The 1,153,433-nt window shown below is 44.6% G+C and overlaps 3 protein-coding genes across 11 annotated transcripts; 1 reads left to right on the top strand and 2 right to left on the bottom strand.

Moving 5' to 3' along the window:
- Positions 1 to 434,647: 434,647 nt before the first annotated feature.
- Positions 434,648 to 799,965, bottom strand: CENPC (centromere protein C). Of its 4 annotated transcripts, XM_069743120.1 has the most exons (22): positions 799,913 to 799,965; positions 798,964 to 799,092; positions 798,695 to 798,857; positions 741,760 to 741,797; positions 730,027 to 730,100; positions 724,334 to 724,410; positions 719,768 to 719,825; positions 670,655 to 670,913; positions 660,656 to 660,802; positions 635,992 to 636,119; positions 624,210 to 624,291; positions 622,739 to 622,840; positions 611,414 to 611,672; positions 611,008 to 611,338; positions 586,351 to 586,561; positions 560,365 to 560,436; positions 525,571 to 525,653; positions 510,306 to 510,371; positions 488,212 to 488,283; positions 487,911 to 488,059; positions 460,218 to 460,308; positions 434,648 to 435,276 (listed from the first exon to the last, which is right to left on the bottom strand). In XM_069743120.1, exons 3-22 carry the CDS (start codon positions 798,758 to 798,760, stop codon positions 435,185 to 435,187), a joined length of 2,457 nt encoding a protein of 818 aa, XP_069599221.1. In that variant the 5' UTR covers positions 798,761 to 798,857; positions 798,964 to 799,092; positions 799,913 to 799,965; the 3' UTR covers positions 434,648 to 435,184. The 4 variants fall into 4 exon arrangements, with proteins under 4 accessions (XP_069599221.1, XP_069599225.1, XP_069599223.1 ...); XM_069743124.1 differs by lacking the exons at positions 798,695 to 798,857; positions 798,964 to 799,092; positions 799,913 to 799,965 and adding an exon at positions 769,649 to 769,742; XM_069743122.1 differs by lacking the exons at positions 741,760 to 741,797; positions 798,695 to 798,857; positions 798,964 to 799,092; positions 799,913 to 799,965 and adding an exon at positions 769,649 to 769,752.
- A 162-nt stretch (positions 799,966 to 800,127) lies between these two features.
- STAP1 (signal transducing adaptor family member 1) lies at positions 800,128 to 975,451 on the top strand. Of its 3 annotated transcripts, XM_069743117.1 has the most exons (11): positions 800,130 to 800,320; positions 885,202 to 885,270; positions 905,682 to 905,795; positions 923,700 to 923,756; positions 929,280 to 929,470; positions 930,781 to 930,915; positions 938,487 to 938,559; positions 946,387 to 946,486; positions 955,262 to 955,393; positions 964,409 to 964,454; positions 974,850 to 975,451. In XM_069743117.1, exons 1-10 carry the CDS (start codon positions 800,210 to 800,212, stop codon positions 964,420 to 964,422), a joined length of 996 nt encoding a protein of 331 aa, XP_069599218.1. In that variant the 5' UTR covers positions 800,130 to 800,209; the 3' UTR covers positions 964,423 to 964,454; positions 974,850 to 975,451. The 3 variants fall into 3 exon arrangements, with proteins under 3 accessions (XP_069599220.1, XP_069599219.1, XP_069599218.1); XM_069743119.1 differs by lacking the exon at positions 955,262 to 955,393 and having other exon boundaries at positions 800,128 to 800,320; XM_069743118.1 differs by lacking the exons at positions 946,387 to 946,486; positions 955,262 to 955,393; positions 964,409 to 964,454; positions 974,850 to 975,451 and adding an exon at positions 940,142 to 940,318 and having other exon boundaries at positions 800,129 to 800,320.
- A 23,961-nt stretch (positions 975,452 to 999,412) lies between these two features.
- Positions 999,413 to 1,152,037, bottom strand: UBA6 (ubiquitin like modifier activating enzyme 6). Of its 4 annotated transcripts, none has more exons than XM_069743113.1 (33): positions 1,151,957 to 1,152,037; positions 1,150,441 to 1,150,501; positions 1,146,142 to 1,146,236; positions 1,141,571 to 1,141,599; positions 1,130,374 to 1,130,468; positions 1,130,083 to 1,130,194; positions 1,128,480 to 1,128,560; positions 1,128,283 to 1,128,405; positions 1,120,961 to 1,121,084; positions 1,118,443 to 1,118,546; positions 1,115,731 to 1,115,793; positions 1,112,541 to 1,112,617; positions 1,110,257 to 1,110,323; positions 1,105,203 to 1,105,346; positions 1,104,854 to 1,104,921; positions 1,099,684 to 1,099,762; positions 1,092,486 to 1,092,566; positions 1,072,016 to 1,072,093; positions 1,064,476 to 1,064,657; positions 1,064,255 to 1,064,360; positions 1,063,153 to 1,063,242; positions 1,062,978 to 1,063,058; positions 1,054,967 to 1,055,095; positions 1,044,892 to 1,044,943; positions 1,029,651 to 1,029,714; positions 1,024,028 to 1,024,097; positions 1,018,485 to 1,018,556; positions 1,014,234 to 1,014,351; positions 1,013,204 to 1,013,397; positions 1,012,276 to 1,012,403; positions 1,008,486 to 1,008,573; positions 1,006,904 to 1,006,998; positions 999,413 to 1,001,091 (listed from the first exon to the last, which is right to left on the bottom strand). In XM_069743113.1, exons 2-33 carry the CDS (start codon positions 1,150,479 to 1,150,481, stop codon positions 1,000,956 to 1,000,958), a joined length of 3,066 nt encoding a protein of 1,021 aa, XP_069599214.1. In that variant the 5' UTR covers positions 1,150,482 to 1,150,501; positions 1,151,957 to 1,152,037; the 3' UTR covers positions 999,413 to 1,000,955. The 4 variants fall into 4 exon arrangements, with proteins under 4 accessions (XP_069599214.1, XP_069599216.1, XP_069599217.1 ...); XM_069743115.1 differs by lacking the exon at positions 1,151,957 to 1,152,037 and adding an exon at positions 1,143,150 to 1,143,225 and having other exon boundaries at positions 1,150,441 to 1,150,486; XM_069743116.1 differs by lacking the exon at positions 1,151,957 to 1,152,037 and adding an exon at positions 1,143,164 to 1,143,225 and having other exon boundaries at positions 1,150,441 to 1,150,486.
- Between the last annotated feature and the right edge of the window lie 1,396 nt (positions 1,152,038 to 1,153,433).

The raw sequence follows: 1,153,433 nt of genomic DNA, 5'->3' as shown, positions 1-1,153,433 counted from the left end.
GGCTACTGTATCTAGGAAGAGGATTCCATTTGTGACTACTTATAATGGTATGAGTAAAAGGATTTTGAATATTATAAGGAAACATTGGTCATTACTTGGAAGGGGTCACGCTGTTGTTGAGGAATTTAAATTATCACTACTTTTCTTTTATAGAAGGAATAAGAATTTGAGGGATGAGTTGGTTATGTCCGATATAGGCAGCTCTAAGAAAGATTTACAAACCACTTTGAGCCGCCCAAGCCTTGGTAATTTCCCATGTCTTGGGTGTGCATGTTGTAATAATATGATTAAAGAGGCCTCTCTCTGTCACCCCCAAACAGGGAAGAAGTATGAAATTCGAAAACTGTATACTTGCACCTAGTAGTTACGTGATCTATGTTCTGAGTTGCCCATGTGGTCTCTTCTATTTAGGAGAGACCACAATGGAGGTGAAAGCATGACTAAGCAAACATAAGAGCACGATCAGGACTGGACTGACTGAACTTCCCATGCCGAGACATTTCCGTGATATGGGTCACTCAGTTAATCAATTGAGATATAGGGTTATAGATGATGTGCCTGCTTTGAGACGGGGTGGGGATCGGATCTCCATTCTAAAGAAAAAATAATTGAGATGGATCTTTGAACTAGATACTCCTCAGCCAAAGAGTATGAATATTGAATACAATCAGGGTTGTTTGCTATAAAAATATGTGGGTTCTGGATATATCTATTGTGGTGCCTCATTGGTATATTGTTTTTAACCTATTTATATATGTATTTGGTTCCTTGTGGGAGCTCTATTATTTTGCCGATAGGGATGGGACAGTGTTGGTGGGAGTGGCATATGGTGACCTTCACATGGGGTGATGTCTATATGCATATTTGGGACAGTACCCCTTTATTTGGGATGATCTTTTTTATGATATAGTGACATCTGTATATATGTCTCCCTGATATCCCTGTATCCACATTTATATTTCTGTAGTCTTATGCTTGTAATTGTTATTTGCCCAGCATGGACATTCTCCCTGACAGGGCACGTATATGTGCTAATTCTGAGATTATGTCTGGAGTGGAGGTCGTTTAGAATATGTGAGCTATTTCAATGGCCATTTTAAGGCTACGTTCACATTAGCGTTGTGCGGTGCAGCGTCGGCGACACAGCGCACAACGCAAATGTGAACGCATGCACAACACAGCATTTTGTGACGCATGCATTCATTTTTTCATAGCTTTTGGCACAGAAAAAACTGCATCATGCAGCGTGCTCTGCGCCCTGACAGTTGTGCCATAGTGACGCATGCATCACAAAACACAAGAGCAACGCATGTCCATGCGCTTCCATGTTAAATATAACGGTGCATGACGCATGCGTCGCCGCGGCTGCCCCCGACGCAACGCTAATGTGAATGTAGACTAGCTGAGTGTGCTTTCCCTTGTCAGATTGTAGATGCTAAGCAGCTTGAGGCTGGGTTAGTATCAGGATGGGAGACTGGCTGGGAATCATTGAGAAATCTTTCCTATTCTCTTGGGTATTGACTATGCTCTTAGCCCCTAAAAAGCCTATGTCCCCTGTATAAGCCAGGGATTGTGTCCATGTTGGATTTTGTATTGTAATATATATTTTGTGGGGTCCTATGGGTAGTAATGTTAAGGATGAAGTGTATGTATATTTTTGCATCCTTTTTAATGGTCTGTTTTAGATTTGTATATCCTCCACAGATACCCTCCTGTCTGTATATTAGGTTGTTTTTCTGCTATCCCCCCGTAATGATGCCTCTGTCATAATATAGTGTCTGGATTATGGCACATGGAAGCGGTAACGTTAAAGGTTAGAGTTTGATATAATCTATGCGACAATAGAGAGGGTTCCTGGAGTGTCATGTGATACCTGGATCTGCATAATCGTGACAACACTCAGGATGGAGTAAGAGAGAAGTAAATGAGAACTACTATTGCCGGACATTGACCTGCGCAGTAAGGATGGATGACGCAGCATGGAACCTTGCGACCCCTGTAGAAGCCGCCGGAGAACTAAGACATGCTCAGCTCTGTGTATCAGGAGAGCGCCGTCATGTGACATATTGTGCTTCACTATGATTGGACTGGGGATTGTAGATACACGCCTATGGGAGTGGCTGTATCTATGACGACTGGAAATGCTTTGCAGTGATAGGTGGGGTATTGTTTGTTTACATTTTACCAACGGTACTCTTTTTGTGCTATTATGCTTTAAATCATGCGCATAAGCACAATCAGAGATAGCGGTTTGATGTTAGATCAGGCGATAATATAGTAGATGCTCCGGTGGGATTGTTTTATATGCATATGTGTTTTTTTATGTGTTTTTTTGATGTGATGGGACTGTGTTCACAATTATGTGCATATCTTATTGGTGTTTTGTTAATTAGTGGGTGTAACTATGTGTATATAATGGTGGAACACTGTGTACTGTGCTTGAAAAAGGTCGCTGGACCGAAACGTCGCCACAGGAGGCAGAATAAAATGTAAGATTTAATCTTCTCTACATTTTGAGGCGCTGTTTTTTTTATTTATCTGGATATGAAAAAAAGACATTTGTCCATCCAGTTCAGCCTATATTCCGTCAAAATAAATTCCCAGACCTACGTCATTCTAAAGAACTTAATAACTGTAAGATACAATATTGTTCTGCTCCAGGAAGACATCCAGACTTCTCTTGAACCCCTTGACTGAGTTCACCATCACCACCTCCTCAGACAAGGAATTCCAGATTCTCACTGCCCTAACAGTAAAGAATCCTCTTCTATGTTGGTTGAAAAACCTTCTCTCATCCAGACGCAGAGAATGCCTCCTTGTGACCGTCACATTCCTTGGTATAAACAGATCCTCGAAGAGACATTTGTATTGTCCCCTTATATACTTATACATGGTTATTAGATCACCCCTCAGTCATCTTCTTTCTAGACTAAATAATCCTAATTTTACTAATCTCTCTGGGTATTGTAGTTCTCCCATCACCTTTATTAATTTTATGGCCCTCCTTTGTACTCTTTCTAGTTCCATTATATCCTTCCTGAGCAGCAGTGCCCAAAACTGGACACAGTACTCCATGTGCGGTCTAACTAGGGATTTGTACAGAGGCAGTATAATGCTCTCATCATGTGTATCCAGACCTCTTTTTGTGCACCCCATGATCCTGTTTGCCTTGGCAGCTGCTGCCTGGCACTGGCTGCTCCAGGTAAGGTTATCATTAACTAGGATCCCCAAGTCCTTCTCCATGTCAAATTTACCCAGTGGTTTCCCGTTCAGTGTGTAATGGTAATATTGATTCCTTCTTCCCATGTATATAACCTTACATTTATCTTTGTTAAACCGCATCTGCCACCTTTCGGCCCAAGTTTCCAACTTATTCAGATCCATCTGTAGCAGAATACTATCTTCTTTTGAATTGACTTACAGTTCCAGAAACGTTAATGGGACTTTAAAAAAATGTGCTTTTTTTTTTTTTTTTTTACACTGCACAAACTGACTTGTGATTGGTTTTTGAAATGCGCAAAACGTCAACTTCTCTTCTAGATACGCTGAGCTTTCTGTACAAATTTTCCCCATAGACGTGCATTAAATTTGGAAAATCAACAAATAATAAAAAGGCTTTTATAGTGCTTTTCCACTGCAGAAATGCACTAAAAATGCATGTAATCTGCACATGACTACATCAATGAACTTTTGTCAAAGCCAAATATGAGGAAGCGTCATAAACAAAGGAGACTTAATAAAAACATGACAGCATAAAGAGACAAAAACACAGCATCAAAAACGTGATAATAACACATGTAAAAGAACACACTTAAAAAAACACACCTCATTTATATGACAGGTGCAGAAATGCTGCAGAAAATCTGCAACATCAGAACACACTAAATGCTCATTGTGGAAATGTAATCTAAAATGATAATTTTTGGACAGCTTGTGAAAATGCTATTACTTGTTTATTTAGCCAAGAACAATGCTCTTGATAATACCCAAACAGGAATAATTTTTGCACTCCCCGGCTTCTATCATTTGCAACACCTGTTTATAAACACAAGCAAGATAAACATCTACCCTCAATTTAAGTAGCCTACAATGTTTAAAACTACAATTTGTGTTCTAAATAGGCTGCTGGTTACCAGCAATTAATATATGTTTCACCCTAGCCAGATAGGTTAAATAAATATTTTTTTTATTTATATAGCGCCAACATATTCCGCAGCCAGCACTTTACAATTAAGCGGGGACATGTACAAACAATAAATTCGGTATGAGTTAAGACAATTTAAACAGTGACATTAGGAGTGAGGTCCCTGCTTGCAAGCTTACAATCTACAAGGAAATGGGGGGACACAGTAGGTGAAAAGTGCTTGTTATTTCAGGTCTGGCAATTATAATAAACTAGATTGTGGCCCGATTCTAACGCATCGGGTATTCTAGAATATGCATGTCCCCGTAGTCTATGGACAATGATGATTCCAGAATTCGCGGCAGACTGTGCCCGTCGCTGATTGGTCGAGGCAACCTTTATGACATCGTCGCCATGGCAACCATTATGACATCATCGTCGCTGTGCCCGTTGCTGATTGGTCGAGGCCTGGCGGCCTCGACCAATCAGACGCGGGATGTCTACGTCCTTTATGACATCATCGTCGCTGTGCCCGTTGCTGATTGGTCAAGGCCTGGCGGCCTCGACCAATCAGAGACGCGGGATTTCTACGTCGATGCTGTGCCGGTCTCTGATTGCTCGAGGCCTGGCGGCCTCGACCAATCAGAGACGCGGGATTTCCAGGACAGACAGACAGACAGACAGACGGAAAAACCCTTAGACAATTATATATATAGTTGGGGATTTTCATACAAAGCTGCATGATCCGGTCATCAGCCCGTGTGTTTAAGTGCAATAGTCAAGTAGCAAGTGCAGTTATCATGTGCATGGAGGGTGTGGAGACAGATGAATAGTAGGGGGCAGATTCAGAGTAATATTTGGAAGGAGGGAACAGGGCAAAGTTAGTTTACTGAGTAGTTGATGTGGTAGGCTTCTTTGAAGAGATGGGTTTTTAAGGCACGCTTGAATAGGTCGGGGCTAGGTATCAGTCTGATCGTCTGGGGAAGTGCATTCCAGAGAGCTAGCGCAGCACGAGAGAAGTCTTGGAGACGGAGCTGTGAGGTTCGGATTACAGGGGATGTTAGTCTTAGGTCATTTGTAGAACGGAAGGCACGTGTAGGGCGATAGACAGAGATGAGAGAGGAGATATAAGGCGGTGCAGAACTGTTGAGAGCTTTGTGGGTGAGAGAGATGAGTTTATACTGGACCCTGTAGCGAATGGGTAGCCAGTGTAATGACTGGCACAAGATGGAGGCATCGGTGAAGCGGCTGGACAGAAATATGACTCTGGCTGCAGCATTCAAGATGGATTGGAGAGGAGAAAGTTTGGTAAGAGGGAGTCCGATCAGAAGAGAGTTGCAGTAGTCCAGATGGGAATGAATAAGAGCGACAGTAAGAGTCTTAGCAGTTTCAATGGTGAGAAAAGGTCGGATTCTGGAGATGTTTTTAAGATGCAGGTGACAAGAGTGAGTGATCGGATATAGGGAGTAAAGGAAAGTTCGGTGTCGAATATGACCCAAAGACAGCGGGTATGCTGCTTGGGAGTTATGGTTAAACCCTCCAGGGTAATTTCGATGTTGGGTAGAGTGAGATTAGTAGAAGGGAGAAACACAAGAAGTTCTGTTTTGGAGAGATTGAGTTTCAGGTAGAGGGAGGACATGATGTTAGAGACAGCAGACAGACAATCCTTGGTATTTTGAATTAGGGTAGGGGTGATGTCAGGGGAAGAAGTGTATAATTGGGTGTCATCAGCATAGAGATGATACTGGAACCCAAATCTGCTGATTGTTTGTCCAATAGGGGCCGTGTAAAGAGAGAATAGGAGGGGGCCTAGGACTGAGCCTTGCGGAACCCCAATAGTAAGGGGACGAGGAGATGAAGAGGAGCCAGCAAAAGATACAGTGAAGGAGCTGTCAGAGAGGTAGGAGGAGAACCAGGGGGGGGCAGTGTCCTTGAGGCCTATAGAGCGGAGCATAGTGAGGAGGAGCTGGTGATCCACAGTGTCAAATGTGGCAGAGAGATCCAGGAGAATCAGTAGAGAGCAATGACCTTTGGATTTAGTTGCTATTAGATCATTAGAGACTTTAGTGAGGGCAGTTTCAGTGGAGTGTAAAGAGCGGAAACCAGATTATAAGGGGTCAAGAAGAGAGTTATCCGTGAGATAGCAGATTAGACAGGAGTGGTCCAAGCGTTCCAGGAGTTTAGATATGAAGGAAAGGTTAGAGACAGGTCTGTAGTTAGCAGTGCAGTTCTGGTCCAGGGATGGCTTTTTAAGTAAAGGGGTTATGATAGCATGTTTAAATGAGGAGGGAAAGATACCTGAAGAAAGAGAGAGGTTAAATATTTTAGTCAGGTGAGTGGTGAATGGGTTAATTACATACTGTACCTAGGAGACCTCTGAGTGCAACAAATATACAGTGCTTTGAAAAAGTATTCATACCCCATGAACATTTTCACATTTTTTCACATTAGACCCACAAACTTAAATGTATTATATTGGAATTTTATGTTATATACCAACACAAAATAGCAAGTATTTGTGAAATGTAAAGGAAATGATACATGGTCTGCTAAATGTTTTAAAAATATAAACCTGAAACTTGACATGTATTTGCATTCAGCCCCCCTGAGTCAATACTGTGTAGGACCTCCTTTTACTCCAATTACTAATGCAAGTCTTTTGGGGTAAGTCTCTACTAGCTTTTTTCAACTAGAGGCTGACATTTTTGCCCATCTTTTTTTGCAAACTAGCTTCTGCTAAGTATATTTGATGGAGCATGGAATTATGAACAGCAATTTTCATGTCTTGCCACAGATTATCAATGGGTTTTAGGTCTCAATTGTGACTGGGCCATTCAAACACATGAATGCTTTAATCTAAACTATTCCTTTGTAGCTTTGGCAGCATGTTTAGGGTCATTTTCCTGCTAGAAGGTGACCTCACGCCCCAGTTTCCCTGTCCCTAAGGCTGGGGTCACACTGGCGAGTCTGATGTGAGAAACTCTGCGGTTGTGTCATACTTCTTTAATTTTTGGATGGTTGATCGAACAGTGCTTTATGAAATGTTCAGAGATTGGACTGTTTTTTAATCACCTAACTCTGCTTTAATCGTCTCCACAACTTTATCCTGACCTGTCTGGTGTGTTCCTTGGTTTTCATGATGTTGTTTCATCCCTAATATTCTTTAAAAAATCTCTAAGACTTCAAACTTTTGAATTTCAAATAATCTGCTCATTTGTAGCCAGCTTTTTAATTCTTTCAAAATATAATTATTTTAACTTATGTCAAAGGTTTCCGACTTCCGTTGCAATACTTTTTACTCAGGAATAAATAGACAAATCAATGACACTTTTTCAAAGTCTTATCTTTAAAATATAGTTTTAGTATATTGGCATTCTGCATGTGGAGTGATAAAATGTTTCATTTTATAATCTCTAGTTTAAAAGTAGGATTGTATTTTCTGATATTTTCCTGCTTATTTGCTCTTGTGTGATTAGATTCCTCATAATTTCCCTTCTATATTTTATCATCTAATTTTGTAATCTCTTTCTAAACCTTCCATTTTCACACCGATATCAACACCTTGTAAAATTTATAACCAGTTCTGCTCAGGGAAACATGTAATGCTCTTCTGAGTTTCCTCCGTGCAACAATTGATGGAACATATCCTTCAGAAGTTACAGAAGCAAGAAGCTTATTAATGTTACCTGTCTGACAAATCAATTATTCATGCTTTAATCTTCTTGGAGGGACCTTTACCTCTCCATCTTGTTCTCGGAATGAATGTGTATGATGTATTTTGCAATTGATTCCATGCAAGAGAAGCAGCAATCATCAAAAAGAGTATTTTAGATTCAGGTAGAAAACAATGAAGTATATTGGTCTTTTCTTGGCAGTGGATTTACAGTTGTGAGACCCCTAGTGTTTATTTTATACTGCAAAGATTTTGTTATGGCTGCTGGGTGCACATCATATCTCTATCAGAGATGAGAACCTTAATATTAACTCATTCACTGCGCTGTAATGCTGAAATCTATTTTATTAGACTATCATATTTTTACCATAACATGGAAAATAAATTTCATGTAAAGAATTTAAATAAATGTTCTTCTTGTGTAAATCAATTTAATATCTGCAGTTTTTTCAACTGTTTATAAACTGTAAATCGTTAGGCACAATTGTAGCCAGTATTAGTAAATGTTAGTTATAGGGACTCACTTAAAGCTAAAAGACTGTTCAAACCAAGCACTGGCATTCAGTGTATCCTTGGCATTGCCAAGTAGTTTACCATACCTTTTGTTACACACCTGTCCCAAGTCCGGGATTTGTCCCCTTAACCTTCACTTTTACTCCCTCCACTAAACTCTGCTGTGCCCTACATCTGGATTAGCAAGCATCCCATCTTGCTACCATGTGACCATCTACCTAGAAATATATAAGGCCCACCAAGACACAAACCTATATCTTCGTATAAAGACACATTGACCGTGCACCACTACTTGCCACATTCCTGTTTCCCTGTGTTCTCTCAACTTGCGACCTCCAGTGCTTCAAGTACCTGTTTCCTTGTGTACTGCCTGCCTGCTGTCTCCAGTGCTTCTAGTACCTGTTTTCCAATGCCCTGTCTTCCTTCGATATCCAATGCTTCTAGCACCTGCATACCTGCTTTATAGTGTCCTTTCATTGCTTCTAGTCCTTGTTTCCCACATGCCTTACCTGCTTGCTGCATTGATGCCCTGTACCCACACGGACCTGGGACTTAGAGGTCCCACCTCACAAGATGACCCCATAACATATTTGCTCCTGTGAGTTTTGCATCCAGTTCTGCCCACCAGAGGTTTATCTAGGTTTTCTGGCACCCCCCCTCCCCAAGTACATATGCGATTTGCACATTTAGTCATGTACCCACGAGCTGTTCTCCCTAGTGCTCTCAATGTTCAGTGAAAAACGGAGAGAAGCAGGAAGAGAAGCTCGTTGTCACAGGACCATAAGTATGAAAGTCGCATATAAGTGAAGTGTCCATGTGACGACTACTGGAACCTGCAGAGCTGAATCCTGACATCGCAGCTTCTGAATTCTCACAACGAATGCACTGCACACTTTTAGGATTCTCCCTTGCCGGTGGACAGTCATGTCAGCACAAGCATGTGATTTGTATACTGCTGACCACATTCCGACTAGAAGTGCCCGGCCTTGCTCAGTTTATTTTCATTGAGTGAGGCCCTACATGTTTAGTCGGCAGGTTACTGCATGTACATAAATCGCCGGCATGAAAGAATCCTGACAGTGTTCAGGGCACACTGTGAGAATTCAAAAGTCTGCAGTCACATAGAATGACTGCAGACTCATTAGAAACCTGGACATCCTCTTTAATGCTCCTAACATAAATAAAAACATGAGAATTAGTATCACAAATAACATTTACATCCAGGTGCCTTATAGATGACATCGTCTCTGGAGTCGATCTCCTTCATTACTTCATCTTGTCCAGACCCCATGATGAGTTTTCTCATGCACAGCTCGTGTCTGCAGATTTCCATCTTCTCGGCTCTTTTGCAGAAAATTTCCACATGATTTCCTTACATTTAGAAGTGTCATTATAATGCCCCTGAATAAAAAATTACCCCTCACTATATTGTCTGCACAAAATATGACCCCCACACTGTCCCTCTTATGGTGCATGCTCTTCACACGGACCTCTCCTTTCCATACCGGCCCCCTCTTCACACTGTCCTCTCATACTGTCTCCCGCCTATAGGGCCCAGTATTTATACTGTACTTTCATCACACTCCCCCTCCTTGGTATACTGTCCCCTCCTGGCTGTACCCTTACACTGTCCCTCCATGCTACGCATGCACACATCCCATCACCCTCACTCCCCATACTCTGTCAACATACATTTTTCACATCGCTACTCACACTGTGCCCGCATCCATTCCCCGTTTCGCTCCCCATACTGTCTGTACCCATTCCCCCATACTGTTTCCTTCTACATGCCCCAATTTCCCCATACTGTTTCCTCATACATGCCCCCATTCCCCCATACTGTTTCCTCATACATGCCCCTTATTATACCCTGTAGTCTCCTCATATATGCCCCCATACCGTTTCCTCATATATGCCCCCCATTCCCCCGTTCTGTTTCCTCATCCATGTCCCCTATACTGTTTCCTCATACATGCCCCCCATTCCCCCATACTGTTTCCTCGCACATGTGCCCATTCCCCCATACTGTTTCCTCGCACATGCGCCCATTCCCCCATACTGTTTCCTCATACATGCCTCCATTCCCCTGTACTGTTTCCTCATACATGCCCCCATCTCCCCCATTGCGCTTCATTTTGTGTCCTCAAATCTCCCCCACACATTAAATCCTCCCATCCCTACTACAAATCTCCCCACAAACAATAAATAACCCCATCTCCACTCCAAATCTTCCCCCACACAATAAATCACCCATCCCCACTCAAATTCTCTCCATACACATTAAAAACACTCATCCCCACTCCAATTGTCCCCCCACACACTAAATCCCCCATCCCCACTCAAATTCTCCCCCACACAATAAATTCCCCCATCCCCACTCAAATTCTCTCCCCACACAATAAATTCACCCATCCCCACTTTAATTCTCTCCCACACACAATAAATTCCCCATTCCAATTCTCCACCACACAATAAATTCCCCCATCCCCACTCCAATTCTCCCCCACACAATAAATCCTCCATCCCCACTCAAATTCCCCCCACACAACAAATCTCCCCATCCCCACTCAAATTCTCAATCCACACAATAAATCCCCAATCAGCTTGACAGTCAGCACAGAGAACAGCTGACTCCCAGTCCGGGGGACGACAGAATGCAGCTGCTGGAGGAGACACTGTGGACCGCCACATTAGGCGGCCAACAGCGCCCCCTGCCGGCTGCGCCCGGGGCATATGCCCCATCTGCCCCCCCAGATATGCCTCTGCTGCTCACCCCCACTGCCCTCTTCCTAGATGGACAACTCTGGCTTTATCGGAATCCGAGTAGGATAAAGCTGGAAAATAAGTAATGGGGAACTGCTCAACAACACCAAAGTTGAACTGAGTTCTCATTTTGTTTGGAGAGTTTCTCTTTAAGCTTGGCATGCATACACTGAAAAGTATAGCACATTCCAAATACTGTATATAAATGTAGATATTATGTATTTTCCATATCAATGCCCAAGACTTTGTAACATTTTGTTGCTATTAGCGCATGTACTTTTTTACTGCTTCATTTGTTCCTTGGCTTGTAATTAAATACAGTGTTATTTTTAGGGGATTTTTTGGCATTTTTATGTATTTTCATGGCAAAACTCAAGGAAGAACATTACACTGGACAACACAATTTTGATGCTCCAACAATAGTCAGCCATCAGATGTTATGTACATCCCATCTACCAAGATACTGTCTCTCCATCACCTTTAAGTCTTTGTTGAATCATTCTCCTTGCTCATCTCTGAATGCATGAACGTTTACAGGGAAGTTAGCAAGATGGCTACGCAGAAAATGCATCTTGATGCTCATGTTGCATCCAAACATTTTTTAGCTCTCCAATTTTGGTTTAATTGTATGCTTGTTGATTTCCAAGAAAGCCCTTGACAAGGACTTTGAATGATAACCAAGCATTCTTTTGGAGTTCTGACATTTTCCCATGAGCTGCCGAATCTGTGGAACTTCAAACACAATGGTCCTTAGTTTTTAAAATGACAGGCTAGGAAATACCAAAATGCAGTACTTGTAACGGTCTCCAGTTGGTAAAGCTTTAAGGAATTGCTTCATGAGATGCAGTTTTATGTGTAGAGCTGGTTATATACAGTAATCTTGTTTCTGTCAACAAGTGGCTCATGTAGATTGCTTGAATCACCAGGTCAGATATTAGGAGGCAAATTCCTCTCCACCCAATACTTTTCATGAGCTCTGCTGTCCCAGTCGCCATTCATTTGAGTTATAGATTGGAACCCCAGTTCCTCAATTAAACCATGTATGCAATACACAAAGCTACTGTCACTTCTAAAGTATTTCAGAAATGCACTTTCTCACTTTCTCTGGATCAAGATACCTTTCCTCCTTTTTAAAGCAAGTTTTTCTCATACAGTCTTGATGCTAGGAGTTCTGAACCCTTTTTAGTCTCAAATCTTGCGCCAAATTATTCAACTCATGCTAGTTGAATCCCTTATGAACTGAGACATCTTCATTTTGAAAATCTTCATCATTTCTATCACTTTGTTCTTCACCATAATACTGCTCTTGAAAAGAGGGTAGTTCAAGGAAAACTGCCCTGGGGCTTCAGCTGAATGAGTCACTGGACGTATAGCTGATGGTAGACTAGGATACTCTATCTTATAATTATTTTTATTTTTATCTCTTTAAGGCTTCTTTCACACTTGTGTCAGTACCTTGCCTTCACAAAGCGTCGGCGCAACGTACCAACGGACAGTGGTGATTTTTTGCACAATGGGGGTGCTGCCTTATCACAGGGTCTAACTATGGGGGCTGCTTTATTACAGTGGCTGCCTTATGCTATAGAGGCTGCCTATGGGGAGTGCATTATACTATATTGTAGACTATTTGGTGCATTATGCTACAGTATATGGAGGCTATCTAGTGGGCCATCATTCAGTATGGAGATTACAGCGAAGGAGCCATCATACAGTTTGGGGGCTACTAAGGGGTCAGTGTACTGTGTGGGTGGTACTATACAGTGATGGGGCCTGATACTGTGTATAAGAGAGCATCATGCTGTACAGGGGGAGACTCGGGACATTATTAAATGTAAAGTGGGCACTTATTGTTATAGGGGAACTCAGGTTACTGTGACTATCAAAGGGGCACACAGGGCATTATTACTTTCTAGGGGGCAAAATATGGGCACTGTATTTTGGGGCACTTGCACCCTGCATTACTATATTATAGAGGGATGCTTTAGAATTTAGAGGGCACAGAGAACCACACAGCAGGTGCAGTAATAGGGACACATACAGCAGCAGCGGCTCAGTATTGGGGTATCAGGTGCAGTAATAGGGACACATATGGCAGCAGCGGCTCAGTATTGGGGTATTAGGTGCAGTAATAGGGACACATACGGCAGCAGTGGCTCAGTATTGGGGTATTAGGTGCAGTAATAGGGACACATACGGCAGCAGCGGCTCACTATTCTGGTATCATGTGTAGTAATAGGGACACATACGGCAGCAGCGGCTCAGTATCGGGGTATCAGCAGGATGAATATACAAAAAAGGTTGCACTCTATCATGCAAAAGCATGTCTAATATGAAATATATGAAATATGAATAGCAAAATGGCTTTTGAACATTAGGAAAATATTTAAGAGACACTTTGCACAGAATTTGATATAATCAAATAGTGTGAGCCCATCAACCAGTCGTCAAGGTGGTCTCATAACTGATGGGTCCCTGACCCCCCTGTCCAAATGTGAACACTTACCAAAGGCCAATGTCTGTATGCCTGGGTGAATGTGGATACCTCTGTTCAGCAAAGCCTACATATGAGTTGGCCGGGACCAAGTGTGATGAAATGCAATTAAAAACCACATGGTGATGGGAGGAGTGCGCAGTCAGTAAGCTAACATAGAAATGACAAAAAAAGACTCGCACATCCAAACTAGTGTGAATAGGTGCATACCAGGAGCAGCTACCTCCATACATGAATATACAAAAAAGGTTGCACTCTATCGTGCAAAAGCATGTCTAATATGAAATATATGAAATATGAATAGCAAAATGGCTTTTGAACATTAGGAAAATATTTAAAGGGAACCTGTCACCCCGTTTTTGAAAGATGAGATATAAATAGTGTGAAATAGGGGCAGAGCTGGGCTTTACATTAGTGTCCTTTTGGTGCCTTTATTCCCCCGGGATGCTGCTGAAATACCTTTGTGAAGTGTCCGTTTTGTCCTGTCAGTCAAGTTGGTCAGGTCGAATGGGCGTTGTAAAATAGCGGTTCCTCCCCCACCTCATGCAATTCCCTGCGAAGTTTAGTTCCGCCGTTGGCGTTATGTTTAGCGCTTGCGCAGTGAATTTGCCTCCGGCAATCTGTGGGCAAAGCATAATTGACATCATTGCGCATGCGCGGGCCTTCACTTTAGCCGGGGTGCCCCGGAAGTTGTCATATCGGCAAAGTGTTATTCTGGATGCCGTATCTCATCCCACACTGCGAGCGTAAGTTTTGTGCCAAGATCGCTCGCCTGCCTTACGCTCGCAGTGTGGGATGAGATACGGCATCCAGAATAACACTTTGCCGATATGACAACTTCCGGGGCACCCCGGCTAAAGTGAAGGCCCGCGCATGCGCAATGATGTCAATTATGCTTTGCCCACAGATGGGCAAAACATAATGCGCAGGCGCCGGAGGCAAATTCACTGCGCAGGCGCTAAGAAAAAGCGCGATCTGTGCTATTCACAGATCGCGTTTACGAAAGACAAGCCGAGAATCAGGGGGAGGAACCGCTATTTTACAACGCCCATTCGACCTGACCAACTTGACTGACAGGACAAAACGGACACTTCACAAAGGTATTTCAGCAGCATCCCGGGGGAATAAAGGCACCAAAAGGACACTAATGTAAAGCCCAGCTCTGCCCCTATTTCACACTATTTATATCTCATCTTTCAAAAACGGGGTGACAGGTTCCCTTTAAGAGACGCTTTGCACAGAATTGGTTTTTAATTGCATTTCATCACACTTGGTCCCGGCCAACTCATATGTAGGCTTTGCTGAACAGAGGTATCCACATTCACCCAGGCATACAGACATTGGCCTTTGGTAAGTGTTCACATTTGGACAGGGGGGTCAGGGACCCATCAGTTATGAGACCACCTTGACGACTGGTTGATGGGCTCACACTATTTGATTATATCAAATTCTGTGCAAAGCGTCTCTTAAATATTTTCCTAATGTTCAAAAGCCATTTTGCTATTCATATTTCATATATTTCATATTAGACATGCTTTTGCACGATAGAGTGCAACCTTTTTTGTATATTCATGTATGGAGGTAGCTGCTCCTGGTATGCACCTATTCACACTAGTTTGGATGTGCGAGTCTTTTTTTGTCATTTCTATATCAGCAGGATGAGGAGTTTATGCAGGTTGGGAATAGATGGTGAAGGGGCTGGAATGTAACATAGTAACATAGTAACATAGTTAGTAAGGCCGAAAAAAGACATTTGTCCATCCAGTTCAGCCTATATTCCATCATAATAAATCCCCAGATCTACGTCCTTCTACAGAACCTAATTGTATGATACAATATTGTTCTGCTCCAGGAAGACATCTAGGCCTCTCTTGAACCCCTCGACTGAGTTCGTCATCACCACCTCCTCAGGCAAGCAATTCCAGATTCTCAGATGTGAGAAGTGGAATGAGTCTTTGTTGTATTCTCTGCAGACGAGTTGTACTGGAAGAAGTTGTCATGTCGGTCTGGGCCAAATGGAAAAGACAGGAAAAATTAACGATTCCATCAGAAAGAATGTCAGCGGTAAGACATTATCTGTAACTGTGCTGTGATCTCTTATATGTTCTGTAGGGCTAGTATTTACCACTGACCATATAGCGGTAATATCCATGTTGGTCTTTATAAAGAGATTATTTTTAGTAACAGCGCGGTCATCTGCTGAGGTTCTCCTCCACTATTAGGGCGCGTCACCGAGTTGTAATCAAGGTTACCTGGTTAGGGGCCCACTCAGAAGTTTCGCCCCCTTGAACCAAAACCCTAGCTACGCCTCTATACTGCTTGCACACCTTGTTTTGATCACCAAGTTTTACTTTAAGATATGCAAAATAGGCTTGTATCACGAATGTGCTTATGTTATGTGCTTATGTTTGTCCCTTGACTGGAAATGGTAAAACTGCCACAGATAAAGAAAAAGGAATTCGGGATGTTTAAGGCATCTGAATGAAAGGAAATAAAAAATGATAATTCTGTTAACCCCTTGTTTATGGACTTTCACTAAATAGAGCAGCAGACAAACAATTTGATCTCAGCCAATAGGAGGGCACTAGTTCTACCCTCGATCCAGCCTAGAGTAATCACTTTAAGATACGCTGTAGAGAAAAAAACCTGATGTGATAGAAGAAAACTTATCAGGCTATGTGCACACATTGCGGATTTTGCTGCGGATCCGGGGGGGAGTATAACACCACGGGTAACCGGTAGTTACAGTGATGGTGCCTTTCTTTCGGGGAGGGCGATATCATACTTGGAGGCATGGAGGATTCTCTTTACCAGGTAGGAGCACACATGCAACACATTCTGAATCCAGGCCAGGAGGGGGAGCTCAGGACCCGGATTCAGGGGAGCTTCCCCAGCTTTAAGTGTCCTGGTCTGAAGGAGGAGTTAGTTAGTTCGTCCCAGGAGACCAAGGAAGTTAGTTGGTCCAGGGAGGACCCAGGAAAAGGAAGTCTGAGAGAGCAGACAGCAGAGCCGTGCAGCCAGGACTGTGCTGCGGCTCCTGGGAATATTAGAACCTGAAAAGTTTGTTGTATGCAGTGGAGCATTGAGGAAAGGAGCACAGGAGTGGAACTAGGGCTCAGAGGGGAACTGTGACTGGGCACCCTCAGTGCCGAAGCGCAGAAACTGGACACCGGGAGCCCGAGGCTTTAGTGGGACTCTAAGACACATAACAGAACCGAAGGGCACTAAATTACACGTTAACTGCCTGCGCCAAGCCTGAGGTACAGCAGTACTCTAAGAGCCCGGGTCGTGGTAGAGACCCTATAAAAAGGCTCGAACTGCCTACCATTGAGGCAGCTGTTCCAGAACAGGAGAGAGAGGATACCTTGCCAGTAGGCTACAAGCAGCAAGGGCCTCACCATCTTAGCGCAAGTAGGAAAGGCTTATGGACCTCACCTGAGAGAGGGGTCACCTTTGTCTCCAAGCCGGCCGGACCACATCACCACCTGTGCCTGGTGCCCTGGACTGTGAACTACTACTACTAGTAAACCAGGTAAAGACTTTACAACTTGTGTCCTCCACTTATTAGTCAGCATACAACATCCTTGCCACACACCTTGGGAGCCCTGGGGACCCCGCTTCACCTGTGGGAAGTGTCATCATCCAGCGGCAATACCATCACCCCAGAGGACCCCTTTAAGTGGCGTCAGTCCCTACTGACCAAGAACCCCTTTAAAAGACATTTTCCCCTTTAATTGGGCACCCAGGGCCATGGACTGGGTCATAGCCACCGTGACATCCCCTTAAGATTGGACTCGGTACCAAGTAACCCACGTCCCTGGTAGGGCGCTCCACATGCAATACTTGGCTAAGTAACGAGCGTGCCTGAGCACCCCAATGCTCATTTGAGTATCAAGCAGTACCGAGCGCGCTCCCTCATCACTAATGTTCAACTCTTTGACAACAGGACTTAATTTAACACCTGGATTTATGACTCACTACATGGACACAGTTCACACCCCCATCAAACCTACTCCAGATCACTAATCTATCACTTCCATCACCTCTCCATTTGTAAGGAAAACCTTAATTTGATTTTCTTGGCTTATCTTTAGGAAGCATCACCCCATATATCCTATGCACAAATGTCCTATTGTCATATATCTAAAATATGCTCTTGTCTCAGTAATTCATTTATAAAACTGTATGAAGGAGCTTCTGTGTTCTGAAAGCTTGCAAACATAATTATTCTTGTTATACAATAAAGGTTTCACTACTAGAATACTTTTGTCATTTTTGGCCATCAAACTATTTACAGTGGAAAAAATGGTTATTTTCAATGACTCAGGCCAATGGTACACAATTCCATGAATTGCCTCACTACACCTCTAGATGAATTCCTCAAGAGGTGTAGTTTCCAAAAGAGGGTCACTGGTGGGTGTTTCTGTTGTTATTGCATGTCAAGGTCTCTTCAAATGTGACATGGCATTCCCAAACTATTCCAGCCACAATTGCACTCCAGAATTCAACTGGCGCTACTTCATTTCCGAGTCCTGTCGAGTGCACCAACAGTAGTTTTTCACTACATATGGGGTATCGGTGAATTCAGGAGAAATCGCTCAACATATTTTGGGATACACTTTCTCCTGTGACCCTTGTGGAAAGGAAAAATTGGGGACTAAAATAAAATTTTGTTGAAAAAAATTATATTTTCATTTTCACTACTCAAAGTTATGTGAAGCACCTGTGGGTTCAAGGTGCTCACCAAACATCTAGATATGTGTAGTTTCCAAAATGAAATCACTGGTGGGGGTTTCCCATTCCAGACAATTTTGTGCTTTAAAAGTCAACTGGAGCTCCTTCCTTTCTAAGTAGTTTTCTACCACATATAGGGTATCAATGTACTCAGGAAAAATTGCAAAAACTATTTATATGGTCCATTTTCTCCTGTTAGCCTGGTGAAAATGAAGAATTGGGGACTGAAGCAACATTTTTGTGGGAGAAATATATTTTTTTCCTTTTCACAGCTAAAATTTATAAAATTCTGTGAAACACCTGTTTATTCAAAGTATTCACCACACCTCTTAATAAGTTTCTTGAGGTGTGTAGCTTCCAAAATGGGTTGTGGTTGATTTCCATTGATTAGGCACATCAAGGCATCTGCAAACATGACATGGCATCCACTATTGATTCCAGTAAATTTTGTGCTACAAAAGTCAAATTGTGCTCCTTCCAATCAAAGCCCTGCATCGAGTTAACCGCTTTTCTGGGCAGCTGCGGGCTGCTATTTTTAGGCAGGGGGCCTATATCAATGGCCCCCTACCAGCCTGAGACTACCAGCCCCCAGCTGTCTGTTTTAGCAAGGATGGTCATCAAAAAGGGGGGACCCCATGCCATTTTTTTTAAATTATTTAAATAAAAAAAAATCGTAGTGGGGACCCCTTTCCTCTAGCTCACCCTTAATGGTACATATAGCTCTGGCAAAAATTAAGAGACCACCATATCAAAACCCTGTCATGGGCAGCCCAATCTCCAGACCTGAACCCCATTGAAAACCTCTGGAATGTAATCAAGAGTATGATGGATAGTCTCAAGCCATCAAACAAAGAAGAGCTGCTTAAATTTTTGTGCCAACATGCATGAAATCTGTGATTAAAAATCATGGTTATTCCACAAAGTATTGATTTCTGAACTCTTCCTGAATTAAAAGTATATAAACACGGCACTCTGTGAGGATATGAGTTTTGGTGCTTCCCCTCGGCGACCTAGCACGCCACCAGCGCTGCAGCTTCACCACGTGCTGACCTCCGGATCTCTGTAGCACTGCTGTGCACTACACACCCCAGATGTACACATTGCATTTAGATTGGTGATAGCCATTACATTGTCAGAGGGATCCCCCTACTGGCCATACACATCATCCTTCCATTCCAGATAAATTTAACTGTTCTGAAGAAGGTCCACCTGGGACCGAAAACGTTCAACAAACAAACTGGTTCTATGTCTGGATAATAATAAACTGTAATTGTTACTTTTTACAATTTTTGAGTGCCGGGTTATTCTTGAATATTTCTTCCTGAGTTAAAACATTAGTATTGTTGATTATGAACTTGTTTTCTTTGCATTATTTGAGGTCTGAAAGCACTGGGTTTTTAAAAAATTTTTGACCATTTCTCCTTTTCAGAAAAAAAAAAAAAAATGTATTGCTTGAAAATTCTGAGTCATATTGTCAGAAGTTTATAGACTAAAAGAACAATTTACATTTTGTGGCACCCCAGGAGTTTGGGTACCACACTGGTGCTGCCTTCTTCTCGGGGAGGGTAGTGCCATGCCTGGAGACAGGAGGAATTCCTTTGGCAGGTAACCTTACATGCAACACATTCTGACTCCAGGCCAGAAGGGGGAGCTCTAAACCCGGTTCAAGGGGAACTTCCCTATAAACATCCTGGTCTGGAGGAGGAGTCAGTTAATCTAGCGCAGACAAGTGGACAGTTGGTAGCAGACAGTGAAGGAGCACAGAAGGACTTAGGAGCTTAGGGCTGTGACTGGGCCTCTCTTGTCTGAGTGCAGAAACCGAGCACTGGGAGCCCTGGGGACACCACTTCACCTGTGGGAAGCGACACCATCGCCCCCAGAGGACCCCTTTAAGCAGCGTCAGTCACCTCTGACCAAGAACCACAGGTGGCGTCACAAACTTTCATTATTTCCACAACCCCTTTAAAGACCGTCCCTTTTACTTGGGCGCCAAGGGCCACGGACCAGGTCGCTGCCACCGTGACCACCCCTTTAATTGCAACCAAACTCGGTACCGAATACCCCCACTGCTCTGGCAGACGACTCAACTTTACTAAAAAATATACCTATAAAGAGAAAACTCAGACAAACTGACCAGAGGCAAAGTTCTAATCAGACCTCCCAGCGCCTGAACAATTGTGTAGTTGGTGGGACACCTAAAGCTGCACTCATGTGACCGAGGGTGGAGTGTCTATCACGCTCCCTGGCTCATGTGCAATCAATCTGAGGGATATGTCTGACCGATACGTTTGCGCACTCCACTTATCGACCTCTAGCATCTGGGACTTACAGACATGCGAGGTGCAGTAGTCGGGAACATGTATTCCCTATTGAGATTAGAACCCTAACCAGGAAGTGGACCCTCTATCACAGGTGTACGTTGAGTTATATATTCTGGTGGGAATCAGGGTGAAGGCTGCAGCCTCATCCTCAGGACATTGATCCTCTGCCCTGCGCCCACACCTTGGTATCTTCTGATGAATCCAGTCATGGGGAAACATGTCAAGATTGTACTTGGCATCATATTTTCTGAGATTGAATTTGGCATCATCACTTGTACCTGTAGCACCACATCTGAACAGATAAGCAATCAATTGTGACCTTGCATGTTTTGAAATAAGCCTTGTTCCTTAAGTTAGGCCAATTGATCTTTCTAGATGCTTCCTGTTGTGTACTGTGCTCAAACACTTAGGTCTATTAGCAGATTGCTCATCTATGTTTTCTGTCCTTTCTGTATAACACCAGGGGAAAACCCCATTGAGTATTCTGTGCATAACAGCTGCGGTGTAAACTATTTGCACCCACAGCCTATACGGTACGCATGAAAGTGTGTCTACACTTCTGCACTGTCACTCTGACATATATACCTTTATCATTTTTTTCTATTTATGAGATTTATCTCCCCACAACATCCAATACCCTTATCTGTGACTTAGAACATTGCCAGCAGCAATGCCAGGCAAAACTGGTCCTCTGTTTCTTACTATACGTCTGGTTAAGGGTTGATATAGGAGTTTAGGGGCACAATTTCTCACCATCTTAGGGTGCCAACCTCCGCAAATAGGTAGGTGTACACCAAGGGTGGCATGTAGGGTCATGGCAACCCTTTCTTCACATCGGCAGAGTATGTCTGGTTACTATTTTAAGCACAGTTATTGCAGACACTGAAATTTTATGACAAACTATCCATCCAGATAAGCAGCACCAAATTGCATTTTTTGGCACCTTGGGCAATCAGTTATACCGTTTCCATTGATGAGGCGTTTTGCTGTAGGGCTAATAGTTGTCTTCTGCTCTACGTCTGACTAAATATTTTTTGTACTAAATACAAAACACTAAAGAAAAACAAAAAACTAAGCTGGAGTATGACTTGAAAACATTCATGGTGCATGTTCACACTGGCCATAGAAACAAGCAAAACCAAAAGACAATGTGTGTATGTAGCCTAATGAAAATAAATAAGTAAAAAAACAAGTGCATTAAATAACATCGAGCATTTAGTAAACACTGTTTTTGATCAAAAAAATATTTTACGACAAGGTATACCCAATAATGGGACAGCTTTATACTTATTTTGATCAAAAACAGTGTTTACTAAATACCCTATGTTATTTAATGCACTTGTTTTTTACTTACCGTATATACTCGAGTATAAGCCGAGATTTTCAGCCCACTTTTTTGGGCTGAAAGTAACCCTCTCAGCTTATAGTCGAGTCATACCCAGGGGTCAGCAGGGGAGGGGGAGCGGAGCTGTGTAATAATACTCACCTGCTCCTGGCGCGGTCCCTGCACGTCCCTGGTTCCCTGGCAGCTTCTTCCTGTAGTGAGCGGTCACATGGTACAGCTGATTACAGTAATGAATATGGACTACACTCCCATAGTGGTTGAGCTGCATATTCATTACTGTAATGAGCGGTACCGTGTGACCGCTCACTACAGGAAGAAGCTGCTGGCGCCGGGGAACAGATATGCAGGGACCGTGCCAGGAGCAGGTGAGTATAACGCAGTGCACAATATTCACCTGCTCCCCGTTCCACCGTTGGCACCGCTGCATCTTCCGTGTCCTCTGCAGTGACGCTCAGGTCTGAGGGCATGATGACACGATTAGTGCGCGCTGCCCTCTGCCTGAACGTCAGTGCGGATGACGGGGAAGACACAGCGGTGGTCGGCGGTGGAACGGGGAGCAGGTGAATATAGCAAGTGCCGGGGGCCTGAGCGACGAGAGGTGAGTATGTAATTTATTTTTTTTTAATTGCAGCAACAGCATATGGGGCAAATATCTCTATGGAGCATCTTATGGGGCCATGTGCAGCGTTATATGGGGGCAAATATTTCTATGGGGCATCTTATGGGACCATGTGCAGCATTATATGGGGCAAATATCTGTATGGAGCCTCTTATGGGGCCATGTGCAGCATTATATGGGGCAATTATATGTATGGAGCATCTTATGGGGCCATGTGCAGCATTATATGGGACAAATATCTGCATGGGGCCATGTGCAGCATTATTTAGGGCAAATATCTGTATGGGGCCATGTGCAGCATTATATGGGGCAAATATCTGTATGGGGCCATGTGCAGCATTACATGGGGCAAATATCTGTATGGGGCCATGTGCAGCATTATATGGGGCAAATATCTGTATGGAGCATCTTATGGGGTCATAATCAACATTTGTGCAGCATTATATGGGGCATATTTTATTATGGAGCATCTTATGGAGTCCATCAAAAACTGTATGGAGCATTATATGGGGCGTATTTTGTATGGAGTATCTTATGGGGCCCATCATGAACTGTATGGAGCATTATATGGGGCTCCTAATTCAATATGGATATTCAAAAACACTTAAACTACTGATGTCTCAATTAATTTTACTTTTATTGGTATCTATTTTTATTTTTGAAATTTACCAGTAGCTGCTGCATTTTCCACCCTAGGCTTATACTCGAGTCATTAAGTTTTCCCAGTATTTTGTTGCAAAATTAGGGGGGTCGGCTTATACTCGAGTTGACTTATAGATATATACTTGAGTATATACGGTATTTATTTTCATTAGGCTACATGCACACATTGTCTTCTTTTGATTTGGCATAAATATTTTTTGGTCATATTCAGGCAACATTTGAATGCACATAGCAGTTGTAATCAACTATGCTATTGCATTAAACAAAAGTGTATAGGGATAGGTTTCTATACAGTATACCAGCCTACTTTCTGGTCTTGTTAGCCCTTTACAATTACTTGTATATATTTAACAAATACAGCTCTGGCAAAAATTAAGAGACCACTGCAAAATGTTCAGTTTGTCTGATTTTTCTCTTTATAGGTATATTTTTGAATAAAATGTAAATTGTTCTTTTAGTCTATAAACTTCTGACAACGTCTCCAAATTTCCAAGCAATAAATTTTGTAATATTTTTCTGAAAAAAAAAAATTCTCCGGCACCAGAGAAGCAGGGACATGCAGAGACAAGCCGGGAGCAGGTGACCCCCTGGGATAATGACTCGAGAATAAGCTGAGAGGGGCACTTTCAGCCTAAAAAATATGGGCTGAAAATCTCAGCTTATACTCGAGTATATACGGTAAATAAAAAGACTAAATTTGTATTTTTATGGAAATCACCTGGTGCTGTTTTTTTCTCTTTGCTTACTAACATAGACTTTCCAGTTACATATGCACAAGACTATTTACCGTATAAACTCGAGTATAAGCTGAGATTTTCAGCCCAAATTTTTGGGCTGAAAGTGCCCCTCTCGGCTTATACTCGAGTCACGGACGGCGGGTGAGGGGAAGCGAGCGTGTTGCATACTCACCTAGTCCTGGCGCTCCTGGCACTCCCCCTGCCTGTCCCACGGTCTTCGGTGCCGCAGCTCTTCCTCTGTTCAGCGGTCACATGGCGCCGCTCATCAAAGTTATGAATATGGACTCCACTTCCATAGGGGTGGAGCCGCATATTCACTTCTCTAATGAGCGGTAACGGTGACCGCTGACAGAGGAAGAGGCTGCGGCACCCGGAGACCAGCTGTCCGGGGGAAGGAGTCAGGGACGCCAGGAGCAGGTAAGTATGTCATATTTACCTGTCCGCGTTCCACCCGCGAGGTGCCGCTCCGTCTTCGCGTCCTCTTGCAGTGACTGTTCAGGTCAGAGGGCGCGATGACGTACTAGTGTGCGCGCCGCCCTCTGCCTGAACAGTCAGTGCGGAGAGACGCCGAGACGGGACGCTGAGGAGCTGCAATCAAGAGAGGTGAGTATGTCATTTTTTTTTTTTTTATTGCAGCAGCAGCAGCATTATATATTGCACAGATTTATGTGGAGCATCTATTGGGCAATAATCAACAGTGCAGAGCATTGTATATGGCACAACTTTCTATGGAGCATCTATGGGGCCATAATGAACGGTGCAGAGCATTATATATGGGGCAGTTTTATGTGGAGCGTCTATGGGGCCATACTGAACGGTGCAGAGCATTATATATGGCACAGCTTTATGTGGAGCATCTATGGGGCCATAATGAACGGTGCAGAGCATTCTATATGGCACAGCTTTATGTGGAGCATCTATGGGGCCATAATAAACGGTATTGAGCATCTATCTTTATTTTTGAAATTCACCGGTAGCTGCTGCATTTTCCACCCTAGGCTTATACTCGAGTCAATAAGTTTTCCCAGTTTTTTGTGGCAAAATTAGGGGGGTCGGCTTATACTCGGGTCGGCTTATACTCGCGTATATACGGTATTTATTTTTTAGATTTATTAGTTGCTTTCATTTTCTATAGCAATCATCACCATACAAAGCAATAAATACTTGGCACTCAGGAGATCTTTTTGCATGATCAGAAGTGAACAATACGTTTATTTAGTGCATCCAGCTCAAACATTAAACGTTTTCGGTCTAATCAAAAGACCTTCATCAGAAACAGTTATTGGATTGCTGAAATACATATGTAAAAATACAGAGACATATTGTTAACCCCTTTACCCCCAAGGGTGGTTTGCACGTTAATGACCGGGCCAATTTTTACAATTCTGACCACTGTCCCTTTATGAGGTTATAACTCTGGAACGCTTCAACGGATCCCAGTGAATCTGACATTGTTTTCTCGTGACATATTGTACTTCATGACAATGGTAAAAATTCTTTGATAGTACCTGCGTTTATTTGTGAAAAAAACGGAAATTTGGCAAAAATTATGAAAATTTCGCAATTTTCCAACTTTGAATTTTTATGCAATTAAATCACAGATATATGTCACACAAAATACTTAATAAGTAACATTTCCCACATGTCTACTTTACATCAGCACAATTTTGGAACCAAAATTTTTTTTTCTTAGGGAGTTATAAGGGTGAAAATTTGACCAGCAATTTCTCATTTCTACAACACCATTTTTTTTTTTAGGGACCACATCTCATTTGAAGTCATTTTGAGGGGTCTATATGATAGAAAATACCCAAGTGTGACACCATTCTAAAAACTACACCCCTCAAGGTGCTTAAAACCACATTCAAGAAGTTTATTAACCCTTCTGGTGCTTCACAGGAATTTTTTGAATGTTTAAATAAAAATGAACATTTAACTTTTTTTCACAAAAAATTTAATTCAGCTCCAATTTGTTTTATTTTACCAAGGGTAACAGGAGAAAATGGACTGCAATCATTGTTGTACAATTTGTCCTGAGTACGCCAATACCCCACATGTGGGGGTAAACCACTGTTTGGGCGCATGGCACAGCTCGGAAGCGAAGGAGCGCCATTTGACTTTTCAATGCAAAATTGACAGGAATTGAGATGGGACACCATGTTTCGTTTGGAGAGCCCCTGATGTGCCTAAACATTGAAACCCCCCACAAGTGACACCATTTTGGAAAGTAGACCCCCTAAGGAACTTATATAGAGGTGTGGTGAGCTCTTTCACCCACCAAGTGCTTCACAGAAGTTTATAATGTAGAACCGTAAAAATAAAAAATCATATTTTTTCACACAAATTATCTTTTCGCCCCCAATTTTTTATTTTTCCAAGGGTAAGAGAAGAAATTGGACCCCAATAGTTGTTGTACAATTTGTCCTGAGTAAGCTGATATCCCATATGTGGGGGTAAACCACTGTTTGGGCGGATGGGAGAGCTCGGAAGGGAAGGAGCGCCGTTTGACTTTTCAATGCAAAATTGACAGGAATTGAGATGGGATGCCATGTTGCGTTTGGAAAGCCACTGATGTGCCTAAACATTGAAACCCCCCACAAGTGACACCATTTTGGAAAGTAGACCCCCTAAGGAACTTATCTAGAGGTGTGGTGAGCACTTTGACCCACCCAGTGCTTCACAGAAGTTTATAATGCAGAACCGTAAAAATAAAAAAATCATATTTTTTCACAAAAATTATCTTTTCGCCCCCAATTTTTTATTTTTCCAAGGGTAAGAGAAGAAATTGGACCCCAATAGTTGTTGTACAATTTGTCCTGAGTGCGCTGATACCCCATATGTGGGGGTAAACCACTGTTTGGGCGGATGGGAGAGCTCGGAAAGGAAGGAGCGCCGTTTGACTTTTCAATGCAAAATTAACAGGAATTGAGATGAGACGCCATGTTGCGTTTGCAGAGCCCCTAATGTACCTAAATAGTAGAAACCACTCACAAGTGACACCATTTTGGAAAGTAGACCCCCTAAGGAACTTATCTAGATGTGTGGTGAGCGCTTTGACCCACCAAGGGCTTCACAGAGGTTTATAATGGAGAGCCGTAAAAATAAAACAAAAATTTTTTCCCACAAAAATTATTTTTTAGCCCCCAGTTTTGTATTTTCCCGAGGGTAACAGGAGAAATTGGACCCAAAAATGTGTTGTCCAATTTGTCCTGAGTGCGCTGATACCCCATATGTGGGGGGAAACCACTGTTTGGGCGCATGGGAGGGCTCGGAAGGGAAGGAGTGCCATTTGAATGCAGACTTAGATGGAATGGTCTGCAGGCGTCACATTGCGTTTGCAGAGCCCCTAATGTACCTAAACAGTAGAAACCCCCCACAAGTGATACCATTTTGGAAAGTAGACCCCCTAAGGAACTTATCTAGATGTGTGGTGAGCGCTTTGACCCACCAAGGGCTTCACAGAGGTTTATAATGGAGAGCCGTAAAAATAAAACAAAATTTTTTTCCCACAAAAATTATTTTTTAGCCCCCAGTTTTGTATTTTCCCGAGGGTAACAGGAGAAATTGGACCCAAAAATGTGTTGTCCAATTTGTCCTGAGTGCGCTGATACCCCATATGTGGGGGGAAACCACTGTTTGGGCGCATGGGAGGGCTCGGAAGGGAAGGAGTGCCATTTGAATGCAGACTTAGATGGAATGGTCTGCAGGCGTCACATTGCGTTTGCAGAGCCCCTAATGTACCTAAACAGTAGAAACCCCCCACAAGTGACCCCATATTGGAAACTAGACCCCCCCGGGAACTTATCTAGATGTGTTGTGAGAACTTTGAACCCCAAGTGTTTCACTACAGTTTATAACGCAGAGCCGTAAAAATAAAAAATCTTTTTTTTCCCACAAAAATTATTTTTTAGCCCCCAGTTTTGTATTTTCCCAAGGGTAACAGGAGAAATTGGACCCCAACAGTTGTTGTCCTATTTGTCCTGAGTACGCTGATACCCCATATGTTGGGGTAAACCCCTGTTTGGGCACACGGGTGAGCTCGGAAGGAAAGAAGCACTGTTTTACTTTTTCAACGCAGAATTGGCTGGAATTGAGATCGGACGCCATGTCGCTTTTGGAGAGCCCCTGATGTGCCTAAACAGTGGAAACCCCCCAATTATAACTGAAACCCTAATCCAAACACTCCCCTAACCCTAATTCCAACGGTAACCCTAACCACACCTCTAACCCTGACACACCCCTAACCCTAATCCCAACCCTATTCCCAACTGTAAATGTAATCTAAACCCTAACTGTAACTTTAGCCCCAACCCTAACTGTAGCCCTAACCCTAGCCCTAACCCTAGCCCTAACCCTAGCCCCAACCCTAACCCTAGCCCTAGCCCTAACCCTAGCCCTAACCCTAGCCCTAACCCTAGCCCTAACCCTAGCCCTAACCCTAACCCTAGCCCTAACCCTAGCCCTAACCCTAACCCTAGCCCTAACCCTAACCCTAACCCTAGCCCTAGCCCTAGCCCTAACCCTAGCCCTAACCCTAACACTAGCCCTAACCCTAGCCCTAACCCTAGCCCTAACCCTAGCCCTAATGGGAAAATGGAAATAAATACATTTTTTTATTTTTCCCTAACTAAGGGGGTGATGAAGGGGGGTTTGATTTACTTTTATAGCGGGTTTTTTAGCGGATTTTTATGATTGGCAGCCGTCACACACTGAAAGACGCTTTTTATTGCAAAAAATATTTTTTGCGTTACCACATTTTGAGAGCTATAATTTTTCCATATTTTGGTCCACACAGTCATGTGAGGTCTTGTTTTTTACGCGACGAGTTGACGTTTTTATTGGTAACATTTTCGGGCACGTGACATTTTTTGATCGCTTTTTATTCCAATTTTTGTGAGACAGAATGACCAAAAACCAGCTATTCATGAATTTCTTTTGGGGGAGGCGTTTATACCGTTCCGCGTTTGGTAAAATTGATAAAGCAGTTTTATTCTTCGGGTCAGTATGATTACAGCGACATCTCATTTATATCATTTTTTTATGTTTTGGCGCTTTTATACGATAAAAACTATTTTATAGAAAAAATAATTATTTTGGCATCGCTTTATTCTCAGGACTATAACTTTTTCATTTTTTTGCTGATGATGCTGTATGGTGGCTCGTTTTTTGCGGGACAAGATGACGCTTTCAGCGGTACCATGGTTGTTTATATCTGTCTTTTTGATCACGTGTTATTCCACTTTTTGTTCGGCGGTATGATAATAAAGCGTCGTTTTTTGCCTCGTTTTTTTTTTTTTTTTTCTTACGGTGTTTACTGAAGGGGTTAACTAGTGTGCCAGTTTTATAGGGCGAGTCGATACGGACGCGGCGATACTAAATATGTGTACTTTTATTGTTTTTTTTTTTTTTTATTTAGATGAAGAAATGTATTTATGGGAATATTTTTTTTTTTTTTTCATTATTTAGGAATATTTTTTTTTAATTTTTTTTACACATTTGGAAAATTTTTTTTTTACTTTTTTACTTTGTCCCAGGGGGGGACATCACAGATCAGTGATCTGACAGTTTGCACAGCACTCTGTCAGATCACTGATCTGACATGCAGCAGTGCAGGCTTCACAGTGCCTGCTCTGAGCAGGCTCTGTGAAGCCACCTCCCTCCCTGCAGGACCCGGATCCGCGGCCATCTTGGATCCGGGACCTGGAGCAGGGAGGGAGGGCGGCAAGACCCTCGCAGCAACGCGATTACATCGCGTTGCTGCGGGGGTCTCAGGGAAGCCCGCAGGGAGCCCCCCTCCCTGCGCGGTGCTTCCCTGCACCGCCGGCACATCGCGATCATCTTTGATCGCGGTGTGCCGGGGGTTAATGTGCCGGGGGCGGTCCGTGACCGCTCCTGGCACATAGTGCCGGATGTCAGCTGCGATAGGCAGCTGACACCCGGCCGCGATCGGCGCCGCTCCCCCCGTGAGCGCTGCCGATCGCATATGACGTACTATTGCGTCCTTGGGAAGTAGGGCCCACCCCCCATGGACGCAATAGTACGTCTGATGGCAGAAAGGGGTTAAGATAGGTAACATGATGCACAGTCTCAATACAGGCATATTATAATATACTTGAGAAAATCAAATACATCATTAGAGAAGTGACAAACAACGACTGTGGCGGACTAGGTGGATCCGGTCTGGTGTTCCGTGAGTCGTGAGCCTCTTTCAGGTGATGCTACGGACTGTGAACGTGTATAGGAGAGGAATAAAATCAGGTGATGACCTCAAGTTCCAGCTAAAGGACTAACAAAGTGGGCTAAGAAATGACCACCCTCACTTAAAACTGAAGGATACTGCGAATGAGATGACCTCCCAATATGCGGGGTCAGAGGGCTAGGGTGCGAGATGAAGTGCCTATAACACAGAAACAAAAAACATGAACAGATAACAAGACCATAAAACCACATCAAAAATGCCATATAACAGGTATCGTGTAGGGCGACTAGGCGTGAAGCCCGGATGGGCGTGCTATATGATAAGACTAGTCCAGGTATGTGACCACCAGGAGCCTGTATGAAAGGCAACTAGATCTACGGATGCAGTGGCACAGTGTAGTACAAACCAGAGATAATGGCCAGAATAAGCTAGAAATAAACTGAGCTGAAGAAAACCAAAACTAGAAGTAAGGAGCCCCCCGGGGGGATCCCCGACGGAATACCTGGAAGCCACGAAGAGTGAATGTGGGCCCACAGGGGTGCCAACAATAGGCAAGGTCCGGGAGGGCGCCTAAGTAAAATAAGGTACAAGGTATAATAAAAAGTAAGCCACAGGATGAGTGGCCTAGGGCAGGAGGGTACCATGTAGAGCTGCAGCGGTTACCTTAAAGAGTCTGGAAATGCGGGAGCAGGGCGCTGTAGAAAGGCGAGAAGCTCGCAATGGCAAAAGCGCTGAGGACAAAGAAAGCAGTGAATAGGTAACTAGGCAGCAGAGAGTGTCAGGAGGCAAAGAGATAAAGGAGAGGGAGGGGAGGAGAGGGCAGAGAGATAGGGAAAGCTGTTATGTTTGCTAATGACAGGTGTTATGAAGGCAATCCAGAAACACAGTGTGCTTAGCGATCAGAGCGCACACAGTGATCTGACAAATACCCAAAAATACAAGAACGAGCTCTGAGACGTGGAAACTCTGTAGACTGCACACCTGATCCTATCCTAAACACAACTAAAAGCGGCTGTGGATTGCGCCTAACAACTACCTAGGCAACTCGGCACAGCCTAAGAAACTAGCTAGCCTGAAGATAGAAAAATAGGCCTGACTTGCCCCAGAGAAATTCCCCAAAGGAAAAGGCAGCCCCCCACATATAATGACTGTGAGTAAGATGAAAAGACAAAACGTAGGGATGAAATAGATTCAGCAAAGTGGGGCCCGATATTCTAGGACAGAGCGAGGACAGTAAAGCGAACTTTGCAGTCTACAAAAAACCCTAAAGCAAAACCACGCAAAGGGGGCAAAAAAAAACCACCGTGCCGAACTAACGGCCCGGCGGTACACCCTTTGCGTCTCAGAGCTTCCAGCAAAACAAAAGACAAGCTGGACAGAAAAAAAGCAACAAAAAAGCAGAAAGCACTTAGCTATACAGAGCAGCAGGTCACAGGAACAATCAGGAGAAGCTCAGATCCAACACTGAAACATTGACAAGGAGCAAGGATAGCAGCATCAGGCGGAGTTAAGTAATGAAGCAGTTAACGAGCTCACCAGAACACCTGAGGGAGGAAGCTCAGAAGCTGCAGTACCACTTGTGACCACAGGAGTGAATTCAGCCACAGAATTCACAACAGTACCCCCCCTTGAGGAGGGGTCACCGAACCCTCACCAGAGTCCCCAGGCCGACCAGGATGAGCCGCATGAAAGGCACGAACAAGATCGGAAGCATGAACATCAGAGGCAAAAACCCAGGAATTATCTTCCTGAGCATAACCCTTCCATTTAACCAGATACTGGAGTTTCCGTCTAGAAACACGAGAATCCAAAATCTTCTCCACAATATACTCCAATTCCCCCTCCACCAAAACCGGGGCAGGAGGCTCAACAGATGGAACCATAGGTGCCACGTATCTCTGCAACAACGACCTATGGAATACATTATGTATGGAAAAGGAGTCTGGGAGGGTCAAACGAAAAGACACAGGATTGAGAACCTCAGAAATCCTATACGGACCAATAAAACGAGGTTTAAATTTAGGAGAGGAAACCTTCATAGGAATATGACGAGAAGATAACCAAACCAGATCCCCAACACGAAGTCGGGGACCCACACGGCGTCTGCGATTAGCGAAAAGTTGAGCTTTCTCCTGGGACAAGATCAAATTGTCCACTACCTGAGTCCAGATCTGCTGCAACCTATCCACCACAGAATCCACACCAGGACAGTCCAAAGACTCAACCTGTCCTGAAGAGAAACGAGGATGGAACCCAGAATTGCAAAAAAATGGAGAAACCAAGGTAGCCGAGCTGGCCCGATTATTAAGGGCGAACTCAGCCAACGGCAAAAAGGACATCCAATCATCCTGGTCTGCAGAAACAAAACATCTCAGATATGTTTCCAAGGTCTGATTGGTTCGTTCGGTCTGGCCATTAGTCTGAGGATGGAAAGCCGAGGAAAAGGATAGGTCAATGCCCATCCTACCACAAAAGGCTCGCCAAAACCTTGAAACAAACTGGGAACCTCTGTCAGAAACAATATTCTCAGGAATGCCATGCAACCGAACCACATGCTGAAAGAACAAAGGTACCAAATCAGAGGAGGAAGGCAATTTAGCCAAGGGCACCAGATGGACCATTTTAGAAAAGCGATCACAGACCACCCAAATGACTGACATCTTTTGAGAAACGGGAAGGTCAGAAATGAAATCCATCGAAATATGTGTCCAAGGCCTCTTTGGGACCGGCAAGGGTAAAAGCAACCCACTGGCACAAGAACAGCAGGGCTTAGCCCTAGCACAAATCCCACAGGACTGCACAAAAGTACGTACATCCCGTGACAGAGATGGCCACCAGAAGGATCTAGCCACTAACTCTCTGGTACCAAAGATTCCAGGATGACCAGCCAACACCGAACAATGAAGTTCAGAGATAAGTTTATTAGTCCACCTATCAGGGACGAACAGTTTCTCTGCTGGACAACGATCAGGTTTATTCGCCTGAAATTTTTGCAGCACCCGCCGCAAATCAGGGGAGATGGCAGACACAATGACTCCTTCCTTGAGGATACCCGCTGGCTCAGATAAACCCGGAGAGTCGGGCACAAAACTCCTAGACAGAGCATCCGCCTTCACATTTTTAGAGCCCGGAAGGTACGAAATCACAAAGTCGAAGCGGGCAAAAAATAACGACCAACGGGCCTGTCTAGGATTCAAGCGCTTGGCAGACTCGAGATAAGTCAAGTTCTTATGATCAGTCAATACCACCACGCGATGCTTAGCTCCTTCAAGCCAATGACGCCACTCCTCGAATGCCCACTTCATGGCCAGCAACTCTCGATTGCCCACATCATAATTACGCTCAGCGGGCGAAAACTTCCTGGAAAAGAAAGCACATGGTTTCATCACTGAGCAATCAGAACCTCTCTGTGACAAAACCGCCCCTGCTCCAATCTCAGAAGCATCAACCTCGACCTGGAACGGAAGAGAAACATCTGGCTGACACAACACAGGGGCAGAACAAAAACGACGCTTCAACTCCTGAAAAGCTTCCACAGCAGCAGAAGACCAATTAACCAAATCAGCACCCTTCTTGGTCAAATCGGTCAATGGTTTGGCAATGCTAGAAAAATTACAGATGAAGCGACGATAAAAATTAGCAAAGCCCAGGAACTTTTGCAGACTTTTCAGAGATGTCGGCTGAATCCAATCCTGGATGGCTTGGACCTTAACTGGATCCATCTCGATAGTAGAAGGGGTAAATATGAACCCCAAAAATGAAACTTTCTGCACACCGAAGAGACACTTTGATCCCTTCACAAACAAAGAGTTAGCACGCAGGACCTGAAAAACCATTCTGACCTGCTTCACATGAGACTCCCAATCATCTGAGAAGATCAAAATGTCATCCAAGTAAACAATCAGGAATTTATCCAGATATTCACAGAAGATGTCATGCATAAAAGACTGAAACACAGATGGAGCATTGGCAAGTCTGAACGGCATCACTAGATACTCAAAATGACCCTCGGGCGTATTGAATGCAGTTTTCCATTCATCTCCTTGCCTGATTCTCACCAGATTATACGCACCACGAAGATCTATCTTAGTGAACCAACTAGCCCCCTTAATCCGAGCAAACAAGTCAGATAACAATGGCAAGGGATACTGAAATTTAACAGTGATCTTATTAAGAAGGCAGTAATCAATACACGGTCTCAGTGAACCATCCTTCTTGGCTACAAAGAAGAACCCTGCTCCCAGTGGTGATGACGATGGGCGAATATGTCCCTTCTCCAGGGATTCCTTCACATAACTGCGCATAGCGGCGTGTTCGGGCACGGATAAATTAAATAATCGACCTTTAGGGAATTTACTACCAGGAATCAAATTGATAGCACAATCACAATCCCTATGCGGAGGTAGAGCATCGGACTTGGGCTCTTCAAATACATCCTGATAATCAGACAAGAACTCTGGGACCTCAGAAGGGGTGGATGACGAAATCGACAAAAATGGAACATCACCATGTACCCCCTGACAACCCCAGCTGGATACCGACATGGAATTCCAATCCAATACTGGATTATGGGTTTGTAGCCATGGCAACCCCAACACGACCACATCATGCAGATTATGCAACACCAGAAAGCGAATAACTTCCTGATGTGCAGGAGCCATGCACATGGTCAGCTGGGCCCAGTATTGAGGTTTATTCTTGGCCAAAGGTGTAGCATCAATTCCTCTCAATGGAATAGGATACCGCAAAGGCTCCAAGAAAAACCCACAACGTTTAGCATAATCCAAATCCATCAGATTCAGGGCAGCGCCCGAATCCACAAACGCCATGACAGAAAATGACGACAAAGAGCATATCAAGGTAATGGACAGAAGGAATTTGGACTGTACAGTACCAATGACGGCAGACCTAGCGGACCGCTTAGTTTGCTTAGGACAATCAGAAATAGCATGAGTGGAATCACCACAGTAGAAACACAGACCATTCAGACGTCTGTATTCCTGCCGTTCAACTCTAGTCATAGTCCTATCGCACTGCATAGGCTCAGGTTTAACCTCAGGCAGTACTGCCAAATGGTGCACAGATTTACGCTCGCGCAAGCGTCGACCGATCTGAATGGCCAAAGACAAAGACTCATTCAAACCAGCAGGCATAGGAAATCCCACCATGACATCCTTAAGAGCCTCAGAGAGACCCTTTCTGAACAAAGCTGCCAGCGCAGATTCATTCCACTGAGTGAGTACTGACCATTTCCTAAATTTCTGACAATATACTTCTATATCATCCTGACCCTGGCACAAAGCCAGCAAATTTTTCTCAGCCTGATCCACTGAATTAGGCTCATCGTACAGCAATCCGAGCGCCAGGAAAAACGCATCGACACTACTCAATGCAGGGTCTCCTGGCGCAAGAGAAAATGCCCAGTCTTGAGGGTCGCCGCGCAAAAAAGAAATAATAATCAAAACCTGTTGAATAGGATTACCAGAAGAATGAGGTTTCAAGGCCAGAAATAGCTTACAATTATTTTTGAAACTTAGAAACTTAGTTCTATCTCCAAAAAACAAATCAGGAATAGGAATTCTTGGTTCTAACATAGATTTCTGATCAATAGTATCTTGAATTTTTTGTACATTTATAACGAGATTATCCATTGAAGAGCACAGACCCTGAATATCCATGTCCACACCTGTGTCCAGAATACCCAAATGTCTAGGGGGAAAAAAAAAAAAAAAGTGAACACAGAGCAGAAAAAAAAAAAAAAAAAAAAATGATGTCAGAACTTTTTCTTTCCCTCTATTGAGAATCATTAGTTAGGCTCCTTGTACTGTTATGTTTGCTAATGACAGGTGTTATGAAGGCAATCCAGAAACACAGTGTGCTTAGCGATCAGAGCGCACACAGTGATCTGACAAATACCCAAAAATACAAGAACGAGCTCTGAGACGTGGAAACTCTGTAGACTGCACACCTGATCCTATCCTAAACACAACTAAAAGCGGCTGTGGATTGCGCCTAACAACTACCTAGGCAACTCGGCACAGCCTAAGAAACTAGCTAGCCTGAAGATAGAAAAATAGGCCTGACTTGCCCCAGAGAAATTCCCCAAAGGAAAAGGCAGCCCCCCACATATAATGACTGTGAGTAAGATGAAAAGACAAAACGTAGGGATGAAATAGATTCAGCAAAGTGGGGCCCGATATTCTAGGACAGAGCGAGGACAGTAAAGCGAACTTTGCAGTCTACAAAAAACCCTAAAGCAAAACCACGCAAAGGGGGCAAAAAAAACCCACCGTGCCGAACTAACGGCCCGGCGGTACACCCTTTGCGTCTCAGAGCTTCCAGCAAAACAAAAGACAAGCTGGACAGAAAAAAAGCAACAAAAAAGCAAAAAGCACTTAGCTATACAGAGCAGCAGGTCACAGGAACAATCAGGAGAAGCTCAGATCCAACACTGAAACATTGACAAGGAGCAAGGATAGCAGCATCAGGCGGAGTTAAGTAATGAAGCAGTTAACGAGCTCACCAGAACACCTGAGGGAGGAAGCTCAGAAGCTGCAGTACCACTTGTGACCACAGGAGTGAATTCAGCCACAGAATTCACAACAGAAAGCGTCGCAAAGAAAGGGCGCTGCTATACCTGAGTCCTCCAATGGCACCGGCGCCTTGTAGCTAGAGTCGCGTACTCCCGGGACTGCTGACTGGCCGCGGCACTTCCGGGTTTAAGTGCCCGCCGCCTGGAGGTCAGCTGGTGCGCCGCGTCACCAGGTCACATGACCGGAGGGACCGCGCATGCGTGGAGCAGGGGGAAACACCGGGGAGGGGAGCCAGGGCGGCGCCTGCGCAGAGGAATAGAGTACCAAAACATGGAGACTCGAAGATAAGAGGCCGTGTAATGCCAGGGTCGCAGCGCAGGGGATAACAGGCTAGGCGCCGAATAGAAGCCAAGTGCTGGGGTAGGAACTACTGGCAAACTGCGTGGTGGTACAAAAGATCAAGGAGAGAAACAGGTCCATAAGATGGTGGTCACATCAGAACGCTATATAGAGATAAGAATAACACTCTACATAGAGATGGCATTGTGAGGGAATACTATACCATGTGAGGGAAGGCCAGTGCTCAGTGCGTGGAGTGCAATTAACGGTTCTGAAAAGGAAGAAACATGAAACAGTTAAAAACAAGACAAACACAGGTCAATATACAATGTAAATACAATAAAAACGTACACAGTATTTTACAAGAAAGCTGATACATCATAGTCCCTATTCAATCCCTTTGGTTCTAGGGTTTGTAAGGTATAGATCCAATATGCTTCCCTTTTCTGGAGCATTTTGGTGCGGTTTTGGCCCCTTCTAGGGATGTCTACCTGTTCAAGGACCTGGAACCGGAGTTGAGCGATATTATGATTTTTCGCAGAAAAATGGAATGGAAGGGGGAGGTGCGTCTTATTACATCGGATCGTCGACTTATGTTGGGCCACCCTATCCCTCACCGTTTGTGTGGTCTCCCCCACATAGGCCAAGCCGCAAGGGCATTTGATAAGATAGACCACAAATGTCGACTCTCAGGTATAGAAGCCCTTAATGGGAATAGCCTTCCCCGTCTGTGGGTGAAAAACAGAGGGACCCTTTTGTACATTACTGCACTGTAGACAATTCAGGCAGGGGAATGTGCCTCGTCTCTGAGTTTGACGAAAAACCTGCTTGGGAACCAAGGTACCTGGGCCAACATCAGCCTTTACTAACCTATCCTTGAGGTTTCTAGCTCGCTTGAAACATGACAGGAATGGCAATTTGAATTCTGCAATGTTAGGGTAGCTTTTAGTTAGGATATTCCAGTGCCTCCGAATGGTCGACTGTACTAGGCCAGAAAAGGGGTGAAAAGTAGAAACAAATGGGATTCTTTTGGGATTGTCCTTGGGTTTACTAATTGACATGTTGCGTTTAGCCTCCGTCAGTATCCCCTGAGGGTACCCCCTGTCAGCAAATTTGTGTTCCATCTCAATGAGTCTGTTTTTTTAAAATTTTTCATCGGAGACTATCCTGTCGACCCTATGGAACTGCGATTTAGGAATAGAGTTCTTAATGGAGGGTGGGTGGCAACTGGTGAAGAATAGGAGGCCATTGCGATCTGTAGGTTTGGTGTATAAATCGATCGCCAAGTGACCCCCCTCTCTTTATAAATCAAAGTATCCAAAAAGCTAATCCTGTGTGTGTCATGTTGTATGGAGAATTTTAATTCAGGCCAGATACCATTGATATGTTGGTCAAAAGGCAGGAGTGATTCAATTGGACAGTCCCAGATGCAGAATATATCATCGATATATCTCCGCCAAACTTTGCAGTGACTCATAAAGAGAGGATGATTATACACAAAATCTTGTTCGAAAATCGCCATGTACGCTATGGCTATGGCGTAAGGGGGCGCTACGTTCGCGCCCATCGCGGTGCCTTGTTGTTGGGCATAGAAGGTGTCCTGGAACAAGAAATAATTTTCTTTGAGTACCAGGCCTAAAAGGTCGGCACAGAGATGACGGATTTTAATGTCTACTTTGTTGTCATGTAAGAGTCTATCGGTAGCTGCTAAGCCTTTCTCGTGGACTATCGATGTATAAAGGCTGTTAACATCCCAGGTAATCAAGAGGGAAGAAGGGGATATGGGGCCCAAAGACTTAATGACCTGAATGAAATCATTAGTATCCAATAAGAAAGAGCAGGTAGTTTTAACTAGCGGCGTGAGAATTTTTTCCAATACCATTGATAAAGGTGACAAGACTGAATCGGTCAGGGACACAATCGGCCGGCCAGGTGGTTTGACTAGTCTTTTGTGTATTTTAGGCAGGACATAAAATATAGGGGTAATAGGATCCCTTTTAATGAGAAAATCTCTCATTTTACTATCAATGGTGCCTGCTTGGAAGTGGAAGTCTACGACGGGTGCGATTTTTTTGACCAATAAGTTCAGAGGGTTATGTGGTATTATTTTATACACTGTGGAGTCCCCCAGTTGTCTAAACACCTCCTCAAGATAGTCAGACCTATCCATAACCACCGTCGCCCCGCCCTTGTCTGCTGGTTTGATAATTAAGGATTTATCCGATGAAAGTTGCTCCAATGAAAGTCTCTCTGAGTGTGTCGACATTTGTGGTCTATCTTATCAAATGCCCTTGCTGCTTGGCCTATGTGGGGGAGACCACACAAACGGTGAGGGATAGGGTGGCCCAACATAAGTCGACGATCCGATGTAATAAGACGCACCTCCCCCTTCCATTCCATTTTTCTGCGAAAAATCATAATATCGCTCAACTTCGGTTCCAGGTCCTTGAACAGGTAGACATCCCTAGAAGGGGCCAAAACCGCACCAAAATGCTCCAGAAAAGGGAAGCATATTGGATCTATACCTTACAAACCCTAGAACCAAAGGGATTGAATAGGGACTATGATGTATCAGCTTTCTTGTAAAATACTGTGTACATTTTTATTGTATTTACATTGTATATTGACCTGTGTTTGTCTTGTTTTTAACTGTTTCATGTTTCTTCCTTTTCAGAACCGTTAATTGCACTCCATGCACTGAGCACTGGCCTTCCCTCACATGGTATAGTATTCCATCACAATGCCATCTCCATGTAGAGTGTTATTCTTATCTCTATATAGTGTTCTGATGTGGCCACCGTCTTATGGACCTGTTTCTCTCCTTGATCTTTTGTACCACCACGCAGTTTGCCAGTAGTTCCTACCCCAGCACTTGGCTTCTATTCGGCGCCTAGCCTGTTATCCCCTGCGCTGCGACCCTGGCATTACACGGCCTCTTATCTTCGAGTCTCCATGTTTTGGTACTCTATTCCTCTGCGCAGGCGCCGCCCTGGCTCCCCTCCCCGGTCTTTCCCCCTGCTCCACGCATGCGCGGTCCCTCCGGTCATGTGACCTGGTGACGCGGCGCACCAGCTGACCTCCAGGCGGCGGGCACTTAAACCCAGAAGTGCCGCGGCCAGTCAGCAGTCCCGGGAGTACGCGACTCTAGCTACACGGCGCCGGTGCCATTGGAGGACTCAGGTATAGCAGCGCCCTTTCTTTGCGACGCTTTCCCTATCTTTCTGCCCTCTCCTCCCCTCCCTCTCCTTTATCCCTTTGCCTCCTGACTAGTGTTGAGCATTCCGATACCGCAAGTATCGGGTATCGGCCGATACTTGCGGTATCGGAATTCCGATACCGAGATCCGATATTTTTGTGATATCGGGTATCGGTATCGGAAGTGTAAAATAAAGAATTAAAATAAAAATTATTGTTATATTCACCTCTCCGGCGGCCCCTGGACATCAGCGGGAGGATCCGGCGTCCGGCACGGCTTCTTTCTTCAAAATGCGCGCCTTCAGGACCTGTGGAATGACGTCCCGGCTTCTGATTGGTCGCGTGCCGCCCATGTGACCGCCACGCGACCAATCAGAAGCCGCGACGTCATTCCTCAGCTAAAGTCCTAGAATGAGCGCCTTCTAGGACCTGAGGAATGACGTCGCGGCTTCTGATTGGTCGCGTGGCGGTCACATGGGCGGCACGCGACCAATCAGAAGCCGGGACGTCATTCCACAGGTCCTGAAGGCGCGCATTTTGAAGAAAGAAGCCGTGCCGGACGCCGGATCCTCCCGCTGATGTCCAGGGGCCGCCGGAGAGGTGAATATAACAATATTTTTTATTTTAATTCTTTATTTTACACTTTAATATGGATCCCAGGGCCTGAAGGAGAGTTTCCTCTCCTTCAGACCCTGGGATCCATGAGGATACATTCCGATACTTGATGTCCCATTGACTTGTATTGGTATCGGATATCGGTATCGGCGATATCCGATATTTTTCGGGTATCGGCCGATACTATCCGATACCGATACTTTCAAGTATCGGACGGTATCGCTCAACACTACTCCTGACACTCTCTGCTGCCTAGTTACCTATTCACTGCTTTCTTTGTCCTCAGCGCTTTTGCCATTGCGAACTTCTCGCCTTTCTACAGCGCCCTGCTCCCGCATTTCCAGACTCTTTAAGGTAACCGCTGCAGCTCTACATGGTACCCTCCTGCCCTAGGCCACTCATCCTGTGGCTTACTTTTTATTATACCTTGTACCTTATTTTACTTAGGCGCCCTCCCGGACCTTGCCTATTGTTGGCACCCCTGTGGGCCCACATTCACTCTTCGTGGCTTCCAGGTATTCCGTTGGGGATCCCCCCGGGGGGCTCCTTACTTCTAGTTTTGGTTTTCTTCAGCTCAGTTTATTTCTAGCTTATTCTGGCCATTATCTCTGGTTTGTACTACACTGTGCTACTGCATCCGTAGATCTAGTTGCCTTTCATACAGGCTCCTGGTGGTCACATACCTGGACTAGTCTTATCATATAGCACGCCCATCCGGGCTTCACGCCTAGTCGCCCTACACGATACCTGTTATATGGCATTTTTGATGTGGTTTTATGGTCTTGTTATCTGCTCATGTTTTTTGTTTCTGTGTTATAGGCACTTCATCTCGCACCCTAGCCCTCTGAGCCCGCATATTGGGAGGTCATCTCATTCGCAGTATCCTTCAGTTTTAAGTGGGGGTGGTCATTTCTTAGCCCACTTTGTTAGTCCTTTAGCTGGGACTTGAGGTCATCACCTGATTTTATTCCTCTCCTATACACGTTCACAGTCCGTAGCATCACCTGAAAGAGGCTCACGACTCACGGAACACCAGGCCGGATCCACCCAGTCCGCCACAGTCATTGTTTGTCACTTCTCTAATGATGTATTTGATTTTCTCAAGTATATTATAATATGCCTGTATTGAGACTGTGCATCATGTTACCTATCTTAACAATATGTCTCTGTATTTTTACATATGTATTTCAGCAATCCAATAACTGTTTCTGATGGTCTTTTGATTAGACCGAAAACGTTTAATGTTTGAGCTGGATGCACTAAATAAACGTATTGTTCACTTCTGATCATGCAAAAAGATCTCCTGAGTGCCAAGTATTTATTGCTTTGATTTGACGGGTTGGAAACCTAACTTGCGCACCTCCAAGAAGCCAAGAGTGCCGTGCTTAATATTGCTAAATCATCACCATACAGTCATGGCCAAAAGTATTGACACCCCTGCAATTCTGTCAGATAATACTCATTTTCTTCCTGAAAATGAATGCAAACAAAAAATAATTGGGAATTATTATCTTCATTTAATTTGTCTTAAATGAAAAAACACAAAAAGAATTGTCCTAAAGCCAAATTGGATATTAATTCCACACCAAACATAAAAAAGGGGTGGACAAAAGTATTGGCACTGTTCGAAAAATCATGTGACGCTTCTCTAATTTGTGTAATTAACAGCACCTGTAACTTACCTGTGGCACCTAACAGGTGTTGGCAATAACTAAATCACACTAGCAGCCATTTGACATGGATTAAAGTTGACTCAACCGCTGTCCTGTGTCCTTGTGTGTACCACATTGAGCATGGAGAAAAGAAAGAAGACCAAAGAACTGCCTGAGGACTTGAGAAACCAAATTGTGAGGAAGCATGAGCAATCTCAATGCTACAAGTCCATCTCCAAAGACATGAATGTTCCTGTGTCTACCGTGCGCAGTGTCATCAAGAAGTTTAAAGCCCATGGCACTGTGGCTAACCTCCCTAGATGTGGACGGATAAGAAAAATTGACAAGAGATTTCAACGCAAGATTGTGCGGATGTTGGATAAAGAACCTCGATTAACATCCAAACAAGTTCAAGCTGCCCTGCAGTCCGAGGGTACAACAGTGTCAACTCATACTATCCGTCGACGTCTGAATGAAAAGGGACTGTATGGTAGGAGACCCAGGAAGACCCTATTTCTTACCCCGAGTCATAAAAAAGCCAGGCTGGAGTTTGCCAAGACTTACTTGAAAAAGCCTAAAACGTTTTGGAAGAATGTTCTCTGGTCAGATGAGACAAAAGTAGAGCTTTTTGGGCAAAGGCATCAACATAGAGTTTAGAGGAGGAAAAAAAGAGGCATTCAAAGAAAAGAACACGGTTCCTACAGTCAAACATGGCGGAGGTTCCCTGATGTTTTGGGGTTGCTTTGCTGCCACTGGCACTGGACTGCTTGACCGTGTGCATGGCATTATGAAGTCTGAAGACTACCAACAAATTTTGCAGCATAATGTAGGGCCCGGTGTGAGAAAGCTGGGTCTCCCTCAGAGGTCATGGGTCTTCCAGCAGGACAATGACCCAAAACACACTTCAAAAAGCACTAGAAAATGGTTTGAGAGAAAACACAGGAGACTTCTAAGGTGGCCAGCAATGAGTCCAGACCTGAATCCAATAGAACACCTGTGGAGAGATGGAGAAGGCACCCTTCAAATATCAGGGACCTGGAGCAGTTTGCCAAAGAAGAATGGTCTAAAATTCCAGCAGAGCATTGTAAGAAACTCATTGATGGTTACCGGAAGCAGTTGGTCGCAGTTATTTTGGCTAAAGGTTGTGCAACCAAGTATTAGGCTGAGGGTGCCAATACTTTTGTCTGGCCCATTTTTGGAGTTTTGTGTGAAATGATCAATTTTTTGCTTCATTCTCTTTTGTGTTTTTTTGTTTTTTCATTTAAGACAAATTAAATGAAGATAATACCAAAGAATTAGTGTTTGCAATCATTTTCAGGAAGAAAATGAATATTATCTGACAGAATTGCAGGGGTGTCAATACTTTTGGCCATGACTGTACACTATTTGGTCATACCACTTTGCTTCTAGGTAATTAAGATAAACAGTATTTTCTCTGTGACTATATAATACTAATAAATGCACACATTCTATTGGTCACTTAGCTTTGAACCTTTGGGCTTGCGTCTGCCCACTTAGAGTATGTGCACACGATGTGGATTTTGCTGCTTATCCGCAGCATTTCCGCAGCTGTGGATCCGCAGCAGTTTCCCATGAGTTTACAGTTCAATGTAAACCTATGGGAAACCAAAAACACTGTGCACATACTGTGGAAAAAAAGCGTGGAAACGCAGCGGTTTACATTCCTCAGCATGTCACTTCTTTCTGCAGATTCCGCAGCGGTTTTACAGCTGCCCCTATGGAAAACTGCAGTTGTAGAACCGCAGTGAAAACCGCAGAAAAAACGCTGTAAATCCGCGATAAATCTGCAGCAAAAACGCAGCGTTTTTGCCCTGCAGATTTATCAAATCTGCTCCGGAAACATCCGTAGTGGCCAAGAATACATGTGCACATACCTTTATAGTACTATGCATCTGTAAGCAGATCGATAAATGCAACAGGGAAGGCACCAGGTGCAAACAACAGTTTAATTATTGGTTAGCAATACAAACTAGAAACAGGGATACTGGAAATAACAAATCACAAAGGGACAATATTTACAGAGTATTTGACAAGCAATTATATAACAGATGTGTATGAATTCATATACAGGAATCTTCAGGATCAGCTCTGAGTCTACAGTGCAACCTAATTCTAGTGGGGGAAGCAAGCTCAGTTTTTGATGGGAACAGTCTTTAGAAGTTTCTTCAGAATTCTGGGCCTTGACAAGGGCCGCAGCTCTGTCACCACTTTCTATCAACTCTCTCTGAGCCACTCTAGTGTCAGCTGAACCCTATCTGGTCTTCAGCCCTCTCCCTACTCACGCTCAGTACCATAAGTCTGTACTGGAAGAGAAGGTCCATCTCACATGTCTCCTTCGACCACTGGAAGAGGCTGGAGTCTCTGGCCAGGTATTCCCAGTGCCTTTTCAGTGCTTGAACACCAACGAGAGTACTCTCGGGCCGTATCAGCAACGTCTGGCCTTCGACTGTTTACCAGTGTTGTCTAGGTCTGGAAACTTGACTGACATCATTCAGATCTTCAGAGCTTGATTGTCGACGAGCGCAATCTGTACCTTAACCGATACAGCTCTGGTCTTCGGTGATTGACCATCGTCTAGGTCCATGCCTAACTGCTACCTGCAGCTGCAGCCTACTATCTTGGCTGCTGGAACTGCAGCAACAGCGTCTGCCACATCTCTTGGTGCCAAATCCTCTCCTAATTTGGTGTGCTATATTGGAGCCTGGTTTTCAGGATGGATGGATGTTTGGATGTGACGGTCAGTTTTTTTGAAATTTGTATTCATTAGCCTTCTGACTGAGCACTCCTCCTATTAGACACAAGTGTTTTTAATCACAGTAGGACCACTACCCTTCCACAGCGAGATAGATTTTAGTCAGAGAGGACTCACATTAAGTTCCCATTCAGATGAAGACTTTATTCTCAGAGAGGAAAGGTATTGCTAGGCCCTTGTATGCGAGAAATGCCTTATCGTGGCTACAAGGTACACATAAATTGGCCATTTTATGCTCTAAACTTTCTCAATTTTTCATATTCTAGTGCAGTAATGCAATTCAATTTTCATGTTTCATGTTTGCAGCTTTTGGCGCTACAGTGTGCTGCCTTATTTATTTGACTGTTTTTGTCACTGTCACCTGATCCAGGGTACAGCCTAATTCTGTCCCTTCTTCAATTCTTCTCTTTAAGAATCTTTGCTTAGGGTTTTTTTCAAGTCTGGAGGCCACATGGCTTTGTAACCACTTACCTCCTTTGCTCCATTCTCCTACATTCCTCCCTCCTTTTATCTCTCCAGTCCTCAGGTGAGGAGAGCCTCTAGATCAGTATTTTCCAAACTCCAGTCCTCACGCACCCCACGGGTCATGTTTTCAGGATTTCCATAGTGTTGCACAGGTGAGACAATTCCTGATGCCTTGATGATACTTACACTACTTGCACAATACTAAGGAAATCCTGAAAACATTACCCGTGGGGTCCGTGAGGACCGGAGTTTGGGAAACACTGCTCTAGATGATCATTGTTTCTTCAGGGACAGTCAGAGCTCTAACAACAGTTGTGCATAGGGTTGAGCAACCTTTACTTTTATAGGATCGGGTCGGGTTTCACGAAACCCGACTTTCTCAAAAGTCGGGTCGAGTGAAATCGGCCGATCCTATAAAAAAGTCGGGGTCGGCCGAAACCCGAAACCCAATGCATTGCAATGGGTTACTATGGTTCCCAGGGTCTGAAGGAGAGTTAACTCTCCTTCGGGCCCTGGGATCCATATTTAAGTGCAAAAGAATGAATTAAAATAAAAAATATTGCTGTACTCACCCTCTGACGCGCCCTGGTACTAACCGGCAGTCTTCCTTCCTTAGAATCAGCGCTTGAAGGACCTTCGGTGACGTCGCGGCTTGTGATTGGTCGCGCGACGGCCCATGTGACCGCTCACGCGACCAATCACAAGCCGCGACGTCACCGAATGTCCTTCAAGCGCTGATTCTTAGGAAGGAAGGCTGCCGGAAAGAAGCAGGGCGCGTCCGAGGGTGAGTATATTCTTATTAGGTATATACTCACCCTCGGACGCGCCCTGCTTCTTTCCGGCAGCCTTCCTTCCTAAGAATCAGCGCTTGAAGGACCTTCGGTGACGTCGCGGCTTGTGATTGGTCGCGTGAGTGGTCACATGGGCCGTCGTGCGACCAATCACAAGCCGCGACATCACCGAAGGTCTTTCAAGCGCTGATTCTAAGGAAGGAAGACTGCCGGTTAGTACCAGGGCGCGTCAGAGGGTGAGTATAGCAATATTTTTTATTTTAATTCTTTCTTTTACACTTAAATATGGATTCCGATACAGATTTCCGATATTGCAAACATATCGGAACTCGGTATCGGAATTCCGATACCAGATTCAGAAGATCGCCGACCTCATGGCCGACCCCACACAGGGGTCGGGTCGGGTTTCATGAAACCCGACCTTGCCAAAAGTCGGCGACTTCTGAAAATGGCTGACCCGTTTCGCTCAACCCTATTTGTGCATATTCATGGGTCTTTTGTTGGATTTGTGACCTGACAAACTGTTCTTGCACTTATCGATTAGGATGAATGCCAGCATTGGCTCGATCTGTCCTGCGCTGTTCTTTCAATGAAGGTTCTCCTTGGAGATCTGGGGTTTCAGTCACCCCACTGAGGGGATCTTGCTCTGACCTATCTTCTGTCTTGGTTAGAGGTGAGGGTGCTCACTCTTGTGGTTCAATTAGCACAATTCAGATGAGTCTAATGGAGGACCCATTTTCTCACTCTTCTCCATCTCAGAAAATCATGGCTGGAACATACTGTATTTCTGTGCAGGGGCTCTGTCTTCACCTTCAGGTTGCACTTCATAAACTGGGATATCTGGATGAACTCTCTTTATGATTCAGTAAGGTGCTGATTTCCATTGATGATCCAGTTTACTTCTGGACCTCTTATGCTGTATCAACACCTGATATCCTACCCGAAGGGGTTCTTCTTGGGTCAGAGTATTGTCTGGGTTCTCCACCTCCCTGAGATTTTGCTCCATTAATTGTCTCATCAAATGAAGTCAATGTTGGTGCCCCTGGACCTTGGGGCTCTGGCTGCTTCCTGGGTAAATGTCCCCCCAAATCCAACTCCAGTTCGGTAATTTATCAGTCTCTTCATCCGAATAGTAGTGTAGGTTGTGTATCCAGTGGTCATATGAGCCCAATTATTGTATACCTACAACAGTTCTAAGGTGAACTCTGTCCACATCATCTTCTGATCCTCCTCCAGAGTCTGCAGCATCTGCAACAGGGTTCTACTAAAACGTTCCCAAGCTCTATTTCCTTGCAGAGGGTGGGACATGGTTCAGGATTTATCAATGCAATAGAGGTGGTGTTACTCCTCCATTATCTTCTTTTGGAAACAGGCCCCTTGGTCCAAATGAATCCTCTTTGGGCACCTATACACGCGAATGAAGTCCTGACAAATTGCCCTGACCACGATTTCCGCTGTTTGGTCTTAAGGTACCGTCACACTGAGCGACTTTACAATTAGAACGACAACGATCCGACCGAAACTCGGTCGCTGGAGCGTAGCTGTTTATGTCGCTGTAGAGACTTCAAACACACCAACTTCCGAAAGATGCAGGAGCGATACAGTGACGTATCAGCGACTCACAGATCGTCCTCGCTAGTCGTTAGCTCCATGTCACACAGCAGTGGTGTAACGATCTGACTGAATGCAAACGTAGCCAGATAGGTGTGTTTCTCCACTGGGAGACACCCAGGATGTGACGTTACGGCGTCCCGGAATATAAACCGCGACTCTACAGCGATTGATTCCATATTGTTTGAGAGCTGCGTCTTCACGGTCTTCTGCCTTTCCAGCATCCTGTCCGGAACGATCCTTCGCCAGCTACGATCCTCTTCTCCCGTGAACGTTCTGTCCGGAACGCCGTACTCTCTATTGCAGGCGTCTTCATCGGTTCTTTTCTTGCTCATCAACGGTATGAAATATCTTGGAGTTGTTGTTTGTTTCTTCTGTTGTTGTTTGTTTCTTCTGTGTATAGTTATGGCTATGCAGCAATGCTTATCTACGTACACGGTATAATGATGGATAAAACACCTCCGGCAGCCATCTTATGCATCTGGCAAGCAGACTCACAAGATGGAGGCATTAGGATGCGGTTTGCAAACTCTTTTGCGCTGTCTGCCATTTTTTGCGCACACTATATGGAAAGGTAGACCAACTCTTTTGTGTCTGCCTTGGCTTGGCTGGCCCTGGCCTGCTCACCTAGTAAATAAAAACAGCACACAACTTAACGGAAAGAAGATTTTTTTTTTGAGAAACTGAACTTACTTTTTTTTGGGGGGGGAAGAACAAAAGAACAATAACTAAATTACAAGAGAAAAAAAAATTTAAATCCTCCCGCGCCTCAACAGGTGTCGCAGCGTGCGGCCATGTTGCTGCACTTGCTGCAGCAGGAGCGCTACTGTCCGCTCCAGGAGATCTTGCTTGGCCAGCAGCTCTCTCACGGTGTCCGGTTCTGTGGATAGAAGATAGAAGAGGTTGGAGAACGGACGGTGATTAAGCTGCAAAGACGGCATGTGTTTACATACCCTGAGATTTAAGGTACCGTCAAACATAACGATTTCTGTAACGATATTGTTTGTTTTTGTGACGGTGCAACGATATAGTTAACGAAATCATTATGTCGCTGGGAATGATCAGTACCTCTTTTTGGGGTGTCGCTGATCACCCGCTGTCATCGCTGAATCGGCGTGTGTGACAAAAAAAAATTAAATACAGTACATACTCACATTACGGTGTTGGGCAAGTCCCTCGCTGTCAGCTTCACGCACTGACTGTGAGCATCGGCCGTAAAGCACAGCGGTTACGTCACCGCTGTGCTCTGCTTTACGGCCGGCGCTCACAGTCAGTGCGTGAAGCTGACGGCGAGGGACTTGCCCGACACCGGAATGTGAGTATGAATTTTTTTTTTTTTTACATTTACAATGGTAACCATGATAAATATCGGGTTACTAAGCGCGGCCCTGCACTTAGTAACCCGATGTTTACCCTGGTTATCCGGGACTTCGGCATCGTTGGTCGCTGGATAGCTGTCTGTGTGACAGCTCTCCAGGGACCACACAACGACTGACCAACGATCACGCCCAGGTCGTATTGTTGGTCCTGATCATTAGTAAATCGTTGAGTTTAACGGTACCTTTACTACACACTCAATTTTGTCCTGTCCCAGAGGGCAATTTTTTTTTTTTTGGGTTGTTTTAGTTGTTTAAATGTGACATCCCACCAATAACCCCTCCCACTGTCTGTATACTTACAGAGAAGGGACGCCTGTTGGTCATCACCGGAGCTGCTGACCACCCATCCCCTGGCTCGGGCCCCAGCTCCCGCAGCTAAAAGGAAGCAAATACATATCTGGTTAACAATTGAACTCGCTGTGGGGAAGCGCTCGCAGTTATGGTCACTTACGAATGCTTGCATCTGGGGAGAATGACGCCGACCCGGGGGAGGAAGATGGGTAGCGGAAGGGCGGTGTTGTGGCCTGCGGTGGGGTTACTGCATCTGTAATGTATACAATATTTCAGCTTACCTCTTATGTCCCATATGCCGTTATAAAATTGAAATGAATGATGTTTAACTTACGTGACGGTCCGGGCTGTGGGCTGCTGCTGCTGGTCGCTGTAGTGGTGTCTATTGTCCTCCGTTGCCGGCAGCGTCTCTCTACACAAAAATAAAAGAAACGCCATGTTTAGACATCAAAAGTACAGAGCTGTAGACATAAAAAAAAAAAAATAGACGCAACTGAAATTAGACTGCATCTGTAATGTATACTATATATCCGCTCCCCTGTAATGTACCGTATGCAGTTATAAAATTGAAATGAATGATGGTTAACTTACGTGATGGCCCTGGCTGTAGGCTGCTGATGGCCGCTGTTGTGGTGGCTAGTGTCCTCCGTTGCCGGCGGCGTCTCTCTACACAAAAATAGAAAAAAAGTGCCATGTTTTTCTAGGAAGTCCAGGACAAGTTGGCAACCACGGGCATGAGTCTCCCAATTCCCCCCTTCCGGTACCGTGCGTCTCCCAATTACACCATACTGGTACTTGCCTCACCTTGTCTCCGCCCGCAACTGTGCCAGATGAAGTGGCTGTTTGTAGCAGAGGTCGGCCCACTTTTTGCGCAGCGCACTGCGGCGGATGCCGAACCTCCGCTCCATCATATGTGCAATGCGGCTCAGCACTGCATTTTTGTGTAGATTGGGGAGGGCAGGGCGAGTCTTCCGGCCCTCATAGTCGAGGGCATCCATCCTGTCCACAAAAAAACGCACCTCGGTCTGCCCCAGAGGAGCACAGCGCTGTCTCGCCGCCATTTTAGCAAGATAGATGCTGTACGGCACCGCCTAACCACGCCCAGAGGTGGTCCTTGACTCTGCCGTGCTGCCGCGCGATCCGCATCGCTGTAGCATCTCTGTTTATGCACAGCGTCGTGGTTGTGACGCCGGCTCCAGAAATACCTTTTTGGCGTTCCCGTTATCAAGCCGCAACGCTCATCGTCTTGGTTTCAGTGGCTTGTACAGTAATTTTAGGGTATCAATAAGGTACGGCTGTAGTGTCAACACTGCTTATTAGCCATGTATATATAATGTACCTTAAATCCTACGTTAACATTTCTGTTGAGCGGTGCAGCGTCTGAGACACAACGCTGAACACAAATGTAAACACATGCCCAACGCAGCGTTTTGTGACACATGCATTAACTTTTCCATGGTTTTAGGGGCAGAAAAAAACTGCATCATGCATCGTCCTCTGCGCCCTGATGCATGTGACGCATGCGTCACAAAACGATAGGCCAACACATGTTCATGCAGCCCCCAGGTTAAATGTAGGGGCACATGACGCATGCATTGCCGCAGCTGCGCCGAACGCAACGCTAATGTGAACTTTGCCTTATAAGCGACAAAAAAACGATGTGTGAACGCTACGTTACAGTATTGGATGTCTTGTGTCAGTTTAGCAAATCATATGTACTAATTTTTTTTATTTTGCTTTTTCAGGTTGCCATGTCTCTTTCGGATGTACCTGTGATTGTAGCGGCTGCGTTGCTGTTAGAAGCTCAGAACCAGCTGGAGGCTCAAGCGCGAAACACTCATGCAAAGCGACAGCGCCACATGTGGACCAGACAGTGGCTGCAGAAGAGGAATCAATTGTCCCATATGGGCCTAATAAGGGAACTGCAGGAGAACAACCCGCATGATTTCAGGAACTACCTGCGAATGTCGGAGGATTCATTTAATGTCCTACTTGCAGCTGTGGAACCTTCTATCAGGCGGCAAAATACCAGGATGCGAGCTGCTGTCCCTGTGGATGAGAGGCTGGCTGTCACGCTGCGGTTCCTGGCGACTAGCAGGTCTATGTAAGACTTGCATTACTGCGCAGCTATTTCCCGATCCCTGCTCAGCGTCATCATCCCAGAGACATGTAAAGCAATTATCTCAGCTTTACACCGCACTTACATGCCTTTCCCGGAGACCCCGGATGATTGGAAAGATTTCCCAGGGATTTCAGCAGCAATGGCAGTTACCTAATTGCGGTGGGGCCTTGGATGGGAAACATGTCCGCATCACCCAACCACCACACTCCAGCTCCTTTTATTACAACTATAAGGGATATTTCAGTGTTATTCTCATGGCCCTCGTTAATGCGAACTACGAATTTATAAGTGTGTCTGTAGGGATTAACGGGAGATTATCTGATGGCGGAGTTTTGGAGCTCACCGATTTTGGGGACCGCTTGAAAGAAAACAAACTGGCCTTGCCGCCCAACAGCGACACTACTGGAAACATGAACTTTGTGTTTGTCGGAGATGAGGCGTTCCCACTGCATCCCAACCTTCTGAAGCCCTTCTCCCAGAGAACTCTGACACCGGAGCGGCGCATTTTTAATTACAGACTTTCCAGAGCTAGTCGCATTGTGGAGAATGCTTTTGGAATCATGGCAAACCGATTTTGTGTTTTCCACACTGCACTCAACATGAAACTATCGTCTATTGACTCTGTGGTGCTTGCTTGTTGCGTCCTCCACAACTTTCTATGCCGCCGTGATGCCAGTGCATACAGCCCTCCACAATATGTAGAATCTGTTGACCAGGCTAACGGAGATGTAACCCTGGGCGAATGGCGTCTAGACGAGCACAGGGTTTCAGGCTTGGAAAGTCTGGGATCCGGAAGGAACTATGATGATGCGACAAATTGCAGGGAGAAGTACTGTGACTTTTTCAATGGTCCAGGGGCTGTCCCATGGCAGCATCAACAGCAGTAGCGCAACTGTAGACATATCTTTTACCATTTATTATGGATTACATTTGTTTTGTGTTCATGCGATCTCGTGTACCATTTTTTTGATGACCCATCCAATTACTTTGTCTGTGAACAATGTCTACATTACGATATATCTATTTATGTACATTCTCTTGTTCTTTTTAGTCCATTCCAATAAAAATATCTATCTATGCACATACTCTACTTCTGTATCAAACATATGAATCCTGGGAGTACACAGCATCCTCTGCCCTAGCGCTTTCATGATGTGTGTGTATGTGTGTATATATGTGTATGTATATATATATATATATATATATACATAGCGTGACCCGATTATAACGCATCGGGTATTCTAGAATATGCTTGTCCACTTAGCATATTGCCCACCCACGTTGTATATTGCCCAGCGACCTCGTTTATTGACCAGCCACAGAGCCACGTAGTATAGAGACAAATTAAAAAAAAAATATATATATTTTATTATTTTTTACTTGACATTTTTGCAGTTGATGCTGCATAGGGGATTACGGAGTAGGGGAGTGAGGGAGTGATTGGACTTTTTTATTAACATATAAATATATTAATATACTCACCTTCCGAAGTCCCGTTGAAGTTGTGCTATACTCACCCTACGCCGCCTTTCCCTGGGACCGTAAGCTGCCGCTTGCAATGGAGAGGTCCCGTGAATGGGAAAGGCGACGGAGGGTGAGTATAGCAGGTGTGATAGCAGGTTTTTTTTTTTTCTTTTTTTTTCCATGAAATTTTTTTAAACTATTGATGCTGCATAGGCATTGGGGATTACTGAACAGGCGCCTGGCCGATGACTGCAGGGGAGTAGGCATAGGGGATTATGGATCTCATAAAACAGAAGTCTCTGTACTGGTGCGTGGCCGTAGGAGGTCCTTGTGAAAAGTCACCAAAAGAAGGGGGTGCAGGTGGTGTCCGGAACTGAGAATGATGTGGGCCAGGTCTGCGGACAGGAGTGCTGTGCATGGGCTCCTGTTGGTGTCCCCAATAAAACTGGCTACTGGGCTGACAGTCACTGATGTTCAACATAGATGTGTCGCTCAGTTTTCCAGCGGCTGCCGCGGTCAGGACGTCAAACATTAATCTCTCCGCGTGAGATCGTTGGGTAACGTCCAATTTGTTTAACCGTTCCTCAACCAAGGATGGGAATGCGGAGAGCTGGGTCGTGGCATGCTTGGACAAGATGTTGTTGGCCAGTGCCAGGAGATCCACAGGTGTGCCCGCTGTCGACTTTCTTTTGCGAGATGACGTGTCTGATCCTCGAGACACGGGCTTCTGGAGGACTAAGGGGACTGGACATCATTCCCTTCCGGTGTTTCCAGCTGTTGCAGAGGCACCCGCGATTCCAGGAAAAAGAAAATGATAATTACTTACGGGTAATTTGATTTTCCGGAACCATGACAGCGCCGCACGTGAGAGATGGCATCCGCCCCCAGGAACAGGAAACCTGTAGCAGAGATATAAGAATGGGGCGGCCCCTCTCTCCTCAGTTTGTTTGCAGAGTATGGAAGATGACCGCTTTGTTAGTACACAGTTATGTATCATATTTACATTTGTATAGCCATTTCGTTAGCTCTTGTGTACACACATGCTTTGCATATATACATTTATCCATATACAATAAGTTTTTTTTTTTTTGTTTGTTTTTTGTGAATCACACAACCATCACCAAGATAGGGCGGGAATTAATGCGGCGCTGTCATGGTTCCAGAAAATCAAATTACCCGTAAGTAATTATCATTTTTCCCTTCACCATGACAGCGCCGCACGTGAGAGGAAAAAATAGAAGATTCCTAGGGTGGGACGACAGCAGACAACACCTTTCTCCCAAAAGACAAGTCTGATTGACCTAAGTCTAACCTATAGTGTCGGAAGAAGGTAGAGGGTGATGACCATACTGCCGCTTTACAAATCTGTTCTATCGAGGCGTTAGCCCTTTCCGCCCAAGAAGTGGCTATAGCACGCGTGGAGTGAGCCGTAACACCCTGTGGGGGAACTTGACCAGAAAAAGAATACGAAAGTGAAATAGCCGTACGCAACCACCGTGCAATAGTTGCCTTTGAGGCCTTTTTTCCCCTGTTTGTCCCCTGATAGGTGACAAAAAGGGCCGATGACTGACGCCAGGAATTTGTGGCCTCTAAGTATTGAAGGAGGCAGCGTCTGACATCGAGACAATGGAAGGTCTTCTCTCCCTGGGATTTTGGCTGGGAACAAAAAGAGGGCAGAATAATTTCCTGGTCTCTATGAAATTTAGAATTGACCTTCGGAAGAAAGGCAGGGTCGGTTTTAATAACTACTTTGTCATCATGGAAAGTAGTGTAAGGAGGGTTCACCGACATAGCTTGTAACTCACAAGTACGGCGGGCAGACGTTAAGGCAACTAGGAGAACCGTTTCTAGAGTCAAGGATTTTATTGATATAGAATCCAGAGGTTCAAAGGGGGAAACGGTAAGAGCCTTTAAAACTAAATTCAAATCCCAGGGAGCTATCTTAGGTATTAATTTTGAGGGTCTGGAAGTAAAGGAGGCTCGAATGAACCTATAGATCCAAGGGTGGTCAGCAAGTTTTTGATCGAACAGTGCACCAAGGGCAGAGACCTGCACCTTTAAGGTGTTAGTAGACAGACCTTTTTCCAACCCTTTTTGGAGAAATTCAAGAATTTCTTTTACTGGGACCTGTTGACCAGAGTCAGACAACTGTCGTCCCGAAAAATCTAGGAATTTTTGCCAGATTTTTTGGTATTTGTCTGAGGTGACCTTTTTCCTGCTAGCAAGCAATGTGGTCACCAAAGGACTTGAGAATCCTTCTGCTAACAGAAGTCCCCTTTCAAGTTCCAGGCGGTGAGATGCAATCTGTGAACTTGGGGATGTTGAACTGGCCCTTGGTATAGGAGATCCGGAGCATCCGGAAAGATCCACGGGTCCGAGATAGACATGCGCCTGAGCCACGTGAACCACGCTCTCTTCGGCCAAAAGGGAGCTATGAGGATCACTCGTGCTTTGTCCTCCCGAATTTTCCTGAGGACTGCCGGGATTAATGGTATTGGGGGGAATGCGTATGCTAGATGGAAGTTCCACCGATACAGGAACGCGTCTACCCCCTCCGGGTGCTCTCTTGGGTTCAGAGAATAGAACCTCTTCACCTTCCGATTTTGTTTTGTGGCGAACAGGTCTACGTCTGGAACGCCCCAGCTGGCACATATTTTCCCAAATACTTGCTGGTTCAGGGACCACTCCCCCTGATGTAACGTGTGACGGCTTAAGTAGTCGGCTACTTGATTCTCTGATCCTTTCAAGTATGTTCCGGTTAGCGAAAGAAGGTTGTTTTCGGCCCATATAAAAAGTTCTTTGGCCTCTGCCATAAGGGATGTTGATCTTGTGCCCCCTTGGCGGTTTATATAAGCTATTGTTGTGTTGTTGTCGGATAACACTACCACATGTCTTCCCAGAATCCTTTCCCCTATATGAAGAAGTGCTAGTCTCACCGCAGACAATTCTTTTAGATTGGAGGACGCTGTTGTCATTGGGCTTCCCCATTGACCCTGTAGGACCTGATCTCCCAAATGTGCCCCCCAACCCCACGGACTCGCATCGGTAGTAATGACTACTGGATCTCGTACTGACCATGGCACTGCGTTGGTTAGATTTTCTGTTTTCAGCCACCACTCTAGTGAGTTTTGAACTTCTGGTGACAGAAGAATCTTCCGATTCAGATTGTATGGATTTTTTTCTTGTTCGGCTAGTATCTGCCATTGTAACTCCCGTGTGTGGCTTTGTGCCCATCGCGTTGCTGGAATCGTTGCCGTTAGGACCCCTAGGAGTGACATTGCGTTTCTCAGAGAGATAGTCTGTTGTAATTGGAATGACTCTACCCTCTGTTGGATAGATTGAACTTTCCTCTGTGGGAGGACACACTCCTGCATGACTGAATCTAACACAATTCCGAGGAATTCTTGGGTTTGAGTTGGGACAAGCCTTGATTTTTTCAGGTTTATCATCCATCCTAAATTGGTCAGTACCTCCAGCACCCTTGCGGCCGCACTTTTGCAACTTTCTTTGTTTTTTGCTATTATCAAAAAATCGTCCAAATAGGGTACCAACATTATGTCTTCTTTCCTGACGAAAGATGCTACTTCGGAAATAATTTTTGTGAATATACGGGGCGCAATGGCTACCCCAAAAGGAAGACATTGATATTGTAGATGGACGGGGGTTTTTCCCAGATTTACCACCAATCTTAGGTATTGTTGGTGTTGGACGGCGATTGGCACATGGTAGTAAGCGTCTGTAAGATCGATCACCACCATGTAACAGTTTGGGTCGAGTACTTTTACTGCGGTCTTTGAAGTCTCCATCTTGAACTTGTCTATTTGAATGTAATGGTTTAGGGCTTTTAGGTTGAATATTACCCTCAGCGAGCCGTCTGGTTTTGGTGTTAGAAATAAAGTGCTGTAGAACCCTTTCCCTATCTCTTGATGGGGTACTTCTACTAACACTTCTTTTTGCATGAGGAGATAAATTTCTCTTTCTAATATGGCCTGATTTTTTCCCCCCACCTGGGTCATTTTTACACGATTTGGTGGGAGGTTGGAGAATTTGAACTTTAGACCTTCTGACAACAAATTTGTTATCCAATGAGAAGCCGGCAGTGCTGCCCAGTGATGGACAAACCGCCGGAGTCTTCCCCCCACCGGAATGCTGGCGTCACTGATTTTTGGGATCAGGCTTGGGGGGAGGTTTGTTGAAAAGGAATCCCCTTTCCTTTCGCTCTCTCCAGGGTCTGCCTCGACTAGACCTGTCATCTGATCGGCCGCGGGTCCCTCTATATCCACCACGAAAGGACGAACGAGAGGTATCCCATCGGCGCCTGGGAAAGGAAGGGGGTGGAAACCGCTTCTTTTTGTTCGACGCTTTCTCAAGGATTTAGTCTAGAGATTTGCCAAAAAGGTATTGCCCTTCACAGGGTACTCCGCAGAGTTTGACCTTTGATTGGAAGTCAGCCGTCCAATTTTTCAGCCATAATGTTCTCCTTCCTGAATTAGATAAGGCACACACGCGTGCGGCACTTCTAACTGAATCTATCGAGGCGTCTGCTAGGAATCTTGCGGCGCCTTGCAGAGAGGGCAATGCTTCCAGAAGCCTCTCTCTTGGGCATTTGTTTTTGATTTGGTCACTTAACTCCTTCTCTAGGGGTCTCTACTCCCATAGTCGTTCTGACAAGTTTGAGCAGCTTTCCAATGTCCTCCGACTGAAAGCATGGGCGGCCATACTCCTCATCTGAGGAGTCTAAATCTGAGGCATCAGAGGGGGTTAAGGCTCCCGGTTCATCCCCTGAATCTACATCCGACCCTTGTTCACTTGTTGGGGGAGGGGGGGTCTCCTTTGTGTGATGTCTCAACTGTTCTTTAACTGTAGGTTTAACTTCCTCCCGTATGATTGTTTTAATGTTTTGTAATAGGGAAGAAGATTCCTCCGCAACTGTTCTGTCAATACAGGGCTGGCAGATCTTTTTGTTGTATAGCCTAGGGAGTTTTTCTTTACATAGTGGGCAGGCCCTATTTTTTTGCTTGGAGGTGGCTTTCCCTTCCTACAAAACACAGTGTACAGGTATCAGTGTGTGCGTAGCTTGCCTTACAAAGGCACTCACCCCTCCAGGACCCTGGGTACCCCTGCAGCTTGAGTGTCTTCCGACATTTTAGGCGCAGGCATCAGCAGCTCCGGATCTACCGCTGGTTCGGTCATCTCCGTCTGAAGAGCAGGACCAGCGACTCCTCTTTGCTGCCGTATTTTATAGAGGAGCGGTGTGCGCGCCACTGGATCAGCTTCCGCCCGGAAGTGTCCAGCACACCGGCTCCCTCGGCGTGTGACGTCACTTCCTGCGACCGGAAGTCGTCATCCCTCACTTCGGCACCAGCGTCAGTGAGGGACACGCCCCCGCAACCCCGGACCGGCCTCTTGCACAGAGCGGTCGCCGGGGAGTCCAGCGAGGAAAGGGATGGCGCGGACCCAGCAGCCCGACACCGGACAGCACCGCACGCGATGCCGCCGACTACGGCTGGCTTCCCCGCGGACCTCGGCCTCCGGACCGGACTCATCAGAGGGGGTATCCCTCCGGAGGTAGGAGCTCTGCGACAGACGTCCACCTGCAGGAACAGGAAACCAAACTGAGGAGAGAGGGGCCGCCCCATTCTTATATCTCTGCTACAGGTTTCCTGTTCCTGGGGGCGGATGCCATCTCTCACGTGCGGCGCTGTCATGGTGAAGGGAAAAATATAAAAAGTCAATAACATACAAACAACTCAGCCCTAGAGAGCCCCCACCTCCCCAACACCTCTATTCCCGTCCATGGGAAGCCATGAGGAACAGTTACCAAGGTAGCAAACCACAGGGGTTACAGAGTGTTACGCTCACGCCCTGACTGGTGGGCGTGAGCTCGGGGGTTTTGTGGCCCCACTGTGCCACAAACCAGACTACCCTGGAAGGGGCGTGACTATAACAGCTGCCTGGGTTTTCACTGGAGCCTCTGATGGTGAGGACAGGCTTGTGCAGCAGGCAGCTGCCAGGTGCTACTCCAGGGTGATGTCTGGCTGTGGCTGCTGATCCCACTTGGGAGACAGGAACACCAGGATTGGTGCGGGCATTAGGCAGGACTGGCAGAAGAGCACGGCTGGAACACAGACGAGTAGGCTGGCACGGCTGAGACAGGGCTGGCAGAGACACGGCAGAGAACACAGGGCTGGCAGAGACACGGCAGGAAACAGGACTGGCTTGGACAGCAGGAACACAAGACTGGAAGGCAGGACAGGAACGGCAGGACTGGCAGGAACACAGGATTGGGAGGCACGGCAGAGAACACAGGACTGGTTGATGTGGTATATGAAGGAACAGGTAAGGGCCTGTTCACACTGGACGTGCAGGTACAGATTTGTAGTTTGGAACACAGGGGTGGCATAGATACGGCAGAGAACACAGGGCTTGCTAGGACGGCAGGAAACACAGGACTGGTTGAGGTGTTGTATGAATCAGGCTGCACTCTGATGACACCCGAGTGCAGTCCTATTGTGAGTGTGATGAAGGAACAGGTAGGGACCTGTACACACAGAAGAAGCAGGTACGGAAACAAGCCAGAAGGAAAGGAGACTAGCAGAAAGGAATGAGATATGAAGAAACAGGTAGGGACCTGTTCACACAGGAGAGGAGTGCAAGACTGCAGATAGGAGTGGAAAAGCAGCAAGAGATAGTGAAGCAACAAAAGCTGAGCAGAGCCACAAAGAAAGTGGAGAGAAACTGCAGCAAGAGATACTGCAGAAGCTAAGCAGAGTGAAACCGCAAGGATTGCAGAGAGGAACTGCAGCAAGAGGTTTCTGCAGCAACGGGAGCAGAGCTGAGTAGAACAGAGCAGAACTGCAGGAGTGCGGAGCAGCAGTAAAGCCACCAAGATACAGAGCAGGCAGAGCCGCTAGAGTGCGGAGAGTAAGCAGTAAGAGAGCACAAGGAAAGACACAGCAGGGAAGATAGCCACAGACAAGGAGACCGAGATAAGACTAAGTACAGACAAGGCAATGGAACAAGACACAAGGACAAAGACACAGGGACAAAGACACTGGGACCAGGATATACAGCCTCCTGGAGGGCGGAAAACAAGCTCAAGGCAATAGCACAGAGAAAAGCCTCCAGAGAGGGAGAACTCAAAACAAGGCCAGGCAAACTCAGCAGCCAAACACTAACTGAGCAAACACATTGCACAGGCCCAGACCACAGGGTGGAGCTGCACTATATACAGGAGGCCTCTTGATAATTGGTCAGGAACTGATTGGACAGGTGCGCCTGATTCCTATAAGAACCAGAGAGTTCAGGCGCCGGCCCCCTATACACATAGCCATGAGGCATGCACAGAGCAGAGGAACAGAACATGGAGCTGGCATGAAACAGAAACCACATCATGACCTGGAGCAGTGGGTAAGATTGTGAGAGAGATGTGAGGCCATGCCGTGATGCCAGCAGAGTTGTTACACAGAGCTTTCAGAGCTGGGCTGAACTACATTGGCCGGCAATACTGTACGTACGAATGTGCGGAACACACAATATGTAAATGTATTTATCTTTATGTCATAGACTTTGGAAATAATAAAACAGCATTTAAAGGAGGGGAAGGACTGTTTGGACATACTTATCTGAACAGGAAGTGACAACTGTTATAATCTGGGGGATTAAACATGAAAAATGTGAATCATTATTACTGGAAACCGTGCAGTCTCATACACATACAAGACACATGGCATGCTACTACAAGGGAAGCTAGGGGGTACTTACATGGTCGTCAGGAGTCTCGGGCAGGTTCTCTTCAGGCGATGGTGCACAAATGCTTGTGACAGTCTGGCACAGGCGAGGGATTTCCTGGTCACGAGTGAACGCCAGCAGGTCATAGTACCACAACTTGGGCACATAGACGTCGTCAGTTCCGGCCCCAGACTTCTGCGACTTTTCCACCTTGCTCAACTCTTTTTTGTAGACTGTGCGGAGAGCCTGGATCTTTTTGCGCACAATGTGTTCATCCACCGTCTCAGTGGGATGATGCTCCTTGTAGATGGCCACCAGCTTCTCATACGCATCTTTCTTTATGTAGCGGTTGCTGTAATCCGCTGACTTTATCTTCCACAAGCAGGGCAGGGAGCGGTACATCTCTATGAGTGCCCGAACACAGTCCTGGTCATTGGCAGACATCTGTAAAAAAGAAAAAAAAGTTAAGCAACAGCAAGCAAGAAAGTGATGGGCCGTGTGCCATTCCTATTTAGCAGCCATTTCTTGTATGGGATGGGCCGTGGGCTATTTCCTATTGTCAGCCACCATTTTAGGGATGGGATGGTCCGTGTGCTTCTTCCTATTGTTAGCAGCCATTTTGTGCATTGAAAATGGCAAAGTAATACAGCACAAAGATATACTTACCATAGAGGAGCTAATAGAGAACGCTGCTGAGTTCAAGATCTCCAAACAGGTCGCTCACAAGAAGCTAGAGAACGAAGATGATGCTGAGTTCTCGATTTCCAACCAGGATGCTAACGAGATGATGGAGAATGAAAACGATGCTGAGTTCAGGCTTTCCAACCAAGACGATTACGAGATGCTCGTAGATGGCGGAGTACGCACAAGTGATTGCAAAAGGAGTAGAGTCGCGGTTTATATTTCGGAACGCAGCTACAGATGATCCCGCTGTGGTCTATCAGAGTTCACAGGGAGACGACGTCACACCCACTCCATTTGTAATGGAATGTATAACGTTATGGTGTCACCTTTTTTAATGTAATAATGTAATGTAAAGGCGTCTCCTTTTGTAATTGTAATGTATTGTAAAGACCCCCTTTATGTAACGTACACACCACCTCCCAGGCTGTCGCGACAGATGGCGTCTCCTTTTGTAAAGTCATGTAATGGGGCGTCCTTTTTTAATCTAATTATGTAATGTAAAGGCGTCTCCTTTTGTAATTGTAATGTATTGTAAAGACCCACTTTATGTAATGTACACACCACCTTCCTGGCTGTCGGGACAGAGGGTGTCTCCTTCGTAATGTAATGGTGTCGCCTTTTGTAATGAAATGAAACGTAATAGCGTATCCTTTTTTTATTTAATGTAATACTTTATCACTGTGCGGTTCCCTATCCTTTCAGTCATTGCATTTCAGTATTATTTGGTAACAGGGCGGTGATATTATCTTGTAACAGTATTGTGCTATTTGTCATATTTTATTCTATTAATCAGTCTATATGTGTTGGAATTATGCTATCATACTATGGTAGGTATATGCGATCATGGTAAATTGATATTTTTCAATTGCACTTTTAAAATATGTTTTTATTTGTTCTGGCAGCAAACAAACATTAAAATCTACGAGCGACATTGCAATGTATTGTAAAGGCGTCTCCTTTTGTAATGTACAACGCATACCTGGCTAGAACGAGACGAGATGGCCCCTATGCTCGTTGCTGGCGTCGTTGCTTTTGATGTCAAACACGACGATACACGCCGATCTAACGACCAAATAAAGTTCTGAACTTTCAGCTCCGACCAACGATATCACAGCAGGATCCAGATCGCTGCTACGTGACAAACACAATGATATCGCTATCCAGGACGCTGCTACATCACAGATCATTGTCGTTCTCGTTGTAAAGTCGCTCAGTGTGATGGTACCTTTAGGATGCAGTGACCATATCAAATTTGGTGAAGTTGTCAGTAATGGTCACCCCTTTCACAAGCTTCTTTGGTCAACCTACCCGCCATCGTCTCCGGGATCACTTCTTACCAGATGACATAAAATTCTCTGTAAAGTTGAATTTTCTAGTACAGCAAGCCATTCTCCAGATAGAGTCTCTCCCATTGTTCCAGAATCTGCAGTGTGCTTGCTGAAAAATTGTTTGTCAGGCCTTCATCCCAGAGGGACCCACCTGCTTATCTTTGCAAGTTCAGAATAGGACTATTGCAGCAGGACCCATTCATGTGAGCAGGTTTGTGTTCTTCTTCCTCTTCCTAGGCAGCCACTGCAGTGGCTGCTAGCTGCTTAAAATCTTGAGTTTCATCTCCCTCAACATCTTCATCTGTTTTCCTCTTCAGACCTGCTTGGGTGATCAGGGACAATGCATCCACGTGTGTATTCAGGACGTTTGATCATTATGAGATCTTGTACCGGTATTTGGAGATGCATGCAACCCGTCTTTGCTCCAGGGCACCCAGAGTTACATTTTCCATATGAGAGAGGCGTTTGTTATCAGTCCGCACCTATAGTTATAGGGGTTCTTCTCAGTTTCCCTTAACAAGTGACTGGCATATGCAATCACTCTTTCCTTACCTTCCTGAACTTGGTATAGGACTACCACTAATTGCATCCGCTGCTTGATGGACACAGGATCCCAGGTGACCACAATGCCAGAAGAGTACTTTCAAGCTCACTTTCCTGATGCTGGCAGGTCAAAAAAGGGGCCAAACATTAGACTGGTGGTCGCCAATCAGTTGTCCATCCCAGTGGCCGTGGTGGTGTGGATGACCGTTCAGATGTGTGGAAGAGTGTTGAGAAGTAAAGAGACCGTGAGACCCTGGAGATTAAAATCCTCAAGGAAGTAGGTGTTCTGGCTGACGGATGGCAAGACATTGAGTGTAATTGTGTGATTAGATACCATGACGGTCGCAGAGTGTTCAAACAACTCTTCTGGGTAAGTCAGGTCCTGAAATTATCTGACACCTCCCAGCTCATCGGCAAAGTGGTCATACTCTCAGAAGCTATGGTGACCTTTCCTGGCAGACAGACCATACTCTTCATGCTGGTGCGTGCATGTGTGCCAATAGAAAGGGTAGAGGTACAGATTAAGCCCATAAGAGGAGATGAAACAATTCTTGGATTCTTAGTCCAAGTTAGCACTCTAGACACTGTACGACAGGAGAATGTACCTGTACACTCTGTCAATTTGAGCAAAATGAATGTACAGTTAACTCCCACTAAAAGATCACTCCAAGCACGATGGCATCAAGATGACACCAGTGAAGGGAGATCAATGGAATCTGTCAGTTTCCCTCACTGTAAAAGAGAACTAATGGGAAAAACAAGCCTGTCACCGCCTCCTTGAGCAAATGGAGGCTGATCTCACCGAATTATCCCCTAGACAAGTAGGGCAAATGGAAAAATTGCTGCAGCGCTATCAAAGAGTGTTTGACAGTCATGAGAACAACTTTGGATGCACTCAGGCCATTCGGTGCAAAATTCCCATGGGAAACACTGCTCCCATTAGAGAAAGGGGTCGTCAGATTTCCCAGCAGATGTACCAAGAGGTGAAGGAGTTATTGTGACATGAAGCCGGAAAATATACTGATGAAGGATATGAGGTGCGGCAAAGAAAACCCAAGACAACATACCTTATTTTTTGGACTATAAGACCCACCTGACCCCAAATTTTCAAAAGGAAAATAGGGGAAAAAAAATAATGTGTCAAATGGGGTTTGTCTTACGTCCAAATTCAGCTTACCAGGGAAGGGATCCGCACAGATGGAGGAGTGGTCACAGGGGTCGTTCGGTGGTCCAGGCTAGTGCAGTGGCCTCCGGGAAATCCCATCCCAAGCTGGTGTGGTAGCAGCAGCTCTGTGCTGGGGCAGGGGTGGAGGCTCTGTGCTGGGGCAAAGGGGCTGTACTGGGGCTCTGTGCTGGGGCAGGGGGGCTGTACTGGGGCTCTGTGCTGGGGCAGGGGGCTGTGCTGGGGCAGAAGTCTGTGCTGGGGCAGGGGATGTGCTCTGGTGCAGGGGCTGCTTTTCTCTGTGCTCCATGGGGGGCTCTGCCAGGATTTCGTCAAAGTCTGGAGGCCCCCGCACATCCATTGCTGCCATGTTGCGGTGGCATCTGGGAAGATGGCTTCTGGGATCATGGCTGCCTAGCAGGGCTCTGTGGTGTGGTAGTGGTGGGCTGTGCTCTGGGGCAGTGGCAGCGGCTCTCTGTGCTCCATGGGGGTTCCACCGGCATTTTGTCAAAGCCCGGAGGCCCTCGCACATCCGTTGCTGCCATGCTACGGTGGCCTCCGGGAACATGGTCTTCGGGAAGATGGCCGCCGGGTCGGGGGCGGCGCATGGTCAGATTCAAATTTCAGCAAAGAAATCTCATCCCGAGATCTCGGGATGAGATCTGAATCTGAGCATGTGCAACCCCAGCCCGGTGGCCATCTTCCCGGAGGCCATTTTCCCGGAGGCCATCGCCGCAACATGGCAGCAACGTATGTGCGGGGGCCTCCAGGCTTTGACGAAATGCCAGGGGAGCCCCCCACGGAGCACAAAGAGCTGCTGTCAGTGCCCCAGAACACAGCCCGCCACCACCACACCACAGAGCCTCTCCGCACTAACACAGCAGCAGGATTTGTAAGTACCATATATTGCAACCATAAGACGCACCCCCATTTTCCCAAAAAATATTTAGGAAAAAAAGTGCATCTTATGGTCTGAAAAATACGGTACGTGGAAGGGAGGTAAAAAAAAATTTCTAAAACAATCCACAGGAAGGAGATTGGAGCAAAACAAAATCATCTAAACATCCTAAAAAGGCACTTGTGGGAATAAAAGGTCAAGAAATAATAAAAACCCAATGCAGCTAAACAAAGAAGTAAGAGGGGCAATTAACAGTAAAAAGAAAGCATTTAAACTAAAGCAGGATGGCACCTTTGAAGCGCTAAAAAACTATAGGGAGAAAAATACTTTATTTAAAAAACTAATTAAAGCTGCCAAAAAGGAAACAGAGAAGCACATTCCTAAGGAGAGTAAAACTAATCCCTAACATTTATTCAACTGTATCAATAGTACAAGAATCATAAGTGAAAGTGTAGGCCCCTTAAAAAATAGTGAGGAAAGAATGGTTGTAGATGACGAGGAAAAAACAAATATATTAAACACATTTTTCTCCACGGTATTCACAGTGGAAAATGAAATACTAGGTAAAATTGTGAGAGACAAAAAAAAACCCCTATATTAAGGGTCACCAATCTAACCCAGGAAGAGGTGCGAAATCGGCTAAATAAGATTAAAATAGATAAATCTCCCGGTCTGGATGGCATAAACCCACGAGCACTAAGAGAACTAAGTAATGTAATAGACAAGCCTTTATTTCTTATATTTAGGGACTCTATAGCGACGGGGTCTGTTCCACAGGACTGGCACATAGCAAATGTGGTACTAATATGCAAAAAGGGCTCTAAAAGTGAACCTGGAAATTATAGGCCAGTAAGTCTAACCTCTATTGTTGGTAAAATATTTGAAGGGTTTCTGAGGGATGTTATTCTTCATTATTTCAATGAGAATAACTGTTTAACTCCATATCAGCTTGAGTTTATGAGGAATTGCTCCTGTGAAACCAATCTAATCAGTTTTTATGAAGAGGTATGCTATAGACTGGACCAAGGTGAGCTATTGGACGTGGTATATCTTGATTTTTCCAAAGTTTAATACTGTGTCACACAAGAGGTTGGTACACAAAATGAGAATGCTGGGTCTGGGGGAAAATCTAAGTATAGTGCTTTGCGAAAGTATTCGGCTCCCTGGAGCATTTCAACCTTTTCCCACGTATCATGCTTCAAACATAAAGATACCAAATGTAAATTTTTGGTGTTGAATCAACAAGTGGAACACAATTGTGATGTTGAACAAAATTTATTGGTTATTTTAAATTTTTGTGGAAATTCATAAACTGAAAAGTGGGGCGTACAATATTTTTCGGCGCCTTTACTTTCACTGCAGCAAACTCACTCCAGAAGTTCATTGTGGATCTCTGAATGATTCAATGTTGTCCTAAATGCCTAATGATGATAAATATAATCCACCTGTGTGTAATCAAGTCTCCATATAAATGCACCTACTCTGTGATAGTCTCAGGGTTCTGTTTTAAGCACAGAGAGCATCATGAAGACCAAGAAGCACAACAGGCAGGTCCCTGATATTGTTGTGGAGAAGTTTAAAGCCGGATTTGGATACAAAATGATTTCCAAAACTTTAAACATTCCAAGGAGCACTGTGCACGTGATCATATTGAAATGGAAGGAGTATCATACCACTGCAAATCTACCAAGACCCGGCCGTCCCTCTAAACTTTCATTTCAAACAAGGAGAAGACTGATCAGAGATGCAGCCAAGAGGCCAATGATCACTCTGGATGAACTGCAGAGATCTACAGCTGAGGTGGGACACTCTGTCCACAGGACAACAATCAGTCGTACACTGCACAAATCTGGCTTTTATGGAAGAGTGGCAAGAAGAAAGCCATTTCTCAAGGATATCCATAAAAAGTACATTTCAAAAACCTGACCTGCACATCCAAACATAGACTGAGTGTGAACAGGTGCTGAACCCAGAGTCGCCAACTCGTATATAGTCAAGTAAAAAGGGCAGCACACTGCAGCGCCAAAACATGCAAACTTGAAAACACGAAATTTGAACTGCATTACTGCACTAGAAATATGAAAAATGAGAGCTTTTAGCGCATAAAAATGGCCATATTTATGTGTACCTCGTAGCCACTTTACGGCATCTCTCTTATACGAGGTCCTACTCTAAACCTACCTCGCTGAGAATAAACGTCTCCATCTGAATGGGTACATGTGACACCTCTTCTTGGACTCAAATTCTCACTCTCTGTGGAGGGGTATTAGACCAACTATAATTAAAACACCTGTGGCTAGGAGGCGGGAGTGCACGATCAGAAGGCTAGAGAATACATTTCAAAAACCTGACCTGCACATCCAAACATAGACTGAGTGTGAACAGGTGCTGAACCCAGAGTCGCCAACTCGTATATAGTCAAGTAAAAAGGGCAGCACACTGCAGCGCCAAAACATGCAAACTTGAAAACACGAAATTTGAACTGCATTACTGCACTAGAAATATGAAAAATGAGAGCTTTTAGCGCATAAAAATAGCCATATTTATGTGTACCTCGTAGCCACTTTACGGCATCTCTCTTATACGAGGTCCTACTCTAAACCTACCTCGCTGAGAATAAACGTCTCCATCTGAATGGGTACATGTGACACCTCTTCTTGGACTCAAATTCTCACTCTCTGTGGAGGGGTATTAGACCTACTATAATTAAAACACCTGTGGCTAGGAGGCGGGAGTGCACGATCAGAAGGCTAGAGAATACATTTCAAAAACCTGACCTGCACATCCAAACATAGACTGAGTGTGAACAGGTGCTGAACCCAGAGTCGCCAACTCGTATATAGTCAAGTAAAAAGGGCAGCACACTGCAGCGCCAAAACATGCAAACTTGAAAACACGAAATTTGAACTGCATTACTGCACTAGAAATATGAAAAATGAGAGCTTTTAGCGCATAAAAATGGCCATATTTATGTGTACCTCGTAGCCACTTTACGGCATCTCTCTTATACGAGGTCCTACTCTAAACCTACCTCGCTGGGAATACTTTTTACTTGACTATATACGAGTTGGCGACTCTGGGTTCAGCACCTGTTCACACTCAGTCTATGTTTGGATGTGCAGGTCAGGTTTTTGAAATGTATTCTCTAGCCTTCTGATCGTGCACTCCCGCCTCCTAGCCACAGGTGTTTTAATTATAGTAGGTCTAATACCCCTCCACAGAGAGTGAGAATTTGAGTCCAAGAAGAGGTGTCACATGTACCCATTCAGATGGAGACGTTTATTCTCAGCGAGGTAGGTTTAGAGTAGGACCTCGTATAAGAGAGATGCCGTAAAGTGGCTACGAGGTACACATAAATATGGCCATTTTTATGCGCTAAAAGCTCTCATTTTTCATATTTCTAGTGCAGTAATGCAGTTCAAATTTCGTGTTTTCAAGTTTGCATGTTTTGGGGCTGCAGTGTGCTGCCCTTTTTACTTGACTATATACGAGTTGGCGACTCTGGGTTCAGCACCTGTTCACACTCAGTCTATGTTTAGATGTGCAGGTCAGGTTTTTGAAATGTATTCTCTAGCCTTCTGATCGTGCACTCCCGCCTCCTAGCCACAGGTGTTTTAATTATAGTAGGTCTAATACCCCTCCACAGAGAGTGAGAATTTGAGTCCAAGAAGAGGTGTCACATGTACCCATTCAGATGGAGACGTTTATTCTCAGCGAGGTAGGTTTAGAGTAGGACCTCGTATAAGAGAGATGCCGTAAAGTGGCTACGAGGTACACATAAATATGGCCATTTTTATGCGCTAAAAGCTCTCATTTTTCATATTTCTAGTGCAGTAATGCAGTTCAAATTTCGTGTTTTCAAGTTTGCATGTTTTGGCGCTGCAGTGTGCTGCCCTTTTTACTTGACTATATACGAGTTGGCGACTCTGGGTTCAGCACCTGTTCACACTCAGTCTATGTTTGGATGTGCAGGTCAGGTTTTTGAAATGTATTCTCTAGCCTTCTGATCGTGCACTCCCGCCTCCTAGCCACAGGTGTTTTAATTATAGTAGGTCTAATACCCCTCCACAGAGAGTGAGAATTTGAGTCCAAGAAGAGGTGTCACATGTACCCATTCAGATGGAGACGTTTATTCTCAGCGAGGTAGGTTTAGAGTAGGACCTCGTATAAGAGAGATGCCGTAAAGTGGCTACGAGGTACACATAAATATGGCCATTTTTATGCGCTAAAAGCTCTCATTTTTCATATTTCTAGTGCAGTAATGCAGTTCAAATTTCGTGTTTTCAAGTTTGCATGTTTTGGCGCTGCAGTGTGCTGCCCTTTTTACTTGACTATATACGAGTTGGCGACTCTGGGTTCAGCACCTGTTCACACTCAGTCTATGTTTGGATGTGCAGGTCAGGTTTTTGAAATGTATTCTCTAGCCTTCTGATCGTGCACTCCCGCCTCCTAGCCACAGGTGTTTTAATTATAGTAGGTCTAATACCCCTCCACAGAGAGTGAGAATTTGAGTCCAAGAAGAGGTGTCACATGTACCCATTCAGATGGAGACGTTTATTCTCAGCGAGGTAGGTTTAGAGTAGGACCTCGTATAAGAGAGATGCCGTAAAGTGGCTACGAGGTACACATAAATATGGCCATTTTTATGCGCTAAAAGCTCTCATTTTTCATATTTCTAGTGCAGTAATGCAGTTCAAATTTCGTGTTTTCAAGTTTGCATGTTTTGGCGCTGCAGTGTGCTGCCCTTTTTACTTGACTATATACGAGTTGGCGACTCTGGGTTCAGCACCTGTTCACACTCAGTCTATGTTTGGATGTGCAGGTCAGGTTTTTGAAATGTATTCTCTAGCCTTCTGATCGTGCACTCCCGCCTCCTAGCCACAGGTGTTTTAATTATAGTAGGTCTAATACCCCTCCACAGAGAGTGAGAATTTGAGTCCAAGAAGAGGTGTCACATGTACCCATTCAGATGGAGACGTTTATTCTCAGCGAGGTAGGTTTAGAGTAGGACCTCGTATAAGAGATGCCGTAAAGTGGCTACGAGGTACACATAAATATGGCCATTTTTATGCGCTAAAAGCTCTCATTTTTCATATTTCTAGTGCAGTAATGCAGTTCAAATTTCGTGTTTTCAAGTTTGCATGTTTTGGCGCTGCAGTGTGCTGCCCTTTTTACTTGACTATATACGAGTTGGCGACTCTGGGTTCAGCACCTGTTCACACTCAGTCTATGTTTGGATGTGCAGGTCAGGTTTTTGAAATGTATTCTCTAGCCTTCTGATCGTGCACTCCCGCCTCCTAGCCACAGGTGTTTTAATTATAGTAGGTCTAATACCCCTCCACAGAGAGTGAGAATTTGAGTCCAAGAAGAGGTGTCACATGTACCCATTCAGATGGAGACGTTTATTCTCAGCGAGGTAGGTTTAGAGTAGGACCTCGTATAAGAGAGATGCCGTAAAGTGGCTACGAGGTACACATAAATATGGCCATTTTTATGCGCTAAAAGCTCTCATTTTTCATATTTCTAGTGCAGTAATGCAGTTCAAATTTCGTGTTTTCAAGTTTGCATGTTTTGGCGCTGCAGTGTGCTGCCCTTTTTACTTGACTATATACGAGTTGGCGACTCTGGGTTCAGCACCTGTTCACACTCAGTCTATGTTTGGATGTGCAGGTCAGGTTTTTGAAATGTATTCTCTAGCCTTCTGATCGTGCACTCCCGCCTCCTAGCCACAGGTGTTTTAATTATAGTAGGTCTAATACCCCTCCACAGAGAGTGAGAATTTGAGTCCAAGAAGAGGTGTCACATGTACCCATTCAGATGGAGACGTTTATTCTCAGCGAGGTAGGTTTAGAGTAGGACCTCGTATAAGAGAGATGCCGTAAAGTGGCTACGAGGTACACATAAATATGGCCATTTTTATGCGCTAAAAGCTCTCATTTTTCATATTTCTAGTGCAGTAATGCAGTTCAAATTTCGTGTTTTCAAGTTTGCATGTTTTGGCGCTGCAGTGTGCTGCCCTTTTTACTTGACTATATACGAGTTGGCGACTCTGGGTTCAGCACCTGTTCACACTCAGTCTATGTTTGGATGTGCAGGTCAGGTTTTTGAAATGTATTCTCTAGCCTTCTGATCGTGCACTCCCGCCTCCTAGCCACAGGTGTTTTAATTATAGTAGGTCTAATACCCCTCCACAGAGAGTGAGAATTTGAGTCCAAGAAGAGGTGTCACATGTACCCATTCAGATGGAGACGTTTATTCTCAGCGAGGTAGGTTTAGAGTAGGACCTCGTATAAGAGAGATGCCGTAAAGTGGCTACGAGGTACACATAAATATGGCCATTTTTATGCGCTAAAAGCTCTCATTTTTCATATTTCTAGTGCAGTAATGCAGTTCAAATTTCGTGTTTTCAAGTTTGCATGTTTTGGCGCTGCAGTGTGCTGCCCTTTTTACTTGACTATATACGAGTTGGCGACTCTGGGTTCAGCACCTGTTCACACTCAGTCTATGTTTGGATGTGCAGGTCAGGTTTTTGAAATGTATTCTCTAGCCTTCTGATCGTGCACTCCCGCCTCCTAGCCACAGGTGTTTTAATTATAGTAGGTCTAATACCCCTCCACAGAGAGTGAGAATTTGAGTCCAAGAAGAGGTGTCACATGTACCCATTCAGATGGAGACGTTTATTCTCAGCGAGGTAGGTTTAGAGTAGGACCTCGTATAAGAGAGATGCCGTAAAGTGGCTACGAGGTACACATAAATATGGCCATTTTTATGCGCTAAAAGCTCTCATTTTTCATATTTCTAGTGCAGTAATGCAGTTCAAATTTCGTGTTTTCAAGTTTGCATGTTTTGGCGCTGCAGTGTGCTGCCCTTTTTACTTGACTATATACGAGTTGGCGACTCTGGGTTCAGCACCTGTTCACACTCAGTCTATGTTTGGATGTGCAGGTCAGGTTTTTGAAATGTATTCTCTAGCCTTCTGATCGTGCACTCCCGCCTCCTAGCCACAGGTGTTTTAATTATAGTAGGTCTAATACCCCTCCACAGAGAGTGAGAATTTGAGTCCAAGAAGAGGTGTCACATGTACCCATTCAGATGGAGACGTTTATTCTCAGCGAGGTAGGTTTAGAGTAGGACCTCGTATAAGAGAGATGCCGTAAAGTGGCTACGAGGTACACATAAATATGGCCATTTTTATGCGCTAAAAGCTCTCATTTTTCATATTTCTAGTGCAGTAATGCAGTTCAAATTTCGTGTTTTCAAGTTTGCATGTTTTGGCGCTGCAGTGTGCTGCCCTTTTTACTTGACTATATACGAGTTGGCGACTCTGGGTTCAGCACCTGTTCACACTCAGTCTATGTTTGGATGTGCAGGTCAGGTTTTTGAAATGTATTCTCTAGCCTTCTGATCGTGCACTCCCGCCTCCTAGCCACAGGTGTTTTAATTATAGTAGGTCTAATACCCCTCCACAGAGAGTGAGAATTTGAGTCCAAGAAGAGGTGTCACATGTACCCATTCAGATGGGGACGTTTATTCTCAGCGAGGTAGGTTTAGAGTAGGACCTCGTATAAGAGAGATGCCGTAAAGTGGCTACGAGGTACACATAAATATGGCCATTTTTATGCGCTAAAAGCTCTCATTTTTCATATTTCTAGTGCAGTAATGCAGTTCAAATTTCGTGTTTTCAAGTTTGCATGTTTTGGCGCTGCAGTGTGCTGCCCTTTTTACTTGATTATCCATAAAAAGTGTCATTTAAAGTTTGCAGCAAGCCACCTGGGAGACACACCAAACATGTGGAAGAAGGTGCTCTGGTCAGATGAAACCAAAATCAAACCTTTTGGCAACAATGCCAAACGATATGTTTGGCGTAAAGGCAACACAGCTCATCACCCTTAACACACCATCCCCACTGTCAAACATGGTTGTGGCAGCATCATGGTTTGGGCCTGCTTTTCTTCAGCAGGGACAGGGAAGATGGTTAAAATTGATGGGAAGATGGATGGAGCCAAATACAGGACCATTCATGCAGAAAACCTGTTTGAGTCTGCAAAAAACCTGAGACTAGGACGGAGATTTGTCTTCCAACAAGACAATGATCCCAGACATAAAGCAAAATTTACAATGGAATGGTTCACAAATAAACATATCCAGGTGTTAGAATGGCCAAGTCAAAGTCCAGACCTCAGTCCCATCGAAAATCTGTGGAAAGAGCTGAAAACTGTTGTTCACAAAAGATCTCCATCAAACCTCACTGAGCTCGAGCTGTTTGCCAAGGAAGAATGGGCAAGAAATTCAGTCTCTCGATGTACAAAACTAAAGAGACATACCCCAAGCAACTTGCAGCTGTAATTGCAGCGAAAGGTGGCGCAACAAAGTATTAAGGGGCCAAATAATATTGCACGCCCCACTTTTCAGTTTTTCAATTTCAACAAAAATTTAAAATAACCAAAAAATTTCATTCAACTTTACAATTGTGTTCCACTTGTTGTTGATTCCTCACCAAAAATTTACATTTCATATCTTTAAGTTTGAATATGATGATGATATGTGGGAAAAGGTTGAAAAGTTACAGGGAGCCGAATACTTTAGCAAGGCACTGTAAATAGATAAGTTACTGGCTTAGTGATAGACAGCAGACTGTGGTTATAAATGGTATATTCTCTAACTGGGTCACTGTGACCAGTGGGGTACCACAGGGATTGATGTTGGGACGTATTCTCTTCAACATATTTATTAACTGGTAGAAGGTTTACACAGTAAAATATCGATATTTGCAGATGATACAAAACTATGTAAAGCAGTCAATACAACAGAAGATAGTATTCTGCTACAAGTGGATCTGGATAAGTTGGAAACTTGGGACGAGAGGTGGCAAATGTAGTTTAACAATGATAAATGTAAGGTTATACACATAGGAAGAAGGAATCAATATCACTATTACACACTGACTGGGAAACCACTGGCTAAGTCTGACATGGAGAAGGACCTGGGGATCATAGTAAATTATAAACTTACCTGGAGCAGCCAATGCCAGGCAGCAGCTGCCAAGGCAAACAGGATCATGGGGGACATTAAAAGAGGCCTAGATACACATGATGAGAGCATTATACTGCCTCTGTACAAATCCCTGGTTAGACCGCAGATGGAGTACTGTGTACAGCTTTGGGCACCGGTGCTCAGGAAAGATATAATGGGACTAGAGTAAGTACAAAGGAGGGCAACAAAATTAATAAAGGGGATGGGGAACTACAATACCCAGAGAGATTAGCAAAATTAGGATTATTTAGTCTAGACAAAAGACAACTGAGGGGCGATCTAATATACAAGTATATAAGGGGACAATACAAATATCTCTCCGAGGATCTGTTTTGTTATGATTAGGCAATTCAGTACCACAGTGAACATAGAGGTCAGAGCACATACATTGATCTGACAATAATCCAAAAACATAGAACGAGCTCTGAGACGTGGAAACTCTGTTGACCGCAATCCCTGATCCTCACCAACAACACTAGAGGCAGCCGTGGATTGCGCCTAACGCTACCTATGCAACTCGGCACAGCCTGAGAAACTAGCTAGCCTGAAGATAGAAAATAAGCCTACCTTGCCTCAGAGAAATACCCCAAAGGAAAAGGCAGCCCCCCACATATAATGACTGTGAGTAAGATGAAAAGACAAACGTAGAGAGGAAATAGATTTAGCAAAGTGAGGCCCGACTATCTGAACAGAGCGAGGATAGGAAAGGTAACTTTGCGGTCAACACAAAACCCTAAAAACCACGCAAAGGGGGCAAAAAGACCCTCCGTACCGAACTAACGGCACGGAGGTACACCCTCTGCGTCCCAGAGCTTCCAGCAAACAAATAGATAAGCTGGACAGAAGAAAAGCAAACAAAATAGCAAAGGAAAACTTAGCTATGCAGAGCAGCAGGCCACAGGAACGATCCAGGAGGAAAACAAGTCCAATACTGGAACATTGACAGGAAGCCAGGATCAAAGCACTAGGTGGAGTTAAGTAGAGCAGCACCTAACGACCTCACCACATCACCTGAGGGAGGAAACTCAGAAGCCGCAGTACCACTTCCCTCCACCAACGGAAGCTCACAGAGAGAATCAGCCGAAGTACCACTTGTGACCACAGGAGGGAGCTCTGCCACAGAATTCACAACAGTACCCCCCCCTTGAGGAGGGGTCACCGAACCCTCACCAGAGCCCCCAGGCCGACCAGGATGAGCCACATGAAAGGCACGAACAAGATCGGGAGCATGGACATCAGAGGCAAAGACCCAGGAATTATCTTCCTGAGCATAACCCTTCCACTTAACCAGATACTGGAGTTTCCGTCTTGAAACACGAGAATCCAAAATCTTCTCCACAATATACTCCAACTCCCCCTCCACCAAAACCGGGGCAGGAGGGTCAACAGATGGAACCATAGGTGCCACGTATCTCCGCAACAATGACCTATGGAATACGTTATGTATGGAAAAAGAATCTGGAAGGGTCAGACGAAAAGACACAGGATTAAGAACCTCAGAAATCCTATACGGACCAATGAAACGAGGTTTAAACTTAGGAGAGGAAACCTTCATAGGAATATGACGAGAAGATAACCAAACCAGATCCCCAACACGAAGTCGGGGACCCACACAGCGTCTGCGATTAGCAAAACATTGAGCCTTCTCCTGGGACAAGGTCAAATTGTCCACTACCTGAGTCCAAATCTGCTGCAACCTGTCCACCACAGTATCCACACCAGGACAGTCCGAAGACTCAACCTGTCCTGACGAGAAACGAGGATGGAACCCAGAGTTGCAGAAAAATGTGAAACCAAGGTAGCCGAGTTGGCCCGATTATTAAGGGCGAACTCAGCTAAAGGCAAAAAGGACACCCAGTCATCCTGATCAGCAGAAACAAAACATCTCAGATATGTTTCCAAAGTCTGATTGGTTCGTTCGGTCTGGCCATTAGTCTGAGGATGGAAAGCCGAGGAAAAAGACAAGTCAATGCCCATCCTACCACAAAAAGCTCGCCAAAACCTCGAAACAAACTGGGAACCTCTGTCAGAAACGATATTCTCTGGAATGCCATGTAAACGAACCACATGCTGGAAGAACAATGGCACCAAATCAGAGGAGGAAGGCAATTTAGACAAGGGTACCAAATGGACCATCTTAGAAAAGCGATCACAGACCACCCAAATGACTGACATCTTTTGAGAAACGGGAAGATCTGAAATAAAATCCATAGAGATATGTGTCCAAGGCCTCTTCGGGACTGGCAAGGGCAAAAGCAACCCACTGGCACGAGAACAGCAGGGCTTAGCCCGAGTACAAATCCCACAGGACTGCACAAAAGTACGCACATCCCGCGACAGAGATGGCCACCAAAAGGATCTAGCCACTAACTCTCTGGTACCAAAGATTCCAGGATGACCAGCCAAGACCGAACAATGAACCTCAGAGATAACTTTATTCGTCCACCTATCAGGGACAAACAGTTTCTCCGCTGGACAACGATCAGGTTTATTAGCCTGAAATTTTTGCAGCACTCGCCGCAAATCAGGGGAGATGGCAGACACAATTACTCCCTCTTTGAGGATACCCGCCAGCTCAGATACACCCGGAGAGTCGGGCACAAAACTCAAAGACAGAGCATCCGCCTTCACATTTTTAGAGCCCGGAAGGTATGAAATCACAAAGTCAAAACGGGCAAAAAACAACGACCAACGAGCTTGTCTAGGATTCAACCGCTTGGCGGACTCGAGATAAGTCAAGTTCTTATGATCAGTCAAGACCACCACGCGATGCTTAGCTCCTTCAAGCCAATGACGCCACTCCTCGAATGCCCACTTCATGGCCGGCAACTCTCGGTTGCCCACATCATAATTTCGCTCAGCAGGCGAAAACTTCCTGGAAAAGAAGGCGCACGGTTTCATCACTGAGCAATCAGAACCTCTCTGCGACAAAACAGCCCCTGCTCCAATCTCAGAAGCATCAACCTCGACCTGGAACGGAAGCGAAACATCTGGTTGACACAACACAGGGGCAGAAGAAAAACGACGCTTCAACTCTTGAAAAGCTTCCACAGCAGCAGAAGACCAATTGACCACATCAGCACCCTTCTTGGTCAAATCGGTCAATGGTTTAGCAATACTAGAAAAATTGCAGATGAAGCGACGATAAAAATTAGCAAAGCCCAGGAACTTTTGCAGACTTTTCAGAGATGTCGGCTGAGTCCAATCATGGATGGCTTGGGCCTTAACAGGATCCATCTCGATAGTAGAAGGGGAAAAGATGAACCCCAAAAAGGAAACCTTCTGCACACCAAAGAGACACTTTGATCCCTTCACAAACAAAGAATTAGCACACAGGACCTGAAAAACCGTTCTGACCTGCTTCACATGAGACTCCCAATCATCCGAGAAGATCAAAATGTCATCCAAGTACACAATCAGGAATTTATCCAGGTACTCTCGGAGCATTGGCAAGTCCGAATGGCATTACTAGATACTCAAAATGACCCTCGGGCGTATTAAATGCAGTTTTCCATTCATCGCCTCGCTTAATTCGCACAAGATTATACACACCACGAAGATCTATCTATCAGATAACAACGGCAAGGGGTACTGAAATTTAACCGTGATCTTATTTAGAATGCGGTAATCTATACAAGGTCTCAGCGAACCATCCTTCTTGGCTACAAAAAAGAACCCTGCTCCTAATGGCGAAGATGATGGGCGAATATGCCCCTTCTCCAGGGACTCCTTCACATAACTGCGCATAGCGGCGTGCTCAGGCACAGATAAATTAAACAATCGGCCTTTTGGGAACTTACTACCAGGAATCAAATTGATAGCACAATCACAATCCCTATGCGGAGGTAGGGCATCGGACTTGGGCTCATCAAATACATCCCGGTAATCAGACAAGAACTCTGGAACCTCAGAAGGGGTGGATGACGAAATTGACAGAAATGGAACATTACCATGTACCCCCTGACAACCCCAGCTGGACACAGACATGGATTTCCAATCTAATACTGGATTATGGACTTGTAGCCATGGCAACCCCAACACGACCACATCATGCAGATTATGCAACACCAGAAAGCGAATAACCTCCTGATGTGCAGGAGCCATGCACATGGTCAGCTGGGTCCAGTACTGAGGCTTATTCTTGGCCAAAGGCGTAGCATCAATTCCTCTCAATGGAATAGGACACTGCAAGGGCTCCAAGAAAAACCCACAACGCCTAGCATACTCCAAGTCCATCAAATTCACAAATGCCATGACAGAATACGATGACAAAGAGCAGATCAAGGTAACGGACAGAAGAAACTTTGACTGTACTGTACCAATGGTGGCAAACCTAGCGAACCGCTTAGTGCGCTTAGGACAATCAGAGATAGCATGAGTGGAATCACCACAGTAGAAACACAGCCCATTCAGACGTCTGTGTTCTTGCCGTTCAACTCTGGTCAAAGTCCTATGGCACTGCATAGGCTCAGGTTTAAGCTCAGGTAATACCGCCAAATGGTGCACAGATTTACGCTCACGCAAGCGTCGACCGATCTGAATGGCCAAAGACATAGACTCATTCAAACCTGCAGGCATAGGAAATCCCACCATGACATCCTTAAGGGCTTCAGAGAGACCCTTTCTGAACATAGCTGCCAGCGCAGATTCATTCCATTGAGTGAGCACGGACCACTTTCTAAATTTCTGACAATATAACTCTATCTCATCCTGACCCTGACAAAGAGCCAGCAAATTTTTTTCTGCCTGATCCACAGAATTAGGCTCATCGTACAGCAATCCGAGCTCCAGGAAAAACGCATCGATATTACTTAATGCAGGATCTCCTGGCGCAAGAGAAAATGCCCAGTCCTGAGGGTCGCCACGCAAAAAAGAAATAATGATCAAATCCTGTTGAACTGGATCACCAGAGGAGCGAGGTTTCAAGGCCAGAAATAGTTTACAATTATTTTTGAAACTCAGAAACTTAGTTCTATCACCAAAAAACAAATCAGGAATAGGAATTCTTGGTTCTAACATAGATTTCTGATCAATAGTGTCTTGAATCTTTTGTACTCTTGCCGAGAGCTGATCCACACATGAAGACAGACTTCTAATGTCCATTGCTACACCTGTGTCCTGAACCACCCAAATGTCTAGGGGAAAAAAAAGGCAAAACACTGCAGAGAAAAAAAAATGGTCTCAGAACTTCTTTTTTCCCTCTATTGAGAATCATTAGTACTTTGGCTTCCTGTACTGTTATGATTAGGCAATTCAGTACCACAGTGAACATAGAGGTCAGAGCACATACATTGATCTGACAATAATCCAAAAACATAGAACGAGCTCTGAGACGTGGGACCTCTGTTGACCGCAATCCCTGATCCTCACCAACAACACTAGAGGCAGCCGTGGATTGCGCCTAACGCTACCTATGCAACTCGGCACAGCCTGAGAAACTAGCTAGCCTGAAGATAGAAAATAAGCCTACCTTGCCTCAGAGAAATACCCCAAAGGAAAAGGCAGCCCCCCACATATAATGACTGTGAGTAAGATGAAAAGACAAACGTAGAGATTAAATAGATTTAGCAAAGTGAGGCCCGACTATCTGAACAGAGCGAGGATAGGAAAAGTAACTTTGCGGTCAACACAAAACCCTAAAAACCACGCAAAGGGGGCAAAAAGACCCTCCGTACCGAACTAACGGCACGGAGGTACACCCTCTGCGTCCCAGAGCTTCCAGCAAACAAATAGATAAGCTGGACAGAAGAAAAGCAAACAAAATAGCAAAGGAAAACTTAGCTATGCAGAGCAGCAGGCCACAGGAACGATCCAGGAGGAAAACAAGTCCAATACTGGAACATTGACAGGAAGCCAGGATCAAAGCACTAGGTGGAGTTAAGTAGAGCAGCACCTAACGACCTCACCACATCACCTGAGGGAGGAAACTCAGAAGCCGCAGTACCACTTCCCTCCACCAACGGAAGCTCACAGAGAGAATCAGCTGAAGTACCACTTGTGACCACAGGAGGGAGCTCTGCCACAGAATTCACAACACTGTTTATACCAAGGAATGTGACGGTCACTAGGGGGCATTCTCTGCATCTGGAGGAGAGAGGGGTTTTCCACCAACATAGAAGAGGATTCTTTACTGTTAGTGCAGTGAGAATCTGGAATTCCTTGCCTGAGGAAGTGGAGATGGTGAACTCAGACAAGGGGTTCAAGAGAGGCCTGGATGCCTTCCTGGAGCATAATAATATTATATCTTACAGTTATTAGGTTCTTTAGAAAGATGTAGATCTGGGGATTAAGTCTGACCGAATATAGGCTGAACTGGATGGACAAATGTCTTTTTTCGGCGTTGCTAACTATGTTACTGTGCTACATATCCTGGTAAATGGAGTGATTTGGGAAAGTCAGAGCCACTGGGCCGTGCCTATTGAACTGTCCGGAAGAAGAATGGAAACATTGCCAGAGGTTCCATGTATACTGCGCAATTCCCCTCATATGTGTTTGATATTCTGACGTAATTCTTGAACACAGTCTGGTTCCCTGCTAACTGCTTCTGAAGGTGTGCCCACCTGGTAGCTCCAGATTACACAAATTAGAGTGGGCACCTCTCTTTCTCGGACTCGAGCCTCAATTCCAACCTCTAGGAACCTCATTTCGAGATTAGATCATAACTACTCTTGCAGGATCTGTCTTAAATAGGGGTCCCTCAAACCAGCAACTAATTGGTCCTGCAGCACTTCAACTAAATTCCCCAGCCACCAATATTCTTCATGAGTCATCTTGGTGATATGGGCTGTCATTTCCTGTAGGGGTTTGACAAACTGCGCTACAGTCTTGTCCTCCCCTTGGAATCATCGAAATAGGTGCATACGTAAATTTCAAAGGTCAGTAGTATCACCATGAAAGTCCTCTAAAGGCCCCTTCACATTTAGCGACGCTGCAGCGATACCAACAACGATCCGGATCGCTGCAGCGTCGCTGTTTGGTCGCTGGAGAGCTGTCACACAGACCGCTCTCCAGCGACCAACGATGCCGGTAACCAGGGTAAACATCGGGTAACTAAGCGCAGGGCCGCGCTTAGTAACCCGATGTTTACCCTGGTTACCATGCTAAAAGTAAAAAAAAACAAACACTAGATACTTACCTACCGCTGTCTGTCCTCCAGCGCTGTGCTCTGCTTCTCTGCTCTCCTCCTGTACTGTCTGGGAGCCGGAAAGCAGAGCAGGAGTCCAGCGACCAAATAAAGTTCTGGACTTTATTCAGCGACCAACGATCTCCCAGCAGGGGCCTGATCGTTGGTCGCTGTCACACATAACGATTTCATTAACGATATCGTTGCTACGTCACAAATAGCAACGATATCGTTAACAATATCGTTATGTGTGAAGGTACCTTAAGATCTTAATCACCTGTTCTTCAGTATCACGGTCTTTTGTCTGTCAGTACACAATGGTTTGTCGCACCTCTCCATCAAGGGTCAGTAAGGCCAGCTCTGCCGGTAAGGAAGGGATCATGCAATATATATGCAACATGCTCAGCAACCTCTTCATTAAATCCTACAATTTCAAATCATTCCCTGTAAACTTTAGGAGGTGTAGCATAGCGCCTACTACGTGTTTTGGGGGACACTCGCTTGGCACGGGATTAATGCACTCAGGCACGGATTTCTTATAAAACAGAGTCTTTTAGGTTTATTTCACACGACCTAAAGCACATCCTCAGGAACTTGGCAACAGCTTGAACACCATCTGGAGATATTCAACTTCACCACAATTCGTCTCTGACCCCGGTCAGCATAAGACACGGACCTCGTCCGTTACCTGCTGTCGACCTTCACAGGTTCCTGGACACCTCTTGGCCTCAGAGGTGCCCCATACACAATGTCTCTCTCTTCTAACCCCGGTTAGCATAACACGGATCCCTTTCCGTTACATGTTGGTGCCGCACAGGTTTCTCAGATACCTCTCCTCCACAGAGGTATCCTTCAGGCGTTTCTCACTCTGACCCCGGTCAGTACAACACGGATCTCCATCCGTTCCACACACTGGCATGTGCTAGGTCCAGAGCCCTGCCATGTGCTCTTCAGGAATCCTATTCTCCAGGACTTCCAACACAGGCTTCCAGGACCTTCCGGCATAGACCATTCAGGTCAACACTCCAAGACCATGTGACCAGACCTCAGTCACATTATATAGTACTAACCACTCCCACAGGTGGGAGTGTGGATGTGTGGCTAGTTTGTCCCGCCCATCTCACACAACTAGCCTAGTAAGTCTCCCTTGCAACTACACCATACATATACACACTCTTGAGGGACTACAGGTCCCAGAACAACAATATTGCATCAGACTTACCACGCAGACTCCCTCTGCAACACATATCGGCCATTCACAACACTGCCGGACTTTGTCTCATCAGAATTATGCCTCCAAGTGCATCTTGCAGCGCACACACAGCACCCCCTGGCTGTACGATTGGTCACTACACCACAGAGGTTACTGAGAATGGTCCCTAGAGAATACCTCAACCTGATCTGTCAATTCTGCACTAGTAACATAGTAACATAGTAACATAGTTAGTAAGGCCGAAAAAAGACATTTGTCCATCCAGTTCAGCCTATATTCCATCATAATAAATCCCCAGATCTACGTCCTTCTACAGAACCTAATAATTGTATGATACAATATTGTTCTGCTCCAGGAAGACATCCAGGCCTCTCTTGAACCCCTCGACTGAGTTCGCCATCACCACCTCCTCAGGCAAGCAATTCCAGATTCTCACTGCCCTAACAGTAAAGAATCCTCTTCTATGTTGGTGGAAAAACCTTCTCTCCTCCAGACGCAAAGAATGCCCCCTTGTGCCCGTCACCTTCCTTGGTATAAACAGATCCTCAGCGAGATATTTGTATTGTCCCCTTATATACTTATACATGGTTATTAGATCGCCCCTCAGTCGTCTTTTTTCTAGACTAAATAATCCTAATTTCGCTAATCTATCTGGGTATTGTAGTTCTCCCATCCCCTTTATTAATTTTGTTGCCCTCCTTTGTACTCTCTCTAGTTCCATTATATCCTTCCTGAGCACCGGTGCCCAAAACTGGACACAGTACTCCATGTGCGGTCTAACTAGGGATTTGTACAGAGGCAGTATAATGCTCTCATCATGTGTATCCAGACCTCTTTTAATGCACCCCATGATCCTGTTTGCCTTGGCAGCTGCTGCCTGGCACTGGCTGCTCCAGGTAAGTTTATCATTAACTAGGATCCCCAAGTCCTTCTCCCTGTCAGATTTACCCAGTGGTTTCCCGTTCAGTGTGTAATGGTGATATTGATTCCCTCTTCCCATGTGTATAACCTTACATTTATCATTGTTAAACCTCATCTGCCACCTTTCAGCCCAAGTTTCCAACTTATCCAGATCCATCTGTAGCAGAATACTATCTTCTCTTGTATTAACTGCTTTACATAGTTTTGTATCATCTGCAAATATCGATATTTTACTGTGTAAACCTTCTACCAGATCATTAATGAATATGTTGAAGAGAACAGGTCCCAATACTGACCCCTGCGGTACCCCACTGGTCACAGCGACCCAGTTAGAGACTATACCATTTATAACCACCCTCTGCTTTCTATCACTAAGCCAGTTACTAACCCATTTACACACATTTTCCCCCAGACCAAGCATTCTCATTTTGTGTACCAACCTCTTGTGCGGCACGGTATCAAACGCTTTGGAAAAATCGAGATATACCACGTCCAATGACTCACCGTGGTCCAGTCTATAGCTTACCTCTTCATAAAAACTGATTAGATTGGTTTGACAGGAGCGATTTCTCATAAACCCATGCTGATATGGAGTTAAACAGTTATTCTCATTGAGATAATCCAGAATAACATCCCTCAGAAACCCTTCAAATATTTTACCAACAATAGAGGTTAGACTTACTGGCCTATAATTTCCAGGTTCACTTTTAGAGCCCTTTTTGAATATTGGCACCACATTTGCTATGCGCCAGTCCTGCGGAACAGACCCTGTCGCTATAGAGTCACTAAAAATAAGAAATAATGGTTTATCTATTACATTACTTAGTTCTCTTAGTACTCGTGGGTGTATGCCATCCGGACCCGGAGATTTATCTATTTTAATCTTATTTAGCCGGTTTCGCACCTCTTCTTGGGTTATATTGGTGACTCTTAATATAGGGTTTTCATTGTTTCTTGGGATTTCACCTAGCATTTCATTTTCCACCGTGAATACCGTGGAGAAGAAGGTGTTTAATATGTTAGCTTTTTCCTCGTCATCTACAATCATTCTTTCCTCACTATTTTTTAAGGGGCCTACATTTTCAGTTTTTATTCTTTTACTATTGATATAGTTGAAGAACAGTTTGGGATTAGTTTTACTCTCCTTAGCAATGTGCTTCTCTGTTTCCTTTTTGGCAGCTTTAATTAGTTTTTTAGATAAAGTATTTTTCTCCCTATAGTTTTTTAGAGCTTCAGTGGTGCCATCCTGCTTTAGTAGTGCAAATGCTTTCTTTTTACTGTTAATTGCCTGTCTTACTTCTTTGTTTAGCCACATTGGGTTTTTCCTATTTCTAGTCCTTTTATTCCCACAAGGTATAAACCGCTTACACTGCCTATTTAGGATGTTCTTAAACATTTTCCATTTATTATCTGTATTCTTATTTCTGAGGATATTGTCCCAGTCTACCAGATTAAGGGCATCTCTAAGCTGTTCAAACTTTGCCTTCCTAAAGTTCAATGTTTTTGTGACTCCCTGACAAGTCCCCCTAGTGAAAGACAGGTGAAACTGTACAATATTGTGGTCGCTATTTCCTAAATGCCCAACCACCTGCAGATTTGTTATTCTGTCAGGTCTATTAGATAGTATTAGGTCTAAAAGTGCTGCTCCTCTGGTTGGATTCTGCACCAATTGTGAAAGATAATTTTTCTTGGTTATTAGCAGAAACCTGTTGCCTTTATGGGTTTCACAGGTTTCTGTTTCCCAGTTAATATCCGGGTAGTTAAAGTCCCCCATAACCAGGACCTCATTATGGGTTGCAGCTTCATCTATCTGCTTTAGAAGTAGACTTTCCATGGTTTCTGTTATATTTGGGGGTTTGTAACAGACCCCAATGAGAATTTTGTTACCATTTTTCCTTCCATGAATTTCAACCCATATGGACTCGACATCCTCATTCCCTTCGCTAATATCCTCCCTTAAAGTGGACTTTAGACAAGACTTTACATAGAGACAAACCCCTCCTCCTCTCCGATTTTTACGATCCTTTCTAAACAGACTGTAACCCTGTAAGTTAACTGCCCAGTCATAGCTTTCATCTAACCATGTCTCGGTTATTCCCACTATGTCAAAGTTACCTGTAGATATTTCTGCTTCTAGTTCTTCCATCTTGCTTGTCAGGCTTCTGGCGTTTGCGAGCATGCAGTTTAGAGGATTTTGTTTTGTTCCAATCTCCTCACTGTGGATTGTTTTAGAAATGTTCTTACCTCCCTTCTGAGTATGTTTTCCTGGGTCGTCTTTGTTCGAGTCTAATGTTTTTCTTCCCGTCCCCTCTTCTTCTAGTTTAACGCCCTCCTGATGAGTGTAGCGAGTCTTCTGGCGAATGTGTGTTTCCCAGGTTTGTTGAGGTGTAGTCCGTCTCTGGCGAGGAGTCCATCGTACAAGTAATTCACACCGTGGTCCAGGAATCCGAATCCTTGTTGTCTGCACCATCGTCTTAGCCAGTTGTTTGCATCAAGGATCCTGTTCCATCTCCTGGTGCCATGCCCATCTACTGGAAGGATAGAAGAAAAAACTACCTGTGCATCCAGTTCCTTTACTTTCTTCCCCAACTCTTCAAAGTCCTTGCAGATTGTCGGTAGGTCCTTCCTTGCCGTGTCATTGGTGCCAACATGTATCAGAAGAAATGGGTGGACGTCCTTGGAGCTGAAGAGCTTTGGTATCCTATCGGTCACATCCTTGATCATCGCACCTGGAAGGCAGCATACTTCTCTTGCAGTTATGTCCGGTCTGCAGATGGCTGCTTCTGTGCCTCTCAGTAGTGAGTCTCCCACCACCACCACTCTTCGTTGCTTCTTGGCTGTACTTTTTGCTGTCACTTGTTGCTGTGTGCCCTTTTCTTTTTTGCTTGCTGGTATTGCTTCATTCTTAGGTGTGCCATCTTCATCCTCTACAAAGATTTGATATCGGTTCTTCAGTTGTGTGGTTGGTGATTTCTCCATGGTCTTCTTGCTTCTTTTGGTCACATGCTTCCACTCATCTGCTTTTGGAGGTTCTCTGACACTTTTTGCACCTTCTGTGACCAGTAGAGATGCTTCTGTTCTGTCTAGAAAGTCTTCATTCTCTTTGATGAGTTTCAAAGTTGCTATTCTTTCTTCCAGACCCCGCACCTTTTCTTCTAAAAGGGCCACTAGTCTACACTTCTGACAGGTGAAATTGGATTCTTCTTCTGGTCGATCTGTGAACATGTAGCACATGCTGCAGCTCACCATGTAGGTTGTCACATCTGCCATGTTGCTCCTAGATCCTGCTGACTTGCTGTGTGTTTTCCTTCTTGTGTAATCTACTCAGCCAAGCTCTCTTGCAATAATGTCCTACAGGCAAAAATTCTTCTAGCTTAGGGAGACTTCGCTTCTCCCAGAAGGCACCTGGAATATGCAAATTAGCCTCCTGAAGCTTGAATCCCTGGTTTGGTGATGCTTTCGAAGCAGCTGGTCCCGGCTGTACCCAACGATCTTCTAGCTTAGGGAGACTTCGCTTCTCCCAGAAGGCACCTGGAATATGCAAATTAGCCTCCTGAAGCTTGAATCCCTGGTTTGGTGATGCTTTCGAAGCAGCTGGTCCCGGCTGTACCCAACGATCTTCTAGCTTAGGGAGACTTCGCTTCTCCCAGAAGGCACCTGGAATATGCAAATTAGCCTCCTGAAGCTTGAATCCCTGGTTTGGTGATGCTTTCGAAGCAGCTGGTCCCGGCTGTACCCAACGATCTTCTAGCTTAGGGAGACTTCGCTTCTCCCAGAAGGCACCTGGAATATGCAAATTAGCCTCCTGAAGCTTGAATCCCTGGTTTGGTGATGCTTTCGAAGCAGCTGGTCCCGGCTGTACCCAACGATCTTCTAGCTTAGGGAGACTTCGCTTCTCCCAGAAGGCACCTGGAATATGCAAATTAGCCTCCTGAAGCTTGAATCCCTGGTTTCAATGTTGCATCCTACTGAATACGCCAAATGTAAGCAGGTGGCTAAATGCAACAGTGGAGGCACCAGGTGGAAACTAGAGATGAGTGAAACTTTCCAGGTTCGGTTTGGTTCTATTCGCTGAACGATTAGACGTTTGCCTAACATGTTCGACAAATGGTTCGACAAACACACATGAACCTCATTAGATTCAATGGAAGGCCAAACCAAACGTTTGCACAACACCTTAGGGGGTGGCAAAAATCTTCCCAAACAGTTAAAATTAGGGGAAGACACCATCGAAACTGGCATCAATTAACCCACAGTTGACATTTGCAAATGGCACAGCAACAGTCAGCTATGGGCCATGCATGAGGCATCAGAGTCTAGCCCAGCATTTACAGCTTGGAATTGAAATTTTAACCTGGTGGTTAAGGGAGTGGTGTAAGACTTCTTAACTGGGAGACCTGATGCCTCGTGCAACACCTCCAATTGTTTTTTTTTATTCCAGCCACACTCAGTTGGCACAAACATCAGTTTCATAGACTGCTATTGATAGAAAAATATAAGGAAAGTAACACAGGTTGTTACCTGATCAATTGACCTACAGTAGAACCTTTTATAATGGCACAGAAGCAGTCAGCCATGGGACGTGCATGAAGTATCAGGGTCTGGCCCAGCATTTACAGCTTGTAATTGAAGCTTCAATGAGGACCTGGTGGTTAAGGGAGCAGTGTAAGCCTTCAAAGCTGGGAGACATGATACCTCATACAACACCTCCAATTTTTTTTTATTCCAGCAACACTCAAATAGCACAAACATCACTTTCATAGACTACAACTGGTGGAAAAATGTAAGTAAAGTAACACAAGTAGTTGACTGAAAGTGCAGGCCTGTCTGTCTTGAAGCCCTACTTACACAAGCAACCCACCAGATGGAGTCTCAACATTTAAAAAAATAATTGTCACACAGCACTAAAGTGGCATCAAATTCCACAGAGTAGAAAAAGTCTAATAGGCTCCTGACACACCTTCCACCACAGGCGACCCAGCAGATGTAGACCCAGCTTTCGGTTCCCACATTTAAAAAAAATAATTGTCACACACCAATAAAGTGTTATCAATTTCCGCAGAGTAAAAAACATATAAAATTCCACTGACACACCTTCCACCACCCACCAGATGGAGACCAAACTTTGAGTCTCCATGTTTGAAAAAAAAAAATTGTCACACAGCAATAAAGTGGCATCAGTTTGCGCAGAGTAGAAACAGTATACTATAATAGCCTCTGGCACACCTTCTACTACAGGCAACCCACCAGATGGGGACCAAGTTTGTCTCCACATTTCAAAAAAATAATTGTCACACACCAATAAAGTGTAATTAATTTCCACAGCACAGGAACAGTATAATAGGCCTCTGACACACCTTCCACCACAGGCAACCCACCAGATGAGGACCCAACATTGAGTCTCCACATTTCAAATAAATATTTGTCACACACCAATAAAGTGTCATCAATTTCCACAGAGTAGAAATTAATTAGTATAATAGGCCTCTGACATACATTCTACCACAGGCAAACCAGCAGATGGAGACCCAACTTTCAATCTCAACATTTCAAAAAAATAATTGTCACACAGCACTGAAGTGGCATCAATCTCCACAGAGTAGAAACAGTATATCAGGCCTCTAACACACCTTCTTCTACAGGCAACTCACCAAATGGAGACCCAACCCGGAGTCTCCCCATTTCAAAAATTGTTTGTAACATCAGCAGCTGTAGCAATAGCAGGCACAGAAGACACCACGAAGATGACACAGACTGCAATAACGCGAGATCAATATATGACACTAAAAACAACACCATCGCCTAGTCTGCCTAGTTGTGCAAAAGTCATTGGAGATCTATGAGATTTATTTTGATGAAAGTTAGGCGGTGTACACTTTCAGAGGAAAGCCGGAAGTGCTATCCATCAGAACACCACCAGCAGCACTGAAGACATGATCTGAGATAACACGGTCTGCTGGGCATGACAAAACCTCCAAGGCATGACAGGCGAGCTCAGGCCACTCTTCCGTTTTTGAAGACCAAAATTCAAAAGGGTCCAATGCCCCTCCTGATGGCATGGATATTGAGCTCCAGATAGTCCTTCACCATCCTCTCCAGTAGTTTACAATGTGTCAGACTTGTACTCTCTTCTGATGGTGCACAGGCTTGTCTATAAAATGTGTTAAACGACCCACAGAAATTTCTATTACCACTAACACTGCTGCAGCTGCGCTTGCTAATATTTTTGCGATGACGCTTTGATGTTCCCAGAGTTGCACATCTAGAACTGGGATGCACACTGTGTCCCTCACTGCTGTCTTGGGGAAAACCACTCTGAAGTTTGTCTACAAGCCTGTTTCAATACTCCAGCATGCATGTTACGCCGCTTCCTCATATTCACCTGTCCGGCCAGCACGCTCCCGATGCTTCCTCCTGCTCTCTGTCTTCCAGCTTCTCCGGCGCTCGTCCATTCTGCGCTCTGCGCATGCGCAGAAGTGCTCCTTTCGTCGCCGGGGCTTCTGGGAGGTCGTGACTCAGCGGCTTCGCCTCCATTATGGCGGCGCCCATTGGGTACTTCTTCCCAGCACCTGCCCTGCTCAAACACCTTTGCGTCTATTGCATTCGTTGGCTTACCGCCAGCATCCTCGTAGATTCCTAGGCTCAGATCCCTGTATCTCTGCTGTTACTCTGACTGTCTTTGTTTGCCGTCCCTGCTAGTCCTGTGTTCCTGCCGTCTCCTGCTAATCCTGTATTCCTGCCGTCTCCTGCTAGTCCTGTGTTCCTGCCGTGTCCTGCCAGTCCTGTGTTCCTGTCGTCTCCTGCTAGTCTTGTGTTCCTGCCGTATCCTGCCAGTCCTGTGTTCCTGCCGTCTCCTGCTAGTCCTGTGTTCCTGCTGTGTCCTGCCAGTCCTGTGTTCCTGCCATCTCCTGCTAGTCTTGTGTTCCTGCCGTATCCTGCCAGTCCTGTGTTCCTGCCATCTCCTGCTAGTCCTGTGTTCCTGCCGTGTCCTGCCAGTCCTGTGTTCCTGCCGTCTCCTGCTAGTAAAGTGTTCCTGCTGTATCCTGCCAGTCCTGTGTTCCTGCCGTGTCTTGCCACTCCTGTGTTCCTGCCGTATCCTGCCAGTCCTGTGTTCCAGCCATGTCTTGCCAATCCTGCATTCCTGCCGTTCCTGCCAGTCCTGTATTCCTGCCGTTCCTGCCAGTCCTGTGGTCAAACCGTCTCCAGCCAGCTCAGCATTCCTGCCATACCTTGCCAGTCCTGTGTTCCTGCCGTACCCTGCCAGTCCTGAGTCTCCGTTGTCTCCATCTGTCATGTGCTAGCATCTTACCGGTCAGTACCTTGTCTTTGCTGCCTCCATCTGTCCAGTGCCTCCGCCATTCTAGTCACTTCACTAGTTCTGTCTTCCCTCCGTCTGCCATTCTCTCTGTGTTCTAACTTCAGTCGTCCCTTTGGCTCCGGCAGTTGCGGCTTCACCCTCCTCCATTTGTTCCTCGGCTCCTGCATCTTCACTAACAATTTGTCTGGTACCATTAGTCCTCCTTGATCGCTGCAAGCCACCCTCGCATGGCACCTGCCTGTGCGAAGACAGGTCGGAAATTTGAGATATTGTTATCCCTTCCACATCCTCCTTCCGCCAAATATTGAGATGAGGGTGCCAACAATTTTATCCAGCCCATTATGTCCAATATGCCTTTTTTTATTCTGTCTTTTGTGTTTGTGGGAGAAATACTTCATTTTCTGGAATATGTTCAAGGTTGCCAACACTTTCAGCCATAACTGTATAAATATATAAAAATATATACTGGGAAATTCATTATTTGTTTGTTTTTTCTGTTAGGTTATTATGAGTTGAAGTGGAAATTGAAATCAATGGAGTTTTCTTTTGGTGATCAATAATTTAAAATGATCTCACACGCAAAGAGATTCTATTGCAGCTTTACCATTGTCATGATCAATAGTCAGCGACACTTCAAAGTAGCCAGAAAGTGTTATGGAATCATATTGCAAATTACTGAAGAAATCGGGCCCTGCTCAAACCTTATGCCAATAAAATGATTAATAGCTTAATTAAGCTTAATTGACTTTATAGTTGAGTTTATTATACTGAAAATCAATTAATTTAATAAAGGTATGAAAGTGGTCCCTAGAGATATTTTTAAAGAGGGAGATTTTAATTTGCATACATTAATACAACAGATCTTAGACATTGATTTAGATTTTATACTGCTACAAGAAAAATAAACATAAATGACAAAAAGAAAATACAACTAAATTTTTTTAACTGTTAATTTGTTAGAAGCAACAACAGTGACACCCAAAGGATACATTCTTACAACATAACATGCTGCCATTACCGTGGATATCAATACTTCTTAATGTTTTTATTGAATACTATTTTTTTATTTACATAACAGAATGGACTATGATGCCATTGCATTAATTTTAATGTAATGTGTTTTTAGGATATATAAATAGAAGAGGATTCTTTACTGTTAGGGCAGTGAGAATCTGGAATTGCTTGCCTGAGGAGGTGGTGATGGCGAACTCAGTCGAGGGGTTCAAGAGAGGCCTGGATGTCTTCCTGGAGCAGAACAATATTGTATCATACAATTATTAGGTTCTGTAGAAGGACGTAGATCTGGGTATTTATTATGATGGAATATAGGCTGAACTGGATGGACAAATGTCTTTTTTCGGCCTTACTAACTATGTTACTATGTTACTATGTTACTATAAATAGGCTGTCTAATGAAATTGTATAACTTACCAATATATTTAACCCCTTAACGACCGCCGATGCGTCTTTTCACGGCGGCAATTAAGGGTATTTAAGCCACAGCTCTGTTAGTAAATTTTCTCTGGGGTCTCGGCTGCCGGGGTTTTTACTGACCCCTTTTTGCGATCGCCAGTAATTAACCGTTTACCGGCGAACGCAAAAAAAAGCGGCGTGTCATTCTCAGTCCTCTGATGTGATCGCACATCAGAGGACAGAGAAATAGGGGGATTTGGGGATCCTATCATACTTACCGGTGTCCCTGGATCCTCCTGCGTCCCCTCCTGGCCGCCGGCTTCTTCTTCTTCCGGGAAGAAAATGGCAGGCGCATGCGCAGTGCGCCCGCCGTGATGAGCCGGCGGGCAGAGGAAGATTCTTCCTCTTGTTTTATTTTGGTCACTGTGATCAAAATAAAAAAAAAAGTAAATAACCCCCCCTTTATCACCCCGTTAGTTAGGAAAAAATGATAAAATTAAAAAAGTATGTATTTCTATTTTCCAATTAGGGTTAGGGTTGGGGCTAAAATTAGGGTTAGGGTTGGGGCTAAAGTTAGGGTTAGGGCTGGTGCTAAAGTTAGGGTTAGGGTTGGGGCTAAAGTTAGGGTTAGGGCTAGGGTTAGGGCTAAAGTTAGGGTTAGGGTTGGGGCTAAAGTTAGGGTTAGGGCCAGGGTTAGGGTTGGTGCTAAAGTTAGGGTTAGGGCTAGGGTTGGTGCTAAAGTTAGGGTTAGCGTTGGGGCTAAAGTTAGGGATAGGGCTAGGGTTAAGGCTAGGGTTAGGGCTAAAGTTAGAGTTAGGGTTGGGGCTAAAGTTAGGGTTGGGGCTAAAGTTAGGGTTAGAGTTGGGATTAGGGTTAGGGTTTGGTTTAGGGTTGGTATAAGTTAGGGTTAAGGTTGGCATTAGGGTTACTGTACGTTTGGGATTATGGTTAGGTTTGGGATTAGGGTTAAGGTTAGGGTTATGTTTGAGGTTAGGGTTGAGATTATGATTAGGGGTGTGTTGGGCTTAGGGATTTGATTAGGGTTAGGGTTGGGATTAGGGTTAGGGTTGTTTTGGCGCTAGGGTTGTGATTAGGTTAATGCCATAACCCTAATCACAACCCTAGCGCCAAAACACCCCTAACCCTAACCCCAACCCTAACCATAAACGTTATGGTTAGGGTTGGGATTAGGGTTAGGGGTGTTTTGGGATTAGGGTTTTGATCAGGGTTATGGATTGGGTTGGGATTAGCATTAGGAGTGTGTTGGGGTTATGGTTGCAGTTAGAATTGGGAGGTTTCCACTGTTTAGGTACATCAGAGGGTCTCCAAACGCGACAGCCAATTTTGCGCTCAAAAACTCAATTGGTGCTCCCTCCCTTCTGAGCTCTGCCGTGCACCCAAACAGTGGATTACCCCCACATACTGTATGGGGTATCAGCGTACTCAGGACTGATTGGACAACAACTTTTAGGTTCCAGTTTCTCCTGTTACCCTTGCGAAAATAAAAAAAATTGGGGGCTAAAAAAATCATTTTTGTAGAGAAAAAAATGTTTTTTTCATTTTCATGACTCTGCATCAAACTTCTGTGAAGCACTTGGGCATTCAAAATGCTCACCACATATCTAGAAAAGTTCCTTGGGGGGGGTCTAGTTTCCAAAATAGGGTCACTTGTTGGGAGTTTCAACTGTTTAGGTACATCAGGGGCTCTGAAAATGCAACATGACACCCGCAGACCATTCCATCAAAGTCTGCATTTTAAAAGTCACTACTTCCCTTCTGAGTCTTGATGTGTGCCCAAACAGTGATCTCCCCCACACATGGGGTATCAGCGTACTCAGAACAAACTGGACAAGAAATTTTGGGGTCCAATTTCTCCTGCTACCCTTGAGAAAATAACAAATTGCGAGCTAAAAAATCATTTTTGAGGAAAAAAAAGGATTTTTTTTATTTTCACGGCTCTGCATTATAAAGTTCTGTGAAGCACTTTGGCGTTCAAAGTGCTCACCACACATCTAGATAAGTTCCGTGGGGGGTCTAGTTTCCAAAATGTGGTTACTTGTTGGGGGTTTCTACTGTTTAGGTACATCAGGAGCTCTGCAAATGCAACATGACACCCGCAGACCATTCCATCAAAGTCTGCATTTTAAAACTTCAATACTTCCCTTCCATGCCCTCATGTGTGCCCAAACAGTGGTCTCCCCCCACATATGGGTATCAGCGTACTCAGGACAAACTGGACAATTAATTTTGGGGTCCAATTTCTCCTGTTACCCTTGAGAAAATAAAAAATTGCAAGCTAAAAAATCATTTTTGAGGGAAAAAAAAGGATTTTTTTATTTTCACGGCTCTACGTTATAAATTTTTGTGAAGCATTTGGTGGTTGAAAGTGCTCACCAGACATCTAGATAAGTTCCTTAATGGGTTTAGTTTCCCAATGGGGTCACTTGTGGGGGCTTTCAACTGTTTAGTCACATCAGGGGCACTCCAAACGTGACATGGCGTCCAATCTCTATTCTAGCGATTGAAAAAGTCAAACTCTTCTCTTCTAAGCTCTGCCATGCGCCCAAACTGTGGTTTACCCCCACATAAAGGGTATCGGTGTACACAAGACAAATTGTGCAATAACTTTTCTGGTCTAATTTCTCCTGTTACCCTTGTAAAAATAAAGAAAAGATCACTTTTGTAGAAAAAATGCGATTTTTTATTTTCAAGGTTCTACGTTATAAACTGTGAAGTACCTGGGGGTTTAAAGTGCTCACCACACATCTAGACAGGTTCCTTTATGGGTCTAGTTTCCAAAATGTGGTCACCTGTGAGGGGTTTCCACTGTTTAGGCACATCAGGGGCTCTCAAAACTGGACATGGCGTCAGATCTCAATGCCAGCCAATTCTGCATTGAAAAAGTCAAACGGAACTCCTTCTATTCCAAGCTCTGCCATGCGCCCAAACTGTGATTTACCTCCACATATGGGGTATTGGCGTACTCAGGACAAACTACACAACAACTTTTTGGGTCTAATTTCTCCTGTTACCCTTGTGAAAATAAAGATTTGGGGGCGAAAAAATCATTTTTGTAGAAAAAATGCGATTTTTTATTTTCACGGCTCCATGTTATAAACTTCTGTGAAGCACTTGGGGGTTCAAAGTGCTTACCACACATCTAGATAAGTTCCTTAAGGGGTCTAGTTTCCAAAATGGTGTCACTTGTGGGGGGTTTCCACTGTTTAAGCACATCAGGGGCTCTCCAAACACGACATGGCGTCCGATCTCAATTCCAGCCAATTCTGCATTGAAAAAGTCAAACGGTGCTCCTTCTCTTCCAAGTCCTGCTGTGTGCACAAACAGTGGTTTACCCCCACATATGGGGTATCCGCGTATTCAGGAGAAATTGCACAACAAATTTTGTGGTTCATTTTCTCTTTTTACCCTTGTGAAAATAAAAAAATTGGGTTCTGAAATAAAATGTTTGCAAAAAAAGTTAAATGTTCATTTTTTCCTTCCACATTGTTTCAGTTGCTGTGAAGCACGTCAAGGGTTAATAAACTTCTTGAATGTGGTTTTGAGCACCTTGAGGGTATTGTTTTTAGAATGGGGTCAAGTTTGGGTATTTTCTGTCATGTGCACCCCTCAAAGTGACTTTAAATGTGAGGTGGTCCCTAAAAAAAATGGTTTTGTAAATTTTGTTGCAAAAATGAGAAATTGCTGGTCAACTTTTAACCCTTATAACTTCCTAACAAAAAAAAATTGTTTTTAAAATTGTGCTGATGTAAAGTAGATATGTGGGAAATGTTATTTATTAACTATTTTGTGTGACATATCTCTGATTTAAAAATTCAAAGTTTGAAAATTGCAAAATTTTAAAAATATTCACCATATTTCCGTTTTTTTCATAAATAATCGCAAGTAATATCAAAGACATGTTACCACTAACATGAAGTACAATATGTCATGAAAAAACAGTCTCAGAATCAAAAGGATCCATTAAAGCGTTCCAGAGATATAACCTCATAAAGTGATAGTGGTCAGAATTGTAAAAATTGGCTCGGTCATTAAGTACCAAATTGGCTCTGTCACTAAGGGGTTAAAATCATGCCCTGGCACTATGATTGATAGTTTGCTCTGCTGTCAAATGTGCTGCAGAGCAAGCTGTCAGCCAATGTGCCATATGGTGCTTGCAGCCGTACTGAGTGGAGACTCTGGCGTACATCTACAACTGTAAGCCGGTGACTATCGGAAGTAGTAAGGCTCCCTCTGCTTCCTCTGCACTTTCAGTAAGGCAACCAGAGAGCACTATAAGGTTATTAATCTGGAGATTATCCCTAAATATGTAGGTTAATAATATTTGGGGACATGAAAGGTTCTCTTCAAGCAGTATTTAATACCTAACCAATATATTATTTGGATGATAGTATTGATTAACAGGGGGCTTTGTTCAGTTCCAAAAAGCCCTTTTTTGGAAACTACCATGGATAATTAGGGTCATCTGCAACATTATATCTGATAATTGGTGAAAGGCGTCAAAATTTATCAACTACTAATAGGTCAGTGAAAATTTTGTATGTGGCAAATTGCAGCATTATAGTCTAGACATTCCCCACGTAATTCATGTAAACATTCACAAATCTTGAGGTTTGCTTAAACTATCGAGTATATGTCTTTTATTTCTCTTCGAAACAAAGCTCTAAGCCACAACAAGGCTAAAAAAACTGCTTTCATTTGGAAAGCCAATCTTCTGTCATGTCTGGTGGGAGAATTTAATTATGTTTTATTCATATAATCTCTCACTTCGCTTTTAGCGCATTTTATCCTGGTAGAAAATATTATTTCTGTTTACAGCATTGCAAGAAAACACTTTTGGCCTTTCATAAGCTCTATTTTCATCTGTTTCTAGAATTTATGTTCATTTTCTGCAACACATGAGTACATGCCATGAATTTCAAACTACTTTCTTTACACACAAATCAACCATGGCTGCTACATAGTAATAATCTACCTAGGAAAATGCACAAGCTATTAGGTACTTAACAGCCTGTCTCTACTTAGAAGCATAAGTATATGTGGAAATTATTCAGAAGTGATACTAATCAATGAGTACTTCTGCAGCCTTGACTGTTGACAGTCTACCCATTCAATAAGCACTAATTATTTTCTGTCCCAGCTATCCAGACCACAATTTCCAAATATTATGTTGAACAAAAAGCAGATTTATCATGTCTCTCTTTCCTTCTGCAACATATTCATCTTCTTTGTTAATGCCCTCCACCACTGTGCAAAGTGTATTGCACATGTACATTCACTCATAACAGGTTTTTGGAAATAACAGAATATTAAGGACTCCTTTTGAGCACCCTTGCTAATTAATAAGCAGAAAATAAAAAAATTCAAGTATTTACACAAGTAGAATGGTGTCGCATCTGCCTGAGGCCACCAGCTCCAAAATGCTGCCTAGGATTGACTTGGCATCTGGCACATTCTAGAGGTAACCCCCAAATTCCTTTAACCCCTATACAGGGATCTGGTTTGACTGATACCATGGAAGGGCTGCCGTCTAAAAGTGAGAACCAGAGGTAGGAATGGTCGCCAATGAGGGTAAAAGTCAAGAAGTCACGTTAAGAGCAGAATCATTAAACAAACGTGTAATCAAATTTCAATCTGAGGTCAAAGAAGAGGTATATTCAGATCAAAACATGAAAGCACAACCCAGAGGTCTGAATCAGGATAGCAAAACCATTGACTGACAGTGGGATCTGGGTCTCAGGGGTTTATCTAGAACAGTCCCACCAAATGCTGACAGCAGATAGAAACCAAATTAACAAGATTAACACTGTAGCTTCCAAGCTGACCAGAGCCACAAGTCCTAGGAATAAAATAGGAGGCAGAAAACGGCACAGATGTTACAAATGGTAGTAAAAAGCTAACATTGTTAAATAACGCATAATAGAATATTATTCATATAATAAATATATATATTTTTTATATATAATAGATTTGTCAGTTTGGCTTTGACCCATCTACATTTTTAAAACATTCTTTTCAGTTTTTATAAATATAAAAAATATTGTGCCACCTTGCTACAGCTTTCTAGTGCATTATAATAAATAATGTGTGTTAGGAGCCGAGTTTCCTCTGCTGCACAGGGGGAATCTCGATCCATCTCCGCTGCTGTCTCCCATTCTCCTCCGGCCGCAGTGGAGTCTGCTCAGCGGGGACGTCGCTCCCAGTGTCTTGCTCGCTCTCACTCTGTACAGAGAGTTACTGCTGCTTCTTCAGCTCCTGCCATTAAAGTCAGTGCTGGTCAGCGGCGAGCGGACTTTCCTGGGACTAAGTCCTTGTTTGCGCACACTGAGCATGCCCAGGGCAAGATCTCCCGTTGGAGATCGAGGGTCATGTGCTCAGGCTCTGCAGCACATTCCATTGGACCTCTTGGCAGGTCTTGGAAGGGCAAAGTTTCTGTGGCCACTTCCTGTGCTGCAACTATATAAACTGCGCATGACCGCACGGCCATGCGCTAGTGTACAATTGAATACGTGTGTTTGTTGTGAGTGCAAGTCGTTCATTAAATACCCCTACCCTATTGTATGACTGTTCGCGTATGGAGTATGGCTGCTATCTAGCGCCCGACAAATCACTCAACGTGTCACACACGTATCAGCGTCTATTGCTGTGACCGCCAGTGCGGTGCCACGCGCCAGTAGTGCGCTTCCTGACCCACGTCTGGGTGCTTAGTGGTGCCTGCCAGCACGGCACAGTTCGCACTTCGGTGCTCTAATTATAAGAGTTGCCTAACACACCCTGTTGCGGTGTTGGGTCAGCAAGTGGTCTAATCGGACTTCAATCCTAGTTGGGGTTAAGTTCGCTGACTGCTTGCTCGCCTTCTATGTGCGGTACCGCGATCCTGTGACGCAACAGGATCGCTTCCTTCACGTTGGGTGAAGTTTAACCCACGCGAGTATACTTATGAGTACCGCCATATAGTCCGTCATTACTCAGCAGCAGGTTCCATCTCTGCACGGTGGACCCCGGGCTACGAACGCACCGTACACTATCAGTCTTATTATTTGGTGCGTTCCGCTAGCCCTAACATTACACTAGCGCCAGGGTCTGGCTAGTGATGACGGACAAACAGCAATCCCTGCGGTATATACAGCAGCTGGTGGGTAGGTTGGCGGCTCTCGAGAGCGCAACCTCAGCTGTGGATGTTACCGCAGTTGCTGTACAGGCTGCCAGCGTGGCTGCAGCAACTTTGTCCATTGCCACCACTGTTCCGACATTTTCTCGCCTCCCGCTGCCAGAAAAATTTTCTGGTAATAGCAAATTTTGTAGGGGATTCGTGAGTCAGTGCTCTATTCATCTCGAGCTTCTGGCTGCACGTTTCCCCACAGAGCGGGCTAAGGTGGGATTTATTGTGTCTCTATTGTCGGACAGGGCGTTGGAATGGGCTACGCCGCTGTGGGAGCGTGGCGATCATGTGGTGCAGAGTGCTCCTCTGTTTTTGAGCACTTTAAAACAGGTCTTTTTAGGACCTCAAGTCACCCATGACACTGCGCTCCAACTGCTGGCATTAACTCAGGGTGAGTCCTTGGTCAGTCATTTTGCCGCCCAATTCCGCACTTTAGCATCTGAGCTGGAATGGTCGGATAAAGCTCTTATCCCCATATTTTGGAGGGGCTTGGCTGACCATGTAAAGGACGCTCTGGCCACTAGGGAGATTCCTGCCACACTGGAGGAGTTAATAACAGTCTCCACTCGAATTGACCTCCGTTTTAACGAGCGGAGGTTAGAGCGAGCCCAGTGTAGGCAGAGGTTTCGGCTGGCTCCTACTTTCGCCAAACCTCTGGAATCTCCGATCCTGGTTCCTGAGTCACATGAGGCCAGGGAAGTGTCACAAGCGGGACCTAAGTCCCGGACCGCTTGTGCACTCAGGGTCTGTCATGTTTGCCAGCAGTCTGGACATTTAGCCACCAGATGTCCTCAGCGGTCGAGGAAACGTCAGCGTCTAGTGGTCGTAGGTGGAGGTACACTAGACACGGCGACGTTTGCCTCTAAATTGTCCTTTAAGGGGACAATTACTATAGGCTCATTCTCCCACTCGGTAGAGCTCTGCGTGGATTCTGGGGCGGAGGGCAATTTTATGTCTTCTGCCTTCGCCCAACGCCACGCAATACCTCTGGTTATGCTAGCTCAACCTGTAACGGTACGAGTGGTGAATGGGTCGACTCTGCCCTCACAGATAACTCACCAGACCATCCCTTTTACTCTGTCCATGTCACCATCTCATCAGGAGATTATTTCTCTGCTCGTCATTCCAGAGGGAATTGATGAGGTCCTGTTGGGAATACCTTGGCTACGGTACCACTCTCCTCATATCGAGTGGTCCTCAGGCAGAATTCTGGGATGGGGTGAATCTTGTGGGGGTAGGTGTCAGAGGGAGTGCGTTCAGGTAGCTACAACTGAGGTACCCGCAGATCTTTCCTCTCTCCCCAAGCAGTATTGGTCGTATGCAGACGTATTCTCCAAAAAGGCGGCGGAGACCCTTCCGCCCCATCGCCCCTATGACTGTCCTATTGACCTCTTGCCTGGTGCTGAGCCTCCCCGGGGTCGAGTCTATCCGCTATCTCTCCCGGAGACGGAGGCAATGTCTCAGTACATCCAGGAAAATCTGGCAAGAGGGTTCATCAGGAAGTCAGTGTCACCTGCTGGGGCAGGGTTCTTCTTTGTGCAGAAGAAGAGTGGGGAATTGCGTCCATGCATAGACTACAGGGGTCTTAACGCCATCACCGTTAAGAATAAATACCCTTTGCCTTTGATATCTGAACTGTTCGATAGGCTTCGGAGAGCAAGGGTATTTACTAAATTAGATCTGCGGGGTGCTTACAACCTGATTCGCATCCGTGAGGGGGACGAATGGAAGACAGCTTTTAACACCAGGGATGGGCACTATGAATATCTGGTGATGCCCTTTGGGCTCTGTAATGCCCCAGCTGTTTTCCAAGACTTTGTGAATGATATCTTCCGGGATATGCTTTCCACCTCGGTCGTAGTCTATCTGGATGATATTCTCATCTACTCTCCAGATATTGACTCCCACCGGAGAGATGTTTGCAAAGTCTTCGACCTCCTACGGGCAAACTCCCTCTATGCCAAGTTAGAGAAGTGTATGTTTGAGCAGGAGTCCTTACCTTTCCTAGGCTACATCATCTCAGCCCAGGGATTGGCTATGGATCCTGCCAAACTACAGGCTGTGATGGACTGGCAGGAACCCCATGCTCTTAAAGCGGTGCAGCGCTTTATGGGGTTCATCAATTATTATCGCCAATTCATCCCGCATTTCTCAACTTTGGTAGCTCCCTTGGTTGCCCTCACCAAGAAGGGGGCGAATCCCAAATTGTGGTCTGAGGAGGTCTCCAAGGCCTTTATCTCTATAAAGTCACACTTCGCTAGCGCTCCCATTCTTCATCGCCCCGATGTTGATAAGCCATTTATCATGGAGGTGGATGCCTCTTCTGTTGGTGCTGGAGCAGTCCTCTTCCAAAAGGATGCTCAAGGTCGGAAGCATCCTTGCTTCTTTTTCTCCAAGACCTTCGCACCAGCAGAGAGGAATTATTCCATCGGGGACAGGGAGTTGCTAGCCATGAAGTTGGCTTTCTCGGAGTGGAGACATCTCTTGGAGGGAGCACGTTTTCCCTTCCAAGTCTTCACAGATCACAAAAATTTGGTGTATCTGCAGACAGCTCAGCGGTTGAATTCTTGCCAGGCCAGATGGTCCTTGTTCTTCTCCCGGTTTCATTTCACCCTCCATTTCCTTTCTGGGGAGAAGAACATTCGGGCCGACGCTCTCTCTCGCTCCGTTGTGTCATCTGCGGAGGAGGAGGAGGAGCCTCGGCTTATTGTTCCCACTGAGAGTTTGAGAACCGTGGCCCCGGTTTCGCTGGAGTCTGTGCCCCCGGGCAAGACTTTTGTTCCATCTAGTTTGCGACCGGAGGTTCTCTCTTGGGCGCACTCGTCCAGGGTGGGTGGACATTTTGGTACTAAAAGGACATCAGAGTTACTGGCGAGGACATACTGGTGGCCGCATATGGCTCGTGATGTCGCGGAGTACGTTCGGGCGTGTGTCTCTTGCGCCAGGAACAAGACTCCTCGGCAAAGGCCAGCTGGTTTGCTATATCCTCTGCCCGTGGCTGACAGGCCCTGGGAGATGGTCGGGATGGACTTTGTGGTTGGCTTACCCAAGTCTCGTAATTGCACCATTATCTGGGTGATCACCGATCATTTTTCCAAAATGGTGCATTTGGTGCCTCTTCCACGGCTACCATCTGCACGGGCGTTGGCTGTCTTGTTTATCAAGCATATCTTTCGCTTACACGGTATGCCGGACAAAATTGTTAGTGACCGGGATCCCCAGTTTGCGTCTCGATTCTGGAGGGAGCTATGTCGTCTACTCAGTATTGAGTTAAATCTCTCTTCGGCATATCATCCCGAGATGAATGGGTTGGTAGAAAGGGCCAACCAGACCTTGGTCACATATCTGCGACATTTTGTTTCTGCCAGACAGGATGACTGGGCATCCTTGCTACCGTGGGCAGAGTTTGCACTTAACAATGCCGTAGCCGACTCCACCGGTCAGACTCCATTCCTCTTAAATTACGGCCAGCATCCGCGTGTTCCTGTGCCCATGCCTGTGTCTTCCGCTGATCCCGGGGTGGCAGACTGGGCTGTGGAGGTACGGGACATTTGGGGTCGCACGCAGGATGCCATTCGGGCCTCCAAGGAGAGAATGAGGTCCTCCGCCGATGTTCATCGGCGCCCCGCTCCGACTTTTGCCCCTGGCGACTTGGTGTGGCTCTCCGCCCGTAACATCAGGCTGCGAGTTGAGTCCACTAAGTTTGCTCCTCGCTACTTGGGTCCCTTCAAGGTTCTCGAACAGGTTAATCCTGTGGTCTACCGCCTGGCTCTTCCTCCACGCTTGGGTATCACCGACACCTTTCATGTGTCCCTCTTGAAACCCGTATACTTGTCCCGGTTTTCCGAGTCATCTGCCGGGACATCGGGTTCGTCTACGGACGATTACGAGGTGAACGCTATTTTGGGGTGCAAGGTGGTACGCGGCAAAAAGTTTTATTTGGTGGATTGGAAGGGTTATGGTCCAGAGGACAGGTCTTGGGAGCCTGCTGAAAACATTCGGGCCCCACAGCTCATTGCTGCCTTCGAGCGTAGCGAGGCCGAAGGAGGGGGGGGGCATGTTAGGAGTCGAGTTTCCTCTGCTGCACAGGGGGAATCTCGATCCGTCTCCGCTGCGGTCTCCCATTCTCCTCCGGCCGCAGTGGAGTCTGCTCAGCGGGGATGTCGCTCCCAGTGTCTTGCTCGCTCTCACTCTGTACAGAGAGTTACTTCTGCTTCTTCAGCTGCTGCCATTAAAGTCAGTGCTGGTCAGCGGCGAGCGGACTTTCCTGGGACTAAGTCCTTGTTTGCGCACACTGAACATGCCCAGGGCAAGATCTCCCGTTGGAGATCGAGGGTCATGTGCTCAGGCTCTGCAGCACATTCCATTGGACCTCTTGGCAGGTCTTGGAAGGGCAAAGTTTCTGTGGCCACTTCCTGTGCTGCAACTATATAAACTGCGCATGACCGCACGGCCATGCGCTAGTGTACAATTGAATACGTGTGTTTGTTGTGAGTGCAAGTCGTTCATTAAATACCCCTACCCTATTGTATGACTGTTCGCGTATGGAGTATGGCTGCTATCTAGCGCCCGACAAATCACTCAACGTGTCACACACGTATCAGCGTCTATTGCTGTGACCGCCAGTGCGGCGCCACGCGCCAGTAGTGCGCTTCCTGACCCACGTCTGGGTGCTTAGTGGTGCCTGCCAGCACGGCACAGTTCGCACTTCGGTGCTCTAATTATAAGAGTTGCCTAACACACCCTGTTGCGGTGTTGGGTCAGCAAGTGGTCTAATCGGACTTCAATCCTAGTTGGGGTTAAGTTCGCTGACTGCTTGCTCGCCTTCTATGTGCGGTACCGCGATCCTGTGACGCAACAGGATCGCTTCCTTCACGTTGGGTGAAGTTTAACCCACGCGAGTATACTTATGAGTACCGCCATATAGTCCGTCATTACTCAGCAGCAGGTTCCATCTCTGCACGGTGGACCCCGGGCTACGAACGCACCGTACACTATTAGTCTTATTATTTGGTGCGTTCCGCTAGCCCTAACAATGTGTAATTGTAGTTTAAATGAAATAGGACAGATGACAACTATATCATATTACTGATCGGTGCTACTAGCACCAATGCTAATGCATCTTTCTCCTCCTATTAATTGAATCTTTTCTTTATTCGTAGACTGCTATACCTTATCAATCTTTACTAGGCATACATCTAACTTAGCATTTCTAAATACAATGAAAAGGATAGGACAGTTCTCTCACCTAGGAGAATGAATGACAAAATTAAAAGAATTAAAGTCACTGAACTTAATAGATAGGAGACATCTATATTGTATATATAACGCATGTGGGAAGCAATATAACGTGGGAAGCAAAGCATCCCAGAAGATAAGCATCAAAATAAAGCAGTTACTCCATGGCAAAGAACTAACATCCATCTTCTCTCTTCACACAAGTACAAATTCCCTCTGCTTGCTGTCTCATCTCCTGCAATATATTCTAATGGTACAAATTCCCTCTGTTTGCTGTCTCATCTCCTGCAATATATTCTAATGGTACAAATTCCCTCTGCTTGCGGTCTCATCTCCTGCAATATATTCTAATGGTACAAATTCCCTCTGCTTGCTGTCTCATCTCCTGCAATATATTCTAATGGTACAAATTCCCTCTGCTTGCTGTCTCATCTCCTGCAATAGATTCTAATGGTACAATTCCTCTGCTTGCTGTCTGTCATCTGCCGCTGATGGCACTGAAGGAATTCTACTGACCAGGTATCACCAGCACACATTACACTTCACACTCCGGCCACTAGGGGGAGAAAAAGGCTTTATTTATTGGGCCACTCCTCACACTGTAAAACTAGGGGTTGGATAGGAAGTTAGTCAGAAGCTGACTGGGTTGGATTCAGGCAACATCCCGTGGCAGGGGGTGTTGCAGGGAGAAGACACAGGGGGGTCCCTGTCTGGTGTGGGAACCTGGCAAGCACCTAGCGACCAGAACAGAACGTTACAGAACCGCGCCTGCACACCCCGCGGCGGTATCCTGAGAGAGAGACACGAAGGGAAGGATATTGTGGAACAGTGAGAAACGAGATCAAGCACAAAGGAGAACCAGTAGGAGTCGTGCCGTGAGACCGAGGCAACATCCTACTGAGGCTAGGCCTTACTTCGAACTCCGCAGGACAGTTAATTATAGGTTGGCTGTCTACCTTAAATTTCCTACGAAGACATAGGGGGCAACGCGTGGAGAGGGGCATCTCTAGGGTCCCGGAAGAGCTCCGAGCCTTCCCGTCATACAGGTGCGTCCTAGCCATAACATACTGGGGGATGAGAAACTAGTAACATCTGGAACAAGCGAGAGAGAATTAAAAAGAACGAACGAACGAGAACAGCAGTTGTGAGGACTATTCCGAATGCTCAGCAGGGTAGCACTACAACACACAGGCGCTAGTGGTAGGCACTGATTTCCACCTGCAAAGGGAACTCTGGAAGTGCCCATCGGACCGGCCGGTCTCAAATAGCCCTGTTAAGAGTGCTCTGGATTGAGGATCCTGAAGTCTTCAGTAAAGAGGTAAAGAGACTGCAACCTTGTGTCCTTGTTATTGACTGCACCTCACACCATCACCATCCACCTTACTGGGAAGCCCTGGGGACATACTTCACCTGTGGGAAGGTATACCATCCAGCTGCCATTCCATCATCCCAGCGGACCCCACAGCAGCGTCGGTCACCCTGACCGAACACCACAGGTGGCATCACGAAACCTTGACAGACTCCTATCACCTTTTACTGGACGCCCATTAGCAGGGTCACGGACCGGGTCTAGCCACCGTGACAGCCTCAGAACCAAACCAGAGAGGCCCGGTACCGAGAACTCGTGGCCCTGCGTCTGGGGGCGCTCCATATCCATGACTGGGATCAGTCTAGATGTTATCTGGTAGAAGGTGCTATAGCAAATAGATGTAGCCAGGCCCAATGTCTTTTATCATCTAAAGGCCCCTTCACATTAAGCGACGCTGCAGCGATACCGACAACGATCCGGATCGCTGCAGCGTCGCTGTTTGGTCGCTGGAGAGCTGTCACACAGACAGCTCTCCAGCGACCAACGATGCCGGTAACCAGGGTAAACATCGGGTAACTAAGCGCAGGGCCGCGCTTAGTAACCCGATGTTTACCCTGGTTACCATCCTAAAAGTAAAAAAAAACAAACACTACATACTTACCTACAGCCGTCTGTCCTCCAGCGCTGTGCTCTGCTTCTCTGCTCTCCTCCTGTACTGTCTGTGAGCCGGAAAGCAGAGCGGTGACGTCACCGCTCTGCTTTCCGGCTCACAGACAGTACAGGAGGAGTGCAGAGCACAGCGCTGGAGGACAGACAGCGGTAGGTAAGTATGTAGTGTTTGTCTTTTTTTACTTTTAGCATGGTAACCAGGGTAAACATCGGGTTACTAAGCGCGGCCCTGCGCTTAGTTACCCGATGTTTACCCTGGTTACCAGTGAAGACATCGCTGGATCGGTGTCACACACGCCGATCCAGCGATGTCAGCAGGAGTCCAGCGACGAAATAAAGTTCTGGACTTTATTCAGCGACCAACGATCTCCCAGCAGGGGCCTGATCGTTGGTCGCTGTCACACATAACGATTTCATTAATGATATCGTTGCTACGTCACAAATAGCAACGATATCGTTAACAATATCGTTATGTGTGAAGGTACCTTAACCACCCCTTGGTGTTCTGGCCCCAGCTGCTAAATTAATCCCAATGCATGTGGGGGTGCACGCAAGCATCACCAAAGCAAAGCATCCCTGAAGATAAACATCAAAATAAAGCAGTCATTCCATGGCAGTTAGTCAGAGCAGGAGTCTGGTAACCCACACTTTGCTATCCCTCCTATTGATGTGTTTTATTCCTATCCTCCTATGTACCCTTGCCATCCACATTCAGAGCCCCATCCCCCCTCCATCACAACTCATATACATCAGCTCCTCTCCTTTCCTCTCCCATGTACAGCTCTCATGCACTTCTCACCTTCCTGAAAAACCTCAGCCCATCTTGCCCAAACACACTGCACAAAAAACTTTGTACAATTCCAAAAACTACTTGCTCTTTATCTTCCTACTCCTACTGATTTCAGGGGACATCTCCCACCAACCCTGGTCCACCATCCCCCAACCTCAACCCCTACCCTACCTCACATCAAAACCTTACTAACCTTACTAATATTAGTTGCACTCCTTCATCTCCTTCTTTTAATTGTGCCCTTTGGAATCCACGGTCTGTATGCAACCAGCTTCCTTAACTACACAATTACTTTCTGAAAAACTGGCTTAATCTGTTGGCCCTCAGGGAATCCTGGATTCAAGATTCTGACACTGTCTCTCCTGCTGCCATTTCCCATGGTGGCTCACAATTCTCGCATTCCCCGTGACCCACAAACAGACATGGTGGTGGAGTCGGCATACTCCTGTCCTCACAATACACTTTCCAGGTCATCCCCCCAGTTTCATCTCTCTCATTCCCTTCTTATGAGGTCCACACCATCAGGCTCTTCCGTTCCCTCTGCCTAAGAGTAGCGTATATCGGCCCCCAGGCTCACCCACCCACTTCCTGGACCACTTCTTTGCCTGGCTGCCGCACTTCACGTCGTCTGACTTAACAACCCTTATTCTGGGAGACTTCAACATCCCCATTAACAGCCCCACTTCCACATCTGCATGCCAGCTTCTCTCACTAACCACTTCTCTAAGCCTCTCACAGCTCTCAACCTCTGAAACACACAAAGACGGTAACACCCTTGACCTGGTCTTTGTCCAGCTCTGTTCAATCTCCAAGATAACTCACCGCTTCCCCTCTCTGACCACAACACATTCTCTCCTTCATGCTCACAATCCCTTGCCCACCCTAGCACACTCCTACCTACCACACATTCAGAAATCTACATGCTATTAACCCTCATACACTTTCAGACTCCCTACACTCATCATTGTCCCCAATCTCCTCTTTTTCCTGTCCTGATCTGGCTGTACATCACTACAATAACACTCTTAGAAGCACCATTGACCAAGTAGCTCCCCTCACCCTCAGAACCTCCAAACAGAGAAAACAGCCCTGGCTCACATAGCAAACCCGATTTCTCCAGCGATGTTCTAGGTGTGCTGAACGCTTATGGAGAAAAACTCGCACACCAGAAGACTTCATACACTTCAAATTTATGTTAACAACATATAATTCTGCCCTTCACCTCGCCAAACAGACCTACTTCACCACCCTGATCTTCTCACTATCCAACAACCCCAAGAAACTTTTTGACATTTTTCAGTCCCTCCTCAGACCAAAAGCACAAGCCCCTATCACAGACATTTGTACTGAGGACCTGTCTTCCAACATTATAGAGATATTCGATGCCATCACAGAAGAAGTCTCCAAGCTCCTCTCTTCTTCTCGTCCGACTACATGCACTACTGACCCCATTCCCTCTCATCTCCTCCAGTCTCTCTCTCCAGTCGTCACAACTCACCTAAATACAATCTTTAATCTATCTCTCCTCTGGCATTTTCCCTCCCCCCTCCTTCAAAAGACTCTATCATTACTCCATTACTAAAGAAATCCACCCTCGAACCATCCTGCACAAACAACTACAAACCAGTCTCCAATATCCCATTCATCTCTAAACTCCCTCCTTACCTGTTACCTCTCCACTCACTCCCTCCTGGACCCTTCACAGTCCGGATTCCACCCCTTACATTCGACAGAAACAGCACTCATCAAGGTGACCAATGACCTTCTGACAGCAAAATGTAACAGTGACCACTCCCTTCTCATTCTTCTTGACCTTTCTGCAGCTTTCGACACTGTTGACCACCCCTCCTACTCTCTAGGCTCCAGTCACTAGGCATTAAGAACCCCAAGAAACTTTTAACACCTTTCACTCCCTCCTCAGGCCAAAAGCACAAGACCCTATCACAGACATTTGTGCTGATGACCTGGCTTCCCACTTTATAGAGAAAATAGACAATATCCATCAGGAAATCCGCTCCCAGACACAAAGTGCAATGACTCCCATCCCTCCCTGCATCTCCCCTTGCTCACTCTCCACATTCGATCCCATCACAGAAGAAGAAGTCTCCAAGCTCCTCTCCTCTTCTCGTCTGACTACATGCACCCCTGACCCCATTCCCTCACACCTCCTCCAGTCTCTCTCTTCAGTCGTCAAAACTCACCTAACTACAATTTTTAATCTCTCCCTCTCCTCTGGCATTTTCCCCTCCTCCTTCAAACACTCTATCATTACTCCATTACTAAAAAAAAACCTACCCTCGACCCATCCTGCACAAACAACTACAGACCGGTCTCCAATCTCCCCTTCATCTCAAAACTCTTGGAGCACCTGATCTACTTCCGCCTTACCCGTTACCTATCCACTCATTCCCTCCTAGACCCTTCACAGTCCGGTTTCCGCCCCCTACATTCGACAGAAACTGCACTCATCAAGGTGACCAATGACCTTCTGACAGCAAAATCTAACGGTGACCACTCTCTGCTCATTCTCCTTGACCTCTCTGCAGCTTTCGACACTGTTGACCACCCTCTCCTACTCTCTAGACTACAGTCACTAGGCATTAAGGACACTGCTCTCTCCTGGTTCTCTTCCTATCTTTCAGACCGCTCCTTCAGTGCTCTGTTCGCTGGCTCCACTTCATCTCCTCTTTCTCTCACTGTTGGGGTACCTCAGGGCTCAGGTCTTGGCCCCCTTCTCTTCTCCATCTACATGGCCCCAATTGGACAGACCATCAGCAGATTTGGCTTTATGTACCATCTTAATGCTGATGACACACAACTATACACATCATCCCCTGACCTTACCCCCGCTGAACTACAGAACACCAGTGACTGTCTGTCTGCAGTCTCCAACATCATGTCCGCTTTCTATCTGAAGCTAAACGTCTTCAAAACTGAACTTCTTCTACTCCCGCCATCTACGAACCTCCCTAAATCTAACATTTCCCTCTCCGTGGGTGGCACCCTAATAACACCCCAGCAGCAGGCACGCTGTCTGGGTGTTATGTTGGACTCCGATCTCTCCTTCACATTCCACATACAATCTTTTGCCCGCTTTTGCCGCTTACAGCTAAAGAACATCTCTAGAATCCGCCCTTTTCTCCCCATGGAAACAGCAAAACCCCTCACTATCGCCCTGACCCACTCCCACCTGGACTACTGCAATGCTCTATTAATTGGCCTCCCCCTTACTCGACTTTCCCCTCTCCAGTCTATCCTTAATGCAGCAGCCAGGGTTGTCCATCTAGCTAATCAGTATTCAGATGTGTTCGCTCTCCGCCAGTCATTACACTGGCTGCCCATTCATTACATAATCCAATTCAAAGTACTTGTTCTCACCCACAAAGCTCTCCACAGTGCGGCACCCCCCCTTAAATCACCTCCCTCATTTCGGTCTATCGGCCTAGCCGATCGCTGTGCTCTGCAAACGACTTTCGACTAACCTCTGCACTAATCCGCACCTCCCACTCCCAACTCCAAGACTACTCCCATGCTGTGCCAATCCTCTGCAAATGCTCTACCCCAAGATATTAAGACCATCCACAATTTGCATAGTTTTAGGCACTCCCTCAAACACATTTGTTCAGAGCGGCCTATCACGTTTACTAATCAAAGTCATTATATATTTGTGTGTGTGTGTGTAGCCCATTCACTACTTCCATCTGTCCCCCACCCCCTGAAGATGGCTGGACCATTATCATTATTATTATACTAGTTGGCCCGTGCAAAATTTTTCGCACATTGGTTGTCGGGGCGCAGTCCATTTCAGGAAAATCAAGGTGGTCAAATATGAATGTAATTAATGAGATGATGAACACAGAGAGGTATGTGTCTCACTGACATATATATGTACTGTATATACAGTATATATAGACTGTATATATGTTTTCACGAATATTTGAGCCCACGGATCCATTATATGTCCATTTTGCAAGCCAGTGAGAAAATTTCGCCATATGGATGTCATACAGATGTCACACAGATGCTTACATGTGAGAAAATCGCATCCTCGCACTGCACACGGATGACAAACGGATTACTGTTCAGGGAACATTTCTGCAATGCGATTGTTGTCCATTCAAAACGGACCAATTTTTTATACGTTGTGTGTTACTCCAGCCTAGAGAAGATCCACCAACATTAAACATAATGGTATTTTACTTACAGAAGGGGTCTGATTGTCAGGACCTTGCAAAAAAACAGGGGCCGCAGCATTTTTTTTCCTCCACAGCAGCACTGTCATCTATCTGCAGTGTAGGGAAGTGCAACACAGCCCTATGTATGTGATCGGAGCAGCTCCCTGTACAGCAGTGCCACTTTGACAGTAAAAATGATGAAGGGGAATTGACCCCATAACTGAGCGTAGTTACACCATTGTATAATAATTGGGAATATCCCTATAACCCCTTTCTGCCATATGACGTACTATCCCGTCGAGCTGACCTAGGACGGGATAGTAAGTCATGGGCGATCAGCTGCGCTCACGGGGGGGCGCGGCCGATCGCCGCCAGGTGTCAGCTGATTATTACAGCTGACATCCGGCACTATGTGCCAGAGGGCTCCCTGCATGCTTCCCTGAGACACTCGGAACAAAGAGATGTGATCGCGTTGTTCCAAGTGTCTCCTCCCTGCAGGCCCGAATCCAAAATGGTCGCGGGGCTCCTTCCGGGTCCTGCAGGGACACCTTCAATGAACACTGTTAAAAAAAAAACGAGACAAAAAACGTTTTATTATCATACTGCCTAAGAAAAAGTGGAATAACACGCGATCAAAAAGACGGCTATAAATAAACATGGTACCGTTGAAAACATCATCTTGTCCCGCATAAAATGAGCTGCCAAACAGCATCATCAGCAAAAAATTAAAAAAGTTATAGTCCTCAGAATAAAGCGATGCAAAAATTATTATTTTTTATATAAAATAGTTTTTACTGTATAAAAGCGCCAAAACATAAAAAAATGATATAAATGAGGTATCGCTGTAATCGTACTGAACCAAAGAATAAAACTGCTTTATCAATTTTACCAAACGTGGAACGGTATAAATGTCCTTCCAAAAGAAATTCATGAATAGCTGGTTTTTGGTCATTCTGCCTCACAAAAATCGGAATAAAAAGTGATCAACAATGTCACGTGCCCGAAAATGGTACCAATAAAAACGTCAACTCATCCCGCAAAAAACAAGACCTCACATGACTCTGTGGATCAAAATATGGAAAAATTATAGCTCTCAAAATGTGGAGACGCAAAAACTATTTTTTGCAATAAAAAGCGTCTTTTAGTGTGTGACAGCTGCCAATCATAAAAATACACTAAAAAACGCTATAAATAGTAAATCAAACCCCCGTTCATCACCCTCTTAGTTAGGGAAAAATAATAAAATAAGAAAATGTATTTATTTCCAATTTCCCATTAGGGTTAGGGTTGGGGCTAAAGTTAGGGTTAGGGTTGGGGCAAAATTTAGGGTTGGGGTTGGGGCTAAAGTTAGGGTTTGGATTACATTTACAGTTGGGATTAGGGTTGGTATTAGGGTTCGGGGTGTGTCAGGGTTAGGGGTGTGGTTAGAGTTATGGTTGGGATTAGGGTTAAGGGTGTGTTGGAGTTAGGGGTGTGGTTAGGGTTATGGTTAGGGTTGGGATTAGGGTTAGGGGTGTATTTGGGTTAGGGCTTAAGTTAGAATTGGGGGGTTTCCACAGTTAAGGCAGATCAGGAGCTCTCCAAACGTGACATGGCGTCCGATCTTAATTCCAGCCTATTCTGCGTTGAAAAAGTAAAACAGTGCTCCTTCCCTTCTGAGCTCTTCCATGCTCCCAAAAAGTGGTTTACCCCAACATATGGGGTATCAGCGTACTCAGGACAAATTGGACAACAACTTTTGGGGTCCATTTTCTCTTGTTACCCTTTGGAAAATAAAAATTTGGGTGCTAAAAATCATTTTTGTGGGGAAAAAAAAGATTATTTTAATTTCACGCTTCTGCGTTATAAACTGTAGTGAAACACTTGGGGGTTCAACACATCTAGATAAGTTCCTTGGGGGGTCTAGTTTTCAATATAGGGTCACTTGTGGGGGGTTTCTACTGTTTAGGTACATCAGGGGCTCTGCAAATGCAACTTGATGCCTACAGACCAATCCATCTAAGTCTGCATTCCAAATGGCGCTCCTTCCCTTCCGAGCTCTGCCAGGCGGCCAAACAGTGGTCCCCCCTTCATATGGGGTATCAGCTTAAGGTACCGTCACACTAGACGATATCGCTAGCGATCCGTGACGTTGCAGCATCCTGACTAGCGATATCGTCCAGTGTGACAGGCAGCAGCGATCAGGCCCCTGCTGTGATATCGCTGGTCGGGGCAGAAAGGCCAGAACTTTGTTTCGTCGCTGGATCTCCCGCAGACATCGCTGAATCAGCGTGTGTGACGCCGATTCAGTGATGTCTTCGCTGGTAACCAGGGTAAACATCGGGTTACTAAGCGCAGGGCCGCGCTTAGTAACTTGATGTTTACCCTGGTTACCATCGTTAAAGTAAAAAAAACAAACACTACATACTTACATTCCGGTGTCTGTCCCCGGCGCTCTGCTTCTCTGCTCTGGCTGTGAGCGCCGGGCAGCCGGAAAGCAGAGCGGTGACGTCACCGCTCTGCTTTCCGGCCGCTGTGCTTACACAGGGCAGAGAAGCAGAGCGCCGAGGACAGACACGGAAGGTAAGTATGTAGTGGTTGTTTTTTTTACTTTAACGATGGTAACCAGGGTAAACATCGGGTTACTAAGCGCGGCCCTGCGCTTAGTAACCCGATGTTTACCCTGGTTACCGGCATCGTTGCTCGCTGGAGAGCGGTCTCTGTGACAGCTCTCCAGCGACCAAACAGCGACACTGCAGCGATCTGGATCGTTGTCGGTATCGCTGCAGCGTCGCTTAGTGTGACGGTACCTATACTCAGGACAAATTGGACAACAACTTTTGAGGTCCAATTTCTCCTGTTACCCTTGGGAAAATACAAAACTGGGGGCTAAAAAAACAATTTTTATTTTCACGGCTCTGTAGAGAAACACTTGGGGTTCAAAGTTCTCACAGCACATCTAGATAAGTACCTTATGGGGTCTACTTTCCAAAATGGTGTCACTACTGGGGGCTTCCACTGTTTAGGCACATCAGGACCTCTCCAAATGCGACATAGCCTCCTATCTCAATTCAAGTAAATTTTGCATTGAAAAGTCAAACGGCACTCTTTCCCTTCCGAGCTCTGCCATGTGCCCAAACAGTGGTTTATCCCCACATATGGGATATCAGCGTACTCAGGACAATTTGCACAACAACGTTTGGGGTTCAATTTCTTCTGTTACCCTTAGGAAAATAAAAAATTAGGGCGAAAAGATCATTTTTGTGAAAAAATATGATTTTTTTCTTTTTACGGCTCTACATTATAAACTTCTGGGAAGCACTTGGTGAGTCAAAGTGCTCACCATACATCTAGATAAGTTCCTAAGGGGGGACAAAATTGTACAATAACTTTTGGGGTCCAATTTCTCTTGATACCCTTGGTAAAATAAAACAATTTGGATCTGAAGTAAATTTTTTGTGAAAAAAAGTTAAATGTTCATTTTTTTTTAAACTCCTTTTTTTTAATTCCTGTGAAACACCTGAAGGGTTAATAAACTTCTTGAATGTGGTTTTGAGCACCTTGAGGGGTGCATTTTTAGAATGGTGTCACACTTGGGTATTTTCTATTATATAGACCCCTCAAAGTGACTTCAAATGTGATGTGGTCCCTAAAAAAAATGGTGTTGTAAAAATGAGAAATTGCTGGTCAACATTTAACCCTTATAACTCCCTAACAAAAAAATTTTGGTTCCAAAATTGAGCTGATGTAAAGTAGACATGTGGGAAATGTTACTTATTAAGTATGTTGTGTGACATAGCTCTGTGATTTATCGGCATAAAATTCAAAGTTGGAAAAAAAATTTCACAAAAAAATGCTGGTATTATCAAAGAAATGTAACCACTATCTTGAAGTACAATATGTCATGAGAAAACAATGTCAGAATCATCAGGATCCATTGAAGCATTCCAGAGTTAAAACCTCATAAATGGACAGCGGTCAGAATTGTAAAAATTGGCTCGTCATTACCGTGCAAACCACCCTTGGGGGTTAAAAAAAAGTAATATCTGCAGATTATTTTACCTTTTTTTCCCTACAGTTGGATTTTTTTTTTCAATTTTTGCAAGGTTGTTTCCACCAATCTCTCCCATCAGGAAACAATGTACAGTCTGAGTTATGTCAACACTGCAGTTTTTTACTTGGAACCAGACGTGACTCCTGGTCACCAATAAGCTGCAACCTTAGAAGGAAGCTAGACTTTTCAATGACTGTCCAATAATATGGAAAATCTGATTGTTCAGAACCTGTCCGGTCCCTTTTAGGCTGCATTCATTTATATCTTCAGTTTTAAAGCTGAAGTCTTAAACATGTAAAGTTTTACTTGTATTCTTCTTCCACATGTGTAACAAATATTTTATATGCACCTGCCTGAAATCGGCTGGGCAAGGAGTTCGTCAAGCTGGAATGCCCCCAAGGCAAATGTTAGGATTTGTTTCAACCTTGTGGTATTGTGCTTTGGGGTAATGTGGTGCCACCTGCAGGTCATTTTTCCTTACTGCAGTTTTATGAAAATTAATGTTTAAAATGTATATTGTGATATCATCGTGGATGTGTGGCTTGTTTGGCTATTTTCTTGCTGAAGTTCACCTTCCAAATGGTGTATCATTTGTGTGTGTGGTTGCATTATGAATGGAGATACAAAGGAATCACTGAAAAAGAGTGTTTTGAAATAATATAGAAGGATCAGACAGGAAGCTGCAGGTACTGCACAGGGATTCAGTGTGCAGTCACGTTTTAATTTTCTTGCTAGAGGTATCATACATATAAGCAGAATTAAATCTATACTGCAATTTCACAAAACATATAATGTAAAGTTAGTTTATATAATTGTTTGCTAAATTTCTAAAAAAATATTTTATATTTAAAGCAAACACAGTGTAGGAATGAATCAAACAATATTTTTGCTATAATATCAAGCAACTTTTTACTGTTTTGTCAACCAAGAATTTAATTATGTGTTAATGTAAAGCAATTAAGATGTTTAACATACGATGATAATCTCAGACTTTACAGTGTTCCTAGGGGCTCATAGGTTAATGAATCATTGGACTTAATGGGATTTGCAACATCCCTTGTCTACAGCAATAGAAAGAGCATTCATGAATGTATTCAGGAAAAAATGAATGGATATTCATCATGCCATGTAGTGTTCCGTACTTGAATTAATGAGTTTGAGATTTTAATTCCCTCCTATAGGGAAGCTAAGATCTCCTTTCTTCATTTTCATAGTATGTTGCCGTGGGTATGGATGTCTCCTGTCTAGGGGATTATTGTGGCATTTTGAAAAATTAACTCTGAAATAATTAAAATCAATATAGAAGTTAAATATTTTTATTTTTTTGCAAACACCACAAGTGTTCTGATATTACTAAGCTTGTGCTGTCTCAATATAGTAAAATAACCAACTCTAATGTTTGAGATTGGAAAATTAGATTGCAGACAGAGTTTGGTGTGAGATATAATAATGTTTGCACATTGCTGGATAATAAGTTCCTAATAAATAAGAAACAGGTAACATACTTTTAAACCTGTTAAAATGGTCAAAACACTAAATGGATAGCATTAAGATTAATAGTAACCTCCCATTCGTACACATCTCATCCTTAAGATCTAAAAAGTTAACTTAGACAAAGGCCTTACCATAGTTCAAGTCAGATCAACTTAGAGTGCAAAAATAAAATAGTACATAGCAGAATATAAAATTGTTATAGCGACCTGTTACTTGTAGGCAAGTAAAAAGAAAAGTAAAAATCAACAGAACAAGGTTCTTGTATTCATGGATCATACCATTTTAAAAGAAAATATTAAGATTCACTTTCTTTTGTCCATGACGCACTTCTTTTAGGAACAATTTTGTACTGAATCTACAAATGTGACCATAACCTAAAGGAGAATTCAGTTACAAAAATGTAGATGTATACCCATACCAAATTACAAAAGAACAATATGGCTTCTTCAATGAAAAGGGTAAAGTGATCAAAAATGATGTTGAGAAGGCCAAACTTTTAAATTGCTAATTTGTATCTGTGTTCTCTAAGAAAGCAAATGCAACATCAACTGATCTTCACGGTGCCATTGAAGGAAAAAAAGAATCCACTCTATCCATAAACAGAGAGATGGTGAGGGAACACTTAAATTAATTTAAATCTCCTGGTTCAGATTAATTTCATCCTAGGTACTGAAAGAGGTAGCAGAGGAAATTGCAAAACAACTAGCCAGAATCTTTGAAAAATCCTGGAAAACAGAAGTCCCAGAAGATTGAAGAAGGGCAAATGTTGTCCCTATTTTCAATTAAGGAAAGAAGATGGAGTCAGGAAATTACAGGCCACTAAGCCTTACTTCTATACCAGGGAGTATATTTGAACAAATGATTAAACAGCATCTATCTAAGTACTTGGATAAGAATACAGTAATTAACCAGCTCCAGCATGGGTTTGTAGCAAGCAAGTCATGCCAGACTAATCTAATTTCCTTCTATGATGGAATCACTGACTGGGTGGATCAGGGAAATGTGGTAGATATAGTGTATCTCGACTTCAGCAAAGCATTTGATAAAGTATCTCATACTATCCTTATTGAAAAACATGACCAAGAATGAGATTGACAAGGCTACGGTTCATAACTGGCTCAATGATTGTATTCAAAGAATGGTAATACATTGTTGCACATCCAATTGTTTCAAGTGCGGTACCACAAGGCTCTGCCCTGTCCCCAGTGTTGTTCAACATTTTTATAAATGATCTAGATAAGGGAACTGATGGTAAAGTAATCCAATTTGCAGATGATACAAAGCTAGGAGGGATGGCTAACATTAGAGAAGACAGAGAAAGGATTCAGAAAGATCTAGATAAGCTTGAACACTGGGCAGCAACTAATATAATGGTATTTTACAGGGAAAAATGCAAGATTATACATATGGGCAAGAAAAAAACGAAAATTACATCTATTGAAAGCGAGGAATAGAACTAAGCAACAGCATACATCAAAAAGACTTCGATATACTACTACATCACAAAAAGAACATGAGTCAACAGTGTGATGCAGCAGCAAAAAAGGCAAGTACAATTCTAGGATGTATTAAGAGAAGCATAGAGTCTAGATCACATGAAGTAAGTATTCCCCTATACTCCTTCTTGGTCAGGCCTCATCTGGAATGCTGTGTCCAGTTCTGGGCACCATGTTTAAAAGAAACATTGAAAAACTGGAGCAAGTTCAGATAGTCTTACAAGGAACGGTTAAAGGATCTGGGAATGTTTAACTTGCAAAAAAGAAGGATAAGATGAGACTTAATAGCTCTCTACAAATATCTGAAGGAATGTCACAGTGTAGAGGGATCATCATTATTCTCATTTGCACATGGAAACACAAGAAGCTATGGAATGAAACTGAAAGGGAGAAGATACAGATTAGATATTAGAAAAAAACTTTTTGACAGTGAAGGTGATCAATGAGTGGAACGGGCTGTCATGATAGGTGGTGAGTTCTCCTTCAATGGAACTATTCAAACAGAGGCTGGACAGGCATCTGCCTGAGATGATTTACTGAATCCTGCATTGAACAAGGGGTTTGACACGATGACCATTGAGGTCCCTTCCAACTCTAACATTCTATTATTCTATGATTCCCAAATCAAGCTTTAAAAAAATCATGGAGCAAGGCAAATACGAATTTGACAAAACTAAATCATCTCTACTGGAGCCAATTCAGAGTAGCAGTCATTCATCACAACTCACTGGGTGGGATAGTACAAATACACCTGTCATCCCACAAGACTCTATTTTTGCCATGCTACCTGCTTATATGTTGGAAAGCTAAAGGGGTCCGGTGCTGCCCAAATGCTCATAGCCTGAAGATGTCTGCAGCCATCACAATGCATGCACACACCTAGGGACCCATACTTAGGGTGTTTAGGGTCTCCGAAGTACATCTCGACCAGCGAGTACCCCTACAATTCCACCCACAAGGTTACATCATCCTCATAATTTTCCTCCTATATTGCCTCTGTCATACTCACTTTCATATCTCTCCTACCAAGTAGACATTTTCCTCCTCTGTCACGGGGCAGAAATAGGAAAACGGGAGATGAGGAATCTGGGCCCCTGAACTGCCCCTCAGGCTAGGGGAAGCCCTGTCTTTCCTTAACTTGGGGGTACCCTTGAAAGTAGGGAGGCCCAAGTCACCGACCTGTCCCTGTCTCCTGTTAAACCATGAACTAAACCCCCACCCCAGGAGGTGAACAGTGTAAACAGCACCACAAAGCAAATAAACAGGAATAAACAATATGAGAGTGAGGGGAACATGATACCAAAAGGTGAATGCACAAGCTACAAAGTAACAAAACTCAGAACTTAGCTTGTGCATGCCGCTGCAGACTCCACAACACAGATAGTACAGCAACTGAGCTTCAAACACCAGACTTGGCTGACACCAGGGAGCTGCTACTGCGAGGTTGGTCTCCTGAAAGGAACTGTATAACCAACAGTCAGCTGATAAGTATATAGAAAATGAGGTGCTCACTACCCTTTGATAAGGTGCTCAGGAGAAAAATAGAGATATCCAAAAAAGTAACTCCGGCACACAATAGAAGTCAATATAATTCACATATGAGTATATTGGAAATTCCCATCACGTTGCAAATTGCAAATGACGTTTCAAATGACGTTTAATCCGTTTGAAGAAAAGATTAACATCGCATACGTAGTGAGACAAAAAAAAACAATAGTATTCATCACTTCACAGGTAATTATTTCAACGTTTCGGCTTATAAGCCTTTTTTAAGAAAACCTGTACATGAATCGGTGACGGGGGTCCAGCCGTGTGAGGTCCGTAGTGCGGTAAGGAGTCAGCTGATGTACCAGGTGACCTTATAAAGGATGGTGGGAGTGGTCACAAACATCAGCTGACCCAGCAGCAATGCAATGCAACAACACCAGTGGCCACTGGGGGGAAAACTGCATTTACCCCCAATGATCAGAAAGGAAAAAAAGGTTTAAAATCAGAGGGAAACCAGATCTGCCACATATCCAAACATGGATTGTGACAGTACCACCCTTTCAATGAGTGGCCTCTGGACACTCAACATCAGACCTCACCAGACCTACCTACGGTAAGGATGCCTCGATCCACCAGAGTTCACCTCGTCAGGCACCTGACTCTCAGGTTTATGGCAAAGGCGACCTGATGAAAATGCCACCAACGAAGGCGTCACAAACCTCCAGAGGGCTGACCTGGGGAATGAGTTGTGTACATGCATAACTGGGGATAACTCCAACTGAAAGGTCCCTGGGCTGAGAATGGCCGACACCCGATATGGCCCAATCACCCTGGAACTCCAGGTCCCAGTTGCACACTTCCACCTGTTTTTGGTGGACACCCATACGTACTCATTCACATACAGCTCCGGACCTGAACGTTTATTTCCATGCAAACGTTTGCCACAGGATGGATAATTTTTTGAGGAATTGACAACAGAGGTGTCCCCCCGTGTCACTACACTCACACCCCCACAATGCTCCGAGAGAACCACCACCCTCATCTGACCCCTCCTCCTAAGAGGTCTCTGATCCACCGGGTAAACCTGTAGTGAGGGTAAAGTCTTGCACCTAGTCCCTGGCAGCACCTCTGCTGCCCCCACTGAAGGGGAAGGGGTAGGTTTTAGAAGAACGGCAGAGATCGTAGCTCCCGGGCAGCAGTCCTTACACAACTGACCCCAGCTGACTACTTCCCTTGACCGCCAGTCTATGACCGGATTATGTCTTTTCAACCAAGGGAATCCTAAAACCATGGGAGTTGGTATGCCCTCCAAGACGTAGCATGATAAATGCTTTTCATGACAAGCCCCTATACCCAGATGCATATTGTCTATGACTTGTGTAATGCTCCCCTGGCTGAGCAGAGCAGAGTCAATGGCCTGGATGCTTAACGGTTTCGCTAGCGTTCTACTCATCAGGCCATGGGTCTGGACAAAATGAGCATTCACCAAATTGACTCCTGCTCCACTGTCCACAAGCACCGGAATATTCTCAGTTACCCCACCAATAACCACCTCAGCAGGTAAGGAACACTGAGACGAAAAAATGGAGATAATATACATACCCTGGTCGCCTCCCTCCACATGACCAGGAGGACGCGGCTCTTTAGATGGTGCAGGTACTTTGGCACGCGCTGGGCAGACATTGATAAAATGACCGGTCTGCCCACAGTAGAAACATGCCCCCACTGCACGGCGAACCACAGGCAACCCAGTTCGGGAACCAACTCCTCCCACCAGCATGGGTTCGTCCGCCTGCCCAGGTGTGTCCTCCTCCCTAGCAAGGACTATAGGGGGCACATTTGGTGTATGCCTCTCCCTCAAGCGTCTATCCACCCGGATGGCAAGGGACATGGCAGCCTCCAATGACCTGGAGGCTACGTACTGCACCAGAGTATTTTGCAACCTAGGGGACAGACCCTGCACAAAATGGCTCCTAAGGGCAGGGTCATTCCACTGTGTGTCTGTGGCCCACCTCCTGAACTCTGAACAGTACTCCTCAGCCGGCTGACCCCCCTGCTTGATCTTACGGAGTCAGGATTCCGCCAGGGAGATGCCATCTGGATCACCATACACCAGAGCCGTAAAAAACTTGTCCACCGACTGTAGGGATGGTGAACCGGTCGGCAGGGAGAAGGCCCAGGATTGGGGATCATCCTTAAGAAGGTAAACGATGATACCCACCCGTTGTTCCTCACTCCCTGATGAACGAGGGCGGAGCCTGAAGTACAACTTGCAGGCCTCCTTAAAAACCAAAAATGTATCTCTCCCTCCAGAGAACCTGTCTGGGAGAGATATCTTGGGTTCTGGATGAGCCTGTACATGAGCCGAGGCCCAAAACCCCAACAATTGCTGCAGCTGCTGCACCACCTCACCACGCAGCACCTTACACTCCTCGGTGAGAGTCTGTAGCAATTGGGCAAAGGCCTGCATTTGGGCCATGACTCACCAGGAAAAAAAAAGGAATGGTTGGTTATAATGTCACGGGGCAGAAATAGGAAAACAGGAGATGAGGAATCTGGGCCCCTGAACTGCCCCTCAGGCTAGGGGAAGCCCTGTCTTTCCTTAACTTGGGGGTACCCTTGAAGGTAGGGAGGTCCAAGTCACCAACCTGTCCCTGTCTCCTGTTAAACCCTGAACTAAACCCCCAACCCCCACCCCCAGGAGGTGAACAGTGTAAACAGCACCACAAAGCAAATAAACAGGAATAAACAATATGAGAGGGAGGGGAACACGATACCAAAAGGTGAATGCACAAACTACAAAGTAACAAAACTCAGAACTTAGCTTGTACACGCCGCTGCAGACTCCACATCACATAGTACAGCAACTGAGCTCCAAACACCAGACTTGGCTGACACCAAGGAGCTGCTTCTGCGAGGTTGGTCTCCTGAAAGGAACTGTATAATCAACAGTCAGCTGATGCACCAGGTGACCTTATAAAGGATTGTGGGAGTGGTCACAAACATCAGCTGACCAGAGCAGCAATGTAATGCAATAACACCAGCGGACACCGGGGGGGGGGAGGGAAACTGCATTAACCCCCAATGACCAGAAAGGAAAAAAGGTTTAAATCAGAGGGAAACCAGATATGCCAAAGATCCAAACACGGATCGTGACATCCTCCTTTCCTATTTGATGTGATGTTCGGAAAGAACATAAAACCAGGAAGATTTACAGTCCAATAATGTCTCAGCATCACCAACTACATCAATCTGTTTTCCAGTACCAGAGCTTCAAGCTCTCCTAATTTCATTGTTAGACTTCTGGCATTTGTCAACATACGCTTTACGTTGCCGTTCACTTTTCCACTTTCAGAAATGAAAAATCCTGACATTTTTTGGGCACATTGGCCTTCTCTGTTTGCTTTCTTTTCTATAAGGCGCTTCTCAATTGCCCAGAGTCAGGGAAACAGCTCAGCATGCAAATTGAGAGGGCGTGCCCCAAGCTCTAGACCAATGCGAAGCCCCCTTATTTGCATAAGGAATTTAGCAAGTTTTTAAACTAACTACAATAATGACATGCATACTGCTTAAACAGTCCCCTATTTAACTGTTTAGTTTGCTTTGTATTTTGGGCTTTGCTCGCCACCACCACCACCACCACCACCATGTCCACCGCCATGACATTATGTAGCCCTCGATTACAATTTGCCAGCAGGTGCCATGAAACCTGACTTTGGTAAGGGCCCTCAGGTAGCCCTGTATCATACACTTAGGAGAGCTCTCACTCCTACATTTGGGAGGTCCCTCCCTCATGCCAAATAGCAAGATAGTGGAACAGATATTCCCCATCCCTTTACAATGCCATTTCAAGTATACTGTACTCATTAGAATTTTGGGCTTCGCCCGCCACCACCACCACCACGTCCACCACCATGTAATTATGTGGCCCTCCCTTTAAATTTTCAGAGGGCCAGCAGGTGCTGTGAAACCTGCATTTTCTTAGCTCCACAGTTCATTTTTGCCACCAGATCCCAATGGAACCACTGTCATAGCAGATGAAGCCACTGTAAGATGAATATAATACAGGAGTTGGGGACCTGTATGATCTATGTCAGGAATTTGGATTCTACCAGACACCAAAAGCATTAGAATTAAATTCTGAATACAGTGTATGCAAGCGAGGGCCTGTATTGTGCTTTGTCTGTCAGGCCTGAAACCCATGTCAGGAACATGTACAAGCCTCATTTTACTTGGAAGCAGCCTCCTCAAGGGAAACAGACAGGAGTGCCATTGACCAATCTGCACAAGCCTATGCACTTCTTCTGGAAACTAGAAAACACAAAATTTGAACTGCATTACTGCACTGAAAATATGAAAAATGAGAGCTTTTAGCGCATAAAAATGGCCAATTTTATGTGTACCTCGTAGCCACGATAAGGCATCTCTCTTATACGAGGCCCTACCTCTCTGAGAATAAACGTCTCCATCTGAATGGGTACATGTGAAACCTCTCCTTGGACTCAAATTCTCTCTCACTGTGGAGGGGTATTGGACCTATTATAATTAAAACACCTGAAGCTAGGAGGCGGGGAGTGCACGATCAGAAGGCTAGAGAATACATTTCAAAAAACCTGATCTGCACATCCAAACATAGACACAGTGTGAACAGGTGCTGAACCCAGAGTCGCCAACTCGTATATATTTAAGTAAATAGGGCAGCACACTGCAGCGCCAAAACATGCAAACTTGAAAACACAAAATTTGAACTGCATTACTGCACTGAAAATATGAAAAATGAGAGCTTTTAGCGCATAAAAATGGCCAATTTTATGTGTACCTCGTAGCCACGATAAGGCATCTCTCTTATACGAGGCCCTACCTCTCTGAGAATAAACGTCTCCATCTGAATGGGTACATGTGAAACCTCTCCTTGGACTCAAATTCTCTCTCACTGTGGAGGGGTATTGGACCTATTATAATTAAAACACCTGAAGCTAGGAGGCGGGGAGTGCACGATCAGAAGGCTAGAGAATACATTTCAAAAAACCTGATCTGCACATCCAAACATAGACACAGTGTGAACAGGTGCTGAACCCAGAGTCGCCAACTCGTATATATTTAAGTAAATAGGGCAGCACACTGCAGCGCCAAAACATGCAAACTTGAAAACACAAAATTTGAACTGCATTACTGCACTGAAAATATGAAAAATGAGAGCTTTTAGCGCATAAAAATGGCCAATTTTATGTGTACCTCGTAGCCACGATAAGGCATCTCTCTTATACGAGGCCCTACCTCTCTGAGAATAAACGTCTCCATCTGAATGGGTACATGTGAAACCTCTCCTTGGACTCAAATTCTCTCTCACTGTGGAGGGGTATTGGACCTATTATAATTAAAACACCTGAAGCTAGGAGGCGGGGAGTGCACGATCAGAAGGCTAGAGAATACATTTCAAAAAACCTGATCTGCACATCCAAACATAGACACAGTGTGAACAGGTGCTGAACCCAGAGTCGCCAACTCGTATATATTTAAGTAAATAGGGCAGCACACTGCAGCGCCAAAACATGCAAACTTGAAAACACAAAATTTGAACTGCATTACTGCACTGAAAATATGAAAAATGAGAGCTTTTAGCGCATAAAAATGGCCAATTTTATGTGTACCTCGTAGCCACGATAAGGCATCTCTCTTATACGAGGCCCTACCTCTCTGAGAATAAACGTCTCCATCTGAATGGGTACATGTGAAACCTCTCCTTGGACTCAAATTCTCTCTCACTGTGGAGGGGTATTGGACCTATTATAATTAAAACACCTGAAGCTAGGAGGCGGGGAGTGCACGATCAGAAGGCTAGAGAATACATTTCAAAAAACCTGATCTGCACATCCAAACATAGACACAGTGTGAACAGGTGCTGAACCCAGAGTCGCCAACTCGTATATATTTAAGTAAATAGGGCAGCACACTGCAGCGCCAAAACATGCAAACTTGAAAACACAAAATTTGAACTGCATTACTGCACTGAAAATATGAAAAATGAGAGCTTTTAGCGCATAAAAATGGCCAATTTTATGTGTACCTCGTAGCCACGATAAGGCATCTCTCTTATACGAGGCCCTACCTCTCTGAGAATAAACGTCTCCATCTGAATGGGTACATGTGAAACCTCTCCTTGGACTCAAATTCTCTCTCACTGTGGAGGGGTATTGGACCTATTATAATTAAAACACCTGAAGCTAGGAGGCGGGGAGTGCACGATCAGAAGGCTAGAGAATACATTTCAAAAAACCTGATCTGCACATCCAAACATAGACACAGTGTGAACAGGTGCTGAACCCAGAGTCGCCAACTCGTATATATTTAAGTAAATAGGGCAGCACACTGCAGCGCCAAAACATGCAAACTTGAAAACACAAAATTTGAACTGCATTACTGCACTGAAAATATGAAAAATGAGAGCTTTTAGCGCATAAAAATGGCCAATTTTATGTGTACCTCGTAGCCACGATAAGGCATCTCTCTTATACGAGGCCCTACCTCTCTGAGAATAAACGTCTCCATCTGAATGGGTACATGTGAAACCTCTCCTTGGACTCAAATTCTCTCTCACTGTGGAGGGGTATTGGACCTATTATAATTAAAACACCTGAAGCTAGGAGGCGGGGAGTGCACGATGAGAAGGCTAGAGAATACATTTCAAAAAACCTGATCTGCACATCCAAACATAGACACAGTGTGAATAGGTGCTGAACCCAGAGTCGCCAACTCGTATATATTTAAGTAAATAGGGCAGCACACTGCAGCGCCAAAACATGCAAACTTGAAAACACTTTTAGCGCATAAAAATGGCCTCGTATAAGAGAGATGCCTTATCGTGGCTACGAGGTACACATAAAATTGGCCATTTTTATGCGCTAAAAGCTCTCATTTTTCATATTTTCAGTGCAGTAATGCAGTTCAAATTTTGTGTTTTCAAGTTTGCATGTTTTGGCGCTGCAGTGTGCTGCCCTATTTACTTAAATATATACGAGTTGGCGACTCTGGGTTCAGCACCTGTTCACACTGTGTCTATGTTTGGATGTGCAGATCAGGTTTTTTGAAATGTATTCTCTAGCCTTCTGATCGTGCACTCCCCGCCTCCTAGCTTCAGGTGTTTTAATTATAATAGGTCCAATACCCCTCCACAGTGAGAGAGAATTTGAGTCCAAGGAGAGGTTTCACATGTACCCATTCAGATGGAGACGTTTATTCTCAGAGAGGTAGGGCCTCGTATAAGAGAGATGCCTTATCGTGGCTACGAGGTACACATAAAATTGGCCATTTTTATGCGCTAAAAGCTCTCATTTTTCATATTTTCAGTGCAGTAATGCAGTTCAAATTTTGTGTTTTCAAGTTTGCATGTTTTGGCGCTGCAGTGTGCTGCCCTATTTACTTAAATATATACGAGTTGGCGACTCTGGGTTCAGCACCTGTTCACACTGTGTCTATGTTTGGATGTGCAGATCAGGTTTTTTGAAATGTATTCTCTAGCCTTCTGATCGTGCACTCCCCGCCTCCTAGCTTCAGGTGTTTTAATTATAATAGGTCCAATACCCCTCCACAGTGAGAGAGAATTTGAGTCCAAGGAGAGGTTTCACATGTACCCATTCAGATGGAGACGTTTATTCTCAGAGAGGTAGGGCCTCGTATAAGAGAGATGCCTTATCGTGGCTACGAGGTACACATAAAATTGGCCATTTTTATGCGCTAAAAGCTCTCATTTTTCATATTTTCAGTGCAGTAATGCAGTTCAAATTTTGTGTTTTCAAGTTTGCATGTTTTGGCGCTGCAGTGTGCTGCCCTATTTACTTAAATATATACGAGTTGGCGACTCTGGGTTCAGCACCTGTTCACACTGTGTCTATGTTTGGATGTGCAGATCAGGTTTTTTGAAATGTATTCTCTAGCCTTCTGATCGTGCACTCCCCGCCTCCTAGCTTCAGGTGTTTTAATTATAATAGGTCCAATACCCCTCCACAGTGAGAGAGAATTTGAGTCCAAGGAGAGGTTTCACATGTACCCATTCAGATGGAGACGTTTATTCTCAGAGAGGTAGGGCCTCGTATAAGAGAGATGCCTTATCGTGGCTACGAGGTACACATAAAATTGGCCATTTTTATGCGCTAAAAGCTCTCATTTTTCATATTTTCAGTGCAGTAATGCAGTTCAAATTTTGTGTTTTCAAGTTTGCATGTTTTGGCGCTGCAGTGTGCTGCCCTATTTACTTAAATATATACGAGTTGGCGACTCTGGGTTCAGCACCTGTTCACACTGTGTCTATGTTTGGATGTGCAGATCAGGTTTTTTGAAATGTATTCTCTAGCCTTCTGATCGTGCACTCCCCGCCTCCTAGCTTCAGGTGTTTTAATTATAATAGGTCCAATACCCCTCCACAGTGAGAGAGAATTTGAGTCCAAGGAGAGGTTTCACATGTACCCATTCAGATGGAGACGTTTATTCTCAGAGAGGTAGGGCCTCGTATAAGAGAGATGCCTTATCGTGGCTACGAGGTACACATAAAATTGGCCATTTTTATGCGCTAAAAGCTCTCATTTTTCATATTTTCAGTGCAGTAATGCAGTTCAAATTTTGTGTTTTCAAGTTTGCATGTTTTGGCGCTGCAGTGTGCTGCCCTATTTACTTAAATATATACGAGTTGGCGACTCTGGGTTCAGCACCTGTTCACACTGTGTCTATGTTTGGATGTGCAGATCAGGTTTTTTGAAATGTATTCTCTAGCCTTCTGATCGTGCACTCCCCGCCTCCTAGCTTCAGGTGTTTTAATTATAATAGGTCCAATACCCCTCCACAGTGAGAGAGAATTTGAGTCCAAGGAGAGGTTTCACATGTACCCATTCAGATGGAGACGTTTATTCTCAGAGAGGTAGGGCCTCGTATAAGAGAGATGCCTTATCGTGGCTACGAGGTACACATAAAATTGGCCATTTTTATGCGCTAAAAGCTCTCATTTTTCATATTTTCAGTGCAGTAATGCAGTTCAAATTTTGTGTTTTCAAGTTTGCATGTTTTGGCGCTGCAGTGTGCTGCCCTATTTACTTAAATATATACGAGTTGGCGACTCTGGGTTCAGCACCTGTTCACACTGTGTCTATGTTTGGATGTGCAGATCAGGTTTTTTGAAATGTATTCTCTAGCCTTCTGATCGTGCACTCCCCGCCTCCTAGCTTCAGGTGTTTTAATTATAATAGGTCCAATACCCCTCCACAGTGAGAGAGAATTTGAGTCCAAGGAGAGGTTTCACATGTACCCATTCAGATGGAGACGTTTATTCTCAGAGAGGTAGGGCCTCGTATAAGAGAGATGCCTTATCGTGGCTACGAGGTACACATAAAATTGGCCATTTTTATGCGCTAAAAGCTCTCATTTTTCATATTTTCAGTGCAGTAATGCAGTTCAAATTTTGTGTTTTCAAGTTTGCATGTTTTGGCGCTGCAGTGTGCTGCCCTATTTACTTAAATATATACGAGTTGGCGACTCTGGGTTCAGCACCTGTTCACACTGTGTCTATGTTTGGATGTGCAGATCAGGTTTTTTGAAATGTATTCTCTAGCCTTCTGATCGTGCACTCCCCGCCTCCTAGCTTCAGGTGTTTTAATTATAATAGGTCCAATACCCCTCCACAGTGAGAGAGAATTTGAGTCCAAGGAGAGGTTTCACATGTACCCATTCAGATGGAGACGTTTATTCTCAGAGAGGTAGGGCCTCGTATAAGAGAGATGCCTTATCGTGGCTACGAGGTACACATAAAATTGGCCATTTTTATGCGCTAAAAGCTCTCATTTTTCATATTTTCAGTGCAGTAATGCAGTTCAAATTTTGTGTTTTCAAGTTTGCATGTTTTGGCGCTGCAGTGTGCTGCCCTATTTACTTAAATATATACGAGTTGGCGACTCTGGGTTCAGCACCTGTTCACACTGTGTCTATGTTTGGATGTGCAGATCAGGTTTTTTGAAATGTATTCTCTAGCCTTCTGATCGTGCACTCCCCGCCTCCTAGCTTCAGGTGTTTTAATTATAATAGGTCCAATACCCCTCCACAGTGAGAGAGAATTTGAGTCCAAGGAGAGGTTTCACATGTACCCATTCAGATGGAGACGTTTATTCTCAGAGAGGTAGGGCCTCGTATAAGAGAGATGCCTTATCGTGGCTACGAGGTACACATAAAATTGGCCATTTTTATGCGCTAAAAGCTCTCATTTTTCATATTTTCAGTGCAGTAATGCAGTTCAAATTTTGTGTTTTCAAGTTTGCATGTTTTGGCGCTGCAGTGTGCTGCCCTATTTACTTAAATATATACGAGTTGGCGACTCTGGGTTCAGCACCTGTTCACACTGTGTCTATGTTTGGATGTGCAGATCAGGTTTTTTGAAATGTATTCTCTAGCCTTCTGATCGTGCACTCCCCGCCTCCTAGCTTCAGGTGTTTTAATTATAATAGGTCCAATACCCCTCCACAGTGAGAGAGAATTTGAGTCCAAGGAGAGGTTTCACATGTACCCATTCAGATGGAGACGTTTATTCTCAGAGAGGTAGGGCCTCGTATAAGAGAGATGCCTTATCGTGGCTACGAGGTACACATAAAATTGGCCATTTTTATGCGCTAAAAGCTCTAATTTTTCATATTTTCAGTGCAGTAATGCAGTTCAAATTTTGTGTTTTCAAGTTTGCATGTTTTGGCGCTGCAGTGTGCTGCCCTATTTACTTAAATATATACGAGTTGGCGACTCTGGGTTCAGCACCTGTTCACACTGTGTCTATGTTTGGATGTGCAGATCAGGTTTTTTGAAATGTATTCTCTAGCCTTCTGATCGTGCACTCCCCGCCTCCTAGCTTCAGGTGTTTTAATTATAATAGGTCCAATACCCCTCCACAGTGAGAGAGAATTTGAGTCCAAGGAGAGGTTTCACATGTACCCATTCAGATGGAGACGTTTATTCTCAGAGAGGTAGGGCCTCGTATAAGAGAGATGCCTTATCGTGGCTACGAGGTACACATAAAATTGTTCTTCTGGAAACTAGCCAACTAGGCAGAATGTATCTTTTGCATGGCTTTGAGCAACAATAGAGTAATTACAGGATATGTCCCAAAGAGTGTCGAGGTCTGTGGAGTATATTAGGCTACGTTCACATTAGCATTGCGCCGCTGTTGCGTCGGCGACGCAGCGGCGACGCAGCGGCGACGCGCCCCTATGTTTAACATAGGGGACGCGTGCGTTTTTTGGGTGGCGTTTTTCGCCACGTGCGTCGTTTCCGACGCTAGCGTCGGACGCAAGAAAACGCAACAAGTTGCATTTTCTGTGCGTCCGATTTTCGTCAAAAACGACGCACGCGTCGCAAAACGCGCGCGTTTTTGCGCGCGTTTGCGCGCGTTTTAACATGCGTCGCGCGTTGCGTCGCCGACGCAGGGCGGCGCAACGCTAATGTGAACGTAGCCTAACTCAGGTGACAGGCAGTGCTACAGAGCTCAGGTAAAGGCCTTAGCATGCAATGACCATGTTCCAATATGTGTAAGGCTGCAGCCTGAATAGGTCTGTGGAGAGTATTAACCCAGTCTCTTAGACGTGCTTAAAATGTACATAAACTGGCCAACACCCCTCCACCATTCTTTTGTAAGGACCCAAATTTAGAAAATGTAATGGAAGCGACAGTTTAATAATCAGACAGAAGTCTCATTTAGGAGCTTGGAAAAGTCAGCAATGGTCTTTGTCCAGCACCGGAAAATGTAAATTGCCAACGAATATGTATGCCTTATGGCGTATGCTACAGAGGTATTATGTCAAATTTCCCTTAATAAATGGATGTGTGGGTAAGATTTTCAAACTAGCAGCATATAGCAGCATGTTTCATTACTCATATTTTTATTCTGTGTAAGGCTGAAACCTGAATAATTGTGTGGAGCATATTAATGCACTGATGTCTCAACATGTCCAAGTGCAGACCCAAATATCAACATCAAGCTACCAGATACACACTTAAAGAAACTGTGAAAAGGGCAACACAATAAAAATATTATTTTAATAGAGATTGAGAGTGTGAGATCTTTTGGAACACCTAGAGTGGACCCGCAGATCCACGACAACGAACTTCCCAAGGGTGAGCTGACCAGGTAGACCACCCCCTATACAGGGAGCGTTAGGGGCAGACCCAAGCTAGACTATTGCCACAAAAGCTGGAACCCGGAGACAGTTAGTAGGAGGTAGAAAATAGAGAAGCTGGGCGTAGGACGGACAGAGCGGGGTAAGATGAAGTACAGTTTGGTAAGAGCTGAGTACAGGAGAGACCAAAGGAGCACTGGGAAGGGGAAGACACAAAGGAAGCAGGACAGGACAGAGACACCAGACTAACAGAGTACGGAGCGGACACTGGGAAGGCTGGACTGGACTAGGAGACAAGGAAGCCTGGGAAAGGCAGATAAGCTGAACTGGCTGGACAGAGCGGAGACTCAGAACAGGCAGTGCAAAGACAAAGGTGGACCTGAGTCACAGAAGCACAAATGACAGACAGGCAAGGAGCAGAGGAAGGAATCGCCTTAAATACATGGAGTGCTGAAGGACTTCTGTGTCACGGTCCTCCAGGATCACAGAGAGGAGATACAGAGTGCCTGTAAATCAGAAAGAGGAAGTGCTGGAGTGGGCGGTGTGCACGAAAGAAGGAGAGGACACGCGCCTGCACGAGGAGATGCCGCAACGCGCAAGTATGAGGGGGGGAACGGCAGTGGTCCCGGCAGGAGGCACGGCCGCAGAAGGATTTGCCGTGACAGAGAGTAGACGTTTGAAATTTGCACAATGTACAAAGGTTTCCAGAAATTACCCCAAGGGGTCTGTATCATACACGCTGAAAAAGGCCGTAATGGGGACCTCACGATACATTCAGTAGTTATTACAACAGGTAGAGATAGGGAGTACAAGTTTCACCATTGCACAATGTGCAAAGTTTTCAAAAAATTACCCAAGGGGTCTATATCATACAAGCTGATAGACACTTTGCAGTTATTACAAGAGGTAGAGATTGAAAGTAGAAATTTGACCATTGCACAATGTACAAAGGTCTCCCAAAAATTACCTCAAGGGGTCTGTATTTTGCACTCTGAAAGAGGCCGTGATGGGGACCAATATATTTAGCAGTTATTACAAGAGGTAGAGATAGGGAGTACAAGTTTCACCACTGAACAATGTGCAAAGTTTTCCAAAAATTACCCATGGGCTCTGTATCAGACTATATGAAAGACGCCATGATGGGGACATCACAATACACTTTACAGTTATTACAAGAGGTAGAGATAGGGAGTACAAGTTTCACATTTGCACAATGTGCAAAGTTTTCAAAAAGTACAAAACATTACCCACGTGGGGTATACATAGATGAACACTAAGTACTTGTTGCAGAAGCAGGAGGAGGTGATTTCCTGAACAAAATGGGTTTGGATGGTAAGGGATGGACGTTAAGACAACTTCCAAAAAAAAAAACCATTTGAGCTGCATTTACATTACGTTGCTGTCATCAGTAGGGCTTTCAAAGTCGGAGGAAATCCAGCCCTTGCTTAATGTTAGAATCCCGCCCAGGCGACACTTGCAGCAGGGCATGGCAGCACCTCCACAGCGTACAAGGGGAGATCGAGCAAAGTGTGCAGCTTGGACAACCAGTAGTAAAAGGGCACTGCAGAACCAGTCCTTCACCATCTTGGTCAACTTCTCCCTCCTCATCATAGTTACACCCATAGATAGCCCTTGCTGATGTGATTTTCTCATGAAAATGGCCCAGTTGGTGGACATTTTCCCACCCCCTGAGTTGCACCTGGTGTGCTTGGCTTTCCCCTGTAATCCTTGTGGGTGAAAAGAGCCGACACCTCTGCCAGCAGCACTGCCTGAGGGTTATCTTTTAGCAAGTCTTCCACAACAGTCCTCTGGCATGCATGCACAGAAAATGGCATGTCTGCCTCTGACATGATTGAAGCAAATTTTTCCTTGTATTGTGGGTCAAGAAAGGTAATGGTCTTGGAAAAGGCATCTGGACATGAACTCTGCCATGTGTGGCAGACTACCAAGAGTCAAACGTTCAGTGTTCTCACCAGGAAGGACATTAACCATCCTTTCCTCCTCACAACGCATAGCCTCCTCCTCTTCAGGCCATCCATGCTGGACATAAAGCTGGGATTGGGAGTCCCCTCTGTAGAACAGAGCAAAAACTCCTGTTCCTCCTCATTCTCCTCATCATCACCCAATGTGGCCTGGGAATATTGTCTGAGGCTGGGCTGTGTGGTATCAGCCACTGTAAAATCTTGCTCCATATCCTCTTGCTCAGCATTCAAACCTTCCTCTTTGCCATTCTGTAGTGAACGTTTTAATAGACAGAGCAGCGGGATGGTTACACTGATAAAAGCATCATCAGCGCTCACCATCTTGGTGCAGTACTCAAAGTTTTGAAGAACCTTACATATGTCAGTGATCCACACCCATTCAGCAGTGTTACTCTGAGTGGCACTGAGAAGCTGGAATTCTGACACTATACCCTCTGCTGATCACTAAGCCTTGCCAACATATGAAAGGTCAAATTCCAGTGTGTGGGCAGGTCACAAATCAGTCGGTGATGAGGTAAATTAAAGCGCTGCTGCAGTGAAGCTAGACTTGTGAAAGCCTGAGATGACTTTCAGAAGTGTGCGCTGACACGGTGTCAGAGGTGTATCTAGGGTTTCTGGCACCCAGGGCAAGAATTCAGTTTGGCGCCGCCCCCCCAGGACATGTGCGATTTGCAAATTTAGTCATGTACCCACGAGCTCCTCTCCCTAATGCCCTCAATATTCAGTGAAAAACTGAGAGAAGCGGGAAGAGAAGCTTGTTGTCACAGGACCATAAGTTTGAAAATCGCATATGAGTGAAGTGTCCATGTGACGACTACTGAAACCTGCAGAGCTGAATCCTGACATCGCAGGCCTCTGAATTCTCACAACGAATGCACTGCACACTTTAAGGGTTCTCCCTGGCTAGTGGACGGTCATGTCAGCACAAGCATGTGATTTGTATACCTCTGACCACATTACGACTAGACGTGTCTGGCCTCACTCAGTTCATTTCCATTGAGTGAGGCCACACATATCTAGTCGGCACGTGACCGCATGTATGTAAATCTCCAGCACGAGAGAATCCTGACAGCGTGCAGTGCGCACTGTGAGAATTCAGAAGTCTGCAGTCACAAAGAATGACTGCAGACTCATTACAAACCTGGACATCCCCTTTAATGCTCCTTACAAATAAAAACATGAGAGTTAGTCAGCATCACAAATAACATTTACATCCAGGTACCTAATAGATGGCGTCGTCTCTCGAGCCGTTCTCCTTTTCTTCATCTTGTCCAGACCCCATGATGAGTTTTCTCATCCACAGCCGTCTCTGCAGACTTCCATCTTCTGCACTCTTTTGCAGAAAATCTCCACAAAACGCCCTTAAAGATACAAATGTCATTATAATGCTCCTATAGGGCCCAGTATTTATACTGTACTCTCTCATCACACTCCCCCTCCTTAGTATACTGTCCCCTCCTGGCTGTGCCCTTACATTGTCCCCCCATGCTACGCATGCACACATCCCAACACCCTCACTCCCCGTACGCTGTCCACATACGTTTTTCATATCGCTGCTCATACTGTGTCTGCATACATTCCCCCGTTTACTCCCAAAACTGTCTGCACCCATCCCCCATACTGTTTCCTCATATATGTCCCCCATTCCCTGGTATTGTTTCCTCATACATGCCCCCCCATGTCCCCATTTGCTCTTTATTTTGTGTCCTCAAATCTCCCCCACACATTAAACACCCCGATCCCCATGACAAATGTCCCCCACACATTAAATCCCCCCATCCCCACTCCAAATATCACCCCACACATTAAACACCCCCATCCCCATGACAAATCTCCACCACACATTAAATCCCCCCATCCCCACTCCAAATATCACCCCACACATTAAATCCCCCATCCCCTTGACAAATCTCTCCCCACACACATTCAATCCCCCATCTCCACTCCTATTCTCCCTCCACAATAAATCCCCCAACTCCACTCATATTAAATCCCTTCTCCACAATAAATCCCATCTCCACTCATATTAAATATCCCCCATCCAATAATAAATCCCACCATCCCCACTCACATTAAATCACCCCCACAATATATCCCCCCCATTCCCACTCACATTAAATCCCCCCCTGCACCTTCGGTGTCTTCATCTCCACTGGAGCACTTACCACCGATCTGCGTCTCAGTGCCTCTGCTGCTCTGCCTCTGCTCTGCAGCGCGGGCAAGTGGCATCAGCAGCGTGATCACATGACCTGATCATGCTGCTGGCGTTGCGCTGACCCGGCAGTCAGAGCTTCAATTGTACTCACATCTCAGATGCAGTACAATTGAACACTGGGAGCCGGCGCGCTGCAGCTTCTCTCTGCCGGCTGTCAGCTTGACAGTCGGCACAGAGAACAGCTGACTCCCAGTGCGGGGGCAGCAGAATGCAGCCGCCGGGGGAGACACTGCGGACCACCGTTTTAGGCGGCCCGACTGCGCCCCCCTGCCGGTTGCGCCCGGGGCATATGCCCCGGCTGCCCCCCCTAGATACGCCACTGCACGGTGTACCTTGGCAAGTAGGTCAGAAAAGTCAGGGTATGTTTTTTAAAGCCACTGTATAACCAAGTTCAGCACATGCACCATGCATGGAATGTGTACCAGCTTGCTGAGCTTAAAGCGGCCACCAAGTTAAGACCATAATCGCACACATCCAGACCTGGTTGGAGGTTCAATGGGGAGAGCCACTGATCGGTCTGTTCTTTTATCCCTTTCTACAGCTCAGCTGCGTTGTGAGCTTTATCACTTAAACAGATGAGCTTCAGCACAGTGTGCTGCCACTTCGCCAAGTCAGTGCTGCAGATTTCCCAGCTGGGCACTGATGGGGAGGCTAGTTCTGCTGAGGATGAGGAGGAAAAGGAGAGACAGGAACTGGAATACAAGGAGACTGAAACCATGATGGAAGTTGGGCCTGCTATTCTTGGTGTGGGTAATATGTGTGATGTCCCAGCCTCTGACTCTGTCCCAGACTTCACAGGGTTAACCCAGAGTGCCGTTAGGGAAATGTATCATCCCTGTCCACAAGAACTGGTCCATGTGTCTGTGGTTAGGTGGACCTTCTCTGTGATTGCGTTGGCCAGAGCACGGCTGATATTGTATAGTACGTGGTTATGTAACGTGGGGACGGCACACAGAGAAAAAAAAAGGCAGCTGGGAATTGACTACGGTGAGGCTACCACCACCAAGAGATAGCAGAAAGACTCAGTTCCCACAAGTCAAAACGGCAACAGTTCCAGGGCTAGCAATCTGGCAATGTGGGTGTTTAGCGCTTGGGCCTGTGGGTGGATATTTCTGATTTCTGGTAAATGTCTGGGGCAGGGATAACTGAACGCTGCGCTGGGACAATGAACCAGACATGGTTGCTGACTGTTGTGTGTGTGCAACTGCAGGTTGTGGGCAGGAGACATCAGCGCCTTCTTCATGGTCAGCAGATTGGGAAGGCTGTAAGACAGGGAAAGGGGCAGTAATTTCACCCTCAGACACAGATTTTGTACCCAGTACTGGGGTGCTTGGCTGCTATGTACTTTTGCATGCTGGTGGTGATCAGGTTGGCACTGGTCTTTCCTCTTCCTAGTTTGGTTTAGCAGATGCTGCAAAGTACAGTTGTTTTGCCTGATGGAATTTCAGAAAAAAATGTCATACAGGAGAACTACTCATCCTTAGCCTGTTATCAATCTGAGTGCGGGAGCTCTGTGGAACAGTTGACTGAGTTCTCTCTCTGGTCAAACCACTACCTCTTGCCTGTTTTCGTGCTATGGATCCATGCCTCTCTGTTCTGCTGTTCTTCAAGGCATGCCATCGTGCCAGGTCGGATCAGTGGCCTCATCATCGACCACGCCATCTTCCAATTCTTCAATCTGATCATCCTTCTGAGATGTGACTTGAGACTTTCCTGATGGCAACTCTGTGTCTTGATTATACTCCACCTCTTCAGACATGAATTGACCTTCCACAATGTGGCTTTCTTCTGACTGTGGGTGCTCAAATGTTTGGGCATCACTGCACTCCACCTCCTCATGACCCTCTTTAATGGTGCACGCTGAGGGGCCTGACAAATTACAAGGGAACATAAACAGTTCCTCAGAGTGGCCAACATTGGGGTCATATGTCTCCTCGTACTCCTGATGCTGGGAGGAAGGAGGACCAGGTTGAGGATTCAGAGGCCCAGCCTCTTGGCTACAGAGCCTGGACTGTGTGGAAGACTTTGTTGTGTTCCTTTTCAATAAACTGGAGTCTTTGTCTACCATCCAACCCACAACATCCTCGCACTTGTCTGGGTTTGTTAGTGGTGTAGCGCACTGACCAAATTTGGACAGGAAGCTAGAACGAGATACAGTCACCTTCGGATCTGTCACATGGCCTTGGTGAGCACCACCACATCCATGTCCCTTAACATCACCCTTTCTCATATAGAATGAATTATGCTTATGAAAAAAAATACTGGTCTTATTTTTCACAAGTACACTCACAAAAGTCTTAGGTACAAATTCACTGTTTCGAGCAATGTGTGGCTATTTTTTTTCAGATAAATAGTCATGTTTGCCTATCTCTGCAGGCTTTGCACCAGTTTCACTACTGCTAGATAAATATATGCTAATTATTAAACCAATAGAAAAGTATGATTTTTTTAAAAAATTGCCTTGCTGACACACTGCAACAGTGGAGTAATGAAAATGATTGCCACTACTAAATTGTCACGTTTGATTATCTCTTCGCGAAATGCACCAGTTGCACAACTGCTAGATAAAAATAGGCTATTTTTTTAATCAATAGAAATTTTTTGAATGTTTTTATATCGCTTTTATGAGACACACCAACAGCAAACTCGGGGAAATTAAAGGGACTCTGTCACCTAAATTTGGAGGGAACAATCTTCAGCCATAGGAGCGGGGTTTTTGGGTGTTTGATTCACCCTTTCCTTACCCGCTGGCTGCATGCTGGCTGCAATATTGGATTGAAGTTCATTCTCTGTCCTCCATAGTACACGCCTGCGCAAGGCAAGATTGCCTTGTGCAGGCATGTACTACGGAGGACAGAGAATGAACTTCAATCAAATATTCACATATCTCAAAACGCACAATAGTAGCATTGTCAAGTAGTCAATACCCTAATATTGCCAATATAAATGGAAGTACATATACTTATGCTACATCTGGCGGACTACAGTAATAGGCCAATCGTTACAAATATAAATCCAAAACACACAAGAAGAACAACGATCCTGACGAAGGCTGTGCCGAAACGCACGTCGGGGTGACGTGAAAGGTGCTGGTGGGTCCCCTGATCATTTTCACGGCGGTTGCTAGTTCCACACTAGGTAAGACCATGATTTGAATATCTTCCATTATGTGATACTGGGAATACCAGGGTAGGTCATTGGTCTTTATTATATATGTGCGCCAACTACTAAAAAGTATATTACCTTGCACCGCCGCTATATTATTATGCGGGTACAGAATTCTGTTACTATAGGAGCTTAGTGTCTAGGCTCCCTATATGAGTATTTGAGTAGCTATTACCGCCAGACCTTCCATGTCCCGTTTTGCTGTTTAAATTTATCTACATGTCTTGTGGGAGTACCCACTGTTACACCTGTTTTATTGTATTCATGTAATAAAATTTGATACACTTTTTCAATATACCTTGGCCTACGGATCGTTGTTCTTCTTGTGTGTTTTCAATCCAATATTGCAGCCAGCATGCAGCCAGCGGGTAAGGAAAGGGTGAATCAAACACCCGAAAACCCCGCCCCTATGGCTGAAGATTGTTCCCTCCAAATTCACGTGACAGAGTCCCTTTAACCCCTTCATGACCCAGCCTATTTTGACCTTAAAGACCTTGCCGTTTTTTGCAATTCTGACCAGTGTCCCTTTATGAGGTAATAACTCAGGAACGCTTCAACGGATCCTAGCGGTTCTGAGACTGTTTTTTGTGACATATTGGGCTTCATGTTAGTGGTAAATTTAGGTCAATAAATTCTGCGTTTATTTGTGATAAAAACGGAAATTTGGCGAAAATTTTGAAAATTTTGCAATTTTCACATTTTGAATTTTTATTCTGTTAAACCAGACAGTTATGTGACACAAAATAGTTAATAAATAACATTTCCCACATGTATACTTTACATCAGCACAATTTTGGAAACAAAATTTTTTTTTGCTAGGAAGTTATAAGGGTTAAAATTTGACCAGCGATTTCTCATTTTTACAACGAAATTTACAAAACCATTTTTTTAGGGACCACCTCACATTTGAAGTCAGTTTGAGGGGTCTATATGGTTGAAAATACCCAAAAGTGACACCATTCTAAAAACTGCACCCCTCAAGGTACTCAAAACCACATTCAAGAAGTTTATTAACCCTTCAGGTGCTTCACAGCAGCAGAAGCAACATGGAAGGAAAAAATGAACATTTAACTTTTTAGTCACAAAAATCATCTTTTAGCAACAATTTTTTTATTTTCCCAATGGTAAAAGGAGAAACTGAACCACGAAAGTTGTTGTCCAATTTGTGCTGAGTATGCTGATTCCTCATATGTGGGGGTAAACCACTGTTTGGGCGCACGGCAGGGCTTGGAAGGGAAGGAGCGCCATTTGACTTTTTGAATGAAAAATTGGCTCCACTCTTTAGCGGACACCATGTCACGTTTGGAGAGCCCCCGTGTGCATAAAATTGGAGCTCCCCCACAAGTGACCCCATTTTGGAAACTAGACGCCCCAAGGAACTTATCTAGATGCATAGTGAGCACTTTGAACCCCCAGGTGCTTCACAAATTGATCCGTAAAAATGAAAAAGTACTTTTTTTCACAAAAAAATTCTTTTAGCCTCAATTTTTTCATTTTCACATGGGCAACAGGATAAAATGGATCCTAAAATTTGTTGGGCAATTTCTCCTGAGTACACCAATACCTCACATGTGGGGGTAAACCACTGTTTGGGCACATGGTAAGGCTCGGAAGGGAAGGAGCGCCATTTGACTTTTTGAATGAAAAATTATCTCCATCGTTAGCGGACACCATGTCGCGTTTGGAGAGCCCCTGTGTGCCTAAACATTGGCGCTCCCCCACAAGTGACCCCATTTTGGAAACTAGACCCCCCCCAAGGAACTTATCTAGATGCATATTGAGCACTTTAAACCCCCAGGTGCTTCACAGAAGTTTATAACGCAGAGCCATGAAAATAAAAAATAATTTTTCTTTCCTCAAAAATGATTTTTTAGCCTGGAATTTCCTATTTTGCCAAGGGTAATAGGAGAAATTGGACCCCAAATGTTGTTGTTCAGTTTGTCCTGAGTACGCTGATACCCCATATGTGGGGGTAAACCACTGTTTGGGCGCACGGCAGGGCTCGGAAGGGAAGGCACGCCATTTGGCTTTTTAAATGGAAAATTAGCTCCAATCATTAGCGGACACCATGTCACATTTGGAGAGCCCCTGTGTGCCTAAACATTGGAGATCCCCCAGAAATGACCCCATTTTGGAAACTAGACCCCCAAAGGAACTAATCTAGATGTGTGGTGAGGACTTTGAACCCCCAAGTGCTTCACAGAAGTTTATAACGCAGAGCCATGAAAATAAAATAAAAAATTATTTTCTCAAAAATGATCTTTTAGCCTGCAATTTTTTATTTTCCCAAGGGTAACAGGAGAAATTTGACCCCAAAAGTTGTTGTCCAGTTTCTCAAAGTTTGCAGACTTTGATGGAATGCTCTGCGGGCGTCACGTTGCGTTTGCAGAGCCCCTGATGTGGCTTAACAGTAGAAACCCCCCACAAGTGACCCCATTTTGGAAACTAGACCCCGAAAGGAACTTATCTAGATGTGTGGTGAGCACTTTGAACCCCCAAGTGCTTCACAGAAGTTTATAATGCAGAGCCGTGAAAATAAAAAATACGTTTTCTTTCCTCAAAAATAATTATTTAGCCCAGAATTTTTTATTTTCCCAAGGGTTACAGGAGAAATTGGACCCCAAAACTTGTTGTCCAGTTTCTCCTGAGTACGCTGATACCCCATGTGTGGAGGTAAACCACTGTTTGGGCACACGTCGGGGCTCAGAAGGGAAGTAGTGACTTTTGAAATGCAGACTTTGATGGAATGGTCTGCGGGCGTCACGTTGCGTTTGCAGAGCCCCTGGTGTGCCTAAACAGTAGAAACCCCCCACAAGTGACCCCATTTTAGAAACTAGACCTCCCAAGGAACTTATCTAGATATGTGGTGAGCACTTTGAACCCCCAAGTGCTTCACAGACGTTTACAACGCAGAGCCGTGAAAATAAAAAATCATTTTTCTTTCCTCAAAAATGATGTTTTAGCAAGCAATTTTTTATTTTCACAAGGGTAACAGGAGAAATTGGACCCCAGTAATTGTTGCGCAGTTTATCCTGAGTATGCTGGTACCCCATATGTGGGGGTAAACCACTGTTTGGGCACATGTCGGGGCTCGGAATTGAGGGAGCACCATTTGACTTTTTGAATACGAGATTGGCTGGAATCAATGGTGGCGCCATGTTGCGTTTGGAGACCCCTGATGTGCCTAAACAGTGGTAACCCCTCAATTCTACCTCCAACACTAACCCCAACACACCCCTAACCCTAATCCCAACTGTAGTCATAACCCTAATCACAACCCTAACCGCAACACACTCCTAACCACAACCCTAACCCCAACACACCCCTAACCCTAACCACAACCCTAATTCCAACCCTAACCCTAAGGCTATGTGCCCACGTTGCGCATTCGTGTGAGATTTTTCAGAATCATTTTTGAAAAATCCGCGGGTAAAAGGCACTGCGTTTTACCTGCGGATTTTCTGCGGATGTCCAGTGTTTTTTGTGCGGATTTCACCTGCGGATTCCTATTGAGGAACAGGTGTAAAACGCTGCGGAATCCACACAAAGAATTGACATGCTACGGAAAATACAACGCAGCGTTTCCGCGCGGTATTTTCCGCACCATGGGCACAGCGGATTTGGTTTTCCATATGTTTACATGGTACTGTAAACCTGATGGAACACTGCTGCGAATCCGCAGCGGCCAATCCGCCGCGGATCCGCAGCCAAATCCGCACCGTGTGCACATAGCCTAATTCTAAAGGTATGTGCACACGCTGCGGAAAACGCTGCGGATCCGCAGCAGTTTCCCATGAGTTTACAGTTCAATGTAAACCTATGGAAAACAAAAATCGCTGTACACATGCTGCGGAAAAACTGCACGGAAACGCAGCGGTTTACATTCCGCATCATGTCACTTCTTTGTGCGGATTCCGCAGCGGTTTTACAACTGCTCAAATAGAAAATCGCAGTTGTAAAACTGCAGTGAAATGAGCAGAAAAAACGCGGTAAATCCGCCATAAATCCGCAGCGGTTTAGCACTGCGGATTTTTCAAATCCGCAGCGGAAAAATCCGCAGAGGAACAGAATACGTGTGCACATACCGAAACCCTAACCCTAGCCCTAACCCTAGCCCTACCCCTAACCCTACCCCTAACCCTAGCCCTAACCCTAACCCTAGCCCTAACCCTACCCCTAACCCTACCCCTAACCCTACCCCTAGCCCTAACCCTAGCCCTACCCCTAACCCTACCCCTAACCCTAGCCCTAACCCTAACCCTAGCCCTACCCCTAACCCTACCCCTACCCCTAGCCCTAACCCTAGCCCTACCCCTAACCCTACCCCTAACCCTAGCCCTAACCCTACCCCTACCCCTAACCCTACCCTAGCCCTAACCCTAGCCCTAACCCTACCCCTACCCCTAACCCTAACCCTACCCCTAACCCTACCCCTAACCCTATTCTAACATTAGTGGAAAAAAAAATTCTTTATTTTTTTATTGTCCCTACCTATGGGGGTGACAAAGTAGGGGGGGTCATTTATTATTTTTTTTATTTTGATCACTGAGATATAATCTATCTCAGTGATCAAAATGCACTTTGGAACGAATCTGCAAGCCGGCAGATTCGGCGGCCGCACTGCGCATGCGCCCGCCATTTTGGAAGATGGCGGCGCCCAGGGAGAAGACGGACGGACCCCGGCAGGATCGGTAAGTATGATGGGGTGGGGGGAGCACAGGGGGGGGATCGGAGCATGGGGGGGGTGGATCGGAGCGCGGCAGGGGTGGAACGGAGCACGGGGGTGGAACGAAGCATGGGGGGTGGAACGGAGCACGGGGGGCTGGAACGGAGCACGGGGGGTGGATCAGAGTGCAGGGGGGGTGATTGGAGCACGGGCGGGTGATTGGAGCACGGGGGGAGCGGACAAGAGCACGGGGGGAGCGGAGCACAGGACGGAGGGGAGCCGGAGCAGTGTACCGGACAGATCGGGGGGCTGGGGGGGCGATCGGTGGGGTGGGGTGGGGGCACATTAGTGTTTCCAGCCATGGCCGATGATATTGCAGCATCGGCCATGGCTGGATTGTAATATTTCACCAGTTATAATAGGTGAAATATTACAAATCGCTCTGATTGGCAGTTTCACTTTCAACAGCCAATCAGAGCGATCGTAGCCACGGGGGGTGAAGCCACCCCCCCTGGGCTAAACTACCACTCCCCCTGTCCCTGCAGATCGGGTGAAATGGGAGTTAACCCTTCCACCCGATCTGCAGGGACGCGATCTTTCCATGACGCCACATAGGCGTCATGGGTCGGATTGGCACCGACTTTCATGACGCCTACGTGGCGTCATGGGTCGGGAAGGGGTTAATGGTAAATAGTGACATTTCTGTAGCTCAACAGGTTTTGCGCCAGTCGCACAACTGATAGAGAAATTTTAGGTAGTTAAGCAACAGACGAGGAATATTATTTAGCAATTAGCTTTTAAAATGGATGTTACTATATGCTGGCACTGAGAAATATTATTTTGCCGTGAAAAAAAAAAATAATATTCCAAAAAAGGTTTTGTATATGCTGGTACTACCAAATATTATTTGCTTCTAAAAATAGATGATCTTTATACTTTGGTAGTGGATAAAACCCTCCATATTTCAAACTAATCCCACAGTCTGTTCCTTATACTAAACTATACAACACAATGGAAAAAGCAGAGATCTGCAGCATGTACTTGCAATGATGATAAAACACCCAGGTGCTTGCCTTTTACTCTCCCTCCTATTAAATCTCTCCCTACGCTATCTCCACCTAACAAAGAACTAATCTTCACAATCCCCAGCTCTTAAAAAGGGATTTTTGGAGTGAATAACGCTTCCTATGAGCTCCTATTACTCTCCCTACGCTCATACTTTGCTCTTCCTATGCTGTCTCCAGCTGCAATGTGCGCAAGATGGAACCAGCAGCCTTTAAATATCCCCTATGATGCTGGAAGGCCAGCCAATCACAGTAATGCCCCACCAAAGATGACGCCGTCATTACTGTGATTGTCAAGCAAGCCCAGCATGCTCATTGACTGCAAACAAAGCGCCAAATATGCTGGGCGTGTCACTCGAAAATGCTGAGGTGAGTACCAAATTACTTGCCACATAACGAATAGCCCAAATAGCGTACTATTTGTGCGAGTAATGAATAGCCCTGAATGTATTCGCTCATATCTCGTAATAACACAAGTCTAAAATTGCAGCAAACCATAAAAGTTATGCTTTATTTATTGCTCGAAGCAATAAACTTAACACATAAAACAAAATAAATTATTCCCATAGATTCCCATTTACAAATTAGAAAATACAAATAACAGCTAAAATCATATTGCCTTGCGGCTTTTCACCTTAATTTTTAAATGTAAACTTTAAAATTCCTTTTTTTTTTCTTTTCTGAACTTCACCATTTTTCTTTACCTCCAGGCATCAAGCAGTTTTGTTAATAACTGTAAATCCTTTCAGCCTTTGGTAAGCACAAGTGCTAGTGTGATTGACAGAGTAATAAAAGTGTTAATGAGACAGACCAGCAAATTCCTGGATCAATAAATGCCAATGAAAGAAAAACAATTCTTGTCCTTATATTTTCTGTGAGATTGCTCTAAGCTTTTGAATGTATTTTGCTAAGATTCTTAAATGTAACTTTTTAAAATCTATATTAGATTTATATATTTATGAAACAAATGGACAAGACTTGATTCCCATATGACCTGTTTAAAAAGTGAAACAACATTGAGATTTTCTTTTACTCTCTTCTACAGTCAGGTTTCACTGGTCTACAAAAAAAAATAAAAAATTTCTGGCATGGACTTTAAGAACAGTTTTAGACTAATTTGAGGGTGCTGAATTCAAATCTGATCTTATAATTTCTCTATCACATCACGTTTTTGCGCTATAGGTATATAGCCCATTTTCATGAATTTCATGATAAATATAAGTAGTGTATGAAAAGTGCCGGTTTATACGGTTCACTAAGGTAACTTTAGTTTTCATTTAGTCTCCCAATAAATGTGAGAATATCTTTGTTTTCTTTGAACATGCATAATTCCCATTTGTTATGATAACACCATTGTTTTCTGTGCTACTGGGACAGTAGAGATACAGCAGAGCATTGGGTGAAAACTGAATGGCCTCAGCGACAGAGTTTGGCATCTGGCGATAAGAATGTCATCCATGATCCTCTAGTGGATAGGAAGGACATTGTCTTTCCTCCCTTACACATAAAACTTGATGAAGCAGTTCGTCAAAGCTCTCAATCACAGTGGAGAATGCTTTAACTATATATGTTCAACTTTTCCTGCTCTTAGCGAAGAGAAGAAAAAGGCTGGAATATTTGATGGACCTCAAATAAGAACACTTATGAGAGACCCAAATTTTATCACATCAATGAATGAGACAGAAGAAAGAGCTTGGAATGCATTTTGTAATGTGGTGCAGAATTTTCTAGGGAATAAGAAAGCAGACAACTATGAAGAGATTGTGGAAGAGCTACTAATGAGTCTGCGAAATCTTGGATGTAGAATGAGCAGGCGTGGATTAAGGGTAGCCAGGGCCCCGGGCTGTTCAGAGACTGTGGGCCCCCCCGGTCATGTGACGGGGGTCATGTGACGGGGGTCATGTGACGGGGGTCATGATATACCCGAACCAGATTATTCCAGAAAAATGGCCGGGCCCTACTCTACTGTAACCTATTAAATATTTGTTAGAATCTGCAATACAATTTAGGTATATTTTGACCAATAATATCACATACAAGGAACAAATACCACCGCACCATGACCAGACCACAAATTACAACCACAGTGATCGAATAATATCACATACAAGGAACAAATACCACCGCGCCATGACCAGACCACAAATTACAACCACAGTGATCGAATAATATCACATACAAGGAATAAATACCACCGCACCATGTCAAGACCACATATTACCACCACTTGGTGACCAAATATCACATACAAGGGACAAATACCACAACACCATTTCCAGACCACATATTACCACCACATAGTGACTGAATACTACAATACTGATCAGTAAAAAACAACAACACAATACTATCACCATAAGTGCCAGTATTCACAGGAGATCTGTACTTAGTATGCAGTGTCTGTGTAGAGGTAATACAGAGATCACTGGTGGTATTATACACAGGACCTCTATATAGTATACAGTGTATAGTGTCAGTGTATAGGTAACACTGACTCACCAGTGACGTCTCTATGTCCAGCATATTACCCCCAGTGTGTCCAGCATATTGCCCCAGTGTGTCCAGCATATTGCCCCCAGTGTGTCCAGCAATCTGCCCCAGTGCGTCCAGCATTGCCCCCAGACAGTGTGTCCAGAATATTACCACCAGTGTGTCCAGCAATCTGCCCCAGTGTCTCCAGCATTGCCCCAGTGTCTCCAGCTTCTGCCCCAGTGTCTCCAGCAATCTGCCCCAGTGTCCTCCAGCATTGCCCCGGTGTCCTCCAGCATTGCCCCAGTGTCTCCAGCAATCTGCCTCAGTGTCCTCCAGCAATCTGCCTCAGTGTCCTCCAGCATTGCCCCAGTGTCCTCCAGCAATCTGCCCCAGTGTCCTCCAGCATTGCCCCAGTGTCCTCCAGCATTGCCCCAGTGTCTCCAACAATCTGCCTCAGTGTCCTCCAGCATTGCCCCAGTGTCCTCCAGCAATCTGCCCCAGTGTCCTCCAGCATTGCCCCAGTGTCCTCCAGCAATCTGCCCCAGTGTCCTCCAGCAATCTGCCCCAGTGTCTCCAGCAATCTGCCCCAGTGTCCTCCAGCATTGCCCCAGTGTCATCCAGCATTGCCCCAGTGTCCTCCAACAATCTGCCCCAGTGTCCTCCAGCATTGCCCCAGTGTCCTCTAGCAATCTGCCCGTGTCATCCAGCAATCTGCCCCAGTGTCCTCCAGCATTGCCCCAGTGTCTCCAGCAATCTGCCTCAGTGTCCTCCAGCATTGCCCCAGTGTCCTCCAGCATTGCCCCAGTGTCCTCCAGCCATCTGCCCCAGTGTCCTCCAGCCATCTGCCCCAGTGTCCTCCAGCCATCTGCTCCAGTGTCCTCCAGCCATCTGCCCCAGTGTCCTCCAGCAATCTGCCCCAGTGTCCTCCAGCCATCTGCCCCAGTGTCCTCCAGCCATCTGCCCCAGTGTCCTCCAGCAATCTGCCCCAGTGTCCTCCAGCAATCTGCCCCAGTGTCCTCCAGCAATCTGCCCCAGTGTCCTCCAGCCATCTGCCCCAGTGTCCTCCAGCATTGCCCCAGTGTCCTCCAGCATTGCCCCAGTGTCCTCCAGCAATCTGCCCCAGTGTCCTCCAGCATTGCCCCAGTGTCCTCCAGCATTGCCCCAGTGTCCTCCAGCAATCTGCCCCAGTGTCCTCCAGCAATCTGCCCCAGTGTCCTCCAGCATTGCCCCAGTGTCCTCCAGCATTGCCCCAGTGTCCTCCAGCATTGCCCCAGTGTCCTCCAGCATTGCCCCAGTGTCCTCCAGCAATCTGCCCCAGTGTCCTCCAGCAATCTGCCCCAGTGTCCTCCAGCATTGCCCCAGTGTCCTCCAGCATTGCCCCAGTGTCCTCCAGCAATCTGCCCCAGTGTCCTCCAGCAATCTGCCCCAGTGTCCTCCAGCAATCTGCCCCAGTGTCCTCCAGCATTGCCCCAGTGTCCTCCAGCATTGCCCCAGTGTCCTCCAGCAATCTGCCCCAGTGTCCTCCAGCAATCTGCCCCAGTGTCCTCCAGCAATCTGCCCCAGTGTCCTCCAGCAATCTGCCCCAGTGTCCTCCAGCATTGCCCCAGTGTCCTCCAGCAATCTGCCCCAGTGTCCTCCAGCAATCTGCCCCAGTGTCCTCCAGCAATCTGCCCCAGTGTCCTCCAGCATTGCCCCAGTGTCCTCCAGCAATCTGCCCCAGTGTCCTCCTGCTATCTGCCCCAGTGTCCTCCACCCATCTGCCCCAGTGTCCTCCACCCATCTGCCCCAGTGTCCTCCAGCCATCTGCCCCAGTGTCCTCCAGCCATCTGCCCCAGCGTCCTCCAGCCATCTGCCCCAGCGTCCTCCAGCAATCTGCCCCAGTGTCCTCCAGCAATCTGCCCCAGTGTCCTCCAGCAATCTGCCCCAGTGTCCTCCAGCAATCTGCCCCAGTGTCCTCCAGCAATCTGCCCCAGTGTCCTCCAGCATTGCCCCAGTGTCCTCCAGCAATCTGCCCCAGTGTCCTCCAGCAATCTGCCCCAGTGTCCTCCAGCAATCTGCCCCAGTGTCCTCCAGCATTGCCCCAGTGTCCTCCAGCAATCTGCCCCAGTGTCCTCCTGCTATCTGCCCCAGTGTCCTCCAGCCATCTGCCCCAGTGTCCTCCAGCCATCTGCCCCAGTGTCCTCCAGCCATCTGCCCCAGTGTCCTCCAGCCATCTGCCCCAGCGTCCTCCAGCAATCTGCCCCAGTGTCCTCCAGCAATCTGCCCCAGTGTCCTCCAGCAATCTGCCCCAGTGTCCTCCAGCATTGCCCTTAGTGTGTCCACCGTTATAAAAAAAAAAAAAAAAAAAAAAAACAAAGTCTCCTCACCTGTCCGCGCTCCAGCGGTGAGCTCCCTCCAACAGAGCACACTCGCCGGCGACTGACAATGACGTCAGACGCCGGTGACATGTGCGCCTGCGGCCGACATCAGCCGCCAGCCTCCAATTGGCTGGCGGCTGTTGTTAACTATGAACGTGCGGGCGCGTGCCCGCACGTCAATAGGAAACCGCCGCAGCGCCGGAAGGGGCCGGTGAGCAGATGAGAAGGGGCCTGATGCGGGCCCCCTCTCTCTGCCCACCGGGTACGGCGGGGGCACATAAATGCTGGCGGCGGCCGCCGGCATTCACAGATGATTATCAAAGGGTCAATCTGTGCGGTAGACCAGGGCCCCCCCAGACCACTGGGCCCTGGGCTATCAAGATTCACTATTTACACAGCCATTTGGACTTATTTCCAGAGAACCTTGGGGATGTGAGCGAGGAACAAGGGGAGCGTTTTCATCAGGATATTAAAACAATGGAAGAACGGTATCAAGGCCGGTGGGACTCACATATGATGGCTGACTATTGCTGGAGCTTGATGAGAGACAACCCAGAAGCTGTACATCACAGATCAGCCAAGAAAAGAAAGTTCAAATAACTGCCATTTGTCATTTATCTGTGTGCCATATACATGTGTATTTATATTTTGTAGTTTAATTCTGTAAGTATATTTGATTTGCTGTGCATAGACTTTGTAATCTTTGCTATTCCTTGATTAAAAATATACAAAATGTAGTACCGAAAATCATGTGTTTTTATCATAAAACATTAGATAGGAGTAATTTTCATCAAAAATTGAAAATATCCCGAAATCCTGATGTGATAGCCAAAAACGGAGTTCATATTCGTAATCAGCAGCCAAAATTGACTTAAAATATGTTTTAAAACCTTTTGCCAGAAAAAATTGCGTTGACCAGGGTTATTATTAAGCCTGAATAAGACCTAAATCTGTATTTCTGTTTGATGTAAAGGGATTGTTCTTACTTATGAGTTATATTAAATATGCATTCACATAAAGTAATTTTCAGACCAGCCTCTGGTCTCCTGACCTAAACTCAACGGACACATAAATGGTTATGAGGCTGTTCAATTTGAGTCAGGAGACCCGCAAAGAGTCCATGTATCATGGTCCACATACGAATCATTAGGGTCGTTCGATCCATAACGTGAGATGAGTATCTCATCTCAGGAAGTCAGATAAGGACTAACTGGCCAAATGCTGCACACTGTCTCTGGCCAATAGCAGAATGTGAGCCAGTGTTCTGAGTGGACAGATGCGAACAGGAAGTCCTCAACTGCTAATTGTGCTTTCAGCTTCACCTTGTGTGTATAATGCCCAGGCACACGCCTCTTTTGGGCCTATGAATCTTACATAAAAAGGGGTTCTGCTGGGTTTGTGTGTTGCTGTCTTGTGGACTTAACTGAAGACCGCATAGTGTGGCGTGGCAAGACAGTCCAGGATCCGACAAAATAGAGATGAATGAGAGAGTCTGGAGTAGGAAAATAAACTTTTCTTTATTAAACGAACTGGTAAAACATAATGTACATCTGGGAGCAGGCATGGCACATAAAGAATATATCTTCTGTACAGATTAGAAGAGTAAGTTTGACAGTTACATGTGGCGGCATATTTCTTATGATACTTGTTACACGATTCCCTGAAAAATGCCCACAGGAAAATTGCCCTCAGGAAAAATGTCCACAGGAAAAATGTCCACACGAAAAATTCCCCACACGGAAAATTCCCCACACAGAAATTTGCCCACACGGAACATTGCCCACACGGAAAATTCCAAAAACGGAAAATTCCCCACACGGAAAATTGCCCACATGGAAAATTCCCAACACAGAAATTTGCCTACACAGAAATTTCCCCACATGGAAAATTACCCATATGGAAAATTGCCAATTGCAGCATCACAAAGTTTCAGATCCATGATATTTCAGGTGCAAGGTGAGGATGTTCACATAATATGTGATCAGCTTGTGATTTACAGTTGACCTGGTGCAAAACTGCAAACATACTGAAGAGCTGTGGTTTGCAGCAGTCTGTCATTATCAGCAATAGATAGATCTAGTCTGCTCTCATCTCTCACTGATTCTGCCTTACTCCTTCCACAAGCCCAGAACAGCAGCACATGCAGAACCAGCAGCAGTGTGATCCAGACGAGCCATCACTGCTATCAGTGCTCGCAAAAGTATCACTGCTGCTGGCAGAGATAGTTGGTCCTGGAAGCCCAGAAGGCACAGCAGAAAGGTGAGATTCTGTCACTTGTACCACTTTGTGTTCTTGCTGAGAATGTATGAAACGCTTTTGCAGTGGAGTCCGATGGGCTCCAGTGCGAAATTTGGATCTTCCCCCCCCCACACACACACACATTGGTCAGATGTATGGGCCTCTGTAGTGTTCTAAATTTTATAAAGACGTATGAATTGCCCCCCTCCCCCTTCATTATGTAGTAATGTCCCCCATACTGGTATATATGCCCTGTGGCTGCACCTCTGATGTTAGCTCACAGCCAACGCGCCGGCAGCATGTATCGCAGTGCAGGGACCCCACGGGTCTCTGCAACATAATGCATGTCATCTGTTGCAGTCAGACTGCATTTCCTCAATCTGATCAGTGTTTTTGCTTGGTTCCCACCCCTGAAAATGGCGCTAGTGTGGCTGTACCCATACCTGTATACTATCCCCCTGCCCTGCAGAGCATCTCACCTATAATTCTATATTATTCTCCTGCCCTGCAGAGTATCTCACCTATAATTCTATATTATTCTCCTGGACTGCAGAGCATCTCACCTATAATTCTATATTATTCTCATGCCCTGCAGAGCATCTCACCTATAATTCTATATTATTCTCCTGATCTGCAGAGCATCTCACCTAATTCTATATTATTCTCCTGCCCTGCAGAGCATCTCACCTATAATTCTATATTATTCTCCTGTCCTACAGAGCATCTCACCTATAATTCTATATTATTCTCCTGCCCTGCAGAGCTTCTCACCTATAATTCTATATAATTCTCCTGCCCTGAAGAGCATCTCACCGATAATTTTATATTATTCTCCTGCCCTGCAGAGCATCTCACCTAGAATTCTATATTATTCTCGTGCCCTGCAGAGCATCTCACCTATAGTTCTATATTATTCTCCTGCCCTGCAGAGCATCTCACCTATAATTCTATATTATTCTCCTGCCCTGCAGAGCATCTCACCTATAACTCTATATTATTCTCCTGCCCTGCAGAGTATCTCACCTATAATTCTATATTATTCTTCTGCCCTGCAGAGCATCTCACATATACCTGCATACTATCCCCCTGTCCTGCAGAGCATTTAGCCTATAGCTCTATGCTATTCTCTGTTCTGCAGAGCATCTCACTTATAACTCTCTACTGTTTTCCTGTGAGTATTCATGTCTGTGGGCACTTTTCACATATCATGTGAACACCTTGCACCTGAAATATCATAGATCTGAAACTTTGTGATGCTGCAATTGGCAATTTTCCATGTGGGTAAATTTCTGTGTGGGCAAATTTCTGTGTGGGGAATTTTCCATGTGGGGAACTTTCTGTGTGGGCAATTTTCCGTGTGGGGAATTTTCTGTGTGGGCAATTTTCTGTGTGGGCATTTTTCCTGTGTGGGCATTTTTCATGTGGGCATTTTTCCTGTGGGCAGTTTTCTTGTGGGCATTTTTCTAGTCATCCTCTCAAATAACTCACTAGCAAACAGGGTCTGAGCTCCTCTACTCACTTAACTCCTCCCATTATGGACTAATATGATAGTTAACCATATTTGCAGACTAACAAAAGGGGTTGTCTACTACTAGGACAACCCCTCCTTAAACTAAATGTTAAGCCCTGGAAAACAATAAAACATATACTCACCTCCCGTGCCAGCGCCGTTCTCGCTGTGTTGGCACTCGTTCTCCCTGGGGCTCTGATGCGGTGTTGTGACACATGACGCCAGTGACCAACCAGCCAAGGCTGCAGCTGATCCCGCACTTACCCTCCATGTTCAGTTTGTCAAAAGGCAGAGACAGTGATGCCAGCCCCGGGACTGCAGGTGCCAGCATGGTGAGTATAGGCTTTATTATTTATTCAGGGCCAAACATTTAATTTAAGAAGTAGTTATCCTAGTAGTGTTTTAAGTGCTGCAGGCCAGAGTAGATTAAACAACATACAAAACACTGTAATACTATAAGATTTTCAGGAAGCAGGTACAGTGGGGACATAAATATTTGATCCATTGCTGATTTTGCAAGTTTGCCCACTGACAAAGACATAAACAGTCTATAATTTCAAGGGTAAGTTAATTTTATCATTGAGAGATAGAATATAAAAAATAAAATCCAGAAAATCACATTGTATAAATTACAGACCAGTTAGACGCTCGTAATGATGTGCTTCGGTGGTCCACTGACCATGTACACTAGTCCTATTAAGTACTCGTCATCCAACATAACAAGTGGTTGGGCATCAGTACACTCAGGCTCTTCCACTTCAGGGGTAGGGCCAGGTGGATGAGCCTTGGAACCCCAGCCAGCGAATTCATTCAAAAGCAGAACAGATGGCTTCATGACTTGGGGCTCAGACTGCTTGCCTGATTTGTAGAAGGTGTGTTGGAAGAAAAATGCCCATGGTCCTCATGTGCAAACTTTGCACTTTCTGGAGGACACAAGGTGCAAGACAACAAAGGAATTGGAAGCACTCTCAGATATCCAACCTAACACCGCCTCAACATGTTCTGGCTTCACCATTCAGCCAGCAGTACTTGGGCTTATGAAATGATGCAGAATGTCCTGTCACGTGCATGCATCTGAGGAAGATGTTTCACTTGGACACAGGCACATGCACAGATCGACCACATCCTCTCCATACAGCTGCTACACCATCACCACCAGCAGCACCATGACCATGTCAATGTCCCCTATTTGATGCTACCCTCATGTTGTTCCTACAAAAAAAAATTCCCAGAAGAGGCTAAGAGGCTGGATTAGGGCAGTTTGCACCAGGCTGTATTACAGGCACACTACACCAGCCTGTATTGCAGTCACGCTACACCAGCCTGTATTATGGGAACATTACATCAGCCTATATTATGAGCACGCTACACCAGGCTATATTATAGTCATGCAACACCAGCATGCATTATTGGCACGCTATATATGGCTGTATTATGGTCATGCTAAACCAGGCTGTATTGCGGCATGGTACACCAGGCTGTATAAATGGCACACTACACCAGTCTGTATTACAGGCATGCTACACCAGGCTGCATTAGAGTCAAGCTACACCAGCCTATATTATGGGTATGCTGCACCAGGCTGTAGGTTGTATTAAGGGAGCACTCCACCAGGCTGTATTATGTTCTTTATTACAGGCACGCTACACAAGACTGTATTATGGGCACGCTACAGCAGGCTGTATTACGGGCACTGTACACCAGCCTGTATTATGGGCACTCTACAAAAGGCTGTATTATGGGCATGCTGCACTAGCCTGTATTACGGGTATGTTACACCAGCCTGTATTAGGGGTATGCAACACCAGGCTGTATTATGGTCATGCTACACCAGACTGTATTACAGGCTCGCTACACCAGCCTTTATTATGTGCAAGCTATATTAGGTTGTATTACGGTCACACTACACCAGGCTGTATTGCGGGAAGATGAGAGCTGCAGAAAGACAGTAGCCTGTAAGAGCTGAAAATTTGACACAGTGCAGCCACATGCTCCTATAAGTGTTGTAAGGTGGCTAGCGGACACGTAGTTGATGGGGTTATGTATCATAAAAGTATTGTCATCCATGTTATAGACCTGGAGCATTGCTCTAGTGCACATAGCACTAAGATGTTACGTATCTGCAACACAGGACTAAGGTAGAAGGGGAAAACTGACACTGCGCTATGACTATGCTGAAACCCTACAATGGAGTGGGTGAGCCATTCCTTGCGAATAGAGCCACCGACGATCCTCGGTTAATCTCAAGCGATGACCTATAGATAAGGGGAAGGAGTACTTTGGACGGAGCGGACATGTGCTGCGTCCAAAGCGCTGCCGGTTCCTGACCGTGGGAACATACCATGTTGCTGGCGCCCTGCTTGAGTTCCAATTTTGTATATGTGAATTGTATATGTGAATTTGCAGTGTAATATTCACTAGCAGGTATTAATACTATCGTTATTTTAGGTACTTGTACTGCAGTAAGATGTATTTATTATAATTTATTTAATCAGTCTTGGCTTGCTTACAGGTGTAGGCACCATTACTTGCTGCTGCGAAACAGTATAATATGAATCCATAACTAAAAAAGAGAAAAGCTGCATAGTATATAAGTGCACACCCAATATAAAATAATGAAACATGATATATTTAATATCAAAAAGTGACACAAACAAACAATCATATTAAAGCCAGTAAAAGAAACAAAGGATACGGGATGGTTCTAATAATCCAAACAAGATTCGCACACTCAGGCACAAAAGAATATATAGGTGGTATACATACGAGATGAAAAATAATAAGAGCTATAAATATAGCTCAATATAAGAATAAGTAAATAAAATATAATAAATATTAATATACTAAGTAAAAAAAAACAATTAAATTTATAAAGTGAGTAAAAAAAGACCAAATATACTAGGCAAGAAATAGAATAACTCAGAAGCTAATACAATAAAGTACATTGTGGCTAATACAGCAAGGCAATGAAACAACCCTGAGTGGTCAAAGATACATGAAAATGAAGTATACGATGTCTGATAGAAGAAGCCCAAATATTTTTTTAAACAAATTTCTTAAAAAATGTTTGCAGTATTGGCAATGCTGTAATGTATTAATTTTTCTTGTCATTTTTTACCATTTTAACGCAGAAAGATCGCAGTAAAAAAAAAAACCCATGGCAGAATTGCATTATTTTATTACACTTATAAATGATTTTCCAAAACACTGTATGGTGAAATTAATTTGTCATTCAAAATTACAACTTTTCTTATGAAGAAAACAAGCACTTGTACACATATATTAATGAATAAATAAAAAAAAAGCGAAGAAGGTACAAATGTAAACTGAAAAGTAAAAATTGCGTATTTAAAGAGAACCTGTCATTAAGATTTTATACCTTAAAACTAGCATGTATGTAAATGTTGCTCTAAGGGTATGTGTCCACGTTCAGGATTGCATCAGGATTTGGTCAGGATTTTATGTCAGTATTTGTAAGCCAAAACCAGGAGTGGAACAATTAGAGGAAAAGTATAATAGAAACATATGCACCACTTCTGTATTTATCACCCACTCCTGGTTTTGGCTTACAAATACTGACATAAAATCCTGACCAAATCCTGATGCAATCCTGAACTTGGACACATACCCTAATACTGATTAAATCCTCCTTACCTTTCATAAATGAATCCGTTTTGCTGTTTTAGAGAAATCAATATTTTAAATTGTATGCTCATTTTTGCAAGTGCAGTGGGTGGGCAATGCATTTACTCTCCTGCTTCTCTCCTTTTTCCCCACCCACTATCTGACTTCTGTCTTTGACTAACAGGTCACCGAAACATGTGTGACAAAACAGAGCACTGATGTTGTTTCTCCACCCAATACCAGCCTCTTTAGCTTGATTGACAGCTTAAATTTTTATTTCCTTGCCTGGTGTCTCCTATTATATTTTCTTCATTTACTGGAAAAGTGAATTAAAAATATGTTCTATCATGTTTCATGCTAAATCATAACACCCACAAAACTCATGAAGAAAATGGCAAATAGAATCCTATGAATCCAAAATCAATCACACTGTGTCTTCAACCATTTCATCAAAATAAGTTTGCTTCATCCTGTGCCTATTATATTTCCTTCATCAGCCTCCTACAGTGCTTCCAGATGTATTCGTGCTGTGCTTTCTGCTGTATACATTTCAATTTGAAAGTAGTTAAAACTTTAAAAGTTAAGTTTTTATGTTTGTGTTTATTTGTGGAATAAGGAGAATACCAATTAGAAACAAAACTTGAAACCACAAAAGGTTACTGAATACATTTTCCTAATTTCCAGAAACAGTGTAACTACATATTATTATTATTATTATTATACATTTTTATAGCGCCATTTATTCCATGGCGCTTTACATGTGAATACGGGGCAAATATAGACAAATACATTAAACTACATAAACTACCAACACGTTTTGTCAATGTGTAGTATTAGTATTATAAGGTGGCAGTTGGACTCTTACCCCTACTTGAAGTAATGCTTTAGTACACATAGTAAAAAGCTAAGTGCTGAGATCAGACTGATTGTGAGCAGCTGATGAGTTGGGAGAGACTGCTACTCGCCATATCCCCACCCATGGGTATGGTTCACTTTGTAAATTGAGAGCTATTACTCTCACACAGGGCTGTGTGTATGTAAGTTTCAGATCTCGTGAGTTGAATGCATTTGCTAAAAGAACCAAGAAGCTGGACTCTAAGCCAGATACGCAAATCAGCATATTGTATGGACTTGTTACTTTTGTATTACCTTGTGCTGGACAAAGGCTGTATTTACGTTTTCTGGTGACTTGGTTTATGAGGACTGCAAAAAACCAGCCAGACTTCAAATAGAAACTGCTCCTGTGTTATCTCTTTAAGAAGCCGAGTGAGTCGATCTACCACATTTAGTATTAGGAGTGCCGGCATCTTTCTCAGGGAACATGTGTGACTGCTACAGAAGTACTGCATGTCTTGGGTGAAGGTGGCTATAGGCCAGGGAGCAGCCTCAGACAGCACGGAGAACCTGATTAAACACCTGGTGCAAGCCGAAAAGCAGCAACAGCTGGCACAATAGAAGACAAGTAAGCTGTTTAAGCAACAGCACCAGGAACTCCATCGGCAACAGCAGTAGCAGATTGATTTACTCGGAGATGCGATTTGTGACATGGCGACCACTCCAACACCAAGATCCGATGATTTTTCTATCTAGAAAGCGGTGAGGAAAGCCTCGCAGAAAATGATCCCAGAGGACCATATAGAGGCCTCTTTAATCATTTTTTAAAGAGTTGCCGATAGAGACAAACTCCTGCAAGAGCAGAGGGCGGAAGACCTGGCGCCATACTTAATGGAAGAGCCACAAAAGGACTACTATGATTTAACCTTACAGGACCCCAAAGAATATACCAAATTGAAGAACAGATATTTTGGCACGCTTGGGGGTGACAATATCTGTCAGGAAACAACTGGTCCACCGCTGGGCATATCACCATGACAAACCCCCTCACTCACAAATGTTTGAACTGATGTACCTCATCCAAAAGTGGTTGCAGCTGGAGTCCTATAACCCAGCGCAAATGGTGGAGCAAGTTGTATTGGACAGATTTGTGCACTCCTTTCCGAGCCCGATGCAGACTTGATTTGGCCAGGGTGATCCTCGAAATGTCGATGACTTGGTTGGACTGGTCAAAAAGTAGCAGGGGGTCGATGGTTCCTTGGGGAGGCAACACATTCCATACTGTGGTGGTGGAGGTTAAAAAGGGGGTGAGGAGTCCAAAATCCAAGGGTGTGATGGAAGTCATGCCAAGGTTCTCATTGTGGGATGTAATTTGTTGGAGATGTCACGACCCAGGTCATATAGCTTCCGTTTTGTCTCCTGACCACCGAACAAATGGACTGTAGCATGGGACACCAGTTTTCCTTTTACACATATTCGGCCTGCAGTGTGGACTGTCATTCCAGTGAGAGGTCCCAAGCTTGTTTGGTAAAAGTGAATGGTCTGCAAATGACTAGGCTACTACACAGAGATCAGAAATATCCAAACAAATAACATATTGAATTAATAATAAAGTAGAAAAATTACTGAAACTAGCCGAATTGGCAATCAGTAATATCGGAAACTCCACTAAATATGAATCCTACAGACAACTTGGAGTCAAATAGGCTCAAAAACCAAACAAGTAAAAAAAGTCCCGGAAGCCCACGCAAAACGCGCATAGGGGCTGCATTCTTTGCTGTCTCACAAGGGTTATTATGGGTAAGACTGTCTGATCCCTTTTCCATTCAGGTGGTTCATCATTACTTTGTTTATATTTCTCTGGACTGTATTTATTTCTACTTTTTACTCATTTGCCATGTACCGAATATATTGGACACAAATGTTACTATAGGACCACTGTATGATTTTTTTAAAATCAGGTGATGTCACTTGTTTACTGTTTGATATACAGCACATTCCTGATATTGAACCAATTGGTATACTTTATCTATGGGGACATACATTTTTTGCCCACACACAATACTGTAGATTGTGAGCTGGCATTTTTTGTGTACACCTGTGCCATCACTTCTTTCCTGATGTACTTAATATTGTATGTATTTGAATTATAATGTATTTGTATGTATTTCTAGGGGAAATAAAAATTTTTACTTTTTTACTTTTTAATATTTGGGCCTATTTGACTCCAAGTAGCTTGTAGGATTCATAATATACTGAGATAGTTTGGTGACCCTTGTGAGAGCCACACTCTGTTAGCGTTGGTGGATCACACTAAATATAAATTAAGATAAAGTCCGATCACAACCCTGGGTCCACCTTGCAGTGATGGAAAACCGCAGCTAGTGAACAATGGTGGAGCGAAGCTGCGAGCAAGCACTATAAGCACATCAAGTTAAATGTTACTCAGTGTGAACAGAGTGCTAAGTACCTAGCTCTGTTGCACCACAGAGCGGTACTAAGATGAAAGCACTCATAGCTTTACCCTGTTAGACGTCACAGGAGTAAAGCAGTAATGATGCTAGTTGGGGTCTCCATAGCTACCCCCCAAGGAAGTCAAAGCTGGTGGTTGTGCTAACCGCACACATGACTTGAGCCGCCCGGAGTCAGATGCTAAGCCAAGCGGGAGTTCCCACCCTACACTGCCTGTCTAGACACACAATCATTGTGCTAGAAGCGTCACACATGCACACACAGAGTGGTAACGTATCCACCAACATTAAAAACATAAATGATTTTAGCGTGCCGACGCGTGCTCCAGAAAACCTTTTATACGTTCCTGTTCAAGTCCAGTCAGACAGGATCTTGCTCGTGGACCAAGCCGGAACTGCCACATCACCATAGCAGCTGATGACCAACCAACAATGAGAGGTCGCCACGTCACAAGCATGTTCAGTAGAGTGATTACTGAACATAGCCTCTGGGATGTCTGCACGCCGCTGCCTATTACTAGTTACTATTGCTTTGGCTGGAGAGCCCGCAGTATCCAAGTGAACAGCATGATGTCTTTGCTGAGCAGCTCCCACTGCAGCCGAAGCAGAATGAGAGACTGCAGAGGCAGACAAGGCTAGGGATCTACCTGGTGCAGTCGTAGAATCCCAGTGCCTAACACACTCCCTCTCCAAAAGAACCCTGGGAAGAAGGTGGGCTGCATTCACGGGGATGCTAAAGACTATCTGGTGGCCAAAGTGGACATTGATACAGCCCAAGGTACTGATCCCCATGAGGTTGGACTGGTCCAGGATTTATTGCACCCAATTATCATAGGCCGGGACTTTGTGTTGTTTTGGGATTTGTGGGGAGTGGTTGAGACCACAATTGCTTGGGTAAGAAACATGGATGGCCCTAAAGAATCCCACCAACCCCAGAACCTGATGGGTTTCCCTTCTGTGTAATGGTAGGAGATGGGTAGTATCCTTCCTGATATAGGTGTGACTGGAAGAAAGTTTGGGTCAGCCCAACATAGAGAACTAACTCTAAATGAAGCATTCATTAAGATAACCAGTATAAATGGCATAGCATGAGAGCTAGGGGCTGACACCATGTTTCCCTATTTCATGTTGAGTGGGGAATTATTGCATCGGGTTACTAACTTGAGGGAGGAAATAGTGGAGCAACTGTTGATACCAGTATCCTATAGATGGAAGTTGTTGAACATGGCCCTTTCATAAGTCTTGGGAGGCCATTTGGGGGTGGACAAAACTCAAGAAATTGCTGGAGTGGTGCTTTAAGCCCTTAGTGAACGAGACAATTTTGACCTTCATAACCAAGCCAAATTTTAGAATTCTGTCCAGTGTCACTTTATAAGGTAATAATTCTTGAATGCTTTAACAGATCCCACTGATTCCGAGACTGTTTTTTTGAAACATAGTGTACATCATGATAGTCATAAAATTTGTTCAATATGACTTTATGACGTTTATTTATGAAAAAAAGGACATTTGGCAAAAATTTGGAAAATTTGGCAATTTTCAAACTTTTAATTTTTATACCCTTATGCTAGAGAGTTACGTTGCACAAAATAGCTAATAAATAACATTTCACATATGTCTAATTTACATCCGCACAATTTTTGAAACATTTTTTTTTTAGGAAGTTAAAAGGGCTAAACGTTGACCAGTGATTTCTCATTTTTCCAACAAAATTTACAAAACCATTTTTTTTAGGGACCACATCACATTTGAAGTGATTTTTAGGGGTCTACATGACAGAAAATACCCAAAAGTGACACCATTCTAAATACTGCACCCCTCAAGGTGCTCAAACCCATTCAAGAAGTTTACTTAACCTTCAGTTGCTTCACAGGAACTGAAGCAATATGGAAGGAAAAAAATTACTTTAGACAAAACTTTTCACACGGATAACAGGAGAAAATGGACCACAAAATTTGTTGTGCAATTTCTCATGATTACGTCATTACCCTATATGAGGGAGAAAACTACTGTTTGCCGTACAGCAGGACTTGGAAGGGAAGGAGCACCGTTTTACTTTTTGAACGAAAAATTGGCTGGAATCAAGAGTGCAAATCACTCACTTGTCCAGCTCATGCAAATATTGAATGGAGGAGAAGAAAATAGAATAAAAATATTGTCCATTATTAGTGCATCATAAAAACAAGCTGACACATTTCAGGCAGTACTGCCCTTAGTCATAGCATAATAAAAACACATTACAACACAATATATAAAGGCACATAACAAAAGGCTACAACCAATCACAATACATGTCAATTAATCATATACCAAACACCTGAGTACCCAGTGGACGAAGTCACACACCCTGCCCAACCTGAGTGTTATACAAATGTTATAGCCACTAAGTCTATACACCGTATTGCAAATACAAATTATAAAAATACAACACACTTCACTAACACATGTAAATACATGTAAAAACATATAAATATACCCATATACAGTACAGACCAAAGTTTGGACACACCTTCTCATTTAAATATTTTTCTGTATTTTCATGACTATGAAAATTGTGCATTCACACTGAAGGCACCAAAACTATGAATTAACACATGTGGAATTATATACTTAACAAAAAAGGTGAAACAACTGAAAATATGTCTTATATTCTAGGTTCTTCAAAGTAGCCACCTTTTTCTTTAATGACTGCTTTGCACACTGTTGGCATTCTCTTGATGAGCTTCAAGAGGTAGTCACCAGGAATGGTCTTCCAACAATCTTGAAGGAGTTCCCAGAGATGCTTAGCACTTGTTGGCCCTTTTGCCTTCACTCTGCGGTCCAGCTCACCCCAAACCATCTCGATTGGGTTCAGGTCTAGTGACTGTGGAGGCCAGGTCATCTGGCGTAGCACCCCATCACTCTCCTTCTTGGTCAAATAGCCCTTACACAGCCTGGAGGTCTGTTTGGGGTCATTGTCCTGTTGAAAAATAAATTGTAGTCCAACTAAACGCAAACTGGCCGGGCGCGACCAATCAGCGACGTGGGATTTCCGTTACAGACAAACAGACAGAAGTGGATCTTAGACAATTATATACAGTATATAGCTGCATGAAAACACCACTTAATAAAAGTACATCAGATCTGTTCTATAATTCATTCCTTTGGGGAAACAAGTATCTAATTTTAAGATCCAAGATGCCTCTCTGGCTCATAGAGTAGATACTGTATCCCCTCCTCTGACTGCCCTCTTTACTTGTTCAATGGCAGTTACTCTCATGGAAGTCGTGTCACCAGCATGAACCTCCTTGAAGTTTCTGGACACTCCTGACAAAGAGCGTTTATCAAGACACCAAATATATTACAGATCTGGAATTGCAATTAGCAAAAAATTTTATAGTATAATCATGCTGTAATAATAATATAATAATCTTTATTTTTATATAGCGCTAGCATATTCCGCAGCGCTTTACAGTTTGCACACATTATCATTGCTGTCCCCAATGGGGCTCACAACCTAAATTCCCCACCAGTATGTCTTTGGAATGTGGGAGGAAACCAGAGAACCCGGAGGAAACCCACGCAAACACGGGGAGAACATACAAACTCCTTGCAGATGTTGTTCTTGGTGGGATATGAACCCTGGACTCCAGAGCTGCAAGGCTGCTGTGCTATCCACTGAGCCACCGTGCTGCCCATGCTGTGCATCTTTTGCTCTAAATTTGCTGGTTTTTGGCATATATTGACACAATCCACATCTACTTGTGACACATTTGTTGTTACCTGTACTTTCTAACCAGGAATACGCTCTTCTTTCTGAATTATTTGATCCCACATATAACTGGGTGACAACATGTTGGCTAACGTCTTGGATTTTTTGGCTACAAATCGCACTCCATTATCTAAAATGGTGTTAGATTTTTTTATCCTGCCTCAAAACTGGAAGATGTCATTTTATTATATTGACTATTTGTGGATATTCAATGGAAAATGTAGTATAAAACTACTTGTGATTGAGAATCCCGTATACTGCGATCCATTAAACATTGTTCTCTGTTTCTAGTGCATGCTATATTTCTGGCCCTGTTCACACATGCCTGAGACTAACCTCGCTGCTTGAATCTCCTTGCAATTACTTTGCACTCCTGATTGAATTCAGCTTCATTAGAACAAGCACGCCTCACCCTAAAATATTCCCTATGGGCAGATTATAGTGTGAACAGGGTGTGCACTGGACGCAGGTGAAACTCCATTACCCATAGTTGGCTTACGGTATAATCTGCTGCAGATTTTACCACTGTCCACTTGTCCTTCAACAAATACATCTAGAAAAGGGGAACTTTGATCCTTGTATTCTGAAACAAACTGTAGATTCGGATCATTACAATTCAAGAATTCAAAAAACACTTGGTGATCTTCTGCCATTTCTTTTTTAATAATAAAAATCAAATCCTCAATGTAGCGTCCTGTCCATACAATACTGTCATAATATGGATTAGATTTTGAAAACAAATAATCATATTCCCACATATAAATGTTTGCCAAAGAAGGGGAGCATTTCATCCCCGTCGGGCAACCTTTGACCTCTTTCTAGTATTTTTTATTAAATAAAAAATAACTATGGGATAGTAAAAAGGACACCACATTCACAATCTTGACTATGATCCACTCTGGCACCGCAGTGTACATTTTCATCACCCTGAATACAGCCGATAATGTTTCCTGATGCGGGATAGATGAATAAAGCGAAACGACAGCGCTGGTAACCCATCCATATTCTTGTTTCCATTTTAATTCTTTGATGATATTCAAAAACGCTTTTGTATCTTTGATATATGTGGGGGTATATCATACCAAAGGTTGAATAAAGCGATCTAACCAGGCAGATAATCTCTCATAGAAAGATCCAATGGCAGACGTTATATGGCGTAATTTTGGGGGAAATGTTTTTTTATGTGTTTTGGGAATACCATGAAATATTGGTATTTTAGGATCATGTACCCACACATTCTTTTTCTATAGCCGACATGATATTGCATTCCACCAAATCCAACAGCAGACTTTTCAATATATATTATATATATTTACATGTATTTACATATGTTGGCCAAGGCTATTGTTGTATTTTTACAATTTGTATTTGCAATATGATGTATAGACTCAGGGGTGGATTAAGGGTAGCCAGGGCCCCGGGCTGTTCACACACTGTGGGCCCCCCCGGTCATGTGACGGGGGTCATATGACGGGGGTCATATGATGGGGGTCATGTGACGGGGGTCATATGACGGGGGTCACGTGATGGGGGTCACGTGACGGGGGTCATGATATACCCGAACCAGATTATTCCAGAAAAAGGGCCGGGCCCTACTCTACTGTAACCTAGGAAATATTTGTTAAAATCTGCAATACAATTTAGGTATATCTTGACCAATAATATCACATACAAGGAACAAATACCACCGCACCATGACCAGACCACAAATTACAATCACAGTGATCGAATAATAGCACATACATGCAGTGGCGTAGGAAGGGGGTGCGGGGGGGGCGGTCCGCCCCGGGCGGCACAATGCTGGGGGCGGCCGGCGCTGCAGGAGAAGAAGATAAAAAAAAAAAAATAAAAAAAAAAAAAGACGCCCCTTTAAATCTTCGGGCGGCGCCGTCCGCCGCCACGACCAGGGCCAGCTCCCCCCACCCCCGGGTCCCGCCCCCGCCCCCGCCCCCCGCTCTAATACTCACCTCTCCTGGTTCCTGCGGCTTCAGCGTCCTCTGACTCTGCGACGTCTCAGAGCAGAGGGCGCGATGACGTCACTACTGTGCGCGCCGCTCTGCCTCTCTGTCCTGAGCGTCGCAGAGCCGGAGAGACGCTGACTGCACCGGACCTGCGCTGGGAACGGGAGAGGTGAGGATTTTACTTTTTTTTTTTTTTTCTTTATGTCTGACTGTCTGGGGCTGGGGCAATGCTGGAGACCATGGGGCAGATTGCTGGACACACTGGGGCAGTACTGGAGACCATGGGGCAGAATGCTGGACACACTGGGGCAATACAGGAGACCATGGGGCAGATTGCTGGACACACTGGGGCAATACTGGAGACCATGGGGCAGAATGCTGGACACACTGGGGCAGTACAGGAGACTATGGGGCAGAATGCTGGACACACTGAATACTGGAGACCCTGGGGCAGACTTCTGGACATACTGGGGCAATACTGGAGACCATGGGGCAGATTGCTGGACACACCGGGGCAATACTGGAGACCATGGGGCAGAATGCTGGACACACTGGGGCAATACAGGAGACCATGGGGCAGATTGCTGGACACACTGGGGCAATACAGGAGACTATGAGGCAGATTGCTGGACACACTGGGGCAATACAGGAGACCATGGGGCAGATTGCTGGACACACTGGGGCAATACAGGAGACCATGGGGCAGATTGCTGGACACACTGGGGCAATACAGGAGACCATGGGGCAGATTTCAGGATACATTGAGGCAATGCTGGAGACCCTGGGGCAGACTTCTGGACATACTGGGGCAATACTGGAGACCATGGGGCAGATTGCTGGACACACCGGGGCAATACTGGAGACCATGGGGCAGAATGCTGGACACACTGGGGCAATACAGGAGACCATGGGGCAGATTGCTGGACACACTGGGGCAATACAGGAGACTATGAGGCAGATTGCTGGACACACTGGGGCAATACAGGAGACCATGGGGCAGATTGCTGGACACACTGGGGCAATACAGGAGACCATGGGGCAGATTGCTGGACACACTGGGGCAATACAGGAGACTATGGGGCAGATTGCTGGACACACTGGGGCAATACTGGAGACCATGGGGCAGAATGCTGGACACACTGGGGCAATACTGGAGACCATGGGGCAGAATGCTGGACACACTGGGGCAATACTGGAGACCATGGGGCAGAATGCTGGACACACTGGGGCAATACTGGAGACCATGGGGCAGAATGCTGGACACACTGGGGCAGTACAGGAGACTATGGGGCAGAATGCTGGACACACTGAATACTGGAGACCATGGGGCAGATCTCAGGACACATTGAGGCAATGCTGGAGACCCTGGGGCAGACTTCTGGACATACTGGGGCAATACTGGAGACCATGGGGCAGATTGCTGGACACACCGGGTCAATACTGGAGACCATGGGGCAGAATGCTGGACACACTGGGGCAATACAGGAGACCATGGGGCAGATTGCTGGACACACTGGGGCAATACTGGAGACCATAGGGCAGAATGCTGGACACACTGGGGCAGTACAGGAGACTATGGGGCAGAATGCTGGACACACTGAATACTGGAGACCATGGGGCAGATTTCAGGACACATTGAGGCAATGCTGGAGACCCTGGGGCAGACTTCTGGACATACTGGGGCAATACTGGAGACCATGGGGCAGATTGCTGGACACACCGGGGCAATACTGGAGACCATGGGGCAGAATGCTGGACACACTGGGGCAATACAGGAGACCATGGGGCAGATTGCTGGACACACTGGGGCAATACTGGAGACCCTGGGGCAGATTGCTGGACACACTGGGGCAATACTGGAGACCCTGGGGCAGATTTCTGGACACATTGAGGCAATGCTGGAGACCCTGGGGCAGACTTCTGGACACACTGGGGCAGATTGCTGGACACACTGGGGGTAATATACTGGACACACTGGGGCAATGCTGGACACTGGGGGTAATATGCTGGACACACTGGGGCAGACTGCTGGACACACTGGGGAAAGGCTGGACACTGGGGCAGATTGCTGGACACACTGAGGGCAGATTGCTGGACACACTGGGGGTAATATGCTGGACATACTGGGGCAGATTGCTGGACACACTGGGGGTAATATGCTGGACACACTGGGGCAGATTGCTGGACAACATGGGGGTAATATGCTGGACACACTGGGGCAGATTGCTGGACAATATGGGGGTAATATGCTGGACACACTGGGGGCAGGACTTGAGGCATGGGCAGAATGTATATACGGGGCATGATTGGAGACACGGGGCAGGATTGGATCATGGGGCAGGACGGATACGATGGAGGCTGGTGGGGCAGGATGGGGAGATCATATGGGGTAGAATGGATACTCATGAGGGCAGGATACGACAACATATGGCTGGAGCCAGGAATGAGATAAACGGGGCCAGGGTGGGGAATATTATTACCATAGGGGATAATTAAGGGATATTGTTACTGCAGTGATGTATTTATTTTATTTTTTGAGTATACTGTTTTAAATGGGGGGGCGGTCCTGTTACTGTGCAGAGTGACACTATATCACCTTTTTTTCTTCATGTGGTGTAATGTAGAAGTTGTAAAAAATTAAGTAATGTGTTCTGCAAGCGGAGCTCGAGATAACTGTGTTATTTCCTGCAGAAACGAGTCCTGGCTGGAAGGAATGATGGCGGTCTGTGCTGGATAAAAGATGAAGGACTTCACCTAGAGACGTCACTGGTGAGTCAGTGTTACCTATACACTGACACTATACACTGTATACTATATAGAGGTCCTGTGTATAATGTCACCAGTGATCTCTGTATTACCTCTACACAGACACTGCATACTAAGTACAGATCTCCTGTGAATACTGGCACTTATGGTGATAGTATTGTGGTTTTTTTTTTATTACTGATCAGTATTGTAGTATTCAGTCACTATGTGGTGGTAATATGTGGTCTGGAAATGGTGCGGTGGTATTTGTCCCTTGTATGTAGTATTATTCGGTCACTATGTGGCCTGGTCATGGTGTGGTGGTATTAAGTCACAGGTGTGGCATGTGGGGGTGACACCATGAGGCCCAGTTTAAGTTCTACAAAACAGGAAAACCATTTTTGGTAACCTTTGTGTGTATTGAGCTGGGGTGGGGGGGATGGGGGGGGGGCGCCAAACTCGGGAACAGCCCCGGGCGGCAAAAGCTCTAGCTACGCCTCTGCATACATGGGACAAATACCACCGCACCATTTCCAGACCACATATTACCATACCTTCCAACTTTTGAAGTTGGGAAAGAGGGACAAAGTTTGCGTTGCGCGCCGCAGCAAATTTTAGGACACACCTCTGACCACACCCATTCACTAGTCACACCCATATCCATGTCTCAACCACACCCATTTAGCACTGCTGATCACACTGTTCATAAAGAATAATTATAAAAAAAAAATATGGCCACACAGTGCTCGATAGTGTATAATGGCCACACAGTGCTCCATACTGTATAACGACCCCACATGACCACATGATGCTCAATACTGTATAATGGCCACACATGATGTTCAATACTGTATAATGACCCCACATGATGCTCAATACTGTATAATGGCCACACATGATGCTCCATACTGTATAATGGCCACACATGATGCTCCATACTGTATACTGGCCCCACGTGATGCTCAATACTGTATAATGACCCCACGTGATGCTCAATACTGTATAATGGCCACACATGATGCTCAATACTGTATAATGATCCCACATGATGCTCAATACTGTATAATGGCCACACATGATGCTCAATACTGTATAATGACCCCACATGATGCTCAATACTGTATAATGGCCCCACATGATGCTCAATACTGTATAATGACCCCACATGATGCTCAATACTGTATAATGGCCACACATGATGCTCCATACTGTATAATGGCCACACATGATGCTCCATACTGTATAATGGCCCCACATGATGCTCAATACTGTATAATGACCCCACGTGATGCTCAATACTGTATAAGTGCCCCACATGATGCTCAATACTGTATAATGGCCCCACATGATGCTCAATACTGTATAATGACCCCACATGATGCTCAATACTGTATAATGGCCCCACATGATGCTCAATACTGTATAATGACCCCACATGATGCTCAATACTGTATAATGGCCACACATGATGCTCCATACTGTATAGTGACTGCACATGATGCTCCATACTGTATAATGACCGCACATGATGCTCAATACTGTATAATGGCCACACATGATGCTCCATACTGTATAATGGCCACACATGATGCTCCATACTGTATAATGACCGCACATGATGCTCTATACTGTATAATGACCACACATGATGCTCCATATTGTATAATGACCGCACATGATGCTCCATAATGGCCACACATGATGCTCCATACTGTATAATGACCGCATATGATGCTCCATACTGTATAATAGCCGCACATGATGCTCCATACTGTATAATGACTGAACATGATGCTCCATACTGTATGACAGCACATGATGCTCCATACTGTATAATGACTGCACATGATGCTCCATACTGTATAATGACAGCACATGATGCTCCATACTGTATAATGACAGCACATGATGCTCCATACTGTATAATGGCCACACATGATGCTCCATACTGTATAATGACCGCACATGATGCTCTATACTGTATAATGGCCACACATGATGCTCCATATTTTATAATGACCGCCCATGAGGCTCCATACTGTATAATGGCCACACATGATGCTCCATACTGTATAATAGCCGCACATGATGCTCCATACTGTATAATGACCGCACATGATGCTCCATACTGTATAATGGCCACACATGATGCTCCATACTGTATAATGACCGCACATGATGTTCCATACTGTATAATAGCCGCACATGATGCTCCATACTGTATAATGACCGCACATGATGCTCCATACTGTATAATGGCCACACATGATGCTCCATACTGTATAATGGCCCCACATGATGCTCAATACTGTATAATGACCCCACGTGATGCTCAATACTGTATAAGTGCCCCACATGATGCTCAATACTGTATAATGACCCCACATGATGCTCAATACTGTATAATGGCCCCACATGATGCTCAATACTGTATTATGACCCCACATGATGCTCAATACTGTATAATGGCCCCACATGATGCTCAATACTGTATAATGACCCCACATGATGCTCAATACTGTATAATGGCCACACATGATGCTCCATACTGTATAGTGACTGCACATGATGCTCCATACTGTATAATGACCGCACATGATGTTCCATACTGTATAATAGCCGCACATGATGCTCCATACTGTATAATGACCGCACATGAGGCTCCATACTTTATAATGACCGCACATGAGGCTCCATACTGTATAATGACCGCACATGATGTTCCATACTGCATAATAGCCGCACATGATGCTCCATACTGTATAATGACTGCACATCATGCTCCATACTGTATAATGACCGCACATGATGCTCCATACTGTATAATGACCGCACATGATGCTCCATACTGTATAATGACCACACATGATGCTCCATAGTGTATAATAACCGCACATGATGCTCCATACTGTATAATGACCGCACATGATGCTCCATACTGTATAATGGCCACACATGATTCTCCATACTGTATAATGACCGCACATGATGCTCAATAATACTGTATAATGACCGCACATGATGCTCCATACTGTATAATGGCCACACATGATGCTCCTTACTGTATATTGGCCGCACATGATAATGGCCACACATAGCTACTCCTACACACGCGGCTGCGCTCCGTAAACTTTGCATACACGGCTTCGCTCCATACACACGGCTTCACTCCATACATCTCATACACACACGGCTCCGCTCCGTACACATTCAGCTCCGCTCCATAAACCTCATACACACACGGCTCTGCTCCATACACCTCATACACGGCTCCGCTCCATACACCTCATACACACATGGCTCCGCTCCATATATCTCGTACACACGGCACTACTCCATACACCTCATACACACACCGCTCCGCTCCATACACATTGCACACACTGCTCCGCATACCTTGCACACACACAGCTCCGCTGCGTACACCTCATACACATACGGCTCCTCTCCATACATCTCATACACACACGGCACTACTCCGTACACCTCATACACATGCGGCTCCGCTCCGTACACCTCGTACACACACGGCACTACTCCGTACACCTCATACACATACGGCTCCGCTCCGTACACCTCGTACACACACGGCACTACTCCGTACACCTCATACACACATGGCTGTGCTCCGTACACCTCAAACACACGCGGCTGTGCTCCGTACACCTCGTACACACGCGGCAGTGCTCCGTACACCTCGTACACACGGCTCCGCTCCGTACACCTCGTACACACGCGGCTGTGCTCCGTACACCTCGTACACATGGCTCCGTACACCTCAAACACACGCGGCTGTGCTCCGTACACCTCGTACACACGCGGCAGTGCTCCGTACACCTCGTACACACGGCTCCGCTCCGTACACCTCGTACACACGCGGCTGTGCTCCGTACACCTCGTACACATGGCTCCGTACACCTCTTACACACGACTCCGCTCCGTACACCTTGTACACATGCGGCTGTGCTCCGTACACCTTGTACACATGGCTCCGTACACCTCTTACACACGACTCCGCTCCGTACACCTCGTACACATGCGGCTGTGCTCCGTACACCTCGTACACACGCGGCTGTGCTCCGTACACCTTGTACACACGCGGCTGTGCTCCGTACACCTTGTACACACGCGGCTGTGCTCCGTACACCTTGTACACACGACTCCGCTCCGTACACCTCATACACACGCGGCTGTGCTCCGTACACCTCGTACACATGGCTCCGTACACCTCTTACACACGACTCTGCTCCGTACACCTCGTATGCACGCGGCTGCGCTCCGTACACCTCGTACACACGCGGCTGCGCTCCGTACACCTCTTACACACGACTCCGCTCCGTACACCTCGTACACACGCGGCTGTGGTCCGTACACCTCGTACACACGCGGCTGTGCTCCGTACACCTCGTACACACGCGGCTGTGCTCCGTACACCTTGTACACACGACTCCGCTCCGTACACCTCTTACACACGTGGCTGTGCTCCGTACACCTCGTACACATGGCTCCGTACACCTCTTACACACGACTCCGCTCCGTACACCTTGTACACATGCGGATGTGCTCCGTACACCTTGTACACATGGCTCCGTACACCTCTTACACACGACTCCGCTCCGTACACCTCGTACACACGCGGCTGCGCTCCGTACACCTTGTACACACGCGGCTGTGCTCCGTACACCTCGTACACACGCGGCTGTGCTCCGTACACCCCGTACACACGACTCCGCTCCGTACACCTCGTACACACGCGGCTGTGCTCCGTACACCTCGTACACATGCGGCTGTGCTCCGTACACCTTGTACACACGACTCCGCTCCGTACACCTCTTACACACGTGGCTGTGCTCCGTACACCTCGTACACATGGCTCTGTACACCTCTTACACACGACTGCGCTCCGTACACCTTGTACACATGCGGCTGTGCTCCGTACACCTCGTACACATGGCTCCGCACACCTCTTACACACGACTCCGCTCCGTACACCTTGTACAGATGCGGCTGTGCTCCGTACACCTTGTGCACATGGCTCCATACACCTCTTACACATGACTCCGCTCCGTACACCTCGTACACACGCGGCTGCGCTCCGTACACCTCGTACACACGCGGCTGTGCTCCGTACACCTCGTACACACGACTCCGCTCCGTACACCTTGTACACATGCGGCTGTGCTCCGTACACCTTGTACACATGGCTCCGTACACCTCTTACACACGACTCCACTCCGTACAGCTCGTACACACGCGGCTGCGCTCCGTACACCTCGTACACACGCTGCTCTGCTCCATACACCTCGTACACACGCGGCTGCGCGCCGTACACCTCGTACACACGCGGCTGTGCTCCGTACACCTCGTACACACACGGCTGTGCTCCGTACACCTTGAACACACGACTCCACTCCGTACACCTCATACACACGCTGCTCTGCTCCGTACACCTCGTACACACGCGGCTGCGCTCCGTACACCTCATGCACACGGCTCCGTACACATCGTACACACACGACTCCACTCCATAGACCTTTCACACGCTGCTCTGATCCATACACCTCGTACACACACGGCTCTGCTACATCCACCCTGTAAACACCTCCTGACCTCACACATACCCTGCCTTACCCTCCTCCGGCGCCATGGCAACCAGCAAAGTCCTGTACACGGAGGTCCTCCTCCCGATCATGTGACCCCTGACTCCTCCCATCCTGTGACCTCATCACAGGTCCTGTGCACAGAGCAGCCATTATGTGGTGTGCTGCTGTGCAGGCCTGGTGCAGGGACTCGGAGCTCTCAGCTGACCTGCTGATACACGCACCTCCCAACCAATGCGGGCCCCCTCTCTCTGCCCACCGGGTCCGGGGGCACACAAATGCCGGCGGGCATTCAGACAATTAGTGGAGGGTCAATCTGTGCGGTAGCCCAGGGCCCCCCCAGACCACTGGGCCCTGGGCTACCGCCCATATTGACCCTCTGATAATCCGCCCCTGTATAGACTTAGTGGCTATAACATTTGTTTAGCACTCAGGTTGGGCAGGGTGTGTGACTTCGTCCACTGGGTACTCAGGTGTTTGGTATATGATTAATTGACTTGTATTGCGAATGGTTGTAGCCTTTTGATAGGTGCCTTTATATATTGTGTTGTAATGTGTTTTTATTATGCTATGACTAAGGGCAGTACTGCCTGAAATGCGTCAGCTTGTTTTTATGATGCACTAATAAAGGACAAGATTTTTATTATTTTTTCATCTCCTCCATTCAATATTTGCATGAGCTGGACAAGTGAGTGCATTTTCACCTGGGAGTCGGCCGGCAGGAAGTTGGCGATGATCCGTGCTCTGCACATGTCTATTGATAATTGGATTCTAATACGTCTGGTTGGGTGAGCTGATAAAATCCTGGTATTTCCAAGTTTGGAATCAAGAGTGAGTGCCATTTCATATTTGAAGAGTCCCTGATGTGCCTAAAGAGTGGAAACCCCACTCAAATGACCCCATTTTGGAAGCTACACCCCTTGTCAGGACTCGAACCCAGCAACTCTAGTGCACTAGTCGGCAGTTATTCCCTCTGAGCTTTTCTGCTCGCTAGACAGCACCATGCTAACCCAGATAGTTGTACCTGTGATGTTTCTGATTGTCTCCATCTTGAGCACCTGATTTGCTCCACCCTGATTGAACATGCTATTTAAACATGGCATAGCATTCCCTTCCTTGCGAGATTATTGAGCTACCAGCCTCTACTCAAACTTCCTTTCACTTTCTCCTTCATTCTAAGATTACAATGCGGCTCCTGTGTACCGACTTCTTAGCTATCCCTGACTACTAGTGATGAGCGAGTATACTCGTTGCTCGAGATTTCCCGGGTGTCCTACAAGTATTTTTAGTGCTTGGAGATTTAGTTTTCTTCGCCACAGCTGAATGATTTACATCTGTTGACCAGCATAAGTAACAGATGTAAATCATTCAGCAGTAGCGAAGAAAACTAAATCTCCGAGCAGTCATAAATACTCGGGGGTCACTCGAGCGTGCTCGGGAAATCTCGAGCAACGAGTATATTCACTCATCACTACTGACTACGTTATATTCTGCTCCTTTAAACTACATTGCTGCTTCTGTGTGCCGACTTCTTGGCTATCCCTGACTATGCTATGTGCTGCTCCTTTAAACTACATTGCTGCTCATGTGTACCGACTTCTTGGATATCCCTGACTACGCTATGTGCTGCTCCTTTAAACTACATTGCTGCTCCTCTGTACCAACTTCTTGGCTATCCCTGATTATGCTACCTGCCAGTGCTGCCCCTAGTGGTTGCAATTAGTGATGAGCGAGTATACTTGTTGCTCTGGTTTTCCCAAACATGCTCAGGTGGTCTCCGAGTATTTCAGCATGCTCGGAGATTTAGTTTATGTCAAATTTGTAAAGCGCTGTGGAATATGTTGGCGCTATATAAATACAATTATTATTATTATTGTTATTAATGCAGCTGCATGATTTGCGGCTGCTAGACAGCTTGAATATATGTGGGGATTCCCTAACAAACAGGCAACCCCCACACGTATTCAAGCTGTATAGCAGCTGCAAATTATGCAGCTGCGTCAACATAAATTAAATCCCAAAATACTCAGAGACCACCCGAACATGCTCGGGAAAACCCAAGCAACGAGTATACTCGCTCATCACTAGTTGCAATACTACTACTTCATCCCAGGTCAGTCCATAGCACTCCTCAAGAATTTTATTTTATGCTCACTACATGTTAGGAGTCGAGTTTCCTCTGCTGCACAGGGGGAATCTCGATCCGTGTCTGCTGCGGTCTCCCATTCGGCATCGGCCGCAAGTGGGGTCTGCTCAGCGGAGACGTCGCTCCCAGCGTCTCGCTGAGGCTGATTCGGTGCATAGGGTCACTACTGCCTTTTCTGGCTTTCCTATGGTACCCTGCACTGATCTGCGGCGAACAGGCCTCTCTGGGACTAAGTCCTTATTTACACACACTGAGCATGCCCAGGGCAAGGTCTCCCATTGGAGGTCGAGGGTCACATGTTCGGTCACATGTTCAGGTACTGCAGCGCATCCCATTGGTCCTCCAGGAAGGTCCTGAAAGGGCAAAACTTCAGTAGCAGCTTCCTGTGCTGCAACTATATAAACTGCGCATGACCGCACGGCCATGCGCTAGTATCGTCTTTTGCTATATGCTTTGCTCCAATGTGGTCATGTGTTTCTATGTGTTCAGGGACCCGGCTGAAATAAGCCCCTAGAATGCTGGCTCCTCCGGCGAGGAGATTGAGTATGCATGCATGACCACTCACTGCTCACATCTGGGTAGTTGGCCTGTGCCTCTGTGAAAGTCTAACAGGGCACAGAGCTCACCTCTCGCGGTTACTCTGTGAAGCTAACAGAGTTAGTATATACCGCCATATAGAGCCGCCATTATTTAGCAGCAGGTACTTTCCTGCACGGTGGATCCCGGGTTGCGAACGCACCAATTCCATTTAATAAATATATTTGGTGCGTTCCGCCAACCCTAACAGTATACTAGCGCCAGGATCTGGCAAAGTAATGGCGGATGAACAGCGATTGCAGGGGTACATCCAGCTGCTGGAGGGCCGGTTGGCGTCTCTTGAGCGTGCAACCTCGGCGGTGGATGTTACCGCAATAGCTGTTCAGGCTGCTAGCGTGGCTGCAGCAGCTTTACCCACTGCCACCTCTGTTCCGACCCTATCTCACCTTCCTTTGCCTGAGAGATACTCTGGGGACAGTAAGTCCTGTAGGGGTTTCGTGAGCCAATGTGGTATACACCTCGAGCTCCTGGCTGCACGTTTCCCTACTGAGCGGGCAAAGGTGGGATTCATAATCTCCCTCTTGTCGGACAGAGCGTTGGAGTGGGCTACGCCGCTGTGGGAGCGCAACGATCATGTGGTGCGGAGTGTTCCTCGGTTTCTGGACTCTCTGAAACAGGTCTTTTTAGGACCTCAAGTCACCCATGATACAGCGCTCCAACTGCTGGCTTTGACTCAGGGTTCAACCATGGTCAGCCATTTTGCTGTTCTCTTCCGGACTTTAGCGTCTGAGTTGGAATGGCCAGATAAAACCCTCATTCCCGTATTTTGGAGGGGGCTGGCTGACCATGTGAAGGACGCTTTGGCCACTAGGGAGATTCCCGCCACACTGGAGGAGCTCATAGCCATATCTACTCGCATAGACCTTCGTTTTCACGAGCGAAGGTTGGAGCGAGCCCAGTGTAGGCAGAGGTTTCGGCTGGCTCCCACCTTCGCCAAACCTTTGGAATCTCCAATCCAGGCGTCCGAGTCACATGAGGCCTTAGAGGTGACACGAGCGGGATCCAAGTCTCAGTCCGCCCGTGCACATAAGGTCCGTCATGTTTGCCGGCAGTCAGGACATCTTGCCTCCAAGGGTCCTCAGTGGTCGGGGAAACGTCAGCGTCTAGTGGCAGTTGGAGGAGGTACACTAGACACGGCGACGTTTGCCTCAAAATTGTCCTTCAAGGGGACAATTACCATAGGCCCATCCACTCTTATGGTCGAGCTATGCGTGGATTCTGGGGCAGAGGGTAATTTTATGTCATCCTCTTTTGCCCAGCATCACGCAATACCCTTGGTGATGCTCGCCAAGCCTGTAACCGTTCGAGTGGTAAATGGGTCAACACTACCCTCACAGATTACCCACCAAACCATTCCTTTCACGCTTTCTGTGTCTCCATCACATCAGGAGATAATCTCCCTATTAGTCATTCCTGAGGGAATTGATGAGGTCCTGTTGGGGATACCATGGCTTCGCTACCATTCTCCTCATATTGAGTGGTCCTCTGGGAGAATTTTGGGATGGAGTAAATCCTGCGAGGGTAGATGTCAGAGGGAGTACGTTCAGGTTGCTACTACACAGGTACCCGCAGATCTTTCCTCTCTCCCCAAGCACTATTGGCCCTATGCACACGTGTTCTCCAAAAGAGCTGCGGAGACCCTTCCGCCTCACCGCCCCTATGACTGTCCTATTGACCTCTTGCCTGGTGCTGAGCCTCCCCGGGGTCGAGTCTATCCGTTATCTCTCCCGGAGACGGAGGCAATGTCTCAGTACATCCAAGAGAATCTGGCAAGGGGATTCATTAGGAAGTCAGTGTCACCGGAAGGGGCTGGGTTCTTCTTCATTCAGAAGAAGACTGGAGACTTACGTCCATGCATAGACTACAGGGGTCTTAACGCCATCACCGTTAAGAACAAGTACCCGTTACCCCTGATATCTGAGCTGTTTGATAGGCTACGGGGAGCGAGGGTATTTACGAAGTTAGATCTGCGGGGTGCTTACAACCTGATTCGCATCCGTGAGGGGGATGAATGGAAGACGGCTTTTAACACCAGGGATGGGCACTATGAATATCTGGTGATGCCCTTTGGGCTCTGTAATGCCCCAGCCGTTTTCCAAGACTTTGTGAATGACATCTTCCGGGATATGCTCACCACCTCGGTCGTAGTCTATCTGGATGATATTCTCATCTTCTCTCCAGATATTGACTCCCATCGGAGAGATGTTCGCAAAGTCTTCGACCTCTTTCGGGCAAACTCCCTCTACGCCAAGTTGGAGAAGTGTGTGTTTGAGCAGGAGTCCTTGCCTTTCCTTGGTTATATCATCACTGCCCAGGGTTTGGCTATGGATCCTGCCAAGCTACAGGCTGTAATGGACTGGCAGGAACCCCATTCTCTTAAAGCGGTGCAGCGCTATATGGGGTTCATTAATTACTATCGCCAGTTCATTCCACACTTCTCAACTTTGGTAGCTCCCTTGGTTGCCCTCACCAAGAAGGGAGCAAATCCCAAGTTGTGGTCAGAGGAGGTCTCCAAAGCCTTTCTCTCGATCAAGTCACACTTCGCTAGCGCTCCCATCCTACATCGCCCCGATGTTGATAAACCATTTATCTTGGAGGTGGATGCCTCATCCGTTGGTGCTGGAGCAGTCCTTTTCCAAAAGGATGCTCAAGGTCGGAAGCATCCTTGCTTCTTCTTCTCCAAGACCTTCACACCAGCGGAGAGGAATTATTCCATCGGGGACAGGGAGTTGCTAGCCATGAAGTTGGCTTTTTCAGAGTGGAGACATCTCTTGGAGGGAGCTCGCTTTCCCTTCCAAGTCTTCACTGACCACAAGAACTTGCTATATCTACAAACGGCCCAGCGGCTGAATTCTTGCCAGGCTAGATGGTCCCTGTTCTTCTCCCGCTTCCATTTTACTCTTCATTTCCTCTCCGGGGAGAAGAACGTTCGTGCTGACGCTCTCTCCCGCTCCGTAGTGTCATCGGAGGAGGAGGAGGAGCAGCCTCGGCTTATTGTCCCATCTGAGAGCCTGAGAACTGTAACTCCGGTTTCGCTAGAGTCTGTGCCCCCGGGCAAGACTTTCGTACCAGCTAACTTGCGACCGGAGGTTCTCTCTTGGGCTCACTCCTCCAGAGTGGGTGGGCATTTTGGGACCAGGAGGACATCTGAACTTTTGGCGAGAACATACTGGTGGCCGCATATGGCCCGAGATGTCAGGGACTATATTCAGGCGTACGTTTCTTGCGCCCAGAATCGGTCTCCTCGGCAACGGCCTGCTGGGTTGCTTTACCCTCTACCGGTGGCAGACAGGCCCTGGGAGATGGTCGGGATGGACTTTGTGGTGGGTCTACCCAAGTCGCGTGGCTGCTCCATTATTTGGGTTGTCACTGACCATTTCTCTAAGATGGTGCATTTGGTGCCGCTTCCTCGGTTACCCTCAGCACGGGCCTTGGCGGTGTTGTTCATTAAGCACGTTTTCCGATTGCATGGTATGCCTGATAAGATTGTCAGCGATCAGGGTCCCTAGTTCGCGTCTCGGTTTTGGAGAGAGCTCTGCCGTTTACTCAGCATAGAGTTAAACCTCTCTTCTGCATACCATCCCGAAACGAATGGGTTGGTGGAGAGAACCAACCAGACTCTGGTGACATATTTGCGGCATTTCGTCTCTGCTAGGCAGGATGACTGGGCATCTTTGCTACCTTGGGCGGAATTTGCCTTGAACAACGCCGTAGCCGATTCCACTGGTCAAACTCCTTTTCTCCTTAATTTCGGCCAGCATCCGCGTGTCCCTGTGCCCATGCCCGTGTCATCCACCGATTCTAGGGTGGCAGACTGGGCGGTGGAGGCACGTGACATCTGGGACTGCACACAGGATGTCATCCGGGCCTCCAAGGAGAGAATGAGGGTTTCGGCTGATACACACCGGCGCCCCGCTCCGGTATTTGCTCCTGGCGACTTAGTGTGGCTCTCCGCCCGTAACATCAGGCTGCGAGTTGAGTCCACTAAGTTTGCTCCTCGCTACATTGGCCCGTTTAAGGTTCTGGAACAGGTCAACCCTGTGGTCTACCGTTTGGCTATTCCTCCACGCCTTGGTATCACCGATACTTTTCACGTTTCCCTCTTAAAGCCCGTTCATTTGTCCCGGTCATCTGCTGGGACATCGGGTTCATCCACGGATGAGTTTGAGGTGAATGCTATTGTGGGGTGCAAGGTGGTACGTGGCAAGAAATTTTATCTGGTGGACTGGAAGGGTCACGGCCCAGAGGATAGAACCTGGGAGCCTGTGGAGCACATTCGGGCTCCGCTGCTTATTGCAGCTTTTGAGCGTAGTGAGGCTCAAGGAGGGGGGGGCCCTAGGAGGGGGGTAATGTTAGGAGTCGAGTTTCCTCTGCTGCACAGGGGGAATCTCGATCCGTGTCTGCTGCGGTCTCCCATTCGGCATCGGCCGCAGTGGGGTCTGCTCAGCGGAGACGTCGCTCCCAGCATCTCGCTGAGGCTGATTCGGTGCATAGGGTCACTACTGCCTTTTCTGGCTTTCCTATGGTACCCTGCACTGATCTGCGGCGAACAGGCCTCTCTGGGACTAAGTCCTTATTTACACACACTGAGCATGCCCAGGGCAAGGTCTCCCATTGGAGGTCGAGGGTCACATGTTCGGTCACATGTTCAGGTACTGCAGCGCATCCCATTGGTCCTCCAGGAAGGTCCTGAAAGGGCAAAACTTCAGTAGCAGCTTCCTGTGCTGCAACTATATAAACTGCGCATGACCGCACGGCCATGCGCTAGTATCGTCTTTTGCTATATGCTTTGCGCCAATGTGGTCATGTGTTTGCATGTGTTCAGGGACCCGGCTGAAATAAGCCCCTAGAATGTTGGCACCTCCGGCGAGGAGATTGTGTATAAGTGTGTTCAGGGACCCGGCTGAAATAAGCCCCTAGAATGCTGGCTCCTCTGGCGAGGAGATTGAGTATGCATGCATGACCACTCACTGCTCACATCTGGGTAGTTGGCCTGTGCCTCTGTGAAAGTCTAACAGGGCACAGAGCTCACCTCTCGCGGTTACTCTGTGAAGCTAACAGAGTTAGTATATACCGCCATATAGAGCCGCCATTATTTAGCAGCAGGTACTTACCTGCACGGTGGATCCCGGGTTGCGAACGCACCAATTCCTTTTAATAAACAATATATTTGGTGCGTTCCGCCAACCCTAACACTACATTTAGAACAATATGCTAAGTTAATGAATAAAAGAAATCTAAATCAAATGTGTATTTGTAGTGATCCACCCTTTTGCTTTCAAAACAGCAAGGAGGTTGTTCCAAACATTTTGGACAACTTGGTTTGTGTAAATCCTTCTGTCTCTTCATGTAATCCCATTTAGAATTGATGTTAAAATAAGGGTTTTCTGGGGGCCATATCATGACTTCCAGGACTCTTTGTTCTATTTTACTGAAGAAAGTTCTTAATGGCATTGGCTGTATATATGGAGTCACTGCCTGCCACATACTAAATTTGGAGCTAATCAGATGTCTCCCTGATGATTTTGCATGGTTGAAAAGTATCTGTGATGCTGAGTTAATTCTCACGGACAAGTCGTGAGTCCGAGGTCAAAAGCCAGGAGGATACATCATAAACAGATAGAAGAGACAGTGGCATAGTCAGGTAATGGTCCATGGTCAAAATACCAGAAAGATGGTGAATCAGAACAAAGGGGATAAACAGATGGATGGTCAGAACAGGGTCCAAGGTCAGGCAACGAAAGATCCTCAAGAAAAACACTAAGCACAAAGAAAACCAACCACATTTAACTGAAGCAACGTCTGTCAGAGGTTTGGGATTAGCAGCCTAGCTATATAGCCAAGCAATCACATGCAACAACGAACATCTGGAGACAGCCAGCACCTTACAGTCTCAAATTATACTGCGCTTTTCAGAATATTCTCATTCTCTTCATGACCAATGCCAGGTTTTGGCAACAAGTTAGATCAAAAAAGGTTTGATCATTTGAGCTTGCTTTACCATTAGGGACATTTTGTGTCTAGATAAAACATTATTTTAAAGTTTTTGGGGTATTATTAACACTGACAAAAATAGTTAGATAATAATAAACTATCCTTTATTAAAATAATAGTATTACAAATTCATTTTTTTAATTCTACTATTAGCTTAATGAATATGAGGTAGGCCACCGTTAGTATAACCAATTACATTTCTAAATAAGGATTGATCTCCTAGCACATATTGCTTATTTGAAGAATGTCATGACTACAGTGATAAAAAAAATGACAATAAAACCCTTTGGCAATATTACTCATTTCACTCATATAAGAAGTAGAAAAATGCAAGGAAAAGGAAAGCCCCGAAGCTTCCTTATTTCCCTCTCACATCATTAAAGCTTCAATATCTCTTCAATTAGATTTCCCCTGGTTGATGCTATTGTTTGAGATTGATAGATGTCCTTGGTTCAACCTCAGTAGGACACCATGTTGATACCAAGGCACACTGTCAGAACCAATTAACTGTGTACTATAGCTGGTAATCTAACATGATCCCACTTATTGCTGAAAATAGTGTTTCATCCCCAATTCAGAATCTAATAGATGTGTACCTAACAAAAGAATCAGTGCATGCTTTAAAGATATCAGTGAATTAAAATACATATAATACTACTATCTTGACTGGGCAAAATCAGGCATTTCTGAATTTATAAAATTAACACATGTCTAGAGATGAACAAGCAAACAAATGCAGTGGACCCATATGGTTAAGATGGCAGCACAGGTGCATTTGTTTGGAGGTCTAGGCAGGTAAGGATCTCCTGCCCTTTTTGCTATTTTTCTGAATTGTTGGAGGATCTTTGAATCCTGTTTTTTGTGCTAGCATTGGTTAGAGTAGGACTCGTAAGCGTGGGGACCCGTGACGTTGGGTTACGAGCTTACATATTTCGGCCAGAATATAAACTAATACCTCACATATTTTTTTTAGATATATGTTTTTTGCATTTTTTGGGGGTCAGTTGGGCCCATTCTGTCTTGTAAACTGTGGTGTCTGTTCACATGGGATGCATCTTAATAGCGCTGGGCAGCCCGCCTGAGCTAATAGAAGGGCGTCACTAATAGGCTGTTAACCTGGATGCTGTGCATTCCCATTGTGTGAACAGCGCCACATACAAGTCTCTAATGTGCAGTCATATGCCAAGCAGCCACCCCCTCCATTAATTTGGTGGGTTGTGAGTGGCTGCTTCATTGATATTTCTGCACCTGTGTTGCCATCTTAACCATATGGGTCCACTGTATCAATTCGCAGACACGGTGTTTTGGGCTGTTGGCCCTCGTCAGTGCGAAGCATGAGAACTGATTTGGCTAGGTGAGAAGCTCTGGAGTGGGGTCTAAGGGGTAACGTTTCTCCTTATGAAGAGTGACATACCAGCTCTGGCTTGTCAAGGTAAGGAGGCTTATTCGCCGTGCAATGCTCCTCTGAGAAATATAATATGCAAATATGCTTCGCACTGACGAGGGCCAACAGCCCAAAACACCGTGTCTGCGAATTGAGATACTGATTTGGCTCTTATCCTATGTCATATTGCACGACTCGTTAAAGAGTTGATTGTGACTTGTAGGATCGCTACTTCCAACAGGTGGTGCTATAGAGTTAAAGTCCTCTTTTTCTCTGAAGAGGCAATTTGCATATTATATTTCCCAGAGGAGCATTGCACGGCGAATAAGCCTCCTTACCTTGACAAGCCAGAGCTGGTATGTCACTCTCCATAAGGAGAAACGTTACCCCTTAGACCCCACTCCAGAGCCTCTCACCTAGCCAAATCAGTTCTCATGCTTCGCACTGATGAGGGCCAACAGCCCGAAACACCGTGTCTGCGAATTGAGATACTGATTTGGCTCTTATCCTAAGTCATATTGCACGACTCGTTAAAGAGTTGATTGTGACTTGTAGGATCGCTACTTCCAACAGGTAGCGCTATAGAGTTTAAGTCCTCTTTTCTCTGAAAAGGCAATTTGCACATCACTACAATGACACTCTTAGAAGCACCCTTGATCAAGTAGCTCCCCTCACCCTCAGAACCTCCAAACACAGAGTGAAACAGCCCTGGCTCACTCTCCACATTCGATCCCATCACAGAAGAAGAAGTCTCCAAGCTCCTCTCCTCTTCTCGTCCGACTACATGCACCACCGACCCCATTCCCTTACACCTCCTCCAGTCTCTCTCTCCAGTCGTCACAACTCACCTAACTACAGTTTTTAATTTCTCCCTCTCCTCTGGCATTTTCCCCTTATTCAAACACTCTATCATTACTCCATTACTAAAAAAAAACCTACCCTCGACCCATCCTGCACAAACAACTACAGACCGGTCTCCAATTTCCCCTTCATCTCAAAACTCTTGGAGCGCCTGATCTACTCCCGTCTTACCCGCTACCTCTCCACTCATTCCCTCCTAGACCATTCACAGTCCAGTTTCCGCCCCCTACATTCGACAGAAACTGCACTCATCAAGGTGACCAATGACCTTCTGACAGCAAAATGTAACGGTGACCACTCTCTGCTCATTCTCCTTGACCTTTCTGCAGCTTTCAACACTGTTGACCACCCTCTCCTACTCTCTAGGCTCCAGTCACTAGGCATTAAGGACACTGCTCTCTCCTGGTTCTCCTCCTACCTTTCTGACCGCTCCTTCAGTGTTCTGTTCTCTGGCTCCACTTCATCTCCTCTTCCTCTCACTATTGGGTTACCTCAGGGCTCAGTCCTTGGCCCCCTTCTCGTCTCCCTCTACACAGCCCCAATTGGACAGACCATCAGCAGATTTGGCTTTCAGTACTATTTTTATGCTGATGACACACAACTATACACGTCATCCCCTGACCTTACCCCAGCTGTACTACAGAACGCCACTGACTGTCTGTCTGCAGTCTCCCACATCATGTCTGCTCTCTATCTGAAACTCAACCTCTCCAAAACTGAACTTCTTCTGCTCCTGCCTTCTATTAACCTCCCTAAATCTGACATTTCCCTCTCCGTGGGTGACATAGTAACATAGTAACATAGTTAGTAAGGCCGAAAAAGACATTTGTCCATCCAGTTCAGCCTATATTCCATCATAATAAATCCCCAGATCTACGTCCTTCTACAGAACCTAATTGTATGATACAATATTGTTCTGCTCCACGAAGACATCCAGGCCTCTCTTGAACCCCTCGACTGAGTTTGCCATCACCACCTCCTCAGGCAAGCAATTCCAGATTCTCACTGCCCTAACAGTAAAGAATCCTCTTCTATGTTGGTGGAAAAACCTTCTCTCCTCCAGACACAAAGAATGCCCCCTTGTGCCCGTCACCTTCCTTGGTATAAACAGATCCTCAGCAAGATATTTGTATTGTCCCCTTATATACTTATACATGGTCATTAGATCGCCCCTCAGTCGTCTTTTTTCTATTATAATAAATAATAAATAATAATAAATAATCCTAATTTCGCTAATCTATCTGGGTATTGTAGTTCTCCCATCCCCTTTATTAATTTTGTTGCCCTCCTTTGTACTCTCTCTAGTTCCATTATATCCTTCCTGAGCACCGGTGCCCAAAACTGGACACAGTACTCCATGTGCGGTCTAACTAGGGATTTGTACAGAGGCAGTATAATGCTCTCATCATGTGTATCCAGACCTCTTTTAATGCACCCCATGATCCTGTTTGCCTTGGCAGCTGCTGCCTGGCACTGGCTGCTCCAGGTAAGTTTATCATTAACTAGGATCCCCAAGTCCTCCCTGTCAGATTTACCCAGTGGTTTCCCATTCAGTGTGTAATGGTGATATTGATTCCTTCTTCCCATGTGAATAACCTTACATTTAGCATTGTTAAACCTCATCTGCCACCTTTCAGCCCAAGTTTCCAACTTATCCAGATCCATCTGTAGCAGAATACTATCTTCTCTTGTATTAACTGCTTTACATAGTTTTGTATCATCTGCAAATATCGATATTTTACTGTGTAAACCTTCTACCAGATCATTAATGAATATGTTGAAGAGAACAGGTCCCAATACTGACCCCTGCGGTACCCCACTGGTCACAGCGACCCAGTTAGAGACTATACCATTTATAACCACCCTCTGCTTTCTATCACTAAGCCAGTTACTAACCCATTTACACACATTTTCCCCCAGACCAAGCATTCTCATTTTGTGTACCAACCTCTTGTGCGGCACGGTATCAAACGCTTTGGAAAAATCGAGATATACCACGTCCAATGACTCACCGTGGTCCAGCCTATAGCTTACCTCTTCATAAAAACTGATTAGATTGGTTTGACAGGAGCGATTTCTCATAAACCCATGCTGATATGGAGTTAAACAGTTATTCTCATTGAGATAATCCAGAATAACATCCCTCAGAAACCCTTCAAATATTTTACCAACTATAGAGGTTAGACTTACTGGCCTATAATTTCCAGGTTCACTTTTAGAGCCCATTTTGAATATTGGCACCACATTTGCTATGCGCCAATCCTGCGGAACAGACCCTGTTGCTATAGAGTCCCTAAAAATAAGAAATAATGGTTTATCTATTACATTACTTAGTTCTCTTAGTACTCGTGGGTGTATGCCATCCGGACCCGGAGATTTATCTATTTTAATCTTATTTAGCCGGTTTCGCACCTCTTCTTGGGTTAGATTGGTGACCCTTAATATAGGGTTTTCATTGTTTCTTGGGATTTCACCTAGCATTTCATTTTCCACCGTGAATACCGTGGAGAAGAAGGTGTTTAATATGTTAGCTTTTTCCTCGTCATCTACAACCATTCTTTCCTCACTATTTTTTAAGGGGCCTACATTTTCAGTTTTTATTCTTTTACTATTGATATAGTTGAAGAACAGTTTGGGATTAGTTTTACTCTCCTTAGCAATGTGCTTCTCTGTTTCCTTTTTGGCAGCTTTAATTAGTTTTTTAGATAAAGTATTTTTCTCCCTATAGTTTTTTAGAGCTTCAATGGTGCCATCCTGCTTTAGTAGTGCAAATGCTTTCTTTTTACTGTTAATTGCCTGTCTTACTTCTTTGTTTAGCCACATTGGGTTTTTCCTATTTCTAGTCCTTTTATTCCCACAAGGTATAAACCGCTTACACTGCCTATTTAGGATGTTCTTAAACATTTCCCATTTATTATCTGTATTCTTATTTCTGAGTATATTGTCCCAGTCTACCAGATTAAGGGCATCTCTAAGCTGGTCAAACTTTGCCTTCCTAAAGTTCAGTGTTTTTGTGACTCCCTGACAAGTCCCCCTAGTGAAAAACAGGTGAAACTGTACAATATTGTGGTCGCTATTTCCTAGATGCCCGACCACCTGCAGATTTGTTATTCTGTCAGGTCTATTAGATAGTATTAGGTCTAAAAGTGCTGCTCCTCTGGTTGGATTTTGCACCAATTGTGAAAGATAATTTTTCTTGGTTATTAGCAGAAACCTGTTGCCTTTATGGGTTTCACAGGTTTCTGTTTCCCAGTTAATATCCGGGTAGTTAAAGTCCCCCATAACCAGGACCTCATTATGGGTTGCAGCTTCATCTATCTGCTTTAGAAGTAGACTTTCCATGGTTTCTGTTATATTTGGGGGTTTGTAACAGACCCCAATGAGAATTTTGTTACCATTTTTCCCTCCATGAATTTCGACCCATATGGACTCGACATCCTCATTTCCTTCGCTAATATCATTATGGTAGCACCATAATAACACCCCGTCAGCAGGCACACTGTCTGGGTGTTATGTTTGACTCTGATCTCTCCTTCACCTCCCACATACAATCTCTTCCCCGCAAGCCTTGCCATCATACAGTGTGAAGAAGGGTACTGTGGGGGAGACTACTGGGGGCCATTATACAGTGTGGGAGGCTACTGGGGCAATGGATAGAATACTGGGGGCTATCGTCATACATGTGGAGGCCACTGGGGGCCATCATTCTGAGTGAGGGAAGCTAAAGGGGGACATTGTACAGTGTGGGGAAGGCTACTTAGGGCCATCATACAGTAAGGGAGAACACTGGGGGCCATCATACATCATAGGGGATGTTACTGTGGGCAATAAGGAGAGTACTGATGGCGATCATACCCTGTGTGGGGGGCTACTTGGGGCCATCATACTTGAGGGGGAGGCTACTAAGGGCCATTGTACATTCTGGAGGAGGATACTGGTGACCATTGTACAGAGTGGGAGAAACTACTAGGGGCCATCGTACATTGTGGGAGAGACTACTGGGGTCCATCATACAGCATTCAGGAGGCTACTTGGGACAATCATACAGTGTGGGCAACAATGGGGGGCATCATACATTGTGTGGGGAGCTACTAGGGCAATGGAGAATACTAGAGCAATCATACAGTGTGGATCCTGCTACTGGGAGCCATCATACAGTGTGGGGGGAGGTTACAGGGGTCATTATTGAGTGTAGGGGAGGCTACTGGGGCCATCGTACAGTGTGGGGAAGGCTACTTAGGGCCATCGTACAGGGTAGAGGAGGATACTGGTGGCAATTATACAGCATGGGAGATACTACTATGGGCCATCGTACATTGTGGGGGAGACTACTGAGGCCATCGTACAGTGTGGGAGAGACTACTTGGGGCCATCATACAGTGTGCAGGAGTCTACTTGGGGCCATCATACAGTGTGCAGGAGTCTACTTGGGGCCATCATACAATGTGGGGGGAACACTGGGGCCATCAAACATTGTGGAGGAGAGGCTATTGAGGGGCACCATACAGTGTGATGGAGGCTACTGGAGGAAATGATTTACTGTAGGTAGACTACTGAGGGCCATCATACAGTGAGGGCAGAATACTGAGGGCGATCATACAGTGTGTGCGGAATACTGGGGGTTACCATGCAGTTTAGAGTAAAATACTGAAGTTCACAGTATATTGTGGGGGAGGCTACTAATGGCCACAGTGTGGGGGGAATACTGGGAGCCATTGAACAGTGTGAGGGAGACTACTGGGGCATTGCACAGTATGGGGAGACTACTGGGGGCTATTGTACAGTGTGGGGAAGACTACTGGAGGCCATCCTACAATGGGGAGACAACTGGGGGCCATCGTATAGTGTAGAGGAGATTACAAAAAGGCCATCATACAATGTATGGGTGGCTACTGGGGGCCATTGTTCTGTATGTGTGGAAGGGGGCTACTGTAGGCCTTCACAAAATGTGGAGGGAGGCTACTGAGTGTATGGGGCTACTAAAGACCATCATACATTGTGGGCTACTGAAGATCATCATGGTGTGTATAGAAAGCTGTGGATCAGTCATGCTGTGTATATAAGAGCTGTGGGCCCAATTTTCTGTGTATGTGGGAGCCGTGGGACATCATGCTATGTAGAGGGGAACTATTTATGTGGGATTTCAGAGGACATTATTACCTGTTCAGTGGGAAACAAGAACCATAATTGTTATTGGGGAACTCAGGGTATTGTGTCTGTCAAATGGGCATACACCAGTCATTATTTCTTTCTAGGGGGTCCAAATGTGGGCACAGTTTTCTAGGGTACTTTCACAGGGTATTAATATTTTCAAGAATGCAATTTTATCATCTAGGGGGATGAAAAGAGGTATTTTACTTTGTAAGAGGCACAGTGTTGGGCATAATTATGTGGGATACTAAGAGGATCAGTAACAGTGACACGTATGACTGCAACGACTCAGCAGTGTGGTATATCAGCATTATGAGGAGTTTATGCAGGTTGGGAATACATGGGGAAGGTGTGGAAATGTGAGAAATCAAATATGTATTTGTTGTAATCTCTGCATGCGAGTCCTCGCTGGAGAAGTTGTGATATTGGCTTTGACCAAATGTAAAAGAAGGGAAACGTACACTACTCCATCAGAAAGAGCATCAGCTGTAAATCACTATATAGAACTGTACAGTAACTACTTGTAGGCTCTGCAGCACTGTTATCTACCTCTATTTGGTCACCATATAGCAGTAATATCAGTGTTGGTCTTTGTATAGAGATATTCAGCAACATCATGGTCATCTGCTAAGGTTCCCCTATATCTATTATTAGGCTACGCCACTGTTGCTGTAATCAGGGTTACCTGGTTAGGAGCCCACTCAGATGTTTCGTTCCTTCCCTCCTTCCCCCAGAGCTGAACTCCTAGCTATGTCTCTGGGATCCCATCATCCTGATTTTCATACAAGTGGTAAGCAGCAGTCTGCTGTAATATGCAATGGACAGCAAAAAAAGGAACTTACAATTTTATTTGCTGCAGGGTATTTTCTATGAAAGCTGTAACAGGGACACACACCTGCTATATAAGGTCAATCATCCAACAAAAGGATATCCTCCTCTGAAAAATGTCCCAAAGCTTGTACATGTAAGGATACCCCTTATTCAGCTACACTCTTCTGAATGCCTATGAGTAGGTACGGACTTTAAGACCAGGGACAACACCTTGGTACTAAAAACTGAAACAGACACCGGCACAACTGGAAGGACATCCCCTTCCATGGAGCCAAAGAGGTATGTCTTCTCATAAAAAGAAACTGTCTTATATAAACCAGAGACACATTGGTAAGAATGCCTTGTTAATAACCATAGAGACACCACTCTCTGCCAAAAATTATATACAGCTCTGGTAAAAATTAAGAAACCACATCATCAAAACCCTGTCATGGGCAGCCCAATCTCCAGATCTGAACCCCATTGAAAACCTCTGGAATGTAATCAAGAGGATGATGTATATCCACAAGCCATCAAACAAAGAAGAACTGCTTACATTTTTCCGCCAGGAGCAGTGTGAAAGACTGGTGGAAAGCATGCCAAGACGCATGAAAGCTGTGATAAAAATCATGGTTATTCCACAAAATATTGATTTCTGAACTCTTCCTGAGTTAAAACATTAGTATTGTTGTTTCTTAATGATTATGAACTTGTTTTCTTTGCATTATTTGAGGTAAAAAAAAAATAACAACCTAAAATCAGCTAATGCCAAATGAAATTTAACCAATTTAAAGAAAGAAATCCCATTCTATAAAAAAAAATCCGAAAAATTGCTTATGCACACCAATAAATGTAATGAATATCCAATTACGTGATTTTATTACTGTATACATATAATTAGAAACCCAACAGACAAGGGACAACGTTAAAATTAAGAGTGAGGGGAAAAATGACACTCAGAAAAGTCAAAGATTTTTTTGTATGTATGAAGCCACTATGCAAAACAACAAATTGTCATGAGTTTCAGATAGCAGATATATAAATTCAGTTGTGAGGACCAAAAAACAGATGCATAATATGTATAATATGATATCTGATGGGCAAATATAATGAATTCAGTGAAGATACATATCATAATTAGAGATGAGCAAACCCAAACGTAAAAGGAGGAAGTCCTTTGCAGAAAGAGAGGAAGATTTTTTTTTCCTAGATCCAAAGTTCGAGTCTCCATTGTTTTCAATGGGGTTTAGGATCGGGTACAGTGCTGGTACGTAAACTAAACTTTGGTCTAAAGTTCGGGTTGGGTACCAGAGCCCGACCTTCAATGGGTCCGCTCAACCCTAATCTTAATCATCAATTTTTTATGAGGAGTCACCAACCATTCGAATAGAACCAAAACTATAGGCTGGGACTCCAAGTATAGATGGCTGTGATCGTCCATATGGATGCAGTAAAAATAATTGCTCACTAAATATCTCCCAGAAAAGGATTTCCCAAAAAAATGTGATGAAAAGTTTGGACATGCCAGGAAGAAGCTAGTTATAACATGCTCCATAACATGCTATTGCTACGCGCCCCTTTATAATGATGACCAGTAAGATCCACCAAAAAGATAAAAGATTAGTTATCTACTTTTTGAAGACAGTTTGATTCATCTTTTTTTTTCATTTACTTTCTAGTGCAAATGAATTTTTTCATGCTACGTAGATTTCTTCTAATATTTCTAAAAATGGTAAATTAATATGCATGCATTCATACAGTACATATGGATATGCAGTATATCCTTGTGCACATGTAAAATAACCTCTAGGTTAACATCTGCCACATGCATTTTTTAAAAGAAATGTGATTGCCATTAAGGAAAACTCAACTGTTTATCTGTATTTTGCAAAACAAATTACTTTCAGATGCTGTGTTAAAGCACGGAATCGAATTGCTCTACGTCCGAGAACAGCTCATAAAATTGTAACTAGATGTCTGTACTGGAGCAGTGACTTGAAGGACACCTGAAGCCGACTGGGTTCATCTGCATAAAATTCACCCTAGAAGCAACACAACTTTTTGGTTTCAAAATATTAGGCACCTTAATTGAAATCAAGCCTTGCATAACAAAATAGGGCCTCTTGAATACACTATTCATTAATTCCCTTCCTCATCCCTGAGTTGCATGCAACTGATCTGTTTTCTGTGGCAAGAAGAATATTTTTAAATATTTATAAAGGCAGAGCTTACTGGTTTTTGCCCTATTAGATTTTTGGTTTCCATAATTGTATTGCTAAGTATTTACAAGGTCATGTTGTCAAAAGTAGCTGTAAGCCATGTCACCATAAAACTTAAATTCCAGAATAACACAGACAAAAATAAATTTATATGGGCAGAATGAAAGGAGATTTTAGATTAGATTAGGATGGTAATTGTATGAGACTTTTCATTGACTGAGTAGATTACTCATGCAATTCCCAGATTCAGTCACTTTCTCAGACATTGTGTATTAATACTTTCGACTACCAGATGTAAAATAAAAATGTATTTATCCTGAGAAATTACTACTTTGTTCACACTTATACATTGCATTGTATGTCTATATTGTTTGCTGAAAGGATGATATATTACTTACATTAGTTCATGGTTTCGATGATCTAAAAAATTACGGGAACATTTGTACATAACAGTATAATGCCAAATTTGTTAATTTTCAGGCATATCAATCTGTCCAGTTAGGAAGCATAAGTGGTTGCGAATCAATTTCACCTGCTTTGCAAATGAAAGTTGCAACCAATGTACTGGAAAGGCAAACGCAAGACAGCTCCATAAATGCAATGGTTTTGGAAGTGGTGGCCAAAGACAGTTACCCTCTCCTCGTCCTTCCTGATGAATTCTTCTCTAGTTTTGTATTTTGTTGGTGTCCTTTTCATAGATAGCCCAGGTTCTTCTGAATTGCACATCCCTGTGTGTCATTGCAAGAAGGTTTATTGTTTCTCCCAGCATAGTTGCAACAGAATGGACCAGATAGTAAGATACGTGCAGTTACACTAGAAGATCTTGACAAGGGTATAGATGAGCATCAACCCAGCAGCAGGACCGGAAACTGCTCCTATGAGTAAGGAGAGACAGACGAAGCACTGCCTGAGCCCTACAAGATACCCTTCAGTGGGCTACTGGTATGCATGTTTCTGACCTAAATGTATGAAACAATCTCCATGATGGTGGCATGAGGGTCCAATGTCTTGTAGTGGAACTGTGCTCACAACCCAAAAATTCAGCTTGATTAGTCAAAAGACATCAGAAGTAGATGGTCCACCATTTGCACTTCATTTGCTTCACAGATGAGAGCACATTTACAATGAGCACATGGTGAGAGGAGTGAAAGCTCATGGAAACACCATTATAAACAATATACTGCTTGCAACTTTTTTCAACATGACTAGTTTGGTGGTGGATCAGTTATGGTTTCCAATGGCATACCCTTGGGGAGTCACACAAAACTCCAGGTAATAATTCATGGTACCCTGACTGCTATTAGGTACAGGGATGAATTAAAGCCATTATCAGACTTTATAGTGATTCAGTGTCATGGTCTGCTGAGTTTCTGGGATTAGGTGGTTTTAGGGTTAACTTGGATGGCTTCACTCTGGGATTCTGGGAGGCTTTTTATAGCCTCATTGTGGAGCCATCCTCTGTCGCTTATACTCTGACCCTTGGCCGAGTGTGTGTGACCCTGTTGTGTCTGTGTTTTGTCCCTGTGCTTTGTGCCTGTGCTACTTTATGCTTGTCTGGTTCTGATCTGGTTCTGTCCCCGTTTAGAGTTCTGTCTGTCCCTTTTGTGATGCACTGCTATCTCTGTGTATGACTGCTTGCTTAAGTTCTGACTATTCTCTGCTCGCCCCTTCTGTACCGCGCCACCCTCTCCGTGTTTGACCCCCATTTGTACGACTTGAGTTTTCCTTTCCTCTATTTCAGGGTGCCTGTAGAATCCTGCATCTATCTCCAGTAGCAGGACGCTAAGCCCCACCCCCTGTGGTCACATGATCATAGGTCCTTCTGTTTTCTGCTACCTCCAGCACGCTGCGCAGGTCCCGTCTGCCTGAGCTTTCCCTGTGCCATCTGACCCCGGGCTCTCCCGCAGTGTGGGTGAGTCACCCTGCTCAGCCGTGGCAGCGCGCCCGTGCTCACAGGGTCCTGATATTCAGTGGACAATAATAATAATAATCTTTATTTATATAGCGCCAACATATTCCGTAGTGGATCCTTAGCTCCGTTTGGTGCTGGTCAATGCATGGCTTCATGTGGCCAAAAGTGTAGAGGATTTTTAAAGATGATATCATGCACTGGGCTTCACTATCCCCTGACGTAAATTCAAGTGAATACTTTTAGAACATTATAAACCAGTGCATTTGACGCTGCCAATATTGTCACAGAATGTCCGCAAACTAAGGTCTGAAAAGAGTTCAATTAGGACCTCATCCACCATTTCATCATGCTCATGGCCAGACATTGTCAAAAGTGCACCTAGGCCTACAGGGACCATAAACACTATTGAGACTGAGTCCTATTATAAGTTGCTATGATGAAATTCAAATTAGATCTGATCTATGATTTTAATTTTTAATTTTCATTTTGCAAACCTTTGCACTGTTTCAACACCCAAATGCATTGAGCTCCTTTTACTTTTTTTCTATGCTCCACTCTCTAAAAACAACTTTTGCTCTGTAACAGTTCTAAAGTACAATGGTTTTGCTAGGTATTACCTCAATTTGCAATCACTCTCTAAGCCCCTTCTCCCTCTTACAGACATAGCTTCCCTTCATGACAAAGATGCTGCTGCCACTTTTTATAACACAATAATAACAGCAACACTTGATTCGGCCGCCCCCCTCATGCATAGCAAAACTCCTACAATCAACAGACAGCCCTGGCTGACCAGCCAGACAAAAGAACTGAGATAGGCTTCCAGGGTTGCTGAGCGGAGACGGAAGCAATCCCGCTCTGCCGAGCACTTCATCGCATACAAGCAGTCCCTCGCCAGCTTCAAGTCCACACTCACTGCCGCAAAACAAACATATTTCTCATCTCTCATATCCTCCCTGTCTCACAACCCTAAACAGCTTTTCAACACTTTCAATTCTCTACTCTGTCCCCAGTACCTCCTCCCTCCCCTTTCATTTCTGCTGAAGACTTTGCCTCTTCTTTAAACAGATCAATATGATCAGATAAAGCTTTGGCCCGCAGCACCCGATGCCCTTCTTAGCTGCTCAACCCTGTTCTTCCAAAACCAGCTTCTCCACCATGACAGATCAGCTCTCCACCCTCCTATCTAGATCACATCTCACCTCTTGCACGCTTGATCCGCTCCCATCCCATCTCTTCCCTAACCTCACCACAGTCTTCATCCCAACCCTAACACACCTTTTCAACCTCTCACTCACAACTGGTGTCTTCCACTCATCCTTCAAACATGCCAAGATCACACCCATCCTCAAAAAGCCCTCCCACGACCCACCCTCTGTGTCTAGCTATCGCCGATATCTCTTCTCCCTTATGCCTCAAAACTACTGGAACAGCATGTCCATCTTGAACTGAACTCCCACCTCTCCTCCTGCTCCCTCTTTGACTGGTTACAATCTGGCTTCCGACCCCATCACTCAACTGAAACTGCCCTATCCAAAGTCACCTACTAACCGTCAAGAGCAAGCAACACTACTCTGTGTCCTCCTTCTCTGGACCTGTCTTCTGCCTTTGACACTGTGGACCATTCACTCCTGCTACAGATTCTATTATCTCTTGGCATCACAGACTTGGCCCTATCCTGGATCTTGTCATATCTAACATACTGAACTTTCAGTGTCTCCCTCTCCCACACCACCTTCTCACCTCACCCCTTGTCTGTCGGTGTCCCTCAAGGCTCAGTTCTAGGACCCCTATTCTTCTCCATCTACACTTTCGTCCTTGGACAGCTCATAGAATTCCACGGTATGCAGTATCATCTCTATGCCGACAACACGCAGATCTACCTATCTGGACCTGACCTCACCTCCTTACTCACCAAAATCCCACACTGTCTGTCTGCTATCTCGGCCTTGTTTTCTGCTTGCTTTCTAAAACTGAACCTGGACAAAACAGAATTCATCATCTTTCCCCATCTCACTCTACTCCTCCACCAGACCTATCCATCAAGGTCAATGGCTGCTCACTTTCCCCAGTCCCACATGCTCGGTGCCTCAGGGTTATCCTCGACTCTGCCCTCTCTTTCAAGCCACATATCCAAGCCCTTTCCTCTTCCTGCTGTCTCAAACTCAAAAATATTTCCCGGATCCGCGCATTCCTTGACCACGAAACCACAAAAACACTAGTGCACGCCCTTATCATCTCCCGCCTTGACTACTGCAACCTCCTACTCTCTTGCCTCCCCTCTAGCACTCTGGCACCACTCCAATCCATCCTACACTCTGCTGCCCGACTAATCTACCTGTCTCCCCACTACTCCCCAGCCTCTCCCATATGCCAAGCCCTTCACTGGCTTCCTATTGTCCAGAGACTCCAGTTCAAAACCCTTACTATGACATTCAAAGCCATCCACAACTAGTCTCCTCCATACATCTGTGACATGGTCTCCCGGTACTTACCTACACGCAACTTTCGATCCTCACAAGATCTCCTTCTCTACTCCCTTTTTATCTTTTCTTCCCACAACCGCATCCAAGACTTCTCCCGTGCTTCCCCCATACTCTGGAACTCTCTACCCCAACACATCAGACTCTCGCCTACCATAGAAACATTAAAAAAACTGAAGACTCACCTCTTCCGACAAGCCTACAGCCTGCAGTGATCCTCAACCTACTGAACCACCGCACAACCAGCTCTACCCTCTCCTAGTGTATCTTCATCCATCCCCAGCAGACTGTGAGCCCTCGTGGGCAGGGTCTTCCCTCCTTCTGTACCTGTTAGTGCCTTGTTTTTTGCTCATGTTTATTGTATTTGTCTATATTTGCCCCTTTTCACATGTAAAGCACCATGGGCTAAATGGCGCTATAAAAAAGTATAATAATCATATTTCATGAGAAGATTTATCCAGTGGAACATTCCACAGTGTATGCCCTCAAACATCTCTGTGTTGAATCAAATTTCAAAAAACACGTATACGTAAATTGGCCAATTTATGCGCTAAACGCTCTCATTTTTTCATATTTCTAGTGCAATAATGCAGTCTAACTTTCATATTTTATGTTTGCATGTTTTGGCGCTACAGTGTGCTGCCTTGTTTGTTTGACTGTGTACGAGTTGGTGACTCTAGGTTCAGCACCTGTTCACACTTGATCTATGTTTGGATGTGACGGTCAGTTTTCTGAAATTTGTATTTACTAGCCTTCTGACCGAGCACTCCGCCTCTTAGCCACAGGTGTTCTAATCGCAGCAGGTCCATTACCCCTCCACAGAGAGAGAGAGAAATTTAGTCTAAGAAGAGGTTTCACAGGTACCCATTCAGATGAAGATGTTTGCTCTCAGCAGGGAAAGCGTAGGACCTGGTATACGAGAGATGCCGTAAAGTGGCTACCAGGTACACGTAAATTGGCCAATTTATGCGCTAAACGCTCTCATTTTTTCATATTTCTAGTGCAGTAATGCAGTCTAACTTTCATATTTTATGTTTGCATGTTTTGGCGCTACAGTGTGCTGCCTAGTTTTTTTGACTGTGTTGAATCAAAGGCATACAGAACTATAGTGGTGCCTTAATAACTTTTCTTGACCCTCCAATTACAAAATGTATATTTCTATTTAGTTATTGCATTGAAGCCTAACTATGAATAAGGTCTAGTTGGGTCCAAAACCCGTAAGTATAGTCTATTGAAAGCTGTAACGGGGTCTACCAAGCTGGGGTACCTCTTTCAGTGCCACCCCGTGTTTCAGGAGGTCCACTCTGCTTTGGCTGGAGTCTGAATGAAGGACGCTGGCTGGAATTGCTTGGTTACATGGGCGCATATAAAAGATCACTGCTTCTCCACGTATTTCCAGTCTGACAACACTTTACTCACAGGACACAGAATATATCACACAGATACAGAGGGCAGGCCAATAGAAAAGCGGCAGGCCAGACATACATTACAATAGCCGCAGGTGGCCGGAGCCTGCTGATATTTACTGTGGGAATTACAAAGGTGGGGGGCGGACAAAAGGGGAATATTGTGTCCCCTCTGCCCAGGGGCGCAGCCTGTGGGCTGATGCATTAGGGACATGCATCTCACATGGAACCTATACATATATGTAACTGCACAACATATTCTGGGTGCTGAGTGGTTCTATAACACGTAACAAAAGCCATGTGCGTTGCAGAGTGCAAATTGCAAGGCTATGTTCCCACTATGAGATTTGGTGCATTTTTTGATGTAGCAGAATTTCTGCACCCATTATTTAAATTAGGCTACTTGCGTCTTTTCATAGTGTTTGATGTGCGTTTTTTTAACGTATTTTTAAGCGTTTTTGATGTGGTGCTTGTCCCTGCATTTTTGTCTCTGGTGTGTCATGCTGTAAACAAAGCAGTTTTATTTTTATACTTCCTGGTTTTTTGCTTTGACAAAACTTTATTGATATACTTAGGTGCAGATTACATATGTTTTTGATGTGTTTCCACCATGGAAATGCACTTAAAATGTGTGTGCGTTTTTTTTACCTGCGGAATTTCCAAATCTAATGCAAGTCTATAGGGTAATTCCTCACAGAAAACTCAGCGCACCCACAAGAGAAAAATGCACTGCAGGTGAGTTTATGCAGTGTTGAAAAGAAGCATAGTGGGCATGAGATATCTATAAATCTCATCCACTTTTCTAAAACTGTAAGACGCTGCATTTTTGACCCAGCATAAACACACAGCATAAATAAACTTACCAAAAGCTCATTGTTGGAACATAACCTAAATGATGCTGAAGGTAAACATTGTTAATAATTAATGAAAATCCAAAGATCAGACCTAGTTCAAATTTTTTTATCTGATTGTTGTGCAGGAATATATTCTAAAGTACCCTACATATCTTTATAATAGTATCAAACCATGCAATTCTATGTTGCCAAATTATTCTACATATTATATAGTGTGTTATAAAATCTCCTTCATTGTGAATAACGTTATAACTATACTAAAAACAACACAAAAAACTGAAGGTTTATTAAATAGAGTAAAAACTATTTGAAGTGCGTAAAGTGTTAAACCAATGGTAGGTGTATTATAATATATAAGAATATGAAGGGGTTTTAATGCGGCAGCAGGCCTGTCTACTTGATGTGATGTTGTACAGAACCATTGAAAATGCATATGGCATTCTCGACTTGTCTATGAAAAGATGTTGGCACCATATGTTGTAGCTGACAGTAGAGAATAATATGATGGGCTAATTACAATGGAGACATTAATGAAAACAGTAACTTTATACTTGTCACAAGCTTGTGCATTATGGTAAAGTCAGAACATATGGTGATTAGATTTTTTTTTTAAAAAGCACAGAACTGAAAGCTACTTTTTATGTTCAAAAGGCGTGAAAGGGGATAATTTGCACTTGCTAGATGACTAGGAAAGTACACAGTTGCTGAAATTTATAACGTATTACATAATATTCAATGAAACACAATTTTCTTAATTTAAGATTTTTAAATATATCTGTACTGACACATTTGCAAATTAATTTTGTAAATGGAATTATGAATTCTATCAAGTGTACTACCTTGGTTTAAAAATGAAGACAAAATTCTTTCAATATGTTATTAAAGGGAACCTGCTGCCTTCAATAATGCTATTTACCTGCAGATGTAAGGTTATTCTGTAGGTAAATAGTGTTACAATACTTACTGGTTGCTTTACTGAAAGTGTAGCTACTGGAAGAAAATGAACTAATTCCTCCAAGGTGCCGCCGGTGTTTAGTCATGGAGGTTCGGGCGGAGCAATTACGATCATCACTCATGGTACTGCTAGGGGTGACTATAAACATGACCTGGCACTTTGACAGCTTGCACTGCACACATGCACTGCAATGAAGGTTGACAATGAAAGTATAACTCCGTGTACACCCCCATGACTGTAAGCCAACGGCTCCCAGGTGGAAATAAATTCTTTTCTCCCAGGAGCTGCACTTTAAATAAGGCAGTCAAGCAACATTGTAATGCTATTTACTTGCAGATTAACTCTACATCTTCAGGTAAATGGTGTTTTCTGAGGTGACAGATTCCCCTCATTGTGAAGCTCTAGTAAGCTAATTTTAAGGATTACATAGATAGATATTCTGTATGGCTGTATCAGGATCACATTCTTTACAAACTGTTGATATTGAAACTCTCATAAATACTAAAATACTAAGTCAATTTCTAATTTTACCCATTTTATAAAATACAAATGGAGCCTTGGGCACATATTTGCTGTTTTTAGACAATTTCTCATCTTTTCATCCAACATATTACTATATTACTATAAGGGTTTATGCACATGACGAGAGGTATGTGTGGAGTTCACTGATAGCACTTGTACATAGGATATTTTATGGGGCTGTGCATCTGTCAGATTTTTTTTCTCAGAATGAGTGGTCTGAGGAAAAAATCGAAGACATGTTTGATTTTGATTAGAGTGCCAAATCAAAATCAGTGCAAGTCTATGGGTTAGTGAAAAATAAGATCAATTTTAACAGACTGACATAATAGAGAAGGTGGAGACCCTTTTTTTCTCTCCACATCCAAGCAAAACTAATCTTACTGTGATCAAATGCTAATCAAAATCTGATCAGAATAATTGGAACTTTTTTCAAATATGAAGAAAACAGTTGTGTTTCCCTACCCTAAAAATGTGTCTAGATATTACTTGAATATACTGTATATCCCATAAATAACTATATATAACAAAATGCACAAATAATACACAGTACCTAAATAATACTTCTATAAAATACCTTGAATATACTGCTTTATATATTAAACATAATCATCCAGTTGATTTTCCTAATAATACCACAATACCCAGCTAAATAATACTTTGTGGTTTTAGTTTATTCCTAGGGATTCTAGTGGCCAGGCTTGGGCTAGCACACAGGAGAACAGGAGAATCCCCCTGTGGGCCCATGTGCAAGAATGGGCCACCACCCTCTTATATGAGCAGTACACTATATACTTGAATCACTTGGTAAAGCAAAGGGCAACATCTTATTTGTTTCTATCCAGTTCGTTGTTATGTAAATTTGTAATGGATGATAATGTCACATTTGCATGTAGCTGAAAAGTGGAGCTCTGGAGTTGGTTACTGGTGGGTACTTCACTTCTCAGTCCAACACTGTCTAGGGACTAGTGATAAGCGAGTATACTCGTTGCTCTGGTTTTCCCGAGCACGCTCGGGTGATCTCCAAGTATTTGTTAGTGTTCGTAGATTAAGTTTTCATCGCCTCAGCTGCATGATTTACAGCTACTACCCAGCCTGAGTACATGTGGGGGTTGCCTGGTTGCTAGGGAATCCTCACATGTAATCAAGCTGTCTAGCAGCTGTAAATCATTCAGCTGCGGCGATGAAAACTTAATCTTCGAACACTAACAAATACTCGGGGATCACCCGAGCAACGAGTACACTCGCTCATGACTACTAGGGACCTTAGGAAACATTGCCTCAGGAAATTGCTCAATTAATCAACCCCCTTAAACTAGGGGCATATATATTTTCGAAGGTTCATTAGTGCCCAATTGTAAGTGCTCATGTATGACAGTTTGGAAGAATACTAGTGTACTAGAATCTCCAATACTGGTCCCTTGAAATAGTGGACAACAGATTACTTTATATTAATTACAATAGAAATGTGCTACAAATGTTTCTACAAATCATGAGTAATTCAAGAAGTATTTTAGAGGTTACAACATCTCCTTTTATACTTTTAAGTACAAAGGTATGGTCTTTATATATAATGATGATTCGGGCTTCTTATAGAAAAAGTCTTTTGAGGAAACAAGTTGACAAATTACTCAGGTTTCATGAAATATGGAGGTTCTGCAAAATAATAACACAATATTATTTAATCAAACATTCTAAATTAGAATTATTGAGAAATGCAATTACAGTTAACTAATGGACTTTCAATGAAATCTTATTAATCTCTACATAACATCATTTTTCAGTGTTAGCTAAAAAAAAAAGTAAATGAATTTCACAATGGAACTGGATCTGGGAATTCTAATAGGCATTCATTACTAAACTATCAAATAACAGCAAAAGAAAGTAGATTATTGAGGCGTGTAATTTGTAACATGCATTGAAATCAAGTAACTCTTATTCTTCTTTGTATAAATGAAAATAAGATTGAGTTGATCAACTATTACAAATTAATAATTATTCATCTTTAGGCTTATCACTATGGATGTAGGAAAAGTCTAGTTTATTTTCTGTTCTGTTTTATTCCTACATCATTGAGACCATTGATGTCAGTACTGTACATAGTAACCTGGGAAGTAAGGTTGAAAAAAAGACATTTCCATCAGTTTATTTTCCTGTTGATCCTGATTTTTCTCGTTATACTAAAACAGACAAAAGATAGTATCAATAAATCCTTAGATTAACATGTACAGAAATATAGAACCCACAGAACAAGTAATGAGCGAGCACTAAAATGCTCGGGTACTCGTTACTCAAGTCGAGCAATGCTCGGATGCTTGAACCGAGTAACAAGTATAATGGAAGTCAATGGGAAACTAAAGCATTTTTCAAGCTGAAATCTATGTAAACAGTTGTCAAATGGCAAGGGAATAGCATGGAAAAGATCCCTGGAAGCATCTCTAAAGTCTAGGTCAGTGCTGAGAACAATGAACAATGTTGTCAGAGTATTACACCACTTTTATTGTCTGACAATAAAAAAAAAAAAAAACGCACATATAATGGATTTGACTGGAAAAATATTAAGAAACATTCTTTCCAGGATAATGTAAGGCAAAGTAAATAAGAGGAAAAAAATGACCCTCCATACCTTGGGCTAAGTTCACTCACAGTGTTATTGCTGCGTTTTTTCACGTTTGCATTGCTTTCAATGGTGAAAAAAGCAATCAACAAGAAATGTAATTTTATAATTTTAATACCTTATCTGGCCATATGTAAGACATGATCAGACACACTGAAAGACTTCAATGTGTCCATCACTATTTGTAGAGGGCCATCAGGCAGCCCTTTCTATAGTTAGAGGGCCAGCAGGTGTGTTGTGGATAGACGAGACCAAGATAGTTTTTTGGTAAAGCACATAATTCTACTGTTTAGTGTAACTGGAATGATGCCTACAAATAAAAGAACACAGCACATACAGTGAAATATGGTGGATTTTCAAAGATATTTTGGAGTTGCTTTGCTGGGTGCATTGAAAAGTGAAGATTCCCAAATGATTTTGAACCCCAATATAGTGCCCTGTATCAGAAAGCTGGATTTGCATACAATACGTCATCGGTCTTCCAGCAGGACAATGACCACAAACATACTTCAAGAACCAACCAGAAATAGATGGAAACAAAGCACTGGAGAGTTCAGAAGTAGTAATTCCAGCTCCGGTAGCGTAAAGTCTCCCAACACTACCTCTTACATTCAGATACTAGAGAGAAACTGTGAATGGACACATGAAATCAGTTAATTTTGCCTGTTCTGATGAATTTCTGAGTACATAACACCATAAAAAACATGAATCGGTCAATGAGTGCATGGAAAAAACAGCAGTAAGGCTTACAATTTATAAGGCTGGAATTCCTGACTAGATGCTTGTCATATGCTATTCCAGCTGCCACACATGACTATTTATGAATTGCAGATTAGAGTGGTATTATTGTAGACTATAGAAGGGATTTGAATTGGTCCTAAAAAAATTTCTTCTTGTATGTGGTAGCAACAAACTCTAGAGGAACGCGTTGTAACACTGCCAGCTTTGATGAATTTCTGATTGTAAAAGCTGAGTATAGATGAATATAAAAAACATTCAAAATTGTCAATGAGTGATTGGAAAAAACAGCATAAAGGTTTACAATTTATAAGGCAACAATCCCTAACTAGATGTCTGTCATACTCTATAAATGCTGCAACACCTAAAGGTACCGTCACACTAAGCGACGCTGCAGCGATACCGACAACGATCCGGATCGCTGCAGCGTCGCTGTTTGGTCGCTGGAGAGCTGTCACACAGACAGCTCTCCAGCGACCAACGATCCCGAGGTCCCCGGTAACCAGGGTAAACATCGGGTTACTAAGCGCAGGGCCGCGCTTAGTAACCCGATGTTTACCCTGGTTACCATCCTAAAAGTAAAAAAGCAAACGCTACATACTTACCTACCGCTGTCTGTCCTCGGCGCTCTGCTTCTCTGGTCTGGCTGTGAGCGCCGGGCAGCCGGAAAGCAGAGTGGTGACGTCACCGCTCTGCTTTCCGGCTGCTGTGCTCACAGCCAGACCAGAGAAGCAGAGCGCCGAGGACAGACAGCGGTAGGTAAGTATGTAGCGGTTGTTTTTTTTACTTTAACGATGGTAACCAGGGTAAACATCGGGTTACTAAGCGCGGCCCTGTGCTTAGTAACCCGATGTTTACCCTGGTTACCAGCGAAGACATCGCTGAATCGGTGTCACACACGCCGATTCAGCGATGTCTACAGGGAGTCCAGCGACGAAACAAAGTTCTGGACTTTCTTCCCCGACCAGCGACAGCACAGCAGGGGCCTGATCGCTGCTGCCTGTCACACTGGACGATATCGCTAGCGAGGACGCTGCAACGTCACGGATCGCTAGTGATATCGTCTAGTGTGACGGTACCTTTACTGTAGAAGAATCACAGATAAGAGCTGTCCCGGCTGTGAAATCCTGTATACAGTGTGAGAACTCCCTTTGTGTTGACCACCTGACAGCCTACAACAAGGCACTGAATCATATTCTAATAGAACTTATCAGCTCTTATGGTTTCAAAAATGTTTCCCTCAACTAGAAGGTTTCATAGAAAAGCATTTTTCCTATTATTAAGGAGTGGGTCACCTATACTGGTGAAGCATATGCACTAAGTGAAAGGGATGACAAAAATTAGAAGGAGGCACTTCAATACTTCTTTGAAGAGATGTAGTGGAGGGCTTCAGAAGAAAATAATTCCCTTCATTAAGAAGTGGGTATCCTAGACTGGAAATGCCCATGCACTTAGTGTTCCTCCTCCTCATTATCACCCAAAACACATTGAGAATATGAGATGAGGCTGGGCTGTGTAGTACCACCCAGTATAGTTTCTTGCTCCATCTCAACTTGCTTCATCTGCAAAGCTTCCTCTTTAGTTGTGAGCTGCAAAAGTTTCAGTAGACAGAGAAGCAGGATGGTGACACTGATTATGGCATCATCACCACTCACAATCTTGGTCAAGTCTTCAAAGTTTTGGAGAACCACAGAGATGTCAGACATCCATGCCCACTCATCAGGACTTATGTGCAGAGGCTGACCAGAATACCGACATGCATGGTGTAATCGGTATTCAACTACTGCCCTCTGCTGCTCACAAAACCTTGCCAAAATACGTAACATTGAGTTACAACACTTGGTGACATTGCACACCAGTCGGTGAGCTGTAAGTTGCAATCACTGCTGAAGCAAAGCCAGAGTGGTGGCAGCTGTAATTGACTTGTGGTAATGGGCACACACGAGGTGTACTTTCACAAGTAGATCAGGCAGGTCTCGGTAGGTTTTCAGAAACCACTGATCCAGTAAGTCCACACGTGGACCAGGCATGGTACATGTTTAAGGCTGCCAATCATCAGTGCCTGCATCAGGTTACGGCCAATGTCACACAATGCAGTGCTGCAGTACTTTCAGCTTGCGACTGATATTGACGTTAGTGAGATGAAGGGTGAGGAGGAGGTGCAGGAACTGCTGTAGAAGGTGGGGATAACCCTGATTGAACCCGGGCCCACAATCCTCATTGTCGGTAGCACACAGGGATGACACACCAGGAGAAATAGTGGCGGCTGGGGACCCAGTACCGAGGGATGGCTGGTGCCATGAAGTTTTTCAAAGGTTCAGTCTCCACAAGCCTAAATGGCAACTTTTTCAGGTCAAGCAGTCTGGAAATATGGCCATTTACCACTGTAGCCTGTGGGTGGTGGCTGCATATTTATACGCTGGTGTTCCAAGGAATTGGGTAGTGACAACTGAATGCTGTGCTTGGACAAGGACATGGATGTGTTTGCTGACGGTGGTTGTAATTGTGCAACAACAGGTGCAGGCTGGGAGACATCTTTGCCTACGTCATGGACAGGGGACTGGCATGACTCGGCAATGCCTATCCCTTGGCTTGGCAACTTCACCCGTGTTGGAGCTCTGAGGATTACATTTGCTGATGACACAAAGCTAGGAGGGATAGCTAATACTAGAGAAGAGAGAGAGAGAGAGAGGATTCAAAAAGATATAAATAAACTGGAGCAGTTGGCAGCAACTAACAGAATGATTTTTAACAGGGAAAAATGCAAAGTACTACATTTGGGCAATAAAAATGAGAAAAGCATATACAGAATGGGAGGAATAGGGCTAAGCAACAGCACATATGAAAAAGACTTGGGTATGATAATAGATTACAGACTGAACATGAGTCAACAGTGTGATGCAGCAGCAAAAAGGGCAAATACAATTCTGGGATGTATTAACAGGATACAGTCTAGATCACGTGAAGTAATTATTGCCCTCTACTCCTCTTTGGTCAGACCTCATCTGGAATACCGTGTCCAGTTTTGGGCACCACATTTAAAAAAAAAACATTAACAAACTCGAGCAAGTTCAGAGAAGAGCAACCAGAATGGTGACTGGTCTGCAAACCATGTCCTATAAGGAACATTTACAGGATTTGAGAATGTTTAGCTTGCAAAAATGAAGACTGAGAGGAGACTTAATAGCTGTCTACAAATATTTCAAGGGCTGTCACATTGTAGAAGGATCAAATTTATTCTCATTTGCACAAGGAAAAATTGGAAGCAATGGGATAAAACTGAGAGGGAGGAGACACAGATTACATATTAGAAAAAACTTTTTGACAGTTAGGGTAATCAATGAGTGGAACAGGCTGCCACGAGAGGAGGTGAGTTCTCCCTGAATGGAAGTCTTCAGACAGAGGCTGGACAGACATCTGTCTGGGATGATTTAGAGAATCCTGCTTTGAGCAGGGGGTTGGACCAGATGACCCAGGAGGTCCCTTCCAAATCTAACATTCTATGATTCTATGATCAGTTGCCCACTTGTGTCTCTGGCCACCCAACTTCCTCTTCCTGCATCTTGTGGTGCTGCACATACCGCCCCGCCCCTATGCGCTGCTGTCCTTGCTCCAGGTTGGGTCAGTGACTTCATCGTCCACCACCTCATCTTCCACTTCTGCACACTGTTCCTCCTCCTGACTTGCTGATGTAACAACACCGCTTTCTGGCAATTGTGTCTCATTATCATCCAGCTCTTGGGACGGTAATTGCATTTTCCCACCGTCGCCTTCTTGTGAGCATGGCTGCTCAAATATTTGAGCATCACTACATGCGATCTCTTCAGGTCCCGGTTGGTACAGGCAGAGTAAGATGCCAGAATCTATAAATGGAAATGTGAACAGTTCTTCGGAGTGTCCAAGTTTGGGATCACTTATCTCTGGGCACGGTGTATGGTGGGAGGAAGGAGGATCAGGGTGAGGATTATGTGGTCCAAAATCACAGCTACTGAGAATGGGCCGTGTAGTAGACAGGGTGGTGCTGGCAAACTGACTGGTACCATTATCTGCTATCCATCCAACAACCTTTTCACACTGGTCTGGCTTCAAGAGTGGTGTTCCAGGCCCCCCTACAAAGTAGAACAGGAAGCTAGATTTACATGATGTGTGTGTATGCTCTTGCAGCAAGCACAGTTTTACCTTGCTCACTTCCTCGATCTCTGTGCTCACCACCAGCATCATGTCCACTTCCCAGTCCTTTAATACACACCTTGCTCATTTTAAATTGAGTATGATATATCCATGTTGAGAAAAAATTGCAGACAGCATTACAATGCCAGCAAAATTTGCCCATTACAGATGGGTGTATAAGACTGTAGTATCAATTAGCAATGCTATTTGTAACCAAAGGATTTTGTGTGTTTTGTGGCTCAACTCTAGCACAACAAATGCTGAATTAAATGTCACTGCTAGAAAATATTACAGTACAACAATGCCAGCAAAATTTGGCCATCTTCAGATGGACATATAATTATGCAGTATCAATATAGCAATGCATATTTTTTTGAGGTTTTGAGGCCCAAATGTAGCATGCTAAATGCGGTATAAAATTTCACAGCTCAAAAAAAAGTCTGTATTTCAATGCCAGGCAAATTTGCACACCTCAGACGGACGTATCAGACTGCAGTATAAATATAGCAATGCAGTTTTTTTTAACAATTTCTTTTTTGTGGGGTTTTAAAGCCCAACTGTAGCATGCCAAGTGCTGTATAAAATTTCACAGCTCAAAAAAAAGTCTGTATTGGGCCACCATCACACTTGCGAGTTTTACGGATGTAAGAGCGCAGAAAATACATCCGTAAAACTCGCAAAACAAATGTCCCAATTATTCTCTATGCCCCAGCTCCTATCTGCCGTATTTTACTGATCCGTATTATACGGCTTTCTACGGCCGTAGAAAATCGCAGCATGCTGCGTTTGTCACCGTATTGCGCAAAAAAAAAGCCAATGAAAGTCTATGGAAGCCCCCAAAATACGGATTACACATGGACCAGCAGTGTGACTTGCGAGAAATACGCAGCGCTGTTAGAGAGAAAAGCCGGCAATTCAGTGCAGTGTACAGTAAAATCACATTGACAGCTTACAATAGAATAGGTAGAATAAATGTGTACACATAGAATAGGTATATATATATATATATATATATATATATATACATATATATATGTCAGTGAGACACATATATGTATATATATTATTACTTCATACAGTGCTAGATAGCTTTAAAGCCGGTAATTCAATTGCCGGCTTTTGCTATCTCCTTCCTAAACCCGATATGATATGAGACATGGTTTACATAAAGTAAACCATGTCATATCACCTTTTTTTTTGCATATTCCACACTACTAATGTTAGTAGTGTGTATATGCAAAATTTGGCCGTTCTATCTACTAAATTAAAGGGTTAAATGGCGGAAAAAATTGGCGTGGGCTCCCGCGCAATTTTCTCCGCCAGAGTAGTAAAGCCAGTGACTGAGGGCAGATATTAATAGCCTGGAGAGGGTCCATGGTTATTGCCCCCCCCGGCTAATTTTTAATAATGTGTGTGTGTTTTTTTAACCCTTTACTACTATTGGATTAATAATGGATAGGTGTCATAATTGACGCCTCTCCAGTATTAATCTGGCTTAATGTCACCTTACAATAGCAAGGTGGCATTAACCCTTCATTACCCCATATCCCACCGCTACACGGGAATGGGAAGAGAGTGGCCAAGTGCCAGAATAGGCGCATCTTCCAGATGTGCCTTTTCTGGGGTGGCTGGGGGCAGGTGTTTTTAGCCAGGGGGGGGCAATAACCATGGACCCTCTCCAGGCTATTAATATCTGCCCTCAGTCACTGGCTTTACTACTCTGGCGGAGAAAATTGCGCGGGAGCCCACGCCAATTTTTTCCGCCATTTAACCCTTTAATTTAGTAGATAGAACGGCCAAATTTTGTAGTAGTGTGGAATATGCAAAAAAAACCATGTCACAAATCATGTCGGGTTTAGGAAGGAGATGGCAAAAGCCGGTAATTGAATTACCGGCTTTAAAGCTATCTAGCGCTGTATGAAGTAATAATATATATACATATATGTGTCTACTGACATATATATATATATATATATATATATATATAGACAGTATATATATATATATATATTTTTAACACATGGATCCCTTGTATAGCCGTGTGTCGGTTTTGCAAGCCTGCGAGAAAAACACGCAGTACGGATGCCATACGGATTACATACGGAGGATGCCATGCGCAAAATACGCTGACACACCCTGCCTACGGAGGAGCTACGGACCACTTTTTTGGGGACTTTTCAGCGTATTACGGCCGTATTGTCTTACGCCATATGTGACGCCGGCCTTACAATGCCAAGCAAATTTGCACACCTCAGACGGACATATCAGACTGCAATATAAATATAGCAATGTACTTTTTTTTAACAACAATTTATTTTTTTAGGTTTTGAGGAACAATTGTAGCACACTAAATGCCATATAAAATTTTACTGCTCAAAAATATTGCAGTATTACAATGCCAGGCACATTTGTACACCTCACATGCAGGGCTGGACTGGCCATCGGGCATTTCTGGCAAATGCCAGAATGGCCGATCCCTATAGTGGGCCGCTCGATCTGTTACCCCTTTCATGCTGTCAGCTTCTGCAGCCAGAAGTGATCTCGTTGCTCTGTTAAAAACACTGCCGCTGCACGGGATGAAGTTTGCAGCTGCCGTCTGATGATCACCAGCTGCAGTGAGGTAACATAGAGACTGGGAGGGGAAGAGGCGCGCTCTGCTCTTCTGTGCTGCTCCGACCCTGCCACTTACTGCAGCTGGTGATCAGGACATCAGACTGCCTACTTCCTCCTGTCCACCGAGTCGGCAGGGACAGAAAAGATTTAGGAGCTGCTGATAACCTTAACGTCCTCCTACGTAGAATCACAGAAAGCCCTGAAGTTGTACCTAGGAAAAAAAGAAGCTCCTAAAAGGCAAGCATTAATAGAATTAAAAGAAAAAAAAGCTATGCTGTAACATCTTTACGCTGCGGATTGGATGCTGTGGCTGTCACAGCGTCCAGTCCACAGCATTTACTGACCGTGTAAACATAGCCACTCCTGTGGTGAGCTAGAAGTCCCAGCATGCCATAGGAGCTTCTGTACATGCTGGGAGTTATAGTTCTCCTCAAAGGGATAAGGATAATAGTCAACCATGTGACATAAATGGCACCTATGGGATCTTAAAGGGAATCTGATGGCTGATACATGCTGCTCGTTCCGCAGGTCGCATGTATCAGACATTGGCTGTATGATTCCAGAAAGGTATGGCTGACTCTGAAATGCTGCTGCGTTACAGGGAAAACACACTTTAAAAGCCACCGAGGACCAAAGCCACACAGGTGACTAGTCAGACAGGCGGGTCCCTGGTGGCTTCTCCCCATCAACTCCCACTGAGGGACAAGTTTCTTCCTGTGTGCGAGTACAGAAACACACCAGTCATTGGCAGCCGGAGGAGAGAAGTCAGACATGTTTTTCTCTGTGATGCCGCAGCGTTTCAGAGACAATCATACCTGGCTTAGATTATACAGCCGGTGCCGGGCACGATATCAGCAGTCAGGTTCACTTTAAGGGTATGTGTAGACGTTCAGTATTAGGCTATGTGCACACGTTGCGGATCTGCAGCGGATTGGACGCTGCGGATTGGCAGCAGTTTTCCCATGCGGTTTACAGTACCATGTAAACCTATGTAAACCTATGCAAACCCAAATCCGCAGTGCCCATGGTGTGGAAAAAACGCGCGGAAACGCTGCGTTGTATTTTCTGCAGCATGTCAATTCTTTGTGTAGATTCTGCAGCGTTTTACCTGATCCTTTATAGAAATCAGCAGGTGGTAAAACACAGGTGAAATCCACACAAAAAATGCAGGAATTCTGCGGTAAATCCGCAGGTAAAACACAGTGCGTTTTACCTGCGTATTTTTCAAAAACTGAGCGGAAAAATCTGCACAGAAATCCACAACGTGTGCACATAGCTTTAGGCAGCACTTTGGATGCAGCATATGTCCGTTGTGTCCAAAACGCTCCCGCCTTCTCAGATTTTGGTGAGTTTTTGGTGATACATATTTTTCTTGCATCAAAAACGCAGCGTCTTACAGTTCATCAATGTGGATGGGATTTACCACATAAAAATCTCCTGCCCTCTGGGATTTTTTATGCAGTGTAAACTGACCTGCGGTGCGTGCTTCAAATTCACAACATGCCCATTTTTCTTGCAGATATGCTAAGTTTTCTGCACATTTTTCCCATAGAAGCAAAATATAGCTAAGGCTACGTTCACATTTGCGTTGTGCGATGTTGCATCGGCGACGCAACGCACAACGCAAACAAAAACGCACAAAAACGCATGCTAAAACGCATAGTTTTGCGACGCATGCGTCATTTTTTGCCGAATTTTGGACGCAAAAAAATGCATCTTGCTGCGTCTTCTGCGCCCTAACGCTTGCGGCAAAAAAACGCATGCATCGCAAAACGCATGCAAAGGCATGTCCATGCGCCCCCATGTTAAATATAGGGGCGCATGGCGCATGCGTTGCCGCGGCTGCGCCCGACGCAGCCCGGCAGAACGCAAATGTGAATGTAGCCTAATGTGGTCACTTTGGACCAGACCATAGCGCTATGAAGAGCACTAATTCATCTTCATTGTCTACGAGACCCCGCTCTGTGTGTAAAGTAGTAACTTTTCTTGGTATTGCAACTAAGGCTGGAATCACACAAGCGTATAACATCAGATGCGAGCGCAATGGATGCAATATGCCAATGACCCTCGGCTCCAGCTCTGATGTGTCACTGCTCTGTGTTCCGATCCTCTCACGTGGGAGAATCAGAGCACAGCTGTGGAGGAGACGGAGAAAGTAATTTCTCCATCTCCTCCATTACCTGTCTCATCGTAAATCGGACAGCACTGGAATGACATCCGAGTGCAGTCCGATGTTTCACATGCATCCATAGACTTGTGTGAGTGTGAGTGAGCCGAGTGTCGCTGCCTATCGCAGCATGCGGCAAATGTTCTCTCATGCGGAATCGACATGAGAAAATAATTGTAGATCTGAGCTGCACCAAAGGATAACACTGCGCATAGTGCTATACGATGTTTTATCACATAGCACTCAGCCGTGTTATATGCCTCCACCCTCTTCTCCAGCCGGGGAGTCAGTGTCTCACAAAGTCATAAATGCTGTGCAGCTCCTCCAGAATAAGTCTGTTCTAATGTTCTCCCTCATTGTTTATGTCCTTCATGATGTAACAGCCATTCTTTATCAAGTACAACCAAATCAATTCTGAATTCAATGTGCCCTTCTCATGCCTGATAACATCAGCATTCACCATTGCACTACTGTGAATCGAGCCACCTTGTTGCGTCTGGAGGGGGGTAGAAGTGGTAACATGGGTGACCCGCCAATTGAGCCTCAAAAGGAACATGACTGCTTACAACTAATATCCCACAGGGGGTTTCAGTCACGTTACCAATGTCCCACTAGATAACCCAGACCATGAGCTCTTTGTGGATGGATCACGGTATGGTGTGCATGGCCGGCTCTACACTGGATATGCTGTTGTTTCCCTCCATGAAACCATAAAAGCAGAACTGCTGCTTCCACACATGTCCACCCAGGAAACTAAACTCCGTTCCCATGAAAAAGCCTGCAGACATGCTAAAGACCAAACTGCCACCATTTATACAGTACAGACAGCCTGCAGACATGCAAAGGATGACTTAAATACAGCTAAAGGCAATCCCTTGGTCTACCAGACTGCAAAATCTGCAGCTTCCCAACCAAGAGACAACCCTGCCAGGGTGGCAGATGCACAATTGGCCCCCAAACCTTCCGTAGCACAAGGGATGAAAGAGAGCAGAGGTAGAAGCCTGCAAACTATAATGACTCTGTTACAACCAGAATACGTGTTCAAATATTATACAGTCCTGTCTAACTTCTACAGGTGCTTCTCACGAAATTAGAGTATCATCAAAAAGTTAATTTATTTCAGTTCTTCAATACAAAAAGTGAAATTTACATATTATATAGTCATTACAAGCAAAGTGATCTATTTCAAGTGTTTATTTATGTTAATGTTGATGATTATGGCTTACAGCCAATGAAAACCCAAAAGTCATTATCTCAGTAGATTAGAATACTTTATAACACCAGCTTGAAAAATAATTTTAAAATCCAAAATGTTGGCCTACTGAAATGTATGTTCAGTAAATGTGCTCAATACTTGGCCCGGGCTCCTTTTGCATCAATTACTGCATCAATGCAGCTTGGCATGGAGGCGATCAGCCTGTGACACTGCTGAGGTGTTATGGAAGCCCAGGTTGCTTTGATAGCAGCCTTCAGCTCATCTGCATTGTTGGGTCTGGTGTCTCTCATCTTCCTCTTGACAATATCCCATAGATTCTCTATGAGGTTAAGGTCAGGAGTGTTTGCTAGCCAATCAAGCACAGTGATACTGTTGTATATAAGCCAGGTATTGGTACTTTTGGCAATGTGGATAGATGTCAGGTCCTGCTGGAGAATGAAATTTCCATCTCCAAAAAGCTTGTTGGCAGAGGGAAGCATGAAGTGCTCTAAAATTTCCTGGTAGACGGCTGCGCTGGCTTTGGTCTTGATAAAACACAGTGAAACTGCACTAGGAGATGATATGGCTCCCAAGCCATAATTATGAACATTAACAGAAATAAACACTTGAAATAGATAACTCTGTTTGTAATGACTCTATATAACATATGAGTTTCACTTTTTGTATTGAAGAACTGAAGTAAATTATCTTTTTGATGATACAGTATTCAATTTTGTGAATAGCACTTGTAAGTCAGGTGACCGACTTCCTCTATACTTGATGATAGAGAATCCTTCTGTTACGGATGCAGTACTATATATATGTGATGGGCATGGACACTGACCAATTAGGACACTTTTTTCGATATCAGGGACTGACCTATCCTGAATGAGATTGACACCCTGCAACCTAATAAAACCAAAGACTCATTCCTGGTGTCACTAACCTCTAAGCAACCATACAAACCCCGTGGCTTTCTCCTGCTTAATTCAGCTATTTTCTGTTACAGAAGGAGAAAATACTTCATAGTGTAATCTGTGCCGACAGTTATATTTCTCCCCATAAACCCAAAACATGTAAAGGAATTATACTTGTTTCCAGAGTTTAACTGGTACAATTGACCTAAAGCATTTAGGTTCCTCACAATGCACTCTGACGACCATTACTAACTTGGTATGAGGCCATGTCCTCCTGAATCAGATGGAAGCTAGGGCTGACTTGTGGTGAATGTGTGGAAATGGTGGCTTTTATCCAGTATTGTCAGTGGGATGGCAGGGTTTATTTGTTATTGATAAATTCCTGATACTGCTTAAAGGGAACCTGTCACACCGAAAATCGCGGGTGAGGTAATCCCACTGGCATCAGGGGCTTATCTGCAGCATTCTGTAATGCTGTAGATAAGCCCCCGATGTTACCTGAAAAAGGAGAAAAAGACGTTAGATTATACTCACCCAGGGGCGGTCCCGCTGCTGGTCATCAGGTCGGATGGGCGTCTCCGGTCCGCTCCGGCGCTTCCTATCTTCTTTCCATGACGTCCTCTTCTGATCTTCAGCCACGGCTCCGGCGCAGGCGTACTTTGCTCTGCCCTGTTGAGGGCAGAGGATAGTACTGCAGTGCGCAGGCGCCGGAAAGGTCAGAGGCCCAGCGCCTGCGCACTGCAGTACTTTGTCTGCCCTCAACAGGGCAGAGCAAAGTACGCCTGCGCCGGAGCCGTGGCTGAAGATCAGAAGAGGACATCATGGAAAGAAGATAGGAGGCGCCGGAGCGGACCGGAGACGCCCATCCGACCTGACCAGCAGCGGGACCGCCCCTGGGTGAGTATATTCTAAGGTCTTTTTCTCCTTTTTCAGGGAACATCGGGGGCTTATCTACAGCATTACAGAATGCTGCAGATAAGCCCCTGATGCCGGTGGGATTACCTCACCAGCGATTTTCGGGGTGACAGGTTCCCTTTAAGACCAGCTCCACCAATATGCAATGGAAAACCAGAGACACCAGTATTACTACTCTTGTCGACCCTCACATGTACATTGACGCTAATTAAGTCCCAGGAGGAGTACCAGACAACTTCAAAGCCAGATATCGAGTAGTGGCAGGATTAGAATCGACAGACAGGCCGATCTGGAGACTCCGATGAAGTGGTGTAGGAAGACTGGCTTCTTCTATTATGGGAGGAGAATGTATCTGGGGGATTCTGCAGACATGCACTTCAGCTGGAACAGCCGTCCACTGCCACAAGAAAGGGGAATTGTGACAGCAGGATTTATATTTATCTATCCTGACTCCATTTTGGATATTCTACATACATCTTCTGCTTCCCAGAATGGAGTTTGAGTCTGTGTGCATATTTTGAGATAAGAAGTTTTTGGAGTGTCTATGTCTAAAGACTTAGAAATAATGGAGACATGAAACCAGAATGAAATATATACCTAAACTCTTTAGCTGGGTGTAGACAGTATTACCTTTAGCCAATGAGATGTTTGTATGCTAATACCAGTGCATACAGTGGGGAAAAAAGTATTTAGTCTGCGACCAATTGTGCACGTTCTTCCACTTAAAGGGAACCTGTCATCCCAAAAATCGAAGATGAGCTGCGACCACCGGCATCAGGGGCTTATCTACAGCATTACAGAATGCTGTAGATAAGCCCCTGATGCCGGTGGCCACAGCTCATCTTCGAATTTTGGGGTTACAGGTTCCCTTTAAAAAGTTGATAGGCCTGTAATTGACATCATAGGTAGACCACAACTATGAGAGTCAAAATGAGAAACCAAATCCAGAAAATCACTTTGTCTGATTTGGCAAGATTTATTTTGCAAATTATGGTGGAAAATAAGTATTTAATCATTAACAAAAGTTCATCTCAATATTTTGTTTTCTATGGGGTTGTGATCTGGAGACTGGCTAGGCCACTCTAGGACCTTCATATGCTTCTTACGAAGCCACTACTTTGCTGCCCTGGTGGTGTGCTTGGGATCATTATCATGCTGACAGATTCATCCTTGTTTCATCTTCAATGCCCTTGCTGATGGAAGGAGGTTTGCAGTCGTCATGGTTCCTTTGCAGAGAAACAGCACCAAACCATGATGTTGCCACCCCCGTACTTCACAGTAGGTATGGTGTTCTTTGGATGCAACTCAGCATTCTGTCTCCTCCAAACACGACGAGTTTTGTTTCTACCAAACAGTTCTACTTTGGTTTCATCAGACCATATGATATTCTCCTAATACTCTTCTGGATAATTCAAATACTATGTAGCAAACTTCAGACAGGCCCGAAGGCTTTTTCTGCCCAGGAGAGGTGACAAAACAGGACAGGGACCCAATTACGAAGGACGCCTTGACTGGCAATTGGGCTCACATACATTGGCCAATTTATGCTCAAAGTACCTTCCTTTTTTCATAGCAATTTTTGCAGATAAATATTTCATGTGTGCATTATATAGCGCTTTTTTCCTATTTTCTATGACAGTGATGCATTTTCAATATTCTAGAGTAATCATTATTGGTAAATAATGGTGTGTGTACTGCTGGCAACAGAAAAGCTCTGCTGTAGAGCAGTGTCTCTGTGTGCATGTGTGTATGCTATGTAATGAATCTGGTTATAAAATCGCTTCACTGCAGAGCTAGCTATATGTATGGGGATAGATTGGCTACATGTAAGGCCGGTTTCACACGTCAAGATAATTCCGGTACCGGAGAAATTGTACAGAAGTTATCCGTGTCCATGTGTCTGTGTGCTCACGTAGCACATCAGTGTGGCACACGTGCGGCAGCCATGTGCGGCCCTTGTGCCGACTGAGGACCACACGGACCGTGCAGGAGACAGCGCTACAGTTAAGCACTGTCCCCTGCTTTTGGTGCTGAAGCTGGCATTCATTCCTTCTCCCCAGCAGCGTTCGCTGGAGAGAAGGAATGAAAAATCAAGTTTTTTTTTGTTTATGTTAAAAATAAAGTTTGGGGGCCACCTCCCGCCTCCCATCCCCTGTGCGCCCGCCCGCTTGCCGAGAAATACTCACCCAGCTCCTGCGATGTATGCTCTCAGCGCCAGCAGCCTGTCTTGTGTGAGCGGTCACGTGGTACCGCTCTTTACAGTGATGAATATGCGCATATTCATCACTGTAATGAGCGGTACCACGTGACCGCTCACACAGGATCTGCTGCCAGCTCTGAGAGGAGACATCGCGGGAGCTGGGTGAGTATTTCTCTGCAAGCGGGCGGGCGCACAGGGGATGGGAGGCGGGAGGTGACCCCCAAACTTTATTTTTAAAACAAAAAAAACCCTTGATTTTTCATTCCTTCTCTCCAGCAAACGCTGCTGGGGAGAAGGAATGAATGCCGGCTTCAGCACCACATGCAGTGGGGACAGCGCTTACTGTTGCGCTGTCTCTCCTGCGGGCAGTACATGCACACAGAGGAGAGTGCACACTGTTCTCCGTGTGCACGTGTGCGGGACATATTGCGGTACGTGCTGCCGGAGAAAAGCGGACATGTCTCCTTGTTTTGCACACGGACACACGGTCCGTGAAAACACAGAGACATGTGCATAGACTCATTCATTTGAATGGGTCTACGTGTGTCAGTGTCTCCGGTACGTGAGAAAACTGTCAGTACATGTACCGGAGACACTGACATGTGAAAGAGGTCTTATACTGTATGAAAGCTCTGCTGCAGAGCAGTGTCTCTGTGTGTATATTTATTTCTATGCGGCCGAGTTCTAGATATACAGTATAACATGAATGCAGCCAATCACACACACCGCTCTGCAGCAGAGCTTTCCTGTACAGTATATATATCCAGCTTTGCAGTCGCTATTTTATATACACAAGGCTGAAGTTGGTTTCTTATTCGTCAGTTTCTTATTAGGCAATTTTTTCTTTTCTGTTTTTAAAGGTTTAACAGCAAATAATAAGCATCACAATAATAACATACAATGCAGCGAGGTGCCCTGATGTGAATACACTTAAACAGCTACAAAAACTATAAAACTGGCACAAAAATGGGCATAAAAGTGGTCACCAAAGGGCTTTAATGAAAGGGTTATATGACTTTGGGCCACTGATATCACACTGCAGACATATAGAACAGGGCACCCCACAACAAAACCAGGTCACTCCAGCCTGGCCCAAATGCGTTCTGGGCATCAGAACTGGCATCAAAGTGGGCAGACAGTCGATTTTGGCCATTTGAATAAGTAACTGGTGTTTTTAAGGGGTTAAATGACTTTGGGCCACTGATCTCAAACTAAGAATTCACAGATAGTGATGCCCAGCATTAAATCCAGGTCCTTCTAACCTGGCCTAAATGGGTTCTGGGAATCAGAATTGGCATCAAAGTGGGCAAACAGCCGATTTTCACAGATTTGAATAACTAACAGATGTTTTAAAAGGGTTCAATGACTTTGGGCCACTGATCTCACACTATGAATACTGTGTATTCATAGTGTGAGATCAGTGGCCCAAAGTCATTTAACCCTTTAAAAACATCAGTTACTTATTCAAATCTGTGAAAATCTCCTGTTTGCCCACTTTGATGCCAATTCTGATGCCCAGAACCCATCTAAGCCAGGCTGAAGAGACCTGGTTTTGATGTGGGGCTCCCTGTTCTATATGTCTGCAGTGTGATATCAGTGGCCCAAAGTCATATAACCCTTGGATTAAACGCCCTTCGGTGCCCACTTTGATGCCCATTTTTGTGCCAGTTTTATAATTTTTGTAGTGGTTTTCACATCAGGGCTCCTCCCCGCATTGAATGTTATTATTGTGATGCTTATTTTTCGTTGTTAAACCTATAAAAAACAGAAAAGAAAAAATTGCCGAATAAGAAATTGATGAATAAGAAACCAAATTCAGCATCGTCAGCTAATATATGTATGCTTGTGTGTAGCAGTCCCTGTGTAATGTGCATGCATACACATATGTATATAATATATATTACATATATATCACACACATATATTTATATGCATATAATGTGCATGCAGCCCTTTTACACATATATGTATACAATTGATCCTACGGAGAAAAATGGAGCAATAATGCTCTCAATAACTGTGGTGAGGCAAGTGTATTTATCAAGAGTCATGAGTAAGACTGCTTAGTGCAGGCGAAACACGTCGACTGGGTCATGTCGACTATGTACATTTTTCTTTTGTGACAAGCATCTTTAGTATAATTTACAAAAAGTTGCCCCAATGTAACAATACCCCTATATCAATTAGGTAATGTACCACTAAAGAGATATAGGTTTCTGTTGTGAATTCTGTGGCAGAGCTCCCTCCTGTGGTCACAAGTGGTACTTCGGCTGATTCTCTCTGTGAGCTTCCGTTGGTGGAGGAAAGTGGTACTGCGGCTTCTGAGTTTCCTTCCTCAGGTGATGTGGTGAAGTCGTTAGGTGCTGCTCTATTTAACTCCACCTAGTGCTTTGATCCTGGCCTCCAGTCAATGTTCTTGTATTGGACCTGTTTCCTCCTGGATCGTTCCTGTGGCCTGCTGCTCTGCATAGCTAAGTTCTGCTTTGCTATTTTGTTTGCTGTTTTTTTCTGTCCAGCTTGTCTATTTGTTTTTTCCTGCTTGCTGGAAGCTCTGGGACGCAGAGGGTGTACCTCCGTGCCGTTAGTTCGGTACGGAGGGTCTTTTTTCCCCCTTTGCGTGGTTTTTGTAGGGTTTTGTGTTGACCGCAAAGTTACCTTTCCTATCCTCGCTCTGTTCAGAAAGTCGGGCCTCACTTTGCTAAATCTATTTCATCTCTACGTTTGTCTTTTCATCTTAACTCACAGTCATTATATGTGGGGGCTGCCTTTTCCTTTGGGGTATTTCTCTGAGGCAAGGTAGGCTTATTTTCTATCTCATCTCCCCTGATTTGCGGCGGGTGCTGCAAAAATTTCAGGCTAATAAACCTGATCGTTGCCCATCGGAGAAACTGTTTGTCCCGGATAGGTGGACCAATAAAGTTATCTCTGAGGTTCATTGTTCGGTGTTGGCTGGTCATCCTGGAATCTTTGGTACCAGAGAGTTAGTGGCTAGATCCTTTTGGTGGCCATCTCTGTCGCGGGATGTGCGTACTTTTGTGCAGTCCTGTGGGATTTGTGCTCGGGCTAAGCCCTGCTGTTCTCGTGCCAGTGGGTTGCTTTTGCCCTTGCCGGTCCCGAAGAAGCCTTGGACACATATCTCTATGGATTTTATTTCAGATCTTCCCGTCTCTCAAAAGATGTCAGTCATTTGGGTGGTCTGTGATCGCTTCTCTAAGATGGTCCATTTGGTACCCTTGTCTAAATTACCTTCCTCCTCTGATTTGGTGCCATTGTTCTTCCAGCATGTGGTTCGTTTACATGGCATTCCAGAGAATATCGTGTCTGACAGAGGTTCCCAGTTTGTTTCGAGGTTTTGGCGAGCCTTTTGTGGTAGGATGGGCATTGACTTGTCTTTTTCCTCGGCTTTCCATCCTCAGACTAATGGCCAGACCGAACGAACCAATCAGACCTTGGAAACATATCTGAGATGCTTTGTTTCTGCTGATCAGGATGACTGGGTGTCCTTTTTGCCTTTGGCTGCGTTCGCCCTTAATAATCGGGCCAGCTCAGCTACCTTGGTTTCGCCGTTTTTCTGCAACTCTGGGTTCCATCCTCGTTTCTCTTAAGGGCAGGTTGAGTCTTCGGACTGTCCTGGTGTGGATACTGTGGTGGACAGGTTGCAGCAGATTTGGACTCATGTAGTGGACAATTTGACCTTGTCCCAGGAGAAGGCTCAACGTTTCGCTAATCGCAGACGCTGTGTGGGTCCCCGACTTCGTGTTGGGGATTTGGTTTGGTTATCTTCTCGTCATATTCCTATGAAGGTTTCCTCTCCTAAGTTTAAACCTCGTTTCATTGGTCCGTATAGGATTTCTGAGGTTCTTAATCCTGTGTCTTTTCGTCTGACCCTTCCAGATTCTTTTTCCATACATAACGTATTCCATAGGTCATTGTTGCGGAGATACGTGGCACCTATGGTTCCATCTGTTGATCCTCCTGCCCCGGTTTTGGTGGAGGGGGAGTTGGAGTATATTGTGGAGAAGATTTTGGATTCTCGTGTTTCAAGACGGAAACTCCAGTATCTGGTTAAGTGGAAGGGTTATGCTCAGGAAGATAATTCCTGGGTCTTTGCCTCTGATGTCCATGCTCCCGATCTTGTTCGTGCCTTTCATATGGCTCATCCTGGTCGTCCTGGGGGCTCTGGTGAGGGTTCGGTGACCCCTCCTCAAGGGGGGGTACTGTTGTGAATTCTGTGGCAGAGCTCCCTCCTGTGGTCACAAGTGGTACTTCGGCTGATTCTCTCTGTGAGCTTCCGTTGGTGGAGGAAAGTGGTACTGCGGCTTCTGAGTTTCCTTCCTCAGGTGATGTGGTGAAGTCGTTAGGTGCTGCTCTATTTAACTCCACCTAGTGCTTTGATCCTGGCCTCCAGTCAATGTTCTAGTATTGGACCTGTTTCCTCCTGGATCGTTCCTGTGGCCTGCTGCTCTGCATAGCTAAGTTCTGCTTTGCTATTTTGTTTGCTGTTTTTTTCTGTCCAGCTTGTCTATTTGTTTTTTCCTGCTTGCTGGAAGCTCTGGGACGCAGAGGGTGTACCTCCATGCCGTTAGTTCGGTACGGAGGGTCTTTTTGCCCCCTTTGCGTGGTTTTTGTAGGGTTTTGTGTTGACCGCAAAGTTACCTTTCCTATCCTCGCTCTGTTCAGAAAGTCGGGCCTCACTTTGCTAAATCTATTTCATCTCTACGTTTGTCTTTTCATCTTAACTCACAGTCATATGTGGGGGCTGCCTTTTCCTTTGGGGTATTTCTCTGAGGCAAGGTAGGCTTATTTTCTATCTTCAGGCTAGCTAGTTTCTCAGGCTGTGCCGAGTTGCATAGGGAGCGTTAGGCGCAATCCACGGCTGCCTCTAGTGTGTGTTGGAGAGGATTAGGGATTGCGGTCAGCAGAGTTCCCACGTCTCAGAGCTCGTTCTATGTTTTTGGGTTATTGTCAGGTCACTGTATGTGCTCTGACCTCTATGTCCATTGTGGTACTGAATTATCTTATCATAACAGTACTGGAGGCCAAAAGTACTAATGATTCTCAATAGAGGGAAAAAAGAAGTTCTGAGACCATTTTTTTTTCTCTGCACTGTGTTTTGCCTTTTTTTCCCCCTAGACATTTGGGTGGTTCAGGACACAGGTGTAGCGATGGACATTAAAGGTCTGTCTTCATGTGTGGATCAGCTCACGGCAAGAGTACAAAATATTCAAGACTTTGTGGTTCAGAATTCTATGTTAGAACCGAGAATTCCTATTCCTGATTTGTTTTTTGGAGATAGAACTAAATTTCTGAGTTTCAAAAATAATTGTAAACTATTTCTGGCTTTGAAACCTCGCTCCTCTGGTGACCCAGTTCAACAAGTTAGGATCATTATTTCTTTTTTACGTGGCGACCCTCAGGACTGGGCATTTTCTCTTGCGTCAGGAGATCCTGCATTAAGTAATATCGATGCGTTTTTCCTGGCACTCGGATTGCTGTACGATGAACCTAATTCAGTGGATCAGGCAGAGAAAAATTTGCTGGCTCTGTGTCAGGGTCAGGATGAGATAGAGGTATATTGTCAGAAATTTAGAAAGTGGTCCGTACTCACTCAATGGAATGAAGGTGCGCTTGCAGCTATTTTCAGAAAAGGTCTCTCTGAAGCCCTTAAGGATGTCATGGTGGGATTTCCTATGCCTGCTGGTCTGAATGAGTCTATGTCTTTGGCCATTCAGATCGGTCGACGCTTGAGTGAGCGTAAATCTGTGCACCATTTGGCGGTATTACCTGAGCTTAAACCTGAGCCTATGCAGTGCGATAGGACTTTGACCAGAGTTGAACGGTAAGAACACAGACGTCTGAATGGGCTGTGTTTCTACTGTGGTGATTCCACTCATGCTATCTCTGATTGTCCTAAGCGCACTAAGCGGTTCGCTAGGTCTGCCACCATTGGTACGGTACAGTCAAAATTTCTTCTATCCGTTACCTTGATCTGCTCTTTGTCATCATATTCTGTCATGGCATTTGTGGATTCAGGCGCTGCCCTGAATTTGATGGACTTGGAGTATGCTAGGCGTTGTGGGTTTTTCTTGGAGCCCTTACAGTGTCCTATTCCATTGAGAGGAATTGATGCTACGCCTTTGGCCAAGAATAAGCCTCAGTACTGGACCCAGCTGACCATGTGCATGGCTCCTGCACATCAGGAGGTTATTCGCTTTCTGGTGTTGCATAATCTGCATGATGTGGTCGTGTTGGGGTTGCCATGGCTACAAGTCCATAATCCAGTATTAGATTGGAAATCCATGTCTGTGTCCAGCTGGGGTTGTCAGGGGGTACATGGTGATGTCCCATTTCTGACTATTTCGTCATCCACCCGTTCTGAGGTTCCAGAGTTCTTTTCTGATTACCGGGATGTATTTGATGAGCCCAAGTCCGATACCCTACCTCCGCATAGGGATTGTGATTGTGCTATCGATTTGATTCCTGGTAGTAAATTCCCAAAAGGTCGACTGTTTAATTTATCTGTGCCTGAGCACGCCGCTATGCGGAGTTATGTGAAGGAATCCCTGGAGAAGGGGCATATTCGCCCGTCATCGTCGCCATTAGAAGCAGGGTTCTTTTTTGTAGCCAAGAAGGATGGTTCGCTGAGACCTTGTATAGATTACCGCCTTCTAAATAAGATCACGGTTAATTTTCAGTACCCCTTGCCGTTGTTATCTAATTTGTTTGCTCGGATTAAGGGGGCTAGTTGGTTCACCAAGATAGATCTTCGTGGTGCGTATAATCTTGTGCGTATTAAGCGAGGCGATGAATGGAAAACTGCATTTAATACGCCCGAGGGCCATTTTGAGTACCTAGTAATGCCAATCGGACTTGCCAATGCTCCATCAGTGTTTCAGTCCTTTATGCATGACATCTTCCGAGAGTACCTGGATAAATTCCTGATTGTGTACTTGGATGACATTTTGATCTTCTCGGATGATTGGGAGTCTCATGTGAAGCAGGTCAGAACGGTGTTTCAGGTACTGCGTGCTAATTCTTTGTTTGTGAAGGGATCAAAGTGTCTCTTTGGTGTTCAGAAGGTTTCATTTTTGGGGTTCATCTTTTCCCCTTCTACGATCGAGATGGACCCTGTTAAGGTCTATGCCATCCATGATTGGACTCAGCCGACATCTCTGAAAAGTCTGCAAAAGTTCCTGGGCTTTGCTAATTTTTATCGTCGCTTCATCTGCAATTTTTCTAGTATTGCTAAACCATTGACCGATTTGACCAAGAAGGGTGCTGATGTGGTCAATTGGTCTTCTGCTGCTGTGGAAGCTTTTCAAGAGTTGAAGCGTCGTTTTTCTTCTGCCCCTGTGTTGTGTCAACCAGATGTTTTGCTTCCGTTCCAGGTCGAGGTTGATGCTTCTGAGATTGGAGCAGGGGCTGTTTTGTCGCAGAGAAGTTCTGATTGCTCGGTGATGAAACCATGCGCCTTCTTTTCCAGGAAGTTTTCGCCTGCTGAGCGAAATTATGATGTGGGCAATCGAGAGTTGCTGGCCATGAAGTGGGCATTCGAGGAGTGGCGTCATTGGCTTGAAGGAGCTAAGCATCGCGTGGTGGTCTTGACTGATCATAAGAACTTGACTTATCTCGAGTCTGCCAGGCGGTTGAATCCTAGACAGGCTCGTTGGTCGCTGTTTTTTGCCCGTTTTGACTTTGTGATTTCGTACCTTCCGGGCTCTAAAAATGTGAAGGCGGATGCTCTGTCTAGGAGTTTTGTGCCCGACTCTCCGGGTTTATCTGAGCCGGCGGGTATCCTCAAAGAGGGAGTAATTGTGTCTGCCATCTCCCCTGATTTGCGGCGGGTGCTGCAAAAATTTCAGGCTAATAAACCTGATCGTTGCCCATCGGAGAAACTGTTTGTCCCGGATAGGTGGACCAATAAAGTTATCTCTGAGGTTCATTGTTCGGTGTTGGCTGGTCATCCTGGAATCTTTGGTACCAGAGAGTTAGTGGCTAGATCCTTTTGGTGGCCATCTCTGTCGCGGGATGTGCGTACTTTTGTGCAGTCCTGTGGGATTTGTGCTCGGGCTAAGCCCTGCTGTTCTCGTGCCAGTGGGTTGCTTTTGCCCTTGCCGGTCCCGAAGAAGCCTTGGACACATATCTCTATGGATTTTATTTCAGATCTTCCCGTCTCTCAAAAGATGTCAGTCATTTGGGTGGTCTGTGATCGCTTCTCTAAGATGGTCCATTTGGTACCCTTGTCTAAATTACCTTCCTCCTCTGATTTGGTGCCATTGTTCTTCCAGCATGTGGTTCGTTTACATGGCATTCCAGAGAATATCGTGTCTGACAGAGGTTCCCAGTTTGTTTCGAGGTTTTGGCGAGCCTTTTGTGGTAGGATGGGCATTGACTTGTCTTTTTCCTCGGCTTTCCATCCTCAGACTAATGGCCAGACCGAACGAACCAATCAGACCTTGGAAACATATCTGAGATGCTTTGTTTCTGCTGATCAGGATGACTGGGTGTCCTTTTTGCCTTTGGCTGAGTTCGCCCTTAATAATCGGGCCAGCTCGGCTACCTTGGTTTCGCCGTTTTTCTGCAACTCTGGGTTCCATCCTCGTTTCTCTTCAGGGCAGGTTGAGTCTTCGGACTGTCCTGGTGTGGATACTGTGGTGGACAGGTTGCAGCAGATTTGGACTCATGTAGTGGACAATTTGACCTTGTCCCAGGAGAAGGCTCAACGTTTCGCTAATCGCAGACGCTGTGTGGGTCCCCGACTTCGTGTTGGGGATTTGGTTTGGTTATCTTCTCGTCATATTCCTATGAAGGTTTCCTCTCCTAAGTTTAAACCTCGTTTCATTGGTCCGTATAGGATTTCTGAGGTTCTTAATCCTGTGTCTTTTCGTCTGACCCTTCCAGATTCTTTTTCCATACATAACGTATTCCATAGGTCATTGTTGCGGAGATACGTGGCACCTATGGTTCCATCTGTTGATCCTCCTGCCCCGGTTTTGGTGGAGGGGGAGTTGGAGTATATTGTGGAGAAGATTTTGGATTCTCGTGTTTCAAGACGGAAACTCCAGTATCTGGTTAAGTGGAAGGGTTATGCTCAGGAAGATAATTCCTGGGTCTTTGCCTCTGATGTCCATGCTCCCGATCTTGTTCGTGCCTTTCATATGGCTCATCCTGGTCGTCCTGGGGGCTCTGGTGAGGGTTCGGTGACCCCTCCTCAAGGGGGGGTACTGTTGTGAATTCTGTGGCAGAGCTCCCTCCTGTGGTCACAAGTGGTACTTCGGCTGATTCTCTCTGTGAGCTTCCGTTGGTGGAGGAAAGTGGTACTGCGGCTTCTGAGTTTCCTTCCTCAGGTGATGTGGTGAAGTCGTTAGGTGCTGCTCTATTTAACTCCACCTAGTGCTTTGATCCTGGCCTCCAGTCAATGTTCTAGTATTGGACCTGTTTCCTCCTGGATCGTTCCTGTGGCCTGCTGCTCTGCATAGCTAAGTTCTGCTTTGCTATTTTGTTTGCTGTTTTTTTCTGTCCAGCTTGTCTATTTGTTTTTTCCTGCTTGCTGGAAGCTCTGGGACGCAGAGGGTGTACCTCCGTGCCGTTAGTTCGGTACGGAGGGTCTTTTTGCACCCTTTGCGTGGTTTTTGTAGGGTTTTGTGTTGACCGCAAAGTTACCTTTCCTATCCTCGCTCTGTTCAGAAAGTCGGGCCTCACTTTGCTAAATCTATTTCATCTCTACGTTTGTCTTTTCATCTTAACTCACAGTCATTATATGTGGGGGCTGCCTTTTCCTTTGGGGTATTTCTCTGAGGCAAGGTAGGCTTATTTTCTATCTTCAGGCTAGCTAGTTTCTCAGGCTGTGCCGAGTTGCATAGGGAGCGTTAGGCGCAATCCACGGCTGCCTCTAGTGTGTGTTGGAGAGGATTAGGGATTGCGGTCAGCAGAGTTCCCACGTCTCAGAGCTCGTTCTATGTTTTTGGGTTATTGTCAGGTCACTGTATGTGCTCTGACCTCTATGTCCATTGTGGTACTGAATTATCTTATCATAACAGGTTTCACTGTTTTGGCGACCAGAGTTAAATGATCCCAAATAAAGTGGTACTTAATATTAAAAATATTTTTTATTAACAAAATAGTTTAAAAAGACATATAATGTAAAAAAGGTACTAGATCCAATTAGAGAGGGACCTATGTGCCATGGGATATACCAAAACAGTAGCCATACATAAAACAAACCAATATGAAAAGGTACAGTAATAATTGGTTTCAAAATATATATTTACAAGAATTGCACTGGTAAACAACATAAAGGAAAAATTACTCAATATACCCCATTTGTTCTTAAAGAATATCAGCTGCATTAGCATACTTATCCATGTTGGGGAAATAATCTATAAGGAACAATATCCCTATTCCAAATCCTATGCCGCACCCATATACCTATATTGGTCTATATGGGTTTTGTAATGCTGCAGAAACGATCGGATATGCGAATAGCAGTTTACCTAGTGTTGGCCACGTGGAGATCCCTGGCATCCTTCTGCCTCGACGCGTTTCGCAATGCTTCTTCGGGAGGCGGGTCCCCCTCTAATTGGATCTAGTACCTTTTTCACATTGTATCTCTTTTTAAGCTATTTTGTTAATAATATTAAAAATAATTTGCAAGTACCACTTTATTTGGGATCATTTAACTCTTGTCGCCAAAACAGTGAAGCAAACATCTTCAGTAGTTAACCTCTTCATCACTGTGAAGAGCGCCGTACATATATGGAGCATGTCGTGTCTCTCCCTTTATTGCGGGCTCCGCGGTGAGCCCAAATCTTTTCTAGGACATTTCAGCTGTTTTGAACAGCTGTGAAATTCTTCACAACAGTGAGGATCTCTAGCTCGCCCCTACAAAGGATTCCATGCTCCTACAAAAGATTTATCCAGCTGATAAATCCGTGGCTCAGAGGCAGGTAATGGTAAGGGCAGCTGTTGTGAATTCTGTTGTCGGGCTCCCTCCTGTGGTCATGAATGGTACTTCGGCTGGTTCTATCCATGGAATTCCTCTGGTGGCTGTGGGTGTTTCTGAGTTTCCTTCCACAGGTGACGAGGTTAATTCGTTAGCTGGCTGCTCTATTTAACTCCACTTAGATCTTTGCTCCATGCCACCTGTCAATGTTCCAGTATTGGTCCTGTTCACTCCTGGATCGTTCTTGTGACCTGTCTTCCCAGCAGAAGCTAAGTGCCTGCTTGTTTTTCTCTGGTTTTCTATTTTTCTGTCCAGCTTGCTATTTTGTTTGTTGCTTGCTTGCTGGAAGCTCTGGGACGCAGAGGGAGCGCCTCCGCACCGTGAGTCGGTGTGGAGGGTCTTTTTGCGCCCTCTGCGTGGTCTTTTTGTAGGTTTTTGTGCTGACCGCAAAGCTACCTTTCCTATCCTCGGTCTGTTCAGTAAGTCGGGCCTCACTTTGCTAAATCTATTTCATCTCTGTGTTTGTATTTTCATCTTTACTCACAGTCATTATATGTGGGGGGCTGCCTTTTTCTTTGGGGAATTTCTCTGAGGCAAGGTAGGCTTTATTTTTCTATCTTCAGGGCTAGCTAGTTCCTTAGGCTGTGCCGAGTTGCATAGCGAGCGTTAGGAGCAATCCACGGCTATTTCTAGTGTGTGTGATAGGATTAGGGATTGCGGTCAGCAGAGTTTCCGCGTCCCAGAGCTCGTCCTATATTATCAGTAACTATCAGGTCATTCCGTGTGCTCTTATCCACCAGGTCCATTATTGTCCTGGCCACCAGGTCATAACAGTACAGGTGGCCAAAAGTACTAATGCATCTCAGTAGAGGGATAAGAGAAGTTCTGAGACCATTTTTTTTTCTTTGAAGTGTGTTTTGTCTCTCTTTTCCCCTTTACATCTGTGTGGTTCAGAACACAGGTGTAGACATGGACATTCAAGGTCTGTCCTCTTTGATGGATAATCTCACTATAAGTGTACAAAACATTCAAGGTTTTGTGGTTCGGAATCCGATGTCAGAGCCTAGGATTCCAATTCCTGATTTCTTTTTTGGTGATAGATCTAAGTTCTTGAATTTCAAAAATAATTGTAAATTGTTTCTTGCCTTGAAACCTCGCTCCTCAGGTGACCCTGTTCAACAAGTAAAGATCATTATTTCTTTGTTACGTGGTGACCCTCAAGACTGGGCATTTTCCCTTGCGCCAGGAGATCCGGCATTGCGTGATGTTGATGCGTTTTTCCTGGCACTTGGATTGCTTTATGACGAACCTAATTCAGTGGATCAGGCAGAGAAAATCTTGCTGGCTCTGTGTCAGGGTCAGGATGAAGCGGAGATATATTGTCAGAAGTTTAGAACGTGGTCTGTGCTCACTCAGTGGAATGAATGTGCCCTGGCAGCAATCTTCAGAAAGGGTCTCTCTGAAGCCCTTAAGGATGTCATGGTGGGATTTCCTATGCCTGCTGGTCTGAATTAGTCTATGTCTTTGGCCATTCAGATCGATCGACGCTTGCGTGAGCGTAAAGCTGTGCACCATTTGGCGGTACTATCTGAGCATGGGCCTGAGCCTATGCAATGTGATAGGACTTTGACCAGAGCTGAACGGCAAGAACACAGACGTCGGAATGGGCTATGTTTTTACTGTGGTGATTCCACTCATGCTATCTCCGATTGTCCTAAGCGCACTAAGCGGTTCGCTAGGTCTGCCACCATTGGTACGGTACAGTCTAAATTTCTATTGTCCGTTACTCTGATTTGCTCTTTGTCATCCTATTCTGTTATGGCATTTGTGGATTCAGGCGCTGCCCTGAATTTGATGGACTTGGAGTATGCTAGGCGCTGTGGTTTTTTCTTGGAGCCCTTGTAGTATCCTATTCCATTGAGAGGAATTGATGCTACGCCTTTGGCCAAGAATAAGCCTCAGTACTGGACCCAATTGACCATGTGCATGGCTCCTGCACATCAGGAGGATATCCGCTTTCTGGTGTTGCATAATCTGCATGATGTGGTCGTTTTGGGGTTGCCATGGCTACAGGTCCATAATCCAGTATTGGACTGGAAATCTATGTCTGTGTCCAGCTGGGGTTGCCAGGGGGTACATGGTGATGTTCCATTTTTGTCTATTTCGTCTTCCACTCCTTCTGAAGTTCCAGAGTTTTTGTCGGATTATCGGGATGTATTTGATGAGCCCAAAGCCAGTGCCCTACCTCCTCATAGGGATTGCGATTGTGCAATTAATTTGATTCCTGGTAGTAAGTTTCCTAAGGGCCGATTGTTCAATTTATCTGTACCAGAACACGCCGCTATGCGGAGTTATATAAAGGAATCCTTGGAGAAAGGCCATATTCGCCCGTCGTCATCACCGTTAGGAGCAGGGTTCTTTTTTGTGGCCAAGAAGGATGGTTCTTTGAGACCTTGTATTGATTACCGCCTTCTCAATAAAATTACAGTCAAATTTCAGTATCCTTTGCCGTTGCTGTCTGATTTGTTTGCTCGTATTAAAGGGGCTAGTTGGTTCACCAAGATAGATCTTCGAGGGGCGTATAATCTTGTGCGTATTAAACAAGGCGATGAATGGAAAACAGCATTTAATACGCCCGAGGGCCATTTTGAGTACCTGGTGATGCCATTCGGGCTTTCCAATGCTCCATCAGTATTTCAGTCCTTTATGCATGACATCTTCCGAGAGTACCTGGATAAATTCCTGATTGTGTATTTGGATGATATTTTGGTCTTTTCGGATGATTGGGAGTCTCATGTGAAGCAGGTCAGAATGGTGTTCCAGGTCCTTCATGCGAATTCCTTGTTTGTGAAGGGGTCAAAGTGTCTCTTTGGAGTTCAGAAGGTTTCATTTTTGGGGTTAATTTTTTCCCCTTCTACTATCGAGATGGACCCTGTTAAAGTCCAGGCCATTTACGATTGGACTCCGCCGACATCTGTGAAGAGCCTGCAAAAGTTCCTGGGCTTTGCTAATTTTTATCGGCGCTTCATCGCTAATTTTTCTAGTGTTGCTAAACCGTTGACTGATTTGACCAAGAAGGGTGCTGATGTGGTCAATTGGTCTTCTGCAGCTGTAGAGGCTTTTCAGGAGTTGAAGCGTCGTTTTTCTTCTGCCCCTGTGTTGTGCCAGCCAGATGTTTCGCTCCCGTTTCAGGTTGAGGTTGATGCTTCTGAGATTGGAGCTGGGGCTGTTTTGTCGCAAAGAAGTTCTGATGGCTCGGTGATGAAGCCATGTGCTTTCTTTTCTAGAAAGTTTTCGCCTGCTGAGCGCAATTATGATGTTGGTAATCGAGAGTTGTTGGCCATGAAGTGGGCATTCGAGGAGTGGCGTCATTGGCTTGAAGGAGCCAAGCATCGCATGGTGGTCTTGACAGATCACAAGAATTTGACTTATCTTGAGTCTGCCAAACGGTTGAATCCGAGACAGGCTCGATGGTCGTTATTTTTCTCCCGTTTTGATTTTGTGGTTTCGTACCTTCCGGGCTCTAAGAATGTGAAGGCTGATGCCCTGTCAAGGAGTTTTGTGCCTGACTCTCCGGGTGTTCCTGAGCCGGCGGGTATTCTCAAAGAGGGGGTAATTTTGTCTGCCATCTCCCCTGATTTGCGGCGGGTGCTGCAAAAATTTCAGGCTGATAGACCTGACCGTTGCCCAGCGGAGAAACTGTTTGTCCCTGATAGATGGACTAGTAGAGTTATCTCTGAGATTCATTGTTCAGTGTTGGCTGGGCATCCTGGAATCTTTGGTACCAGAGACTTGGTGGCTAGATCCTTTTGGTGGCCGTCTTTGTCACGGGATGTGCGTTCTTTTGTGCAGTCCTGTGGGACTTGTGCTCGGGCTAAGCCCTGCTGTTTGCGTGCCAGTGGGTTGCTTTTGCCCTTGCCGGTCCCGAAGAGGCCCTGGACGCATATTTCTATGGATTTTATTTCGGATCTCCCCGTCTCTCAAAAGATGTCGGTCATTTGGGTGGTTTGTGATCGCTTTTCTAAGATGGTCCATTTGGTACCTTTGTCTAAATTGCCTTCATCCTCTGATTTGGTGCCATTATTTTTCCAGCATGTGGTTCGTTTACATGGTATCCTGGAGAACATCGTTCCTGACAGAGGTTCCCAGTTTGTTTCGAGGTTTTGGCGATCTTTTTGTGCTAGGATGGGCATTGATTTGTCTTTTTCCTCGGCTTTCCATCCTCAGACAAATGGCCAAACCGAACGAACTAATCAGACTTTGGAAACATATCTGAGATGCTTTGTTTCTGCTGATCAGGATGATTGGGTGTCCTTTTTGCCGTTGGCTGAGTTCGCCCTTAATAATCGGGCCATCTCGGCTACTTTGGTTTCGCCGTTTTTCTGCAATTCTGGTTTCCATCCGCGTTTCTCTTCAGGGCAGGTTGAGTCTTTGGACTGTCCTGGTGTAGATACTGTGGTGGATAGGTTGCAGCAGATTTGGACTCATGTGGTGGACAATTTGACATTGTCCCAGGAGAAGGCTCAACGTTTCGCTAACCGCCGGCGCTGTGTGGGTCCCCGACTTCGTGTTGGGGATTTGGTTTGGTTGTTGTCTCGTTATGTTCCTATGAAGGTTTCCTCTCCTAAGTTTAAGCCTCGTTTCATTGGTCCGTATAAGATTTCTGAGGTTATCAATCCTGTGTCATTTCGTTTGGCCCTTCCTGCTTCTTTTGCCATCCATAATGTGTTCCATAGGTCGTTATTGCGGAGATACGTGGCACCTGTGGTTCCATCCGTTGATCCTCCTGCCCCGGTGTTGGTTGAGGGGGAGTTGGAGTATGTGGTGGAGAAGATTTTGGATTCTCGTATTTCGAGACGGAAACTCCAGTACCTGGTCAAGTGGAAAGGTTATGGTCAGGAAGATAATTCCTGGGTTTTTGACTCTGATGTTCATGCTGCCGATCTGGTTCGTGCCTTTCATTTGGCTCATCCTGGTCGGCCTGGGGGCTCTGGTGAGGGTTCGGTGACCCCTCCTCAAGGGGGGGGTACTGTTGTGAATTCTGTTGTCGGGCTCCCTCCTGTGGTCATGAATGGTACTTCGGCTGGTTCTATCCATGGAATTCCTCTGGTGGCTGTGGGTGTTTCTGAGTTTCCTTCCACAGGTGACGAGGTTAATTCGTTAGCTGGCTGCTCTATTTAACTCCACTTAGATCTTTGCTCCATGCCACCTGTCAATGTTCCAGTATTGGTCTTGTTCACTCCTGGATCGTTCTTGTGACCTGTCTTCCCAGCAGAAGCTAAGTGCCTGCTTGTTTTTCTCTGGTTTGCTATTTTTCTGTCCAGCTTGCTATTTTGTTTGTTGTCTTGCTTGCTGGAAGCTCTGGGACGCAGAGGGAGCGCCTCCGCACCGTGAGTCGGTGTGGAGGGTCTTTTTGCGCCCTCTGCGTGGTCTTTTTGTAGGTTATTGTGCTGACAGCAAAGCTACGTTTCCTATCCTCAGTCTGTTCAGTAAGTCGGGCCTCACTTTGCTAAATCTATTTCATCTCTGTGTTTGCATTTTCATCTTTACTCACAGTCATTATATGTGGGGGGCTGCCTTTTTCTTTGGGGAATTTCTCTGAGGCAAGGTAGGCTTTATTTTTCTATCTTCAGGGCTAGCTAGTTCCTTAGGCTGTGCCGAGTTGCATAGGGAGCGTTAGGAGCAATCCACGGCTATTTCTAGCGTGTGTGATAGGAATAGGGATTGCGGTCAGCAGAGTTTCCACGTCCCAGAGCTCGTCCTATATTATCAGTAACTATCAGGTCATTCCGTGTGCTCTTATCCACCAGGTCCATTATTGTCCTGACCACCAGGTCATAACAGGCAGCACGGGCAGATTTAACCACTGATGTGATTCAGTGGCTAAATCTGCCCATTTAAAAGGACTTTTACCCATTAAGAAAGGCGGACACTTTATTTTACTGAGTGTCACTGGACCTGTTGTTAATTCTGTGGCAGAGCTCCCTCCTGTGGTCACAAGTGGTACTTCGGCTGATTCTCTCTGTGAGCTTCCGTTGGTGGAGGAGAGTGGTACTGCGGCTTCTGAGTTTCCTTCCTCAGGTGATGTGGTGAAGTCGTTAGATGCTGCTCTATTTAACTCCACCTAGTGCTTTGATCCTGGCTGTTGTGAATTCTGTGGCTGAGTTCACTTCTGTGGTCACAAGTGGTATTGCAGTCTCTGGGCTTCCTCCCTCAGGTGTTTTGGTGAGCTCGTTGGCTGCCTTGCTATTTAGCTCCACCTGAGTCTGTCTTCCTTGCTCCTTGTCAATGTTCCAGTGTTGGATCTGAGCTACTGCATCTTTCCTTGGGCCTGCTGCTCTGCTAGATAAGTGCTTCTAGTTTGTTTTCTGTTTTTTCTGTCCAGCTTGCTATTAACTTTTGCTGGAAGCTCTGAGAAGCAAAGGGGTGCACCGCCGTGCTGTTAGTTCGGCACGGTGGGTCTTTTTGCCCCTTTGCGTGGTTTTCGTTTTAGGGTTTTTTGTAGACTGCATAGTTCTCTTTGCTATCCTCGCTCTGTCTAGAATATCGGGCCTCACTTTGCTGAATCTATTTCATTCCTACGTTTGTCTTTTCATCTTGCTAACAGTCATTATATGTGGGGGGCTGCCTATTCCTTTGGGGTATTTCTCTGAGGTAAGTCAGGCTTGTATTTCTATCTTCAGGCTAGTCAGCTCCTCAGGCAGTGCCGAGTTGCATAGGTAGTGATAGGCGCAATCCACTGCTGCTTATAGTTTTGTGAGGATAGATCAGGTACTGCAGTCTACAGAGATTCCACGTCTCAGAGCTCGTCCTATTGTTTTTGGTTATTGCCAGATCTCTGTATGTGCGCTGATTACTGCACGCTGTGTTGCCTGATTGCCAGCCATAACACCTGGCCTCCAGTCAATGTTCTAGTATTGGACCTGTTTCCTCCTGGATCGTTCCTGTGGCCTGCTGCTCTGCATAGCTAAGTTCCGCTTTTGCCATTTTGTTTGCTGTTTTTTCTGTCCAGCTTGCTTGTTTGTTTTTTCTTGCTTGCTGGAAGCTCTGGGACTCAGAGGGTGTACCTCCGTGCCGTTAGTTCAGTACGGAGGGTCTTTTTGCCCCCTTTGCGTGGTTTTTTGTAGGGTTTTGTGTTGACCGCAAAGTTACCTTTCCTATCCTCGCTCTGTTCAGAAAGTCGGGCCTCACTTTGCTAAATCTATTTCATCTCTATGTTTGTCTTTTCATCTTAACTCACAGTCATTATATGTGGGGGCTGCCTTTCCTTTGGGGTATTTCTCTGAGGCAAGATAGAAAATAAGCCTATCTTCAGGCTAGCTAGTTTCTCAGGCTGTGCCGAGTTGCATAGGGAGCGTTAGGCGCAATCCACGGCTGCCTCTAGTGTGGTTGGAGAGGATTAGGGATTGCGGTCAGCAGAGTTCCCACGTCTCAGAGCTCGTTCTATGTTTTTGGGTTATTGTCAGGTCACTGTATGTGCTCTGACTTCTATGTCCATTGTGGTACTGAATTACCTTATCATAACAGTACTGGAGGCCCAAAGTACTAATGATTCTCAATAGAGGGAAAAAAGAAGTTCTGAGACCATTTTTTTTTCTCTGCACTGTGTTTTGCCTTTTTTTTCCCCTAGACATTTGGGTGGTTCAGGACACAGGTGTAGCGATGGACATTAAAGGTCTGTCTTCATGTGTGGATCAGCTCATGGCAAGAGCACAAAATATTCAAGACTTTGTGGTTCAGAATTCTATGTTAGAACCAAGAATTCCTATTCCTGATTTGTTTTTTGGAGATAGAACTAAATTTCTGAGTTTCAAAAATAATTGTAAACTATTTCTGGCTTTGAAACCTCGCTCCTCTGGTGACCCAGTTCAACAAGTTAGGATCATTATTTCTTTTTTACGTGGCGACCCTCAGGACTGGGCATTTTCTCTTGCGTCAGGAGATCCTGCATTAAGTAATATCGATGCGTTTTTCCTGGCGCTCGGATTGCTGTACGATGAACCTAATTCAGTGGATCAGGCAGAGAAAAATTTGCTGGCTCTGTGTCAGGGTCAGGATGAGATAGAGGTATATTGTCAGAAATTTAGAAAGTGGTCCGTACTCACTCAATGGAATGAAGGTGCGCTTGCAGCTTTTTTCAGAAAGGGTCTCTCTGAAGCCCTTAAGGATGTCATGGTGGGATTTCCTATGCCTGCTGGTCTGAATGAGTCTGTGTCTTTGGCCATTCAGATCGGTCGAGGCTTGCGTGACCGTAAATCTGTGCACCATTTGGCGGTATTATCTGAGCATAAACCTGAGCCTATGCAGTGCGATAGGACTTTGACCAGAGTTGAACTGCAAGAACACAGACGTCTGAATGGGCTGTGTTTCTACTGTGGTGATTCCACTCATGCTATCTCTGATTGTCCTAAGCGCACTAAGCGGTTCGCTAGGTCTGCCGCCATTGGTACGGTACAGTCAAAATTTCTTTTGTCCGTTACCTTGATCTGCTCTTTGTCATCTTATTCTGTCATGGCATTTGTGGATTCAGGCGCTGCCCTGAATTTGATGGACTTGGAGTATGCTAGGAGTTGTGGGTTTTTCTTCGAGCCCTTGTAGTGTCCTATTCCATTGAGAGGAATTGATGCTACGCCTTTGGCCAAGAATAAGCCTCAGTACTGGACCCAGCTGACCATGTGCATGGCTCCTGCACATCAGGAGGTTATTCGCTTTCTGGTGTTGCATAATCTGCATGATGTGGTCGTGTTGGGGTTGCCCTGGCTACAAGTCCATAATCCAGTATTAGATTGGAAATCCATGTCTGTGTCCAGCTGGGGTTGTCAGGGGGTACATGGTGATGTCCCATTTCTGTCTATTTCGTCATACACCCCTTCTGAGGTTCCAGAGTTCTTGTCTGATTACCGGGATGTATTTGATGAGCCCAAGTCCGATACCCTACCTCCGCATAGGGATTGTGATTGTGCTATCGATTTGATTCCTGGTAGTAAATTCCCAAAAGGTCGACTGTTTAATTTATCTGTGCCTGAGCACGCCGCTATGCGGAGTTATGTGAAGGAGTCCTTGGAGAAGGGGCATATTCGCCCGTCATCGTCGCCATTAGGAGCAGGGTTCTTTTTTGTGGCCAAGAAGGATGGTTCGCTGAGACCTTGTATAGATTACCGCCTTCTAAATAAGATCACGGTTAAATTTCAGTACCCCTTGCCATTGTTATCTGATTTGTTTGCTCGGATTAAGGGGGCTAGTTGGTTCACCAAGATAGATCTTCGTGGTGCGTATAATCTTGTGCGTACTAAGCGAGGCGATGAATGGAAAACTGCATTTAATACGCCCGAGGGCCATTTTGAGTATCTTGTAATGCCATTCGGACTTGCCAATGCTCCATCAGTGTTTCAGTCCTTTATGCATGACATCTTCCGAGAGTACCTGGATAAATTCCTGATTGTGTACTTGGATGACATTTTGATCTTCTCGGATGATTGGGAGTCTCATGTGAAGCAGGTCAGAACGGTGTTTCAGGTCCTGCGTGCTAATTCTTTGTTTGTGAAGGGATCAAAGTGTCTCTTTGGTGTTCAGAAGGTTTCATTTTTGGGGTTCATCTTTTCCCCTTCTACTATCGAGATGGAGCCTGTTAAGGTCCAAGCCATCCATGATTGGACTCAGCCGACATCTCTGAAAAGTCTACAAAAGTTCCTGGGCTTTGCTAATTTTTATCGTCGCTTCATCTGCAATTTTTCTAGTATTGCTAAACCATTGACCGATTTGACGAAGAAGGGTGCTGATGTGGTCAATTGGTCTTCTGCTGCTGTGGAAGCTTTTCAAGAGTTGAAGCGTCGTTTTTCTTCTGCCCCTGTGTTGTGTCAACCAGATGTTTCGCTTCCATTCCAGGCGAGGTTGATGCTTCTGAGATTGGAGCAGGGGCTGTTTTGTCGCAGAGAAGTTCTGATTGCTCGGTGATGAAACTCTCGATTGCCAGTTTTCGCCTGCTGAGCGAAATTATGATGTTGGCAATCGAGAGTTGCTGGCCATGAAGTGGGCATTCGAGGAGTGGCGTCATTGGCTTGAAGGAGCTAAGCATCGCGTGGTGGTCTTGACTGATCATAAGAACTTGACTTATCTCGAGTCTGCCAAGCGGTTGAATCCTAGACAGGCTCGTTGGTCGCTGTTTTTTGCCCGTTTTGACTTTGTGATTTCGTACCTTCCGGGCTCTAAAAATGTGAAGGCGGATGCTCTGTCTAGGAGTTTTGTGCCCGACTCTCCGGGTTTATCTGAGCCGGCGGGTATTCTCAAAGAGGGAGTAATTGTGTCTGCCATCTCCCCTGATTTGCGGCGGGTGCTGCAAAAATTTCAGGCTAATAAACCTGATTGTTGCCCAGCGGAGAAACTGTTTGTCCCTGATAGGTGGACCAATAAAGTTATCTCTGAGGTTCATTGTTCGGTGTTGGCTGGTCATCCTGGAATCTTTGGTACCAGAGAGTTAGTGGCTAGATCCTTTTGGTGGCCATCTCTGTCGCGGGATGTGCGTTCTTTTGTGCAGTCCTGTGGGATTTGTGCTCGGGCTAAGCCCTGCTGTTCTCGTGCTAGTGGGTTGCTTTTGCCCTTGCCGCTCCCGAAGAGGCCTTGGACACATATCTCTATGGATTTTATTTCAGATCTTCCCGTCTCTCAAAAGATGTCAGTCATTTGGGTGGTCTGTGATCGCTTCTCTAAGATGGTCCATTTGGTACCCTTGCCTAAATTACCTTCCTCCTCTGATTTGGTGCCATTGTTCTTCCAGCATGTGGTTCGTTTACATGGCATTCCAGAGAATATCATTTCTGACAGAGGTTCCCAGTTTGTTTCGAGGTTTTGGCGAGCCTTTTGTGCTAGGATGGGCATTGACTTGTCTTTTTCCTCGGCTTTCCATCCTCAGACTAATGGCCAGACCGAACGAACCAATCAGACCTTGGAAACATATCTGAGATGCTTTGTTTCTGCTGATCAGGATGACTGGGTGTCCTTTTTGCCTTTGGCTGAGTTCGCCCTTAATAATCGGGCCAGCTCGGCTACCTTGGTTTCGCCGTTTTTCTGCAACTCTGGGTTCCATCCTCGTTTCTCTTCAGGGCAGGTTGAGTCTTCGGACTGTCCTGGTGTGGATACTGTGGTGGACAGGTTGCAGCAGATTTGGACTCATGTAGTGGACAATTTGACCTTGTCCCAGGAGAAGGCTCAACGTTTCGCTAATCGCAGACGCTGTGTGGGTCCCCGACTTCGTGTTGGCGATTTACTTTGGTTATCTTCTCGTCATATTCCTATGAAGGTTTCCTCTCCAAAGTTTAAACCTCGTTTCATTGGTCCGTATAGGATTTCTGAGGTTCTTAATCCTGTGTCTTTTCGTCTGACCCTTCCAGATTCTTTTTCCATACATAACGTATTCCATAGGTCATTGTTGCGGAGATACGTGGCACCTATGGTTCCATCTGTTGATCCTCCTGCCCCGGTTTTGGTGGAGGGGGAGTTGGAGTATATTGTGGAGAAGATTTTGGATTCTCGTGTTTCAAGACGGAAACTCCAGTATCTGGTTAAGTGGAAGGGTTATGCTCAGGAAGATAATTCCTGGGTCTTTGCCTCTGATGTCCATGCTCCCGATCTTGTTCGTGCCTTTCATATGGCTCATCCTGGTCATCCTGGGGGCTCTGGTGAGGGTTCGGTGACCCCTCCTCAAGGGGGGGTACTGTTGTGAATTCTGTGGCAGAGCTCCCTCCTGTGGTCACAAGTGGTACTTCGGCTGATTCTCTCTGTGAGCTTCCGTTGGTGGAGGAGAGTGGTACTGCGGCTTCTGAGTTTCCTTCCTCAGGTGATGTGGTGAAGTCGTTAGGTGCTGCTCTATTTAACTCCACCTAGTGCTTTGATCCTGGCCTCCAGTCAATGTTCTAGTATTGGACCTGTTTCCTCCTGGATCATTCCTGTGGCCTGCTGCTCTGCATAGCTAAGTTCCGCTTTTGCCATTTTGTTTGCTGTTTTTTCTGTCCAGCTTGCTTGTTTGTTTTTTCTTGCTTGCTGGAAGCTCTGGGACGCAGAGGGTGTACCTCCATGCCGTTAGTTCGGTACGAAGGGCAAAAACCCTTTGCGTGGTTTTTTGTAGGGTTTTGTGTTGACCGCAAAGTTACCTTTCCTATCCTCGCTCTGTTCAGAAAGTCGGGCCTCACTTTGCTAAATCTATTTCATCTCTACGTTTGTCTTTTCATCTTAACTCACAGTCATTATATGTGGGGGCTGCCTTTTCCTTTGGGGTATTTCTCTGAGGCAAGGTAGGCTTATTTTCTATCTTCAGGCTAGCTAGCTTCTCAGGCTGTGCCGAGTTGCATAGGGAGCGTTAGGCGCAATCCACGGCTGCCTCTAGTGTGGTTGGAGAGGATTAGGGATTGCGGTCAGCAGAGTTCCCACGTCTCAGAGCTCGTTCTATGTTTTTGGGTTATTGTCAGGTCACTGTATGTGCTCTGACTTCTATGTCCATTGTGGTACTGAATTACCTTATCATAACATGGACCCTTCTAACACAAATATAGATTGTCTAAAATGGGGAGGCTGTTTAAGAGTGAACTTTAGAGTCTCTAAGACTTGGGATGATGTACAGTATGCACTTATAATATGCATAGCACTGTGTTTATTTGTGTATTCATTTGTGTCTTTTGTATAGTTTTTATATTGTCCAAGACCTTGAAGTTCTGCCTGGTAAGAGGGTTTGTTGAACTATTTTCATTAAGGCCCAGCTGTTGATTTCTGAAACTGAAAGTATACAGTGAGTAATATTCTTAAAATCCTTTATTTCTACTACTTAAACAGAACTTTAACAAGTGTAAAGATCGATGTTTCAAAGATATTCCTATTTTTCGGATTATAAGACGCACTTTTTTCCCCAAAATTTGAGGGGTAAATGAGGGTGCGTTTTGTAATGTGGTACTGTTGCCACAGGCTAGGATGAGGGGGTCTCCGGCGCAGCTTTGGGGGTCTCTGGTGCTGCGGGGGCTCTGTCAACATTTTGTGAAAGGCCAGAGCCCCCCCGCAGTTCCATGCTTTCCTGTGCGGTGGACTCTGGGAAAATGGCTGCCAGGGGGCGGCGCATGCACAGATCTTGGCACCAAGATCTCAGGAGATGAGATCTCAGTGCTGAGATCTCATCTCCCGAGATCTTGCTTCCGAGATCTCCAACTGCTTATGCGCCGCCCCCTGGCGGCCATTTTCCTGGAGTCCACCGCATAGGAAATTATGAACCTGAGGGGGGCTCTGGCCTTTCACAAAATGCCGACAGGTCCCCCATAGCAGCACCGGAGACCCCCGCAGCCCCAGATACCCTCAGCGGCACGCCGCACATTGGAACACCCCCTCATCCCACCCTGCAGCCTGCAGCTTTACCCCACTCCTGCCTCCTCCAGCAGTGACCCTGGGACCTTGCTTCACCGCAGCCACCACCACCGGTAAGCAATAAGATGCACAGAATATAAGAAGCACCACCATTTTATTAAAAAAAAATCCTATTTTTCTCCTCAAAATTTGGGGTGCGTCTTACAATCCGAAAAATACGATATTTGCATTGATTTTACTAAGGGGGGCGCCGTTTTGCAGTTCGCCTCAGGCAGCAGAGAGGCTAGGTTCGCGCCTGCCCGGGGTCCTAATAAAGTTTATAAAAACATGTGCTATTATAGTATATGGTGAACTGATGAGGGTGATTAAAAAAAATTCTGAAGTTTTTGCCTATATGCATAGTCTGCATGCATTAACGAAAACAAATCATGAGCATAAAATGTATTCTGTGTGTTCAGCATATGCCTGTGGTCTACCAACAATAGGCATAAATTAGACCACAATATTGTTGTCTTAAAGATATGACCTACAATTTCGAAAGTCATATACAGCATTAAAAATAGCCATAAAATAGTACTAGAGAGTCAATAGTGTTCATACTGGACAATAGCTACTTGTATATTTTCCCATACATAATTGCTTAAACTCTCCCTACAATTTGTCTTGTTTACCCCAAGTATTCCAATAATTATGCATCAAAGATTTATATGAAATTTATATTATGGTAATTTATACATGAATGTTATTTTTGAGTTAATAAGAAGTCATAGTAGTTTAAGTCTAAAGAGAGTTCATATTTTCTGAAAGGATTAATAATTAATATCATAGAATCATGAATCGTGGAACAAACAGCTAGTTCATAAAACAGTCTTCACCTGCAGCTTTATATTTGCTTTAATTACTTTAGCTTTGCTGTTACACAGTTGGATTCTGATAATGTGCTAACCCCATGCTATTTCATAGCAATGTCAAAACATACTGTCAAAGTATCAAGTGCCAAAAGCCAAATAACTCATGAGCTTAGATTTTGTGCTTTTATCCTTTTTTTTGGAAGGAAATGAAATATGATTACAAATTATGACTGTACAAAAATTCACTCTAGTAAAAGAGACTTGGCACTCAATATGGCAGTGAGTGAACAGAAAGTTTTAATGACAATCCAAAACAAAAAAACTTTTTAACGTTTCGGTTTCTAAATCCGGACCTATATCAGAAACTGTGCAAAAGTAATGTGAGAAAAGAAAGAAGTGTAAAAATATGACCAGCAGAATAAACATTTATACACATACAAATGACGGCAAGAAACATACTTATACCTGCTATATGCAAAATCACGTAAAAATTACATGGTTATAAGAATATCACTTGCAAACCTGTCATATAGTAGGTGATGGTTAGAGATGAGCGAACCTTTCAGGGTATGTGCACACGTTCAGGTTTTTGTCGCATTTTTTTTGTGTTTTTCGCGATAAAAACGCATAAAAACGAATACATATGCATCCTATCATTTAGAATGCATTCTGCAATTTTTGTGCACATGATGCGTTTTTTTTCCGCGAAAAAAATGCATTGCGGTAAAAAAAGCAGCATGTTCATTAATTTTGCAGATTTTTCATGTTGTTCCTGCTATTTAATTCATTGGGAAAAAAAGCAAAAAAACCCGCGCAAAAAACGCATGCGGATTTCTGGCAGAAATGTCCGGTTTTTGTCATGAAATTTCTGCAAGAAATCCTGACGTGTGCACATACCCTCAAGTTTCAGTTTGGTTCAGCAAATGTCTCGATGTTCGCCGAACGGTTCGTCAAACATACCCAAACCCCATTGAATTCAATGGGAGGTAGAACTAAATGCATAGACAACACCTTTTATAGGGGCCAAAAAAGCTTCCCAAACAGCTCAAAATAGGGGCAGACACTAGTAAAGGTGTCATCAACTGACCCAGAGTACCAATAGCACACTTCTAAAAAAAAATAAAGGGAACACTAAAATCCCATATCCTAGATATCGCTGAATTAAATATTCCAGTTGTAAATCTTTATTCATTACATAGTGGAATGTGTTGAGAACAATAAAATCTGAAAATTATTAATGTAAGTCACAACTAATATGCCACGGAGGTCTGGAGTTGAAATGATGCTCAAAATCAAAGTGTAAATGAAGTTACAGGCTGATCCAACTTCAGTGGAAAAGCCTCAAGACAAGGAAATGATGCTCAGTGGTGTATGTGGCCTCCACGTGCCTGTATGACCTCCCTACAAAGCCTGGGCATGCTCCTGATCAGGAGGCGGATGGTCTCCTGAGGGATCTCCTCCCAGACCTGGACTAAAGCATTTTCTAACTCCTGGACAGTCTGTGGTGCAACGTGACGTTGGTGGATGCTGCGAAACGTGGTGTCCCAGATGTGTTCAATCGGATTCAGGTCTGGGGAACAGTCGGGCCGGTCCATAGCTTAAATGCCTTCATCTTACAGGACCTGCTAACACACTCCAGCCACATGAGGTCTGGCATTGTCCTGCATTAGGAGGAACCTAGGGCCAACCGCACCAGCACATGGTCTCACAAGGGGTCTGAGGATCTCATCTCAGCATCTAATGGCAGTCAGGCTACCTCTGGCGAGCACATGGAGGGCTGTGCAGCCCTCCAAAGAAATGCAACCCCACATCATTACTGACCCACTGCCAAATCGGTCATTCTGAAGGATGTTGCAGGCAACAGATCGCTCTCCACGGCGTTTCCAGACTGTCACATCTTTCACAGGTGCACAGTGTGAACCTGCTTCCATCTGTTTAGAGCACAGGGTGCCAGTGGCGAATTTGCCAATCCTGGTGTTCTGGGGCAAATGCCAAGCATCCTGCACGGTGTTGGGCTGTGAGTACAACCCCCATCTGTGGACGTCGGGCACTCAGACCACCCTCATGGAGTCGATTTCTAACCGTTTGTGCAGACACAAGCACATTTGTGGCCTGCTGGTGGTAATTTTTCAGGACTCTGGCAGTGCTCCTCCTGTTCCTCCTTGCACAAAGGATGAGGTAGCTGTCCTGCTGCTAGGTTATTGCCCTCCTACGGCCCCCTCCACGTCTCCTGGTGTACTGGCCTGTCTCCTGGTAGCGCCTCCAGCCTCTGGACACTATGCTGACAGACACAGCAAACCTTCTTGCCACAGCTCGCATTGATGTGCCATCCTGGATGAGCTGCACTACCTGAGCCACTTGTGTGGGTTGTAGTGTCCGTCTCATGCTACCACGAGTGTGAAAGCACAACCAACATTCAAAAGTGACCAAAACATCAGCCAGAAAGCATTGGTACTGAGATGTGGTCTGTGGTCCCCTCCTGCAGAACCACTCCTTTGAGTGTGTCTTGATAATTGCCAATAATTTCCATCTGTTGTCTATTCCATTTGCACAGCAGCATGTGAATTTGATTGTCAAACAGTGTTGCTTCCTAAGTGGATATTGTTTTCACAGAAGTTTGATTTACTTGAAGTTAAATTCTGTTTAAGTGTTCCCTTTATTTTTTTGAGCAGTGTATAATTGCGCAGCATGGATACATGGGATAGGGCTTGGACCAGCATTTCTAGCTTAAACATTAATCAGTAAAGGGTGGATGAGTGACAGGTGTAGGCCTGGTGCTCTGAGAGGCTTGCCAAATTCATGCAACACACATAAAGGAGACCCAACTTGGAATCCAAACATTTCCAAACATTAGGGGCAGACAACAGGAAAAGTGGCATCAATTGACCCACAGTAGAAATTTGATAATGGCACAGCAGCAGTCAGCTACTTGCCATGCATGAGGTATCAGCATTTATAGTTTTTAATTTGAGTTTAAATTAAGATGAATGTAGGTGAGGGACCGATATAACCCTGCTGTGCTGATATCCATATCTCATGCAACATCTACAACAACTGGATTTTTGCTCAGCCACACTCAGCTACCACAAACATCAGTTTCGTAGACTACTATTGGTAGAAAAAATTAAGGATATGGAGTGCCCGCTAGGACCGTGGGGTACTTGGTACCGGTTCTGTTCTTAAAGGGGTGGTCACGGTGACAGTGACCCGGTCTGTGGCCCTGGGCGTCCAATAAAAGGGGATTAATGGAAATGGAAATAAAGTCTAATGTAGTAGTGTTCGTGATGCCACCTGTGGTACTCAGCCAGGGGTGGCTGAAGCTGCTTAAAGGGGTCCTCTGGGGATGATGCTATTACAGCAGAGATGGTCTAGTTCCCCACAGGTATAACTTCGTTCCAGGGCTCCCGCTGTAGTTGGTAAGGATGATAGATGGCAAGGTGCAGAAAAGAATTAGAGGACACAAGGTTGCAGTCTCTTTACCTTTTACTGGTAGAATGAGGGTACAGTCCAGGGTACAGGTAACAGGTGATGGTGAGGTCCGGGCAGCCGGAAAGCGATTCGGAATCCCCCTAGCCAGGTGAGGTTGGAAGCCTTCCTTTCTGCGCTGTGTTCTAAGTTTCTTGCTGCCTGAGACTTCACACAAGGTCCTCTCTTTCTCTCTGTCCCTTTCAGGTGGACACTACCTGCATGGCAGGCAACTCGAGCCTTTTTATAGATGGCCCTTCTCGTAGTGACTCCGGGCTCTGCTGTGGGGTTTCTGCTGTGGGGCATACAGTTACCCCCACAACCTCGGAATTCCGGCCTCCGGTTTCGCGCCGATTCTGGAGTGAGCTCACTCAAAGCTCCACTCCTAGTATCTTTCCTCTCCTTTGCCTCTTCTCCCCTCACAGTCTCTTACAATCTGTCTGACTCTCCTGTCAGGAGCTTCAGAACCTTGTGTCTGCACGGCTCCAGCTCTCCTCACAGACTGCTCACTAGCTCCTCCTCCAGCCAGAATATATAGGGAAGCTACCCTCAAACCGGGTCTAGAGCTCTCCCTTCTGGCCTGGAGTCAGATCAGTGTTGTGTGTTACCTGTTAAAGGGATCCTTTTTGCTTCCAGGCATGGCATCACCCTCCCTGTGAGAAAGGCAATACCACTGTAACAACCGGCTTCCTGGGGTGTTACAGATACACAGGTAGTTGACTGATGATCAAGTCACCCACAGTAGATATTTTAAAATGGCACAACATCAGACAGCCGTCGGCCATGCATGAGGCCAGGATCTGGGCCAGCATTTAGAGCTTTGAATTTAAGATTAAATTAAGATGAGTTGGGTGATGGACAGATGTAAGCCTGCTGTGTTGGGAGCCCTGATACCCAGGGCCGGCGTCAGCACCTGGCGCACCCGGGCAAATGCCGGGGCCCTGGCGAGATGGGGGGGCCCATTTATGGTAGCGTACAAGTACTTCTGTACACACACATGCGCGAGTCCTGGGGCCCTGCTATGTGTGACTCTTACATACACGGTGACAGTCATTCACTCTCTGAGGGTTTCGCTGGCGGCAGTGCTGCGCAGCTGCAATACTCACCTCCTCCGGCCCATCACCATGGATAAACACCATGGATACGAAGAGAGTCACTTCCGGGCCGGCGGTCATCTGTCCCTGTCACTTCTGGGCGGGTGAGTGAGAGTTTCTACTCTAGAGCTCGTCATCCAAGCAAGAGCTCAGAGAAGACCGTCCAGGACAGGTCCAGCAGCACTGCAGCGCCAAGCAGAACACGAGCAGCAGCTGCAGTCAGGTCACGGTGCACGGTCGGTCCCAGTGTCCACAACGGGGGGCAGCGGCGCCGCGTGAAGCAGTGAGTCTCAGTGAGTCTTCGTTCGGTCCCAATGCATTGCGGGGGCGGGGGGATGCAGCCTGCTGAACCTGGGAGCCGGCTCCTGAGGACAAGGTACGAGTACGACCTTGTACAGGCGGCGGGAGTGGATCATGGTCTCAGACTCTGCAACTTGCAAGACAGACAGTACTGTCTGGGACTTGTGTGCAGCTACAATATGGTATGTTAGCAATGCTGGCTGGGACTTGTAGTCATAGACTACTGTTACTGTATATACTAAATAACTGGTTGTGTTATATACTACGTGGGCGGTGACATGTTGTATACTACGTCACGGGGCTGTGCTGTATACTGCGTGGGCTGTGCTATATACTGCGTGGGCTGTGTTATATACTGCGCGGGCTGTGTTATATACTGCGCGGGCTGTGTTATATACTGTGCGGGCTGTGTTATATACTGCGCGGGCTGTATTACATAATGTGGCTGTGCTATATACTATATGGGCTGTTATATGCTACGTGGGAAGTGTTATATACTACGTGGCTGTGTTATATGCTACGTGGGAAGTGTTATATACTACGTGGCTGTGTTATATACTACGTGAGCTGTGTTATATACGATCATGAATCGTGGTATGTGTTAAAGGGGGGCCCACTGAGACTCTTTCGCCCGGGGCCCTCAAAAACCTGGAGCCGGCCCTGCTGATACCTCAAGTAACAGCTCAAACTGCTTTTCTAGGCAGCCATATTTCAGTGGTACAAATATCAGCTTGGTAGACAAATAATGATAAAAAAGTTTAAGGATGATAACACAGGTAGTTAACTTAAAGTAAGTGCAGGCCTGGCTGTCTGAAAGCTCTACTGCTACAGGCAACACATATGAAGGAGACCCAACTTGGAGTGAAAATATTTCATAACATTATTGCCACACACCACAGAAGTGGCATAAATTTCCCCAATTACAAATGGTATAATGGGCCTCTGATACCCCTTCCACTCTACAGGCAACACACCAGATGGAGACCCACCTTGGAGTCTCCACATTTCAAAAAATTATTGTCACACACCACTAAAGTAGCATCAATTTCCCCAGAGCAGAAATAGTATAATGGTGCTCTGATATCCCTTCCACTACAGTCAGCATAGCAGATGGAGACCCAACTTGGAGTCTCCACATTTCAAAAAATTGTTTGCAACATCAGCAGTAGCAGCAACATCGGGCACAGAAGCTACGACAAAGGTGTCACAGACTGCAATAATGCGAAATCAATGCATCACACTAAAATCAACAGCATTGAATAATCTGCCCTGTCTGAGACTGGAGTACAACAGTCATTGGAGTTCTATGACTTATTCACCTAACTTTCATCAAGATGGTCTACACTTTCAGCGTGTGTCTAAATTTACTCTTGTACAGTGAATCTAACAGAGTGGCAACCCAGTAGCCAGCAATATTTCTATTGTTAAAAATACGGGCACAATGTTGCAGCAAGAAGGCGCTCATGTGTCAAGTGCTTCCATGAGGTCCAAGTCCATGTTGTGTTGGTAGAAGGGTAACACTCAAGCTTGCTACCTCCATCCCCTCTGCCAACCATGGACAACACAGAGGGGATCATTATCCTCTTCATTACCTGTTGCACTCCCATCCCCTCCTCATCCTCCTTTGTTCCTCAGCTCCTGCAACTTCAGTAACAGTTTGTTTGGTACAATGAGCCCCCTCAATCGCTGTAATCCACCCTCCCATGGCACCCGCCTGTGCAACGATAGGAACTTAAATATATTGTTATCCCTTACGCATCCTCCACTGCTTCCACCTCTTCCTCTGTGACCACAACCTCCTCCTGCAGACTATTCAATGTGTGCTCCAGCATTTAGATGACAAAAATAGTGATACTGATGATGGCATCATCAGCGCTAACCATCTAAGTAGCCATTTCAAAACTGTGCAGAAGGGTGCAGAGGTCCTTCATCTGTGCCCATTCTGCAAGCATGATTTGCACCACATCTGTACAGCTTTGGCCCAGGTTATGCAAAAGGACATACTGCACCAGGGTTCATCGCTGCTGCTACAGTACCTGCAACATATACAGAGTAGAAATCCACCATGTTGGCACATTGCAAATCAAATGGTTAATCAGTACGCAGAAGCCCTCTGTAGCAATGCAATCGATGACCTGCGGGGTGTGATCACTGGAAGTGAACACACAGCCACCATGCTTTCTGCAGCAGTGCATCCAGGTCAGGACATGAGCCCCCCTCAATCACTGTAATCCACCCTCCCATGGCACCCGCCTGTGCAACGATAGTCCAGAACTTAGATATATTGTTATCCCTTACGCATCCTCCTCTGCTTCCACCTCTTCCTCTGTGATCACAACCTCCTCGTGCAGACTATTCAATGTGTGCTCCAGCATTTAGATGACAAAAATAGTGATACTGATGATGGCATCATCAGCGCTAACCATCTTAGTAGCCATTTCAAAACTGTGCAGAAGGGTGCAGAGGTCCTTCATCTGTGCCCACTCCGCAAGCATGATTTTCACCACATCCGTGCGGCTTTGGCCCAGGTTATGCAAAAGGACATACTGCACCAGGGTTCATCGCTGCTGCTAAAGTACCTGCAAAAAAAGAGAAAAAGGAATAGGTCATAATGAGGGGATCACCTGAGGCTGGAATGCAACAAATAAACAATGCAGTTTTTATTAATTGGTTCAACACACATGAGAACCAGCAAAAAAACATTAAACTTTGCCACACAATTGACATCATATCCATTTAACCACAGGTTCAGAATAGAACCAACCACCCTTAGCTACCCTCAAGGTAAATATACCTATACCATGCACACAAGTGTGCTACCTATATGAACAGCATATCAAAGATTTAAATTGTTCGCTGGTCACCTTCAGCAGTATAAACCCAGCATGTGTAAATGGAACTTGATAATCCAAAGAAATAATAACTAATGAAAAGAACAATAGCTTAACACATGTGAGATGAAAACAATGAAAACAATGAGAACAAGTCCCAAGAATTAATTTACAACCATAGTCACTATATTAGCACAAAATAATGTGAGTCCCTAGGATACACTTATTTAAAAAGAAGCTTGAGTAGCAATAATTAGTGTGAGTCACAAAATACAGGACAAGAAATGACAGGCTTCAAAGGAGTGAACCCTATACCACCCCCAAAATTCACACCACCAGGTTAAAGGCGCCAGACATGCCAGCCATGAACAATAGCATGGAATGGCAGCATTAGTATAAGATACCCATGGGAGGAAAGCTAGGGTGGAGCAGATACCCAACGCGTGTCGCCACCTTCTGTGGCTTCGTCAGGGGTCAATAGTACCTGCAACATATGCAGAGTAGAAATCCACCATGTTGGCACATCGCAAATCAAATGATTACTCAGTATTATTATTATTATTATTTATTGTTATAGCGCTATTTATTCCTTGGCGCTTTACATGTTAGGAGGGGTATACATAATAAAAACAAGTACAATAATCTTAAACAATACAAGTCATAACTGGTACAGGAGGAGAGGACCCTGCCTGCGAAGGCTCACAATCTACAAGGGATGGGTGAGGATACAGTAGGCGAGGGTAGAGCTGGTCATGCAGCGGTTTGGTCGATCGGTGGTTACAGCAGGTTATAGGCTTGTCGGAAGAGGTGGGTCTTCAGGCTCTTTTTGAAGGTTTCGATGGTAGGCGAGAGAGTCTGATGTGTTGTGGTAGAGGGTTCCAGAGTAGGGGTGATACGCGAGAGAAATCTTGTATACGATTGTGGGAAGAGGAGATAAGAGGGGAGTAGAGAAGGAGGTCTTGTGAGGATCAGAGGTTGCATGTAGGTAAGTACCGGGAGACAAGGTCACGGATGAATGGAGGAGACAGGTTGTGGATGGCTTTGTATGTCATGGTTAGGGTTTTGTACTGGAGTCTCTGGGCAATGGGGAGCCAGTGAAGGGATTGACAGAGGGGAGAACCTGGGTAATAGCGGGGGGACAGGTGGATTAGTCGGGCAGCAGAGTTTAGAATAGACTGGAGGGGTGCGAGAGTGTTCGAGGGGAGGCCACAGAGCAGGAGGTTGCAGTAGTCAAGGCGAGAGATGATGAGGACATGGACTAGGGTTTTTGCAGATTCTTGGTTGAAGAATGAACGGATTCGTGAAAAATTTTGGAGTTGAAGTCGGCAGGAAGTGGAAAGGGCTTGGATATGTGGTTTGAAGGAGAGATCAGCGTCAAGGGTTACCCCGAGGCAGCGAGCTTGTGGGACTGGGGAGAGTGGGCAGCAATTTACTGTAATGGATAGGTTCGTTGGCGGGGTCACGTGAGATGGGGGAAAGATGATGAATTCTGTTTTGTCCATGTTAAGTTTCAGAAATCTAGCGGGGAAGAATGAAATAGTGGACAAACATTGAGCGATTCTGGTTAGTAGGGAGGTGATATCTGGTCCAGAGATGAAGATCTGTGTGTGATCAGCATAGAGATGATACTAAAAGCCATGAGATTCTATGAGCTGTCCCAGGCCAAAGGTGTAAATGGAGAAGAGCAGGGGCCCAAGGACTGAACCTTGTGGGACTCCGACAGATAGGGGGCGAGGTGAGGTGGTGGTGTGCGAGTGGGAGACGCTGAATGTCCGGTCTGTTAGGTATGATGAGATCCAAGTACTAAGATAAGCAGGTTTTTGAAAAAATGAAACGTTAAAACGTAACTTTTACTCTGTTACTAGATAAAAAGTGGTATAAACAAACAGTGCCACTAAGGTGCTAGTGCTGACACATACAAAAACAGAAACGAACAACCCATAAAATATCTCACTGCCTCGGATCGCTCCAACGGGCCACAAAAATGGTCACCATTCGGAGACAAAAGAACCTATCCCGACACTAGAAGCGTACCTCATGTCACATAGGAGGAAAAACCCCCCCTGCTAATAACATCAAATGAATAGTAGTGATAACAGACTACCCCGTGCCCATCGGGGATCACACACTATGAAGCAGTGAGTGTAATGGGGGGTGCCTCTCACTAAGGTGCTCTATAGGGGATATAAAGTACAGTATAGGTAGATCATGAAATGGCAGTTTGCAAACGCGATATGCTAAATGTACTAAACATAAAAGAACATACCCTTACATGACATAGGTATTATGTGGACTAAGTATCTCCCAGCCGGAGGCCAGACAACAGATAACACCGTTTTCCACTGAGGGAACCTCTCAAGGTGTGTGTCTAATATGCCACCTAATGGGATAAAGTCCTATGTCCACCAATTAAACATGTACTCATCTGCTTATTCTGATGACCATCACAGTCTTTCTGCAGAGATGGATTGAGCCGGACCCTTTAGCGTTTTTTCAAACATCCGCCTTATGGTATCCTGCTTGAAATATGCCTCCCGACGCGTTTCTTCCTGAATTGATTCATCAGGGGATTATGGCATAACGGTGAGCAATCGCTAGTTTACTTACTTCATGCTGGCCCTTATAACAGAAAGTAACTGGCATTCCTGGTCGCGCACTTCCGGACGCCAGGGCTCCTACTTCCGGTCTAAGAGAGCGCGCACCCCAACAGCGGCGCGCGCTCGCGGGACCGGCTTTGCGTAACCCATACAGCATTTGGATTTGGGTATGTCAGAGCGCATGCACCAAACTATGCCGCGCACAGTTTCCCCAGTAACCGGGACGCTCAAAGCCGACTGGCATCGCGTCATTTCCGTTACCTTATCGTTCCTAAATCCTCACACATAGGGAATCTGTGCCGTATTCTTTAGAACAGAGGCGCACATACTCGGTTACCAATGCTGGTGAACCGTTCACGCCGCGCTGCCTCCTTCTATTACAAAGCGGGTAGAAAATACCCTAAAGCCAAAGAAATAGGTATGTGCGGGTAGAAAAAACTATCCCTAGAAAAAAGGAGGGGGAGGTTTGTACTTACATAGAAGGCCTAAAAAGATATATCAGACGGAACCCAGACCCAAAAATAAAATAAAAATTCTGAAAAAGGGGTGACACGGCGGACCCTCTAAGGAGGAAAAGATAGAAAAAGGGGTGAAACTACCCAGAGCCCTAAGGTGCCCTCTCTATCCTGATCCCTACCTCACGCGGAGGTTGGCACCCTAAACCTGCGCAGTGGCGCCCCCACTCGACGGCGGCTGTCCCTAGAGAGATTAGCCCTAGTACACCCTGTTTCTATAGGAAGGAAGAAAAGCTTAGTTGGTCATTAAGACCATGTGGTGTTGTAGTCTTTAGTCGAAATATCCATTTGCTTTCCCTTTGCAAAATGTTCTTGTCCCAATCACCACCTCTTTGGGGCTGATATATTCTATCTATCCCCATGAACCTGACAGCCTTCAGATTGCCTTGGTGTACCCTGTTGATGTGGTTAGCCACAGGGGTATCTCTGCCCTTTATGGTGTCCCTATGGTGTTCACCCACCCTCCTTCTCAGCTCTCTACTTGTCTTTCCGATATACAGGTCCTTCTCAAAAAATTAGCATATAGTGTTAAATTTCATTATTTACCATAATGTAATGATTACAATTAAACTTTCATATATTATAGATTCATTATCCACCAACTGAAATTTGTCAGGTCTTTTATTGTTTTAATACTGATGATTTTGGCATACAACTCCTGATAACCCAAAAAACCTGTCTCAATAAATTAGCATATTTCACCCATCCAATCAAATAAAAGTGTTTTTTAATAACAAACAAAAAAACCAACAAATAATAATGTTCAGTTATGCACTCAATACTTGGTCGGGAATCCTTTGGCAGAAATGACTGCTTCAATGCGGCGTGTCATGGAGGCAATCAGCCTGTGACACTGCTGAGATGTTATGGAGGCCCAGGATGCTTCAATAGCGGCCTTAAGCTCATCCAGAGTGTTGGGTCTTGCGTCTCTCAACTTTCTCTTCACAATATCCCACAGATTCTCTATGGGGTTCAGGTCAGGAGAGTTGGCAGGCCAATTGAGCACAGTAATACCATGGTCAGTAAACCATTTACCAGTGGTTTTGGCACTGTGAGCAGGTGCCAGGTCGTGCTGAAAAATGAAATCTTCATCTCCATAAAGCATTTCAGCAGATGGAAGCATGAAGTGCTCCAAAATCTCCTGATAGCTAGCTGCATTGACCCTGCCCTTGATGAAACACAGTGGACCAACACCAGCAGCTGACATGGCACCCCACACCATCACTGACTGTGGGTACTTGACACTGGACTTCAGGCATTTTGGCATTTCCTTCTCCCCAGTCTTCCTCCAGACTCTGGCACCTTGATTTCCGAATGACATGCAAAATTTGCTTTCATCAGAAAAAAGTACTTGGGACCACTTAGCAACAGTCCAGTGCTGCTTCTCTGTAGCTCAAAAGTGGCTTTACCTGGGGAATGCGGCACCTGTAGCCCATTTCCTGCACACGCCTGTGCACGGTGGCTCTGGATGTTTCCACACCAGACTCAGTCCACTGCTTCCTCAGGTTCCCCAAGGTCTGGAATCGGTCCTTCTCCACAATCTTCCTCAGGGTCCGGTCTCCTCTTCTCGTTGTACAGCGTTTTCTGCCACATTGTTTCCTTCCAACAGACTTACCATTGAGGTGCCTTGATACAGCACTCTGGGAACAGCCTATTTGTTGAGAAATTTCTTTCTGGGTCTTACCCTCTTGCTTGAGGGTGTCAATGATTGCCTTCTTGACATCTGTCAGGTCGCTAGTCTTACCCATGATGGGGGTTTTGAGTAATGAACCAGGCAGGGAGTTTATAAAAGCCTCAGGTATCTTTTGCATGTGTTTAGAGTTAATTAGTTGATTCAGAAGATTAGGGTAATAGGTCGTTTAGAGAACCTTTTCTTGATATGCTAATTTATTGAGACAGGTTTTTTGGGTTATCAGGAGTTGTATGCCAAAATCATCAGTATTAAAACAATAAAAGACCTGACAAATTTCAGTTGGTGGATAATGAATCTATAATATATGAAAGTTTAATTGTAATCATTACATTATGGTAAATAATGAAATTTAACACTATATGCTAATTTTTTGAGAAGGACCTGTACTCCACACCACATTCACAAGTCATCTTGTAGATTACACCTTTGGTCTTGCAATTAATGAAATGGTTAATGTGAAAGATTTTTCCCGTCACATTACTGGTAAACACCTTTCCTTGGCACAACGCTCCACAGTATTTACAACTGCCACATCTATAGCAACCTTTCATTCTCTCACCCAACCATGTGGAGTTCACTTGAGGGAGGGGGGAGGTAAAATGGCTATGGACCACCCTGTCTTTAATCGAGCGGCCTTTTCTAAAAGTAAATATACTGTGGAGCGTTGTGCCAAGGAAAGGTGTTTACCAGTAATGTGACGGGAAAAATCTTTCACATTAACCATTTCATTAATTGCAAGACCAAAGGTGTAATCTACAAGATGACTTGTGAATGTGGTGTGGAGTATATCAGAAAGACAAGTAGAGAGCTGAGAAGGCGGGTGGGTGAACACCATAGGGACACCATAAAGGGCAGAGATACCCCTGTGGCTAACCACATCAACAGGGTACACCAAGGCAATCTGAAGGCTGTCAGGTTCATGGGGATAGATAGAATATATCAGCCCCAAAGAGGTGGTGATTGGGACAAGAACATTTTGCAAAGGGAAAGCAAATGGATATTTCGACTAAAGACTACAACACCACATGGTCTTAATGACCAACTAAGCTTTTCTTCCTTCCTATAGAAACAGGGTGTACTAGGGCTAATCTCTCTAGGGACAGCCGCCGTCGAGTGGGGGCGCCACTGCGCAGGTTTAGGGTGCCAACCTCCGCGTGAGGTAGGGATCAGGATAGAGAGGGCACCTTAGGGCTCTGGGTAGTTTCACCCCTTTTTCTATCTTTTCCTCCTTAGAGAGTCCGCCGTGTCACCCCTTTTTCAGAATTTTTATTTTATTTTTGGGTCTGGGTTCCGTCTGATATATCTTTTTAGGCCTTCTATGTAAGTACAAACCTCCCCCTCCTTTTTTCTAGGGATAGTTTTTTCTACCCGCACATACCTATTTCTTTGGCTTTAGGGTATTTTCTACCCGCTTTGTAATAGAAGGAGGCAGCGCGGCGTGAACGGTTCACCAGCATTGGTAACCGAGTATGTGCGCCTCTGTTCTAAAGAATACGGCACAGATTCCCTATGTGTGAGGATTTAGGAACGATAAGGTAACGGAAATGACGCGATGCCAGTCGGCTTTGAGCGTCCCGGTTACTGGGGAAACTGTGCGCGGCATAGTTTGGTGCATGCGCTCTGACATACCCAAATCCAAATGCTGTATGGGTTACGCAAAGCCGGTCCCGCGAGCGCGCGCCGCTGTTGGGGTGCGCGCTCTCTTAGACCGGAAGTAGGAGCCCTGGCGTCCGGAAGTGCGCGACCAGGAATGCCAGTTACTTTCTGTTATAAGGGCCAGCATGAAGTAAGTAAACTAGCGATTGCTCACCGTTATGCCATAATCCCCTGATGAATCAATTCAGGAAGAAACGCGTCGGGAGGCATATTTCAAGCAGGATACCATAAGGCGGATGTTTGAAAAAACGCTAAAGGGTCCGGCTCAATCCATCTCTGCAGAAAGACTGTGATGGTCATCAGAATAAGCAGATGAGTACATGTTTAATTGGTGGACATAGGACTTTATCCCATTAGGTGGCATATTAGACACACACCTTGAGAGGTTCCCTCAGTGGAAAACGGTGTTATCTGTTGTCTGGCCTCCGGCTGGGAGATACTTAGTCCACATAATACCTATGTCATGTAAGGGTATGTTCTTTTATGTTTAGTACATTTAGCATATCGCGTTTGCAAACTGCCATTTCATGATCTACCTATACTGTACTTTATATCCCCTATAGAGCACCTTAGTGAGAGGCACCCCCCATTACACTCACTGCTTCATAGTGTGTGATCCCCGATGGGCACGGGGTAGTCTGTTATCACTACTATTCATTTGATGTTATTAGCAGGGGGGGTTTTCCTCCTATGTGACATGAGGTACGCTTCTAGTGTCGGGATAGGTTCTTTTGTCTCCGAATGGTGACCATTTTTGTGGCCCGTTGGAGCGATCCGAGGCAGTGAGATATTTTATGGGTTGTTCGTTTCTGTTTTTGTATGTGTCAGCACTAGCACCTTAGTGGCACTGTTTGTTTATACCACTTTTTATCTAGTAACAGAGTAAAAGTTACGTTTTAACGTTTCATTTTTTCAAAAACCTGCTTATCTTAGTACTTGTTTCTTTGGTTTTTGATCCATTTGTTCTAAGCGAGGCTAGTTTAAGTATGATGAGATCCAGGATAGGGCTAAGTCTGTAATGCCAAGGGATGAGAGGGTATGTAATAATAGAGAATGGTCCACTGTGTCAAAGGCAGCCAACAGGTCCAGGATTAGGAGGACAGAGTAGTGTCGCTTGCTCTTGGCGGTTAAGAGGTCATTGGTGACCTTAGTAAGGACAGTTTCAGTGGAGTGGTGTGACCGGAAGCCAGATTGTAAGCGGTCGAAGAGGGAGCAAGAAGAGAGATGGGAGGACAGTTCAAGGTAGACGTGTTATTCCAGTAGCTTGGAGGCATAGGGGAGAAGTGATATAGGGCGATAGCTAGATACAGAGGATGGGTCAAGAGAGGGCTTTTTGAGGATAGGTGTGATGGAGGCATGTTTAAAGCTTGAGGGGAAAACACCAGTTGTTAGTGATAGGTTGAAGAGATGGGTTAAGGTGGGGATGAAGACTGTGGTGAGGTTTGGGATGAAGTGGGATGGGATCGGGTTAAGTGCACAGGTGGTGAGATGTGATCTTGAGAGTAGAGTGGAGAGTCGATCTTCTGTAATGGTGGAGAAGTTGGTTTTGGAGGTGGAGGGCTGGGAAGTCGGGAGGAAGGGCTCAGGGGGTTGTTGACCAAAACTGTCTCTGATGTTATCAGAAAGTATGCAGTATGCAGAAAGACTTCTGTAGCGATGCAATCAATGACCTGCGGGATGCGATCATCGGAAGTGAACACACAGCCACCATGCTATCTGCAGCAGTGCATCCAGGCCAGGACATGAGCCATGCAAGGCATGCATGTGAGGTTGCCCCAGAGTAGGGCCGCCACCATGTTCACACTGTTATATCTCATGGCCTTCCCTAGCTCCAGGTTCAGTGGATACAGTCATTGCTCGAACTCGGCCTCTATAGCTGTCTACAACTATGAAACTCTGTGACTGAGATCTCCAAGGCATATTAATTTAAACACTGCCTGATTGCGGTGAGCCCTGGCTGCGCAGTACAGAGGTGAGAGGATTCTCTCTGCACTTTGGAATGCGTGTCTCATTAATTGAGAGGTTTAGGATGCAGGTGGAGGCCCTAGAGGCCCAACTGTCATTTTTGCCTGGCTGGTTATCAAAAATACAGGGAATTCCACGCCAATTTTTTTATTCATTATTTATAGCACAATTGATGTCACTTCTCCTGGTGTCTGCCTCTAATTTGAGCTGTTCTGGCAGCTTTTGGTCAACCCTGAAGATGTTGTCTATGCACTTGGTTTTGCCTCCCATTGAATTGAATGGTGTTCATCGAACTGTTAGGTGAACATGTTCGGGGAATATCAGGAAGTTCGACATACATAGCCGAACCAAACCTTAAGGCTATGTGCGAACGTTGCGGATTTGTAGCATTTCCACAGTGTTTTTTCTGGGCGAAAATGCTCCAAAAATGCAATAGATTACTTAAACAATGTTAATCAATGACATTCCTGTAGTGTTGTGCACAGAAATTTCTGCCCTTATTTGCAGCGTTTTTTTTCCGCAGCATGTTGTGTGTGTGTACCCATGCAACGTGTGTACCCAGGCATCATCTGATGGGACCACTACTCCCACCCGGCTACATGTTGTCACATATAACAGAGACAGCATGAGCTGATGATGGGAGTATAGTCTCACCATCTGGCGCCTGTGTTCAATTGTAAATCAAAACATTTACATATTCACATGCAAAATACATACTCACTGAACCCCTAATCCCTGATGCCTGTGTCTCCTGCAGACAATCAAAAATAATAAACCAAAATATACTCCCTGTCCGCCATAGTCCATTTAATATCGAGTGTCCCACGGCGATCTCACGTGTAGAACAGTCACACTGGGAGATGTGACCGCTCCAGCAATGTTCACCAGAGTTCATCAGCTGATCAGCTCTGGTGCTCTCACTTATGGCACCGCTGCGTGGGAAAGTTCTCGTGCAGCGGTGCCATATGTGAGAGCACTGAGCTGATGAACTCCTGTGAACTCTCATGGCAGCGCAGTGATACACTGCGGGAGTGATCACCTGATGCCGAGTAGAGTAGTCACATCTCCCGATGTGACTGTTTTACAAGTGACATCGCCGTGGGACACTTGGTATTAAGTAGACTACGTCGGACATGATAGTATTATACAGTATGTGTTAGGTGTCGAGCTCCCACCGCTGTACAGGGAGAATCTCGAACTATGTCTGCTGTGGTCTCCCATTCTCTTCCAGCCGCAGTGGAACCTGCTCAGTGGAGACGTCAGTCCCAGCCTGATACTGTGCGAAAAATTACTGCTGCCTTTCCAGGCTCTGCCTTTGTAGCCAGCACTGGTCAGCAGTGAGCAGGCTTTTCTGGGACTAAGTCCTGCTTTTCACGCACTGAGCATGCCCATGGGAGGACCTCTCATTGGAGGTCGGGGGTCACACGGTCAGGCTCTGTAGCAGCTCCTATTGGTCCATCTGGAAGGTCCTGAAGATCTGCAACTATAAAAGGTTCGCATGGCCGCACAGCCATGCGCTAGTATCAAATGTGTTTGGCTTATGCCAGTGGATACTAAAGTATACCACTCTATACATATGTGGTGTGAGGCTGTAGCTTTGGGACTGTACACTCAGAGAGGCAGCTAGCGTCGGTGGGGGCAATTAGCCTTGGCTTAGCATCTGGTTCCTTCATGTGTGCGGTTAGCACAGAAGAGTTGAAGAGCAAGCACAACCCTAGTTAGGGTAATAGTTTTGTGTACAGCGCGACTCTGTGAGGCAACAGAGATCGCTTTCAGTTCACACGGGGTGAAGCTTAACCCACGTGTGAGCTCAGATTTTATCCACCGTTACTTTGCAGCAGATATCTCTGCACGGTGGACCCCGGGCTGCGAACGCACCTTGTAGCTACCTATTTATACTCGGTGCGTTCCGCTAGCCCTAACAGTATATTAGCGCCAGGGTCTGGCTAAGTAATGACGGATGAACAGCTATTGCAGGGGTACATCCAGCAACTGGAGGGCAGGTTGACAGCTCTCGAGTGTGCAACCTCAGCTGTTGATGTTACCGCAATAGCTGTTCAGGCTGCTAGAGTGGCTGCAGCAACTTTAACCACTGCCTCCCCTGTTCCGACCTTATCCCACCTCCCACTGCCAAAGAAATACTCTGGTGACAGTAAATCATGTAGGGGTTTCATGAGCCAGTGAAACCCCTACATGATTTAGGGGTTTCACTGGCTCATGAAACCCCTCCTGGCTCCTGGCTGCACGTTTTCCCACAGAGCGGGCAAAGGTGGGATTCATTATTTCTCTTCTGTTGGACAGGGCGTTGGAGTGGGCTACGCCGCTGTGGGAGCGCGCCGATCATGTGGTGCAGAGTGCTCCTCGGTTTATGAGCACTCTGAAACAGGTCTTTTTAGGACCTCGAGTCATCCATGATACGGTGCTCCAACTGCTGGCATTGACTCAGGGTTCGTCCATGGTCAGCCATTTTGCCGTCCACTTCCGGACTTTAGCGTCTGAGCTGGAGTGGCCGGATAAAGCCCTCATCTTGGTATTTTGGAGGGGGCTGGCTGACCATGTGAAGGACGCTTTGGCCACTAGGGAGATTCCCACCACACTGGAGGAGCTCATGGCAGTATCAACTCGCATCGACCTTCGTTTTAACAAGCGAAGGTTGGAGCGAGCCCAGTGTAGGCAGAGGTTTCGGCTGGCTCCCACCATCACCAAACTTCTGGAATCTCCGGTCCAGGCATTCGAGTCACATGAGGCCATGGAGGTGTCATGAGCGGGATCTAAGTCCCGGACCACTCGTGCACTTAAGGTCTGTCATGTTTGCCAGCAGTCAGGACACCTTGCCTCCATGTGTTCTCAGCGGTCGGGAAAACGACAACGTCTAGTGGTAGTCGGAAGAGGTACACTAGACACGGCGACGTTTTCCTCCAAATTGTCCTTCAAGGGGACAATTACCATAGGCCCATCCACTCTTACGGTAGAGCTTTGCGTGGACTCCGGGGCGGAGGGCAATTTTATGTCATCTGCTTTCGCCCAACGACACGCAATACCCCTGGTGATGCTCGCGAAACCTGTGACTGTTCGAGTGGTAAATGGGTCGACACTACCCTCACAGATTACACACTAAACCATTCCATTCACTCTTTCCATGTCTGCATCTCATCAGGAGAATATTTCCCTACTAGTCATTCCCGAGGGAATTGAAGAGGTCCTGTTGGGGATACCATGGCTACGCTACCATTCTCCTCATATAGAGTGGTCCTCAGGAAGAATTCTGGGATAGAGTAAATCCCTGTGAGGGTAGATGTCATAGGGAGTGCGTTCAGGTTGCTACAACTGAGGTACCCGCAGATCTTTCCTCTCTCCCCAAGCACTATTGGTCCTATGTGGACGTGTTCTCCAAAATGGCTGCGGAGACCCTTCCGCCTCACCGCCCCTATGACTGTCCTATTGACCTCTTGCCTGGTGCAGAGCATCCCCGGGGTCAAGTCTATCCATTATCTCTTCCGGAGATGGAGGCAATGTCCCAGTACATCCGAGAGAATCTGTCAAGAGGATTCATTAGGAAGTCAGTGTCACCTGCAGGTGCTGGGTTCTTCTTTGTGCAGAAAAAGAGTGGAGAACTACGTCCATGCATAGACTACAGGGGTCTTAACACCATCACCATTAAGAATAAGTACCCACTACCCCTGATATCTGAGCTCTTTGATAGGCTTCGGGGAGCAAGGGTATTTACTAAATTAGATCTGCGGGGTGCTTACAACCTGATTCGCATCTGTGAGGGGGACAAATGGAAGACGGCTTTTAACACCAGGGATGGGCACTATGAATACCTGGTGATGCCCTTCGGGCTCTGTAATGCCCCAGCCGTTTACCTAACAGTATGTTGGTTTATTATTACTATTATTATTATTATTTTTGTTGCGGGAGATGAGGGCAACAGGGATTAGGCATTCAGTAAGTATGGTAAATTAAGATTCAATAAAGGAGTCTGTGTGATTATTTGAAATAAAGGACTTTATTCTGGCTGTGATTTTATTTATCATGTAGCTATAGGTTTAATAATTGATAGGTGTCTTATAGACTCCTCTCCATTACTAGCTTGTGGGCTTGATGTCACCTAACAGTACAAAGGTGACATCAACCCCACAAATATGAACCTCACTTGCCACCACTACAGGGCAAGTGTGAAGCGCGAGGCTAAGTGCCCGAATTGGCGCATCTATAAGATGTGCCATTTCTGGAGCTGCTAAGACCTCATGTTTTTAGCCTGGGGGGATGCCAATACCTAATACCCCTTCCCAGGCTATTAATATCAGCACGCAGATATCTGCTTAGCCTTTGCTGGTTCGATTTCATGTGGGGACCCCATGTCAATTTTTTTCTCGGGTTCCCCTGTAAACTAGCCAGTAAAGGCTAAGCAAACAGCTGTGAGGTGATATTAATAGCCTGGGAACCTTTGGCTATTGGCTTCTTCCCAGAATATTAAAATCAGCCCTCAGCCATCGACTTTCCCTCTGCTGGTTAAGAAAATGATGTGGGAGCTCACGCATTTAAAAAAAAAAAATTCTGAAAAATAAACAGATATTGCATTTCACGCAGATTTCTGACAGTTGCTGTTTTGTTACAACATATGTAGGTTAATTATGTTAATGCTCCTACATAGGCTGGTGACTATGCGTGTGTGTATGTCATAATTTAATATTAATGAGGGTATCAGACTGAAGAGGTTGAAAAAGGACATGTAATCACAATTTTTTTTAACCCCTTTACCCCCAAGGGTGGTTTGCATGTTAATGACCAAACCAATTTTTACAATTCTGACCACTGTCCCTTTGAGGTTATAACTCTAGAACACTTCAACGTATCCTGGTGATTCTGACAATAATTTCTCATGACATATATTACTTCATGATAGTGGTAAAATTTTCTTGACATTACTTGAGTTTATTTGTAAAAAAAAACGGACATTTGGCGAAAAGTTCGCAATTTTTATGCGATTAAATCACAGAGATATGTCACACAAAATACTTAATAAGTAACATTTCCCACATGTCAACTTTACATCAGCACAATTTTGGAACCAAAATTTTTTTTTGTTACGAAGTTATAAGGTTTAAAAGTTGACCAGTAATTTCTCATTTTTACAACACCATTTTTTTTTTTAGGGACCACATCACATTTGAAGTCACTTTGAGGGATCTATATGATAGAAAATACCCAAGTGTGACACCATTCTAAAAATTGCACCCTTCAAGGTGCTCAAATCCACATTCAAGAAGTTTATTAACCCTTCCGGTGTTTCACAGGAATGTTTGGAATGTTTTAAAAAAATGAACATTTAACTTTTTTCACAAAAAATTTACTTCTGATCCAATTTGTTTTATTTTACCAAAGGTAACAGGATAAATTGGACCCCAAAGGTTGTTGTACAATATGTCCTGAGTACGCTGATACCACATATGTGGGGGTAAACCACTGTTTGGGCGCATGGCAGAGCTCGGAAGGGAAGGAGCACCATTTGACTTTTCAATGCAAAATTAGCTGGAATTGAGATAAGACGCCATGTCGTGTTTGGAGAGCCCCTGATGTGCCTAAACAGTGGAAACCCCCCAAAAGTGACCCCATTTTGGAAACTAGACCCCCCAAGGAACTTATCTAGTTTGTGGTGATCACTTTGAACCTCCAAGTGTTTCACTAAAGTTTATAAGGCAGAGCTTAGAAAATTAAAAAAAATTTTTTCCACAAAAACGATTTTTTAGCCCCCAGTTTTGTGTTTTCCCATGGGTAACGGGAGAAATTGGACCCCAAAAGTTATTGTCCAATTTGTCCTGAGTACGCTGATACCCTATATGTGGGGTAAAGCACTGTTTGGGCGCACGGCAGAGCTCGGAAGGGAAGGAGCACCGTTTTACTTTTTCAACGTAGAATTGTATGGATTGAGATCGGACGTCATGTTGCATTTGCAGAGCCCCTGATGTGCCTAAACAGTGGAAACCTCCCAATTCTAACTCCAATTCTTACCCCAACACACCCCTAAGCCTATTCCCAACCCTAACCACACCCCTAACCCAAACACACCCCTAACCCTATATAGAAAAATCAGCCGCACTCTTATGGTATATCTTTGCAAAAATGTGATGTATTTATTCACATGTGTTGAGACAAAATTTTCATATATACACACACACAGCAGGGAGTATAAACGAAGTAGTAACGTTTCGACCCTGCCTCGGGTCTTTCTCAAACTGCGTTTTCTAGATAGTGTGAAAAATAAGAAGTGTGGTCCCTTTAGGGGCTCCTATTGTTGTGGTGTCAGGTTGTCCTGCTTCTGTCGGCGCCCACAGAAGCAGGACAACCTGACACCACAACAATAGGAGCCCTTAAAGGGACCACACTTCTTATTTTTCACACTATCTAGAAAACGCAGTTTGAGAAAGACCAGAGGCAGGGTCGAAACGTTACTACTTCGTTTATACTCCCTGCTGTGTGTGTGTATATATATGAAAATTTTGTCTCAACACATGTGAATAAATACATCACATTTTTGCAAAGATATACCATAAGAGTGCGGCTGATTTTTCTATATTGGACTTGTTGTTGGGTTTTTCCCAAGTACAGCCAGCACCAACCTAAGATAGCTGAGTGCGCTCCTTTTTTCTTAATACACCCCTAACCCTAATCCCAACCCCAACACACCCCTATCCCCAATACACCCCAAACCCTAATTCCAACCCTATCATACCGCTTACCCTGACACACCCCTAACCTTAACGTAATACAAACCCTAACCCCAACCCTAGCCCCAACCCTCACCCTAACTTTAGCCCAAACCCTAACTTTAGCCCCAACTCTAACCCTAATGGGAAAATGGAAATAAATAGGTACATTTTTTTATTTTATTATTTTTCCCTAACTAAGGAAGTGATAATGGGGGGTTTGATTTACTATTTATAGCGGGGTTTTATAGCGGGTTTTTATGTTTGGCAGCTGTCACACACTAAAAGATGCTTTTTATTGCAAAAAATATTTTTGGCGTTACCACATTCTGAGAGCTATAATTTTTCCATATTTTGGTTCACAGAGTCATGTGAGGTCTTGTTTATTGCGGGACGAGTTGACGTTTTTATTGTTATCATTTTCGGGCACATGACTTTTTTTATCGCTTTTTATTTCAATTTTTGTTAGGCAGAAAGAACATAAACCAGCAATTTGTGAATTTCTTTTGGGGGGGCGTTTATACCGTTCCACGCTTGGTAAAATTGATAAAGCAGTTTTATTTTTCGGGTCAGTACGATTACAACGATACCTCATTTATATTTTTTTATGTTTTGGCGCTTTTATACAATAAAAACTATTTTAAAGAAAAAATAATTATTTTTGCATCGCTTTATTCTGAGGGCTATAACGTTTTTATTTTTTTGCTGATGACGCTGTATGGCGGCTCGTTTTTTGTGGGACAAGATGACGTTTTTGGCGGTGTAATGATTATTTATATCCGTCTTTTTGATCGCGTGTTATTCCACTTTTTGTTAGGCGGTATGATGATAAAGCATTGTTTTTTGTCTTTTTTTTTTTTTTACGGTGTTCACTGAAGGAGTTAACTAGTGGGACAGTTTTATAGGTCGGGTAGTTACGGACGCGGGGATACTAAATATGTGTACTTTTATTGTTTTGTTTTTTAAATTTACATAAAGAAATATATTTATTGCAACAATGTTTTTTTTAATTTATTTATTTAGGATTTTTTTTTTTTTACACATATAAATATTTTTTTTTTACTTTGTCCCAGTGTGGGACATAATGTTAGTGTGTCAGATCGCTGATCTGACACTTTGCAATGCACTGTGTCAGATCGGCGATCTGATAGGCACTGCAGGAGGCTTGCCAGCGCCTGTTCTGAACAGGCGCTTGCAAGCCACCTCCCTGCAGGAACTGGAAGGAGCCCTGTGGCCATCTTGGATCCCCCCCGCAGGGAGGCGGACGGAAGAGATGCTCGGAGCAACACGATCACATCACAAGACAGGCCATCATTTCTCTATTTCTCGTAGACAGAAAAGTAATTTTTTACTTTGAATACCACTTCTAATCATTAAATTAGCAATAGATTTCCCTCTGTGTTATGCAAAAACGTGTTCTGCATCAACATGGTACCAAATTTGGCAACTTGTCTTAAGATGCTCCAAAACTTGTATTAAGTTATTAATCTAGAATATGTATCATATCTATTGGAAAGATACACGTCTGTCTTGTTTCAATTTTAAAGCTCCTTGAAAACCTTCCTTTGCCAATTGGTTCATAGAACTATTACCACAAAGCAATTCTGTTACCTCCGCCGCTTCTCTTTCTTTATTTCATCTAGGGTAACCACAGGAGACTAATTTATTACTCAAAGTCCCTATACTGATGTCATAATTTCTTCTATTAGATGAAATCCTACCAAATCTCATAACCCTTATAAATTGACTATGGGGTAGGCTTTTACACACATAAGGAGCAAGATTATGAAGAATATACAAAATGCTTGTCTTGTTACCTTGTCCAAGAGATACACATTGTAATTGTTCGACATCGATAGTCTGGAAATGTCTTCTTACAAGAATAATTAGATTTCAACATGTACATTAAATGACTTCACAAAGTAAATAGGCTATGAAGTTATTAGTGAGCATTTAAAAGAACAAAAAAAAAATAATGCAAAGTAGTTGCACAGGCTTAGTTCACAAATGACCTTGCTGTTTTTCCGTGGGCTTGTCCTGTCATGGCAAGATTAGAACATTATTATAGTTCATCTTGGAACAAAAGGTTTCAATGAAATGCTTGGCTGAAGATGCATGGATAAATTATATAGGATTTGGAGCAAGAAATTACTTTGCTACAAAGTCGTTTCTTGGGTGTATTGCAAGAAATGGTTACATTTTTCAACCTTTGACTGCTTTCGCCCATCTTGAATTCCATCAGTGAGCAGCCCATGAAGCAGCAAAAGTGAGAAAGAAACCATATAAAGGTCATGAAAGGAACATCATTTTCCCTCTTAATGTCTTGTCAGTTGACTGCACAGAATATTTACTCATCAGTTGGTGGTTCCTGCCAAAAAATAAATCTTAAACTATTGTAATGCTGAGCAACTTTATATAAACCTTCAACGATTTCCTAACGCCTTAGCCAACGCAAGAATTTCAATCATATACCTCACGGAGTGCACATTTGCCATTATTTTAAACACGTTAATATTTTTTTCCTAAATAAATCAAACTATATTTATGATTTTTATACATAAACTATGTGTAATAGCTTGCAACTTGAGCTGTAAATGTGCTCCAAATGAGAATTTGAACAAGAGTTGATAAAGAGGTTGTCCGGACTAATGGCAAGAATCCTCAGTCTCGGAACATGACTGCAGACTTCGATGCACAATGTGTTATGATTAGAGGGTATTCACGGTTTGAGCATACTGTCACATGATTGGCATACTTGCGGTCACATGCCGACTAGACTTGTTCAATAAGAGAGAGCTGATAGAGGCTGGATGAGTCTTGTCAGCATGTGACCACTAGCATACACTGTCATAGTTGGGCAGTCTCAGACTTTTGTCCCAAGTCCTTTTAAAGGGATTCTCAATTAATTTCTTATTTAGGGTAGCTATCATAATGCGCTATAGAGAATTAGACATGCTGCCACTCTAATACTGCTCTGAAGCATTCCCTCTTGCAAGCAGAAGCATTGAGTTTTGGCATAAGCAAGCACATTCAAAGAGTTTAATATAAAGAATAGGGCCATATACCACTTTGTACATGCTCTCATGTAGTAGCTGAGCGTTTCCAATGAGAGCAGTGTCTCAAAAGATTACTGGAAGTCTCAGGACTAGGACAACCACAAATCATTATTTTGTTTAAGTCTTCATATCATATTAAAAAAATCTTGCTAAATTATGAATATAGTTTAATAAAATATGCGTTATGCACAGAGCAGTGCCTTAAAATGGCACGCTTTATCTCTCTCTGGCTTCTTACTATAGATCAATAAACATGCTGTGTGTTGGTGTATAGTGCCTCCAATCTATATAAAACTCAATATTTTCTCTTAGCACTAATATTTTTAGAGAACATCATTGCAGACACCAGGTAGAACATAATGCAATGCATTATTTATGACATTTAGTGTCATATAAAGGTGCAGTATGGACCTATCAGGCCAGTTTTAGAGAGTACATCAAAAGTATGTCCCTGAGCAAAATCAACCTCTTCACTTCCAAGTCTGTTTTTACCTTCCCGACCAAGCTAAATGTTACAATTCTGACCAGTCACTTTATGAGGTAATACCGTATTTTTCAGACTATAAGAGACACTTTTTTATTTCAAAAATGTGGAAGAAAATGGGGGGTTCATCTTATAGCCCAGATGTAACTGTCTGGCTGTGGTGGGGAGGTGGGGGAGCTGCAGCTGTGGAGCAGTGGGATACAGGAGGCCGGAGCGAGCTGCTGCAGCTAACTCCTGTGCTCGCTGCTAAAGAGAAATTCATATTTACTCCATTCCACGCTCGTGGGCGTGGAAAGCAGTGACTATTTATTTCTCTTTAATAGCGAGCACAGTATTAGTCGCAGCAGCCGAGTTCCTGCAGCTGCTGGATTTTCATGCATGCCACTACTTAAGAGAAATGGTCAACCGGCACCTGGCAACTGCAGGGATCTCTCTTATTGGTTCCTGACTCTTGATCACTGTGACAGACCATGTCACAGTGATCAGAAGCCCAATAATTTGTAAATTATAACCCCTGGGTAATCTTCTTAGTCAGATTAAATGTTTTTATCTTATAACTTTTATTTATTTTATTCTTTGCCATTACTGTGGTTTAGGCTTCAAGTTAGGTTGAGCTCAGAGTTAGGGTTGGGCTTATGTGAAGGTTGGGCTTAGGCTTAGGGTTTTTTCAAAAGTAAAAAAAAGTCGATGATATGACTACTAGTGTTGAGCACAAGTGATCGATACTCGAGTTTATATTGAGGGATTGAGTGTGCACCGAGTATTGCAGGTGCTGGAGCGTCATGCTTGAGTCCCCACCCCGCATGTTTTGCCGCTGTTATACACCCAAAAAAAGGAGGGGATTCCCTGCCATATACAGGGAATCCTCACATGTTTTTCGGCTGTCTAACAGCCATGAAACATGCGGAGCGGGATCTGAAACACGTCACTCAAGCACCTGTGATACTCAGCACATACTAAAGCAAATTTGAATAGCGAGCACTTATGCTCAACACTTATGACAACATATTTTATATGACGAATCCGATCTAATGTTATCAAATTCTGTGTTGTATCTGTGGGTTTAAAATGTTCACTATACCCCTGGATAAAATCCTTGAGGTGTTTAGTTTCCAAAATAGCATCTTCTGTTGTTGGTTTCTGCTGTATAAGCACCTTAGAGGACGTGCTTATGTGACATGTCACCCAACAATCTATTTCAGCCAATTCGTGTTTCAAAATTCAAATGGTGCACCTTCCGTTCCGAGCACTGCTGCGTACACAAACTGAACTTTTTGACTAAATGTGGGGTATCACTGCAGTCGAAAGTAAGTGCTAAACTGTGTGCTACCTCTTGCAAAAGTGAAAAAAGTTACATATTAGAGGTAAAGTTAACATTTTTTAAAAATTCCACTTTGCATTTATTGATGCATAGCACGTGAAGGGTTAAATAATTTCCTGACAACAGTTTTGAAGTATTTGAGGGGTGCAATTTTTAAAATTGTATCACTTTTGGGGAGTTTCCAATATAGAGGTCCCTCAAGGTCAATTGAAATGTGAAAATGTCCCTAAAGAAACAAGTTTTGTAAGTTTGTTAAGAAAATTAGAAAATGCTGCTAATCTTATAACCTCTCTTACATCCTTAACAAAATAAAATGATGTTTGAAAGATGATTCAGATGTAAAGTAGACAAATGGGAGGTGTTGTTTATTAATTATATTGTACAGCATGACTAACTGGTTTAATGATATAAAGATTGAAAATTGCATTTTTTTTTTCCGCACTTTTGCCAAAATTGCAATATTTAACAAATTAACGCAAGTCACAGCGAACAAATTTTACCACTATCATCAAGTACAATATGTCACGAGAAAACAGTCTCATAATCAGTGGGATACGTTGAAGCCTTTTAGCGTTATTACCATATAAAATGACACTGGTCAGAATTGTAGAATTTCATTAAGGTCAAAATTAGCTCCGTCACTAAGGGGTTAACCCTTTTATCTAGATTTCTGCATTCCTTACTTAGAAAATGTGGTCAGTCAAAAATGTTGACAAGTATGATTGATGAGGTCAGATCAAATGACTACAGGCTGCACTGGCAGAGTCATTGCTGAGTACTAGGCTACAATTTGAAAGCAAAAGATTATTTGCTATCACCCATTAATTTAACATCTGCAGCTCCCACCACTGATGTCACCACCACTTGTGACTCTTCACTATTAAAATGGGTCTAGATATTACAACCCTTCCTATTGTCTATGTTGATTTATATACTTGAGTGCAGGCCCGGATTGCTAATCTGCCCAGCCGGGCAGATGCCCAGTGGGCTGGCAGCTCTGTAATACAAAGTGGGCCGCCGGCCCTTTACATCAGGGGTTGGGAACCTATGGCAGCCTACATACATTATATAGGGGATACTGTGACTTATAAATACAATATATGGGTGATACTGCTGTATATATGTTACATAGGTGATACTGCGACTATACACCCGTCACAGCATCACCTATATAATGCATATACAGCAGTCACCTATATGATGTATGCAACATAATATAGTATAATGTTGTCTTAATATAGTGTATAATGGAGAGTTGTGCGTATATATATATATATACAGTATATATATATATATATATATCTACTATATAATTGTCTAAGGGTCACTTCCGTCTGTCTGTCCTTCTGTCACGGTTATTCATTCGCTCATTGGTCTCGCCAGCTGCCTGTCATGGCTGCCGCGACCAATCAGCGACGGGCAGTCCGGAAGAAAATGGCCGCTCCATACTCCCCGCAGTCAGTGCCTGTCACCTGCATACTCCCCTCCGGTCACCGCTAACACAGGGTTAATGCCGGCGGTAACGGACCGCGTTATGCCGCGGGTAACGCACTCAGTTACCGCCGCTATTAACCCTGTGTGCCCCCAACTTTTTACTATTGACGCTGCCTATGCGGCGTTAATAGTAAAAAATGTAATGTTAAAAATAATAATAATAAAAAAAAACCCTGCTATACTCACCCTCCGTAGCAGCTCGCGCCGGCCGCCATCTTCCGTTGCAGGTTCCGGTGACAGAAGGACCTGCCATGACGTCACGGTCATGTGACCGCGACGTCATCAAAGGCCCTGCGCGCCTGCGCGACAAGGACTTGCCATGACGTCACGGTCATGTGACCGCGACATCATCACAGGCCCTGCGCGCCTGCGCTACAAAGACCTGCCATGACGTCACGGTCATGTGACCGCGACGTCATCACAGGTCCTGCGCCAATACCAACCCTGGGACCGGAAGCTGCCGTGGACTACAAGGGCTCCCTCGGAAAGGGGAGTACCGAATATACTCGAATATAAGCCGACCCGAGTATAAGCCGACCCCCCTAATTTTTCCACAAAAAACTGGGAAAACTTATTGACTCGAGTATAAGCCTAGGGTGGAAAATGCAGCAGCTACCGGTGAATTTCAAAAATAAAAATAGATGCTCCATACCATTCATTATTACCCCATAGATGCTCCATATAAATCTGTGCCATATACAGTGGGGCAAAAAAGTATTTAGTCAGTCAGCAATAGTGCAAGTTCCACCACTTAAAAAGATGAGAGGCGTCTGTAATTTACATCATAGGTAGACATCAACTATGGGAGACAAACTGAGAAAAAAAAATCCAGAAAATCACATTGTCTGTTTTTTAACATTTTATTTGCATATTATGGTGGAAAATAAGTATTTGGTCAGAAACAAAATTTCATCTCAATACTTGGTAATATATCCTTTGTTGGCAATGACAGAGGTCAAACGTTTTCTGTAAGTCTTCACAAGGTTGCCACACACTGTTGTTGGTATGTTGGCCCATTCCTCCATGCAGATCTCCTCTAGAGCAGTGATGTTTTTGGCTTTTCGCTTGGCAACACGGACTTTCAACTCCCTCCAAAGGTTTTCTATAGGGTTGAGATCTGGAGACTGGCTAGGCCACTCCAGGACCTTGAAATGCTTCTTACGAAGCCACTCCTTCGTTGCCCTGGTGGTGTGCTTTGGATCATTGTCATGTTGAAAGACCCAGCCTTGTTTCATCTTCAATGCCCTTGCTGATGGAAGGAGGTTTGCACTCAAAATCTCACGATACATGGCCCCATTCATTCTTTCATGTACCCGGATCAGTCGTCCTGGCCCCTTTGCAGAGAAACAGCCCCAAAGCATGATGTTTCCACCACCATGCTTTACAGTAGGTATGGTGTTTGATGGATGCAACTCAGTATTCTTTTTTCTCCAAACACGACAAGTTGTGTTTCTACCAAACAGTTCCAGTTTGGTTTCATCAGACCATAGGACATTCTCCCAAAACTCCTCTGGATCATCCAAATGCTCTCTAGCAAACTTCAGACGGGCCCGGACATGTACTGGCTTAAGCAGTGGGACACGTCTGGCACTGCAGGATCTGAGTCCATGGTGGCGTAGTGTGTTACTTATGGTAGGCCTTGTTACATTGGTCCCAGCTCTCTGCAGTTCATTCACTAGGTCCCCCCGCGTGGTTCAGGGATTTTTGCTCACCGTTCTTGTGATCATTCTGATCCCACGGGGTGGGATTTTGCGTGGAGCCCCAGATCGAGGGAGATTATCAGTGGTCTTGTATGTCTTCCATTTTCTAATTATTGCTCCCACTGTTGATTTCTTCACTCCAAGCTGGTTGGCTATTGCAGATTCAGTCTTCCCAGCCTGGTGCAGGGCTACAATTTTGTTTCTGGTGTCCTTTGACAGCTCTTTGGTCTTCACCATAGTGGAGTTTGGAGTCAGACTGTTTGAGGGTGTGCACAGGTGTCTTTTTATACTGATAACAAGTTTTAACAGGTGCCATTACTACAGGTAATTAGTGGAGGAAAGAGGAGACTCTTAAAGAAGAAGTTACAGGTCTGTGAGAGCCAGAAATCTTGATTGTTTGTTTCTGACCAAATACTTATTTTCCACCATAATATGCAAAAAAAATGATAAAAAAACAGACAATGTGATTTTCAGGATTTTTTTTTCTCAGTTTGTCTCCCATAGTTGAGGTCTACCTATGATGTAAATTACAGACGCCTCTCATCTTTTTAAAGGGAACCTGTCACCTGAATTTGGCGGGACCAGTTTTGGGTCATATGGGCGGAGTTTTCGGGTGTTTGATTCACCCTTTCCTTACCTGCTGGCTGCATGCTGGCCGAAATATTGGATTGAAGTTCATTCTCTGTCTTCCATAGTACACGCCTGCGCAAGGTAAGATTACTTTGCGCAGGCGTGTACTACGGAGGACAGAGAATGAACTTCAATCCAATATTTCGGCCAGCATGCAGCCAGCAGGTAAGGAAAGAGTGAATCAAACACCCGAAAACTCCGCCCATATGACCCAAAACCAGTGCCGCCAAATTCAGGTGACAGGTTCCCTTTAAGTGGTGGAACTTGCACTATTGCTGACTGACTAAATACTTTTTTGCCCCACTGTAGAATGCTCCATACTGTTCATTATTGCCCCATAGATGCTCCATATAAAGCTATGCCATATATAATGCTCTGCACCGTTCATTATTGCCCCAAAGGAGGTTACATATAAAGCTGTGCCATATATAATGCTCCATACCATTGATTATTGCCCCATAGATGATCCATATATAGCTGTGCCATATAGAATGCTCTGCACCGTTCATTATGGCCCCATAGATGCTCCATATAAAGCTGTGCTATATCGAATGCTCTGCACTGTTCATTATGGCCCCATAGATGCTCCATATAAAGCTGTGCTATATCGAATGCTCTGCACCATTCATTATGGCCCCATAGATGCTCCTTATAAAGCTGTGCCATATATGCTCTGCACCGTTCATTATGGCCCCATAGATGCTCCTTATAAAGCTGTGCCATATATGCTCTGCACCGTTCAGTATGGCCCCATAGATGCTCCTTATAAAGCTGTGCCATATATGCTCTGCACCGTTCATTATGGCCCCATAGATGCTCCTTATAAAGCTGTGCCATATATGCTCTGCACCGTTCATTATGGCCCCATAGATGCTCCTTATAAAGCTGTGCCATATATGCTCTGCACCGTTCATTATGGCCCCATAGATGCTCCTTATAAAGCTGTGCCATATATGCTCTGCACAGTTCAGTATGGCCCCATAGATGCTCCTTATAAAGCTGTGCCATATATGCTCTGCACCGTTCATTATGGCCCCATAGATGCTCCTTATAAAGCTGTGCCATATATGCTCTGCACCGTTCATTATGGCCCCATAGATGCTCCATATATAGCTGTGCCATATATGCTCTGCACCGTTCATTATGGCTCCATAGATGCTCCTTATAAAGCTGTGCCATATATGCTCTGCACCGTTGATTATGGCCCCATAGATGCTCCTTATAAAGCTGTGCCATATATGCTCTGCACCGTTCATTATGGCCCCATAGATGCTCCACATAAATCTGTGCCATATATAACGCTGCTGCTGCTGCAATAAAAAACAAACAAACTACATACTCACCTCTCTTGCTGCCTGCAGCTCCTCAGCGTCCCGTCTCGGCATCTCTCCGCACTGACTGATCAGGCAGAGGGCGCCACGCACACTAGTACGTCATCGCGCCCTCTGTCCTGAACAGTCAGTGCAAGTGGACGGGAAGACGGAGCGGCGCCCGGCGGGTGGTACGTGGACAGGTCAATATAAAATACTCACCTAGTCCCGCCGCTCCCCCTGCCTGTCACACTGTCTTCGGGTGTCGCAGCTCTTCCTCTGTCAGCGGTGACTGGCACTGCTCATTAGAGGAATGAATATGCGGCTCCACCCCTATGGGAGTGGAGTCCATATTCATAAGTTTAATGAGCGGTCCCACGTGACCGCTGTACAGGGGAAGAGCTGCGGCACCCGAAGAAAGTGTGACAGGCAGGGGGAGCATCAGGACCGCCGGGACTAGGTGAGTATGCGACAATCCTCTCTCCCCCTCACCCGTCGACCTTGCCACAGACTGTGACTCGAGTATAAGCCGAGAGGGGCACTTTCAGCCCCAAAATTTGGGCTAAAAATCTCGGCTTACACTCGAGTATATACGGTATATGTTTATTTTTTATTTTTTTCACCTGTGACAAACCTTGCTGGGCAATATACTACGTATCTGGGCAATATACTACGTGACTAGCCAATATACTACGTGGCTCTGTGCTGTATACTACGTCACTGGGCAATATACTACGTGGCTCTGTGCTGTATACTACGTATCTGGGCAATATACTACGTGACTGGCCAATATACTACGTGGCTCTTTGCTGTATACTACGTCACTGGGCAATATACTACGTGGCTCTGTGCTGTATACTACGTCACTGGGCAATATACTATGTCACTGGGCAATATACTGCGTCACTGGGCAATATACTACGTCACTGGGCAATATTCTACGTGGCTGTGCAATATACTACGTGACTGGCCAATATACTATGTGGCTCTGTGCTGTATACTACTTCGCTGTGCAATATACTACGTGGATCTTTGCTGTATACTACGTCACTGGGCAATATACTACGTGGCTCTGTGCTGTATACTACGTCACTGGGCAATATACTACGTCACTGGGCAATATTCTAAGTGGCTGCGCAATATACTACGTAGCTCGGCAATATACTACGTAACTGGCAATATACTACGTGGCTGTGCAATATACTACGTCACTAGGCGATATACTACGTAACTGGGCAATATACTACGTGGCTGGGCAATATATTACATCACTGGCCAATATACTACGTCGCTGGGCAATATACTACGTGGCTGGGCAATATACTACGTGGCTGGGCAATATACTACGTGACTGGGCAATATACTACGTGCCTGGGCAATATACTACGTGGCTGGGCAATATACTATGTGGCTGGGCAATATACTATGTGGCTGGGCAATATACTACGTGGCTGGACAATATACTACGTGAGCTGTGCAATATACTACGTGGACATGCATATTCTAGAATACCCGATGCGTTAGAATCGGGCCACCATCTAGTATATATATATATATACATATTTATATATATATATATATATATATATATATATGTACAGATGTTTATCTAGTATGTTGCTGTGTATATAGTGAGGAATCCACACTACTTACACTGGCACATCTCTACACTATATACACAGCTCCACTCTATATTCCTTACCACAGTATCTATTGTGGAGCTATGTATGCTGTGTATACTTCTCCTGTCCTGTATACATGGTGCAACTCTCAGTATCTGCTCTTATGTGTGTGTATACGTGTGTGTATATACACACATATATACCGGTGTGTGTGTGTGTGTATATATATATATATATATATATATAATCACTCCGATAACTTGTGAAAAAAGTGTCGGACTCTTTATTAGCTCATGTTGCAATGTTTCAGATCCACAACATAACCTCTCTCTGCTGTGGAACTGAAATGTTGCCACATGGGCTAATAAAGAGTCCACCCCTCTCCCGCTTGCTCAGGGCCCCGGCACTTGCGATACTTACCTCTTCCCGATCCTTCGCTGCAGCGTCTTCTGACTGTGACATTCAGGTCAGAGGGTGCGGTGACGTCACGTCTGTGCGCACTCTGCCTGAACAGTCACAGTGCAGAGAGCCGGAAGACACCGACACTGAGGAGTCTGGAGCAGAGCAGTGGCCAGCGAGGAGAGGTGAAAGTTTTTTTTGTAAATGTTTTGAGCAATATATGGGGCCCATCATACACTGAAGCATTATATGGAGCATCATATGGGGCCCATTATACTGAAGCATAATATGGGGCCCATTATATGCTGGAGCATCATATGGGGCCCATTATATATGGAGCATTATATGGGGCCCATTATGTTTGGAGTTTGGAGCAATATATGGGGCTCATCATATACTGTATGGAGCATTATAAGGGGCCCTGTTGTGAATTCTGTTATCGAACTCCCTCCTGTGGTCATGAATGGTACTTCGGCGAGTTCTGTCTATGGGCTCCCTCTGGTGGCTATGAGTGAAGCTGCTGCTTCTGAGGTTCCTTACACAGGTGACGTGGTTTATCCTTTGGTTGGCTGCTCTATTTAACTCCTCTCAGATCGTTACTCCATGCCAGCTGTCAATGTTTTTGCATTGGTTCAGTTCGCTCCTGGATCTCTCTGGTGACCTGCCTTCTCCTGCAGAAGCTAAGTTCCTGATAGTCATTATTTGTTCACTGTTTTCTTGTCCAGCTGGATATCATGGTTTTGTCTTGCTAGCTGGAAGCTCTGGGATGCAGAGTGGCCCCCCCCCCCCCCCCCGCACCGTGAGTCGGTGCGGAGGTCTTTTTTGCACACTCTGCGTGGTCTTTTGTAGGTTTTTGTGCTGATCGCAAAGTTACCTTTCCTATCCTCTGTCTATTTAGTAAGTCTGGCCTCCCTTTGCTGAAACCTGTTTCATTTCTGCGTTTGTGACTTTCATCTTTACTCACAGTCAATATATGTGGGGGGCTTCCTTTACCTTTGGGGAATTTCTCTGAGGCAAGGTAGGCTTTATTTTCTATCTCTAGGACTAGATAGTTCTTAGGCTGTGACGAGGCGCCTAGGTCTGGTCAGGAGCGCTCCACGGCTATTTTTATTGTGAGTGATAGGATTAGGGCTTGCGGTCAGCAGAGCTCCCACATCCCAGAGCTCGTCCTGTATGAGGTTTAACTATCAGGTCATTCCGGGTGCTCCTAACCACCAGGTCATAACAGGGCCCATTCTGTTTGGAGCATTATATGGGCCCATCATATTCTGTATGGTGCATTATATGGGGCCCTTTCTGTATGGAGCAAGATATGGGACTCATTATAGTGTATGGAGTATTACATGGGGCATATTACACTGTTTTGAACATTATATTGGGTTCATTATACTGTTTGGAGCATTATATGGGGCTCATTATACTGCATGGAGCAATATATGGGGATCATTATTCTGTATGGAGCATTATATGGAGTTCATTATTCTTTATGGAGAAGTATATGGGGCTCATTATTCAGTATGGAGCAATACATGGGGCTCATTATTCTGTATGGAGCAATATATGGGGCTCATTATACTGTTTGGAGCAATATATGGGGTTCATTATTCTATATGGAGCATTATATAGGGCTCATTATACTGTATGGAGCACTATGTGGTACCCATAATACTGTATGGAGCAGGCACAGCCTGAGAAACTAGCTAGCCCTGAAGATAGAAAAATAAGCCTACCTTGCCTCAGAGAAATTCCCCAAAGGAAACGGCAGCCCCCCACATATAATGACTGTGAGTAAAGATGAAAATACAAACACAGAGATGAAATAGGCTCTAGCAAAGTGAGGCCCGACTTACTGAATAGACCGAGGATAGGAAAGATAGCTTTGCGGCCAGCACAAAAACCTACAAACAACCACGCAGAGGGCGCAAAAAGACCCTCCGTGCCGACTAACGGCACGGAGGTGCTCCCTCTGCGTCCCAGAGCTTCCAGCAAGCAAGAAAAACCAATATAGCAAGCTGGACAGAAAAAATAGCAAACAAAAGTAACACAAGCAGAACTTAGCTTATGCAGGGCAGACCGGCCACAGGAACGATCCAGGAGAGAGCAAGACCAATACTGGAACATTGACTGGAGGCCAGGAACAAAGAACTAGGTGGAGTTAAATAGAGCAGCACCTAACGACTTAACCTCGTCACCTGAGGAAGGAAACTCAGAAGCTGCAGCCCCGCTCACATCCACCAGAGGAAGCTCATAGACAGAACCCCCCGAAGTACCACTCATGACCACAGGAGGGAGCTTGACCACAGAATTCACAACAATACTGTCTGGTTTCTGGCCTATTGTACAATATACAATAGATATCACTCAGGTAATGTAACAAGTGAAATCTTTGACATTGTACTATCCCTATATTTCTCTGCTGTATCTGTGCATTATGAATTGTGGTATGTGTTTAAGGGGCTCACTGAGACTCTTTCACCCGGGGTCCACAAAAACCTTGAGCTGGCACTGCATACACTGCACAGTACCACTTCTCCTGTCCCGTTGTCGAAGAGGAGACATTGGACTTTGGGAGGGTCAATATTGGTTTAGTATCTTCAATATTACTATGGCCAAATTAAAAATAAAATGTTGGAAAAGCTGTTTAAATGGATTATCTCAAGTAATCCCCTCTCCTCTGGATGGGCAATCCGACTGCTGGGACCTCCATGATTGTGAAAATCGGAGCTCTGTAGAGCACCATGTACGAGTTTGCAAATGCAGCTGTGGTCTATCATACACACTGTGGCATCATTCACATGTAGTTCTTCAAATATCTCCTTTTAGGAGAGTGAAGGGCACGACAAAGTAAAGCAAAATTCATTGATCGGGGTGATGAGTGTTATAGTTTGTGGACTGGTGGGGTTGGTGTGGCAGGGCTGCTTTTTGGTCTCAGTCCGGCCCTGCTTGAGTGTTAGAAGGTTTTTCAAAAATCCTACTCTAGGTACTGGACTTCATGAAACTATCGTAATTAAAACAGTTCTAATTAAATTGATTTGCATGATTGTAGGTTAATTATAATTATATGTTCTATTAACTATTGTTAAGAATGCTCTGCTCATTTAACCAGCTTTTTTTCTTAGCATCCATTTCCTAATATTCCATTTTATTCCAACTCATTGTTCTGTCTCTTATTGTTCCCCTTTGCTGTCAAAGTTACAATCGAGATAGATGTTGTCCTTTTGGATTTAACATGAAAATACTTTTGTCTCCATTAAACGTACAGGACTGCTCCCTACGTAGCGATGCTCAGGAGCCATACAATCACTGTGCAGTTTAATGAAACCAGTCCATTATACCATTCACTGCCTGTCTTTTCTTCAAGATAAATGACAAATATGAAGGATAAGCCACAATAAATATAGACAAAAAAAACAAATGATGTTGAAAGAAATATGTATTTTCATGATAGAAGTCGGAATACAATAAAATTGATCATCACAAATAGTACAAGATATTCAAGTTAAAAACTGCGCTAAAAATAATGCAGAGAATGCACATCTGTTCACACCATCCTGTTCTGATCAGTACATTCTATGCTGAACGCCTTTTTAATTGTAAGAGCTGGTTTCTGTCATACAAAGATTCAAATCCTCTTTATATAACCAGGTCTACATGGACCTTAAAGAGGGACTCTGGGAATAGAAAACACGTCATTAAAACTTCATTCCTAAATATATTTAACTAGCAAATCACACTTCTTTTCTAGGAAGGTAATTACTATAGAACATGTCTTTTTAAAAGTGACCAAAACATCATGTTAATAGGACCAGGGCCGGCATTAGCATCAGGCAGACCAGGCAGCTTCCTAGGGCCCCTGCGCCCCCAGCCAGTCGCCTGCCGCCAGCGCCGACTGCTCCCCCTGCCGCCGCATTGAACTATACCAGCGTCATAGAAGCCAGTACAGTTCAAAGCAATGATGGAGGAGAGAGCGTCAGCTGACGCTCCCTCTCCCTTCATTCCCCTCTGCCTCTGACACTGCAGGTGCGCAATGACGTCACTTCATCGCACACCTGCTGTGTGCCGGGCAGTGCAGCTGCTGAGACCGAAGCACAGAGCCTGGGGCACCAGGAGCAGCGCGGGGCATGTGGAGAGGTGAGGATTGTGGTTTTTTTTATATATAGGCTACATTATATTCTATGGGGGAGGGCTGTATTATATTCTATGGGGGAAGGCTGTATTATATTCTATGGGGCAGGGCTGTATTATATTCTATGGGGGAAGGCTGTACTGTATTCTATGTGGAGGGCTGTATTACATTCTATGGAGGAGGGCTGTATTATATTCTATGGGGGAAGGCTGTATTATTTTCTATGGGGGAGGGCTGTATTATATTCTATGGGGCTTACATTATATTCTATGGGGGAGAGCTGTATTATATTCTATGTGGTTACATTATATTCTATGGGGGAGGGCTGTATTATATTATATGGGAGAGGGCTGTATTATATTCTATGGGGGTTACATTATATTCTATGGGGGAGGGTTGTATTATATTTTATGGGGGAGGGCTGCGTTATATTCTATGGGGGGTTACATTATATTCTATGGGGGCTGTATTATATTCTATGGGGAGGACTGTATTATATTCTATGGGTGAGGGCTGTATTATATTCTATGGGGGTTGCATTATATTCAATGGGGGAGGGCTGTACTATATTCTATGGGGCAGGGCTGTATTATATTCTATGGGGGAAGGCTGTAATGTATTCTATGTGGAGGGCTGTATTAGATTCTATGGAGGAGGGCTGTATTATATTCTATGGGGGAAGGCTGTATTATTTTCTATGGGGGAGGGCTGTATTATATTCTATGGGGGTTACATTATATTCTATGGGGGAGAGCTGTATTATATTCTATGTGGTTACATTATATTCTATGGGGGAGGGCTGTATTATATTATATGGGGGAGGGCTGTATTATATTCTATGGGGGTTACATTATATTCTATGGGGGAAGGCTGTATTATTTTCTATGGGGGAGGGCTGTATTATATTCTATGGGGGTTACATTATATTCTATGGGGGAGAGCTGTATTATATTCTATGTGGTTACATTATATTCTATGGGGGAGGGCTGTATTATATTATATGGGAGAGGGCTGTATTATATTCTATGGGGGTTACATTATATTCTATGGGGGAGGGTTGTATTATATTTTATGGGGGAGGGCTGCGTTATATTCTATGGGGGGTTACATTATATTCTATGGGGGCTGTATTATATTCTATGGGGAGGACTGTATTATATTCTATGGGTGAGGGCTGTATTATATTCTATGGGGGTTGCATTATATTCAATGGGGGAGGGCTGTACTATATTCTATGGGGCAGGGCTGTATTATATTCTATGGGGGAAGGCTGTATTGTATTCTATGTGGAGGGCTGTATTAGATTCTATGGAGGAGGGCTGTATTATATTCTATGGGGGAAGGCTGTATTATTTTCTATGGGGGAGGGCTGTATTATATTCTATGGGGGTTACATTATATTCTATGGGGGAGAGCTGTATTATATTCTATGTGGTTACATTATATTCTATGGGGGAGGGCTGTATTATATTATATGGGGGAGGGCTGTATTATATTCTATGGGGGTTACATTATATTCTATGGGGGAGGGTTGTATTATATTTTATGGGGGAGGGCTGTGTTATATTCTATGGGGGGTTACATTATATTCTATGGGGGCTGTATTATATTCTATGGGGAGGACTGTATTATATTCTATGGGTGAGGGCTGTATTATATTCTATGGGGGTTGCATTATATTCTATGGGGGAGGGCTGTACTATATTCTATGGGGCAGGGCTGTATTATATTCTATGGGGGAGCGCTCTATTATATTCTATGGGGGTTACATCATCTTCTATGGGGGAGGGCTGTATTATATTCTATGGGATTACATTATATTCTATAGGGGCTGTATTATATTCTATGGGGAGGACTATATTATATTCTTTGGGTGAGGGCTGTATTATATTCTATGGGGTTACATTATATTCTATGGGGAGGGATGTATTAGATTCTTTGGGAGAGGACTGCATCATACTCTTTGATGAGACTACATTATTTTCTTTGGGGAGGTGGTCTGTATTACATTCTATGGGGGCTAGATTATATTCTATGTATTAAATTTATTCTATGTATTAAATGTATTATATTCTATGAGGGGTGATTGCATCATACTCTATGAGGGGGCTACATTGTATTTTATGGGGGTCTGTATTATATTCTATGGGGGCTAGATTATATTGTATAGGGGGCTTCATTATACTCTATCAGGGGGCTACATTATATTCTATGGGGGCTGCATTATACTATATGAGGAGGGCTACATTGTATTCTATGGAGGGGCTACATTATATGTTAAGGGGGATGCATTATATTATATGGGGGGCTGCATTATACTCTATGAGGGGGCTACCATATATTCCATGGAGGGGCTGCATTATATTCTATGGGGGTTACATTATATTGTATGGTGGTGCTGCATTATACTCAGAGGGCTACATTATATTCTGTGGGGTAGCAGCATTACACTATATGTGGGCTGCATTATACTGTATCGAGGACTATGGGGAATACATTATACTATATGAAGAACTATGGGGTGCATTATACTATGGGAAGTGAATTGTACAACATGGATAACTATGGTGATGCATTATACTATATGGAGCACTATGAAGAGTGTATTGTACTATATGGAGGACTAAGCAGTGTATTTTAATATATGGTGAACTATGAGGAGTGTATTATACTATATGGAGAACTGAGGAGTGTATTATACTATATGGAGGACTGAGAAGAGTATCTATAATATAACGCTGGGAGCGTCACTCTGTCTGAAGCCTTTATAGACTGCGCAGGTGCAAGCGCCGGCGCAGTCTGGCCCCCACAGAGTGACGCTCCCAGGAGATCGCGGTATGCGTAAGCACTGAACGCATACCGCGATCTCCACAGGAGTCAGGGACCGTGGACGCGCCAGGAGGGAGGGTAAGTATATTCACCTGTCCTCCGTTCCAGCGCTGCGTGCGGCTCCGTCTCCGGCTCCTCTGCTGTGACAGAGTCCAGTCACAGGCAGAGGAGCCAGAGTGTGTGTTCAAGAAAATGGCGCCGGAAAGCGTGGACTGCGCAGGCGCCGATTCCTGCTGCCGGAATCGGCGCCTGCGCAGTCCGCGCTTTCCGGCGCCATTTTCTTGAAGACACGCTCCGGCTCCACTGCAGGTGTGTCTTCAAGAAAATGGCGCCGGAGAGCGCGGACTGCGCAGGCGCCGATTCCGGCGCTTTCTGGCGCCATTTTCTTGAACACACACCTGCAGTGGAGCCGGACGAAAGGTGAGTATGGTATTTTTTTTTTTTTATATGGCAGCAGCATACGGGGGCATATAATACAATAGTGGCGCAGGATGGGAGCAGCACATGACAGAACGGGCGCAGGATGGCAGCAGCACATGACAGAACGGGCGCAGGATGGCAGCAGCGCATGACAGAACGGGCGCAGGATGGCAGCAGCACATGACAGAACGGGCGCAGGATGGCAGCAGCACATGACAGAACGGGCGCAGGATGGCAGCAGCACATGACAGAACGGGTGCAGGATGGCAGCAGCGCATGACATAACGGGCGCAGGATGGCAGCAGGATGGGAGCAGCACATGACAGAATGGGCGCAGGATGGCAGCAGCGCATGACAGAACGGGGGCGCAGGATGGGAGCAGCACATGACAGAACGGGCGCAGGATGGGAGCAGCACATGACAGAACGGGCGCAGGATGGCAGCAGCGCATGACAGAACGGGCGCAGGATGGCAGCAGCGCATGACAGAACGGGCGCAGGATGGCAGCAGCACATGACAGAACGGGCGCAGGATGGGAGCAGCACATGACAGAACGAGCGCAGGATGGCAGCAGCGCATGATATAACGGGCGCAGGATGGCAGCAGGATGGGAGCAGCACATGACAGAATGGGCGCAGGATGGCAGCAGCGCATGACAGAACGGGCGCAGGATGGCAGCAGCGCATGACAGAACGGGCGCAGGATGGCAGCAGCACATGACAGAACGGGCGCAGGATGGCAGCAGCACATGACAGAACGGGCGCAGGATGGCAGCAGCACATGACAGAACGGGCGCAGGATGGGAGCAGCACATGACAGAACGGGCGCAGGATGGCAGCAGCACATGATGGAGACCATATACCAATATAAATGCTCGCCACCCGGGCGTAGAACGGGTTCAATAGCTAGTTATACTATATGGAGGACTGAGGAGTGTCTTATACTATGTGGAGGACTGAATGTATTTTAATATATGGAGCACTATGAGGAGTGTATTATATTATATGGAGGACTGAGGAGTGTATTTTACTATATGGAGGACTGAGTGTATTTTAATATATGAAAGACTATGAGGAGTGTATTATACTATATGGAGGACTATGAGGAGTGTATTATACTATATGGAGGACTGAGGAGTGTATTTTAATATATGGAGGACTATAGGGAGTGTATTATACTATATGGAGGACTATGGGGAGTGTATTATGCTATATGGAAGACTATCGGGTGTGAATTTTACAATATGGAAGACTGTGGTGCACATTATACTATGTGGAGGACTATGGGGTGTATTATACTAAACAAGCAAAATGCAGCATATTCATTGAGTAATTGGATTGTTTATGCAGGAACAGAAATCATTGTTCTCAGCAGCACATTGCCGATGTAAGCTGCAGTTGTGCTGCTGATAACATGATACTGTATGGGGACAGCTTGATCTAATAGTGATTGTTGTATTGGCATCATTCTTTCTCAGTTGGTGTAAAGAGGCCGGGAAACAAGCGAACGACTTCAATATTGTCGATCAGACTCGTTTAACGGCCTGAACTCAGAGCATGTCATACAACAGATATGCTTCTGTGAGATGTGCAATATGTTAGCATTTGGGGCCTCATTTTAAACTTTTGCCTAGGGCCCCACTTTGCCTATAACCGTAACTGAATACGACAGGTCCCTCTGAGCACGTGCCGTAAAGATCTGCCCCTCTCCTTTCAACCTTTCAAGTGTAGGAAGTTGGGTTGCCAACTCTCCATAGATTTACGGACAAATCATTAAAAACAGTGTCAGCAGAAAAGCACTGTTCATATTTTTATTTTTCCAGGTTGCTTCAGTTGTCAAGCAACTGGATAGAAGAGGAGGACTGGGTGGAGCAGGACTAGAGGAGACTTCAGCTTATCAGTGGTAAGTGTCAGCTTCTTTCCTGCACTTACAGTCTGCCCCTTCATCCTTGACTCTGCCTCAGACACCATTCCATCTTGCAGCAGCTACTACTTCAGGCTCCAGTCCAGATGAGCTTCCTCTGGGCTCTGGTCTGACCTTCTCTCCTTTGTAGTGCTGTGTAGATGACGGGCATCATCCAAAATGTATAAGAGCTGCATCCAAGGTTCCTACCATCCATACACTACCTTTTTCCCAAAAATCTCATTAACTTATATTTAATTAGAAACAGGGACGCCATCCGGGCATTATTACCCTTACTGGTGTAAGGGGCCCGTGAGCAGAAGCAAAGGAGGAGGGGCCCAGACTGTCTGAGACACGCTGGCAGAGTTTGTGACCAGGTCCGGCCCATCTTCTTTTGTTTCTTCCAACTGGGCACCAGGGGCAGCGTGTTATGCTGTGCTATCAGGCAACACAGTGTGTAGTAATCAGCGCACATACAGTGATATGGCAATAACCCAAAAACAATAGAACAAGCTCTGAGACGTGGAATCTCTGCAGACTGCAATACCTGAACCTATCCTCACACAACTAAAAGCAGCAGTGGATTGCGCCTAACACTACCTATGCAACTCGGCACTGCCTGAGGAGCTGACTAGCCTGAAGATAGAAATACAAGCCTGACTTGCCTCAGAGAAATACCCCAAAGGAATAGGCAGCCCCCCACATATAATGACTGTTAGCAAGATGAAAAGACAAAACGTAGGAATGAAATAGATTCAGCAAAGTGAGGCCCGATATTCTAGACAGAGCGAGGATAGCAAAGAGAACTATGCAGTCTACAAAAAACCCTAAAGCAGAACCACGCAAAGGGGGGCAAAAAGACCCACCGTGCCGAACTAACGGCACGGCGGTGCACCCATTGCGTCTCAGAACTTCCAGCAAAAGAGAATAGCACAGCTGGACAGAAAAAACGGAAACAAAAACAAAGTAACACTTATCTAGCAGAGCAGCAGGCCACAGGAAAGATGCAGTAGCTCAGATCCAACACTGGAACATTGACAAGGAGCAAGGAAGACACTCAGGTGGAGTTAAATAGCAAGGCAGCCAACGAGCTCACCAAAACACCTGAGGGAGGAAGCCCAGAGGCTGCAATACCACTTGTGACCACAGGAGTGAATTCAGCCACAGAATTCACAACAGTACCCCCCCTTGAGGAGGGGTCACTGAACCCTCACCAGAACCCCCAGGCCGACCAGGATGAGCCACATGAAAGGCACGAACAAGATCTGGGGCATGGACATCAGAGGCAAAAACCCAGGAATTATCCTCCTGAGCATAACCCTTCCATTTGACCAGATACTGGAGTTTCCGTCTAGAGACACGAGAATCCAAAATTTTCTCCACAATATACTCCAATTCCCCCTCCACCAAAACAGGGGCAGGAGGCTCCACAGATGGAACCATAGGTGCCACGTATCTTCTCAACAACGACCTATGGAATACATTATGTATGGAAAAGGAGTCTGGGAGGGTCAGACGAAAAGACACCGGATTGAGAATCTCAGAAATCCTATACGGACCAATAAAACGAGGTTTAAATTTAGGAGAGGAAACCTTCATAGGAATATGACGAGAAGATAACCAAACCAGATCCCCAACACGAAGTCGGGGACCCACACGGCGTCTACGATTAGCGAAAAGCTGAGCCTTCTCCTGGGACAAGGTCAAATTGTCCACTACCTGAGTCCAGATCTGCTGCAACCTGTCCACCACAGAATCCACACCAGGACAGTCCGAAGACTCAACCTGTCCTGAAGAGAAACGAGGATGGAACCCAGAATTGCAGAAAAATGGAGAGACCAAGGTAGCCGAGCTGGCCCGATTATTAAGGGCGAACTCAGCCAACGGCAAAAATGACACCCAATCATCCTGGTCAGCAGAAACAAAACATCTCAGATATGTTTCCAAGGTCTGATTGGTTCGTTCGGTCTGGCCATTAGTCTGAGGATGGAAGGCCGAGGAAAAAGATAGGTCAATGCCCATCCTACCACAAAAGGCTTGCCAGAACCTCGAGACAAACTGGGAACCTCTGTCAGAAACAATATTCTCAGGAATGCCATGCAAACGAACCACATGCTGGAAGAACAAAGGCACCAAATCAGAGGAGGAAGGCAATTTAACCAAGGGCACCAGATGGACCATTTTAGAAAAGCGATCACAGACCACCCAAATGACCGACATCTTTTGAGAAACGGGAAGGTCAGAAATGAAATCCATCGAAATATGTGTCCAAGGCCTCTTCGGGACCGGCAAGGGCAAAAGCAACCCACTGGCACGTGAACAGCAGGGCTTAGCCCTAGCACAAATCCCACAGGACTGCACAAAAGCACGCACATCCCGTGACAGAGATGGCCACCAGAAGGATCTAGCCACTAACTCTCTGGTACCAAAGATTCCTGGATGACCAGCCAGCACCGAACAATGAAGTTCAGAGATAACTTTACTAGTCCACCTATCAGGGACGAACAGTTTCTCGGCCGGACAACGATCAGGTTTATTAGCCTGAAATTTCTGCAACACTCTCCGCAAATCAGGAGAGATGGCAGACACAATGACTCCTTCCTTGAGGATACTCGCCGGCTCAGATAACCCCGGAGAGTCGGGCACAAAACTCCTAGACAGAGCATCCGCCTTCACATTTTTAGAGCCCGGAAGGTACGAAATCACAAAATCAAAACGAGCAAAAAATAACGACCAACGGGCCTGTCTAGGATTCAAGCGCTTGGCAGACTCGAGATAAGTAAGATTCTTATGATCAGTCAATACCACCACGCGATGCTTAGCTCCCTCAAGCCAATGACGCCACTCCTCGAATGCCCACTTCATGGCCAGCAACTCTCGGTTGCCCACATCATAATTACGCTCAGCAGCAGAAAATTTCCTGGAAAAGAAAGCACATGGTTTCAACACTGAGCAACCAGAACCTCTCTGTGACAAAACCTCCCCTGCTCCAATCTCAGAAGCATCAACCTCGACCTGGAACGGAAGAGAAACATCTGGTTGACACAACACAGGGGCACAGCAAAAACGACGCTTCAACTCCTGAAAAGCTTCCATGGCAGCAGAAGACCAATTAACCAAATCAGCACCCTTCTTGGTCAAATCGGTCAATGGTCTGGCAATGCTAGAAAAATTACAGATGAAGCGACGATAAAAATTAGCAAAGCCCAGGAATTTCTGCAGACTTTTCAGAGATGTAGGCTGAGTCCAATCCTGGATGGCCTGGACCTTAACCGGATCCATCTCGATAGTAGAAGGGGAAAAGATGAACCCCAAAAATGAAACTTTCTGCACACCGAAGAGACACTTTGATCCCTTCACGAACAAGGAATTAGCACGCAGTACCTGGAAAACCATTCTGACTTGCTTCACATGAGACTCCCAATCATCAGAGAAGATCAAAATGTCATCCAAGTAAACAATCAGGAATTTATCCAGATACTCACGGAAAATGTCATGCATAAAAGACTGAAAAACAGATGGAGCATTGGCAAGTCCGAACGGCATCACCAGATACTCAAAATGACCCTCGGGCGTATTAAATGCCGTTTTCCATTCATCTCCCTGCCTGATTCTCACCAGATTATACGCACCACGAAGATCAATCTTAGTAAACCAACTAGCCCCCTTAATCCGAGCAAACAAGTCAGATATCAATGGCAAGGGATACTGAAACTTAACAGTGATCTTATTAAGTAGGCGGTAATCAATACACGGTCTTAGCGAACCATCCTTTTTGGCTACAAAAAAGAACCCTGCTCCCAATGGTGATGACGATGGGCGAATATGTCCCTTCTCCAGGGATTCTTTCACATAACTGCGCATAGCGGTGTGTTCAGGCACGGACAAATTAAATAAACGACCCTTAGGGAATTTACTACCAGGAATCAAATTGATAGCACAATCACAATTCCTATGCGGAGGTAGGGCATCAGACTTGGGCTCTTCAAATACATCCTGATAATCAGACAAGAACTCTGGGACCTCAGAAGGGGTGGATGACGAAATAGACAAAAATGGAACATCACCATGTACTCCCTGACAACCCCAGCTGGTTACCGACATAGAGTTCCAATCTAATACTGGATTATGGGTTTGTAGCCATGGCAACCCCAACACGACCACATCATGCAGATTATGCAGTACCAGAAAGCGAATAACTTCCTGATGTGCAGGAGCCATGCACATGGTCAGCTGGGCCCAGTACTGAGGCTTATTCTTGGCCAAAGGTGTAGCATCAATTCCTCTCAACGGAATAGGACACCGCAAAGGCTCCAAGAAATCCACAACGTTTAGCATAATCCAAATCCATCAGATTCAGGGCAGCGCCTGAATCCACAAACGCCATGACAGAATACGATGACAAAGAGCATATCAAGGTAATGGACAGAAGGAATTTGGACTGTACAGTACCAATGACGGCAGAGCTATCGAACCGCCTAGTGCGCTTAGGACAATTAGAAATAGCATGAGTGGAATCACCACAGTAGAAACACAGCCTGTTCAGACGTCTGTGTTCTTGCCGTTCAACTTTAGTCATAGTCCTGTCGCACTGCATAGGCTCAGGTTTACTCTCAGACAATACCGCCAGATGGTGCACAGATTTACGCTCGCGCAAGCGACGACCGATCTGAATGGCCAAGGACATAGACTCATTCAAACCAGCAGGCATAGGAAATCCCACCATGACATCCTTAAGAGCTTCAGAGAGACCCTTTCTGAACCAAGCCGCCAGTGCAGATTCATTCCACAGAGTGAGTACTGACCACTTCCTACATTTCTGACAATATACTTCTACATCATCCTGACCCTGGCATAAAGCCAGCAAATTTTTCTCAGCCTGATCCACTGAATTAGGCTCATCGTAAAGCAATCCAAGCGCCTGGAAAAACGCATCAACATTACTCAATGCAGGGTCTCCTGGCGCAAGAGAAAACGCCCAGTCCTGTGGGTCGCCGTGCAAAAAAGAAATAATAATCAAAACCTGTTGAATAGGATTACCAGAAGAATGAGGTTTCAAGGCCAGAAATAGCTTACAATTATTTTTGAAGCTCAGGAACTTAGTTCTGTCACCAAAAAACAAATCAGGAATAGGAATTCTTGGTTCTAGCATAGATTTCTGATCAATTGTATCTTGAATCTTTTGTACATTTATAACGAGATTATCCATTGAGGAGCACAGAGCCTGAATATCCATGTCCACAGCTGTGTCCTGAAGCACTCTAATGTCTAGGGGGAAAAAAAAAAAAAACTGAAGACAGAGCTGAGGAAAAAAAAAAAATGATGTCAGGACTTCTTTTTTCCCTCTATTGAGAATCATTGGTTTGGCTCCTTGTACTGTTATGCTGTGCTATCAGGCAACACAGTGTGCAGTAATCAGCGCACATACAGTGATATGGCAATAACCCAAAAACAATAGAACAAGCTCTGAGACGTGGAATCTCTGCAGACTGCAATACCTGAACCTATCCTCACACAACTAAAAGCAGCAGTGGATTGCGCCTAACACTACCTATGCAACTCGGCACTGCCTGAGGAGCTGACTAGCCTGAAGATAGAAATACAAGCCTGACTTGCCTCAGAGAAATACCCCAAAGGAATAGGCAGCCCCCCACATATAATGACTGTTAGCAAGATGAAAAGACAAAACGTAGGAATGAAATAGATTCAGCAAAGTGAGGCCCGATATTCTAGACAGAGCGAGGATAGCAAAGAGAACTATGCAGTCTACAAAAAACCCTAAAGCAGAACCACGCAAAGGGGGGCAAAAAGACCCACCGTGCCGAACTAACGGCACGGCGGTGCACCCTTTGCGTCTCAGAGCTTCCAGCAAAAGAGAATAGCACAGCTAGACAGAAAAAACGGAAACAAAAACAAAGTAACACTTATCTAGCAGAGCAGCAGGCCACAGGAAAGATGCAGTAGCTCAGATCCAACACTGGAACATTGACAAGGAGCAAGGAAGACAGACTCAGGTGGAGTTAAATAGCAAGGCAGCCAACGAGCTCACCAAAACACCTGAGGGAGGAAGCCCAGAGGCTGCAATACCACTTGTGACCACAGGAGTGAATTCAGCCACAGAATTCACAACAGCAGCGTCAGTCAGTCATCTTTATTTGCTAACACAGAGACGCCCACAAGCAGGATGTATAAACACAGCCCTGCATAGTGCATGTCTGTGATTGGCTGTGAAGCTCCTCCTAACTACTTCCTGGACCTTCTCTTCAGCGCCAGGGACAAGAGAGGTTTCCCTGTGTGTGCAGAGCGCTGCACAGAGTCCATGGCAACCAGCAAGAAAGGGAAGAGGTGGTTGGAGCCAGGTATGTAGGGGAAGCGGAATGAGACAGTGCTTATGAGAGGTTGATACACAATACTAGGGAGAGAAGAGTAACATTCCTGAGGCGAGGGGAGAAACCTGACAGCACTTTCCCCTGCATAGCTGCTATTCACACATAATGTAATGTTTACAGCAGCTCAGCAGTCGAGATGGGGGAGGTGTACAGGACTGACAAGAGGGCTCCCTGCGCTGCTGATCCCTGACTACATGACCCCCCATTTCCTGTCCTCTATGATGAAGAAAAAAGTGAGTATATATGTTTGTGCAGTGTGTATAGTGTGTGCAGGCTGTGTGAGTATATATGTGCAGGGCCACCATCAGGGTGATACTGGTTTAAGGGGCACTCTCTCTTCTGCTCACCGTGCCCCAGCAACAGGATTCTGCTAATGCAGTAACTGAACCTGCATCCGAGACACGGGTTCAGTTAAAACCTATTGCCGTGTGGGCCTGCACGGCAATATTTAAAAGCCACCAGCCAAAGAGAGGCTGGCAGATGACATCAGCACGCACGTCACCAGCATATGAAATCATTGTCATTTGCCGGCGAGTCCACACTGGAAATGACTGAGGGGACGTTGCCGCTGGACCGCAGCCAGGTAAGGAGAAAGTGCTTTTAGCTTTTTTTTAATGAAAGTGGCAAACCCCAATATGTTTTGAAGGCAAGATGGAGACACATGTGGCACGATGAAGACAGATGGGGCAGGATCATGGGGCACGATTGAAAGAGATGGGGCAGGATGGAGTCAGATGGGGCAGGATGGAGACAGATGGGGCAGGATGGGGATATCATATGGGGCAAGATGGGACATCACATAGGGGCAGAATATTCATGAGGGCAGGATGGGAGAACATATGGGGCAATGGTGCAGGATCATGGAGCAAGATGGAGACAGATGGGGAAGGATGAAGACAGATGGGATAGGATGGAGACAGATGGTGCAGGATCATGGGGCAGAATGGAGACAGATGGGACATGATCATGGGATAGATGGGGCGGGATGGGGATAGATGGGGCAGCATGGAGACAGATGGGGCAGGATCATGGGACAGACGAGGCAGCATGGAGACACATGGGGCATGATGGAGACACATGGTGCAGAATCATGGGGCATGATGGAGACAGATGGGGCAGGATGGGGATATCATATGGGGCAGGATGGGACATCACATAGGGGCAGAATGGATATTCATGAGGGCAAGATGGGAGAACATATGGGGCCAGGATGGGAGAACATATGGCTGGAGTCAGGAATGAGACACAAGGGGGCTTAGATGGGGGATGTTATTACTGTAGGAGCTAATTAAGGGATATTCTGTTTTCAATGGGGGGTCCTGTTACTGGGCAGAGCGACAATCTGTCGACTTTTTTTCTTCATCTGGTGTAGTGTAAAAGTTGGTAAAAGATTAAGTAATGCAAGCGGTGCTAGATAGCTGTGTTATTTCCTGCAGAGATGAGTCCTGGCTGGAAGAAATGATGGTCATCTGTGCTGGATGAAGATAAAAAAGCGAAGATGAAGGACTTCACCTAGAGATGTCACTGGTGAGTCAGTGTATTATATGTACAAGCTATACACTGTATATTACACACAGAGCTCCTGTGTACAATACCACCAGTGATCACTGTATTACCTGTATACTATACACAGAGCTTCTGTGTATAAGGTCACTGGTGCTCACTGTATTACCTGTGCACTATATACAGCGTTCATGTGTATGTCACTGGTGATCACTGTATTACCTGTACACTGACACTATATACAGAGCTCCTGTGTATATTGTTACTGGTGATCACTGCATTACCTGTACACTGACACTATACACTGTATACAGAGCTCCTATGTATAATGTAACCGATGATTGCTGTATTACCTGTACACTGTGTACAGAGCTCCAGTGTATAATGTCACTGTATTACCTATTCACTATATACAGAGCTCCTGTGTATAATGTCACTGGTGGTCATTGTATTACCTGTACACTATATACTGTATACATAGCTCCTGTGTATATGGTCAGTGGTGATCACTGTATTACATGTACACTGTATACAGAGCTCCTATGTATAATGTCACTGGTAATCACTGTATTACCTGTACACTATATACAGGGCTCGTGTGCATAATATCACTGGTGATTACTGTATCATCTGTACACTGACATTGTATACTAAGTGTTAGGGCTCGAGTTCCCGCCTCTGCACAGGGGGAATTTCGAACCATCTCCGCTGCAGTCTCCCATTCTTCTCCAGCCGCAGTGGAGCCTGCTCAGCAGAGACGTCGGTCCCAGCGTCTGGCTCAGGCAGATACTCTGAGTCTGGCTACTGATGTGCTTCCAGGCTCTGCCATTATAGCTAGTACTGGTCAGCGTTGAGGACTCGCTTCTAGGACTAAGTCCTTCTTTCTCCCTTCTGAGCATGCCCAAAGGAAGACCTCTAATTGGAGGTCAGGGGTCACACACTCAGGTCCTGAAGCAACTCCCATTGGTCCTCTAGGAAGGTCCTGAAGTTGCTGCAACTATAAAAGGTTTGCATGGCCGCACAGCCATGCGCTAGTATCAATCTTTGTCATGAGCTTTGCGCAAGTGTGGTCATGTATGCTTGTGGTCAGGGCCCAGCTGAAATAAGCCACTAGAATACCGGCACCTCTGGTGAGGAATTATTTGTGTGCTTCACTAACTGCATGACCACTGATTGCTATCAGCTCAACAACTTAATTCCACAAGGGAATAATTGTCACGCTCACGCCCTGACTGGTGGGCGTGAGCTTGGGGGGTTTGTGGCCCCACTGTGCCACAAACCAGACTACCCTGGAAGGGGCGTGACTATGACAGCTGCCTGGGTTTTCACTGGAGCCTCTGATGGTGAGGTCAGGCTTGTGCAGCAGGCAGCTGCCAGGTGCTACTCCAGGGTGGTGTCTGGCTGGCTGCTGCAACTATAAAAGGTTTGCATGGCCGCACAGCCATGCGCTAGTATCAATCTTTGTCATGAGCTTTGCGCAAGTGTGGTCATGTATGCTTGTGGTCAGGGCCCAGCTGAAATAAGCCACTAGAATACCGGCAGAGGAATTATTTGTGTGCTTCACTGACTGCATGACCACTGATTGCTATCAGCTCAACAACTTAATTCCACTAGGGAAGAATTGTCACGCTCACGCCCTGACTGGTGGGCGTGAGCTTGGGGGGTTTGTGGCCCCACTGTGCCACAAACCTGACTACCCTGGAAGGGGCGTGACTATGACAGCTGCCTGGGTTTTCACTGGAGCCTCTGATGGTGAGGTCAGGCTTGTGCAGCAGGCAGCTGCCAGGTGCTACTCCAGGGTGGTGTCTGGCTGTGGCTGCTGATCCCACTTGGAGAACAGGAACACTAGGACAGGTGCAGACATCAGGCAGGACTGGCAGAAGAGCACGGCTGAAACTCAGACGAGTAGGCTGGCACAGCTGAGACAGGGCTGGCAGAGAACACAGGGCTGGCAGAGACACGGCAGAGCACACAGGGCTGGCAGAGAATACAGGGCTGGCAGACACGGCAGAGATCACAGGGCTGGCAGGAACACAGGACTGGTTGGTGTGGTGTATGAAGGAACAGGTAGGGACCTATTCACACAGGAGGTGCAGGTATGGATATGTAGTATGAAGAAACAGGTAGGGACCTGTTCACACTGGAGGTGCAGGTAAGAAAATAAGCAGAAAGGAATGAAGTTTGAAGGAACAGGTTGGGACCTGTTCACACAGGAGATGCAGGTACGGAAACAAACCAGAAGGAAAGGAGAATGAAGGAACAGGTTGGGACCTGTTCACACAGGAGATGCAGATACGGAAACAAGCCAGGAGGAAAGGAGAATGAAGGAACAGGTTGGGACGTGTTCACACAGGAAGAGAACCACAAGGCTGTGGATAGGAGTGGTAGTGCAACAAGAGATAGCACAGCAACAAAAGCTAAGCAGAGCGGAACCGCAAGGAATGCGGAGAGGAGCTGCAGCAAGAGATTACTGCAGCAGCAGAAGCTAAGCAGAGCAGAACCGCAAGGAATGCGGAGAGGATCTGCAGCAAGAGGTTTCTGCAGCAATGGGAGCGGAGCAGAGTAGAACAGAGTGGAACCGCAGGAGTGCGGAGTAGAGATAAAGCCACAAAGGTACAGAGCAGGCAGAGCCGCAAGAGTGCGGAGCGTAAGCAGACTAAGAACACAAGGAAAGACACAGCAGGGAAGGAAGCCACAGACAAGGAGACCGAGATAAGACAAAGTACAGACAAGGCAATGGAACAAGACACAAGGACAAAGACACAGGGACCAGGATATTCTGCCTCCTGGAGGGCGGACAACAAGATCAAGCCAAGATAAGGAGAAAAGCCTCTAGAGAGAGAGTAACACAGAGCAAGGTCTGGCAAACTCAGAAGCTAAGTACAAACTGAGCTAACACATTGCACAGGCCCAGTCCACTGGGTGGAGCTGAACTAAATTCTGGATGCCTCTTGGTAATTGGTCAGGAACACATTAGACAGGTGCACCTGATTCCTATAAGAACCAGAGAGTTCAGGCGCCGCCCCCATATGCACACAGCCAGAAAGCATGCAGAGAGCAGAGGAACAGAATATTGAGCTGGCAAGAAACAGAAACCACATCATGGCCTGGAGCAGTGGGTAAGATAGTGTGAGAGATGAGAGGCCATGCCATGATGCTAGCAGAGTTGTTACAATAATGATGTACTAGTCCAAATCAAATTTATTATAAATCTTTATTAGAAATATCAAACATTAAAAATCGCCAGGTGTGTGTAGATTACAACTTGAAAAAACAACAGACCTAGGGCACCACACCCCCTGTGTATCCCCATGAATAACTGAATACCATCATATTACTACAATATACTATATGCCAATACGGTATCTTTAACCACAGTAATCAAATGCCACCGCACCATATGCCCGTCACAATTGTGACTCACTATGGCATCTCCCAACATAGGATCTCATATCATGAAGAGTGATCCTTTTATATACTCACTATAAAGTGCAAGGTGTGCAATAAGTAGTAGGGAACCAGGAGAGTGTGTGCCCGCCCCAACGCGCATTTCGATCCGTCCTTCATCAGGGGGCACACACTTCCTCAATCTCCGTGCATTAAATACCATTTCTCTACCGAGCACAGCCTATGGCATGCAGCGGCATCCCCCCGGATGTAACATCACCGCCAGAACTGACACACGCGCCCCCATAGCAACCAAGATGCCACAGAGAATCAGCGTCGCACAGCACCGTGTGCCTGCGCAGTACGGTGTATTGACGCCAAAGGCCCCGGGGAGTCAAGGAAGCCATGCAGGACCCCGCGTACAGGCAGAGACTAACCATCACAGTGCATATAGGCATATACAAGCTCACATAAGCACCCAGGATGTTTTAAGGCAGCAATCTATTATACATCTTAACTAGATAACAAAATATCCAACATGTACACCCAATTTTATATAATCATAATCATAGTAGTGCATATTATATAAACCAATCAACATATCTAGTACATTCAATATAGTAAACTATTCATTTAATGCTGCCATCTTCATTACTTGGGAAGCCACAAAAATGATGTAATCGGATCGTCAGATACAGCATACGAAGTGAGTATATATTTCTAAATGGCCTTGAAGAGGCCAATATGTTGATTGGTTTATAAAATATGCACTACTATGATTATGGTTATATAAAATTTGGGGTATATGTTGGATATTTTGTTTATTTAGTTAAGATGTATAATAGATTGCTGCCTTAAAATATCCTGGGTGTGTATGTGAGCTTGTATATGCCAGCACCGTGATGGTTCGTCTCTGCCTTTACGCGCGGTCCTGCATGGCCTCCTTGACGGGGCCTTTGGCGTCAATACACCGTACTGCGCAGGCGCGCAGTGATGTGTGACGCCAACGCTCTGTGGCGTCTTGGTTGCTATGGGGGCGCGTGCGTCAGTTCCAGTGGTGACGTCGCATCCGGGGGGACGCTGCTGCACGCTATAGGCTGTGCTCGGTAAAGAAATGGTATGTAATGCACGGAGTTTGAGGAAGTTCCCTACTACTTATTGCGCACCTTGCACCTTGTAGTGAGTATATAAAAGGATCACTCTTCATGATATGAGATCCCGTGTTGGGAGATGCCATAGTGAGTCACAATTGTGATGGGCATATGGTGCGGTGGCGTTTGATTACCGTGGTTAAAGACACCGTATTGGCATATAGTATATTGTAGTAATATGATGGTATTCAGTTATTCATGGGGATTACCGTGGTTAAAGATACCATATTGGCATATAGTATATTGTAGTAATATGTTATTCAGTTATTCATGGGGATACACAGGGGGTGTGGTGCCCTAGGTCTATTGTTTTTTCAAGTTTTAATCTACACAAACCTGGCGATTTTTAATGTTTGATATTTCTAATATTTATAATAAATTTGATTTGGACTAGTTCACCATTATTCCCTAGTGGAATTAAGTTGTTGAGTTATGGATGTGTCTGTTTTTGTAAAAAGTGTCCACATGGGGGTCCTTGATTTAATGTATATATGTTAAATAATCGTAATCCCCTTCAATATGTGGTGGTGGTGTTGTTGGTTTATATACTGCTATCAGCTCAGCAGTTAGCTGTGTACTCCCGTGAGCTTAACAGGACACAGTGCTTTTCTATCACGGCAACTCTGTGAAGTAACAGAGCTCGCTTATACTGCCATACAGTGCCATTTGCTAGCAGCAGGTTCTCTTCCTGCATGGTGGACCCCGGGCTGTGAACGCACCAATAATATAGGGATTTTTGTGTTACTCACCGTAAAATCCTTTTCTCCGAGACGCTCATTGGGGGACACAGGACTGTGGGTGTATGCTTCTGCCGCCAGGAGGCTGACACTAAGTAAACGTGAAAAAAAGTTAGCTTCTCCTCCATCGTATACACCCTGACACTGGCTACCAGAGACTCCAGTTTGGTGCAAAAAGCAGTAGAACAAAACACAAAAAATAGTATAACAGCAAAAATACAAAAACTTATGTCTAGAAAAGATCCTACTGACTAATGTAATCAGATATAGCAAAAGCAGCCATAAGGCTACCAGGGAGGGAGCTGTGTCCCCCAATGAGCGTCTCGGAGAAAAGGATTTTACGGTGAGTAACACAAAATCCCTATTTCTCCTTCGCCTCATTGGGGGACACAGGACTGTGGGATGTCCTAAAGCAGTCCCTGGGTGGGAAAAATAACTCACCAGTAAAAGACATCCAGATAATAGTTGTCTATAAATGCGCCACTGCCACTTGAAGAATCCTTCTACCCAGACTTGCATCCGCAGAGATCTGGGAGTGGACATTATGTTTGACAAACGTATGCAGACTAGACCAGGTCGCCGCCTTGCAAACCTGTTCTGCAGAGGCCTGGTGCCGAATGGCCCAGGAAGCCCCCACTGCTCTAGTCGAATGAGCCTTGATTCCGGCCGGAACCATCACGCCCCTGGTGCGATAGGCCTCCTGAATGGTCGCCCTTATCCACCTGGCCAAGGTAGATTTTGAAGCCGCGCATCCCTTCCTGCGACCCTCCGGAAGGACAAACAGAGCATCTGTCTGGCGAAAAGGAGCCGTTCGGGAAACGTACCTCCTCAGTGCCCTCACCAGATCCAACGTATGGAGAGCTTTTTCTACACGGTGCGTAGGTGCCGGTCAAAAAGAGGGCAAAACAATATCCTCATTGATGTGGAATGAGGAAACAACCTTCGGCAAAAAGGACGGTGCTAAAAATACGACTTTCCAAGAAAGAAACATCAAGGAAACATCTTGAAGAGGCTCAAAAGGAGCGTCCTGTAAAGCCCTTAAGACCAAACTAAGGTCCCAAGCTTCCAAAGGAGTCTTATAAGGAGGGACCTTATGAGCGACTCCCTGGAAAAAAGTCCTGACCTGACGATTAGTAGCAATCCTGCGCTGAAAAAGGACTGATAAAGCCGAAATCTGCCTTTTAAGAGTACTTGGAGCAAACCCAGAATCCAGGCCTGCTTGAAGGAAGGCTAGAATGTTTGGAACGGAAAAACGCAGAGGAGGCAGCCCGCGCTCTCTAGACCAAGAAAGGAAAACCTTCCAAGTGTGATAGTAAATCCTGGCCGAAACAGACTTATGTGCACTGATCATGGTATCTGCTACTTCTTGGGAGAACCCTGCCTGAGTTAAAACCCAAGATTCAACAGCCAGGCTGTCAAACGTAGGACCCCTGAGTTCTGGTGGTAGATCAGCCCTTGAGATAGAAGATCTGGCCGATCGGGGAGCCGCCATGGAACCCCGGCGAGAAGTTGTACCAGGTCTGCATACCAGGTCCGTCGTGGCCAATCCGGGGCGATCAGGATAGCAGGTACTCTCTCTGATTTGATCTTCTTGATTACCCTCGGGAGCAGTGCCAGAGGAGGGAACAGATAAGAGAGATGAAATTGGTTCCAAGACAGTACCAGCGCATCCACGGCGATTGCCTGTGGGTCTCGGTACCGAGAGACAAATCTGGGCACCTTGGCATTCACCTTGGACACCATTAGATCCACGTCTGGAGTCCCCAAAGATGGCATATCTGCAAAAATACCTCGGGATGGAGAGACCATTCCCCGGAAGCTAGACCCTGACGGCTTAGGAAATCTGCCGCCCAGTTTTCTTCACCCAGAATGTGGACTGCTGAGATCACAGAGTGATTTCTCTCTGCCCAGAGTAGAATTTGTTTTACCTCCTGCATGGCTGCCTTGCTGCGGGTGCACACCTGGTGATTTATGTAGGCTACCGCTGTGGCGTTATCCGATTGAATTCGGACAGGGCGACCTGCCAGAAGATGGTGGAAATGTAGCAAGGCTAGCCGAACTGCTCGAATCTCTAAGATATTGATGGGGAGATCTGATTCCCGAGACCAGCGCCCCTGAGCTGTGTGGTGAAAAAACACCGCTCCCCAACCCATGAGACTGGCATCTGTGGTAACCACTAGCCAATTGGTTGGGGGAAAGGGCTTCCCCCTGAGTAGAGATGAGCTGATTAGTCACCAAGAGAGGGCTTGCATGACCTGGAGAGAGAACCGAAATCTGCGGTTGAGAGAGAGAGGATTTCTGTTCCACACTGCTAGGATTGCTTGTTGGAGGGGTCGAAGATGAAGCTGCGCAAACGGAACCACCCCTATAGTTGCAACCATCTTTCCTAACACCCTCATGCCAGACTGGATCGTATGAGAGTACGGTCGTTGAAGATTCCTCACTTCCCGCCGAAGGGCTAAGACCTTGTCCTGGGGAAGGATTGATAGGGCTTGAGAGGTGTCGAAGATCATGCCTAGAAATGAGATCTTCCGAGACGGCTGTAGGGATGACTTCCTTAAATTTACCAGCCAACCTAGACGAGAAAAGGTGTCCAGAGTGATGCCGACATTTTCCCTGCAAGATTGAAAAGTCGGCCCCTTGATCAGCAGATCGTCTAGGTATGGCAAGACAACTATACCTCGGGAGTGCAGAATGGACACCACAGTTGACATGACTTTTGTGAACACCCTGGGAGCGGAGGCCAGCCCGAAGGGTAATGCCGTGAACTGGAAGTGTAGATTGTTTAAGGCAAACCGGAGAAATCTTTGATGAGGCGGAAAGATGGGAATATGTAGATAAGCATCCTGAATGTCTACTGAGGCTAAAAACTCTCCCTTTTCCAGAGAGGCGATGACTGACCGGAGAGACTCCATCTGAAAGTGACGAACGCGGACAAACCTGTTTAAAAGCTTGAGATCTAGGATAGGCCTCACTGCTCCGTCCTTTTTGGGTACTACAAAAAGATTGGAATAAAAGCCCTGAAACCTTTATTCCCTTGGAACAGGAGAAATGACTCCGCTGATACGAAGGGACTCTACGGAATTGAACAGGCTTTGACGGAGAGACTCGGAACTGGGAAGACGGGATGGGAAGAACCGGGGAGGAGGCAGCCGAACCAGCTCTATTTTGTACCCTGATGATACGAGCTCTCCAACCCACCGGTCGTGGATTACCTGAAGCCAGACCTGGCGAAATAAAAGTAGACGTCTGCCTACTCTGTTGGAGGCACACAGAGGAGGCCTCCAGTCACTTAGCCGAAAATCTTTGAGTCCTAGATTCTCTGGATCTAGTAGACTGGGGACGCATTCTTGCCCCTTGGCTGGCCGTATAAGAGATCCGACCGTCTCGGTCCTGATTGGGTCGACCCTGCGCAGGAGAGCCTGATGCTGGGGCCCATCTAACATTGCGAAAGGTTCTAAAACAGGCCTGAAATTGGCAACGAAAAGGCTGTCTAGACCTCTGCTGAGGAAGAAACTTACTCTTCCCTCCTGTGGAGTCAGAAATAAGCTGATCCAGTTTCTCTCCGAACAAACGACCACCCTGATACGGTAGGGTTGTAAGCGATTTTTTTAGAGGTAGAGTCAGCCCGCCATGATCTTAACCATAGAGCCCTTCTGATAGCAATGGCATTAGCCGCAGCCGAAGAAGCACAATCTGCTGCATCTAGGGATGCGTTAATCAGATAGCTACCAGCAAGTGCTACCTGAGATGACATTTCCGCCAATTCCGCTGACAAATTACCTTCTTGAAGAACCTTTGTTAATGACTCTGACCAAGATATCTTAGCCTTGGCAACCCAAGTTGCCACGAAGGAAGGGAAAAGTGCCGAACTTGAGGCCTCAAAGACGGAACGAGCCAAGCTCTCTGAGACGATCCGTAGGGTCCTTAATCGACGAGCCATTAGGGAGAGATAGCAACGTGTTAGAGGCTAAACGGGACACTGGAAGATCTACAGAAGGATTTTCTGCCCATTTACTACAAAGTTCAGTAGCAAAGGGATACCTAGTCTTCAGGGCCCTTTGCCCCGAAAAGCGCTTGTCCGGGTGCTCTTGGTTGTGTCGAATCAGGTCCTCAAACTCAGGGTGAGAGGAAAACACCCTATGTTCCCATTTAGCCTGCTTAAAAGAGACCTTATGATCTGAGGATGAGGCGAGCTCGTCCTCTATCCCCAAAGACTGATTGACAGCCTCAATCAGGCTATCTACCGACTCCTGAAACCCAGGATTCTCAAAATTAAGGGACCCTTCTGACTCGTAGTCAGTCTCAACTTCCCCGCTTTCTGCAGGAGAACGAGATATGGAACTCCAGGATGCGGAAGCACCTGAGTGCCTGGGCGACGCTGTGCGAATCCGTTTTCCATGCATCTGTCTAGTGTGAGCGCGGCCCCTGCAGGCCGAAGGCTCCTGAGACCCCGAGGCCCTCTCCGAGACAGATGGACTACCAGCCCTGACTGCCGGGGTCTGCAGAGATTTGATTGCTTCAGTAAGGGACACCATGGATTGCGACAAGGACGTGACCCATTCCGGCGGAGCTGCCCCAGCATCTGCTTGAGGGGCCGGAGCCGGAAAGATTGCTGGAGAGCTGGCAGGGGGGGGGCTCCTGGGCGTGTTCAGAGTCACAGGCCTCGCAGAGGCGATTACTTTGGGCATGCAGAAAAGGGGCACGACAAGCTACACAACCGGTAAAAAGAACCGTGTGAGTTTTAACCCTTTTAGACATAGTGATCCGTAAAGCTATACCCAGGGCCAGAGACAGGGACAAAAAGAATGCTTCAGCCAGCTGGAGGGAGAAGCACTTACCCCAGTCCTGTGTCCCCACGAGTAGAGCAATGGATCCTGAATGCACGATGTGGAGCCAAAATGAGCTGTCATTATATCCACAGCAGGCCTCAGGGGGAGAGACCGCCAATCAACGATGCGGCCTGTAGCAGGCCCGAAGCCGAGGCCTCAATTTTTCCCCCTCTCATCACGATCCTGAGAGAGGAAAACCGGAACCGGAAGTGACGCGCCGGAGGGAGCGGGGCCTCACAGTGCGGTCTGCTGGTCGGAAGTCCGGGCTCCAAGAAACTGCCCCACGCCCGCAGGAGGCCAGGCAGGGCCTGAAGCCTCTGGGGGGATAGCGGCATCGCCGCATCATACCGCCGCAGCGCCGGCCATTCCTAACGCCGCAGCGCCGGCTGCATCCTCACACCGCCCGAGAAGGAAACGGCGCCGGTGGCCCATACAGCCGCAGCCACCGCAGCAGAACAAAAAAGGCACCGTACTCCCGGAGGACGCAGCAGCAGGTAATGAGCCAGGAGCCCCCCTTGTCACACCGCACTCCAGTGAGGGGGAAACAAATGACGGTGCAGGAACCCTATCTCCACCACCCCAGCTAACACCGCCGAGCAGGGGTGTAGGAATCAGGGGGGAACACACGGACATCTACAGGCACCTGTACAGCCTGGAGTCTAGCTAACCCAGGGTGGTCAGGGTCAAGTCCGGTGAAGGATCCCACGTAGCGGGAAAGGATACATGGAGAAAATCGCACGTACTTGCCCGTTGATGGTTTGGGGAGATCGGACCCTCAAAAAGGTCCGTCAGCCCCTCAATCCAAAGTTGTTGAAAATCGGGTCCAAAGAATCCAGGACCCAGAGGTGTGCCTCCTTGAGACACTAAGCATAAACTAGAGTCTCTGGTAGCTAGTGTCAGGGTGTATACGATGGAGGAGGAGCTAACTTTTTTCACGTTTACTTAGTGTCAGCCTCCTGGCGGCAGAAGCATACACCCACAGTCCTGTGTCCCCCAATGAGGCGAAGGAGAAAACATATATATTTACTCGGTGCATTCCACCAGCCCTAACACTAAGTGCAGATCGCATATGTATAATGTCACTTACGGTGATATTAGTATTGTGTTTTTCTATTAATGGTCAGTATTATAGCATTCGGTCACTGTGGTGGTAATATGTGGTCTGGCGGTATTTGCCTCCTGTATGTGGTATTATTCGGTTGCTATGTGGTGGTAATATGTGGTCCGGTCATAGTGTGGCGGAATTTGTTCCTTGTATGAAGTATTATTCGGTCACTGTGGTGGTAATATGGTGTCTGGTCATGGTGTGGCAGTATCTGTTCCTTGTATGTGATTATTATTGGTCATTTTAAAAATTTGAAAAATAAATAAAAATATTCCTAAAAGGTATTGGATATTTTAGCATATGTTTAATAAGTTACAGTAGAGTAGGGCCCAGCCAGAGGAGTCTACCTTGTCGTAGTGGTGAATTAAAAAATCTTTTGGCCAAAACAAAAGCTGCTGGCTATGTTTGTGATCTGGTGATGGGAACTATTAATGTGTGATTGGTGAGGATGTGGTGCAGAAGTGGAGTTTTTCCAAGAGTGTTTGGTGGGACTGTGGATGGTTCGAGGGGTGGAGGCAGAGCTGGGGTGGAGCCTGGGCGGAGTCTCATGGGAGCCCAAAAAAATTTGCCAGTAAGGGACCCAAAATTCCTAGTGGCAACCCTGATTAGATACACACATTTTAAATCAATATCAGGATACTGAGGACCGTGCAGCGTACTGCTGATTTTTGCCATGAAGCAAAGGTCACCCAGACATTTCCCCTTCAGCAATGAATGGCTGTTCATCTAGTATGTAAATGTATGTTATGACGTCCTGAATAATGCAAGTCTATAGGCCTATATTTGTGAGTTATGGGTTGTTGGCAGGTATAAGTGAACCAGTGGATGTTTGGGGTCGTCGGCCGAACTTTAGTCCAAAGTTTGGTTCGGGTACCAGAATTTGATTCTAATTTGACCCCAAACCCTAACCCCATAGAAGCTAATGGGAACCCAAATTTTGGTGACATAAAATGGCTCTAAAATGGTCATAGCAAGGGCTAGGGGGCTGCAAATGGAAGCAAAATGGGGGTAAGAGCAGGACAATTACTTAATCCCTTTTCGATCTGATCCGTAGTAATACGTCCCTGCACCCTGGTACTTATGGACACAGGACAGATTATTACATCTTTTTTTAACGCGACACTGCAACCAACGTCGAGGTGATCCCATTAAAGTTCCAACACCATCTTACCTCAGAGTAGATGGCGTTGTCATCCTAGGTGGTGTCACCGCCCTCCCCCCCCCTTGCGCAACTACAATCGCTGTGATTAGCTGTTCAACTCTGAATGGCAAATCGCAGCATTTCTCAGTGCTTCAGGCAATCTGATTTCCCAGCCAATTATAGGCTCGTGCCTGGCAACACCAGACATCGCATGAACCTACTCTGATTGAGGCGATCGACAGTTACATCGATCACAGGGCACAGACGCGATGTCACTTTGCTGTGATCGCCCTGTTTCCTGCCTGTGACCTGCCTTGGTTCGGAGCTATAAAGCACCAGTGTCACCTCAGCCAGCTCTGATTGGTGTGATCGATGATTACATCGATCACACCAACAATCACAGCACACAGATGTGGTGTGACCGCTCTGTGACCTGTCTATGAACGCCCTGCTCGTCCTCATAGTAGCTGAGGATTTGTACAGGCAGTCACGCTGTCTGATCTGCACTGTGCTGGGCCTTGTGGTGACACAGAAACTTGTGACACCACAATCGCTCGCTGCGCCTGCTGCTGGAGAAGAGAGAAGAAGAGAGAACAAAGAAGAGAGAAGACAGAAGACATCTGTAAGATCCCTGCCTGTTCTCTCCTCATCCACCCCAATCCCTCTCCCCCTTACCCCACCTCAATCCCTCTTATTACCTCCTTTTTACCCCCCTTCCTAACCCCCCTTTCTGCAGTCACGCTGTCTGATTGTAGGCCGTGCTTGACGTTGTGGTGCCACAGAAGCCTGTGACACCACAATCTCTATTCCTAAAGAACACAGAAGGAACAAGGAAGGGAGAAGAAAGAAGACAACTGTAAGGTTTTTTTTCTCTGATTCCTGTCTGATCTCTCCTCCTCATCCACCCCAATCCCCTTGAGCCACCTCCCTCCCTTTTACCCCTTCATTCCCCCTTTGCATCACCTTCGCATACACATCCAGCAGCCACCAAGCGCTGATTAGCAACACAGTTCACTGATCAACACTCGTGCTTACTGTTTTACTTTTTTTTTTCTCTGACGTTGCTGCACTATGGGGTGCATTATAATACTATGAGGGTGCATTATATTCCTATACTACTATGGGGGTGCATTATACTCCTATGGAGTTGTATTATACTCCTATGAGGATGCATTATACTACTATGGAGGTGCATTATACTACTGTCAGGTGCATTATACTCCTATGGGGGTGCATTGTACTCCTATGGGGGTGCATTATACTCCTATAGGATTGTATTATACTACTATGGGTTTGTATTATACTACTATGGGGGTGCATTATAATACTCTGGGGTGTCTTATACAACTATGAGGGTGTATTATACTGCTATGGGGTGCATTTTACCACTATTGGGGTGCCTTATACAACTATGGGGGTGCATTATACTACTATGGGGACTACATTATACTACTATGGGGTGCATTATACCATTATGGGGGTGCATTATACTTCTATGGGCTTGCATTATACTACTATAGGGGTGCATTATATTGCTATGGAGTGCATTATATTACTATGGGAGTGAATTATACTACAATGAGAGTGCCATATACTGGTATGGGCGTGCATTATATTGTTATGGGGTGCCTTATACGGATATGGGGCTGCATTATGCTCCTATGTGGGTGCATTATACTGCTATGTGGTGCATTATTCTACTATGGATGCCTTATACTACTATGGGGGTGCATTATACTGCTCTGGTGGTGCATTATACTGCTATGGAGGTGTATGATACTACTATAGGGGTGCATTATACTGCTATTGGGTGCATCATAAAACTATGTGGGTGCATTATACTGCTCTGGGGGTGCATTATACTGCTATGGGGGTGCAATATACTACTATGGGGGTGCATTATACTGCTTTGGTGGTGTATAATACTGCAATGGGGTGCATTATACTGCTATGGTGGTGCAGCATACTAATATAGGGGTGCATTATACTGCTATGTAGGTGCATTGTAATGCTATGAGGTGCATTATACTACTATGTGGATCATTATACTGCTATGTGGTGCATTATTTAATATGGGGGTGCATTATACTGATATGAAGGTGCATTGTACTGCTATATATGACTTTAAGGTACATTATACTAGTATATATAACTGTGGGGGTACATTATACTTTATGTATGACTATGGGGTGCATTAAACTATTATGGATGACTATGGGGTGTGTTCTGTCCCCACATGAGGCGAATGGAGGTGTGGTTGATTAATAAGTGTTGTGAGAGAGAAACGTACCTCCGTATTTCTTCGATGTGAGGCAGACAGGACCAATGCTGCTCAGCATCTGAAGAGATGATGCACTCCAGGGATTGTGTAATCCAGACTTGTTTATTTTGTAGATCTGGACATACAGCGTATAACTGGTAATACAGAACTTCTCCAGAAATGCAGGGTAGACAGGGTACAGTAAGATGTAGCACCAAGTGTGTCTGCAAGTGTGAGCAGCATGAGAGAGTGGTCGAAAGACTGATGCCTTCCTAAGCCCAGTTCAAAAGCACGTCCTCTCACAACAGAAAGTAAACTGGAAAATGGCTGCCAGAGGAAGAGAAGATTTGACCCCTGAACCGGATGTAAGACATGCCCACAAGAAATACATGAAAAACAAGCTGCCATACAGAAAAAGGCCATTGGGTGGCAGCAGAGTAAAATATAACAACATACATGGAAACTGAGGAATATACATGGAACAGCACACTCCCCGTCTGAAATTCCGTAAGGGATTTCACTATATCAATGTCCTTAAAAAGTCCAACAACCTAGAAAGTGAAACCAAACATGCATGTAATGCAATAATAACTTTAAACAAGACATTAAGTCAGTTCCTGAGATAATCCAATGGAAAACCCATCTTCGGATCAGAGAAGCCGCACTAGGCCAAACTATCTCTGACCCACTGTAATCCAATGGGTAAAGTACTAGTGCAGTGTTCTGTTCATAGTTTATCCTACCGGAATGTCCTCGATTGGTAGTATTTTTTGGCAGACGTGCCAACCATGACAGTCTTTGTCTCCATGTGGCTTGTGATAAGATCTCGCAATGAGGACTAACCTTGCAATAGTCTTGACGAGTTTCATCCAATTGGAGAAGCGTTCAAAGCGCTGACAACCGAGGGTGGAGGTTCGTTTAGCGTTCGTGGCCAGAGCACTGACCTCGGAGCGGACTTCTGGATCATCGTCCGGATCCTGGATGCTGAAGACTTCCTGAACACATTCACTTCCCTTCTGTTCCAGCAGAAACTTTGGACCTGAAAGCCAAGAAGAGTTAGCAAAGGAATTTATAGACATAGGTCTAGTGGCATGGTCGGCTGGATTAAGTTCAGATGGGATATAGTGCCACTGTTCAGGTTTGGAAGACCTTCTTATTCTCTCAATGCGGTTACTGACGTACACGTAGAAGCGCCTTGTTTGGTTGTAGATGTAACCTAAGACAACTTTACTGTCACTGTAGTATTGTACGTCATCTATGTGAGTGTCCAGCTCATGCTGAATAAAGTCTGCGAGTTCTACTGCAAGCACAGTCCCACAGAGTTCCAGCCTGGGAATAGTGTGGTCAGGCTTGGGAGCCAACTTAGCTTTGCCGAAAACGAACCCAACATGATCTTGATTGTCAGATCCCGTTACCTTCAGGTAGACAACAGCTGCAATGGCCTCCGTGGATGCATCCGAGAACACATGGCGTTCCGTCCTGGTGCTAGCAGCAAGTGAGATTCCAGCGTAGCATCTCGGTATATGGATTTTATCCAAGGCACACAAAGACTGCTTCCAGGTTTCCCATTTTGGTTCCTTATCAGGAGGTAGAGGGGTATCCCAGTCCTTGACAGTTTCGGACAGCTGTCTCAGAAGGGATTTACCTTGTATGGTAATTGGTGCTACGAATCCCAGTGGGTCATACAGGCTATTTACCACTGACAGGACACCACGTTTAGTGAATGGTTTGTCTGCACAGTTGATTTGGAATCCGAAGGTGTCGGCTGACAGGTTCCACCTCAGGCCTAAGCTTCTCTGCACAGGCGGACGGTCTGGTCCCAGGTCTATGTCCTTGAATCCAGGTGCGTGGTCGCTTGACTCAAAGGCTCTCATGACAGCTGGGCTGTTTGAGGCAATTTTGTGCAGTCTAAGCTTAGCTCGGTACAGCATATGTTGGGTCCTTTTAAGTAGGTCGATTGCCGCTTCTTCTGTGGGTAGAGATTTTAGTCCATCATCTACGTAGAAGTCTTTCTCTACAAAGTCTCTGGCGTCTGTTCCATACTCGGACTCTCCTTCTTGTGCGGTTCTCCGCAGGCCATATGTTGCCACAGCGGGTGAAGGGCTGTTCCCGAATACGTGCACCCGCATGCGATACTCCACCATCTCTTTGCTGGGGTCATTGTCCTTGTACCACAGGAACCTGAGGAAATTCCTGTGGTCCTCTCGGACTATGAAACAGTGGAACATCTGTTCAATGTCGGCGGTGATGGCAATGGGCTCTTTCCTGAACCTCATCAACACTCCTACTAGGTTGTTTGTCAGATTAGGACCTGTGAGGAGGACATCATTGAGAGATACGCCTTGATGTTTGGCGCTTGAATCAAAGACAACTCTAATTTGTTTAGGTTTCTTCGGGTGATATACTCCAAATGAGGGTAGGTACCAGCACTCCTCGTTTTCCTTTAAGGGAGACGCTGGCTCCGCATGGTTGTTATGGAATATTTTGCCCATAAAGGTGACAATGTGTTCTTTCATCTCCGGTTTATTGCTTAGCGTGCGCTGGAGAGAGTTAAATCTGGACAAGGCTTGTTCACGATTGTTCGGGAGCCTTACCCTGGTAGCTCGGAAGGGTAAGGGGAAAACCCAGTGATTGGTTTCGTCCTTAAGGAACTCATTGTCCATTATCCTGACAAATTCCTTGTCTTCCATAGATGGGGCTACTTTGTTGTCATCCTTAGTGGTATGAAACACCAATTTTCCCAAGTCGTCTGCATAGGGAGAAGGGATAACATCAGGCAGCTGTACAGAATCTGGAAGCTTTTCCTTCACCTCATAGTGATGAGGACATGGTTTGCAGAAGGTAGTGCGCCCGTCTCGGCGTACGTACGTCTTAAAGGAATGGACTCCTGTTTGGTCCAAGCATACATTTCCTATGACTACCCACCCCAAGTCAAGTCTCTGGGCGTAGGGGGCGTAGTCAGGACCATTACACTGTTGGCGGACCTTATGTATCCTCAAATTGTCTCTGCCGAGCAGAAGTAGGATTTCAGCATCTGTGTCCAAAGGTGGGATAACGCTGGCTAGGTGCCTTAAGTGTGGTTGGTGGAAAGCAGCTTCCGGGGTAGGGATCTCATCCCTTTGGTCTGGTATTTGATCGCATTCAATTAGCGTAGGTAGGGGTATTTCTACGTCTTCATTGACAGGAGAAGCGATGAAACCTTGTGCTCTTCTGCCGCTAGTCTCTATGCGCCCCGAGCAAGTATTCAGAGTGTAGGGCGTTGCTGGTCCCTTGATTCTAAAGGCTTCAAAGAACTTAGGTCCAGCTAGGGATCGATTGCTCTGATCGTCAATGATGGCATACATTTTTACAGCCTTCTCTGGTTGCCCTTCTGGATAGACTCTGATTAGGCATATCCTGGCACAGCATTTAGCACTTTGATTCTCCCCACATACCTCTGAGCATGAGCAGGACACAGCTGTGGTGGACTTGGCGTGATTCTGTGGCTCCCCGCCATGGTTTGTAGCGGGACCAGAAGTAACTGCGACTGCTGGATCGCTGGTGGCTGAGGCTGGGTGCAAGGCTGATGGGTGTCTGTCGCTATGACACTCTTCACACTTAATGGCAGATTTACAGTCCTTGGCCATGTGTTCTGATGAAGCGCAGCACTTGAAACATACCCCAAGTTCGTTGAGGATTTTCTTGCGCTCCTGCATGGTTTTGGACCTGAAGCCTCTACATTTGTTCAGTGAGTGTGGTTTTTTGTGAATGGGACACTCACGATTGAAAGACTTATCCCTCGACGGAATAGTGTACTGCTTGTCGGCAGGTACTGCAGGTGATGGCAGGTTAGTCTTTCTGACGTTTACACTGTTCCTTGAGTCCTTGCGTCTATGTGCGACGCTTTCATACCTTGATGAAGGTGTTGCTGGAGCTGCAGTGTTAGACTCCAGGAAGTCGAGGCTAGGGTCGTTCCTCATTTGGGCTTGTTCGTCAATGAACTTGCAGAACTGAATGAACGGAGGAAAGGTGACGTCATGTGACCTTTTATACCTGGAGACACACTGTCCACTTCTCTTGCAGACTGTGTGGCAGCTTTGAGATGATCGGGTTCACCCCGTGGGCAGTGTCCAGGTAGCACAGTCCAGACAGACGAGGGTCTCTTTTAGCAAGTTCCAGCTCCATAAGCAGGTCACTTAAATCCAGAAGCTTGTGGGCTTCCTTAAGGTTGATCCTTGGAACGTTCTGCAGTCTCTTGAATAGGGACTTTTCTATGGCTTCAGCGCTGCTGTAGGTTCTTTCAAGTCTCTGTCAGGCCGCAGCGAGACCTGCTTCAGCTTGCCCCACATAGACGGTCCTAAGACTCTTGATACGGTTTGTGGATTCAGGACCCAACCATTTTACCATGAGGTCGAGCTCCTGCTCCGCGGATAGGTTGAGATCAGCAATGGCGGCCTTGAAGGTTGCTTTCCAGGCTCTGTAGTTCTCTGCACGGTCATCGAATTTTGAGAGGCTAGTGCTGATTAGCTCCCTGCTCACCATGAACCTGGCAAACTCGGACATGTCTGATCCTTCACTCCTTGTTACCATATTAGCTTGTGGTGCCCCTCGGGCGTATAAGCTGTGTGGCGTGGAAGGGTGAATTGTTCCCGGGTAGAATGATGTCGCTGCAGGGTTGAGCTGTGGTTTAACCTCTAGAGATTCCGATGACTGCTGCTTGAACTGTGGAGGCGGGCTGGAGTGTGCCTTGTGGTCGTCTTGCGATGATGATTGCTCCTGAGGGGGTACATCACGGCGTTGGTCTTGGGTCTCTGTAGGGGCTGTGGGCGATACTGGCACCATAGGTTGGGCTGACTTGGACGTTTCCGCAATGTTGGGTTGAACGTCACTGGAGAAGGTGTGCGCTGCAGGTATCTGTTTCTGCACGTAGTCTCTGGTACGAACAGCTGGGTCGTCTTCTTCCTGTGGTGGCAGGCAAATTGGGTCGAGGTTTTGCTTCAATGCTTGCTCGAGTATTTTTACTTCGGCTAATGCAATTTCTTCCTCCATTTCTGTTTGAAGAATCTTTGCTCTAGCCTCTGCTTCTGTTTGAAGAATCCTTGCTTGAGCCTCTGCTTCTGTTTGAAGAATCTTTGCTCGAGCCTCTGCTTCTGCTCTCTTCGCTTCTGCTTCTGTTTGAAGAATCTTTGCTCGAGCCTCTGCTTCTGCTTTCTTTTCGGTGTATGAACGTCTTAGTTTGGACCGCTCTGCATTTAAACGGGCCTCTAGGATTCTGTCGCTGAGGGCTCAAGTTCTTGAGCAGGATGATTTGTATGACCGAGCAGAGTGTTTAGACGAGGCTGACCTGTGCGATCTAGTTTCTTGCAGATGGGTGATACGAAGCTCCGCTTTATCTTTGGCGTCTTGCACGGCGGCGTCCCTTTCTCTGTCTGTGGAATCTGCCTTGCTTAACTCTGATAGGGCTTCGTCGATTTTAGATTCTTTTAGGAAGGCAGCATACTTTGTGGACAGTCTCTTGCATCTGCCGTGGGCCACGTCTAGCTGTCTTATAGTGTCCTGTAAACCCGCTGCATCATTTTTATGGCGTTGGACGCTTGACATAAGGGAGGCGACTCTTTCCCATAGGTCGTCCAAGTTGTCATTGAACTCATCCCTTGTGGAACAGTAATTCTCGAGGACCTTTAATGTTGGCTTGATGGAACGTACTGGTCGTGCATCTGGGTCTGCTGTGGAAGCGGGCTCTGCTTCCTGGTCTTCATAATGGACAGTATCAGGTTGTATTTGCTCTGTTTCAGCATTGGGGAACTGTGGAAGGTCCTTTTCGGCCATTTTGATTTAAGGTGCGCTGTCCCTTTAAGAAACTGAACCTTTGAATTGGGGGCTGGAAATTGCGGTGCAGCTTAGTTGCGACCCCCTGATAAGATTCCCAAGGTGTTGTTGGAGAATTGTGGGGTTCTGCGGTCCGACGATCTGCAGCAGTGTGGTATAATACACAGAGAGTCTTTATGTACAATGCAGTCTGAGGTGATGCTGCAGGAGATTTCTTAGCAGAGCAGGGCTGCAGTATGTGAGCGGGCAGAGAGCGGGCACGTGAATAGTGATATAAGGGTGATTCTGGCCGGGCTTCAAGGCAGTCTTTCGACTGTTCTGTCCCCACATGAGGCGAATGGAGGTGTGGTTGATTAATAAGTGTTGTGAGAGAGAAACGTACCTCCGTATTTCTTCGATGTGAGGCAGACAGGACCAATGCTGCTCAGCATCTGAAGAGATGATGCACTCCAGGGATTGTGTAATCCAGACTTGTTTATTTTGTAGATCTGGACATACAGCGTATAACTGGTAATACAGAACTTCTCCAGAAATGCAGGGTAGACAGGGTACAGTAAGATGTAGCACCAAGTGTGTCTGCAAGTGTGAGCAGCATGAGAGAGTGGTCGAAAGACTGATGCCTTCCTAAGCCCAGTTCAAAAGCACATCCTCTCACAACAGAAAGTAAACTGGAAAATGGCTGCCAGAGGAAGAGAAGATTTGACCCCTGAACCAGATGTAAGACATGCCCACAAGAAATACATGAAAAACAAGCTGCCATACAGAAAAAGGCCATTGGGTGGCAGCAGAGTAAAATATAGCAACATACATGGAAACTGAGGAATATACATGGAACAGCACAGGGTGCTTTATACTACTATAAATGACTATGGGGCAGTATGGAGAGACATGGGAGCAATATAGAGATAAGGCAGAATTGGAGGACACGTGGCATCCAGAATAGGAGGATACTGTTTTCAGTATGGGAGAGAAGTCCTGTTACTGTGTAGGGCGATATGGTCACTTTTTTTCTTCATTTGGCATAGTGTAGAGGTTGGGGAAAATTGGGGAATGTGCTCTAGATAACTGTTATTTTCTGCAGAGATGAGACCTGGATCGAAGAAGTGATGGTGGTCTGTGCTGGATGAAGAAGCAAGGCAAAGTTGAAGAACTTCAACTAGAGATGTCACGGGTGAGTCAGTGTGTTTCCTGTACTCTGACACTATACACTGTATACTCTATACAGAGGTCTTGCATATAATGTCACCGGTGATCACTGTATTATCTGTGCGGTGACACTATATAAAGAGCTCTGTGTATAATGTCACTGGTGATCACTGTATTACATGTACACTGACACTATATGCAGAGCTCCTATGTATAATGCCATTGGTTAACATTGCATTGCTTGTATACTATATGCTATATACAGAACTCCTGTGTATAATTTCACCAGTGATCAATGTATTACGTGTACATTGACAATATACACTGTCTATTATATAGAAAACTTCCGTGTATAATGGCACTTATAGTAAAATTAGTATTGTTTTTTTCTATTAATGATCAGTATTGTAGTATTCGATCACCATGTGGTGGTAATATGTGGTCTGATCATGTTGTGACAGTATTTGTCCATTGTAAGTAGTATTATTGGTCACTATGTGGTAGCAATATGTGGTCCGGCCATGGTGTCGCATTTGTCCATTGTATGCAGTATTATTATTCATTCTAAAAAATGTATGTAACATAGTAACATAGTTAGTAAGGCCGAAAAAAGACATTTGTCCATCCAGTTCAGCCTATATTCCATCATAATAAATCCCCAGATCTACGTCCTTCTACAGAACCTAATTGTATGATACAATATTGTTCTGCTCCAGGAAGACATCCAGGCCTCTCTTGAACCCCTCGACTGAGTTCGCCATCACCACCTCCTCAGGCAAGCAATTCCAGATTCTCACTGCCCTAACAGTAAAGAATCCTCTTCTATGTTGGTGGAAAAACCTTCTCTCCTCCAGACGCAAAGAATGCCCCCTTGTGCCCGTCACCTTCCTTGGTATAAACAGATCCTCAGCGAGATATTTGTATTGTCCCCTTATATACTTATACATGGTTATTAGATCGCCCCTCAGTCGTCTTTTTTCTAGACTAAATAATCCTAATTTCGCTAATCTATCTGGGTATTGTAGTTCTCCCATCCCCTTTATTAATTTTGTTGCCCTCCTTTGTACTCTCTCTAGTTCCATTATATCCTTCCTGAGCACCGGTGCCCAAAACTGGACACAGTACTCCATGTGCGGTCTAACTAGGGATTTGTACAGAGGCAGTATAATGCTCTCATCATGTGTATCCAGACCTCTTTTAATGCACCCCATGATCCTGTTTGCCTTGGCAGCTGCTGCCTGGCACTGGCTGCTCCAGGTAAGTTTATCATTAACTAGGATCCCCAAGTCCTTCTCCCTGTCAGATTTACCCAGTGGTTTCCCATTCAGTGTGTAATGGTGATATTGATTCCTTCTTCCCATGTGTATAACCTTACATTTATCATTGTTAAACCTCATCTGCCACCTTTCAGCCCAAGTTTCCAACTTATCCAGATCCATCTGTAGCAGAATACTATCTTCTCTTGTATTAACTGCTTTACATAGTTTTGTATCATCTGCAAATATCGATATTTTACTGTGTAAACCTTCTACCAGATCATTAATGAATATGTTGAAGAGAACAGGTCCCAATACTGACCCCTGCGGTACCCCACTGGCCACAGCGACCCAGTTAGAGACTATACCATTTATAACCACCCTCTGCTTTCTATCACTAAGCCAGTTACTATTCCATTTACACACAATTTCCCCCAGACCAAGCATTCTCATTTTGTGTACCAACCTCTTGAGCGGCACGGTATCAAACGCTTTGGAAAAATCGAGATATACCACGTCCAATGACTCACCGTGGTCCAGCCTATAGCTTACCTCTTCATAAAAACTGATTAGATTGGTTTGACAGGAGCGATTTCTCATAAACCCATGCTGATATGGAGTTAAACAGTTATTCTCATTGAGATAATCCAGAATAACATCCCTCAGAAACCCTTCAAATATTTTACCAACAATAGAGGTTAGACTTACTGGCCTATAATTTCCAGGTTCACTTTTAGAGCCCTTTTTGAATATTGGCACCACATTTGCTATGCGCTAATCCTGCGGAACAGACCCTGTCGCTATAGAGTCCCTAAAAATAAGAAATAATGGTTTATCTATTACATTACTTAGTTCTCTTAGTACTCGTGGGTGTATGCCATCCGGACCCGGAGATTTATCTATTTTAATCTTATTTAGCCGGTATCGCACCTCTTCTTGGGTTAGATTGGTGACCCTTAATAAAGGGTTTTCATTGTTTCTTGGGATTTCACCTGGCATTTCATTTTCCACCGTGAATACCGTGGAGAAGAAGGTGTTTATATATATGTGAATGTGACACATTCCCTTAAAGAAACATAAATAAAAATATACCTAAAGAGGGTATTTTAGCAAATGTTTAATAGGTTAGAGTAGAGCCAAGCAAAAGAGTCTACCTTGTCATGGGGGTGGCTTAAAAAAATATTTTAGCCAAAGCAAAGAATGCTGGCTATCTATGTGATCTAGTATTAGATGGGAACTGTTAATATGTGATTGGTGAGGACATGGTGCAGATGTGGAGTTTTTCTATGAATGGGTGGTGAACTGTGGAAGGTTCAAGTGTTGTAGGCAGAGCTGGGGTAGAGCCTGGGTGGAGTCTCAAGATGGCCCCACAATTTTGCCAGTATGGTGTCCTGAAATTCCTGGTGGCAGCCCTGCACACCACTTATCCTACCCTGTATATATACACTGTACAGTACCATTTCTCCTGTCCTGTATATTGAATGTAGTCCTCAGTGCATGCTTATTTTGAACATCACAAGGAATGTGGTCTTTATAGAGGGGGAAACAAATGGCAATAAAAATTGATTAGTAGGTTTGCAACCCTGGTAGGAAGATGTGCTCCCAGTGAATATTCTGATCAAATACTGAAGATACAAGGAGTGCTGAGACTAAGAAGATGTTCACACTGCTCTCCACCAGACCTTTCTGAATTCTGAGTAGCTGCAGTGACCTGGATATAGCTTGATAGTAAGTAGTATAAGTTATCTCCAGGTTACAGGAGAGGAGCATAATGCTCACGGTTCCTATCCTATTAACATTCTCGGACATGTATCTGTTGGCACAAGTTAATGGTGACTATTTTAATGGGCTGTACTTATTAGTTTTATGATATTATTAATAATATATAGGTGTGTGCACTATTTTAGTGTTCCCTTTGCCTACTTAGTCCCCCTGGTGAAGGGTTTTCACTGAGCTGCATTTTTTTTATTTATATATACTGTATGTGTGTGTATATATATATAATTTTTTTTAAATTTATTTTATATGAGTAGTATATCTAATTTTTGTTTCTACTTTACTACTGCTTTGTCTATGCGAGATGTGTTTAAAAAAATGTTTCTATTCTGCAGCGGTCTCCTTCCCATTTGTGGGCCACAATGCCTTAATTTCTACTTTAGCAAAAAGACTCTAGGAGCACTGTGCCTGAATGCTTCAGTTTCTACTTTACCAAAAAATTTCCGGGGGTACTGTGCCAAAAAGCCTCTGTGCGTAATGTGGCAAAATGCCTGTGTTTTTAATTTGCCAAAAAGCCTCTTTCTACTTTATCGAAAAGTCTCTGGGAGTACTGTCCCAAAAGGCTTCTGTTTCTATTTTACCAGAAAGCCTCTAAGAGTACTGTGCCAAAAAGCCTCTATTTCTACTTTAACAAAAAATCTCTGGGGGTACTGTGCCAAAAAGCCTCTGTGTGTAATGTGGTGGCAAAATGCCTGTCTCTACTTTATCGAAAAGTCTCTGGGAGTACTGTGTCAAAAGGCTTCTGTTTTTATTTTACCAAAAAGCCTCTAAGAGTACTGTGCCAAAAAGCCTCTATTTCTACTTTAACAAAAATCTCTGGGGGTACTGTGCCAAAAAGTCTCTGTGTGTAATGTGGCAAAATGCCTCTGTCTCTACTTTATCGGAAAGTCTCTGGGAGTACTGTGTCAAAAGGCTTGTTTTTATTTTACCAAAAATCCTGTAAGAGTACTGTGCCAAAAAGCCTCTATTTATACTTTACAAAAAAAAACCTCTACGAGTACTGTGCTAAAAAGCCTCTGTTTTTACTTTACCAAAAAGTCTCCGCATGCACTGTGCCAAAAAGTTTCTCTCTGCACTGTGCCAAAAAGTCTCTGCTTCGACTTCTAAAAAATAATTGCACTCTGCAGTTGTTTTTTGCGAGTAGTGTGTAAAAATGTTTCTACTCTCTGGTTGTTTTATTGTGAGTAGCATGTCTAAAAAAATGTTCTACTCTGCAGACTTCTCTTTCCCATTTGTGGGCCGAAAAAAAATATTTTATTCTACTGCTATGTCTATACAAGTTGTGTTAAAAAAAATGTTTCTACTCAGCAGCCGTCTCTTTCCCATTTGTGAGTAAAAAACCCTGTTTCTATTTTACCAAAAAGCCTCTGTATGTAATGTGCCAAAAGGCCTCTGTATCTACTTTACCAAAAAGCCTCTGCAGTAGTGTAACAAAAAGCCTCTGTGTGTAATGTGCCCAACGCGTTTCTCTAGTTGCCTTCCACAACAGCCCAGGAGGTTGTCTCCATACCCTAATGGGGGGTAGCAAGCACAAGTTAAAACCCCCTCCCACTAACCAGTGTCTTTCCTGTCCCCCATGGGGCATGGAGAGGTTCCTGGTACGCTGCATGGCCGGCTTTGGCAGTAGTACCTGTTAATTCTTGTTGCCGGGCAGTGCTGGTCGGGCCCTGGGCTTCCTCCTCCGTTCTGCTCCCGTCTCCTTTGGATTCTGGGACCGCTCTTCTGGTCCACCTGCGTCCCCTTTGTGGGGGTAAAGCGGACCAGCAATTCCCTCCCGGAGGCCTCTCTGAGCTCTCCGGCATCTCCCCCTCCTGGCAAGCTGTTTAATGACCCAGAAGTCACGTGGTGCTGTGGCGCTTCACTTCTGGGTCTAGCGCTCCTGCATGAGAGCGCTCTCACTTAAGGGATTCTGGGACCTGCGAACGGTGTACGAGGCACGCTGCTCACCTGCACGCCTGCCTGGGACTGCGGAGGGGGAGGGGAAGGCTAATTGCTTAGCGCTGGGGCAGCGTTTATTTTCTATATAAACTTTCCTGAAGACGTCTCTCAGGTAAGGCAGTTCCAACATGGAGAGTACATCTTGCAGAGCCCGGCGCTCCCCAAGCCCCAGTAAGTGGCAGGGATGGGTCCCATCTAAGGTTTGGGTCTTTAGAATACCTTCTTATACTTCTCCCCCGCTATTTTCAGGGAGACAAGTCTACCCATAAAACCACCAACAGACACAAATGTGCCTTATGTAATGAGAAGCTACCCTTAAAGTGGGAGAAAAAGTTATACCAATTCAATACGGACAAAGTGGTCAGAGCTGAACATCCCTCACTAATTGAGGAGATACATTCATTGGTTAAGCAGGAGGTCCAAACCTCATTAGCTACACTCACCCCTCCCCCTCCACCACCTTCACCCGGTCCATCACTTCCCAAGAAAAGGAAATTCCAGGAATATTCTGATTCAGAATCGGACGTCTCTTATTGGTCGTTCTCAGCTAAATGGGAAGATTCTCTAACCCATAAGACTTCTGATATCAGGTAATATCTGTTTTCTTCTGAACATAAAGAAGAGTTGGTGTCCGCAGTGCGGAATACTATGGGGTTAAAAGAGGAACCTGTCCCTCAGACCATAGGATGAGTTATTTGGTATGCATACAGAAACAAATTGGGTTTCCTGAGCATAAAAGTATCATTGATATGATTAATCGGGAATGGGAACTTCCAAAAAAATGGCTGACCACCCCCTCAAATTTTAAACACAGGTTCCCCCTGTACAAGGATCTAATAAAATGGGGTATTCCAAAAATAGATGTTCAGTTGGCGAGAGTGGCGAAAAAGAAAAAGACCGCCCTACCATTTGAAGACTCCTCCCAATTAAAAGATCCCCTGGATAGAAAAATCGAAAGTCTGCTTAAAAAATCCTGGGAAACCTCCACTTCGGCTCTCAGGTTTAATATAGCATCTACCTGTGTAGCCAGATCTCTCTTTCGTTGGATGGCAGAGTTAGAGAATCATATCTCCCAGGGAACTCCAAGAGATGATGTGCTGGACTCTTTGTCTATTCTCCAAAGGGCGACTGGTTTCCTTGCTGATGCCTCCATGGAGTCAATCCGTGTCGCTGGTCCAGTCTAATTCAGCCAGAAGAGCCCTCTGGCTCAAAATGTGGAGTGGAGATGTAACTTCGAAAAAATAAAATTGTGCTCCATCCCCTTTAAAGGAGACTGTTTGGACCATCTTTAGATGTTATCCTGGAGAAGGCCACGGATAGGAAAAAAGTTCTTCCTGAACAAAGACCTCCCAGGAAGCTTTTGTTCGTCCCTCCCAGTCTCAGCCCTCCCAGTCCAAAAGTAATGGAAAACCTGGTAGATGGAGCTATGCCAAGGGGAAACCTAAAGGTACCGTCACACTTAGCGATGCTGCAGCGATACCGAACACGATCCGGATCGCTGCAGCGTCGCTGTTTGGTCGCTGGAGAGCTGTCACACAGACCGCTCTCCAGCGACCAACGATGCCGGTAACCAGGGTAAACATCGGGTAACTAAGCGCAGGGCCGCGCTTAGTAACCCGATGTTTACCCTGGTTACCATCCTAAAAGTAAAAAAAAGCAAACACTACATACTTACCTACAGCCGTCTGTCCTCCAGCGCTGTGCTCTGCACTCCTCCTGTACTGGCTGTGAGCACAGCGGCCGGAAAGCAGAGCGGTGACGTCACCGCTCTGCTTTCCGGCTGACCGACGCTCACAGCCAGTACAGGAGGAGAGCAGAGCACAGCGCTGGAGGACAGACAGCGGTAGGTAAGCATGTAGTGTTTGTTTTTTTTACTTTTAGGATGGTAACCAGGGTAAACATCGGGTTACTAAGCGCGGCCCTGCGCTTAGTTACCCGATGTTTACCCTGGTTACCAGTGAAGACATCGCTGGATCGGTGTCACACACGCCGATTCAGCGATGTCTGCGGGGAGTCCAGCGACCAAATAAAGTTCTGGACTTTCTTCCCCGACCAGCGACAGCACAGCAGGGGCCTGATCGTTGCTGCCTGTCACACTGGACGATATCGCTAGCGAGGACGCTGCAACGTCACGGATCGCTAGCGATATCGTCTAGTGTGACGGTACCTTAAGAATATCCTTATCCTCCAGCAGCCACAGCAAGAAAAATAATGACTCCGATCCGGTGCGGGGGAGGCTTACGAAGTTTGTTCACAGTTGGTAGAGTATTTCCAACAACTCATGGGTCATAAATGTTATTCAGGTAGGTCTTTTAACCCCTTCACGACCTAGCCCTTTTCCGTTTTTGCGTTTTCGTTTTTCGCTCCCCTCCTTCCCAGAGCCATAACTTTTTTATTTTTCCGTCAATATGGCCATGTGAGGGCTTGTTTTTTGTGGGACAAGTTGCACTTTTCAACGACATCATTGGTTTTAGCATGTCGTGTACTAGAAAACGGAAAAAAAATTCCAAGTTCGGTGAAATTGCAAAAAAAGTGCAATCCCAAACTTGTTTTTTGTTTGGCTTTTTTGCTAGGTTCACTAAATGCTAAAACTTACCTGCCATTTTGATTCTCCAGGTCAGTGCGAGTTCATAGACACCAAACATATCTAGGCTGCATTTTATCTAAGTGGTAAAAAAAATTCCAAACTTTGCTAAAAAAAAAAAAAAAAAAATTGCGCAATTTTCCATTACCCATAGCGTCTGCATTTTTCGTGATCTAGTGTCAGGTGATGGCTTATTTTTTGCATGCCGAGCTGGCGTTTTTAATTATACCATTTTGGTGCAGATACGTTCTTTTGATCGGCCGTTATTACTTTTTAATGCAATGTCGCGGTGACAAAAAAAACGTAATTCTGGCGTTTCAATTTTTTTTTTGCTACGCCGTTTAGCGATCAGGTTAATCCTTTTTTTTATTGATAGATCAGACGATTCTGAACACGGCAATACCAAATATGTGTAGGTTTGATTTTTTTTTTTAATTGTTTTATTTTGAATGGGGCAAAAGGGGGGTGATTTAAACTTTTATACTTTTTTTTATTTCGTTCATATTTTTTTAAACATTTTTTTTTTACTTTTGCCATGTTTCAATAGCCTCCATGGGAGGCTAGAAGCTGGCACCACTCGATCGGCTCTGCTACATAGCAGCGATCATGAGATCTCTGCTATGTAGCAGAAATGCAGGCTTGCTATGAGCGCCGACCACAGACGGCGCTCACAGCAGGCCGGCATCAGTAACCATAGAGGTCTTAAGGACCTCTATGGTTACCATCCTGACGCATCGACGACCCCCGATCATGTGACGGGGTCGGCGATGCGATCATTTCCGGCCGCGAGGCCGGAAGCGCCGGTTAAATGCCGCTGTCAGCATTTGACACGATTTCACCCGCCGCTATTGCGGGCATATGTCAACTGTTCAAAACAGCTGACATGTCCCGACTTTGAGGTGGGCTCAGCGCCGGAGCCCACATCAAAGCAAGGGACCCGACCTCTGCAGTAATAGTACGGCAGAAGTCGGGAAGGGGTTAATAGAATTCGAAGTCCCCCCTCCCAAGATCTTAAGAGTTACCTCCCCGTCATCCCGGGAGACTCAAAATTTGATGATGTCAGGACTATGGGAGCTGGTAGTCTAGTCAAAAGCAATCTCTATGGTTCCACTTAAACGATCAGGGAAGGGGCCATTATTTCCATATATTTTTGGTGAAAAATCCCTCGGGACAGGCCCGAATTATAATAAATTTAAAGTCTCTCAATCATTACATCACCTACCGCAAATTCAAGATGGAATCCATAAAATCAGCCATTCCACTCGTATATGGCCACTATAGATCTCAAAGACGCCTACTTTCATATCCCTATACATCCTTGCCACAGGAAGTACCTAAGGTTTGCGGTCCGGCTGAATCAGAGGGTTTTACATTTCCAGTACAATGTACTTCCCTTTGGGATCTCCTCGGCCCCAAGGGTCTTCTCCAGAGTAATGGCAGAAGCATTGTCACATATTCAAAGGCAGGACATCGCAATAGTGCCTTACCTAGATGACCTGATAATCATTGGTCCTTCCGCCGAGATCCTCGAACAGAGGGTATCCAAAACTCTGAGCATTCTACAACACCTAGGTTGGGTGCCCAATCTGAAAAAATCCCAACTTTACCCATCAAAAACTAAGATTTTTGGGGGTCCTCCTAAACTCGGCAAGTCAAAAGTCTCTCCTACCAGAAGATCATCGGGTAAATCTGATAGCCAAAGTTCTAAACTTCAAGAAGCAAAGATCCCCTACCCTACGGACAGCCATGTCCTCCTAGGGTCTATGACGGCCTGCATAGTTAGTCTCTTGGGCCCAAGCCCACTCCAGAGTCCTGCAGACACACATTCTGGAAAACTGGAATGGAAACCAAAACTTCTTAAACAGAAGGATCCACACACCAGGGAGAGTGAAAGCCTCCTTAACCTGGTGGCTAAATCAAACGAATCTTCTCAGAGGTGTAGAATGGATACAAGCTCCCCTGGTGACAGTAACAACGGACGCCAGCATGAGAGGCTGTAGTGTTACAGGTTCCGTTCCAGGGACACTGGAATCAAAAAGAGGGTACCAAATCCTGCAATTTCAGAGAGTTAAGGGCGGTGGAGAAGGCCCTTCTGGCAGCGGGCATTCTAATCACAGGTCGTCATGTCAGAGTATACTCGGACAATATGACTGTAGCCCATCTCAAGCATCAAGGAAGCCCGAAATTCAACTACCTGAAGGCTGGTATCAAGCAGAATCTTCTGCTGGGCAGAGAAACATCTCCTCTCATTGTGAGCAATACCTCTGAAGGGGTCTGTAAACATTCAAGCATATCTCCTAAGCCATCACGACTTATAACCAGGAGAATGGAGTCTGAAAACAGAAGTTTTCAACATGTTGACGATCAGATGGGGTCTACCCGAGCAGGGCCGGCTCCAGGTTTTTGAGGGCCCTGGGCGAAAGAGTCTCAGTGGGCCCCCACCTTTAACACATACCCCGATTCATGATGCCCAGATACGGCAGAGAAATGTATAGTACAATGCCAGGTTTCACTTCTTACATGAGTGACAGCTATTGTGGAGGAGCGGTACTGTGTAGTGTATATATACAGGACAGGAGGAGTGGTACTGTACAGTGTATATACACAGGAGGAGTGGTACTGTGCAGTGTGTATGTATATATATCTATATCTATATATATATATAAAAGTAGTACTGTTCAATGTATATATACAGGAGGAGAACATCCCAGAGAACTCCGCAGTGCAGGCTCCTGGAGACCCCCGGATTCCTGCAGCTGCACCCCACATCCCAGAGAGCTCCGCAGTGCAGGCTCCTGGAGACCCCCGGATTCCTGCAGGTGCACCCCACATCCCAGAGAGCTCCGCACTGCAGGCTCCTGGAGACCCACTGGAACTAATGTAGCTCAGTCATCTCCCGCCATAGAGAACACGCAATGTGCGGTCACGCTCCCAGGGTAGGTCCTGGCAGCCAGCCTTTTACCTCACAACCAGGCTCATGTCCACTCTCTGCACAGACCGAACTCCGGAGCACTGCAGCCAGCCAGGGGCAGAGAGCAGAGCAGGAGAACGTGCTCTCTCCGCCCACAAAGTCACGACTGGCTGAGTTCTCTTAACCCCTATGTGCCTGCTGCCTGCCTGGCTGCACTGAGTGAGGGAGTGAGAAGATGCTTGTGCCGACAGCTGTATCTATGACAGCGTGAGTGGGCCCCCCTCTCTTGCCAGGGCCCCGGCATTTGCCCGGGTGCGCCGGGTGCTGACGCCGGCCCTGTGCGCGAGATAGATCTGTTAGTCTCAAGTCGGAATACACAGGTCGAGACTTATTTCTCCTTAGATCCCAGAGATGCTTCTCAGGGAAGAGACGCCTTTGCCCAAGCATGGAAGTTCCGGTTGGCATATGTATCTCCTCCAATACCAATGCTTGCAAAGACCCTCCGAAAGATCCGAGATGACCGGGTCCCGACTATCCTGGTAGTCCCAGAATGGCCGAAGAGGAGCAGGTACCATCTCATCATAGAACTGCAGGTGGACGGTCCAGTCTTTCTACCAATATAAGATGATCTTCTTCTTCAGGGTCCTTTTCATCACCCAAATCCCCAGAAATTCAACTTGGCTGCCTGGCTACTGAAGCCCAAGTATTGAGAGCTAGAGGACTTTCAGAATCAGTGATCTCCACTAAGCAAAAATCTAGGAAAAATATTACTAATGCCATATCTAACAAAATTTGGAAAAGGTTCTCCTTGTGGTGTCACCTTAATGATCCTGACCCCTTCCACCCAAATATCTCTCAAATATTAGACTTTTTACAAAAAGGGCTGGAATTGGGGCTGAAACCGAGCACACTGAAAGTCCAGGTATCAGCTTTCAGTTCTGTTTTTGACCAGGATCTAGCCGGTCATCATAATAGATTTATAAACATAAATCATATTTATATATATAAATATAGATAAAGAGAAACACAGCAGCACATGTGCATGAATCTAGGCCATGTGAAAACACAGACAAATATTCAATATGAATTCTACTTCTCAAAAATCTTTAAAAAAAATTTTTGTTTTCATAAAACTTAGTTATAGATGAAATGAAGATTCTTAGCGCATAAATTGGCCAATTCATGTGTGCCCATCAATCACGGCAAGGTGATCTCCCTCTGATGGGTCCTACTCTACCATACATGCCACTCTTGGGCCACCAGCCTACAACTCTGGACAAAACATGTCACTGAGGGCTAAACCTACAATTTATGGGCAGGTAGAGTTGATTACCGCCACCTGCAAGGTCAATGGGCGGAGTGCAAGATCAGCCTGGAAGCACTCCCAATGTGAACACGTGCAAGCTGCAAGCCGCATCATATAGATAGAGAAACACAGCAGCACATGTGCATGAATCTAGGCCATGTAAAAACACAGACAAATATTCAATATGAATTCTACTTCTCAAAAATATTTTTTCAAAAAAAAATTTTTTTCAAAATTTTTTTTCCCATAAAACTTAGTTATAGATGAAATGAAGATTCTTAGCGCATAAATTGGCCAATTCATGTGTGCCCATCAACCACGGCAAGGTGATCTCCCTCTGATGGGTCCTACTCTACCATACATGCCACACTTGGGCCACCAGCCTTGCAGGTGGCGGTAATCAACTCTACCTGCCCATAAATTGTAGGTTTAGCCCTCCCCTCAGTGACGTTTTGTCCAGAGTTGTAGGCTGGTGGCCCAAGAGTGGCATGTATGGTAGAGTAAGACCCATCAGAGGGAGATCATTTTGCCATGGTTGATGGTCCTTTTTTTCTTCCAAAGGTGGTATCAGATTATCACCGATCACAGGACATAGTCCTCCCGTCTTTCTGCCAGAATCCAGCAAATCCGGAGGAACAAAAATTCCATACTTTGGATGTCCGACGCATAGCCCTATACTATTTAGAGCAATCCAAATCTTTCAGAATTGACCAAAATCTCTTCGCTCATTTTTCTGGCCGAAACAAGGGCAAAAAAGTAGCGAATACAATCACCAAAAAAGGCCATAACTGAAGCATACTTAGCTCAGGATGTGACGGTACCTGCAGGCCTAAAAGCTCATTCCACCAGATCTACTTCTGTCTCCTGGGCTAAAAGGGCTGGCGCATCTACTGAGCAGATTTGCAGGGCCTTGACATGGTCTTCTCTTCACACGTTTACCAAACATTATAGACTGGACTTCTGGTCCACTCGGGATCTAGTCTTCGGCCGGAATGTGCTCCAATTCACTAATTCCCTCCCGACATTCTTGCATAAATTTCTGAGAACCTAAAGGTAACCAGTGCTATGGTATCAGTTGTAAGTCACTGGTTAATGGGAGGTGGGAGGGGTTTTTAACCTCTTGTGCTTCCTGTCCCCATTAGGGTATGGAGACAACGTCCTGGGCTGTCGTGGAAGGCTCCTAGAAATCGAATTACCAGTAGGTCTAATTCTATTCTCTACTTTAGCAAAAAAAACCTGTTTCTACTTTACCAAGATGCATCTGGGAGTACTGTACCAAAAAACCTTCTGAGATTACTGTGCCAATAAACCTCTGCGTGTAATGTGGCAAAAAGCCTCTGTGTGTACTGTACCAAAAGAGGGACCGTATCAGATGGTGGAGCTGAATTTAGCAACATGCAAAGTAAGGTTTTCAACATTTCTGCCATGCTAACAATCTCTTTTGAGGTGGTGCCACTGCCCAATTGGGTTATTTTAAGGTCCTTCTGGACACGAGACATCCCTTTGAGAAAGCAGTGCTTGCTCACCGCGCGTCGGGGTCTCATATCTGGTCCTTGGTCACCCATCAAGCTCACCGGTAAGCCTTGTAATATTGATCTACTCCTAGTCAATTCATTGGCCTCTGTATGCCCCACTTTTGGGAATTTCTCCTCTTGGCTTACCTTGTATTTGATATTGGTTCTACATTGTTCACTTGATATATACTGTACTTGTATACGCTGACTTTTTTACCTTTTGCTGGGTGACCTTGTCTTTCTCTACATTGCCGTGATGCCTTTCGTCACTGTATTATGTGTTTTGTGATCTTTTTTACTTTGGTATAATGATTAATACAATTTATCCTTTATACTAAATTTCACCTGTTGCTCCCAGTCCTCCTCTTTTTTTCTCATATAGCAGATACTGTACGTATGCCATACAGAAGGTCTACTGGAAATGTGTGTAATTCTGATTATATAATCTCAGCATTGTTTCGTGTCCCTTCAATTGCTGTGATAATGGTTTATAATATTGGTTACTAACTGCAATATTAAGCGACTTTCTTTACTTTCGCATCAATATGAGCTCTTATATTTTTTAGTAAATTACTTCAATTATTTTCATTTGTTTTTCTGATTGCTTCTGATATTTTTTCTTTGACCTAACTAATGAAGTGTTGTACTCTTTCCATAACTAATGCTTGATAAACACTGCATAAGAGTGTTACAGAATTCTATGATTAAAAAGCTCGTATATAAGTACCGCAATACTAATGACATGCTGCAATCTAGTAGAAGTCAACAACTGTTTGCATTATTTATGCAAATGTCCAATGTAATTAAGGAACTTATTTGTTGTTAGGGACTGGCGGAACGCACCATGTATAGATGGTAAGAAACTAGGTGCGTTCGCAGTCCGAGGTCCACCGTGCAGGTAAAAGACCCTGCAGCTAGCAAGACGGACAATATGGCGGTACACTAAAGGATACACGCGTGGGTTAAACCTCACCCAGCGTGAAGAAAGCGATCCTGTTAATCCACAGGACCGCAGTACCGCACTAGTGCGCGAGCAAGTGGTCAGCGGACTTAACCCCAGAAGGGATTGGAGCCCGATTAGACCCTTGCTGGCGTAACACCGCAACTGGGTGTGTAGAGAACCTTAAGGAATATAAGTGCACAAGAGTGCGAGCGATGCCGCACTAACGGACGCCACTAACCACCCAGACTCGGGTATGGAAAGCGCAAGACAGGCGCACGGCGCCGTACTGGCAGGCACAGCTACAGGATGCTGAGATGTGTTTTTAGTGCTGTAGGCTAAGTCGGGCGCTAGGTAGCAGCCATACACCTTCCGCGAACAGACATTCAATAGGGAAGGGGTTTCCAAGGACGACTTGCACTCACAACATACACACATCAACAATTGTTTGACAATACTAGCGCATGGCCGTGCGGTCATGCGCAGTTTATATAACAGCCGCACAGGAAGTGGCCACAGCACTTTTGCCCTTCTAGGACCTGCCAAGAGGACCAATGGAATGTGCTGCAGAGCCTGAGCACATGACCCTCGATCTCCAACGGGAGACCTTACGCTGGGCATGCTCAGTACATGCAGACAAGGACTTAGTCCCAGAGAAGTCCGCTCGCTGCTGACCAGCACTGACTTCAATGGCAGAGACTGGAGAAGCAGCACTAACTCTCAGAACAGAGTGAGAATGAGCAAGACGCTGGGACCGACGTCCTTGCTGAGCAGGCTCCACTGCGGCTGGACAAGAATGGGAGACCGCAGCGGAAGTGGCTCGAGACTCCCCCTGTGCAGAAGCGGGAACTCGACCCCTAACATTACCCCCCCTCCTAGGGCCCCCCCCTCCTTGGGCCTCGCTACGTTCGAAGACAGCAATGAGCTGCGGAGCCCGAATGTTCTCCACAGACTCCCAGGTTCTATTCTCTGGACCATGACCCTTCCAATCCACCAAATAAATTTTTTTGCCACGTACCACCTTGCTTCCCACAATAGCATTCACCTCAAACTCATCCGTGGATGAACCCGATGTCCCAGCAGATAACTCAGAAAACCGAGACAAATGAACGGGCTTTAAGAGGGAAACGTGAAAGGTATCGGTGATACCAAGGTGTGGAGGAATGGCCAAACGGTAAACCACAGGGTTGACCTGTTCCAGAACTTTAAACGGGCCAATGTAGCGAGGAGCAAACTTAGTGGACTCAACTCGCAGCCTGATGTTACGGGCGGAGAGCCACACTAAGTCGCCGGGAGCAAAGACCGGAGCGGGACGCCGGTGTGTATCAGCCGAAACCCTCATTCTCTCCTTGGAGGCCCGAATGGCATCCTGTGTGCGGTCCCAGATGTCCCGTGCCTCCACCGCCCAGTCTGCCACCCTAGAATCGGTGGATGACACGGGCATGGGCACAGGAACACGCGGATGCTGGCCGTAATTAAGGAGAAAAGGAGTTTGGCCAGTGGAATCGGCTACGGCGTTGTTCAAGGCAAATTCCGCCCAAGGTAGCAAAGATGCCCAGTCATCCTGCCTAGCGGAGACGAAATGTCGCAAATACGTCACCAGAGTCTGGTTGGTTCTCTCCACCAACCCATTCGTCTCGGGATGATATGCAGAGGAGAGGTTTAACTCTATGCTGAGCAAACGGCAGAGCTCTCTCCAAAACCGAGACGCGAACTGGGGACCCCGATCGCTGACAATCTTATCAGGCATACCATGCAATCGAAAAACATGCTTCATGAACAACACCGCCAAGGCCCGTGCTGAGGGTAACCGAGGAAGCGGTACCAAATGTACCATCTTAGAGAAATGGTCGGTGACTACCCAAATAATGGAGCAGCCACGCGACTTGGGTAAGCCCACCACAAAGTCCATTCCGACCATCTCCCAGGGCCTGTCTGCCACCGGTAGAGGGTAAAGCAACCCAGCAGGCCGTTGCCGAGGAGACCGATTCTGGGCGCAAGAAACGCACGCCTGAATATAGTCCTTGACATCTCGGACCATATGCGGCCACCAATATGTTCTCGCCAAAAGCTCAGACGTCCTCTTGGTCCCAAAATGCCCACCCACTCTGGAGGAGTGAGCCCAAGAGAGAACCTCCGGTCGCAAGTTAGCTGGCACGAAAGTCTTGCCCGGGGGCACAGACTCCAGCGAAACCGGAGCTACAGTTCTCAAGCTCTCAGGCGGGACAATAAGCCGAGGCTCCTCCTCCTCCTCCTCAGATGACACTACGGAGCGGGAGAGAGCGTCGGCACGAACGTTCTTCTCCCCGGAGAGAAAATGGAGGGTAAAATGGAACCGGGAGAAAAACAGGGACCATCTAGCCTGGCGAGAATTTAGCCGCTGGGCCGTCTGTATATACACCAAGTTCTTGTGATCAGTGAAGACTTGGAAGGGAAAGCGAGCTCCCTCCAAGAGGTGTCTCCACTCTGAAAAAGCCAACTTCATGACTAGCAACTCCCTGTCCCCGATGGAATAATTCCTCTCCGCTGGTGTGAAAGTTTTGGAGAAGAAGAAGCAAGGATGCTTCCGACCTTGAGCATCCTTTTGAAAAAGGACTGCTCCAGCACCAACGGATGAGGCATCCACCTCCAAGATGAATGGTTTATCTACATCGGGGCGATGTAGGATGGGAGCGCTAGCGAAGTGTGACTTAATCGAGAGAAAAGCCTTGGAGACCTCCTCTGACCACAACTTGGGATTTGCTCCCTTCTTGGTGAGGGCGACCAAGGGAGCTACCAAAGTTGAGAAGTGTGGAATGAACTGGCGATAGTAATTAATGAACCCCATAAAGCGCTGCACCGCTTTAAGAGAATGGGGTTCCTGCCAGTCCATTACTGCCTGTAGCTTGGCAGGATCCATAGCCAAACCCTGGGCAGAAATGATATACCCAAGGAAAGGCAAGGACTCCTGCTCAAACACACACTTCTCCAACTTAGCGTAGAGGGAGTTTGCCCGTAAGAGGTCGAAGACTTTGCGAACATCTCTCCGATGGGAGTCTATATCTGGAGAGTAGATGAGAATGTCATCCAGATAGACTACGACCGAGGTGGTGAGCATATCCCGAAAGATGTCATTCACAAAGTCTTGGAAAACGGCTGGGGCATTACAGAGCCCAAAGGGCATCACTAGATATTCATAGTGCCCATCCCTGGTGTTAAAAGCCGTCTTCCATTCATCCCCCTCACGGATGCGAATCAGGTTGTAAGCACCCCGCAGATCTAACTTTGTAAATACCTTTGCTCCCCGTAGCCTATCAAAGAGCTCAGATATCAGGGGTAATGGGTACTTGTTCTTAACGGTAATGGCGTTAAGACCCCTGTAGTCTATGCATGGACGTAAGTCTCCAGTCTTCTTCTGTACGAAGAAGAACCCAGCCCCTGCCGGTGACACTGACTTCCTAATGAATCCTCTTGCCAGATTCTCCTGAATATACTGGGACATTGCCTCCGTCTCCGGGAGAGATAACGGGTAGACTCGACCCCGGGGAGGCTCAGCACCAGGCAAGAGGTCAATAGGACAGTCATAGGGACGGTGAGGCGGAAGAGTCTCCGCAGCTCTTTTGGAGAACACGTCTGCATGGGACCAATAGTGCTTGGGGAGAGAGGAAAGATCTGCGGGTACCTGTGTAGTAGCAACCTGAACGCACTCCCTCTGACATCTACCCTCACAGGATTTACTCCATCCCAAAATTCTCCCAGAGGACCACTCAATATGAGGAGAATGGTAGCGAAGCCATGGCATCCCCAACAGGACCTCATCAATTCCCTCAGGAATGACTAATAGGGAGATTATCTCCTGATGTGATGGAGACACAGACAGCGTGAAAGGAATGGTTTGGTGGGTAATCTGTGAAGGTAGTGTTGACCCATTTACCACTCGAACGGTCACTGGCTGGGCGAGCATCACCAAGGGTATTGCGTGACGCTGGGCAAAGGCGGAGGACATAAAGTTACCCTCTGCCCCAGAATCCAAGCAAAGCTCGACCGTAAGAGTGGATGGGCCTATGGTAATTGTCCCCTTGAAGGACAACTTTGAGGCAAACGTCGCCGTGTCTAGTGTACCTCCTCCAACTGCCACTAGACGCTGACGTTTCCCCGACCGCTGAGGACTCTTGGAGACAAGACGTCCTGACTGCTGGCAAACATGACGGACCTTATGTGCACGAGCGGACTGAGACTTAGATCCCGCTCGTGTCACCTCCAAGGTCTCATGTGACTCAGATGCCTGGACTGGGGATTCCAAAGGTTTGGCGAAGGTAGGAGCCAGCCGAAACCTCTGCCTACACTGGGCTCGTTCCAACCTCCGCTCGTTAAAACGGAGGTCTATACGAGTAGAAATAGATATTAACTCCTCCAGTGTGGCAGGAATCTCCCTAGTGGCCAGAGCGTCCTTAACATGGTCAGCCAGGCCCCTCCAGAATATGGGGATAAGGGCTTTGTCCGACCACTCCAGCTCGGAAGCTAAAGTACGGAATCGGACAGAAAAATGGCTGACCAAGGACTCACCCTGAGTTAATGCCAGTAGTTGGAGCGCTGTATCATGGGTGAGTTGAGGTCCTAGAAAGACCTTTTTCAGCGTGCCCAGAAACAACGGAGCACTCTGCACCACATGATCATCATGCTCCCACAGCGGCGTAGCCCACTCCAACGCCCTGTCCGACAACAGCGAGACAATAAATCCCACCTTAGCCCGCTCTGTAGGAAAACGTGCAGCCAGGAGCTCGAGGTGGATAGAGCACTGACTCACGAATCCCCTACAAGTTTTGCAATCTCCAGAAAATTTTTCTGGCAACGGGAGGCGGGATAATGTCGGAACAGGGGTGGCAGTGGACAAGGTTGCTGCCGCCACGCCAGCAGCCTTTACAGCAACTGCGGTAACATCCACAGCTGAGGTTGAGTTCTCGAGAACCTTCAACCTACCCTCCAACTGCTGGATATACCGCAAAGATTGCTGAATGTCCGCCATACTAGCCAGACCTTGGCGCTAGTATTCTGTTAGGGACTGGCGGAACGCACCATGTATAGATGGTAAGAAACTAGGTGCGTTCGCAGTCCGAGGTCCACCGTGCAGGTAAAAGACCCTGCAGCTAGCAAGACGGACAATATGGCGGTACACTAAAGGATACACGCGTGGGTTAAACCTCACCCAGCGTGAAGAAAGCGATCCTGTTAATCCACAGGACCGCAGTACCGCACTAGTGCGCGAGCAAGTGGTCAGCGGACTTAACCCCAGAAGGGATTGGAGCCCGATTAGACCCTTGCTGGCGTAACACCGCAACTGGGTGTGTAGAGAACCTTAAGGAATATAAGTTCACAAGAGTGCGAGCGATGCCGCACTAACGGACGCCACTAACCACCCAGACTCGGGTATGGAAAGCGCAAGACAGGCGCACGGCGCCGTACTGGCAGGCACAGCTACAGGATGCTGAGATGTGTTTTTAGTGCTGTAGGCTAAGTCGGGCGCTAGGTAGCAGCCATACACCTTCCGCGAACAGACATTCAATAGGGAAGGGGTTTCCAAGGACGACTTGCACTCACAACATACACACATCAACAATTGTTTGACAATACTAGCGCATGGCCGTGCGGTCATGCGCAGTTTATATAACAGCCGCACAGGAAGTGGCCACAGCACTTTTGCCCTTCTAGGACCTGCCAAGAGGACCAATGGAATGTGCTGCAGAGCCTGAGCACATGACCCTCGATCTCCAACGGGAGACCTTACGCTGGGCATGCTCAGTACATGCAGACAAGGACTTAGTCCCAGAGAAGTCCGCTCGCTGCTGACCAGCACTGACTTCAATGGCAGAGACTGGAGAAGCAGCACTAACTCTCAGAACAGAGTGAGAATGAGCAAGACGCTGGGACCGACGTCCTTGCTGAGCAGGCTCCACTGCGGCTGGACAAGAATGGGAGACCGCAGCGGAAGTGGCTCGAGACTCCCCCTGTGCAGAAGCGGGAACTCGACCCCTAACATTTGTCATTAAGAAACCTTCCGCAGAGGGTGAATTTTAATGATTGTTGATATCAGGTAATATAACATATTCGTGGCGTTTCATGCATTGGTGAACATGCACAAATGTGTGATTTACAGTGCCAAGATAACATCTCATGGCAAATCAAAGAAATAACTGCACTGCCTACCATCTTCACTATATACTTATTATGCAGGCATATAAGGAACTGACTTATTTTACAGACACTATCATTACTGTCCCCAATGGGCCTCACAATCTAAACTCCCTATCAGTAATTCTTTGGGGGTTTAAAGTTTTGCTATGTTGTATGAGAGCAGTCTAATGTAGTGGCTGAGAGCCTGATTCAAGGGATGTATAATTTACTGGACTGCTTGCTGTAGTTTTGCTAGAATTCTGGTTTTCTGTGTTGCAGCAGTGCTCAGAATGCTTCTCTGTATATAACCCCACCCACAATCTTGATTGGCCATCTTTTATGTACAAGCTGCCAATCAGTGGTAGGGGTGGGGTTACATAGATTAGTCTGACTGCCTGGCATGAGACACCTAGTCATGTAATGATAATCTCCTGCTGATAAAACAATGATTGTATTGAAACTACAACACTCAGACTAATATGTAACACATCTCAGTAGTCAAGTTTTCCTACCCTATATTATGCCGCTCTCAGATTACATGGCAGTAAGGAAGGAATAATAATATAATGAGGAATCTGGAGTACCCAGAAGAAACCCCCACATGCTGTACATGAGGTGAACATACACATTCCTTGCAGATGTTTTCTTTATTGAACCCAGGACCTCAGGGCAGTAAAGTACTGATATTGAGTTAATATTCATTGCCAACAGGTTAATTAGCCTCATATTGCTGTAAGGGTATGTTCACACGTTCAGGATTTCCATCCTTTTTTTTTCAGGACAGTTTTTTTAAAAAACTGCAGCTCTTGGCAGAAAACGCAGGTCCTTTTTTTGTCCTTTTTTGATGCGTTTTTTTATCCTTTTTTTATGCAGTTTTCTATGCAGAGACTGTGTGTTTCCTAGGAAGCTTTTTAGGGCTAAAATGGCTGAAAATACCCTAACCCTACCCCTAACCCTAACCCTACCCCTAACCCTATTCTAACCTTAGTGAAAAAAAAAAAAAAATTCTTAATTTTTTTATTGTCCCTACCAATGGGGGTGACAAAGTGGGGGGGTGTCATTTACTATTTTTTTATTTTGATCACTGAGATAGGTTATATCTCAGTGATCAAAATGCACTTTGGAGCGAATCTGCCGGCCGGCAGATTCGGCGGGCGCACTGCGCATGCGCCCGCCATTTTGCAAGATGGCGGCGCCCAGGGAGAAGACGGCCGGACGGACACCGGGACGCCGGGTAAGTATAAGGGGGGGAGATTAGGGCACGGGGGGGGGCATCGGAGCACTGGGGGGGGGCATCGGAGCACGGGGGGGGCATCGGAGCACGGGGGGGCAGCCACACTCCGCCCACGCACTTCCGCCCGCTCCCCCGCACTTCCTGCTGCAGCGGTTCTGCACATCAAATCGCAGTAAAACCCGCAGATATATTTTTGATCTGCAGGTTTTACTGCGATTTTGACCTCACAATGGAGGTCTATGGGTGCAGAACCGCTGCGGTTCAGGAAAAAGAAGTGACATGCTCCTTCTTTTTTGCCGCAGCTATTCTGCGCAGCTTTTTAAACGAAATTACGGATCATGTGCACAGCAGTGACTGTTTTCCATAGGGTTACATTGTTATGTACCCTGCATGGAAAACAGCTGCGGAACCGCAGCGGCAAAACCGCTGCGGTTCCGCAGTAAAAAACGCACTGTGTGAACATGGCCTAAGGCTACCCTAACAATAAGGTGCAGCACGCTTCCCAAACATCCTAGATTTAGCAGAATAAATCCTGCTGTGTAAGGAAATAATGCTTCAGTCTTGGCAGTAGCGACCATTACAGAGCACTGTACAGATGCAGAAATCCTCCTGCGGAGAGCTACTTCTAACTTTCCACTCATGGTAGAAAAAATGAAGCTTGGAAGTGTAATTGATTGGGTTATGGATTAGATTTATAAATCCAATATCACTGGAAACATGGCAGCTTCTCAAGTGTGTATACGTAAATTAACTAGCAAGTAGCTGAGTCACTGGAAGGGCAAACTTTTATTCAGTATATCTGTTAGCAAAGAGGTGCTGATATGTGAAAGAGGACATAATTGCCACCAAAGCAGACTGAACATATCTCATGGCACATATAGCCATGCAATGTTTTTCAAGCCGTGCAGTATTTATCAAAGCTATCCAGAAATATATCTGTGTTCAGGGAACCTATTAGATCACATGGCGGCAAGTAATATTTTTTGGCAGTGGCAAATCACAAAAATACAGGAATGAATGGAACGTGGGAGGAAAAAATAAAGATTGAACTTTTTTCCTCAAACTTTTTTTTCTCTTTTCAGCATGCCGATACCCCATATGTGGGGAAAACCAATGATTGGGCGCACGGCAGGGCTCGTAAGGTAAGGAGCGCCATTTGACTTTTTGAATGTAAAATTTGCTGGAATAATTAGTGGATGCCATGCCGCGTTTGAAGAGCCCCTGATGTGCCTAAACAGCGGAAACCACCCACAAGTGACACCATTTTGGAAACTAGACCCCTCAGGGAACTTATCTAGATGTGTTGTGAGTACTTTGAAATCCCAGGTGCTTCACAGAAGTTTTTAATGTTGAACCGTGAAAAATGAAAAAAAAACAAAACACATTTTTCCCGTAAAAATGTTTTTTTTTTAGCTCAAAATGTTGTATTTTCACAAGGGTAACAGGAGAAAATAAAATTGTTGTGTAATTTCTCTTCAGTTCACTGATACCCCATATGAGGTTGAAAATTACTTTTGAAGCACCGTGCAAAGCTCAGAAGGGAAGTAGCGCCATGTTGGCCTAATGCATATTGATCTGTATGTATTGCATAACTATTGTTTGTTTAATATGATGTGATTTATATATCTGCATGCATATTGTTCACATGTCAACAAAGTAAAAAAAAAAAAAAAAGGGTCCTCATTTACAGACAGGATGTTCCTCCTCCCCTTCCCTGTGAGCACATTTCTTGTGTGGAGCTGAAGCAGAAGGACTCACAGCAGATCTCTCTCTCAGAAACCAGATTGATCCTGTTCTCATGTTTTAAGCTGGATATTCTTAATAAATGAACATTCTCTGTTGCTCGTTGTGGACATCACGCTGATTAACCCGCTAACAGGTTATGGGCCCAGGAATCAAAGCAATCCCAAACCTCCAGAGCACAGAGATAGAAAGACAACAGCAAACTGAGAAGAAGTAAAATGGCCACCAGCAGCAACTCAACAAAGTTTACAGTGCCAAGCCTGAATAACCAGAACTACCAATCCGGGAAATTCAAGTTGAAGATGCTGCTGCTAAGAGAAGGTACGTGGAAATACACTCAGGACCCTAAGCCTGACCCAGTACCACAGGAATGGCTAGAAATGGATCAGAAAGCACAGAGCATCATATCACTCAGTATACAGTCATGGACAAAAATTTTGAGAATGAGACAAATATTAATTTTTCCAAAGTCTACTGCTTCATTTTTTCTAATGGCAATTTGCATATACTCCTGAATGTCAGAGTGATCAGCTTAACAGCAATTACTGTACTTGCAAAGTCAATATTTGCCCAGAAAATGAACTTTAACCCCCAAAACACATTTCAACATCATTGCGGTCCTGCCTTAAAAGGAGCAGCTAACATCGTTTTAGTGATTGATCCATTAACACAGGTGTGGGTGTTGATGAAGACAGGGCTGGCGATCAATCAGTCATGAATAAGCAAGAATGACATCACTGGACACTTTAAAAGGAGGCTGGTGCTTGGTATCATTGTTTCTCTTCAGTTATCTCTAAAGAAACACGTGCAGCCATCATTGCACTGCACAAAAATGGCCTAACAGGGAAGCGTATCGCAGCTACAAAGATTGCGCCTCAGTCAACAATCTATCGCATCATCAAGAACTTCAAGGAGAGAGCTTCCATTGTTGTCAAAAAGGCTCCAGGGTGCCCAAGAAAGACCAGCAAGCACCAGGACCGTATCTTAAAACTGTTTCAGCTGCGGGATCGGACTACCAGCAGTGCCGAGCTTTCTCAGGAATGGCAGCAGGCTGGTGTGAGTGCTTTTGCACGCACTGTGAGGCGGAGACTCTTTGAGCAAGACCTGGTTTCAAGGAGGGCAGCAAAGAAGCCAATTCTCTCCAGAAAAAACATCAGGTACCGACTGATATTCTGCAAAAGGTACAGGGAGTGGACTGCTGAGGACTGGGGCAAAGTCATTTTCTCTGATGAATCCCCTTTTCGATTGTTTGGGACATCTGGAAAACAGCTTATTCGGAGAAGAAGAGGTGAGCGCTACCACCAGGCTTGTCTCATGCCAACTGTAAAGCATCCTGAAACCATTCATGTGTGGGGTTGCTTCTCAGCCAAGGGAATCGGCTCACTCACAGTCTTGCCTAAAAACACAGCCATGAATAAAGAATGGTACCAGAATGTCCTCCAAGAGCAAGTTATCCCAACCGTCCAAGAGCAGTTTGGCGCCCAACAATGCCTTTTCCAGCATGATGGAGCACCTTGCCATAAAGCAAAAGTGATAACTACATGGCTCATGGAACAAAACATAGAGATTTTGGGTCCATGGCCTGGAAACTCCCCAGATCTTAATCCCATTGAGAATTTGTGGTCAATCATCAAGAGACGAATGAACAAACAAAACCAACAAATTCTGGCAAAATGCAAGCATTTATTATGCAAGAATGGACTGCTATCAGTCAGGATTTGGTCCAGAAGTTGATTGAGAGCATGCCAGGGAGAATTGCAGAGGTCTTGAAGAAGAAGGGTCAACACTGCAAATATTGACTTGCTGCATTAACTCATTCTAACTGTCAATATAACCTATTGGTACTCATAATATGATTGCAATTATATTTCTGTATGTGATATAAACATCAGACAAACACTAATAAAAACCAGAGGGCAGCAGATCATGTGAAAATATAATTTTGGTGTCATTCTCAAAAATTTTGGCCATGACTGTAGAGGATGATCAGATTGTGCATGTGTGTAAGTGTGAATCTGCAAAGGAAATGTGGGAGCAGTTGCAGAAAGTACATGAGAGAATAAATTTAAGTAATAAACTCTAATGAGAAAGCTGTATCAGTCTAAGCTACACAATGACCAGGACATGCAGGACTACATTAGAAATACTCTGGAGACCGTAGAGCGCCTGCGCGGCATTGGGGAAGATATGAAGGACTTCCATGTAGCAGCACTATTACTTAGTGGTCTCCCAGAAAGCTATGACACTCTGGTAACTGCACTAGATGCACGCCCAGATGAGCCGACATTGGAATACGTCAGAGGAAAGCTTGTAGATGAATATAAGAGAAAGACAGAAAATGTGAGCAGCAAGATATGTAACAAGGAAACTGCTTTACAAACACATGATGTGCCCACCAGCAGAAACCACCTTAAAGAGACACGTGAATGTTTTGTATGCAAGAAGCCAGGTCATTTAAAAGCTGAATGCAGAGTCTGGAAAGCTAAAATGAGTCAGTTGAAAAAGCAAAACAGCCAACAGAGTTAAGAGTGCTGTATCTGGAAACAATGATTCAGCAAATACTGAAGCTGCATTCACATCAGTCAATGCATTTAAATCAAAGCATGCGTGGTGTATAGATTCTGGTGCAACCAGTCACATGACCAATGACAGAGACTTCTTTACTAAGTTTAACCAAAATAAGTCAGAGAAAGTGATAATGGCAAACGGTCAGTGCATGAACTCAGAAGGCATAGGAGACGGTTATATTGATTGTAACATCTCTGCAACACAAAGCAGAAGGATCCATGTAAAGGATGTACTATATGTGCCTAGTCTTGAAAGTAATCTATTATCTGTGAAAAAGCTCACAAAACAAGGTAATGAAGTTACATTTAAGGAAGATAGCTGCATCATCTCAAAGGAGGGTCACACATTAGCAAAAGGACAAATCAGAGATGAACTGTATCAGTTGAAATGTAAAGAGTGTGTATGCACAGCTAAGCAAGAACTGCACAAGAACTGTATTCATGTATGGCACAGGCGGCTTGCGCATAGAGACCCAGAAGCAATATGAAAGTCATTTCAAGAACAATTAGCTGATAATATTACAATTAATTCATGTAATCAGACAATGAGGTATTCCAGCTGTATCAAAGGGAAAATGTCCAGAAAGGCCTTTCCTAAGAAAAGTACTACAAGAACAGAACAACCACTAGATTTAGTACACACGGATATCTGTGGTCCAATGCGTACTCAGACCCCTGGAAAGAAGAGATATTTTCTTACATTTATTGATGACAATTCAAGATATACAGTTGTCTATTTATTTCACGGCAAAAATGAAGTTCCAGAGAAACTTGGAATATATCTAGCTGAAGTACACAACAAGTTTGGAAGAATGCCAAAAACTTTACGTGCAGATAATGGAACTGAGTATACAAGTAATGAAACAGAGCATTTTAAAGAAAAATGGAATCATATTTCAAACTACTGTACCATACAACCCTGAGCAAAATGGTGTAGCAGAAAGAAGGAACCGAACACTCTGTGAAAGCGCAAGGAGTATGTTATTTGATGCTAATTTGCCTACAGTATATTGGGGCGAAGCTATTATGACGGCTTGTTATCTTCAGAACAGACTACCAAGTAAAGCGACAGAGAAAACTCCATTTGAGCAATGGAATGGTACAAAACCAAAACTACAACACATAAGGATTTTCGGAAGTAAAGCATTTGCACATGTTCCCAAAGAAAAACGAACTAAGTGGGAATCTCATGCCAAGGAAGGCATCCTGGTAGGCTACAGTGAAACCCAGAAAGGTTATAGAATTTTACACCCAGAGACAAACAAGGTCACAATAAGTAAAGATGTAGTGTTTGATGAAAACTTCGTGTCACCCAAGTTTTATGACATTATGCCAGTAGTCCAGATGAAGCAACAACAACAATCTCAATCACAATTACAAGACAACGAAGAAAAGAATGTAGAAGACTGGCTGGACTCTTCAACCACTGAAGGAACAACAAAAGGCCTGAGTGAACCTGAAATTAGACGGTCGTCAAGATCAAACAAAGGAATACCAGCTCAACGTTTATCCTACATTGTGAAGACACTGCCTGAGTCAGAACCACAGTCATGGGATGAAATGCAGAAACTACCCGCCCATGAAAGAACAAAGTGGATCAATGCCGCGAATGAAGAAATGAACTCGCTTCATCAATTTCAAACTTGGAAACTCACTGAGTTACCACAGGATAAAAAGGCAATTAAGTGTAAATGGGTATTTAAAACCAAATATGATTCTGAAGGTAAAGTCCACAGATTTAAAGCGAGGTTGGTCGCAAAAGGATATTCTCAAAAATATGGCGAAGACTATGATGCTACTTTTTCCCCGGTCGCTAAGCAGACAACATTTAGAGCATTGTTGGCGGTAGCTGCAGTACAAAGGATGTTTGTCAGACATTTGGATATCAAAACTGCATTTTTAAATGGTGACATTGAGGAGGACTTATACATGACTCAACCTGAAGGTTATGTAAAGGAAGGTAAACAGAATCTTGTTTGCAAACTACAAAAATCTCTTTATGGTCTTAAGCAATCGGCGAGAGCATGGAACTCTAAAATGAACAAAGTCTTGTTAGAAGGATTTAAAAGAGGTCAAGCGGATCCATGCCTGTACACGAGATATACAGATGGAAAATGGATGTATATTCTCATATGTGGACGATGTAATTGTAGTTCATCAAGAAGAAGCTGAAATTGGGAAAATTACTAAAATTTTGAACCAGCATTTTGAAACGAAAGACCTGGGAAATGTGACATATTATCTAGGAATCCACATCCAGAGAGAGGAAGATGGAAGTTTTCTTTTAAATCAAAGTGCAAAGATTAATTCAATTTTGGATCAGTTCGGAATGACGGAAGCCAAAGGTGTATCAACGCCAATGGAATCATCCTACCTGAAACTGGAAGATGACCTGTTGCCTAACAATGAGAAATATCGACAGGCAGTGGGGGCACTTCTATATATATCAACTACTACTCGACCGGATATTACAACAGCAGTTGGAATATTGTGCAGATATGTGGAGAAACCGCGCCAAAAGGACTGGAATGCCGTTAAAAGAGTTCTCCAATATTTAAAAGGGACACAAGGTGTAAATTTAAAAATATCTGCAGCAGGAAATCTAAAACTCACCGGCTATGTTGACTCAGATTGGGCTGATGATTCGCAAGATCGTAAATCCACAAGCGGATATGTATTTAAACTTGGAGAAAGTTCAATCTCCTGGTCTAGTTGAAAACAAGTGTCTGTTGCTTTGTCATCTACAGAAGCTGAGTATGTATCCGCAGCCTATGCAAGTCAGGAGATCATTTGGCTAAGACAACTGATGGACGATCTTGGTAAACCGTTAACTCAGCCAACGGTGATATATGAGGACAACCAAGGATGCATAAAACTTGCATGCAGTGAAAAGATCAGTGCTAGAACTAAGCACATCGACGTCAGATGTCATCATCTACGTGATTTAATAGATCGTGGCGTAATTCAATTTGTTTATTGTGAAACTGATAAAATGTTAGCTGATATTTTGACCAAGCCATTGCCACGACCTAGGTTCCAAGAATTGAGAACCACTATGGGACTGACAGAATAAGTAGTTGTTGAGTGGGGGTGTTGGCCTAATGCATATTGATCTGTATGTATTGCAACAACTATTGTTTGTTTAATATGATGTGATTTATATATCTGCATGCATATTGTTCACATGTCAACAAAGTTAAAAAAAAAGGGGTCCTCATTTACAGACAGGATGTTCCTCCTCCCCTTCCCTGTGAGCACATTTCTTGTGTGGAGCTGAAGCAGAAGGACTCACAGCAGATCTCTCACTCTCAGAAACCAGATTGATCCTGTTCTCATGTTTTAAGCTGGATATTCTTAATAAATGAACATTCTCTGTTGCTCGTTGTGGACATCACGCTGATTAACCCGCTGCTAACACGCCATATTACAGTGCAGATTATGCAGCACTGGTTTGAGGGTGCCATGTCACATTGGGAGAGTCCCTGGGGTGCCAGAACACCAGAACCTCCCATAAGTGACCTCATTTTACCAACTAAACCTCTCAATGAATTCATCTATGGGTGCAGTGATCATATTGACACCACAGGTGTGTCACAGAATTTTATACCATTTAGCAGTGAAGAAAAAGTAATTACATTTTTACCACCAAAATTGTGTGTTAGCCCCAAACTTTACATTTTCATACTGGGAAATGGGTAAAAATGGCACCAAAATTTGTCTACCAATTTCTGCAAAATGTAAAAATACCCCATATGTGGCTGTACAGTACTGATTAGCCCATACAGAAAGACTTGTGGGGACGGAGTGCTATTTGCCTCCTAGAACACAGATTTTCCTACAATAGGAATAGAATATACAGAGCCTCCAAGTGGTTAAAAAAAAGCATAATCCCCCCTCAAGTGACCCCATTTTTGGAAATGATACCCCTTTGGGAATTTATCTACAGGTGTAGTGATGATTTTGACTCTATGGCTGTTTTCCAAAAACAAGCAGCAGTGAAAAAGGCAAACTGCCATTGTAGTGCCCAGTATGCTGTAGTGACCAGTAAGTTATGCCCAGCTCATGCTTCTTGAAACATGAACCCGTAAATTAGGTGGGCTCTCATAACTACAGAAATGCCAAACATGTGGGTGCTATATGTGGTTTAGACACACTGGGGCTCAGAAGGGAGGTGGGCATTTGGATTTGGGAATTTGCTGAATTGCTTTGGAGGGGTGAGGAGTAGTGATGAGCGAATATACTCGTTACTCGACATTTCTCGAGCATGCTCGGGTGTTCTCTGAGTATTTTTTAGTGCTCGGAGATTTCGTTTTTCCTGCCGCAGCTGAATGATTTACAACCCCCACATGTACTTATGCTAGCTAACAGATGTGAATCATTCACCTGCGGCAAGAAAAACTAAAAAACAAACTCAACAGCAGGTGAAGAATTGGTTTTATTTTTTATGCCATTCCTCGTGTGGTATAAGTGATCAGGCAACTTTATTCTTCAGGTCGGTGTGATTACCACGATACCAGATTTATATCGGGTTTTTATGTTTGGCTCCTGTCACACAATAAGATTCTTTTTATTGCAAAAAAACTGTTTTTGCATCCCATATTTTGAGAGCTATAATTTTTTCATATTTCTGCCAAGAGTCATGTGATGGCTTGTGGGACAAGTTGATGTTTTTATTGATACCATTTTCAGACACATGACATTTTTTTATTGCTTTCTATTCCGATTTTTAGGAGGTAGAATGAACAAAAACCAGCAATTAATTTTTTTTAATAACATTTTGCATGTGGTAAAATTGATAAGGCAGTTTTATTCTTCGGGTCAGCACGATTACAGCGATACCCCATTTAATTTTTTTTTATGTTTTGGCACATTTACACAATAAAAACTTTTTATAGAAAAAAATCATCTTTGCATCAATTTATTTTGAGAGCTATAACTTTTTTATTCTTCTGCTTGATGGACCTGTATGGCAGATTGTTTTGTGCAGGACAAGATGACATTTTCAGCTGTACCATTTTAATTTACATTCACTTTTTTATCGCATTTTAGTGCACTTTTTGTTCGGTGGTATGATGATAAAGCATTGTTTTTTGCCTCTTTTTATGTTTACAATGTTCATTGAAGGGGTTAACTAGTTAGACAATTTCATAGGCCATATCGTTCTGGACGCTGCGATACCAAATATGTGTACTTTATTTTTTTCATACAAATACTTATTTATGGATACAATATCTTTTGATTTCTTCATTATTATTATTTTTTCTTTTAATTTTTTTTAACTAGTTGGACAGTTTTATAGAGCGGTCGTTACAGACTCAGCGATACCAAATATGTGTACTTTTGTTTTATTTTTTATTTACATAAAATAATATATTTAATGTTTAATAATATTTGTTTCTTTTTTGTTTTTTTTGTTTTTGGAAGATTTTTAAAAAATATTTTTTACTCTTTTTAATATATTATTTTTTCACATTGTCCCAGGATGGGACATTATTGTGTATATTATCAGATCGCTGATCTGATACTCTGCAATGCTTCTGCACTGCAAGGCATTGGAGCAGCTTCTGACAGGCAGAGGAGGCATCTCAGGTCCTGTTCTGAGCAGGCAATGACACGCCACATTCGCTGAAGGACCCCGTGGCCATTTTGCGGCCAGGGGTCTCCATGGAGATCAACTGGAAGTGCACAGGGAGCCAACTCCCTGCACGATGCTCCTCGCTGTCACTACTGAGTGTGGCATCAGAGGGGTTAAATTCCTGCGATGAGCGTTAACACGGATCATGGGCATTGCTGCAGGGTGTCAGCTCTCACACAGAGCTGACACCCGCACCCAATTGCCGTGGCGCTCAGCGTGAGGCCGCGCAGTATATATACTGCTGTTTACGGGAATGCAGTACCCACAGAGCAGTATACATATGGCGCATGTCAGGAAAAGGTTAATGGACACTACTCACAACAATAATGCAGCAGTTGACCAAAGCAATATGATGGTCTAAAAGCCCCAAGGATCCAATCCACTGGTCCAATTGGTAAAATAAAATAGGCAGCACTTAAACAATAGCAATCCTTCATTTACTTACACTGCTCAAAAAAAATAAAGGAAACACTTAACCCCTTTACACCCAAGTGTGGTTTGCACATTAATGACTGGGCCAATTTTTACAATTCTAACCACTGTCCCTTTATGAGGTTATAACTCTAGAACGCTTCAACGGATCCCAGTGATTTTGACATTGTTTTCTCAAGACATATTGTACTTCATGTTAGTGGTAACATTTCTTTGATATTATCTGTGTTTATTTGTGAAAAAAAAATGGAAATTTGACAAAAATTTTGAAAATTTCACAATTTTCCAACTTTGAATTTTTATGCCCTTAAATCACAGAGTTATGTCACACAAACACTTAATAAGTAACATTTCCCACATGTCTACTTTACATCAACACAATCTTGGAACCAATTTTTTTTTTTGTTAGGGAGGTATAAGGGTTAAAAGTTGATCAGCAACTTCTCATTTTTACAACACCATTTTTTTTTTAGGGATTACATGACATTTGAAGTCACTTTGAGGGGTCTATATGATAGAAAATACCCAAGTGTGACACCATTCTTAAAACTGCACCCCTCATGGTGCTCAAAACCACATTCAAGAAGTTTATTAACCCTTCAGGTGTTTCACAGGAATTTTTGGAGTGTTTAAAAAAAACAAAAAAACGAACATTAAACTTTTTTCACAAAAAAATTACTTTAGCTCCAATTTGTTTTATTTTACCAAGGGTAGCAGGAGAAATTGGACACCTAAAGTTGTTTTACAATTTGTTCTGAGTATGCGGATACCCCATATGTGGGGGTAAACCACTGTTTGGGCGCATGGCAGAGCTCAGAAGGGAAGGAGCGCCATTTGACTTTTCAATGCATAATTGACTGGAATTGAAATAGGACACGTTTGGAGAGCCCCTGATGTGCCTAAACATTGAAACCCCCACAAGTGACACCATTTTGGAAAATAGACCCCCTAAGGAACTTATCTAGATGTGTGGTGAGCACTTTGACCCACCAAGTGCTTACAGAAGTTGATACGGTAGAGCTGTAAAAATAAAAAATGTTTTCACAAAAATGATGTTTTCGCCCCCAATTTTTTATTTTCCCAAGGGTAACAGAAGAAATTGGAACCCAAAAGTTGTTGTGCAATTTATCCTGAGTACGTTGATACCCCATATATGGGGGTAAACCACTGTCTGGGCGCATGACAGAGCTAGGAAGGGAAGGAGCGCCGTTTGACTTTTCAATGCAAAATTGACTGGAGTTGAGAGAGGACACCATGTCACGTTTGGAGAGCCTATGATGTGCCTAAACATTGAAACCCCACACAAGTGACACCATTTTGGAAAGTAGACCCCCTGAGGAACTTATCTAGATGTGTTGTGAGCACTTTGAACTCCCAAGTGTTTCACTACAGTTTATAACGCAGAGCCGTAAAAATAGCCCCCTAATTTTTATTTTCCCAACGGTAACCAGAGAAATTGGACCCAAAAAGTTGTTGTCCAATTTGTCCTGAGTATGCTGTTCCCTCAATATGTTAGGGTAAACCCCTGTTTTGGTGCACAGGAGAGCTCGGAAGGGAAGGAGCACCATTTTACTTTTTCAACGCAGAATTGGCTGGAATTGAGATCCGATGCCATGTCGGGTTTGGAGAGCCACTGATGTGCCTAAACAATGGAGACCCCACAATTCTAACTGAAACCCTAGCCCAAACACACCCCTAACCCTAATCCCAACCATAACCATAATCACACCCCTAACCCGAACACACCCCTAAACCTAATGCCAACCCTAACCACACCCCTAACTCCAACAAACCCCTAATCCTAATCCCAACGATGGCCCTAACCACACCCCTAACCCTGACACACCTTTAACCCTAATCCCAACCCTAATCTCAACCGTAAATGTAATCCAAACCCTAGTCCTAACCCTTACTTTAGCCCCAACCCTAACCCTAACTTTAGCCCCAACCCTAATCCTAGCCCCAACCCTAATCCCAACACTAACCCTAATCCAAACCCTAACTTTAGCCCCAACCCTAACCCCAACTGTAGCCCCAACCCTAACTGTTGCCCCAACCCTAACCCTAACTGTTGCCCCAACTCTAACCATAACTGTAGTCCCAACCATAACTGTAGTCCCAACCCTAACTGTAGCCCTAACCGTAACTTTAGCCCCAACCCTAACTTTAGCCCCAACCCTAACTTTAGCCCCAATCCCAACCCTAACTTTAGCCCCAATCCTAACTGTTGCCCCAACTCTAACCATAACTGTAGGCCTAACCCTAACTGTAGCCCCAACCCTAACTGTGGCCCTAACCGTAACTTTAGCTCCAATCCTAACCCTAACTTTAGCCAGAATTCTAACCCTAATGGAAAAATGGAAATAAATACTTTTTTTTTATTTTATTATTTTTCCCTAAGGGGGTGATGAAAGGGGGTTTGATTTACTTTTATAGCGGGTTTCTTAGCGGATTTTTATGATTGGCAGCTGTCACACACTAAAAGACGCTTCTTATTGCAAAAAAATAGTTTTTGCATATCCACATTTTGAGAGCTATAATATTTCTATATTTTGGCCCACAGAGTCATGCGAGGTCTTTTTTTCTGCGGGAAGTGTTGACGTTTCTATTGGTACCATTTTCGGGCACATGACTTTTTTATCGCTTTTTATTCCGATTTTTGTGAGGCAGAATGAACAAAAACCAGTAATTCATGAATTTCTTTTGGGGGGGGGTGTTTATACCGTTCCTCGTTTGATAAAATTGATAAAGCAGTTTTATTCCTCGGGTCAGTACGATTACAGCGATACCTCATTTATATCATTTTTTTAAGTTTTGGTGCTTTTATACGATATAATAGATTTTATACAAAAAATAATTATTTTTCATCGCTTTATTCTGAGGACTATAACTTTTTTTATTTTTTTGCTGATGATGCTGTATGGTGGCTCGGTTTTTTACGGGACAAGGTGATGTTTTCAGCTGTATCATGTTTTTTCATATCCCTCTTTTTGATCGCGTGTTATTCCACTTTGTGTTCGGCGATATGATAAAGCGTTTTTTGCCTCTTTTTTTTTTACGGTGACCACTGAAGGGGTTAACTAGTGAGACAATTTTATAGGTCGGGTCGTTACGGACACGGCGATACTAAATATGTGTACATTTATTGTTTTTTCTTGTTTATTTAGACAAAGAAATGTTTTTATTGGAACAATATCTTTTTTTTTTATTTAGGATTTTTTTTTTTACACTTGTAAATTTTTTTTTTAACGCTTTACATTGTCCCAGGGAAGGGGACATCACACTATAGTATCAGAACGCTGATCTGACACTTTGCAAAGCAGTGTGTCAGATCAGCAATCTGACAGGCCCTGCAGGGAGGCTTCCCGGAGCCTGCTCTGAGCAGGCGCTTGCAAGCTACCTCCCTGCAGGACCCGGAAGGCCCCCCGTGGCCATTTTGGATCCGCGCCTGCAGGTAGGAGGAGGTAGGAGACCCTCGGAGCAACGCGATCACATCGCGTTGCTCCGAGGGTCTCAGGGAAGCACGCAGGGAGCCTCGTCCCTGCGCGATGCTTCCCTGTACCGCCGTAACGCTGCGATCATGTTTGATCGCCGTGTTCCAGGGGTTAATGTGCCGGAAGCGGTCCGTGACCGCTCCTGGCACATAGTGCCGGGTGTCAGCTGTGATAATGAGCTGACACCCGGCAGTGATCAGGCGTGCTCCCCCCGTGAGCGCGGCTGATCGCATTTGATGTACTATCCCGTCGAGGGTCAGATAGGCCCAGGTCACCTCGACGGGATAGTACATCTAAGGTCAGAGAGGGGTTAAAACAGAATATAACTCCAAGTTAATCAAACTTCTGTGAAATCAAACTGTCCACTTAGAAAGCAACACTATTTGACAATCAATTTCACATGCTGTTGTGCAAATAGAATAGGCAACAGAGGGAAATCATTGGCAATTATCAACACACCATAAAGGAGTGGTTCTGCAGGTGGGGACCACAGACCACATCTCAGTACCAATGCTGGCTGATGTTTTGGTCAATTTTGAATGTTGGTTGTGCTTTCATGCTCATGGTAGTATGAGACGGACACTAAAACCCACACAAGTGGCTCAGGTAATGCAGCTCATCCAGGATGGCACATCACTGAGCTGTGGCAAGAAGTTTTTCTGTGTCTGTCAGCGTAGTGTGAGAAAAAGAGAAAGAAAAACAGCTAGAAGAGCAAAAACCCAATAGGATAAAACGTAACCTTTACTTATAATATTAAAAGAGTGGACAAAACAGTACAACATATACACAAAAGTGCTGACGCCGAAAACCGTGCTCATATAAAAACTGGTTTGATCTCACCAATTATGGACAACAGAGCAGGTGGAGGCGTTGGTCTGCTCCTTTCACCCAAATGTACTTTCCAAGTTATCCCCCAAGTACCCTCACTTGTCTTCCCTTCCTTTGAGGTCCATGTGGTCAGACTCTACATCCCCTTCTCCATGCGAGTGGCGGTGGTGTATCGTCCTCCCGGCCCCTCTCATCAGTTCCTGGATCACTTTGCCACCTGGCTTCCACACTTTCTCTCCTGTGACACCCCCACCCTTATCATGGGTGATTTCAACATCCCCACTGCCTCTCCCCCCTCCCCATCTGCATCTCACCTTTTATCTCTAACCTCCTCTTTTGGCCTCTCACAGCATACTAACTCTCCAACACATGAAGATGGAAACTCCCTTGACTTGGTCTTTTCCCGGCTTTGCTCAGTGGATGATTTCACAAACTCCCCTCTCCCACGCTCTGACCACAACCTTCTTTCATTCTCTATCAAGAACTGCCATCCCGCTCAGGTCACCCCCACTTTCCACACTTATAGAAACATACAGGCCATTAACACCCAGAAACTTATGAAGAACTTGCAGTCCTCATTGGCCCCAATCTTCTCCATCTCATGTCTTGATTCTGCTCTGAAGCATTACAATGAAACCCTGCAAAGTGCTCTGGATGAAGCTGCTCCTCCTATACATAAAACAACTCGGCACAGACGGCAACAACCGTGGCACACGCTGCAAACACGTTTCCTGCAGCGGTGCTCCAGGTGCGCAGAACGTCTGTGGAGAAAATCTAATCTACCCGAAGATTTCATCCATTATAAGTTCATGCTAAAGACATACAATTCTGCCCTTCACCTCTCCAAACAAACCTACTTCAACACCCTCATCACCTCCCTGTCCAATAACCCTAAACGTCTCTTTGACACGTTCCAGTCCCTACTCAACCCAAGAGAGCAGGCCCCAACCACGGATCTCCATGCTGACGATCTGGCCAATTACTTCAAAGAAAAAATTGACCACATTCGACAGGAAATCATCTCCCAATCTCTTCATACCATGCATTGTCCTCCCTCCCCCACTTCATCTAGTTCACTCTCTGACTTTGAAGCAGTTACAGAAGAAGTAAGCAGGCTCCTTGCATCTTCTCGCCCGACCACTTGCACCAGTGACCCCATTCCGTCACATCTCCTCCAATCCCTTTCCCCGGCTGTCACCTCTCACCTAACAAAAATATTCAACCTTTCCCTCACTTCCGGTATTTTTCCCTCCTCATTTAAGCATGCCATCATACATCCATTACTTAAAAAACCATCCCTCGATCAAAACTGTGCCGCTAATTATAGACCTGTCTCTAATCTTCCCTTCATCTCTAAACTCCTCGAACGCCTGGTCCACTCCCATCTTACCCGCTATCTCTCAGATAACTCTCTTCTCGACCCTCTTCAATCTGGCTTCCGCTCTTTACACTCTACTGAAACTGCCCTCACTAAAGTCTCTAATGACCTACTAACAGCTAAATCTAATGGTCACTACTCCATGCTAATTCTCTTGGATCTCTCTGCAGCATTCGATACTGTGGATCACCAGCTCCTCCTCACTATGCTCCGCTCCATCGGCCTCAAGGACACCGTTCTCTCCTGGTTCTCCTCCTATCTCTCTGACCGATCCTTCACTGTATGTTTTGCTGGTTCCTCCTCCTCTCACCTTCCCCTTACTGTTGGGGTTCCTCAAGGATCAGTCCTAGGCCCCCTCCTCTTCTCGTTGTATACTGCCCCTATTGGACAAACAATCAGTAGATTTGGTTTCCAGTACCATCTCTATGCTGACGACACCTAATTATACACCTCTTCTCCTGTTGTCATGCCGACCTTTTTAGAAAACACCAGTGATTGTCTTACCACTGTCTCGAACATCATGTCCTCCCTCTATCTGAAACTAAACCTGTCAAAAACTGAACTCCTCATGTTCTCTCCCTCTACTAACCTACCTTTGCCTGACATTGCCATCTCCGTGTGCGGTTCCACCATTACTCCAAAGCAACATGCCCGCTGCCTTGGGGTCATCCTTGATTCTGACCTTTCATTCACCCCCCACATCCGATCACTGGCTCGCTCTTCTTACCTGCATCTCAAAAACATTTCTAGAATTCGCCCTTTTCTTACTTTCGACTCTGCAAAAACTCTTACTGTTTCACTTATTCATTCTTGTCTGGACTATTGTAACTCTCTACTAATCGGCCTCCCTCTTACCAAACTTTCCCCGCTCCAATCTGTCCTGAATGCTGCTGCCAGGATCATATTCCTCACCAACCGTTACACCGATGCCTCTACCCTGTGCCAGTCATTACACTGGCTACCCATCCACTCCAGAATCCAGTACAAAACTACTACCCTCATCCACAAAGCACTCCATGGCTCGGCACCACCCTACATCTCCTCTCTGGTCTCAGTCTACCACCCTACCCGTGCCCTCCGCTCCGCTAATGACCTCAGGTTAGCATCCTCAATAATCAGAACCTCCCACTCCCGTCTCCAAGACTTTACACGTGCTGCGCCGATTCTTTGGAATGCACTACCTAGGTTAATACGATTAATCCCCAATCCCCACAGTTTTAAGCGTTCCCTAAAAACTCACTTGTTCAGACTGGCCTACCGCCTCAATGTATTAACCTAACGATCCCTGTGTGGCCTATTTAAAAAAAAAAAAAAACCTATTGTTTTTATTTTTTTTTTTTAAATAGGCAATTAGGTTCCTCGCATCATGTTCTCATTCACTTTATGCAGTTAATAGCCTCTGTGTCTGTACTGCTACATACTTAGGCAGTTAACTGGCTCATGCAGCTTTACATGAACACCCGAGCCTTACACTATGGCCGGTCTGAATAACTAAAGCAATTGTTACCATCCACCTCTCGTGTCTCCCCTTTTCCTCATAGTTTGTAAGCTTGCGAGCAGGGCCCTCATTCCTCCTGGTATCTGTTTTGAACTGTATTTCTGTTATGCTGTAATGTCTATTGTCTGTACAAGTCCCCTCTATAATTTGTAAAGCGCTGCGGAATATGTTGGCGCTATATAAATAAAAATTATTATTATATTATTATTATTATGGACGATGGGAACCCAAACCGATGCAGGAGGGTCCCAGGGAGAGTCCAGTAGTTGTGGGGTAATGAAGGAACGGGGGAATTTCTGTCCTATGTATCCCCTGTCGTGCCCCAGCAATGACTCCTGTCCTAACAAGGACAGGCCCAAATAGGCCCCACTATGGACATCCCTCCACCGTGTAAGATGTGATATAGCGCCTCCCTACGCGTTTCCTCTCCAGTCTTGAAGATTCATCAGGGGAGTTTCAACGGCCACCAGGCAAAAATATAGCTTACAAGTCCATATCGTTAATAGTCCATGAATTGGAGTTATATGCAGTGGCAATATAGCCTCCAAGTATCGGCAGTCCTGTGTGGTGTCTGCCACAAGAAGTGAGTCAGCAATGTGTGACGCCAGCTTCCCCCCTTTTAAGACAAGGTGCCACTCCCCCAGACTAATGATGTAATAAGCGTACACCCCTACCAACCTGTAACCAAGCCATATGTAAGGTCCAATCAGCGTTACAGTCCTGGAACGCACGCTGTGGTCTCCCCATGCCACCATGCTGTCAGCGTCTTGGCTTCGCAAACCGGAAGTGCCAGCGCCATTTTGGATACGCTACTTCCGGTGCGCCACTAGTGCGGTGCGCTTCAGAGGTGGAACGCATACCTCAGGCGCCGATTGATGATGAGTTGCCCCAGAACCGGAAGTGCCGGCGCCATATTACAAGCGCCGTTTACACACCACGGTAATATGAATGACAGAGTGCCGCTACACATGTGTTGCCATGACGACATATACAAGATACGGCACCCCATACATAGAAGCAAATGATGCAAACTAAAGTCTCATAACGCGAGTATATAGCGCTCCCAAAAATAGGACGCATAAACCAGGCACAGTATAATACCAAGGTGCCGTTTCATCAGTGTAGCCATGGCAACACCCGTTATATGTGGCCGGAAGTGTCCGCTCAAATAGTTCGAAAGAGATAACATATAATATACGTGATATATATAAGGGACTATAACAGTAAGATGCTGTACCACCCGTTTTATTGATACACACCAGACAAAACATAGTGCCTGCGAAAACAGGTAATGGCTGGAAGTGTCCAGACTCAAGACTATACCATCGGCACCTGTCAGGGGAGGAGGATCCGCATGGCTTAGTGAGGAGGGACACAAAGAAGTCTGGGGGGGAAAGGAGGGGAAGGAAGAATATACACTATTACAGAAGAATGCCATCACAGTTTTCGTGATAGCACAAAGGCGCCACTACTATAAAAAGTGTGTAAAATATGTCCACTTAAGACACCAAACTCCCCTCCTTCCTGGAAGCTCCGTCCAATGAGCATATCTAATACCAGGGAAAAAGTACTGAGGGGAGAAAGTACAGAGTAATGACCCCGTACCCCCATATTGCAATAGTTTTGTTAATCACAGCTGGCTTAAAGACAAAAGATACAGAACACAAACTGGCAAATAACAGAAAGCTTCAATGGGACAGGGTGAGGTTATATGGGAACCAATCCCTGGAAACCAAGGTTACTCAAATAGACCTAGAGGAAACAACCAAAATTGAGCTGGTCATTAAGACCATGAGGGTGGCAAGTATCCAGCCGGAAAATCCACCTTGTTTCCCTCTGCAGTAGAATCTTATCAAAATCGCCAACCCTTACTGGTGGGACAACTTTATCAATCCCCATGAAGCTCACGACTTTGGTATCACCATCATGGCAGGTGTTGACATGTCTAGCAATGGGGGTATCCCTATCATTTCTGATATCCCCCAAATGCTCACCCACCCTTCTCCTGAATTCCCGGATGGTTTTACCAATATACGTAACACCACAAGTGCAGACAGCTCTATAAATGACTCCTTTAGATTTACAGTTGATGAATTCTTTTATGACATGTCTTTTGTGTGTGAATGTCATAAAAATCCTTGCCAGTCTGTATAGACGCGCACGCTACACAAGTACCACATCTATAACAGCCACTGGGTCTATTTGGTAGCTGTTTTAATATTATAAGTAAAGGTTACGTTTTATCCTATTGGGTTTTTGCTCTTCTAGCTGTTTTTCTGTCATTTACCCTAAGAGTAGTGCAACGGTTGGGTATTTCTAGCCGCAGCCGTTTCATTATGTCAGCGTAGTGTCCAGAGGCTGGAGGCCAGTACACCAGGAGACGTAGAGGGTGCCATAGGAGGGCAACAACTCAGCAGCAGGACCGCTACCTCAGCCTTTGTGCACAGAGGAACAGGAGGGGCACTGCCAGAGCCTTACAAAATGACCTCCAGTAGTCCATAATAAATGTGCATGCACAAACGGTTAGAAACAGACTCCATGAGGATGGTTTGAGTGCCCCACGTCCACAGATGGAGGCTGTGCTCACAGTCCAACACGGTGCAGGATGCTTGGCATTTGCCACAGAACACCAGGATTGGCAAATTCGCAACTGGTGCCATGTGCTCTGCACAGATGAAAGCAGGTTCACACTGAGCACATGTGACAGTCTGGAGATGCCATGGAGAGCGATCTGCTGCCTGCAACATCCTTCAGCATGACCGGTTTGGCAGTGGGTTAGTAATGGTGTGGGGTAGCATTTCTTTGGAAGGCCGCACAGCCCTCTATGTGCTCTCCCGAGGTAGCCTGACTGACATTAGGTACCGAGATGAGATCCTCAGACCCCTTGTGAGACCATATGCTGGTGCGGTTGGCCCTGGGTTCCTCCTAATGGAGGACAATGCCAGACCTCATGTGGCTGGAGTGTGTCAGCAGTTCCTGCAAGATTAAAGGGACACTGTCACCTGAATTTGGAGGGAACAATCTTCAGCCATGGAGGCGGGGTTTTGGGGTTTTTGATTCACCCTTTCCTTTCCATAGTACATGCCTGCGCAAAGCAAGATTGCCTTGTGCAGGCGTGTACTACGGAGGACAGAGAATGAACTTCAATCCAATATTGCAGCCAGCATGCAGCCAGCGGGTAAGGAAAGGGTGAATCAAAAACCCCAAAACCCCGCCTCCATGGCTGAAGATTGTTCCCTCCAAATTCAGGTGACAGTGTCCCTTTAAGGCATTATAGAACCAAAAAACACATGGGCTACTTGCACAGTGAACAAGTCTGTAGAAACCTGTTCACACCACCAAAGAACTTGAAGACACAAAAGCGCACAGCGAGGTAAAAAAAAGTCACAGTAAATAAGCAAGTGCTATTCAAAGATGAAAAAAATTGCGATTGGTGGAGCAGTTAACATACATTTTTTTGCAAAAAAACATTAACTAAATACCCTGTATTTTTTTTTCATTTTTTGACTAGCACTTCAAGTTCTTTGGTGGTGTGAACAGGTTTCTACAGACTTGTTCACTGTGCAAGTAGCCCATGTGTTTTTTTGGTTCTATAATTGTTTTCTTGTTTCTACAAGACTGGGGAGTTCACCACTCCTCTGTGGGTCATTTGCATTATAGCACGTCTACATGGATATATTTTCTCTCTGAACCCTGCTTATACAGATACTATACAGATGATCAGGTTTTTAAATACATCAGATAGGGATTATATACATTAGATAGGACTGCTCTATTATGGGTATACCTTTTATTATGAGTATTGGTGTTAGCAGCTTAACATACATTTTTTTGCAAAAAAAGTATTAACTAAATACCCTGTATTTTTTTTCATTTTTTGACTAGCACTTGCTTATTTACTGTGACTTTTTTACAACAGAGTATTTTTGACCTCGCTGTGCACTTTTGTATCTTCAAGATTAAGGCATTGAAGCTATGGACTGGCCTGCCCATTCCCCAGACCTGAATCCGATTGAACACATCTGGGACATCATGTCTCGCACCATCCACCAATGTCACATTGCACCACAGACTGTCCTGGAATTGGCGGATGCTTTAGTCCAGGTCTGGGAGGAGATCCCTCAGGAGACCATCCTCCACCTCATCAGAAGCATGCCCAGGCATAGTAGGGAGGTCATACAGGCACGTGGAGGCCACACACTCCTAGCTACTGAGCATCATTTCCTGGTCTAGAGGCATTTCCACTGAAGTTGGATCAGCCTGTAACTTCATTTTCCACTTTGATTTTGAGTATCAGTCCAACTCCAGACCTCTGTGGGATATTAGTTGTGATTTACGTTGGTAATTTTTAGGTTGTATTGCTTTCAACACATTCCACTATGTAATGAATAAAGATTTACAACTGGAATATTTCATTCAGTGATATCTAGGATGTGCGATTTTGGTGTTCCCTTTATTTTTTTGAGCAGTGTATTTTATTTAACCATGTAATAGAACATTTATGAAGTATTGATATATATATACAGTATAGACCAAAAGTTTGGTCACACCTTCTCATTGAAAGTTTTTTCACGACTATGAAAATTGTACATTCACACTGAAGGCATCAAAACTATGAATTAACACATGTGGAAGTGTGAAACCTGAAATTATTATGTCTTATATTCTAGGTTCTTCAAAGTAGCCACCTTTTGCTTTGATGACTGCTTTTCACACTCTTGGCACTCTCTTGATGAGCTTCAAGAGGTAGTCACCGGGAATGGTTTTCACTTCACAGGTGTGAACTGTCAGGTTTAATAAGTGGGATTTTTTGCCTTATAAATGGGATTGGGACCATCAGTTGTGTTGTGCAGAAGTCTGTTGGATACACAGCCGATAGTCCTACTGAATAGACTGTTAGAATTTGTATTATGGCAAGAAAAAAGCAGCTAAGTAAAGAAAAACATTACTATAAGAAATGAAGGTCAGTCAGTCCAAAAAATTGGGAAAACTTTGAAAGTGTCCCCAAGTGCAGTGGCAAAAACGATAAAGCGCTACAAAGAAACTGGCTCACATGAGGACCGCCCCAGGAAAGGAAGACCAAGAGTCACCTCTGCTTCTGGGGATAAGTTTATCTGAGTCACCAGCCTCAGAAATCACAGGTTAACAGCAGCTCAGATTAGAGACCAGGTCAATGCCACACAGAGTTCTAGCAGCAGACACATCTCTACAACAACTGTTAAGAGGAGACTTTGTGCAGCAGGCCTTCATGGTAAAAAAAACTGATAGGAAACCACTGCTAAGGACAGGCAACAAGCAGAAGAGACTTGTTTGGGCTAAAGAACACAGGGAATGGACATTGGACCAGTGGAAATCTCTGCTTTGGTGTGATGAGTCCAAATTTGAGATCTTTGGTTCCAGCCACAGTGTCTTTGTGAGACGCACAAAAGGTGAACTGATGGACTCTACATGCCTGGTTCCCACCGTGAAGCATGGAGGAGGAGGTGTGATGGTGTGGGGGTGCTTTGCTGGTGACACTTTTGGGGATTTATTCAAAATTGAAGGCATACTGAACCAGCATGGCTACCACAGCATCTTGCAGCGGCATGCTATTCCATTCAGTTCGCGTTTAGTTGGACCATCATTTATTTTTCAACAGGACAATGACCCCAAACACACGTCCAGGCTGTGTAAGGGCTATTTGACCAAGAAGGAGAGTGATGGGGTGCTACGCCAGATCTCCACAGTCACCAGACCTGAACCCAATCGAGATGGTTTGGGGTGAGCTGGACCGCAGAGTGAAGGCAAAAGGGCCAACAAGTGCTAAGCATCTCTGGGAACTCTTAAGATTGTTGGAAGACCATTCCCTGTGAATACCTCTTGAAGCTCATCAAGAGAATGCCAAGAGTGTGCAAAGCAGTCATCAAAGCAAAAGGTGGCTACTTTGAAGAACCTAGGGTATAAGACATAATATCAGTTGTTTCACACTTTCTTGCTAAGTATATAATTCCACATGTGTTAATTAATAGTTTTGATGCCTTCAGTGTGAATGTACAATTTTCATAGTCCTTAACCCCTTTCTGACATCGGACGTACTATCCCGTCCATGTGGGGTGGGCCCCTATGACCATGGACGGGATAGTACGTCCAGCGCGATCGCGGCCGGGTGTCAGCTGCCTATCGTAGCTGACATCCGGCACTATGTGCCAGGAGCGGACACGGACCGCCCCCGGCACATTAACCCCTGGCACACCGCGATCAAAGATGATCGCGATGTGCCGGCGGTGCAGGGAAGCATCGCGCAGGGAGGGGGCTCCCTGCGGGCTTCCCTGAGCCCCCCGCAGCAACGCGATGTGATCGCGTTGCTGCGAGGGTCTTACCTCCCTCCCTCCCTGCTCGAGCCCCGGATCCAAGATGGCCGCGGATCCGGGTCCTGCAGGGAGGGAGGTGGCTTCACAGAGCCTGCTCAGAGCAGGCACTGTGAAGCCTGCAGCGCTGCATGTCAGATCAGTGATCTGACAGAGTGCTGTGCAAACTGTCAGATCACTGATCTGTGATGTCCCCCCCTGGGACAAAGTAAAAAAAAAAATTTTCAAACGTGTAAAAAAAAATAAAAAAAAATTTTTCCAAAATAATGAAAAAAAAATATATATTATTCCCATAAATACATTTCTTTATCTAAATAAAAAAACAAAACAATAAAAGTACACATATTTAGTATCGCCGCGTCCGTAACGGCCCGACCTATAAAACTGGCCCACTAGTTAACCCCTTCAGTAAACACCGTAAGAAAAAAAAAAAAAAAACGAGGCAAAAAAACGCTTTATTATCATACCACCAAAAACAAAAAGTGGAATAACACGCGATCAAAAAGACAGATATAAATAACCATGGTACCGCTGAAAACGTCATCTTGTCCCGCAAAAAACGAGCCCCCATACAGCATCATCAGCAAAAAAATAAAAAAAAGTTATAGTCCTGAGAATAAAGCGATGCCAAAATAATTATTTTTTCTATAAAATAGTTTTTATCGTATAAAAGCGCCAAAACATAAAAAAATGATATAAATGAGGTGTCGCTGTAATCGTACTGACCCGAAGAATAAAACTGCTTTATCAATTTTACCAAACGCGGAACGGTATAAACGCCTCCCCCAAAAGAAATTCATGAATAGCTGGTTTTTGGTCATTCTGCCTCACAAAAATCGGAATAAAAAGCGATCAAAAAATGTCACGTGCCCGAAAATGCTACCAATAAAAACGTCAACTCGTCCCGCAAAAAACAAGACCTCACATGACTCTGTGGACCAAAATATAGAAAAATTATAGCTCTCAAAATGTGGTAACGCAAAAAATATTTTTTGCAATAAAAAGCGTCTTTCAGTGTGTGACGGCTGCCAATCATAAAAATCCGCTAAAAAACCCGCTATAAAAGTAAATCAAACCCCCCTTCATCACCCCCTTAGTTAGGGAAAAATTAAAAAAATGTATTTATTTCCATTTTCCCATTAGGGCTAGGGCTAGGGTTAGGGCTAGGGTTAGGGTTAGGGCTAGGGTTAGGATTAGGGTTAGGGCTAGGGTTAGGGCTAGGGTTAGGGCTAGGGTTAGGGCTAGGGCTACAGTTTGGGTTGGGGCTAAAGTTACAGTTAGGGTTTAGATTACATTTACAGTTGGGAATAGGTTTGGGATTAGGGTAAGGGGTGTGTCTGGGTTAGAGGTGTGGTTAGGGTTACTGTTGGGATTAGGGTTAGGGGTGTGTTTGGATTAGGGTTTCAGTTATAATTGGGGGGGTTTCCACTGTTTAGGCACATCAGGGGCTCTCCAAACGCGATATGGCGTCCGATCTCAATTCCAGCCAATTCTGCGTTGATAAAGTAAAACAGTGCTTCTTCCCTTCCGAGCTCTCCCGTGTGCCCAAACAGGGGTTTACCCCAACATATGGGGTATCAGCGTACTCAGGACAAATAGGACAACAACTTTTGGGGTCCAATTTCTCCTGTTACCCTTGGGAAAATACAAAACTCGGGGCTAAAACATATTTTTTGTGGGAAAAAAAAAGATTTTTTATTTTCACGGCTCTGCGTTATAAACTGTAGTGAAACACTTGGGGGTTCAAAGTTCTCACAACACATCTAGATTAGTTCCCTGGGGGGTCTAGTTTCCAATATGGGGTCACTTGTGGGGGGTTTCTACTGTTTAGTTACATTAGGGGTTCTGCAAACGCAATGTGACGTCTGCAGACCATTCCATCTAAGTCTGCATTCCAAATGGCGCTCCTTTCCTTCCGAGCTCTGCCATGCGCTCAAACGGTGGTTTCCCCCAACATACGGGGTATCAGCGTACTCAGGACAAATTGGACAACAACTTTTGGGGTCGAATTTCTCCTCTTACCCTCGGGAAAATACAAAACTGGGGGCTAAAAAATAATTTTGGGGGGAAAGATTTTTTTTTTTAATTTTCACGGCTCTGCGTTACAAACTGTAGTGAAACACTTGGGGGTTCAAAGCTATCACAACACATCTAGATGAGTTCCTTAGGGGGTCTAGTTTCCAAAATGGTGTCACTTGTGGGGGGTTTCTACTGTTTAGGTACATTAGGGGCTCTGCAAACGCAATGTGACACCTGCAGACCATTCCATCTAAGTCTGCATTCAAATGGCACTCCTTCCCTTCTAAGCCCTCCCATGTGCCCAAACAGTGGTTCCCCCCACATATGGTGTATCATCGCACTCAGGACAAATTGGGCAACAAATTTTGGGGTCCAATTTCTCCTGTTACCCTCAGGAAAATACAAAACTGGGGGCTAAAAAAATAATTTTTGTGGGAAAAAAATTTTGTTTTATTTTTACGGCTCTGCATTATAAACTTCTGTGAAGCACTTGGTGGGTCAAAGTGCTCACCACACCTCTAGATAAGTTCCTTAGGGGGTCTACTTTCCAAAATGGTGTCATTTGTGGGGGGTTTCAATGTTTAGGCACATCAGTGGCTCTTCAAACGCAACATGGCGTCCCATCTCAATTCCTGTCAATTTTGCTTTGAAAAGTCAAACGGCGCTCCTTCCCTTCCGAGCTCTCCCATCCGCCCAAACAGTGGTTTACCCCCACATATGGGGTATCAGCGTACTCAGGACAAATTGTACAACAACTTTTGGTGTCCAATTTCTTCTCTTACCCTTGACAAAATAAAAAATTGGGGGCGAAAAGATAATTTTTGTGAAAAAATATGATTTTTTATTTTTACGGTTCTTGTTATGCTGTGCTATCAGGCAACACAGTGTGCAGTAATCAGCGCACATACAGTGATATGGCAATAACCCAAAAACAATAGAACAAGCTCTGAGACATGGAATCTCTGCAGACTGCAATACCTGAACCTATCCTCACACAACTAAAAGCAGCAGTGGATTGCGCCTAACACTACCTATGCAACTCGGCACTGCCTGAGGAGCTGACTAGCCTGAAGATAGAAATACAAGCCTGACTTGCCTCAGAGAAATACCCCAAAGGAATAGGCAGCCCCCCACATATAATGACTGTTAGCAAGATGAAAAGACAAAACGTAGGAATGAAATAGATTCAGCAAAGTGAGGCCCGATATTCTAGACAGAGCGAGGATAGCAAAGAGAACTATGCAGTCTACAAAAAACCCTAAAGCAGAACCACGCAAAGGGAGGCAAAAAGACCCACCGTGCCGAACTAACGGCACGGCGGTGCACCCTTTGCATCTCAGAGCTTCCAGCAAAAGAGAATAGCACAGCTGGACAGAAAAAACGGAAACAAAAACAAAGTAACACTTATCTAGCAGAGCAGCAGGCCACAGGAAAGATGCAGTAGCTCAGAACCAACACTGGAACATTGACAAGGAGCAAGAAGACAGACTCAGGTGGAGTTAAATAGCAAGGCAGCCAACGAGCTCACCAAAACACCTGAGGGAGGAAGCCCAGAGGCTGCAATACCACTTGTGACCACAGGAGTGAATTCAGCCACAGAATTCACAACAGGTTCTACATTATAAACTTCTGTGAAGCACTTGGTGGGTCAAAGTGCTCACCACACCTCTAGATAAGTTCCTTAGGGGGTCTACTTTCCAAAATGGTGTCACTTGTGGGGGGTTTCAATGTTTAGGCACATCAGTGGCTCTTCAAACGCAACATGGCGTCCCATCTCAATTCCAGTCAATTTTGCATTGAAAAGTCAAATGGCACTCCTTCGCTTCCGAGCTCTGCCATGCGCCCAAACAGTGGTTTACCCCCACATGTGGGGTATTAGCATACTCAGGACAAATTGTACAACAATGTTTGGGGTCTATTTTCTCCTGTTACCCTTGGTAAAATAAAACAAATTGGAGCTGAATTAAATTTTTTGTGAAAAAAAAGTTAAATGTTCATTTTTATTTAAACATTCAAAAAATTCCTGTGAAGCACCAGAAGGGATAATAAACTTCTTGAATATGGTTTTGAGCACCTTGAGGGGTGTAGTTTTTAGAATGGTGTCACACTTGGGTATTTTCTATCATATAGACCCCTCAAAATGACTTCAAATGAGATGTGGTCCCTAAAATAAAATGGTGTTGTAGAAATGAGAAATTGCTGGTCAACTTTTAACCCTTATAACTCCCTAACAAAAAAAAATTTTGGTTCCAAAATTGTGTTGATGTAAAGTAGACATGTGGGAAATGTTACTTATTAAGTATTTTGTGTGACATATCTCTGTGATTTAATTGCATAAAAATTCAAAGTTGGAAAATTGCGAAATTTTCATAATTTTCGCCAAATTTCCGTTTTTTTCACAAATAAACGCAGGTACTATCAAAGAATTTTTACCAGTGTCATGAAGTACAATATGTCACGAGAAAACAATGTCAGAATCACCAGGATCCATTGAAGCGTTCCAGAGTTATAACCTCATAAAGGGACAGTGGTCAGAATTGTAAAAATTGGCCCTGTCATTAACGTGCAAACCACCCTTGGGGGTAAAGGGGTTAAAATACAGAAAAATCTTTAAATGAGATGGTGTGTCCAAACTTTTGGTGTATACTATATATATAGATAGATAGATAGATAGAGATATATATTTTATTTTATTTTTTAAGTTCAAGCCTCCTATTTTGTCTCTCCACAACACATCTGTTTTGGCATAATTGATAGCATGATGTGTGTGTACTGTCTGGGTACTTCTGCACATGGCGCTCAATCTACACTGAATAGAGATGTTTTTAAAACCTTGTTTCTATTTCTTCATCATTTGCATATCATTAATATGTCTATCAATCCTGACTTTTTTTTTCATAATTCCATGATTCCTTTTTTGTGTTGCAATTTCAATGTTATGTAAACAGAGATCATCAGATGAGCAAAATAACCTCTGTTACAACACTTGATTACAAAGTAATAACTGTCCAAAAAATATAACCTCAATAAATCCTTTTCATGGCAGATCATCAGTAGTAAGGCTGCTTGAAGGATAAATGTCACCAGTTAACAGTCAATGAACAGAAGCAACCTATGAAATGATACATTATGTCTGAAAGTAATGTCATATGCATGGCAGCTTTAGGTAACTTGGAAGTAAATTCCCATCCAAAGATCCCAAAAGGAGAGAAAACAAATTAGTAACTTATCCTGGAACCACACAATGCAGGACTGGCCAAACAAAACTCGGCTGATATTTTTTTTATTTTTTATTTTACAACGAACTATAAATACAATACAGTGTTTGGAACTTTAACTTTGCGGTTCAGTTAGCATATTTTTCAAACATTTTCTTCTTCCAGAATAATTGCTTTTCTGTGATAATTTAATTAAAAAAAAACAATATAGCAATACATGGCTGAAAAACATCAGTTACATATCAGTACGCGGTCACAGTCAATAGCACATAGCTAAAGGCAACAAATAAGTATAATGAGAAAAATATTCATATTTACAACACTTGCAAGACATTGTGCATACAGAATGTACAATCCACTAGCATCAAATGTATGCCGGCTTATGTTTGATCTGTTAACCAGTTTAGAACAAAATTGAATGACTTTTTTTCACTAATGTTACGGTGCTTTTATGGTTATTAATGTAACCAGATACGTCACAAAACTCTGAAGGTTTGGGAGAAAATTCCAGTCAATGATTCAAGTGGTATTCTGCTTGTCAATAGCATTTGAACCCTTAGTTAGCACCACTGCCTTGCTGCATTGATGTGTAACAGAGGGCAAGATTTGCATTGTGCTTTTATATGCCCCATCTTTGTAGGTTAATTTAGATTCTCCGCTTTCTGCTTACAGGTTATTGGATTTATAAGACATTGGTTCAAGTGCTTGTTTTTGACAGAGGGATTACAGTGTTGACCCCTCTTAATAAAAGTAGTAAACCTCTGAACAGCGCTGCACAATATGATGGAAATACATAATTAATTGGAAATACATAAAGACATAGCAGCAATAGTTGGTACAGTAGAAGGTACAGTACACGTAATAACTAGGGATGAGGGAACTTGATCGGTGAAACTCTAATATAACTCGAGTATCTGGATGCTTGGATGTGCTCGACACTCGACGAGCATTGGCTGGTGCTCACATTTGCAGCTTGAATCCCTGCCCTGCATGTTTGGTGCCTGTAACACAACTAATAAACATGCGAATATTGACTGCCAATTATCTTAATGCCATAGCCATCTTGGTAGTGGTATAACTGTGATTGGCTGGCCGCATGACCTCATCAGAGATTATAAAAGTACCTGTACCGCCCTGCTCTACACACTGACGCCATTGTAAAGCTCAGGGACAAGTGTGACTGGAGGGAGAGAGAAGTTATCCAGGCCTGTGTGCACAGTTTAACGCACTGCTTAGTGTTACATTGCGGTGGTATATAAAACTGCAGAAAAGTTCAAAATGCTTTTTTGGATGCAATTAGTCATCCATAGAGTTTAACGTGCTTAGTGTTTTATTACGGTGGTACATACAACTAAAAAAAAAAGGTTCAACATTTTTTCTATATTCAATTAGTCATCTATAGAGTATTAATGGTTAGTGTTACAACACGGTGTTATATAAAACTCAAAAAAGTTAATTTTTTTGTTCTGGATTCAGTTAGTCATCCATACATCTTTGTTCCAAAAATTGACTATTGTCATTCATACAGTTTAACGTGCTTAGGGTTAAATTACGTTGGTTTAACAATTTAAAAAAATGCTTAGCTTGGTACAGTTCACAAAATATTTTTGTTCCAAAAATTGACTAGGGTCATTCATACAGGAGTACAAATTTGGTTGTTCAAAAATTCACTATTTTCATAGATACTGTAGAACATGGTTTGTGTGAAATTTCATTGGTTTGAAATAAAAGAAAAATTGGCCCGCAACAGGTGTACAAATTTGGATGTTCAAAAATTGACTATTGCAATACATACTGTAGAACCCGCTTTGTGTGAAATGTGTTAGTTTGAAATAAAGAAGAATTGGCCTGCTATAGGTGAACAAATTTGGTACCTCGGTACTTGGTCCTCAGTCACCACTATTTCTCCCGATGTGACGTCCCCACCTTGTGCTTTCATGTTTCTAGGAACATCACCCATGCCCTTAATGTGGCTATTGGGATTGTCCACTTAACGACCAACACATTGCCAATCGCTTGTGGCCAGTGAAGCCACATTTCCCTGACGGCACACTTGGTGAACATTTTGGAGGCCGGAGCAGAGTCCCACCCTGGCATGGCACATGTGATACCTACGCCAAGGATTACTGTCCCTACTTCTATCAGAGTTTTCTCCACCTCATACATCAGTTCATGCATCCCTCCTGCTCCTTCATCAACGATGTGCTATCTCAGAGCACGTCAGCTACTTGAAGCTCTGCAGCACTGCCTCAGTGAAGTGGTAACAGGTTCTGCTGAAGCTAATTTGTCTAGGAGACAAAACATACACCATGGCAGAGTTGTTCCAATGAATAACAGATTAGGCAGATTATGAGGCTCTTGTCGCTGAACCTACAACCAGGCATGGTGTGTGATAATGGCGGCAAGGTCACACACGTAACATGCTTGGCACATGTGCTCAACTTGGTAATTCAGCAGTTTCTGAAAACATACCCAGATTTGCCAGAACTTCTGTTCAAGGTATGCAGTCAGCTCCCATTTTCACAAGTCAGCTACAGCTGCCGCTGTTCTGGCAGTGCTGCAGTAGCACATTCAAGTGCCATCTTACCGACTGATGTGTGACGTCACCACGTGATGGAACTTCACATGCTGGCAAGGCTTTGTGAGCAGCAGAGGCCAGTTGTGGAATATCAGCTCCAACACGCCCGTCGATATTCTGGTCAGCCGCATATAACTAAAGAATGGGCATGGATGTATGATATTTGTGCAGTTCTCCAAGACTTTGAGGACTCCACAAAGATGGTGAGTGGAGAGGACGCCATTATCAGTACAATGATCCAGCTTCTGCGTCTAATTAAACAGCCGCTGCTGACAATTAAACATGAAGCTTTGCATGCAAAATAGAAAATAGGTGGAGATGGAGGAAGACATGAGACAGCTCAGCATGGATTGGGCAACAATGAGGAGGTGGAGGCTGAGGAGGAGGAGGAACAGGAGCTGGCTGATGGCACAAAAGAGGCTAGTACCCACACAAGCTTCGTCCCGTCTCTACTACGTGGATGGGCTGAAGAGGGGAATGAGTAGGAATAAATGAAGAGCAGTCATCATGTTTTGGCTGAAGGGAGCTTGGTATGTATGGCTGACTTTATGCACCACTGCCTTTCCCATGACCCTTGAGTTATATTCATCTTGACCAAAAAAAGAGTACTGGTTGTTCTCCCTGCTAGACCCACACTACAAGAAGAACCTTGCATCTTTCCTTCCTGAGGCAGAGATGTCTACTAAATGGTGCTGGAACAGAAGGTTATTATGGAAAATATGTTGAAAAAATTCCCAGCAGACAACGCTAGTGGCAGGGGGCAAGCTTTCTTGCCCAACCAAGGAGGAGAGGCCAGGGAGACACACACCAGGTAAAGCAGAGACAGGAGTACACTGTAAAAGTCCTGGGCCAATTTCATCACAACTCCCAGCATCCAGGCCTTGATGACAAGCTTTAACTGACAAGGAAGGAAACGTTTTTAAAAAGCAATACCTCGCCCGCAAAATCAGTGGACTCCCTAATTCCTCTGTGACCTTCAGCCATTTGGTCTCAAAGCTGAACACCTGGCATGAGCTGTCACTCAATGTCATGGAGGTGTTGTGCTGCCATGAGTCTAGCATCTTGTCTGAGAGGGTTTTTAGTGCTGCTGGGGTGTATAAAAGCTAGGCGCTTTCGCCTGTCAACAGAAAATGCTGACAGGCTCATACATAAAAATGAACAAAACCTGGATTAGCCCTGACTTTTCCACACCACAAGATGACAACAGCACATAACCTGTTGTTAATCTTCAATATTTGAATGAGGCCCACCAGTTGTTGACCTTCAAAGGTCTATGAATGACTGGCTGACTCTACTTATAATTTTTTTCCTGGCTTTGCACTCTGTACAAAGCCTTTGAGTGTAGAAGTGCAAAAAACTACACTTTCTTAATTTTTTTATTAGGCACTCCAGTTGATGCAGTCAACAGTGTATGTTGAAGTGTTGATGAAGTGAGTGGTGGAAAGGGACTGCACATGATGAACTGGGGGACTGCAAATGAAGTGAGGTGAGGGAGACTACAAATTATGTAAGGGGGATGGAGAACTGAAAATGATGAAGTAATTGGGGGGAGGCGGACTGCAAATGATGAAGTGAGTGGGGGTGGGGGAATGCAAATTATTAAGTTACGGGGACTGCTGCAAATGATGTGAGTGGGGGACTGAAAATGATGATATGAGTGGGAAAGGGGGACTGCAAATGATGTAGTAAGTGGGGGAGGGGGGCTGCAAATGATGCAGTGAGGTGGGTAAGGGGGACTGAAAATGATGAAGTGTGGGAGATGGACTGCAAAGGATGTAGTGAGTGTGGGAAAGAGACTGCAAATTATGAAGTGAGGGGGACTGCAAATTATGAAATTAGGTGACAGGTGACTGTAAATGATGAAGTGAGTGGGGGAGAGGGACTGCAAAGGATGTGAGTGGGGGAGAGGGACTGCAAAGGATGTGAGTGGGGGAGAGGGACTGCAAAGGATGTGAGTGGGGGAGAGGGACTGCAAATTATGAAGTGAGGGGAGGGGGATTGCAAATGATAAAGTGAGTGGGGGAGGGGGGCTGCAATAAAGAAGTGAGTGGGGGAGGGGAACTGCAAATTATGAAGTGAGAGAGGACAGCAAATTATGAAGTGAGTGGGGGTGGGGGACTGCAAATAATAAAGTGAGGGGAACTGCAAATGATGACATGAGGAGGGGGACTGCAAATGATGAAGTGAGGGGGGGGGGGCAGGGCAACCATCACCGCAATGAAGGGGCCAATAGAGTACCCTTATCAATAAGGGACATGGCTGTCAGGGTCTCTTGATGCATAAGGCATCTAGACAAAGGAAAACTATCTCTTTTGACATCCCTGCAGACTGGAAAAATAGCCTTGACCAAGCATTCCTGCAAATGATGAATTGAGGGTGGAGGACAGCAATTGAATTGAAGGTGGGGATGGGGAGAGCAAATAATGATGAATTTTGAGAGTGGAGGGAGTAAATGATGATGTATTGAGGCTGGGGGATGGTGAGAGTAAATGTTTATTTGGGGTGGGGCAGCAAATAATGGTAAATTGAGGGTGGGAGAGAGAGCAGACATGACAGTGAATTGGGGCAGAAGGGGCATTCAAATATAATGAATAGGGGATCTGGAGGTACAATGTGGGGGCTTTAAATATGCAGTGGCTGGTATTGAATTTGGGGGAAAGAGTAGAGGTGCTAGTTAGTTTATATATTTATTAGGTGAGGAAATTGGCTATTTACAGTTGCGGGGCACAGTGGTGGATTACTGTTATGATAGGCAATTCAGTAACACAATGTACATAGCGATCAGAGCACATACAGTGATCTGACAATAACCCAAAATAATAGAACGAGCTCTGAGACGTGGAAACTCTGTAGACCGCAATTCCTGATCCTCTCCAAACACAACTAGAGGCAGCTGTGGATTGCGCCTAACGCTCCCTATGCAACTCGGCACAGCCTGAGAAACTAACTAGCCTGAAGATCGAAAAATAAGCCTACCTTGCCTCAGAGAAATACCCCAAAGGAAAAGGCAGCCCCCCACATATAATGACTGTGAGTAAGATGAAAAGACAAACGTAGGGATGAAATAGATTCAGCAAAGTGAGGCCCGATATTCTAGACAGAACGAGGATAGGAAAGATAACTTTGCGGTCTACACAAAACCCTAAAGAAAACCACGCAAAGGGGGCAAAAAGACCCTCCGTACCGAACTAACGGCACGGAGGTACACCCTTTGCGTCCCAGAGCTTCCAGCAAAACAAATAGACAAGCTGGACAGAAAAAATAGCAACAAATAGCAAAGAAGCACTTAGCTATGCAGAGCAGCAGGCCACAGGAATGATCCAGAGAAACACAAGTCCAACACTGGAACATTGACAGGAAGCATGGATCAAAGCATCAGGTGGAGTTAAGTAGAGAAGCAGCTAACGACCTCACCAGATCACCAGAGGGAGGAAACTCAGAAGCTGCAGTACCACTTTCCTCCACAAACGGAAGCTCCCAGAGAGAATCAGCCGAAGTACCACTTGTGACCACAGGAGTGAACTCTGCCACAGAATTCACAACAGTACCCCCCCCTTGAGGAGGGGTCACCGAACCCTCACCACAGCCCCCAGGCCGACCAGGATGAGCCACATGAAAGGCACGAACAAGATCGGGAGCATGGACATCAGAGGCAAAAACCCAGGAATTATCTTCCTGAGCATAACCCTTCCATTTAACCAGATACTGGAGTTTCCGTCTTGAAACACGAGAATCCAAAATCTTCTCCACAATATACTCCAATTCCCCCTCCACCAAAACCGGGGCAGGAGGCTCAACAGATGGGACCATAGGTGCCACGTATCTCCGCAACAATGACCTATGGAATACGTTATGTATGGAAAAAGAATCTGGAAGGGTCAGACGAAAAGACACAGGATTAAGAACCTCAGAAATCCTATACGGACCAATAAAACGAGGTTTAAACTTAGGAGAGGAAACCTTCATAGGAATATGACGAGAAGATAACCAAACCAGATCCCCAACACGAAGTCGGGGACCCACACGGCGTCTGCGATTAGCGAAAAGTTGAGCCTTCTCCTGGGACAAGGTCAAATTGTCCACTACCTGAGTCCAAATCTGCTGCAACCTGTCCACCACAGTATCCACACCAGGACAGTCCGAAGACTCAACCTGTCCTGAAGAGAAACGAGGATGGAACCCAGAATTGCAGAAAAACGGCGAAACCAAGGTAGCCGAGCTGGCCCGATTATTAAGGGCGACCTCAGCCAAAGGCAAAAAGGACACCCAGTCATCCTGATCAGCAGAAACAAAGCATCTCAGATATGTTTCCAAGGTCTGATTGGTTCGTTCGGTCTGGCCATTAGTCTGAGGATGGAAAGCCGAGGAAAAAGACAAGTCAATGCCCATCCTACCACAAAAGGCTCGCCAAAACCTCGAAACAAACTGGGAACCTCTGTCAGAAACAATATTTTCTGGAATGCCATGCAAACGAACCACATGCTGGAAGAACAAAGGCACCAAATCAGAAGAGGAAGGCAATTTAGACAAGGGTACCAGATGGACCATCTTAGAAAAGCGATCACAGACCACCCAAATGACTGACATCTTTTGAGAAACGGGAAGGTCAGAAATAAAATCCATAGAGATATGTGTCCAAGGCCTCTTCGGGACCGGCAAGGGCAAAAGCAACCCACTGGCACGAGAACAGCAGGGCTTAGCCCGAGCACAAATCCCACAGGACTGCACAAAAGTACGCACATCCCGCGACAGAGAGGGCCACCAAAAGGATCTAGCCACTAACTCTCTGGTACCAAAGATTCCAGGATGACCAGCCAACACCGAACAATGAAGTTCAGAGATAACTCTATTCGTCCACCTATCAGGGACAAACAGTTTCTCCGCTGGGCAACGATCAGGTTTATTAGCCTGAAATTTTTGCAGCACTCGCCGCAAATCAGGGGAGATGGCAGACACAATTACTCCTTCCTTGAGGATACCCGCCGGCTCAGATAAACCCGGAGAGTCGGGCACAAAACTCCTAGACAGAGCATCCGCCTTCACATTTTTAGAGCCCGGAAGGTACGAAATCACAAAGTCAAAACGGGCAAAAAACAACGACCAACGAGCTTGTCTAGGATTCAAGCGCTTGGCAGACTCGAGATAAGTCAAGTTCTTATGATCAGTCAATACCACCACGCGATGCTTAGCTCCTTCAAGCCAATGACGCCACTCCTCGAATGCCCACTTCATGGCCAGCAACTCTCGGTTGCCCACATCATAATTTCGCTCAGCAGGCGAAAACTTCCTGGAAAAGAAGGCGCATGGTTTCATCACCGAGCAATCAGAACTTCTCTGCGACAAAACAGCCCCTGCTCCAATCTCAGAAGCATCAACCTCGACCTGGAACGGAAGAGAAACATCTGGTTGACACAACACAGGGGCAGAAGAAAAACGACGCTTCAACTCTTGAAAAGCTTCCACAGCAGCAGAAGACCAATTGACCAAATCAGCACCCTTCTTGGTCAAATCGGTCAATGGTTTGGCAACACTAGAAAAATTGCAGATGAAGCGACGATAAAAATTAGCAAAGCCCAGGAACTTTTGCAGACTTTTCAGAGATGTCGGCTGAGTCCAATCATGGATGGCTTGGACCTTAACCGGATCCATCTCGATAGTAGAAGGGGAAAAGATGAACCCCAAAAATGAAACCTTCTGCACAGCAAAGAGACACTTTGATCCCTTCACAAAGAAAGAATTAGCACGCAGGACCTGAAAAACCATTCTGACCTGCTTCACATGAGACTCCCAATCATCCGAGAAGATCAAAATGTCATCCAAGTACACAATCAGGAATTTATCCAGGTACTCACGGAAGATGTCATGCATAAAGGATTGAAACACTGATGGAGCATTGGCAAGTCCGAACGGCATCACTAGATACTCAAAATGACCCTCGGGCGTATTAAATGCAGTTTTCCATTCATCGCCTTGCCTGATTCTCACCAGATTATACGCACCACGAAGAGCTATCTTAGTGAACCAACTAGCCCCCTTAATCCGAGCAAACAAATCAGATAACAATGGCAAGGGGTACTGAAATTTAACAGTGATCTTATTAAGAAGGCGGTAATCTATACACGGTCTCAGCGAACCATCCTTCTTGGCCACAAAAAAGAACCCTGCTCCCAATGGCGACGACGACGGGCGAATATGCCCCTTCTCCAGGGATTCCTTCACATAACTGCGCATAGCGGTGTGCTCAGGCACGGATAAATTAAACAGTCGACCTTTTGGGAATTTACTACCAGGAATCAAATTGATAGCACAATCACAATCCCTATGCGGAGGCAGGGCATCGGACTTGGGCTCATCAAATACATCCCGGTAATCAGACAAGAACTCTGGAACCTCAGAAGGGGTGAATGACGAAATTGACAGAAATGGAACATCACCATGTACCCCCTGACAACCCCAGATGACACCAACATGGAATTCCAATCCAATACTGGATTATGGGCTTGTAGCCATGGCAACCCCAACACGGCCACATCATGCAGATTATGCAACACCAGAAAGCGAATAACCTCCTGATGTGCAGGAGCCATGCACATGGTCAGCTGGGTCCAATATTGAGGCTTATTCTTGGCCAAAGGTGTAGCATCAATTCCTCTCAATGGAATAGGACACTGCAAGGGCTCCAATAAAAACCCACAACGTTTAGCATAATCCAAGTCCATCAAATTCAGGGCAGCGCCTGAATCCACAAACGCCATGACAGAATACGACGACAAGGAGCATATCAAGGTAACGGACAGAAGAAATTTTGACTGTACAGTACCAATGGCGGCAGACCTAGCGAACCGCTTAGTGCGCTTAGGACAAACAGAGATAGCATGAGTGGAATCACCACAGTAGAAACACAGCCCATTCAGACGTCTGTGTTCTTGCCGTTCAACTCTGGTCATAGTCCTATCGCACTGCATAGGCTCAGGTTTAATCTCAGGTAATACCGCCAAATGGTACACAGATTTACGCTCACGCAAGCGTCGACCGATCTGAATGGCCAAAGACATAGACTCATTCAAACCAGCGGGCATAGGAAATCCCACCATGACATCCTTAATGGCTTCAGAGAGACCCTTTCTGAAAATGGCTGCAAAGCGCAGATTCATTCCATTGAGTGAGCACGGACCATTTTCTAAATTTCTGGCAATATAGCTCTATCTCATCCTGAGCCTGACAAAGAGCCAGCAATTTTTTTTCTGCCTGATCTACTGAATTAGGCTCATCGTACAGCAATCCAAGCGCCAGGAAAAACGCATCGATATCACTCAATGCAGGATCTCCTGACGCAAGAGAAAATGCCCAGTCCTGAGGGTCGCCACGCAAAAAAGAAATGACGATCCTAACCTGTTGCGCTGGGTCACCAGAGGAACGAGGTTTCAAAGCCAGAAACAGTTTACATTTATTCTTGAAACTCAGAAATTTAGTTCTATCTCCAAAAAACAAATCTGGAATAGGAATTCTCGGTTCTAACAAAGAATTCTGAACCACAAAATTTTGAATATCTTGAACTCTTGCCGTGAGCTGATCTACACATGAAGACAGACCTTTAATGTCCATTGTAACACCTGTGTCCTGAACCACCCAAATGTCTAGGGGAAAAAAAAGACAAATCACAGTGCAAAGGAAAAAAAATGGTCTCAGAACTTCTTTTTTCCCTCTATTGAGAATCATTAGTACTTTGGGCTTCCTGTACTGTTATGATAGGCAATTCAGTAACACAATGTACATAGCGATCAGAGCACATACAGTGATCTGACAATAACCCAAAATAATAGAACGAGCTCTGAGACGTGGAAACTCTGTAGACCGCAATTCCTGATCCTCTCCAAACACAACTAGAGGCAGCTGTGGATTGCGCCTAACGCTCCCTATGCAACTCGGCACAGCCTGAGAAACTAACTAGCCTGAAGATAGAAAAATAAGCCTACCTTGCCTCAGAGAAATACCCCAAAGGAAAAGGCAGCCCCCCACATATAATGACTGTGAGTAAGATGAAAAGACAAACGTAGGGATGAAATAGATTCAGCAAAGTGAGGCCCGATATTCTAGACAGAACGAGGATAGGAAAGATAACTTTGCGGTCTACACAAAACCCTAAAGAAAACCACGCAAAGGGGGCAAAAAGACCCTCCGTACCGAACTAACGGCACGGAGGTACACCCTTTGCGTCCCAGAGCTTCCAGCAAAACAAATAGACAAGCTGGACAGAAAAAATAGCAACAAATAGCAAAGAAGCACTTAGCTATGCAGAGCAGCACGCCACAGGAATGATCCAGAGAAACACAAGTCCAACACTGGAACATTGACAGGAAGCATGGATCAAAGCATCAGGTGGAGTTAAGTAGAGAAGCAGCTAACGACCTCACCAGATCACCTGAGGGAGGAAACTCAGAAGCTGCAGTACCACTTTCCTCCACAAACGGAAGCTCCCAGAGAGAATCAGCTGAAGTACCACTTGTGACCACAGGAGTGAACTCTGCCACAGAATTCACAACAGATTACAATTTATATTTGGAATGGTGGGTTGCATACTAATTATATATTACCCCCTTCCCAACCTGTGACACAGCGTATGCATCATGAAAGTCGGTGCCAATCCGACCTGTGACGCATATGCTGTGTCACAGAATGATCGCGTCCCTGCAGATCGGGTGAAAGGGTTAACTCCAATTGTGGTACTTCAGCCAAGGGGGGGTGGCTTCGCTAAACGTGGCTACGATCGCTCTGATTGGCTGTTGAAAGTGAAACAGCCAGAGCAATTTGTAATATTTCACCTATGAAAAGTGGTGAAATATTACAATCCAGCCATGGCTGATGCTGCAATATCATCGGCCATGGCTGGGAACCCTGATCTGCCCCCGCCACCACCACAGATATCCTCCCCAGTCCTCCGTTCTGTCCCAAACTGTGGTTCGCTCCTGTCTGCTCCCCCCATCCTCCTGTCCGCCCCCCGTTCTTGGATCCACCCCCCTGTGCTCCAATCCACGTCCCCATGCTCCGATCCCACCCCCTCATACTTACCGAGCCTCCCGATGTCAGTCCGTCTTCTCCACGGGCACCACCATCTTCCAAAATGGCGGGGGTATGCGCAGTGCGCCCACCGAATCTGCCGTTCGGCAGATTCGTTCCAGGTACATTTTGATCACTGTGATAAAACCTATCACAGTGATCAAAATAAAAAAATAGTAAATGAACCCCCCCCCTTTATCACCCCATAGGTAGGGACAATAATAAAAATTTTCCCCACTAGGGCTAGGGTTAGAACTAGGGTTAGAACTAGGGTTAGGACTAGGGTTAGAATTAGGCTATGTGCACGCGGTGCGGATTTGGCTGCGGATCCACAGCGGATTGGCCGCTGCGGATTCGTAGCAGTTTTCCATCAGGTTTACAGTACCATGTAAACCTATGGAAAACCAAATCCGCTGTGCCCATGGTGCGGAAAATACCGTGCGGAAACGCTGTGTTGTATTTTCCGTAGCATGTTAATTCTTTGTGCGGATTCCGCAGAGTTTTACACCTGTTCCTCAATAGGAATCCGCAGGTGAAATCCGCACAAAAAACACTGGAAATCCGCAGGTAAAGTGCAGTGTCTTTTACCTACGGATTTTCCAAAAATGGTGCGGAAAAATCTCACACTAATCCGCAACGTGGGCACATAGCCTTAGGGTTAGGGTTGGAATTAGAATTGGAATTAGGGCTAGGGTTGGAAATAGGGTTAAGATTAGGCTTGTGGTTAGGGTTATGGTTAGGGGTGTGTTGGAGTTAGGGTTGTGGTTAGGCTTGGGATTAGGGTTGTGATTAGGGCTGTGGTTAGGGGTGTGTTGGGGTTAGGGTTGTGATTGGGGTTAGGGTTGTGATTAGGGTTATGGCTAGAGTTGGGATCAGGGTTAGGGGTGTGTTGGGGTTAGTGTTGGAGTTAGAATTGAGGGGTTTCTACTGTTTAGGCACATCATGGGTCTCCAAACGCAACATGGCGCCACCATTGATTCCAGCCAATCTTGCGTTCAAAAAGTCAAATGGTGATCCCTCCTTTCCGAGCCCCGACGTGCGCCCAAACAGTGGTTTACCCCCCACATATGGGGTACCAGCATACTCAGGACAAACTGTGCAACAACTATTGGGGTCCAATTTCTCCTGTTACCATTGCGAAAATAAAAAATTGATTGCTATAACAATTTTTGAGGAATGAAAATTTATTTTTTATTTTCACGGCCCTGCATTATAAACTTCTGTGAAGCACTTGGGGGTTCAAAGTGCTCACCACACATCTAGAAAAGTTCTTTGGGGGGTCTAGTTTCCAAAATGGGGTCAATTGTGGGGGTTATCTACTATTTAGGCACATCAGGGGCTCTGCAAATGCAACGTGACGCCCGCAGACCATTCCATCAAAGTCTGCATTTCAAAAGTCACTACTTCCCTCCCGAACCCCGACTTGTGCCCAAACAGTGGTTTACCCCCACATATCGGGTATCAGTGTACTCAGGACAAACTGGGCAATAACTATTGGGGTCTAATTTCTCCTGTTACACTTGTGAAAATAAATAATTGCGGGCTAAAATATAGTTTGAAGACACAAAAGAGAATAGTAAAACCAAAAACACTCAGTTTGAAAAAATGTTGCAGTAATCCGCAAGTGCTAGTAAAAGATGTAAAAAACAGGGTAATACCAAATACCCTGTTTTTTACATCTTTTACTAGCACTTGCGGATTACTGCAACATTTTTTCAAACTGAGTGTTTTTGGTTTTACTATTCTCTTTTGTGTCTTCAGGTTTCTTGGTGGTGTGTGAACATGATCATACAGACTTGTTCACTGTGCAAGTAGCCCATGTGTTCCTGTTTCCATAATTGTTCTCTTGTGTCTACAAGACTGGGGAGTTCCACCACTCCTCTTGGGCTATCTGCACAAAAGCTGTTCTGCCCTGTATGCACATATGGATTTTTCCTCTCTGAACCCTGTTCACACAGGTTATATACAGATGATCAGGTTTTTAAATACATCAGATAGGGATTGCATACATTAGTTAGGACTGCTCTGATAAGGGTATACCGTGAAGATTGGTAGAGCAGCTTAGTATACATTTTTTGCAAAAAACGTATCAACCAAATACCCTGTTTTTTACATCTTTTACTAGCACTTGCGGATTACTGCAACATTTTTTCAAACTGAGTGTTTTTGGTTTTACTATTCTCTTTTGTGTCTTCAGGTTTCTTGGTGGTGTGTGAACATGATCATACAGACTTGTTCACTGTGCAAGTAGCCCATGTGTTCCTGTTTCCATAATTGTTCTCTTGTGTCTACAAGACTGGGGAGTTCCACCACTCCTCTTGGGCTATCTGCACAAAAGCTGTTCTGCCCTGTATGCACATATGGATTTTTCCTCTCTGAACCCTGTTCACACAGGTTATATACAGATGATCAGGTTTTTAAATACATCAGATAGGGATTGCATACATTAGTTAGGACTGCTCTGATAAGGGTATACCGTGAAGATTGGTAGAGCAGCTTAGTATACATTTTTTGCAAAAAACGTATCAACCAAATACCCTGTTTTTTACATCTTTTACTAGCACTTGCGGATTACTGCAACATTTTTTCAAACTGAGTGTTTTTGGTTTTACTATTCTCTTTTGTGTCTTCAGGTTTCTTGGTGGTGTGTGAACATGATCATACAGACTTGTTCACTGTGCAAGTAGCCCATGTGTTCCTGTTTCCATAAAATATAGTTTGGAAGGAAAGAAAGTCTTAGTTACTCACTGGTTAACGGTGTTTTTCGAAGTCCATGACAGCACTATGGAGAAAGGGGAACCGCCCTTCAGGAACAGGAAACCTACAGATACATAAGGGCGGCACCTCTCCCACGCATCAGTTGGTTTACAGAGCACAAGAGGACCACCAAGGTTAATGGCATACTTAATAAACAATGATACAATAACTAACCATTCACTACCCGTGAATTATATAAACAAAGGAAGAGGTGTACACCCAGAACTTAAGAAGACGGGAGGGTATGTACAGGTGCTGTCATGGACTCCGAAAAACACCGTTAACCGGTGAGTAACTAAGACTTTATCGGTCGTACATGACAGCACTACGGAGAGAATTACAGAGAGTAACTAACTAGGGAGGGACTACGGCTTGCAGCACCCTTACACCAAAAGAGAGGTCAGAAGAGGCACCCAGGTTCAATCTATAGTGGTTATAGAATGTGTTTGGAGAAGACCAAGTAGCAGCCCTACAAATTTGGTCGATTGACACCTCCAATCTTTCCGCCCACGAAGCCGCCATAGCTCTAGTGGAATGCGCTTTTAGACCTTCAGGCGCTGGCTTGCCCTTTGAGACATATGCCAGCGAGGTAGCCTCCCTGATCCATCTAGCTAAAGTAGATTTCGATGCTCTATGACCTTTCCTACTACCCTGATAGGACACGAATAGGGCGTTATCTATCTTCCAAGGATCAGTCACTGCTAGATATTCCAGGATACATCTTTTTACATCTAAAGTATGTAGCTTCCTTTCCTTATCGTTAGTAGGATTAGGGAGGAAAGATGGAAGAATTATTTCCTGTGTTCTGTGGAATCTGGACACTACTTTAGGAAGATATGCTGGATCAGGGGACAGTATCACTCTATCATCCCTAAGCTGCATGTAAGGGGGAACCCTGGATAATGCCTTGGCTGTCGCCTATCCTACGCGCTGATGTTAGGGCCACCAGGAATGCTACTTTAAGAGAGAGATTTTTAATAGCGGCTGAAGAAATTGGCTCAAATGGGGCCTCTGTCATGGCTGAGAGACTAGGTTCAGGTCCCATGGCATGACCCTATTCACCATTGGCCTAGACCGTTTTGTCGCCCTGATGAATCTGCTGACCCGGTAATTCTCAGCAATGTTGCAGCCAAAGAGGGCCCCTAAGGCTGATACCTGCACTTTAAGAGTATTTGGGGATAACCCCATATCTAACCCCTTCTGTAAGAATTCCAAAATCTGGTCTATCGGTATTGACTGACCAGCTATTACCCCCGAGTTCTGAAGAAATCTCTTCCAGATCCTGACAAGTTTTTGTGGTGATTATTTAACTGCTCTTCAGCAGAGTGTTAATGAGGCCCGGAGAGAACCCCCTATCCTTTAACAGCGCCCGCTCAAAATCCACGCCGTCAGATGAAGGCCAACCGCCCGAGGATGGTAGACTGGGCCCTGGGATAGGAGATCCGGGATGTCTGGCAAGACCCATGGGTCGGATATTGAAATAGCCCTTAGGCATGGAAACCACGTCCTTCTGGGCCAGAAGGGGGCAATTACTATCACTGTGGCCTTGTCCTTCCTGATTTTCTTCACCACCAGAGGAAGTAGAGACAGGGAAGGAAAGGCGTAAGCTAGCCTGAAGTTCCAGTCTATGAGGAGGGCGTCTACTGACAGAGGATTTTCTCTGGGGTTCAGAGAGCAGAATTGTGTCACTTTTCTGTGTTCTTTTGTGGCAAACAGATCTACCTCCGGTTGACCCCACCTTTCCACGATGAGGTTGAAGATTGAGCCGTTCAGGGACCACTCTCCCTGCCTCAATGTGTTGCGGCTTAAGAAATCCGCCATAGTGCTTTCTGCTCCTCTTATGTGAAGAGCCGTCAATGAGAGAAGATGTTGCGCTGCTAGCTGGAACAGACAATCTGCTACGTACATTAGGGATTTGGAACGGGTCCCGCCTTGGCGGTTTATATATGCCACGGTGACTCGATTGTCCGAGAATACCCGCACGTGGTGGCCCTGTAGATAGACAAGGAGTGTTTTAACTGCCTGTTCCACTGCCGTTAACTCCTTCAGGTTGGAGGACATTTCCATCTGACACTGAACCCAAAGCCCCTGGACCAATATATCCCCCATGTGAGCCCCCCACCCAGAAGGGTTAGCGTCTGAGGTGACTATACGAGTTACATTATATTCCCAGGGACCCCCCGTGGACAGGTTCTCTCGGTCTAGCCACGATTCGAGGGATATAATAGCGTCTTGGGATAGGGTCAGCAGGCTCTCCAGACATCCCCCCAACCTTTTTTGTTGTAACATCACCTCGCCCTGAAGTATCCTCGTATGATACTGGACCCATCGGACCGCTGGAATACAGGATGAGAGCCTAACAGAGACATGGCTCTTCTAAGGGACATGGTGGGGTTTTTAGAGGAGTTTAGCACCTGAAGGTGCAGGTGATCAATTTTCTCGTGAGACAAACGACATTCCTGAACCTGGGAATCCAGGGTCAGGCCTAATAATCGCTGCACCGTCATGGGCTGTAACCGTGATCTTTTAACATTTAGCATCCACCCCAGACGCTCCAGGGCAGACATTACTTTATGTAACTGTTCCAGACAGTGATCCGCCGTTTTACCTACGATAAGATCGTCCAGGTAGGGGATTATTAGAATGTCAGACTCATGTAGGTGTGCCATAACTTCCGATATGGGGCAGTGCGCTCAGGGATGCGCCCGGAAGCCGGGGACGGCGCCGCCGGACCACCCAGCCGCCCGCCGCTATACCATCGCTGCAGCACAGCGGCGATCGCGGCAGAAGCCGGCGTCCGACTCCCCCCGAACCGAAAGGAACGCAGAGGGGCGCTCCCGGAAGCCTGCATGTGGTCTAGTTATGGTGTGGTGGTATTTGTTACTTGTATGTGGTATTATTCAGTCACTATGTGGTGGTAATATGTGGTCTGGTCATGGTGTGGTGGCATTTGTTCTTTTTACGTGGTATTATTCGGTCACTATATGGTGGTTATATGTAGTCTGGTCATGGTGTGCTGGCATTTGTCCCTTGTATCTGGTTTATTCTGTCACTATATAGTGGTAATATGTGGTCTGGACATGGTGTGACTGTATTTGCCCCTTGTATGTGGTATTAATGGCATTTTAAAAAAATGTATGTGACTCATTCCCAAATATACCTAAAAGAGTATTGGAAATGTTTAATAGGTTAGAGTAGAGTAGGCTTGGCCAAAAGAGTCTACCTTGTCACGATGGCGGATTCAAAAATCTTTTGTTCAAAAACAAAAACTTCTGGCTATGTATGTGACCTGGTGTTTGATGGAAACTGTTAATGAGTGATTGGTGAGGACGTGGTGCAAAACTGAAGTTTTTCCGAGAGTGGGCAGTGAGACTGGGAGGGGTGGAGGTGGAGCTGGGGTGGAGCCTGGGCAGAGTCTCAAGGGGGATTACATTTGAGCCAGGATAGTTTTTAAAACTAAATATCAAAAAATAAACCATAGACCAAATCCATGATTTTAATTTCATGCACATCATTAAATGATGATGAATTCTGATATAACATGGCAAGGCACTCATCTCTAGCGCCTCATCACAAAGTGTGAGTCCTGGCTGGGTTTGCGCTGTGAGGGCTTAACACCCTTAGAGGTCACATGTAGCTGGTGTTGTGGGCTTGCCCGGACCAGATGTTTGACAGTTCACCAGTAACCTGGTTAGGGCTATATACAAGGGATTGCGGGTACAAAATCTTATGGACTTTTCCTTTACAGTATGAAGTAATCTTTCACACAGTATCCTTCCTCTGTAGTATACTCCAGGGCTTTCTAGGCACTGTTTCTCAATACTTTGACACAACCCAGCTGTAAGGCTATGTGCACACACTGCAGGTTTTGCTGCGGATCCACAGCGGATTTGAACCAGTTTTCCATGAGTTTATAGTACCATGTAAACCTAAGGAAAACAAAATCAGCAGTGCACATGCTGCGGAAAAAAACACGCGGAAACGCAGCAGTTTATATTCCGCAGCATGTCAATTCTTTGTGTGGATTCCTCAATAGTAATCCGCAGGTGTAAAACCACAGGTGGAATCCGCACAAAAACCACGGAAAAACCCTGGTATATCCACTGTAACTCCACGGTAAATCCGCAGTGCAGTTTACCTGCGGATTTAACAAAATCAGTGCAGAAAAATCCACACACCATTCTGCAGTGTGTGCACATACTCTAATGCTACAGTGCTGAATAACAAATTTCCTTTACTTCCTCAATGGTTCAGTGTTCTATTTCTTCTTCTACCGGTGCCGGTTTGATATCCTTTACTAGTGCCAGTCTCTAAGTCCTGCTAAGGCCCGTTATTTTTTGCATTACAAGCTCAAGGTCTCATGGCTAGGTGTCTTTTCCTAGAATCCGAATCTGGATGGCCACTCTGTCTCCTTGTTCACTGTTCCATAGGATTACACTATCCCTCCTTTTTCAGTCTCCTCTCACACAGAATCACCCTCTGATGCAGCACTGCTCATTCTGCACTCCAAAACCTCTATCTCCTCTTCCTAGCAGGAAGCAGTCACTCTCCCTAACACTTATAGTTACCCTTCACACTGTGGGCTAGTCCCAAGTAATTACGGTACCTCTTTTACCTTGCTGTTAACTATACACTAAATATTACACTATACATTGCACAATATTTACATAAGAAGCAAGACAATGCACTTAACACTTTACATATGAGTGACACGATTTGTGTTTTCAGGGGTAGGAACGTGACCTCAATGGTCCACCATCCTCACATTTACAAGAATAAAATTTCAAAAATATCTCCCAACTTTTGAAGAAGGGAAAGAGGGACTAAGTTTGTGGGGCGCCCAGCGGCAAATTTTAGGCAATGCCCCTGACCACACCCATTTCACAACTAGTCACACCCATCTAAACACCCCCAATCACACCCATTTAGCACTGCTGATCACACTTTCATAAACAATCATAAACCGAAAAAAATAAATTTATTTACAAGTAATAAATGAAAGTATTAATGCAATACTTCTTTTAAAAGCTGCACAATACATAACAGATCCACTCTACTAGATAAAATATCTTTAACAATATTGTGCTTTTGGTTAATGGGAGGAATTAGAGAATAGTTGACTTATTTATTCTGTATATCTGCTGAAATCATGAGAAGCACTACTCTCACCTTTTTCAACAGTGAGGTTAAATTAAGCAGAATGACCAGCAGGAGCATCTGTGACCAAAAATCGGCACAGGGCAGAACAGGCAGGTAGTTTACTCTTAGCCGCTTAAGAAAAAAAAAAAATACAAAAGCTCCTGGATGGATAGCCCCATTTAACCAAGATCACATTATTATTTGAGCTATTTTTGTCCTTAAAAGAGATAATACCTGTTACTTTAATGGTAGGTTCACATTGCTTTCTGCAGCAAAAACGCAAAGGAATGGAGATGTTAACGTCTCCATAGGCTTGCATTCAACAAACACATCCAGACGCATGCCAAAATAGGCATGCTTTGCAAATATGCGTTTGTTGAAATGCACAGAAACGCTGACTGCAGTGTTTTAGGTCCGTTTAGCAAACAAACGCAATATAACATCATGCTACAGATTTGTACAAATCTGCAGCATTGCGTTATATTGCGTTTGCAATAGATGATTGGATAGATAGATAGATAGATAGATAGATAGAAGATAGGATAGAAAGATGATAGGAAAGAAAGATAGAAGCAAGAATACCATTACCAGTGTCCCCACTCTCTCCTGCTTCCACTGCTGCTCATTAAGCTCATGAATATTCACCTAACAACCAGGAAGCAGCAAAGTGAGAGCGAGAACACTGGTAAGAACGATGCAGCTATACTATCTAACCTATCATCTGTCTATCTCCATGCAGCACATAAGTTTTTGAGATAACAAAAATGTATGTGCTGAAAAAGGGTTTAAAATGCCACTTTTGCTGTCAGTTACAACAAAAACCATTAACGTTTCCGTTGTAAGGGACAGCAACAACGCAATGTGAACCTACTGTTAGGCTCTATTCACATTGAGTTTTCGGCAAATGTCAGTTGCTCCATCAGGACCTTCTGTCTGAAGCCCTAAAAAATAGGATTTGATCACATCTGAAGGGGCTTATTAAAGCAAAGTCACTTTGTGCTTTGCCTGACCTCATTTTTGCCAGTGTCCACCTTTCTGAGGCATGCACAAAAGCATGATTGACTGTACTTTTGCGCCCACCTCAGAAATGTCAATACCGCCAAATGGGAGGTCAGACAGAGCACAAAGTGTCTGCCTCATTAAAGGCAATGGCCTTAAAACCTTTTTTCAGGACTTCATACAGACGCTCCAACAGAGCCACTGACATGTGGCAAAAATGAAATAATTATACAGATTTTTTTTACATTACAAAGGCTGAAATAAATAGCTGCAAATTTTAAACAGGTAATGTGCAAATTATGAATAAAATGAAACTGTGCAAAACATACGTTTTCTAAACCAGGATAACCATATCAGCAGCAACCTGTGCACTCCTAGGAACAGATGTTTATTTTTAAGTCACAGAAGCTTTTTGTCCCTTCTGCGGTACTGTTGTGTACTTTTTTCTGCTGCTACAGTACTCCTACTTGACATGGTAAGAAAAACTTCAAACAGTGATGCTTGCTTCTTGGTGGAAAAATTAGTGTCTTCAATTTGTTGTCTACCCGGAGTTTCCCTTCTTGTAGTTTCAGGCACAGATTCGGTAATACTGTGGCTTCCTTCAGTACCAGGCCCAGCTGTACTACTAATAGCGTGTTCTTTTGCACTAGATTCTTTTCTGCTGGATAAAGCCACAGCTGTTGCGGATTTTGCCTTTTGGAACAGTTGTGAAGAATGCTGCCATTTGTGACATGGCGTTCGGGAAAAATTATTAATTTTGCTGGCCATTATCGTACAGAGGGCGTTTCTGACTGTAGTTACAGCCTAATACACTTTTGGACCTGGCTGTTGTGTTACTGTATTTTTTCCCAAGGTGCTCCGCTGATCTGTGAGGACTTTGCGAACAATGCTAAACAACCTCTCACATGAAGCGTTGCTTTGGGGAATAAGAAGAAATTTTACCAGCCTGCATAACGCACTGTATTGATATTGCCCAGTTATTACATATCCTTAATTTGTGACAACTGATGCCAAAACTCTTCAATTCTGATACTTCCCTTTAATAAAACATTACTGCTTTGATAGTCCCTGAATTCAGCAGTTTGTCCATTTCTTGGGCACCAATTACATTTGGGAACCTGTTGACTATAGTGTGGATATCTCCAATACTAGATGACAACCGCACATCTGGATTTATAAAACAAAGACTTAAGTATTGGGTCCCTAAGAGGCATTAACTTTTTCATATAGTCCAGAGCTTTACAGTAAAAGTCAACAGTCACCATGACGAATTGCCGGAACTTTGGGGTATCTATCAGGTTCCCTTTCCTGGAATAATTTCTTGTTTCAAACCCAATGAGAATATCCCCTTCAGAGAGCTGTACAGGAGAGTCAGAATACTCAATACCCAAAATGTTTCCAGCACTAGCAATGACACTTGACTGGACAACTCTGACAAGATCTCTGTACAAATGTAGCATTGCTGGGTGCAAGTGATGTACCATTGGAGCATCTGTCTGCAGAAGCACATCCAAAAATAAAAGGTACACTTTTGTAATAGGATTTTGGATGCTGGCAAGAATGCACTTTTCCCTAGCACCAAGTGAACCAATGTCTTCCTCAAATGTACTAAAAAATATGACTTGAGAGCATCCCATTAAATAAGGACCTTTCTATAGATTTTTCAGTTGATTTTTCAGTCTTCACATGTTTCAGAAGTTTTCTAATTCCAGTGTTACAAAATGCCATGTATTCCTGTAAGGCATTTACCCTTTTTTGAAATTTTTTGAAAATGAAAGTAAATGTCAACAATGAGGTCTTCTACATTTATGGACAAAGGTCTTGCTGCATGTTTAGCCATTAGATGGACCAAGTGGCAGGGACAGCCAACTGCATACATTTTTTGTTCGGAACTCTGGGCGCTTCTAATTCTTGACAACACATGATTGTGTTTTTCCTGCATGTTAGCTGCATTATCAGCTGGATATGTTACACACATATTCCAGTTTACATTATGATTTTTTACCATGGCATCCACAGCATTAAAAAGGTCTTGGGCTTTACCAGATGGACATGATACTGTATCTAAAAATTCAGTCACAATTAGCCCTGTTTCTGGATGTCCTAAGTGGTAAGTACAGGGAAGTTCTTTTCAAATTCATCAGAACTGGCATCCAGTGAGATGCCAACACATTTTTTCTGGCCTTGGATAACATCTCTAACATTTCGGAGTGCCTCTGGAGATACAGCACCCTGAAAACTATGGGTAGTCTTAGTTGCTGCACGTGGATATCTTAGTTGCTGCACATGCATATCTATCAGCAATCTTTGCTAAAGGCCGTACATGGTCACTTGTGGCTAATGAGATATTACGCTCAACCAAAAAAAAAATGTAAATAAGACTTCTGCTTTGAGGACATCTTCTCCAAATTTAAAATTGGATGCAGGAAAGGAGGTAGATACTGGTTTTGACTGTGAAACAGCCTTGGCTGATTCTACAGTATATGCTTATCAGTTTTAATTTGCCTGCTTACATCATTATAGCCACCATGGCTCACTGAAAAGTCCGCTGAACAAACCTTACAGAAAGCATATAAAACATCTCGCCGTGACTTGTTTATAAATGGGAAATCAACCAGGCATCTTTAAATTGGCAGCCTTTTTCATAGGTGATTCACAGTATTTCTTAGACATGATGAATTCTGGATCACCTTTGGTAAATTGAAAGCCATTTGCTTTGGAAAGAGAAGCATAGAGATTGCATTACACTTAAGGCAGATACAAATTTATTAAAAGTAAGGAACTACTGTAACAATAAACATATAACCCCAATAGCTGTACATGAAGGCTGGATTTACACGTGCAGTTTTTGCTACAAAAAAAAAAAAAAAACTACTACTGGAGCAAAATAAAGAGGAAAGTATTTTTGAAACGACTAGTTTCACAAAGTACTATTACTTGCACATATAATATAGGCAAGTCCTGGACCAACCATGAAGTTATGGGCCAGAGCCAGCACATTCCTTTAATAGTCTCATATAAGCACCCTCCTTAATATGTTCATGTGGGAAAAGTTTAAAAATGTAACAAAAAGATCACAAGTCCATTGCAAAACCTGCAATTTATATTACTGGTGACCTATTTATATGGTAAAGGAGACTTGAAGCCCCTTCAAGCACTTGGGACAAAAAAAAAAACTGCACTCTCACTGATTCCACACTGCTTCCAATGTTATCGCTGCTTTATAATTAGTTATACTTGCTAGTGATGAGCAAGTGTACTCATTGCTCGTGTTTTCCCGAGCGCGCTCGGGTGGTTTCCGAATATTTATCACTGCTCAGAGATTAAGTTTTCATCACCTCAGCAGCATGATTTACAGCTATTAGCCAGCTTGATTACATGTGGGGATTACCTAGCAACAAGGCAACCCCCACATGTACTCAGCCTGGCTATTAGTAAATCATTCAGCTGTCGTGATGAAAACTAAATCTCCGAACACTAACAAATAGTCGGAGGTCATCCGAGCGTGCTCAGGAAAATCCGAGCAACGAGTACACTCGCTCATCACTAATACTTACTTATATTTCATCACAATACACAGCATATGGCCAGAAGTGTCTTCTCAGCCGATTAATGGCTACAGCAGTAAACTGAATTTGCAAGTGACTGGATAGCAGGATATTTCCAGTAATTTTCTGTGTGTAAGCATGAAAAGCAATGTAGAGACCAAAAGAGGTTTTTCAAAAATTTTGACCCCTAAAAAAATCCCCTGAACGATCCTGTGTTTAGCTAAAACAAAAAAAAAAAAGCTGTATGCACAAATCCAGTCTTACACATTTTAACACAATATGCAGTAAAATGCTTTTTGGATACTACACTAGGATGTGCCATCATCAAATGATTAGATCTGATCTGACTGCTAGACCTTGTACTCACATGGTGAATTAGCAGATCACAGTAGGGTTTACCATTGCATGTTGATTGTTCAAAGTGGATAAACCTGTTATGGTTACAATCAGGGATGTGGAGTCGGAGTCAGTGTTCATTTTGGTGGAGTCAGAGTTGGTTTAAAATGGACCAAATCAGACTCCTAAAATATATAATAAATTGGGTACAGTAGTTCAATGCAGTATGTGCTGAATGTTTTCTCACAAGAATTTGGGAATGTTATGAAATGTCCTATAAATGTCTGTTCTATTCCTGATTAAAGGATTTAGGATTTTAGTTGAGATGAATCTGTACTGCACTTAGTGTACATAAGTAGTGAAGCTCCTCTACAGATAAGGTTAAAAACACACTAGGAAGGAATACCGGCACTCATCTCAGAACTGCTAGAACAGGAAAAAAAAATGAATGCATATATACAGTGCAGAATAAAAACAGAAGGGCTATATTACAACACAAACGGAATGGTATAGTATAAGATATAATGAAAAGGAATGTAAGTAGACTCTAAAAATTGATGGTAACACACCAAAAAGTATATTCTGTATTAAATCAAAGGTATATAAAGTTACAATAGAAGCCTAATGTACTCTTATGGAAGCAATACTGCATTTCTATACAAAACATACTATAATATGCGAATGAACACTAGGATTGTAAGAGAAAAGATGTTACAAAACGATTGTTAGTGGGGATTCTGAGTATTTTCTGGAAACAGATGTGTCAGGAGAATTCCTGTTTTATTACCTGGTCAGTAGTAACATCACTGTGGTCTTGTTTGGATATAATCTTAGCATCAAGGATGGCCTAGTAAAAAGAGAAACAGAACATAGAATGACCGTGTAAATTCAAGCTAATATGATAATGGTATGAAGGTAAGTGAAATGGGAATGCGTGTGGGCTATTATTGACTATGGTTAGTTTGTAAAATGCAATGTATCAGTGCGTTCTGTGCAGTGACATTGTATGGCTTACAAGTGCCCGGGTCAAAACAAGTATTTTTTTCTCCTAGCCTTTAGTCCATTAGCACCCCGCCAAGTCCCTTTTTCCATTCCAGTATTGAACTCCTTATCCCCAAGAACATGTGTTGTATCTAAAAAAAAAAATTCTGGTGTCATTTTAATTGAGTTGTTGTTATTTATAGAAAAAAAGTCATCTGGAATTCTGCGATTGGGTGGTCAGGAAGCAAGATTTCATCTTATGTCGTGACATCGGTGGATCCAGCCTCCTCAAAATAAAGGAAAATTGGAATAATGAAGATGACTATATTGAGATAGAGAGTCTTCTGGATCCGTTGATGTTATGTCATTGAATATGGACTCTGTCTTTTTGGCTGGACTTCTGCTGGGATTGGCTATCTACTACTGTACCCCAAGAAAAATATTGTTGGACTCATTAATGATGTATGACCATATTTGACCATTTTAACTGATGTTAATACTTACAATGATATATTAGGCGGTTAGATTATGAAATTATAACACCTTTCTGGATATATGCAATGTGGACTATACATAGATTGTTTTAATATTTATCCTTTTTGTATGCTCATGTATGGGGTATGTTATGGGTTGGGGCAATAATTGTTGTTGGTATAAGATACAGCTGATTTTAATAAATAATTGTATCTTTGGTTTTTTGGGTCACCTTTCCTCTTTATACTGATATTTTTGAGTAGTATAGGGATGAGTCATGTAAGGGGTGATGGTATTGTTTGTCTACCTCTGACCTTCAGGGGAGGTGGCAGCCGTTCCTCACTATCCGGTTATGATCTTGCCCTGTCACATGTGCTTCACACGTACCTTTAAATATAATAAATCACTTCATTCTTTATATCATGTCTTGTCACTTGGCATCTTTATTTATTTCACATTCAATGCGCACTTATGTATTCATAGTGTTTATATAGGTTATTCATATATTCACATTAATTTTCACTTTAACATGTTTACGTCTAATTGAAAGATATATTTTAATTGTATATGAATATATCATGGCTATCATCACTTGTGGTGTTCTTAAACTGTTATTTTTAGATATTAGTACGTATCGTGGATAGACAATGGTTTTTTTTTTTGTGCCTGGGAATGTCAATCTAGATGTCTTTCCCCTGTTGGGTGTCCTCTGTGATATTTATGATAGGTTTTTTGCCATATATTTTTTATTTTGATCTAAACTTTCCCTGGTATGGTATTAGTAGAAATTGGTTATGTGGGTATAAATCAGGTCTACAGCTTATTGTAAAGTATGAAGCCACCGTATTAGTTCTGCCACAATTATGTGTTAATAAATCATTTATCTCCATATGGTTTCACCTGTAAGACCACGTTTGTGTTTGTGACTATTGCATAGATGGCTGCTCAGGATTTACCGATATATATTTATAGGATTTATATAGCATGGAATTTGGAAATTATTGCGGGAAAAATAAATCTACGTAATGTATGCAGGCGTTTTTTCTCAGCGTGGCTGGGCATATACCTTTTCGAATTTTTGGTGGTGAACCTTGCTATAATGTCCTTGTTGCCTGCTGCGATACTTGGCAGTGGCTGTTAGATCCCAGCAGTAGGAGTCTCCTTCATCTGACACGTAGCGTTAGATCCCGCCTTGCTGAAACCTCATTGGCCATTCGAGCTGTTAAATTCTGTGACGCCCCATCCTTAGACACGCCCCTAGGAAGAAGCATAACGCGAAACGCGTGTTGGGCATCGGAAGGTCTGGCGTGTTACTCGGCACCTTATTTGTGAACTCCTGCAGCCATTCAGGTAATATGTGTTGTTTGGGACTATTTTTCTACAAGCTGTTTTAAGCAGCGTTTGAATATGGGTGATCATGCCATGCACTGTGGCAATTTAATAATAGACTGATTGGAATGACTTCATCTGAGTCAGCCGTCTGACATAGTTCAGGAGCTAGAATGAAGGCAAGGCGCACAGCTATATAGATGTAATATTAACTAGGAGGGTGCAAAAAGCAGTAATAAACAGAACCAGAAGAAATAGGTAGAAAAAAGCATCACTGCATAACATGCACACCATCCAAATAATAACAAATGTGTAAAGAAAAATATAGTTTATTAATACATCTAAAACACACCAAAAAAATAAATAAAACATACTTAAAAACGAAAAGCAAAACATCACAGGTTGAATAGCTGTACAAAATAAGGCAAACACCAATACCTAACCTAACTGGCTCATATAATGATATCCCATGCAGCTATAACAGAGTAGACCAGCCACTAATACGGATCCAGCAGGGGAAGATAAATATATCCCCACAAATACATGGCCATGGCCAGATAGGTGACTAAAGTCCTAAAATAAGTAGGACAAAGGGTAGAAGCAATCAGCCATATAAGCAGCACAAATAAAGGCTCATAGTGAGATCCAAATGTGCATACAACCTGGTGTAATCCAATATCCCACGCGTATCGCCCGGCGAACCGGGCTTCCTCAGGGACACCCAGTGCTTTTGGTTTTTAAGTATGTTTTATTTATTTTTTGGTGTGTTTTAGATGTATTAATAAACTATATTTTTCTTTACACATTTGTTATTATTTGGATGGTGTGCATGTTATGCAGTGATGCTTTTTTCTACATATTTCTTCACATAGAGCGGCGCGGTCACAGTGCATTTAAAGTTCTTTGGAATGTAACCAACTGCATAGCAATTTTGCTATATTTATATGGCATTCCATCATAACTAATGTAAATATATCTCTTGAGATTTCTCTGGTTCTTTGCTCCCTATGATTAGGAGCGGTATAAGAGATTTTTTTTGTCCCAACTTTTTCCTGGTTTGATGTGCATATGGTTCAGCTGACCTTGAATTAAGCGTAGTTATTGGTTTGGAGGCACTATATTATTGTTATGTGTAAATCTTTTAATACATTTGTAAATAAAAGTTGATTTTTCTTTTAAAGAAAAAATAAGAGACACTTCTTGATTTGATTTGACTTAATAGACAAATGATCAGTATGTTTGAATATTTAATGAAGTGTAGCTCACTCTATGTGTAGGAGAATGGGTCAGGGTTATATGTTCATAATTTTTTATATGTAACTATTAAACTACACTAGCACCAACCCACACCCTAATCCCTATCTCTGATCCTACTTCTAACCACAATCATCATAGTTTGGGCTAGTGTACGCTAGTGTATTTTGGGTTGCGTTCTATCCATTTAAAAAAAACAAAAAAAAAAAACACAGATTTCCCTCGGACCAATGTTACTCAATGGGGTTGTCCAAATGAGCGATTTTTTTAGACAATCTGCATGTGAAAAAAAAAAATTTGCAGCATGCACTAGTTTCTTCTATACATTGAACGAGACATCCATTCAAGCTTATGAGTGTAAGGGAAAAAAAATCAGATGCCACACAGAAACACGGTTTTGCAGTGTTCCCCACCTTCATTCTTCAGGAGCCACTAACAGATTCTGTGTTCAGGATTTTATTAGTGTTGAACAGAGAATAATTCTGTTACGCTTTTAATGGATTAAAATCCTCCAGTGCCCTGCAGAGTGTCAATGCTCAAGAAGGCACGTGTGCAGGCCCGTCTCAAGTTTGCCAATTTACAAAAAAACACCTGCAAAGGCTTCCTAAGCATTTAAAAAGGTCCCTTAGTCTGTTTTAGTAGGCTCTACAATCATGGGGAACACTGCTGACTGGACAGATGTCCAGAAGGCAGTCATTGACACACTCCACAAGGAGGGTAAGCCACAAAAGGTCCTTGCTAAAGAAGCTGGCTGTTCACAGAGTGCTGTATCCAAGCATATTAATGGAAAGTTGAGTGGAAGGAAAAAGTGTGGTAGAAAAAGGTGCACAAGCAACCGGGATAACAGCAGCCTGGAAAGGATTGTTCGGAAAAGGCTATTCAAAAGTGTGGGGGAGATTCACAAGGAGTGGACTGCTGCAGGAGTCATTGCTTCAAGAGCCACCACACATAGATGTATTCAGGACATGGGCTACAAGTGTCGAATTCCTTTTATTAAGATGTAGGTCCACTGTGTTTTATGAAGACTAAAGTCAGCGCAGCCGTCTACCAGGAAATTTTAGAGCACTTCATGCTTCCCTCTGCCGACAAGCTTTTATGAGATGGAAATTTCATTCTCTAGCAGGGCTTGGCTCCTGTCCACACTGCCAAAAGTACCAATACCTGGTTTAAAAACAACAGTATCACTGTGATTGATTGGCCAGCAAATTTGCCTGACCTTAACCTCATAGAATCTATGGTGCATTGTCAAGAGGAAGATGAGACACCAGACCCAACAATGCAGCCAAGCTGAAGGCTTCTATCAAAGCAATCTGGGCTTCCAAAACACCTCAGCAGTGCCAAAGGCTGCCACCCCGCATTGATGCAGTAATTGATGCAAAAGTAGCTTCGACCAAGTATTGAGTGCATTTACTAAACTTATATTTCAGTAGGCCAGCATTTCGGATTTTAAAATAATTTTTCAAGCTGGTGTTATAAAGTATTCTAATTTACTGAGATAATGACTTGGGTTTTCATTGGCTGTAAGCCAAAATCATTAACAGAAATAAACACTTGAAATAGATTATTAAGTTTGTAGTGACTATATAATATATGTTTCTCTTTTTGTATTGAAGAACTGAAGTAAATTAATTTTTTGATGATGTTCTAGTTTTGTGAGAAGCACCTGTATGTAACCATACACAAAGGTGTTTAGGTTCCACTCTCTTGGCTGCAGGCTGTTTAGCATAATATGTGTTTTTATTTGTCTGCCCTATTAACTTTTGGCTTCAGCTTCATATTCTTTCCTGCTGTTGATAGCAGAATGGCTGAACATCCAAATGAGTCTCTCGTTTACAGCCAGTCAGTGAAATTACAGCTAGGGTTTAACTCTAAAGGTACCTTCACACATAACGATATCGTTAAAGGGAACCTGTCACCCCGTTTTTTGAGATTGAGATATAAATACTGTTAAATAGGGCCTGCGCTGTGCGTTACAATAGTGTATGTAGTGTACCCTGATTCCCCACCTATGCTGAGAAATACATTACCAAAGTCGCCGTTTTCGCCTGTCAATCAGGCTGGTCAGGTCGGGTGGGCGTGTTCACAGCGCTGTTTCTTCCTCAGCTTTACGTTGTGACAGCTCTCCAGCGACCAAACAGCGACGCTGCAGCGATCGACATCGTTGTCGGTATCGCTGCAGCGTCGCTGAGTGTGAAGGTACCTTTAGCTGTTTCCTGTTTCTTTACTCTGCACCTACCTTCTATTTTTTGTGGGGAAGTACGTGGCATAATATCTAACTGCTCATACTTTATTATGTATATAGTGGTTTATTTTGCTAACCCTGAAATCGTTACTTTTTTCAGCACACTTTCCCTTTTGCAGGTAATTTACACTCTGCTTTGCTTTTTAATTCTTTAGGTGGAATGTGAATCGCTCGACTGTTTTTCAGGCATCATATGTCCGTGTTGCCATCGTCTAAACTGTGGTTAGGGCTATTCCAACTCATGCACGCACCACTAGGGACTGAGTGGTGAGGATCTTTAGTCTATACAGGAACTGGCTGGGTCAGTTGCAGTCTTTAGCTTTACCTATTATCCCGAGTGAGGTGCTACACTTGCATAACATTATCACCAGTCCACTCCAATTTTTCTGTGCTGAGAAGCCATCATGGACGCTGTGAACACTTTGGCTGCGCAATTGCGGTCCTTGTTGCCAGATGTGGCAGATATCAAGCAGCAACAACATGTGTTAACAGCAACTACACAAGTTATTCAACACCTAAAGCAGCCTTCTGAGCCAAAGGTAAAATTTGCTGGATTTTTTCGACAGGGACCAAAGTAAGTTTTCCATTTTTCTTTCTTCAAGTAAGTTGTTTTTAGTCTCCTGTTTTAACCGAAGGAGAGAGTCAACGCATGGGTATTGTTCTGTCTTTGTTACATGGAGATCTTCAGGCTTAGGCATTTTCTCTGCCTGAGAAGTCTCCAGCGCTTTCCTCAGTTGACGCTTTTTTGCCTGCTGTTGGTGAATTAATGATCCACAGGTTGGTTCAGGGAAATTGTAAAGTGAAGATCTACTGTTCTCAGTTTAGATGCTGGGCAAGAAAAATGTGTTTATAGGATTGTCTACTAAAATCAAGTTAAATTTTAACTATTGAGCACCATCCTGGTGTTCTAAAATCCTTATGACAACAATACCCACCTTGTGTTATGGAGTTACTAGAATGTTGAACTTAATGCCTTGTAATTTGCACCTTTTAACTGCCTACACATTTAGGAATTGAAAAAAAAAATCAAATCTATATAATGTAATAAAGGTGGTATCCTCACCTTTATTACATTTCATAGATTAGATTTTTTTTTTAGTTTGATAGTAAACCCATCATGAACATTTGAAGAATGAAGCCTGCAGGGTCTGCTCGTGCTGCTATTATATGGCGATTACAAGGACTTTTTCTACATTTTTTTTCTCCCCTTCTTCCAAGAGGAATAACTTTTTTTTATTTTCCTGTCCAGGAGGCCTTATTTTTCGTGGGACAAGTTGTACTTTTGAATGACATCATTCATTCTACCACATCCTGTACTGGAAAATGGGGAAAATAGTCCAACAAAAGTTGAAATTGCAGAAAAAAGTGAAATATTGTATTATGAGTTTTTTTCTATTTACCATATTTCCTATATGGTATAATGAAAGGGAGCGGAGCCACAGGTGATGAAGTTCACATGCGTCTTATTTTTTGAGTGGAACCTCGGACCGGGGGGCTCCGAAGGGGGTGTAATTAGTGAGCCCCAGGTATCCGTAGTAACATCCCTCAAACAGGACCAGAATGGAATACCTGGGGAACACAAGTGCTACCTCCAGTTAAACCCCGGACACGTGGCAGCTGTCCCAGCGGGACAAATGGATAAACAGATAACAGATATGGTGGAGCTGACCAGCGGACACCGGGTATGAGATATGAAGCTGGCTCTGGCAAGGGAAGTCAGATTCCAAGTAAATGGGAGGAAGCTGGCTCCAGCACCTTTAGCGTTGTCCAGGGGTTCAGATGGCGAGTGGCGGAACGGGATGGCACTTGAGTATAAAGGTACAGGTTTCGTCTTTGGATAGCCAAACCACTGGACACTGCTTATACTGTTTGTTTCTGCAGAATATCAGAGTGCAAAACTGAATGCTATAACAGCGCAGACAGAACAGGAACAAAACAGAAAATATCAAAAGTAGATACTCGTTGCTCTGGCACCCTCCCTATGACGGAGAGGCCAGAAGTAGTAATCAGTGCGCTGACACTGGTTAATTAGAATTTTCAAAAAAATGCGCACTGTCACTTTAAGAGACTGGTGGTAAGCTGCCAGTAGGCCTCCTAAGCATTCTCCCTGGAGGCCTACTGGCAGCGTGCCAGGAAGTGGGGGAGAAGCAGCAGGATGCTGAGGGACAGACAGAGAGCAAAGATCCCAACAAGGACTTTGCAGAGGTACAGGAGCAGCCTCGAGAGCAGGAAAGGGTGAGGGACCAAAACTTTGGGCAGCGCCAGTACCGGGTGCAGGGCCAGAAACGGGTGTAACATATGGTAAAACTGACCTGGTAATATGATCATCCAGGTTTTAGTACTGTATATATAGAGCTACTATATATAGAGTTAGTACTGTATATAATAACTACCGCAATAGAATTGTTCCTCCCAATCACCCTTCTTTTCATTTTAATCAGTTTCAACTCTTCTGGGAAAGCTCTCTACAAGAATTTGGAGTGTGAAAAAACACAAAATTGAGCTTGATTTAAGTTGGTATACATGCAGCACAAACGCATGTTCACTTTGGCCAGGAAGCATACAAAACCTACAAGACGCAAAATAAACAAACACTACTGTAACTAAATAGGTTAAAAGCAAAAATGCATTTAAATAACACAAGGTTCTTAGTAATACGGATTTTGATCAAAAATAGCATAAAAGCCATCCCACCGTTGATAAGGTGACTCTGATTGGGATGGTCCTACGCTAATATTAAAAACCTTACCATATTTCAGACCTCAATGTGTGAAAAAGGGCAGATAAAAGTACCGGGTGCTGACCTGTGGACACCAGTCTAGGGAAACCTTTAAAATGTCATTTTCAGCTCAGGAGAGAGGGAGGCCACATCCCGGCTTGCACAGAATGCAAAAATACATGCAGCACAAAAGCTTGTTCACTTTGGCCATAAAGCTTACAAAACCTGCAAGAAGCAAAATAAACATAAACCCCTACTGAAACCAAGTAAGATAACCCCTTAGTGACAGAGCCAATTTGCTGCTTAATGACCAAGCAAATTTTTACAATTTTTTACAATGACCACTGCCACTTTATGTGGTTATAACTCTGGAACGCTTCAACAGATCCAACTGATTCTGAGAATATTTTTTTTCTTGACATATTGTACCTCATGTTAGCAGTAAAATTTCTTCGATATGACTTGTGTTTATTTATGAAAAAAACATAGCAAAAATTTAGAAAATTTTACAAATTTTTAATTTTTATGCCCTCAACCCCTTTACCCCCAAGGGTGGTTTGCACGTCAATGACCAGGCCAATTTTTACAATTCTGACCACGGTCCCTTTATGAGGTTATAACTCTGGAACGCTTCAACGAATCCTGGTGATTCTGACATTGTTTTCTCGTGACATATTGTACTTCATGATAGTGGTAAAATTTATTTGATATTACCTGCGTTTATTTGTGAAAAAAATGGAAATTTGGCAAAAATTTTCAACAGTTCGCAATTTTCCAACTTTGAATTTTGCAATTAAATCACAGAGATATGTCACATAAAATACTTTATAAGTAACATTTCCCACATGTCTACTTTACATAAGCACAATTTTGGAGCCAAATTTTTTTTTTGTTAGGGAGTTATAAGGGTTAAAAGTTGACCAGCAATTTCTCATTTTTACAACACCATTTTTTTTTAGGGACCACATCTCATTTCAAGTCATTTTGAGGGGTCAATATGATAGAAAATACCCGAGTGTGACACCATTCTAAAAACTGCACCCCTCAAGGTGCTCAAAACTACATTCAAGAAGTTCATTAACCCTTCAGGTGTTTCACAGGAATTTTTGGAATGTTTAAATAAAAATGAACATTTAACTTTTTTTCACAAAAAATTTACTTCAGCTCCAATTTGTTTTATTTTACCAAGGGTAACAGGAGAAAATGGACCCCAAAAGTTGTTGTACAATTTCTCCTGAGTACGCCGATACCCCATATGTGGGGGTAAACCACTGTTTGGGCGCATGACTGAGCTCGGAAGCGAAGGAGGGCAATTTGACTTTTCAATGCAAAATTGACAGGAATTGAGATGGAACGCCATGTTGCGTTTGGAGAGCCCATGATGTGCCTAAACAGTGGAAACCCCCACAAGTTACACCATTTTGGAAAGTAGACCCCTAAGGAACTTATTTAGAGGTGTGGTGAGCACTTTGACCCACCAAGGGCTTCACAGAAGTTTATAATGCAGAGCCGTAAAAATAAAACAAAAATTTTTTCCCACAAAAAATATTTTTTAGCCCCGAGTTTTGTATTTTCCCGAGGGTAACAGGAGAAATTGGACCCCAAAAGTTGTTGTCCAATTTGTCCTGAGTACGCACCATATGTGGGGGGGGAACCACCGTTTGGGCGCATGGGAGGGCTCGGAATGGAAGGAGCCCAATTTGGAATGCAGACTTAGATGGAACGGTCTGCAGGCGTCACATTGCGTTTGCAGAGCCCATAATGTACCTAAACAGTAGAAACCCCCCACAAGTGACACCATTTTGGAAAGTAGACCCCTAAGGAACTTATCTAGATGTGTTGTGAGAATTTGAAGTGTTTCACTAGTTTATAATGCAGAGCTGAGAAAATAAAAAAAAATTTCCCACAAAAATTATTTTTTAGCCCCCAGTTTTGTATTTTCCCAAGGCTAACAGGAGAAATTGGACCCCAAAAGTTGTTGTCCAATTTGTCCTGAATACGCTGATACCCCATATGTTGGGGTAAATCCCGGTTTGGGCACACGGGAGAGCTTGGGAGGGAAGGAGCACTGTTTTACTTTTTCAACGCAGAATTGGCTGGAATTGAGATCGGACGCCATGTCGCGTTTGGAGAGCCCCTGATGTGCCTAAACAGTGGAAACCCCCGAATTATAACTGAAACCCTAATCCAAACACACCCCTAACCCAAATCCCAACGGTAAGCCTAACCACACCCCTAACCCAGACACACCCCTAACCCTAATCCCAACCCTATTCCCAATCGGAAATGTAATCCAAACCCTAACCCTAACTTTAGCCCCAACCCTAACTGTAGCCTTAACCCTAGCCCTAACTCTAACGGGAAAATGGAAATAAATACATTTTTTAAATTATTTTATTTTTCCCTAACTAAGGGGGTGATGAAGGGGGGTTTGATTTACTTTTATAGTGGGTTTTTTAGCGGATTTTTATGATTGGCAGCCGTCACACACTGAAAGACGCTTTTTATTGCAAAAAATATTTTTTGCATTACCACATTTTGAGAGCTATAATTTTTCTATATTTGAGTCCACAGAGTTATGCGAGGTCTTGTTTTTTGCGGGACGAGTTGACGTTTTTATTGGTAACATTTTCGGGCATGTGACATTTTTTCATCGCTTTTTATTCCGATTTTTGTGAGGCAGAATGACCGAAAACCAGCTATTCATGAACTTCTTTTGGGGGTGGCGATTATACCGTTCCGCGTTTGGTAAAATGGATAAAGCAGTTTTATTCTTCGGGTCAGTACGATTACAGCGATACCTCATTTATATCTTTTTTTTATGTTTTGGCGCTTTTATACGATAAAAACTATTTTACAGAAAAAATAATTATTTTGCAGAATGATTCCAGCACCTTGTGTAATGCAAAGGAAATCTTGAAAACATGCAGGGTCTGAGGCCCTGCTCTAGACCACTAGCGCTCGGCGCCGCAACTGCGGTGCCAGGGAAAAATCTAAATATAAAGTCATTTTATGGGTAAGGGGGCATGTGTAACCCATTCACTATCTCCATCTATCCCCCACTCCCTCAAGATGGCTGGACCATCATTGTAAATACATCATTGTAAATAAGCTCCTGTACCTCCCCAACCCCATTGTAGATTGTAAGCTCTCAAGAGCAGGGTCGTCTTATTGGGCTTTAATTATTGTATTGTTAATGTTGCTACTTCTAACTTTCGTTTGAAACTGTTAAACTGTAAAGCGATGCGGAATATGTGGGCACTATATAAAAAGATTATTATTATAAAGATTTAGCGCACCGAGTATGCGCAGCACCGCTCTGGCCGACGCCACTAACCATCCTATAGCTAGGGACCGAAAAGCGCACTAGATGCGCACGGTGCCACACTGGCGGACGCTGCTGAGATGACACAGTATAATCGTGCTTTGTGCAGGATGGCACAAACTGGCACTAGTCAGCTCCAACACTCAATCCACATACAACACTAGAGAAGGTGTTGATTAGGAGCTTTCAGCAGATGCCAAACACACGATATTAGTTTTAAACTAGCACATGGCCAAGCGAACCTTTTATAACCGTGAACTTCCGAGACCTTCCCAGTGGTCCAATCAGGGCTGCATCAGGACCTAGACATGTGTTCCCCAACCTCCAATGGGAGGTCGTCCCACGGGCATGCTCAGATGAGAAAAAGCAAGACTTAGTCCCAGGAACGTCTGCTCGCCGTGGACCAGTGTTGGTTATAATAGCAGAACCAGGAATGAGTGGTAACCAGACACACAGCATCAGCCTGGGCATGACACTGGGACCGACATCTCTACTGTGCAAGCTCCTCTGCGGATGGGGAAAAATGAGAGACCACAGAGGACATGGTATGAGATTCCCGCTGTGCAGCAGCGGGAACTCTACCCCTAACATGCTTAGATATTTGTGTTTGTCATACATTTTCCTTTTTTTGTTTCTCTATCATTATCATGTCTTGAGACATATTACTTGACTTTTTATTGCCCTGTAGGTTTATCATCACATTATACTGATTAAAAGAAAAAAAAACAAGAAACCTCACCTCTGAACAGCTACAGCCTCAAGAAAAGTCTGGTGATGGTAATTGCTGCAATAAGGGGATCTCCAGGTTATTAGGGGAATATATCATCAGGTTTTTACCACCCCATCTGAGAAGCATGATGGTATGGGCTGGGATCCTGGTTCCAGCGATGGAACACTATTGTTTGGTATTCCATTAAGTATCAATTACATACATCTTAATACTAATTCTAAAGGTTATAAGTGTCAACTTTATAAGTTCACTATGTCCCGAATCTTTCATACTGTAAGTTTGTATGATAGTGTCCTAGGTTAAATAATTGCAGGTGTTAAGTAACACTTGCATCATGTTGATTTTTATGGAAGTTTGAAATTCTATTTATGCTTGATTTTTATAATTCTAAAAAACTGAGACCCACAGTTAGCAAAAGTGGTGCACTAAATTTGTGATTTGACTCCACCATTCCGTATTTGTCAAATATTGCTGCAGAGATAAAATATTCTATGCTAATGCTGAGTTTTTCACAAATTACGACTTCTTAAATATGTTAAAGGGATTGTCTCAAAATGGCAAAAATTGTAAAGTGCTTTAATTCTATAGTGTACTGATTGCAGCCTATACTACCATCCACCTCTGCAGTCTATCAGCAGTGGCTGGTCTACTGAGCAAGAGACTCCTTGCTTTAGAGCTTGCAAGCAAGGTTGCCACTAGGAATTTCAGGGCCCCATACTGGCAAAATTTTTGGGCCCTCTTGAGACCCCTCCCAGGCACCACCCCAGCTCTACCTCCCTCAAATCTTCCACAGTCCCTCTGCTCATTCTTGGAAAAACTCCTCTTCTGTACCACGTCCTCACCAATCACTCACTAACAGTTCCCATCGAACACCATATCACATACATAGCCAGCAGTTTTTGTTTTGGCCAAAGGATTTTTTTAAGCCACCACCATGACAAGGTAGAAGACTTTTGGCCATGCCCTACTCTACTCTAACCTATCAAACATTTCTTAAAAGATCAATGCTCTTTTTAGGATTATTTGTCTTTATTTTTCTCTAAGGGAATGAGTCACATACATTTTTTTTTAAATAACGGATAATGCCACATACAACGGACAAATGTGACCGAATAATATTACATACAGGAAACAAATACAGCTACATCATGACCAGACTACACATTAACAAACATAGTGACTGAACAATACCGTGTCCAAGGAACAAACACCACCACACCACATATTACCACCATATGGTGACCGATAATACCACACACAATGGACAAATACTGCCAAACCACATATTACCATGACATAGTAACCGAATAATAATACCACATGCAAGGAACAATACTGCGACACCATGACCAGACCACATATTACCAGCACATGGTGACTAAAAACTGCCACATATAAAAAACAAATAGTGCCACACCATGACCACCACAGTGACCAAATACTAAAATATTAATCATTAATAAAAAAAAAAACACCACAATACCAAGTGCCATTATACACAGAAGCTCTGTATATACTGTCAGTGTACAGGTAATACAGTGATCATCAGTGACATTATACCCAGAAGCTTTGTATGTAGTGTCAGTGTACAGGTAATACAGTGATCAAAAACTCCTAATAAGAATGAAAAATAGGGTCATGTATGTGGAAAAAACATAAGAAAGGACCCTAAAAAATATAACTTTTATTGATAATTTTAAAAGGACTGCACCACATAATTTGGTGGCTCTGTCCGAAAACACCCACACAAATACTATAAAAAATATCTAGCAAGAAAAAAAATGATCAATAAAAGTTAGATTTTACAGGGCCCTTTCTTCTTATGGTTTTCCTAATACAGTGATCAGTGACATTATACACAGGAGCTCTGTATAACGTGTACAGGTAATACAGTGATCACCAGTGACATACACATGAGATCTGAATATAGTGTACAGATAATACAGTGATTATCAGTGATATTATACATAGGAGCTCTGTATGTAGTGTCAGTGTACAGGTAATACAGTGATCACCAGTGACATTATACACAGGAGCTCTGTACATAGTATATAGTGTATATTGTCAGTGTACAGGTAACACACTGACTTACTAGTGACGTCTCTAGTTGAAGTCCTTCATCTTTCTTTTCTTCTTCATCCAAAGCAAACCACCATCACTTCTTCCAGCCAGGACTTGTCTCTACATAAAAAAACAATTATCTAAAGCACTGCTTCCACAGCACATTCGCCACTTTTCCCTTTCTTCTACACTACACAGATGAGTACAGGCATGCACCCAAAATTAATACATAATTAGTTATTATGCAACCCACCATTCCAAATATAAATTTGAATCCACCACTGTGCCCCCACCAACTATAAATAGCAACTTTCCCCACCTAATATATAATAATTAGCCCCAGTCACTGCATCCTGAACATTCCACACTGTGCACCTCCCACTGTCCTGATTTATATTTACATGCCCCTTCCACCCCAATTCATTATGTCTTATCTTCTCTCTCTCCCACCCCCACCCTCTATCATCAACTTCTCTCTCCCACATTCAATACACCATTTACTCTCCACCACCCTGAATTTATTATTATTTTCTGCTCCGCCCCAATTCATCATCATTTGTTGCCCCCCACCCTCAGTTCATCATTTACGTCAAAAGACGAGGGTCCAAAGAGATAGTTTTCCTTTGTCTAGATGCCTTATGCAGCAAGAGAAAGTTATATCCATGTCACTTATTTATTAGGAGGGTCGATGCTCGTGTACTAATCATGCTACATAGGCCCCTCCATTGCAGTGCAGTCCCCCTCTCACCATTGCGGTGCATCATGTGCATTCCCCTTCCCCTCCCTTCATCATTTGCAGTCCCCCTCCCTCAACTTCATCATTTGAAGAGTCTTCCTGGCCCTCCACTTTATCATTTGCAAACCACCTACCCCCACTTCATCATGTGCACACCCCCTTTCCCGCTCACTTCATCATTTTGTCACCCCACTTCATCATTTGCAGTCCCCCTCCACTTTTCCCCTCACCCATTTCATTCATTTTACAAAGAAAAGAAATAAAAGTTTTTCATACTTACCTCACTGCCATTCCCCTGCAAGGATAGCTCTGCTTCTGGTGTCCTAGGGCAGGATGGCGCATACGCAATGACATCATCATGTACGCACTGTCACCTGACCAGAAGTCCAGGGCGAAAGAAGTTGGAGCTGCACAGCTGTCAAGGTTAGATGGCTCTGGAGCTCCAAGAAAAAACACCAGTGCCGAACTTCATTGCACGATGGGGCCCGGTAAGCAGAAACACAAGAGAGAGGGGGACCAGGACCCCCTCTGTACTTCTGCTCACTGGGCCCCAAACAGCAGTAAGGGCAGTAATGCCCTCATGGTGGCCCTGCTTGCAAATGCTGCTCTGAAGCTGAGTTTGGTCAAATTCAGTGCCCCAGTACTCTTCAGATACCATAGAGGCAAAGCTGCTTCTGCTAACAGCATCTGAGAACATGTAGTCCAGACTAGTGGTTCTGCCAGGAAGGCGGCTCAACCAATCAATCTTCCGAAGCTCATCTCCTCCGTGCAAGCAGGAACACGGGTGACTGGGAGCTGTATACTACTTAACATTAATTATAAGGAAATCCCTTTAATTAGTACTCTTCTCAATGTTAAAAAAGAGCTGCATACCACTGTGTCAATGTCACATATCAGTGCAGAATTTTTCTCAAAACAGACTTTTTATGCATGCTAAAATTGGTTGCAACCTAAATGTATTTGTTCCATGATATTTTTAACCCCTTAACCCCTGGAGCATTTTTTTTGTTTTTCGCTCCCCTTCTTTCCAGAGCCAAAACTTTTTTTTTTCTGTCAATATGGCCATGTAAGGGCTTATTTTTTGCGGGACAAGATGTACTTTTGAACGATATCATTAGTTTTACCATGATGTGTAACAGAAAACGAGAAAAAAAAATTCCAAGTGTGATGAAATTTCAAAAAAAGTGCAATCCCACACTGGTTTTTTGTTTCGCTTCTTTGCTACGTTCACTAAATGCTAAAACTGACCTGCCATCATGATTTTCCAGGTCTTACGAGATCATAGACACCAAACATTTCTAGGTTCTCTTTTATCTAAGTGGTAAAAGAAAATTCCAAAGTTTGCTAGCAAAATAAAAATAAATTGTGCAATTTTCCGATACCCATAGCGTCTCCATTTTTCATGATCTGGGGTTGGGTGAGGGTTTATTTTTTGCGTGCGGAGCTGTCGATTTTAATTATACCACTTTTGTGCAGATACGTTCTTTTGATCGCCCGTTACTGCATTGTAATACAATGTCGCGGCGACCAAAAAAACGTAATTTTGGCATTTCAATTTTTTTTTCTCGTTATGCCATTTAGCAATCAGGGTAATCCTTTTTTTTATTGATAGCTCGGGCGATTCTGAATGCGGCGATACCAAATATCTGTAGGTTTGATTTTTTTCATTGTTTTTTTTTATTGGAGCGAAAGGGGGGCGATTTGAACTTTTATATATATTTTTAAACCTTTTTTTAAATTTTGGAAGGCTAGAAGCATCCACTACTCGATCGCCTCTGCTACATAGAGGTGATGCACAAATCACCTCTATGCAGCATAATTACAGGATTGCTCTGAGCTCTGACCACAGAGTGGCGCTCATAGCAATCTGTCATCAACAACCATTGAGGTCTCGAGGAGACCTCTGTTTGTGGGGGCAATGCACTGCTGACCCCCGATCACGTGACGGGGGTCAGTGGCGCGCGTACTTCTGGCCACATGGACAGCAGCGCTTGTTAAAAGCCCATCAGCTTAACAGCGGCATTTAACTAGTTAATGGGCGTGGGCGGATCGCGATTCCGCTCACGGCCATTGCGCGCACATGTCAGCTGTGGAAAACCGCAGACATGTCGCTGCTTTGAGGTGGGCTCACCGCTGGAGCCCATCTCAAAGCGAGGGATACTGCCAGCTGACGTCAGCTGGCAGAAACGGGTTAATCATACTATGACCTGTCTAAACATGCAACTTTTTTCTATCTTTCCAGTGCATTCCTATGAAAGCTGTGGAGAAGTCTGATAACAGGGCTCAGCAGCAAAAGGAAAATGATCTCCAGGTATAAACTCTAAAAACCTCTTGCAGAAATCGAAATGGGCAACATTGCAGCTTTAAAGTGGAACACATATACTTCTGTGATTATTCACATGGCTACGAAGATCAAACATTTAACCCATTTCTGTGAAATAATCATGTGACATTTCTATCTGTATCCATAATATCTAAATAATTTAATTTTCATACAGGGAAATATATAAATTAATAGGTTTAATATAATAATGGGTTTATACTAATTGTATGGTTTATCAAAAAGGGTTAACCTTCAGAGTGTGAAATTGCCTTTCTACTTTTTCTTGGAAATCTTGAACAGGCTAGCTTGATGAAATAGTATACTGCATACCGTATTGAGGCTGAACACTGACAAGTGTTCTTTTCGACCACAAGATGGCGATACATAACTTTGCACTGACACTGTTCACCTAAAGGAATTCATAAAACGCACAGAGCTGTGATGATTATGTCATGTTTAACCTTTAGGCTATGTTCACACCTTGCGTCGGGTCCCTGCGGGTTCTCCCGCAGCGGATTTGATAAATCTGCAGGGCAAAACAACTGCGGTTCTCCCTGCAGATTTATCGCGGTTTGTTCCGCGTTTTCCGCTGCGGGTTTCCGCCTATACTATTGATGCTGCATGTGCAGCATCAATAGTAATGTTAAAAATAATAAAAATTGGTTATACTCACCCTCTGATGTCCGGATCTCCTGGGCGCTGCACCCGGCGGTCCGGTTCCTAAGATGCTGTGGGAGAAGGACCCTTCGTGACGTCACGGTCATGTGACCGCGACGTCTCCGCAGGTCCTGGTCGCACAGCAACTCTGACCGGACGGCCGCGTGCTGCGCCCAGGAGCTCCGGACATCAGAGGGTGAGTATAACCAGATTTTTTATTTTTTAACCCCAAATATGGTTCCCAGGGCCTGGAGGAGAGTCTCCTCTCCTCCACCCCGGGTACCACCCGCACATTATCCGCTTACTTCCCGCAACGTGGGCACAGCCCCATGCGGGAAGTAAGCGGTTCAATGTATTCCTATGGGTGCAGAATCGCAGCGATTCTGCACAAAGAAGTGACATGCTGCGGGTTGTAAACCGCTGCGTTCCCGCGCGGTTTTTCCCGCAGCATGTGCACAGCGGTTTGCGGTTTCCATAGGGTTTACATGTTACTGTAAACGCTATGGAAACTGCTGCGGACCCGCAGCATCAAAATCGCGGCGGTTCCGCGGTAAAAACCGCTAAGTGTGAATATAGCCTCAGGCTGCGAAAATATCTTGATATCATTGATATCTTAAAATTTTTCAGGAGTTATAATCAAGCAAATATTAAAAGGGGTTATCTGGGACTTTGATTATGGTTTCATATGGGGCTAAGAACTTACAGAAATGTAGTTGTCAACTACTGGCCAGTTTTACCCGGTGACAATCTCTCCCACTTCCTTTGAGCAGCTCTTTCTCTTTCGGTCTGCTCTGTCGATGGGATGTCATCATTATTGATGCAATTCTGATAATAGCTGGCTCCTCCCTGTAGTTAGGAAACGGGGAGTCGGCTGTCAATCAGCATGGCATCGGCAGTTACACCCATTGATCGCCGGAGGCATGAGAATTACAGGACAGAGCAGTCCGTGCTATTCTGAGCCTGTAGAGATTGTCGACAGGCAATTAGCAGCTACCTGCCAGCAAGTTGTAAGCCCCACACCAAAAAGCCATTTAAAGAAAAATCTTTCACATAAAGTCCAATGATTGTTAGAGATATATAAAATTTCCATTCACAGATCACCAATAGCACATGACAAAATCATGCAACGTGTCATTGAAATCTACAAGAAGAACTTGAGCAACATCTACTGCTCAAACTGGAGTACTACATGCACATTCATCAAACAGGGATAAGTAAAATATACAAATTATGCAGGTGCAAAAATAATGTATAGCGAAATGCAAACATAAAAACAAATGAAGCCCTTTTATCTGTAAATTCCAGCATCACCACTCCTAATGACACCCTTCTAGATACAAGTTTCTGTTTGCCAAAAGCCACAATGCACAGACTGGCTGCAGGTCTTCTGACTGGTACATAACTGCTTCTTGTACTTCTAGGAAGCGGTCATATTTGACCTACGGCCAGTCCGTGCATTATGGTCCAAGATCGGACCGATTTGCACAGATGTTAGAATGAGCCCTCGCAATTTTAAAAGTTACTTAAACCTTAATAGAATTATATAATGAATCGTATCCCATATGACTACAACTGTCATTTGTAGGAAGCACAAAGTATTTCTGCATAATAGAGTATTGTGTTTCTTTTATATGAAAGTTAAAACAGAGCCACAACCTCAAGAACAAAAGGAATTTGTTATACGTTTGTGTTTATTTTTTAATTGTTTGCCTATTGTTGTTTTCATTTCCTTTTTTTTTTGAATAGTGAGAACTTTACACAATGATGGTCACTTTGATCACTTCATATATGCAATTGCATGTGATGTTCATACATTTTCAGACAATTCAATTTATCCTTTTACCTTGTTGATATTTCCAAGGTATCACGCACAAGTTTTATTTCCTCTTTTTGGTTGGGTACATAACTGTGCAGCCTGCTAGAATTAGTTGTTTATCGATTTAATATAATGATATTTTTTGATACCACCACAGGGAGTCGAGCTGGGCTCAATTGCACTGACTATGTGCAGCACCGTTGGTTCAACTATAAGATGAATGATGCACTTATTCCATAATGAATTTGGTCCTCCAGCTCCCAATCCTCGGTAGTAGCTATGGCAGGATCCTTTAGCAAGGTAGGTCCGCTGCACATTCCCATGCCTGTCACACACCTGTGCCTGTCCGGTATGATGATGACGACAGCACGCTGCAGTCGGAAGCGCTGCTACTGACACAAGCAGGGGGAATGAGCAGTGTAACATCACTGAAAACAAAGCTAATGGACCTCGGTGCAGCCACAAACCAATGCGTTTTGTAGGAGATGCAGTCCTTCCTCAGGGTGTGGCCCACTCAGGTATATAGTGTATAAATAGCCTCGCTAATTAGAACAGCCATAAGTAGTAAGGATCTCCTATGTATAATGGTACTGGTGATCACTGCATTACCTGCACACTGACACTATATACAAAGCTCCTGTGTATAATGTCACTGGTGATCACTATCACCTGTACACTGACACTATATACAGAGCTCTTGTGTATAATATCCCTGGTGATCACTGTATTATCTGTTCACTATACACTATATATACAGCTCCTGTGTATAATGTCACTGGTGATCACTGTATTACCTGTACGCTATACACCAGGGGTGTCAAACTGCATTCCTCGAGGGCCGCAAACCATGCGTGTTTTCAAGATGTCCTTAACTTTGTACAAGGTGCTGTAATCATTGTGTGTAGGTGATTAAATTATCACCTGTGCAGTACAAGGAAATTGTGAAAACATGACCTGTTTGCAGCCCTTGAGGATTGCAGTTTGACACCCCTGCTATACACTATACACAGAATTTGTGTATAATGTCACTGGTGATCATTATATTACCTGCACACTGACACTATATACAGAGCTCCTGTGTATAATGTCACTGGTGATCACTGTATTACCTATACGCTATACACTATATACAGAATTTCTGTGTATAATGTCACTGGTGATCATTATATTACCTGAACACTGACACTATATACAGAGCTCCTGTATATAATGTCACTGGTGATCATTATATTACCTGCACACTGACACTATATACAGAGCTCCTGTGTATAATGTCACTGGTGATCACTGTATTATCTGTACAATGACACTATATACAGAGCTCCTATGTATAACATCCCTGGTGATCACTGTATCACCTGTACACAGTCACTATATACAGAGCTCTTGTGTATGATATCCCTGGTGATCACTGTATTACCTGTGCACTACACACAGCTGCTGTGTATAATGTCACTGGTGATCACTGTATTACCTGTACACTTACATTATTCTATGTACAGAGCTCTTGTGTATAATGGCACTTATGGTAACATTAGTATTGTGTTTTATTAATGATCAGTGTTTGGTATTCAGTCACTATACTGGTAATACATGGTCTAGTCACGGTGTGGTGCGTGGCCGGACATACCGCATGTGCAGTCGGTGTGGCTGCCCGGAGCCTGGAGGTAGAAGGGGGCCCTGAGGGCGGCTTATAATGAGGGCAATCTGGCCTGTTTATCCGGCCCGAGGCTCCGGGGGCCTATAGCCAGATTGCCTACAAGAGAAAATGGCAGCAAACCAGAGCTGCAGGGATCCGACCTGCTTCCTGCCTGAGTCTGACACAGCAGCGTGGCTGGATGAAGTAATCATTCAGTGCATGGCTGTGCCAGAGAGAGGAAGCTGCTGGCGATGGTGATGCTGGGGCTGCAGGACAGCGTGTGTAGAGATGAGTGGTTTATGTGTGCGCATGCGTGCATAGCGCTGTGGGGGAACGTGCTGAGAGGGGAATGGTGCGGGGAGTGTGTGTAGTGGAGGAGAGGGCAATGATGGGGGGTGATGGAGAGAGTAGTGATGGAGGTGGTGGGGAAAAAGCAATTATGCAGGTGGTGGAAAGGGCAATGAAGGAGGTGGTGGGGGAGAAAGCAATGATAGAGGTGATGAAAAGGACAATGATAGGGGTGGTGGGGGAGAAGGAAATCATGGTGATGGTGGAAAGGACAATGATGTCAATATCTAGGCTCCTACAAACTATAGTTTTTTCACCAAACAAAAACACAAATTCAATAGTCAACATGAAGATAATAGCCAATGTCTCCTGGACTAGTAGACATCTGGATAATTAAGATTAAATGCTATGTCATCACAACTACCTTTTGTTAGGCTCACCAGGTGAGGTGGATTCTCTAAGCCTCAGGTCCGAGTGACACACGGAACCTAGATCTTGATGCAACAAGCAGGAAGGCTAGGTTCACATTGCGTTAGTGGGTGTCCGCTAACTGACTCCGTTACATGGCGTATTTGTCGCAATTAATGCTATGTAATGGATCCGTTAGCGCACCCATTGACTGAAATGTGCTAACGGATCTCTAACGCATCGCAAACGTATGCCATTTTTGGCATGCGTCTGCGATCGGCCGTTAGTTTCGGACGGACCTCGAAAGCTGCTTGCAGCTTTCAGGGTCCGTTCCTCGCTAGCGCAGATCGGGCATCTGCACTAGCAGGATTGCCGAACGCAATCTCTTTTTGGACATTGCATTCACGCAATCCGTTAGCGTATCCGCTAAACGGATTGCACTAACGCAATGTGAACCTAGCCTAATCTCAGAAGCAGCAAACCAGATAAAGCTGAACCCAGTGGCAGGGCTGCCACCAAGAATTTCAGGGCCCCATACTGGCAACATTTTCAGGCTCCCTTGAGACTCCAATGCTTCCTCCTTTGAACCTTCCACAGTCCCACCGCCCATTCTTGAAAAGACTCCACTTCTGCAACACGTCCTCACCAATCACACTAACAGTTCCCATCGAACACCATATCACATACATAGCCATCAGCTTTGGTTTTGACCAAATACAAGGGACAAAAACAGTCACACCATGACCAGACCACATATTACCATCACAATGTGACTAAATAATACAATACAAGTGACAAATACCACCACACCATAGCCAGATCACAATTACCATCACATAGTGATTTACTAATACCACAAACAAGGAACAAATACCATCACACCATGACCAGACCACATATTACCACCACATAGTGACTGAATAATACCACATTCAAGGGAGAAATACCGTCACAACATGACCATACCATATATTGCCCCAGGAGCTCTGTATATAGTGTACAGGTAATACAGTGACTCACCAGTGACATACACAGGAGTTCTGTATATAGTATACAGTGTATAGTGTCAGTGTTCAAATAAACTAACTCACCAATGACATATGTAGTTGAAGTAATTCATCTTAGCTTTTCTTCTTCATCCAGTGCAGACCTCCATCACTTCTTCCCGCCAGGACTTGTCTCTTCAGAAAATAACAGTTATCTAAACTGATCGCTTCCAGAGCACATTCCCCACTTTTGCTCCCAACTTCTACATTACGTCAGAAGAAAAAAGTGACAGTGCCGCCCTTGCACAGTAACAGGAGCACCCTCAATTTATCATCATTTGCTCCCCTCCACCACCATTTGCTGTACCCCAGTCAACATTCATAACCATTTGCTATACACCACCCGACCCAGTCTCAGTTAGTCTGAAAACACTAACACCCCATTGACTAGTCAAAGGCCTCATTTACATATCATAAATGGACTTTAGAAATATTTTTTCCAAAGATCTGTTAATATCTGTAATATAATAAAGAGACTATTAGGCAGCATATTTACATATGCAGACAACTGCTGGTAGTACTTAGGGCAAGTGGGACCTAACAGGTTCCCTTTAAAGGGCCACTGTCACCCCCTCCAGCTGTCAAACTAAAAGAGCCACCTTGTGCAGCAGTAGTGCTGCATTCTAACAAGGTGGCTCTTTTAGTTTTTGGTTCATGTATTCCCAAAATAAAGAGTTTTCAAATTTATCCAAAATACCTGTCTTTATCCAGGGAGGCAGGTCCTTACGCCCCTGCTTGAACCGCCACTCTGCTGTCACTCAAATCTTCAGGGGCTCTGGGTGCCGCCCCCTCCGCTCTGTTTTCGCTTGAATTCTGGCGCCTGCGCTGTGTTGGACTGTCTCGTGCAGGCGCAGTAAGCTCTGGCCATCTGACGTCCCAGTCAGGCTTGCAGACTGCACCTGTGCGGGCAGTGCGGCCACCCACCTTGGGAATCCCTGCCCCGCAGTGTGTTATGCATTATCAGGCCATGTGCACACGTTCAGTATTTTTTGCGTTTTTTTCGCGTTTTTCGCTATAAAAACGTGAAAAAAGTGAAAAAAACGTACATATGCCTCCTATTATTTACAGTGTATTCTGCATTTCTTGTGCAAATGATGCATTTTTTTCCGCGAAAAAAAAGCAACATGTTCATTAAATTTGCGGAATTGCGGGGATTCCGCACACCTAGGAATGCATTGATCTGCTTGCTTTCCGCATGAGGCTGTGCACACCAAGCGGGAAGTAAGCAGATTATGTGCGGTTGGTACCCAGGGTGGAGGAGAGGAGACTCTCCTCCACGGACTGGGCACCATATAATTGGTAAAAAAAAAAAAAAAGAATTAAAATAAAAAATAGTGATATACTCACCTTCGATGGTCCCCTGTTATGATGCGGTGGTTTAGGAGCAACATGGAACGAGCTCTGAAGGAAGTGGTATCTGTACTGACCGCAGTCCCTAAGCTCAACACCACACTAGAAGTAGCCGTGGGATGTACCTGTCACTCCCTAGACATCTCGACACAGCCTAAGAGCTAACTACCCCTAAAGATAGAAGCAGGAAAACTATCTTGCCTCAGAGAAAATCCCCAAAGGATAGATTAGCCCCCACAAATAATGACCGTGAGTAGAGAGGGAAAAGACATACACAGAATGAAACCAGAATGAGCACAGGAGGCCAGTCTAGCTAAATAGATAGGACAGGATGGAATACTGTGCAGTCAGCATAAAACACTACAAAAATCCACGCAGAGTTTACTAAAAACTCCACACCTGACTAAAGGTGTGGAGGGTAAATCTGCTTCCCAGAGCTTCCAGCAAGACAGAATTCATACTGATAAGCTGGACAAACAAAGAAAACACAGAACGGATAAGTCCACAATCTGTGGAGAGAAAAGCGCAAGCAAGAACTTAGCTTAGCTGAACTGGTCAGGATAACAGGGAAATCCAAAGAGATGTGAATCCAACCAGAAACCATCTACAAGTGGCACAAGCTGAAGGAAAAGCCAGGCTTAAATAGCCGAGCAGAAACGACGATCAAGTGGAAGCAGATGAAGACAGCTAACTCCAAGGAGCAGCCATACCACTAGAAACCACAAGAGGGAGCCCAAGAGCAGAACTCACAAAAGTGCCACTTACAACCACCGGAGGGAGCCCAAGAGCGGAATTCACAACAGTCCCCGAAGTCTTCCCGCCTCTCAGCGGTGCATGCTGCCGCATCCGTTCCTATAGATGGTGTGTGTGAAGGACCTGCGATGACGTCGCCGTCTTGTGATTGGTCGCGTGACCGCTCATGTGACCGCGACGTCATCGAAGGTCCTGCACACACACACACACCATCTATAGGAACGGACGCCGCTGAGGAGATCGGCTGTCTGCAGGTGAGTATAACCATTTTTTTTAATTATTTTTAAACATTCTATCTTTTACTATTGATGCTGCATAGGCAGCATATATAGTAAAAAGTTGGTCACACTTGTCAAACACTATGTTTGACAAGTGTGACCAACCTGTCAGTCAGTTTTCCAAGCGATGCTACAGATCGCTTGGAAAACTTTAGCATTCTGCAAGCTAATTTTGCTTGCAAAATGCTAAAAAAAAAAAAAAAAAAAAAAAAAAACCCCAAAAAAAACGGGGAGAAAACGCATTAAAAAAAATGTGGATTTCTTGCGGAAAATTTCCGGTTTTCTTCAGGAAATTTCTACAAGAAATCCTGACGTGTGCACATACCCTTATGCACAGTGCGGGGCTGGGATTCCTGGGCATGCGCACTGCGTGTGTCAGCGGGGGGACCTGGGTGAGTGGCTGACACACGCAGTGCGCATGCCCAGGAATCCCAGCCCCACACTGTGCATAATGCATAACACACTGCGGGGCAAGGATTACCAAGGTGGGTGGCCGCACTGCCCGCACAGGCAACTTGGATAAGTTTGAAAACGCTTTATTTGGGGAATACATGAACCAAAAACTAAAAGAACCACCTTGTTAGAATGCAGCATTACTGCTGCACAAGGTGGCTCTTTTAGTTTATAACGGCTGGAGGGGGTGACTGGCCCTTTAAATAGTGCTTAGGCAGCCTTTTCTGAATAACTACATATCACTACCTTTTGTTTTCTTGCCATAGGCTTCCCTTGTACCTGCATCACTTAGTCTTGTCAATCACAGTCCCCTGTTGATTTCACATTTTTTAAATTCTCAATTGCTATTGTACGTTTTTTTGTGTTTTTAACTTTTTACTTATTATTCTAGTACGTACCTCTAGCAATAGAAGCGCAATAGATTTGATGTTTTTAGACACATCAGCATATGTCTTCCATGTTACTGAGACATGGACTTTTTTTATCTGACCTTCTGATATATTTCTAATCTAACATAGGCTACTTTGTTATTTTATGGTTTTCTTTATGTGCTTGCATACTTCAGCGGATTATAATGAGAGCAATCAGGGCTAGTGACCGAGTCCTGATGCTCCATAAGGGGCCCATGGCCAGATTGCCCTCATTATACTGTAGTGTAGTGCTCGTATATTAATTATCTGGAACAGTATGACAGCTTTAAGGGCATAAAACTCATTTTTATTCTTTCAAACTAAAATTTAGTATGAAAATAAAAACAAAGTCACCAAAAACAGCACAAACTTGCAACTACTGTTAATTATTGAAGAATTCCAAAGATTATTACAATATAAAGTGACATGAAAAAATTTGGGAAGGTCAGTAATGTGAAAAATGGCTATGGCAGGAAGAGGTTAAATAGTTGTCTAAACATTGGAGGAAAAAGTCAAAAGAGTTAAAAATTAAAATGTTGTGCATGTACAGTGGGTACGGAAAGTATTTATACCCCTTTAAATTTTTCACTCGGTTTCATTGCAGCCATTTGGTAAATTCAAAAAAGATCATGTGTTTTCTCATTAATGTACACTCTGCACCACATATTGACTGAAAAAAAAAACAAATGTAGTAATTTTTGCAAAATTATTAAAAAAGAAAAAATGAAATATCATATAGTCATAAGTATTCAGACCCTTTGCTCAGTATTGAGAAGAAGCACCCTTTTGAACTAGTACAGCCACGAGTCTTCTTGGGAATGATGCAACAAGTTTTTAAAACCTGGATTTGGGGATCCTCTGCCATTCTTCCTTGCAGATCCTCTCCAGTTCCATCAGGGTGGATGGGGTACTTTGGTTGGCAGCCATTTTCATGTCTCTCCAGAGATGCTCAGTTGGGTTTAGGTCAGGGCTCTGGCTGGGCCAGTCAAGAATGGTCACAGTTATTCTGAAGCCACTCCTTTGTTACTTCAGCTGTGTGCTTAGGGTCATTGTCTTGTGAGAAGGTGAACCTTCATCCAAATCTGAGGTCCAGAGCACTCTGGAAGAGGTTTTCATCCAGGATATCTCTGTACTTGGCCACATTCATGTTTCCTTAAATGACAATCAGTCATCCTGTCCCTGCAGCTGATAAACAACCCTAAAGCATGATGCTGCCACCAACATGTTTCACTGTTGGAATTGTATTGGGCAGGTGATGAGCAGTGCCTGGTTTTCTCCACACATACAGCTTAGAATTATCACCAAAAAGGTCTATCTTTGTCTCAATATACCAGAGAATCTCAGTCTGGGAGTCCTTCATGTGTTTTTTTTAGCAAACTATGCGGGCTTTCGTATGTCTTGCACTGAAGAGATGCTTCGGGCCACTTTGCCATAAAGGTCCGACTGGTGGAGGGCTGCAGTGATAGTTGAGGTTGTGAAATTTTCTCCCATCTCCTTACTGCATCTCTGCAGCTCAGGCACAGTGATCTTAGGGTTCTTCTTTACCTCTCTCAACAAGGCTCTTCTCCCACGATTGCTCAGTTTGGATGGACGGCCAGGTCTAGGAAGACTTATGATGGTCCCAAATTTCTTCCAGTTAAGGATTATGGATGCCACTGTGCTCTTAGGAACTTTAACCCCTTCATGACCCAGCCTATTTTGACCTTAATGACCTGGCCGCTTTTTGCAATTCTGACCAGTGTCCATTTATGAGGTAATAACTCAGGAATGTGTCAACGGATCCTAACGGTTCTGAGATTGTTTTTTCGTGACATATTGGGCTTCATGTTAGTGGTAAATTTAGATCAATAAATTATGCGTTTATTTGTGATAAAAACGGAAATTTGGCGTAAATTTTGAAAATTTCACAATTTTCACATTTTGAATTTTTATTCTGTTAAACCAGAGAGTTATGTGACACAAAATTGTGAATAAATAACATTTCCCACATGTATACTTTACATCAGCACACTTTTGTAAACAAAATTTTTTTGCTAGGAAGTTATAAGGGTTAAAATTTGACCAGCGATTTCTCATTTTTACAACGAAATTTACAAAACCATTTTTTTTAGGGACCACCTCACATTTGAAGTCAGTTTGAGGGGTCTATATGGCTGAAAATACCCAAAAGTGACACCATTCTAAAAAATACACCCCTCAAGGTGCACAAAACCACATTCAAGAAGTTTATTAACCCTTCAGGTGCTTCACAGCAGCAGAAGCAACATGGAAGGAAAAAATGAACATTTAACTTTTTAGTCACAAAAATTATCTTTTAGCAACAATTTTTTTATTTTCCCAATGGTAAAAGGAGAAACTGAACCACGAAAGTTGTTGTCCAATTTGTCCTGAGTACGCTGATACCTCATATGTGGGGGTAAACCACTGTTTGGGCGCACGGCAGGGCTTGGAAGGGAAGGAGCGCCATTTGACTTTTTGAATGAAAAATTGGCTCCACTCTTTAGCGGACACCATGTCACGTTTGGAGAGCCCCCGTGTGCCTAAAAATTGGAGCTCCCCCACAAGTGACCCCATTTTGGAAACTAGACGCCCCAAGGAACTTATCTAGATGCATAGTGAGCACTTTGAACCCACAGGTGCTTCACAAATTGATCCGTAAAAATGAAAAAGTACTTTTTGTTCACAAAAAAATTCTTTTAGCCTCAATTTTTTCATTTTCACATGGGCAACAGGATAAAATGGATCCTAAAATGTGTTGGGCAATTTCTCCTGAGTACACCAATACCTCACATGTGGGGGTAAACCACTGTTTGGGCACATGGTAAGGCTCGGAAGGGAAGGAGCGCCATTTGACTTTTTGAATGAAAAATTATCTCCATCGTTAGCGGACACCATGTCGCGTTTGGAGAGCCCCTGTGTGCCTAAACATTGGCGCTCCCCCACAAGTGACCCCATTTTGGAAACTAGACCCCCCAAGGAACTTATCTAGATGCATAGTGAGCACTTTAAACCCTCAGGTGCTTCACAAATTTTTCTGTAAAAATGTAAAAGTACTATTTTTTTCACAAAAAAATTCTTTTCGCCTCAATTTTTTCATTTTCACATGGGCAATAGGATAAATTGAATCATAAATTTTGTTGGGCAATTTCTCCCGAGTACGCCGATACCTCATATGTGGGGTAAACCACTGTTTGGGCACACGGCAGGGCTCGGCAGGGAAGGCGCTCCATTTGACTTTTTGAATGGAAAATTAGCTCCAATTGTTAGCGGACACCATGTCGCGTTTGGAGAGCCCCTGCGTTCGTAAACATTGGAGCTCCCCCACAAGTGACCCTATTTTGGAAACTAGACCCCCCCAAGGAACTTATCTAGATGCATATTGAGCACTTTAAACCCCCGGGTGCTTCACAGAAGTTTATAACGCAGAGCCATGAAAATAAAAAATAATTTTTCTTTCCTCAAAAATGATTTTTTAGCCTGGAATTTCCTATTTTGCCAAGGGTAATAGGAGAAATTGGACCCCAAATGTTGTTGTCCAGTTTATCCTGAGTTCGCTGATACCCCATATGTGGGGGTAAACCACTGTTTGGGCGCACGGCAGGGCTCGGAAGGGAAGGCACGCAATTTGGCTTTTTAAATGGAAAATTAGCTCCAATCATTAGCGGACACCATGTCACGTTTGGAGAGCCCCTGTGTTACTAAACATTGGAGATCCCCCACAAATGACCCCATTTTGGAAACTAGACCCCCAAAGGAACTAATCTAGATGTGTGGTGAGGACTTTGAACCCCCAAGTGCTTCACAAAATTTATAACGCAGAGCCATGAAAAAAAAAAAAAATAATAATTTTCTCAAAAATGATCTTTTAGCCTGCAATTTTTTATTTTCCCAAGGGTAACAGGAGAAATATGACCCAAAAAGTTGTTGTCCAGTTTCTCCTGAGTACGCTGATACCCCATATGTGGGGGTAAACTACTGTTTGGGCACATGCCGGGGCTCGGAAGTGAAGTAGTGACGTTTTGAAATGCAGACTTTGATGGAATGCTCTGCGGGCGTCACGTTGCGTTTGCAGAGCCCCTGATGTGGCTAAACAGTAGAAACCCCCCACAAGTGACCACATTTTGGAAACTAGACCCCGAAAGGAACTTATCTAGATGTGTGTTGAGCACTTTGAACCCCCAATTGCTTCATAGAAGTTTATAATGCAGAGCAGTGAAAATAATAAATACGTTTTCTTTCCTCAAAAATAATTATTTAGCCCAGAATTTTTTATTTTCCCAAGGGTTACAGGAGAAATTGGACCCCAAAAGTTGTTGTCCAGTTTCTCCTGAGTACGCTGATACCCCATGTGTGGAGGTAAACCACTGTTTGGGCACACATCGGGGCTCAGAAGGGAAGTAGTGACTTTTGAAATGCAGACTTTGATGGAATGGTCTGCGGGCGTCACGTTGCGTTTGCAGAGCCCCTGATGTGCCTAAACAGTAGAAACCCCCCACAAGTGATCCCATATTAGAAACTAGACCCCCCAAGGAACTTATCTAGATGTGTGGTGAGCACTTTGAACCCCCAAGTGCTTCACAGACGTTTACAACGCAGAGCCGTGAAAATAAAAAATCATTTTTCTTTCCTCAAAAATGATGTTTTAGCAAGCATTTTTTTATTTTCACAAGGGTAACAGGAGAAATTGGACCCCAGTAATTGTTGCACAGTTTATCCTGAGTATGCTGGTACCCCATATGTGGGGGTAAACCACTGTTTGGGCGCACGTCGGGGCTCGGAATTGAGGGAGCACCATTTGACTTTTTGAATACAAGATTGGCTGGAATCAATGGTGGCGCCATGTTGCGTTTGGAGACCCCTGATGTGCCTAAACAATGGAAATCCCTCAATTCTACCTCCAACACTAACCCCCCCACACCCCTAACCCTAACCCCAACTGTAGCCATAACCCTAATCACAACCCTAATTCCAACCCTAACCCTAAGGCTATGTGCCCACGTTGCGGATTCATGTGAGATTTTTCAGCATCATTTTTGAAAAATCCGCGGGTAAAAGGCACTGCGTTTTACCTGCGGATTTACCGCGGATTTCCAGTGTTTTTTGTGCGGATTTCACCTGCGGATTCCTATTGAGGAACAGGTGTAAAACGCTGCGGAATCTGCACAAAGAATTGACATGCTGCGGAAAATACAACGCAGCGTTTCCGCGCGGTATTTTCCGCACCATGGGCACAGCGGATTTGGTTTTCCATAGGTTTACATGGTACTGTAAATCTGATGGAACACTGCTGCGAATCCGCAGCGGCCAATCCGCTGCAGATCCGCAGCCAAATCCGCACCGTGTGCACATGGCCTAATTCTAAAGGTATGTGCACACGCTGCGGAAAACGCTGCGGATCCGCAGCAGTTTCCCATGAGTTTACAGTTCAATGTAAACCTATGGGAAACAAAAATCGCTGTATACATGCTGCAGAAAAACTGCACGGAAACGCAGCGGTTTACATTCCGCAGCATGTCACTTCTTTGTGCGGATTCCGCAGCGGTTTTACAACTGCTCCAATAGAAAATCGCAGTTGTAAAACCGCAGTGAAATGCGCAGAAAAGACGCGGTAAATCCGCCATAAATCCGCAGCGGTTTAGCACTGCGGATTTATCAAATCCGCAGCGGACCAGAATACGTGTGCACATACCGAAACCCTAACCCTAACCCTAGCCCTAACCCTAACCCAACATCAGTGGAAAAAAAAAAAAATTCTTAATTTTTTTATTGTCCCTACCATGGGGGTGACAAAGGGGGGGGGGGTTATTTATTATTTTTTTTATTTTGATCACTGTGATAGATTATATCTCAGTGATCAAAATGTACTTTGGAACGAATCTGCCGGCCGGCAGATTCGGCGGGCGCACTGCGCATGCGCCCGCCATTTTGGAAGATGGCGGCGCCCAGGGAGAAGACGGACGGACCCCGGCAGGATCGGGAAGTATGATAGGGTGGGGGGGGGGGCACGGGGCATGGGGGAAGGGATCGGAGCGCGGGGGGTGGAACGGAGCACGGGGGTGGTGGAACGGAGCACGGGGGGGTGGCACAGAGCACGGGGGGGGTGGATCGGAGCACGAGGGGGATGATTGGAGCACGGGGGGGAGCAGAGCACAGGACGGAGGGGAGCCGGAGCTGTGTACCGGACAGATCGGAGGGCTGGGGGGGCGATCGGTGGGGTGGGGTGGGGGCACATTAGTGTTTCCAGCCATGGCCGATGATATTGCAGCATCGGCCATGGCTGGATTGTAATATTTCACCAGTTTTAACAGGTGAAATATTACAAATCGCTCTGATTGGCAGTTTCACTTTCAACAGCCAATCAGAGCGATCGTAGACACGGGGGGGTGAAGCCACCCCCCCTGGGCTAAACTACCACTCCCCCTGTCCCTGCAGATCGGGTGAAATTTGAGTTAACCCTTTCACCCGATCTGCAGGGACGCGATCTTTCCATGACGCCACATAGGCGTCATGGGTCGGATTGGCACCGACTTTCATGACGCCTACGTGGCGTCAAAGGTCGGGAAGGGGTTAAAAAAAATCATAGTTACTTACAGATAACGGTATTTCTCTGATCCCATGACAGCACCACGGAGGGATCTGCCCACAGGGACAGGAAACCTACAGATAAAAAAGGCAATACCTCTCTCCCGCATCAGTTGGTTTACAGAGCATTAACAGAACTTCAGCTGCAACTTGAATGGTTATACAAAAAAAATATTTAATATTCAATTAAGCTTAATAGAGGCACCACGTGGCTAATTATCTAACTAATTCAGTGTGAGTGTAAGTAACTACGATTTTCTCTTTCCCTAAAGGTTAAAAAATGTAGAGGGAGAAGACCAAGTAGCGGCTCTACATATCTGCTCTAACGAGGTGCCAGCTCTCTCTGCCCAGGAAGTCGCTACTGCTCTGGTTGAATGGGCTCTTATCTCCCCCAGAACAGCTGCTCCACATGAGGAATATGATAGGGTGGTAGCTTCTCTGTCCCATCTTGCCAGTGTGGCCTTTGATGCTTTCTGTCCTTTCCATGGAACCTGGAAGCATACAAAAAGAGACCTATCTTTCCTACACTCCCTCGTAGCTGCTACCAGATACTGGACTAGGCATCTAATAATAATAATAATAATCTTTATTTATATAGCGCCAACATATTCCGCAGCGCTTTACAGTTTAACAGTTTCAAACACAAAAGTCATAAGTAACAACGTTAACAATACAATAATTAAAGCAAAATAAGACGACCCTGCTCGTGAGAGCTTACAATCTACAATGAGGTGGGGGAGATACAAAGCACAGGTGTGTATTTACACACTCTTTACATCTAACGTATGTAGCACTTCTTCCCCCTTAATTTTGGGATTGGGGCAGAAGGAGGGCAGAGAGACTTCTTGGGCCCTATGAAACTGCGGTGCAACTTTCGGAAGATAAGCTGGGTCGGTTTTAAGGACGACTCTCCTCTAGTATATGTATAAAGGGTGGGTATGCCGATCAAGCCTGTATATTGCTAACCCTACGAGCTGATGTTAAAGCTCCGAGCAGAGGGGTCTTAAGGGATATGATTTTCAACGGGGCTTCTGACAGAGGTTCAAAGTGAGCCTTCGTTAACACGTTGAGGACTAAATTCAGGTCTCAGGGAGGAGTAGTATTAAGGGAAATGGGTCTGGATCTACTTGAAGTCTTAATACCCAACGGTTCCTGGCCAGGTAGTAGTTATGCAAAGCCCCTAGTGCTGCAACCTGAACTTTTAAGGAGCTTGTGGACAAACCCTGTTCCAACAACTTCTGTAAGAACATTAGGAGTTTGCTTATTTGGGACTTCTCCTGCTAGATTAACACCTGAGACTGAAATACATTTTTTCCACAATCGCCCATACGCCTTGGTAGTTACCAGTTTCCTACTTTGTAGTAGGGTGGACACTAAGTTTGAAGAGAACCTCCTACTGCTCAAAAGTTCTCTCTCAAATACCAAGTTGTCATGTGTAAGTTTTCAACCTGTGAATGATTCACTGGCCCCTGGGACAAGAGATCCGGAATATCCAGGATGAACCAAGGGTCTGAAATGGACATCATCCTCAGCCATGAAAACCATATTCTTCTTGGCCAGAATGGTGCTATTACAATCACCCTTGCGTCATCCTCCTGAATTTTCCTCAACACTAAAGGAATCAGAGCTATTGGCAGGAAAGCGTAAACTAGATGGCAATTCCAGGGTATCGTAAAGGCATCTAGAGCCACAGGGCCCCCCAGGGATCGATTGAGCAGGTTTCTATTTTCTGGTTCAGGCTGTTCAAGAATAGGTCTATTTCTGTCCGACCCCAAAGTTCTACAATCTGATTGAATACTGATTGATTCAGTTCCCACTCCACTTATCTCAGACGTGTTCGGCTTAGGAAGTCTGCTATCCGATGTGCTGTGCCTTTTATGTGTAGAGCTGACAATGAGCCTAAGGCTTCTTTCACACTTCCGTCGGAACAGGGCCGTCACAAAGCGTCGGCGCGACGTACCGACAGACAGTGGTGATTTTCCGCACAACGTGGGTAGCAGACGCAGTGTTTCAACGCGTCCGCTGCCCATAGTAAACTCCCAGGGAGGAGGGGGTGGAGTTACGGACGGGCATGCGCAGTTTAAAATGCAGGACACGACGTACGAAAAACCGTTCCTTTGAACGTTTTTTCGCTGCGACGGTCTGCCAAATACCGATGCATCCAGTGCACAACGGACGCGACGTGTGGCCATGCGTTGCGATCTGTCGGCAATACAAGTCTATGGGAAAAAATGCATCCTGTGGGCACATTTGCAGGATGCGTTTTTTTTCCCAAAACGACGCATTGTGATGGATCTAAAGAGACGGAAGTGTGAAAGTAGGCTAAGCTGTCCTCTGCCAGATGAAGGATGGATTTTGTTACCTCCATCAAAGCAGGAGACCTGGTGCCCCTTGGTGGTTTAAGTATGCTACTACCACCGTTATCTGAGAACACCCTTACGTGGTGGGATCGAAGGGAGCCCAGAAAGTGGATGAGAGCAAATTTTACCGCTAGCAGCTCTTTCATGTTTGAAGAAGCTAACTTTTGTTCATCTGACCACGGACCTTGGGATATTTGATCTCCTAGGTGCGAACCCCATCCCCAGGGGCTTGCGTCCGTGGTTAGGGTTTGGGATATTGGCCATACCCAGAGAACATCCCGGGTTAAATTGACTGAATCTGCCCACCATGCAAGGGAGTGTACCGTTTTTTGATTAGCTGTTTAACTGCCCTTCTAAATTCCCTTCTAGGGATGCCTCCGCCTCTAATATTTCCCCTTGTAGATCCCAGGTATGGCTTTGTGCCTACTGGACCGCCGGGATACAAGCTGTCATTGATCCCAGCAGGGACATTGCTTTCCGCAAGGTGTTAACAGGGGAGTCTGTTATACACGATACCAGCTGTATCATGTTTTTAATTTTTCCCTGTGGGAGAGGACATTCTTGTTTATTCGAGTCTAGGATTGTTCCCAAGTACTCTTGTACCTGACTCGGTACGACTCTGGACTTGAATAAATTAAGCATCCATCCCAGACTCAGAGATCTCATAACCTTGTCCAGCTGTTTGCAGTGATAAGAGGAAAAACATTACTAGGAAATCGTCCAAATATGGGATTATCAGAATGTTTTGTTCTCTTATATGGGCCATAACTTCCGCCATTATTTTGGTAAATACCCCTGGAGCAATGGCCAGGCCGAAAGGGAGTGCTCTGAACTGGTAATGTTTTAATTCCCCCCTGAATCCTTACTGCTACTCTGAGGAATTTTTTGATGGTCCGTGTGGATGGGTACATGATAGCACGCATCTCTTAAGTCTAATACAGTCATGAAGAAGGACATAAAAAGTATTTTTACACATGATTTTATTGTTTCCATTTTGAAATATTGGGTTTCCAAGAACTTGTTTATTTTTTTTAAACTTACGATTGTCCTGTACGTCCCGTCTGGTTTCCTCCGCAGAAAGAGGGAGTAGAAACCTTTGCCTTTTTCTTGGTAGGGGACTTCTTGTAATATGTCTCTATCAGATTCAAAATGTCTTTTTGAAGGGCTAATGGTTTTTCTTCTGCTGCTCTTTGAGGAGAAATTGGTTGGAAGGGTATGAAATTTTAGTTTTAGGCTTATTCTTCTTATGTCCAGAATCCATGAACTTCCGGATATTTTTTCCCAGGCCGGGAAAAAGTAGGTCAACCTTCCTCCGACCTGGGGAACACCTTCATTGTCGTTGTTTTTTGTTAAAGGAGGGCCTATTGAACATAAACCCTTTGCCTTTATTTCTTTTTATCCTCCCATCCATCCTTATTACCTTTCGGGAGGGGAGTGGGAGGGGGGGGTTTGCCGCATGAATCTTTTGTTCCGAAAAGGCTGTCTGTAGGACTGGCTGGGGAACCTAGGAAAATATTTTTTCTTGTCTCCTGCTTTGTCCAAGATGTCGTCTAGAGTCGATCCGAACAGGAACTCGCCCTCACATGGGATGGAACATAATTTAGTTTTAGTTTTCAGGTCCCCCAGCCAGCATTTGAGCCATAGGGCCCACTTTGCTGCATTTGAAAAGGAGGCGGACCTGACTGCTAACCTGGCTGAGTCTACAGATGCGTCTGCTAAGAACGCTGCTGCTCCTCTCATTAGATAGACCGATTTTAGAATAGTTTCTCTGGGGGCTTTCCCTTTCAGCTGTGAGTCTAAGAGGTCTAGCCATACCATTAAGGCTCGGGCAGTACACATGGCTGCTATAGCTGGTTATAATTGTCCCCTAGCTGCCTCCCAGGAACCCTTTAAAAAAAATTCTGCCTTTTTACCCATGGGGTCTTTTAATGTCCCCATGTCTTCAAAGGGCAGGGCAAATCTTTTGGAGGTTTTCGCTATCGCCACATCTAGTTTTGGCGCTTTCCCCCAAAGAGAGCATACAGGGTCATCAAAGGGATTCTTTCTCTTTGGGGTTAGAAGAACCTTTTTATCTTGTCTCTTCCACTCTCTTGATTAGGGAGTGGACTTTTTCATTTATTGGGAAAGCCCTCCGCTTTTGTGGTTTTAATCCGCTAAATATTAGGTCCTGGGCTGTTTACTTAGGTCGTTCATGTACTAGCCCCATGGTTGTTTTGACAGCCTTTACAAGAGCGTCAGTCTCTTTATTCGGGAAGCAGCTGCAACCCCCTTCTGTGGATGATGAGGAAGACGGGGAACATGATGAATTACTTGAGTCAGACAACACGCTCTCTGACTCGCTAATACTGGATTCAGGGGATCTGTGCCTGGACCTATGTTTTTGTTTTGAGCCTTGAAAGGGAACCTGTCACCTGACTTTGGCGGGACCGGTTTTCGGTCATATGGGCAGAGTTTTCAGGTGTTTGATTCACCCTTTCCTTACCCGCTGGCTGCATGCTGGCCGCAATATTGGATTGAAGATCATTCTCTGCCCTCCGTAGTACACGCCTGCGCATGTAAGGGGCCATGGATATTAACCCCCCCCATCCAGAAAAGGCACATCTATTAGACGTGTTAATTCTGGCGCTTTGCCCAGCTCTTCCCACTTGCCCTGTAGCGGTGCAAGTGGAGTTCATATTTGTGGGGTTGATATCAACTTTGTATTGTCAGGTGACATCAAGCTCATGGCTTAGTAATGGAGAGGCGTTTCTTTTTGATCACGTGTTATTCCACCTTATGTTCGGTGGTATGATGATAAAACTTTTTGTAATATTGCCTGCTTTTTTACTTTTTTAAAAATGTTTATGGTGTGACCGCTCCTGGCACCTAGTGCCGGTTGTCAGCTGTAAGAATCTCTGACAAGCTGCGGTGATCGCCCGTGCACCCCCCGTGAGCGCAGGTGATCGCGATGATTTAATATTCCATCCATGGTCAAATAGACCCATGTCACATGGATGAAATATTACGTTTAATGTCAGAAAGGGGTTAAACACTTGTGAAAATGTGTGAATTTTGCTGCTAAAGCATCATTTTGCGGAACAAAACATTTTATTTTCATGACCCAATATTATAAAAGTCTGTGAAGCATCTGTATGTAAATTGGGTGGACCCTTGTTTCTGCAGTTTTGACACCTCTGGGTTTCTGCAAATGCAACATCATCCAAAATCCAATAACGCTTCTTTTCATAGCCCCAACAGTAGTTTCCTACCACATAGAGTAACTATGTAGTCAGGAGAATTTGTGCAACAAATTGTTGTGTTCACTTTCTCGATTTACTCTTCTGAATAATAAAGAATTTGGGGCCAATATAAAATTTTAGATATTTAAAAGAAAAGGGGAAAAAAAGTCTCTCTTACAATTTGCATAATTTCTTATGAAGCACGTAAAGGGTGAACAAACTTTCTGAATGGAGTTTTGTAAATGTTGAGGTGTGCAGATTTTACAATTCTGACCGGCGTCATTTTATGACGTAATAACTCTGGAACACGCCAACGGATCCCACCGACAATGTTTTTAGTGACATGTTGTACTTCATGATAGTGGTAAAAGTTTGTCGATATGACTTGTGTTTATTTGTGAAAATATCTGAAATTGAGAAAATGTGGAAAACTTGCAGTTTTTAAACTAAAGTTTTTATGCCCATAAACCAGGGAGTTATGTCACACAATATTTAGTAACAACTCCCATGTCTACTTTACATCAGCACAATTTTTGAAACATAATATTAGGAAGTTAAGGGTTAAAAGTGACTGAGGGGGCTAAATGACAGGAAATACCCAAAAGTGACAGTTCTATGAAAAAAAAAACTTCACCACTTAAAGTGTTCAAAACCACATTCAAAAAGTGTATTAACACTTCAGGTACTTCACAGGAGTTAATGGAATGTGGAAGGAAAAAATGAACATTTAACTTATTTCACAAATTTTTTACTTTAGACCCAATTTTTTTTTATTTTTGCAACGGCAACAGGAAAAAAAAAAAGGACCCCAAAATGTATTGTGTAATTTTTCATAAGCATGTCAGTACCCCATACGTGGGGAAAAAACACTGTTTGGGCGCATGGCAGAGCTCGGAAAGGAAGAAGCACCATTTGACATTTTGAATGTAAAAATTTGCTGGAATAATTAGCAGACACCATGTCCCGTTTGGAGAGCCCCTGATGTGCCTAAACCGTGGAAACCCACCACTACTGTATGTTTAACCCACCCAAAATGGAGTACAAACACAAAGGAAAAAAAATTTAGACTGCTTTTAATTGTCTATTACAAATATAAAACTTTTCCAGAACATTATAAAACAAGATTGCACTTAAATTACATGTCATATTTATACAATTTCTTAACTTTTTCCTTTTCTAAAGAGATAGGATGTGATGTTAAAAAAACAACAACATAAAACTATTGAAGTAAAACTTAAAAAAAAAATCTTGCCACTTAAAACACTATGACGTTAATTTGCAGCTTAACATCATAACAAAATGTGCTGACTTCTGTACACAAAGCGTGGCTCAGGGAAAAAACTAACTTTATTCCTTCCAGGAGCCACCTTTCTAGCACTATCAACCTGCAGATTTATATCTATAGGTAATTTTTTTTTTAAACATTCCTGTCCTTTTAGATTATGCTACATTTTTATTACTTTCGCAGCAACAAATCTGTAATACGTATAGAAATTCTATACTTTCTAAAATGTCAACCAACTTTATACATTCTTTGATTTCTCTGAATGCAGACAGGTTGTACACAACATATAAAACATACTTAACGTTGCTCTAACCTTCTGTAAATTTTGAAAATGCATTTAATCTGTTGAAGATTAACACCGCTTCTTTATCTTGAAGATTTGTTATTTTGCTTCTGTTAGCTGAAAAAATAAAATGATTTCAATAAATGAAAAATACTCTTGGCTCTTGCAGTCAAGTCAATAAAAGTCTGGTCTATTTACAAAAAGAATGTAATGTATTGTGAAAATAATTAAGATAGTCCAAATGGCTTTGCTCACCACATTCATTGCTATGGTAGGAGGATACGTGAACTACATGGGTTGATATTAAGCCAAGTTTTTAGAACTTTATGCCAGCTCCCTCCTTTCTTAACCCCTTCATGACCCAGCCTATTTTGACCTTAAAGACCTGGCCGTTTTTTGTAATTCTGACCACTGTCCCTTTATGAGGTAATAACTCAGGAACGCTTCAACAAATCCTAGCGGTTCTGAGATTGTTTTTTCATTACATATTGGGCTTCATGTTAGTGGTAAATTTAGGTCGATAATTTTTGCGTTTATTTGTGGGGAAAAAATGGAAATTTGGCTAAAATTTAGAAAATTTTGCAATTTTCAAGTTTTGAATTTTTATTCTGTTAAACGAGAGAGTTATGTGACACAAAATAGTTAATAAATAACATTACCCACATGTCTACTTTACATCAGCACAATTTTGGAACAAATTTTTTTTTTGCTAGGAAGTTATAAGGGTTAAAATTTGACCAGCGATTTCTCATTTTTACAGCAAAATTTACAAAACCTTTTTTTTTTTTTTAGGGACAGTCAGTTTGAGGGGTCTATATGGCTGAAAATACCCAAAAGTGACACCATTCTAAAAACTGCACCCCTCAAGGTGCTCAAAACCACATTCAAAAAGTTTATTAACCCTTCAGGTGCTTCACAGCAGCAGAAGCAACATGGAAGGAAAAAAATGAACATTTAACTTTTCAGTCACAAAAATGATGTTTTAGCAACAATTTTTTTATTTTCCCAAGGGTAAAAAGAGAAGCTGGACACCAAAAGTTATTGTACAATTTGTCCTGAGTACACCGATACCCCATATGTGGGGTGGGGGGGGGGGAACCACTGTTTGGGCGCACGACAGGGCTCGGAAGGGAAGGAGCGCCATTTGACTTTTTCAATGAAAAATTGGCTCCAATCTTTAGCGGACACCATGTCGCGTTTGGAGAGCAACCCTGTGCCTAAACAGTGGAGCTCCCCCACAAGTGACCCCATTTTGGAAACTAGACCCCCCAAGGAGCTTATGTAGATGCATAGTGACCACGTTGAACCCCCAGGTGCTTCACAAATTGATCTGTAAAAATGAAAAAGTACTCTTTTTTCACAAAAAAAACTCTTTTAGCCTCAATTTTTTCATTTTCACATGGGTAACAGGATAAAATGGATCCTAAAATGTGTTGGGCAATTTCTCCTGAGTACATCGATACCTCATATGTGGTCACAAACCACTGTTTGGGCACACGGCAGGGCTCGGAATGGAAGGAGCGCCATTTGACTTTTTGAATGAAAAATTAGCTCCAATCGTTAGCTGACACCATATCGCGTTTGGAGAGCCCCTGTGTGCCTACACATTGGAGCTTCCCCACGTCACCCCATTTTGGAAACTAGACCTCCCAAGGAACTCATCTAGATGTGCGGTGACCACTTTAAACCCTCAAGTGCTTCACAGAAGTTTATAATGCAGAGCCGTGAAAATAAAATATCATGTTTCTTTCCTCAAAAATGATGTTTTGGCAACCCCAACTCTATCCATAACCCTAATCAAAACCCTAACCCCAACACACCACTAACCACAACCCTAACCCCAACCTTAACCCTAATCCTAACCCTAATTCCAACCCTAACCCCAACACACCCCTAACCCTAACCATAACCCTAACCACAGCCTAATCTTAAAAGGAACCTGTCACCACGTTTTTTCAAGAAGAGCTAAAAATAGCGTTAAATAGGGGCAGAGCTGTGCTTTACATTAGTGAATTTTGTGAGCCTTTATTCCTCACCTATGCTGCCGAAATACCTTTGTAAAGTTGCCGTTTTGGGCTGTCACTCACGCTGGTCAGGTCATATGGGCGTGGTGACAGCGCTGTTTCTCCCCCAGATCTCCGTTGGTGTCGTAGTGGTGTGCGCATGTCCAAGTGGCGAATCCACTGCGCAGTTTGAAGGAAAATAGCGCGATCTGCGCTACTCAGCCGTGGGAGCGGCCATCTTTGTGAGGCCGCGCGTGCTCAGATGGTTCTTCTCGGCTTCCGGAAAATGGCCGCGGGATGCCGCGCGTGCGCAGATGGTGATCGCGGTGGCCATTTTCCTGCAGCCGAGATGCGAACTCGGCTTCAGGAAAATGGCCGCCGAGATCTCCATCTGCACACGCGCGGCATCCCGCGGCCATTTTCCTGAAGCCCCGGGAAGCCAAGAAGAACCATCTGCGCACGCGCGGCCTCACAAAGATGGCCGCTCTGCCCCTATTTAACTCTATTTTTAGCTCTTCTTGAAAAAGGGGTGACAGGTTCCCTTTAACCCTATTTCCAACCCTAGCCCCAATTCCAACCCTAAGGCTATGTGCCCACGTTGCGGATTCGTGTGAGATTTTTCCACACCATTTTTGAAAAATCCGCAGGTAAAAGGCACTGCATTTTACCTGCGGATTTACCACGGATTTCCAGTGGTTTTTGTGCTGATTTCACCTGTGGATTCCTATTGAGGAACAGGTGTAAAACGCTGCGGAATCTGCACAAAATTGACATGATGCAGAAAATACAACACAGCGTTTCCGCGCGGTATTTTCCGCACCATGGCACAGCGGATTTGGTTTTCCATAGGTTTACATGGTACTGTCTATCTGCGCTAGCAGTGACAGACCCGGAAACGCTGCAGCCCGCGTCTCCGAGTCCGTCAATGATGGCACATCCCTAGCGCACGCCCATTGTGGGCGTGCGCTAGGGATGTGTCCGACATTGCTGTCAATGGCGGCCGTAACGGACTACGTTACACCGCGTTTATGCCGCGGTGTAACGTAGTCTGTCTAACGGACTGCTTAGACGCAGTGTGAACCAATCCTAACCCTAGTGGGGCAAAGGAAAAAAAAATTTTCTTTATTTTATTTTTGTCCCTACCTATGGGGGTGATAAAGGGGGGGTTTATTTATTATTTTTTTAATTTTGATCGCTGTGATAGAACCTATCACAGCGATCAAAATGTATCTGTAACGAATCTGCCGGCAGATTCGGCGGGCGCACTGCGTATGCGCCCGCCATTTTGGAAGATTGCGGCGCCCATCGAACAGACGGACGGACACCGGGAGGGACACAGGTCGGTAAGTATGAGGGGGGGGTGATCGGACAGCGGGGAGGAGCGGAAAGCGGGGGGAGCGGACAGGAGAACGGAGAGGAGCGGGGGACACTAGATGACAGGACGGAGGACCGGAGGGGAGGAGATCGGTGGGGGGGGGGGGCAGATCGCGATCTCCAGCCATGGCTGATGCTGTTGCAGCATCGGCCATGGCTGGATTGTAATATTTCACCAATTTTCATTGGTGAGATATTACTATCGCTCTGATTGAAAGTGAAATGTCACTTTCAACAGCCAATCAGAGCGATCGTAGCCACGGGGGGGGGGGCCGAGGTGAAGCCACCCCCCTGGGCTAAAGTACAACTCCCCCTGTCCCTGCAGGCCGGGTGAAATTACAGTTAACCCTTTCACCCGGCCTGCAGGAGTGCAATTGGACCATGACACATATGCTGCGTCACAGGTCGGATTGGCACAGGTTTTCATGACGCATACGCTGCGTCAAAGGTTGGGAAGGGGTTAAAGGATCCTCTGCCAGGCTATGATCAGGGATGACAGTTCAGCACAGAGGAATGGGATTATAACATTATAACATTCGTTGTCCCATTCCAGGAGCCATAGTATTTTTAGTGGACACAGCCTTAAGAGGGATTCTTTTTTCTTTTCTTCAGGATGAGTTTTATTAGTCATTTAGCAGCATTTTGGGCTGCATAAAACTTGCCGTATTACCTAGCTTTTTATTTTTTTTTTTATTCCATATAGGAATAGGAAAAAGATGAACTGCTTTATGATGTTTTATATTTTCCACTATTCACAAGCTGCTCAATTGTATACGGAGGTCAGCGTGATTATGACGATACCAAATGGATTGCATTACTTACATTTTGCACAGATATTCGGTGTAAAAAAAAAAAAAAGTTTTTTTTTGTATTGCCATAATTCTGAGCTGTAAGTTGTAAGTCAATGGAGATTTAGGAGAAATTCATTTTTGCGTGACAAAATGTAGCATTTAGTGGTACAATTTTCTGGTATATACAACTTTTTGATTACTCTTTAATACACTTGTTTCATGGTGGAATGTCAAAAAGAGCCAAATTTCCGGGGGGAAGGGGGGGGGGGGGGATGGGGGTGCAATATTATACACAGACAGACACACAGATTTAGATCCATATAGGTCACGAACTCCGATATACAGGTGCTTCTCAAAATTAGAATAGCATCAAAAAGTTAATGTATTTCTGTTCTTCAATACAAAAAAATTAACATTATATAAAGTCATTACAAACAGAGTGATCTATTTCAAGTGTTTATTTCTGCTAGTGTTAAGGATTATGGCTTACAGCCAATGAAAACCCAAAAGTCATTATTTCAGTAAATTAGAATAATTAACAAAAAACACCTGCCAAGGCTTCCTAAGTGTTCCCCTTAAGCCCCAAGGGTGGTTTGCACGTTAATGCTGGGCCAATTTTTACAATTCTGACCACTGTCCCTTTATGAGGTTATAACTCTGGAACGCTTCAACGGATCCCGGTGATTCTGACACTGTATTCTCTTGACATATTGTGCTTCATGATAGTGGTAAAATTTCTTTGATATTACCTGCATTTATTTGTGAAAAAAAATGGAGATTTGGCAAAAATTTTGCAATTTTCCAACTTTTAATTTTTATGCAATTAAATCACAGAGATACAGTACAGACCAAAAGTTTGGACACACCTCATTTAAAGATTTTTCTGTATTTTCATGACTATGAAAATTGTAAATTCAGATTGAAGGCATCAAAACTATGAATTAACACATGTGGAATAATATACTTAAAAAAAGTGTGAAACAACCGAAATTATGTCTTATATTCTAGGTTCTTCAAAGTAGCCACCTTTTGCTGTGATGACTACTTTGCACACTCTTGGCATTCTCTTGATGAGCTTCAAGAGGTAGTCACCGGGAATAGTTTTCACTTCACAGGAGTGCCCTGTCAGGTTTAATAAGTGTGATTTCTTGCCTTATAAATGGGGTTGGGAACATCAGTTGTGTTGAGCAGAAGTCTGGTGGATACACAGCTGATAGTCCTACTGAATAGACTGTTAGAATTTGTATTATGTCAAGAAAAAAGCAGCTAAGTAAAGATAAACGAGTGGCCATCATTACTTGAAGACATTAAGGTGAGTCAGTCCGAAAAATTGGGAAAACTTTGAAAGTGTCCCCAAGTGCAGTTGCAAAAACCATCAAGCGCTACAAAGAAACTGGCTCACATGACGACCACCCCAGGAAAGGAAGATCTCTGCTTCTGAGGATAAGTTTATCTGAGTCACCAGCCTGAGAATTCGCAGGTTAACAGCAGATCAGATTAGAGAACAGGTCAATGCCACACAGAGTTCTAGCAGCAGAAAGCATTAAGCTACTTACTGGTAGCGGCATTTTTCGGAGGCCCATGACAGCACTACGAGAGAGGGGATCCGCCCTTAAGGAACAGGAAACCTACAGATACAAAAGGGCGGCACCTCTCCCATGCATCAGTTGTATTTCAGAGCCTGAGAGGACTACCGCGGTTAGTGGTACACAAACATACATTATATACATTTGGAAACCAAAAAATAATCTACTATATTGTAACCAGACACCATATGTGAGATTTACATACTACACTATTTACATATCAGGAAGTGCTACCCCCACGTGAATAGGGAGGGAACTAAGGGTGCTGTCATGGGCCTCCGAAAAATGCCGCTACCAGTAAGTAGCTTTATGCTTTATTCGGACTCCCATGACAGCACTACGAGAGATTTACAGAGATGTAAGCTACCTTAGGGAGGGACTATAGTCTGTAGCACCCTTAACCCAAAGGAGAGATCAGAGGAGGACCCCAAATCCAACCGATAGTGTTTAAAGAAAGTGGAAGGAGATGACCAAGTGGCCGCCTTACATATTTGCTCCACTGACACTCCAGATCTCTCTGCCCAGGATGACGCCATGGCCCGGGTGGAATGTGCCTTTAGATTCTGCGGAGCTGGCCCCCCACCTGCTGTGTAAGCTAGAGATATAGTTTCCCTAATCCATTTGGCTAGTGAATATTTTGACACTCTAAATCCTTTCCTTGGACCTTGGAATGAAAGAAACAGTGCTCCATCTTTCTTCCAATTATCAGTAGCTGAGATATACTGAAGGAGAGATCTCCTAACGTCTAACGTATGAAGCTCCTGCTCTTTAGGATTAGAGGGCTTAGGAATAAAGGATGGCAAAACTATCTCCTGTGATCTATGGAAACGTGACGCTGCCTTCGGCAGATATGCCGGGTCTGGTCTAAGGACTACTCTGTCTGATAAGATTTCTGTGTATGGAGGAGCTCTGGAAAGCGCCTGGATATCCCCTATCCTGCGAGCTGAGGTTATGGCAATCAGGAAGGCGGTCTTAAGTGTCAACATTTTGATTGAGGCCTCTTGCAGAGGTTCAAAGGGGGGTTTTGTTAGAGAGGACAGAACTAAATTTAAATCCCATGGAACTGTCCTATCCTTATATACCGGTCTAGATCTACTAACTGCCTTCATAAACCTCGCTATCCAATAATTGTTTGCTATATTGCATGAAAACAGGGCACCCAGAGCTGAGACCTGTACTCTAAGGGTACTAGTAGAGAGTTTTAACTCGAAACCCCTCTGTAGGAACTCTAAGATTTGTTGTATTGGTATCCCGTCTTGGATGTCAAATCTTGAACAAGACAAGAACTTCCTCCAAGTTCTAGAGTAGATTTTTGTAGTTACTTGCTTTCTACTCTTTAGGAGTGTCTCGACTAAATTTGGAGAGAAGCCTTTCCCCACTAATAGTGACCGTTCAAACTCCACGCCGTTAAATGAAGTGCTGCCACTTGTGGATGGGAGATCGGTCCCTGACAAAGCAGGTTCGGGATCTCTGGTAGTACCCAGGGAACCGATACAGACATTGTCTTGAGCCAGGCAAACCAGGTTCTTCTGGGCCAAAAGGGGGCGATAAGGATGACTTTCGCTCGATCCTCCCTGATTTTCCTCACCACTAGAGGTATCAGGTTCAGTGGTGGGAAAGCATAGGCCAGTGGAAAATCCCATTTTATCAGAAACGCGTCCACCGCCAAGGGATTTTCCCTGGGATTTAGCAAGCAAAAAAGTTTTACTTTTCTGTTGTTTCTGGTGGCGAACAGGTCTACCACTGGTTGACCCCATCTGCAGACGATCAGATTGAAAATGTCTTCGTTGAGAGACAACTCTCCTTGCCTTAACATGTTTCGGCTGAGGAAATCTGCTGCCACATTTTCCTTTCCTTTGATGTGGAGAGCCGTCAAAGATAGAAAATTGAGCTCTGCCATCTGGAACAATCGATCCGTGATTTGCATCAATGTCTCGGAACGAGTTCCCCCTTGCCGGTTTATGTAAGCGACTGCAACTCTGTTGTCCGACAGAATTCTGACGTGCTGGCCCTGCAGATATATGAGGAATTTTTTAACAGCCAATTCAACCGCCAACAACTCCCTCTGGTTGGATGAGAATGTTGTGAAGGGTTCCCATTGTCCCTGGACCACCATGTCCCCCATGTAGGCTCCCCATCCTGAAGAGCTGGCATCCGTGGTTATCACCCGGGACACTTACTATCCAGGGGACCCCTGCTGATAAATTCTTTTTATCTGACCACCACCTAAGGGAATCTAGCGTGGTTGGCTCTAACGTTATTTTCCCATTTAACGCGCGTCCCAAGGCTCTGTCATGGAATGCAAGATGTGAGTGACCCAAGTAGGGACATTGCTTGCCTAAGTGTCATGGAAGGTGTATTAATTGCATTTAACACATAAATTTGAATTAGATCTATTTTTTCTATGGGGAGGAGACACTGTTGTGTCACTGAATCCAACATTAGACCCAGGAACTTTTGAATATTTAGGGGCTGTAACTTAGATTTTTCGAAGTTTATGATCCAACCCAGGTGTTCTAGCTTGGCTTTAGTAACCTCCCATTGTGACAGACAGTGATCTATCGAGTTCCCTACAATGAGGAAATCATCCAAGTAAGGAATTATAAGGACGTTTGATTCTCTTAAGTGTGCCATGACTTCAGCGATTATTTTAGTGAACACTCTAGGAGCAGAAGTTATCCCGAAGGGGAGTGCCCTGAACTGAAAATGTTGAATCCTACCCCCCATTAGTACTGCTACCCTTAGGTATCGTTGGAAATCAGCGTGAATGGGTACATGATAGTAGGCATCTTTCAAATCCACTACTACCATAAAACAATTGTTGAAAAGCATTTTTATTGTTGAATTGATGGACTCCATTATGAAGGTATGTTTCACCAAAAACTTATTGAGACCCTTAAGGTTTATAATGGTCCTATAAGACATATCCGGCTTTTGAATTAGGAAAAGGGGAGAGTATAACCCTTTCCCTGCCTGAGAATATGGCACTTCAATCAAAACATTTTTGGAGCAAAGAGTCCTCACTTCCTCTTCTAAGGCAAATTGTTCAGTGGGAGATGAGCGCCAGGGTGTTAACTGGAATTTGTCCCGTGGGGTATGGACAAACTCAAGTCTGAGACCATGGGAAACAGTGTCTTTTATCCAAACACTGTTTGTGATTTTTGACCACTCTGCCGAGAAATGCGACAGTCTCCCTCCCACCGGGATTGCCAGTCATTGGTCTTGTTTTTTGTTTTCCGTCGGGTTACGGCGAAACATGAGACCTGTGCCTCTTTTTCGCTTATCATCCCATCTGGAACGATCCCTACCCGGTGAGAAGGTCCGCCTTCCTCCCCGATTGAACCTTCTTTTGTTGAAGGGACGACGATATGGATTGAAAAGGTTAGGAAATTTTTCCTTATCATCTCCTGCCTTCTCCAGGAGTTCGTCCAGGGTAGGTCCGAATAGATACTCGCCCTTACAAGGGATAGCGCAGAGTTTTGTTTTTGCCTGCATATCCCCCGGCCAGCATTTCAACCATAGGGCTCTTCTCGCAGCATTAGAAAGACCTGCTGCCCTAGCCGCCAATTTAACAGAGTCAATTGAGGCATCCGATAAAAAAGCTGCCCCCTCCTGGATTACTGGTAACGCTGCAAGTATGGAATCTCTAGAGGCCCCCTGTTTTAATTGGGTTTCTAACTGGTCCAGCCAGACCATTATTGACCTTGCCGTGCAGGTTGACGCCACCGCAGGTTTTAAAGGAGCCGGCTGCCATCTCCCAAGTTCCTTTTAGGAAGGTATCCACTTTCCTATCCAGGGGGTCTTTAAGCGTACCCATATCCTCAAACGGGAGAGAGGATCGCTTTGCCACCTTGGCAATTGCAGCGTCCAGCTTTGGGGCCTTTTCCCAATTACCCACTGCTGGGTCATCAAAGGGATACCGACGCTTCTGCGCAGGTGGTAAGGAGCCTTTCCTCTCCGGTTTTCTCCACTCCCTGTTGATAAGTTCCTGTATCTTTTCATTCAGGGGAAAGACTCTGCGCTTCCTCTGTTCTAGGCCGCTGAACATCATTTGTTCCTTAGATAGCTGAGGCTTGGGTTCTGTTATACCCATTGTGCCTCTGACCGCTTTTATTAATTTGTCTATCCTCTCTATGGGTAAACAAAACCGGGCAGCGTCTTCCCCCGACGAGGAAGATGATGCTGCTGAATCATCCGATTCTTCACTCTTGTCTTTATCCACAGATGAATCAGATGCCCACTGAGTTCTCTGCTTAGAGCCTGACTGTGAAAGATCCTTAATGGATTGCTTGACCTCCCTTCTAACCATTTCCTTCAGACTGGCCACCATAGAAGAGGATTCTTCTGCCACCTACAGGGATAAGTAAGGTAGACTAGAGTGTAAGATCTACATGCTATATCCCCTCCCTACTTTCCAGGACCTCACTGTCTGCTGGATACAGGGGTCACATAGTTTTTTAGGGTGTGAGTCAGGCAAGGGGACCCCGCAGATGGCACACTCCCTATGCTTCGCCTTACTGACGCTTTTCTTTCCCTGCATAAAACATATGAGGGGAAACTAGTCACTAAGTGAACTTTCTCGAAGATCACTTACCAGAGGCTGCCCACACCCATAGAGATACCGAAGCACGAGGGGGATCTTTTTTGGTTGATGCTCCAGACCCCTGTCTGGAGGAGCTTCTGCGGCCAGATCCATCGCTCCTTTTCTCACGTTCCTTCTCCATAAGCTTCTGGGGTTCTTCATCCAGCAGCAGAGGCTGCTGATCCTGATCAGACTCCATCTGAAGCAGTTTGGAGACCAGGAGCAAGGAACGCGCACCTGGAGCCGATATATAGCCCCTCCTTCGGCCAGCGTAATTGCACCGCGCTTCCAGTTGCTCCCCTTCCCCCCATGCAGATGCAGGGGATCAGCCGACACCTGAGGGTGATGAGCGCACATTTTCCGGTGGGCGCCGCCATCTTGGAGCTCCTGCGCATGTGCAGAAGCTGCGTGACCCGGAAGTCACAGCTGGCTCCGCCTTCCGACGTCACCCCCGGCCCACAGCGCTTCCTGTTAGCGCTGTGAACAACGTGGGACGCAGAGACTTGCCACGAGACTCCGGGTGGTGCCCCCTAAATGTCGCCGACCCCTCAGAGCCTCCCCTAAGCCGCTCAAGGGAGGGAAACAGTACACTCACCAAGCGCCGGCTTCGGAGATCGGACACCCCCTGGCGACCGCTCCACGCTGATGAGACACTGCCGTGCAGCCCCCCAGAGCCACCGTGTCTCCTTCAGGTACCCCGCACCGGCCGAGGTAGGAGACCCTCTCGCTACCTAATTCGGCCCGGCCGGCCTGGAATCCTAGTACCTTCCGTAGGATCCAGTCCCTTCAGGAACAGGAAACCAACTGATGCATGGGAGAGGTGCCGCCCTTTTGTATCTGTAGGTTTCCTGTTCCTTAAGGGCGGATCCCCTCTCTCGTAGTGCTGTCATGGGAGTCCGAATAAACATCTCTACAACAACTGTTAAGAGGAGACTTTGTGCAGCAGGCCTTCATGGTAAAATAGCTGCTAGGAAACCACTGTTAAGGAAAGGTAACAAGCAGAAGAGACTTGTTTGGGCTAAAGAACCCAAGGAATGGACATTAGACCAGTGGAAATCTGTGCTTTGGTCTGATGAGTCCAAATTTGAGATCTTTGGTTCCAACCACCGTGTCTTTGTGCGATGCAGAAAAGGTGAACAGATGGACTCTAAATGCCTGGTTCCCACCGTGAAGCATGGAGGAGGAGGTGTGATGGTGTGGGGGTGCTTTGCTGGTGACACTGTTAGGGATTTATTCAAAATTGAAGGCATACTGAACCAGCAAGGCTACCACTGCATCTTGCAACGGCATGCTATTTCATCCGGTTTGCATTTAGTTGGACCATCATTTATTTTTCAACAGGACAATGACCCCAAACACACCTCCAGGCTGTGTAGGGGCTATTTGACCAAGAAGGAGAGTGATGGGGTTGTATGCCAGACCTGAACCCAATTGAGATGGTTTGGGGTGAGCTGGACCACAGAGTGAAGGCAAAAGGGCCAACAAGTGCTAAGCATCTCTGGGAACTCCTTCAAGATTGTTGGAAGACCATTTCCAGTGACTACCTCTTGAAGCATATCAAGAGAATGCCAAGAGTGTGCAAAGCAGTCATCAAAGCAAAAGGTGGCTACTTTGAAGAACCTAGAATACAAGACACATTTTCAGTTGTTTCACACTTTTTTGTTAAGGATATAATTCCACATGTGTTAACTCATAGTTTTGATGCCTTCAGTGTGAATTTACAATTTTCATAGTCATGAAAATACAGAAAAATCTTTAAGGCGTGTCCAAACTTTTGGTCTGTACTGTATGTCACACAAAATACTTAAGTAATATTTCCCACATGTCTACTTTACATCAACACAATTTTGGAACCAAATTTTTTTTTTTGTTAGGGAGTTATAAGGGTTAAAAGTTGACCAGCAACTTCTCATTTTTACAACACCATTTTTTTTTAGGGACCACATGTCATTTGAAGTCATTTTGAGGGGTCTATGATAGAAAATAACCAAGTGTGACACCATTATAAAAAACTGCACCTCAAGGTGCTCAAAACCACATTCAAGAAGTTTATTAACCCTTCAGGTGTTTCACAGGAATTTTTGGAATGTTTAAATATAAAATGAACATTTAACTTTTTTTCACAAAAAATTAACTTCAGCTCCAATTTGTTTTATTTTACCAAGGGTAACAGGAGAAAATGGACCCCAAAAGTTGTTGTACAATTTGTCCTGAGTACGCAGATACCCTATATGTGGGGGTAAACCACTGTTTGGGCACATGGCAGAGCTCGGAAGCGTAGGAGCGCCATTTGACTTTTCAATGCAAAATTGACTTGAATTGAGATGGGACGCCATGTTGCGTTTGGAAAGCCCCTGATGTGCCTAAACATTGAAACCCCCCCCCCCCCACAAGTGACACCATTTTGGAAAGTAGACCCCCTAATGAACTTATCTAGATGTGTGGTGAGCACTTTGACCCATTAAGTGATTCACAGAAGTTTGCCAAGAGCTTATTGCGAAGTGGGTGGACTTCGATGTTCGGGCCCAGAATCAAGAACTTAAGTATACTCTGTTCAGTTTTCTTGATGCATTCTAAGTTTTTTTCTAACCAAGTTGTGTTTCTCCTTATTTAACAGGTGAGAGGATTGTAAAACGGTGGCGGTCGATTAGGGATCGCTTCAAGAAGGAATTCAATAAAGAGATGCGGGCCCCGAGTGGATCTGGAGGACGCAGGAGCAAATACAAGTATGCCGAAGCCCTGTCGTTCCTCAGGTCAACGATGGTGACACAAAGGTAAATATTACCCACCACATGTGATGATAACTAGTGTTGAGCATTCCGATACCGCAAGTATCGGGTATCGGCCGATACTTGCGGTATCGGAATTCCGATACCGAGATCCGATACTTTTGTGGTATCGGGTATCGGTATCGGATACATAGAGATGTGTAAAATAAAGAATTAAAATAAAAAATATTGATATATTTACCTCTCCGGCGGCCCCTGGTGAGTCCGCGGGTAACCGGCAGGCTTCGTTGTTCAAAATCAGCGCTTTTAGGACCTGAGAATCACGTCCCGGCTTCTGATTGGTCGCGGGCCGCCCATGTGACCGCCACGCGACCAATCACAAGCCGCTACGTCTTTGAAAGTCATTAACGCGCTCATTTTTAAAAATGAGCGCGTTAATAGCTTGCGGTGACGTCGCGGCTTGTGATTGGTCGCGTGGCGGTCACATGGGCGGCCCGCGACCAATCAGAAGCCGGGACGTGATTCTCAGGTCCTAAAAGCGCTGATTTTGAACAAAGAAGCCTGCCGGTTACCCGCGCTGAGTTCAGGGGCCGCCGGAGAGGTAAATATATCAATATTTTTTATTTTAATTCTTTATTTTACACATCCCTATGGATCCCAGGGCCTGAAGGAGAGTTTCCTCTCCTTCAGACCCTGGGAACCATGAGAATACATTCCGATACTTGATGTCCCATTGACTTGTATTGGTATCGGATATCGGTATCGGCGATATCCGATATTTTTCGGGTATCGGCCGATACTATCCGATACCGATACTTTCAAGTATCGGACGGTATCGCTCAACACTAATGATAACCAATGTTTTAAATGTCTAACTCTCTTTTGCTCTTTCAGCCAGGGCCATGCAATTATAGTATATTAACCCCTTTCTGACCTTGGACGGGATAGTACGTCCGAGGTCAGATCCCCTTGCTTTGATGCAGGGCTCCACGGTGAGCCCGCATCAAAGCCGGGACATGTCAGCTGTTTTGAACAGCTGACATGTGCCCGTAATAGGCGCAGGCAGAATCGCGATCTGCCCGCACCTATTAACTAGTTAAATGCCGCTGTCAAACGCAGACAGCGGCATTTAACTACCGCTTCCGGCTGGGCGGCCGGAAATGACATCATCGCCGACCCCCGTCACATGATCGGGGGTCGGCGATGCGTCTCCATTGTAACCATAGAGGTCCTTGAGACCTCTATGGTTACAGATCGCCGGTAGCTGTGAGCGCCACCCTGTGGTCGGCGCTCACAGCACACCTGATTTTCTGCTACATAGCAGCGAACAGCATATCGCTGCTATGTAGCAGAGGCGATTGCGCTGTGCCTGCTTCTAGCCTTCCATGGAGGCTATTGAAGCATGGCAAAAGTTAAAAAAAAAAAAAAAGTTGAAAAAAATGTTAAAAAAATAAAAAAAATATAAAAGTTTAAATCACCCCCCTTTCGCCCCAATCAAAATAAATCAATAAAAAAAATATAAAATCTACACATATTTGGTATCGCCGCGCTCAGAATCGCCCGATCTATCAACTAAAAAAAAAAACATTAACCTGATCGCTAAACAGCGTAGCGGGAAAAAAATTTGAAACGCCAGAATTACGTTTTTTTGGTCGCCGCGACATTGCATTAAAATGCAATAACGGGCGATCAAAAGAACGTATCTGCACCGAAGTGCTATCATTAAAAACGTCATCTCGGCACGCAAAAAATAAGCCCTCAACCGACCCCAGATCACGAAAAATGGAGACGCTACGAGTATCGGAAAATGGCACAATTTTTTTTTCATTTTTTTTTTAGCAAAGTTTGGAATTTTTTTTCACCACTTAGGTAAAAAATAACCTAGACATGTTACCGTATATACTCGAGTATAAGCCGACCCGAGTATAAGCCGACCCCCCTAATTTTGCCACAAAAAACTGGGAAAACTTATTGACTCGAGTATAAGCCTAGGGTAGAAAATGCAGCATTTACCGGTGAATTTCAAAAATAAAAATAGATGCTCCATACCGTTCATTATTGCTCCATAGATGCTCCATATACAACTGTGCTATATAGAATGCTCTGCACCGTTGATTATGGCCCCATAGATGCTCCTTATAATGCTGTGCCATATATGCTCTGCACCGTTGATTATGGCCCCATAGATGCTCCTTATAATGCTGTGCCATATATGCTCTGCACCTTTGATTATGGCCCCATAGATGCTCCTTATAATGCTGTGCCATATATGCTCTGCACCTTTGATTATGGCCCCATAGATGCTCCTTATAATGCTGTGCCATATATGCTCTGCACCTTTGATTATGGCCCCATAAATGCTCCTTATAATGCTGTGCCCCATATATGCTCTGCACCTTTATGGCCCCATAGGTGCTCCTTATAATGCTGTGCCCCATATATGCTCTGCACCTTTATGGCCCCATAGGTGCTCCTTATAATGCTGTGCCCCATTTATGCTCTGCACCTTTATGGCCCCATAGGTGCTCCTTATAATGCTGTGCCCCATATATGCTCTGCACCTTTATGGCCCCATAGGTGCTCCTTATAATGCTGTGCCCCTTATATGCTCTGCACCTTTATGGCCCCATAGGTGCTCCTTAGAATGCTGCTGGTGCTGCCATAAAAAAAAAAAAAAATCACATACTCACCTCTCTTCTCAGGACGCCGGCGCTTTCAATAATTACCTGCTCCTCTGCGGCTCCGTCTCCAGCACTGACGCTCAGCAGAGGGCGCGCACTGACTACGTCACAGCGCCCTCTAACCTGAGTGTCATTGCTAGAGGACGCTGCAGACGGAGCCGGAGCGAGGAGCAGGTAATTATAGCGCTGCGCTCCCCTTACCTGCTGCGGCGCGGTCCCTGCAGTCCCTGGCTTCTCCGGCGCTGCAGCTTCTTCCTGTAATTGAGCGGTCACATGGCACCGATCATTTACAGCAATGAATATGCGGCTCCTCCCCTATGGGGGTGGAGCTGCCTATTCATTTCTGTAATGAGCGGTGCCATGTGACCGCTCAGTGCAGGAAGAATCTGCAGCGCCGGAGAAGCCAGGGACTGCAGGGACCGCGCTGGGAGCAGGTAAGTATGATTACACAGCCCCCGCTCCCCCTCCCCTGCTGACACCCGGGTATATGACTCGAGTATAAGCCGAGAGGGGGACTTTCAGCCCAAAAAAATGGGCTGAAAATCTCGGCTTATACTCGAGTATATACGGTAGGTGTCTATGAACTCGTACTGACCTGGAGAATCATAAAGGCAGGTCAGTTTTAGCATTTAGTGAACCTAGCAAAAAAGCCAAACAAAAAACAAGTGTGGGACTGCACTTTTTTGCAATTTCACCGCACTTGGAATTTTTTTTCCCGTTTTCTAGTACACGACATGCTAAAACCAATGATGTCGTTCAAAAGTACAACTCGTCCCGCAAAAAATAAGCCCTCACATGGCCAAATTGACGGAAAAATAAAAAAGTTATGGCTCTGGGAAGGAGGGGAGCGAAAAACGAACACGGAAAAACAAAAAATCCCAAGGTCATGAAGGGGGGCACTCAGGAGCCTGCAACACAGTTGAATCCTTCTGGGGCGATCCCTCAGGAGGCCGCCACCGAGGGACACTTTGACAGTGTGGGCCACTCTGCACCTTCCCACACATCGGATCCCTCTGTCCCATCCGCGAGCGCTGGAGCATCCTGGCCCGTTCCATTGCATGTACAATCATGGCCAAAAGTATTGAAACCCCTGCAATTCTGTCAGATAATACTAATTTTCTTCCTGAAAATGATTGCAAACACAAATTCTTTGTTATTATTATCTTCATTTAATTTGTCTTAAATGAAAAAACACAAAAAGAATGATCCTAAAGCCAAATTGCATATAATTCCACACCAAACATAAAAAAGGGGGTGGACAAAAGTATGTGCTGCTTCTCTAATTTGTGTAATTAACAGCACCTGTAACTTACCTGTGGCACCTAACATGTGTTGGCAATAACTAAATCACACTTGCAGCCAGTTGACATGGATTAAAGTTGACTCAACCTCTGTCCTGTGTCCTTGTGTGTACCACATTGAGCATGGAGAAAAGAAAGAAGACAAAAGAACTGTCTGAGGACTTAAGAAACCAAATTGTGAGGAAGCATGAGCAATCTCAAGGCTACAAGTCCATCTCCAAAGACCTGAATGTTCCTGTGTCTACCGTGCGAAGTGTCATCAAGAAGTTTAAAGCCCATGGCACTGTGGCCAACCACCTCTCTAGATGTGGACAGAAAAGAAAAATTGACAAGAGATTTCAACGCAAGATTGTGCGGATGTTGGATAAAGAACCTTGACTAACATCCAAACAAGTTCAAGCTGCCCTGCAGTCCGAGGGTACAACAGTGTCAATCTGTACTATCAGTCGGCGTCTGAAGGAAAGGGACTGTATGGTAGGAGACCCAGGAAGACCCCACTTCTTACCCCGAGACACAAAAAAGCCAGGCTGGAGTTTGCCAAAACTTACCTAAAAAGCCTAAAACGTTTTGGAAGACTGTTCTCTGGTCAGATGAGACAAAAGTAGAGCTTTTTGGGAAAAGGCATCAACATAGAGTTTACAGGAGAAAAAAAAGAGGCATTCAAAGAAAAGAACATGGTCCCTACAGTTAAACATGGCGGAGGTTCCCTGATGTTTTGGGGTTGCTTTGCTGCCTCTGGCACTAGACTGCTTGACCGTGTGCATGGCATTATGAAGTCTGAAGACTACCAACAAATTTTGCAGCATAATGCAGAGCCCAGTGTGAGAAAGCTGGGTCTCCCTCAGAAGTCATGGGTCTTCCAGCAGGACAACGACCCAAAACACACTTCAAAAAGCACTAGAAAATGGTTTGAGAGAAAGCACTGGAGACTTCTAAGGTAACCAACAATGAGTCCAGACCTGAATCCCCTATAACACCTGTGGAGAGATCTAAAAATGGCAGTTTGGAGAAGGCACCCTTCAAATATCAGGGACCTGGAGCAGTTTGCCAAAGAAGAATTGTCTAAAATTCCAGCAGAGGATTGTAAGAAACTCATTGATGGTTACCGGAAGCGGTTGGTCGCAGATATTTTTGCTAAAGGTTGTGCAACCAATTATTAGGCTGAGGGTGCCAATACTTTTGTCTGGCCCATTTTTGGAGTTTTGTGTGAAATGATCAATGTTCTGCTTTTTGCTTCATTCTCTTTTGTGTTTTTTTCATGTAAGACAAATTAAATGAAGATAATACCAAATAATTTGTGTTTGCAATCATTTTCATTTTTTTATCTGACAGGATTGCAGCGGTGTCAATACTTTTGACCATGACTGTAGCTGCTGGTGAGGATATAGCGTTTCCTGTACCCCACCCCTCTGCTGCTGTCACCTCTAGTACACCTGTAGCATTGGGGCGCCATCAGCAGAGAGGTCAGGTACAGAGTTATGCTCCAGAGTTCTTACACCTGAACGCATCCTTCCAGAACTGTCTGAAAGTTTTGTCCGAGCAAATGGCTGCAGGTTTTAATTTCATAAATAAAAGTATACTCGAGATGCATACACTTCTGTTAACGATGCATTCAGAGGCAAGACAGTCACTGAACAACACTTTTTTCCAGTCGGTACTTGAGCAAATGGAGACGCTACTTCTCAGCAGATGCAAGTAATGCAATCCTGCCAGTCAACTCTAGCGCTCATTGCCTCAAAAGCCGAGGCTCTTGCCACCCGTGCTGCAACTGCCTCCCCCTTCCTCCACTGTCCATCACTACAGCCACTACCATCCTCCTGACCCGTACCACCAACGTGCCCATGCCCCATCCCACCATCAACCACATCGTGCCCGTATCCCGTCCCACCAGCCACAATCCTCACAGCGTTCCCATGCCCCTTACCACCAGCCACACTACCAGCGTCCAGTCCGTGCTCCATCCCACCATTATGATGATCCCGACCCATACCACTTCCCATCTACTTCATCCACGCCTCCTCTCCTTGCCCACTACCAACAGCCTCTTTCACCTCCTTCCCAACCCTCTTCTCCACCCATCACGGCTTCTGCCTTCCAATCCTCCCAAAACATCAACTATACCCCTCCATCCTACCAAATTCCTAACCTCAATCCCACTTTCCTGTCCACCCGCTCAATTGCCTTCTCGACTCCTTCACCACTACCTATTGATCCTTCCCCACCACCAACACATTACTCTCTCCACACTCCAACTGTCCAAGTGTCCCTATCTGACAGCCCCTCCAGCACTATCTCCACACCGACGTATTCAAATCTATAGTTTTGTGTGCTGCTAAATAAAGTATTTTTTGGTGTTTAAAAAAAAAAAAAAAAGTAATAAAACTGTGTTTACAGCTATCTTGTATTTATTCTTTATAAGGTATAGATAACACTTTGGTTAAACAAGGTTTATTGGTCAGAAGTAAAATACTTTGGGTAGAACCCAAACAGATGCACAACTTGTGTAAAAGGTAAAACCAAACAGGTACACATCTTGGGTAAAAGGTAAAACCAAACAGGTACACAACTTGGGTAAAAGGTTAAATACTTTGGGTACTACCCAAATACCCCAACAGGTACATAACATGGGATAAAGGTAAAAAAGTTGTTACTGGGTTCAAGACAAATTGTTTACACTCTCTCATCCTGCCAGCGTATTCTTCCTTCGGGTGAAATAAAATATTCTGCAAATTGATCCGGAATTCTGGAAACAGTGGCAGAACTTCTATACGTTTGGTTGCTATTATCAGCCAAGGTGGTTTGTTCAGAGTGGTCTTCAATGGAAATCTGTTCCTTGGATAGCACATAATTGTGCAGGACAACACACGCTTTCACTACCTCATCCACAGTGTCTGTCTTCAAGTTAATGGATGTCAGGAGAACTCTCTATTTGGCGGTTAAGATCCCAAATGCACACTCCACCATTCTCTGTGCACATGTGAGTCGGTAGTTGAAAATTCTTTTAGTATTGTTTAAACAACAGCTGGAGTAGGGTTTTAAAAGATGTTCTGAAAGCTGAAAGGCTTCATCCCCAACACAAACAAAAGGCATTGGTGGCAAAGAGGTTTGAGGCAGTGGTCATGGGGGGATTGAAAGGTTTGTCCATACAAATGCCGCCCCATAGAAGACAGTTTGAAAACTTGTGAATCATTTGCGCGTCCATACGCCCCAATATCCACCGCAACAAATTTGCAATGCGCATCGGCGATGGCCATCAGCACGATGGAAAAGTACTTTTTATAGTTGAAATACTCGGATCCAGAACCAGCCGGTTTCACGATACGGATATGTTTCCCATCCACTACACCCAAGCAATTGGGAAACTGACACTTCCTGGAATCTGTCAGCTACTTCCAACCATGTCTGCATTGTGGGATGTGGGATGAATTTGTCATGCAGAGAGTCCCACACTGCACGGCAGGTGTGCCTCACTATTCCAGATATGGTTGAAATTTTCAGTCTGAACTGGAAATGTAGTGAAGACAGGGATTCTCCAATAGCTAGGAATCTGTGAACAAAAGCAAGGCTGAAATTACTGCAAATTCCAAATATCAATCAATGAAAGAGCGCTACAAGAGTACATCAAAATAGAATGCTTACCAAAGAGTGACCATCAGACGCTCAGCTGGTGTTATGGAGAATCTGCAATATGTATCACTCCTTCTTATTAGATGTACAATCCGCTCCACCAATACATCAAAGTTCTCCGTTCTCATCCGCACATAGCTGAAAAACTTCTACTTTCCTTGTAGCTCCATGTATAAAGTAGATCCCTGCGTCATTCTCTGTGCCGTGATGGGGTGAATCCACAAACGGCGTCGGAGCAGACGCATGATGCGCTCTCTCTCCTTCTCAAGAACAATTGTTTTCAATCGATTCGCCTCCACAATGAAATTCACGTTGTTCTGCAGAATCTTCGCAATAATGCCGTCCATCTTGCTCCTCTCCAACCTGTCACTGATGAGCTGCAGGTGCACTGTATATATAGTTTTCAGTGGGCCAATCACTTTTTTAGCTTGTCAGGGGGCGTTTTTAAAAACGGAATCCGTCAAAAAAGGGATGGAAAACCAGACGAAATGGATATCAACCGGATGAGACGGATCCAGTTTTCTGCCGGATCCGATATCCGGTTTTCACAAAATAAGCCAGATCCGGTGCTGCGGCGCGAAAACGGAACCGGCATGCGGTGAAAAACCTGATGTGTGAAAGTAGCCTTATAAATGGGGTTGGGACTATCAGTTGTGTTGTGCAGAAGTCTGGTGGATACACAGCTGATAGTCCTACTGAATAGACTGTTAGAATTTGTATTATGGCAAGAAAAAAGCAGCTAAGAAAAACAAGTGGCCATCATTAATTTAAGAAATGAAGGTCAGTCAGTCCAAAAAGTTGGGAAAACTTTGAAAGTGTCCCCAAGTGCAGTGCCAAAAACAGTCAAGCGCTAAAAAGAAACTGGTTCACATGAGGACCTCCCCAGGAAAGGAAGATCGAGAGTCACCTCTGCTTCTGAGGTTAAGTTTATCTGAGTCACCAGCCTCAGAAATCATAGGTTAACAGCAGCTCAGATTAGAGACCAGGTAAATGCCACACAGTTCTAGCAGCAGACACATCTCTACAACAACTGTTAAGAGGAGACTTTGTGCAGCAGGCCTTCATGGTAAAATTGCTGCTAGGAAACCAATGCTAAGGACAGGTAACAAGCAGAAGAGACTTGTTTGGGCTTAAGAACACAAGGAATGGACACTGTACCAGTGGAAATCTGTTCTTTTGTCTGATGAGTCCAAATTTGAGATCTTTGATTCCAACCACCATGTCTTTGCCTGTGCAACGTAGAAAAGGTGAATGGATGGACTCTATGGAGGAGGAGGTGTGATTGTGTGGGGGTGCTTTGCTGGTGACACTGTTGGAGATTTATTCAAAATTAAAGGCATACTGAACCAGCATGGCTACCAAAGCATCTTGCAACGGCATGCTATTCCATCCGGTTTGCGTTTAGTTGGACCATCATTTATTTTTCAACAAGACAATGACCCCAAACACACCTCCAGGCTGTGTAAAGGCTATTTGACCAACAAGGGGAGTGATGGGGTGCTACGCCGGATGACCTGGCCTCCACTGTCACCAGACCTGAACCCAATCGAGATGGTTTGGGGTGAGCTGGATCGCAGAGTGAAGGCAAAAGGGCCAACAAGTGCTAAGCATCTCTGGGAACTCCTTCAAGACTGTTGGAAGACCATTTCCGGTGACTACCTCTTGAAGATCATCAAGATAATGCCAAGAGTGTGCAAAGCAGTAATTAAATCAAAAGGTGGCTACTTTGAAGAACCTAGAATATAAGACATATTTTAAGTTGTTTCACACTAACTTTTGGCCTGTAGAGTGAGTGTGTGTGTGTGTGTGTGTGTGTGTGTGTGTGTGTGTGTGTGTGTGTGTGTGTGTGTGTGTGTATATATATATATATATATATATATATATATATATATGTATATGTGTATATATATATATATATATATATATATATATATATATATATATATATATATATATATATATATATATATATATACACACACACACACACACATTATATATACACACACAAATATATGTATCTATATCGTCTAAGGGGCACTTCCGTCTGTTTGTCTGTCTGTCACGGAAATCCCGCGTCGCTAAAAAAAACTGCTGGTATAAACTCATATGAGCTCTAGCGTGTGAATTTTTCTATTTTCTCACGCTTGAGTTCATATGAGTTTATACCAGCAGGGGGCGCAGCACCGCAAGTCTAGGTAGCTACGTTACCCTTCTTCCCATTCATTCCCCAGTTTTTACAGGCAGGGGCGGCTGCATTAGCAGGTTCCTGCTTGTAAAATTATTTAACCCCTTCAGATGGTTTTACAGCGTGGGACATGAGTAACGGCGGAAAGGTATGGGATATTGTTGTTTTTTTATTTTTCCTTTTTTACAGAACGAGGGTCATCATTTGGATTAAGCGTATAATAAACTATTACAACACCCTGTGTCTTTATTTCAATAAAATACTTTTTTACTAATGTGTGTGTGTTTTATTAACCATTTACTACTATTGGATTAATAATGGATAGGTGTCTTACTGACACCTCTCCATTATTAACCTGGCTTAATGTCACCTTACAATAGCTAGGTGGCATTAACCCTTTATTACCCCATATCCCACCGCTACTCGGGAGAGGGAAGAGAGAGGCTAAGTACCAGAATAGGCGCATCTTATAGATGCGCCTTTTCTGGGGTGGCTGGGGGCAGATGTTTTTAGCCGGGGGGGGGGGGCAATAACCATGGTCCCTCTCTAGGCTATTAATATCTGCCCTCAGTCACCGGCTTTCCCACTCTGGCGGAGAAAATTGCGCGGGAGCCTACACCAATTTTTTTGTGATTTAACCCTTTATTTTAACAGCTAGAGCCCCCATATTTTACAAACATACACTTGTAACATTATTAATGAGGAATATGTAAAAAAAAATAAAATAAGGGATATGAAATGGTTTATTGTATGTAAACCATGTCTCATATCCTGTCGGGTTTGGGAAGGAGACAGCAAAAGCCGGCAATTGAATTACCGCCTTTTAAGCTATCCAGCGCTGTATTAAATATAAATATATGTGTCTCACTGACATATATATGTATCCTACTCCCCCAGCCATGAATTTTATCTGAAGATGGAATAAAGTGTTGATATTCTGAGATCAGTGAGTACCTTCTTACTTTTTCTTGCACATGGATTGGACAGATATATGTGTTTTCAAAAGAGCACCAACGATTGCAGCAGGCGGCTGTCTCTCATGATTTTCACATCACACCCTGTTCGTAGTCTTGGAAGAACCTCTATGCTATTGACTGTGCCGCTCCCTCTTTCTCGTTTGTTTTGGTATTTTACAGATAGATAGATATATTCACAGTGGGTACAGAAAGTATTCAGACCCATGTAAGATTTTCACTCTTTGATTGCAGCTATTTGGTAAATTCAAAAAAGTTCTTTTTTTCTCATTATTGTGCACTCTGCACCCCACCTTGACTGGAAAAAAAAAATAGAAATTTTTGCAAATTTATTAAAGAAAAACCGAAATATCACATGGTCATAAGTATTCAGACCCTTTGCTCAGTATTGAGTAGAAGCACCCTTTTGAGCTAGTACAGCCATGAGTCTTCTTGGGAATGATGCAACAAGTTTTTCACACCTGGATTTTGGGATCCTCTGCCATTCTTCCTTGCAGATCCTCTCCAGTTCTATCAGGTTGGATAGTGAACGTTGGTGGACAGCCATTTTCAGGTCTCTCCATAGATGCTCAATTGGGTTTAGGTCAGGGCGCTGGCTGGGCCAGTCAACAATGGTCACAGAGTTGTTCTGAAGCCATTCCTTTGTTATTTTAGCTGTGTGCTTAGGGTCATTGTCTTGTTCGAAGGTGAACCTTCGGCCAAGTCTGAGGTCCAGAGCGCTCTGGAAGAGGTTTTCATCCAAGATATCTCTGTACCTGGCCGCATTAATGTTTCCTTCAATGGCAACTAGTCATCCTGCCCCTGCAGCTGAAAAACACCCTCATAGCATGATGCTGCCACCACCATGTTGGGATTGTATTGGGCAGGTGATGAGCAGTGCCTGGCTTTCTCCACACATACCGCTTAGAATTATCACCAAAAAGGTCAATCTTCATCTATGTGATATGCACGAGGTCCTGTGCAGGAAGGTCACACTTTGCAACCCACAGGAATTTAACCTGAAAACATCTGTTGCAGACATGGTCTTGACAAAACCCACAATACATCTTTAGAGGTCTTGTGGCATCCATGCGTCAATGTTCTGGATGCATTCCATTTGCACCTATACAATATGCATGTCATTTGGTAGCTCTCATTTTATAGATGTTAAGCTAGAAATGAAGAAACAAAAAAACACACAAAAAAAAGCACACACTCATAACACAAGTTATTTTTTTTTTACCTGGAGGAACGAAAAAGAAGTCTCCAGCCTTTAAAATCCATTCAGACTTGTGTAGATTCAATCTCACCTGACCTTGTTCAATATAGAAAATCTGAGGGCAATGAAGACAAAAACTTTAGCATTCATCATTTTAAAGCAGCTTACCAACTCACAATTAGGTTAACCACACATAATAGTATGTATGAGAGTACACAAGGCGTAGCCGTTTGAACACTGTTTTTATCTATTCATATTTTGTAATTGTGCAACGAGTTGCCTTTTCATTCCGATATTATAGAGTACATACAATGAATTGAGGAATTGTATTAGAATTTGAGTTTTTTTTTTTTTTTTAAGGTGTTACCTTTATTCTCTTCAGACATTGTGTGTGAAACCAGGACATGTAGAGATAAAGGTAGTAGACTGTGTCTGAGTGTCCGCCTCCAGCAGGCATATACCCCCAAAAATGATGCACAGCAGAGCACAAATTTACTCTGTTGGCACCATTATAGTCTATGGTCCTGCTAATGCATAGATCCGCAACCTAATTTGTAAGTTTATGTGTGTGTGGGGGAGTTCGGAAGTGTACCCCAACAGAGCCGCTGAATGTGTAACTAAATGCAATGTTAAAGTACCCATAAGGGTTTTTCTCAAGAACAAAGTCAATTTTAATCAATAGAGCTTGGAATAAAAATAAGTTCCACAATTGGATCTGTTCAAAAAAATAAATAATGTTCCTGTGCTGAGAAGCTTATAATTATGCCCCTGCTGTGCACTGTGTAATGGCTGTGTCTGACCGGGCAGGAACATTGTCTTATTATACCACAGCTCCAAGGCGGGGGGGAGGACGCAGAGCAAAAGAGAGTATACAAACAGGACAGCACAAGATCACAGCTGATTCTTTTTGTGAGGCAAAACATTTCCCTGCAGAAATAATCATTTGCGATCCCATGCTGTAAGGTCTGTATCCTCTTTTGCTCCCCTCCCCTGCCCAGGAGATGTGTTATGATCAGACCATGTCCTTGCACGATGAGACACAGCAAACAACTGGGGCACATTTGTAAGATTATCTCAGCACAGGAACATTTTTTAACACATCCAATTGTGGAAACTATTCTTCTTCAAAGATCTATTGATTAAAATGTTGATTAAAATTAACATAGTGGGAAAATTCCTTTAACCATTTCACCCACCAAGCCTGTTTTCACCTTCATGACCAGGTCAAATTTTACAATTCTGAAAAGTGTAACTTCATGAGGTAATAACTCTGGAATGTTTCAACTTATCCTAGTTATTCTCACTCTCACACTGTTTTTTCATGACATATTGTACTTTATGATAGTGGGAAAATTTGTTCAATATAATTTGCGTTTACTTGTGGAAAACAATTAGAAATTTGGCGAATATTTTGCAATTTTCAAACTTTTAATTTTTATGCCCTTTAGGCTATGTGCACAGGATACGGATCCGCAGCGGATTTTTCCGCACAGAAATGCTGCAGATCCGCACTGTGATGTACAGTACAATGTTATTCAATGGGATAAAAAAAAAAGCTGTGCAGATGGTGCGGAAAAATCAGTGTGGAATTGCTGCAGATTTCAAAGAATTGCATGTCACTTCTTTTGTGCGGATTCTGCAGCGTTTCTGCACCCCTCCATGTTAAAAATCCGCAGTGGCAAAAACCGCAGATAATCCGCACAAAATCCGCATAAAAACCGCGGCAAATCCGCGGCTGCAGATTCTGCCAGGAGATGCGGATTTTGTGCAGAAAATTCGGCACCTCTTTTCCTACGTGTGCACATAGCCTAAGAGGTATGTCATAGAAAATAGTTAAACAACATTTACCACATGTCCACTTTACATCAGCACAATGTTTGAAAAAAACCTTTTTTGTTAGGAAGTTGGAAGGGTTAAAAGTTGACCAGTGACCTCATTTTCCAACAAAATTTGAAAAATATTTTTTATTTATTTTTTAGGTACCACAACACATTTGAAGAGAGTAAGAAAATACACAAACACCATTCTAGAAAACTGCACCACTCAAGGTACTCAAAACCACAATCAAAGAGTTAATTAACGCTTCAGGTGTGTCAAAGAAGTTTTTGCAATGTGAAAGGAAAAAAATTGACATTAAAAACATTTTACTTTTTTCCACAGAAATTTTACTTTGGACCCAAATTTCTTAATTTTCACAAGGGAAACAGGAAAAGATGGACCCCAAAATTTGTTGTGCAATTTCTCTTGAGCATGCCGATACCCCAAATGTGGAAGAAAAGTACTGTTTGGGAGAAAGGCAGGCCTCTAAACAGAAGGAGTGACATTTGACTTTTTGATCACTAATTTGGCTTCAATCATTAGTGGGCATCATGTTGCGTTTGGAGAGGCCCTGATGTGCCTTAACAGTGGAAACCTCCCACAAGTGACCCATTTTGGAAACTAGACACCTCAAGGAATGTATCTAGATGTGTGGTGAGCATCTTGAACCCCCAGGTGCTTCACAGAAGTTTATAATGTTGAGCCAAGAAAAATAAAAATCCCACAAGTTATTTTAGCCCCCAATTTTTTTTAAATAGGATAACAGGAGAAATTGCACCATAGAAATTGTTGTGCAATTTCTCCAGAGTACACAGATACCCAATATGTGGGGAAAACTACTATTTGGGTGCACGGTAGGGCTCAGAATGAAAGGAATGACATTTTTGTATGAAAACTTGTCATGTCATGTTGTGGGGTTTTTTTCCCCATTGTTTAGGCCCAAGTGACCCCATTTTGTAAACCAGATCCCTCAAAGAATTAATCTAGAAATGTGGTGAGCCCTTTGAACCATCAGGTGCGTAACAGAATTTTACAATATTGATCTGTGAAAATGAATAAAATAAAATCCCACAAAACTTGTTTTAGCCCCATACATTTTCATTTTCCCAAGGATATCAGTAGAAAATGGACCCCAAACTTTGTTGTGCAATTTCTTTTGAGTACACCTATAATCCAGAAGTGGCCAGAAACGACTTTTGAGGCACAGTGTTAAGCTCAGAAGAGAAGAAAAACAATATTAGAACTCAGATTTTATTGGAATGGATTGAGGGTGCCATGTCATATTGACAGAGCCCCTGAGGTGGCAGAACAACAACAAAAAAAACCCTATACATCATGTCATTTTACAAACTACACTCCCCAATGAATTCATCTACAGGTGCAGTGATTCTATTAACACCACATGTGCATCACAGAATTTTATACTATTTTATTTTCTAATATTGGGCGGTGAAGAAAATTACATAACTGAGGTAGATTTTTTCCGGAGTGCGCCAATACCCTACATGTAAATCGGGTAATACTTTTCAGGCACAGTGCAAATCTCAGAAGGGAAGAAGCACCATATTATACTGCAGATTTTCCGGTTATGGTTTTTGAGTGCCATGACCCACTGGGAGAGCCCCTGAGGTGCCAGAAGAGATTACAAACTATACCTCTTGATGAATTTATCTAGGGTTGCAGTGATCATATTGACACCACAGGTGTGTCACAACATTTTATACCATTGGGCAGTGATGAAAAAATAATTACATTTTTACTATACAGAATTTGTTTTAATTATTAGGGTATGTGCACACGTTGCAGATTTCCTGCAGAACTGCAGCTTTTTTCCCCCGCACAGAAACGCTGCAGATCTGCAAATGATTTACAGTACAATGTAAATAGTAACATAGTTAGTAAGGCCGAAAAAAGACATTTGTCCATCCAGTTCAGCCTATATTCCATCATAATAAATCCCCAGATCTACGTCCTTCTACAGAACCTAATAATTGTATGATACAATATTGTTCTGCTCCAGGAAGACATCTAGGCCTCTCTTGAACCCCTCGACTGAGTTCGCCATCACCACCTCCTCAGGCAAGCAATTCCAGATTCTCACTGCCCTGACAGTAAAGAATCTTCTTCTACGTTGGTGGAAAAACCTTCTCTCCTCCAGACGCAAAGAATGCCCCCTTGTGCCCGTCACCTTCCTTGGTATAAACAGATCCTCAGCGAGATATTTGTATTGTCCCCTTATATACTTATACATGGTTATTAGATCGCCCCTCAGTCATCTTTTTTCTAGACTAAATAATCCTAATTTCGCTAATCTATCTGGGTATTGTAGTTCCCCCATCCCCTTTATTAATTTTGTTGCCCTCCTTTGTACACTCTCTAGTTCCATTATATCCTTCCTGAGCACCGGTGCCCAAAACTGGACACACTACTCCATGTGCGGTCTAACTAGGGATTTGTACAGAGGCAGTATAATGCTCTCATCATGTGTATCCAGACCTCTTTTAATGCACCCCCATGATCCTGTTTGCCTTGGCAGCTGCTGCCTGGCACTGGCTGCTCCAGGTAAGTTTATCATTAACTAGGATCCCAAAGTCCTTCTCTCTGTCAGATTTACCCAGTAGTTTCCCGTTCAGTGTGTAATGGTGATATTGATTCCTTCTTCCCATGTGTATAACCTTACATTTATCATTGTTAAACCTCATCTTCCACCTTTCAGCCCAAGTTTCCAACTTATCCAGATCCATCTGTAGCAGAATACTATCTTCTCTTGTATTAACTGCTTTACATAGTTTTGTATCATCTGCAAATATCGATATTTTACTGTGTAAACCTTCTACCAGATCATTAATGAATATGTTGAAGAGAACAGGTCCCAATACCGACCCCTGCGGTACCCCACTGGTCACAGCGACCCAGTTAGAGACTATACCATTTATAACCACCCTGCTTTCTATCACTAAGCCAGTTACTAACCCATTTACACACATTTTCCCCCAGACCAAGCATTCTCATTTTGTGTACCAACCTCTTGTGCGGCACGGTATCAAACGCTTTGGAAAAATCGAGATATACCACGTCCAATGACTCACTGTGGTCCAGCGTATAGCTTACCTCTTCATAAAAACTGATTAGATTGGTTTGACAGGAGCGATTTCTCATAAACCCATGCTGATATGGAGTTAAACAGTTATTCTCATTGAAATAATCCAGAATAACATCCCTCAGAAACCCTTCAAATATTTTACCAACAATAGAGGTTAGACTTACTGGCCTATAATTTCCAGGTTCACTTTTAGAGCCCTTTTTGAATATTGGCACCACATTTGCTATGCGCCAGTTCTGCGGAACAGACCCCGTCGCTATAGAGTCCCTAAAAATAAGAAATAATGGTTTATCTATTACATTACTTAGTTCTCTTAGTACTCGTGGGTGTATGCCATCCGGACCCGGAGATTTATCTATTTTAATCTTATTTAGCCAGTTTCGCACCTCTTCTTGGGTTAGATTGGTGACCCTTTCATTGTTTCTTGGGATTTCACCTAGCATTTCATTTTCCACCGTGAATACCGTGGAGAAGATACGATACGATACACTTTATTGATCCCGTGGGAAATTATGGTATCACAGCAGCATGACTTAAATCATAAAAATCATAAGGAATTACATAGTTGACATGACAGTGGAGTTGACAGAAGAACATTATACATTATACATGAGAATAGGACATACACAACGAGTGAACTGAAATATAGAGAAATAAGTAGACATTCACCTTGGTGGTTTAACCCTAATGTTGTTGTACATTCCCATGGCAGTTGGCACAAACGATTTCCTATATTTTTCCTTCTTACACCTCAGAAGTATTAGCCGGTTACTGAAGGTGCTCTTCTGTCTCATGAATAGCTCATATAATGGATGTGCATTATTGTTCATAATTGCCATACACTTTCTCAGAGTTCTTTTCTCCACTACCTCCCCAAAAGAGTCCAGATTGCAGCCCACAGCAGAACTTGCCTTCTTAATAATCTTATTCAGCTTATTAGCATCAGAGGCCCGCACACTACTACCCCAGCATGTGATTGCAAAAAAGATGGCACTTGCCACCACAGACTGGTAGAACATTTCTAACATTTTGCTGCACACATTAAAAGACCTCAGTTTCCTTAGGAAATACAATCTGCTCATCCCCTTCTTGTAGACAAACTGAGTGGCATCTCCAGTCCAGTTTGCTATCCAAATGGACCCCCAAATATTTGTAACTCTCCACCTGCTCTACCTCCTGACCAGCAATAGTGATCGGTAAGCATTCCAACTTACTCCTGCTATAGTTGGCCACCAACTCCTTGGTTTTCTTAACATTTAGTTGTAGATAGTTACCATTGCACCAATCCACGAAATTCGACACCACCCTTCTATATTCCTCATCCCCCTGATCTCCCCTAATGCATCCCACAACCACAGAGTCATCCGAAAATTTTTGAAGGTGGCAAAGTTCAGATTTATACTGAAAGTCTGAAGTATACAGTGTGAATAGAAAGGGCGCAAGCACCGTTCCCTGGGGGGCACCTACACTGCTCAATAATCTGCTTGACACCACTGCTCCCATCTGTACAAACTGTAGATGATCTGATAGGTAGTCAGTTATCCAATTTCTCATCCCCTCTTCAACCTTCATATCAGACATCTTTTTGTGTAGTAAAAGTGGCTGCAGGGAGTTAAATGCACTCGAGAAATCGAAGAACATCGCTCGCACCGTGGTTCCGTCAGTCTCCAGAAATGAATGTACCCTATGTAACAGAGAAAGGAAAGCATCATCCACCCCCAATCTATGTCGGTAAGCAAACTGAAGGGGATCGATAAAAGCATTGACCCTCGGTCTTAAGTGAGCAAGCACTAATCTTTCCAAGGCCTTCATAGCGTGAGATGTTAAGGCTACAGGACGATAGTCATTTAGGGTTGCAGGAGAAGAAGTCTTGGGTACCGGCACCAGACAGGAAGTTTTCCATAACACAGGTATCCTCTGTGTTTGTATACTTCCATTAAATAGGCGTGTAAAGACAGTACACAGCTGGTCTGCACACACTTTAAGGACACGTGAGCTGAGTCCATCTGGTCCTGCAGCTTTACCAATGTTAAGTGACTTAAACTGCCTCCTCACATCATTTTCGGATACTCTAAATTTAGTCTGCTCATCCTCCAATATCGATGTTGCAGAATTTGCACCCAGTTCCCATCCACTATCAGTTGGCATTACACATGTACTGCTAAATCTATTGAAATACCCATTCATCTCATTAGCCTTGTCCATTGTTCCTCGATCATTTTCAGGACTCAGCTTAAGCCCAGTCAGTAATTTCATTCCTGACCAAACCTCTCTGGTATTATTGTGGGACAGTTTCTTTTCAAGTTTAATTCTGAAGGCTTCCTGGGCCTCCTTTATTTTATGCTTCAATTCATGCTGTATCATTTTAGTTTCCTCTTTGTCACCCAATTTAAATGCCTTTTTTTTCCTGTTGAGCAAATGCTTCAATTCCTTTGTTATCCATGGCTTGTTGTTTGCAAAACACCTAATCTTTTTAATCGGCACCAACATATCAGTGCAGAAGTGAAGGCCCCGTCACACATAGCGACGCTGCAGCGATACCGACAACGATCCGGATCGCTGCAGCGTCGCTGTTTGGTCGCTGGAGAGCTGTCACACAGACAGCTCTCCAGCGACCAACGATCCCGAGGTCCCCGGTAACCAGGGTAAACATCGGGTAACTAAGCGCAGGTCCCCGCTTAGTTACCCTATGTTTACCCTGGTTACCATCGTTAAAGTAAAAAACAAACAAACGCTACATACTTACCTATCGCTCTGTCCTCGGTGCTCTGCTTCTCTGGTCTGGCTGTGAGCGGCAGGCAGCCGGAAAGCAGAGAGGTGACGTCACCGCTCTGCTTTCCGGCTGACCGCCGCTCACAGCCAGACCAGAGAAGCAGAGCGCCGAGGACAGACAGCGATAGGTAAGTATGTAGCGTTTGTTTTTTTACTTTTAGGATGGTAACCAGGGTAAACATCGGGTAACTAAGCGCAGGTCCCCGCTTAGTTACCCTATGTTTACCCTGGTTACCATCGTTAAAGTAAAAAACAAACAAACGCTACATACTTACCTATCGCTCTGTCCTCGGTGCTCTGCTTCTCTGGTCTGGCTGTGAGCGGCAGGCAGCCGGAAAGCAGAGAGGTGACGTCACCGCTCTGCTTTCCGGCTGACCGCCGCTCACAGCCAGACCAGAGAAGCAGAGCGCCGAGGACAGACAGCGATAGGTAAGTATGTAGCGTTTGTTTTTTTACTTTTAGGATGGTAACCAGGGTAAACATCGGGTTACTAAGCACGGCCCTGCGCTTAGTTACCCGATGTTTACCCTGGTTACCAGCGAAGACATCGCTGAATCGGCGTCACACACGCCGATTCAGCGATGTCAGCGGGACCTCAACGATCAAAAAACGGCCCAGGCCATTCTGACACGACCAGCGATCTCACAGCAGGGGCCTTATCGCTGGTACGTGTCACGCATAGCGAGATCGCTACTGAGATCGCTGTTGCGTCACAAAACTTGTGACTCAGCAGCGATCTCGCTAGCGATCTCGCTATGTGTGACGGGGCCTTTAATGTAGTCAGTCACTCTACCAACCACTTCATTAACATTTGTATACTCGTCCATTGTCCCAAGCAGCACATCCCAGTCTGTCATTTGTTGGACTCCACATTCTAACTGATTTAATCTTAGCAGGCTGTGTACTAACAACAGGTTGGTAGACTGGTGACAATAGTACAAGATTGTGGTCAGACTTCCCCAAGGGCGGCAGGGTAGACGATGAATAAGCATTCTTGACATTCGCATAGAGTAAGTCCAACGTAATTTTGTCACGTGTTGTACATTTAACAAATTGATAGAATTTAGGTAAGGCAGTAGACATTTCAGCCCGGTTAAAATCCCCAGAGATTACAGTAAGCGAGTTGGGGTGTTTCAGCTGGAGCCGAGCAATGACTCCTGACAGCACTTCACCTGCAGCCTCATGGTTTGCAGTTGGTGGTATGTGCAACACTATTGCAGTAACAAGCGAGAATTCTCTAGGAATATAGTAAGGTCTGAGGCCAACAGCTAGCAATTCAATGTTCGGACAACAATGGCGCTCCCTTACAGTCACATGCCCCTGATTGCGCCAACCATTGTTTATGTAGAGTATAACTCCACCGCCCTTTTTTTTGCCGCTCTTCATAGTGTCTCTATCTGCCCGGACCATGTGAAATCCTGGTACTGAGACACTTGAGTCCGGGATCTCGCCACGTAACCATGTTTCAGTAAAACACATCAAACTGCATTCTTTGTATTCCCTCTGGGTCCGTATTAATGCCAGCAGTTCATCTGACTTATTACCCAGTGATTGAACTGGGTATGTTAGCTTTTTCCTCGTCATCTACAACCATTCTTTCCTCACTATTTTTTAAGGGGCCTACATTTTCAGTTTTTATTCTTTTACTATTGATATAGTTGAAGAACAGTTTGGCAAAAAATCAATGGCAAAAAAAAATGCTGTGCTGATGGTGCGGAAAAATCTGCACAGAAAATGCAGCAGATTCAAAAAAGGACCATGTCAATTCTTTGTGCAGATCTGCTGCGTTTCTGCACCCATTTCATAATAGAAATCTGCAGGGGTAAAAAAAGGAAGAAATCTGCACAAAAATCTGCAACGTGTGCACATACCAAAAAAAGGCGCAGATTCTGACCTGTGTTTTCTGCCAAGAAAAGCAGAATCTGCACAGAAAATTCCACAGTCAAATCTGCAACGTGTGCATATAGCCTTAGCCCCAAATTTTACATTTTCACATAGAGAAATAGGTCAAAATGGCACCAAAAGTTTTCTGACAATTTCTGCTGAATGTAGACATACCCCGTATGTGGCTATACAATACTGCATAGCCATATGGTAAGACTTGGGAGGGACGGAGTACTATTTGCCTCCTGGAGCGCGGGATTTTCCTAAAATAGCTTGCAGACTCAATATACAGAGCCTTTAAATACTACAAGAGCCGAATTCCTTAAGCAACCCCATTTTGGAAATGATACCCCCTTTGGGAATTTATCTACAGGTGTAGTCACGATTTTGACTCTATGGGTATTTTACAGAAACAAGCAGCAGTGGATGTTAGTGAGCAAATTGTAAATTGACGTTGCAGTAACCTGTACATTGTAGTGCCCATACATTGTGCCCAGCTCGTGCTTCTAGAGAAATGGACCGGTAAATTAGGCAGGTTCTTATCACTACAGAAATGACAAAAAAACAGGTGGAAGCTAAATGTGGTTTAGGCACTTGGGCTCAGAAGGGAGGGGGCATTTAGATTTTGGGTTTTCTTTTGAGGTGCGAGGAGCCAAAGCGTACTTCCAGAGCCTTTGTAATACCAGTAAGGTGGAAACTCCCTATATTTCCATTGACCGGTGACGAACCCGAGTGGGAACGTGCTATTTTTGTGAATCAAGTTGAAGCTTTTATTGGGAATATATTACATAACATTTAGTAACACCTTTATCCATCGCTCTACACTTGGCACTTAATTTGGGGTTTTCATCTAAATCTCCGAATGATGTGAATCAGATGAAACCCTTGAGGGATCCATTCAGTATAATGAGGCAGCAGAGTTACTCTGGACTCAGTCTGGCGACTGTTCAGCGGTGTACTTTTCAGAAGTGCACAACACTGTGAGGGATCGTGCTTTTATGCATGGCTAAAAAGACTGACATTGATGGATCATAGACCACAGTCCACAGTGCCTCCATCTACCTCACTACATGTAATATTCTGCCGGAGGTTCCGTCTAAATCACGCATTTCAGAGATTTACACAGAAACCCTGATGGAAATTCTCAGTGCAGAGCACAGGATAAATGTGAGTCGAGAATTATCTTTGGGAGGCAGAATGAAAAAAAATCAACAGCAGGTGAATAGTGATGAGCGAGTGTGCTCGTTACTTGAGTTTTCCAAGCATGCCCGAGTCTCAGAGTATTGCCGATGCTTAGATCCCTGCCCTGTAGGTTTCGTGGGTGTAATACAGCCAATAAACATGGCTACAGTTAACCGTGTATGGCAGAAAATCCCTGCATCTTTCTTTAAGCCACGCAACATGCAGGGCATGGATCTGAACATTGCATCCGAGCACCAATACTTGGTTGAGACTCGAGCATGCTAGGAAAACTCGAGTAACGAGCACACTCATCACTACAGTTTTTTTGTTTTATTTATTTTTTTTATGACAATACTCATGCAGTATACCGTATATACTCGTGTATAAGCGGAGTTTTACAGCACTTTTTTGTGTGCTGAAAATGCACCCTTCAGCTTATACGAGAGTCACTGTCCCAGTTTATGGCGGGGTAGCAGCGGGTCACAGAAGACAGGAGCCTGTGGCTGTATCTATGTCTGCTGCTGAAGAGAAATGAATATACACTGCATTGGCAATGAATATTCATTTCCCTTGTAGCACGCACAGTAACAGCCACCAGCAGCTCCTATGGCCAGGTGATCACGTGACCCTGGTGAGTGGAGAGAGGTGTATATTCATTACCTTAATGAGCGGAGTCACGTGATCGCTCGGTGGCAGGAGCTGCTGGAGGCGAGAACAGGATGCTGCAAGGGCACACAGGGATTCAGGAAGGCAAGTAGGAGCATCCCCATGCTAATGCAAGCTGTCAGCCCTGCACTGACAGTCAAATTTACTTCATGCTCTGATCAAGCAACTTTGCTAGCTCTGGAGACCCAGATGTTGTCATGAGGACATCGGGTCACCGTGGCAACGATCATGCGGTCTCCAATCCTAGGGCAGAGGGGCTTTATTCCCTCTGATTGCTCCTGAAAAACTGATCTCAAGTTCGATCGCCTCATCCAGGGGGTTAAAGTGCCGGGAGCGGTGCTGGACCGCTCCTGGCACTGAGTTTGTGTGTTCAAAATCGAATGGACGTATCCTTCACTTCCCAAGTCAAAAAGTATCAGGTCACAGGGACGTATGGATACGTCCAATGTAGTAAAGAGGTTAACCCCTTTCCGACATCGGGCGTAATAGTATGCCAATGTCGGACTCCCACTGTTTGTTGCAGGCTCCGGCGCTGACTTTCTGGGCACATGTCAGCTGATTTATACAGGAATCGTGATCCCCACACAGCTGTTAACTAGCTAAATGCAGCTGTCAATCTCTGATAGCGGCATTTAACTTGCGTTTTTAGGAAGCGCACCGGAAATCACGCCCATCGGTGACCCCGTCTGGTGACTGCGGGTCACCGACGGGTTGGCATGACAACCAGAGGTCTCTAGCAGACCTCCATGGTTGTCATAACCAGATTGCTATGAGCGCTGTCCGGTGGTCGGCCACTCGTTTTCTTGCCATAATACAAATTTTAAGTAAAGAAAAACCAGTTTTTACATACCGGTAATAGGATTTTACAGAGTCCATGACAGCACCCCTACGAGAGAGGGGATCCACCCACCATCTGGACAGGAACCTACAGGATTTACAGGGGCGGTCCCTCTCACCACTCCAGTTTGTGTTTCAGAGTATAAGGGACACCGCCATTGAGTTAGTACATAAACATATACATTTAAACATTACTAAATACCATCACCTTCTAAAGAGTGATATTTAAAAGCACACTTTCCAAAAGGGTGCAGAAACCAGTGATTAACTACGGAGGGGAAATGTGCGGGTGCTGTCGTGGACTCTGTAAAATCCTATTACCGGTACGTAAAAACTGGTTTTCCTATCGCCACGACAGCACCCCTAAGAGAGATTTTCAAAGATCAATCAATTGGGCGGGACTACAGCACTAAGTACTGTACGGCCAAAAACTAAATTGGCCTTTGATGATAAATCAAGACGGTAATGTCTATAAAAGGTGGAAGGAGATGACCATGTTGCCGCCTTACATATTACGTCTATGGAGACGTCCACTCTTTCCGCCCAGCATGAGGCCATGGCTCGAGTGGAGTGGGCCCTGATGCCGTCTGGTGGTGTCTGGCCTTTGGCCGTATAAGCCAAATATATAGCATCTCTTATCCATCTGGCGACAGACGCTTGTTACACTCGCCCCTTTCCTTGGGTTCTGAAAGGAAACAAACAGAGCCCTACTCTGCCTCCATGGTTCTGTTTTGTGCAAGTACTCTAACAGTATTCTTCTAACATCTAGCATATGACATTTCTGCTCTTCAGCTGAAACCGGATTGTCACAGAATGATGGTAAAAATATTTCCTGACTTCTATGAAATTTGGAAGCTACTTTTGGTAGATATGCTGGATCTGGTTTTAACACTATCCTATCCTGAAAGACTATTAAATAAGGGGGGTATATCGACAATGCTTGTAAATCACTCACTCTCCTAGCGGAAGTCAGGGCCACTAGAAAGGCTGTTTTTAAAGTTAAAGACAGAAAGTAAAGTTAAGTTAGACAGAATCTAATGGCTCAAAGGGGGGCTCTGTTAAAGCATCCAAAACCAAATTTAAATCCCATGGTGGTAATTTAGGAACATAAACTGGGTTACTACGTTCGGTGGCCTTAATAAATCTGGATACCCATCTATTTCCCGCCACATCACTGTTATATAATGCCCCCAAAGCTGATACTTGGACTCTAAGGGTATTTACCGCCAAGCCCAATTCTCGGCCTTTCTGTAAAAACTCTAGAATAGCCGGAATTGGAACCTTGCCTGAAAAGGGATGTTGGTAAAAGGCAAGGAACTTTTTCAAGGTTTTAGAATAGATCTTAGTGGTAACTTCTTTTTGGCTATTTAAAAGGGTAGATATCAAAGCATTTGAAAACCCTTTCCTCCTCAATAATTCCCTCTCAAATTCCATGCCGTCAGATGCAGGGTTCCACATTGGGGTAACGGAATTGACCCTGAGAAAGAAGTTCCGGTCCGGCCCGGCAATACCCAGGGGTCGGTCACAGACATTGCCCTGAGTAACGAGAACCATGCCCGCCTGGGCCAAAAGGGGGCAATCAGGATCACTCTCGCCCTCTCCTCCCTGATCTTTCTGAGGACTATAGGGATCAGACACATTGGGGGAAATGCATATGCCAGAGGGAAGTCCCAGTGAATCTGAAGGGAGTCTATTATACAAGGTTTGTCCGCCACCCGAAGAGAAGCAAACTTCCTGGTCTGTCTGTTCTCTCTCGTTGCAAATAGGTCTATATCGAGTAACCCCCATAGGTCTACTATCCGTTTGAACACCCGTCGACTTAGAACCCATTCTCCCTGACGTAGAGAATGACGGCTGAGGTAATCTGCCTCTGTGTTGAGCTCTCCCCGAATGTGAACGGCTGAAAGAGAGCAAAAGTGAGCTTCGGCTATGTCGAGTATGTCTGTGGAGATGTTCATTAGAGACCTTGATCTTGTCCCTCCTTGATGGTTGAGATATGCTACTACTGTTGTGTTGTCTGACTGGACCCTTACATGTGAATCCCGCAGAGATGGTAGCCACCTGAGTAGGGCCTTTTTTACTGCCGTAAGCTCTTTCCAATTCGAGGACTCTTGAGCCTCTAAGAGAGACCATTGCCCTTGAGTCCAAACATCTATGTGAGCCCCCCATCCTATCGGACTGGCATCGGTTGTGACCGTGTTGTCTGGTACTACACTCCAGTGTACCCCTTTTTCTAAATGTTCCATATTTAGCCACCATCAGACTGTAAAGAGTGGTGGTGGATAGCCTGAGTCTTCCGCCTAGCTGACCTTGAAGACTCCTCTCTGAATCCAAGACCTGTGCCTGCAATACTCGAGTGTGGAATTGAGCCCACTGGACGGCAGGTATGCAAGATGTTAGGGATCCCAAAAGGGACATTGCGTCTCTCAAAGTCAGATCTGTTTTTTTTGTCACAGTACTGACTTTGTGCACAATCCTCTGCTTCTTTTCTTCCGGAAGGAAACAGTTGATTTTCCGAACTTAGCAGAATACCCAGGAAAGTCTGAGTCGTTGATTGTTCTAATCTTGATTTTTCCAGATTGACTAGCCAAACCAAGTCCTGTAAGGAAGATATTACATGCTTTAGGCAACTCCTACACTGAAAAAACAAATTTCCCACTAGCAGGAAGTCATCCAAGTAGGGTATAATTAATGTATCTTGTTCTCTGACATAGGCCATCACTTCTGCAATGATCTTAGTAAACACCCTCGGTGCCATAGATAGACCAAATGACATTGCAGTAAACTGAAAGTGTCTGACCTGATCGTTTAAGCACACCGCCATTCTGAGCAATTGTTGATGATCCTTGTGAATGGGCAGATGGTAATATGCATCCTTTAAATCCAGGACTGTCATAGCATCTGGGAAAAAAGTTTAGTCGCCGTTTTAATTGATTCCATTTTAAAGGCATGGTATTGTAGATACTTGTTCAATCTACGTAAATTTATGATGGTTCGAAAGGATCCATCTGGTTTGGAGATCAAAAATAAAGGGGAATAGAACCCTTCCCCCTGCTGATCTTTTAGAGCCTCTACTATAACCTTCTTCTGTCTTAACATCTGAACCTCTTTTTCCAGGGCCTTCTGTTGGTCTAAGGAATCAGGGGCAGTCAAAATATAAAAATTAGAAGGTTTTCCCCGGAATTCTAATCTTAATCCCGACTTAACTATACCCAGAACCCAATTGCTCGAAGTTATTCTGGCCCACTGAGTATAGAAGTGCTTTAACCTGCCCGCTATTGGGAGATCTGTATTAACGGTAATTTCTTCTACGTCTTGAGGAAGATGATGAGGCATTAAAGTCCGAACCTTTCTTTTTTGGCTCCGTTAATTCCCAGTCTCGGTTTTGGCAAGGTATTCGGTATGGGAAGCGTCTCCTGAAGGTATTCCTAAAAGTAGGATTGAATACTTTAGGAAAACCCTTCTTCCTATCCTCAGCTTTACCCTGGATGTCATCCAATACCGGGCCAAACAGGTACTCACCCCTACACGGAATTGTACACAGTTTAGCTCTTGCCTGAGCATCCCCTTTCCAGGTCTTAAGCCATAGAGCTCGGCGAGCAGCGTTCGAGAGACCTGCTGATCTGGCTGCCAGTTTCAGAGAATCCACTGATGCATCTGCCAAATACGCCACACCCTCACGTATTTGAGATAGGGAGTTCAGTATCTTGTCTCTAGGCACTTTGGATTTTAGCTGTTCCTCCAGCTGGGTTATCCAGACCATGACGGATCTAGCTGTACAAGTACTAGAGATCGCATGTTTAAATGCTCCAGCCGATGACTCCCACACCCGGTTTATCCCATTCCCGTTTAATAAGGGTCTTAACTGTATCCACTACCGGGAATGACTTACGACTCTTCTGGCACAAGCCCGCAAATATTATGACTTGCGCAGATCTTGGTTCTATGTTCTCTGCAACGCCCATGGCTTACCCCGGAAGTGTAACAACTACTTCCGGGTTCACCAGCGCCGGTGAGAACGCAGACCGCGCGCTTTATCTGCGGACCAGGACGGCACTGCTCGACTCCTGTGAGGCGCTCCATATGGCCAGTCGAGGGGGGGGTCTGCACGCAGGACACCCCCGACGCTGCTTCCAGGCCCCCGATTCTGCCGTTCCCAACGGACACCGCACAGAGGCATGGTGGACCCGGGTAAGTTCACCTGCAGGCTCCCACCGTCCGGACAGGAACCCAAACTGGAGTGGTGAGGGGGACAGCCCCTTTAAATCCTGTAGGTTCCTGTCCAGATGGTGGGTGGATCCCCTCTCTCGTAGGGTTGCTGTCATGGCGATAGGAAAAAAGATGCTAACAGTCTATTCAGTAGGACTATCAGCTGTGTATCCACCAGACTTCTGCACACTACAACTGATGGTCCCAACCCCATAAGGCAAGAAATCCCACTTATTAAACCTGACCATTTCCGGTGACTACATCTTGAAGATCATCAAGAGAATGCCAAGAGTGTGCAAAACAGTAATTAAAGCAAAAGGTGGCTACTTTGAAGAACCTAGAATATAAGACATATTTTCAGTTGTTTCACACCTTTTTGTTAAGTATATAATTCCACATGTGTTAATTCATAGTTTTGATGCCTTCAGTGTGAATGTACAATTTTCTTAGTCATGAAAATACAAAAAAATCTTTGAATGAGAAGGTGTGTGCAAACTTTTGGTCTATACTGTATATACATATCTTCTATATATATAATTGTCTAAGGGTTTTTCCGTCTGTCTGTCTGTCCTGGAAATCCCACGCCTCTGATTGGTCGAGGCCGCCAGGCCTCGACCAATCAGCGACGGGCACAGCGACAATGATGTCATAAAGGACGTAGAAATACGTACGCTACTCACCTGGTAGCAGTGTTTTTCAGGAGCCATGACAGCACAACGAGAGAGGGGATCCGCCCTTCAGGGACAGGAAACCTACAGACATAAAAAGGGCGGTACCTCTCTCCCACGTCAGTTGTTTCCAGAGCATGAGCGGACCACCTTGGTTAGTAACACAGATGCAGCATATTCATAAATACATTTTATTATGCCAGTGAACATGGAATTTAACGCAAAACCAACAGGGTGTTGAAACATCCAAAAATATAGGGTAGGGAATCTAAGGGTGCTGTCATGGCTCCTGAAAAAACACTGCTACCAGGTGAGTAGCGTACGTATTTATTCAGTCGCCATGACAGCACAACGAGAGACTTTCAGAGACGAAAGATTTAGGGGGGGATAATAGCTTCCAGCACTCTTCTCCCAAACGTAAGGTCTGAGGAACTACCCAGATCTAATCTGTAGTGTCTAAGAAAGGTAGAAGGAGAAGACCATGTGGCCGCCTTACATATGTCTTCGATTGATACCTCTGATCTCTCCGCCCAGGAAGATGCTACGGCCCGCGTGGAGTGTGCCTTTATACCATCTGGAACTTCGTTGCAACCTGTGGTATAAGCGAGAGAGATCGCCTCCCTAATCCATCTGGCTAGAGTGTTTTTAGATACTCTAAGACCCTTCCTCACCCCTTGATAGGCTACAAATAAAGAGTTATCTTTTTTCCAGGCATCTGAAACTGCAATATATCTAAGGAGGCATCTTCTCACATCTAAGCAATGAAATTTACGTTCTTTATCGTTAGCAGGGTTGGAGCAAAAAGAGGGTAGGACTACCTCCTGTACCCTGTGAAATTTTGACGCAACTTTAGGAAGATATAGGGGATCGGGTTTCAATATTACCCTATCCTCCCTAACCTGCATGTATGGTGGATGTCTGGAGAGTGCCTGCAGATCACTAACCCTTCTAGCAGATGTGAGAGCAACCAACAGGGCTGTTTTGATTGAAAGGATCTTTACAGGGATGGTATCAATGGGCTCGAATGTGGCTTGCGTTAGGGCTGAGAGTACCAAATTTAGGTCCCATGGGACTAACCTTTGTTTAATAATTGGTCTAGACCTCGTGACTGCTTTAAAAAATCTAGAAATCCAGTGATTACTGGCTAAATTAAGATTATATAATGCTCCTAGCGCTGACACCTGAACTCTAAGAGTACTTGTGGCTAAGCCCATTTCTAGGCCTTTTTGTAAAAATTCGAGAATCTGGTTTATACATGGTTTTTGGTCAATTTGAGCCCCTGAATATGATAAAAATTTTCTCCACACTCTAACATAAATGCTCGTTGTAGAGGGTTTCCTACTTTTAAGGAGTGTATTCACCAGATTCTGAGAGAATCCTTTTCCCCTCAGTAAGGACCTTTCAAGTTCCATGCCGTTAGGTGTAAGTTGGCTACTTGAGGATGGAGGATTGGCCCCTGGGAGAGCAGATCTGGTAGCTCTGGAAGAATCCATGGTTGGCAGACAGACATCTTCCTCAGCCAAGGAAACCAAGCCCTCTTGGGCCAAAAAGGGGCTATCAAGATTACCTGGGCCCTGTCCTCCCGAATCTTCCTTAGAACTAAAGGAATCAGATTTAGAGGGGGAAAAGCATATGCGAGCCTGAAGCGCCAAGATATCAGCAGAGCGTCCACAGCGTATGGGTTGTCTTTTGGATTTAGGGAGCAGAATTGATGTAATTTTTTGTTCCCCCTGCTGGCAAAAAGGTCTATCTCCGGACAACCCCATAACTGAATGATCTGGTTGAAAATGGCTGGATTTAACGACCACTCTCCCTGTCTGAGCATGTTGCGGCTTAGATAGTCGGCTTTGGTATTGATACTTCCTTTTATATGAAGCGCCGTCAGGGAGAGAAGATGTACTTCGGCCACCTGAAAGATATGATTTGCGACCTCCATCAATGAACTGGATCACGTGCCACCTTGACGATTAATGTAGGCCACAGTTACCCGATTGTCTGACAATAGCCTGACGTGTCGACCCTGTAGGGGTACAAGGAATTTATTTAAGGCATGTTTTACCGCCAACAGCTCTTTCAAGTTGGAGGAAGAGTCCTGTTCAGACTGAGACCATAGTCCCTGAACCCAATCCTCCCCTAAGTGAGCCCCCCACCCCTTGGGGCTAGCGTCCGTAGTCAATACTCTAGATATATGATTTATCCAAGGGACCCCCCTGCGTAGATTCGAAGTGTGAGTCCACCAACCAAGAGAATGTGTAGTCTCCGTAGAAAGTGTGAATTTACTGTCGAGGTGAGCTCTTAGACGACGGGAATTGTGTAACACGTCCCACTGTAGAGTCCTTGTGTGGAACTGTGCCCAGAGAACCGCCGGGATACAGGACGTAAGAGAACCCAAGATCGACATCGCACTTCTGACCGATACCAAGGGATTATTTATTGCCCTGGTGACCAACTGCTTAACCTTAGCAACTTTTGCGTCCGGCAGGCGACATTCCTGCTGACTAGAGTCTATGACATATCCCAGGAACTCTTGTACTTTTAGGGGCTGAAGGCGCGACTTTTTGATATTGACTATCCAGCCCAATTTGTGTAACGCATTCATGACCTTTTGTAGTTGGTCTTTGCAATGCAACTCAGAATGACCCACGATTAGCAAATCATCCAGGTAAGGGACTATCAATATATCCTGTTCATGCAAGTGCGCCATAACCTCCACCATGATTTTTGTGAACACCCGGGGTGCAATTGCGACTCCGAAGGGAAGTGCCTGATATTGAAAATGTTCTATCGTGCCAGCTAGTGAAACCGCCACCCTAAGAAACCTCTGATGATCTATATGTATTGGTACATGGTAATAGGCGTCTTTGAGATCTAAGACAACCATAAAACAATGGTTAAAGAGTAATTTTATTGCTGTCTTGACCGACTCCATTTTGAAGGAGGGTATCAACAAAAAATTGTTCAGGCCTTTCAAATTGATAATGGTGCGATATGAACCATCAGGTTTTTTGACCAGGAACAGAGGGGAATAAAACCCCCTACCTTCCTCGCCTGTAGGGACTTTGATTAGAACTTTCTTCCGTTGGAGTTCCCGGACCTCAGACTCCAGCGCCAACTGCTCTGTAGAGGAGGAACGAACAGGTGTCAACATAAATTTGTCCCGAGGAGTATGGTGGAAGTCAAAGGTTAGGCCTTCCGCTACAATGCTTAGAATCCATGGATTGTTTGTAATCCGCACCCAGGCTGGGTAGAAGGCCGAAAGCCTACCCCCCACCTGGTCCGCTAGTCATTGCGGTTTCTTAACATCTCGTGAAGGATTAAACATAAATCCTCTACCCCTCCTTCTGCTGCTGTCGTATCTAGTAGATTCTCTGTTAGAGTCTCTATATGGCCTTCTGCGGTTAGACCATCCTCTATTATAGTCCCGTCTGTAGAAGGGTCTTCCTAGGAAGGGAAAGCGTTTTTTATTATCCCCTGCTTTTTCCAATAGCTCGTCTAGGACCGGTCCGAATAAATGAGCTCCTTCACAGGGAATGCTACATAATTTTGTTCTGGCTTGTAAGTCCCCTGGCCAGCATTTTATCCATAGCGCTCTCCGGGCTGCGTTGGATAACGCCGAGGACCTGGCGGCCAACCTGACCGAGTCTGCTGATGCGTCCGAAAGGAAAGCTGCGGCATCCTGGATTATAGGCATAGAGGACAATATTTCCGTCCTAGGGACTTTATCCCTGAGCTGATCTTCGAGGTGACCTAACCATACCATCAAGGACCGAGCGGTACAGGTGGCTGCTATAGCTGGCCTCAAGGACCCCGCCGAAGTCTCCCAAGCTCCTTTAAGGAAGATGTCGGCTTTCCTATCTAATGGGTCCTTCAAGTTCCCCAAGTCGTCAAAGGGGAGAGATGTTTTTTTGCATGCCTTGGCGACTGCCGCATCCAGCTTCGGAACTTTATCCCATGAGGATGAAGCCGCCTCCTCAAAGGAATACCTTCTTTTAAAGGCTGGCGGAAGCGACCCCTTTCTTTCTGGTTTCTTCCATTCCTTTGAGATTAGCGATTTGATTTTGTCAATCACTGGAAAGGCTCTTCGGGATTTCCGCTCAATACCTTTCAACATAACATCCTGAATGGAACATTCCGACTGGGTATCTTCTATCCCCATTGTGCTGTTAACTGCTTTAACTAGATGGTTAACCCTATCTAGGGACAAACAGGCTCGACTAGACTCCAGATCCTCAGAGGAGGAAGTAGACGGAAGAGACCCTGAGCTCAGTTCACCAGAGTCCGAATTTACATCAGATAAAGGGGATGATCTTTTAACTTCCGTTCCCCGAGACTTGGATCTCACGGAACCTTTAATTTCCTGTCTAACCATCTCTCTTATTGTAGAGGTCAGATCAGGCGCCTCCTCCTCCAGCAGGCGTTGGATACATATTTTACACAACTTTTTCAAATGCCCATCCGGAAGCGGCTCTGCACATTCGGCACACTGCCTATGTTTGGCTTTGGACAAACTTTTCCTCCCCTGATAGAGGAAAAAAACAAGGGGAATACAATCATCACTAAGTGGACTTTCACGAAGATCACTTACCCCGTCCAGTAATGAGTGGTACCGTAGATGGGGGGTCCTTCGTAGCCGGCAAATCCTTACGGCTTGAGGACTTTGGTATAGAAATCCGAGCCTCCTTAGCTCCACCAGCGCGGCTACTGCCACTAGACCGACGCTGGGAGCTTCTTCGAGGCTTATCTGACTGCTGGTGTTGCTGCTGCGGCTCCTGCTGCTGGCTGTCGATAGTCCCTTCTGGCGACTCCATTATGGAATGGGCAAGGAACACTGACCATCCCAGCTTGCAGCATTAAATAATGCCCCCAAGGTACCGCCCCCGGATGGGGGCCAGCAGGGAATCCCAGGTGGTAATCGACCGTCCGCCACTGCGCTGCGCTACCCCTCCCCGAAGCCCCGACTGTCCCCGCAGCTGGGCGCCGCCATTAGCCGGAGATGACGCTACTGCGCATGCCCAGCCGCATCATCCGGCCGCGCCGCTCGCTGCGTCATCCGGAGACGCCCCCTCCGGACACGGCGGCGGCGCCAAGCCGACACGCGGACCAGGACGCCAGCAGACACCTCACCGGACCAACGCCGCAACCCCGCCCGGCACAGACTGACTCCCGGGACCCTAGCAGCCAAGCACACACTCCACAGGTACCTTGCGCTGCGGACGCCACAGAAGCTAGCCTATATGTCAGAGGCTGCTTCCTCCTGCTGCCACCTACACCGAGCAGTCCCCCTGCCGTGTGGTGCTTCCTGCCTCCTGAACAGGCCGAGGTAGGGGACCCCCGCTACCTGCACCGGTCTGCCAGGAGTGGGGATATCTTCTTAGCTTCGACCCTCTTCCCAGGGCCTGTCTGAAGAGGTTCCACTGTCAGGGACAGGAAACCAAACTGACGTGGGAGAGAGGTACCGCCCTTTTTATGTCTGTAGGTTTCCTGTCCCTGAAGGGCGGATCCCCTCTCTCGTTGTGCTGTCATGGCGACTGAATAAATCCCACGTTTCTGATTCAGCGACGGGCACAGTATCGACGTAGATGTCATAATGGTTGCCATGGCGACGATGATGTCATAAAGGTTGCCTCGACCAACCAGCGACGGGCACAGTCTGCCACGAATTCTGGAATCATCATTGTCCATGTACTATGGGGACATGCATATTCTAGAATACCCGATGCGTTAGAATCGGGCCACAATCTAGTCTACTATATAATTGTCTAAGGGTCACTTCCGTCTTTCTGTCCGTCTTTCTTTCTATCACGGATATTCATTGGTCGCGGCCTCTATCTGTCATGGAATCCAAGTCGCTGATTGGTCTCGCCAGCTGCCTGTCATGGCTGCCGTGACCAATCAGCGACGGTCACAGTCCGATTAGTCTATCCCTACTCCCCTGCAGTCAGTGCCCGACGCCCGCTCCATACTCCCCGCAGTCAGTGTCCGGCGCCCGCTCCATACTCCCCGCAGTCAGTGCCTGGCGCCCCATCCATACTCCCCGCAGTCAGTGCCCGGTGCCCCATCCATACTCCCCTCCAGTCACCGCTCACACAGGGTTAATGCCAACGGTAACGGACCGCATTATGCCACGGGTAACTCACTCTGTTACCGCCGCTATTAACCCTGTGTGACCAAGTTTTTACTATTGATGCTGCCTATGCTGCCTCAATAGTAAAAAGATCTAATGTTAAAAATAAAATTTTACAAAATAAATCATCATATACTCACCTTCCGGCGCCTTTCCCGCTCCTCGTGACGCTCCGGTAACCGGTCCATGCATTGCGATCTCGCGAGATGATGACGCCGCGGTCTCGCGAGACTGCCACGTCATCATCTTGCGAGACCGCAATGCACTCTTGAGACCGGAGCGCGTGAGGAGCGTCGGTAAACGCTTCCTGGATCCAGTGGCCAACAGAAGGTGAGTATATAACTATTTTTTATTTTAATTTTTTTTTTTTTTTTTTTTTTTTTTAACAGGGATATGATGTCCACATTGCTATATACTGCATGGGCTGGGCAATGTACTACGTGGGCTGGGTAATATACTACGCGGACATGCATATTCTAGAATATCCGATGCGTTAGAATCGGGCCACCATCTAGTTATATATATATATATATATATATATATATATATATTATTTTTCTGCATGCTTCAACATACAGGCGATGATCAGATCTCCTGTATGTAGTAGAAATGCTCACTTTCTATGAGTGCCGACCACCGGACAGCGCTCATAGCAATCTGGCTATGACAAATTATATATATATATATATATATATATATATATATATATATATATATATATATATATATATATATATATATATATATATATGTAGTATATTGCCCAGCCACGTAGTATATTGCCCAGCCACGTAGTATATTGTCCAGTCTCGTATTGCCCAGCCACATAGTATATAGCACAGCCCACATAGTACGGTATATTGGCCAGTCACGTAGTATATTGACCAGCCCCATAGTATATTGCCCAGCACAGAGCCACGTAGTATAGATACTTAAAAAAATAAATAAACATATACTCACCTCTAGCCCGTTGAAGTTGTGCTAAACTTACCATCCGCCACCTTTCTCGCTCCTCTCCACGCTCCCGGGACCACTCCATTGCAAGCTGCAGCTTTCGGTGCCAGGGCTGGTGTGAGCAGGATCTATGATGACGTCACGGTCACATGACCGGGACGTCACGGCAGGTCCTTGTCGCACACCAGCCCTGGGACGGGACCTCACCGGAAGCTGCCGCTTGCAACGGAGCGGTCCCGGGAGCATGGAGAGGAGCGAGAAAGGCGGCGGAGGGTGAGTATAGCAGGTTTTTTGTGTTTTTTTTTTAAATTATTTTTAACATGACATTTTTACTACTGATGCTGCATAGGCAGCATCAATAGTAAATAGTTGGGGACACACAGGGTTAATAGCAGCGGTAACGGAGTGCGTTACACCGCGAGCCCTTACCGCTGCCATTAACCCTGTGTGAGCGGTAGGGGATAACGGAGCGGGCACCGGGCAGTGAGTGCAGGGGATTAGGGGAGGGACTAATTGGACTGTGCCCGTCGCTGATTGGTCGTGGCAGCCATGACAGGCAGCTGCCGAGACCAATCAGCGAACGAATAACCGTGTCAGAAGGACAGACAGACGGAAGCACCCCTTAGACAATTATGTATATAGATTAAATATAAATATATATATATATATATATATATTAAACTTTTCAATGTTCAAATCACCCCGCCTAATAATATTTAAAAAAAAATCAAATATACACATATTTGGTACCACCGCGTTCAGAATCGCCCAATCTGTCAATATAAAAATAGAATTAATCCGATCGTTAAACGGTGTAACAAGAAAAAAAAAGGCAACTCGGCACTCAAAGAATAAGCCCACAACCAACCCCAGATCACGAAAAATCACGCTATGGGTATCAGAAAATGGCACCTTTTTTAAATAAAAAAGAACCTATACATGTTTGGTGTCTATGAACGCGTAATGACCTGGAGAATCGTAATGGCTGGTCAGTTTTAGAATTTAGTAAACATGGTAAGAAAAAAAAAGAAAAAAAAAAAGGCCTCGCATGGCCATTTTGACAGGAAAAAAAAAAATATGACTCTGGGAAAAAAGGAAGCGAAAAATGAAAATGCAAAAACAAAGACACCTCTGGTCGTTAAGGGGAATCTATCAGTAGGGTCAACCCTCCTAAGCAGTCTATATAAGGGCATGTGGAACATTGGAAGCTGAATAAAATGATCCCTTGATATCTACAATCCAATGTCAACGTCAGGAGAATCTTCCTCTAGACGTTATTTTATATGAAGTAGGCATGTAATGTGATGTGTAATGGAGGCTCTGCTCTCCTGATCTCACTGAAGATCGGTACTGGCGCTGTTCTCGTGGTGTCGGCACTCGGTCTCGCATGTTTATGTAGTGACATGACGCCGGCACCCGATCAGTGCTGGTGACACTGGCCCTGACTCCTGTCGAATTGAGCAGGAAGAGGAAGTCTGAGACAAGCTGCAACCCGGACTTCCTCTTCATGTTCGATTTGTTCAAAAGTGTAAACAGTGGTGCCAGCACTGATTGGGTGCCAGCTTAACATGTTGCAACAATCGCGCGCGAGCTATGGGAGATCGAGTGCCAACAACGCAGGAACAGCAGCGGCACGGGAGAGGAGTATAGGCTTTATTATTTTATGGCAATAAAACATTTATATTAAGAAGGGGTTGCCCTAGTAGGTTGGCTCTTCATTCCGTATGCTCCAGTAGACCCTAGTCTAAAGGTACCTTCACATTTAACGACGCTGCAGCGATCCAGACAACGATCCCGATCGCTGCAGCGTCGCTGTGTGGTCGCTGGAGAGCTGTCACACAGACAGCTCTCCAGCGACCAACGATCCCGAAGTCCCCCGGTGGACAGACAGCGGAAGGTAAGTATGTAGTGTTTGGTTTTTTTTATGTTTACGCTGGTAACCAGGGTAAACATCGGGTTACTAAGCGCTGCCCTGCGCTTAGTAACCCGATGTTTACCCTGGTTACCAGTGAAGACATTGCTGAATCGGCGTCACACACTCCGATTCAGTGATGTCTGCGGGAGATCCAGCGACGAAATAAAGTGCTGGCCTTCTAGCTCCGACCAACGATGGCACAGCAGGATCCAGATTGCTGCTGCGTGTCAAACTCAACGATATCACTAGCCAGGACGCTGCAACGTCACGGATTGCTAGCGATATCGTTGAGTGTGAAGGTACCTTAAGAGGGAAAAAGAGGGGGAGTTTAGGTAAAGGAAGTACTGCTGTCTATACTGACAAAGCTCGGGACTATTGTCCAAATAACAAACCATAGATAAACAATAGTACTATGCGGTACATGCAAACCAGGCCTGTGGAGTCAGAGTCGGTGGTTTGGCTTACTGACTCTACAACCCGGATGCAAACCAACTACAATAGTTCATTATATACAAGCTATGGATTACTGGGCTATAATATCTCATATGCGTAGTTTTATATCAACAGGTGCAACCCACACTAATACCATGATATTTAAGTGACATGTGCATATATAACCTGATACTAATTACAATAAATATAGGGCAGTATCAGATAATTTGTAGTTCCTATCTGGATCCTAAGAAACTTTAATTTATGTCATCATGCTATATATGAAAACTCAGTTTAAGTGAATAAAGTCAATTATGAGGCTTAGCATGGCATATCACACACAAAGCAATTTCTCCTGACATGATCGAGAGGGAGCAGCACTGAACCAGCCATGTATTACCCACTTTCAACAAGTGCTTTTCAAGGACAACTTTTTACTAATAGCACAAGTTAAGTACCATCGTGTATACGTCACTTTATATTTCTATATGTGCTAGCTAAGAATGCTTCCTTGCTAACATATAAGCGAAGTACCATTCTATTATACTACTGATAGCCCCCCTTGAGACCATCAAAGGGGAAACGTATCGAGCTTCATAATTTGGTTTGTTCACAGACTGAGTTTTGCCATTTTTCAAAATTTGCCCAAATTTCAAATATTTTCACAAATTCAAAACATATTGACCTAGTTAACCAATAAAGTAAAACAAGTAATGAAATACAATCTTGAAATCACAGTTAAAGCACTACGGAGCCATAGCCACATAAAACTGACATATCTGATTAAATTAAATGGGCCTTTGTCATTAACAAAGCTTTCATGGTCAAGCGGTCATTGAAAACCGCAACAGCTCTGTGTGGTTACAATCTGTATACAGTTTCCCTGCACAATCACTTTATCTTGCAAGAAAACAGCTGTTTCACCTGCAAAACTTCAGGGTCATTATGAACAGCAACATGGTCTTGCAAGTCAAACAGCTGTCCCCATGCAAGATTAAGTGACTGGGAAAAAAGCAATAGGCTGCTGTAGTTTTCAGAGGTACAAGACAGCCAAGTGTGAACACAGCCTTAGGGGTTAACCATGTAATGTGTCTGTGCATTAGTGTTTTAACCACCAAAAGAAAACATAATTCTTGCTGTGAAAAATACTTACCATAACAGACATTGAAATGCGCATTGTAGTGAATTTCTTCGGGGCGATAATTAACTTTCCCGTGTTAAATAAACGGTTATTAAAGCTATTCCATGACGTACAGGCATCACCACCAAAAAATTCGCTCTTTTCACCCTGGGAAACGCAATCTGTCATAAAATAATTTATAAGTATAAGAAAATATTAACACAAGGGCAACTATATGTAACAGGTTGTCCATCGCTTTATTTTAAACATTTTCCAAGGACAGCTGGTTGCCCCTCCAACTACTAAATGTACATTCTGTAAAGAAGTTACCTACCAACAAGCACATCACTTCGTGTTTCAGGATCGAAAACAATCGAACAGCGAGCAAGTAATTCCTTATGTTTTTCTAGAAAAAAAAAAAATATTAATCCACAAAAATGAATGTGCTGTGAACAAATGATTAGGTGAAGATGCGTCTTTACATGTACTGAGTGCCAAATAGACAAACGACAAGACAGCTCTATATCAACATGTTACAGTGCAATTTCCCATTGAAAGCTATAGTCATTTTAAAAGGGGTTGTTCCCTTTCAGTCCCCGGCTGCATGTTATGATGAACAAACTGCAATGCACTCACCTTCCCTGGGTCCACTGCTTCCGGTGTCTGACGTAGGCGCAAAACTGATGTCAAGTTGACAGCCAGTGACTTCATCGGCTCTGCCAGTGTTGACAGAACTCAACACAGAGCCGATGAGCTCAGTTTTTGGCTGCCGTGCTGTCAACATGATGAACCAATGTCAGGTACCAGAAGAAGCGGTGGAGACTTAAGTGGACAAAGTGAGGGCGAATAAGGTGCAGTTGGTTTCTTTATAATAACCTGCAGCTAGGGACATTCATTAAATAAACGGGAAACCACCATTTTAAGTCATCATAATCTGCACTATTAGTAGGCACATACTTTTGTAGATTGGCCCCATTAACCCTTCTAACACAATAAAAATCATTTTTATCTTTCTGACGAACATATTTTTCAATTCTGACCAGTGTAATTTTATAAGGTAATACCTTTGGAATACTTCTAGATTTCCCAGAAATAGTGAGAATTATTTATTTATTTATTACATTCTGCGCTTCATTTTAGTGGTAACTTTATGTCTATATGATTTGCCTTTATAAAAAAATTTGCAATTTTATGAAAATATTGAAAAATTTGCACGTTTTGAACTTTCATGCCTTTAACAACATATACGGAGGGAGTCTGTGGGAGTACGAAACGAGTTCACAGGATGAGCTTTCACCTCACTTGAAATGTAATGGCTGTGTGTTACAGCCGGGACCTGCCTCAAGCAACCGCACGCCGGCATGAAGGCACATCATCATCATCATTCTATGCCCCCATCAGCGCGCCAGTGAGGTGTTCGCAGGTCGTCAATGGCTTACTATGACAGCCAAGGGACTGTTGAAGACCTTGGAGGTTGTCGTTACAGAGCTCCCTTGAAACCCATCCTGTGGTCATGCTTCAAAGGAAACTTTGATTTTTACCTTATGAAGCAATACCTTGGTATTGATGTACACCGCACAAGTGATCAGACGATGGCCGGTTCAAGTCCTTTAGGGAAACTAACAAGTATAGTGGGGAAAAAAAAAAATCAACCCCTTCACGGCATACGTCATATGTACGGCGCAAGTCAGAAATGGGTGTATGGAGCGAGCCCGCAGCATACCTGGCAAGTCATGGCTGCGTATTACAGCCAGTACCGGTCTCTAAAAATTGCGGTGTTGGATGTTTTGGTCTCCCCGAGGCCAATCATCTGTGCCTTTATAGCCTTTTTACTAGGCACTACTCCTAATAGCCAGATTCCTACTCCACACTGATGAGGGGCAAAAACCCCGAAACAGCTGTCTGTGGATGGATACCATGCTTGGCATAGGTGGCTTTCCTTCATAGGATGCTGCCCTTCCCGTGGTTGTTCCTTCCCGGGGAAAGGCCTGGCTATTCACTGCTTGCGTCGAGAAACACGTGATGGTGTCTCCGCAGCTTCTTTACATGCATCTGCATATTTCCCATAAGGGATGGGGGCAGTGTTCTGGAATCACTGCGTTGAGAAACACGTGATGGGGTCTCCGCGGTGTTGGATGTTTTGGTCTCCCCGAGGCCAATCATCTGTGCCTTTATACTAGGCACTGCTCCTAATAGCCAGATTCCTACTCCACACTGATGAGGGGCAAAAACCCCGAAACAGCTGTCTGTGGATGGATACCATGCTTGGCATAGGTGGCTTTCCTTCATAGGATGCTGCCCTTCCCGTGGTTGTTCCTTCCCGGGGAAAGGCCTGGCTATTCACTGCTTGCGTCGAGAAACACGTGATGGTGTCTCCGCAGCTTCTTTACATGCATCTGCATATTTCCCATAAGGGATGGGGGCAGTGTTCTGGAATCACTGCGTTGAGAAACACGTGATGGGGTCTCCGCGGTGTTGAATGTTTTGGTCTCCCCGAGGCCAATCATCTGTGCCTTTATACTAGGCACTGCTCCTAATAGCCAGATTCCTACTCCACACTGATGAGGGGCAAAAACCCCGAAACAGCTGTCTGTGGATGGATACCATGCTTGGCATAGGTGGCTTTCCTTCATAGGATGCTGCCCTTCCCGTGGTTGTTACTTCCCGGGGAAAGGCCTGGCTATTCACTGCTTGCGTCGAGAAACACGTGATGGTGTCTCCGCAGCTTCTTTACATGCATCTGCATATTTCCCATAAGGGATGGGGGCAGTGTTCTGGAATCACTGCATTGAGAAACACGTGATGGTGTCTCCGCGGTGTTGGATGTTTTGGTCTCCCCGAGGCCAATCATCTGTGCCTTTATATTCAAAAACACAACCTACTGATGTCTCAATTTTACTTCTATTGGTATCTATTTTTACTTTTGACTACCGGTAGCTGCTGCATTTCCCACCCTAGGCTTATGATAGAGACATTAAGTTTTCCCAGTTTTTTGTGGCAAAATTAGGGGGGGGTCGGCTTATACTCGATTATATACGGTACATTACTTACACTGAATTAGACTAAAATTGGACTGGAATTGACTGAAAGGTAAAGGAATCAAAACCACTATAATGTTTCGGGGTTTATTTACCTTCACCCCCATACTACTCTATTTTTCCAATCTCCTGTAATCCCTCCACCAAGCAAGTAGTCATTTCTCCCTCCATCCTCCCCAGCCATCTCACCTTCTCCTCTGAACTGTTCCTTCACATTCAATCTTTTGTCTCCAGACACACAAGGCCACACCATGTCCGATCCTACTCCCACCTTCTAACACTCCGTCTGCTGCTCCTCATTGCTGGCGACATATCCCCAAATCCTGGCCCTCCTCAACACATCCCCACACTCATTTCTAATCACCTGCCACGATCCTCTATACATTTTCACAATGACGATAACCTCATACCCATTCATCCAGCCCCCCACTCCCACGGTCCCCTTACCTGGAGCTCTATGGAATGCACGCTCTGTCTGCAACAAACTGTCGTTTATCCATTGATCTCTTTATCACCAACAAACTCTCCTTCCTTGGCAGCACTGAAACCTGGCTCACCTCCTCTGACTCTGCCTCTCCAGCTGTACTTTCCTATGGCAGATTCCATCTCTCTCACCCCCCCCCCCCCCCCCCCCCGACCCAGCAACCGACATGGTGGAGGAGTTGGCTTGCTCCTGTCCGACACCTGCTCCTTTAACCCAATTCCACTACCCCCCTCTGCTACTCTCCCCTCATTTGAGGTGCACTCCATCCACATCTACTCCCCCTCCAACTGGCTGTCATCTACCACCCCCCAGAACTAGCCATCTCCACCTTTCTTGACCACTTCACCACCTGGCTGCTTCATTTCCTCTCCGCTGACATCCCCACTATCATTGGCGAATTCAACATCCCCATTGACACTTCCACCTCAGCTGCCTCTAAACTTTTATCGCTCACTGCCTCCTTTGGCCTCACTCAATGGTCCTCTGCGGCCACTCACAAAGATGGTAACACGCTGGACCTTATCTTCACCCTCCTCTGTTCCCATACTAATCTCACCAACTAACCCCTCTCCCTGTCTGACCACAACCTACTGACATTCTCTTCCCTCTCCTCTCCTAGTGCGCAACACCCACTTCACAAACTCACTTACCCTCGCAGAAATTTCAAACACCTCAATTTACAATCACTCTCTGAGTCCTTTCTCCCTCTTACAGACATCGCTTCCCTTCATGACAGATACTGCTGCCACTTCTAAAAACACCACAATAACAGCAACACTTGATTCGGCCGCCCCCTCACGCAGAGCAAAATTCGTACAATCAACAGGCAGCCCTGGCTCACCAGCCTGACCAAAGACCTGTGACGGGCTTTCAGGGTCGCTGAATGGAAATGGAAGAGATCCCATTCTGCTGAGCACTTCATCGCATACAAGCAGTCTCTCGCCAGTTTCAATTACACACTCACTGCCGCAAAACAAACTTACTTCTCATCTCTCATATCCTCCCTATCTCACAACTCTAAACAGCTTTTCAACACTTTCAATTCTCTACTCCATCCCCCAGCACCTCCTCCCTCTCCTCATTTCTGCCGAAGACTTTGCCTCCTTCTTTAAGCAGAAGAGCGATACGATCAAAGAAAGCTTTGGCCCGCAGCCCCTAATGCCCCTCTTCGCTTCTCAGCCCTGTTCCTCCAAAACCATCTTCTCCACCCTCCTGTCAAGATCACATCTCACCACTTGCATGCTTGTCCCGCTCTGGTCGCACCTCATCCCTACCCTTGCCACAGTCTTCTTTCCAACCCTAACAAACCTCTTCAACCTCTCACTTACAAATGGTGTCTTCCCCTCATCCTTCAAGCATGCCTCGATCACACCCATCCTCAAAAAGCCCTCCCTCGACCCATCCCCTGTATCTAGATATCGTCCGATATCTCTTCTCCCTTATGCCTCAAAACTACTTGAACAGCATGTTAATCTTGAACTGTCCTCCAACCTCTCTTCCTGCTCCCTCTTTGACCGCTTACAATCTGGCTTCCGACTGCATCACTCAACTGAAACTGCCTAACTAAAGTCAGCAATGATCTACTAACCGCCAAGAGCAAGCGACACTACTCTGTCCTCCTCCTGGAAAAAACGAAGAAAAAAACTAAACAAAGTCCAAAAATGCAGTATAAATTATAATATTTATTAAAATATATATAATATAGTGTAACGGTGGGAAAAAATACCATAAAAAGCACACCACCAGGGACATGTAAATGGCAGCACTAAAAATAAGTTAAATATATAACCAGTGTAAGAACAACATATATGTGCATACCTGTGTCAATAAGCCATAGAATATATAGCAAGCAGATTTACCAAATGAATATTATAAAGTGCATGTGCAAATTTAATTAATTGGTGGCAAAAAGGAGACCGAATAAAGATGCTGATAATAAATATTGGTGCAATCTATTGGCGCTAAATCCGGCCGGTATATAGCATAATAGTCACAGTGACCAGTGAGCTATGAAGCACCCAGCGGGCAAGAGAGAAAAAAAAAAAAATCAGAGTAGAGGTCAAAAGAAGCCACCTGGTATTACCTGCTGAATGGGATGAACGTCCCTGGTATGTGCTGAACCCCGACACGCGTTTCGGCGTCTGCCTTCGTCAGGGGGGGGGGGAGGCAGACGCCGAAAAGCGTGTCGGGGTTCGGCACATACCAGGGATGTTCATCCCATTCAGCAGGTAATACCAGGTGGCTTCTTTTGACCTCTACTCTGATTTTTTTTTTTTTTCTCGCTTGCCCGCTGGGTGCTTTATAGCTCACTGGTCACTATGACTATTATACTATATACCGGCCGGATTTAGCGCCAATAGATTGCACCAATATTTATCATCAGCATCTCTATTCCGTCTCCTTTTTGCCACCAATTAATTAAATTTGCACAACCAACACACAGAATGAGCAATGGACGGCACTAGAGAAGCACAAATACAATATGGACATACACTCCTTAAAGAACATCCGAAAGAAAATCCGGGTTTTGAGCGCTGATGTGGTAGGAAGCAGGAACCCTGAGCTCCCTCTAAACCAGAGAATAATCTACAAAAATTGGACATTTAACCCGGATTCCTACATCGGGAGACTTTCCTAAGGGAACCTAGACCTGCTGGAAGCAGGTTCCAGAAGATTTTTAACCTCAACTGTGGATATAATTAACTTTAAACGAAAGGACACCTGCGTGTGAGAGAGGCGGAGGGATATACCTCACACACTCCAACGTGAGGAGAAAAAGAAACAGAGACTTGCCAAACGGCCCCCAAGGTACTGTGAACCTCATCCCAATCCATCAGGGGACCCCCAGAGGCACATTCAGGAGAGGCACCACTCTTTTTCCCCCCAAAACCAGACACTCTTTAGAGCACAGGATCGCTCATACAGAGCAGCTGCATAGGGGAAAAATAGTCCCTGCAACAGCACAGATCTAAAGGCACAGCTACAGATAGTGTGCTACTAAATTCAGCCTGCGGGGCAACTTTATTTGTGCTACATATCCCCAGCGATCCCCCTTCTTCCCCACCATAGGAGGCACACAAGTGGGAGAGCTTAAAATCAGGGGCGGAAGCACACATCACTGCAAGTGACAGCAGTGAAGTAGTTCCGGCCGCTCAGCTTCATCAGCAGCCGACGTCTAGTGCAGGGCGGAGGGATCCGCAGCTCCAGTCATTCCCCTGCACTATTTACATCTCCCAAACGTCCCACCAGCAGCACTGTGTGTAGGGCGGAAGGACACGCACTCCTAGCTGCGCGCCTGCACTACCTAACGCTGCCAACTAACTAACAACAGCGTGGTAGTCTCACCTGCATTGGAACCCCGGCGATTAGTGTGCAGTGAAGAGCAGAGGGACCAGCAGCCCAAGTCATACCCCTGCACTATTTTTTACTCCCAGGAGTCTCACCAGACTGCATTAGAACAGATGCTGCAGGCACCTCGCACTATATACAGGGCGGAGGGATACAGAGTGTAACCAAGCAACAAAATTGCACACAGCTTAAAAAAGCAGCAACAGGCTGCTCTGCTCCTGATTCCCACGAAAAATAATTAGCCACACAGAGTGAAAACAACCCCCGTGACAGATAAGAAGCTCTGTCTGGCTGTGGAGGGTGTGTGCAGTGCAGGGACTGCACCTCATGTTGGGATCGCTTCAAGTCTGCAACCCATAAACACACTTCATCTCCTGCTGCCCCATACCCAATTGTTTAACTCTTGCTGGACTGGAACAGTTTAATGTGGACGCTGAGGGCAACAGTACCTGATTAAACATAAACAGAAAGCTACTTCTTGTGCTGAGTTAACTCTTTATATACAGACCACAAGTACACCTTATCTCCTGCTGCCCCATACCCACCTGATTAACATCCATTAGGTTGGCACGATAACTGTGGATGTGTTACTAGCTCCCTATAAAAGCCAATTTTAAGCTTCACCTAATCTCTCTTCCTTGGTTCCTCACCAACCCCCATAAGATGTAAACCCACACCTGGGAGAAACTGAGGGTGATCTGGGAGTTCTCATTATTTGCTGCACACCTCAAGCATGATGGTGAAACCCTCACAAAAGCTGACGAGATCGGGGTTAAAGTCCACCAGCTCCAAACCTCTTGCAGACATGGATAAATTCCTGAAAAAGCAAGGCAACACATCCAACTCTGCTAAATCCTCTCACTCAATAGGGAAAGATCCAGAAACTTACTCAGAATCCGAACGAGAGAGCGACGGAGACAATGACGACCAGGACAAGGGTGATCTGGTAACGAGATCATTTATTAAAAGGATTCTAGGCAAAACATTAGAACCCATAAGCAGAGATCTCTCTACCATCAAGCAAGACCTCAGCCAACTGGGACACAGAATTGAAGCGATAGAGGCCTCCCATGCGGAAATAGTCCAAAGCTCTAACTCCAATCTAACTTGCCATAAACGGCATGAGGACCACATCAATAAGATATATACCATACTGGAAGACCATGAAAATAGGGAAAGAAGGAACAATCTGAGACTCAAAGGTGTCCCCGAGTCCATACTTCCAGATGCCTTGATTTCCACCGTCACTGAAATTTTTCACTCAATCCTTACTTCCTCAGACTCATCAGAACTTGATATGGTGAGAGTCCACAGAGCACTGAGGCCCAAACCGAAGCCCGACGAAGCTCCTCGAGATGTCTTATGTCGTTTCCTCGACTTCAGAACAAAAGACCTACTTCTGAAAAGAGCCAGAGAAGCAGACTCTATCACTTTTGGAGGAACCCCAATCCAAATTTTCCAAGACCTCTCTGCCTCCACGCTCTATAAAAGACGCCTTTTAAGACCTCTCACCTCAATCCTTCAACAAAGGCATTATCCATATCGCTGGCTCTTCCCCTTTGGTATCTCCATATCCGCAAAAGATCGGAAATTTCTTATTAAATCTACCACCGATATTAAATCTGTCTGCGAAGCCTTGGAGATTCAACTCGACCAACCGCTTGTCCTAGAAACTTCTTGTGAGGCCCACCGTCTGAAATCTCTCCCCATCCCCCCTTCGTGGCAAGACGCATCTACCCTGAAATCCTCAAGATCAAAACGTCGCTCTTCAAAAGGCACGCCACCTAGGGACGAGGAAGATGATCCTGGCGGATGAACAATGGAGAATCACTAACGTTTTTCTTTTTTGTTTACCTACTTCTCTACGTTCTTTATGGTTTCAAGGGCTTTGTGACATTTATCACTAGCCCATAAAGTTAAATACTTGTGCAGCGTTATCACCGCCAATTTAGGAGTCTTAGCCTCCTATACCATGAAGCTAATTATAACTCCCTTTTACTTGATCCCCTTTTTTCTCCCTCCCTAGATGTTAAAATTGCAATGTTTTCCCCCTCACTTAAGGTTATCTACCCTCATGCTCTACGTCAATGGTTTTTTTACTACTGTGTATCTACCATTCTAACCCCCTCTTTCTCATCCATCTCTCCCACCCCTCTCCTTCTTTTCCCTCCTCTGGATCCGATGGTCGAGTCTCATCCTCATCCAACTTGCCTTCAATCACTTCCACCATGACGGTAAACCGTAAGTCTTTTCAGATTATTTCACACAACTCACACGGTCTAAACTCCCCAATCCCAAGGTCACAAACACTTGCCTTCTTCAAAAAATCAGGCTACGATATACTACTCTTGCAAGAGACCCATTTCATCCCCGACAAGACCCCTTCCTTTGAGAAATGCTTCTTTGACAGATGGTTCCACGCTAGCTCCCCCCAAAAAGGATCTAGAGGCGTCTCAATAGCCCTTGCTAGGGATGTCCCCTTCCTCCTCCTAGACAGCAAGATTGATCCTGAAGGCCGTTACGTTTTCATCAAGGGGCTTATAGCCGGTAACATGGTGACCCTAGGCAGTCTATATGCCCCCAACAAACGCCACCTTAAATGGCTTCGCAAAGCCTTATCCCTCCTACGTACATTCCAGGAAGGTGTAGTCATCCTAGGGGGTGATCTGAATGTCGCTCTAGATCCATCTCTGGACACATCTACAAAAAAAAGCTCTATTTCTCTGAAAGATTTGGCGCGCCTTAAATCAACCATTCATTCATTAGAGCTGATCGATGCCTGGAGATATCTGCACCCTTCTGATATTGATTTCACATATTACTCGCATCCCCATAATTCCTATCACCGCCTTGACTACATACTGGTATCCAGATCCATTCTACCTTCCACATTAAAAGCTGAAATAATCCCTGCCATACACTCGGACCACTCTGTGGTACTGACTAAATTAGAATTTCACAAACCATACTCTAGTTTCAACTCATGGAGGCTCAACGAGTCTATACTACATAGCGAGGAATTCAAAAACCGTATCCGTGAGTCGCTTCAAGAGTTTTTCAATATTAACGCTTCTCCAGACATAACTCCTCCCGTGTTATGGGAAGCACATAAGGCCACAATCCGAGGGGTTTTTATTTCAATTGCCTCTTTCCTAAACAAACAAAGGAAATCAAAAATCCTTGCCTTATACAATGATATCGTAGCTCTGGATACCCAACACAAAAAGGAACTCTCTCAAACTACACTCACCCAACTCACCGAGAAACGCCAATCTCTCAGGGACCTCCTCAACACACAGTCTTCCAAACATTATCTATCCTGGAAAAACAAAATCTTTGCTCACGGAGACAAAGCCTCTAAACTCATGATCTCGCTGATCAAAAAACGCCAAACCCGTACATTTATCCACAGAATCAAATCTAAAGATGGCAAAGTCCTCCAGCATTATAATCAAATCACCGACTCCTTTCTGTCCTTCTATAAAGACCTATACCAACTCCGACATAATGACACAACAGAAGATAAAAATCAGAGGAGATCCCATGTCCAAGCTTTCTTATCCTCCTTACACCTCCCTACACTAACCAACCTCCAGCAAGATTGCCTACTCAGACCCTTCGACCTCTCTGATCTCCAGTCCACCCTGTCTGGGGGGGGTAGGGGGAAGGTCCCTGGCCCAGATGGGCTCCCTAAAATCTATTACAAAACCTTTGCTGATATCTTAGGCCCGTACCTCCTGAACGTCTGTAACGCAGTCCTGGGTGGGAATCCTTTCCCTTCTCAGTCACTAGAAGCCCACATTTCTCTTCTTCATAAAGAAGGTAAAGACCCAGAATGCTGTGGAAGCTATAGGCCTATCTCCCTACTCAATGTTGATCTAAAAATTTATGCCAGTCTTATTGCGGGGAGATTGGCGGAGCTCATGCCACAACTCATTTCTCTCAATCAATCGGGCTTCGTGATAGGACGTGAGGGAAGGGACAATACAGCTAGAATTCTTCACCTTATTCAGTACGCAAAAATACGGAAAACCCCACTCGTCCTACTGGGAACAGACGCTGAAAAGGCCTTTGACAGGGTGGACTGGATATTCCTTCGAGAAACACTTCTTGCTTTTCACATCCCCCCTCAACTTGTAGATGCCATTTTCCAAATGTACACTACCCCCACTGCCCGTTTAAGAATAAACAATCTACTATCGGACCCTTTCTCCATTCAAAATGGCACGAGGCAGGGATGCCCTCTCTCTCCGATTCTATATGTATTGGCCATGGAGCCTCTCATTCAGAGCATTCAACAAGATCCAGGCATTAAGGGAATCCAGATGGGTAGTTTTCACCATAAATCTGCAGCGTTCGCTGATGATCTCTTGGTATTCCTATCGGATCCCGAGGAGGGCATCCCTGCCTTCGTCCGCATATTAGACCTATACGGGAAGCTTTCTAACTACAAAATCAACATTACTAAATCGGAAGCTCTCAGCATTAATATCCCCAACCCCGCTATAGACAAATTAAAAAAACTATACCCCTTCAAATGGCCCTCGAGTTTCATCACCAACCTAGGGATTAAGATCGGGAGATCGACGGGGGAGCTTCTGGAACTTAATATCATCCCCCTGTTGAAACAAGCTACCTCCACGGTACAGTCCTGGAGAGCCCCCTTCCTATCTTGGATGGGCAGAAAAAACCTCTTGAAAAGTATTATCTTACCCAAATTCTTATATTTATTCCAGATGCTCCCCATCTACATCCCAAAGCACTATCTATCGAAGATAAACTCTTTTTTCAGTAACTACATCTGGAATGGCAAACGCCCAAGAATCAATGCCAATTCTCTTGCCATGCCGAAGTCAAAAGGAGGAATGGGGGCCCCGGATATCTTCAAATACTACCGAGCAGCGATGCTCACTAGAGTAGTAGATTGGATTAGAAATCCTTCAGAAAAAGTGTGGATACCAATTGAAGAACATCTAGCCCCTATTCCCCTTAGGACATTAGCCCTTCTGTATAACCACACAAACCTAGACCAACTGCTACTCAACGAAATTACAACCGCTATTCTCAAAATTTGGAGAACAGAATTTCCCAAATTAACCCCGCCTACCTCCCCAATTCTGACTATACAAGACATCGCGGGTCCCATCCCCTTTAAATTACCTAAAGATCCCCCCAGCTCCACCAGTAACTTTAACTCTCCTATACCGCTTGACACTCTTTTTATCGACGGGTCCCTAATGAGCCTCGCTGAATTCCAGGCCTCGAACCCACAATTAAATATTTCTTTTCTTCACTACAAAAGATTAAAAGATTACTGCCATAAGCACAAAAGACAGTTAGATTTGCTCCGCCCTCTGACTCCCTTCGAACAATTGTGCGCCCACAAAAACCCACCCAAAAAAGTCCTATCAAAAATTTACAACCTTCTGTTGATGGATGGCGCCGATGTCAAAAGAGCCTTCATAGGTCTCTGGGAGAGAGATCTCACCATCTCTTTCACGGACGACCAGATTGCCTCTATCTACAACAAATCTCACGGACCCTCACAATGCGTAAAAATACAAGAAAACTCATATAAGGTAATATCTAGGTGGTACCGCACTCCAACCCAACTCCATCATTGGCACCCCTCCACTCCCGATCTGTGCTGGAGATGCCGTTCAGACTCAGGCTCCTATCTGCACATCTGGTGGTCTTGCCCAAAAATTGTCCCCTTTTGGCAAATGGTCTCGAACGTAATCTCTAAGGTGCTAGATCAAAACACTCTCTTACTTCCTCAATCTACTCTCCTTAACCAACCCCTATGGCCCGAGAATTCCCCGGCCTCGAAACTAGCAAGCAACATAATAGCAGCCGGGAAATATCTAATCCCCACTTTCTGGAAATCTACTCTCACACCCACCAAAAGACAAGTACTAGATAAAATTGACCTTCTATACCACACTGCTGAGTTAGTTGCCAATACACAAGAATCCCTCACCTCGTTTAGACTTACCTGGAAACCGTGGATTACCTTCCGCTCCAGTCCTGACTTCTTATCAACATTACCGGAGGATACCTGAATCCACCTCAACCCATCAGATCCTATATGCCGAGCCCCCCCTCATTATCATTCTCGACTTCATCTTTTAATTTCATCTCCACCATCGGTCCTTTTTTCCCCCTCCCTCCTCCAAGCCCCCCCCTTCAGCTCCCTCTCCCTCCCCTTTCTTACCTCACCCCCCCTCTTTCCTATAACCCTCTCAATCTTTCTATTACTATCTTAAAACTTTACTCATGTTTCCACTGTTTCTCTAATCACCTTTGCTAGTTTCCCTTTCTTCTGAATTTATGTCAAAGTTTGATCCAGAACCCTTTTCCAGTTCTTCAAATTTATTGTATTCCTACATCTTGTTGGACTTTTGTTATTGTCCCATTGGATACCTAATGTTGTTTGAAACTTCCTCTGGCTATTTTTCAATTCCTGTTCAATTGTGATTCCTTCTTCTTCAATAAAAAGAAAATTGAAAGAAAGAACATCCGAAAAATACGCAGGTGGCACGAATGTTCTGGGTATATGGTGCTCAGCACTGATAGGCAATCCAGAGTAAATACGATGAAACAAGAAAAGAAAACAGTGCGGCACTTACCCTTATTATTTGAAGCTGTGAAATCGTGCTCTTTATTGGAGAAAAATGTATAAAACATCCATTAGGACATCAGGTCAGCGAGAGGGTGCGGAGGTGGAGTGTGGACGATGGCCGTTTCGCACGGTATGTGCTTCAACGGGTCCAGTTCCAACAGTTGGAACTGGACCCGTTGAAGCACATACCGTGCGAAACGGCCATCGTCCACACTCCACCTCCGCACCCTCTCGCTGACCTGATATCCTAATGGATGTTTTATACATTTTTCTCCAATAAAGAGCACGATTTCACAGCTTCAAATAATAAGGGTGAGTGCCGCACTGTTTTCTTTTCTTGTTTCATCGTATTTAAATTTGCACATGCACTTTATAATATTTATATGGTAAATCTGCTTGCTGTATATTCTATGGCTTATTGACACAGGTATGCACATATATGTTGTTCTTACACTGGTTATATATTTAACTTATTTTTAATGTTGCCATTTACATGTCCCTGGTGTTGTGCTTTTTATGGTATTTTTTCCCGTTACACTATATTATATATATTTTAACAAATATTATAATTTATACTGCATTTTTGGACTTTGTTTCGTGTTTTTCTTCGTTTTTTCTATGTTTTCCCGATTTGTCCGATACACCTTCCATTGGTGCACATTGGTGGTTATAGATATATATATATATTCTCTCCTCCCATGTATAATTGCTATGTGCACCATGCCTTGAGATATATTTATCTGTCCTCCTCCTGTCTTCTGCCTTCGACACAGTCGACAATTCCCTCCTGCTACAGATTCTGTCATCTTTTGGCATCATAGACTTGGCTCTATCCTGGATCTCGTCATATCTAACAGACTGAACATTCATAACATTCATTGTCTCCCTCTCCCACACCACCTCCTTACATTACCCCCTGTCTGTCGGTGTTCTCAAAGGCTCAGTCCTAGGGTCCCTGCTCTTCTCCATCTACGCCTTTGGCCTGGGACAGCTCACAGAATCCCACGGTTTACAGTATCATCTCTACGCCAACAACAAGAAGATCTACCTCTCTGGACCTGACCTCACTTCCTTACTGACCAAAATCCCACAATGTCTGTCTGCTATTTCAGCTTTCTTTTCTGCTCGCATTCTAAAACTGAACATGGACAAAACAGAATTCATCATCTTTCACCCATCTCACTCTGCCCTTCTACAAGACCTATCCATCAATGTCAATGGCTGCTCACTTTCCTCAGTCCCACACGCTCAGTGCCTCGGGGTGATCCTCAACTCTGCCCTCTCTTTCAAGCCACATATCTAAGCCTTTGCCTCCTCCTGCCAACTTAAACTCAAAAATATTTCTCCGATCCGTGCATTCCTTGACCATGAAACCACAAAAACACCAGTGCATGCCATTATCTCCCACCTCGACTACTGCAACCTCCTACTCTCTGGCCTCCCTTCTAGCACACTGGTACCTCTCCAATCCATCCTAAACTCTGCTGTCGGATTAATCCACCTGTCTGCCCGTTATTCCCCAGCCTCCCCTCTCTGCCAAGTCCTTCACTGACTTCCTATTGTTCAGAGGCTCCAGTTCAAAACCCTTACTATGACTTACAAAGCCATCCACAACCTGTCTCCTCCATATATCTGTGACATGGTTACCCGGTTCTTACCCACACGCAACATACGATCCTCTCAAGATCTCCTTCTCTACTCCCCTCTTTTCTCTTCTTCCCACCACCGCATACAAGACTTCTCCTGTGCTTCTCCCATACTCTGGAACTCTCCACCCTAACACAGTCGCTCACTTACCACGGAAACCTTCAAAAAGAAACTGAAGACACACCTCTTCCGACAAGCTTACAACTTTCAGTGATCCTTCGTCTGCTGAACTGCCACACAACTAGCTCTACCCTCTCCTAGTGAATACTCACACATCGCCTGTAGACTGTGAGCCCTCACAGGCAAGATCATCTCTCCCTCTGTACTTGTAGGTGCCTTGTTTTGCTCATATTTACTGTACTTGTCTATAATTGCCCCTTCCACATGTAAAGAGCCATGTAGTAAAAGGAGCAATAAAAATAATAAATGAATAAGAATTATAAACACTGCTCAAAAAATAAAGGAAACACTTAAAACAACTGAATATAACTCCAAATAAATCAAAAGTCAGTGAAATCAAACTGTCCACTTAGGAAGCAACACTGTTTGACAATCAATTTCACATGCTGTTGTGCAAATGGAATAGACAACAGATGGAAATAATTGGCAATTATCAAGACACACTCAATAAAGGAGTGGTTCTGCAGGTGGGGACCACAGACCACATCTCAGTACCAATGCTTTCTGGCTGATGTTTTGGTCACTTTTGAATGTTGGTTGTGCTTTCACACTCGTGGTAGCATGAGACGAACTCTACAACCTACACAAGTGGCTCAGGTAGTTCAGCTCATCCAGGATGGCACATCAATGCGAGTTGTGGCAAGGTTTGCTGTGTGTCAGCGTAGTGTCCAGAGGCTGGAGGCGCTACCAGGAGACAGGCCAGTACACCTGGAGACGTGGAGGGGGCCGAAGGAGGACAACAACCCAGCAGCAGGACCACTACCTCAGCATTTTTGCAAGGAGGAACAGGAGAACTGCCAGAGCCCTGCAAAATGACCTCCGGCAGGCCACAAATGTGCATGTGTCTGCACAAACGGTTAGAAACCGACTCCATGAGGATGGTCTGAGTGCCCGACATCCACAGATGGGGGTTGTGATCACAGCCCAACACCGTGCAGGACACTTGGCATTTGCCACAGAACCCCAGGATTGGCAAATTCGCCACTGGTGCCCTGTGCTCTTCACAGATGAAAGCAGGTTTACACTGAGCACATGTGACAGACGTGACAGAGTCTGGAGACTCCATGGAGAGCGATCTGCTGCCTGCAACATCCTTCAGCATGGCCGGTTTGGCAGTGGGTCAGTAATGGTGTGGGGTGGCATTTCTTTGGAGGGCTGCACAGCCCTCCATGTGCTCGCCAGAGGTAGACTGACTGCCATTAGGTACAGAGATGAGATCCTCAGACCCCTTGTGAGACCATATGCTGAAGTGGTTGGCCCTGGGTTCCTCCTAATGCAGGACAATGCCAGATCTCATGTGGCTGGAGTGTGTCAGCAGTTCCTACAAGATGAAGGCAATGAAGCTATGTACTGGCCCACACGTTCCCCAGACCTGAATCCGATTGAACACATCTGGGATTTCATGTCTCGCACAATCCACCAAAGTCACGTTGCACCACAGACTGTCCAGGAGTTGGCGGATGCTTTAGTCCTGGTCTGGGAGGAGATCCCTCAGGAGAACATCCGCCGCCTCATCAGGAGCATGCGCAGGCATTGTAGGGAGGTCATACAGGCACTTGGTGGCCACACACTACTGAGCATAACCCACCATGGGTCAGAATAGAGACACAAATATACAGTTGGTGGTCATTGTTAGTAATAAAGAAAAGCCTAGCTGGGGGTTAACCCAGAGAAAAACTTAGCTTCCAGCCTCATTATTTATGTGTCTCTATTCTGACCCATGGTGGGTTATTGTTTCTATATGAACCATGCTTTTTAATCATTGTGTGTAGTCCCTCTGGTTTTGTCTACAAGTCCTGTCTGGGAGTGTGAAACGACGGTTGCTCTCTGCTCTATTGTTGCCTCCATCTTTAGATTGCTATATTGTGGCCATTGTTGTCTCAAAAGGGTACTGTGACAATACATATAATTCTGTCAGGGCATATTCCCTATATCTGTGTGTATGCATACTGTGGATGCTTGACTTCAACGGCATCTATATTGCATATGACCCTAATAGAACACACCCTTTGAATATAATTGGGACTTTTATTTTGCGGAACAATCATTAAGGGTACACAAGATTTGAATCAACCTCTTCTCTCTCTCTCTCTCTATATATATATATATTTTGTCAGGATTCCCCTGACCGCTGCCACCAATTTGTCACAATTCACACCGTGACCGTCACCCCTACGTCACGGGTCGGGGTGGCTTTGGGCCAACAGACGGCTATCACATGTGCAGGGGGGCTTATCTTAGTTATCCCTCCACTGCTAACAATGTGATGAGAAAACACACACAAGGCTATTGACCTCTTAGTTTACAGCAGGGGCTTATTCTAGGTATCCCACTGCTTTCAATATACCACAAACTGCAGGGATTTATGTATATCCCGCTTACAGTTCCACTTAACACTTGCAGCTCTCTGGCGCCCCCCTTACTCTCAGGTCAGATTAGGTACTGCACCCTGGGTAATTAGTCGCCAGAAAGGCTGCCTGCTATGTACTGGCTATTGGGCACGCTGCAGCGACGCGATAACTACTCCCACTCAGGCAGGAACAATAATTATCAACGCCGCAGTCGCTACAGCATCACTCAACAGTCAGCACACTCTCGCTGCCACCAGCTTCGATTAAACGAGTCCGAAGCTAACCCAACACAACAGTAGCGTATTACCCTTCAGAAGACTTAGGGTACAGTTTAGAACAGGAGAACAAACTAATATTAAATATTATATTCCATAACAATTAGGCAGTGCTTTATCAAAAATATTTTATAAAGATGTTACAAATGAGACAATTGCAAATATGTACAAGGGTAATTATGAAATAAACAGGGATTAAATGAGGAAAAGTAACACTCACATGTTCAAAGAATGGCAGGCAACCATACGTCCCAGCTCATTTGGACGTGCTGCTGGCTTCAGGAGAAGACGAGAAGTCCAGAAGAAGAAATCAAGCAGAAGACTGAGCTGGGGAAGCCTGCCAGACACTTAAAACCTTAAGGCTGTGACATCACAGAAAGGCTGGTTTATCCTATCTATCTACTTTCTATAACTTCGCTACAAAGCATGTCATAGTGATAACAAACCTAGTATTCATCTAGGATTAACGTGAGCATTCTAATGAGATCAAATATGTCCTATCTGGGATACATATTTACAGAGAAATCCCTACTTCTTTACCAGATGGAGTTAGAAGTTCATGTTTACAGCGGTTGACAGCTCCGCCGAGTGACGTTAAGGAATATATATTTTTCCTATTTCTAGCTTAACTCGTTTGCCTAATATCTTACAAAAACTAAACAAAGAATCTTTCACGGATCCTCGAAGTTTCTACTTCACTTATAACTGGACAAGAGCTTACACAGGAAATGCCGGTCGTAAATACCTTTGGCTCTCCTAAAACCCCCACACTCTCTGAGAAGGAAAGCCAGGAATTTGAAGCTACAAACTGTTGCAGTATCACTCCAAGAAGAGGGGCTTAGCCCACGCAGGCTAGCAAGAGAACTACTTATGATATTTCATACCATATCGTGATATATAGATATATATATATATATATATATATATATATATCTATCTATATATATAATTGTCTAAGGGTTTTTCCGTTTTCCGTCTGTCTGTCCTGGAAATCCCGGCTCTCTGATTGGGCAGCGACGGGCACAGCGACGATGATGTCATAAAGGACGTAGACATCCTGCGTCTGATTGGTCGAGGCTGCCAGGCTTCCACCAATCAGCAACGGGCACAGCGACGATGATGTCATAATGGTTGCCATGGCGACGATGGGGTCATAAAGGACGTAAATAGTAGTAAAAAGACCCAGCACTCTAACTTAGCTTTTAGTCAGTGGTTTAATTGTGTCCACGTTAAACAACAGAAACGTTTCGGTCCTAATATTCGGACCTTCCTCAGTCACAGTAATAAGATATGGTTGACACCAGGCAGACCCCAGGATTGTGAGATCTCAGTAGATTCATGGGGGATGGTGGACACAGACAGTGTCTCAGGGCTTGTAAAAGTATCCGGCAGGTGCCCTTAGGGAGAATCTGGAGCCTGTGTGTGTGGTCTGAAGGGACGCGGCCTCCACCGTAAGTCCATAAAGGACGTAGACATCTCACGTTTCTGATTCAGCGACGGGCACAGTATCGACGTAGATGTCATAATGGTTGCCATGGCGACGATGATGTCATAAAGGTTGCCTCGGCCAATCAGCGAAGGACACAGTCTGCCGCGAATTCTGGAATCATCATTGTCCATATACTACGGGGACATGCATATTCTAGAATACCCGATGCGTTAGAATCGGGCCACAATCCCGATGCGTTAGAATCGGGCCGCCAGGCCTCGACCAATCAGCAACGGGCACAGCGACGATGATGTCATAAAGGACGTAGACATCTCACGTTTCTGATTCAGCGACGGGCAAAGTATCGACGTAGATGTCATAATGGTTGCCATGGCGACGATGATGTCATAAAGGTTGCCTCGACCAATCAGCGGCGGGCACAGTCTGCCGCGAATTCTGGAATCATCATTGTCCATATACTACGGGGACATGCATATTCTAGAATACCCGATGCATTAGAATCGGGCCACAGTCTAGTATATATATAATTGCCTAAGGGTTTTTCCGTCTGTCTGTCTTTCTGTCTGTCCTGGAAATCCCGCCTCTCTGATTGGTCGAGGCCGCCAGGCCTCGACCAATCAGCGACGGGCACAGCATCGATGTAGGAATACTGCTTCTCTGATTGGTCGAGGCCGCTAGGCCTCGACCAATCAGCAACGGGCACAGCGACGATGATGTCATAAAGGACGTAGACATCCCGCGTCTGATTGGTCGAGGCCGCCAGGCCTCGACCAATCAGCAACGGGCACAGTATCGACGTAGATGTCATAATGGTTGCCATGGCGACGATGATGTCAAAGGTTGCCTCGACCAATCAGCGACGGGCACAGTCTGCCGCGAATTCTGGAATCATCATTTTCTTTATACTACGGGGACATGCATATTCTAGAATACCCGATGCGTTAGGATCGGGCCACAATCTAGTATGTATTATATATATATATATATATATATATATATATATATATATATATATATATATATATATATATATATATATATATATATATATATATATATATATATATATATATATATATATATATATATATATACACTAGATTGTGACCCGATTCTAACGCGTCGGGTATTCTAGAATATGCATGTCCCCGTAGTATAAAGACAATGATGATTCCAGAATTCGCGGCAGACTGTGCCCGTCGCAGATTGGTCGAGGCAACCTTTGACATCATCGTCGCCATGGCAACCATTATGACATCTACGTCGATACTGTGCCCGTTGCTGATCAGAGAGGCGGGATTTCCAGGACAGACAGACAGAAAGACGGAAAAACCCTTAGGCAATTATATATATACTAGATTGTGGCCCGATTCTAACGCATCGGGTATTCTAGAATATGCATATCCCCGTAGTATATGGACAATGATGATTCCAGAATTCGCGGCAGACTGTGCCCGTCGCTGATTGGTCGAGGCAACCTTTATGACATCGTCGCCATGGCAACCATTATGACATCATCGTCGCTGTGCCCGTTGCTGATTGGTCGAGGCCTAGCGGCCTCGACCAATCAGACGCTGGATTTCTACGTCCTTTATGACATCATCGTCGCTGTGCCCGTTGCTGATTGGTCGAGGCCTGGCGGCCTCGACCAATCAGAGACGCGGGATTTCTACGTCGATGCTGTGCCGGTCTCTGATTGGTCGAGGCCTGGCGGCCTCGACCAATCAGAGAGCCGGGATTTCCAGGACAGACAGACAGACAGACGGAAAAACCCTTAGACAATTATATATATAGATATAATATATATATATATATATATATATATATATATATATTTTGTGTGTGTGTGTGTGTGCATATATATAAATATGTGTGTGTATATATATATATATATATATATATATGTCTGTGTGTGTGTGTATGTATATATGTGTGTGTGTGTGTGTGTGTGTGTGTGTGTGTGTGTGTGTGTGTGTGTATATATATGGAATTGTTAGGTTATTGATAAGACCTATACTGTTCTTATATTTGTATTGCACTGGGAGGGTATTTTTAACCAAATTTTCATTAAAAATTTATACTTTTTAAGGGATTACATGTTATACACTTTTTGATTTTTCTCCCTTTTTTTCCACGATAAATTTTTTTTACTGCCTGTATAATCAATTAGACAACTTTATTCTTCATGTCGATGCGATTACCGCGACACCACATTTGTGTTTTAATGTTTTGCCACTTTTATACAAAAACAAAATATTTGAAAAACAAAATTTTTTTGCACCACCATATTCCGAGAGCTATAGATTTTTTTTTTTTTTATCTAAGCTGATGGAGATGTATGGCAGCTTGTTTATCGCAGGACATGGTTTTCAGCTATTCCAGTTTTAATTTACATTAGACATTTTATTCCACTTTTTGCTGGCAGTATGATGTAAAAGCATCGTTGTTGGCGCTTTCTTACGGAGTTCAATGAAGGGGTTAACTAGTGGGGCATTTTTATAGACAAATTGGAAGCATAAAATCTCCAGCGTAGAAAACGTAGATAAGTTGAAAGTTAACTTTCAATAGTCCAAGTATAAAAACATGGGTAACTAGACATTACAAAAGGATGGAGATCTATAGCAGTATAAACCGACACGTTTCAGCTGAGTGCCTTCATCATAGTATACGCTTTTGCATTGTAGGGAATTAGTTCAGTGTATCACACACAGGTAGGAGGCGTGTCTACTCTAAGCAGGAACTTACAGGCCACCATACCCAATTGACCTTGCACCATCTTTTGGCCCGAGGTCACCAAGGAGGCCATCTGCACAGCATGATCTCTATCTCATTGTGCCAATCAGAGCAGAGAGAGAGCCTCGACCCTCAGCTATGCCGATGACAGCGGCATCAGAGGGGTTTAACATACACGATCGGTGCTAGCATCGATCATGGGTGTTTCTGCAGGGTTTCAGCTATAATATATTGTGGACATTTGCTGTTGATCGTGCCGTCGTGAAGAGGTTTAGAAACATGAACTCATAATCTACATACCTGAACAAAAAGTAGCTGCATCATTGTCAACTTCAAAAGACCCATGTTTCTCCTGGTCCACAGATTCTAAATTAGCAAAATAATAAATGAAAAAAATGATTAGACAATGTGAAAACAACAACAATATACAGTACACATTCTAGCCAATTCTCTTTATGAAACAGCCTGTATATTAGTAGCAATTCAGCAATTTTTATAGCTAGCATGTTGTGGGCATGGGCTTAAGGCCCAGTCACACTAGACGATATCGCTAGCGATCCGTGACGTTGCAGCGTCCTGGCTAGTGATATCGTCCAGTGTGACAGGAAGCAGCGATCAGGCCCCTGCTGTGATATCGCTGGTCGGGGAAGAAAGTCCAGAACTTTGTTTCGTCGCTGGCTCTCCCGCTGACATCGCTGAATCGGCGTGTGTGACGCCGATTCAGCGATGTCTTCGCTGGTAACCAGGGTAAACATCGGGTTACTAAGCGCAGGGCCGCGCTTAGTAACCCGATGTTTACCCTGGTTACCATCGTTAAAGTAAAAAAAACAACCACTACATACTTACCTACCGCTGTCTGTCCTCGGCGCTCTGCTTCTGGTTACACGGGGACCTCGGGATCGTTGGTCGCTGGAGAGCTGTCTGTGTGACAGCTCTCCAGCGACCAAACAGCGACGCTGCAGCGATCCGGATCGTTGTCGGTATCGCTGCAGCGTCGCTTAGTGTGACGGTACCTTTAGTGTGGAATTGTAATACAAAATGTAAAATGCCGAGTGGCGCCAAGTATTACAGGGTTAATAGGGTTAATAGTACTGCTGCGAATACAACAATCACCACCTGGGATTGAATTAAACAAAAAACAGCATAAAAGGATATAAAAATATATCTAGGTATTCGCGCTGATGCAACCCAATTAAGAAAGGACCCTGCATGGACTCCTCATCTTGGTAAGAACGTTCTTTACTTTAAGTTTTTACGGCACAGCACCAAAACGAAAATTTATATTAATCGTGAAGGTGCTATGACTTGATCTACCATAGCGGTTGCTTCATTTATTGATTGACTATCTTTTTATTAGTATTTCATGGATTATTACATCTGATCCTTTCTTAATCGGGTTGCATCAGCGCGAATACCTAGATACCTATTGTCCAGAAAGATGAAGGCAGCACTCCAATAGAAAAAAATAAGAGCATTTTATTGGCCCATGTGCGACGTTTCAGTCCAAAGTGTGGACCTTTCTCAAGCTTGAGAAAGGTCCACACTTTGGACTGAAACGTCGCACATGGGCCAATAAAATACTCTTTATTTTTTTCTATTGGAGTGCTGCCTTCATCTTTCTGGACAATAGCATGAGGTTTGGTATATACCTGGAAGGATTTTTTGCACCCTCTGTCTTCTTTTGGTGCTGCTTTTTGTTTTCTTTTTCTATACCTAGATACCTAGATATATTTTTATATCCTTTTATGCTGGAATTGCAATACGTCTAACGTTTCCTGTCACATATGTAACTGTATTCATAGGCCCCATTTGCAAAATGAGGGCAAGAGTAGGATTTGAATAGATACATGTTTTTGAGGCATGGTATTACACATACATATACAGTTATGTCCAGAAATAATTTGGACAGTGAAAAGTTTTGACGTTTTAGCTGTTTACCAAAACATATTGAAGATAGTTATGTAATAATTATGTGCTTAAAGTGTAGACTGAACTTGAGGGTATTCACAATTTTAATTGTAGAAAGGGGTTAGAAATGACAGCTTTTTAATATGTAGCCGACTCGTTTAAAAAAGGACCAAAAGTAATTTAATTCTCAGAAGCTCTTTAATGGGCTTAATAGGCTATTCTATCATTAATACATTACCAATTAAACAGATAAGAAGTGTGGGGCCGATTCCAGGTGTGGCATTTACATTTAAAAGCTGTTGCTGTGAACCCACAACATGCAGTCAAAAGTGCTCTTAACCCCTTCACCCCAAAGCCTGTTTTCACCTAAGTGACAGGGCCAATTTTTACAATTCTGACCATTGTCACTTTATGAGGTTATAACTCTGAAACGCTTCAACGGATCCTGGTGATTCTGACACTGTTTTCTCGGGACATATTGTACTTCATGATAGTGGTAAAACTTCTTCGATATGACTTGCATTTATTTGTGAAAAAAACAAAAATTTGTCGGAAATTATGAAAATTTAGCAATTTTCAAACTCTTAGTTTTTATGCCCTTAAATTAGAGAGTTATATCACATAATATAGTTAATAAACAACATTTCCCACATGTCTGCTTTACATCAGCACAATTTTGGAAACAATTTTTTTTTGTTAGGACGTTATAAGGGTTAAAAGTTGACCAGCGATTTCTCATTTTTGCAACAAAATTTGCAAAACCATTTTTTTACGGACCACCTCACACTTGAAGTGACTTTGAGGGGTCTATATGACAGAAAATGCCCAAAAGTGACACCATTCTAAAAACTGCACCCCTCAAGGTACTCAAAACCACATTCAAAAAGTTTATTAACCCTTCAGGTGCTTCACAGGAATTTTTTGAATGTTTAAAAAAATTGAACATTTAACTTTTTTTTCACAAAATTTTTACTTCAGGTCCAATTTGTTTCATTTTACCAAGGGTAACAGGAGAAATTGGACCACAAAAGTCGTTGTACAATTTGTCCTGAGTACGCCGATACCCCATATGTGGGGGTAAACCACTGTTTGGGCACATGGCAGAGCTCGGAAGGGAAGGAGCGCTATTTGACTTTTCAATGCAAGATTTGCTGGAATTGAGATCGGAGCCCATGTCACGATTGGAGAGCCCCTGATGTGCCTAAACAGTGGAAACCCCCACAGGTGACACCATTTTGGAAAGTAGACCCCCTAAGGAACTAATCTAGATGTGTGGAGAGCACTTTGAACCTCCAAGTGCTTCACAGAAGTTTATAATGTAGAGCCGTAAAAAAAATTTTTTTATTAATTTTCACAAAAAAATGATCTTTTTGCCCCAAATTTTTTATTTTCCCAAGGGTAAAAGGATAAATTGGACCCCAAAAGTTGTTGTGCAATTTGTCCTGAGTACGTCGATACTTCATATATGGGGATAAACCACTGTTTGAGCGCATGGCAGAGCTCGGAAGGGAAGGAGTGCCATTTGACTTTTCAATGCAAAATTGGCTGGGATTGAGATCGGACGCCATGTCGCATTTGGAGAGCCCCTGACGTGCCTTAACAGTGGAAACCCCCCACAAGTGACCCCATTTTGGAAAGAAGACCCCCTAAGGAACTTATCTAGATGTGTGGTGAGCACTTTTAACCCCCAATTGTTTCACTAAAGTTTAGAATGTAGCATTGTGAAAATTAAAAAATCATTTTTTCTTTCCACAAAATGATGTTTTAGCCCGCAATTTTTTTTCCCCAAGGGTAACAGGAGAAATTGGACCACAAATGTTATTGTCCAATTTGTCCTGAGTACGCTGATACCCCACATGTTGGGGGGAACCACCGTTTGAGTGCATGGCAGAGCTCGGAAGGGAAGGAGCACCGTTTGAAATGCAGACTTAGATGGAATGGACTGCAGGTGTCATGTTGCATTTGCAGAGCCCCTGATGTACCTAAACAGTAGAAACCCCCCACAAGTGACCCCATATTGGAAACTAGACCCCCCAAGGAACTTATCTAGATGTGTTGTGGGAGCTTTGAACCAACAAGTGTTTCACTACAGTTTATAACGCAGAGCCGTGAAAATAAAAAATATTTTTTTTCCACGAAAATGATATTTTATCCCCTATGTTTTTATTTTCCCAAGGGTAACAGGACAAATTGGACCCCAAAAGTTGTTGTCCAACTTGTCCTGAGAACGCTGATACCCCATATGTTGGGGGGAACCACTGTTTGGGTGCACGGCAGAGCTCGAAAGGGAAGGAGCGCCATTTGAAATGCAGACTTAGATGGATTGGTCTGCAGGCGTCATGTTGCATTTGCAGAGCCCCTGATGTACCTAAACAGTAGAAACCCCCCACAAGTGACCCCATATTGGAAACTAGACCCCCAAAGGAACTTATCTAGATGTGCTGTGAGAGCTTTGAACCAACAAGTGTTTCACTACAGTTTATAACGCAGAGCCGTGAAAATAAAAAAAATTTTTTTTTTTTTCACGAAAATGATATTTTATCCCCTATGTTTTTATTTTCCCAAGGGTAACAGGACAAATTGGACCCTAAAAGTTGTTGTCCAACTTGTCCTGAGAACGCTGATACCCCATATGTTGGGGGGAACCACTGTTTGGGCACACAGGAGAACTCGGAAGGGAAGGAGCCCTGTTTTACTTTTTCAAAGCAGAATTGGCTGGAATTGAGATCGGACGCCATGTCGCGTTTGGAGAGCCCCTGATGTGCCTAAACAGTGGAAACCCCCAATTATAACTGAAACCCTAACCCCAACCCTAACCCTAACCCTAGCCCTAACCCTAGCCCTAACCCTAGCACTAATGGGAAAATGGAAATAAATACATTTTTTTACATTTTATTATTTTTCCCTAACTAAGGGGGTGATGAAGGGGGGTTTGATTTACTTTTATAGCTTTTTTTGGCGGATTTTTATGATTGGCAGCTGTCACACACTAAAAGACGCTTTTTATTGCAAAAAATAGTTTTTGCATCACCACATTTTGAGAGCTATAATTTATCCATATTTTGGCCCACAGAGTCATATGAGGTCTTGTTTTTTGCGGGACGAGTTGACGTTTTTATTGGTAACATTTTCGGGCAGATGACATTTTTTGATCGCTTTTTATTCCGATTTTTGGGAGGCGGAATGAACAAAAACCAGCTATTCATGAATTTCTTTTGGGGGAGGCGTTTATACCGTTCCACGTGTGGTAAAATGGATAAAGCAGTTTTATTCTTCTGGTCAGTACGATTACAGCGATACCTCATTTATGTAATTTTTTTTATGTTTTGGCGCTTTTACACAATAAAAACTATTTTATATAAAAAAAATAATTGTTTTTGCATCGCATTATTCTGAGAGCTATAACTTTTTTATTTTTCTGCTGATGATGCTGTATGGCGGCTTTTTTTTTGCGGGACAAGATGACGTTTTCAGCGGTACCATGGTTATTTATATCCGTCGTTTTGACCGCGTGTTATTCCACTTTTTGTTCGCCTGTATGATAATAAAGCGTTGTTTTTTGCCTTGTTTTTTTTTTTTTTTTTTTTTGCGGTGTTCACTGAAGGGGTTAACTAGTGGGATAGTTTTATAGAGCGGGTCGTTACGGACGCGGCGATACCAAATATGTGTACATTTATTGTTTTTTTTTTTTTTTTTTTTACATAAATAAATGGATTCATTGGGAAATGTTTTTTTTTTTTTTTTTATTTGGGGATTTTTTTTTATTTTTTTTTTACACATTCTATTTTTTTTTTTTTTTTACTTTCTAACATTGTCCAGGGTGGGACATCTCTGTATTAGATCAGATCGTTGACCTGACACTGTGCATAGCACACTGTCAGATCAACGATCTGACAGGCAGCTTACCTGGCTTTCCAGCGCCTGCTCTCAGCAGGCGCAGGCTAGCCAGGTCACTTCATGACCCGGAAGGAGTCCGGCGGCCATCTTGGATCCGGGGACTCCTTCCGGGTCACCGGAGCAACGCGATCTCATTGCGTTGCTCCGGTGGGAGAGCGCAGGGAGCCCCCGTCCCTGCGCGATCCCCCTCTATGCCGCTGTCACTACTGACAGCGGCATCAGAGGGGTTAAATGCCCGCGATCGGCGATAGCGCCGATCGTGGGCATTGCTGCGGGGTGTCAGCTGTCATATACAGCTGACACCCGCACCCGATCACCGCGGCGCTCAGCGCGAGACCGCGGTGATCGGTGCGCCGTACTAGTACTGCTGCTGGCACTAATGCAGTGCCGGCAGCGCAGTACTAGTACGGCGCGTGTCGCGAAGGGGTTAATTAATGAGATCAACATTATGCTGAAAAAAAATCCATCAGAGAGACAATAGAAATGTTAGGAGTGGCCAAATCAACAGTTTGGTATACACTGCAAAAGAGAGCACTTATAAGCTTGGGAACTCAAAAGGGACTGCATGTCCACAAAAGATAACAGTGGTTGATGATTGCAAAATCCTATCCACGGTAAAAAAAAAAAAAACATTTATAACATTCAACCAAGTGAAGAACACTCTCTTAGAAGTATGCTTTAGTATCGAAGTCTACCGAAGAGAAGACGACTTCATGATAGCAAATACAGAGTGTTCATCTCAAGGTGCAAACCATTAATTAGTCTTAAAAATGTGAGCCAAGCCTTACTGTGATCTTTGAGAGGCAAAATGATAAAATCAACAGCAGGTCAAGAAATGGTTTTACTTATTTTTGACACTTTCTCGTGTGGTATAAGCGATCAGACGATTTTATTCATCATGTCGATGCGATTACAGTGACACCATATTTGTGTTATAATGTTTTGCCACTTTTATACAAAAAAACTAATTAAAAAAAATAAATTTTTGAACCACCATATTCCGAGAGCTATAGATTTTTTTATCTCCGCTGATGGAGATGTATGGCAGCTTGTTTATCGCAGGACAGGATGACATTTTCAGCTATACCAGTTTTAATTTACATAAGATGTTTTATTACACTTTTTGTTGGCAATATGATAAAAAAGCATCGTTGTCGGTGCTTTTTTACGGTGTTCACTGAAGGGGTTAACTAGTGGGACATTTTTATAGACTAAATGGAAGCAAGAAATATCCAGCATAGAAAACGTAAATAAGTTGAAAGGTAACTTTTAATAGTCCAAGTATAAAAACATGGGTATATGGCAATAGAAACCAAAGTTTTTCACCGGAGAGCCTTAGTCATGGTATACGCTTTTGCATTGCAGGGAATTAGATCAGTGTATCACAAACAAGGAGGAGGCATGTCAGCTCCTACACTAAGCAGGAACTTACAGGCCACCAAACCCGATTGACATTGCGGCCATCTTTTGGCCCAGGGTCACCATGGAGACCATCTGCACAACGTGATCTCTATCTCATTGTGCCGATCGGAGCAAAGAGAGCTCCGACCCACAGCAATGCTGATCGATGTTGCAGTTGTAAGGTGCTAGCAGGTTTGCAAGATGCAGGAACAAGCAGGAGGCAGAGCAAAAGTTAATGGGTATTTTATATATAATTATCACAGCAGTTACTCCACCCAGGGAGTAAGGGGATGAAGGTAAATAGGAACACAATGTGTAAACGGTAATAAAGTAATAAGGGGTCAAATAATGAGTTAACTTATCAGTCTCTGGTTCCTGGACGATGGAGGCTGGAAAATTCCACGATGGCGCCGTAGGTGACGCGAGAAGTCTCTGAGCCGGCCTAGGAAGAAAGTGAATCACTGTCTCTAAATGGTGACGAAGTATCCTGGTCTTCCTGCACGTGGTCTCGTGATCCTGGAACGAGGTGCTGACCAAGGGGAGATCTGATGCACCGCTAATGGTGTACAAAGTCCCAGAATGGAGGCTGCAGTCTCACCACTACAAACCGTGTGCACCGCAGGATGAGCGTTGCAAAGAGTGTCGGCAGATGTCAGCGGCACAGACCAGCTAGTACTATAGAGGTCAGAGAGTAACAGGGAGATGGTCTCAGGAGATGCACAGTCTGTATGAGCGAGGAATGGAAGGAAGCAATGCAGGACTGAAAGTTGGTGGAGGAGTCAACCTTCTCTTGTTGCACACGCCGAGTTACCTGCCAAAAAGCCCCATGTGCTCTGTTTCTTATATATCACACCCGCCGCCCCCAACAGTCAGGTGCAAAGGTCTGCTCTTGTCAGAAAGTGCTTCCCTCGGCAACAATGGTGACAGCCCCGACAGCTCCGGCCTGGACACGCAAGAGAGACCACTATTCTAATCCATCTTCCTGCATTTCCCCACTCCTGCGTGCCATTCCACAGGCGAGGATTCTTGTAAAATATATGGGAGTCTTCCTCTCGTTCGTACATTTTGATGCCAGATGAAGTGTTCTTGATCAAACGATTGGGGGTTTTGCCTGCTATTGTTCATTCAAAGCATCGTAAGTTGGAAGTAGTGGAATCCCCTTGAGTGGCAGAATCAGGTTGTACAGGAGGGAGCAATGTGTCTATTCTCGGGACTAGATTCTTCGGGGACCCCATGTCTTTGTTCATCACTCTCCTCATCCTCTTCTTCCTCTACTACCATGGTAACTGGCTCGAGAGTCTCTGGTGCCTCTCCTACTCATACAGGATCTTTCGATAGGCAAGGCTGAAGCATATTCTGACAGCCATAAAGATGAATGAAACCTTACAGACTGCATGTGTGGTTGATTCCGCAGTTTGTTCTCTGGATGGAGTCAACAGCAAATTTCGTGAAGTGACCTACCATCACTAAATGTTCATACCCTTGGTGGGCCAGCCCGATGGTCAGATAATCTATCATTAATAGCTCCAGGGGGGCGGATGTCACAATGGACTGCATGGGGGCTCTCTGCTCCGGCGGTTTAGCCAATTCACATGTCCGACATGCCCTACAAGTCACTTCCACAACCACCTTCAGCCGAGGATCATAAATGAACGGCTGTAACCACTGAAAAGTCTTCTCTTGACCAAAGTGCGCTCCTTTCTCATGTGCTTCGGTGGCTCTTGGACAACAGCGCTTCTGGAATTATGACTTGCCAGGTGGCACCTAGCTCCATCTGAAGTTGCACTTTCCAATACAGCAATCCATTCTTCATCTGAAGGCGTTCCTACTGTCGAAGAATCCACAGAGTCTCCTGGGACAGAGTATTTCTCTCTGCCAAACTGGGAAGTTTCTTTAAAGTCACACAGTCTAAGCAGAGCATGCTCACTATCTTCTTGCTGCAACCAGACCCACTCATCTCGGGATCAGCCCAAGACGCCCCCCTGAGTCAGGGTTTGTACCTGGTCCTGCGACGCCACCACCATCCTGGCAGGACTTAGAAGCCTGGGGACCTCCTCACTTTCCAGTTCTTCATCTCATGTTTAGCATGTTTCACCCTGGATAGGGCATCAGCATGAGTGTTCTTTTCTCAACTTTTGCTAGCAATTTTGCACACAAACTTTGCCTTTCTGGCCACCCATCGTTGTTCCAGAGCTCCCAGCCTCGCATTTTCCAGATGAGCCAATGGGTTGTCGGTGTGTACTAGTACTTCAGACCCGGAAAAATATTCAGCGAACTTCTCCATCACAGTCAACACTAACGCCAGCAGCTCCAACTTAAAAGAACTGTAATTGTCCAGATTATGTTCGGAATTGTTAAGGGACCGACTTGCGCAAGCGATCACCTTCTCTCTTCCGTCCTGTATCTGTGACAACACAGCCCCAAGTCCATGCAAACTCCCGTCGGTGTGGAGAATAAAAGGTTGAGAAAAGTCCACATAGGCCAACACAGGAGCTTCAATCAATGGCTTCTTCAGATCTTGAAAAGCTTCCTCCTGGTGTTCCCTCCAACTAATGTTCCAGTACTTTGGGCCAGAGAGCACTCCTTTAAAAAGCTCCAGCAGCAATCTTGCTCGGCGGGCAAAATTCTTCACAAAGCGGCGGAAATACCCGGTCAGTCCCAGGAATGCGCGAACATCTTTCGCCATCTCTGGAGTGGGCCAATCCTGTAACACAGTGATCTTCTCTTGGGATGGTTTCACCCCTTTAGCAGAAACAACATGGCCCAAGTACTCACTCAATCTGAGTGCGGAACAAATGACATTTTTGAGGTTTCACTTTTAATCCGTGCTTCTGAAGGTGACTCAACACCTGTTCCAGCTGTTGTAGATGTTCCTCAAATGAAGCAGCGTAGCCTATAATGTCATCTAATTAGATAAGCATCGCTTCAAAGTTCAGATCACCCAGACACCTTTCCATGAGACGTTGAAAAGTTCTGGGAGCGTTGGCCAAGCCGAACAGCATTTGGTTGAATTCAAACAGGCCCATGGGTTGAATAACGGCGGTCTTTGCTCTATCCTGTTCGGACATCGGCACTTGTTAATAGCCGCTGGCGAGGTACAACTTTGTGAAAAAAAAAGTACTTTTTCATTTTTACGGATCAATTTGTGAAGCACCTGGGGGTTCAAAGTGCTCACTATGCATCTAGATGAGCTACTTGGGGGGGGTCCTAGTTTCCAAAATGGGGTCACTTGTGGGGGAGCTCCAATGTTTAGGCACACAGTGGCTCTCCCAACACGACAGTGTCCGCTAAAGATTGGAGCCAATTTTTCATTGAAAAAGTCAAATGGCGCTCCTTCCCTTCAGAGCCCTGTCGTGCGCCCAAACAGTGGTTCCCCCCACATATGAGGTATCAGCGTACTCAGGACAAATTGTACAATACCTTTTGGTGTCCAGTTTCTCTTTTTACCTTTGGGAAAATAAAAAAAATTGTTGCTAAAACATCATTTTTGTGACTAAAAAGTTAAATGTTCATTTTTTCCTTCCACGTTGCTTCTGCTGCTGTGAAGCACCTGAAGGGTTAATAAACTTCTTGATTGTGGTTTTGTGCACCTTGAGGGGTGCAGTTTTTAGAATGGTGTCACTTTGGGGTATTTTCAGCTATATAGACCCCTCAAACTGACTTCAAATGTGAGGTGGTCCCTAAAAAAAATGGTTTTGTAAATTTCGTTGTAAAAATGAGAAATCGCTGGTCAAATTTTAACCCTTATAACTTCCTAGCAAAAAAAAATGTTTCCAAAATTGTGCTGAGGTACACATGTGGGTAATGTTATTTATTAACTATTTTGTGTCACATAACACTCTCGTTTAACAGAATAAAAATTCAAAATTTGAAAGATGCAAAATTTTCTAAATTTTAGCCAAATTTCCATTTTTTTCACAAATAAACGCAAAAATTATCGACCTAAATTTACCACTAACATGAAGCCCAATATGTCATGAAAAAACTCAGAACCGCTAGGATCCGTTGAAGCGTTCCTGAGTTATTACCTCATAAAGGGACACTGGTCAGAATTGCAAAAAGCGGCCAGGTCATTAAGGTCAAAATAGGATAGGTCATGACGGGGTTAAGCAAGAAAAAGGCCCCTATTAAAAAAAAAAAAGGTGATATTCACGTAGATTACTCACTACCCGCTGTCATGTCAAGGGTACCGGATTCAGAGGCTGATCAGGTGTACATACGAAAACCCTTCTGTATACCGAAGGGTCCTGCGATCTTCCACTCCTGACTGGGACGGCTTCCACTCCTGCCACTTGAGCGGCTGCTCCATTTAGTATGTCTGTGCTGGTGAACGGGTACTGGTAGTGGTGAATGCTGTTGCTGTCCTCTTAGGTCCTCCATGATTAAATCAACTTTGGACATAAGCACCCTTCTTGTAGTCATCCGTCCTCTTTATAAAAGGGAACCATAGCGCTTCTCCTTGGTTCCGCGACCTCAGGTCCCGAAAATGCCCCTCTCACACTGCCCCAGCCAGGACGTGCTGAATTCCCCCGAGTCCAGGTCGGTATTCTCGCCCAGGGCGCCGCAATCTTGCTTCTGGCGCTCCCCTCAGACGTCACTCGGGCACTTCTCCAAAAAAGGTGGGCCTGCGAAACACCAGCATGTATATGTCGCCCACATAATCACCCTTTCCCTGAACAAAATCTATGTCTGTCAGGGTACATTTCACCACTCATACCTAGACGAGCAAACATGGGCAGGGTCGTTACTGACTGGGCACTGGGTGACTGCTGGCTATGGAGGCAGGCGGTCACGGGGCTGCTTCTAACTCCTCCAGGGTCTCCACCTGTGCCCTCAACCTCTCCCTTAATCAGTCAAACACGAGTTCCAACAGTGCCAGATAAAGTCACCCCCACCTCCATTCAGCGCAGCCATGGCTCACTGCAATCAGGCAGTGTTCAAATTAATATGCCTTGAGGATCGCAGTCACACAGCTCAAGAGTTGTGGACAGGTATCCAGGCCGACTTAGAACAATGGCTGTCTCCACTTAACCTGGAGCCATGGAAGGTCATGCGCGATCACGGTGCAAACATGGTGGCGGCCCTATACAGTGGCAACCTCATACACATGTCTTGCAAGGCTCACATCCTCAACCTGGTGGTACAGCATTTTGTCCTCCACTATTCGGGCCTAGATGCGCTGCTGCAGAAAGCACGTACACTGTGTGCTCACTTCCGACGATCGCACCCCGCAGGTCATCGAATTGAACCACTACAGCGGTCTTTTGGCTTACCAGTTAACTGTTTCATTAGCAATGTTCCAACACTGTGGAATTCCACTTTGCACATGTTGCAGCTGTTATGGCAGCAGCATTGAGCCCTGGTGCAGTATGTCCCTTTTGCATAGCCTGGGCCAATGCATTCCTGACGCTGTGCAAATCACGAGTAGGCACAGATGATGGACCTCTGCAGTTTTGAAATGGCTACTAAGATGGTTAGCGCTGACGATGCTGTCATCAGCATCACTACTTCGGTCACCTACATGTTGGCACACACTTTGAATAGTCTGCGGGGAGAGGCGATTGTCCCAGAGGAAGAGGTGGAAGCAGAGGAGGATGTTGAAGAGATATCTCAAAATTTCCAGACTTTAATTGCACAGGTGGTGCCATGGGAGGATGGCTTACAGCGATCGAGGAGGGCTCATGGTACAAGAAAAGCTGTTGGTGAATATGCAGAAGCCGAGGAACAAATGGAGAAGGACGAGGTAAAGGACATGCAACAGTCAGGAGATGAAGACTATAGTGATCCGCTCACTGTTGTCCGTGGTTGGCAAGAGGGGACGGAGGAAGCAACCTTGACTGTTATCTCATGGACTTGGACATCATGGAAGCGCCCGACATATCAGCGCCTTCTTGTTCAGCAAGATGCTAGTATTCTCAGGGTTAGAAAAAGTGCTGATTACTGGGTTGACACTCTGTTAGATCTATGGTACAAGATTATATTTAGACAGATGCATCCCCCCTCTGGAAAGGAATGCCCGCATGCTAGAGTATCGAAGCACACTTGTAGATGATCTTTAGAGTGGTTTTCCCAAAGACAGCAGAGAGGTACACCGTGAGCATCCCAATTCTAGAAGTCCAACCCCGGAATCATCGAGGTGCCATCGCAAAAAAACATTAGAAGCAGGGTGACAAGCAATTTCTGTGAATCATTTAATACATTTTTTTAGACCAGCCCGTGAACCAGTAGAACAGAGTACAGGTCTGACATGCTGTGGTCGACTGGAGAGGATGGTGCAAGAGTATCTGGAGCTCATTATTAATGCCATTGGTGGGAACCTTTTAGTATTTTGGTCATCAAAAATGGAAGAGTGGCCTGAGTGCACCTATCAGGCCTTGGAGGTTGTCATGCCCGGCAGCCAGCATTCTCTCAGAACGTGTCTTCAGCACTGCTTTTGATGTCCTGACAGATAACAACCAGCTGTACCCTGAAAGTGTAGGCTGCCTAACTTTCATCAAAATGAAGTCATGGATTTCCATTGACTTTTGGACCCCAGTTGCAGACTGGGTAGACTAGGCGATGGTGACATTTTTAGTGTTATGTGTTGATCTCGCATTATTGCAGTCTGTGCCATCTTTGTGGTGTGTACTGTGCCTGTTGTTGCTACTGTTGCTGATGTTACAAACAATTTTTTGAAATGTGGAGACTCCAAGTCAGGTATCCATCTGGTGGGTTGCCTGTGGTTTCAGGTGTGTCAGAAGCTTACTATACTGTTTCTACTCTGGACATTGATCCCACTTTAGTGGTGTAAGATAATTTTTTGAAATGTGGAGACTACAAGTTGGTTTCCATCTGGTGGGTTGACTGTGTAAGTAGGGCTCCCAGACAGAAAATATTGCACTCACTTTCAGTCAACTACTTGTGTTACTTTCTTTACATTTTTCTACCAATTGTACTGTATGAAACGGATGTTTGAGCCATCTGAGTGTGGCTGGGAAAGGGAAGGGGGGGGGGGGGGGGAAGTGTTGCATGAGGTATCAGGGCTCCCAAAGACTTACACCGCTCCCTTAGCAACCACGTCCTAATTGAAACTTCCATTCAAAGCTCTAAATGCTGGCCCTGACCCTGTTACCTCTTTCATGGCACATGGCCGACTTCTGCTGTGCCATTATCAAATTTCTACTCTAGGAAAATTGATGGCACGTTTCCTGTTGTCTGCCCCTAATTTTGGGAAATATTTGTACTCCAAGTAGGGTCTCCTTCATGGGTGGTGCCTTTTGCAGTATTGCTCCCAAAACGGCAGGCCTTCACTTACTTTTAGTCAACTACCAGTGTTACTATCCTTACATTTTTCTAACACTAGTGAAAAAAAAATTGAGCTGTTGCATGAGGTATCAGGGCTCCCAGCACATCTTGCCTACACTGGTCCTTCACCCACCTCGTCTTCATTTAAAGTTAAATTCAAAGCTCTAAATGCTGGCAAAGACCCTGATAAAACATGCATAGCCTTTTGCTGACTGCTGCTGTGCTATTCTACAATTTCTACTGTGGGTGAATTGATCAGTAACCTGTTACTTTCCTTACATTTTTCTTCCAATAGAAGTCTATGAAACTGATGTTTGTGCCACTTGAGTGTGGCTAGGAAACTAAATAAGAATTCAGCTGTTGAATAAAGTATCAGGAGTCCCAGCTAAGAAGGCTTACACTACTCCCTTAACCACCAGGTCCTCATTAAAACTTGAACTACAAGCTGTAAATGCTGGGCCAGACCCCGATACCTCATACATGACCCATGGCTGACTGCTACAATGCAATTTGCAAATTTCTACTGTGGGTAAATTGATGATAGTTTTCATAGTGTCTACCCCTAATTTTAGGTGTTTGGGAAGCTTTTTGTCACCTCTTAAGATGTTGTGTACACGTTTGGTTTGGCCTCCCATTGACTAATAGAGTTCTGGTACGTTTTTCAAACTGTTCAATGAACATGTTCGGCGAACGTCTAATTGCTCGGTGAATCGATCCTTGATAGGTTCCCTCATCTCTACTGAAAACAGAATGAAGAGTACCATAAGGCAGGTGATTAGCAGCTGTCAGGTGAGCATTATGATTTTTTTTTTTTTACTTATGGCCCTGTTTGAACTTGCATACACACACAGGTTATGAAAAAAGCTATGGAATTTATCTAGCACGTGACTCAGGGACTGCCTGAGTAGGTTTGTACTATGAAATCTAAAGGCGGATTTGTTAATTGTTTTGCAGATATTAATGGGTGTGATAACTGAGATCTTCATGTCAATGTTAATATAGCTATGCACATACTTTAAAAACCTACATTTTTCTGAAATAGGTAATTAAAAAATAAAGTCACATTTAATCATACCCAGAGAATCCAAATCACATGCAACCGGTTTTATTGCTGCAGTAGATCGAAGTGCTCTTTGGCGTATAACAGGCCCACTTTGACTGTAGAAACATATACACAAAAAAGGTCAAAAAGTTAAAACATTTGTATTGAAATTATAAAGATTTACATCAATAAAAGACAAAAATTTACATCTAGCAGTCATGACCCCAGTAACATCTAGATATGTCCAATAAAATCATTTAAAGAATATTTTACACTACAAAACCATTGATTCATTGATAATGTGCAAAAGAGTATGCTATAGGTGAGGATCATTGCATGGAAGTGCAGGACCATAAGGAAGCTAGCCGGGTAACAAAAGACATGTTAGAGGGGGGAGGGTCAGGGAGGCTAGTCCTTCTCTTGTTACCCAAATTGGAAAGTTGATAGATGGAGGCGATATAGTACAGGGGTAGTATTGCCGCTGCAAGACATGTCCTCTGAAAACCAGGGGATTATCTGCTCCAGTAAGAGGATAATGCATGGTAGGCAAGATAAGTGAGGATGGAGAGGGAATCAATTATTAGGGTAAAATACAAGGTGATCTGACGCAAAGCCTGTAACCAAGTGCCAGTAAAACAACTCATCGTGGATCAGGTTGATAGATTACTGGAAGGGCCTGGTGAGGACCCAGCATTAGGATCAATGACAAAGTTACACGTACGTGACACATCCTTAAAATTATTTAGGATATAAGCTTATAAGGGATATTCCCATCTCCAAGATCTTATCCCAATATGTAGCAGGTGTAATGATAATATGCACAATAACCTTAGAAATGTAGTATAGTTTTTTGAATTAGCCATGTCTCTTTCCTCATGTGCAGGTTTTGCAGGACCTTAGGCATCCATGGTAATGGCCACTAGCTATCAGTGGTCGGAATCATGGATACCCAAGGTCCTGCCCAGAGCCTACACATGAGGAACGACATAGCGAATCAGAAAAACTATACTACATTTCTAACTGAAGGAATTTGCTAATATTATTACACCTACTACATATTGGCATAAGATCTTGGAGATGGGAATACCCATTTTTGGCAAAGACCTAGAGGTAGCATTTTCTGAAATACCATCTGTATCTTTTGACAAGCGTGGGGGAGGGGTCTGCTTAAATGTAAAATCATCCCTAAAACCCACCCTACGTGATAACATGTGAGGCTAATGAAAATGTAAAGTTCCTGTGAGTGGAGATAAGAGGAGGGAGAAGGAATAATGAAATAGTGATAGGGATTGATATGTCTTTAAATATAATGCAAATAGATGAGGCCGCTAATCAGGGAGAAGTTATTATAGGGGAAGGTGGGTGGGGAGACTGCAATGCCCTGATAGAAATTAGGAAGCATAATCCTGCAGCTCCAGGAAAGAAAGAAAAAGGAAATACAATAATCTTTCACACCTGGTGCAGAATCCAACAAGGGAAAGGGCGAATACTTCAAGACCTAATTCTAACCAATAAGACAGACCGAAAAATAAATGAACGGGTTGAGAGACACACTTCGGTAATTGACAACAAAACTACATTTTCACTTACGTGTTAGCTTACAATGCTGGTCTTTTGATAGTTGACCAACAGCTGCATTTCTTTGGACTACAATCGTTCTGACATAACTAGGACAGACTTCCATTTGAAATACGTGATGAGGGGGGGGCAATTTTATTACATTCATGGAGAACCTTTTTAATAAGATGTTTAGCAGAGGGCTACAAAAACCATAACCTTGAGGAAGACTAATTCCAAACAGAATATTTTACTACCAAACTGGCCAAGTCAGGGAGCTCTATAATGTATAATAAAGTGGACATTGTGAGGGCTGATAGAAAGGGCATATGCTAGCATGCTCACTTTGGAGGGATGTGCAAATACCAGGCACAATCCAGTTTCGAAGCCAGAGATGTATTGAATCAGCTGCAGCTTGCACCATGTATCCGATAGAAATATTAAATATTAAACTAAAAAAAACAGGGGTGATAAAAGCGTTACTTAGTGTGACATACAGACAGGTAATATCTACATAAGAATTTCTAGGAAGAATTATGGCTACATGTTGCAACATGTCAGGCATGTATCTGTAAGATGTTGAAATACGAAGCCCTTATTCTTTTAATAAACTCTTACGAAGATATTAGCTGCCTATTTGTCACACTCTGCAGCGCTTTTATGACCCCTCATTTTAATTTTAAACTATTTATCTCAAGGAAATGCTGACAGCTGATACATGCTGTCCGTGGATTGGGCAGCATATAGCAGACACTGGATGCATGATTTCAGCTGTGTATGTTTGACTGACGTGCTGTGGCATTTCAGAGAAAAGGATACATTAAAAGTACTCTGGGACCAAGCAGCAAGAAGAAATAGTTAAAAAAGTTTGGTCCCTGTTGGCTTCTCTCTGCCCGCAGTCAATTACCATCAGGTGTCTATTATAAATGCACACTGGGAAGACCCTTTAAAACTAACACTGTGACACTGTGTGAAAGAAAATTGTTGCCTTTGTCAATATCCAACTCACAAGGATAGTTAGTTTGTGTAAAGAGCAGTAGGAAAAGAAGGGAAACCTACATGAAACTTCAAGGAGTAAATCTAAGACCTCAATCACATGTCCAAGTATAAACATGCTGAGCTCTTTTAGGGCTCTCTCTTCTGGCTCTTTGTTTGTCTGGGCTTTGATTAGGGCTATAATCATTTGAGGAGTCTTCTGATTCACTAAGATCTTTTATATCCTCATACTTTTCACCAGATGCTCCTGGCATACTTCTTTTAGAAGAGAAAGTAGAGTCCATTTTGTCTGATGAGTTGGGATTCCCATCCATTTTTATTTTCCTATTTATTTCTGGGCGGTGTTTTAAGTCTCTTGGAGGGGACCTGGATCTAACAGGGCTGATAAGATTTGCTTGGTCCTTATGCGGTTTGTAACTGCTATATTGTTTACTCTGCTTTGCAGTGCTTTGTGATTTTGGTGAGTGTTGGTGTTGGGTACTTCCTTTTGTTTTTGAGAAGCTCATAGTGACTGGACTTGATAGTTTGATTGATGTAACGTATAGACAATTAATATTTCAATGGCTCAATCCACTTAGGCTGCAGTTGTCTTGCTCTCAGCGTTTACCCACAAGCGGTATTGGACAGTCTCTCAAGTTAGGCCCAGAGCTGTGTGAGATGTGTTTCTTGTTGCTTAAGTAATGTTTTGGCAGCACAATGTGGAATGAGCGTGTCTTCCACAATGGGTGTCACAGGTAGGGCCGATGTTTACACTCTGTCCCCAGAGGATTGTATGGTTGAGACCGGGTTATCCGGTGTGGGAGCCGCACTGTTGTTGTATTTGTGGCGGCGTTAAAATGTCACTGGGGCACTTATGTGCGTGCCTGTAGAAGGGAAGAAGGCCTCTAACTATGTGGAGAGCTGGGGTGGGTATATCCCCGAAGCATCAGGATTTACAGTTACAGGCGCGACGCTGCTAAAAGTGTTCCCGGACCTCTCTAAAGAGACTCTAGAAGGCCGAAAAGAGTTCAACAGAGTTACCTCTATCCTCAGAGAGGAAAAAATACCCTACAAATGGGGCTTTCCCCTAAAACTGTTGGTGATCTTTAAAGGGCGAACCATCCCAATTCATTCTCCTGGTGAAGGAATGGACTTCATCCATTCGATCAAAGAAACTTTCACCAAAGATAAAGAGTGAGCCATTGGTCATACCATTATAAATGGGGTAGTTTGGTTCTGATTGTCCGCTTCTAGGATGTTGTCTGTTTTTTCCTTCCACAGGAATATCCCGCTGAGAGGTGGTAGTATCTCTTCTGGTCTACCTGAGCAATTGTTATATATTGTTAACTACCTTTTCTTTGCAGGAAGTCGGTCATACTGTTGCATACTGATTTTCGATATAGTTGTCACTGTTTATAATAACCTACTATTCTGAACAACTTTACCTCTGTTTTCTTCCAGTTATTTCATATAATAAACAATGGAGCTGAACGTAGTTTCATATAATGTCAGGGGTCTTAACAATCCGAGGAAGCGGCACGCCCTCTGGAAAGAGCTGATCGGGTCCAAGGCTAATATTATATGCATCCAGGAATCTAAATTTCTCGAAGGTAACCATCCATACTTCACACACCACAAATTTCCACATATTTTTGAGGCATGCAATACAAAGAAAAAAGCAGGGGTAATAACAAATGATAGAGAGCTCCACCCCCTTTGAAGCATTAGGAGAGTACAAAGATAAAAGAGGCCGATTTCAGATCCTGACATGCAAAATTAATGACCAGGAATGTACACTGGCTAACATCTACGCACCAAATATAGGTCAGATCCCTTTCCTGAACAAGGTCATGAAGAAAATTGAGGAAGTTAGGAGAGGGAATTTGTTTCTGCTGGGTGATTTTAACGTTACCCCGGACAACAAATTAGATTAATCTTCAAAAACTAGGCCAAATGCAGATTGTCTCAATGTTTGGTTGGACAAGAACGAGGTGTTTGACACCTTCAGGTGCCTAAATTCAAACTCCAGAGAGTACACACATTTTTCAGATGTGCATCAAACAGCCTCACGAATTGATTTGATTCTCACTGATATATTTTCCTTGACCAAAATTAAAGAAATTTTAATTGGAGACAGAACAATTTCTGATCATGCCCCAGTCACCGGGAAAATTATAATGGGTCCCCCTCTACTAAACGCTAAACTTTGGAGATGTAGCGCAAAAATCTTGCACAACCCAGTAAACAAAACAATAATCTATAAAGCCATAACTAATTATTTTGACGACAACAAATCAGACATGACAAACCCCTGCATTAACTGGTGTGCCCATAAGGCAGTAATTAGAGGAGTGATAATGGGATTAGCCTCAAAAGAGAAAAAAGAGTCAAGAAAGAAGATTCAGAACTTATCAAATAAAATTTGTGAAATGGAAAACAAGTCACTAAAACTTACCACACCCCCTCAAAGTATTCAGACTGAATTATCTAAACTAAGATCGGAACTTAGAGAGGTATTATTCTCGCCATATGATGCCATGATGAAAATGTCTAACTATAAATATTACACTTCCCATAATAGACCAACTAAGTTTATGGCCAACAAAATTAAAAAGAAAAGAATTAACAACAGGATTAACAGAATCAACAAATTGGATGGAATGGGCAAAATTTCACACCCACAAGAGATAGCGAACGAATTCGCAAAATTCTACTCAAAACTCTACAACATCAATCCCAAACAAAATGAACCCATAAATAAAAAAGAAAAAAAAAAAAAAAAAAAAAAAAAATCGACAAAATCAAAACATTTCTGTCACAAATTAATTTGCCCACCCTAACACCAGACGAACTCACATCCCTTAAAGCCCCAATTACACCTGCTGAGATAGAGAATGTTATCAAGGAAATCAGTCTTCATAAATCTCCTGGCCCTGATGGGTTCACAAACGCCTATTATAAAGCCTTCCCAAGTGTTCTCTCACCACACTTGGCTGAAGTCTTTAACTATATTTTCCAAGGAGGCTCCTTTCCCCCGGAGATGCTGATGGCTACGGTATCGGTTATTCCTAAATCCAAAGGAGACCCTGAGGCCATAGAGAACTTCAGACCGATTTCCTTGATAAACGTAGACAAAGATTTACTAAAAAATTTTAGCGGACAGGATTAGTCTAATTCTTCCAAGACTGATACCCAATGATCAGATGGGATTTGTGAAAGGAAGGCAACCAGCAGATGCGACTAGGAGGATCATTGACATCATGAGCTGGGCCAGGAAAAACAAGTTACCCCTAGCCTTACTATCACTAGACGCCGAGAAGGCCTTCGACAGAGTCGATTGGGATTTTCTGAGAGAAAGCTTAGCTAAATTTGGGTTTGATGAATCTATGACATCACATATCATGGCCCTATATTCAGAGCCTAAAGCTAGCATCTGCTGTAACTGCCAAATCTCAGATCCCTTCTGTATCAAAAATGGTACTAGACAAGGTTGTCCCCTTTCACCCATCCTGTTTAACTTAGTCATAGAACCCCTAGCTGAACTGATAAGATCTAACAATAAAATTACGGGTATCTCCCCTTACACTAGGCATCATAAAATAACACTTTTCGCGGACAACATAATATTAACCTTGTCAAACCCAGAAATTTCAATCCCCGAGACGTTACTAAATATTAAAAGATTTTCTGCACTTTCAAATTTCAAAATAAATGAAGCCAAATCTAATATCCTATCCATGGGCCTAAACAAAGATCAAATTCAAGTCATAAAAAACTCAACTTTATTGAACTGGTGTGAGAAAGTTTACATATTTAGGCATTTTAATAAACAAAACTATGAAAGGGACAATAAAATCAAATTTTAAACTATTAAGTGAGATAATAAACAAGGAGAACATCGCTCATAGAGACAATACATTATCATGGTGGGGTAAAACTCTTACAATGGGACTATTCATCTTACCGAAACTCCTCTACATCCTTAGATGTATACCCCTTCCATTCTCAGACATCGACATTACTCACCTACAAGCACAGATTAATGCTTTTATTTGGAATTCCAAAAAACCAAGAACAGCTACTCAAACTCTTTACAAAAGGAAAGTCAATGGTGGGATCAATATCCCAAACCTCAAAGCACATTACTACACCCTATTAATAAAGCAAAGTATTCACTGGCTCCAAAACGCAGACCCTCCGGTATGGATAGATTTAGAGACGGCAATAAACAATAACTGCCACCCAAAATCAATCATTCACAAAGCTCTATTTAATAACCTACCAGACTCTGTATCACACCCCTTTTTTCAGGCGGTGGCCAAAGCCTGGAATAAATTATCTTATCAGAAAAAAGGCCTAAAACATTCAGATATTTTAAAGGACATGCCCATCTCCTTGGTATACTCTATAACCAACCAAACCCTCCCTAAGCTATGGGTAGACTCAAAAGTTAAAAAAATAGGGGATATATACACGGGTCAGACATTTGTAAACTTTCAAACCATGAAAAACAAATATGGCATCCACTCATCCTCCTTCATGGAGTTCCTGATCCTCAAAAAGAACATAGGGTCTTTCTTAGGAGATAAACCAAAACTCTCAGAATCATCAATCAAATTACTAAATAACATCGGACACCGTATATTTTGGAGTCATAAATTTATTTATAATAATTTTAACTCAGACTTCAATCTCTCCAAAAGCCCCCCAATGATTAAGTGGGAACAAGACTTAAAAGACACATATAAAATTGAGGACTGGGAAGAGGCTATTACCACTTCCTATCAGTCCACTCTCTCTATGTCTCTCCAAGAAACCCATTTTAAGGTGATTTCGCGATGGTACTACACCCCAAGCAGGTTAGCACACATAAGAACTATAAACTCCTCCCAATGTTGGAGAGGATGCGGCCAAAGAGGCGACATGATGCACATTTTCTGGAGTTGTCCAATGGTAAACCTTCTCTGGAAAAAAATTTCAAGAGAAGTCATCAGCAAACTCACCAATGCTCCCTTTACTTTACGACCTCAAAATGCCCTGCTATCTCTTGGACTTGATCAGCTCGACCATAACTTGAAATCAATTATAATCCATATATGCCTAGTGGTGAAAAACTATATTGCATTCCATTGGAAGAGTCAACATATCCCATCAATAAAAGATATTATATTAAGAATTTCTCAGCACAGATCACATGAGTCTCATTTTGCAATAGCAAATAACCAATGTTCAAAATTCTCGAAAAAATGGTCCAGATGGGATCAAATATTCCCTACCCCGATCACATGAAGTGTTAGACAAGTTCATGCTCCATTCATTAATCATAAAGAGGTGATTTTGATTCTTGTTTATATGTTGCTCTAATTTCCATTCTTGGTCACATACCAAGACGTTTATTATTTATCTCAATATACTATGTTTTGGCGAAACTGTGCATAGTACTTGTAATCTTAGTATGCTTTATACAATTGAACTGTATGATCACCTGTCTCCCCCATTGTTAGGGGGTTTGTTTTTCCCTACCTTCATACCCCTCCCCTTCCCCTCCTCCCTTTCCTAACTAATCCTTACCGGTTAAAGTTAAAATTTAATAAAATATTTTGAAAGCAAGTATAAACATGCAAGTGAAAAGAAAAAAAGAAAAAAAAAAAACCACGGTATGAAGGTCAGTGTTTCAGATCAGTGTACGGTCCCAGTGTCTTTTAACGTCATCAGTATGTTTCACAGATGGATAAAACTACAAAAGCTACTCCTATTTGCAATGTTAAACATGGACAACACACGGCTGACATTCATGTCATGATATACGTGTTTTTCACAGACTTGTATTGTCCATTTCATCAGTGATACTGGGAAAAAAAAAACAGACATTTCTCTGTGATGTATGCAGGAGGCATGGTCTGTGTAAAAACACAGGCATGTAAAAAGCACCATAAAAAAAACCCCACAAAAAACAGATACAACATGTACATGCAACTTGAATGTCTGAGTGAGACTTACGATAAATTCTGATCCCACAAAAAACAACAAAAGACCAGGATTCAAAGAGATTCAACAGAGGATGGCTTGGGAAATCTGGTAGCAGATCCACTTTAACCAATCCCCTCCACAGAAATGCAACCAAGGAACTTTTAATATACACCATGTTCCAAATTATTATGCAAATTACATTTTCCTCGGATTTTCCTAAATGGTCGGTGCAAATGACAGTCAGTCAAATAAAAGTCATCACCCGTTAGAGTATATATCGAATTTTATTGAAGAAACCTCCCAATGATAACAGTATAATCTCCAAAATGAATAACTCAAAATGCACTGTTCCAAATTATTAGGCACAGTAGAATTTCTATACATTTGATATGTTTTAAAGAACTGAAAATGCTCATTTGTGGAATTTGCAGCATTAGGAGGTCACATTCACTGAACAAAAAAGCTATTTAACTCCAAAACCTCCTAACAGACCAAGTTACATGTTAACATAGGACCCTTCTTTGATATCACCTTCACAATTCTTGCATCCATTGAATTTGTGAGTTTTAGGAGAGTTTCTGCTTGTATTTCTTTGCATGAAGTCAGAATAGCCTCCCAGAGCTGCTGTTTTGATGTGAACTGCCTCCCACCCTCATAGATCTTTTGCTTGATGATACTCCAAAGGTTCTCTATAGGGTTGAGGTCAGGGGAAGATGGTGGCCACACCATGAGTTTATCTCCTTTTATGCCCCTAGCAGCCAATGACTCAGAGGTTTCTTTGCAGCATGAGATGGGGCATTGTCATGCATGAAGATGATTTTGTTCCTGAAGGCACGTTTCTGCTTTTTAGACCATGGAATAAAGTTGTCAGTCAGAAACTCTGTATACTTTACAGAGGTCATTTTCACACCTTCAGGAACCTTAAAGGCCCTTCCAGCTGTTTCCCCATGATTCTGGCCCAAAATATGACTCCTCCACCTCCTTGCTGACGTCGCAGCCTTGTTGGGACATGGTGGCCATCCACCAACCATCCACTACTCCATCCATCTGGACCATCCAGGGTTGCTTGACACTCATCAATAAACAAGACTGTTTGAAAATTAGTCTTCATGTATGTCTGGGCCCAGTGCAACCGTTTCTGCTAATGAACACTGTTTAGAGATAGCCGAATAGCAGGTTTATGCACCACAGCAAGCCTTTGAAGGATCCTACACCTTGAGGTTCGAGGGACTCCAGAGGCACCAGCAGCTTCAAATAACTGTTTGCTGCTTTGTAATGGTATTTTGACAGCTGCTCTCTTAATCCAATTAATTTGTCTGGCAGAAACCTTCCTCATTATGCCTTTATCTGCTTGAACTCTGTGCTCTGTTTCAGTCACAAATCTCTTGACAATATGATGATCACTCAAGTTTTCGTGAAATATCTAATGTTTTCATACCTTGTCCAAGGCAATGCACTATTTAACGCTTTTCAGCAGCAGAGAGATGCTTTTATTTCCCATATTGCTTGAAACCTGTGGCCTGCTTAATAATGTGGAAAATCATTTTTAAGTAGTTTTCCTTTAATTAGAATCACCTGGAAAACTAATTATCACGTGTTTAAGATTGATTTCAGTGATCCATTGAGCCCTGAGACACAATACCATCCACAAGTTTATTTGACAAACACAACAATTAAATCTTTATGACACTTAAATCCAATTTGCATAATAATTTGGAACACAGTGTATAATTTAATATAACAGATAGAGGTTTAGAATATAAGAGAAAATGAAAGACATTCCAGACAGGAAAAAAAAATGAATAAGAGGAACAGAGCCCCCACACAAGGGAATGCTCAGCGACTTAAAAATTAAGAACAAATGCTTTAACCAAAAAGGGTATCATCAAAAAGTTAATTTTTAAGACTATGTGCACACGTTCAGGATTTCTTGCAGAAATCTCCTGTGCAAAACCGGACATTTTCTGCAAGAAATCCGCATGCGTTTTTACCGAGTTTTTTTTTTTTGTGGATTTTTCCGGAGGTTCCCAATGCAATAATATAGTGGGAAATCTGCAAAAAATCTGCAAAATTAATGAACATGCTGCGTTTTTTTTTTTTTACAGCGATGCGTTTTTTTTTCGCGGAAAAAAAACGCATCATGTGCACAAAAATTGCGGAATGCATTCTAAATGATGGGATGCATAATGTATGCGTTTTTTTTGCGTTTTTATAGCGAAAAAAACGTGAAAAACGCGAAAAATCTGCAACGTGTGCACACAGCCTTACAGTTCTTCAATAAAAAAAAAGTGAAATAAATATAGAGTCATTACAAACAGAGTGATCTATTTGAAGTGTTTATCTCTGTTAGGCTATGTGTGCACGTTGCGGATCTGCACCACATCCGCAATGTATTATCCAAGCAAAATTAATCACTGGGAATCCAGAATTGGTGTGCACATGTTGCGAAAAAATCAGCTCAGAATTGCAGCATTTTATTTTATAGACACATTTTCAAATGGTGGGTACCATAGAAAAAATGAAGTGAGAGAGAAAGTACCAATAAAAACAGTAAATTTATTCAGAACTTGTTCTAAAAGTGTGTAACACATAAAACTAGACAGAGACGGAGGGGGGGAACGGAAACCTCCAAATACCAGAGGAGGCACACCACAGCCCTGCGGTACAGCAAAAAATCCAAGGAGGCTAAATATTAAATCATGAGGCTACATGAAGTATGCACAATGAAAATTTTATTTTATGCAGCATGTCAATTCTTTTTGCCGATCTGCTGCGTTTCTGTACCCATTGACTTCCATTGTCAGTCAAATCCACAGCAAAAAACGCAAGTGTAAAAAGGTTTGCGGATTTGCGTGCCAAAAACGCTGCAAAAAGGAAGGAGGGTGTCTGTGTGTGTGTAGCCAGGCATCGTTTGATGGGACTACTGCTCCCATCCAACTTTGTCTGCTGTCACATATAACAGTAAATATATATATAAGGGGTGCACCCCTGTGTTCATAGTAAGACAGGGTGCAATACCTAGTCTGTTAAAGATGAACCCCTTAACGACCGCCGATACGCCTTTTAACGGCGGCCGTTAAGGGTACTTAAACCACAGCGCCGTTAATTAACGGCGCTGTGGAACAAGTAAATAGCGCCCCCCAGAGTCGGATTTTCTCCGGGTTCTCGGTTGCCGAGGGTAGCCAAGACCCCAGAGAACATGATTCAGGGGGTTTCTAACCGATCCCTGTTTTGCGATCGCCGGTAATTAACAGTTTATCGGCGACCGCAAAAAAAAAAAAAAGCAAAGTGTAATTCTCTGTCCTCTGATGTGATCGCACATCAGAGGACAGAGAAATAGGGGGATTCGGGGACCCTATCATACTTACCGGTGTCCCTGGGTCCTCCTGCTGCTCCTCCTGGCCGCCGGCGTCTTCTGGGGAAAAGAAAATGGCGGGCGCATGCGCAGTGCGCCCGCCATCTGTCTCCATATGCCGGCCGGCAGGAAAAAGCAGTTGGGGCTAAAATTAGGGCTAAATTTAGCCTTAGGGTTGGGGCTAAATTTAGGGTTAGGGCTAAATTTAGGGTTAGGGTTGGGGCTAAATTTAGGGTTAGGGTTGGGGCTAAATTTAGGGTTAGGGTTCTTTCACACTTACGTCGTTACGGGGCCGTCGCAATGCGTCGGCCCGACATACCGACGCACGTTGTGAAAATTGTGCACAACGTTGGCAGCGGATATAGTTTTTCAACGCATCCGCTGCCCAATCTATGTCCTGGGGAGGAGGGGGCGGAGTTACGGCCACGCATGTGCGGTAAGAAATGGCGGATGCGACGTACAAAAAAACGTTACATTGAACGTTTTTTTGTGCTGATGGTCCGCCAAAACACAACTGATCCAGTGCACGACGGACGCGACGTGTGGCCATCCGTCACGATCCGTCAGCAATACAAGTCTATGGGCAAAAAACGCATCCTGCGGGCACATTTGCAGGACCCGTTGCTTGTCCAAAACGACGGATTGCGACGGATGCCAAACGACGCAAGTGTGAAAGTAGCCTTAGGGCTAGGGTTAGGGTTGGGGCTAAAGTTAGGGCTAGGGTTAGGGCTAAAGTTAGGGTTAGAGTTGGGATTAGGGTTAGGGTTTGGATTAGGGTTGGTATTAGGGTTAGGGTTGGCATTAGGGTTAGGATTAGGGTTAGGGTTGTGATTAGGGGTGTATTGGGATTAGGGTTAGGTTTGAGGTTAGGGTTGAGATTAGGATTAGGGGTGTGTTGGATTTAGGGTTTTGATTAGGGTTATGGTTAGGGTTGACATTAGGGTTGTTTTGGGGTAAGGGTTGTGATTATCGTTAGGGTTAGTGATTAGGATTATGGATCAGGTTGGGATTAGGGTTAGGGGTGTGTTGGGGTTAGGGTTGGAGCTAGAATTGGGGGGTTTCCACTGTTTAGGTACATCAGGGGGTCTCCAAACACGACAGCCAATTTTACGCTCAAAAAGTCAAATGGTGCTCCCTCCCTTCTGAGCTCTGCCGTGCGCCCAAACAGTGGGTTACCCCACACAAGGGGCATCAGCGTACTCGGGATAAATTGGACAACAACTTCTGGGGTCCAATTTTTCCTGTTACCCTTGTGAAAATAAAAACTTGGGGGCTACAATATCTTTTTTGTGGAAAAAAATATTTTTTATTTTTATGACTTATAAACTTCTGTGAAGCACTTGGGCATTCAAAGTTCTCACCACACATCTATATAAATTCCTTGGGGGGTCTAGTTTCCAAAACGGGGTCACTTGTGGGGAGGTACTACTGTTTAGGTACATCAGGGGCTCCGCAAACTCAACATAACGCCCACAGGCCATTCTATCTAAGTCTGCATTCCAAAATGGCGCTCCTTCCCTTCCGAGCTCTGCCGTGCGCCCAAACAGTGGTTTACCCCCACATATGGGGCATCAGCGTACTCAGGATAAATTGAACAACAACTTTAGTGGTCCAATTTCTCCTGTTACCCTTGTGAAAATAAAAACTTGGGGGCTACAATATCTTTTTTGTGGAAAAAAAATATTTTTTATTTTCACAACTCTGCATTATAAACTTCTGTGAAGCACATGGGGGTTCTAAGTGCTCACCACACATCTAGATAAGTTCCTTAAGGGGTCTAGTTTCCAAAATGGGGTCACTTGTGGGGGGTTTCCACTGTTTAGGCACATCAGGGGCTCTCCAAACGCGACATGGCGTCCGATCTCAATTCCAGACGGTTCTACATTGAAAAAGTAAAATGGCACTACTTCCCTTCCAAGCTCTGCGGTGCGCCCAAACAGTGGTTTACCCTCACATTTGGGGTATCGACGTATTCAGGAGAAATCGCACAACAACTTTTGTGGTCTAATTTCTCCTGTTACCCTTGTGAAAATAAGAATTTGAGGGCGAAAAAATCATTTTTGTGTAAACAAAAGCACATGGGGGTTCTAAGTGCTCACCACACATCTAGATAAGTTCCTTAAGGGGTCTAGTTTCCAAAATGGTGTCACTTGTGGGGGGTTTCCACTGTTTAGGCACATCAGGGGCTCTCCAAACGCGACATGGCGTCCGATCTCAATTCCAGCCAATTCTGCATTGAAAAAGTCAAACGGCGCTCCTTCACTTCCAAGTTCTGCGGTGTGCCCAAAAAGTGGTTTACCCCCACATATGGGGTATTGGCGTATTCAGGAGAAATTGCATAACAAAATTTATGGTTACATTTCTGTGTTTACACATGTGAAAATAAAAAAAATGGTTCTGGATTAAGATGTTTGCAAAAAAAAAAAGTTAAATGTTCATTTTTTCCTTCCACATTGTTTCAGTTCCTGTGAAGCACGTAAAGGGTTAATAAACTTCTTGAATGTGGTTTTGAGAACCTTGAGGGGTGTAGTTTTTAGAATGGTGTCACACTTCATTATTTTCTATCATATAAACCCCTCAAAATGACTTCAAATGTGATGTGGTCCCTAAAAAAAAATGGTGTTGTAAAAATGAGAAATTGCTGGTCAACTTTTAACCCTTATGACTCCCTTTTGTTTCCAAAATTGTGCTGATGTAAAGTAGACATGTGGGAAATGTTATTTATTAACTATTTTTCGTGACATATCTCTCTGATTTAAGGGCATAAAAATACAAAGTTTGAAAATTGCTAAATTTTAAAAATTTGCCATATTTCCGATTTTTTCATAAACAATTGCAAGTAATATCGAAGAAATGTTACCACTAACATGAAGTACAATATGTCACGAAAAACAACCTCAGAATCAGCGGGATCCGTTAAAGCGTTCCAGTACCAAATTGGCTCCGTCACTAAGGAGTTAAGCAAAACAAAGAAGAAAAAAAGACTAGACCAATAATGGTATGCACACCCATGGATAGTACAAAAACATCATACTACTTTATTAACACCTCAGAAAAAGACAAACACAGAATAAAACCATTTAAAAAAGACCTAAATATAGGACCAGTGGCCCTCACCCCTATACAGAACATGCATAATATAACATAACCAAGGCATAAAGTGCAGATACCAATCTATACAGACATAAATAATGTGCCTGGTTACGTTGGTACAAATACGCAATGTCTCTTGTTTAAGTGCATCAAATAGCAAACCAATAAGCTGTAGCAGACCAAAATATTGAAAATACAGAGAAAAAGAAATTAAATACTGGCACACAATGCACTGTAGTTATATATCAACATTATAGTGGCTACAAAAATGAGGCAAACTAAGTTGCAGTGTTATATAAGCATGCTCAGTACCTGAACGATGTTAGCCCCAATGTACCCATCACAAAGTAAACCTAAGCTGTCATCATAAAAACTGGCCAGGTGTGTAGCGAGGCACCCTAGATGAGGGAAGTACTGCCAATTCAAATAAGGGGCAGTGAGCTTACGGATTTGGAAGAGATGGGACAAAAGTGCCAAGAATGAAGGCTGTAGCTCCGGTGCCAAGAAATAACGCAGATCGAGGCAGCCAGAGAAAACAAGAGCCAGAATAAGGGGTGAGGCAAAAGCCCCACGCGTATGGCTGCAACTGCAGCTTCGTCAGGGGAAGTGAAGTCGTCAGTCGTTCCTGAGACACAATATACAATCAATACAAATGAGGTAAATACGAACCGGTGTGCAGTCATAGTTCAGTACACCAGTAGAAGCTGCATGGAGCGCATAGGAAGTGGCTATAGCCGGAAGTGTTTGCCGTTGTCATAGTGCACATGCACATGCGCAACAGCAACACTACAGGGACGAAGTTGCAGTTGCAGCGATACGCATGGGGCTTTTGCCTCACCCCTTATTCTGGCTCTTGTTTTCTCTGGCTGCCTCGACCTGCGTTATTTCTTAGCATTATTTCTTTATGATGATAGCTTAGGTTTACTTTATGATGGGTACATTGGGGCTAACATCGTTCAGGTACTGAGCATGCTTATATAATACTGCAACTTAGTTTGCCTCATTTTTGCAGCCACTATAATGTTGATATATAACTACAGTGCATTGTGTGCCAGTATTTAGTTTCTTTGTGTCCTCTCTTTCAAGCCACATATTCAAGTCCTTGCCTCCTCCTGCTGTCTGAAACTCAAAAATATTTCCCGAATCAGCGCATTCCTTGATGGCGACACCACAAAAACACTAGTGCATGCCCTGATCTCCCGCCTTGACTACTGCAACCTCCTACTCTCTGGACTCCCCTCTAGCACTCTGGCACCACTCCAATCCATCCTACACTCTGCTGCCCAACTAATCTGTCTCCTCGCTATTCCCCGGCCTCTCCCCTATGCCAAACCCTGCACTGGCTTCCTATCGCCCAGAGACTCCAGTTCAACACCCTCACAATGACATACAAAGCCATCCACACCCCGTCTCCTCCATACATCTGTGACATGGTCTCCCGGTACCTACCTACACACAACCTCCGATCCTCCCAAGATCTCCTTCTCTACTCCCCTCTTATCTCTTCCTCCTACAACCGCATCCAAGACTTCTCCCATGCTTCCCCCATACTCGAACTCTCTACCCCAACACATCAGGCTCTCACCTATCATAGAAACCTTCAAAAAGAACCTGGAGACTCACTTCTTCCGACAAGCCTACAGTCTGCAGTGATCCTCAACCTACTGAACCGCCGCACAACCAGCTCTGCCCTCTCCTAGTGTATCCTCACCCATCCCCTGCAGACTGTGAGCCCTCACGGGCAGGGTCCTCCCTCCTTATGTCCATGTGTGCCTGTTTGCTCATGTTTAATGTATTTGTCTATGTTTGCCCCATATTCACATGTAAAGCGCCATGGAATAAATGGCACTATAAAAATGTATAATAATAATAATATTCAACAACAAAGATACTAAAAGGCCAAGTGAAAAAAATATTCAGATTTGGATCCCTTGAAATGGAATGGCCCGTGTGTCCGTTTTTTATATCTATATGACTTTGCATGTGCATTTCACTTTAGGACATCGTGGTTTTTTTTTTCTGTTTACACATTAGTAAAAAGCAGAGTTCATTTTAGCATGAAGATGGATCTGGGGAAATCAGATTTTTTCTGTATTGGATCATTTTCTTGTGCACCCATTGAAAAGTTTTGGCAAGGGTTCTCTGAAAAACGGATGAAACTAGCATATGCTGGGATTATTACTTCGCAGGTCAACACAAAAAAAAAAAATCAGCAGCAAAGGTAATATGTGTCTGTTTTATGGAGTTTCATGTGCTGGTTCCAAAAATATGCTTACCGTATATACTCGAGTATAAGCCGAGATTTTCAGCCCAAAAAAATGGGCTGAAAGTGCCCCTATCGGCTTATACTCGGATCATGGAAGGCGGGGGGGTCAGCAGGTGAGGGGGAGCGACGACGGTCACATACTCCTGGCGTTGTCCCTGCGTGCCCCATGGTCTCCGTCGCCTTCTTCCTCTGTTCAGCGGTCACGTGGTACCGCTCATTAAAGTAATGAATATGGACTACACGCCCATAGGGGTGGAGCCGCATATTCATTACTGTAATGAGCGGTACCAGTGACCGCTCAATACAGGAAGAAGCTGCGGGCGCCGGAGACCTTCTGTCCGGGAGAAGCAGCCAGGGACGCCGGGAGCAGGTGAGTCGTCACCTGTCCCTCGTTCCAGCGTCGGCGCCGCTCCATCTTCCGCATCCTCTGCAGTGACTGTTCAGGTCAGAGGGCGCACTGACGTATTAGTGTGCGCGCCGCCCTCTGGCTAAACAGTCAGTGCGGAGAGACGGGACGCTGAGGAGCAGTGACAAGAGGTGAGTATGTCATTTTTTTTATTATTGCAGCAGCATTATATGTGGCACATTGTTATATGGAGCATCTATGGGGCCATACTGAACTGCATGGAGCATTATATGGGGCATTTTTGTATATGGAGCATCTATGGGGCCATAATGAACTGTAGGGAGCATTATATGGGGCTTATTTGTATTTCTGTATACTGTAGGCACTTTATATATTTTCTTGTAACGCTAATATAATAAAATATTACTAATTTTAAACCTATAGGCTCCCTTTGTACTCCTTTTTCAGCATTCTATATGGAGTTGTTTTTTTGCTCTGGTTTGGGGTATTTCTGCACTATCTAGTGCTTTTATTTCCCTGTTTGGTTAAAGGTTTCCTGGTTCTGTGATTATGAAGCATTATATGTGGCACATTTGTATATGGAGCATCTTATAGGGCCATAATGAACTGCATGGAACATTATATGGGGCATATTTGTATATGGAGCATCTTATGGGGCCCACCATGAACTGTATGGAGCATTATATGGGGCTTCTGATTCAATGTGGATATTCAAAAACACAACCTACTGATGTTTCAATTTTACTTTTAGGCTACGTTCACACTAGCGTTGTGCGCCGCTGCGTCGGCGAAGCAAAGCACAACGCACACTAAAACGCACCAAAACGCACGCAAAAACGCTGTGTTTTGCGACGCATGCGTCGTTTTTTGCCGAAATTTGGATGCAAGAAAAATGCAACTTGTTGCGTTTTCTTGGTCCGACGCTTGCGGCAAAAAAGACGCATGCGTCGCACAACGCAGCGCAAAAAGACGCATGCGTCCCCCATGTAAAATATAGGGGCGCATGACGCATGCGTCGCCCAACGCAAACACGACAAAACGGGAAACGCTAGTGTGAACGTTACCTTATTGGTATCCATTTTTATTTTTAAAATTTACCAGTAGCTGCTGCATTTTCCACCCTAGGCTTATACTCGAGTCATTAACCCTTGTCAGGCTGCATAATTTTACAACCTTAACAGGCTGCATAGGTACAATTGTACCTTCACATATACCTCCACTGTGGGAAGACTTTACTTGGTTTCAGAAACTAAAGTTCATTCAGCTACAAATGTTATGCTGATATCTATTGTTCAGTGTTGTTACTGGTCACTTATGTTGCTGTCAATTAAGTTAATTCAAACTGGGAGTGGCTTCTACTTGTCTTCCTGCCTCCCTCCTCTCATTAGCCATTTTGCTGTTCATCTCATTGCTGTGAGCACACATTTCTAGGCTTGTGAAGTCTTCAATTTCTTGGAAACGAAGGTAGGAAAGTCTCACAGCATCTAACAGCCAGTTATACCTTTATTCTCATTATGTGGGGACAGAACAGTCAAATTGTCTTTCAGCCTGGACTTGGCTTACATATATTTTGTATGAAACTTATCACTATAGGTATAATTTTTATACGAAAAATGGATAATAATTAGTATCTACATATTGTTTTACGATGTTTTATTTATATTCAGCACAAAATACGAAGCCAAAATTCATCTAGCAAGTCATCATGAGTGATAGTAATGCTGGATCTAGTTTCCGCCATAATCCAAGAAAACGTGTTTGCAGGTTAGTATAATTTTGTGAAAAGCCAATAATGTAGTATTTCGGAAAATTATTTATTTTACATTTTTTCATATTTACAGATTTACGTCTGACGAAATAATGCGAATGCTAGAAGAATCTGATTCTGAGCATGAGGATGAACCATATGTTCCATCTGATGATGAAAACTATGTACCACAAGTGGATGTTACTGAAGAAGATTCAGACATTGAACAAGAAATGGTCATAGAGCATGAAAATGAATACGAATCAGACGAAAGTGTTGAGGATGATTCTGTGCCTCAAAGTGCAGGCGACATTTGGACTGCTAAGGATGAAACTCAATGGTGCAGTAATCCACTGCCAAATGCACAAACAAAATCTCGTAATGTCCTACGACAAAGAGGTGGCCCTGCAGCAATCAGCAACCTATATACAGCAAAGAGCTATTCAAGTCCATCATGACTCCCGAGATGTGTGACATCATATTACGGGAAACGAATCGAAAGGCCAAGAGAGTTTGTGATGCTTACAACAACGAACTGGTACAACGTTTTCCTGATTCTTCCAAACGGCCACCACAAAAAACATTCAAGCAATTTACTGAAACTGAACTTCATGCATTTTTGGGCATACTGATTGCTGCTGGTGTGCACAGAGCCAACAAAGAGAATCTGGAGGAAATGTGGAATGTTGCTGCTCTGCCTCTTATACGTGCAGCCATGTCTCGTGACCGCTTCAAGATGATACTCAGATTTATCAGGTTTGACAACGAAAATACACGTGCAGAACGTGTGCAAACAGATAAAGCTGCACCAATACGGGACATCTGGACAATGCTGAACAGTAATCTGGAGAGAGCCTACAAGCCATATCATTGTATCACCGTCGACGAGCAATTATTTCCATTTAGAGGTCATACTAAATTTACCCAGTATATACCTTCAAAACCAGCTAAATATGGCATAAAGATTTTCTGGGCTTGTGACTCATCAAATGCCTACCCTTTACAAGGTCAGCTCTACACTGGGAAACCAACTGATGGTCCTCGACAAGTAAACATTGGAGAACGAACAGTATTGGACCTAGTGAGCTCGTATAAAGGCTCTGGAAGAAATGTCACCACCGATAACTTCTTTACAACCATGGAACTAGCTAAGGTATTGAACTCCTGGAACATGACACTAGTTGGTACAGTGAGAAAAAACAAAAGGTTCCTACCTAACAACATGCAGCCTGCCAAAGAAAGGCCTGTATACTCGACAAATTTTGCCTACAATCATGATGCAACAGTCTGTTCATATGTACCAAAGAAGAACAAATCAGTCGTGCTTCTATCATCTATGCACATGACGGGAGAAGTTGAAGAGACACTAGCAGCCAAGCCAGAGATAATAAAATACTACAACATAACAAAAGGTGGCGTTGATGTTATGGATAAAATGTTGGGAGAGTACACTGTGAAACGACGAACATCACGTTGGACTTTGGCATTTTTCTACAATATGATTGATGTCAGTGGGTTAGCATCCTACATCATCTACAGAGAACACAATCCAAGCTTCAGGGCAAAGGATCAACGAAGAAAGTTCCTGAAAGATCTCGCAAATCAGCTGTGTATGATTGCAATTGAAGATCGTAGTACAAACAAAATGATAATGAGAAACCATTTTCTTCGAGGTGCAGTAGAAATGGTGCTTGGACGATGCATTGTGGTAGCATCGCAGCCAGCAGCTGGCCCCAAAATACCTCATGGTAGTCGTGGACCCTCCCCTGTTGTTGGTAGTTGCTATGTCTGCAGAGACCTGAGGCGAAAACAACGCAAGACTAGAAAGTCTTGTGTGGTTTGTGTGAAACCCATTTGCGATGAACACTCTGTAGCAAAGCCAACATGCATTACTTGCAAAGAAAATCAATAAAAAAAAGTTTCTTACATTTTCTTTTATAATGTAAATGAACAGTTTTTTACTTGTTTATAATAGTTAAATAGCATTATCATTAAAAAAAAATTTATGCTTTTTCCCTTGCATTATCTTCATTCAAAATATATGAGGTACATTTGTACCTATGCAGCTTGTTATGGATGCAAAAAGATCTCGACCCCTTATCTCGGAAGCGGGTGGAGATATTTTATTGAAATTTGGCCAATATATTCTGGACCAAAAATGTAGAGATGTCACGAAATTTCAGCCCTCTACGTCTTTTCAAAAAAAAGTTATTGCAATTTTAAAACGGAATAGTTACAATTGTACCTATTCAGCCGGATAAGGGTTAAGTTAACCCAGGTATTTGTGGAAAAATTAGGGGGGGGGCGTCGGCTTATACTCGGATATACTATACTTGAGTATAAACGGTAATTTTCCTCTATCACATAAAGATTCTGAGATAGAAGTATTTTTGCTATTACGTTACTTCTGCATTTTCAATGTATGTGGTTTTTCCTATGTTATTCGCATTTCTTTGCTTGTCTTAATTCTGAATTTTCTTACAGGGACAACATCATTAAAGGTTTTAGTGAGTTTTATGGGAAGGAGTATTCAGGACAGTGCAGTCAACCAATGACTGCTTCTCGGAAAGTCACATGTTATGGGGAGGAGCTAACTTATGAGGCGGTACGATTTGAGTCAGTCAGAAAAGGATGGTGATGGCAGCAAGGACTGGTATGTGAGACTGAAAGGAGACAGGACTCTACAGGGATCTGAGCCCTGCCACCGGGAGATAGAGGGGAAGGCAGCGGACAGTCGCCATTTTGAGAGGATTTTCACTGCATTTCTGTGAGGACAAGTCGCCTCAGAGGGAAGAAAACAGCTCAGCCATGGAGGTGTAACTGAGTGAGGGTCTTCACAGACAGAGAACCTGAAAGCAGCCAATATCACACTGAGAAACTGCCTGTCTGCAAATGTTCATCTGTAAGGAATAGGCTGACCCGTTTACCTCACAACTGTATATAGTTATCTACCAGATTACCTCTAGTAAAATCAGTGCTAAATACAAGCTGCCTCTGTCATCTCTGGGGGAAATATCTACATATAGTCGGTCGGCGCATCACTTTTTTCTTTTTTCTTTTTTTTTGTTAAGTTGTTACCACCATTGAACTGAACTTACTCTACTGTTTGATCTGATTTAAAGGAGAAAAATGCCCCAACAGTGTATCAATCATCGGAACAGATTCTGCTATTTGTGTGGTTCTTGTACACCAAAAGACCAAGTACGATCAATAACTCATGATATTAAAAAGATGTAATTTAAGTGTCCACTTGGTGATTAAGACAAAATCTGGGCCTCTCATGAGATATGCTCACGTTGTTCCAACGGTCTTCGTGACTGGATGAATATGAGGAAAGTAGCTATGCCATTTGCTGTTCCCATGATTTGGAGAGAAACCCCCCCAAAAAAATCATAGTGATGACTGCTACTTTTATTTTGTGAAACTGAAGGGTTTTCTACAAAGAACAAACATAAGATTAATTACCCTGAACTTGCAAGTTCCTATACCACCGTTGTCTGGATTGGATGAAAGTGAAGTAGAATATGAAGACTATGGGGCTGAAACAACCGGCGAAGACATGGAGACATCAAGTCAAAATGAGTATGTACCCGATTGAGCAGCCAGACGCTTTACTCAACATGAATTAAATGATCTCAGAGACCTTTCATTGTCAAAAGATAAAGCTGAACTTCTTGCATTCAGGTTGAACCCTAAGACTCTTCTTCATGATGATGTCAAAGTGTGTTATTCCCGAAACAGAAGTAACACTAACCAATTTTTCATAGTTGATGGAGCAATGGTGTACTGTAACATGTGAATTGCCTCTTTGAAGAACTGAATCGAGTATTTTGTTGCAGATTGGAGATTGTTTATTGACTCAACCCAGGGATGTTTGAAAGCAGTGCTGCTTCATAATGGAAATAAGAAACCATCAATTGCTCAATCATGTAATCTAAAGGAAAGTTATGAAAATTTGACAGTTGTTTTGGATGCTATACAATATATGCATCAGCAATGGAATATCTGTGGAGATTTGAAAGTGATTGGTCTGCTAATGGGAATGCAAGGAGGTTTCACAAAATATTGTTGCTTCTTGTGTTTATGGGGCAGTAGAAATACAGTAGAGCACGTTCACCGTGAATGGGGACAGAGAAACATCTATGCTCCAGGTAGAGACAATGTTCAGCATAATCCTTTAGTTGCTCCAACAATAATATTTCTTCCTCAACTACATAAAAATAAGATAAGCCATGGAAAAGACAATTTCACAAGGGTTCCAGTACATTTCACAGAATTTCTCCAGCATTTCACCAGCAAAACTGAAGGAAGGAGTATTTGTTGGTCCTCAGCTCAGAGAGCTTTTGAGAGATGATGTGTTTGAAGGAACTCTAAATGATAAGGAATTGATATCTTGGAAAAGCTCCAAGTAGATCTGTGAAAACTTCTTAGGAAAACAAAAATATCCCGAATATGTTGAAGGTTTTTAGGAACTGCTAAATGCATACCAGTGTCTTTCTTGGATGTCGCAGGTCTATGAAATGCACTTTTTGCATTCACATTTTGATTTCTTCCCTCAATCTTGGGGATGTAAGCGATGAACAAGACAAGCAGTTTCACCAGGACATTAAAGTAATGGAACACCACTGCCAGGGTTTTTGGAATGACTCAATGATGGCAGATTACTGTTGGATGTTATATAGGGACAAACCTGAAAAATCGTATCAAAGACAGACTAATGTCAAGTTGTCTCTTCAGAGAGGAAGAGGACTAGAACTCTAGTGTCACTTATTGGAAGTACAGTCCCGGCAAAAAAAAATCTTTACAAGTTCAATGAAATCACAAAATCTTAATATTCAAGTGGATTCAAGTATTTTATTGTGGATATTTTAGTACAATTAGTATTTTGTCATGTCACCGTTACATTTTATCACCATCTGCAGTCGTTTAGGCATGGATTCAGCAAGGCTGACTAAGTATGTGGAGTCCATGTTTACCCACAGTGTCTTCAGCACCTCCTTTAATACTGTATATTTTGGGTCATACCGTGACACGGTACTCGGACGACGCACGACCTTTGAGCCCCCTCTGACCAGCCTGAAAGTGCTCTCATCACTAAACATCACTTTCTTCCACTCTTCAGAAGTCGAATCTTGATATTTCTTACAAAAGGCAAGCCTTTTCTTCTTCATTGCTGTTGTGAGCAGGGGCTTCTTTGCGGCACAGCAACTTAGTAGACCCAGGTCCTTCTGCAGGCGGTGACGAATTGTCCTAGTTGCAATGTTCTGGAGGAGCATAGGGTACTTGTTTTTTAGTTTAACGGCAGTTATAGAAGGATGTGACATCACTTCACGCTTCAGAAGCTTATCAGTCCTTGGTGAAGTCTTCTTAGGTGCGCCAGAGCCTGACTTCCTCTGCAGTATCATCCCAGGAGGCAATGATGCCGCCAACCCGCTTCAGTTGATAAATAGCTTCTCTTGACACTCCCAGATCTCTAGCTACAGCAATCACCGAATCCCCCTTCTCGAGCAGAGTCAAGGCACGGGATTTCTCTTCCATTTTAAGCTTCTTTCGACCCATTGTGGGAGATAATAAAAAACTGAGGGAGAAAATAAAAGACTGCCTAATAGCAAAACTGGCTGAGCTGCACATAACAACCAATCAGAGTGCAGCTTTCACTTTACCAGAGAAGTGAAAACTGAGCGTTGATTGGTTGATATTATATGTCAAGGTTTTTTTTTTTGCTGCGCAAGTGTAAAGATTTTTTTTGCCGGCACTGTAGCAATCCTAATAGTCAATGTCGACCCTTTAACGAGCCTTGTCACATGACTTCGGATAAGAGCCAAACCAGATCTCGATTTGCAGACACTGTTTCGGGGTACTGCCCCTCGTCAGTGCAAGGTGGAGATCTGGTGAGTCTAATGTCAAGCTTTTAATTTCTGCACACATTTTGGTTTCAATTTTGCATGTGAAATTATTTTGGTTCAGTTAAAAATGTTTTGTAAGGTGAAGCATTTTTTTTCTGATATGTAGATTACGATTTTCTTAATGTCCCCAGTGTATTTCCTATACCTTATATAATGATGCTGCTCCATGGAAACTGTAAGTGCTACAGAAAAACTAGACACTGTATATTTTTAAAATCAGGACAAAAAGATGATTCAAAAAAGTACAAAGTCACCTGCGATGATTACAAAAGATATCTTTTGTAGACCTGTGTTATTATTGCTAAACAAAGTTGGAAAACCACAGGATTTTTATCCATTTTAAACTATATTTTTAACTATTCTTTCCAGCATATATAATTTAAATAAATTATACACCGTTAAGTATTGATCGCATCACCAATTTTCTAAGTAAATATATTTCTAAAAATTCCATTGACAAGAAATTCTCACCGAATGTAGGCAACATCCCAACCAATCCATATAGTCAAAAAAAATCAAACCATAGATGTTAAGTTATGTGTAATGAGAAATGACAGGGAAAAAGTATTGAAGACTTGAAGAGGTGCAATGTAGAGTCATGACACCAGCTGAAATCTATTAGTAATTAGAAAGCAATCCTGCCAGCTGATGAAAAAAAAAATAGAATTAGGCTTACCGGTAATTCGGTTTCTAAGAAGCATCCACAACAGCACCACAGGAAGGTTGTCACAGTCTTGAATAGAGAGTGTGCATACAGGCAATGGAGATGGAGAGAATTTTTTATTGATTTCCTTAAAACAATTGTACCTGCTGATTTCAGGTTTTTCTGTAGCTCCTCACAGGTGGTCCATGGCTCTTTGACAACTCTTATGATAATTATTTTCATTCCTGTGTCTGAAACCTTGCTGGGAACACCTGGTCGTGGTGGGTTTAGGCTATGTTCACACTTTGCGGATTTTGCTGCGGATCCGCAGCGGATTTGACCGCTGCGGATCTGCAGCAGTTTCCCATGAGTTTACAGTACAATGTAAACCTATGGGAAACAAAAAAACGCTGTGCACATGCTGCGGAAAAAACCGCGCGGAAACGCAGCGGATTACATTCCGCAGCATGTCACTTCCTTTCTGCGGATTTTCACCTGCTCCAATAGGAAACTGCAGATGAAAATCTGCAGAAGAAACCGCAGTAAAAACCGCAATAAGGCCATGTTCACACTATGCGTTTTTTACTGCGGAACCGCGGCGATTTTGCCGCTGCGGGTCCGCAGCTGTTTTCCATGCAGGGTACAGTACAATGTTACCCTATGGAAAACAAAAACCGCAGTGCACATGATACGGAAAATCCCGAAAAAAACCGCGCTGAATTGCTGCGGAAAAAAAGAAGGACCATGTCACTTCTTTGTGCAGAATCGCAGCGATTCTGCACCCATAGAAATGCATTGATCTGCTTACTTCCCGCATGGGGCTGTGCACACCATGCGGGAAGTAAGCGGATAATGTGCGGGTTATACCCGGGGTGGAGGAGAGGAGACTCTCCTCCAGGCCCCCGGAACCATATTTGTGGTTAAAAAAAAAAAAATTAAAATAAAAAATAAGCTATACTCACCTCTGAAGTCTCAGCGCTGCACGCGGACGTCCGGTCTCAGGTTTGCTATGCGACCAGGACCTTCGGTGACGTCGCGGTCACATGACCGCGACGTCACGAAGGTCCTGGTCGCACAGCATCTTTGGAACCGGACCGCCGCCTGCAGCGCCGAGGAGATCGGGACGTCAGAGGGTAAGTATATAATTATTTTATTATTTTTAACACTACTATTGATGCTGCATATTGCTGCATATGCAGCATCAATAGTAGGAGTAAATCCCGCAGCGGAACCCGCAGCGGAACCCGCAGGACAAACCGCGATAAATCTGCAGGGATAACCGCAGCGGGTTTGCCCTGCAGATTTATCAAATCCGCTGCGGTTATCCCTGCAGATTTATCGTGGTTTGTCCTGCGGGTTTGTCGAGACGGGTTTTCACTGCGGATTTTAGAATTCTGCTGCGGAAAAATCCGCAGTGGAATCCGCAAAGTGTGAACATAGCCTTAGAGTGAAATGATGTTCTTTCCACTTTCGGATTATGACCCAAACAGTGTTCTCTGGAACTTTAGGTAGTTTAGAAATTCTTCTGTAACTAATGCCATTAGTATATTTTTCAGCAATAAGATTGCAAAGGTCTTTACACCTTTTTATAGGGCATAAGTTGAACCAGCTGATATTTCTCAAACAACCCTCCATGACAGCACCACATGAGGATGTCACCCCACCTTAACCCCTTCACGACCTTGCCCTTTTCCGTTCTCGTTTTTCGCTCCCCTCCTTTCCAGAGCCATAACTTTTTATTTTTCCGTCAATTTGGCCATGTGAGGGCTTGTTTTTTGCGGGACAAGTTGCACTTTTCAACGACATCATTGGGTTTAGAATGTCGTGAACTAGAAAATGAGAAAAAAATTCCAAGTGCGGTGAAATTGCAAAAAAAGTGCAGTCCCACACTTTTTTTTGTTTGGCTTTTTTGCTAGGTTCAAATGCTAAAACTGACCTGCCATTATAATTCTCCAGGTCATTTCGAGTTCATAGACATCAAACATGTCTAGGTTACGTTTTATCCAAGTGGTAAAATAAAAATTCCAAACGTTGCTATAAAAAAAAAAAAAAATTGCGCAATTTTCCAATACCCGCAGCGTCTCCATTTTTTGTGATCTGGGGTCGGGTGGGGGCTTAATTTTTGCGTGCCAAGCTGGCGTTTTTAATGATACCATTTTGGTGCAGATACGTTCTTTTGATGGCCCGTTATTACAATATAATGCAATGTCGCGGCGACCAAAAAAACAATTCAGGCGTTTCAAATTTTTTTCTCGCTACGCCATTTAGCGATCAGGTTACTCCTCTTTTTATTGATAGATCGGGCGATTCTGAACGCGGCGATACCAAATATGTGTAGGTTTGATTTTTTTTTTTTATTATGGTTTTATTTTGAATGGGGCGAAAGAGGGGCGGTTTAAACTTATATTTTTTTTATTGTTTTCATATTTGTAAAACCTTTTTTTTTTTTACTTTTGCTATGCTTCAATAGCCTCCATGGGAGGCTAGAAGCTGGCACAACTCGATCGGCGCTGCTATGTAGCTGAATTGCAGGCTTGCTATGAGCGCCGACCACAGGGTGGCGCTCACAGCAGGCCGACATCACTAACCAGAGGTCTCAAGGACCTCTATGCTTACTATCCTGATGCATCGCTGCCCCCGATCATGTGACGGGGTCGGCGATGCGATCATTTCCAGCCGTGCGGCCGGAAGCGCCGGTTAAATGCCGCTGTCAGCGTTTGACAGCGGCATTTAACTGGTTAATAGCGGCAGGTGAATCGCGATCTAAAGGGCCACAAAAGTATGCATGCTTAAAAAAAATATTTATTCATCACCAAATTTAAAGTAATACAAGAAAAAAAGAGAAAGGGAGGGAACTGCACGTGTTGTCAAGGAAGGTCCTTCAAAACCGAATTACCAGCAAGTGTAATACTATTTTCTCAAATAACCCTCCACGACAGCACCACAGGAGAAATACCAACAATAATGTTGGGGAGGGGCAATAGCCTGGAGAACTTTTCTCCCAAAGGCTAATTCTTTGATAAACATTAAGTCTAGTTTATAATGTTTGGAGAAGGTGTGGACCGAGGACCAGGTAGCAGCGCTGCAAATCTGCTTGATGGAAGAGCTTGCTTTCTCAGCCCAGGAGGCACAGCCCTAGTAGAGTGAGCCGTAAGTCTTTCTGGGGGCGAGAGATTCTGGTTTTGATATACAGTACAGACCAAAAATTTGGACACACCTTCTCATTTAAAGATTTTTCTGTATTTTCATGACTATGAAAATTGTACATTCACACTGAAGGCATCAAAACTATGAATTAACACATGTGGAATTATATACTTAACAAAAAAAGTGTGAAACAACTAAAATTATGTATTATATTCTAGGTTCTTTAAAGTAGCCACATTTTGCTTTGATGACTGCTTTGCACACTCTTGGCATTCTTTTGATGAGCTCCAAGAAGCAGTCACCGGGAATGGTCTTCCAAAATCTTGAAGGAGTTCCCAGAAATCCTTAGCACTTGTTGGCACTTTTGCCTTCACTCTGCGGTTCAGCTCACCCCAAACCATCTCGATTGGGTTCAGGTCTGGCGACTGTGGAAGCCAGGTCATCTGGCGTAGCACCCCATCACTCTCCTTATTGGTCAAATAGGTATTTTTTCTTTATCCTGATATATTTGTTCAGTCGTTTTAAGTTTATTATTATGCTGTAGACACCACTTTTTCTATTTTTTACAGTAAAAAGAGAGTAATGACCCATGCTTGTTTTTGCTTCTGGAACTGGAGATATTACTCCGGAAGATAGTAAACCATGCAGATCTGATATCAGGGAGTTTTGTAATTTTGGAGGAGAGAGTTATTCTCAGCTTTTATGGAGGATAGGAAGAGCCATGTATTCTCTATAGAAGGGAGCAAAGCTTAAAGGGCCACTGCCACCCCCCTGCAGCCGTTATAAACTAAAAGAGCCACCTTGTGCAGCAGTAATGCCGCATTCTAACAAGGTGGCTTTTAGTTTTGTGTTCAGGACTAAAATAAAGCAGTTTGAAACTTTGCAAAAATACCTGTCTTTGTCCACGGAGGCGGGTCTGAAGCCTCCTCTGTGAAGCGCCCAACTGCCGTCACTCATCTCTTCTGGGGCGATGGTCGCCGCCCCCTGCGCGCTGTTTTCTTTTCAAATCCGGCGCCGGCGCTGTGTAAATATTTGTGGGGCAGGCGCAGTAAGCTCTGGCGGTCTGACGTCCCAGCCAGGCTTGCAGACTGCGCCTGTGCGGACAGTGCGGCCACCCACCTCGGTAATCCCTGCCCCGCACTGTGTTATGCATTATGCACAGTGCGGGGCTGGGATTCCTGGGCATGCGCACTGCGTGTGTCAGCGGGGGGACCTGGGTGGATGAATGGTTTTCTACTGGAGGATAAAAGCTTCTTGGCACATATTGCTCATATGCGGCTTGTAACTTTAGCTATACTATATGGTGCAGGATCATTGTATCCCTTAAAGAGGAGAGAAGGAAAACTCAGGCTACTATATGTAATCGCAAACCAAGAAAAAAAAACCTAAAATAGAACTTTATTATAATATTTATTGCTCGCAGATTTTTTTTTTTTTTACTAAAAAGTCCTCTTTTTCTCTGAACAGGCAATTTGCATATTAAATTTCCCAGAGGAGCATTGCACGGCAAATACGCCTCCTTACCTTGACAAGCCAGAGCTGGTATGTCACTCTCCACAAGGAGAAGCCTTACCCCTTAGACCTCAGTCCAGAGCCTCTCACCTAGCCAAATCAGTTCTCATTGATAAGGGCCAACAGCCGGAAACACCAGGTCTGTGAATTGAGATACTGATTTGGCTTTTATCCCACTTCACATTGCACGACTCGTCAAAGGGTTGATTGTGACTTGCAGGATCGCTACTTCCAACAGGTGGCGCTATAGAGTTCAAGTCCTCTTAAGAGGCAATTTGCATATTCAATTTCCTAGAGGAGCATTGCATGGCGAATAAGCCTCCTTACCATGACAAGCCAGAGCTGGTATGTCACTTTCCACAATGAGGAACCTTATCCCTTAGACCTTGATCCCAATAGGGACAGGAAAAACACTGGATAGAGGTTGTGGAAGGGGCTATTTGACCTCTGTGTTTCCTGTCCCTATTAGGCCGGCTTCACACTCAGCGTATGAAAATACAGTCCGTATATTACGGCCGTAATACGCTGAAATGTCCCGAAAATAGTGGTCCGTAGCTCCTCCGTAGGCAGGGTGTGTCAGCGTTTTTTGCGCATGGCATCCTCCGCATGTAATCCGTATGGCATCCGTACTGCGTGGTTTTCTCGCAGGCTTGCAAAACCAACATACCGCTATAGAAATGATCCATGTGTCCCAAAAAGAAAAAAAAATATATATATATATATATATATATATATATATATATATATTATATATATATATATATATATATATATATATATATACATACACACACATATATATACACATACTCTCTGTATATATATATATATATATATATATATATATATATATATATATATATATATGTCAGTAGACACATATATGTATATATATTACTATTTTTTCCAGCGCTATACAGCTTGAAAGCCGTAGAGAGAAAAGCCGGTAATTCAGTGCGGTGTACAGTAAAATCACACTGACAGCTTACAGTAGAATAGGTAGAATAAATGTGTACACATAGAATAGGTATATAGATCGTGGGAACTTACCTAGAAAGCCTGGGAGCTTTCTAGGTAAGTTCCCACGATCTATGAACATCCAGCAGAGGGCGCCTCACCGCAAATGAAGCTAAATATAGCTCATTGATCTATATTTAGACTCATTCCCCGGGGTTTTGCAGCGAGGAGTAGCATTGCATTAGCAAAGCTCCTTGCTGCAAAATGTTTTAACCCCTTCAGAAGGATTTACATCGTTGGACTTTACAGATCTGCGGAGGGTAAGTATATTGTTGGTTTATTATTTTTTTCTTTCACAGAACGAGGGTCTTCAGTGACTGGATTGGGCGTAGAATAAAATACTCCAACAACCATTGTTTTTATTTCATTAAAATAATTTTAAATAATGTGTTTGTGTTTTATTTAACCCTTTACTACAATTGGATTAATAATGGATAGGTGTCATAATTGACGCCTCTCCATTATTAATTAGGCTTAATGTCACCTTACAATAGCAAGGTGGCATTAACCCTTCATTACCCCATATCCCACCGCTACACGGGAATGGGAAGAGAGTGGCCAAGTGCCAGAATAGGCGCATCTTCCAGATGTGCCTTTTCTGGGGTGGCTGGGGGCAGATGTTTGTAGCCAGGGGGGGCCAATAACCATGGACCCTCTCCAGGCTATTAGTATCTGCCCTCAGTCACTGGCTTTACTACTCTGGCGGAGAAAATTGCGCGGGAGCCCAGGCCAATTTTTTCCGCCATTTAACCCTTTATTTTAAGAGCTAGAACGGCCAAATTTTGCAGATACACACTACTGACATTAGTAGTGTGGAATCTGCAAAAAAAAAAATGGAGAGAAGACATGGTTTACTGTATGTAACCAGGTCTCAGATCATGTCGGGTTTTAGGAAGGAGAAAGAAAAAGCCGGTAATTGAATTACCGGCTTTCAAGCTGTATAGCGCTGGAATAAATATTAATATATATACATATATGTGTCTCACTGACATATATATATATATATATATATATACCTATTCTATGTTTACATATTTAATCTACCTATTCTACTGTAAGCTGTCAGTGTGATTTTACTGTACACCGCACTGAATTACCGGCTTTTCTCTCTAACAGCGCTGCGTATTTCTCGCAAGTCACACTGCTTGTCCGTGTGTAATCCGTATTTTTCACGCTTCCATAGACTTTCCTTGGCGTATTTCTTGCGCAGTACGGTGACAAACGCAGCATGCTGCGATTTTGTACGGCCGTAGAAAGCCGTATAATACTGATCAGTAAAATACGGCAGATAGGAGCAGAGGCATAGAGAATAATTGTGCCGTATTTTTTGCGAGTTTTACGGACGTAGTTTCTGCGCTCTTACGTCCGTAAAACTCGCAAGTGTGAAGCCGGCCTTAGGGTGGGGTGACATCCTCCTGTGGTGCAGTCATGGAGGGTTGTTTGAGAAATATCAGCTGGTTCAACTGATGCCCTATAAAAAGGTGTCTCGTTAACACGTTGCCACACAAACATCTCATGATGGGTAAAACCAGTGAGCTGTCTTAAGACCTTCACAATCTTATTGTTAAAAAAAAATACTGATGGCATTAGTTACAGTAGAATTTCTAAACTACCTAAAGTTCCAGCGAGCACTGTTGGGCCAATAATCCGAAAGTGGAAAGAGCATCATTTCACTCTAAACCCACCATGACCCGGAGCTCCCAGCAATGTTTCAGACACAGGAGTGAAAATAATCATGAGAGTTGTAAAAGAGCCAAAGGACAACCAGTGGGGAGCTACAGAAAGACCTGAAATCAACAGGTAGAATGGTTTAAAAAATAAAAATAAATAATAAATCAATAAAAAAAATGCACCCAAGCTCCATTGCCTGTATGCACACTCACCACGCAAGACTCCACCGTTGAACAAAAATCGTGTTTAAGCGCATTTAAAGTTTGCTCAACAACATTTAGACAAGACTGTAAAATACTAGAATATAGTCTTGTCAAATGAGATGAAAATTAAACTGTTGAAATGCCATAATACTCAACATGTTTGGAGGCCAAAAGGCACTACCTATCACACCAAAAACACCATACCAAAAGTGAGTTTGGAACAGCATGGAGAGCGGCTGCTTTTCAGCATACAGAACTGGCAAGGAAGGTTTAATGGACAAAATTACAGAGATATTCTTCATAAAAAATAACCCAAACACACAGCAAAACCAAGGAAAAGCTCAACTGGTCTCAGAGAAATAAATTAAAGCTGCTAGAATGGCCCAACCAATTAACTTAACTGAATCCAACAGAAGATTTATGGAAGGAGCTAGAGCTCAGAATTCATAAGAGGAGCCAACAGAATCTTCAGGATTTAAAGAGTGTGTGTGGAAAAATGTTCCAAAATCACACCTGAGCAATGCACAAGACTAATTTCTCGATACAGGAGGTGTCTTTAAGCCGTCATGACCAACAGAGGCTTTTGTACAAAGTATTAAATTATTTTCAGTAAGCGTGATCAATAATTTTTCCCTGTGTCATTTCTCATTATATTACACAAATTAATTAATGGACAGCTATGGTTTGACCTCTTTGCCTGCGTGGACTCTATGGGTTATTACCAACATCTGGTGAGAATTTAATTGCAATAGCAGTATTAGAAATATATTTGTTAGAATATAAGAGGTAGAACGGCACTAGGGTAGAGCAAATCCAGGTAGATAGGACTATTAGCGGACAGCTATGTGTTCAGGCGCCACAACCGCTAAGGGGATTGGTGCTCAGCATAAACGTCCACAAAGTAATCCAAGTATAATAGAGAAGAAAAAATGCGGCACTCACCCCGAGATAGCTGTGAAGATTGTGGTCTTTTATTGAATCCGGACCCGTCGAAGCACCTGTGTGTGCGAAACGGCCGTCGTCCGAGCTCCTATACCGCACCCTCGTACATACCTGATGTCCTGACGGATGTTATTTTCATTTGTTCTCCAATAAAAGACCACAATCTTCACAGCTATCTCGGGGTGAGTGCCGCATTTTTTCTTCTCTTCTATTATACTTAGAAATATATTTACTTACAAAATTGGTGACGTATTCAATACTTATTTGCAATATATATATATATATATATATATATATATATATATATATATATATATATATATATATATATATATATATATATATATATATATATATATATATATATATATATATATACACACACACACACACACATATATATTACAACTAATGTACATATATATTGTATGAAAATCTCAACACAAAAGAACTTACAAGACTGATTCTTCGTTGCTGTGTTCAGCATGACATGGTGTGCTGATGTGCTTTATTTTAGCTTTTCTTTTTCTGTAGAAAAAAAAACATCAAGGTAACTTATTGTAAAAAATATAAACCAAAGATTGAATTTAACGGTAAGAATAAAGAGCAACTGTCAATAGGATCAACCATCTTAAGTCGTAAATAGGTGCATGTAGATCATAGGAAGTTGAATAAAATAATATCTTGATATCTGTAATCTAATGTCTTATTCCAGAGAAATAAATGATTTTATTAGATACAAATGAGCGGTTATGACTTATGGGTTGGACATAGATCTCCCTGAGAATCTGCCTCAAAAGCTCATTTTAAATTAAAGGGGGACATTACTAGTGTGAGATATTTAATGACAGATATATAATCACACAGTTTTGCAGTGATCTCAGAGTTAACAGTATAGAAGACCTAACAAAGCAGAAGTACATTTTGTCTCATTACAAACATTTGCAGCAGCACACAGCTAAAACAACAAAGGAGTGGCTTCAGAACAACTCTGTGACCATTCTTGACTGGCCCAGCCAGAGCCCTGACCTTTACCGAATTAAGCTTCTCTGGAGAGACCTGAAAATGGCTGTCCACTAACGTTCACCATACAACCTGACGGAACTGGAGAGGATCTGCAAGGAAGAATGGCAGATGATCCCCAAATCCAGGTGTGAAAACTTGTTGCATCAAGAAGACTCATGGCTGTACTAGCTCAAAAGGGTGCTTCTACTCAATACTGAGCAAAAGGTCTGAACACTTATGACCATGTGATATTTCAATTTTTCGTTTTTATTAAAATTTGTAAAAATTTCTACATTTGTTTTTTTTTTCAGTCACGATGGGGTGCAGAGTGTACATTAATGAGAAAAAAAATAACTTTTCTGAATTTACCAAATGGCTGTAATGAATGAAATGGAGTGCAAAATTTAAAGGGGTCTGAATACTTTCTGTACCCACTGTACATAGCGGGAGAGGCAAGCTAGATTGTACTTGGAAAAAATGATACCTCCGTCGTCTTTAGACACCAATAGTTTGTACAGACAAATCCTAGGATGCTTACCACTACAGATAAAATGGATGAAGGCCCTATTAAGTTTGGTGACGTCAGAGTGTTTCAGGAGTAATGGTAAGGTTTGTTGTTGGTATAGGAGCCTGGCTGTACTGATCATTTTCACCAAGTGTGCCCTACCCATAAATAGGAGGTAAATCTTGCCATGCCTTTAGCTTAGTAATTATTTTTTATAAGAGGGGGAAAATTCAGAGTGTATAGAGATGTTGGCAATCGGCCTATTTTAATTCCCAGATAAATGATGTACACACCTAAAGATGAAGCAATACCAGCAAGCAAAAAAGAAAAGGGCACACAGCAACAAGTGACAGCAAAAAGTACAGCCAAGAAGCCACGAAGAGTGGTGGTGGTGGGAGACTCACTACTGAGAGGCACAGAAGCAGCCATCTGTAGACCGGACATAACTGCAAGAGAAGTATGCTGCCTTCCAGGTGCGATGATCAAGGATGTGACCGATAGGACACCAAAGCTCTTCAACTCCAAGGACGTCCACCCATTTCTTCTGATACATGTTGGCACCAATGACACGGCAAGGAAGGACCTACCGACAATCTGCAAAGACTTTAAAGAGTTGGGGAAGAAAGTAAAGGAACTGGATGCACAGGTAGTTTTTTCTTCTATCCTTCCAGTAGACGGGCATGGCACCAGGAGATGGAACAGGATCCTTGATGCAAACAACTGGCTAAGACGATGGTGCAGACAACAAGGATTCGGATTCCTGGACCACGGTGTGAATTACTTGTACGATGGACTCCTCGCCAGAGACGGACTACACCTCAACAAACCTGGGAAACACACATTCGCCAGAAGACTCGCTACACTCATCAGGAGGGCGTTAAACTAGAAGAAGAGGGGACGGGAAGAAAAACATTAGACTTGAACAAAGAAGATCCAGGAAAACATACTCAGAAGGGAGGTAAGAACATTTCTAAAACAATCCACAGCGAGGAGATTGGAACAAAACAAAATCCTCTAAACTGCATGCTCGCAAACGCCAGAAGCCTGACAAACAAGATGGAAGAACTAGAAGCAGAAATATCTACAGGTAACTTTGACATAGTGGGAATAACCGAGACATGGTTAGATGAAAGCTATGACTGGGCAGTTAACTTACAGGGTTACAGTCTGTTTAGAAAGGATCGTAAAAATCGGAGAGGAGGAGGGGTTTGTCTCTATGTAAAGTCTTGTCTAAAGTCCACTTTAAGGGAGGATATTAGCGAAGGAAATGAGGATGTCGAGTCCATATGGGTCGAAATTCATGGAGGGAAAAATGGAAACAAAATTCTCATTGGGGTCTGTTACAAACCCCCAAATATAACAGAAACCATGGAAAGTCTACTTCTAAAGCAGATAGATGAAGCTGCAACCCATAATGAGGTCCTGGTTATGGGGGACTTTAACTACCCGGATATTAACTGGGAAACAGAAACCTGTGAAACCCATAAAGGCAACAGGTTTCTGCTAATAACCAAGAAAAATTATCTTTCACAATTGGTGCAGAATCCAACCAGAGGAGCAGCACTTTTAGACCTAATACTATCTAATAGACCTGACAGAATAACAAATCTGCAGGTGGTTGGGCATTTAGGAAATAGCGACCACAATATTGTACAGTTTCACCTGTTTTTCACTAGGGGGACTTGTCAGGGAGTCACAAAAACACTGAACTTTAGGAAGGCAAAGTTTGACCAGCTTAGAGATGCCCTTAATCTGGTAGACTGGGACAATATCCTCAGAAATAAGAATACAGATAATAAATGGGAAATGTTTAAGAACATCCTAAATAGGCAGTGTAAGCGGTTTATACCTTGTGGGAATAAAAGGACTAGAAATAGGAAAAACCCAATGTGGCTAAACAAAGAAGTAAGACAGGCAATTAACAGTAAAAAGAAAGCATTTGCACTACTAAAGCAGGATGGCACCATTGAAGCTCTAAAAAACTATAGGGAGATAAATACTTTATCTAAAAAACTAATTAAAGCTGCCAAAAAGGAAACAGAGAAGCACATTGCTAAGGAGAGTAAAACTAATCCCAAACTGTTCTTCAACTATATCAATAGTAAAATAATAAAACTGAAAATGTAGGCCCCTTAAAAAATAGTGAGGAAAGAATGGTTGTAGATGACGAGGAAAAAGCTAACATATTAAACACCTTCTTCTCCACGGTATTCACGGTGGAAAATGAAATGCTAGGTGAAATCCCAAGAAACAATGAAAACCCTATATTAAGGGTCACCAATCTAACCCAAGAAGAGGTGCGAAACCGGCTAAATAAGATTAAAATAGATAAATCTCCGGGTCCGGATGGCATACACCCACGAGTACTAAGAGAACTAAGTAATGTAATAGATAAACCATTATTTCTTATTTTTAGGGACTCTATAGCGACAGGGTCTGTTCCGCAGGATTGGCGCATAGCAAATGTGGTGCCAATATTCAAAAAGGGCTCTAAAAGTGAACCTGGAAATTATAGGCCAGTAAGTCTAACCTCTATTGTTGGTAAAATATTTGAAGGGTTTCTGAGGGATGTTATTCTGGATTATCTCAATGAGAATAACTGTTTAACTCCATATCAGCATGGGTTTATGAGAAATCGCTCCTGTCAAACCAATCTAATCAGTTTTTATGAAGAGGTAAGCTATAGGCTGGACCACTGTGAGTCATTGGACGTGGTATATCTCGATTTTTCCAAAGCGTTTGATACCGTGCCGCACAAGAGGTTGGTACACAAAATGAGAATGCTTGGTCTGGGGGAAATTGTGTGTAAATGGGTTAGTAACTGGCTTAGTGATAGAAAGCAGAGGGTGGTTATAAATAGTATAGTCTCTAACTGGGTCGCTGTGACCAGTGGGGTACCGCAGGGGTCAGTATTGGGACCTGTTCTCTTCAACATATTCATTAATGATCTGGTAGAAGGTTTACACAGTAAAATATCGATATTTGCAGATGATACAAAACTATGTAAAGCAGTTAATACAAGAGAAGATAGTATTCTGCTACAGATGGATCTGGATAAGTTGGAAACTTGGGCTGAAAGGTGGCAGATGAGGTTTAACAATGATAAATGTAAGGTTATACACATGGGAAGAAGGAATCAATGTCACCATTACACACTGAATGGGAAACCACTGGGTAAATCTGATAGGGAGAAGGACTTGGGGATCCTAGTTAATGATAAACTTACCTGGAGCAGCCAGTGCCAGGCAGCAGCTGCCAAGGCAAACAGGATCATGGGGTGCATTAAAAGAGGTCTGGATACACATGATGAGAGCATTATACTGCCTCTGTACAAATCCCTAGTTAGACCGCACATGGAGTACTGTGTCCAGTTTTGGGCACCGGTGCTCAGGAAGGATATAATGGAACTAGAGAGAGTACAAAGGAGGGCAACAAAATTAATAAAGGGGATGAGAGAACTACAATACCCAGATAGATTAGCGAAATTAGGATTATTTAGTCTAGAAAAAAGACGACTGAGGGGCGATCTAATAACCATGTATAAGTATATAAGGGGACAATACAAATATCTCGCTGAGGATCTGTTTATACCAAGGAAGGTGACGGGCACAAGGGGGCATTCTTTGCGTCTGGAGGAGAGAAGGTTTTTCCTCCAACATAGAAGAGGATTCTTTACTGTTAGGGCAGTGAGAATCTGGAATTGCTTGCCTGAGGAGGTGGTGATGGCGAACTCAGTCGAGGGGTTCAAGAGAGGCCTGGATGTCTTCCTGGAGCAGAACAATATTGTATCATACAATTATGTTCTGTAGAAGGACGTAGATCTGGGGATTTATTATGATGGAATATAGGCTGAACTGGATGGACAAATGTCTTTTTTCGGCCTTACTAACTATGTTACTATGTTACTATAGAGCTAATGATATCCCGCCTAAAGACCTAGTTGAGTAGTTTTATTCCTCTCAGTTAGTGGAATATGTGTCTTTATATAGTGCATGTGTGTGTAAACTTATGGTTTCAACTGTATATGCTAAAGTCCTTAGCATAGTATGTGCCTCTTCCTGAGTGGATATGGTTGCAGACAGAAATGGATAGTCAGATGCACTCAGTAGTGTGTATAGAAACTCCAATTTGAATTTGCTGCTTTGCAGTGTGATGTACAGTGGGGCAAAAAAGTATTTAGTCAGTCAGCAATAGTGCAAGTTCCACCACTTAAAAAGATGAGAGGCGTCTGTAATTTACATCATAGGTAGACCTCCACTATGGGAGACAAACTGAGAAAAAAAAAATCCTGAAAATCACATTGTCTGTTTTTTTATCATTTTATTTGCATATTATGGTGGAAAATAAGTATTTGGTCAGAAACAAACAAATCAAGATTTCTGGCTCTCACAGACCTGTAACTTCTTCTTTAAGAGTCTCCTCTTTCCTCCACTCATTACCTGTAGTAATGGCACCTGTTTAAACTTGTTATCAGTATAAAAAGACACCTGTGCACACCCTCAAACAGTCTGACTCCAAACTCCATTATGGGGAAGACCAAAGAGCTGTCAAAGGACACCAGAAACAAAATTGTAGCCCTGCACCAGATTGGGAAGACTGAATCTGCAATAGCCAACCAGCTTGGAGTGAGGAAATCAACAGTGGGAGCAATAATTAGAAAATGGAAGACATACAAGACCACTGATAATCTCCCTCGATCTGGGGCTCCACGCAAAATCCCACCCCGTGGGGTCAGAATGATCACAAGAACGGTGAGCAAAAATCCCAGAACCACGCGGAGGGACCTAGTGAATGAACTGCAGAGAGCTGGGACCAATGTAACAAGGCCTACCATAAGTAACACTACGCCACCATGGAGTCAGATCCTGCAGTGCCAGACGTGTACCACTGCTTAAGCCAGTACATGTCCGGGCCCGTCTGAAGTTGCTAGAGAGCATTTGGATGATCCAGAGGAGTTTTGGGAGAATGTCCTATGGTCTGATGAAACCAAACTGGAACTGTTTGGTAGAAACACAACTTGTCGTGTTTGGAGGAAAAAGAATACTGAGTTGCATCCATCAAACACCATACCTACTGTAAAGCATGGTGGTGGAAACATCATGCTTTGGGGCTGTTTCTCTGCAAAGGGGCCAGGACAACTGATCCAGGTACATGAAAGAATGAATGGGGCCATGTATCGTGAGATTTTGAGTGCAAACCTCCTTCCATCAGCAAGGGCATTGAAGATGAAACGTGGCTGGGTCTTTCAACATGACAATGATCCAAAGCACACCGCCAGGGCAACGAAGGAGTGGCTTCGTAAGAAGCATTTCAAGGTCCTGGAGTGGCCTAGCCAGTCTCCAGATCTCAACCCTATAGAAAACCTTTGGAGGGGAGTTGAAAGTCCGTGTTGCCAAGCGAAAAGCCAAAAACATCACTGCTCTAGAGGAGATCTGCATGGAGGAATGGGCCAACATACCAGCAACAGTGTGTGGCAACCTTGTGAAGACTTACAGAAAACGTTTGACCTCTGTCATTGCCAACAAAGTATATATTACAAAGTATTGAAATTAAATTTTGTTTCGGACCAAATACTTATTTTCCACCATAATATGCAAATAAAATGATAAAAAAACAGACAATGTGATTTTCTGGATTTTTTTTTTCTCAGTTTGTCTCCCATAGTTGAGGTCTACCTATGATGTAAATTACAGACGCCTCATCTTTTTAAGTGGTGGAACTTGCACTATTGCTGACTGACTAAATACTTTTTTGCCCCACTGTAACTGAGCTAAAAATTCCGCTGCTCAAAACAACATGTTTTAAGGGAACCTGTCTTATTCAGCTACCTGTATTTACCTGCAGATGTAGGGTTAATCTGGTGGTTAATAGCATTCTGAAAATTCCTGGCCGCCATACTGAAAGTGTACTACCCAAAAGAAAATAAACTTTACTCCTCACGTTAGCCTCCAGCTTTCAGTTCTGCAGGCATGCCGATGCAGCTAGTCACTGCTCACAGCCCTGCCAGCAGCATCAGTGCAGAGTTTCCTGGCAGTAAGGGTATGTGTCCACGTTCAGGATTGCATCAGGATTTGGTCAGGATTTTTCATCAGTATTTATAAGCCAAAACCAGGACCAGGAGTGGAACAATTAGAGGAAAAGTATAATAGAAACATATGCACCACTTCTGCATTTCTCACCCACTCCTGGTTTTGGAGGAGGGGCATGCTTACAGCTGCTCACTGAAGCCGCACCAACACCATTCGCGGCTGCAGAGAGGAATAAAGTTCATTTTTGTCCCAGCATGGCACATCTTTAGTAGGTGTGGTTGGACATTTTTCTAACACTATTAACCATAGGATTAACCCCCTATCTGCAGGTAAATAGCGTTATTCGACATGACAGGTACCCTTTCAGAGACTGTCCTATCATCGGAGCTCTCAGCTCCTTTAGATGTGGTGGTCTATATAGATAAAAGCACTACACTGGATATTCGGTAAATGCCAAAGAAAAGTACGGTACATCATTAATTCGAAAATGCAAATACTTTGATATCACTGTTCATATTGAGTTGAAAAATTCTGTTTCAGCCCTTAACATTTGTTCTATATTGCTTTTTCCTCCCCAAGGCATATAAAAACTTTCACTATTCTCCAAAAGCATATACTCTTTATTCACTATTTACTTATATTTATACAATTTATTCCACTATGCTCCACACAAACACTCCACATTATAATTCTGTTGTGTTTTTCCTTAGGGTTTTCAAATTGGAGTTTGTCTGTATACGCACTACCTGCGAGTATCAGACTATCCATTTCTATCCACTAACATGCAATTTGGGAAGAGAGATACTATACTATGAACTTTAGAAGATACAAGGAAAACACAACCCTAAAAGGATATCTGGCATTTTCATTACTGCCATGTAGGATCACTTTCTCACCTACATTTGTATGATAAAGAGGAGAGTGGCACAAATCTTGAACATTTGTATTCAGTATTTACGATGGTATAAGTCTATTTCATAGTTTTGTCATTTTACAGTTTGTTTTTTTTGAGGAAAAGTCGTTAGGCCGGGTTCACATTGCGTTTACAGCAGCCCGTTGAACACATAAGGTAACGGGATGCTGTAAACGCAACTGCTGGTATGGCACATCGCTAGCGCAGATAGAGCATCTGCTAGCTCTATCTGCGCTAGCTGTGACTGACCCGGAAACGCTGCAGCCCGCATCTCGGGGTCCGTCACTCAAAGACGGCACATCGCTAGCGCACGCCCATTATAACATAGTCTGTTAGACGGGCGGGTTCAACGTAATGTGATCCCAGCCTTAGTGTGTAGGTAAATGCTAGCTGTACATATACAAGTGGAAAAGCTCAAGGGCCAGATTCATCAAAAGTATTTATGCCATTATTCCAGCATAAAAAGCTTTAAAAAGTTGCATAATTTTGAGGTTGCACTAAAAAGTTGTTACTTTTGGCATTCTCATGTCAATTTCACCCAGCTGCAATAAAGTGGACACAGCAGCAGAGCTAGAGCAAGATGGGCGAGTGGCAAAATTTTTTAGAAAAAGCTATCTAACTTCAAAATAACTGTCTGCCTCGTGTAGTGTATGGTTCTCCCACACATTGCAGAGTACATAATTGGACTGTGGCACAGAAAATATTTATTGATAGTCCTGAGTCACATTTGCTGAACTTTCTATCACTCATAGGCAACACAGGAGCAAAGAGCTAACAGAAGAACAAAGGAGAGCTGTCAGAGTTCCTGAGAAACACAGAATAATCAGCTGACAGGGCAGAAAGAGCTATGTGCTAAATATGGAGAAGAACTGTCCAAGATCCTGAGAAACACAGAATAATCAGCTGACAGGGCAGAAGGAGCTATGTGCTAAATATGGAGAAGAACTGTTCGAGATCCTGAGAAACACAGAATAATCAGCTGACAGGGCAGAAGGAGCTGTGTGCTAAATATGAAGAAGACCTGTTCGAGTTATGGAGAAACACAGAAAAATCAGCTGACAGGGCAGACAGAGCGGTGTGCTAAATATGGAGAAGAACTGTCCCGAGTTACGGAGAAACACAGAATAATCAGCTGACAGGGCAGAAGGAGCTGTGTGCTAAATATGGAGAATAACTGTCCGAGATCCAGAGAAACACAGAATAATCAGCTGACAGGGCAGAAGGTGCTATGTGCTAATTATGGAGAAGAAATGTCCGAGTTACGGAGAAACACAGAATAATCAGCTGACAGGGCAGAAGGAGCTGTGTGGTAAATATGAAGAACTGTCCCGAGTTACGGAGAAACACAGAATAATCAGCTGACAGGGCAGAAGGAGCTATGTGCTAAATATGGAGAAGAACTGTCCGAGTTATGGAGAAACACAGAATAATCAGCTGACAGGGCAGAAGGAGCTATGTGCTAAATATGGAGAAGAACTGTCCGAGATCCTGAGAAACACAGAATAACCAGCTGACAGGGCAGAAGGAGCTGGGTGGTAAATATGAAGAAGAACTGTCCCGAGTTACGGAGAAACACAGAATAATCAGCTGACAGGGCAGAAGGAGCTATGTGCTAAATATGTAGAAGAAGAAGGAGCTATGTGATAAATATGGAGAAGAACTGTCCGAGATCCTGAGAAACAGAATAATCAGCTGACAGGGCAGAAGGAGCTATGTGATAAATATGGAGAAGAACTGTCCGAGATCCTGAGAAACAGAATAATCAGCTGACAGGGCAGAAGGAGCTGTGTGGTAAATATGGAGAAGAACTGTCCCGAGTTACGGAGAAACACAGAATAATGAGCTGACAGGGCAGAAGGAGCTATGTGCTAAATATGGAGAAGAACTGTCCGAGTTATGGAGAAACACAGAATAATCAGCTGACAGGGCAGAAGGAGCCATGTGCTAAATATGGAGAATAACTGTCCGAGATCCTGAGAAACACAGAATAATCAGCTGACAGGGCAGAAGGAGCTGTGTGGTAAATATGAAGAACTGTCCCGAGATACGGAGAAACACAGAATAATCAGCTGACAGGGCAGAAGGAGCTGTGTGGTAAATATGAAGAAGAACTGTCCCGAGTTAAGGAGAAACACAGAATAATCAGCTGACAGGGCAGAAGGAGCTATGTGGTAAATATGAAGAAGAACTGTCCCGAGTTACGGAGAAACAGAGAATAATTAGCCGACAGGGCAGACGGAGCTGTGTGCTAAATATGGAGAAGAACTGTCCGAGTTATGGAGAAACACAGAATAATCAGCAGACAGGGCAGACGGAGCTGTGTGCTAAATATGAAGAAGACCTGTTCGAGTTATGGAGAAACACAGAAAAATCAGCTGACAGGGCAGACAGAGCGGTGTGCTAAATATGGAGAAGAACTGTCCCGAGTTACGGAGAAACACAGAATAATCAGCTGACAGGGCAGAAGGAGCTGTGTGCTAAATATGGAGAATAACTGTCCGAGATCCTGAGAAACACAGAATAATCAGCTGACAGGGCAGAAGGAGCTATGTGCTAAATATGGAGAAGAACTGTCCGAGATCCTGAGAAACACAGAATAATCAGCTGACAGGGCAGAAGGAGCTGGGTGGTAAATATGAAGAAGAACTGTCCCGAGTTACGGAGAAACACAGAATAATCAGCTGACAGGGCAGAAGGAGCTATGTGCTAAATATGGAGAAGAACTGTCCGAGTTACGGAGAAACACAGAATAATCAGCTGACAGGGCAGAAGGAGCTATGTGCTAAATATGGAGAAGAACTGTCCGAGATCCTGAGAAACACAGAATAATCAGCTGACAGGGCAGAAGGAGCTGGGTGGTAAATATGAAGAACTGTCCCGAGTTACGGAGAAACACAGAATAATCAGCTGACAGGGCAGAAGGAGCTGTGTGGTAAATATGAAGAAGAACTGTCCCGAGTTACGGAGAAACACAGAATAATCAGCTGACAGGGGAGAAGGAGCTGTGTGCTAAATATGGAGAAGAACTGTCCGAGTTACGGAGAAACACAGAATAATCAGCTGACAGGGCAGAAGGAGCTATGTGCTAAATATGGAGAAGAACAGTCCGAGATCCTGAGAAACAGAATAATCAGCTGACAGGGCAGAAGGAGCTGTGTGGTAAATATGAAGAACTGTCCCGAATTACGGAGAAACACAGAATAATCAGCTGACAGGGCAGAAGGAGCTATGTGCTAAATATGGAGAACTGTCCGAGATCCTGAGAAACACAGAATAATCAGCTGACAGGGCAGAAGGAACTATGTGCTAAATATGGAGAACTGTCCGAGATCCTGAGAAACACAGAATAATCAGCTGACAGGGCAGAAGGAGCTGGGTGGTAAATATGAAGAAGAACTGTCCCGAGTTACGGAGAAACACAGAATAATCAGCTGACAGGGCAGAAGGAGCTATGTGCTAAATATGGAGAAGAAGAAGGAGCTATGTGCTAAATATGGAGAAGAAGAAGGAGCTGTGTGCTAAATATGGAGAAGAACTGTCCCGAGTTACGGAGAAACACAGAATAATCAGCTGACAGGGCAGAAGGAGCTATGTGCTAAATATGGAGAAGAACTGTCCGAGTTATGGAGGAACACAGAATAATCAGCTGACAGGGCAGAAGGAGCCATGTGCTAAATATGGAGAATAACTGTCCGAGATCCTGAGAAACACAGAATAATCAGCTGACAGGGCAGAAGGAGCTGTGTGGTAAATATGAAGAAGAACTGTCCGAGTTACGGAGAAACACAGAATAATCAGCTGACAGGGCAGAAGGAGCTGTGTGGTAAATATGAAGAAGAACTGTCCCGAGTTACGGAGAAACACAGAATAATCAGCTGACAGGGCAGAAGGAGCTGTGTGGTAAATATGAAGAAGAACTGTCCGAGATCCTGAGAAACAGAATAATCAGCTGACAGGGCAGAAGGAGCTGTGTGGTAAATATGGAGAAGAACTGTCCGAGTTACGGAGAAACACAGAATAATCAGCTGACAGGGCAGAAGAAGCTATGTGCTAAATATGGAGAAGAACTGTCCGAGATCCTGAGAAACACAGAATAATCAGCTGACAGGGCAGAAGGCGCTATGTGCTAAATATGGAGAAGAACTGTCCGAGATCCTGAGAAACACAGAATAATCAGCTGACAGGGCAGAAGGAGCTGGGTGGTAAATATGAATAAGAACTGTCCCGAGTTACGGAGAAACACAGAATAATCAGCTGACAGGGCAGAAGGAGCTGTGTGCTAAATATGGAGAAGAACTGTCCAAGATCCTGAGAAACACAGAATAATCAGCTGACAGGGCAGAAGGAGCTATGTGCTAAATATGGAGAAGAACTGTTCGAGTAACTGAGAAACACAGAATATTCAGCTGACAGGGCAGAAGGAGCTGGGTGGTAAATATGAAGAAGAACTTTCCCGAGTTACGGAGAAACACAGAATAATCAGCTGACAGGGCAGAAGGAGCTGTGTGCTAAATATGGAGAAGAACTGTCCAAGATCCTGAGAAACACAGAATAATCAGCTGACAGGGCAGAAGGAGCTATGTGCTAAATATGAAGAACTGTTCGAGTAACTGAGAAACAGAATAATCAGCTGACAGGGCAGAAGGCGCTATGTGCTAAATATGGAGAAGAACTGTCCGAGATCCTGAGAAACACAGAATAATCAGCTGACAGGGCAGAAGGAGCTGGGTGGTAAATATGAAGAAGAACTGTCCCGAGTTACGGAGAAACACAGAATAATCAGCTGACAGGGCAGAAGGAGCTGTGTGCTAAATATGGAGAAGAACTGTCCAAGATCCTGAGAAACACAGAATAATCAGCTGACAGGGCAGAAGGAGCTGTGTGGTAAATATGAAGAAGAACTGTCCCGAGTTACGGAGAAACACAGAATAATCAGCTGACAGGGCAGAAGGAGCTATGTGCTAAATATGGAGAAGAACTGTCCGAGATCCTGAGAAACACAGAATAATCAGCTGACAGGGCAGAAGGAGCTATGTGCTAAATATGTAGAAGAAGAAGGAGCTATGTGATAAATATGGAGAAGAACTGTCCGAGATCCTGAGAAACAGAATAATCAGCTGACAGGGCAGAAGGAGCTATGTGCTAAATATGGAGAAGAACTGTCCGAGATCCTGAGAAACACAGAATAATCAGCTGACAGGGCAGAAGGAGCTGGGTGGTAAATATGAATAAGAACTGTCCCGAGTTACGGAGAAACACAGAATAATCAGCTGACAGGGCAGAAGGAGCTGTGTGCTAAATATGAAGAAGAACTGTCCCGAGTTACGGAGAAACACAGAATAATCAGCTGACAGGGGAGAAGGAGCTGTGTGCTAAATATGGAGAAGAACTGTCCGAGTTACGGAGAAACACAGAATAATCAGCTGACAGGGCAGAAGGAGCTATGTGCTAAATATGTAGAAGAAGAAGGAGCTATGTGATAAATATGGAGAAGAACTGTCCGAGATCCTGAGAAACAGAATAATCAGCTGACAGGGCAGAAGGAGCTATGTGCTAAATATGGAGAAGAACTGTCCGAGATCCTGAGAAACACAGAATAATCAGCTGACAGGGCAGAAGGAGCTGGGTGGTAAATATGAAGAACTGTCCCGAGTTACGGAGAAACACAGAATAATCAGCTGACAGGGCAGAAGGAGCTGTGTGGTAAATATGAAGAAGAACTGTCCCGAGTTACGGAGAAACACAGAATAATCAGCTGACAGGGGAGAAGGAGCTGTGTGCTAAATATGGAGAAGAACTGTCCGAGTTACGGAGAAACACAGAATAATCAGCTGACAGGGCAGAAGGAGCTATGTGCTAAATATGGAGAAGAACAGTCCGAGATCCTGAGAAACAGAATAATCAGCTGACAGGGCAGAAGGAGCTGTGTGGTAAATATGAAGAACTGTCCCGAATTACGGAGAAACACAGAATAATCAGCTGACAGGGCAGAAGGAGCTATGTGCTAAATATGGAGAACTGTCCGAGATCCTGAGAAACACAGAATAATCAGCTGACAGGGCAGAAGGAACTATGTGCTAAATATGGAGAACTGTCCGAGATCCTGAGAAACACAGAATAATCAGCTGACAGGGCAGAAGGAGCTGGGTGGTAAATATGAAGAAGAACTGTCCCGAGTTACGGAGAAACACAGAATAATCAGCTGACAGGGCAGAAGGAGCTATGTGCTAAATATGGAGAAGAAGAAGGAGCTATGTGCTAAATATGGAGAAGAAGAAGGAGCTGTGTGCTAAATATGGAGAAGAACTGTCCCGAGTTACGGAGAAACACAGAATAATCAGCTGACAGGGCAGAAGGAGCTATGTGCTAAATATGGAGAAGAACTGTCCGAGTTATGGAGGAACACAGAATAATCAGCTGACAGGGCAGAAGGAGCCATGTGCTAAATATGGAGAATAACTGTCCGAGATCCTGAGAAACACAGAATAATCAGCTGACAGGGCAGAAGGAGCTGTGTGGTAAATATGAAGAAGAACTGTCCGAGTTACGGAGAAACACAGAATAATCAGCTGACAGGGCAGAAGGAGCTGTGTGGTAAATATGAAGAAGAACTGTCCCGAGTTACGGAGAAACACAGAATAATCAGCTGACAGGGCAGAAGGAGCTGTGTGGTAAATATGAAGAAGAACTGTCCGAGATCCTGAGAAACAGAATAATCAGCTGACAGGGCAGAAGGAGCTGTGTGGTAAATATGGAGAAGAACTGTCCGAGTTACGGAGAAACACAGAATAATCAGCTGACAGGGCAGAAGAAGCTATGTGCTAAATATGGAGAAGAACTGTCCGAGATCCTGAGAAACACAGAATAATCAGCTGACAGGGCAGAAGGCGCTATGTGCTAAATATGGAGAAGAACTGTCCGAGATCCTGAGAAACACAGAATAATCAGCTGACAGGGCAGAATGAGCTGGGTGGTAAATATGAATAAGAACTGTCCCGAGTTACGGAGAAACACAGAATAATCAGCTGACAGGGCAGAAGGAGCTGTGTGCTAAATATGGAGAAGAACTGTCCAAGATCCTGAGAAACACAGAATAATCAGCTGACAGGGCAGAAGGAGCTATGTGCTAAATATGGAGAAGAACTGTTCGAGTAACTGAGAAACACAGAATATTCAGCTGACAGGGCAGAAGGAGCTGGGTGGTAAATATGAAGAAGAACTGTCCCGAGTTACGGAGAAACACAGAATAATCAGCTGACAGGGCAGAAGGAGCTGTGTGCTAAATATGGAGAAGAACTGTCCAAGATCCTGAGAAACACAGAATAATCAGCTGACAGGGCAGAAGGAGCTATGTGCTAAATATGAAGAACTGTTCGAGTAACTGAGAAACAGAATAATCAGCTGACAGGGCAGAAGGCGCTATGTGCTAAATATGGAGAAGAACTGTCCGAGATCCTGAGAAACACAGAATAATCAGCTGACAGGGCAGAAGGAGCTGGGTGGTAAATATGAAGAAGAACTGTCCCGAGTTACGGAGAAACACAGAATAATCAGCTGACAGGGCAGAAGGAGCTGTGTGCTAAATATGGAGAAGAACTGTCCAAGATCCTGAGAAACACAGAATAATCAGCTGACAGGGCAGAAGGAGCTGTGTGGTAAATATGAAGAAGAACTGTCCCGAGTTACGGAGAAACACAGAATAATCAGCTGACAGGGCAGAAGGAGCTATGTGCTAAATATGGAGAAGAACTGTCCGAGATCCTGAGAAACACAGAATAATCAGCTGACAGGGCAGAAGGAGCTATGTGCTAAATATGTAGAAGAAGAAGGAGCTATGTGATAAATATGGAGAAGAACTGTCCGAGATCCTGAGAAACAGAATAATCAGCTGACAGGGCAGAAGGAGATATGTGATAAATATGGAGAAGAACTGTCCGAGATCCTGAGAAACAGAATAATCAGCTGACAGGGCAGACGGAGCTGTGTGGTAAATATGGAGAAGAACTGTCCCGAGTTACGGAGAAACACAGAATAATGAGCTGACAGGGCAGAAGGAGCCATGTGCTAAATATGGAGAAGAACTGTCCGAGTTATGGAGAAACACAGAATAATCAGCTGACAGGGCAGAAGGAGCCATGTGCTAAATATGGAGAATAACTGTCCGAGATCCTGAGAAACACAGAATAATCAGCTGACAGGGCAGAAGGAGCTGTGTGGTAAATATGAAGAACTGTCCCGAGTTACGGAGAAACACAGAATAATCAGCTGACAGGGCAGAAGGAGCTGTGTGGTAAATATGAAGAACTGTCCCGAGTTACGGAGAAACACAGAATAATCAGCTGACAGGGCAGAAGGAGCTGTGTGGTAAATATGAAGAAGAACTGTCCCGAGTTACGGAGAAACACAGAATAATTAGCCGACAGGGCAGACGGAGCTGTGTGCTAAATATGGAGAAGAACTGTCCGAGTTATGGAGAAACACAGAATAATCAGCGGACAGGGCAGACGGAGCTGTGTGCTAAATATGAAGAAGACCTGTTCGAGTTATGGAGAAACACAGAATAATCAGCTGACAGGACAGACAGAGCGGTGTGCTAAATATGGAGAAGAACTGTCCCGAGTTACGGAGAAACACAGAATAATCAGCTGACAGGGCAGAAGGAGCTGTGTGCTAAATATGGAGAATAACTGTCCGAGATCCTGAGAAACACAGAATAATCAGCTGACAGGGCAGACGGAGCTGTGTGCTAAATATGAAGAAGACCTGTTCGAGTTATGGAGAAACACAGAATAATCAGCTGACAGGGCAGACAGAGCGGTGTGCTAAATATGGAGAAGAACTGTCCCGAGTTACGGAGAAACACAGAATAATCAGCTGACAGGGCAGAAGGAGCTATGTGCTAAATATGGAGAAGAAGGAGCTATGTGCTAAATATGGAGAAGAACTGTCCGAGATCCTGAGAAACAGAATAATCAGCTGACAGGGCAGAAGGAGCTATGTGCGAAATATGGAGAAGAACTGTCCGAGATCCTGAGAAGCACAGAATAATCAGCTGACAGGGCAGAAGGAGCTGTGTGCTAAATATGGAGAAGAACTGTCCCGAGTTACGGAGAAACACAGAATAATCAGCTGACAGGGAAGAAGGAGCTATGTGCTAAATATGGAGAAAAACTGTCCGAGTTACGGAGAAACACAGAATAATCAGCTGACGGGGCAGAAGGAGCTATGTGCTAAATATGGAGAAGAACTGTCCGAGACCCTGAGAAACAGAATAATCAGCTGACAGGGCAGAAGGAGCTGTGTGGTAAATATGGAGAAAAACTGTCCGAGTTACGGAGAAACACAGAATAATCAGCTAACAGGGCAGAAGGAGCTATGTGCTAAATATGGAGAAGAACTGTCCCGAGTTACGGAGAAACACAGAATAATCAGCTGACAGGGCAGAAGGAGCTATGTGCTAAATATGGAGAAGAACTGTCCGAGATCCTGAGAAACACAGAATAATCAGCTGACAGGGCAGAAGGAGCTGTGTGGTAAATATGAAGAAGAACTGTCCCGAGTTACGGAGAAACACAGAATAATCAGCTGACAGGGCAGAAGGAGCTGTGTGCTAAATATGGAGAAGAACTATCAAGTTACGGAGAAACACAGAATAATCAGCTGACAGGGCAGAAGGAGCTATGTGCTAAATATGGAGAAGAAGGAGCTATGTGCTAAATATGGAGAAGAACTGTCCGAGATCCTGAGAAACAGAATAATCAGCTGACAGGGCAGAAGGAGCTATGTGCGAAATATGGAGAAGAACTGTCCGAGATCCTGAGAAACACAGAATAATCAGCTGACAGGGCAGAAGAAGCTGTGTGGTAAATATGAAGAACTGTCCCGAGTTACGGAGAAACACAGAATAATCAGCTGACAGGGCAGAAGGAGCTGTGTGGTAAATATGAAGAAGAACTGTCCCGAGTTACGGAGAAACACAGAATAATCAGCTGACAGGGCAGAAGGAGCTGTGTGGTAAATATGAAGAACTGTCCCGAGTTACGGAGAAACACAGAATAATCAGCTGACAGGGCAGAAGGAGCTATGTGCTAAATATGGAGAAGAACTGTCCGAGATCCTGAGAAACACAGAATAATCAGCTGACAGGGCAGAAGCAGCTGGGTGGTAAATATGAAGAAGAACTGTCCCGAGTTACGGAGAAACACAGAATAATCAGCTGACAGGGCAGAAGGAGCTATGTGCTAAATATGGAGAAGAACTGTCCAAGATCCTGAGAAACACAGAATAATCAGCTGACAGGGCAGAAGGAGCTATGTGCTAAATATGGAGAAGAACTGTCCGAGTTACGGAGAAACACAGAATAATCAGCTGACAGGGCAGAAGGAGCTGTGTGGTAAATATGAAGAAGAACTGTCCCGAGTTACGGAGAAACACAGAATAATCAGCTGACAGGGCAGAAGGAGCTAAGTGCTAAATATGGAGAAGAACTGTCCGAGATCCTGAGAAACACAGAATAATCAGCTGACAGGGCAGAAGGAGCTATGTGCTAAATATGGAGAAAAACTGTCCGAGTTACGGAGAAACACAGAATAATCAGCTGACAGGGCAGAAGGAGCTATGTGCTAAATATGTAGAAGAAGAAGGAGCTATGTGATAAATATGGAGAAGAACTGTCCGAGATCCTGAGAAACAGAATAATCAGCTGACAGGGCAGAAGGAGCTATGTGATAAATATGGAGAAGAACTGTCCGAGATCCTGAGAAACAGAATAATCAGCTGACAGGGCAGAAGGAGCTGTGTGGTAAATATGGAGAAGAACTGTCCCGAGTTACGGAGAAACACAGAATAATGAGCTGACAGGGCAGAAGGAGCTATGTGCTAAATATGGAGAAGAACTGTCCGAGTTATGGAGAAACACAGAATAATCAGCTGACAGGGCAGAAGGAGCCATGTGCTAAATATGGAGAATAACTGTCCGAGATCCTGAGAAACACAGAATAATCAGCTGACAGGGCAGAAGGAGCTGTGTGGTAAATATGAAGAACTGTCCCGAGTTACGGAGAAACACAGAATAATCAGCTGACAGGGCAGAAGGAGCTGTGTGGTAAATATGAAGAAGAACTGTCCCGAGTTAAGGAGAAACACAGAATAATCAGCTGACAGGGCAGAAGGAGCTGTGTGGTAAATATGGAGAAGAACTGTCCGAGTTATGGAGAAACACAGAATAATCAGCGGACAGGGCAGACGGAGCTGTGTGCTAAATATGAAGAAGACGTGTTCGAGTTATGGAGAAACACAGAATAATCAGCTGACAGGGCAGACAGAGCGGTGTGCTAAATATGGAGAAGAACTGTCCCGAGTTACGGAGAAACACAGAATAATCAGCTGACAGGGCAGAAGGAGCTGTGTGCTAAATATGGAGAATAACTGTTCGAGATCCTGAGAAACACAGAATAATCAGCTGACAGGGCAGAAGGAGCTGTGTGGTAAATATGAAGAAGAACTGTCCCGAGTTACGGAGAAACACAGAATAATCAGCTGACAGGGCAGAAGGAGCTATGTGCTAAATATGGAGAAAAACTGTCCGAGTTACGGAGAAACACAGAATAATCAGCTGACGGGGCAGAAGGAGCTATGTGCTAAATATGGAGAAGAACTGTCAGAGTTAAGGAGAAACACAGAATAATCAGCTGACAGGGCAGAAGGAGCTGTGTGGTAAATATGAAGAACTGTCCCGAGTTACGGAGAAACACAGAATAATCAGCTGACAGGGCAGAAGGAGCTGTGTGCTAAATATGGAGAAGAACTGTCCGAGTTACGGAGAAACACAGAATAATCAGCTGACAGGGCAGAAGGAGCTGTGTGGTAAATATGAAGAAGAACTGTCCCGGGTTACGGAGAAACACAGAATAATCAGCTGACAGGGCAGAAGGAGCTATGTGCGAAATATGGAGAAGAACTGTCCGAGTTATGGAGAAACACAGAATAATCAGCTGACAGGGCAGAAGGAGCTATGTGCTAAATATGGAGAAGAACTGTCCAAGATCATGAGAAACACAGAATAATCAGCTGACAGGGCAGAAGGAGCTATGTGCTAAATATGGAGAAGAACTGTCCGAGACCCTGAGAAACAGAATAATCAGCTGACAGGGCAGAAGGAGCTGTGTGGTAAATATGAAGAAGAACTGTCCCGAGTTACGGAGAAACACAGAATAATCAGCTGACAGGGCAGAAGGAGCTATGTGCTAAATATGGAGAAGAACTGTCCGAGACCCTGAGAAACAGAATAATCAGCTGACAGGGCAGAAGGAGCTATGTGCTAAATATGGAGAAGAACTGTCCCGAGTTACGGAGAAACACAGAATAATCAGCTGACAGGGCAGAAGGAGCTATGTGCTAAATATGGAGAAGAACTGTCCGAGATCCTGAGAAACACAGAATAATCAGCTGACAGGGCAGAAGGAGCTGTGTGGTAAATATGAAGAAGAACTGTCCCGAGTTACGGAGAAACACAGAATAATCAGCTGACAGGGCAGAAGGAGCTGTGTGGTAAATATGAAGAAGAACTGTCCCGAGTTACGGAGAAACACAGAATAATCAGCTGACAGGGCAGAAGGAGCTATGTGCTAAATATGGAGAAGAAGGAGCTATGTGCTAAATATGGAGAAGAACTGTCCGAGATCCTGAGAAACAGAATAATCAGCTGACAGGGCAGAAGGAGCTATGTGCGAAATATGGAGAAGAACTGTCCGAGATCCTGAGAAGCACAGAATAATCAGCTGACAGGGCAGAAGGAGCTGTGTGCTAAATATGGAGAAGAACTGTCCCGAGTTACGGATAAACACATAATAATCAGCTGACAGGGCAGAAGGAGCTATGTGCTAAATATGGAGAAGAACTGTCCGAGTTATGGAGAAACACAGAATAATCAGCTGACAGGGCAGAAGGAGCTATGTGCTAAATATGGAGAAGAACTGTCCAAGATCATGAGAAACACAGAATAATCAGCTGACAGGGCAGAAGGAGCCATGTGCTAAATATGGAGAATAACTGTCCGAGATCCTGAGAAACACAGAATAATCAGCTGACAGGGCAGAAGGAGCTGTGTGGTAAATATGAAGAACTGTCCCGAGTTACGGAGAAACACAGAATAATCAGCTGACAGGGCAGAAGGAGCTGTGTGCTAAATATAAAGAAGAACTGTCCGAGTTACGGAGAAACACAGAATAATCAGCTGACAGGGCAGAAGGAGCTGTGTGCTAAATATGGAGAAGAACTGTCCAAGATCATGAGAAACACAGAATAATCAGCTGACAGGGCAGAAGGAGCCATGTGCTAAATATGGAGAATAACTGTCCGAGATCCTGAGAAACACAGAATAATCAGCTGACAGGGCAGAAGGAGCTGTGTGGTAAATATGAAGAACTGTCCCGAGTTACGGAGAAACACAGAATAATCAGCTGACAGGGCAGAAGGAGCTGTGTGCTAAATATAAAGAAGAACTGTCCGAGTTACGGAGAAACACAGAATAATCAGCTGACAGGGCAGAAGGAGCTGTGTGGTAAATATGAAGAAGAACTGTCCCGAGTTACGGAGAAACACAGAATAATCAGCTGACAGGGCAGAAGGAGCTGTGTGCTAAATATGGAGAAGAACTGTCCGAGTTATGGAGAAACACAGAATAATCAGCTGACAGGGCAGAAGGAGCTATGTGCTAAATATGGAGAAGAACTGTCCGAGTTATGGAGAAACACAGAATAATCAGCTGACAGGGCAGAAGGAGCTATGTGCTAAATATGGAGAAGAACTGTCCGAGATCCTGAGAAACACAGAATAATCAGCTGACAGGGCAGAAGGAGCTGGGTGGTAAATATGAAGAAGAACTGTCCCGAGTTACGGAGAAACACAGAATAATCAGCTGACAGGGCAGAAGGAGCTATGTGCTAAATATGGAGAAGAACTGTCCGAGATCCTGAGAAACAGAATAATCAGCTGACAGGGCAGAAGGAGCTGTGTGGTAAATATGAAGAACTGTCCCGAGTTACGGAGAAACACAGAATAATCAGCTGACAGGGCAGAAGGAGCTATGTGCTAAATATGGAGAAGAACTGTCCGAGTTACGGAGAAACACAGAATAATCAGCTGACAGGGCAGAAGGAGCTATGTGCTAAATATGGAGAAGAACTGTCCGAGATCCTGAGAAACACAGAATAATCAGCTGACAGGGCAGAAGGAGCTGGGTGGTAAATATGGAGAAGAACTGTACCGAGTTACGGAGAAACACAGAATAATCAGCTGACAGGGCAGAAGGAGCTGTGTGCTAAATATGGAGAAGAACTGTCCAAGATCCTGAGAAACACAGAATAATCAGCTGACAGGGCAGAAGGAGCTATGTGCTAAATATGGAGAAGAACTGTCCGAGTTACGGAGAAACACAGAATAATCAGCTGACAGGGCAGAAGGAGCTGTGTGTTAAATATAAAGAAGAACTGTCCCGAGTTACGGAGAAACACAGAATAATCAGCTGACAGGGCAGAAGGAGCTATGTGCTAAATATGGAGAAGAACTGTCCGAGATCCTGAGAAACACAGAATAATCAGCTGACAGGGCAGAAGGAGCTGTGTGGTAAATATTTAGAACTGTCCCGAGTCACGGAGAAACACAGAATAATCAGCTGACAGGGCAGAAGGAGCTGTGTGGTAAATATGAAGAAGAACTGTCCCGAGTTACGGAGAAACACAGAATAATCAGCTGACAGGGCAGAAGGAGCTGTGTGCTAAATATGGAGAAGAACTGTCCGAGTTACGGAGAAACACAGAATAATCAGCTGACAGGGCAGAAGGAGCTATGTGCTAAATATGGAGAAGAACAGTCCGAGATCCTGAGAAACAGAATAATCAGCTGACAGGGCAGAAGGAGCTGTGTGGTAAATATGAAGAACTGTCCCGAATTACGGAGAAACACAGAATAATCAGCTGACAGGGCAGAAGGAGCTATGTGCTAAATATGGAGAAGAACTGTCCGAGATCCTGAGAAACACAGAATAATCAGCTGACAGGGCAGAAGGAGCTGGGTGGTAAATATGAAGAAGAACTGTCCCGAGTTACGGAGAAACACAGAATAATCAGCTGACAGGGCAGAAGGAGCTGTGTGCTAAATATGGAGAAGAACTGTCCGAGTTACGGAGAAACACAGAATAATCAGCTGACAGGGCAGAAGGAGCTATGTGCTAAATATGGAGAAGAACTGTCAGAGATCCTGAGAAACAGAATAATCAGCTGACAGGGCAGAAGGAGCTGTGTGCTAAATATGGAGAAGAACTGTCCGAGTTACGGAGAAACACAGAATAATCAGCTGACAGGGCAGAAGGAGCTATGTGCTAAATATGGAGAAGAAGAAGGAGCTATGTGCTAAATATGGAGAAGAACTGTCCGAGATCCTGAGAAGCACAGAATAATCAGCTGACAGGGCAGAAGGAGCTATGTGCGAAATATGGAGAAGAACTGTCCCGAGTTACGGAGAAACACAATAATCAGCTGACAGGGCAGAAGGAGCTATGTGCTAAATATGGAGAAGAACTGTCCGAGTTATGGAGGAACACAGAATAATCAGCTGACAGGGCAGAAGGAGCCATGTGCTAAATATGGAGAATAACTGTCCGAGATCCTGAGAAACACAGAATAATCAGCTGACAGGGCAGAAGGAGCTGTGTGGTAAATATGAAGAACTGTCCCGAGTTACAGAGAAACACAATAATCAGCTGACAGGGCAGAAGGAGCTGTGTGCTAAATATAAAGAAGAACTGTCCGAGTTACGGAGAAACACAGAATAATCAGCTGACAGGGCAGAAGGAGCTGTGTGGTAAATATGAAGAAGAACTGTCCCGAGTTACGGAGAAACACAGAATAATCAGCTGACAGGGCAGAAGGAGCTATGTGCTAAATATGGAGAAGAACTGTCCGAGTTATGGAGGAACACAGAATAATCAGCTGACAGGGCAGAAGGAGCCATGTGCTAAATATGGAGAATAACTGTCCGAGATCCTGAGAAACACAGAATAATCAGCTGACAGGGCAGAAGGAGCTGTGTGGTAAATATGAAGAACTGTCCCGAGATCCTGAGAAACACAGAATAATCAGCTGACAGGGCAGAAGGAGCTGTGTGGTAAATATGAAGAACTGTCCCGAGTTACGGAGAAACACAATAATCAGCTGACAGGGCAGAAGGAGCTGTGTGCTAAATATAAAGAAGAACTGTCCGAGTTACGGAGAAACACAGAATAATCAGCTGACAGGGCAGAAGGAGCTGTGTGGTAAATATGAAGAAGAACTGTCCCGAGTTACGGAGAAACACAGAATAATCAGCTGACAGGGCAGAAGGAGCTGTGTGCTAAATATGGAGAAGAACTGTCCGAGTTACGGAGAAACACAGAATAATCAGCTGACAGGGCAGAAGGAGCTATGTGCTTAATATGGAGAAGAACTGTCCGAGATCCTGAGAAACACAGAATAATCAGCTGACAGGGCAGAAGGAGCTATGTGCTAAATATGGAGAAGAACTGTCCGAGATCCTGAGAAACAGAATAATCAGCTGACAGGGCAGAAGGAGCTGGGTGGTAAATATGAAGAAGAACTGTCCCGAGTTACGGAGAAACACAGAATAATCAGCTGACAGGGCAGAAGGAGCTATGTGCTAAACATGGAGAAGAACTGTCCGAGTTACGGAGAAACACAGAATAATCAGCTGACAGGGCAGAAGGCGCTATTTGCTAAATATGGAGAAGAACTGTCCGAGATCCTGAGAAACACAGAATAATCAGCTGACAGGGCAGAAGGCGCTATGTGCTAAATATGGAGAAGAACTGTCCGAGATCCTGAGAAACACAGAATAATCAGCTGACAGGGCAGAAGGAGCTGGGTGGTAAATATGAAGAAGAACTGTCCCGAGTTACGGAGAAACACAGAATAATCAGCTGACAGGGCAGAAGGAGCTATGTGCTAAATATGGAGAAGAACTGTCCGAGTTACGGAGAAACACAGAATAATCAGCTCAGAGGGCAGAAGGAGCTGTGTGCTAAATATGGAGAAGAACTGTCCGAGATCCTGTGAAAAACACAGAATAATCAGCTTACAGGGCAGAAGGAGCTGTGTGCCAACAGCTAACAAAACTGAAGCACTCTGCCAAAAACCAAAGTAAACTGCCGATGTGCTGCTTAAGAATGCCTCGGTTTCAGCCAAGAGTATGCAGGCTGTATAGGTTCGCCCCCATCCTTAGATAAGCAAATTATCTGGTTGAGAAACAGCTTGGGGGCATCTTAAAGGTTTATGAAAGGTTTTCTTCTGGATTACATTTACAAGGTATGATATTTGAAAGTTAAGTTTATTGAAAAATTGCTAGAAATACATTATTATTGAGAATGAAAACAGTTACGCGTTAACCAGTTCAAGACTGGGCCAATTATCCCAGATCCTGACCAAGCATATTCAGTTTTTTCTGTACATGCAGTGAAAAATGTTTTCCGGTTCAGATATTCAAGTAGCTCTTGTCTTTTTCGTGACACAATTTTATTTTTATGCCACTATTTTTTTTTTTTTTTTTTTTGGGGGGGCGGGGGTTTCTTTAAAGTCTATGGGAGGTCCTGAAGCTGTTAAAAATGCATCTATTAAAGAATAACATAGCACATGACCATTAGTTAGTAGCCATTTCTACAAAACTTCATTAATGATAAAATTTAAAAAATGGGGTATTTACTATATATTTATTGGCCTGACAAAGTTGTACAGACTACATTTTTTTGTACAGTTAAAAGCAGATTGCCATAAAACAAATTAGACATTTTAGAACATTTCCATCCATATTTAAATGAAAGGATGTTACACTGGATTTTTTTTTATTTCAGTTTTTGACATGCCACATGTGACTACACATGTGAACAGAGCCTTAGAATACAATGTAATGATAGTGGAATGACAGCCATATTTAGCTCTTACCTCGGCAGAAGATCCTCCTCTGTCTCTGCTGCTTGTTTATCACGATCATCAATTTTTAATCTTCCATTTTGAGACTGACTGTATAGATGTTTATTTTTCACTACATTGTTTTTTGTTTTTTTCTTTCTCACTTGATGTTCCAATTTTTTTCCTGATGATTTGGACTTTTTAGCCTTTTTGGCAGGCTTAGTCGATTTTGCTTTACCTTTGCCTAAAACATATACCAAAACTTTCTTATTCGCATTCAAGATATACATTTTGCCATAAAAGCGGTCTCCAACTCAACACTAAAAAGCTAGTCTTCTTACACATAAGGACAAAATATCGGGACAGATACAGCAGCTTTACATCTCATTCCAAAGTCATAAGCATTAATATGGTGTTGGTCCCCCTTGCAGCCATAACAGCTGCCACAAGGTCCGGTGGTATTTCTACTACTTCATCCAAAAAAGCATTACTGTGGTCAGGTATTGGAGGAGACAGTCTGAAAGGTGTTCAATGGAGATGAAGTCAAGAATCTAAGTGCCAAGTTATCACACCCCAAACTCATTCAACCATGACTCTGCATTACATTATGTACTGGGGCACAATTTCATTAACTGTCTTGTTACAATGGGGACATCCATTTACAGTACGATATTCTCATGGCGGCTTTCATCTCACTGCAGAGTAATTATAACAGCAGACAAATTACTGACATTTCTATCTCTCTCATCTCACTGTAGAGCGATAAGTTTCCTGACATCTCTAGATAGGCTGTGCGTGTGTGGAGGAGAGGGGGGTGGGGGAGGGGTCAGAACAGCAGAAGTTACAGTGCTAAAATAAAGGAGGAGAGCTGATGGAAGGGCTTGCAATGTGACACAGCTAAACTAAACTGCACTGCCTCCCCCCCCCCCCCCCCCCCCCCCAATACACCAACTCATGCAGATTAGACCAGGAGATCACGACGGATTTCCAATATTTACAAAAGGGAGAGGAAAAAAATAAGCCCCTGGTTCCTGTTTTTCTAACATTTATATGTAAACCCTGAAGTGCTTAAAGCACAGGAAAAAAATATGTGAATAGTCTTACTTGTGATTTTTGGGAGGCAGAATGAACAAAATTTTAAGCAATTCAACTGCTGTTGATTTTCTATTTTTTTTTTTTTCTTTTAACCCATTCACTCATGGGTATTCTTTTGGTTAGAACGACTACAAGGGTATCAAATTTACAGTTTTTTATGCATTCCACTTTAACACACAACACTTTACAAAACTTTTTTTAATCAGCATATTCTGAGTGCCATAACTTTTCTAGTTTTTTGGCAATAGTCATGTGTGGGCTTTTTTTTTCTTAGAGATTATGTGATACCCTTATTCATACTTCTTACATATGACTTTTTTGGATCATGCTTTATACTACCTTTTGAATGGTGAAATGCATTTTTGCTGTTTTTTTTATTCTCTGCCAAACACATGCACTCTAGGCAGCAATTTGCGTGAATTTCAAGAGCTTGCATCATTCCAGAATGTGCCAACACTGGGTTCTTGTTTTTACACAAAAATTTGTATTTATTGGCCTAAAGAAGTTGTCCACTATCCTGATTCTGGTTTTGCAGAGTGTATGACTAAAGGTACCTTCACACTAAACAACTTCACAACGATATCGCTAGCGATCCGTGACGTTGCAGCGTCCTGGCTAGCGATATCGTTGTGTTTGACACGCAGCAGCGATAAGGATCCTGCTGTGATGTCGTTGGTCGCTGCAGAAAGTCCAGAACTTTATTTCGTCGCTGGACTCCCTGCAGACATCGCTGAATCGGCGTGTGTGACGCCGATTCAGTGATGTCTTCACTAGTAATCAGGGTAAACATCGGGTTACTAAGCGCAGAGCCGCGCTTAGTAACCCGATGTTTACCCTGGTTACCATCGTAAAAGTAAAAAAAAAAAACACTACATACTTACCTTCTGCTGTCTGTCCTCGGCGCTCTGCTTCTCTGCACTCCTCCTGCATCCTGTGTCAGCGCCGGCCAGCCGGAAAGCAGAGCGGTGACGGCAGGAAACCACAGCGCCGGGGACAGACAGCTGAAGGTAAGTATGTAGTGTTTGTTTTTGTTTTACTTTTACGATGGTAACCAGGGTAAACATCGGGTTACTAAGCGCGGCCCTGCGCTTAGTAACCCGATGTTTACCCTGGTTACCGGCATCGTTGGTCGCTGTAGAGCTGTCTGTGTGATAGCTCTCCAGCGACCAAACAGCGACGCTGCAGCGATCGCCATCGTTGTCGGTATCGCTGTAGCGTCGCTTAGTGTGAAGGTACCTTAAGGCCTCGCTCACACAAGCATATAACAGCCGAGTGTTGTGCGATAAAACGTCACATATCAGTTAGACCAGTGTTATTCTACAGGGCAGCTCAGATCCGTGATTATTTTCTCATGCCAATTCGGCATGAGAAAACAATCACAGCTTGCTTCAACTGCATCTAAGAATCGGACTGCACTCACCTATACAAGTTGATGGGTGCAGTGCGATTACAGCAGATATTGGCAATGGTGGAGATGGAGAAATTGCTTTCTCTGTACCTGTGCTGTGATTCTCTCATGGGAGAGGATCGTAGCACAGTGCACTGACACTCGGCTCTTGCTGGCAGTAGAGTTTGAGCCAAGTGTCATTAGCATTCTGTAGCCGATGCTCTCTGGCTAATGTGACACTAGCCTAATAGCTGTCTTGTGGACAAACTAACCCACTTGAGGAAATCCGTAGCTTCTCCAGGAACACCATAGGCCTGGGTCAACATGTTAGGCTATGGGCTTAACTAGATGGACTTAAAGTCTTCCTCCAACCTTAAAGTCTTAGTTACTCACCGGTTAACGGTGTTTTTCATGACAGCACCACAGAGAGAGGGGATCCGCCCTTCAGGAACAGGAAACCTACAGATACACAAGGGTGGCACCTCTCCCAGGCATCAGTTGGTTTACAGAGCACAAGAGGACCACCAAGGTTAACAGCACAATTTATATACAACTGCTAACTATTCACCACGAGTGGACTATATAAAAAAAAAAGGGAAGAGGTGTACACCCAGAACTTAAGAAGACGGGAGGGTATGTACTGGTGCGGTCATGGACCCCGAAAAACACCGTTAACCGGTGAGTAACTAAGACTATCGGTCGTCCATGACAGTCCCTCCCTAAACAGTTTACTCTCTGTAATTCTCTCTGTGGTGCTATGGCTTGCAGCACCCTTACAAAAAAAGAGGTCTGAGGAAGCACCCAGGTTTAATCTATAATGGTTATAGAAGGTGTTTGGAGAAGACCAAGTAGCAGCCTTACATATTTGGTGGATCGACACCTCTAACCTCTCTACCCATGAGGCAGCCATAGCTCTAGTGGAATGCGCTCTTAGACCTTCAGGCACCAGCTTGCCCTTTGAGATGTATGCCAGCGAAATAGCCTCCCTGATCCACCTAGCTAGCGTAGATTTTGATGCTCTATGACCGTTCTTACTATCCTGATAGGATACGAATAGGGCGTTATCTATCTTCCAAGGATCAGTCACTGCTAGATATTCCAGGATACATCTTTTTACATCTAAAGTATGTAGCTTCCTTTCCTTATCGTTAGTAGGATTAGGGAGGAAAGATGGAAGAACTATCTCCTGTGTTCTATGGAATCTGGACACTACTTTAGGAAGATATGCTGGATCAGGGGAAAGTACCACTCTATCATCCCTAAGTTGCATGTAAGGGGGAAGCCTGGATAACGCCTGGATGTCACCTACCCTACGAGCTGACGTTAAAGTAGCCTTCCTGGTGGCTGAAAAATTGGCTCGAATGGGGCTTCAGTCATGGCCGAGAGGACTAAGTTTAAGTCCCACGGCATGACCCTATTCTTCACCACTGGCCTAGACCGTTTTGTCACCTTGATGAACCTACTGATCCAGTAATTTTCAGAAATGTTGCAGCCAAAGAGGGCCCCTAAAGCTGACACCTGTACTTTAAGAGTATTTGGGGATAACCCCATATCCAACCCCTTTTGCAAGAACTCCAAAATCTGGTCTATTGGAGTAGATTGACCTGCTACTACCCCCGAGTTTTGAAGAAATCTTTTCCAGATCATGACAAATTTTTGTGGTGATAATTTTTCTGCTCTTCAGCAGAGTGTTAATCAGGCCCAGAGAGAAACCCCTATCTCTTAAAAGCAACCGCTCAAAATCCATGCCGTCAGACGAAGGCCAACTGCCCGAGGATGGAAGACTGGGCCCTGGGATAGGTGATCTGGGATGTCAGGCAAGACCCATGGGTCGGATATTGACATGGACCTGAGGCATCAAAACCACGTCCTTCTGGGCCAGAAGGGGGCAATTACTATAACTGTGGCCTTGTCCTTCCTGATTTTCCTCACCACCAGAGGAAGTAGAGACAGGGGAGGAAAGGCGTAAGCTAGCCTGAAGTTCCAGTCTGTGAGGAGGGCATCTACTGACAGAGGATTTTCTCTGGGGTTCAGACAGCAGAATTGTCTCACTTTCCGGTATTCCTTTGTGGCGAAAAGAACTACCTCCGGTTGACCCCACCTTTCCACAAAGAGGTTGAAGATGGAGTCGTTTAGGGACCATTCTCCCTGCCTCAAGGTGTTGCGGTTTAAGTAATCCGCCGTAGTATTTTCTACTCCTCTTATATGAAGAGCCGTCAATAAGAGAAAGTGTTGCTCTGCTATCTGGAACAGATGATCTGCCACGTTCATCAGGGATTTGGAACGGGTTCCGCCTTGATTGATATATGGCACCGTGACCCGATTGTCGGAGAATATCCGCACGTCGTGGCCCTGTAGATAGACAAGAAGTCTTTTAACTGCCTGCTCCACCGCTGTTAACTCCTTCAGGTTAGAGGACATTTCGGTCTGAAGCTGGTCCCAAAATCCCTGGATTATAATTTCCCCCATGTGAGCCCCCCAACCAGAAGGGCTAGCATCTGAGGTGATTATGCGGGTTACGTTATATTCCCAGGGGACCCCTGTGGATAGGTTATTTTGGTCTAGACACCATTTGAGGGATACAATAGTGTTTTGGGACAAGGTCAGCTGGCTCCCTAGGTGACCCCCCAAAATTTGTTGTAATAATACCTCGCCCTGAAGTATCCTTGTATGATACTGGGCCCATCGGACCGCTGGAATGCAGGACGAGAGAGAGCCTAACAGACATCGCTTTTCTAAGGGACATAGTGGGGTGTCTGAAGGCATTTAGCACTTGAAGGTGTAGGAGATCTATTTTTTCGTGAGGTAAACGACATTCCTGATCCTGGGAATCCAAGGTCAGGCCTAAAAATCGCTGCACTTTCATGGGCTGTAACCGGGACTTTTTGACATTAAGTAACTATCCCAGTCGCTCCAGGGTAGACATTACTTTTTGTAATTGTTCTAAACAGTGATCCGCTGTTTTACCTACGATAAGGAGATCGTCAAGGTAGGGAATTACCAGAATGTCAGACTTATGTAGGTGAGCCATGACCTCCGCCATGACCTTAGTAAATACCCGGGGGGGCGACCGATATTTCCAATATAGGGCCCTCCCTTTTGGTATGTCTGACCACCCCATCTAACGGGACCACTACCCTCAGGAATCGTTGGTGGCCTGCATAAATGGGGATATGGTAATAGGCGTCCTCTAAATCCAACACCACCATAAAGCAGTTTTTAAACAGCAATTTTATTGCGGTATTAACAGTCTCCATTTTAAACGGTTGTATGGTCAGAAAATTGTTAAGAGCCCTAAGGTTGATAATAGTTCTGAAGGAGCCGTCTTGTTTGCGTATTAGGAACAGAGGAGAGTGGAATCCTCTACCCCATTCTCCTTCCGGAACCTCTGATAGGACCTTCTTACTGAGCAGGTCGTGAATTTCCGTTTCCAGTGCCACCTGTTCTGCTGGAGAGGACCTGAACGGGATAACTCTGAAGAAATTATGAGGGATAGAGGAGAACTCTAGCCATAGACCCACAGCTATTATTCCCAAAATCCAATTGCTACTGGAAATTTTGGACCAGGCTCAGTAGAAGGCAGATAGTCTACCTCCCACCGGGGCGACTAGTCATTGGGGTGGCTTTTTAATCTCACGGGATGGTTCCTGACGTCCCCCACCTCCAAACATGAATCCAGTACCTTTTTCCTTTTTATCGTCCCATATTCCTTGGTCCCTGGCTGGCCTTCTGCGAAAGAACCTTTCCCTTGTGAAAGGTCGCCTAGAAGAAGTGGTCGGTAGACTGGGAAATTTCTTTTTCTCGTCTCCAGCCTTCTCCAGGTGGATCTGACTGATTTAATCAGCCTATCCATCTGGTCTAGCGGGAAGCAAAATCGATTAGAATCCTCTTCTGAAGAGGATGCGGAGGAGACGGAGGCATTTGAACCACATTCTTTCCTAGGGGCAGTAGAAGAATCTGAACCACTAGGTTCCCTTCTTCTCCTGGATGGCTACCCTTGGGACAAGGATTTTAGTGAATCTTTTACTTCTCTCCTAATGATTTCTCTAAGTTTTGAAGTAAAATCGGGAGACTCTTCCGCCACCTATGGGAGCGGAAAGAACCCTATGTAATTTAACTAGTACTACCGCTATAAAATGTATATATTTCCTCTTCTCCCTACTGTGTCGCACACACGACTGACAGTCTTTTAGGGTAGGTATCTGGCAAGGGACAACTACATAGTGCACACTCCTTATTCTTTACTTTACCAGCGTATTTTTTCCCCTAAGGAAAAAACATAGGAAAAGACTGCATCAGGGCATGTTCACGAAGGTCTCTTATCAAGGCAGCAGCGGTAGGTACCGGATTTCTGGGGAAGCAAACCGGATCCTTCAGTCTAGATGACTGAGCTGATCACTGCGTCCGCGGGTTTTCGGCTGGGGGTTTGCATGGGACTTCTCCAAGGCTCTGTCCTGCTCCAGCAGACCGACGGGAGCTTCTGGCTCATCCATTGCTGCAGATGGGCTCACAAGCAGCCCTGCAGCCTTCTGTGCGGCTATATATAGCCCTTCCCCCGAATCTGGATTGTCAGCAGGGGCGTGGCCAGGGGTTCCGCCCCCTCCCCGTGCAGATTACGACCAGTCCCCCCATAGCCTCCGAACGTTCCTCCCCCCCCCCCCCCCACGCCGCCGCCATCACCATCACGTGGCCGCAGCAGCGACTGCAGCAGAAGCCGGCCGATGTCCGACTTACGGTCCCGGCCCCGCCCCCAGTGCGCTCTTTCCGGCGCCGGAAGAGACGCGCAGGGAGGCCGAGGCACGGCACCGCTGGCCGACCCCGCTGCACACCGCCACGCCAAGGGCCCCGGACAGGACGACCGACGGGACGCAGCGGCTGTAGAGGCACCGGAAAAACTGGACGGACCTGGGGGGGGGGGGTGGAAATACTCACCTCCGTCGCTGGCACTCGTAGACGGACATCCTCCGGACTCCGCTCCACCTGCTCCGCTCACTGCCGTGGAGCCCTACCCGGACCCACCGTGGCGCTTCCAGGGACCCACACTGACCGAGGTAGGAGACCCCCTAGCTACCTGAGTGGGACAGCCAGCCTGGGTATCTCAGATGAAATACAGATATCTGTAGGGCATCCTGTCCTCCAGGAACAGGAAACCAACCGATGCGTGGGAGAGGTGCCACCCTTATGTATCTGTAGGTTTCCCGTTCCTGAAGGGCGGATCCCCTGTCTCTGTGGTGCTGTCATGGACGACCGATAAATACTATGTTACTATGTATTTCAGTTTGTGGGTGTATCATGAAAAAAAAAAAAATGGGGTAAAGTTCACAGGTTACAAATACTTTTTGAAAGCATTGTATATACTGTGATGCAGTGACCCATGTTACAGCCAGCCAGGGGACGCTGTATGTGCGCCTCAGGATACGCATGGAGGCATATCTGCAATGGTAATGAAACAGTGTCCGGCATGACTGTAAATGACCGGTATGTGTCGAAGAGGGAGTCTGCACTGTAAGCCTGTAGTATTGTTGTTCTGGGACCTGTAGTCCCACAAATATTTGTATAGTTAAAAGGGAGGCGAATTTTTGAAAAAACGGATCCATTGCAAATAGTGAAAAACTGATGCAACTGATCCGTTTTCTTTGAGAGAGAGAGAGAGAGAGAGAGAACAGAAAAAGTATGTGATTTCAATGGAAAAATGCATGAAAAACCGGATTCGGAGGCCAGATTCATCATTTCACATATCAGTTTCATACGTTTTTTGCCGGATCTGTTGCTGGGCGTTTTTTCGCTGGACAGAAAAAAACGTTTTTTCTGTACGTTTTCTCCGTCCGCTGGAAACAGCTGTTCTGGTGGATCCGGCAAAAAAAGGATGAAACGTGTGGCCATCAGGCGTAATCCGGCGCTAATACAACTGAGAAAAAAACGGATCCGGCGGGAAAAAAACCCACGGATCCGTTTTTTCAAAACTCGCCAGATTGTGCAAAAACCTGATGTGTGCAAGTAGCCAGATAGATATATGGATAGATATGGATAGATATAGCTATGTATCTACAGATATAATCTATCTATAAATACAGTTAGGTCCATATATATTTGGACAGATACAACATTTTTCTAATTTTGGTTATAGACATTACCACAATGAATTTTAAACAAAACAATTCAGATGCAGTTGAAGTTCAGACATTCAGCTTTCATTTGAGTGTATCCACATTAAAATTGGATGAAGGGTTTAGGAGTTTCAGCTCCTTAACATGTGCCACCCTGTTTTCAAAAGGGACCAAAAGTAATTGGACAGATTATATAATTTTAAATAAAATTTTTATTTCTAGTACTTGGTTGAAAACCTGTTGCTGGCAAAGACTGCCTGAAGTCTTGAACTCATGGACATCACCAGATGCTGTGTTTCCTCCTTTTTGATGCTCGGCCGGGCCTTCACTGCGGTGGTTTTCAGTTACTGTTTATTTGTGGGCCTTTCTGCCTGAAGTTTAGTCTTTAACAAGTGAAATGCATGCTCAATTGGGTTGCGATCAGGTGATTGACTTGGCCATTCAAGAATATTCGACTTCTTTGCTTTAATAAACTCCTGGGTTGCTTTAGCTTTATGTTTTGGGTCATTGTCCATCTGTAGTATGAAACAACAACCAAACAGTTTTGCTGCATTTGGCTGGATCTGAGCACACAGTATGGCTCTGAATACCTCAGAATTAATTCGGTTGCTTCTGTCCTGTGTCACATCATCAATAAACTCTAGTGACCCAGTGCCACTGACAGCCATGCATGCCCAAGCCATCACACCGCCTCCGCCGTGTTTTACAGATGATGTGGTATGCTTTGGATCATGAGCTGTACCAAGCCTTCGCCATACTTTTCTCTTTCCATCATTCTGGTAGAGGTTGATCTTGGTTTCACCTGTCCAAAGAATGTTCTTCCAGAACTGTGCTGGCTTTTTTAGATGTTTTTTTAGCAAAGTCCAGTCTAGCCTTTTTATTCTTGATGCTTATGAGTGGCTTGCACCGTGCAGTGAACCCTCTGTATTTACTTTCATGCAGTCTTCTCTTTATGATAGATTTGGATATTGATACGCCGACCTCCTGGAGAGTGTTGGTCACTTGGCTGGCTGTTGTGAAGGAGTTTCTCTTCATCATGGAGATTATTCGGCGATCATCCACCACTGTTGTCTTCTGTGGGCGCCCAGGTCTTTTTGCATTGATGAGTTCACCAGTGCTTTCTTTCTTTCTAAGAATGTACCAAACTGTAGATTTTGCCACTTCTAACATTGGAGCAATTTCTCGGATGGGTTTTTTCTGTTTTCGCAGCTTAAGGATGGCTTGTTTCACCTGCATGGAGAGCTCCTTTGACCTCATGTATACTTCACAGCAAAACTTTCCGAATGCAAGCATCACACCTCAAATCAACTCCAGGCCTTTTATCTGCTTAATTGAGAATGACATAACAAACAGATTGCCCACACCTGTCCATGAAATAGCCTTGGAGTCAATTGTCCAATTACTTTTGGTCCCTTTAAAAACAGGGTGGCACATGTTAAGGTGCTGAAACTCCTAAACCCTTCATCCAATTTTAATGTGGATACCCTCAAATGAAAGCTGAAAGTCTGAACTTCAACTGCATCTGAATTGTTTTGTTTAAATCTCATAGTGGCAATGTCTATAACCAAAATTAGAAAAATGTTGTCTCTGTCCAAATATATATGGACCTAACTGTATATCTATAGATCGATATAGCCATAGTTATCCATCCATAGATATATCCATAGTTATATCTATACATATATCTATACATATATCCATAGATATCAATGTATAGATATATGGATTTATCTATGGATATATCTATAGATATATCCATAGATATATAATAGCAAGGTTTATGTTTGTTACTGAACGATTTAAAAAAAAAAAAAAAAAAAAAAAAAAAAAAAACAGAAAAAGATGGCGTGGGCTTTCGCGCAATTTTCTGCGCCAGAGGGGGAAAGCCGACAGCCGGGGGCCAATATTTGTAGTCTGGGAAGGGGGTAATACCCACGGCCCCTCCCAGGCTATGAATATCAGCCCGCAGCTGTCTGCATAGCCTTTATGTTATGATCCGGTGGTTTGGACAAATAATGGACCTGATTGTTACTGATAATAAGGACGAGCTCTGGGACGTGGGAACTCTGCTGACCGCAATCCCTAAACTTATCAAAACACACTAGAAATAGCCGTGGATTGCGCCTAACGCTCCCTATGCAACTCGGCACAGCCTAAGAAACTAGCTAGCCCTGAAGATAGAAAAATAAAGCCTACCTTGCCTCAGAGAAATTCCCCAAAGGAAAAGGCAGCCCCCCCACATATAATGACTGTGAGTAAAGACGAAAATACAAACACAGAGATGAAATAGATTTAGCAAGTGAGGCCCAACTTACTGAACAGACCGAGGATAGAAAAGGTTACTTTGCTGTCAGCACAAAAACCTACAAAAGACCACGCAGAGAGTGCAGGGAAAAATACCTTCCGCACCGACTCACGGTGCGGGAGGCACCCCTCTGCGTCCCAGAGCTTCCAGCAAGCAAGACAATTTTGACAAAAGCAAGCTGGACAGAAAAAATAGCAAACAAGCAAAATCGCACAGAGGAACTTAGCTTCTGCTGGAGCAACAGGAACTCAGAACGATCCAGGAGCGAACTGGAGCCATAGTACAACATTGACAGCTGGCATGGGGCAAAGATCTAAGTGAGTTAAATAGAGCAGCCCACTAACGAATTAGCCTCGTCACCTGTGGAAGGAAACTCAGAAACACCCACAGGCATCAGAGAAAGTCCATGGACAGAACCAGCCGAAGTACCATTCATGACCACAGGAGGGAGCCTGACAACAGAATTCACAACACCTTTACTGGCTATTAAAATAGGGGGACCCCCTCAAAAAATGACGTGCGGTCCTCCTATATTTTATAGCCAGAAAGGATATGCAGACAGCTGCAGGCTGATATTCATAGCCTAGAAAGGGGCCATGGATATTGCCCCCCCCCCCCCCCCTTCGCCCCCCTCCCCGGCTTCAAATACCAGCCCCCAGCCGAACCAGAAATAGCACATCTCACAATTCCGGCACTTAGCCCCTCTCTTTCCACTCCCGAGTAGCGGTGGGATATGGGGTAATAAGGGGTTAATGTCACCTTGCTATTGTAGGGTGACATTAAGCCGGGTTAATTATGGAGAGGCGTCAATAAGATGCCTATCCATTATTAATCCTAGAGTAATTAAAGAGTTAAAATAATAAATAAAGACACAGCCAGAAAAAAAGTATTTTAATAGTCTTAATTTATCCATACTCTATCGCCTGTAAAAAATTAAAAAATAAACTGTATACTCCCTGTCTGACGCAGTCCAATTAATAATGAGCGTCCCACGACGATCTCCCCTATAGAAAAGTGACATCGGGTGATGTCACCGCTCTATAGGGCCCTCAATGACACACTGACAGGAGACAATGGCTCCTGCTGTGTATCACTGAGGTTACCCGAGTTCAGGGTCTCCCTTTGTCATTGCTGCGTGGGAACTTTCTCACACAGTAGTGCCACAAGTGAGACTAGGGACTATTTTTTTTACAGTGACTGAGGAATACAGTGCGGAAGCATACCTTTGTCATTGTATTCCTGGAGCCCCAGGAGAGCGGTCGCATCAGCCGATACTGCTGCTCTCCACGGGAGATCGTCGTGGGACACTTTTTAATTGGATTTCTGCAGATCGTGTTTGCTTATTTTAATTTTTTATTTTTTTTTTATTATTTTTTTTTTTTTACAGGTGACACTGGCTTTGAGGATCAAAGGTGATGGTAAGTATGTACTCTATGTTGCATGTACTGTATGCCGTATGTCGCGTGCACGTAGTATGTCGCGTGCACGTAGTATGTCGCGTGCACGTAGTATGTCGCGTGCACGTAGTATGTCGCATGTACAGGAGTTGGACAAAATAATGGAAACGCCTAACGTTTTGGCATCATAATCTACGAACATGTGATAAACATGCAAACCGTGACATATGGAAATGTTTTGTAGTTGATTATTTGTGTTATGTGATATGTGTATGTAAATTAACGGTTTGTTTTGCATAATTGTAAGAACATTGATGAGAACCTGATACCAATGGCAGACCTCTCGGATTTTCTAAGAGGCCAAATTGTGCTCGTATGGCAGGCGCTAGTGTAGCAGAAAGTGCACGAATGCTTGGCGTGTCAAGAGGTACAGTCTCCAAAGCAATAACTGCGTTTGAAACTGAAGGAAAAATGTCTGCAGCAAAGCACAGGTCCGGCCGAAAGTTAAAGTTGACTGAGAGAGACCGTCGGACTCTAAAGCAAATTGTGAGAGAGGATCGCAAGACCACGGCTCCGAAAATCACTGCTGAGCTCAATGAACACCTACAGAACCCAGTTTCCACGAAAACTGTTGGTCGGGAGCTGCACAAATCTGGATTCCACGGAAGAGCTGCAATTAGAAAACCGCTACACTCCATGACAAATGTTTCCAAGCGTTTAGAGTGGTGTAGAAACCTCCAGAATTGGTCCCTCGAGCAGTGGAATCATCATTTATCATCAGTCTGCTGCAAATCATCTTTTAACTTCCATCTTTTAAATTACATCTTTTTAATTATGATTCTGAATTAGACTGAATTCTAGAATGCATTTGGCTACTCATCACTACTACAATATTATCATCATCTGCACCATCTAATCGAGCTGTTCTCCTCTTCCCACAGGTATGCACTGACTTTACCCAGCTCTCCCTGGCTTCTGAACGTCTCTGTATACTGCATTGATTTTCCATGGTATGCACTGACTTTACCCAGCTCTCCCTGGCTTCTGAATGTCTCTGTATACTGCATTGATTTTCCATGGTATTCACTGACTTTACCCAGCTCTCCCTGGCTTCTGAATGTCTCTGTATACTGCATTGATTTTCCATGGTATGCACTGACTTTACCCAGCTCTCCCTGGCTTCTGAATGTCTCTGTATACTGCATTGATTATCCATGGTATGCACTGACTTTACCCAGCTCTCCCTGGCTTCTGAATGTCTCTGTATACTGCATTGATTTTCCATGGTATGCACTGACTTTACCCAGCTCTCCCTGGCTTCTGAATGTCTCTGTATACTGCATTGATTTTCCATGGTATGCACTGACTTTACCCAGCTCTCCCTGGCTTCTGAATGTCTCTGTATATTGCACTGGCTTTTCTATGCTTCCCCTGGATCTGAGTGTCTTGGTGCAGCACATATAATCCTTTTAGTATGCTTTCTTACCTATCAGCTTGTTTTCCATGACCTGTTTTCATGTATCTCATTGTGTGATCCTGGCATCTCTTTGAGTGGTCAGTCTTACCCCTCCCTCACTTTATGACCTTTGCTTAACTCTCTACATCTGGTCTCCCATACCCAGCCACCCCCTCATTCACACCTGATTGCCCTTAACTGGGGATATATTCACATGCAGGAGTCTGCTATAGACTCAGTCTGCTGCAAATCATCTTTTAACTTCCATCTTTTAAATTACATCTTTTTAATTATGATTCTGAATTAGACTGAATTCTAGAATGCATTTGGCTACTCATCACTACTACAATATTATCATCATCTGCACCATCTAATCGAGCTGTTCTCCTCTTCCCACAGGTATGCACTGACTTTACCCAGCTCTCCCTGGCTTCTGAATGTCTCTGTATACTGCATTGATTTTCCATGGTATGCACTGACTTTACCCAGCTCTCCCTGGCTTCTGAATGTCTCTGTATATTGCACTGGCTTTTCTATGCTTCCCCTGGATCTGAGGGTCTTGGTGCAGCACATATAATCCTTTTAGTATGCTTTCTTACCTATCAGTTTGTTTTCCATGACCTGTTTTCATGTATCTCATTGTGTGATCCTGGTATCTCTTTGAGTGGTCAGTCTTACCCCTCCCTCACTTTATGACCTTTGCTTAACTCTCTACATCTGGTCTCCCATACCCAGCCACCCCCTCATTCACACCTGATTGCCCTTAACTGGGGATATATTCACATGCAGGAGTCTGCTATAGACTCAGTCTGCTGCAAATCATCTTTTAACTTCCATCTTTTAAATTACATCTTTTTAATTATGATTCTGAATTAGACTGAATTCTACTGGAATTGACTGGAAGGTAACAGAACACCGACCACTACAATGTTTTGGTTTCTTTTCTCTTTCACCCCCATACTACTTTCCTTCTTACAATCTCCTGCAATCCCTCCACCTAGTAAGGAACTAGTCATTTCTTCCTCCATACTCCCCAGCCATCTCACCTTCTCCTCAGAACTGTTTCTCCACATACAATCCTTTTTATCCAGACACACACGGCCGCATCATGTCCTATCCTGCTCCCACCTTCTAATGATCTGTCTGTTACTCCTCATTGCTGGTGACATATCCCCAAATCCCGGCCCTCCTCAATTCATCCCCACACTCGTTTCTAACCCCCTGCCACGATCCTCCGCACGTTTTCCCAACCACGACAACCTCATACCCATTCATCCAGCCCCCACTCCCCAGCTCCCCCTACTTGGAGCACTATGGAACGCACGCTCCATCTGCAACAAACTGACATTTATCCACGACCTCTTCATCACCAACAAACTCTCCTTCCTCGGCCTCACTGAAACCTGGCTCACCCCCTCTGACTCGGCCTCTCCAGCTGCGCTCTCCTATGGCGGATTCCACCTCTCTCACACCCCTCGCCCCAGCAACAAACGCGGTGGAGGAGTCGGCTTGCTCCTGTCCGACACCTGCTCCTTCACTCCAATCCCGCTACCACCCTCCGCTACTCTTCCCTCGTTTGAGGTGCACTCTGTCCGCATCTATTCCCCCTCCAACCTCCAGCTGGCTGTCATCTACCGCCCCCCAGAACTAGCCATCTCCACCTTTCTCGACCACTTCACCACCTGGCTACTTCATTTCCTCTCTGTTGACATCCCCACTATCATCATGGGTGATTTCAATGTCCCCATTGACACTTTCACCTCAGCTACCTCTAAACTTTTATCACTGACTGCCTCCTTTGGCCTCACTCAATGGTCCTCTGAGGCCACTCACAAAGATGGCCATACGCTGGACCTCATCTTCACCCGCCTCTGCTCCCTTACTAATCTCACTAACACACCCCTCCCCCTGTCTGACCACAACCTACTGACATTCTCGTCCCTCTCCTCTCCTAGTGTGCAACCCCCACTCCACAAACTCACTCACCCTCGCAGAAATCTCAAACATCTCAACTTACAATCACTCTCGGAGTCCCTTCTCCCTCTCACAGACATAGCTTCCCTTCATGACACAGATGCTGCTGCCACTTTTTATAACACCACAACTGGCGCATAGCAAATGTGGTGCCAATATTCAAAAAGGGCTCTAAAAGTGAACCTGGAAATTATAGGCCAGTAAGTCTAACCTCTATTGTTGGTAAAATATTTGAAGGGTTTCTGAGGGATGTTATTCTGGATTATCTCCATGAGAATAACTGTTTAACTCCATATCAGCATGGGTTTATGAGAAATCGCTCCTGTCAAACCAATCTAATCAGTTTTTATGAAGAGGTAAGCTATAGGCTGGACCACGGTGAGTCATTGGACGTGGTATATCTCGATTTTTCCAAAGCGTTTGATACCGTGCCGCACAAGAGGTTGGTACACAAAATGAGAATGCTTGGTCTGGGGGAAAATGTGTGTAAATGGGTTAGTAACTGGCTTAGTGATAGAAAGCAGAGGGTGGTTATAAATGGTATAGTCTCTAACTGGGTCGCTGTGACCAGTGGGGTACCGCAGGGGTCAGTATTGGGACCTGTTCTCTTCAACATATTCATTAATGATCTGGTAGAAGGTTTACACAGTAAAATATCGATATTTGCAGATGATACAAAACTATGTAAAGCAGTTAATACAAGAGAAGATAGTATTCTGCTACAGATGGATCTGGATAAGTTGGAAACTTGGGCTGAAAGGTGGCAGATGAGGTTTAACAATGATAAATGTAAGGTTATACACATGGGAAGAGGGAATCAATATCACCATTACACACTGAACGGGAAACCACTGGGTAAATCTGACAGGGAGAAGGACTTGGGGATCCTAGTTAATGATAAACTTACCTGGAGCAGCCAGTGCCAGGCAGCAGCTGCCAAGGCAAACAGGATCATGGGGTGCATTAAAAGAGGTCTGGATACACATGATGAGAGCATTATACTGCCTCTGTACAAATCCCTAGTTAGACCGCACATGGAGTACTGTGTCCAGTTTTGGGCACCGGTGCTCAGGAAGGATATAATGGAACTAGAGAGAGTACAAAGGAGGGCAACAAAATTAATAAAGGGGATGGGAGAACTACAATACCCAGATAGATTAGCGAAATTAGGATTATTTAGTCTAGAAAAAAGACGACTGAGGGGCGATCTAATAACCATGTATAAGTATATAAGGGGACAATACAAATATCTCGCTGAGGATCTGTTTATACCAAGGAAGGTGACGGGCACAAGGGGGCATTCTTTGCGTCTGGAGGAGAGAAGGTTTTTCCACCAACACAGAAGAGGATTCTTTACGGTTAGGGCAGTGAGAATCTGGAATTGCTTGCCTGAGGAGGTGGTGATGGCGAACTCAGTCGAGGGGTTCAAGAGAGGCCTGGATGTCTTCCTGGAGCAGAACAATATTGTATCATACAATTATTAGGTTCTGTAGAAGGACGTAGATCTGGGTATTTATTATGATGGAATATAGGCTGAACTGGATGGACAAATGTCTTTTTTCGGCCTTACTAACTATGTTACTATGTTAATAACAACAACAACACTCGATTCGGCCGCCCCACTCATGCATAGTAAAACTCGTACAATTAACAGGCAGCCCTGGCTGACCAGCCTGACCAAAGAATTGAGACGGGCTTCCAGGATTGCCGAGCGGAGATGGAAGCGATCCCACTCTGCCGACCACTTCACTGCATACAAGCAGTCCCTCGCCAGCTTCAAGTCTGCGCTCACTGCCGCAAAACAAACTTACTTCTCATCCCTCATATCCTCCCTGTCCCACAACCCTAAACAGCTTTTCAACACTTTCAATTCTCTACTCCGTCCCCCCGCACCTCCTCCCTCCCCCCTCATTTCCGCTGATGACTTCGCCTCTTTCTTTAAACAGAAGATCGATACGATCAGAGAAAGCTTTGGCCCACAGCGCCCACTGCCCCTCTTAGCTGCTCAACCCTGCTCCTCCAAAACCAGCTTCTCCACCATGACAGAAGATCAGCTCTCCACCCTCCTGTCAAGATCACACCTCACCACCTGCACGCTTGACCCGCTCCCATCCCACCTCATCCCTAACCTTTCCACGGTCTTCATCCCAACCCTAACGCACCTCTTCAACCTCTCACTCACAACAGGTGTCTTTCCCTCATCCTTCAAGCATGCCAAGATCACACCCATCCTCAAAAAGCCCTCCCTCGACCCATCCTCTGTGTCTAGCTATCGCCCAATATCTCTTCTCCCTTATGCCTCCAAATTGCTGGAGCAACACGTCCATCTTGAACTGTCCTCCCACTTCTCCTCCTGCTCCCTCTTTGATCGGTTACAATCAGGCTTCCGTTCCCATCACTCAACTGAAACTGCCCTAACTAAAGTCACCAATGACCTACTAACTGCCAGGAGCAAGCGACACTACTCTGTCCTCCTTCTCCTGGACTTGTCTTCTGCCTTTGACACTGTTGACCACTCCCTTTTGCTACAAATCCTCTCATCCCTTGACATCACAGACTTGGCCCTTTCCTGGATCTCGTCATATCTGACAGACCGAACATTCAGTGTCTCCCTCCCCCACACCACCTCCTCACTTCGCCCCTTGTCAGTCGGTGTTCCTCAAGGCTCTGTTCTAGGACCCCTACTCTTCTCCATCTACACTTTCGGCCTGGGACAGCTCATAGAATCCCACGGTATGCAGTACCATCTCTACGCTGACGACACGCAGATCTACCTCTCCGGACCGGACCTCTCCTCCTTGCTTACCAAAATCCCGCACTGTCTGTCTGCCATTTCAGCCTTCTTTTCTGCTCGCTTTCTACAACTGAACATGGACAAAACAGAATTCATCATCTTTCCCCCATCTCACTCTACCCCTCCACCACATCTATCCATCAATGTCAATGGCTGCTCACTATCCCCAGTCCCACACGCCCGGTGTCTCGGGGTGATCCTCGACTCTGCCCTCTCTTTCAAGCCACATATCCAAGCCCTTGCCTCCTCCTGTCGTCTCAAACTCAAAAATATTTCCCGGATCCGTGCTTTCCTTGACCGCAACACTGCAAAAACGCTAGTGCATGCCCTTATCTCCCGCCTCGACTACTGCAACCTCCTACTCTCTGGACTCCCCTCTAGCACTCTGGCACCACTCCAATCCATCCTACACTCTGCTGCCCGACTAAACCACCTGTCCCCCCGCTATTCCCCAGCCTCTCCCCTGTGTCAAGCCCTTCACTGGCTTCCTATCGCCCAGAGACTCCAGTTCAAAACCCTCACACTGACATACAAAGCCATCCACAACCTGTCTCCTCCATACATCTGTGACATGGTCTCCCGGTACCTACCTACACGCGACCTCCGATCCTCCCAAGACCTCCTTCTCTACTCCCCTCTCATCTCTTCTTCCCATAACCGCATCCAAGACTTCTCCCGTGCTTCCCCCATACTCTGGAACTCTCTACCCCAACACATCAGACTTGCAACTACCATAGAAAACTTCAAAAAGAACCTGAAGACTCATCTCTTCCGACAAGCCTACAGCCTGCAGTGATCCTCAACCTACTGAACAGCCGCACAGCCAGCTTTTCCCTCTCCTAGTGTATCCTCACCCACCCCCTGCAGACTGTGAGCCCTCGCGGGCAGGGTCCTCCCTCCTTATGTACTCGTGTGCCTTGTTATCTGCTCATGTTTAATGTATTTGTCTATATTTGCCCCGTATTCACATGTAAAGCGCCATGGAATAAATGGCGCTATAAAAATGTATAATAATAATAATAAAATAATAATAATTTACCCCCATTTCCGACCTCCGGTCGAGTGTACGTTTGGAGACAGCCGAAAGAAGCATTCCATCCAGACTGCCTTCTCCAAACCGTAAAACATGGTGGAGGTTCTGTGATGATCTGGGGTGCTATATCGAGGAGATCCGCCGGACCAATGATATCTCTTCATGGAAGAATTAACAGCCGAGATTATTTAGGCATTTTGGGCGACCAAGTGCATCCAATGGTTCAAGCACTGTTCCCGGAGGGGAACGCCATCTTTCAGGATGATAATGCACCAATTCACACAGCAAGAATCGTTAAAACATGGCACAAGGAACATTCTAATGAAGTTGAGCATCTCATCTGGCCCCCATAATCCCCAGACCTCAACATTATTGAGCATTTATGGTCAATTTTAGAAATTCAAGTTAGACGTCGATTTCTGCCGCCATCGTCGCTCAAAGAACTGGAGGGTGTTTTAACTGCAGAATGGGCTAAAATTCCTTTGGAAACAATTCACACCTTGTATGAATCCATACCTCAGAGAATTGAGGCTGTAATTGCCGCAAAAGGTGGACCTACACCATAAGAAACTGGATAAAAGAGGATCCAACTTCAAGAGCAGAACACATTAAATATGTGAAACATGTTATTACTCTAGAATAGAGTTTACCAGAAAAGAGGGAAAATGGAGTTATATGATAAACTGTGGACTCCTTGGCTAGAATAGGGGTAGGGGAGGGATGAGCGAAGAATGTTCTGGGGAATATTTTCCTGTTGGGATGTTTGTTTATAAGGGGACAGTAGGAGTCATCATATAATACTAAAGTATATGCCGGTATAAGATAGGGGGGGTTGGTAATCTTTCCAAAATCCCTGTATTGTTGTAAAATGTTTATTGTGATTTTATCCTTAATAAAAATCTGGATGGTCTGTGTTGGAATGTCCTGGAGTGGACTGGATTCCTGGAAGCACATGGCCTGTGTGTTGGAAGTGCCTGGGACTGGACTTCCTGAATAACGCACGGAGAGCCCGTATCTGCAGAGCCTGGGACGGCTACTGTGTTAAGGAAGCTATAGTTCCTACTTTGGGTCTGGACTATCTGAAGTGCCCTGTTCACAAGGACGGTGACCCCAGTGAGGCAGCTTTCCTGGGAACCAGGACTGACAGGAGTCAGTGTGTGGAGCAGGAGAACCTGTAAGGTAACTCCAGATAAAGGGGGTTACAGGCATAAAATTATCTGCCATTGGAACAGACTATCGGTGGTTAATGTGTTCCGTTGATGTATATAATGAACTGTTTGTGATGTGGTTTATGAGTCTAAATAAACTGGAATAGACTGTTTTTGTGAGAAACCGTGCCAGAGTGCTTTAATCCCGTTGCCAAGCAAGTGTCCCCCAACGCACTTGGATCGCCCCCACGTTAGGGCAATGGGGTACTCGGTACCGGGTCCTTCTGTTCTCAGTAGGGATGTCGCGATGGCTTGACCCGATCCGTGGCCCTTTGAGGGGTGTCCAATAAAAGGGACAAAAGTTTATAGGACAATGTTCGTGATGCCACCTGTGGTATTTGGTCAAGGTGACAGACGCTGCTTAGGGGTCCGCTGGGGTGATGTTATGGCAGCTAGATGGTATACCTTCCCACAGGTGAAGTATATCCCCAGGGCTTCCCAGAGTGTATATGGTGGATGATGTAAGGTGCAGTGAATAACGAGGACACAAGGTTGCAGTCTCTTTACCTTTAATGAAGGCTTCAGCATCCACAGTCCAGGGTAGGGACCACAAGGTAGGCAGAGTCCGCCGGTCTGAAGGCAAATCCAGAGTTCCCTTATCCAGGTGGAAATCAATAGCCTTCCTCTAGTGCCTGAGTGTTCTAGTTCCCCCCTGCTGAGCAACTCGGTGAGGTCCTCACAACTAATGTAGATGTTAAGTCTCTTTCTCTCTGTCCCCCTGACAGATAGGACAAACCCGTATGACTGGTGGCGTGAGGCTTTTTATAGGGACCCTAAAGTCGCCCCAGCCCCCACAAGTTGCCACCGTGCCTCCTGGGTAGATGGTCGGGCAGCCAACGTGGAATTAACTGTCCTGCCAGTCTCTGAAGTAAAGCATAGAGTTCCTTACTCCCTCGGTGTTCTAGCTACGAATACTGCGCTTCAGAAGGAGGCAGCCTGCTTCTAGCTGGTCTCCCTCTGATACTCTTCTCCTGTTGCTATGACTTCGTTTCTCACTCACTGCAATACAATTCCTTTCAATGTCTCCTTCTTGGGATGCTGCCGCATGGGATGCAGGTGCAGCTCTGTGTACCTTCGCCTTCAGCAGGCCGCAGTCTGGGGCTGGCTGGAACTCACTCCAACCAGCCTCCGCCAAACTCGGTCGGGACTGACTGACTAACTTCCTAACTAACACACCAGTTTTACCCAAGTGTGAGGAGTGCCCTAATAGATAGAAGCTTAGCTCCCCCTGGCGGACTGGAGTGTGAAGTGTGTATATGTGGTTGTGATACCTGGACAGAAGATTTCCTTCATTGCCCTCAGATGTAACATCATTCCCCCTGGTGGAAGAATAACATTACTGCAACGACCAGGACTTTGGGGCTCGGCACACTCAGGGAGCGCTATCTCACAATACACACAGTGCAACCTAATATACCGTGTATACTTGAGTATAAGCTGACCCAAATATAAGCCAAGGAACCTAATTTTAGTACCAAAAACAGGGAATACCTAATGACTGGAATATAGCCCCGGTAGGTACAGGTGTGGCCAAAAGTATTGACACCCCTGCAATTCTGTCAGATAATACTCAGTTTCTTCCTAAAAATGATTGTAAACACAAATTCTTTATTATTAATCTTCACTTAATTTGTCTTAAATGAAAAGAAACACAAAAATAATTGTCCTAAAGCCAAATTGGATATAATTCCACACCAAACATAAAAAAGGGGTGGACAAAAGTATTGGCACTGTTCGAAAAATCATGTGATGCTTCTCTAGTTTGTGTAATTAACAGCACCTGTAACTTACCTGTGGCACCCTAACAGGTGTTGGCAATAACTAAATCACACTTGCAGCCAGTTGACATGGATTAAAGTTGACTCAACCTCTGTCCTGTGTCCTTGTGTGTACCACATTGAGCATGGAGAAAAGAAAGAAGACCAAAGAACTGTCTGAGGACTTGAGAAACCAAATTGTGAGGAAGCACGAGCAATCTCAAGGCTACAAGTCCATCTCCAAAGACCTGAATGTTCCTGTGTCTACCGTGCGCAGTGTCATCAAGAAGTTTAAAGCCCATGGCACTGTGGCTAACCTCCCTAGATGTGGACGGAAAATAAAAATTTACAAGAGATTTCAACGCAAGATTGTACGGATGTTGGATAAAGAACCTTGACTAACATCCAAACAAGTTCAAGCTGCCCTGCAGTCCGAGGGTACAACAGTGTCAACCCGTACTATCCGTCGGCATCTGAATGAAAAGGGACTTTATGGTAAGAGACCCAGGAAGACCCCACTTCTTACCCCGAGACACAAAAAAGCCAGGCTGGAGTTTGCCAAAACTTACCTGAGAAAGCCTAAAACGTTTTGGAAGAATGTTCTCTGGTCAGATGAGACAAAAGTAGAGCTTTTTGGGCAAAGGCATCAACATAGAGTTTACAGGAGAAAAAAAAAAGAGGCATTCAAAGAAAAGAACATGGTCCCTACAGTCAAACATGGCGGAGGTTCCCTGATGTTTTGGGGTTGCGTTGCTGCCTCTGGCACTGGACTGCTTGACCGTGTGCATGGATTATGAAGTCTGAAGACTACCAACAAATTTTGCAGCATAATGTAGGGCCCAGTGTGAGAATGCTGGGTCTCCTTCAGAGGTCATGGGTCTTACAGCAGGACAATGACCCAAAACACACTTCAAAAAGCACTAGAAAATGGTTTGAGAGAAAGCACTGGAGGCTTCTACGGTGGCCAGCAATGAGTCCAGACCTGAATCCCATAGAACACCAGTGGAGAGATCTAAAAATGGCAGTTTGGAGAAGGCACCAAAAGGCATCTAAAATTCCAGCAGAGCATTGTAAGAAACTCATTGATGGTTACCGGAAGTGGTTGGTTGCAGTTATTTTGGCTAAAGGTTGTGCAACCAAGTATTATGCTGAGGGTGCCAATACTTTTGTCTGGCCCATTTTTGGAGTTTTGTGTGAAATGATCAATGTTTTGCTTTTTGCTTCATTCTCTTTTGTGTTTTTTTCATTTAAAACAAATTAAATGAAGATAATAGCAAAGAATTTGTGATTGCAATCATTTTCAGGAAGAAACTGAGTTATCTGACAGAATTGCAGGGGTGTCAATACTTTTGGCCACAACTGTATTGTCCCCTCATCCCCATCTTCATCCTGTATTCTTCGTTTAATAGGCATTTTTCTGTGCCCAAAGTTAAAATAAGCGCTAATCCTATGCATGACAATGAATTAAAATTACACTTAACTATAGTGAGATTACAGACATGTCATTACCCCTGCAAAATGACAATTTATTTTAGATTTTATATTTGGGCAAAATCTTAAAGGGACTGTGTCACCCCCTCCAGCCGTTATAAACTAAAAGAGCCTCCATCTGGATGCTTTCTACATCTGCTTTAGCATAATTGCTCAGAGCAATAGTCCATCCCGGCTGGGATACTCTCAGTTTTCTTTGATACATACCATTACAAGCGTTATATGACTAAGAACCCAGTTGAGTTCGAAACGTCATCTGTATATACGCTTTCTACCGCATATATTTGCATTGCTGTCTGTTTGACTTGTATGTACACCAATAAATTGTTCCATGATTCACTTGCAAAATATTCCATCCGTGAGTGCGGTGTATTTCATGGGAAAACAGAGCGGAGGGGGCGGCGCCCGATGCCCCAGAAGGCTTGAGTGACGGCAGTGTGGCGTTTCCAGCAGGGGGGTTAAGACCTGCCTCCCTGTCTCAAGAAAGGTATTTTGGCAAAATTATAAAACGCTTTATTTTGGCAATAAATGCACCAAAAACTAAAAGAGCCACCTTGTTAGAATGCAGTATTACTGCAGCACATGGTGGCTCTTTTAGTTTATAATGGCTGGAGGGCGTGACAGAGTCCCTTTAAGGATACAAAACAGGAAAACATGTAAAAACAGACAACACACATACACCTTACCTTTTCTACTTAGAATATTAAATGTTGTGTCTAAATCCTTAAAAACTGATACAATTCTCTTATTGCCCTTTCGCCTGAGACTATGCTCTGTTTGCTTTTGTAACATTGGACTCCTAGTTTTCTCAGCATGCTGTGAATCATTGCCATCTGGGTTTTCAACTGGCAACATATCTTGAAAACCATCTTCCTCCTCTTCTACATTGTGTGGAATATCAGCATCTTGAGATGATGCCATTGGCTTTTCAATCTGTTCAAGGACCTGCTGTGTTTCCGCATCTTTAGTTTCAGTACCTGGTTCAACCCCTTCTCCAGTTCCTGAAGGAGCAACTTCCTGAGATACAAAAATACTTTGTCTGACCACAGAAGCATTACTCATCTCGGCATATACAGGCTTTAATGTATGTACCTGCACAGATTGCGTAACGGCTTCTTTTGGAGACCTGGTTTCCTTTTTTTCACTGCGTTTTTTCTGCTTCGATTTCGAGTTTGTAATTTGCAGGGTAGTTTTCTCTCCCGTGTTAACATAACCATGTTGTGTAGGTTTTGCCTTTACAGGCAATGTAAGATGGAAGGATTTATTTTTGCTTGACATTCCTTCTAAATCAAACTCTTCATCAGTAATGGCAGTGAATGAAATAGGAGGGGGTTCAGAGACAGCAGGTGATCTGGTTCAAAATATGAAAGAAACTTTATCATGCAAAATTGGTAAAACCGAACTTAAAATTCTACACAATTACTGGTAATCATAAGGTGGATATGCGACATTCTAAATAGTTTTTAACAATCACTGGGCACCATGAAAATTATTTCCATCAATGAGCAGTGTATTACAGAGCAAGAAATGCTAAACAGCTAAAGGGAACCAGTCAGGAAAATCATCCCGTCCAAACTGCTGGCACCATTATCGGACCCTGGCTGTATAATTGCAGTCAGGTATATGTTTCCTGAAACGCTCTGGCAATTCAGAGAAAATATATTGTGAAGACCCTCTCCCTAGCACGGTCATAAGTGACCGACAGATCTCTCTCCACTGATATACGAGGATCAATCACCTGCAGTGGTTCTAGGAAGAGCAGGCAGGGAGTAGAGCCAGAAGAGACAGTGTCTGGAGCTTCAAAGTATAATTTCACTGAAACACAAAAATATTTAAAGTTATAAATAAATATAATACCTTGCTGCAATCGGACAGCCAGAACGTGATTCATGCTGCCCGCGGGTTGGGCATCATAGCACACCTGACAGGATCAGTACAAAGGGATGCCAACTTTATAGCCATATTTGCAGGCAGAAACTACCTAATTTGATGCAAGTACTTCTGCATTAGAGAATTGGTGCACTCTATATACCGGTAATTGCTTAGATATTTGGAAATCGAGTCTTCCAGTTGACAGTTCTCTCCCCTTGAGGAATTTCTGACCACTGTGCTACAGAGACTACACCCTTCTTAGCTGCAGTCATAATTAAAGGTAGAGAAAATTAATTCTGCTTATTTGGATTTTTGGGCCTTTAATACTAGTAGGATGGGGCGTATATAAAACTTTATGGGTGCCTTTATTAATGAGATAGCTGCATAGAAGAAATTTAATAAGGCGCGAACTTGATCTGAAGAAACAAATGGAATCTGCTAAGCAGACGTGTATCGCTGATCCTACTAACTTGAGTAGGTCTCCTCATTTACATGTCCAAAGAGAATTGTTTGGGTTTTATAATAAGGAAAAGACTAGGAAAATTTTACTACATAAAGAATCGGCAAGCTTTGAAATGGGGGATAAAAACCAAGAGGCTTTTGGCCTTTCTAGCTCATTTATTATCCCGGGAGTGTTAAATTAAGAGGGTCTCTTCTGTTGTGATCAGTCAGTCAATGATTAAGAGAATTTGACCAAAATTATGGCCGAGTGAACGAGCCCTAATAGTTGAGAGAGTGCGGTCTGTGGGAGGGGAGAGCACAGAATCACACAACAACTTGTCACAAGTCAAGCGGTATGTTTAGTTACACTAAAGGTATGTTCACCTGGTGATAATCATTGCTGTGACTAGCTGGCACATGCTGGCAAGTCCAGCTATCTCCCAATTGTGACAGATTCCCCCCCTCCTTTAATGAGCATCTGTCTACAGACTATGAATACATAGGACTGGTGTGGGCAGGGGCAGCTTTCTGCAGTTTCTAAATCGAAGAACGCTGTGTGAAAACAGCTGCACCCAGTAAACTGAGTGATACATTGCAGGAATCAGGGTGTCTTTGCCTACATCAGGATGATCTCAGGTGAGGTAGCAAAAAATCTGCTGAAAGATTCCCTATAATAGTTGCCGCTTTAAAAAAAAAAAAAAAAAAACAGATTGCTTAAAGAATGCACAATGATGACAAACAAGCAAAAAAAAAAATTTTGTCCCACTTTTCTGGATGCAACTAAGCGATTTTTAAAACGCTAAAGTGACCCTACCCTCAGACTAATTTATATAGCTTCAGATGTGCACAAACGTCTTGCATTTCATTGGTTTCCAAACTGTGTGGAAAGAGGAGTCCATCATAAACTTAAATCTAATCGCAAATTTGAAAAGATATGGAGTCCTTGGTTGGATACTCCAGTGCTGCCCAGTAGTGTTGAGCGATACCGTCCGATACTTGAAAGTATCGGTATCGGATAGTATCGGCCGATACCCGAAAAGTATCGGATATCGCCGATACCGATATCCGATACCAATACAAGTCAATGGGACACCAAATATCGGAAGGTATCCTGATGGTTCCCAGGGTCTGAAGGAGAGGAAACTCTCCTTCAGGCCCTGGGATCCATATTAATGTGTAAAATAAAGAATTAAAGTAAAAAAATATTGATATATTCACCTCTCCGGCGGCCCCTGGACATCATGCTGGTAACCGGCAGGCTTCTTTGTTTAAAATGAGCGCCTTTAGGACCTGAGGAATGACGTTGCGGCTTCTGATTGGTCGCGTGGCGGTCACATGGGCGGCACGCGACCAATCAGAAGCCGGGACGTCATTCGCAGGTCCTAAAGGCGCTCATTTTAAACAAAGAAGCCTGCCGGTTACCAGCATGATGTCCAGGGGCCGCCGGAGAGGTGAATATATCAATATTTTTTATTTTAATTCTTTATTTTACACCTCACTATGGATGCGATATCGATACCCGATACCACAAAAGTATCGGATCTCGGTATCGGAATTCCGATACCGCAAGTATCGGCCAATACCCGATACTTGCGGTATCGGAATGCTCAACACTACTGCCCAGCTTCACATTAAAAGCTAGCATTGTAAAATTCTATTCCATAACTGTTGGGTCTCTTTTCTTCTCCTAACCCCCACCCTTCCCCTTTAGAATGTTGGAATTTGGGTTTAGGGGTGGGTTAGGGAATTTAACCCCTTAAACCCTGGAGCTTTCTTTGGTTTTTCGCTCCCCTTCTTCTCAGAGCCATAACTTTTTTATTTTTCTGTCAATATGGCCATGCGAGGGCTTGTTCTTCACAGGACGAGTTGTACTTTTGAACGACACCATTGGTTTTACCATGTCGTGTAACAGAAAACAGGAAAAAAAGCATTAAGCTACTTACTGGTAGCGGCATTTTTCGGAGGCCCATGACAGCACACGAGAGAGGGGATCCGCCCTTAAGGAACAGGAAACCTACAGATACAAAAGGGCGGCACCTCTCCCCATGCATCAGTTGTATTTCAGAGCCTGAGAGGACTGCCGCGGTTAGTGGTACACAAATATACAATATATACATTATATACATTTGAAACAAAATAACCCATTATTGTAATAAGACACCATACGTGAGATTTACATATTACGCTATATACATATCAGGAAGTGCTACCCCCACGTGAATAGGGAGGGAACTAAGGGTGCTGTCATGGGCCTCCGAAAAATGCCGCTACCAGTAAGTAGCTTAATGCTTTATTCGGACTCCCATGACAGCACACGAGAGATTTACAGAGATGTAAGCTACCTTAGGGAGGGACTATAGATTGTAGCACCCTTAACCCAAAGGAAAGATCAGAGGAGGACCCCAAATCCAACCGATAGTGTTTAAAGAAAGTGGAAGGGGATGACCATGTGGCCGCCTTACATATCTGCTCCACTGACACTCCAGATCTTTCTGCCCAGGATGACGCCATGGCCCGGGTGGAATGTGCCTTTAGGTTCTGCGGAGCTGGCCCCCCACCTGCTGTATAAGCTAGAGAGATAGTTTCCCTAATCCATTTAGCCAGTAAATATTTCGATACTCTAAATCCTTTCTTTGGACCTTGGAAGGAAAGAAGCAGTGCCCCATCCTTCTTCCAATTATCAGTAGCTGAAATATACTGAAGAAGAGATCTCCTGACGTCTAACGTATGAAGCTCCTGCTCTTTAGGATTAGAGGGATTAGGAATAAAGGACGGCAAAACTATCTCCTGTGATCTATGGAACCGTGTCGCCACCTTTGGCAGATATGCTGGGTCTGGTCTAAGGACTACTCTGTCTGACAAGATTTCAGTGTATGGAGGAGCTCTGGAAAGTGCCTGTATATCCCCTATCCTGCGAGCTGAGGTTATGGCGATCAGGAAGGCTGTCTTAAGTGTCAACATTTTGATCGAGGCCTCCTGCAGAGGTTCAAAGGGGGGTTTAGTTAGAGAGGACAGAACTAAATTTAAATCCCATGGAACTGTTCTGTCTTTATGCAGTGGTGTAGATCTACTAACTGCCTTCATAAACCTCGCTATCCAGTAGTTATTCGCTATATTACAGGAAAACAGGGCACCTAAAGCTGAGACCTGTACCCTAAGGGTACTAGGAGAGAGTTTCAACTCGAACCCCTTCTGTAGGAACTCTAGGATTTGTTGTACTGGCACCCCGTCTTGGATATTAAACTTTGAACAAGACAAGAACTTTCTCCAAGTCCTAGAGTAGATTTTCGTAGTTACTTGCTTTCTACTCTTTAGGAGCGTCTCCACCAAGTTTGGAGAGAAGCCTTTTCCCACTAATAGTGACCGTTCAAACACCATGCCGTCAAATGGAGCCCCGTCACTTGTGGATGGGAGATCGGTCCCTGCGAAAGCAAGTTCGGGATCTCTGGCAGTACCCAGGGGACCGCTACAGACATTGTCTTGAGCCAGGCAAACCAGGTTCTTCTGGGCCAAAAGGGGGCGATAAGGATGACTTTCGCTCGATCCTCCCTGATTTTCCTCACCACTAGAGGTATCAGGTTCAGTGGTGGGAAAGCATAGGCTAGTGGAAAATCCCATTTCATGAGAAACGCGTCTACCGCCAGGGGATTCTCCCTGGGATTTAGGGAGCAAAAAAGTTTTACTTTTCTGTTGTTTCTGGTGGCGAATAGATCCACCACTGGTTGACCCCATCTGCGGACGACAAGATTGAAAATGTCCTCGTTGAGAGACCACTCTCCCTGTTTTAACACATTTCGGCTGAGGAAATCTGCTGCCACATTTTCTTTTCCTTTGATGTGAAGAGCTGTCAAAGATAGAAAATTGAGCTCTGCCACCTGGAACAACCGATCCGTGATCTGCATTAAAGTTTCGGAACGAGTTCCCCCTTGCCGGTTTATGTAAGCGACCGCCACTCTGTTGTCCGACAGAATTCTGACGTGCTGGCCCTGCAGATATACGAGGAATTTTTTAACAGCCAGTTCAACCGCCAACAACTCTCTTTGATTTGATGAAAATGTTGTGAAGGGTTCCCACTGTCCCTGGACCACCATGTCCCCCATATAGGCTCCCCACCCTGAAGAGCTGGCATCCGTGGTTATCACGTGGGTGACATCTATCATCCAGGGAACCCCTGCTGATAAATTTTGTTTATCTAGCCACCATCTAAGGGAATTCAATGTTATCGGCCTCAATGTCAATTTTCCATTCAATGCGCCTCCTAAGGCTCTGTCATGGAACAGGACTTCATTTTGTAGGGACCTGGTGTGGAACTGAGCCCACTTAACTGCTGGGATGCAAGATGTGAGTGACCCAAGTAGAGACATTGCTTGCCTAAGTGTCATGGAAGGTGTATTGATTGCTCTTAATACAAAACTCTGAATTTGGTCCATTTTCTCTATAGGGAGGAGACACTGCTGTGTCACTGAATTCAACATTAACCCCAGGAATTTTTGAACATTTAGGGGCTGTAATTTAGATTTTTCAAAGTTTATGATCCAACCCAACCGTTCTAGTTTGGTTTTAGCAATCTCCCATTGTGACAGACAATGATCTACCGAGTTACCTACAATGAGGAAATCGTCTAAGTAGGGGACTATAAGGATATTTGACTCTCTTAAATGCGCCATAACTTCCGCAATTATTTTAGTAAACACCCTAGGTGCCGAGGTGATCCCAAAGGGGAGCGCTCTGAATTGAAAATGTCGAATCCTACCCCCCATTAGTATCGCTACCCTCAGGTATCGTTGGAAATCAGCATGAATGGGTACATGATAGTAGGCATCTTTCAAATCCACTACTACCATGAAACAGTTGTTGAAAAGCATTTTTATTGCCGAATTGATGGACTCCATTTTGAAAGTATGTTTCACCAAAAACTTATTGAGACCCTTAAGATTTATAATGGTCCTGTAAGATTTATCAGGCTTCTGGATTAGGAACAGGGGAGAGTAAAACCCTTCCCCTGCCTGAGAATACGGCACTTCTACCAAAACATTTTTGGAACAGAGAGTCCTCACTTCCTCTTCTAGGGCGAATTGTTCAGTGGGAGATGAGCGCCAGGGTGTTAACCTAAATTTGTCCTGTGGAATATGAACAAATTCCAGCTTGAGACCATGGGAAACAGTGTCTTTTATCCAAACGCTGTTTGTGATTTTCGACCACTCTGCCGAGAAATGCAATAGTCTCCCTCCCACTGGAATTGCCAGTCATTGGTCTTGTTTTTTATTTTCCGTCTGGTTACGGCGAAACATGAGACCTGTACCTCGCTTTCGCCTATCCTCCCATCTGGGACGATCTCTCCCTGGTGAAAAGGCTCGCTTTCCTCCCCGGTTGAACCTTCTTTTGTTGAAGGGACGACGGTATGGATTGAACAGGTTGGGAAACTTTTTCTTATCATCTCCTGCTTTCTCCAGGAGTTCATCCAGGGTAGGCCCAAATAAATATTCGCCTTTACAAGGGATAGCGCAGAGCTTCGCTTTTGCCTGCATATCCCCCGGCCAGCATTTCAGCCATAGGGCTCTCCTTGCAGCATTAGAAAGTCCTGCTGCTCTAGCTGCCAACTTTACGGAGTCAATTGAGGCGTCTGATAAAAAAGCCGCCCCCTCCTGGATTACAGGTAATGCTGAGAGAATGGACTCTCTAGAGGCCCCTTGTTTTAATTGGGTCTCCAACTGGTCCAGCCAGACCATCATTGACCTTGCCGTGCAGGTTGAAGCTACCGCAGGTCTTAAGGAGCCAGCTGCCATCTCCCAGGTTCCCTTCAGGAAGGTATCCACTTTCCTATCCAGGGGGTCTTTAAGTGTTCCCATATCTTCAAATGGGAGAGAAGATCGTTTAGCTACCTTGGCAATTGCTGCATCCAGCTTGGGTGCTTTCTCCCAGTTACCTACTGCTGGGTCATCAAAAGGGTATCGGCGTTTTTGCGCAGGTGGTAAGGAGCCTTTTCTCTCAGGTTTCCTCCATTCCCTATTAATAAGATCTTGTATTTTCTCATTTAAAGGAAACACTCTGCGCTTCTTTTGCTCCAATCCACTGAACATCATTTGTTCTTTGGATAGTTGAGGCTTGGGTTCCGATATACCCATTGTGCCTCTGACCGCCTTTACCAATTTGTCTATCCTTTCTAGGGGTAGGCAAAACCGAGCAGCGTCTTCTTCCGAAGAGGAGGATGATGCTGCTGAATTGTCTGATTCTTCGGACTTGTCCTTTTCCACAGACGAATCAGATGCCCACTCAGTTCTCTGCCTAGAACCTCCTGACTGTGAAAGGTTTTTAAAAGACTCTTTAACCTCCATTCTAATCATCTCCTTGAGACTGGCCGTAATAGAGGAGGATTCTTCGGCTACCTACGGGGATAAGTAAGGTAGACTAGAGTGTAAAATCTACATGCTATACCCCCTCCCCTCCTTCCAGAACCTCACCGTCTGCTGGATACAGGGGTCACATAGTTTTTTAGGGTGTGAGTCAGGCAAGGGAACCCCGCAGATGGCACATTCCCTATGCTTCGCCTTACTGACGTTTTTCCTTCCCTGCATAAAACACATGAGGGGAGACTAGTCACTAAGTGAACTTTCTCGAAGATCACTTACCAGTGGCTGCTCACACCCAGAAATACCGAAGCACGAGGGGGATCCTTTTTGACTGACCCTCCAGACCCCTGTCTGGAGGAGCTTCTGCGGCCCGAACCATCGCTCCTTTTTTCATGTTCCTTCTCCTTGGGTTTCTGGGATGCTTGTTCCAGCAGCACAACCTGCTGATCCTGATCTGAATCCATTTTCAGTAAATTGGAGCCAGAACCCGGGAACATGCTGCTGGAGCCGCCTTATAAGGCCCCTCCTTCGGTCAGCGCACCTTGCCCAGCTTGTTTGTTTAATTTTCCCGCCCCCCCGCAGCTGTGGGGAATCAATCGTCGCTCCGGAGGGATTGCGGCATGATCTCCGGTGGGCGCCGCCATCTTGGAGCCCCCGCGCATGCGCAGGAGCTCACCGATCCGGAAGACGTCGCCGGCTCCGCCCCCCGACGTCACCACAGCTTACAGCGCTTCCTGTCAGCGCTGCAGCTCTCGTGGAACGCCGAGGCCGGCCAGCTACGATCCGATCGGCGCCCCCCAGATGCCGCCGCGCTCCCCCCTGCTCCAGAGAGACCCACAGCCCACGGGAAGGGCGACTTACCAGACGCTGGCCCCGGAGACCGGACACCCCCTGGCGACCGCTCCTCGCTGCCTAGTCACCGCCGTGCCGCCCTGCCAGGGCCACCGTGACTACTTCAGGTACCCGCACCGGCCGAAGTGGGAGACCCTCTCGCCACCAGAATCGGTCCGGCCGGCCTGGACTCCTGTAGTTTCTATAGGCATCCAGTCCCTTCATGAACAGGAAACCAACTGATGCATGGGGAGAGGTGCCGCCCTTTTGTATCTGTAGGTTTCCTGTTCCTTAAGGGCGGATCCCCTCTCTCGTGTGCTGTCATGGGAGTCCGAATAAATTCAAAGTGCGGTGAAATTGCAAAAAAACTGCAATCCCACACTTTTTGTTTGGCTTTTTTTTTTTAACCTGCCATTATGATTCTCCAGGTCATTATGAGTTCATAGACACCAAACATGTCTAGGTTTTTCTTATCCAAGTGGTGAAAAAAAATTCCAGACTTTGTTAAAAATAAAAAAATAAAAATTGCGTCATTTTCTGATACCTATAGCGTCTCCACTTTTCACGATCTCGGGTTGAGTGAGGGCTTATTTTGTGTGTGCCGAGCTGACGTTTTTAATTATATCATTTTGGTACAGATAGGAGCTTTTGATCATCTGTTTCTGCATTTTAATGCAATATCGCGGCAACCAAAAAAACATAATTTGGGTATTTCGACTTTTTTTCTCACTACACCGTTTAGCAATTGGGTTAATCTTTTTATTGATAGATCGGGCGATTCTGAATATGGCGATACCAAATATGTGTACTATTCCAAAGACATACTGATAGGGAATTTAGATTGCGAGCCCCATTGGGGACAGCGATGATAATGTTTGAAAACTGTAAAGCGCTGTGGAATAGGTTAGAGCTATATAAAAATAAAGATTATTATTAGTACGTGTGATTTTATTTTAATTCTTTTATTTTGAATGAGGGCAAAAGCGGGGTGATTTGAACTTTTATATATTTTTTTATAATTTTTAAAAACTTTTTTTTTTGCATGCTTCATTAGTCTCCATGGAAGACTAGAAGCTGCCACACCCCGATCGGCTCTGCTATACAGAGGTGATGCTCAGACCGCTTCTATATAGCAGAATTGCTCACTTGCTATGAGCGCCGACCACTGGGTGGCGCTCACAGCAAGCCGACACTGACAATCATACAGGTCTAAAGGAGAACTCTCAGGTTGTCATGTCAAGACACCGGTGACCCGCGATCACGTGGTGTGCATATTTCCAGCCCAATGCCCGAGTCAGAGTGGATAGCGGCATTTAACTGGTTAATTCCACCTGCAGCTATTGCGGGCACATGTCAGCTGTTCAAAACAGCTAACATGTCCCCGCAAAGGGAGGTAGTCTGACATCGGTGTGGTATGATTACACCATGTCCCTGCTCGGACAAACACAGACATAACACAGTATACAGCAGGGGCACATTTATAAGATTATTTGAGCACATGAACATTTTATTTAAAACACATCCAATTGTGGAAATTATTATTATTCCAAGATCTATTTATTAAAATCAACTTTTTTTTTCGTGGGAAACCCCCTTTTACTCTCATATAATGGAGAGTATACAGCAGGGTGTACATAAAGTACACAGGGTATATAGCAGCTTGTACATTTGTACACACCCACACACAGATACAAGGGTCTGCAGGGAGAGTCATGTCTGCAGCAGCATGTACAGCAGGAGCTCTACTGAATAGATCCCTGCTTACTCACACTGCAAGCCAGGACCACCCATCAGTTTCCAAAGCTCAGAATTTAGAGTGATTTTGATGTGAAGCCAGGAGATCCTTAGCCAGAGATCATGTGACCAGCTCAGCTTCTTCTGATTTATAACATTCTACCTGAGAATCAGACATGTTTAATGTGACTTTTCCCAGGTTTAAAAGGGAACCTGTCAAACTTTAAATCCCCCAAAACATTAATAGGACAGAAACCCTTAAAAAAAAAGAAACCAGAGAATCTCGTTTTGATCCTAAAGTGCTGCTTCAGCAGGAAGAGATTTGTTTTGCAGTTAAAGGGAACCTGTCACCTGAATTTGGCGGGACTGGTTTTGGGTCATATGGGCGGAGTTTTCGGGTGTTTGATTCACCCTTTCCTTACCCGCTGGCTGCATGCTGGCTGCAATATTGGATTGAAGTTCATTCTCTGTCCTCCATAGTACACGCCTGCACAAGGCAAGATTGCTTTGCGCAGGCGTGTACTATGGAGGACAGAGAATGAACTTCAATCCAATATTGCAGCCAGCATGCAGCCAGCGGGTAAGGAAAGGGTGAATCAAACACCTGAAAACTCCGCCCATATGACCCAAAACCAGTCCCGCCAAATTCAGGTGACAGAGTCCCTTTAATTCTGGAAGTGCACTGGGGCATGACGATGCACTTACAGCTCCACAGCCTCCAATGTATTCCCTGACTAACAGCGCTCTCTCCTGGCTAATTGATAGGTCAGTGACTAGTGTACTCAGAGCAAAAGACCTGTCAATCAGCAAAGGAGAGGTGGAGTGCAATGGAAGCCGAGTAGCTGCTACTGTATGTGCAGTGCCACACCTCAACGAACTATCAGACAACTTCAAAACACAATTTCTCGCTGGAGAAGCAACACTTTTGGCTTCTCTCAAAGGGCAACAATGTCATAATGGTTTGGGTGGAGAGGGTAAAAGTTTGAGAGGTTTCCTTTCAGATGTAGGTAAAACTTTAGACACAGAAAATCAAGAGGCAACAACCCATTACTAGCTAGAAAATAAAAAATGTATACAACAGGCTCCTTGATACTCCACAACTGGCCATGGTATGTGGTCAACAAACTACTAAGGGATTCTGTGCCTTCTGTTGTAAGAGAAAAAGCAGTTTGCCTTTTTTAAGTCATACCGATTGCCCACATATCCAAAGGCTGAGGACTTCAAGAAAGCATCCAAAAAACCTATCCTCCTTGAATTCGGGTCATTTGACATTCTTTCAGAGTTCACGGTCCTAGAGAATTGAAATAAAGAAAAAAAAGTTTTATAAAAGATGTAAAAGCATGTATCATTGCCATGGATGCTGTATTCATTAATAATATAACCGTGGACAAGTACATTTTGGGCCTTTTAATTAATAGAAAACAATTCTAAAACTTTTTTATACATACTATTTTTAAAACAAAAAGTTTCCTCATCAGTTTGTTGGTCAAATAACAATGATACAAAATTTATTTTTGTAGAAATTTAAAGATATTTAAGTGGCCATTTTTGGAGACTCCTATTTAATTTTTTGAATAGAAAAAGTTATGTCAGGGCTTATCTTTTGCGGGACAAAGTGTAATTTTCAGTGGTAATGGTATGTTTGGCAAACAACTTTTCAATAAAAATTTTTGTGGACTAAAAAAAAAAAAAAAGAAAATTCTATCATTTTTTTTATTATTTTATTTTTATCGTGCTCACTGCTTAGAATATTTAGTTTCATTGTATGGATGAAGGGAAAAAAAATGAACACATTTTACTAGTTTTGCACAAGAAAAAAAAAAAATCACTAAAATATTCATTTTGCAATCAAATTCTGATTTTAATATATTGAACAGCACAGGGACTCCATGGTTAGAACTGTAGCTTTGCAGCAATGAGGTCCTAGGTTCAAATCCAACCAAGGACAACCTCTGCACAGAATTTGTAAGAGTTTCCTCAGTGTTCTCCGGTTTCCTCCCACAATCCTTATCATCACTCTCCTCAACGAGGCTAACAATCTAATGTCTTTAATTATGATGGCGCTATATAAGTGAGTCGTAATAAATATTTTCATTTAGAGAGCTCTGAGGTTTTTGTTTTTTATTGGCACCAAAGGTTTCATTTTTACAAGAATAAACATGAGAAATTGGATGGTTAATTTTAGTATGTCGATATCCCCATGTGAGACTAGACACTCCAGTTTAGGCACACGGAAAAACACATAAAGGAAGACATGCTACTTGATTTTTGGAGTGTAATTTTGGTTGTAATATATTGTGGATGCCATATCACATTTGTAAAGCCACTGACTTGTCAAAACAGTAGAACCCTCCTACCCCACCCAATTGTTCCCTCAAGAAATTCGTGTTCATGTGTGGCGAGTATGGACATGAAAATGAAAAATTACATTTGTTCAATGAAAAGGTTTCTGCAACATACAGATTCTAATTTTCTTTTGTTTATTGCAGCGCGTTACATTAAAGGTAATCATGACACTGTATTACTAGGTGGGGCTTTGGTTCAGGTCATCTGCTTAAGAAATAAGCATCTCTAATTCCAATACTTTTATTAAGAAATCCATTCACATCTGTTGTGAAAACTAGAACTTTACATGAAACCCAATACCAGGAAATACTAACGTTCCAGCCGACGACTTATTATTTTCAGACTTCTTTTGCGGAAGACTGGTAGATTTAATCAAATTTGTTTTTTCTTGAAACACTATAAAGAAAACAAAGCTGTAATTAACTAGTCTAGAAAAATGCACAAATCTTAAAGAAAGCATATAAAAATAATTAGCGAAGAAACAGTAAAAGTAGATGCAGATCTTCATTTAAGAGGCAAACCTTTTCTGGCAAAACCACAAAAAAAGTGCAGTCTAAAAGCAAAAGAAATGTGTAGTTACTTTAAGGGTATGTGCACACGATGCAGATTTAGTGCAGTTCTGCAGCGTTTTTTTCTGCAGCAGAAACGCTGCAGAACTGCACTGTGAGTGACAATTCAATGAAAATCAATAGAAAAAAAAAAAAAGCTGTGCACATGGTGCAGAAAAATCCGTGCAGAAACGCTGCAGATTTCAAAGAAGTGCATGTCACTTCTTTTGTGCAGTTCTGCAGCGTTTCTGCACCCATAGGCTCCCATTTTGTGGGTCAAATCCGCATAAAAACTGCAGATGTAATAACCATCTGCAGATTTTATGCGGATTTGGGTGTCAAAACCACAGCAGACGGAAGTGACGTCAGTGATGTGGAGGAAGTGTGTGGGCGGAGTGTAGTGAAAATGAAGTCCCCCCGTGCTCTTGTCCGCTCACCCCCGTGCTCCAATCACCCCCCCCCCCGTGATCCGATCCACCCCCGTGCTCCGATCCACCCCCCGGTGCCCGATCACCCCCCCCCCCCCCCCCACGCTCCGATCCAAACCCCCCCCCCCCCCCCCCGCTCCGATCCAACCCCCCCCCCCCCGTACCTCATCATGCTTACCGTTCCTTCCTCCCGGGGTCCGTCCGTCTTCTCCCTGGGCGCCGCCATCTTCCAAAATGGCGGGCGCATGCGCAGTGCGCCCGCCGAATCTGGCCGGCAGATTCGTTCCAAAGTGCATTTTGATCACTGAGATATAAACTATCTCAGTGATCAAAATAAAAAAATTGTAAATGACCCCCCCCCCCTTTGTCACCCCCATAGGTAGGAACAATAAAAAAAAATAAAGAATTTTTTTTTTTTTCCCCACTAGGGTTAGGGTTAGGGTTAGGGCTAGGGTTATGGCTAGGGCTAGGGTTAAGGCTAGGGCTAGGGTTAGGGCTAGGGCTAGGGCTAGGGTTAGGGCTAGGGTTAGGGTTATGGCTAGGGTTAGGGCTAGGGTTATGGCTAGGGTTAGGGGTAGGGTTAGGGTTATGGCTAGGGTTAGGGCTAGGGTTAGGGCTAGGGTTATGGCTAGGCTAGGCTTTTAGCTTTAAAAAACGCTTACAAAACTGCATGAAAAAACGCACAAAAAACGCACAAAAAACGCGCACAAAAAACGCACAAAAAACGCACAAAAAACGCACAAAAACGCACAAAAACGCACAAAAAACGCACTTCAAATCTGCACTGAAAAAACGCATAAAAACCGCACTTGCAGATTCTGCCAGGAGATGCAGATTTAGTGCAGAACTGCAGCAGATTTTTCTGCACTAAATCTGCATCGTGTGCACATACCCTAAAGGTATGTGCACACGTTGTGGATTGGCCTGCGGAATTTTCTGCACAGAATTTGTATCTCTTGGCAGAAAAATCAGGTGCGGATTTGATGAGTTTTTTATGCAGATTTGTATGCATTTTTGAAAGCTAAATAAAGATCTATTCTTTAACCAAAAAAAAAAAAAAGAATTGTGATGTCATTTCTGGTCCAACCTCTTCTAACATTTGTCCAACCCACACTCCATTACACACATAGATATGGCAGAGACAGATCTATAGAACTATCTCTATTTATCTATCTATCTCATTCCTTCTATCCATCCATCCCATATCTATCTATAGATAGATAATTAGATAGAAAAAAATCTGTTAAGCCAGGATCACACTTTACAAGAAACTCACACCTCAATACCAGACACTGCCACCGGCACTCGGACAGATGCATAGAAATACAAGCAGCCACACACTCCAGTCCCGAGTGTCGAAGGCAGTGCCAGGTATTGAGGTGCAAGACTCGTGCGAGTTTCTCGTAAGTGAGACCCCGGACTTACCGTAAATGCAATACCTGTTTAATTAATTTTTTTTTTAAAAATTCTGTGGGCTCCCGCGCAATTTTCAAGTCCAGAGTGGGAAAGCCAGCGACTAGGGGCCGAGGTTTATAGCCTGGAAAGGGGGTAATACCCATGGATCCTCCGAGGCTATGAATATCAGCCCGCAGTTGTCTGCGTTAACTTTACTGGCTATTAAAATAGGGGAACCCCGAAAAAATGACGTGGGGTCCCCCTATAATTAATAGCCAGAAAGGCTATGCAGACAGCAGCAGGCTGATACTCATAGCCTAGAGAGGGGCCGTGGACATTGCGCCACCCCCCACCCCCCCTCCGGCTACAAACACCACCCAGCAGCCACAGAAATGGCAGCACTTGGCCTCTCTTGCCACTCCCCTGTAGCGGTGGCATATGGGGTATTAAGGAATTAATGTCACCTTTGTATTGTAAGGCGACATTAAGCCTGGTTAGTAGTGGAGAGGCGTCAATAAGACACCTATCCATTACTAATCTTATAGTAGTGAAATGGTTAAAAAATACACAGCCAGAAAAAAGTATTTTAATATTCTTAATTTCACCATACTTACAACCACCATCGATCATCTGCAAAAAATAATAAACCAACCATATACTCCCTGGTCCGATGCAGTCCAATTAATAATGAGTGTCCCACGACGACATCCCCTATAGAACAGAGACATCAGGTGAGGTCACCGCTCTATAGGGCTTTCAGTAACACACTGACAGGAGACAATGGCTCCTGCAGTGCATCACTGAAGAGGTTACCTTAGTTCATTCTGTCGCTTTATGGCAATGCTGCATGGGAATTTTCTCACACAGCGTTGCCGGCGAGAAAATGAACGTAAGGCTGCTTTCACACATCAGGTTTTTTGTTTCAGGCGAATTCCGGCTCTTCCGACAAAAAAACGGAATTGAAAACCGGATACGGCATTTCCCCCGTTGAATATTATTGGCGCCAGATGGCCCAGCGTTCCTTCCGGTCTGATGCCGGATCCGGCATCGAGTCGATTCTGGCGTCTGGAAAAAACATCTACTGTAACGTTTTTGGTCTCCGGCGAAAAAGCCGGAAAGGCCAGATCCGGCCTTTCCGGCTTTTTGCACCAATGCATGTCTATGGATGCCGGAAAGCGCCGGATCTGGGGAAAAAAAAAAAAATCGGATCCGGCGGCTAGGATCCGGCTTTTTACACTGAGCATGCTTAAAAACTATGGTCAGCCCCCTGGACAATATATAAAGCAGGGCCATGAGGCCTTCATCCATTTCCAGCCCAAAAGCAGAAGAGCCAACACCCTGCCAAGACGGAAGGAGCCAGAGAGCCAAGAGCCTGCCACAGAGCCGAGAGCCAGCCACAGAGCCGAGAGCCTGCAGCCATATCTTCGGGGAGCCCTCCTCCTTCTCGTCGTCAACGCACAGAGGTAAATATGAACCTAAGTTCTCTTGCTCCATCGTTGTCAAGTGTGTGTGTGAGTGTGTGTGTGTGTGAGTGTGAGTGTGTGTGTGAGTGTGTGAGTGTGTGTGTGTGTGAGTGAGTATGTGTGAGTGTGTGTGAGTGAGTGAGTATGTGTGAGTGTGAGTGTGAGTGTGAGTGTGAGTGTGTGTGTGTGTGTGTGTGTGTGTGTGTGTGTGTGTGTGTGTGTGTGTGCTGATCTCTCAGTGACCCGTCGACTCTGGGAGCTAATCTGCTGTGAACTGATACCGAGGTGGGAGAACCTTGATGTTCAGGCCCAGATTCAAGAACGTAAGTATCCTCAGTTTAGTTTTGGTAATGCATTCTAAAATGCTGTTTCTAACCAAGTTGTCTTTCTCCTTTTTTTAACAGGTGAGCGGATTGTGAAAAGGTGGCGGTCAATCCGGGATCGCTTTAAGAAGGAGTTCAACAAAGAGATGCGGGCCCTGAGTGGATCTGGAGGACGCAGGAGCACATACAAATACGCAAGGGCCCTGTCGTTCCTCAGGTCAACGATGGTCACCCGAAGGTAAATATTACCCACCACGTGCACTAATGTTTTACATGTCTAACCACTTTTGCTCTTTCAGCCAGGGCCATGCAATGACAGTATATTAATTGTTTGTTTTTCTCTTTTTCAACAGTACCGTCGGGAGCCTGCAGCACAGTTGAACCCTTCTGGGGCGATCCCTCAGGAAGCCGCCACCGAGGGACACTTTGACAGTGAGGCACCCTCTGCACCTTCCCACTTGGCACCTTCCCACTCTACTGATCCCTCTTTCCCATCCACGAGCGCTGGAGCATCCTGGCCGGTTCCATTGCATGTAGCTGCTGGTGAGAACATAGCGTTTCCTGTACCCCACCCCTCTGCTGCAGCCACCTCTAGTACACCTGTAGCATCGGGGCGGTTTCGCCAGAGTGGTCAGGTACATAGTTATGCTCCCGAGTTCTTGCACCTGAACGCATCGTTCCAGAACTGTCTGAAAGTTTTGTCCGAGCAAATGGCTGCAGGATTCAATTTCATAAATAAAAATATGCTCGAGATGCATACACTTCTGGTAACGATGCGTTCTGAGGCAAAACAGTCACCAAACAACACTTTTTTTGCAGTCGGTGCTTGAGCTAATGGAGAAGCTATCTACTTCTCAGCAGATGCAAGTAATGGAATCCTGCCAGTCTACTCTAGCGCTCATTGCTTCTAGAGCAGATAGTCTTTCCAACCATCCTCCAACTGCCACCTTCCTCCACTGTCCATCACTACAGCCAGTACCATCCTCCTGACCCATACCGCCAAACTGACAGTGCCCCATCCCACCCACCTCACCATCATCCACATCGTGCCACGTCCCAACAGCCACAACACTTTCAGCGTTTCCGTGCCCCTTCCCACCAGCCACACTACCAGCCCCGTGCCCCTTCCCACCAGCCACACTACCAGCCTCCCGCACATGACCCTTCCCACCAGCCACACTACCAGCCTCTCGCCCATGCCCCTTCCCACCCATATGATCCCGACCCATACAACTTCCCATATACTTCATCCTCGCCTCCTCTCCCTGCCCACTTCCAACAGCCTCTATCACCCTCTTCCCAAACATCTTCTACACACATCACTCCTTCTGCCTCCCAAATCCTCACAAAACATTACCTACACCCCTCCATCCTACCAAATTCCTAACCCCAATCCCACTTTCTTGTCCACCCGCTCAATAGCCTTCTCCACTCCTTCACCCCTAACCATAGAACAATCTCCACCACCAACACATTCCTCTCTCCACACTCACACTGTCGAAGTGTCCCTATCCGACAGTCCCTCCGACAGTATCTCCACCCCGACGTATGAAAACCTTTAGTTACTTGTATGTGTTTTTGTTGTTTAATTATTTTAATAAAACTTTTTGGTTGAAAACTCTCTTGTTATTTGTCTCTAATAAATAAATACACTTTTGTTAAACAAGGTTTATTGGTAACAGCAGTACTTTGGGTACAACCCAAACAGATGCACATCTTGGTTCAAAAATAAAATCATACAGGTACCCAACATTGCTAAAAGGTAAACCCAAACAGGTACGCAACATGGGTAAAAGGTAAAAACCAAACAGGTACACAACATGGGTAAAAGGTAAAAAACAAACTGGTACACATGTGTAAAAGGTAAAAACAACAGGTACACAACATGGGTAAAGGTTACAGTTATTACTAGGTACATACAAAGTGTTTAAACCCTCTCATCCTGCCAGTGTATTCTTCCTTGGGGTGAAATAAAATATTCTGTGATCCCGTATTCTGGAAACTGTTGCAGAACTTCTGTATGTCTGGTTGCTATAATCTGTCACGGTGGTTTCGGCAGAGTGGTCCTCAATGGAAAGCTGTTCCTTGGATATAACATAATTGTGTAGGACAACACACGCTTTCACGACCTCATCCACAGTGTGTGTCTTCAAGTTAATGGATGTCAGGAGAACTCTCCATTTGGCGGTTAAGATCCCAAATGCACACTCCACCATTCTCTGGGCACGTGTGAGTCTGTAGTTGAAAATTCTTTTAGTATTGGTTAAACCATGGCTGGAGTAGGGTTTCAAAAGATGCTCTGAAAGCTGAAAAGCTTCATCCCCAACACATACAAATGGCATTGGTGGCTCAGAGGTTTGAGGCAGTGGTCTTGGGGGGAAGGGGGGGGGGAATTGAAAGGTTTGTCCATATAAATGCCGCCCCATAGAAGACAGTTTGAAAACTTGCGAATCATTAGAACGGCCATACGCCCCAATGTCCACCGCTACAAATTTGGAATCCGCATCGGCGATGGCCATCAGCACGATGGAAAAGTACTTCTTGTAGTTGAAATACTGAGATCCAGAACCAGCCGGTTTCACGATACGGATGTGTTTCCCGTCCACCGCACCCAAGCAATTGGGAAACTGGCACACTTCCAGGAATCTGTCAGCTACTTCCAACCATGACTGCATTGTGGGATGTGGAATGTATTCTTCATGCAGAGAGTCCCACAGTGCACGGCAAGTGTGCCTCACTATTCCTGATATGGTTGAAATGCCCAATCTGAATTGAAAATGTAGTGAAGACAGGGATTCACCAGTTGCTAGGATTCGGTGAACAAAAGCAAGGCTGAAATTACTGTAAATTCAAAATATCAAAGAAAGTGCCCTACAAGAGTTGATTCAAGAAGAATGCTTACCGAAGAGTGACCATCAGATGCTCAGCCGGGGTAATGGAGAATCGGCAATAGGTATCACTCCTTATCAGATGTTCAACCCGCTCCACCAATATATCAAAGTTCTCCGCTTTCATCCGCACATAGCTGTGAAACTTCTCAGGGTCTCCCCGTAGCTCCATGTATAAAGTTGAAAAGACTCCCCGGGTCATTCTCTGTGCCGTGATGGGGTGGATCCACAAACGGCATAGTCGCAGACGCATGACACGCTGTCTCTCTTCCTCTTTCTCAATAACAATTGCTTTCAATCGATTCGCCTCTGTGATGAAATCCACGTTGTTCTGCAGAATCTTTGCAATAATGCCGTCCATCTTGCTCTGTATCTTGCTCCTCTCCAACACGTCACAGATGTTAAGAACACTGTATATATAGTTTTCCGCCGACGAATCACCTTTAGCCTTTCAGGGGGCGTTTTTAATGGCCGGATCCGTAAAAAAAACAGGGAAAAAAAACGGACTAAACAGATGGCAACCGGATGAGACGGATCCGTTTTTCGCCGGACCCGGACACCGGATCCGGCTGAAAAACGGATCCGTCTCATCCGGTTGCCATCCGGTTTCTTAAAAAAAAAAAACCCGGATCCAGTGATGCAGCGCGACACCGGAACCGCCATCCGGCGAAAAACCTGATGTGTGAAAGCAGCCTAAGTGACCTCTCTCCCAGCAGCGGTGGAGGGATATACATCGCGGAGGATTACCTCCGCTGTCAGTTCATCGCGGGCCCCTGTAGAGCGCTGACATCGCCCGATGTCCCTGTTCTACAGGGGAGATAGTCGTAGGACACTCGTTATTAACTGGACTAGGGCAGAAAGGTACCATATATACTCGAGTATAAGCCGACCCCCCTAATTTTTTCACAAAAAACTGGGAAAACGTAATGACTCGAGTATAAGCCTAGGGTGGAAAATGCAGCAGCTACCGGTAAATGTCAAAAACAAACATAGGTACCAATAAAAGCAAAATTAATTGAGACATCAGTAGGTTAAGTGTTTTTGAATATTCATATTGAATCAAGAGCCCCATATAATGCTCCATACAGTTCATGATGGACCCCATAAGATGCTCCATATTAAAATATGTCCCATATAAATGCTGCATAAAGGTTAATAATGGCCCCATAAGATGCTCCATAGACACATTTGCCCCATATAATGCTGCACAAATGCAGATTATGGCCCCATAAGAAGCTCCATAGAGATATTTGCCCCCATACACTGTGTGCAGAATTATTAGGCAAGTTGTATTTTGATCACATGATACTTTTTATACATGTTGTCCTACTCCAAGCTGTTCAGGATTGAGAGCCAACTACCAATTAAGTAAATCAGGTGATGTGCATCTCTGTAATGAGGAGGGGTGTTGTCTAATGACATCAAACCCCTATATAAGGTGTGCTTAATTATTAGGCAACTTCCTTTCCTTTGGCAAAATGGGTCAGAAGAGAGATTTGACGGGCTCTGAAAAGTCCAAAATTGTGAGATGTCTTGCAGAGGGATACAGCAGTGTTGAAATTGCCAAACTTTTGAAGCGTGATCACCGAACAATCAAGCGATTCATGGCAAATAGCCAACAGGGTCGCAAGAAGCGTGTTGTGCAAAAAAGGCGCCAAATAACTGCCCATGAATTGAGGAAAATCAAGCGTGAAGCTGCCAAAATGCCATTTACCATCAGTTTTGCCATATTTCAGGGCTGAAACCTTACTGGAGTAACAAAAAGCACAAGGTGTGCAATACTCAGGGACATGGCCAAGGTAAGGAAGGCTGAAAAACGACCACCTTTGAACCAGAAACATAAGATAAAAACATCAAGACTGGGCCAAGAAATATCTTAAGACTGACTTTTCAAAGGTTTTATGGACTGATGAAATGAGAGTGACTTTTGATGGGTCAGATGGATGGGCCAGAGGCTGGATCAGTAAAGGGCAGAGAGCTCCACTCCGACTCAGAAAACAACTTCTTCAAGCAGTGGTACAGGAAGAAGTCGGTATCATTCAAGAAAAACATGATTTTCATGCAGAACAATGCTCCATCAGCTGCCTCCAACTACTCCACAGCATGGCTGGCCAGTATAGGTCTCAAAGATGAAAAAATAATGACATGACCCCCTTGTTCACCTGATCTGAACCCAATAGAGAACCTGTGGTCCCTCATAAAATGTGAGATCTACAGGAAGAGAAAACAGTGTCTGGGAGGCTGTGGTGGCTGCTGCAGGCAATGTTGATTGTAAACAGATCAAGCAACTGACAAAATCTATGGATGGAAGGCTGTTGAGTGTCATCATAAAGAAAGGTGGCTATATTGGTCACTAATTTTTTGGGGTTTTGTTTTTGCATGTCAGAAATGATTATTTCTAAATTTTGTGCAGTTATATTGGTTTACCTGGTGAAAATAAACAAGTGAGATGGGAATATATTTGTTTTTTTATTAAGTTGCCTAATAATTCTGCACACTAATAGTTACAGTACCTGCACAAACAGATATCCTCCTAAGATAGCCAAATCCTAAAAAAAAAAAAAAAAAAACACTCCAACTTCCAAAAATATTAAGCTTTTATATTTATGAGTCTTTTGGGTTGATTGAGAACATAGTTGTTGATCAATAATAAAAATAATCCTCTAAAATACAACTTGCTTAATAATTCTGCATGCAGTGTATAATGCTGCACATGGCCCCCATAATATGCTCCATAGAGATATTTGCCCCATATGCTGTTGCTGCGATAAAAAAAAAAAAAAATCACATACTCCCCTCTCGTCACTTAGGCCCCTGGCACTTGCTATACTCACATTTCCGGTTCCACCGTCGGCACCGCTGTGTCTTCTGCGTCCTCTGCACTGACTGTTCAGGCAGAAGGCGGCGCGTACACTAATCGCGTCCTCTGACCTGAGCGCCACTGCAAAGGACGCGGAAGACTGAGCCCAGCGGTGGAACGTGGGACAGGTGAATATGCCCCCGTTATACTCACCTGCTTCTGGCGCGGTCCCTGCAGGTCCCTGGTTCTCCAGGCGCTGACAGCTTCTTCCTGTATGGAGCGGTCACATGGTACCGCTCATTATAGTAATGAATATGCGGCTCCACCCCTATGGGAGTGGAGTCAGGTCCATATTCATTACTGTAATGAGTGGTACCATGTGACTGCTCACTACAGGAAGAAGCTGTCAGCGCCCGGAGAACCAGGGACATGCAGGGACCGCGCCAGGAGCAGGTGAGTATGATTAGACAGCCCCCGCTCCCCCTCCCCTGATGACCCCTGGGAATGACTCGAGTATAAGCCGAGAGGGGCAATTTCAGCCTAAAAAAATGGGCTGAAATTCTCTGCTTATACTCGAGTACATACGGTAAGTATAGGTTGGTTTTTATGTTATTTTTATTACAGGAGAATCGAGGGCTTCGGGGACTAGGTGTTTGGTAAGTATGTACTCGGTTATATGTTGTATGTTATGTGAATGTCCTGTATGTTGTATGTTCAGTAATTCAAAAAAAAACACACAAAAAACAGAACACAGCCATTGTCTGATGGGACTACTTTCCAATCATCGGAAATGCTGTCACTGAGCATTCGTTGCCAGATGGGAGCAGTAATCCCATCAGACAATGGCTGCTTACACAGACCTGCACACACAGACCAGAACACAGATTCACAGACATCGGCCAACACACACCGCCCACACTCCACCCACACACTCCCTCCTCCCGATCAGCGATTCATTCGCAGCAAAACTGCAGATCTTTTTTACATCTGCAGTTTTGCTGCGGATTTGACTGACTCAATGGAAGTCAATGGGTGCAGAAACGCTGCAAAAGAATTGACATGCAGAGGAAAATAAAACGCTGCTATTCCACACATTTTTTTTTCCGCACCATGTGCACAGCGTTTTAGCATGTCCCATTAATTAACATTGTGTGCACAAAACACTTCGGATGAGGCAATTCCGCGTATCAAAAAATGCTGCGGAAACGCATCAAAATCTGCAATGTGTGCATATACCCTAAGGCTGTGTGCCAATAATTGGCTTTTAGTGAGTTTTTGACATTTTTTTTTTTTTTTCACAAAAATACACAAATGTTTACAGTTTCATTAAAGCAGATGGGATGTATAGAAATGTCATGCCCACTGTCTCATGTCAATTTCTCTTGCGGGTCTGAAGAGTTTTATGTGCAGATTCTTCCCATACACTTGCACTAGATGCAGAAAATCCACAAGTAAGAAATGAACATGATTTTTATGATTTTTTTTAATGAGCTTTCGCTACGGAAATGTATCAAAAACACATGTAATCCACACATTACTAAATCAATAAAGTTTGCCTAATACAAACACCTGGAAGGATCAAAAACAAAGCAGTTTAGTTTACAACACAACAAACCAAAACATCAAAACGCACGATAAAAACTTAAGTAAAAAAAAAAAAAACAGCACTAACAAAAAAAAAAAAAAAAAAAGCAACTACCAGCACAATAGGTGCAGAAAAGCTGGAGAAAATCAGCAACATCAGAATCATACCAGTCATCTTGGGAATGGAGCCTAAGAGTATTCCGCTTTAATAAAATAAAAGATCTTTAGTAGTGATGAGCGAGTGTACTCGTTACGCGAGATTTCTCGAGCACGTTCGGGTGTCCTCAGAGTATTTTTCAGTGCTCGGAGATTTAGTTTTTCTTGCCGCAGCCGAATGATTTACATCTGTTAGCCAGCTTGATTACATGTGGGGATTCCCTAGCAACCAGGCAACCCCCACATGTACTTATGCTGCCTAACAGATGTAAATCATTCAGCTGCGGCAAGAAAAACAATCTACGATGATTTAAAAAAAATCAACGTGGATGCCCGAGCATGCAAGAGAAATCTCGAGTAACGAGTGTATTCGCTCATCCCTAATCTTTAGTTTAAAAAAATGAAAAAAGGTATAAAAAAAAAATCATTTTATAACCATCTGACCCTTTACTTTTTATGTTAAAAGTTTGAAAAACCCTTATATCCATAGTAGTGCTGCTATTTGTCTTACTTGGAGTTGGAGTCCGTTTAGCTTGTACAGGTGTAGAAGATGACAAAACAGTTGTCTTTTTAAAAGGAGAAAACCAGCCACTCAATCTCGAGCCCCTTTCTTGCCCCGTCACAAATGTAGCTTTGGGTCTGTGTTTGAGAAAGAATTGTACAATTAAAAAAAAATCTGCATAAAAGCACATATATTTGTGAAGTACTCATTTTTTTTCAACTACTGCGCTTACGTCATATAAACACGTAGTCCAGATTCATCATTTTTCACCCTTTTCTTAATAAAAGTTGGACATTTCTATTATGAGTAAATCATGGAGTTTGAGCCATTTTTACACAACATTTTGATGTCCTTTACTTCCTGCATGATATAACAGTATGTGTTGATCGGGTAGGGGTTCCCACAAAATGACGTACAGTTCTATCATGATGATCATGTGGGCAAAAAGGCTGTGCCCGAACAATCGCCGCCAGAACCTCGGCTTCATGATAGTTGATCTTCGGCTATCACAGCATTTAGAAGACTGGCAGAGGAAGGGGACTCCTTCTTCCACCCCAGTGAGGCAATCGCAGGAGGATCTCATACTAACCGGAGTTCAAATGACGATTTCCGGGTCTGCCAGCTACAGTGGCCTGTTAGACCATGCCAGGAGCATGGTCTAAAAGGAGTTTTGCCAGTTTAACACTCACAGGTATAATGCATTGCAGTACATGTGCATTGCAATGCATTATAGCAACGATCAGAGTAACAAAAGGCTAAAGTCCCAGAGGCACAAAATAAATATAAGGGAAAAAAATCAAAACCAAATTCACAGAAAAAATTATAAAAAAATCAATACATCGTTAAGTAAAAAAAGGGACACATTTGGCATCACTGCATCCAGGATAACAAGATCTATAAAACTGAAACACTAGTTAACCCCTTCAGTGAACACTGAATATAAAAAAAAAATGCTTCATGATACCGCCAAACAAAAAGTGGAATAAAACTTGAAAAAAAAAAAAAAAAAAATTTGAATAGTAATAAAAACTGTATGGCGGAGGAGGCCATCTTGAACTGCATAAAAAATCCACCATAGAGCTCTATCAGTGGAAAAATAAAGTTACAGCTCTCAGAAGGCAGCATCACATAAACAAGTCTATATTCTATAAAAAAAAAAAAAAATAAACACACACATGAAAAACAAAAACTATATACAACCTGAATTACTGGTTTTTGTTCATATAGCCTCCCAAAAAAAGAAACAAAAAAATTGGCATAGAAAGTCATCAAAAACGTTACATGCCCGAAAATAGTACCAATAAATAAGTAAATTTGTCCTGCAAAAAATATATCCCCCACATGACACTGTCGGCACAAATGTAGCCAATTTATAGCTCTCAAAATATGGCAAAATTATAGCTCAAAATATGGCAATGGAAAGTTTTGTTTTGTTTTACTTTGCTATTGCAGCCAAATTTAAAAAAACAAAAAACCAACAAAAAAAATGTAATCATACTGAAATAGATAGCACTCCAAGAGGCTTCGGTTACTGCAATAAGCAAGGTACAGTAGCTTGCTAAAATAACCACTCCCCTTGGCTTTTTATCCATTTTGTTACATTTTGTCATTCATCAGCACTGAATAGTCTAGGTTAGTAAAGTTAAGAAAATTATAGACCTAAATTAAATTTATGGGATCAAAAAAGTAAAAACTGGTATTTGCATATGTGTTCACTAGTGATGAGCGAGTATACTCGTTGCTCAGGATATCCGGAGCACGCTCGGGTGACCTCCGAGTATTTGTATTTGTAAGTGCTCGGAGATTAAATTTTCATCGACCTCAGCTGAATGATTTACAGCTACTAGCCAGGCTGAGTACATGTGGGGGTTGCCTGGTTGCTAGGGAATTCTTACATGTTATCAAGCTGTCTAATAGCTGTAAATCATTTGGCTGCCATGAAGAAAACTTAACCCCTTTCCGACCTGTGACACAGCGTATGCGTCATGAAAGTCGGTGCCAATCCGACCTGTGACGCACATGCTGTGTCACAGAATGATCGCGTCCCTGCAGATCGCGTGAAAGGGTTAACTCCAATTTCACCCGATCTGAAGGGAAAGGGGGAGTGGTAGTACAGCCCAGGGGGGGTGGCCTCACCCAAACCCCCCCCGCCCCCCCGAGGCTACGATCGCTCTGTTCGGCTGTTGAAAGTGAAACTGCCAATCAGAGCGATTTGTAATATTTCACCTATTAAAACTGGTGAAATATTACGATCCAGCCATGGCCGATGCTGCAATATCATCGGCCATGGCTGGAAACACTGGTCTGCGCCCCACCCCCCCCAGTCCTCTGATCAGTCCTGTACACTGCTCCGCACCCCTCCGTCTTTCTGTCCGCTCCCCCGTGCTCTTGTCCGCACCCCCCGTGCTCCAATCCCACTCCCCTGCACTCCTATACACAGCCCTCCCCCCACCCGTGCTCCAATCCACCCCCCCCCTTTTCCCCCGTGCACATACCTTTAGAATTAGGCTATGTGCACACGGTGCGGATTTGGCTGCGGATCCGCAGCGGATTGGCCGCTGCAGATTCGCAGCAGTGTTCCATCAGGTTTAGAGTACCATGTAAACCTATGGAAAACCAAATCCGCTGTGCCCATGGTGTGGAAAATACCGCGCGGAAACGCTGCGTTGTATTTTCCACAGCATGTCAATTCTTTGTGCGGATTCCGCAGCGTTTTACACCTGTTCCTCAATAGGAATCCGCAGATGAAATCCGCAGTGCCTTTTACCCGCGGATTTTTCAAAAATGGTGCTGAAAAATCTCACACGAATCCGCAACGTGGGCACATAGCCTTAGGGCTAGGGTTGGGTTGGAATTAGGGTTGTGGTTAGGGGTGTGTTGGGGTTAGGGTTGTGGTTAGGGGTGTGTTGGGGTTAGGGTTGTGGTTAGGGGTGTGTTGGGGTTAGGGTTGTGATTAGTGTTATCGCTACAGTTGGGATTAGGGTTAGGGGTGTGTTGGGGTTAGTGTTGGAGGTAGAATTGAGGGGTTTCCACTGTTTAGGCACATCAGGGGTCTCCAAACGCAACATGGCGCCACCATTGATTCCAGCCAATCTTGTATTCAAAAAGTCAAATGGTGCTCCCTCACTTCCGAGCCCCAACATGTGCCAAAACAGTGGTTTACCCCCACATATGGGGTACCAGCATACTGAGGACAAACTACACAACAATTACTGGGGTCCAATTTCTCCTGTTATCCTTGTGAAAATAAAAAATTGCTTGCTAAAACATTTTTGAGGAAAGAAAAATGATTTTTTATTTTCACGGCTCTGCGTTGTAAACTTCTGTGAAGCACTTGGGGGTTCAAAGTGCTCACCATATATCTAGATAAGTTCCATTCGGGGTCTAGTTTCCAAAATTGGGTCACTTGTGGGGGGGGTTTCTACTGTTTAGCCACATCAGGGTCTCTGCAAACGCAATGTGACGCCCGCAGAGCATTCCATCAAAGTCTGCATTTCAAAACGTCACTACTTCACTTCCGAGCCCCGGCATGTGCCCAAACAGTAGTTTACCCCCACATATGGGGTATCACCGTACTCAGGAGAAACTGGACAACAAATATTGGGGTCAAATTTCTCCTGTTACCCTTGGGAAAATAAAAAATTGCGGGCTAAAAAAACATTTGAGAAAATAATTTTTTTTTTTTTTCATGGCTTTGCGTTATAAACTTCTGTGAAGCACTTGGGGGTTTAAAGTGCTCAATATGCATCTAGATAAGTTCCATGGGGGGTCTAGTTTCCAAAATGGGGTCACTTGTGGGGGAGCTCCAATGTTTAGGCACACGGGGGCTCTCCAAACGTGACATGGTGTCCGCTAAAGAGTGGAGACAATTTTTCATTCAAAAAGTCAAGTGGCGCTCCTTCCCTTCCAAGCCCTGCCGTGCGCCCAAACAGTGGTTTACCCCCACATATGAGGGATCAGCGTACTCAGGACAAATTGGACAACAACTTGTGGTTCAGTTTCTCCTTTTACCATTGGGAAAATAAAAAAATTGTTGCTAAAAGATCATTTTTGTGACTAAAAAGTTAAATGTTCATTTTTTTCCTTCCATGTTGCTTCTGCTGCTGTGAAGCACCTGAAGGGTTAATAAACTTCTTGAATGTGGTTTTGTGCACCTTGAGGGGTGCAGTTTTTAGAATGGTGTCACTTTTGGGCATTTTCAGCCATATAGACCCCTTAAACTGACGTCAAATGTGAGGTGGTCCCTAGAAAAAATGGTTTTGTAAATTTCGTTGTAAAAATGAGAAATCGCTGGTCAAATTTTAACCCTTATAACTTCATAGCAAAAAAAAAAAAATTGTTTCCAAAATTGTGCTGATGCAAAGTAGACGTGTGGGAAATGTTATTTATTAACTATTTTGTGTCACATAACTCTCTGGTTTAACAGAATAAAAATTCAAAATGTGAAAATTGCGAAATTTTCAAAATTTTCGCCAAATTTCCGTTTTTATCATAAATAAACGCAGAATTTATTGACCTAAATTTACCACTAACATGAAGCCCAATACGTCACAAAAAACAATCTCAGAACCGCTAGGATCCGTTGAAGCTTTCCTGAGTTATTACCTCATAAAGGGACACTGGTCAGAATTGCAAAAACCGGCCAGGTCATTAAGGTCAAAATAGGCTGGGTCATGAAGGGGTTAATCTCTGAACACTAACAAATACTTGGAGGACACCCGAGCGTGCTGAGGAAATCCCGAGCAACGAGTATATTTGCTCGTCACTCGTATTCACCCCTATTGCTAAGAAGCTCCTAAAACAATTCTAGCGCAATTACCTTCATAAGTCACATGCTGAATGAAAGATTCCACACAGGTGGACTTCCTAAGTGTGACATGGTCTGTCAGTATATACACACACCTTTTCTGAAAGGCCACAGGGGCTGCAACACCATTAACCCCTTGAGGACCAAGCCACTTTGTAGGTAAATGACCAGGCCTTAGTTTTGAAATCTGAACACTGTCACTTTGAGGGTACGTGCACACATTCAGGAATCGGCAGCGCTTTGAACGCAGCACAAGTCCAACCTGCAGCGTTTACTGACCTTGTGCACCTACCCTAAGGCTATGTGCACACGTTGCGGATTTTGCTGCGGATCCGCAGCAGTTTCCCATGAGTTTACAGTACAATGTAAACCTATGGGAAATCGAAATCGCTGTGCCCATGCGCGGAAAAAAACGCACGGAAGCACAGCGGTTTACATTCCGCAGCATGTCAATTCTTTGTGCGGAATCCGCAGCGGTTTTACACCTGCTCCATAATAGAAAACCGCAGGTGTATAACTGCAGTGGGATCCGCACAAAAACTGCGGTAAATCCGCTATAAATCCGCAGGATAAACACAGTGTTTTTGCCCTGCGGATTTATCAAATCCTCCGCGGAGAAATCTGCAGAGGACCAGAATACATGTGCACATACCCTAAGTGGTTAGAACTCATAACTCTGGAACACTTCAACGGATCCCACTGATTTGGAGAGTGTTTTTTCGTGACATTGTACTTTATGATCGTGGTAAAATTTCTTTAGTTTCTTTGTGGGGGAAAAAAAGTACATTTGGCAACAATTTTGAAAATTTCACAAATTTCAAACTTAATTTTTATGCACCTAAATCAGAGCATTAGGTCACAAAAAATAGTTAAGAAATAACATTTCCAACATGTTTAATTTACATCAGCACAATTTTTGAAACAATTCTTTTTTGCAAGGAAGTTATGAGGGTTAAAAGTTGACCATTGAATTCTCATTTTTCCAACAAAATGTACAAAACTTTTTTTTTTTTTTTTTTTTTTTTAAGGGACCACATCGGGTGACACTGGGGGCTTGTATATGACAGGAAAATGAGATTTTTGTGTACTCACCGTAAAATCCTTTTCTCCGAGCCAATCATTGGGGGACACAGGACCATGAGTGTTATGCTGCTGCCACTAGGACACCAAGTAATACAGAAAAAATAGCTCCTCCCCTGCAGTATACACCCTCCTGCTGGCTCTCGGTGAACCAGTTCAGTAACAAAGCAGTAGGAGCTTAATATTTAACAATGATGAATTATGCCAAAACCAAGATAACTAAAAAAAACAAAACAAAGGCAATAGGCTAACAGGGTAGATGCTGTGTCCCCCAATGATTGGCTCGGAGAAAAGGATTTTACGGTGAGTACACAAAAAACTCCTTTCCTCCTTCGCTTCATTGGGGGACACAGGACCATGGGACGTCCTAAAGCAGTCACTGGGTGGGAAACAATTAACTGCAATTGCTGCTTGTAGCACAAGTTACAGATGCGGCACAGCCACCTGCAAAATTCGTCTGCCGACGGTCGCATCTGCCGAGGCCTGAGAGTGAATATGTTAATGTTTTGTAAAGGTATGTAGGCTGGACCAAGTCACAGCCTTACAAACTTGTGCTGCCGAAGCTTGGTGCCGGATGGCCCAAGACGCACCCACTGACCGAGTGGAGTGAGCCTTAATCCCTGCTGGGACAGGAAGACCTCTGACTCGGTAGGACTCTTGAATAGCCGAATGAATCCATTTGGCTATTGTCGCCTTGGAAGCGGGAAACCCTTTACTCGGTCCTTCTGGGAGCACGAATAGGGCATCTGACCTGCGGAAAGACGCTGTCCGCGAGATATATCTCCTAAGAGCTCTCACTAAATCCAGTGTGTGAAGGGCCTTCTCGATGCGATGGACTGGTGCCGGACAGAGTGACGGTAAGACTATCTCCTCATTGAGATGAAAAGAGGATACAACTTTCGGTAGAAAAGAGGGGGATGTCCTCAAAACCACCTTATCCTGATGAAAATTCAGGAACGGAACTTTAGAGGACAGAGCCGCCAGCTCGAAGATTCGTCTAATAGAGGTGACCGCAACCAGAAAAGGCCACTTTTCATGAAAGAAGAGACAGGGAAACCTCCTGTAGAGGTTCGAAAGGAGCCTGTTGCAAAACTCCGAGGACCAGATTAAGATCCCATGGTTCCAACGGCACCCGATGGGAGACTCCCTGAATAAAGGTCTTGACCTGTAATCTGTTGGCAATCCTGCGTTGGAAGAGAACAGACAGGGCTGAGATCTGCCCCTTGAGAGAACCAAGGGCGAGACCCAAATCCAAACCCGTTTGTAAGAACTCGAGAATGGAAGGATGGAAAAATGTAGAGGAGAACGTCCTCGGTCGCTACACCAAGAAAAGAAAGTCTTCCAAGTGCGATGATAGATACGCATAGACGTAGGCTTTCTAGCGCTGATCATGGTAGCTATGACTTTTGGAGAGAAACCTGCCTGGGTTAGGACCCAGGACTCAACGGCCATGCCGTCAAACACAGGGCCTCCGAGTTCTGGTCGTAAAAAGGGCCTTGAGATAGCAGATCTGCGCGAATCGGTAATCTCCAGGGAACGTCAGCAACTAGCTGAACTAGTTCCTCGTAGCACGCCCGGCGCGGCCAATCTGGCGCAATCAGGATTACCGGTACCCGCTCCGCTGATTTTCTTGATGACTCTCGGCAGGAGAGGAAGCGGGGAAAATATGTACGGAAGCCGAAAATGATGCCACGGGAGTACAAGAGCGTCTGCCCCGATGGCTGCTGAATCGTGGGACCGAGCCATGAAGTTGGGAACCTTGGAGTTCAGCCGTGAGGCCATCAGATCCACATCCGGGGTTCCCCAGTGACAGCAGATCTGGTGGAAGATCTCTGGATGGAGAGACCACTCCCTGGAGTCGAGGCATTGCCAACTGGGGAAGTCTGCCTCCCAATTGTCCACTCCCGGGATGTGAACCACAGAGATCATTGAACGGTTTTCCTCGGCCCATCAGAGAATGTGGCCTACCTCTGTCATGGCCGTCCTGCTGTGGGTTCCTCCTTGGCGGTTGATGTATGCCACTGCAGTGGCATTGTCGGACTGAATCCTGATTGGGCGACCTGCTAGGAAGGGATGGAACTGGAGAAGTGCCAGCCTGATCACCCGGATTTCCAGGATGTTGATTGGAAGGCGTGATTCCAGGGGGGACCAGTGGCCCTGAGCAGTGTGATGAAGAAGCACCGCTCCCCGGCCTACAAGACTGGCGTCTGTCGTCACAACCAGCCAGTGTAGTGGAAGAAAAAAAAGACTTCCCTTGATTCAGGGAGGATTTCAATGTCTACCATCTGAGAGACTGTCTGACTCGCTGGGGAAGGAAGAACCGATGGTCTAGGGAGAACGGGTTCCTGTCCCAAAAAGCCAGGAGGGCATGCTGTAGGTGATGGAGGTGTAGTTGAGCAAATGGAACCGCCTCCATAGCTGCTACCATCCTGCCGAGGACTCTCAAACTGAAGAACAGAGAGTAAGAGCGAGGCTGAGAGAGTCTCTGAGCTTCTCGCTGTAAGACGGAGATCTCTTCTGGGGGAAGAACAACCAACCCCCGGGACGAGTCGAGTATCATTCCTAGAAAGGAAATTCGCTGAGCCGGTACTGGGGAAGATTTTTTGAAGTTTATCTTCCAACCCAGGCGAGAAAGAGAATCCATTGTGATGTTCACAGCCTCCTTGCAGGAGCGGAAAGAGGGGCCTTTGATGAGGATATCGTCTAAGTACGGAAGCGCCACCACACCTCGGGTGTGGAGTATGGCCACGGCAGCCGCCATGACCTTGGTGAATACCATGGGTGCGGTGGCGAGGCCGAAGGGCAGAGCAACGAATTGGAAGTGATCGTCCTGAACTGAGAAGCGAAGAAACCTTTGGTGAGAAAGTAAAATAGGAATGTGGAGGTATGCGTCCTGGATGTCTATAGACGCCAGGAACTCACCTTTTTTCCATGGAGGCGATGACAGAACGAAGCTATTCCATCCGGAACCGTTGCACCCCGACGAATTTGTTCAGCAGTTTTTGTTCCAGTATGGGCCGTAGTGTACCGTCCTTTGGAACAATGAAGAGGTTTGAATAAAATCCTTGAAACCTTTCTTTTTGAGGGACCGGAACAATAACTCCGTCTTTTCTCAGAGAGCTTATAGCTTTGAAGAACTCTGATGCTTTTGCCCTGGGAGGAGAAGACAGGAAAAAAACGGTTTGGAGGACGAGATAAGAGATCTATCTTGTATCCGGAGGACACTAGACCGCGGACCCACTCGTCGCGAACGACCGAGAGCCACGCGGCACTGAAGGAAAGCTTGCAGCCGCCTACTTTGAGGGTGTCCCCCAGGTACTGCAGCGAGTCATTGTGTGGAAGGTCTGCCCGTTCTAGCTCCTCTGGATCCCGGCTGTCTTGGCCTGCCTCTCCATGAAGGGGAAGGCTTAAAAGAGGTCTGTAAACCTCTGTCTCCATGTTGTGCCCGGCCGGAACCGGGAGATGTGGAAGTAGAGGACCAGTTTGAGTTGTAACGGGGAGAAAAAAAAAAAAAAATCGGGACAGAGCCCGTGGTTGCGGGTTCCGAAAGGGCCGAGAGGGTCTCTGTTGAGGAAGAAATTTACTCTTCCCTCCAGTGGCGTCAGAAATTAACTGGTCGAGGTTTTTTGCCAAAAAGGCGACAGCTCTGATATGGGAGAGAAGTCAACGACTTTTTAGAAGTAGAATCCGCACGCCAGTCCCTGAGCCATAAGACCTCCGGATGGTGATGGCATTGGCTGCTGCTTGAGAAGCGCAGTCAGCGGCATCCAGGGGCGCGGTCACTACAAAATCTCCAGCTCTGGCTATCTGAGTAGCGAGGTCTGCTATCCCGGGGGGGAAGATTGGTATCCAGTACTGCTGAAGACAAGACCTTAGCCCAGTGGGTCATAGCCTAAGCCACCCACGTAGCGGCAAAAGATGGAAAGAGTGCGGCCGCTGAGGCTTCAAAAGCTGAACCCACCATATCGTCAATCTGACTATCGGTTGGATTTTTAATAGAGGCGCCCTCCGAGGAGGATAAAACAGATTTCGTAACCAGGCGCGATACCGGAGGATCTACTGGGGGAGATTGTGACCAATCTTTTTGTTCTGCCCATCTTAATGTGCAGAAAGTTAATTATCATGTTATTCAAGTTGTGGCCACTGGAGGTCATCAGTTGCCTACTTTTCATGTTGTTTACCAACCTTTCACTCAGAACAGCAATGTCTTCTGGGTAAGTTCCGCCCTCATTCTTTTTGTGGAAGACAAGCTTCAGTAGCCATTTTCCTCTGGTCTGAAGATAGGCACACGTGTTCCTGTCTCGCTTACTTTCTTACCCCTGTCCTAACGGATCTCGGTACGTTTATAAAGGTTTAATGCATCTTATGTTTGTGTTAGTATTTAAGCCTTATGCAGCTCCTATAGTCAAATATAGTTAGGCAGATTGTGCTTTGCAGCTTGCAGTTAGGTTAATGTGTACTCTGCATTTAGATAGATGCATCTTTGTATAGAATAGGGCAGTGCTGCAGAATTACTGTGTAAAGCACTGTGTATAATTTCTGCTGTAATGTCCCAGTTATTTATGTGATTGCACCCTGTATGTGCATATACTGATATGCTGTTATTCTTTACAGTTTTTCACCAGTCATCCACTATGATCAGTCATCCACTATGATTATTCACTGAACATCCTCTTTGTACATCAACATCATTCACTATTCGATCATCTACTATGAATACTGTCCACCATTGTTGTTCAACGTTATAGTTTTGGTTATCATCACCCTAATAAATAAGACTTAAGCATCAACACAGTCTGTTTACTGGGATGTGGATGAAGGTTTAGCCGTATGTTGGAATCCACACAGCATCCTACGTGGAGGAAGACAGAACACTTTTCTTAAATCCTGCGCAAAGGGATATTTGGACTCCATGGGCTTCTGCCCTGTGAATTGTTTATCTGGACGGATCCTGTGAGATTCAACAATTTGCTTAAACTCGGGATGAGTGGCGAACACTCTGTGAGCTCGTTTGGTCCTCTTAAAGGACACGGCATGATCCGTTTTAGATGAAGGTTCCTCCTCAAGTCTCAAAGCCTTATTCACTGACTCAATTAGAGAGTCGAGTCTCCTGATCGTGATGATATTCCTGATCTAGGGACGTGTCAGAATCGTCCTCTGAAACAGGTTCTCTACTAGCCCCAATGGAAGGAGAGCGAGAAATGGAGCTCTCAGAACCCGAATCCTAGTGATGGTCTGGGGATATGGCACGAGTAATTTTCCTGGAAGAGTGAGAACTCCTTGGCAAGGTACAACCCCTGGAGTACGAAGGGTTCCGACCATCAGAAGCGTCGTCCGTATTAGTGCCCTGGTTAGAGGAAGGGTCTCGGAACGAGTCTAACGCTTTTGCCAGGGATGCCATAGACCGGGAAAGGGAGGTAGCCCACTCAGGGGGACTAGGCTCACTGGGTTCAGTATCAGCAACAGGTGGTTCCTGAGCAGTCACTGGTTCACAAGCTGTACATAATGCAGTATTGTGACCCCGGGGTAATGATACCTTACAAGAGGTACATGCAGCGAAAAATACAGTGGGTTATCCCAGACTTTTTGTGAGGCTTTGGTTGAGACATAGTAAAGCCTGGAGGAAAGCGATTAGTAGCAGGGGAAGGGTTAAGCTATGCTTCTGGAGCTTACCCAGGTCCTGTGTCTAGAGTCCCCAGGGCATGTCCGCAGTGTAGGCAGAGAAAAAAACGCTATTCCTGAGGGCTGTGATAGGAAATGCTGGAGCAGTGCTGCAGCATCAGGGCTGTGTGTGTCCAAAGATGGAATCCGAGACCAGGAAGTGGGAGCTCATCACAGGGAACGAGAAGCGCCAGGAAAAGTGTGCGCGGCTAACTGCTGGTGTGCGTGGTCAAAACTCCGGCCTGTATTGAGGGAATTTTTTTTTTTTTTTTTTTTTACTTCTCTGCGGTTGCGGCCTGCAGCAGCCTGCGACCGCTATTGGCGCCAACATTAGCTGCACTCCTTCGTGGGGTTGCAGCACTACGGACCACCCACAGACAAAGGCTTAAGGTGCGGACGTCCCATACCCCGGGGACCAGGACCCCCCAGCGCCTCAGCCCCCGCAGAGTACTCACGGTAGATGCGGTGGGCCGGTGCTCAATCCACCGTCACCATAGTCAGGGAGGGGCTGAAAAGCTTCTGCCGCCATGCGTCATTCGCTATATCAGTGGTGATGCAGAGGGGGGCTGCACGGATGCCATATATATCATGTCCGGCTATGCACCTTGCGAGGTAGATGGAGGGCTACTCCATGTGGTCGCCTGCTATGGAGGGGGGAGATCGGAACGCGAAGGAACAGTCGCCCGTAAGGTGAGCTCAGGGTTGGCATCCAACGTTGCAGGAAAGGATACGGGAGGGACGCTCCACGTACTTGACTGTTGATGGTTCGGGGGAGATCGGAACCTAGAAAGGATCCGTCGCCCCCATTCGCTCCGTTAAAGAAAAATAGAATAAAAAGTAAAAAGCTAAAATAAAAACGGTGCCTCCTACAGACACTAAGCAAGAACTGGTTCACTGAGAGCCAGCAGGAGGGTGTATACTGCAGGGGAAGAGCTATTCTTTCTGTGTTTACTTAGTGTCCTCCTAGTGGCAGCAGCATAACACCCATGGTCCTGTGTCCCCCAATGAGGCGTAGGAGAAATTCCTCCATTATTGATACCGTGCCGCACAAGAGGTTGGTACACAAAATGAGAATGCTTGGTCTGGGGGAAAATGTGTGTAAATGGGTTAGTAACTGGCTTAGTGATAGAAAGCAGAGGGTGGTTATAAATAGTATAGTCTCTAACTGGGTCGCTGTGACCAGTGGGGTACCGCAGGGGTCGGTATTGGGACCTGTTCTATTCAACATATTCATTAATGATCTGGTAGAGGGTTTACACAGTAAAATATCGATATTTGCAGATGATACAAAACTATGTAAAGCAGTTAATACAAGAGAAGATAGTATTCTGCTACAGATGGATCTGGATAAGTTGGAAACTTGGGCTGAAAGGTGGCAGATGAGGTTTAACAATGATAAATGTAAGGTTATACACATGGGAAGAAGGAATCAATATCACCATTACACACTGAACGGGAAAGCACTGGGTAAATCTGACAGGGAGAAGGACTTGGGGATCCTAGTTAATGATAAACGTACCTGGAGCAGCCAGTGCCAGGCAGCAGCTGCCAAGGCAAACAGGATCATGGGGTGCATTAAAAGAGGTCTGGATACACATGATGAGAGCATTATACTGCCTCTGTACAAATCCCTAGTTAGACCGCACATGGAGTACTGTGTCCAGTTTTGGGCACCGGTGCTCAGGAAGGATATAATGGAACTAGAGAGAGTACAAAGGAGGGCAACAAAATTAATAAAGGGGATGGGAGAACTACAATACCCAGATAGATTAGCGAAATTAGGATTATTTAGTCTAGAAAAAAGACGACTGAGGGGCGATCTAATAACCATGTATAAGTATATAAGGGGACAATACAAATATCTCGCTGAGGATCTGTTTATATCAAGGAAGGTGACGGGCACAAGGGGGCATTCTTTGCGTCTGGAGGAGAGAAGGTTTTTCCACCAACATAGAAGAGGATTCTTTACTGTTAGGGCAGTGAGAATCTGGAATTGCTTGCCTGAGGAGGTGGTGATGGCGAACTCAGTCGAGGGGTTCAAGAGAGGCCTGGATGTCTTCTTGGAGCAGAACAATATTGTATCATACAATTATTAGGTTCTGTAGAAGGACGTAGATCTGGGGATTTATTATGATGGAATATAGGCTGAACTGGATGGACAAATGTCTTTTTTCGGCCTTACTAACTATGTACTATGTACTATTAGAGCTCTACACTGTTAATGGGTCCAAATATTCTGGAGGGGTGTATATAGCAGATAATCCTGGCCCTTTTACAAGAGCTTCTGTGGGGTTGGGAGCTGACAGACATCTTACCAGGCAGGATTAATCAGAGCCTTTGAAAAACTAAGCTGTCAGATTCTCCAAGAAATGGACTTACGAACAATTACACTTGATGCAAAATTGCATGAATTTGCTGTGTGCATAAAGCCCGAGTGGCATGCTGTCAAGGTGCCAAGTGTCTACTTTCAAAAAATATATATGGTATTATGGTGTCATTTTTTGTTTTGTTTTGCAAGTGGTGTTATTTGTAGATGTCAAAATCTGTACAATTGTACTGCCATCTGGAGGTGCATAATGTCCAAAGCATCGTTCAGCTAAAAGGGTTAAACAATATACAGGTACTTGGCATCGTACTGAATGGGAGAATTAGAACATTCTTTTTTTGAGTAACAAATTTATATATTTTTATATATATATATATATATATATATATATATATATATATATATATATATATATACATACACAAACATACATACACACAGTATGTGTATGTATATATATATATATATATATATATATATATATCTATATCATACACACACACACGTTGATGGAGCTGTTATGAAGGCTTGTCTGTTTTTTTTCATGGCAAACAATTTTCATTGACAATTTTTAGGAGGCACTTCCGACATTGATCACTTTTTTTGGGAGGGGGTGTTGGAAGGGGAAAATGGCAGATCTGGCATTTTGGGTTTCTCTTACTGTCAGACAAAAAAAAAAAAGTACAGTTTGCCAAATTGTACGTGAGCAAGCCAAAGTTCTTCTGTTAAAGTGTCTTGTGGACAGATGAGACCAAGATAGAGCTTTTTAGCTAGTAAAGCACATCATTCTACTGATTACCGAAAATGGAATGAGGCCTACAAAGAAAAGAACACAGTACCTACAGTCAAATATTGCGGAAGTTCAAAGATGTTTTGGGATTGTTTTACTGCCTCTGGCACAGGGAGCCTTGCCTGTGTGCAACGCCTTATGAAATCTGAAGATTACCAAAGGATTTTGGGTGGAAATATAGTGCACAGTGTCAGAAAACTAAGATTGCATCCTAGGTCATGGGTCTTATAGCAGGACAGTGACCCCAAATATACTTCAAGAAGCACACAGAAATGGATGGAAACAAAAAAGTGCTGGAGAGCTCTATGGTGGCTAGCAATGAGTCCGGATCCAAGTTCCATTGTACACCTGTGCAGAGATCTTATCCCCTTTCTACAATCGAACGTACTATCCCATCCATGTGATCCGACACAATTCCCATGGATGGGATAGTACGTCCTACACGATCAGCTGCGCTCACGGGGGGAGCGTGGCCAATCGCGGCCGGGTATCAGCTGATTATCATAGCTGACACTCGGCACTTTAACCCCCAGAAAACTGCGATCAGACAAGATCGCAGCGTTCCGGTGGCATAGGAAAGCATCACACAGGGAGGAGGCTCCCTGCGTGCTTCCCTGAGACACTCAGAACAGCGTGATGTGATCGTGTTGTTCCGTGGATCTCCTCCCTGCAGGCCCCTAGATCCAAGATGGCCGTGGGGTGCTTCCGGGTCCTGCAGGGAGGTGGCTTGTCAGTGCCTGCTGAGAACAGGCGCCAGGCAAGCCTCCTGGACTGCCTGTCAGATTGCTGATCTGACAGTGCTCTGTAAAGTGTCAGATCAGCATTTTGCACAGGGAAATTCATTGTAACTAGTAAAAGGTAGCAACGGTGGTTCTACCATCAGTGTCATTCATAAATCCTTTCACTACAGCATCATAGTAGAAAAAAAACAACAACAAAAAAGGATCAAATGCAGATTAACCACTTAATCCCATATGACCTGCTATCCCGTCGAGGTGACCTGGGACTTAATTCCCAGTGACGGGATAATACGTCATATGCGATCGGCCGCGCTCACGGGGGGAGCGCGGCCAGATGTCAGCTATCACAGCTGACATCCGGTACTATGTGCCAGGAGCGGTCACGGACCGCCCCTGGCACATTAACCAACGTAACACTGCGATGAAACATGATCGCAGCATTCCGGCGGTGCCCCCCTTAGATGAGCCGCCCCCCCCCCCCCCCCGGGGCAATGATATCAAGTAAAATATATATATATCCACATGTGTATAAAAAAAAAAAAAAATCCTAAATATATATATATATCATCATGTGTATAAAAAAAAAAAATTCCTAAATAAAGAAAAAAATATATATTGTTATTGTTCCCATAAATACATTTCTTTATCTAAATAAAAAAAAAAAAGTACTTATATTTAGTATCACCGCGTCCGTAATGACCTCACCTATAAAACTGTCCGGCTAGTTAACCCCTTCAGTGAACGCGATAAAAAAAAAATACAGAGGCAAAAAGCAACGCTTTATTAATATACCACTGAACAAAAAGTGGAATAACACGCGATCAAAAAGACGGATATAAATAACCATGGTACCGCTGAAAACATCTTGTCCCGCAAAAAACGAGCCGCCATACAGCATCAGCGAAAAAATAAAGTTAAAGTCCTCAGAATAAAGCGATGCAAAAATTATTATTTTTTCTATAAAATAGTTTTTATCGTATAAAAGCGCCAAAACATAAAAAAGTGATATAAATGAGGTATCGCTGTAATTGTAGTGACCCGAAGAATAAAACTGCTTTATCAATTTTACCAAACGTGGAACGGTATAAACAGCCCCCAAAAAGAAATTCATGAATAGCTGGTTTTTGGTCATTCTGCCTCTCAAAAATCAGAATAAAAAGCGATTAAAAAATGTTACGGGCCCGAAAATGTTACCAATAAAAACGTCAACTCGTCTCGCAAAAAACAAGACCTCACATGACTCTGTGGACCAAAATATGGAAAAATTTTAGCTCTCAAAATGTAGAGACGCAAAAACTATTTTTTGCAATAAAAAGCGTCTTTTAGTCTGTGACGGCTGTCAATCATAAAAATCCGCTAAAAATAGTAAATCATATGCCCCTTCATTACCCCCTTAGTTAGGGAAAAATAATAATATTAAAAAAATGTATTTCCATTTTCCCATTAGGGTTGGGGCTAGGCTTGGGGCTAGGGTTACAGTTATAATTGGGGGGTTTCCACTGTTTAGGCACATCAGGGGCCCTCCAAACGCGAATGCCAATTCTGCATTGAAAAAGTAAAATGGTGCTCCTTCCCTTCCGAGCTCTCCCGTGCGCCCAAACAGAGGTTTACCCCAACATATGGGGTATCAGCGTACTCAGGACAAATTGGACAACAACTTTTGGGGTCCAATTTCTCTTGTTGCCCTTTGGTACCCTTGTGTTCTCACAACACATCTAGTTAAGTTCCTTGAGGGGTCTAGTTTCTAATATGGGGTCACTTGTGGCAGGTTTCTACTGTTTAGGTACATTAGGGGCTCTGCAAACGCAATGTGACGCCTGCAGACCAATCCATCTAAGTCTGCATTCCAAATGGCGCTCCTTCCCTTCTGAGGTCTGCCATGCGCCCAAACAGTGGTCTCCCCCCCCCCCCCCCCCCACATATGGGGTATCAGCGTACTAAGGACAAATTGGACAACAACTTTTGGGGTCCAATTTCTCCGGTTACCCTTGGGAAAATACAAAACTGGGGGTTAAAAAATAATTTTTGTAGGAAAAAAATAATTTTTATTTTCATGGCTCTGCGTTATAAACTATAGTAAAACACTTGAGGGATCAAAGCTCTCACAACACATCTAGATAAGTTCCTTATGGGGTCTACTTTCCAAGATTTTGTCACTTTTGGGGGGTTTCAATGTTTAGGCACATCAGGGGCTCTCCAAACGCTACATGGCGTCCCATCTCAATTCCTGTCAATTATACATTGAAAAGTCAAACGGCGCTACTTCCCTTCTGAGCTCTGCCATTCGCCCAAACAGTGGTTTACCCCCACATATGGGGTATCAGCGTACTCAGGACAAATTGGAGAACAACTTTTGGAGTCCAATTTCTTCTCTTACCCTTGGGAAAATAAAAAATTGGGGGGCGAAACTAGGAAACAGTCCTACCGGTAATGGTATTTCCAGGAGTCCATCATGACCGCACCAATAGGAGGTTGCCTTTATTATCCTTTATAGGGACAGCAACACAGAAGAGGTTAAATAGCCCCTCCCCACCTCCATCCCGCAGTGATTTTACAAAGTACCACACCAGGATGGATACAACGCAATTTTATTGAACTTCCTCTCTATACATGTTTATATCACATATCAAACAGGAGTTCAAGGGAGGGTAAATAATGGGTGCTGTCATGATGGACTCCTGGAAGTACCATTACCGGTAGATCCAATTCCTAGTTTCCAGGTCGTCCCTCCTGACAGCACCACCAGGAGAAATACCAAATAACTCCTGTTCAGCGCGGGATTACAGCTTGGAGGACTTTCCTCCAAAAACAGACTGTCGATTTGACAGAATGTCCAGCTTGTAGTGTCTGCAAAAGGTATTTGAGATAGACCAAGTTGCCGCCCGGCACATTTGGTCTATGGATGCACCCGCACTCTCTGTCCATGAAGCAGAGATTGCGCTCAGTGAGTGAGCTTTTAGGTGTTCTGGAGGAGATTCACCGGCTGAAATATACGCAGCACAAATGGTAGATTTAATCCATCTGGCTAGAGTAGCCTTTGAGGCTTTTTTGCCTCTATTCTTTCCAGACATCTGGATAAAGAGGTTTGAGTCAATTCTTCAGCCGTCTAAGTTTTAGATATTGCAATACTGTTCTTTTAACATCCATGGAATGGAGAGAACATTCTTTGTCATTGTTGTAGTTCTGGCAGAACGTAGGCAATACAATTTCCTGGTTTCTGTGAAAGTCTGTCACTACTTTTGGGAGAAACGAAGGATCCAATTTTAGAATGATCTTCTTGTATTTTTAAGTATGGATCTGTTATGGACAGGGCTTGGATCTCGCCTATTCGCCTTGCCGATGTTATTGCGACTAGGAAGACAGTCTTGAATGTTACAAACTTTAGGTCTGCCTGATCTAGCGGCTCGTATGGAGCTTTCCGTAATTTGTTTAGTACCAAGCTGAGGTTCCAGGGGGGTACTGAACTACGTATTGTTGGTCTAATAAGTTGCGTAGCTTTGATGAACCTACTACCCAGGGGTGATCAGCTAGTGGATCATAAAAAGGCGCTTAAAGCTGAAATTTGTACCTTTAGCGTACAAGACCTCAAACCCATATCGAAGCCTGCTTGAGGAAAATTTAAGATCTGAGGAATATCTGGTTCTTGGAAAACGAATATTGGAGTTTTGCTCGGTGTGTAAAATTTCTCTGGCTTCCTGCTTTTTTGCATGGTTGGGATAACCGAATCAGATAGTGCTTTTGATCTTAGGATCTCATTTTCAAGATTCATGCTGAAAGTTGTAGCATGTCTAAATTTTGATGGACCAGCGGTCTTTGCGTCAGAAGGTCTCGCCTTAGTGGGAGTAGAACTGGTTCTTCCAATGCCATCCACCTCAGCAGGGGAAACCAGCTCCTCTTGGGTCAATATGGCACTATTAGGATTACTACTACCAGACTTTCCTGAATCTTCCTCAGAACTCTGGGAATTAAAGCAAGTGGAGGGAATGCATATGCAAGTTCCATGTCCCAGTGTTGAGCCAAGGAGTCTACACCAGTTGAATTGTCTCTTGGATTTAATGAAAAGAATTATTTTGTCTTAGATTTATTTGCCTCAAAGCAAAATACAATTTGTGGCGTGCCCCATTGTTGAGTTAGCTGAACAAAGACTTTTCCGTTTAGAGACCACTCCGAAGGTAGCACCTTTTCTCTGCTGAGAAAGTCCGCTATCTGGTTCTCTGAACCTTTTAGATGTACTGCCGTGATGGACTTCAAGGTGCCTTCCGCCCCAGAGAATATTGATTGTGCTAGTCCCTGGAGGTGACGGTGCCTCAGACCTCCCTGATGAAGAAAGGATACCGTGGTCGAGTTGTCTGAGAAGATTCTGATGTGATGCCCCTGCATCTCCTTGGCACCTTTTTAGTGCTTCCCAAACCGCTTTGAGTTCCCTGTAATTGGAGGAACTGTTGCGTACCGATGTGGACCATGTTCCTTGAAGGTAACGTCCTATGTGGGCTCCCTAGCCTCTTAAGCTTGCATCGGTGGTTATATTTTCGCATGGAGATACTGTCCAAGATCTCCCTTTTTTGCGGTTTTCTATGTCGACCCACCATGAGAGGGACTGTTTTTCCTCACTGGGTAACAACATCCTGTTGTCTAATAAATTTTTCTTTCCACTCCATACCGAAAGAACTTCCCGATGAAGAGTTCTGGAGTGAAACTGGCTCCATTGTACGCTGGGAATGCATGAGGTCATCAGACCTAGAATCCTCATCGCTTTCCTGATGGAAATGTATTTGCGTTTAATTAAAGGGAACCTGTCACCCCGAAAATCGCGGGTGAGGTAAGCCCACCGGCATCAGGGGCTTATCTGCAGCATTCTGTAATGCTGTAGATAAGCCCCCGATGTTACCTGAAAAAGGAGAAAAAGATGTTAGATTATACTCACCCAGGGGCGGTCCCGCTGCTGGTCAGGTCGGATGGGCGTCTCCGGTCCGCTCCGGCGCCTCCTATCTTCTTTCCATGACGTCCTCTTCTGATCTTCAGCCACGGCTCCGGCGCAGGCGTACTTTGCTCTGCCCTCTTGAGGGCAGAGGATAGTACTGCAGTGCGCAGGCGCCGGAAAGGTCAGAGGCCCGGCGCCTGCGCACTGCAGTACTATCCTCTGCCCTCAAGAGGGCAGAGCAAAGTACGCCTGCGCCGGAGCCGTGGCTGAAGATCAGAAGAGGAATGCTGCAGATAAGCCCCTGATGCCGGTGGGATTACCTCACCCGCGATTTTCGGGGTGACAGGTTCCCTTTAATGATTGAAGTTCTTTTTTGATTGTACGTTGTTTTTGGTGTGGTAGGAAGGAGTATTCCTGTTCGAAATCTAGTAGCACTCACAGAAATATTTTCTGTGTTTCTGGTTTGAGACTTGACTTTTTTGAATTTATTATCCACCCTAGACGCTTCACGAGTGATATGGTCATTTTTAAGGATTCTTCCATCTGCTGAGACGAATCTGCCATCAGCAGCAGATCGTCCAGGTATGGAGCGATGAGAACTTCCTTTTCTCTTAGGTGAGCCATGACCTCCGTCATGAGTTTTGTGAATATTCTTGGGGCACAGGCGAGACCGAATGGTAGACACTGAAACTGGAAATTGTGGCTTCTTATTGCAAACCTGAGGAATCTTTGGTGTGAGGGATGGATGGGCACATGATAGCATGCATGTTTGAGATCTACAGTGCACATTGAGTTTTTTTTTATTAAAAGGTATGATTGATCGGAGAGACTCCATCTTGAAGCGTTTGTAAGCCACCCATTGGTTTAATGGTCTTAAGTTTATTATTGTACGGTATTCTCCGCTTTGTTTCTTTATGGAGAATAGGCTGGAGTAATGTCCCTGAAACCGCTGGTGATGGGGTACCAGAACTATGACTTGCAGCTCTAAGAGTTCCTGTATATCTGTTAGCAGTCTTTGATGAACTGCTGACGACTCTGTACGCGTCAGACAGTACCTTTTGGGGGGGTAGGTGACTAAATGCTATCCTGTACCCCTGTGCAACTGTCTGTAGAATCCACTGATTCTGAGTAATATTCTGCCGTCCCTCTAGGAAGTACTGTAGTCTTCCTCCTATACTGTTGGCGTCATTGTCTGCTGGGTCCTGATGATTGGTCTCGAAAGGAACCTCTTCCTCTGCCACCTTTAGGTTAGCTCCATCTGCCGGACTTCCCTTTCCCTCTGTAGTCGTGCCTCGGGTGGGAGCGAGTTTTCCGAAAGAATGGAGTCTTCTTTGGCTTCTCTTCGGGAAAGCCTTTTTTCTTGTCGGATGCTTTCTCGAGCGGCTCATCTAGGACTGGACCAAAAAGATGCAATCCAGAGAATGGAATCGAACACAGTTTGTTTTTCGATGGAGTATCTCCCGTCCAAGATCTCAGCCACAAGGCCCATCTTGCCGCATTTGACAGTGCGTTGTTTCTGGCAGCAAACCGCACTGACTCCACTGAAGCATCTGCCATTAAATCAGTCGCCATTTTCAGTACTGAGAGGGACTTCAGAATTTCTTCCCTGGGAGTCCGGTCTTTAATATGACCCTCCAGCTCGTCTACCCAGAGACTCCTGGATCTTCCTACAGAGGTGGCCTCTATGTTTGTCTTCATAATGGCAGCTGACGACTCCCAGGCTTTAAGGAGACCATCTGACCTTTGATCCATCGGGTCATTTAACTCAGACATGTCTTCAAAAGGAATAGATGTTTTCCTTGAGACTTTAGCTACTGGAATATCAATTTTTTTAGGACAGATTCCCAGACTTTAGTTTCTTCCGGATCAAAGGGAAGACGGTACTTGAAGTCCCTCAGGACTACTAGCTTTTTTCCCACATCTTCCCATTCCTCCAGTATCATCGCCAATATATGGTTGTTGACTGGAAATACTCTATTTCTGCGGGTTCTCAGGCCCCCGAACATTTCGTCCTGAACTGATAGTGATTCAGTGGAATCCTCTATTTTCACAGTGCTCCTAACTGCTTTTAGTAGCACATCCGTGCTACTACTTCTTGAAGCTCATCAAGAGAATGCCAAGAGTGTGCAAAGCAGTAATCAAAGCAAAAGGTGGCTACTTTGAAGAACCTAGAATCTAGCAGTGGTCCCCAACTCCAGGCCTCGAGGGCCGCCAACAGTGCAGGTTTTCAGGATTTCCTTAGTATTGCACAGGGGTTGGAATCATCACCTGTGCAGATGACCACATTACCACCGATGCAATACTAAGGAAATCCTGAAAACCTGCACTGTTGGCGGCCCTCGAGGCCTGGAGTTGGGGACCACTGACCTAGAATATAAGACATTTTTAGTTGTTTCACACTTTTTTGTTAAGTATAAAATTCCACATGTGTTAATTCATAGTTTTGATGCCTTCAGTGTGAATGTACAATTTTCATAGTCCTGAAAATACAAAAAAAAAAATCTTTAAATGAGAAGGGGTGTCCAAACTTTTGGTCTGTACTGGGGTATCGGCGTACTCAGAACAAATCGTACAACAACTTTTGGGGTCCACTTTCTCCTCTTACCCTTAGTAAAATAAAACAAATTGGAGCTGAAGTAAATTTTGTGTGAAAAAAGTTAAATGTTCATTTTTATTTAACCCCTTTACCCCCAAGGGTGGTTTGCACGTTAATGACCGGGCCAATTTTTACAATTCTGACCACTGTCCCTTTGTAAGGTTATAACTCTGGAACGCTTCAACGGATCCCAGTGATTCTGACATTGTTTTCTCGTGACATATTGTACTTCATGATAGTGGTAAAAATTCTTTGATAGTACCTGCGTTTATTTGAAAAAAACAGAAATTTGGCGAACATTTTGAAAGTTTCGCAATTTTCCAACTTTTAATTTTTATGCCCTTAAATCACAGAGATATGTCACACAAAATACTTAATAAGTAACATTTCCCACATGTCTACTTTACATCAGCACAATCTTGGAACCAAACTTTTTTTTGTTAGGGAGTTATAAGGGTTAAAAGTTGACCAGCAATTTCTCATTTTTACAACACCATTTTTTTTTTTAGGGACCACATCTCATTTGAAGTCATTTTGAGGGGTCTATATCAAAGAAATTTTACCACTTTCATGAAGTACAATGTGTCTCAAGAAAACAATGTCAGAATCACCGGGATCCGTTGAAGCATTCCAGAGTTATAACCTCATAAAGGGACAGTGGTCAGAATTGTAAAAATTGGCCCGGTCATTAACCTTTGTCAGGCTGCATAATTTTACAACGTTAACAGGCTGCAGAGGTACAATTGTACCTTTGGCCAATATATTCTGGACCAAAACTGCAGAGATGTCACGAAATTTCAGCCCTCTACGGCTTTTCGGAAACAAAAGTTATTGCAATTTTAAATGGAATAGTTACAATTGTACCTAATCAGCCGGACGAAGGTTAAAGTGCAAACCACCCTTGGGGCTTAAGGGGTTAAAGTGAGTGCACGTATGAGTCAAAGAAATAATCCTTACATAGAATTCCCACAGACCTCATGCTTTTAAGTGTAAAGGTACCGTCACACTGGACGATATCGCTAGCGATCCGTGACGTTGCAGCGTCCTCGCTAGCGATATCGTCCAGTGTGACAGGCAGCAGCGATCAGGCCCCTGCTGGGAGATCGCTGGTCGGGGAAGAAAGTCCAGAACTTTATTTGGTCGCTGGACTCCCCGCAGACATCGCTGAATCGGCGTGTGTGACACCGATTCAGCCATGTCTTTGCTGGTAACCAGGGTAAACATCGGGTAACAAAGCGCAGGGCCGCGCTTAGTAACCCGATGTTTACCCTGGTTACCATGCTAAAAGTAAAAAAACAAACACTACATACTTACCTACAGCCGTCTGTCCTCCAGCGCTGTGCTCTGCTCTCCTCCTGCTCTGGCTGTGAGCGTCGGTCAGCCGGAATGCAGAGCGGTGACGTCACCGCTCTGCTTTCCGGCTGCCCGGCGCTCACAGCCAGACCAGAGAAGCAGAGCGCCGAGGACAGACAGCAGAAGGTAAGTATGTAGCGTTTGTTTTTTTACTTTTTAGGATGGTAACCAGGGTAAACATCGGGTTACTAAGCGCGGCCCTGCGCTTAGTTACCCGATGTTTACCCTGGTTACCGGGGACCTCGGGATCGTTGGTCGCTGGAGAGCTGTCTGTGTGACAGCTCTCCAGCGACCAAACAGCGACGCTGCAGCGATCCGGATCGTTGTCGGTATCGCTGCAGCGTCGCTATGTGTGACGGTACCTTAAGATTGTAAAATACACCTCATGTATGTACTTACCGCATGTCAGATGTAGTGTTTGTGGGTTTAGGATTCTCATTGTTTAAATTCAAGGTCTCCTGTTCAGTGTTGTGCAAGAGTCTTCTTAATGCCATATCAGTGTTTTCACTCTTCCTAGCTACAGCGGTCACATCTCGGAAACTCAAACTATGAAAACAGACAAATAAGCCTGAAAAAACTAATCCATTTTAATTAAAAAAAATACTTTTGGAAGTCACAAAAGAACGAACTACTTAAAAAGGTAACTATACAAATCATTTCTAATATCGGACAGAGCATTAAGGCTCCACTGATCTCTCAAAACACTTATAGTGATGAGCAATATGGAATTGGTTCACGTTTTCCACATCTTTGTTTCTTCCTCGAGTCCTCAAGAAAGTCCAAGCAGAACAGCTTCAGATTAGCCTTGAAAAGTTCTAATGTGGTTGAGGATATATTTAGGATAGTAATGCTGACTGCATGATTTGCAGCTGTTACACAGCCTCAACACACGTGAGGATTCCGTAACAAACAGGCAATCCACACGTGTACAGGTTAACAGCCGCAAATCATCGTGTTCAGGCTGTCTAACAGCCGCAAGTCATGCAGACATGGGGACTCCAACATAATATAGGAGCACGCCCAGATGCTTGGCAAACACCCGAGAGTGCTCGGAAAAGACGCTATCTGAGTACATTCGCTCATCGCTGCTTGGAAAGCAGCAGCACACAAAATTAGCAAAGGACAGGTTCAGACTGTCATTTTCGGCAGCCTCTTGTTTATACACCTCCCATAATAACACAACCTCCAACAACTAACTTTCTCATGCAGCCTAATGTTTCCCGGTGTTTGAAAAATATTACAAATACTCCTTTAATAGTGTGAGTTTTCCCTTTTTCAACTGCCAGGCCAAATTATTTTAGTTCCTCTCTGCAGTTTGGTATTTTATAATTTAGAAAAAATCCCCCCAGATTACCATCATAAATATAAGCTGAGCCACACTAGCACTTTTCAAGGCTAACGAGAAGCGGTTCTGCTTGGGATGAAACAACCATGTGGGAAGGTATAAACAGATTACACAGGATGTTGAATGTGCCTGTGTTAAGGGATAACTAGTCAGAGAAAAACAACTGCAGGAAGTATACAGAGTAACAGAATATATAAAAATGCCAAAGTCAATATGAGACCAATAATAAACAAAGTTTGCACACCTTGAATGAATAGGTCATAAACCATGTAGTGGACGTATACAATGTTAGGTGCCAAATCAGCCACATGTAATCTAGTTTAGATAGTATTTAAAGTGCCAGTGCAATTGGAATCATGTACATGATCATAAAGGGATTGGATTGGACAGTATCTTGGACGCCTTATTTCGGATCATCTTCTACACCACCACCAGATTGTATTCAGGAACATTTCTTTTCTATAGTTTGTACACTGAAGCTTAAGGAATGTTTGGTTTTGCTATTTCATTGGCTCCATCTCTGATGCTCTTGTGTATAATATTTAATACTATGATAAGGTGTTTTGCCTGTTTATTTGTATGGTTGTAGCCCTTATTCGCATACTTTATTACCATCTAATCCCCTTATGATCATGTACATTTATGGATTTTACTAGATGGTGGCCCGATTCTAACGCATCAGATATTCTAGAGTGAGTATGTATGTATGTATGTATGTATGTATGTATGTATGTAGCGCTGTGAGTGGGGGTTAAATTCCGTGCCAATATCGTTGATTGGTCGCGCCTGGCTGGCCGATCAGCGAAGTTCAAATCTGGCGCCAATTCGTGGACGGACTGCGCCCGTCGCTGATTGGTCGCGGCTGGCAGGGCACGACCAATGAACGAAGCGGTGTTTAAATACCGCGCCAATAGCGCTGATTGGTCGCGGCCAACCGCGATCAATCAGCGAAGCGTGGTTTATATCCCGCGTCAATTCGCGGCTGGACTGCGTCTGTCACTGATTGGTCGCAGGATGTCGGGTGTTCGGGGTGCAGGATATAGCACAGCCACACAGCATATAGCACAGGCACATAGTATACAGCATATAGCACAGCCACATAGTATACAGCATATAGCACAGCCACATAGTATACAGCATATAGCACAGCCACATAGTATACAGCATATAGCACAGCCACATTGTATACAGCATAAAACACAGCCACACAGTATATAGCACAGCACTGTCGTCGTCGTCCCCCCCCCCCCACCAAATCTAGCTCACTCTGACTTTGAACCAGTTACAGAAGAAGTAATCAGGCATCTTTTCCTTGCATCTTTTCTTGCCCAACCACTTGCACCAGTGACCCCATTCTGTCACATCTCCTCCAGTCCCTTTCCCCGGCTGTCACCTCTCACCTAACAAAAATATTCAACCTCTTTCTATTCCTGTATTTTTCCCTCCTCATTAAAGCATGCCATCATACATCCACTACTTAAAAAACCATCCCTCGATCAAAACTGTGCCGCTAGTTATAGACCTGTCTCTAATCTTCCCTTCATTTCAAAACGCCTCGAACGCCTGGTCCACTCCCGTCTTATCTGCTATCTCTCACATAACTCTTCTTGATACTCTGCAATCTGGTTTCCGCTCTTTACACTCTACTGAAACTGCCCTCACTAAAGTCTCTAATGACCTACTAACATCTAAATCTAATGATCACTACTCCATGCTAATTCTCTTGGATCTCTCCACAGCATTCAACACTGTGGATCATCAGCTCCTCCTCACTATGCTCCGCTTCATCGGCCTCAAGGACACCGTTCTCTCCTGGTTCTCCTATCTCCCCGACTGCTCCTTCACTGTATCTTTTGCTGGTATCTCCTCCTCTCACCTTCCCCTTACTGTTGGGGTTCCTCAAGGATTATTGCTAGGCCCCCTCCTCTTTTTGTATACTGCCCCTATTGGACAAACAATCAGTAGATTTGGTTTCAAGTACCATCTTTATGCTTATGACACCCAATTATACACTTCTCCTGATATCACGCCTGCCTTTTTAGAAAACACCAGTGATTGTCTTACCGCTGTCTCTAACATCATGTCCTCCCTTCTATCTGAAACAGAACCTGTCAAAAACTGAACTCCTCGTGTTCTCTCCCTCTACTAACCTACCTTTGCCTGACATTGCCATCTCCGTGTGTGGTTCCACCATCACACCCAAGCAACATGCCCGCTGCCTTGGGGTCATACTTTATTCCGAGCTTACATTCAACCCCCACATCCGATCACTGGCTCGCTCTTCTTATCTGCATCTCAAAAACATTTCTAGAATTCACCATTTTCTTACTTTCGACTCTGCAAAAACTCTTACTGTTTCACATTCATTCTCATCTGGACTATTGTAACTCTCTACTAATCGGCCTCCCTCTTACCAAACTCTCCCCGCTCCAATCTGTCCTGAATGCTGCTGCCAGGATCATATTCCTCACCAACCGTTACACCGATGCCTCTACCCTGTGCTAGTCATTACACTAGTTACCCATTCACTCCAGAATCCAGTACAAAATTATTACCTTCATCCACAAAGCACTCCATGGTTCAGCACCACCCTACATCTCCTTCCTGGTCTCAGTCTACCACCCTACCCGTGCGCTCCGTTCTGCTAATGACCTGAGGTTAGCATCCTCAATAATCAGAACCTCCCACTCCAGTCTCCCAATGCACTACCCAGGTTAAACCATTATCTACCAATGTCCTTTTTTTGGGACGCCTAATCTTTAGCTTCTAGCAACTAAGATTTTATCATTTTTATATTTAGGTCCAATTTTTTGTGTTGTGTTTGTAAAATGAATGTTTACAAAATAGGAAATCATGTCATTGTCATTTTTAATTGAATATTGGGACGCCCTTTTCTGAAAAATCCGTACTTGAAAAAATTTTGCTAATTTGGCAAGTAATGGGCTAATACGATTAATTCCCACAGTTTTAAGTGTGTCCTAAAAACGCATTTGTTCAGACTGGCCTACCGCACCAACGCATTAAATTAACTATCCCTGTGTGGCCCATACAAAAAACTTAAACCATAGTCAGGTTCCTCGCATCATGTTCACATAATAATAATAATAATAATAATAATAATTTTTATTTATATAGCGCCAACATATTCCGCAGCGCTTTACAAATTATAGAGGGGACTTGTACAGACAATAGACATTACAGCATAACAGAAATACAGTTCAAAACAGATACCAGGAGGAATGAGGGCCCTGCTCGCAAGCTTACAGACTATGAGGAAAAGGGGAGACACGAGAGGTGGATGGTAACAATTGCTTTAGTTATTCGGACCGGCCATAGTGTAAGGCTCGGGTGTTCATGTAAAGCTGCATGAACCAGTTAACTGCCTAAGTATGTAGCAGTACAGACACAGAGGACTAATAACTGCATAAAGTGAATTAGAACATGATGCGAGGAACCTGTTTTTTTTGTTTTTTTTTAATATAAATAGGCCACACAGGGATCGTTAGGTTAATGCATTGAGGCGGTAGGCCAGTCTGAACAAGTGAGTTTTTAGGGTACGCTTAAAACTGTGGGGATTGGGGATTAATCGTATTAACCTAGGTAGTGCATTCCAAAGAATCGGCGCAGCACGTGTAAAGTCTTGGAGACGGGAGTGGGAGGTTCTGATTATTGAGGATGCTAAGCTGAGGTCATTAGCGGAGCGGAGGGCACGGGTAGGGTGGTAGACTGAGACCAGAGAGGAGATGTAGGGTGGTGCAGAGCCATGGAGTGCTTTGTGGATGAGGGTAGTAGTTTTGTACTGGATTCTGGAGTGGATGGGTAGCCAGTGTAATGACTGGCACAAGGTAGAGGCATCGGTGTAACGGTTGGTGAGGAATATGATCCTGGCAGCAGCATTCAGGACAGATTGGAGTGGGGAAAGTTTGGTAAGAGGGAGGCCGATTAGTAGAGAGTTACAATAGTCCAGACGAGAATGAATAAGTGAAACAGTAAGAGTTTTTGCAGAGTCGAAAGTAAGAAAATGGCGAATTCTAGAAATGTTTTTGAGATGCAGGTAAGAAGAGCGAGCCAGTGATCGAATGTGGGGGGTGAATGAAAGGTCAGAATCAAGGATGACCCCAAGGCAGCGGGCATGTTGCTTTGGAGTAATGGTGGAACCGCACACGGAGATGGCAATGTCAGGCAAAGGTAGGTTAGTAGAGGGAGAGAACACGAGGAGTTCAGTTTTTGACAGGTTTAGTTTCAGATAGAGGGAGGACATGATGTTAGAGACAGCGGTAAGACAATCACTGGTGTTTTCTAAAAAGGTCGGCGTGACAACAGGAGAAGAGGTGTATAATTGGGTGTCGTCAGCATAGAGATGGTACTGGAAACCAAATCTACTGATTGTTTGTCCAATAGGGGCAGTATACAACGAGAAGAGGAGGGGGCCTAGGACTGATCCTTGAGGAACCCCAACAGTAAGGGGAAGGTGAGAGGAGGAGGAACCAGCAAAACATACAGTGAAGGATCGGTCAGAGAGATAGGAGGAGAACCAGGAGAGAACGGTGTCCTTGAGGCCGATGGAGCGGAGCATAGTGAGGAGGAGCTGATGATCCACAGTATCGAATGCTGCAGAGATCCAAGAGAATTAGCATGGAGTAGTGACCATTAGATTTAGCTGTTAGTAGGTCATTGGAGACTTTAGTGAGGGCAGTTTCAGTAGAGTGTAAAGAGCGGAAGCCAGATTGAAGAGGGTCGAGAAGAGAGTTATCTGAGAGATAGCGGGTAAGACGGGAGTGGACCAGGCGTTCGAGGAGTTTAGAGATGAAGGGAAGATTAGAGACAGGTCTATAATTAGCGGCACAGTTTTGATCAAGGGATGGTTTTTTAAGTAATGGATGTATGATGGCATGCTTAAATGAGGGAAAAATACCGGAAGTGAGGGAAAGGTTGAATATTTTTGTTAGGTGAGAGGTGACAGCCGGGGAAAGAGACTGGAGGAGATGTGACGGAATGGGGTCACTGGTGCAAGTGGTCGGGCGAGAAGATGCAAGGAGCCTGCTTACTTCTTCTTCTGTAACTGCTTCAAAGTCAGAGAGTGAACTAGATGCAGTGGGGGAGGGAGGACAGTGCATGGTATGAAGAGATTGGGAGATGATTTCCTGTCGAATGTGGTCAATTTTTTCTTTGAAGTAATTGGCCAGATCGTCAGCATGGAGATCCGTGGTTGGGGCCTGCTCTCTTGGGTTGAGTAGGAACTGGAACGTGTCAAAGAGACGTTTAGGGTTATTGAACAGGGAGGTGATGAGGGTGTTGAAGTAGGTTTGTTTGGAGAGGTGAAGGGCAAAATTGTATGTCTTTAGCATGAACTTATAATGGATGAAATCTTCAGGTAGATTAGATTTTCTCCACAGACGTTCTGCGCACCTGGAGCACCGCTGCAGGAAACGTGTTTGCAGCGTGTGCCACGGTTGTTGCCGTCTGTGCCGAGTTGTTTTATGTATAGGAGGAGCAGCTTCATCCAGAGCACTTTGCAGGGTTTCATTGTAATGCTTCAGAGCAGAATCAGGACATGAGATAGAGAAGATTGGGGCCAATGAGGACTGCAAGTTCTTCATAAGTTTCTGGGTGTTAGTGGCCTGTATGTTTCTATAAGTGTGGAAAGTGGGGGTGACCTGAGCGGGATGGCAGTTCTTGATAGAGAATGAAAGAAGGTTGTGGTCAGAGAGTGGGAGAGGGGAGTTTGTGAAATCATCCACTGAGCAAAGCCGGGAGAAGACCAAGTCAAGGGAGTTTCCATCTTCATGTGTTGGAGAGTGTGTATCCTGTGAGGCCGAAAGAGGAGGTTAGAGATAAAAGGTGAGAAGCAGATGGGGAGAGGGGAGAGGCAATGGGGATGTTGAAATCACCCATGATAAGGGTGGGGGTGTCACAGGAGAGAAAGTGTGGAAGCCAGGTGGCAAAGTGATCCAGGAACTGATGAGAGGAGCCGGGAGGACGGTACACCACCGCCACTCGCATGGAGAAAGAGACGTAGAGTCTGACCACATGGACCTCAAAGGAAGGGAAGACAAGTGAGGGTACTTTACACTTTATACAGTTAATAGCGCTCTGTGTCTGTACTGTTACATACTTAGGCTGTTAACTGGTTCATGGTTTTTATATGAACACCTGAGCCTTACACTATGGCTTGTCCGAACAACGAAAGCAATTATTACCATCCACCTTTCATGTCTCCCCTTTTTCCTCATAGATTGTAAGCTTGCGAGCAGGGCCCTCATTCCTCTTGATATCTATTTTGAACTGTGATTTTTGTTATGCTGTAATGTCTATTGTCTGTAAAAAGCCCCTCTATAATTTGTAAAGCGCTGCGGAATATGTTGGCGCTATATAAAAAATATTATTAAAAAATATATATTGTTTTAATAAATACATTTCTTTATGTTAAATTAAAAAAAAAAAAAAAAACAATACACATTTAGTATCGCCGCGTCCATAAAAACCAGACCTATAAAACTGTCCCACTAGTTAACTCCTTCAGTGAACACCGTAAAAAAAAAGGCAAAAAACAATGCTTTATCATACCGCCGAACAAAGTGTGGAGTAACACGCGATCAAAAAGACGGATATAAATAAACATGGTACCGCTGAAAACGTCATCTTTTCCCGCAAAAAACGAGCCGCCATACAGCGTCATCAGCAAAAAAATCAAAAAGTTATTGCCCTCAGAATAAAGCGATGCAAACAATTATTTTTTCTATAAAATAGTTTTCATTGTATAAAAGCACCAAAATATAAAAAAACTATATAAATGAGGTATCGCTGTAATCGTACTGACCAGAAGAATAAAATTGCTTTATCAATTTTACCAAAAGCGGAACGGTATAAACGCTCCCCCCAAAAGAAATTCACGATTTGTAGGTTTTTGTTCATTCTGCCTAACAAAAATCCGAATGTAAAGAGATCAAAAAATGTCAAGTGCCCGAAAATGGTGCCAATAAAAACGTCAACTCGTCCCGCAAAAAACAAGACCTCACATGACTGTGGACCAAAATATGGAACAATTATAGCTCTCAAAATGTGGTAATGCAAAAAATATTTTTTGCAATATAACGCGTCTTTTAGTGTGTGACTGCTGCCAAACTTAAAAACCCGCTATAAATAGTAAATCACACCCACGTTTATCACCGCCTTAGTTAGGGATAAATAATAAAATTAAAAAAATGTATTTATTTCCATTTTCCCATTAGGGTTAGGGTTGGGGCTAAAGGTAGAATTAGGAATACGTTTACAGTTGGGTTAGGGGTGTGTCAGGGTTAGTGGTATGATTAGGGGTGTGCAGGGGTTGGGTTGGAGTTAGAATTGGGGGGTTTCCACTGTTTAGGCACACCAGGGGCTCTGCAAAAGCAATATGACGTCCGATCTCAATTCCATCCAATTCTGCGTTGAAAAAGTAAAAATGGTGCTCCTTCCCTTCCGAGCTCTGCCGTGCGCCCAAACAGTGGTTTACCCCCACTTTTGGGGTATCAGCGTACTAAGGACAAATTGGACATCAACTTTCGGGGTCCAATTTCTCCTGTTACCCTTGGAAAAATACAAAACTGGGGGCTAAAAAATCATTTTTGTAGAACAAAAAAAAAAAAATTATTTTCACGACTTATAAACTTCTGTGAAGCACTTGGGGGTTCAAAGTGCTCAACACATCTAGATAAGTACGGTAGGGGGTCTACGTTTCAAAATGGGGTCACTTTTGGGGGTTTCAATGTTTAGGCACATCAGGGGCTCTCCAAACAATACATGGCGTCCTCTCTCAATTCAAGCCAATTATGCATTTCAAAGTCAAATGGCGATCCTTCCCTTCTGAGCTCTGCCATGTGCCCAAACAGCGGTTTGCCCCCACATATGGGGGTATTAGCGTACTCAGAACAAGTTGCACAACAACGTTTGGGGTTCAATTTCTCCTGTTACCCTTGGGAAAATAAAAAATTGAGGGCAAAAAATCATTTTTGTGAAAAAAAATATAAAATTGTATTTTTACGGCTCTACATTATAAAATTGTGTGAAGCACTTGGGGGTTTAAAGTGCTCACCACACATCTAGATAAGTTCCTTAGGGGGTCTACTTTCCAAAATAGTGTCACTTTTGGGGGGTTTCCACTGTTTAGGCACATAAGGGGCTCTCCAAACGCGACATGGCGTCCAATCTCAGTTCCAGCCAATTTTGCATTGAAAAGTCAAATTGCGCTCCTTCTCTTCCGAGCTCTGCTATGCGCCCAAACAGTGGTTTATCCCCACATATGGGGTATCGGCGTACTCAGGACAAATTGTACAACAACTTTTGGAGTTCTATTTCTCCTGTTACCCTTGGTAAAATAAAACAAATTGGATCTGAACTAATTTTTGTGTGAAAAAAGTTAAATGTTAATTTTTTTTTAAACATTCAAAAATTCCCGTGAAACACCTGAAGGGTTAATAAACTTATCGAATGTGGTTTTGAGCACCTTGAGGGGTGCAATTTTTAGAATGGTGTCACACTTGGGTAATTTCTATCATATAGACCCCTCAAAGTGACTTCAAATGTGATGTGGTCCTTAAAACAAAAAAATGGTGTTGAAAAAAATGAGACATTGCTGGTCAAATTGTAACCCTTATACCCAAAAAATAAATTTGTTCCAAATTTGTGCTGATGTAAAGTAGACATGTGGGAAATGTTACTTATTAAGTATTTTGTGTGACATATCTCTGTGATTTAAGGGCATGAAAATTCAAAGTTGGAAAATTGCGAAATTTCCATATTTTTCACAAATAAACGCAAGTAATGTCAAGGAAATTTTACCACTAACATGAAGTACAATATGTCACGAGAAAATAATGTCAGAATCACCGGGATCCATGCAAGCGTTCCAGAGTTATAACCTGATAAAGGGACAGTGGTCAGAATTGTAAAAATTGGCCAGGTCATTAACATGCAAACCACCCTTTGGGGTTAAGGAGATAAGACAGGACATTAAGAAAATAAACATTTAGAGTCAATATTACTAAACAGGAGATTGGCTATTACAAAACCCTTACCATTTTTTTGCATGAATTTTAGAAGTTGGACTGGGTGGTTCTTGCAGTACAGAAGTATTAGAAGTATACAATTTTTCTACACACTTTTTGGAATTGCCCAGTAAGTCATTATTCTCTATGAAACTTTCTTCTATTAACTTTGCTATTGTATCATGTTGTCCAAAATCAGACTCCTCATCAGAAAACTCAGGATTTTCACACATTTCAGAACGACTGGTGTTTTTTGAAGGATCATTTGCTGTCTTCTTCAACTGTACATCTACAATTCGAAAAAAAAAAAAACAGGTCATATTTTAGTAACAAAGACAGACATTGAAGCGAGTTTCAGGTTGTATTGCAGCTAAAGAATAAGCAACTGTATATAAATCATCTGTTACAGTTCTTTCAGAGGTCAGTGTGTCTGGTACATGTGGTGACAATTTTCACACATACCGGGGACACCCACACAGGTAGAACCATTTAAGTGAATGGGTCTATGCACATGTCAGTGTGTTTCCATGGACCGTGTGTCTGTGGGCAAAACACGCTGACATGACCGGCACCTGGGAATCAGCGCTACCGTTAGCGCTGTTCCCCGATGCCGGGTGCTGAAGACAGCTCTCATCATTCTCCCGTGCTCACGCTGCGACCGTCCGCTTTGGCAAGGCTCGTTATCAAGAATAGAATAAGTTTTTTTGTTTTTTTTTTAATTATTTAAAAAAAAATATATCTAGAGGGCCCCCCCACCTATTCTGGACAACCAACCAAGCTAAAAGCAGACAGCTGGGGGCTGGTATTCTCAGGCTGATAAGAGGTCATGGATATTGCTCCCCCGCCAGCCTAAAAATAGCAGCCTGCAGCCGCCCAAAAAAGGGGTATCTATTAGATGTGCCAATTCTGTCGCTTTGCCCGGCTCTTCTCACTTGCCCTGACAGTGGCCAGTGGGATTCATATTTGTGAGGTTGATGTCACCTTTGAATTGTCTGGTGACATCAAGCCCACAGCTTAGTAATGGAAAGGCATCTATAAGATGCATATCGGTTAGTAATTCTATAGTTGTATTGTAAATAAATGCACAGCAAGCATAAACTCCATTATTTGAAATAAAAGCAAAAATCACTTATACTTTTTTATTTAAAAATAACCGTTATACTCACCTAACACCCATTCCATTGAAGCCCTCGCCTCCTGTAATAAAACAACTATAAACAAACCATATCCCTCACCTCTCCTTCGTTTTGTCCCACGCCGTACCATGTCTGGGGATAAACAGTTTTCATCTTGAACGGTGCCAAGATGCTACCATCCAGGACGAGAACCACTGAGTATGTGTCCACGGTCAGTAAACGCTGCGGGTTAGAATACCAGCCCCCTCCTGTCTGCTTTACCTTGGCTGTTTTTCTTTGTTGTTTGTTTTGTTTTTAAATGATTAGTTATATAACTAGTTAAAAAATACAGTGTGGGGACCCCTCTATACTTAATAAATAGCCTTGCTAGAGCTGACAGCTAGGTTGCAGCTTCAGCTGGTTATCAAAAATACAGGGGATCCCCATGTCATTTTTAAAAGTTATTTACTACAGTAATGCCAAGACGTGGACACCGACTGAGGTTTTGGGACAGTGTGTGACTCAGAGGGAACACTTGGAAATATAGCATGCATACATAATCTGCGCTCCTAAATCCACTAACAGATAACAGACCTCAGTGGGGGGCAGGGGTTTGTGGATTGAATTTAAGTTTTCAATGGTGGCACTTTGGGGTTTTGTATCGCTGTTAAATGGAACCAGACAGCGGATACATGCTACCAGATTCTCGGGCAGACTGTATCAGGCACTGGCAGCATGATTTCAGCGATATACCTAAACCAACTTTGAAATACTGGCATTATATAGAAAAACATACCTTAAAAGCCGCTGGAGACTGAGCTGCATGAAAGAGTAGTCGAACAGGTCTCTCCATGCGTGTGCATATAGGGAGACTTAGCACTCCAAGGTAGCGGGTGGGGAGAAGCCTCCAGTGACCCACCAGTCACACTAGACTCTAATGCGGCTTGGTCCACACCATTGTGCGGTATAAGTTATCAGAGGGGTTTCTTCCTTGGGGCAGCAAGATTACAGCGATACCAGATTGAAACTAGAAGTTTACATACACTGTATAAAAAGACATAAGGAGGAGAGGAGGGAGAGGAGGGAGAAGGAGAGGAGGGAGAAGGAGGAGAGGAGGGAGAAGGAGGGGAGGAGGGAGAAGGGGGAGAGGAGGGAGAAGGAGAAGGAGAAAGGAGAGGAGGGAGAAGGAGAGGAGGGATAAGGGGGGGAGGAGAGGAGGGATAAGGGGGGGGAGGAGAGGAGGGAGAAGGAGAGAGGAGAGGAGGGAGAAGGAGAGAGGAGAGGAGGGAGAAGGAGAGAGGAGAGGAGGGAGAAGGAGAGAGGAGAGGAGGGAGAAGGAGAGAGGAGAGGAGGGAGAAGGAGAGAGGAGAGGAGGGAGAAGAAGAGAGGAGAGGAGGGAGAAGGAGAGAGGAGAGGAGGGAGAAGGAGAGAGGAGAGGAGGGAGAAGGAGAGAGGAGAGGAGGGAGAAGGAGAGAGGAGAGGAGGGAGAAGGAGAGAGGAGAGGAGGGAGAAGGAGAGAGGAGAGGAGGGAGAAGGAGAGAGGAGAGGAGGGAGAAGGAGAGAGGAGAGGAGGGAGAAGGAGAGAGGAGAGGAGGGAGAAGGAGAGAGGAGAGGAGGGAGAAGGAGAGAGGAGAGGAGGGAGAAGGAGGAGAGGAGGGAGAAGGAGGAGAGGAGGGAGAAGGAGGAGAGGAGGGAGAAGGAGGAGAGGAGGGAGAAGGAGGAGAGGAGGGAGAAGGAGGAGAGAAGGGAGAAGAGAAGGAGAAGGAGGACAGAAGGAGGAGAGGAGGGAGAAGGAGGAGAGGAGGGAGAAGGAGGAGAGGAGGGAGAAGGAGGAGAGGAGGGAGAAGGAGGAGAGGAGGGAGAAGGAGGAGAGGAGGGAGAAGGAGGAGAGGAGGGAGAAGGAGGAGAGGAGGGAGAAGGAGGAGAGGAGGTAGGAGGAGAAGGAGAGAGGAGGGAGAAGGAGAGAGGAGAGGAGGGAGAAGGAGGAGAGGAGGGAGAAGGAGGAGAGGAGGGAGAAGGAGGAGAGGAGGGAGTAGGAGGAGAGGAGGGAGTAGGAGGAGAGGAGGGAGTAGGAGGAGAGGAGGGAGAAGGAGGAGAGGAGGAGGAGGGAGAAGGAGGAGAGGAGGGAGAAGGAGGAGAGGAGGGAGAAGGAGGAGAGGAGGGAGAAGGAGGAGAGGAGGGAGAAGGAGGAGAGGAGGGAGGAGGGAAAAGGAGGAGAGGAGGGAGAGGGAGAAGAAGAGGGAGAAGGAGGAGAGGAGGGAGAAGGAGAAGGAGGGAGGAGAGGAGGGAGAAGGAGAAGGAGAGAGGAGAGGAGGGAGAAGGAGAGAGGAGAGGAGGGAGAAGGAGGAGAGGAGGGAGAAGGAGGAGAGGAGGGAGAAGGAGGAGAGGAGGGAGTAGGAGGAGAGGAGGGAGAAGGAGGAGAGGAGGAGGAGGGAGAAGGAGGAGAGGAGGGAGAAGGAGGAGAGGAGGGAGAAGGAGGAGAGGAGGGAGAAGGAGGAGAGGAGGGAGGAGGGAAAAGGAGGAGAGGAGGGAGAAGGAGGAGAGGAGGGAGTAGGAGGAGAGGAGGGAGTAGGAGGAGAGGAGGGAGAAGGAGGAGAGGAGGAGGAGGGAGAAGGAGGAGAGGAGGGAGAAGGAGGAGAGGAGGAGGAGAGGAGGGAGAAGGAGGAGAGGAGGGAGAAGGAGGAGAGGAGGGAGGAGGGAAAAGGAGGAGAGGAGGGAGAAGGAGGAGAGGAGAGAGGAGGGAAAAGGAGGAGAGGAGGGAGAAGGAGGAGAGGAGGGAGAAGGAGGAGAGGAGGGAGTAGGAGGAGAGGAGGGAGAAGGAGGAGAGGAGGAGGAGGGAGAAGGAGGAGAGGAGGGAGAAGGAGGAGAGGAGGGAGAAGGAGGAGAGGAGGGAGGAGGAGAGGAGGGAGGAGGAGAGGAGGGAGAAGGAGGAGAGGAGGGAGAAGGAGGAGAGGAGGGAGGAGGGAAAAGGAGGAGAGGAGGGAGAGGGAGAAGAAGAGGGAGAAGGAGGAGAGGAGGGAGAAGGAGGAGAGGAGGTAGGAGGAGAAGGAGAGAGGAGAGGAGGGATAAGGAGAGAGGAGAGGAGGGAGAAGGAGGAGAGGAGGGAGAAGGAGGAGAGGAGGGAGTAGGAGGAGAGGAGGGAGAAGGAGGAGAGGAGGGAGAAGGAGGAGAGGAGGGAGAAGGAGGAGAGGAGGGAGTAGGAGGAGAGGAGGGAGTAGGAGGAGAGGAGGGAGAAGGAGGAGAGGAGGAGGAGGGAGAAGGAGGAGAGGAGGGAGAAGGAGGAGAGGAGGGAGGAGGAGAGGAGGGAGGAGGAGAGGAGGGAGAAGGAGGAGAGGAGGGAGAAGGAGGAGAGGAGGTAGGAGGAGAAGGAGAGAGGAGAGGAGGGAGAAGGAGAGAGGAGAGGAGGGAGAAGGAGAGAGGAGAGGAGGGAGAAGGAGGAGAGGAGGGAGAAGGAGGAGAGGAGGGAGAAGGAGGAGAGGAGGGAGTAGGAGGAGAGGAGGGAGAAGGAGGAGAGGAGGGAGAAGGAGGAGAGGAGGGAGGAGGGAAAAGGAGGAGAGGAGGGAGAAGGAGGAGAGGAGGGAGTAGGAGGAGAGGAGGGAGTAGGAGGAGAGGAGGGAGAAGGAGGAGAGGAGGAGGAGGGAGAAGGAGGAGAGGAGGGAGAAGGAGGAGAGGAGGAGGAGAGGAGGGAGAAGGAGGAGAGGAGGGAGAAGGAGGAGAGGAGGGAGGAGGGAAAAGGAGGAGAGGAGGGAGAAGGAGGAGAGGAGAGAGGAGGGAAAAGGAGGAGAGGAGGGAGAAGGAGGAGAGGAGGGAGAAGGAGGAGAGGAGGGAGTAGGAGGAGAGGAGGGAGAAGGAGGAGAGGAGGAGGAGGGAGAAGGAGGAGAGGAGGGAGAAGGAGGAGAGGAGGGAGAAGGAGGAGAGGAGGGAGGAGGAGAGGAGGGAGGAGGAGAGGAGGGAGAAGGAGGAGAGGAGGGAGAAGGAGGAGAGGAGGGAGGAGGGAAAAGGAGGAGAGGAGGGAGAGGGAGAAGAAGAGGGAGAAGGAGGAGAGGAGGGAGAAGGAGGAGAGGAGGTAGGAGGAGAAGGAGAGAGGAGAGGAGGGATAAGGAGAGAGGAGAGGAGGGAGAAGGAGGAGAGGAGGGAGAAGGAGGAGAGGAGGGAGTAGGAGGAGAGGAGGGAGAAGGAGGAGAGGAGGGAGAAGGAGGAGAGGAGGGAGAAGGAGGAGAGGAGGGAGTAGGAGGAGAGGAGGGAGTAGGAGGAGAGGAGGGAGAAGGAGGAGAGGAGGAGGAGGGAGAAGGAGGAGAGGAGGGAGAAGGAGGAGAGGAGGGAGGAGGAGAGGAGGGAGGAGGAGAGGAGGGAGAAGGAGGAGAGGAGGGAGAAGGAGGAGAGGAGGTAGGAGGAGAAGGAGAGAGGAGAGGAGGGAGAAGGAGAGAGGAGAGGAGGGAGAAGGAGAGAGGAGAGGAGGGAGAAGGAGGAGAGGAGGGAGAAGGAGGAGAGGAGGGAGAAGGAGGAGAGGAGGGAGTAGGAGGAGAGGAGGGAGAAGGAGGAGAGGAGGGAGAAGGAGGAGAGGAGGGAGGAGGGAAAAGGAGGAGAGGAGGGAGAAGGAGGAGAGGAGGGAGTAGGAGGAGAGGAGGGAGTAGGAGGAGAGGAGGGAGAAGGAGGAGAGGAGGAGGAGGGAGAAGGAGGAGAGGAGGGAGAAGGAGGAGAGGAGGAGGAGAGGAGGGAGAAGGAGGAGAGGAGGGAGAAGGAGGAGAGGAGGGAGGAGGGAAAAGGAGGAGAGGAGGGAGAAGGAGGAGAGGAGAGAGGAGGGAAAAGGAGGAGAGGAGGGAGAAGGAGGAGAGGAGGGAGAAGGAGGAGAGGAGGGAGTAGGAGGAGAGGAGGGAGAAGGAGGAGAGGAGGAGGAGGGAGAAGGAGGAGAGGAGGGAGAAGGAGGAGAGGAGGGAGAAGGAGGAGAGGAGGGAGGAGGAGAGGAGGGAGGAGGAGAGGAGGGAGAAGGAGGAGAGGAGGGAGAAGGAGGAGAGGAGGGAGAAGGAGGAGAGGAGGGAGGAGGGAAAAGGAGGAGAGGAGGGAGAGGGAGAAGAAGAGGGAGAAGGAGGAGAGGAGGGAGAAGGAGGAGAGGAGGTAGGAGGAGAAGGAGAGAGGAGAGGAGGGAGAAGGAGAGAGGAGAGGAGGGAGAAGGAGGAGAGGAGGGAGAAGGAGGAGAGGAGGGAGTAGGAGGAGAGGAGGGAGAAGGAGGAGAGGAGGGAGAAGGAGGAGAGGAGGGAGAAGGAGGAGAGGAGGGAGAAGGAGGAGAGGAGGGAGAAGGAGGAGAGGAAGGAGGAGAGGAGGGAGAAGGAGGAGAGGAGGGAGAAGGAGGAGAGGAGGGAGTAGGAGGAGAGGAGGGAGTAGGAGGAGAGGAGGGAGTAGGAGGAGAGGAGGAGGAGGGAGAAGGAGGAGAGGAGGGAGAAGGAGGAGAGGAGGAGGAGGGAGGAGGAGAGGAGGGAGTAGGAGGAGAGGAGGGAGAAGGAGAGAGGAGAGGAGGGAGAAGGAGGAGAGGAGGAGGAGGGAGTAGGAGGAGAGGAGGGAGAAGGAGGAGAGGAGGGAGTAGGAGGAGAGGAGGGAGAAGGAGAGAGGAGAGGAGGGAGAAGGAGGAGAGGAGGGAGAAGGAGGAGAGGAGGGAGTAGGAGGAGAGGAGGGAGTAGGAGGAGAGGAGGGAGAAGGAGGAGAGGAGGAGGAGGGAGAAGGAGGAGAGGAGGGAGAAGGAGAGGAGGGAGAAGGAGGAGAGGAGGGACAAGGAGAGGAGGGAGAAGGAGGAGAGGAGGGACAAGGAGAGGAGGGAGAAGGAGGAGAGGAGGGAGGATAATGTTTTAAAGGGACACTGTCACCTGAATTTGGAGGGAACAATTTTCAGCCATAGGGTCGGGGTTTTCGGGTGTTTGATTCACGCTTTCCTTACCCGCTGGCTGCAATATTGGATTGAAGTTCATTCTCTGTCCTCCGTAGTACATGCCTGCACAAGGCAATCTTGCCTTGCGCAGGCGTGTACTATGGAGGACAGAGAATTAACTTCAATCCAATATTGCAGCCAGCATGCAGCCAGCGGGTAAGGAAAGGGTGTATCAAACACCCAAAAACCCCGCCCCTACGGCTGAAAATTGTTCCCTCCAAATTCAGGTGACAGAGTCCCTTTAAGGTATTTTTATAAATTACAGCAAAGTCAAAAGTTTACATACATTTCATTAGTATTTGGTACCATTGACCTTAAACTGAATGGCTTGGGTCATACATTTGGGCTATCCTTCCACAAGCTTCTCACAATAGTTGGTCGGAATTTGGGCCCATTCCTCCTGACAAAACTGGTGTAACGGATCCAAGTTTGTAGGCTGCCATGCTCGCACCTGCCTTTTCGGCTTTGCCCATAAATTTTCAATAGGATGGAGATCAGGGCTTTGTGATGGCCACTCCAAAATACTTAAGCCACTTTGTTAACATTTTGGCAGTATGCTTCAGTTCATGGTCCATTTGAAAGACCCATTCCCACCCTAGCTTTAACTTCCTGGCTGATGTCTTGAGATGTTGCTTCAGTATTGCCACATAATCTTTCCTCATGATGCCATCTATTTTGCGAAGTGCACAAGTCCCTCCTGCAGCAAAACAACCCTACAACAAGATGCTGCAACCCCTGTGTTTCACAATTGGAATGGCGTTTTTAGGCTTTCAAGCTTTCTCCCTTTTTCCTCCAAATGTAACAATGGTCATTATGCCCAAAAAGATAAATTTTTGTTTCAGCAGACCACAGGATATGTCTCCAAAATAGGGATTTTTGTGTACTCGCCGTAAAATCCTTTTCTCCGAGCCATTCATTGGGGGTCACAGACCGTGGGTGTATGCTGTTGCCAATAGGAGGCTGACACTAAGTGATACAAAAAAAAAAGTTAGCTCCTCCACTGCAGCATATACCTTCTTGCTGGCTCTCAGGTAACCAGTTCGGTGCAAAAGCAGTAGGAGATCAATAACAAAGTATAGCACAAGGGGGCATTCTTTGCGTCTGGAGGAGAGAAGGTTTTTCCACCAACATAGAAGAGGATTCTTTACTGTTAGGGCAGTGAGAATCTGGAATTGCTTGCCTGAGAAGGTGGTGATGGCGAACTCAGTCGAGGGGTTCAAGAGAGGCCTGGATGTCTTCCTGGAGCAGAATATTGTATCATACAATTATTAGGTTCTGTAGAAGGACGTAGATCTGGGGATTTATTATGATGGAATATAGGCTGAACTGGATGGACAAATGTCTTTTTTCGGCCTTACTAACTATGTTACTATGTTACTATTATATATGAGAGTATAGCATGTCAAACTATAAAACAAGCAGAAGCTAATAAGGTGGGAGTAGTTTCCCCCAATGAATGGCTAGGAGAAAAAGGATTTTACGGTGAGAACACAAAATCCCTATTTCTCCTTTGCCTCATTGGGGGACACAGACCGTGGGGCATCCCAAAGAAGTCCCTGGGTGGCTACAACATCAGATCATGCCCTGTGTAACCGCTACTAACAAGAGTGCCACCGTGGCCTGCAGAGTCAGCCTGCCCAGACTCACATCTGCGGAAGTCTGGGAATTATAGTGCTTCAAGACTGCATGCGGACTGGACGAACCCACAAGCTTGCAGGCGTGCTTTACCGATGCCTGGTGCCAAAAGCCCAAGAAACCTCGATCGACAGAGTGGAGTCGAGTTAGGCTGACGTCTAACCCGGTGTTACGCTCTCTGAGACGAAAGCGAGAGTGGACCCTCTGGACCGTAGCAAGGTACTACCTCCGGGCGAGCGACCAGGAGTTAACCAACCCCTATACAGGGACTGGCTGGGGCAGACCCGAAGGAGACGCTACCACGGTAGCAGATACCAGAAGGGGCGGCTCAGGTAGAAACAATAAAAAGACACTAAACGGAACACAGGAGCGGAATACACGGAGGCAGGGAAGCTGGAGCACAATGAAGGACACAAAGACTGGTAGACAAGCTGAACCGGAGGGAAGCAGGAGACGAAGGCGAAACTGCAAAGACAAAAACGGAAGGGATGACGGGAGGACGAGAAGACACACAGGCGGAGGGAACACAAGAAGTACTGGAAGGTACGAGCACAAGAGCAGGAAGAAGCCAGAGACAAAGCAAAAAGCAATTGACACTCAGGCACCTCCTAGCAGGGGAGGTGGCCTGAAATAGTAAGGGTCTCACCGGGATTGGTTGGAGTGCTGAATCCCGGAAGTAGGAGAAGCCAGACAGGAGCGTAGGCGCCCTCCAGAGACCCCCGCGCGCCGGCGCAGACACCGCACATCCCCATCAGGACGAGGAGGAGGCGGGACCAGCAGACAATGAGCGCGCCGTCCCCCGGAAGTAATGCGGCGGGGACGAGCAGCGGCGGAAGGAGCCGGCGCCGCAGAAGAAGCAGGAGACACGACGTGCCGAGACCCAAATGAAGCGCGACCAACGCAAGCAGGAGCAGCGCGCCGGCGGCCAGAAGCGGCGTGACGCGGATGAGCAGCGGTAAGCGTAACAGTACCCCCCTCTTTAAGATCCCCTCTCCCAAAACTAGATAGAAATTTGTTTAGAAGACGAGGTGCATTAATATTCTCCAGCGGCTCCCAAGATCTCTCCTCGGGACCGAAACCCATCCAATCCACCAAAAAGAATTTTCTCCCTCGAACCCTCTTCATAGCCAAAATATCTCTCACTTCAAAAACGTTATCAGCACGAGCGGGCTGAGGAGAGATACAGGAAGATGTATGGAAGCGGTTAAAAATAACAGGTTTGAGCAAAGACACGTGAAAGGTATTGGGAATACGGAGCGAGGCGGGCAGCTTCAGCTTGTAGGCAACATCGTTGACTCGACTCAGAATCTCAAATGGACCGATGTAGCGAGGACCAAGTTTACAAGAAGGAATCTTTAGTCTAATGTACCGTGAAGAAAGCCAGACTTTGTCACCGGGCGAAAACGGGGAAGAATCTAAACGTCTTTTGTCTGCATGTCTTTTCATCCTCAGAGATGCCATCTCAAGTGCTTCTTTAACCTCTCCCCATATAGAAGAAAAGTCCGAAATTACTGCATCAGCAGCTGGTAGTGCAGACGCTGAGGAAACTGGGAGAGGCATATTCGGATGTTGACCAAACACAATGAAAAAAGGAGATTTAGCAGAGGATTCTTGAGAGTGATTATTGTATGCAAACTCAGCCCAAGGCAAAAGACTAACCCAATCATTCTGATGGACGTTAGAAAAGTGACGAAGGTAGGCGGCCACAATTTGATTTGTTCGTTCTGCTTGTCCATTAGTCTGAGGATGGTAGGCCGAAGAAAAGTCTAAAGTCACTTTTAAGAGGTTGCATAAAGCCCTCCAAAAATGAGATGTAAATTGTACACCTCTGTCAGACACGATGTTTTGAGGAAAACCGTGGAGTTTGAAGATTTCTGAAACAAAGACCTTCGCCAACTTTGGAGCCGAAGGTAGACCGGACAGAGGAACAAAATGGGCCATCTTGTAAAACCGGTCCACCACTGTAAGGATGACTGTACAACCTGAGGAATTCGGTAGATCGGTGATGAAGTCCATGGCTATATGCTGCCACGGACTAGACGGGACGGGAAGAGGAAGCAGGCCTCTGTGAGGAGATCGTCTAGGCACTTTATTCTTAGCGCAAGAAGAACAAGAGGCGATAAACTCCTCGATATCTTGACGTAACGCTGGCCACCAATAGTAGCGGGTAATGAGAAGGTGGGTCTTCTTTATGCCAGCATGGCCTGCTAACTTTGAGGAATGTCCCCAGTGAAGCACCTTCTCTCTGTCCCCCTCGGCCACAAAGGTCTTACCCGGAGGAGGATGGATCATGCTTACAGGAGCCACCGTGACGACCTTGCAAGGATCCAGAATATAAGCTGGTTCTTCATCGACCTCCTCAGGCTGCGAAAGTCTGGAAAGTGCGTCTGCCTTGATATTTCTGTCACCAGGCCGGAAGCGAAGCTCAAAGTCGAAGCGAGCAAAGAACAAAGACCATCGAGCTTGTCGTGGATTTAGTCTCTGAGCAGTTTGAAGATGAGCCAAATTTTTGTGGTCAGAGAAAATAACGAAAGGATGAACTGCTCCCTCTAGAAGATGTCTCCACTCCTCCAGAGCCAACTTGATAGCCAAAAGTTCACGGTCTCCGATGGTATAATTGCGTTCGGAGGCAGAAAATGTTTTAGAGAAGAATCCGCAAGGAACCAGTCGACCCGTAGAGGATCTTTGAGAGAGCACCGCTCCAGCTCCAGTGGAGGAGGCATCCAATTCTAGGACGAATGGCTTGTTAACCTCAGGATGGTGCAATACTGGGGCGGACGAAAAAGACTGCTTCAGAAGAACAAAGGCATTCTCGGCCTCCGGGGACCAAGTCTTCGGGTTGGAGCCCTTGTGGGTAAAAGCAGAAAGCGGCTGAATCACAGACGAGAAATGGGATATGAACTGCCTGTAGTAATTAGCAAATCCCAGGAACCGTTGGATAGCTTTTATTCCATAGGGCCGTGGCCAATTGAGAATGGCATTCACTTTCTCAGGGTCCATCTTGAGACCGGAATCCGAGATTATGTAACCAAGAAAAGGCAGCGAGGTCTGTTCGAAGAGACACTTCTCATATTTAGCATACAGACGATTCTCTCTCAATCGTTGCAGGACCAAACGAACACTTCTTCTGTGGGATGGCAGATCCACAGAAAAAACCAGGATGTCATCCAAATACACCACAACACAGGAGTAGAGGAGGTCACGGAAAATATCGTTAACGAACTCCTGGAAGACTGCTGGAGCGTTGCAGAGGCCGAACGGCATGACCAGGTATTCATAATGGCCATCTCGGGTGTTAAAAGCGGTCTTCCATTCATCGCCGGCACGAATACGAACAAGGTTGTACGCTCCCCGGAGATCCAACTTAGTAAAAATTCGGGCCCCTCTAAGTCGATCAAAGAGCTCTGGAATGAGGGGTAGAGGGTACTTGTTCTTGACTGTAATGTTGTTCAAGCCTCTGTAGTCGATGCAGGGTCGAAGCGAACCATCCTTTTTCTTGACAAAGAAGAATCCCGCACCTGCAGGGGAAGAGGACTTACGAATGAAACCTTTAGCCAAGTTCTCTTGAATGTATTCAGACATTGCTCTGGTCTCAGTTGAAGAAAGTGGGTAAATTCTTCCTCTAGGTGGGATGGACCCGGGAAGAAGTTCGATCGGGCAATCGTAGGGACGATGTGGCGGAAGAGTCTCAGCCTCTTTTTTATCGAAAACATCGGCAAAAGTCCAATAAGGAGAGGGCAAACCGGAGGGAATGGAAACTGTCTGAGGAGGAACTACAGGACTAACGGACAATAGGCATCGCTTATGACAAGTAGATCCCCAACGGAGCACATCACCCGAATGCCAGTCCAGAGTGGGTTCATGAGTTCGAAGCCACGGCAACCCAAGTAACAAAGCATGGGCAAGGTGAGGCAGGACATAAAAGGTGATCTTCTCCCGATGTAGGGCCCCGATCTGTAGTTCGACCTCCTCCGTAATTAGGGTGATGGCGTCTTGTAAGGGTCTCCCATCCACGGAAGCAATCAGACGAGGGGAATCCAAAGAGATAACTGGTATGCGAAGTCTCCGATCTGCCTCAAGACTGATAAAGTTGCCCGCCGCACCCGAATCCACATACGCAACCTCAGAAAATCGTTTAGGATTAAGAATAAGTAAGAGAGAAAAACAGGGGTAGAGAGGAATCAGAAACACCTAGGGAGGCCTCTCTTACCTGTCCTAGGCGGAGGAGTTTTCCGGACGATCAGGGCAGGATCGCAACAAGTGAGCAGCGCTACCACAATAAAAGCAGAGCCATTGGGAACGTCTCTCTCTACGACGCTGCTCTGCCATCTTGACACGATCTACTTGCATGGGCTCAGGTCCAGAGAGAGCAGAGGACGTCACAGGGCGCGGACTCCCCGGCCTACGGACTGGTGGTAGGGAGCGAACAGGTTTCCTCTCCTTGGCAGTTTCACGGGTTTGCTCTTGGAAGCGTAGATCGATCCGCGTAGCGAGGGCTATGAGGTCCTCCAAAGAGGTGGGAGTATCTCGTCCAGCCAATTCATCTTTTATCCGACTGGACAGGCCCCGCCAAAAAGCCCCGACTAAAGCCTCGTTGTTCCAGCCCAGCTCAGAGGCTAAAGTGCGAAAGCGAATAGCATATTGGCCTACCGTTAGAGAGCCTTGCTGGAGATTAAAAAGAGACTCCGTGGTGGAAGCTAAACGCCCGGGCTCATCGAAAACCTTGCGAAAGGTCTCCAGAAAAAATGCTAACTGAGAGACTATGGGATCATCCCGCTCCCAGAGGGGATTAATCCAGGCTAAGGCCTCTCCCTCTAAATGGGAAAAAATAAAAGCCACTTTGGCTCGATCAGTCGGGTATTGCTGGGGAAGGAGTTCAAAGTGGAGACGGCACTGGTTAAGGAACCCCCTACAGAGTTTGGGGTCACCGCTATACTTGGGAGGTTTGCCGAGACGAGGCGGCGGGTGAGATAAGGAAGAAGAGTTTGGGTCCTGTGATACCACCTGAATAGGGGGCGTAGGGACAGACTGTAGATTGAACAAACGGTCGTCAATGGAGGCCATATACGTCAGCATGCGTGCCTGCGTATCACGCTGCTGGGAGAGCTCTTGCTGAAGGCTCGCTAGATGTGAAGCACTAACTGGGTCGGCGGCCTGTAATGTGGTCAAACGGGACTCCATATTTTTCAAAAACGACATGATGCGCTGTTGATTGTCGCGCAAATGTCCCAATTCCTTTTGGGCAGAAAATGCGGCACCTGCGGGGTCCATGGCCTGAGTGTTCTGTTACGCTCTCTGAGACGAAAGCGAGAGTGGACCCTCTGGACCGTAGCAAGGTACTACCTCCAGGCGAGCGACCAGGAGTTAACCAACCCCTATACAGGGACTGGCTGGGGCAGACCCGAAGGAGACCCTACCACGGTAGCAGATACCAGAAGGGGCGGCTCAGGTAGAAACAATAAAAAGACACTAAACGGAACACAGGAGCGGAATACACGGAGGCAGGGAAGCTGGAGCACAATGAAGGACACAAAGACTGGTAGACAAGCTGAACCGGAGGGAAGCAGGAGACGAAGGCGAAACTGCAAAGACAAAAACGGAAGGGATGAAGGGAGGACGAGAAGACACACAGGCGGAGGGAACACAAGAAGTACTGGAAGGTACGAGCACAAGAGCAGGAAGAAGCCAGAGACAAAGCAAAAAGCAATTGACACTCAGGCACCTCCTAGCAGGGGAGGTGGCCTGAAATAGTAAGGGTCTCACCGGGATTGGTTGGAGTGCCGAATCCCGGAAGTAGGAGAAGCCAGACAGGAGTGTAGGCGCCCTCCAGAGACCCCCGCGCGCCGGCGCAGACACCGCACATCCCCATCAGGACGAGGAGGAGGTGGGACCAGCAGACGATGAGCGCGCCGTCCCCCGGAAGTAATGCGGCGGGGACGAGCAGCGGCGGAAGGAGCCGGCGCCGCAGAAGAAGCAGGAGACACGACGCGCCGAGACCCAAATGAAGCGCGACCAGCGCAAGCAGGAGCAGCGCGCCGGCGGCCAGAAGCGGCGTGACGCGGACGAGCAGCGGTAAGCGTAACACCCGGAAGGATTCTTGGATGATGTAACTAATCTACCAGGCTAACATGGCTGATGAAATGTCTAAACCCTTCCTGTAACCGTCAGGAAGCCTTCCTCTGACCGTCAGGAAGCCCAAAGAAGGTGTCCAACCATCGGATGGACGCTGTGCACGATACGTACCTACTCAGCGCACTCACTTCTTCCAGAATTTGGAGAAACCATTCCTTCCGTTTTATGGACTGGTGCCGAAAGTGATGAGGGAAGAACGATGCCCGCGTAACATTGGGAATACAATACCACCATGGTAACAAGGGACGGGGATTTCCTGAGGACAACCTTGCCTTGATGGTAATAAGGAAAAAAGTCAAAGAACTGAGCGTCTATCTCCGAAGACTTGTCAGGATGACGAGATCGCAGACAAAAAAGGGGCGACCTTCCCTGATAATAAAGTATGTCCGGATCAAAAAAGAATGGAGTCTACTGTAAGACTCCCGGGACCATTTTTTTTTTCTTTTTTCGTGCATGCGCAGTTTGTGCTGCCCTTCGAACTTACAGCGCAGGCGCCGGGGACGTTCATGAAGGAAATAGAGGCGGTGCCCAGAGGCCCTGAGCGATGGCTGGGAGGAGGTTGTGTCGGGGGGGGGGGGGGGGGAAGGGGGGGAAGACATGCCCCCCTGACAAAATAGAGGTATGAGGGACAAATTATAAAAAACGATTATTTCAGCGTTGGCAGGGACACCAACGAAAAGAGCCACCTTGACAGAATGCAGCATTAGTGCAGCACAAGGTCGATCCTTCACTTAAAAACGCCTGGGGGAAAGGGAGACAGGTTCCCTTTAAGGTCACAAAGATCTAGTGGTATGTGAAATGGAAGGACCACATGTGAAAACTCCCTGCGAGAAAGTCCCTACTAGCAGTTTCGTTGCAATAAGTCGGAAAAAGAACTAGCTCCGCAAACAAAAAACCTAACGTGGTCTGTGCGGATCTCCCAGGACCAGTGGGGGCCTTCTTGCTTCCAAACGACTCTCGGAAGTAGGGGAAGGGGGGGTTATGGAAACTGATACCACGGAAGAACCAGAGCATTCACTGCAATGGCTTTTGGATCTTGAGGCCAAACCATGAACACGAGTACATTGGCGTTCAGTCTGGACGCCATCTGATCTACATCTGGAGTGCCCCAGTGAAGACAGATCTGATGGAAGACTTCCGGGAGAAGTTCCCACTCACTTGAGGCGGGACCCTGATGGCTGAGGAAGTCTACCGCCCAGAGATCTACTCCTGGGATGTGCACTGCCGAGATCACCGAATGATAGATCTCAGCCCATCAGAGAATGTGAGGTACCTCGTCCATGCTGCCTGACCGAGGATACCTGCTAGATGATTGACGTACGGCACAGCCGTGGCACTATCCAACTGAATTCGGATGGGGTGACCCGCCAGAAGGCAAAGGACCTGCTGTAGGACTAGCCTAATCGTTCAGATCCCCATAAGGATCGGGAGAAGAAGGCTGGCATCGGTAGTCACTAATAATCATTGAACCGGAAGGAACTCCCCTGGATGAGGAAGAAGCTCAGAGCCTATCCTCTGAAAGCCTGTTTGACCTACAGAAAACGAACGGAGCAAAGGAAACAGCTTCCATTGCTGTCACCTTTTTTCCTCATGACCCTCCCAGTAAATCGAATGGAATGAGTGATCAAGTACCGTATATACTCGAGTATAAGCCGAGATTTTCAGCCCAAATTTTTGGGCTGAAAGTGCCCCTCTCGGCTTATACTCGAGTCACGGTCGGCGGGTGAGGGGGAGAGAGGATTGTCGCATACTCACCTAGTCCCGGCGCTCCTGACGCTCCCCCTGCCTGTCACACTGTCTTCGGGTGCCGCAGCTTTTCCTCTGTCAGCGGTCACGTGGGACCGCTCATTAAAGTTATGAATATGCACTCCACTCCCATAGGGGTGGAGCCGCATATTCATTCCTCTGAGCGGCGCCAGTGACCGCTGACAGAGGAAAAGCTGCGGCACCCGAAGACAGTGTGAGAGGCAGGGACAGCGTCAGGAGCGCCGGGACTAGGTGAGTATTTTATATTCACCTGTCCACGTTCCACCCACCGGGCGCCTCTCCGTCTTCCCGTCCACTTGCTCTGACTGTTCAGGTCAGAGGGCGCGATGTTACTAGTGTGCGCGCCGCCCTCTGCCTGAACAGTCAGTGCAGAGAGACGCCGAGACGGGACGCTGAGGAGCTGCAGGCAGCAAGACAGGTGAGTATGTGTTTTTTTTTATTGCAGCAGCACTAGCGTTATATATGGCACAGCTTTAAATGGAGCATCTATGGTGCAATAATGAACGGTGCAGAGCATATATGGCACAGCTTTATAAGGAGCATCTATGGTGCAATAATGAACGGTGCAGAGCATATATGGCACAGATTTAAATGGAGCATCTATGGGGCAATAATGAACGGTGCAGAGCATTCTATATGGCACAGCTATATATGGAGCATCTATGGGGCCATAATGAACGGTTCAGAGCATTCTATATGGCACAGCTATATATGGAGCATCTATGGGGCCATAATGAACGGTGCAGAGCATTCTATATGGCACAGCTATATATGGAGCATCTATGGGGCCATAATGAACGGTTCAGAGCATTCTATATGGCACAGCTATATATGGAGCATCTATGGGGCCATAATGAACGGTGCAGAGCATTATATATGGCACAGCTATATATGAATCATCTATAGGGCAACAATGAACGGTATGGAGCATCTATTTTAATTTTTGAAATTCACTGGTAGCTGCTGCATTTTCCACCCTAGGCTTATACTCGAGTCAATACGTTTTCCCAGTTTTTTGTGGCAAAATTAGGGGGGGGGGGGTCGGCTTATACTCGGGTCGGCTTATACGCGAGTATATACGGTAAGTGAGTTCAGAGTTGAAGGGCCATGGCCTTGTCTCAAGGGAGAAATACCAGCCCTCTGGAAGTGTCCAGGATCATCCTCAAAAAGGATATCTGCTGGGCTGGAAAAGAGGAAAAACCTGTCTAGATGAAGCTGCCAGCCTAGGAGTGAGAGGGTATAGCAATTGATTTAGACGACTCAGCGTAGTCCTGGAAGAGCGGCTATAAAGTCGATCGGATAGGGCAGGACAACCACGCCTCTAGGGTGCAAGAGGAACATGACAGCTGCCATGACCCTTGCAAACACTCAGGGTGCGGTAGCAGGGCCGAAGGACAAGGTCGTGACTTGAAAATGTTTGCGAATGGAAAAGTGAAGGAATTTTTGAAGAGGGGAAAATAGGAATGTGAAGGTAAGCATCCCGAATGTTGGTGGATGCCAGAAAATCCACCCTTTTTTCCACTGAAGTAATGGCTGAGCGGAGGAACTCCATCCGAACAAGGAGGACCATGTCCAGTTTGAGGTCCAGGATCAGTCTTATTTTTCAGTCCCCCTTTTTTGGAAGCAAGATCCCTTAGATCTAGACTGTCCTGGACAATTCTTCCACTGCTGGTTGGGTCTATAGGAAACATGCAATCCTAGGGAGTGATGTCAGAGGCTTTTTGAACGCAGAGTACGCTTCCATACTCTGAGCTATAATGCCCTTCTGGGTGTAATAGCATTTGCTGCTGACAGGGCCGCGCAACTAGCAGCATCCGAGAGGCGTGAACCAGCTAGTCTCCCGCTCAAGAAATTTTGATAGTACAGCTGGTCAGTCTTCAGGAAAAGGTTACTGATGTGAATCAAGGTAGTTAAGGTCTCTGACCCGGAGACCACTGCTCGAGCAACCCATGCGGTGGCTAAGGAAGGGTAGAGCACTCAACCCGAGGCTGCAAGATGGACTGAACCAAATTTGCTATCTGACAGTCAGTTGTAATTTTAACTGATGACCCATCAGGCAGGAATACTGGTAGACAAACCACAGGAGGCTCTACCCGATTAATCTGTCAAGTGGCAGAATGCACGGTTGCATCCAGAAGGTCAGGAAAAGCTGTTTCTTGCTACCTCCACTCTCTTTTGACAGTGCAGAGTTAAAATGATGAACCCTCGATCCACCACCCTCTTAACAGGGAAGTGAAGAGGGATCATCTGCCTTCTTGCCTCATCTGCTAAATAGTGGAGATGCAGAGGGGGTGCTTGGATGCCAAAAAAGGGTGCCACTGTACATCCACAGAGTTCAGGTCACCGGGTGGACAGGGCTGGTTCCGGTGTTAGGCCTGGCTGCAGAAGAGTATACATGGAGGTGACACTGCATGTGCTCATCTATTGATGGTGTGGGGAGATCGGTGCCCTTTAAAAGGACCCGTTGCCCCTAAGAATCAGACCAGGCATGACATACCACGTCGTAGGGGGGTATACGTGGAGGGGACACCCCACGTGTTTGCATATCCCATCGCTGACTGAATCCACTCACAATTGGTGCGCGTACCGGCATGAAGCCGCCGCGGATGACTGTGCTGTTCTGCTGCAGGTCAGGTATTGCAGCGTGGACGGTGCAGGAATAAAGCGATAACCCTCAAACCCATCATCCCGTTGTTAGGGAGGTGGAGAGGAACCATCCGACTCCTTGTGCCATCCGCTTTCACAGTGGTGGGACAGTGGGGGCTGCTCGGACACCATAAAGAGGGGCCTCTATACATCCACTCGATGTGGACGGGTGGACAGGGCCAGTTGTCCGGCATTAGGCCTGGCTCCAAGAGAGGATACATAGAGGCGACACTCCATGTGCTTGCCCGTTGCTGGTGTGGGGAGATCAGGACCCGAAGGAACCGTTGCTCCTGAAGTGAGCTCAGGCATGACTTCCCACATCGCAGGAGAGGGTACGGGGAGGCGACACTCCACATTCTCGCCCGTTGATGGTTCGGGGGAGATCGGAACCTTGAAAGGATCCGTCGCCCCCTTCACTCCGTTAATTAAAAAATAAAAATTTACAGAAAAGTAAAAAATAAAAAAAAACGATGGGGTCTGAACCAGACCCATGTGCCTCCTACAGACACTAAACAAGAACTGGTTAGCTGAGAGCCAGCAGGAAGGTATATGCTGCAGGAGAGGAGCTAACTATTTTTGTATCACTTAGTGTCAGCCTCCTATTGGCAGCAGCATACACCCACGGTCTGTGTCCCCCAATAAGGCGAAGGAGAAAATTAAGGTCTGTAATGGCTTATTTCTAGCAGAGTGGCCATTCAGCCTATGTTGATGCAGTACTCGTTTCACTGTGTATATTTACACAATCATACCAGCTTCCGCAGTAAGCTTCACAAGGATTTTAGTTTTTTGTCCTATGGTTGATATGCACTTATCGGACCAAAGCACATTCATCTCTGGGACACAGAACCAGTCTCCTTACTGAGCGGTATGATGGCTGGACATTCCCATCTTGTTTATACTTGCATATAATTGTTTGTATACAAGAACGAGGCACCTTCAGGTATCTTGAAATTGTACCCAAGGTCAAGAGCCAGACTTGTGCAAATCTCTTCCTTATATCTTGGCTGATTTCTACAGACTTTCCCATGATGCTAAACAAAGAAGCAGTGTGTTTCAGGTGTGCATTAAAATACATCCACAGGTGTGTCTCTCTAACTCAAATGTTGCCAAATAACATACGGTAAGCTTCCAAACACATGACATCATATGGACAGTCCAGAATTGTTTAAAGTTAGCACTTCACTTATTTATGTCTGATTTAAATCAAAATACCCTCAAAATAGATCTCACTTTCAAATTTGATAGGAATTCTATTGAATTCCTGGATGTCAATATTAAGAGGGGAATGGACAATTGTTTACAGACCAATTTATTTCATGCTACATCATCATATCATCCTGCCATGGTTAGATCTATCCCCATCGGCCAATTTTTACGACTTCGTAGATTGTGCTCTAATGATAGTGACTTTGAAAAACAATCAATGGAACTTGAACTGAGATTCCGTGAACGGGGATGTGCAGCGCCCCAGAGTCCTGGTTCGTTGCAGTAATGTTATTCTTCCACCAGGGGGAGTGATGTTACGTCTGAAGGCAATGAAGGAGATCTGCTGTCCAGGTATCACAGACACACACACTTCACACGCCAGTCCACCAAGGGGAGCTAAGGGTTCTATCTATTAGGCAACTCCTCACATTAGGGTAAAACTGGTGGGTTGGTTAGGAAGTTAGTCAGTATCAGAAGGAGAAGTCTGAGGAGAGTTCCTGTCTGGGGACCGATGAGGAAAGGTTTCCCGATCGAGCTGGCTCGGGTGATCTCCAGTCAGATCCAGACTGAAGTCTGAGGAGGAAGAAGGACACGGAGCTGCGCCTGCAACCCATGCGGCAGCATCCTAAGAAAGGACAAGAGAGGAATTGTGCTGTAGTGAGTGAGAAAAGAAGTCATAGCAACAGGAGTGAAACATCAGCGGGAGACAAGCTAGAAACAGGCTGCCTCCTTCTGAAGTGCAGATCCGGTGGCCAGAATACCGAGGGAGTAAAGAGCTCTATGCCGTTACTTCAGAGACTGGCAGGACAGTTAATTCCAAGTTGGCTGTCCGACCTTTATACCTAAGAAGACACAGTGGCAACTTGTGGGGGTCGGGGCGTCTCTAGGGTCCCTATAAACAAGCCTCAGGCCATCAGTCATACGGGTTTTGTCCTATCCGTACCATCTGGGGGACAGAGAGGAATAACAGTGAGGACCTTACGGTAGCTTATGCAAGTAGGGACCTACTACGTTATTGTGCGCTAGGGGAAGGCTATTGAATTCCTCCTGGACAAGGAGACCCTGGATTTACCTTCAGACCGGCCGGACTCTGCCTACCCTGTGGTCCCTACCCTGGACTGTGGATGCTGAAGCCTTCAGTAAAAGGTAAAGAGACTGCACCCGTGTCCTTGTTATTCACTGCGCCTTGCACCATCCACCAATTCCACTTTGGGAAGCCCTGGGGGTACACTTCACCTGTGGGAAGGTATACCATCTAGCTGCCATAACACCACCCCAGCGGACCCCTAAGCAGCGTCGGTCATCCTGACCGAATACCACAGGTGGCGTCACGAACACTTCCCTATATCATAAACTGTTCTCTTTTATTGGACGCCCCTCAAAGGGCCACGGACCGGGTCCAGCCACCGTGACGTCCCCACCGACTACAGAAGGGCCCGGATCCGAGTACCCCATTGCCCTTACCCTGGGGGCGATCCAGATATAGCCAACGTACCATTAAAAAGGCCTATCATCGTGCTAAGTACACATCCAGACACCAGGCTCTTTATTGTCCTAGACCTATTCCATCTAACAATAAAGTGAGATTTATTACTCAATTCCATGGCCAGATTGAATCAATGCGATTCTATCTTTCTAAATCCTGGTCAATTCTTCAGTCAGACCCAATCATATCCAAATATATTGGGAACGTCCCTAATATTACTTATAGAAGAGCAAAGAACCTGGGCAATCTTCTTGTAAAAAGCTACTATGATCACAACCCTATTGTTCCCTCCTTTTTATCATCATTTTCTAGAAACTACCCTGGTTGCAAACCCTGTAATAGTTGTGTTGCTTGCCCTAACATCATGAGAGCTAAGACTTTTTCAAACTCAAAAGGGAATATAATCTTTGATATCAAAAATGAAATAACTTGCAAAATAAAGGCAGTCATTTATTATGCTACGTGTCCATGTAACCTAATTTACGTAGGCATGACAACCAGGCAATTCAAAGTCCGGATCCGAGAACATGTTCTGGGAATACAAGCGGCCAAGGAAACCAATGACATCTCCACCCTAAAAACTTTACCTATACACTTTAAAATTTTTCATAATTGTGACACATCACTATTGAAAGTGATGGGTATCGATTCAATTAAACCTAGTGAACAGGGTGGGAGAATTGGCTCTCGTTTGGCTATGTTAGAAACGAAATAGATCTGGACACTTGATATTGTTTCTCCCAAAGGTTTGAATGAGAACCTATCCTTTGCGTCCTTCTTATAAGGAGATTTTTGTGTACTCACCGTAAAATCTTTTTCTCCGAGCCAATCATTGGGGGACACAGGACCATGGGTGTTAGTGTCCTCCTAGTGGCAAGCAGCATAACACCCATGGTCCTGTGTCCCCCAATGATTGGCTCGGAGAAAAAGATTTTACGGTGAGTACACAAAAATCTCCTTTTCTCCTACGCCTCATTGATGGACACAGGACCATGGGACATCCTAAAGCAGTCCCTGGGTGGGGAGCAATTGCACTGCTAAAACCCCATGTACCACTGGCTTACTGAGGTACCGCTGTCTGCAGAATGCGCCTGCCAAGGGCAGCGTCTGCCATAGCCTGGGTATGAATGTGATGGTCCAGTCTGTATACCATCACGAAGCACTAAGTCGCAGCTTTACAAAGCTGTTGTGCGGGAGCCTGGTGCCGAATGGCCCAAGAAGCACTGACTGACCGAATCGAATGCGCCTTAATCCCTGCTGGCACAGGGGTGCTCCTGACGCGGTAGGATTCCTGAATAGTGGAGCAAATCCACTTGGCTTGAGTGGCCTTTGAGGCAGGTAGACCTTTCCTATGTCCCTCTGGAAGCACGAACAGGACATCCGACTTACGGAAGGGAGACGTGCGAGATATGTACCGCCGAAGAGCTCTAACCACATCGATACGATGGATTTGTGCCGGACAGAATGACGGCAAGACAATGTCCTCATTTAGATGAAAGGAGGAGACTACTTTAGGTAGGAAAGAGGGAGAGGTTCTCAAAACTACCTTGTCTGGGTGAAAAATCAAGAAGGGGGTTGGCAAGAGAGCCGCCAACTCAGAAACTCTTTTGATTGACGTAATCGCCACGAGAAAGACCACCTTCCATGAAAGGAGGGTGAGAGATGTCCTGCAATGGTTCAAAAAGGGCCTCCTGAAGAACTCCGAGAACCAAGTTAAGAACCCATGATGCCAAAGGCATTCTATAGGGAGGGACCACCCGGGAGACTCCTTGGATGAACGTCTTAACCGGCAGTCTGGAAGCGATCTTTCGTTTGAATAAAACAGACAATGCGGACACTTGTCCCTTGAGCGAGCTTAGGGCAAGGCCTGACTCTAAACCTGATTGGAGAAACTCCAGAATGGACGGAATGGAAAAAAACAAAGGAGAACGTCCATGGGTATTGCACCATGAAAAGAAGATGCGCCAGGTGCGATGATAAATACGCATGGATACGGGTTTCCTAGCACGAATCATGGTAGAAGAAACCCCTGGAGAGAATCCAGCTTGGGCTAAAATCCAGGATTCAACAGCCACACCGTCAAAGACAGGGCCCCGGAGTTCTGGTGGCAAATCGGGCCCTGTGAGAGAAGATCCGTGTGATCTGGAAGGTGCCAGGGGATGTTGGAGACCATTTGGACGAGTTCCGCGTACCATGCTCGGCGCGGCCAGTCTGGCGCGACGAGAATCACCGGTCTCCCCTCTGCTCTGATCTTCTTGATGACTCTCGGGAGCAGAGGAAGAGGTGGAAATATGTATGGCAGCTTGAACCGATGCCACGACAGGACCAGATCATCTGCCCCGATGGCGCAAGGATCGTGGTACCGCGCAATGAACTGGGGAACCTGGTTGTTGAACCTCAAGGCCATGAGATCCACATCCGGCGTTCCCCAGCGAATGCAAATCTGCTGGAAGACTTCCGGATGGAGGGACCACTCGCCCGAGGCAAGACCTTGGCGACTGAGGAAGTTCGCTTCCCAATTCTCCACGCCCGGTATGTGGATTGCCGAGATGAGCGAGTGATTGGTCTCGGCCCAGCGCAGGATGTGGGAGACTTCGAGCATGGCTGCCCGGTTCCCCCTTGAAGGTTGATATACGCCACGGCTGTGGCGTTGTCGGATTGGATTCTGATGGGATGGCCTGCGAGAAGGTGGTGAAAGTTGCATAAGGCAAGAGTGATCGCTCGAATCTCCAAGATATTGATTGGCAGACGCGACTCTTGTGAACCAACGACCCTGTGCCGTGTGGTGATTGAAAACTGCGCCCCAGCCCAAAAGGCTGGCATCGGTGGTCATCACTAACCAGTGCACTGGAAGAAAGGATTTCCCTTGGTTCAGGGAAGACTGTAGGGTCCACCACCTGAGGTTTTTTTTTTTTTTTGTGGTACGAGTTGATGTTTCTATTGGTACCATTTTCTGGCACATGACTTTTTTATTGCTTCAGCGTTTTTGCTGCGTTTTCACCCATTGACTTGAATGGGTGTTGAAAAAAAGGCAGCAAAAACGCAGGTATTATTTGCTGCTGAAAATCCAAGGACATTAGAGAGAAAAAAAACACACCAGAAACGCACCTAAACCGGCATTTTTGACGCAGCTTCTTTCCTGCCAAGAAGATGGGGTTTTTCTGCAGAAAAAAAAAAAAAGCAGCAAAATGCCCTGTGTGAACTTACCCTTATAGTTAGGGTCGTTACGGACGCAGCAATAACAAATGTGTACTTTTATTTTTTAATATTATTTACTTAAATATATGTATTCATTGGTAAAATATTTGTTTTATTATTTTTTATTTTATTTATTTGGGATAGAGAGATTATATATATATATATATATATATATATATATATATATATATATATATATATATATATATATATATATATATATATATATATATATATATATATATTTTACACATGTAAAAAATTTTCTTTTAGTTTTATTACATTGTCCCAGGTTGGGACATCACTATATTAACCCCTTCATGACCGTGGGATTTTTCATTTTTCCGTGTTCGTTTCTCACTCCCCTCCTTCCCAGAGCCATAACCTTTTTATTTTTCCGTCAATTTGGCCATGTGAGGGCTTATTTTTTGTGGGACGAGTTGGACTTTTGAACGACATCATTGGTTTTACCATGTCGTGTGCTAGAAAACGGGAAAAAAAAATTCCAAGTGCGGTGAAATTGCAAAAAAAGTGCAATCCCACACTTGTTTTTTACTTGGCTTTTTTGCTAGGTTCACTAAATGCTAAAACTGACCTGCAATTATGATTCTCCAGGTCAGTACGAGTTCATAGACACCTAACATGACTAGGTTATTTTTTACCTAAGTGGTGAAAAAAAATTCCAAACTTTGCTAAAAAAAAAAATAAAAAATTGTGCCATTTTCCGATACTCGTAGAGTCTCCGTTTTTCATGATCTGGGGTCGGTTGAGGGCTTATTTTTTTGCATGCCGAGCTGGCGTTTTTAAAGATTCCAATTCGGTGCAGATACATGCTTTTAATCGCCCGTTATTGCATTTTAATGCAATGTCGCGGGGACCAAAAAGACGTTTCGATTTTTTTTCCCGTTACGCCGTTTTAGCGATCAGGTTAATGCTTTTTTTTTTTATTGATAGATCAGGCAATTCTGAACGTGGCGATACCAAATATGTGTAGGTTTGATTTTTTTTTTTATTGATTTATTTTGATTGGGGCGAAAGGAGGGCGATTTAAACTTTTATATTTTTTTTTATTTTTTTCACATTTTTAACTTTTTTTTTTTTTTTACTTTTGCCATGCTTCAATAGAAGCAGGCACAGCACGATCGCCTCTGCTACATAGCAGCAATCTGATGTTCACTGCTATGTAGCAGAATTACAGGTGTGCTGTGAGCGCCGACCACAGCGTGGCGCTCACAGCTACGGGCGATCAGTAACCATAGAGGTCTCAAGGACCTCTATGGTTACAATGGAGAAGCATCGCCGACCCCCGATCATGTGACGGGGGTCGGCGATGACGTCATTTCCGGCCTGATGCGGTAGTTAAATGCCGCTGTCTGCGTTTGACAGCAGCATTTAACTAGTTAAGAGCGGCGGGTGAATCGAGATTTCACCCGCCGCTATTGCGGGCACATGTCAGCTGTTCAAAACAGCTGACATGTCCCGGCTTTGATGCGGGTTTACCGCGGAGCCCTGCATCAAAGCAGGGGAGCCGACATCGGACGGTATAGTGCGTCCGATGTCGGTAAGGGGTTAAGTCAGATCGCTGATCTGACACTTTGCATAGCACAGTCCGCCCATCGGACCGGGTGATTGACATATGAAAACGGAGAGATTACTAAGGTATTTTCGCAGCAAAGGTGGGGAATCGGGGGATATGAAAGGTACTGATGTAAAGCTGAGCTCAGGCCCTATTGAAACATATTTTTATCTCATACCGAAAAAACGTGGTTACAGGTTCCATATAACCCTTTCATGACCCAGCCTATTTTGAGCTTAATGACCTGGCCATTTTTTGCAATTCAGACCAGTGTCCCTTTATGAGGTAATGACTCAGGAGCGCTTCAACGGATTCTAGCGGTTCTGAGATTGTTTTTTCGTGACATATTGGGCTTCATGTTAGTGGTAAATTTAGGTCTATAATTTTTGTGCTTATTTGAGGAAAAAATGGAAATTTGGCAAAAATTTTGAAACTTTCGCAATTTTCACATTTCGAATTTTTATTCTGTTAAACCAGAGAGTTATGCGACACAAAATAGTTAATAAATAACATTACCGACATGTCTACTTTACTTCAGCACAATTTTGGAAACAAAATTTTTTTTGCTAGGAAGTTATAAGGGTTAAAATTTGACATTTTTACAACAAAATTTACAAAACCATTTTTTTTTTTTTTTTTTTTTTTTTTTTTTTTTAGGGACCACCTCACATTTGAAGTCAGTTTGAGGGGTCTATATGGCTGAAAATGCCCAAAGTGACACCATTCTAAAAACTGCACCCCCTCAAGGTGCACAAAACCACATTCAAGAAGTTTATTAACCCTTCAGGTGCTTCACAGCAGCAGAAGCAACATGGAAGGAAAAAATGAACATTTAACTTTTTAGTCACAAAAATGATCTTTTAGCAACATTTTTTTCATTTTTCCAAGGGTAAAAGGAGAAACTGGACCCCAAGTTATTGTACAATTTGTCCTGAGTATGCCGATACCCCATATGTGGGGGGGGGGGGGGGAAAAGATGGACCACTTTATGGGCGCATGACAGGGCTCGGAAGGGAAGGAGCGCTATTTGACTTCTTGAATGAAAAATTAGCTCCAATCGTTAGCGGACACAATGTCGCATTTGGAGAGCAGGTGTGCCTAAAGATTGGAGCTCCCCCACAAGTGACTCCATTTTGGAAACTAGACCCCCCTCCCCCAAGGAACTTATCTAGATGCATAGTGAGCACTTTAAACCCCCAGGTGCTTCACAAATTGATCCGTAAAAATGAAAAATAACTTCTTTTTTTTTTCCACAAAATTTCTTTTAGCCTCAATTTTTTTTATTTTCACATGGGCAACAGGATAAAGAGGATCATAAAATTTGTTGGGAAATTTCTCCTGAGTACACCGATACCTCACATGTGGGGGTAAACCACTGTTTGGGCACACGGCAGGGCTCGGAAGGGAGGGAGCGCCATTTGACTTTTTGAATGAAAAATTAGCGCCAACCGTTAGCGGACATCATGTCGCATTTGGAGAGCCCGTGTGCCTAACCATTAGAGCTCCCCGACAAGTGACCCCATTTTGGAAACTATACCTCCCAAGGAACTAATCTAGATGTGTGGTGAGCACTTTGAACCCCCAAGTGCTTCAAAGAAGTTTAGAACGCAGAGTCATGAAAATAAAAAATCATTTTTCTTTCCTCAAAAATTATTTTTTAGCAAGCAATTTTTTATTTTCACAAGGGCAACAGGAGAAATTGGACCCCAAAATTTGTTGTTCAGTTTATCCTGAGTACACCGATACCCCATATGTGGGGGGAACCACTGTTTGGGCACACGTCGGGGCTTGGAAAAGAGGTAGTGACGTTTTGGAATGCAGACTTTGGTCTGTGGGCATCATGTTACATTTGCAGAGGCCATAATGTGCCTAAACAGTAGAAACCCCCCACAAGTGACCCCATTTTGGAAACTAGATCCACCAAGGAACTTATCTAGATGCGTGGCGAGCACTTTGAACCCCCAAGTGCTTCATAGAAGTTTATAACGCAGAGCCGTGAAAATAAAAAATCATTTTTCTTTCCTCAAAAATTATGTTTTAGCAAGCAATTTTTTTTTTATTTTCCCAAGGGTAACAGCAGAAATTAGACCCCCAAAGTTGTCGTGCAATTTTTCCTGAGTACAGTTATGCCCCATATGTTTTGGTAAACCACTGTTTGGGCACACGTCGGGGCTCGGAAGGTTGGGAGCACCATTTGACTTTTTGCACGCAAGATTGGCTGGAATCAATGGTGGCGCCATGTCACGTTTGGAGACCCCTGATGTGCCTAAAACAGTGAAAACCCCTCAATTCTAACTCCAACACTAACCCCAACACACCCCTAACCTTAATCCCAACTCTAGCCATAACCCTAATCACAACCCTAACCCCAACACACCCCTAACACTAATCCTAACCCTAACCACAACCCTAACCCTAACCCCAACACACACCTAACCCTAATCTTAATCCTAATTCCAACCCTAAGGCTATGTGCACACGTTGCGGATTCGTGTGAGGATTTTTCTGCACTTTTGAAAAATCCGCAGGTAAAAGACACTGCGTTTTACCTGCGGATTTACTGCGGATTTCCAGTGTTTTTATGCTGATTCCTATTGAGGAACAGGTGTAAAACGCTGTGGAATCCGCACGAAGAATTGACATGCTGTGGAAAATACAACGCAGCGTTTCCGCGCTGTATTTTCCGCACCATGGGCACAGCGGATTTGGTTTTCCATAGGTTTACATGGTACTGTAAACCTGATGGAACACTGCTACGTATCCGCAGCAGCCAATCCGCTGTGGATCCGCAGGCAAATCCGCACCATGTGCACATAGCCTAATTCTAACCCCAATTGCAACCCTCACCCTAATCCTAATTGCAACCCTCACCCTAATCCTAATTGCAACCCTAACCCTAGTGGAAAAATAAAAGTAAATATATTTTTTTTATTTAATTATTTTCCCTACCTATGGGTGTGATAAAGGGGGGGGGGGGGGTTATTTACTATTTTTTTATTTTTATTTTGATCACTGTGATAGAACCACAGTGATCAAAATGTACCTGGAATGAATCTGCCGGGCAGCAGATTTGGTGGGCGCACTGCGCATGCGCCCACAATTTTGGAAGATGGCGGCGCCCATGGAGAAGACGGACGGACACCGGGAGGGGCACCGGAGCTCGGTAATTATATGGGGGGGGGGGGGCATCGGCCATGGCTGGATTGTAATATTTCACCAATTTTCATTGGTGAAATATTATGATTGCTCTGATTGAAAGTGAAAGTGAAACAGTCACATTCAACAGCCAATCAGAGTGATGGTAACCACGGGGGGCGATAACGCCCCCCCCCCCCCCCCCTTGGGCTGAAGTACCACTCCCCCTGTCCCTGCAGGTCGGGTGAAATTACATTTAACCCCTTTCACCCAACCTGCAGGAATGCAATCAGATTGGCACCGACTGTCATGACGCATATGCTGTGTCATAGGTCAAGAAGGGGTTAAGGGAATGGGGTTTTTTGTTGTTTTTTTAATCTTGGGGTTACTCAGTTTGGAAAAATTAAAGCTTACAAGCGGTCTTATTGCAATGTACAAATATATAAAGAGATAGTACAGATCTCAGATCTTTCTAATGCTCTTTTTACACTTAGGTCTGCGACAGGGACAAGGGGGCAACCGCTATGTCTAGAAGAAAGAATATTTAAAACAGGATTTTTGGTTGCTTACCGTAAAATCTGTTTCTCGGAGCCTTCATTGGGGGACACAGGAACCATGGGTGTATGCTGCTGCCACTAGGAGGCTGACACTATGCAAATAAAAAAGTTAGCTCCTCCTCTGCAGTGTACACCCTACCGACAGGAAGTAGGATACTCCGTGAGAAAGCAGTAGGAGAAGCAACGTGTAAAAGAGAAAGAATAAATATAATAATAATAAACTTTATCTACATAGCGCCAACAAATTCCACGGTGCTCCATAGATTAACAGTTTCAAACACTCAAAGTGTTCAAAGAACTCAAACGTAAACGGTAAACAGAGCTGTTCAACTTGGGAGGGTGCTGTGTCCCTCAATGAAGGCTCCGAGAAACAGATTTTACGGTAAGCAACCAAAAATCCTGTTTTCTCTATCGCCTTTCATTGGGGGACACAGAAACCATGGGACGTCCCAAAGCAGTCCCTGGGGTGGGAAAAACAGACTTCCATCAAGACCGAGGACTCACCACTGCCGCCTGCAGGATCCTTCTGCCCAGGCTGGAGTCCGCCGTAGTTCGGCGAAACGTGTGGATGGAAGACCAGGTTGCCGCTTTGCACATCCGTCGGCGAAAACCCCGTGACGTACCGTACTGGAAGCGCCGACTGCCCGGGTAGAGTGAGCCTCTCTCAGGAGGGGGCACTCTTGATCTTGACCCGGTAAGCTTCCAAAATTGCCGTTCTGAGAGCGAGCAATAGTCGCCTTGGAAGCCAGCAGGCCTCTACGCACGCCATCAGGGATGGCGAAAAGAGAATCCATCTTTCGGAAAGCGGCCGTGTTAGCCAGGGAGATCCTCACTGCCCTGACGAGGCCCAGCCTGTTCAACGATCGCTCCAGAGGATGAGTTGGAGCTGGACAAAAAGGAAGGTAGAACGATGTCCTCGTTGAGGTGGAAAGATGAAAACCACCTCGGAAAAAAAAAAAAAAAAAAAAAAAGGAAGGAAGGCGGAGGCCTGGGACCACCTTGTCCAGGTGGAAAATCAAGAAAAGAGGTCGGCAAGAAATGGCCGCCAACTCAAAAACGTGGCAGATCGAAGGGATAGACCTGAGAAAAGCCACCTTCCGAGATAGAACTGACAGGGAAAACTCCCTGAAAGGCTCAAAGGGAAGAACCCCTAAGAACAACCAACACAACCTTTAAACCCCATGAATCCACGGAAGCCCTGTACGGAGGGACCGCGTGGGCTACTCCTTGAAGGAAGGTCAACCTGTGGCTGAGAAGATAATGTCTTCTTAAAAGGGAAGAAGAGCGCAGGAACCTGGCCCTTTAGGGAACTGAGAGCAAAGCCCGAATCCAGTCCTGCCTGAAGGAAAACCAAATGGAAGGCAAGGAAAAAGGACATAAGTGAAAAGCGGTTGGACCCGCATCAACGAAAGTAAGCGTTCCAGGTACGATAGTAGATCCTGGAAGGAGACGAAGGCTTCCCAGCCTGGATTATAGAGTGACCCATCTGGGCCGAAAGGCCGGACGCTCTTAGAACTGTGGAGTCCACAGTCACGCCGTTAAACTGAGCGACCGATAATTCGGGTGGCAGAACGGACCCTGAGACAGCAGATCGGGTCCGTTGGGAAGGCACCCGGGGTGTCCGCGAGAAGCTTGACAATGTCTGCAAATCAAGACCGCCTGGGCCAATACAGGACGATCAGAATGACCGGCACCCATCCAGCCTTGATCTTTTTCGACAGCTTGGAAGGCGTGGGAACCGATAGGGGAGCACGAACTGCGACCAAGGAATGGCCAGAGTGACAACACCACTGCGAGAGGATCACGGGACCCTGGGCCGACCCGAGGGGCCTTCCTGTTCAATCGGGACGCCATGAGGTCCACCTCTGGAGTCCCCCATGGAAGAGCAATCCGATAGGAAACCTCCTGAAGTGCCATTCCCCTGCCGCAAGGCCCTCGCGGCCTAAATGTCCACGCCGGGGACATGCACTGCGGAGCTCACCAGGACCGTTGCCTCTGTCCAAAGGAGGATCCTGGAATCTCGGCCGAGGCCAGAGAACGCCAAGTCCACCCCTGGTGGTAGACATGCCACTGGTGTATCATTGTCTGAATTCGAATTGGCAGGCTGCTGAGAATCCTTACCCAGTGAAGGAAAGACAGAAAGATGATCCGGAACTCAAGGACATTGATCGGCAAAGAGGACTCCTACGCCGACCAACAACCCTGAAAGAACAGGAGACAAAGCCCTGCTCCTCCGCCGAGCGGGCCGGCGTCCGTCGTCACCCACCTGCCAGGGAACTGGAAGGAAGGATATGCTGTGAAGAATCTACTCTGGGATAAGAGAAGTGAACTCGGCCACCAGTCGAGGAACCGTTTGACCCAAAAAACCGGATCGGACGATGCAGGGAGAAGACAGACATGTCCCCTGTGATAGAATAGCCTGCTGAAGAATTCTTGAATGAAACGGGCGAAGGTAAAATTGCTTCCGATGTTGCAACTAACCTCCTTAGGGCCTTTAAGGCCCATCGGAACGGAGGGGAGCCGAAAACCCAGGAGCAAGCGAACTTCCTGACAAAGGAGGGATATCCTGTCTTCGGGAAGGAAGACTCTGGTCCGACAAGTGTCGAAGAACATGCCCGGAGATACGAGGCGCTTAACAAGACGGAACTTCTTCCTGTTGACGAGCCACCCGCAACGGCTAGAATGTCGGGAAAGATGGATAGACTTTCGGGAGCCTGAAACCGAAATTCCTGAGCCTCCATGGAAGCGATTACTGAACGAGGTAATATCATCCTGAAGTGTCTCCGACGAAACTTCCTGTTCGGCAAATTGAAATCCGGACTGGGACGAACCTTGTCGTCCTCTGTCAGTACAAAAAGATTCGAAGAAGCCTGTTAACTGTTGAACCGTTCCTGTTCTGGGACGGGAAAGATTACCCCGGATTTAAGGAGGGAAACAATGGCTGCAAAGAAACCCGGGACCAGAGCGGGGTCTCTTGGAGGTTGGGATTCGAAGACAACGATCCCAGGACCGTGAAATTAAGATTTTGTATCTAGAGGATACAAGTGCCCTGGCCCATGCGTCCTCTGCTGAGGAGACCCAGACGTCCCTGAGGAACAGAAGACGGTTGCCCAGCCTGAGAAACGGGCTGGGGTCTAGTCGTGGGTCATGCCTAGGTGGAACTTCCAGTCAGGACCTGGAGAATCCCCTTTAGGAGTAGCGGGCACGCCAGGAAAGAGTGAGTCGAAGAATACCTTCTTCTCTGAACGTGCCTGTGGCCTCTGCTGAAGCAAAGAGGAATCTGATGCCGCGAAACCTACGAAAAAGGTCGAAAGGACCGAAGTAGCCGCCTAAGGGGAAGTAGGCAAGGTCTGGAGAAGGGGACTGGTGCCGCCAGTGGCGTCCTTAATAATTTGGTCCAGCTTGGAACCGAAAGGACGTGAACCTTGAAAAGGCAGGCACGTAAGGGACTTCTTTGATGACTCTTGAGTAGTGTTGAGCATTTCGATACCGCAACTATCGGGTATCGGCCGATACTTGCGGTATCGGAATTCCGATACCGAATTCCGATACTTCCCGCGTATCGGATACCGGAATCGGAAGTTCCCAGAATTCAAACTGAACGCAGCAGCCAATGAGGAATGAATGGAAGTGTGGGCACATCCTGTTTAGCATGGTGGGCATGTAAGTACTGGCAAGGCTGTGATTGGCTGCTGAAATGATGTCACTCTGCACTATAAAAAACGCTGCCGCCATTTTGCGCTCACTCTGCTGTGATTTCAGTTAGGGACAGGACGCTGTGTTCTAACTGAGGGCCAGTTGAGATAGCTAATTGCTTTATTTTGCTTTTTCAAGGCTAATTTAGCAAACGCTGTGTTCACTGTTCAGTTCACCTTGCTCTTGCCTTGCAGCGCTGTTTTAACAGCGTTCTGCAAGGTCTCTGTGTGTGTGTGTAGCTCACTCTGTAGTCTGTGTGCAGCCATATACCAGGTTGTATTCAGCTCAGGGGGGGTTCACACTGCCTCACACAGTTCTATCCATTGTCCTTTTTTGCTCATAGTGCAGCCTGCTGCACATTTTTTCTAAAATTTCCTATTAGTGTCTTTCCACCCGTCTCCAGCCAAATAGTGGAAAAACACTACATAGGACAACCTAGAGGGGGGTTTTTGGGCCTTGCAGCGCCGTTTACGGCTGTCTGCACGGTCTCCGTGTGAGCGCACCTCGCCCTGTAGTCTGTGTGCAGCCACAGCCCGTTGTATTCAGCTCAGGGTTTGTCACTGCCTCATACCGTTCAATAACTAATCCTTTTTTTTCAACTAGTGCAGCCTGTTGAAAATTTTGTAAACAATTTCCTATTAGTGTCTTTCCACCCGTCTCCAGCAAAATAGTGGAAAAACACTAGATAGGACAACCTAGAGGGGGGTTTTTTGGCCTTGCAGCGCCGTTTACGGCTGTCTGCACGGTCTCAGTGTGAGTTAAACTCGCTCTGTAGCCCGATCTGCACCAAAAAAAAAGTAAAGTTCACCAACACCACTTAACACTTGTGTAGGCCACATTTTATCAATAATAAAGTCTAGTCCACACTTTACAACATTAGTGTTTCTTACACCTGTTAGGAGGAGCATTTCAGGAATAAGCACACTAAGGCCTTAGTACTTTTCTGCTTATCTTTATCTGTCAACCAAGATGAAGAGGGCAGGGAGTAAGGGGCGTGGGCGTGGAGCAGGGAGAGGAGCAGGGAGAGGACGTGGTGATTCTGTGCCTGCTGCGGGCACCGGTGACTCATCACCCAGTTTCAGCAGGGAACAGTCCTTCATGCGCAGCTTTGTCGGAGAGCGCCGTGCACCGCTGCTGCGTGAAGATCAAATTGAAGCCGTTGTCGGATGGATGGCAGCTAACGCATCGACTTCAATGAGTGCCACATCCTCTCAGGCACAGACCACTGGAGAACAACCATCTGTCTCTTCACCACCTGCCAAATTGGCCAGGCAGTCAGAGAGCCCAGGACAGGAGCCGTCTCTACTTCTGTTCTCTGAATCTCTTGGCTTGGAAACAGGGGGCCAGCCAAGCAGTATTGGAGAAATGGAAGAAGAGGCAGTGTGCAGTGATGCCCAACAGCTTTGTCTCTCTGACTCTGAAGAGGCGGGTGGGTCAGTGCCTGCGGTGACCACAGCGCAGTACGCATCTGATGATGAAACTCAGGTGCCGCTTTCTGGTGCGTACTGTGCTGCCGAGACTACCCAGGAGGAGCAGTTGGTGGCAGAGGGTAGTGGAGATGATGAGGTCCTTGACCCATCGTGGTGTGAGGAACAGGAAGGTGGTGGGAGCAGCTCAGAGGAAGAGATTCCCCTAACGGGCCAAAGAGGGAGAGGGAGGGGGAAGACTGCGGAGCCTAGAGCCTCCACTTTGGCACCAGTTGGGAGCCTGTCTCTTTCAAAAGCCAAAAAGGGCGCTCCCAAGACTTGCAGTGCCTGGTCCTTTTTTGACACAGTTGCAGATGACATTTGTTTTGTCAAATGCAAGCTGTGTCATCAGAAAGTAAAAAGAGGTAAAAGTGTCAGCAACCTCAATACCACAAATATGTGGAAACATGTGCGGACCAGGCACGCGGTGGAGTTCCAAAAACACACTGAAGACCTAGGCCAACCAACAGCGGCAGCTACCACCTCTTCAGCTCGTGATGCTTCTTCCTCCAGCTCACGCACTGCTGGTTCGGCTTCCTCCTTGGATCGCCATGGAAGAACCTCTGGCACTGTTGTCCAGAGACCTAGTGTAATTCCACCCACAGCACCACATTCCCACTCATCCTCACACTCCCAGCCTAGTCTACAGCCATCGGTAGTACAGGCATGGGAGAAAAGGCGGGCATTCTCGGCAAACCACCCCCGAGCACAGGCTCTGAATGCAGGCATTGCCAAACTTCTGTCGCTGGAAATGCTCTCATTCAGGCTGGTGGAGACTGACAGCTTCCGTGACTTGATGGCATTGGCAGTCCCACAGTACAAGGTGCCCAGCCGCTTTTACTTCAGCAGGCAAGCTGTCCCTGCCCTGCACAAGCATGTGGAGGGACAAATAAAACACGCGCTACTGAACGCCGTCAGTAGCAAGGTCCACCTCACCACCGATGCGTGGACCAGTCAACATGGAAAGGGGCGATACCTTTCCGTCACTGCCCATTGGGTTAATGTTGTTGAGCCGGGTACAGACCGTGCGAGTGGCGCAGGACGTGTCCTGCCCATTCCAAGGATTGCAGGAATCCAGTCTGTACGCATTGACTCCTCCTCTTAGACCAGTTCCTCAGATTCATCGCTGCAGGATCCGTCACAGTCCACCTCCACATGGACCCGTGAACGTTTACCTGTTACGACTGACATGAGCACAGCCGTGGCCAAACGTCAGCAGGCCGTCTTGAAATTGGTTTCTTTGGGGAACCGAAGCCACACAGCGCAGGAGCTCTGGAATGCCCTAAAGCAGGAGAGCGATGTGTGGTTACTGCCAGCGAATCTCCAGCCAGGCATGGTAGTGTGTGACAATGGCCGAAATCTGGTGGCAGCTTTAGGCCTTGGCAACCTCACTCACATCCCATGTCGGGCACATGTGCTCAATTTGGTTGTGCAGAGTTTTCTGAGGGACTATCCGGATCTTGATGCACTTCTGCACAAGGCCCGCCTAGAGTGTGCTCACTTGCGGCGTTCCAGCTTGGCAAGATCCCGCATTGCTGCTCTGCAGCGTCGGTTTCGCCTTCCTGAACATCGCATCATATGTGACCTACCTACCAGGTGGAATTCCACGTTACATATGTTGGAGCGGTTGTGTGAGCAGCAGCAAGCAGTAATGAAGTACCAGCTGCATCAGGCGCAAAAAAAGTCGCAGTCAGCGCCGCTCAAACTTCACAACCACAGAGTGGGCCACTATGAAGGACGTCTGCCAGGTTTTGCGTCCTTTCGATTATTCCACGCGGATGGCAAGTGCAGATGATGCACTAGTCAGCATGACTGTCCCCCTTATCTGCTTGCTTCAAGAAACCCTGCAAGGGATAAGGGATGATGTGGAAGAGGTGGAGGATGAGGAGTCACCTTTTCCATCAGCTTCTGGGCAGTCAGCGCCATGTGGTTCCTCACAAAGGGGTCGGCAGGGGACCCTTTGTGAGGAGGATGAGGAGGAGTCAATGGAGGAGGAAGAGCTCCTTCCAGAGGAGGGAGCGACACAATTGTCCAGTGGTCAGTGTGTACAGCGAGGGTGGGGTGATGAAGAGCGGGCACAGATCATGTCTCAAGCAGGGGACAGCGTTTCTGGGCCAGTTGGCAGTCTGCAGCACATGGTTGATTTCATGTTGCAGTGCCTGAGAAACGACCGCCGCATCGACCACATTCTCAACGTGCCTGATTATTGGGTGTACGCCCTCCTCGATCCTCGCTACCGTGACAATGTCCAAAACCTCATCCCGGCGTTGACACGGGAGCGTAAAATGCGGGAGTACCACGACACACTGGTGAATTCCATCATCTTCTCCAGTCCAACTGAGAGGAGTGCTGCTAGTGCTTTACAAAGCAGCTCAGTGCGTCGAGGCAGTGGAGAAGGAGGCTCTGCACAAAGAGGGAGCAGAAGCAGTGCCTCTGCCCAAGGCAAGCCCAGTATGGCACAACTGTGGAAAACTTTTGTGTGCCCGCCCCAAATGTCTACACCATCACCGGCGGCTCCAGTCAGCAGGAGGCAACGGTTCCGTCAGATGGTGACAGACTACATGGCTTGCCCTCTTAGTGTACTCCCAGACGGCTCTTCCCCGTTCAAGTTTTGGGTCTCTAAGCTGGATACATGGCCAGAGCTAAGCCAGTATGCATTGGAGGTGCTGGCTTGCCCCGCGGCTAGTGTCTTATCGGAACGTGTCTTTAGTGCCGCAGGTGGTGTACTAACAGACCGTCGCATGCGACTATCCTCCGATAACGTTGACCGGCTTACTTTCCTGAAAATGAACCAGGCCTGGATCTCGCAGGAATTTGCCACTCCTCTGCCTGATTAAGTAATTGGGTGTCATCCAGGTCTCCTGATGTGTTCATCTTTCTACCACCTGAACTGCTATTCCTGGGCTCCAACACCGCCAGTTGCGGCTCAGAAGTGCAGGCTGCACAGTCAAAACATACGACCCAGTGTTATTGGGTTTCAGTAACGTCAGCTGATCCCCGGCTGTGTAGCCGGCAATGTGTCCTGCGACCGCCACGCTGGCACAACAACCTAAATGTAAGGGAACCTGAACCGCCCCCCCCCCTCGGCGTTTGTTACTGAAAGATCCATCTTGTGCAGCAGTAATGTTGCACAAGGAAAAGGTAGCTCTTTTAGTTTAGCTCCTTGCACACGCAGAACTTAACACTTATAAAATGTGTTCACTGATACCGTTATACCGTCCCGGAGCTGGGACTTTCCTTCATAATGTGACGCAGCACAGGCGTCATTCCTACCCCCTTGGTGCCATGCGCTGCCTCCTCAGCGTTGTTTTAAGCTGTCACGGAGCCTGCGCTGTTCTGTTATCCCTTGGCCATGGCCAGTTTGCGCGGTTTGTCTTCTGACATAATTTGGTGTCAGGATGGCTGCGCCTGTGCAGCAGTGTCGTCTAATGGGATCCCACAGTGGGCCTGGTATCCATGGCCATGCGCAGTGCATATACTTGCCTCTCACTACCCTTCTTCACGCTTCTTCAGACTAGGCGGCGTCAGCTGATCCCTAATAGCATGCCACGGCCGTGACACCGCACAGTCTGAAGAAGCAGGAAGGAGGTGAGTGAGAGGCGATGATATGCACTGCGCATGCCCATGGATCCCTGGCCCGCAGTGGGATTACATTAGATGACACTGCGAGGTTGTATCTCGGGCAGCTTTCACGCACAGGCACTGCCAGCCTGACACCTAAATGATGTCAGAAGACGGGCACCGCTAACTGTGCATAGCCAAGGGATAAAATTACAGCGCGGGCTCCGTGACAGAACCAAACTACGTTGATGAGGTGGCGCACGGCATCAAGGGGGTTGGAATGACGGCTGTGCTGTGTCACATTACAAAGGAAAGTCCCACTTCCGTGACGGTTTGACGGTGTGAGGGGACACATTATATGAGTGTGTACTTCAGCGTTTGCAAGGAGCATAATTTTAGGAGCCACCATTTTCCATGTGCAGTATTACTGCTGTACAAGATGGCTCTTTCAGCAACAAATGCCTGGAGGGGGGGTTAAAGGTTCCCTTTCAACTTGCTGCACTGCAGGCTTCGGCCTACACTCTGCTCCTCATTGATTCCCTGGGTTTCAACACTGTCAGTTGCCACCTGGAAGTGTTGTCTACACAGAAAAAACACTAGCTGATGTGTCAGTGGGGTTCAGCACCGCCAGCTGTTCCCCTGCTGTGTAGTCGGCAACGTGTCCAGCACAAGCCACGCTGGCACAACAGAACAAAAGCTGCCACCAGTGCAGGCTTCGGCCTACACTCTGCTCCTCTCCTCCTCCTGCTGACCCTGGGCTCAAACACCGCCAGTTTTTGCCCGGAACTGCTAGCTGCACAGAGAAAAACACCAGCCAATGTGTTAGTGGGGTTCAGCACCGCCAGCTGTTCCCATGCTGTGTAGCCGGCAACGTGACCTGCAAACGCCACGCAGGCACATGAACTGAAATTAAAGGGACCCTGCAACCCACCCCAAGGTGTTTCTATGTATAACAGCCACCTTGTACAGCAGTACTGCTGCATTTGTACAAGGTGGCTGATTTTTTCTCCTTGACCACGTTGAATTAAACACGTACAAAATGTGTCTCATTACAGACCATTACAATGTCCCTGAGGTGTGACTTTCCTTTTTAATGACACGCAGCACCCCCCTTGTTAGCGCTGCCTGTCTTCTGACATCATTGGTTGGCTGCCTGTGCCTGTGCGTCCGCCCTGCCCGACACAACCCCTCTCGTTGTCTCATATTTTCGCTGCGAGGGTGTGATTGATGGGCATGTGCAGTGCATATGTTCGCCTGTGTTCACTCATCTCCTTCCGCCTTCTTCAGACTGGGCGGCCTCATGGCCGCGGCATGCGATAAGGGATCAGCTGAGGCCGACCAGTCTGAAGCAGGTGTAAGGACATGTGTGAGCGGCAAACATATTTACTGCACAAGGCCATGAATCCCAGCCACGCAGTGTGAATTTTTGAAAACACACTGTGGGTCTGGGATTCATGTCCATCGCTAACCGCAACGGCCGACCTGAAATGAGGTCAGAAGACAGGCAGCACTAACAGCGCATGGCCAAGGGATAACAAGAGCGCAGACTCCTGTACAGCAAATAATGCTCAGGAAGCTGCGCCCATGCACCAAGGTGTTATTTGGGACACCTGTGCTGCGTCTCCTTAAAAAGACAAAAGGGCAGCACACTGCAGCGCCAAAACATGCAAACTTGAAAAAACGAAATTTGAACTGCATTACTGCACTAGAAATATGAAAAATGAGAGCTTTTAGCGCACAAAAATGGCCAATTTTATGTGTACCTCGTAGCCACGTTAAGGCATCTCTCTTATACGAGGTCCTACGTTTGACCTACCTCACTGAGAATAAACGTCTCCATCTGAATGGGTACATGTAAAAACCTCTTCTTGGACTCAAATTCTCTCTCTATGTGGAGGGGTATTGGACCTACTATAATTAAAACACCTGAAGCTAGGAGGCGGGGAGTGCACGATCAGAAGGCTAGAGAATACATTTCAAAAACCTGACCTGCACATCCAAACATAGACTGAGTGTGAACAGGTGCTGAACCCAGAGTCGCCAACTCGTATATAGTTAAATAAATAGTTTCAAGTTTGCATGTTTTGGCGCTGCAGTGTGCTGCCCTATTTATTTAACTATATACGAGTTGGCGACTCTGGGTTCAGCACCTGTTCACACTCAGTCTATGTTTGGATGTGCAGGTCAGGTTTTTGAAATGTATCCTTAAAAAGACAAGTCACGCCTCCACTACAGTTTGACTGTAGAATGGGCTAAATTGTGTATGTCTTTCATTCAGCGTGTGCAAGTAGACAAATTAATAGAGCAACCTTTCACTTGTGCAGCATTAATGCTGCACAAGGTGTGGCTCTAATACTTTGTAACACCTGAGGGGGGGTTAAAGGTTACCTTTGAAATTGGTTCAAGTAGGCTTCGGCCTACACTATGCTCCTCTCCTCCTCCTGCTGCCCCTGGGCTCTAACACCGCTAGTTTTTGCCCGGAAGTGCTAGCTGCACAGAGAAAAACAACAGCCAATGTGTTAGTGGGGTTCAGCACCGCCAGCTGTTCCCCTGCTGTGTAGCCGGCAACGTGTCCAGCACAAGCCACGCTGGCACAACCGAACAAAAGCTGCCACCAGTGCAGGCTTCGGCCTACACTCTGCTCCTCTCCTCCTCCTGCTGACCCTGGGCTCAAACACAGCCAGTTATTGCCCGGACATGCTAGCTGCACAGAGAAGAACACCAGCCAATGTGTTAGTGGGGTTCAGCACCGCCAGCTGTTCCCCTGCTGTGTAGCCGGCAACGTGACCTGCATACGCCACGCAGGCACATGAACTGAAATTGAAGGGAGCCTGCCCCCCACCCCCAGGTGTTTCTATGTATAACAGCCACCTTGTTCAGCAGTACTGCTGCATTTGTACAAGGTGGCTGAGTTTTTCTCCTTGCCCACGTGGAACTCAACACGTACAAAATGTGTCTCATTGAGACCATTCCACTGTCCCTGAGGTGTGACTTTCCTTTCTAATGATACGCAGCACCCCCCTTGGTAGCGCTTCCCGTCTTTTGACATCATGGTTAGCTGGCTGCGCCTGTGCATCCGCCCTGCGTGAAACAACGCCCCTCGCTGTCTTATTTATTTTGTCAGCGAGGGTGTGGTTTATGGGCACGAGCAGTGCATATGTTCGCCTGTCGTCACTCATCTCCTTCCGCCTTCTTCAGACTGTGCGGCCTCATGGCCGCGGCATGCGAGAAGGGATCAGCAGAGGCCGACCAGTCTGAAGCAGGTGTAAGGACGTGTGTGAGCGGCGAAAATATTTACTGCTCAAGGCCACGAATCCCAGCACCGCAGTGTGACTTTATGAAAAGGCACTGTGGGTCTGGGATTTATGGCCATCGTTAACCGCAGCGGCCAACATGAAATTATGTCATAAGACGGGCAGCGCTAATAGGGCATTGCCAGGGGATAACACAAGAGCGCAGACTCCTGTACAGCAAATAACGCTCAGGAAGCTGCGCCAAGCACCAAGGCGTTATTTGGGACACCTGTGCTGCGTCTCCTTAAAAATACAAGTCACGCCTCCACTACAGTTTGACTGTAGAATGGGCTAAATTGTGTACGTCTTTCATTCAGCGTGTGCAAGACAAATTAATAGAGCAACCTTTCACGTGTGCAGCATTAATGCTGCAGAAGGTGTGGCTCTTGTACTTTGTAACACCTGAGGGGGGGTTAAAGGTTACCTTTGAAATTGGTTCAACTAGGCTTCGGCCTACACTATGCTCCTCTCCTACTCCTGCTGCCCCTGGGCTCTAACACCGCTAGTTTTTGCCCGGAAGTGCTACCGTGTTTCCCCGAAAGTAAGACCCTGTCTTACATTAATTTTACTCCAAAAAGTCCCACCCTGTCTTACTTTCGGGGGAGGTCTTACATTAGCCGAAAAAAAAATGACAATTTCTTTTTAACCAATAAATCAACATTTATTAACATGCTGAAGAGTCGGTCATCACCAAACAGTAGAATAAAACAAATGTAGCGTATCAAGAATATCTTGTTACTACCGTACACACTACGGTACGGTACTGTACGGTAATTGCCGTATACCCTCTGCCTGCATACCATAACAGTGCCGTATCCCACTGCACACAGCCCCATACCCCATAACAGTGCCGTATCCCACTGCACACAGCCCCATACCCTATACAGTACATGTTTCCCTACTTGGTTTTTAAATGCTGGACGTTTTCCTCTGCGGTGCGGCTGTGGGTGCAGAAGGCCTGTGCTGCAGGGAACGCTGTGCCAATCAGCAGGGAAACAGCGGTGACGTGGGGCTGGGGCGGCCAATTACAGCTCGAGCTCCTGGGCCAATCAGCACTCGAGCTGATTGGCCAATCAGCGCTCGAGCCGGGGGCCGGCGGTGACGTGGGGAGCAGGGGCGGCCAATGAGCTGTTGAGCTGGGCGGATTGCGGGGTTAACACGGCGACTTAACCCCATGAGCACTGGACCCGCCCAGCTGCACCTGAGGACACCTCTGGAGCCTGGGGACCCAATGGGGGACAGCGGCGGCCCAAAGGTAAGGGCCTTACATTTCACAGCGGCCCCCCCAACCCTGCCTTACATTCGGGGGAGGCCTTACATTGGAGGACCCCCCCGAAACCCCCACCCTGTCTTACTTTCGGGGGGGTCCTACTTTCGGGGAAACAGGGTAGCTGCACAGAGAAAAACACCCGCCATTGTGTCAGTGGGGTTCAGCAACGCCAGCTGTTCCCCCACTGTGTAGCCGGCAAAGTGTCCTGCAACCAACTCCAGGGTGCCTCCAGTTTAGGAGCTTCCTATGTGGGCTGCGTGAATTGGTAGTCAAGGCTGGTTCTGTAGTGCCAGTAGGTCAAGCTCCCCCTGTAGGACTGTTGGGGTTCGGTAACTGCGGCTGCCTCGCGGCCTAGCTGTTCTCTCCTCTCCTGTGGGCCTTCGGGTCCACCACCTGGTTCCAGCACCGTCAGCTGGTTCCGGGCTGAGCCTTTGGCTTAGGTGCCTCCTCCTGGGTATCCGAGTTCCGCCAACGCCAGGCGGTCCTTGGTAGTGCTTTTAAGCGCGGGCACCTACAGCTCAGTAACCGGGTTCCAGCACCGTCAGCTGGTCCTCGGTAGTTCCATAGGCTCTTGAACCTTCGGGTAGCCATCCGAGTTCCAGTTCCATCAGCTGGTTCTCGGCATTTTCTCAGCCTTCTTGTACCTTCTGCTACATTTCCAAGTTGAAGACCCTAAAGTCGACGACCCGGAAGACCACCCCTAAGATGACGACGACACCAGAGACGACAACCAGTGAGATGACGACGACCCTGGAGATGACGACCCTGAAGACCACCCCGATGACGACGGCGGAGACGATGACGGCGGAGACGACGACCCTGGAGACGACGACATGGAAGACCGAGAAGCAGAAGAACAAGAGGCTGCAGAACAAAGAGCAGAAGAACATTAAGCATAACACTTAATATCAGAGCAAAAGATATTATCTAAATTATATGCAGAAGAAGACTAAGCAGTGTATGGGGGTGAGTCAGTTCCTCCTCGTGGTGCCCCTGGATAAAGCCTGATGCTGCAGGCCAAATTGAACGTGGACAAATGTAACTTTTGTGACTGGCAGAACGGAAGGTGTAATCTTCAAACTTTTATAGATAACTACGGGAATGCCTGTCACAAATGAGAATATGATGAAGAAGTAGAATAGGAAGAATAATAACAGTTGAATAAAATGAATATGAAGAATGTAATAAAAAAAAATAGGTAGAAGATGAAGAAGAAGATGAATAAGGTGAAGAAGAAGTTGATGTCAAAGATGCTGATGATGACGAAGATGAAAGTGTGGGAAAAGTAAAAAAAAATAAGGGGAAGGGCGTGGAATAGTGAAACATCAATATCTGACAAAATTTAAAAAAAATTACATAGTCAATATCTTTGTCACTCCGAACGTCTTTAAAAAAAAAAAAAAAAAAAGTCATGCTATTCTATTTGATTGGGCTAAACCTCTATGCCTTTAATGTCTCCGCCACCTCCCCAAATACATCCTGCATTATTCTTAGTTGTTTTCCTTCATGTAGAATGAACCTACAAGGAAAGAAAGGGTTTATTTTAATTCCGATATTTTGGTCCCATTGACTTGCATTGGGATCGGGTATCGGTATCGGCGATATCCGATATTTTTTGAATATCGGCCGATCCAATCCGATACCGATACTTTCCGATATCGGAAGGTATCGCTCAACACTACTCTTGAGCCAAACAGAGCGACGGCTGGCAACAACATTACTGGGCGCCTGTGCGGCAGAAGACGCGACGTCCAGGGAATAAATTATTCCCCGGCGTGAGTAATCTGGGTGGCAAGTTCCGCCAGCCGGCCTGATGGAGCTCCAGCTTGAATGCCCCAACGGAGTTGTTTAGCCCCTCAGATACAGACTTCGAAACCCAAGTGGAAGCCAAAGCCGGGCATTGGGATGATGCGGCAGTTTCGAAAGCAGACTTCACGAAGGATTCCATGATCCTATCGATGGAATCTTTCAGAGTCGCCCCACCGGACAGCGTAAGGACTGTGTTGGTGGCAAGTCTAGCAGCCGACGGATACACAGGGGGAGAGGTCGTTCTCCAACGCCTCTCATTCCGGTTGGCAATGAGATCCGGAGGAAAGAGATATGTGACTCCAAGACGCTTGTCTCCTTGAGAACGTCTGGTCGAATTCGCTCTTCCTCTAGCCAGACGCTCCTCGAATTCAGGATGAGGAGCAAATACCTTGGGAGGTAGTTTAGACCGTCTAAACGAAACCGCCTGATCTGCGGGTTTCGTAGAGGAATCTTTGATGCCACAGGTCTGATTGGTCGCTCCAATGAGGCTTTGAACCATATCCCTCATGTTAGCGATTTGGTTCGAATCCGGACCCAAAATATCCTCTGAAGGTGCATCAGAGAAAGCCTCGTCTGACTCCGGGGGGAAAGACCAGGGGGAAGTCGACCACAGAAGGACCGTGGGGCGAAATGGACCGAGAAGAGAACTCAGACCGGCGTTCTTGTCTGGATCTTTCGCGGCCTGTATTAGAAGACTTGGACGGAGCTTCTTGCGACCCGCTGGCTACTACGGAAGTCTGCAGGGGCAACCGATCAGGCACGGACACAAGGGTCTGGGACACCCGTGTGAGATCCAGTACTGATAAAGACAGAGAGGATGGGGACTTTGCTCTGAGGCGGAGCAGCAGGGGGGGGTCCTAGGCGGTGAGTATAATGTGGGTTGCTGCAGGCCTGCCTGAGAAAAGGTAGGAGGCCGGAAGCGACCTCCCTTAAAATTAGACCGAATGGGTCCGAGGAAAAAAATCAGAAGGGGAGAGTATCAGTCTGCGGTGCAGAGGTACTCACGGCAGACGCTGCGGTGGGCATAAGGCGAACACGCAAAGTGTTAGACTAAGGCAGAAGAGGGAGGACAAAAGCGACTTCCCTTAAGATTAGACATGGCGAAGGAACCCCTGAAGAAGCCAGAAGGTTAGGGGACAGGAAAGCAGAGGAGAGTGTCAGTCTGCATCAGAGCTACTCACGACAGGTGATGGATGGAAAGCTGCACTTCATGATGTCGATGGTCCTTAATGCAGGGGTGCAGGCAGACAGAGCAGACTTCTGGGACACTTCTGTCCGGGACCGGCTGCAATGCTGAGCCGCAAGGGATGAGGACGCCAGGCTATGCGCTTTGAGGAGCCAGCGCAAGGTGGTCCTGATGCCGAAAAACCCCTTCAGGGGCGCAGGGAAAATAGGGCGGGGCTAACCGCCAGGCCAGGAGCACCAAGATGGCGCCGGGGGCGGAGCTCGCCGATGAAAGCCGGGCGGGAGAAAAGCCCGCCTGAGGGAAAGGAAGTGAGGAGACGCGGCGCCGGAAGTAGGCCCCAGAAGAAGCCGGGGCCTAAATTAGGGGCCGGCGGCCGCTGGGGAGGGGCGCGGTCGTCGGGACAAACGGTGCGGTGACCTTGCAAAAACAGGCGCAGCGCGGCCGCAGGAGAAAGTGGCACCGCTGCGGGAGAGAAAGTGCGGCCACAAGAAAGCGGCGCGGCTGCCTGCAAGGCAGCAACGCTGTGATAGAAAAGAAGTGCGGCTGCAGGAGGAAGCCGGTGCGGCTGCCAGAAAGGGGGCAGCGCCGGGGGAGGAAACGGCGCGGCTGGCTGCACGGCCGCGGCGCCGCGTCAGAACACAGTGCGGCAGGAAAAAGGCAGCGTGGTTACCCAAGCCAGGCTCAGTTATGCGGCCACCAAAGTAGCACGGCTGCCACGCGTGGGGCCAATAGGGCACCAACCAGGCCAAGGCAGCCTGGGGAAAAACTGCACAGCACTGAACTAGGACTGCTCCAGTGACCACCCCGGATTAGTGGAGGCTCTCAGGCGGAACAGCATGGGGGGGGTATGTGGAATACTCACCTAAAATATCCCACGCCGTTCTGACTAACCTCAATCCGGGGAAGATATCAGACGTCCAGGGAGCTAGTGGACGACCTCGTCTCCTCCAACCGACAGGCTCTGGTGGGCGAGTGGGTGGGGGACGGAGCCAGGACCGGACTTCTGAGCACGCTTGTGTGCTAGGATCTTGGTCCTGGAGAGGGATCTATGAGGATACGGGGTGGCAGTACACGCCGTACTCATAGTCCGCATTGTGGGAGTACAGGTGTGACTGCTCACCCTGTATCCCTTCCGGAAAACCTGAAAAGAAACGACGCACATTGAGGTAGATAAGGGTCTAATGAAAGACCCATGTCCACCTCCTACTGACACTAAGCTAAACTGAATATCCTACTTCCTGTCGGTAGGGTGTACACTGTAGAGGAGGAGCTAACTTTTATTTGCATAGTGTCAGCCTCCTAGTGGCAGCAGCATACACCCATGGTTCCCGTGTCCCCCAATGAAAGGCAATAGAGAAATTAGAATGACGCGGATTCTTTACTGTAAGAGCAGTGAGACTATGGAACTCTACCACATGATGTTGAAATAGTTGATTCACAACTAAAATTCAAGAAGGCCATGAATGCCTTTTCTTGATAAATATAATATTACAGGTTATGGACACTAGATTTTGTGATGGGGCATTGATCCAGGCAACTAGTCTGATTGTCAAATGGAGTCAGGAAAGAATTTTTCCCCTAATATGGAGCTACTGATGTCTGCCCCATGTGGTTTTTCCCTTCTTCTGGATCAACATTTTAGGCCGTAAGTTTGACTCTATGGACTAAAGTCTACAGTCAACCTTAAAACTACCATACGTACTAAAGTATAAGTAGAGTTTTTCAGCACATTTTTTTGTGCTGAAAAAAACCCCGACCCCCCACCCCTGGCTTATATTTGAGTGAGGGTCCAGAAGATGTAGGCAGAGCGACAGCAGCGGGTCACATGAGGCAGGAGCCAGATGCTGCAGCTAAATCCTGAGCCCACTGCTAAAGCGAAATGAATATTCTTGCTGGCAGTGAATATTAATTTCTCTTCAATAGTGCACACTGGCTTCCTGCAGCAGCCGGGCGGTCACGTGTACCCACTATTTAAGGGAAATGAATATTCACTTCTCTCCACTCCCATGGGAACAAGGCTGCAGCTAACACTGCACGTGCTACTAAATAGCAGTGAATACTCACTGCCCTCCAAGCACATAGTCCTGGCATGAGGCGCTGCGAGTATTGCGGCAGCAGTGCTCTGCTTGTAAGCAGCGCATGACGTCCCCTGCTTACAAGCATAAATCAGATGCTAGTATCGGAACAAGACGCGAGGGAGCGCAGGAAGGTAAGTATAATGGTTTGGGTTTTTTTATGTTTTAGCCGCAAGTCAGCGTACTCAATTGCAATTTTCTGTCAGCCTCAGAAAAGCTGACATTGCGACTACATTTGCTTCATTGAATGAAGTCATTGGCCTAGTCAGCGATTCCATCCGAATACCTTTTACAGGACTTTAGACAAAGACTCGACAAGACACTGACAAGGTGGCAAAACTGCAATATAAACAGAGCTTTAACTGTAAATAAAACTAACAGTCATTAAAAAGTAACACTGAACTATGTAGGTACCTTTCAATTGTCCAGGTGGGTCATTTACACAAGATGTGGGAGCATCTTGGGCTTCTTCCTATTCATGGATATAAAAAGGAAAAAAAAACTGTTTGAAATCCACAAATGAACAGACAGACTAGCCTATATAAATTGCAATGCAACATGAGATGGATCTCTCTACTCATACACTGCCTATTTCCCTTTCAAAGTTTGCTAATTTCATCAAAGGGTTAAGCAGATCAGCCCTGAATCTCATGTAACATGCACTTTACATAGGATTGGCAGACCATGAGTGAGCAGGTTGGAGAAAGAAGGTAAACTTCTATACGGTGTGGGGGGGGGGGTACATAATGGTGTGGAGAATGAAAAAAGGCATCAGAAGAAAGTGTAGGAGCGATCTAGTCAGGACACAGAACTGTATCTACTACTATTACTGTGGACAATATGAGGCAATTGGCAGAACTGGGAATTTATAACCCAGTTACATATGGAGCAGAGTTGGATATCTGACCTCCACCCCATCCCACCCAAGCCACAGAGCTGTCAGAAGAAGCAGAAAACAATTATTTTCCTCCAGAAATACCTCAGACCTTTCACCCCCTAGATTACCGTAATCAGTAAATAGGCCTATTCTAAAGGAGTCTTTTTTTTTTTTTTTTTTAATCTCACTCACATCACCCCTCACCCCACTGGAAACTACATATGGGTCATACACTGCACATCTCCCCTCCATAACATAAGCACTCAGTACTCTCTATACAGCAGCATGCATAGCTTTAAGGGCTTACTACAGGGAATGGACGTTAGATAATTAACCCCTTAAGAGGAAGTTGACCGCTAATACATGCTGCCCAAGCCACTGGCTGGGTTTCGGCCAGGTAAGCAACTCAAACGCTGCAACATTTCACAGTGAAACAATTTAATAGCTGCTGAAGACAGGGCTAAATGGGAGACTAGTCAGAACAGGCAGTTCCCGCCAGCTTCTCCCTGCCCGCTGCCAATGACTGACAGGTCTTTCCCTAGATAAGCACGCAGCATTACAGAGTCAAATATACCAAGCTGAAATCACGCAGCCAGCATCAGCTAGATTCTGCCTCATCAATGGGCAGCATGCATCAGCTGTCAAGTTCCTTTTCAGTCTTTCATTATTGCCATTTCAACTTTTTATTCTCCCCTTTTCAAAGAGCCATCATTTTCATTTTTCAAAGGAAAGATCCATAAGGACTTTTTTTTGTTTGTTTTTTGCACTTGAGCTGTAGTTCAGAATGACAACTCCATTTTCCCATGCATCGTGTGGTAAAATGAATGAACAAAAAAATTTAGAGTGAGCAGAAATTTAAAAAAAAAAAAAAAGTGTGCATATAATTTTTACTTTGCTAATTGTGCAGTAAAAATGACTCCACAAATTTTTTTTAGGTCAGTACAATTACATCAATACCAAAGTGTATAGTTTAAGTTATTTTCATGGCCGTTTAGAAAAATATATATACCGTATATACTCAAGTATAAGCCGAGATTTTCAGCCCAAATTTTTGGGCTGAAAGTGCCCCTCTCGGCTTATACTCGAGTCAAGGTGGGTGGCAGGGTTGGCGGGTGAGGGGGTGAGGGCGCTGAGGCATACTTACCTAGTCCCAGCGATCCTGACGCTCCCCCTGCCGTCCCACGGTCTTCTGTGCTGCAGCTTCTTCCCCTCTTCAGCGGTCACGTGGGACCGCTCATTACAGAAATGAATAAGCGGCTCCACCTCCCATAGGGGTGGAGCCGCCTATTCATTTCTCTAATCAGCGGTGCCGGTGACCGCTGATAGAGAAAGAAGCTGCGGCACCGAAGACCAGCTGTGACAGGCAGAGGGAGCGTCAGGATCGCTGGGACCAGGTAAGTATGTAATATTCATCTGTCCGCGTTCCAGCCGCCGCTCCATCTTCCCGGCGTCTGCGCTCTGACTGTTCAGGTCAGAGGGCGCGATGACGCATACAGTGTGCGCCGCGCCCTCTGCCTGATCAGTCAGAGCGGAGAGACGCCGGGACCGGATGCTGGGAGCTGCAAGCAAAAGAGGCGAGTATGTGGTTTTTTTTTGTTTTTTTTTATTGCAGCAGCGGCGGCACAGATTTATGTGGAGCATCTATGGGACAAAATGAACGGTGCGGTGCAGAGCACTGTATGGGGCACAGCTATGGGACAAAATGAACGGTGCGGTGCAGAGCACTATATGGGGCACAACTATGGGACAAAATGAACGGTGCAGAGCACTGTATGGGGCACAGCTATGGGACAATATGAACGGTGCAGAGCACTGTATGGCAGAGCTATGGGGCAGTATGAACGGTGCAGAGCACTATATGGGGCACAGCTATGGGACAATATGAACGGTGCAGAGCACTATATGGCAGAGCTATGGGGCAGTATGAACGGTGCAGAGCACTATATGGCAGAGCTATGGGGCAATATGAACGGTGCAGAGCACTATATGGGGCACAGCTATGGGGCAATATGAACGGTGCAGAGCACTATATGGCAGAGCTATGGGGCAATATGAACGGTGCAGAGCACTATATGGCAGAGCTATGGGGCAGTATGAACGGTGCAGAGCACTATATGGGGCACAGCTATGGGGCAATATGAACGGTGCAGAGCACTATTTGGCAGAGCTATGGGGCAGTATGAACGGTGCAGAGCACTATATGGCAGAGCTATGGGGCAGTATGAACGGTGCAGAGCACTGTATGGGGCACAGCTATGGGACAATATGAACGGTGCAGAGCACTGTATGGCAGAGCTATGGGGCAGTATGAACGGTGCAGAGCACTATATGGGGCACAGCTATGGGACAATATGAACGGTGCAGAGCACTATATGGCAGAGCTATGGGGCAGTATGAACGGTGCAGAGCACTATATGGGGCACAGCTATGGGGCAATATGAACGGTGCAGAGCACTATATGGCAGAGCTATGGGGCAATATGAACGGTGCAGAGCACTATATGGCAGAGCTATGGGGCAGTATGAACGGTGCAGAGCACTATATGGGGCACAGCTATGGGGCAATATGAACGGTGCAGAGCACTATTTGGCAGAGCTATGGGGCAGTATGAACGGTGCAGAGCACTATATGGCAGAGCTATGGGGCAGTATGAACGGTGCAGAGCACTATATGGGGCACAGCTATGGGGCAATATGAACGGTGCAGAGCACTATATGGCACAGCTATGGGGCAATATGAACGGTGCAGAGCACTATGGCACAGCTATGGGGCAATATGAACGGTGCAGAGCACTATATGGCACAGCTATGGGGCAATATGAATGGTGCAGAGCACTATATGGGGCAGAGCTATGGGGAAATATGAACGGTGCAGAGCACTATATGGCAGCTATGGGGAAATATGAACGGTGCAGAGCACTATATGGCACAGCTATGGGGAAATAATGATCTATTTTTATTTTTGAAATTCACCGGTAAATGCTGCATTTCCACCCTAGGCTTATACTCGAGTCAATAAGTTTTCCCAGTTTTTTGTGGCAAAATTAGGGGGGTCGGCTTATACTCGGGTCGGCTTATACTCGAGTATATACGGTATAATCTTTTTAGAATTTAGTGTATGTTGTTAATTTCCCCAAGACCAATGAATATCGTTTCATCAACAGATCAACGAGGGTTATGTTCTTATATGGTGAAGTGGCGTTTTTACAATCAATATAAAAAAAAAAAAAAAAAAAAAAAAAAAAAAAAGAGGATGTAGCACAGCCAAAAGGAGCAGCTCCCACACCAGACAGAAAACCTACTAAGATCTGCCAATATCTGCACCTCCTGGACAAGAGAAAGACAGATTCCCACTGGCCCCCCTCCACGGCACCTATAAAAGGTCAGTCACTCTATTCCTGGACCACTCCTGAGACCCACGAGGGTCCTGGCCGGCTGCCCACCCACGTGCTGCCCACCCACATGTGCAGCAACACCTGGAGGGACTGCATACCCCACAGCAAAAGCCACTGTGACTAAAGGCACAATACTAGCTGGACACACAAAACCTCCCCCCCACGAAAACACTGCTTACCGGTGCATAGCTGCCTTCCATTCCCTGAACCAGTAAATGGGCCCTAAAAGTCACCAGAAAAAGCAAAGAAAAAAGGTCTCTCCAGCAGTGCTGGAGACCCTACGGCCAGTTGTTGGCAGAGAGCAGAATGCATCATTGGTTTCCTAGTGGCCATTTTAATGAAGCCGTGGGCTGCCGGAGGCGGCGCATGCGCAGATTGGCATCTCGGCTGGGAAAATGGCCACAGGAAGACCAATGATGCAATCCTCTCTGCTCACCGCCAACAACGGGCAGCAGCATCTCCACACTTCTGCCAACTCTGGCTGCCTGAGGAGGAAACCCTGCTCCACCACCGTTGAAACACCCCGGTAAGCCTGCATTCGGACAGCAAGACGCATCTCCCATTTTCCCCTCACATGGGGGAAAAAAGGGCATCTTCTAGTCCGAAAAATATGGTAGATTATACTTGAGCTTGCGGTTTCAAAATGGACAGCAAGTAAAAACACATTGATGTAAAAAGGACAGTCACTCTAAAAGCACATTCACTTTACCTCTCTGCTTTGATGACTTGTAACTTGCACAGGTGATGAAGTTCTATTAACAGTTGAATCAACGTCTGAGGTGGAAGCTGAATATTAAAAAAGAAAATATATATTAAATATAAATATATATATATATATATATATATATATATATATATATATATATATATATATATATATATATATATATATAAAAATATATAAATAATATTGATATATATTTACCGACAACATGCTTTAAATCATTAATGATTTGCTAACTTTCAAGTATCACAATAGCTTTTTACTCCACTACAACTAAATTCTAATATAGCAATGAAACACTGAAAATGAGGAATTTTTGAATGTAAAATGCGGAAAACAGGAAATACAGTACAATACCAAAATGACTTACCGGTAACAGTTGTTTCCTGAACCTGTAACAGCACACCTGAGAGAGGGATTTGCCCACCAAGGACAAGAAACTGACTGAAATAAAAAGGGTGGAGCCTTTCCCCCGCATCAGTTGGGTTACAGAGCACAAGAGGATCTCCAAACCATTATACAGTGGGTATGCAAAGTATTCCGACCCCTTTAAATCTTTCACACTGTTTCATTGCAGCCATTTGGCAAATTCAAAAAAAGTTTATTTTTTTTTTCATTAATGTACACTCTGCACCCCATCTTCACTGGAAAAAAAAACAAATAGACTTTTTTTGTACATTTATTGAAAAAGAAAAACTGAAATATCACATGGTCATAAGTATTCATACCCATTGCTCAGTATTGAGTAGAAACACCCTTTTGAGCTAGTACAGCCATGAGTCTTCTTGGGAATGATGCAACAAGTTTTTCACACCTGGATTTGGGGATCCTCTGCCATTCTTCCTTGCAGATCCTCTCCAGTTCCGTCAGGTTGGATGGTGAACAGCCATTTTCGGGTCTCTCCAGAGATGCTCAATTGGATTTAGGTCAGGGCTCTGGCTGGGCCAGTCAAGAATGGTCACAAAGTTGTTCTGAGGCCACTCCTTTGTTATTTTAGCTGTGTGCTTAGGATCATTGTCTTGTTGGAAGGTGAACCTTCAGCCAAGTCTGAGGTCCAGAGCACTCTGGAAGAGGTTTTCATCCAGGATATCTCTGTACTTGGCCGCATTCATGTTTCCTTCAATGACAACCAGTCGTCCAGCCCCTGCAGATGAAAAACACCCCCGCAGCATGATGCTGCCACCACGTTTCACTGTTGGGATTGTTTTGGGCAGGTGATGAGCTGTGCCTGGTTTTCTCCACACAGACCTTTTTGGTAATAATTCTAAGCGGTATATCTTTGTCTCATCAGACCAGAGAATCTGATTTCTCAGTCTGGGAGTCCTTTATGTGTTTTTTAGCAAATTCTATGCTGGCTTTCATATGTCTTGCACTCAGGAGAGGCTTCCATCGGGCTACTCTGCCATAAAGGCCCAACTGGTGGAGGGCTGCAGTGATAGTTGACTTTGTGGAACTTTCTCCCTACTGCATCTCTGGAGCTCGGCCACAGTGATCTTGGGGTTCTTTTTTACCTCTCTCACCAAGGCTCTTCTCCCACAATTGCTCAGTTTGGCAAAATGGCCAGGTCTAGGAAGACTTCTGGTGGTCCCAAACTTCTTCCATTTAGTCATTAAGGTTGAAGGAAGACTTTAAAGTCCATCTTGTTCAACCCATAGTCTAACCTAACATGCCCTAACATGTTGATCCAGAGGAAGGGAAGGAAAAAATAAACCCATGTGGCAAACAGTAAGCTCTACATTGGGGAAAAAAATTCCTTCCCGACTCCACATACGGCAATCAGACTAGTGCCCTGGATCAATGCCCTATCTAGGAATCTAGTATATATAACCTGTAACATTATACTTTCAAGAAAGGTATCCAGTCCCCTCAAATTTTAGTAATGAATTGCTCAATACAACATCATACAGCAGAGAGTTCCATAGTCTCACTGCTCTTACAGTAAAGAATCCACGTCTGTGATTATGATTAAACCTTCTTTCCTCCAGACGTAGATGATGCCCCCTTGTCCCCGTCTCAGGTCTACGAGTAGAAAGGTCTCCGTACTGTCCCCTCATATTTTTACATTAAAATAAGATCACCCCTTAGCCTTCATTTTTCCAAACTAAATAGCCCCAAGTGTAATAACCTATCTTCGTATTGCAAACCCCCCAGTCCTCTAATAACCTTAGTCGTTCTTCTCTGCACCCACTCTAGTTCAGCTATATCTTTCTTGTACATCGGAGACCAGAACTGTGCACAGTATTCTAAGTGTGGTCGCACTAGTGACTTGTATAGAGGTAAAATTATGTTCTCCTCATGAGCATCTATGCCTCTTTTAATGCATCCCATTATTTTATTTGCCTTTGTAGCAGCTGCCTGACACTGGCCATTAAATGTGAGTTTGTCGTCCACCCATACTCCCAGGTCTTTTTCATTGATGGTTTTGCCCAGGGTTTTACAATTAAGCACATAATTATATATCTTATTTGCTCTACCCAAGTGCATGACCTTACATTTATCCCCATTAAAGCTCATTTACCATTTATCAGCCCAAGCTTCTAGTTTACATAAATCCTCCTGTAATATAAAATTGTCCTCCTCTGTATTGATTACCCTGCAGAGTTTAGGGTCATCTGCAAATATTGAAATTCTACTCTGTATGCCCCCCTACAAAGGTCATTAATATGTTAAAAAGAATAACTATGTAACCTTGGCCAGATCTGTGCCTTGTCACAATTCTGTCTCTGTGCTCCTTGGCCAGTTCCTTTGACCTAATGATTCTCATTTGGTCTGACATGCACTGTGAGCTGTGAGGTTTTGTATAGACAGGTGTGTGACCCAAAACAAGTCCTATCAGTTTAATTAAACACAGCTGGACTTCATTGAAGGAGTAGAACCATCTCAAGGAGGATCACAAGGAAAGACAGCATGTGACATTCTAACTTTAGGTCCGTCATTATTATTTCTGATATTCAGCTGATAGAGGTTTTCCAAGACCTGGATGAAGAGGGAGAGCCTCCCCCTACGTGTGGATTGACGTTATAGAGAAGATTTTTTTTTACCCCTCTCCTCAGGACCACTGAACATAAGCTTGGGATTTTTCCTGTTGTTATCCTCCCATTTTCTTCTCTCTCCTGGAGGCAGTCCTCTACTATATTTTCTCCTATTTAGATCTGGCATGAAAAAAATAAATAAATAAAATGGGAAAGCACTTTTGTATCCCCAGCCTTTTTTTAGTATATCATCAATTTATTGAATAAAAAGGGACCATCGCAAGGGATATAGCATAGCCTATTTTTTTATTGAAAGTCCCCAGGGCAGCCCTGTAGCCACAAAGCTCACCTAGCTGAAATGGAAAGACCCGATTAACTTGCCGCTTGCCTCACTAAAACTGCCAAAGGCTGCAGCTCCTTGCTTCAATGACAGATTAGCCAGAATTTTATCCCTCAAGGTTCTTATCCTTTAATTGTTCCTCCAGTTGATGCAACCAGAACATTAGTGAATGTGCAGTGTCATGTCTCATCCCCTGATGATGCCAGCCATGTGGCGAAACATGTTGAGGGAACATATGTCATTTTAACCATTGTCCGATTTATCCTATGCAATAGGAATGCAAAAGTAGAATAGGAGGAGTTACTATAATACAACTAAACAGGCAGATTAGGGACAATCTAATACCATCTATCTATGCATTTTAATCCCAACAGTAATAAAAGTTAAAAAGTTTTATGGCCTACAAGAGAGGGATTTCTATTTGGTGCTCTTCTAGGGATTTATTAAGCTTTTGTTCTTTAACCCCTTTACAACATGATATATACGGCGCTGTGCGAGCCGCATTTCTTTAAAGCGCCAATATTTCCGGTCACCACGCTGTATCGCATCCCTGCACATCGCCCCAGAAACTGTACAGCCCCAAGCGTCAGCGATCGCTGTGATTGGCTGACCAATTATGATCAGCCAAATCACAGCAATTTGACAAAGTTGCAAAAAAAAAAAAAAAAATACCAGTGTCACAATGGTTGAGGCGAGTGAGACGTCATATCTCCTGATTAATCCCTTTGGTGCTGATGATTAGTAACAATTGTTTAGCCAATCAGCACCAAAGAGGCAATTAAAATAGTGAACAACACTCAGCTCATCATTCTTACCAGAGTTGGCATGTAAACCCCCTGTGTTACCTTGAGAGAGAAATTCATTGGTGGCCAGTGTGATCCTCCTGCGTTTGATCTCCTGTGCTGGCTGCTGTGTAACTGATCTGAGATCAAATCAGCAGATTCACCAATCCCTGTTCCAATCACCCCATCATCCCCCAACTGTATTTTTTGCACCATTTTCGTATGCATGGCGTTCTGTGTAGAGAATTCGTGCTCTTCCTGTAGCCGCAGCGCTCTGATCACAGTCTGTGCCAGGGGACTTTTCTTTTTTCAGCTAGTTACAGTAGCGGACATCCCATTTTGTCTTAGAAAAAAAAAATTGTTAAGTGGAAGCTTTATAGATAGGGAGGTAGAACATTAGAGTAGCGGACGTCAGTCTTAGAGACGTATGATTTTCTTTTAGAAAAATAAAATTAGTTCCCGGGTAGCTTTATAGGTATTGCAGTAGCGTTTGTCTTCTTCAAAGTTTTTCTTCTACATTTTTCCGTTTTGTTTCCCTCTACTTTTCCTAATAAATCATGTCTTTTAAACAAGCCTCACACAATTACGTGTAAAAGCATCACTTACACACACATATCCAGTGTTTTGAAGAACAAAATAAAAATGGCCCAATTGTCAAAAGACGCTATTCATCAGAGGCGGCATACACTTTCCTTGCCTCCAACACTGATTCAGGCAATGACGAAGATCCAACATTCCTCTATTTTTCTTCCTCATCTAGTGAGACCACCAGCAAGGTGCCCTAGGACCCAGGAAACACCTTCAGTAATTGTTCCCAAAAGGACTCTACCCCCTGAAAAAATGATCAGCCCATTATTTAATCAGCAGCTCAGGAATCCAGTTTGACACCACCGGCCTTCACTGACTGAAATTTGTATGCCCATCAATTTATCACCCCAAATCCCACATCATAATAAGCCAGATGGACCCCTGTAAATACAACAGAAATGACAATTTGGGCAAATGTGCTGCAAACGGGCATAGTCAGCAAACCAGAGCTTCAGCAATATTGTACGGATATACTCATCAGCACCCGGGTATTCTGTAAGGCCATGAAAAGGACATGATTTGAAGTGATCTAAAAAATTGGGCATTATAGTGATAATGAGCAGTGTACTCCCAGACATGATCCTAACTTTGATCGTCTATACAAAATTCAGCCAGTTGCTAACCCCTAAAGCAGAAAATATGCTGAGGAGTACAACCTCCAAAAGGGACATCTGTATAGTTGAATCTCTGGATCATTTCAAAAAGGAGGCCAAGATGCCAACAAAACCTGCCCAGTATGAGGGCAAGGTATGGAATTAGGCTGTGTGCACACATTGCATTTTTTGGTGCAATTTTTCCTTGCAGATTTTCTAGATAAACCTGAAGCAATCCTGATGTCAGCAAAGTAAATGAGAAACCTGAAGTGTCATGCACACGTTTTACCCTTGAATGACACAACATGTGAATAAGATCTAAATATTTAAAAATATATTAGCCAAGTACCAATTAAAAAAATAAATAAATTAGTACAGAACACACTTATAAACTTGAACTTACTTGTCACATTAAAATATTTAGTCACAAAGGAAACAGCAGCATCCCCAGGTTTCAAGTCGGGAACATCTTGAAATCTAAAATTACAAATAAAGTAAGAAGATGCAGGCCAATTTTCTTTTCTTGTTATAATTCGTTTTAACAACCCTGACTTCTATTAGAGGTCTCACGCCACATGGAGGGGATTGGCAGTGTCTCCAATGATAACTACTCCATTAGCCTACTTTCACACATCAGGTTTTTGCCGTCAGGCACAATCCGTCGAATGTTGAAAAAAAAAAAAAAAAAAACAGATCTGTCGCAGATTGTGAAAAACTGATTCAACTGATCCGTTTTTTCGACAGATCCGACTAGCATATCCAGATAATTGGATTTAAAAAAAAAAAATTGGAGCTTCTCAGTTTAACCCCTTTCTGCCATCTGACGTGCGTACTATCCCGTCGAGGTGACCCGGGACTTAATTCTCAGGGACGGGATAGTATGTCATGGCATTTAATGAGACATCGCGACTTAAGTCGCGGTGATCGCATTAAAATTCCGACGCCATCTTACCTCAGGGAAGATGACCTCGGCATCCTGGGGTCTGTCGCCGCCGCCCCCCAACCCTCTCAATCGCTGTGATTGGCTGTTCAATTCTGAACAGCCAATCACAGCCTCTCGTTGGCTGAAACAATGAGGTCCCAGGCTAGGATCGAGTACCTGGCAACGCCAGGCAAAGGCAAAACCCCCCGGATTGGCGCAATTGCCGATCGTGCCAATCGCAAGGCACAGCAGCGGTATTACCGCGATGTGCCCTGCCGGTACCGGCCTGGATCCTGGCTGCAATAGCACCTATCTTAGGCCAGAGCCTAGGATATGCCCAGCAGGGTCTGCAGGAGCTGGTTGGCAAGATCGATGTCATCGACGATCGCGCCAATCACAGGGCACAGCAGTGGTCACGTTGTGACCGCTGTGTGCCCTGCTGGTGACCTGGCTGTGAACTGCCTAGGATCGGAACGATCATAGGCAGTTGCCATGATCACCAGGGCCAGCAGTGATTGGTGGGATCGATGTGATCTCCTCCTGTGCTGGGCCTTGTGGTGCTACAGAAGCCTGTAACACCACAATCCCTGCTGAAGAAAGGCGACAGAAGACAGGCGACAGAAGAAAGAAGAAAGACTACAACCGTAAGTGTTATCAATCCCCCTCTTTTTACTCCCCTCCATCCCTCTTTGCGCCGCCTCCATTCGCACATTTAGCAACCGCCAAGCGTTGATTGGTGACGCAGTTCACCGATCAACACTCATGCTCGCTTTTTTTTCCCTCAGCGCCCTTTGCGCCAACTCCGTACACACATCATGCAGCCGCCAAACTTTGATAAGAAACTCAATTCACTATTCAGAGCTTGTGCCTGCGTTTTTGTTGTTTTTTTTCACCCCCCTTGCACCACACCTGTGCGCACATCCAGTAGCCGCCAAACTTTGAAAAGTGACGCGGTTCACTTATCAGAGCTCTCGTGCCTGCCGTTTTTTTTTTCACATCCCCATTCCCACACCCAGCAGCCACTGAATTTTGATAAGTGACGCGGTTCACTTATCAGAGCTAGGGCCTGCTGTATTAGACTTTTCTTTTCAAAGGTATTTTTTCCCCCTATTTGCTTTTTTTTCCTTTTCAGAATAGTTTGCACCAATCACTATCCCCCCACACGTACACATAGTTATCAATAAAGTACACCCAAGCACCATACTCACAAAAAAAATGTCCCGCTCGTGCAGTTCGTCCCAACAGTGCTATTCATTGGAGGAGGCATATTCTTTCCTTGCCTCCGACACTGATAGCGAGGGAGAGGATCCCACTTTTCTTTACTTTTCCGATGCTTCATCCTCATCTTCTTCCCCCTCTGGTCCTGCGGAACCGCCACGCAGACGCCGCAGGACAGAATATGAGGCAGCGCCCACCATTCCAGAAGATGAAACAGCGCACCCCACTGCAGACCCCATATGGACCTTACCGCCCGAAAATTACGAGCCACTGATTCCTAATTTTGTGGCAGAATCAGTAATCAAGTTTGACAACACCTGCCTTACAGAACTAGACTTTTTCAAAGTCTTTTTCTCTGAGGATTTTGTTAACCTCATGGTGGAGCAAACTAATTTGTATACTCGTCAATTTTTGGAACAAAACTCAGGTTCATCATATTCTAACAGGTCTCCTGTAGACGCAGTTGAAATAATGCAGTTTTGGGGCCTGGTCCTCCATATGGGGATCCTGAAGAAGACAGAATTTCGGCAATATTGGAGTGTTGATATTTTATATAACACTCCAGTGTTCCGAATGGTCATGGCCCGGACGCATTTTGAGGCCATCCATAAGTTCCTGCATTATAACAATAATGCACAGTGTCCCACACGAGATGACCCCAACTTTGACCGTCTGTTCAAAGTTCGGCCAGTCATCGAACACTTCAACAAAAAATTTGCTGAAGTGTATGTGCCTCAAAGGGACATCTGCGTGGATGAGTCCTTACTTGATTTTAAGGGACGGCTCGGATTCAGTCAGTACCTGCCCAGCAAGAGGGCCAGGTACGGAATCAAACTTTATAAGCTGTGTGAGAGTGCCTCAGGGTACACCTACAGCTTTAGAGTATAGGAAGGGAAGGACACTAGAATTGAACCCCCTGAGTGTCCTCCTGTCCTGGGAGTAAGTGGGAAAATTGTGTGGGATTTGGTGCACCCACTGCTGGATAAAGATTATCACCTCTACACTGATCACTTTTACACCAGCATCCCATTCTACAAATCCCTGCGGTACTGTCCGCAAAAATCAGAAAGGCCTGCCGAAGACGCTACTGGGCAGATGCTCAGAAAAGGTGAGAGCAAAGCCCAATGTAGCGACCACCTGCTGGTGGTCAAGTACAAGGACAAGAGGGATGTCCTTCTCTTGACCACCATACATGGTAATGGCAGCGCCCTCAGCACTGTACGGGGTACCTCAACAGAGGTCAGCAAACCGACCTGTGTACTGGGGTACAACAAAAACATGGGGGGCGTTGATCAGTGCTTTGAGAAAGGCCAGGGTGTGGTACAAAAAGCTGGCCGTGCACATTGTACAAATGGCAATGCTCAACACTTTCCTGCTGTCACGATGTGCACGCCACACCTATATGTCATACCTTCATTTACAGGAGGTAGTGGTTAAGGCACTGATATTTGGCACGAGGGAAGGAGCGGGCCCCAGTACTTCAAGAACTGAAGGTGCTAGTATCGTACCAGGTCAGCATTTTTCCAGGTGGTGGTCCCACCAACTGGAAGAAAAGGTAAGTCGCAAAAAAGGTGCAGAGTGTGCTATAAAAGGGGAATACGCAAGGACACCACTTATCAATGAGACACCTTCCCCGAAAAACCTGGCCTGTGTATGAAGATTGCTTCAACTTGTACCACACCTCCATGTTTTTTTTTATTTAAATAGATTTTTATTGAGAATAAACATGAACATTACATTTTATGCATCTTCCAGTATATTACAAAGTTTCTTCATTTTCCAAACCCCCAACAATCCCAACAAACCCCAAACCTCCCCCTCCCATGACAGCTCCTTCCCAATTATACTTTTATTACCAGTATTGATGGCTCTTTGAGCCGCTTGACTCACTTATTCCTCTAACAATCTCCCCCCTTCAAAGGCCCTCATCCTCCCATTTCCCATACCTACTCATCCCAGCTCGAGCCACATTTTGTCAAACATTTCTGTTTTCCCACGTCTTTTGTAGACCTCCTTTTCCAGATTGAGACCATGTTTAACATATTTCAGGAATTCACCCCTCGTAGGCGGCTCCTCCTTAATCCAATTCCTTGCTATCACCTTCCGAGCCATATATAATAGCCTAGCTATTGCCATCTTCCAGGTGTTATCCACTCTAATTTCCTCCACATATCCCAGTAGGCACACCATCGGATCTCTCGGCACTCTGCATTTATACGCCCCTTCCACACAGCTCAGTACTACCAGCCAAAAAGCAACCAGTCTTGGACATGTCCACATCATGTGGTATATTCCTGCATTCTCAGTCCTACATCTCGGACATTCAGAGTCAGCACGCAACCCTGCTCTATGTAACACTTCCGGTGATTTATAGACTCTGTGCAAGATGTACAGCTGCGATAGTCTATACGGCTCGCTTAGTGACACTCGTGGAACCCACTCCAACACAGACTCCCAGGTTTCATTCTCCATTGGGCCTAAATCTCTTTCCCACTTAGCTCTCGCTTTTAGAGGGAAATCCAGCAAATATGCATGCAGTAGGTCCTTATAGAGGGTGGAAATGACTCCCCTTGTGGACCCATCCTCACACACGTATTCCAAGACTATGTCCTCTTGGATCCTGATACCATCGCCCTTGTTTTGAGCTCTAAAAGCATGCTTCATCTGGGCATATTGATACTCCCCATTCGGTCTCAATCCAAACTCCCCCTGCAGCTGCGAAAAGGATTTTAACACTCGTTGTTGAATTATCTGAGCAACAAAATAGATTCCTTTAGCCTGCCACTCTGTCAGCACTCCCAGAGCCGCAAACTCTACCAAATTATTATTAAGCCATATTGGTGTAAATTTAGTCAGTCCCGTAACGCCCCGAATCTGTCGCAGTCTGGTCCATAGTTTACGTATCAAAAACATAGTTGGATACCTTTTCCCCAATACGCCCAAGGAGCCATCCTCCAGACACTGCACCACCGGTTGTCGGTTTGTCACCCCCTCCATCAAGTGTTGTACTGCACTGGAGGACGCCTCCCGCGCCCAGCCCTTCAAATGCTGACTTTGGGCTGCAAGAAAATATAACTCAGGGTTGGGCAAAGCCAACCCTCCATCTTCTTTGGGTCGCTGAAGCGTCTCCAGGCTAATACGCGGGTATTGCCTCCCCCATATCAGGCTTCTAAAAAGAGCATTAATCTGCCGGAATTTCCCACGTGGAATCCAAACTGGCGCATTATGGAGGACGTAGAGTATTTTGGGCATCAGAACCATTTTAATAAGATTAACCCTACCCACCACCGATAGGTGTAACTTGTTCCACGCATCTACTTTTGCCTTAAGCACGCCCATGAGTGGAGTCAAATTCCTACACAAAAACTCCGTAACTGGCATCGAGATCCATATTCCCAGGTATTTAAAAAGGGATGCCACCTTAAGTCTCCCCTCTCCCAATGGCTCACTCCCATTCTCCTCCACCCCATCCACATCAAAGAGGACCGATTTATCCCAGTTTATCCTCAGCCCCGACAAGGCTCCAAATTTCTCAATGATCTCGATGGCCCCTTTCAAGGAGTCATCCGGGTCCGCCAGGAACAGTAAAATGTCGTCCGCATATAGCGCAATCTTCTCCTCAACACTCCCATATCTGAACCCAGGGACCTCATCCGACTGTCGAATCTTGGCGGCCAGTGGCTCCACAGCTAGAGCAAACAGAAGGGGCGAAAGTGGGCATCCCTGCCTCGTACCTCTGGCCAACTTTATAGGCTGAGAAAGTTCCCCATTCACTCTGATTCTAGCTGTCGGTAATGAATATAGCAATTGAATCCACGACACAAATTGCGGTCCAATACCCATACACTTCAACACCCGCCAGAGATATCCCCACTCCACACTATCAAACGCCTTATGGGCATCCAAGGACGCAACAACCCTCCGGCCACAATTATCAGACTTCAGCTGCAGATTCATATACAGCCTCCGCAGATTAACCGCTGTAGACCTGTCAGGCATAAAGCCGGACTGATCCGAATGTACAAGGTTAGTAATGACACTGGACAAACGGGAAGCTAACACCCTGGCCAAGAGCTTGACATCGATGGTTAACAGAGAGATTGGGCGATATGACTCAGGTTTCCCCAGATCCTTATCTTCCTTCGGAATAACCACTATAATGGCTTCCCTCATAGATGCTGGGAGATACCCCTGGCACCCAGCCTCCTCCAGTACTAGCTTTAATCTGGGAATCAACACCTCCCCTAGGCTTTTATAGATTTCGGCTGGTAACCCATCGACTCCAGGTGCCTTCCCATTGGCCATAGACTTCAGCGCCCGACTCAGTTCCTCCTCAGTGATAGGGGCATCGAGGCTCACCCTATCCTCCTCACTCAATTTCGGGAGACCCAGACTCTCCAGGAAAGTCTCCGTATCTCCGACTGACTCATTGACCCTGGAGGAATATAAGTCAGCGTAAAAGTCCGCAAAGACCTTTATAATTTCAGGTGTTTCAGATATCCTGCTCCCCCCATCCGAAACCAACGAGTGTACATATGAGGTACTACGCTGAGCAGAAGCTACCACCGATAGCATGTGACCCACTGTTTCTCCCTCCTGAAAATAAGTCACCCTTTGAAACTCCCGCTTCCTTTCAGCTTTTCCCAGCAGAATCTTCTCCATATGAGTTTGCGCTGTTCTCAACCTTTTCCCTGCCTCGGAAGTCCCCAACACTACCATCTAGTCCTCTGCAGCCTTCAACTCCTCCACCGCCGCTCTCTCTGCCTCCCTCGTCTTCCGCTTACACCTACTAATGTCTCTAAATAGTAGCCCTCTCAGGTACGCTTTCATTGCATCCCAAACAGTTAGAGCATCTGTACTCCCATCATTTAAAGCAAAGAATTCCGTCACCTCCTTCCCTATACTTTCCAAGTCAATACTATGTAACCAGTTGGGATGGATCTTCAATTCTCTCCCGCCTACGGTTCGTGTCCCCAACAACCTAACCTCCACCTCAATTGGACTGTGGTCTGAAAGGGCCCTCGGCAGATAATGCACCTCCCCCACCATTGTGTCCATCAGACAGTTACCCAGCGCCATATCAATTCTGGACAGCGTAGCATGAGCCGGTGAGTAGCACGAGTACCCTCTCTCCCCAACATGTCTAACTCTCCATAGATCAATCATGCCTATTTCACGCACATAGGTACCAAATGTTGTAATGTGCCCCTCCGACCTGTTCTGGGTGTTCTTATTTTTATCCCAAAAGTCGTCACAAATATTGTTCAAATCCCCAATAATTAAAAGTGGTAGCGGTCCCCATCGTTCCACCTTCTCCAACACCTCCCTAATCTTCTTACTTGAATATGGAGGTGGAATATACATTGCCGCGACACACACTCTCACTCCATATAATATACACTGTATCACCACATACTGACCCTCAGCATCCACGCATACCTTCACCTCTTCATACTGCACTCCCACCGGCACCAACACGGACACACCCCTTGAGTACGTCGAAAAGGTAGAGCGATACCCTTTCTGAATCCATCGTCTATTTAGTACGTCCACCTTCTCCCGTATCAAGTGCGTCTCTAGCAAGCATATCATAGAGGCCCGTTGATCCTTCGCATACTGCAGCTCTCTTAGACTTATCCGCCAGACCTCTCACATTCCAACTCAAAATCTTAAAGCGGTCCCCTATTATGTGACTCATCATCTTTAGTTATGTCGTTACTCCCAGTTCTGAGCTGTCTAACTTCCCTCCCATCCCTTACCCCCCCTCCCTCTAGCCCCCCCCCCCCCCCAATACTATACATTCTGCCTCTTATCAAGAGTGGGGCACCATCACCCATTGCGAACACTCTTGTTAACGTAACCTTCTCCTTCCGCCTCCCGCTACCGTTTATAACAGAATTCGGCGCAATTCTTAAAAGACTAAAATATTTCAACATGTATTAAATTACAACTGCAAGAAACTAAGAAAACTTTTAGTACGCTGCACCCCCTTCCTCCCTCGCACTTCTCCACCGTTTCAGCACTCCCAGTGCGTTCCCTGAGTAATGCCCAGCACCACTCTCAAACCTTCACATCACAATTACCATTGTACTATCAATCTTTTCCTTTTTTTAAAAAAGTAAAGTACCTCCCGACCGACCCACCCCGTATTTTCAATCTCCTTTCCCTTTAAGCCTTTTAGCATTGAGATCTATCCACTAGGTAGCGTCCTCCGGCGTCTGGAAAAAATGAATCTTATCCAACGCCACCACTCTCAGTCGTGCCGGAAACATCATGGAGTATTGCACTCCCAGTTCCCTCAGTCGTCTCTTGATACCCGTGAACATCATCCGTTGTTTCTGTACCAGGGCGGAATAGTCGGGGTAGATAGCAATTCTTTGACCTCCAATAGTCAAATCCGTCATGTCTCTAGCCTTCCTCAGGATAATGTCTCTGTAGTTTAGGATTTTGGCAAGCATGGTACGGGGACTTGCTCCAGGGACAGGTGGTTTCGGTGGGACCCTGTGGGCTCTCTCTACCGCAAATACTTTTGTCAGTGCTGCATCACCAAAAGTCTCAAGGAGCCAGCTTTCAATATACTCCGTGGGATTCCTCCCCTCAGTTTTTTCAGGGATACCCACTATACGAATGTTATTTCTTCTGTACCTATTCTCCAGATCCTCATTTTTTGCAGCTAGCTCCGATATTGCTTGAGTAAACTTCTTCTCCGCTTTCTGCAGCTGCACTATATGATCTTCTGCAGTGCTCACTCTTTCCTCCACATTCCCCACGTTTGTCAATCTTCTGCAGGGCTGCATTTATCTTGGCTGTATCCCCTTTGACCTCCTGTAGCTGCTGGGTCAGGGATTGTTTGCATGATGACACCAGTGCAAAAACGTCTCTAAGGGTGGGCTCTGCTCCTGGCTCCTTATCTTCAGATCCCCCTACTACCACCGCCATGCCACTATCCCTGCTCCCCTGCTGTACCTCTTGCTCCTCTGCTGGGCTTTCCTCCTCCCCTTCTGTGTCCGTGTCTGCTCCAGCGTCCTCCTCTGCTTTTTCTGCGTTCACACCTCCATGTTTTACTAATTTACTTTACAGGAAATAGATTAGTTCCAAAGGGGGCACATCTAGATAAGTTCCTTGGGGGTCTACTTTCCAAAATAATGTAACTTGTGTGTTTTTTTTCCTGTTTAGGCACATCAGGGGCTCTGCAAACGGAGCATGATGCCTGTAGACCATTCCACCAAAACAAAACATTCCAAAATATAACTACTTCCCTTTTGAGCCCCAACGTGTGCCCAAACAGTTTTTTCCCTCATATGGGGTACCAGCGTACTTAGGACAAATTGGACAACAAGATTTGAGGTCCAATTTCTCCTGTTACACTTGGGGAAATAAAAAAATTGGGGACTAAAAGATTATTTTCGTGGGCAAAAAAAAGATAGGATTTTTTATGTTCACGCCCGGGCATTATAAACTTTAGTGAAACACTTGGGGGTTCAAAGTTCTCACCACACATCCAGATAAGTTCCTTAAGGGGTCTAGTTTCCAAAATGGGGTCACTTGTTGGGGGTTCTACTGTTTAGGCTCATCAGGGGCTCGTCAAACAGAACATGACGGCCGCAGAATATTCCATCAAAGCCTGCATTTCAAAACATCACTACTTCCCTTCCGAGCCCTGTTGTGTGCCCAAACAGTAGTTTTCTCCCACATATGCGGTACCAGTGTACTCCGGAAAAATTGTACAACAATTTTTGGGGTTCAATTTCTCCTCTTACCCTTGGAAAAATAAAAAAATTGGGGACTAGAAAATCAGTTTAGTTGGGGGAAAGAAAAAAAAAAAAATGATGTATATTTTTTATAAACGCCCGGGCATTATTAACCTCTGTGAAGCCCCTGGCGGTTCAAAGTACTCATCACACATCTAGATAAGTTCCATAATGGGTCTAGTTTCCAAAATGGGGTCACTTGTGGGGGGTTTCCACTGTTTCGGCACATCAGGGGCTCTTCAAACGCGACATGGCGTCTGATCGCAATTCCAGCCAATTTTAGGTTGAAAAAAATCAAACGGCGCTCGTTCCTTTCTGAGCCCTGCCGTGCACCCAAACAGTGGTTTCCCGCCACATATGGGGTATCAGCGTACTCAGGACAAATTGGACAACAACTTTTAGGGTCCAATTTCTCCTGTTACCCTTGGAAAAATAAAAAAAATTGTTGCTAAAAGATCATTATTGTGACTAAAGTTAAATTATCATTTTTTCCTTCCACGTTGCTTCTGCTCCTGTGAAACAACTGAAGGGTTAGTAAACTTCTTGAATGTGGTTTTGATCAGCTGGAGGGGTGCATTTTAGAATGGTGTCACCTTTGGGTATTTTCTGCCATATAGACCCCTAAATGTGACTTCAAATGTGAGGTGGTCCTTAAAAAAAAAAAATGGTTTTGTAAATTTTGTTGTAAAAATCAGAAAAATCGCTAGTAACCCTTATAACTTCCTAACAAAAAAAAAAATAAAAAATTGTGTTTCCAAAATTGTTCTGATGTAAAGTAGACTTGTGGGAAATGTTTTTTATTAACTATATTGTGAAAATTGCAAATTTTTCCAAATTTTCGCCAAATTTCCGGTTTTTTTTTTACACAAATAAATGCAAGTTACATTAAAGAAATTTTACCACATTTTACCACTATCATGAAGTACAATATGTCACGAGAAAAATCTCAGCATCGCCAAGATCCGTTGAAGCATTCCAGAGTTAGAACCTCATAAAGGGACAGTGGTCAGAATTGTAAAAATTGGCCCGGTCATTAACGTGCGAACCACCTTTGGGGGATAAGGGGTTAAAAAAAAAAAAACTGAATCCGGAGAAGGAATCGGTCATTTACCGGACCCAGCACCTTCCGGCTACCATAGGCTTCCATTCTAGCAAAAAGCTGTGTACGCTTTTTCCAGACGACAGAAACTACATTTTTGTCGCATTCCGCAAAAACTGGACGAAATGTAAGGTCCTCCGGCGCTAATACAAGACTATGGGGGAAAAACGGATCCGGCGGCATCTTTCGCCGCATCCAGTTTTTTCTAAGTTTGCCGGATTGAGCATGATGGCGAAAGACGGATGTGTGAAAGTAGCTTAGAAAATAGGCTTTCTGAAGGACTAAAAATATTGAAGCTCTTAATGAAATATATTGATACTCATGATATACAATTATAATTAGTGATAAGAACTTGGTGGGTGATACACTGCTGAGCTGGCAGTCAGTCAGTGCCGGGGCATGAATACAGTGGCCACTCACTGTATACTGAGCCAGAGGCTACCAGGAAAAAAGTTAATTTCCCCCCCAACTGGGCTTTTCACACAATAGCCACATGGCCTTAGAAACCCATCAACCTGCAGATTAACCCCATATCTGCAGGGCAATAGTCTGATCGATGCCTTTTAAAATTATTCTGCTGCTAATATGTTAATTTCTAATATCTCCGCAACAGGAATGCAAAGCTAAAAGGGGGTGTGGATGTCCCAGATAACCCCCTTTAAATGTTAGCCATGCCTTAAAAACTGTCAGCAGGTTATTGCTACGTCATCTGAGAGCAGTCTGATGTAGGTAAAGAGAAGCTAAATCCAACTATGTATCACTTCGGTTACTGGGTGGAGCCATTCTCACACAGTTTTTAAATTTAGCAATGAAGCAGAGCTGAGAAAGCTAACCCCGCCCACACCAGGCTCTGTATATACAATATCCATAGAAAGTGAGCTGCTTATAACACGAGGGGGAATGTTGGAGCAAGGCTAAGTAACCAGCTAGTCACAGCAATAATAAGCCCTTGGTGCTAAAATTATCATTGTAAGCAAACAAAACCTCAAACCTTGACAAGAAATGGCATCCCCGAAATCTGTGATTTACCCCCTACCTCATTCAGTCTTCAGCTTACATAGCAAAAACCTGCTGACAGATCCCCTTTAACACTTGCAGAGTGCTGTTACTACAAATATAAAACATTTAAAATATTCAAAGACTTACCTATTTCCACAATATCGCGGCCTATAGCTTTGTTTCTTCTGTTGAAGAAAAACAATTCAGAAGTATTTAGGATTTTACATTCAGGGCACTATGAAGCAAAATTAAAGCCAACTTGTCACAATGAAAATCCACCGGTAGCAAGTTAGGGCTCACTCAGACATCATTTTCCAGTACGACCTTAATCCATGTTTTTAACGGAATTTGCATACCTGAGTATTACTGCACACTAAGGGATCCATGCCAAAACACTGAGACATTAATTTTAATCCAAGGCACAGATCAAATTAGTAATTGGAGGTCTATGGATCCACGGTTTTACTTTGTTTTATTAAACAGACAGCATTTGGATGCCATCCGAGTGCTGTTCAATATTCATGTTTGTTTGACAGGAGATGAGGAAATAGGCTCTTCAACGAAGGGGACTTGAATTCAAGCACTACCTATGGATGTAGAACCCCAAGTCAATATCAACCCTTTGATGAGCCATTTCAATCTACTAATCTGATTTTGCACAAAATTGTACATTAAACATCAGTAATATCTCACAGCAGTGACTTATAGCAGCTAGGTGTGAAGGAATTCATGAAGTAGGGACCAGCATACAGCCAAGCATTGTCAGCCCTCATTCCGTATATTTCTCATTTCTCTGTTACGGTGCCTCTATGTACCCCATTTACCCAAAAATAAGACAGTGTCTTGTATTCGTTTTTGCTCCCAAAGATGCACTAGGTCTAATTTAAGGATGTCTTATTTTATGTGATGTGCTAATTCTGGGGCGGCTGTGTGTTTCTATTTTTTGTCTTGAACAGCCAACACTGGACTGTCCCAGCCTTATAATATGGTAGCGCCCAGCTTTATCTGTGCTGGTTTTAAATAGTAGGGGGTCCCTACGCATTTTTTTAATTTAATATGTAAAAGAAAAAACAGTATCTATTTATCTCTGTAATTTCTATGCTGCATTTCATGTCATACAGGTCCCATACACATCAGGGTTCCCATACACATTAGGAGCCCCCACACACATTAGGAGCCCCCACACACACACACACATTAGGAGCCCACACACACACACACATTAGGAGCCCCCACACACACACATTAGGAGCCCCCACACACACACATTAGGAGCCCACACACACACACACACACACATTAGGAGCCCCCACACACACATTAGGAGCCCCCACACACACACATTAGGAGCCCCCACACACACACATTAGGAGCCCCCACACACACACACACATTAGGAGCCCCCACACACACACATTAGGAGCCCCCACACACATTAGGAGCCCCCACACACATTAGGAGCCCCCACACACATTAGGAGCCCCCACACACATTAGGAGCCCCCACACACATTAGGAGCCCCCACACACATTAGGAGCCCCCACACACATTAGGAGCCCCCACACACATTAGGAGCCCCCACACACATTAGGAGCCCCCACACACATTAGGAGCCCCCACACACATTAGGAGCCCCCACACACATTAGGAGCCCCCACACACATTAGGAGCCCCCACACACATTAGGAGCCCCCACACACATTAGGAGCCCCCACACGTGGCAAAAGTAGGTGCCTCGGCTTATATGGTACATATATTTGAGAGTATACACCGTGTTTCAAATTATTATGCAAATTGGATAAGTGTCAAAGATTTAATGGTTGTTTTTCAAATAAACACATGGATGGTATTGTGTCTCAGGGCTCAATGGATCACTGAAATCAATCTTAACCCCTTCATGACCCAGCCTATTTTGACCTTAAAGACCTTGCCGTTTTTTGCAATTCTGACCAGTGTCCCTTTATGAGGTAATATCTCAGGAACGCTTCAACGGATCCTAGCGGTTCTGAGATTGTTTTTTCGTGACATATTGGGCTTCATGTTAGTGGTAAATTTAGGTCAATAAATTCTGCGTTCATTTGTGATAAAAACGGAAATTTGGTGAAAATTTTGAAAATTTCGCAATTTTCACATTTTTAATTTTTATTCTGTTAAACCAGAGAGATATGTGACACAAAATAGTTAATAAATAACATTTCCCACATGTTTACTTTACATCAGCACAATTTTGGAAACAAAATTTTTTTTTGTTAGGAAGTTATAAGGGTTAAAATTTGACCAGCGATTTGTCATTTTTACAACAAAATTTACAAAACCATTTTTTTTTAGGGACCACCTCACATTTGAAGTCAGTTTGAGGGGTCTATATGGCTGAAAATACCCAAAAGTGACACCATTCTAAAAACTGCACCCCTCAAGGTACTCAAAACCACATTCAAGAAGTTTATTAACCCTTCAGGTGCTTCACAGCAGCAGAAGCAACATGGAAGGAAAAAATGAACATTTAACTTTTTAGTCACAAAAATTATCTTTTAGCAACAATTTTTTTATTTTCCCAATGGTAAAAGGAGAAACTGAACCACGAAAGTTGTTGTCCAATTTGTCCTGAGTACGCTGATACCTCATATGTGGGGGTAAACCACTGTTTGGGCGCACGGCAGGGCTTGGAAGGGAAGGAGCGCCATTTGACTTTTTGAATCAAAAATTGGCTCCACTCTTTAGCGGACACCATGTCACGTTTGGAGAGCCCCCGTGTGCCTAAAAATTGGAGCTCCCCCACAAGTGACCCCATTTTGGAAACTAGACCCCCCAAGGAACTTACCTAGATGCATAGTGAGCACTTTGAACCCCCAGGTGCTTCACAAATTGATCTGTAAAAATGAAAAAGTACTTTTTGTTCACAAAAAAATTCTTTTCGCCTCAATTTTTTCATTTTCACATGGGCAGTAGGATAAAATGGATCATAAAATTTGTTGGGCAATTTCTCCCGAGTACGCCGATACCTCATATGTGGGGGTAAACCACTGTTTGGGCACTCGGCAGGGCTCGGAAGGGAAGGCGCGCCATTTGACTTTTTGAATGGAAAATTAGCTCCAATTGTTAGCGGACACCATGTCGCGTTTGGAGAGCCCCTGTGTGCCTAAACATTGGAGCTCCCCCACAAGTGACCCCATTTTGGAAACTAGACCCCCCAAGGAACTTATCTAAATGCATATTGAGCACTTTAAACCCCCAGGTGCTTCACAGAAGTTTATAACGCAGAGCCATGAAAATAAAAAATAATTTTTCTTTCCTCAAAAATGATTTTTTAGCCTGGAATTTCCTATTTTGCCAAGGATAATAGGAGAAATTGGACCCCAAATATTGTTGTCCAGTTTGTCCTGAGTAGGCTGATACCCCGTATGTGGGGGTAAACCACTGTTTGGGCGCACGGCAGGGCTCGGAAGGGATGGCACGCCATTTGGCTTTTTAAATGGAAAATTAGCTCCAATCATTAGCGGACACCATGTCACGTTTGGAGAGCCCCTGTGTGCCTAAACATTGGAGATTCCCCAGAAATGACCCCATTTTGGAAACTAGACCCCCAAAGGAACTAATCTAGATGTGTGGTGAGGACTTTGAACCCCCAAGTGCTTCACAGAAGTTTATAACGCAGAGCCATGAAAATAAAAAAAAAAAAAATATTTTCTCAAAAATGATCTTTTAGCCTGCAATTTTTTATTTTCCCAAGGGTAACAGGAGAAATTGGACCCCAAAAGTTGTTGTCCAGTTTCTCCTGAGTACGCTGATACCCCATGTGTGGGGGTAAACCACTGTTTGGGCACACGTCGGGGCTCAGAAGGGAAGTAGTGACGTTTTGAAATGCAGACTTTGATGGAATGCTCTGTGGGCGTCACGTTGCGTTTGCAGAGCCCCTGATGTGGCTTAACAGTAGAAACCCCCCACAAGTGACCCCATTTTGGAAACTAGACCCCGAAAGGAACTTATCTAGATGTGTGGTGAGCACTTTGAACCCCCAAGTGCTTCACAGACGTTTACAACGCAGAGCCGTGAAAATAAAAAATCATTTTTCTTTCCTCAAAAATTTTGTTTTAGCAAGCATTTTTTTAGATTCACAAGGGTAACAGGAGAAATTGGACCCCAGTAATTGTTGCGCAGTTTATCCTGAGTATGCTGGTACCCCATATGTGGGGATAAACCACTGTTTGGGCACACGTCAGGGCTCGGAAGTGAGGGAGCACCATTTGACTTTTTGAATACGAGATTGGCTGGAATCAATGGTGGCGCCATGTTGCGTTTGGAGACCCCTGATGTGCCTAAACAGTGGTAACCCCTCAATTCTACCTCCAACACTAACCCCCCCCACACCCCTAACCCTAATCCCAACTGTAGCCATAACCCTAATCACAACCCTAATTCCAACCCTAACCCTAAGGCTATGTGCCCACGTTGCGGATTCGTGCGAGATATTTCCGCACCATTTTTGAAAAATCCGCGGGTAAAAGGCACTGCGTTTTACCTGCGGATTTTCCACGGATTTCCAGTGTTTTTTGTGCGGATTTCACCTGCGGATTCCTATTGAGGAACAAGTGTAAAACGCTGCGGAATCCGCACAAAGAATTGACATGCTGCGGAAAATACAACGCAGCGTTTCCGCGCGGTATTTTCCGCACCATGGGCACAGCGGATTTGGTTTTTCATACGCTTACATGGTACTGTAAACCTGAGGGAACACTGCTGCCAATCCGCAGCCAAATCCGCACCGTGTGCACATGGCCTAATTCTAAAGGTATGTGCACATGCTGCGGAAAAGCAGCAGTTTCCCATGAGCTTACAGTTCAATGTAAACCTATGGGAAACAAAAATCGCTGTACACACGCTGCGGAAAAACTGCACGGAAACGCAGCGGTTTACATTCCGCAGCATGTCACTTCTTTGTGCGGATTCCGCAGCGGTTTTACAACTGCTCCAATAGAAAATCGCAATTGTAAAACCGCAGTGAAATGTGCAGAAAAAACGCGGTAAATCCGCCATAAATCCGCAGCGGTTTAGCACTGCGGATTTATCAAATCCGCAGCGGAAAAATCCGCAGAGGACCAGAATACGTGTGCACATACCGAAACCCTAACCCTACCCCTATTCTAACATTAGTGGAAAAAAAAAATTTCTTTATTTTTTTATTGTCCCTACCTATGGGGGTGACAAAGGGGGGGGGGGGGGGGTCATTTATTATTTTTTTTATTTTGATCACTGAGATATAATCTATCTCAGTGATCAAAATGCAGATTCGGCGGGCGCACTGCGCATGCGCCCGCCATTTTGGAAGATGGCGGCGCCCAGGGAGAAGACGGACGGGACCCCAGCAGGATCGGTAAGTATGATGGGGTGGGGGGGGGACCACGGAGGGGGGGGGGGGGAATCGGAGCACGGGGGGGGGGGAATCGGAGCGCGGCAGGCGTGGAACGGAGCACGGGGGGGCTGGAACGGAGCACGGGGGGCTGGAACGGAGCACGGGGGGCTGGAACGGAGCACGGGGGGCTGGAACGGAGCACGGGGGGCTGGAACGGAGCACGGGGGCTGGAACGGAGCACGGGGGGCTGGAACGGAGCACGGGGGGGTGGAACGGAGCACGGGGGGGTGGAACGGAGTGCAGGGGGGTGATTTGAGCACGGGGGGGGTGATTGGAGCACGGGGGTGAGCGGACAAGAGCACGGGGGGGGAGCGGAGCACTGGACCGAGGGGAGCCGGAGCAGTGTACCGGCCAGATCGGGGGGCTGGGGGGGGCGATCGGTGGGGTGGGGGCACACTAGTATTTCCAGCCATGGCCGATGATATTGCAGCATCGGCCATGGCTGGATTGTAATATTTAACCCGTTATAATGGGTGAAATATTACAAATCGCTCTGATTGGCTGTTGAAAGTGAAACTGCCAATCAGAGCGATCGTAGCCACGGGGGGGGGGTGAAGCCACCCCCCCTGGGCTAAACTACCACTCCCCCTGTCCCTGCAGATCGGGTGAAATGGGAGTTAACCCTTTCACCAGGCCTGCAGGGACGCGATCTTTCCATGACGCCACATAGGCGTCATGGGTCGGATTGGCACCGACTTTCATGACTCCTACGTGGCGTCATGGGTCGGGAAGGGGTTAAACACATGTTATAATTAGTTTTAGTTAGGCGATTCTAATTAAAGGGCCACTGTCACCCCCCTCCAGCCATTATAAACTATAAGAGCCACCTTGTGCAGCAGTAATGCTGCATTCTAACAAGGTGGCTCTTTTAGTTTTTTGTTCATGTATTCCCAAAATAAAGCGCTTTGAATCTTATCTAAAATACCTCTCTTTCGCCAGGGAGGCGGGTCCTCACTCCCCAGCTTGAACCGCTACTCTGCCGTCACTCCAATCTTCAGGAGCTATTGGCGCTGCCCCCTCCGCGCTGTTTTCGCTTCAAAACCGGCGCTGTGTACAACTGTGTGGGGCAGTGCGGCCACCCACCTCGGGAATCCCAGCCCCGTACTGTGCATAATGCATAACACACTGCGGGGCTAGGATTCCCAAGGTGGGTGGCCGCACAGGCGCAGAAACAGTGTTCACTAGCAGAAACTGTTGCAGTGGGCCCTGATATACATGAAGACTAATTTCCAAACAGTCTTGTTTACTAATGAGTGTCGAGCAACTCTGGATGGATGGTGTGAAAATGACCTCTGCAAAGTATATAGAGTTTCTGACTGACAACTTTCTTCCATGGTCTAAAAAGCAGAATCGTGCCTTCAGGAGCAAAATCATCTTCATGCATGACAATGCACCATCTCATGCTGCAAAGAATACCACTGAGTCATTGGCTGCTATGGGCATAAAATAGAATTATTCTTACTGTTAATTCGGTTTCTAGGAACCTTCCACGACAGCCACTTCGGAGGTTGTCTTCCCCGCCCTAATAGGGGACAGGAACACAAGAGGTTAAATACCCCTCCCCTTCCTGCACCGCCAGTGTTTTCCTGGACACAGTAGCATGTATAGTTACCACAAAAGTGCAGGAATCATCCAATAAGAATATCAGGTAGGGAGGGAAATTAGTGCTGTCGTGGAAGGTTCCTAGAAAACGAATTAACGGTAAGAATAATTCTATTTTCCCTAGTCACCTTCCACGACAGCCACTTCGGAGTAGTACCAACAGCTAATTTCTCTATGGAGGGACTACAGCCTGCAGAACACGTCTGCCAAACGTTAAATCCCTATTGAAATTTAGCCGGTAATGTCTGGTGAACGTATCGATGGACGACCAGGTGGCAGCTCTGCATATCTGCTCTGCTGAGGCATTCCCCCTCTCTGCCCACGATGTTGCCATTGCTCGGGTAGTGTGTGCTTTCAGAGAGGCAGGTGGATCCAGTCCCTGTGATGAATAAGCCAAGCAAATAGATTGTTTGATCCAGCTTGCGATGGTGTTTTTTGCCGCCTTCTTTCCCTTGTTTCGTCCAGAAAACTGAATGAATACATTTTGATCAATTCGCCAGGTTTCAGTTTGTTGTAAGTAAAATAAGACCACCCTGCGAACATCCAAGGTGTGGAAGGTCTGTTCTTTAGGGTTGGAGGGGTTTGGGCAAAAAGAAGGAAGTAGAATGTCCTGATCTCTGTGGAAATTCGAGACCACCTTGGGTAAAAAGGACCGGTCTAGTTTTAGTACAATGCTATCCGCAGTGATGCTAGATAGGGTTCCTGTATTGACAGGGCCTGTAATTCCCCAACACGTCTAGCTGTAGTGATTGCGACTAGAAAGACTGTTTTCAAAGTTAAGTTTTTAATGGTTATAGCATCCAGGGGTTCGAATGGATCCTGGGTTAGTGCGTTAAGTACAGTATTGAGGTCCCAGGAGGGTACCCTATTACGGAGTGTAGGACGAATTCTGGATGCGGCTGTCATAAATCGCTTGATCCAGCGATGATTGGCTAAATTAGAGTCAAAAAAGCTACTAAGGGCCGATACTTGCACTTTGGGTGTGCTAGGGGTAAGGCCTATATCCAAGCCCTTCTGTAAAAATTGTAAGATCCCTGCTATATCAGGATTGAAGGGGTCTGGAACTTCTGGGGAGCACCAGGACGTAAATTTTTTCCAGACCTTAGTGTAGATGGCATTGGTTACTGCCTTTCTGCTTTTTTGAAGGGTCTGGATTACTTCATCCGAGAGCCCTTTAGCTTTTAAAATTGTGGCTTCAGTAGCCATGCCGCCAAGTTCAATCTGTTTAGATCCGGATGTAGTAGAGGACCCTGGTGTAGGAGATCGGTCTTTTGAGGTAGAAGGCAGGGACCTTCCAAGGCCATATCTAATAGAGCGCCGTACCAACTCCTCCCGGGCCACAATGGGGCAATCAAGATTGTGGTCACTTCGTCTGTCCTGATCTTTTGCAGAGTTTTCGCCAGCATGGGAATGGGAGGAAAGGCATATGCAAGGTTGAATTTCCACTGGTGTGAAAAGGCATCTATTCCCTGTGCCTTGTCTTTGTGATGAAGGGAGAAAAATGTTTCTACCTTCACATTTTGCCTGTTGGCGAATAAATCCACCTCTGGAGTACCCCATTTTTTGGTTAGGGACTGAAACACTGCTTGGTCTAGGGACCACTCTCCCGGATGAACGTCTTTCCTGCTGAGGAAATCCGCCTGAGTGTTGTCCAATCCCCTCAGATGTACTGCTTTGACCGATAGAAGGTTCTTCTCTGCCCAGAAAAATATTCTTGCAGCCACTTCTTTGAGAGAGGCATACTTTGTCCCCCCTTGGTGTCGTAGATAGGCTACTGTGGTCAGATTGTCCGAGTAAATACAAACGTGATGATTTTTGATCAGTGCAGATGATGCCTTTAGGGCCTCCTCTACAGCTCTTAATTCTCTTAGATTCGAGGAGCTGCTGCTGATGTTCGATGTCCATTGTCCCTGAAAGTGGAAACCCTCTACCACCTCACCCCAGCCTCTTTTGCTGGCATCTGAGCGGAGTGTTTTTAGGGGAAGGTGGTACCAGCTGACCCTTCTCTGGAGATAATGGTAATCTAGCCACCATTTTAGCGCTGATTTCACATGGCCAGGGAGAAGAATCTTCTGATTCAATGGAGTCTGTCGTCTCCTGGAATGTAGGAGAACATAAGTCTGGAGAGTTCGTGTGTGAGCCTGGGCCCAGGAAACCGACTGTATACATGCGGTCAGGGACCCTAGTACAGACCTTGATTCTCTGAGGGTCGGTGCACGCTGGCCTCTGAACTTGGTTACCTTGCGGACAAGGTTGATTTGATGATCTTTGGGTAGAAAAGATGTTCTTACATCCGAGTCCAGTAGCACCCCCAGAAATTTCCTTCTTGTGGAGGGATGGACCTCCGATTTCTCCAGATTTGGGATCCAACCCAGGGTTTGTAATATCTCTAGGGACTTTGATACGTCTGTTTCCAGACGGGAGGCAGATGGAGCCATGATAAGCAGGTCGTCTAGATACGGGACTATGCATATTCCCTGTTGACGGATGAAGATTATCGCTTCCGCCATAATCTTTGTGAAAACCCGTGGGGCCGAAGAGATGCCGAAGGGGAGAACATTGAACAGAAAATGTTTGATTTGGTGACCCTTGGAAACTGCGAACCTGAGGAATTTCCTGTGCTCTGGATGGATTGGCACATGGTAATACGCATCCCTCAGGTCCACAGTCGCCATCATCCAACTCTGAACGATGAGGGGGATTACTGATTTGACTGTCTCCATTTTGAATCTCCTGTATCTGACAGATTCGTTTAAGGGTTTCAAATTTATGATAATTCTGTTCTTCCCTGACGGCTTGGTTATTAGAAAAAGGCGTGAATAATGACCACATCCTTCCTCTAACTTCGGCACCTGAGAAATCACAATTGATTGCATTAGTTTTTGTAGATCTTGTAACAAGGAGTTTTGGAGATCTGGGTTTTGAAGGGAGGTTATCTTTACGCATTGTGGGGGTGGTCTCACGAATTCTATTTTTAATCCTTCTTGAATGGTACGAAGGACCCACTGATTTGTGGAGATGTTTTGCCACTCGGTGAAGAATCGTGAGAGTCGACCCCCGACCGGAGTACAGTCATTGCTTATCTGGGGTTTGCTGGGCCTGAGGGGCCAGGATATTTTTCCCCTGCCTCCCTTAGGATAACTCCATCTTCCCGTTTTGCCTTTTCCTCTCTGTGAGGTTTGATCACGGGAGGGACGAAAAAAGCGTTTTTTGGGGGTCTTTTGCTCAGGAAGAGATTTCTTTTTATCTGCCGCCTTATCCAAAATATCGTCCAGGACTGGTCCAAATACATTATGACCCTGAAAGGGTATGCTACATAATTTGGACTTGGAGACAAAATCGCCTCCCCAGGATTTTATCCAGAGTGCTCTCCTGGACGAGTTAGAGAGAACGGCAGCTTTTGCGGCTACACGAACTGATTCAGCAGACACATCGGCTAGGAACCCCGTAGCTTTCTGTAGTAATGGTAGGGAGTCTATAATCTTCTCCCTTGGGGTGCCTTGAGTCAAGTGATCCTCAAGTTTGCGTAACCAGATAAATAGAGATCTGGCTACGCAAGTAGAGGCTATATTAGATTTCAGCAGATTTGTGGAGGTGTCCCAGGACTTCTTTAATAAACTCTCTATTTTACGATCCATCGGATCCTTGAGTTGCGAAGAGTCCTCAAAGGGGAGGGCAGTTTTTTTTAGTTACCCTAGATCAGGGGTCCCCAACTCCAGTCCTCAAGGCCCACCAACATGTCATGTTTTCAGGATTTCCTTAGTCTTGCCCAGGTAATAATTGCATCACCTGTGCAATGCAAAGGAAATCCTGAAAACATGACCTGTTGGTGGGCCTTGAGGACTGGAGTTGGGGACCTCTGCCCTAGATACCTGAACATCTACTTTCGGGGTCTCCCATAAGGAGTTATCCCCATCCAATGGGTACCGGTTTCTTAGTTCCGATGGTACAGTCAGACCTTTTTCAGGGAGGTCCCATTCATGCAGAATTAGATCTCGTAAATTCTTATGCACCGGGAACCCTTTTTGGTCTTTGGGTTTCAGACCCTCAAACATCTCATCATGTACTGTGAGTGTAACTTCTTCATCCTCTACCCCCATGGTGCTTCTTACTAAACCGATTAGTTCACTCATGTCCTCAGAACTAAAATAATATTTTTTGTTTTCTGATTTACAGGTGGGGGTAGAAGTAGAGCCTTCGTTTTCCCAGTTATCCTCTGAACCTGAGGACTGGATTTCTCTCGAGTCCGGATCGGATTCTACTGGGGCTTTTTTCCCTCTTTTTTGGAGGGGGTGGCTGAGGCACCGACATTTGTGAGAAGGTAGCCATAGAAGAATGGACCTCATCTTTAATGAGAGATCTAATGCTATCCAACAGCGAGGGTTGTTCCCAACACCTGCTACTTACTTTGGTAGGAGGGGGAACGCTGGCATCTGCAGATGCAGAGCAAGGGGGTCTGTCACTGTCCATGTCCGTCAGCTGTTAACAGTCAGACAGCTTACCTTGCTACCCGGATGTTTTTATAAGGATCGGTGGTCCCAGCGTGCAGTGCTCCTCCCCCGTGTGCCCGATTGGGGTAGGTCCTGGAACGCCCCCGAAACGCTGTCTGTATGGCGTGCTTCAGCTGCTGGACGCCATTGCCGGCCGGCGTGCGCTCCATGGAACGCTCCCTGAATGAACCGGAAGTGATGCGCGTTAACCCGGAAGTCATCGGGCCTCCGGCCACAGCCCGGGACGCGCGCCACCTCCAGCGCTGCAGCCATGGGAGGAGAGAACCGGGGGGCTGCAGGAGGCCCCCGGCAAGCACGTCACCGCCCCGCATTACTCCCAAAGGGAGCGCCGGAGGGGCGGGAAGGTTCCGAGTCCCTCCGAAGAGAGGAGACGGGAGCAGCATACTAGAGGAGGGAGCCCGACCTCATGCCGCCCGGCTTTTTCTGGTAAGTGGAGCTCCATCGCCGGCCACGGCAGCCCCTTCAGATCTCTTCATGCCCCATAGGGGACAGGAAAACACTGGCGGTGCAGGAAGGGGAGGGGTATTTAACCTCTTGTGTTCCTGTCCCCTATTAGGTCGGGGAAGACAACCTCCGAAGTGGCTGTCGTGGAAGGTGACTAGAGAAAAGCAGATAAACTCATGGTGTGGCCACCATCTTCCCCTGACCTCAACCCTATAGAGAACCTTTGGAGTATCATCAAGCAAAAGATCTATGAGGGTGGGAGGCAGTTCACATCAAAACAGCGGCTCTGGGAGGCTATTCTGCAAAGAAATACAAGCAGAAACTCTCCAAAAACTCTCCAAAAACTCACAAGTTCAATGGATGCAAGAATTGTGAAGGTGATATCAAAGAAGGGGTCCTATGTTAACATGTAACTTCCTATTAGGAGGTTTTGGAGTTAAATAGCTTTTTTGTTCAGTGAATGTGACCTTCTAATGCTGCAAATTCCACAAATGAGCATTTTCAGTTCTTTAAAACATATCAAATGTATAGAAATTCTACTGTGCCTAATAATTTAGAACAGTGCATTTTGAGTTTTTATTCATTTTGGAGATTATACTGTTATCATTGGGAGGTTTCTTCAATAAAATTCGATGTATACTCTAACGGGTGATGACTTATTAGGCTGTCATTTGCACCGACCATTTAGGAAAATCCGAGAAAAATATAATTTGCATAATAATTTGGAACATTGTGTAGTGATTGTGCAACCAAATCAAAGTCACTGAGCTCGGACATAAAAATGTAGTGATACAAAGTGATCCAGATACACAGAAAGGAGAGAGCCTGTCTCGTTATACTTAACGCGGGCATGGGATTTCTTGAAATTCCATAAACTATGCTGTAACATCTGGACGCTGAGGGTTGGATGCAGCGCAAGTACGCAGCATCCAACCCACAGCGTTTACTAATTGTGCGCACGTACCCTTACACCTGGGTTCAGACAACACTGTGCGGTTTGCTTGGGCATCCCATGTAACAAAATGCTTTCTCCTATAAACATACAAATTGTCTGTTCAGAGAGGAAGAGGACTAGAACTCTAGTGCCACCTATTGGAAGTAGTAATCCTAACAGTCAATGTTGACCCTTTAACGAGCCTTGTCACATGACTTAGGATAATAGCCAAACCAGAATCTCAATTTGCAGACACTGTGTTTCGGGGTACTGCCCCTCATCAGTGCAAAGTGGAGATCTGGTTTGGCTGATTGAGAGGCGTCTGACCAGGATCCAAGAAGTATTGTTTCTCCTTGTGGAGAGTGACATGATAAGCATGTCGAGGTGAGGACACTTAAAGCTGCAATGCTCCTCTGGGAAATTGCTATTATCCCAAGTCATGTGACAAGGCTTGTTAAAAGGGTCGACATTGACTGTTAGGATTGCTACTTCCAATAGGTGGCACTAGAGTTCTTAGTCCTCTTCCTCTCTGAAGAGACAATTTGCATATTTCCCAGAGGAGCATTGCGTCTTTAAGTCTCATCACCTCGACATGCTTATCATGTCACTCTCCGAAAGGAGAAATGATACTTCTTGGATCCTATAAACATACAAATCTAACCTAGGAAATAGATCAAAAACACAACATATTACAAGTATTAAAATTCACCCAAACAGTGCACACTAATCACAAATTATATGCACGGGATGTGTGATGATGATTCCAAGACAATTTGTGAAAACTTTGATTTTATGACCACAGGGCAGAAAAATGTTGCATGTAGTGTGTCAAAAAAGTAAATTACACTATAACAAATTTTTATATATTTTTTGTTACTTGGTCCAAAGTGTGTTTTCCTAACCCGTTATGCCTAAAAAACAAATAGAAAATAGTTGTTGTTCCACAAAAACTTTGCTTCTGTGATCAGGACAAAGACATTTTGAAATTTGTCTGTTTTCGGGAAAATTCTCCATTCATATTCAATACTGAGTAGTCTTCATTGTCCTAATCACAGAAGAAAAGTTTTTGTGGAACAACTATTTTCTATTTTTTTTTTTTTAGGCATAACGGGTTAGGAAAACACACTTTGGACCTAGGAACAAAAAAAATAAATAAAAATTTGTTACATAGTGTTATTATAGGGCCAAAAGAAGTGTGAGGGTATGTGTCCACGTTCAGGATTGCATCAGGATTTGGTCAGGATTTTTCATCAGTATTTGTAAGCCAAAACCAGGAGAGGGTGATAAATACAGAAGTGGTGCACATGTTTCTATTATACTTTTCCTCTAATTGTTCCACTCCTGGTTTTGGCTTACAAATACTGATGAAACACCGGATTACGTACCGGTAATGCTCTTTTATAGAGCCACGACAGCACCCACTTGAGAGAGGGGATCCGCCCCTAGGAACAGGAAACCCTATGGAGAGAATAAAAGGGGCGGTCCCCCTCGCTCCCACAGTTGGGTTTACAGAGATTGCGAGGAACCGCCCATCAGATTTTAGTAGGTCATTCAATATTACCGTTTATAACTAGTTAAGTTAAGTATGGCTAACTACAAGAACCAAACACCCTTAACCGTGCTTCTAAATAAAAAACCTATAAGGGTGGGAAGTGAAGGGGTGCTGTCGTGGCTCTATAAAAGAGCATTACCGGTACGTAATCCGGTGTTTTCTCTTCGCCACGACAGCACCCACTTGAGAGACTTTCAGAGATAGTCATTTGGGAGGGATCACCGTGTTAAGGACTGATCTACCGAAGGACAAGTCAGATGAGGAAGACAAGTCTAATCTATAGTGATTATAGAAGGTAGTAGGTGAAGACTAGGTTGCGGCCTTACATATCTGTTCTAACGGAACCTCCGCTAGTTCAGCCCAGGATGATGCAATCGCCCGGGTGGAATGTGCTCTTACGGTCTCAGGCGGATTCTCCCCTTTGGATGAATAGGCCAGACATATTGCATCTCGAATCCACCGAGATAAAGTACCCTTCGTGATTCCAGCTCCTTTTCTATGACCCTGGAACGAAACAAAGAGAGCCCTGCTCTTCCTCCAAGCACTAGTCCTATCCAAATAGGCTAATATGGCTCTCCTCACATCTAATGTGTGGTATTTTTGTTCTTCCTGACTTGTAGGGTTATCATAGAAGGAGGGAAGGAAAATTTCTTGTGATCTGTGAAATTTAGTACATACTTTGGGTAAGTATGAAGGGTCTGTTTTTAAGACAACTCTGTCTGGGAAGACTGACATAAAGGGAGGATCTATAGATAGTGCCTGTATGTCACTTACTCTTCTTGCTGATACTAAGGCTACGAGAAGAGCTGTCTTGAGGGAGACATGTTTTATGTGAGCTGAATGTAGTGGCTCAAAAGGGTGGTCTGTAAGAGCTTCCAGAACTAAATTAACATCCCAAGGTGGTTCATGGGGAATTCGAACTGTCTCTGACCTCTGGCATGCTGCAACAAATCTGGCTACCCATTTATTACCTGCGATATCATGACTATATAAAGCCCCTAGCGCAGAAATGTGTACTTTTAAAGGTACTGACCGCCAGACCTAGATCGCGCCCTTTTTGAAGAAATTCTAGAATCATGGGAATATGAATTTCATTTGACAGGGCCGTTGGGTAGAGGTTTAAAAATTTTCTCCACACTCTTGCGTAGATGGAGGTAGTGGATTTTTTTCTACTTAATAGCAGAGTGTCAATCACTTTGTTTGAGAATCCTCTCATCTTTAGCAGCTGCCTCTCAAATTCCAGGCTGTTAGTCGATGACCCTTCACCTGAGGGTGGTTGAAGGGGCCCTGGAAGAGAAGATCCTGATCCTCCGGGAGGATCCATGGGTCTGAGATTGACATGGCCCTCAGCCAGGAAAACCATGGCCTCTTGGGCCAGAATGGAGCTATTAAGATCACGTTTGCTCTGTCCTCTCTTATCTTCCTGATCACTGTCGGAAGTAATATCAACGGGGGAAAGGCATATGCCTTTTTGAATACCCATGGCACTTGAAGGGCGTCGAAGATATCTGGATTGTCGGATCGGAACAATGATGCAAACTTTTTGACTTGCCTGTTTTGTCTTGTCGCAAAGAGATCTATCTCGGGAGTGCCCCATTTTTTTACTATCATGCAAAAGATACGATGACTTAGAACCCATTCTCCTTGGTGGAGAGTGTGGCGACTGAGGAAATCTGCTCTCGAATTGTCGATTCCCCTCACATGCAGTGCTGACAGGGACAGAAGGTGCTCCTCTGCTATGGCTAGAATGTCGTTGGCTATAGACATGAGTGCTTCTGATCTTGTTCCTCCTTGGTGGTTTATGTATGCTACCGCTGTCATGTTGTCTGAAAAGACTCTTGTATGCGTTCCGTGTAGCTGCGGAAGAAATTCAGATACGGCATGATAGATAGCTTTTAGTTCTCTCTTATTAGAAGAATCATCCGATTCTCTAGGCGACCACAGACCTTGCACTATTTGATCTTCTAAGTGTGCTCCCCAACCACTAGGACTGGCATCAGTGAAGATAGTTTTTGATGGTTTAACCACCCAGGGAACCCCACTGGTAAAATGATCCGGATTCAACCACCAAGTGAGAGATTGTATTACATCTGTTGGTAAGGGAATACGACTATCCAGTCGGCCATGTAATCTTTCTTCCTCACGAAGAATTGTATATTGTAATTTCCTCCTATGGAATTGGGCCCACGGAACCGCTGGAATGCAGGAAGTGAATGAACCAAGAAGGGACATACCTTCTCTTAGGGAAATTAGAGGGTGGTTAATCACTGATTGTACTTTGTTTATGATTGTTATTTGTTTTGACTCAGGAAGAAAGCACATTTGATTTGCAGAATCTAGAATAATTCCTAAAAAATTTTGCCTAGTTGTGGGGGACAATCTTGATTTTTCCCAATTTACTAACCACCCCAACCCCTGTAGGGACGAAATTGAATCAGCTAGACGTTGATGACATTGAGAAAGAGAGTTCCCGACTATCAATAGGTCGTCTAAATATGGTATTATGAGGGTGTCTTTTAACCTCAAATATGACATTACCTCTGACATTAGTTTTGTGAAAACTCTATTGATAGACCAAAGGGCATTGCTGTGTATTGGTAATGCCGAACCTGACCTTTGACCATAACTGCCACCCGTAGATATTTTTGATGTTCACTGAAGATTGGAAGATGATAATATGCATCTTTAAGGTCAAGAACAACCATGAAGCAATGGGGAAATAGAAGCTTAATAGTTGACCGAATAGATTCCATTTTAAAAGTTTGATTCTCTAAGAAGACGTTTAGCCTCTTAAGGTTAATTATTGTTCTATATGACCCGTCAGGTTTTGAAATCAAAAATAAAGGGGAATAAAATCCCCTTCCCTTTTGATGACAGGGGACTTCCACCAAAACTCCTTTGGACAGGAGAGTTATTATTTCCTGTTCCAAGGCTTCTTGTTGTGATAGTTACTTTAAGGAAGTCAGACAAAATGAGTCCGGGGGGGACTTGGGAAAAATTTAATTTTAGGCCCGTGGTAATGAGGCTAGTTGCCCATGGATTAGAGGTTATTGTCAGCCACTGTATGGAGAAGAAGGACAACCTACCACCAACGGGTAGATCTGTCCTAACGGGGTTTATCCTCAGGTTTGAAAGGGCGTTTTCCGAAGAAGGCTCCTTTTTGTTTAAAGTCTTTATTTGCCCAACGGTCCTGGTTTTTATAGTCCCGTCTTCTATTGAACATGGGCTTTCGGAACGCTCTCCTATAGGATGGAAGGTAAGTGTTATTGGGGAACCCTTTCTTCCTCTCACCCGCTTTGGTAAGAATTTCATCTAACTGAGTACCAAATAGGTACTTACCTTGGCATGGTAGACCACATAACTTCGATTTTGTTTGTGGATCTCCTTTCCACCCTTTTAACCACAAGGCGCGGCGAGCCGCGTTGGTTAGACCTGCTGATTTGGCTGCTAACCGGATGGAATCAGCTGAAGCATCAGCTAGAAAGGCCGTAGCTCCTTTAATTAACGGAATAGATGATATAATTTTATTGCGGGAAAGGCCACCTTTCAAGCCTTCTTCAAGGTCATTCAACCAGACCAACATGGACCTTGCCGTACATGTGGCTGAGATAGCCGGTTTTAAAGCTCCTGTACAAGATTCCCAAGTTCTTTTTAAAAGGGAATCCGCTTTCCGGTCAAGTGGGTCTTGCAAGGATCCAGAATCTTCTACAGGTAGTAGAGATTTCCTAGAAGTGGATGCCACCGCCGCATCTACTTTTGGGGCTTTCGACCATTTGGAGAAATCATCATCGTTAAAGGGATAGCGACGTTTTGAGGCAGACGGCAACCCTTTTTGCCCCTGGCTTTCCCACTCCTTTTTGACCAAGTCCTTTATCGCTGGGATAACAGGAAAGGAAGGTCTCTTTTTCTCAGACAGGCCGGCAAACATCACGTCCTGTGGTGTCTTGGGAGCTATAGTATCTTCCATACCCATAGTATTACGTATTGATCTAACTAAATTGTCAATACTGTCTGTAGGGAAACATGTATCCTGTTCACCTTCCGAGGATATAACCTCTTGGGAATCGTCCGAATCCTTATCCTCCACCTCAGATGACTGTTCAGATCTAGGAGAACTATATTTTTTCCTACTCTCAGGAACTTTATCCGAGCTTCGAAAGGCTCGTAATTCCTCCCTAATCATGCTACGTATATCTTCCGACCTTACAGAAGACTCCTCACGTAAGGTGGATTCGATGCATGAATGGCACAACTTTTTTAAATAGGTGTCCGGGAGCGGCTGAGAACATAAGGCACATTGCTTATGTTTAGATTTCCCTGTTCTTTTAACCTAGGGAATTAGATAAAAGAGGGGAGTATAATCAGCTTAAATAGGGTAGACAAACACTCACCCCTGAAGCTGTAGTCATAATACCGGCTGAAGAGGAGGAGACGGAGGCACAGATGGAGGAGCTGATCGGTCCGATCTTTTTTCCCTGGTGCTCTTGGAGGATGATCTGCGGCTGCTGCTAGTCCGGCTTCCAGGAGTAATAGCGGTGACTTCAGCTGAAGGCAACGCTGTGTCCTGGGGAGATGCCATGATGGACGCCGGGTATCAGCGCCGGCGTCCTTTTGTAGATGGGGGCCGCCATCTTCTTCCTGCCGCACCCGGAAGTGACTACCACATCCGGGTTGCGGCTCTGCTGTGCGTGCCTGCGCCTCCACCCAGCAATCGCGCAGGCGCCGTCCTCCTCCTACATCACCCCGGAAGTTGTAGCAATACTTCCGGGGGGAGAAACAATGGGCCACACGCTGCCTGTGCGCCTCCCGAAGATGGCGACACAGGGTCTTACCCAGCGGTCCGGTCCCTGCAGGTGCGCTGGATGATTCTTCCGTGAGCCAGGTGACTCCCCGATCCTGGCCTCACGGTACCTGCCGGCAGAGGTGGGAAGCTGCCTTAGAACCCCCGACGCCGCTTCCAGCTCTGGAGCCCTTGCCGTCCCTATAAGGTAAACTGCGCAAGCGGCATCCAGGCTGGGAATCCTCTTCTCTCCAGGTATCTCCCGTAGGAACAGGAAACCAACTGTGGGAGCGAGGGGGACCGCCCCTTTTATTCTCTCCATAGGGTTTCCTGTTCCTAGGGGCGGATCCCCTCTCTCAAGTGGGTGCTGTCGTGGCGAAGAGAAAAAATCCTGACCAAATCCTGATGCAATCCTGAACACCTTTGTGATTTTTTTCAATAAATTAATTTTTAATAATGTGGGTTTTTTTTAACCCTTTACTAGTATTGGATTAATAATGGATAGGTGTCATAATTGACGCCTCTCCATTATTAATTAGGCTTAATGTCACCTTACAATAGCAAGGTGGCATTAACCCTTCATTACCCCATATCCCACCGCTACACGGGAATGGGAAGAGAGTGGCCAAGTGCCAGAATAGGCGCATCTTCCAGATGTGCCTTTTCTCGGGTGGCTGGGGGCAGGTGTTTTTAGCCAGGGGGGCCCAATAACCATGGACCCGCTCCAGGCTATTAATATCTGCCCTCAGTCACTGGCTTTACTACTCTGGCGGAGAAAATTGTGCGGGAGCCCACGCCAATTTTTTCCGCCATTTAACCCTTTATTTTAATAGCTAGAACGGCCAAATTTTGCATATACACACTACTAACATTAGTAGTGTGGAATATGCAAAAAAAAAAAAAAATGGTGATATGAAATGGTTTACTGTATGTAAACCATGTCTCATACCATGTCGGGTTTAGGAAGGAGAAAGCAAAAGCCGGTAATTTAATTACCGGCTTTCTGCTATCTCGCGCTGTATGAAGTAATAATATATATATATACATATATGTGTCTACTGATGATAGATAGATAGATAGTATATATGTTTTGTTTTTGTTTTTAACACATGGATCCCTTGTATAGCCGTATGTCGGTTTTGCAAGCCTGCGATAAAAACACGCAGTACGGATGCCATACGGATTACATACGGAGGATGCCATGCGCAAAAAACGCTGAAACACCCTGCCTACGGAGGAGCTACGGACCACTATTTTCGGGACTTTTCAGCGTATTACGGCCGTAATATACGGACCGTATTTTCATACGCTGAGTGTGAGGCCGGCCTAAGGCCTCTTTCACACTTCCGTCTTTCATTTCCCGTCATAAATCGTTGTTTAGTGAAAAAAACGGATCCTGTGAATTTGCCCGCAAGATGCGTTGTTTTCTCAGACTTTTATTAGCGACGGATCGAGACGCCTGGCCACACGTTTCGTCCGTCGTGCACTGGATCGATCGGAATTTGTTGATCCGTCGTATGGAAAAAACGTACAATGAAACGATTTTTGTCTGCGTCAGAAAAACATGCCACGACGGATCCTGCAGCATACGTCGTTGGCTAGAATGAAAGCCTATGGACGCAGGATCCGTCGTCGTACGTCACATGATGGAATCCAGTGCTGGATTACGGGTTTTTTTTGTTTTTTTACACTGAGCATGCTTCAAATCAGTATTTAGTAGCCAATTGGCCAGACAGCCCCAAATCTATATAAACCTGCCATTTGGCACGAGGCTGAAGTTGGTTTCTTATTCGTTCAGTTTCTTATTCGGAGCTGAAGTTGGTTTCTTATTCATCAGTTTCTTATTCGGCAATGTTTTCTTTTCTGTTTTTTATAGGTTTAACAACAAATAAAAATCATCACAATAATAAAAGACAATGCAGCGAGGAGCCCTGATGTGAATACACTTAAAAACGGCAACAAAAACAATAAAACTCTCACAAAAATGGGCATCAAAGTGGGCACCAAAGAGTGCTGAAGAAAGGGTTAAATGCCTTTGGGCCACTGATCTAACACTGCAGACATATAGAACAGGGCGCCCCACATCCAAACCAGTTATTTCTAGCCTGGCCCAAATGGGTTCTGGGCACCAGAACTGGCATCAAAGTGGGCAAACAGCCCATTTTCTCAGATTTGAATAAGTAACTGATGTTTTTAAAGGGTTAAATGCCTTTGGGCCACTGATCTGACACTTAAAATATACAGATAGTGATGCCCTGCATCAAACCCAGGTCCCTCCAGCCTGGCCCAAATGGGTTCTGAGCATCAGAACTGGCATCAAAGTGGGCAAACAGCCCATTTTCTTAGATTTGAATAAGTAACTGATGTTTTTAAGGGGTTAAATGCCTTTGAGCCACAGATCTGACACTTAAAATTCACAGACAGTGATGCCCTGCATCAAACCCAGGTCCCTCCAGCTTGGCCCACATGGGTTCTGGGCACCAGATCTAGCATCAAAGTGGGAAAACGGCCCATTTTCACAGATTTGAATAACTAACTGATGTTTTGAAGGCGTTAAATGCCTTTGGGCCACTGATACCACAGTGCATATGTCAGGAAATAGGAATAAGTCCTGATTACTTCAATTACACATACAGAGCTCTGAGCTGCAATTTCCTCTGCCTGCCAGCACAAGGCTGGAATTCTAAGCCACTCTTTCTCCCTCCTCCCACCATACAGCCGTAATGTAAGATGAGCATGCCAGCTTCATTGAAGAATTTATATGGCCCTGTGCTGCTGTCACGATAATGCCAAAAAATGTCATACTGTGAATGTAGTTTCAGAAGGACATGGAGAACTACACACACACTCACAATGCAGCTGCAACCCCTTGCTCTCCCCCCCCCCCCCCCCCAGCTTCACTCCTACCCGAAGCAAAGCCTATGATAGAGACTGGGCAACCTGATACTAATGGTGGGCAGGGTGTGGCTTTAAACTGCAGGTGACCAATCCGGCAAAGCCACCCGTTGTCCCTCCCCTCTCATTCAGGAATGCCTTTGTCTGAGACCTTGGAATAACGTAAAGAACTATCCGATCAGTGCATATCATTAACCAGCCCTTTAGTGATGTCACAAGCTCAGAAGTATAAGTCGCTATACTCTTAGCCCAGCCTTCTGTCTTGGCCGGGAAGCGATCTAACACAGCTTGGCAAAGCTGTTCCATGCATCTGGAAGTATTTATCCTCCTAAGCCACAGGCCAGCCAAGATGGTACAATGACAACCTGTAAGTTCTCTTTTCAACGTTAATCCTATTTTATTTTGTAATCTGTAACGTACTGTATTTTCCGGCGTATAAGATGACTTTTTAACCCCTGCAAATCATCTCAAAAGTCGGGGGTCGTCTTATACGCCGGGTACGGCATGTGCAGGGAGCGGTCCTGTATGGTTCCCAGGATCTAAAGGAGAGGAGACTCTCCTTCAGGCCCTGTGATCCATATTCATGTAAAAGAATAAAAAAAAAAAAATATGGGATATACTTACCCTTTGACGGCCCGCGGCTCTCATCGGTGCAAGGGACGGCCTCCAATCCTAAGGATGCATTGAGCAAAGGATCTTCTGTGACGTCACAGTCACATGACCGCAACGTCATCAAAGGTCCTTCGTTCAGTGTATCCTTAGGAACGGAGGCCGCCGCTTGCCCCGCTGAGAGCCGCGGGTCGTCGGAGAAGGTAGTATATCCCTTTTTTTTTTTTTTTACATGAATATGGATCCCAGGGCCTGAAGGAGAGTCTCCTTTCCTTTAGATCCTGGGAACCATACAGGACCGCTCCCTGCACATGCCGTACCCGGCGTATAAGACGACCCCCGACTTTTGAGATGATTTGCAGGGGTTAAAAAGTCGTCTTATACGCCGGAAAATACAGTACATTACAGATTACAAAATAAAATAGGATTAACGTTGAAAAGAGAACTTACAGGTTGTCATTGTACCATCTTGGCTGGCCTGTGGCTTAGGAGGATAAATACTTCCAGATGCATGGAACAGCTTTGCCAAACTGTGTTAGATCGCTTCCCGGCCAAGAAGGCTGGTCTAAGAGTTTAGTGACTTATACTTCTGAGCTTGTGACATCACTAAAGGGCTGGTTAATGATATGCACTGATCGGATAGTTCTTTACTTTATTCCAAGGTCTCAGACAAAGGCATTCCTGAGTGAGAGGGGAGGGACAACGGGTGGCTCTGCAGGATTGGTCACCTGCAGTTTAAAGCCACACCCTGCCCACCATTAGTATCAGGTTGCCCAGTCTCTATCATAGGCTTTGTTTCGGGTAGGTGTGAAGCTGAGAGGGGGGGGGGGGGGGGGGTGGAGAGCAAGGGGTCGCAGCTGAATTGTGAGTGTGTGTGTAGTTCGCCATGTCCTTCTGAAACTACATTCACAGTATGACATTTTTTGGCATTATCGTGACAGCAGCACAGGGCCATATAAATTCGTCAATGAAGCTGGCAGGCTCGTCTTACATTACGGCTGTATAGTGGGAGGAGGGAGAAAAAGTGGCTTAGAATTCCAGCCTTGTGCTGGTAGGCAGAGGAAATTGCAGCTCAGAGCTCTGTATGTGTAATTGAAGTAATCAGGACTTCTTCCTATTTCCTGACATATGCACTGTGGTATCAGTGGCTCAAAGTCATTCAACCCCTTAAAAACATAAGTTACTTATTCAAATCAGTGAAAATGGGCTGTTTGCCCACTTTGATGCCAGTTCTGGTGCCCAGAACTCATTTGGGCCAGGCTGGAGGGACCTGGGTTTGATGCAGGGCATCACTGTCTGAGAATTTTAAGTTTCGTATCAGTGGCCCAAAGGCATTTAACCCCTTAAAATCATCAGTTACTTATTCAAATCTGATAAAATGGGCTGTTTGCCCACTTTAATGCCAGTTCTCGTGCCCAGAACCCATTTGGGCCAGGCTGGAGGGACGTGGATTTGATGCAGGGCATCACTATCTCTATATTTTATGTGTCAGATCAGTGGCCCAAAGGCATTTAACCCCTTAAAAACATCAGTTACTTATTCAAATCTGAGAAAATGGGCGGTTTGCCCACTTTGATGCCAGTTCTGGTGCCCAGAACCCATTTGGGCCAGGCTGGAGGGACCTGGGTTTGATGCAGGGCATCACTATCTGTATATTTTATGTGTCAGATCAGTGGCCCAAAGGCATTTAACCCCTTAAAAACATCAGTTACTTATTCAAATGGCAAAAATTGACTGTCTGCCCACTTTGATGCCAGTTCTGATGCCCAGAACCCATTTGGGCCAGGCTAGAAATAACTGGTTTGGATGTGGGGCGCGCTGTTCTATATGTCTGCAGTGTTAGATCAGTGGCCCAAAGGCATTTAACCCTTTCTTCAGCACTCTTTGGTGCCCACTTTGATGCCCATTTTTGTGAGAGTTTTATTGTTTTTGTTGCCGTTTTTAAGTGTATTCACATCAGGGCTCCTCGCTGCATTGTCTTTTATTATTGTGATGATTATTTTTTGTTGTTAAACCTATAAAAAACAGAAAAGAAAAAATTGCCGAATAAGAAACTGACGAATAAGAAACCAACTTCAGCTCCGAATAAGAAACTGAATGAATAAGAAACCAACTTCAGCCTCGTCCATTTGGCTTCATTCCTCAACGTGCCAGCAAGAAGCCTGCCAGCAACCTGCCGGATGGATAGATGCATAGATGGTCACAATGTTTGCTAGAACTCCATTTCTGCCACTTGCTCTAAACCCTCTCAAAGATGTGGTGTTAAAACACTCAATATATAGGTTTCCATTATTTTCCAGTAGCCAATCACATTTGGGAGCCGCCCATTTGGAGGTATGGAAAACGGATCCGTCAGAAAAATGGATGGAAAAAAAACAGACAAGATGGATGTAAAGGATCCAGTTTTTCTACGGAACAGTTTAGCGGATCCATCGAAAAACTGGATCTGTTTTACACTATTTTTGACGCATCCGTCGATACGTCAAGCCGACGGATTGTGACGGCCGCCAGACGACGGAAGTGTGAAAGAGGCCTAATCCGCAGCGTGTGCACATACCCTCATACTATTTTGCAGAAGCGGTCTAGTTACTGGGGAAAAAAAAAAAAAAAACACTATCTATATATCTATCTATGGTCCACTTCCGTCTGTTTGTCTGTCACGGAAATCCTGCGTCGCTGATTGGTCGCGCCCAGCTGGGCGCGACCAATCAGCGACAGGCACAGTCCGGCCGCGAATTGTACCCCTCCCTACTCCCCTCCAGTCAGTGCCCCCTCCATACTCTCCTCCAGTCTGTTAAACAGACTGCATTACACCGCGGCATAATGCAGTGTAACAGTCCGTTAACGCTGCCATTAACACTGTGTGACCAACTTTTTACTATTGATGCTGCCTATGCAGCATCAGTAGTAAAAACATATAATGTTAAAAATAAAAAACATTATATTCTCACCTTCCGGTGTCCCCGGCAGCCTTTCCCGCGCCTCGCAACGCTCCGGTCCCAAGGAAGCATTGCAGCAATGACCGGAGATGACCGCTACCTCATCACGAGACCGCTACATCACAGGTTATTGCCGCAAGGCATTACTGGGAACGGAGCGTGGCGAGGAGCATCGCTAAAGGCCTGGGCTGGATCCGGGGGCCCGCCGGAAGGTGAGTATATAACTATTTTTTATTTTAATTCTTTTTTTTTTTTTTTTTTGGTGCCCACACTGCTATATACTACGTGGGCTGTGCTATACACTACGTGGGCTGTGAGACTTTCGCCCAGGGCCCTCAAAAACCTGCAGCTGGCTTCACTGATTGGTCGCGGCCAGCCGCGACCAATCAGCGACAGGCGCAGTCCGGTCGCGAATTGGCACGGGATTTGAACCACGCTTTGCAAATTGGTCGCCCGGCCGGCCGAATCCTGTGAATTCATTACATTATTCTCAAATCTTCATAAATAAACTACATACATATTCTAGAATACCCGATGCATTAGAAACGGGCCACCATCTAGTAATTACATAACCATTGTGTATCTATCCCTTCAGTCCCTGCAGCCTCACAGGCTGATTGGGGGGCTCTGACCACAGGGACCTGCACCGACAGACAGAACTAGGACCACCTATCCGGATGTAAGACCAATGCGCCACTGATTCTCGGGCACATCTGCACCGCAGACCCCAGCAACCAATAAGGGTATGTTCACACGTTCAGGATTTCCATCCTTTTTTTTTCAGGACAGTTTTTTTTAAAAACTGCAGCTCTTGGCAGAAAACGCAGGTCCTTTTTTTGTCCTTTTTTGATGCGTTTTTGATGCGTTTTTTGATGCGTTTTTTGATCCTTTTTTTACTGTGTGTTTCCTAGGAAGCTTTTTAGGGCTAAAATGGCTGAAAATACCCTAACCCTACCCCTAACCCTACCCCTAACCCTAACCCTACCCCTAACCCTACCCCTACCCTAACCTTAGTGAAAAAAAAAAAAAAAAATTCTTAATTTTTTTATTGTCCCTACCAATGGGGGTGACAAAGTGGGGGGGGTGTAATTTACTATTTTTTTAATTTGATCACTGAGATAGGTTATATCTCAGTGATCAAAATGCACTTTGGAGCGAATCTGCCGGCCGGCAGATTCGGCGGGCGCACTGCGCATGCGCCCGCCATTTTGCAAGATGGCGGCGCCCAGGGAGAAGACGGCCGGACGGACACCGGGACGCCGGGTAAGTATAAGGGGGGGAGATTAGGGCACGGGGGGGCATCGGAGCACTGGGGGGGGGCATCGGAGCACGGGGGGGGGGGGCATCGGAGCACGGGGGGGCGGGATCGGAGCACGGGGGGGCAGCCACACTCCGCCCACGCACTTCCGCCCGCTCCCCCGCACTTCCTGCTGCAGCGGTTCTGCACATCAAATCGCAGTAAAACCCGCAGATATATTTTTGATCTGCGGGTTTTACTGCGATTTTGACCTCACAATGGAGGTCTATGGGTGCAGAACCGCTGCGGTTCAGGAAGAAGAATTGACATGCTCCTTCTTTTTTCCGGGAGCTATTCAGCGCGGCTTTTTTTTTACAATTTCCGGACCATGTGCACAGTGTGTCCTGTTTTCCATAGGGTACAGTGTACTGTACCCTGCATGGAAAACAGCTGCGGAACCGCAGCGGCAAAACCGCCGCGGTTCCGCGGTAAAAAACGCACTGTGTGAACATGGCCTCAGGCTATGTGCACACGGTGCGGATTTGGCTGCAGATTCACAGCAGTTTTCCATGCGTTGTACAGTACCATGTAAACCTATGGAAAACCAAATCCGCAGTGCACATGGTGCAGAAAATACCGCGCGGAAACGCTGCGTTGTATTTTCTGCATGTCAATTCTTTGTGCGGATTCCGCAGCATTTTACACCTGTTCCTCAATAGGAATCCACAGGTGTCAAACCGCACAAAAAACACTGGAAATCTGTGGTAAATTCGAGGGTAAAAACGCAGTGAGTTTTACCTGCGGTTTTTTCAAATACTGAGCGGAAAAATCAGCACACGAATCTAGAACGTGGGCACATAGGGGTCACCCACCGCCTCCAGCAATTTTATTATTATGGGGTCACTTTGTGGCTTTTCGTTCAGAGTCCAGACAAAGTCAGGTGCAGAGTCTCCATGCAATGTGGTACCACAAGTACTAGCACGTCAGTTGTCACAAGCAGCATCATGGGACTTGTAGTCCGCTTTACAAGTAGCTGGCCACAGACACAAAGTCTCACGCAATGTCGGAATGACGGAGTATCTGACGGACTATTCCCCACACCTCTCCCCATCTTGTCACTTACAAAACTCCAGTAATGCGCCATGGTGACTGGTGAAGCCGGTCCAGAGCGAACTATCTGCTCAACTTCGGAAACCGCACACTGGAGGGCACGTGACGCTACCAATCGAAGACTGACAATGCGCATGCGCGGCCCGCTAGCGGCCACTGCCTACGGAAGAGGGTGCGCTAGTGAAGGGGGCTGGCTTTTCAGCCGTCCCCCTCTCATCTGCCTCTTGTACAGCCTGTGAATGCACACAGATGGCGCTCTCCCCCTCAGCTTAGGAGATATCGCTCTGTGTCTCGTTCTATTCCCCCGCCCTTAGTTTCCCGCCAAATATGATATGCCTCATTACAGGAGTGCGCGGGAAATTGTGCAGCCCCGCTAAAATTTTGTGATCAGGGGATTGCTGCACATGCTCCCCTTCTGTCATGGAGGGTCTGTGCTGTTAGTGGCTGGGAAAGATGGTGACACTATGGTGTCACTTTGTCTTGGCACAGCTGTGGATTAGTAGGGTCGCCTGGAAAAGATGGTGACAGTAGCGTAACTTTGGGCACAGCTCTGGATTGGCAGGGTATGTGCCCAAGTACCCTCCAGTGTTTGGAATCACTAAGGCTGCCGCTTTGTGCACACGATGCGGATTTAGTGCGGATCCGCAGCGGTTTTTCTCACACAGAAACGCTGCAGATCCGCAAAGTGATTTACAGTACAATGTAAATCAATGGGAAAAAAAAATGCTGTGCTAATGGTGCGGAAAATTCCGCATGAAAAACACTGCAGAACAAAAAAAGAGCATGTCACTTTTGTGCGGATCTGCAGCATTTCTGCACCCTTCCGTTAGGCTGTGTGCACACGTTCTGGATTTTTCGCTATAAAAACGCGATAAAACCGTGAAAAAAGCACTCACATTAGGCATCCTATTAAAAGAATGCAATCCGCATTTCGTGTGCACATGCTGCGCTTTTTTTTCCTGAGCGGCAACGCATTCTGGAAAAAGCACCTGCCTGAAACACCACTGTGAAAAACAACATAAGGCTACTTTCACACTAGCGTTTTTTGCAATACGTCGCAATGCGTCGTTTATGGGAAAAACGCATCCTGCAAAGTTGTTTGCAGGATGCGTTTTTGCCCCATAGACTAACATTAGCGACGCATTGACACACGTCGCAACCGTCGTGCGACAGTTGCGCCGCGTTGTGGCGGACTGCCGGGAGCAAAAACGTTACATGTAACTTTTTTTGCTGCCGACGGACCGCTTTTTCCGACCGCGCATGCGCGGCCGGAACTCCGCCCCCACCTCCCCGCACCTTACAATGGGGCAGCGGATGAGCAGGAAAAATGCATCCAATGCCTCCATTGTGCGGCGCATTCACTGCTAGCGTCAGAACCTCGGCCCGACGCACTGCGACGGGCCGAGTCCGACGCTAGTGTGAAAGTAGCCTATGGCGTAATTCACACATACGTACAAAACACATGCATGAAAAATGGTATCAGTGTACGGTGTTGTGTGCCCGGTTTTCCCATCAGTGGTTTTCCGGTACGGATAAAGAAATAAATAAATTCCAAAGCTACTCGGGTACTTTGCAATGTAAAACCCGAACAGAAGACATATGCCATCCATGTGCTGTACGTGTTTTTCACAGACCATAGACTTGAATTGGCCCTTGTAATCCGTGCTGCTGGGAAAAACGGACATATGCAGCACCATCTACTATATAATTGTCTAAGGGTCACTTCCGTCTTTCTGTCCCGGATATTCATTGGTCGCGGCCTCTGTCTGTCATGGAATCCAAGTCACTGATTGGTCGTGGCAAAATGCCCACGACTATTGCCACGACCAATCAGCGACGGGCGCAGTCCGGCGGCAACATGGCCACTCCTTCCTCCCCGCAGTCAGTGCCCGCTCTGTACTCCCCTCCAGTCAGCGCTCACACAGGGTTAATGGCAGCGCTATTGGACCACGTTATGTCGTGGTGTAACGCACTCCATTAATGCTGCTATTAACCCTGTGTGACCAACTTCTTTACTATTGATGCTGCCTATGCAGCCTCAATAGTAAAAAGATCTAATGTTAAAAATAATTAAAAAAATAAAAAATCATAATATACTCACATTCCGGCGCCTTTCCTGCTCCTCGCGACGCTCCTGTGACCGTTCCATGCAAGCGGCAGGTTCCAATGGCAAGGATGGTATGCGACAAGGACCTGCCATGACATCACGGTCATGTGACCGTGATGTCATCACAGGTCCTGCGAGAAAGACCTGCCATGACGTCACGGTCATGTGACCGCGATGTCATCACAGGTCCTGAGCCCATACCGACCCTGGGACCGGAAGCTGCCGTGTGCACCGCACACAGGGCCAGGATTTCAACGGCGGGTGAGTATATGTTTATTTTTTTTATTTTACATCTGTATACTACATGGCTCTGTGCTGTATACTCCGTCGCTGTGCAATATACTACGTGGCTGGGCAATATACTACATGGCTCTGTGCTGTATACTTTGTCGCTGTGCAATATACTACGTGGCTGGGCAATATACTACATGGCTGGGCAATATACTACGTGGCTGGGCAATATACTACGTGGCTCTGTGCTGTATACTCCATCGCTGTGCAATATACTACGTGGCTGGGCAATATACTACGTGGCTGGGCAATATACTACGTGGCTGGGCAATATACTACGTGGCTGGGCAATATACTACGTGGCTGGGCAATATACTACGTGGGCTGTGTAATATACTACGTGACTGGGCAATATACTACGTGGCTGGGCAATATACTTCGTGGCTGGGCAATATACTACGTGGCTGGGTAATGTACTACGTGGCTGGGCAATATACTACGTGGCTGGGCAATATACTAAGTGGCTGGGCAGTATACTACGTAGCTGGGCAATATACTACGTGGCTGGGCAACATACTACGGAGCTGGGCAATATACTATGTAGCTGGGCAATATACTACGTAGCTGGGCAATATACTACGTGGCTGGGCAATATACTACGTAGCTGGGCAATATACTACGTAGCTGGGCAATATACTACGTGACTGGGCAATATACTACGTGGCTGGGCAACATACTACGTGGCTGGGCAATATACCAATATACTACGTAGCGGGGCAATATACTACGTAGCTGGGCAATATACTACGTGGCTGGGCAATATACTACGTAGCTGGGCAATATACTACGTGGCTGGGCAATATACTACGTGGCTAGGCAATATACTACGTGGCTAGGCAATATACTACGTGGCTGGGCAACATACTATGTGGCTGAGCAATATACTACGTAGCTGGGCAATAAACTACGTAGCTGGGCAATATACTACGTGGCTGGGCAATATACTACGTGGCTGGGCAATATACTACGTGGCTGGGCAATATACTACGTGGGCTGTCTAATATACTACATGGACATGCATATTCTAGAATACCCAATGCGTTAGAATCGGGCCACCATCTAGTAGTTTGTAATGGGCACAGTTGGGGGGGTGAATGGCTGCCACACGTACTGAATGCTTGGAAGTGAGGAAGAAGGCTAATACACAGCAATGTGAGAACGAAATAGCTGTTCACATGTTCAGTCTTTTGTTACTTCTTTTAAGCCTACTTTCACACATCAGGTTTTTTGCATCAGGCACAATCCAGCGAATGTTGGAAAAACCGGATCCGGCGCAGATTGTGAAAAACTGATGCGATGGATCCGTTTTTTAGATGGATCCAGCTATCATATCTAGATTATTGGATAAAAAACAAATTTGGAGCATGCTCAGTTTCAAAAAACGGAATCCGGTGCCGGAATCGGTCATTTTCCGGATCCAGCACCTTCTGGCTCCCATAGGCTTCCATTCTAGCAAACAGCCGGAAGTGCCGGATCCGGCGCTTACGGCTTTTTCGACAGAGACAAAAAACATTGCTATGGACGTTTTTTCCAGAAACCGGAAACGGCAGGTTTGCCGTCCGGCGAAAACCGGACGAAACACAATGTCATCCGGCGCAATCCAGCACTAGTGCAAGTCTATGGGAAAAGAACTGGATCTGGCGGCAACATTCGATGGATCCGTTTTTTTGAAACTTAGCTGGATTTAGCCTGACAGCGAAAACCTGATGTGTGAAAGTAGCCTAATCGCTTCAGGGTTCAGAAAGTGTAAAAAAAGGAACATGTTCATTCTTAGGTGCTACCAGTAGGAAGCCACTGCCTCTTTTTTAGTTGAAAGGAAAGAGAAAAACTGGGGGGGTGGGAGCCACCACAAAAAGACAACAGTAACACCAGCAAAGACATTTAACCCATTAAGTACCAAGCCACTTTATACACTTACGATACATGCTCTTTTTAAATCTGACCACTGTCACTTTATGTGGTAGTAACTCTGGAACGCTTCAACGGATCGTACTGATTCGGAGACTGTTTTTGTGACACCAAGAACTTGATGATAAGTTTGGTCAGAGGTGTATCTAGGGTTTCTGGCACCCAGGAAAGAATTCAGTTTGGCGACCACCCCCCCCCCCCCCTCCAGAACGTATGCGATTTGCACACTCAGTCATGTACCCACCAGCTCCTCTCCCTAATGCTCTCAATGTTCAGTGAAAAACAGAGAAGCAGAAGAGAAGCTCATTGTTGCAGGACCACAAGTATGAAAGTCGCAAATTAGTGAAGTGCCCATGTGACGACTACTGGAAACTAGGGTTGTGCGAAACAGATCGGCCAATTTCAAAAGTCGCCGTCTCTTCTCCAAAGTCGGGTTTCGTTTTTTATATAAAGATATATATATATATATATATATATATATATATATATATATATATATACAGTGGGGCAAAAAAGTATTTAGTCAGTCAGCAATAGTGCAAGTTCCACCACTTAAAAAGATGAGAGGCGTCTGTAATTTACATCATAGGTAGACCTCAACTATGGGAGACAAACTGAGAAAAAAAAATCCAGAAAATCACATTGTCTGTTTTTTTATCATTTTTTTGCATATTATGGTGGAAAATAAGTATTTGGTCAGAAACAAACAATCAAGATTTCTGGCTCTCACAGACCTGTAACTTCTTCTTTAAGAGTCTCCTCTTTCCTCCACTCATTACCTGTAGTAATGGCACCTGTTTAAACTTGTTATCAGTATAAAAAGACACCTGTGCACACCCTCAAACAGTCTGACTCCAAACTCCACTATGGTGAAGACCAAAGAGCTGTCAAAGGACACCAGAAACAAAATTGTAGCCCTGCACCAGGCTGGGAAGACTGAATCTGCAATAGCCAACCAGCATGGAGTGAAGAAATCAACAGTGGGAGCAATAATTAGAAAATGGAAGACATACAAGACCACTGATAATCTCCCTCGATCTGGGGCTCCACGCAAAATCCCACCCCGTGGGGTCAGAATGATCACAAGAACGGTGAGCAAAAATCCCAGAACCACGCGGGGGGACCTAGTGAATGAACTGCAGAGAGCTGGGACCAATGTAACAAGGCCTACCATAAGTAACACACTACGCCACCATGGACTCAGATCCTGCAGTGCCAGACGTGTCCCACTGCTTAAGCCAGTACATGTCCGGGCCCGTCTGAAGTTTCCTAGAGAGCATTTGGATGATCCAGAGGAGTTTTGGGAGAATGTCCTATGGTCTGATGAAACCAAACTGGAACTGTTTGGTAGAAACACAACTTGTCGTGTTTGGAGGAAAAAGAATACTGAGTTGCATCCATCAAACACCATACCTACTGTAAAGCATGGTGGTGGAAACATCATGCTTTGGGGCTGTTTCTCTGCAAAGGGGCCAGGACGACTGATCCGGGTACATGAAAGAATGAATGGGGCCATGTATCGTGAGATTTTGAGTGCAAACCTCCTTCCATCAGCAAGGGCATTGAAGATGAAACGTGGCTGGGTCTTTCAACATGACAATGATCCAAAGCACACCGCCAGGGCAACGAAGGAGTGGCTTCGTAAGAAGCATTTCAAGGTCCTGGAGTGGCCTAGCCAGTCTCCAGATCTCAACCCTATAGAAAACCTTTGGAGGGAGTTGAAAGTCCGTGTTGCCAAGCGAAAAGCCAAAAACATCACTGCTCTAGAGGAGATCTGCATGGAGGAATGGGCCAACATACCAACAACAGTGTGTGGCAACCTTGTGAAGACTTACAGAAAACGTTTGACCTCTGTCATTGCCAACAAAGGATATATTACAAAGTATTGAGATGAAATTTTGTTTCTGACCAAATACTTATTTTCCACCATAATATGCAAATAAAATGTTAAAAAACAGACAATGTGATTTTCTGGATTTTTTTTTCTCAGTTTGTCTCCCATAGTTGAGGTCTACCTATGATGTAAATTACAGACGCCTCTCATCTTTTTAAGTGGTGGAACTTGCACTATTGCTGACTGACTAAATACTTTTTTGCCCCACTGTATATATATATATATATATATATATATATATATATATCATAGAGACACATATATATACAGTATATATATTTATATTTACTTCAGCTCGATAATGTTGAAAAGCCGGTAATTCAATTGCCGGCTTTTCATTTCTCCTTCCTAAACCCGACATGATATGAGACATGGTTTACATACAGTAAACCATGTCATATCCCCATTTTTTTGCATATTCCACACTACTAATGTTAGTAGTGTGTATGTGCAAAATTTGGGCGCTGTGGCTATTAAATTTAAGGGTTAAATCGTGGAAAAAATTGGCGTGGGCTCCCGCGCAATTTTCTCCGCCAGAGTAGTAAAGCCAGTGACTGAGGGCAGATATTAATAGCCTGGAGAGGGTCCATGGTTATTGGTCCCCCCCTGGCTAAAAACATCTGCCCCCAGCCACCCCAGAAAAGGCACATCTGTAATATGCGCCTATTCTGGCACTTGGCCACTCTCTTCCCATTCCCGTGTAGCGGTGGGATATGGGGTAATGAAGGGTTAATGTCACCTTGCTATTAAGCCAGATTAATAATGGAGAGGCGTCAATTATGACACCTATCCATTATTAATCCAATTGTATGAAATGGTTAAAAAACACACACACATTATTACAAAGTCTTTTAATGAAATAAAGACACAGGTTGTTGTAATATTTTATTAGACTCTTAAACCACCTGAAGACCCTCGCTCTGAAGCAAAGGAAAAATAAAAAAAACAACAATATCCCATACCTTCCGATGATCTGTCATGTCCCACGCTGTAAATCCATCTGAAGGGGTTAAATAATTTTACACCCAGGAGCTCTGCTAATGCAGCTGGGCTTGTGGCTGTAAAACCCCAGCGAATGAAGGTAATGTAGGTCAATGACAACCAAGAACGGAATTCACAACAGGTGTCAATACTTTTGGCCATGACTAGACTTGAGCGAAACGGATCGAACAAATTCAAAAGTCGCCGACTTTCGGCAAAGTCGGGTTTCATGAAACCCGACCCGATCCTAGTGTGGGATCAGCCATACGGTCGGCGATCTTCGCGCCAAAGTCGCGTTTCGTATGACGCGTTTGGCGCCATTTTTTCAGCCAATGAAGGAGCATGGGCAGCGTGATGACATAGGTCTTAGGGGCGTGCACACCTATCACCATCTTCCCACTTGTGCGCTGTTGCGATTTGCAATGTGTAACACCAGCATTTCTGTGCAGGGAAGGAGGAGAGAGAGAGACAGAGAGAGACAGAGAGAGAGGGAGAGTGTTCCCATTAACTTTGCATTGGGTTTCGTGTTTCGGTCGATCCCCGACTTTTCGTGATAATCGACCGATTTCACCCTACCCTGGAAATCGTATAAGCTACCGTATTTTTCGGACTACAAGACACACTTTTTCCCATTAAAAAAAGGGGGGGAAATGGAGGGTGCGTCTAATAGTCGCAATGCAGGCTTACCGTGGCGGCAGAGGTGCGGTGGCAGAGGTGCGGTGGCAGAGGTGCAGCGGCAGAGGAGGCGCAGTAAGCGGGGTCCCTTTCCCCGGTATGGCGATTCAGCAGCCCGGTAAGCAGCAGAGCCGGGTGAATCCTTTTGTTATCGGTGGGCGCGGCCATTTTCCCGAGGCCGCGCGTGCGCAGATGGAGCGCTCTGCTTTCCGGGGCTTCAGGAAAATGGCCACCGCGATATCCATCTGCGCACGCGCGGCCTCCCGCGGCCATTTTCCTGAAGCCCCGGGAAGCAGAGGGCTTCATCTGCACACGCGCGGCCTCAGGAAGATGGCCGCGCCCACCGATAACAACAGGCTTCACCTGGCTCTGCTGCTTACCGGGCTGCTGAATCACCATACCGGGGAAAGAGACCCCGCTTACTGCGCCTCCTCTGCCACCGCACCTCTGCCGCCACGGTAAGCCTGCATTGCCTGCACGGTGAGCCTGGGACCCCTCTCACGCCATACCTCTCACTGCACCTCCTGATCCCAGCACCTCCTGATCCCAGCACCTCCTGATCCCAGCACCTCGGGATCCCAGCACCTCCGGATCCCAGCACCTCCTGATCCCAGCACCTCCTCATCCCAGCACCTCCTCATCCCAGCATCACCCCACCTCTGCCGACACCTTGCCTCCTGTGACCCTGCCCTGCCACCGCCAGCCCTCAGGTAAGATACTGTAAATTCGGACAATAAGACGGACCCCCATCTTATAAAAAATCTTTTTTTCTGCAATTTTCACCCCAAATTTGGGGTGCGTCTTATGGTCCGGTGCGTCTTATAGTCCGAAAAATACGGTAAGTCCTTCCATGTCCTTTGCAGTTCACTTATTGTGGACTTGTTGTTTTGTACTCTCTTGTTTTTGCTCATTTGTCCAGTTTATCAGTATGGATCTATTTAGCTAAACTGGAAGCTCTGGGTAGCAGAGTTTGCCCTCCACACCTTTAGTTAGGTGTGGAGATTTTTGCATTTCTCTGCGGTGGACTTTTTCTAGTGTTTTTCTACTGACCGCACAGAGCTCTTTTCTGTACTTTCCTGTCTAGCTAGAAGTGGCCTCCTGTGCTCAATCTTGTTTCATACTACGTATGTCATTTCCTTCTCATCTCACAGTCATTACATGTGGGGGGCTGTCTTTCCTTTGGGGATTTTCTCTGAGGCAAGATAGTTTTCCTGCTTCTATCTTTAGGGGTAGTTAGCTCTTAGGCTGTGACGAGTTGCATAGGGAGCGTTAGGAGCAATCCATGGCTGCTTCTAGTTGTGTGTTGAGCTTAGGGTCTGCGGTCAGTATAGATACCACCTGCTCAGAGCTAGTCTCATGCGCTCCATAATCACCAGACCATAACAGACACCCCTGCAATTCTGTCAGATAATACTCAGTTTCTTCCTGAAAATAATTGCAAACACAAATTATTTGGTATTATTATTTTCATTTAATTTGTCTTAAATGAAAAAAACACAAAAATAATTGTCCTAAAGCCAAATTGGATATAATTCCACACCAAACATAAAAAAGGGGGTGGACAAAAGTATTGGCACTGTTCAAAAAATCATGTGATGCTTCACACTTGCAGCCAGTTGACATGGATTAAAGTCAACCTTCTATCCTGTGACCTTGTGTGTACCACATTGAGCGTGGAGAAACCAAATTGTGAGGAAGCATGAGCAATCTCAAGGCTACAAGTCCATCTCCAAAGACCTGAATGTTCCTGTGTCTACCGTGCGCAGTGTCATCAAGAAGTTTAAAGCCCATGGCACTGTGGCTAACCTCCCTAGATGTGGACGGAAAAGAAAAATTGACAAGAGATTTCAACGCAAGATTGTGCGGATGTTGGATAAAGAACCTTGACTAACATCCAAACAAGTTCAAGTTGTCCTGCAGTTCGAGGGTGCAACAGTGTCAACCCTTACTATCCGTCGGCATCTGAATGAAAAGGGACTGTATGGTAGGAGACCCAGGAAGACCCCACTTCTTACCAGGGACATAAAAAAGCCAGGCTGGAGTTTGCCAAAACTTACCTGAAAAAGCCTAAAACGTTTTCGAAGAATGTTCTCTGGTCAGATGAGACAAAAGTAGAGCTTTTTGGGCAAAGGCATCAACATAGAGTTTACAAGAGAAAAAAAGAGGCATTCAAAGAAAAGAACACGGTCTCTGCAGTCAAACATGGCGGAGGTTCCCTGATGTTTTGGGGTTGCTTTGCTGCCTCTGGCACTGGATTGCTTGACCGTGTGTATGGCATTATGAAGTCTGAAGACTACCAACAAATTTTGCAGCATAATGTAGGGCCCAGTGTGAGAAAGCTGGGTCTCCCTCAGAGGTCATGGGTCTTCCAGCAGGAGAATGACCCAAATCACACTTCAAAAAGCACTAGAAAATGGTTTGAGAGAAAGCACTGGAGACTTCTAAGGTGGCCAGCAATGAGTCCAGACCTGAATCCCATAGAACACCTGTGGAGAGATCTAAAAATGGCAGTTTGGAGAAGGCACCCTATTGTGAATTCTGTGGCAGAGCTCCCTCCTGTGGTCACAAGTGGTACTTCGGCTGATTCTCTCTGTGAGCTTCCGTTGGTGGAGGAAAGTGGTACTGCGGCTTCTGAGTTTCCTTCCTCAGGTGATGTGGTGAAGTCGTTAGGTGCTGCTCTATTTAACTCCACCTAGTGCTTTGATCCTGGCCTCCAGTCAATGTTCTAGTATTGGACCTGTTTCCTCCTGGATCGTTCCTGTGGCCTGCTGCTCTGCATAGCTAAGTTCCGCTTTTGCTTTTTGTTTGCTGTTTTTTTCTGTCCAGCTTTGCTTATTTGTTTTCTCGTGCTTGCTGGAAGCTCTGGGACGCAGAGGGTGTACCTCCGTGCCGTTAGTTCGGTACGGAGGGTCTTTTTGCCCCCTTTGCGTGGTTGTTTGTAGGGTTTTGTGTTGACCGCAAAGTTACCTTTCCTATCCTCGCTCTGTTCAGAAAGTCGGGCCTCACTTTGCTAAATCTATTTCATCTCTACGTTTGTCTTTTCATCTTAACTCACAGTCATTATATGTGGGGGCTGCCTTTTCCTTTGGGGTATTTCTCTGAGGCAAGGTAGGCTTATTTTCTATCTTCAGGCTAGCTAGTTTCTCAGGCTGTGCCGAGTTGCATAGGGAGTGTTAGGCGCAATCCACGGCTGCCTCTAGTTGTGTTGGAGAGGATTAGGGATTGCGGTCAGCAGAGTTTCCACGTCTCAGAGCTCGTTCTATGTTTTTGGGTTATTGTCAGGTCACTGTATGTGCTCTGACTCCTATGCCCATTGTGGTACTGAATTACCAGATCATGACAGTACTGGAGGCCAAAAGTACTAATGATTCTCAATAGAGGGAAAAAAGAAGTTCTGAGACCATTTTTTTTTTCTGCACTGTGTTTTGCCTTTTTTTTCCCCTAGACATTTGGGTGGTTCAGGACACAGGTGTGGACATGGACATTCAGGGTCTGTGCTCTTCAATGGATAATCTCGTTATAAATGTACAAAAGATTCAAGATTTGGTGGTTCAGAAGCCTATGTTAGAACCAAGAATTCCTATTCCTGATTTGTTTTATGGTGATAGAGCCAAGTTTGTGAATTTCAAAAATAATTGCAAACTGTTTCTGGCCTTGAAACCTCGCTCCTCTGGTGACCAAGTTCAACAAATGAGAATTATTATTTCTTTTTTGCGTGGCGACCCTCAAGACTGGGCATTTTCCCTTGCGCCAGGAGATCCTGCATTGAGTAATGTTGATGCGTTTTTCCTGGCGCTCGGATTGCTGTACGATGAGCCTAATTCAGTGGATCAGGCAGAGAAAAATTTGCTGGCTCTGTGTCAGGGTCAGGATGAGATAGAGGTATATTGTCAGAAATTTAGAAAGTGGTCCGTACTCACTCAATGGAATGAAGGTGCGCTCGCAGCTATTTTCAGAAAAGGTCTCTCTGAAGCCCTTAAGGATGTCATGGTGGGATTTCCTATGCCTGCTGGTCTGAATGAGTCTATGTCTTTGGCCATTCAGATCGGTCGACGCTTGCGTGAGCATAAATCTGTGCACCATTTGGCGGTATTACCTGAGCTTAAACCTGAGCCTATGCAGTGCGATAGGACTTTGACCAGAGTTGAACGGCAAGAACACAGACGTCTGAATGGGCTGTGTTTCTACTGTGGTGATTCCACTCATGCTATCTCTGATTGTCCTAAGCGCACTAAGCGGTTCGCTAGATCTGCCACCATTGGTACGGTACAGTCAAAATTTCTTCTGTCCGTTACCTTGATCTGCTTCTTGTCATCGTATTCTGTCATGGCATTTGTGGATTCAGGCGCTGCCCTGAATTTGATGGACTTGGAGTATGCTAGGCGTTGTGGATTTTTCTTGGAGCCCTTGCAGTGTCCTATTCCATTGAGAGGAATTGATGCTACGCCTTTGGCCAAGAATAAGCCTCAGTACTGGACCCAGCTGACCATGTGCATGGCTCCTGCACATCAGGAGGTTATTCGCTTTCTGTTGTTGCATAATCTGCATGATGTGGTCGTGTTGGGGTTGCCATGGCTACAAGTCCATAATCCAGTATTAGATTGGAAATCCATGTCTGTGTCCAGCTGGGGTTGTCAGGGGGTACATGGTGATGTCCCATTTCTGACTATTTCGTCATCCACCCCGTCTGAGGTTCCAGAGTTCTTGTCTGATTACCGGGATGTATTTGATGAGCCCAAGTCCGATACCCTACCTCCGCATAGGGATTGTGATTGTGCTATCGATTTGATTCCTGGTAGTAAATTCCCAAAAGGTCGACTGTTTAATTTATCTGTGCCTGAGCACGCCGCTATGCGGAGTTATGTGAAGGACTCCTAGGAGAAGAGGCCTTGGACACATATCTCTATGGATTTTATTTCAGATCTTCCCGTCTCTCAAAAGATGTCAGTCATTTGGGTGGTCTGTGATCGCTTCTCTAAGATGATCCATTTGGTACCCTTGTCTAAATTACCTTCCTCCTCTGATTTGGTGCCATTGTTCTTCCAGCATGTGGTTCGTTTACATGGCATTCCAGAGAATATCGTTTCTGACAGAGGTTCCCAGTTTGTTTCGAGGTTTTGGCGAGCCTTTTGTGGTAGGATGGGCATTGACTTGTCTTTTTCCTCGGTTTTCCATCCTCAGACTTATGGCCAGACCGAACGAACCAATCAGACCTTGGCAACATATCTGAGATGCTTTGTTTCTGCTGATCAGGATGACTGGGTGTCCTTTTTGCCTTTGGCTGAGTTCGCCCTTAATAATCGGGCCAGCTCGGCTACCTTGGTTTCGCCGTTTTTCTGCAACTCTGGGTTCCATCCTCGTTTCTCTTCAGGGCAGGTTGAGTCTTCGGACTGTCCTGGTGTGGATACTGTGGTGGACAGGTTGCAGCAGATTTGGACTCATGTAGTGGACAATTTGACCTTGTCCCAGGAGAAGGCTCAACGTTTCGCTAATCGCAGACGCTGTGTGGGTCACCGACTTCGTGTTGGGGATTTGGTTTGGTTATCTTCTCGTCATATTCCTATGAAGGTTTCCTCTCCTAAGTTTAAACCTCGTTTCATTGGTCCGTATAGGATTTCTGAGGTTCTTAATCCTGTGTCTTTTCGTCTGACCCTTCCAGATTCTTTTTCCATACATAACGTATTCCATAGGTCATTGTTGCGGAGATACGTGGCACCTGTGGTTCCATCTGTTGATCCTCCTGCCCTGGTTTTGGTGGAGGGGGAGTTGGAGTATATTGTGGAGAAGATTTTGGATTCTCGTGTTTCAAGACGGAAACTCCAGTATCTGGTTAAGTGGAAGGGTTATGCTCAGGAAGATAATTCCTGGGTCTTTGCCTCTGATGTCCATGCTCCCGATCTTGTTCGTGCCTTTCATATGGCTCATCCTGGTCGTCCTGGGGGCTCTGGTGAGTGTTAGGTGACCCCTCCTCAAGGGGGGGGTACTGTTGTGAATTCTGTGGCAGAGCTCCCTCCTGTGGTCACAAGTGGTACTTCGGCTGATTCTCTCTGTGAGCTTCCGTTGGTGGAGGAAAGTGGTACTGCGGCTTCTGAGTTTCCTTCCTCAGGTGATGTGGTGAAGTCGTTAGGTGCTGCTCTATTTAACTCCACCTAGTGCTTTGATCCTGGCCTCCAGTCAATGTTCTAGTATTGGACCTGTTTCCTCCTGGATCGTTCCTGTGGCCTGCTGCTCTGCATAGCTAAGTTCCGCTTTTGCTTTTTGTTTGCTGTTTTTTTCTGTCCAGCTTTGCTTATTTGTTTTCTCGTGCTTGCTGGAAGCTCTGGGACGCAGAGGGTGTACCTCCGTGCCGTTAGTTCGGTACGGAGGGTCTTTTTGCCCCCTTTGCGTGGTTGTTTGTAGGGTTTTGTGTTGACCGCAAAGTTACCTTTCCTATCCTCGCTCTGTTCAGAAAGTCGGGCCTCACTTTGCTAAATCTATTTCATCTCTACGTTTGTCTTTTCATCTTAACTCACAGTCATTATATGTGGGGGCTGCCTTTTCCTTTGGGGTATTTCTCTGAGGCAAGGTAGGCTTATTTTCTATCTTCAGGCTAGCTAGTTTCTCAGGCTGTGCCAAGTTGCATAGGGAGCGTTAGGCGCAATCCACGGCTGCCTCTAGTTGTGTTGGAGAGGATTAGGGATTGCGGTCAGCAGAGTTTCCACGTCTCAGAGCTCGTTCTATGTTTTTGGGTTATTGTCAGGTCACTGTATGTGCTCTGACTCCTATGTCCATTGTGGTACTGAATTACCAGATCATGACAGCACCCTTCAAATATCAGGGACCTGGAGCAGTTTGCCAAAGAAGAATGGTTTAAAATTCTAGCAGAGCATTGTAAGAAACTCATTGATGGTTACCGGAAGCGGTTGGTCGCAGTTATCTTGGCTAAAGGTTGTGCAACCAAGTATTAGGCTGAGGGTGCCAATACTTTTGTCTGGCCCATTTTTGGAGTTTTGTGTGAAATGATCAATGTTTTGCTTTTTGCTTCATTCTCTTTTGTGTTTTTTCATTTAAGACAAATTAAATAAAGATAATAATACCAAGTAATTTGTGTTTGCAATCATTTTCAGGAAGAAAATGAGTATTATCTGACAGAATTGCAGGGGTGTCAATACTTTTGGCCATGACTGTATATTAGATTAGAAACAGGCTTTTGACACAGACCACAGCTTAATCAATTAAAATAAGACAAAATAAGCTTGATGCACAAAGACATCTGATTAGAGCGACCAAAGCCAAACCTGAATGTACTAACTGAAGAAGAAATGTGGATGTGGTCGCATAGGAGGACAAATAATACGGAGGATGGGCAAACCCCACTCGTTACGTCACTGACAGGCGTGGCTTCTTCAGGGGATGTGAATGCCTTTTGTTAGTTGTAGATATATATACATATACTAGAAATGCTAACGCATCTGGAGTGTGGTGAAATTAACATCTGTGTATGCTTAGTGGTGCAGACAAGAGCAGCTGTTATGTCTCACACCGTTTGCGCTTTCCAACATATCTGTTCTATATCATCCCTCTGCACTTTTGCCTCGCAAGGCCATGGACTGCGCCTGCGCAAGTGACATACACGTCACATATCTGTTCTATATCATCCCTCTGCACTTTTGCCTCGCAAGGCCACGAACTGCGCCTGCGCAAGTGACATACACGTCACCGCCATTCCCGCGCATATATAGAAACGATGCGGCTGTTACTGCGCCTGCATGGTGTGAGGCAGTGACCGATGTCATATGCGAGGGTCGCTATGTGTCCCCCAGGATGTGCTCAGAAGCGTATTAGATCTGATGGAGTGCCCTGTTCTCACAGCAGGTTGCCTGTGAGTCACAAGGCAGAATAAAAGTGAGTGTGAACTTGGTCAAGTTAAGGCCCCTTCACATTAAGCGACGCTGCAGCGATACCGACAACGATCCGGATCGCTGCAGCGTCGCTGTTTGGTTGCTGGAGAGCTGTCACACAGACCGCTCTCCAGCGACCAACGATGCCGGTAACCAGGGTAAACATCGGGTAACTAAGCGCAGGGCCGCGCTTAGTAACCCGATGTTTACCCTGGTTACCATGCTAAAAGTAAAAAAAAAAAACCACTAGATACTTACCTACAGCCGTCTGTCCTCCAGCGCTGCGCTCTGCTTCTCTGCTCTCCTCCTGTACTGTCTGGGAGCCGGAAAGCAGAGCGGTGACGTCACCGCTCTGCTTTCCGGCTCACAGCCAGTACAGGAGGAGAGCAGAGCACAGCGCCGGGGACAGACAGCTGTAGGTAAGTATGTAGTGTTTGTTTTTTTTTACTTTTAGCATGGTAACCAGGGTAAACATCGGGTTACTAAGCGCGGCCCTGCGCTTAGTTACCCGATGTTTACCCTGGTTACCAGTGAAGACATCGCTGGATCGGTGTCACACACGCCGATCCAGCGATGTCAGCAGGAGTCCAGCGACGAAATAAAGTTCTGGACTTTATTCAGCGACCAACGATCTCCCAGCAGGGGCCTGATCGTTGGTCGCTGTCACACATAACGATTTCATTAACGATATCGTTGCTACGTCACAAATAGCAACAATATCGTTAACGATATCGTTATGTGTGAAGGTACCTTTATTTGACCCAGAAATTATTCAGGAAAACCAGGTATGAGATTTTATTTTTTAAACGGAGTGCAGGAAGGTAGTGGGGCCAGTCCGTTTCCTCCAGCCCAGATCTTATAAGTGGCCTTGGCCATAAACTCTAGAAGAAAGAAGAAAAAAAAACGCTGCAAGAGAGTTTGGGTGTGTCAGTGTTGGTCTGGGAATCAGACCTAGCAGGAGGCTTATGAGGAGCTCTTTCCATGTGGAGCTCTTTCCGTGTGGAGCAACACAGGCCAGGCAGAGTCTAAAAAGCCTGACACCCCAGCGTACACGGTGGTGTAATACGTTCACTGCAACGGATTGTGGACTGTCTTTATTTTTCCCGGCTGCGTACCGAAGGACTTTTTTACTTATTTTTCTGCTTGTGAGTACGCTGTAAAATAAACAAGACTTTATTTTGAACTTTCATCTGGGTCACTGCCTTCTCACTGCACAGCAAGGACATCGCTGCGTCACAGTGGGAATAGCGGAGATGTCTATGTCACTTGCGCAGGCGCAAGTGACACTGCCGCGGTGCCTTATTGGATTCGGAGATAGCGGTCGGAAGTTCCAACTGGCGATTAGAGGCAGCCTGTGTTTCCTTGCTCGCTCGCTGACACATGAATAGCAGGGCAAATTGGAGCATTCAGTCACACATAGCCTGGAGCATCTCCGGCAGCACAACATTCTCTTGCGGAATCTTGCTAGGCTCTCATCCATCATATTTCACCCTGCTAGTATTTTGATTTTGTCTCCTGCCTGGAAGCAGAGGAGTCATAGATAGAACTGCAGCTAGAGGAGGGACCGTTACATTCCGGGACCTGTGATGTCAGAGGCGTTTGGTTCCGCTGGCGGAGCGCGAGACATTCTGCACTGGGCCCGTAACAATTTTGAGGCCGGGACTTTGCAGTGCAGCTGAGGGGGGGAGGTGGCGGTGAGATAATAATAATAATAATAATCTTTATTTTTATATAGCGCTAACATATTCCGCAGCGCTTTACATGTTGCACACATTATCATCACTGTCCCCGATGAGGCTCACAATCTAAATTCCCTATCAGTATATCTTTGGAATTGGAGATTGTCAGGCTGGGGCAGCAGAGGTGAAGTTTGTCCCCCTCCCCCCCCGCTGGACCGAGTTGGCTTTGCTAGGAGGCTGACGGAGAGGTGTTGCGGACCCCGTATCCAAGCTGGTGGCGGAGAAGACTGAGGTGAGCGGGGACTGCAGTGTAGGGTGTTAGGCCCAGGTCTGAGTGACACTGCTGCCGTGCCTTATGGGATTCGGGGACAGCGGCCGGAAGTCCCAACTGGCATTATTATATAGGATAACCGAAAATTAGGTAAATGATTACCAGCTAGTGGGAGCGGCATAGGACCGGCAGTCACAGCAACCACCATTTTGTCAGAATGCCTGCATGTGTTCAATATACATAACGTTTGTTGAAAATTGCAAATGCTCATGCTTGTGAAATGTAATAGCAGAATATCTCCTGCGGCGGCATGGTGAAAGCCAGATGAGATCAACACATACAGTACAAGTGCCGATAGCTCCGGCACATGCTTGGTCAGATCAGGACAAAAACGTCACTTAGCAGAATGTGCAAAGTCAGGGTATAAAGTACCCAGAAAAACCCTCTCAAAAGTGTATGAAATATAAATATTTTTTTATTAGAATTAAATATAAAAAGACATGAACCAGAAAATAACTGGGACATGTAAAAGGATTCAAAATGGGATAAAATCAAGTAGATCAAGGCAGGGCTGCCATTAAGAATTTCGGGGCCCCATACTGGCAAAATTTTTAGGGCCGCCTTGAGAGTCCACCCCGCCTCTGCCCCAGACCAGCCTCCACCCCTCGAACCTTGCACAGTCCCACCGCCCTGTCTTGGAAAAACACCACTTCTGCACCACATCCTAACCCATCACACGTTTACAGCACCCATCACCACATACATAACCAGCAGCTTTTGTTTTGGCCAAAAGAGTTTTTAATCCACCACTATGACAAGGTAGAATCTTTTGGCCGGGCTTTACTCTACTGTAACTTATTAAACATTTGTTAAAATATCCAATACAATTTAGGTATATTTATATTCATTTTTTTCAATTTTTAAAATTACCAATAATATCACAAACAAGGAACATATACCACCACACAGGGCCGGACTAGCCATCTGGCAATTCTGACAAATGCCAGAAGGGCCTGTCTGGTCTTGGGCTGCCTTGTGTGCTACGTTAACAGACTTGGTGTTCTCAAGACACCCATACGGTTAATAGTTGTAATGGAGCACAAAGTCACTGACTCCGTCACTTGCCCCAGCAGGCTACGGGTATCATTAGAAATATTAGTCTTGTAGAAAATCTTGCTTTCCTCCATCCAGGGTAATATTAGTAATATATCTCCATCTGGTGCTTGGAAACGGGAACAAAATGGGCCTGTGTGATTGCAAATACCAGGGCTGAATTTCAGTCCCAGTCCGTACCTGCCACCACAACATGACGAGACCAGATATTACCACCATATAGTGATCAAATAATACCCCATACAAGTAACAAAGACCGACACACCATGACCAGACCCAGGGTTGGACTGGGGTGTCTGGGTCCCACCAGGGGAATGAACTCTAGGGGCCCACTCCTATAGCTATATGCAAGTATCTGTCAGTAGTTGTGCTGATTATACTGGAGCGTCGACTGTAAAACCCAGGCAGCTCTTGCACATGTACCGTGTGCCCCTATAACTGGGATGTATAATTACGGTAGTTTACATTAATGGGGTTCTTTGGTTAAAACAAGTTATCACCGATCCATGGGCTCCTGTTATGACCTGGTGGTCAGGACAATAATGGACCTGGTGGTTAAGAGCACACGGAATGACCTGATAGTTACTGATAATATAGGACGAGCTCTGGGACGTGGGAACTCTGCTGACCGCAATCCCTAATCCTATCACAACACACTAGAAATAGCCGTGGATTGCTCCTAACGCTCCCTATGCAACTCGGCACAGCCTAAGGAAGTAGCTAGCCCTGAAGATAGAAAAATAAAGCCTACCTTGCCTCAGAGAAATTCCCCAAAGGAAAAGGCAGCCCCCCACATATAATGACTGTGAGTAAAGATGAAAATACAAACACAGAGATGAAATAGATTTAGCAAAGTGAGGCCCGACTTACTGAACAGACCGAGGATAGGAAAGGTAGCTTTGCGGTCAGCACAAAAACCTACAAAAAGACCACGCAGAGGGCGCAAAAAGACCCTCCGCACCAACTCACGGTGCAGAGGTGCTCCGTCTGCGTCCCAGAGCTTCCAGCAAGCAAGACAACAAACAAAATAGCAAGCTGGACAGAAAAATAGCAAACCAGAGAAAAACAAGCAGGCACTTAGCTTCTGCTGGGAAGACAGGTCACAAGAACGATCCAGGAGTGAACAAGACCAATACTGGAACATTGACAGGTGGCATGGAGCAAAGATCTAAGTGGAGTTAAATAGAGCAGCAAGCTAACGAATTAACCTCGTCACCTGTGGAAGGAAACTCAGAAACACCCACAGCCACCAGAGGAATTCCATGGATAGAACCAGCCGAAGTACCATTCATGACCACAGGAGGGAGCCCGACAACAGAATTCACAACAGTACCCCCCCCCCCTTGAGGAGGGCTCACCGAACCCTCACCAGAGCCCCCAGGCCGACCAGGATGAGCCAAATGAAAGGCACGAACTAGATCGGCAGCATGAACATCAGAGGCAAAAACCCAGGAATTATCTTCCTGACCATAACCCTTCCACTTGACCAGGTACTGGAGTTTCCGTCTCGAAATACGAGAATCCAAAATCTTCTCCACCACATACTCCAACTCCCCCTCAACCAACACCGGGGCAGGAGGATCAACGGATAGAACCACAGGCGCCACGTATCTCCGCAATAACGACCTATGGCACACACATTATGGATGGCAAAAGAAGCAGGAAGGGCCAAACGAAATGACACAGGATTGATAACCTCAGAAATCTTATACGGACCAATGAAACGAGGCTTAAACTTAGGAGAGGAAACCTTCATAGGAACATAACGAGACGACAACCAAACCAAATCCCCAACACGAAGTCAGGGACCCACACAGTGCCGGCGATTAGCGAAACGTTGAGCCTTCTCCTGGGACAATGTCAAATTGTCCACCACATGAGTCCAAATCTGCTGCAACCTATCCACCACAGTATCTACACCAGGACAGTCCGAAGACTCAACCTGCCCTGAAGAGAAACGAGGATGGAAACCAGAATTGCAGAAAAACTGCGAAACCAAAGTAGCGAGCTGGCCCGATTATTAAGGGCGAATTCAGCCAACGGCAAAAAGGACACCCAATCATCCTGATCAGCAGAAACAAAGCATCTCAGATATGTTTCCAAAGTCTGATTAGTTCGTTCGGTTTGGCCATTTGTATGAGGATGGAAAGCCGAGGAAAAAGACAAATCAATGCCCATCACAAAAAGATCGCCAAAACCTCGAAACAAACTGGGAACCTCTGTCAGAAACGATGTTCTCCGGGATACCATGTAAACGAACCACATGCTGGAAAAATAATGGCACCAAATCAGAGGAGGAAGGCAATTTAGACAAAGGTACCAAATGGACCATCTTAGAAAAGCGATCACAAACCACCCAAATGACCGACATCTTTTGAGAGACGGGGAGATCCGAAATAAAATCCATAGAAATATGCGTCCAGGGCCTCTTTGGGACCGGCAAGGGCAAAAGCAACCCACTGGCACGAGAACAGCAGGGCTTAGCCCGAGCACAAGTCCCACAGGACTGCACAAAAGAACGCACATCCCGTGACAAAGACGGCCACCAAAAGGATCTAGCCACCAAATCTCTGGTACCAAAGATTCCAGGATGCCCAGCCAACACTGAACAATGAATCTCAGAGATAACTCTACTAGTCCATCTATCAGGGACAAACAGTTTCTCCGCTGGGCAACGGTCAGGTCTATCAGCCTGAAATTTTTGCAGCACCCGCCGCAAATCAGGGGAGATGGCAGACAAAATTACCCCCTCTTTGAGAATACCCGCCGGCTCAGGAACACCCGGAGAGTCAGGCACAAAACTCCTTGACAGGACATCAGCCTTCACATTCTTAGAGCCCGGAAGGTACGAAACCACAAAATCAAACCGGGAGAAAAATAACGACCATCGAGCCTGTCTCGGATTCAACCGTTTGGCAGACTCAAGATAAGTCAAATTCTTGTGATCTGTCAAGACCACCACGCGATGCTTGACTCCTTCAAGCCAATGACGCCACTCCTCGAATGCCCACTTCATGGCCAACAACTCTCGATTACCAACATCATAATTGCGCTCAGCAGGCGAAAACTTTCTAGAAAAGAAAGCACATGGCTTCTTCACCGAGCCATCAGAACTTCTCTGCGACAAAACAGCCCCAGCTCCAATCTCAGAAGCATCAACCTCAACCTGAAACGGGAGCGAAACATCTGGCTGGCACAACACAGGGGCAGAAGAAAAACGACGCTTCAACTCCTGAAAAGCCTCTACAGCTGCAGAAGACCAATTGACCACATCAGCACCCTTCTTGGTCAAATCAGTCAACGGTTTAGCAACACTAGAAAAATTAGCAATGAAGCGCCGATAAAAATTAGCAAAGCCCAGGAACTTTTGCAGGCTCTTCACAGATGTCGGCTGAGTCCAATCGTAAATGGCCTGGACTTTAACAGGGTCCATCTCGATAGTAGAAGGGGAAAAAATGAACCCCAAAAATGAAACCTTCTGAACTCCAAAGAGACACTTTGACCCCTTCACAAACAAGGAATTCGCACGAAGGACCTGGAACACCATTCTGACCTGCTTCACATGAGACTCCCAATCATCCGAAAAGACCAAAATATCATCCAAATATCATCCAAATACACAATCAGGAATTTATCCAGGTACTCTCGGAAGATGTCATGCATAAAGGACTGAAATACTGATGGAGCATTGGAAAGCCCGAATGGCATAACCAGGTACTCAAAATGGCCCTCGGGCGTATTAAATGCTGTTTTCCATTCATCGCCTTGTTTAATACGCACAAGATTATACGCCCCTCGAAGATCTATCTTGGTGAACCAACTAGCCCCTTTAATACGAGCAAACAAATCAGACAGCAACGGCAAACGATACTGAAATTTGACTAATGTTATTGAGAAGGCGGTAATCAATACAAGGTCTCAAAGAACCATCCTTCTTGGCCACAAAAAAGAACCCTGCTCCTAACGGTGATGACGACGGGCGAATATGGCCTTTCTCCAAGGATTCCTTTATATAACTCCGCATAGCGGCATGTTCTGGCACAGATAAATTGAACAATCGGCCCTTAGGAAACTTACTACCAGGAATCAAATTAATTGCACAATCGCAATCCCTATGAGGAGGTAGGGCACTGGCTTTGGGCTCATCAAATACATCCCGATAATCCGACAAAAACTCTGGAACTTCAGAAGGAGTGGAAGACGAAAAAGACAAAAATGGAACATCACCATGTACCCCCTGGCAACCCCAGCTGGACACAGACATAGATTTCCAGTCCAATACTGGATTATGGACCTGTAGCCATGGCAACCCCAAAATGACCACATAATGCAGATTATGCAACACCAGAAAGCGGATATCCTCCTGATGTGCAGGAGCCATGCACATGGTCAATTGGGTCCAATACTGAGGCTTATTCTTGGCCAAAGGCGTAGCATCAATTCCTCTCAATGGAATAGGATACTGCAAGGGCTCCAAGAAAAAACCACAGCGCCTAGCATACTCCAAGTCCATCAAATTCAGGGCAGCGCCTGAATCCACAAATGCCATAACAGAATAGGATGACAAAGAGCAAATCAGAGTAACGGACAATAGAAATTTAGACTGTACCGTACCAATGGTGGCAGACCTAGCGAACCGCTTAGTGCGCTTAGGACAATCGGAGATAGCATGAGTGGAATCACCACAGTAAAAACATAGCCCATTCCGACGTCTGTGTTCTTGCCATTCAGCTCTGGTCAAAGTCCTATCACATTGCATAGGCTCAGGCCCATGCTCAGATAGTACCGCCAAATGGTGCACAGCTTTACGCTCACGCAAGCGTCGATCGATCTGAATGGCCAAAGACATAGACTCATTCAGACCAGCAGGCATGGGAAATCCCACCATGACATCCTTAAGGGCTTCAGAGAGACCCTTTCTGAAGATTGCTGCCAGGGCACATTCATTCCACTGAGTGAGCACAGACCACTTTTTAAACTTCTGACAATATATCTCCGCTTCATCCTGACCCTGACACAGAGCCAGCAAGATTTTCTCTGCCTGATCCACTGAATTAGGTTCGTCATAAAGCAATCCAAGCGCCAGGAAAAACGCATCAACATCATGCAATGCCGGATCCCCTGGCGCAAGGGAAAATGCCCAGTCTTGAGGGTCACCAAGTAACAAAGAAATAATAATCTTTACTTGTTGAACAGGGTCACCTGAGGAGCGAGGTTTCAAGGCAAGAAACAATTTACAATTATTTTTGAAATTCAAGAACTTAGATCTATCACCAAAAAACAAATCAGGAATTGGAATCCTAGGCTCTGACATCGGATTCTGAACCACAAAATCTTGAATGTTTTGTACACTTATAGTGAGATTATCCATCAAAGAGGACAGACCTTGAATGTCCATGTCTATACCTGTGTTCTGAACCACCCAGATGTAAAGGGGAAAAGAGAGACAAAACACACTGCAAAGAAAAATAAATGGTCTCAGAACTTCTCTTATCCCTCTATTGAGATGCATTAGTACTTTGGGCCACCTGTACTGTTATGACCTGGTGGTCAGGACAATAATGGACCTGGTGGTTAAGAGCACACGGAATGACCTGATAGTTACTGATAATATAGGACGAGCTCTGGGACGTGGGAACTCTGCTGACCACAATCCCTAATCCTATCACAACACACTAGAAATAGCCGTGGATTGCTCCTAACGCTCCCTATGCAACTCAGCACAGCCTAAGGAACTAGCTAGCCCTGAAGATAGAAAAATAAAGCCTACCTTGCCTCAGAGAAATTCCCCAAAGGAAAAGGCAGCCCCCCACATATAATGACTGTGAGTAAAGATGAAAATACAAACACAGAGATTAAATAGATTTAGCAAAGTGAGGCCCGACTTACTGAACAGACCGAGGATAGGAAAGGTTACTTTGCGGTCAGCACAAAAACCTACAAAAAGACCACGCAGAGGGCGCAAAAAGACCCTCCGCACCGACTCACGGTGCAGAGGTGCTCCCTCTGCGCCCCAGAGCTTCCAGCAAGCAAGACAACAAACAAAATAGCAAGCTGGACAGAAAAATAGCAAACCAGATAAAAACAAGCAGGCACTTAGCTTCTGCTGGGAAGACAGGTCACAAGAATGATCCAGGAGTGAACAAGACCAATACTGGAACATTGACAGGTGGCATGGAGCAAAGATCTAAGTGGAGTTAAATAGAGCAGCAAGCTAACGAATTAACCTCGTCACCTGTGGAAGGAAACTCAGAAACACCCACAGCCACCAGAGGAATTCCATGGATAGAACCAGCCGAAGTACCATTCATGACCACAGGAGGGAGCCTGACAACAGAATTCACAACAGGCTCCACAGGATAGGTAATCACTTAGGTACGACCATTAGAAACTGCACCGACCGTAGCTCCATTCATTCTCTTTGGGTCTTCCACAAAAAAACAAGTGCAGCCTATGAGGGAATGAATGAATCAGTTGTCAAGTTGGACATGCCACTCCAGTCTAAAGGGGATAAAAAGTTCCACATTCTCCCGATTGGGTCCAAGTAGTCAGACCCCACCAGTCAGTACTTTATCACTTATCCTGTGGAGAGGTGATTACTTTTTTTACAGGAGAACCCCTGTAAGTGCATCTCCGCTGCGGTGTACAAAGTATTTAATCTCTAATGGAAATAAATAATCTTCTCCTAATTAATAACAGAGAGATCAAATGACCACCGTACACAACACACTCCACTATACCAAGACCAATACTACCACATACAGGGGAAAAATATCACCACGCCATGACCAGACCACATAGTGACCAAATAATGCCACATATAAGGGACAAAGACAGCGACACCATGACCGGGCCACATAGTGACCAAATAACATCACACACAAGGAACAAATATGCCACACCATGATCAGACCATATAGTGACCGAATAATATGACATATTACCAGCATATAGGGACAAAATAATACCACATACAAGGAGAAATACTGCCATGCCATGACCAGACCACAAATTACCACCACATAGTGACCAAATACTACAATACTGATAATGAATACAAACCACAATACTAACACTGTTATTACCCCCAGTGACGTTATATACAGGAGCTCAGTATGTAGTGTCAGTTTACAGGTAATCCAGGGATTACCACTGACATACACAGGAGATCTGTATATAGTGTCAGTGTACAGGTAATACAGTGATCACCAGTGACATTATACACAGGAGCTTTGTATATAGTGGATGTTAATCCATTCTAAAACAGGTAGTACACTGAAAAATATATACCAAATAACTTCTGCAAAATAACCTGGAACTGATAAAACACTAGCACGGACTGCTGTACACAAATCTAATACACTCCCAGTATATATGTATATATATATATACAGTGGGGCAAAAAAGTATTTAGTCAGTCAGCAATAGTGCAAGTTCCACCACTTAAAAAGATGAGAGGTGTCTGTAATTTACAGCATAGGTAGACCTCAACTATGGGAGACAAACTGAGGAAAAAAAACCCAGAAAATCACATTGTCTGTTTTTTTTATCATTTTTTTTGCATTTTATGGTGGAAAATAAGTATTTGGTCAGAAACAAACAATCAAGATTTCTGGCTCTCACAGACCTGTAACTTCTTCTTTAAGAGTCTCCTCTTTCCTCCACTCATTACCTGTAGTAATGGCACCTGTTTAAACTTGTTATCAGTATAAAAAGACACCTGTGCACACCCTCAAACAGTCTGACTCCAAACTCCACTATGGTGAAGACCAAAGAGCTGTCAAAGGACATCAGAAACAAAATTGTAGCCCTGCACCAGGCTGGGAAGACTGAATCTGCAATAGCCAACCAGCTTGGAGTGAAGAAATCAACAGTGGGAGCAATAATTAGAAAATGGAAGACATACAAGACCACTGATAATCTCCCTCGATCTGGGGCTCCACGCAAAATCCCACCCCGTGGGGTCAGAATGATCACAAGAACGGTGAGCAAAAATCCCAGAACCACGCGGGGGGACCTAGTGAATGAACTGCAGAGAGCTGGGACCAATGTAGCAAGGCCTACCATAAGTAACACACTACGCCACCATGGACTCAGATCCTGCAGTGCCAGACATGTCCCACTGCTTAAGCCAGTACATGTCCGGGCCCGTCTGAAGTTTGCTAGAGAGCATTTGGATGATCCAGAGGAGTTTTGGGAGAATGTCCTATGGTCTGATGAAACCAAACTGGAACTGTTTGGTAGAAACACAACTTGTCGTGTTTGGAGGAAAAAGAATACTGAGTTGTATCCATCAAACACCATACCTAGTGTAAAGCATGGTGGTGGAAACATCATGCTTTTGGGCTGTTTCTCTGCAAAGGGGCCAGGACGACTGATCCGGGTACATGAAAGAATGAATGGGGCCATGTATCGTGAGATTTTGAGTGCAAACCTCCTTCCATCAGCAAGGGCATTGAAGATGAAACGTGGCTGGGTCTTTCAACATGACAATGATCCAAAGCACACCGCCAGGGCAACGAAGGAGTGGCTTCGTAAGAAGCATTTCAAGGTCCTGGAGTGGCCTAGCCAGTCTCCAGATCTCAACCCTATAGAAAACCATTGGAGGGAGTTGAAAGTCCGTGTTGCCAAGCGAAAAGCCAAAAACATCACTGCTCTAGAGGAGATCTGCATGGAGGAATGGGCCAACATACCAACAACAGTGTGTGGCAACCTTGTGAAGACTTACAGAAAACGTTTGACCTCTGTCATTGCCAACAAAGGATATATTACAAAGTATTGAGATGAAATTTTGTTTCTGACCAAATACTTATTTTCCACCATAATATGCAAATAAAATGTTAAAAAAACAGACAATGTGATTTTCTGGATTTTTTTTTCTCAGTTTGTTTCCCATAGTTGAGGTCTACCTATGATGTAAATTACAGACGCCTCTCATCTTTTTAAGTGGTGGAACTTGCACTATTGCTGACTGACTAAATACTTTTTTGCCCCACTGTATATATATATATATATATTTATATATATATATATACATATATATATATATATATATATATATATAATATTTATTTATACAGCACCATTAATTCCATGGTGCTGTACATGAGCAAGGGGTTAGATACAGGGTTATAGATATCATTTACAGTACACAAATTTACGATGACAGACTAGTACAGAGGGGAGCGGACCCTGTCCTTGCGGACTTACATTCTTAATATGTAAGAAATCCTCCCCAGTGATACATTGGAGCTGTATATTTAATATCTTGGATATGTACAGCCATCGAACTCTGCACTGGTTTATGCCATACCTTTTGGATAAACTGGTGGAAGACGAGAAGCGTTCCTGTGTCTACCTCTGAGCAGCTGAGTGAGTCAATCTACCACAATAGTTTTTATCCAAAAAGAGTGGATTCTCCCTACTAATATTTATCCCCCTATAGCAAGAAAATTGCCCGAGATCATTTTCCATTCCCAACATTGTGTACACATAAACCGCCGCCTGATGTCACTTGTGTTTGACTTCTCTGCACCTGAGACCATATGAAAAGAATGTATGCTAGACAAGGAAGTAGTAAAAGGGATTTGCCCAGATTAACCAGTGCATCACAGAGAATAATTAACTGAGTAAAAAAGAAAAGCAGAAAGGCAGATTAATGTGATAGTAGGCTCATTAGTTGACACAGGGCATTTACCAGCCTTTCTTTGTTTCAGTAAGTCCCACTATTGCAGCTCTATTACATGCTAGTTAGAGCTGGTAAAATTCAGGCATTGGAGTTTTGTTGGAGGTGTTTCCACTAAATAATGTTGTATTTAAGGGTTTTTCCAGTTGTCACTTAATCTCTTCCGATACAGCAAAAGACAAATTCTTAAAAAGACTAGCACAGCATTAAAAAAAAATTGTTGACTCTCATTCAAAAAAAATATGACATCTGCCCAAAGTTTGTGTGGGGCAATGCTGGTCAGCCCTACTTACTACAGTTGTGCTAGGCTGCAATACTTGTTGCACCCTGTGGGCTCATGGTGGCACTATTTTTGGAAGAGAGCAAACTTGCAGTGTGGTGATGGCATGGGAGAGGGACTTTAAGCCAAAGTGTAAATGGTCAATTTGTTTATTCGGATAATCACTGTCCACCGCTAAGCTCATTGTTTTGGTGGTGAGGGTGACCAGGATGAAGAAAGTACATAGACAACACACAGAGTAGATATGAGTGACACTATGCTAAGTGTCAGTTTCAGTACCTGTGACCTTGCTTACCTGTTTAATCCTGTTTCTGATCTTGGATTTTGCTTCTTCCCTTGACCTTGTTATTGTAAGCTTCATTTTCCTCTTCAGTTGACTTTTTAGCCTCTGTTACATCTATATCTTGGTTCTGACCCGAGGTTCTGCCCAACTACTTTCTGATTCTCTGAAGGTGGAACTAACAAAGTAATCATGGTTGCACATATATTTTTCCTTGGACACTGCCCCATCACTTATCAGGTTTTGTATCTGGTATTGCCATGCAACACTCCATCAGAACCTACCGTAGAATCTGAGCTTTGTGTCATAGGAATTGATGGCAGGCACAGTATTCTGACAGCCACCGATAAGAAATTGATGGCATACCCCAGTGAGGTTTCCTTTTTTTGAAGATCTGCAGCCCGTTATGTTTCCTATTATCAATAAAAAGAATCACAAGAGGAAACATTGATTTGCTAATATTTGTCACCGCATCATGTGTGTAACTTTTTAGCAAAGCACTCAACAAATAAGTAACCTAGCTTGTCATATGATTAGCTAAAATGCATGATTTGGTAAATAGTGACACTCCCTTTTACCAAAATGTTGGGATATGCTGCCTTCACTAAAATATTCCCTTACAATAGCAACTGATATCATTCTTACTCTTGAATTCCCATCAACAACACGTGCCCAGCAATTGCAATGAGGATATTTCTATGCACAGGTGGACATACCATTGATGCAATCTGTGCAGCCGCATACGGCGCCAAGAGGTAAGGGGGCCCACTTCCACCCTCAAAGCAGGTGTAATTGTGCATAATGATTAGAAATTGGACTGCAAAGGGCCCATATACTGAGTTTACACAGGGGCCCTCTTTTGTTGGTGTCTACACCTACTCCTATGGGCCAATCAAATTTGCTGATGCTAGTAATGGGGTGCACTGTCACTATTGTGATGGTTTTCTAATGATTTCTCATGCTACTGATTATTTATATAAAATAATATTCCAAGCCGAAGGTATCTATTTTCCGAACTTAAAAAGAGCCATACATGCCAAAAATTCCTGTCGAAGCACATAAAAACATAGAACGTGGTACGGATTCAATAGAAAGCATAGGATATGCTATATATATATATATATATATATATATATATATATATATATATATATATATATATATATATATATATATATATATATGTATATATATATATGATACATGCACATACATAATATTGTGATAGCTTACCTCTCGGTATCATTTTCTATGGTGGCCAATTTATAATAGCAATGCTCCAATTCTGGAGGTATTGTGCTACATTTGTCAGAAATGATGTAATCCATCCATAGGAATGGCCTTTAATCTTACCTGCTTTCTCCTCCCAGCAAAAATGGGCTGGGTGAGCCTACAGCACAAACAACCTGCACATTTTTTCGCCTGGACTTCCTTATACACGCTGATTATTGTATTTTCTTTCACTTGGCATACTGCTAGCTGAGAGGAAGGTCAACGGCTAGAGATACTTGGAATAAGGAAAGTGTGACCATGGCAGCTGCAGAACCTGCACCAAGAAGAATCTACCTGCAAAGGTCTAAGCTAACTTCACTGCCTTTATACTATGAGGGCTTTCTGTGTATCAAACGAAGTAGAAGTAAGGTAGGAAGATTCAGTTTGTCTATTCTCTGTTGATTTGTACATATTAAAAAAACATATTCATGGCTAATCATTCCTATAGAAACATTTTTCATTTTGTATATTTATATAGTCAGGTAGTCATAGTGTATATGATATTAAATTACCAAGGTTAAAAGATTATTTTCCAAGTTTTGGCATTTCGCTAATATGCGTAAAAAAGTGAAGGTGATGCAGAATGAAGGCCCCTTCATACTCAGGATTATGTGGCTCCCGGCACTCGGCACCACACAAATCAGAATGGTTTAGCATATCTTAACAATGTGCCATCAATTTTTGAGATGAGAAAACCATAAAACATTTTACAAATCTAGACGTTGTGATAGACCATTTTGCATGTCAATTAAATCAGTCTTTATGATTCTGTAAATTGGTCACATAATGACCGTTGTATTACAGCCGGTGGACTTTAGCTTGGAAATAGGACTTTTCAAGAAAGAAGTTGGTATAAGCATGACATTCCCCTCTGAAGACAACACACATTAACTTTTAACACTAAAATATTAAAGAGCTAAAAAAAATTCAGTGAGGAACTATTGAAGATTTTATTTTCTAGATAAGCGTTAAACAAAGTCAGCATTGTACTTTACCCACAGACGCCAATGGGTAATCACCATAAGATATAAATGAACAGTTACTGTATGTGAGCCAGCAGAGCCATAAAACTATGGAAGCGGTCTCGGTGCAGTAAGACGAGGTTGATCTGATACCATCTGCAGGGAATGTTGGTCTATCCATTGCATATAAACCAGTATTGAAGAGTATTTTAATTCAGTCGTGGTGAAGAAAGGCTGGCCATTGATAGAGGTTGACAAGGCACCATTCCGCTCATTAGGCCTTATACGTGCGACTGCTTTGAAGAATAGGGTAATATTTGTAGTTAATGGCAACGTAGAATTTGTAAATCATCTTTTGCCACTGGTACATCGTACCATGATATAAGTGAATGTGATAGGGCTGCAACCATCAAGTCATGTCCATCTCAACATGTGAGTTACAAAAGGTAGAAATCATATGCAATATTTTTGGGGACTTGCCTGTCACTGTCCCTTGCTGGTAACAACGTGATCATATTTACTTACAGTATTATTGTGCTATATGGTAGTCTTTGGCTGTTCGTGTGTGATGCTGCAAAAGTTGCACAGTAGTCCCAGCCTTAATGATATCTTTACGGTGAGCTGTGTAGTTAGGAACATACATAGAGATTATGGGGTCATAGAACAAGAAATCACATTGGGCTTCCATTCCCCCACCAAAACAAATGTGTATATTGTGCGTTGTTGGCAGGGTCAGGGCACATACACATAGTCACAGAAGAGTATACCTCCAAACTTTTAAACACAGGGAGATGGCCATATATTGCGGCATGTAATGTTTTCACCTAGTAACATACCCCATACAGTATGATTTCCCTCAAAATGTCTACTGATACACAGTATAGTACCCCACAGTTAGTTCCCACTCACAATCACAGTACCCCTCATAAGAACAGAATGATAACACCAAAGTAAGCCCCCATAGTATGATGCCACCATACTGGCCTCCCACAGCATGATGCCACCACACTGACCCCCCACAGTATAATGCCACCACTCTGACCCCCCCCCCACAGCATGATGGTCACCACAACCCCTCCACACAGTATAACAGTTCTCACAGCCCCACACACAGTATGATAGTCCCACAGCTCGTTAAATAGTATGATTGCCCACCACAATGTTTGATGATCTCACGGCTCTCAAAAAGTATGATGGTCCCACAAACCTCCTACACTCACAGTATGATGGCCCCCATAGTCCCCCACACACAATATAGTGGTGCCATAGCCCTCACACAGTATGATGGTACTCATAGGTCCAAACATAGTCAGAGGACCCAGCAGTACCCTCTACAGTGACTTGCACATAAAAATACTCCCCTCCCCCACTCGCTATTCCGTGCGCTGCTCTGCTCTGTGCAGCATGTGGATGCAGATACAGTGGAAATCAAGATTCCCAGAGTAAAGTGGTACTACCACTGGGCTCTGGACACCCCCACAGCTATGGACTGTTGGACTGTACTCCATTGTGTATATCACCAGCCTTAAATGCACCTTGCGGGCTTTTAGAGGTTTGAAATTCAGATTCATACGCTTCATAATGTTTTGAATTACTAATAGTCCTTAATTATAAATTATTTGTTGTGCCTCAGCAGTATGGACATGGATATGTGACATGTATAGTCCCATTATGGTGCTCGTTGTCTTGGCATATTCAAATGGTCACATCATTGTGAATCGCCCCTCTTAGTTATTGAATTCAGGTTTATTATCTAGTCCAACAGATACAGAGGTATGATATCCAGCACCTAAACCTGCATACTGTCTTTACAAACATTTGTGAAAGAACGGGTCACTCTGAAGCGCTCGCTGAATACAAGCCTGGTACTGTAAGGATGCCACCATTGTAACAAGTCAGCTTGGGAAATTGCTTAATTACAAAATGTTTTAGGACCAAATGTGAGTAGTATTATCGAAAAGTAGAAGTATTTAGGAATCAACTCAATCATTATGTGGCAGACAGTGTTCCTGACCTGAACCCCATGAATATCTTACAACATGCCATGTTAGGGCATGTTAGGTTAGGCTATGGGTTGAACTAGATGGACTTATATTCTTCCTTCAACCTTAATAACTATGTAACTATGTAACTATGTAACTCAGAATTATTGTGACACAGCACACAATAACCTTGCCACATTGAAAGCACTGATATATAAATACGAAATTAAGTTAAAGTCAATCTGTCACTAGATTTCACAAAACAAGCTGTATTATTAGATTGATGTCAAGACCTGATGAGACAGATGTGCAAACTATGGAAATCCATGTTAGAATGGCTTTAAAATCCTGATATTAGAGTCCTGCAGCAGAATGTAATATTCATGTGTCCAAATGTATTCAATCTTCAGCCACTCCGCCTGACTGACTGCTGAGCATTGTGAGATCTCAGCAGGAGTAGGAACCCTGAGGAACGATCAATGAAGCCAAGTGGGAGGATATGGAGTTCAACTGTTATGAAAGATTGTAAAGGCATTCTGCATAAATTGTCAAATTAACCCCTTAGTGACAAAGCCAATTTGGTACTTAATGACCAGGCCAATTTTTGCAATTCTGACCACTGTCACTTTATGAGGTTATAACTCTGGAACGCTTCAACGGATCCCGCTGATTCTGAGATTGTTTTTTCGTGACATATTGTACTTCATGTTAGTGGTAACATTTCTTCGATATTACTTGCGATTATTTATGAAAAAAACGGAAATATGGCGAAAATTTTTAAAATTTTGCAATTTTCAAACTTTGTATTTTTATGCCCTTAAATCAGAGAGATATGTCACAAAAAATAGTTAATAAATAACATTTCCCACATGTCTACTTTACATCAGCACAATTTTGGAAACAAAATTTTTTTTTGTTAGGGAGTTATAAGGGTTAAAAGTTGACCAGCAATTTCTAATTTTTACAACACCATTTTTTTTTAGGGACCACATCTCATTTGAAGTCATTTTGAGGGGTCTATATGATAGAAAATAATGAAGTGTGACACCATTCTAAAAACTACACCCCTCAAGGTTCTCAAAACCACATTCAAGAAGTTTATTAACCCTTTACGTGCTTCACAGGAACTGAAACAATGTGGAAGGAAAAAATGAACATTTAACTTTTTTTTGCAAACCTCTTAATTCAGAACCATTTTTTTTATTTTCACAAGTGTAAAAACAGAAATGTAACCATAAATTTTGTTATGCAATTTCTCCTGAATACGCCAATACCCCATATGTGGGGGTAAACCACTTTTTGGGCGCACCGCAGAACTTAGAAGTGAAGGAGCGCCATTTGACTTTTTCAATGCAGAATTGGCTGGAATTGAGATCGGACGCCATGTCACGTTTAGAGAGCCCCTGATGTGCCTAAACAGTGGAAACTCCCCACAAGTGACACCATTTTGGAAACTAGACCCCTTAAGGAACTTATCTAGATGTGTGGTGAGCACTTTGAACCGACAAGTGCTTCACAGAAGTTTATAACGTAGAGCCGTGAAAATAAAAAATCGCTTTTGTTTACACAAAAATGATCTTTTCGCCCACAAATTCTTATTTTCACAAGGGTAACAGGAGAAATTAGACCACAAAAGTTGTTGTGCGATTTCTCCTGAATACGTCGATACCCCATATGTGAGGGTAAACCACTGTTTGGGCGCACCGCAGAGCTTGGAAGTGAAGGAGCGCCGTTTTACTTTTTCAATGTAGAATTGGCTGGAATTGAGATTGGACGCCATGTCGTGTTTGGAGAGCCTCTGATGTGCCTAAACAGTGGAAACCCCCCACAAGTGACCCCATTTTGGAAACTAAACCCCTTAAGGAACATATCTAGATGTGTGGTGAGCACTTTGAACCCCCATGTGCTTCACAGAAGTTTATAACGTAGAGCCGTGAAAAAAAAAAAATGCATTTTTTCTACAAAAATGATTTTTTGCCCACAAATTTTTATTTTCACAAGGGTAACAGGAGAAATTAGACCACTAAAGTTGTTGTGCAATTTCTCCTGAGTACGTCGATACCCAATATGTGGGGGTAAACCACTGTTTGGGCGCACCGCAGAGCTTGGAAGAGAAAGAGTGCCGTTTAACTTTTTCAATGTAGAATTGGCTGGAATTGAGATCGGACGCCATGTCGCGTTTGGAGAGCCCCTGATGTGCCTAAACAGTAGAAATCCCCCACAAGTGACCCCATTTTGGAAACTAGACCTCCCATGGAACTTATCTAGATGTGTGGTGAGAACCTTGAATGCCCAAGTGCTTCACAGAAGTTTATAATGCAGAGCCGTGAAAATAAAAAATATTTTTTTTTTCCACAAAAAAGATATTGTAGCCCCCAAGTTTTTATTTTCACAAGGGTAACAAGAGAAATTGGACCCCAAAAGTTGTTGTCCAATTTGTCCTGAGTATGCTGGTACCCCATATGTGGGGGTAAACCACTGTTTGGGCGCACGGCAGAGCTCGGAAGGAAGGAGCGCCGTTTTGGAATGCAGACTTTGATAGAATGGTCTGCGGGTATTATGTTGCGTTTGCAGAGCCCCTGATGTACGTAACCAGTAGAAACCCTCCACAAGTGACCCCATTTTGGAAACTAGACCCCCAAGGAACTTATCTAGACGTGTGGTGAGAACTTTGAATGCCCAAGTGCTTCACAGAAGTTTAGAATGCAGAGTCGTGAAAATAAAAAATATTTTTTTTTTCCACAAAAAAGATATTGTAGCCCCCAAGTTTTTATTTTCACAAGGGTAACAGGAGAAATTGGACTGCAATAGTTGTTATCCAATTTATCCCGAGTATGCTGATGCGCCATATGTGGGGGTAAACCACTGTTTGGGCGCACGGCAGAGCTCGGAAGGGAAGGAGCGCCTTTTTGGAATGCAGACTTTGATAGAATGGTCTGTGGGCATTATGTTGCGATTGCAGAGCCCCTGATATACCTAAACTGTAGTAACCCCCCACAAGTGACCCCATTTTGGAAACTAGACCCCCCAAGGAACTTATCTAGATGTGTGGTGAGAACTTTGAATGCCCAAATGCTTCACAGAAGTTTAGAATGCAGAGTCGTGAAAATAAAAAATATTTTTTTTTCACAAAAAAGATATTGTAGCCCCCAAGTTTTTATTTTCACAAGGGTAACAAGAGAAATTGGACCCCAGAAGTTGTTGTCCAATTTATCCCAAGTACGCTGATGCCAAATATGTGGGGGTAACCTACTGTTTGGGCGCACGGCAGAGCTCAGAAGGGAGGGAGCACCATTTGACTTTTTGAGCGCAAAATTGGCTGTCGTGTTTGGAGACCCCCTGATGTACCTAAACAGTGGAAACCCCCCAATTCTAGCTCCAACCCTAACCCCAACACACCCCTAACCCTAATCCCAACCTGATCCATAATCCTAATCACTAACCCTAATCATAACCCTAATCAAAACCCTAAATCCAACACACCCCTAATCCTAATCTCAACCCTAACCTCAAACCTAACCCTAATCCCAATACACCCCTAATCACAACCCTAACCTTAACCCTAATCCCAAACCTAACCCTAATCCCAAGCGTAACCCTAATGCCAACCCTAACCCTAATACCAACCCTAATCCAAACCCTAACCCTAATCCCAGCTCTAACCCTAACTTTAGCCCCAACCCTAGCCCTAACTTTAGCCCCAACCCTAACCCTAGCCCTAAGGCTACTTTCACACTTGCGTCGTTTGGCAATCCGTCGCAATCCATCGTTTTGGACAAGAAATGGATCCTGCAAATGTGCCCGCAGGATGCGTTTTTTGCCCATAGACTTGTATTGCCGACGGATCGTGACGGATGGCCACACGTCGCGTCCGTCGTGCACTGGATCAGTTGTGTTTTGGCGGAGCGTCGGCACAAAAAAAGTTCAATGAAACGTTTTTTTTGTACGTCGCATCCGCCATTTCTGACCGCGCATGCGTGGCCGTAACTCCGCCCCCTCCTCCCCAGGACATAGATTGGGCAGCGGATGCGTAGAAAAACTACAGCTGCTGCCCACGTTGTGCGCAATTTTCACAACGTGCGTCGGTATGTTGGGCCGACGCATTGCGACGGCCCCAAACCGACGTAAGTGTGAAAGAAGCCTAACCCTAAATTTAGCCCCAACCCTAACCCTAAATTTAGCCCCAACCCAAACCCTATATTTAGCCCCAACCCTAGCCCTAACCCTACCCCTAACCTAACCCTACCCCTAACCTAACCCTACCCCTAACCTAACCCTACCCCTACCCCTAACCCAAACCTAACCCTACCCCTAATTTTAGCCCCAACTGCTGTTCTCCTGCCGGCCGGCAGATGGAGACAGATGGCGGGCGCACTGGGCATGCGTCCGCCATGTTCTTCTGCCGGCGGCCAGGAGGAGCAGCAAGAGGATCCAGGGACACAGGTGAGTATTGTAGGGTCCCCGAATCCCCCTATTTCTCTGTCCTCTGATGTGCGATCACATCAGAGGACAGAGAATTACACTTTACTTTTTTTTTTTTTTTTGCGGTCGCCGGTAAACAGTTAATTACCGGCGATCGCAAAACAGGGGTCGGTAAAACCGACCCCGATCATGCTCTTTGGGGTCTCGGCTACCCCCGGCAGCCGAGACCCCAAAGATTCTGCCGGTGCCGGCCGGTGGGTGCACTGCGCATGCGCCCGCCATTTTGAAGATGGCGGCGCCCACCGGGAGACACGAGGAGCATCGGGGGAGCTAGGTGAGTATTGGGGGGCCACCTGGGACCCCTTTTCTCTGTCCTCCGATGTGCGATCACATCGGAGGACAGAGAAATTAAAAAGAGATCGCTTTTTTTTTTTTTTTTGCGATCGCCGGCAAACGGTTAATTACCGGCGATCGCCGGCAAACGGTTAATTACCGGCGATCGCAAATGCGGGGTGGGTTAAAAACCCCCCGAATCATGTTTTCTGGGGTCTCGGCTACCCCCGGCAGCCGAGACCCTGGAGAAAATCGGCCTCTGGGGGGCGCTATGTACTTTTTCCACAGCGCCGTTAATTAACGGCGCTTTGGTTTAAGTACCCTTAGCGGCCGCCGTTAAAAGGCGTATCGGCGGTCGCTAAGGGGTTAAATGCAGTATCTTCCTCAGGTCTAAGATGCATGTACAGTAGTAATGTGTACAGTTTCTATTGTGAAATCTGGTAACCACTTTAGCGATTAAAGGGGTTTTCCAGGTTTGCATCATACTTAGGGTCACATAGCCGCTTGGTCTCACACTGGAGGATCACAGAAAGAAAGGGAAATATCTTTGGGGATATATTTTTGACAAAATCACAGTAAAACCCCAGTGTTTTTTGAATATAAAAAATACCTTTTAATAATTCATTTTAAAATTCCTAATCAGTGCACTACTCAAACCATCACCATAACAAAATCATACAATAGGATAGGCCAGGGCGGTGCCTGTTGTGAATTCTGTGGTCAAGCTCCCTCCTGTGGTCATGAGTGGTACTTCGGCTGGTTCTGTCCATGAGCTTCATCTGGTGGATGTGAGTGGGGCTGCGGCTTCTGAGTTTCCTTCCTCAGGTAAGGGGTTAGGTCGTTAGGTGCTGCTCTATTTAACTCCACCTAGTTCTTTGTTCCTTGCCTCCAGTCAATGTTCCAGTATTGGTCTTGCTCTCTCCTGAATCATCTTGTGGCCTGTCTGCCCTGCATAAGCTAAGTTCTGCTTGTGTTACTTTTGTTTGCTATTTTTTCTGTCCAGCTTGCTATATTGGTTTTTCTTGCTTGCTGGAAGCTCTGGGACGCAGAGGAGGCACCTCCGTGCCGTTAGTTGGTACGGAGGGTCTTTTTGCGCCCTCTGCGTGGTTGTTTGTAGGTTTTTGTGCTGACCGCAAAGCTATCTTTACTATCCTCGGTCTATTCAGTAAGTCGGGCCTCACTTTGCTAAAACCTATTTCATCTCTGTGTTTGTATTTTCATCTTTACTCACAGTCATTATATGTGGGGGGCTGCCTTTTCCTTTGGGGAATTTCTCTGAGGCAAGGTAGGCTTATTTTTCTATCTTCAGGGCTAGCTAGTTTCTCAGGCTGTGCCCGAGGCGCCTAGGTCTGGTCAGGAGCGCTCCACGGCTACCTCTAGTGTGGTGTGATAGGATTAGGGATTGCGGTCAGCAGAGTTCCCACGTCTCAGAGCTCGTCCTATGTTATTAGCAACTATCAGGTCACTTTGTGTGCTCTTAACCACCAGGTCCATTGTGTTTCTGAATCACCAGTTCAGAACAGGTGCCTAGCCCTGCACTCCACTATATGCACCCTACCTACCAGCGGAGATTGGCACCCTATAACCTGCGCAAGTGGCGCCCCCGCTCACCGTCGGCTATCCCTTCTATCCCTATTTGACCCTTAAGGGATGGCATAGAACAGTGATTATCATACATACGGTGTACCAAATAATGTAGTTGGGGTCTTAACTTTTGCAAAGTGAGGATTCACAAGTCTGCAGTCACATAGAGTGACTACAGACTTTTGTGCCACACCTGGACGGCGCCTTTAAACTTCTGACTGCATACCAAAAATATTCACATTTTATCTAGACATAAAGGGGTTTTCCCATGAACATATATTTTAATTAATAGTGGAATGCCCTACTAGGGCAGCGGGGTACTCGGTACCAGATCCGGTCTTAAAGGGGATGTCACGTGGCTCCGACCCGGTCCGTGGCCCTGGCCGCCCAATTTAAGGGGAAAGGTCTTTAAGGGATATTGTGAATAAAGTCTATTGTTCGTGACGCCACCTGTGGTTCTCGGTCAGTAGGGACCGACGCCGATTAAAGGGGTCCTCTGAGGTGATGGTAGGGCGGCTAGATGGTAATGCTTCCCACAGCTGAAGCGGGGTCCCCAGGGCTTCCCAAGTGTATGGCACCGATGATGTGGTGGATGCTAAAGCAAAGAACGAGGACACAGGTTTGCAGTCTTTACCTGGTTTGCTGATGGTAGTAGTAGTCCTCAGTTCAGGGTACCAAGTGCAGGGTAGCTGTGGTCCGGCCGGCTTGGAGGCAATAGATCGCTCTCCCAGGTGAGATCCGTAAGCCTTTCCTACTTGCGCTAATATGGTGAGGTCCCTGTTGCTTGAAGCTTAGTTGCAAAGTCCCCTCTCTCTCCTGTCCTAAGACAGATGTCTGTACCATAGGCAGTGCGAGCCTGTTTATAGGATCTCTATCATGACCCGGGCTCTCAGTTTACTGCTTCACCTCAGACTTGATGCGGGCAATTGACATACAGTCCTATGCCCTCTGGTTCTGTCGCGCGTCCTGGAGAACAACATGACCTCAGGCTCTCGGTACCCGGTTTCTGCGCTCTTGCTCCTAGGCTGTCCTTCCGCTGTTCCCCTCCTGAGCCTCTTCCTCCTCTGTGCTTCTTCCCTCTAAGCTCCTCCACTATTCAACTCCTTCAAATTCTCACTCTTTCCAGGGGCCACAGCTCCTACACGGCTGTGCAGCCCCTCCATCTGTTCCAGACGTCCTACTACACTCCTCTTCTCTCTCAGACTGCCTGACTCCTCCGCCAGGCCAGGATACATAAAGTCTAAGGAAGCTCCCCTGAATCCGGGTCCTGAGCTCCCCGTCCTGGCCTAGACTCAGATGTGTTGAATGTGAGTGCCTTACCTGATAGAGAGAATCTCCCTTGCCTCCAAGCGTGACATCATCCTCCCCGAAAGGAAGGCAACATCACTGCAACAACCGGTTACCTGTGGTGTTGCAATAAAAATAGGTTTCACAATTGGATGTTAAACGAAAATGTTCCTGTGCTGAGATAATCTTATAAATGTGCCCCTGCTGTGTACTGTTTAATGGCTGTGTCTGACCATACAGGAACATGGTCTGATCATACCACAGCTCCTGGGCACTGGGGGAAGCAAGAGAGTATACAGACGTTACAGCATGGGATCACAGCTGATTATTTCTGTAAGGTAAAACATTTCCCTGCCTGTTTTTGAGCAATGTTTTACCTCAAAGAAAGAATCAGCTGTGATCCCATGCTGTAAATTAGAGAGACTACTTATTTGTTCTGATTTTATTAATTGGAATTAATGTAAAAAAACTAATCTGTTTCATGACTGATGCAAACAAAATTAGAAAACTCCATTGATTATTACGGTGTTCAACTGAGTTCCGTTTTGTGTCCTTTTTTAGAACGGAACACAAAACATATCATGCATCCACGTCAGTAGGTTGTATGTGACCGCTTGGGCCAGTAATTGCCCACTGTGGTCACATGTCCATATGGCCAGAGAACATATTTGATCTTTAAGTCATTTGACCAGAGAATCTTTTAAGGAACTGAGGAATTTATCCATTGACAGAACATAGAAAGGTGTGTCTATGTTGAAAAGTAATAGGAATATGAAGGGAAAGACTGGAGTTAAAATTTAGCCCCGACATTCGGTGGGTGACAGGAGGCAGAAGCCGGCTGCTGCAGCTAAAGCCTGTCCCCGCTGCTAAAGACAAATAAATATTCACCCTTCCCCACACCCCCATGGGCGTGGAGAGGGGTGAATATTCATTTCACTTTAATAGTGGGCAGTGTTAGCTGCAAGCTGTATTGAGCACTGCCCACTATCAGGGTTGGCAGACCAAGGTCCCCGCTCCCCCAGGGGCCCCCAGCCCACGTGGCCGCTATGGGGCCGTAAGTCAGAGGGACTTAGCGCCAGCGCCGCCCCCCAGTGCACACCGCATTCAACTGTATCAGCATCATAGATGCAGTTGAAAGCAACAATGGAGGAGCGAGCGTCAGTTGACGCTCCCTCTCCCATCAGTCCCCTCTTCCTCTGCCTCTGACACTGCATGTGCGCGATGATGTCACTTCATTGCATACCCGCTGTGTGCCAGGCAGATGGCAGTGCAGCTGCTGATACTGGAGCAGAGCTGGAATCAGCATGGGAGCGAGGAGGAGAGGTGAGTATTGTGTTTGTTTTTTTAGATATACACAGCTCTGGAAAAAATTAAGAGACCACTGCAAAATTTTCAGTTTCCCTGATTTTTCTCTTTATAGGTATATTTTTTGATTAAAATGTAAATTGTTCTTTTAGTCTATAAACTTCTGACAACATGTCTCCGAATTTCCAAGCAATAAATTTTGTATTTTATTTCTGAAAAGGAGAAATGGTCAAAATTTCTTAAAAAAGCAACAGTGCTTTCAGACCTCAAATAATGCAAAGAAAACAAGTTCATAATCTTTTAGAAACAACAATACTTATGTTTTAACTCAGGAAGAGTTCAGAAATCAATATTTTGTGGAATAACCATGATTTTTAATCACAGCTTTCATGCGTCTTGGCATACTTTCCACCAGTCTTTCACACTGCGTTTGGCGCAAAAATTTAAGCAGTTCTTCTTTGTTTGATGGCTTGTGTCTATCCATCATCCTCCTGATTACATTCCAGAGGTTTTCAGTGGGGTTCAGGTCTGGAGATTGGGCTGCCCATGACAGGGATTTGATGTGGTGGTCTCTTAATTTTTTCCAGAGCTGTATATCACCGAGTCCTAGTTGCATAATATTCTGTGGGGAGGACTGCATTATATTTTTTTTGGGGGGAAGCTGTATTATACCCTATAAGGGGAGGATGGATTATATTATGTGCGGGGGAAGCTGCATTATATTCTGTGGGGAGGGGAGGCTGCATTATATTCTGTGGGGGGGAAGCTGCATTATAGCCTATGCTGCATTATACACTATGAGGGGAGGCTGCATTAGATTCTGTGGGGGATGGGCTGCATTATACCTTATGAGGGAAGGCTGCATAATTCCCTATGAGGGGAGGCTGCATAATACCCTATGAGGGGAGGCTGCATTATACCGTATGAGGGGTGCTGCATTATACCCTATGAGGGGGCTGCATTATATTCTATGGGGAGCTGCATTATACCTTATGAGGGTGTTTCATTATACCCTGAGGGGGCTACATTATATTCTGTGGGGACAGCATTATTCTATATGAGGGGGTTACATTATACCCTATGGGGGCTACATTATATTGTATGGGGGCTGCATTATATTCTATGAGGGGGCTACATTATATTCTATGAGGGGACTACCCCAACCTCTGTTACATGATTAAGACGTGTACTACCTTATATTATAACCTGATATTAGCACGTTTTACTGCACAATTGGTGGTCTTGTATTTATTTCAGTGTAGCTACATAGTGGATCCCAAGAATGGTTTTCTCTAGTGAGTGCCAAGGTGCTTCAATCTGACGCTGATAGTGGACATGGGAAATGAACCACGGAATATTACTAAATTAGTGCAAAAATGCCAATCATGAAGTACCAGTGCTTTAGCATTTCAAATCATCCCAGCACAAGACATGGTACTGTATTAATGGTGAGAGAATAATTAGTCAAAGTAAATCTAGTAGTTAAATAAGGAGGTAATAGGGAGAAAAGTCCCAACCAGCATACCTATGCATGTATTGTGAATAAAGTCTATCACTTAGTCCACATTCTTACCCATACTGTTCTACTAGGATGGGTCAGTCTGCAGCCCAACGTGCATTTCGCGTGGGCTTTCTCAGGGGGTATAGCATTTGCCAGATGATGAGTCTGGCACTGTATAAGTCATACAATGTGCATACAAAATGTGTTTTCTCTTAGCACTACAATTTGTCACGATACCCGGGTATAAATGCTGCAGGGGAAACTGCACCCAGCAGCAACATAGCTGGACCAGACACCGGGTAACTAACCTGATCACCAACGGGACCTTTCACATGAGACAGAGTGACCACGTAAAGCAAAAAGACCTACGATCATGTGACAGAGTGGGAGGTGGTCAGGGGGCGGAGCCAAACGCCGGGGAAACAAAGAAGGAACAAGCATAAAAGAATAGTGAAACAAGCCGAGTGTTATGACCTGGTGGTCAGGACAATAATGGACCTGGTGGTTAAGAGCACACGGAATGACCTGATAGTTACTGATAATAAGGACGAGCTCTGGGACGTGGGAACTCTGCTGACCGCAATCCCTAAACCTATCAAACACACTAGAAATAGCCGTGGATTGCGCCTAACGCTCCCTATGCAACTCGGCACAGCCTAAGAAACTAGCTAGCCCTGAAGATAGAAAAATAAAGCCTACCTTGCCTCAGAGAAATTCCCCAAAGGAAAAGGCAGCCCCCACATATAATGACTGAGTAAAGATGAAAATACAAACACAGAGATGAAATAGATTTAGCAAAGTGAGGCCCGACTTACTGAACAGACCGAGGATAGGAAAGGTTACTTTGCGGTCAGCACAAAAACCTACAAAAAGACCACGCAGAGGGCGCAAAAAGACCCTCCGCACCGACTCACGGTGCGGAGGCGCTCCCTCTGCGTCCCAGAGCTTCCAGCAAGCAAGACAACAAATTAAATAGCAAGCTGGACAGAAAAATAGCAAACCAAAGAAATACAAGCTGGAACTTAGCTTCTGATGGGAAGACAGGTCAAAAGAACGATCCAGGAGTGAACTAGACCAATACTGGAACATTGACAGGTGGCATGGAGCAAAGATCTAAGTGGAGTTAAATAGAGCAGCAGCTAACGAATTAACCTCGTCACCTGTGAAACTCAGAAACACCCACCAAAGGAAGTCCATGGACAGAACCAGCCGAAGTACCATTCATGACCACAGGAGGGAGCCCGACAACAGAATTCACAACAGTACCCCTTCCCTTGAGGAGGGGTCACCGAACCCTCACCAGAGCCCCCAGGCCGACCAGGATGAGCCAAATGAAAGGCACGAACCAGATCGGCAGCATGAACATCAGAGGCAAAAACCCAGGAATTATCTTCCTGACCATAACCCTTCCACTTGACCAGGTACTGGAGTTTCCGTCTCGAAACACGAGAATCCAAAATCTTCTCCACCACATACTCCAACTCCCCCTCAACTAACACTGGAGCAGGAGGATCAATGGATGGAACCACAGGCGCCACGTATCTCCGCAACAACGACCTATGGAACACATTATGGATGGCAAAAGAAGCAGGAAGGGCCAAACGAAATTACACAGGATTGATAACCTCAGAAATCTTATACGGACCAATGAAACGAGGCTTAAACTTAGGAGAGGAAACCTTCATAGGAACATAACGAGACGACAACCAAACCAAATCCCCAACACGAAGTCGGGGACCCACACAGCGCCTGCGGTTAGCGAAACGTTGAGCCTTCTCCTGGGACAATGTCAAATTGTCCACTACATGAGTCCAAATCTGCTGCAACCTATCCACCACAGTATCCACACCAGGACAGTCCGAAGACTCAACCTGCCCTGAAGAGAAACGAGGATGGAAACCAGAATTGCAGAAAAACGGCGAAACCAAAGTAGCCGAGCTGGCCCGATTATTAAGGGCGAACTCAGCCAACGGCAAAAAGGACACCCAATCATCTTGATCAGCAGAAACAAAGCATCTCAGATATGTTTCCAAAGTTTGATTAGTTCGTTCGGTTTGGCCATTTGTCTGAGGATGGAAAGCCGAGGAAAAAGACAAATCAATGCCCATCACAAAAAGATCGCCAAAACCTCGAAACAAACTGGGAACCTCTGTCAGAAACGATGTTCTCCGGGATACCATGTAAACGAACCACATGCTGGAAAAATAATGGCACCAAATCAGAGGAGGAAGGCAATTTAGACAAAGGTACCAAATGGACCATCTTAGAAAAGCGATCACAAACCACCCAAATGACCGACATCTTTTGAGAGACGGGGAGATCCGAAATAAAATCCATAGAAATATGCGTCCAGGGCCTCTTTGGGACCGGCAAGGGCAAAAGCAACCCACTGGCACGAGAACAGCAGGGCTTAGCCCGAGCACAAGTCCCACAGGACTGCACAAAAGAACGCACATCTCGCGACAAAGACGGCCACCAAAAGGATCTAGCCACCAAATCTCTGGTACCAAAGATTCCAGGATGCCCAGCCAACACTGAACAATGAATCTCAGAGATAACTCTACTAGTCCATCTATCAGGGACAAACAGTTTCTCCGCTGGGCAACGGTCAGGTCTATCAGCCTGAAATTTTTGCAACACCCACCGCAAATCAAGGGAAGATGGCAGACAAAATTACCCCCTCTTTGAGAATACCCGCCGGCTCAGGAACACCCGGAGAGTCGGGCACAAAACTCCTTGACAGGGCATCTGCCTTCACATACTTAGAGCCCGGAAGGTACGAAACCACAAAATCAAAACGGGAGAAAAATAACGACCATCGAGCCTGTCTCGGATTCAACCGTTTGGCAGACTCAAGATAAGTCAAATTCTTGTGATCTGTCAAGACCACCACGCGATGCTTGGCTCCTTCCAGCCAATGACGCCACTCCTTGAATGCCCACTTCATGGCCAACAACTCCCGATTGCCCACATCATAATTGCGCTCAGCAGGCGAAAACTTTCTAGAAAAGAAAGCACATGGCTTCATCACCGAGCCATCAGAACTTCTTTGCGACAAAACAGCCCCTGCTCCAATCTCAGAAGCATCAACCTCAACCTGAAACGGAAGCGAAACATCTGGCTGGCACAACACAGGGGCAGAAGAAAAACGACGCTTCAACTCCTGAAAAGCCTCTACAGCCGCAGAGGGCCAATTGACCACATCAGCACCCTTCTTGGTCAAATCAGTCAACGGTTTAGCAACAGTAGAAAAATTAGCGATGAAGCGCCGATAAAAATTAGCAAAGCCCAGGAACTTTTGCAGGCTCTTCACAGATGTCGGCTGAGTCCAATCGTAAATGGCCTGGACTTTAACAGGGTCCATCTCGATAGTAGAAGGGGAAAAAATGAACCCCAAAAATGAAACCCTCTGAACTCCAAAGAGACACTTTGACCCCTTCACAAACAAGGAATTCGCACGAAGGACCTGGAACACCATTCTGACCTGCTTCACATGAGACTCCCAATCATCCGAAAAGACCAAAATATCATCCAAATACACAATCAGGAATTTATCCAGGTACTCTCGGAAGATGTCATGCATAAAGGACTGAAATACTGATGGAGCATTGGAAAGCCCGAATGGCATAACCAGGTACTCAAAATGGCCCTCGGGCGTATTAAATGCTGTTTTCCATTCATCGCCTTGTTTAATACGCACAAGATTATACGCCCCTCGAAGATCTATCTTGGTGAACCAACTAGCCCCCTTAATCCGAGCAAACAAATCAGACAGCAGCGGCAAAGGATACTGAAATTTGACTGTAATTTTATTAAGAAGGCGGTAATCAATACAAGGTCTCAAAGAACCATGCTTCTTGGCCACAAAAAAGAACCCTGTTCCTAACGGTGATGATGACAGGCGAATATGGCCTTTCTCCAAGGATTCCTTTATATAACTCCGCATAGCGGCGTGTTCTGGCACAGACAAATTGAACAGTCGGCCCTTAGGGAACTTACTACCAGGAATCAAATTAATTGCACAATCGCAATCCCTATGAGGAGGTAGGGCACTGGCTTTGGGCTCATCAAATACATCCCGATAATCCGACAAAAACTCTGGAACTTCAGAAGGAGTGGAAGACGAAATAGACAAAAATGGAGCATCACCATGTACCCCCTGGCAACCCCAGCTGGACACAGACATAGATTTCCAGTCCAATACTGGATTATGAACCTGTAGCCATGGCAACCCCAAAACGACCACATCATGCAAATTATGCAATACCAGGAAGCAGATATCCTCCTGATGTGCAGGAGCCATGCACATGGTCAATTGGGTCCAATACTGAGGCTTATTCTTGGCCAAAGGCGTAGCATCAATTCCTCTCAATGGAATAGGACACTGCAAGGGCTCCAAGAAAAAACCACAGCGCCTAGCATACTCCAAGTCCATCAAATTCAGGGCAGCGCCTGAATCCACAAATGCCATAACAGAATAGGATGACAAAGAGCAAATCAGAGTAACAGACAATTGAAATTTAGACTGTACCGTACCAATGGTGGCAGACCTAGCGAACCGCTCAGTGCGCCTAGGACAATCGGAGATAGCATGAGTGGAATCACCACAGTAAAAACATAGCCCATTCCGACGTCTGTGTTCTTGCCGTTCAGCCCTGGTCAAAGTCCTATCACATTGCATAGGCTCAGGCCCATGCTCAGATAGTACCGCCAAATGGTGCACAGCTTTACGCTCACGCAAGCGTCGATCGATCTGAATGGCCAAGGACAGACTCATTCAGACCAGCAGGCATGGGAAACCCCACCATGACATCCTTAAGGGCTTCAGAGAGACCCTTTCTGAAGATTGCTGCCAGGGCACATTCATTCCACTGAGTGAGCACAGACCACTTTCTAAACTTCTGACAATATATCTCCGCTTCATCCTGACCCTGACACAGAGCCAGCAAGATTTTCTCTGCCTGATCCACTGAATTAGGTTCGTCATAAAGCAATCCAAGCGCCAGGAAAAACGCATCAACATCATGCAATGCCGGATCTCCTGGCGCAAGGGAAAATGCCCAGTCTTGAGGGTCACCACGTAACAAAGAAATAATGATCTTTACTTGTTGAACAGGGTCACCTGAGGAGCGAGGTTTCAAGGCAAGAAACAATTTACAATTATTTTTGAAATTCAAGAACTTAGATCTATCACCAAAAAAACAAATCAGGAATTGGAATCCTAGGCTCTAACATCGGATTCTGAACCACAAAATCTTGAATGTTTTGTATCCTTGTAGTGAGATTATCCATCCAAGAGGACAGACCTTGAATGTCCATGTTTACACCAGTGTCCTGAACCACCCAGAGGTAAAGGGGAAAATAGAGACAAAACACACTGCAAAGAAAAAAAAATGGTCTCAGAACTTCTTATCCCTCTATTGAGATGCATTAGTACTTTGGGCCAATAATGGACCTGGTGGTTAAGAGCACACGGAATGACCTGATAGTTACTGATAATAAGGACGAGCTCTGGGACGTGGGAACTCTGCTGACCGCAATCCCCAAACCTATCAAACACACTAGAAATAGCCGTGGATTGCGCCTAACGCTCCCTATGCAACTCGGCACAGCCTAAGAAACTAGCTAGCCCTGAAGATAGAAAAATAAAGCCTACCTTGCCTCAGAGAAATTCCCCAAAGGAAAAGGCAGCCCCCACATATAACGACTGTGAGTAAAGATGAAAATACAAACACAGAGATGAAATAGATTTAGCAAAGTGAGGCCCGATTTACTGAACAGACCGAGGATAGGAAAGGTTACTTTGCGGTCAGCACAAAAACCTACAAAGAGACCACGCAGAGGGCGCAAAAAGACCCTCCGCACCGACTCACGGTGCGGAGGCGCTCCCTCTGCGTCCCAGAGCTTCCAGCAAGCAAGACAACAAATTAAATAGCAAGCTGGACAGAAAAATAGCAAACCAAAGAAATACAAGCTGGAACTTAGCTTCTGATGGGAAGACAGGTCACAAGAACGATCCAGGAGTGAACTAGACCAATACTGGAACATTGACAGGTGGCATGGAGCAAAGATCTAAGTGGAGTTAAATAGAGCAGCAGCTAACGAATTAACCTCGTCACCTGTGAAACTCAGAAACACCCACCAAAGGAAGTCCATGGACAGAACCAGCCGAAGTACCATTCATGACCACAGGAGGGAGCCCGACAACAGAATTCACAACAGCCGAGGTCGTAGCCAGGAGATTACTAGATACCAACAGGGAGAGTCAAAGAATAGTCATAAGCCAAGCCAGGGGTCAGTAATCCAGGAAAGCGAATAAAGCAGGTGACAGCAAGACACAAAGCAAGCCAGCACACACTACAGAGGTCAAGCATACAGACTGCAGAAAACCTATAGCTGACAAGGATACAAGGTTAGGAGCGAGTATAAATAGCCCTCCCATCTTCAAAGAAAGGCTAAGAACATTAACCCTGAGAGTTCAAGATATAACCTTGTCCTAACCATTACACAATTATTATATCCTACAAAGCATAACTCATGTTGCTGCATGATTTGAATGGTGCAGTCATTCTTCTATGTTCATATTGCGTTGAGGTTTATGTAGGAAGCCATAAAAAATTTGATTTGTGCAGAACCCCCATACAGGGCCAATTACTTGAATCATGCAGCAAAAATCACTTTGTGCTCGGTCTAGCCTAAGTTTCAGCACTTTCTGCCTTTTTCAGGTGGGAACAAAAGCATGTAATCCCACTTTTCAGGGAGGGCTTCAGATGGAAGAACCAACAGAGCCTCTGAAATGGGGCCCAAATGCATTGTGAAACTGGCTTTACTCTTTGTTGCAGAACTTGCATAGCTTAACTAGAAATCTGATTCTTCCACTTGACTAACCACATTCTCCAACAGAGATTTTGTTTTACCAGATACTTAAGTTTCCTAACATTGTTTAATAGTGTAAAACTGAGAATATCACAGCATGTCTTTTAAAAAAAACAAAAACAAACTAAGAGCTCATATAACACAGCTCGAATACTTAAATATTATTTTAGGAGAAAATCATGTCTAAGTGGGAACTGCCTAGCTATCTACTTTTAACCACTTTCTGCTGAAACTAGGTTTGGTTTTTATGCCTGTTCTGTCTCCGCCATCTAATATTGTTACCCTGATTATTTGCTTGCATAATTGCAGTTTCCTCAGTATACAGTATTGATATATTCATGCCTTTATTCATCTGTGATGCTTTGGCTCCCTCTAGCGGCCAGAATTATGTTGGCAGTTCAATCTTGTTTTTGTATTATCCATGTCCGATTCTCCTCCTCCTTTGCAAATCATTATGGTAGCTCAGCCTCCATTTCCCTCCATTTTTCCTTTCACTTTCCTCAGTCTGCCTTCAAGGAAAGACGCTTCACTTCATCCCCCTTGCGATTGCATTGCCGGTATGTCTTTATGCTTCATATAGATATTCCTGCTCTATATTAGCTTAGTTTAACCAGTTGTACTCCTAGTTTAGTCACTAGCTTTCTAAATGTTATGCATAATGTATATCATGTGTATTATGTATCTTCTATGCCATACACTGATTCTATGTATATCATTGTTCACAGTTTCACCGCATCAATATACCACTACGTTTAATAAAGCACAGACTCAACCACAGTCTCCTTATTGGACCCCGGTATAGCGGTTTAGCTGACTGTATAGCTACGTATGAGCCTACCTCAACTAGTGAGGACAGAACAGTGAAACGGCAGCCATCCAACTAGTGGGATTCAAGTCACCGGCTACACAGAGACTGAATACAGCTGCAGCAATCTCTGCACAGCCAAGCACTCTCCCAAGACACCATGTCTCACAAATCACATAGGACAAGATCTGTTACTTCCGTCTCCTCAAAGACAACATCCATCAGCAGCGCGGTCGCCATTGCCCGCGCAAATGCTGAAGCCGCCAAAATACGAGCGAGCTTTGCTGACCAAGAGATGCAACTTAAATTAGAAAAAGCACGCCTAGATGACGAAGAGAGAAGGTCACTCTTAGAGAGAGATGAGCAAGAGAGAAGGTTGCGCTTAGAGAGAGACGAGCAAGAGAGAAGAATGCAGTTAGAGAGAGCCGACCAAGAGAGAAGGACGCAGTTAGAGAAGGCACGTGTGGATGCCGCCTTAGAAAGCCTAGCAGCAAAAAGGGAAGCTGCCGCAGCCCTCGCCGAAGCAGAATCGCTAGAAGCCGCGCAAAATCCCAAGCTGCATAGCCAAAGCAGTACGTCGAGTCTGGAGTTTCCACTGCAAGACTCACCACAACGCACATCTCAGTATGTTAATGACCTTCCTGATCCAAACTATAACCCTGAACCAGTACTAAAACCAGAATACAACACCTCCAGCGAAGTGAACGAGAGTCGTCACGAGGCTCAGGACAGAAACAAACTCGAAAATGTGAGGCAAAACAACTCTGCTAATGACTACCTTGCCCCTCACCAGGTAACCAACGTGGATCACGCTGCTGACACACCGTACATCAGGCCGAAGCAATACGACACCGGCTGGCGCCACCCTGAGGACACTAACAGGTACGAACGCACCTCACATCATTATCAGGGCGACCCATCACCAGTATACTCTGCTGACAACCGGTTCACGACAGAATTTGCCAAGTTCTTCACACGACGTGAACTGGTTGCCAAGGGACTCATGAAATTCACTGACCGAGCTGAACGTTACAGAGCTTGGAAAGCTTCCTTCCAAAATGTCATTAGAGACTTGGGGCTACAACACAGGGAAGAGATAGACCTGTTAGTCAAATACCTGGGAGAAGAGTCAGTCAAACACGCAGTAAGGATCAGAGACATTAATATAAACCGCCCTGAGACTGGCCTCAAAGAGATCTGGAAAAGGCTGGATGAGTGTTACGGCTCAGCAGAAGTAATAGAAAGAGCCTTGTTCAAAAGAATCGATGACTTTCCTAAAATATCTAACAAAGGTCTCCAGAAACTTAGAGAGCTAAGCGACTTGCTAAAGGAAGTCCAAGTTGCCAAATACGAGGACGACCTACAGGGACTTGCATTTCTCGACACAGCCAGAGGTGTTAATCCTATAGTCCAGAAGTTGCCCTACAATCTACAGGAGAGGTGGCTCACACATGGTTCCACGTACAAATACAAACACAGCGTTCCATTCCCTCCCTTCTCCGTTTTTGTTGACTTCATACACCAACAAGCAAGAATTAGAAACGATCCCAGCTTTGACTTTGCAATACCATATGCCACACCGTCACCACCTGCAAATCCACGCAGAACATCTGTGGCAGTACACAAGACTTATGTTTCTTCTTCAGGTTCTAATTACAGGTCTGCTGGCTGCTCCCAATCAGAGACAAAGGTGCAGGACCCTGACAAGCAGTGCCCACTTCATCAGAAGCCTCATCCTCTCCTGAAATGCAGAGCCTTCAGAGGAAAATCTATGCCAGATCGCAGAAGCTTCCTGAAAGAAAACGGTATCTGCTACAAGTGCTGCTCGTCCACAGCTCATCTCGCCAAGGATTGCAAGGTCAGTGTAAAATGCACAGAATGTGGCACCACAGATCATAACACCGCTCTACACCCTGGCCCAGCTCCATGGAGTACACAAAACACGCCAGCTGACAGTGAGCATGGCGGGGAGGAAAGGAACACTGATACAGCTACGCCAGAGATCACTTCACAATGCACCGAGGTCTGCAAAGGGACAATAGACAGTAGGTCCTGTTCAAAAATATGCCTCGTCAAAGTATACCCGAAGGGCCATAGAGACCAAGCTGTAAGACTGTATGCTATCTTAGATGACCAAAGTAATCGATCCTTGGCTAGATCAACGTTCTTTGACCTATTCAACATCAAAGGGCCAAGCACTCCCTACTCCTTAAAGACGTGTGCAGGTACTGTGACAACAGCAGGCAGGAAAGCTACTGACTACCAGATCGAGTCTTTAGACGGACAATTCTGCCTACCACTACCTACGATCATCGAATGTAACCAGATCCCAGACAACAGATCTGAAATCCCTACGCCAGATGTAGCAATCCATCACGCTCACTTAAAACAAATAGCACACCTCATACCAGAACTCGACCATCAGGCCCAGATAATTCTGCTGTTGGGGAGAGATATCCTACAGGTTCATAAAGTGAGACGTCATATCAATGGACTTCACAATGCTCCCTATGCCCAAAGGCTAGACCTAGGATGGGTCATAATTGGCAACGTATGCTTGGGACGCATGCACGCCCCATCTTCTGTGACAAGCATGCTGACAAATACATTGGAGAAAGGACGTCCATCTCTGTTTCAACCTTGTAACAATGAGTTCCATGTCAGGGAACTGCCACACAGCATCCAACTACCTGATCATCTAATGGACTTTACTCACGACAGCAGTATAGTGTCGGGAAGCTATGAGGATCAGTTAGGGTGCACAGTCTTCCAGAGAACTAAGCAGGACAACCAAGTGGCAATGTTGGTAGAGGACAAGTTGTTCTTAGAGGTAATGGACAACGGACTCGTTAAAGATGAGACCAACAGCTGGGTCGCACCTCTTCCCTTCAAAACCCACAGACCACGTCTACCGAACAACAGAAATCAGGCATTACAACGTTTCTCCTCTCTCATTCGTAATCTGCAAAAGAAACCAGAGATGAAAGATCACTTTTTCTCCTTCATGTCAAAGATTTTTGAAAACCATCACGCAGAACTAGCTCCCACTCTCAAAGACTCTGAAGAATGCTGGTTCCTACCCATGTTCGGAGTATACCACCCTAAGAAACCAGGCCAGATCAGAGTCGTGTTTGATTCCAGTGCTAAATTTAATGAGGTCTCCCTGAATGACGTTCTGCTGACAGGACCAGACCTCAATAACAAACTACTGGGTGTACTTATGCGCTTCCGTAAGGATTCCATTGCCTTCATCGCTGACATCCAGCAAATGTTCCATTGTTTCCTTGTGAGAGAGAGACAGGAACTTCCTAAGATTCTTCTGGTACAGAGACAATGATCCTACTAAAGAAGTCACAGAGTATCGCATGAGAGTGCACATCTTTGGCAACAGTCCTTCACCTGCAGTCGCCATTTACGGACTCAAAAGGTCAGCTCAGGAAGGAGAACCAGAATACGGAGCAGATGTCAGACAATTCATAGAAAAGGACTTTTATGTCGACGACTGTCTAAAAGCCATGCCTTCAAATGAGACTGCCATCAGTCTTCTCAAGAGAGCTCAGGACATGCTTGCCTGCTCGAACCTTAGGCTTCATAAAATAGCCTCAAACAGCCAAGAACTCATGGAAGCGTTCCCTTCTCAAGACCTATGTAATGGTCTCAGAGACCTGGACCTGGGGTCAGACCCCGCACCAATGCAACGCAGCCTCGGGCTTCTCTGGAATCTACAATCAGACACTTTCACCTTTCAGGTCAGCCAGGAAGAAAGGCCTTTCACACGTAGAGGCGTCCTGTCTACCATCAACAGTCTGTACGACCCCTTGGGTTTCGCAGCTCCTGTTACTATACAAGGCAAGGCCCTACTAAGAGACTTAACTAGGGAAACATCTGACTGGGATGCACCTCTGCCACCTGATAAGAGGATCCAGTGTGAAGAGTGGAAGAACTCGTTAGCGGCACTCTCCAACCTGCATGTGCCAAGACCATACACCCCTGTGCCATCTACTGAGATACAGAGCCAAAGACTGTACGTATTTGCAGATGCTTCTGTCAAAGCAATTGCCGCTGTTGCCTACCTCAAAACTGTAGACTCCAAATGTCAGTGCCACATTGGTTTCGTCATGGGAAAGGCCAAACTCGCACCACAACCAGAGCACACTATACCCAGGTTAGAGCTTTGTGCCGCAGTCTTAGCCATTGAGTTAGCGGAGTTCATCGCATCCGAAATGGATATCGACCTGACACAAGCCAAGTTCTACTCAGACAGCAAAGTAGTCCTGGGATATATCCACAACGAAACCAGGCGATTCTACGTTTATGTCAATAACAGAGTGCTACGAATCAGGAGATCAGTTCACCCACAGCAGTGGCATTACATACCCACAGACCAGAATCCCGCAGATCATGCAACTAGAGCAGTCGACACAAGTCGACTAGGAAGCACAACGTGGCTCTCTGGACCAAAACTATTGTACATTGAGGAATGTTTTCCAGACACCTTTGAACTAGTAGGAGAGGACTCAGATGCTGAAATCCGCCCTCAGGTGTCTACACTACATACAATGACCTCTGTTATCCAGCTTGGATCTTGCAGGTTCGACAGATTCTCAAGTTGGAAGTCACTTACTCGAGCCATTACCTGCCTGACTCATATAGCTCGCTCATTCGGGACCACCAGAACTCGTGACATGGAAAAATCTAAAGGAGCAGCGAGGCTTACCCACGAAAGCCTAATCACCTTCATGGCTGAAGCTGCAGCTATAATCAATGCAAGACCCCTGGTTCCAGTTCCTAACGACCCTGAGGAGCCCTTGTTATTGACTCCAGCTACTTTACTTACCCAGAAAACAGGACTGTCCAGTGCCCCTCCAGGAGGATTCGACGCAAAGGACCTCTACAAGCGCCAATGGAGACAGGTACAAAGTCTTGCAAATACTTTCTGGGACAGGTGGCGCAAACAATATTTGTCTACCCTGCAGCCACGTACGAAGTGGCAATCTGCTAAACCTAATCTGAACATAGGTGACCTTGTTCTGGTGAAAGACTGTCAGATTCACCGGAACCAGTGGCCACTTGGTCTAGTTACCGCAACGTTCCCGAGCAAGGACGGCAACGTCCGCAAAGTTGAGCTAAGGATGACCAAAGGGAATGAACCTAAGACATTTTCCAGACCGGTATCTGAACTGGTCCTATTGTTGCCTTCGGAAGAAAGGAGTAGTGACATCCGTTGATGCCAGACGGGGAGTGTTCTGTCTCCGCCATCTAATATTGTTACCCTGATTATTTGCTTGCATAATTGCAGTTTCCTCAGTATACAGTATTGATATATTCATGCCTTTATTCATCTGTGATGCTTTGGCTCCCTCTAGCGGCCAGAGTTATGTTGGCAGTTCAATCTTGTTTTTGTATTATCCATGTCTGATTCTCCTCCTCCTTTGCAATGCATTATGGCAGCTCAGCCTCCATTTCCCTCCATTTTTCCTTTCACTTTCCTCAGTCTGCCTTCAAGGAAAGACGCTTCACTTCATCCCCCTTGCGATTGCATTGCCGGTATGTCTTTATGCTTCATATAGATATTCCTGCTCTATATTAGCTTAGTTTAACCAGTTGTACTCCTAGTTTAGTCACTAGCTTTCTAAATGTTATGCATAATGTATATCATGTGTATTATGTATCTTCTATGCCATGCACTGATTCTATGTATATCATTGTTCACAGTTTCACCGCATCAATATACCACTACGTTTAATAAAGCACAGACTCAACCACAGTCTCCTTATTGGACCCCGGTATAGCGGTTTAGCTGACTGTATAGCTACGTATGAGCCTGCCTCAACTAGTGAGGACAGAACAATGCCAAATCATTTTTTCACATTTAAATTGTCACGTTTGAAGAAACCTAACTTTTAATTTTCTCCTGGTGACGTAGTTGTATGAGGGTTTCTTTTTCTGCAGGATGAGTTATATTTGTCAGTGGCATCATTTTGGAGTAAATGTCTTAGAATCATAGAATGTTAGAGTTTAAAGGGATCATCATGTCCAACCCCATGCACAATGCAGGATTCACTAAGCCATCTCAAGACAGATGTCTGTCCAGCCTCTGTTTGAAGACTTCCATTGATGGAGAACTCACTACTTCTCGTGGCAGCCTGTTCCACTCATTGATCACCCTCACTCTGAAAAAGTTTTTTTCTAATATCTAATCTGTATCTTCTTCCTTACAGTTTAATTCCATTGCTTCTCATGTTTCCATATGTAAATGAGAATAAGGATGATCCCTCGACACTGTGACATCCCTTTAGATAGTTGTAGACAGCTATTACGTCTCCTCTTGGCCTTCTTTTTTGCAAATTGAACATTCCTAGATCCTTTAACTGTTCCTCGTAGGACATGCTTTGCAGTCCGCTCATTATCTTGGTAGCACTTCTCTGAACTTGCTCCAGTTTTTCAATATCTGGACACAGTATTTCAGATGAGGCCTGATCATGGAGGAGTAGAGGGGGATAATTACTTCACGTGTTCTAGACTCTATGCTTCTCTTAATACATCCTAGAACTGTTTCCCTTTATTGCTGCTGCATCACAGTGTTGACTCATGTGCAGTCTGTGATCTATTAGGATACCCAAGCCTTTAGATCCCAGACTGTGCATGAGTAAATAATTTAACAAGCCCTTGATAATTTTTTTAGGGATGAATATAAGCAAAACAGCAATTCTTCCAGTTTTTTATTTTATTTTATGCTGTTTGTCATGTTCCAGGAATAAAGTTTTACCTTCATTAAGGTCAACACGATTGAGACAAAACCACATTTTTTTCTAAACTCATTTAATCGACGGGTGCGTAACCACGACGTAAAAAAGCAACAAAGGTTACTGTGAACACAATATAAATAATTGCTTTTAACAATAAAGAAAAAAGACAAAAGGTATGTGCTTCAACAAACAACATACATAATTGGCAACCAGATCAGTGCAATTACTCAGGGATACATCACATATAGTGTTACTCCAAGTAAGTAAGAGAGTCAGGCTAAAAAGTGAGAAAGAAGAATGGCATTATCCCCTCAAAATATGAGATGCTAAAGCATCCCTCAGTTGCAATGAAAGTTATGTGACAAGATTTCCATACTTGTACAATTCAAACATCTGTATAAGAATTGAAATCATGTTTACAAACAGTAGAATATGACAAAAAAATTGACTAAAAATGTATATGGGTCTCTGAAACAATACACACGGCATTTCAATGGGTATACCGAAAGTATTTCTCAGAAGGATCACTGAAAAGGGAAAGGTAACCCTAGTATATAGTGACATACATGGGGATTTATAAAAGGGTCTGGTAAAAGACTTAAATGCAATAGATAGCTATGGTGCACTTAGATAATTGTGAAGTAGTAATGGACAAATCTGCAAGGGAAGGCTGAAGGTCTAGACCTTAATGAGAGTTACCATATGTCACTTTATAGAAACAGGTCAGAAACATGATAGAAAAAGAAGACGTTAAGATAAGCCACAGGGTACATACAAACTAACCTCTAACAGAAGACAAGTGAGTGTGACATGGAAATGCACTTACCAGATGATAAACTTACCTGGAACAGCCAGTGCCAGGCAGCAACTGCCAAGGCAACAGGATGATGGGGTGCATTAAAAGAAGTCTGGATACACATGATGAGAGCATTATACTGTCTCTGTACAAATCTCTGGTTAGACCGCACATGAAGTACTGTGTACAGTTTTGGGCACCGGTACTCAGGAAGGATATAATGGAAATAGAGCGAGTACAAAGGAGGGAAACAAAATTAATAAAGGGGAAGGGGGAACTACAATACCCAGAGAGATTAGCAAAATTAGGATCATTTAGTCTAGAAAAAGACAACTGAGGAGCAATCTAATAACCATGTGTATAAGGGAACAATACAAATATCTCTCCGAAGATCTGTTTATACCAAGGAAGGTGATGGTCACAATGGGGCATTTTCTGCATCTGGAGAAGAGCGGGTTTTTCCATCAACATAGAAGAGGATTCTTTACTGTTAGGGTAGTGAGAATCTGGAATTCCTTGCCTGAGGAGGTGGTGATGGTGAACTCAGTCGAGGGGTTCAAGAGAGGCTTGGATGTCTTCCTGGAGTGTTACAATATTAATATTGTATCTTACAGCTAGCTATGTTAGTATGTTAGATTGCATATGGTGCACTGCATGTATCAGTGCTGTGGGAAATAAGGATTCAATGCCCATAGGATTTTCACTGGTCTGCCTGGTAAAGTGGTGCACTATTTAGAGCAGGTGTCAGGACTCTAACCCATCAGCTCTTGTGCACCAGGTGGCATCTCTTCCCTCTGAGCTATTCAGCTCGCTGGACAGTTCCTTGCTAAACCAGATACTAGTACCTCTGATGCTCCTGATTGTCTCCACCCTGAAATTCTGATTGTCTGCACACCCTACTTAAACCTTGCATTGCACTTCCTTCCTTGAGAGATTATTGAGCTCCCAGCCTTTAGCTTATCCTCAATATTCTACTGCTGTACCATGTACCGACCTATGGCTATTTCCTGACTACAATACTTGATTATCCTCCCAACTATACTGCTGCACCATCTATCGACCTCTGGCTACTTCCTGACAATGCTACCTGCTGGTACTGCCCCTAGTGATTGCAAAATCACTACTCTTACTCAGATCAGTCCATAAAAGCAGGAGTCTATGATTCACTTCCTAATTTCCTGTGTTGAAGGCTGGACGTATTCCCAACTCATGTTTGTGAGCTGGCGGAGACTAGTGACACACGATGACATCATCTCCTGCGGGCTGGACCAGAAGTGATGTGTAGTGGAACACACGGTGGAACGCACAGTGGAACACAAGGCAGTGTGCTAATGTGAGAGGTGCTTTGGGCTGTTAGCGCTGAACTGGGCTTCATCCTCAAGAGGTGCTGCCAATAAGAGAAACTGTTAGTAATGGCCACAATTAGAGACACCATACCAGGAGAAAACAGACAATAAGCAGAGGGAAGAATGTAATAGAAATAAGAGGAAAGGGGAAGAAACAGTAATATAACATACACAGGGAAAGGATAAAAAGATACTAAAGTTTTGTGAAAATAAAGAAATGGGATAGAATGATGGACAATAAATAATATACCCTGTAAGATGAAGCACTAACATATCTGAAATAGAAAACATGGAATTAATGGAATGACTACAGGTGCTTCTCGCAACATTAGAATAACATAAAAAAGTTTAATTTATTTCAGTTCTTCAATGCAAAAACTGAAACTCATATATTAGATAGTCATTACAAACAGAGTGATCTATTTAAAGTGTTTATTTCTGTTAATGTTGATGATTATGGCTTACAGCCAATGAAAACCCAAAAGTCATTATCTCAGTAAATTAGAATAATTAACAAAAAACACCTGCAAAGACTTCCTAAGAGTTTAAAAAGGTAACTTAGGATTTCGGAGGTAGGAGACTTGGCTTGACGCTCCAATCAAGCGGTAAAATCAAATAAAGTGCTGGAGTAGTGCTTTAAACACTATTCCAAGCTTCCGCCTCAAAGTTTTTCAAGATTCTTTTTCACATTGCCCAGTCAAAATTGGCAAAATAACTGAAATGGCCAAAGTCAAAATGAAGATAAAGATCATGACGATGCAAACTTTTATCTTTCTTGACTGCAAAGACAATGTTAATATGTGGTATGTGGAAATTCTTTCAATGTTTTGTCGAATACATTACATGATACATACGACAAAGATGTAGAAGATAACATTCATATGTGTTTTGTTGAATACTAGTGATGAGCAAATGTGCTGGGATAAGGTGCTATCCGAGCATGATTGGGTGCTAACCAAGTGACTTCAGTGTGCTCGAAAAATATGTCCAAGTTCCCGCGGCTGCTTGTCTATTAGCCAATCCCTGCATGTGTTGCGGCTGTCGAACAGCCACGAGACCTGCAGGTGCGGGGACTCAAACATTTTATTCGAGCACACCGAAGTCACTCTGTTAGGACATGAGCAAGCATGCTCATCACTATTGAAAACCGAATATCAGTATAGCATAGGCATTAAAAACAATATACTGGTTAAGATGTTAAGTTTTAGAGACTGAGTCATGATTGACAATCGATCCTAAAATTGCTTCATGAATTGAAGTTAGGACCAAGGTGTAAACCAAGGATTAGCAAGTAATTTTTCCATGGGGCCACATGAGAGACTGTGACTGTTGAGCCCAACTTCATTTTTATAATTTATAAAAAGCAGAAAATCATATTGCTCCTTTTCTTCAACCCTTGTACCTTTTATCTGCACCCCAGAGTAGATGTCCTCACAGCACCTTTCAAACAGCATTATGATCCTTCAAAAAGTATGAAGTCACAAATCAAGGCCATCAAACAACTTGATGTCCCTATAAAAGTATGATGTCCTCTTATAGCCCCCATGCAGTATCATGTACCAACACAGCCCCCCACACAGTATGATGTCTGTGTACAGCCCCCTATGCAGTATAATGTCTGTATACAGTCCCCCATGCAGTATGTCTGGACACAGCGTCCATACAGTATGAAATCCTTACAGTTTCCTAGAAGTACTGATAATTAACAAAAACAAACAAAATAAAGCTACTCACCTAACCCTTTTTCTTCTGCTCCTCCGGACTGTGCAGTGTACTGAGCTCTGCAAAGCAGTTGTGATTTAGTGACGTCATCGTGCCTTCTGCACTCTGACACAGAGGCTCAATGGTTGAAGAGGGATCTAATGGATCTCTCTTCCACCATTGTATTCACCGATATCTGTATCTCCAGTATGCAGATACCAGTGTAATTAAGGCAGATGGCGATCGCTTGATGTGGGTCATCACTGTTTCAAGCCCTTTGATGGCCTTGGTTTGTGGGCCACACTTTCCCCAAATCTGGTGTAAACCATTGGCAGGGCCAATTTCAGCAAATCAAGGTTCTCTTAAATGACCCACAAAGCAAAAAAACTCTATAAAATGTGCACTGTAACAATACGGTACCTCTTCACTGTATCAGACACTAACGCTATGAAAAAGATCCTGTTGGCCCTGTTTTTCTTTTACTATAATTGTATGCATTTGAACAAAAAATATTTTCTATCATTTACCATATTCACCTTTTATCTATCCAGAACTTACTTGATTGGCATGATTCCAAGCAGGTTGCCATTAGGGCAACAAAGTTTGGCACTGCTGTTAGGGCGCCTTTCCTTAAAGCGGCAAGGAGTGGAGAGGAAGAGCTCAGAATGTACATTTTTTTGGCACAGCTGCCCTGAGTTGCTGCCCAACCAGGTATAAACTACACTAACAGGCTGTTTTAACATTCCAGCACAAAGAAAAGCATTCATTCTGCCTTTGGATTTTTCATTTATACTGTGTCTGGTTTATTACTATTTCCTGAACATTGCTCCTTGATTGGATGTGTAAATGTATTCTCTTTGTTTTAATTCATATACATTCCCTGTCCAGATCTACTTAAGGTCCTGTAGAGAACACTGTAATAATAGCTTACTTTGGTATGCTTGGCTAACTCATGAATGAGGAACTCAAGTTTAAAAGCAAATCTAGATAAAAAACCCACTAAGTGACATTACCTAAATTCTTCCCACTGACAAGCTATAAGGCTAGGTTCACATTGTGTCAAGTACATGGCGTTAAACGGATGCGTTAAACGCATGTACAGAAACGGAGCAAAAATATGTGAAATTCGTCGTCACGGTAACGCTAGCGTTAACGCATGTGATCGCGTTTTTTCATTTTGATGTCCGTTTACGAAGTATCCGTTTGTCTGCGTTTGTCACTGTCAATAAAGTTGTTCTTTTTTTTTTTTTTTTCCCTTTTGTCATTGTCGGGTGTGGGCACAGACTCATTCTCCATTTTGAAAGCATTGAGTGAACTTCTGCTAGCAAGATGTTTGTGTCTGAGCTCGTCAGATTTCGCTTGATGCGGTTGCGACTTCGGCAGAGAAAGCGTAGTTCGCAAAGGAGATATTGGATCCACGAAGTGAATTTCTTGCGGAGTACATATGGTGCCTTTCACACCCTGTATGTGCAGCTTCGGGATCATCCCTTCAAATTCCAACGCTATCTACGGATGTCCATTGAGACCTTTGATGTTCTGCTCTCACATGTGAAGGATGAGATACATCATCATCGCAGCACTTTTCGTGAAAGCATCAGTGCGGAGCAACGTTTAGTAGTGACTGTGAGGTAATTATACATTTTTTTTTATCATTCTATTGACAAAGACTAGATCTCGGTATCGTGTGGCCTAATGTTCATTTTGCAATTGTATATTATATTGTAAACTAGCCTTTAGATGATCATTAAAATCCTAATTTTTTTTTTTTTTTTTTGAATGTCAACAGATATCTGGCTACCGGAGAAACTTTTGCGTCACTGCATTACCAGTTTCGACTTGGGAAGTCAACAATTTGTCAACTGGTTCGGGAAACTTGTGATGCCATTTGGAACAACTTGCAACCACTTGTGCTACCAACACCAACATCAGAAATGTGGCTAGCAATTTCCCAACAGTTCGAGGATGTGGCTAATTTCCCCAATTGTATTGGTGCCGTGGACGGAAAGCACATTCGGATTCAGAAACCTGCACATAGTGGTTCCCTCTACTATAACTATAAGAAATACTTTTCTATAGTATTGATGGCGATTGCGGATGCCAGGTACCGTTTTGTTGCTGTGGATATTGGAGCTTATGGCCGGACTAACGATTCCAGAGTATTCAGAGACTCCAACATGGGCCAATGTTTGTACAACCAAAGTTTAAACATACCGTCATCACGACCTCTTCCGGGGACCGAAGGCCCAAGTTTGCCCTATGTTTTAGTTGGTGATGAGGCCTTCCAACTAGGACAAAATCTCCTCAAGCCCTACTCAAGCCGTAGTCTAGACTCCAGCAGGCGCATTTTTAATTATCGCTTGAGCCGGGCTAGACGTTATGTGGAGTGTGCCTTTGGGATTTTGACATTAAAATGGCGGATTTTACTAACCTGCATGCAACTGCAACCAGACAATGTGGACCGTGTTGTGAAGGCATGCATCTGTCTGCACAATTTTGTGGCGAGACATGAACCCCAGTTGGTAGACCCCAATGATTGTGAGTCGAGCCTCAGTAGCATTGAATCGACTACAGTTCGTTCTGCATCACAAATAATGAGGATTCATGATCAATTTGCACACTACTTCACACATGAAGGCCAGGTTCCATGGCAAGACAGACACGTGTGAAAATAATTTAAAGTCTTCCTGATGTCGTGTAAAAAGTTACGTAGCGTAAAAAGTTATGTTGTTTAACCTGATGTCGTGTAAAAAGTTACGTAGTGTAAAAAGTTATGTTGTTTAACCTGATGTCGTCTAAAAAGTTACGTAGTGTAAAAAGTTATGTTGTTTAACCTGATGTCGTCTAAAAAGTTACGTAGTGTAAAAAGTTATGTTGTTTAACCTGATGTCGTGTAAAAAGTTACCTTATGTCGTGTAAAAAGTTAAAGTTAAAGTCATACAAGAATCTGAAATTTGAAACAGTTTACTAAATGTTTTTGTATTTTCCCAACAAACTGTTGGTACACAGGTGTAACATATGATATCCCATAGGGATGAAAAAAAAAAGGAAAATAGAAATTAACAACAAAACCCCCCCAAAAAAAAAAATTCCAACGCGGTAATTGCACCTGGCTGTGGACAGTGAACTGTACTAAAGACTTTGGTACTGCACGGGAGTATTGTCTGCCCAACTATATGATGGACTGCTACATTGTCTTTGAAGTTCCACGCTCGTTTCACCCCGGCCTCTATATTGAGGGTTGTAGGGCGGCATGTCCAGTCTTCTTCTTCCCGATGGAGCGGGTTCCTCGGTGCCCACAAATTCCTCTACAAGCTCATTAAGTCTTTGTCGAAACATAAGGTTTCTATGTGCCGGGATATTTTGTACTACAGGCACATAGGATAATAAAAGTAGCTTCCACTCATTAGCAGAGTAGACAGACTCGCGTGCTTGCAGCTCGGTAATTTCTCGTCTTAGGTCTTTGAGCTCACTGCGACACATGTCCTCTACCCGTTGGAGTCCATCCACGATAATTGCATCTGCTTCATCTTTTTGAGATGCTCGCTTGCGTCCACGCTGTGATTGCAACCGGGCACTCACACCTGCAGCAACAGTGCTTCTATCCGCAGATCGTGGCTCGCTGATGCCAGACACATCTTCAGGTTGCGTTGGTTCCACTGAAGAAGGCTCAAGTTCCTCTGCTGGTCTAGGAGCAGCGGTACTGCATATCGTGCTGTAACCCAAAAACAAAAATTACTTATTTTCCTTTAAACAATTTAGTCTCGCACACAGACCTTCTTGTACTTACGAGCGCTGAGACACTGTTTTCTGAAGAAAGAGCAGTTGGTCATAATGCACATACGGTGTCACCCGTTTGCCACTTGATCCGCTTGGTGCATTCTGACTGTTCCGGTAGTCACGGACAAAGCGATCGCGGATGGACTTCCAACGGGTATGGACAGCATCGGCTTTAAATTTAAAAAAAATATATATATATATAAAAATAGTAGATTGTGTTAAGATATAGGAAAAATTGTTCATAGTTTGCTACGATAGTTGATATATAAATAGTAGATAGATAGTTGTTAGATAAGAAATAGTGTAGAAATAGTGTATAGATAGATAGATATATAGTGTACAGATAGTTGATAATTGAGAGATAGATAGCAGACAACAAGTGGATAGGTTGATAGGATAGAAATTTTATTTTTTTTTTAAACATTTTCCGATGTTACGTCACCAATATTTACCAATTTTTTTCTTTGAGGTTGTCGACTTCTCCATGTATCGGGGATCAAAGTGACAGATTATTTGATCCCACAACTTCCGGTTCTTCACGATGTCATGGTGGGAGCTGTCGCTCTGGTCCCATATGGAGGGGTTGGCTTCCACAAGGTTAATAAGTGTCTCATTGTGGATAGTCAATGGCTCTTCGTCAACGACAATCCTTTTTTTTTTTGTTGCTGACTTGGACTATGTAAACACAAAATGTTATGTTGTTAGTGTCAATTTCACTGGATGGCCATATTCATATATACAGAGATAGATAGATACATAGATATAGCAATATATAGATATATAGATAGATAGATGTAGATAGATAGATATACATTGATAGATAGATAGATAGATACATAGATATTGATAGATAGATATATAGATAGATAGATACATAGATATTGATAGATAGATATATAGATAGATAGATACATAGATAGATAGATATAGATTGATAGATAGATATTGATAGATATATAGATAGATAGATACATAGATATAGATAGATAGATAGATAGATACATAGATATTGATAGATAGATAGATATATAGATAGATACATAGATATAGATAGATAGATATAGATAGATAGATATAGATAGATAGATACATAGATATTGATAGATAGATACATAGATATAGATAGACAAATAGATGGAGCGATAGATAGTTGATAGATAGTTTATAGATATAGTAGATAGAAAGTGAATAGATAGATTGTTGGTAAATATTGGATAGAATATTTCTAGTTTTATATTTACCACTGGCAGTTGTGGCGACGACAGACGTCTAGGGACCTTTTTTCTTTTTTGTCCTCCTTGTGCCACAACCTATTGTGTATGTAAAATGTAAAAAAAAATATTTTAACATTAAATAATGTTAACATTCATTGGATCAATAAATTTATGCCTGAAAAATTCAACATGTGTGCTATGTACCTTTGTTGTTTTTGCGTGTTTTTTGGGGGGAGGTCTAGCAGCCTCGGGCTCAGAAGACTCCTATTCACAATAAAACAATAAACAGGATTGTTATGCCTAGCTCAATACAATGGAGTTTCACACAACATGGTTTTTTAAAGTGCAAGCCTACCGACTCAGAAGAAAAAAATCGCAGACACGCTGCTGCTGCTGCTGACATCTGTATCCGACATCTGTGTGCAACAAAACAATGCATTTTTAGTACACACACATCCGACGGACATTACAGACTCCCATGATGTATACAGAGATATATAATATATAGAAATGTACTTACAATTTATAAGAGCTACGGCAAAACACTCTGTCACGTGCAGGAGACTTTGTGTGAGTGAGATATTTTAATGGCCGAAGTCACATTTCCTGTCACATGACCACATGTGACCACCCTCAAACGCTATTAAAACGTGTGGTTCTATTTGGTAATTTTTCATGATTTGCGTCTGACTGCGTTTGCCATAGCCTTCTATGGCAGAATGAACACTTCCGTTAGTAGTGCGTTAGCTTGGCCGGACCCGAAAACGCTGCAAGCCGCGTTGAAGGTCCGTCAGAAAAAAAAGTTATGTGACAAACGCATACCAATTTAGGGATGCGTCAGACAATGCAAGTCTATGGGCGCGTTAGTATGTGCGTTACATTGCGTTTTTACTACTTAAAAACGAGTCCGTTAGACGGACACACCTAGCGCAATGTGAACCCAGCCTTAACCGGGATTCTAATTTTTACTGTTTTTTCCTTTTAGTAAAGATAAAATATTTGTTTTTTTTTAGGCAACATTCATATTACAATCTACTATATAATTGTCTAAGGCCATGTGCACACGTTCAGGTTTTTTCGCGTTTTTTCGCGTTTTTTTCACGCTAAAAACGCTATAAAAACTCATTAAAAACGCATACATTATGCATTCTATCATTTAGAATGCATTCTGCATGTTTTGTGCACATGGATGCGTTTTTTTCCGCAAAAAAAACGCATCGCGGTAAAAAATGAGCATGTTCATTGTTTTTGCGGATTTTCTGCGTTTTTCCCGCAATTCTATGCATTTGGGAAAAAACGCACAAAAAACGCACCAAAAACACATCAAAATCGCTGTAAAATCGCGGTAAAAACGCATGCGGATTTCTGGCAGAAATGTCTTGTTTTTGTCAGGTAAAATTTCTGCAAGAAATCCTGACGTGTGCACATACCCTAAGGGTATGTGGTACCCTCCCTTAGGGTATGTGCACACGTCAGGATTTCTTGCAGAAATTTTACCTGACAAAAACATGTGCGTTTTTTCCCAAATGCATAGAATTGCGGGAAAAACGCAGAAAATCCGCAAAAACAATGAACATGCTCATTTTTTACCGCGATGCGTTTTTTTCGCGGAAAAAAACGCATCCATGTGCACAAAACATGCAGAATGCATTCTAAAAAAAGCCAGGGAGCTTTCTAGGTAATTTCCCACGATCTATGAACAGCCAGCAGAGGGCGCCTCACCGCAAATGAAGCTAAATATAGATCATTGATCTTTTTTTAGCCTCATTCCCTGGGGTTTTGCAGCGAGGAGCAGCCTGCATTAGCACAGCTCCTTGCTGCAAAATGTTTTAACCCCTTCAGAAGGATTTACATCGTTGGACGTTACAGATCTGCGGAGGGTAAGTATATTGTTGGTTTATTATGTTTTTTTACTCACAGAATGAGGGTCTTCAGTGACTGGATTGGGCGTTGAATAAAATACTGCAACACCCATTGTTTTTATTTCATTAAAATAATTTTAAATAATGTGTTTGTGTTTTATTTAACCCTTCACTACAATTGGATTAATAATGGATAGGTGTCATAATTGACGCCTCTCCATTATTAATTAGGCTTAATGTCACCTTACAATAGCAAGGTGGCATTAACCCTTCATTACCCCATATCCCACCGCTACACGGGAATGGGAAGAGAGTGGCCAAGTGCCAGAATAGGCGCATCTTCCAGATGTGCCTTTTCTGGGGTGGCTGGGGGCAGATATTTTTAGCCAGGGGGGGCCAATAACCGTGGACCCTCTCCAGGCTATTAATATCTGCCCTCAGTCACTGGCTTTACTACTCTGGCGGAGAAAATTGCGCGGGAGCCCACGCCAATTTTTTCCGCCATTTAACCCTTTATTTTAAGAGCTAGAACGGCCAAATTTTGCAGAGACACACTACTGACATTAGTAGTGTGGAATCTGCAAAAAAAATGGAGAGAAGACATGGTTTACTGTATGTAAACCATGTCTCAAATCATGTCGGGTTTTAGGAAGGAGAAAGAAAAAGCCGGTAATTGAATTACCGGCTTTCAAGCTGTATAGCGCTGGAATAAATATTAATATATATACATATATGTGTCTCACTGACATATATATATATATATATATATACCTATTCTATGTGTACACATTTATTCTACCTATTGGACTGTAAGCTGTCAGTGTGATTTTACTGTACACCGCACTGAATTACCGGCTTTTCTCTCTAACAGCGCTGCGTATTTCTCGCAAGTCACACTGCTTGTCCGTGTGAAATCCGTATTTTTCACGCTTCCATAGACTTTCATTGGCGTATTTCTTGCGCAGTACGGTGACAAACGCAGCATGCTGCGATTTTGTACGGCCGTAGAAAGCCGTATAATACTGATCAGTAAAATACGGCAAATAGGAGCAGGGGCATAGAAAATAATTGTGCCGTATTTTTTGCGAGTTTTACGGACGTAGATTCTGCGCTCTTACGTCCGTAAAACTCGCAAGTGTGACGCCGGCCTTACTGTTTCACTTATTCATTCTCGTCTGGACTATTGTAACTCTCTACTAATCGGCCTCCCTCTTACCAAACTTTCCCCGCTCCAATCTGTCCTGAGTGCTGCTGCCAGGATCATATTCCTCACCAACCGTTACACTGATGCCTCTACCTTGTGCCAGTCATTACACTGGCTACCCATCCACTCCAGAATCCAGTACAAAACTACTACCCTCATCCAGCATCGGACTGGAGCACCTTGGGCCCACCAGAGAAAATCATTCTTGGGGCCCACTATGTAGCTACATCGCAATAAATACAAGACCATCAATTGTGTGGTAAAACACACTAATATCAGCGTATAATCTAAGGTAGTACACGTCTTAATTATGTAGCGGGGGTTGGGGTAGCCCCAGTGTCAGACTGGGGTGCCTAGGGCCCACCAATGGAACTGACTCCAGGGGCCCACTCTAAATTTCAACGCTCAGGCTAGGTACACCTTTGTTTTGTAGTATTTGTTTTGTAGTATTTGTTAGGAGGCTCAGTAGTAAGTTTCATTATATTCATTAGAAGAACAGGTACAACATCCTGCACTTTTTTTTTTTTTCTAAAAAGATAGACACTCAAATGGAAACAACAAAGACCTGATCACTGTATTTAAAGGGAACCTGTCACCCCCCCCCCCCCCCCCAGGGCGTTTTTAAGTAAAAGATCCACCTTCAGCAGCACCAAGGCTGTATTCTGTGAAGGTGGCTCTTATGCTTAGTATCCCTAGGAATACTGAAATATTCACTTTTATAAATTTTGCGCCATACCTGTATTGAGTCCCGGAGGTATGTCTTCTACCCCAGTGTCAACCGCCTCCAAGACGTCAATCATCTCCCTCTTGCGTCTGTGCGCCGCCTCCTGTGTTCAAAATACATGCCCATCGCCTGCACTCTGCCAACATTTCTCGGGCATGCACCATGCACAATGCCCGTGAACTTACATCAGGCGAGTAACGTTGGCAGAGTGCAGGCTCTGGGCATGTATTTTGAACACAGGAGGCGGCTCCTTTACTTAACCCCTTTCTGACCTCGGACGGGATAGCAGGGGCTCCGGCGGTGTTTTGAACAGCTGACATGTGCCCGCAATAGCAGCGGGTGAAATCGCAATTCACCCGCCGCTATTAACTAGTTAAATACCGCTGTCAAACGCTGACAGCGGCATTTAACCGGCGCTTCCGGCCATCCGGCTGGAAATGAGCGCATCGCTGACCCCCCCGTCACATGATCGGGGGTCAGCAATGCATCAGAATGGTAACCATAGAGTTCTCAAGGACCTTTAGGGTATGTGCACACGCAGCGGATTTCTGCAGCGGTTTCCCATAAGTTTACAGTACAATGTAAATCTATGGGAAATAAAATCCGCAGTGCACATGCTGCGGAAAAAAACGCGCAGAAACGCAGCGGTTTATATTCCGCAGCATGTCAATTCTTTGTGTGGGTTTACACCTGCTCCAATAGAAAACTGCAGGTATAAAACCGCAGCGGAAACCGCACTAGAAACCGCGATAAATCCGCAGTAAAAAACGCAGCAGTTTTGCACTGCGGATTTATAAATTCCGCTGCGGAAAATTCCGCAATGGAATCCGCAGCGTGTGCACATAGCCCTAACTGAGGTAAAATACTGACCAAATACTGAGCGTGTGATCATGGCCTTAGTTTAATTTTTCTGTTACTATAACAATACAAAGAAAAAAAACCTGAATACCAATGTGATCCTTAGCTACACCCGTTCACTTTTAAGCCGTCAAGATTTAGTACATTTTTTAGTTTCCCAGAGATCAATCTTTTTTACCGCAATTTATTTTTTTCGTGGAAAAAAAAAGCAACATGTGCACAAAAATTGCAGAATGCATTATAATTGATGGGATGCATATGTGTGCGTTTTTATCTCGTTTTTATAGCAAAAAAAGTGAAAAAAAAACGTGTGCACACAGCCTTAAAGGGAACCTGACACCTCCAAAATCGAACGTGAGCTAAGCCCACGAGCATCAGGGGCTTATCTACAGCATTTTGGAATGCAAAGTACTGCAATGCGCAGGTGCCGGAAAGGTCAGAGAGGCCCGGCGCTTGCGCACTGCAGTACTTTGCTCTGCCCTCAACAGGGCAGACAGTACGCCTGCGCCGAAGCCGCAGCGTGAAGACAAGAAGAGGACGTCATCGTAAGAAGATGGGAGTCCCCGGACTGGACCGCGACGCCCATCGGACCGGGACCGCCCCTGGGTGAGTATAATGTAACCTCTTTTTTTCATCTTTCAGGATACATCAGGGGCTTATCTACAGCATTACAGAACGCATTACAGAATGCTGTAGACAAGTCCCTGATGCTGGTGGGCTTAGCTCATCTTCGATTTTTGGGGTGACAGGTTCCCTTTAAGATTTTTTTTAACAGTCATTCTTATTCTTTTTATTATTATTATTAGAATGTTAAAAATAATAATAAAAGAAAATATATGGTTATCCTCGCCTTCTGACGGCCCCCGATCTCCTCAGCGGCGCTCCCAGTACGTTCTGTTCCCAGGGATGCTTTGCGCGAAGGACCTTTGTGACGTCACGGTCGTGTGACCGCAACGTCATCCCAGGTGATTCGCGCAATGCATCCCTGGGAACGGAAGCTGCCACGTGCACCGCTGAGAGGCGGGAGGACTCCGGGGGCCATCAGAAGATAAGTATATCCCTATTTTTTATTTTAATTCTTTTTTTTTATTTTACATGAATATGGTACCCAGGGCCTGGAGGAGAGAGCCTCTTCTCCAGACCCGGGTACCATCTGCACATGAAGTGTTCACTTTATGCATGGTGGGCATAGCCACATGCATAAAGTGAGTGTTTCAGTGCAATCCTATGGTGCCGGAATCGCCGCGATTCCGCAGGAATAATGAACATGCTGTGGATTTTAGCGCTATGTGATTCCGCAGCGGGAAAGTCCGCAGCATGGGCACAGCAACTGCGGAATCCCAAAGGATTGCATGGGAATGCGTTTTTTAAGTGTTTCCGCTGCAGCAAAAACGCGGCAGAAATGTATAAAGAACGCAACGTGGGCACACAGCCTAAAACTCCGTTGTTTTTGACCTTTTTTTTTTTTTATACCGCGAAGATTATGAAGTAATTTTTAAAATGGGACAACCCTTGGTAATTTTTTTTTTACTATTATATTTTTGCTATAAATAACATTATAGATATATTATTCATTCTGCATTTAAAAGTGCAAGGTTTTTTTAAAGGTACATGAGCATTTTTTTTGTGGCGCGTTTAACTAAAGCATATATGCTTTTTTATGTCTGAATCCATCACTAAAAATGGCAAATGTATTGTATACACATTCACTTACATAAATGCATTGCAGACATGCACACTGTACTTATGTATATAGTGTATAGGTGGGCAGCACGGTGGCGCAGTGGTTAGCACTACAGCCTTGCAGCGCTGGGGTCCTGGGTTCTAATCCCACCCAGGACAACATCTGCAAAGAGTTTGTATGTTCTCTCCGTGTTTGCGTGGGTTTCCTCCGGGCACTCCGGTTTCCTCCCACATTCCAAAGACATACTGATAGGAATTCTAGATTGTGAGCCCAATCGGGACAGTGATTATAATGTGTGCAAAACTGTAAAGCGCTGCGGAATATGTTAGCGCTATATAAAAAAAAAAAATAAAGATTATTATAGGTGTGCATTTGTATATACATTTAGGGTATGTGCACACGCTGCGGATTGGCCTGTGGAATTTTCCGCACAGAATCTGCATCTCTTGCAGAAAATGCAGGCCAAATGCTTGCGGATTTCATGCGGAATGCGGATTTGTTGCGGATTGTCATGCGTTTTTTGATGTGCAGATTTGCCTTACTCAGTGTATAGTCAATGGGTGCAGAAACGCTGCATTTCTGCACAAAGAATTGACATGCTGCGTAAAAAAACCTGCAGCGATTCCGCACGTTTTTTCCACAGCATGTGTGCAGCGTTTTTGTATTTCCCATTGGATAACATTGTGTGCACAACGCACTGCGGATTAGAGGCAATGCTGCGCGTCCAAAAACGCTGCGGAAACGCATCAAAATCAGCAATGTGCGCACATGGCCTTATACACACACAGAAATAAGATAGATGGATCTCGGGCAGCAAGCGCTGTGAAGAAGATGGGGATCTCCTGTCACCATCACAGCACAGCAGTGGGGGAGACATTGTGATATCAGCAACTAGAAAGCAGAAAGGGTAGAGGGGGCAGGGAGAGCGCAGATGTATGGGGCAAACAGGACAAACAGCTTTTGTTGGGGTGGAGGACAGAACAAGGTCAGGATAGAGACATAAACAGGAAACTCCAGTACTCACTTCAGGTCATCACTGTGTTCCTCTGGAGCTCCCCTCCCCCTCCTGACTCTGCCGACAGCAGAGCTTAGAGCTTGTCTGACAGCAGTGTGGGAGAGGCCATCTTCTATTCACTTCTCTATTCACTTTCTTCAGCAGTGGCTGCACAGCTCTCTTGGCCCCACGCTCCAGCAGCCTGACCCGGTCCGTGCTGGTGTGCTGAGCTTACTGCTGTGAGCGGCTCCAGCAGCATCTTAGCTAGTGTAGCTCAGGGAAATGGTTCTGCTGAGCCTCCCTCCCCCATCCTAGCCAGAGACTGGGGGAGGGAGAGAGAGAAGGTAGAGATCCTGCCCGCACACTGTTCTCACCACCCTATGTTATACCAGGCAGTGCAGGAGGCTTTTGCCAGGAGCTCAGCTTTTCTCCCCTCTTCTGTTGAGCGGGGAGGGGCGGGGCTTAAATCATGCATGCAGGGCAGGGATACTGAGAAGAGAGAGACTGTCGGGAGTCAGGGGCCCACCGGGGGATCCACCGGTTTCCCGGTGGGCCAGTCCGAGCCTGGCCACATACACACAATAGACACAACACATACACACCAGTCACACGCTAGACACAGGATACATACATGTGACACACACACCAGTCACACGCTAGCCACATGACACACTCACGCACCATACATACACCAGTCACACACTAGACACAGGATTAAAGATGAGCGGACCCCTAGATGTTCGGGTCCGGCCGAACAGTTAAAAATGAGTCCAGGTTCGGGTACCAGAACAGTACCTGGACCCTATTCATTTGAATGGGGGGCCAATACATCCAGTGTTTACCACTCTGTTAGATGCAAGACTGAGCGGCAAACACTGCTTCTGATCGGCGGTAAAATCATTACCGCCAGTCAGACAGCTGATGTTCACACGCTGTCAAATGATGCGAGCCCACAGCTGTGATCGGAGGTATAAAGTTTACCTCCGGTCACTGGCGCCGGCTAACCTCATCGAGGTTATGGCAAGTCACTGAGGCTATGTTCTCAGCCTGGACCCTGAACTGCAGTGACCTTGGTGAGATCCCCACTAGCGCAGTGAGAAAGTCCAACGGTGCAGAGGCGGTGAACTCACCAATGGGCTTTTTCTCACTCCCCCCTCTTCTCCACACAGCCCCGTATCACCTCTTTTTCCACAAAGCTCATCATCCCCCCTTTTCCACACAGCCCCTCATCGTCCCTCCTTCTCCACACAGCCCCCTCATCATCCCTCCTTTTCCACACAGCCCCCTCATCATCCCTCTTTTTCCACACAGCCTCCTCATTGTCCCTCCTTCTCCACACAGCCCCCTCATCATCTCTCCTTCTCCACACAGCCCCCTCATCATCCCTCCTCCACATAGCCCTCATCATCCCTCCTTCTCCACACAGCCTCATCATCCCTTTTTCTCCACACAGCCCCCTCATCATCCCTCCTCCACACAGCCTCCTCATCATACCTCCTTCTCCACACAGCCTCCTCATCTCTCCTTCTCCACACAGCCCCCTCATCATCCCTCCTTCTCCACACAGCCCCCTCATCTTCCCTCCTTTTCCACACAGCCCCTCATCATCCCTCCTTTTCCACACAGCCCCTCATCGTCCCTCCTTCTCCACACAGCCCCCTCATCATCCCTCCTTCTCCACAAAGCCTCCTCATCATACCTCCTTCTCCACACAGCCCCCTCATCATCCCTCCTTCTCCACATAGCCCCCTCATCATCCCTCCTTCTCCACACAGCCCCCTCATCATCCCTCCTTCTCCACATAGCCCCCTCATCATCCCTCCTTCTCCACACAGCCTCCTCATCATCTCTCCTTCTCCACACAGCCCCGTCATCATCCCCCCTTTTCCACACAGCCCCTCATCATCCCTCCTTCTCCACACAGCCCCCTCATCATCCCTCCTTCTCCACATAGCCTCCTCATCATCCCTCCTTCTCCACACAGCCTCCTCATCATCTCTCCTTCTCCACACAGCCCCGTCATCATCCCCCCTTTTCCACACAGCCCCTCATCATCTCTTCTTCTCCACACAGCCCCCTCATCATCTCTTCTTCTCCACACAGCCCCCTCATCATCTCTTCTCCACAGCCCCCTCATCATCCCTCCTCCACACAGCCCCCTCATCCCTCCTCCACACAGCCCCCTCATCATCTCTCCTTCTCCACACAGCCTCCTCATCATCCCTCCTCCACACAGCCCCCTCATCCCTCCTCCACACAGCCCCCTCATCCCTCCTCCACACAGCCCCCTCATCATCTCTTCTCCACAGCCCCCTCATCATCCCTCCTCCACACAGCCCCCTCATCCCTCCGCCACACAGCCCCCTCATCATCTCTCCTTCTCCACACAGCCTCCTCATCATCCCTCCTCCACACAGCCCCCTCATCCCTCCTCCACACAGCCCCCTCATCCCTCCTCCACACAGCCCCCTCATCATCTCTCCTTCTCCACACAGCCTCATCCTCCCTCCTTCTCCACACAGCCCCTTTCAAGTTACATCAAATAAATTCATCCTCTGACCACTCACACTGAGTCCTGGGTCTTCATTCCTGTCTGTGCAAGGATCCATTGTGCAGACCCTCATTCCTCTCCTCCCACAGTTCCATAGTGCAGCCCCCTCGGTCCTCTACTTACAGGGCTCCAGCAGCCTCAGTCAGCACAGCGCTGCTTCCTGCTATCAGGTCACTGGTCTAATGGAGGCCCCGCCCCTTCCAGTGACATCATGCCCTCCAAAAATCAACTCCGTTCTAGACGCTGTGTGCACTGCAGTAGTGTCTCACAGCCTGTGGCTCTGTGCTGTGCGTGGTGCTGTGCGGGTTATTCTATACCCGGTGCCGGCCGCCTGCACTGCTCAGTAACAGGTGATGTGAGGTGAGAGCTTTCTATCACCTGCGGCTGTCGCTTCTATTGATCTCATGAGCATCACTGCACAGCTGAGAGAGCGGCACCAAGACATCAGTAGAAGCCGCAGCAGGTGATGAGAAAGCTCTCACCTCACATCACATGTTACTGAGCAGTGCAGGCGGCCGGCATCAGGTATGGAATAACTCTCACTGCTGGGTGCATGCAATTATAATGCGCTTAAATACAGGACAGAGCAGGAGTCTGGTGAGGGGGAGGGCCCTCTGGGGGGAGGGCCCACCGGAGGATTCTCCGATCTCCCGGTGGGCCAGTCCGACCCTGCCCTCATCCACAAAGCACTCCATGGCTCAGCACCACCCTACATCTCCTCTCTGGTCTCAGTCTACCACCCTACCCGTGCCCTCCGCTCCGCTAATGACCTCAGGTTAGCATCCTCAATAATCAGAACCTCCCACTCCCGTCTCCAAGACTTTACACGTGCTGCGCCGATTCTTTGGAATGCACTACCTAGATTAATCCCCAATCCCCACAGCTTTAAGCGTACCCTAAAAACGCTTTGTTCAGACTGGCCTACCGCCTCAATGCATTAACCTAACGATCCCTGTGTGGCCTATTTAAAAAAAAAAAAAAAAATCAGGTTCCTCACATTATGTTCTCATTCACTTTATGCAGTATTAGCCCTCTGTGTCTGTACTGCTACATACTTAGGCTGATAACTGGTTCATGCAGCTTTACATGAACACCTGAGCCTTACACTATAGCTGGTCCGAATAACTAAAGCAATTGTTACCATCCACCTCTCGTGTCTCCCCTTCTCCTCATAGTTTGTAAGCTTGCGAGCAGGACCCTCATTCCTCCTGGTATCTGTTTTGAACTGTATTTCTGTTATGCTGTAATGTCTATTGTCTGTACAAGTCCCCTCTATAATTTGTAAAGCGCTGCGGAATATGTTGGCGCTATATAAATAAAATTATTATTATTAATAGTAAAAACATCTAATGTTAAAAATAATTAAAAAAAATAAAAAATCATTATATACTCACCTTTCGCGACGCTCCCGTGACCGCTCCATGCAAGCGGCAGGTTCCGGTGCCAAGGATGGTATGGGAGGAGGACCTGCGATGACGTCACAGTCATGTGACCGTGATGTCATCACAGGCACTGCGCGCCTGCGTGAGAAGGACCTGCCATGATGTCATGGTCATGTGACTGCAATGTCATCACAGGTCCTGCGCGCCTGCGCGAGAAGAACCTGCCATCACGTCACGGTCATGTGACCGAACTACAAGGGACCCTCGAAAGGTGAGTATATGTTTATTTTTTATTTTTTAACCTGTGACATACGTGGCTGGGCAATATACTACGTAGCTGGGCAACATACTACGTGACTGGGCAATATACTACGTGGCTCTGTGCTGTATACTACGTTGCTGTGCAATATACTACATGGCTCTGTGCTGTAAACTACGTCACTGGGCAATATACTACGTGCCTGGGCAATATACTACGTCACTGGGCAATATACGTGACTGGGCAATATACTACGTGACTGGGCAATATACTACATCACTGGGCAATATACTACGTGGCTGGGCAATATACTACGTGGCTGGGCAATATACTACGTGGCTGGGCAATATACTATGTGGCTGGGCAATATACTACGTGCCTGGGCAATATACTACGTAACTGGGCAATATACTACGTGCCTGGGCAATATACGTGACTGGGCAATATACGTGACTGGGCAATATACTACGTGACTGGGCAATATACTACATCACTGGGCAATATACTACGTGGCTGGGCAATATACTACGTGGCTGGGCAATATACTACGTGGCTGGGCAATATACTACGTGACTGGGCAATATACTACGTGACTGGGCAATATACTACGTGGCTGGGCAATATACTACGTGACTGGGCAATATACTACGTGGCTGGGCAATATACTACGTGACTGGGCAATATACTACGTGACTGGGCAATATACTATGTGACTGGGCAATATACTACGTGGCTGGGCAATATATTACGTGGCTGGGAAATATACTATGTGGCTGGGCAATATACTACGTGGCTGGGCAATATACTACGTGGCTGGGCAATATACTACGTGGGCTGGGCAATATACTACGTGGACATGCATATTCTAGAATTCCCAATGCGTTAGAATCGGGTCACCATCTAGTATAAAATAGGCACTAGACAGTCGGGGGTTAAAGGTATGGGTGGCACACAAAATCAGCTAGAGAGTATATATGGGAGGGATATTCTAGGGAGCGGTAACCCTGAGGAAGAAGAGCGTGGCTCTTCGAAACGCGTTGGTTAGCTCCATCCTTTCCTTTTTGGAGCGCCACAGCGCTCCATCATGTACGTGACGGCACAAGTAGGTGGAGCTTATCGGCCATTTTTTTCTCTTGCCCCGCGCGATATCCAGGGACTCTACCGGCCGGAGCATCCCTGGCTGCACATCACGCCTCACTATCTGATACACGCAGTGCCCCATAAACCTGCCCAAACCAGTGAGCCTGCATCGCACAGACATAGGAATACATCCCACGCTGCAGCACCCAATATGCACAGGTAAGCTGGCAGCTATATACTTTTCTACAGCAGGGACAACCATATGTCTTGGTAGATACGCACACCGTTATTTACATGAGTGGAAGCTGAGGCTTTGGTACAGTGGGTAGCCTGACCAACCTGAATTATTTCTTTTCTGGTTTATCCTTAAGCACGGTATCATTACAGTTTTCCATGGTTTAATATTTTAGACACAGTTGACACTACTTTGTCCGGATTCCAGCAGTTGAGGATAATTGTTGTTTCTTAGCGTGAGCGCCAGTGTGACCATTTTTATATATTTTTTAATTCTGTTTTATACCATTTTTTGTGTTTCAGCATGATGAAAAGGCTACATTTTTGTTGTGATTTTTATTTAATTATTTTAGTGTTCACCATACAGGACAGATTATGTGACAGTTATAACTTGGGTTTTACCAGATATGGCAATACCAATTATGTGTATCTTTTTGTTTTTCTTTTTTATATATAAGCTGCATTTTTATTACCTAAACAGTTTACCAGGATTTTTTGCTCTTTTTATGTGTTCTTTTAGCATTTTTACTAGTTTTATTGAGTTTTATTTTACTTAGTTCCACTATGATACCTTGCCTATGGCAGGGCTCACAGTGGCTTGCGAAAGTATTCACCCCCTTGGCTTTTTTTTAACCTACGGTATTTTGTTACATTACAACCTGTGTTTAAATATTTTTGTAATCCGATTTGTGTGTGATGCCTAAATAGTCTAAGTTTGTTAAATGGGAAAAATACAGGCATAAATTAAATTTATGAGATCAAATAACTAAAATTGGCATGTGCATATGTATTCATTCCCTTTTGCTATGAAGCTCCTAAAACTTTCTGGTGCAAGCAATTACCTTCATAAGTCCCATGCTTAGTGAAAAAAAGTCCTCCAGTGTGCAATCTTAAGTGTCACATGGTCTATCAGGATATACACAGCCCAAAGATGCTGCAACACCATTAAGCAAAAGGCACCACTAACCATACAACATTGTGAAGACCAAGGAGATCTCCAAACAAGCCAGGGACAAAGTTGTTGCAAAATACAAGTCAGGATTGAGTTATAAAAAAAAAATCCCAATTTCTGATGATCCCCCGAAGCACCATCAAATCCATTATCATCAAATGCAAAAAAACATAGTACCACAACAAATCTGCCAAGAGAGGGCTGCCCACAAAGACTCTTAGCCCGGGCAAAGAGGGCATTAATCAGAGAGACCAGGGCCAAGGTCAGCACCCGGCGTACCTGGGCAAGTGCCAGGGGGGGCCCATTCAGGGCTGGCGTTAGGGGCAGGCAGCTTCCAGTGCCTAGGGCCCCCGCTCCCCCAAGGGCCCTCAGCTAGCGGCACATCACGCAGCTGCTATGGGGCCCCTGTGAGGCAGGGGGGGCCGCCTATCGCAAGCGCCAACTCCCCCGTCTGCCGGTAAAGTTAAAAGCAAATGATAGGGGAGAGCGTCACCTGATGCTCCCTCCCCCATCATTCCCCACTCTGCCTCTGACACTGCCGCTGTGGGTGTGCGATGATGTCACTTGCTGTGTGTCAGGCAGTGCAGCGGCAGCCGCCGAGACCGGAGCAGGGAGGGAGCAGCGCGGCGTGGGAACGTTGAGAGGTGAGGAGTGTTTTTTTCTGTAACTAACAGTGAGTACTGGACTATGGGGCCATTCTTGGGGGGGAAAGGGCTGTGCTGTATACTATATGTCTGTGCTATATACTACATGGCTGTTCTATATACTACATGGCTGTTCTATATACTACGCGGGCCGTGTTATATACTACATAGACTGTTATATGCTATGTGGGCTGTGCTTTATACTGCATGGCTGTTCTATATACTACGTGGGCTGTGTTATATAATATGTGGCTGTGCTATATACTATATGGGCTGTTATATGCTATGTGGGCTGTGCTATATACTACATGGCTGTTCTATATACTACGTGGGCTGTGTTATATAATATGTGGCTATGCTATATACTATATGGGCTGTTATATGCTACATGGGCTGTGCTATATACTCCGTGGCTGTTATATGCTACGTGGTCTGTTATATACTACATGGCTGTGTTATATGCTACGTGGCTGTGCTGTTATGACCTGGTGGTCAGGACAATAATGGACCTGGTGGTTAAGAGCACACGGAATGACCAGATAGTCACTGATAATAAAGGACGAGCTCTGGGACGTGGGAACTCTGCTGACCGCAATCCCTAAACCTATCAACCACACTAGAAATAGCCGTGGATTGCGCCTAACGCTCCCTATGCAACTCGGCACAGCCTAAGAAACTAGCTAGCCCTGAAGACAGAAAAATAAAGCCTACCTTGCCTCAGAGAAATTCCCCAAAGGAAAAGGCAGCCCCCCACATATGACTCTGAGTAAAGATGAAAATACAAACACAGAGATGAAATAGATAAAGCAAAGTGAGGTCCGACTTACTGAACAGACCGAGGATAGGAAAGGTTACTTTGCGGTCAGCACAAAAACCTACAAAAAGACCACGCAGAGGGCGCAAAAAGACCCTCCGCACCGACTCACGGTGCGGAGGCACTCCCTCTGCGTCCCAGAGCTTCCAGACAACAAATTAAATAGCAAGCTGGACAGAAAAATAGCAAACCAAAGAAATACAAGCTGGAACTTAGCTTCTGATGGGAAGACAGGTCACAAGAACGATCCAGGAGTGAACTAGACCAATACTGGAACATTGACAGGTGGCATGGAGCAAAGATCTAAGTGGAGTTAAATAGAGCAGCAGCTAACGAATTAACCTCGTCACCTGTGAAAGGAAACTCAGAAACACCCACCAAAGGAAGTCCATGGACAGAACCAGGCGAAGTACCATTCATGACCACAGGAGGGAGCCCGACAACAGAATTCACAACACTGTGCTATATACTACGTGGGCTGTTATATACTACATGGCTGTGTTTATATGGAATCATGAATCGTGGTATGTGTTAAAGGGGGGGGGGGCACTGAGACTCTTTTGCCCGGGGCCCTCAAAAACCTGGAGCCAGCCCTGAGAGAGACCAAAGGTAACTCAGAAGGAGCTGCAGAGTTCCCAACCAGACTGGAATATCTGTCTATATGACCACGATAGGCCATAAACTCCATAGGGGTGGCCTTTATGGAAGCTAGGGCAGAAAAAGCCTTTGCTTACACACAAAAATTGTAAGTATAATTTCGAGTTTGCCAAAAGACTCGTGGGAAACTTCCAAAATGTATGGAGGAAGGTGCTGGGGTCAGATCAGACCAAAATTTTACTTTTTGGCAACCAAGGTAAATGCTATGTCTGGCACCAAACCAACAGAGCTCTTCACCCCAAGAACACCATATTCACAGTGAAACATGGTGGTGGTAGCATTATGCTATGGGGATGTTTTCCAGTAGCAGGGACAGATAAAATGGTCCTAGTCGAAGGGAAGATGGCAAAATTCAGGAATATTCTTGAACAAAACCTGTTTCAATCGGTTAAAGATTTGAGAATGGAATGGAGGCTTACCTTCCAACAAGACAATGACCCAAAGCATAATGCTAAAGGAACACCCATCAGAACTGCTATTAACCCCTTAATGACTGCCTATACTCCTTTTAACGGCAGCAATTAAGGGTGCTTATGCCTCAGCGTCACTGAGAAATAAGTGGATAGCGCCCCCAACATAGGAAAATCTCTGAGGTCTCAGCTACCAGGGGGAACTTGGTTCGGGTCGGTTTTTACCATCCCCAGGGTTGCAAAGAAAAAGAAAAGGCATATTTCCCATTTATTTCTCTCTCATCTGATATGGTCTAATACACCAGAGAGAGAAATGGGGTCCCCCAAGCACCCCCGGTACCTCCAGTGTCCCTGGACCCTCCGGCTCTGTCCCCCGGGCCTTGGTATCTTCTTCTGGGAAGAAATTGGTGGGCGCATGCGCAGTATGCCCGCCGAAATCTGCCAGCCGGCACCCAGCAACAATAGATTTTTCCTATTGGTTCATTTTGATCACTGTTGTATTGGGATTAGGGTTGTATTGGGGTTAGCGTTGTGTTGGGGTTAGGGTTGTAGTATTGGGATTATGGTGGTGTTGAGGTTAGGGTTGTGGTTATTGTTAGGATTGAGATTAGGTTTAGGGGTGTGTTGGGGTTAGGGTTGGGTTTAGGGCTGTGTTAGAGTTGGAGTTAGAATTGGGGGGTTTCCACTGTTTAGATACATCAGGGGGTCTCCAAACGCAACATGGCGCCCGCCATTGATTACAGCCAATTTTGCGTTCAAAAAGTCAAATGGTGCTCCCTCCCTTCTAAGCCCTGCCATGCACCCAAACAGTGGCTTTCCCCCACATACAGGGTATCGGGATACTCAGGAGAAATGGCAAAACAAATTTTGTGGTCCATTCTCATTTGTTACTCTTGTGAAAATAAAAGTGTTTGGGTCTAAATTAAATTTTCTGTGAAAAAATTAAAATGTTAATTTTTTCCTTCCACATTTCTTTAGTTCTCGTGAAGCACCTGAAGGGTTAATAAACTTATTGAATGTGGTTTTGAGCACCTTGAGGGGTGCAGTTTTTTTAATAGTGTCACTTTTGGGTATTTTCTGTCATATTGACCACCCAAACTCACTTCAATTTGGACTCATCAGACCAAAGCACAGATTTCCACTGGTCTAATGTCCATTCCTTGTGTTTTTTAGCCCAAACAAGTCTCTTCTGTGTGTTGCCTGTCCTTAGCAGTGGTTTCCTAGCAGCTATTTTACCATGAAGGCCCACTGCACAAAGTCTCCTCTTAAAATTTGTTGTAGAGATGTGTCTGCTGCTAGAACTCTGTGTGGCATTGACCTGGTCTCTAATCTGAGCTGTTGTTAACCTGAGATTTCTAAGGCTGGTGACTCGGATAAACTTATCCTCAGAAGCAGAGGTGACTCTTGGTCTTCCTTTCCTGGGGCGGTCCTCATGTGAGCAAGTTTCTTTGGAGCGCTTGATGGTTTTTGCCACTGCACCTGGGGACACTTTCAAAGTTTTCCCAATTTTTCAGACTGATTGACCTTCATTTCTTAAAGTAATGATGGCCACTAATTTTTCTTTACTTAGTTGCTTTTTTCTTGCCATAATACAAATTCTAACAGTCTATTCAGTAGGACTATCAGCTGTGTATCCACCAGACTTCTGCACAACACAATTGATGGTCCCAACCCCATTTGTAAGGCAAGAAATACCACTTATTAAGCCTGACAGGGCACACCTGTGAAGTGAAAACCATTCCTGGTGACTACTTCTTGAAGCTCATCAAGAGAATGCCAAGAGTGTGCAAAGCAGTAATCAAAGCAAAAGGTGGCTACTTTGAAGAACCTAAAATATAAGACATAATTTCAGTTGTTTCACACTTTTTTGTTAAGTATATAATTCCACATGTGTTAATTCATAGTTTTGATGCCTTCAGTGTGAATGTACAATTTTCATAGTCATGAAAATACAGAAAAATCTTTAAATGAGAAGGTGTGTGCAAACTTTTGGTCTGCACTGTATAAATATTACATAGATAGATAAAAGGAAAGCCACACAGCAGTAGCAGGAGCCTACAGGACAGAATAGATGGATTAGATACAGTATATACACATAGAATAGATAGATATACAGATATCAGTGACATATACAATTAGTACAGTGTGTGTGCAACTTACTGTACATGTATTTAATTATTAAAAGATTATTTTTCTGAAAAAAATGGCATGGGCTCCTGCGTAATTTTCTTAATTATCATGGGGAAAGCCGACTGCTGGGGACGATGTTTATAGCCTGGGAAGGGGGTAATACCCATGGAGCTTCCCAGGCTAATTGTATCAGCTCACAACTGTGTACTTAACCTTTACTGGCTATTAAAATGGGGGACCCCCCAATAAAAATGACGTAGGGTCCCCCTATAATTAACCCCTTCCCGACCTTTGACGCCACGTAGGCGTCATGAAAGTCGGTGCCAATCCGACCCATGACGCCTATTTGGCGTCATGGAAAGATCGCGACCCTGCAGGCCGGGTGAAAGGGTTAACTCCCATTTCACCCGATCTGCAGGGACAGGGGGAGTGGTAGTTTAGCCCAGGAGGGGTGGCTTCATCCCACCGTGGCTACGATCGCTCTGATTGGCTGTTGAAAGTGAAACTGCCAATCAGAGCGATTTGTAATATTTCACCTATTATAACTGGTGAAATATTACAATCCAGCCATGGCCGATGCTGCAATATCATCGGCCATGGCTGGAAACACTAATGTGCCCCCACCCCACCACACCGATCGCCCCCCCAGCCCTCCGATCTATCCTGTACACTGCTCCGGCTCCCCTCTGTCCTGTGCTCCGCTCCCCCCGTGCTTTTGTCCGCTCCCCCCGTGCTCCAATCACCCTCCCCGTGCTCCAATCACCCCCCCTGCACTCCGATCCACCCCCCCGTGCTCCGTTCCACCCCCCCGTGCTCCGTTCCACCACCCCCGTGCTCCGTTCCACCCCCCGTGCTCCGTTCCACCCCTCCCGCGCTCCGATCCACCCCCCCATGCTCCGATCCCCCCCCCCCCCCCGTGCTCCCCTCCACCCCATCATACTTACCGATCCTGCCGGGGTCCGTCCGTCTTCTCCCCGGGTGCCGCCATCTTCCAAAATGGCGGGCGCATGCGCAGTGCGCCCGCCGAATCTGCCGGCCGGCAGATTCGTTCCAAAGTGCATTTTGATCACTGAGATATAATCTATCTCAGTGATCAAAATAAAAAAAAAAATAAATGACCCCCCACCTTTGTCACCCCCATAGGTAGGGACAATAAAAAATAAAGAATTTTTTTTTTTCCACTAATGTTAGAATAGGGGTAGGGTTAGGGGTAGGGTTAAGGGTAGGGTTAGGGGTAGGGTTAGGGCTAGGGTTAGGGCTAGGGTTAGGGCTAGGGTTAGGGCTAGGGTTAGGGTTTCGGTATGTGCACACGTATTCTGGTCCTCTGCGGATTTTTCCGCTGCGGATTTGATAAATCCGCAGTGCTAAACCGCTGCGGATTTATGGCGGATTTACCGCGTTTTTTCTGCACATTTCACTGCGGTTTTACAACTGCGATTTTCTATTTGAGCAGTTGTAAAACCGCTGCAGAATCCGCACAAAGAAGTGACATGCTGCGGAATGTAAACCGCTGCGTTTCCGTGCAGTTTTTCCGCAGTATGTGTACAGCAATTTTTGTTTCCCATAGGTTTACATTGAACTGTAAACTCATGGGAAACTGCTGCGGATCCGCAGCGTTTTCCGCAGCGTGTGCACATACCTTTAGAATTAGGCTATGTGCACACGGTGCGGATTTGCCTGCGGATCCGCAGCAGTGTTCCATCAGGTTTACAGTACCATGTAAACATATGGAAACCAAATCCGCTGTGCCCATGGTGCAGAAAATACCGCGCGGAAACGCTGCGTTGTATTTTCCGCAGCATGTCAATTCTTTGTGCGGATTCCGCAGCGTTTTACACCTGTTCCTCAATAGGAATCCGCAGGTGAAATCCGCACAAAAAACACTGGAAATCCGCGGAAAATCCGCAGGTAAAACGCAGTGCCTTTTACCCGCGGATTTTTCAAAAATGATGCTGAAAAATCTCTCACGAATCTGCAACGTGGGCACATAGCCTTAGGGTTAGGGTTGGAATTAGGGTTGTGGTTAGGGGTGTGATTAGGGTTATGACTACAGTTGGGATTAGAGTTAGGGGTGTGTTGGGGTTAGTGTTGGAGGTAGAATTGAGGGGTTACCACTGTTTAGGCACATCAGGGGTCTCCAAACGCAACATGATGCCACCATTGATTCCAGCCAATCTCGTATTCAAAAAGTCAAATAGTGCTCCCTCACTTCCGAGCCCCGACGTGTGCCCAAACAATGGTTTACCCCCACATATGGGGTACCAGCATACTCAGGATAAACTGCGCAACAATTACTGGGGTCCAATTTCTCCTGTTACCCTTGTGAAAATAAAAAAATGCTTGCTAAAACATCATTTTTGAGGAAAGAAAAATGATTTTTTATTTTCACGGCTCTGCGTTGTAAACGTCTGTGAAGCACTTGGGGGTTCAAAGTGCTCACCACATATCTAGATAAGTTCCTTGGGGGGTCTAGTTTCTAAAATGGGGTCACTTGTGGGGGGTTTCTACTGTTTAGGCACACCAGGGGCTCTGCAAACGCAACGTGACGCCCGCAGACCATTCCATCAAAGTCTGCATTTCAAAAGTCACTACTTCCCTTCTGAGCCCCGACGTGTGCCCAAACAGTGGTTTACCTCCACACATGGGGTATCAGCGTACTCAGGAGAAACTGGACAACAACTTTTGTGGTCCAATTTCTCCTGTAACCCTTGGGAAAATAAAAAATTCTGGGCTAAATAATTATTTTTGAGGAAAGAAAACGTATTTATTATTTTCACGGCTCTGCATTATAAACTTCTATGAAGCACTTGGGGGTTCAAAGTGCTCACCACACATCTAGATAAGTTCCTTTCGGGGTCTAGTTTCCAAAATGGGGTCACTTGTGGGGGAGCTCCAATGGTTAGGCACACAGGGGCTCTCCAAACGCGACATGGTGTCCTCTAACAATTGGAGCTAATTTTCCATTCAAAAAGTCAAATGGCGCGCCTTCCCTTCCGAGCCCTGCCGAGTGCCCAAACAGTGGTTTACCCCCACATATGAGGTATCGGCGAACTCGGGAGAAATTGCCCAACAAATTTTATGATCCATTTTATCCTATTGCCCATGAGAAAATGAAAAAAATGAGGCGAAAATAATGTTTTTGTGAAAAAAAAGTACTTTTTCATTTTTACGGATCAATTTGTGAAGCACCTGGGGGTTCAAAGTGCTCACTATGCATCTAGATAAGTTCCTTGGGGCGTCTAGTTTCCAAAATGGGGTCACTTGTGGGGGAGCTCCAATTTTTAGGCCCACGGGGGCTCTCCAAACGTGACATGGTGTCCGCTAAAGAGTGGAGCCAATTTTTGATTCAAAAAGTCAAGTGGCGCTCCTTCCCTTCCAAGCCCTGCCATGCGCCCAAACAGTGGTTTACCCCCACATATGAGGTATCAGCGTACTCAGGACAAATTGGACAACAACTTTCGTGGTTCAGTTTCTCCTTTTACCATTGGGAAAATAAAAAAATTGTTGCTAAAAGATAATTTTTGTGACTAAAAAGTTAAATGTTCATTTTTTCCTTCCATGTTGCTTCTGCTGCTGTGAAGCACCTGAAGGGTTAATAAACTTCTTGAATGTGGTTTTTAGTACCTTGAGGGGTGCAGTTTTTAGAATGGTGTCTCTTTTGGGTATTTTCAGCCATATAGACCCCTCAAACTGACTTCAAATGTGAGGTGGTCCCTAAAAAAAATGGTTTTGTAAATTTCGTTGTAAAAATGAGAAATTGCTGGTCAAATTTTAACCCTTATAACTTCCTAGCAAAAAAAAATTTTGTTTCCAAAATTGTGCTGATGTAAAGTAAACATGTGGGAAATGTTATTTATTAACTATTTTGTGTCACATAACTCTCTGGTTTAACAGAATAAAAATTTAAAATGTGAAAATTGCGAAATTTTCAAAATTTTCGCCAAATTTCCGTTTTTATCACAAATAAACGCAGAATTTATTGACCTAAATTTACCACTATCATGAAGCCCAATATGTCACGAAAAAACAATCTCAGAACCGCTAGGATCCGTTGAAGCGTTCCTGAGTTATTACCTCATAAAGGGACACTGGTCAGAATTGCAAAAAACGGCAAGGTCTTTAAGGTCAAAATAGGCTGGGTCATGAAGGGGTTAATAACCAGCAAAGGCTATGCAGACAGCTGCAGATGATATTTACCCCTTCACCCCCGATGGTGGTTTGAATGTTAATGATTAGGACAATTTTGGCAATTCTGACCACTGTCCCTTTGTGAGGTAATAGCTCTGGAATGCTTTAACGGATCCCGGTGATTCTGAGATTGTTTTTTCATGACATATTGTACTTCATGATAGTGGTAAAATTTCTTTGATATGACTTGCATTTATTTGTGAAAAAAAGTGAAATTTGGTAACAATTTCGCAACTTTCCAACTTTGAATTTTCATGCTCTTAAATCACAGAGATATATCACACAAAATACTTAATAAGTAACATTTCCCACATGTATACTTTACATCAGCACAATTTTGGAACTAATTTTCTTTTCCTTAGGAAGTTAAAAGTTGACCAGCAATTTCTCATTTTTACAACACTATTTTTTTTAGGGATCACATTTGAAGTCACTTTGAGGGGTATATATGATAGAAGATATCTAAAAGTGACACAATTATACAAACTACACCCCTCAAGGTGCTGAAAACCACATTCAAGAAGTTTATTAACTCTTTATTAACTCAGGTGCTTCACAGGAATTTTTGGAATGTGGAAAAAAAATGAACATATAACTTTTTTTCACAAACAATTTACTTCAGATCCAATTTTTTCTTATTTTGACAAGAGTAACAGAAAAAAATGGACCCCAACATTTGTTGTGTAATTGCTCCTGAGCATGCCAATACCTCCTATGAGGGAGAAAACCACTGTTTGGGTGCATGGCAGAGCTCGGAACTGAAGGAGTGACTTTTTGAAAATTTGCTGGAACAATTGGAGGATGCCATGCCACGTTTGGAGAGCCTCTGATGTGCATAAACAGTAAAAATCCCCCACAAGTGACACCATTTTGGAAACTAGACCCCTCAGGGAACTGATTCAGATATGTGGTGAGCACATTAAGCCCTCAGGTGCTTCAGAGAAGTTTAGCAATAAAAATAAAAAAAATCTAATTTTCCCCACAGATAAGATTTTAGCACAAAATGTTGCATTTTCACAAGGGGAACAGGAGAAATTGCACTTTTGAATGTAAAATTTCCAGGAATCATTAGCGGACGTCATGTCCCATTTGGAGTGCCCTTGATGTGCCTAAACAGTGGAAACTCCCTACAAATGACCCCATTTTGGAAAGTAGATCTGTCAAATAATGTATTTAGATGCATGGTGAGCACCTTGAACCCCCAGGCAATTCACAGAAGTTTATAACGTTGAGCCATGAAAATGATAAAATCACACTTTCCTCACAAAAATGATATTTAGCCCCATATTTTGCATTTTCCTAAGGGTAACCGGAGAAGCTGCACCATACAGTTTGTTGTGCAATTTCTCCTTAGTACGCAGATACCCCATATGTGGGGGAATACTACTTTTGAGGCACAGAGCAAAGCTCAGAAGGGAAAAGGTGCCATATTGGAGTTCAGCTTTCGCTGGAATGGTTTGAGGGTGCCATGTCACATTGGCAGAGCCCCTGATTTGCCAGAACAACAGAAACCCCGTATATGTGAACTCATTTTACAAACTACACTCCCCAATGAATTCATCTAGGGGGGCAGTGATCATATTGACACCACATGTGCCTCACAGAGTTTTATACCACTGAACTTTGAAGAAAGAATAAGTTAAATTTTTACCACTAGAATGTTGTTCTAACCCCAAGTTTTTAATGTTTGTAAGGGTTAATAGGAATTTTTTTTTTTTTCAACAAACTGAGGTCCATTTTTTCCTGAGTGCGCCAATACCATATATGTAATCTGGAAATATTTTTCAGGCACAGTGCAAGGCTCAGAAGGCATGGAGAACCAGATTTTACTGTTATGGTTTGTAGGTGCCAGGACCCACTACCAGAGCCCATGAGGTGCCAGGACAGCAGAACCCCCCATAAGTGATCCCATTTTACAAACTACACCTCTCAATGAATTCATCTAGGGGTGCAGTGATTATATTGACACCATGGGTGTGTCACAGAATTTTATACCATTGGGCAGTGAAGACAAAATAACTAAATTTTTACCATCCAAATTTTGTTTTAGCCCCAACACTTTGCATTTTCAAACAAGAAGTGGGTTAAAATGGCATCAAAATTTGTCCCACAATTTCAACTGAATGTGGCAATACCCCATATGTCGATGTACAGTACTGCTTAGCTATACGGAGAGACTCGGGAGGAACGGAGCGCTATTTGCCTCCTGGAACGCAGATTTTCCTAGAACAGTTTGCGGCACTTAATTGCTAGAAGAGCAGAATCTCCTCTCAAATGACCCCATTTTGGAAATTATACTCCTTGGGGAATTTATCCACAGGTGTAGTGACGTTTTTGACTCCATGGGTATTTTCCAGAAACAAGCAGCATGAATGTTGTCGAGTGAAAATTGCAAACTGCAGTTGAAATGACAAGTACACTGTAGCGAACAGTACGCTGTACTGAACAGTATGTTGCAGTCACCAGTTTGTTGCAGTCACCAGTACGTTATACCCAACCCGTGCTTCTGGCTTCTGGAGGCATGAACCTGTAAATTAGGAGGGCTCTCATCATTTCAGAAATGGCAAATGTGGATGCAATATATGGTTTAGGTACACTGTAGGGCTCAGGAAGTAGGGGGCATTTGGATTTGGGAGCTCAGAATTTTCAGAATTTCTTTTGGCGGGTGGGGAGCCATTTCGCTTTTCCAGAGCTGTTGTGCTACCAATAATGTGGAAGCACCCTATATTTCCATTAACGGATGACAGACCTGAGTGATGGCTTGCTTTTTTATGGATTGAGTTGAAGCTTTTATTGGGAACATTTTACATAACGTTTGGGATCACATTTATCCGGTGCTCTACACTGAGCACTTACTTTGAGGTTTCCATCTAAATCTCTGAGTGACATGATTCAGATGAAACCCCCGAGGGATCCATTCACTATAATGAGGCAGCAGAGTTACTCTGGACTCACTCTGTCCTCTGTTCAGTGATGTCCTTCTTTTCAGAAGTGAAAAAAACTGTGGCCGACTTTTATGCAATCTTAAAAAGACGGACACTGCTGGATCACAGGTCAGATGGCGTCCCCAGTGTCTCCATCTGCCTCATTATAGGAAATCTTCTGCCGGGGGTTCCGTGTGATTCACTTATTCAGAGATTTACATGGAATCCCCGGTGTAAGCGCTCAGCACAGTGCTCAGGATAAATGTGCGCCAAGCCTTAAGGTACCGTCACACTAAGCGACGCTGCAGCGATACCGACAACGATCCGGATCGCTGCAGCGTCGCTGTTTGGTCGCTGGAGAGCTGTCACACAGACAGCTCTCCAGCGACCAACGATGCCGGTAACCAGGGTAAACATCGGGTTACTAAGCGCAGGGCCGCGCTTAGTAACCCGATGTTTACCCTGGTTACTATCGTTAAAGTAAAAAAAACAACCACTACATACTTACCTACCGCTGTCTGTCCCCGGCGCTGTGCTTCTCTGCTCTGGCTGTGAGCGCCGGGCAGCCGGAAAGCAGAGCGGTGACGTCACCGCTCTGCTTTCCGGCCGCTGTGCTCACAGCCAGAGCAGAGAAGCAGAGCGCCGGGGACAGACAGCGGTAGGTAAGTATGTAGTGGTTGTTTTTTTAACTTTAACGATGGTAACCAGGGTAAACATCGGGTTACTAAGCGCGGCCCTGCGCTTAGTAACCCGATGTTTACCCTGGTTACCAGCGAAGACATCGCTGAATCGGCGTCACACACGCCAATTCAGCGATGTCAGCGGGAGATCCAGCGACGAAATAAAGTTCTGGACTTTCTTCACCGACCAGCGACATCACAGCAGGGGCCTGATCGCTGCTGCCTGTCACACTGGACGATATCGCTAGCCAGGACGCTGCAACGTCACGGATCGCTAGCGATATCGTCTAGTGTGACGGTACCTTTACTGCGATCTTTGGGAGGCAGAATGAAAAAATCAACAGCAGGTGAAGAATTGGTTTTATTTATTTTTTTTCACCACTTTTCATGCGGTATAAGTGATTAGGCAACTTTATTCTTCGGGTTGGTGCGATTACAGCGATACCAGATTTATATCAGCTGTTTATGTTTGGCAGCTGTCACACACTAAAAGACACTTTTTATTGCAAAAAAAATAGTTTGTGCATCACCACATTTTGAGAGCTATAATTTTTCCATATTTGGCCCACAGAGACCTGTAAGGTCGTTTTTTGCAGGACGAGTAGACGTTTTTATTGGTACTATTTTTGGGCATATGACAATTTTTGATCGCTTTCTATTCCGATTTTTTGGTGGTGGAATGAACAAAAACCAGCAATTCAGGAATTTCTTTTTTTTTTTTGTGGGGGGGGGAGAGGGGTTATGCCGTTCCGTGTGTGGTAAAATTGATAAGGTAGTTTTATTCTTCGGGTCAGTACAATTATGTTTTTGTTTTGGTGCTTTTATACAATAAAAACTATTTTATAGAAAAAATAATTATTTTTGCATCGCTTTATTCTGAGAGCTATAACTTTTTTATTTTTCCACTGATGGAGCTGTATGGCAGCTTATTTTTTTGCGGCTCAAGATGACATTTTCAGCAGTACTATGTTTGTTTATATCCGTCTATATTATCGCGTTTTATTCCACTTTTTTTGTCAGTATGATGATAAAGCATTATTTTTTGCCCTGTTTTTAATTTTTTTATGGTGTCTGTTCACTAAATGGGTTAACTAACTGGGACAGTGTTATAGGGCGGGTCGTTGTGGTCACGACGATACCAAATATGTGCACTTTTATTGTTAGATTTTTTACATTCAAATATTTATTTAGAGATACAATATCTTTTGATTTTTTTAACACTTGACAAATTACACATTGTGTTTATCGAAAACTAGGCCACCATATATAAATAGTTTGCAAAAAATTCAGTACACCCCTTTATTAGTTTGTTAAACCAATTTTAGCAGCAATAGCTTGAAGTAATAATTTTCTGTATTACTTTATCAGTATCTGAGATCGTCGTGGATAAATTTTGGCCCACTATATTTTTTACAATGTTGCATAACCCCATAATGACCGCCAATATGCCTTTTAATGGCGGCAGTTAAGAATACTTAACCACATCGCTGCTTTTTAACGGCACTGAGGTATAAGTGTATAGTGCTCCCCAGATTCGGAATTCATCCGGGGTCTTGGCTAACAGGGGTAGCAGAAACCCCAGAGAACATGATTTGGGTTAGTTTTTACTGACCCCGATGTTGCGATCGCCGTTATTAACGGTATAACGGCGACCGCAAAAAAAGTCAGATTTTCCATTTAATTTCTCTCTCCTCTGAAGTGATCGCGCATCAAAGGAGAGAAAAATAGGGTCCTCTGGAACCCCGATCCCCCCCCCTCGGTACCTCTGGTGTCCAGGCAACCCCTCATGAAGTTCCCCGGCCCGCCGGCATCTTCTTCCGGGAGAAAATGGTGGACGCATGCACAGAGCGCCAACCTAGATCTGCCGGCCGGCACCCGGCAACAATAGGAAATTTTTCCTATTGGTTTGTTTTGATCACTGTGATAGACCCTATCACAGTGATCAAAAAAAAAATAGTAACTAAAACCCCACTGTTATCACACCCTTAGTTAGGTAAAAATAATGAAATAAAAGATTATATGTATTCCCGTTTTTTCATTAGGGTTAGAGTTGAGCTAAAATGAGTTGGGCTAAAGAAAGTTGGGGTGACGTTAGGGTTAGAGTTGGGCTAAAGTTAGGGTTGGGCTATAGTGAGTTGTGCTAAAGTTATGGTTTGGATAAAGTGAGTTGGGCTAAAGTTTGGGTTAGGGCTAGGGTTGGGGTTAGGGTTATGGCTGTGGTTATGGTTATGGTTGGGATTACGGTTAAGGTTGGGATTAGGGGTGTGTTAGAGTTTTCATAAATAAACGCAAGTATATCGAAGAAATTTTACCACTAACATGAAGTACAATATGTCACAAAAAACAATCTCAGAATCAGCAAGATCCATTAAAGCATTCCAAAGTTATAACCTCACAAAGTGACAGTGGTCAGAATTGTAAAAATTGGCCTGGTCATTAAGTACAAAATTGTCTCTGTCACTAAGGGGTTAAAAGCATTTTCCCATGAATAAAAGTTCATTTTAATCTATATATCTTGGAATAATAATAACTTCCATTATTGGATGTGTTTAAATGAAATGTTCCTGTGCTGAGATAATCTTTTAAGTGTGCCCCAGCTGTGTACTGTGTAATGGCTGTGTCTGACTGTGCAGGAACATGGTCTGATCATACCACAGCTCCTGGGCGGGGGAGGAAGCAAAGGAGAGTCTACAGACGTTACAGCAGGGGATCTCAGCTAATTCTTTTTGTGAGGTAAAACTTTTCCCTGCCTGTTTTTAAACAATGTTTTACTTCAAAGAAATAATAATTTGTGATCCCATGTCGTAATGTCTGTAAACTTTTTTTTCTCTCCCCCTGCTCAGGAGATGTGGTTAAAGGGGAAAACCCCTTTAAGTTAATTCAGGTTTATGAGTATTCATTTTTTCACAGCTCTTTTCAGTCCCATCACATCTTTTCAATTGGCTTCAGGTTTGAAATGGAGGCGATCATGGTCAAGTCAATGACTGTAAGGTACCCAACTCAAATCATCACATCCCCATTCCCCACCCTTGTGCTTGGCAGTTGGTATGAGATGTTTCTGCTGTCTTTGGTTTTCACCAAATGTGGCACTGGAAAGTATGGCCAATCATCTTAAAATGGACATGATTCCAGTCAGAAATCTTATGGTTTGGTCAGATGCAACTTTGCAAAATTCAGCTGTGTTGCCATGCTCCTTTAAAAAGAAAATTCTTTTGCCAACCCTTCCCCACAAATATACAGATTTAGTCTTTTAGTATTATACTTTTATAAACCTTACCTTGTAACACGCTAAATGCTGCCTGTGGAGTCTGAGCTGTAGCACTAAGGATTTTTGCAATTTCTCTGAGCATTGCACATTGTGAGTTTTCTGTGACCTCCACTCCAGGGAAGACTTTCAACTTTCTTAATTGTTTGCCACTTGTAAATAATCTTTCTCTCTATAGAGTGGTGGACTCCAATTTGTTTGGAAATGTTCTAATAACCTTTCCAGCATTGAGGGGTAGCAACAGTTGCTTCTTTAAGACCATTGGCAATGTCATTTCTCTTTGACATTGTATTAACATATGTCTGAAATGCTTTAGACCAGCAAACTAGAAAAACTTCTGCTTTTATAGAAGCCGTCACATGGTTAATTTATAATGTTGTTCATCTTGTATTTACCTACTTTTAAGACCTTAGAGGGATCAGATGGTGTTTTTCTTTATTATGTCATGATTTGTAAAACCATAGAACTCAAAGAGGTTGTACTTAGTTTTTATTCATGACTTGACCATAGATTTTATTGTCTATATTCTAAGGATTTATTAAATTAATTTATTTGTTTTTGAGGAGGGACAAAAATACCTAAAGAAAAATCATTTTGTAAGGGAGAAAAATCTGTTTTTCTTGGAAAGGGGTTGGGACTCTTTTGCAGGCACAGCTACTGGGCCTGCACAGTCTCCAAGCCATACACTTACAGCGCTTCGTGCTAGGACTATAATGTATGGCATGTGACTCCATGGATTTAAAATAACGAGCCATTGGTAGGCAACCTTTTAAATGTAATATCTCATTTCACTTCGTAGAGATTGAGGTTCCCCATCTTAGTTTTATCTCACTTTTTTGTCCTTCGTTTTTTGTTTTCTTTAAACCTGTGTTGGATTTTACAACCCAATCCTGGGTTTAGAGATCTTTTTAGGCTATATTTGGAGGAAAATGGAATAGGGTATCCATGAGTATACCTGAACTAATGGGATATTCCCCAAAGGTTCATCAGGCTATATAGGTCTTTCTTCCTTATTTTTTTTTATTGTAACATAAGCAAACAATTATGCAAATTAACTTGACATAACAACTTTCACAAATGTACCCTGAGACAAAAATATGAACATTATTAACTATTCAATGAGTCAGATAGTACATTGAAAATACCATTGTAAGGTTTGATGAGGTCTGATTTTCTCACAATACGCTTATCTTTTGATTCGGCTTAGCGACCGGGAAGTAAGTTATTTGCTAGGCATCTATTCTGTAAATGATTATGTGCTCATTTATTTGATAACAAAATAATTGTACTTGTTCCTTCTGCTTTTAAGATGTTACTATTATCTGAAAGGGCCAGTTTGACATTTTTATGGGTGCTTCATGTAAGAACAATGTGTCTCAGGTGGACCAGATTTACGAAGCCTATATGCACTAGTTTAGGAGTGTGAAAAATGGAGGGGTGCTGTGAGCAGCGCTGAGCAATCCACAAAGAATCAGAAGTAGGAAACTGTTCATTGTAACTAAGGCATAATAGGCTTCACGTTATTTTGTCATACTGACAGCTTCCAGAGTCAGAAGATATTCAGCATTAGATAGGAACAGTTTAATTAGGTGCAAATTGTCAGGGAAAAACAGTAACAAAAGGGGGAGAACACATACATATCACCTACATTGGAACATTGCTCATGATTATACAATCAATTATTATAGAGCAGTTTTTGATCATGAATGCAAAGCCTGGTAAGTTAGTGTTAGGTGCAAAGAAAAAAAATGGGTTGGTAAGCAACCTAATGCTATGAGAAAAAGTAGAAAAATAGTCCACTGAAACATACAGAAATATCTCCTAGGGGCAAAATGCCACATTGATAGACCTCTCATAGATATCTGAGGACACTCCAAATACCATAAATCCTACACAAGACCAAGAGATAAGCAAGGGCGTTACTATCATGAGGCCACTTGAGTTGGTTGCTTCAGGCGGCGCCACCTGCTGATAAAAAGGGGGCGGCATCTGCGGGGAGCGTTCTTTCAGATGCTGGTTTGTGCCTGCATTTGGCCGCTCTCGTCTCCCTGACATCCTGTTATCTCCTGCTTCTTACTGGGGGAATATGCGCTTTGATGACTGGTGTGCGGTGGCTTTTACGCTCCGGGTTCAGAAACTCAGAGAGGCGAGGTGTCCTACAGGAGAAGAACACTGGCCAATGAAAGCTCTCACCTCACTGACAGGAAGAGCTGATTGGCCAGTGCTCCTGTCCTCCTGCATGGCACATCTTTGAAGGGAAGAACTGAGAGCCAGGAAATAAGATCAGAGAGGAGCCACCTGTGCTGGAAGGTATGGGAGAAGCAGCTCCAATCCACAAGGTGACAGATCCCCTGCTGGGCAATCCTGTGTGAGAGAGTGGGTGTGGGGCTCAGCTGTGAGCAGGGAAAGCGGCACATGTACACCAGCCCCCACCCCTGTAGCACAGAAGAGTGTGTGTGTGTGTGTGTGGGGGGGGGGGGGGTTGTGTCGTGTGTGGGTTGTCTATCATTGTGTCTTTCTGTGTGGTGTGTGAGTAGTATCTGTGTGTGGGTTGTGTCTATGTGTGTGTCTGTGTATGGTCTGTCTGCGGGTTGCATGTTTGTGTGTGGGTTGCGTGTCTGCTTGTGTGTGGGTTGCATGTCTGTCTGCTTGTGTGCGGGTTGCGTGTCTGTGTGTGTGTCTGTGTGGGTTGTGTCTATGTGTGTGTCTATATGGTCTCTCTGCGGGTTGCGTGTCTGTGTGGGTTGCGTGTCTGCTTGTGCGGGTTGTGTGTGTGTCTGCTTGTGTGTATGTCTGTGTGTGGGTTGTGTCTTTTTGTGTGGGTTGTGTCTATGTGTGTCTGTGTATGGTCTGTCTGCGGGTTGCGTGTCTGTGTGGGTTGCGTGTCTGTGTATGTGGGTTGCGTGTCTGTGTGTGGGTTGCTTGTCAGCTTGTGTGTGGGTTGCGTGTCTGCTTGTGTGTGTCTGTGGGTTGTGTGTGTCTGCTTGTGTGTATGTCTGTGGGTTGCGTGTCTGTGTGCGGGTTCTGTCTTTCTGTGTGGGTTGTGTCTGTGTATGGTCTGTCTGTGGGTTGCGTGTCTGTGTCTGCTTGTGTGTGTCTGTGTTTGTCTGCATGTGTCTGTTTGGGTTGCGTGTCTGTGGGTTGCGTGTCTGTGTGGGTTGTGTGTCTGTGTGTCTGCTTGTGTGTGTCTGTGTATGTGTCTGTGTGTGGGTTGCGTGTCTGCGTTTGTCTGTGTGGGTTGCGTCTCTGTGTTTGTCTGTGTGTGGGTTGTGAGTCTGCTTGTGTGGGTTTCGTGTCTGTGTGGGTTGTTTGTGTGTCTGTTGTGTCTTTCTGTATGGTGTGTGGGTTGCGTGTCTGTGTGTGGGTCCTGTCTCTGTCTTTCTGTGTGGTGTGTGGGTTGTGTCTGTGTGTGTCTATGTGTGTCTGCGTGTGTGTGGGTTGTGTATGTGTGTGTATTTTGTCTCTCTGTGGTGTGTGGGTTGTTTCTGTTTGTGGGTTGTGTCTGTGGTGTGTTTGCCTGTGTGTGTGGATTGTGTCTCTCTATGGTGTGTGGGTTGTGTCTGTCTGTGGTGTGTCTGTTGTGTGTCAGTGTGGGTTGTGTGTCTGCGTTGACTGTGGGTTGTGTCTGCGTGTGTGTTGTATCTATGTGTGTGGGGGGGGGGCTGTGTATGTTTGTGTGTTTAGATATCTTGTGAGAATACTGAGGTGTGTATGTATATACACTTTTCCTGCATGCATGTTCTGTGTATATGATGTGTACCTGCTGTGCATCTGTTATATAGCATGTGTGTACTAAGGACATGTATGATGTGTGTGTCTGTGACTGTATGATGTGTCTGTAATTAGCATGTGTTGTCCAGTACATGTGTGCTGTATATAATGTAATTTAACCCCTTCTCCACCTTTGACATTCATATAGGTTGTATCCTTGCCTTTGATACAATCTTGCACACTGGCAATATAATATATGGAGGACTATGGGGGATGCATTATAATATATTGATGACTATGGGGTCCATTATACTATATGGAGGCATATGTGGGTGCATTATACTATATGGAGGACTATGGGGAGTTTATTATACTATATGGAAGACTATGGGGAGGCATTATACTATATGGAAGACGATGGATGGTGCATTATAATATACTAGATGGTGGCCCGATTCTGACGCATCAGGTTCTAGAATATGTATTTATGTATGTATATAGCAGCCACATAGTATATAGCACAGGCCACGTAGTATATAGGAGCCATGTAGTATATAGCAGACAAATACTACGTGATACTACGTGGCCTGTGCTATATACTATGTGGCTGCTATATACATACATATTGTAGAATACCCGTTGCGTTAATACAGGCCATGCAATATATAACAGTGGCCACGCAGTATATAACACAGCCACGTACTATATAACACAGCCCACACAGTATATAGCAGCCACGCAGTATATAACACAGGCAACGTAGTATACAGTGGGGCAAAAAAGTATTTAGTCAGTCAGCAATAGTGCAAGTTCCACCACTTAAAAAGATGAGAGGCGTCTGTAATTTACATCATAGGTAGACCTCAACTATGGGAGACAAACTGAGAAAAAAAAAATCCAGAAAATCACATTGTCTGTTTTTTTAACATTTTATTTGCATATTATGGTGGAAAATAAGTATTTGGTCAGAAACAAACAATCAAGATTTCTGGCTCTCACAGACCTGTAACTTCTTCTTTAAGAGTCTCCTCTTTCCTCCACTCATTACCTGTAGTAATGGCACCTGTTTAAACTTGTTATCAGTATAAAAAGACACCTGTGCACACCCTCAAACAGTCTGACTCCAAACTCCACTATGGTGAAGACCAAAGAGCTGTCAAAGGACACCAGAAACAAAATTGTAGCCCTGCACCAGGCTGGGAAGACTGAATCTGCAATAGCCAACCAGCTTGGAGTGAAGAAATCAACAGTTGAGGTCTACCTATGATGTAAATTACAGACGCCTCTCATCTTTTTAAGTGGTGGAACTTGCACTATTGCTGACTGACTAAATACTTTTTTGCCCCTCTGTATAACACAGGCCACATAATATATAGCACAGCCCACGCAGTATATAGCAGCCACGTAGTATATAACACTGCCCACGCAGTATATAGCAGCCACATAGTATATAGCACTACCCACGCAGTATATAACAGTGGCCACGTAATATATAGCGCAGCCCACGCAGTATATAGCACAGCCCACGGAGTATATCACACAGCCCACATAGTATATAACACTGCCTATGTAGTATATAGCAGCCACGCGGTATCTAAGGCTAGGTTCCCATTGCGTTAATGGGAACGCGCTAACGGACAGCGTTGCACGGCGAAATTAACGCCGTGCAACGCGTCCGTTAGCGCGCCCATTCACGGCAATGGGAACGCGCAGCACTAGCGCGTGCCATGTTCGGCACGCGCTAGCGACGCGCCGGTGTTTTGTGGCACGCCGCGGACGCTGCTTGCACGCCCGCGGTCCATTCCCCGCTCTCGCAGATCGAGACGTTACCCCGGAACGCGGCCCCAGTAAAAACATTGCGTTAGCGCAATCTGCTAGCGCTAGCGCTAAACGGATTGCACTAATGCAATGTGACCCTAGCCTTACACAGCCCACGTAGTATACAGCAGTGTGGGCACCATATCCCTGTTAAAAAAATAATTAAAATGAAAATAGTTATATACTCACCCCTGGGATCCAGCGAAGCTCCGGCGATACGCGCGCGGCTGCCACCATCTTCCGTTCCCAGGATGCATTGCGATATTACCCAGATGACTTAGTGGTCTCGTGAGACCGCTAAGTCATCTGGGTAATTTCGCAATGCATCGCCGGGAACGGAAGATGGCGGCAGGCACGTGCAGCTCGGTGGACTATTGAGGGTGAGTATAGAAGGTTTTTTGTTTTTTTTTAATTATTTTTAACATTAGATTTTTTTTACTATTGATGCCTCATAGGCAGCATCAATAGTAAAAAGTTGGGGACATACAGGGTTAATAGCAGCAGTTACAGAGTGCGTTACCCGCGGCATAACACGGTCCATTAATGCCGGCATTAACCCTGTGTGAGCGGTGATTGGAGGGGAGTATGTGGGCACCGGGCACTGACTGCGGGGAGTAACGAGCGGCCATTTATATCCGGACTGTTCCCGTCGCTGATTGGTCGTGGCTGTTTTGCCGCGACCAATCAGCGACTTGGATTTCCTTGACAGAGGCTGCGACCAATGAATATCCATGACAGACAGAAAGAAAGACAGACAGAAAGACAGACAGACGGAAGTGACCCTTAGACAATTATATATATAGATGGAGGACTGTTATGATCTGGTGGCCTAGGAGCAGCATGAGACGGACTCTGGAGAAGGTGGTCCCTGTACTGACCGCAAACCCTGAACCTAGCAGCGCAACTAGAAGTAGCCGTGGGGGGTACCTAACACTCCCTAGACCCCTCGGCACAGCCTAAGATCTAACTACCCCTAAAGACAGAATCAGGAAACCTATCTTGCCTCAGAGAAAATCCCCAAAGGATAGATAGCCCCCCACAAATATTGACTGTGAGAGGAGAGGGAAATAACATACACAGATATCAAATCAGATTTTAGCATAGGAGGCCATACTAGCTAAAAAGAAAGAATAGAACAGAATACTATGCGGTCAGTATAAAAACACTAGAAAATATCCACCGCAGAAAATACGAATCACCACATCTGACTAAAGACATGGGGGGTATATCTGCATCTCCAGAGAAATAGCTAGGCTGCAAAAAATCCTTCACAGACTAAGCTGGACAAGACAAAAACATGAAAATGCACAGACTATAAGGTCCACAGCAGGTGGACAGCAAAAACAAAGCCAGGACTTATCTTTGTAGAAAAACACAGCAAACTGGAGAGACCAGCAGGGAAGTGAATCCTTCAAGAACAATGGACAACTGGCACTGACTAAAGGATCCTGCAAAGCTATATACCCCAGTCAGTTTTGCAATTAGTAGATACACCTGTCCACTCCTGCAGTCCAGGCACAACTGCAATACCCTCTACAACCACCGGAGGGAGCCCAAAAGCTGAATTCACAACAGAGGACTATATGAAGCCAATTATACTATATGGAAGTAATTATAATATTTGGAGGGCTCTGTGGGGGGCATGATAATACTTGACGGGCTATGAGGAAGCCTTTATACTTTATGGAGGGCTGTTTTGGGGGCCATTATACTCAGCGTCGGACTGGAGCACCTTGGGCCCACCAGAGAAAATCATTCTTGGGGCCCACTATGTAGCTACATAGAAATAGATACAAGACCACCAATTGTGCGGTAAAAAGCGCTAATATCAGGGTATAATATAAGGTAGTTCACGTCTTAATAATGTAGCAAGGGTTGGGGTAGCCCCCTCACAGAATATAATGTAGCCCCCTCATAAAATATAATGCAGTCCCCTCTCATAGAATATAATGCAGCACCCCACAAAATATAATGCAACCCACTCAGGTATGACACAGTCGCCACCATAGAATATAATGTAGCACCCCCATAGGGTATAATGCAGCCCCCCCTCATATAGTATAATGCCACCCAGCACAGAATATAATGTAGCCCCCCAGGGCCGTATTTAGAGTTTCTGCTGCCCTTGGCACTTTTAGCGCTGCCTCCCCTTTTGGTGAGTATGACACTATCGGCAGTGACTTTGGCAAAAATCGCTGATGTGAAAGTCGCCTTTTGCAGCAGATCGGGCAGTTTTTCTGCATCTGCCGCGTAACGGATCACTTATGGCAACACTGCGTTCGGCCTCAGTCATTCTCTATGGGATTTGCGGCACTTGCCGTGATCTGGCAAATGTGGTACCATACCTCCCAACTTTTGAAGAAGGGAAGGAGGTATAAAGTTTGCGGCGCGCGTAGTGCGCCGCGGCAAATTTTAGGCCACGCCTCTGATTAGACCCATTTCACAACTAGTCACACCCATATCCACATCCCAACCGCAGCCATTTAGCACTGCTGATCACACTGTTTTATATACAATAATTATAAACAAAAAAATATGGCCACACAGTGCTCCATACTGTATAATGACCGCACATGATGCTCAATACTGTATAACGGCCACCACACATGATGCTCCATAGTGTATAACGGCCACACAGTTCTCCATACTGTATAATGACCACACATGATGCTCAATACTGTATAATGACCACAAATGATGCTCAATACTGTATAACGGCCACACATGATGCTCAATACTGTATAATGATCCCACATAATGCTCCATACTGTATAATGACCACACATGATGCTCCATACTGTATAACAGCCGCACATGATGCTCCATACTGTATAATGATCCCACATAATGCTCAATACTGTATAATGGCCACACATAATGCTCAATACTGTATAATGACCACAAATGATGCTCCATACTGTATAATGATCCCACATAATGCTCAATACTGTATAATGACCACAAATGATGCTCAATACTGTATAACGGCCACACATGATGCTCCATACTGTATAACGGCCACACATGATGCTCCATACTGTATAATGGTCACACATGGTGCTCCATACTGTATAATGGCTACACATGATGCTCCATACTGTATAATGACCGCACATGATGCTCCATACTGTATAATGGCCCCACATGATGCTCAATACTGTATAATGATCCCACATGATGCTCAATACTGTATAATGACCACAAATGATGCTCAATACTGTATAACGGCCACACATGATGCTCCATACTGTATAACGGCCACACTTGATGCTCCATACTGTATAATGACCCCCCTCCTGTATGCATAGCTCATCTCCCTCCTATCCCATATACATAGCTCATATTACCCCTCCTGTATGCATGGCTCATATTCCCCCCTGCATGGCTCATATTCCCCCCTGCATGGCTCATATTTCCCCCTGCATGGCTCATATTCCCCCCTGCATGGCTCATATTCCCCCCTGCATGGCTCATATTCCCCCCTGCATGGCTCATATTCCCCCTTGTATGGCTCATATTCCCCCCTGCATGGCTCATATTCCCCCCTGCATGGCTCATATTCCCCCCTGCATGGCTCATATTCCCCCCTGCATGGCTCATATCCCCCCCTGCATGGCTCATATCCCCCCCCCTGCATGGCTCATATCCCCCCCTGCATGGCTCATATCCCCCCCTGCATGGCTCGTATTCCCCCCTGTATGCAGGCTTATCTCTCTGCTCCTGCTCGGCGCGCCGGCTTATGTCCTCCTTCATTTCCCCCCCCCCCCCGTTCCCCCGTCCCTCATACTCACCTGTCTTCCCACTGCACAGCCGTGCCGACATCCCTCGCGCTCTGTCCCGACTCCAGGCGGCGGCGCCGGCGCAGCACCTTCTTCCTGCTTGAGCGGTCATGTGACACCGTTCATTAAGATCATGAATATGCGCATATTCATGATCTTAATGAGCGGTGTCACGTGACCGCTCGTGCAGTGCAGACGCCGAGACCATCGCTGGAGCAGGCAGGGTGAGTATTCAAGGCGAGCGAGCGGGTGGGCGGCGGCGGGGGGGGGGCCCTGGAGCGGGGGGAGGGCCCTGGAGCGGGGGGAGGCCCTGCCAGCAGATGCCAGTGTCAGGGCCCACCGGAGGATCCTCCGGTTCCCCGGTGGGCCAGTCCGAGCCTGATTATACTGTATGCAGCTCCTTTATACATTATGGAGGGCTGTATGGGGCTCACAGCTGGGGATCATACTGTGGCGGGATAGTTGAGGGGGTACAATAAGGTCTCATCATACTGTGCGTGTGGAGGAATCATTGTGTGGGGGTCATAGTGTTTGCGGGGCACCTTTGTTGGCATCATACTTTATGGGGCAATGAAAGAGGAATCTGGGGGCTTCAATAGGAGGAAAATTACTTTGTAACGGCAGCAAAGTTGTGAGATATGTACCTATGTGATCCAGACAAATTCTTTTTTTGGGGGGATGGGGGAGCAATAAGAGCTTGTGGTTTGGGGCCCGATGATCTCTTTGTACGCCCTGGTGCAAGATACATTGTCCTTTTCACAAACATCTCTGCTGGAGGACTGATGGCCCATAACTTACACACCATGTCCAATGCTGCCCCTCGGTACATACAGGCATTCAGCCATATTTTTCTTGAGCGTCGGTTATGCTCGCTACCCTTCCCATTCTCACATCCCTTACTCAACCCAATAGGAAGGCCCCTGCTATTCGCTACAGACAGCCCCGTGTGCGGCGCTTGGGATTGGCTAAGCGTTTCGGGAGAAGGAGGCGTGATCTGGTTGGACATCTTTTTTCTATTTCTCTAAATTAAAATGTCCACTATTGTCCTCATTTTTACAGTATAGATACAAATCTGTATGAACCAGATTTATTCCTATCAATTTAAACAAATTTACTATGGGGGGGGGGAAGTGCCGTTATGCACTTCGCCTCAGGCAGCACAGAGGCTAGGTTCACCCCTGGAGATAAGACAATAAAATTGAACTATGCTACAATATGGGTTGAAGGCTTTCACTCTCATGCTCTCATACTGTAAAATGTAAGTTGTGGATGTTTTGAATGGGCTAGCTCATGCTCTACCAAGCATGCACTAGTGGTGAATTCCAACATATTCTCAGAATGCACTCACTGCGTGATATTTCTTTGAATGAGCACTGACAATGCGCTCCCTTGCTGACTATAAAGAGAAGTAATGAGCTAACAAGAGAGTGAACTGTCAATGCAAATTGAAAAGGAGAGAAGGTAAGGAGAACAGCCAAGTCCTCAATGCAGACATCTCATTTCAGGGTGGTATCATCTCTTTCAGGCTGCCAGACTGGTCTCTGTTTTTGGATTTTTTTTTTTGGACTCTATTGTTTGGATTCTTTTCTTCAAAAAACGTTACTACATTTTTTAATTATCTCAAACATACAAATTATTTTTTTTTAGAATAATACAACACCTTGATGGTGATGAAGTCAGGCTCTTGTGCAGATTGGATCTAAAACGTTTAAATATAAATGTATAGAATAAATTGAAGCAGTTAGAGAGCAGTTCTGTGAGGATAATAAATTTAGCAATGATATGATAACATTTTTGTAAACTTTATCAGACATTGTTGTTAAAAAAAACTATTTCATGTTTAATGAAGATTTTTACTTGCAGCTGTGGGAGAGTCCGATGGGGTACTCCACAGCTCTAAGTTTTGCTAATATATTCATCAACATGATAGGAATAATTTTATATTAACATCAGGTTATATGAAAGTTCTAAAAATGCCTATGTTTAGTAGATTATATATTCATAACATGGCCAGGTACAGAAGAGATTTTAATGGAATTTGTTGATTATTTAAATTTATGTCATGAATTTATGACATTTTCTCCAGAATATAGTAACCAATCTCTTAAAGGGAAACTGTCACCCCATGGGACACTTTTCAGCTATTACTATGGGCATACAGGTAATAGAAATGTTAATCTAGTCTTACCTGTATGCCTCATAGCTGATGTCTAGATGTGGAGAAATAGACTTTCAGTCAGTGTATGTAGTGCTCTTGAGCACCAGCGCCTGCATAGAGAGAAGGAAGAGGTACAAGTTGTTGAGCGAGTGCAAGGCGCATGCGCGAGATTCCGGTGCCACAACTGCACATCACAAGTCACTGTGACGTGCATGGGAGGAGGGTGATAGTACAGTGAAGAGCCGAGGCAGGGATTTCTTCCAGGCACCGCATGCCCTGGAGCCTGGAAGGAATCATTAGCAAATAGTCTATTTCTCCACATCTAGACAGCACCTATGAGGCATACAGGTAAGACTAGATTAACATTTCTATTACCTGAATGCCCATAGTAATAGCTGAAAAGTGTCCCAGGGGGTGACAGATATCCCCTAATGATCTAAATTTTAAATTAAATATACATCATGGTAAATTTGAAAATACACTATATAATAAGAATGCTGATTACAACACTATGTTGTATTATGAGAGTTGTCATGCCTTTAATGTATTCAATAGTTATGTTTAGGGATAAACTAATATTTACTCATCGGAAAGTAAAAACAATTAGAAATCTACTATATAATTGTCTAAGGGTCACTTCTGTCTGTCTGTCTTTCTGTCTGTCTGTCACGGATATTCATTGGTCGCGGCCTCTGTCTGTCATGGAAATCCAAGTCGCTGATTGTTCGCGGCAAAACAGTCACGACCAATCAGCGACGGGCACAGTCCAGAAGAAAATGGCCGCTCCTTACTTCCCGCAGTCAGTGCCCGGCGCCCGCATACTCCCCTCCAGTCACCGCTCACACAGGGTTAATGCCGGCGGTAACGGACCGCGTTATGCCGCGGTGTAACGCACTCCGTTACCGCCGCTATTAACCCTTTGTGTCCCCAACTTTTTACTATTGACGCCTGCCTATGCGGCATCAATAGTAAAAAATGTAATGTTAAAAATAATTTTAAAAAAAACCTTCTATACTCACCATTCCGTTGCAGCTCGCGCCGGCCGCCATCTTCCGTTGCAGGCTCCGGTGGCAGAAGGACCTGCCATGACGTCACGGTCATGTGACCGCGACGTCATCACAGGCCCTGCGCGCCTGCGCTACAAGGACCTGCCATGACATCACAGTCATGTGACCGCGATGTCATCACAGGTCCTGCGCTAATACCAACCCTGGGACCAGAACCTGCCGTGGACTACAAGCGCTCCCTCGGAAAGGTGAGTATATGTTTATTTTTTATTTTTTCACCTGTGACAAACCTGGCTGGGCAATATACTACGTAGCTGGGCAATATACTACGTGAGTGGCCAATATACTACGTGGCTCTGTGCTGTATACTACTTCGCTGTGCAATATACTAAGTGGCTGGGCAATATACTACGTCACTGGGCAATATACTACGTGGCTCTTTGCTGTATACTACGTCACTGGGCAATATACTACGTCACTGGGCAATATGCTACGTGGCTGCGCAGTATACGCTGTATCTGGGCAATATACTATGTGGCTGGGCAATATAATATGTGACTGCGCAATATACTACGTAGCTGGGCAATATACTATGTGGCTGGGCAATATACTACGTGGCTGCGCAATATACTACGTCACTAGGCAATGTACTACGTAACTGGGCAATATACTATGTGGCTGCCCAATATATTACGTCACTGAGCAATATACTACGTGGGCTGTGCAATATACTACGTAGCTCGGCAATATACTACGTAACTGGGCAATATACTATGTGGTTGGGCAATATACTACGTCACTAGGCAATATACTACGTGGCTGGGCAATATACTACGTGACTGAGCAATATACTACGTGTTTGCGCAATATACTACGTGACTGGGCAATATACTAAGTCACTGGGCAATATTCTACGTGGCTGGGCAATATAATACGTGGCTGGGCAATATAATACGTGGCTGGGCAATATAATATGTGGCTGGGCAATATAACATATATATATATATATATATATATATATATATATATATATATATATAGCAAATATACAGCAAAGAGCCACGTAGTATATTGCCCAGTGACGTACTTTATTGCCCAGCCACGTAGTATATTCCACAGCGAAGTAGTATACAGCATAGAGCCACGTAGTATATTGGCCAGTCACGTAGTATATTGCCCAGCTACGTAGTATATTGCCCAGCCAGGTTTGTCACAGGTGAAAAAATAAAAAATAAACATATACTCACCTTTCCGAGGGAGCCCTTGTAGTCCACGGCAGCTTCCGGTCCCAGGGTTGGTATTAGCGCAGGACCTGTGATGACGTCGCGGTCACATGACCGTGACGTCATGGCAGGTCTTTGTAGCGCAGGCGCGTAGGGCCTGTGATGACGTCACGGTCACATGACCGTGACGTCATTGCAGGTCCTTCTGCCACCGGAACCTGCAACGGAAGATGGCGGCTGGCGCGAGCTGCAACGAAGGGTGAGTATAGCAGGTTTTTTTTTTTATTATTATTTTTAACATTACATTTTTTACGATTGATGCCGCATAGGCAGCATCAATAGTAAAAAGTTGGGGACACACAGGGTTAATAGCGGCGGTAACGGAGTGCGTTACCCGCGGCATAACGCAGTCCGTTACCGCTGGCATTAACCCTGTGTTAGCGGTGACCGGAGGGGAGTATGCGAGCGACAGGCACTGACTGCGGGGAGTAAGGAGCGGCCATTTTCTTCCGGACTGTGCCCGTCGCTGATTGGTCGCGGCAGCCATGATATTGCCCAGTGACGTAGTTTATTGCCCAGCCACGTAGTATATTCCACAGCGAAGTAGTATACAGCATAGAGCCACGTAGTATATTGGCCAGTCACGTAGTATATTGCCCAGCTACGTAGTATATTGCCCAGCCAGGTTTGTCACAGGTGAAAAAATAAAAAATAAACATATACTCACCTTTCCGAGGGAGCCCTTGTAGTCCACGGCAGCTTCCGGTCCCAGGGTTGGTATTAGCGCAGGACCTGTGATGACGTCGCGGTCACATGACCGTGACGTCATGGCAGGTCTTTGTAGCGCAGGCGCGTAGGGCCTGTGATGACGTCACGGTCACATGACCGTGACGTCATTGCAGGTCCTTCTGCCACCGGAACCTGCAACGGAAGATGGCGGCTGGCGCGAGCTGCAACGAAGGGTGAGTATAGCAGGTTTTTTTTTTTTATTATTATTTTTAACATTACATTTTTTACGATTGATGCCGCATAGGCAGCATCAATAGTAAAAAGTTGGGGACACACAGGGTTAATAGCGGCGGTAACGGAGTGCGTTACCCGCGGCATAACGCAGTCCGTTATCGCTGGCATTAACCCTGTGTTAGCGGTGACCGGAGGGGAGTATGCGAGCGACAGGCACTGACTGCGGGGAGTAAGGAGCGGCCATTTTCTTCCGGACTGTGCCCGTCGCTGATTGGTCGCGGCAGCCATGACAGGCAGCTGGCGAGACCAATCAGCGAATGAATAACTGTGACAGAAGGACAGACAGACGGAAGTGACCCTTAGACAATTATATAGTAGATATAATATGTCAGTGAGACACATACCTCTCTGTGTTCATCATCTCATTATATACATTTACATTTGACCAGCTTGATTTTCCTGAAATTGCCTGCGCCCCGACAACCAATGTGTGAAAATTTCGCAAGGGCCAACTAGTATATAGGAATTGCCATGCATATTTTTTTTTTCTAAAAAGTAAACTGAGTCCTAAAATATTCCATATGGCTGGAGACCTACTTAACTAGTCTTGGGTTTGGTAGGTGGGTATATTTTTCAAAAAAGGATCCCCACATAAGGTATATGAAAATGCTGGGTCATACTGTATATTTACAGAGGATATAAAAAATTAATACAAACAACCTTGTTAAAATGCCAGGATTAACCATGTAAAACAAATTTCAGTTTCAGAATTTTACTCACCTTTTAGGCTATGTGCACACGTTCAGGAATTCATGCAGAAAATTCCTGTGGAAATCCGGACATTTCTGCCAGATTTCCGCATGAAATCCGCATGCGTTTTTTTGCACGTTTTTTGTGCAGTTTTGACGCGGTTTTTGCGCGTTTTTTGCGCGGTTTTTCATGGACATTTCCCAATGCATTAGACAGTGGGAAATCCGCAAAAAAAAACCCGCAAAATTATTGAACAGGTTCATTATTTTTCCGCAATGCGTTTTTCATGCGGAAAAGCGCACATCATGTGCACAGAAATTGTGGATTCCATCATAAATGATGGGATGCTTAATGTATGCAGATTATTTGCGGTTTTATAGCGTTTTTATAGCGCAAAAACGCTAAAAATCCGCAAATAATCTGCAACGTGTGCACATAGCCTTAATGTCACAAAAAAATTGTGCTATTCAATTGAAAAATAAACTAAAATCTTTTCAGGTGGAAAAAGAAAAGTAAAGAACTAAAAAAATGGGTTTGTATAAATATACACACCCTGGAACTAATACTTTGTTGAATTAAACTTTGAATTTGTGACTGCATTAGTCTTTTTAGGTAAGAGTCTAGCAACATAGCTCATGAAGAATGTGCAATCTTTGTCCCCTCTTCCTTGCAGTAGCACTCCAAATCTCTCAGATTGCAAGAGTATTTCCTACGTACAGCGCTCTCTTCAGGGCAACACACAGATTTTCAATTGGATTCAGGCCTGGGTTATGGCCGGTCAATTCCCAAACTTTGATCTTCTTCTGGTGAAGCCATTCTGTTCATGGTACTCTTATTTTGCATGTTCACCATTATTATGGGATATTATTGATATTACTCTCAGCCATTTTTGGCAGTCACGTAGACAGAGAACGGGGCATTGGTACAGCTCCATTTTAATCTTTTAGAACAGAGCACAGTTCTCGAGATTTATGGGGTCCCCATATTTCGTTCCCACAGTGATCAATTTGTCAAGTTGGGAATACTTTTTAAGGTGTAACTTTGTGCATCAAACATGTTGGGAGGCTGAATTGACTAAGAAAGTGGGTTTTGTGCTCAGCTGTTCTCCTGTCCATAAAGACTACATGAGGGGCTGTGACTGTTTTGGAGGGCTGAACAAATGGACTGATATTAATTCTTCTCAATCTGAATATTAACAGTAACTGTAATTATTATACATTAATATTAATTGTATCACTTAATGTTGAACAGAATTAAGTATGCTAACAACTCCCTCTATACACAGTATGTGCCCGCAGAAAACCCACCTAAATATAGTAAGTCTACACACAGCCCCCTGTATACAGTATGAGCCCTCAAACAGTCCCCATATACAGTATGATCCCACACGCAGCACTCTGTATATACAGAATGAGCCTACACACTGCCCCCTATACAGCATGAGCCCCCACACAGCCCTATATACTGTATAAGCCCCCACAAATAGCCACCCTATATACAGTATGAGCCCCACACAGTTCCCATACATAGTATGTATCCAGACATAGCCCTCACACATTCCCCTGTAAACAGTATGCGCCCCCATGCACACCGCTATATACAATGTAAGCTCCTACATACCCTCCCTATGTACAGAATAAGCCCCCACATAGCCCCATATATTTAGATGATGCATGATGGAAGAAAGTCATATTCACTTGTTTGCATCTTGAAGATGCAGATAGCGGTAACCTCAGGATGCCGGGTGCAGAGGACGGCCGCATGGTGCATTTCATTGGCCACGATTTTCAGCCCTTCAGATGTCTTAGTCCGGACTGGAACCTCCAGAGGGCCAGATGTGGTCTGAGGGCCGCACTTTCCACAGGTCGCTTATAGACGGAGTTCCATTGCAAGGGAAACATCTGACTGAATTCAGCTTCACTGACAAAATGAGATATTTGCTAAGGATGTTGATAAAACATTCCACAGCCATCTTTTAAAAGCTTATGAAGTTTACTAAGAATAATTTGTAGCTAAGCAATGAAAGAATATTACATTGGAACCACATGCAAAGGTTGAAATTTAAGTGGAAAACCCACAATTTATTTACATATTTTGGTGTTAAAGTGAACCAAGGCGTTTTTAACTAAAAGAGCCACCTTGTGCAGCACTAATGCTGCATTCTTTCAAGGTGGCTCTTTTTTTTGGCCCCCTTCCAACGCTGCAATGTTCTTTTTTTTATTTGCCCGCCATACCTGTAGTTTGTCCGGGGGCATGTCTTTTCCCCCGTACACAAACGCTTCCCAACCATCACTCGGCCCCTCCGCACGCCAGGTGCTGCATCCTCTGCATTCATTAACGTCCCCGGCGCCTACGCTGTAAGTTCCTTTTTCGGGCATGCGCAGTTTCAACTCACATCACATGGTGTTGTTTTTTTTTAAAGCTTCTATCAAAAAGTCAGAGAAAAAAGCTCAGCACATGGAAGAATAGAACTTGTATGTGAAAAACTTACATATAAAAGAGTCCTTGAGCCAGGTTCAGATGAATGTATGAAAAATTGTCCGAAGGTCATCCGTGTATGAGATGTGTGTCCATTTTATACATCCATGTGACATCTGTACTTACACATCAGCAGTTTGAAATGTACATGATCAAATAGGTTAATAATTGCAATGTATCTGTAAAAATCGGATGCAATATGGATGTTCTGTATGGGATCAACTTTTTGTTTTCCACACATATAGACTTGAATTAGCAAAGCTCTTCTACAATAATGCATGCTGTCATTTTTTTTACATGGGCACTCACATCCGTGTAAAAAAAAAAAAAACTGTCTGAACTACCCTATTGAATAACATTGGTCCTTGCACTGTCCGATTTTAATTCGACAGTGCAGATCCATATAATACGCTCATCTGAACGAGCCCTAGGGCTAAGTTCTCAACTGAATGTGGAATCTTGTTTTTCTGTGGCAGAAAATTAATACGATGGATGGATCATTGGCTAAATGATGAACACAAATGTTACGAACAGACCATATTAGCTAAAATGGGGTCATTCAGGTTTACTTCATGTCATTTTACTGGGAGAAAAACTACTCCTTCCAATGAAAAGCCTTAGGCCGGTGTCACACTAGCAACTGCAATGCGAGAAACTCGCGCCTCAATACCCGGCACTGCAGCCGGCGGTTCGGACAGGAGCGTTCAGCTGCATAGACATACATGCAGCCGCACACTCCGGTTCTGGGTGTCGGCGGCAGTGCCGGGTACTGAGGCGAGAGACTTGCGCGAGTTTCTCGCATTGCACTGGCAAGTGGGACACTGGCCTTACTCATACATAAAATGGAGAAGGTTTATTCTTACTCTTGTACATATGGTGAAACAGTTGTTTCCCAAGGGTAATGGGCATCAGACATTAAGAGAGTGTACATCTTGGAGGAAGAAACCCTTAGATAATGCACTGATGCAACTTTGAAACCCTACTCAGCTTTTCAAGCACAAGAATGGCCTAGCGACTTCATAAACAATAGATTAATCCAAAACCCAATATTTTTTATTTTTGCTAAAAAAAATTACGTTGATAAATCTGCTCTTTTGTTTCCAGTATATATTCTAATTTATGCCAATATTTGTCACTCTCAAAATAATTTATTCTCTGCTATGGAATTTAGACTCTTGTATAATTTTTATTCTTCAATATAATTAGAAAACTATTTTTGGTTTCTAGGAAGTCAGGTACTGGACTGAACTTCGAGGAACAAAACTATTTCTTTATACTGATAAAAAGCAAGAAAAGGTAAGCCATGTGTGTTTGCACAAGAAGACCTGATGACTGAAACAGATACATTCTACTAATTTTATTGACAATTATTTGATTTACTATCATGTATAATTGTGTAATAAAAAGGCTGCTACGGGTCCTAACTTAACAATGTAGCAGGACAAAATGTGTTCTAGTGGTGTCCCAACTAGACCTACATCTTAGGCCAAGCCCACTTTGTATTCAGCAATGATTTGATGGCTTCCATCCAGGACATACTTCTGAATCTCTGGAAAATGGGATTCAGGTTTCCCCCATTCAAAGCCATTGAAATGGCCCTTAATGACCAAAGGCATTTTCGTTTTTGCGTTTCCATTTTTTGCTCCCCAGAGCCATAACTTTTTTATGTTTCCATCAATAAGGCCATGTGGTGGCTTGTTTTTTTGATGGATGAGTTGTACTTTTGAATGGCACCATTGCTTTTACCACATGATGTACAGGAAAACGGTAAAAAATATTCCAAATGCAGTGAAATTGCAAGAAAGTGCAATTCCATAATTGTTTTTTGGATTTTTTTTTACCATGTTCAATAAATGCTAAAACTGACCTGCCATTATGATTCTCCAGGACATTATGGGTTCGGAGACACCTAACATGTCTAGGTTCTTTTTTATTTAAGTGGTGAAAAAAAAATTCCAAAGTTTGCAAAAAATAAAAAATAATTTTTTTTTTTGCCATTTTCCGAGACCCGTAGCGTCTCCATTTTTCAGGACCTGGGGCCAGGTGAGGGCTTATTTTTTGCGCACTAATCTGACATTTTTATTGATACCATTTTGGTGTGTATACGATCTTTTGATCGCCCGTTATTGCACTTTATTGCAATGTTGCAGCGACCAAAAAAAGGAAATTTTGGCGTTTCAATTTTTTTCATCTCTACGCCATTTGCTGATTGGATTATTTTATTTTATTATATTGATCGGGCAATTCTGAACGTGGCAATGCCAAATATGTGTATTTTTTTATTGTTTTATTTTGAATGGGGCGAAAGGTGGGTGATTTGAACTTTAATATTTTTTTAAATTTTTTAAATATTTGTAAAAACATTTCTACTTTACACTTGCTTCAAAAGTCTTCATGGGAGACTAGAAGCTGCGATAATCCGATTGCTCCTGCTACACAGAGCAGGGCTTCAGCCTTGTTCTGTGTAGCATAAATGCTCACTTGCTATGAGAGCCGATCGCTGGGCGGTGCTCATAGCTATCCGGTAATGACAACCATAGGAGTCTCCTGCAGACCCCGCGTGGTCATGCCAACCCATGCAGCCTTAAAATAAGAACAATACAATAATAAAACCTCAGGGATAAATGTTCATATATCAATTAGCTTAAAAAATTAAGTTATATATAAATAAAGTGAATAGCCCCGGTGTCAAAGGAGTCGTAAGCACTCAGAATGAGGGAAAAACAACTGACCACCAAAAACTATGGAAAACCATGGAAGTCCAGACAAGAATATACAGATAAAATATATGCCTTTATTTAAATAATGATAACAACAGTAATACTGTAATAAAACATGTGCCCGTATCAGGACAAATTATGCAAAATTAAAAGTATATAAAAATAAAAATTGACAATATAATCAATAGTACGGGTGATGGACCCAAGGATAAAAGGAGAACAATACACTAGGCCATATTCAATTGGAAGATGTGGACTACTAGTAAAGGTATTTAAAAATCTTCAAGGATTTAGTGAAAAAAAATCAATAGAAGAAAATAATAAAATCATTAGTAAATCAATGAAATGTTTGAAACTCAAATGTACTCCAAGCGTTAAGGAAATAAAGGCCCTTGTAAAAAAAAAACAAATAAAGTGCAGCAGTGTAAAAAATGAGCAGCAGAAACTTGCTGACACAAAGTGCATAGTGCTCAAGTGCAAATATAATGAATGGATGTCTGTACCTTTAGGTCCACCAGGTCCTAATGACGCGCACACCCTGACGCACGTTTCGGAAATGGATTCCTTCATCGGGTGCATGTGAGGGCTTGTTTTTTGCCGAACGAGTGGTACTTTTGAACGACAGCATTGGTTTTGCTATATAGTGTACTGGAAAATGGGAAAAATCAAAGTGCGATGAAATAGCAAAAAAAGTGCAATTCCACAATAGTTTTTTTCTTTTTTTTTTACCATGTTCAGTAAATGCTAAAACTTATCTTCCATTATGATTCTCCAGGGCATTACAAGTTCATAGAAACCAATCAAATAAAGGTTATTTTTTATTTAAGTGGTGAAAAAAAAAACTACGTTTTTTGAAAAATAATAAAAATGGCCTGTAGAGTCTCCATTTTTTGTGAACTAAGGCTGGGTGAGGCCTTATTGTTTGCGTGACGAACCTATATTTTTATTTATACCATTTTGGTGTGCATACTGTCTTTTGATCGCCCGTTATTGCATTTTAATGCAATGTTGCTGCTACTAAAAATGTAATTCTGGCATTTTGATTTTTTTCTCGTTACGCCGTTTACCGATCGTATTAATTCTTTTTATACAGTATATTGATAAAGCGATTCTGAATGTGGCGATACCAAATATGTGTATCTTTTTAATTGTTTTATTTTGAATGGGGAAAAAGGAGGGTGATTTGAACTTTAATATTTTTTAAATTTTTTAACTATTTTTAAAAACTTTTTTTCTACTTTACACTAGCTTCAGTAGTCTTTGTGGGAGACTAGAAGCTGCGATCACCCGATTGCTCCTGCTACACAGAGCAGGGCTTCAGCCTTGTTCTGTGTAGCAGAAATGCTCACTTGCTATGAGAGCTGGGCGGCGCTCATAGCTATCCGGCAATGACAACCACAGGGGTCTCCTGCAGACCCCGGGTTGTCATTCCAACCTATCAGCGACCGGTGGTCATGTGACACAGGCGCCAATGGGCGAGTTAGTGACATGCTTCAGGCGCGAGCATGTTAAATGCCACTGTCAGAGATTGACAGCGGCATTTAACATGTTAACAACCGTGAGTTACACAGTAAGGGCTTGTTGAACTAATAGACCTATAATGTCAGATATCAGAACAGTGTCACATTTTCTTTTACATTTCAACTGAGAAATTTGTTAAATGTTCTAGTAAAAGTTATTTTACAATTATTTTTTGTCTTTTCCATAGCGCAACATTTATGATGAACATGATTAGACATAAAGAGATATTCTTGGATTTGCAGATTAAAACCCTTTACTTTGCTATAAATATTCATTGTTGGGTGCCAGATTCATGTCACAGAAACATACCTAAGACTCCCTTGTAATATTAAAGAACTACTCAGCAGCAGTAAACCAAAATCTACAAGCTTCCATATACAGTATTTGCTACCATATCTTTGCTTTACAACCCAAGTAATTTCCTATTTGACTTCCTCTTCCCAGTCTTCCAGCTCTAAAAAAAAGTTTATGTACATTGTGCTATAAAATGCCATTTTAAATTTTCCTTCAGTTTTTATGCATTATTGAATGCATACAGGATGTTGGAGTTTTATTTTTTTTTATAGCTTTATACTTTTATTTAGAAATGACTTTTTTGGACAGAATGAAATGACAGCACATAATAAAACAAGCATAGTCGAGGAAAATGCCTATTAACCATATTTGTTGAACTTTGTTCACTGTCAAAGTCCAATTGTATGTTGAAACCTCAGGTGTGCAGCCTTAAAAAAAGAGAGAAAAGAGCATAAGCAACAAGAAAGGGGAGGGAAAAGAAAGAAATGGGAAGAGAAAAAAGGGGATTACTAATATGGTACGTCAATGAGCAATATTAAAAAAAAAAAAACAGAAAAAAGGCACAAAATATCAACTGTTGTGGGTGATACAAGCCAATAGTTTACGTTAAAACATTGACAACAAATCTATGTTGCGGTAACTTTTCTGCCAAACTTTTATAAGTCAAATTACATTTACACTGAGCAATAGTTATATCACAATGATACTATAACACTGATGAGGTCAAAGTAATAAAAAACTTTGAATGAGATCATAATGCCCCCTCACTTGTACTTTTCACTTGGATTATAAGTTTCCTCCATTGGCATCGTTACCAGCTCGGGCAGTGTCTGGGTGTAAAACGTGTATTGTCTAGAATGCTGTCGTTCTCTCATACTGTTGGCTGCTGCGGGTACTGAGGATCTGCTCCTAATCAAACAACAGTGGCTGATCTGCAGTTCATGACAGCAGCCACTAAACAGTGTGGCAGAGACGCTGTTATTCTGCACCATACATTGTTTATATCTGTCCTCTGCAGAAGGTGGTATTAGCTGATTTGTTAGGGTGGTGTTGTGAATTCTGCTTTTGGGCTCCCTCCGGTGGTTGTAGGTGGTAATGCAGTTGTCCCAGGTCAGGTGTTTCTGCTGATTGCAATTCTGACTGGGGTATTTAGGTTTGCAGGATTCTTTAGTCCTTGCCAGTTGTCAATGTTTCTTGGGAAGTGTTGGATCTCTGTCTGGCTTCTCCTGCATAGCTGCCAATTCAGCAAAGATAAGTGTCTGTTTCTTTTTATTTGGCAAACAAGCTGTGTGCTTGTTTTTTTTGATTGTATTCCTGCTCTGAGTGTAGGATTCTCTGGAGTTGCAGATATACGTTCCACATCTTTAGTTAGATGGAGGAATTTTTGTATAATCTGCTGTGGATATTTTTGGAAGGGTTTTAATACTGACCGCATAGTACGCTGTCCTATCCTTTCCTATTTTAGCTAGAGTGGCCTCTTTTGCTAAATCCTGTTTTCTGCCTACGTGTGTCTTTCCTCTCCTACTCACAGTCAATATTCGTGGGGGGCTGCCTATCCTTTGGGGTTCTGCTCTGAGGCACGATAGTATTCCTATGTCCATCTATAGGGGTATTTAGTTCTCCGGCTGTGACGAGGTGTCTAGGGTTTGTTAGGCACACCCCTGTTGTGAATTCAGCTTTTGGGCTCCCTCCAGTGGTTGTAGAGGGTAATGCAGTTGTGCCTGGACTGCAGGAGTGGACAGGTGTGTCTACTAATTGCAAGACTGACTGAGGTATATAGCTTTGCTGGATCCTTTAGTCAGTGCCAGTTGTCCATTGTTCTTGAAGGATTCACTTCCCTGCTGGTCTCTCCAGTTTGCTGTGTTTTTCTACAAATATAAGTCCTGGCTTTGTTTTTGCTGTCCACCTGCAGTGGACCTTATAGTTCTGTGCATTTTCATGTTTTTGTCTTGTCCAGCTTGGTCTGTGAAAGATTTTTTGCAGCCTAGCTATTTCTCTGGAGATGCAGATATACCCCCCTTGTCTTTAGTCAAATGTGGTGATCCGTATTTTCTGTGGTGGATATTTTCTAGTGTTTTTATACTGACCGCGCAGTTCTCTGTTCTATTCTTTATTTTTAGCTAGTATGGCCTCCTATGCTAAAATCTGATTTCATATCTGCGTATGTTATTTCCCTCTCCTCTCACAGTCAATATTTGTGGGGGGCTATCTATCCTTTGGGGATTTTCTCTGAGGCAAGATAGGTTTCCTGTTTCTGTCTTTAGGGGTAGTTAGATCTTAGGCTGTGCTGAGGGGTCTAGGGAGTGTTAGTTACCCCCCACGGCTACTTCTAGTTGCGCTGCTAGGTTCAGGGTTTGCGGTTAGTACAGGGACCACCTTCTCCAGAGTATGTCTCATGCTGCTCCAAGGCCACCAGATCATAACAGTACAACTGGCCATTTGTCTGAGGATGAAATGCAGAGGAAAAAGACAAATCAATGCCCAGCTTGGCACAAAAGGCCCGCCAAAACCTAGAAACGAACTGGGAACCTCTGTCGGACACAATATTCTCCGGAATACCATGCAAACGTACCACATGCTGAAAAAACAACGGAACCAAATCAGAAGAAGGCAATTTAGGCAAAGGCACCAAATGAACCATCTTAGAAAATCAGTCACAGACAACCCAGATAACCGACATTCTTTGGGAAACAGGAAGATCGGAAATAAAATCCATAGAAATATGCATCCAAGGTCTCTCAGGGACCAGCAATGGCAAAAGCAACCCACTAGCGCAGGAACAGCAAGGCTTAGCCCGCGCACAAATCCCACAGGACTGCACAAAAGAACGCACATCCCGTGACAAAGAAGGCCACCAAAAGGACCTACCAACCAAATCTCTGGTACCAAAAATCCCAGGATGGCCAGCCAACACAGAACAATGAACCTCAGAAATCACTTTACTAGTCCATCTATCAGGAACAAACAGTTTCCCCACAGGATAGCGGTCAGGCTTATCAGCCTGAAATTCCTGAAGAACCCGTCGCAAATCAGGTTAGATGGCAGAAAGAATCACCCCTTCCTTCAAAATGCCGACTGGCTCAAGAACCCCAGGGGAATCAGGAAAAAAACTCCTAGAGAGGGCATCCGCCTTAACATTCTTAGTACCAGGAATGTTTGAGACCACAAAATCAAAACGGGAGAAAAACAGGGACCATCATGCCTGTCTAGGATTCAGCCGTTTGGCAGACTCGAAGTAAATCAGATTCTTATGATCGGTCAGGACCACAATACGGTGCTTGGCCCCCTCAAGCCAATGTCGCCACTCCTCAAATGCCCACTTCATAGCCAACAACTCCTGATTGCTGACATCATAATTGCATTCCGCAGGCGAAAACTTCCGAGAAAAGAAGGCACACGGTTTCATCAAGGAACCATCAGAATTCCTCTGAGACAAAACGGCCCCTGCCCCAATCTCAGACGCGTCAACCTCAACCTGAAATGGAAGAGAAACATCTGGCTGACGCAACACAGGGGCAGAAGTAAATTGGCGTTTAAGCTCCTGAAAGGCAGAAACAGCTGCGGAGGACCAATTTGTCACATCAGCGCCTTTCTTGGTCAAATCGGTTAGAGGTTTAACCACACTGGAGAAGTTGGCAATGAAACGACGATAAAAATTAGCAAAGCCCAAGAATTTCTGAAGGCTCTTCACAGATGTGGGCTGAATCCAATCATGAATGGCCTGAACCTTAACCGGATCCATTTCTATAGATGAGGGAGAAAAAATGAAACCCAAAAAATAAACCTTCTGCACTCCAAAGAGGCACTTTGACCCCTTCACAAACAAAGCATTATTACGGAGGATCTGAAATACCTTCCTGACCTGTTTCACATAAGACTCCCAATCATTGGAAAAAATCAAAATATCATCCAAATATACAACCATGAATTTATCAAGATAACTCCGAAAGATATCATGCATGAAGGATTGGAACACAGATGGGGCATTAGAGAGTCCGAATGGCATCACAAGGTATTCAAAATGGCCTTCGTGCGTATTAAATGCAGTTTTCCATTCGTCACCCTGCTTGATACGAATAAGATTATATGCCCCTCGAAGGTCAATCTTAGTAAACCAGCTAGACCCCTTAATGCTAGCAAACAAATCAGTAAGCAAAGGCAAGGGGTATTGAAATTTAACCGTGATCTTATTCAAGAGGCGATAATCAATACAGTGTCTCAAGGAGCCATCCTTCTTGGCAACAAAAAAGAACCCCGCTCCCAACGGTGAAGAAGATGGCTGAATATGCCCTTTCTCCAAAGACTCCTTAATATATCTCCGTATTGCTGTATGTTCAGGCACAGACAGGTTGAAAAGTCGTCCCTTAGGGAACTTACAACCTGGAATCAAATCAATAGCACAATCACAGTCTCTATGCGGTGGAAGGGAACTGGATTTGGGCTCATCGAATACATCCTGGAAGTCAGACAGAAACTCAGGAACTTCAGAAGAGGGGGAAGAGGAGATTGACATCAAAGGAACCTGATCATGAACCCCCTGACAACCCCAACTAGTCACAGACATGGATTTCCAATCTAACACTGGATTATGTAGCTGCAACCATGGAAAACCCAGCACAATATCATCATGCAAATTATGCAACACCAGAAAATGACAATCTTCCTGATGGGCTGGCGCCATGCGCATGGTCAGCTGTGTCCATTTAGTCAGTACAGACCATTTTCTAAATTTCTGGCAATACAATTCTGCCGCTTCTTGACCTTGACACAGGGCTAACAAGATTTTCTCAGCCTGATCCACAGAATTAGGCTCATCATACAACAACCCCAATGCCTGAAAGAACGAATCAACATTAAGCAAAGCAGGATTGCCAGATTCCAGGGAAAATGCCCAATCCTGTGGGTCACCATGCAGCAGAGATATGATGATTTTAACCTGCTGAATAGGATCACCAGAAGACCGGGGTCTTAATGCAAAAAAAACAGTTTACAGTTATTTTTTAAACTAAAAAATTTGGATCTGTCACCAAAGAATAAATCAGGAGTGGGAATCTTAGGTTCTAAGGCAGGAGTCTGAACAATGAAATCTGAAATACCCTGTACCCTAGCAGCAAGCTGATCCACCCGAGAAACTAACTCCTGAACATTCATGTTAATACTAGACTCCGTAGCCACCCAGAGGTAAAGAGGGAGGAACAGACCAAACAAGCTAAGGAAACAAAATGGCTCGAAAAATTGCACCCTTCTTCTGAGATGCAATTAACTCATTGTTGGCCAGTTGTACTGTTATAATCTGGTGGCCTTGGAGCAGCATGAGACGTACTCTGGAGAAGGTGGTCCCTGTACTGACCGCAAACCCTGAACCTAGCAGTGCAACTAGAAGTAGCCGTGGGGGTACCTAACACTCCCTAGACCCCTCGGCACAGCCTAAGATCTAACTACCCCTAAAGACAGAAACAGGAAACCTATCTTGCCTCAGAGAAAATCCCCAAAGGATAGATAGCCCCCCACAAATATTGACTGTGAGAGGAGAGGGAAATAACATACGCAGATATGAAATCAGATTTTAGCATAGGAGGCCATACTAGCTAAAAATAAAGAATAGAACAGAGAACTGCGCGGTCAGTATAAAAACACTAGAAAATATCCACCGCAGAAAATACGGATCACCACATCTGACTAAAGACAAGGGGGGTATATCTGCATCTCCAGAGAAATAGCTAGGCTGCAAAAAATCCTTCACAGACCAAGCTGGACAAGACAAAAACATGAAAATGCACAGAACTATAAGGTCCACTGCAGGTGGACAGCAAAAACAAAGCCAGGACTTATCTTTATAGAAAAACACAGCAAACTGGAGAGACCGGCAGGGAAGTGAATCCTTCAAGAACAATGGACAACTGACACTGACTAAAGGATCCAGCAAAGCTATATACCTCAGTCAGTCTTGCAATTAGTAGACACACCTGTCCACTCCTGCAGTCCAGGCACAACTGCATTACCCTCTACAACCACCAGAGGGAGACCAAAAGCTGAATTCACAACACACCCCACAGCTACTTCTAGTTGCGGTGTCAGATCAGGATTGCGGTCGGTACAGTTACCACCTACTCCAGTGAAAGTTATTCATGCGGCACCAAGGTCACCGGATCATAACAGTACAACTGGCCCATAATGAGTTAAATGCATCTCAGAAGAAGGGAAGAAAGGTGTTGAGCCATTTTTTTTTTCTTCAGTCTGCTTTATCTTCTCTTCCCTCTTTATCTCTGGGTGGCTGAGGAGCCTAGTGCTAGCATGAATGTTCAGGAATTAGCTTCTCGTGTAGACCAGCTTGCTGCTAGGTTACAGGGTATTTCTGATTATATTGTTCAGACTCCTGTTTTAGAACCGAAGATTCCTACTCCTGATTTGTTTTTTGGTGACAGGTCCAAATTTTTGAGTTTTAAAAACAACTGTAAGCTGTTTTTTGCTTTGAGACCTCGATCCTCCGGTGATTCCACTTAGCAGGTTAAAATCGTCATCTCCCTGCTTCGTGGCGACCCGCAGGATTGGGCGTTTTCCCTAGAATCTGGGAATCCAGCTTTGCTTAATGTAGACTCCTTTCTTCAGGCTTTAGGATTATTATATGATGAACCTAATTCTGTGGATCAAGCTGAGAAGACCTTGTTGGCCCTGTCTCAGGCTCAAGAGGTGGCAGAATTGTATTGTCAGAAATTCAGAAAATGGTCTGTGTTGACTAAATGGAATAATGATGCTTTGGCGGCAATTTTCAGAAAGGGTCTTTCTGAATCCGTTAAAGATGTTATGGTGGGGTTTCCCACGCCTTCCGGTCTGAGTGATTCTATGTCTCTGGCCATTCAGATTGACCGGCGCTTGCGGGAGCGCAGAACTGTGCGCGCTGTGGCGTTGTCCTCAGAGCAGATTCCTGAGCCAATGCAGTGTGATAGGATTCTGTCTAGAACGGAACGACAAGGATTCAGACGTCAGAATAGGTTGTGTTACTATTGTGGCGACGCTTCTCATGTCATTTCAGTCTGCCCTAAGCGGACAAAGAGGATCGCTAGTTCATTTACCATCAGCACTTTACAACCTAAATTCCTGATATCTGTGTCCTTGATCTGCTCATTGTCATCATTTTCTGTCATGGCGTTTGTGGATTCAGGCGCCGCCTTGAACTTAATGGACTTTGAGTTTGCCAGGCGTTGTGGTTTTCCCTTGCAGCCTTTACAGAACCCTATTCCTTTAAGGGGCATTGATGCTACACCCTTGGCTAAAAATAAGCCCCAGTTTTGGACACAGGTGACCATGCGCATGGCGCCAGCCCATCAGGAAGATTGTCGATTTCTGGTGTTGCATAATTTGCATGATGCTATCGTGCTGGGTTTTCCGTGGTTGCAGGTACATAATCCTGTGTTGGATTGGAAGTCCATGTCTGTGACTAGTTGGGGTTGTCAGGGGGTTCATAATGATGTTCCTTTGATGTCAATCTCCTCCTCTTCCTCTTCTGAAATTCCAGAGTTTTTGTCTGATTTTCAGGATGTATGATAACTTGATTCCAGGCTGTAAGTTTCCTAAGGGTCGACTTTTCAACTTGTCTGTGCCTGAATATACCGCCATGCGGAGCTATATTAAGGAGTCTTTGGAGAAAGGGCATATTCGGCCATCTTCTTCACCGTTGGGAGCGGGGTTCTTTTTTGTTGCTAAAAAAGATGGTTCCTTGAGACCCTGTATTGATTATCGCCTCTTGAATAAAATCACGGTCAAGTTTCAATACCCTTTACCTTTGCTTACCGATTTGTTTGCTAGGATTAAGGGAGCTAGTTGGTTTACGAAGATTGACCTTCGGGGGGCATATAATCTTGTTCGTATTAAGCAGGGTGGTGAATGGAAAACTGCGTTTAACACCCCCGAAGGCCATTTTGAATACCTTGTGATGCCATTCGGGCTCACTAATGCTCCATCTGTTTTTCAGTCCTTCGTGCATGATATTTTCCGGACTTATGTTGATAAGTTATTGATTGTATATTTGGACGATATTTTGATTTTTTCCGATGATTGGGAGTCTCATGTGGAACAGGTCAGGATGGTATTTCAGATCCTTCGTGACAATGCCCTGTTTGTGAAAGGGTCTAAGTGTCTCTTTGGGGTGCAAAAAGTTTCTTTTTTGGGCTTTAATTTTTCTCCCTCGTCTATAGAGATGGATCTGGTTAAGGTTCAGGCTATTCATGATTGGATTCAGCCCACATCCGTGAAGAGCCTTCAGAAATTTTTGGGTTTTGCAAATTTTTATCGCCGTTTCATTGCTAATTTTTCCAGCGTGGTTAAACCCTTGACCGATTTGACGAAAAAAGGCGCTGATGTGGCGAATTGGTCCTCTGCGGCTGTCTCTGCCTTTCAGGAGCTTAAACGTCGATTTACTTCTGCTCCGGTGTTGCGCCAACCGGATGTTTCTCTTCCATTTCAGGTTGAGGTTGACGCTTCCGAGATTGGGGCAGGGGCCCTTTTGTCTCAGAGGGATTCTGTTGGTTCCTTAATGAAACCGTGTGCCTTCTTTTCCCGTTAGTTTTCGCCTGCTGAACGCAATTATGATGTCGGCAATCGGGAGTTGTTGGCTATGAATTTGGCGTTTGAGGAGTGGCGATATTGGCTTGAGGGAGCTAAGCACCGTATTGTGGTCTTGACTGATCATAAGAATTTGATTTACCTCGAGTCTGCCAAACGGCTGAATCCTAGGCAGGCTCGATGGTCCTTGTTTTTTTCCCATTTTGATTTCGTGGTCTCGTACCTTCCGGGTTCTAAGAACATTAAGGCTGATGCCCTCTCTAGGAGTTTTTTGCCTGATTCTCCTGAGGTCTTAGAACCGGTCGGTATTCTGAAAGAAGGGGTGGTCGTTTCTGCCATTTTCCCTGATTTACGACGGGTTCTTCAGGAATTTCAGGCTGACAAACCTGACCGCTGTCCTGTGGGGAAACTGTTTGTTCCTGACAGATGGACTAGTAGAGTGATTTCTGAGGTTCACTGTTCCGTGTTGGCTGGTCATCCTGGCATTTTTGGTACCAGAGACTTGGTTGGTAGGTCCTTTTGGTGGCCTTCTTTGTCGCGTGATGTGCGTTCTTTTGTGCAGTCCTGTGGGACTTGTGCGCGGGCCAAGCCTTGTTGTTCCCGTGCTAGTGGGTTGCTTTTGCCATTGCCGGTCCCTGAGAGGCCCTGGACGCATATTTCTATGGATTTTATTTCGGATCTTCCGGTTTCCAAGAGGATGTCTGTTATCTGGGTTGTTTGTGACCGGTTCTCTAAGATGGTTAATTTGGTGCCTTTGCCTAAATTGCCTTCCTCTTCGGATTTGGTTCCGTTGTTTTTTCAGCATGTGGTTCGTTTGCATGGTATTCCGGAGAATATTGTGTCCGACAGAGGTTCCCAGTTTGTTTCTAGGTTTTGGCGGGCCTTTTGTGCTAGGCTGGGCATTGATTTGTCTTTTTCTTCTGCGTTTCCTCCTCAGACAAATGGTCAGACCGAGCGAACTAATCAGACTTTGGAGACTTATTTGAGATGCTTTGTGTCTGCTGATCAGGATGATTGGGTGGCTTTCTTGCCATTGGCCGAGTTTGCCCTTAATAATCGGGCTAGTTCGGCTACTTTGGTTTCGCCTTTCTTTTGCAATTTTGGTTTTCATCCTCGTTTTTCTTCTGGGCAGGTTGAGCCTTCTGACTGTCCTGGTGTGGATTCTGTGGTTGACAGGTTGCAGCAGATTTGGTCTCATGTGGTAGACAATTTGGTGTTGTCCCAGGAGGAGGCTCAACGTTTTGCTAACCGTCGTCGGTGTGTTGGTTCCCGGCTTCGGGTTGGGGATCTGGTCTGGTTGCCTTTCGTCTGGCTCGTCCTGATCGGTCTGGGGGCTCTGGTGAGGGTTCGGTGACCCCTCCTCAAGGGGGGGGGGGAATGTTGTGAATTCTGCTTTTGGGCTCCCTCTGGTGGTTGTAGGTGGTAATGCAGTTGTCCCAGGGCTGCAGTCATGGTCAGGTGTTTCTGCTGATTGCAATTCTGACTGGGGTATTTAGGTTTGCAGGATTCTTTAGTCCTTTCCAGTTGTCAATGTTTCTTGGGAAGTGTTGGATCTCTGCCTGGCTTCTCCTGCTTAGCTGCCAATTCAGCAAAGATAAGTGTCTGTTTCTTTTTCTTTGGCAAACAAGCTGTGTGTAGGATTCTCTGGAGTTGTAGATATACGTTCCACGTCTTTAGTTAGATGGAGGAATTTTTGTATAATCTGCTGTGGATATTTTTGGAAGGGTTTTAATACTGACCGCATAGTACGCTGTCCTATCTTTTCCTATTTTAGCTAGAATGGCCTCTTTTGCTAAATCCTGTTTTCTGCCTACGTGTGTCTTTCCTCTCCTACTCACAGTCAATATTCGTGGGGGGCTGCCTATCCTTTGGGGTTCTGCTCTGAGGCAAGATAGTATTCCTATTTCCATTTATAGGGGTATTTAGTTCTCCGGCTGTGACGAGGTGTCCAGGGTTTGTTAGGCACACCCCATGGCTACTTCTAGTGGCGGTGTCAGATCAGGATTGCGGTCGGTACAGTTACCACCTACTCCAGTGAAAGTTATTCATGCGGCTCCAAGGTCACCGGATCATAACAGGGTGGTAGGACACATCAATAAGTGACAGGACACATCAATAAATGACAGGATGCAGCAATAAGTGGTAGAACACATCAATAATTGGTAGGACACATCAATAAGTGATAGGACTCATCAATCAGTGACAGGACTCATCAATAAGTGACAGAACACATCAATAAGTGATAGGACACATCAATAAGTGACAGGACACATCAATAAGTGGTAGGACACATCAGTAAGTGACAGGACACATCAATAAGTGACAGGACACATCAATAATTGGTAGGACACATCAATAAGTGATAGGACTCATCAATCAGTGACAGGACTCATCAATAAGTGACAGAACACATCAATAAGTGGTAGGACACATCAATAAGTGATAGGACACATCAATAAGTGACAGGACACATAAATAAGTGGTAGGTCACATCAATAAGTGATGGGACACATCAATAAGTGATAAGACACATCAATAATTGGTAGAACACATCAATAAGTGATAGGACTCATCAATCAGTGACAGGACTCATCAATAAGTGACAGAACACATCAATAAGTGACATGACACATCAATAAGTGGTAGGACACATCAATAATTGGTAGGACACATCAATAAGTGGTAGGACACATCAATAATTGGTAGGACACATCAATAAGTGGTAGGACACATCAATAATTGGTAGGACACATCAATAATTGGTAGGACACATCAATAAGTGGTAGGACACATCAATAAGTGATAGGACTCATCAGTAAGTGACAGGACACATCAATAAGTGGTTGAACAACTGAATTATTGGTTGCTTGGAAAAACTAGTTGGACATGTTTTCAACTGCTGGAAAGCATACATAAATAGTAGAGAGCATCATCAACTGGAAAAAAAACATCAATAATTGTGAGGAAACCACAATAACTGTATGAACACATTGAAAACTAGTAGGACATATTATAAATGATGAGGTTTATCAATAAGTTGTGAAGCACATCTATATCGGGTGGGACACATCAAATTGTCGTGCGCATGAGTTACTGGCAGGGCCAACGTTAGTGGCAGGCAGACCAGGCAGCTGCATAGGGCCCCTGCTCCCCCAGGGGCTCCCAGCCAGTGGCGTGCCGACTCTCCCCCTTCACCACCACCACCGCATTCAACTGTGCTGGCGTCGATGATTTTTTTTTTCTAATATATCAGTGAGTGAGTACTGGATTATAGCGCCACTCTCGGGGGGGGGGGAGCTGCATTCTATGAGGGGGCTACATTATATTCTATGGGGAGGTGGGCAGTATTATATTCTATGGGTGGCTACATTATATTCTATAGGGGGCTGTATTATATTCTATGAGGGAGGATTGCATCATACTCTTTGATGGGGCTACATTATATTCTATGGGGAGGTGGGCTGTATTATATTCTATGGGAGGAGGCTACATTATATTCTATGGGAGCTGCATTTCATTCTATGGGGAGGATTGCATCATACTCTTTGATGGGGCTACATTGTATTCTATGGGGAGGTGGGCTGTATTATATTCTATGGGTGGCTACATTATATTCTGTGGGGGGCTGTATTATATTCTATGAGGGAGGATTTTCATCATACTCTACAAGGGGGCTACATTATACTATATGAGGGGGCTACATTGTATTCTATGGGGGACTGCATCATATTCTATGGGGGGTTAGATTATATTGTATGGGGTCTTCATTAAACTCCATGAGGGGGCTACATTATATTCTATGGGGGCTGCATTATACTATAGGAGGGCTACATTGTATTCTATGGAGAGGCTACATTATATTATATAAGGGGGTTGCATTATATTCTATGGAGGGGCTGCTGTTGTGAGTTCCGTTCTGGAGCTCCCTCCTGTGGTTGCTAATGGTGTGTTTGCGAGTTCTGCCCTTGGGCTCCCTCTGGTGGTTTTGAGTGGAACTGCTGCTCCATTAGGTAGCTGTAGCAGCTGCCTTCACTAATCGCCTTGCCTGGGTTTGTTATTTAAATCTGCTCTGGGCTTTAGTCCATGCCTGCTGTCAATGTTCTTGGTTGGATTTGATTCTTCCCTTGGATTTCTCATATGGCCAGTCCTTGTCTGCAAAAGATAAGTTTTGCTAGTTTGTTTGTCCATTTGTTTGGACTCTATTGCTTTGCATTTTGTCTCTTTTGTCCAGCTTGTCACTATGTCTTATTTAGGCTAGCTGGAAGCTCTGGGAAAGCAGATTTGCCCCTCCACACCATGAGTCGGTGTGGAGTTCATTTTTGTAAACTCTGCGTGGATTTTGTAGGTTTTAATACTGACCGCACAGTATCCTTTGCTCTCTGTCTATCTAGTTTAGTATTGGCCTCCCCTTTGCTGAATTCTAATTTCATTTCTGTGTTCGTCATTTCCCTCTCCTTTCACAGTCAATATTTGTGGGGGGCTATCTTTCCTTTTGGGGGTTTCTCTGAGGCAAGATAGCTTTCTATTTCCTTCTTAGGGGTAGTTATATCTTAGGCTGTGACGAGGTGTCTAGGGAGTGTCAGGAACATCCCACGGCTATTTCTAGTTGTGTTGTTAGGATTAGGGACTGCGGTCAGTAGAGATAACACCTTCTCAGAGCTCGTTTCATGTTGCGTTTTAGCCACCAGGTCATTTCAGTGTGGCCTCTTAACCACCAGGTCATAACAGGCTGCATTATATTCTATGGGGGCTGCCATAAATTCTATGGAGGGGCTGCATTATATTCTTGTGGGGGCTACATTATATTCTGTGGGATTGCTGCATTATACTCTGGGGTGGCTGCATTATACTGTATAGAGGACTATTGAGAATACATTATACTATATGAAGAACTTTGGGGTGCATTATACTATGGGAAGTGAATTGTACTAAATCGATGACTATGGCAGAGCATTATACTATATGGAGCACAAAGAGGAGTGTATTATACTATATGGAGGACTGAGTCGTGTATTTTAATATATGGAGGACTATGAGGTATGTATTATACTAAATGGAGAACTGAAGAGTATATTATACTATTTGGAAGACTGAGGAGTGTATTATACTATATGGAGGACTGAGGGCTGTATTATACTATATGGAGGACTATGGGGAGTGTATAATACTATATGGAGCACTATGAGGAATGTATTATAGTATATGGAGGACTGAGCAGTGAGCAGTGTAATTTAATATATGAAGAACTGATGCGTATATTATACTATATGGAGGACTGAGGAGTGTATTATTCTATATGGAGGACTGAAGAGTGTATTATACTATATGGAGGACTGAGGAGTGTATTATACTATTTGGAGGACTGAGGAGTGTATAATACTATGGGAAGTGAATTGTACTAAATTGATGACTATGGCAGTGCATTATACTATATGGAGCACTATGAGGAGTATATTATATTATATAGAGGACTGAGGAGTGTATTTTAATATATGGAGGACTGAGGAGTGCATTATACTATATGGAGGACTGAGGAGTGTATTTTAATATATGGAGGACTATGAGGAGTGTATTATACTGTATGGAGGACTATGAAAAGTGTATAATACTATATGGAGGACTGAGGAGTTTATTTTAATATATGGAGTACTATAGGGAGTGTATTATACTAAATGGAGGATTATAGGGAGTGTATTATACTATGTGGAGGACTATGGGGAGTGTATTATACTATATGGAGGACTATGGGGCACAATATATTATATTGAGGACTATGGGGTATGCATTTTACAATATGGAGGACTGTGGTTCACATTATAATAATATGGAAAACTATGGGGTGTATTATACTAAACAAGCAAAATGCTGCATATTCATCGAGTGATAGGATTGTTTATGCCGGAACAGAAATCATTGTGCTCAGCAGCACATCACCGGTGTAAACTGTATGTAATAATTATATGGGTACTACGGAATCTGATCGCATGGGATAAAGCCAGTCTGAGAGCAAAGTTGCAACAAAAGATGTATTTACTCAAAAACAGAAGTAACAGATATTTCTGCAATTGTAACGAGGTCCTCAGCTCTATATAGAAAATCACAGCAGAGTAGCGAACAAAACATAGTACAGATATTCCTGCAATAGTAACGAGGTCCTCAGCTCTATATAGAAAATCACAGCAAACAGAGTAGCGGGGCGCGACCGCTAATGTTAACCAGTCCAGCAAGGAAATGTGGAAGCAAACAAGACACTTAAACGAGGAAGTCCAATAAGGTTATAGTGCAAATGTACACAGTACTTAAATGATGAAGTCCAGCAAAACTTGCTCACACGTGCGCACAGTACTTGTTAGTAGAAGACCAATTGTTCACAGATGATGCATCATGTGAATGACGTCCTGGAAAAGATAGGACGAGGGGAGAAAGAGGGAGAGCACTATCTAAGCATAGTAGATGAGTAGTTCTTTCTTGGAGAGAAAAGCACAGCTTGAATCTTGTTCACCTGGTGTGGTTGTGCAAAGAGGCACAACACTGGGAAAAGTTTTGTAAACAAAGGAAATCCTTCCACTGGTGCTCAGCCCGTCGCAGCAGTTCCAGAGGAGAGAGGTAGCTGAATGGGGTGAAGCAGACCACCGAGTAGTGAGCAGAAGAAGCTTGGAATTAACCAGCAAACAGGCAGATGCTCAGGAGCCAGCAGCACAAAATAGTCAGGCACAGGTGTTATGATCCGGTGACCTTGGAGCCGCATGGAACTTTCTATGGAGTTGGTGTAAACTGTACTGACCGCAAATCCTGAACTTAACACCGCAACTAGAAGTAGCCGTGGGGTGTGCCTAACAAATCCTAGACACCTCGACACAGCCGGAGGACTAAATACCCCTATAGATGGAAATAGGAATTCTACCTTGCCTCAGAGCAGAACCCCAAAGGATAGGCAGCCCCCCACAAATATTGACTGTGAGTAGTAGAGGAAAAGACACACGCAGGCAGGAAACAGGATTTAGCAAAAGAGGCCACTCTAGCTAAAATAGGAAAGGATAGGACAGAATACTAAGCGGTCAGTATTAAAATCCTTCCAAAAATATCCACAGCAGAAAATACAAAAAACTTCACCATCTAATTAAAGATGTGGAGCGTATATCTGCAACTCCAGAGAATCCAACAAGACTGAGAAAACACTGACACAGTCTAAGCTGGACAAGAGAAAACAAATGAATAGCACAGAATTATTAAGCACACAGCATGTGTGCCACAGAAACAAAAACCAGACACTTATCTTTGCTGAATTGGCAGCAAGGCAGGAGGAACCAGACAAAGATCCAAAACCTCCAAGAACCATGGACAACTGGCAAGGACTAATGAATCCTGCACACCTAAATACCCCAGTCAGAACTGCAATCAGCAGAAACACCTGACCAGGACTGCAACTCAGGGACAACTGCATTACCACCTACAACCACTGGACTGAACCCAAAAGCAGAATTCACAACACACAGGTGAATACAAGACCCAGACTTAAATAGTCAGGACAGACAGGAAGTTCCATGACAGGGCGCGATCCAAGACTCCATCTTGGATCAGGGCAAATATACACCAGGAAAGTCTGGAATCCTTACACTGTAGATGTTCAGCTGATAACATGATACTGTATGGGGACAGATTGATCTAATTGTGATTGTTCTCTTCCCATCATACTTTCTCAGTTGGTGTAAAGAGGCCGGGAAACAAGCGTCGAACGACTTCAATATTGTTGATCACACTCGTTTAGCGGCCTGAACTCAGCACATGTAAATACAACAGAAATGCTTCTGTGTGATGTGCAATATGTTGGCATTTGGGGCCCCATTTTAAACTTTTGCCTAGGGCCCCACTTTGCCTAAAACTGGCGCTGTTCCCAGAGAAATGTAGACTGTCTAAGAGAGGATTGGCATTAGGTCCTGGCAACGAGAAATGCTTTAACGTGGCTGCCAGGTACACAAGAATTGTTCTATGATCATGACCATTTTATGAGTCCACCTATAGAATCAATTAACTCATCAGCAGCTTCTACTGAGCAGAATGAGATCTCAGCAGGGAGGAGGAACACAGAGGAACTGTTAATCTGGGTGAGCAGATGATTAAGAAGGCACATATAACCATTCTGCTCTGGATTATTAAAGTAAATTCAGCATCTTTTTCCAGTCTGAGTTTTACTGTATACAGTTTTATTTTGAAATCTTGTGGCAGATCTGCCTGTCAGCAGGTTTTCGTTCGCTATTTACAAGAGCATAATGTAGGGAAAGAGACCCTGATTTCAGCGATGTGTCACCAGACTTTGCGCTGTAATTTCAATACAATCAGTGTTTTCTCACCAGGAGAATATCACTGTCGGACTGGGTGTTGCGTGCAAACCAGTCCAGCTAATACGTGTAATGCCGACACTAGCAGGTTTATATCATGTTATAGTTGATACTCCAAGTTACTCCATTCGGAATTTTCCTAACTACCTTTGGCTGTGGTCTACCTTTACATGTAGCAGGTTCATATGTTTGTTATTTGTACTAGCGGTAAGATTAAGAGCCGGGGTTTTATATATGTAACTTACCTAACTGTATTGCTTATCTTAAACAGTTTACTGACAGCATAGATCTGCAGTATTTGTCATCGGTGACTGACAAATATCCCAGCCAGAAACAATGGACAGAAGTTATACTGCAGTTTTCGAATGAGGAAGTGTACATAAAGGTGAGTAACATTACGTAACAGCAACGTTCTGTATTTGGCAAATAAATACAAGTATGTTTACTGATTCATCTAAAGAATAAACCTTCTATTTCTCTGCAGCGTCACAACACAATGACATTTATTCTTCTTTTATAAAGTCTTGTCTGTGTTATGTAACATTTATACTATAGTCATACCTACAGAATGTAACTAGCATCATCACCTGATGTTTATTATTTTATTATTTTGTTTGCCAATAGCCAGGCCTTCCAGTGTTCCACAATGTAGTGAATGTAGATGATATGATTTTTCTACGTCATGTCCCCCCAGAATAGAATTTGATGGCGATGCACATAAAATACCTATATTAGGCGCTAGGGTAGGAATGGTCTCCTTACGCTGTAATCCTACTCTGCCTCTGAAGCTTACTGGTCCTTTTACAGTAAACCAGTAGAAAAGCATGGTCATCCTGCCCTTAACTTCCATGACAGGTTTATACTGCTTTAGATTCACATAAAAGACTATTATGTCCTAAAATTATCATGTTCTACAAGTAGTCATTCATTTCTTTTCAGTGAACAGTTCTCTTTCATCAGCATTCTATGAGCACTATAGGTACTGGTAGAGTTGAGCGACCTTGACCTTTTTAGAGTCGAGCCGGGTTTTGCGAAACCCGACTATGTCCAAAGTCGGGTCGAGTGAAATCGGCCGATTATGACGTAAAGTCGGGATCGACCGAAACACGAAACCCAATGCAAGTCAATGGGGCAGCATAGTCGGCAGTGAGTGGGGGCCAGGAAAACACCTAGAGTGGCCATTTTAATGTCAAAACCATCCATTCTTCTTAATGAAGCTTGTCAAGCGTAATTTACCTTATAATAATTGGAAGGCATTTGAAATTGGGGGTCATTTGGCTAAAGTTGTGGGGGGTAGGGCTGGTTCAAGTAATTAGTGGGCCCAGGAAATCTGGACCACGTCACGGCAGTGGAGCAGGGAGAGGTAAGTATTTCAACTTTGCAAGTGCTGTGAACCTGAGCAAGCAGGGGGGGCCCACTCGTTGGCATTGGCACTGGCACAGGGCCCCTCAAAGTACAGCGGTGTGTTTGCACGGCGGGGGCGCCTCCCACCGGCAGCAACACTTTTGCGTACTATGAGAGGCCCTGTGCCAGTGACGTCGCCAACTAGTATTCCTCCCCCCACCTGATGAAGGAACCTGCACTTTCATCTGCACCTTCCTCTTTGTCCCCGTGTAAGGTGGTATGGTATGCGGGAAGAGCAACCTGACTTTCAGCAGGGTCACAATGTTGTTGTGTAGCGTGCACGGGGAATGTTGCGTTATGGGTCAATGTACCAGCAGACTCATCTATCACTGGCTGGGCAATGGGCACGATGAAGTGGAAACACAGATATAGGCCCAAAGAAGAAAGTGGGCTAAATGCAGTTCAAAATTGGTAACACAGGAATAACCAGGGGGCATTGCAGTGGAGGACAACTGGAATGAGAGGCTGACACAGAGAGTAGGGCCAAATCAGTAAGTAGTCGAAATGCAGTTCAAAATTGGCAACCGTAGTAAACAGGCGGCACAGCTTTGTTCAGTGGAGGAGAACAGCAAGGAGTGGCAGACACCGATAGTAGGCCCCAAACCAACTAGTATGCCAAATGCAGTTGTTCCATTTAACCACAATTTAATGAGAGCCTGAAGATAGAAGCTCAGGAAAGGCAACCTGGGGAACACCTTGGAGTGTAACACACCATCTCTCTCCACCCCATACCCATTTTGTATGGCCTAATGCAGTGTACTTTTCTACAACTACTAAACGAGAGTCGGAAGACCGAAGCAATGGCAAGGAAACCTGGGGAACACCTTAGAGTGTAACACACCCTCTCTCTACACCCCATACCCAATTTGAAGGCCTAATGCAGTGTAGTTTCCAAGAACTACTAAACGAGAGCCGGAAGATCGAAGCTCAGGAAAGGCAACCTGGGGAACACCTTGGAGTGTAACACACCCTCTCGCTACACCCCATACCCAATTTGAAGGCCTAATGCAGCGTAGTTTCCAACAACTACTAAACGAGAGCCGGAAGATCGAAGCTCAGGAAAGGCAACCTGGGGAACACCTTGGAGTGTAACAAACCCTCTCTCTACACCCCATACCCAATTTGTAGGCCTAATGCAGCGTAGTTTCCGACAACTACTAAACGAGAGCATGAAGATCGAAGCTCAGGAAAGGCAACCTGGGGAACACCTTGGAGTGTAACACACCCTCTCTCTACACCCCATACCCAATTTGTAGGCCTAATGCAGCGTAGTTTCCGACAACTACTAAACGAGAGCCGGAATATCGAAGCTCAGGAAAGGCAACCTGGGGAACACCTTGGAGTGTAACACACCCTCTCTCTACGCCCCATACCCAATTTGTAGGCCTAATGCAGCGTAGTTTCCGACAACTACTAAACGAGAGCCGGAATATCGAAGCTCAGGAAAGGCAACCTGGGGAACACCTTGGAGTGTAACACACCCTCTCTCTACACCCCATACCCAATTTGAAGGCCTAATGCAGTGTAGTTTCCAAGAACTACTAAACGAGAGCCGGAAGATCGAAGCTCAGGAAAGGCAACCTGGGGAACACCTTGGAGTGTAACACACCCTCTCGCTACACCCCATACCCAATTTGAAGGCCTAATGCAGCGTAGTTTCCAACAACTACTAAACGAGAGCCGGAAGATCGAAGCTCAGGAAAGGCAACCTGGGGAACACCTTGGAGTGGAACACACCATCTCTCTACACCCCATACCCAATTTGAAGGCCTAATGCAGAGTAGTTTCCAAGAACTACTAAACGAGAGCCGGAAGATCGAAGCTCAGGAAAGGCAACCTGGGGAACACCTTGGAGTGTAACACAACGTCTCTCTACACGACGGAAGGGCTGATTCTTAGGAAGGAAGGCTGTTGGAAATAAGCATTGCGCGTCCGAGGGTGATTATATTCTTATTAGGTATATACTCACCCTCGGACGCGCCCTGCTTCTTTATTTGGAATGAATGTTTATTTGCAATGTGGTGTTGACTTTCTCTATTATTTTGGTAATTAATGATTTTATTATTTTCATTATTTTGCATCTTCTCGGCAATAATATAAAGAAGACGCGACAGGACAACACTCGGTGGATGCCATATGTGTGTTTTCAATTTAAAAAAACTTTCAGTTAACTACTTGCAGGAGAAAGTAATTGTAGCTGGTGGCCATTTTTAGTACTGTACCAGATTAGAGTTGTGTGTTTGTTTTTAATGTTAAAATGTCTGCATTTGATATCTCACCAGTATTTTCTTTTTTATAAGCAAAATACTTATTTTTATATTTTCTGATGTTGGTTCCAGGGGTACACGGCCAGCAGTGCCCTGGTCAGTGTAGTAGTAGTTGAAAGAATGGACCGCAGACAGGCATCGAAGGCCTAAAATAATAACACATGGCTGTAGGCAATTTTAAATTGGTTCCAGGGGTACACGGACAGCAGTGGTGTGGTCAGTGGAGGCCTAGTGGAAGGAGTGACCGCAGACAGGCATCGAAGGCCTAAAATAATAACACATGGCTGTAGGCAATTTTAAATTGGTTCCAGGGGTACACGGGCAGCAGTGACCTGGTCAGTGTAGTAGTAGTTGAAAGAATGGACCGCAGACAGGCATCGAAGGCCTAAAATAAAAAAATTGGGCTGGCTGTAGGCAATTTTAAATTGGTTCCAGGGGTACACGGGCAGCAGTGGTGTGGTCAGTGGAGGCCTAGTGGAAGGAGTGACCGCAGACAGGCATCGAAGGCCTAAAATAATAACACATGGCTGTAGGCAATTTTAAATTGGTTCCAGGGGTACACGGGCAGCAGTGACCTGGTCAGTGTAGTAGTAGTTGAAAAAATGGACCGCAGACAGGCATCGAATGCCTAAAATAATAACACATGGCTGTAGGCAATTTTAAATTGGTTCCAGGGGTACACGGACAGCAGTGACCTGGTCAGTGTAGTAGTAGTTGAAAGAATGGACCGCAGACAGGCATCGAAGGCCTAAAATAAAAAAATTGGGCTGGCTGTAGGCAATTTTAAATTGGTTCCAGGGGTACACGGACAGCAGTGGTGTGGTCAGTGGAGGCCTAGTGGAAGGAGTGACCGCAGACAGGCATCGAAGGCCTAAAATAATAACACATGGCTGTAGGCAATTTTAAATTGGTTCCAGGGGTACACGGACAGCAGTGGTGTGGTCAGTGGAGGCCTAGTGGAAGGAGTGACCGCAGACAGGCATCGAAGGCCTAAAATAATAACACATGGCTGTAGGCAATTTTAAATTGGTTCCAGGGGTACACGGACAGCAGTGACCTGGTCAGTGTAGTAGTAGTTGAAAGAATGGACCGCAGACAGGCATCGAAGGCCTAAAATAAAAAAATTGGGCTGGCTGTAGGCAATTTTAAATTGGTTCCAGGGGTACACGGGCAGCAGTGGTGTGGTCAGTGGAGGCCTAGTGGAAGGAGTGACCGCAGACAGGCATCGAAGGCCTAAAATAATAACACATGGCTGTAGGCAATTTTAAATTGGTTCCAGGGGTACACGGACAGCAGTGGTGTGGTCAGTGGAGGCCTAGTGGAAGGAGTGACCGCAGACAGGCATCGAAGGCCTAAAATAATAACACATGGCTGTAGGCAATTTTAAATTGGTTCCAGGGGTACACGGGCAGCAGTGACCTGGTCAGTGTAGTAGTAGTTGAAAAAATGGACCGCAGACAGGCATCGAATGCCTAAAATAATAACACATGGCTGTAGGCAATTTTAAATTGGTTCCAGGGGTACACGGGCAGCAGTGACCTGGTCAGTGTAGTAGTAGTTGAAAGAATGGACCGCAGACAGGCATCGAAGGCCTAAAATAAAAAAATTGGGCTGGCTGTAGGCAATTTTAAATTGGTTCCAGGGGTACACGGACAGCAGTGGTGTGGTCAGTGGAGGCCTAGTGGAAGGAGTGACCGCAGACAGGCATCGAAGGCCTAAAATAATAACACATGGCTGTAGGCAATTTTAAATTGGTTCCAGGGGTACACGGACAGCAGTGGTGTGGTCAGTGGAGGCCTAGTGGAAGGAGTGACCGCAGACAGGCATCGAAGGCCTAAAATAATAACACATGGCTGTAGGCAATTTTAAATTGGTTCCAGGGGTACACGGGCAGCAGTGACCTGGTCAGTGTAGTAGTAGTTGAAAGAATGGACCGCAGACAGGCATCGAAGGCCTAAAATAAAAAAATTGGGCTGGCTGTAGGCAATTTTAAATTGGTTCCAGGGGTACACGGGCAGCAGTGGTGTGGTCAGTGGAGGCCTAGTGGAAGGAGTGACCGCAGACAGGCATCGAAGGCCTAAAATAATAACACATGGCTGTAGGCAATTTTAAATTGGTTCCAGGGGTACACGGGCAGCAGTGACCTGGTCAGTGTAGTAGTAGTTGAAAAAATGGACCGCAGACAGGCATCGAATGCCTAAAATAATAACACATGGCTGTAGGCAATTTTAAATTGGTTCCAGGGGTACACGGACAGCAGTGACCTGGTCAGTGTAGTAGTAGTTGAAAGAATGGACCGCAGACAGGCATCGAAGGCCTAAAATAAAAAAATTGGGCTGGCTGTAGGCAATTTTAAATTGGTTCCAGGGGTACACGGGCAGCAGTGGTGTGGTCAGTGGAGGCCTAGTGGAAGGAGTGACCGCAGACAGGCATCGAAGGCCTAAAATAATAACACATGGCTGTAGGCAATTTTAAATTGGTTCCAGGGGTACACGGACAGCAGTGGTGTGGTCAGTGGAGGCCTAGTGGAAGGAGTGACCGCAGACATGCATCGAAGGCCTAAAATAATAACACATGGCTGTAGGCAATTTTAAATTGGTTCCAGGGGTACACGGGCAGCAGTGACCTGGTCAGTGTAGTAGTAGTTGAAAAAATGGACCGCAGACAGGCATCGAATGCCTAAAATAATAACACATGGCTGTAGGCAATTTTAAATTGGTTCCAGGGGTACACGGGCAGCAGTGACCTGGTCAGTGTAGTAGTAGTTGAAAGAATGGACCGCAGACAGGCATCGAAGGCCTAAAATAAAAAAATTGGGCTGGCTGTAGGCAATTTTAAATTGGTTCCAGGGGTACACGGACAGCAGTGGTGTGGTCAGTGGAGGCCTAGTGGAAGGAGTGACCGCAGACAGGCATCGAAGGCCTAAAATAATAACACATGGCTGTAGGCAATTTTAAATTGGTTCCAGGGGTACACGGACAGCAGTGGTGTGGTCAGTGGAGGCCTAGTGGAAGGAGTGACCGCAGACAGGCATCGAAGGCCTAAAATAATAACACATGGCTGTAGGCAATTTTAAATTGGTTCCAGGGGTACACGGGCAGCAGTGACCTGGTCAGTGTAGTAGTAGTTGAAAGAATGGACCGCAGACAGGCATCGAAGGCCTAAAATAAAAAAATTGGGCTGGCTGTAGGCAATTTTAAATTGGTTCCAGGGGTACACGGGCAGCAGTGGTGTGGTCAGTGGAGGCCTAGTGGAAGGAGTGACCGCAGACAGGCATCGAAGGCCTAAAATAATAACACATGGCTGTAGGCAATTTTAAATTGGTTCCAGGGGTACACGGGCAGCAGTGACCTGGTCAGTGTAGTAGTAGTTGAAAAAATGGACCGCAGACAGGCATCGAATGCCTAAAATAATAACACATGGCTGTAGGCAATTTTAAATTGGTTACAGGGGTACACGGACAGCAGTGACCTGGTCAGTGTAGTAGTAGTTGAAAGAATGGACCGCAGACAGGCATCGAAGGCCTAAAATAAAAAAATTGGGCTGGCTGTAGGCAATTTTAAATTGGTTCCAGGGGTACACGGACAGCAGTGGTGTGGTCAGTGGAGGCCTAGTGGAAGGAGTGACCGCAGACAGGCATCGAAGGCCTAAAATAATAACACATGGCTGTAGGCAATTTTAAATTGGTTCCAGGGGTACACGGACAGCAGTGACCTGGTCAGTGTAGTAGTAGTTGAAAGAATGGACCGCAGACAGGCATCGAAGGCCTAAAATAAAAAAATTGGGCTGGCTGTAGGCAATTTTAAATTGGTTCCAGGGGTACACGGGCAGCAGTGACCTGGTCAGTGTAGTAGTAGTTGAAAGAATGGACCGCAGACAGGCTTAGAAGGCCTAACATAACAAACTTGGGCTGGCTGTAGGCACTTTTAAATTGGTTCCAGGGGTACACGGGCAGCAGTGGTCTGGTCAGTGGAAGTCTAGTGGAAGGAGTGACCGCAGACAGGCTTCCAAGGCCTAACATAACAAACTTGGGCTGGCTGTAGGCACTTTTAAATTGGTTCCAGGGGTACACGGGCAGCAGTGGTCTGGTCAGTGGAAGTCTAGTGGAAGGAGTGACCGCAGACAGGCTTCGAAGGCCTAACATAACAAAATTGGGCTGGCTGTAGGCACTTTAAATTGGTTCCAGGGGTACATGGGCAGCAGTGTATGGTCAGTGGAAGTCTAGTGGAAGGAGTGACGGCAGACAGTCTTCGAAGGCCTAACATAACAAAATTGGGCTGACTGTAGGCACTTTTAAATTGGTTCCAGGGTAACACGGCCAGCAGTGGCCTGGTCAGTGTAGTAGTTGTAGAAAGAAGGGACCGCAGACAGGCTTCGAAGGCCTAACATAACAAAAATGTCAAAACAATGGTATTGTCAGTGCCAGGCATTGAAGGATGTCAGCGGCTAGACTACACATTGGTGAAGCTGTGAGAGATAATTTTGCTAGTGGTAGAGCACTGTTTGAGCTGGGGGGGGGAACTGTCTTGTGGCCGGCGGTACAGGCACAGGGCCCCTCATATTACAACGGTGTGTCTGACGTTGGGTGCGCACCACCACCGCCAGAGACACTTTATTGTACTATGAGGGACCCAGTGGCAGTGCCGTCGACCAAAAGCGGCCACACCCACCTCTTCAGACAAACAGCACTCTCAAGGGTCCAAGCGCAAAGTGGCGATAGCACGGCCCCGTGTGGGGAGTTTGGCCATTTCGTGAGGTGGAAACATGTCGTATGCTGGACAATCAGGTGAAGAAAATTACGAGATTGGAAAAGTCATTCAGAATAGTCCACAGGCAAGACCTTTTCATAGGAAAGCTAGGTGTCAGCCGGGCAGGGTGGGGCAAAAGATTTTGAAATCCAGTTGTGGTTCATTTTAATGAAGGTTAGATCATCTACATTTTGGGTAGCCAGACGAGTCCTTTTTTCTGTTAGTATTGAACCTGCAGCACTGAATACTCTTTCTGATAGGACACTAGCTGCCGGGCAAGCAAGCTCCTGCAATGCATATTCTGCCAATTCTGGCCAGGTGTCTAATTTGGATGCCCAGTAATCAAATGGGAATGACGGTTGAGGGAGAACGTCGATAAGGGATGAAAAATAGTTTGTAACCATACTGGACAAATGTTGTCTCCTGTCACTTTGAATTGATGCTGCAGTACCTGTCCTGTCTGCGGTCATAGAAAAATCACTCCACAACCTGGTCAGAAAACCCCTCTGTCCAACGCCACTTCTGATTTCTGCCCCTCTAACACCTCTGGTCTGCTGGCCCCTGGAGCTCGTGTGAGAACGATCACGGGCGCTGTGTGCAGGGAATGCCAGAAGCAAACGGTCAACAAGAGTTGATTGTTTTGTTGCTAATATTAGTTCCAAGTTCTCATGTGGCATAATATTTTGCAATTTGCCTTTATAGCGAGGATCAAGGAGGCAGGCCAACCAGTAATCGTCATCGTTCATCATTTTTGTAATGCGTGTGTCCCTTTTGAGGATACGCAAGGCATAATCCGCCATGTGGGCCAAAGTTCCCGTTGTCAAATCTGCGGTTGTGCTTGGTTGAGGGGCAGTTGCAGGCAAATCTACGTCACTTGTGTCCCTCAAAAAACCAGAACCCGGCCTTGCCACGCCACCAATTTCCCGTGCCCCCGGGAAAGCTTCCTCATTAAAAATATACTCATCCCCATCATCCTCCTCATCCTCCACCTCCTCTTCGCCCGGTACCTCGTCATGTACACTGCCCTGACCAGACAATCGCTGACTGTCATCAAGGCTTTCCTCTTCCTCTGGTGCAGACGCCTGATCCTTTATGTGCGTCAAACTTTGCATCAGCAGACGCATTAGGGGGATGCTCATGCTTATTATGGCGTTGTCTGCACTAACCAGCCGTGTGCATTCCTCAAAACACTGAAGGACTTGACACATGTCTTGAATCTTCGACCACTGCACACCTGACAACTCCATGTCTGCCATCCTACTGCCTGCCCGTGTATGTGTATCCTCCCACAAAAACATAACAGCCCGCCTCTGTTCGCACAGTCTCTGAAGCATGTGCAGTGTTGAGTTCCACCTTGTTGCAACGTCTATGATTAGGCGATGCTGGGGAAGGTTCAAAGAACGCTGATAGGTCTGCATACGGCTGGAGTGTACAGGCGAACGGCGGATATGTGCGCAAAGTCCACGCACTTTGAGGAGCAGGTCGGATAACCCCGGATAACTTTTCAGGAAGCACTGCACCACCAGGTTTAAGGTGTGAGCCAGGCAAGGAATGTGTTTCAGTTGGGAAAGGGAGATGGCAGCCATGAAATTCCTTCCGTTATCACTCACTACCTTGCCTGCCTCAAGATCTACAGTGCCCAGCCACGACTGCGTTTCTTGCTGCAAGAACTCGGACAGAACTTCCGCGGTGTGTCTATTGTCGCCCAAACACTTCATAGCCAATACAGCCTGCTGACGTATGCCAGTAGCTGCCCCATAATGGGAGACCTGGTGTGCAACAGTGGCAGGTGCGGATGGAGTGTTTGTGCGACTGCGGTCTGTGGACGAGCTCTTGCTTCTGCAGGAGGACGAGGAGGAGGAGGAGGAGGGGGTGCGAACGGCTACAGACAACTGTTTACTAGACCGTGGGCTAGGCAGAACTGTCCCAAACTTGCTGTCCCCTGTGGACCCTGAATCCACCACATTTACCCAGTGTGCCGTGATGGACACGTAACGTCCCTGGCCATGCCTACTGGTCCATGCATCTGTTGTCAGGTGCACCTTTGTGCTCACAGATTGCCTGAGTGCATGGACGATGCGCTCTTTAACATGCTGGTGGAGGGCTGGGATGGCTTTTCTGGAAAAAAAGTGTCGACTGGGTAGCTCGTAGCGTGGTACAGCGTAGTCCATCAGGTCTTTGAAAGCTTCGCTTTCAACTAACCGGTAGGGCATCATCTCTAACGAGATTAGTCTAGCTATGTGGGCGTTCAAACCCTGTGTACGCGGATGCGAGGCTAAGTATTTCCTTTTTCTAACCATAGTCTCATGTAGGGTGAGCTGGACTGGAGAGCTGGAGATCGTGGAACTAGCGGGGGTGCCGGTGGACATGGCAGACTGAGAGACGGTGGGAGATGGTATTGTTGCCGCCGGTGCCCTAGATGCAGTGTTTCCTACTACGAAACTGGTGATTCCCTGACCCTGACTGCTTTGGCCTGGCAAAGATACCTGCACAGATACAGCAGGTGGTGCGCTAAATGGTGGTCCTACACTGCCGGAAGGGATGTTGCGTTGATGACTAGCTTCATTGGCCGAGGGTGCAACAACCTTAAGGGACGTTTGGTAGTTAGTCCAAGCTTTCAAATGCATGGTGGTTAAATGTCTATGCATGCAACTAGTATTGAGACTTTTCAGATTCTGACCTCTGCTTAAGGAAGTAGAACATTTTTGACAGATGACTTTGCGCTGATCAATTGGATGTTGTTTAAAAAAATGCCAGACTGCACTCTTTCTAGCATCGGATACCTTTTCAGGCATTGCAGACTGAGCTTTAACCGGATGGCCACGCTGTCCTCCACCAGGTTTTGGCTTTGCCACGCGTTTTGGGCAAGATACGGGCCCGGCAGATGGAACCTGTGGCGATGTTGATGCCTGCTGCGGCCCCTCCTCCTCCTCTGCTTCAGAACTGCTGCCGCCTGCACCCTGTTCCCCCAATGGCTGCCAATCGGGGTCAAGAACTGGGTCATCTAATAACTCTTCTTGTACCTCCTGCGCAACTTCGTCTGTGTCACCGTGTCGTTCGGTGGTATAGCGTTCGTGATGGGGCAACATAGTCTCATCAGGGTCTGATTCTTGATCAGCACCCTGCGAGGGCAATGTTGTGGTCTGAGTCAAAGGACCAGCATAGTAGTCTGGCTGTGGCTGTGCGTCAGTGCACTCCATGTCAGATTCAATTTGTAATGGGCATGGACTGTTAACTGCTTCACTTTCTAAGCCAGGGACGGTATGTGTAAAGAGCTCCATGGAGTAACCCGTTGTGTCGCCTGCTGCATTCTTCTCTGTTGTTGTTTTTGCTGAAGAGGACAAGGAAGTGACTTGTCCCTGACCGTGAACATCCACTAACGACGCGCTGCTTTTACTTTTACCAGTTTCACGAGATGAGGCAAAAGAGCTAGAGGCTGAGTCAGCAAGATAAGCCAAAACTTGCTCTTGCTGCTCCGGCTTTAAAAGCGGTTTTCCTAATCCCAGAAAAGGGAGCGTTCGAGGCCTTGTGTAGCCGGACGACGAACCTGGCTCCACAGCTCCAGACTTAGGTGCAATATTTTTTCCCCCACGACCACCTGATGCTCCACCACTACCACTACCCTCATTACCAGCTGACAATGAACGCCCCCGGCCACGACCTCTTCCACTAGACTTCCTCATTGTTTTAAAAACGTAACCAAACTAACGTTATTTGTTGCAGTCACACAACTTACACGGTGAGCTATAACTTCAGTATGATTTAGCTACCCCTTTACAGGTTGGTGAGACCACAGCGAAAATCAGGCCCAATGTTACACACTCTTTTTTTGGTGGCTGCAAATTAGAGAGATGCCCCACACGCAGGACTGTCACTGAAGCACAAATGTTAATATTAATGTCACACTATTATTTTTTTTTTATTTTTATTTTTTTCAGGAACACTTTAGAAACCCCCCCAAAAAAAAAAAATAGATTTTTGCAGGGAGAATTTAGAAAACAAATGTAACAAACTATATGCTTTCTATGGGCCACTGAGTGAGAGATGACGCACACAGGAATCAGGAGTGGCACACAAGCCCAGAGGCCAATATTTTTCTACCAATGATTGATGGAGTTATTTTCTCTGGTAGATTTTGGAACCCAAATCAAGGAAAAAAAATGTAGGCTTTCTATGGACCACAATTGGAGAGAGAGAGAGAGAGAGATGGCACACCCAGGAGTCAAGACTGGCACACAAGCAGAAAGGCCAATATTAATCTCCCACTGTTTTTTTTTTTTTTTTTTCAGGGAGACTTTAGAAAAAAAAATAATAAAAAAAATATGATTTTATCAGGAAGAATTTAGAAACCAAATAAAATAAAATGATTTTTTCAGGGAGAATTTATAAAACAAATAAAAACAAAAATAGGCGTTCTATGGCCCACTGACTGAGAGATGACGCACACAGGAGTCAGGAGTGGCACACAAACCCAGAGGCCAATATTTTTCTACCAATGATTGATGTAGTTATTTTCTCTGGTAGATTTTAGAACCCAAATCAAGGAAAAAAAATATAGGCTTTCTATGGACCACAATTGGAGAGAGAGAGAGAGAGAGAGAGAGAGAGAGAGAGAGAGAGAGAGAGATGGCACACCCAGGAGTCAAGACTGGCACACAAGCAGAAAGGCCAATATTAATCTCCCACTGTTTTTTTTGGTTGTTTTTTTTTTTTTTTTTTTCAGGGAGACTTTAGAAAAAAAAATAATAAAAAAAATATGATTTTATCAGGAAGAATTTAGAAACCAAATAAAATAAAATGATTTTTTCAGGGAGAATTTATAAAACAAATAAAACCAAAAATAGGCGTTCTATGGCCCACTGACTGAGAGATGACGCACCCAGGAGTCAAGACTGGCACACAAGCAGAAAGGCCAATATTAATCTCCCACTGTTTTTTTTTTTTTTTTTCAGGGAGACTTTAGAAAAAAAAATAATAAAAAAAATATGATTTTATCAGGAAGAATTTAGAAACCAAATAAAATAAAATGATTTTTTCAGGGAGAATTTAGAAAACAAATAAAACCAAAAATAGGCGTTCTATGGCCCACTGACTGAGAGATGACGCACACAGGAGTCAGGAGTGGCACACAAACCCAGAGGCCAATATTTTTCTACCAATGATTGATGTAGTTATTTTCTCTGGTAGATTTTAGAACCCAAATCAAGGAAAAAAAATATAGGCTTTCTATGGACCACAATTGGAGAGAGAGAGAGAGAGAGAGAGAGAGAGAGAGAGAGATGGCACACCCAGGAGTCAAGACTGGCACACAAGCAGAAAGGCCAATATTAATCTCCCACTGTTTTTTTGGTTGTTTTTTTTTTTTTTTTTTCAGGGAGACTTTAGAAATAAAAATAATAAAAAAAATATGATTTTATCAGGAAGAATTTAGAAACCAAATAAAATAAAATGATTTTTTCAGGGAGAATTTAGAAAACAAATAAAACCAAAAATATGCGTTCTATGGCCCACTGACTGAGAGAGAGAGAGAGATGGAACGCTTAGTACTGGCACACAAGCCCAAAGGGCAATATTAATCTCCCTTTTTTTTTCCAGGGAGAATTTCTGAAACCCAAAAAAAAAATAAAATAGGCTTTCTATGGCCCACTATTTGTGAGAGAGATGGGACGCTCAGGACTGGCACAGATGGCACGCTCAGGACTGGCACAGAAGCCCAGAGGCCAATATTAATCTCCCTTTTTTTCTGGGAGAATTTATAAAACCAAAAAAATATTTAAATAGGCTTTCTATGGCCCACTATTTGTGAGAGAGATGGCACGCTCAGGACTGGCACAGATGGCACGCTCACAACTGGCACACAAGCCCAGAGGCCAATATTAATCTCCCTTTTTTCAGGGAGAATTTCTAAAACCCAAAAAAAAAATAAAATAGGCTTTCTATGGCCCACTATTTGTGAGAGAGATGGGACGCTCAGGACTGGCACAGATGGCACGCTCAGGACTGGCACAGAAGCCCAGAGGCCAATATTAATCTCCCTTTTTTTCTGGGAGAATTTATAAAACCAAAAAAATATTTAAATAGGCTTTCTATGGCCCACTATTTGTGAGAGAGATGGCACGCTCAGGACTGGCACAGATGGCACGCTCACAACTGGCACACAAGCCCAGAGGCCAATATTAATCTCCCTTTTTTCAGGGAAAATTGATAAAACAAAAAAAAAAATTAAATAGGCTTTCTATGGCCCACTATTTGTGAGAGAGATGGCACGCTCAGGGCTGGCTGGCACAGATGGCACGCTCAGGACTGGCACACAAGCCCAGAGGCCAATATTAATCTCCCTTTTTTTCTGGGAGAATTTATAAAACCAAAAATATATTTAAATAGGCTTTCTATGGCCCACTATTTGTGAGAGAGATGGCACGCTCAGGACTGGCACAGATGGCACGCTCACAACTGGCACACAAGCCCAGAGGCCAATATTAATCTCCCTTTTTTCAGGGAAAATTGATAAAACAAAAAAAAAAATTAAATAGGCTTTCTATGGCCCACTATTTGTGAGAGAGATGGCACGCTCAGGGCTGGCTGGCACAGATGGCACGCTCAGGACTGGCACACAAGCCCAGAGGCCAATATTAATCTCCCTTTTTTTCTGGGAGAATTTATAAAACCAAAAAAATATTTAAATAGGCTTTCTATGGCCCACTATTTGTGAGAGAGATGGCACGCTCAGGACTGGCACAGATGGCACGCTCACAACTGGCACACAAGCCCAGAGGCCAATATTAATCTCCCTTTTTTCAGGGAAAATTGATAAAACAAAAAAAAAAATTAAATAGGCTTTCTATGGCCCACTATTTGTGAGAGAGATGGCACGCTCAGGGCTGGCACAGATGGCACGCTCAGGACTGGCACACAAGCCCAGAGGCCAATATTAATCTCCCTTTTTTTCAGGGAGAATTTATAAAACCAAAAAAAAAAATAAATAGGCTTTCTATGGCCCACTATTTGTGAGAGAGATGGCACACTCAGGACTGGCACACAAGCCCAAAGGCCAATATTAATCTCCCACTGTATTTTTATCAGGGAGAATTTATACACCCCACAAAAAAAAATACAGAAAAATGAAAAGGCTTTCTATGGCCCACTATGTGAGAGAGATGGCACACACAGGGATGGCACTCTAGCAGAAATGCCAAATTGCCAATCTTAATCTCCCACCAAAAAAAAAAAAAAAAAAAAAACAGGGAATGTCCTACAATTACTATCTCCCTGCCTGCAGTAATCTCAGCCAGGTATGGCAGGCAGCTACTATCTCCCTGCCTGCAGTAATCTCAGCCAGGTATGGCAGGCAGCAATAAGGAGTGGACTGATGCACAAATGAAATAAAAAGTGTGGACAAACAAAAAAGATAGCTGTGCAGAAAGGAAGGAACAAGAGGATTTGTGCTTTGAAAAAAGCAGTTGGTTTGCACAGCGGCGTACACACAGCAATGCAGCTATCAGGGAGCCTTCTAGGGCAGCCCAATGAGCTACAGCGCTGAGGGGAAAAAAAAAAAAAAAAAAACTTCCACTGTCCCTGCACACCGAGGGTGGTGTTGGACAGTGCAAATCGCTGCAGCACAAGCGGTTTTGTGGTTAATGGACCCTGCCTAACGCTATCCCTGCTTCTGACAAAGCGGCAGCAACCTCTCCCTAAGCTCAGATCAGCAGCAGTAAGATGGCGGTCGGCGGGAACGCCTCTTTATAGCCCCTGTGACGTCGCAGACAGCAAGCCAATCACTGCAATGCCCTTCTCTAAGATGGTGGGGACCAGGACCTATGTCATCACGCTGCCCACACTCTGCGTTTACCTTCATTGGCTGAGAAATGGCGCTTTTCGCGTCATTGAAACGCGACTTTGGCGCGAAAGTCGCGTACCGCATGGCCGACCCCGCACAGGGGTCGGATCGGGTTTCATGAAACCCCGACTTAGCCAAAAGTCGGCGACTTTTGAAAATGTTCGACCCGTTTCGCTCAACCCTAGGTACTGGTACTTATTTTTTTCTCATGCTCCTTCATACATTGCACCCATCTTTATCCAATTAATATACTGAAATCCCACTTGTCTGTTTTAGCTGTATGTCTTTGACAGATGGAAGGGCAGGAGCAGTGATACGAAGATTAGTGATGAGCCATTTAGTTGTCACTGCCCTGGTCTAACATCCAGTCCAAACTTGTGTGGCAGCCAACGTCCACTTCCAGCTTCTTCGCTCATTGGCATCCTTGGCCTGGCATCTTTAGTGCCTCTTGAGCTTACTAGACCCCTTGACGTCATGATCGAGATCTAGTCACTAGGCCTTGCAAGATGACATGACATGCATTGTGCCTTGATGTCATGAGGCCGCAGGGCCTAGTAAGTGCCAGGGTGCCCAGGATGCCAGGCCAGGTAAGGAATTCAGCAGCATCAGACAGGACACCATAGCAGTACTGCATAAATGGAATTGCTCAACTATAACAAAGGTCCATCCTCATTTTCTGTAATCCATTTTGTAATCCTTTTCTACTACCAAAGATGGATAATTCAAAGGCAACAGTATAGCTGGCAATGTTATTACACATGGTAATTAGTTACAGATTCCACTCTCTTAAGTTTTTATCAGACATGGTGGTGCTCAGCTCCTTAAAGAACCCTACACAATTTTCTCCAGCAATGCAAAATAAGAACAGGCACTCACCACTAGAAAATCCAGTATTTACTGTTATCCATCATATATGAAGCATTTGTCAGTATCACACTACACGGGAGTGAGACAGAGGGAATGGTGAACCCGAGAGTGGACCCTCTGGGTCGCGACCCCAGAGCCCCCAAGGGCGAGCAAACCTGATGGACGCACCCTCTATACAGGGAGTGTTAGGAGCAGGCCCAAGGAGGATGGAACCGCAACTTTCGGAGCCAAAGGGACTACTGGGTCAAGATGGTTTAGCAGGAGCACTGAGGAAAAGAAGATGACTGGAGGCGGTGAGCTGAAAAAGAAGCACAAATAGTAAGTGACGGCAATACTGGAGAGTATGGAGACAGAGAGGGAAAAATAGAGCCAGGAATGGACGGGACAAGCACGGGAGGGAAGGAGCACTTGGAACTAGCAAGTGAGAAGGCAGGAGAAGGCCTGAGAACGATGCAGAATCAGCTACTAAGCAGAATCGCAGCAGTGAAGATACACAGGCACTTACAGGCGCTCGCTTACCCAGTAAGCGCCAAGCAGAAATACCCGGTGGGCGCTGCCATATTGGAGGCGGGGCCACTGGGTCACAACCTCCCAGAAACCCGAGCGGCAGAAGAGATGGCACATGCGTGGAGCGCCGACGTGCCGGGAGCCAGAGAAGTCGGGCAGAAAAGTACAAGGAGGGACGTCGGGAGCGCGCCGGCCGGACAGGTAAGCATCAGCCGTTGTCAGTGTGATGAGAAACACTTTCTACTCTTGCCTTGCTGGAGAGGATTACAAGCAATGCAAATGTAAAAACAGGTACTCACCACTAGCAAATCCAATATTATATGTTATTCGTATATGAAGAATTTGCCAGCGGTGAGTGCTGCTTTCTTCTATTGCCTTGCTGGAGAGGATTATACAATGGCCAGCTACACGTAGCAGCTATCTCACTGTAGTGATTTTTCAGGGTAAAACTACATAGGCTTCAAATAAAGTGATTTCTACATTGTTTATTAAGCACATTATCTATAAAATACATTTTCTAAAAGTACAGAAACCCTTTAAATAAAACTGTGATTTTCAAATTCTGAAATAGTGATCAGATATTGGCCAAATTCAAAGAAATAAAATCTAAACGTCCACATGTTTGTCCTACGTTTAATATGTTTTGATTGATATTGCAGACCGAAACAGCGGAAGATGCTGAAGAGTGGAAAGGCTTTATTCTGACTGTGTCTCAGGTATACAAGACATAAAATATTACTGGGGAACATATACAGATCAAGTTAAGCTGTTTCTGCAACTTGAGAGCTAAGCTTACAGCGTTGTTTGCTTTAGTATTTCTTTATGTTAATTCTATGGGAGTTATACTGTTTTCATAACCCAGTTTCTGGTGGTTAGGACTAAGAGCCAGTTATTTTAATCTCAGCCATGAAAGGCAGAAATGGAAATGACCCTTTAAATGACCAATAACAAGACTTGCAATAATAACCTATAGCTATATTGCATGTAAAAGTTTGGGCACCCCTGGTCAAAATTATTGTTATTGTGAAGAGTTAAGCAAGTTTAAGATGAAATGTTCTCTTAAAAGCCTAAAATTAAAGATTACACAATTCCTTGGTATTTTAGGTAAAAAAATGTGTGTAATTTTGGCTTGTTCACAATAATTGTTAGGAAAGGCTAGGTGATGCAAATTTCCAAGCTTTATAAAAACTCAACCTTCTCTAAGGCCGGGTTCACATTAGCGTTTCTGTGCGCAGCGTATTATCCGCATACATCCGCATGTGTCATGCGTACATATCTTTTAAGATTCTGGATGCAGGGACATGTTTTTGCACGCGGATGCATATGCATGCGTCATTTCGCTGTGTGCAGTGGTGTCTGGCGAACGCAACATGTTGCATTTTTGAGGCGTCAAATATTGCGCAATCGCCTGCAAGCGGATGTTTGCATAAAAAAACACATTACTGTCTATGGGAACACATTGATACTCAAGGACATGCAAACTTTAGACTGCGCATGTCCAGAAAATGATGTCACTGCCTCCACCATGGGCATAAAAAACGCAAACGCATGCCAAAACGCATTTAAAAACATGCACACGCAGCAGGGTTTTTTCATCATGCACAAGATGATGTGCAGGCGTAAGCATGCTTTTGCACATGCAGATGATATGCTGCGCACAGAAACGCTAATGTGAACCTAGCCTAACCTTGTGCCAATAAACAGCAGCCATGGGTTCTTCTAAGAAGCTGTCTAGCACTCTGATAATGAAAATGGCAGAGGCCCACAAAGCAGGAGAAGGCTGTAAGAAAATTAAAAAAAGTTTGCAAATTGACCTTTCCTCAGTTCGAAATGTAATTAAGAAATGGCAGTGAACAGGAAGAGTGGAGGTCAACATAAGGTCTAAAAGACCAACAATTTCAGTGAGAGCTGCTCGTTTGCTTTCTAGAGATTCAAGTGAGAACCCTTGCTTCACTGCAAAAGACCTTCAGTGTCAGAAGTATGCAAAAGAACATCTAAACAAGCTTGATGCATCTTGAAAAATAGAACTCTTGGTTAAAATAGAACTATGGGGCCACAAGAATCAAAGGGAGAAAAAGGGCACAGAATTTCAGGAAAAGAACATCTCACCAACCATTAAGCATGGAGGTCGATCAATCATGCTTTGGGGTTGTGTTGCAGCAAATGGCACGAGGGACATTTCACGGGTAGAGGGAAGAATGGATTCACTGAAATTTCAACAAATTCTTGATACAAATATAACAACATCTGTAAAAGAAGCTGAAGTTGAAATGAGGATGGCTTCTACACATGGACCACCCAGGAATCTCACAGAACTGGAAGAATTTTTCAAGGAAAAATGGTTGAAAATTCCTTAAACAAGAAATGAAAAACTCTTGCCTGGCTACAAAAAGCATCTACAAGCTGTGATTCTTGCAAGAGGGGGTGCTACTAGGTACTAACCATGCAAGATGCTCAATAGGGTGCTCATACCTTTGCATTGGTCCATTTTCCGTTTTGTAATTTTTAAACTGTAAAAGATGGAAAATATATTGCCTAAAATACAAAGGAAATGTGTCATCTTTAACTTTAGGCCTTTTAGAGATCATTTAATCTTCAACGTGCTTAACTGTTCACAATATCAGTAATTTTGACCAGACGTGCCCAAACTTTGATATGTAGGTGTTGTGCCTCATTAGGTGATGATATGGGCATATTTTACTTTCACCTTATACCTAAATGCCTGGATTTTCCATTGTTCTACAAAATAGGATTTAGATCTTCAAAGCATCACAAGGGCATTGTCCTAAAGAGGTTAAAAACTACAATGGAGAAATAAGTCAGCAGCCAATAAAAGTGCATCAAAGCTATTTAATCAGAATTCTGCTGCAAAATTGTTTTGAAAAGTCACAAAATGTTTGGGCAACCCGGAGTTGCACAAAGATTTTGCGTAATGTTGGCGTTTTCTCCCTGCTCCACCACAGCTGGGGAGTGATGCCATAGTTTGTCTAATTTATGACAAGTTCCTTACTCCAGAAATCTTACTCCAGCCCAAGCTTAATAAATCAGTAGCACCTAACTCTTACATGCCCCCTCATCAAGACCGTCATGAAAATTGCCTGTCTTGACGAATCAGGACACAGAAGTTCTCAGTAAGAGTTAAGGTGGCAGTCATTTTTATGGACTTTATGACTAATTACAATTAGAGAAACAATCAGCTTAAAATACATAGGCACTGACAGAACAAATTCAGCTGCACAGTAAACAGAAAAAATACAGAAATACTTTTAAGTATGTTAAAGGGGTTGTCGACTTTTTTTTAAACTTAATTGCATGCATTTGGGGCCTAAAATTGGTTTTAATTAAAAGTGTTGCACCCTTTGTCTTCTGTAAGTACTAAGTTGCACTGTCCATTGCTGGCTGTAAAATGAGCTAAGTGAGAATCTGTCAGCAAGCTATTTCAGACGGTCTAACAGAATAATTTGTGAATCTTTTATATGTCCTTCTTATAAGCTTCTTTCAGAGACCACATTAAAGCCAAACAGTGCAACATTTTGAATGAAGCCTAACTGCAAAAAGGATTTTTAGCTCCAAAGATGAACAACTCCTTTATTATATTCGGGTTCAGAAGAGCTGCACAATGTTTTAAAATTGTTTCCATATTACAAGTTATTATAGACACCTAAAGGAAGACTGCGTCTCCAAGATGATTTTATTGGACACAAATCAATCATCAAAACTGTATAAATAATACATGCAGTCCAGCAAGTTGCTCTAGTAAATAACATTGTAGATATTGCCTCTGATGTGGCAGTGACATAGGACATGATTAACTTCCCCACTTTGTTTTGATGCTAGTTGCCTTTTAATGCAGTGATTAATTTAAAGTTCAATCAAAAGGGAATCTTGCATAAAGTATAATCCTGCACCATGTGTACTGTCGCAGCCACTGATGTGCTACCCAGTCTGCATATGTTGCTCCTGTGCAATGCCTTATATAAGGGCATATGAAGATCTGGGGTGGTGGGTTTTAATAATCATCTAGGCAGGTTAACGATTCAACTATTTTTTATTCCTTTTGTCCATGGTTTTACAATAACTCTGGGTATATGGGCAAAATATAATGTCCTCAGTCCACAAGATCCCCTCGCAAAACTGCCCCCGTACCAGGCAATACTCACTGTCTCCCAACTTATGGTTTGTCCACAGATTTCATATCTCACGCAAGTATAGTCTCTAGTCACAGTCCACGCTCCTTCAAATGATATGTAACACAATGAAAGCCCATGTGTTCAACAGTAACAGTTCCAGTTGAGAAAGTTCCTGAAATCCAGACAACAGATCCCTCAACAGTAACACGTGTGTCCAGCCAGCTGGCAAATCTCCAAAACTCCATAGGCCATCCATCCATCCAAGTGCTCCAGGGCGTCATCCTTGATCCTCTCCCTTCCACATCACCCTTTCAACTGACTGACTAACCATGTGACTTCTCTTCCTCCCTCCCCCTTAAACATTTGCTTTTAGCTCAAAGAATCAAAGAATTAAGTATATTCCATAAGCCCATCACCTGGAACTGCATTTGAGAACCCCTAAAGTGACGGCTCCTATGGGTCTATAATCCCCATCCACATAATGGGACTATTGGCTGTAAGAACAATGAAATGGCAATGGTGGAGTTCCTTGATTACTAATCTTGGGTTTGGCCTTATGTGTGCGTAAGATCTAGCTTGCATGTCTTCCTCTGCTTACTGTCACTGATTGGAAACATTGGAAAAAGTTGCAATCTGTAGACCTGTGGACTCTGCTCTACATACACTGGTCCAATAATCTTTAGTCCGTGACCAGCACCTCACAGGGCATCTTATAACACACAATATCATGGACCCCAAAACCTCCACACACAGTATCATGGCCACCACTGCCCTCCAAGCATTATTGTGCACCCCAAAGACACCATGTCCACGGAAGGAAGCACCCCACCACACACACACAGTATGATATCCCCACAATCCCCCACACAATAGGTTGACACCAGCCCCCCTTTACATAGCATCATGACCCCCACAGTTCCCCACACACACTGTCATGGCCCTCAAAGCCCCTACATACACACAGTCATGGTCCCAGCAGCTCCTCAAAACTACAACTCATGCCTCAAATAAGAATCTGTCATATAGCTATGTCGACAAAAAAATAATGTGAAATAAACAATTGTCTGCAGAGGAATATGGCCCATGTAAAGGGGTACTTACATGAATACATCACCAGAACCAAGATTTAAGTATTTGAGGAGGATTTTCAAAGTTTGTGCTCCAAAATAATCAGTGTCAACACAAGTTAATTCAAATTGATAGTTTTGAGCAGAGACTTGACATATCTTCTACATAATCTCAAATCTTTAATTTTTGTGGATTTTTAAGTGTGACGCTAAAACCACTTTCAGTGCATGAATGCAGCATCAGAACCACCATCAGTAGATGAATGCAGGGCCAGAACCACCATCAGAACATGAATGCAGCACTGGAACCATCGTCAGTACTTGAATGCAAGGCCAGAACAACTGTCAGTACATGAATGCAGCATCAGAACTACTGTCAGTACATGAATGCAGCACCAGAACCACCGTCATTACATGCATACCGCACCAAGTTTGGTACAGCAATCATTTGTAATCTCAGGTCAACCCCATATATAATTGTATTCCTTGAACCTACAATTACCAGTATGTCCTTAACAATGATAAGAAGATATTGGGAGTCATTGCTAACAGTCATCATCAGACTGTGTTCCATTACCATACAAGAAATACAGTACTGATGATACGCAGTCAGCATCATAAATTAGAATTTGCATCCAAGACTATGGAATATGCCCCTCTCCATAATATCCCTACATTTGGAATTAGAAAGAAGGAAGCAGACATCTCCCAGGGCCCTGGGGAACGCATGCAGGACTGTGCTAAAGTAATGATTACCTCACATAGTTGGACATGGAGTAATTGATTCTCACTCATTTTTTTTACTCACTTTTATATCATATGCCCAACATTATGCTGAGATACAAATACAGTTGGTAGTTGCTACAAATGTTTGACATGTTTTGAATATTTTTAATACTGTGTTTTATAAAGCACTATTTGAAAACGCCATCCTTTCCTACAAACTTCAATATGCAAAAGATTTCCAAATTTGGGATTGGTATTATTCATGGTATTTTATATGTGTTTTGCCGTGGGTGACCTGTTTATTGTTTGACTTTAGCTGTCAGTTCCAACTTCTTTGACTTTATTACCTGGACAAATAATTCAGCTCAAAGAGGTGTTAGAAAAGGAATCCTCAAGGAGAGCATCGGGATCTTTTGAAGACGTCATTACTTCACCGTGCACACTTTCTCCACTCCCAACTTTTCCATCAACCTATGAAGATGTAGAGAATGTTAATAGAATGCCTCCGTAAGTGTATAATAAAATACTGTAATTAATACTTCTAGTAATACTATTATTTAATGTACTGATTGTAAAGTTGAAAGTTAAAGGGCTTGTCTGGTTTTAAATAATCGGAATCTGATTGGTTCAGGTGCCGATTACATTATTGTCATACCAGCCAATGATAGCAATCAGTGAGAAAGTTTGTTGTAGTAACAAACTTTCCAGGTAGATTTGCTTCATATACAATGCTGTCTCTCCTCGGATCTTCTGTCAGTGAGTGATCAGCAGAGAGACAGTGTGACAAACGCTACTCACAACCTTTGCCAGTGAGCGATTTTATCATAGTGTGAAGCACACACCTACACGTAAATCAATTCCCCCTTAACCAGTTAATTCCATCAATTTATTAGTTAGGAAATAGGGTTAACTAGGCTAGGTGTAGTATAAATTGATATATAAATTAGATTATTAATTTATAAATAATTAATTACATTTCATATTTATATTTTTACAATTTATATGAATCAGTTTACTTTTGTAATATATACATAAAATATATACATTTAAATAAATTGATCACAATTGTTTTACCGATTAACCAATTAATTACTGTAGTTATATCAATTATAAATCACAGTTGTGTCAACTAAGACAGTCAAAGAACAACAGAGACACTATATTAATAAAACAGGCAATGGGGTCTGATTAAAACTGGCTTTTGAAGTTTATATGCAAATTTCTCCTTCAACTAAGGGGGCGTTAACAAAGATTATTCACTGGGTGTGTTTTCTTATTCCCCTGTATGATCTTATCCAATCGTAAGAAGACAAGGTCAATACAGGACAAAAGTAAGCAAACGTTCATAGAGAAGGTCAAAATAGACTTTTTGACCCTGACTACTCCTCACTCCTGTCGCTTCCTGTCAGTACAGTCCTGGGAGGGAGGAGAGCGGTAATGTACGAGCAGTGAACATCATAATAGGAGCAGTCTTTTCCACAAAACATGGTCTAGATCTATCCTTAATAGATTTGCTTCCATTATGATGTTCACTGCTCAAACGCTGGTCCAGATGTGGAGGAAAAAAGTTTTGATCTTCCCCTCTGCCTCTTTTTACTGCCCTAGACAGTTTAAATAAAATAAAAATAATATTGTGACAGGTCCTCTGTAAATCTAGGGCTCCAGGGCATCTTTTGGTCATGTGATGGTTGAGGTAGAATATTGGTTTACGTTAACCTATGCCAAAATTTTATATTCTCTTATAGGGAAAAAATGTTCCTGGTCATTCTTCACTATGTCAGAATTTGTAACTGTTTTTTTTTTCTAACTCTTTAAAGGTGCTTTTACGCCGTATCTCGCCAACAAGCTACCGAGATGCTCATGAAGGATGAAAATGACGGCAATTTAATTCTCAGGCCTGGTGCAGACTGCAAGAACTTTGCTGTAACCATCCGTGAGCCTACAGAAAATAGGTACATTTATAAAACATGGTAATAGTTCCAGTTCTTATTAATCAAATGCTATACTTCCCAAATAGTGAGTAATGCTTAAAGGTGTATTCACAACCCTCAACTGATACATTACACAGCACAGAAGCATAGAGCTCTTATCTCCAGTTAATATTTCCACACTCTGGCTGCCAGAACCTGTGGACTGTGACACCCAATGGCATATTCACAGGTTGCTGCCTGCTTATCAGCATCATACACCACCCCAGTAACAGCTGTCTGAGAACACCCACTTGGACTTAAGTGAAGTTAACTCATTAGGTGCCATATGCCATATTTGATTGCTAATATCTCCGCAACAGAGCGATGACATAAAATAAAACAAATGTTTTATTCTGCTCTTAAGCCACTATTGCCACTATTAAATTTTGTGTCCATTTCAACATGAAAAATATGGTGAAGGGTCCTCTTGAAGTATTGGGCATACTGTATATCGTTTTTAGTATTTAGTATTTTATCTTGGTGCAGGAATTGTTTTTTTCCCCAATGTTTATTATAATTATTATTTGATTACTGGTCCACGAATATTTCTCATTGAGTTTTCCTACTTCCTTCACATGTTACTAAGTAGTTTGAGTTTAGGGGTTGTGACACAAGTCACTAGCATTAACCTGACTGAGGACAACAGTTTTGCATATACTTTTTATTTTTAAATCTGCATAACCCTGTGTATTCTTCTATGGTAACTAAATCTCCTTCAAGTGTCTTTTTGGTTCTGAAGATGATGTGAAGCTAAGAGTTCATGTGTTTTTAACAGGGACAGAGGAGAAAGTGCTGCCAGACACCTCTGGTTGCATTTTATCTCCCCTGAAAGCAAAAGGAATTGGCTTGGAAATTTCAAGTGCCTGAGTCCTTCTCTTCCTTCACATCATAGGTCGGTGAAGAGTCGAGACTCGATGCCTACATGCACATTAGATAATCAGCCACAGGGCCAGTTTTAGACAAAGTGGGTTTCTTGGCAAAAGTGTAAAATGGGGCACCAAATACTAACATATTACACCATCACACAGAAACATTTTGGTTGCATTTACCTAAGCTGAGTTCACGTCGTTAAACGAGTGTGATTGACAATATGCAAGTCATTCGGCACTTATTTACCTACTGTATATATTTAAACAGGCTATCAAAAAATGATAGACCCAGAACAATCACTAGTAGGTCGGGCCTCATACAGTATCATGTTATCAGCAGCACATCTGCAGTTTACACCCTGTAATGTTCTGCTGAGAACAATGATTTTTGTTCCGACATAAAGAATCCAATCACCCAATGAATTACCATCATTTTGCTTGTTTGTTGGCCAATTACTGACATGTATACACAGAGCACATACATACAGACACATACATAGAGCACATACATATATATATATGCACACAGCACATACATACACAGACATATACACACAGAGCACATACATACAGAGACATGTATACACAGAGCACATATATACAGAGACATGCATAATTTCACGCACAGTTTGGGAAAGACTAAGTGCAACACGAAGGGATGAGGGGAAGGAAGCCCAGACACTAGGGAAAGGGTGACTGGAGACCCCCTATGCAGATCTAATAGCACCCTACCTACTCTACAGTCCTTAAATTGGTTACTCACCAATCAATGAGCAGGAAACCTAAGCCCTGTATCTCCCTAGAGCTAAGCCCTAGATAGGGAGGGGGTGGGATGTGCACTGGTCAGTCCCCACTGTAAACTAAAGACAAAAAGGTAGACAGACAAGGAGAATTAATTTAGCTTGACCAGACTCAGAGAGGTAACACCAAACATCCTCAAACAGCTCCAGAGAGGAAGTTAGCCGACTGCTATAGCTCCAAGCCATCACAGGGGAAAAATGTGAATATCACTGTCTACTCTCTGCAGCAGACTGGGGATTTATAAACACCCAGGTCCAGGTGTGTCAACTGGAGCCGGAGGGAGGTTGCCTCTGGGTCCATGAGTCAGAAAGATTAAGGAGCCGTTTGTAATGCCAAACGCAGAGACCTTCTGCAGCCAGATGCAGAGCGACAGTTTGTTGAAGACACATACACAGCACACACATAAAGACACATGTATATCTAGAGATATGAATATACAGCTTATTCATATAGACTCATGCATTACATCACACCAAATGTCCTGAAGCACTTTCAACATCAGAAACTATACTGATGATGCAGAACTGCTATTTTTTATTTAGTTTCTGCTGTAAATGCTGGGTGGCATTGCCCAGTTTGATCAACCCCAACAATTCTGGCCTTGGTCTTATCCTGCAGAAATTAGCTAACTTTTATCTAATGTGTATGGGGGCCTTAAGGCTTTTATCAATTATACCTGCTCCTCCCTGCAGTAGCACACTGTTTATGACTTGCATTCTGATGAAAAGACAACAGTCCATAGCCTAACTTTTGACTGTAACCTAGGCCTAATTCACAGGCTACAGTTATTTTTTTCGGACATAAAAAAGCAGTGTTTTGACTCAGAATTTAATCGGTATTTAGTCCCTGTATCAAACTCCCACAGTGTTTACCACAGTGTATAATGTGCCCCACAGTAGCCCCTATGCTGTATGATAGCTGCATAGTAGTCACCAAACTGTATAACATCTCCACAGAAACAAATACCCTTTATAATGGTCTCTTATTAGCCCCCACTCTGTACGATGGCCCTCTGCCTGTATGATGGCCCCCCTGAGTCGTCCTCATGCTGTATGATGACCTACTTAGTAATCCCCACACTTTATGATGGCCCCCCTAGTAGCCCCCATGCTGTATAACTGCCCCCTCAATAGCCGCTACTTTGTATGATGGCCCATTTAGTAGCACCTGCACTGTATCATGGCATCCTCAGTAGCCCAGCACTTTATGATGGCTCCCTTAGTAGCCAAAGAATAGCTGTACTCTGCTATTGTTATGAACGTTACATAACGCTTGCTCACGGATAATGGAACAAGGAAAGACCTACTACATGGAGACGCCACACCAACACCCAACTGGTCCCTGTATAGACTAGAGAGATCCTAGACGCGCAACTCAAAAACACCACCTCGGACCTGGCTTCCTAAAAGGCCACTGAGGGGTTTCTCGCACTTCTTGAGGAACCAGACAGGAGGCTGCAACACACTGCAACCAAGAGGAGAGGAAAGTTTGCTGGAACATAGGAAAACACAGAATGAGAAAATTAAGCATGTCACGCCGCGGCACTTTTTCATTTTTGCGCTTTCGTTTTTCGCTCCCCTCCTTCCCAGAGCCATAACTTTATTATTTTTTCTGTCAATATGACCATGTGAGGGCTTATTTTTTTGTGGGAAGAGTTGTGCTTTTGAACTACACCATTGGTTTTACGATGTGATGTACTAGAAAACGGGGATAAAATTCCAAGTGCAGTGAAATAGCAAAAAAAGTGCAATCCCACACTTGTTTTTTGTTTGGCTTTTTTGCTAGGCTCACTAAATGCTAAAACTGACCTGCCATTATGATTCTCCAGGTCATTATGAGTTCATAGACACCAAAGATGTCTAGGTTATTTTTTATCTAAGTGGTGAAAAAAATGTCCAAACTTTGCTAAAAAAAAACACGCAATTTTCCGTTACCTATAGCGTCTCCATTTTTCGTGATCTGGGGTTGCTTATTTTTTGTGTGCTGAGCTGATGGTTTTAATGATTCCATTTTGGTGCAGATACATCCTTTTGTGCGCCCGTTATTGCATGTTAATGCAATGTCGCGGCGACCAAAGAAACATAATTCTGGCGTTTTTAATTTTTTATCGCAACGCCATTTAGCGATCAGGTTAATCCTTTTTTAAATTGATTTATCGTGCGATTCTAAACGCGGCAATACCAAATAAGTGTAGGTTGATTTTTTTTAAATTGTTTTATTTTTAGTTGTGCGAAAGGGGGGTGAATTGAACTTTTATATTTTTTTATTTGTTTTCATATTTTTTTTTACTTTTGCCATGCTTCAATAGTCTCCATGGGAGGCTAGTAGCTGGCACAACTTGATTGCCTCTGCTACATAGAGGCAATGATCATGTGACAGCGGTCACCGGTGCGTGCATTTCCGGCCGGATGGCCTGAAGCGCTTGTTAAATGCTGCTGTCAGAGTTTGCAAGCAGCATGATTGTCCCCTCATTGAGCTGCCAACACAGCGGTATGCTGCCTTCAAAGGCCAGAAGAGGCCTCAGCTACTCTGCTAGTTGTGAGTTTCGAGCTACAGCAGAAGATTTTTTTTTTTAATATTCTAGAGGGCACTATAACTGATAAAGAGGCAAAAAATGTTGGATTTGTATTGTATAAGGGCACAAAGGGGGCAGTTATTGCTGTTTGGGGCGAAAAAAGGGCCATACGCAGAACTGATATCTACCAATATACGAGGGGCGATCCAAAAGTAATGATAATCGGTTATTTCTATTGCACACAAAAATTAAAATAAAATGTTTTCTTCTCTCTTAGGTACCCACTAGTCCAAAAAAAAGGAAAAAAAAAAATTACTTAAATAGACCACGATTCCCGGGAGCTACATTCATTTGAATATGAACTGCCGAGGAGTGAACATCAAAATGGAAAAAAACGAGCTCAGAGCTGTCATCAAATACCTCTGCTTGAAAAAAATGACTACCAAAGACATACACAGCGACTTGGTGGAAACATTGGGGGACTGTTCTCCTCCATATTCCACAGTTGCACGCTGGGCCAAGGAATTTAAGCTGGGAAGAACATCGACGGAAAATGAACATCGTGAAGGACGCCAATCCATGTCCCTCAATGAAGAAAACGTGAAAAAAGTTGAAGAAGTTGTATTGGCAGATCGAAGAGTGACTATCAGGCATGTAGCTGAGGTCACAGGGATCTCATATGGCAGTATTCAAAGAATCCTTGCAAAAGAATTGCATATGAGAAAGGTCTCCGCGCGTTGGGTGCCAAAAATGTTAACCGACCAACAAAAGAAGAAACGAGTTGACATTTCAATAGCAAATCTCGAAAAGTTCCAAGCAGACAAGGAAAATTTTTTGTCACGTTTTTTGACCATGGACAAAACCTGGATCCACCACTTTGATCCCGAAACTAAACAACAATCGATGACATGGAAACGAGCCGACGCCGAAGAAATTCAGTGTCAAGCTCAGCAGGGAAGGTTATGGCGTCCGTTTTTTGGGACGCTGAAGGAATTATTATGGTGGACTATTTGGAGAAGGGAGCCACTATTACGGGCTCCTACTACGCAGAATAAATAAGAAGATTGCGGGAGTCTATCAAGGAGAAAAGGCGCGGCAAACTGCGGGCTGGAGTGTTGTTTCACCAAGATAACGCGCCGGCTCACAAAGCTGCTGTTGCCATGGCTACCATTCAAGAAGTGGGCTTTGAACTGGTGGAACACCCCCCCTATTCACGAGATCTAGCCCCCAGTGACTTCTTTCTCTTTCCTCGGCTCAAGGAACACCTCCGGGGCAAGAAATTTGACGACAATAGCGACGTGATAACCGCTGTTGGGGATTTTTTTGAGGGTCAAGATCAAGAATTTTTTTCGAAGGGAATTCTAAGTTTTGAAAAGAGATGGACTAAATGTATAGACTTGTTAGGAGACTATGTAGAAAAATAAATTTATTTTTTGACTATATTCATTGTGTTTAGTATTGATTATCATTACTTTTGGATCGCCCCTCGTATGTTCATGCTATGCACTTTATTCTGTAACAGTATTATTATTTAATCACTCTATTTGTCCTTGTTTGTCTGCTGGATTGATGATTTTGTTAGTTTTCTAGTGTGTTTTGTTCAGCAACAGTGTGGAGGGAACATTTAATCACTGTACAGAGGTAGTATTTAGTTGAAATATGGTGGTATAATTTACTAACTATGTATTAGAGGTTTTTTTCCCCCATAAAAAAAAAACAAATGCATCCCTGATGCAGAGGAAGTGATCTGCAGCCCCATCTTGGAAGGAGTGGAAGTACACTCCATTCATTGTATATAGGAGTGCTAAAAAAACGGCAAGAGCTGTACTCGGCCTCTCTGGCAGTGTCATTGACATTGAATAGAGTGGAGTCCGCGAAAGTCATAGCCTCTGCATCCCAAGCAGGACTACATTACTAATGTTACAGGAGGAATACACAGCTGTATACAGGAAGAGATTTTTATCTTATAAAGGGTGCCTGGGCCGGACTGGCCATCTGGCAAATGCCAGAAGGGCCTGTCTGGTCATCGTCTGCCTTGTCTGCTATGTTGTTAACAGAAGCGGTGTTCTCAAGACATCCATACTGTTAAGAGTTGTGATGGAGCACAAAGTCTCTGACTCCGTCACTTACCCCAGCAGGCTACGGGTATCATCAGAAATATTGGTCTGGTAGAAAATCTTTCCTCCATCCAGGGTAATATTAGTACCATCTATTGCTTTGGGACAGGGACAACAGGGGCCTGTGTGATTTCAAATGCCAGGACTGAATTTCAGCTCCAGTCCGTACCTGAAGGGCGGGAAGAAAGTCCCAGGCTGAATTTTTGCACCAGTACCCATAAGCCTGTAGCTTCTGCCCATGGCACATTTTATTAGAGTTATACCAGATTGGTAAACGGATTTTGGAGTTTTTAATAAGTTCACTTTAGCGCTATATATTTATGTCGTACAGCGTATAGGGGGCATTTATCAATGTAGCATGTACATTTCTAACATTAAAAAAAAAAAACAAATTAAGAACTGGAAATATTCTAATAAAAACAATAATAAAAATTGCTTCCAATTTAATTCCTCATCCTCTGCAGTGGTTTCCACCATTCCTGCCCTATTGATGTCACATCTATTGACGTGACCTCTGCAACCAATCTGTGACATAATCGATGATGTTTGCATGTATAGCTTGTGACTGCTGGGACCAATGATTGAATGCACCTGTGAACATGACATTATTACAGCAGGATGGTCGGACCACCAGCCAACCGGTGGCACAGCTGTATCATGTAATGAATAGAAAGCAATTAATTAGCTAAGCTTAGTTATTTTTTACAAATTCCAGCAAACTTGTATAATGAATTTGTGTATTAGATATTATAGTAGATATAAAATATGTTCTCTAAAACTATTGTCTAAAAAAAAGGAAAGCATTAACTGTCAGCAGAACAGAATCTGCAGCCCCCCCCCCCAAAAAAAAAAAAATTCAAACTGATATAAAATAAATATCTAAGATGTAACATTTCTCCTTATGGAGAATTATATGCCTGATATGCCAGGGTAAGGAGACTTATAGGCCATGTAATGCTCCTCTGGGAAATTAAATATGCAAATTGCCTCTTCAGAGAGCAAAAGGATTTGAACTCTAGTGCCACCTACTGGAGGCTGCAATCCTAAAAGTCTCTGTCTTATGACTTAGGATAAAAGTCAAACCAGAATCTCAGTTTGCAGGCACATGTTTCAGGGTGTTGCCACTCTTCAGTGCAAAGACCACTGCAGGGAAAATAATTAGCATATAAAAAATATACATACTGTAACTGTCGATTTTAAGTTGTAGTTTCATTTTTTATCTTGACTTTTTTTTTCTTCTTACTTTTTCAGCACCAGGCCTCAGGTTAAACATTACAAAGTACTGAAAACTGACCGTGGCTTCACCATCGAATTAGACAGGCCTGTAAGTTTGCATATTTTAAGATGGTTAATTTATCTGTTATGTAACACAGCACATTTATAACATTTTTCAAATACCAAATGAATACGAAAATAGCCATTTATTTTATGTTCATTATTTATATTGGTATTTATACTATTATCAGTCCCTATTATACTATTTCTACTCTCGTGAAATTGATGCCACTTCTGTGGTGTAAGGCCCTCATTTGTTTAAATGTGAGCTTTCCTGGTTGGGTGTTCAACTGCTGCATTAGGTGTAGTGGAAGACCTATCTGTACCTATTATACTATTTCTACTGTGGTGAAATTGATGCCACTTTTGTGGTGTCTGCCAGTAATTTTTGGAAATGTGAACATTCCTGGTTCGGTCTCCTTCATGCGTGTTGCCTGTAGCAGTAGGCTTCCGAGACCATCAGGCCTTCACTTCCTTGGATTCAACTACCCTGTTACTATTCTTACATTTTTCTGACATTGGTAGTCTACAGAACTGATATTTGTGCCACCTGAGTGTGGCTCAGCATGAAAGCAGGTAGAGGTGTTGCATGTGGTATCAGGGCTACCAGGAAAGGAGGTCTACACCGATCCCTCACCCACCTCGTCTTACTGTGACGTTCAGCTGAAAGCTGTAAATGTGGTCCCAGACCCCAATACCTCATGCCTGGCTGATTGCTGCAGTGCCATGCTACAATTTGTACTGTGGTTGAAATGAGGCCACTTTACTGGTATCTGTCCCTCATTTGATGTGTTTTGGTAGCATTTGGGGCCGTTATAAGGGGTTGTGCATGCGTTTGATTTTGCCTCCCATTGACCTGAAAGGCGTTCGGTTATGTTCGGCGAATAATCAAAGAATTAATCGCCAAATTTGCAATATTGGTAATCCGAACTGAACATTGAAATATTCGCTCATCTCTAGTAGGGACAAAGACCCCGATTCCAGCTATGTATCTATGAACATCGCTCAAATAAACAATGAGACACATGCACGTCTGCCTACTCTATGCTCTTCCTGGTTGCCCATTTCTCCAAACAAGTATATGTACAGTCATAATTTTCTCTGCTGCAGATTGTGCAGAGCTCACTTTTTGATCGGTGTATAACCTCCGCCACAATAAAGCTTTCTGTGTACAATGTATAGTGACCGAGATCTGCTAATCAGTGGTAGAGGTATGGTTGGACTGATCAGCAAGTTGTCCTGTAATGATCATCTGCTAATAAAACACTGATTACTTTGAAACTGAAAACACAGCCCAGTAAGTGATGTATCGCTGTATTCAGGGTCACTTCCACTACATTATGCAGCTCTCAGATTACATTGCAAAAACCTAATAACAGATTCCCTTTAATTGACTATGGAGACAGAAATATTCATTTAAGATGAAGAACATCAGTAAGTTTTCTCAATGGCATAACAAAACCTAATTGATAAAGCAGTTCAAAATATGTTAATCTTCATAACATATGTTCACACTGCTTCTTTTTCCGCATGGAAAACGCTTGAAAAAGTGCTGTCAAAATGCTCGTATTAGGTAAAGAATATGTGATGTTCATAGATTCAGGCTTTTGATCTTATTTTAAATGATTCAGGTTTCCAAAGACACCAAGTGTTTCAAAGAAGTGAGATGTCCATTCTTCTGGCGTCTTCTGCTAAGAAAATGCTCAACACTTTACAATACAAGAAAGGCTAAAAAGATGAACAGAAGATGACCCAGCATCTTTTTTGTGTGTTTTGTTAGTGTCCTTGTGTCAAAACAAAATGTTGGCATTTCTTAAAAAAAAAAAAATGAAAAACAGCAAAAACTACTTGACGTTTTTGACCCACTGATGAAGATGCAGGAAAAATATACATTTATGGTAATGTCAAATGGAGAAGCCAAATATCGCAAGGCCCACTAGCCACAGTGGTTTTATGATTGTTGAGCAAGAAATCCCATGATTTTACGGTTGGAAAGATGTATCACTTCCAAAATCAAGAAATGGTTGAATGAGCAATTTTGAAATCACAGCGGCTAGTGGTCGCATTGTGGGTGCAGCGGCCCTTGCCACGCTGCTCTGTAGGGCCAATCCTCGGGCTATGGCAGAAGAACCCTGGTCACTGTGCACCCACAAACTGTGCCGACAGGAACATCAGCACGGTTTCCAAGTGGCTGTGGTTAAAAGCACTTTCATTGTTAATAATCGCATGGTTGACTGCCATTCTATATTACCGCAGCTTTACCTGTAATAGTGGAAACAGGAACACATGGGCTACTTGCACAGTGAACAAGTCTGTATGATCATGTTCACACACCACCAAGAAACCTGAAGACACAAAAGAGAATAGTAAAACCAAAAACACTCAGTTTGAAAAAATGTTGCAGTAATCCGCAAGTGCTAGTAAAAGATGTAAAAAACAGGGTATTTGGTTGATACGTTTTTTGCAAAAAATGTATACTAAGCTGCTCTACCAATCTTCACGGTATACCCTTATCAGAGCAGTCCTAACTAATGTATGCAATCCCTATCTGATGTATTTAAAAACCTGATCATCTGTATATAACCTGTGTGAACAGGGTTCAGAGAGGAAAAATCCATGTGTGCATACAGGGTAGAACAGCTTTTGTGCAGATAGCCCAAGAGGAGTGGTGGAACTCCCCAGTCTTGTAGACACAAGAGAACAATTATGGAAACAGGAACACATGGGCTACTTGCACAGTGAACAAGTCTGTATGATCATGTTCACACACCACCAAGAAACCTGAAGACACAAAAGAGAATAGTAAAACCAAAAACACTCAGTTTGAAAAAATGTTGCAGTAATCCGCAAGTGCTAGTAAAAGATGTAAAAAACAGGGTATTTGGTTGATACGTTTTTTGCAAAAAATGTATACTAAGCTGCTCTACCAATCTTCACGGTATACCCTTATCAGAGCAGTCCTAACTAATGTATGCAATCCCTATCTGATGTATTTAAAAACCTGATCATCTGTATATAACCTGTGTGAACAGGGTTCAGAGAGGGAAAAATCCATGTGTGCATACAGGGTAGAACAGCTTTTGTGCAGATAGCCCAAGAGGAGTGGTGGAACTCCCCAGTCTTGTAGACACAAGAGAACAATTATGGAAACAGGAACACATGGGCTACTTGCACAGTGAACAAGTCTGTATGATCATGTTCACACACCACCAAGAAACCTGAAGACACAAAAGAGAATAGTAAAACCAAAAACACTCAGTTTGAAAAAATGTTGCAGTAATCCGCAAGTGCTAGTAAAAGATGTAAAAAACAGGGTATTTGGTTGATACGTTTTTTGCAAAAAATGTATACTAAGCTGCTCTACCAATCTTCACGGTATACCCTTATCAGAGCAGTCCTAACTAATGTATGCAATCCCTATCTGATGTATTTAAAAACCTGATCATCTGTATATAACCTGTGTGAACAGGGTTCAGAGAGGGAAAAATCCATGTGTGCATACAGGGTAGAACAGCTTTTGTGCAGATAGCCCAAGAGGAGTGGTGGAACTCCCCAGTCTTGTAGACACAAGAGAACAATTATGGAAACAGGAACACATGGGCTACTTGCACAGTGAACAAGTCTGTATGATCATGTTCACACACCACCAAGAAACCTGAAGACACAAAAGAGAATAGTAAAACCAAAAACACTCAGTTTGAAAAAATGTTGCAGTAATCCGCAAGTGCTAGTAAAAGATGTAAAAAACAGGGTATTTGGTTGATACGTTTTTTGCAAAAAATGTATACTAAGCTGCTCTACCAATCTTCACGGTATACCCTTATCAGAGCAGTCCTAACTAATGTATGCAATCCCTATCTGATGTATTTAAAAACCTGATCATCTGTATATAACCTGTGTGAACAGGGTTCAGAGAGGGAAAAATCCATGTGTGCATACAGGGTAGAACAGCTTTTGTGCAGATAGCCCAAGAGGAGTGGTGGAACTCCCCAGTCTTGTAGACACAAGAGAACAATTATGGAAACAGGAACACATGGGCTACTTGCACAGTGAACAAGTCTGTATGATCATGTTCACACACCACCAAGAAACCTGAAGACACAAAAGAGAATAGTAAAACCAAAAACACTCAGTTTGAAAAAATGTTGCAGTAATCCGCAAGTGCTAGTAAAAGATGTAAAAAACAGGGTATTTGGTTGATACGTTTTTTGCAAAAAATGTATACTAAGCTGCTCTACCAATCTTCACGGTATACCCTTATCAGAGCAGTCCTAACTAATGTATGCAATCCCTATCTGATGTATTTAAAAACCTGATCATCTGTATATAACCTGTGTGAACAGGGTTCAGAGAGGGAAAAATCCATGTGTGCATACAGGGTAGAACAGCTTTTGTGCAGATAGCCCAAGAGGAGTGGTGGAACTCCCCAGTCTTGTAGACACAAGAGAACAATTATGGAAACAGGAACACATGGGCTACTTGCACAGTGAACAAGTCTGTATGATCATGTTCACACACCACCAAGAAACCTGAAGACACAAAAGAGAATAGTAAAACCAAAAACACTCAGTTTGAAAAAATGTTGCAGTAATCCGCAAGTGCTAGTAAAAGATGTAAAAAACAGGGTATTTGGTTGATACGTTTTTTGCAAAAAATGTATACTAAGCTGCTCTACCAATCTTCACGGTATACCCTTATCAGAGCAGTCCTAACTAATGTATGCAATCCCTATCTGATGTATTTAAAAACCTGATCATCTGTATATAACCTGTGTGAACAGGGTTCAGAGAGGGAAAAATCCATGTGTGCATACAGGGTAGAACAGCTTTTGTGCAGATAGCCCAAGAGGAGTGGTGGAACTCCCCAGTCTTGTAGACACAAGAGAACAATTATGGAAACAGGAACACATGGGCTACTTGCACAGTGAACAAGTCTGTATGATCATGTTCACACACCACCAAGAAACCTGAAGACACAAAAGAGAATAGTAAAACCAAAAACACTCAGTTTGAAAAAATGTTGCAGTAATCCGCAAGTGCTAGTAAAAGATGTAAAAAACAGGGTATTTGGTTGATACGTTTTTTGCAAAAAATGTATACTAAGCTGCTCTACCAATCTTCACGGTATACCCTTATCAGAGCAGTCCTAACTAATGTATGCAATCCCTATCTGATGTATTTAAAAACCTGATCATCTGTATATAACCTGTGTGAACAGGGTTCAGAGAGGGAAAAATCCATGTGTGCATACAGGGTAGAACAGCTTTTGTGCAGATAGCCCAAGAGGAGTGGTGGAACTCCCCAGTCTTGTAGACACAAGAGAACAATTATGGAAACAGGAACACATGGGCTACTTGCACAGTGAACAAGTCTGTATGATCATGTTCACACACCACCAAGAAACCTGAAGACACAAAAGAGAATAGTAAAACCAAAAACACTCAGTTTGAAAAAATGTTGCAGTAATCCGCAAGTGCTAGTAAAAGATGTAAAAAACAGGGTATTTGGTTGATACGTTTTTTGCAAAAAATGTATACTAAGCTGCTCTACCAATCTTCACGGTATACCCTTATCAGAGCAGTCCTAACTAATGTATGCAATCCCTATCTGATGTATTTAAAAACCTGATCATCTGTATATAACCTGTGTGAACAGGGTTCAGAGAGGGAAAAATCCATGTGTGCATACAGGGTAGAACAGCTTTTGTGCAGATAGCCCAAGAGGAGTGGTGGAACTCCCCAGTCTTGTAGACACAAGAGAACAATTATGGAAACAGGAACACATGGGCTACTTGCACAGTGAACAAGTCTGTATGATCATGTTCACACACCACCAAGAAACCTGAAGACACAAAAGAGAATAGTAAAACCAAAAACACTCAGTTTGAAAAAATGTTGCAGTAATCCGCAAGTGCTAGTAAAAGATGTAAAAAACAGGGTATTTGGTTGATACGTTTTTTGCAAAAAATGTATACTAAGCTGCTCTACCAATCTTCACGGTATACCCTTATCAGAGCAGTCCTAACTAATGTATGCAATCCCTATCTGATGTATTTAAAAACCTGATCATCTGTATATAACCTGTGTGAACAGGGTTCAGAGAGGGAAAAATCCATGTGTGCATACAGGGTAGAACAGCTTTTGTGCAGATAGCCCAAGAGGAGTGGTGGAACTCCCCAGTCTTGTAGACACAAGAGAACAATTATGGAAACAGGAACACATGGGCTACTTGCACAGTGAACAAGTCTGTATGATCATGTTCACACACCACCAAGAAACCTGAAGACACAAAAGAGAATAGTAAAACCAAAAACACTCAGCACTTGCGGATTACTGCAACATTTTTTCAAACTGAGTGTTTTTGGTTTTACTATTCTCTTTTGTGTCTTCAGGTTTCTTGGTGGTGTGTGAACATGATCATACAGACTTGTTCACTGTGCAAGTAGCCCATGTGTTCCTGTTTCCATAATTGTTCTCTTGTGTCTACAAGACTGGGGAGTTCCACCACTCCTCTTGGGCTATCTGCACAAAAGCTGTTCTACCCTGTATGCACACATGGATTTTTCCCTCTCTGAACCCTGTTCACACAGGTTATATACAGATGATCAGGTTTTTAAATACATCAGATAGGGATTGCATACATTAGTTAGGACTGCTCTGATAAGGGTATACCGTGAAGATTGGTAGAGCAGCTTAGTATACATTTTTTGCAAAAAACGTATCAACCAAATACCCTGTTTTTTACATCTTTTACTAGCACTTGCGGATTACTGCAACATTTTTTCAAACTGAGTGTTTTTGGTTTTACTATTCTCTTTTGTGTCTTCAGCTTTACCTGTAATAGTATCGCGGTTTACACACACATTGTCGGCACACATAAGCCATGATGAAAACATAGTCTAAAGTTCTGGTATTAGCCATGTAGGAAGTCAATTCATTTTCTTTACTGACTCTATAAATCATAGGCCCTAGTTTTTAATTTGTTTTTTCTTTTTTCAAGAAAAAAAAATTGTCTATGAAATAGGTTGCTGTTTTTTTGCATGTGTATATATAGCATTTACATCCTGCATAATACAATAATCCAGATATTGTATGACATATATATATATATATATATATATATATGTATATATATATATATATATATATATATATATATATATATATATATACACAGATGTTCTAGAACTAGGAAAGCTGTAACTGATGACTGATTCTGTTTAAGAAAAAAAGCTGTAACTGTGTTTATTAGCATTTTCGTGATTGCTAGAGGTTCTTTACTCCGACGCCATGTGCACATGTTGAGTATTTTTTAGTTTCTTTCCTCAGTTTTTTTACCTCAGTATCTGTAAGCCAAAACCAGGAGTGGGTGATAAATACAGAAGTGGTGCATATGTTTCTATTATACTTTTCCTCTGATTGTTCCACTCCTGGTTTAGGCTTATAGACACTGAGGTAAAAAACTCACCAAATACTGAACATGAGCATGTGGCCTTACAGGTAAATTCTTATACTGTTGGTACAGTAGTTACTTTAGTAAAACTACTTAAATCTGGTATTACAAGATGTGACAAGTAACAGATTGTCAAATATGATTTATTAATAAACAGTCATAGAAATTCATCTGCGAGTTCTGTCAACTAAAAATCAAATGCTAAATTCTATATATTAGGTATCATTACTTGCCCTAAATGTTCTTGTGATTTTGTGCATTTGTCACGTTTGTTTCTCAGAATATTAGTGGCAAAAATATATTTGTATGTGTTGCCCCATTTTACTATGCGTGCACCACATGTTTTTTTTGCTTGCTCTTTTCTTTGTCTTCTTTTTATTCATTGCTATTTATATAATATGCTGTTTTATTCCTGTTATACTTAGGTTGTACTGAACAGCCTTGATGAAGTTGTTAATCACTTTATTAATGAAACCAGAGGAAAACTCAGGCCGTTTATTTCCAGTATATATGACACGCAAATTGGTATGAAGTATTATTTGTATATTTTTAGACTATTTTTTGGTGCTTTTTGATTTTAATGCATACGTAGCAAACTCACAGTAAAATACAGCCTAGAATGGTAAAACATACTTCTATGTATATATGTGTGCATGTATGTATATATATATATATATATATATATATATATATATATATATATATATATACAGTGGGGCAAAAAAGTATTTAGTCAGTCAGCAATAGTGCAAGTTCCACCATTTAAAAAGATGAGAGGCGTCTGTAATTTACATCATAGGTAGACCTCAACTATGGGACACAAACTGAGAAAAAAAAATCCAGAAAATCACATTGTCTGTTTTTTTAACATTTTATTTGCATATTATGGTGGAAAATAAGTATTTGGTCAGAAACAAACAATCAAGATTTCTGGCTCTCACAGACCTGTAACTTCTTCTTTAAGAGTCTCCTCTTTCCTCCACTCATTACCTGTAGTAATGGCACCTGTTTAAACTTGTTATCAGTATAAAAAGACACCTGTGCACACCTTCAAACAGTCTGACTCCAAACTCCACTATGGTGAAGACCAAAGAGCTGTCAAAGGACACCAGAAACAAAATTGTAGCCCTGCACCAGGCTGGGAAGACTGAATCTGCAATAGCCAACCAGCTTGGAGTGAAGAAATCAACAGTGGGAGCAATAATTAGAAAATGGAAGACATACAAGACCACTGATAATCTCCCTCGATCTGGGGCTCCACGCAAAATCCCACCCCGTGGGGTCAGAATGATCACAAGAACGGTGAGCAAAAAGCCCAGAACCACGCGGGGGGACCTAGTGAATGAACTGCAGAGAGCTGGGACCAATGTAACAAGGCCTACCATAAGTAACACACTACGCCACCATGGACTCAGATCCTGCAGTGCCAGACGTGTCCCACTGCTTAAGCCAGTACATGTCCGGGCCCGTCTGAAGTTTGCTAGAGAGCATTTGGATGATCCAGAGGAGTTTTGGGAGAATGTCCTATGGTCTGATGAAACCAAACTGGAACTGTTTGGTAGAAACACAACTTGTTGTGTTTGGAGGAAAAAGAATACTGAGTTGCATCCATCAAACACCATACCTACTGTAAAGCATGGTGGTGGAAACATCATGCTTTGGGGCTGTTTCTCTGCAAAGGGGCCAGGACGACTGATCCGGGTACATGAAAGAATGAATGGGGCCATGTATCGTGAGATTTTGAGTGCAAACCTCCTTCCATCAGCAAGGGCATTGAAGATGAAACGTGGCTGGGTCTTTCAACATGACAATGATCCAAAGCACACCGCCAGGGCAACGAAGGAGTGGCTTCGTAAGAAGCATTTGAAGGTCCTGGAGTGGCCTAGCCAGTCTCCAGATCTCAACCCTATAGAAAACCTTTGGAGGGAGTTGAAAGTCCGTGTTGCCAAGCAAAAAGCCAAAAACATCACTGCTCTAGAGGAGATCTGCATGGAGGAATGGGCCAACATACCAACAACAGTGTGTGGCAACCTTGTGAAGACTTACAGAAAACGTTTGACCTCTGTCATTGCCAACAAAGGATATATTACAAAGTATTGAGATGAAATTTTGTTTCTGACCAAATACTTATTTTCCACCATAATATGTAAATAAAATGATAAAAAAACAGACAATGTGATTTTCTGGATTTTTTTTTCTCAGTTTGTCTCCCATAGTTGAGGTCTACCTATGATGTAAATTACAGACGCCTCTCATCTTTTTAAGTGGTGGAACTTGCACTATTGCTGACTGACTAAATACTTTTTTGCCCCACTGTATATATATATATATATATATATATATATATATATATATATATATATACACACAGTGGTTACAGAAAGTATTCAGACCCCTTTACATTTTTCACTCTTTGTTTCATTGCAGCCATTTGGTAAATTCAAAAAAGTTATTTTTCTTTCTCATTAATGTACACTCTGCACGTCATCTTGACTGAAAAAAAACAGAAATGTAGAAAGTTTTGCAAATTTAATAAAAAATAAAAACTGAATTATCACATGGTCATAAGTATTCAGACCCTTTGCTCAGACACTCATATTTAAGTCACATGCTGTCCATTTCCTTGTGATCCTCCTTGAGATGGTTTTACTCCTACATTGGAGTCCAGCTGTGTTTAATTAAACTGATAGGACTTGATTTGGAAAGGCACACACCTGTCTGTATAAGACATGACAGCTCACAGTGCATGTGAGACCAAATGAGAATCATGAGGTCAAAGGAACTGGCCAAGAAGCTCAGAGACAGAATTGTGGCAAGGCACAGATCTGGCCAAGGTTACAACAGAATGTTTGCAGTACTCAAGGTTCCTAAGAGCAAAGTGGCCTCCATAATCCTTAAGTGGAAGAAGCTTGGGACCACCAGAAGTCTTCCTAGACCTGGCCGTCTAGCCAAACCGAGCAATCGTGGGAGAAGAGCCTTGGTGAGAGAGGTAAAGAAGAACCTCAAGATCTCTGTGACTGACCTCCAGAGATGCAGTAGGGAGATGGGAGAAAGTTCCACAAAGTCAACTATCAAAGCAGCCCTCCACCAGTCGGGCCTTTATGGCAGAGTTGCCCAACGGACACCTCTCCTCAGTGCAAGACATATGAAAGCCTGCATAGAGTTTGCAAAAAACACATGAAGGACTCCCAGACTATGAGAAATAAGATTCTCTGGTCTGATGAGATGAAGATAGACCTTTTTGGTGATAATCCTAAGCGGTATGTGTAGAGAAAAACAGGTACTGCTCATCACCTGCCCAATACAATCCCAACAGTGAAACATGGTGGTGGCAGCATCATGCTATGGGGCTGTTTTTCAACTGCAGGGACAGGATGAATGGTTGTCATTGAAGGAAACATGAATGCGGCCAAGTACAGAGATATCCTGGATGAAAACCTCTTCCAGAGTGCTCTGGACCTCAGACTTGGCCAAAGGTTCACCTTCCAACAAGACAGTGACCTTAAGCACAGAGCTAAAATAACAAAGGAGTGGCTTCAGAACAACTCTGTAACCATTCTTGACTGGCCCAGCCAGAGCCCTGACCTAAACCCAATTGAGCATCTCTAGAGAGACCTGAAAATGGCTGTCCACCAACGTTCACCATCCAACCTGACGGAACTGGAGAGGATCTGCAAGGAAGACGGCAGAGGATCCCCAAATCCAGGTGTGAAAAACTTGTTGCATCATTCCCAAGAAGACTCATGGCTGTAGTAGCTCAAAAGGTGTTTCTACTCAATACTGAGCAAAGGGTCTGAATACTTATGACCATGTGATATTTCAGTGTTTCTTTTTAAATAAATTTGCAAAAATTACTACATTTCTGTTATTTTCAGACAAGAATGGGGTGCAGAGTGTACATTAATGAGAAAAATAATTAACTTTTTTGAATTTACTAAATGGCTGCAATTAAACAAAGAGTAAAAAATTTAAAGGGGTCTGAATACTTTCTCTACCCACTGTATGTATATATATATATATATATATATATATATATATATATAGTGGTGTCGTAGCTGGTACAATTGAACTGGAACACATGAAAGTTCAATGGAGTAATCCAACAATTCCAAAAGTTTGCCTGTTATCAAATCTGACTTGAGGACTGTAGAAATGGAGCTGCACAGTCAAAACTGAAAAATCTCTGTATGCTTTGGTAGACCAAACTTGATGATGTATTCAGGTACCAAAAAAATAAGTAGAAGCAACACATTAAGAATTCAAAAGTGATTCAGGTTATCTTTAAAATGTTCTATCAATGTTTCAAGTCCTGAAGCTTAAAATTATTAGATTGAAGATATGAACTGTTCAGGTTACTGGAATGGCTGCTCCTTCTTCTCTTGGCTATCCCATCTTACTGGTATTCTGGGTACGTTGAAAACTGAATACAGTTAACCAGCTAATCCTTAGATTAATAAAAAATGTGGTATGATGGGGTCATACCTATCTTGAGCATAGTTTCTGCTTACCTCCATGCAGTATGCCTTAATAGGGAGGTTACGACAAAGAATGCTGACTGTCCGGTTGTGCTGGCTGCCTCCATTCAGGTCTATTGTTTTTGCTTAAGAATAAACTATGTAAAAAAAATAGGTCAGCTAATATCTAATAAAGCTCAGCATACACATTAGACTAATCTTGTCTGAGCCAACCGATATTGACAGGTTCAACTCCTCTGCGTATGGAGGACAGTTGCCAACTGGTTGTCAGTGGAGATATTAATCGGGTGTGTCCAATGTCGGACTGCTGATCTCATTGTCTCCAGGACTTAAGCTTTCGGCAACAACTTTATCATCACAGAAGTGCTCATCCAAATGACTGTTTCTGTGTATGGGAGAGATGGCCAAGATGGCTATCAACCGAATGATCAACTTAAGGATCGTATGACTGACAGCCATCTAATATATATGGCACCTTAACCCTAACATTCATACTTGGCTGAATGTGCTTGCTTTCAATAGAGCCGTTACAGGCGAGTGGCTACCGGCATCATCTGGTGCCATGAATCTCTTCATGAAACAATAGGTTTGAGGAAATACAATTCAACCTGTTCAGATAGAGCTTTTATCAAGACCAGATGGTGGGAATCTAGCTAGCACTCTTAGACGTTAGACACAAATCCAACAGTTTATTAGTATAATCCAAGAATATATATATATATTTTTTGTAGACACTGTAAATCTGAGATAGCACTTTAAAGTAAACCCCAAAATGTATTTTAAATAGGCTATACAGTGTTGCAGGGGACTTAGCCCCTATAAAAACTATGCTGGCACTGGACCTGTTACTGGTACGTTACTGGTATGTTTCTCAGTATTCATTCTCTTATATAGGAGTGGTTTGTTGGCTAATTATACAGTTCTATGTGGCAATTAGGCCCTTATTCACATTTTTGTGATGGTTTTTGTTCTGACATATGTTTCAAATAATGGTTGAATTAAGAATTATACATAATATATATATAATATATATTGCCTGAAATAAGCAATTGTGTCACAGTTTTAAGGTTGAAAGACCCAAGTGCATCAAGTTCAGCTTACACTCTAATCTTGGATCCAGAAGAATATTAGGGGAACAATTCCTTCCTGTCTTCACAAATGGTAATCGGACTAGTTCCCTGGATCAATGTCTCATTGCAGAGTCTAAGACCCTTAACCCACATAGTTGATAGTAATTGTGCATTTATCATTTTTAAAATCAGTAAAATATATTTAAAAAATTATAGGTTAGCTAATGCCATAATGGCTAATCATGTTTGCCAAGTAGTTTTTACTGAACAAAGAAAGCCTCAAAACTTAAAAAATACAAACAAACAAAAAAATAAATAACAATAGTGGAATTGTTGATGGTAAAATGAAAAAGAAGATATGGCTTTTGAAAGATGGAGTGGGAAGGATGCAGGTGCACTTAGAACAAAAGGATCAGGCATGTTAAAATCCATCAGCGTGATACTTCCATTTCCCAATCTGCCATCGTTGAAGAGTTATGGTGCAGTTGGATGAACTTATAATTGGCAAATAAGTGTTCAGAAAAATAATCAGTCCTGATTGTTGGCTTGTATAAGAATGCTGTCAGGCATCCAACAAACGATGCCTATATATGATGTATGGGGACAGAATAATTGTATTAACAATCATTCAGCTCCCATCAATATTCTATGGTCTGTGTAAATAAGCGAGGAAACGTGCAACAATCGACTTGTACATCGTTGATTGTGCTTGTTAGTGGGTCAAAATCAGGCCATCTAAATGGATCCTTATGAGGCTGTACTAAACCTTAGATGACCAGGGTCATGTTATATAACTGTCGTCCGATGTGCTTTAGAGAGGACTTATGTCATAGTCTCATTTACCAAGTTGGCCAAGGTGCTGTGATGGTAGATCAATAGTTACATAAAGGAGGGAGGAAGTAGCTTTCTTCTCTTCCTATTTGTATTTTTATATAAATCGAAATGTAGCTGGAACTGGCAAACAACTGCATGAAAAAGAAGATAATGCACTGGATTTTTAACAAACATTTTAACAGAAACGAGTCAATGTATTCCATTCTGTGCCACATAATCTGAACACTTTTCACTTAAAGGAAAACTGTCAGAAACTATCCCTCTCCCCCAAACTATTTACTTTTTAGACTTTTAAAATATAAGGCCCACTATGTATCCCTTTATGACCACAAAGCAATGCTCCGGCAGTGACAAATCATGTAAGATTAGCATAATGTAGGGGTGGAGACCCTACATTATGTGACTTACTAAGCTCACAACAAAAGTCTCACAACAAAAAGTCCGTGCATAGACTTTGTCTTATAATTTTGTCTTCGAATTGCATAAAAGGAAGCAAAAAACTGCACCAAACCTGCAGTAAACTAGGCCTGAATCATCATGGAGATGGAAATGAATGAAACCTTTTCCAGTTAAATTACCGGTAATTTAATATCGGTGTTTTGAATGATTTGCTGCTGGTCTCAGATTAAAGAAAGGTCGTCAAAAGTAGTAACAAAAAAATTGGAGTAAGGGGTAAGTTCACATGTAGCGTCATAAATGCATTGGGTTTTTTTTGCATGACAATCACAGGCTATAGCCAGAAAACTTAAAGGGACACTGTCACCTGAATTTGGAGGGAACAATCTTCAGCCATGGAGGCGGGGTTTTTGGGTTTTTGATTCACCCTTTCCTTACCCGCTGGCTGCATGCTGGCTGCAATATTGGATTGAAGTTCATTCTCTGTCCTTCATAGTACACGCCTGCGCAAGGCAAGATTGCACCTTGTGCAGGCATGTACTACGGAGGACAGAGAATGAACTTCAATCCAATATTGCAGCCAGCATGCAGCCAGCGGGTAAGGAAAGGGTGAATAAAAAACCCCAAAACCCCGCCTCCATGGCTGAAGATTGTTCCCTCCGAATTCAGGTGACAGTGTCCCTTTAAGCATGAATTGCTCTTGTTTTGGTGTGTTTTTATGTGTATTTTTATTCATTTTTTTATTATATATTTTTGTACTAAGCCATTTTGGTCTGAATAGGGAAAAATGTTTTTTTAAATGAACCACGGGTCCAAAAACCACAAGAAAAAAAAAGTATGAATGAGATTTTTGAAGTCTCATTAATTCTGTTGCTACTGTAAAATACTGCATTTTTTTCTACACAAAATAAAACTGAAAAATATAAAAAAATACTACATGTGAACCAACCCTAAGTTTAAATTTTTAAACAATTCAAGATAAAATGAACTAAGAGAGCTACTCCTTCATGCATGAATCATCTTCAAAGAAAAACTCTAACCTTAAATATTTAATGAGCGGGGCAGTGTGGCTGGCTTTAAGTGAAACAGCTATTTTCATTTTTATTTTATAAATCAGTAGCGCACATGCAAATAAGAAACATTGCAATACATCTTATCAAAGAAATCTGCATCTTTCTATTCTTAGATCTATTTTTGATTCAGAAAATTCTCAATTCATGGTGTGACGATTCTCCACTATCTGTGGACTGGGAGTACTCACTTTGCTGGTCGTTGAGGCATAAGCTGGGACACTCAGGGTTAAAGAGTCTGTTCAGTTTATTTACACAGTGTAAACCTCTCAGGTACTTGGTAGCATGCAGCACCCCGTGCACCGACCGGCTCTACAGTACCCACGGTCCTCGCTGAGCCCTGGTATGCCTAATATGGTTTAGTGGCCGTGATGACCGCACAGGTTCCCAGATACCTCTTATCCTCAGAGGCATCCTCTTCGGAGGTATATCACAGGCCTCCTCCCCTCACTATGGCTCACACTAGCCAGCACTGCCGCCCGTGCATAAACACACAGGCACCATCTTGGGTGTTCAGACACACCTCCTTGGGTAAGGTATGTAGTTGACTGGACCCAACCATCTCTCCAAGTCACCTGGAAGCCTTCCGAATGAGCAGTAACCCTCAACAGTAGATCTGCTGAGCAAAACAAGCCCAGGCTTCCATCACAGGGCCACCCACCTCTGTGATACATAGCGCCCATTAACCACATGGCCAGTCACCATACCACATAGGTTAAATTTGTCTTTATTGAATATAGACTATTAATTTACTGAGATAGGAGATGGCAGTCTATGTAGTGGGGAGGGAGGAGCTCTGCCTCTAACTCTTCCCTCCTACATAGAATCTATAACAGTCATCTCCTATCTTAGTTATACTTTAATCCGTATTCACTAAAGACAGATTTTAACCATCAAATGAGAATTTTCAGAATGAAAAATAAATCTAGGAATAGAAAGAAGCAGATTTTGCAGATAAGATATGTTACAAAGTTCCTTATTTTCATGCGTATTATTGATTTATGAAATAAAAATTAAAACAATGGTTTAATCATAAAATATCCAGCCTAATATGTCACCGAAGGTGATATTTTAATTCCCTGCTTGCTTGGCAAAATGAAAGCCGGCGAGAAAGCCCTTGGATGATGGCACATTTGGGGCAGAAATTTATGTGAACTGCTCCCAATCAGATTGTCAGAAATGTGTAAAACAAATCTGTTAATTGTGGAATTACCCTTGTTATCACTTTCTACTTTACCTGCTCACAGGGCAATTTTTCCACCTTTTAACTTAAATTTGTGATGAATTACAGCAATATCCCGCAAACCGAAACTGCCCCGGTCATTAAATCTTAGGGAGAACAGAGTTTCTCTGCTATTTGCTAGATGTCACAGACATTTGAGCAAACTATTTGTGGCTTGTCCAAAAGCCACACAAAATAAATAATTCAAATCTGGTTTTGTAATTTTGTTTCAGATTACAGTGTAAAAGAGACAAATGATGACACGAGGAGGAAATCTCAGTCCAAAATACAACTGTTAATTAATCAGCTTTCAAAAGAAAGACCTATATCTGTGCAACGTGGAAGTGAAAATGCCTACGTTAATGGTGATTATTTCTGTTTTTAACATGCAGCTTGAAAAGTAGAAACATATATAAGGCGTGTCCCCACAAAGAACATCCCCAAAATGTCACTATAATAGGGGTGATGAGTCCCCATTTGCCTGTTCCTTCTCTCAAAGATTGTTGATGGCTTTCCTACCTGAAGAGCCAGCAATAAGGTAATCAATCATGCCCATGGGGACATGATCGCAGCTAGATCATTAGCATTTGCCAAGCAACTGGCATAAACATGGACATGGTATGAATTGGAGAAAGTGCTATATACTGTAATGGTGGCTATTTGAGAGGTTTGGGGGACCAGACACATTCCCTTTGACATTTTTCTCTTTTTGGCATCAGAGCTTCTTTTTTTTCCCAATTATAACTGCAATCAAATTTACATTCCATTTTACTGCCAATTGTTAAGTTCCTCAGATGGAGGCACTTACTTTAATTAGGCAAACTTTGGACTCCATTTGACCATCTTTTCTTCTTTATGTTGGAAATAGCTAAAGATAAACAGCATTTTTAGTGTTGGTTGCGTGTGAAACGGACGCCAGGGGAGTAGTCGTGGCTGAGGGTGGCAGTACTGACACACTCTGGCCCTCCGCTTCTTAAACATATTGTCCCTTCTGTAGTGTACGTGGTGGTCCATTTACTTGTACATTAGGGTCCACCTCGGTCTGCTGGGGCTTCAATCCTTTAAGCACCACATAATGACAGGCAGAGTCCGCATTCAATTCCAACAAACCAACTTTACTCAGTTCTTTACACAGCTTGTCCAGTTTAGTCACAGAGATAATACAAGATTCTTCACTAAGTATAACCTTTCCTTTTCCTGTGCTGTCCCTCACTCCTCCAGGAATATTGCAGGATCATACCGTTGTCTTCGTACCGCAGCTTCCTGACTGGCCAGCTTAACTAGCTTCAGGAATTCCCTGTCCGTTTCGCCCTGGACATTTAAGATACTGTAGTTCCCATGAAATTAGCTGCTTTGATCTTGATGTTGCCCTGTATTCCTCCAACACTGTGTGACTATCAGCCCATAGGCCCTGGATGGCTGAGCTCCCAGCTTGAATGTTGTGGGGCACAACTGCCATGTCCTGGCTCCCAGCCTTCTCTGCTTAACTCCAGGAAGTTCCCCAAGCTTACACCCAGTTGGCCCCTCCTAATTAACTATCTCCTATTGGTCTATCTTATCCTATTATGCCCCTCTCTAGTGGGCTAATCTAAATACTACACTTTCCCAACATTTATACAATACGTGGAATATATGTATATTACATTAAACATTATAGCAGCATTGTAAGACATATAAGGTAATATGCATATATACAGGACATTACACAACATAACATTACCACAAGAAATATACCAGTCCTTCAGGGAGGTATGTTAGGAATATGGGGCATGAACCAGTCTCTGTACCACCTTACATACCTCTTTCCTTTAAATATGGTCGTCCCGACCATACAGTGTCAGTAGAACGCCATTAATGTAAAACACACGTTTCGTACTTATATAATTTTTTTTTTCTACATCCGAAGAAAGTCTTTGGGGCCAAAGTAAGAGTCCGTTTATTATTCAAGGGCCTAGAACAGGTGCCTGGTTACAGTCCTCCAGCTAGCACCACAAGTTCAAATGACTCCTGTCCCTTTTAGTTTCAGGACCCAACACATACACAGTTCCAACTACAGCCCTTATTAAATTATTGATAACATGTTATCAGTCTCTAGGGGCTCCTCTCCCTCCCTCCTTTTCACGGAGTATGGCCCTCTAAACACATGTGTACTGCGTTTTCCTAGAAATGAAATGCAGGTTACACATATCAACTTTTAAATATACAGTCCTGTACTGTAGTCATACGCAGTCCATTTACAGTCTAAGGGCTCATAACCCTGCAGGGTTAAAGTCCTGCAATCCAGCAGGGGAAGCGCAAGGTGCACAACAAAACATGGGGAGGGGAAGAAAAACAAGGTTCAACTTTAAACCATGGCCCGTACTGGCAACACTGCACCCAACTTCGGTGCTACAGGGCTCCTTTGCCCACAGGGATGCAGAACAGTCCCTTTTTTTTTCATTCTAGTGCAACGAGCACTACTACTCCTTTAACTGTCATCCGCTTTTCAGCAACAAGTGTCCTCCTTCACTCATGGGCCTTCCAAATTTAACCGAACTGGCATTGATGTATACTTTAGCATCAATGTCAACCTCACGGATGAAGCCATACCTTTGAGAGGAGTCTGTGCAGACCAGCTGCCCGCTGGTATGCTGTCCCTCCCGGTTGGTGGAGCTCAGCCCAGATCTCCTTCTCCCGCTGCTTTTTCTTTTCAATCACCCCATCGATCCATGCGGCCTGCCCGGGGGCCGGGAAGGGACCCTCTGCCTGGTGATAACGTGACAGACCGAAGGACGGGGTCCGCCAAGCATGGACCTGGGTTCTGGCCGAAGCTCACTCACCACGATCTGCTCCAGAATCCCGGCTGCGATTGCGCCGCGACTGTCATCCTTCCGCCATGGCAGCTGCACCCTCTGGCTCAGACTCCTCTAATTCCGGCTCCTCCGGGGCAGGTTCTGCTTCTGGTTCACCGGCCTCTTCCAGCTCGCGATGACGCGCCGCTCCTCCGCAGGTACGGGGAACCCGTTGGGCCAATATTCAATGGCCACTCCACTCAGTCTTCCAGGCTGGGTCTTCTCCTCCGTCTGTTGCCACCTCCACTCAATGCAACCTATGCCACCTCAGCAACGTGTGTAGGAGTGGTCCATTGCTGCCGGTGCCATGTCTCGTAATGGCGCCGCGCAGCTGCACACAGGGTTTTCCCCCGGGCCCACCCGTTCCAAGGTGGAGCCGCTTCCAGCGGCTCCATCCATTCAGCATCAGACTCCTCCCTTTCTTCAGGAATCTGCTGCAAGGAGTGAGGCTTTCTTTTCTTCCATTGCACCCACCATGGGCAGGCACTGCTCACCGAGGGATGCATCTCAGGCCTGGTCCACTGTCTCTGCCAGATGGAATTTTGCACCATTTTCAGGTCAGGATGCACACGAAGGATGGGGTTGAAGCTGTGCTCGATCTCCGCACCATTTTCCGCCATCTTTGTCACATTCAGAGTATCTGTCACAGTCCGGGCATCTCTCACATTCAGGGCATCTGTCACATTTAATGGCTTCTCCACATTGCAAGGTTACTGGATCCTGCAGTACTATGCCAAGTGAAACAGGGGCCAAGGGGCTAGTCATGGCTGAGGGTGGCAGTACTGGCACACCCTGGCCCTCCACTTACTTGTACATTAGGGTTCATCTCGGTCTGCTGGGGCTTCCTTCCTTTAAGCACCACATAATGACAGGCAGAGTCCGCATTTGGTTCCAACAAACCAACTTTACTCGGTTCTTTACACAGCTTGTCCAGTTGAGATAGCACAAGATTCTTCACAAAGTATAGCCTTTCCTTTTCCTGTGCTGTCCCTCACTCCTCCAGGAATGTTGCAGGGTCAAATCCTTGGCTTCGCTACTGCAGCTTCCTGACTGGCCAGCCAAACTCGCTTTAGGAGTTCCCCGTCCATTTCGCACCAGACATTTAAGATAGTTCAAATGAATGGGTCTGTGCACATGTCAGTGTGTTTCCACGGACCATGTGTCCGTCTGCCCCACACGTAGACATGTCTGTTTATTACCCTCAGCACAGGCGACAAAATGTCCCACACGCATGCACACGGAGTGTGAAACACATCAACGACAGGGAAGAAGTGCTACAATAAGTGTTGTTGCCTGGTGCCAGGTGCTGAAGATGGCTCTCATCATTCTCCTCTGCTCTGCCAGTGATCGGCGCAAGCAGAGGAGAATTATGAAAGTTATATTCAAGTCAACAATAGCAGATGGGGGCTTTTTGTACTATTACTCCCATCAAACTACACCTGCTGCCGCTAATAACAGTGACAGCAGGAGCAGATGCTGCCTGCCATATAACTAAATGAATGAAAAACCAAGCATGGGTTCCCCCATATTTTCTATAACCAGCCAGACAAAACTTACAGCTCGGGGCTGCAATCCTCAGCTGTCAGCTTCAGCAAGGTTGGTTATCAAGAATAGAGGGGTCCCCATGCCTTATTTTTATTTAAACGGCATGAGGTCCCCTCCATTTTTGACAACCAGCCTTGCTAAAGCTCACAGCTGGGGGCTGGTATTCTCAAGCTGGTAAGGAGCCATGGATATTGGCCCCCAGCCTAAAAATATCAGCCTGCAGCTGCCCAGAAAAGGCACATCTATTAGATGCATCAATTCTTGCACTTTGCTCGGCTCTTCCCACTTGCCCTGTAGTAGTGGCTATGGGGTTCATATTTGTGGGGTTGATGTCACCTTTGTATTGTCAGGTGACATCAAGCCCACAGCTTAGTAATGGAGAGGTGTCTATAATACTAATACTTTAATCCTAATCCTTTAATTAAAAAAGTGACACAGACTCCTTTAATAATCTCAATTAAACCATACTTACGACCTCGCCTAATTCCACATGAACCCTCGATCTCCTGTAATAAAAGCAAAATAAAAAAAAAAAATATTTTTTGGTTGACAGGTTTAGTCTAGACAAGTGCCCACAAAAAAAACTAATACCATTAAAATGTTAGAACTTTATTAATGACTACAATCAAAAAACAAATAAAAAACAAACAATAAAATGTATAAAAATGCCACCAGGCCACTCACATGTTAACCTACTTGTGACCAACGAGGCAGTGACTTGGGATGAGGTGTAGGAGTGTATATTTGACCCTAGTCACCCCTATTTATCCATACCTACCAGTAGAGGTTGGCACCCTCTTGAACGCAATATGGCGCCCCCGCTCCTCGGTGGCTCACCCTGATAGCCCTAGAAGTCCCTTAACCTGTAGTGTTGAACCCAATCTCAAAACAAATCACTACAATAAGCCAGCTAAGATCAACTAGGAGATCTACAAACCAGTTAAAGGGGCAGTCCAACAAAATAAGGGACTAAAGAGGGCCAATTACCGAGAAAATTGACAGTGTCAGACACCAACAAAATGCACTGCCAAGTACAATGAAAACACAACTCTAAATGATCTGATGATCTCAAGGGGTTAATAGGGCAATTGTGGTAATTGACTATTGCTCACCCTCAAAAATCCCTAGACAAGTCCCTTCCTTGCTGCGGAGGTTGGCGCCCTATGTAATAGGCAATTGGCGCCCCCGCTCAACGTGGACTTTCCCTCACTCAACATTCAGTCTTTTCCGCCTTGAAATATCCAGACACGGCACTACTAGTGAGACGGGATACGGGGCAAATGTGATATATTGTCCCTTGTGGAAACTGCTTGGCATACATCTTAAAAAAATCAAATATACAGTCATAAAAACCCAGATTTTTTGATCAACCAGAAATGATCATGGTACAACAAGCAAACGATGTGAATATGCCAAGGCAAAATATCACCATCAATTGATATACTGTAAAGTGATAATAATGTCTTTGTAATCACAACGGTGCAAACACATCCTTTCAAGCTGGGTTCTAGGCCCCAGTGATATATCGCTGGATGTTAAATAAACCTTAAATTAAAGACACCCCAGCAAAAATCATGTCTGAGACAGTATGCCCAGCACTGAGTGGGCAGCATTGGTGCCAGGCCCCCCTGATTTATAGGCCCCATAGTGGCTGCGTGGACTGGGGCCCTGATCTGCCTGCCCTGATAGCGGGCAGTGTTAGAAATGAATATTCACTCCTCTCCACTCCTCTGGGGGCTTGGAGAAGAGTGAATATTCAATTCTCTTTAGTAGCAGTGACAGGCTTTAGCCGGAGAAGCTGGCTTCTGCCTCTTGTCACCTGCTTCTGCTCTGCTTGTACCGGGCAGGCCCCTCTGACTCACGGGCCTCATAGCAGCTGTATGGTGTGGTGCTATTAGCGAGACACCACTGGGTGAGAGCCCCTGGAGCAGCAGGGGACCTAGGCAGCTGCAGGCCTCATATGCCAGCAGGTTTTAGTGGATCGCCCCCGTAGGGCAGTGGGGTACTCGGTACCGGGCCCTTCAGTTCTCAAGGGGGATTTCACGGTGGCTGACCCGGTCCGTGGCCCTCGGGAGGTCCATTAATAAAAAGGGAAAGGTCTTTAAAGGGGAAATGTTCGTGACGCCACCTGTGGTATTCAGTCAGGGTGACCGACGCTGCTTAGGGGTCTGCTGGGGTGATGTTATGGCAGCTAGATGGTATACCTTCCCACAGGTGAAGTGTGTCCCCAGGGCTTCCCAGAGTGTAGATGGTAGATGGTGGCTGGTGTAAGACGCAGTGAAGAATGAGGACACAAGGTTGCAGTCTCTTTACCTTTTTACTGAAGGTTTCAGCATCCACAGTCCAGAGCACCAGATCACAGGGCAGGCAGAGTCCGGCCGGTTTGGAGGCAAATCCAGAGTCCCCTTATTCAGGTGGAAATCAGCGCCTGGGTGTTGTAGTACCTTACTGCTAAGCGTCTCATAAGGTCCTCACAACTGTTGTAGATGTTCTAGATGTTGTGTCTCTGGACAAACCTGTATGACTGGTGGCCTGAGGCTGTTTACAGGGACTCTAGCACACCCCAGCACCCACAAGTTTCCACCGTGCCTCCTGGGTATAGGTGCGGGCAGGTAACGTGGAATTAGCTGTCCTGCCGGTCTCTGGAGCAAGGCATAGAGACTGTTGCTCCCTCGGTGTTCCAGCTACCGGATCCTGCGCTTCAGAAGAAGGCAGCTTGTATAGGGCAGAAATCCTTCTGGTTTCCTCTCCTTTTGCTAAGACTTTGTTTCTCACCCTCTACAATACAGTTCTCTCTTCGTGTCTCTTTCTTAGGATGCTGCCGCACGTGGGGCAGGCACATCTCCGTGGCCTTCTGTTTAGGCCTCTGACAGGATCCCACCCCTGTCAGGGACCACTCTGTCAGCACTGCTCGATGTTCTTCCTTCCCCTCTGTCTGCCTGACAAGAACTCACTGAGCGAAGCCCAATCAACTTCTGACTAACTTCCTATCGAGACCACCAGTTTTACCTAATTGTGAAGAGTGCCCTAATAAATAGGAGCATAGCTCCCCCTGGTGGACTGGAGTGTGAAATGTGTTGCATGTTTGTGATACCTGGTAAAAAGATTTCCTTTATTGCATTCAAACATAACATCACTTCCCCTTAGAGGAGAATGTTATTACTGCAACGACCAGGACCCTGGGGCGCTGCATTAGTGCCTGGGCCCACTGGAAAATCCTCCGGTTTTCTGGTGGGCCAGTCCGACCCTGCTCCAGCTTAACAGCTAATTAGTTAGGGTAATTTAGGTTGAAATGCCACTCAGTCCTCTTGATATTGGATTACACTAAGTGTCCATTGTACACTGTTTCTTAACAGGAAGATGTTTAGATTACAAATTCAGTTATTTTGTCACTTGCCTATGACCCAGTGCACATTTAATCTCTGCCGGTCCTAATCATTGTGTGGTGCATGTGTAATAACCTTAGTTAGCTAACCAGTATTACTGTCAGCACTACTGGCCAATCAGGAGTGACTGCACCAATAACAAGGCTTGTTCAGTGGTTAATCAGGACGCATTCCCTAAACCTATGTAACAGTACCAACTATTATATGTGGAGGAAGTGCGTCTGTGCTCTTTGAATCACTATATTGTATTTAAACCTGGTTTCTTTCTGAGCATTCTCATGATTAACCCTTAGATATGCTATCTAGTTTGCCCTTGCACTGCATGATTACTCTTTGCTACCATATTATGTCTGAGCGCCTTCGCTATCACTAGTGATGAGCGAGTATACTCATTGCTCAGGTGGTATCTGATTATTTGTGACTGCTCGGAGATTTAGCTTTCCTTGCCGCAGCTGCATGATTTGCGGCTATTAGACAGCTTGATTACATGTGGTGATTCCCTAGCAACCAGGCAACCCCCACATGTACTCAAGCTGGCTAGTAGCTGTAAATCATTCAGCTGAGTCAACAAAAACTAAATCTCCGAGCAGTCACAAATACTCGGAGACCACCCGAGCGTGCTTGGGAAAACCCGAGTAACGAGTATACTCGCTCATCACTATTACCTGTCTATGCGTTACTACATTTTTTTATCCAACTCTGTCATACTTATTTCTTCCATGGTTCTGACTTCAACTTGTTTAGTTTTTCTCTCTGCTCACTCCACCGGTCAGAAGCTACGTTGCAGAAGCGACCTGGATTCCTCTGTAGTGAAGGCCAAATCCCCATATAGCAGTTAAGTGGTGAAAACCTGGGTGCTCCTTGCGCAATGCTAAACATAGTGGTCAGTGCCAATCCTGGCCATACAAGCATATAAACTGATGCAATTATTATAGCAGTGGGCCCAATTTTCAGAAATTGCAGAACTAATATTTAAATGGTCACTATATGCTCAGGCAACTTGATCTCCTGACTGCCTAAAAAAAATGCAAGCAGATCTTTGTCAATGTGCTCCTGCTCTCCTGTCAGTGAAACTTCAAAATGTCTTAACAGACAAGCTTTCAGCTTAGACAAGCATGCCAGGGGGCAATGCACACATGAATGGAATTGCGGACAGGACAGCTATAGAATCTATAGTTCTGCCAAAAAAGCTGAAGAAGAGGAACATAAACACCCAAAATGGCTGGATGTCAGCTCGCAGACCATGATAATTTGGGCATATTAGACTGGTTTATACATCAAAAAGCCATATTAGCTTGTGGCAGATGTGAGCACCAAGATTATGCTCTTTTACAGGTTTTCTGTCAGAGAACAGATACGCTTTTACGTTTAGTTCAGTAGACACTAAACTATTCTGTATGGGAGCCCCCTAGAATGTTGGAACCATGTCAATTAGATACTTACTATGTTCCCTTTTTTCCCTACTATTTCCATGATTCATCACCTTTCTGCAACATCCAACACTTTACACCAGTTCTTCTCTTGTATGTATAGTAGATGTTAAATAGTTCAACCTAAGAACAGTATTGTTTACTACCAGTAATTATTAATTTTCATTAATTTTCACTTTTATCATCAGTATTTCCAAAATAATGTCACAGACTATCAAGAAGCACGTCCATCTGGTAAGTCCATCTGAAGGAATGTGATCTAGATTAAAATTCATGTAATTTTACACCAAATCCCTAGTAGATTTACTACAAACAAACTCATAGTAAGGTGTCTCTGCAATACATTACTTTTAATATGGAACTGGAGATAAACTAAATGTCTTCATAATAATTCTTTGAAATTTCTCTATGTTTCACCATTACATTGGTAAAGTCTATGATCTGGGACTTGTAAAGGGGTTTTCCGGGCTGTGGACAAACTTCTCCAGTTACACTATGTGGCATCTGACACGTTTGTATAATACACGTTGGTAAGAAAACGGTAACGGGGTCATTAGTGTTTTCCATCAGGGTGTCACCAATGTGTGGTTCATGTGGCCGTTTTTATAATCCGTGTGTCCGTATTTACCTATCAGTGTGTCATCCGTGTCCGTATTTACCTATCAGTGCGTCATTCGCGTGTCCGTGTTTCCCATCAGTGTGCCATCCGTGTCCATGTTTACCATCAGTGTATCCTCCGTGTGTCTGTGTTTACCATCAATGTGTCATCCGTATCTGTGTTTACTATCAGTGTGTCATCATGTCAGTGTTTACCGTCAGTGTGTCATCCGTGTGTCCATGTTTACCATCAGTGTGTCATCCGTGTGTCCATGTTTACCATCAGCGTGTCATCTGTGTCCATATTTACCATCAGTGTGTCATCCGTGTGACTGTGTTTACCACCAGTTTATCATCCGTATGTCCGTGTTTACCATCAGTGTGTCATCTGTGTGTCCGTGTTTACCATCAGTGTGTCATCCGTTTGTCCGTGTTTACCATCAGTGTGTCATCGGTATGTCTGTGTTCACCATCAGTGTGTCATCCGTGTGTCTGTGTTCACCATCAGTGTGTCATCCATATGTCAGTGTTTACCATCAGTGTGTCATCCATGTGTCCATATTTACCTATCAGTAAGTCATCTGCGTGTCCGTGTTTCCCATCAGTGTGTCATCCGTGTCCATGTTTACCATCAGTGTGTCATCCGTGTGTCTGTGTTTACCATCAATGTATCATTCATCCGAGTGTCCGTGTTTACCATCAGTGTGTCATCCGTGTCCATGTTTACCATCAGTGTATCATCCGTGTGTCTGTGTTCACCATCAGTGTGTCATCCATATGTCAGTGTTTACCATCAGTGTGTCATCCATGTGTCCATATTTACCTATCAGTAAGTCATCCGTGTGTCCGTGTTTACCATCAGTGTGTCATCCGTGTCCATGTTTACCATCAGTGTATCATCCGTGTGTCTGTTTACCATCAATGTATCATTCATCCGTGTCCGTGTTTACCATCAGTGTGTCATCCCTGTTTCCATGTTTACCATCAGTGTGTCATCTGTGTCCGTATTTACCATCAGTGTGTCATCCGTGTGTCCGTGTTTACCAGTGTGTCATTCGTGTTTACCATCAGTATGTTCATCAGTTTTTTCCCAGTATGGATAAATAAATAAATTTCATAGCTTCTCCTATACCTTAAACAGACTTCACACGGATAGCATGCGAACGCCATGTGTGTTCTCAATGTGTTTTTCACAGACTCATAGACTTGTATTGGCCCTTGTCATCCATGCTGCTGGAAAAAAAAAATGGACCTGTGAAAACACGGTATGTGAGCATCCCCATAGGTTATAATAGGTACAAGTGGAATCCATAAAAAAAAAACCAGATGACACACGTACTAGAAACACAGTCTTGTGAAGGAGGCCTGTGACTGGCAATTACCAACTTGTGATTATTTGCATCTGCTAATCGCATACATGTGGTCATGCTGGGAATACAGTATAGTGGAATCGTGACAGTGTGCTCATGTTCTTTGTACTACATGAAAATCCCAACAAATAACGTAGCACTGTGTTGCGCTATAGCATGAAAGCATGAAATATATGAAATAGGAATTGCATTACTGCTTTAGAAAATAGGAAAAATTGAGAATAATTAGTGCACAAATTGGCCAATTCATGTGTACCCGGCAGCCACGATAAGGATGTTTGTACTACAGGGATTCTACAAGGACAGACAAGTGGACATCAGACATTATTTTTTGGTATGGAAGCAGCATTTCCCTGTGTAGCTACTTTAGACTTTTTTTTCCTTCTTGGCCTTCTCTTCTATCTGCCCTCTTGTATTTTTTGATTCCCATAGTCTTAATAAAGTAGGCTGAATGCACTTCAATATTCTAGCTATTCACCACACTGATATGAGATTGTGCCATAACAGTAAGAAGTGACCAAAAGAAGAAAAGAAGTTATGAAAGAATATATTTATTTATTACATATGTATGCAAGAAATTAAAAAAAATCTAATATATAGTTGCCTAGAATACTACTTCCTGCAATTTGTGCCAACTTCCTGTCCGGAGCTAATGTCCAGAGCTAATGTCCGGAGATAATGTCCGGAGCTAATGTCCGGAGATAAGTGACGTCAACAGTGTCCAGTGTCTGATTGGTTGCCGCCTGCTGCGAGCGACCAATCAGAAACGTGCCGTACTGTGACACACTCCGCCCGCCATTTTGGTGTGATTTTTGAATTTTTACCTCACAGCAAGTTTCTACTGCGTGGAGGCGGGCCCAGTGACGTTGCTCTTCAAGCTCCTGCCGAATTTCGTCAAAAAAATGATAATACCATTTACCAAAACTATATATATTTAGTTGTGAAGTGGTTCAGTGACATTTTCACACCAATTTTGAACTTTTGTTTGGTGTTTTCTCCATATACTGCCTATTATTCACTGACTGTTATACTGAGAGACTGCCGTTTATTAACCTCTTCTTTGCCACATTGGGTATATTGCTCTATTATTTGCCACATAAGGACATTGTCCATTATTGCCCAGCAATTTCTCTGCAATATAAACTGCCTATTTATTAATATCTGCATTCCTGCAAAGAACTATTGCCTATTATTAACTGGCTATTTTCCTAGTACCTGACACTGCCTCTTATTAACCTGCTGTTTGCCACCACCACGCTTAAGAACCGTTGTTGTGGCATTTGCCACAACACGCAAAGTTGTCGTCTGATGTCTTTCATCCCTCCCCTCATAAGCATGTTCATGGATCCTGTGTAACTGTACCTTAAATAACAAGAATTGTCAAGAGCTGGTGAGTGCAGCCATTTTTTGTTCTTTCTTACTATTATTTATTAATTGTATTATTCTTACATTTGAATAAATAAAGTATATATGGATTCTAGACTCCCGATTCTTTAGAATCGGGCTGCCATCTAGTATATATATAAAATGACAGGGGAAGGAAAATTACCTCCAAACAAGATGGGGAAGAGATAGCAAGATTTCCAAATGCCTGCACTGAAACAGTGGTATTAGGAGGGAAAAGGATTGCAAGTATCCAAAGTTGGGAGGGCTTATAGCTGTAGGAGCTAAAGACTCTAAATCCAAATAAACGTCTCAAAAATATCTAATATATAATTGCCTAGAATACTACTTCCTGCAATTTGTGCCAACTTCCGTGGCTTTGTCCGGAGCTAATGTCCGGAGCTAATGTCCGGAGCTAATGTCCGGAGCTAATGTCCGGAGATTAATTGCCTAGAATACTACTTCCTGCAATTTGTGCCAACTTCCGTGGCTTTGTCCGGATCTAATGTCCGGAGCTAATGTCCGGAGCTAATGTCCGGAGATAAGTGACGTCAACAGTGTCCAGTGTCTGATTGTTTGCCGCCTGCTGCGAGCGACCAATCAGAAACGTGCCGTACTGTGACACACTCCGCCCGCCATTTTGGTGTGATTTTTGAATTTTTACCTCACAGCAAGTTTCTACTGCGTGGAGGCGGGCCCAGTGACGTTGCTCTTCAAGCTCCTGCCGAATTTCAAGTATATATGGATTCTAGACTCCCGATTCTTTAGAATCGGGCTGCCATCTAGTTGTAGATATAAGAAAATAAAGAAGGATGCATGGACAGGTGAAGGCCCAGCAGCCCTATATAACCTTATTGCCATTTCCTTTCAATAGTCTGCATACGACAAGCACGGTCAAAAAAATATTCCATACTTAGGTATTAAAGTATAAAAAGTATTACTTAAAGTTTAGCTCCTACAGCTATAAGCCCTCCCAACTTTGGATATTTGCAATAGTTTTCCCTCCTAATGCCACTGTTTCAGTGCAGGCATTTGGAAATCTTGCTGTCTCTTCCCCATCTTGATTGGAGGTAATTTTCCTTCTCGTCTTTTTATATTTAACCCCTTTGTGACGGAGCCAAATTTTTTAAATCTGACCAGTGTCAATTTATGTGGTAATAACTCTGGAGCGCTTCAACAAATAACAGTGATTTTGAGATTGTTTTTTCGTGACACATTATACTTTATGATAATGGTAAATTTAGGTCGATATGTTTTGTGTTTATTTATAAAAAATATCAGAAATTTGAGAAAAATGTTAAAAATTAGCAATTTTCAAATTTTGAATGATTATCCCTTTAATCCAGATAGCCATACCACAGCAAAACAATAATAAATAAAATTTCGCACATGTCGGCTTTACATCAGCACCATTTGTAAAATGTTCTTTTATTTTGTTAACATTTTAGGAGGTTTAAAAATGTAGCAGTAATTTTTCATTTTTTCAAGGAAATGTACAAAATTTTTTTTTTAGGGAATTATCCATGTTTGAAGTGACTTTAGGGGTCCCATATATTTGGAACCCCCCAAAAGTGATACCATTTTAAAAAACAGAACCCCCTGACATATTGAAAACTGCTGTCAGGCAGTTTTTTAACCCTTCAGTTGATTTTCAGGAATTAATGCAAAGTGACATGACAGGAATGAAAATGTGTATTTTTACCACCTAAACGCCTCTAACTTCTGAACAGGTTACTACAGCCGTCAGACTCTTAGGCCAGAATTTGGTCATGAATTGCCATGGCAAACATCAGGACCACACAATCATGATCTGAGGGCACCAATTGGGATAAATAGGAAGCCCCCACACTCTGTTAACCATTTATTATGATGTAATCACTATTGAAAGCAGCATCTAAGGGGTTAAACAGATTTGGACGGTGCAAACTCTGATCGTGGCTGATGCAGCAAGTTGTCAGCTATAGTGTACAGCCGACAGCTACTGGATTGTCACCTGTATGGGGATACTACTCTCTTAAATCTCAGGTCAGTTAAAAGACGTATTGGCGGTCATTAAGGGGTTAATTTTTTTTTTCCTGCATACATATGTAATAAAGATATTCTTTTATACATTTTTCTTCTTTTGGTCACTTCTTACTGTTATGGCACAATCTCATATCAGTGTGGTGAATACCTCTTGTATTTTTTGTATTGTAAAGTAGTAAAAATGCATATAAACCTTCAGGGAAACGTATACGTTTTGCTTAAAAAAAAACCCCCAAATAAACACTATGTAAACCCCATGTTCATGCGGGTGAAAAGGGGGTTATACCGGATAAATTACATTCCACTATCAAGGTAAACTAGCTGAGAAGTGGTTTTGTAAGCATTTGCAGTAGCAATAAAGGGTGCGGTGTTCAAGACATTTCATGCCAAGAGTGCAACAAAACGGGCTTTCACATTTTGTTTCCTGTTTGTGTTGGCATTGCTGCCAACTACTTAATTTTAACCTTGGTCTATGAAGATAGAATAGTGTTTTGTTGTTAGCTAACTATAATCATAAAAGTCAAATAATACTATGATAAGATATTATTCAGTAAATCTCACGTGACCTTTAGAATGGAAGAATTGTCAGTAAATTACAGCCATGTACTTGTAAGGCCACGCTGAAGAAAACTACAGTCAGACAATCCAAGAATGTCTTAAAAATCTACATTAAGGCCTTGCCAGTAATGTTCTCTCCGGTCTTGATGACGAGATGTGGGGGGTGTCAGAAGATACTGATAGATGAAGAGGTGCTTCCCTCCTTATTAATGGGGCATGTCTGAAGAATGATGTGCGCCTCTGTGTGCCACGCCACAAATCTTCTCCAGTTCCTTAATTAAACAAGTTGTGACCTCACATACCTGCCTAGTCCCTGTCCGGCCCAGACCCACCCATATACCGTAGAACGTGTCAAAAAGAGCACATTTTTTCAAGCAAATTTTGACAGAATTCTGTCAAAATTGCTTTGATGAATCGGGATGATTTTGGGGTATTTTTTCCAGAAATGGTTAAATAAAAAACGTTAGGGTTCTTTACAATATATTGTCAGTCTTGTAATGTTACCACCAAAGATTTGTTGCTGAGAATATTGCATTGGTGACTAGAGAGTTGATTTCTTATGTACCACCGAATATTCTATGTATCCATTAATTGTGATGAATTTCAAGAGTCACATTATCCATTTGTTCGTAAAATAGCTTGTATGTATGTACACACATATATATATATATAATGTATATATACACACACACGCGCACACGCACTGCTCAAAAAAATAAAGGGATCAACTAAAATCCCACGTCCTAGATATCACTGAATGAAATATTCCAGTTGTAAATCTTTATTCATTACATAGTGGAATGTGTTGAGAACAATAAAACCTAAAAGTGATCAACGTAAATCACATCTAATATCCCACGGAGGTCTGGAGTTGGACTGATGCTCAAAATCAAAGTGGAAAATGAAGTAACAGGCTGATCCAACTTCAGTGGAAATGCCTCAAGAAAAGGAAATGATGCTTAGTGGTGTGTGTGGCCTCCACATACCTGTATGATCTCCCTACAACGCCTGGGCATACTCCTGATGAGGCAGAGGATGGTCTCCTGAGGGATCTCCTCCCAGACCTGGACTAAAGCATCCGCCAATCCTGGACAGTCTGCGGTGCAACATGATGTTGGTGGATGGTGTGAGACATGATGTCCCAGATGTGTTCAATCTGATTCAGGTCTGAGGAACGGGCGGGCCAGTCCATAACTTCAATGCCTTCATGTTGCAGGAACTGCTGACACACACTAGCCACATGAAGTCTGGCATTGTCCTGCATTAGGAGAAACCCAGGGCCAACCACACAAGTATATGGTCTCACAAGGGGTCTGAGGATCTCATCTCGGTACCTAATGGCAGTCAGGCTACCTCTGGCGAGCACATGGAGGGCTGTGCGGCCCTCCAAAGAAATTCCACCCCACACCATTTCTGACCCACTGCCAAACCGGTCATGCTGAAGGATGTTGCAGCAGCAGATCGCTTTCCACGGCGTCTCCAGACTCTGTCACGTCTGACACCTGTGCTCAGTGTGAACCTGCTTTCATCTGTGAAGAGGGCGCCAGTGGCGAATTTGCCAATCCTGGTGTTCTGTGGCAAATGCCAAGCGTCCTGCACGATGTTGGGCTGTGAGCGAGCACAAAGCCCATCTGTGCAGACACGTGCACATTTGTGGCCTCCTGGAGGTCATTTTGCAGGGCTCTAGCAGTGTTCCTCCTTACACAAAGGCTGAGGTAGTGGTCCTGCTGCTGGGCTGTTGCCTCCTATGGCTCCCTCTATGTCTCCTGGTAGTGCCTCCAGCCTCTGGACACTACGCTGACAAACACAGCAAACTTTCTTGCCACAGCTCACATTGATGTGCCATCCTGGATGAGCTGCACTACCTGAGCCACTTGTGGTAAGTGTAAAAGCACAACCAACATTCAAAAGTGACTAAAACATCAGCCAGAAAGCATTGGTACAGAGATGTGGTCTGTGGTCCCCACCTGCAGAACCACTCCTTTATCGAGTGTGTCTTGATGACATTTTCCGTCTGTTGTCTTTACTATGTAAAATTGATTGTCAAACAGTGTTGCTTCCTAAGTGGACAGTTTGATTTAACAGAAGTTTGATTTACTTTGAGTTATATTCTGTTGATTAAGTGTTCCCTTTATTTTTTTGAGCTATATATATATATATATATATATATATATATATATATATATATATATATATATATATATATATACAGTACAGACCAAAAGTTTGGACACACCTCATTTAAAGATTTTTCTGTATTTTCATGACTATGAAAATTGTAAATTCACACTGAATGAATTGAAACTATGAATTAACACATGTGGAATTATATACTTAACAAAAAGTGTGAAACAATGAAAATATGTCTTATATTCTAGGTTCTTCAAAGTAGCCACCTTTTGCTTTGATGACTGCTTTGCACACTAGTGGCATTCTCTTGATGAGCTTTAAGAGGTAGTCACCGGGAATGGTTTTCACTTCACAGGTGTTCCCTGTCAGGTTTAATAAGTGGGATTTCTTGCCTTATAAATGGGGTTGGGACCATCAGTTGTGTTGAGCAGAAGTCTGGTGGATAGTTCTACTGAATAGACTGTTAGAATTTGTATTATGGCAAGAAAAAAGCAACTAAGTAAAGAAAAAGGAGTGGCCATCATTACTTTAAGAAATGAAGGTAGTCAGTCCAAAAAATTGGGAACCAAAGATCTCAAATTTGGACTCATCAGACCAAAGCACAGATTTCCACTGGTCTAATGTCCATTCCTTGTGTTCTTTAGCCCAAACAAGTCTCTTCTGCTTGTTGCCGGTCCTTAGCAGTGGTTTCCTGGCAGCTATTTTATCATGAAGGCCTGCTGCACAAAGTCTCCTCTTAACAGTTGTTGTAGAGATTTGTCTGCTGCTAGAACTCTGTGTGGCATTGACCTAGTCTCTAATCTGAGCTGCTGTTAACCTGCGATTTCTGAGGCTGGTGACTCGGATAAACTTATCCTCAGAAGCAGAGGTGACTCTTGGTCTCCCTTTCCTGGGGCAGTCCTCATGTGAGCCAGTTTCTTTGTAGCGCTTGATGGTTTATGCCACTGCACTTGGGGACACTTTCAAAGTTTTCCCAATTTTTCAAACTGACTGACCTTCATTTCTTAATGTAATGATGGCCACTTGTTTTTCTTTACTTAGAATTTGTATTATGGCAAGAAAAAAGCAGCTAACAGTCTATTCAGTAGGACTATCAGCTGTGTATCCACCAAACTTCTGCACAACACAACTGATGGTCCCAACCCCATTTATCAGGCAATAAATCCCACTTATTAAACCTGACAGGGCACACCTGTGAAGTGAAAACCATTCCCGGGGACTACCTCTTGAAGGTCATCAAGAGAATGCCAAGAGTGTGCAAAGCAGTCATCAAAGCAAAAGGTGGCTACTTTGAAGAACCGAGTACATTGATTCCTCCATTACTGAGAAATCAGTGTTTAAATGCAAATAAGGCTAAAGGACTATGGTAGGTAGACCTGAAGCCTCTGTCACTCAGCTCTATTCTGTGTCCAGCACTACCTCCTCCTGCTTGACTGGCACCTCCTTTGCCTATGGCCACTCAGCATAGAGGCTGCAGGTCAAGCAGGAGGCGGCGGCGCTGGGCAGTGAATAGAGCTGTCGGAATGGCCATGTAATGGTATTGCTGGATTAGTCTTTCAAAGAGCACTTGCACATTTAAATAGCTCGGAGGGTGAAATTCTGCTGACAGATTCTCTTAAACATAGGAAATTGAATTTGGTCTTGTAAATTTTAATTACTGCAGATGTATATAAACAGATTGCACACAGATGAAATTAGATGAAAATCATCTATTCTTTTCTAGATGTAAATTGGATAGTTTTTTTTTTTTTTTTAACAGCACGTGCGAACCTAGCCTAATGGGAAAACCCCTTTTTGATAGTGAAGCAAATTTCTCTGTGGTAAAACCATGATTTTAGGGGCATTCCATCTTAATAGTCTTAGGAATAATAGAAAGTTACTGTTAAAATAACAAAATGATCCTTACTTAGCCCTGGATGGCTTTTGTTGATATTGCAGAAGCGATGATATTAGGTCTGTAGCATGTCACTGCCCCATACAATCATTGGGTTTACTGGTCAAGTCGATGTAGTGATACACAGCATGAGATCCCTTAGCCCAGTGATTGGCTGCAGTGGTTACCTGCTACAGTCATCACATCAGCAAGGTACCCATATTATTAAAGTCAGACAAGCCTATGAAAACTCATCCAATTTCCATTCGTATTGCAATGTGTATCAGAGTTTACGACAGAACTTTAAGGCTGCCGTCACACATTCAGTATTTGGTCAGTATTTTACCTCAGTATTTGCAAGCCAAAACCAGGAGTGGGTGATAAATACAGAAGTGGTGCATATGTTTTTATTATACTTTTCTTCTGATTGTTCCACTCCTGGTTTTGGCTTACAAATACTGATGTAAAATACTGACCGAATACTGCTAGTGTGACTGCAGTCTAAAACGGTAGATTTAAAGGCAAGTCATGGGTGACGCACATGAATCCTGGCTGCAGTTTGGCTATTTTTGGCAGCTTGTCTGGGATTACAGTGCTACCAGTGTTACTGAGTAGCTCTTGCAAAACATATAGTTTTGCTATATCTACTTAATGTGGTCACGGTTTAATTAAAACTGTCTGTTTGTATTTCAGAACACGTTACTGTGAAACAAGATTTTGGATGAAACCATGTTGAACGAAATTAAACAACCATTTATATATAGCAGAAGGCAAGAAAAACTATATGTCGAGAAGTACTTTTATTGAGTGTACCAAACATGAACTGATCTCAAAAGAAAAAAAAAAAGACAACCAATAACTGTATAGCTTCTTCTTTCTTTATTTACACATGTATATCCGGGTGACCCATAGCCTTTTTGTTTTGCGGGGCCATAACACAATCACGGTCATGACTCCTCCAATGATCTTATGTGCTATCAGAACATTTACGTTTTGTAACGTTTTTCCACTATGTCCGTCAGATGATATTTGCACATCATACTCAAGTTCTGACAGTGACTGAATATTCCGTACTATGGAGAAAAGTGCCACGGAAGAGGTGCGAAGACAAACAAGCTCAGAAAGAATTGCACATGCCTCTAGAATGTGGTTTGTTAAGAAAAAGAATAGAACACAACGTGTATGTATAAAATAACTGATCCAGCTATAACATTCTTGTTGCAAAAATGACAGTTATAACGTAAGTAATAAAAGTCATAGCTATTAATAAAACATCTGGTTTAGTAAAAAGCTTGGCTCGGTGTTTCTAACTTCTCTTTTTGGCCAATCGTCTTTTGGAATCTGCATTAGTTTACCACATTTTGGAAAAAAAATTGCTGATTGTCTTGAGAACTTGACAGGTCAATCCATTTTACAGACTGCACACTGACTCTGAAGAGTCAATGTATTACTTAAAAGGGATTGTGTTAACCATTGATGACCTATCCTTAGGGTAGGTGATCAGTATGTGGATCAGTGGGGTTCTGGGTCCAGTCACCTCCACCGATCAGCTTAAAACAGCTTGAGGAGCGGCTCCTGAATTAAGCGATGGACAAGTGAAACAATTTATCCCTTCCACTGCTGTGATGCAGCAGGGAAATGGAGACGTTTAACCAAGCCTACAACCTGCAGTAACCACTGATCCACCAAACCACTGCACGACCAGTTTAACCCTCTCACCTACTGTATCCTCACCCATCCCTTGTAGATTGTGAGCCCTCGCGGGCAGGGTCCTCTCTCCTCATATACCAGTGGTAACTTGCATTGTTTAAGATTATTGTACTTGTTTTTATTATGTATACCCCTCCTCACATGTAAAGCACCATGGAATAAATGGCGCTATAATAATAAACAGTAACAACAATAATAACCAGGTTGCCATCAGAACACAGCTTGTGTAGTCAGCAAAAACACAATGCCCATAGGAGACATTCACTTTAGGCTAGAAACACAAGAAAATATAGAAAAATCAGTCCCGTTCTCATTCAGGAGTGTGGGACCATTTTTTTCTGACTTGTAATCCATGTGCTGTCTGTACACAATCTGTGTTTTTACTCAGCATCTATTAATCTTTTACAGAACTATTTACAGTTTCCTATGCTACAGAATTGTAATGTATACGTAAATACTGGATGCCATACTGATGGACCATAAGGCATACGATTTTTTTTTCTTGTACCATCCGATTTCAGAGTAAAATCACAGCATGCTGCAATTCTTTTATTCACGCTGAATATAGAGGAGAAAAAAATATGCAGATCTGTGCTACCTCGTTGAATAACATTCTGTAGTGCTAAAGCATGTCAATATGAAATATGAATAGCAATACTGGTTCTGGATACTAGAAAAAAACTGAGGTGCTTAGCATTTAATTTGGCCAACTCATGCATGCCCAGCAACCAACGACAAGGCAGTCTCAGAACTGCTGGGAACCTACATGTTTAGTGTGACTACCTCTCTAAGGGCTCATGCCCACTAGTGATGAAATCGGACAAATTCAATCAGATAAAAAAAATCGGTTTGAATTCGGACTAATGTTAATCTGTGATTGTGTTCATCTGCTTTTTTTTCCCAGCTCAGCTCGGATCATAATCGGGCTGGAAAAGAAATTGGAGCATACTGCAATTGCAAATAGAAATCGGATCGCATCCCGCAATAAAAGTCAATGAGTGTGAGAAAAAAATAAATCACACAGCACTCGCGCCATGCAAGTGCTGTCCGATTTTTACGCACCGGTGTCATTTGAAAAGCTGGCAATTCATATGCGGCCAATGTAAAATCCCACTGTCAAGTTAGAATAGAAAAGATAGAGTACATATACAGTGGGGCAAAAAAGTATTTAGTCAGTCAGCAATAGTGCAAGTTCCACCACTTAAAAAGATGAGAGGCGTCTGTAATTTACATCATAGGTAGACCTCAACTATGGGAGACAAACTGAGAAAAAAAAATCCAGAAAATCACATTGTCTGTTTTTTTAACATTTTATTTGCATATTATGGTGGAAAATAAGTATTTGGTCAGAAACAAACAATCAAGATTTCTGGCTCTCACAGACCTGTAACTTCTTCTTTAAGAGTCTCCTCTTTCCTCCACTCATTACCTGTAGTAATGGCACCTGTTTAAACTTGTTATCAGTATAAAAAGACACCTGTGCACACCCTCAAACAGTCTGACTCCAAACTCCACTATGGTGAAGACCAAAGAGCTGTCAAAGGACACCAGAAACAAAATTGTAGCCCTGCACCAGGCTGGGAAGACTGAATCTGCAATAGCCAACCAGCTTGGAGTGAAGAAATCAACAGTGGGAGCAATAATTAGAAAATGGAAGACATACAAGACCACTGATAATCTCCCTCGATCTGGTGCTCCACGCAAAATCCCACCCCGTGGGGTCAGAATGATCACAAGAACGGTGAGCAAAAATCCCAGAACCACGCGGGGGGACCTAGTGAATGAACTGCAGAGAGCTGGGACCAATGTAACAAGGCCTACCATAAGTAACACTACGCCACCATGGACTCAGATCCTGCAGTGCCAGACGTGTCACACTGCTTAAGCCAGTACATGTCCGGGCCCGTCTGAAGTTTGCTAGAGAGCATTTGGATGATCCAGAGGAGTTTTGGGAGAATGTCCTATGGTCTGATGAAACCAAACTGGAACTGTTTGGTAGAAACACAACTTGTCGTGTTTGGAGGAAAAAGAATACTGAGTTGCATCCATCAAACACCATACCTACTGTAAAGCATGGTGGTGGAAACATCATGCTTTGGGGCTGTTTCTCTGCAAAGGGGCCAGGACGACTGATCCGGGTACATGAAAGAATGAATGGGGCCATGTATCGTGAGATTTTGAGTGCAAACCTCCTTCCATCAGCAAGGGCATTGAAGAGGAAACGTGGCTGGGTCTTTCAACATGACAATGATCCAAAGCACACCGCCAGGGCAACGAAGGAGTGGCTTCGTAAGAAGCATTTTAAGGTCCTGGAGTGGCCTAGCCAGTCTCCAGATCTCAACCCTATAGAAAACCTTTGGAGGGAGTTGAAAGTCCGTGTTGCCAAGCGAAAAGCCAAAAACATCACTGCTCTAGAGGAGATCTGCATGGAGGAATGGGCCAACATACCAACAACAGTGTGTGGCAACCTTGTGAAGACTTACAGAAAACGTTTGACTTCTGTCATTGCCAACAAAGGATATATTACAAAGTATTGAGATGAAATTTTGTTTCTGACCAAATACTTATTTTCCACCATAATATGCAAATAAAATGTTAAAAAAACAGACAATGTGATTTTCTGGATTTTTTTTCTCAGTTTGTCTCCCATAGTTGAGGTCTACCTATGATGTAAATTACAGACGCCTCTCATCTTTTTAAGTGGTGGAACTTGCACTATTGCTGACTGACTAAATACGTTTTTGCCCCACTGTATACACAGAATAGGTCAGAGACACGCACATTATATATAATTTTACCCTATGCTTGGTTAAAAAAAGTAACCATTACTGACTACCACATTTTTTGTTCTTGATCACAGACATGGCACAAAACTAAACAACTGAATGAACATCCTCCAAAGCCGGTGAATTTTTGCCAGCGGTTGTGTATGTACGGATGTATGTATGTATGTATGTATGTATGTATATATATATATATATATGTGTATGTGTGTGTATATATGTGTGTATATATAGTTAGTGTGTATATATATATATATATATATATATACACACTAATTGTCTAAGGGTTTTTCCGTCTGTCTGTCTTTCTGTCTGTCCTGGAAATCCCACGTCTCTGATTGGTCGAGGCCTGGCGGCACAGCATCGACGTAGAAATCCCACGTCTCTGATTGGTCGAGGCCGCCAGGCCTCGACCAATCAGGGATGGGCACAGCGACGATGTCATAAAGGACATAGACATCCCGCGCCTCTGATTGGTCGAGGCCGCCAGGCCTCGACCAATCAGCAACGGGCACAGCGACGATGATGTCATAATGGTTGCCATGGCGACAATGATGTCATAAAGGTTGCCTCGACCAATCAGCAACGGGCACAACGACGATGATGTCATAATGGTTGCCATGGCGACGATGATGTCATAAAGGTTGCCTCGACCAATCAGCGACGGGCACAGTCTGCCGCGAATTCTGGAATCATCATTGTCCATATACTACGGGGACATGCATATTCTAGAATACCCGATGCGTTAGAATCGGGCCACAATCTAGTATATATATATATATATATATATATATATATATATATATATATATATATATATATATATATATATATATATATATATATATATATATACACAGTCATGGCCAAAAGTATTAACACCCCTGCAATTCTGTCAGATAATACTCACTTTCTTCTTGTAAATGATTGCAAACACAAATTATTTGGTATTATCTTCATTTAATTTGTCTTAAATGAAAAAAACACAAAAAGAATTGTCCTAAAGCCAAATTGGATATAATTCCGCACCAAACATAAAAAAGGGGGTGGACAAAAGTATTGGCACTGTTCAAAAAATCATGTGATGCTTCTCTAATTTGTGTAATTAACAGCACCTGTAACTTACCTTTGCCACCTAACAGGTGTTGGCAAGAACTAATTCACACTTGCAGCCAGTTGACATGGATTAAAGTTGACTCAACCTCTGTCCTGAGTCCTTGTGTGTACCACCTTGATCATGGAGAAAAGAAAGAAGACCAAAGAACTGTCTGAGGACTTGAGAAACCAAATTGTGAGGAAGTATGAGCAATCTCCAGGCTACAAGTCCATCTCCAAAGACCTGAATGTTCCTGTGTCTACCGTGCACAGTGTCATCAAGAAGTTTAAAGCCCATGGCACTGTGGCTAACCTCCCTAGATGTGGACAGAAAAGAAAAATTGACAAGAGATTTCAACGCAAGATTGTGCGGATGTTGGATAAAGAACTTCAACTAACATCCAAACAAGTTCAAGCTGCCCTGCAGTCCAAGGGTACAACAGTGTCAACCCGTACTATCCGTCGGCATCTGAATGAAAAGGGACTGTATGGTAGGAGACCCAGGAAGACCCCACTTCTTGCCCCAAGACATAAAAAAGCCAAGCTGGAGTTTGCCAAAACTTACCTGAAAAAGCCTAAAACGTTTTGGAAGAATGTGATCTGGTCAGATGAGACAAAAGTAGAGCTTTTTGGGCAAAAGCATCAACATAGAGTATACAGGAGAAAAAAAAAAGAGGCATTAAAAGAAAAGAACACGGTCCCTACAGTCAAACATGGAGGAGGTTCCCTGATGTTTTGGGGTTGCTTTGCTGCCTCTGGCACTGGACGGCTTGACCGTGTGCATAGCATTATGAAGTCTGAAGACTACCAACAAATTTTGCAGCATAATGTAGGGCCCAGTGTGAGAAAGCTGGGTCTCCCTCAGAGGTCATGGGTCTTCCAGCAGGACAATGACCCAAAACACACTTCAAAAAGGACTAGAAAATGGTTTGAGAGAAAGCACTGGAGACTTCTAAGGTGGCCAGCAATGAGTCCAGACCTGAATCCCATAGAACACCTGTGGAGATATCTAAAAATGGCAGTTTGGAGAAGGCACCCTTCAAATATCAGGGACCTGGAGCAGTTTGCCAAAGAAGAATGGTCTAAAATTCCAGCAGAGCATTAATGGTTACCGGAAGCGGTTGGTCGCAGTTATTTTGGCTAAAGGTTGTGCAACCAAGTATTAGGCTGAGGGTGCCAATACTTTTGACTGGCCCATTTTTGGAGTTTTGCGTGAAATGATCAATGTTTGGCTTCTTGCTTCATTCTCTTTTGTGTTTTTTCATTTAAGACAAATTAAATGAAGATAACAATACCAAAGAATTTGTGATTGCAATCATTTTCAGGAAGACACTGAGTATTATCAGAATTGCAGGGGTGTTAATACTTTTGGCCATGACTGTATGTATGTATGTATGTATGTATGTATGTATGTATGTATGTATATATATATATATATATATATACACACACACACACACACATATACATATATACACACACACACACACTGTGTTCCAAATCATTATGCAAATTGGATTTAAGTGTCAAAGATTTAATTGTTTTGTTTTTCAAATAATTTCATGGATGGTATTGTGTCTCAGGGCTCAATGGATCACTGAAATCAATCTTAAACCCATGTGATAATTAGTTTTCCAGGTGATTCTAATTAAAGGAACACTACTTAAAAATTATGTTCCACATTATTAAGCAGGCCACAGGTTTCAAGTAATATGGGAACTAAAAGATCTATCTGCTGCTGAAAATACATGAACACTAATTTCCAAATAGTTTTGTTTACTGATGAGTGTCAAGCAACCCTGGATGGTCCAGATGGATGGAGTAGTGGATGGTTGGTGGATGGCCACCATGTCCCAACAAGGCTGCGACGTCAGCAAGGAGGTGGAGGAGTCACATTTTGGGCCAGAATCACGGGGAAACAGCTGGTAGGACGCTTTAAGGTTCCTGAAGGTGTGAAAATGACCTCTGCAAATAATAATAATAATCTTTATTTATATAGCGCCAACATATTCCGCAGCGCTTTACAGTTTAACAGTTTCAAACACAAAAGTCATAAGTAACAACGTTAACAATACAATAAGTATATAGAGTTTCTGACTGACAACATTCTTCCATGGTCTAAAAAGCAGAAACGTGCCTTCAGGAGCAATATCATCTTCATGCATGACAATGCACCATCTCATGCTGCAAAGAATACCTCTGAGTCAATGGCTGCTATGGGCATAAAAGGAGATAAACTCATGGTGTGGCCACCATCTTCACCTGACCTCAACCGGCTCTGGGAGGCTATTCTGACTTCATGCAAAGAAATACAAGCAGAAACTCTCCAAAAACTCACAAGTTCAATGGATGCAAGAATTGTGAAGGTGATATCAAATAAGGGTTCCTATGTCAACATGTAACTTGGCCTGTTAGGAGGTTTTGGAGTTAAATAGCTGTTTTGTTCAGTGAATGTGACCTAATACTGCAAATTCCAAAAATGAGCATTTTCAGTTCTTTAAAACATATCAAATGTATAGAAATTCTACTGTGCCTAATAATTTGGAACAGTGCATTTTGAGTTTTTATTTTGGAGATTATACGGTTATCATTGGGAGGTTTCTTCAATAAAATTCGATGCATAATCTAACGGGTGATGACTTTTATTAGACTGAATGTCATTTGCACCGACCATTTAGGAAAATCCTAAAAAAATATAATTTGCATAATAATTTGGAACACAGTGTGTGTATATATATATATATATATATATATATATATATATATATATATATATATATATTTTAAACAAAACAATTCAGATGCAGTTGAAGTTCAGACTTTCAGCTTTCATTTGAGGGTATCCACATTAACCCCTTCATGACCCAGCCTATTTTGACCTTAAAGACCTTGCCGTTTTTTGCAATTCTGACCAGTGTCCCTTTATGAGGTAATAACTCAGGAACGCTTCAACGGATCCTAGCGGTTCTGAGATTGTTTTTTCGTGACATATTGGGCTTCATGTTAGTGGTAAATTTAGGTCAATAAATTCTGCGTTTATTTGTGATAAAAACGGAAATTTTGCGAAAATTTTGAAAATTTCGCAATTTTCACATTTTGAATTTTTATTCTGTTAAACCAGAGAGATATGTGACACAAAATAGTTAATAAATAACATTTCCCACATGTTTACTTTACATCAGCACAATTTTGGAAACAAAATTTTTTTTTGTTAGGAAGTTATAAGGGTTAAAATTTGACCAGCGATTTGTCATTTTTACAACGAAATTTACAAAACCATTTTTTTTAGGGACCACCTCACATTTGAAGTCAGTTTGAGGGGTCTATATGGCTGAAAATACCCAAAAGTGACACCATTCTAAAAACTGCACCCCTCAAGGTACTCAAAACCACATTCAAGAAGTTTATTAACCCTTCAGGTGCTTCACAGCAGCAGAAGCAACATGGAAGGAAAAAATGAACATTTAACTTTTTAGTCACAAAAATTATCTTTTAGCAACAATTTTTTTATTTTCCCAATGGTAAAAGGAGAAACTGAACCACGAAAATTGTTGTCCAATTTGTCCTGAGTACGCTGATACCTCATATGTGGGGGTAAACCACTGTTTGGGCGCACGGCAGGGCTTGGAAGGGAAGGAGCGCCATTTGACTTTTTGAATCAAAAATTGGCTCCACTCTTTAGCGGACACCATGTCACGTTTGGAGAGCCCCCGTGTGCCTAAAAATTGGAGCTCCCCCACAAGTGACCCCATTTTGGAAACTAGACGCCCCAAGGAACTTATCTAGATGCATAGTGAGCACTTTGAACCCCCAGGTGCTTCACAAATTGATCCGTAAAAATGAAAAAGTACTTTTTTTTCACAAAAAAATTATTTTAGCCTCAATTTTTTCATTTTCACATGGGCAACAGGATAAAATGAATCCTAAAATGTGTTGGGCAATTTCTCCTGAGTACGCCGATACCTCATATGTGGGGGTAAACCACTGTTTGGGCACATGGTAAGGCTCGGAAGGGAAGGAGCGCCATTTGACTTTTTGAATGAAAAATTATTTCCATCGTTAGCGGACACCATGTCGCGTTTGCAGAGCTCCTGTGTGCCTAAACATTGGCGCTCCCCCACAAGTGACCCCATTTTGGAAACTAGACGCCCCAAGGAACTTATCTAGATGCATAGTGAGCACTTTGAACCCCCAGGTGCTTCACAAATTGATCCGTAAAAATGAAAAAGTACTTTTTTTTCACAAAAAAATTCTTTTAGCCTCAATTTTTTCATTTTCACATGGGCAACAGGATAAAATGGATCCTAAAATGTGTTGGGCAATTTCTCCCGAGTACGCCGATACCTCATATGTGGGGGTAAACCACTGTTTGGGCACACGGCAGGGCTCGGAAGGGAAGGCGCGCCATTTGACTTTTTGAATGGAAAATTAGCTCCAATTGTTAGCGGACACCATGTCGCATTTGGAGAGCCCCTGTGTGCCTATGCATTGGAGCTCCCCCACAAGTGACCCCATTTTGGAAACTAGACCCCCCAAGGAACTTATCTAGATGCATATTGAGCACTTTAAACCCCCAGGTGCTTCACAGAAGTTTATAACGCAGAGCCATGAAAATAAAAAATAATTTTTCTATCCTCAAAAATGATTTTTTAGCCTGGAATTTCCTATTTTGCCAAGCATAATAGGAGAAATTGGACCCCAAATATTGTTGTCCAGTTTGTCCTGAGTACGCCGATACCCCATATGTGGGGGTAAACCACTGTTTGGGCGCACGGCAGGGCTCGGAAGGGATGGCACGCCATTTGGCTTTTTAAATGGAAAATTAGCTCCAATCATTAGCGGACACCATGTCACGTTTGGAGAGCCCCTGTGTGCCTAAACATTGGAGATCCCCCAGAAATGACCCCATTTTGGAAACTAGACCCCCAAAGGAACTAATCTAGATGTGTGGTGAGGACTTTGAACCCCCAAGTGCTTCACAGAAGTTTATAACGCAGAGCCACGAAAAAAAAAAAAAAATATTTTCTCAAAAATGATCTTTTAGCCTGCAATTTTTTATTTTCCCAAGGGTAACAGGAGAAATTTGACCCCAAAAGTTGTTGTCCAGTTTCTCCTGAGTACGCTGATACCCCATATGTGGGGGTAAACCACTGTTTGGGCACATGCCGAGGCTCGGAAGTGAAGTAGTGACGTTTTGAAATGCAGACTTTGATGGAATGCTCTGTGGGCGTCACGTTGCGTTTGCAGAGCCCCTGATGTGGCTTAACAGTAGAAACCCCCCACAAGTGACCCCATTTTGGAAACTAGACCCCGAAAGGAACTTATCTAGATGTGTGGTGAGCACTTTGAACCCCCAAGTGCTTCACAGAAGTTTATAATGCAGAGCCGTGAAAATAATAAATACGTTTTCTTTCCTCAAAAATAATTTAGCCCAGAATTTTTTAATTTTCCCAAGGGTAACAGGAGAAATTTGACCCCAATATTTGTTGTCCAGTTTCTCCTGAGTACGGTGATACCCCATATGTGGGGGTAAACTACTGTTTGGGCACATGCCGGGGCTCGGAATTGAAGTAGTGACGTTTTGAAATGCAGACTTTGATGGAATGCTCTGCGGGCGTCACGTTGCGTTTGCAGAGCCCCTGATGTGCCTAAACAGTAGAAACCTCCCACAAGTGACCCCATTTTGGAAACTAGACCCCGAAAGGAACTTATCTAGATGTGTGGTGAGCACTTTGAACCCCCAAGTGCTTCATAGAAGTTTATAATGCAGAGCCGTGAAAATAATAAATACGTTTTCTTTCCTCAAAAATAATTATTTAGCCCAGAATTTTTTATTTTCCCAAGGGTTACAGGAGAAATTGGACACCAAAAGTTGTTGTCCAGTTTCTCCTGAGTATGCTGATACCCCATGTGTGGGGGTAAACCACTGTTTGGGCACACGTCGGGGCTCAGAAGGGAAGTAGTGACTTTTGAAATGCAGACTTTGATGGAATGGTCTGCGGGCGTCACATTGCGTTTGCAGAGCCCCTGGTGTGCCTAAACAGTAGAAACCCCCCACAAGTGACCCCATTTTAGAAACTAGACCCCCCAAGGAACTTATCTAGATATGTGGTGAGCACTTTGAACCCCCAAGTGCTTCACAGACGTTTACAACGCAGAGCCGTGAAAATAAAAAATAATTTTTCTTTCCTCAAAAATGATGTTTTAGCAAGCATTTCTTTATTTTCACAAGGGTATCAGGAGAAATTGGACCCCAGTAATTGTTGCGCAGTTTGTCCTGAGTATGCTGGTACCCCATATGTGGGGGTAAACCACTGTTTGGGTGCACGTCGGGGCTCGGAAGTGAGGGAGCACCATTTGACTTTTTGAATACAAGATTGGCTGGAATCAATGGTGGCGCCATGTTGCGTTTGGAGACCCCCTGATGTGCCTAAACAGTGGAAACCCCTCAATTCTAACTCCAACACACCCCTAACCCTTATCCCAACTGTAGCCGTAACCCTATTCACAACCCTAACCCCAACACACCCGTAACCCCAACACACCCCTAACCCTAACCACAACCCTAATTCCAACCCAACCCTAGCCCTAAGGCTATGTGCCAACGTTGCGGATTCGTATGAGATTTTTCAGCACCATTTTTGAAAAATCCGCGGGTAAAAGGCACTGCGTTTTACCTGCGGATTTACCGCGGATTTCCAGTGTTTTTTGTCCGGATTTCACCTGCGGATTCCTATTGAGGAACAGGTGTAAAACGCTGCGGAATCCGCACAAAGAATTGACATGCTGCGGAAAATACAACGCAGCGTTCCCGCGCGGTATTTTCCGCACCATGGGCACAGCGGATTTGGCTTTCCATATGTTTACATGGTACTGTAAACCTGATGGAACACTGCTGCGGATCCGCAGCGGCCAATCCGCACCGTGTGCACATAGCCTAATTCTAAAGGTATGTGCACACGCTGAGGAAAACGCTGCGGATCCGCAGCAGTTTCCCATGAGTTTACAGTTCAATGCAAACCTATGGGAAACAAAAATCGCTGTACACATGCTGCGGAAAAACTGCATGGAAACGCAGCGGTTTACATTCCGCAGCATGTCACTTCTTTCTGCGGATTCCGCAGCGGTTTTACAACTGCTCAAATAGAAAATCGCTGTTGTAAAACCGCATTGAAATGCGCAGAAAAAACATGGTAAATCCGCCATAAATCCGCAGCGGTTTAGCACTGCGGATTTATCAAATCCGCAGCGGAAAAATCCGCAGAGGACCAGAATACGTGTGCACATACCGAAACCCTAACCCTACCCCTAACCCTACTCCTAGTTCTTACCCCAACCTTAGTGAAAAAAAAAAAAAAATATTTTTTTTATTGTCCCTACCTATGGGGGTGACAAAGGGGGGGGTCATTTACTTTTTTTTTTTATTTTGATCACTGAGATATAACCTATCTTTAGTGTGTCCAGCCATGGCCGATGATACAGCATCGGCCATGGCTGGATTGTAATATTTCACCATTTTTTTAGGTGAAATATTACAAATCGCTCTGATTGGCAGTTTCACTTTCAACAGCCAATCAGAGCGATCGTAGCCACGAGGGGGTGAAGCCACCCCCCCTGGGCTAAACTACCACTCCCCCTGTCCCTGCAGGCCGGGTGAAATGGGAGTTAACCCTTTCACCCGATCTGCAGGGACGCGATCTTTCCATGACGCATATGCTGCGTCATGGGTCGGAATGGCACCGACTTTCATGACGCAGCGTATGCGTCAAAGGTCGGGAAGGGGTTAAAATTGGATGAAGGGTTTAGGAGTTTCAGCTCCTTAACATGTGCCACCCTGTGTTTAAAGGGACCAAAAGTAATTGGACAGATTAAATAATTTTAAATAAAATGTTCATTTTTAGTACTTGGTTGAAAACTCTTTGTTGGCAATGACTGCCTGAAGTCTTGAACTCATGGACATCACCAGACTCTGTGTTTCCTCTTTATTGATGCTCTGCCAGGCCTTCACTGCGGTGGTTTTCAGTTGCTGTTTGTTTGTGGGCCTTTCTGTCGGAAGTTTAGTCTTTATCAAGTGAAATGCATGCTCAATTGGGTTGAGATCAGGTGACTGACTTGGCCATTGACGAATATTCCACCTTTGATTTAATAAACTCCTGGGTTGCTTTGGCTTTATGTTTTGGGTCATTGTCCATCTGTAGTATGAAACGACGACCAATCAGTTTGGCTGCATTTGGCTGGATCTGAGCACACAGTATGTCTCTGAATACCTCAGAATTCTTTTGGCTGCTTCTGTCCTGTGTCACATCATCAATAAACACTAGTGACCCAGTGCCACTGGAAGCCATGCATGCCCAAGCCATCACACTGCCTCCGCCGTGTTTTACAGATGGTGTGGTATGCTTTGGATCATGAGCTGTACCATGCCTTCACCATACTTTTCTCTTTCCATCATTCTGGTAGAGGTTGATCTTGGTTTCATCTGTCCAAAGAATGTTCTTCCAGAACTGTGCTGGCTTTTTTAGATGTTTTTTTTTTAGCAAAGTCCAGTCTAGCCTTTTTATTCTTGATGCTTATGAGTGGCTTGCACCGTGCAGTGAACCCTCTGTATTTAATTTCATGCAGTCTTCTCTTTATGGTAGATTTGGATATTGATACGCCTACCTCCTGGAGAGTGTTGTTCACTTGGTTGGCTGTTGTGAAGGGGTTTCTCTTCACCATGGAGATTATTCTGCGATCATCCACCACTGTTGTCTTCCGTGGGCGCCCAGGTCTTTTTGCATTGATGAGTTCACCAGTGCTTTCTTTCTTTCTCAGGATTTACCAAACTGTCGATTTTGCCACTCCTAATATTGTAGCAATTTCTCGGATGGGTTTTTTCTGTTTTCGCAGCTTAAGGATGGCTTGTTTCACCTGCATGGAGAGCTCCTTTGACCGCATGTTTACTTCACAGCAAAACCTTCCAAATGCAAGCACCACACCTCAAATCAACTCCAGGCCTTTTATCTGCTTAATTGAGAATGACATAACTAAGGGATTGCCCACACCTGTCCATGAAATAGCCTTGGAGTCAATTGTCCAATTACTTTTGGCCCCTTTAAAAACCGGGTGGCACATGTTAAGGAGCTGAAACTCCTAAACCCTTCTTCCAATTTTATTGTGGATACCCTCAAATGAAAGCTGAAAGTCTGAACTTCAACTGCATCTGAATTGTTTTGTTTAAAATTAATTGTGGTAATGTCTGTAACCAAAATTAGAAAAATGTTGTCTCTGTCCAAATATATATGGACCTAACTGTATATATGTATATATATATATATATATATATATATATATATATATATATATATATATACACACACACAGTACAAACCAAAAGTTTGGACACCTCCTCATTTAAAGATTTTTCTGTATTTTCATGACTATGAAAATTGTACATTCACACTGAAGGCATCAAAATTATGAATTAACACATGTGGAATTATATACTTAACGAAGTGTGAAACTATTGAAATGACGTCTTATATTCTAGGTTCTTCAAAGTAGCCACCTTTTGCTTTGATGACGGCTTTGCACATTCTTGGCATTCTCTTGATGAGCTTCAAGAGTTAGTCACCGGGAATGGTTTTTACTTCACAGGTGTGCCCTGTCAGGTTTAATAAGTGGGATTTCTTGCCTTATAAATGGGGTTGGGACCATCAGTTGTGCAGAAGTCTGGTGGATACACAGCTGATAGTCCTACTCAATAGACTGTTAGAATTTGTTCTATGGCAAGAAAAAAGTAGCTAAGTAAAGAAAAATGAGTGGCCATCATTACTTTAAGAAATGAAGGTCAGTCAGTCTGAAAAATTGGGAAAACTTTGAGTGTCCTCAAGTGCAGTGGCAAAACCATCAAGCGCTACAAAAACTGGCTCACATGAGGACTGACCCAGGAAAGGAAGACCAAGAGTCACCTCTACTTCTGAGGATAAGTTTATCCGAGTCACCAGCCTCAGAAATCGCAGGTTAACAGCAGCTCCGATTAGAGACCAGGTCAATGCCACATAGAGTTCTAGCAGCAGACACATCTCTACAACAACTGTTAAGGGAGACTTTGTGCAGCAGGCCTTCACGGTAAAATAGCCGCTAGGAAACCACTGCTAAGGACAGGCAACAAGCAGAAGAGACTTATTTGGGCTAAAGAACACAAGGAATGGATTAGATCAGTGGAAATCTGTGTTTTGGTCTGATGAGTCCAAATTTGAGATCTTTGGTTCCAACCACCGTGTCTTTGTGCGACGCAGAAAAGGTGAACGGATGGACTCTACATGCCTAGTTACCCACCGGGAAGCATGGAGGAGGAGGTGTGATGGTGCTTTGCTGGTGAAACTGTTGGGTATTTATTAAAAAAATGAAGGCATACTGATCTAGCATGGCTACCACAGCATCTTGCAGTGGCATGCTATTCCATCCGGTTTGCGTTTAGTTGGACCATCATTTATTTTTCCACAGGACAATGACCCCAAACACACCCCCAGGCTGTGTAAGGGCTATTTTACCAAGAAGGAGAGTGATGGGGTGCTACGGCAGATGACCTGGCCTCCACAGTCACCAGACCTGAACCCAATCGAGATGATTTGGGGTGAACTGGACTGCTGAGTAAAGGCAAAAGGGCCAACAAGTGCTAAGCATCTCTGGGAACTCCTTTAAGATTGTTGGAAGACCATTCCTGGTGACTACCTCTTGAAGCTCATCAAGAGAATTCCAAGTGTGCAAATACAGTGGGGCAAAAAAGTATTTAGTCAGTCAGCAATAGTGCAAGTTCCACCACTTAAAAAGATGAGAGGCGTCTGTAATTTACATCATAGGTAGACCTCAACTATGGGAGACAAACTGAGAAAAAAAAATCCAGAAAATCACATTGTCTGTTTTTTTAACATTTTATTTGCATATTATGGTGGAAAATAAGTATTTGATCAGAAACAAACAATCAAGATTTCTGGCTCTCACAGACCTGTAACTTCATCTTTAAGAGTTTACTCTTTCCTCCACTCATTACCTGTAGTAATGGCACCTGTTTAAACTTGTTATCAGTATAAAAAGACACCTGTGCACACCCTCAAACAGTCTGACTCCAAACTCCACTATGGTGAAGACCAAAGAGCTGTCAAAGGACACCAGAAACAAAATTGTAGCCCTGCACCAAGCTGGGAAGACTGAATCTGCAATAGCCAACCAGCTTGGAGTGAAGAAATCAATAGTGGGAGCAATAATTAGAAAATGGAAGACATACAAGACCACTGATAATCTCCCTCGATCTGGGGCTCCACACAAAATCCCACTCCGTGGGGTCAGAATGATCACAAGAACGGTGAGCAAAAATCCCAGAACCACGCGGGGGAACCTAGTGAATGAACTGCAGAGAGCTGGGACCAATGTAACAAGGCCTACCATAAGTAACACACTACGCCACCATGGACCCAGATCCTGCAGTGCCAGACGTGTCCCACTGCTTAAGCCAGTACATGTCCGGGCCCATCTGAAGTTTGCTAGAGAGCATTTGGATGATCCAGAGGAGTTTTGGGAGAATGTCCTATGGTCTGATGAAACCAAACTGGAACTGTTTGGTAGAAACACAACTTGTCGTGTTTGGAGGAAAAAGAATACTGAGTTGCATCCATCAAACACCATACCTACTGTAAAGCATGGTGGTGGAAACATCATGCTTTGGGGCTGTTTCTCTGCAAAGGGGCCAGGACGACTGATCCGGGTACATGAAAGAATGAATGGGGCCATGTATCGTGAGATTTTGAGTGCAAACCTCCTTCCATCAGCAAGGGCATTGAAGAGGAAACGTGGCTGGGTCTTTCAACATGACAATGATCCAAAGCACACCGCCAGGGCAACGAAGGAGTGGCTTCGTAAGAAGCATTTCAAGGTCCTGGAGTGGCCTAGCCAGTCTCCGGATCTCAACCCTATAGAAAACCTTTGGAGGGAGTTGAAAGTCCGTGTTGCCAAGCGAAAAGCCAAAAACATCACTGCTCTAGAGGAGATCTGCATGGAGGAATGGGCCAACATACCAACAACAGTGTGTGGCAACCTTGTGAAGACTTACAGAAAACGTTTGACCTCTGTCATTGCCAACAAAGGATATATTACAAAGTATTGAGATGAAATTTTGTTTCTGACCAAATACTTATTTTCCACCATAATATGCAAAAAAAAAATGATAAAAAAACAGATAATGTGATTTTCTGGATTTTTTTTTCTCAGTTTGTCTCCCATAGTTGAGGTCTACCTATGATGTAAATTACAGACGCCTCTCATCTTTTTAAGTGGTGGAACTTGCACTATTGCTGACTGACTAAATACTTTTTTGCCCCACTGTAAGTCATCAAAGCAAAAAGTGGCTACTTTGAAGAACCTAGAATATAAAACATATTTTCAATTGTACAATGTACAATTTTCATAGTCATGAAAAGACAGAAAAACTTAATGAGAGGGTGTGTCTAAACTTTTGGTCGGCACTGTGTATATATACACACACACACACATACATACACATGCATATAACCGAATAAAGCCAGACTCAAATAAACCAAAAGAACCAGAATAAACCAAATACTGAAAAAGCGGGTTCCTATATATAACTAAAATATAACTTTTATTCTTTACCAATTAAAAAAGTGCAAACATATAGTGCTAACGAAAGTGCATACGGACCACATAAAGACACATATAAAAACGCATAAGCGTATAACCGCACACCAAGATAGAATCTAGTATAGGGGTAAATCCACTAGTATCTTGAACATAACTTGGTCATAAACTGTGAATCCGTAACCTCTAGATCTCACTGCTCTAGACCAGAGCTATATTAATGTGGCGGGGTATTATCCCAACAGGCTATGTATCTACTTCAAGCCTTACGGTATCTGCTGCTGCAGTGTAAACAAAACCCCTACACGGCGGTATATATGAAATTGCTCAAAGCATCCGCAGTGATCCTATAAACATACCAGAGCCCTTAAACTAGAGGCATTACTGGCCTAATATACAGAGGGTCACATGCGTAAATAAACCAGTGATACTCATCTGCCTTCTGCTGGTCACCATCTAGAGACCTGGTGCAGTGCTGAGTTGAAATGGCCCATCACGTCGGTTATTCGACTCGTAACCGCATCATTCTTTCTGGGTCCATTATCCTGTGAGGTGCCTCCCAACGCGTTTCATATAAACAATAATCTTCAGGGGATTGTGTCACCTATACATCTGAGCATAACGCTGTAGCGGTCTAAATCCCGCCCCTTTTATATGTATCTACCCGGCGTCTTGTCGTCTCCCATTTCCGGACGCCGACAGACTCACTTCCGGTGTAGACAAAGAGTATGCACCCTGGAAACAAGGGGAACGCAAGCTGTGTTCCGGATATCTGGACGTCGGCACACACTGCCGTAACGTCACATCCGGTGGGCGGGCATTACTCACATGCCGCCCACTACTCCGTGCGTCCCAGCGCATTACGCTATCTTTAGTACAGGGAAGAGGGAACACCGATCGTTTAACCTCTCCTGCACTCGTATAACATATTATACGTATAAAAGCAGATTGGACCAGTGGCAAGAACAGTTCCATTTGCTATGGGTATATTGCCATGTTCAGCCTTCATGTACTGTAAGAGAGGGTATTTTGCTCAAGTGGTGGCTGTCACACTCCAGAGGACCAAGTTACCCACAAGTGAAAAAAACCTTACATTTGTCAAAATGTTTCAGTGCATACTGCTGATGCCAATGATTATACTGGCCAAACCATCTGCCTATCAGTCTTCTACACAGTTCTGCAGCCACCAACCCATGCTTAGCCAGGCGTCTACTCCGTGTCCATCATGTCATGTATACTGTAGTACAGGTACTGCCAGACCGGACCATAAACAACAAGACATCTCCTTGCCTACCCAAAGGGTTTAAGACAGTCCTAGAAACTGTAGTGTTATACACATTTTCTGGGCAACTAGGAGCTTTGCTTTGAATCTAATTTTTTTTTCCATCTGGCAAAGCTGCTATATTCAAAACCTCAAAAGATTCGCTCATCTCTAGAACTTACCGTTACCACTGATATCTTCTTTCGTTTCCAGCGCTGCTTTGATCCTCTTGTGTATCATGTGATGGTAATTGGGATCGGCTGGCTTACACAATTGTCTTCTGTGTGAACTGGAAGTCACTTTCTCAATGTATCTATGAGAGACCCAAGGAGGCTCTGAAAAGCTTAATTAAAGGTGTTTTCTGAGAACAAGCCCCAGCTGCAGTTTTTTTTTTCTAAACAAACATTATGCTGTACTCATCCTATAAGTGGTTTGTGCCGTGAACTCCGGCAAAGCCACTAAGCACAGTTCTTCGCTGCAGTGCTGTTGCCATGATGATAGCGCTGGCGACAATAACAGAGACTGGGAGCAGTGGCCGAGAATCCGCACTGGAATATTTTTGGGAAAATTAGGCAAAGCTAGCAAAATCAAATTTCAAAAGATTGGCTCATCTCTACTTTCTGTGATAGATTGGCACTGTTTTTTTATTTTTATAAGGTGTGTATAATATTCAATCACCTTTATAAGCAAGCACCACATAAACAATATTATTAAATGTATTTTCCTTATTGATAAGCAGATAAGACACAAATACTTGCAGCGGATGTACAGCATCTTAACATCTTTGTAAGGATATCCAAAGCGATAAATACCACAGCGGGTATTACTATAACATTACTGCCTAGAACTTTCCCCCAAAAGGGTTGAGACAAACTGAAAAAAGTTAGATAAAATTAAAACAATACCCTCACAGATTCCTCAAAGCTCCCATTCTGACACTTATCTGACACATTCTGCTCACATTTTGCCTCTATCCTCACTGGTCTCTACTTCTTGGTCCCATCTCCACACACAGAAAACGGCAGGAAATACCTGGTCAGCCAATCAATGGTTGTGCAGTCATTTCCTGAATGTCAAGAGAAGACCGGTAAGTAGGAGACCAGCAGTGACTGGGAATGAGAGCTTCGGAAAAGGAGAATGACAAAAGCTAATGGCTCATTCACACGTCAGTTTTTCAAGTATGAGCGTTATGCTTTTTTTTTTCCACAGATAGATTTTCATAGGCATGAATGCTAAGGGGCTATTGATTAGAGTGTTGGATCAAATTCGGCAAAGAAAGTCTATGGGTCAGTGAAAAAAAAAAAGTGACTGCAATCGGATGCAATTCTTGTACTGTCCATCTTTCACTGACAGATATGAGAACGTGGAGAAACCTTTTTTTTTCAAAATCAGTGAAAAAAGAAAAAAAACTGTTGAAACCCTAGCCAAACTTTGATGACCACTGATAAAAATCTGATCAAACTCTCTCGTATGTGAAAAAACTGACGTCTGGAATGAGGAATAGTGTTTAGTTTTACACCAGTCTTAGTCTTTTTAAAAAAAAAAAATTTTATACAATAAAATTCCCATTAAGAGTTCAAACCCTTAAAAAATAACTTTTCATGTAGGTTAGGATAGATGTACAAAAATACAAAAAAAAAGTCAAAACTACTGAAAAGTTGTAACTGCTCTTTTATTCAAATATCGACTATAATACTATGTACGGAAAATTCTTGAAACCAAATTATTACATCTTTAAAACACTTCATAGCCGCAGACCTGTCATTGTGGAAATGGCCTTGCTTGCATATGACAATAAACACCCCTGAGGATAAAAAAAACCCAAAAACTAAACAAAACAAAAAAAAAAACAAAACAAGAAATGAATTTCTGATTTGATAGCTTGGCTCATTTATCCATTTCTATACTGACCCTTGGAATATTCCAGTAGTGATAGTTTTATTAAATTCATATCCTATGTATGACATCATGTAATATTACATCACTCTCCCTTAATAATAGAGGGCATAGGTAGATGTGTAGATGATATGAAATGGATGGAAATCCCATGTTAACTGCGATCTCAGTAACAAAGTTTATCAAGATGCTTAAAGATTCCCTAGCCGTGACTTCAGAACTAGACTTTGGTCAAGTTCATTATTCAAGGTGTACATGATTACCCATACGCAGAATGAATAATGAATATAGCGGATTTATATTCGAATGTTACATAAATATTATACAATTTAAATTCCTCACTGCTTTCAAGATTCCTACTTGTGCTCAGTGAACATTAATATTCTTGTTTAGATTCAGAACCTAAAAACCATATTTATTAGGTCCAAGGCTGAGTACAGTGTGTTCTCTTCTATGAAACCGTGTTAGCTGTCCGTGAAATAGACAAAAAAGATTCAATTTATGTACAGCAAGCTGCGATCTCTAGATGACAAGTAGTTTAAAATGATCTTAAATATGCTGCTGTCCTGTGTTACTTCATATCTCACACTGGTATCTAGCCCTTTTATTAAATATAGATCTGTATTAAAATCTGCACTCAGAGCTTGTGTCCGGCTCATAGATCTCAACAGATACCATATGTAAAATATTGATTTCTCTGGAATAAGACATCGGATCTCAGGTATCAATTTATGAAACAACTTTCTAGGACCTACATGCCCGTATAGATGGCTTAACAGAGTTCATCCTACTGAAAAATGTCTTTTAATGTTATACTGGTTTTAGGAGACAAATTAAGTTAGACCTGTTTTACACATTGTTTTATGGTATACTTGGTGTATCCATTTGAACTAAAAAGTACGCATTTACATTCTTTTTATATACATAGAATATATTGGGAAAAAAAGAATATCAAATCGGTATTTTAAGATACCGTGTTCTGGTCTAATTTTTTTTTTTTTTTTTTTACAAGATGCAAAACACAATCTGCAGCACCTTTTTACCCGAAGGCTGCCGTCACACTAGTAGTATTTGGTCAGTATTTTACATCAGTATTTCTCAGCCAAAACCAGGAGTGGGTGATAAATGCAGAAGTGGTGCATATGTTTATACTTTTCCTCTATTTGTTCCACTCCTGGTTTTGGCTGAGAAATACTGATGTAAAATACTGACCAAATACTGATATTGTGACGGCAGCCTTAAACTGATCCATTTTTTTTTTTACAGTTTGAAAATGTGAGGCTGCAAACAAAAAAAAATACATAAATGTGGCATGAAACAACTCTTTGTGGTAGTAAAATTGGCCAGGTATCCCTATGTTCAACAAGAAAAGGCCCCGGTAGGAAACGTTTGAGAAGTCTTGCACGAGACTTCAGTGAGGTTGTGTTCACAGTAACGTAAAATCACGGAGCCACATTGATTAATGATCACTGGTCAGTGGCAGACATTCTGCGGTAAAGACTGACAGACGCACATCATGTGATGTGGGACACAATGGTATGAGGTCTAATGTATACACAGGTCTAACAAGAACTAGCCTTGCAGTCCTAGAGAATTTTTTCCGTACTTTGGGATAAATGTCTGATTTCATGTTCAGGAAAGAGATTAGCGGCACTCTGAAGGTTATTCTTTATTCAGGTCCTTTTAAAACATCATGATGATGAAGAAAACTGGGAGAGGAGTAGAGGGTGCAGCAAGGCAAACAATCTAATGATAGCGCAGAGTCCGTACATTTCTTGTTGGTGCAAATGTCTGAATCTCGGACGATCCATTTAAAAGGGAGCTTATCACCCCCAAAATGCCAACTAAACCAAATAAGACCCAATATACAGTTGGGGAAATAAGTATTTAATCCCTTGCGGATTTTGAAAGTATGCCCACTGACAAAGACATGAACAGCCTATAAATTTAAGGGGATGTTAATTTTAACATTGAGAGATAGAATATCAAAAATAAAATCCAGAAAATCACATTGTATAAATCATATAAATTTATTTGCATTTAGCAGTGAGAAATAAGTATTTGATCCCCTACCAACCATTAAGAGTTCTGGCTCCTACAGACCAGTTAGATGCTCCTAATCAACTCATTACCTGCATTAAAAACGGCTGTCTTACATAGTCATCTTTATAAAATAATCCGGTCCACAGACTCAATCAGCCAGACTCTAACCTCTACAACATGGGCAAGACCAAAGAGCTTTATAAGGGTGCAGGGACAAGATCATAGACCTGCACAAAGCTGGAATGGGCTACAAAACCATAAGTAACACGCAGGGTGAGAAGGAGACAACTGTTGGTGCAATAGTAAGAAAATGGAAGGAATACAAAATGACTGTCAATCGTCATCGATCTGGGGCACCATGTAAAATCTCACCTCGTGGGGTATCCTTGATCATGAGGAAGGTGAGAGATCAGCCAAAAACTACACCGGGGAACTTGTTAATGATCTCAAGGCAGATGGGACCACAGTCATCAAGGAAACCATTGCTAACACATTATGCTGTAAAGGTTTAAAATCCTGCAGTGTGCGCAAGGTCCCCCTGCTCAAGAAGGCACATGCGCAGGCCTGCCTGTAGTTTGCCAATGAACACCTGGATAATTCTGTGAGTGATTGGGAGAAGGTGCTGTGGTCAGATGAGACAACATTTGAGGTATTTGGCATTCATTCAACTCGCCGTGTTTGGAGGAAGAGAAATGCTGCCTATGACTCAAAGAACACCGTCCCTACTGTCAAGCACGGTGGTGGAAACATTAAGTTTGGGGGCGATTCTCAGCTAAGGGCACAGCACTACTTCACCGCATCAATGGGAGAATGTATGGAGCCATGTACCGTAAAATCCTGAGTGACAACCTCCTTCCCTCCGACAGGACATTAAAAATGGGTCGTGGCTGGGTCTTCCAGCAAGACAATGACCCAAAACATACAGCCAAGGCAACAAAGCAGTGGCTCAAAAAGAAGCACAAAACTTATGGAGGGAGTTGAAGCTCCGAGTTGCCAAGCAACAGCCTCAAAATCTTAATGATTTAGAGATGATCTGCAAAGAGTGGACCAAAAATTTCTCCTGACATGTGCGCAAACATCATCAACTACAAAAAATTCTGACTGATGTGCTTGCCAACAAGGGTTTTGCCACCAAGTATTAAGTCTTGTTTGCCAGAGGAATCAAATACTTATTTATCACCGCAAAATGCAAATAAATTTATATAATTTATACAATGATTTTCTGGATTTTATTTTTGATATTCTATCTCTCAATGTTAAAATTAACCTACCCTTAAAATTTTCGACTGTTCATGTTTTCGTCAGTGGGCAAACTTACAAAATCAGCAAGGGATCAAATACATATTTCCCCCCACTGTAAATAATACTTATAGTAAAGGTTGAGCGCTTTAGGTGGCATAAAAATCCAGAAACCTTTATTTTATATGCAAATGAGGGTGGCTTCGGCATAGTGGTCCGTGACACCCCTCAATATGCACTGTCTGAACTGTGTAGCCATGCTCAATGTCATTTCGAGCTCTTGTCCAGTACTCCAGTACAGTAGAGAGACAGCTGCAGACAGGAGCCAGTGATGTGAGCTGGCAATGACACAGAGCACGGCTACATAGTCCATATGGGGGTGCAGAGACGAAAGAACTCAGAGACTCCACTTCCATACGGACACTGTAGGGGGCAGAGTCCCCCTACCTACCTGAATAAACTATTTAAATTAAAAGCAGAAAACCTTGTTGATTCAGTAAAAAAATAAGTGTCGGAAATGTGTATTTACTGGCCTGACTGAGAAAAAAATATCTGAGAAATGAATCAACTTTAAGAAATCATTTTGGTCAGTATCTTTTTTAACAAGTTCACAGTTTATAGCAGAATGTTGATTTACATGGAAGTTCTAATGCGATAATCACCACATTCACAACAGTGCTGAAAATTAATAAAGTCGAAGAATGTAAAATCTCATTTATGTTAACTGCCCGCTGGGTATCAATAGTCCAAGATTCGGTGCTGCATTTCTTTTCTTTCACAGAATAATCTGAAAGATTAGTAGATAGGTAAACTTGAAGGCCCTTGAGCTATGCACGCATTGGGCTACAACTTAACTGATTGATAGCTTGGTAACTTGGCATATTATGTCAATGACTCTTGCTTCATACAATAATTGACACAGATTATTCTGTCTTCTCCCCAAAAAATAGCAAGTTTAAATGTTCTCTTATAAAGGAAATCTGTCAGAAGGTTTTTGCTATGTAAATCGGAGGACAGCATGAGGTAGCAGATGAGAAACAGATTTCAGGGATATGTCACTTAAGCTGTGTGCTGCTGTTTCAATGTAATGTATGCTTTATCACCAGGAGATTATCACTGCCTGAATCACAACTCCTATGAGCCCTGGTCTGACCACGCCCCTTCCTCTGATAAGCAGCTCAATGTCTATAGACTATGTACACAGAATGCTGTGGTGTGGGCGGGGATAGCTTGTTGAGCTTTGCTACATCTAAAAAACTGATTGTGTCACAACTGCTGCACCCAATAAACGTAAGTGACACATTGTTGGAATCAGGGTCTCTTTCCACATTATGCTGCGCTCAGCTAAAGTAGCAGAAATCTGGTGACAGATTCCCTTTCAGAGATTTTAGACTATGTCAGACTATGTATGTGATCTATGTACTGTATATAGAGGTCATACAGAACACAAAGAAGAATGTATGAAAACATTAATAACAGAAGATAAAAGGGTGCGTGCATGAACATACGTCATGGCCAAGCACACATTACACCACTTCATCACATCTTTGAACACTAAGGCATTTCAGAGGTCAGCAACTTCTAACACCCTTATAATGTACAGCAGAGATAGGTCACACCGTGTAAATATATACTGTGATATAGCTCAATGAGACCAGTAGAAATTCATTAAATAAATCCTAAGGAAAAAACAAAAAATTGAGCCGTTTGTAGGGTCACAGTACAAGTCACTTGGAGAAACGTTTGTGTCTTTACATTGTATATACATACGCACACACACACAAAGCTGGAGGATCTCACATACTGACTACAAGGCACAAAGACGTATTATTACTGAATAGTATTCTAGCACATTCCACTTTTATCATTTCAGGAAAAGAGGTACAGTACGAAATTAAGCCGTCAATAGTCGTCCTAATTTTCCTATATTTTTTTTTTATGGATTATTTTTTGGGTCATAGCACAGAATATTGCATCTAAACATTCTGTAATCCAGTCCAAAGAAATGCATACAACAAAGCAAGGGGAGACACTATAGGTGCAGGTTCTGTTATGCATACATTAGTGCAAATCACTACTTCCACTGGTTCCTCTTTGTTAAGGCTTCACCCTGTTCAAACGTCAGCAGTGCTGCCATTAATTGCTTTCCTTGTTGAAGTAATATCTCACGGGGGGTCCAGGTAAATCTTCATCTTCATCGGCTTCTGGGGCAAAAGACACAGTCAGGTCGACATATTTCCGATCAGCTCCAGCCTTCACAAGCTTGTGCATTCTAGAGAAGGAAAAAAGTGCTCAATATACAATCCAAACAACCCTACCGCAAAGGGGAAAATTTAGGAAAAAGTGTCTAGAAGATAAAAATCACAAAATACGTGAAGACAAGAAGAAGAAGAAGTATCTCCCAGTTGGCACCTTTCTAGTTTAAGATGACATGGAATGTTTGTTGTGAAATAACTATTTCAGGTGATTAGCATTTAACGCGCTTTGGGTGTAGACTGCCCCATTCATCAGTTTTTTACCTGACGAAGGGGAGCAGACTAGCCATTGTAGGCCAATCACCTGTAATATATAAGTTATTTCACAGCAAACATTACAGTTATTCCAATGCAAACTTGGAGATCACTCTCTTCTTCCTAAACCAATGAGGAGCCTTTGAAAGCAGGTCCGCTCCAAAAATGCCTGGGAAAAAAAACACATGTTCAAAAAGCACTTGAGAGACTCTTACAATTTATTTCTTTGGTGGTTAATATGTTCAGTTGTTAATTGGCTTCAGTTTTTCAAAATGCCAAGAGTTTAAAAGAAGCGACCGCCAATTCTTCTAGTGTTTTCTGCTGTAAGACCGCTTCATACTTTACAACAGAAGTCAATTGGAAGGTTGCAAAACTCCAAAAAGACGCCTGGGAGTCTTTGAGCGTTTTGTAAAAGTTTTCTTCATTGCTTAATGGATTTAAAAAAAAAACTTGAGCAAACTGCTGCCAAAAAGACAGTAAAAATAATAAACAGTAAAATAATAAACAATCCTACTCGCCTTTTATGCGGGCGCCATTCCAGCAGCGTTGCCATTAGCTAAATATGTCTCACGATCCTTGCGGCCAATCAGCGCTGGCTTCGCTCGGCTACCGCTGTAAAGGACATCGAGAGGAGGTGAGGGCAGCCACAGCTCTGACTTCCTCTGGATGTCTGATTTTATGAAGGTGGGAAGAGAGAAGCCAGTGCAGATTGGGGTGACAATGTGATGTGAGCCCAGGAGACCTAGTGCAGACATCCCTGGAACAGTGCTGGCACCGGCCGTGAGAAGACGTGTTATTTTACTAAGGGAAAACATAGGGATTGAAAGGGGCTTGTCTGAATAGTGGACAATCCCTTTAACGTGTGACTTACAAGTTGGACCAACACAGGCAATCGGACAGGAAAGGACTAGCATCATCCATCATCTGGTTTATGACAGGCATCCATTAGATTATGTCTCAAGCCCAGAAAGGTTAGAGTCTCAAACACCTGATACACTGCTGTAACCGGAGTGTCGCCAGATGAAGCACGTTATTGTTTTTTTTCACTTTCCTATATACATTACGTGTAACATATAAAGATGTCCCAAAACTGCAAAAGAAAGTACATGGACCTCACATGCAAATATACAGTACAGACCAAAAGTTTGGACACACCTTCTCATTTAAAGATTTTTCTGTATTTTCAGGACTATGAAAATTGTACATTAAGTGAAACTTATCAAAATGATTCTGATGCCGAAAATACTGTATATTCTTCATAATGCGCCAGTTTGGATACCGCGCGGGAAATTTAGACAGATTAACTCTCTGTTTAAGAATTTAATATGGGGGAGACAATATCCGCGTATCAAACTGGAGACACTTCAGCGACCCAAGGAAGATGGGGGCCTGGCACTGCCTAACCGTGAAATATACTTTCTTGCAGCCCAAAGTCAGCATCTTAAAGGGATGGGCACTTGAGGGGTCATCTGGAGCGGTACAGCGGTTGATGGAAGTGGTGACAAAAAAAAAGGCCAGTGGTACAATGTTTGGAGGATGGATCCCTGGGGGCTCTGGGGAAATTATACCCGACTGTGTTGTTGATATGTAGGCTGTGGGGTAGGCTGAGACATATACGTGGGATCACGGACTTGACTAGATTCTCACCGCTATGGCATAACAATAATTTACAGGAGTTTGAGGCACTGGGGATACTGACAGAATGGCAGGTCAAAGGGATTTAGTACGTGTATCTAATAATTGAGCGAGGTGAGTTGAAATCATTTTCCCAATTGCAGGCGGAATTTGGTCTTGGGACTGCAGGGGAGTATCAGTATTTGCGGATGAGGCATAATTTTGGAGCTCAGAATAGGAACGGAGGTATTAGAATTCAAAGGGATATAGTGCTGGAGTATGTATGTAATGAAGGGACTACTGGAGGGGTCAGATCCACTTTGTATGAAGATTTGTTGCATACTTTCCTGTTGGGGTTTCCGATAATGGCGAGAGCTAAGTGGGAGAGGGATCTGGGTCCAATGGATAACGAGACTTGGGAGTCGGTGTTAGAATGGGTCCCAAGACTGTCACTGAGCGAACCGTATAGACTGTCACAGCTCTATGTGATACACAGGGTTTATAAGTCTCCGATAGTGCTATATAAGGCAAGTTTGCGAGATGATTCTGAATGCCCCAGGTGTAAATCTACAGATGCTGATATATTTCATATGATGTGGACATGTCCGAGATTGGCTGCCTTCTGGGTGGTAGTTTTGAGTCGTATGGAAGGTGCGTATGGATGTAAGGTGCCAAGGGATCCAGTTGTGTGCTTGTTGGGATGCGTGGATGAGATTGGAGTGGATAACAACCTAAGGATAGCTATTGCCAGATTGTTATACATGGCTAGGAAGGTAATTGCTCGAAATTGGATCAGGGAAGAACAGCCGTCAAGAGGAGAATTCCTCCAGTATGTGAAGCAGGGCCTGATACTGGAAAAGGGGTTTATAAGAAGAGAGGGAAAATTGAAATGTTCAATAAACTGTGGTCTCTGTGGATTGCCATGGGATAGGGGTATTATAGAAATTGAGTGAATTAAGGTCCCTAATTAATGGCAATGTAAAATGTGGCTTACATTATTGGGATTAGTTATTCTATTGTTTTAATGATGGAGGTGCTAAGCAAGGTGAGCTGCTTTGTTGGGTGGGGGTGGGGGTGTTGGGATTGAAGGGGCTTGTTTGAAGGGGAAAAACTTTGTATTGAGAATGTAACATGTCAATTATCTTGTTATTCTTAATAAAAATTTATTTGAATCAAAAAAGAAAATTGTACATTAACACTGAAGGCATCAAAACTATGAATTAACACATGTTGAATTATAAACTTAACAAAAAAGTGTGAAACCACTGAAATTAGGTCTTATATTCTAGGTTCTTTAAAGTAGCCACCTTTTGCTTTGATGACTGCTTTGCACACTCTTTGCATTCTCTTGATGAGCTTCAAGAGGTATTCACCGGGAATGGTCTTCCAACAATCTTGAAGGAGTTCCCAGAGATGCTTAGCACTTGTTGGCCCTTTTGCCTTCACTCTGCGGTCCAGCTCACCCCAAACCATCTCGATTGGGTTCAGGTCTGGTGACTGTGGAGGCCAGGTCATCTGGCGTAGCACCCCATCACTCTCCTTCTTGGTCAAATAGCCCTTACACAGCCTGGAGGTGTGTTTGGGGTCATTGTCCTGTTGAAATATAAAGGATGGTCCAACTAATCGCAAGTCGGATGGAATAGCATGCCGCTGCAAGATGCTGTGGTAGCAATGCTCGTTCAGTATGCCTTCAATTTTGAATAAATCTCCAACAGTCACCAGCAAAGCACCCTCACACCATCACACCTCCTCCTCCATGCTTCACGGTGGGAACCAGGCATGTAGAATCCATCCGTTCACCTTTTCTGTGTCGCACAAAAACACGGTGGTTGGAACCAAAGATCTCAAATTTGGACTCATCAGACCAAAGCACAGATTTCCACTGGTCTAATGTCCATTCCTTGTGTTCTTTAGCCCAAACAAGTCTCTTCTGCTTGTTGCCTGTCCTTAGCAGTGGTTTCCTAACAGCTATTTTACCGTGAAGGCCTGCTGCACAAAGTCTCCCTTAACAGTTGTTGTAGAGATGTGTCTGCTGCTAGAACTCTGTGTGGCATTGACCTGGTCTCTAATCTAAGCTGCTGTTAACCTGCGAAATCTGAGGCTGGTGACTCGGATAAACTTATTCTCAGAAGCAGAGGTGACTCTTGATCTTCCTTTCCTGGGGCAGACTTCACGTGAGCCAGTTTCTTTGTAGCGCCAGACTTTTGCACAACACAACTGATGGTCCCAACCCCATTTATAAGGCCGGCGTCACACACAGCGTAAAACAATACGGTCCGTATATTACGGCCGTAATACGCTGAAAAGTCCCGAAAATAGTGGTCCGTAGCTCCTCCGTAGGCAGGGTGTGTCAGCGTTTTTTGCGCATGGCATCCTCCGTATGTAATCCGTATGGCATCCGTACTGCGTGGTTTTCTCGCAGGCTTGCAAAACCAACATACCGCTATAGAAATGATCCATGTGTCCCAAAAAGAAAAAAAAATAAATATATATATATGCCAGTAGACACATATATGTATATATATTAATATTTTTTCCAGCGCTATACAGCTTGAAAGCCGGTAATTCAATTACCGGCTTTTTCTTTCTCCTTCCTAAAACCTGACATGATTTGAGACATGGTTTACATACAGTAAAAAAATGGAGAGAAGACATGGTTTACTGTATGTAAACCATGTCTCAAATCATGTCGGGTTTTAGGAAGGAGAAAGAAAAAGCGATTTTGTACGGCCGTAGAAAGCCGTATAATACTGATCAGTAAAATACGGCAGATAGGAGCAGAGGCATAGAGAATAATTGTGCCGTATTTTTTGCGAGTTTTACGGACGTAGTTTCTGCGCTCTTACGTCCGTAAAACTCGCATGTGTGACGCCGGCCTAAGGCAATAAATCCCACTTATTAAACCTGACAGGGCACACCTGTGAAGTGAAAACCATTCCCGGTGACTCCCTCTTGAAGCTCATCAAGAGAATGCCAAGAGTGTGCAAAGCAGTCATCAAAGCAAAAGGTGGCTACTTTGAAGAACCTAGAATATAAGACATAATTTCAGTTGTTTCACGCTTTTTTGTTAAGTATATAATTCCACATGTGTTAATTCATAGTTTTGATGCCTTCAGTGAGAAGGTGTGTCCAAACTTTTGGTCTGTACTGTATATTAATCTATTGCTGCTAAGCAAAATTAGCAAAACTAAACCTGAGGCACATAGTTTACAATTTGATCAAATTGTATAACGCCTACTGCCATGAGTCAGCGAACCTCTGTAGTGCTTCATTTAGTGTTGCACTGCACGGGGACCATCGCTGACACCACACTGCCACAGCAGAGGGAGCAAACCAGCTGCCCAAAAGTGCCTATGCTGCTACATAAGAGCTCCCATGGCTATGGATCAGACCACTCCACTAGACACAGCAACAATGACCAATTCACTAGCTGTGCAATGTGATAAAAAACAAAACACAACCCACCTCACCTTGGACAAAAAAACCTGACAACAAAAATAGGTGGGACCCTGCTGCTGGAGCAGAGTTGTGGTGGCTCTCCATGCATTGCTTCATGTAATACAGCAGGTTCGGCATGATGTGGCAGTGGGCTTATAAACTTACTAAGAATCTCAGGTTCAGTTTGGATAATTTTTGTTTTAAACAGTAGATTAATGCATATAAATTGGATGTGCGGTCCACATTTTTTTTTACCAGTTTTGCCTTATTTTAAATGATCTATTGTCCACAGCAGTCAATCACAGCACAATACAGTATTTTGTATTTATGAGCAAGAAGGCGGAAGCTTTAAAATAACAGCAGTTATCGGTGAAACTTAACTTATAATAAAGCAAAAAGGGTGCCCTTATCAGTGGTCATTAAGTAGCAGTATACAAAATATTAGTCTATGGTGATAATGTCCTTATAAAAAACCTGCAACATTACAACATTAATATTTGTATTTCTTCACTAAATACTTACGTAAGCTTCAATCTTTTTGCATGGCCAGGCATAACTGGGATGTACAACATTTTGACTCCTTGCACAACCATTGTTGGTTCTATTCCATAGTGCTCCTGTGAAAAGTGCACACATGTTCATTATATATTATAATGAATATATATCTATTTATATAATTGCCTTGTAATATTTTCATTTCCTGTTCTGTCCAGATGTCACCGTATCCCAGAATTCCAAGCGGAGGAAGTTCACCGACCGCCATATTGGGACACCCAATTCATGTAGGAATGCTCGGACCTGACACCCAAGATGGGTGCAGTTAAATGCAAAGTCTGCTCGTGGTCGAGCGCATCAGTTCCCTTTGAACCCCTAGCAACTTGATCACAAGGGACAGATCAGCTACCACTGTAATCTGGCTCCCGCCTGCAGAAACCCCCCATCACTATCATCTCCACACTCCTGTAAAGCGCAGCCACAGGTTGAGCTCAATAGGAGCCTGAGATTTGGACTATATGCTATAACAGGGGTGGGGAATCTTTTTTTACTGCCAAGGTCCATTTGGATATTTATACCATCCTTCGGGGACCGTACAAACTCCGCCGCAAAGTGCATCATGACTCTGGCACTGGTTTCAGGACGTAATCTTTAATTGCATGCCCTTCAGTGTTCAGTAGTGAACACTGTGTGTGTGCTAACAGAGCAAGAAGAAACTAAGGAGCTGGTTGTAATCAGAATACAGCTCCCTGCCCAAGAATGTGGTGTCTGAGAATCTGCTCGGGGCCTGATAAAAGGTCATCGAGGGCCGTAAATGGCCTGGGGCCTGAGGTTCCTCACCCCTGTGCTATAATATTCTGCACTATATGCTGAAATAAACAGGTCACAGGTTGAAGTGAACTAAAGAATAATGTAAGAAAAAAAAAACTTATTTTTTTTTTTTTTTTGTAATTCAAACCTTTTCCACATTAAAAATAAAGGAAAATAAAAAAAAAACAAAACAAAAAACATTTTGTATCACCATATTTGTAAAAGGCCAATCAAAACATGGAATTAGCCACTATACTAAATCACTGTAAAAAGAAAAGAAATGAAAAACACCAGAACCGAGAATTGTTTCGGAAAATGGTGACACAAAGCAAAACACTATTTACAAAATTCTGAATTTTTCGATCACTTAAAATTAAAAAATGTATATATGTTTGTTATCGTTGTAATCGTACTGACCTGGACAAGGCCCTTTCCAGGTTATTTTTACCATACAACGAACTCCGCAAAAACAAACCCCTAAAACAATGGTAGAATTGCTTTTTTTTTTTTTTTTCACCATTTCATCCCATATTTTTCATGTCAAAATGAATATTATTATTATTCAAAACTACAACTTGCCCAGCAGATAAGCCCTCATACATTTATATTAATACAATAAAATAAAGTGACGGCTCTTGGAAGAAGGTGAGGGAAAAATAAATAATGAATTCACTGGTCCTTAAAGGGTTAAAAGGTAGTTCAACTTTTTTATTCCACAGCAATTTCACTTTAATTACATACATTTCTACAGTTTTAACTAACGCAAGCTATGCTAATGTATCAAAGGACATAATCTTACTTTGACAGCGTTAATGAAGTCCAAAAGCGTAAACTCTTCCTTGCCGTATATTGTCCATCTGTCCCAGATTGTAAAGGAAATGCCATTTCTGGAAGACCGAAAACAATCAACTTATTAATCAGAACCTTTACATCAGGAGTGGGGAATCTATTTTCTGCCAAGGGCCATTTGGATATTGATACCATCCTTCAGGGGCCGAACAAACTCCACCCACAAAGTACATTGTAACTTTACGTCCGAACACCAGTGACAATCTTTCATTGCATGCCCTTCAGTGTTCAGTAGTGAACACTGCGTGTGTGTGGGCCATCATATGGTGGCAATCAGAATACACCTCCCTGCCCAAGAATGCGGTCCCTGAGAATCTGCTCGGGGGCCTGATAAAAAGGTCATCGAGGTCCATAAATGGCCCAGGGGCCTGAGGTTCCACACTCCTGCTTTACATGGACATTCTCCCATTACAGACCAAACTTCTAAAACAGTTTTGGCTAAACGTGGAAGATCATTTCATAATAACATATAACTATTCTAGTCCTTTTTTCAGATTTGGTCAGTGTCCCGTAGTGTCTACAGATGTTCTTTGAATCCCTAAGGCCATGAACTAGTTATAAATGGTTCCATTAATGCCTTATGAAGCACCTATTTACTACCTTTTTTACTTTCAAAGGGAATCTGTCAAAAGGATTTCGCTATAGAACCTGAGAGCAGTTTGATGTAGAGGCAGAGAGCCCAATTCCAGCTATGCATCACTTACTGGACTGTTTGGTGCAGTTTTGATGAAGTCCCTGCTTTCTCTGCTGTAGATGTAGCAGAGGTCAGAATGTGGAGCTGTGTATAATCCTGCCCACACCACTGACTGGCACTTCCATGGGTACACAATACATTGTCAGCAAGCTGCCAGCCAGTGGTGGGGGCGGGGTTACACAGAATAGACTGACTGCCCGGCACTAGACACCTAGTCCAGCAGTAATAATCTCTTACTGATAAAACACTGATTCTATTGAAATTAAAGCAAGCTGCTGAGCATGTTCAATTGTAGCCTTGTATGACGTCAGATTGGTGAAAAGTGGCAAATAAAAGGAGGCTATGTCAGATACATAAATAAATATAAAAAAAAACTACAGCTGGATCCAAAAGTAGTGGTGGTAAGCATTCCCTAATATATATAAAAAAAAGACTAGTTCAGATGGATAAAGAAGGGAAAAAACTGGATGACAGACCAGCATATCTAGGGAAAAAACTGGATGACAGACCAGCATATCTAAGGAAAAAACTGGATGGCAGACCAGCATATCTAGGGAAAAAACTGGATGACAGACCAGCATATCTAGGAAAAAAACTGGAAAAAGAATAGCAGGAAAAAAATGGTAACTGAGAATCTCTTTAAAGAGAAAACACACAGACACCAAAACTGATACATTTTTGGAAGAAGCAAAGAGAAGATCTTATTCCAAAGTTGTAAAGAGAAAACTCCATGGCACCATGAAAAGACAAATTTTGTTGTCCACTTTCAGATGTGAAATCTAAGAAAGCAGCATCGCAGAAAGAGAAAGAACGGGATGCTCCACTGCCAATATGGTAAAGGCGGACACTGACACCACACCTTGATGGATCAAGTGGGCAACAGTATCAGCGATGGCCGACTAGATAAGGGTGTGACGCCTCACCTACAAGATAATCTGCATCACACACTTACTCTGCCCATGAAGGGGGACAGTAGCTGCCTACACACCAATCTCTGTAGTACATGCTGTGTAACAGAGGTGGATTAATGTCCACTGCTCAATGCAACTGGGAGGAAACGTAAAAACTGGACTCCATGAAATACAAAAAAAAAAAAAAAAAAGCGTGTCCTCTGTTTTCCGAGTGCCATCAGTAGGGTGGAGTCTTACTCTATACTCTGTTGGCATAAGGAGAAGGGAGCAAAGAAATAAAAGTGGAAAAATAAGGATTGGATTTTTTTGTAATTGCTTTAAAGGGAACCTGTCACCCCCAAAATCGAAGGTGAGCTAAGCCCACCGGCATCAGGGGCTTATCTACAGCATTCTGTAATGCTGTAGATAAGCCCCTGATGTATCCTGAAAGATCAGAAAAACAGGTTAGATTATACTCACCCAGGGGCGGTTCCGCTGCGGTCCGGTCCGATCGGTGTCGCGGTCCGGGGCCTCCCATCTTCTTATGATTATGTCCTCTTCTTGTCTTCACGCTGCGGCTCCAGCGCAGGCGTAATTTGTCTGACCTGTTGAGGACAGAGCAAAATACTTCAGTGCGCAGGTGGCGGGATAGGTCAGAGAGGCCTGGCGCCTGCGCACTGCAGTACTTTGCTCTGCCCTCAACAGGTCAGACAAATTACGCCTGTGCCGGAGCCGCAGCGTGAAGACAAGAAGAGGACATCATCGTAAGAAGATGGGAGGCCCCGGTCCGCGACGCCCATCGGACCGGACCGCCTGCCCAGGTGAGTATAATCGAACCTCTTTTTCTCATCTTTCAGGTTACATCGGGGGCTTATCTACAGAATTCCAGAATGCTGTAGATAAGCCTCTGATGCCGGTGGGCTTAGCTCATCTTCCATTTTGGGGGTGACAGGTTCCCTTTAAAGTCCCTTTCTTGTTGAATACAATGGGGGACACAAGACAAAAAAATAAGTGTTGGCTATATACACTATCCTTAGATACCGGGTAGATCAATTTAGTGCCAAAAGCAGTAGAGTAACTCGAAAGACATGAAAAATTCTAAAAACAAGAAAACAAAGACAGGAATCAACATGACTTGCACCCAGGGATGAAAAACCTATAGGCCACAGGCAACCAGAACTGTTCCAGAGCCAGGAACAGTGTGGGGGTTATGTCCCCAACGTGATTTTATGGTAAGTACAATGAAACATCTCAGAGCAGTCCCAACGGGTGGGAAAAAGCAACAGGTGCCCATGTGAGCCGTCAAGCAGACAGTGGTCTGCAGCACACTAGCCCCCGAATGTGATAGTCTTAAGAGGCGAATCAGAAGTTGAAAAAAGTCCCCGCTGGTTAGGGATAAAGTGACTCTTAGAAAAAAACAACACCCTTGTGGTCACCAAAACTCCAATGTGATCGCATGTATAGGGTACAGGTAAAGATCACAATGCAGGTTAGGCCTCCATTAAAAGTGATTGTGAACTGGAGGTAGTGGGCCATTTGCAGACTAAAGTGGCCGGAGAAAGAAGAATATATAGTGCAGATAAGAAGGCCACAATGATGACAGGGCCCTAATTAGTTTTGTGGTCATGAGGCCAGCGAATTTTGCCATGTTTGCATAATTCCATTTTCCCATCCCATGTTCTTTCTTTTCGCATAGGCTGGCATGGAAGATACATAGTGTCCCCCCCCACCCATCAGCGACTAGCAATCTTGTGATAGCATACAGAATATGGGGGGGCATACCCATTGTGAACCCATGGCTGGCAGAAAACAGAAGCTAGACTGTTCTGCTCCTCGGCCTTATAGAAGAGAGTAACAGTCCGAGGATTCAGCACCATGTGCCCTACCCACTTAGGGACAATTAGGGAGGCCATGTTGTCCCAGTTTCCCACTTAGAAGCAAAGAAAGAAAAAATAACAGCAAACAATAACTTATTTTATACATCTGACCAATGTTCACAGCAGAAAACATTGTTTAACATGGTTGTAAAATTTCTACCAGTGCTCGTTTATGGTTTGCTGCAACTGGTCACATAATTGGAAAACTCAAACCATGGGAAGGGAAGGCTTTACACAAGAATGAGGAAACGGATAAAAGGCCTCATCTGGGCAGGGTACCTGATCGGGGTCCTTTTTACTTCTGCAGTCTCCGTGAATACTATTATTGGAATTGCTAGATTAAAGAAGCAGTTCTTGTAAGCTTCAAATGGATGTCCTCCAACAACTTTAATCAACTCCAGTGCAACCTGCAAAAGTAAAGGGAAACCCAAGCTTGAAGAGGGGCACAATTCCCCAAATATTTACAAGAAAAAAGGACCACAACAATGAAACGACGTGGCGCTAACTTTAGGCTATGTGCACACGTAAGAAAAGAGGTGCAGAATTTTCTGCACAAAATCAGCATCTCCTGGCAGAATCCGCAGCTGCAGATTTGCTGCGGTTTTTATGCAGTTTTAGTGCGTTTTTTTGTGCGGAATTTCTGCAGTTTTTGCCACTGCGGATTTCTATTAATGGAGGGGTGCAGAAACGCTGCAGATCCGCACAAAAGAAGTGACATGCACTTCTTTGAAATCTGCAGCATTTATGCGCTGATTTTTCTGCACCATGTGCACAGCTTTTTTTTCACATTGATTTGCATTGTACTGTAAGTCACAGTGCAGATCTGCGTTTCTGCGCGGAAAAAAACGCTGCAGAACTGCACTAAATCTGCATCGTGTGCACACAACCTTAATGGGCAAATCGGCAAATGTCCGACATGTGGTGCACTTAAGGACCACCGTGTTCCATATGCAATTAATTTCTGTAGCAATTCTGCAATATTTCCTGCATGGGAAAAATTGACATGATGCAGGAAAATATATGCAGAAAAAAAAGTGTTCAAATAACCTTGATATTAATTTCAATAGGTAAAGGCATCTATAGTGAAGTGAATTCATTACATGGATATTGATACAAAATCCAAATAAATAATGACTATTCTGGGCATAGGTACAATTTAAAGGCTAGAAGAGAGAACACAAAACATATGGTTCAGATTTCCACTAACCAGGCCAGACACGGCTGCCGTAGCTGTAGCTATGGCTGGGATAATCTTCCCTGCAATACGCTTGGTCTTTAGTCTGTCGGCTGGTTCAATGCTATACATTTTTGCTCTCAAATTGGAAGCTGCTGTGATAAAGTTGATATGTTCATTGCGGTCATCATCCTTTTCAAATGATAACATCTTCATTTGAAGATCCTCTACCGGGAAAAAAAAAAAGATTGTAAAAGGAAAGCAAGAAAAGTCATGAGCTATATATAGAGAGTTTAGTAATTAATGGGGTTGTCCGCCCTTGGGGTACAAGTCTGTAGTCACTGTAGAATCTTCACAGCATGTGCACTTTGAGGATTTTCCGATGCTGGGAGTGGGCAGTCATGCGACAACAAATATTGCGATTTGCATACTTCCGGCCACATTCCGACTACACGTGTCTGGCCTTGATCAATGCACTTTCATTGAGCGAGGCCGATAATGTCTAGTCGGCACGTGGCCACGTGTACACAAATAGTATCATGAGAGCAAGCACGAAGTGAGGATTCAGATATCTGCACTCACAGAGTGACTGCAGACTTGTACCCCAAGGCCAGAAAACCCCTTTATAGGGTTGATGCAAGTTTGAAAGCTATAAGGGATAAACTTATTGATCGCTAGGGGTCTGACGGCTGGGACCCACACCGCTCTAGAGAATCGGGGCTTTGAAAAGCCCTGTACGAATACAAATAGAGCAGTGGTCAATCATAACAGGACTGCCAGAGATAGCGGAGTGTGGTGTTTGGCTGGTCTTCATCACACCCATAAGAATGGAGAAGTAGGGCACATGATTGACAGCCGCCTTATTCACATGAATATCATCAGAGCAACGGTAACTGGGATTGGTGGTGGTCCCAGCTGGCACACCCCTAACAATTGGGATATTGACTCCTATGATAGGGGATAACTTTCAATGCCTTTAATCAAAATTCAGAAATACCTGATGATCTGTGACAAGAGCGGTTTGTAGGATATAGTCAAAATCTAAGTTTTATTTAGAACTGACCTTGTGAGGCTCGGCCCTCTGCAATGACTCTTTCTAACTGCAGGACAGCTAGCCTCTCATCTTCACTGCTTACTGGCATTTGGTCAGGCTTTTTCGCATTTTCATCTGTTTCTACAATCTAAGGGGGAAAAAAAAACCCACAATAAAAAAAGGTTTCCAATTGTTAAAAAACAAAATGTATTAACAACAAATCTAATAAACTTATAGAATATTACGTAACAGATTCTAAAAGGTCAGCATAAACTGCAAAAAACCTATCAATTTAAATGTACAAACTACAAAGTACTTCCAGCCGTTACAAAATGGGTAAAAGTAGAAAATTGTGAACAAAAACAAAAGAAAAAAACAAAAAAACAAGAAAACACAATTACGGTATTATTGCTGCCTGTGTTTAAACACCTTCCAGCAACAGGACATAACTGTGCGTCCGGACCAAGAATATTACAGCAATCAGACAGTTTAGTCACCGGTATAGCCATAGAAGATGGCCTCAGTGTCTCCCATATGTATATCTCAGCATGTCAGATTGTGGCGTAGGAGGGGTCTAGTAGGCTTCCTGTCAAACATTGATAAGTAGTAAATTGTACTATCACTGCAATCAAAGGACTGCAAGTTTAAGTCCCGTCATGGAACTAGAAAGAGGTGCAAAAAATACAATACAATACAAAGTGTAAAAAAAACAAAACTCTAGAAATTTAACAAACTTTTAATACAAGAATGTTTTTTTCAATAAAAAAAAAAATCCTTGTAAAAACGCCATATCTTTAGTACTGCAGCATTTATAATAACCCACAACATAAGACTACAATGGCATGTTAAATTTTGGGCACCCCTGGTTAAAATTACTGCTGTTGTGAACAGTTAAGCAAGTTGAAGATGAAATGATCTCTAAAAGATCTAAAGTTAAAGATGACATTTCCTTTGTTTCAGGCGAAAACACATATACCGTATATACTCATGCATAAGCTGACCCGAGTATAAAGCCGAGGCACCTAATTTTGCCTCGAAAAACTGGGAAAACTTATTGAGTCGAGTATAAGCCAAGCGTGCATCATCCGCTAATCCCCATCCTTGCAAGCATGGGCTCCTTATTGCCATCCTTGTATGCATGGTATATGTATATGTATATGTATGTATGTATGTATGTATGTATATATATGTGTGTGTGTGTGCGTGCGTGCGTGACACATTCATACACACACACACACACAAACAAACAAGCAAAAAAATATCCTACTTACCTTCCCTGCGTACCCTCGCAGCATCTCGTTCCGATTTCCAGCAGCTCATGCGGCCGTGCGATCATGTGTCCCCGCTTATTAATGTAATGAATATTCACCTCTCTCCAGTCTATAGGAGTGGAGAGAGGTGAATATTCATTACCTTAATGAGCGCGCACCCTTGAGAACCCGACAGCTGCTGAAAGCCGGCGGCTGCAACTGTGCACACGCTATAAGAAAAATTAATATTCATTGCCAATGCAGTGATTATTCATTTTTTTATCAGCTGGCACAGTTACAGTCACAGCCGCCGGCTCCTGCCTCCTGTGACCCGCTGCTCCCCCTCCCCCGCATTAAGCTGGAACAATGACTCGTGTATAAGCAGAGGGGCATTTTGAACACAAAAAAAAAATGTGCTGAAAAACGTGGCTTACACGCGAGTATATAAGCTATATCTTTTTATTTTTCATATTTTTAAAATTACAAAAAGGAAAGTGGGCTGATGCAAAAGCTTGGGCACCTTTGGAGATGTGCGTGCTCAGATAGACTCCATTTAAAATTGTCACCCCCAAAATCGTATATGAGCTACGGCCACCGGCATCAGGGGCTTATCTACAGCATTCTGTAATGCTGTAGCTAAGCCCCCGATGTAACCTGAAAGATGAGAAATAAAGGTTATATTATACTCACCCAGGGGCGGTTCAGTCCGATGGGCATCGCCGGTCTGGGTCCAGCGCCTCCCATCTTCATATGATGACGTCTTCTTGTCTTCCTGCCGCGGCTCCGGCGTACTTTGTCTGCCCTGTTGAGGGCAGAGCAAAGTACTGCAGTGCGCAGGCGCCGGGAAAGGTCAGAGAGGCACAGCGCCTGCGCACTGCAGTACTTTGCTCTGCCCTCAACAGGGCAGACAAAGTTTGCCAGAGCCGGAACAAGAAGACAAGAGGACGTCATCGTATGAAGATGGGAGGCGGACCGCGACACCCATCGGACCGAGACTGCCCCTGGGTGAGTATAATATAACCTTTATTTCTCATCTTTCAGGATACATCGGAGGCTTATCCACAGCATTCCAGAATGCTGTAGATAAGCCCCTGATGCCGGTGGCCACAGCCCATATACGATTTTGCGGGTGACAGACTCCCTTTAACCAATGTTTCAGACCTTAATTAGCCTGTTAGGGTTATGGCTTGTTCACCATCATCACTAGGAAAGTCCAGGTGATGCAAATTTCCCAGCTTTATAAAAACACAGCCTCCTGTAATCTTGTGCCAAAAAACAGCAAATATGGGTTCTTCTAAGCAGCTGCCTAGCACTCTGAAAATAGAAATGGTGGAGAAGCAAAGCAAGAGGAGGCTATAAGCAGATTGTAAAAACTTTGCTAGTTACCTTTTCCTCAGTTAGAAATGTAATTAAGAAATGACAGTTAATAGGAACAATGAAGGTCAAAATGAGGTCTGTAAGACCAAGCAAAATTTCATTGAGGGCTGCTTGTAGGATTGCTAGAGAAGAAATCAGAACTGGCAAATCTGACTTAACCGGAAAAAAAAAACACCTCCAGAAACATTTAGCAGACTCTCAAATAGCAGACACAAATATGGCCTTCATGGAAGAGTCATCAGAAGAAAACCTATCCTGTATCCTCACCATAAAATTCAGTATGAGAAGTTTACAAAAGAATATCTAAACAAGCTTGATGCATTTCGGAAACAAGTCCTGTGGACTGATGAGGTTAAGATATAACTCTTTGGCCACAATGATCAAGAGGTATGTGTGGAGAAAAAAAGGGCACAGAATTTCAGGAAAATAACATCTTGCCAACCATTAAGCATGGAGGTGGATCAATCATGCTTCGGGGTTCTGTTGCAGCCAATGGCACGAGGAACCTTTCACGGGTAGGAGGGAAGAATGGATACAATGAAATGTCAAAAAAATTCTTGATGCAACATTACACCTGTAAAAAAGCTGAAGTTGAAAAGAGGATGGCTCCAACAAATGGATAATGATCCTAAATACATGTCATAACCCACAATAGACTACCTGAAAAGGTGCAAGCTGAAGGTTTTACAATGGCCCTCACAGTCCCCTGATCTGAACATTATTGAAAATTAATTGTTTAGTTCATGCCTTGTACCAGAAAAAAAAGTAAAGGCAATTGTGTGTGCAAAAGTAGCAAATAAACTATTTATATATAATACGGACCCACATAAAAATAACCATGAACAATTTTTCTTTTAATAAAACAAAATAATAATCTAAAATTGCAGTTTGTTTATTTTGCCTTCCAAAGAGTGTAATAAGTGAATAAACAGTCGCATGTACCACACAATGGTACCAAAGAAAACAAGCAATTGTCAGCTAATAAATAAGCTCGCCTCTCACACAATTCTGCCAACTGAAAAAAAAAAATCAACTACCGTATTTTAAAGTGGCCAAATTCCTAGAACCATAAGTTTTACCGAACATATTTATTATACAAAATAAATAAATAAAAAAAAAAACTGTAAAAGCTTGATATGACCATAAGCGTACTAACCTAACCTTTATGCAGTAGGGCAAATCACATAAAATAGCATAGCATAAATTGTAAAATGTCAAAGACACCAGGAGCAGAATTGCTGTTTGATTTATATTTCTCCCCATAAAGAGACAATAGGTTTGTTATAAGTTATATGTACCCCAAAACAACTGACAAAAAAAAAAAAAATTGTTCAACATAAAAAAAAAAGGTACCAGTGGAAAACATAATACCACATCTAAATATACATTCACAGATCAAGGAAAAAAAAAATGTAAAAAAAATTGCAGAGAATACAGTGGTCTCACAGTACCAATAATACCTGCTGACATGTCAGAAGGACCCCCAATACCTACAAGGGCACAGGATTATAGTCCTTCATGAAGCTTTGTACAGTTTTCCTCACCAGGACTGTAAAGACCATTATACTTTTACACATCTTTATGTTGCTGAGAAAGTAATGCCATTGGAGTGTTAGTGATGTGCATGTAACCTAGGCGGACTGAACGCACGTACCTTATTGGATGGGGTAAACTCTTTGATGTTCACTTCTGAAATGATTTTCTTTATCATATCTAGAGACAAGTCCTGGAAGAATATGAATGGTAAAGAAAGCATTTGCTCAGTGTAAAACAAGTGATCAATACAGGACAATGTTACAGGGAATATAAATAATGCACAAAGCACCATTACACCAGCCCTGACAAAGGTTATAATAACCCTGCTCCCCAGTCACTAAGGCAAAGTTCACATTTGCGTATATGTGCGCAGCTTATTATCAGCATACACAGAGTTTTTTATCCGCATCAGCTTACGCATGACGGCAAAAAAAACGATGCGTGTGCATGCGTTTTTTGCCTACGTTTGCGCTTTTTATGCACATGCGTTTGTTATTTCCAGGAAGCCGTGTCTCAATTAGTTCCTGGACATGCGCAGTCCGAAGTACGCAAGCGCGTAGAACGCGTGTGTGCGCAAGGACATGCATACGCATGCGTTCCCATAGACATTAATGCATTTTTTTAACGCACTCATTGGCATGTGCATGCCTGCGCATATTTGACGGATTTTTGACGTCTCTAAAAATGCAACATGTTGCGTTTGCGAGACTCCACCGCACACCTCAAAACGAAGCATGCGTACGCATCCGCAAGGGAATGCATGTCTATGCGTACATCATGTTAACCCCTTCACGACCTTGCCCTTTTCCGTTCTCGTTTTTCGCTCCCCTCCTTCCCAGAGCCATAACTTTTTTATTTTTCCGTCAATATGGCCATGTGAGGGCTTATTTTTTGCGGGACAAGTTGTACTTTTGAATGACATCATTGGTTTTAGCATGTCGTGTACTAGAAAACGGGAAAAAATTTTTAAGTGCGGTGAAATTGCAAAAGAAGGGCAATCCCACACTTGTTTTTTGTTTGGCTTTTCTGCTAGGTTCGCTAAATGCTAAAACTGACCTGCCATTTTGATTCTCCAGGTCATTACGAGTTCATAGACACCAAACATGTCTAGGTTACGTTTTATCTAAGTGGTAAAAAAAAATTCCAAAGTTTGCTAAAAAAAAACAAAACAAACAAAAAAAATGTTTCGCAATTTTCCAATACCCGTAGCGTCTCCATTTTTCATTTTTTTGACCGCCCGTTATTTCATTTTAATGCAATGTTGTGGCGAACAAAAAACGGTAATTCTGGTGTTTCAAATTTTTTTGCTCGCTAGGCTGTTTAGCGATCAGGTTGATTCTTTTTTTTAATTGATAGATCGGGCCATTCTGAACGTGGCGATACCAAATATGTTAAGGTTTTTTATTGTTTTATTTTAAATGGAGCGAAAGGGGGGTGATTTAATCTTTTTATTATTTTTTAAACTTTTTTTTTTTTACTTTTGCCATGCTTCAATAGCCTCCATGGGAGGCTAGAAGCTGGCACAACTCGATCGGCTCTGCTACATTGGAGCGATGCATAGATCGCTCTTATGTAGCTGAATTACAGGCTTGCTATGAGCGCCGACCACAGGGTGGCGCTCACAGAAAGCCGACATCAGCAACCATAGAGATCTCAAGGAGACCTCTGGTTGCTATGCCGACGCATCGCTGACCCCCGATCATGTGACGGGGGTCGGTGATGTGTGCATTTCCGGCCGCACGGCCGGAAGCGCCGGTTAAATGCCCCTGTCATCATTTGACAGCGGCATTTAACTAGTTAATAGCGGTGGGTGAATCGCGATTTCACCCGCCGCTATTGCGGGCACATGTCAGCTGTTCAAAACAGCTGACATATCCAGGCTTTGAGGTGGGCTCCGTGCCGGAGCCCACATCAAAGCAGGGGATCCAACCTCTGCCATAATAGTACGGCGGAGGTCGGTAAGGGGTTAAAGATAGGTACGCATGACACATGCGGATCAATGCGGATGAAACGCAGGGCGCACAGACGCAAATGTGAAACCAACCTAACAGATGGACTCGATAGGATAGATCGATTGACTAGACAGACACACTAGATAGATAGATGAGTTACAGAGATAGATTGACGAATGGATAGATAGAAAGAAACAAACAAATGTGTTTGCAGCAGAATGTACAACAGTAACATCTGTGAGCTCAGCTGAATGGAGTGTCGCCCACTCATGCGAGAAGCCACGCCCACATGTCAGTTTGCAAAGCTCAGAATTTAGGGAGATTTTCATGTGACAGCAGAGGAAGCCAGGAGCTTCTGATCCAGAGATCATGCGACCATTAGAGCAGCTCAGACTATGGAAGGATTTGGCAGAGCAAGGTATATGATGACGTGCCAACACCTTAAGCCCAGTATGTTAATAGGACATAAAGGGAACCTGTCACCAGTATTTTGCCACCTAATCTCAGAGCAGCATCATGTAGAGAAAAAGATCCCGATTCCAGTGATAAGTTACTTACTAGGCTACTTAGCGTAGTTTTGATAAAATCACTGTTTTACTCAGAGGGAGATCATCACTACAGGACTAGCAAACCTGCTACTAAGTGATGCTCTATATTCATAAGCTCGGTATAACCTCACCCCCGCCACTGATTGGCAGGTTTCGGTGTACACTTGGCATAGGGAGAAAGCTGTCAATCTGTGGTGTGGGTGTTGATATAAAGAACTCAGCAGAGAAAAACCGTGATTTTACCCTAACTGGACCAAGCAGCCTAGTAAGGGATACACTGCCGGTATCAGAATTTGTGCCTATATCATGGTGCTCACAGGTGTGAGAACAAAAAAACAGGTGACCGATTCCCTTTAAAGGGGAATCTCCAAGAAGTGTAATAAAATTAATACATTAGATAAATAATACATATTTAAATACAATCTATTTGTATATGCAAATTGCCTCTTCTGAGAAAAAGAGGACTTGAACTCTATAGCGCCACCTGTTGGAAGTAGCGATCCTACAAGTCACAATCAACCCTTTAACGAGTCGTGTAATATGACTTAGGATAAAAGCCAAATCAATATCTCAATTCGCAGACACGGTCTTTCGGGCTGTTGGCCCTCGTCAGTGCAAAGCATGAGAACTGATTTGGCTAGGTGAGAGGCTCTGGACTGGGGTCTAAGGGGTATCGTTTCTCCTTATGGAGAGTGACATACCAGCTCTGGCTTGTCAAGGTAAGGAGGCTTATTCGCCGTGCAATGCTCCTCTGGGAAATATAATATGCAAATTGCCTCTTCTGAGAAAAAGAGAAAAATGTATTTGTATAAATACATTTATTTAGCTAAAAGGTTTTCTTCATCTACGGCACTATGTCAGGATTGTAACCATGGCGACTGCCAGGACACGCAGTAGGACAGATGCACTAAAACGGACAGGCTGGCAGACGGAATCCCTGTATGCTCTGTCGGACATCATTTTCAGCTGTATCCGCCTATCTGAAGCAGGAACCAAGATATGGTCGATCGTATTTTGGTGCCTTCATCCGTAAAAGTAAAAGTCCAGAAAAACAAGATTGCCCACGTGTCATTATGCTGCCTGCTTGCTACTTATCCAAACAGTTCAGAATTGCACAGATCAAGTTCAGCCAGGAGACTGGATTCAGGGTTAATTAAGAAAAAAAGCACTAATTAACAGGAGAGTGCAAGTAAAGTATGAATGGCGAGTATTCGGCGGCGTGAGAACGCGCACAAAGGTTTCATGCTCTGTTAGAACAGTGTGGCCTTTCATTTAACAGACGGAATCTGCATTCTTCTATCATCACCTGCATCACCTTCCATTTTTTTGTATTTTCATTTTTCACTTTTCAGGCCACATTGCTGTACGAGAGCTTGCTTTTTTTTTTTTCTTTTTGCGGGACAAGTTGTAGTTTTCAATGACAACATTCCTTTTTATGTACAGGAAGACGGGAAAAGAAAAATTCTAATGGCGGTAAAATGTAATTTCATCATTGATTTTATGGTTCTGATTTTATATCATACACGGTGTAGTAAAAATGATCCGGCAGTATAGGTCTAGGGTTTTTTTTTCAAGTGGTGAAAGGTTATTTTTTTTGCTAGTGTTGTCATGTTCCAAGACCCATAGTGATTTAATTTTTTGGTTTATGAGGAGCGAGCGGGTATATTCATTGATACCATTTTAGGGTAGACCCGATGCTTTGACTAGTTTTATAATCTAACTAGATGGCAGCCCGATTCTAAAGAATCGGGAGTCTAGAATCCATATATACTTGAAATTCGGCAGGAGCTTGAAGAGCAACGTCACTGGGCCCGCCTCCACGCAGTAGAAACTTGCTGTGAGGTAAAAATTCAAAAATCACACCAAAATGGCGGGCGGAGTGTGTCACAGTACGGCACGTTTCTGATTGGTCGCTCGCAGCAGGCGGCAACCAATCAGACACTGGACACTGTTGACGTCACTTATCTCCGGACATTAGCTCCGGACATTAGCTCCGGACAAAGCCACGGAAGTTGGCACAAATTGCAGGAAGTAGTATTCTAGGCAATTATATATTAGATATGTCTGTAAAAGTCCGATCTGATGATAAAACTGTATATTTTTTCCAATTTCTTTATTTTTAATAGGGGAAAAGGGGTGATTCATACTATGGAATTGCAGTATACAGTAAAAATTACACTCTCCTACAAAGGCCTGCCACAGGACTACTATCATGGCAGGCACGGGGGCCATGACAACCCATTGGCCCCACATGATTATGATGTTGGGTATCAATGCCTCCTCCTCCAGTTCACGCACTTTAAATTCTGCGGTCAGAGATCGACAGTTGCATTTAAGATGCTAACAGCAGCAGGTGGAGCTCAGCTCTGCTCACTGCTGTTGGAGGCAGATGATGGCTATGTAACGCAGCCATCATCTGCCGCCAGCAATGAAAAAGTCGTCTCCTATGCCTGCATCAAAGTCAGAAACCAGACATTGGAATAGCAGTACATTTAATGTCGGGAAGGGGTTAAAAGTAGCTACAAATTACGTTTTCAAAAGGGAGAACCTGCTTAAAACAATCTAATGATATGATGTACTTGTGAGGAAATCTGGCACAGATCTCAAAAATTAAACAACTATGCAACCATTAATGGAATTATCGAGGACTTTTTTTTTTACGGTGCACCTAAGAACCAACATGCAGATAATTGCCAACTACCTGACGGTTCTGCCCAGCTCCAATCTCTGTTTTCTCAGAGCGGTCCCGCTCCTGTGGCTTCCACTGACATCACGTTGACAGAGCAAATGCTTCTCCTTGGCTTTGTTCTGTTGATGGGTTGGGACTGTTGATGTCATGCTGACTGACAGCCGCCTGCCCGCTTTGTGACTGTGAGAAGCCAGCTGTTAATCAGCATGATGTCGGCAATCAGAGCCGGAGACCGAATAGCCCTAAAGCAATGGATCCAAAATGTCTTGCATCGATAATGAGTTTATTTATTAATGGCTGTAAGATGAGGGCATTACTCCAAAAGTGACACCGGCATCTCCTGTAAACTGAGCATCCACCATGGCTGACCGTGAGATGTGACTGAACAGTGACTGCTGCAACTACAACTTGAGCTATGGTACACACAATACAAATACACCAAGAGAACACCCATCTGCTTACTGTACTTTACCTTTTCAGTGAACTTGATGCTGTAAATTTCTGCAAATAGTTTGGCCGCACTGAGTATGAAGCTGATATGCCTAGACAAATGGCAAACACGCTGTGAGGACATTGTGTAAGTAGCACGCCTATATGGCAAGAAACACTATGGCCTTTTATCCAAGTACAGAATCAGAGTAAACTAAAGAACCACCGCACTAATATTATGCAAGTCCTCCTCGTACTGCCAAAACAGCGGAGACATGGACTCCGCAAGACGTCTGAAAGCATCCTGTGTAGTGATGAGCGAGTATACTCCTTGCTCGGGTGATCTCCGAGTATTTATGACTGCTCGGAGATTTAGTTTCCCTTGCTGCAGCTGCATGATTTACAGCTACTAGCCAGCCTGAGTATATGTGGGGGTTGCCTGGTTGCTAGGGAATCCCCACATGTAATCAAGCTGTTTAGTAGCCGCAAATTATCCAGCTGCAGCAAGGAAAACTAAATCTCCGAGCAGTCATAAATACTCGGAGATCACCCTACCGTACTCGGGAAAACCAGAGCAACGAGTACACTCGCTCATCACTAGTCCTGTGCCATCTGGTACAAAGTCATTACAGATGATGATCTTTTAAGCGCATGTTTCCCCAGCATATCCCGCAGATGCTCAATCAGGTTGATCCAGGGAATTTGGAGACTTAATGGGATTGTCCCAATAACAAAATACTTTTTAAATCAATAGACCTTGAAATAATATGTTCCACAATTGGATGTGTTGTTAGAAATGTGCCCCTGCTGTGTAAGGTGTAATGTCTGTGTCTGACTGTGCAGGAACATGGTCTGATCATACCACAGCTCCTGGGCGGGGGGAGCAAGAGAGTACACAGACATTACAGCAGGGGATTGCAGATTATTATTTTTGTGAGGTAAAACATTTTACTGCTCATTTATTTTTAGACAATGTTTTATCTCACAGAAATCAGCTGCCATCCCATTCTGTCCTGTCTGTATACTCTCTTTTCTCTTTTACTTCCTCCCCCGCCCAGGAGCTGTGGTATGATCAGACCATGTTTCTACAACGTCAAAAACAGCCATTACACAGCACGGGCACTTTTATAAGATCTCAGCACAGGAACATTTTTTTTTTGTTTAACACATCCAATAGTGAAACTTCTTATTATTCAAAGTGTTGATTAAAATTAACTTGCTCATGGGTAAACCTCCTTAAAGAACACCCTAAGGGCTCATTCCCACTTGCGATTCATTCAGAAGAGTGCAATCCGATAAAAAAAAAAAAAATCAGATTGCACTCATCCCATAAAAGTCTATGGGTGCGAGTGAAACATCGCATTGCAGTCAGATATCACCCAAGTTCAGTGCGATTCCTGCCAACACCGGCAGCAGACGAGATGGAGAAATTACTTCCTCCATCTCCTCCACAGCTGTGCTCTGATTCTCTCTGTGCGGGAGGCTCGGAGCACAGACGCATAACACTTGGCTCACGCTGGCAGCTGAGCAGGAGCCGAGGGTCATTAGCATATCGCATCCGATGCTCTCGCATGACAGAATCATCGTATGTCATACGCTAATGGCAAACCGGCCTAAGACTAATATCTGTCAAACCTGCCGATATTGATGGGTTCAGTCAATGGTCTAATGCAGGGGTCCCCAAACTTTTTACACAGGGGGCCAGTCCACTGTCCCTCAGACCGTTGGAGGGCCGGACTATAAAAAAAACTGTGAAAATCCCTTTTACCCGGCCCCCACCGCAATTCACATGTTCCTCTCGCTTCTGAGCGCCCGGCGCTATGCAGAAGCGAGAGTTCCTCCACTCTAATGTGTATGCCGACTGATTGTTGGAGGACATGTTGATTTCAGACTGAAGTTCAACTTCTATCACTTAATTACTAAGTTCTGATATGGTCATGTATGTTTTAGGCAAGATCCAGCATTTCCAAAATAGTTAAAATCATACCTTTATTAAAAAAAAAAATAAAAAAAAATTCATAGTCATCATAGTGAGGAAAAATGGGAGAAGATAGAAGGAGATTAAAAAATTCATAGAGTAGGTGACGCGTTTCAATTCAGCAAGGGTTCTTAAGTAGTGATGAGTGAGTGTACTCGTTGCTCGGGTGACCTCTGAGTATTTATGACTGCTCGGAGATTAAGTTTATGCCTCAGCAGCATGATTTACAGCTACTAGCCAGCTTGATTACATGTGGGGATTCCCTAGCAACCAGGCAACCCCCACATGTACTTATGCTGGCTAACAGATGTAAATCATTCAGCTACGGCAAGAAAAACTAAATCTCCGAACACTAAAATACTTGGAGGTCACCAGAGCGTGCTCGAGAAAACCCGAGCAACGAGTACACTCACTCATCACTATTCTTAAGCAATTTATAGCCGGGGCTTTTTGGTATATTTGCTCTTAATGGATCTATACATTTTTTTCTTATTCGGATATTCAAATAATTTTTGCCTCTCTTTTCCTCAATACATGGGGCTTCATTTCTAGATATTTTTTTATGGTATGAGGAGAAAACATTAAAGGGAACCTGTCACCCCCAAAATCAAAGGTGAGCTAAGCCCACCGGCATCAGGGGCTTATCTACAGCATTCTGGAATGCTGTAGATAAGCCCCGGATGTATCCTGAAAGATAAGAAAAAGAGGTTAGATTATGCTCACCCAGGAGCGGTCCCGCTGAAGTGGGCGTCGTGGTCCAGTCCGGGGCCTCCCATCTTCTTACGATGACGTCCCCTTCTTGTCTTCACGCTGTGGCTCCGGCGCAGGCGTACTTTGTCTGACTGTTGAGGGCAGAGCAAAGTACTGCAGTGCACAGGCGCCAGGAAAGGTCAGAGAGGCCCAGCGCCTGCGCACTGCAGTACTTTGCTCTGCCCTCATCAGGGCAGGCAAAGTACGCCTGCGCCGGAGCTGCAGCGTGAAGACAAGAGGACGTCATCGTAAGAAGATGAGAGGCCCCGGACCGGACCGCGACGCCCATCGGATCGAACCGCCCGCTCAGGTGAGTATAATATAACATCTTTTTATCATCTTTTAGGATACATTGGGGGCTTATCTACAGCATTACAGAATGCTGTAGATTAGCCCCTGATGCTGGTGGGCTTACCTCATCTTTGATTTTGGGGGTGACAGGTTCCCTTTAATGGCACAGAACCATAAATATGTCCATTTAATTTTCTGGTTATACATTCGATAAACTGTTTTTTTTTTTACATTCATGACAGTTAGTGGCATACACAACATGTGTTGTGATATAAGTAATAAAGAAATTGAGGTTATCAAATGTATTGGTTGGATTTGATTTCCTTGGATTTTTTAATTTTTCAGCATTTAGCACATCGAGATACAGCACAAGTAAATGATCCTTTGGTAGTGAGTAGTGATGAGCGAATATGCTTGTATAATGTGTTATCTGAGCATGATCATGTGCTAACCGAGTGACTTTGGCGTGCTCAAAGAATATGTTCGAGTCCCCGAACCTGCATGGCTCGCAGTTGTTCGACAGACACAACACATGCAGAGATTTCCTGATAGAAACTTCGTTCATCACTTGTAGTGAGTCAAGTGTGTTTTGAGACTGAGTATGAGTGTACAGGCTGGGGGAGACCAAATCACTAGTGATGAGCGAATATACTCGTTACTCAAGATTTCCTGAGCATGCTCGGGTGACCTCCAAGTATTTTTTAGAGCTCGGAGATTTAGTTTTCAGCGCCGCAGATTAAAGATTTACATTTGTTAGCCAGCTTGATTACATGTGGGGATTCCCTAGCAACCAGGCAACCCCCACATGTACTTATGCTGGCTAACAGATGTAAATCATTCAGCTGCAGCGATGAAAACTAAATCTCCGAGCACTAAAAAATACTCGGAGGACACCCAAGCGTGCTCGGGAAATCTCGAGTAACGAGTATACTCGCTCATCACTACAAATCACCAATAGGCAGACCAAGTCTCGCGGCATACCTACCAATATTTAGAATCTGCCAAGTTGGCATCTTGACATTAGATGGGAATATGGTGTAATACTGATTGTGATTTTTTAAAATCAGAAACGAAAGTGGTAGAGAAAACAATATTAGTGTTATTGATAGAAGTTTGTTTCGGTGTGGTAGAGAGGTATGGGTCACGCGTTTTAAGTTCTACAACATGTTTTTAAAGCTTTATTGCTGTAATGGTCCCCATCAGGTGCACTTAGACTTTTTTTATAGACCCATTTAGGTGATCTCTCTCTTGCTGGTGCACAAGGAACAGAGAGAGAACAGACCTATAAGAGGGAGCAATTGTCAGCATACACTTTTAATAAAAGAGGCACGTTGGAATTTTAAACACGAAATCCCACATACTGACAGGTTCAAAACTGATCTAATGTATATTTATTGACTAAAGACTAATTGATACTATACCTGTGCTGGTATTAATTCATATACGTTTCTGAAGTTCTTGATTCTTTAGCTACTCCCTTTGATGGAAAATGGTATAAATACCTTTGGCTATTAATAGTTTTTGGCTATGATTGGAAACCCTTGGAGGTTCAAAACTCATCACCTACACTTAATTTTTAAATCGCCCACTCTTTTTTTTTCCCCCAGAATAAAAAGGTGTTTTTTTTTTTATTTTTTTTTAAAACTATTTATGGGAATGCTGGATCAAAACTTATCCATTTTCTAACCACATTGCTGGCCAGAAAACACAGCAGGGTTTCATTATCCGTTCTAAACAAGGACTCTTCTATGGATTCTAAAACCAAGGAAGCTCAGAGAGGTAATAAATTACTTTTTTTTCCACGTTTCCAGAGGTGAACAAAAAAACAGCCATTCCAGAAATTCTCCAAATGAATCATTCAGGAGTCAGTCCGTGGACCACTTTTTTTGTTTGTTTTTGAAATGCTCTGAACCAATGTAACTATCACAGTTTGGCTCATCTCAAAATTATTCAGATCATTAATAGGACCAGCCTTCGTAAACCGTATAAACGGACAGTGTGATCCAAGGTCTTATTGCAGAGAAATCAACATTTTTCTTAATTTGTAAATTGTTAGGATCTAGGGGCTGAACAGAGATCTTCCAAAGAGCGTGCCTCCAGATCTGGTTTTAAATGAAAAAGAGGTGTTACCAGTGTGAGGCATGTAATGACTGACAGTCAGCTCTCCTGATCTACATGTCTCACACTGGTAACGCTATCTTTCATTTAGAATAAGCTCTGGAGGCAGATTTTTCAGGGAGATCTATATTCGGCTCATAGATCTTAATTCAATTCATTTACATTTTAAGAAAAACATGGATTTCTTGGGAATAAGACATTGGATCGAGGATATCAAGATATCATTTTATTCAACTTTCTATGACCTATATGCCAATGCAGATGGCTTAGGAGGATTGATCCTACTGACTGATTCCCTTTAAGCTTACTCACTTTTTCTGCTTCCAAAAATCAACTTCAATAACTCTGTTGCTACCCAATATATCTCACCACTCAACAGGAGCTATCATGACACGCAGTGTTATTCGCTTCAACGGACAGTCATTTTAATGTTATCACTCATCAACTTATGTAAAGCACAAATAATAGCAAATGTAGGTCTCACTTTAAGAAACTCTTCCATGTACCCATAACCCAAATATATACTTACAATTGATCGTCTATATCAAATTCTATTGGAGTAGGTGGACGTTTTGGAGATTGCCAAAATAAACCTAAAAAAAGGGGTAAAGAAGCATCAGAAACATAATAAACAATTTAATGTTGATTTCCTGGATTTAACCCCTTAATGACCGCCAATACGTCTTTTAACTGACCTGAGATATAAGAGAATAGCCTCCCCATACAGATGACAATCCAGCATCTGTCGGCTGTACACTATAGCTGACAACTTGCTGTACCAGCCACGATCAGTATTTGCACCATCTAAATCTGTTTAACCCCTTAGATGCTGCTGTCAATAGTGACTACATCATTATAAATGGTTAACCGTGTGTGGGGGCTTCTTCTTTGTCACAATTGGTGCCCTCAGATCATGATTTTGTTGTCCTGATATTTGCCATGGCAATTCATGACCAAATAGTGGCCTTAGAGTCTGACGGCTGTAGTAATCTGTTTAGAAGTTAGCAACATTTAGGTGGTAAAAATACACATTTTCATTTCTGTCATACCACTTTGCATTAATTCCTGTAAAGCACCTGAAGGGTTAATAAACTACCTGACCGCAGTTTTCAATATGTTTAGGGGTGCTGTTTTTAAAATGGTATCACGTTTGTGGGTTTCCCAATATATGGGACCCCTAAAGTCACTTCAAACATGGATAAGTCCCTAAAAAAATAAATTTTGTAAATTTCTTTGAAAAAATGAAAAATTGTTGCTACATTTTTAAACCTCCTAAAATGCTAACAAAATAAAATAACATTTTACAAATGGTGCTGATGTAAAGCAGACATGTGGGAAATGTTATTTATTAATGGTTTGCTGTTGTATGACTATCTGGATTAACGGGATAATCATTCAAATTTAGAAAATTGCTAATTTTTTAACATTTTTCTAAAATTTTTTATATTTTTTACAAATAAACACAAAAAATGTTGAACAAAATTTACCATTATCATAAAGTATAATGTGTCATGAAAAAACAATCTCAAAATCACTGGGATTTGTTGAAGCGTTGCAGAGTTATTACCACATAAAGTGACACTGGTCAGATTTCAAAAATTTGGCTCGGTCACTAAGGGGTTAATATTACGTTCCAGTTTAACCTCTTAGTGACGGAGACAATTTCTCATCTTCATGACAAGGCTAAATTTTACAATTCTGACCAGTGTCACTGTATGAGGTAATAACCCTGGAACGCTTTAACGGATCCCGGTGATTCTGAGATTGTTTTTTTTTGCGACATATTGTACTTCATGATAGTGGTAAATTTTGTTTGATACGACTTTTTTATTTGAGAAAATATTGGAAATTTGGAGAAAATTTAGCAATTTTCAAACTTTTAATTCTTTTTAATTCCCTTAAACCAGAGGAGTTATGTCACACAAAAAGTTAATAAATAATATTTCCCACATGTCTCCTTTACATCTGCAAAACTTTTGAATCATACATTTTTTTTTTTAATTGGGAAGTTAGAAGGGTTAAGGGTATGTGCACACGTTCAGGTTTTTTCACGCTTTTTTCGCGCGATAAAAACGCTATAAAAACACATTAAAAACATATGCATCCTATCATCCTGCAATTTTGTTACCGCATCGCGGTAAAAAAAGCAGCATGTTCATAGGGGTGAAGCCGCATATTCATTACTGTAATAAGCGGCACCACGTGACTGCTCATACAGGACAAGCAGCGACGCTGAGAGGATGTAAGCGCCGAGGGAGCTGGGTAAGTATTTTAATGCCAGCGGGGGGCACAGGGGGTGGGAGGGGGCAGATTACCGGCAACTTTATTTTAAAAACAAAAATAAATAAAAAAAAGATTATTCATTCCTTCTTTCCAGCGAACGCTGCTGGGAAGAAGGGATGAATACCGGCTTCAGCACCACACGCAGGGGACAGCGCTTAACTCTAGCGCTGTCTCCTGCACGGTCCGTGTGGTCCTCAGTCGGCACACAGCTGCCGCACGTGTGCCACACTGATGTTCAACGTAAGAACACGGACACGGATAATTCCGGTACCGGAATTATCTGGACGCGTGAGACTGGCCTTAAAAGAAGTTTGTATGTTCTCCCTGTGTTTGTGTGGGTTTCTTCCAGGTTCTCCGGTTTCCTCTCACACTCCTAAGTCATACTAATAGGGAATTTAGGTTGTGAGCCCCAATGGGGACAGCGATGATAATGTCTGTAAAACACTGCAGAATATGATGGTGCGATTTAAGCAACACAATAATAGATGGCATTATTGTTTATCACTAGATGGTAGCCCGATTCTAACGCATCGGGTATTCTAGAATATGTATGCTTAGTACATTGCGCAGCCCACGTTGTACATTGCGCAGCCCACGTTGTACATTGCGCAGCCCACGTTGTACATTGCGCAGCCCACGTTGTACATTGCGCAGCCCACGTTGTACATTGCGCAGCCCACGTTGTACATTGCGCAGCCCACGTTGTACATTGCGCAGCCCACGTTGTACATTGCGCAGCCCACGTAGTACATTGCGCAGCCCACGTAGTACATTGCGCAGCCCACGTAGTACATTGCGCAGCCCACGTAGTACATTGCGCAGCCCACGTAGTACATTGCGCAGCCCACGTAGTACATTGCCCAGCCCACGTAGTACATTGCCCAGCCCACGTAGTACATTGCACAGCCCACGTAGTATATTGCACAGCCCACGTAGTATATTGCACAGCCCACGTAGTATATTGCACAGCCCACGTAGTATATTGCACAGCCCACGTAGTATATTGCACAGCCCACGTAGTATATTGCACAGCCCACGTAGTATATTGCACAGCCCACGTATTATATTGCACAGCCCACGTAGTATATTGCACAGCCCACGTAGTATATTGCACAGCCCACGTAGTATATTGCACAGCCCACGTAGTATATTGCACAGCCCACGTAGTATATTGCACAGCCCACGTAGTATATTGCACAGCCCACATAGTATATTGCACAGCCCACACAGTCTATAGCAATGTGGGCACCATATCCCTGTTAAAAAAAAAAAAAGAATTAAAATAAAAAATAGCTCCGGTCTGAAGCGTGCATTGCGGTCTCGCGAGATGATGACGTAGCGGTCTCGCGAGACCGCACCTCATCATCTCGCGAGACCACAATGCATGGAGCGGTCACAGGGGCGTCGCGAGGAGCGTCGGTAACCGCTTTGATCTGGGGGCCAACGGAGGGTGAGTATATAACTATTTTTTATTTTTTTTATTATTTTTAACATTAGATCTTTTTACTATTCATGCTGCATAGGCAGCATGAATAGTAAAACGTTGGTCACACAGGGTTAATAGCAGCGTTAACCGAGTGCGTTACACCGCAGTCAACGCTGCCATTAACCCTGTGTGAGCGCTGACTAGAGGGGAGTATGCGGGCGCCGGGCACTGACTGCGGGGAGGAAGGAGCGGCCATTTAATTCCGGACTGTGCCCGGCGCTGATTGGTCGCATCAGAACAGCCACGACCAATCAGCGACTTAGATTTCCATGACAGACAGAGGAAGCGACCAATGAATATCTGTGACAGAAAGACAGACGGAAGTGACCCTTAGACAATTATATAGTAGATCATTAGTCATTTTTATAGCACCGTTTACTCCATGGCGCTTTACACGTGGCATGAGATAAGCTGCAAAAAACAGAGCCGCTTCTTCAATAAATTAAGGATCCTGAAACAGCCATATCAAACATCAAAGTATCCACTTCTTATAGGGTTTTCTAAATGACTTTCATAAGTAGTGCATTTATATCCATTGGAAGCAAACTTAAAAGTCTTACAAAGCTATCCTAGTCTGGAAGGAGCTTTTATATAGATAGAACGTTTGGGGTTTTGGGTTATAACCACTTATTGATAACGTGTTTTTTTTTCTTTTTGCTTAAAAAGCCCAAAACAAAACCTTTTTCAATTTTTCCACTGACTTGGTCATATGAGAGCTTCATTTCTGGGGGATGAATTTTAGTTTTGAGAGACACCATTTATTTTAGCATATACAACTCAAAAAGAAGAAACAAAAAAATCCAAATGGGGCAAAATGGTAAAGAGAAAAAACAAATCTGCCAATGTTTTTTGGATTTTGGTTTTACAACGTTCATTAGGTTTTAAAAACGAACAAACAATAATAATACTTCGAAGATCAGGTTGGGGACCACAGCGGGACACCACACTAGTACGGCGTCACCCCTGGCCGGGTCTTCCAAGCTCTGCTACAGGCGAATGAACAGTCTCTCCCCTGTGTACACAAGAGGAAGACTTGTCAATCACCTGCAGCGGCACTAAGAAAAGTCCAGCAAAGGGACGAAACTGGACTAGTCTGGTGTCCAGATATGGTCCCCAACCTGATCTTCAAAGTATTTTATTTCGGTAGTTTCAGAGTGATCCAGAGAATTATATACCTGGCTGCAATCATGCAGGCAAGCTGGGATTCATACTGCTCAAAGTACAGGCAGCATGAATCACCAGACAGGGTAGCATTAAAAAAAAATAAAATAAAAAAAAAATGTGTGTCAACATTTTTGAGACCCCTAACTTTTTATTTTTTTTCACTTGGCTATCGACGAAGCAGTGCAAGGTTTTTTTTTATTATTTTAAACTTACACGGTTTACTATAGGAGTTAAATAATTTTATACTTTGATAGAACGGACATTTGCAGACATGCATACCATACATATTTATTTTTACATTTCTTTATGTATTAGCTGAAGAGTCTGGCGTTACCCGGGCATAGTAACTAACTGTGGTTATTTTGACCTCACACCTGTCATTTTCCCCTCAGTATATACCTGCGTGTCATCTCCTCCTGTATATAGTATATACCTGTGTGTCATCTCCTCCTGTATACAGTATATACCTGTATGTCATCTCCTCCTGTATATACCTGTGTGTCATCTCCTCCTGTATATAGTAAATACCTGTGTCATCTCCTCCTGTATACAGTATATACCTGTGTCATCTCCTCCTGTATATAGTATATACCTGTATGTCATCTCCTCCTGTATATAGTATATACCTGTGTGTCATCTCCTCCTGTATATAGTATATATCTGTATGTCATCTCCACTGTATATAGCATATACCTGTATGTCATCTCCCCTGTATATACTATATACAGGGGAGATGACATACAGGTATATACTATACACAGGGGAGATGACATACAGGTATATACTATACACAGGAAGAGATGACATACAAATATATACTATATACAGGAGGAGATGACACAGGTATATACTGTCTCCTCCTGTATTAGACCTCGTTCACACGTTATTTAGTCAGTATTATTACCTCAGTATTTGTAAGGTAAACTTTGGAGTAAAACAATCAGAGGAAAAGTTTATTAGAAACACTTCACCACTTCTGTATTTTTTTCCCACTCGTGGTTTTGGCTCAAATACTGGAGGTAAAATACTGACCAAATACTGAACGTGTGAATGTGGCCTTATACACAGCCTTCACCTGCAGCGCTTCACTCTTCTCTATACACAGCCTCATACTGCAGCAGCACCTCCCTTCTCTCATTTTCTCCCTGAAATCTCTCATTTTGCCCCTCACATCTCTTTCCATGAGGCTCCTCCCTTTCCATTGAGTTAACGCCTCACCGAAGCAACTCCATTCTAGACACGACGGAGCTAGATGTGGCCTGTGCCTGTTATGTTGCTCATAGCAACCAATCATAGCTCAGCTTTCATCTTTTAAACAGCCATGTTGAAATGAAAGATGCTAAGTGATTGGTTGTGGCTAGTGATGAGCGAGTATACTTGTTGCTCGAGATTTCCCGAGCACGCTCGGGTGTCCTCCAAGTATTTTTTAGTGCTCGTAGATTTAGTTTTCAGTGCCGCAGCTGAATGATTTACATCTGTTAGCCAGCTTGATTACATGTGGGGATTTCCTAGCAACCAGGCAACCCCCACATGTACTTATGCTGGCTAACAGATGTAAATCATTCAGCTGCGGTGAAGAAAACTAAATCTCCGAGCACTAAAAAAATACTCATAGGACACCCGAGCTTGCTCGGGAAATCTCGAGCAACGAATATACTCGCTCATCACTAGTTGTGGCATGGGCGGGACTATGTGGAGTGGGCGTGGCCGATATATACATACACACACACACAGCTTTATATATTAGATTGTGACAACAGGGATTTTTTTGTACTCACCGTAAAATCCTTTTCTCCGAGCCATTCATTGGGGGAGACAGGACTAAGTAATACAGAAAGAATAGCTCCTCCCCTGCAGTATACACCCTCCTGCTGGCTCCAAGTGAACCAGTTTGGTAACAAAGCAGTAGGAGCTTAACATTTAACCAGGATGAACTATTTCAAAAACAAGCCAACACAGAAAACCAAAGTCGTTAGGCTAAGGCTACTTTCACACTTCTGTTGGTACAGGGCCGTCGCCATGCGTCGGACCGACGGACGTTGTGAAATAAATGAACAATGGGGGCAGCGGATGCAGTTTTTCAATGCATCCGTTGCCCCATTGTAATGTCCGGGGAGGAGGGGGCGGAGTTCGCACAAAAAAACGGTACCTAGAACATTTTTTTGTGCTGACGGTCCGCCAAAACACGACGCATCCGTCGCACAAGACCTCAGCCCAATGGGTCATAGCCTAAGCCACCCACGTAGCGGCAAAAGATGGAAAGAGTGCGGCTGCTGAGGCTTCAAAGGTTGAACGAGCCATATTGTCGACCTGACTATCGGTGGGGTTTTTAATTGAGGCACCCTGTGAGGAGGATAAAATAGATTTAGTAGCTAGGTTTGATACTGGAGGATCTACCAGAGGAGACTGTGACCAATCTTTTCTTAGATCAGGAGCAAAGGGATATTTTGACTCCATGGGCTCTTGCCCTGTGAAGCGTTTATCTGGACGGATCCTATGAGATTCAACGATTTCCTTAAATTCGGGATGATTGGCGAACACTCTGTGAGCCCGCTTGGTCCTCTTAAAGGACACAGCATGATCCGTTTTAGATAAAGGTTCCTCATCTAGCTTCAGGGCCTTGTTTACTGACTCAATGAGAGAGTCGAGAGTCTCCTGATCGTGTTGAAATTCCTGATCTAGGGACGTGTCAGAATCGTCCTCTGAAACAGGTTCTCTACTGGCCCCAAGGGAAGGGGAGCGAGAAATGGAACTCTCAGAACCCGATACCCGGTGATGGTCTGAGGACAAGGCATGAGTCCTTTTCCTGGAAGAGCGAGAGCTCCTTGGTAAGGTACGACCCCTAGTGTACAAGGGATTCTGATCATCGGAAGCGTTGTCCGTAAGAGTGCCCTGGTTAGAGGAAGGGTCTCAGAACGAGTCTAGTGCTTTGGCCAGGGATGCCATAGACCGGGTAAGGGAGGTAGCCCACTCTGGGGGACTAGGCTCACTGGGTTCGGTATCAGTAACAGGTGGTTCCTGAGCAGTCACCGGTTCACAAGCTGAGCATAACGCAATATTGTGACCCCGGGGTAGAGATACCTTACAAGAGGTACAAGCAGCAAAAAACACAGTGTGGGTTTTCCCAGACTTTTTGTTAGGCTTTGATTGAGACATAGTGTAGCCTTGAGGAGAGCGCTTACTAGCAGTGGAAGGGTTAAGCTATGTTTCTGCAGCTTAACCATGTCCTGTGTCTTGAGTCCCCGGGGGAGGTCCACAATGTCCACAGAAATCGCTCCCTGAAGCTGTGATTCAAAACGCTGGAGAAGCGCTGCAGCATCAGCCTGTTCAAAAGATGGCCGCCGAGATCAGGAAGAGAAGGCGCCTCTCGCAGAACGAGAAGCGCCAGAGAGAGGGCGGCGGTAATAACCGGTGGGCGGAGTCAACGTTCCAGCCTGGAAGAGGGAAAAGCCGGGGGCTAAATTTTAAGCTTGCGGTTGCGGCCTGCAGCGCCGCTACCGCTATTTGTGCGACGTGACGCACGGACCCGGGCTTAAAAGGTATCTGCGGACCTCCCTTATCCCAGGGAACAGGACCTCCCAGCTCCTCAGCCCAGCAGGTGTACTCACGGTAGATGCGGTGGGCCGGTGCTCAATCCACCATCGCCATAGTTAGGGAGAGGGTGGAGAGCTTCTGCCGACTTCCATCATCCGCTATAACAGTGGTGATGCAGTGGGGGGCTGCACGGATGCCACAAACATCATGTCCGGCTACGCTGGCTCCAGGAGAGGAAAATGGAGGGCTACTCCATGTGGTCGCCTGCTATGGAGGGGGGGGGAGAGGGGGGGCGGAGATCGGAACATGAAGGAACCGTTGCTGGTAAAGTGAGCTCAGGGCTGGCATCCAACGGTGCAGGAAAGGGTACGGGGAGGGACGCTCCGCGTTTTTGCCTGTTGATGGTTCGGGGGAGATCGGAACCTAGAAAGGGTCCGTCGCCCCCATTCGCTCTGTTAAGGGAATAGTAGAATAAAAATAAAAACGGTGGGGTCTGAAAGCAGACCCAAGAGCCTCCTACAGACAATAAGCAAGAACTGGTTCACTTGGGGCGAGCAGGAGGGTATATACTGCAGGGGAGGAGCTATTCTTTCTGTATTACTAAGGGTATGTGCACACAATGCGGAAAACGCTGCGGGTCCGCAGCAGTTACCCATAAGTTTACAGTACAATGTAAACCTACGGGAAACCAAAAACGCTGTGCACATGCTGCGGAAAAAAACGCGTGGAAACGCAGCGGTTTACATTCCGCAACATGTCACTTCTTTCTGCGGATTCCACAGCGGTTTTACAGCTGCCCCTATGGAAAACCGCAGTTGTAAAACCACAATGACAGTGAAAACCGCAGAAAAACCGCGATATATCTGCAGCAAAAACGCAGCGTTTTTGCCCTGCAGATTTATCAAATCTGCTGCGGAAAAATCTGCAGTGGACAAGAATACGTGTGCACATACCCTTAGTGTCCTCCTAGTTGCAGCAGCATAACACCCATGGTCCTGTGTCCCCCAATGAGGAGTAGGAGACAGTAGGTTAATCAAACTCTTTTTTTTTTTATAAGATTGTTAACGTTTTGGTTTTTTTTTTTGGCTCTCAAACCAGCTATAATTTGAGCACTTATACTGCATTACCGCAGTATAGAGTACATTCTAAAATATCATCATGATTTATGAAGTCCCAGGTCTAATGAGGACTGGAATGGATGCCCCACTTAAATGACAGCAGCATTTACGGAGTTAACCCCTTCAAGACCCAGCCTATTTTGACCTTAAAGACCTTGCCGTTTTTTGCAATTCTGACCAGTGTCCCTTTATGAGGTAATAACTCAGGAACGCTTCAACGGATCCTAGCGGTTCTGAGATTGTTTTTTCGTGACATATTGGGCTTCATGTTAGTGGTAAATTTAGGTCAATAAATTCTGCATTTATTTGTGATAAACACGGAAATTTGGCGAAAATTTTGAAAATTTCGCAATTTTCACATTTTGAATTTTTATTCTGTTAAACCAGAGAGATATGTGACACAAAATAGTTAATAAATAACATTTCCCACATGTTTACTTTACATCAGCACAATTTTGGAAACAAAATTTTTTTTTGTTAGGAAGTTATAAGGGTTAAAATTTGACCAGCGATTTGTCATTTTTACAACGAAATTTACAAAACCATTTTTTTTAGGGACCACCTCACATTTGAAGTCAGTTTGAGGGGTCTATATGGCTGAAAATACCCAAAAGTGACACCATTCTAAAAACTGCACCCCTCAAGGTACTCAAAACCACATTCAAGAAGTTTATTAACCCTTCAGGTGCTTCACAGCAGCAGAAGCAACATGGAAGGAAAAAATGAACATTTAACTTTTTAGTCACAAAAATTATCTTTTAGCAACAATTTTTTTATTTTCCCAATGGTAAAAGGAGAAACTGAACCACGAAAGTTGTTGTCCAATTTGTCCTGAGTACGCTGATACCTCATATGTGGGGGTAAACCACTGTTTGGGCGCACGGCAGGGCTTGGAAGGGAAGGAGCGCCATTTGACTTTTTGAATCAAAAATTGGCTCCACTCTTTAGCGGACACCATGTCACGTTTGGAGAGCCCCCGTGTGCCTAAAAATTGGAGCTCCCCCACAAGTGACCCCATTTTGGAAACTAGACGCCCCAAGGAACTTATCTAGATGCATAGTGAGCACTTTGAACCCCCAGGTGCTTCACAAATTGATCCGTAAAAATGAAAAAGTACTTTTTTTTCACAAAAAAATTCTTTTAGCCTCAATTTTTTCATTTTCACATGGGCAACAGGATAAAATGGATCCTAAAATGTGTTGGGCAATTTCTCCTGAGTACACCAATACCTCACATGTGGGGGTAAACCACTGTTTGGGCACATGGTAAGGCTCGGAAGGGAAGGAGCGCCATTTGACTTTTTGAATGAAAAATTATTTCCATCGTTAGCGGACACCATGTCGCGTTTGGATAGCTCCTGTGTGCCTAAACATTGGCGCTCCCCCACAAGTGACCCCATTTTGGAAACTAGACCCCCCAGGGAACTTATTTAGATGCCTAGTGAGCACTTTAAACCCTCAGGTGCTTCACAAATTGATCTGTAAAAATGAAAAAGTACTTTTTTTTCACAAAAAAATTATTTTCGCCTCAATTTTTTCATTTTCACATGGGCAGTAGGATAAAATGGATCATAAAATTTGTTGGGCAATTTCTCCCGAGTACGCCGATACCTCATATGTGGGGGTAAACCACTGTTTGGGCACACGGCAGGGCTCGGAAGGGAAGGCGCGCCATTTGACTTTTTGAATGGAAAATTAGCTCCAATTGTTAGCGGACACCATGTCGCGTTTGGAGAGCCCCCTGTGTGCCTAAACATTGGAGCTCCCCCACAAGTGACCCCATTTTGGAAACTAGACCCCCCAAGGAACTTATCTAGATGCATATTGAGCACTTTAAACCCCCAGGTGCTTCACAGAAGTTTATAACGCAGAGCCATGAAAATAAAAAATAATTTTTCTTTCCTCAAAAATGATTTTTTAGCCTGGAATTTCCTATTTTGCCAAGGATAATGGGAGAAATTGGACCCCAAATATTGTTGTCCAGTTTGTCCTGAGTACGCTGATACCCCATATGTGGGGGTAAACCACTGTTTGGGCGCACGGCAGGGCTCGGAAGGGATGGCACGCCATTTGGCTTTTTAAATGGAAAATTAGCTCCAATCATTAGCGGACACCATGTCACGTTTGGAGAGCCCCTGTGTGCTTAAACATTGGAGATCCCCCAGAAATGACACCATTTTGGAAACTAGACCCCCAAAGGAACTAATCTAGATGTGTGGTGAGGACTTTGAACCCCCAAGTGCTTCACAGAAGTTTATAACGCAGAGCCATGAAAATAAAAAAAAAAATTATTTTCTCAAAAATGATCTTTTAGCCTGCAATTTTTTATTTTCCCAAGGGTAACAGGAGAAATTTGACCCCAAAAGTTGTTGTCCAGTTTCTCCTGAGTACGCTGATACCCCATATGTGGGGGTAAATCACTGTTTGGGCACATGCCGGGGCTCGGAAGTGAAGTAGTGACGTTTTGAAATGCAGACTTTGATGGAATGCTCTGTGGGCGTCACGTTGCGTTTGCAGAGCCCCTGATGTGGCTTAACAGTAGAAACCCCCCACAAGTGACCCCATTTTGGAAACTAGACCCCCAAAGGAACTTATCTAGATGTGTGGTGAGCACTTTGAACCCCCAAGTGCTTCATAGAAGTTTATAATGCAGAGCCGTGAAAATAATAAATACGTTTTCTTTCCTCAAAAATAATTATTTAGCCCAGAATTTTTTAATTTTCCCAAGGGTAACAGGAGAAATTTGACCCCAATATTTGTTGTCCAGTTTCTCCTGAGTACGGTGATACCCCATATGTGGGGGTAAACTACTGTTTGGGCACATGCCGGGGCTTGGAATTGAAGTAGTGACGTTTTGAAATGCAGACTTTGATGGAATGCTCTGCGGGCGTCACGTTGCGTTTGCAGAGCCCCTGATGTGCCTAAACAGTAGAAACCCCCCACAAGTGACCCCATTTTGGAAACTAGACCCTGAAAGGAACTTATCTAGATGTGTGGTGAGCACTTTGAACCCCCAAGTGCTTCATAGAAGTTTATAATGCAGAGCCGTGAAAATAATAAATACGTTTTCTTTCCTCAAAAATAATTATTTAGCCCAGAATTTTTTATTTTCCCAAGGGTTACAGGAGAAATTGGACCCCAAAAGTTGTTGTGCAGTTTCTCCTGAGTACGCTGATACCCCATATGTGGGGGTAAACCACTGTTTGGGCACACGTCGGGGCTCAGAAGGGAAGTAGTGACTTTTGAAATGCAGACTTTGATGGAATGGTCTGCGGGTGTCACGTTGCGTTTGCAGAGCCCCTGGTGTGCCTAAACAGTAGAGACCCCCCACAAGTGACCCCATTTTAGAAACTAGACCCCCCAAGGAACTTATCTAGATATGTGGTGAGCACTTTGAACCCCCAAGTGCTTCACAGACGTTTACAACGCAGAGCCGTGAAAATAAAAAATCATTTTTCTTTCCTCAAAAATTATGTTTTAGCAAGCATTTTTTTAGATTCACAAGGGTAACAGGAGAAATTGGACCCCAGTAATTGTTGCGCAGTTTGTCCTGAGTATGCTGGTACCCCATATGTGGGGGTAAACCACTGTTTGGGCACACGTCAGGGCTCGGAAGTGAGGGAGCACCATTTGACTTTTTGAATACGAGATTGGCTGGAATCAATGGTGGCGCCATGTTGCGTTTGGAGACCCCTGATGTGCCTAAACAGTGGTAACCCCTCAATTCTAACTCCAACACTAACCCCAACACACCCCTAACCCTAATCCCAACTGTAGCCATAATCCTAATCACAACCCTAACCCCAACACACCCCTAACCACAACACTAACCCCAACACACCCCTAACCCTAATCACAACCCTAATTCCAACCCTAACCCTAAGGCTATGTGCCCACGTTGCGGATTCGTGTGAGATATTTCCGCACCATTTTTGAAAAATCTGCGGGTAAAAGGCACTGCGTTTTACCTGCGGATTTTCCGCGGATTTCCAGTGTTTTTTGTGCGGATTTCACCTGCGGATTCCTATTGAGGAACAGGTGTAAAACGCTGCGGAATCCGCACAAAGAATTGACATGCTGCGGAAAATACAACACAGCGTTCCCGCGCGGTATTTTCCGCACCATGGGCACAGCGGATTTGATTTTTCATATGTTTACATGGTACTGTAAACCTGATGGAACACTGCTGCGAATCCGCAGCCAAATCCGCACCGTGTGCACATAGCCTAATTCTAAAGGTATGTGCACATGCTGCGGAAAACGCTGCGGATCCGCAGCAGTTTCCCATGAGTGTACAGTTCAATGTAAACCTATGGGAAACAAAAATCGCTGTACACATGCTGCGGAAAAACTGCACGGAAACGCAGCGGTTTACATTCCGCAGCATGTCACTTCTTTGTGCGGATTCCGCAGCGGTTTTACAACTGCTCCAATAGAAAATCGCAATTGTAAAACCGCAGTGAAATGCGCAGAAAAAAAGCGGTAAATCCGCCATAAATCCGCAGCGGTTTAGCACTGCGGATTTATCAAATCCGCAGCGGAAAAATCCGCAGAGGACCAGAATACGTGTGCACATTCCTAACCCTAACCCTAGCCCTAACCCTAGCCCTAACCCTACCCCTAACCTTAACCCTAACCCTACCCCTAACCCTAACCCTACCCCTAACCCTAACCCTATTCTAACATTAGTGGAAAAAAAAAAAATTCTTTATTTTTTTATTGTCCCTACCTATGGGGGTGACAAAGGGGGGGGGGGTCATTTATTATTTTTTTTATTTTGATCACTGAGATAGATTATATCTCAGTGATCAAAATGCACTTTGGAACGAATCTGCCGGCCGGCAGATTCGGCGGGCGCACTGCGCATGCGTCCGCCATTTTGGAAGATGGCGGCGCCCGGGAGAAGACGGACGGGACCACGGCTGGATCGGTAAGTATGATAGGGTGGGGGGGGACCACGGGGGGGGGATCGGAGCACGGGGGGGGGAATCGGAGCGCGGGAGGGGTGGAACGGAGCGCGGGGGGCGTGGAACGGAGCACGGGGGGGCTGGAATGGAGCACGGGGGGTGGAACGGAGCACGGGGGGGGGTGGATCGGAGTGCAGGGGGGGTGATTGGAGCACGGGGGGGTGATTGGAGCACGGGGGGAGCGGACACGAGCACGGGGGGGAGCGGAGCACTGGACGGAGGGGAGCCGGAGCAGTGTACCGGCCAGATCGGGGAGGTGGGGGGGCGATCGGAGGGGTGGGGTGGGGGCACACTAGTATTTCCAGCCATGGCCGATGATATTTCAGCATCGGCCATGGCTGGATTGTAATATTTCACCCGTTATAATGGGTGAAATATTACAAATCGCTCTGATTGGCAGTTTCACTTTCAACAGCCAATCAGAGCGATCGTAGCCACGAGGGGGTGAAGCCACCCCCCCTGGGCTAAACTACCACTCCCCCTGTCCCTGCAGATCGGGTGAAATGGGAGTTAACCCTTTCACCCGATCTGCAGGGACGCGATCTTTCCATGACGCCGCATAGGCGTCATGGGTCGGAATGGCACCGACTTTCATGACGCCTACGTGGCGTCATGGGTCGGGAAGGGGTTAAACAGAAGCGATTGGAGCTAGCACCTAAGTCTGTTCTGAGCGCCTACACTCAGTGTTGCACAAATACGTACGACCTACGTTGGGAAGGATTTAATCTGTATACACAGATGTGTCTAAAATATTAAAATAAGCAATTGACTAAAATTAGTGTTTGTCGCAATCTGTGAGGCCACGCGGCCAGATTTCCATACTCTTTTTCCCAGGCATTGTGTTGTTCTGTCCAGAATGATATTGCAGATGGAGGGACATGTCACAAGATCTCTGTCCCACAACTTAAAGGAAATCGGTCAGCAAGGATGTGTCACTTACAAGACCTGAGCATGCACAGAGGTTCATTGTAGGTTGCCATTAGATGTCCCTCCATCTGGCAGCCATATTATAGAAGGACTGCGGTGTTGTTGGAAGGGGGGCAGGGTTTCACAAACCTTGCAGGACTTCTACAAAAATCTGTTAATGTAGTTGCCTATTTTAATGTTTAAATCACATTTACACATTGTATAACTCACAAAGTAGACCCTTTTAAAATTGTAGAAAATGACAACATAAAAGCAACAGTACAGATCATTATTAATATCAGCAGGTACTTACTGCCATCTTTTAACCGGGTGTCAAGAGGGAATGAATGCAATAACTGCTGAGCCTAGGATAACAAAAATATTGAATAAGACTTAAAGATGCTTTAATATGCAAAAACAGTATAAAACATAAGAACTTTTCATTTAATGTGAAACTAAATCGCTATGACCTATTCAAATAAGGACACCAGCAGAACACCATAAGGTACAGAACTGGATGGCTAAAAGTACAGATTTTAAATGGGTTTTCTACTATGATACTGATGACCTAGCCTCCTTGGTTCTAGGAGCTGAGCTGCAGCACGTGGAATGGTCCACTAGACAGTGTGACGGAGCTGCAGTGTTCCACTACTATATACATGGATAACATACAGGAAAAAAAAAAAAAAAAAAAAATCGAAAAGATGGTTCCAACTTCTTAGAAAATGTACAAATATATTTAGATTAAAAACACGGCGGTGTTCTTTATCTCAGCTAGATATCACAAGTCCCAGATTGCCTCAATGTGCATAGGGAAACAATGATAAAGGAGATTTCTCTATCGCTTCATTGGGGGACACAGGAACCTTGGGCATATGCTGCTGCCACTAGGAGGCTGACACTATGCAAAAAAAAAAAGGTTAGCTCCTCTAGCATTATATACCCACTGACTGGCAGAGAGATAATCAGTTTTAGTTTAGTGTCAGTAGGAGGTGGACACAAGGCTTCACCCCATTTCTACCTTATTTTTATTGTTTTTTTATTAATGACTAGCTGAAGAGCCCGGCGTTGCCTGGGCAAAGTAAATATCCATGGTTAGTTATAGCACCTCACTTCTCTTATTTTCCCATCACGCCTCTCATTTTCCCAATCACATCTTTCATTTTCTCCCTCACACCTCTCATTTTCTCCCTCACTCCTCTCATTCCCCCCTAACACTTGTCATTTCGACCTCACATCTGTCATTTTCCGATCACTACACTATTTTCCCTCACTCCTCTCATTTTGCACTCACACCTTTTCATTTTCACCTCACACCTCTCATTTTCACCTCAGTATATACATGTTTGTCATCTCCCTTATATATAGTATACACCTGTATGTCATCTCCTGTATATAGTATATACCTGTATGTCATCTCCCCTGTATATAGTATATACCTGCTGTGTGTCATCTCCCCTGTATATAGTATATACCTGTATGTCATCTCCTCCTATATATAGTATATACCTGTATGTCATCTCCTTCTATATATAGTATATACCTGTATGTCATCTCCTCCTGTATATAGTATATACCTGTGTGTCATCTCCCCTGTATATAGTATATATCTGTGTGTCATCTCCTCCTGTATATTGTATATACCTGTATGTCATCTTCTATATATAGCATATACCTGTATGTCATTTCCTCCTGTATATAGTATATACCTGTAGGTCATCTGCTCCTGTATATTGTATATACGTGTGTGTCATCTCTCCTGTATATAGTATACATCTGTGTGTCATCTCCCCTGTATATAGTATATACCTGTGTGTCATCTCCTCCTGTATTAGACCTCATTCACACGTTATTTGCTCAGTATTTTTACCTCAGTATTTGTAAGCTAAATTGGCAGCCTGATAAATCCCCAGCCAACAGGAAGCCCTCCCTCCTGGCAGTATACAGTGGGGCAAAAAAGTATTTAGTCAGTCAGCAATAGTGCAAGTTCCACCACTTAAAAAGATGAGAGGCGTCTGTAATTTACATCATAGGTAGACCTCAACTATGGGAGACAAACTGAGAAAAAAAAATCCAGAAAATCACATTGTCTGTTTTTTTAACAATTTATTTGCATATTATGGTGGAAAATAAGTATTTGGTCAGAAACAAAATTTCATCTCAATACTTTGTAATATATCCTTTGTCGGCAATGACAGAGGTCAAACGTTTTCTGTAAGTCTTCACAAGGTTGCCACACACTGTTGTTGGTATGTTGGCCCATTCCTCTATGCAGATCTCCTCTAGAGCAGTGATGTTTTTGGCTTTTCGCTTGGCAACACGGACTTTCACCTCCCTCCAAAGGTTTTCTATAGGGTTGAGATCTGGAGACTGGCTAGGCCACTCCAGGACCTTGAAATGCTTCTTACGAAGCCACTCCTTCGTTGCCCTGGCGGTGTGCTTTGGATCATTGTCATGTTGAAAGACCCAGCCACGTTTCATCTTCAATGCCCTTACTGATGGAAGGAGGTCTGCACTCAAAATCTCACGATACATGGCCCCATTCATACTTTCATGTACCCGGATCAGTCGTCCTGGCCCCTTTGCAGAGAAACAGCCCCAAAGCATGATGTTTCCACCACCATGCTTTACAGTAGGTATGGTGTTTGATGGATGCAACTCAGTATTCTTTTTCCTCTAAACACGACAAGTTGTGTTTCTACCAAACAGTTCCAGTTTGGTTTCATCAGACCATAGGACATTCTCCCAAAACTCCTCTGGATCATCCAAATGCTCTCTAGCAAACTTCAGATGGGCCCGGACATGTACTGGCTTAAGCAGTGTGACACGTCTGGCACTGCAGGATCTGTGTCCATGGTGGCGTAGTGTGTTACTTATGGTAGGCCTTGTTACATTGGTCCCAGCTCTCTGCAGTTCATTCACTAGGTCCCCCCGCGTGGTTCTGGGATTTTTGCTCACCGTTCTTGCGATCATTCTGACCCCACGGGGTGGGATTTTGCGTGGAGCCCCAGATCGAGGGAGATTATCAGTGGTCTTGTATGTCTTCCATTTTCTAATTATTGCTCCCACTGTTGATTTCTTCACTCCAAGCTGGTTGGCTATTGCAGATTCAGTCTTCCCAGCCTGGTGCAGGGCTACAATTTTGTTTCTGGTGTCCTTTGACAGCTCTTTGGTCTTCACCATAGTGGAGTTTGGAGTCAGACTGTTTGAGGGTGTGTACAGGTGTCTTTTTATACTGATAACAAGTTTAAACAGGTGCCATTACTACAGGTAATGAGTGGAGGAAAGAGGAGACTCTTAAAGAAGAAGTTACAGGTCTGTGAGAGCCAGAAATCTTGATTGTTTGTTTCTGACCAAATACTTATTTTTCACCATATATGCAAATAAATTGTTAAAAAAACAGACTGTGATTTTCTGGATTTTTTTTCTCAGTTTGTCTCCCATAGTTGAGGTCTACCTATGATGTAAATTACAGACGCCTCTCATCTTTTTAAGTGGTGGAACTTGCACTATTGCTGACTGACTAAATACTTTTTTGCCCCACTGTATATTAGCTCACACATACACATAATAGACAGGTCATGTGACTGACAGCTGCCGTATTTCCTATATGGTACATTTGTTGCTCTTGTAGTTTGTCTGCTTATTAATCAGATTTTTATTTTTGAAGGATAATACCAGACTTGTGTGTGTTTTAGGGCGAGTTTCGTTTGTCAAGTTGTGTGTGTTGAGTTGCGTGTGGCGACATGCATGTAGCGACTTTTGTGAGATGAGTTTTGTGTGGCAACATGCGTGTAGCAACTTTTTGTGTGTCGAGTTGCATGTGACAGGTTAGTGTAGCAAGTTGTGTGCAGCAAGTTTTGCGCATGGCGAGTTTTGCGCGTGGTGAGTTTTATGTGTGGTGCCTTTTGAGTATGTGCAAGTTTTGTGTGAGGCAACTTTTGTGCATGTGCCAATTTTTCCGCGTGTGCAAGTTTTGCGTGTGGCGAGTTTTCCATGAGGTGAGTTTTGCACTTGTGGCGAGTTTTGCGTGAGCCTAGTTTTTGCATGTGGCGAGTTTTGCGTGTGGCGAGTTTTGAGTGGCGACTTTTGTGTTTCGACTTTTATGTGGTGAGGTTGGTGTATTTGTGGTGAAATGTGTGCTGAGGGTAATATGTGTTCAAGCACGTGGTAGTGTGTGGCGCATTTTGTGTGTGTGTTCATATTCCCGTGTGTGGTGAGTATCCCATGTCGGGGCCCCACCTTAGCAACTGTACGGTATATACTCTTTGGCGCCATCGCTCTCATTCTTTAAGCCCCCCTTGTTCACATCTTGCAGCTGTCAATTTGCCTCCAACACTTTTCCTTTCACTTTTCCCCATTATGTAGATAGGGGCAAAATTGTTTGGTGAATTGGAAAGCGCGGGGTTAAAATTTCACCTCACAACATAGCCTATGACGCTCTCGGGGTCCAGACGTGTGACTGTGCAAAATTTTGTGGCTGTAGCTGCGACAGTGCAGATGCCAATCCCGGACATACATACATACATACATACATACACACACACACACACATTCAGCTTTATATATTAGATTTTCATTTTTTGCAGGTTCAGATTGTGATTTGGACAACAGTGTTTAATTCATCACGTCTACAAGAAGGGGATGAGCAGACTGTATTTCCTAAGGAAACTGAGGTCTTTTAATGTGTGTAGCAAAATGTTAGAAATGTTCTACCAATCTGTGGTGGCAAGTGCCATCTTTTTTGCAATCACGTGCTGGGGTAGTAGTGTGCGGGCCTCTGATGCTAATAAGCTGAATAAGATTATTAAGAAGGCAAGTTCTGCTGTGGGCTACAATCTGGACTCTTTTGGGGAGGTAGTGGAGAAAAGAACTCTGAGAAAGTGTATGACAATTATGAACAATAATGCACATCCACTATATGAGCTATTCATGAGACAGAAGAGCACCTTCAGCAACCGGCTAATACTTCTGAGGTGTAAGAAGGAAAAATATAGGAAATCGTTTGTGCCAACTGCCATGGGAATGTACAACAATAACATTAGGGTTAAACCACCAAGGTGAATGTCTACTTATTTCTCTACATTTCAGTTCACTTGTTGTGTATGACCTATTCTAATGTATAATGTTCTTCTGTCAACAAACTGTCATGTCAACTATGGAATTCCTTTATGATTTTTATGATTTAAGTTGTGCTGCTGTGATACCATAATTTCCCACGGGATCAATAAAGTGTATCATATCATATCATATCATATCATACTTTGTTCTCCCCCCAAAGGCTGAGAGCACAGTGTGGAATTGCGCCTCTACTGTTGTCTCTCTGGTCCATCCAGCAGGACCCTATCGCCTAACACATCAAGTGTGTTCAGGGCATCTGCACTGAGGATAGGCGGACTGGTCCCTCTGGTCAGACCTTGTCCGTATTCCAGAACTGAAATCCATCTAATATGCCACCAAAGGAGCCCCCCACTGCCCGTGACGAGTGTGCACCCCACCCTGAGACGGCTGCATCTCTCTCCCATTCAGTAGGAGACCTTACCAAGACCCTGGTTTCGATCTTAGAACAACTGTCCAGTCTTGCCTCCACCACGGGTCCCCTGATCGCTTTCCTTGGTGTTCCGGACCCCGCGGCCCCTCAATCCCAAAAGGTTACACCACGCAGGCACTCCAAGGGTTCTAAAAAGCGTGCCCGCAATATCTCCTTGTCTAGATCATCATTATCCTCCAGGATGCCATTTCTCTCCCCATCCCTCCTCTCCAAGGCACCAGCTCTGCTGGAGTCAGAACCTCAATCTGTTGAGATTATGATTTAGACTCCCAACAGATCTCTAAGCTCGACTCACTCTTAGGATCGACTAATCACGCTCCCTCCACAGATAAAGAAGTCCCTGGAATAGTGGACTCAATCTCACCTAGCCCATCGAGGGAGATCTTTTCAGACACCTTGTTGGAAGATAGTTACAACAGATGCCAGTCTTCTCGTTTGTCAGTCCAGCATCGTTGGACCACCCAGGGATCATCTCTTCTCCAACATTCTGGAGCTGAGGGCCATTTTCCTTGCTATAGTTCACTGGCAGGATCTTCTCCTCAACCATCCGATTTGGGCCCAAACAGACAATGCCATGGCAGTGGCATACATAAACCACCAAGGAGGAACCCGAAGAAGTCGAGCAATATTGTCAGAAGTGACGCAGATTCTTTTATGCCCAGAGAAGAATAATCGATCTCGGCTCTACACATCCCAGGAGTGGAAAACTGGGCCACCAATTTCCTTAGCCGAGAGGGTCTTGCCGCCGGTGAATGGTCCCTCAACCCGTTAGTCTTCCACAAAATTTGTCTACGAAGGAGAACTCCTGACATCGACCTGATGGCGTTCAGACTAAATCATAAGGTTCCTCTGTTAGTCTCCAGATCACATGATCCGCTAGCAATCGGTCACTGACTGACAGAGAGTGCCTGTCAGTCTCATCACTCAAGACTGGCCCAGAAGACCCTGGTACTCAGAAGTAATCAACCTCCCCGTGGACACTCCATGGAAACTCCTGGACCTTCCAGACCTTCTCTAGCAGGGTCCGCTCTTCCACCAGAATTATCAGTTAAATTTAACGGCATTGCTGTTGAGACTGATGTTTTGAAATCCGCCAGTTTCTCCGATTAGGTTGCTCAGTCCATGATCAGATTTATAATTATAGGGACATTCGACCCTGACGCGCGTCTTGCAGGGAGAGCCAGCTTTTTCTAAGGGAGGGGTGGGCCGCATTCCTAGCCTATTTATTCATCCTGTCATTATTGACAAGTATATGGGCCAATAGCACCACAAATATACCGTATTTTTCCCTTTATAAGACGCACCCCCAAATTTGGTGAAGAAAAAGAAAAAAATAATTTTTTATGTTAAATGGGGGTCTGTCTTATAATACCAGTGTCTGTTTTACAAATCATATGTCCATCATCCTGGTGTCTATATAAAAGCACATGGCCCCCGTGCTGCTGTCAGGCACATGCCCCTCTGGTCACTACAAGCCCCCGTGCTGCTGGCAGACACATGCCCCCCCTGGGGCACTATATGCCCCACTGTGCTGCTGGCAGACACATGCTCCCTGGGTCGCTATATGCCCCCCTGTACTGCTGGAAGGCACATGCCCCCCCGGTCAGCACGTGCTGCTGGCAGGGACATGCCCCCCCCCGGGACATGCCCCCCCCTGTGCTGGCAGGGACATGCCCCCCCGGTCACTATATACCCCCTGTGCTGCTGGCAGACACATGCCCCCCTGTGCCGCTGGCAGACACATGCCCCCCTGTGCCGCTGGCAGACACATGCCCTCCCCCCGTGCCGCTGGCAGACACATCTCCCCCCCCCGTGCCGCTGGCAGACACATGCCCCCCCCGTGCCGCTGGCAGACACATGCCCCCCCTGTGCTGCTGGCAGACACATGCCCCCCCCCCCACCTTGTGCTGCTGGCGGACACATGTCCCCCCCTGTGCTGCTGGCTGCCCTTTCCCCCTCCCCCGCCCCCCCCCCCGGCAGGCACATGATAAAATAACAAACACTTAACTCACCTTCCGATGATGGGTCCGTGCTCACAGCTCCTCGGTTGTGCTTCCTGTTTCTGAGGCATCGGATCATGTGACCTGAGCACACACCGGATGTCATCACTGTGCTGATCACATGATCGGATGTCTGCACACTGAGCACAGACATAGGAAGCACAACCGAGGAGCTGTGAGCACGAAGCCATCACTGGAAGGTGAGTTAAATGTTTGTTATTTTATCATGTGCCTACCAGCAGCACGGGGGGGCATATAAGAGTCATGGGGGCCATATCCATGATGGGGGGGGGGGATGCAGGCACATTTAATATTCGCTGCTCCCCTGTAAATCAACTCCTGCAGCTTCAGCACCGAGGTGATGGACAGCAGGTGCAGTGAATATTACATGAGGCTAATGAGCAGGAGCACAGGACCTCCTGCTGTCTCTGCAGCAGGCAGGCAGCCCACCCCAGCCCCCTGACACCACTCCAGAGCTGCTCCCCCTCCTCTACAGCACAGCACACAGATTCGGATTATAAGACGCACCCCCCACTTTCCCCCAAAATTTGGGGGAACAAAAGTGCGTCTTATAATCCAAAAAATACGGTAGTTAAAATACACATAATGGAGGTTTAAAGCTAATATAATATATCCAAATTGCCCAAATTAATTTAGCTGCTCATCAGCTCCAACATTTTAAATTAAACAGCAATTGTTGGTTGCAATCCCCAAAAATGAGCAGTATAAGGTAATATCCTTGAAGGGGACTATTCCTCTATTAATTGCTGTGTGTATGTATAAAGACTTTCACTAAATTATTTCTATAAATCCATTGGAATGATTTTATTCTAAAGGGGGTAAGATAATAAAGTTATCATAAGTCAAGAAGCTCTTATGAAGCTATCCAACAATATATATATATATATATATATATATATATATATATATATATATATATATATATATATATATATATTTTTTTTTTTTTAATACAGACCCCTATATTAATTCATCATAATTTGTAAGTGATTCATAGTATTTAGTGATGAGCGAATATACTCGTTACTCGAGCACACTCGGGTGACCTCGGGATTATTTTTTTAGTGCTCGGAGATTTAGCTTTTCTCGCCGCAGCTGAATGATTTACATCTGTTAGCTTGATTACATGTGGGGATTCCCTAGCAACCCCCTCATGAACTTATGCTGGCTATCAGATGTAAATCATTCAGCTGCGGCAACAAAAACTAAATCTCCGAGCACTAAAAAATACTCGGAGGACCCCCGAGGGTGCTCGAGAAATCTCGGGTAACGAGTATATTCGCTCATCACTAATAGTATTCCATTATAATAATCTGAGTATTAAGTCTCATATATAAGAGAAAGGAAAAAATGGGTGAAAAAGAAAAAAAGAAGGAAAACAGGAGAGTTCTACTGTGCCACAGATCATTCCTACAGGAAGCAACCAAAATTGAAATTTTAATTTAAACCGTGAGGATAACCAGAATTCATCCTGAATATCCACTCACTCTTTTCTGAGGAGTACTGTATCTAAATCTCCACCACTAATATCCAGTTTCTGCTGGTACATAGCCCATCCTGTAAATTCTTTCCAAAGTAAACCATGTACGTTCTTAAAATGTTTAGCGATAGGGGTAGGGGTACGAGCAAAAGTTTTTTTCTGTTCCCTACTGGCATGTTAATCTTTATCACAATGTACAATGCTATTAATATGATCCCTTAAGAAGTCTTGAGTATTAAAAATCCAAATTGTGGCAACATTCTACATGCTCCCCAGGGTCCAAAAGGATGTTGTCTCTAGTATAGGGAACCTGACAGAGAAAGCCAGTCAATGGCTGGATCAGGAATTAGGAGGATATGTACACCACCTTCCCTCCTATACCAGAGACACAAAGCAAATACTGAAGGAATTGCAGAGTATTATATTAGATCAGCAGGAATTCTATCGGAAATGATTGGGCGACAGTGGTGAATATAATATAACAACACCATTAATTGTGAACCAAAATACATCTTTAAATTAGATGTATATTAATTCTTTTATAAATTCAATTATATTAAAACAATTAAATAAAAATTAAGTTTTACTCACATTTCCCCTTTCCCTTATTAGTTCTATAGTGGATTTATGATATGCGCTGCCGATTTAAACACAATCCAAGTCATATCATGAAGCAGTGGTTTAATGTCAACACGTTTTAGAGTTCATCCGACTCCTTCCTCGTTTATGGTTGTCCTGAGGAAGGAGTCAGATAGACTCTGAAACGCGTTGACATTAAGCCACTGTTTCATGATATCCCTTGGATCATGTTTCAGTCATTAGCACATATCATAAAGCCACTCTACCCTGGTATCTTTGGATATTGCAGGAGCTGACATTGTGCGCCTCATCAGTGGTTGTGTCTCACACAGCCTTATCAGGTGAATTTATAGCGGTTCTGTCCTCACCAATTTACTTGGATAAGACCAGATTGTGCTTTGCATTTTTTTTGTTTAGCAATGCCTTAATCATAGAATTGATTATCTTAATCTGCCATTAAGGAATTGAATTCCGAAACACGTCAGCTGGTCTGACAATTTTTAATGTCAGCTTTGCACATGGAATTTCAATAAAGAATTTATTTAATGAGTAGAGTGCCGACCTTTATAGAATTCGTATGCAAACTGAAAAAAGTGGGTAAAAAACAGAGACAAAAGACATGTCATAGGGACGACAAATCGCCATTTTTTTCTGAAAGTTAAACAGATGATTTTGCATATGCTCGTGTGAACCCATCCTAAAGACTAGCCAAAGTTGTGACCAAGGTAATCCTGGTGACTGGAATGGTTTTACTGACCTTGTGATCAAAATACTTTTCGAACTTTAATCTTGCGAGTTCCACACACTGCGACCAGCATCTGGGTTTCCTGCTTAGTAGTTTAACAACATGGAAGCAGCCTTCCAGGCTCTCACAAGACTTCATTTTCTAAGAAGCATGGTGACAACACAATAATATCATTACGGTAAGGTCTAGAAGATTGATTTTTCTTTAATTTTCTGTGTATTACAAATGACACAGACTTGGTTTAAAAGTTCCTTGATGCAGCATGAGTAACATTCCTGGGGGTGGCCATACTGGAGGCACACTGTTCCTTCACAAGCCAGCTGTGTAGATGCAGTACGAACTACAGGTAAGTGGCAGAGACATGTAAAATATGACAGTCTCCAGGAAGTGCTAAAGCATGTCAAATATGAAATACATGAAATATGAATAGCAAAATGGCTTTTTGAACACTAGGAAAAATTTGTGAGACGCTTTGCACAGAATTTGGCCAAATAGTGAGAGCCCATCAACCATTGTCAAGGTGGTCTCATTAATATGATGGGTCCCTGACCTCCCTGTCCAAATGTGAACACTTACCGAAGGCTAATGTCTGTATGCTTGGGTGAATGTGGACACCTCTCTCAGTAAAGCCTACATATGGGTTGGCCGGAACCAAGTGTGATTAGATGTAACTAAACACCACATGGTGAAGGGAGGAGTGCGCAGTCAGGAAGCTAACATAGAAATGACAGAAAAACGACTGGCACATCCAAACTAGTGTGAATAGGTGCATACCAGGAGCAGATACCTCCATATACAATATACAATTTTGTTCTTTGTATATTGTATATGGAGGTAGCTGCTCCTGGTATGCACCTATTCACACTAGTTTGGATGTGCTAGTCGTTTTTCTGTCAATTCCAGGAAGTGCTGGCATCTCACCGAAATTAAGTCTGTGTGAGAAGAAGGCTTAAAAGAGGTTGTCCAGCACAGGACCACCAACCCTGTTAGACCTCTTTCACACTTTCGTTTTTACAATCTGCACAGCATCTGTCAAAATGTTGAAAAGACGGATCCTGTGCAGATTGTAAAAAACGGGTGCACTGGGCCCATTTTTCTGATGGACCCGTCTAGGCTATGTGCACCTGTTGTGTATGCGTCTTTGCAGCGGTTTTCCGCTGTGAAAACGCATACACAACACAACCCAGGTTAAAAAAAAAATAAAAATAATAAAAAAAAAACAAACAAAAAAACGCAATTTTCTTACCTTCCGGCGTCCCGCGCAGCGTTACCGATGCTCCCGGCAGCTGGCGTTCCCAGTAATGCCTTGCGTGCAATGACCTCTGATGACGTACGGTCTCGCGAGACATCGACGTCATCGGGTCATTTAGCAATGCATTACTGGGAACGGGAGCTGCCGGGAGCATCGGTAACGCTTCGTGGGATGCCGGAAGGTGAGAATAACCGGATTTTTGGTTGCTTACCGTAAAATCTGTTTCTCGGAGCCTTCATTGGGGGACACAGGAACCATGGGTGTATGCTGCTGCCACTAGGAGGCTGACACTATGCACAAAAAAAAGTTAGCTCCTCCTCTGCAGTGTACACCCCACCGACTGGCATTAAGAACTTCAGTTAGTGAGAAAGCAGTAGGAGAAAAACAATAAGGTTGAAATAACATAACCACAAACATGAGAACTGCAATCATGAAAACAGTAATAGAACACAGAAACTGACTAATATGGAAGGGTGCCGTGTCCCCCAATGAAGGCTCCGAGAAACAGATTTTACGGTAAGCAATCAAAAATCCTGTTTTCTCTATCGCCTCATTGGGGGACACAGGAACCATGGGACATCCCAAAGCAGTCCCTGGGGTGGGAAAAACATACTTCCATCAGGTCAGAGGACTGACCACTGTCGCCTGCAAGATCCTTCTGCCTAGGCTGGCGTCCGCCGAAGCATAGGTATGGACTTTGTAAAAGTTGACGAATGTGTGGATGGAAGACCAGGTTGCTGCTTTGCAAAGCTGTAGGACGGAAGTCCTGTGGTGCATCGCCCGGGAGGCGCCGACTAACCCGGGTAGAGTGAGCTCTAACTCCAGGCGGGGCACTCGGTTCTTGACCAGGTAAGCCTCCAAAATTGCCGTTCTGATCCAGCGAGCAATAGTCGCCTTGGAAGCCGGCAGGCCTCTACGCATGCCATCAGGAATGACGAAAAGAAAGAGTCCGTCTTCCGCAAGGAAGTCATTGTAGCCAGGTAGACCCTCACCGCTCTGGCGAGGTCTAGCTTGTTCAACGATCGCTCCATAGGATGAATCGGAGCTGGACAAGGAAGGCAGGATGATGTCCTCGTTGAGGTGGAAGGTGGAAATCACCTTAGGAAGGAAGGAAAGCGGAGCACTCAGGACCACCCTGTTCTGGTGCATGACCAAGAAAGGAGGTCGGCAAGAAAAGGCCGGCAACTCAGAAAGGCGCCGGATAGAGGTGATGGCCAAGAAAAGCACCTTCCAAGATAGAACTGACAGGGAACCTCCCTGAGAGGCTCAAAGGGGGGACCCCTCAGAACCTCCAGCACAAGATTAAGATCCCGTGAATCCACAGGAGCCCTGTACGGAGGGACAACATGGGCTACTCCCTGAAGGAAGGTCTTGAGCTGTGGCCGAGAGGATAAGGTCTTCTGAAAGAGGATGGAGAGCGCAGAAACGTGGCCCTTTAGAGAACTAAGGACAAGGCCTGCATCCAATCCTGCCTGAAGGAAGGCCAAAATAGAGGGAAGAAAAAAGGGCATAGATGGAACATGATTGGACTCGCACTAACGAAAATAGGCCGTCCATGTTCGACAGTAAATCCTGGAAGGCGAAGACTCCCGAGCCTGGATCATGGTGTGAATCACTCTATCTTGACACAGCAGACCGGATCTGTCTGGAAGCCTCCAGGGAGCGTCCGCGAGAAAGTTGACGATCTCCGTGAACCAAGACCTCCTGGGACAATCCGGAGCGATAAGGATGACCGTTACCCACTCCACTTTAATCTTCAATAGTTTGGGAACAAGAGGAAGAGGGGGGAACCGATAGGGAAGCACGAACTGCGACCAATGAATGGCCAGAGCGTTGGCACCCACCGTGAGAGGATCGCGGGATCTGAGAGATGAAAAAGAGGGACCTTCCTATACAGACGGGACGCCATGAGGTCCACATCCGGCGTCCCACATTGAAGGCAAATTTGCTGGAAGACCTCCTGATGCAGGGACCATTTTCCTGCCGCAAGGCCCTCGCGGCTGAGGATATCGGTGGCCCAAATAACTACACCGGGGATATGCACCGCGGATGTCGCTGGAAAACCGTCACCTCCCCAAAGGAGGAGGATCTTGGAGACCTCGGAAAACGCCAAGGAACTCCGAATCCCTCCTTGGTGTTTGACATATGCCACAGCCGTGGCATTGTCCGTCTGAATTCGGACTGGTAGACCCATGAGAAGTCTCTCCCAGTGAAGGAGGGACAGGTAAAAAGGCCCGTATTCCGAGGACGCTGACCGGCAGCGAAGACTCCAGCGCCGACCAACGTCCCTGGACAGTCCGGGGACGAAAAACCGCCCCCCCCAGCCGAGAAGGCTGGAATCTGTCGTCACAACCTGCCAGGAACGGAAGGAAGGACCAACCTAGGAAGATGAGAGGAGACATCAGACACCAATTGAGGGACCGTTTGACTCAGGGCAAAAGACGAATTGGACGATCCAGAGAAAGGACAGACTTGTCCCACTGCCAAAGGATCGCTTGCTGAAGAGGTCGTGAGTGGAATTGAGCAAAGGGGATCGCTTGCGATGTTGCCACCATCCTTCCCAGGGCCTTCATGGCCGTTCTGAAGGATGTAAGCTGTAAACCCTGAAACAAGCAAATTTTCCGGCGGAGCAAAGCTCTCTTCTCATCGGAAAGAAAAATCCTGGTTCGACAGGTGTCGGACAGCATGCCTAGGAACACGAGGCGCTGAGTCGGAATAAGGCAATACTACTTCTTGTTGACAAGCCGCCCGAAACGGGACAGGGTGTCGAGAACAATGGACAAGCTTTCCTGGACCTGAGAAAAGGATGGAGTCTTGAAGAGAATATCATCGAGGTACGGAAAGGCAGGATGACAAACTGGAAATGCTCCTGATGTACCGCAAAACGCAGAAATCTGTGATGTCCTGGAAATATAGGGACATGAAAATAGGCTTCCAGAATGTCTATGGAGTACAGAAATTCCTATGCCTCCATGGAAGTGATTACCGAACGAAGGGATACCATTCTGAAAGTCGCTGGCGAACCCTTTTATTCAGTAATTTGAGATCTGGGATTGGTTTGAATAGAAGCCTGTGAATCCTTCTCTTCCTGGAACGGGAACGATTACCCCCTTGCTGAGGAGAGAGGCGATGGCTGCAAGGAAACCCGGAACCAAAGTCGGGTCTTTTGGAGGGCGAGATTCAAAGAAACGATCCCAGGGCTGTGAAACTAAATTGATTTTATATCCCGAGGATACCACTTCCCTGACCCATGCATCCTCCATTGCCGCAAGCCAAACGCCTTTGAAGAAAGGAAGACGACTGCCCAGCTTGGGAGAAGCGCCGGGATCTCAGTGAGAATCATGCCGAGGTACATCTTCCAGGTCTAGACCTGGTGGATCTTCCTTGGGAATAGCGGGAGTGCCAGGAAGAAGTGGGCCTAAAGGAAAACTTCTTCCTATCTTGGCGCGCTTGCGACCTCTGCTGTAGAGGAAGAGGTCGGCGAGGTTTGGATTGGGGGAGAAGGGAACTTGCCCCCCCAGTCGCGTCCCTAATAATTTGGTCCGGTCTTGAACCAAAAGACGCGATCCCTGAAAGGGCAAGGTGGTAAGGGACTTCTTAGAAAACAGGTCTGCTTGCCAGGCCTTAAGCCAAACTGTCCGGCGGATGGCAACGACATTGCTGGATGCCTGAGCTGCACGAGACGCAGCATCCAGGGAGGCAGAGACCAAATACTCACTCGTGTGAGAAATCTGGTTGACAAGCTCCGCTAGCTGTTCTGGTTGGGCCCAGCCAGAATGCCTTGACGGAGTTACTTTGTCCATTTGGCCACAGACTTTGAAACCCATGAGGAGGCAAAAGCCGGGCAAAAAGTGGACGCAGCCGCTTCGAAGCTGACTTCGCAAAGGATTCTAAAAGTCTACCATTAGATTCCTTCTAAGATGCAGCATCAGGAAAAGGGCCGGACTGTGTAGGTAGATAGTCTGGAGACTGGCGGGTCCACGGAGGGAGAAGCTGTCCAGTTGGCGGTGCTCCGGGGAAAAAAGATATAACACGCCGAGGCGCTGTTCTCTTTGAAAGCGTCTGGTCGGATTCTCTCTTTCTCTGGCCATCAGCTCCTCATATTCAGAATGAGGGGTGAAAACTTTGGAAGGTGGCTTGGACCGTCTAAACGAAACCGCCTGATCTCCGGGTTCCGTAGTGGAGTCTTTGATGCCATAGGTCTGTTTAACTGCAGCAATGAGGTTCTGAACCATATCCCTCATTCTAGCGATTTGGTTAGATTCCAGCTGCAAAACATCTTCCGAAGGCGCATCCGAGAACGCTTCGCCTGACTCGGGGGAGGAAGACTGGAAAAAACAACTCAGACCGGCGTTCCTGTCTAGATCCTTTGCAGCCAATATTGGTAGGCTCGGACGGAGCTTCCTGTGACCCGCTGGCTACAGCGGAAGTCGTCAGGGGCAACCTATCAAGCACAGACACTAGGGTCTGAGACACTAGGGTGAGATCGCAGGGATTGGGACAGAGAGGAGACCCACCCTGGGATAGGGAACTCACTCCCTCGGACAGCAGGGGTGTCCAGGGCGGTGGGCACCGTGGAGCTGTTGCAGTCCTGACAGAGGGAGGGAAGTCTGCATATGTAGGGCGAACATACAAAGTGACGGACCAAGATAGCAGAAGAAGCAGGAGGATGGGAACGTTCTCCCTTAGAATTAGACATGGTGCCAGAGGGTTAGGGGACGGAAGCAGAGGGGAGTGTCAGTCTGCTGTGCAGATATACTTACAGCAGCTGTCCTGTAGCTTCCAGGCTGTAGAGGAGCAGGTCCTGCAGACAGATGCACCGCTGGATGCGACGACCCATGGCGACGCCAGAGGAAACAGAAAAGGCGTGCTGCAGGGAAAAAGGCGGGAGGGCAAAAGGCCCGCTCATTAAAACTGGAAGAGGAACGGGGCCGACAGCGCAAGCCTTGGGCAGGAAGATGGCGCCGGCTGTAGAGAGCGGTGGCTGGGAAGAAGTGGGCGGAGACAAGCGCACACACCAGGGGAACCAATATGGCGCCAGATGCAGGCACTGCTATGGGGGCGAAGCTAGGCGCCGCTGCAGGAAGAAGGTACAGGCGGGAGAAAGCCCGCCCGAAGGAGAGCAAATGGGGGGCTTACTGCGCCAGAGTAGGCCCGCGAAGCCGGGGCCTAAATTAGAAACCGGCAACCGCCGCGCCGAAGTAGGCCCGAGAAGCCGGGGCCTAGATTGGAACTCGGCGGCCGTCGCGCCGGAGTAGGCCCGAGAAGCCGGGGCCTAGATTAGAAGCCGGCGACCGCCTGAATGAGAGGAGGATGCGAATAAGCCTTCCCGCAGCGAATGTCACGCCTGTGCCTCTGAAAAGGTAGCCCCTCAAGCGCCGGAGCCCGCGTCCAGACTGGGGAGAGGAGAGGGGGCCTGAGCAGGGCTAAAAGTCCCGCTGAAAGCCCTGGTATTTCCCATAGGAAAAGGCCCTCCACCTCCCTAAAGGGAATCCCTAACCTAAAGGTCCTAAGGGAAATAGATGGTGCACCTTCTAAATACTCACCTTCTTCATCTGTATATCTTCTTCCATAATAACCTGAGAAAAAAGAGAAATATACCTCATTATTCCGGAATGCAAAAAAGACGTTCAGAACTTGCTGGTGGACGTCCTCGTCTCCTCCAACCGACAGGCTCTGGTGTGCGAGTGGGTGGGGGACGGAGCCAGGACTGGACTTCTGAGCACGCTTGTGTGCTAGGATCATGGTCCTGCTGAGGGATCTATGAGGATATGGGGTGGCAGTACACGCGTACTCATAGTCCGTATTGTGGGATTACAGGTGTGACTGTTCACCCTGTATCCCTCCAGAAAACCTGAAAGAAAACGACGCACATTGAGGTAGATAAGGGTCTAATGAAAGACCCGTGTCCACCTCCTACTGACACTAAGCTAAACTGAAGTTCTTAATGCCAGTCGGTGGGGTGTACACTGTAGAGGAGGAGCTAACTTTTTTTGTGCATAGTGTCAACCTCCTAGTGGCAGCAGCATGCACCCATGGTTCCTGTGTCCCCCAATGAGGCGATAGAGAAATTGCGATTTTTTTTATTTTTAACATTATATCTTGTTACTTGTTTAACATTACATCTTGTTACTATTGATGCTGCATAGGCAGCATCAATAGTAAAAAGAGAGAGAGTGTGAGAAAGAATTTCCCTGACTGGAAAATCTTCCACGCATGCTCAGTTTCAAAAGACGGAACCAGTCGCTGGATTCCTGCTTTTCACAGTCAGCGACGGATCACTGAGCAATTTTACGACGTACAGAAAAAACGTTCCTCTGTGCGTTGTCCCCGCCTGACGGACAACAATTTTCCAACGGATCCAGTGCACGACGGATGAAACGGATGGCCATCTGTCACACTCCGTCGCTAATACAAGTCTATGAGAAAAAACAGGATCCAGCAGAAAAATTTGCTGGATACTGTTTTTTCAAAAATCGACGGATGTCGACGGGAGCTCAAAAGACGTTAAGTGTGAAAGAGGCCTTAAGTTACCCCAGTTTGCTAAATAAAATGTCATGAGATCACTGGCAGACAGCTCTGGGAGCAGCACAGGCTTTCAAATGGGTTAGTTACCTAATAATGGACAGCTCCTTTATTATCATAGATAATTGCACTGAACATTTCCTGGCTAAATGTTAGTTACTAATGTGTGTATATGTGCAGGAGCCTAGGAGATCAGGGTGTAGCGATAGGGGCTTCTGCCCATTTGTCAGGGGGCTGCATACATACCCGCAGAACGTCTTGTGGAGTTGAATGTGTCTGCCAAAATTTGCTGTATAGAGACGGCTTATGGGTAAAAGAGCTCTCAAACTGGAAATACAAAACAATAAAGTAAATGAGTGACCACAAGGCTCAAATAAAAAGACAGATTTTTATATAACTGCAACTATTCATAATCTCGTACCTTATCTCTGGCCCACTGAATTGTGTGTTCAATAGTTGCTGGAAATGACTTTAAGGTGCAAAATGGGATTTCTTCATCCGGAGGGTCTCGCTACATAACAAAAGGCAAGAATGATTTTAAAATCTATTTTCGTTTTCAGTAACATTTCTGCTTTTTTCCCCTGACTTGTAATAACCACTATTACTAGTCACCTCCGTTACGACAACTCCTACTGACAAACCATGAGATGTTGCCAGATCACACCTTTTATTGGTTGCTAGTCTATATCCATGCGTCCAGGGAACGCATGGAGAAACTATTTAAGTTCCTTTAACACCCAATGTGGCGTCTGTCAGCCACTTGCCAGGTCTCGTGTGTGGCTAGCAGGCATAATCTAACTGTCCTATTAGAATAGGACAAGTGCACAATTTATATATTTTACTTACTTTATATTGCATTATTATTTTCACACCTTTACAGACCATCATTGTCACCATTGGGGCTCACCATCTAAAGTTCTGTAGGAAACCCACGCAAACAAGGGGATGAACCAAGTTATCTCTTTAAAGGGAATCTGTCAGTTAAATGAACACCTTTGAAATGTAAATCCTTGACACCTTTAAAACTTATATATGAAGCTGTATTTTTAACAAATTAGTGTTTTCATTTATTATGCAAATGTAGTGTTAAGTGCTCTGGGTGTGACCCAGCTCTTAAGGAGCCTCTGCTTACAGAGCTTGTTTCCTGCCCAGGACCAGTCTCTTTAGCTTAAATGATAGCTCTCTGTCTGTAGGACATCAGGTGCCAGGATAGGAAATTCAGGCAGGAAGCCATCAGTCAAACTAAGGAGGCTGGTACTGGACTGGGAAACAACCTTGGGAGGCAAAAGCTCCTTAAGTGCTCAGTTGTGCCCACACCACTTGATGCTTCATTTACATATGAAAAAGCGAATTACTTTCCAATGCAGCAACAGAAAATATAAAGGAGTGAATTAATTTACATTTCATAGACCTGCAAGCCCATATATGCTGTTGAAGGGGCTGATGTTACTGACAGATGCTGCCCTTTAAAACACTTGAGGACGCTGATGCAAAAGATGCCAGTGATTTGATATTTTGCTTACATAACTGTTATACGACTCTGTTAAGCAAGGTACAATAATTTCTGTGTGTCCTTTCGTCCCCATGGTCCCGGAGTCAAGTAAGGGACGCATGTTTGATACAGATCGACTGTGGGGGGAAAAAAAAAAGAAAAAGAAAGAAATGACATAAAAGTTTCCAGGACATCACACAGCCTAATGAATACATCTGTTTCAGACACAGAAACTGTCACATGTACAGCTACCTGTCTACGTATCTTCTGGCTTCCACGTTGTCCAGTGCGGTCACAATGATGTCCTGCTTAGTGTAAAAATCATCTGTGTAGATATTCTCGGTGGCAGGACACACCTTATCTAGACGTGGTTCAATTTTCAACTGGGGATTAATGCCCAATGTTACAGCAGCAGCAGTGCAGCTTTTAGGTTTCTGACAAAACAAAAGGAAAAAATATAAGACTATAGATGCTTAGAAGGTGTCCTAAAGCATACTCCACGAGTCCTCTTGTCCCTGCTGAAAGGTCACTTCCCCTAGGCCATCCGACAAATATTTGCATTACCTCATTTGTTAACCCCTTTACCCCCAAGGGTGGTTTGCACGTTAATGACCAGGCCAATTTTTACAATTCTGACCACTGTCCCTTTATGAGGTTATAACTCCGAAACGCTTCAACGGATCCTGGTGATTCTGACATTGTTTTCTCGTGACATATTGTACTTCATGATAGTGGTAAAATTTCTTTGATAGTACCTGCGTTTATTTGTGAAAAAAACGGAAATTTGGCGAAAATTTTGAAAATTTCGCAATTTTCAAACTTTGAATTTTTATGCAATTAAATCACAGAGATATGTCACACAAAATACTTAATAAGTAACATTTCCCACATGTCTACTTTACATCAGCATAATTTTGGAACCAATTTTTTTTTTTGTTAGGGAGTTATAAGGGTTAAAAGTTGACCAGCAATTTCTCATTTTTACAACACCATTTTTTTTTAGGGACCATGTCTCATTTGAAGTCATTTTGAGGGGTCTATATGATAGAAAATGCCCAAGTGTGGCACCATTCTAAAAACTGCACCCCTCAAGGTGCTCAAAACCACATTCAAGAAGTTTATTAACCCTTCAGGTGTTTAATAGGAATTTTTGGAATGTTTAAATAAAAATGAACATTTAACTTTTTTACACAAAAAATTTACTTCAGCTCCAATTTGTTTTATTTTACCAAGGGTAACAGGAGAAATTGGACCCAAAAAGTTGTTGTCCAATTTGTCCTGAGTACGCTGATACCCCATATGTGGCAGTAAACCACTGTTTGGGCGCATGGGAGAGCTCGGAAGGGAAGGAGCGCTATTTGACTTCTCAATGCAAAATTGACAGGAATTGAGATGGGACCCCATGTTGCGTTTGGAGAGCCACTGATGTGCCTAAACATTGAAACCCCCCACAAGTGACACCATTTTGGAAAGTAGACCACCTAAGGAACTTATCTGGATGTGTGGTGAGCACTTTGACCCACCAAGTGCTTCACAGAAGTTTATAATGCAGAAACGTAAAAATAAAAAATCATATTTTTTCACAAAAATTATATTTTTGCCCCCAATTTTTTATTTTTCCAAGGGTAAGAGAAGAAATTGGACCTCAAAAGTTGTTGTCCAATTTGTCCTGAGTACGCTGATACCCCATATGTGGCAGTAAACCACTGTTTGGGCGCATGGGAGAGCTCGGAAGGGAAGGAGCGCAGTTTGACTTTTCAATGCAAAATTGACAGAAATTGAGATGGGACGCCATGTTGCGTTTGGAGAGCCACTGATGTGCCTAAACATTGAAACCCCCCACAAGTGACACCATTTTGGAAAGTAGACCCCCTAAGGAACTTATCTAGAGGTGTGGTGAGCACTTTGACCCACCAAGTGCTTCACAGAAGTTTATAATGCAGAACCGTAAAAATAAAAAATCATATTTTTTCACAAAAATTATATTTTTGCCCCCAATTTTTTATTTTTCCAAGGGTAAGAGAAGAAATTGGACCTCAAAAGTTGTTGTCCAATTTGTCCCGAGTACGCTGATACCCCATATGTGGCAGTAAACCACTGTTTGGGCGCATGGGAGAGCTCGGAAGGGAAGGAGCGCCGTTTGACTTTTCAATGCAAAATTGACAGGAATTGAGATGGGACGCCATGTTGCGTTTGGAGAGCCACTGATGTGCCTAAACATTGAAACCCCCCACAAGTGACACCATTTTGGAAAGTAGACCCCCTAAGGAACTTATCTGGATGTGTGGTGAGCACTTTGACCCACCAAGGGCTTCACAGAAGTTTATAATGCAGAGCCATAAAAATAAAACAAAATTTTTTTCCCACAAAAATTATTTTTTAGCCCCCAGTTTTGTATTTTCCCTAGGGTAACAGGAGAAATTGGACCCCAAAAGTTGTTGTCCAATTTGTCCTGAGTACGCTGATACCCCATATATGGGGGGGAACCACCGTTTGGGCGCATGGGAGGGTTCGGAAGGGAAGGAGCGCCATTTGGAATGCAGACTTAGATGGAATGGTCTGCAGGCGTCACATTGCGTTTGCAGAGCCCCTAATGTACCTAAACAGTAGAAACCCCCCACAAGTGACCCCATATTGGAAACTAGACCCCTCAATGAACTTATCTAGATGTGTTGTGAGAACTTTGAACCCCCAAGTATTTCACTACAGTTTATAACGCAGAGCCATGCAAATAAAAAATATTTTTTTTTCCACAAAAATTATATTTTAGCCCCCAGTTTTGTATTTTTCCAAGGTTAGCAGGAGAAATTGGACCCTAAATGTTGTTGTCCAATTTGTCCTGAGTACGCTGATACCCGATATGTGGGGGGGAACCACCGTTTGGGCGCATGGGAGGGCTCGGAAGGGAAGGAGCATCATTTGGAATGCAGAGTTAGATGGATTGGTCTGCAGGCGTCACATTGCGTTTGCAGAGCCCCTAATGTACCTAAACAGTAGAAACCCCCCACAAGTGACCCCATATTGGAAACTAGACCCCTCAATGAACTTATCTAGATGTGTTGTGAGAACTTTGAACCCCCAAGTGTTTCACTACAGTTTATAACGCAGAGCCGTAAAATAAAAAATTTTTTTGTTTTCCCACAAAAATTATTTTTTAGCCCCCAGTTTTGTATTTTCCCAAGGGTAACAGGAGAAATTGGTCCACAAAAGTTGTTGTCCAATTTGTCCTGAGTACGCTGATACCCCATATGTTGGGGTAAACCCCTGTTTGGGCACACAGGAGAGCTCGGAAGGGAAGGAGCACTGTTTTACTTTTTCAACGCAGAATTGGCTGGAATTGAGATCGGACGCCATGTCGTGTTTGGAGAGCCCCTGATGTGCCGAAACAGTGGAAACCCCCCCAATTATAACTGAAACCCTAATCTAAACACACCCCTAACCCTAATTCCAACGGTAACCCTAACCACACCTCTAACCCTGACACACCCCTAACCCTAATCCCAACCCTATTCCCAACTGTAAATGTAATCTAAACCCGAACCCTAACTTTAGCCCCAACCCTAACTGTAGCCCCAACCCTAACCCTAACCCTAGCCCTAACCCTAACCCTAGCCCTAACCCTAGCCCTAACCCTAGCCCTAACCCTAACCCTAACCCTAACCCTGGCCCTAACCCTAGCCCTAACCCTAGCCCTAACCCTAACCCTAACCCTAGCCCTAACCCTAGCCCTAACCCTAGCCCTAACCCTAGCCCTAACCCTAGCCCTAACCCTAATCCAAGCCCTAACCCTAGCCCTAATGGGAAAATGGAAATAAATACATTTTTTTTTATTTTTCCCTAACTAAGGGGGTGATGAAGGGGGGTTTGATTTACTTTTATAGCGAGTTTTTTAGCGGATTTTTATGATTGGCAGCCGTCACACACTGAAAGACCCTTTTTATTGCAAAAAATATTTTTTGCAATACCACATTTTGAGAGCTATAATTTTTCCATATTTTGGTCCACAGAGTCATGTGAGGTCTTGTTTTTTGCGGGACGAGTTGACGTTTTTATTGAAAACATTTTTGGGCACGTGACATTTTTTTATCGCTTTTTATTCCGATTTTTGTGAGGAAGAATGACCAAAAGCCAGCTATTCATGAATTTCTATTGGGGGAGGCGTTTATACCGTTCCGCGTTTGGTAAAATTGATAAATCAGTTTTATTCTTCGGGTCAGTACGATTACGGCGATACCTCATTTATATCATTTTTTTATGGTTTGGCGCTTTTATACGATAAAAACTATTTTACAGAAAAAATAATTATTTTTGCATCGCTTCATTCTCAGGACTATAACTTTTTTATTTTTTTGCTGATGATGCTGTATGGCGGCTCTTTTTTTGCGGGACAACATGACGCTTTCAGCGGTACCATGGTTATTTATATCTGTCCTTTTGATCGCGTGTTATTCCACTTTTTGTTCGGCGGTATGATAATAAAGCGTTGTTTTTTGCCTCGTTTTTTTTTTTTTTTCTTACGGTGTTTACTGAAGGGGTTAACTAGTGGGACAGTTTTATAGGTCGGGTCGTTACGGACGCGGCGATACTAAATATGTGTACTTTTATTGTTTTGTTTTTTTTAGATGAAGAAATGTATTTATGGGAATAATATTTTTTTTTTTTTTTTCATTATTTTGGAATATTTTTTTTTATTTTTTTACACATTTGGAAAATTTTTTTTTTACTTTTTTACTTTGTCCCAGGGGGGGACATCACAGATCAGTGATCTGACAGTTTGCACAGCACTCTGTCAGATCACTGATCTGACATGCAGCGCTGCAGCCTTCACAGTGCCTGCTCTGAGCAGGCTCTGTGAAGCCACCTCCCTCCCTGCAGGACCCGGATCCGCGGCCATCTTGGATCCGGGGCTCGAGCAGGGAGGGAGGTGAGGAGACCCTCGCAGCAACGCGATCACATCGCGTTGCTGCGGGGGGCTCAGGGAAGCCCGCAGGGAGCCCCCTCCCTGCGCGGTGCTTCCCTGCACCGCCGGCACATCGCGATCATCTTTGATCGCGGTGTGCCAGGGGTTAATGTGCCGGGGGCGGTCCGTGACCGCTCCTGGCACATAGTGCTGGATGTCAGCTGCGATAAGCAGCTGACACCCGGCCTCGATCGGCCGCGCTCCCCCCGTGAGCGCGGCCGATCGGCTATGACGTACTATCCCGTCCAGGGTCAGATAAGCCCAGGGCACCTCGACGGGATAGTACGTCTAAGGTCACAGAGGGGTTAATAGTGACTTAGAAATACCATATATACTCGAGTATAAGCCAAGATTTTCAGCCCATTTATTTTTTTAGGCTGAAAGTGCCACTCTCAGCTTATACTCGAGTCATTGTACCAGGGGGTTGGCAGGAGCCGGCGGCCGTCACATCATACTGACCTGCTCCCGGCGCGTCTCTGCATGTCCCTGCTTCTCAGATGGTCTCTGGCGCTGGCAGCTCTTTCTGTGTTCAGAGGTCACGTGGTACTGCTCATTAAAGTAATGAATATGCAAACGACTCCACTTCCATAGGCGTGGAGCCCAAATTCATTACTTGAAAGAGTGGTACCACGTGACCGCTGAACACAGGAAGAGCTGCCGGCGCCAGAGACCATCTGAGAAGCAGAGACCGTGCCAGGAGGGTGAACCATGCGATATTCACCTGTCCCCGTTCCACCACCGGGCTGTGTCTTCCGGGTCCTCTGGCTGGGATGTTCAAGTCAGAGGGCGAGATGATGTGTTTAGTGCACGCACCACCCTCTGTCTAAACAGTCACTGCAGAGACCCGGAAGACAGCGGCACGCAGCGGTGGAATGGGGACAGGTGAATATCGTAAGTGCTGGGGGCCTGAGCCAGCGGCGACTCCAGCACGTGGCCCCCATAGCGTGCCGGTGTCCCCGCCTGCTAAGTACACCGGCACCTGGCACCCAACAACGAGAGGTGAGCATGTCTATTTTTTTTTGTTTTAAATCGCAGCAGCAAATGGGGCATATTATTCTACGGAGTATCTTATGGGCCATCAACCTTAAAAAGCAGCATATGTAGCATATTATTCTATGGAGCATCTTATGGGGCCATTAACCTTTATGGAGCATTATATGTGGCATATTATTCTATGGAGCATCTCATCATCATTATCCTTTGTGCAGCATTATGTGGGGCATATTTTAATATGGAGCATCTTATGGGGCCATCATTAACCTTTGTGCAGCATTATTTGGGCCATATTATTCTATGGACCTTCTTATGGGGCCATCATTAACCTTTTTTGGAGCATTATATAGGGCATATTTTTGTATGGAGCATCTTGTGGGGCCATCAACAACCTTTATGGAGCATTATATGGGATATATTTTGTATGGAGCATATTGTGGGCCATCATTTTATGCATTTTATGCAGCATTACATGGAGCATATTTTAATATGGAGCATTTTATGGGGCCCATCATGAACTTGATGGAGCGTTATATGGGGCGTATTTTGTATGGAGCATCTTATGGGGCCCATCATGAACTGTATGGAGCATTATATGGGGCCTACATTTAGCCTACTGATGTCTCAATTAATTTAACTTTTATTGGCATCTATTTTTATTTTTGAAATTTACCGGTAGCTGCTGCATTTCCCACCCTAGGCTTAAACTCGAGTCAATAAGTTTTCCCATTTTTTGTGGCAAAATTAGGGGTCTCGGCTTATACTCGGGTCAGCTTATCCTCGAGTATATATGGGTATATTAGAAAATTGGTGATATGTTCAATACTTATTTCACCAGGTGTATAATTTAAGGAAATGCTGCAGAGAAATTCTGCATCGTGCAACCAAAAGTTAAATTTAGGCCATGTTCACATGGCCAGTAATCATCCATTCGAATGGATCCAGCAGCAATTCGTTGACTAAAAAGTTCTGCAGATAACTTTTTGTCCAGCTTAAAAAAAAACAAACAAAAAAATCTGATTTCAACTGGATCCGTTTTTTTTAAAATTTATTTATTTTTTAACATCGAAGTCTATGGAAAAGGATCTGTTAAAAAGACATCTGTTTTTCTTTCATTTGAAAAAGATTGGTTTTAAATGGAAGAAAACTAATGGCTAATTAATGGATCTGTTTTCCATTTTTTGGCCAACGGACTGATACGGATGATTACTGAACGTGTGAACATAGCCATAGGGTACGTTCCCACCATCAGGAAGTAGAGGTGCTTTGGATGCAGAGTATCTTCGCAGCGTCCAAAATGCTGCATTCTAATCACGCAGGTAATCCGCATGTGTTCACTGATTTACCGCATCCAAATACATTTTTATTGTTGAAGTTTCTGTTGTGTAGACTGGTGTCTCCGCAAGAGAAAATCGACATGCTGCGGCTTGTAAACCAGCACTGCATGTCCGTGTCCGCGGCGCACATACACGCATAGTGGACATGGGAGTTCTAGAAATCCTACCCCCTATGCTGTAACATCTGTCAACTGTGGTTTTGACGCTGCATAAGTAGTCTAAACTGGCTACACCCGATGATCAAGCAAGACGCCGGTTTGTAGGATGAAATTATCTTTTGGTTTGCAAAAAAAAGGATCACTGTTCTTGGCAGAACACCGTCAAAATCAGCAACTGCATCCGTGTGTAGAATGAACTATTACAGATTGTTCTGTGCATTCCTGAAGCGCGATCAGCAAACATGTTGGGGGTCGCTAAAACTCTGCATCGCGCACTGTAAACAGACGCCATGAGGCCATTCACTACAATTTCTAAAAAATTATCGTTTTAAATGTTATCATACCTGAATGTGGTAAGGCCTGAAAAGAAACTGTCTGTTCAAGTTTGATTTTTCAATTAAGTCAGGGTCCGTTACAGTAATCTAAAAAACAAAAAAACAAACCAAATAAAAAAAAACAGAAAAAAAAGCATCAGCAGTCATCAAATACAGCATCTCTAGAACAGATCTCAGGATCGTTGTCATTTCAACAAAACTTTATTTAAATAGTACAATCGTTAATAAAAGCAAATGTTAGAAACTATGCAATAAATCACAGCGTGGAAGTTCAGGTTTGTCCAAACTTTGGACTAAAGTTCAGTTTGGGTACCAGAACTGTACCCGAACCCCATAGAAATCAATGGTGACCTGAACTTTGGATCTCTCTCTCTCTCTACTCCCCAGACTGTAAAACGGACCCCAATCTTTACAGTTCCGGCACACTAATCTCCGCTTCTGTGCTCCATAACCCACGATCTCATTCTGCCTAAATTGGTGGAATGTCTATAGCAAGTCTACTGGATGACAGGCATAAGTAATCAGTTTTCCTATACACTATGTGCACACATACTAGGCATTATTATTCGAATTTTGACCATATCATTTTATGCAGATTTTCCAACTCCAAGCTGTATAAACTAGAATGCTTATTGGAGAAAGCAGATCAGGTGATGTGTATCTGTGTAATGAGGGAGGGAGGGAATATCACTACCCTTTATTAAAGGAGCGGAGAATTATTAGGCAGCTTGCTTTCCTCATTCAAAATGGACCAAAAAAGATTTAACTGACTCTGAAAAGAAAAAAATGGTTAAGTCTTACAGATGGCCACAGCACTCAAGATATTGGGGCGAGATCACAGAATCAAAGGTTTTGTTGCAAATAGTTAACAGGGTCGCAAAAACGTGTTGAGGAAAAAAGCCGCACATTAAAAGGGCTGTCCAGGTTTGGCACAGAAGTCTGTAGTCACTCTATGTAACTGCAGACTTGTGAATCCTCACAGTGCGTATGGTCTGGAGCCATGTAACCACAAGTATGCAACATATATACACGGCATGGATGTGCGTGTCCTCGCTCAATGCAAGAGAAATGAGCAAGGTCCCGCAGGCCTGCTCGGACTGTGGCATATTGCATACTTGCAGCGATATGACTGTCTGTGCACACAGTGCGGATTCACAAGTCTGCAGTTACATAGAGTGACTTTAGTGCCAAACCTGGAAAATCCCTTTAACTGCATAATATTTGAGAAAAATCAAATGTGGAGTGACCAGGAAGCCATTATCATCCGCTGCCGCCAACGTTCGGAACTCTCTATCTGAAGTGCCAGGAAGTAACAGATGTTCAGAGACATGGCCATGGTTAGGGAGGCCGAAACCCGACCACTACTGAACAAGACACAAAAGTTGAAATGTCAAAACTAAGCCAAGACGTATCTGAAGACAGATTTATAAAAGGTTTTATGGACTGAAGGAATCAGAGTGACACTTGATGAATTAGGTCAGGTGTGGGGATCCTTTTTTCTGCCAGGGGCCATTTGAATATTTATACCATCATTTGCGGCCCATACAAAAATTATCAATATGAAATGTATTCTGCTATATTTGGTCAAACAAACAATTAATGCGGATGACGCTGCCGCTCTATATAACACCACAATAGCTGCAGCTTTGGAATCTGCTGCCCCACTTACACATACCAAAGCTCGCAAAATCAACAGACAGCCCTGGCACACCAGCCTGACCAAAGAATTGAGGCGAGCTTCCAGGGCTGCTGAGCGCAGATGGAAAAGATCCCACTCCAACGAGCACTTCATCGCATTCAAACAGTCCCTCACTACTTTCAAGACCACACTCGCCACAGCTAAACAAACCTACTTCTCATCTCTCATATCCTCCCAGACTCACAACCCTAAAAAGTTATTCAACAACTTCAATTCTCTCCTCCGTCCCCCAGCACCTCCTCCCTCCCCACTCACCTCAGCTGAAGACTTTGCCTCATTTTTCAAGCAGAAGATTGATAACGTCAGAGACAGTTTTGGTCAACAACCCCCAGAGCCCTTCCTCCCGACTTCCCAGCCCTCCACCTCCAAAACCAACTTCTCCACCATTACAGAAGATCGACTCTCCACTCTACTCTCAAAATCACATCTCACCACCTGTGCACTTGACCCGATCCCATCCCACTTCATCCCAAACCTCACCACAGTCTTCATCCCAACCCTAACCCATCTCTTCAACCTATCACTAACAACTGGTGTTTTCCCCTCAAGCTTTAAACATGCCTCCATCACACCTAACCTCAAAAAGCCCTCTCTTGACCCATCCTCTGTATCTAGCTATCGCCCTATATCACTTCTCCCCTATGCCTCCAAGCTACTGGAACAACAAGTCTACCTTGAACTGTCCTCCCATCTCTCTTCTTGCTCCCTCTTCAACTGCTTACAATCTGGCTTCCGGTCACACCACTCCAATGAAACTGCCCTTACTAAGGTCACCAATGACCTCTTAACTGCCAAGCACAAGCGACACTACTCTGTCCTCCTCCTCCTGGACCTGTCGGCTGCCTTTGACACAGTGGACCATTCCCTATTATTACAGACCCTCTCATCCCTTGGCATCACAGACTTGGCCCTATCCTGGATCTCATCATACCTAACAGACCGGACATTCAGCGTCTCCCACTCACACACCACCTCCTCACCTCGCCCCCTATCTGTCGGAGTCCCACAAGGTTCAGTCCTAGGGCCCCTGCTCTTCTCCATTTACACCTTTGGCCTGGGACAGCTCATAGAATCTCATGGCTTTCAGTATCATCTCTATGCTGATGACACAGATCTACATCTCTGGACCAGATATCACCTCCCTACTAACCAGAATCCCTCAATGTATGTCCACTATTTCATCCTTCTCCGCTAACTTTCTGAAACTTAACATGGACAAAACAGAATTCATCATCTTTCCCCCATCTCACGTGACCCCCCCCCCCCCAACGAACCTATCCATTACAGTAAATGGCTGTCCTCTCTCCCCAGTCCCACAAGCTCGCTGCCTCGGGGTAATCCTTGACGCTGATCTCTCCTTCAAACCACATATCCAAGCCCTTTCCACTTCCTGCCGACTTCAACTCAAAATTATTTCACGAATCCGTTCATTCCTCAACCAAGAATCTGCAAAAACCCTAGTCCATGTCCTCATCATCTCTCGCTTTGACTACTGCAAGCTCCTGCTCTGTGGCCTCCCCTCGAACACTCTCGCACCCCTCCAATCTATTCTAAACTCTGCTGCCCGACTAATCCACCTGTCCCCCCGCTATTCCCCAGCTTCTCCCCTCTGTCAATCCCTTCACTGGCTCTCCATTGCCCAGAGACTCCAGTCCAAAACCCTAACCATGACATACAAAGCCATCCACAACCTGTCTCCTCCATACATCTGTGACCTCGTCTCCCGGTACTTTCCTGCACGCAACCTCCGATCCTCACAAGATCTTCTTCTCTATTCCCCTCTTATCTCCTCTTCCCACAATCGCATACAAGATTTCTCTCGCGCATCACCCCTACTCTGGAACTCTCTACCACAACATATCAGACTCTCACCTACCATCGAAACCTTCAAAAAGAGCCTGAAGACCCACCTCTTCCGTCAAGCCTATAACCTGCAGTAACCACCGATCGACCAAACCACTGCATGACCAGCTCTACCCTCGCCTACTGTATTCTCACCCATCCCTTGTAGATTGTGAGCCTTCGCGGGCAGGGTCCTCTCTTTTCCTGTACCAGTTATGACTTGTATTGTTTAAGATTATTGTACTTGTTTTTATTATGTATACCCCTCCGTACATGTAAAGCGCCATGGAATAAATGGTGCTATAACAATAAATAATAATAATAATTTTTAATCAACTAACCCCCTAATGTGATGGCTGGAGCTGGTTTGCAATTGTGAGAAGTGTGTTAGGCAGTAAAGATGATGTTATTACTCGCAACTGCTTTTCCAGGTTTGCGTCTGTCTGGAGTCAATTGTTTTTATGAATATTGAAAAGAACTCAACAACAGAGGAAAAGCTAGAGGCATCACAGGAGTGGCTGCCGGGGGGGAAAAAGGGGAAAACAGGAGTGGCTGCCTTGGGGTGTTGTGGGGGTGGGGAATACAGACATCAGAGGAGTGGCTGCAAGGGGGGGGGGGGGGGATATAGGCATCACAGGAGGGGCTGCTGGGGGGGGGGAATATAGGCATCACAGGAGGGTGTTGCTGTGCGCAAAAAGGCATCACAAGAGGGGCTGCTGGGGGGCATATAGGCATCACAGGAGGGGGCTGCTGGGGGGGGGGGGGGGAATATAGGCATCATAGGAGGCTGCCGGGGGGGGGAATATAGGCGTCACAGGAGGGGGCTGCCGGGGGGCATATAGGCATCACAGGAGGGGCTGCCAGGGGCATATAGGAGTTACAAGAGGGGCTGCCGGGGGGGAATATAGGCGTCACAGGAGGGGGCTGCCGGGGGGGCATATAGGCATCACAGGAGGGGCTGCCGGGGGGGGGTAATATAGGCATCACAGGAGGGGGCTGCCGGGGGGCATATGGGCATCACAGGAGGGGGCTGCCGGGGGGGAATATAGGCGTCACAGGAGGGGCTGCTGGGCAACATATAGGCATCACAGGAGGGGCTGCTGGGCAACATATAGGCATCACAGGAGGGGCTGCTAGGCAACATATAGGCATCACAGGAGGGGCTGCTGGGGGGCATATAGGCATCACAGGAGGGGCTGCTGGGGGCATATAGACTTCAGAGGATGGGATGGAGCTGCTGCTGCTGGTTTTGTAGTTGGTGGGACTAGAGCGCAGAGTGTGCTGACTCCAAGGTAAGTCAATGTCTTCAGTGCATGCACCATCATGTTCTTCACTGAACGCTGCATGTATGCAGTCTCAGGAGCAATTAAAAGGCCCATGGCCGGCAAAACGCGGCCGCCGACCCAATCACTGCGGTGGTGGAGAAAAGGACACCATAGGCCGGAGGTTGCCCACCCCTGGACTACATGGATGGGCCAATGGCTGGGTCAGTAATGGGCAAAAACACACACTTCAACTCAGACGCCAGCAAGGTGGATGTGGGGTACTGTTATAGGCTGGTATTATTAGAAATAAGCTAGTTGGACCTCTTCGAGTTGAAAATGGACTCAACATGAACTCCAAACCTACTGCAGGTTTTTATAAGACACTTTCTTCAAGCAGTGGTAGAGGAAGAAAATTACATCTTTCGAGGAAATCCAAGATTTTTATGCAGGACAATGCTCCATCACAGGCATTAAAGTATTCCACTGCTTGGCTGTCAGTAAAGGCTTTAAAGAATAATGACATGGCTCCCTTTCTCATCCGACCTAAACCCTACTGAGAACTGGAGGCTCTTCTTAAATGGGAGATTTACAGTGAACTAACACAATACACCTCTCTGATCAGTATCTGGGAGGCTGTGATTGGTTGATAGTCTACAAGTTAAACTGGCAGACTCCATGGATGGAAGGCTTAGGACTTTTACTGAAAAGAAGAAATGTCTTTTTTGTACATGTTGAGCCGTTTATTTTCATCTATTAACCCCTTCATGACCCAGCCTATTTTGACCTTAAAGACCTTGCCGTTTTTTGCAATTCTGACCAGTGTCCCTTCATGAGGTAATAACTCAGGAACGCTTCAACGGATCCTAGCGGTTCTGAGATTGTTTTTTCGTGACATATTGGGCTTCATGTTAGTGGTAAATTTAGGTCAATAAATTCTGTGTTTATTTGTGATAAAAACGGAAATTTGGCGAAAATTTTGAAAATTTCGCAATTTTCACATTTTGAATTTTTATTCTGTTAAACCAGAGAGTTATGTGACACAAAATAGTTAATAAATAACATTTCCCACACGTCTACTTTACATCAGCACAATTTTGGAAACAAAATTTTTTTTTGCTAGGAAGTTATAAGGGTTAAAATTTGACCAGCGATTTCTCATTTTTACAACGAAATTTACAAAACCATTTTTTTTAGGGACCACCTCACATTTGAAGTCAGTTTGAGGGGTCTATATGGCTGAAAATACCCAAAAGTGACACCATTCTAAAAACTGCACCCCTCAAGGTGCACAAAACCACATTCAAGAAGTTTATTAACCCTTCAGGTGCTTCACAGCAGCAGAAGCAACATGGAAGGAAAAAATGAACATTTAACTTTTTAGTCACAAAAATGATTTTTCAGCAACAATTTTTTTATTTTCCCAATGGTAAAAGGAGAAACTGAACCACGTACGTTGTTGTCCAATTTGTCCTGAGTACGCTGATACCTCATATGTGGGGGTAAACCACTGTTTGGGCGCACGGCAGGGCTTGGAAGGGAAGGAGCGCCATTTGACTTTTTGAATGAAAAATTGGCTGCACTCTTTAGCGGACACCATGTCACATTTGGAGAGCCCCCGTGTGCCTAAAAATTGGAGCTCCCCCACAAGTGACCCCATTTTGGAAACTAGACGCCCCAAGGAACTTATCTAGATGCATAGTGAGCCCTTTAAACCCCCAGGTGCTCCACAAATTGATCCGTAAAAATGAAAAAGTACTTTTTTTTCACAAAAAAATTCTTTTAGCCTCAATTTTTTCATTTTCACATGGACAACAGGATAAAATGGATCCTAAAATTTGTTTGGCAATTTCTCCTGAGTACACCGATACTTCACATGTGGGGGTAAACCACTGTTTGGGCACATGGTAAGGCTCGGAAGGGAAGGAGCGCCATTTGACTTTTTGAATGAAAAATTATCTCCATCGTTAGCGGACACCATGTCGCGTTTGGAGAGCCCCTGTGTGCCTAAACATTGGAGCTCCCCCACAAGTGACCCCATTTTGGAAACTGGACCCCCCAAGGAACTTATCTAGATGCCTAGTGAGCACTTTAAACCCTCAGGTGCTTCACAAATTGATCCGTAAAAATGAAAAAGTACTTTTTTTTCACAAAAAATTTATTTTCGCCTCAATTTTTTCATTTTCACATGGGCAATAGGATAAAATGGATCCTAAAATTTGTTGAGCAATTTCTCCCGAGTACGCCGATACCTCATATGTGGGGGTAAACCACTGTTTGGGCACACGGCAGGGCTCGGAAGGGAAGGCGCGCCTTTTAACTTTTTGAATGGAAAATTAGCTCCAATTGTTAGCGGACACCATGTCGCATTTGGAGAGCCCCTGTGTGCCTATGCAATGGAGCTCCCCCACAAGTGACCCCATTTTGGAAACTAGACCCCCCAAGGAACTTATCTAGATGCATACTGAGCACTTTAAACCCCCAGGTGCTTCACAGAAGTTTATAATGCAGAGCCATGAAAATAAAAAATAATTTTTCTTTTCTCAAAAATGATTTTTTAGCCTGGAATTTCCTATTTTGCCAATGGTAATAGGAGAAATTGGACCACAAATGTTGTTGTCCAGTTTGTCCTGAGTATGCAGATACCCCATATGTGGGGGTAAACCACTGTTTGGGCGCACGGCAGGGCTCAGAAGGGAAGGCACGCCATTTGGCTTTTTAAATGGAAAATTATCTCCAATCATTAGCGGACACCATGTCGCGTTTGGAGAGCCCCTGTGTGCCTAAACATTGGAGATCCCCCACAAATTACCCCATTTTGGAAACTAGACCCCCAAAGGAACTAATCTAGATGTGTAGTGAGCACTTTGAACCCTCAAGTGCTTCACAGAAGTTTATAACGCAGAGCCATGAAAATAAAAAAAAAAAATTATTTTCTCAAAAATGAATTTTAGCCCGCAATTTTTTATTTTCCCAAGGGTAACAGGAGAAATTTGACCCCAAAAGTTGTTGTCCAGTTTCTCCTGAGTACGCTGATACCCCATATGTGGGGGTAAACCACTGTTTAGGCACATGCTGGGGCTCGGAAGTGAAGTAGTGACGTTTTGAAATGCAGACTTTGATGGAATGCTCTGTGGGCGTCACGTTGCGTTTGCAGAGCCCCTGATGTGGCTAAACAGTAGAAACCCCCCACAAGTGACCCCATTTTGGAAACTAGACCCCGAAAGGAACTTATCTAGATGTGAGGTGAGCACTTTGAACCCCCAAGTGCTTCACAGAAGTTCATAACACAGAGCAGTGAAAATAATAAATACGTTTTCTTTCCTCAAAAATAATTTTTTAGCCCAGAATTTTTTATTTTCCCAAGGGTTACAGGAGAAATTGGACCACAAAAGTTGTTGTCCAGTTTCTCCTGAGTACGCTGATACCCCATGTGTGGGGGTAAACCACTGTTTGGGCACACGTGGGGGCTCAGAAGGGAAGTAGTGACTTTTGAAATGCAGACTTTGATGGAATGGTCTGCGGGCGTCACATTGCGTTTGCAGAGCCCCTGGTGTGCCTAAACAGTAGAAACCCCCCACAAGTGACCCCATTTTGGAAACTAGACCCCCAAAGGAACTTATCTAGATGTGTGGTGAGCACTTTGAACCCCCAAGTGCTTCACAGACGTTTACAACGCAGAGCCATGAAAATAAAAAATCATTTTTCTTTCCTCAAAAATGATGTTTTAGCAAGCAATTTTTTATTTTCTCAAGGGTAACAGGAGAAATTGGACCCCAGTAATTGTTGCGCAGTTTGTCCTGAGTATGCTGGTACCCCATATGTGGGGGTAAACCACTGTTTGGGCACACGTCGGGGTTCGGAAGTGAGGGAGCACCATTTGAATTTTTGAATACAAGATTGGCTGGAATCAATGGTGGCGCCATGTTGCGTTTGGAGACCCCCTGAAGTGCCTAAACAGTGGAAACCCCTCAATTCTACCTCCAACACACCCCTAACCCTTATCCCAACTGTAGCCGTAACCCTAATCACAACCCTAACCCCAACACACCCCTAACCACAACCCTAACCCCAACACACCCCTAACCCTAACCACAACCCTAATTCCAACCCAACTCTAAGGCTATGTGCCAACGTTGCGGATTCGTATGAGATTTTTCAGCATCATTTTTGAAAAATCCGCGGGTAAAAGGCACTGCGTTTTACCTGTGGATTTACCGTGGATTTCCAGTGTTTTTTGTGCGGATTTCACCTGTGGATTCCTATTGAGGAACAGGTGTAAAACGCTGCGGAATCCGCACAAAGAATTGGCATGCTGCGGAAAATACAACGCAGCGTTCCCGCGCGGTATTTTCTGCACCATGGGCACAGCGGATTTGGTTTTCCATATGTTTACATGGTACTGTAAACCTGATGGAACACTGCTGCGGATCCGCAGCGGCCAATCCAGCACATAGCCTAATTCTAAAGGTATGTGCACACGCTGCGGAAAACGCTGCGGATCCGCAGCAGTTTCCCATGAGTTTACAGTTCAATGTGAACCTATGGGAACCAAAAATCGCTGTACACATGCTGCGGAAAAACTGCACGGAAACGCAGCGGTTTACATTCCGCAGCATGTCACTTCTTTCTGCGGATTCCGCAGCGGTTTTACAACTGCTCCAATAGAAAATCGCAGTTGTAAAACCGCAGTGAAATGCGCAGAAAAACCGCGGTAAATCCACGATAAATCGGCAGCGGTTTAGCACTGTGGATTTTTCAAATCCGCTGCGGAAAAATCCGCATAGGACCAGAATTCGTGTGCACATACCGAAACCCTAACCCTAGCCCTAACCCTACCCCTAACCCTACCCCTAGCCCTAACCCTAGCCCTAACCCTACCCCTAACCCTAACCCTAGTTCTTACCCCAACCTTAGTGAAAAAAAAAAAAATTCTTTATTTTTTTTATTGTCCCTATCTATGGGGGTGACAAAGGGGGGGGGTCATTTACTATTTTTTTTATTTTGATCACTGAGATATAACCTATCTCAGTGATCAAAATTCACTCTGGAACGAATCTGCCGGCCGGCAGATTCGGCGGGCGCACTGCACATGCGCCCGCCATTTTGGAAGATGGCGGCGCCCAGGAAAGAAGACGGACGGACCTCGGGCGGCCAGGTAAGTATAAGGGGGGGGAGATCAGGGCACGGGGGGGGCGTCGGAGCACGGGGGGGTGGATCGGATCATGGGGGGGGGGTGGATCGGAACACGGGAGGGAGGATTGGAGCACGGGGAAGGATTGGAGCACGGGGTGAGGGATCGCTGTGCGGGGGGGGGGGGGGGTGGATCGGAGCACGGGGGGGTCGCTGTGTGCGGGGGGGGGATCGGAGTACGGGGGGGTTTGATTGGAGCGCGGGGGGTGTGATTGGTGCACGGGGAAGCGGACAGGAGGACGGGGGAGCGGAGCACAGGACGGAGGGGAGCGGACCACAGATCGGGGGGCTGGGGGGGCGATCGGAGGAGTGGGGTGGGTGCACATAAGTGTTTCCAGCCATGGCCGATGATATTGCAGCATCGGCCATGGCTGGATTGTAATATTTCACCAGTTTTTTAGGTGAAATATTACAAATCGCTCTGATTGGCAGTTTCACTTTCAACAGCCAATCAGAGCGATCGTAGCCACGAGGGGGTGAAGCCACCCCCCCTGGGCTAAACTACCACTCCCCCTGTCCCTGCAGATCGGGTGAAATGGGAGTTAACCCTTTCACCCGGACTGCAGGGACGCGATCTTTCCATGACGCATATGCTGCGTCATGGGTCGGAATGGCACCGACTTTCATGACGCAGCGTATGCGTCAAAGGTCGGGAAGGGGTTAACTAGAGAATAATACCTAAAGAACTAAAATAGGACAATTTACATTTTTTATTAGTTACATAATAATTCTGCACACTTAGGCCATGTTGTTTTTTTTAATGATTTTTTAGTTGTGTTTTACAGAACCAGCAAAGTCTATGAGACTTCAGAAATCTCATGCACACAGCTTGGTTTTTTGTCTTCAGTATTTTGTACAAAACCTTGGGTTTTGCAGAATAGAACACGTCACTTCTTTCAGCATTTTTCACACATGAAGGCTGCCGTCACACTCAGCGTAGGGAAATACGGTCCGTATTTTACAGGCATAATTTGCAGAAATGATCCCAAAACAGTGTTCCGTATGATAGCCGGCTTTTACCATCTCCTTATCAAATCCAACAGTATATGAGACATGGTTTACATACAGTAAAGCATTTCAGATCCCATTTTTTACATATTCCTCACTAATAATGTTAGAGTCTGGGTGCAAAATTTGGGGGCTCTAGCTGTGAAAATAAAGGGTTAAATCACAGAAAAAACTGGCGTGGGCTCCCACGCAATTTTCTCCGCCAGAGTGGGAAAGCCAGTGACTGAGGGCAGATATTAATAGCCTAGAGAGGAACCATGTTTTTTTGTCCCCCCCCTGGCTAAAAACATCTGCCCCCAGCCACTCCAGAAAAGGCACATCTGTAAGATGCGCCTATTCTGGCACTTAGCCACTCTCTTCCCACTCCTGAGTAGTGGTGGGATATGGGGTAATAAAGGGTTAATGTCACCTTCCTATTGTAAGGTGACATTAAGCCTGGTTAATAATGGAGAGGTGTCAATAAGACACCTATCCATTATTAATCCAATAATATTAAAGGGTTAATAATACACACACACACACATTAAGAATAAAGTATTTTATGGAAATAAAGATTTTACAAACCCATGTGTGTGTTTTATTATACATTTAATCCACCTGAAGACCCTCGTTCTGTAAAAGAACAAAAATAAAAAAGCAACAATATCCCATACCTTTCCGGCACTCAGTCACGTCCCACGCTGTAAATTCATCTGAAGGGGTTAAATAATTTTACAGCCAGGAGCCTGCTAATGCAGCTGTTGCTCCTGCCTGTAAATAGTGGGGAATGAATGGAATACAGGGGAACCTAGCTACCTACACTTGCGGTGCTGCGCCCCCTGCTGGCATAAACTCATATGAACTCTAGCATGGGAATTTTTCTGACTATTTTCTCAGTGTATGTAATGTAATCTATGTCTCATATCCTGTCAGGTTTGATAAGGAGATAGCAAAAGCAGGCAATTGAATTACCGGCTTTTCTGCTATCTAGCGCTGTATGAAATATGTGTGTGTGTGTGTGAGATTATATATATATGTATATATGTATATGTATATATATATATATATATATATATATATATATATATATATATATATATATATATATATATATATATATATATATACATATATATATACATATATATATATATATATATATATATATATACATACACACATATACAGTACAGACGAAAAGTTTGGACACACCTTCTCATTTAAAGATTTTTCTGTATTTTCATGACTATGAAAATTGTGCATTCACACTGAAGGCATCAAAACTATGAATTAACAAATGTGGAATTATATACTTAACAAAAAAGTGTGAAACAACTGAAAATATGTCTTATATTGTAGGTTCTTCAAAGTAGCCTCCTTTTGCTTTGATGACTGCTTTGCACACTCTTGGCATTCTCTTGATGAGCTTCACCGGGAATGGTTTTCACTTCACAGGTGTGCCCTGTCAGGCTTAATAAGTGGGATTTCTTGCATTATAAATGGGGTTGGGACCATCAGTTGTGCTGTGCAGAAGTCTGGTGGATTCACAGCGGATAGTCCTACTGAATAGACTATTAGAATTTGTATTATGGCAAGAAAAAAGCAGCCAAGTAAAGAAAAACGAGTGGCCATCATTACTTTAAGAAATGAAGGTCAGTCAGTCTGAAATATTGGGAAAACTTTGAAAGTGTCCCCAAGTGCAGTGGCAAAAACCATCAAGCGCTACAAAGAAACTGGCTCACATGAGGACCGCCCCAGGAAATGAAGACCAAGAGTCACCTCTGCTTCTGAGGATAAATTTATCCGAGTCACCAGCCTCAGAAATCGCGGGTTGACAGCAGCTCAGATTAGAGACCAGGTCAATGCCACACAGAGTTCTAGCAGCAGACACATCTCTACAACAACTGTTAAGAGGAGACTGTGCAGCAGGCCTTCATGGTAAAATAGCTGCTAGTAAACCACTGCTAAGGACAGGCAACAAGCAGAAGAGACTTGTTTGGGCTAAAGCACACAAGGAATGGACATTAGACCAGTGGAAATCTGTGCTTTGGTCTGATGAGTCCAAATTGAGATCTATGGTTCCAACCACCGAGTCTTTGTGCGATGCAGAAAAGGTGAACGGATGGACTCTACGTGCATGGTTCCCACCGTGAAGCATGGAGGAGGAGGTGTGATGGTGTGGGGGTGCTTTGCTGGTGACACTGTTGGGGATTTATTCAAAATTGAAGGCATACTGAACAAGCATGGCTACCACAGCATCTTGCAGCGGCATGCTATTCCATCCGGTTTGCGTTTAGTTGGACCATCATTTATTTTTCAATGACCCCAAACACACCTACAGGCTGTGTAAGGGATATTTGACCAAGACGGAGAGTGATGGGATGCTATGCCAGATGACCTGGCCTCCACAGTAATCAGACCTGAACCCAATCGAGATGGTTTGGGGTGAGCTGGACCGCAGAGTGAAGGCAAAAGGGCCCACAAGTGCTAAGCATCTCTGGGAACTCCTTCAAGATTGTTGGAAGACCATTCCTGGTGACTACCTCTTGAAGCTCATCAAGAGAATGCCAAGAGTGTGCAAAGTAGTCATTAAAGCAAAATGTGGCTACTTTGAAGAACCTAGAATAAAAGACATATTTTCAGTTGTTTCACACTTTTTTGTTAAGTATATAATTCCACATGTGTTAATTCATAGTTTTGATGCCTTCAGTGTGAATGTACAATTTTCATAGTCATGAAAATACTGAAAAATCTTTAAATGAGAAAGGGTGTCCAAACTTTTGGTCTGTACTGTATATATATCTGTACTATGTGTAGACATTTATTCTATCTATTCTATTCTAACCTGTCAGTGTGATTTTACTGTACACCGCACCGAATTACCGGCTTTTCTCTAGAACACCGGTGCGTATTTCTCGCAAGTCACACTGATGGTCCGTGTGTAATCCGTATTTTTCTCGCCCCCATAGACTTTCATTGGCGGATTTATTGCGCTATAAGCTGACAAACGCAGTATGCTGCGATTTTCTACGCTCGTAAAATACGGCAGAGAAATATATACGGCAGATAGGAGCTGCCCCATAGAGAATCATTGGTCAGTGTGCAATGCGTAGTTTTTGCGCCTCTCATACGTCCGTAAAACTCGTGTGACGTCGGCCTGAAAGCAAAGGGCGGTGCAAAAAAACACTGCAAAAAAAAAAAATCAGGAATGCATTTTTGCTGCATATTGGTGCCAAAACCTGATGAAGTAGAATCAGAATTTTTTTTATGCTCTAAACTTGCCCAAATTGTCTAATGATTGCAAAAACAGGATTTTTGGTTGCTTACCGTAAAATCTGTTTCTTGAAGCCTCCATTGGGGGACACAGGAACCATGGGTGTATGCTGCTGCCACTAGGAGGCTGACACTATGCAAATAAAAAAGTTAGCTCCTCCTCTGCAGTGTACACCCCACCGACTGGCATTATACTCTTCAGTTAGTGAGAAAGCAGTAGGAGATAAGTAGCAAGGTTGAAAACCATAGCCACAAACTTGAGAACTGTAAACGTGAGAACAGTCATAGAACAGATAACAAAAACATTGGGAGGGAGCTGTGTCCCCCAATGGAGGCTTCAAGAAACAGATTTTACGGTAAGCAACCAAAAATCCTGTTTTCTTTATCGCCTCTCATTGGGGGACACAGGAACCATGGGACGTCCCAAAGCAGTCCCTAGGGCGGGAAAAACAGACTTCCATCAGGTCAGAGGACTCACCACTGCCGCCTGCAAGATCCTTCTGCCTAGGCTGGCGTCCGCCGAAGCGTATGGACCTTGTAAAATTTGGCGAACGTGTGGATGGAAGACCAAGTTGCCGCTTTGCAAAGCTGTAGGGCGGAAGCTCTGTGGTGCACCGCCCAGGAGGCGCCGACTGCCCGGGTAGAGTGAGCCTTAATCCCAGGAGGGGGCACTCTGTTCTTGACCCGGTAAGCCTCCAGAAATGCCATTCTGGTCCAGCGAGCAATAGTCGCTTTAGAAGTCGGCTGGCCTCTGCGCGTGCCATCAGGAATGACGAAAAAGGAATCCGTCCTCCGGAAAAGGGACGGACGTTCTATCCCGGTAGATCCTCACTGCCCTGACGAGGACCAGCCTGTTCAACGATCACTCCAGGGGATGAGCCGGAGCTGGACAAAAGGAAGGTAGAACTATGTCCACGTTGAGGTGAAAAACCACCTTAGGAAGGCAGGAAGGCGGAGACCTGAGGACCGCCTTGTCCTGGTGAATGTCCAAGTACGGAGGTCGGCAGGACAGGGCCGCCAACTCGGAAAAGCGGCAGATAAAGGAGATGGCCACAAGAAAGGCCACCCTCAAAGATAGAACTGACAGGGGAATCTCCTTGAGAGGCTTAAAGGGGGAAACCCTCAGAACGTTCAGAACCAGGCTTAAATCCCATGAATCCACGGGGGCCCTGTACGGAGGGACAGCGTGGACTACTCCTTGAAGGAAGGTCTTAACCTGTGGCCGAGAAGCTAAAGTCTTCTGAGAGGATGGAAAGCGCAGAGACCTGGCCCTTCAGGGAACTAACAGCCAGGCCCGAATCCAGTCCTGCCTGAAGGAAGGCCAAAAAGGAAGGCAGGGAGAAGGACACAGGTGAAACGCAGTTGGACTAGCACCAACGAAAGTAAGCCTTCCAGGTACGATAGTAGACCCTGGAAGATGAAGGCTTCAGAGCCTGAATCACGGTGTGAATCACCCGGTCCGAAAGGCCGGACGCTCTTAGAACTGCGGTCTCAACAGCCAAGCCGTTAAACTGAACGACCGACAATTCGGGTGGCAGGTCGGACCCTGAGACAGCAGATCGAGCCTGTCTGGAAGGCGCCAGGGAGCGTCCGCAAGAAGATTGACGAGCTCCGAAAACCAAGCTCTCCTGGTCCAATCCGGGGCGATCAGAATGACCGGCACCTTTTCCGCTCTGATCTTTTTCAACAGTTTGGAAGTAATGGAAGGGGTGGGAACAGGTAGGGTGGCATGAACTGTGACCAAGGAATGGCCAGAGCATTGACGCCCACTGCAAGAGGATCGCGAGACCTGGAGATGAACTGCAGATCCACGTCCGGAGTCCCCCATCGAAGACAAATCTTGATGGAAGACCTCCGGATGCAAGGATCATTCCCCTGCCGCGAGGCCCTTACGGCTGAGGAAGTCGGCGGCCCAATTGTTCACGCCGGGGATATGCACCGTGGATATCACCTGAGCCGTAGTCTCTACCTAAAGTAAGATCTTGGATACCTCGGCAAGGGCGAAGGAGCTGAGAGTCCCCCCTGATGGTTGACATATGCCACAGCCGTGGCATTGTCAGTCTGGATCCGGATTGGCAGGCCCCTGAGAATCCTTTCCCAGTGGCGGAGGGACAGAAAACATGGCCCGAATCTCGAGGACATTGATCGGCAGAGACGACTCCTGCGCCGACCAACGGCCCTGAACCGTGAGGTGGCGAAAAACCGCACCCCAGCCGAGGAGGCTGGCGTCCGTCGTCACCACTTACCAGTGAACTGGAAAGAAGGACCTGCCCTGGGAGATGAGAAGTGACCTCAGCCACCAGTTGAGACCGTTTGACCCGAGAAGAGAGTCGGATCTGACGAACCAGGGAGAAGACAGACCTGTCACACGGAGACAGAATGGCTTGCTGAAGGGGTCGCGAATGAAATTGGGCGAAGGGAATCGCTTCCCATGTTGCTACCATCCTCCCAGAACCTTCATGGCCGGTCGGAGGGACGGAGGCCGAGGACCCTGGAACAAGAGTATGTCCCGACAGAGAGGATCTCTGGTCTTAGGGAAGGAAGACGTTGGTCTGACAAGTGTCGGAGAGCATGCCCATAAAGATGATGCACTGAGAAGCAATAAGGCAGGACTTCTTCCAGTTGACCAGCCACCCGAAACGGCTAGGGTGTCGAGAACGACGGACAGACTTTCGTGAGCCTGAGAAAAAGGACGGAGCCTTGATGAGGATGTCGTCGAGGTATGGAAATAGGACCAAGCCTCTGACTCTCAAGATGGCCAACAGCGCCGCCATTATCTTCGTGAATACCCTTGGAGCGGTTGTGAGACCGAACGGCAGGGCGACGAATTGAAAATGTACCGGGAGCACCGCAAAGCGCAGGAATCGGTGACGTCCGAGAAATATCGGGACATGGAGGTAGGCGTCCTGAATATCTATGGAACACGGAAATTCTTGAGCCTCCATGGGAGCAATTACGGAACGAAGGGATTCCATCCCGAAGTGTCTCAGACGAACTGTCCTGTTCAGTAATCTGAGGTCCAGAATGGGGCGAACTTTGCCGTCTTTTTTCGGTACCACAAAGAGGTTCGAGTAGAAACCTGTGAATCGTTCTTTCCTGGGACGGGAACGATTTCCCCGGCTTTGAGAAGAGAAGCGATGGTTGCGAAGAAACCCGGATCTAGAGCGGGATCTCTGGGAGGTCGGGATTCGAAGAAAACGATCCCGGGGTCGTGAAAACGAACACTATCTTGTATCCCGAGGATACAACTGCCCTGACCCATGCAACTTCTACTGCGGAAATGCAGACGTCCCTGAAGAAGAGAAGATGGCCACCCAACCTGGGAGGTGGGTTGGGGTCTTGTCAGTCATGCTGAGGTGGATCTTCCAGCCCTGGCCTGGAGGATCTACCGGAGAGTAGCAAGGACGCCAGGACGGAGTGGGCCTAAAGGGCACCGCTTTCATCTCTTGACGTGCCTGTGGACTCTGGTGCTGCTAAGAAAAGGAGGTTGGTGCCGTGAGGCGATGAAAGAGGCCGAAAGGACCGAAATTGCCGTCTAGGAGGAGGGCGACGAGGATTAGCCTGGTGGAGAGGAGAACTTGTGCCCCCGGTGGCGTCCTTAATGGTTTGGTCCAGCTTGGAACCAAAGAGACGTGAGGCCTGAAAGGGGAGACTGGCGAGGGACTTTTTTGGAACACAAGTCTGCCTGCCAGGCCTTGAGCCAAACGGTCCGGCGGATGGTAACGGCATTGCTGAATGCCTGAGCCGCACAAGACGCAGCATCCAGAGAGACGGAGACCAGGTATTCACTCGCGTGGGAAATCTGGATGGCAAGCTCCGCCAGATGCACAGGAGGCGCTCTGTCCAGGATATCTCGACGGAGTTCTTTGGCCCATTTGGAAAGGGATTTCGAAACCCAGGTGGGATCGAAAACTGGGCATTTGAAGCGACTGCAGCTGCCACAAAGGCTGATTACGCAAAGGATTCTATAACTATCGTTAGAGTCCTTCAGAGATGCTCCGCCGGACAGTGGAAGCACCGTGTTGGTGGAGAGCCTGGAAACGGGGATCCACCGAGGGGGGAGACCGTCCAATTGGCAGTAAGTCCTGGGGAAAAAACTTAGAAGGTGGTTTAGCCCGTCTAAACGAAACCGCCTGATCTGCGGGTTCCGTAGAGGGATCCATAATGCCACAGGTTTGGTTTATAGCTCCAATGAGATTCTGGACCATATCCCTCATGGTGGCGATTTGGTTAGAATCCAGCTCCAAATGTCCTCCGAGGGCGCATCAGATAACGCCTCGCCTGATTCAGGGGAGGAGGATCGGGAGGACGCCGACCGCAGAGGAGGACCGTGTGGCGAGATGGAGCGAGAAGAGGACTCTGACGTTCCTGTCTGGACCTTTTGCGGCTTATCAAGGAGGGCTCGGGCGGAGGCTCCTGCGACCTGCTGGCCACTGTGGGGGGCTGCAGAGGTAATCGGTCCAGCACGGATAACAGAAATTTTGAGACACCCGCGTTAGATCGGCCACCGATTGAGACAGAGAGAAAACCCAGCCTGGGATGGGCGTATCACTCTCGGGCGGACCGGCCGGAGGATCCTGGGCGGTGGGAACAATCGGGTTGCTGCGGGCCTGACAGAGCAGAGAGGCAGAAGAGGATGAGAGCGGCCCCCTTTAGAGTTAAACATTTTAGAGAGGTCCGTGAAGAAAATGCCAGAGGGTTAGGGGACAGAGGGCAGAGGGGAGTGTCAGTCTGCAATTGCAGAGCTACTCACGGCAGACGGAATGCGGAGTGAAGCTGTCCGGCTTGATGGACCTCTGGCGAGAAATGGTCCCTTAGGCAGGATGGTGGGATGGCCTCCTGGCGCAAATTGGACCGATCTGCGACTGTCTTAAATACGGGCTCTCCTCCCATTACTGTATCCTGTGTGGAGGAGAGGGCTCGTTTGGGAGTCCCAAGATGGCGCCGGTGGGCAGGGAAAAGAGGCGGTGCCTCAGTGTAATTGTCGGGCGGGAGAAAAGCCCGCCCGATGAAAGAGGGAAGGGGGCGGAGTCCGCCACCGGAAGTAGGCCCGGGCAGAAGCCGGGGCCTAAATTAGGAATAGGAGACCGGCGGAGAAGGGCCGCGGCGTAGGCACAGTGCGCCGCATGGAGGAAGCGATGCGGCAGGTGAGCGGCTGCAAACAGCGGCCGTATGTCCAAGCGGCGTGGCAACCTGGCAGGCCGCCACGCTGAAGGAGAAGGAACGGCCGCTTACAGTGGCCGGATTGCAGAGGTGGAAAAAAATGCGGCGGCTGCACAGCCCCCGCGCTGATGAAAAAGAACGGCCGCTGTAGGAGCAGGCGCAGGGGGCCGAAGCGATGCGGCGGCTGGCAAGGCCGCCGTGCTCAGAGGAAAGGAACGGACGCTTACAGCGCCGGAGCAGGGAAGAAGCAGGGAACCGCAGGGGCCCGAAGCGGTGTGGCACGGCCGCGCTTTTAAGGAGGCCGCTGAGAGCACAGCGCAGTGACAGATAAGAAGCGGCGCGGTAGTCCGAAAAGGCAGCCGCGCCGGAACAGGAGAGAGGGCGGTCGCAGCCGAATAGGCACAGCGGCTGGGAAGAAAACGCGACCCACATAATGAACCCCTTAACAGGCACCCCTTTTTGAGGATCCAGGGACGAAGAAAAAAATAAAAAATAAAAGATAAAAATACTCACCTTAGACATCCCACGCCGGTACTAACCTGGAAAAAATGAGACGTCCAGGGAGCTGATGGACGTCCTCGTCTCCGCAAAAGACAGGCTCTGGTGGGCGAGTGGGTGGGGGACGGAGCCAGGACCGGACTTCTGAGCACGCTTGTGTGCTAGGCTCTTGGTCCTGGTGAGGGATCTATGAGGATACGGGGTGGCAGTACACACCGTACTCATAGTCCGATTGTGGGACTACAGGTGTGACTGTTCACCCTGTATCCCTCCGGAAAACCTGAAAAGAAACGACGCACATTGAGGTAGATAAGGGTCTAATGAAAGACCCGTGTCCACCTCCTACTGACACTAAGCTAAACTGAAGAGTATAATGCCAGTCGGTGGGGTGTACACTGCAGAGGAGGAGCTAACTTTTTTATTTGCATAGTGTCAGCCTCCTAGTGGCAGCAGCATACACCCATGGTTCCTGTGTCCCCCAATGAGAGGCGATAAAGAAATGTAGATGTACACTATGTGCTCAACCACTTTTGGATGTATTATGTATGGTCTGTGTACTTACCAAACCTCTGTTGGAGTCAGAGCCTGCCCCCAAGAGTGCAAAATTTTTCAGCATTTCACAGCCAATAGCACCGCATCCAACCTGCCGATAGAAGTCAATCAAACCCTTAATACATGTGTAAAATAGATCAATGCACTAAATCTAGTCGGCAAATGGAAACTGAAAAGTAAAAAAAAAAAAAAAAACATAGCCACCTCATTAAAATAAAAAAAATGCAAAGATATAATACTAGGATTCAGTGTCACAACCTCTAGAATATTTTCACAAAAATAATGGTCTGTTTCTGAAAACTGCATGTCCACCACAAATTCAGATTCCCTTCAAACAATATAAGCTAGTCCCCACTGACCAATAGTAGCCGTAGGGTCCTCATACAGACAGAAATGTGTGTGGACAAGCACCAATCAACAAGATTGCAAGTGATTAATGCTTTAAATACATGTTTTTATATTGAATCATGATCATATCAACCCATGCGGTTTTGATCACTTTTCCAGTCTGGTACAGTTAGGGCCAGAAATATTTGGACAGTGACACAATTTTCGCGAGTTGGGCTCTGCATGCCACCACATTGGATTTGAAATGAAACCTCTACAACAGAATTCAAGTGCAGATTGTAACATTTAATTTGAAGGGTTGAACAAAAATATCTGATAGAAAATGTAGGAATTGTACACATTTCTTTACAAACACTCCACATTTTAGGAGGTCAAAAGTAATTGGACAAATAAACATAACCCAAACAAAATATTTTTATTTTCAATATTTTGTTGCAAATCCTTTGGAGGCAATCACTGCCTTAAGTCTGAAACCCATGGACATCACCAAACGCTGGGTTTCCTCCTTCTTAATGCTTTGCAAGGCCTTTACAGCCGCAGCCTTCAGGTCTTGCTTGTTTGTGGGTCTTTCCGTCTTAAGTCTGGATTTGAGCAAGTGAAATGCATGCTCAATTGGGTTTAGATCTGGAGATTGACTTGGCCATTGCAGAATGTTCCACTTTTTGGCACTCATGAACTCCTGGGTAGCTTTGGCTGTATGCTTGGGGTCATTGTCCATCTGTACTATGAAGCGCCGTCCAATCAACTTTGCAGCATTTGGCTGAATCTGGGCTGAAAGTATATCCCGGTACACTTCAGAATTCATCCGGCTACTCTTGTCTGCTCTTATGTCATCAATAAACACAAGTGACCCAGTGCCATTGAAAGCCATGCATGCCCATGCCATCACGTTGCCTCCACCATGTTTTACAGAGGATGTGGTGTGCCTTGGATCATGTGCCGTTCCCTTTCTTCTCCAAACTTTTTTCTTCCCATCATTCTGGTACAGGTTGATCTTGGTCTCATCTGTCCATAGAATACTTTTCCAGAACTGAGCTGGCTTCTTGAGGTGTTTTTCTGCAAATTTATCTCTGGCCTGTCTATTTTTGTTATTGATTAATGGTTTGCATCTAGATGTGAACCCTTTGTATTTACTGTCATGGAGTTTTCTCTATACTGTTGACTTAGAGACAGATACACCTACTTCACTGAGAGTGTTCTGGACTTCAGTTGATGTTGTGAACGGGTTCTTCTTCACCAAATTAAGTATGCGGCGATCATCCACCACTGTTGTCATCCGTGGATGCCCAGGCCTTTTTGAGTTCCCAAGCTCACCAGTCAATTCCTTTTTTCTCAGAATGTACCCAACTGTTGATTTTGCTACTCCAAGCATGTCTGCTATCTCTCTGATGGATTTTTTCTTTTTTTTCAGCCTCAGGATGTTCTGCTTCACCTCAATTGAGAGTTCCTTTGACCGCATGTTGTCTGCTCACAGCAACAGCTTCCAAATGCAAAACCACACACCTGGAATCCACCCCTGACCTTTTAACTACTTCATTGATTACAGGTTAACGAGGGAGACGCCTTCAGAGTTAATTGCAGCCCTTAGAGTCCATTGTCCAATTACTTTTGGTCCCTTGAAAAAGAGGACGCTATGCATTACAGAGCTATGATTCCTAAACCCTTTCTCCGATTTGGATGTGGAAACTATCATATTGCAGCTGGGAGTGTGCACTTTCAGCCCATATTATATATATAATTGTATTTCTGAACATGTTTTTGTAAACAGCTAAAATAACAAAACTTGTGTCACTGTCCAAATATTTCTGGCCCTAACTGTATGCCAACGACAAACCTGATACCTGTTTACACATGGGGGTATAGGGATTTTTGTGTACTCACCGTAAAATCCTTTTCTACTTACAAGTGCGCCACCGTGGCCTGCAAAGTCCGCCTGCCCAGACTCACGTCTGTGGAAGACCGGGAAGTATAGTGCTTCAAGGGTGCATGCGGACTGGACGAACTCGCGAAGCTGACAGACGTGCTTTGCTGACGCCTGGTGTCTGGAACCCAAGAAACCTCGATTGATCGAGTGGAGTGAAAAAAAAAAAAAAAAAAAAAAAAAAAGGGCTGACGTCCAACAAGGAAGGACTTTTGGATGTGTAAATAATCCACCAGGCTAACATGGCCAAAGAAAAAAACGGCTAAGGCCTTCCTGAAAAAAAGCGCCAAGAAGCCCAAATGAAGGTGTCCATCCTCTCGAAGGACGCCGTCCTCAGCACGTACCTACTCAGGGCTCTCACATTGTCCAGGGAGCCCATTCCGTTTTGTGGACTGGAGCCGAAAGAGAAGAGGGAAGAAAGATGCCCTCGTAACAGTGGAAATACGATACCACCTTGGTAACAAGGGATGGGGACGGCCTAAGGACAACCTTGCCTTGATGGTAATAAGGAAAAAAGATCTGAAGGAGCAGAGCGGCCAGCTCCAAAGACTCGTTTGAATTGAATTGGGCAGTGCAGGTCTCCCAGGACCACTGGGGGCCTTCCTGCTTCCCAAAGACCCTCGGAGCTAGTGGAAGAGGAGATATGGAGCTGGTATCCCAGAAGAACCAGAGTATGCACTGTGATGGCTTTGGGTCTTGAGTCCGGACCCTGAACTCGAGTGCATTGGCGTTCAGTTTGGACGCCATCCGATCTACATCTGGAGTGCTCCAGTGAAGGCAGATATGTTGGAAGACTTCCGGATGAAGTTCCCACTCACTTGAGGCGAGGCCCTGGCGGCTGAGGAAAAAATCTGCCACCGAGAGTTCTACTCCTGGGATGAGTACTGCCGAGATTACCGAGTGATAGATCTCAGCCCATGAGAGAGTGTGAGGTTTGTAGGTCAAGGTGCCTGACCGCGGGTACCAGCTAGATAATAGAGGTATTGCACAGCCGTGATAATATCCAACTGAATTTGGATGGGGAGACCTGCCAGACGGCATTGGGCCTGCTGTAAGACCAGAGCTACCGTTGGGATCCCAAGAAAAAAAGGAATCGGGAGGCTGGATTCCCGAGATAACCAGAGGCCTTGAGCAGTGTGGTGACGCTCTGCAGTCACTGGCAACCATTGAACCGGGAGAAGGGATCTCCCCCGGACGAGAAAGATGCTCAGAGATTACCCTCTGGAAACCTGTTTGACCTGCAGAAAAAAACAAGCGGAGCGAAGGGAACTGCCTCCATTGCTATTATCCCACCCAAGGATCCTCATAGCAAATCGGATGGAATGAGTGCAGGTATGGACCGGGGCTGAAAATCAGCCCTGTCTTGAGAACCCGCTTCTTTTAAAGACGTAGCAGAAAAGATGGCCCACGACCAGGCAGGCCGTTCTGGCATTTGCCAGAATTACAGGATGGCCATTCCGGCACGGAATGTGGGGAAGAGTGACCAAGTGCGGGGGGCTCCCTGTTGAAGGACCACGGCCTTGTCTCAAGGGAGGATTTCAACCCTCTGGGGGTATCCAGGATCATCCTTAATAAGGATAGATGCAGAGCTGGTAATGAGGAAGACCTGTCTAAGTCTATCCGCCAGCCCAAGTGAGGAAGGGTATCGTAAGGTATATATAGACGGGCTCAGTGTAATCCTGGAAGAACGGCTGGAAGTCGACCAGATAGGGGAGGACGGCCACGCACCCAGAGTGCCAGAGGGACATGACCGCCACCATGATAATGGCAAACATTCTGGGAGCAGTTGTGAAGGTAAGCATCCCGAATGTCGATGGATGTCAGAAAAAAACTTCACCTTTTACCATTGAAGTGATGGCCGAGTGGAGGAACTCTATCCAAGAAGGAGGACCTTTTTGAAGCTTGTTAGAAGTTAGAGGTCCAGGATCGGTCTTACTTTTCGGTCCTCTTTTGGAACCAAGATCCCTTAGATCTAGACTGTCCTGGACAACCCTTCCGCTGTTGGTTGGGTCTATAGGACACTTGTGATCCTTTATTTCTAGGTAGGGAACACCCCCAACTATTCACCGAATAAGCGACCACTCTGTAAGGGTGTGATGTCAGAGGTTTTTTTTTTTCTTTTTGAACGAAGAATATGCCTACGTTCTCTGATCCATAAAGCCCTTCTGAATTAAATAGCATTCACTGCCGACAGCGCCGCGCATTAGGCCCAGCTGTAGGAGTATACGTGGAGGTGACACTCCATGTGCTCATTTGATGATGGTGTGAGGAGATCGGTGTCCTTTGAAGGACCCGTTGCCCAGAGTAAACGTGGAAACGACACTGCATGTGCTCATTTGATGATGGTGTGAGGAGATCGGTGTCTTTTGAAGGACCCGTCGCCCAGAGTATACCAGGAGGCGACGCTCCATGTGCTCATTCGCTCCATGTGCTCGTTCGCTCCATGTGCTCATTTGATGATGGTGTGAGGAGATCGGTGTCCTTTGAAGGACCCGTCGCCCTTAAAAAAAAATTAAACCAGGCATGGCATCTGGTGTCGCTTGAAGAGGCTTCTGTTTCTAGAACAAGACCATTTGCGATTGCTCATGGTAAGGCCGGAATCCTGGACTCCCATGCTGTATAAACACCAGTGTTTTCCACTGCGCTATTATGGTGCTCGCCAGTGAATTGCTTATCCGGATGCTCACTGTCCAGGAGAAAAGGGCAAATGCACTACTAGGGAGTTTATCTCCGTTTGGAGAAAAACCTGCGAGATCTAGAGCAGAAACATAGTCCTTGTGAATCGACAGAGATTAGTTGATGGTCAAAATAAGCGAATCCAGCTTGTGCTGAGGCTTTTGAGAATCCAGATCCAAGGTCATCTCCGATTCAGATGCGGAGTCTAGTTCTCAGCAAATCATTGGTGATGGAAATCAAGAAGCGAAGCTCCCGTTTTCTAGACGCCTGTACGTTTAGAATATTTGTGGCCTTTGGAAGCCGACGGCCCCCGTGTAGGAGAGGATCCATCTGTATTGGTCCTGCGAGCACTCCAAACCACAGCAGGTTCAAATAGGGGTACATCTCTTGGTCATAGAAGCCATGGGTTGCGGCAGTGACGAACTCCGAGGAACTAGGTATTCTGGGAAAAAAAAAAAGACTGGGATCGGCGGCAGCGGCGGAAGGCTCATTTGAACTAAAGGCTGTGCTCATTTGAACTAAAAACTCTGGTTATGAGCCTTTCAGACCATGCTTGTGACGTTAATTTAAGACCAGGGAATGCTGGTTATGTACCCTTAAGACCAGGGGATGCTGGTCTTGTACCTATAAGACCAGGGGTTTCTGGTCGGGAGCCTTAAGACCACACGGTCTAGGACCAGGGAATACTGGGCATAGCGCTCATGCTGATCATGCGTTTATGCCGGTCGTGCCTTTAGGACTAGCTTTTGGGGCTAGGGAATACTGGACATATTGTGTGCCTTTAAGACCAGCTTTATGGACACAGTTTTTTAATCCATTATCCACCTCTGCTGCCGGAGGGGGTTGTGGGAAAAGGAGAGCGGGGGGAGGGATGTAGCGGCATCTCCCTACCCGGTTCCTGAATCCCCCGTCAGCGTTGGAGAAGATTCTCCAGCGCTGAAAACACCACCGGGACCGATGCAGCAGCCGCTTCCAGATGTACACAGCTCGTGTCTGGAAGCTGCAGGGGGATGAACATGGCCGCCGAGAATATGGCATGTTCTTGTCCTGAACAAGAAGCGCCTGAATGGGGGGGGCGGAGCCTTAACACACGGCCTAGCATGGGCGGAGACTCCGGGTTGCGGCCTACACGAAGTCGAAGGCTAAATTTTTGGTGCCGGCCGGCGCAGAGCGAGAAAGAAGGGGAAAAGACGCGTCGCTTGCAAAAAAGGAAAAAGGGGGAAAAACTGCCGGTTGCGCAGAGCCCTCAAGCCGCTCAAATCCCAGCACTTATCTAGGAATCTGCCGCAAGGCAGAGTATACAGCTCTGTTCAGCAGGCCATTAAGAAGGGATCCTCTGCTGTCGCTGCTGTTTGGACGGTGCAAGGATAGAGAAAACCTCAATCCATCGTCCCTTTAGCAGGGAGGAGGAGAGGAACCGTCCGCCTCCTTGTACCATCCGCTTTCAATAGTGGTGGTGCAGTGGGCGCTGCTCGGACGCCACACTGGAAAGTGCCTCTGAACAGCCGAGGGTAAAACCTGGTGGGCAGGGCTGAATGTCCGGCAATAGGCCTGGCTGCAGAAAAGGATACGTGGAGGTGACACTCCAGTGCTCGTCTGATAAGGGAGGGGGGAGATCGGTGCCATTGAAGGGGCCCGTCGCCCCTAGAATCAGCTCAGGCAGTGGCTTCCCACGTCGCAGGAGAGGATACGGAGAGGTAACACTCCCGTGCTCGCCTGTTGATGGTTTGGGGGAGATCGGAACCTTGAAAGGATCCGTCGCCCCATTCGTCCGTTGTAAAAGGTAAAAAGATAAAGGTGAAGAGTTCTGGGTCTGAATAGCAGACCCGTCCGTGTGCCTCCTACGGACACTAAGCAAGAACTGGTTAGCTGAGAGCCAGCAGGAGGGTGTATACTGCAGGGGAGGAGCTAACCTTTTTAGCATCACTTAGTGTCAGCCTTCTAGTGACAGCAGCATACACCCACGGGCTGTGTCACCCAATGAGGCGAAGGAGAAATACGGTTGAGTCTTTTTAGGCTATACAATCGCTGCCCATTTACTAGCCAGTTATTGCAAAGTTATACAAGTTAATCACTGCTTGATTTCAACTTTCTACCTCTACTACCTTGCTGTATTAAAATATTGGATTGGTAGACAATTTTTGAAAATTATTTACAGATTTCAACTTTATAGCTGTGGGCAGGAAGAAGTGAACTGTGTATTCAGATAGTCAATCGGCAAATAGGAAGGTCATGAAATGAATGAGGTATGGACGTTACTTACTAAAAAAATATTGAAGCTGTGAATCTTCTGGCAAAAAGTATCTCCTATACAAGCTCGGAGAGCATCATATCGATCACCTCTGTGGATTAAACAAAATGACAACAAATTAGCACATTGGGTTGGACAATAAAGATTTAGTAACCATTTTTCATCAATACTGGTAGCAATATCTGTAATTGTGCTTGAAGCACAATTTGGGCTGTTTTCTTTTTTTCTAAAAATGTTTTACCATTTTGTAAAATATAACACAATGCAACCATCCTATTCAATCCCCCATTACAAAGCAAAGTTCACCCAAACTGAGCTAAATACATTAGGAAGAGTACACAAAGAATTACTTTAAGTATACAGTGCTTAGGTGGCCGTTTAAAAGAAAATAATTACAGCATACATAATAATTATGTCTATCAATCATAGGACCATCCCTCTTCACCTCCGGCCTATCCAAAATACTTAGACTATTTGGAAGGCCACACAGGACTCAGAAAGTATACATGTTCTGCATTCTCTCTCCATGAGTGGGAAACAATCTATGACTGTAATCACTGTAATATAGTTGTCAGGACTGGTATCTACCACTACATGGGGGCAACATCAGTTTTTATTAATTATTTAGTAACTGTTTAATGCATCTCTGTCATCATATAGTATTAAGTGTATGGCGGTATTATTGGTCTTTGTTATGTTTTGTTATGTAGAGGTAAAGGTCATATTATGTACTCACTGTGTAGTGGCAGTGATGATGGAAGAGAAAATTATGTAGCTGTATTATTTTGCCCTTGTACAGTACGAAGTTGATAATATTGGTCTTTGTATGGTGTTTAGGGTTAGTAACAGTGGTATACTGGAATTATATATCTATAAAGCCTCTCCTAAGTGGCGGGGAGGTCTATAAGGAGACATGTACTTTGGGGCTTGGGCCCCTGATCTTTCAGGTCCCTACCAATGCCCCTGTTTACAGTATAAATATTGCTACAATTATGTCAGTTATTTCCTTCCAAAACCTTTCCAGGTCTGGACAGGTCAAAAACATGTGGAGCAAATATGCAGGTTATGACCGCCATCTAGAACATAGGTTGTCATCTCTAAGCCCTAATTCACAGAGGAATTAGAGAGTTTTATAGATGCGATGTAATAAATAGAGATGTGACAATCTGTGCGCTTCGCTCAGTGAAGGTTGGGGGACCTGCTCTAAAATGTCACTACATAGCCTTTCTTCAAGGGGCTATATACATCCCCACTCGAGTATAACCCCAGGTCGGCTTATACTCCTGTATATACGGTACATTTCTAATATTATTACACCTACTATTAGGTAACGTTCACATTAGCGTTTCCCGTTTTGCGTCGTGTTTGCGTCGGGTGACGCAGCGGCGACGCATGCGCCCCTATATTTAACATGTGGGACGCATGCGTCTTTTTGTGCTGCGTTGTGCGACGCATGCGTTTTTTTTGCCGCAAGCGTCGGACCAAGAAAACGCAACAAGTTGCATTTTTCTTGCGTCCAAAGGCTACGTTCACACTAGCGTTATGCTAGTTTGCGTCGGGCGACGCAGTGGCGACGCATGCGTCATGCGCCCCTATATTTAACATGGGGGACGCATGCGTTTTTTTTGTTGCGTTGTGCGACGCATGCGTCTTTTTTGCCGCTAGCGTCGGACCAAGAAAACGCAACAAGTTGCATTTTTCTTGCGTCAAAATTTCGGCAAAAAAGGACGCATGCGTCGCAAAACGCAGCGTTTTTGCGTGCGTTTTGCTGCGTTTTTGCGTGCGTTGCGTCGCCGACGCAGCGGCGCACAACGCTAGTGTGAACGTAGCCTTACACCTACTACATATTGGGATAGGGGTGGGGAAGGCACAACTACTCCATGATTTTTTTTTAATTTGTCCACATTATGTTCCAGTTTAGACTCAAAGAAATAATCCCTACAATCTGAATAATTTGGCCAGTTTCATACAACATTCTTCTATCACTATTATTCATGGAGTCCATTCATATTTCTCTTATTAAGGAATGTTATTGGAAGGGAGTGAAATAATGCGTATGTTTTGTTCCCCTCACACCATTGATGAGTCAAGAAGGATTGCTAAGGGGAAAATGCTTTATACGGCAAGAAAGTAATGCGCATAACACTGGATAGATGACAACGTCCGTCTGTACAAGACTTTATTGAGAAGGTCAACTGGATATTAACTCATGAGGGGATGTACGCTAAACAGGAGAAATACAATTCGAGAATCAACTAGATTTGGATTCGAGCAGTTCTAACTAGAGGACAATGATAAGATGTGCAATAACAGAGGGGCCGTGTCCCCCACTAATGGAGAAGTGGTCATGCATGATGTACTCGTTCTACGGCCTACCAAATGTTTCAGGTACTTCGGAGGAGAGATGAGAGGAGCGTTCCTGGCTGCGGATGGTGATACATCGTTTTGTGCTCATCACTACCAACATTATATCATCTTCTAAATATTAGACTTTATGCATTTTCTAATGTGACTGTACACAATAAGGATTTTTTTTTTCCCTGAAAGGGAAAGTGGGCTGGAATTTGTATTGCTTGTGTTTTGTAAAAAAATTGAAAACTCTTAAAAAAAAAATAAAAACAAAACAAACAAACAACAAAGTTATTATTTAACCACTTCACAACTTTGGAGTTTCCCGTTTTCGCCTTTCTGTTTTTTGCCCCCCTTCTTCCCAGAGCCATAACTTTTAGATTTTTTCATCAATATGGCCATGTGAGGGCTTGTTTTTTGTGGCACGAGTTGTACTTTTGAACAAGACCATTTGACTTTACCATATAGTGTACTAGAAAACAGGAAAAAAATTCCGAAGTGCTGCGAAATTGCAAAACAAAACAAGCACAATTCCACCACTGTATTTACCATGTTCACGAAATGCTAAAACTGACCTGCCATAAGGATTCTCCAGGTCATTACCAGTTCACAGATGCTAAACATGTATAGGTTCTTTTTTTATTTAGGTGCTGAAAAAAATTGCAAACGTTTGTAAAAAAAAAAATGGCACCATTTTCTGAGACCCGTAGTTTCTGAATGCAGTGATACCAAATTTGTATTTATGGGTTTACTTTGTATGAGAAAAAAAAGGAGTTGATTTGAACTTTTTTTCTACTTTTTACTTGCTTCAATAGTCCCCTTAGGAGACTTGAAGCTGTGATGTGATTTTAACCAATCGCTTGTGCTACACATAGCAGGGCTAGCAAAAAATCATTATCTGGTATGAACGCTGGCCACAGGACAGCATCCATAGAAGATGAGCAATGACAAGCACGGGGTCTTCTGCACCCTGCGATCACGTGACAAGGGCACCAATGGCGGGATTAGTGACACGCTTCCAGTAAGCGCGAATGCAGGCTATTCAACATACACGTGCGGTTATCAAAATTGCTGTATAATGCCAAATGATAAATAAGTCTCCAGCACATTGCTGTGCACCATAGATCATACATAGCCAAGCATAGGAATAACAAGTACAATAAGAATGGGGGAACCAAAGGAAGTGGTAAGAAATACTTAGCTCTAGCCCGGTCAAGCAGTCACCCTCCGGAACCAAACAGTCCAGGTGTATGTTGAATAGTCTGCATTCAGTCTGAGACTGGTATATACCTTAGGGATTGTGCAACAATTATAATCATCACTAGAAATAGGTCCGATGCTATCGCATCAGGAGGGCGGTGAAACTAACATCTGTGTCCGTCACTGCTATTCCCCACACAGGCGCAGTAACAGCCGCGTCATTACCGCGCATGCGCGGGTAGAGCACATAGTTGTGGCTGTTACTGCGCATGCGCGGGAATAGCGGTGACGTGAATGTCACTTGCGCAGGCGCAGTTCGTGACACTGCCGCGGTGCCTTATGGGATTCTGGGACAGCCGCCAAAAGTCCCAACTTGTGATTATTATATAGGATGTATTTAGGATATAACGGCTTGTACGTCTACGAGTATTATACTCTTGATTGTGGATCTTTTTCTGTGTTATGTCCATTATGGGATTTCTTTCAAGTGTTTTTAAATGAATTGTGTGTTGCCTCTCAATAAAAATGTGTGCACTTTATGGTGATCCCTGGTCATTGGCATATACTTTTTTCTTTTTGTGACAATAAGTCCTATCATAACATTTATTAACCAAAGATTAATTCTATACAATATTAAAATGAATCTATCAGCAGGTTTCCCTATTTAATCAGTGAGTAGCATAATGTAGGAAGTGGAAACCTGGTAACAGGGTTCTTTCTCTTATAAAGCTGTGTGCTATACTTTCAATACTATCAGCATTTTATCAGCAGGAGATTATCACTAGACAACTGTCTCACATATCAGGCTAATAGTGTAACCCCGCCCCCACCAGTGATTACCAACTTGCTGCCTATGCACAGTATACACAGGAAGCTGCCAGTCAGTGGTGTGAGCGGGGTTATACACAGCTCTGCATTCTGACCACTGCTACATCTGCAGCAGAGAAAACAGGGACTTTATCAAAGCGGCACCAAACAGCCAGTAAGTGATACATAGCTAGAATCAGGCTCACTGTCTCTACATTAGGCTGCTATCAGTTTGCAAAGCAGAAACATGCAAAAGAATTCCCTTTGAGTGATAAAATCGAAAATAATAATAATCAGAACAAAGTTCAGCTGGTTGATACGTCCCTCCACAACAGTTAAGGTACCTTCACAGTGAACAACGATATCGCTAGCGATCCGTGACATTGCAGCGTCCTGGATAGCGATATCGTTGTGTTTGACATTCAGCAGCGATCTGGATCCCGCTGTGACATCGTTGGTCGGAGCTAGAAGGCCAGAACTTTATTTCGTCGCTGGATCACCCGCTGACATCGCTGAATCGGCGTGTGTGACGCCGATTCAGCGATGTCTTCACTGGTAACCAGGGTAAACATCGGGTTACTAAGCGTGGCCCTGCGCTTAGTAACCCAATGTTTACCCTGGTTACCAGGGGACTTCGCATAGTTGGTCGCTGGAGAGCTGTCTGTGTGACAGCTCTCCAGTGACCACACAGCGACGCTGCAGCGATCGGCATCGTTGTCTAGATCGCTGCAGCGTCGCTAAATGTGACGGTACCTTTAAGGTTTCTCATGTATTGCCCACCCCTGGGATACACAATTCCACTGACATCACAGGTAAAAAATCATACCTAGGAAGGAACTCTTCTTGGCTTATCTGGTCTAATGGCGTCACAATTTCCATGGCATCTAGAAAAAGCTAAAGGAGAGAAAAAAAACTATGAAAAAGATATAATTTAATGTAACTTCCAGTGGTTGCAAGTCCAGGGGCTTTCACAATAAATGAAATACAAGGGCTGGCTTGCCAGAATGAGAAGGGAGCTAGAAACAGATGTAAATTTATAAAAATATATTTATTTAATCAGCTGTCATGTGCGGGGAAAGATGCGGGCTCCGGCATGGAGTTGGGGACACGACATATGACGTAAATATACAATCATATGTCGAGAAGGGGTTAAGCCATTAGTGGGAAATACTTACCCATTGTTGTAAAGGAGAGAACTTCTCCGAGACAGCTTTCAGGACTTCTTGGCTGATAATTCCACCTGTGGCTGCGGCAAGAGGAGCAAGAAAACCTCGAGCTGTCCAGGAAATCCACTTCACCAAGTGCTTGTCAAGCGAGGGCTGGAATTCAGGACAATGAGAGAGTTGGGTGAGAATAGGTGAACTTACCAAATGTAGAAATCTTACACTAACGTGATTAACTTCTTTATTATATGGGTTGAAGAAGTTAAAAAAAAACAAACAAAATAAAACACTAGATGATGAATAAATAAATAAAACACAGCAATGATGTCACAACTTCACCACAAATCACTGGGCTCAGCCATTATCTCTATGAAGACATCATATGACTGCTCAGACCAGTGATTGGCTGTAAAGGTCACGTGATGCAATCCTGGTATCAGCGCTGCAGCCGGTCACAGACCTGAAGCAGCGGGAGAGCGGCAGCAATAAACGAGTACAGAAAATATTAGTTTTACACTCCCCAAGAATCCATAATAAAAAAAAAGTCACAGAAAACCCCCTTCAAAACTGACAATAAGAGATCAAAGTTAAAGGGGATGTCTGATACAAATAATGTCCGTTTGTCTCTGTATTAAAAAAACTAATCACACACACTGCTAACACACTCCACTAGCCAGGGTTTAGACATGATCCTTTAGGCTTTATTCACACATCTCAATTTGGTCCGTTTTTTTTTTTGTTAATCGCCGTTCGTTTTCCAAAACCAGTTCTGTGATTTGGGGACACTCCTGGTCTTGGCATAAAATACTGATGACAGAGTGACCAAAAACACTGACGTGTCAATAAAGCCATAAAGGAAGACTTCGTTTATCCAAGCATCACAATGCCCGACATATATAGGTAGCGGTTGTTCAAACCCCAAAATCCATTTAGCCATGTAATTTATTTTTATTTTCTTGAGATCAAAGCCAATTTTGGCCTCTACGGCAATATGTTTTTTTTTAATTTTTATGGTGTTCCAAAATCAACAATGATTTTAATCCTAAATGATTGTAAATGGTTGGCTATTTAAAGGGAGCCTGTCACCCCCCCCCCCCCCTCCCAGGCATTTTTAACTAAAAGAGCCTCCTTGTGCAGCACTAATGCTGCATTCTGTCAAGGTGGCTCTTAGTTGGGGTCCCTGCCAACGCTGAAATATTCGCTTTTAGAATTTGCCTTTCCTACCTGTAGTTTGTCAGGAGGGCATGTCTTTTCCCCCTGACACAAACATCCCAGCGGTCACTCAGGGCCTCAGTGTGCCGTCTCCACTTCCTTAACGTCCCCTGCGTTGTGATGGGAGTCGAAGGGCAGCGCTAACTGCGCGTGCCCGTAAAAAAAAACAAAACAAACAAAAAAAAAAAAACTTACAGCGCAGGCGTCGGGGACGTAAATGAAGGAAGTGGAGGCGACGTCCATAGCATGGAGGCCCTGAGTGACGGCTGGGAGGTGCTTGTGTCAGGGTGGGGGGGAAAGACATGCCCCCCTAACAAACCACAGGTAGGAAAGGCAAATTCTAAAAACAAATAGTTCAGCGTTGGCAGGGACCCCGACTAAAAGAGCCACCTTGACAGAATGCAGCATCAGTGCTCCACAAGCGGTTCTTTTAGTTAAAAATGCCTGGAAGGGGGGGGGATGGCGTTGGTTGACAGGTTCCCTTTAATGTCGTAATCTGGTCTTTTCTTAAGGTACCGTCACACTAGACGATATCGCTAGCGATCCGTGACGTTGCAGCGTCCTCGCTAGCGATATCGTCCAGTGTGACAGGCAGCAGCGATCAGGCCCCTGCTGTGCTGTCGCTGGTCGGGGAAGAAAGTCCAGAACTTTATTTGGTCGCTGGACTCCCCGCAGACATCGCTGAATCGGTGTGTGTGACACCGATTCAGCGATGTCTTCACTGGTAACCAGGGTAAACATCGGGTAACTAAGCGCAGGGCCGCGCTTAGTAACCCGATGTTTACCATCCTAAAAGTAAAAAAAACAAACACTACATACTTACCTACAGCCGTCTGTCCTCCAGCGTTGTACTCTGCTCTCCTCCTGTACTGGCTGTGAGCGTCGGTCAGCCGGAAAGCAGAGCGGTGACGTCACTGCTCTGCTTTCCGGCTGCTGTGCTCACACAGACAGTACAGGAGGAGTGCAGAGCACAGCGCTGGAGGACAGACAGCTGTAGGTAAGTATGTAGTGTTTGTTTTTTTTACTTTTAGGATGGTAACCAGGGTAAACATCGGGTTACTAAGCGCGGCCCTGCGCTTAGTTACCCGATGTTTACCCTGGTTACCGGCATCGTTGGTCGCTGGAGAGCTGTCTGTGTGACAGCTCTCCAGCGACCAAACAGCGACGCTGCAGCGATCCGGATCGTTGTCGGTATCGCTGCAGCGTCGCTAAGTGTGACGGTACCTTTATATATTTTAATTAAAAAGTCCCACTACGTTATAGGGATACTCAAATGAGTCGTCCTCAGGGGGCGGAGGCAGCAGTCACTGCTGTAGCCTCTGATCCAACCCCGAAAGGAAGAGTGAGGTCTGGGCTAGTCCCTTGTCACTGCTCATCAGAGTTGGCAATGGAGAGCTCTGTCTTTATGCAATATTCTTTCTAATGCACAGTGACAAGATCCTACTGAGCATACATTGGAATTGACAACCCACACATGCTTAGTAGAGAAGGGACTAGCCCAGCCCATGAAATGGAAGATATTGATGACGGTTCGTTTAAGGGTGGGGACTGAGACTGCAGCGGCGACCAGTGACTACTCATCTCAGTAAGGCTGGAGTCACACTACAGTGAGATACGGCCGAGTCTCGCAGGTTAAAGGGAACCTGTCACCCTGTTTTTTCAATATGAGATAAAAAAAATACCGTTAAATGGGGCCTGACCTGTGCTTTGCAATAGTGAATTTTTTGTCCCCCGATTCCCCACCTATTCTGCCGAAATACCTTACTAAAGTCGCCGTTTCCGCCTGTCAATCACGCTGGTCAAATGGGCGTGGTTAAATCCCTGTTTCTCCCCCCCGCTCCTCGGCGTGTCTGCGGTGCATGCGCAGTGAAGTGCTGTATGCTATGCCCACAGTTGGGCAAAGCATAATGAGCAGACGCAAGAGCAGAATGCACTGCGCAACTGCCAAAAAAGAGCGCGATCTGTGCGATTCACAGATCAAATTTACGTCAGACACGCCGAGGAGCGAGGGGAGAAACAGGGATTTAACCATGCCCATTTGACCAGCGTGATTGAGAGGCGAAAACAGCGACTTTAGTAAGGTATTTCGGCAGCATAGGTGGGGAATCAGGGGACAAAAAATACACTATTGTAAAGCACAGCTCAGGCCCCATTTAACGGTATTTTTAGCGCATATTGAAAAAACGGGGTGACAGGTTCCCTTTAAAACCAAGATCTGGCACCGGCACTCCAGAGCGGAGCGTGCAGCTCCATGTATTGCTATGTGGCCGCACCCTCCGCTCTGGAGTGCCGGCGCCAGAGCTTGGTTTTAACCTGCGAGACTCGGCCGTATCTCGCTGTGTGTGACCCCGGCCAAATGCTGTGCACATAAAAGCCGTTCTATGCTGCGTGTCCACATTGGACATTACCTTTCTGAATCCTGCTCATACAGGTACTATACATATGACCAGGTTTTTAAACACATCAAATAGGGATTACATACATTAGTTAGGACTGCTCTAATACGGGTATACCTTAACGTTTGGTAGAGCGGCTTAATATACATTTTTTGCAAAAAAAACCTATTAACCAAATACCCCGTGTTTTTCCATACTTTTATTAGCACTTGCTGTTTACTGATATTTTTGGCAACAGAGTATTTTTTGGTTTTACTGTGCTTTTTTGTGCTTCAGTTTCCTGGTGGTGTGAACAGTGTCCCTACAGGCTTGTTCACCGTGTGCACGGCTCATGTGTTTCTGTTTTATGTTGTACCTGAAACTTTCTTATCACTTTTATATACCTTTATCCTACAGTTTGATATGTTCACAACAATATCAAATCTAAAAACCAGACATCTCCGTTCCTCCCGGAACCACTTTTAAGCTCCAGAACCTGGATTTCTTCACATACTGGAGGAGTGCTACCATTTTTGCAGTATTACGCAATGCAAAAGCACACAGACATTTTATCTGTAGACAAACTAGGACTGTTCTTGGAGGGACAAGATGTAGTTTTTCCTGGTACCCCTTTTGGATACATTTGGCTTTTTGATCTCTCTGCAATTTAATTTTTTTTAGGAGGCATGAAAAGACAATACATCTAAAATTGCTGTTTTTATTGGGATTCACAGTGCAGTATATTTAAAGTGATAACCAACTTATGTAGTCCTGCTTTTCTACTTTTGCACAAGAAAAAAAAAATCATCTTTTTAGATTGAGAAAAGTGCTGTGTGAGGACTGTTTTGCATAAAAAGTAGATTTTGTTAGCATCACTTGGGACACATGATTTTTTTCAGCATTTTTTTCTTGTCATGAGGCAAGATAAACACAAACAGCAATTCTGTTTTTCATATTTTTATGGCTTTTACTGTGCAGGATAATCGATTTTTCTAGATAGATGATAATATCAGTGCAGAGATACCAAATGTGTGTTGTTTATGCAGTTTTTTTTTAAAGAAAATGTTTTTGTTTTTCTAACACCTCAGTCAAAGGGGTTAAACTTTAGGGATTGGAGCTCGCGCTGGTCCCGACAAACGCAGCAGGCGCTTAGCTGTGTATGGCAGCCGTTTCCTGTTGGCACGGGCACAACTCCTCTGCCTGTGCCATCCCTATGACATACCTCTACCCTGGATTGCCGGAAAGGACTTGCAATCTGCAAGTACAGTTATGTCATTTTGCGGGAAGGGGTTAATACTAAGAAACTACGACAGCTACAAGATGGCAGTTTGCTGAAAGTTGCGTGCCTGAAAACCAGAGATATCGTACATGTGAACGTATTACTTCTATATGGAAGAGAAGTTAATAGTTGCAGATGTAAAATGATCAAAACAATAAAGCCTTTAACCCGTGCAGCAATCTTTAGGCTGAGAAACCTACTTTACTCTGCAGATTCTCATTGACAGACGCCGCTAAGATCTGCATCTCTTCGGCATCCTGAAGGCACCTACAGAAACAAGATGTCATATACATTCATAGTTTTACTAAGACTTGAGGCTCAAATCCTAAAACTGTCTGGTTACATAATATGCGTGTAGGTGGCTGCATCACTATTAGTTAAGTGCAACGACCAGGATAAGTGAGGGGCTACCCTTGTGGGAGCTGGAACACCCACCTGTGCCCAGCACCGGCCAACTGGAGAATTGTAACAAGATTTTCAATAGTAGCTATTGTTTCCAGGTTTTTTAAGTGCTTAAATTTACATAACCCAATTCCAGCACCAGGTCTCCCTTACGACTGCCCTACATGCCAATTCAGGGCGAACGCAGGACCAGCAAGCCAGGTTTGTTGGTTTACAGCTGCCCCGTGCTAAAATTAATTCAATACATCCCATATACATGCAAGGATAGGGACATGCTGATGATATGAGAACCGATGTATAGTGTGTGTAACAATAGGGATAGTAATAATTAATGTTTGGGACTAGCCTAAAGTGGGAGGGACTGAGTTGCAGGGAAAGTGACAATTTCCGGTCAGATAGGGCCTGGAGTGTATGACAAGTGGACCCAAGGGTCCAAGGTGAGCAGTGCCACATTCCGGGGAGTCCCTAAGTGAGAGGAGACCAAAGTAAAGAGATAGTCACTTCGGTTCCAGATCTGGAAAAGAAACAGAGTGACCTTCCGGAGACGGGTCCTGGGAGAAGACACCTAGCAGAGAGGCCTAGAGGTTACAGCTCGCAAGGTAAATGAGCCTGGACAGGACAGAGTACAAAAGATGCATAGATTGCCCGGGCGGGAGTTCCAGAGCGTCAGAGATCTGTAAGCCAAGTCCGGCCATAATGGCACCTTAGAGGGACACTGTCACCTGAATTTGGAGGGGACAATCTTCAGCCATGGAGGCGGGGTTTTGGGGTGTTTGATTCACCCTTTCCTTACCCGCTGGCTGCATGCTGGCTGCAATATTGAAGTTCATTCTCTGTCCTCCATAGTACACGCCTGCGCAAGGGAAGATTGCCTTGTGCAGGCGTGTACTACGGAGGACACAGCATGAACTTCAATCCAATATTGCAGCCAGCATGCAGCCAGCGGGTAAGGAAAGGGTGAATCAAACACCCGAAAACCCCGCCTCCATGGCTGAAGATTGTTCCCTTCAAATTCAGGTGACAGAGTCCCTTTAAGGGGAAGAAAAAGGCGGAACCCATAAAGGACTCCTGTTGAGCAGGACTTTAAAGTTAAAGCTGGCTTATGGTGAACTAGTGAGGAACAGTGGAAAGAGAAGACCAGTAGAAAGAGTAAGGGTATGTGTCCACGTGCAGTAAACGCTGTGTGTTTGACGCTGCATAGAGCCGCAGCGTCCAGATGTTACAGCATAGTGGAGGGGATTGAATGAAATCCCGTCTCCACTATGCGTGGTAACACGCACGCGGCGGCCCTGCGACTCCGGACATGCTGCGCGTCTTTTCAGATCGCAGCATGTCCGTATATCTTGCGGCGACGCTGCTTGGCCCAAGATATAGCACAGGGCGCTATGGTGGGGAGCGATGATGCCGGATGTGTGCTGTGAACACATCCGGCATCATCGCGTCCCAGAAAGGGGGCGGGGCTTACCGCAGACCGGCTAAGCCGCTCCGGCGATACCGCCGGCCATCCTGATCGTGGACACATACCCTAAGAGAGGAAAAAAGTGAAGATAGAGCACATTAGAGAAATGAAGGAAACAGTGTGGAAAATGCTTCAAGATGTAACGGAAACGTTCATAAGACTGTGTACCCACTAGCTCTTGTATATATTCTCTACAAAGTTTCTGTTCAGTAAAAAGTTCATTTTCGAATAGTGGTCTCACTCATTGAGCTGTAAAACATCTGGTCCTGGCAACCAACATCGGTTACATGTGGCCTGCACGAGTGTAGCGCCCTCACAGCACAAGTCTACACACCCAGCCAGGACCCCCACGTTCACGTAATGTGCTGGGGCACAAGAGACTAGTACCTCGCCCACGGCTGCCACCCCGAGCCACGTTACATACACTCGTCATATTAAAGTGTGCTGGGTAAAACACGTCTGGCAGTTATCATTTACATTTTCAGTACTTAAAATAATATATTCAGTGCATCTATTAATGTGGGTGAGGTGGCCTAGCAACATTCATGCATAACATCCTAAGCATTGCACAATCAGCTCGTCATGGCTGCATCATACCACAGTCTTACATTTACTAAAACTACCTTATGTTAGGCAGACGACCGTGCTTCTCCTGGAAATGGTCCAATGCCAGCATTGCCGCGTGGATGCTTAATGGTGCCTGGAAATTTAGAAGAAAAATAAGGCACACTTACTGAAATACTCGGGCTTACAAAATACAAGCTCACAATACTCTCCAGCTTGCAAATCTTTGTTATTCTGCATTTACCAAGGACATTTGTAATTCTCAGTAGTAGTCAGTAATGAGCAATTTATCATCTGGATTGCTAGAATCTGGTGGTAGAATATCAGGACCCCATGGATGTAATTAAAATTTATTGTTAAAGATTATTATTTTTATTCTTTATTTATATAGGCGTTATATTTTATTTCATTGATTTAGGGATTGAATCAGACTTTGCTTTTTTTTTTTGTTTGCAAAAAAACCCCCAAAAAACAAAAAAAGGAGCCAGGACTAAAGTAAAAGCATTATAAAAAACATGCAATAAAAATCATAAAATACAGCTAAGGACAAATCGTTGGATGAGCCACTGTAAACACCACAATAGTATGAAAAGTCTCAGTCGTTTCTCTATCTTTTTTTTTTTGCAGTTCGAATACCAAAACTTTTACCAAAAGTGGAGCCAGGCACAGAATGCTTTTTTACCAATGACCTGGTGATCTTGCGAGCCTTAAGGTACCTTCACACTGACCAACTTCACAACGATATCGCTAGCGATCCGTGACGTTGCTGGATAGCGATATCGTTGTGTTTGACACGCAGCAGCGATCTGGATCCTGCTGTGACATCATTGGTCGGCGCAGAAAGTCCAGAACTTTATTTCGTTGCTGGATCTCCCGCAGACATCGCTGAATCGGCGTGTGTGACGCCAATTCAGCGATGTCTTCACTGGTAACCAGGGTAAACATCGGGTTCCTAAGCGCAGGGCCACGCTTAGTAACCCGATATTTACCCTGGTTACCATTGTAAATGTAAAAAAAAAACACTACATACTTACATTCCGGTGTCTGTCGCGTCCCTCGCGTTCTGCTTCCCTGCACTGTCAGCGTCGGCCAGCCGTGAAGCAGATTACAGCGGTGACATCACCGCTGTGCTTTACGGCCGGCCGGCGCTCACAGTCAGTGCAGGAAAGCACAGCGACGGGGGACAGACACCGGAATGTAAGTATGTAGTGTTTTTTTTTTTTTTACATTAGCACTGGTAACCAGGGTAAACATCGGGTTACTAAGCGCGGCCCTGCGCGGCCCTGTTTACCCTGGTTACCAGGGGACTTCGCATAGTTGGTCGCTGGAGAGCTGTCTGTGTGACAGCTCTCCAGCGACCACACAGCGACGCTGCAGCGATCGGGATCGTTGTCTAGATCGCTGCAGCGTCGCTAAATGTGACGGTACCTTTACTAGGGTACTGTAATATACTATACAACAGATTAAAATCTAGATTTGCCCAATCTACCATTTCTTTTTTGAGTGTAAATCAAATTAAAAAAAAAAAAAAAACACTTGACGCAATACAGTGGCTCAGTGGCTAACACATGTAGCCATGCAGCACTGAGGTACTGGGTTCAAATCTACCACGGCCAAAATTTTTAAGGAGTCAGTATGTACGCCTCGTTTTTGCTTGGGTTTCTACAGGTTATCTTCTACACTCCAAAGTCATTTATTAAGAATTTAGATTGTGAGCCCCAAATGGGGACAGTAACTGTAAAGTGGTGTAGAATAATGTTGAGCGAATGTGCTAGGATACGGTGTTAACTGAGCATGCTCTTGTGCTAACATAGTGTCTTCGAGGAGCTCGAAAAATATGTTCATGTCTGTTCGACAGCCGCAACACATCCGGAGCGGGGACTCGCAAATTATTCTAGCACGCTTAAGACACTCGGTTAGCACATGAGCATGCTCAGATAAATTATCCGAGTATGTTCGCTCATTACTACTGTAGCATTAATGGCGCTATGTAAGTAAAATACATAAAAGCTCTAATGTACCGTATATACTCGAGTATAAGCGGACCCGAGTATAAGCTGAGACCCCTAATTTTGCAACAAAAAACTGGGAAAACTTATTGATTTGAGTATAAGCCTAGGGTGGAAAATGCAGCAGCTACTGGTAAATGTCAAAAATAAAAATAGATACCAATAAAAGTAAAATTAATTGAGACATCAGTAGGTTAAGTGTTTTTGAATATCCATGTTGAATCAGGAGCCCCATATAATGCTCCATTCATGATGGGCCCCATAAGATGCTCCATATTAAAATATGCCCCATAAAATGCTGCACAAATGTTGATTATGGCCCCATAAGATGCTCCATACAGACATTTTCCCCATATAATGCTCCACGAATGTTGATTATGGCCCCATAAGATGCTCCATAGACTATTATGCCCCATATAATGCTGCACAAATGCGGATTATGGCCCCATAAGATGCTCCATACAGATATTTGCCCCATATAATGCTGCACAAATGCCGATTATGGCCTCATAAGATGCTCCATATAAAAATGTGCCACATGTAATGCTGCTGCAAGAAAAAAAAATAAAAAAATGACACACTCGCCTCTCGTTGCTGCCCGCTGCTCCTCAGCATCCCGTCTGTCCGCAGTGACTGTTCAGGCAGGGGGCGGCGCGCACACTAAAACATCATCACGCCCTCTGACCTGAACAGACACTGCAGAGGACGCGGAAGACGGAGCGGCAGTGGAACGAGGAATGGTGAATATGACATACTTACCTGCTCCCGGCGTGGTCCCTGGCAGCTTCTCCCGGACAGATGGTCTCCGGCGCCCTGCAGCTTCTTCCTGTATTGAGCGGTCACTGGTACCGCTCATTACAGTAATGAATATGTGGCTCCACCCCTATGGGAGTGGAGTCCATATTCATTACTTTAATGAGCGGTACCACGTGACCGCTGAACAGAGGAAGAGCTGCGGGCGCCGGAGACCATGGGACATGCAAGGACTGTGCCAGGAGCAGGTTAGTATGTGACAGTCGTCGCTCCCCCTTACCCGCCGACCCCCCCACCGACCATGACTCAAGTATAAGCCGAGAGGGGCACTTTCAGCCCCAAAAAATGGGCTGAAAAGCTCGGCTTATACTTGAGTATACACGGTATATAAACTCAGAGAAGGAAATATCGAGGAACACCATATGCTTCTCATTATCACATTAGACTTTATACAATATATTTCTAATAACATTCTCATTTTATTTACCTCAAGTTTGCTGAAATCTGCAATCAGATATTTTGGGTTCATTAACTGTTTTTCTAGTCTTTCCTAAAAAAAAAAAAAAGTTTCCCATTAAGAACAGTGAAGGTTATGTTCTGCTGCTAAATATAAGCGGAGGAGGAAGCATCATTCAGTAAGGGAATATTTGCAATATAATGCATCTTTTATTGGGAATTCGTGGGATGATGCAATTTAGGAAAGTCCTTCAGCCATTTTTAGCGAGAAAGTGATTTATAAAAGAAAAAAAAGAGAGGTTTGGTGCAGTGTTAGCCAGATGGAACAATAATGCGCTCAGTGTGAAAAACAAGAGCCTTTAAAAGGGAACGTGTCACCCCCAAAATCGATGATGAGCTAAGCCCACCGGCATCAGGGGCTTATCTCGCCCCTGGGTGAGTATAATATAACTTCTTTTTCTCATCTTTCAGGATACATAGGGGGCTTATCTGCAGCATTACAGAATGCTGTAGATAAGCCCCTGATGCCGGTGGGCTTAGCTCATCTTCTATTTTGGGGGTGACAGGTTCCCTTTAATGGCTAACAAAAATAAAATAAATGATGTTACAAAGCAAGCTTTCGGGACTTCTTAGGACCCATCCTCCGTTACAGTATAACAAAGTTTGTAACAACATTATTTTATTTTTGCTAGCCATTAAAATGTACCATAACTAGAGTTGAGCTTAATTCTTCTTGTCCCTGCTAATTTGGCAAGCTATAGTGCTTACTCAATAACCTGCAGAGGGAACCCCAGATACATGGAGCGCGCCGGCTGATCGGCACCGCAGCTGCATGTGTCGCGGCAGTGTGACAGTCACAATACATTTATGGATACCCTAACACACAGGCTCTCCATGCATGAGCTGTGATAGTGACACAGCCGCGACACATGCAGCCGCGGTGCCGATCAGCTGGCGCACTCCATGTATCCGGGGTTCCATCTCCAGCTTATTCGGCAAGCGTTATATCTTGCCGAATAAGCGGGGACCCGAAGAAATTCGCTCAACTCTAATCATAGCTACAAGATTATCTTGTTTTTCACACTGAGAGCATAGTTATATACAAGGAACATATACAGTATACTATATTTACATTGTTCTGTATATAACCAATATACATTTGTGGAATGGGAGCTCATTAGCTAGTAAACATCTCTGTTGTTTCCCTCCAACTGCTACCAAGTATTGCTTATTTCCTTATGACATGATCAGCGGTCATTGAATTGATCTTTGCCTTCACTCCTTGGCTGTGCTTACACGTTGCAGTTATGCTGCGTCTTTTAACCTCCTCAGCCCTGTGCGGTTGCGATCTTTCCACCGTTTCCCAATGCAAATCACCTATCTTTGGAAGAAAACAGCTGCTTATCCTGCAAAACTGTGTGGTTGATCGCAATTAATAACCATGTTTTGTAGGCGGCACAACAGTGTTTCCCAAAGTAATTGTCCAGGTAAACAGAGGAAACACTGCAGTGGCACAGGGCTGTTGTGGCTAAAAGCCGCAGCATGGCGTATGTACGTGTGCGCATGCACGTGTATGTGGCCTACTACATCTACTTTTTTTTTGTTTTCCAAAAAACCTTTCTTACCCTAAGAATAAAAGGGGTTGTCTGGCCTTAGGGTACAAATCTGCAGTTGCTCTACTTGAGCACACACTTCTGAATTCTCATAGAACGCTGTGAGGTTTCCCTGGTGCCAGGAGCGGGCAGTCATGTGAGTGCTATTTGCACATTTCCAACTGCACTCAATACACTATTATTGGAGGAAGGTCACGCACGTCTAATCGGCACGTGACCGTATGTATGCAAATCACATATTTGCAATCACGAGCTCTCTGACGGCAATGGACAGTCTTCTTAGCGAACAGTGTCATATGACTGCAAACTTGTAGCCTAAATCCAGAAAACCCCTTTAATGTAATTACTATTTCAGCTGAAAACAGGTTTTTTTTGGAGTAAAGGTACCGTTACACTTAACGATTTACCAACGATCACGACCAGCGATACGACCTGGCCGTGATCGTTGGTAAGTCGTTGTGTGGTCGCTGGAGAGCTGTCACACAGACAGCTCTCCAGCGACCAACGATGCCGAAGTCCCCGGGTAACCAGGGTAAACGTCGGGTTACTAAGCGCAGGGCCGCGCTTAGTAACCCGACGTTTACCCTGGTTACCATTGTAAAAGTAAAAAAAAAAAACACACTACATACTTATATTCCTGCCGCGTCCCCTAGCATCAGCTTCCCTGCACTGTGTAAGCGCCGGCCGGAAAGCAAAGCGGTGACGTCACCGCTGTGCTCTGCTTTATGGCCGGCCGGCGCTGACACTGGGGGACGCAGGGAAGCGGACGCTGAAGGACGCGACAGGAATGTAAGTATGTAGTGTTTTTTTTTTTTACTTTTGCAATGGTAACCAGGGTAAACATCGGGTTACTAAGCGCGGCCCTGCGCTTAGTAACCCGATGTCTACCCTGGTTACCAGTGAAGACATCGCTGAATCGGCGTCACACGCGCCGATTCAGCTATGTCAGCGGGAGATCCAGCGACAAAATAAAGTCCTGATCATTCCCCAGCCACCAACGATCTCCCAGCAGGGGCCTGATCGTTGGTCGCTGTCACACAGAACGATTTCGTTAACGATATCGTTATGTGTGACGGTACCTTTACACTTTACTAAACATATGCCAAGCACATTTCTCAGGAGCTACTTACGAAGGTGAATGATTGTGGCATTTTAACCTGAACAGCTAGCCCACCATGCTCGTATGGGTCCATGTCTGACGTATCACCAACGCTGAATGAGTAAGGTGATGTAACTGCGAAGAGTATAAAAGTTGTAAGAGACAGATATAGTTCACACACTGAATATATTCTGGGAAAAAAGAAAAAAGTACAAATATGCAAAAATAAAAAAAACAATATCACAGTCCTTGTATTGTGTGGGCGAGTATTTAATATACGAGGAGCTGCTGATAAGTCTTTGGCTTTGTGATCTTTTCTTGTTTCTATGGTAACGAATGTTACATCACATGAAGGCCTTCTGTCTAATATATTTTTTCAAAATTTTGTGTTTTTTAGCTTATGGCAACAGTGTTCTACGCACGTGGGAAAAGAAAATGGTGGAGTCTAATGCGATATTCACAGCAAATGAGAGCAGAGGAGTGATAAAATTCTTGTTTCGGCAAGGAAAGTCTGCGAAGGATATTCATGGTGATATGTCGCAGACATTGGGAGATAAATGCCCTTCATATTCTACAGTTCAGAACTGGGTTGTCAAATTTAAAAAGGGCAACTTCAGAACCAACAATGAGGAACGTCCTGGACGACAGAGAGTGGTTGTTGTTCTGGATATTGTCGATGCTGTGCACAACCTCATACTGGAGAATCGGCGAATTTCAGCTAAAGCAATAGCAGACATCATGGGGATTTCCAATGAACGTGTTTGTGTAAATATCCATGAACATTTGGACATGAAGAAGCTATCTGCAAAGTAAGTCCTAAATATGTTTGACAACAGATCAGAAAAGCATGCGAGTGAAAACTTCCCAGTCCATTTGTCAGCATTTCCAGACTGATAAGAACTTCCTGGATCGACTAGTCACTATGGACGAGACCTGGACTTATTTGTATGACCCTGAAACCAAGCAGCAGTCAAAAGAGAGGAGGCACAGTGGTTCTCCTCGTCCAAAGAAGTTCAGGGTGCAAAAATCAGCCACTAAGGTAATGGCGTCTGTTCTGGGATAAGGAGGGCGTGCTGCCAGTGGACTACCTTCAAAAAGGGTTCCACCATCAATGCAAGGAATTACATTGAACTTTTGGACCAATTGAAGGCAGCTCTGAAGGCCATAAGGCGCGGCAAGATGTCCAAAGGAATCTTATTCCTGCAAGACCACGCCTCCGCTCACACTGCAAAAGCAACCAAGGCAAAAATGGCGGAGCTGGGCTTCCAGCTGGTTGATTACACACCTTATTCACCACATCTAGCTCCCTCTGACTATCACCTGCTTCCAAACCTGAAGAAACACCTCAAGGGAACCAAACTTCACATCATTTCTGATGCCATGGCTGTTACGGATGCCTGGTTTGAAGCACAGCCGAAAACGGTAATTAGACCTACTGGTAATTGTATTTCCAGGAATCCATCCTGACAGCACCCTGGAGAACGTCCTTCTTATCCGTCATGGGACAGGAAACACGAGAGGTTAAAAGGACCCTCCCCCTTCCACCCTTCAGTGTTTTTCCTGTCCCATGATGGATAGGAACGGACGAGAGGTGACTGACCGTTCTGTGTGGGAGGTGTGGATCGGGGGGGCTCAGCTTCTCCCTTCCCGCCATGAGGCACCCGCAAGCCGACACCCGCCCGAGGGTCCCTCTGCCTACCAGTGCAGAGCTGCTCCTGGTCCGAGGGTCGCTTACCCCTGCCAGGGGGCTCTCGACCCTTCTGTCGCGCCCCCTGTGGCATCGATGCTCCGGATTGCCTCTGCTGATTGCGGATCTTCATGCGGCTTTTCCGGGGGAATGCTGCTTACGATACACCGCTCTCAAGTTCCGGCCGCGCGTCGGATAAGAAGGACGTCCTCTGGGGTGCTGTCAGGTGGTGACCTGGAAATTCTTCTTTTTGCAAGGCTTACAGAACTTGGAATACTGATGTAAGAAGTGTGTTGACATCAGTGGAGAGTATGTGGAATAAATGTAAAGTTTCATCTTACAACCTTGTTTCTTTCTGGGTAAAGCCAAAGACGTATCAGCAGCCCCTCGTAAATGCAGCGCTTTAGATGTAGCCCAGTCAAAAAGTCTGAAAGTTTGTGCATTTACCACCTGCAATGCATTAATGTACCAAGCAAGCAGATATTTTTTAACATAGCTCGCCTACAAGTGGCAGATATTTTCTTGCCATGCTCTTTGTGTTGTGTATTGATTGAGGAGACACACTAAGGATTTTATGACTTGTACAAAAAAGAAAATCTGCATGTAAAGCACATGGATTTTTCTGTAAGATAAGCATTCTTTTTCCTTACATGCGTGCCAATGCTATCAATATTCCTCTATTTGGTCAAAACTATGTTTTAGACCTTATCTGAAAAAGCAGCTTTATTGTATTTTTATGAAAATTTGGTGTCATAATATGATATTAATGACAATATAGACACTACTTGGTTACATATCAGAAATATTAATTCACTTAAGAAGCAAACATGAGATATACAAATAATAAATTTGTGCAACTCACCTGTAATCTGGTGCGTGGAGCCATTTAAAGAAGTCATTCCATTGACTTCACGAAAAGTCATAAACTGGCCAGATTCAAGATTATGAGGGCGATTATCAAAGCATGTGACCACACCAGGATTAGACTAAAACACAAAACCATCAGAATTTAGATTTTATTTACTACTAAAAACATTGACATTTTAACAATTTTTTTTTTATTTAACTACTTCTAGACCACCCATTAACTGTACAAGACGGGTCAGGAGGCACTTTACTCTGCGCTGACATTTTAAAATGTCAATACAAAGTATCTTGCATGACATTGTGAGGCAGTGGGGGCAGGGAACCCACTGTCAGACACTACCAGACTCTCCACAGAGAAGATTAAAAACAAAAAAAATAGTTAACTACCATGTTTACCTTCTTGATCTCAAAACCCAAAAATAAGGCCAGACAGGAACATGAGAAATGGATGGGCTTTTTTTAAATACAGATTTCATTTCAAAAACCACTTGAAAAAGTGCTACCTAAATGCTCAAAAGAAGGAACATATGCATTGCTATACAAAAACCACTTGCAGTTCATATGTTAAAGATGTTGAGCCTCTTTTAACTGACTCAGGTTTACAAAGACGCAAAGCAGTTAAAAGAAGTGAGCAGACCATCCGTCAGGCATTTTCCCTTTGGAAGACGTTCTATACTTAACAATACAAATCAATGGTAAGGGTCAAATAACAGGCGTCTTTTTAAACATTTTAGCAGTATTACTGTTGAAAATAGGGATTTTTGTGTGTACTCACCATAAAATCCTTTTCTCCGAGCCACTCATTGGGGGACACAGGACCATGGGTTATGCTGCTGTCACTAGGAGGCTGACACTAAGCTGAGACAAAAAAAGGTTAGCAACTCCCCTGCAGTATACGCCCTCATGCTGGCTTCCAGAGACCCAGTTCAGTGCAAAAGCAGTAGGAGAACAACAATATATCAAGTAACATTAGAATATAACATGTCAAACAAACAGTCAAAGACCAAAAAAGGTAACGAGCCGTAAGGCTACCAGGGTGGGTGCTGTGTCCCCCAATGAGTGGCTCTGAGAAAAGGATTTTACGGTGAGTACACACAAAAATCCCTATTTCTCGTCTCATTGGGGGACACAGGACCATGGGACGTCCCAAAGCAGTCCCTGGGAGGGAAACAATACAACCAAATAACTCCGTGTACCATCTGACTACAAATGCGCAACGGCCGCTTGCAGGATACGCCTGCCAAGGGCCGCGTCCGCAGAGGAGTGAATGTGGACATTGTAATGCTTTGTGAAAGTATACAGGCTGGACCACGTTGCGGCCTTGCAAACCTGCTCCGCTGTTGCATGGTGCCGGATGGCCCAGGAAGCACCCATCGACCGAGTGGAGTGTGCTCTAATCCCCGCCGGGATAGGACTGCCCCTGACCCGATAGGATTCCTGGATAGCAGATCGGATCCATCTGGCTATCGTGGATTTAGACGCAGCCAAACCCTTTCTGTGACCCTCCGGGAGCACGAAAAGGGCGTCCGATTTTCTGAAATGAGCCGTTCTGGAAATGTACCTCCTGAGGGCCCGTACCACGTCCAGAGTATGGAGAGCCTTCTCAACCCTATGTTTGTGCTGCGGGCAAAAGGAGGGAAGAATGATGTCCTCGTTAAGATGAAAAGATGAGACCACCTTCGGAAGAAACGCCGGGGAAGGGCGTAGGACTACTTTGTCCTGATGAAAGGCAAGGAAAGGAGCCCGGCAGGATAAAGCGGCGAGCTCTGAAACCCTTCTGATGGACGTCACCGCTACCAGGAAGGCAACCTTCCATGAGAGGACAGAGAGCAGGACGTCTTGAAGGGGTTCGAACGGGGATTCCTGAAGAACCCCCAGGACCAAGTTGAGATCCCAGGTCTCTAACGGCATCCTTTAGGGGGGAACCACATGGGAGACTCCCTGAATGAAGGTCTTGACCTGAAGATTGGTGGCGATCCTGCGCTGGAACAGCACGGATAACGCTGAGATCTGGCCTTTGAGGGAACTCAGTACCAAGCCGGAGTCCAGACCGGACTGAAGGAAATTCAAGATGCAAGGGATAGAGAAAGCGAGCGGAGGGTGCCCTCGGAGCCTGCACCATGAGAAGAATGTTTTCCAGACGCGGTGGTAAATGGAGGCGGAAGACGCCTTGCGAGCATTTAACATGGTGGGAATGACCTGCTGAGAGAAACCGGCACGAGTTAGAATCCAGGTTTCAACAGCCACGCCGTTAAACGTAGGGCCCCTGAGCTCTGGTGGTAGATCGGACCTTGGCGAAGCAGGTCTGGGCGGTCTGGTAACCTCCAGGGAACGTTGGCTACGAGCTGAACGAGTTCCGCGTACCAAGCGCGGCGTGGCCAGTCTGGGGCGACCAGAATGACCGGAACTCCCTCCGTCTTGATCTTTCGGATCACCTTCGGCAGTAAGGGAAGGGGAGGAAACACGTATGGGAGTTGAAACTGATGCCACGGAGAAATCAGCGCGTCTACTCCTATGGCCTGGGGATCCCGAGAACGTGCAAGGAAGTTGTGGACCTTGGCATTCAATCTGGACGCCATCAGATCCACGTCCGGGGTCCCCCAGCGAAGGCAGATCTGTCGAAAGACCTCCGGATGGAGTTCCCACTCCCCCGAGGCAAGGCCCTGGCGGCTCAAGAAGTCCGCCGCCCAGTTCTCGACTCTCGGAATGTGCACCGCAGAGATGATGGAATGGTTGGATTCGGCCCAACGAAGGATGTGAGAGACTTCCCGCATCGCCGCCCTGCTGCGGGTACCCCCATGGTGGTTGATGTAAGCCACCGCCGTGACGTTGTCCGATTGGACTCGTATTGGATGACCCGCGAGCAGGGCGTGAAAGCGACTCAGGGCAAGTCTGATAGCACGAATCTCCAGGATGTTGATGGGGAGTCTGGATTCCCGCACTGTCCAATGGCCCTGGGCAGAGTGGTGAAGAAACACCGCCCCCCAGCCGACGAGACTGGCGTCGGTAGTTACCACTAACCAGCGGATCGGGATGAAGGACTTCCCCTGGAGAAGAGATGGACCCAGGGTCCACCATACGAGTGATTGTCTGACCCGCGGGGACAGGGGGCAAGGGCGGTCGAGAGATGGGAGACTCCTGTCCCAGTTGTCCAGCAAAGCCTGTTGCAAGGGGCGGAGATGGAGTTGAGCGAAAGGAACCGCTTCGATTGCTGCAACCATCTTTCCCAGGATCTTCATGGCGAACCGAATGGTTAGCGGGCGAGGATGGCAGAGCGTTCGGGCTCCCTGCTGAAGCGCTTGGGCCTTGGACCGAGGAAGCAAGACCAGCCCCCTTGAAGTGTCCAGGATCATTCCCAGAAAGGAGATCCGACGGGCAGGAACGGGAGAGGACTTGTCCAAGTTGATCAACCAGCCCAGGCGTGAAAGAGAATCCAGGGTAATGTGGACGCTTGACTCGCAGGCCTGAAAAGACGGGCCTTTTATGACGAGATCGTCTAAGTAAGGTAACACGACAACTCCTCGAGAATGAAGGATGGCCATGACAGCCGCCATGACCTTCGTGAATACCCTGGGCGCCGTGGCAAGACCGAAGCGTAAGGCCGTGAACTGGAAATGGTCCTCCAGAACGGCAAAGCGGAGGAACCTCTGATGAGGCGGGAATATCGGAATGTGAAGATAGGCATCCTTGATGTCTATCGATGCTAAGAATTCCCCTCTTTCCATCGAAGAGATGACTGACCTGAGCGATCCCATCCTGAAGTGTCGTACTTTTACACACTTGTTCAGGAGCTTCAGATCCAAAATGGGGCGCACTTTTCCGTCCCTCTTTGGCACGACGAAGAGGTTTGAGTAGAAACCTTTGAACCTCTCGTGTTCCGGGACCGGAACAATGACCCCGCTCTGGCGGAGGGAGTGAATGGCGCAAAGGAGGGCGCGAGACTGAGCTCCCGAACTGGGGAGACGAGAGGGGAAAAACCTAGTTGGAGGAGGAGCGGAGAACTCTATTTTGTAGCCAGACGATACCAGATCCCTGACCCATTCGTCGTGAATGACGGAGAGCCAGGCTTGCTGAAAAAGGAGTAGACGTCCGCCTACTCTGGTGGTATCGACTGGCGCCGTTCCTGAGTCATTGAGACGGGAATCTGGGGGGTCTCGAACCTCTGGTTCTGGGCTGCCTCAGCCTTCCGCGCCAGGAAGGATTCGGTCTGAAGGAGGGACGAGCGTCTCTGTCTGTGCGAGCGGATCGGTCCGATCTGGAAAGACCGGAAGGATTGGACCAGGCTGAGCTGGTACGAAAGGGCCGAAAGCGAAAGTAAGGCTGGCGCTGGAAGGCCACCTTGGGCCTCTGTTGGGGAAGGAACTTGCTCTTTCCCCCTGTGGCATCGGAAATAAGCTGGTCAAGCTTTTCGCTGAAAAGGCGCCCGCTTTGAAAAGGGAGAGAGATCAGAGATTTTTTAGAGGAGGAATCTGCGCGCCACTCTCTGAGCCAAAGTGCCCTTCTGATAGAGATGGCGTTAGAAGCCGCCGATGCTGCGCAATTCGCTGCATCGAGGGATGCGTACATCACGTAATCACTAGCCATGGCTATCTACTTAGCCAGGTCCGCCATCTCAGACGGGAGGTCCTGTTCATGAATGGATTTCGCTAGAGCATCCGCCCAGGAAACCATTGCCTTGGCCACCCAAGCCGCGGCGAATGAGGGGGATAGGGAAGAGCCTGAGGCTTCGTACACTGAGCGAGCTAGAGAGTCTAGCTGGCGTTCAGTGGGACTCTTAATTGAAGCGCCGTCCGGGACTGAAAGAAGCGTTTTAGAAGCCAGGCGCGAGACCGGAGGATCTACTATAGGGGGATCCGTCCAGTCTTTCACGAGATCTGCTGAAAAGGGATACTTCGATACCAGGTCCTTCTTACCCGTGAAACGCTTATCTGGACGCTCCCTGTGTCGCCTGACTATATCCAGAAAATCTGGGTGAGAGGCAAAAGTCTTGTGGGAACGCTTGGTTCTGGTAAAAGAAACAGCGTGTTCCGGAGCGGAATTAGAGTCATCATCCACCTTAAGTGCGTGATTGACTGCTACAATGAGAGAATCAACCGTAGCTCTGAACTCCGGAGCCTCCGGGTCCAATGATACTTCGGACTCATGTTCAGAGTCGTGAACGCTGCGAGCCCCCAAAGAGGGTGAGCGAGAGGTGGAGCTGCCAGAGTCTGAGCGGCGAGGTGAGCGCTCAGGAGAGGTAGTGCGGATCCGTTTTCTGGATGACCGTGCCTCTTTATGGAGAGAGCGGCCCCTGCTGGCCGACGATTCCCCTGTTACGGAGGGATCTCTCAGGACCTGTAACGGATTGCCCCGTTCCCCGTGAGGATTTTGAATGGATTTGATGGCGTTGGCTAAAAAAATCCACGGACTGCGAAAGTGAAGCGACCCACGGGGGGGTACTAGGTACGTCGGAGTCGGTGGCGGTGGAGGGCTCCTGGGCACATGGAGCATCGCAGGCCGAGCAGAGGGGAGAACTTTGAGGCCGAGGAAGTGGGGCCTGGCAGGTGGTACACGCAGAAAAAAAGGTCGTATGCACCTTAGAGGATTTTTTAGACCTTGACTGGGACATGAGGTCTATAAGTTAGGGAAGCAGAGGGCGACGCTGCAGAGGAGAGGCTGACGAGGTCTCCTTACCCGGGTCCTGTGTCCCGCTGTCCTGAGAAGAAGAAAGGTGGAAAAAAGGGCTGCACGTGGGCGCTGTGTCGCCTAGAAGCTGCGGCAGGGCTGGAGCTGCGGCGTGCAGTGAGGGACCAAGATGGCCGCCGAGATCAGGAGAGAGATCTCGGAGGCTGCGAGAAGCGCCAGGACCGGGGGGCGGCGCCGCCGATGACGCGAAGGGGTGGGCGGAGCCTATCAGCAGCGTCCTGCGGCTAGGCCGAAGCTGGGGACTAAATTTGCGGCTTCGGTCCGGCGCGCGGCCGCAAAGTGCCGAAAATTAGGGGCCCAGCCAAGCGATGTGCCGTTACCTAGGAGGAGCCCTCCGGACCGCAAAACCGGCGACCCCCCCATCCCCCACGAGACACTTACCCCGAGGAGGTGAGAGGTGCCTTGGAATGGCAGGGACGGTGCAGGGGTTGGGAAGCCTCCATCCACCAGCCCCAGACAGGGGGTGGAGAGGAACCGTCCACCACCTGAATCACGCATAGGCATTGGTGATGCAGTGTGGTCTGCACGGACGACACGGGAATAGAGCCTCTGTACAGCAGAGGGAGAACCTGGTGGACAGGGCAGATGTCCGGCAATAAAAAGGCCTGGCTGCAGAAGAGGATACTGGAGGTACAACACCAGTGCTCGTCTGTACAAAGTGGGGAGATCGGCGCCCTTTTAGGGAAAAGACCGTAACTCCCAAAAAAAAGGTCAGCTCAGGCAGTGGCTCCCACGTCGCAGGAGAGGATACGGTGAGGTGAAACTCCCGTGCTCGCCTGTTGCTGGTTCGGGGGAGATCGGACCTTGAAAGAATCCGTCGCCCCCTTCATCCGGAATAGGAAGGTTAAAAAAATCAGTGAGATTAAAAATCAGTGTGCCTCCTACGGACACTAAGCTTGAACTGGGTCTCTGGAAGCCAGCATGAGGGCGTATACTGCAGGGGAGGAGCTAACCTTTTTTTGTCTCAGCTTAGTGTCAGCCTCCTAGTGACAGCAGCATAACCCATGGTCCTGTGTCCCCCAATGAGGCGAAGGAGAAAGACAAGTTTTTTCCTATTGCAGACACAGCAGTGCTGGGAGGCTCCTGCTGCAGTGCTAGTCCTGTAGAGCATGCACAGCACTAGTATATTTAAAGGGACACTGTCACCTGAATTTGGAGGGATCAATCTTCAGCCATGGAGGCGGGGTTTTTGGGTGTTTGATTCACCCTTTCCTTACCCGCTGGCTGCAATATTGGATTGAAGTTCATTCTCTGTCCTCCATAGTACACGCCTGCGCAAGGCAAGATTGCCTTGTGCAGGCATGTACTACGGAGGACAGAGAATGAACTTCATTCCAATATTGCAGCCAGCATGCAGCCAGCGGGTAAGGAAATGGTGAATCAAACACCCGAAAACCCCGCCTCCATGGCTGAAGATTGTTCCCTCCAAATTCAGGTGACAGTGTCCCTTTAATGTGATGGGAATCCTTATAGCATATGTACATTAATAGCAATAATTAGAACATGGCTTTATTATCTTCAATAATAAAACTAATAAGGGATTGTTCTTGGCTAGTTTGCACTTCATTACAAAAGATCATGACTGTGAAGTTATTAAAAGCAAACCCTGTTAAATGAGAAACCTGAACTTACCTGTGTTATATTAGAAATAAAGATCTCCTTTGGCTCTTCCCCTGTGGTGTCGAAGACTTGAAACTCATCTCCAAAGTCACAAAACACATAGGAGCAAACACCGTAAGAATCGGAGCAGATAAACTGTAACAAAATAGAGTGTTACCAAATTCTGAATTTTGAGGAGACATTTTACTATGGACACATGTATTCTTTACCTTGATAGGTGGCTGTTGATCATGGCAAAAATTATTGATCCGTGTCCTCATGGAAAGCCTTGCCTCAGTTAATATTACGCACTAAAAGTTCAGATAAAATATAAAATTCGGACATTTGTGTATGGTTCAAGTTTAGCAATGTAATGGATTTGAATGTGCACCTGTCAAATCACACACGGAGGAAATCTGCCAGGTTTTTGCCATCTCATCTGAGAGCAGCCTGATGTAGGCAAAGAGACCCTGATTCCAGCAATGTCTCACTTAGTTTACTGGGTGCAGCCATTCTGACATAATCAGAGTTTTTAGATTTAGCATGAAGCAGAGCTGAGGAATCTAACCCCGCCCACACCAGGCTCTGTATATACAATATCCATAGACAGTGAGCTGCCCATAACAGGAAGGGGCGTGTCAGGACTAGCTTGCACAACTGCTGTGTCTGAGCAAAGATAATCTCCTGGGTGCTTAAGAAATCATTGTAAGCAAAAGCACAGAGCTTGATAAGATAGGCATCGTTGAAATATGTGTTTTAAGCCCTACATTATACTGTCTTCATATTACATAGCAAAAACCTGCCGACAGATTCACTTTAATAGTAAAGGACACAAAAGAAGAAAGAAAAAGAATGGACTAAAACAGGCCTGCACAACCACGTAGAAAAATAATAACAAGATACGTTTATTGAACACCACAAAAAACAACATAAAAACACTTAAAATACAACAATGTGTAAAACACCCCAATATACACCAGTAAATAGGCAGCAATATACACAAGGTGTGTACCATCAGACTATCTAAAGTATAAGGATCCACATGCTAGCAAACCTGAGAGTGCCATAGAAAAAAGAGCCGCACAATATATATATAGTATTATACAATCAAAAGCATATAGAGTGAAAGCTCCTAAAAATGTATCTAAGCTCAAGAATAATAGAAAAGGCACATCAAGATAAGGCACATAGCATGTGGGTAACCAGGTTTAGCCTAAATGGAATATAGTCTAAGCGGATAAATCAGAGCTCCCCTATAAAAAATATGAACGGCATGACGCCGAATAAATACCTCGCTAAATCTAAGGTAAGATGGAGTGGAGCCAGGAGAGCCAAAAGGCTAAGGTAATGCTGCAAAACCGCATGTCATGAATGACCAAAGGTAATCAAGGGGGGGGTGTAGGAACAGAGCCCCACGCGTATCGCCGCCGCAGCGGCTTCGTCAGGGGAAGTGAGGTAAGTGGTGCGTAACTTGCATATAAATAGAAACATCAATCATTGTGATAACATACTTTAGATAGTCTGATGGTACACACCTTGTGTATATTGCTGCCTATTTACTGGTGTATATTGGGGTGTTTTACACATTGTTGTATTTTAAGTGTTTTTATGTTGTTTTTTTGTGGTGTTCAATAAACGTATCTTGTTATTATTTTTCTACGTGGTTGTGCAGGCCTGTTTTAGTCCATTCTTTTTCTTTCTTCTTTTGTGTCATATATTAGTGGACTTGGCTTTGCACCCCTTCTTATATTCGACTTACGGCTAGAGTGCACCCTGAATCTATACACTTTAATAGTAAAGGATTCACAATGACAGGAAGAGTAACATCTTTACCTGGAACTGCTTCAGGAATGACAGATCAGAAGACTCATCGAGAGGTATAGTTGATGAGATTACTTGGACGTAAGGGTTGAGCTCTTCAACGTGGCGAAGGCATGCTTCAGCCCTTTAAATTAGATTATAGAAAAAGATAAAAAAAAAAAAAAATCTACATAGTATTTATGATCTTAGTAAAAGCAGACAACTAAAGTACAAAAAAGTTGCATTCTGAATGAGATCCTTTTAAATATTCCATGACTTATACAGCCAAATATAGGAAAAAAAATATTGTCAGATAGTACTAACCTGTTTTTCTTATTTGTGATATCATCTTCCCTGATAAAGAAATTAGTGCCAAGGTCCCAGGTTTCACAATGTCTTGTGTCATGGATTGTCAGTGCCTAAAAGAAGAAAAGAAAAAAAGAGGGATTTTTGGTACTCGCCGTAAAATCTCTTTCTTGGAGCATTCATTGGTGGACACAGGTAACCATGGGTGTATGCTGCTGTCGCTAGGAGGCTGACATTATGCAAAAAAAGGAAACTAGCTCCTCCGTAGTATACACCCACCAACAGGCACGAAGTACCTCAGTTAGTGTTAAAGCAGTAGGAGAAGCAACCAAAAGCTCAACATATGTACCAATCCAACAAAGAAGGCACATAGACCAAATAATGGTACAAACAGTTAGGGAGGGTGCTGTGTCCCCCAATGAAGGCTCCAAGAAAGATTTTACGGTGAGTACCAAAAATCCCTCTTTCTTTATCGCTTCATTGGGGGACACAGGTAACCATGGGACATCCCAAAGCAGTCCCTAGGGTGGGAAACAGGAAGATCCAAGGAATAAATGATCTCAGGTTGGTCGGTGGAAAACCGCCGCCTGCAGCACCTTCCTTCCCAGGCCTGCATTAGACGAGGCATGGGTATGAACCCGACAAAAAAACTCGCAAAAGAGGGTAAAGATGACCAGGTTGCGGTCTTACAAACTGGAAGCAAAAACCTGGTAACGAAAAACCCTGAACGCGGAATACCTCACGTCAATAGTGAAATTAGAAGCTAGGAGCCCATTAAGGTAACTTTCAGAGATGACTAACAGGGCATCAGATTGGCGAGCGGGAGCAGCCCTTGAAAAGTAGACTCTGAGAGCCGTGACGGGACCCAGCTTGTAGAGGGATGTCTCCAGGGGATGGACCGGAGAGACACAGAAGGAAGGACAAAGGCTTCATTAATGAGAAATGAAAAGGCCACCTCGGGTAGAAAGAGAGGAACAGGCCTGAGAACTACCTTTTCCTGATATAGAATCAGCAGGAAAATGCTGCTAACTTGGAAACTCTCCTGATAGACGTAATTTAACTAAAAAGACAACTGTCCCAGACAAGAGAAAAAATGTGATGTCTTGAACGGACTCAACAGTGGCGCGCTGCATAGCATAAAAGACGAGGATAAAAAACCCATGGATCTATTGGAAGACAATAAGGAGGCGCCAGGTGGGCCATACCTTGACGAAAACTGAGAATGAAAGGAAAAGGATATGGGGACCAACCCCAGTCCATACTCCACTAGAAGAAGACTTTTCAGTATTTGTAGTAGATACACCAGGATGCTGGTTTCTTGGCCCCAAATATGGCCTGAATGATCAGATTGGAAAAAAACAGCCTCCCTAGGACTATGGCCTCAACGGCCATGCTGTTAAACTCAGACTATGAACTCTGGAGGAAGAGGGAACCTTGAGAGCGAGAGGATCTGGACGGCCTGGAAGCTTCCACGGGACGTCCATGAACATGTTCACCGGGCCCTTCTTGGCCAGTCCGAAGCTATCAAGAATGTAGGGACCCCTTCTTCCTTTATCCTTTTCACGACTCTTGAGACAAGGGGAGAGACGTAAAAGTATAAGGCAGTTGGAATTGTGGCCACGATATTACTAGTGAGTCTAAGTAAGTGGGTAGCTGGTCACGGGACCTGCCTACGAACCAAACAACCTTGTGATTTATCCGAGACGCCCTGAGGCCGACGTCCGGAGAGCTCCATTTCAGCATATTTGGATGAAGCCAGGGAGCTGAGCAAGCACCCGCCCAAGCGGGACCCTGGTGGCTCAGAAAATCGGTTGTCAGATTTTCTACTGTCGGAAAGTGCATGGCACGTGACTTTCTGCCCATCGCCGAATTCTTGTTACCTCTAACTTAACCTGTTTGCTGCGAGTTCTGCCTTGACGATTTATGTAAGTCTTGGCCGTGGCGTTGTCCGAGATTGACATTCCAGTGGCTCTGCGCTGTGTGACGAAGAAAAAACGGCTCCCCAAATGATGAGACTGGCGTCGGTGGCGAAGACCTGCCACCAGAGAGGAAGGAAGGACTTCCTTCATAGGACTGATGCCGACAGTGTGACCAGGTGAGGGACTGCCTCACCTTAAGAGGTAGAAGCACGGGATCATCCGGGAAGATGACCAGAGGGCCAACTGAAGAGGACGGGCATGGAACTGGGCAAAACGAACGGCTTCTGTGACGACAATCCCTTTCCCCTAGAACTCATATGCAGGACCGTATCAGAGAGAAGCTGGTCGCTTTAGAGTACGGAACCCTTGGCACAGTAATGAAAACCTTCTCCTTTGGAAAGAAGACACGGGCTTGGGTCGTGTCGAACCTTATACCTAGTATACCCAGGCTCTGAGCAAAGACGAGGGAGAACTTCTCTCTGTTTAGTATCTAGCTGAGATGGACCAGGATATCTAGAGTAAACTGAAGACTCTGGTTGCAGTCTCGGCGGGACGGCTCCTTGAACAGAAGATCGTTCAAGTAGGGAAATATGAAAACACCAAGGTTACTTACTGGTAGCCGGTTTTTCCGGAGCCCATGACAGCACACCTGAGAGAGGGATCCGCCCAGTCGGGACAGGAAACCTACTGAAATAAAAGGGCGGTACCTCTCCCTCGCTTCAGTTGGTTTTCAGAGCATGAGAGGCCCCCTTGGTTAGTTCACATGGTAATCTACCACCACATTATAATAATAATAAAAAACACCCAACTAAAAGTGCACACCAAAGGGTGAAAAAAAGGGAGGGAATATACAGGTGCTGTCATGGGCTTCGGAAAAACCGGCTACCAGTAAGTAACCTTGGTGTTTTCCCGTCTCCCATGACAGCACACCTGAGAGATTTTTGGAGAAAGAAACACCTTAGGGAGGGACCACTGCTTGCAGCACCCTTCTACCAAAGGTAAGGTCAGTTGAGGAGGATAGATCTAGTAGCCACAGCTCTGGTGGAGTGAGCCTTGATGCCTTCAGGGATTGGGGCACCACGAGAAGCATAGGATAAGGAAATGGCCTCCCTAATCCACCTAGCGATAGTACCCTTGGATACCCCATGTCCTTTTCTGCTACCCTGAAAAGCTACAAATAAGGACTGATCTTTCCTCCACTGACTAGTCAATGATAAGTATTGCAAAATAGCTCTTCTTACATCCAGTGTATGAAATTTCTCTTCCCCCGGATTTTTGGGATTATTACTAAAAGAGGGTAATACAATCTCCTGGCTTCTATGGAATTTAAGAACTACTTTCGGCAGGTATGCCGGGTCTGGTCTGAGTACTACTCTGTCATCAAATATTTGTGTGTAAGGAGGGGAGATAGACAGGGCTTGCAAGTCACTGACCCTACGGGTTGATGTCAACGCTACAAGAAGTACTGTCTTAAGAGTGAGCATTTTTATTGATGACTCCTGCAAAGGCTCGAATGGATCACTAGTCAGAGCCTCTAACACCAAATTTAAATCCCATGGAGGAACCCTCTGAATTATTACTGGTCTAGACCTACTACAGGATTTTATAAAGCGGGATACCCATCTGTTGGAGGCCAGGTTACAATTATATAAGGCTCCTAAAGCCGACACCTGTACCTTGAGCGTATTAGTTGCCAACCCCAGTTGTAAACCCGCATGTAAAAATTCTAGAATAGTACCTACAGGCTCCTTATCCCCCAGAGGTTGTCCTGAAAAATCTAGAAACTTTTTCCATGTTCTGCCATATATCCTCGATGTTACTGGCTTTCTACTTTTCAACAAGGTGGAGACTAACCCTGGTGAAAACCCCTGCCTACTCAGTAATGCCCTCTCAAATTCCAGGCTGCAAGATGGAAGCCCTTCACTTGAGAGTGGCATATTGGACCCTGAGTAAGCAGGTCCGGAATTTCTGGCAGAATCCATGGATCGGTCAAGGACATTTGTCTCAGGAGGGAAAACCAAGGTCTTTTTGGCCAAAATGGAGCAATCGAAATTACTCTCGCCTGCTCCATTCTGATCTTCCTTACCACTGTCGGAATCATTGCTATCGGTGGAAATACATACGCGAGACTGAAATTCCATTGTATTTGGAGAGCATCTACCGCGAAGGGTTTCTCTCTCGGGTCTAATGAACAGAAACTCTCTACTTTCCTGTTGTTTAGGGTGGCAGATAAATCTATCACAGGTAAGCCCCAAACCTGCACTATCTGTTGAAACACCTGGGAATTCAAAGACCACTCTCCTTGTTTCAGTATTTTGCGACTTAGGTAGTCTGCTTTCGTATTCTCGACTCCCTTTATGTGGAGAGCCGAGAGGGATAGTAGGTGGCACTCCGCTAATTGTAAGAGGACAGACGCTGACTTCATCAGGGAAGGGGATCTCATCCCCCATTGGTGGTTGATATATGCAACTACTGCGTGATTGTCTGACATGACCCTGGTATGGTGACCCTGAAGGATGGGAAGGAAATGTTTTATAGCTCTCTCTACAGCCCATAACTCTCTTAAATTTGATGCCTGACATGATTCTAGTTGGGACCAGGATCCCTGAACCGAGAGAGTCCCCAAATGGGCCCCCCATCCTGAACCGCTTGCGTCTGTGGTGATGATCTGATCTATCGGAGTTATCCACTGGACCCCCGACGCCAAATGATCTGTCACGGCCCACCATTTTAGGGAATCTGTTACCTCTAACGAAAGGCGAAGCTTCCCATCTAAATGCCCTTTTAACGACCTCTGTGCTGACAGGACCTCCCACTGTAACTGTCTTAGATGGAACTGTGCCCATCTTACTGCAGGTATACAGGACGTCAGGGAACCCAACAGGGACATTGCCTTTCTAAACGTCATTATGGGGTGATGGATTGCGGATTTCACCAAATTTTGAATTTTCACCAGCTTGTTTTCTGGTAGGAGACAAAGCTGACGTGTGGAGTCCAGAACTAAACCCAGAAAGGACTGGACTAGCTCCGGCGTCAATCTCAACTTGGCGAGATTTATTTTCCACTCCAACCGCTCTAGCGTTGTTATAACTTCTTTTATTTGCACCATACAATGTGCTGCTGAGTTCCCTATTATAAGGAAATCGTCCAGGTACGGAACTATAACTACGTTCTGAGAGCGGAGGAAGAACATGACATCTGACATTAGCTTTGTAAAAATTCTCGGCGCTATTGACAGGCCGAACGGGAGGGCAGCGTATTGATAGTGCCTGAGACAACCTTGGACATAAACTGCTACTCTTAGGAATTTTTGGTAGTCCCGATGAATTGGGACGTGGTAGTAGGCGTCCTTTAAGTCTATGGCTGCCATGAAGCAACATGGGAACAAGAGTTTTATCGCTGTATTCACAGACTCCATTTTGAAGGAGCAGTTTACTACTGACCGGTTTAGATTTTTTAAATTGACAATGGTTCTTAGCGACCCGTCTGGCTTTCTTATCAAAAAAAGAGGGGAATAAAAACCTTTTCCCTGCTCTTCTCCTGGGACTTCTACCAGAACTCGTTTTGATACCAGTTCCAATACCTCTGCTTCCAAGGCAAGCTGTTCCTCCGGGGTTTTTCTTTGGGGCGTTAACACAAAAGTCTGTTGTGGCAGATAAACAAAATTTATTTTTAGGCCATCTTTGATGACCTTCAGAGTCCAAGGACTGGGGGAGATCTTTACGCAAGCTGGGAAAAAAGATGGAAGCCTTCCCCCTACTTCTGGCCTGGCGTCATTGGGAGGGCTTCCTCGCCGATGTTGAGGGACCTTTAAACATATATCCAAATCCTCTCCTGTCTCTGGAATGCCAATTTCTTCTATCTCCCGGGGGGCGACCCCTACTAAATTTCCCCCTCCGAAAATAGGGCCGTCTAAAGTCCACCGGAAAGCGAGGGAATCCCTTTTTTCTATCCCCTGCTTTCTCCAAAATATCCTCTAATTTCTGTCCAAAAAGGAAATGGCCATCACATGGTAAAGAACAAAGTCTGTTTTTTGAAGGCAAGTCACCCGGGCATCCCTTTAACCAAAGAGCACGTCTAGCCGCATTAGATAAATTCGCAGCTCTGGCTGCTAGTCTCACGGAGTCTGCCGATGAGTCTGCTATAAAGGCAGCCGCTCCTTTAGCCATAGTTACATTGGTTAGGATGTCTTCTCTCGACACTTTAGATTTTAACTGGTCTTCTATCTGTTGTAACCAGACTATAAGGGAGCGTGCAACACAAGTTCCGGCGATTGCCGGTTTTAAGCCCCCTGCAGTTGCCTCCCAGGTATGCTTTAGGAACCCGTCCGCTTTCTTATCTAGAGGGTCTCTTAATACACCAGAGTCTTCTAAGGGAAGAGAAGACTTTAGAGGACCTGGCAACTGCACCATCAATTTTTAGAACCTTATCCCATATTTCCAAATCCTTCTCCTCAAAGGGATAACGTCTTCTAGAAGCCGAGGGCAGATTACCCGATTTTTCCGGCTTCCTCCACTCTCTTTCTATAAGGGCTTTTACCTTGGAATTCACAGGGAAAGTACGCTTTCTTTTTTCTTCTAAACCCCCAAACATAATGTCCTCCAGGGACTTGGCCGCTTTTTCATCTTTAAGTCCCATCGAAGCTCTAACGGCTTTTATTAATTTATCCGTGTTCTCAGTCAGAAAACACGGACGGCCCCCCTCAGCGCTATCTGAAGAGGAGTCGGGGGATATAGAGGAAGAGTGGAAGGGAGATAACTGTTCTTCCTGATATTCCTCGTCAGACGGAGAGACATCAGAATCTAAAATAAGTTCAGGGTTCTTACTACCCTTTCTTTTAAGTGCCGATTTAACTGAGCCTTCCACTTCGGCCCTAATCATGGCTCTAAGACTAGAGGCAAAGTCAGGGGTCTCCTCCTGGATAGTCTTTTGGATACAATCCGCACAAAGACTTTTCTGCCACTGGGCTGTCAACGGAACTCTACAGAGGGCGCACTCCTTGTTCTTAGACTTGGTGCTAGCCTTCCTCGGCGCCTGCCAAGCAAACAGAAAATGTAGCCCATTACCACCAGGGTGACATTCACGAAGATCACTCACCACCCGCTGACCATGAAGGGTACCGGATTTTGAGGCTGAATAGGAGCATGGACCACATCCCTCCTAGACGTTGAGGAGTCCTGTGATCTCCGAGGGCGATTGCTACTCCTTCCACTGGAGCGGCCGCTTCCTTTAACACGTTGGTGGGCAGGTGAATCACCTGACCTGGGCTCATGCTGCTGCTGCTGTAAAGGCTGCTGCTGCTCCATAGTATTCTCCATCTCTGGAGACTTTAACGAAGTGAGCGGCGTTTCTATGTCTTTACACCCTTAAATATGGTGAACCGCCGTGCTCACCGCCTCTTCCGGTCCCTGATATAGCTTCTCCCCCTCCTGAAACCCGCCGGGAAGCCTGGAACGATGCCGGTGATCAGAGCGAAGGGCGCCGCCATCTTGGATCCGGCGCGCGGCTCTGACGTCACGCAGGCACGCCCCTACCCAGCGTGCCTTGCGCGCAACGCCAGCCGCGTGCCCGGAAGTGACTGCTCACAGAGGGGGAGAGCGGCGTGGGAGACACAGAAGGGCCCCAGGACCACGAACCATGGCTGACCCGACGCCCGCACGTGCGCCAGGGCCCGGAGGATCTGCGGACGGCGCTTCCATCTTCCTGAAGGCTGGTATACAGGCGCCCTGCCTGTTCTTCCAGTACCGGGACAGGAGTAGGTGAGTGGAACTTCAATCAACAATACCGCCGTGATGTTCAGCACAAGGGTTCCCATCAGGACAGGAAACCCAACTGAAGCGAGGGAGAGGTACCGCCCTTTTATTTCAGTAGGCTTCCTGTCCCGACTGGGCGGATCCCTCTCTCAGGTGTGCTGTCATGGGAGACGGGAAAAAAAACCCTTGGAGAGAAGGATATCCCTGACCGCTGCCATGACGTGAATAGTCTGGGAACAGAGGCTAGGTCGAAAGGAAGGGCCGAGAACTGATAAAGACCCTCCTGGATCACAAACCATAGCTGAAAAGACAGAACCGAACATCTCAGATAAATCGCTCGAGGTCCAAAAAGGGAGGGAGAGGTCCGTCTAGAGGAATAGAGTAGAACTCTGAAAACCGTACGTTCCGGGTACGATCACTCCTGTGCATGGTAGGTAAAGGACAGCCTGAAGAACTCCTGGAGCCTGTGATGTATGTCTTGGCGGGCGAAAACAGAAGGAAATTTCTTCCTGGAGAAGAAGAAATGTCGATTTCGTAGCCGAAAGTCGCTATCTCTCTCGAGAGTGAAGCAACCTTTCCTATTAAAAGGACATTTAGACATGGACCGGGAAAACAAGGTGCTTTTCCCGTTGGTGGCATCCGAAATTATTTGATCCAGCCTGGATCCAAAAGGACTAGAACTTTGGAAGACAAAGCCAGTGAGGCCAGAGAAAACGGCAGATAGCAATGATGTTGCTGGCAGCCGAGGCAGCTATCTCTCTCAAGAATGAAGCAACCTTTCTTTATTAAAAGGACATTTAAAATTGGACCAGGAAAGGGAGGTGCTTTTCCCACCGGTGGCATCCGAAAATATTTGACCCAGTTCGGATCCAAAGGTCTACAGCCTTGGAAAGCAAAGCCAGTGAAGCCAGAGAGTGCGGAGTATAGCAATGATGTTGCTGGTAGCCGTGGCGGATGAACCAACCGCATCAAAAGGGAGCAATCACGAGAGATATGCCGACATGGCGATCTGATGTCATATCTGGCTGACTTAGCCAAGGATTCAATCTGTCTGAAGAATCCGTAAGTGATGCACTGATCAGTAAAGATAAGGCTATCTTAGAGGACAGGCGAGAAGCCAGCGTATGCACATTAGAGATTCTGCCCATTTATTGTGTAGCGTCTTACTACCCAGGAAGCGCTTTTCAGGGTGTTCCCAGTGTTTAGACATAATCATGACACCTTCTCTGTGATTAGGGAAAACTCAAGGAAGGACATTTTACCCATTTGAAAGCAACGGAGTGCTCCTGAGCAGGTGCCTCGTCCTCCCTTCAGAATTTTGGTAATCTGCCAAGATGAGGCTATTGAGCATATCTTGCATCTTCCAGATCTGGTCTGTACCGAACTCAGACTGTACTGGGAATTCATATCCGACCTGAAAGCCGGCTCCGAGGAGGGGCATGGGATGAGGAGTGCCTCCTGGAGAAGGTAGAGGGGCCCACAGGTTCCTTTACTTTACACCCGATTTGTCCCTGTGAAGGTCGCGGTCAGGTACATGCGAATCACCGTGAGAGGTGTTCGGAGCACTGGTGGCAGAAGACGAATGTAGATGTCGTTCCAGGACCTGGAGCGGGGACTGCAGTCAGATCTGAGACCGACTGTGACATGGCAACAGCCCACTCCGGAGGGAGGGGAGTGCTCTCGTCCCAGGCGTTGGAGGGTTTCTCTGAATGCCACTTCTGTTTTACAGATGGCACAGGCGTCGCAGATTTCAGGGACAAGAATGGGCCTCCCTGAGATTGGGCATAAGTGATAGACTAGGGCTAAGGCTAGAGAGAGCTAAGCCCTTATGAAGAGAGAAATTTCCAAGCCTGGGCTGGTCCTACCTGATAACAGAGACGGCGCTGTCCTGCTCAGGCTGCAGTATCCTCCAGATCCAGTGTGGACGCCTGTTGTGCCCTTTGGAAGACGATGGTGACTGCACGAATCTTCATACGGTTTCGAATCTTCCTACACCTTGCGACAGAGACACACTATGTCCCCCCTGCGGGGGGCATCTCGGGAGAGAGGGATAGAGAAAAACACACATTCTCTCATAGGCCAGGAGACAGGGCCTCAGCGTACGGCATGCCCTAGTTAGCCGAGAGTCCAGTAAGGGGACGTGGCTAAGCGAAGGGCGACCGCTTATTGGCCGGGGACCCAGTAATTGGGCGTGGCTACACAGAGTCCGGGAGAAGGCCCCAAAGTGGGGGCTAAATTAACAGAGGACATGTAATTATGCGAAGCCTCGGCGCCCGCAATGACAGGACCGGAAAATGGCATTAACCAAGGTCCAGGTCTGGTATGAAAGTTGGCCACGTCTGACGGTATCAGGTAGTAGGCGCTAAATTAACGGAGGACATGGAATTATGCGAAGTCTCGACACCCGCAGTGACAGGGCCGGAAACTGCATTAACGAAGATCCTAGTCAGGAGTCCTTCCTATTAACTGTGCCGCCAAAGGAGTGCACCGGGCAGGGAGAGGAGGCCCCTTGATAGGGAGAAAAGCGCACGATAAATACATATGCTTAATGCGGGGGTGTTAATGAAGAAAAGATGGCCGATGTCGTTCAGTGACATGTTCTGTGCAGCGTTCTCGAGTGGTAAGAGGAAGAAAAAGAGCACCGAGAAAGCGCGCCTGAGACGGGGGGTGTGGCCAGCCAGGGCGGCGAAAGTGAAAGTAAGATGTCGGGAAGGAAGACAAGCGGAGACACACAAGGACACCTGGTAATGTTAGAATAATGCTGCGGGGAGCAGGAGGAGTCTATAAGGGAACAAACCTCCCGGGCACTGCGGAGTTAAGGGACGATGATCTATTACCTTCCTTGAAATCCGGCTCCACATGACATGATGATATGAGGATCGTCCAGGGGCCCATGATAGAGAGGGTTGCTGGATCAGGAATCCTTTATCCAGAAGATGGCACCAACCCCTATAGCGCAGGGGGGGGGGGGGTGTGGTGTTGGGGGAAAGGTCACCGGCGGTGACCACAGTCTTCCTCTCAGCCCTCTCCGAGGAGAGGGGTGAGGGGGACATTTTTGGCTAGGACCGCCACCAGTTAGGCCCTGGAGCACCTATGAGGATAATGTCCTGCCGGCGGTCTGAGAGTTGCGATGTGGGCGACACCACACTGCTTGCTCAGCCGCCTCTTCTGGGAAGGCAGAGTGAGAATAACACCCTGTTTCCCTGAAATGCTGTATCTGAAATACAAAAAGAGGATGTTACTAAAACAATAAAACCTGTAAGGGAACAAAGGTTAGCAGCGGATCTGACGATCCAGGTCCGCCTCCTACAGACACCAAGCACAAACTGAGGTACTTTGTGCCCGTCGGTGGGTGTATACTAAGGAGGAGGCGCTAGTTTTCCTTTTTTGCAGTGTCAGCCTCCTAGCGACAGCAACATACATCCATGGTTACCTGTGTGCCCCAATCAAGCAATAAAGAAAAAAATTATATTTCTAGCTCCAGTGGAAAAAAATACAACATACTCAAAAAAAGAAAAATATGTGGATTTTTTTTGTCATTACCTTTATTCCAGCTAATACAATGTTCTTTGCTATGACAAAGAGAAAAAAAAAAAATAGGTGAAAAAGTAATATTAGATTTTATCTTTTTAGCACTTCAAAGCATCTAAAAATGTAAAGACAATTTTGTTAATGTGAAAAATAAACAGTGACCTGTAGCAGCAACAGTTGTAAGACATGAAGGCATCAAGGAACAGTATTTTCCCTGGGCTCAACCTATGATTATGGGCCCATGGAGATAAAGATTTTTTTTTGGCAGTCTTTACTAAAAGGGAACCTGACAGCAGATTATGCAGGGAGGAGGAGGCTCTATTTCTCACCCCACCCCAGCGATGTGGTCGCAGTATGCAAATAGTGATCATAGTAATTGGTAGTCATAGAATATTACATTTTGTACACCTCTAAAAATATGGACACAGCCAAACAGAGGCATTGGAGAGACCAAAGTGACTCTCTCTGCCTTATTATAGTGAATGGTTCTGACTCAATCCCATATTACAAAGATTTAGAAGAAACTGTGACGTAGGTGCTCAGCATAGAGCACAGGATAAATGTGAACTGAGCCTTAAAGCAAGCCAAAATTTTATATACGGTACCCCAAAAATTGTATCAAGACAAAGCTTCGACCCACAAACTAAAAGCCCCCACTCAGGTCCCTCACTGTTACCAGACATACAAGTGGTTTCCACATTACTGGTAGCACAAAAACTGAAATAGCGACACTGCAACTTCCTCCTCCAAACCCCCCCCCCCCCCCCCCTACCTAAAAATAATGTAACAAAACATCTACAATCCCTGCTGAGCCCCACACAATAGTAAGGGTAAGGCTACGTTCACATTTGCGGCTTTGGACGCAGCGTCGTGGACGCAACGCACGAAAGACGCAAGTAGAACGCATGCATTTTTGACGCATGCGTTCAACCCTTTTTTAATATATAGGGTCTTTTCAGCTTCTCTATTTTTAAAGTAAAGAACGAATGCGTCCTACAACGCACAACAACGCAAGTAATTGCGTCTTCTGCGTTGCCAATACACTTCAATGGAGGATTTGAAGTTTCGACGACGCAAATACAACGGAAGTGCGACGCAAGCGTTTTTTTTTTAAATTTTGGACGCAGAAAAAATGCAACATGTTGCGTTTGCAACGCACTGCCAGGTGCGTCGAAAGGACGCATGCGTCGCAAAACGCACCGAAACGCATGAAAACGAATGCACATGCGTCCCCAATGTTAAAGATAGGGAAACATGACGCGTGCGTTGTTTTGCGGCGACGCCGCTGCGTCCAAAGCCGCAAATGTGAACGTAGCCTAAGTGCACACTGTCTTTTAGATGCTGTCGAACCAACAACATTTTTGTAGCAGAGGATAGTATAGGAAAACAAGTTTTTCTGGAAGTATATATATATATTTATTTTTTTTAACATATTTTGCTTCAATTAATTTGTTTGTTTTCTTTTAAATCTCATTCATAGGGTAGCGGTGATCGAAGCCACCTGAAGAATCACACATCACAGCTTTCAAAATGTGACGTTGTTATTAGAAACTCAAGAAGACTGGAGATATGATCAGAAAGTGATTTTTACATTCCAGTGCATACGTTCATTTATTGTGGTTTTTATTTTAGTGCTTTTCCACTTCCAGGAGGGTTCTACACCGAATCTGTAAAAAAAAAACAAAGATTTTGTGTGCACATACCCGTAGCGTCCACATGCTTAGCATTACTGTAGCAAGGAGAGCCCAGTTAATTTACAGGGTGCGTGTCTCTACAAGTACAAGCTGGGCACTACAATGTACTGGGCACTACCATGTACTGGGCACTACAATGTACTGGGCACTACAATGTACTGGGCACTACAATGTACTGGGCACTACAATGTACTGGGCACTACAATGTACTGGGCACTACAATGTACTGGGCACTACAATGTACTGGGCACTACAATGTACTGGGCACTACAATGTACTGGGCACTACAATGTACTGGGCACTACAATGTACTGGGCACTACAATGTACTGGGCACTACAATGTACTGGGCACTACAATGTACTGGGCACTACAATGTACTGGGCACTACAATGTACTGGGCACTACAATGTACTGGGCACTACAATGACATGTTTGCAATTTTTTTTTTACTTTGCAACATCAATTACTTGCTTATTTTTTGAAAACACCCATCAAAATAGTCACTTCACCAGTATATGGATTGCCAGAGGTAATGAGGGGATTTCTGCTGTTCTGGCACTTAGGGAGTCTGCAAATGTCTCTCGAAAACTCATGAAAATCTGTGTTCCAAAAGTCAAATAGAACTTCTCTCCTGAGTTTTGACCTGTGGCCAAATAGTACTGTACAGCCACATGTGGGGTATTGCCACAATCAGTAGAAATTGTGTAACAAACTATACAGTTCATTCATCTATTGCTTCTTGATGAAATGAAACACTTTTGGCTAAACATGTAAATCCTTTTCTTCACCGCTCAATGATATTGTAAAGTAATGCTCCTTTTTGGAGAAGAGGGATGTGCGGTTTCGGCACCTTAGGGGCTCTTTAAATGGGATACCGAGTCCATAATTTAATTTGAGCTCCAAAATTCAAGTAGCGCTCCTTCCTTTCTAAGGCCTTACATGTGCCCAAACAGTAATGTCCGACCACATATGGAGTATCGACATACTCAGGGGAAATTCTACAAAAACTAAGGTGTCCTTTTATTTCCTGTTTCCCGTCAAAATTAAAACGTTAGGGACAAAGCATCATTTAAGTTGAGAAAACATAAGATTTAATTTTCACGTCCTCTATTATAAAATTCTGTGAAACACCAGTGGATTTAAGATGCACATCATACCCTTAAAAGAATTTCTTAAGGGGTATACTTTCCAAAATGGGGTCAGTTGTGGGAGATTGCAACTGTTTTGGCATGTCTGTGACTTACCAGATGCAACATGGCGTCTGATCTACTACAGACAATTTTAGGCTCCAAAAGTCAAGGGACTCCTTCCCTTTTTCACTCTGCCATGTGCCAGAACAGTAGTGTACGGCCACATGTAGTATCAGTGTACTCAGAAAAAAGTGGACTGCTCAATTTTTGGTGTAATTTCTCCTCTTACGCCTTGTGAAAACAGAAACATTTGGGGCAAAAGAACCATTTTAACAAAAAAAAAAAAGGAAATAATAATTATTTGGCTAGAATGTACGCTGAAATGCTCATCAATGCAAAGGGTGCACGGAGCGACTGTGCTTGGTTTGAACAACCTCATTTTTCACCAATTAACACAGTCAAGTGATTGGATGAACTCGTAATGCTTGTTCCCCATCATTTTTCTGCATACACATGTAAGATCAGATGCCTACATTTTCTAGGTGGATCTAATCAGGATTGTTACTCTGCAGCACATGGCCTTGTATAAACTATGCACTTACAACTGCTCATTTTGCCCTTCTACCCAGCTAATTCTTCTCTTTTTTATTAGGTCTATGACATCCATTGATTAAAGACCGACTAGCTGAATCCTCCTAAGATCTATGTAGAAACAGGAGGTCAGTTTTCTCTGCACAAGTCATAAGTCACTGCAAAAGTCTATAGCAGGGGGAGGAGCAGCTGGGGATGAGAAGTGCAGGGACAAGACACTTCCTGTTTCTACATTGAGCTGAGAAAAGAGTAGAATTAGCAGAGTAGAATAGCAAAATGAGCAATTGTAAGTACATAGTGCTATATAATATGATGACTGCAATATATTAAGAGGATGAAAACTTTGATGGGAGGAGGACTTCTTTAATTAATAAACACTGATCACCTTCATATGTCATTAATCAGCATAGGGTCCCACAGTTGTACGATGGAACAGCTGCGTCTACCACTGAGAGCCCATGAAAACACATTTTGCAGTAACACTCAAGCATGAAATGTACTTCGTGCAAGAGTACCTATGCTCCCTAAAGGGAGAAAATCATCAGAAAATATTCTATTGTTTAACTTAGGTTTTTGTTTTATAGGTATTAAAAAAAAAAATATAAAAACATTTTTTGTATTCATTTCATGATTCTTACATAAAAAAACCCACAATACAAAAACAAAATTCATAATTGTGCAATTACTTTGTCCCTTCAGGAAGCGTTTTCAAGAGGCTTGTTATCATCAGAGGCAGAATTACAGTGACAGGTAACACCTCTATACACAGCCAATAACACAGGAACAAAATCACAATAGACGTTGTCACACCTGACCTGGCATCCTCTCCCTTCACAATGACCTTTGCACATGCTCATTAGATGCTTCAATACAAAAGAGTCAGTCTATTGCCAACAATGTACATGTGAATTTCCTGAAACAAGAAGTTACAATCTAGATAAGCCCCTGTGGCCAGTGTGAAAATTGCAAGATTCCTCTTTTTTTTAATGAATGGATTTTGTTATGGAAAAAAAAACAAAAAAAAAACACTGCAATACAGTTAGCGCTAAAGCCTAATTAAAACTATGGGTTATTTTCTGATAACACATTCCTTTTGTGAGTAAAAAAAATGGATCTTAGATGATTACATCTTCTTAAACATAAAAAAGGCAATTGGCTACTCTTACCGATCTCAACACCAAGTCCACCCATGCCACTAAGGAACACATGAGACTGGGCCATCTTCTGCATAGCTGTGTCTCCCAGAACATATCTTTGTCGGCTGAAAAAAAAAAATTATTGTTAATAATTCTATTTCTATAGCGCCGACATATTCCGCAGCACTTTACATTTTAGAGGGAACTTGTACAGACAATAGACATTACAGCATAACAATAATCACATAGATACCAGATACCAAGAGGAATGAGGGCCCTGCTCGCAAGCTAATAATCTATGAGGAAAAGGGGAGACACGAGAGGTGGATGGTAACAATTGCTTTCGTTGTTCGGACCGGCCATAGTGTAAGGCTCGGGTGTTCATGTAAAGCTGCATGAACCAGTTAACTGCCTAAGTATGTAGCAGTACAGACACAGAGGGCTATTAACTGCATTAAGCATGTGAGAACATGATGCGAGGAATCTGGCTGTGGTAAAAAATGTTAATGGGCAACAAAAGGATAGTTAGGGTAAGGGTACCTTCACACTGAACAACATTACAACGATAGCGATCCGTGACGTTAGAGCGTCCTGGATAGCGATCTCGTTGTGTTTGACACGCAGCAGCGATCAGGCCCCTGCTGTGACATCGCTGGTCGGAGCTAGAAGGCCAGAACTTTATTTCGTCGCTGGACTCCCTGCAGACATCGCTGGATCGGCGTGTGTGACGCCGATCCAGCGATGTGTTCACTGGTAACCAGGGTAATAAACATCGGGTTACTAAGCGCAGGGCCGCGCTTAGTAACCCAATGTTTACCCTGGTTACCATTGTAAATGTAAAAAAAAAAAAAACACTACATACTTACATTCCGGTGTCTGTCACGTCCCTCGCCATCAGCTTCCCGCACTGACTCTGAGCGCCGGCCGTAAAGCACAGCGGTGACGTCACCGCTGTGCTCTGCTTTACGGCCGGCCGGCGCTCACAGTCAGTGCAGGAAAGCTGACGGCGAGGGACGTGACAGACACCGGAATGTATGTAGTGTTTTTTTTTTTACATTTACAATGGTAACCAGGGTAAACATCGGGTTACTAAGCGCGGCCCTGCCCTTAGTAACCTGATGTTTACCCTGGTTACCCGGGGACTTCGGCATCGTTGGTCGCTGGAGAGCTGTCTGTGTGACAGCTCTCCAGCGACCACACAAGGACTTTCCAACGATCACGGCCAGGTCGTATCGCTGGTCGTGATCGTTGGAAAGTTGCTGAGTGTGACGGTACCTTAATGCGTTGAGGCAGTAGGCCAGTCTGAACAAATGCGTTTTTAGGGCACCCTTAAAACTGTGGGGATTGGGGATTAATCGTATTACCCTGGGTAGTGCATTCCAAAGAATTGGTGCAGCACGTGTAAAGTCTTGGAGAAGGGAGTGGGAGGTTCTGATTATTGAGGATGCTAACCTCAGGTCATTAGCAGAATGGAGAGCACGGGTAGGGTGGTAGACTGAGACCAGAGAGGAGATGTAGGGTGGTGCTGAGCCATGGAGTGCTTTGTGGATGAGGGTAGTAGTTTTGTACTGGATTCTTGAGTGGATGGATAACCAGTGTAATGACTGGCACAAGGTAGAGGCATCGGTGTAACGGTTAGTGAGGAATATGATCCTGGCAGCAGCATTCAGGACAGATTGGAGCGGGGAGAGTTTGGTAAGAGGCAGATTAATAGAGAGTTACAATAGTCCAGATGAGAATGAATAAGAGAAACAGTGAGAATTTTTGCAGAGTCGAAAGTAAGGAAGGGTTGAATTCTAGAAATGTTTTTGAGGTGCAGATAACAAGAGCGAGACAGTGATCGGATTTGGGGGGTGAATGAAAGCTCGGAATCAAGTATGACCCCAAGGCAGCGGGCATGCTGCTAGGGAGTAATGGAGGAATTACACATGGAAATGGCAATGTCAGGCATAGGCACATTAGTAGAGGGAAGAAACACAAGGAGTTCAGTTTTTGACAGGTTCAGTTTCAGATAGAGGGAGGACATGATGTTAGAGACAGTGGTAAGACAATCACTGGTGTTTTCTAAAAAGGCAGGCGTGATATCAGGGGAAGAAGTGTATAATTGGGTGTCGTCAGCATAGAGATGGTACTGGAAACCAAATCTACTGATTGTTTGTATAACAGGGCCAGAATACAAAGAGAAAAGGAGGGGGCCTAGGACTGATCCTTGAGGAATCCCAACAGTAAGGGGAAGATGAGAAGAGGAGGAACCAGCAAAAGATACGGTGAAGGAGCGGTGAGAGAGATAGGAGAACCAGGAGAGAATGGTGTCCTTGTGGCTGATGGAGCGGAGCATAGTGAGGAGGAGCTGATGATCCACAGTATCGACTGCTGCGGGGAGATCCAAGAGAATTAGCATTAGAGACTTTATTGAGGGCAGTTTCAGTAGAGTGTAAAGAGAGGAAACCAGATTGAAGAGGGTCGGGAAGAGAGTTATCTGAGAGATAGCGGATAAGACGGGAGTGGACCAGGCGTTCCAGGACTTTAGAAATGAAGGGAAGATTAGAGACATGTCTATAGTTAGCAGCACAGTTTTGGTTGAGGGATGGTTTTTTAAAGGGACACTGTCACCTGAATTTGGAGGGAACAATCTTCAGCCATGGAGGCGGGGTTTTTGATTCACCCTTTCCTTACCCGCTAGCTGCATGCTGGCTGCAATATTGGATTGAAGTTCATTCTCTGTCCTCCGTAGTACATGCCTGCGCAAGGCAAGATTACCTTGTGCAGGCATGTACTACGGAGGACAGAGAATGAACTTCAATCCAATATTGCAGCCAGCATGCAGCCAGCGGGTAAGGAAAGGGTGAATCAAAAACCCCAAAACCCCGCCTCCATGGCTGAAGATTGTTCCCTCCAAATTCAGGTGACAGTGTCCCTTTAATTAGTCGATGTATGATGGAATACTAAATGAGGAGGGAAAAATACGGGAAGAGAAAGAGAGATAAAAAGGGACTGGAGGAGATGTGATGGAATGGGGTCACTGGTGCAAGTGGTCAGGAAAGAAGATGCAAGGAGCCTGAAAAAGAAAAATGTGGTAAATGTGGAAGTGGAACTCAAATACATGTTTGTAATGTCCACTTCCGGAGGGTATGCATTCCACATAACGGAAATGATGTAACTGGAATGCCAGTTAGCCCAGTTATCCGGAATCTGACGCTGGGGATGTGATGTAATGACAGGTGGCGCGCACGCCTGTAACCTGTAAATGATCCGGCTGGGGGCGTGCATTCCAAAGGCTGGAAGTGGGGTATGTGGAACGCTTTCACCGATCCAAAAATGAACGTCAGAGACGCGGCAGGACCTGTTACACATGAAGATATGAATATCTTACTATGGGACGGAGATGAAGAGATAGGAGCAGGTGAGGGATGTTATTGGGATTAAGCCTTTTGTGTCTACGCCTCATATGAACAATGAGCGAATGGGACGTCTTTTGACAAAGTTTGACCCTGTGTCCCAGTATGATGAAGAGCCTGATTTAATATAAGTCAGGTGTTTTTCACCTTTGAAACACTAATTGATATATGCTATATAATAGGGGTGTTTGGAACGGACGCCATTGCCTCTTTGATATCCCTGGTGGAGGGAGGTGCTGCCGCCCAGTTACTCCTGATAAGTATCAAATGTGCCACTCCCCTGATGAAACAAGCTGTGGAGGAAACGTGTCAGGAGGCACACAGGGTCAGTCTAGGGCTGGCTAGTGTCAGGGCTAGCTGTGGACTGCCCTTGTAAGGGCGGGAGTCTTGGGGTACCAGGGTCAGCCAAAATAATAGGGACTGACAGGGACTATACTGGGGCCCCCACTCCATGAAGTTGCAGTTAAGAGAAAAACCAACAACTGGTGAGATTGTTCCTTTTCATTTTTTGCAATTTGTAATAAGTATATGTGTGACAGATGTTACTCTTTGATATAACATTACATGTGTGAACAATATGGATAAAACTAGCTCAATCTGAACTTCCCATGGTGGTGACTGGGCTACTTGTTGGTGCACAGAATTATTTCATTTGGTGTGACAAGTGTCCAAAACCTGTTCTTTCCCTAACAGAGAGTTGAAATATTTTATTGCATTATTTGTGTGATGGTAAAATTGTTCACAATTTTGAGGTATGGACTTCTTAAAAAAACAAAACTGACTAGTAGAAGTTATATTTTTAAAACCACACTTTCTTGCTAAAATGTCAGTTTTTTTTTTTTTTCTGTAGTAGAAACTGTGGAGGGAGATTTTGCCTATTAGGGTATTTCTCTGGCTATATACTAACATTCAGCAGCATTACACTACTCACCTGTATAGACCATCATCAATTTCCATTGAGTCTGCCGCCATTCTGATGAATCGTATGTGTCCTATAGAACACCAGAAATAATTGTCAAATCAAAATATGGCTTTTAGCGCCAAAAACACACAACTGTAGTAATATACTGTGTTAGCAAAATGATACATCAGGGATAATGTGCTTTCAGGTGAACGGCTACATAGTCGCATTTCGAGAAAATGTGGAGTTTCCCATTTCACTCATTGGGTCCATCATACCAGAGGTTTTTTACCAGACAACAGACGGAGGGGGGAATAGATGAAGCATTCAGAGTACACAGGATGGTCTACGTAACCTATAGAGGTCTAGCTTTGCTACTTTGAATAAGCTTTAGAAATAGAATTACCTAGTGTGGCAGTATATCATGGATACAATGCCGAACTCCTGGCAGCCGAAAAGTCACATAACATTGGGCCATTAGGCTACTAAGAGCATTGAAAAAAAATACCCCAGACACATGGTATACGACTAAGTAATCATGAGATTCTGCCTCCTCTTCGACCAGGCTGCTGCACATAGTGGACCCCCGGGGCTGCCCTCGCCATTTTGGCTGATAGGAGAATGGACCTGTAAAGAGCTGCCCTTACATGTGGCATCACATTAAGCGGACAGATCTGCTTTCATGTTGTCTATGTAGTGACATCATGGGAAATGTACCATTTCTTTGGCAAACCTCTTTGTTACCCTTAATGCCATTTTAGAAGCCCCTGTCACCCAGGCTGTAATGTTCCAGTACTCTGTTATATAGAGCAATCTGATGCTATAAAGAAACTCACCTTCCCTATGAAGGAGTTCGGCTATGGGCCAAAAAGACGTGTCTGGCTACAGTATTAACCCTTTAATATGCTGGACTGGCGTTGAAGGGTTTACCCATATTTTGTCTACTATGGACCGAAAGACAAACTAGTTGTGTGTACATTGTCATCACTGACACAGCAGAGCAGCTCTTCCTCTGCCGGCTGCTCAGCCAGCGGGGTGTCACTGCCGATGTCACGCTGACTGACAGCACTGCTGACTGACAGCCGGCCCAGCACTTAGTCAGCTGCTGCTATGATGATAATCTCTGAAATGCTGGCAGAGATCAGCTCTGGGCACCAGAGGCAAGTAGGTAGCACATGGCTGCCTGTGGTGCTTTTTATTTTTTTTTTTTTCTGGGCAACCCCTTTAAGTAATCAAAATGACCTGCGCAGATCCCCTCCGCTGCCCACTTGGCATGATGAGGGCTGGCAGCAGTGACCACATTCCTACTTGCCCTGGAGTAGCCCCCCAGAGGTGGGTCACTGCACTGAACACTCTGGGGGGGGGCCACAGATTAAGAGCCGGCAGCTTAGTGCTGGCTTCCTACGCTGTGGGCAGCCCCTGCCTCCTCATGCACAGCTCTCACATGTGTCAGCAGGCTCCTCCAGCAGCGGCACGTACAATGGGAACACGCACTACTGACGGCCGCTGAGGCCACGGTCACACACACAATGAATCAACCACGAACCTCAACTACAGCTGCTGCAGTTCCGTATCGGCCGGGGGAAGAGAAAGATGGCAAACTACAACTCCCACAATCCTTTTCACCAACAGGAAAGCGGGGAAGCTCAAAATGCTAAAACTTTATTAAACGGCAGATTACATTGATGCCACGTGACAGCGCTGACCGGAAGTGTTTAGTCAGCTTCCTGTGTCAGGGGATAAAAGCGCGGTGGCGTAGCGCCACGCTTCATAACGCTTGTGTGACTGAGCTGAGAGGTCGAGTCATGCTGACACTGTAGAGAATCACCTCACGTTACTGACTACTGGCCTGTGTAATGGCTGTGTAATGGCAAGGGACGTGTGGCAATGGCGGGAGAACTGTTCCTAATCCTGAAATTAAAACAAACCTGTCAGTAACTACCGACTGCAGGAACTAGTGACAGGCGCCATATTGTTTCATAGCTAGGAAGGGACCAAAGCAGTTGCACCTGCCATGTAATATCTGCTTAGCCCTACAGTGACAGCCAAATATCACCATAACGTCCAAGCCAATTTTTACAATTCTGAACACTTTATGTGGTAACGCTTCCATGGATCCCACTGATTATGAGTTTTTTTTTTTCTCTTGGAATTGTACTTCATGAAAGTGGTACAAATTGGTCAATATGCATTTATTAATGAAAACATCCAACATTTGACCCTAGAATTATGAAAATAGTTTTCAAACTCTAAATTTACCCTTTAATGATATGTGCACACGTTGCAGATTCTGTGCAGATCCGCAGCGTTTTTGCAGTGCAGAAACGCTGCAGATCCGCAATTGATTTACAGTACAATGTAAATCGATGAGAAAAAAAAAATGTGCACACTTTGCGGAAAATCCGCTGCGGAAACGCTGCGGTTTAAAAGCATGTCACTACTTTTTTTGTGAATCTGCAGCGTTTTTGTACCCATTCCATTATAGAAAATTGCAGGGGTAAAAAACGCACAAAACGTTGCAGAACTGCACAAAAAACGCGACAAATCCACAGGTGCGTTTTCTGCCAGGGGAGGCAGAATCCACACCAGAAATTCTTAAGCCTAATCCGCAACATGTGCACAAAGCCTAAATTTGTTATACCCCACAAAATATTTAATCATTAACATTTCCCATATGTCAACTTTACATCTACATCATTCTTGAAACATTATTTTTTTGCTAACGTGAGGGGTTCAAACTTGCGCAGCAATATCTAATTTTTCTCAGCAAATATGCAAAACCTGTTTCTTTAGGGACATAATTCAGATTTAAAATGTATTTATGGGGCCTATATATTGGGAACTCCCCAAGGTTCATGCCATCTTCACCACTTCGCCCCAAAACCTGTTTTCATCTTACTCGCCAAGCCAATTTTTTCTATTCTGACCACTGTCACTTTGAGGTAACAACTCTGGAACCCTTCCATGGATCCCAGTGATTCTAAGATTTTTTTTTTTTTTTTTCGTGACATATTGTTCATGAT

Source organism: Ranitomeya imitator, chromosome 1 (genome assembly GCF_032444005.1).
Source record: "Ranitomeya imitator isolate aRanImi1 chromosome 1, aRanImi1.pri, whole genome shotgun sequence".
NCBI classification, from domain to species: domain Eukaryota; kingdom Metazoa; phylum Chordata; class Amphibia; order Anura; family Dendrobatidae; genus Ranitomeya; species Ranitomeya imitator.
The sequence above is the reverse complement of the archived record's forward strand: the minus strand, read 5'-3'. Positions and strand labels throughout refer to the sequence as shown.

What these genes read in the sequence shown, in the direction of transcription:
- CENPC (XM_069743120.1), bottom strand. Translation starts at nt 798,760, where the DNA reads ATGAAGCTTACAATAACAAGGTCAAGGGAAGAAGCAAAATCCAAGATC. An exon ending in CAAGTCATCAAAGCAGAGAG is followed by an intron (nt 719,826 to 724,333) that starts GTAAAGTGAATG and finishes ATCCATGAATAG; the next exon opens with GAAGAAGCCCAAGATGCTCC. An exon ending in AAAATTCATGCAAAAAAATG is followed by an intron (nt 660,803 to 670,654) that starts GTAAGGGTTTTG and finishes CTGTTTTCATAG; the next exon opens with TTTGAGTTTCCGAGATGTGA.
- UBA6 (XM_069743113.1), bottom strand. Translation starts at nt 1,150,481, where the DNA reads ATGGCGGCAGACTCAATGGAAATTGATGATGGTCTATACAG. An exon ending in GCCAGAAGATACGTAGACAG is followed by an intron (nt 1,064,361 to 1,064,475) that starts GTAGCTGTACAT and finishes TTCCCCCCACAG; the next exon opens with TCGATCTGTATCAAACATGC. An exon ending in AGTTTACCCCATCCAATAAG is followed by an intron (nt 1,014,352 to 1,018,484) that starts GTACGTGCGTTC and finishes TTTCCCCCTTAG; the next exon opens with ATTGTAGAAACAGATGAAAA.
- STAP1 (XM_069743117.1), top strand. Translation starts at nt 800,210, where the DNA reads ATGGCAGCTGCAGAACCTGCACCAAGAAGAATCTACCTGCAAAGGTCT. An exon ending in CTGATAAAAAGCAAGAAAAG is followed by an intron (nt 885,271 to 905,681) that starts GTAAGCCATGTG and finishes TATCTTAAACAG; the next exon opens with TTTACTGACAGCATAGATCT. An exon ending in ATGAGGAAGTGTACATAAAG is followed by an intron (nt 905,796 to 923,699) that starts GTGAGTAACATT and finishes TTGATATTGCAG; the next exon opens with ACCGAAACAGCGGAAGATGC.